Below are 950,744 nucleotides of genomic sequence, written 5' to 3' on the forward strand. Positions count from 1 at the left end.
ACTCGTTCTCGTTCGAAGTAAGACAGGAAGGCGAAAATGAGAGTCGAAAGAGACACCTCGTATTTTCTCGCGTGCAAAAATGTACGATGGGAACGTAAATTGTAGCGAAGAGACAACGTTGCGCAGCCTGTCTTTCAGGGGTAAGATGCATCGGTGAAAAATTGAGTAGCCACGAGGAAGGGTAATCTTTTCGTTACTGGCTCCGTGAATACTTGTCACCGATGACTAACCCCATAGTATCACTGTAAATTTCATCCCTTATCTTTCGAATAGCTAGTATCATGTTTCTAATTATCATACTTACTATTAGTTATTCACTTAATATTACATTAAGCGTAACTCAACACCCCAAGTTTACAGCCAGGCCGGAAATTCATTATACATGAACGTGCACATTTCCTATCTTTTATAGAGGAGCAATATTAAAATCCAGCAATCGACCAATTCCACGTTAATGCTATCTTGGTATTTAATTTTAAAATCAGTTGAATACGCGGCTGAGTGTGTACGTCTAACATTTTATGAAACGCTAACAAGCGGCTGACACTACGATTAAATTAGTGTTATTTGTTTCTTACGAAACACAGCATCGATACGTCGACTATTTCCGAAAGATGTATATTTTTCAATCCATTAAATGGAAATTCTTCTCGTCCGCCCAAAGAAATAAAAAAAAAAGTAAGAATCAAGAAAAATGGACTTTCCCGCCAGTTCTTCAAATAGAAGCAACTTCCTTTGCGTTTTGACCGTAAAATACTACGAACCGGAGGCGTGACTTTCTATTACAAGGGTTTAACAAGGATTTATTTTAAAAGTTCGATCGATCCGCCCTTGCCTTTCCATCCAGTGATTCGTCGAACGCCTTCGAAAACCGAATTACCCTAACGGCCGTAAAATAGGTCGAGCAAAACGCCGGCCGGACCTGAATCTCCACGCGAGATTAAACCGTCCCTGAACTATCCGAAAATAATATAGCGTGAAACTGCTTACCGTCGAAGCTGAAAGAAAAGACACACGAAGACACGGAGCAGCGCACACAGGCGAGCCATGGTCTCGTCCTCTCTCATAAAGACGAACGATGCGTGGCAACCTCGAAAACGGGGTGGAGGCAATGGAAAAGTATGCAGGTAGTAACCAGGAGGGGTGGTTCGTGAGAGAGGAAGAAGAAAGAGCGACACCATCGGTAGCCGCAGCACCCTGTCGATCGTGGTGGCTGGTTCGTTCGGGGGATGAAGCGGGGTTGGCTGGTGGTTGTGCACTGTAAAAGAGGGGAAGGTGGGTCGCCTCGTATCCGTGTCACGAATGCGCGCGTCTGCACTCCACCTCGCCACCCTCCACGGCCACCGAAAGAGGTGAATGCAGTTGGCCGTCATTTTGCAACCCGTTCAGACGCCATTCAGATGCGTCCGATGCAAGTGGTCGGCGTCGCGCGACTTCCACCTCGTCACAAGATCTGATTGATACGTTGTTCCTCGATCCAAACACGGACGACGAACGTTGGTACACTGCTACATAGTAGACCTTTACGCGTTGATTAAATCTTCACCGATATCTATCGTTCCAAAGGTTCGAAAGGGGACAAAGACCGATAAGACGACACGAGACAAGAAATCGAGGAAAGTTAGGAGAGAAAAGCCGCGAAAGCACCGTTTTATCGAGGATACACGTAGTCGATCTCGCGCGGAGTACACGCGCGCGGCTGATGGTCAACTACTTGTAACAGCCGCAACACGCCGAAGGGTGAATCGACGCCGACGATCCTCCGCTGGTGATCTCTGAATGGACCGTCGCGGTGGTGTTTGCCGTTTGTTCCGCTTGAAACGTAACAGACGTGGGACAATGAATTTTTCAAGGATCGCGCTCGGTGATAGAGGACACCGAATGGGGAACGCGATGTTGACCGAGAAACTAACCGACCAGTGTTTTATGTGTACTTAAAGGTGAGCGGGCGTTACCCACAGATTTTGATTCGATCCGAGGTGGTGAGTACGTTGACTTCCATTAAATCGTGCAAATTGACAAACTCCACCTTTACGCGATAGGATTTATAGACACGTAAATCAATTCTTTGGAAATAAATTCATTGTTTTCTTCGATGAATATTAATTACTCGTTCGTAGCACATAGTATACGTAATTACGAGTTCCGAGATCAATTTTGCTAAAAATAACCCCTGTAATTGTGATTTTTCTGTGCGTTATCATTTACGGGGTTGTCCGTAAGCGTGGCTTTTTAGCGATCCATTTATTCCTTAAAGATCGGTCGTTACAGATGAACGATAAAATGATCCAAGGAAATATAAACGAAGGTTTGATCGTAAATTTTTTCCTATTTGCATAGGATCGTAATTCGCTCGAGGATAATTAGGAAATTAAAATGAAATTATTGAAATTTACATTCGCGTGCGAGGCTAAGCAACATTTTAATTAGACGATTCAGAAGTACGGTCACGTAGATTTCCTATGAGTCATTCTACCATGAGACAACCTACCGCCGGGAAATCGATTCGGTATAGTCTAATTTACTTTAACGGCGCGGTGGCGGCTCGTATCATCTTTTGTTAAAAATGCAATCACGCGATCACCATTAACTATTAATATTTCAAGAGGAATTCTCCAGCCGGACATTCTGTCACTATTACCCCATACATTTTTCTAATCGATGTCTTATTTGTATCCAATTCGATTCAATTACAGAATACGACGATACAATCATTGTTGTTTCTTACCGTAGAATTTTTCGTTATTCGTTTCGCCTTCTTACGACGTATGAACCGATTTAAGTAAATCATTTCTTTAGCGGGCACTGAATATATTAATTAAATGAGTGAAACGTGGATTTCACCGGTTTGGTTTCTCAGAAGATCTGCGTTGGATATTCGTGTTAATTAATATTAAATATTCGATTATGTTTTCAAATATTCCTTCTAACATTAGATATTCAATATGTGCGTGATTTTCGTACGATTGCAGGCGTGCAAGGAAGAAAAAAAGAAGGAAGTCAGAGATAACGAACGGAAGTCGCGGAGTTGCACGTCGCACGTGCTTGGCGAATAAGCATCGAGAAAATTGCCGTAGGATTATCCTCTCTTCTTTTGCTTTCTAACACGCTGTGACAGCCGCTTTTCTGGACGAAGGAAGCCCCGACTGACCAAGCAAAACGTCTCAAAAAGGAAATGTCAAGGTACTGCTTAGAGTGGTTATGTTTATTGCTCTTAGAAACTGTCCCCATGATTTTTTTTCCCACCCACGCTTTCGAAAATAAGCTCCGTAAAACTTTCGCAATTTTCGCAGATTTTCTTTCCACGCTCGTTACATCTCCACTCGTTTCTGTCGTTCTCCTCTAGCTGGATAAAATTTCGAATTTTCAAACAGCTTAATCGCGACCAGATTAGGTATTTCCATCTAATGAGCATTAAAGTATAAAAGTAAAGCTGTAAAATTTATAAAATTAGAAGTTAGAAATTTGCCCTTAATTGGTTGGCAACACGCGATTAATTCAATATTTTCCAGCGATAAATATAAAGATAAAAGTAAAATTATTGAAGTCGTATAATTAGAAATTTTAAATTCTCTTTGTACAATTTCCAAATAAGGTAAAATAAATTGAAGAATGTTACATATTTTTAACGCTATAGAGGTAATCGATAGAGCGTTCGACGATTCACAAATGCGCTTTATCAACGGTCGTCACGAGCACCGCGGCCAATGACTCACGATGAATAATCAAGGTTTTGTAGTAAATGTTAAACGACTTTTCATCGAGTTCGAGGATGGCAAGGATGGTAAAATCCTTTGACTGACAATTTATCGTGCCCCGCCGTCCTACGGTAATTAATAGGGTGATTCCAAGTTTCTTTTTTAGCAAAGGGAAACGTCAATGCATCCTGTTACGTAATTTACAATCGTAATTTATATACACGATGTTATTCTCCAGAATATTCTTCCATGCTGTTCTTGAAAAATTAATTTCAACATTCGCGATAACATTTTTTAACTGCGTCATACTACGAATAATTCTCCATATGAATATAATTGTAATTCACTTTTCGCTTAAGTTCTTGTTCTATATAAAATGTTCCTCAATTATCTCGTCGAAAAATCGATTTGGAAATCAACCCCCATTTTCTTTCTTTAAATTTACAAATGTGGCGTGTAAATAATCTTTTACATATATAGCCAGAATTCATCTTTTTATAAAATTGAAAGAATTTGCGAAATGATAAACAGTCATAAATAGTCGAGAGACGTTTAGGCAACGAGAATTTTATTCCGGCGAATCTCTAAATTTTTCTCCCTCGTATGTTTGCATTTCCCTCGGCGAAGTACTGGACAAAAAAAAAACCCTTGAGAGACGTCTCGATACTGCCCACGCGTTTCTCGTTCGAATCGACGACACGCAATTTTACGCAAGTGCGTGTCTGGCTGCGTGCGCCCTGCGAAAGCTCGCAAGCTCTCTCCGAAGGGTGAATGGAGCCTCTAATTTAGTCGGTGCCACGACCGCCCTACGATCCGTACGGTTCCACGCTCCCGTACACTCGCAAAACTTCGTCTCTGCCAATAATTTTCCCTCCCAGTGCTTCGATCTGTGTTCCATCGATTTTCATTTCATTCATTGCGGATTTACATCAGTTTCTCTTTATACTCATGACCTCGACTCCACATCGCCATTTCTCAACCTAATTGAAATACATGTAGAGATACACATTAAATTCGACGAGTGATTCATAAGCAAACAGCGAACATTTTTAACAATTCGCCCATTTATCTTATCGTTGAGTCAGTTGTAAGGATATTATCGAATGTTAGCGGAAAAAGTGTTTATTAAAAGGCAGATCGTTTTGTAATCGAAGTATTCAGTGCTGTCGGGTAAACGTGAGCAAGCAACGTGTATCCGAAATATTATTTTTTGAAAATTGGAAAGTACAGAATACCTGAATGTTTTTTTTTTTTTTTAACAATTACCGCCGTACGATCGATCAGTCGATTAGTCGTAAAATCGTTCGTGTAATTAACGTACTCAGTGTTATCGAGTAAACGTAGTCAACCGACACGCGTTTCAGATATATTTTCTTGAAGGTGAAAAGTATGGAAAACACGGATGTTTTCTGTTAAGAATTACTTTGTACGATCAATCATGTCAAAGGACGTACGGGTATTTACCGATAGCAGAATTGGCTCCGCTCGTCCATGACATTAATCTCGAATCAATTAATTTACGAATCCGTCGGATAAAGAAGGGGTAGTTTCGAAGATTCGGCTCTGCTACGGTGGTTTATTGATTTTTTCAGCCTGTACCGGTGTTACAACAATGACAATTGATCAGTATTGTTGAGTGACAGGGATCGGTAGGCAGCTTCAGAGAAACCGCAGTTCGTTGAACATCAGCTTCGTGGAATACAGTACCGGTACTGTGTTATATGAGTAATTATTGCAGTATGCTGCTACTCAACATTGACTCAACTTAAAGGGAAGAACGTTAAAAACTTGAACGTTGAAACACTCGTTAGAAAGAGAAATACATATTGACGAGGAAAGATTGAAAGAAAGAAGAGAAATATTTCAGAGGATAAAATTTTAGAGAAACAAGACAATTCTAGATGTCGAAATTATAAATTACGATAGTAGAATTTTGTTTGTGGAAATTTGGAAGATAGAAGAATAAATAGAAGCAGAAGAACCAATTCGACAGAACGAATATTGGATGTCGGCCGTATGGCAGGGATGAATGGGCGACATCCGGTTTTCTGATTCACTGAGATATTCTTGAGAAACGCGTAAGACACGCGCGTAGACGTTCGCTCGATTCAATGTTGTCTTAACCGATGAACAATTGATAAAATCGAGCCAATATTAACAGACTATTGCTTTTTAATTCGGAGCAAGATCGACGCTGTTTTGCATCATGTGTCTGTCACGAGATAAAGGAAGATTGCTTCATCGCTTGTTTTACGTCAATCGATCGATATTGCTTGTGTGAAGAAAGAATCGTAGAAAAATCACGGTCGTTTAACGATTTCAAACGGATGGAAAAGTATAATATCGACGCAAACATGAGGCAGTGTTTCGACAGAGTTTTTATACACGGTAATACGTAACAAGATAATCGAATTTTTCATCTCTTTCTTTTTTTTTTTTTTTATTCTTTCGTTTCTTCGTGACAAACTTTAATTTCATAGAGTACACGTGTGTGGAATGATTCATCCCCAATATGCGTCAGCGCATCAGAAAAATATTTCTTTTAATGTTAACCACCGTGACGGGTATCCATGACCCATAAACGCTCTTAGGGAGATACGCGTGTTCTTCTTGCTTTGATTTATTCATAAACTGAATTCCCTTAACGATAGAAGTAATATAAATAGTATAATCCCCTTTGTTCATCGCGACAAACTCTCTGTGGATATATGTATACTGGCGCTCAAAAGTAATCAGACACTTGTTTATCTTTGTAATTGTGTAACCGAATTATGAAATTAAAAGTGAAAAGGTCTGCAATAATTTTCTTCTTGCCGAGCTATACGTAATAGTATATTACAACGAAGTAAAGTTCATTTTTAGAAACCAATATGCAACGATAAAGTTGTGATGTTAGTAGAACAATCTTGTTTGGTTGAAAAACTGTTTGTCTTTAAGTCGTTTAATTTGTGAGCCGTCGGTCAAAGTATCTGGAAATTTATGAATAGTGACAGATATTCGAATCTCAACTTGGAAGCGATTCAAAGTTTTTTGACACTGTGCAAGTTCGAGTCACTTCCAGAGTGATTTAGAATTCTCAAAAGTATCGATAAATCTTCAATCTTTAAAGTTCCAATAAATCTTGAATATGCAAAGTTCCGACAAATCTTGAAACATCTTGGAAATCGTAAAAATCCTGGAAACTTATATAAGATATTGAAAGAAGTCAAATATTTTCAACATAATAGATCAAAATCTCATATATTACATAATATAAGAGATCGTAGAAACTTCAAAAGCTTAAAACTTGTATGTACTCCAATATTTCGGAATGTGCCGTTACTTATGAATCACGGTGTACTCGCGTAATCGTCGAAAGAGGACTCCCTATTAACGCGAAGAAAAAGAACGGTATTACCGGAAGAGAATACGACACCGACCGCGTGAGAGCGCGACGTCGAAATCGAACGAATCGAAACATCGTGTAGTCGTGCAATGGCTGAGACAGAACACAGAAACGCTTCTCGCTCCGGTCTCAATGGGCAAACGTAAAACTTGATTCCGAATGCACTTTACTATCATTAGTTGCACGTGCTTCGCTTTCATTCACCTTGAGTCCCTCCCGCCAAATTCCTGGCGTTGGTAGTAAATCGAGCACGCGATTGGCTGTCATTTGCGTGTATCTTGCCGCTGATTGGCTGGTATATACTCCCGTACATAACCGAGTGCAAGGCCGAAGTAAACCGAAGCCCAGGTCAGGGTATACGAACGATGTCTTCGACAGTTCGAACGAGAAGCTTGCGCAGACGAGACAGACTGGTTTCTGTTAACGATATCAACATGGCTGTTTACATGTCCACGCAGCCGCTACTTTCAAATCGCGGCTCGCACGTTATTCTTAATCGTACTGTCTTCGTATTCTACGTGTGTTTGTTTCTGACTAGAGGTACCGATCGAATTCTTTTTTATATTTTTAAATATTTACTTTTTTTTTTTATTTGTGTGAACATCATATACATACATTGATACGTATACGTTAGTTCTTTCTATACACACGGTCGAGAAAACAGGATGTAGTTTATTCGTGTTCTTCGCTTTCGTATTTGTGTGTAAATGGGAAGTGGATGTATACACACGGTGTACAGTTGTGTCAGTGACTGGAACGACGTCTATTCATCCACTTGTCACATGCAGTTCTCTCATTGGTGTATACTCCATCTGCTCGCGTTTGTTACCCTTCCCCACTTCAGAGTTTCCTTGGTGTTCCGTTCATAAAATTGACGCGATGTTTACTTCCTGCGTAACCGTACGGAAGTCGGAAGGAATCGTTTCCGAGGATCTCTTTATGAGACTCAAAGGAATTCAAATTATCGTCGAGTGGAACATGTCGTTGTTAAATGACAGATCGTACGAAATCATGGAGAGGTGTTTGATATTGCGTTAATAAAAAAGAGAACGTAAAACGTGTTGTTCTTTTTTTTTTTTTTTTTTGTTGAGGTTCTGACATAACGCGTGTGCTCCCCCACGTGTCATGTCGCGCAAATACTTTATATTTACATTCTGTATATCTTAATGATATTGGTTGTTATTCTCGAGATAAACGAATGTCAATTACTGTGAGTGTGTTATGAGTGTCGTTATATTATGACATTAAAGGATATTTCATATCTAATAACATGCTTTGTATAGATAGTGATAGAGATATAGATAAGATTTTTTTGTAGAAATTAATTGAACTATTTTTAATATATCGATATTAATCATTGATCTTAAGTATCTCCATAGTATGATACAACGTAAGATAGCAATATAATATATTATGATACTGGATTTTTTAAGACAATTTGAATCCAATGAATTAAAATTTTGTTGCAGGAAGTACGAGTACTCCTCTGACTAACCATTATGTAAATGATGCAAATTATTACGACATCTCTAGCAACGATGACAGATCAGATCCCTTGGAGAAATTTTACTTAATTACTGGACAAAGGTGGCACGCAGATACTGTGCTGCCTATTCCTTTATTGCCATCTACAGAGGGAATGTCTGCTAGGTCTCATCATAGGTACATAATTAAAAAACTTTCTGCCTATTATTAACTATATATTAATAAATATTAACTCACATAGCAATAAATTTGATATCAATTTAAGATATCAATTTTTGGTATACAGGATCCCACAGTCCATAACGGGACTGGATGATGCTGGAATGGATTTGCAAGCAGCTCAACTTAGTACCCGTACAGGTCAGGAGGTACGCTCCACTGCAAATTTATCATGGCCAGACTGGCAATTGCCTCTGTTCGTAGTACTTTGCGCCATCGGTGGCGCTATTCTCTGTACATTCCTGGTAAGATTTCAATTCTACATTGCCCATTGCATATGGTTGGGCAAGATATTTATGTTTAATTTCATTTCTCCTTCAGGTTTTGTTATGGCTGCGGAAACAAATGTCGCGTGAAAAAGATACAGAGGATGGTGACAGGAGAGGTTTGGTAGAGGAAGGTGCTGTAGGTCACCCAGAAAAGCCTATCAAGCCTGCAAAAGGATCAATTGAATGGGTTCATCAACCTGCAGCGAAACCATCCATTCAGTCTGTTCAGACTGTTCAATCTGTCACACAAGCTACTGGTTTACCAGAGGCATGTTCCATTATTTAGAATAATGTAGATAGCCGTCAAGTAATAACTACGATATTGACGAATTCTTCTATCCTTAGGTAATGTCGGTGGCAATACCAGAACGCAGACCGGAACCAATATGTATAAAAGCTAAAGGATTATTGGAACGACGTGGATCAAGCGCAAGTTTGACTATAGAATTGGCACCTCCTCCGGAAAGTCCACCACACATTGTCACGCCTACCCGCGAATGTACCGCGGAGGAATTTTTATTAAGTGCTGGAAACGTTCTATCAAGAGCCCAACTTAAAAAAGCAATCAGTGATCCAGCATCATTGCACAAAGAGTTTTGGGAGGTTCCTCTCAACTTGCCTGAGAAATTAGATATTTGCGGATCCGGGGTGAAGAATAGATATTGTTCCGTATTACCAAACCCACAGTCTAGGGTGATTTTACCGGGTTCTGCTGATGATCCTCTTTCTAGTTATATTAACGCCAATTATATTCGGGTACGTACGTTCAAGACAAAATGGAATACACAAAAATTGAAGTTATTTAAATATACAAACTTTCAATTTAAGTTTATCGATTTCAATTTAACAGGGTTATGATGGAGAAGATGTTCGCTATATTGCAACGCAGGGACCATTACCTCACACTGTGGGTGATTTCTGGAGAATGGTCTGGGCAGAAAAAGTACCCGCGATAGTTATGATGACGAAGCTATACGAGGCCGCGAAAACAAAATGCGAAGCATACTTTCCGCTGGACAAAAATAATCGCATACAAAGTGGACCGTTTACCATCATCGTTAACTCTATCGATACGAGAGAAGGTTACATAATCAGAGATTTAGAACTTCGATACGAAGGAGACAGAAGACACGTGCAGCATTATTGGTAATTAGATTAAATTTGCTATGTTTTGGTTATTTCGAGTGGTGCTATTAAAGCTCTTAATGTAATACTAACAAACAATTATAGGTATGATTCATGGCCGGACCATGCCGTACCTCAAGCTGCGGATACCCTTGTTAGTTTAGCTGCAGAAATAAATTCTTTACCAGGTCCGGTTATTGTTCACTGCAGTGCAGGAATTGGACGAACTGGTTGTTTCATAGCTTTAGCCACGGGAATGATACAGCTATTAAGAGATGGAAATGTTGACGTGTTGGGTATTTTATGTCAAATGAGGTACAAGATATTTTTTTTTAATTAAACTGAAATCCGGCAATTTAATTGCGAGTTAAATTATATGTTGCTAGATTTGAATATTTAAACATTACATCTTTTTTTAGGTATGACAGGGGCGGTATGGTTCAAACGGCAGAACAGTACGAATTCGTTCATCGTGCACTTTGTCTGTACGAACAGACGCTTGATGGTGGTAAAGCGTCGAGTTCAGGGGATTGAAACTATAAACAAGGCGATTGTGGGAATTGATAACAGTTCACTAGAAGAAAAAATTCGTTTGAGAATTACTATGAAAAGATTTACGAAACGACTATGAGATATTGTCTGCAACATATTACTTCGTCCAGGTGTGAATATCTATACCATGGAGGAAATTCTATGGAAAGAATCTCAACTTTAGACCAGCGGATGTCTTATCTGACTTTCAGCTATTCAAGATGAGTTTTATCTCACTAAATAAGCTGCCATTTCTATACTGCCATGACGAATCGTTGACAATTAATATCAGTCACAAAGCTCAAGACAAAGATAAACGGTTTATTGACTCATGTTCTAAAGAATACGATGTTCTTAAACGGAATTAAAACTGTTTGACTAATGAAAACAAAAAAAAAATATTTCAATTTGACTCACGAGATATCAGGGTTTATCTGAGTATCGATTCAGATTTTTATGCATTCTCTATGTGTTACAAATTAGATTTGTCGGTTATAAATACTTGCATCTATAATATTCTCAGAATCCTATACTTTCTACGAGCAGTTCTTTGTTAGCTTTCCAATGCAGCAAACTGTTACAAAATTGATGTTGCTGTCTAATACTACAGTTAAAGAAATGAATGCTAAAAGCTGTTAATGATTATTTCAAAATGAAACCATATATACAGAAAAGCAAATTATTATAAAATTGGGACCCACGTCGATTAAAATATTTTTATCCTATTCGTAGTTCCTAGTTAATTTAACGGTAAAACTTACACGCTGATTTCCATGACTTTTAATTAATTTATCAATAAAGACTGAATGCAGGTAGTACAATATGTTTATTATATAAGTTATAAATCTAACTAGAGATAATATGTTTCTCTGATTCAAAACAAAATCCATGATGTTATAAGAGCGTAAGAAACGTAGTTTTATTTGAAAAAACAAAGGAGAAAAAGAGATAGCAAATTGTAGGATGGATTTGTTGATCTGAACCTCGAAAAGCAAACTATCGATTCCTCATATAGCAAAGCAAGGTTATAGTTGTTGTATAACATTCTCTCTAAGTATTATGTACAAAACTATAATTATTTATTCTGTTTACTGCTTGAATAAATTAATATTTAATGAAATTCCAATACAATGTTATGAATTAGTGACTAAAGGAGTCATTGCTTTTTTTTCTTGATAATAATCAGTTTGCTCGGTTGAATATTGTATTAGTCTATAGGTGACAATAAGTGTGGTTACGAGCTTCTAGGGAAAATTTGAAAAGAACTTATTAAAAAGAATGGCAATAGTTTGAACAGAAATGTCTCTCTGCATAGAAATATTGCATATAACTCGATTTCGACGTTGTATCAAAGTTATTAATATTCATTACTATCGCATACCGTTACGAGATATATTGCAGACTCTGTAAGATCTACGATTGTCGATCGTTGTAATGGAATCTTTGATTCGTTCTTTTTTATAATTAATTCTCACCGTAATTCCACTAAGTTGTGCGTTTCGATTTCAGACTGTTACAATTGTACGCAATTTTGACAATTGTCTGTATGGATATGCCGTAGCGAGTTCAAATGTTGTTTTAAGATATTCAGTCTGTTAATCGAATGTGTTATAACATCAACTATTCGAATTGTCGATATAATGCCTCAGAATTCTTCTGTTTTGTAAGTGAACAAGTGTGAACGTGTATTTTTGAGCGAAAGATTGTGATATGTATACATATATACTAATATATATACATATATATACTTGTACATATGTTGTACAGAGAGCAAAATATATTTAAGAGACTATGTATTTGTGTAAGCAAATTGAGAGTAAATTATTTATGAGTATACATATAAAGCCTTGGGCAAACTTTAATGTAAACGTATTAATAACGTAACGATAACAATAACAATAATTTAGAAACCCTTTGGTGTTCAACTGTACTTATGTGACGTAATAAATGTTTATAGTACCCATGCAACGTTTACGTGTAATTTTTTGGCAAAGTGGAGTACTATCGCGGCCACGTATGTTGAATTTTGTTTGCGAAAAATTATTTGTAATTATTATGATTTTACAATAGAATTTTATTAAGTTATTTTCTATGTTTATTCAAATTCCTATACTTTACCAACAAATTATTTGTATATTTATTTCCAAAAATAAAGTCCGTTAAATTCAATTCGTGGATTCAACTCGTACTCCGCCATTTTGATTAATACATTAAAATATAAATTTCCGTAGAAAATGTTATCAAACGTTTGCATTATATGTACCATGAAATTAATTCAATCTGTAGTGTATATATTACAAAAAATGATATCAACGTTCCTCACATATCATCTGTTTAATATTCTCTAGATTATAAGAAATGTAATGTATGTATATATTATATATACAACATATGTGCTACAATCGTTCTACATAACTGTTACTTTGAGAAATGACATTGATCATTATTTATTAAGAATAAAATTCTATTTTTATAGCCAATCAGAAATTATTCTGTATTCTAGAAATCCCATTATACGTACTCACATATACTATCATTAACAAGTGAAAAAAATAAATAATCACGAGAACTACATTGCATTCTTTTCAAACATACAAATGAAAAATATATTAATAACTTACATATCTCCAAACACGTACAACTGATGACAAGGAATCCTTTCAATTTGCAGGAAATGTACTCGCAATTTTCAAAACAACCACTCCGACGTCAAATCCACTGATTTTGTCTTACCGCGCGAAATGCCGTTAAGTTCGGTGTCGCCATCTTGAGTCGTACAAATCGCTTCATCGATATTCAGCTTCATTTACGCCTCTTTGCGCCTTAAAATCACCATATAAATTGTTACAGCGTTTCAACGAATACATCACGCAATGATATCTTAAGTAACATCGACCACTCCACAACGAAAACTCGAATCAACAACCATTAACTACAAAATCAATGGACATTTTCACGAGCGAGCGACGATGCGCGGTTCTTTCAAACCTTGCAGTTCGAAGACTGACGCGTATCACGTGACCAGCTCGTTCTCGGCGCGACATGCACGGGGCGCGTTTGCATGTATTACGTATTGTGTGCGTGTGGTATCGGCCACGGAACTGAAGTTTAGTCCGCGCCTCGGGATTCGACACGGCTCCTGGGTGTACGAGTCAGCAGTAGAATAACGCACGGAGAAATCGTTTCGTTGAATTCAAAAGAATCAAAAGAAAAAAAGAAAAGGAAGAACAAAAAGGACGATATACAAAAGTTGGTTCAAGTAGTGACTTCTTTTGGATACTGTATTGGAGTAATCTTTTTTTCTTTGCGATGCTTTTATTGTCGTTCACCGTGTCGATTCTCGACGTCGATCGCTCGTAGATCGTGTCGCTGCGTTCGAAGGTGCGAGGAAACACGGAGTGACCACACGGAAGGAGTGAACTTATCTTATTTGGTGAAATTTCGAGAGAAACATACGATTAAAAAGAGACAGACAGTGCAACCGCGAGACTGAGAATAACAGATAGAAAGGCGACAGAGAAGGAGGTAGAAAGAGAAAGAGAGATAGAGAGAAAAACGGAAGAGAGTTACATTAAACGTTGCGTACTATGTGGGACGTCGCGTCGAGTGACATTCTAGCCTGGAGACAAAATGGGGCCCGTTGATCGGGCCCGGAAGATCTCAGGGGTCCGATTATCAACGGAGGTATGGATGTCATCGGGGACGGGGACGAGCAAACCCTCCAGGCGATTCTCGGTGAGTACCATCAGAGTTTCGTTTTGTTACCGCTTGTGTTTCGAGTGCATGATATATGTATAAATTGCAAGCGTTCACCAGTCAGCTCGGTGGAACGGTTCGCGACGATTGACAAGCATGACAGCCACGGGAATGTCGCGGATCCCTAGCGTTCGCCATATACCTTGCATTTACCGTGTGCGCCATACAAATGCGTTCTTCGGTTGCTTCGAGTTCCCCGTGCATTGACCTTAAACGCACCGGACACGGTTCATCGTGCGTTTTCGTCTTCCAGCCTCCTTGCTCTCAAACAGATGACCAGATAAACAGCGTTATCCTGCTCCAGTTTGACCTTACCCGGTCTGCGTCTTTTCTCTTCCTTTTCTGCTCGAATATTCTAGAGTCTAATAAGCCTGTTCCTTAGTGATGCAGAGTATGAAAATGATCAGAGAAGTTTCTCCTTTTTGCGAATTATTATTTGTTGGATTTTATGTAGATACTTTTGATCGAAGTATGGCCGATCAACGAATCAAGTAGTAAATATGGAGGAGTTTGTTTTTAACGGAGATGCTTCAAACAGTTGCAGGGCTAACCTTTCGTGACATTTAGGTAAACGAATATAGCGGAACATTATAGTACCTTTATTTTTTTTGTTAAGTTATATAAAAATATAAGTATATTTTACTAACTTATCATAATTATCATAACTACTATGTACTAAAACTACCCAAACCAGAAATATCTTATACATGTAGCGTAACTGAATAAAACTATGTAAGAACACAGATATTTCTAAAGATAGCGTCGATATAGATCCAATTTAGATGTACGCTAGCGTGGTAGGTGTGTCGGTACACTGGAGTTGTTGAATAATTCAAATATTGTTGTCGCGTAGTATCATTCATAGATTCTTCCTGAATCGCTTGAATCCGAAGAATTCTGTTTGCAAAATGCTTAGCTCGCTCTGATTGATCTTCAAAGGAGAGTCGTGTGCCTACGTGGATACATTTACCCTACTTTTGCCTTGACTGTGCACCTCCCCTCCATACTCGCGGAAAAACCGCCTTCACATACCTGTTACACGTTTAGTTCAATGCATCGTGCTGCATCATTTCTTGCCATTATTCCACTGTAACTATGCAACAACCGCTATTATACTCTTCCCCTCGGAACCAAAACTCGTATGAGTCATCGTGTCTCTTAATTTCGTAAGAAGTCACGTTAAGTCATCCGTACCAAGCATCGGTCGAAATTAATTCATTAAGGATCAATGATGCGTTAATGCAACATTTCATTCGTAATTTCCGCTCCTAATCAATCTATATAATTTAATTTAGTTTTCTGACATTGCGGTTACGAAATTACTATTTCTTCTTCTAATAATCGTCACTAAGTTATGCGTGTTTAAGCAGAATTCAAGTTTTTACGACGATAGTTGAGAAAATGAAACTAATTATATACCTGTACGCCCTTTACATTATTTACGTCTTTATAAATGCATAAAAATCTCTACTACGTTGTAAGTTGTATCTTTTAAAATTATGTTTTTTTTCTGTAAGATATCCATCATTATAAAACGTTTCTTTCACAATGATAAAATGGCGTGATCAGAATAAAAAATATTTCGTGGATATGAGAAATTTAAGTAAACTTTGAGTCATCGGCGAAATATGTAATAATTATCTGTTATATAGCATTAGCGGAACAGCATCTGCATAAAAATTCTTTCGTCTTATTCGTCGTTTTTTCGCGTGTTTACGACTTTTTTCTAATAATCGCACTGGATGTTGGACTCCCGGGTGCATTCACCTGCAACGAGTGCACCGTAGCACTCTTTATTTGGGTCGGAGGTTGCAATGTAATGCTTCTCTCCGTTCAACTTGATCTTTCCACGAGCATGCTCTCGCGAGCAGTGTACAAACGGAGAACTTGTTTTTCGACTACATTGAATCATTCGTTCCTGGATTAATATGATTAAATGCGTCGAACGCGATTAAGATGAGAAAATAGACAATTAGATTAAGTCGAATGTTAACATATCGTTGACAGAGTATGTTATGAAATAAATTTTCACCCCAGTTCCCATACGTACGTTTTTAGAAAATATGTCAATGCTTATAAGATGAAAAACATCTATTTGCATTTCTTGACCTTGACATTTAAAAAATTATAGACAGTAGACTCACGTTTTTCATTAACCAAATACCAAACTCTTAAATATAAGTATACTTTGTTTTATCGTTTCTCACAGCGTAGCTTTTCAGTCAAAACGTGATATTTTAAAAGCCTGCAATCGCTACGCGTTCCTTCGAGTTCGAAAGTTAAGCAGAATTTTCGGAGAGAGTCCATAAGAAACCCTTTCAATGGAAATTCTTCGAAAGACAATTACTATTGATATATATTTAGCGTTAATTTCGAATAGCGCGCGTATTGTTGCATAGGATGGCAACGTATATTTTTACTGAATTAAAGAGCTCGGTCGATCTCGTTTAGAATACCTGTCATTGAAGCAATTTGAATTTACGCAACGGCTACTAAATTTTAATTCGTGTCACTTTAACTCGTTAAGGACCAGGCAGTGAAGTAATAGGTAGACAAATAACTTGGATTATGTAAAGGAGGTAATTGGCACAGATCTGTCTGCTATCACTACGAGTAGCTAACAAAATATCTTTATCAGTTCCTAGTAATGACGAACAAAAAGCAACGAAAATGATGAACGGAAATGAAATACGATCTCCGCGAAGTCAAATAATTGCTGTGGATTCAAGGTCCTTGCCGAGATTTTCCGACCAGATCGTTTTGTATTCTAACGATTTCACGTTTAGTTAACTACATACATCTAATAACGCTCTATACAATGACTGGAAAATGTATTGGCCCATACACTCGGTTTCAGTTGAAGTGGCTTTTTATCAGATTCTACATTTCATTTTCATAATATCTTATGAAAGTATTACTTAAATGATACGAAATTTATTATAATATATACGCATGCTCGTGAAAGTATTACGATATAGTGGTCGTGTCTCATTACAGTGCTAATGAAATTTCAAAATATTTTTATAATACATACAGTACGGGTATAGAAATTTTCTATGGTAACCGTTTAAATAGGTTCGTGAGCCGGTGTACTTGAATTTAGTTAACGATAGAATAGATGCAATGGCGTGTTGATACGTGCTTTTCATAGCCACTGTATCAAAAGGTTTTAATATATTTTGGAAAACACAAAGTACAACGGAAAGAGAAAGAGAAGCACGCCGATGCGCGACCGCCGAGATTCGCTGGATGGATCGAACTCTCTCGGATATTACCGCAATTCGTCGGTCTTTACCAACAATTCCAGTATTCTCTATGCTCGCAGTGGCTGGCAGACAGTGAAAGTTGCAGCGGTGAACGTGCTTTTCCGTTTATTTGAAATTAACAGCTCGATACTTGGCCGTAACCCGTGTCAATAAACAACGTGTACCGTGTACACCATCGACAACATTTCACTTTATTTTTGTTTTCATTATCAGCTATTATTCACAGTCGCACGATTGTCGTCAAAGTAATTGTTCGTTGCTACGTTCGTTGCCAGGAAGGTTCGTTGTCGGCTTTTTCCAGATTTTTTCTGATTTTAATATCTCTGATATTATCCTCATTCGCGTATCTAAAGATGTTTACGTATTCTCTAGAAAACGATAATTAACGTTAAAAGTTAGCGTGCCGTAGTAATTAAAAAAACACGCCGATTTCATAGCGAACCATCGATCTTTCTCACGTCGTAACGATAGCCGTGAAAGCCGTCGAAGATCGGCGAGAAAGACGTGCAGAACATCTAACGAAGTTAGTATAGCTGTGTTAAATATAGCCGCGCGAACTTTCCTCGTTGCTAATTAATTCTCTCCGCGGTATATTATTATGTAAGCTCGATCTCTGCATTCGATCGTCAGTTCGAATACAGTGCAGCTTCATTTGTCCGAACCTGGCGAATAAACAATTCGTATACACGTACGTAAGTTTCTATCACTTTATTGATTATTTCTGCTACCTGTGATTTCTCTTTTAAATAGTAGCAATTCACGATCGGATAAATGCATCTCGTTTAATCTGGATAGTACTTTGATCGAATACCGATTTAAATCTCGATCAAATAAATGGACTTCAGACCCGAGTGAAGTTTCACTACAGCCAACAGTAGTAATTTCGATTAATCTTTGAGCCGAGACGATTTAATCCATCTGCCATTTACGAGCGAGAGAAAGATGAAAATGAGAAGAAAACGCATGGGAAACATTTTTTTATTTTTTACAATACGCTTTCTTAAATATATATTTCATTAAAATGCTGAAAACAAGCATCTGCGTTTTCCATCGAAGAGAGACATATTACGATCCATGTCGATTACATATCTTTCACTCATCCTCTCATTGACATTCCTATAATTACACTATTTTACCCAACACCCTGTATATCGGAAATTAAAGACACACCGTTTGAACGATGCGTTGCATGATATCTGATAGGAAAGGGTTACTCGTCTGTGTATAAAATCAAAAGCGGTTTTCCTGATTTGTACGCTGCTTATCGCTGGTCCGTGCAGAACGGCGCAACGACGCAAAATGAGCGTTAATGGCAACGTGCTTGTGCACGTGTGCACGCCTGTCTACGCTATGTAACTGCGTACGTGGATGGATGCGTCTATGCAGCAGTTACTGTGCACAGTTCCATATACGTACGTATATCAAGCGTCATTGAATAGAAAGATACGATTAGCGTGACGCGATCCTATTCTTGCTGCAAAGTTTCAAAACAATCGATTTTTCGAGTTCCGCCTAGACTTATGAAACGTTCTCTCTCTCTTTCTCTCTCTCTTTCTCTGTGTTTCTCTTTCTTTCCTTTTTTCGCTGCACTGAATAAATAATAGAAAACGTTTCTTCTCGGAAGTAAGTGAGTTGTTTGGGCAGTAGGTAAAGTCTGTTTCGCGTCAATTAAATTATGTAGCTTGATTCTGAGTTTGTATAATCATCGCTGTATAAAATGGCTAGATATCGTAATAATTGTATAAAATAAAAAACAAGCATATAAAGGATGATAGTAGATATATTTTTTGAAGTTTATCTCGGTAATTATGTTTGTTCGTGTCATCTGTTTTACTAGATAAATTGATGGAAGTTGATCAGCTTTTCCTTCGCTCTTTCCTTCTTTTTCTGTAGTGCATAAAATGATTGATTAATCACGGTCGATTTGGCAAGAAGTCTGACCAACTTCCAACTCGTCGGATCTTTCTTTTTCTCTTTTCTTTCTTTTTCTATTTCTTTCTTGCTATGAAAAAAGGAAAGAAAGGAAACAAGGTTATCTAGAGACCCGAGGCGTACGGTGTATAGAGAAGGTTTTACCGAGAGTCATAACTGTAAACTGGTCGCTAAACGCGAGAATAAATACCGGTCTCTTCCGATTTTGTATAACGCGCCAAAGCTGTTTGCTTCGTTCTAAACTCTAAACTATCTCCACACGAAAATCCTTGAATATATCGGAGGAAGAAGAAGAAGAAGAGTAGGAAATGAACGCAGAAATCTTTTTCTCGACAAATTAATATAAAAATCGAAAAAGCAACAGATACGAAGCCTCTGTATCTTTCTCATCTAATTTTTCTACAATCTTTTCTGCAACGTAGAGGTACGAAATGCAGCAGCAGCGATAATAATCAAAGCTACTTATCGATTAGAGGAATATCCTCCTCTACTTCCGTTCTTCCGCGGATGATCGCATCTGTCGCTCTAGTTTCACCTTCGTCGAATTTGTCTATAAATAGGGACGAATGGTAGGTAAGCTGTACCGGTAGCACTAGTTTATTATACTCCATATAGTAATGGCGGCCATAAATTGCAACAAACGGTGTCGTCACGAGAGGCAATTTACTACTTGCCACTCGCGCCCTTGCGCCTCTACGAACGCAACTTTCCTCGATGCTCTTCCTCAAATCAATATCGGACCAGTGCAAAAGAGATCTTTTCGAGTCCTTTCAACGAAACGGTATGATTCACAAAACTCAACGAAAAAGATGTACTCGAGAAATTGAGGAAATCTCGGTTCTTAAATACCCTGGAATGCATAAACATCGATTTCGTTTCAAGTTTATTGCGTATTTACCGATATGATTCTAATATCTAGAATACGAGATTTTATTATCATAAATTAAAGAAGCGTTATGCAATTTACTATTGGATAATATTTCTCATCGCTGCCTATCTAATTGCCACTAGTACTTATTCGACAATTCGTGTTTCGATAGAATCCGTTGTATGTCACTTTGACACGCAGTAGCCACGCATTATCGGCAAACAAAGAATATTTGGAAAATGTTAACGTTTCGGCTGATGACGGAAGCGAATCTACGCATACTCCGAGATCAAATATTTGCTTTGGTACCATTGCTCTCCGACCGATTAACAACAACGAATCGCATTAACCTCTCAAAATCTTTCATCTGTATATCGTAGCAATCACCACAAACGTATCACCAGAAGATTCCATTTATTACCAGCATCCTTTTCCAGCTCATCGACGAGCCGCAACTGTTCCGAATCTGGTGTTTATACTTGAAATTTCCGTAGCGTGCAAATCGATGGAAACCAGCTCTCTGAAATAACATTAATCACCTACTATTTCTTTTATCTGCGACGTGTTGTTTCCCTTACATTCCCTCGCCATATCTACCACCGTTTTACCATACACATGCTGGTTCGGCTCGCGATTTCATGCCGATCCACCGTTACACCGTTCATTTTATTTTGCTTGCCTCCTCTACCAACCGTGTTGAAATCGTATCGATTCACCGGCTGAACGTTTATTTTCGACAACGGACGCACGCCAGCGACAATAAAACCGTTCGATCGTGGCCGCTTATCGGCGATCGGCGGACCTGAAGGATGAGTTATAGGACCGGCTGGTGCGACATGGCCGTTGAGGAAAGCACCGCGCAAGCTGGAGGTCGTCCTGAACCACCCACAACATCACATTGGTCGGCGAAAAGCTGTGTGGTTCCGCCTTTCGTCTAAAAGCTCGGGCATGCGCCGAGTTTCCGTGCCATTCGCTGCACCAGGCCACACGGTGCCTATCGTCTCTTTATTGTTATTATCGTCATCGTCGCTGTCCCTTTCCTCTTCTCTTTTTCCATTCGTTTCGAACTACTTTCCCTACTGCCATGCGACCAGCCATGAACAACCGCGAACGATATAAATAACGATGAGACACGAACGAGTATTTTGTTAGCGTCCTCGTTGTTACGGAAGATCGTTGGTATCTTTGTTTTGTTGGCAGAGCGGCCTGATACAATCGTCGATTTTAATCCTACGAATAATTCAATCATTGATGATTAGTAAAGTAGCAAGTAAAGAATTAATCAAGAGAGTAATAGGTTAACAATCGAATATTTTAAGTTCGGTAACCGAATGTCAGTCTGTTGCCTATTTAAATGGCACCGCATCAGGGTCGCGCGTAGAAGCGAAAACTATTTGCAAAGATTGGTTCTAAGACTGAGCTTTTTCTCTAAATTAATCGTTACGTAGCCGACCAAAATGTTTATAGCTGTAAGGAAACAGTTTTGTGATATTTTCGTTAAGAAGATCGTTAAGATAGATATTACGTGGAAGTGTACATATTCAGGCTACCGACATTAGGTTTAATCTACGAAGAACGTTCCCATTGTTCGCCAGACCCATTTTGACAATGGACTTTGGTAACTACGAGAAGGAAGATGTTTGGAAAGAAACATGGGAGCCATCTCGATCTTCCCCTTAGATTATACAGTTTTTCTTTGTTTTAGGGTTTTGTTCTTTAGAGCGTGTTACGATAGTAATTGCTTTATTATTTGCGATCGCGTAGAGTTTAAGCTTTTGTAGTGGAACGGTTAATTTATGAGCGGAAGATGCGAGAGATTCGGGTTAAGATAAGTTTAGCAATGCTAAATGCGATCGAATACTAAAATGGTTGAAGCATTGTAGTGAGATTAAATGAATTATTTATTTTCTTTTTTTTTTCTCTCTTTCTTAAGACGAGGAGGACGAGGAGTAGAAAATTGATTTGTGAAACCCATTTCGTGCCTGTGACCCGGATTCTCTGTGAAAATCTCTGTTATTTGTCCGGGCGGAAGTTAATGTGGAACGCCGTTGTTGATGACATCCTCGTGTTCTTGTCCCTTTTTTGCAATAACCGCAGTGCATGCGTTTAATTCGCGCATGTATGCAAACAGGGGAACAGGTAGCGTGACATATACTTCGATGACAGGCGTGCAATTATGGAGATTTTGACACCTGATCGTAGCTTATGTACATACGTAAGGTCGTCAATCGTGCGGATGCGCGCAGGTAAAAGTTAAATAGACGGATTCGTTGCAAATAAAATTCATTGAAAGTAACTCGCGATAACGTCGTAATATATTACTTAGGAAATAATAGTTAGACCGTACATGCATATGCATCTATGGAAAATCAGAAACTGCAAAAGCGCACAACGCTTGATACTTAAATTAGAAAATCAATGTTTAAATTGTTGAAGTGGTCACCACTTCCAAGAAAACTCTACATCTGGTCTTTCTTAGTTTTCTCAAGCACTGAAGCCATCGACAGCGTGTAGACAGAAGACTGCGACGAAGACAGACCATAAACAGTAGACAGGCGACGTTGGCTTCGGGGTTTTCAGTTATTGGGTAACACAGCTAGCGTGCGGATCTGGACCAGCTCAAATTGTATTCTTACTTATAATTACACTTCTAGTCAAATATATTTTCTGCCTTACAATTTATCCACGAGTTTTCTCTGTTTACACATCGAATAACCTCAACATAAATAAAACGATCGAACACGTCGATTATTCTGTCCAGGGGATTTACGTAAAGTTTCTCGTTCTTTATAGTTCATTGTCGTAAAACAAGCAATCGAATTTTACAATTCAACAGAAATAAACTAATCTTATAATTTAACCAAGTATTCGAAAGAAAGCGACCAAACGTATTTACAAGATTGTTATCTTAAACTGCGGTATACTATTTCTTACTGCAAATCATAAATAAAATTTTACAAACTGTTTGAACGTGCGGTATTCGTTATTAAAAGCAAACGTGAATTACGTGTGAGAAAAAGCTGTTTCGTTTGAATACGCAATGGTTAATTCTCACCGCCTGGATACGTTTCTGTGTACGCACCTGTGGGTGAACCTGTTTACCTCAGCTCCACAAAGCAAACTTGTTTACAGCTATAAAGTTCCCTAAGCTGCTCCCTTAAAGTGCCCATGTATACGTGTGTACTACAAACTGTGTGTTGAAGTGTACGTACGTCTACGAAAAACTGTCGGTGAGACTCGTTTTCTAGACGGAAGAAAGGGGACGAACTAAAGGGGTGGTTTGTTTAATCGATGCCACGACTCTTTGATCCCGTTGTGTCCACAACTCTGTGTTCCGTACGCTTTCACAATCATGCGAATCGGCCACAACGCGGTCTTTGTTTCCTTTGCATGCCACTGATTCGTGAAAGTAAACAGCGTTCTATTCTTGCATTGGGTCATCGAAAAATTCACTTCCGTGATTATTTAATCCTCCATTGGTATCCTTTGGTCATACATTGAACACAACTATTCATGCTAAGTATGCGTCGAGTTATTCGATTGCAGCTTTAGTTCCTTGAAATCTATTTTATTATCATTTAATTCTTTAAATATTATTGAAATCTATCGAGGACCTGGAAATATCGAATACCAATGGAAACGAAGTAAGATTGAATAATTTAATCCAAATCGTGATAAATTGAAATAAAATGAAACTAACGTTATTGGTAAAACTGGTAGAAATGTGACACATGTTATACAAGAATGATAAAAGTTAGTTAATAAAGCGGAATGCAACGCTACGAGTAAATTTTACAAATATGTAATCCGTGTATCCGCATTTATAGAAAAAAAACTATCAGTTTATTTATTTATTATCTATTCCGTTTGTAATTCTTTTGTTTAATTAACCATTAGCGATTTTTAGGTTTCACGCATAAATTTGTAAAGATATTTTCCTTTCCTCCTTCGACTTCTTGTATTTACCTTTCACGGTCCTCAGCTAATTCCAGAATGAGAGGAGCTCGTTCTAATCTCAAGATCATCGTCTGCCTACGTCCATACACGGCGTCACGATGCATGAATTAGAAAGACCGTCTTGATCGTAGATTGACGGGGATCCTGAAATGGAGAACCGAGAGATTTCAAGGATACGCTCTCGCCGGCTTTCAAGTCTCGCTTCGATCTCGATGGTATCTCAAATATATGTATACTTCGATACGATTAGCTGGTTAATATAGCTGTTTGTTTGGACGTGCGTGTCATATAAAATGTTGACGTAACGTGAAATTTTTCAGTTTTTAATGTTTGCATTGCCAATTACTTCTTTTTTTCTCCGTTTCCCTTTTTTCTTTTTTATTATTATTCCATCCACGTATATGCTATTCACGATCATTAAGATTTTCTACTTAAGATTATACGTGTGTTCTTGAAGTCACGTACACGGACGTTTATAGATATCCGGACACTTTGAATACTTCGTAACGACAGCATATAAATTTTACGAATGAACAATGTACCATTAGCCAGAAACGCTGTTTATTAACTTTTTATGGTATCACCGAATTGCCTGTTAGAAAGTAAATAAAATTCTCTAATTTCTCTAAATATTTCTCTCTATCTAATATGTCTAAAAATAATAATAATCATAGTATTTGCTATTGAGTACAGAGCCAAAATTTCAATTCAATTTCAAACTTCAAAGGAGGGTAAATCAAAGTTGAAAAGGCCTTGTAACAACATGTGCATTTAATGTGATTTTCACGCTATTATATTAAAAATTGAACGACCTTTTCTCTCTATCTGATATCTCTAAACATAATAATAATCATAGTATTTGCTGTTGAGTACAGAGCCAAAATTTCAATTCAATTTCAAACTTCAAAGGAGAGTAAATCAAAGTTGAAAAGACCTTGTAATAGCAAGTGCACTTAATATGATTTTCACGCTATTATATTAAAAATTGAATGACTTAGAATGAACAAATATGAAAATATACCGGGGGGCCTAGATATCCGTATAATACTTTACATTTATTACCAACACCGGAAGTGCTTGTGTTAAATTAAAAGATTCTTCTTAACCACTTGTATAATTAAAAGATTGAAGGATCTGTAGAGTTTAATCGAGGACGACGGTATTGTTTCGTTCGTACGAACGATTCGCAAAATGATTCTATCGCGCTCGTATCAAACAAAATTGTGGTTGCACAACTTTGAGGCGGTACGAGCGAGTATAACGAGACACGAAAGTCACCAACCATTATAACGGATAATGTTCTCGTTGCTTCATACGTCAATTGGTGTAATAGCGCTAGAAATGCCATCCGACGAATCGATTTACGAAAGATTTTCGCGTTTCTACGCTGAAGATCTGGAGCAACGTACATATCGTATGCAACTCTGCCGATCGTTTCGACGAAATTAAGACGTCTTCGTGGAACTTTAATTTATGGGAATCACGCGTTACGACACGGAAACTTGCTTATGCGAAGGAACGGCTTTGTTACATCGCCACAAAGCTAGTAAGGCTAATGCCGAGTAATTACATACTCCTTACATACGCCAGAAACTAGAATTTTCGTTAATGGACACGGACGTTAAGAGAAACGTCTGCTACTGCGAGGAAAAAGAAACGCGTTAGAAAGATACAAAGACTATCTAATTAGGAGAGATATGCAATATGTATATAGTATTAAGCCAGAAACTAATCTTCGTTATGTATATCGCATATAACTAAAGGTTCAACAAACGTTTAGCGAGATATACGATAAAGAATATAACAAAGAATATAGCAAAGATATAATATAAATTTAATGTGCGAAAGACAAGGGAAGACGCGAAGCGACACCTTTGCGTTTACATTGCTTTGTTTTTCGTACGTCAACTTTGACAAGTTGCAGTTAAGATATCAACCAAGCTAACGATTTTCCGGTACAAGTAAGCTAATAGTTTTTTTCGCAGAGGATGTCTTTAAAAAGATGTCATTTAAAAAAATTAAGGTCCCTTTAACGTCTCGAAAAATATACTCATCCGTGTAATTTCCTTAAATACGATAAATTTCCCTGGAAACATTTTCTCATAAAGTCAACAGACAACGAATTACTGGAGACGGTAGTTTCTACTGACTCACTCGGTATCAAATTCAATTCGAACATGCCGCAACCACGAATTTATTATTAATTATATTTATCAATTCAATTTATCATCATCTCGTTACACGTTTCGATAAGAATTTCTACTCTTATAGACGAATATCATCAACAAACTTATCTATACTTATTTGCGCGAGACGCAGCTGGTGAAATTAATCCGCCTCTAAAGTAGATCAACACAGTCAGACACAAACCATCCACATACTACGTATTCTTCAGCCACGGAAGCTGTTCAGCTACGTCGAAATAATTATCGCCTTGGCGGTCGATCCTAGTAGCGAGTGTGGGAGGCAGAAGATTCGTTTCATCTGTAGGCGAAAGTTGCTCGATCTCAATCACTGAAAGCGTTTTATCGACCATGAAATTGAACGAAGAGGTGATAAAAATGCTGCAGTAATAAATTCCGCGTACAAAACGTCAGACACCTAGTTCCGCCGATGAACCCTCTCGAATTAATCGGTTGCTCGCGAGCAAACTTTCCAGTTCCATTTATCCACTGAGGAGGGATAAATGATAGGCTTTGGTTCTAGTGGGATCTTTTATCGCGTTCGCGACTTTTATTCTAATAAAATGGGCAGCTTCGAACGTCTGATCGGAGCACGAGTTTCCTAGCCGTTTTCATCGCGTTTTCCGAGACCTTCTGTCTCCTCGACACTCGATCACGCCCACGCACGAACCTCTAATTTGCTATTACATCAAGCAGGGCGGTACGCGCCACTTCCGGGTAAGAAATCAAAGTCATCCGTCGCGAAGCAAACGCTGTCTTCTGGTAAACGTACGGACGAATCCGTGACTTTATCATTCTTTTTTTTTTCATTTTTATTAACTTTTCTGGTATAAAGCTTTGAACAACTTCCATGTAATTCTATCGACTTTTGGCCGATTTTCAATTTAATTTCGACGATCTTTAACGACTCCTTCGAATACCTTTCGCCGGATTTCTAATCGATCGTCTAGGAATTTTTACGGATTTCTGTCAAGTTCTTACTGATTTGAAATTTCTAGCATTATCTTGTTTTTTACGATTTTTTTCGGATCTCTGTTTATCGTTTATGAACTTCCGTTTCTATTACGCATATCTTTAACTAATTTTAATACATTTCGACGAAATTTGGATACTTTTAAATCTTCGATCATCCACTGAATTTCGACTTCTTTCAACGCGCTTCTAACAAATTTTGACGATCTCTTGCGTCTATATGAAAAGTTATACAAATCCTCATGCACATATTTTTCATTTCAAATGTATTTCAATGTACACACTGCTAAGATATCAATTATCAATTCTAACGATTGGAACAAAAATAGTCGGATTGTTGGCAACGCGTAACAGGAATACACGAGGAACTTTTCTCCAAGTTAGAACGTTCAACGAGAGAGCAATACATTTTGAGGAGATCTCGGTTGATTTCGCAAGTGTCGTAGCCTGTTATTGGCTTAATGACGATTTGCATCGCTCACGATAATCCCACGTGTACATATCTACTCGCAAGGCTCGTATCACGTACTCGCACGCTGATAAATATCTATCCACGACATGTTTCTTCTTTTATATTTCTGCTTTTGCGTTTTCTGCTTACATTTCTGTTTTATTCCTCTTATGCAACACACTTGAAAAAAAATCTATCATCTTATCTAAACGTTTAAAGTTTCATGAAAACGCACATGCAATTTCGTTAACTCGCGATGAACGAATAATTTCCGTTTCTTCCTCTTCTTTTTTTTTTTTTTTGTTGGTCTCCAAGAGCGTTATGTCGTCGAGCGAGGAGAAAATTTGGAGTGTTTCAGTATTTCTTTACAAACGTATGGCTTTCTTTTGTGCGAGACTCGGCGTAAATCTAAAAATTTTCACAATTAACAGACGTTTTCACAATGTCTGTCTCTGCAATTATCGCTAATTCCTGCCGTTTCTTTAAGGCTCCGTTCACCGGTAGCAGTAATTCAAAGAAAAACTTTTTCCCGTGAAACGGAATGTAAAAAATCTTGCACATCCATAGCTATTCAAACTACAATGAATTTGAAGAAAATTTCACGACATTATTATCCGAAACTCGAGTCATCCAACTAATTAAAATTCTAGTAAAATTGCAAACTTTCAAAATCTGACGGATTGTACGATTCCATCGGAATTTCTGTCTCTTAATAGATAAAAACAAGAAGATACAAACTTTACCAATTTCGCTACCCTAAACGGAGCGTTCGAGCATTGAAATAATATCGTCATCAGTGTCTCGAAATCCTCTACGCATTTACAATGTCTCCACCGAGAAATCTTTACTCTTAAATATAAAAAGAAAGATGAAGATTTAAGAGACGAAAATTATAAAGCAAATTGCCGCGACATGGCGGCGCGCAAAATACGCCACGGCGAGTTTACTACGGCCGACCGTTCTAGATTTTCATGGGAGATTGTTTATAATGCAAGAGAGAGGATGTGTGGACTACTTTGCGAGTCGCGAGTCGTGCCGCGATCGCGGAACGCTTCGACGTTCCACATGCAGAGGAGAGAACGGGAAGCCTCGTAAAAATCGAGGTAACACACAATGCTCCCGACTATCCACATGTTCTGTGCGATCGGTATTTGTATAACAACGACGTATAAAAGGCAAAAAGAAATGTACAAGCCAATAAATTGGCGCTTCAACCACTTGTTATCTTTTATATTTCATACTTGGTATCTTTTTACCAAATTATATATTAGCTTGTCCGAAATGTTTCTTTCGTTTTATAAGGAAATAATAGACGCACAGTGTTTTTTGTTTTATATTAGTTTATTGAATTATGCACGAACGTAATAATAGAAATCGATCACACGTAATTCAATAAAATAGTATAAAACAGAAATTCTTGTTCATCTGTTATCACCTTATGAAACGAAAGAAACTTTTCGGACAACCTGATACATCCATCTACATCTCATACTATATCATGGTATTAAAATCTATACAGATAGATTTAACGGTAACAGTGTTATAGTGCAGCGTAGCTGACAAAATTCAATAGTGTTAAATACGCGTCGATTAAACATTAATTACTAGACTGCAGATGTTTATGAAAATACAGGCTTTTATTTCACAGTTTCCATTTCTAATTAAAGACCCTATCGAAAGATTTAGTGGCGATGTATTTAAAGAGGTGTTCTGAATTAGAATGTTCTAAAACAGTGCCTTTTTGTGATTTTTTTTGGAAGGGAAAGGAAGAAATGAAGTTATTGATTTTTGAGGTATGGTTTTATATATATTTAACGAATACAAACAAATTTTTGTAAAGTAAGAAACAAAAATTATAACAGATTTCTAAGCCTATTTCATGTGCCACAGCTTTCAATCGGTGGGAAAGATCCACCTCGTAATTCTTGATTGAAACAAACAACTAAAAAAGGATTAAATTATTGTATATTGTTCTTCTCGATGAACTAAAAAAGTTCGTCAAAAAGTTTATTTAAATAATTGTTATAGCACCTTAAAGTTTATTTTTTCTTTTTATAAAACACATTTTTTCTTTAAACCCGCCAACATTTTTAATTTCACACTATTCTCTGCCTTTTTTTTAGTTCAACTCGTTGATGTCTTTGTTAATTTGTAAACGGTGCTTCTATCGTTTCTTTTTTATTTGACTCGTAAATCAGAAACAACGTTATTTCGAATAACGAAGCAGCTTCGTAATGTTTGACAACTGACTACCAATGTCAAACCAATTAATTGTTAAAAAGTCAATTTTATCGTGTTATGATTGAAGGGTTTTAAATGGTTGTAAACTATCGACCTTGAATAACCTTGGGACACTAATACGTCACGGGTCAATGAATTCGCTGCTAAATGGACTGCACGTTCGATTAAATGGAAATTTATGCGTACAATTTAATCGGAGGAAAGGAAAATTATTTTCCAACAAGAAACCTGCATCCGTTACAAAAATTATTATTAATTCTATTTGCAATTTCATAAATAAATTGCATCACGCGTAAAATAAGCATCAACTCGGATACTTTTAAATGTACGTGCTCGATATACGAGCCAGTTTCTCCTAGTTAGTCTTTCGTCGTATAAACATCGTAAATACGACATGATTTACCTTGGACAAATTATTTGTACAACATTAAGTAGGTTAAGACAACCATAAAAGGTCCGAGTTTGGCGCAACGACTTTGTGTTGGTCGGTTTCGCGGTGCATCGTAGTTTCTAATATTTCGAATATTAAAAAATTCTAATCGCTGTATCGTGATCCTTCAGGAAAGCGGGAAAAATGAAACGTTCCTGAATGTTATCATTAGATGGCGGATTTTTAAGCAAATGCATCTAAATAAAAATATATAAAATATCGAAAGTGGTATAATTTTGAATAACAGGCGGAACAAACCACCATTTAAATTCTATCTCATTGGTTACGTTCATAAGAATACAAATTTTGCGTAAAAACCCGCAGTTTTTTAATAATTTATTCTCGACGATTGTCTCCGATATTTTCGTTTATGCTGATTTTGTTTGCGCACCTTTGGACATCGATGATGACAGCGTCTGATATTTCTTTCTAATTGTAGAGTGTGATATTAATTATCGAGTGAAACGTTTCGATACGACTAGATTCCCGATTTTTATCGGATTTTATTATGTGAAATTTAAAGATCCATAGAACGCTTACGATATACAAAAATCTCGTACGTAAAATATCCAAAGTAGAGATCTCGTTATATATTTTAATAGAAAAGAACCTCGAAATGAACAGAGTCTCCGCCTAAGCTGCATTTCTTCAGTTACGTGCAACGAAATATACATAAATTAGCATAAAGATCCGCGGCTTGAATATCTCTTGCTCGGCACAACGACACGCAGTAATACGAAAACAAACATTAATATCGTAATTACTTGGATATCTCGGCTAGAATCGGAAACGGTGTGGCTTGGGAACTCGAGTTTCCGTCGGTTCTCGTAGAGTTCACGTACAAATATACCCTAAGTTGTCTTCTCGCGAGCCAGGAAAACGTATTTTCACCATAGAAAACTTCCTCCAACTGTTTCGTTCTCTCTAAAATCTTCCATTATTTTCTATCGAAAGTAAATAAAATAGTCTAGAGGAGTTCAAAATGAAAATCAACTCCCAATAGAGTTCTTCTGAAAGTACCGTGCTTCTATAAAAGTAATTGCCGAAAAGATTTTTAATTTTCACTCGAAACTCGCAGATTTTATATTATATTATTGCTATATTATTTATATCAGTCCCTCGGTGGTTTAAATAAATCTATCGTAGGATCATTCGAACGATTTTCTTCTTTTTGATATTTTCTCTTGCTGGACGTGTAATAGAAGTATACGATAATTTCCCACTTTCGTTGTTATATCACACGTTAAAGACGTCTCATGGTACGACAACACCTGTACAAAGTTCGAAAGCGAATTTTAAATCGTTTAAGAAACTTGGTTTGGTTCGAGTAATTTTATTTTTTGCCGTCTGAAGAGTCTACCGAAAAAACGAGCAATTTTAACGAATTTCGAACGTAACATTTTTTCTTACGCTCCTGTATCTGCTCTTTATCGCTGGCTTGTGTCGCATTGCGAATGAAAATCTGCCGAGTTTCACGATAATAGTTGCATAGATAAAAGAAATTGACGTGTACGACGAAAAAATGTTTTTCATTCTTTGCACTCCAATGTGTCATAATATCGCTTCAAATTATCAGCAAAGGTTGAAAATCATGCAGAATAAAACAAAGAGTAAAACGATGTTCTATTTTGAAGATCGATGAGAAAATACGAAGTTGCCACACCTATGGAAAAATAAATGTTCGTTTTCTGAAAAATACCAAAGCTCAGCGTCCTCCCCTTTTCTTCGCCGCCCACCGTTCGTGTATTCTCATTTTCGGATTATTTCGTGGATAATGTTCGATTATAATACTGAACAACGCTGTTTTTCTGAAAAATACTGACTAACGGTAGAATGGTAGCACGTTGATGGTTTACGTCGGTGGAAATCCGCGAGTCGCGTTAATCATCCTCTCTACCTGCGGTCTTAGGCAACACCTTCATTGATTGCTATCGTCCTCGACGAGGATGCACCAACACCTCGGCGCCTCCTGTCCCCTCATTATCTTCATCGCGATTAAATTCTTCGACGCTGCGCACACAAAGCATTGTCTGTTCACGAAACGAATTTACTTATCTCGAATTGAATTATTACATGATCAAGAAATTGTCGAGTGAAAACGGATGTTGGACTGGACCAATAAAACAATCGTACGACGATGAATCAGCTAAATAATAACATTAACTTATTATCTTTATTATTATCATCATCTTTCGATCGATGCTTATTAACCGTCTTCATTGTAAACGCAGTTAAATTATAGTAAACTTGGAACATCTCGTTATACGTGTTCTCACGGTGGTCGTATGGCCACGTATTTAGGATTATGAAATAGAATGTTACTTTCCTAAGAATCTGATCGTAGAATCGCGGACAACTTTCAGCCGATATGTAAACAACCCTTGCACGCTTCCAAATGTCAAAATATTTGTACGAGTCGCTTCCTCGTTACGTAATGGGCAGAATAATTACAAGCAAATGTTTTGTCCGGCCGCTAGGCAATTTTGAAATTCAATAAACATCGCGATATCGTGCATACGTGATAACATAATGTAACAATACGTAAATTTGTATAAAATGTATTTTTGTGTCTAATAACAAATAAACATATACGAGAAAAATCGTAGAAATATTTTAACAGTCTCTCTGAAAAGATTTATTTAAGTGTTATAATTTCGGTCGTCGTGTTCGTCAAACCGAGCAACAGATCCGTGCTTCGCGTACGCGCAATTATCATCTGATTTCGATGGCGATCAAATATTTCTCGACCATCGATTCCAAGGATCGATCTCACAATTGTTAGTTTGTCGCGTTAGCTCACGTGACGCGTTGGTATTTCACGTGGGCGCAATGTTCTGTCGTTGTGACGACGCGTTATCCTCGAGATAGTTTCACTGCGTTAAGCCCGACTTACACTTGCACTGTCAATCTTCTTATTCACACGGACGTCGTTCTACGCAATTGATCGACAATAGGTAGGCAACTACAATATTCGCGCAAAGATATCTCGGAACGAGTGTAAACAATTTTACGCAACCGTTTAGCGGCCCTTGCAATTTACCGTCGCGACTCGACTACCATACGAGTCACAATACTAACTTTTATTTTAATCTCAGTATTCCCAATAAACAGGAAGGTTTACGTACATAGTCGATATACGCTCACAATTGATATTCGAATTTCAAATTGAATCGATCTACCATAGCGGATCGTCTCAACTCTTTCTTAAACTTCGAGGATCCTTTGCGCGCGTAGCGATTTCGATGTTTGCGAAAATTTCAAACAAACTTGGAAAGCCTTCCGTATCCACGGAAATAATATTATTTGACATATGTGGAATGCGAAGAAGACAATTGTTCGCCCTGCACGAGATCCGGGTCATCGATCGAATACAAGAGAATCGGCAAACGGAACTCTTTCAAGAACTTCGCAGCGAACGCACAAGATCCCGAATCTCGTCTCGCTATTCCGTATATTTACGTAGATTGTAACGTTATGGTAAGTAAATAATAATTATGACGGAAGAGCACCATAGGTCACCTCGCGTATTCTCGCCAGTTCCACGACACGAAGTCGTCAAAGTCACCGTGGCACAGAATCAAGAAGACAATCGGCCTCAACGATATCCGGGTCATCGATCAAACGCAAGAGAATCAGGAGTCGTTCCCCGAACGTTGTAGCCAGAGCACGTGTGCCGAGTGGCTCTTTATATTATACCATACATCGTGGAGCAGATAACTGGAAATAAATAATTACGTAAAAAGGTCGGCAAGGATGGCGCGTCCGTATGAATCAGGCTTTATACGCTATGGTACAACGGGCAGAGCCTTGAGAGAGCACGCGGCCAACGAGAAAAAGAGATTTGCATGCACGCGGAGGCGTGGGTTTCTCGAACCGAGTTCTCTATAGCCGCCAGCCTCTTCTTAAGTGGATAAATTCGATGCAGTTTCCTTACGCTGGTATTGGCATTAGCGTCGGTCCACAGAGTACACCGGCTTGGATTTGTATCATCGTAAAAGTGACGCAACCGGTGAAAGCCGGGACACCAGGATTCCACGAGGTAAAGTTCAGCTCGAGCGTATCAGTGTGGGAATCAGGCGACTTTTCTACGCTTCAACTATGAGAGGAACGCATCGATCATTCGCTGCTTCGCGCTGTTGCAAGGTGACTACGATCGTGCAGAGTTCTGTACATCGTAGTTGGAACAAATTGTAGTTGCGACGATGTCGTTCTCGATGGAAAACAGATGCATGGGAATCGGATGCATGAGACGATACTTCATGGTTTTTACTTTTGACGAGGATTGTCTGCGATTTGTTAGAAAGTTGACTCTGCAATTATGGTGTTCTGGAAACCTTAATGAACTGGATATGTCAAGGTTCGTTTATGAAAGGAGGCAATTTACGTATTTAAAAGCGACTGGTATATATTTTGTAAAAAGACGTAATCGACACGTGAATTTAACGCAGAGAAGAAAATTAAAACTCGTATCAGACGTCTGTAATATTTTTTCTTTTATCACATCCTGTTAATTTACTCACTGAGAAACGAATTATTGTATTAAATACCGCAGGAATAATAAGGGTAAATGAAATACGAGCAATTGCGTTATATCGCTTGCGTTGTGCTATTATTGTTGCTAGCTATTTTATTAGTCGTCGCGTCAAACATCTTTTATGATCATTAGCCAGCGCGATTGACAAATTACGTAACAAGAAGATAGAAAAAATTGAAGTACGAAGTAGAATAAATTATGTTATGCAAACTTTAGTAATAGTAACTTAAATAATTTCTATTCTATATCATACACGGTACAATTACAGTACAATTAATCTAAACTGAAATTAATATCATACAGCGCATGTGTGAACCAAGTGGGGATAGCCTACATCGTACTTGGTGATACGAACTAACATCTTTGAGAAATATGAAGATTTTCGCGGGAAACGTTACTACAATGAACAGAATGTTTGACACCACAGAATACAGTTACAATGATTGCACTTGTTCGGCTGGTTTTTAATTATAAGATGAGAGCGTGTCAGTTTAGCGTGTCGAATCCTAAATCTGGCAAGAACAACTTGCTCTTTCCCACTAAAAGAGGTACTGGACTTTTGCCAAATATATTTTACATTACATTATAGCGTACTATATTTCTCATTCATATTTTTCCTTGAAATTTCCTTTCTAATAAGACTACGAATAGACTGATATCGTAAAGACGATCGATAAGGATAAATAGTACTATGATAAATAAAAATTGTAGTGTAATAAAACGCGTACGGGTATCTCGTAAACATCCTACAGTTGTATCAATCTAATTCGTTAATAAATATCGTGACGAATCGAAGCTACGTTGCTGGTAAACACGTCCATCAAATTTCCTTCCTCGACAGCTACCCGATTCGTAACTTCTATTTTTACCCGCCACTAAATCATCCTGTGCAACCAAGAAGGAGAACGATCGTTGAATATCGTGATCGTTCAACGGAATACGATTTAGGAAAAAAGACCGATGGAAGGTTAACACTTAAATACTGCGGTTCTTCAAGGATCCGAGTGCAACGAACGTGCATAGAATTGCACGTGATCGGCCATCTTCCGTCTCTGTCTTCACAAAGATATAAAATTAACGAGTGGACAGAAGGAAACGGATTTTGGTGATAAATTCTATGGAAAAAGGAAGAAGAAGAAGAAGAAGAAAAGAGGGAAGGTTAAGTCTAAAATACTTTGCTTCTTCGGCCATTCAAATGTAATGGACGTGCGTAGAATTTCGCGTGATCGGTTGTTAACGAGTGGAGAGAAGAAAAAGGGCTCTAACGAGGAATTTAATCGGAAAAGTTAAAGAAACTGCGAGAGCATATTGAAGAGATAAGATGGAGGGAAAATTACGAGGCAAGGTTAATACACCGGAATTCGTTCTTCGACCATCTAAATGCAATTAACGCGTACAAAATTCCACGCGATTGAAAAAGTTCCATATATTTTGTTTGATAAATTCAGTTGAAAATCAAAGACGTTATAAATGTAGGTAAACGAATAAGCTTCACGATAGCTGATGAAATATCCGGATACTTGGGTTATCCAATTATTTAGATGCAACCTAATACGCGTAGAAATCCACGGGATCAACCATTTTCAGTCGTTCTTTTCGCAAAAGTTCGAACTTAGTTGGAAGAAGAAAAAAGAAAGGAAAGAACGCGGATAAAGCAATTCGTTCGTAAATAAATTCGATTGAAAATGAAAGGAATTGCGAAAACGTATCTCGAAGAAGGCTAAAAATCGAGGAACTCGATCGAAAGAAGTTGGATCGTGCCCCGAGGACGATTATTGTCCGTGAATCGCAAGATAAATGGTCCCGAACGATTGTTTGCCCGGCCACGATTTAACGCGTATTGAATGCCGAGGTAGAAAACCGTGGAACGTATCCATTACGGAAGAAACATGGCCTCGGTTGTTTCTCTTGATGTCTCGTTGCCGTGTCTTCTGCTTGGGTCACGCTAAATCGCCTACCTTGCCTCTCCCTCGCTTATTGGTCCCTCCTTCTTATTTCGCTTCTTCTTCGTGACACGTTGATTTGTACATACTTATGTTTATGGATCGCCTGTTACAGAATATTCATCGTAAATCACAATTTTCTTAATACGTACGTTTGCGAAGAGAAGGAATTTTTTGTTTCGACGCCAGTGAATTTTTCTCGAGTCTTTGTTTCCCGAATAAATAAAACTAATCGTATGAGAGTTAACCGAAAGATTTAATGGACAAATTACGTTCTTTTCCCACGAACGAGATAAGAACAGGAAAATTGATCACAATACAGACCTGCTCGTTTACATGATTCGTTTTCTTTCAAGTTTGCATAGAATCCTTTTCGTACGTCGATCATCGTCCAGCGAAACCTACGAATTTGATCGTTTCACACTGTATAATTCGGATTTTCCTGCCGTAAATTGGACATGGACGATACTTAATTCAATAGCACTTTATTATTATCCGTTTAATTGTATTTTTTAACGAGTGATTCTTATCCAGCTGATGATGAAAATGACCAGCCGCTGTAGTTACGTCCATCGTCGGCGATTTTCACGAGCGATTTTCGTTACGTGATCAGGATTTTTACATAACATTGGATTCTTTAAAAGCCGGATAACTGTGTCGCGTTATAAACTAGGTTGCACTCTCCTACACACGCGCGCACACCATCGTAAACGTTTACAAACGCATACGGATAAACGTTCGTAGATGCGTGCGAGAGACAGCTTTTCTACGCGAGTATACACATATTATATTACGTGTACACGCCCACGTTAAACGTATTACCATATTTATTGCTTCGCCAGTAACGTTTATGTCCGCAGACAGTGTACGTCACGGATGAATGATGCGTGGATCAGGTCAGGCGTTTAGGCTAAGTGCACAGGCGCACGCGAACACGCTCGACTACAGGATCCAAGCGATTTCTTCTTCATAGTGGTATCAAAGAAAAAATTCTTTCCACGTCGATTGTGTTTCAGTATCTTATGGAGGTATTCGCGGCACAATACTCTGCTCGGTGATCGTGAGTATCGTGAACGATTAGGAATGGGGTCGAACGAATCGTAAATGAACACTGAAAGAAGGTTGAAAGGCGAATGGTTAATTAATTGTTGCCTTTTGCGAACGATCTTTGAATATCATAGAATTGAAAATGATAAAACTCTATTATACGGCTATTTTTCTTGATATTTATTAGGAAAAATGAAGTTGGTAAAAAGAGAAGGATCATGCTATATCTTAATGGATTAACGACACTATCGGCGTTTAATTAAGCGCAGGCAGTTCGTCACATTGAGAACTAGAATTGCTCCATTAATTTCTCGAACGCGAAATGTCGTCATGGCTGTACTTAAATCGCGACCGCCACGAATCATAAGCTGCTTTTCATTAGTCATCGTCGTCACCATTTCGACTCGAATGGGCGATAATAACGCGAGCAAAAGTCAGGCCGCGATTCGATTCAGCTTGCACATGCAAATCGGCTCGATTAGAGGATATTTAAAAAATGGCACGCGTTCCGCTTCCCGCGTTCGTCGCATATGCCAGTGAAATATACCGTTATTAGCTGACGATTATTCGCTACGATCGTCGATTCGTTGGATCGTGCTATTGTACGAGCTGATCTGAAAAACGTCGATCTTTTCCTTGACAATCTGCGTTTAAAGAGCAATCTATTTATATTTATATTTTTAGCGTAGAACTTAAAGCGTACGAAGAGACGAATTAGTTTCCTAATTTAAACTCAACAATTACGATTGCCGATTTTGTTATCGCATATTAAATGTTCTATTATATAACTGCAGCACTATCACTGTTCGAACTTCGGAATTATCGTTTGTCTAGAATTTGAGGAAGAATTAAATTCTAAATATAAAATCATACCAATCTTCTCCCAGAAATTATCGTCGCGTTCTATCAACATACAACAGGAACTTTTAAACCTGTACGAAATCACTACAAGCTCTGAAACATAATATTTGTTTCCTTCTCCTTTTTTTCTTTATTTTCCTGAAGATAATTTACAGTCTGTTCACGAGAACATTCGGTAAATTAAGCGGTATAACGTGTTGGAATAATAATTTCCAGCAATATTCCCAGCAGCTCTTGCCTCACATTTAAATACATTTGTTTGTAAATTATCGAGTCTTCTAGTTAATCGTATCATCTTCCATTCTTAATCGATAATCGAATTAACCGAGACTAAGGCGGTCTTAGTTAATCAGATCATTGCGATGTTTCTTACTCAGTCGGGATAAATGTGGAATACAAGTTGATTGCTGGTACATCTGCACGGTCTTCTTCTAATCTCTTTCTAGCAAGCAAGACACGTTATTGTATTTTCAACTGATTTTCTATCGAAGCTTGTAATTTGTTTATAGAGAACAATAATTATCGTATCAACGTACATTGCAACTAATAAAATTGCTTTCACATCGTTAAATAAGGTCATTGAACTTGCTTAGAATTGATCGTAAGAAACTTTAGAGGGAAACATTGAATTAGAAATTTCAAATAAATTTCTAATAGATTTCTAATTTATCCATAATTTCATAGTCAAATTACCATTATTTTTCTAATTCGAAGATGAACAAACTGTTGAAATAGTTGAAAGCACTAAGACACGTGTCTCGTCCGGTGAAAGGTGCATAGGTGCGTTTCATTGAACAGTCGTCGATACAAATTAAATAATCCACCGTCACGAATGTCCAATCACGGACATTCGATTCACGATACACGCATGGATCGATAGTATACGCGTAAGAGGAAGTTACGTAGCGATCGTACAAATTTTCTGTCAGCGCAAATTCCATCGTTTTTTCTTCACAGTTGTTCTGGGCTCCGACGTTTATTTACCGTGCTTGTTCGAGCTAACCTACGAGAGTTAGCTCACCGATTTTTCCAGCCAGATCGAACCGATGTTCTCACCGATAACCAACGAATAAATGAATAGTATAGAAATGGAACAGCTCGGATTAGTTTTTACAACGCACTCTTGGCGGTTTTCGTAACCCGTTTTGCAGGTGACCCACAGGGTTCCCCTGTCTCGCCTTCTTCCTAGTAATTTACGTTGCTACGTATACACGGTGTTTCATATTTCTATTATATTTGTAAAGTTGTATTGTCTGAGATTTATCGTCCGAAAATTATTCCAAGCTCTTGTGAAATCCGTAGAAAATGATAAAAATTCATAAGCAATTTTTAAAGCTTAAGAGATTCTTTGCCAGGTTCTTGCAATAGTTTTATAGAGCTTCTAAAAAATTGGTAGGATATTGGAACATCCTTAACAAATTCTTAAAGTTCGTATACTTGGTAAAGTTATCAAAGGTCCCTCAAAATTAAATATTTAATTCAATTGCGCGAAAAGTATAAGAGTCGCCAACGAAGACGGAGGTCGTCGAAAGGAAACGGCGAAACATTGTTAAGAATAAAGCGACGTAAATTTTCTATTTAAAAATTCGTCCCATTTAAATCCAGTTAATCTCGATCAAACACAGAATTCTCAGGGAAAGATCACATTGTAATTCCATAATTCCGATACTTATCTAAATTGTCGCGACATTGGCGACGCAAAGAAGAAGATTCCTAAAGTACGTTGATTTAAAATATCAGGAAACTTTCCTCTCAACGAAAAACGACGATACGTTTTCCACCTACCTGTGTCTATATGTGCGGCGTATCTTTACAACTTTTCGAAGCTTCTTCGAGAATCACATCGACGAAACGAGGAAGAATGCGAGTGGAGTAGCTCCTCGAGAATAAAATTATTGACCATCGAGTCAATGCAGATACGCTCGACAATCGCAATGGCATTGACGACAATGATAATGACGACGATAATTCATCGTGTTCAAGTCGACTACGTGTTTTCACCAGAATTTTGTCGACGACGAAACGCGTCGAACGACGTTGTTTCGTTTCCACTTTTCACGTTCCTGTTGATATTAAACGACGTTTCTAATCGTTCCGCGATTTACTGTTTCAAACTGCGGATGCGATGGCATGGATACGGCTGAGAATATGGAAATAAACGTTACGCGATTCGTTGTTGAAATTTAATAAATTTCACGCTTGAATCACGATAACGTTTTGATAGTCCATTGGTAATAAGGAGAGTTAAATAAAGCGCGGATAAATATATACGATACGAAAGAAGATATAGCGAGGTCATGAATGAAATCATCGAGTAACAACACAGACAAACGTCTTAAGATTGTAGGATAAAAGAAAATATTTCAGCTTGACAGAGGGACGAGTAAATTCGAAGATCAGCATATATTCATTTGTTTTGTTGTACGTTAAAATTTTCATTTCAGGCTCCGTCGGGATTCTGGCTTTCCGCATAAATGATGTTTTATTATTAGATCGTGGACGATTATGTGTTTATGGGAAATTTATGCAAAAACTTGCACAATCCTTGTAATTATGAAAATGCAGAAAATATCGAAGACGAAGTAGGAATATTAATTTTTATTTCGATCTGTTCCATGCAAACTTTTATTTTATATTATATTAAACACCGATTTGTTTGTCCTATAATACAACCATAAGTTTGTCCTATATTACGAATATCTCTCTAGCTAAGAATTTCCGTTTAGACAATGAAGACAATTTCCGTACGCCAACGTCGCTATTCATTTCTTTTATCCAGACGGCCGAAACATAAACTTTGGCTACCGACAGATTTTACGACCTCGGTATACGTATATCGTGGCCCGTACTATTATAACGGTGATTTCGCGCAATGAGCTTGAAACAAGCTCATTGTTCCTTCCTTTCGAACACTAACGAGCATACTTAACGAGCGTACAATGTTTAAAACTCGTGGTTGTATTTTAAATTCACCTCGAACGAGCAGCGCAAGCATAGCCTAGGAGAATCCCTGATACACGACGCATGTATGAAAGGTAAATGCGATGAATCTAATTATCGAATTGAAATGTGAGAATGGCATCATTGTGTGCTCATACGAAATAACCGCCACGGGTTTTTAATTGACTCCATTTTAATTTATTCCGTTATCGCGCAGACTCGTTGCTTTCAATGATGTTTCTATTATATCGAACGAGGTAACACGATTGTATTTAAAAGCCAATATATAATGCTGCAATAAAGTAACACATCGTTTTAAATAACACTTGCAAATAACGTGTTTAACCGGAGTCAGCTGAATTTTTACGTATACGTTATTCTTCGTTTGAATTACGCCGATATCAATGGTTCATTTAGTATCGCTTTTAATCGTGCAACGAGGTTTCAACAATTTCGTCAAAATATCGTGCACGATATATAGAGATTTTTGAATCAACGCGAACGTAAAAGATCGCATGTATCGCTAAGGCAAACAGTTCGTTGTCAGTTTTAATAATTTAATTATTTTTGTAATTTGTTACGTGCTTCCCTATCGATACAGCCATTTCTATATACTGTTCACGCTTTGACGACAACGCGTTCTGTAGATCAGTGTATTTTTATCATTTGCAATTCCATTATCTATGCGCCACGCTGTGTTTGTCTTGCACGTTCTATCCTTTCGGAAACTTCACATCTCTTCAACGGAGAAAAAACTGACTCTACGCTATACCAGTCGCGTATCAAATATTTCTCGATTTTTTTTTCCAACAAATTATCACCGATTTCATCGAGATCGAAGAATCTGAATTAGGCAAAATTTCGAAAATCCTTGCATCGACTCGGCTTTTCTATATTCTTTCAAATTATTCGATCCACAGTTTATTTCCACGTTCCATTAAAGAGATTATGTATCTTATTGGATAATCATAGACTATATTTTCTTAAATTATTTGGTTGGCAACTAAGTGATTACCACCTAATGACAAAATCCGCAATCATTTAGTTGGCAACCCAATAATACCATTCATAAATAAATTCATTAATAAATTGATTTTTATCATAGAAGAAATCGAGAGTCGTTTTCTCAAATAATTGCAATATCGAATCGACTCATTCAAGTTAGGTATTTTTATAACATTTATTTATTTTCGCCTTCCGACAAAGCAATTCCATAAACGAAGATCGCAGCTGCGTTTAATAGAATTTATTCGCAAATTTCTACGATAATATATACCGTTTTCTTTTTCTCCTTTCTTTTCTTTTCTATTTTTCCAGGAGAAATAAAGGCACTGTTTCTTGCAGTCCTTTTGCCACGATTACAACTGCCGATCGCAGAGTTCGTTTTAGACATGAAGCGATGATAGACACGTGCACGTGGACGTCAAACGTTCGAACACGATAATACGTTTATCGTTGTACCATAGGGAATTCATGCTTGTCTCGTAATAAAAAAGAGGAAAAATCTCTGATCGCATGTTCGACCACGCCATGTACACACGCCAGCGTTGTCTGACACTGAAAAATAACGCTGTTTATTTAAAATCGTTCGTAAAGGAATTCGCTATCGATAGAAAACTAATCAAAAATGAAGCAACAGCAATAACAGAGAAAAAAGAAGTTTGATCTTAAGCAAATAAGTTCAACTATCGCTACAACTTGTATACTGTTTTCATATCGAAACGAATGAAAGTTAATTAAGTCGAACAAGGTAGTCGAAGAATACAACTACGATATCTTGATAAACGAAAGAAAAAGGAATAATTCTAACGAAAACTAATGAACGAAGAAGGAGAATTTGCTATTACGAGTTAACGCTTGTCGTCGATCATAGACAATAGCTCGTTACCATCGGTATGTAATGTCATAGATCAAATTTTTCTTCTATAAGAAATATTCTATCTACAGGCAATTACCGGGAATTAATCTTCCAGAATCCTTCTGTAACGAAATTTCGTCCTTGAATTTTCTTCCTCTCGGTTTCTATTTTTGTTGAAGGATACTTGGAACGTTTGATCTAACGCGTGTAGGTATTTAAATACTGGTTGATTAGTCGATGTTTTTAAACCGTTATTACAAACCTACGTTAATAAATATCGTGTTTAACATTACCAACTGTCCGGTGTCTTATGAACGTGATTGTGTGCATTTAACGCCGGTGTCGCGTTACTAAATATCTTCTCGACACTTTCAAGTGCAACAGCGAGATTGTTTGGTACGCGATCGATGTGTCGCACGTATCGCTAGTGGAGAAACTATTCAGTGAAAGGGTGGAGGATATAGTTTGTACTATAGTTTCAGAGATTGCGACAAATACGTTGATACGTTGTCGAATTTTTTATTTTCATAATTGTGAGAGATCACACTCGGTACAACGAAAATACAAATACATCAAAACACAGTTGAGCAATTTCGTTACATGGTATTACACTTTTTTCTATAGATAATACAATTTCTTAAAATAAATAGGCGGTCAATGATCTCTCATTGTTGGTATCATGAAACATCGAATATCGCGTCACGAGTGATCGCTCAAAATGGAAAACTTTGTTAATTCCACGTGTCAGGGAAAGAAGATATTTGTTATTATCTCAGAGTTATTACCATTTGAATTAAATTAGTTCCTTTTGCACGATATCTCGAAGTAAATAAACGATGATTTATCGGTGTTTTTTCCGAGGAAATTCTTTTTATTTTTTTACATTGCGTAACTTTATTTATTTGCAAGAAAGAAGAAAAGCGACGAAGAGGCGAGACGCGCCAGCGGCGTATCAATTACAATAACTGCATTTCATTTGAGAATTTAATTTTCGCGTACGTGGCTTTCGCATTAACTCGAACGATCGTGTAGGATGATTGCTAAACGACCGTGATAATTTTCTCGTTGCCACACTAATTCCAGTTAGTTAAGGTCACGGCTTGGATGCTCTCGAAGCGTCACGAAGCGAGGACAGAGTGCGATTTTTCTTTGCCGACGGATCGTCCAAACCGTTGTTCCAACCAATGTACCATACATATCGTGTATCTTTGATAATTCCCTGAAATATTTACTATCAAAAATAAAAATCAATAACCAAGCACATTTAACACGACATTAAACTTTCACAAAAAACAAAACAAGAAAAATAAACGAAAATCGCTACGTAATAATCTTTATCGCGTAACATAGAGAATAACAATTCATCTATGTATATGTATATATGTATACGCACGCATATTACGATCATGATCATGATAGTCGAATCTCATATTATAATTCTATTCAATTACGTATGATCGATTTTGTTCTATTTCTATTATTACGATCATTCAGTAAAATAATATAAAACAGAGAATGTTGTGCCTCTGTAATTTCCTTATAAAACGGAAGAAACTTCTCGGACGACCTGGTATTTTGTAATTGCCAAAAGAACAAATCTCGCACCAGTTATTTTAATTGAGCTGCTGATTCCAGCGTTACATGTCACGAGCCAAACTATTGTGCAACTCGGACGATTCGACGATGCCGTAGAATGAAACTCGTTGCATAGTAAATGGAATCTAATCCTATGATCGATAAAGCATCGCGAAAAGATTCGTTGACTTTCTTTTACGTCGCTCATACCTTGCCGTGCCGTACGAAAACAGACGCGGGTCGCTCGATTCGCGCACGATAACGCGCGTTGCGTTACAATCGACGATAAAGGAACGCGTGCGCGCGAATTTTCAGACCATGTCTTAACGAGTCGAGCATAATCAACATCAGGATTGTTGCTAATCCCGATAAAGTGGCGATAAAGGCTCGAACAATGAGATCGGCGTGAGGAAACTTGGGAAAACCGAAAACAACTGCAAATTGCATCAATACGGCGGTTCAACGAAACCCGCGACTCCGTTCGCTACGCGGAACATGGATCTTCTATGATTTTAAATTCTGCGGATTTATTAATTTTAGAGAAGTTTTATTATATTCCAATTACATATTCTATCGTCCAATTAATATCTTTCACTTTATTCGAAATACCGTACATCTATAGACTTTACACAAATTTTACCTGATTTATCTTTTACGTAGAAACAGAAACTCCTATCATCGTGAATATCAAAATTAATATAAACCCATTTTCGTTACGCTTGTTTCAGTTCTTTTAAGTAAATAATTTATCGTATCATCCGGACATTTCAATCGTTCCAGATATGACACACAGATAGTATAATTCTAATAATACTCTGTATAATAACGACGTTTAAAGTACACGAACCAAAAAAAAAAAAGACGCTATACTATTCCGATACTTGAGCTGCTTTAGTTACTGCAAAGACACGTGTAATTCATTACCAAGAAAAATGAAACGATAGGAAGCGAAAGATAAGAGATGACGTGTTAACGATATTAATAAATAACTTGGAAGAATCACTATACTATGAAATGTATATACCGCATATATCTCATTTTATTATTCCCAAATAGAAATCATGGAAACGTAGGTTAATAAGATTGTCTATTCATTTTCCTGATCGTTTTTTCCCTTCTTTTAAATCCCACGATTCGATAGCTCGTTATTGGACGAAACGAGTGTCTCTTACTCGCTTGCATAATATTTTTTGTCCACTTGCTTTCTTGCGTAGCGGTTGCAGCGTCGCATGTGTAATGGAAGGTTGATCAACGGTTACTCACTGTTTATTATCATAATACCGAAGCACGTGAACACGGATTACTGACATAAGCCGTTCTCGACTCGGCGTATCGATTCGTAGCGAACTACATTGGAGGGACAAGAAAAAAAGAAGAAAGAATACGCGACGTTTTTGCTGGAGCGAAACGGGACCTGTTAATCTACGATTGAAACATCCGCCGTTCCTTTTTTACGCCTGGCAATTAGAGCGTTGATCCATCATCTGGATTACTCGAGTCACACTCACAGACTTTCTGGCATTGTAAGATTCTTCGCGTCACTGTTCAATCTGTTAACGTTCGCATGCTGTCTCCACCGGTAACAGGAAAAACGTAACTTCATTCGCTTCAATTAGTAGCTGTCGTTATCCGTATCGCGGTATAAATTTTGCTTCTCAACAACTTCGAAAATGAATCGCCTAAAATTTCAATTTTAGATCAGGGACTAAACGTATCCTTCGCACGGAACACAATATAAATCCACGTAGAAAAATAATCACACGTCACCGCTATCAGCAAACCACGCTTATGTGCGTTCGCGCGCTTATGACCGTGTTTACGCGCGTTTATAGGAAGTTTAAAGTTGCAAAAACGCGCGGAATGCAGGCAACATAGAAAAATATACGAAACACACGAAATATTAAAGTTTCTCGTAGCATTCAGCGGATGAGATAATTTTCTGCTCGAGCTCCGCTTCTTTAAATACCTGTTCATAAAATTCCCCTCAAAAATATCAGATCGCGAATAAATAACAGTCGTTGACTCGTAAATCTTCCCTCCTGTTCGCTCAACGTAATTACGTAGTTTCCTAAAAACGAAATGTCCTTTCAACGTAATCCGCTCGATGTCCAAAATTGACTAAAAACATTGTCTTACGTTCCAAACAACGTTACGTTACGAACAACCAAAATTGGGAAAACTCGCTAAGCCCTGGTTTATTTTACACAGTTCGATTATGCAAGAATTATGCAAAGTCGTAACGAGTGAGGAGAACGAGGAAATCTGGCGTGTTCGATGGGAACGATACGGGAAACAAACGGTGGTTCGTGTAATCAGGGGTCGCGGATGGGTGGGCTATTTAACCGGGAGCAAACATTTACATATTATCGGGTTGGCTGCGTTTCTGCGAGGTAAGAATTTCGAAGCGCGCCTGGGAATGATCGCCGGCCTGCTCGCTCGTCCGTAACGGTAATAGAAGCGCAGGGGTTGATGGAACACACGCGGCCACTTAATGCGTGCGATTACACGCACCCGTGGCTACACGCACGCGACTCAGCCAACAGCAGGTGGTTAGCAAAAGAATTCCACGGGAGCCAATTCGACGCTCTGGACACCTTTATTTCCCGAGACACGTCACCGCCGTTCTTTCTCTTCCTTTCTTTCTCTTCCATTCTTTGTTAACATTCGCACGAGCCACGTATTGGTCTCGTACCCTTTCGATTTTGGGATCAACGCTTTGGGATCATCAATTTACGTCGCCGACGCATCGATAATGGCACAATTCGAACAACGTCGAATTTGCTGTCATCGAGCGAAAGTGTACGTTATGTTTGCATTTCTAGCAAGTGAAACGGTGTATTTGTAATTCCATCAGTTGTGCGTCAGAGGGCAAAATTATTACTTACGCCGCTATCGACCTAGTCTTAGTTTTACGACACCGGTTCATCTTCGGTTGTTCTTGACGCTACAAGCGAAAGGCTGTATCGTTTTCTTGAACAGTGGCATATGCCGAGTCAGGTCAGTCTTGCGACCTCGTTGAAACGACTCACGAACATCTTTCTGTAAATGTTAAAATGCCTCTCCTCTAAAATTTACATTTTTTCAGTTGCGCCATTATCGATGCCAAGCTGCGATATGGTCAGCTTCTCTTTTTTTTTTTTTATCCAATTATTGAAGATACGTAGGTGCTCTTGGAAAAAGCTACTTTTAATACGAGTATCATGGTATAAGATCAATACGAGTCGACGTTGAAAGTGTCTAGAGTTCTTACGTTTGTATTCGTTAAAAATACGTAGACTACGTGTCGTAGTCTTTTTTTCAAAATATTGCTAGTTATTTTAAAAAACGAACAGGATTGTCTTTGGAGATAATGAACTATTGTTTTGTTGGGACTTGCTCCGTATGGTTGACGTCTTCGAATATTCTTGAAAATGATGAACTTTGAAGAAAACAGATTTTTTATCTTCTATCTGTTTCAAACATAATTATTTATAATTTGACACTAGAACTACCGATAGTTAACAAGAAGCTATTTCTAGCAAAACCAGTAAAAATGACTGATCTTTAAAAAATACCTAATAATAGAATACTTTTATATTTATGAATTTATTACTTTCTTGCAGAAGCAATTCCATGTTATGTAGTACATTTTTGATATTATTAATCCATCTGCGACCATGATCCCTCAATTACGTTTATAAAATTGTAGAAAACAGTCATCGAAACAGTTATCGTAATATCGAATAATACGCAGTAAAAATTTGAAAAACACGTGGCAAGTTGTAGAAAACGAGGAAACTGGTTAATTGGGGTTCGATAAACAGATTGCAGGATCTTTGTACACTTTGACGAGTATCAGTCATTTTGACCGGTATTGGTATAAGTAGTCTTGATGCAAAATTATTTTGAGATTGAATACGTAAAAAACAAAATAAAATTCATTACATTATTCTTTTAGTTATCGTTGCGAAGGTCATTACATCATTGCGGAGAAAAAATATATGAATATGAATATGAAATAGGAATTTTAAGATAAAATTATGAAACCAGTCAATTTTATTTAAGGTACGGTAGTTCCAGTGTTAAGTCACATTTTCTAAACCTTAGAGAAATGCAAATCAAAGTTGCATTAACTTTGTTACAAGATATAGACTCAGAACCAAAAGAATGTTAAAAGTGCACCAAAAAGAACCAAAAGTGCACTTAATACGCTTTGATTCCGGAGTTCAGATATAGTCTGGCGTCCAATTCTTTGTCACGCTATTAATATCAAATCTCATTTACATTTTCTCAGTTACATTTTCAGTGATATAAACGTAATGAAAAATTGCAGGATGGAGATTAACCGAATTTGTTTAACCAAGCGTGTTTTTCACGTATCTTGAGAATTTGAAGGATTCGTTTATTTATATATTACGTTGTAATTGGCGTTAATAATAAGCGTTGAGACAGATTGCGTCTTAACGCGAACAACGAAATGTGTGAATTCGTTCGTTACATTGTCAGTTTCTCTGGAACGAAATTTTAATGAGTCGAAATAGTCTCGAGTAAAATTCCGTCAACACTTTATCCACGTCGGAAGATGAAAGTAACGATCTTGTTCGCGATTTCTTGTCCTTTTTCTCCAAATTGCATCAACAGGATAATAAGTGTTTCGAAATTACCTAAAAAATCCTTGACGAAATTCGATTGGATTTTTAACGATCGATTACAAAAAGGTTTTCGTTTCGTTTCTTCTCGCAATAATCAATGTTCCCTTAATTATTTCGATCCTAATTTTTGCCGAAAGAGAAATTGCCTGTCATAGAAATCTTTCTGAAAAACAAGATTTTTTGACTTTCTGAAGAACAAATGAAAAACAAGGAGCATTGGAAAACATACATAATATAAATTAATAAAAATATTTTTATAAAATTTCTAGAAATTCAAAATGTTCACGCTCGTCCTTTCCAATCTTTCTTTCAACTTATTTCACGTAACGTAAATAAGATCTTGTTATAAATAACGTGTAATGCGCCACTTCCGCGATCGCCAGATTCGTGAGATTTCGAACGAAGAAGGATGTTACGAATTTATTCGTGAGTTTCGTGTCGTCGAGTTATTCTCGTTCGTGCACTGCGGATATCTCTAAATGCTGGTCATTAGCGACCATAATTGGTAATCGATGCCGCTCGTCCCGTTTCGAAATTCAGTCCTGTGAAGGAAGCTTGTTCCTCGATAACCAAAGGCGAATAAAAAAAGCGCCTGCAAAACCAGAGAACGATATATCGAGCGTACATGAAATTCCCAAATGGACTTGAGCGGATGGTTCTTTGTCTTCAAGAAATTAATAACATTTCTTTATATCGTATTTTGTAATATTTTTTCAACATTAACACGATGTTCTTTTTAACATTAAATTTTTTACGATTTACTTCGTGCTCGTTTATTTTCGCATAAAGAATTAAACCTTGGCTGAATATTTTACATAATATGATTCATTTTCGACGTTTTTTTGCAGTTAATCGATATTTTGATTTTATCATCGTCAACGACGAAGACGTCGTTTTGCGATACACGCGTAGTGTAAAATGTTATAAGCGTGTTTAAGATCGTCTTAGAAATCGTTTAAAATTCTATTTCCAAGCGTAAGTCCATTTAAGCGATTTTTTAAGAAGCTGATGTTTCATACTTGTGTCAATTAATAACTCGATGATTCATAGTTTTCACTTCACTGGTACGTGGTAGACGGAAAAATTTGTACGACCTCATAATTTTGTTTCGCTAGTTAAAAAGTTCCGATCTATTAATATTAATCTAATATTATTCCAAACTATTAATAAGTTTATCGATCTTATAACTTAGAATTTCTGATCAAAACGCGTAATTATTAATCAAACTGCCAACCTTCTACGTTGCTTCATTCGTTTTATATAGATACTACGCTGTTCTTATCTATAGTTTATGAAATAGTGATAACTTCAAAGTACCTATCATTACTGCGAAACGATTTTCGAATGAAACAAAGTTAGAATTTACAATGGCAATTCGTGCTGCTCCATTACCCTCTTGCGATACCTTCTCGTAGTTTCTCCTTCTGTTTATCGATTCGCGTATTTTAGACGATCAAAATTTATATTCTACGAATTTTTAGAATGTCTTTCCTCTCGTGACTAATCCTCACTAACGTCGCAATGATCTTCAATATCATAATTATTTGAAGTAATTAAAGATATCATCAATGAAATGCAGGCTTCCGTATAATTACGTCTTTTTATCTTAATAACAGTCGACTAATTTAATTTTCTGTTATTCCCCAATTGTATTATTTTTTTCCTTTTGCGTAACAGCACCTGCATAACTTGGATAATTGAAAAATAAAGAAAATGCTGATATGCAGACGTTTCTCTGCAAGCACCTGCGTATTTTTAATGATCGCAAATACCGAAAATCTCGATACATCTTCCAACGTTAATTGGCATGAAAAACTTGTCGAAAAATTTCTACACATTTTTACCAATTGTAACTACAACAAATCTTGATAGCTCTAACGTCAACTACAACAGGTATTCAATCGTAGACGTTGTAACTCTGCGACGTATATTAAATCGAAAAATAGAAGACGAAATACGGAAGTGTACAATGATTAGTTTTACGAACAAACAACAATAGTTGAACAGTCTTTTATTAGGATATCCATAAAATCCGGTGTCTTTAGGGATCGTGCAAAGTTACCCTCATTGATTCGAAGATCCGCGGAAGCACCGCCCTCCTTGTTCAGGGGTAGAACGCTATTACGCTACAAGTATGGTGGTCGAACGACGCAATAAAGAAGCAAAGTGGAATCGGAGCGATCGTAAACGTTTAGGCAAATGATTCGACGTTAATCGTTCGATGAAGATATCGTTCCTTCCTTCCGAATCTTCTGACTTAGAGGGTTTAGCGGTTTCTAACGTACAGCCACTTTTCAACGCGCGTCTCGTTCGATAGGATTTACGACGCTTTTGCAGATAATCAAGCCACCTCACCCGATTATTTATAGTTCGCTCACGATCGTTCGTTTATTTTTATGGATTGTTACTACGTTTTCCTTACGAGTCAATTCGACGTATGGATGGAAGACGCAGTGTCTTCGAACGCATCTTGTAGCCTCGTTCGAAGAGGAGTTCTTGCTTCAGACACTTCATAGAGTCGTTGAGAAAAATAAGTAAATATGATTTGAATATTTATGAGATTTGGCCGGTGCTGCGAGTGCCGAAGAAATTTTATGAACGCTGAATACGATACACAAGAGTATGAAGCGATTCGAGATCGATCATTTTCAAATCTTGCTCTTTAAACAAACGATAAAGGTGTCTTTCGCTTTGATTCTTCGGAAATACTTTCTCTTGATAGATATTAATTAATACCATTCTAACAATGAATTATTAACAACAACATAGGTAGCGAATCGAATGCTAACTCTGTTATTAACGATTCGAAGCGAAGTACTATAAACACAAATGCATAAATCAAAAAGTTGAGTTTCATAGTCGGACAGACCCTGAAGACCAGCCAGTAATTTAACCAATTTACAACAACACGACTATCTACGAGGACAAGGAGATTCTGGGGCATTTTCATGCGGACGAGGGGCTTGCACGAAACAACCCCTTGCGTCTCGAAGGCTGCTGGTAAGCGCCGCCCTCCGATCGCTCGTAGAAACCCCCACTACGTTTGGTAACATGGTGGTGGTACGAACGACCCTCGTCGATACCAAGAGGGCCACGATAATGCCGTTTTGTTTCCCCACGAGAAAGCAAGGGCCGCGTACCACCATCGTCTCGTTTCGATTCCAACTATCCATCCCCGGTCAGTCCATCACGATCGTTATCGAGAACGTCATCGATCCAGCGATCCTGCACGATTCTCACGTGTTCGTGACAATTTTACCGCACGGACTTCTTCAACATTCCTCGATAGTGAATTTTAAACTTCATCCGGACTTTCGAACATTTCAAGGGGAGAACTCGAGGGAGCGATCGAGAGTCGAACACTGAGAACGCGCGATATACCGATCGCTGTGGCGAGTGAAAATTGATTAAAAATTAAAAAGATTTAATTAAGACTCTGAAGATTAACAAATTGAAGGATTTAAGGACTCAAGTATTCGGATAAATATCCATCTTCCTTCTTTTCGTAACGAGGCACATTTTTCGTTAACATGGAAAGGTCGGAGTGGTTCGACGGATTTCCAACGACCAATTGCGACTTTCGAAGCGCAGTTATGTAGTGGTGCGAGTGTTGTCGTGATTTTCTGCCAGACATTCCTCCGAGAGTGATCGAGTTCCCTCGAAATCGGTCCAATCATGGAATTTCCATGGACCCTGCAGCACCAGACAGCCGATCCCGTTCAAAACCCACGGAACCACCATCAGCCCGAGCATCACGAGGATTCTGGAATTAATCAAGCCGGCGCTCGTCGATTATTGCCCGTTGCAGGTAATTTCGACTGGCGGAAAAATGTGAAAAAATATCCGCGAGTAAATCGAGGCCGGCAGAACCGGTAGTTTAAATTTGGGAAAAATTTCTTGGAAACGGGAACACGTCGCTCGACCGGTTATTAAATATCAGGGCAGGTGGCAACGGGTATTATGCTTTTCCATTTTAGAATGGCGGTTTGTTGACTTTAGAATCGCGTTATCGCTACGAAGGAATATTTCGAATTTCAAATAGTTCGAATGGAATAGCCTGTTAGATCCAGCAGAAGATATAATCGTTAAGACAAGTAATATTTTAATATCTTCGACATTTTGATATCGCGTCAGGCAACATTTTGCCAAGGCGATAAGAAAATTAAATAAAATGAGAATTTTAACAAGATAATATTTAAAACCCGCTGGTTTGCATGAAATGGGAAACGTGATTTTGCGTGTTCTTCCCCTCTAGTTTTCATGTTGTAACGTGGTATTTTATTCTTGCTTTGTGTTTTATTTGTTTTTGTGTGTTTTTTTTATAAGACAGGTGAGTTTTATGATGTTCATTGTTATAGCTTCCTGTTAAATCACGGTTTTACGAGATCGTCGTATTGTTTGCACGTATCGCGTTATGTAACCACGTCGAATGTCTCATCGAGTTTCGCACCAAATCGAATGGCAAACTTCGGTAGTCACGGTGCGTTTTGGTGAAGCATGCTCTTATGCCATTTACCATATTTTTTCTTTTTCTTCGCCGATAGATACGAAAGCGGTGTAATGTTCCCTTTCGAAATCTTGCTCGACCTATTAAGATATTTATTATCGTTAAATAACCAACTATTATTAATTAACAAACGTAAGAAACGTGGTTGAAATAAAAGCGCAGGGTATTTTGTGGAACGATACATTTTAAAAGCTGGCAACTATCGAGCAAATAAAAGATATCGCTATCGACTTTGAAATCGTTTGAATAAATCTTGGATATCGAGTTAATTCATCTTTTCCAATTAACGGGTTAAAAATGCATACAATACGATTTCAGTTGTAATAAACAGTCGTTCAAGGAAGCAAACGAACTTTTATCCCAATCTGATATTAAAATCTTCGAATGCAGCTCGTGCTAGACAATGGTTTGCTCTCGTGAATCTGATTAGAAATCGTAAATAAAAGGAATCATAAAAGCGTGAATTGAATGTAACAATGATACATACAGGTTAAAAAGAAAGGTAATTAGGGAATCGAAGTAATTATTTATGTCGTAAGTTTATCATTAGATGCATATAAAATGGCGTAATTGTAATTGTGTTCGTGTTTTCCATTAGTCAAAGTCGGTTCTAGAGGGACCAACTATACCGTAGCGAAACAATGGAGAAACGTGCGACTGCGACTTTCTCCGATTATTAATGAAACGCTTTTTATTGTTATCGTAATGGCGATCCATAGATCCGTGCGCTTTGGCTATCTTCGTTCGCCGGAAACTTCCGGGAAGTAATATCGCTCGAAGTCACTGAAAATGAATTGTAACATGCAATAGTCGTTTTCTAACCAATAATACCGGTAATAGCGGAAGAGTAATATTTTTCTATCGAATCGAACGATTTGTACCATGAAGTCGTTAATTTACATTTCTTATTTCGACTCGAGTGATTTCCAAGTTATTTAAAAAAAAAAAAAAAAATTGAAATTGAGAGAAACTGCACGTACAATTCGGGCAACTGGAATTAATTTGCTTTTCGTTTCATATTACGCTCGATAACATTGCGCCCATAAAACAAGGAAATAAAGGAATCTACCTAAAAGAGAAACTATACATTAACTTATAAAAGTGCCGTTTCATCACGGGATGAAAGGAACGTTATCTTGCTAACGAATCATCGTAATTCCTTCTAAATCTCTTTCGCGGTTCTAAGAGCCTAAATTAACACTTCGATTTAGTTTCAACAACCTTGCCATTTATAACGAAGCGAAAGAAGAGATCATTCAGAGGAAGGAAAATAAAGTAACATCTCGCGTACCGTTACTATAAAACTCTATCATTATACATCTATGAATAGACATACGGTTTAACGAGTTCAATTCAACGGTTATTCGACAAAAAGCATCGACACAGAGATTCCATTATGTAAGATTATTTTAACAAGTTTCGCAAGTTCACAGTTACGCGATGTTTATTTCATAGTCGACTGCATACTTCGGTGAATTACTCCTTGCGAACTTCGTCCAAAAATGTCACTCGACATTCTCTTTCTAATTAAATAATTGTTCGACGAAAGTCTCGCAACAGATATTCTATTATACAAAGTTGCATAATTTTTGCTTTACAACTACATCACGTTCATCCGATATCTTTATACACTAATTGCACTTAGGTTTCATCGACGTCATCCTGAATTACCATTTATAAACCTCTCCAATCGCCACATCATGTTCTTTCTTCAATTAAACAGCTACTCGATAAGAGTCCTCAGCGCAGAGACTCCATTGGCCAAAATTGTACAATTTCCGCCAGTTCACAGCTGTACAACGTTTATTCGATGTTTCTGTGCATTAATCGAGTGACCAAGCCAAGGATCCATCGACGTCATCCTGAATTGTCTCCCGTGGACCTTTCTAGTCGTCACGTCATGTTCTTTCTCCAATTAAACAGCTACTCGATAAGAGTCCTCAGCGCAGAGACTCTATTGGCCAAAATTGTACAATTTTCGCCAATTCACAGCTGTACAACGTTTATTCGATGTTTCTGTACATTAGTCGAGTGACCAAGCCGAGGATCCATCGACGTCATCCTGAATTGTCTCCTGTGGACCTTTTTAGTCATCACGTCATGTTCTTTCTCCAATTAAACAGCTACTCGATAAGAATCCTCAATACAGACATTGTCTATTGCACAAAATCGTACAATTTGTGCCAGTTCATAGCTGTACAACGCTTATTCGATGTTTCTGTACATTAATCGAGTGACCAAACCGAGGATCCATCGACGTCATCCTGAATTGTCTCCTGTGGACCTTTCTAGTCGTCACGTCATGTTCTTTCTCCAATTAAACAGCTACTCAATAAGAGTCCTCAGCGCAGAGATTCCGCCGCACGAAATTATAGAATTTTCGCGAATTACAGTTATACGATGTTTACTCGGTACACTGATCGAGCGACGAAGCTTAGGATACATCGATGTCTCGGTAAATTAGCCCTCGTGAACCCCAGTTAATAGCCACGTGACGTTCTTTCGACACCTATTATCGAGCATCGAACTAAACGTGTGCCGCGTTTATCCGGTGAAAATCGCTGGGATTGCGTGCCCTCGTGGGGTTCAACACCTGTCGGTGGCCGGTTCATCCCTCCGTGACCCTGTAATTGCCGTGAAAAAAGTTGCGTCGAAGCTTGCGTTCCCCGATCGTTTAAGCGGTAACACAGTGAGTTCGGCAGCTGCCCCGACGATTAAGGGGGTGAAATCGTCGATTCGGCTCGATTAACTTCCTCCGTTTAAGCGTTCTTCCGGTTCTGCAAGCGGCTACGAGTATCACAGGCCGAGTCTCACGGGTCAGTTGGTTGAGAAGCGATTCCGTGGAAAATTAGTTCCAGCGACAGGTGATCGCTGTAATTTCGATAGCTCGACAAACGCAGTAGATCTCGTAATTCTACCATTGCAATTTCTAGAATATTTTAATCGAAGGAATTCAAAATATTCGCAGTTCTTTTGTTGGAAGAGATTAAAAATTATACGAAATATTCCGCTGAAGAAAATCGAAGAGTCACTGTTAGAAGTTTGGATATTCTTTTCGCGAAAACAACGACAACGTTCTAGTCAGGTTCTTTCGTTGCACATCTAAAAACTATTAGAAAGTCCTTAGTTTGTTCTTTTGTTAAATACTTCTAGGAAATTTTTTATGTAAAATAAAAAGAGCCAGGGGAAGTATTTTATTAGACGATATCTTGAATATTAGAAAAGAAAAAAAACGTTCCGTCTGAGAGAACATTTTAGTACTCTGTAAGTTATATTTTATTCGGATCATTGCCGTGAATTTTTGTTGCAGGTAATTAGTATGATTATCAGTTTCGTAGACAGCGGACGAACTTTTTACGATGCCGAACGAAAGTGAGCTAATTTTCATAGAGGCGACACGGCTCGAACAGTTTACAGTGCATTTCTATTTGCTCTGTCGGAGAAAGTCGACGGTGTCGGTGCACGAATCGTTTTGCATCGTTTCGGGCTCGATCGAGTCTGTCCATTTTTATGCCCGACGAGTCGCAATTAAAATCGTGTCTTTTCTATTCTTGAACCCTGCAGGTTATTGACCAACAGAAGCATTTACATATGAAACTTCCTGTTTTGCGTCACACCGAATAAAAATAAAATGCTCGAACGAACCATACTTTCGTTCTTATTCTCACCTTCGTGTTTGTTGAAGTCTCTTGAATGCAAAGTTACGAGAAATCTATCAAGCAAGAAGAGAAGGAGTAGTTTCAAGGAAGAAACTATCTTTCTATATAACGTTGCTTAACATTACGCTGGCCAGTAACACCATTATCTATTTATATATTTCCTTAATTGCTCATTATCCCTACCTTTTTACTTGTATTCCGAATATTCGTAGTTATAGAACTTCTCTAAAAACACGACAAAGAATTTCGTTAATTCTTGACATACAAGCAACCCTAGCAGTGTTATTCAACTTTCTTTTAATCATTTTCGATTCAATTTATACCGTTGTCAAAGTCGAAAAATATCGAAACAAAATTCTTGTCGACACGCACGATTTCTGGTTTCAATCTCACGTCAAAGATCTTGTAACGTTATAAACCGTCTTTGCTGGTTAAAACGAGAGGATGAACGAGGTATAAAAATTCGATGATTGCAGCCGGATTAATATAATAAGTTGTCTTCTGTTGATTTCACTTAGAAACGTACACCTCCTACGACGATTATTTTCACATACTGCCTCTTGATCGTTGCGCAACATTTCAGTGTGTTTCTGAGGGACGAGCATCTGCTTTTTCTTATCGTGCAACAGCACAGTTTGAAACACAATTAATCGATATTGCTGGAAGCGAGAATAATAAATTTTCGTGGCAAATCCTGTTCACGACACGAAAGCTACACGTGCAAATGATTACATCGTCGGTATGGAACACGTGTCGCCTTCGGTAATATCAAATCTCACGTATACACACCGCCACGTGTCGATTACATCTCGTTCGTGAACACGCTTAAATTTTACCGCTTTTATCCGGCGCAAGAATTTTCTGCGCGCGATTAGTTCTCGTTTCGTGATCACCGAGCAATCATTGCTACCAGCACTGACGCAAGTGCACAGATAAGAGGTACAACGACGTCGCGTTTTAGATACATTACACCTATCGAGAATATAAAGTAAGCTTGCGGTTCTTTAACTGTCATTAAATACCTCTGACCGAGTGTTTACAATTTTCGAAGTTACGATCGGGCTCGAATGCCCAACTTATCGTCGAACAGGTTTTCTTGAAATATTCGTGAAATTCTTTAAACGAACGTAATGAAAAAATTTCATGAACGTAATGAAAATTCATTTCTCAATTCTTTCTATACTGCTTAAACGAAAAAATGTAACAAATCAGTTAGTTTTCATCCTTTGACGCGTCTTAAAGATATTTCATCGGTGAGCGTCCATCGGATGGAACATCTCGTTTGTAGCGCTCTGAATTTTTGCCCATTAAATGTTAAACACGTGCTGGAAGGATACACCCTTGACCTAGAAAACGGTAGCCGTGAACGTTCCGACAAGATCGATGTTCGATTGGAAAAGATGGGATTCGAAATCGTTCAGTCAAGGTTGCCCGTTGGTCCATCGAAACGTGAATTCGAGCTTGTTCGCGCACGAACTTACGTAAACACGTAACACTGTTAATGGAACCCACGTTAATTACATTGTTTGCACGTGGAACGAGCTTCAATTCGGATGATTTCGTGGAGTTGCGATGGTCAGAACGATAAGAACTTCCGTTTGCTTCCGAAACTACGGTTCCGCTTTCCATTACTTCACATGGAATTGTTCTTTCTGTTATCCGAAATATACAAAGCTCGAAAGGGACAACGTTGAAAATTCTTCGAGAATAATCTTCGATTCATTAATTAAAGAATTATTAATCAAAGAATTGGATGAATTAAAACGACAGAAAAATTCAAATCGATTCTCCACTGTCGACTAAACAAATTTTTCTTTCTGTTCTGTAAAAACATCGGCCAGCTAACAGAGACAAAATGGAACAATTTTTTGAGAATAAATTTCCACGATTTCCGATTCAGATCTATCACGTACGGAGCTTGGTTGATTAAAGAGGCGTAGGAAATTCAACTCGATTCGCCATCGTCCTAATAATATTTTTCACTCGATTTTGGAAAATGTTGCTAAGGTCCGAAGAACGATCTTTAATAATACAGCGATTTTTACCTTTTAAGCTGGCCGATTTAATGTATAATCACCGCTGTTTCGAGTCGCCTAACGACTTCCTCTTGCTTTGTTCCTAATAACAATGTAATTATTACGCAAAAGGCAGAAACTCGGTGAAACTCCGAACTTGCCCGATGGTGTACACGCCGCCATTGGCGCTCACCGTGGAAAAAAGACAATCTTTTTTTCTTATCTTAGAAAGTTATTCATCCTGCCACGACGATTTTGCGCGGACAATGAAATTGTCTCGCGGACAAACGCGAACGTCCGTCTTCGTTTCTCACTTTCGCATCCCGTCTTCTCCTACCTTTTCTTCGCTTCTGCCTCTAGTTGAATCGAAAAATATTCTCCTCACAATTTCACAAACGCTTTTTTCCTTTTTCTTCGGCATCCTGCCCATTCTAAATATAACCTGTTCGTTTCTACGCTTTTTCTATCTTCTACTCTCTCGAAATAAATTAATGGGACGTTAAGAAGAGACGAAAAGGTAGATCATTAACAGTTTAATCTACTTTTCGGTATACCTCGGTGTAAAGAAAGAAAGAAAAGAAGAAAAGAGACAGAAAAGAGAGCAGTCGATAGACCGTGAGGTTTTTGCGTATCGAAAACGCAAAATTGAACATAGAACGGTAACTACGTAGTTTAGTGTGACTTACTTCGTAAAAATGAGAATATATTTTCTCAGGTGGATTCGTTTAACGTTGAGAAACTGAAAAAGACCGACAGTCAAGCAGTTAAAGTGGAAAAAAGACAGCCAAGTTATCAAGAATGGCTATAACACAGTGCGAGAACGTATAAAATATCTAAAGTAGAATACTCGTTATAATCTTTTTGATAGATAAAATTTAGGTCAAGTTCTATATACTCGCGTCCAGAAAAATGTCAATTCGCATTTACAGATCCGCGGATCGACGATCGACTTACGTAGAATCGTCGCGTTTTAGATTCTCGCGTTTCAAAGATAATTGAAAAAATTCAACATTTCCATTGTTCTAGCGCGTCGTTGTCGATTGTGCGGCAAAAATCACAGTTGTTTACCTATACATATACACGGCCGGTTGTCGTAATAATATTCAGATTTAAGTCCATCTTGCTGCAGCCCAGGGGCGGTGTTTGGTCGATACTTCGAGGAGGGATTGGTTGGCAACGACCCAACCACCGGTATAATTCAACCCTCGGATTTCTGTCGCGTATATTATATTGGCTTCAGCCTATATTACTCCCCCAGCGATTACTTGGCTGACCGTTTCAAAATGGTGAACGCCTCTTGCGTGGAAATTTTCGATTAGTTCTCTTCCTTAGAACGACGATAAATGGAATTATCATTGCCGAGTAAGCGGAATTATATTGCATGGATTTTTATAGAATACAGAATTTTTACTTGAAACGCGTACAGTCGCAATTATGTGCGATATACGTAGAGTATCGTTTAATTTATATTATTATGACACTTAGACTAATTATCAGAGTACGGATTTTTCTGTAAATCTCAAAAGTCTCTATCGATATAATTTCGATGACTCTTTCCAGATCTTTGTGTCCCTCTCCACTTTTTTCATGGAATTGCTTCGCAACTAGCTCGCTTTGCTCCGATTCGTTCGATAGAACGTGTATAAACGAAGTACGTAACACCGTGGACTTTTTTCTGCATCTGTCAAATTCTTCGAAACTTTCGTCCCACCCGTTGTAGACTATAACTATTAAACTTATATCGTTGTATTTTTCTTTTTTGTAATTACACGATAGCGTTACTTTTGCTACAGGGAAGAGAATTTCTAAGACATCGTAACTCTGATCTGTAATGGGAGATCTTTCCGCAAGCGAATAAATAAATAAATAATTTAAAAAGTTAGAATCTAGACGTTTGCTTTGCATACTAAATATCGTAACTGTATTGCGTTGATGTTAACGTTGATTCGTTTGCGGGAAACTTAACATCGTGAACGTGCACAGAATGCGTATACAAAAATATGTAAAACATGGAAAGCGTAATATTTGTTACGATACTCGGTAGATGAAATAAACTACACACGTTCCATTCTTCGGCTTGTGCTCTTAAAAGTATAAATTTCCATGAACATCCGCAGCTTAATCATAACAAATATACTAAACTTTACGATATTTCATATATATTTGCGTGTTTTATGCATTCCATGCACTCTTCAACCTCCAAAATTTTTCACCAACGCGCAAAAATCCAGAGTCCAATAATTATCGATAATTCGGAAGCTTGGCGATCGTCGAAGAACAGTTGCACGCTTAAAATTCCCGATTCGTTCGCCCCGCTATATCGGGACTAAATTCCCGAAAATGTGTAACGCGATTATGCAAAGCGATCGATGTACTTTTAGACAGCGTTCTTTTTATAGTAGAAGAGCCAATTACGATTTTTCTCACGCGTTTCCGTCCCAGTGCGTTCTTTCACCTTCGACGACGGTCACCTGGGATTTTCCTAAAGAGCCAACCAAATAAGAAAAAAGAAGATAAAGACGGGATGAAGAGAAACTGGAACGTACGCGAATTTCCATATTACAAAACGTCAGTCTATTTGAGCAGCTTCTAATTTCCTCCCGTTTCGCTCCAATTCCCTCGTATTCTTTTCTTCTTCTTTCTCTTTACTTATATCGTAACGTAGAAACACCGCGGAGTTATTTAAAAGGATAATCAGACACGCGGAATAGTTTCGTCATGTACGACGATAATTTATTATCTGCATAGGAAATATGCAAATAAGGCAGTTTAGAACACGTTGTCGCGGATTCTCGATCGATTACGACAGGTTTCTCTTCAATCGAATTCCACCACCGTCTCTGGATGCAGTGCTTTCGAAACGTTTCGAGGAAGAGGTAGCCAGAAACTGTTATGCGGCTGCCCGTAAACAGGTTCGCATGAAAACGTAAACTCGTTTTAATGTCCGCCTTAACGCGTGTCCTTGTTCCGTCTTTGCATTTTTATAGGCGTCGTGAGACATACAGCTGCGCCGATGCGATTCCTCGAATCTCTGCTCGAACGAACAAAGAAGAAGAATAATTCCATCGATTACTTCGTTGCACCAGAGTTTAGAGTTTGCTCGTCTCGTTTCGCCTTTTCCTTGCGAGCTTCTTCGCGTTTAAAGCGACGTATCTCCGCCAGCGAGTACAACCGAGTTAAAGGCAGCTAACGAAACCCGAAATTGCAGATTCCAGCACTCGAACATCTGAAAATTAATTACTTCGCGAGTTTGGAAATCGAAAAATTCGCAAGCTTGACGTTGAAAACCTTGCGAGTTTGAAAATTGGGAGATTTGAGAGCTCGAAGAGTCGAAGGTGGGAAGATTTGGGAGTTCAAAGGTTCGAAATTTTGAAAAGTCGAAAGCTCGAAGGTTCGAGGATTTTTAGATCTGCGATTCGAAACACCAGACTTTTCAAGAATTTTTTTCTTTTCACCTGAATCTTAATCGAGGGTCTGACAATATTTCTCGCTGGCAGCGACGTGCAGCGAGCAGTTCGACGAACGAGTAACATGTTTGTCGGCCGGTCGTTGTTACGAACGTGATGACGTTCATTGATGGGTCGAGTTGGCTCGTACGATGCGTATTTTCGAACCGAAGTCTTAAAGGCGCCCTTACACTTGCTCCCTAGCATGAATGGCCGACCGGAAGCCACGAGTTATGACACTTGACATGGAGTCTTAAGCGCTTAAGTGTGGCCAAGCTGCGTGATCACATTGTATTCTTCGTACACAGGCGTTTGCAGTCGAGAAACATGGCCTGATTCTCCTCTGTAATTACCAGCCTCCCAGTAGGCTGACATTATTATTAATTTTAGTCTTCGGCAGATTCAGAACCAGAAACAATTTTACAAAACAATTGGTCGACGTTTTACGAATTTCGTCGAATTGAAATTAAGCTACTTAATTACGGATTCTTATTACGGCAAGCATAAATTATGCCGTTCGATAAGATATTTTTATCTAAACACATTTTTCTGCAAGTTTCGGCATAATATTTTATACACTACGCGATATGCGAATAACACGTGCAAACGGTGATCAGGCGATTCCTTATGAAAAAACAAGGAGAAAACGTGCAACAAAATTTGTTCGTCGGAGACGTAGCTTTCGCGAAAATCGAATTTCAACGTTTATCAAATATACTTGAACGTGGTTAATTCCAGACTAAATAGGAGAAAATAGAAATAATAGAATAGAATATGAGTGGAAAACGTGGAATAAAATTGTTCCATAAAATTCACTGTTTTAGAGAAAATTTGGAAGATCATACGCGTGGATAAACTTTAAACGAACAAATTTTATTGCCCGTGTTTTACTCGTTTTCGCACGTAGAATAATCCGCTTCTGATCGTTTACTCGTGGCTAATTGGTAACTAGCGAAATTCACGTATATCAGACAAACTTCCAAAGTCAGCTTTCTCAAAAATTAAGCGCCGGGGAAATTCTATCTATATTTTCTTTTATTTTTTTCGCAAGAAATCGCCTCGCGCATTGTACGCGTTATTCGACCGCATTCTGTGTGGCGAAATTGGATAAAACCCCTAAGTAAAAATTATTTCCTTTTAACCACCAACCTATGAATCACTCAAAACGAAAAAAATTCCTCGTCGGATCTATGAAAACGATGGCACAATATTTTTCTGAAACTCAATCTTCTTTTTTACGTGAATGTTGAAACTTCAGATTCTGTTAGATCTTGGACCAAAAAGAGAAAAAAACTTATCAATTACTCGTTCTTGGCAATAAAATACGTTTGTTTGCGAAACTATTGTACAAGTTTCGTAGTTCAACGGTGAAACTATAGATCGAGATTTCTCTGCGATACCGATCGTCGATCGGACTTTTCTCGTCCGAGTGGAACCTCGTAAATCAGAAAGCAACGTTGTGGCGTTCACCATGGAGGACTTTACAGGAAAGGAATTTACACGATCGAAGAAATTCCGGTGTGATTCTACCGCGATGCACATGTTCGTGTACGTTGACACTTTGATCCTTCGGCCGCATAGCCTTCCACCTCTAATTGGCCGTGAAATTCTCTCCCACTCGATGAACTCGCACTTTCTCTTGCACCGCGATCATTAGAATCCATAAGCTGTTTCCTAAGATTCCTAACATCGCGTATCGTTATTTATCGCTAGACTGCGAATTTTAATGGAAATTCGAATTGTTACAGAGTAAGAAAAGTTCAGTAGAAATTTACTTCACTTAGAAATCGTATCGAGCAACTTATATCGCATATTTCATACAGTTTTGCATATTATACGCGTACTGTGCGTTCTCTAAATTTAACGTTACTTACTATTCTCACTAAATCGTGAATTTTAAAACGAAAACTTACGTCTTTTTGTACAGGCGATTTTTTTTATAGAGAAATAGAAGTTTAGTAGAAATCTGCTTTATTTATTAGAAATTATAATTAATAGATATTTCACGTCGGATATTTTATATACAGGGTGGTTGGTAACTGGTGGTACAAGCGGAAAGGGAGTGATTCTATGCGAAAAAAGAAGTCGAAAATATAGAATAAAAATTTTTCGTTTGAGGCTTTGTTTTCGAGAAAATCGACTTTGAATTTTCGCTCGGTACGCGTGCGGTACGTTATAACGGATCTCACTGTAGATCGTTGTCTCGATGAAAAATCAAAAAAAAAGAAAAAAAAGAAATTAAAAAAGAATTTTTATTCTATATTTTCGACTGTATAATATAATATACAGGGTGGTTGGTAACTGGTAGTACAAGCGGAAAGGGGGTGATTCTACGCGAAAAAAGAAGTGGAAAATATAGAATAAAATTTCTTTTTTTAATTTTTCCATCGAGACAACGATCTATAGTGAGATCCGTTATAACGAGACGTGATAAAGTGCACGCGTACCGAGCGAAAATTCAAAGTCGACTTTCTCGAAAACAAAGCCTTAAACGAAAAATTTTTATTCTATATTTCCGACTTCTTTTTTCGCGTAGAATCACCCCCTTTCCGCTTGTACCACCAGTTACCAACCACCCTATATATGTTTGCGTATTATTTGCATGCTGTATTTTTGTATCTAGCTATCGTTAAACACTCGATGCTATGCGAATCGTTCAGAATAAAATTACAGCAGTTAATCGTTGAAAAGTAGAGATTAGCGACGACGTTACGAGTATTAGTTGTTTCGAAGTTCACTTCGCGACTTAACGTCGTTCGACGTTTCAAAATAGTGGAATTAATCGGTTTTGCTTCTCTAGGGATTCGCGTAACAAATCCGCCAGAAAAGCGAAGACATAGGAAGACATAGGTAGATGGTAAAACGCAGTAAAATACGGAATTCCACAGAGACACAGAATTAGCGACTGCATTGTCCAATGATTTCGAAATCAATCCCTTAACGTGTGTTCGGCCGAGAGACCTTTAAGAAGACCTCGAGGTGAAATATGTTCGTGCCTCTGCGTTGCTTGTTCTCACCTGCAACGCCTCGTTACTCCCACGCGGATGTCTCTCTCACGGAATACCTGAATTACCTGCATCCTCGTTCCTAAACGCAGCTCGCTGCAAGAAATAACTCGGATACGTAAACCAGGATACGTGTCGTTTCTCGCCTTTATTCGTCGACTTGGCGAGCAAAGAGTCCTTGCAATGATTATATTCGAAGATCTAATTTTCTATCGAAGAATCTGTACGTACTAACAAGAGAAGATTCTGAAACCATCGATTCAAAAAATTATGAAACTTTGGCAATATGCACAGGATATTGCATTACTTCTTTTTTTTTTTTTTTTGCTGTTCAAATTCACCGTAAAAGGGAGAAATCGATACCTGAAAATCCGACTGTTTTGCGATATCGCGTCACAACTCGCGAATCCCAAGAGATAGGAAAAAATGTTTCGGACTAAATTTACTCACGTTAATTGGGACTCTCATTTGGAGAAACGATTTATCAACGTTATAGCGAGATTCAAAGCAATTGGATATTCACGTGTCGATTTCAAGCCTTTAAAATAAAAGCCTGCAAAATTTCACAATTTCCAGGATTTGGGGATCTTTACCTGTAAGTATTAGAAGAAGAAGAGCAATTAGAAATTTTGTAGAAAATTCTTCTCTAATTTTCATCTTCTCTTACTTATCGCGCATTCAAAATACCTTGAACCTTGCAGGAACGGCTATTCGTTTTTTAATTCTTCACAATAACAAACGAACGTTTCACTATCGTTTTCGATTGTATTAAACGATCGGCTAATATGTCGCAGACAATTTTTCTACTAAAACCAATTGACTTGGTTGTTCTATTATTGTGCTGTGTTTTCACATCGTATACCGTAAGACACCACGAGAAGACGTATATTTAGACGAGATTCGCGTTATCACGATCTCATAAGATCTTTGCCAGATAACAATCGTGAGGTAGCAGAATGAAACATGGATTCTTCTCGTTTTACACAGGTCGGGGCGATTTCGTCGGAGGTATAGACAATGAGGCCCTGGACTTCTCGCAGTTGGAAGATTTCATCAACAGCGACAGCGAACAGCCCGCCACGTAAGTGATATTTATCCTTCTACGTATTTATCTCTGATATAATTTTTTATATCTTCTAATTATTTTTTACAATTATTTTCTACCTTATGTTCATCCAGAGCAATACAAATTTCCTATTTAAGAAATTGCTTAATTTTCGGTTACAAGTTAATCATTTGATTAACTAGTTCGAAGGATATCTCGTGTTTTGTAGTGGATTTTTCGAAAATTTGGAAGCGCACGCTGACTGAAACGATAAACAGTTAAAAGATTGCTAAGGCGATGAATCGAATTCGTTTCCAACGAATCGATAAACAAGCTTTTCACGCCGACGCGACGCGTTAATTATTTCGATGTTGCAATTAACAGAAGCTGAGTTTTCTGCTTAGCTAAGATTCCTTTCTACGTTCGTTACACGATGAAAATGTCGCACTTTGATCAGACAACGCGTGATTTTAAGTTGTCTTTCTCTCTTTTTTTTTTTTTTTCTTTTGTTTTAATGACAACGACGTTTGACTTGAACTGGAAGCCATCGTTAACGCCTACATCACAGAGACACGTGCGCGTGTGTAACAACGTTGAGCAAACAGAATCTCCATTGCCATGATTCGTCAGTGTGTTCTACTTATCAATCTCTTCGCATCGACTTTCACGAATTCTTCGATAAAAACGAAAATTTGTTTGTACATTTGTTTGTCAATTTTTGAAATATTTCCAGCTCGTACAATATACTACAACTAGATATACATTTTATAAAATATTGAAATCACTGACAATATACGTAAGTGTTCGTATAAAATAAAATTTTTCATGAAGAAAGTGAGTCGCAATAGTATTCGTACCTTTGTCACGGCAAGCTTTTATTATTTATATGGCACCTGTTATATTAAACATTTTGAAATTTTATTAACACTGTAATCTGACGCGACTGACATTATCATATCGCAGGATATTTATATAACAGCGGCAGGATGTTGGTTGTAAAGTTATATTTAGTAAAAAGTTAGATACACGGTATGGATAGTTATTTTAAACATATAAAAAATATTACAAAAGAATCGACCAAGTACCGACACTTATTAACATTGTGGATGATTACACGTTTAGGTGGTTTTGCTGTCTCTGCAAAGTACATACTTGTAACTTCTGTATATATTTTCAGAAGCGTTAAAATTTTTCCAACATGATCATGACAGTTGGGTGTCATTACACACACGTAATATATCCATGAAAAGTGTACGAGCGCTTCCGCCAGTCATTGCAATAAGAAATCTCCTACTATTTGCGTTTGCAAATTATTACATAAAACAAATCCAATAATTCGTAGAAAATATTAGATTGTCCGAAAAGTATCTTTCTATTACAGACACGTCTTTTACGATGCATCATTATACAATCATGAAACCTAATCTGTCGAACGTAGTGATGTTTATTTTGATAGAACAAAATGGATCATACGTAATTCGATAAAATAATATTAAACTTTATAAGAAACTTTTCAACCACCTAATACCATAACTATACGTACACACTTTACGCGCGATTAACGTGGAAGTTATAAAATAATTACTAGGAAAATGTAAAAGGATCTACAGCTAATTATTTCTCTAAATTATTGCATACATACAACAATATACTTCGTAACTCGAAAATACTCGATCACCGAATACCCATCTGTAAATTGTTCACGATTTACGTATTTATCAACGTTCCCCTGCTCGCCGTATTCACAGCTTACAAACGCCACACGCAAAATGACACTTTCATCCGGTGCATCTGAAAACATTCGATAAAAACAGATAATGGAAAACTTATGGCCGACAGTGTACACGTCTGCATAAAACGCGTGCAGAAGAAAAAGGATGGTGCACGCGTGTGACAGACACGAACGTACGAACAGTCGTCGAGTACAGTCGTCGAACACAATAATCGTGTATGTATAGGAGCGTGCGCGCGTGTAGAAAAAGCAGACAGATATCGCGTGGTAGCGACCGCAGAGGTGTAATGATATAATGACAGAGACAGGCTGGACGGAATTGATGGAATCAGTGCTTGCCGTGTTAGGCCTGGTAATCCAACCTAACGCACTCGTCCCATTAAAGGCCCCGCGCTGATCTCAGAAACAGATTTCATTCACGGATCAACCGAATGGAAGCTCTTCACCCTTGATCCCTGTTGCGCCGCGGGTCAATGGGATTAAAACCGCTGGAAATTGTCTATTATAGCTTCCATTCCGTGTTTCATATGCGATTCTGTGCGACTTTCGATGGTGCGGTTCTCTCGAAATAAATTTCATTTGGCAAAATCAAAATTCATTTGGCAATCGAGGTAAGGTCGCTTGGGATTACGATAGCTGGAAAAATGGTCCATCGTAGCTTTCGTTCGGTGTTTCGTATATTTTTCGGGGGGAAATTTCGAAAGTTTGCGAGTCTTGGAAAATAAAGGTTGTTTGGGAAAATTAAACTTGAAGCGTGATCTCTGAAACAGCTGGGAATTGTCTAACGTAAATGATTCCGGAGGAAATTTCGGACATTTGCCGGGACTTTGGAAATTTAGAGAGACAAATTGTGAATCAAGTGACTGGTCGAAAAGAAATTTTGTTTGAGAAAATTAATCGAATGTCAACTGTTCGAGAGCGATCCCTGTCGTGTCAAGGGTCAATAGAGTTAAAACAGCTAGAAATCGTCCAACGTAGGTCCTACGTTGCGTGCATGATTCTGTAGAAAGTTGAAGAAGTTGAAGGATTTGTGTAAGACTTTAAGACGCTTGGAAACAGGCTATCGAGTACAATTTTTGTGAGCTTCTATTGCAGACGTAAAATTTGAATTAAATTGAGAATCTGAAGAGCGAGGAATTAAGGATCGAACGAATTAAGAAAAGACGTTAGATTTAGCTTTGGTTATAATATCAACGTCACGATACTGTTTACTGATCGCCACGAACGAGAGATAAAATTCTTTCCAATAAACTGTTAGTAAGGAATGCATAAAAAAAGAGAACGTAATTGTTCTTGAGCCAAGAAGAAAATATTCAATGGTAATTGGTACAAGTTTCAAGGATTCGTGGATCTGAAATCGCGACAGGATAATTGCATAATTACGAGGAGCAACATAATCGTATGTATTATTCAATGTAAATCCTTGTTTAGATCGTGTCAGGGAAACTGAATTCGTAGAAAAATCTCGAACGGAAAATCCGAAAATCGAGTTTTCTCTTGACAGCAGACAAACGCTAAGATCGATAAGAATACATTGAAACGTAATTTGTTATTATCATCCGTTTATCGATGATAATTATTGCAGCCGTCGATATCGATTGATTTGTTAAGTTCCAATCATTCTTTTCGTGCAGAGTATCCGCTTCGTATATCGAGCGTTAAAGTAGGAAAACAATTTACTTGAAATAAACCTGTAATTAATAAGACAAGAGTATGATTGGATAATGACCTATAGCGCGTAATTCATTTCTTTGGACGATACGTTGGAAGATGCAAACGTCCGATAAATTCCTGCGATTCTTCCATCATAGGACCTCTGTAAATCCACACCAATATAAAATAAAAAAAAACTTCTACGCTTCTAAATTTATGAATTTTTGTACGAAACAGGCGACTATTCCGGTATTCTGATACCTCATAAAAATCGTAGCTTATGATATCTCATTTTATTAGCACGTAATGCCTCGCAATTTTCAGTCGTACGATCAAATTCTCATCCCATTGTGTACCATTCGTTCAGTCGCAGTGAACGCGTATTTTTACGCTGCAATTGCACGACTAATTATTTCATGGTAGATATTTCGCTGATACATTGGCGCATAATGAGAACGGGGGTGGAACGACGACACACGGTGGTCGCGTGGAGGCGGCAACCACTCAACAACCACCGTCTCGATTACCATCGCCGATTACCCAAAGTCATCCGGCCTCGAGTACGTGCACATCCGGTACCACCACTGTACCAAATGGCGCCGCTTACAAGGATCCGCAATCGTACGTTCACCCGTAAGTCGAGTTCGCCTAAGGCGAGGGCTAGAATGTCAACCTCGTGGATTAAGCAATTCGAAACCATTCACGGTTTAAATCCTTATAAATTGATACTCTCTGAGAGCCATTTTTCTCTGCATGTAAATAATCTAACGGTCGCTATGCAGGTAGAATCGTTGCTTTCTTTTTTTTTTTTTTTTTAATGAATATTTACGCTGGTTCTTTTCTTTCTTAATTTTATTTAAAACTACAGGCGATTTAACGCGATAGAAATCGGAAACGGTTATGTCACTTTGTAACGGTAACATAGAGAAGAGGCTATCAAGGAAATTAGAAATTTTGCAATAAATAAATCATTCGTACTGACGTTCTAACATTGATTCATGCTCACGATTAGTAAGATGAAATTACTCCGAATCTGAGAATTATTTAGAAGTGTGAAACGCTTCAGCTGGCTGTTTTGTTGTAGACATGCTTTGCCAGAAAGCCCACCGGACAGCGGCAGCGAACCACCGTATTCTCCGCCAGGTCACAACGACACACAACATGTACATTCACCGCGTAAGTTGACAAAATATTCTGTTAAATATTCAACGACGCTGTGTTCGATGTTTGATCGATAGATATCCCTACATTTAACTACAAGTTCATAAAAATATTCGAACTTTCTCTCTTTATGTATCAACCACTTGGCTTACGTTTTAAGTTCCAATAGCGAGTGCCATAAATGACAACATGGTCGGTGGCTAATTTTATTTTGCAAGATGTTTGATAAATAATTACTACCAATTGATTGACAAGAAAGAAGCTACTCTCTTGAAGTAAATGATAAATCAATAACATCGACGTAACAAACACGTTTCTCACACGATACCGTAGGCTGAAAGGTTGAATGTCTCGTGACAATGATACTAGGAATATATTTGGTAAAAATACTTATGTGGAGAATTAGTCGTTATTTGTAATATAAAATTACAGACGAATTGTGAGTCGCTGGTACAAATACAAATTGCGAAATAAATAGCCGATAAATACTCGGAAAAACTCTGTAGATCACTTCGGTACTTGTTTACACGTTCATGCTCTTCGACACTGTTCGATGAACTTAATAAAACAACAAGGCAAAACAACAACAGGATTTTGAATTGTGTTGACTCGCGTGCCGCTACACTTAGTTAATATTTATGACGATATTTAGAATATTTAGTGAAAAATTGTCAAAAATCGTGCGCAATTGCAGATCAAAAGGTAGCTCTTCAGGAGATGCTTCTTCATCACCAAGGCAATCAGGCAAATTATGCACCAAATTTACTACCGTCCTCCCCGAGGACTTTAACATCGTCCACGGATTCGATGCTGCTAACTCATACAGTGCTGACGTCTCATCTCGGCCCAGGAACGCCGAATATCCAAACGCAACAGCCGATAGGTCAGACTTTAGTACCTCTACCACACGAGCACAGCCCTGGTAACATGAACACGTTGTACTCGTCGTTACAATCGGCACCCAAGAAGAGAAAATTGAGCCAGGATGGTCTTGTCCATGTGAAGCAGGTGCAACGAGTAAAATTTTTTTACTGTCATGATTATACTAAAGTAATTAGATACTTAAGAAACTGTGATTCGACGACTACAGGAAAAGAATATAATAAAGTATATCTTTTGTTTGTTATAAGATTACTTCGATATTACTTTCTATCAATCCGCGTACTATGTTACTAAAATTGTATTTTTATTTAATCTCCAAATTGGAAGAATAATTTTTCCCACTTCTGAATCGCTTAAACATCATGCATCATTTTTTACACGCAACACCTTGTAATTTCATGGATTTATCGTTTATTCTTCGATCTTTATCAACGTAACAGAAAAATTGTAGTACTTGATTGTTCGTATTTAATTAAACGTGTGAACTGAATTATATTTCCTTCCTGTGGTCTTTATTTCCGGATTCATCCTATTAAAATTCTACATCTTGGAGTATAAGTAGATAGACAGAGAATACAAGTGAAAATGTATTTTACGCTCGCAAATATTTGAAAGATGATTGAAAAAGCATCATCGACCGATCTGATACATCCTTATTTCTCCAGGAACCTGAACTGGGTACCGTGGAGCACAGTTGCAGTAGCAGCAGTGCAGTTCTCGATGGCGACGAAGTGGCAGACAATAGCTATATAGATGCCAGCTATCAGTGCATCCGATTTCATCCCTTTCAGCAAACTTCCTGGCACGTTCTATGCGATCATAATCTGAAGGAACTTCCAGTTCCTCATTACCGAGTAGACGCGGACAAGGGATTCAATTTCAGCAATTCCGACGACGCGTTTGTGTGCCAGAAGAAAAATCACTTTCAGGTATGATAATTTCAAAAGAATTTAACAAAATAACCGCTGAATACCATTTAGATTAACAATATGTCGTTTATACGATATCATAGTATCAAAAGATACATGAAATATTCTAAGTATAGCGCTTTTTATAATATTCGATAGGTAAATAATGTACCCAAATCCTACTCTTCCAACGATATTCTCAAACGTGTGAATTTGCATAAAAATCCGCAATCTATACCACTCGCGTTACATTAATCACACTTTGGGTTAACAATACTTTTCTTATATATTATTTGAGACAATGAAATCAGCGAATGTAATTACATGAAATATCTTCAGATTACTTGCCACGCTCAGCTCCAAGGTGAAGCTATATTCGTTCGAACCGGTGAAGGTTTGAAGAAGATAAGCAGTTTTCAGCTACACTTTTACGGCGTCAAAGTTGAGTCTCCGACGCAGACTATCAGAGTGGAGCAAAGTCAAAGCGACAGGAGCAAGAAACCGTTCCATCCAGTGACGTAAGTACACAAACAAATTTACAACGATTCCACATGAATCGATCGAACAGTGTGCATGATTCTTTTTTTGTTTCACATTTTAATATCACACGCGATGTGAATTTATGAAATTATGAAGCAAAAACGTTTCGGAATCTTTGGTGCGAAATTCTAGCCGCTTTCTCACGGAAACTATTAAAATGGTTACGTTACACTAAAATAGAGCTGCTTTCAGGGTGGAACTAGGCGGCGAGCGTGTTACAAAAGTAACCGTTGGCCGTCTTCACTTCAGCGAGACGACCAGCAACAATATGCGAAAGAAAGGGAAACCGAATCCGGATCAAAGATATTTCCATTTAGTTGTTGGCCTGCACGCACACACCGCTGACCAAGCCAGCTATCAGGTGGTAGCTCATGCGTCCGAAAGAATAATCGTCAGGGTAATTATATCTCTAATTACGATGATATCATTCAGATTCAATCTGCCACTTAACTTGTCGTAGAAACAAGCAGACGCGTTTTTATCCTGTTACGAGCTATAAATCTTACCGAAGAAATTGTAGAATATTTTTATTTCTTTAGCGAAGAGTAACAACTGTGTCAAATTCCCCACACTTCGGTCGTATCATCCTTCTCCTATTTGTAAAGATATATCGAAGAAAAGGAACAGAATTTGTCAGGATTAAAGACGATGTTTTCTGAAAATAGCCGATAGATAGACAAAGTTTTATAAAAAGCTGTTAGGCAGCAATAGTTTTTAAAATAAAATTTGTCACGAAATGAAACGGTGCAGGCAAGTAATCCCGGCCAATTCGAGTCGGAAGGCAGTGGCGTTGGCGCTGAAGGTGGTTGGCAAAGAGGAGCAGCACCGGATAGCGTTTACCATGCCGGCCGAGTTGGAATTAACACGGATAGGCCTGACGAAGCTTTGGTTGTTCATGGCAATATGAAAGTACTGTCATTTAGTTACAATACTGTAGCACAGATATGACGACTTAACAATGGAGCCATTGCTAATGAATAATGTTCACAGGTGACTGGCCATATTGTTCAACCCAGTGATGCACGGGCGAAACAAAACGTACAGGAAGTGGACACGCGTGAACAATTGCGAAACGTGCAACAGTTGAGAGTAGTTCGTTATAGATACGCGCCAGAATTTGCACAGCATTCTGGTTTGGGTATCAAGCAACAAGAAGACACGGGTGTCATAGCGCAGGAAGTGCAGCAGATATTACCGGAAGCTGTGCTACCAGCTGGGGACATTGTCCTTCCAAATGGCCAGAGAATCGAAAACTTTCTAATGGTGAACAAGGAGAGGATATTCATGGAGAATGTTGGTGCTGTAAAAGAACTGTGTAAAGTAAGATGCTCATCCAAACTTTTCATCCTTCAACTTCTTTTCCTTCTATCTTTATCCTCTACTTATTATTCCTATATCTTTTTTAATTCCTCTGGTATCCTTATTTTTTGTGATTTTTATTTGATCTCGTTGTCAGACAGCGTGCTGAGATTTTGTGAAATTTGTCAGGTAACGGATAGCTTGGAAACTCGCATAGACCAACTGGAGCGAATAAACAAGCGGCTGGCGAAGCTAAAGAGGGGCGACAGTCTGAAAAGTTCGATTAGTACAATCTCTAGTATATCAAGTAACAAATACTCATCCTCTATCAATAGTAAAACTACCGTACAAGGTAAAGGAAAGAAGAGCGAGCGGGAGGACGAACTTCTGTGCAGTAATAAGTTTATCCAGATTATCATTGTTATACTTATCCTTATTATGGCGTTTTGGTAATTAAAATTTCTTACATGCAACTTGTATATGCTCTTGTACTAAACAAATGACTTGAGTGTTTGATCGAGTGTATTTCAATTTCAGCTTAGTAGCAATGGCGACGTTATACTTCTTAGAATATCAGAAACGTAGCAGCCTCGAGTGGACCGCGGTAGCTAGCAATGGAATGTTGGCTATAAGACCAGTACATCCGTCGACAGCGTCGAGTACGCCTAATTACGATCCTCGGTATAATTCGTTGTTAGATAGTACATTGTCGTCTTCGTATACCAAGCACGGATCGCATAGTAGAGGCTTGGACAGTAGTTTGTCTGTGAAAACCAACGCGTTCTCCACGCAGGCGCCTCATACGAAACAACAGCTTTACTCTCAAGAAATTACTTGGTATCCTATTAGTCATTCTGGGCCGCAACCAAAACTTGAGAAAAATAGGTTTGTAATTATTAATAATTTTAATTATTCCTTGCTTTATTATTTATTAATAATTATTAAAAATTATCGATGTAAGCAATTTACAGTATCCCTTATTCCCTTGAAGTTTGAGATATTTCAATGTGTCGTGTTAAATTATTTTAGCGAATTTCCTGGAAACTGGTTGGGTAGACATGGCGCCGGTGCTATTCCCAGTAACGTGGATGAGAACGATCAAGGATCGGAAGTGGACTCGTCTTTGAACAAAGGTCCAATTCCACTAGGTAGACCGTCGAATTGTCCCAGACACTTTAGCGAGTTTGAAAATCCCTGTCAGGTAACATTTTCTCGAATCGAATCTTTTGTCTTATTCCTTTTAAGGTTTGTATTTTAAATGCATATATATTGTGCTTTAGATATTCTGTTGTACAGCCAAGATTCATCAGTTCGAGGATCCTCAACCTGACCATCCTCCGGAGAAGAAATCAATCTGTAAGTCTCATGATACTTGGTCTCTAAAATTTTTTTCCCGGATATATTAATACGACGCAATAAGAAATAGTTTCCCGTTGATGTGCGTAAACAAGAAATTCCTATTTTATTTTTTAGCAGATCACATAGAACAGCCATTGAACGTGTACGAGGAGAAGCGTAAAATAAGCAAAAGTTTCCAGAATGGTATCAGCCCGTCTGATCCAAGCACGCAGACACTTGTAAAAGAAGTAAGAGAAACATCAGTTAATTTTTTATGTTAAAGATCATTTTGGATAGCGTAAGAAATTATTCTATTTGCTACAGAACAATTACAAATATCTGCATAAAAGAACAAGAAGAGAAACCGGTAGTGGAGATTGGGCGGAAGTTGCCAGCAACGCTGCTGGATCGTTACCACCAGAACCAAAGCCACAGTTGTGGATAGTGGCAGAAAGCTTTAATACTTCGCTCGATCAAAAGTATTGTTCCGCATCCTCGCAGGATACGCCGAATAATATATCTTGCATCATTCCTTTGTCCAAATATATGCCAGACGTTCAACTCACGTTACATTTTATGTAAGTTCATAACTTTTTTAGACTATTAAGATACTAATAAAATAAAAAAAAATTGTAAGTGAAATAAAATATATCTAAATGCGGTACAGTAAGTAATAGAATAAATAAAAGTGTGATTCTGAATATATTTCACATTGGAATATTTCATAGGTTTAATTATAATCTGATTCTTCGCTTATGCTTCAGTGGAATGCCTTGGTACGGTCAAGTAGTGCAACAGTGCTCCTCGCCAACAAGTCCTGGCGTCGATGAGTCTCTAATTTGTGGCCGGAAATACACGATGCAACAACAGGCTCAGCTGAAGATCGACATTGAAAGTAACAATCAACGGGGAGATCAATCCTTTCCCCTCGATGTTGCTCATTATCTCAGGAGAACGTTGAGGTTTCGTGTACCTACTGTACAGCCGCAAGAGGTAATTAATCCTGTCATTTCAAATTAAATCTCTTTTCTCTCAAAATGTTCATAAATATTATAATTTCTCTCTTCTTTCGATTTCTCTGTTACAGAATATCTGCAAGAATAAACACGGTGTCGATTACTCGGAGTACACGTTGCACTTTTATCGAGATTGCGACGAATGATTACTTTCTTAACGGAAAAAGATTCTATCCGTTAAACATCTATACAGTCAGGACCTTCTTGTGCCTTCGTGACATATTCCGTCTCCATTTTCTCCAACTATGAAATTATATACAATGTGTTTGGTAATATATCTATAATATACATATCGTCAAATGAATCTGTAACTGTATTTTATATGTTATTACGATATACCATGTAGGATGAAGACTATGATGATCAATAGGAACGGATAGATCTTACAAACTCAAGCTAGATGTAATGTAGTAGGACTTAGAATTTCCATTTCATCGGTTAGGAAATTATACGTGCTCCTTTGCGTTAAAGACATTGAGGGTATAAAGAATTTATTAGTTGATGGGTGGTAAATCAAAGATTTTATTATTTTTCTTCTTGTAGAAAACATGAAAAGCGATGGCGAAAATAACGTTATTAAGTGTAAAATATTGTACAAAATGAATTAAATTTAACGTTAAAGATGACATTTTTCAACTTGTATCAATACATATATACCTATTATCTCTTTTTAAATCAGAATGATTTCAAAATCACACCCATCAACTACAATCAAGGATCGTAACGTATCGTTCCAATCATTTTTACGTTATTTTATACTCATGTACAGAATATTATCAATATTATTACTATTATTATTATTATTATTATTACTACTACTATTATTATTATCGAAGGAATATTCGCACTACATTAAGAGAAAAAATCTAACGATCGATGTTCCAGTCAAATCATATCTTTGGTTTAATTTATCGATTATATTCTATGTACAGCCTATATATTTTCATTCATTGTCGATCTACACATTCACTATCTAAAGACAAAACGTATCACGTAGAAAAATAACCAACGATATATTCTCTAAAAAGTAAAATGGACTTTTCAATGGGATAGAAACTAAGAAGACCTTCAAACAAACGTGAATAATTTATCAAAAATGTCTATTTATTAAAAGTGTACAAAGCAATATCGGTCATTCTTTATTAACTTTCTTCTTAAGATCTTGATGTTGCACGATCTTAAATTTCATTTGGATACGATAAACATTCACGAGGCGCGTTATCATAGAATTTCAAGTTCCTAAAAAAGGTATTTGTATGATAATTGTCCATTTCGTATGGTAGAATTAGTTGCATACACTTTATTTGCACCTACTCTCTAAGCAATCTTTATTCGTTGCATGCGAATAGATCGCCACTATTCACATCGAATCATTATTATTGATATCACTATTATTGTTGCTAATTATAATACCTAATAAGACTACTATCATCGTTACGTATCTGTAATTAAATTCAAGTTGTATCTTTGCATTCACGAGATTCCAAGTGCTATCCTATAATTAGTTACTTTATTTTTAAACATCTTAAAACAAGAGGAAGAAACAATTATCTATTGACATGCAGGATGTTAAAAGACGTTGCAGTGAAATCTTAAAGGCATCGAAACAAGCAAAACATCTTAATAAGCAAATAGCTGCAGGAATACAAAGTTTCAAAGTTGTACTATTTTTTAAACTACTATTTTAATAAGTTTTATCTTCTAACATAATAGCAGAGTTTTATTGGCACTCTACGCTTGTAAAACTACAACGACATCCTTCTATTTACTATTGCCGAGTGACATCATATGTTTGTCTACAATTATGTAATACTAGTTGTACTAGCTTATTTTATTTGATTTTGTAATAAGCGAATAGTCGTAACAGCTCGCTTCAGATGTTTTAAACATTGACCTAGTTAAGTTTGTTACTCCATCAGAGTAACATTCGTAGCTAAAACTATTTTCTGACTATCAAGTGAATAATTTTGTGCTCCTTTTTATTAAGATATTTTTATTTCTTTCGATAACTTTTGATCAAATGTATGCTGTATGCTCGACTGCTACATTTTTTAGTACCCTGCATGTATACACTACTGGCCAGAAATTTCAATCCAGTTAATTCAAGCCCTATTACATCAAACCTCTTGTTGACACTGTTATTAATTCGAAGTGATTCGAATTAAATAGATTGACTAAGAACATTGATCAAACCTCTTGAGAACCTCGACTAAAGAATTTTCTAAAGCAAGTTGATATATCGTTGAACACATACGTTCAACGAGATCGTGCAAAGATTCCAAGCTTTCGGCCAGTTGTGTACGTACAAATTAACACATCGTCGTTGTAATACGATTAATATAATTTATCGTAATTTCATTTGTATCTCTCCGAGACAAAATCCAATTTCTTTCACGCGTTATTCCACTCTTCTAATTTTGTATTTATCTCTCGTGTATATGCGATCGAAACGCGCCACTTCTGCCGTCCATACGTTTTCCTTACGCGGAGACATTTTATTGTATGTTTTAAGCGAATATTGACAAATATCCACGTATATAATATATACATATATACATATATATATATATATTTTTACAGAGAATATAAGCTCACACGCACGAGCTTACGGTTAGCGCGTATCAATTTTTCATGTACGTGGATCGTGTAAAAAGAAGACGACGCTGTTGTACAGTAATTATACGTAATGATACGCGTGATAATAATAATTATACGTATAAACGCAGATATACACGCAACGTATAACACACACTGAAACATTAGAAATGTTCGTTAGAAAGTAAAGTAGATATAGTGATGTAAGAAAATTCGACCGATCAATTCAAATTTATTCGACGATAGTTTCCATAGTATTATCGCATTCTCGATACTTTATTTCATCTGCAATTTCATCTTCTGATTTCTTTTTATTTATGTATACTTTTCTGGTTCGATAAAATGATTACAAACATGTGAAAAGATTTGTCAAGAATAACAAAGGATGAATCGTGTTTTGACTATTAATATTATATTGCCTAATATATATATATATATATATATAATATATATTTAATATAAATATGCGTGTGCATATGATATCACAGTAATATTGATATTCCGTGTATAATTGTTCGTAAATGTTCATTTTATACAAAATCTACTGAAAAAAAGAAAAAAAAAAGACGAGTAGGTCTTGTATAAGGATCGAATGAGAGAGAATATTTGATGTATTATTTCCTTGGAGGATTCTACGAACAATCGACATTTGTATATTTTTCATTTATCATTTCTAACGCTTTGTTGTTGCTTTTACGTTCGTTATCGTTTATTGTATCGCTATAATGTATCAGAACTTATTATCGTTTTATATTTCGATGTATTATACCGACAGGTATCTGAAAGAAACAAAAAGGAAGAAAAAGGGAAGAGAAGGATCTACGTATACAAATTTTAGTTCATTTTTCATGACTCAGCAGGAGGGTTGATTTTTTTCTTTTTGTTTGTTTTTTTTTTAACTAAAACGAAAATAGACAAAGTGATCGCAGAAGTGTCATAGTGTTGAAAGCAAAGCAAAAACTTCGGGATAAAATAGAACGTCTATAACGATAAGTGCATATTTCGTAAAGAAAGAATTTCTCTTTTAATATAAGTAGCATAATCTCGTAAGCGCTAAGTAATCGTCAGTAGGATTTGTACATATAGTTTCTAGCGTATAGCGATGGTACGTGTACTACTTGCGGTAAAAGAACGTTCTGAAAGACGTTCGTCTTCGAGCGAATTAGAGATCGTAATATGTAATTATACGTAATTGTAATGCTGTCGATGGAAAAAGACGAATTACACGGAGACATGTAATTTTCCAGTGATATTGTACGCGTCGTATCATCCGATCGTCGATGTTTTACGAAACAAAGGCGGGTAAGATCGGTCGTTTATTGAAACTTTCGGTTTACATGTTAATTGATAAGTTAATTTACAATATTTAAATATTTAAATATATTGGTATCTATATTTATGGAAATTACCTGGTAAAATCGAATCTACGCTAAACTGGATATTAATTTTAGAATCTCTTCTTCGACGAATTTTTAACGATGGCGAAAGGTTTCTTTGTTGAACGCTTTTGTTTTATTTATTTCTTTTCGGTGATCTCTGAAAATGGCGAAAGCATAGTTGTTAAAACTCGAGATATCGAGTGAAATTAATCATAATTATAATTAATGTGCAATTTGAACGAGATATATTAAAAAAAAAAAAAAAAAAGAAAGAAGAAAAGAAAAGGAAAGAGAGGATACTTTGAACGTGATCAATGAATAAATGCAATTGAACGATTGACTCGCTAGTCTCATTATACTCTGTTCTAACGTTTCTCTTTTTTTATTAATATCAGACGTATCTTTTATTTGATCAATCAGACGATTCATATCGTCGCTCGTCGAGCATCGAATAGCGCTATTTATGTATATTTGAACAGATTAAAAAACAAAAGATGGGAAACGCATGTAAATGTTATATTCACGTATTTATGAACGTATTGTTAAGCCAAATATACATATATATATATATATATAAATATATACATACACGTAACGAAACTGTATTCGCAGGAAAATAAAGATATTGCTCCAGAAACCTTTCTTTCATTTTTCACTGCGTACAACAGAATTAACTATTCGTCTCGATTTGCGTGCTACGTTTAAATTAATTATAATCTGATCGATCGATCAAATAATCGAAAAGAATTCTCGCACCGACGTTCTAATAATTTTCGCGTAACTGTAAATTAAACCTCGCTAAAAGAGAAATAAATAAAAAAGCGGAGTTCCCGTTGATTTCGTTCAGGCCAATAGAATAGAAACCGTATCCGACCTTGAGCTATTAAGTAGAATAAGGATCGTGGTCAAACGAGTTCGGCAGAATGTTCCGCGGATCGTAAAAGTGGAATAGCCCCGTTTCTTCTCGTCTTTAAACAAATGGAACGAGTCTCGGCGTTTAGATAAGTGGAATAAGACATCGCAGTCGGACGTCATGGCACGAAACAGACTGGACTCGCGTACTTCGATCGCAATTGTAATTTTTCTACGATTCTTTGAATTTAAGATCGATCGATAGCAACATCACGAATTCGATATCGTACGACTTATCGGACATTTTTCAGAATTGTTCAAATTATTCTTGAATCGGAAACAGAAATGTTCACGAGATATTCGTAAAAATATTCTTGTGTAGCCTTAATGTTTCATTGATTCTGAAGTTTTACGCGAGTTTCGAGAAACGATCGTACGGCAGAAGTTTCCATTCACAGAACACTCTGTTCTATCTGGAAACACGTTATTTATTTATCTCGAGGAACGGATATCCGCCACAGCAAATGCAAAGTCGGTCAATGAAAAGCCACGGTACGAAAGATCGTCGATCAAGCATCTCGTGCAAGCCAAAAACGTGACGTGGAAGAGCGAAAATATCGTTCGCGGTCCCTAAATAGCATACAGCCACCGTCGCGGTTTCCGCGTCTGCTCGACGTCCGCCTGTCTTTCAGCTACCGCCACGATTCGTCTGTTATTTCGACAAGTCCGGTCCCTGTTTGACGCGTCGTCGATATTTTCGTCGACGTCTTGTCATCAACGTCGAAACGTGTCTTCTTTCAGTCGCTTTTATCGTAAACCGTCCCCTACTATTCTTGCTGTATCAAATTCTACGGATACATCTACTTTGACAAACCTATAAATCTAGTTCGAAAATATCGACAAATTTGACAAGTTGTTTCGCTTGATTTCCGCTTGTATTCGAATCGGCTGAGCGTCTTGTCACTTGGCTCGCAGGGTCCAGCAAGAGACTCGAAAGCTTAGAATTCGACGACTCGTAGGATCAAAGGATCGATAGTTCGAAAATCCAGGAATTCGCAGAAACGAAGGTCTTCCTGGGGAGACCAGCGGCTCGAAGCTCCAAACATCGTCGCAACGAAGTAAATAACAAAAATTCGAAGAAACTTTAAGGATGGAAAAGAGAATCGAAAGATCGAAAGATTGAGATTTTAAAAATCAACAGCTCGCAGATTCAAGTTTCAGAGCTGAGAGACTCGAGACTCGTGTCGATCTGGACATTCGTACGAGTTCCACGGTTCGACAATTCAACGCTCGAAAACTCGGAAACTTCAAGATAAAATGAAGGGGAATCTCAAAATTGAATCAACCAAAGATCCACGTTTCCTTCTGTAATTACCGTCACAGCTGCTATTTCAGCGCAATTAAACGCGTCTCGCGAACACTGTGCGCAAAGCTTCAACTCTACCTACGATACGCTCGTCTTGCGACAGAAGGACACGTGCGAGCATCGTGCGTGAAATTGCAACTTGAAGATTGAACGACTCGTCACGCTGCATAGAAATTTACACCCACCAAGAGGACGGTGCATGCCAGCGGGCAGCAACTCGAGGAATTCGAAACAATAACGTCGAGACGCTAAACACAGTGTCAACGACACGCGTCCATCGAGATACGACCATTTTCAAGCGTTAGCTACCGGCTACTTGATATATATAAATGTATAGAGAGAGAGAGAGAGAGAGAGAGATTTGGCAGTGATGGTTGCATTAGTCACGAATGGTATTCGCGATTAACGATTAGCTCTCACCTGGATCGCTGCCACTTACTCATTCAAAATAGAAGACGACCATTCCGTGTCCAATTTGTGCGAATATTTCCGTCCAAATGCATAGAACCATCATCGTAGAATGAACTGGCTCATCGTTTCACAGTTTCTCGGAGAAATTGAAACGTTTACCGTGACTAATGAAGAAGTAGCGACACGCGATAAGATGAAATATGTAACTTGGAATGTTTCATTTTCGGAGAATCTTGTGGGTTGCAATTGCTTTTTTTTTTTAGTAGGTAGGCTATTTTATAATGTATCGTTTTATGCAAATAAGGAGAGACAAAAGTGTACAATGTATATCCTGTTGATGTTTACCGAGCAAAGATACAGAAAGGCATAATAAGAGGAAATTTTATACACGTTATATATGGAACCAAGTGAAATTTCATTAGTTTATATACATGTCAAATAAACTATACATTTGGATAGCAATAAAATACATTTTTAATAGGACAAAATGTGTTATGTACTTTAGAAATCGATATATTAAATGTTAAAAGATTGATATCTTCCATCGAGATAAATTATTCCTTCGAGGAACAGATTAAAATCTGCTACTTTATAAATAAATCGATATTTCTATCTCAAAAAAAAAAAAAGGAAAAAAAGAACAATTTACTTCACCGGCGGATGTTCCTTCGATAAATAGAATAAAATCCGCCGTTTTATAATCAAATCCTTCGAATTATTTGTTTACATAAGCGTAAGTGTGCAAACTCGTATCTGCTGTGAACAAAATAATAATAGCAAAGCGAAACGCTTGACGAGCCACACAAAGCCAAAATGTTTTCTTTAAATCGAGCCATGAATGAGACTTTCTATTCATTAAGTTCTAGGTACTAACTTCTGTTTACAATCAACAATGGAACATTTTATATAATAGTAGGCAGGTGAAATCTGTGAAAGGTATTTCAAGCGGAGGCACAAAAGAGGGTTCGTCGAACACTCGAAAGGTCGTAAATTCCTCTATCCGTGACCTTGGTTAGGCGCCAGCACTCGACCTTCTCCAGATGGCTCGCATAACTTCCCCTTTTTATCGTTCGAGGTTACTCGAATTTCTCTTACGAAAAATAAACCATATTCCTCGTATTTCGTTAATTTCACTGTTCCTTCTCTAATTTCAAAATAAAACGTCCAGCATAAACATATATACTTTGAGTAATTCTCAATAAACTTACCTCGTTCGCTATTTCGATAAACTTACATCGATCGTTGCTATTCATCTCGATATGAAAATCCAGTTGATTTGCATCTTCGTAAATTATTAAAATATTCGTTTAATTGTCGCGCTAGGTTGTTTGTTGTTTCGATTATCAATTTTCTGATTATCACTTCGTCAGACGTTTACTTATCGTCTAACGATCGAGAATATTAGAAATTAGAATATTAGAAAATATTATTATCGACGATCTTACAAAATTATCGATGATATCGTAAGTTGCCTTTCTCAATGCAAATTCTACCACCTATAAATAATCAGGGTCGAGCACGAGGAATCACACGAAAAACGCTAGAAACTCTGTGCTTCTTTCGTGAATAGACGGTCGAGATTTTTCTACGAGACGCACCGAGCTGCCTCAAATTTATTTATAACGACTGCCTCCTCTTCTTGTTGCGAAGCAATTCGGTGCAATTGAGTTTGTCGTTCGCGTGTTCGTGTATTGGTCGTTTGAGGTGGCAGAGGGTGTCGTCTCGCAACGTTTTACGACTCGAATCTACAGCGATTATGTAAGCACGTTGACGCTGATTCGCCTAATTACTTCGGGATTCGGCGGTGGTTGCCAGCTGCTGTCGAATTTGCTGCGCAGTTCGCGAAATTAAGAAGAAACCAAAGAATAAAGAAAGAATAAAGAAAGAGTGTTGGAAACATCGAACTGTGATAGATTCGAGAATTATCTGTTCAGAATACTTCACACGCCACTCTAATTGTAAAATTGTAAACTCACGATAATTGTAAACTACAGCTGCGACAGCCCAATTTTTACTACGTCGCTTTTAATTCTACGATCATCACGGTGGCTCGAAAATTACCGCCAGGATAAATATCGTATCGTTGTACGCGTCGTTATGTACATGTTAGTATAATAATATAACATTATATCGTAAATATAAGGTTTTCTAAAAACATGATAAACCTCTGTCTTTCTTCTAGCTTTTCTTCTAGTAAAGAGATATACAAAAAAAAGAAGACCAGATTTAATTAAATATCGATATCGATATCGTTGCAACGTTTCTAGGTTTCTCTGTAATCGGAAGAGCTGAGACGACAGAAGGTGGAGAAAAATTCGTCAGGTAAAATTAAACGCTTCCTAATGGTACGTCACGTGGCGCGTGTGTCCGGTCCGGAAGCGAAGGCGTTTCAAACATTTCAAGGTCAATTCTATTTCTTTAAACTGACACGCACATACGTACAGACCTAAAAAAAAAAAACAAAAAGAAATACCAAAATATCTACATCTGTAAACAACCAATTAGAAAATCTATACATTCGAGCTTCAATTGGAGAAAAGTTTAGCGTACGAAACGCGAGAAACGACATAGAGTAAATCTGCTATCTGCGTGGCATTTTGCGATATCGAAACTTATCTACAAAGCGGAAAAGGAATTTTCTAGACGAGTTTACGAGTAGAAATTTCCGCGCTGACAAAGACACCGCCGTATCTCCGTTCAGGAACAGTGGAACATTGCACGAGCGACACGACCACATTTTTGAATTATTTATATCCTACACGTGCTCCAGCTCTGATCCCGCCTGGTTACGTTACATTAACTTCGTGTTCCGAACGTTTTCGCTTATTATTTCCAATTTCTCTGTTCGCGACAGCGCGAGTCAGAGGATGAACGACGAGCGACGAGAGAATCGTGCAGGAGCATCGCCATCGTGAAGGTCGCCGGCGAGAAGCTCGATAAAGCGGCGTGCCATGTCAAATTCCTTAAAATTAATTTTAGAAACTTTTTTATGAGCACGGAAGGACGTGGTGCGTGATTTTCGCGTGGTTCATCGTCGCGGGATTCCTCTTGGCGCTTGTCGTATCGTTTAGTTTTATCGAAACACGAACGACCACGCGAGTTACTCGCTTAAGCTTCTCTCGAGGCTTCTTCCTGTTATTTTCGGGTTTCTTCTTTAATTCGAATCGAAGAATAATAGAAAGTTTATGGTCTTTTGTATATTTCTTTTTTAAGATCTCCACATTCTCTAGATTTGTCGAGTTTTCTCATTATTTGCCTGAAATACTTCTTACTCGCTTCGATTTTTCAAGATTGTTTTTCATGCAAGATTTCTTGATTCAATTCTCCTGATTTATTTTCACATGGTTTGGGATACACTTTAGAAATCATTTATCAGATGTCCAGCTGGACAAATTGTAAAGTACTAATTAAATAATAATAAGAAGGAAAACTTTGGAAGGCAGGTTTGCTGGTAAAAACAGCATCGCAAGGCTATTGTCACAGGGTCATAAAACAATAATAGGATGACCACGCTTGACAAACCTCCTGCAGGCCACAGTCATCGAGACGATAATCGGCTAGTGTTCCGAGCCGAGAAGACAGTAACAGGATAGCTACCTGTGACTGACGTCCGGTGACGACTCCTCCAGAGGGCTCGAACCTACCGAAGCATACAAACCTACCCAAAATCAGCACTCGACACACTCTATCGCAAGATTCTCAACCGTACACACTTTGTTATAACACTCTGAACCGTTACTGTGCTGGATTCGTACAATAAATGTTACTGTCATATCTAAAAGTGCGAATTTTTTAACTTACGAAACGTTCGATCAGTTAATTTAGTGATTTCTTGTGTCTCCTACGTGACACTATCGTGTGCAGCGTGTTCACGTAGATAATTCCAGTGCTCTATCAGACACGTGTATCATACACACGTGCTACCTTTGTCAAAGAAATTTCAAATGCGTCGACGACAGATCGCGCGCGCTTGTAATTTTCTAATTTTCATCTTAAGACAATTCCGATTAAATAGAAGGCGTAAAACGTAAAAGCGAAGCGTCGTTGAAAAGCGGAAACAGAAAGTGTCGAAATATATTTAATTTATCGATACGCATTACGTGTAACGTTATTATTAGGTTGTCCGAAAAGTTTCTTTCGTTTTATGAGGAAATAATAGACGTTTCTTGTTTTATAATATTTTCTCGAATTACGTACGATTCATTTTCTTCTGCTGAGATAAACACCACGACATTTTACAGACCTGTACATTGTTGTTAAAAACACGTTTGCGAAATAAAGACACTTTCCGGACAAGCTAATATATTCGAAGCTGTATAAATATCTCTCTGAGATCTGCACAGTGTGTCTACGAGACGCAACGTATGCACGTACATACGTAGACGCAAGTTTCGTCATCCTGTTGTAACGAAGCACCTGTCTCATAATTGTACCTTATCCAAACGCACGTGCAAATCCGTGCGCAGAAAGTGGAATTATCTGCCATAAATCAGACTCAGACAATCGCATAAATCCCGCGTCTACCTGGTATGTAAATATGAAACCGGAATTTTTGTATGGAAAATACACGTTTATTGTATGAAAATGATTAAAAATATTTTATTCGAAGTATTGCCCATCGCTAGCTATACATTTTTCCCACATGTCTGGCAATTGGTGGATGCCACGCCAAAAAAACTGTCGCTCTTTCGAGGCAAACCAGTCATCGAGCCATTTTCGTACATTTTCGTAAGAAGTGAAGTGCTGGTCAGAAAGTGCGTGTCCCATCGATGCAAATAAATAGTAATCGGACGGAGCCAAGTCTGGTGAGTAAGCCGCGTACGAAAGTATTTCCCAACTGAACGCTTCGATCGTTTCCTTGACCAGTTTTGCTGTATGTGATGGTGCATTATCACGAAGCAAAATTGCTTTGTGTTGCCTTTTTCGATATTCTGGTCGTTTTTCACGCAAAGCTTGATTCAAATCGATCATTTGTCGTCGGTTGCGCTCAGTATTAACGGTTTCGCCAGGTTTTAACAGCCCGGTGGTCTTTTTCGGTGGTCTTCCACGTTCTTCGTTCCTCGCGTCAAAATTGCCACTTCTGAATTTTTTAAACCACTCAAAGCACTGTGATTTACCAAGAGCATGCTCACCGTAAGCTTCGACAAGCATTCGACGCGATTCTGCAGCAGTTTTCTTCAAATGGTAACAGAAAATCAATGCTGTCCGCAAATCGTAGTTTCCAGGCACAAAATTTGACATGTTTAACGCTTTTACAAACTATGCTGTTGTATGAAACTTGTATTGTTCTGAGTCGAAAATGTTTGTGAGATGTCAACAAAGACTTTTGGCATCAATGACGCAGTTTAGTGATAACTACATTATCAGCTAGGGCCATCTATAGGCAAATTCCGGTTTCATACTTACAGACCTGATATATATCAAGTACGAAACATTCTTATCTGCGTTATATTCAATGGAAAAATTAGAATTACAAATATCAACAGTCTAAATATTTAATACTTAGATCGCCGATACTAACTTTCTTGAGATTTATTCGGAGAATATGTACGTCTGAGTCCAAGTGAAAGCGTCCACCATACGTCAGACACGCTGCACCGCCTCGGCTCAACTAAATCGTTTCTAATCTTTCATAAACTGCTGGAATATTTATGCCGTACAATTAACCAAGAAAATTAGAACCAGTGCTTGGCTCGAACATTCGTGGACCGACAAGACCGTTAATTACGAATTAATTTATAGGCAAAGTGGCGAAAATACTGTAGGATCTAATACTACAATTAGTTTATTTACGATAAATGGATTAGACAACAGATGTTGATTAAACAGGAAACGATGGTTGTTTAACGTGAACTAATCACAATAACGTATTATGATTAAGACAACTAGATAATTAATTTAAAACTCTCGTCACCACGGATCCAACGCTCTCTCGACAACGCAATTCTCACTCTCTGACTTCTCAAGTAACAATGAATGTTAATTCGTTTATGTCCCTTAGCAACCCCTTGTCTTTTGTCTTAGCCTCATGTTCCGCAACCGCTTGTTTATAATTCGCCCGACACCCCCAGGCCCCTCGTCCACGATACTACAATTTACGATATACGGAATGTGAGCGACGTGTTAGCGGTACGTACAGATTGGAGAATATTGAATTTGAGATGTTTGTTGGAATACAACGATATTAATCGCATACAGATGAGGTGATTGATCGAACGGATTCTTCCCTTCGTTGTCCAGCGATGTCTCCACTAGCGTGCGTTCGTGAGATGTACCGCGGCAGCTAGCGCGTGCATGCTCTTTCGAGAACTTGGCGGAAGAAGCATAAGGATATGGATGGAACATTGGGCACGTCGAGAAGCTACTAGAAGGTTCCGTGGCACATGTGACACCACACAACATCTACACAGGTCACACTCATTACTGCATAGAGAGTGGGGTTGAAAACGTTTTCAAGGGCCATGGGTCACTAAGTCAGTCAGTCTGAAAATAACTAGCCAACTGTCTACATTCCACAACACTCACTTATATTTCCTGTAATAATTGTTTAATAAATATCGCATAATATTACTTCAACACAAACATTGTGTCTTCCACAGATTATTAATCTCAATTCCGAGATTAAATTCTAACAATGTTAATTGTAACAATTGTATTGTATTGTAACAATTAAATTGTAACAATGTTAATGCAGAATATAATATGTGGAAGAGGAATTAACAGAAAATGCGAAATGTGAGAATTAAACGCTATTTTAATTCGTCGAGTAAGAGAATCTGCCTGCAATATCGAGGCCGGTGTGTGAGCAAAACAAAATTTATTCATAACTTTTGATCCAAATACTTTCTGACGTGCTGACAAATATTTTTACTGCGTCGACGAGCACAAGTATCTTAACAGCAATCCTTCGTCGTAAACATCCCGTGATTCGTTCGATGAATCGCCATTGATAATCAGAACCACGCAATGGTATCGCGGGTACATACTAGCGAATCGCGTTATTTCCATGCCAATTCTAAGAATTTTACGTTGAAGCTACCCGATAAATATTATCTCTGCGCATACCATTCGATGAAATTTCAATCCTACGCTTCGCCACAACAAAATTGAAGGATCGCTGAATTTTCACCGAACGATCGTCCATATTCAACTCGTCGTAATCTCGCGAAGAAAATCGTGCAACGGCCTGTCTGGACTCGTTTTAAACGGCCAAGTTTCCACCGTCGCGTCCACGAACTTAATTTCTTCAAACGAAGTACGAAACTAAAGTCGCTCTTCTTCTCAAAATTGACAAATCCAGGCAATTGACAAATCTCCCCTTTACAAAGACAATCAACAATTACGACAACAAGATAAAGACAGTAAACAATCGAGTTACGGTATTTTCTCGTCGTTTGCAGACGAAAACTGTACCGTCGCGGTATCGAAGCTGTAACCGGAGAATTAAGTTCGAAGCTGTGAAAGCACACTCTGTGCTCTTTAAAACGAACCCGAATAGACCATGCTTTTTCTCCTCGTCAAGTTCCAGCAGTTCGAACATCGACCAGTTTTCAGTGAAAATTTAGCGATCGTCCAATTGCAACTTCCCTACGAATCCGTCGAACGACCCGATACTCCAAACACCCAGCGTGAGATTCGCCGACAGTACGAAAAGTCGAAGGTCGCACGGTTCCGAGCGACGTTCCGCTCATTCTTCTTTTAGCGTAACGTCGCTCGCGAGTTCCATCTGACCGACGTCCGATCAGCGAAACCGTAAAAGGAATCAGCTCCGGCGTCGAAGAAACAACGACGACGAATTAGACACGTTTGTACGTGGTTGGATGTGATCAATGAACGACGACGTCACCGCTAACATTTATAACGACGAGCTACAAACACAAGCTACGAGTCGGCTAGCAACGACACGGATCGCTCGCGTACGCTCGCACCGCCCCCTCCGCCTTCGATCGAGGACGTTGCACTAAATTTACCTGCGATGCGTCAGAATTCTCGGTTTTTCAATAGTATCACATCTGCGAACGTGGGCCGCGTATTTAGAATTCGAACCTGTGATTCACGTTGAATGAACGGGCGTGATCTGTTGCGTAGGTCAGTGAAGAACCTTCGCGCTGGGGTTGCTTCGGTTACGCTGGATATTTTCCGAGAAAATATTTCTCTGTATCAACTCTGGCCGTGCCTACCTGTCCGTGTATTTATAGTCGTCGAAGACGTTCGAAGGGGACACGTTGCGCTAAACTATTAAAATACGAAAGTAAATACGAAAGTATAGCAAAACGATGACGGAAGAGCCCGCCTCATCGACCAAGCATTTGGTAGCCGAGTCATTTCTTCTCGGGACGACAGTCGCACTGATTCGTTTTATAGTCGGAGATTAACCACGCGTTTTTTGATAAAGAGTTTCGATAATTGCGAAGTACAAACTGTTAACCAGTTAGCTGTCGCGACCACTTTGAAAAATGTGTAACATTGGAAATAGAAGTTATAACATAGAATTAAGTTGTAACGAAATGACTGTTTTATTTTCTTCATTTTATCGCCGTTCGTCTACTGAAATTATTCAGTTGTGAAATTTAACGTACGAAAGACGAAGACAACGTGGAGTCAAAAATACCGCTTCGCCTCTTTCCTTGTCTTTAAAGTCGAAATACCTGTCGAACCAATAGTTTGTCGCTATCAATAGAATAATACTTTCTTCTACTTTTAATAGCAAGTATTGTAACAATACTTTCTTAAATGTATCCTATCGTAGAGAACACCCGGTTGGATCGACCAACATTATAAAATACGTACGATGCCATTGAAAAGATTCGATCACCTTAATTTCCCAGAAAATGTAAGATATTAGGAAATAAAATTGCGTGCGTCCGACGAGCCCATTAAAATGCAACCTGATTCGATTAAAACGTTTGTTGCGCAAAACCAACAAGGAACCACGTACTTTAGACAGAAATGTGTTGTTTTAAAAAGGAAAATGGACTTTAAGGTGCTATAACAATTATTCAAATAAACTTTTCGACGAACTTTTTTACTTCACCCAGAAGAAAAATATATAATAATTTAATCCTTTTATGGTTTTTATTTCAGTCAAGAATTACGAGGTGGATCTTTCCCGCCGATTGAAAACTGCAGCCCATGAAATAGGCTTAGAAATCTGTTATAATTTTTGTTTTTTACTTTAAAAAAATTTCTTTGTATTCGTTAAATACATATAAAACTATAGCTCAAAATTCAATAACTTCATTTCCTTCTTTCCTTTCTAAAAAAATAACAAAAACACGCTGTTTTAGAACATTCTAATTCAAGACACTTTCCTAATGGAAGCTGTGAAATAAAAGCCTGCATTTTCATAAACATCTGCAGTCTAGTAATTAATGTTTAATCGACGCGTATTTAACACTGTTGAATTTTGTCAGCTACACTGCACTATAACACTGTTACCGTTAAATCTATCTGTATAGATTTTAATACTATGATATAGTATGAGATGTAGATGGATGTATCAGGTTGTCCGAAAAGTTTCTTTCGTTTCATAAGATGATAATAGATGGACAAGAATTTCTGTTATATACTATTTTATTGAATTACTTGTGATCGATTTCTATTATTACATTCGTGCATAATTCAATAAACTAATATAAAACAAAAAACATTGTGCGTCTATTATTTCCTTATAAAACGAAAGAAACATTTCGGACAAGCTAATATATAATTTGGTAAAAAGATACCAAGTATGAAATATAAAAGATAACAAGTGGTTGAAGCGCCAATTTATTGGCTCGTACATTTCCTTTTGCCATTTATACGTCGTTGTTATACAAATACCGATAGTACAGAACATATAATTTTTGTTTTTTACTTTAAAAAAATTTTTTTGTATTCGTCAAATACATATAAAACTATACCTCAAAATTCAATAACTTCATTTCCTTCTTCATTTCCTTTCTAAAAGAAAATAACAAAAAAAGCTGTTTTAGAACATTCTAATTGAGGACACCCCTTTAAGAGTGAACAGTTCTTGTCGACGCCGTCATCGTTCCAATTATTATTACTCCGGAACGGAAGTCCTCGAAATTGAGCCTGTCCACGTGACGTTCGCGTGACAATCTAGCGAATGTTGGACGCGAAATCGGTGCCAAAACGAGAACCGGAACGAGTATGGGTACTCGTCTCTTGTAACGAGCAAAATTTCGCGTCGTTGCTAGAGCGTCTTAAATTAACTTAACACGACAGAAACTGTTTGTCACTGACGAGATGGCGATATACGAGCTTAAGCGGACAGACGAACGCCCCATGGCTGATCATAAATCAGAAACTCGGCTAGAAATTTTATCGATATCCCGGTTTTGAAACTGGTGCAGAGGCTCGATGTTTCTGAAGCATTGTGTGCATGCCAAGGGGAAACTTGGAATTCGTCGATGACACGTGAAGGAGATAAGCGTTACGTGTTTTGTTCGATGCAAGAAATTCGCACGAGAAATTTTCGAGAATTTTATTTCTACGTGGTCTACGGAAAATGTCGTTGAAACGAGCAAATTATTATTCCATAACGACGTCGATGATGCTAATTTTGGTGTACAAAGGTACTGTATGTAGTATTTGATAGAAATAGCGAGTAATAACGATTATAACGAGTGGTAGACTAAATAATGTGACGGTGTTACTTAATAACAATAAGTACCAGGTATGTAAATATGAAACCGGAATTTTTGTATAGAAAATACACGTTTATTGCATGAAAATGATTAAAAATATTTTATTCGAAGTATTGCCCATCACTAGCTATACATTTTTCCCACTTGTCTGGCAATTGGTGGATGCCACGCCAAAAAAACTGTCGCTCTTTTGAGGCAAACCAGTCATCGAGCCATTTTCGTACATTTTCGTAAGAAGTGAAGTGCTGGTCAGAAAGTGCGTGACCCATCGATGCAAATAAATAGTAATCGGACGGAGCCAAGTCTGGTGAGTAAGTCGCGTGTAAAAGTATTTCCCACCTGGACGCTTCGATCGTTTCCTTGACCGGTTTTGCTGTATGTGATACTGCATTATCACGAAGCAAAATTGCTTTGTGTTGCCTTTTTTGATATTCTGGTCGTTTTTCACGCAAAGCTTGATTCAAATCGATCATTTGTCGTCGGTAGCGCTCAGTATTAACGGTTTCGCCAGGTTTTAACAGCCCGGTGGTCTTTTTCGGTGGTCTTCCACGTTCTTCGTTCCTCGCGTCAAAATTGCCACTTCTGAATTTTTTAAATCACTCAAAGCACTGTGATTTACCAAGAGCATGCTCACCGTAAGCTTCGACGAGCATTCGATGCGATTCTGCAGCAGTTTTCTTCAAATGGTAACAGAAAATCAATGCTGTCCGCAAATCGTAGTTTCCAGGCACAAAATTTGACATGTTCGACGCTATTATAAAGTATGCTGTTGTATGAAACTTGTATTGTTCTGAGTCGAAAATGTTTGTGAGATGTCAACAAAGACTTTTGGCATCAATGACGCAGTTTAGTGATAACTACATTATCAGCTAAGGCCATCCATAGGCAAATTCCAGTTTCATATTTACAGACCTGATAGATATATGGCAATCTACAGGGTGGTTGGTAACTGGTGGTACAAGCGGAAAGGGGATGATTGAAAAAAGAAGTCAAAAATATAGAAAAAAATTTTTTTTTTAATTTTTCCATCGAGACAACGATCTACAGTGAGATCCGTTATAACGAGACGTGATAAAGTGCACGCGTACCGAGCGAAAATTCAAAGTCAATTTTCTCGAAAACAAAGCCTCAAACGAAAAATTTTTATTCTATATTTTCGACTTCTTTTTTCACGTAGAATCACCCCCTTTCCGCTTGTACCACCAGTTACCAACCACCCTGTATAATCAGGTAATAAATGTTGAGTTTATTAGATGTATGAACAGAGGAACGCGTGGATAAATCGCAAAGTAGAAAATATATTTTAATACAGAAGTGCAAGTACAAGTAGGAATATAATTTGAGCTGGTTCCGATCCGCACACTAGCAGTGTTACCCTATAACTGAAAACCCGGAAGCCATCGTCGCCTGTCTACTGTCTATGGTTTGCCTTCGTCCCAGTCTATTGTCGATGGCTTCGGTGCTTGAGAAAACTAAAAAAGACCAGATGTAGAGTTTTCTTAGAAGTGGTGACCACTTCAACAATTAATATATCGATAATACGTAGTAATTATTTGTTGAGGTTGAGGTGTGAATTTGTAATAGAAAATTGTATTGAAATAATTAAAGGTATAAGTATAATGTATAAGTTTATGCTGATTCAGATCCTTACTCTCTTAGTGTCATTAGACAATAGAACGATAGGGATCACATTCATATATTTATAGCAAAAGGATATTACCAAAAAAGTTAAGCTTATAGCTTTGGCTAGAGGCTACAGGGAACATAAATAGAAATCTGATTATTAGTTCCTTTGTTCCTAGACCTTGCAACCCAAAATATACTGCATACTGAAAGGTACAATAATATGCACCGCTCCTTATTTAGAATATTTCTGCGTAATAGCAGTCTCCAGGTCACGGATATACATAAATGAAGATGTAGAGTTTTTCTTGAAGTAATTACTTCGATATTATTGAATAGGCGATAAGTAACAATTAACGAAGTAAAAATAAATTGCAATAAACAAAAAATGGCAGTAAGAGGTAAATAACAAACAATGAGCAACGACTAACGTAAAGAATGTAACGAAACACCATAAACCAAGTTAATTGTACTATTTAATATTAGGTTGTCCGAAAAGTTCCTTTCGTTTTATAAAGAAATAATAGACGCACAATGTTTTCTGTTTTATATTAGTTTATCGAATTATGCACGAACATAATGATAGAAATAGAACGAAATGGACGATACCTAATTCAATAAAATAATATAGAACAGAAATTATTGTCCATCTATTATCAATTTATGAAACGAAAGAAACTTTTCGGACAACTCAATATACTAAACAGTACTACTATTTCAATACTAGATAATGAATACTAATCTTCACTAATCTTCACTAGTAGTAAGAAAGAATCTATAAATAAATGAAACAACAAAGTCCGTGACGAATAAATTCATTCATCGATTTCTATCTTAACCGAATTGTCTATTCAACGTTTAATTTAGTCGGCGTATGCTGAAAACGATGGCCATGTGTATGAACTGGAATTTCATTGGAAGATGCCGGCATTTAAAATTAGCACGGAACGCGTATCATTCGCACGCATCGGTCCAAACGAACGTTCGATTCTACGTTCGCGTATTTTCACTTTTATACGTGTACCGCGTTTCCTTGAAAGTCGATATTCCAGGAATCTACGTATCTTCAAATCAAACCGCGCATCCCCCGCGAATCCGCTATTTGCTATTAATAAAACACGGCGGATACATGACAGGAATTTCAAATGAAATATCACAACATGGAGCCGAATGTAGGAAACGCGCGACGATATTCAAATTGCAATTAATTCCTGGCGAAGCGTTTGGAACGTTCTCGATTTTATTCCCGATCATCTCGTCGCGATTTATATCGATAATTAATTTAAGGTACAAGATGTTCTTGAAAGCTGCGTTATCTTCGATCGTGATCATCTTCGCTTCTCTTTGATTTATCAAATTTTGAGAGAGTCCCCTTCGTTGTAATCGTCCGCGAAGAATTTGCAAACGTAAAAAACTTACAACTGAAGAGTCCGCTGCGATGAACTGGCCACTCCGCTTTCCAACTTTGAGTAATTTGAGCAAACGAATAAAAACCAGCCGAAAATCGCTTCAAATCAAATGGTTTTTCGAAACGTCCGATAAATTCATCGTCAACTAGTATTCGTAGTAATAAACTTTCGCGCAACTACGATATGAAACTTGTATCTTCCTTTCTTTTCCGATAAGTACAATTTTAATATGGCAGCTACTTTCCTATTGCCGCAAATTCCATCAATCCGTGTCGTAAGTCGACGAAATACAGTGGCGCCACGAATACCACGATAGCGGCATAAAAGACATTTTTGAAATGTATTGGAATAGAATAGAAACGTTACGACGAAAATACGAACTGCAAATGACATGGCGTTACGGATGTTTAATAAAGTTAGAAACGTAAATGTCGACAAAGATGTACGATCTTCTGATTGGAATAGCCGTGGTTTTGATGAACGGACCAAGCCAAGATAAAGGGGTGGATGCGGCGCGCGTCCCAATGCCGAAGAATTATCATTTCCGGTGTTGGTGTCGGCTGACACGGCGCGAATTCCCGTGGAATTGGCTCGGAAACGCGGCAAATATTTCGGCAGTTGGAATTTCTTGGTGGGAGCCTTTTGACGTAGCTGGTATCTTATAAAAAGACGCGAGGCGTCGCGACGCTGCATTCGCACACAAGTGACCAGAGACTAGCAGACCTCGCGAGAATATCTTCATCGCGAATCGTACGAATCAGCACCAAACAGTATTACGGATAGTCCAGTTCCTTATTCCTCTTCTAGTTTTCTATTTCGTTTCGTCGTCTAGTTCGTTTCATCGAATTTCACAGTTCACGGCGAAACGATGTCTTCGGTAATGCTAGTGAGTATCTTCCGAGAGATTGTATTTTTAATTGGTTCGGTTGGTTATGCATGAAACAGACTGTGACTCTTCTTAGATATTTGTATATGTAATACAGGATTTTTCAAACGTATCTATCCTTCGAGAGATTGTACTTTTAATTGGTCTAGTTGATTATGCACGATGCAGAAGCGTAACTCGTGTCAGGTGCATCTGAAGATAACTAATTATCTGTTGGTAATTAACCAGTTGTAGTTTCCTTCGTTTATACTCCATAGATAATGCAGGTTCTTTGGCGCATATAATATATTTCCTTTTTACCGTATGTCAGATGAGAATAAATAGCTATTCTTTGTTAATTAACCAATTATATCTTCGTCCGATTATATTGCATTAATATTTCTTAGTTTCTTTCTAATAATTAATTCCATTCTGCTCTGATAAGTAACGAATAATTCTTCTCTATTCTGCAATGGATTATATGACACTGACGTCTTTTCTCATTATCCATATTGCTTTTTATTTTTCTATTAAATTTTCTATTCCTAGCGCGTAAAATGCCTGTCATGGTGAATTTCATAATTTGAAACTCCAGCGTCGCAGAGGATACATTATTCGTGGAGCGACCTCGTAGTTTTGGCCAGCCTTGACAGTGAACTTGCGTCTGATCAGGGTGGGCCTATTCTACTGAACCAAGCGCGCCATCGCGCCTGCACAGAGTTTACCTTCCGTGCATTTAGATTTTTCGATCATTTGAATACACGTTTCTTCCTTAGTCTTTGCACACGGTTAGCAAGTATCTATATATTTTCCTCTATTCTTTCGTCTTTTGATCGATCGACGTACGATGGCGATTTCCATGCAATAAAATTTTGTTATCATTTCGTACATATTACAAAGGAAGTTCTTGAAAACGAACGTCGCCATTAATCTCTACCTTTTCCCAGTAAAGGAAGAATATTATTACCAAAATTCTACAAGTTTTCTATTTTCACAGTAACGTTATAAATAACTCCTAGTACAAATTACGACAAAATAAATTCTTGTAAAGTGGTGATCGAAATCTCGTAGGATCTTCGCTAATAGTAGCTCCCATAGTAAAATATAAAATACGCGATTACTATGTGGAATATATAGAATGAACGTAATTAATATTTCTAAATTATAAACCACAGGAAATCGTAATCACGCGTGAGACAATAGTCCTAATATTTATTCGAGATCCTGACTCCTCGTTCCACGCAAGACCCTGCTGTGGTCATTTCTTTCGATTCGGAAAATTAATTCGGCCGTTGACTGTATACATCGGCAACAATTTGTCGAAGTGCCAGCCAGGTGTCTTATATGGTCAGGATCGCTCTTTAATGGTCGAAACTGGCCATCATCCAACGTCGTTGATTAGACGTACCGTAGCACTGTCATCTTCCTAACACTTGCCTCGAATCCTCAGTCTCCTCCGTGCATCAGCGATAGGAACTTCAAAATTTATTCGAAACCGCAAACTTCTCACGAACGTTAGAATTTTGCACGATGAGTGACTCCGACGAAGTAAGTGATGCTCACCTGTTAACAGTGTTCGCGAACGAAACTGGTAGAACAAGACGATCGGTTTTTATCGATTATTTCTGCGTTTTGAAATAAAATTGTTTCGATGCTCCGCTTTAATTATCGAATGCCACATTTACATCGGAAGGAAGCTAAAGCAATGTATTAGGTTGTCCGAAAAGTTTCTTTCGTTTCATAAGTGAAATAATACATGCACAACTTTTTTATTTTATTTTATTTTAATTAATTTTGTATTTTACATTATTTTATGGATTTATGTATGATCCATTTTGCAGTAATAGAATAAAATGGATCAAACGTAATTCAATAAAATAATATAAAACAAAAAATGTTGTGCGTACATCCACTACTTGTTTATGAAACGAAAGCAACTTTTGGGACAACCTAATAACTCAAATCGCGATAATTTGCAACTTTCGCGTGAGAAATCATCTGATTGACAGGTTCAGATTGAAAGAATCTTTGGATTGAAGAATTTGTCTGAATAATTTTTCGTTTGCTTGTCGAAAGAGCGTTTCCAAGTGAAAGTGATACAAAATATCTCCGACGTGGCCTTAATCTCGATGATTTCTTTCGTTAGAGAAGTACAAAATGTTGGAAATTCAATTGTTACACCGAATGGTCGTAAATACGCGCTAGATCGATGTATTTTCAAGCTGCTTTCACGATTACGCGAGGCGAATACTTTCTCAGCTGGATTATTCGAGCATTAGAAGCCCCGCTGTTGCTTCTAGCACCGCGTCAGTTCTCGCTCGACCATGTTGTAGTCTTCTTGCGAATATTCCTGGTCGCTTCGAACGTTGCGCGTTCTACAATTTTTTCATTGCAAAGGTACTTCTCTTGCTTCGAATATTTCACTCAATGTCTTATCGATACGTCAAACCAACTTTCATTTTTCTTCTCCGTGACATTCGCTGCGATCTAATTTTTTCTCGTTGATGCAACGAATTCGAACGTCGTAGCTACGATAATTGTTCGCGAGGTGATGGAAATCCGAGGACGAAATACTTTCAATTTCAGTTCCGCGTAAAAATGCTCGAAACGTACACTGTTCAAAATAGAGAGAACACTTGGAATTAATTTTGGAGAACAATTAAAGAATACACTTGTACGCCGTATAACGTAAAACTGGTCAGAACTTAAGAATTCAACGGCTGTTTCTTCTTTTCAGGAATCGTTCAGCGACAAAGTAGCGATGTTCGACCAATACGCGAACAAGCACAAAGACAAGCAGAGCAAAAATCCGTTCACATCCGGCTCGAATATCGAAAAAAGGAAATTCTCGAAAGAAGAATACGGCAGGTGAGTTAGCGTCATTTTAGAAGAAAATTCTTCCTGTACTTAAGCGACTGATCGTTAGTCTTCGCAAGTATAGTTTTTAACGAAATGCTTGATCGAACTTCAGACCAGAAGCTGGCTCCTTGACAGATATTCGTGGTCGCAAAGCCACGGCGCACATCCTCAAAGAGGTGCTCGAACTTTGCGAGATTATTCATCAAGAGGGCACGCCGTGTCGCGATCGACCAGAAATCATCGCAATCACGTTTGGCGACCTATTCAACATTTACACCCACATCAGCGACAAATGCGTAGGACTACTGTTGAGAGCCAGGAAACAGAAGCTCGTGGACTTTGAAGGAGAAGTACTGTTTCAGGTATCGCGTTATTAATAATTATATTCTCCTTGAAAGTTAGAGTGCAACTACGTTCGTTTTAAATTACCAGTAGACGCAACTCGACGTCTTTCAAATTTTTCTATTCTTTAAAAATACTTCTCCGCTTCTTCTTTTTCTTTTAAATATATATTTCTCTATTTTTAAAAAATATTCTTTATGGTTTTGCAACTACGTTCCTCGTGTTGGGCAATCAGAATTTCTTTCGCAAACAAATGATTCACGAAAGCTTAGAATGACGCGTGACGAAACTCGGGAACGGATTAACAAATTGTACTAAAATTAATGACGAAGTTTAGCCGATAAAGTGGCCTCGTAAATCAAGATTAAGACTTTATAGTCGAAACATATTGCGCTCGATTTCTTATCTTGATCGATCGCCATCAACTTATTACAGAGACGAGACGACGACGTACCCATCTACCTGGTGAAGCCCATCAACGAAATCCGGGAAATGTTCAAACAGCGGCTAAAAGAAATTGCACAGGAGACGCCCATAAGCTAACAATCGTCTTCGTGGTTCGGCGAATAATTCCATGGTGAAGAGTCCCTGCTGCAACTGTGTTACCCAACGTTATCCTGTATTTATTTACGACACAGCCGTTGAAGCAACGCGAACGGCCATTGTATAGTTTGTAATTTTTATTCGAAGTGTACGTGAGACGAACGAGTGGTCGAAGTCGAAGAATGAGATGATGATGTAGGTCGATGAAGGACAAATATGTGCAATGTGATATTTCCATAGAATTATTAGGAATAAAGATTCTTTTCTAGCAAAGATTTCCTCGGTATTTCTCTCTCCCTCTCTCAATCTTAACCGTCTCAAACGATTATACCAAACAATTGTCCTGACCAAACCAAAATCTCGAAAATAAACTGGCGAATCTTGAGAATCGTAGATAAAGAAGTTTCACAATATTTGGACGCAAACATTTGTACAGAGATTGTACTCTAAGAATCTGGGAAAATTACCGAGGAGTAGCGTCGGTTTAGAGCGTCTCCGTTCGACACACTGTCGATTGTCCTGGCAAATCCAATCTCTTCGCTATTTGCTGAAAAGAAACGGGATCAGCGTAGACCATTCGCTCCGTTACTTCCAAACCTTTATTCGTACAGAGCTGTTCACGTACAACATTAAAAATAACGCAAGGCTTGCCGCCGTTTTCAGAAGAATACAACGAAATTTCTCGACGTGTACTGCGACCTCGAGCGAGAACGATTAGGCAACGTCCTTTCGTGTAACAATGGACCAAAACGACGTCCGTTTCGCTGGCATACTACCGTTGTCTTTTCCTTTCTTCTTTGAAGAAATTGCGATTGGCTCTGCTTCTTTGAAGTAGAGTCCGTCGTCAATTCTCTTGTTATCTTCGTCTTTCCATAATTACTGTGATAATATGCTAAACTTATTAAATTTGACAAGATAACTATCGTTTCTTATTAGAAATTTCCTAAAACTTTGCGTAAAGCTTCGATCAGTGGTTTAGAAGATAGTTTGAAAAATTGGGAGAAGTGACGATACGTGGAAAATAGATGTCAAAAGGCAGAGAACGCGGGAGAGCATCTTAGACACGAGCTTAGACGATGGAAAAACTTGAGATCAAAAGTGTCACAGTTTGCTGAAAACGATATCGTTGCGCGTTCCAACGTTTTCGTTTACGGATGACTCAGTGGTTGGTTGGGTCATCGGTTTGCTGTGGATCGGCGCGGTCGCCCAATTCGAACACGCGTTTGAAAATTACGCTGTCGAGGAAAAATGCGCAGCTACTTAGCCTTAACACGCTAAACGTTATGTACGTAAACTTTCGTCTCTTGTTCGTATACTGGGGCGCGTATTCCGCGTTTACGCGCTAAATGGAAGGCAAAGCGAAATTACTTGCGCGTTTAACGCGTCAAAGGCGAATTTTCGAAGATATCTAATTATTGCCACGTTATTACGTAATTTATTAGCAGCTAATAGTGTGTAATATTTGGACGATTTCTAGACGAACGATACACGATACCTGTCGCTCGTTAATTCGAAAATCAGACGTTTAAACTCGTCTTATGGGTACAAGAACGAACTTCTGTATTTCTAATTCTAAAGATAACGAATTTTTTATCAGAATGTAGCTTAGCCAGCGGGATTGTTGCTTCTTTGTAGGATGTCGAGTAAAAAATCTTGCCAACAAGCCACGAGTCATTGTGTTCCTGGCACAGACAGCGAAAGTAACCGAATCGAATTCCTCGTTACGTTCGTGTTCCCGCCAAGATTCGTAGGAATCGACTGATCGTTTCATCGAACCGTCTGATGTATTAGCTACGAGCAAGGGTCTCAAGCAAGAAGAAAGAAGAACAGAACGAAAACGGACAAAAGGAAGCGAGAGTAACTCGTCGGGTGGCAACATCTTCCATCGATATCGACGATAAGAAACAGGAAGCAGATGGAGAGAAAAAAGGAATCCAGGTAAAAGAAAGATAATTTCTTTGTTTTTTTTCTCTCCTAACAATCAGAAATATTCACAGGCAGTTAATTCCATCTTAATATTAAACCAAATAAACTCGAAAGAAGAAAAAGAAAATCAGGAAACGAAGCTGAGAAAGAAAAAGCACAGGGGATCCGGGTTTTCTTCGTTTCTGTCGATTCGAATCCTTCTCGCTCGAGAGGCGTCCGTTCGATTGTCCGAGAGGTCGCTCGGGTCTGCGACTGTCTGTGCGCTTTCTTCACGAAGAAAAATATATGTATATATATATTTAATGTCTCTTAATCATAATATATATATATATAATAATAATAATCAATTTCTCTCTAAATATCGCGCGTGACAACGTATCCTTTCGTTACTCTTTTTATGTACAATAATTATATCTCGCGAGCTTCATCGATTTTTTTCCTTCTTTTTTTTCTGTGTGTGTTTTGTGTATGTTTTAACATCGTTATTATTAACAATTCTTCTTAAATTCTTCTCTCTAGTGGCGTAAGTTTCGTGAGCGTCAGGAGGCTTCCGCGATCGTTACACCCTCCGAGTGGGTGGCACCGATCCATCGTCGTTTTAATGGAAACGACGATCGTTACGCCGGAAGCCTCCGTTGAAAGTTACGTCACCGATCAGGATATACCATTTTTATTACTTTCACTCGTCCTAAAAACGTGTACCACACGATCCAACGACAAAAGGGAGGTAACGCATCGTCGATTCTCACTGCTTTTCCACCGCGTTTCCGCCACCGGTTGTCGCCTTCGTCTTTATTTGTTACCCTCCCACGCCATTGCGAATTCCATCCTGGAGCCGAGCTTCGACAGAATTTTCAACGACCAAGTTCCTTCTGTAACTTTCGACAATCGGCGTCCCGGTTTTCTTCACCTCGATCGTTGTGTCTCTCGCCGAAAATCGCTCGAGCATGTTCCCCGAGGTACGGCAATTGGAGCGGAAAGAACTGTGAACTCGGTGATGTTGACAACGACGTCCTCGGTGGCTGAGAACTAGAATCATCGTGACGATCATCATCGCGGAAACGCGTGTTTCATCGCGTTTCAAGCGTTCTGCTAGACGTTCGACGGTGTTCGTTGGAGCGTTTCGTGGTTATTAGAGTATTTTTCAGATAGGAACCTTGAATATATTTCAAGGGAAAAAGTCTTTCCAGGATGATGCACAGGTGTGTCTCTTTTCAGTAGAAAATATAGAGTGTCTTTAAGGATGGCGATAAGAAGACACGATTAGAGAAAAGAAACGCGTGGAAGTTATGAAAGAGAGAGAGAGAGAGAGAGAGGGAGAGACAGAGAAAGAGAGACAGAGAAAGAGAGACAGAGAGAAAAAGGGTCGAGAAAGAAGAAGGAATGGATAGAAGAAAAAAAGAAGCCAGAAGAAAAGAGAAAGAAGAAGAAAAGGAGAAGAAAGTTGTTCGTAAAGAGAATGAGCTAGAAATGTGAAATAAGTGGATCCGGTAATAAGTTCCTTACTCAGTTTAAAAAAAGAAAGATATCAATAATTCTGCAGTTAGTTTGCTAATTAATCGAAGAAAACATAGCTCCTTTAAAGATAAAAAACTCTACCAGCTAACACTACAATAAATTCTACCGACGTTAAAGAAGTTATAGAATTAATGATAACGAAAACTCGATGGTTATACCATTCGATCGTTACGCGACTCTAAAAAAAAAAAAAAAAAGAAACAACCATACTGTCGGTCGAAAGATTTAAATCAGCGTATTGTTCTAGATAAAACATAAAAAGATTTTTTCCCCCTTTCCATTCATTTTTTTTTATCTACTCTTCATCAGAAACCACGATTTTCAATCTCTTCATTTACTCTTCGCGGCGTTTCGGCTTGACCGACGACACGATACGACACGGTATATTATGTACATATATATTCCCTGTACAAAGAATAGGAAACACGCGAACAAAATCCCTGCAAGGACCAGTAGACGATGAAACGGAAAAGCAGCGGCAGTGCGTGACACGGTAGCCAGCCAGGAAATCGGAGTAGGTGTAAAATGATAATAGAGAGCGATCTATCTCAGCTCCTCCCTGCATTACCGACGCAGTCCAGCCGCTCTAACGTTACAGCAGGTCGTGTCTCTACCCAAACGTCATTCGATCTTTCATTTATCTTTCGTTCTCACTCATGATTATCACATCGTCGTAACGTTCGCGCGAATTTCTCTGGAATTTCTTTCGACTTTCCCTGAAAGTGTTGGAATTTTGGAATTTCTCGCATGGCTCCAGTCTGGTTCCTCTCCGCTTCCATCGGTTCCACTATTTCGTGTCTTCGCTTTCGGCCATGCTTGCTTCTATTCCGTGTCTCCTTTTCACCTAGTTTTTCGTTATAGTGTTATATTATTGTTATTAATATTGATTTTTTTTTTGGTATATGTGTGTGTGTGTGTACACGCGTGTATGGATTGTTTCTTGGTTCGTGCTTGGCAGAGGAATTCTGTTGCCGACGGAGCACGACGAGACAAGCCTAGGCCCACTTGTCGACAACCGCTTCGTTTGCTGCAACATAATAACACAGGCACACATCGATTAGTTCGATTCTTTCCCTACACCGCGTCGCGAAGACTTTTCAACTTGCTCGTCGATCCTTCCATCTGTCGTGTGGATCAACCGTGACAAACTTGGCAAGCTGCTCCGATTAGACGTTCGTTTGTATCTCTTTGTCTGCAACTGCCTCGAGAACTCGAGTCTTTTTTCTGGATTCTCGAAGCCTGAGCCTGAAACTGTGATCGATCGTATTTCTTCTTTTCATTGTTTTCGTTCTTTCTTTGTCTCGAACTTCCTCGATCATTTTTCGCACCGCCGTGAATGACGAGTACCCCCTTTGTCTCTTCGAATGTGAATTTTTCCTTCTCCTCTCTTTCTCTCTCTCTCTCTCTTTCTTTCTCCCTCTCTGTCTGTCTGTCTCTAAACACCCCTCTATTAGGGCGCGGTCACTATATTGAGCATAATCGGTGGAACGAGTATAGCGAAGTGTTCGATCAGTTTTTTTTGTCTATAGATAGAAGACATATTTCAAACATATTTTATTAATATACAATTTGTAAACTTCTTATCGGACTGCTAGACTGTTGAAATATCGACACGTTCAACGATATACATCTTGTCTTTTCCTTTATTACATATTTAATTAGCGTCTTTTTCATTGAAAACGGGGGAAGGCGAGCAACACAGAAAACCACCGATGGCAAACGTGTCAACGCACCGAGAGAACAGCCAACGAAATTAACACCCAAACCCAGGCACTCGGACCTCGTCTACGCTTGCTATGAAATTTCCTCGAAACTCGCCATACTCGTTCTACCAATGATACAGAATCGTTTCGTTCAACGAAAGCGAAGAACGCGCCCCCTCGTTTCGTAGTTTCCGTTTTGTCTGTTCTTTCTCTATATGTATACGACTGTATAGCATTGTGTGTGTGGTTGGTGTATGATGTGTGTACATATGCGTGTGTCGGTGTATAACGTGTCGATGGTGTCTCATAAGATCTCTGTTTTCGGCTCGATCCCATCGGTCAGCTTGCGGGTTGTTGTTGCTTGGGTGGGTGTTGTTTAAGTGCCATTCTGACGATCTTTTTCTCTGTGTCCGGACTGCTGGCGATTTTCGTCCTATCGCGGTTCCCGAGCTTTATTTCGGCGGCGTCACAGGCGGTGCCACTGCAAGCATATCACACGTAGTCTCGATTAATTATCAAGAAACCGTGAACGGGGAACAATCACGCGCGTCAGAACATTGTTCCCCGGTTACCGGATATCCTAACAGCCAGGCCCGTAACGTCCATGTTACTTTTTGTCCCCTATCCGTCCCTGTTCTTTTTTTTTTCTTTTTTACTTCTGTTTCTCTCTTGTGTACGCGGTTCTGGTCTGTGCGTCATTCAGTTCGATTCGAACAATTTTAACCAAGATTGCTCATAGATCGTCTAATCGGAATATATACGTTCGAGTTTTACGCGGAAGCTTTTTCTATCAACGCATTGCGTGGGATTCTCTAACAACCGTGGAACAATTTGTTGGCGCGCTACGAACGATTTTCTAAGCATCGTTTCATCTGTTTTATCCATTTTCTCTTACCTACAGTATTTTCTTTTTCTCGTTTAATGACGAAGTCGAGCAACACGAACCTTGCGCTTATAATTCACCGAAGCTAAAGATTGTAATTAACCGAAAAAACTTGCCGAAAGAAACAGCTAGCAGACAGCTAAGCTTCTCGAATAATATACGAATCGTTTGAATTCCAAGTAGAAGATATTCCTTCGAGTTCATAATCCACGCGCAGTGCGTTAAATGAAAAATCATTTACCGTAGAAGATGGCTCGCTACAGGAATCGATGAAGGAAAAGCAAATGGTGAAACCTACAGCCAGCAAATCGTAAGTTCGCTTTCATTCTCAAGCGAGGATAATCACTCGAATCGTTTCACGTTATTTCCTTTTCTTCAACTGTCGTTTTCAACTGATATCGTCGTATACGTCGCGTCATGTATCGTGGCGTTTTCTCAAGGGGTGCGGGGAATAATAAGATACATAAACTAGTAGAAGAAACAATGGAAATAATAAAAACTGTTACCTGGTGGATCCACGCGTGGAGCAGCGATCTCTCCTCGGACATTACGTTTTTACTCTGTGACTGAATAGTTTTCACACATCAGCAGGCAGGAGTTAGCAAAGAAAAGTGTGTCGGGGTCAACTTCTTCGATTAGGAGTAGATTGCTTTTTTTTTTTTTTTTTTTTGTTCAGTCATTCAGGCCAACAGGACAGTTATAAATTGGTATTCTGTTCATCTTTGATTTTCAAATTGTGTTTTTATCTGTTCTGAGGAAGCATGCAAAAAATTCAAACAACAATTCCGAGGGGAACACAGAATGGCCGGTGATGATGATGTATAATATAACGCGAGATGGTTGTGACTGTTCGAGCTTCGAGTCGCGGATGACGATTCCGAACTGGTCCGCTTCCGGTCCCACGAGCGAACTCTCGCGAATTTCACATCCTTTCGACCATTCCTCGCACGTCCGGTCGATAACGGAGCGAGTCGGAATCCTGGAGCAATTTCTGATCCAGGCTACGGTAGTTAAGAATGGTAGAGGTCTCCAAGTGTCCATTAAACGTTCCGCGAACAAACGTTTTGCCGGTACTTCGATTTAGAAATTGAAAAAGAAGAAGAAAATACGAGAAACCGAGTGAAAAAAATATAGGAATGAAGTTTAAGAAAGTCACTTCGAGTGATCAAAAACCTTTATTTCCTTCATCTCCAAACCTAATAAATAAACAAAAAAAGAAAAGTACTAGTAAGAGGAAAGAAAATATGTTTTTTTAAAAAAAAAAGTACCATGTACACCCAGAAATCGCTAACAATATTAACCACGGCACGGGACGTCGTAGTACAGTAAAGGATAAGATACAAATAGATCACGGGAATGGGAGGAGAAGTGAATGAATGAGAGAGAAGAAGGTACAAATAGTCGCAGGCGTGAATGGAGACAAACACTTATTACAGTTCACATTGTATTAAGTGTTCGATGTTCGTACACGCGGCAGATGCCACTTCTCAATTATATACCGTATTCTTATCAAGTAATTTCTAACTCGTGGTAGGCCGATCAATGAAACTTCGAACACGCATTAGTAACACATCATTGTTTTTTTTTCTTTCTTTCTTTCTTTTTTTTTCTTATCTTTTATTACAACAAGTAACGCACTAGATCGGACCGCAGTTAATCATCGTATTGAGATTAATGATAGCCGCGATGCGATATTTATACTTTCACTTATAATTGTTCTTCCGGTCTCGATTCGAACTTCTCTGTGTATATATGTGTATGTTTGTGTGTATGTGTACTCGAATAAATAAAAATAAACTGATAAATAAACCTTTCGATTTTTACTAACGACAGATTAAAATATCTGTCGCCCATAAATCGATCGACGTTGTCTTTTTGTTAATTTACAATCATCGATCGAAATATTGGTATATACGTATAATATATATATATATAATATAATATAATATATATATATATATATATATATATGTATATACATATATATATAGACTGTTCTATTTCATAGCGATCCTGCGAGTAACTCGCGATCGTTTATAATTCTTTATATTACTATTAACTTCTTCTTTCCGTGTACAAGATCGAACCTCGTCCCGGTTACTCGTTAAACTATGAATATACCCGGGTCTAATTAATTAGGATCATCACACACCGTGGCTCGCCACAACGTGCATCCGTGGCGATGATAGTATGCATGAAAAAAAAATCATTCAATGTAGTCGCACTCTCTATTATAAGTTATTAATCATTATTATTATTAATATTAATATTATTATTATCTCATTATATCATTAGAAATAGGTACTTCCTGCACGAACGATGCAACCGTGGTTTCATCATCGTAGCTATATCGTACTAGATTAGGTTACTTGAAGCGTTGGGCAAGCTTCTTGCGAAAAAATGTGGAACTTTCAATAATTTATTTGTCTCTCCCTCTCTTGCTTTTTATTTCTTCTTTTTCCTTATTATTATCAATCAATCGTTAATCAATACGTTTCGAGTTATATCTTCTTCAGGTTTGAATGAGAAGATTTATACTACGAAGGTAGATAAGTCAAAATATATATACTTATATATATATATATATATATCTTTTTTTGTCTGACAAATTCCAAAATAATTTCTCTTTCGATCGTCGATCGAAGGAGATATACTCGAAGGCGCGTGCCGATCGCGATTCAAACGTGCGATCAATTGCCCAACGCTGCATTGGCCTTCTCTTTCATCGATGGCACTCTCTACTGCTCCTCGGCTTCTTTGTCACGGATCTTTTGTCAATGAGAGTTAATTAAAAGGGAGGAAGTAAACGAAGAGCAAAAGAAAAGGAAAAGTGAAAGATGAAGAGAACACAATCCACACAATATGCAAGTACTTACAAACGTTCGAGACGTCGAGTGAACGAAAGAAAGCACGGAATTTCTCTCGTCAATGTTTATTGAGCGTTGATGAAGTGCTGTCAGACCGTTCTACTTTTCTTTTTTCTTTTTTTTCTTTCAATCATCTTTTTAATATTTCTTTTAGCTTTTTCTGACCGTATCGGCACCACGATCCTCGCTGATATCTCCGTGCTGATACAATAATTAAATTCGAAGAGAGGGAAAGAAGAAAAGAGGAAAAACTAAACATTTATAACGTTACACTTTCATTTTTCGTTTATCGACTATGTCTCGCACGAGATTATCGGAGAAAATCGTGCCGATACTTCATCATATCTCGCTGTACAAAAAGTAAATTCCGTTATTTCGAATAAAACATACAAGTTAGTGAGTTGAATACAGTCGAAAAAGGAGGGAAAAGTATGAAATAAAATAAAAGCGTGGTTTAGAGTGCGCGCACGCTCTAGCGCTGCACCTTAAGCACGTGGACAAACGGATTGTACAAGTCTTTTCGATGTTTCTTTACGAATCCTTGCTTCACGGGTCTGATTAAGTTTAATTATGTCTATACCAAAGTAGTATGGCGCCCTAACCGGTAATTAATATATATATACACATACATATATGTATATTTATATATTACACTAGTCGTTACACTGCGAATGGCGCTGTCTCACGCAGAATTAAATTAATTATATGCACTCGTCGCGTCGAACGAACGGTGGACACACAAAGAAAAAAAAGAACGGAGAAAAAAAAGAGAGAACGTTCTCATCGTCTCGTCTTTTTTTGAACGCAAAAGGTACGCAAACTGATCCTCGAGGCCACATCGTCAGTCTTGTTGCGTTTGCACGTGGTCGAGGAATAGCTTATCCCGATTTATATTTTTCGCCTTAGTTTGCTCGCAAAAAAAAAAAAAAAAAAAAAAAAATAAAATGAAAACACGGCACTCGACTCGGCCGAATGACACTACTTTTTTCCTCGTATCTTCCTAACGTGGTACGATTTATAAAACCCCGAATGAGAGAAATGACTAAGAGACAGCAGTTAGATGCGTTAAAAAGGCCCACGTATACTCGTGACGACACCGGATCTTTCGCTTTCGCATGTGGCGCGTGTATATTATGTAGCATGGATATCTGGTGGCAAGTCTGAACTCGAAATCTTGTTCGATGCTCGAGCATTCTTATCTACGTTGGTTGTAACAACAAGAACAACTAGAAGAAGAGAAAGAAGAAAACGACGACGATGATGATAATGAGGATATGAAAGTATTTATAGAGGAAAAGCTATGTATGCAGTTCTCTTGGACGTTCGACTGAGCAACGTTTGTAACGTGTCAAGAACTGATCTAACACATTTATACTGTCCAGGGTAAATAACATTCATAACATTCATTTTTACAAATTTCTTATATGTGAAAACTATATCGTGTCTCTGTACAATGAAAAGAGAGAAAAAATAGATTATCGGACAGTGAACGTTCGTGATGGTGTCAACTCTTTCATCGCGGTGATCCACTTTTGTCGACTTATCGATTAAAGTCAATTTTATTCATCTGATAACGTGTACTTTCGTAGAAATGGTATATTATTCAAATACGCTAAAACTATCGTTCGCTATTTACCTATAATTCCACAATGAAAGAGTCAAGTGAAGAGATTCCAATGCCTCGAACTGTCGGCAATTGTTGTTAATAGGAACAAAGATATACTTCCTGATCGAGCTTCCTATACTCGTGTTCAGACCACCATCCCGAGGGAGATTAATATGACGAGACACGGACTGTCAAAGACCATAGATCAGTGTCGAATTATCTCTTTTTTGTATCTTATACGCACGAGCTTTTGCAGCCCGTGTCCGGTGAATTAGTGGTATTACAAATCTATTATGTGGCATCGATTGTTTAGACACAAATCACATCCAGTAAAGTACACGTGAAGGTAACAGCGTGGATGCAATGATAGTGCAAAGATGTTAGAATGATCCTGCCGTGCTAACGTAATTCAAAGGTAAAGATTAAAATATACGTAAATTTCGTTTTTTACCTGTACACTGTTGAAGTTGACTCTTACTTGTACCAGGCTAAATATCGAGTAATTAAAGAATGCCTTAAACAGATGTAACAATTGAGTATCATCAAGGAAATAGGTAAAGCACAGCAGGATTCGAAAACCATTGATAGTGATTGTTCTACGAGGTGAATATTTTTGTTTTGGTTAGGATTTACCATCGGTAGTACGGTTGTGCATGCAATTACTCGTCTACGAGGGAAGGAAGACATAATTAATAGACGGGTTCAAAGGTGAGATCCATTAATTTTTCAACTTCATGCACAATCTCTGCGTTGATATTTCAGCAACGGGTTAGGCAGTTCCAGTTTTGTCGTCTTGATCGAAGGAGACACTCCAAGTGCTAAGGATTAACGAATAACAACAAGTGTTTTAAGAACAAGCAACAACAAAAGCGGCTAGAGTTAGATAGAAAGATAAACAGTGAGTGAAAATTAAAATTAGAAATAAATACGGCAAGGAAAATATAAAACATCTAAGGATGTTCTCCAAGTAAAAATGAAACGAACAAAATTGTATGATGTGTGTGCTGCTGTGCGTTAGAGAAGTTAAGTGCCCAAAAATAGAACTACCGCAAAATATCGTGCAACATGCTCTCTAGGACTCTATTCTGTCGATGTTTTAACTAATTTAAAGAGAATTTTGGCATTCGACTTTACTTGCAATAACTTACTTCTCAGTTACAAAACGCTAAGACATCGTCAGATGTGCAGTACGTATAAAACAGTAATATACAGGCTACACAGAATTGAAGGTACTACCACAAACTATCGATGAATAAATTAATGTTTTAGAAGTGCATTGTGCTCAAATATCATGCAAAGTGTATACGTTTTAACAACAGGGTTAGGGAAACGGGTGTACTAATGTATCAAGGTTAGAAAAAACATTGGTGGGTGTCGTTTCTTTCTTTTCTTTTGTTGGGAAGGGAAAGTTAATGTTTAAAAGGCACTCGTAGAAAATAATTTAACAATCACAATAGTTTTGATTGCGCGGGGTCTCTTTTTTATCACTCGAAGCCACTGAAACCCGTAATATGATTGTAGAGCGACTTCAGGGTACGGTGTGATGCGGGCATGGTGGGCCTTGGTGGCAAATCTGTATTGGTTGTACTAACACCATGCACAACAGTCAAACTGGTTAAAATCTCACTTAAACGCACTTCAATTAATAACTTATCTTCGAGGCTTCCCGGGCAACGGGGAAGAACTTCGGTTTTTGTTTAAATGCAATTGCAAGTCCGAGAACTCAGTTGCAAAATGTTTTCCATAGGAAAAACACTGTCTGTTAGACTAAATGTTTGTTTTCACGGACGTTCTATATGGGACAAATACTTAATAGTCCAAAGAACACAGCCCACATTAGAACGATCCAAAGCACTGAGTCAATTGGATTCTCACCATCTGCGAACTTTCTGGCAATGAACTTAAGAGTTTCGTCGAGAAGTACCACTGGAATGGAGAACTTCATAACGGTAACCCACTCCTCGCCCGTTAGAGGAGTAACTTGGAATACAGACTAAAACAAATAATAATTTATGTTATTACATTACATCCATATAAGAACAGTGAGAAAATGAGCAGCAGTTCTTTTTGTTGCATCTTTATATACCGAAAGGACGTCGATGTAAAGGATGACAAAGTGGAGTGTGAAAGAAAGAGCCATAGAGGCAATGAGCCACATGTTAGACCAGGGCGGCATAGTGACGAGAGACTGATTCTCAGATAAACTGAAAGGAAATAAAAAGAAAGTAAAGTAGAAATTAATATAAGTTTAAACGTTTACAAGAGGAGATTCGTTTGTATGGTATCACCTGTTCATAGCATTCAACATTTCAATGGTTACGAGTACAGACAGAGCCATTGTCATGGGATGAGGATCTGTGAAAATCTTGCAATTAACGCCTTTGAATTCATCGCCACCACCCAAGCACGCCAAGTGATGAGTCTGGAAATCACAGCAATTATCGTTACGATGACGTATCAAGAGCGTCGACTAATATGATAATTACCAGTTGATAATAGCTCATCTGTGGTCCATGCGGACTGTACATGAACCACCATGCAGCTGATCCAACAGTCGCAGCACCTACATATCCACCAATAGCCATATAGCGGAAGAACAACCAACCAGAGATGAGAGATTCGTCGGCTTTACGAGGAGGCTATAATATTATAAATATAATTATAATTTCCTTTTACATTTTCATAAAATACAACTTATTTACTTGACAACGTTACCTTGCTCATAATGTCCAAATCAGGTGGATTAAAACCGAGAGCAGTAGCTGGAAGACCGTCAGTTACCAAGTTGACCCACAAAAGTTGTACAGGGATCAGAGCTTCGGGAAGACCAAGGGCGGCAGTCAAGAATATACTATAATTATTAAGAAGAATTAAGTAAGTTGTTTACCGTTTCTTTTATCGATATTTGATACACATATTGGTTTATCCGTACAAACCTTACGACTTCACCAATATTGGAAGAAATCAGATAACGAATGAATTGTTTCATGTTGTTATAGATGGCACGACCTTCCTCAACAGCGGCGACAATGGAAGAGAAGTTATCGTCAGCTAATACCATCTCAGAGGCAGATTTCGCGACAGCGGTACCAGATCCCATAGCAATACCAATCTCAGCTTTTTTCAGAGCAGGCGCATCATTTACACCATCACCAGTCTATGATCGAGAAAGGAAAAAAAAGAAAAAAAAATAAAAATCACGACTTACATTTCTTACGATATATATAGACAGCATCGATTAAATAACCTACCATAGCCGAAATTTCATTCATGCTTTGTAAGAACTCAACGATCTTGGATTTGTGAGCGGGTTCTACACGAGAGAACAGACGAGCTCTGGCGCAGGCAGCCTTTTGTTCCGACGAAGGAAGATCATCGAATTCACGTCCAGAGTATGACTTTCCGGTCGTATCTTCATCTTCACCGAAGACACCGATACGTCTACAGATGGCTTCAGCGGTAGCCTTGTTGTCGCCAGTAATGACAATAACACGAATACCAGCGGCACGACACCTGGCAATCGAGTCAAATACTTCCTTACGAGGTGGATCAAGCATACCAACGACACCGATGAAGGTGAGGTCCTTTTCGTACGTGTAGAACTTCGTGGAGTCATCAAGATCCATATCGTCGGGTTTCATTGGGTGATCAGCAGTGGCAAGAGCAAGACAACGCAGAGTGTCTCGGCCAGTACCATATTGGCGAGTCAGATCCAATATACGATTTTTCAGAGTAGATGTAAGAGGAACCTTGGTAGATCCAACACGAGCGTGCGTGCACCTGTCCAAGACACCTTCTGGGGCGCCCTTAACGAACAATTTCGGTCCAGTACCCAATTTAGTTGGTTTCAAGGGTGTACAGTAAGAAGACATAGATTTACGATCGCGAGAGAACTCCAAAGTGAATTCTTTCTTCCATTTCGTCTCCATGTCTTGTCTGGCAGCGATGGCCGTGTTACGCCTATCCAGTCCGCTCTTAGAGACACCGTACGGATTGATCTTCTCCGCAAGAACGATAAGAGCAGTCTCTGTTGCCTCGCCGACCTTCTCGAATGCTTGTTTGAATTCGTTGAAATCGATAGCGGAGTCGTTGCACATGATACAGATCGTACCGATTTCGTGAAGAGTTTCGTAGTCCTGACCACGAATCTTCTTGCCTCTCAAGAAAATCTCACCAACTGGTTCGTAGGTCGAACCAGTGATCTCGAATTCGTGGAAGCTGCTGTCGTTGCCCTCGATCTTATCGAAGATGAACATTCTGTAACAATTTGTAAATTCTTAGAGAAAAATATACAAGAATTAATTATTGGCCATAAAATCATCATTATGAACGTTCGACTGGTGCCACGTTGGTACCATGAAAATTTGAAAATTCCCAAATCAGCATAAAAATTACGAACATCGTGCTAATAGTCCATCGACATAACTTACCGGCTAACAGACATCTGGTTGGTGGTCAAGGTACCAGTCTTGTCCGAACAGATGACAGAGGTACAACCTAAGGTCTCGACGGATGGCAAGGATCGCACGATGGCGTTCTTCTTCGCCATACGACGGGTACCCAAAGCCAAGCAAGTGGTAATTACAGCCGGCAAACCTTCGGGAATGGCGGCTACGGCCAGGGCAACGGCGATCTTGAAGTAGTAGATGGCTCCCTTGATCCAAGATCCACCATGAGCGGGATCGTTAAAGTGTCCAATGTTGATAGCCCAGACAGCCACGCAGATCACGGAGATAACCTTCGATAATTGTTCGCCAAACTCGTCCAATTTCTGTTGCAGAGGCGTCTTGATCTCCTCAGTCTCGGACATCTCGGTACGGATCTTACCAATGGCGGTGTTCAGTCCAGTTCCAATGACGACACCGCGAGCCTTACCCGCGGCTACGTTAGTACCAGAGAACAAGATGTTCTTCTTGTCCTGTGTGACAAAAGGAAGATTAAAATTCTCTAAAAATTAAAATCTTTAAATTAAGATTATTACGGAAGGAAAAAGTAAGATAGAAATAAGATTATGAACGTTTTATCAATTTTGGTCAATGGTCTGATCAGTTAGCAGATCCTCGGATGTCAAACTGACCGACTTAGCGTCTTGTCAATTTCTCAATATCGTTATTGAAATTCGTTATCAGATATTATCCTAAATATTACTCTGAATACTCGAAAGAAAATTTTAGCCTTAATGTTCATCGTTCGCAAAACCATAGGAATATTATATCAACTACACGAACCTGATTGACGGCACGTGGGTCAGGCACAGGATCCGTATGCTTGATCACCGAGACAGATTCACCGGTCAGGATAGACTGATCGATCCTGAGGGTAGTCGAAAAGATCTTGGTTAGACGGATATCGGCCGGGATCTTGTCACCGACGGACACTTCCACGATGTCGCCGGGCACGATCTCCTTGGCACGAATCCTCTGGACGCCGGCTTTGTCCATTCGCAGGACTTTGCCCATCTCAGGCTCGTACTCTTTCAACGCTTCGATCGCAGACTCGGCATTACGTTCTTGCCACACACCGACCACGGCGTTGGCAATAAGAATGAGCAAAATGACGAAGGGCTCGACGAAGGCCGTGAACGCATCCTCGTGCTCCTCAAATAAAGCTAATACCTGGAGAATCGTGAATTCGTTCGTTAGAAATGTACATTCGTGCAGGTTTCTATCATGCGATTTTTCCTGCCTCAGTTATAGATATAGACGAAATATATGATATACATATATGATTGTGTAAATGTAAAATGCTTCTGAACAGTATTGTTACCACTAAAAGGCAGTAAGGAAAATGTATAACAAAGGAAGCAAGAACGTATTTTTGTCGTAGTGTCTCGAAACGAAGAACGACAGGTCGAAGGACCGACAGGTCGGCGACATTTTTCTAATTTGCTTATACAAGACGTTTTTATTATACGAAATCATTGAAATTCTTTTTAGCGACAGCAACGATCGATGCGTTGTATAATCTCTTATCGCGCGTTCAATATTTTTATTAATAACAAACGAAAGATTTTTGACTGAGAAATTTTAAATCACCGCGTACGTATGTTTTATTTTTGCAGCTCAAATGTTGCCCGATAGTTCCGCTCTCGTACAGGGTGGTTGGTAACTGGTGGTACAAGCGGAAAGGGGGTGATTCTACGCGAAAAAAGAAGTCGAAAATATAGAGTAAAATTTTTTTTTTTAATTTTTCCATCGAGACAACGATCTACAGTGAGATCCGTTATAACGAGACATGATAAAGTGCACGCGTACCGAGCCTAAATTCAAAGTCGATTTTCTCGAAAACAAAGCCTCAAACGAAAAATTTGTATTCTATATTTTCGACTTCTTTTTTCGCGTAGAATCACCCCCTTTCCGCTTGTACCACCAGTTACCAACCACCCTGTATGGAATAATAGTTAAAAGAAAAGAAAAGGATTTTTAGAATATAAAACTTTCACGGGAACCCTGGTGACTGACACACGCGGATTTGGATGAAATTTTGTACAAGTGTTCATACAAAAATTTGACTGTAATTCGTTCGTGCCTGTTTTTTATTTTAAAATAGAAATCAAGCCTTTTAACCGAGCCGACTCCTTTATGCAACTGTGCTAATAAATCGTGAGCGACAAAAGACATCAAAAAGTAGTCGAAGAAAAAGTTATACCGTGTCTTGAGACCTATAAATCTGTGCGAAAATTTTTCTAAAAAGAAGTCTCGTTTTTATATAATTTCTGAAGAAAGATGAATTTTTCAAAACAATTTTCGCATACATAACACGATATAACTTCTATTTCAACTATTTTTTGATATCTTGTTGCGTTTATGATTTATATCCATACGCATTAAAGAAAAAAAGACAGGTACGAACGAATTACGTCTAAATTCTTAAATAAGTCTAACGAACACTTGTGCAAAATCTTAACCAGATCAGCGTGTATCAGTCAATTCCTTTGTTAATGACACTTAAGCACTGATCCAGAGAATCAAATTCTTTGCATCTGCCGCGTTTTATCAGATAACTTTCTACGTCTTAAACTCGACGATATGTTCGCAACATCTATTACGAATCTTCTACACGTGCGTAAGGATAACTATACTCTGCGTAGCTCGGCGACAGATCGATAGGCTATTTTTTCACCTTTGAAACCAGATGTATTTATAATGAGTGAGCCTTGAACCCGCTCGTAAACATAGTACGACTTCGTTGCTAACTAATAATTACTAAGCGGCCCGCGGACGAGCATAATACACCGTTTAAATTTTATTAATTACCGTTGTTTCGCGTCACGTCTAAAAATAAACGGTGGCCGCTTGCATTCGAACGTTTACCTTCGAAAAAAGCAAAACGGTTCAACGTATTTCGATCGGCGATTAACGATTCGAGCGTGTCGATAATTTTTCACAAATTTTTTACCCCTTTTATCACAATCCAGATGCTATCTATCATCGTCATCGATGTACTCGAAACAATCTCAGGCCATGTGAACGTCAGAATCGCCGTAACCGATGTTATCGTTTCGCTATTTTTGCGAAATTAAAACCGATAGCAGCTATTTTTCCGCGAGATTTGAAAGAAAAATTTTTATCGCGCGTCGATGAACTATCGATGGGATAGATAGATATGGAACAAAAATGTCATAATTTGTGGACAAAATGTATACGTACAAAAGAAATAATAGCGGCTAATAGAAGAATCTTAACTAGAAGGTCGTCGAATTGCTCCAAGACGAGTTGCCATATGGACTTTCCTGAAATTGTCAAAAGTATATTAAATTTTTATCGTTCTTCCGTATTCTTACGGATAAAATATCTTCACATACAGGACGATCGTCTCGGTAAATAGATCCAACATTTATGATTTTATTCGATATTATAAAAAAAAGAGCTTCTGGATGGAAGGAACAAATTGGCATATTTTTTTAATATTTTCTCTCTTTTTGAACGAAACTGCTTGTAGTTTAATTTCCAGAAGAAAAATGGTTCATTCGTTAGAAAAATGATATCAGTATCATCTTGGAGAATCGATGGATGTACGTAAGAAGACACTCAACCACCGAGTTGATATCATCGAATCGCGGTATCTTAGAAAAATCCATCAAATTTTCCTACATAACGTACGACCAAGAGTAACACAGGTTTTATCGAACGATAGCAAATAATCAGCGGTAACAATAATATTAAATATTTCGATTTAACGTAAAAAAGGAAAAAGATATTGTGTCATTGGGGAAAAAAAGAAATGGTAACTTTCCAAGCTAAGTATTTCGCTTCTACTATCAATAAAATCCTACGTCGATTGCCATTCCCAAAAAGGAAATCAAAATCTTCGTATATGTGTCATTGAGGGAAAAAGGTTCAATTGCAAAATGTATTGAAACAACAGGTACAACTGCGATCGTCAAGGGAAAACCTATCGCGATCTGTTGGCTTCATGATCTATCTTCTATGGATAAACGTGGAAAAAAGGGAGAAAAGGAGAAAGAGAGAGAGAGAGAGAGAGAGAGAGAGAGAGAGAGAGGAAAAAGATGGCAGAACGGAGAGTAATCGGGAGCAGACTATGGTGTCCTTGATAGCAAGTGCCTTTTGCCAGCATACGATTGACGTCATGTCGCTCCAACGTGCTGTACGATCGACGATTTCATTAATTGTAATCTACGAGCAAAGACAAGTGAAAATCAGATTGCCGAGCAATTATAGGAACGCGTTTCTACCTCGTCATCCGTGTCTCCCGCGCTTTTCGATCCTCTTCCTCCGCCAGAAGCACTTTTAACGTTCACTTTTTGCACTCCAATTTCGTTAAAATTTTTGAAATTTCCCCCTTTTCTTTTTTAATTTTTTTATAAAATAGCTTCGTGCCGGAGTAATGCACTTTACGTCTCTATCATGGTCGGTAATCTTCTATGGTTAGAATTTTGAGTATAAAATATTTTGTAGAGTTATATCTTGCACGACAAATTATAGTTTCAGATCTAATTTTTCGATATTAAACAGAGAAGACTTCGAAGGTAAAAGATATTGCCGAAATTATTCTATGAAACCATTATTATATATATAAATTTTTAAAATTTACTTAAAAGAAAACGCTTGCAAAGTAGTACGTGCTTGACACGTTTAAAATAAACGAACCAGAGCACGGACATTTTCTATCCAATTTTCAGATATAACACGGAAAAAGCTTCAAAGGCTTGAAATACGTAATTCATTTTTCAGTACGAGAGAAAGAAAAATAGGACGAAAGCGATTGAAAGTTGAAAAGTTCGTATGGCGTTGGCAATCAAGGTGACTCTTTCGGACGCGATTCCACGACGATAATGTCATCCGAGTACTTTTTGACGTCTCTTGTGCAAGCATCAGTTTCATCACCGTATTTGTCCGCGCAATACGGATATTGTTAGTCGATCGGTGACGTTCGCACAGAGAACGAGCAACGAACGAAGACGAGAAAGAGAAAAGAGAGACAGGCTACAGCGAGATCGCGGCCGGTGTCGTTAAATTGTGAAAGAAATCGCATTAACGTCGCCGCGATTAACAAATCTACGTCAATACAATTTTTAATGAAGAATGTTATGATGCGAAATTAACGGCAACGGAAGCGCGTGATTACGCGAAGCGCAGAGCTCGACGTAACTTGGACACGTCGATTTTCAATCGGCGATTCTTCGTTCGAGAAAGCCGATGATGACTCGCCGAAAAGGCAACGATTTACCGGTAATTTGCTGGCGCGGAAATGCAGGGATTGGAAATCGAGAATTCCAATTTCCAACTTCTGGATTCGCATTTACGGACTGGGAGAAACTGAAGCGTTAAGGGACGAGTTTCACATAATTCTAAAGTTAAATCGAGTTACGAGATCTCTTTTACGAGTATCTCTCTACGTCGTTCGTTTCTGTTATGCTCTCTCGGGTGATATGAAATATTCTTCGAACAAATGTCGTTGCTTTGCGGAAAAATCGGTTTAACACTTTGACAGAAACTCGGTGTGACTCACGCTACTAAATTTTTTAGAACGATTAAAGTAAGATAAATGTCATGGACTAATAAATATTCAACAATGCGAATGGCTTTGATAATATCGTCGCAAAAGAGAAGATCGTAAATACAATGTAGGTATAACAGTTGGCAGAAATTAAACGCCATGGCGTACTATACATTTTGATCTATTGCCAGAACAAAATGTATCGGATTCGCGTGACAGTCGACGTGTCAACGTGTGACGTGGATCATACAACGTGAAGAAGTGGATCCGATTAGAAAAGCAACGTAATGATTCGAGGTAGAAAGAGACGTATATCGTTTCGCGAGAAATGTTTATAATACCTCGTTGTTCTCTCTGACTAAACGTTAAACTGCATAGAGGAACACAAGACTCGTGGTCACGGATCGCGTGCCACTCTCTTCAATTACCAATAGTTATACTTGGTGTCGCGATTCTATGGACGCAAAGGAAATATAAAGCTCTTGCTGCTTGAAAATGTTGTTTGTCTTAGAAACGTTGAACGAGTCTCGGATTTATTTGAATACCAAATTCGAAATTTTAATATCGTATGAAATTCAACTTCTTCGAAATTAGAATATTGTATTCAATTTCAGTGAAACTTTATTCGAAACTATACTTTTCCCTCGAACACCTTCGTTCCGGAATATCTTTACGGTCGATTCAATCTATATGCTGGAAAATGGCTAGAGAATTCAACACTCCTCGACTTTTATCCTAGCCAATATTCCATTTAAGATAACTCCATAGCTGCGTCGTATTTCAAACTAACGTTTCCAAAGTACTAAAAGATTCAACGCCGATCGTTCGTTTCGAGTAACAGTCCACAGCCAATTTTAAGTCAATCCAGTCAATCTAACTCCAGCTGAAACAACATAATAGCTATATTCCACAAGGCAAATAAATATTTCGAAAATACTAAGAGATGTGTTCCCTCGATGTTCGTTCTAGCAGTAAGTTCCATGATCAATTCCACAGCAATATTCAATCGATGTTGTAAAACTATTAAAAAAGTCATTCACTTCTCCATCTTTATTCCAACAACTGTTCCATTCAAAACAACTTCCTACCTGCTCCATAACACAAAAGAACGCTGCAAAAATACTAAAAAAAAAAAAAAAAAAAAAAAAAATCCTGTGTTCGATCCTCATGCCAAGTTCCACAGCTAATTTCAAAGCAATCCAACTTCCCATTCCATGATTCCTCGGCTCACACCTGATAGATCCAACCGTAATTCAAACCATCGTTGGCAATCGTCCTATTCTTCCGACTAGAAAGCAAGAAAACGAGCGGATCCTAACGATGTGGAAGATCGACTTCAAAGAAGGTGATGGGATACCACCTTATGATGCAACGTAACGTTGACTCGGAATTAAATGGCTACAGACGTAACCGACGTTCGCGTTTATTCCCTTCAGCTTCTCCTCTTTCTATGTTATGTACACGACCACGTGCACGCGTGAAACGATAATGCAATGTAGACAGGCCTGGCCTGCTTTGATAATGACGCCAACTATCATCCACGGCATCTGCCTTCGCATCCAGACACAGCTCGCTGGCCTAAGTGCTCGATATTGCCGCGTTCCGCATTTCCCAAGGCATCTCGCGTCTTTGAACACCTCCGATCGACCAACTCCTTTGACGTCGTTTACAGCTGTGAGCTTCTTGATCGATTTAAGCGCCGTAATAACGAGGATCGAGTACGATAACGGGAAAATTGCAGCGTTCCACTGGTTACTGCATTTTCGGCGAGAATTTCCAACTTCTTCCGACGAGCAAGACGATCGATCATGCTAGAAACATTGGATATGAAATGATTGGAATTCATTTATCCGAACTCCGGTTATTAAACCGAAATTTTACAATCTACTTATTTCATATGGAGCAGGATCAATCATACGATAAAGACGAATGTAAAGTACAGTGGAACTCAGTCTATTCGAACTTGAGTTATTGAAACGAGGATTTAGAATCTGATTTAGAATCTGACATCGAATTTGCACTTATCCGAATGAAAATCTAAAATACGTACTTCGAACGTGATTCCTCGTTATGGGAATCGAAAATATTTAGTAAGCTCGCAGCGTGAAGAAATTGGTGAATTAGCCTGGAACAACTATTATATGAACTCTTTGCGAACTTTCGCTTGGTTCAGGTAAATGGATTTCCACTGTATTCAAGCGAACTCTGCAACCAAATATATATGAAACACGTAAGAAGTATCAAGAACGCGTTCTATTCTACTGAAGTTATGATCTTCGTTCCATGCAATAAAATTGATTCCAGTCGACCTGGAGAACAAAAGGATGGCTTATGCAACTAGCAGACAAGTACTAAATTCCCGATAGAGAAATCAACCACAAAGAGACAATCTTCTTCTTCGATCTAAAGGAACGTCGCTTCGAGGTCGCGTCAGATGCGCTTTTCCAAGTTAAACTGCTTAACTGGTGCCTCTTACACAAGGAGAAGAGAGGATAAAAAGAAACACAGTCGGAACGAAACCGATATCTCGTTCTCTGCATCGAAATTACTCGAAAACCCCTCGAGACAGCTTAAGAACAAAACCGTGGAACTGCACTAATTGGATGAACCGCGCATTTCACGAAATTTACCATTTTAAAAATAGTTAGCTGCTCTAAGGCTAACGACAAGAAGAAAGTGGATCGCTGAGTGGCTTTCGAGGCGCGACCACGTACAAGTGCGTCTATTTTTAAAGGATCAAAAGGTACTACGAGTTACGCGGTAAATACGTAAACAAAGAGGAGAAAGAAGCCTCGATTTTACATGATCCGAAACCTGTGGGAGAACCTATGACTGCCAGGGGTCTGGCATTGGACGAGTCGCGACTGTGTTTCCACGTCGTGCGATCTGTACAGCGTCCGCTAACGACGCAAGGAATATTTTCTCGCTCGAAAAGAACATTGGTAATGACGTCGAGCGCGAGTCATCGAGTGTCTTGAGATAAGCCTCGTCTTACGCGATGTCCAAGGAACGAACGCCAAAACATGGTCGCTATAAAAGAATATCGTCACATAACGTTATTTTCCGACGAAGCGTCTTTTTATCTGGTTCTACGTTTCGTTCTAGTGGTATCGAGCTTTGAACTTAACACAGTAAACTGAGATTAGATCAATACGTTTGGATTTAGTTATTAAATATAAATGCCGTGAGAAATACAATGGGGATTTTTCTTGACAAATGTAAGGGCGTGTGGTATGTAAATCGCGTGTAATTTTATGCTCGAAATTGATTAAATATTAATTTGATCGCTATCTTTCATCGCACATTATTTCCTTTTACTTTCGTTAACGCGTTATTTCGGTGATTAAATTGGACAAATTGAATGGAAAAATAAATATTTGATTCGATGGACAATACAATGTATCGATATGCACATTTTATGTGCTCCTGTGTATGTATGTGTCTGCGTCAGTTAATATAAAAGTAATCTGGTAGCGATTATAAAAGCGATAAAGAAGTAAAGAAATGCACGAGTGCTTGAGTTCTTGAATAAAAATACTTATTTAAAATACATATCTGATTTCTTTACGATATCATTTTTACCAGCTTGTCGCAAAGTATCCTACCATTATCTGGAAATACGATGTTTACATCGAGACACTCTACAGATAGCATCAATGCCAATTTGTTATCCAAACAGCTTACCGTATCGATCGTCACAGAGGGAAGAAACCTTTCGCTGGGAAAAACTTACCCTCCTCGGCTGGCAATTCTGAAACAGACAAGATGCAACGCAAATAAATAACCAATTCAAACTATGATGATTCCTAGTTTTATAAACTTTTTTATATGTTTCATTTTTAGATTTTTAGATTTATTAGATTTATAAATATCGTTGTGCAAATTCATTCTTTTTTACGAATACAACTAAAGCAGTAAGACCTAGGCAAAGACGTCTGTTTAACGTTATAATTATTACGATAAATACTATACTTTAGATAGTTAAGATATTTTTTAAACATCACGCATGTTCTATGAACTTTTACGTCTTCAAATGTTCCATAAATATCTTCTATATATTTTCTATAAACTTCTTGCAAGCGTATCTACAATCAGTAAGAATCAATCGCAGAAAGGAATGATTCGTGGGTAAACAAATGACCATGTCGAAGATATAGACAATGCAGGCGACAAATTAACCCCATGTTTGCCCCAAGTTAATTGGTTAAAAAGCCGGATAGACGATTGGTACGTGCAATCTGAATAGCCTAAGTCGCAGTAGCTCGCAGCATCTCCTTTAAGGTGGCCTACTTCGGATTGCCGAAGCATCGTTCGCGTTACCGGCATCGCAAACAACGTTTTCCTGGTCGATAATAAACGCCCTTACACGGTGACGGCTCATCGACGCGTGTCTCCGTGACAACCGATAAAATGCTGGCCGCAAGGGCAGAAATATGCAAAATCATTCGTCCGTTCTTCCAAACGAGACTTTTCAAACGAAGAAACCAGGCGAGTACCGGTTGAAATCCTGCGGATCAACGCCATTAATATGACACGCGCTGCATTTGACATAATTCGGCAGCCGGCAAGGTGCCCGTCGTATCGTGTGTTTGACAGATTTACACACGAAATACAGGGATGCTGAGCGTCCTTATCTCGTTAGAATCAACCGTCATTCGCGAGATTTGATTTGTCGTATCGAGAAAATATCGTTTCCTCCAAATAAATTTTTAACAGCGCCAATTCATTCGAAATATCATACGTTCGCGAGAGTAACGTCCCAACGATTAACTGGTTTCGTTATTTTACGTTTCTAAAAGAATTCTTGAAACTTGTGCGTGTATCGTAAAAATAATTAAATTAACAGTTTATTATCGAGATAATTTTAACGAATTAGTTCCTTCATAGTTTGAAAGAGAAGAATAAATTTAGCTGGCAAGTACTTTTAATTTAGAGCCTCTGTTAAAATAATTTATGTATTGAAAATTGTGCAGGCAGGACATACAGAATGCCTTTGATCTTCTGAAACGTCAGATTTATATTTGGTAACTTTGATGCCATCTCTTTTAAATCGAAACTATTCTAAGCAGCAACGTCCCATACGCATTAATCTAATATATTTACGAGCAATCTTATTCTTCAGGAAAGTTTCAAAACTCTGTTCACGTATCTCTTCGATAATATTATATTTACTTTCCATCCGATAAGTTTCCCCCTAATTTTCCGTTCCTACGATCTATTTAAACAAGGAACTGGTGCTGCGTGCTTTCTAAATAATTAATTTCGTAATGAATTTTATAGGAAAGAAGAAAGTTTGTAAATTTCATTTACGTTCACTTTTCACTAACTTCTGCTTCGGCAAGTTAATATAAATGAAATGAAACTGTAGGATAGGGAAGTGTTTGAAAAGTAAACCAAAGGAAAACCCGATTATCCGGTGCAATTTCTGTTTCAGACCCCAAGCATTTCAGATTCTATCGCTTTTCGGCTGAATTCCCCGGGAAACGCGCCAGCAGATAGAGGCACACCCTCTCGTTTCCTATCGATTGTAAGGGCAGAAAACTGTTCTTTCGGGATACTTCATGTGAGAACCGTACACTCGATGCTTTCCATTTTAATGGGAGAGCTTTGGAAGCGCAACTATATCGCTCAAGCTGGAAGGAGGATTATGTAAATTTGGTAATCTTACTTTCTTACACGGAACAACACTATATTCTCGTCTTTCGTTAATAATAAATTAATCGTAGTTGATGCGAACTTAAATCTACATAGAATCTACACAGAAAAACAAATCTTATATTCTTCCGCTATATTCGCCTCCTTCTTTGAATCTTCGCCACTTGAAAACTCTACGAGCGATTGATTTCTCCTGGTTAGTCTAAATATGCCAATTGTGTCTTCAGAAGGTTGCAAGATTGTTCCTACTTGTTCTATCATTTTTTCCAGGTAGCGCTAATTATTTTTAACGTTATCTGTTTACCTGGATAGCTGGAAAGTAAGAACTACAAGGGAAGAACGTGATAAGCAATTTTAAAACTTAATTTAGTTCGCACGTAAGGTTCGATGTTTTCTTTCGCATTTGACCGAAATTTCCAAAAAACGTCGATTGTCACGATGTTGTACGCGCGTCTTTGGTTGTTTGCAAAATTTGTACGATATTGTTCTAGAAATGGATCACAAGAAAGAAATTCGTTCGTATGTTAAAGTTCCAAAGGATGAAAATAAGAAGCAGATAGGAACTAAAAACCTAGTAACATACGTCGGAGCAAAGAAGAGCACAGAGAGCTTTTGTATTAATCACGACGCATCAGCTAATGCATTATCGATAGAGATCGATGATTTCTCGAGAGATCGACACACGATACTTAAAATAACCCGAAAACCTTCGAAGCATTCGCACTACACAACATCGCTGTCGTAGAATTCGATGCTCGTGGTGCTAATGGATCGAATGTTTCGATGCATCAGCCGATTACGCAAGTTACGCGCTCGTGGATTGTTTATGCAAACGTTCTTCCCGAGCCCCTGAATCATCGAGCCTCTACAGTCGACCATCAAGACGAATTATGTAGATCCACCTACACTATCTGCCATAAGTATCAAGTATCAGGGCACGATATGATATTCGATAAAAATCGAATGCTCTTCGCCGCTTTTATCTTCTAATTTTTTTACTTTAAAAATGTGCTATCTCGCTCGCATCACGCACGTGTCTTCTAACGAGGGAAGATTTTTACGACTCCTAGTGTTTCCTACCTTCCGCGAGGAAAATAATTAAAAGAAGAATATTTTTTTACTCTAAGAACTCTTCTTTCAGAAGTGGCTAAAACACGCGTGAGGTCGTTGAAAAAATATTAACGAGAACGTCGTCAGGAAAGGACTCCCTCCTTCTCCATACGTTCGTCGATTTTTCGTCGAACGTGTCAGGATAAAATTTATCAGTGTCGTTCGATAAATGTAACGAGAAAATGCCTTCGTTCCTCGTACTTACAACGCGTGTAGTATACTTGGCTCGCGAAAGTATTCCACTGTGTTGAGAGATACTGCGATAATTATCATAGGAAATTATTACGAATACGTGGTGCAGTTTGTAGGAAATATTTGAGATTTCATTGGCACCGACACGAGACGCGACTATCGTGTTTACATTGGTAAAATGTTGAGAATTCGTCGAAAGGAAAATAAATCGCAGATTGAATGGGAACAGAGGTGTTTCTCGCATCGAGTGAAAGCGAGAGCCGAAACACTAGAAGTGGAACGTGGATGTTACGAATTTTCGTACGAGGAAATGGCGCGAAGCCAAGAGAGGTCGGGGTTGTTTGGATTTTGCAGATGACAGGCTCGAGGGGATTGAATTTGTGGCAATTGGCCCGGGTTTTCAGGGAAGATAAGCGGTTTTCAACGGTTCAATAGCAATTTCCACGGCCAATGATTAATTCACACATCTTCTTACATTTCCCATTGTTTCTTTAACTATCGTACAGGCTAATAACATACACGCGAATAGTAACATTTCCTTCGGCTCGCCAAGTTGGATGCAATGAAATAAACTTCGTATATTTTTCAACGTTTACCTGCTGACATACAGTGCAAACGCAGCCAGTTCTCGCAAGTGGAACAAACCAGATTATCGTTGTAAGAATTCAATGTAAGCGCATGTGCGTGTACTCACATACACGCGTATAGAAATGCCGTATGAAGGCAATTTACAATTCTGAAAGCAGAAACTTGTTTTCTTCGACGTCTCATATTTCAACAAAGAATACATAAAAGTATCATTCTCATTCGCTGTTACATCGAACACGACGAAGAGGATCGGAAACATATCATAGTCTTTTTTCAACAACGCCACCGTTTATTTTCATTAAAAATTTACTCCGCCTATCTTCTCCGCTTCTTTCTTTTTTTTTTTTAGACGAGTAGACATCGTACGCTAGGATTTCGTAATTTCAAGCTCTTCCACGTCGCGCCAATTGGCATTCGAACACGGTCCATTCGATATTGGATTATTCGAGCGTTTAGCGGCTTTCACACGCGCGAATTACGCCTCGCGGTTTCCGCTGCGGTGAACTAACGTATCTATGTACGAACCACAAGGCAATATTGTACGATATTCGCTGTAAAAACAAACCAATTAACCTGTATTCTACCTCCTGAACCAACCAACTATCCTTGATCGAACTTTGATCGAACTGAAATTCAATTCTATTTACATGCTATTCTACGCGGTAGTCCGTGTTTCTTTCACACCATATACATAGAATACTAATTTTCACAGTAGTAACAATAATAAAATAATAATTCAGCTGTAGTTCGATGCATTAGCGAATCTTCAACCGCGAAGCCTACCTTGAGAAATATCTCAAGTTTAAAACAGTTTATGCTCCTATAAGATTAGGGGCATTTTTTAAACAAAATCTATAGTCTTGGGAATTTTGAACTAAACAAAACGCAAGATCTTGCACTCTCCTCGCGAGACGAAGCAAAAGCTTGTTATTATGAATTACAGTATAGGAGTCTGTCGGGGACCTAAGCCGCCCCTAGCACCATATGTTTGTTCCATTTAATTCTTATGATAATATGAGGGAGAGTTGACCCTATTTAACAAGGGTGTCTTTTCATTTGTGACGAACCAGTTTTAGCTACTCGATACACGAGGGTATTTCGACGTTAACCAACTGTTCGAGACATCTGTACGGTTCAGGGTACCTATCCTTAAGATAAATTGCAACAGCGTGTACCTGGAAGCCGTGATGTTTCGTTAAACAATATATTTATACTACTAATTATTACTTCTCATATCGCAATGGAAAAGCAGATTCCACTGTAACTTTTTTTCCGACGAGCAAGGAAAAGTCTGCTTAGAAGAAGGTTAATACGATATTAACACATTCCCTGCCTCGTGGGTTATGTACCCTCTACGCTAAACTTTCCCTGATTGCACGCTACACAGGATTTTTTCCTGCTAAACCAGACGCAAAATATTTTGTAAAATTGCACGTTAATAATTTCTGTTCCATGTCGTGCCCTTTATCCCACCTATTTGTCTCTTAATTAGGCAAATGAAATTAACGCCAAGTTTGTGAAAATATTCTTCCACAATTTAATTAAAAAACACAATCTGAAATTTTCGCGAAAGAAACTGAAATTTTGTTACCACGTTACCGAAGTGCCGAAAACAATCAAATAAGAATAATTGTCGCCAAATTTGCAGTTACAGAAGCGTAGCCCAATAAAAGTCTGTCTAAACGATGCTGAGCCACCATAGCAAGCAACAACGACGACTATGACTAACAATAAGGTCCGTAAGCGTAACTCATTGTCGTCATAAGCATCGCGCAACCATAGAAGACTCACGATAGGTATGCAAATCCTGCTCGTGAACGTCACGAAGTTTTTCGCGCTCATTATACCCATTGGCCTTTAATACCCGCGTCGTTGTTTCAACGAACTCATTTACATGCACATCGACCAACGCGCTCAACGTACGTACATCCGCACAACGAAACACGCTCTCGCGGAAACAATGCAGCATCTCCGATGTATTCAGCGCGATCAGAAACAGCTGGTGGGCGAGGGACACGCGAGGACGCAAAGAAAAAAAGAAAAGAAAATAAAAAAAAAAAAATGCAGTTTTCCCGTTGTTGGAGCGTCACGGTTGCGGATTAATCACGCGACGTTGAGCCGATGTCACACGATGACAACGCCAGGGCCACAAAGCTGAGCTAGCGGCACACGGCGAGACTATCGATGAATCTCGCTAGCAGATGCGACAAACGCGATATTGTCGCTGAATCTCGGTTTCGCTCTTGCGCTGGATATTTCGAGTTAGAAAAATGATTTAACCACGCGATAGTTTTGGACAGAATCCAGATTTAAATTTTAGGATAAATTGGCATTTTTTCTTTTTTTATCTTTCGAAGGATCGGAGAATTTTGAAAGAATCTGCTTGGAAAGAGGATAGTTCCGTGGTCGTGGAAGTTTTAAATAGTTTAGGAGCAGCTGTGACGAAGCAGAGTTGATAAGTCTGCACGAACTTCGCGTTAATTCGCTCGTTACAAGGTTTGGAGTAGTTGGAGCAGAAGTTACGATGGAAGACAAGATTTAGCGGCTGTTCGTGACGAGATGTAGATCTGTTGATTCTACAGATCGCAAAGAAGATTTTCAAACGCAAAATAAGAGCCAATTTCGAAGGATACTTGCCGGTACTATTATTCATGCGCGTGCTATTCTCTTTATCTTGTAAAATAAATACGAACAGACACGTCGCTCTTTAAACGGACAGAATAGACAAATTTTGTTTAAGCTCTATGGTTCCTCGAATTGCTCAACGCTGGGAAGTAGAGTTTTAATCGACGAATTATCGGAAAGAAAGGAAACTTTACTGCAAAAGCACTCTGAAACTTGGTACTCGACCGATCCGAGTAGAATTCACTATTTCCATATAAAACAGGGTGATCGTACGTGCAAAGATAAGTCGAAAGTGTGGAATAAAATTGTTTCATGCGACGCTTCGTTTCTGAGAAAATCAAGTTCGAATGTTTGTCAAGTTTGCTTAAACTCGGCTAAGCACAGGCTAAGTATAAGCAAACAATCAGCAAAAGATTACCATACACGCGATCAAATAAATTACCAGCAAGAAATATGTCAGCACAGTTTCCGTTTAAGCTCTCGTTTTCAAGAAAAGAAAGTTCAAACGTGATCAGTTAAGAACTGATCCGATACACGCGCGTGATACATTGTGAAATTTATTTTTCTCGAGAAGAAGGCATCTTGTGAAAAAATGTTATTCAACGTTTCTTTTTACATATTTTCACACATAGTTTAACCTGCTATTTATTATATTTACCATTGCTCAGTCCGAAACGAGTCAGGTCTAAGCGTACTCGTGAAATTTTCAAACTCGATTTTCTCGGAAACGCGACGTCGCATGAAAAGATATTATTCTATATTTTCACCTTATCTTTCCTCGTATAATCGCCTGAGAACCAATTGCACCATCGATCACGGACCAGTATCTGCGTATTTTTATTAAAGCGATTTTCCATCGAGCCACGAAGTTCGACGAGCGCGATTAATTTAGAACATCGTCGGAGAGGTCGAATTCCGCGAATTAAAACGTGAGAACTTTCCTACGCAGGTCGCGCTTCGAAATTTCGAAAATACAGCGAAACTTGGCCCAGATATAAATACCGAACATTTCACGTGCTTCTCTCGCCCGCCACTCTCCCATCTGATTGTGTATTTTTGAAATGTAGGTTACGGAATGCCAGCGAATGCAAGTATCTGATAAAAGGTTACGTAAGTTTTGGCAAGTGCGTCGAGGTGGTGGTCTATTTGCGTTGTAAAAACATAGCCTTGCGCGTATTGTTATTTATTAACGCGCATTCGCTGCAATAATCGTAATTTATGGCAATACAATTAGATACGTGCCTAGAGCGATTCGTCGTAACGCTTATATTTTCAACTTATCTACGGTGAATTAGGAAGATAACGACGATTTTAATTAATTTACAGCGATATTAGAGAATACTTTGATATCGTGAATTAATAGTTCGATCACAAGTCCGTACGCATCGTTACATAATTTTCTCTTTCAATCTTCAAAATTTAACGTTATTCCACGATTAGTCGAGGTTAAACGTTGATCGCTTATTCCGGTAGTGAAAATCGAGAAATTTTCTTGGAAAGAATAACTTTGCGTTGCATTTCCTTTATTCTACGTAAGGTTGAAATTGGGAAAATGTCAAGATATTGAAATGGTACAATTAGAGAACGCAGGTCGCCCGATATAACGACACACTTTCACGCGAAACCATTAAGTTAGCTCGTTACGAGTTGCACAAGAGAAGGCCATCGATTCGCGTGCTCGCGTTCCCCTTAGGCAAAATGTTAATTGGATCTGCTTCAATGTAATTATATTTGCAGAGTGTGAAGGCGAGGAACGATCGGATTTAACGCACCCAAAGACTTCTCTTCCGCTCGTTTTTGTGTCCCGAAGTCGCCTCAGCACATGTCTCGAAGAAACGTGGAAATTGAAACTGTTTAGCATCTGGTAGATTAAATCAGCGCTTTGACGAGTTTACAAATGGAAATTTTGAAATTGACCGTGTAAGCTCTTTCTGTTTTTCTTCCGATATCGAATTGGAACTGGAAACCTCTATACCGAATGAAATAATATTACGAAGATGATAATTTTAGAAGTAGAGATTACACACGAATTAAAATAAATCACTTTTCACAGAATTGTTGCGTTAATGAAAATAAGAAAATTCAAGATATCGTTTACATATAAAGGAGTATCATAAAAAATACGTTAAAGGTCAATGTCATAGTTTCATATACTTTGCAAAAGAAGGTAATACGTACATCATAAATACATAAGACATGAAACATAAATTATCCCAATCCACTAAACCTATCAAGCTACCTAATCTCCTAAACTATCCAATCTACTTAATCCACTAAACAACTTAATCTCGCTAACCTCCCAACCTATTTATCCAACAACTTGATATATACTCGACGAGTATTGCATAAGCAAGAAAAATCTGTGCGCCGTGTAAAATTCTCGAAATAAACATTAACCGAAATTCCTCCTAGCAACCTGTCGACCAAGCGTCTGCGTCAATTTTTTTATTCACCATAACTGATTCTGCTTATTTAGAATGTATCGCGACTATGAAACGACTAGGCTCCTCAAGTCCCTAGCTTATTTCACGCTAGGATACACTGTGTGCATAACATTGCTTATTTCTGGTGTGTTACATTACGCCAGCACGTGTCACAATTTATCAGCGCTTCAAAAGAGGGAAAACATCGGCTCTAGCCGTGCATCGTGGAAACAGCACTACCGTGGAAACCATCAGCGTGCATTTTTCCGAGCCAATTACGCGCGCCGTGAATTACGATAACGAAACGCTCGAAAATATAGACGTGCATCGCTATCTTTAAACCTAGAAACCTATGGAGCTCGAGTAGCTCAACGTGGGTGACTATCCATTACTGTCATCTTCGGATAGATACGAACGCGTTTCTATTTCGATTCCAATTCCCACGTGTCACGTCTCTTGCGCGTATACTCTTATTTTCCAACCAACAGTTTTCTTATCAGTTTTCTACCAGCAATGTGTGTAATTATAGATTGAAACGCGTCTTCCGCGATATTTCTCCGTCATTTCCAAGAAATCCACTGCTCGTGTTTGAATATGTTAAGGGGGGGGGGTGTAAGGTTAATTCGTACAAAAATAAGGCATGTTTTTGTGAATTATTTGTGACGACACAGTTAAAATCTCTTTATTAAAACCAATTGTACATTAAAGTATGACATTCGAAGAATATTGTATAAAATTTTCACGGAGAAATATTAAAAAATACGGCAATGGCAGCAATTATTCGGACGTGTCTCGGAAAAAAGTAGAATTGCTCATAACTTGGTGCTGGATCATCTGAAATAAAAAAATCAAAGTTCATTCGTTAGGTAACAGTTTTCCCCAGGTAAAGCTGGGAGGGTTTTCCGAAATTTCAATTTTTCACTTTTTTGGAACACTTTGAAGGGAAAATTAGCCGCAAATTTTCGCAAAATCGGCTAATTTATCTCTTAAAAATGTTCCAAAAAAGTGAAAAATTGAAATTTCAGAAAACCTTCCCAGCGTTACCCGGGGAAAACTATTACCTAACGAATGAACTTTGGTTTTTTGATTTCAGATGATCCAGCACCAAGTTATCAGGGCCACCGTAATTCTACCTTTTTTCTGAGACACGTCGGAATAATTGCTGCCATTGCCGTATTTTTTAATATTTCTCCGTAAAAATTTTATACAATATTCTTCGAATGTCATACTTTAATGTACAATTGGTTTTAATAAAGAGATTTTAACTGTGTCGTCACAAATAATTCACAAAAACATGCCTTATTTTGTACGAATTAGCCTTACCCCCCCTTAAGTGAAATCGTTCGCGTAAAGAGTAGATAGGTAGATCGGTAGCTAAAGGATATCAGGAGATGTTACACGGCGAATTATTGCCTCCGATAATTGAAATATAGAAGACGAGAGGAGGATTTTTCAACACGACGCAGCTCCTTTTCGTACAGCTGCCAGTATGAAAAAGTGGTTTCAGAATTTCGGAATAGAATTATTATCATGGACGACATTGTGTACCTATGCGAAATCGATCTAGAACCCGCGGGGAATTCTAGCAAGAAAAGTTTACGACCCGGGTAAGCTACCTACGGAAGATATGGTTGAGCTTAGAGGTGGAATAAAATCCGCGTGGACGGATATTCAAAATGAAACTTCGCATAAGTTAGTGGATGGTATACGTAATAGATTAATGGAAGTAAAACGTAAAAGAAAGTCCATTAAATATCGAATGAAAAGTTACAAAGTTAACACCGAGTTTGTATTTTTTTCGCAGTCAAAACCGCTATTTCAAGAGGAAATTGAATTTTTCCCAGGCTTCGAAAGAAGGACATCTTTGTTTCTTGTATCTTCCGTTTTATTTTATATTATAATATGAAATTATATAAACGATTTTGTCAATTTTTCTTCTAACATCAAAAAATGGTGTTGTTTATACATTTAATCTTTTGTTTCTTTTAAATTATTATTATTATTCTTGTGTTACGCTTTCGCCAATTACAAAACTGAGGTAATAATATTACAAAATTGTATGAGTAGACACGTGTATAAGTAACAATCTTTCTTTAATGTCGATCGACGGTGATGATACAATCCTGTACAGATACTATTTCCAATCACTGTATAATTAATTAAATTAAGAATCAATTAAAACATTGTCGCATTTTCGATCGATCGCATCGTCGACGTTCGTTTCCTGTTTATGCTGTTCGCGAGGAAATGTCTAACGTTGTGCAATCATAGTCAAAGATGTTTCGATCGATCGAAGCAACGCGAGTATGAAATTTGTCGTCTAAAATTGTCCTACTCCATAGTTAGCCGCGATTTGACGTAGACAATTTTCGAGTAATTTTCTACGATCTTTCCCAGCCAATTTTTACCAATCATTTACCTACTTCTTTCTACTATCTCGATAGCTGCTTTCTTGAAGATATTCTCGTTAAGTCAATTCATTATGTCAGAATTTTCTTGATTGCCACGAGTGAAAGTTTGTCAACATCTGCACGTTTCTCTTTGCCAATTGCACGTTTATATTCTGCGTATCGCAGCCTTTCTACTTTCAAACAGATATTCAAGTTTCAGTCTATTGCTGCAGTGGGATCTTCGATATGCTAATTAATTCAGTCGCGAAAGTTAGCGCGAGTATTAATGAGAATATGAAAATATTTCTTAGAAAGCGGACAATTTTTGGGCAATTGGCTAGAGGAGAAGAGAGAAGGAACTTTCATGTAACAGCTATTCCAATATATTATTTATATAAGATCACATAATATAAATGCAATCTTGTTTTAATTATTTACGTTCGACACAATTGCGTTTGTTCATTACATATTCTTTATTAGACTGCAATAGAATATATACCGCAAATAGAAACACGTTAAACGTTGCACATTTTTACGATATTCTCTATCTTCTAAAATATTCCTTGCTTAGTTTTGTAGTTATATAATTGTACTGAATAATTATCATACGTTTCCTCTCTGACACCATCATGCACAAAGCGTTTATACATGCAATAGCAACTTCACATTAAAGCGACGAGAACAACACGTCGTTCTGTTTTAAAACAGTACATCGGAATACTATTCGAAAATATGTAACTCGCTGTTCCTTAGGAAAATAAGAATTTCTTCGACCAACGACATCCAATCGCCTGTTATTTCACCGAACGTTCGTTCGAAAGCGCTATCTGTGTCGTGTTAATTCGCATTAAATTCTCGCGTTTACTTAAAAATTCCAAAGCCAAACACGCTTTTCAAACCGTGTTTAATGTATTACAGTGACAATTCTGATTGCTGTAAACGCGCGGTTGATACGGGCGACACGCAGATAACGACTAGCCTGGCGCAAAAGCTGGAAAATCGTTAACTCGTTTCAATTACGTGAACTCGTCCCTGTTGAAGCTAAAACGCAAAGTTATATACACGCCCAGCCTGTTTGTCACCGATCGTCTATTGTCGCGTCAAAAATCGCGACACTTTGAAAGCTTTGCCAGTTTGCACGATAAAGCAGCATGCGAATAAAAATAAGGAACAATCAGGTTAATTTAACCAGCGTTGAATTGTCACGACATAGCGTCAACGTGAGCAAACATTTTGACCTTTTCGTTGCTGCACGTGGGTACGTATACTTATACCTATACCACTTGGTTATTTTAATCTATTACATACGCATGGATTAACTAATTCGAATAATCTATATATCTAGTTCGCCAATCTATAGTAACCTATCACGTTAGGCGACATTAAGAACGAACTTGCATATTCAGATACGAAGTATTCTGAATTTTGATTACGTATTAATGAAATTCCATCGGATACATGTAACGAGTATTCCTTTCGTTTCCTCGCTTGTCTTTCTCCAAGTGTACTTAAAAATTGGTTTCAATAAATTAAAGAGAAGAAGAAAAGAGAAAAATATTGGGAAAAGTAAGACAAGTCCGAGTATTTGTTGAGTTAATGAAATTCCATTAGACGCTGTGTATCAAATATTCCTGTCATTTCGTCATTTGTCCTTCCCAATCGGTTCATAAACATTGTTTTATATCAAAATAACAAGGAATCCTTAAAGAGAAGAAGAAAAGGAAAAAATATTGGGAAAAGTAAGACAAGTCCGAGTATTTGTTGAGTTAATGAAATTCCATTAGACGCTGTGTATCAAATATTCCTCTCATTTCGTCATTTGTCCTTCCCAAACGGTTCATGAACATCGCTTTAAATCAAAACAACAATGAATCCTTAAAGAGAAGAAGAAAAGAGAAAATGTTGGGAAAAGTAAGACAAGTCCGAGTATTTGTTGAGTTAATGAAATTCCATTAGACGCTGTGTATCAAATATTCCTCTCATTTCGTCATTTGTCCTTCCCAATCGGTTCATAAACATTGTTTTATATCAAAATAACAAGAAATCCTTAAAGAGAAGAAGAAAAGAGAAAATGTTGGGAAAAGTAAGACAAGTCCGAGTATTTGTTGAGTTAATGAAATTCCATTAGACGCTGTGTATCAAATATTCCTCTCATTTCGTCATTTGTCCTTCCCAAACGGTTCATGAACATTGCTTTAAATCAAAATAAGAAGAAATCCTTAAAGAGAAGAATAAAAGAGAATAATGCTGGAGAAAAAAGACAAGTCTCCATCTATTCTTACAAATTGCTTTCGATAAAAGTAGCGAAAAATTTCTTTAAACAGATGAAGAAAAAGCGAACAAGCGAACTCCTGCCTACTTTCTAACGATAAACGAGTCTCAAAGGAGTAGCTCAGATGGCAATCGTCAAAAAAGAAAAAAAAACGCGATAGGAAAAGAACACTGGGCAAAGAGTACTCGACGATTTCAAGAATGCTTGGTCAGCATCCACGAGAACGATAGGAGAGCAACAGCAATTACAAAAGAACCATTTATTCTCATTATTATGAAAAAGAATCCGCGGTACGACGAGCTCGTAACGAGTTACCCTGGCGATCATCTTCGTTTCATTCATTACCCTGTCAACTGGCTCGAAATTGAAACGTTTCACGGCCAGTCGACGTTCAGTCAACTATTAAAAAAAGAGTGACATGAAGACGGTAGAACGAGAAGAGAAGAGAAGAGAAGAGAAGAGAAGAGAAGAGAAGAGAAGAGAAGAGGCTGGCGGTATACTCGAGCAGCAGACATCGATGAAACATACGAGCAGAGCGAGGGACTCCGGCTAAACGCCGCAACGAGCCATAACTTTGAAGTGCGGCCTTAAAACGAATTAACCCCATTTGCCGCGATAACTTCTAATGCAATTTCACCGTAACATGTGCGATTTACCGAGCACGGGCCGATTTTTATGTTCTCCGCGTCTACAGAAACGACCAAGACAGTATATATTACGAGGAACAGATTCTTTCGAACAGTGAATGGATTTCAATTGGCGGATTGCGAACGTTCGCGCGTTTAAAAGAAATTTATACAGAGAAAAATGTGTGGAATTCGCGTAATATGTAAAACTATACGGAATATCGGAAAGTACACGTTACGATATTAATTATGGTATTTGATATATATGGTGACGATGTAATCTTTTATATTTATGCTTCATTTATTTATGTTTATATCGATGGAAATATAAATTTCCATGAACATTCGCAGTCTATCGATTAGAGGCGAGACATTCGAAAGGTCAAAATATTTGAAAAAAAAGAAAAAAAAATAAGAGGAAAAGAACGAGGGAAGAAGATGGAGACTTTAGAAATTTTGAATTCAGGCATCGCGAATCTAAAAAAATTCAGGTTTCGACGAGTGTCTAACTTCGAATAGAATACGTGCACGATTTTATCGTTTTGCGTGGTTTGATTAGAATTCTGTGCGTAACGCGGACGAATAAAGTGGTAGAGAGTGTAACTTTCCGAGGAGCTTATTAATAATGAATCAGACAGCGAGATGGCCTGACGTGGTTGCTTACGCTCGAAGTTGTCCACGTCAGGTGTATGTCTGCACCGACTAAAGCATTTATAAATAACCAATAACAGGAAGATGGCTTGCATTCTTCCAGCATGAATCTGCTGGCAATAATTCGTTTCTTTATTTGTACTTTTTTAACGAACTACTTTCGGCTACTTTAAAAATACCTTTTTCTTCTTCTTCTTCTTTACTTTTACAGGAAGAACGAAGAAGAAGAATAGCCGGGAATTTCAAATGGACCGCTATGTGTCGCTGCCAATAGCCAGAAATATTTCGCTTCGACGGTTTATTTGGAAATATTTGATCGCGGAATATTTGCGTATTTATACGTTTATCGCATATATTCTTCCATTATTTTTCTTGTTTTAAGTGTAAAAATATTGCGAAGTAAATCTATTTTTCGCTGATAATCCACAACATTTCATCTTCGTAGTTTATTTTCAAATAATGAGAAACGAGCGAATCGTGGAACGTTTCTTCTGCAACGTTTACCTCGAGCACAAGGGGAGACATTTTTCGCTATTGTTCCTCGTCGTAACTCGCTATACATTTTCGGTCCGTCGAGTTTTAAACGAACCCAAAGCGTTTGCATCGTATTAAAGGAGTATTTAACGCGTTGCGACGGCAAGTGTAGAAAATTGATGATTTATTTTCTTCTGCTGGATATTTCCACCAGCTGTGTCTCGAGCTACGATTTGTTTTCAGCAAAATTGTAACGTCGAAAACCGCTTTTCTTCTGCTGACTGTGCCAGTTGCGTTTCGCGTTTCTGCCGCTGTTACCATTTCAATTTGTAGATGGGCTGTAAAAGCGGTTTTTAGCATGAAGTTGGTCGTGTTTCGTGGCAATATAAGCCTGGCATTTAGGCAACGCGCAACCGGCGCTAATATTATCGTTTATTTCCAGGCAAATACAAAAGCTAAGATACGCGTCCTCCGATTTTATCGCCATTCAAAGCTGTTTATTATATTTTCTGTTTGCTTTCGAGAATCTACGTTCTCTCTGCTGTCTTTCGAAATTTCTTAATTTTCAATATCGAATGCAGATCGATACGTTCCCAACTTTCTTCCTTTCTACTTTCACAAAATTTTGTTTCGTAGAAATTTTCAGAAACGATATAGCTACGCAATTAACAGCAATACTTGCAAAGAATTTTATCTCTTAAATTTCTCATTTAATTTCAATCTGATTAATTTGATACTCGGTCGTACTTTTCTATTGATAAGAAATTTCTGAAAATTGAAGATAAAACGTTAATTCAAATTACGAGAGACGAAGAAAAGGAAAGCGAATAATGCTAAAGAAAAGAGAAAAGACAGTAACATTCCACGCGTAAGACAATTTACATCCGGAATGGTAACAACGATGAACATTTGCGATAACGCCGTAGTAGATAACAGGTTTTCACATTGTGTTTCTCACCTGTTATCCACCTCATCTAATCGTAGGTTCACAACTTTTACTACATTGTCGTGCCGTATCGTTCCAGCGTCGTGTTTTTAATCATTCATGTTGCTCGTTTAATTATTTATGAATTTCCAGCGAGTATCTGGCTACGTGGAAATTTCGAAGAAAAACGTGAAATATGATTCTCAGAAGCGAACAGAATTCTTTCCACAATTTCATCAGTATCTTTAGAACTATCACGAGATCTTCAAACATATTTACTAATATGAAATAAAATACGATAAATTTAGAATAAAATTTAAAGCGTCGAAGCTTCTCGTTATATTCGTTATCGATTTTCAACGGAGAAAATCTACAATTTCTCTCGCTACGATGATTCTCCGCCGTCGATATTGAATTTCCAATATTCCGCGGAACTGGCAATCGCAAAAATTACGTTCAATTTAAATCTCGTTAAACGAAAATCAATATTCTGTCCCAATCACGTCAATTTTGCGAGAATCGTAGATCTGAAAAACTAAGGTAGAACAAGTAAGGAATAAAAAGAGCGAAGGAAAAATACGACCTTTAATCCACCGTTCTCAAACAAAAGAAACGAATTCGTTCGACGTTCGACTCGCGCCAGATAATTTACGATCATATCGGTACGTACATCTACTGATTAAAAAATGTCGGTCAGATTGGAATCGTCTCGAAGATGGTATCCCGCTGGGAGTAGCCACCCACGTGTTATTTAGCAATTAAGTTAGAAAAATTTACCAAACGTCCAGCTGGACAAATTGTGAAGTACAAATTAAATAATTAAAAAAAAAAAGATTAGAATCTTCGAGATATGACTGGAGATATGGCGCTAGCGAGTTTCCAAAGCCTTTTACTGCGCATTAAGATAGCCACGAAAAAAGAAGTTTCTGCATCCACCGCTGTATAATCAAACAGCAATCTCGTGAAAAACGTGGAACGTTCCCTGTGAGCGTGTTTTCAAGCATAATAAACTCGATCGGACGATGAAATTACACGCCGATCTCGTGACCATCCACCGTTGATTGAGACAATTCCGTAATTAACTGTGTCGCCACGTGTATTCCTGGAACGTTAACCCCCCATAACAACAATTTCCTTCGCCTCTGACAAGGAAATAACGCGAACGAACGCAATCTGGCTTTTCATTTAAAAAATAGAAAGGAATTATGGAAACAATTTGAACGCTCGATATCGGCACACAACGATATTAGCAATGGAGCATCAAAGTATAGAGATCGGTAAATGGAATAGCATTTTAACGATATGTAAACGAGAGTAAATTATTTCCAAGTGACGCGAGTTTGACGAGAATTAATTCCATTCGTCGTGAAGAAAGAGAGAAATTAATAAATCGACGATTCGAGTCATCGGGAAAGCTCGGAGAAGAATCATAGCAGTTGATGGATGAAACATAATCAATTTTATCTCTATCGCTGTGTATTTCCTTGAAACGCTATACTTTTTGGGAATATGAACTGTGACACGACCAGACCGGTTTCGAAATTTAATTTAAAATTGCACGTTCATCGTTATTTCTTTTCCTCGTCTAAATTTATGTATATTCTTATATTAACAAAAATTGAGAAACCGAGAAAGGAATAACAAGTAATGTAGGATTTTAAATTAAATTTTGAAATCGATCGTTCGACCGGGCCTTGTAAGGTAAGTGTCAAATGTCTCAATGGCCTTAAACACTATTTTTTACGAGCTTTTTACGATTTTTTAAAAATGTACAATTCTTTAAAAATATTTTTTATAGCTACTTTTAAGCTCTACGTTTATTACAGTGTTTATAGTTGTTTATATTTGTCGCATCCCCCAATTCTTTTATTACAGCGCGCTTTGCTTCTTCTTGTGTCTTACAACTTCTTTTTTGTCTTTTTTATAGCTTCTGCCGCTCCCCTTTATTTTGCTGCAATCTCTTTATAACTTTCGTGCTTCACGCTCTTTTTTTTTTTTTTTTTTGTCCATGTTTCCTCGCTTCTCGCCAAGGTAAGTAGTTCAATGTTTAATCAAATTGCTTCGAGGTAAGCTGTTTTTATCGCGACTAGGTTTTATAGTAGCGAGTAGCCTGCGCGTAAATATTATTTACCTGTCGAGTAAAAAATAATTTAATTACACGATACACATACCAAAATGTAATTGATCGAACGATCAGTTTCGATTAACGGCAAACGTAATTGCAAGTCAACGTACTGTGCACCCAATAACTGCCAGACTTCTCGGTATAGTGAAAGAAAATTCTACGAGAATGATTCATCGACTACCGACATGGATTTTAGAAGACCCGCTTTATTTCAAAGAAATCTGTTATCGTTTCAAGTGAAATCTGAATCTCGATGACGTTAACGATGTCCAGGAAGGATTTCATCGAACGGAAGCATCGGGCGATATTCAAAGAAAATTCTCTCGGAGGAAAATTGTTCGATTCCTCTGCAGTCGACTAAAAAATGCTAAATGGCGAAATTACGTGTAAAAATTCTGTCAACGTCATTAAAAAAGCAAGCACCACGTTGTCTTGTTTCCAGACGAACAGAAGTTGCACAATTTCAAAAATTACAGTCTGTCACACAGTGTTATAAAATGGTTCGTATTCTTCCAATTCGATAGAATTATAAAAAAAAATTATTAATAATATTGGAGAAAATTGGTGGAATTTCTCTCGTAAAGTAAACTCGATAGGCAATTGCCTAGAAGAATATCGCGAATAGAATATTACGTTCCCGCAATTTTCATCTTCAATGGGACAACGACGAAAAGCTTGAAATTATAACGTTTTTAAAACTCGTGTATTTCGACAGAAAAGTTTGAAAATTTTAAGACGACCGACCAATGATTTCTCGCTTTCTATCGTCCGTTATCTACGAAAGTGTGAACGGACCTCGTTCTGCGAAAACAACTCTCGTCGCTTTTCTAGACAATCGAGCGTTTCCCTGAGCGTTTTCGCCGAACAAAGAAAAACTGCGTGTTTCACGAAACGTTATAATTGCTGTTTCCTGCTTTGCAAAGTTGCACAACGTCTACATCTGGCTTTGTACTGAGCTAATAGACCTTGAACTTATTTTTCATTCCGACGACGCTGTGCGTTCGTTTCGTACGCAATCGCTGCGGTCGCAAAAATCGACGGTATCGCAGCGTGTTGCGGTTTCCGATGGATTCAGCGCAAATATACATCGAATCGAATAAATAGAAAGGTATTCACTTGGGAAGAAAAAAGAAAAAGCGAAAAAGGTGTAAATAAATATCGTTGGGAATGGCAATAATACGCGAGATAAATATTTCATTTTGTTCTAAACAAAGGGAAAGATTACGACCCGTGGTGTAAGAAAAAAATACCATAAGCCCGGTTCTAAACTGCGATCCGCTTGATAGATTCCAGAAACAGTAAACAGTTTGAGAAAAGTAAAATTTTAAATTAGAATAAGAGAAATATATACCGGGAGTATACTTAATTGAAGAAAAATAACAATCCTAATGCGTTCCAAACGTTTCCGCTCATTTTTACGTGCGTTTCATCGAAAGCAGAATAATACGATTAAAATATCTTTATTTTTCAATAAAAAGAAGAAAAAAGAAACGTTTTAAATGCCAAGTTGTTCGATATGAAGCCCTATTTGCGTCGATTACTGCGAGTCAGTCGTCGCCTACGAGATACGAAAGGTGTTAAAATACTGTCCAATTTAATCTTTGTTATCTTCCTATTGTTCCATTTCTATACGAATTATCGATATTTCGTATCCATCCCACGTAAAACCATATAGACAATGGAAGGACAAAAAAATATTTAATCTGCAATTGAAACGCTAACACATAAGCAGTGATGGAACAAAGAATATCCAGGCTTTAAAAGGTCACGAAACGGACACGATTAAACCAATTAATTAATTAAAATGTTTGCAACTCGTTCAACCTTACGACACAAATGATCGTAATCATAGCCGTGATGATAATCTAAAAGAAATGCTCGCTTATCGAGAATAACATATTTTTATTTATCCATCGTCACGCTATTAGCCGAATAAAGATACAGCTTTGGAGAGATTATAGGAACATTTGTCTTAAAGAAATATTATAACGATATTAATTTGTAAAGTTTATGTCAGGATTATACATGACAGCATCATAAATAACGTTTAAAAAATTACAGAATACACGGTGGAAATATTTTAACAATTTCAAGTAGGATAAAATCAATAATTTTTCCATTAACAACACTGTTAGCATCGTTAGCATACTTAAACGTACCATTGCGAGAATTAGACGAAAGGCGGATAGAATTGCAAACGTAGAACTACAAGATCGACACGACGGAACTCGTTAAACGAGAACGCGACCACGGATACGTTTAACGATTTTGCACCATTGGAAAACATAGTTAATTAATATTTACGCTGCGGCACGTAGCATGGTCGTAGATTTAAAGGCCGTTCGGTTCTATTTGAAGCGTAATTTCGTTATCTGGCGAATGTGCACGTGCCACGCAAGGATGTGCGATAAAAGGAAGCATTAAATTGCGTTCCTAGATTCATTCAGCTGTTTGAGTATTAAAAATAAATTTTCCATTTTCGGTATCCTTATTTTTATCACATTCCTTAATTAATAATTTCCTTATCGACGCCACTCCAATAGAGAAAATCCTATTGGGTTTCTCTTCTTTTCTTCTTCGCACAAATATTTATCGTATATTATGCAGACTGTAATATAATCCAGGAAATGACTCTATGTATAATAGAAAAGGAATTATATCTTCCAAGTGGAACGTGTCTTATCGTCTAAAAGCTTCGAATCATAATGCGTCCATAAATTTTTTTAAAAGAAGTCATCTGCTACATTAAGGTCGGCTAATGTCTTAACACTTCGACTGCCACGCCGAAATCACATGTTTCACTCAGAACGCCTCAGTGTTTTATCACAGTGCGCCGTTAGATGCAACACTTGTTCTCATTTTTTTTTTTTTTTTTTATTGATGTTCTAATAAAAATGTTTAATTTTTCGATGGGGCTCTTTTTATTTCAAAGTATTTTCTATTTATCGGTCATATTCAATACTAACTGTTAATTGTCATTTAATTTTTACAATCGTAAAAGGTTCAAGCACTCCGGTTATCAATGACCACGGTGGCGTCACAGGAAAAACCATAGCCGATCTTATGACCAACGTGGCAGTCAAAGTGTTGTAATCTTCGAATATTTTCTAACATCTGTGGAGAAAATAAAAGAAATTAATATCAGTATGTTCGTGGCGTCGATCTTGAATCGAGAATAAAATTTCAATGCGCAAATTGAAACATGAACGCTTCACCTATAATCTATAAATATATGTCGGAGAAGGTTGGAATTTAGAATTAGGGGCGTGAAACGAATCTTCGTTTGGATTACACAGTGTCGTTATGCAATAGAGAAGACATTGACTAGTGCAAATACGATTATTATAGGATTGCACAAGTAACCCTGTTAATTAGATACTCGAGAAACTAATGACAATGATCCTAGGTTCAATAACGAATTCGCGGTCAACGGGATGATGGATGAACATGCTCACAAAATCTAAGTCGGACTCTTTGTTAAAACGTGGAATATCCACCGAGCGTGCAGACGCTAAGTAACTCGCTAATACGACCTCACACGAGAGAATGACTTTCCGTCGCGATGATGCTGCAGAGGAAAACTATGATGGGGTGTGTCTAAGGACACGAGATCCTTGGGTTCGTCGAGGATAGCCTTCGTTTAGAAGGTGAGGGAAATTGGCGTTGCTGCTAATTGGTCAATCTCCATATCGGTGGTTAGAAAAAGATGCTAGCCGCCCTCGAGGGAAAGTTGCTACTGGGAGACGCCGTTCGTTGAAAAATAGGTCTCTCCTATCTTCCCGTAGCTGGGACAAAGATTGTTTGTCTGTCTGAAGGACTTTAGCCAACTAAATCTTAAGATTTATAACGGGCCCTCAGGCTAGCGGAACATGTACTGCGAAGACGCATCGACATCTGGCAATCATCTTTACTCGAAGAATAGGGTCTGCGTGTGGCGAGCCACGGGACAGAAACCGTTGGAATGTTTACTGTCGCGTGCCGTCACAAATATTTCTTTTAAGGAGAGCTATAGAATTACTCCATTCCTTTGTTAGACAAAGCGTCCATCCCGTGACCGCGGCTACGTTCGGCGACAGGTTGTCGCCTCGAGCCCAAGCTCATTATCACAAATCTCGAACAAATACAATCGGATGGAATGACGACAATTGTTTAATTACGCCTATAATAGAATCTAGATTACGGTGTTAAGGGATTTTCCCGAAGTTCCAAAGGGAAGGCTCCGATGTCCTTTCATCTCCGACATATATAATCACCTATAATCTATAAAAATAAAAAAATAAATAATAATATAATTTCGTTCTGCGACACACCATATACGACATTAACACGTATGTGTTAAAAATTACACGAATTAAACTAAAAATAGGCTGCAGATTTAAACGCACGCGAAACAAGGTCCTTCTAATTAAAAGCTTAATTAAAATTTAATTAAAAGCCCCGGCGATTCCAAATTCTGACGAACCAGCCTCTGACACTTAACACGGTCGATTTACCATCGAACAAAGCGGATATCGCGACCTGTTATTCGCACGTTATTTCGCTAGCCTGCGCGAAATCCAGGCTGCAATTTATCCTTTCGTGAAGAGACGGTTGAGACTTATTTGCATCGTACCTTGGCGAGTTTACTGTCGCCACGTTGGCGCGCTTTCAATCGCGAATTAAAAACCGCTCGTAACGCGGCAACCGATGCGAGAAACGACTCGTTTGCGAGCACCTCCGTGTCGACGTCCGCCTTCGAATATTTCTGGAACGGAATAAACGAAGCGCGAAACGTATACGCGCGTTGTATATTCTTCATAAGCGAAGATCACACGGGGCTACATAATAAATCCGTTTCTATTGACTTTCTTAGTTTCACATTACTTCGTCGGTGAAGTTGGAAAAAGAGGCAGCAGATTTTACCATACGATGCCACGTGCTCTGTCGCTTACGCTCAGTTAAAATTCCCCTCCGATACGATTTAACGTAATTTAGTAATGAAAATTTATTTTCACTGCGAAAGCCGAGAAAAACGAAGTTCAATTTAAATCAATTTAAATTTTAATTTAAATCTCGTAACAGCCTAAGAAGAATAAGAATTTCACTTAAAAGATAAAAACCAGGGAAGACTTCACATATATTTGAACGTGTCTTGATAAATGAGAAAATGCTACATAGGACAAGGAATTATCGCGAGAAAAGCGAGGAAACGAATCGTTTTCACGCGTTGCAATTGCAACATTGGCGAGAACAGAAGATCGCGTATACGGTCGCGCAAAGTCGGAATGGTGTAATTAAACGATCGGAACGGCGAATCCAGAGACAATAGTCGATGATGTTCGAGCGTAACACGGTGTATTAACCCCGGTCGCGATATCGTTTATCGAGTTTCCGCGATAATCGATGTGGGTCGCACGTGCAACAAGAGGATCCGCGGAGTCTCGTGATTTCGAACAGATCCTTTCGAACGAAACGTACGAGAACGTCGAGTGTCCTGTACCTAAGAAATTTCCTATTTTCAACTCTGCTGCCGAAGATAGATAGACTCTAAGAAATGAATTATCTACCATTAATTATCTACAGTATGTTACAGACGAGAAATCATGGATTATAAGAATCAACGAGATCTTATTGTACAAACTGTTCATCTTTCAATAGATAAAATAAATAGAATTGCACCGTACGTCGTTCACGAGCCAATATTCGAATATTGTAAACAAGCGAACAAGCAAATAAATGAAAATAATCATAATGTGAAAAATGAAAAGATTTCTGTAACCTGTAGCAGATAACGGATAATCTGCGTAGCTGAAACGATTCGCGTTCAATCATTTCCGATGCATTTCATAATTGGTATAAATAACCAACGCGGTGGCATTCGAGGAAAATGAGATCAGCCACGAAAGAATTCCGGCTAATCGAATCGAATTAATCCCGGAATTCGAATGCACGAGATCCAATTTTAGCGTTCAACGTTTTCCAGTCGCAGCGGGTTCTTCGCAACTATGAAGGACCGTTGTGCAAGCAACGTAACGAAACCGTGTGTAGCCTTGTCTGTTCGATTAATGCGCCGGATCCTAACGTTTCTTGGACGATGCACGAATTAGAATGCCGTCGTTCAACAATTATAGAAACCGCCTTCTAAACGACCAAAATCCAAGAGAAATGGACCTCCGACCAGGCGAGCCTGTCCCTCTCTGTAGATACGTGCTTTATTTTCGTAAACGAAAGATGATACTTGGCGGCGTGAAATCGTCTATTTTGCGTAGGATTCGTAATCGACGGTCGTAACGCTCGAATTGGCGGTCGTCTGGTCGAAGATCGTGGATTTACCCCGTGATTCGTGGGCTCGTAAGCGCGATACTATAAATTCTAACGGTAACGAGACGCTAGTTTCGGTGTTTCCATTTCGTCTTTCAGACCGCCAACATTTGTACTTTGCCGATCATTCGGATGATACGTCGCGAAATGGATTATTCCGTGCTGAAGTATCGCGTAAAACACTAAGGGCCTTTTCGTTTGTCGAAACGAGAGCGAAATCGGAGCATAAAAATTCGAGGATTTACGAGGGTTAAATATACCCTTTACATGCGGTAAGTGCAATCATCAAAGAATAATTTGCTGTAGTTGTAAATACGACAGAATATTTATATTCCTTTAAAATGGATTCGACGACTCGATATAACGTTTACGCGTTAAACGCAATCACGAAAGAATAATTTACCGTTGTTTTAAACGTGCAAAGTAGTTTATGTTCCTCTAAAATGAGAAACCAGCAGAAGTCCGTCAATTGTTTGATGATCGATAAAGGACGATTATGTAAGTAACAATCTTGCTATCTTTGAGATAGTTGCGCGTTAACGACTACGATATTCTTTATGCGAGAGATTTCCTTATTTGTTAAAGTATAACCGCGGGAAACGAGAAACGATACGCAACTATTGTAGCTCGGTCGTAGAATTTAAATCAAGAAATACGGAGAATGGAATTTTTACAGATTATTTTTACTCTTACGAACAAACTGTGCAACGCTTGGCTCCACGTCCCAGAATCAAATATTTAAAAGCTTCTTTCACTCCGCCACGAATTCTTCGAAACTTTAAGAAAAATTCCATCGCTACGGATAATACGATAATTTCGAAGAACTCTCGATCGGAACTAAACCCAGCGCAATCGTAATACGAAATAAACAAATTCTACGATATTGCGCGTTCACAGCCGACAAGTTTATACTTCACGAACCTCGACGACCACAGGAATCAACAAAGTTCTGACTCGCAGAATGCAAATTGGAAAATACGTACGTCATTAAGAATGAACGATCATGGTCGCGAATCAACACGACTGATAGTGCGATAATCGCTGACTTTTCCGAAAGACGTTAGATACGATCGTACAAGCGCGTCAATGGCCAACTGACAATCAGACAGTACCGTAGGATAGTTCACTGTTATTTTCATAAAAATATCTATAGCGTTGTAAGTACGTTTTACATTACAGTTACGTACTACATTTGTTATTAGGAAAATCCATTGTACTTGTATTGAATCATAAAAACTTATCACGTGAAAGGCTAAAGCTATAATTGAATTATGAAACTAAAGGAGCGATATTCGCAAGGATTGATACACGCCATCGTTCATAAACATCAAGATATTTATAGAACGTTCAAACATTATCCATGTGAAATTAAGACACAAGTTCTAATTCCATCCTACATAAATAAAGTTTGCACGTTCAATGTTAGACTAAAGTCTTATTTTTATATCCACTACGTTCCTCAATTATTGCTTTCAATTTTCACATTCTTATTATTAATTCATCTATCGTATTCGCTGTTATTTAGTAGAAAATACAAATGAACTTCTCGCGGTTTTTCGTTTGACTTGTTCAACAGATTTTCAATAAAAGTAACATCGCGAAGGCCAGCGTATGATCGTTAATTCGTCGTGTGCATTTTATTATACCTACTAATCTCTGCCCGTGTGGAATAGTACTGACTCGTGTAAATAATTTGGAAAAATTTCCGGAGCGTTTGCTTATACAAAACACGGCGTTCTAATTGATTAATCGCTTCCCTAAATCAACTGGAGCCATTTATCGCGTTTTATATAAAACCAGATGCTCTAATATTTATAGACGGAAGTGAACGTGACTGAATTCAAATTTTCTACATCTTGACTTACGCCACTAGGATTTTCAGGCCGCGATTTGCTGCGAGAGCTCGCATTCGTCACAGCGACGACAGATTGTCCGATGGACTTTCAAAGCTACCGAAGATGCGTGTAAAATGCAAATCGTTATCTGCGTTTTATCGAGTTCTCGTACGATCGAGATCGTTTTTAGATCGCGTAAATCGCCGTGATTATATTTATCAGCGTAGCTCGCTCGAGGAGCGCGAGAAGAATATCTGGTACTCGATGTTTAGCCAACTAAACGAGCGTTCTGTGAAAATAAACGATGAATGCCACGTGCGATTGCTCGGCACGATTAATTTGGCACCGCGATAACGAAAAGAGAAAAGGCTGTTTCATCCTCGTAACGGTTCTTCTTTGCGTGTCTCGCGAGCGTGATCCAAGCGTATTTCGCCGGCCGTGAACTCATTCATGATCGTAGAATCGGCTCGATGGCGCGTTAACTGGTTTCGATATCGAATTGGAAAGTGTTCGTGACGGAGACAACAGGTGTACGTGTCACGTTGTTGCGAACCTCTTAACTTTTTCACGACCATTCAGAGAAAATCCTGGCTATGGATTAAGGACACTTGTATGCATTCGATGTTCGTGACAGTGTTGTGTCATTGAATATAACGTTTAGCTGGATACATTATCGAAGTAATATATGACAGATAGAACGCGTATCGAAAGTGAAAAAGCGCTGAGAATGGTCTTTGTAGTAGAAAGTATTTCAAACTGAAAGCATTAAAATGTTCTCTCCGATATATCATTTACACGCGATTTGCTGGAGAATTTGCTGTGAAAATTGAATGCACGCGTAATTATATAAATCGAAACATAATTTTAAAAACGTAGGATAACTCGGTTGTTCGAAGAAAAAATGTTTAACTGAAATTACGTAATCAATACTTATTGTCCCCGAACGATTCACATTACTTCCACGTTCTTTCTCTAATTGGAGCACACGAACGCTGTCCAAGGTAATAAAAAGAAAGCACTAAACAATCCATGTAATCGATTTTCCAACAGTAGCATCAGTCTACTTTTCCACGTCGTTCCGAATTCAACGAATTCGCGAGATTTCAAATAGAAAAATGAAGGAACACGTGGGGAGAATACAGACCATCGCACTAATGAAAAATTAATAAAAGATCACAGACATTCGACCGATTTAGTGATTGAAATGGACGACAAATTAAATATTAGCGAAGTAGGTCGTGCTTTCTTTCGATAAATATTGTAATTTTCATAGACGAGACGTTTTCAATATGAAAACCGCGTTAAATTGCGCGTGATCGTACGTTAAACGCGTGTCGGATCGATTTTACGTCAACCCGCAGGTATTCCCGGCTGCTTCAGAAAAGGTGCAACGCATATCTTCCGACTGGTCGTCCGTGAATGCCACGATACTAATGATTCAAGGCCACTATTGACAATCCACGACCTATTATTATTTTCAAATACGACGTCGAGCTACGAACAACCTTGCTTAGTTCTTCTCGTTTCCTTTCAATTTTAACGTCGATTGTTAGCTAAAAAAAGAAAAAAAGGAGTAAACTAAAGAACGTATCTTCTAGCTCGACGAAGAATAAAATTGAAATTGGAATTGGAATTGGAAATTCATATAGAGAATCGTTTCATGAGGCAAACGAACATTACGAATAGCTTATCGAATTTTTATCGGGTACTTAATTCCGACGTTATCGTACGATGCTATTGTCGACCATTCTTCTTTCTCTTCGTATATGTACATACATTGTCAACAATCGTGGTTTCAATAAATTGAGAATACATGTAATAATGGAATTTAAAGTAATGCCATCTAAATGGAAACGTTTAAGTATTTTCTAGAACACAGAAAACCTACTTTCGAGAGTGTTATTTTTAATATTCTACAAATGTGTTACCTCGTAAAAAGAATGATCTAAGATATACTTGCCATGAATCTGTATAATATAGCGTAGAAATATTTGGTGTTCTTATGCAAAATAGCATTCAGAAATGTCTGTGCTTTTGGTAGCTTCAAAGTGATTAGATGAATAACTACGTTATATTGGATGAAAGACACCCTCATAAAGGTATAATACTGACGTTCAGAAGCGGCAGAATGATTCAGGGCATTTTACCGATGCGGGCCATTGAGGAAACTTCGAACACGTGTACCAAAGGACTGGCAGTGGAACCGTGCATGGTGGGGATAAGCATCGCGCGTCGTGCACGAACCAATGCTCTAGCAGCTAACACCCAGTTAGATAGTCACTATGCTTTTACCGCGCTGCTCGACAAAGTCCAGTAAATAACTTCGCGATACGCTGAACTTTTACAGTGTAGCATGGCCTCCAAATTTGTATCTATAAACTCTTTTCATTTTACAAATTCTCTACATATGACAGATATTGTAATAAATATGAGATTTAAATCTTCTTCTATCTAACTTATATATTGAATACTACAAATAGGATATTATACTACCACCAGGTACTATGCTACTGCTACCATTTTGTGTGTCTGTTACATTTGGACAATAAATGATACTTAATCAGTATTTAATCTGATCCTAGAAACGTAAGATTGATTTGTAACATATGTAAAGTTTGTAGGTAATGAAAGCAAAGACCATTGCACGTACGAACCAATAATATTGAAGCTTAAGATAAAAATAATTGTAAAGAACAAGAAGTTACTTACCATTGAGACCATATTTCTCCTGGTTCCTCTTAACTTGGTCAAGAGATAATCCTTTGTCAGAATCGACATTAAAGAAATTTACCACCTCGTCCACTGTTTTGCAATGACCGTCCTCCATGGTTACTTCTGTATTAGTCACTAATTTTATCTGTTCAGTGACTGTCCACGTTCATTCACACCGCAATTTTCTGTAATTCAAATAGACAATCAATTGTAGATTATTTGTTCTTTCAAATAAATATTCATTTTCTTTGCAAACACGCACAAATAAACTGATCTGCTCATCGCATAAATATCAACTACAAATAACAAGTGTACCCAATTATTGAAAACAGCAGAAATTATTAAATAACCAGACAGATAACAAAATGATTCTACAAAGACAGACGTTTCGATGCACTTTAATTTCAATTGTTTTCAAAGCTGAAATATAACCAAGGAGAGCTATACTTCTTCAAATAAATCCTAAACACTTCGTAAGGCCGTAAGAATACATAGTTTACAGAAACTTGTCGAAATAAAGATTCCCAGAGAGCGGAGCTTAGATAAAGGCGATGAGGAAAAATCACCGCGTGCTCGCAATTACGAGCCAAACCGTTTCAGGTTAAACCTTTGTCGTGGAACGAAACTTTTCAAGGTGTACGCACCGTGATTTCCCCTGATCGTTCGACAGGAAACGTACAAAGTTCGATAAGAGAACAGAAGTAAACTCACCAGTGACCAGTACGAAGTATTCGTTGGCGACGTGTCACAGAGAAATTACGTTACGGCTGTCGAATATTTAGGTTAGCTACAGGTCCCTAAGATGCACTCAAGCACACAGCGAGAGAGAGAGAGAGAGAGAGAAAGAGAATGAGAGGGAGGGAAGGAGTGAGAGAGAAAGACGAAGAAGAGAAAAAAAATGAAACGAACTGGCACGAACAAACTTGCCGGGCACTAAAATGAAAAGTTCTACGGCCGATTAACGACGTATCACGATACGCGGGCACAGAAATTTAAGACGCTCGTCATTTTCTTCACGATATATTTCCCCTAAATGCTAAGCAAACCTCCTCTTCCGTGAGACTGACACGGCGAACGACAAATCATTGCACACGTGCGCCACCTCGCGGAATGCGCCATTAACAAGTTGCAGTGTAGTTGCCCGCGCGCCGTCTACAATGCAAACGTAATTATAAACATAAATATCCAGTTAATCGAGATTCATTAACGCGTTACGATTATTCCATATGAATAGCCCTTCACTTTTCAAACTATGGAATTTCTATGAAGACGAGTCGTTCGTTCACTTTTGTATTTCGCGAAATCCACGTCACAGCGCGGCGCACCGTGTAGTATGAAAATGCGTGCGAGTCGAATGAACCGAGCATGTGGAGCGACGCCATTGGCTGGACAGCGTTCGTCAAGTATGACGCACTCAGCTATTTTCAGTCTTCTGCTAGTCTATTTCCTTGGCGCGTATTTTAAGACATTCAAAGGACATGGCTAATATTCTCGTTATATAACTATTGCTCTTATAATTTCATTTCGATCGCTTCGGTCGATGATTCGCGATGGAGCGTTGATTTTCGCGCCATTCGACAATTTTCGTTCGATTAAATACGGCGGCCAGGTAATCGAATCGACACCGAATGATTGTTAGGTAGTTTCGTTATATAACTAAGCAACCGGGTGTCCGTAGATTGTATAAAATTTTTGAAACCCGTTACATAACCTAACGAAAGATGACTCGACAATATAGATTTGTTTTGCATCCGAATCTTTCTTGCATTTAATCGATCACGAATAAAAGATCGACATTTCATCGATCGCTGAGTCAACTTTGTTCAATTTGTCGTTCGTCTTGCCAAATGAGATGATGTTATGTAATATATCAGTATCGAAATGTACAATATGCAACGTTCACGCGCGTGCCTAAAATTGGGCCTGTAACTTTTCACTGTTACAGTAACAATAATTCATCGGACCGTAGCAGCGGTAGTCGTTAAACTGAACCGAGTACATCGAATCATTTCAAACATCATAAACCAGTAAGCTTTCACGACGCAGAAGCTGCAATTACTACTAATGTATGGTTTTATTACTAATTCAAATAAATACTTGAAAGAAAAAAAGAGAAAACACTTATATCAACCAACGATAATTCGAAACATCCAGTCAACGATTTTGCTTCACGTTCCTCGACTATACATATATGCGTTTGAATACACATATTCATACATAATGTATACATATGTAGATTCAAATATCAACAAAAAGAAGAAAAAGAGCAAAGCAATTTCAAGAAACAATTCTGTTTGTTTGCGATTATTAAAACGACACGTTAATAGGAAAAAATACACGCGAAGCTAGTATCGACGACGAGTTTCCAAAAGTCATTGGATCGTCGCACGCTCAAGGTCAACGTCGCGGCGACTTAAAACTCGGATGGAGTGCAAAGGTCGCACAGCCAGTGTAGCAAACGCCGAAGCCAAGGTTAGCGCTAAACTTAAGTGTGAATGGAAGAGCGGTGACTAGCCGGGAGACTCGATCGGGGTTACGGCCGTTGGAATCAGTCACCGGGCAGACTCCGCGTCTCCGGAACTCGACCTGTAATCCTATTCACCCGAACGAGTTCCACAACCGAAACCCCTGATCTTACGCGATAAGAAAAAAAAAATTCCAACGAGTCCTCGACGTCGGATTTCAACTCCTTTCCTCCTTTCCTTCTTTCTTTCTCTCTCTCTCTCTCTCTCTCTCTCTCTCTCTTACTGTTTCGATTAAAAAATCTACAATTCGAACGTACGAAGATATTCAGGGAATCCTGTCAAGCAATCCTTTTGACGCTGATGCGTTCGATCGTCCTGTGACTACAAGAAACCTGAACAAGCAACGATCATGGTCAAAAGTCGCGATTGAAAACTTGAAAGAAAGTCGCGCGCCAAAATGAACGGACGAAGAGGTTGGTCGGTTGGTCGAACAGGACTGCGGAACACTTGGGAACCGGTCCGAAACACCGTCCGGACGATCAGCTCGCTCGAACGCCCGGGACGCGACTAACCGGCCAAATCGCGCGCGCCCCAGCGGACCATTTTAGCACGTCTCTGACGACGACTTCCTAATTATTTTGGCAGAGATGGCCAGCAGCCACTGATTTCCCTACCCCTCCCATCCTTAGCCGCTACGTTCGTCTCTATCTCACCAGCTACCCCTGTCCCTGTTCTACGCACCGAATCCCTCTTCTTATCTACCAAATTCTATCCCTGTTCTTATTTTCTTTCTCCTGTTTCCTTCCGTTTCCTTCTCGCCTCTGTCAGTAATGATTTTCTGCCAAATTTTCTGCGATATGCCAACTGCTCTACTTTCAAATACTTTTGATTTTGCGAAGAGACTGGCTTAATTGCAGTTTCTTAACCCTTGGATCAATGAAACTGTTATTGGATTAATTTGTTCTGTTTCTAGCAGTTACGAAGATGTACGTAAGGATGCAGCAAACAGGATGAATCATTTGAATTAAAACAGGCTTATATGTTAATAGCATAATTGTGTTAGGTAATAGATCGACGATGATATAATATTGGGGATGGTTGGCGGTGTGGCAGAACAGTTTCTATTTGAAGATGAGATGCAACACGGTGGACGAGCTATAAAGATAGGAAATGTGGTACGTTTGTTGGCAAACAAGTAGAGGTCGTGTTTGTATGTAACGTGAGCTCCACATCGACACGTCTTCGATGAAGTAACATAGGCTATGTTAGTTTGGCTGGCTACTTAGGCTAGTGATACACTTTCGAATAAGAAACATTCGCTGGACGCCGATTTGATATACGTCACTAAATATCTATGACAACATGAAATCGAGCGTATAACATGACGAACGATCGCCTTTCGAAACTTTCGGTATCTTCACCCGCGCAGAAATTGCTCCTAAATTTATCCCTCTCGTACGATCCTATCTACGAGTACTGACTTATCAAATTCTTCGCGCGGTCCTAATCCTCGAACGTACTCCATCGAATTTTCCACAATTTCGAAATAGATTTTACCGGAACGAAATCCCCCCGAATTTCCAAGTTCGAGTCGAAGACCCTTTCGAGATTTTTGTCACTGTGCACCGAACGGAGCATATCGAGTACGTCGATTCGACCAAACACACATATTTCTTTCGAGAAGCATTGGACATCGACGAAAAACAGCGTACGATCTTTCACGCTGTTCGTTAAGAGATCCACAATAGAACGATTCACGGCCTCCCTCGGCTAAGTCCCTTTCGGCTTTTTTCGGTCACACAACACTGATCTCGTCCGATCGTCGTTTTCTTTTCTACCGATTCAGTCGATTTTCGTATCACACTGTGTACATGTATCGTCGTCACAAAAACACTATGGGTATCTGGGAAACCTCCTGTGTTCACCTGTTGGTTGTACTCGCGCGGCAAGCAGACTTACCAATGCTTCGTCTTCTTGTGCTTGGCTCCGGGCTGTTGTTTCCTCACCGAATCGATTTCTCGAAGGAAACCGGCACCGGTGCGGCTGGGTCCCGGTCGCACTTTGCGATTCTACGATCGGCCGCGCGTTTCTCTCGCGTTGTACGACGGACAATGCGTAGAAAAGTACCGTGAAAACAGGTAAAGTAAGCGAAAGAGAAGGCGGCGAGTGTGTCACACTGCGGCGAACTTTTGCGTGGCCTGTCTCTCCCCGTTGATGCGACGATCCCGATTACAGACTCGCTACTCCTCCCTGAACATCGTACCGTGAGAACGCGCGCTTTCCTCTGGTTCCTCTGCTTTCCTCTTTACATGAAGGGTGGTCGAGGGCGAAAACAAACAAACATTCAAAGGGCAACGCCTGCGCTGCTCAACGAAACGAAGCGACGAACCTCGCCGAAATTCCTTTAAATAGTCCGTAGGCGTCGCTACCTGGCGGCGAGACACCGAACGAGGGAAAACTCTGGCCGGAAGCCAGTGGTCCCGGCGGCCGCCGCACAGCCTCCCGGTTCGCTTCTCGTCGCAGTTTTTTCCATTTAACCTTCGAATTTCACCAGCACACGCTTGGATTCGGAAACCAGCTCGCCGTACCTGCTACTCACCAGCCTTGAATTTGTGTCGCGGGAGCTACGCGAAAGGGTACTACTCCAGGTAGCAGTTCGCTCCAGTCACTTCCGGTACCGGAACACCACGGCCGCCATTGCGAAAATCCTTCGCGTTAAACTTTACCACTTAGAAGCGATTGCTTCCCCGTTCGAATAAATTACGTTCGTGCTTCCCCTTGCGATCTGTGCGTAGAAAATATGAGAATAAGCGTAGCTTGAAATAGTATGTACGTGTTAATTGTTTCATAGAGCAATAATAAAGATACTGGTTTGCTTCAAGGTGGAATGCCGATGGTATTGCTGTTCCTTCCTTCTTTTTAAGATGGTTTCATAGGCAGGTTCGGGGTGCCTCTTTTTTAAATATGATGTAAGACACAAGAATTCAATGACCTCAAATAGAATTACGTCGAAGCAACTCAAGGTCCCGTAGGCGGCAGTTTCGAACTTTTTAAGATCGCCATGTTCTGCCAGTATTTTCGGACAACCCTAAAATTTCATCATTTCCATTTCATTATATTCGTCGCGTACGAAGCAGAATAATTCATTTCAGAGTAACTTCTCGCATACTTCTGCTCCGCAACATACACATTAACGCGAATCAAGGATTTCTGTTTCCAAAAATTCCGATTCGCGGTTTAAGCGTGTGATCCTGATCGGGATCCATCAGATTCCACTTATCGGCTGAGTGAAGGACCCACGTAAGATGCAGGTTTTAACAAACGATCAGCCAGTTCCCCGATACACAATGCTCTTATTGGAAACGTTCAAGGTACGCGTTTTTCTCAAGATCGAAAATAGGTGGTTGGCGTATGTCCAAATGCGATATCAGCTAGAACCTCGAAGACAATCCATCGACTGCGACCCCCAACCGATGAGTAACATCGCGGGGCATTTATTATCTCGCCGATGATTAGCAACGTTCGGGCCAATCAAGGGCCGAACACGACGATGGATCGATCATGTTCTACGGGCAAGGGACGCGAACAACGGTTGGCGAACCTTGCTCCGTTCCCTCTCGTAGGAACCGCGGCTGGTTATGTAATTATGGTCCAATACGCGGCGAACCTAAAATAAGATCGTGCCATTTTCGTTTCTGTAATTGTTCCACACTAATTTCGTTGTCTCGACAAGCCGACCGACTTCTGCCGCTCCGGAACCTCTTCCAATCGGAAATCGCTCGCCAACGTTCAACGTCCTTGTCGCCATTCGGCCAAATTTTCCATCCACCGAATCGTCCATTTCGTTCACCCACGAGCATCGTCAAATAAATACTCTGAATGTTTTCAAGGACGGTAGAGAATACGTAGACCCGGCTGTCAATCATAGGCTGTTCGTTTAAGGTTTAATTGAAATGGACTTTATTCACCCTTTGACCACGACGTACATGTAACTTGAAGAAGCGACTTGCTTGCTGACGTAGATTAGAGACATGTCATTTTTAATTGACTTCAGTTTTCGTAGAAACGATATGTCTGCGAATATAGTTGTTGTTTGCCGAGTTCCTGCACATACGTCACATTTATCTTCAGGTGCAGGATTATGTCAGCTTAGTAAGAAACAAGCTATACCGATCCAAATTTACTCGGTCTAGGTAATACGTCTTCCGTACTTAGTCGAAACATTGAATTCCTAATTAAATTGCGTGACTAGAATGTTGCAATTCCGTTGCCATATTATATCGGCGAATGGAACTTTCTTATCGTTTCAAACATCCAACGTATATAGATCTAACAATGGTATATTATTCTGCTATGATATTCAAAAATATCGCAATAGGAAGAGAAATTATAAGACGAAAAGCGGAATTTCGCAAGTTGAATTTCTAGCGAAAAGATCGAAGGAGTTACGAACCCCACGAGTCCCTCGGTTCAAGATTCTGCTTCTTCGATCCTACATTCCCATGCAGTAAGGTTCGCGTACCAGGAACATTATTCATAGATAGGAGCAGAAAAGAAGCATTAGCCGCCCACGCGTCGGCGTTTCGAGTATAAAGTCTGGTTCATATAACTTAGGTTACTTCTCTTTAACCCCAGTCGAATAAAATAAATTTCAAGTTGCTTCACCCGCACGAAGGAGAGACGAGTTTCTTTTCGATTCGCCATCTCCATCCTTTTCGATCTTCCATTTAAAGGAAATATCAACCCCGTGGCAGACCAATTCCTCAGCCGTATTCCCGAACTTTTAACCACTCGCTCATAGTTTCTTTCGTCCTGACACGTTCATACTCTGTACTATTATCCTTCTTCGTACTCTATGCTACTACGACCTTTACCGTCGTTTCGTATTTCTAGCAAACGCCACCTTCCTCGACACCGTTTTAGACGCTCGAAATTGGGTTGCTTATAGTATCAGACGACGTCAGGTTAGTCTAATATCGTTTAATTAATCCGAACGACGAGTAAATGAGACGGATCGACAGTCAGGTGACTTGAATCCAAAGTCGAGTAACTTGACTAATGTGAACGAGACCTAAGAGGAGGAGGGCCGGAGTGCGCGAAGCAACGGATGGGGGCCGAAGGCGAAGAAGAAGGAAGAGAAGAGCCGCGCAACGGTCAACGTTCTGCTTCTTGCGCGGATTCTAAATACATTTTAATATATGAGCGCGTCGTGGTCGACTCGCGTAGCGTTCGTCGTCCATGAAAACTTGGTACGCGTTAAATCCGTTCCATCCAGGCCAGCTGATCGAGGCGAGGGCCTTCGATCGCGCGCATCGCGCCGAAAATCGGAAATAAATATATTACCGGCCGATCAGAAATAAACTACGCACGGTGCCGGGCTAAACGTAGAACAGATCGAAACGCAAACTCGATTCCGGGGAGATAGCGGTGATCGATGGGAAATGTCGCGTCCTCCGAGTGAACGAAGAGACGAGGTCGACCGCGAGGACGGTCAGGGATTTCGGAAACAGTTCTGGAAGGTCGCAGTTCCTCGAGTGTTTCTACCTACTTCGTCGAATGCAACGTACTATATGGTTAACGAACACCGTGTAAAGGATACCAAAGAAGGTGGTTAACCTGCGGATCGGATCGTCCCTTTGCCATGCAGATCAGCGATAGTTAATTCTGGATATACAGGATGATCTAAAAATGCTTCTCTTTCAGGAACCACTTTGAATCGGACGCTTTCTTCTGGCGGATTAAAGAAGGTAAAAGAGAGCATGAAAATCTATGGACCTTGAATATACGTAGTTGCTGTATTTTTCCATCGTTTATTTTCTCAACTTTTTATTATCGCATAGATAAAAATATGCGATTATATTCTAACAAATTTCCCAAATTTCGAGATGATCCCAATGTCTTCTCTAAGCGAATCGTGTACATGTTATTTCTTTTGTGTTAACCACTCATCCTCTTTAATCTCTTAATGAAAACCTAGTTTCTAAGAAATATATTTGAATATTTATAAGTCGAACGAATCATATGTAATAAGTTACTAGCGATTGACGAAGATATAAGAATCGTGCATCGAAGCAAACGCGAAATCGCGTTCTCGCGTAAGAATGGAAATTTCGCGTGGAAGAGAATTTATTACAAAACTACCGACTAATGAATCAATCGCGCGCAGAATGTCGCGTGTCAATTGCATTTCACCAGCAATTTAAGCTTCCGTAGAACGATGTGCATCCGCGGCTTTTGCGAAACAACGGAAGTTTGACGTTGGATGTACGTATCATCGATAGAACTATACGCCAATCAGTCGAGTCTCGTAAAAGGTACACGAGCAGTCGGTATTCTCTCATTATAACCAACAAAAATAGACATCGTTATTTCGTCGCTTACACGAAGCCGCGGTTTAAAGCATGGCTTTATTTTTAGGTAAAACATAAAGCGTTACGTAAACGTCGAACAGACGTTTCGGGACATTTTCGCGCGAATCTTCGTTTTTCCCTTTTCTCTTTCGCCGTTCGAAACTTCGCCGCGAATATCATTGATCCGTTTCTTTCTAACTGTGGCGTATTTCAATTTTTCCGTACGAATGATACTTTTCGCAATAATTTAGCGTTTTCTTTATTTGGAATCTGAATGAAAAAATTCACATATTCTGTTTTACACGCGTTTTTACGCGTTTTTACATATTTTTTCATTCGAATTTAACAAATATCGATAACATTCAGTACGCAGTTCGATGTTAATTCGTCTTAATCAACATTGTAGATTTATCACGTATTTTTAAAAAATTCATATCTTCGAATTTATCAGGTTATTTTCAAGTTCTTTTTCTAAATTTCTAAATTTCCAAGTTACCTCTTTCTAGCCACGAAGTAATAGGAAAGTCAGGAAAACGAGATAAATGGACTTCTTTTTCTCTGTAACTTCCTCTTCTATAATTAGATTTACCACTGTTTATTAATGTAAATTAAACAACCTGATTCAGTCGCCGGCTAATAGCGCCTACTAATTCCGATCTCTAGAGATTCAACGTATTCGCGTTTACGATTCGGGTTTAATGCCTCCATCGGGCTGTGCCCCTAACGAGGTTCTATTAAGTGGAACACGTGTTTCGAAAGCTTTGATAGTCCACGTTAGCGTGAATCTCATGGAGCAGAGCCTGGAAATAGCGTGGGACACGCGCTAGTTGCCTGAAACTCGACAAGTCCAATTTTATTTATGAACGTTTTTATAAATGACGTGCTAAACATCTACGATGACATCGGACGTCAGGCATCGGATGATCCATAGGATCTGCCCCGAAATGAATCTTCTAACAATAAGGAGAAACACGTTATTTCTATTAGCGAAAAGTTGAGACGTAACCTGCAATAAAATCTCGAGTGTATTTGACATGTGCGTGGCTAAAGAAAAACAAACGTGTTCGCGCAACCAGAAATTTAAACGAAACTTTGTGCTAAATTCCCTCGTATCTACCTTGTCGAATGGCACAACAAACGATACTTCCGTTCGTTCATTGAAATTTTAGGTCTGTCGATTATCACGAATTTCGATCGCGATATTTTTTCTCCCAGCCATCGTCTTTGCTAACCGATTTTTCTTACCGAGGGACCGTTCTCAAATTCCCAATCGATCGAAGGTCCAATTAATCGATTCCTCCGTTAATAAAGATTTCACTGTTATCGAGAAGAGACTGACGTTGGAACTGTCGATGAGAACTGTCAGGTTTATAACCTGGCAATTGCTTGGTTAAACAGCCGGCTGACCAGACCTTCTCGTTTCTGAATTTCACGCAAGGCATTCGACACGGTGCATGTTAAATCGATCGTCTTTTCATTACTCTTCACCGATGGTATTCTTCAACGTCTACCGGACGTTCGATCGAGTCTACGATAATCAAATAACTGGCGAACGATACAGTTTACTTCTGAAACGTCGTATGGCTCGTTGTCAAATGTGTCATTCCCGTACTTGCTTCTAATTACTAAGATCTCACCGATAACGTCAGTTCGGACGTGCAAGCGAAGCTGCTAGCTGCCACTTGCGATCTTCCTAAAGCGGTCAGCAACGAAAAATGCACTCGAGGAACCGTGAAATAAGAAAATAATCTGAATCATCGAGAATACTCGTAGGTGAGGATCTGACGCAAGGGAAGCAGGAGAAACAACGGAGCCGAACCGTTCGGTTCGGTCAGCCAACAAATCACGTTGAACGCGAGACGCACGGTCCCTGAAGATTTACAAGCGAGGCATCGGGAGGATCAAAGTTGAGACTTTGGATGACAGATAGGGGTTACGGGAGGGGCAGAGCGCGCGAGATACGTCTATTCTGGATTCTGGCAACAATAATGCCCGCCAGGGACAGCGGACCGAGTGGACCAACCGTAACACACGCGCCTCGTGCTCCCGCGAACAACTAATAACGCAGCTCGTACAAAGGCCGCATGGTCTAATTTCGTATTATCCTGCGCGTCGCTTGCTAAAAATACAAAACCAAAAAGCCTGGGTACGTTCACTTTTTGACAAGGAAGCGAGAAATTTTGCCGGTTGACGGATGCTTCGACGATAACATCAAGCGAAATCGTCGACCGGACGGATGATGGAGGATGGCGAGCTGGACTCTGCTTGCAAACATTCCCGAGAATGATTTACGATCCTGTATATAATCGAAGGATATAAATCGTGCAGCTTCCTGGAAGACGAACGTATTATTGATCTATGGTTCGTTCTTCCGTGAAACTTCTCTGCGAATTTTGTCGCGATCGTTAAGGAAAGACAGGCGAACGTTTGTCGATTTACGGTGGCTATAAACTGTATCGGCGCAACGTCGTTGTAGCATTTACGTTCTAATATACCTCGGCCGAGGTATATTAAATCACGTATCGTTTAGCGGTACTTTTAAACGGCTACTAAAATTTCCCTACTGTGAAATTGAATCGCGCCACTTCATTAGAAAATAAGGGTACGTGCCAATACTTGTGCTCTAGCCACTCTACGTCTACTTGATTTGTAGATCGGTTAACGTTCGGCTGGTTTGTGTATTTTGTAACGGATCGAACGACGTATCGATAATTCTCCTCTAATTTTACAAGAACCGAATTTATCGCAAAGAGGAGCAAAGGGGTGTAGATTTTGTCCTGCGAGATCTTTCTTTCAGAAATTTTTGGACGTACCATACCAAGAAGAATTTGGGATTTCGTTTGATGAATTTTAATGGCGGTAAGCCTCTTTGCTGGTAATTTAGGCTTCTTTATTAGAGTTTGATGGCAACAGAGGAGGATGCGCACGTTGATGGATATACGCGTTGCAGGTTTGCGTGGTTGGAGCCGAGCAAGGGCAGGAAATCGTTGGATATACGAGGTACACCTCGTCACAGCATTTATAGGAGTAACAACGAGACCTGTTTATTGCTAGTTCTTGATAGAAATTCGAAGCATTGAGTAGAAGAGTATCTGTTCTCAGAGATGCAAATATGTCGATATCGAATTTCGTTACTTGTCAAACGTTGTGATACGTCGAGATACGTTCTCGAGGGAAGTCCAATTGCAAGTAATTCATTTACGTAGCGACTAATTACAATTTCGTCCCGACAAACGTGATTCCACGCATGATACTTTATCGCAAATAGCACACAGAGTGTCCCTCTATCGATCGTACAATCGGCAAAGAGCAATTCTCCGTGAAAGAACACATGGAAAATATAGAATAAGATTTTTTCACATAACGCTCCGCTCTGGAGAAAATCGAGTTTGAAAATTTCTCAAGTATACTGGCTACTCTGCTAATTTCGAACTGGAGTAGAGAAGTATGCAAGTATTGATCACGCGTATCCAATCGACAACTAGGTATTCAACTTTCCATACAGGGTGGTTGGTAACTGGTGGTACAAGCGGAAAGGGGGCGATTCTACGCGAAAAAAGAAGTCGAAAATATAGAATAAACATTTTTCGTTTGAGGCTTTGTTTTCGAGAAAATCGACTTTGAATTTTCGCTCGGTACGCGTCCGGTACGTTATAACGGATCTTACTGTAGATCGTTGTCTCGATGGAAAAATTAAAAAAAAATTTCTATTCTATATTTTCAACTTCTTTTTTCGCGTAGAATCACCCCCTTTCCACTTGTACCACCAATTACCAATCACCCTGTATATCAGAGAAATTTTCAAATCCGATTTTGTCGATAACAGAGCCTCGAATAAGAAGAATTTCTTCTATATTTTTTACTTATTTTCTCACGTACAATCGACTACTCCTCCACCATTGTACCACCAATAACAATGGATTGCCTGTACACGCATAACAAATTGTTTATCGGCTGACCGGTTCGAAGTAAATGAAGTACCGGCGCAACGCGTACAAAGGTACATACGCACGCAGTCGAAGAACAACAACGGGTCTTTGGCTCGTGTCGTTGCGTCACGGCGACGCATTCTTTCCGGTCGGAAGTTTGCGACGCGTAGTCGTCGTCGTCGTCGTGTCTGTCAAGCGGTCCGTGACAGCGGCGAATCAAAGCGCGATCGGCCGCTATCCTCTTTCCTCCTTCCTCTCTGTCCTCGTGCCTTTCGTCCACTAGTTTACTTTCAGGGTTAACGCGGCGAAATATCGGTGCCGCTTATGTAAAATCTCGTACGAGTAACATTGGCATTCTAATAATAAACGCGGCAGTCAGGCCTGGCCCATGGCAACGTAGAAACGCGTTCATTACCTACCTGACCGCGTACAACGTCGCAGTCAGAAGAGTAATTTGCTGCGCGGAGAAGATCCTCGCCGCGTTAGAGGTGCTTACGACCTAAACTAAAAATACGTACGGGGTCCGATCAACGGCCAACTGGGCCAGTGAAGTAACCGTAGCTCAACGTCCCAAATATAGTCCGACATCTGTACATATAGTCGCGGAGTGCCGATAGTTGGCATCCGCGGCAACGTGCAAACATTACCGACAGTATAATAGCGGCTGTCACCACGATTCCCTAATGACATACCTATCATCTCTCGCTCATTCTTCGTTCCTAACGCGGCCAAATTTCCTACGCGTTCGTCTTCTTCAAATTGTCGCAGACTCTGTCAAACCGTTGGTATAATTCGTCCTGTGTATGCACGCGTGTTTTCGTTGCAGCTGAGAGCGGAGTATCCGTAGGACAATTTTGATGGTGGGCCGCATTTTGTCTTCTCCTCAGATTCTCCCGAAACTTGCTCCGTTCATATAATTATTCCCTGTATACGATCGTGTGTTTTCGTTGAAATCGAGAGAGGGAGGTTCGCAGGTTCGAAGATTTGCGGCCGAGAGATGCCAGACAATGGCGATGGCTTATTTCGATGGTTGGGATGAAGTAGGTTGCTGAAGTACTTTGGGCTGGTTTCGCGGCAAAGTATTACGTTTGCTTTGGTAGCAAGTCAAAACCTTGAAATAGTTTTCAGCTTCGCGAATCGTTCAGTGCAGAAGATTTTTCTCTTTCTTTCTCTGGCTCGCTTCTTCGTAGAGTCGCAAACGTTAAAAGATCGTGGAATAAAACTGATTTTACCTTTGATCGATATTCGTCGTAGCAAATATATGCATCGTGTAAGAAGCAAATGATCGGTGAGGAAATAAATGATTGTATCCAAGAGGCGATGAATCAACGAGCCGAAGATCCTGTCACGTTTAAAGATCTAAATGCAGACGATTTATGGTAAAACGATATTCGATTAAATATCGATGTTTGTCCAAAAAAAGATGAAAATGTCAAGTGTATTAAATAGAAATTCAGCGATCCTACGCGTCTAAAATCAACGAAAAAATTCGAATCAAATGCGAATTCTCCGTTTAGGTTGAAATCTCTCGGCTTAAGAAGAAGATTTTTCGAGGAATCTCGTCGGAACGCGCCGATGCCAGCAACTTAATTTTGCGATTTTCGCGAGCAGCGGAGCATCCTCGCGCTAGATCGTTGCCAGCAAACCTACACTATCGTACGTTTGCTTCGATTCGATCTACGACGACACGTGCAACGGTTATAAATAAATGGCACGCGATTGTTTATACGTCGATAGTGACTGACGACATCGTGAAAGTAGTCGTGGACGTTTGCATCGGACGTCTGATTGGAAATCCGCGACGCGAGCTGTAGAAGCGGAACCGTTTCGTTGCCGCGAGACGTTGATGGATCGCGCGAGGGATGCGACAAAGGGGAAGGAAATATCGCTCGCTCTCAAGGAAAATCCAGTATAAATAACGCATGAAATTTATGCACGCAACCCTGTTCCGCGATAGGAGTTCCCTCCTTTTTCCTTTTTTCCTCTGAGGTCGGATAGTTCGAAGGACAGCGGTTTCCACGCGAGATCGGTTCGAGGAAAAAAAGTGTCGCGGAGGTCGATCGTTCTTCCGATATTTTAGGAAAAATGCTGTTGAGAAGTGTCATTTTTTTTTTTTTTTTTTTTCAAAGAAATATTCGAAAGAATGTATAGGAGAAAAGAGAGGATCGAAAAAAACGAGGAGGAAAAAGATAAAAATAACGATAAAGCGGGGAAAAAAAGAGTATTAAAAAGATGTTAATAAAAAAAAAGTAGAGACTTTTTCCTCTACAGAAAAATGTAAAAGAAGAATTTAAAAAATGATGTTTCGATATCTGATTCCAAGCGTCTCTGAACATTTCACTTCCACGCATTTTTATTTAAGTAACGTTACAAGATACCTTTCTTTCTATCGTCTCTCGTCACGCAGCAGGGAAAAAGCGAACGAGCAGAGGGTCTCTGACATTCTGACGAATTCCATATGATCGACACACGAAGCACAGGAAAAGCAAAACAGAGAAAGGGAAGAAGAAACGGACGAAACCGACGTAACTACGGCTGGCGAGGAGTCAGAGATTACGTTTATAGAAGAACATTACGTAGGTACTCGAACTCGTTGTTACACAGATACGTCGTTACAGACGTTTGTTTTTCATCCATAAATTCTACGGATCATCATCTTTCGCCAATTTCCATTCAACTCGACGATTAATCTTTCTATGGTAAAGGTGAAAGTAGAAAAAACGATCGTTCCATGTGCAATAAAAAAAGCGAGAAAGAAGAGAAGCGTAAAGGTTAAGGGAAAAAGGGAAATATAAAAGAAGAGGAAGCAAAAAAGAAAGAAGAGAAAGGAAGGAAAAGGGTCACGGCGAAGCCTGCCTTTCATTACACGTGTTTACGGCTGAACGAAAGCACCGGGTATCTATTTTTACATCCGGTAAGAAATCTGTCTGCAATCAAATACGCGGCGCCCGGAGAAACCCGTATCTGTCCTTAATCCTATTCATCCATCTCTATCATTTCACCCTTTTATCTTTCCGCTCGTTAACATTTAATAGCGTCTTATGATCGACAAACTATCAAAGATGTCCACGCATTTCACGTTTAATTATTTTATACGATTAGTAGTAATAGCTTTTACAAAAGTTTGCCTATAGCTTTTGCACATTCGCGAGTATTAGGTTATCCTAAAAGAAAAATGACTTTCTTTGGCAAACGTGCTTTTTACAAGAGTGCAGTTTCGTACAAACGTGAAACCAAGTCTGTGAAATGTCACGGTGTTTATCTCGACGGAACAAAATAGATCGTACGAAATTCGCCAAAATAATATAAAACGTTGTGCGTCTATTATTTCCTGATAAAACGAAAGAAACTTTCCGGACAACCCAATATTATTTCCTCTTCTCTCGGTATGCGGTAATTCGAAATATAAAATACGCGATACGTATAATGCAACGTGTGGCAAACGTGTCGTAAATAGTCGTACGCGTATTTTCAAAGTATCGACCTGTTAAGGGGTTTTAATACTCTTTTAATATCTCGTTCGCTGTATAGAAGAATCGAAAGTAGTAAAATTCGAACGGCGCAAAAATTGCCGCTGGCAAGCGTTCACAGCGCGAGGATAAACCAACGAAGCGTACGAGACGACGGAGGGCGAAACGGTAGCAAAACGACAGGTATTGTCCGCGGTCCTAAATTATTCGACGTTCCCTGCCACTAGTACGAACGAGAATCTTTGGCAGGTTTCGAGCAAAGGCGACGTGGAGGAAACGCAGAAAACTCTCATCTATCATGTCGAAACGTGTTACGCGCGAAAATAGTCGCAAGGATACACCGAGGTCGGACTTGGCGAGAGCGTGGACGGGACGCCGGGCGTCAAGGGTGCGCGTGGATTATCAAGCGTACGCACCAGCTGCCGCGACACTCTCGCCATCCTCGCGTCCACTGCGAACGCGCGGCTTCTTTGGCATGATATTTCAAAATGTTCAAAAATGTTTATCTAGAAATGTGAATCGGGAAATTTCAACTCGAAAGCTCGGAAGTCGAGATATTTCAAAACTTTCACGTTCGAATGGTCGACGACTTGAAAATTTCAGTCTGCCGCTTGGAAATGTGGAGGTCTGATGTTTGGACGTTGGAAAGTTGAAGAAATTGGAAACTTCGAACGTTACAATCGGTCGAATTTGATGAAATTCTTCTGAAAATTGAAACTGCGTACGACGCTGTATCGCAGAACGATGCTATAAAGCCGATGGCTCGCGCAAAGACAAACCGAAAACGTTGCACAAAATTTGTTCTGAAGAAGGCCATGGTACGCTAGGTGCATGTGCACTTAAGTGCGATATAATTCGTCGAATGATACGTTAGTCAATTGTTTTGTTTACTCGCGAACTTTACGAGACATAAAATAACGATTGTGTTATTAATGCAAATTATCAGCGATTTTCTACGAAGAATATCCGCTTTAAGATACGCTACATCGATAACCAAGAATTCATATCAACGGAGCTGTTGCATCTTCTATTATATTTTATTATGATATCTATTATATTCTGTTATAATTACCCGATTAAGAAATCACGCCAATATTAAAAATCTCTATCTCGTTGAATCTTGTTCTTAATCTTCTATTAATTCTGTAGAAAGCAAGCTGTAAGTTTTACAACCTGTGTTGCGCTTACTATTCTCATCAAGGCACTGGAACTATTCATAGACAATTATGAAAGTTTGTATAAATAGCTAGTAATATTACAAATGCGATATAAAGCATATTCATTGTGACTATGCGAGTGGATCTGTGTCGACGCAGCTTCTGACGAGCGTCGTGAAACGGAACAACTGTTGTCTCGACTCGAAAAAAGATTAAAATGCCAGAAACTCGAGTTCTGTCTCAATATTTTTGTTCGGCTTACCTTTGAAGGTGTAGTCGTCCAGTTTCGTCGTTCATTCTGTGTAACAATCGTTGAAGATGACATTAAGAGGTGGACGATTGTATACAGGAAAATAGGAAATTTCATTTTTCGAAGGATGAACGGCGTCAGGATGCCTAGGTGTAATTACTACAGCACTTAGTATTCTGTAATAAAAGAAATTTCTCTTTATTAGATTCCATCTTTCAAAGTATTAATTTGCATTTAAATAATTACGTAACATATTTCACAAAGATGATTAACAAAATTAGAAAATGTGATTATTTAAGGAATAAATGGAGGATGAACGAAGCAATGGACATTATACGTTTGACGATTTTGCTTGAAACGAGTAAAGATTAAAAATGTTCATTGACGGTGCGAACAAAGCAAAGTCTATTCAAACAAGACGAATGTGCTCAGAAGTATTTATAATTCCATGCTTCTGTAAAACGTTAGATTATTTTTGTGTGGTTTGATCGGAGAAGACGTTACGTCTGCCATCCTGAGACGAGACAACGCGCTCCAAGGTGTCTAATACTTGTCTTTATCCTAGGTAAAACATACATACAAACGTAACAAATTCGCGTACCATTAGGATTTGAAGAGAAACATATACGATCGCGTTTAACCCATAAGATAATTATAACTCTAAAGAAATTTTCATTTACGTTTCAGAAGAGAATAATATAGCCCCGTCTAATTTATTAACATGCCAAATTTCATAATCGAAAGAGAAACGTCATTTAGGTGATCACTGACGTCTGACTTTTGTCTCTAAAGAAATCGTGACGTCACGATATATCCTTGAAAGAGGCGCTATTATGGCCGGTCAAGCCTACGCTCTAGGCCAGGGGCTAGGCTAGGCTATTTCCGCTATTCAGCTTATGGACAAAAATAGTCCTAGAGAGGTTTCGAACAAGAAGCCGCTGGGACCTCTAGTACCCCTCCGTCGGAAAAAGATGATTTTCGTACTTCCGCCACTTCAATCGAACCTCTTCAATCCCATATCATCGTCCATTTCCCTTATCTGTGACATTTCCAGAGCAATATTCTTTACATTCGATAATTTCCACCGGTCGTCCATCCATTAATCTCGCTTCTTCTCTTACAGTTTAATCTCTAGCTTTTACAATTATACTGATAGAAGCAAAGTAGCCGAGATTTGTCAAACAAACTTTAAACAATTAAAGCGACACTAGGGACCAATATTCCTGCACGAAATTTTCAATTTTCTTGGACAAAAGAAAACAATCTTCTACCAATTTCCTTATACAAAGGAACATCCATTTCCCTGCAATTTCTCTGCCATTTGCATAGGATAAAGATCAACGTTCTTTAAAGAACCGAACCAACGAAACCTTCGTTCGTTGCGTTTCGAGAACAGAGCTTAATTACACCGATGTGATCGTAGGGACGCGGACGATTTACAATTATTTCGGTAATCGGTGGAAGCAATTAATCTCGGCGCACCCACATAATAGCGTTACTTCGTGTCAGCGCAGGCGCGCGTTTCTCCCCGTCGAAAACGGCTATTTCCACCGTCGGCGACGCGCGACAGGTGCTCGGTCCATGCCAAAGCAAAAGCGCAGCCTGGCCCACACCGTGCTCCCGTGAAACGCTACGATTCTCGGCTGCACGAGTGATTTCGAAACCGTGAGACCAGAACGCCGACGTGTGGGTATTTTCAATCGTCTCTTCTTTTTGCTGGCAGTGCGTTCAACGGTCCGACCGACTCGCCTCTCGTCCTGGCCGGACCGATAGGTGAAGGCGATCGAATCGAGTCACCTCTCGACGTATTTTTGGGCAGCCACGTGATACCGTTTTCCACTTTGTGCACGAGTTACGAAGTAGGTCCTCGTCACCGACTATCGAGATTTTCTTTCAAGCCTTCTTTTTGTTCTTTTTCTTTTTTTTTTTTTTTTTTTGTTAGTTCTTCTGTAAAACCAGGATCGCAAGGTCTCCGTTTCTCGAGAACTTGCGACTCTGTGATTATCCACGATTAGATGAGATCCACGATTATCCTGTCGATTTAGATCAGAGACTCGAAGGATTTAATGGTTAGCGAGATTTACAATTCATCTTGACGACTAGCTTCTCGTTTTAAGAAAAATCTGTAGATTGAAAACTAGGAATTATACTGAGAGAAGTGTACGTGCTATAGCCTCGGTAGAATCGGCCGATCGCTCAAGGTTGCCAAATAGTCGTCTTCTATCTATCACGCGTCCTCACCTTTCACCTCTTCCATGTACTAGACAAATGCACCTACCAAAAGAAGAGCAACGGTAAGAAGGAAATTACCTTAACGACCAATGGGTTAAGTTTCCATTCGTTTGGTGAGAAACGACGGTTAGTAATCAACGTAGATTCCCAAGAGGATGCGAAGGAACATCCAAGTAGTCTAAGGATGATCCGAATACAAATTGTACCCGATGAGACGAGAAAATAGCGAATTTGGTTAACCCAGTTCCATAGACCTCGTTGCTGGCGCTCGCGACCTTTACGTTCGTCGTTTAACCGGTCGAAGTAGAACCCAAAGAGACAGAGCGTGAGATCCATCTCGAAAGCTGCTCCACCTGCCACCGGACACCAGTGTGACCAGGCTGACCGTCCGGCAGCACGCCTACACAAATTGCTACTGCGTTATTTCGAGTGATTTAGCCTTGGGTGGCCGCCAGAGAAAACTTTTGAAATATCGGGGAACGTTTGGTCTCTTCCTTGGCCATCAGGATTTCAAGATAAGCACAAAGTAGCACAAAGTGGTCGGCGAGTAACAGCAACGAGTTCGCAACGAGAACATCGGCTCGTTTCGTGCTATGATACCTTGTCGTTAGGAGGATCGATATCACCTGGTTCGTCCTGCTTATCCATCTTCATTCTGCGAAGAATAATTCAATATAATAAATATAATTGAAAACGATTCTCTGCAAGATTTTGTTGAATGTTATCTACGTTACCGCTTGCTTAAGGAGTCCACGCACACGATTGAACGTCGTTTGATAGTAACAAGTCGTTGTTCTAGAGTATGAATGCCAGACCATTTGCCAAGACTGCAACGAAATTTACGATACAACCTGTCACGTGTTACTCTTTGCCCCTTGTTTTCGTTTAATAGCGCGAGAATCGTATATAACCACTCGAGTATCGCCAATACGTACAACATCTTCATTTTCTTTACAATATGCGTTTCTTTTAAGAATTTCCAAGCCTAAATCAGGCCGTGCATAGCAACGATAAACGTTATGCTCAACTGTATTCGAGTAACATTCTACTTGTAAAAAAGGTGAAAGGGCGCAACACACTGGGAGAAAGCATAATCGAAAAACTTTCCAAATGTCTAACGACGCGCGCGCCTATGTTTGCGCGCGTGTGTATGCGTGTGTGAATAAAAAAAGAAGAAAATACGACCGATCGAAATTGCAATGGTTCGCAGCAAAGCCAGGGATAATTGGATTTTTCGCGAGTGCACGGAGGTTTGGCACAACGGTGAATAGGTTCCTTGACGAAAACGAGCTCTGGCCCGGAACGTCGACAAACCAGAACGAGAAATAATAATAACAGCTCACGCAAAGATTCCACTCGCGATTTCGATCTAACATTTAAATAGATTTTGCGGCTGGTGGTCGCGTACGAACGTAAGAAAGGAAGACAGAGACGGAGGCACTCTTTCTGGGTTGGCCGGCCAGTTGGAAATCCAATCGAAGCTTGTTTTACTTTCTCATTTTTACGATGCTTATTTTCATTTCTTCTTTCATGATCTCTTATATAGATTCTTATGCAAGAGGATCATGATGTAATCAATGAACGTATTGAAATGCTGTCTTGTTGGTAGAACTTGATCTATGAATTGCAGTCCCATCCGCACGGAAAACTATGATTTTCTTTCTTACGTGTAACGCTCGTTTCATTAATGCACTTTGCTTTCGTTATATAGTTACATGGTTTCATAAAGTAAGTTTCAGATAATTATATAGCGTACGATTTGTAACGTTGCACTGTTCGCTTTGTATAGAAAGACTCGTTGTCTAAATACAAGGACAACTAAAAAACGGTGCCAAATGACTGAACAATTTGGCCAGTTTCTTAATATAAAAAGATATATTAAAGACATTATCTTCGAACACGTGTATATAATTATTTGCTTTACATGGAACGCGTGGAAAATAAAATTGAATTTTTACTCTGTATCTCCTAGCATACAAAAATCAATTGGAATAATCGTTTCGTTACTGAGATTTACTTTTGTAACCTTCCCCATTATCAATATGCATAAGGGATTATACATGGAAAAGGATTGTTGCTCGTTATTGTTATTGATTGATATACGTTTTAGAAATATTTTTTAACATCCAGGCAAGAATACCTCCGGACAGAACAGCTCCGCTCCTGCAATTAAAAATAATTAGTTTCTAACAGTTATATACCGTAGTAGTACAGACACGCTACATTTATCAATAGTTTTAATCAAAATCGTCTCGATCCCTCATAGCTAAAAAGCTAAAAACAGTTATGAAATGTAAAAATATCTTTAAAAGCTCGAAAACTGAGAAAATATAGAAAGCCTGGACATTGATTTTTAGAGAAATATCGACTGGCTAAATATAAAGGTATCAAAGATAGAAATGGTCCCCGTCCCATACGATTTCATCTCATCATGAACGATCAACGCTGTGCCGATCATTTCGGTCGAAATTCATCGGTAGCTTGTATAAATTTTTAATCAAACGTAAAACCGTACACGATTAATACGCGATCCACGACGAATCGTTATATAACGCTCGTTTCGAAATCATCTCGATAGACATTGAGAGCCGCATTGAATTCGACAATTTTACAGTTTCAACATCGATGCGATGGGCGTCGCGAGGGCCCAGCTTCGCAACAATTGGCACCGTGATCTCCACTTATGCATCTACGGCAATCTTCGTGCTAATTAGAGATTCTGCGGTGGCGCACAGGCCTGTGGAAGGGCCATTAATTTGTTTGACGTAACGCGGACAGCCTCGTTTAAGCTGAAACACGGCGATCGAATTTAGGGCTCGCCAGTGTCGAGACCGAATTTCAATCGTGATCGTGTCATCAAGGGGCTCGCGCAGAACCTGGCCGAATTAGTGCAATTCCCAAAATGGTCACGCGTGACATCCAGCCAACCGTTTAACGATATGTCGCAGGACGAACCCGTGGATCTTGTCCGTTTTCCTCCGATAGGATGAACCATTGTACTTGAAGATTTTTTTCTCATGAAATAACAACGTAATAAATTTGAGTTTAAAGAGTACAATTATTTGTAAATTATTTCAGAATCGAAACGATTGAAATCTGAGATGTTTCGTACAGTTTAGTATAGCAAGAATATTAATAACCAATCCTGGCCTTCGACAATTATGTTCTAATTAAGGAACATCGCATATATAAAGAATCGTGGGTAAATTGAATTCATAACTCTGATAATTCACGAGCAGTAAATTATAAATTTTTTAAATTCTATAGGCTTCCTATCTACTTCTATGTTGAATTCGCCTGCAAGATTCTACGTTTTAATAATAATATAGTATAGGTATATGTAGTATAAAAATATAGAGAGGCACGAGAAATGAGAAATTTTGGAAAAACTTACCACAAAAAAATGGTCATGGACGTCGCGTGTTTTATGCGATTGTACCGTGCCACCTGTAATTCCTCGCTGCTCTTGAATCGCCGCAATATCTCCGACGCGCTGCAACAGAATTTTTCAAGCGACCACGATTTATAATACATTAATAATACATGGGTAAAAATAATGTCATATCGATTACGTTGTGCAACCTGGCCTGATCGACGCGCGTTACAAGGCAAGCTTGAGTTACTATTTTATTAATAACATTAATAAAATCAACAAATAAATGCTTGCTAAATCTTGTGCAATTCAATTTTCCACTATCTGATCTATATTCCTTTTACACATTTAACCATTGTGTTACTTGAACGAGATACGCTTTAGTAGATTACTGTTTATAAAGATTTATAAAGGAACTTGTAAAGAATCTCTCGTACTAAAAATGAATAATAAAAAATGTAAAAATAGAAATTCATCATATCGAACAGTGTTATGGGATAAAGTTTTTTTTTTTTTACAATGAAATACATGAATATTATTTGGCATTCGTGGTACAATGGAAAATGGTAAAGTTAAACTCAGACGATTTACAATTTGCTAAAGCAATTCGTTTCCGCGAGAATCGACCAAAAGATTTGTACGATTATCAAGAATTACGCGATCAAACTTATTGAATAACGACGGTCATTGAATCATTTAACTGTAATAATGCGATGCACGCGCCGATACAAAAGTTGTCCAGTAGGAATGATACACAGACACGCGGGAACGCTTGGAAAAATGCCAGCGGCAAGGAAAATCTAACGCGGGTGAATTGTACCGAACGCTTAACGCTTCGAAAGAAAATGCATCGTGCTCGTGAAATGCAATACTTGATAGCGAAGCGCTACATAATTCATTTCGATCTAATTCGAGCTTGATGAAGTCAGCTGATTCGCGTGCATCCCCGATGACGAGTTCTATGGGTTGAATGATTTCATTTCGCGTACAAAGTTATTGTTTCACGGTTCCAAGCGATTTGCTTTTATCGTTTCTCAAATGTCCGATTTTCCCATTACGCGTATACATTTTATGTGTATAGATATTGCAGATAAAAAATTTTAAAAATTCCACATTTCACATACCTGAATATTTGTATCTATTCTTATTTTACGACGCGTATCTTATGTTTATCTGTATATATATATATTAAATATTATACATTTGAATATATTTATCCTACTAATAGTATAATTAGAAGACAGTTAAGAAAACCATTTTCCGCCAAAGCAATCGGAATATTACAACGTTTGCTTAATGAATTCCGTAGGGAATCGCTATCAAGTGGTAGGTGGAACAATAAACGTTAGGACGAGATCGGGTTTAAAACGGTAGGGTGCAGTGATTTTCCGACAGCTATGCTCATTTATATGTATAAGTGCTCGTTGTTCCAATAGCTTGGCGAACGAAAAGTAAACGGGCTTCTAATGGATTTGATATCGATGCTGATGGTGGTTTGTGATTCCAAGCTGTCTGAATTAAGAAAACACGATCGATTGATCAATCGATCCGACCGTAGAAATAAACCACAAGGAAGAGGGAGTTGGAACAACTCGATACTCGCATGAAATAAGATTCATCGATCACGTTGTTGTATTAACTACTTGTCAACAAGTTATATACGTTATACCATATTCACGTTGAAAATCAAGCGATGTTCTGAAACAGCAAATGTAATTTTGACTTTATACATACAATGAAATACAGAGTATTCGGTATATTAATCGAGCGAGATTAGAGTTTGTGTAATATTATTTGTAAAAATATATCTTTCTATTTAGAAGACAGTAATGTATATCAAATTATAATTTGATATAAGAACATCAATGAGATCCGTACTATCTTTAAGGGATCTTAGGTCGTTCACCTTTCCCACTGATATTTATAGTTTTGCTGCTGATGCTCTGCTGACAAGACGTACGATTATAATTAATCCGTTTCCGAGTAATGCTATATCGGTCTCGTTACGTTTTAACAGCGTAGCAAGAAAGACAAGATTCTATGCTTCTGATGGTATGTACTTATTCGAACCTTGAAGCAAACGTCTTTCGATCGTTGCTTCTTCGAGGAGAACTATATATAATGTACGCATCTAAAATCACACAAGACAATACGCGGCTAAAATATTAAGAGTAAATTAACTAGGACAAATTTTGGCAAAACGAAAATACGGTTACGTCATATAAAATCACGTGCATCGATATCACACTTTGTAAGTGCAATGATGAGTATACGTGGTTGCCCTTGGATAAGATCCAAAATAGTTCCGGCACCTTACATCGAAGCAGCTTCATACTAAAATACCAACTGCGTACTTAATACCTAATTATATTTGCTTAATGCGTGAGGGAAAATATAACGGAAAAATGAAAGACGACCGAAAGAATTAATATCAACGAAAATCGCGCGTGTCACGAGTTTTGCACGGATTCACCGTATTTGCCTCTTTCCTTTAATCTCACCTCATTGTTTTGCTAACCTGAATACCGTGATGTGTAAAACGTGAAATACGAGTTTCTGGGAGCTTGTCTTGTGTCAGTTTGACGGCCAACCGTGAAGATATTTATGCTGGACGACAACGAGGTTTAAATTTGTTTCAAGCTAAATAAGCTGATTACCTAAAAGTACTTACGTAGATTCGTACTTTATCATTTGCGGACTGTCAGTCGTCTTGTTCCGTTTGTTACTAACTCCAAGGAGTGACGGAAATAGGATATTTTATTGTATTATGGATCGAGATTAAAAATTTTTTGTGAAATGTTTTTGTCTTATGTAACGATAAGACATACTACTGTTGATAAGTTCAAAAACTATACTTACGTATTGTGGCTTGAGACAGCTACTAAAACGCGTCTCCGAGCAAAAGGCATTACATCCACTGAACCATAAGATGAGAATTTCTCGATTAACTGAAAAAAAGTTGGTACCGATCAAAACAATGTTGAAAGTACAGCCTTCAAATACAATTTCATGTTTGAGAATACCTGCTTAATATCTAGAGATGGTGACTTCAACTTGACATGAAGCCATTGTGGTCTCGATAACACTGGATCTTCTCCATCAAGTTTCTGAAATATTTATAGTACAATTAAAGTATTATCCTATGTGCTTTGTAGTTACGGAAAAATATATTTTTCCTACCATATACATTTCATTGCCTCTTGTTATATTTATAGAATTTATAAAATCTTTTACACTGCTCATTAACTCAGAATGGGACGCTGTCCTTTCTTCTAAACCCCTAAAGATAATAAACATTATTCATAATCGATCAGTACATATTATCATATGTTACAATGTAAATATTATATGAATATGAAGCATACGTCCCAAATTTCTTTACACAAAATATATGTGCCATTTTCACAAATACATATCCACAAAAGTAAGAATCCCACCCAGCGCTATGATAATTCTTTTTATCTACAATATAGTTTGAAATGAGAAAAAGGTGCCATGTAATACAATAGGGTTTAACAAGTCGTCATAAAATTAAATTACGTGAAAATTCTTCATTAAAGATAATCTCTGGTGAATTATAAGTTGTAATTCGTCCTTGAGTTGTAAAATATTCGTACAAAATATTCAATGAATTTATTTTCCAGTTTACTTAAAAAAAAAAAAACATATTCTCACGTTTATACAGATACATTATTGGTCTACAATTTACGTTTCTTTATCAATGTTCTTTACCTTCATCTCTGCCATATAATTTTCGCAACTCAAAGCTTAAGAATTTTGTGTCATATATTTGTGGAAATAATGTATGTATATTACTTTTGAATTCTTTGTATGAATCTAAAACACATATAAATTCGAATTATATGATTTATCAATTATTGTTAATATGTATTCATTTAATACCTGGTAGTGGCTTATAGAATTGTTGATGCATGAACATTAAATCCAAAAGTATATTGTGCCCTATTATCATTTTCTTACTAGAGGACAAAAGTTTAAATACTTTGGAAAAACCTAAATAAACATCTAGCAGTACTTCTTCCAAATTATCCTTCTTGAACAAATCATCCTGCGCACTACTCGATATTTTCATAACATCTATCTGAAAAACAGAGGATCTTATATAATGTTTCATTAGTATCCAAATAGAAATAATATTACATACGTACTGATTTATTGTCTGATGTAGTCCAAATATCGTTGTATTTATTCCTTAAGTCTTTATGTAATATATATTGTACCATAGGAGTAATAACTTCCAACTTTAATGGTGCATTTTCTAACTTATTAGACATCCATTCACAAACCTTGCTCTTGCACTCTTTGAAATTTTCTTCTTCATCGAAGGATAAAAGTGATAAATAATTTTCTACATCGCCATGTGCTATGTGATCACACAGTAATCTCTCATCTATTTCGTCAAGGTACGAAATACCTCCGACTAAGAACTAAAAAATATATCGATATTTCTATGACAGATTTGATACTGCTAAGTTAAAAAATTTGCCTAAGCGAACATACAAACATTTTACGCCAATTGTATTTTGAGAGCATACTTTATTAAAATCGAAGCCATGTTTATAAAGGAAATCTATCGCTTCCACTTCCCACGACAATTGTCTATTTTTTAATGGTATAGATCTAGGAAACAAGTAAAAACTAAAGCTGTCCGCTTTATAGGCATTCTCAGAAGGAACACGGTAAAAAGTTGTAATGCCAAATTGTACAATTACGAATTGCTGAATGTTTCTTTTCCATGCCATGTAACGATCATTGAGAGTATCAAATAAACTGAAATACAGAAAAGATTAGTATGAAAAGAAGTACAACTAATATTAAGATAACCTTTCAATCCTGAGTAAACCTAACCTATTTTTCAAATTTCTCTCCGTATGTATACCTGACATTTCAGCATCTATCGCAATAAAAGCTGCATTGTTTATAGCATTCTCTATCCGTGGATACACAGCATCAAAATTGCTATTCAAAACTTCATTCATGTTAAATTCTGTTTGTTTATGTACACAGTAACTCGGACTTTCCGCGAATAATCACGTGAATATAACCTAACTGATCTACAGTATTACTTGGTTACAAAAAATGAATATTGCAATCAAACGAAATCACGAAGTTTTATCTGATCCAAATTTTATTTATGAAAATATGATTAGTTTAAAAAATTCTTAAAGATTCAAATATATTAATAACAATCAAAAGAATGACAAGATAATAGACGCTGGAAGTACGGAATTGAACAGGATCAAAAATAGAATTATGAATTTGGAATCAATACATTACAGTCCACGTTTCTTATCCTTCAATTTACCGTGTTTGTCTATTGTGTTTTTATTAGTTCATCAAACAGCACCGTTAATTATCGTCTAACACATTTAATCGCTTATATAAAATACTCGTTCATTGTATAAATTTCCGCAATTTATTAAAATATAATATAATATATATAATATACGAAAATTATAATTATAGAAACTAAAAATATACATGATCGGCCTCAGTCGAGGCGCTTAAAACTTTGAATACGGACATAATTAATCGAACAATCGATCATAACAGAAATCACCTACTCAACGGTCGTGATTAATACATTCCACTTTCTCTGACGAGAGTAAATTTACAGTAGCGGTTTATTAATTTCCTAATTAGCAGCAACAGCTTCATCCAATTCAAATTCAATAGGTAGCCAGAGACAGGAAAGATCTGGACGTGTTACGAGACAAATTCAACTCGACAATCTCTTTTCCAAAAACTTTGCAAATCGAACGATCGTTAAAAAGCTACTTTACTTTGTCAGTGTGAAGTAACGAAACGATACAGAACGAGTGTACCTAATCGATCAAATAATTCGTCTGAAATAATCGACTGAAAATCATTAAACAAATAAACCAATTACACGTATATTTATTTCGATCAATTTCGATGCGGTTATAGCGTACGAGGAATTTCACGTAAAGTAATTCGATAGCTAAGATACGAAACTGAAGGCAATACTGACTTCCTTATTACATATCAACATCCTTTCGTACACGCAGCCTTTTTCGTTCGTGTAGTTCAGTGCAACATTCTCTTTCGAGAATCATCGTCGTTGTCAGCACTCAGCCGCGTACGAAGCATCGAACGATCGTGCACAGTCTTCACGTGTTTCGCGACAGATAAATTCTTTATGCAAGAGCAAAAAGTGTCGGAAGCGCGCGCAACTCAGCTGGTAAACGTATGTTTCCGCAGTCGAAAGATCTTTCTTTTTAATCGGCATACAACTCTCTCTCTGGCAATGAACTTGCCTCTATCGTGGTAGCCTAGTGTATCCGCGGCCACGAAACTGGCTAGTTCGGCTTGTTGATCGTTTCGATCCTTCGTTGGTATTTGAGCCGAGTGCACGTCGTCGTTGAACACACAGGATCCTTGAACCGAGCCAGAGTTCGTTAACGATGTTCTTCAGGCTCGCTGTATTCGTCGGCCTGAGCTCCGTCGTCGCAACCATCATCTACTTGACGCCTATACCAGGTTAGCGTATTTTTTCATATTTTCCTTCTTTCTTTCGTTTCTCGGAAGATTGATAATTAATCGAAATACGCGTGTCACGTGTTGTTGAAGATCGACTACATGAAAGTGGAAAGTAACGTACGTCGTATTTATTATGCGTGAAATGAATTAGGAGAATGGCTACTTTTGTTGCGAATACACGGTGAAAATGGACTTACTCGAATCACTGCAGGCGATTCTTTTCATCATTTTACTCTTCATCTCGTTCAAGTCGAATTTCCAATTTTAGTGTCACATTTACGTATTCGCAGTGTGCGAGGGATTATAATCGCACCTTTTTTACGATACATTTTCCAAGTGATAATTTCCCAATTAACTTGGTGTTTGTTCCTCTTATGTTCGTCTTTGTTGCTCTTTAGAATTGTACCAATGCAAACGATACTTATTTGGAGAATTGAGAATTATGCAAAGCGTTCTAATCAACGTTTCATAGAATTCGAAAATCACGGTGGGAAGGAAAATGAGATACGTAGCGAACGAAGTAAATACTCAGGAATACCGATAGTTCATGCTTATCGAACGTGCAACCGAGTTGCGTTTATAAGAAATCGTCCACATAAAGCAGCAAATATTTCGCGTCGAATTCACCGAGGTGAATGACCCCGAGCCAAGATTCAGCAACTCAGATATCGCTACGTAAGGATATCCATTCACAACGAGTGATTATAGGTATGATATTATTAAGAAAAAAAAGTGAAATAACCGTTATGTATGCTAGATGCGATTCAACTGGTCGCATCACGTCAGTTCATCCTACCATTTGATATCGTAACTCGTTTTATTATGAAACTGAAACTACCTCCGACATCTATCAAAATATCTTTGCACCTGCAACGTTCCAATATATTTTCAAGTTTCCTGTATTTTCCGAATATATAGTATTTTTATCTTCGAAAAGCATCGTCGGTATCTTTCCCACTAATCAGACAAGGAAGCAAATAAGCGAACACGAGCTTGAAAAAGGGAACCGTTAAGTTCGCCGATATAAATTGAAGCTAAAGCTTCCTTTTGCATTTTTTCCAATAAATATCTTAGGGTTACCAACGTCTCAACGCGAGTGAAGCTGTAAACACGCATACGTTGATCGAAATGGTCGAAAGTTGCGCGAGAAAGCGCGTCGTATCGTTCCCATCCGCTTCTCATCCCAATACGTAGCATCTTCGCTTTCTTCCGCTTTTGATATCGCTTCCTCTACGACATTAAACTCCTGTCCCGTACTAGTTGTTACCACTCGAGCCAATTTCTTTCCTTACTTATACACACGGACCATTATCCTTTATTCGTACATGAAATCGCGATCGTGTAGCGCTTTACTTTCACCCTCGAGCAACGATATCCAGCATCTAAACGGTACACAGGCTTCTGCAAACTCGCTCTACGATCTCCTCGACACCCGGCCTTTTATTCGTGGCCATCAGAAAGGTTACAGGAAAGTTTAATCGATTCCTGTTCTCGCAATATCCGCCGATAAATCACTTTCTTTCTCGAGGAAGAAAGCGAACGATGGAGTCATTTTGGAGAATAATTAAAAACAGGATGACAATCGATCGAAACCTGCTTTCGGGGAAAGTAATTGGCAACAGGTTGCATAACTCCACGAGGAAGAAAGTTTTTCTTCGTTTGCGCGTTCTTCTTACAACAAAGACGCGTCACTGATCCTAAGCTGAAGGTTTTGCTCGGTTACGATCGCGAGCAAAGATCGTAAACGACAGAAGCTCGTTAATAGAACGCAGCTTTGACATCCCTGCAGCGTGAAGCGAAAGCGAGCGAACATCGTAAGGCGATTGTTCCCAACTCACGCATGAACGCCTCGTTGTATTTTATTGTACCTTTTTCTTTGCACATTTTTCTAACTTTTTCTCTGTTTGCCTGTTTTCTTGTATCAACGGGGAAATCGCCTTTATGTGCGATACAGGTCGATTAAAAAGACGTTAAGCGATCCTTGGTGAAACTTAAAACGCGCGCGTTGGTATCCGTTTCATCGATCGGCTTTCTAACGGCTCTACCGTCTTGGAAACGAAACACCATGGCGACAAAAGGAAAAGACATCTTTGAGTTCGTAGCTCGCTGGATTTCCGCGTCTAACTTTATACTGGCATTTCAGACGCTTTCGTCTCGTAAATAATTATCGATATAGGTCGCTCTACTACGAATATAACTAAAGCACGGGAAATTACTGGAATTAATTCAGAACATACCGCAACCAATGATTAATGACTATCCGTTCGTCGCGACGAGAAAATAGTATCAACGTTCGCCGAGAGAAATCGATGATCGGGATGATTCTATCTTGCAAGGCGGAGTAAGCTTGTTGCAGCGACATTGCGTACGTTGTCTGGGTTACACGTACTTACTTCAATATTAGAAATTTCTCATCTTAAGTGCATCTTTTTTTAGAAACTTTACATGAGATACGTGGTAAGTCGGACTGCGTAAACCTCTGCTTAATCGACGTATAAAAAATCCAAACGTCGATCTCTTTCGAATAGAACGCGATCTTTTATTTCATCTCAGAGACGATAGTTCATAATTGGCGATTAGAAATCGCGTTAACAAGTATCAAATAGCCAGTATTAGAGTAGTATCTTTTTCTTCGAAGCTTTCGTTGGATAGTCGGCGCTCGTTTAAACGTTTACCAGGTATATTATGACTCTATCGAGAGATCATAAATTCTCCACGTGCGATCCCTCTAGTGGAAAACGTTGTGACCCCGTTATTTTCCGAAAAAGTAACAAATTACGACAGTTTTATTGGCAATTACCACGATGAGATCGCAATAGCGATATTAATTAGCGGGTCTTCTTTTTTTAACTAGTTAAACGAATCGGTGTAACAAGTAGAAAGTGTCACGGCGGTATTCAGCTGGCAGAACGGTACTCGCTTCACGAGTGAGCAGAGCAAACAAGCTGGAATTCCCTTCGCCAGCATCAGCGAAAGCGAAATCGAAATCTCTTGGACCCGTCGCGGTCTGCTCAGTGAAAGAGACAGAGATGGAGATAGACACGATCGTGCAGACAGAGACAGTTGCACAGCGATAGAAGAGCAGGAATACCGAGATGAAAATCACGAAGGAAACCGGCGAATTAAAATTATTAATTTAATTGCACAGCGCTTGGAAAATCACATAAAAGTTTTGTCGATTATCGTTAAACGATATCGGTTTAAATTTCGATATCGGCGTAACGAAAGAAGATAGAAGAAAAGTCATAGCTAACGGGCAGTGATTCGTATTTCCCAGACTCGAACAGCCACGCTTGTTTCGTAGCGATCGATCTAACGGACTAACCAGGCTTGATGATACGAATAGAGACGGATATGCGTATAATCGCGAAGACGGAGACAGATGTCGACATGCAAGCAGAAATACATAAAGCAGTTTGTAACTATAAAGCAGAGATAGATGTAGAGATATCCAAGTTGAAACGTATACAGATACAGTTGCACAGAGCTGGATGCAGACAGGGATGAAGCCTGATGGATTGAGAGAGTAAGAGAAAGAGTTACGTATCCTGTGATTCAAAAGTTCAGAAGCGAGGGATTAATCCATTCGCAAGTTGGATTTAAGGAGCAGCTGATTAACTCGTTAGGAGATATCAGGTTCGTAAATCACGGTTGCAGCTTACAAATGCCAAGAAGTTTGTGGGACACGCGACGACCTAATCGATAAAGCTCTTGGATGCTGGTATTCGATAAAAGAAACAGCGAAAGTAAATAAAACAAATAGAAAGGGGAAAGGTAAATACCTGGAAGAAGGCAGAAACGTATCTCGCAAGTGGATGGAAAAATGCAGAATGAAAAATGATAAATAAATGTGTATGCGTGAGTAAACGTAATCAGAGAAGAGGCAAGATACACACGGGGCGTGAATTGGTTCCTCTACCAGCTCCCTTCAGGCCAACTTTCACTCGCCATATCGCCGTCTCTGACACATATTCGACATACACATGGTCGCACGATTTCAAAGAGCCAAGAGGGGGCACCTACGATACTGACCATCGTATTATCATCTCTGTCCAATCGTTGACTATCGTGAAAGAGCCTCGACGATGACTAAACGAGAGCGTAGAGTTGAAAACAAAAAAAGAGGAGAAGAAAATGGAAATACACGAAATGCAGTCACGCAGAGGCAGAGGAGGGAATGGAAGGTCAGATAGAGAGAGGGGTGAAGATTATTTCCAGTTCTGGCAATGAAATTTCTGCCAAAACTGCTGGCTGCTCGTCAGTCGTTCACGAGAACCGTGACAGTGTCTTGTCTCCTCTCTCGTTCTGGCTTGATCGTGTTGAATTGGTATCTGTGTAGTGAAACTGTCAATTTCTCTTTGGTTTTTCATCATCGTCTTCATCGCTTCTACATTGCAACTTTTTTTATTCTTTTTCTCATTTTCATTTGTATTATCGTTCATTCGATTTCTTGTTCCATTCGTCTTTTTAATCGTCCGCTGTGTTCATTGAATTTTTAATTGGAATTTTTCATTGCTTCCACTATCTGGGTCGAGTTAGACATTTTCTACTATTACACTTTTTCTACTCTTCTTCGATTACTTTCATCGTTCCCGTCATTGCCTTTCATTTTTAATTCGTGTGCATCATTCGGTTTCATCGTTCGATCCTTCGTCGTAGTAAATCATTCGATTGAATTTTTAATTAAAATCTCCCATCGTTCCATTATCCGAGTACATCGGATTGAACTTTTGCGAAACGCGGAAACTCGTTTAGTTACGCGGTCGAGATGGTCTTCTACCGGTCGTTTCGCAGGATCCTTCACCGGTTATTTGCTTAGCAGTGGAAATGTCAGTTCGGTGCAGAGATTGAACGTTTACGCGAATGATCTAACTTTTTCAAGTTTTGCTTCGTTCGACTATATGGAGCGGACGTTACGCAAGTTTTAATCGACGCGGCTCACGCGAATCAAATTTTCCTATCGGTCAACGGCAATTACTATAATTGTTACGTAATTGACCACTGACTTTCAGACAGCTATGAGGATTAAATCATAATAATAGTCCCGTTCGATAAACTTCCTACGATGTATTACGTACGATTACGAAATTGATTAGCCTATATATTCACGCGACTAGCATATTTGATTTTCGAAAAATAGTAGAAATAAATCTTTCGTTTCTCTTTTAACTTCGTTTCTCTGTTCCATTTAATCGTTGTTGTTGAAAGAAAGCGAAGAGATGGTCGAGTACTTTTATACGAACACTTCTAACGTTTTACTTTTTCAGATTCCTATGGACGTCGTTTTCGATTTCAAATTGACTTTTTATGTCATGTAGATGCAATTCTTCGTTTCACGGGGATTGATACTTTTTGACTAAAAAACCAGACAACAACGGTACGCACGATCGTTCTCTAGTCCAAATAGAAAGTCGAAAGAAAAAATAGAAGTCGTTCGTTGTTACAGTCTTTGACGCGATTACGGACGAAGCGAAGTGACGGTACGGTTTATTATCGCGACGTTCTGTGAAAATAACGAACAATTTTATCGCTTTTGTTTTCCTCGTGCACGGATTGGTCCTGACAAATAAAAAGAAAAGGTGTCGATAATCGATCTAGATGTGGCACCTGGTCGTCTGTGAAAAAAGGCAACGAGAGAAAGGGAAAGGGAGAGGAAGAGAGAGGACCCGAGTTTAGTTCTGGCTACGAAAATTCGGCCTACTCAGTTGTACATCAGAAAGCGTAACGGTGTTCACGAGCTCACACGTGCCTTGTTCAGGTTTGATATGGGTTTCCGTACCATCGATTTAATCGTTGCATTTACCTGCCACTTGTCAAAGTTACAATCTCTTCGAAATGTCCCTCTTCGATCGAACGAAGATTCTTCGTCCTCTCATTGGAATCCGTTTTTGCAGCCAGTGAAGTTCGATAGAAAACTCTCGGCTTTTGTTTTTTTCCTTTTACTTTTTCCTTAGTGTAACGACTTTCCAGTGAAACCGAATCGAAACAAGTCATTTTCGCTCTTCGCTGAAATCCAAATATCAAGATCGATCAATCCCATCTCGCTTCGTGTCCTTCTCGTGAGTAGACTCGCGAGTCTTATTTTATTCCTTGGAAACAACGCCAGTTCGAAACTACATCGTCGTTCTTTCTTGCTTTGGAGGAAAAATGTTCTCGTTGCCTGTCGGTTTGATCGAAATTAACGCAATTACATAAGTACACAGTGGAGTAACTTTAATTGGAAGCTAACTGGATAGGAATGCTGGGCGATTCGAGTTATGCTGGACGCGCGGTTCAATCACGTTACGATGGGACTCTATTACGCGAAGATTATACACATTTTTACGTAATGATAACGGCTGGATTTAATGGGGAACGCGATTAGATGGCCTTCGTGCATCTGCCTCAGACGTTATTCAACCTTCTTTCCTGCTTGCTTTCCTACTCGCAAAGAAAATTCATTAAATTACATCATCTACGTTGCCGGTAGTAAAACCGGTCATTTTGAAGTATCCGTTTGCCATTTTCCTTGGCAATGGTTCGCTCATTTTCACAAAATCGTTCGTTCTTCAACGAGAAATTACGCGGATCACGAATAAGAAAGGATAACGTTTTCTTTCTGTTTCACGAGTTATCAAAATATCTCTTTAATCACGATCGAGTGAAAGTTGCTTAACAGAATTAATAGAAAGTTTTTCAGTATACCGACTTGTAAAAAGTAGTAACATTCTCTTTTATTAAACCAACCAATCGCATTCACTCTGCTTAGCAGGCCGCTAAAGGAACATCTCGCTAATCGTAATCTCTACATCGAGGCAACATCGTTAAATACGTTACATCATCTTTTACATTGCTTTTCCTTCGTACGTAATAATCTGCAAAGTATATCTCTTCGGAATTTCATTTTCTTTCTCATTTTCCAGGCGAAGAAAAGAAAAAAGAAATTCGGGAATCGAGGGTATTTGCTTAGCTAGCCACGCGAGCAGAAGTCAAACAGCACCGACTTTCATCCTCAGCCGAACGATTATTCCTTTCGCTCTTTTTCTCCACGTGGTTCACTTTCTCCGCGCTGACATCAGAATTTCGTCGCTGGCTATCGATTCACCGTCATCTTCAGCCGCTTGAAAATTCATCCTCGTAATCGACCAACTCTCCCCTCCGCTACTTCTTAATTCCTGCTTCGTCCGACGTTCTCCATCGATCATCCTTTAATATTCGTTTCGTTTCGTCTACTCCCGATAATCGTTTTGCCTGATTTTTATAATTTCATACGCGCATGATCAAAACGAAACACGACTGCGATACATCAGAGGTCTAAGCAGCTAGCAGGTTGCTTCTCAGACTTTCTGAGTCGAATGACCCTGCAAAGAATGCAGTCACCTGCTGTTATCGTCGCATAACAATTCGGGTAGACGATGCGCGCGTCAACGAGTGCCGACTTGCCGATGATGCTGGCCACCTACGGTCTACGATTTCTCGTGGTCGTTTTCACGATCGCGGCTGCGGCCACCTTTTTGCACGTGAACAATTACAGGCCCAGTAAGTGCTCGTTTTGCGTGTTTTCCTCCGCACAGCTACGCGAGACACAATTTTAACCGATCTTCGCCATCCGACAGAATCTTTGATCGTTCGATCAGAAAATCACGTAATTCTATCGATAGAGAAAAATACGCAATTCCGTACCATCCGAAATCCAATCTCGAGGATCGTGAAATTCGTAGCAATTTTCCTTTCGTAGTTCTCAAAGTGGAAACGTGATAATTAATGAATCGAGCGAAATTTTCAGAGAAATCGTGTTAAAAGTAACGACAGCAATGTTTGCTCGATCGATCTTACACGATGATTTATTTTCTTGCTTTTGTGTTTATTATAGAACAAATATTCCTCTCCTGCGATAGACCATGCCACCATTTGGATTGGCCAATGATTTGTCGATTGAAGCTCACTCTGGAAGTGTTCCAGTCGCTCAGCAAGTAAGATTATCGTCTGTCTCTTTCTCCATCTGATTATTTACAACTGACCGTAATATTTCGTCGCGATGCACGCATCGGTGACCGCGAACGTGTTAAAAAAGCTGTAACAAAACCGCTAAATGTACAGGGTATCCCAGGTTTTAGCGATCACGATGTGCCGGTATGTTCAATGGCGAGGATCAAGCAGAAGAAGAACGTTACGTATAATACGGGTCATTCGATGCTTCTTGGAAGCGTCGGAGCATAAAAATACGATTAATCGTATACATAGAAAACATCGATAAAGTTTGACTGTTAAACCCTGGACACTCTGTATATTACAAATTTCTATAGACACTCGGCTAAATCTCCTTATCATGCAAAAAGCAAGGAAAAGGCGAAGAAAAAGGGGGAAAATATTGCCCGATCGTTTCCATAATGTAAATCAGGTGACTTTCAAACCGGTGGCAACGTCTTTCGAAACTTTTTAAAAATTGGATCAAACGACTTCGTTTCACTCGACAAGTTAAGAGGTTTAGTTTGCCAAGAGTGACGTATGAAAAAATTGTTTCAGAAACTTGCAATCGATCGCAATGGCGAAGAAAGGAACAAAGGTCGCGTTTTGCATCTTATTTCACCTGGGATTCTAATGAAAATTTAAACAATACGTCTGCAACATTTATATATGGTGAACATTTTATAGAAATCGCTGTTTGTGGAACACGTTGAAACGCGTTGTTTAAATGCTCATTACGATGCCAGAGAAAAAAGTTGAAAAATGTGGCATTCGCTCGTTCCTTCGCGATTTCGACCAATTGCAATCTTTTCAAATTTCTTTTACGCCTCATCTGCCAGAACAATTCTCCTAACTTCTCGAGAAAGACTCCGATCGTTTCAATTTTTCAAAGGTTTCAAATTTTGAAAGTGGCTCGCGATAAATTTATGCACACATCTTGTACGTAATTTGCAGTAAGTACGCGTCGAAGATACCGTTTTTCGCGTCACATCGCGTTATAGCGCGGTACGTTTAGTTATATCAGCGACGCAACGATTCCCACGTCCAGCGATCATTTTCATCAGAATCACCGACCGAGTTACCAACACGAACTACTGTTACGCAATTCCTCGAGCGCTGAAATGCGGAAATCTTTCGCGCCGCTACTCGCTGTCCTATCGTTCACGCTCCGACTGTAATCTCTATGATTTACGCAGCTACCTGTTTTTCTTCATTGTTTGCAATCTCTGGTCCATAGATCGTGCGGCGATTGTCCACAGAACGAAACGGCGTGTTTGTCCGAACACTGCGTCTCGGCGGATGGACAAAGACGCGGGATCCTCACGGCGAATCGTCAGCTGCCTGGCCCCATCATTCAGGTATTTCTCGAAAGTTTCTTACGAATATCGAAACGAGGTTGAAAGGGAGAGAAAGAGAGAAGGGTTGCGACGAATCGATTCGCGGGAGATAACTCGAAACGTTTATGCCACGGAATCTTGGTCATTCGAAATAATTGTTCGGAGAATAGAATAAATTCAGTTTGTTTCTTTTTTTTTGGATAATTAAATATTTATATAATATAATATATATAATATAATATAATATATAATATGATATAATATATACACTAAATATGGATATTAAATGGGAAGGCGGACCTTCGAATAAAAATTTTGCGATCTTTTCCGATTTCTATCCTTGCGTCTCGATTTTTTAAATTAAAAGGTAGAGTCCTTAAATATTCCAGGAATATTCCGATAATCGAGGTTTTACCGTGATTTGTAAGGAGAAAGTCGATACCGAGTGACCGTGAAGTTAGAGGATGCCGAAGCCGTAAAAGATCATAAGAAAGAGAGAAGCTCGGGGTTATAGAAGTGGAAGTAGAGGACTCGGTGATCGTAAAAGTTGGAATAAAGAACTTGAAGGTTATAGAGATTGAAATAGTGGATTTCCGGAGTCATATGAGCAGAAATAGGGGACCCCGGGGGTTATAGAAACCGAAGCGAGCGACCAAGGGGGTTGTATGAATTAAAATAAAGAGCTTGGCAGCGATAGAAATTGAAATAGAGGGTCCCGTCCGATAGAATTCCAAGCGGAGAATTTCAAGGTTACAGAAGACGAATATAGAGATCGTACGGAGATGGTGAAACACACCGCAGTTACAAAAATCGAAGTGGAAAATTCACGATTCGATCACTGAATTCGAGAGCCGAAGGATTCCTTTGTCAAAGAAACAGAGACATTAGAGTCGCTTATGCAGAATCACTTTGACTTTCTCTCCTCTGACAACCGTTTCGAATCAATTTATGTTGGTTTCTCAAATACATTTGCCATTTTCACTCGTGCGTCGTATCACGTGCTTACGGATAATCGCTATCTCCTCCGCTATCGTATCTGTTCGTGTAACTTGTATCCCAAAAGACTGAGGTTTCACGCGAATGTTCGAACAAGCATTCGTACTTTGTTTTTGTCGTATCGTACGTTATTTAGATAGCGGTCTTGTAAAAAAACTCTTGGAAACTAGCTACGGATAAGAAACAAGATTTATCTCTAGCCAATTAACGCATACCGAATGTTTCTTTGGTCGTTAGGTTTGCGAGAACGATATCTTGGTAGTGGACGTGATTAATCGGATCCCGGGTAAAACTGCGGCGATGCACTGGCGAGGCCAAACGCAGATTGAGACGCCGCATATGGACGGCGCACCTCTGGTCACTCAGTGCCCGATACCGAGCTACACCACCTTCCAATATAAATTCCGCGCTTCTTCCGCTGGAACTCATCTATGGCATGCTCACGCTGGTAAGTAATTAATACTTTCGTTCGCCAGTTACAACGATCGTAACAGCGTGATAGCGAAATTACCAGGTATGTAAATATGAAACCGGAATTTTTGTATAGAAAATACCTGTTTATTGTATGAAAATGATTAAAAATATTTTATTCGAAGTATTGCCCATCGCTAGCTATACATTTTTCCCACTTGTCTGGCAATTGGTGGATGCCACGCCAAAAAAACTGTCGCTCTTTTGAGGCAAACCAGTCATCGAGCCATTTTCGTACATTTTCGTAAGAAGTGAAGTGCTGGTCAGAAAGTGCGTGTCCCATCGATGCAAATAAATAGTAATCGGACGGAGCCAAGTCTGGTGAGTAAGCCGCGTGCGAAAGTATTTCCCAACTGAACGCTTCGATCGTTTTCTTGACCGGTTTTGCTGTATGCGATGCTGCATTATCACGAAGCAAAATTACTTTGTGTTGCCTTTTTCGATATTCTGGTCCTTTTTCACGCAAAGCTTGATTCAAATCGATCATTTGTTGTCGGTAGCGCTCGGTATTAACGGTTTCGCCAGGTTTTAACAGCTCGGTGGTCTTTTTCGGTGGTCTTCCACGTTCTTCGTTCCTCGCGTCAAAATTGCCACTTCTGAATTTTTTAAACCACTCAAAGCACTGTGATTTACCAAGAGCATGCTCACCGTAAGCTTCGACAAGCATTCGATGCGATTCTGCAGCAGTTTTCTCCAAATGGTAACAGAAAATCAATGCTGTCCGCAAATCGTAGTTTCCAGGCACAAAATTTGACATGTTCAACGCTATTACAAACTATGCTGTTGTATGAAACTTGTATTGTTCTGAGTCGAAAATGTTTGTGAGATGTCAACAAAGACTTTTGGCATCGATGACGCAGTTTAGTGATAACTACATTATCAGTTAGGGCCATCTATAGGCAAATTCCGGTTTCATATTTACAGACCTGGTACCATATTTCCGATTACTTGGATCGTTTTTTTATTAGCAACGAAGCCTGCTGGTGAAACTACAGTGAGCGATACTTTGCAAAAATTGATACTTCCATACGAGTGTAACGAATCTACGAATTGTTTCTTCTTATTTGTATTAAGGGGGTATTCTGGTCTAGAAATTTGGAAAAATCGAACAATTTTTTTTTCATATTTCCAAAGTTTAGACATTCAAGAATGTGCCCTTAAAAGGGTTTTTCAAAATTTCAATTATTTTATGTGTTACAGCCATTTTTGTGACGCGGCTTCTGCTCCGGTCTGACCGGAACAAATGAATAGTAGACGGTAGACGTTGTCCGAGTAAACTTGTCCCAAAACTTTAAACGCGTTTTTCTCGAAACTACTTTTTCGAGTTGGCATGCACGATATCTCAAGTTCTAATGAACCGATTTATTTTAAATTTGGTCTGAATATTCCTTATATACTCCCCTATCGTCCGGACCACGCTCAGCTCAAAATCTTTAATATTACTATTTTTTAAACGTTCGGAATTGTCAAAAAAACGTGCGAAATAAGAAATTTTTTTTCAAACGGCCGTCATTTCGTGAAAGAATGTTGTATTGACTCTTCCAAGGTTCAGACGATAGCGGCATCCATACTAATTAAGAATCCGTTCACATTTTTTATTTCGGACGACCAGAAGGGTTGATATCATGCACGTCACGACACCCCATTTTTTTGGCAGCACCCACTTTGCCAGCTCGTAACTTTTTATATATTGAGTCTTTTTTTCAGTGAATTTTTTACGTAATCTCGAAATATCAATAAACAAATGCTAAAAAGAAGGATAGCAAAAATATTTTTTGTTTCGCTTGTACAGAGCTTCAAAAATCGCCCGAAATTCATGCCTCTAGACTAGAATACCCCATTAACAACGTCACGGCGAATTAGAAGGAATTCGTTTAATTTGTAGGTGCCGACGTTACTAATGGCATATTTGGCGCGTTGATCGTGAAGCAAGCCGATATCAAAGATCCTCATCGCGCTCTTTACGATATCGACGATTCGAATCATGTGGTTCTCGTGAGCCAGTGGCAACATTCCACCGAAATCACGTTCACCGACGGCCACGCGAAACCAGCGATCCTTTTGGTGAATGGCAGGGGACGCCAGCCAAATGGGCCGAACGTCCCTTTGACCAGGTTCACAGTTATCCCGGGACGACGTCACAGATTCCGCGTTGCGAACGCTGGTGGTGCTGGATCCTGTCCAATAACGATCTCCGTCGATGCTCATCCCCTTCTTCTGATCGCTCTCGATGGCCAGCCAGTGGAACCACGACAAATAGCATCGATTACATTGGCGAAAGGTGAGTGTTGTCGCATGCACCGTGTGCCACGATTCTCTGTATATAAAATACAGACTGTTCCAGTATCGGTGGTACAAACTGAACGGGGTGATTGTATTAGGTGGTCTTTTCGCTTTATAAGGAAATAATGGATGCACATTTTCCGTTTTATATTATTTTATCGAATTACGTATGGTCCATTTGGTTCTATCAAAGTAAAGATCACAATGTTCGACAGATTAGGTTTCATGTTTGGATGAAGATGCATCGTTGTAAAAGACGTGTCTGTAAAAGAAAGACACTTTTCGGACAACCTAATACATTTTTATTTATTTACTTGTTTACATTCACAATTTGTCCGATTTGGACATTTGGTAGAATTTTTTGGCTGTTTGATTATCATGTGGGTGGCTACCCCCAGCGGGGTACCATATTCGTGTTTGTTAGGTTATATCCTTTGTGAACCTAATACATGAGAAAATAAGTGGAAAATATGGAATAAATCTTTCTTATTCGAGTTAATTGAATTTTTCAATTAATCCTTCGTGCACGGTTTCCAACGTATTCTTCGTTTTTAGTTCTTCGCTTTCTTAATCGTCCAAGACCTGCGTTGTCCTCGGAGTAAACTTTTGACTTATTTTTTATGTACGTTTCTACGTAAATGGGTAAAGCAAACAATAGTTTGTATCGAGATCAGTTTAACCACGGTATAGTGAAGCGTGCTCGGAGGAAATTCAAAGTCGATTTTCTCGAAGACGAAACCTCGAACGAATATTTGAAATATCACTCGATTGTAATTTATATCATTCCATATATTCCACTCGTTTTCTCATGTACGATCACCTTCTCTAGATTGTACCATTAATAATGGGACACCTTGTATAATGTAGAATGTACCAGATCCTAACAGACTAATTTCCAAAGCAAATGGAAATTAAAGATCGGAACGTTGCTTATCTGTATGAAAATTCATATATTTACCGAAAGACCCATAAAGAATCGAAACGCGAATAAAAGTGTATCTTATCTTTTAGCTATTGCGTGTACTCTATTTTTGTGTATTTATTTTATATATTTCCGCACTGGTGCTCACCTTTGCGCATAAATGCATAAATTCATAAATGTTCGCATTTATAATTGTTGCAACGAATATGCAGCAATTAAAATCGCTACAAGTGTATAAGATTAAAGTTACAACTATGGTTCTTCAGATTTCTTTCTTTCAAAGAGCCGAAGCGAACGATTCTCAGATTATGGAAACTTCACTTTTCTGTCTTTCCAAAAGATATTGATCTGAGATTTTATCAGTAAGCGATAGACCAGCTACTGCTTCATTCTCGTAACTACACACGCAGACCGTGATACATACAGAAAAATTGCAAAATGTATCGCAGGCGAGAGAGCAGATTTTGTCCTGAAGGCGAACAAGCGAGTTGCTTCCTACTGGATGAACGTGTACACGTCGAAAGAATGTGCGATCAGTCCCATAAACGGTGCCGCGATCTTAGAATACAAGGGAAGTTCAACGAAGGATCCGTTGCCCGTGGCGGAAGCTACTGAACAGTCGGAAGTCGAGGAAGTTGGAGTGGCGATGACGACGAACCCCGCGGCGAAGTGTGAAAATCCAGAGAGTCTGTGCGTGACGGAATTGCACGCATTGCGGAAGATACCAGCTGCTCTAGGGAAACCGAAAACCGACGTCACCATCCGTTTGCCTATTAATTACAAGCTGCAGACGAACGATATCGTTGGTAAGCGACCAACAACCGGTAAATAAATAGTAATTTTCTTGAAACGCACGATCATGTTTCGTGAATGCTCTTGGTGAATTAAAATTATGAATTTTCTTTGATTTATCGTTAGATTTGTTTACGCGTGTCTTTAATTACCTTCGGAAGAAAAACTCTGTCAAATCTATAAGATCAACGTGAATATTTCAAAAACGTATCAAAATGAATACTGTCGATCGTAACAGATTTTTTTCTCCGTTTCTTCTTTCTAATTCTTCTCACGCGTCTCGTTTCTCTTTTTCCCGATGAACTTTCGAGCTACAGCGTGATTTAATCTACATGGTTCTGTGCAGTTCTCTGTAACTCGATTTAATGACACGCGGGGAAAGTGCGAAAACTGACACGCACGCGGTCGATATGCTAAACGATGAAAAATCGAGGACAGGTTACGTTTAACCAATGCCGCAGAGAAAACGGATACTGTTAATCCCTGGTTTATCACATATCGCGGTAACTTCGGTCTGCGTTGCAACGTCCACGGACGTTGAAACTACTTAACGAGCGGTCTTCGTGTGTCTGACCTTAACCATCTTATTTTACTTTCAATAATTACGAGGAACACGCGTCTGACAAGGTAACGAAAGAGAGTGTCACGAAGGTTCGTAATTTCTAAGAAATTTCAACCAGGCGATCTCTTCCTACCATATGAGATGCAATAGCGGGAATGTAAATTTCATTTCTCGTTAGCATCCTCTTTACGGACGTCATCGCTATACTCATACCGCGTCGGCGTTATTCCATAGTTTTATTCCAAACGTAGTAAAAAATGACAGTCCACTCGACGTTCTTATCTATTTCCAAATGTATACGCGAGAAAGTAGAATATACTTTTCACAGGCTATATAACGTCACACATTCCATCATACGTGAACATACTGAAAAACATTCTCGCAGGACGTGATTTACATGTCGTAAAAAATACAGGTTTGCATTCGAAGATTTGACTGCAACGTTCGCAGTGCGCACGTTTCAAGTTGTTTGCAGGGACAAATAAAGGAAAACGTAGCGTGTCCTCGATATCTGACGACTCGATATCGCACGATTTTTGTCTGCGACAATTTTTCGTGTCGTTCGCATTTTTCCAGGTATTTCAACGTTCTCGCGCGAACCGAGCACGTTGTATATTTAGAAATACAGAAAACTGTTCGTACACGTGAAATTAATTTTAATTCGTTATCGAAGGAAACAGCGGCGTGGAGATGAGAGTTCTGAACGTGAACAACGCCACGTTCACGTACCCGTCGTCACCGCTGTTGACACAGGGCGCCGACGTCTCCGAAGAGACTATGTGCTCTTCCACCCCCGACGAGGACGACGCTCGTGTCGAGAACAACGAAACTGCGTCGTTGTCGTCGCGACGCTGCCGCCGTAGCGACGCTACCGCTTCAGACGTTTGCGAGTGTGTTCACGTGAGGTATATACCGCTCGGGGCGACCGTCGAGATCATTCTCCTCGATCAAGGTAACTAACTTTAATTCGTCGCTTTTATCGGATGATCCAATTTTTTCTATTAAATACCGGTCCGATCGATACCTCCTAATGTAATTGCTCGATTGCTTTGAGATGACGTCACGTTGCTCGGAAACATCGTAGCGAAATTTCAGAAAAAGATGCTCGTTTCTTTTTCTTCCTTGCTTCTTGCAATTTCGTAGAGCAACATACGATATAGGATAGCGAGGCGATCTCGAAAATGAGAAGGAAACTATTCATCCTTCGCTAATGTTAGCTCGTTTAAACGAACCGCTAAGAAACGACGAGCGGAATAGCTTCTCTGTTTTCTTAGCATCTACCATCGTACATTTTAAAATACACAAGATTCCTCATTTCGCTGTTCATGTGCGTCATTAAAAATTCTCTACTACTAACGCGTAGTTGAACGACTGGTTGAGTCAGCGTGAAAATAGGCTAAATAGCGGAAAGAAAAACAAATTACGCTTCCTCTTGTTCCAACATTTGCCTATATCGCGCTGATTATATTAACACGCATCGACGTCTTACGGAAGATACCTCATACGTGTACCGTCCTAAGGCTTCGTCATAAAATGAAACGAGAAATTAGGTTTTCAGTTACCATCGTGACGAACGTTCGCGCGTCCATCTGCAATAAATATTTCTAGCCTTCGTCGACTATCTCACTTGTCAAACATCGTGATTTCACGATTCAAAATATCCTTCATCGATTTCTATTCGTCGATAGAACCGGTCTGATTTAAAATCGAATTTCGCATTACTTGCGTTGGGAAGAATATTACTTTTTTTTCTGGAAACTGAGTAGAGAAACGGAGAGTAAGCAACTCGAGGCAATAATCTTCGATATTTAATTTTCCTTCGTAAAAATAGAAAGGTTTACGTCTAGTTCCTTTACGCGATTATTTTATTATAATTATGTAATAAAATCGAATATACAGGGTGGTTGGTAACTGGTGGTACAAGCGGAAAGAGGGTGATTCTACGCGAAAAAAAAAGTGGAAAATATAGAATAAAAATGTTTCGTTTGAGGCTTCGTTTTCGAGAAAATCGACTTTGAATTTTCGGTCGGTACGCGTGCACTTTATCGCGTCTCGTTATAACGGATTTCACTGTAAATCGTTGCCTCGATTGACGTTATTTTTTTAATTTAAAAAATTTTTAAATTTTTATCCTATATTTTCGACTTCTTTTTTCGCGTAGAATCACCCCCTTTCCGCTTGTACCACCAGTTACCAACCACCCTGTATAAGGGTACGTAGAAGGCACCAAGGATTGTTTTGGAAGGATCGGACGAGCAGACGAGCCGAATTAACTCACCGAAGCGTTGCCTCGAGTTAAGAACCTTGATCCATATTTCTCTACGTCGCGGAGGCTGGGTATATTGATCGCCACTTTGTTCCATCTGGACGATTGTTTCTCACGAGAAGCGGAAACGCGATTTCTTCGTTTAATTCCATTCCCGTTGTTGACGAGTATTACCTTTCAACTTTCTCGTTTATAGTTTTCGAGCTTGTTTTTGGTAACGCTTTCGCAAATTCAAAAGAAATAACTGTAAACTGAAAAAATGTAACTGGAGAAATTTCTCAAACGATAAAATGTACTTGGAGCTTCAAATTCCATTTAAAAATGATAAAAATTCGATTCAAAGCGCTCAGCAAATTTCGAAAAGCAATTATCTTAACGTTCGTGTGTAACTTAAATTCGAGAAGCGGTTTAAATGTTCTAGCGGTTGAAAGTCTATGAGAGGCAAGCGACTTATCTCTGTTTCTTTAAATTGATGTACGTTCTTAGTCCTCGAGGAATAGAAATGTTCAGGAGAGAGAGAGATTCGAATTTTCATATCAGTTTGATATTTTTGCGTTATATTTCATATTGTTTCTGAACATCAGTTCTTTTCGTAATATTTTTTAACATCTCCTTCTCCTTCTTATAAGGCGGTCTCGACGACTTGGTGTACCACTTGCACGGATACACTTTCTACGTAGTGGGTGCAAGAAAGTTCGGTCGCAGCGTGTCTTTGCAAGAGTTAAAAAGCCTGGACGACAGAGGTCAACTGTTTTCTCGGAATCTCGACTGCACCGTGGCTAAAGATACCGTAGTTGTTCCGAAATTCGGGGCAGTCGCCCTCAGGTTTAAAGCGGATAATCCAGGTAATACATCATTTGTCTGTTATCGTCTAAGAAAATATTCTTTCACTCCATTAGCCCTTTCTCGATTCGATCTTTCAAAAAAAAATATCTCGTCTCTTCCATTTCAAAATTCTTCCTATAAATAATCGTGGAAAAAATGTTCCAGTCGAGAAAATTACGATACCAGATGACTAGACGCATAATGAAAGATGGTGTCGATTATTTCATCACTTTTATTTATGTCGAATAATTATTAATTTATTAATTCTAAACGATCGTTCGATCAAATCTTCAGGCTACTGGATGTTACGAGACGAGCATGCAGCTGAATGGACGCGTGGGTTGGACGTGATCCTTCAAGTTGGACAGACGAGTGATATGGTACCCGCTCCGGAAGATTTCCCTAAATGTGGATCCTTCGTTGGACCGGATTACTTCCTTATATAGACTGTTAGTTGCCCTAAGAATCGCGTACGCCGTGTACATAGTTGTAAATAAAGGCGGCCAGACTGAAAGTTACACACCTTGGCAAGGATTTTGTATTATTCGCATTTTTCTTTCGTTGTAAGTAAAAAGTTAATCACGAGGAACGTGGCTTTATCATTGTATAAATATCGGAGAACTTTTCTATGTATCATGTACTTTCGCATAAACATTAGTCAATAAATATTATTTTCAATTTCGTACCATCACCTGTTATATTCGTCTCCCTGTGTATTTGCCAATCTTGTTTTGTATCATTCAATGTAGCATATTTGTATCGCTTCGCGCATACATCTTGGGCGATAAAAACATCCCTTCTCTGTCATATTGCCATCTTCGAACAGAAACTGCTCGTTTCTCTCCCCTGTGTTTTAGGTGTGTTAACCCCTCTGGTGTAATGTCATCGTCACGTGAAAAAGTAGCCCATAAAGGTTAGCCAACGAAAGATATTACGTATCATCATAATAATATAAATAAAATAGAATGGATCACACGTAATCCAACGAATTAATATAAAAGAAGAAATATCGCGCATCTACTATTTCCTCATAAAACGAAAGAAACTTTTCGGACCACCTAATATTTAGCTAATAAGAACTCGATATTTGACGATTATACTCGATCCTCTAATGACGCGAAGGGTTACTCCGTACCATATTGCCTCTTAATCCCCGGAAACCTCGTTTTCTCACCCCGAAAAACGTCACACTACTACCGTTGTCGGCGACCATTGCTTTCGTCGAAACCTCGATCGCTATCACGGATCCTACCGATCAAAAGCGAAGAGGGGAGAAATAGAGGAAGATCGGCGACGCGGTTCATTTCGACCGCAACTTCACGTTTCTATCGTCGAAAACTCTAACCATCGTGGTCGATGTTGGCGTGAATAAATAGCCAGTGACCAGGCTGGTGCACAGCCTCCGCAGCGATGTCCTGTTTGACCGCTCTCGATTCGCAGATCGTTTCCCTGCTCTCCGTGCCGCACGAGATCCTCTTCCTGCAGCACAAGGTCTTTCGAGAGTATGCCAAGATCGCCGTTGGCCCGGACTTCATCCACACCTTGCCCTCGTTTTTAATTCTGACCTCTATGGCGATCGTTCTGTGGAGGAATCCACCCTGTTGCAACGGGTTAGCTGAATGCGTAGCCTCGACGATGGTGTACAAAGGTCTTCAGGTATCGTCGTATCGCGTAGTTTCGGATAGTCCGTCCAAGATAACGTTACACGTGTTTCTGATTGAAGCTGCTGGTCAGCTGGGTCGTCGCTATCGCGGTTTTCTGGCTCTGGCTCATGATGCAGAGGCTGCTCTACTGCTGCGTCTGGACGTCTTGGGGTTACGTAAGTTACGAAAGCTTTGCGTAACCTATTCGATCGTTGCGTTCGTGGCCTTCGAGGGCCACGAGGTTGCTCGCGATTTTACGGTGTTTTCCGTACAACGTAATCCGCATCCAATTATTTGGGAAATTCGTCGAGTAATTTAACGTGAAATTTGACACGACGTATTTATATGAAAGGATGCGTGAAAAGATAAAGAATCATCGAATGAAGAAGTTATGGTATCTAAGAGGCTGGCAGGTTACCGCATTGACCGCCACGCGAATTTTATATATTTTGGTCCGACAGCTGCGATACATTAAAACGCATACTAACGTCGTCTAAATTATTTACACCGTTGCAAACAGTCATATTTATCAAGACTGTCGTATTCAAAAAGAGTTCAGAGAACAAGCGATGTATAATTCTTCGTTGACGAATTTCTCGTATATCGACTGTTTGCTATATGTTTTCTAATTAGAAAGGGTTTGTTTCGTTCAGGAATCCGAATATCGAGACGTCTCCTATCAATGGTGGCAACAAGTTTGGTCATCCTATTATCCTCCGCCGTTGCAACCGCCGGCGATGTCAGCTGGTTTGATCAGCTGGTTGATATCGATGTCGATCGCCACAACTGTCTTAGGCTGCGCGATTTCCGCGAATCGAGTGTGGAACTTGGTCACGGAATCTATGGCTGGAGCAAAGGACGCGCTCGTGATGGTGAAACGTTACGCAAAGTCATGCTTCAAGAGGTTGGTATAACATAGCAAGCTGCTATGCTAAATTGAATTTCGCGTGTCATGCATAAATTGCGCAATAATTCGCTTAATTCAAAAGTATCTGGCGTATTTCGCTGCAACGTCAACGGAACCGACTGGTTAAACGAACATCTTCAAACAACCATTAATTCAACTGCGATCGCGAATTTTAGTAGACGCGTTCAAACTGTAATTCCTACATCTCGTACGTTTTCAAACAAACGCTTGTAAAGTTAAATACGAATAATCCCAATAATTTCACGTTGCTACTCTTCGTTGTTGAATCGTGTTTGTTTGATTAAAAACGACATCCGCTCGATATCATACAAACCTAAACACCTTTGGACCCTAACCTTAAGAATTCCATCTGCCACTTGAATCCAGTATCGTAACGTCCGTACTGCAACCACACTGGCCGCAACAAGAGCCCCTGCTAATCGAGAAGAAGATGAACGCGCCGATGAACGACAGCGAGGCCAGCTCCATCTGCGACGAGTGCCGATCCGAGATCTCGAGCGACCTGATCAACGAATCTCGAAGAGAAATCCTGCCGATATCCTACGGCACGAACTGGATGCCAAAGCCGAGTTTCTCCGGCTACAAGGACGCTCAGAGGAAAGCGTCCATGAAGTCTCTGCACACGGTAGCCGTGGTGAACGACATCCAGGACTCCGACGACCTATCACCCCGACAATTACGTTACAAACGCGGATGTCACACGGTGATACCTAACAACTCGAGCGACCAGTCGAGCGGCTGCTGACGAACGGAAGACTAAGCTGCGCGTCGTTGAATGGCCGACCTTAAAGGTGCTGTTGTACGATAAACGGTGTTGCTAAACGAGATCCGATATTCTGGCTGGCAATGGAAAATTTTGACCGATCGACTTTCTGGGTCGCTGTTGCTCGGACGGGAGCCTGAATATAGAAATTGATTTTTGTACGCGACACGCGAAGATTAACAACGACGTACCAGTGACGAGTAAATCGGAATGTTTATGAGCGCATTGCGTGCTCAGGATGGATTCGACTGGCGACAGGTTCGAGAGACGTGGTACAAATTGGGTCGCTACGCGTGTTTTTCCAATGACACGCCGAACGACCCGGTTCCAAGGGTATAAATAAAGAGGGAGTTCGATAGACGTTGATGGCTGTGGGGTAGGAAATGGACAAGTTCAGCTGCAAGGACGCCGATGGTCGTATATTTTTTAATACAGACGTGGAAGGATAGCACAGTGTTTACCGATGAACTATCCTTGGTCGTATTATATTTTTTTTTAAAGGCCACAGAAAAATTCGAAAGCTTTTAGAAACTATATAATATATATATATATATATATAATAGTGCTCGTTTAATCTTTCCTATCTGTGGTAGGAACGATTAGATAGAACGATATAGGTGTAAAATATTATAGAAACTATTGTATTGTACGATAAAAATTATACGCCTACTTATTTTTCCATAATCTTGATGCTCTTCTTTATTCCCCGGCTAAGTCTCTAAGATGTACAGACGTATCTCTCTAATATCGAAGAATGTACAGTGTACAATCTAAGGTTTTATACTTGTCAGAAAGATATACACGTAGTTCGTGTTGTTCTATGGTGCCTATGCACGAAGTCTAATGCTGCGATACAGTGGGTTCTGGCAAATGGAATATCCGGAAAACAACGTATATATAATTATATACCAGGTATGTAAATATGAAACCGGAATTTTTGTATAGAAAATACACGTTTATTGTATGAAAATGATTAAAAATATTTTATTCCAAGTATTGCCCATCGCTAGCTATACATTTTTCCCACCTGTCTGGCAATTGGTGGATGCCACGCCAAAAAGACTGTCGCTCTTTTGAGGCATACCAGTCATCGAGCCATTTTCGTACATTTTCGTAAGAAGTGAAGTGCTGGTCAGAAAGTGCATGTCCCATCGATGCAAATAAATAGTAATCGGACGGAGCCAAGTCTGGTGAGTAAGCCGCGTGCGAAAGTATTTCCCAACTGAACGCTTCGATCGTTTCCTTGACCGGTTTTGCTGTATGTGATGCTGCATTATCACGAAGCAAAATTACTTTGTGTTGCCTTTTTTGATATTCTGGTCGTTTTTCACGCAAAGCTTGATTCAAATCGATCATTTGGTGTCGGTAGCGCTCAGTGTTAACGGTTTAGCCAGGTTTTAACAGCTCGGTGGTCTTTTTCGGTGGTCTTCCACGTTCTTCGTTCCTCGCGTCAAAATTGCCACTTCTGAATTTTTTAAACCACTCAAAGCACTGTGATTTACCAAGAGCATGCTCACCGTAAGCTTCGACAAGCATTCGATGCGATTCTGCAGCAGTTTTCTCCAAATGGTAACAGAAAATCAATGCTGTCCGCAAATCGTAGTTTCCAGGCACAAAATTTGACATGTTCAACGCTATTACAAACTATGCTGTTGTATGAAACTTGTATTGTTCTGAGTCGAAAATGTTTGTGAGATGTCAACAAAGACTTTTGGCATCGATGACGCAGTTTAGTGATAACTATATTATCAGCTAGGGCCATCTATAGGCAAATTCCGGTTTCATACTTACAGACCTGATATACATTTAATCGTTCTGACGTATTTGTCCTGCATTGAATCTGGCCTATCCTACTCGAATTCTTCTTCTTAGCCTATGAAAAATCTCTCTGCGATATCGTGCTCCTTATCAAAATGAGAAAATCAACTTAAATTCCACTGAACGCAATCAAAGAACCACGTTCTTACATATCGCGAGTATTCTGTACATTTTGGCGCATTTCAATTTCTCAACGACGCACGAACATCCGCAGTCTACTGATCCACGTTCTATCCATCCGATGTTCAACTACAAACGATCGGAGCGCGCGTAAATGCATAAAGCCGAAAGCCACCCCTACGTAATTTCGACGTACACGTCGAACATGTATCATCTATGATGTGTTCTCGCCACCCAGTTTGATTATTTACCGAATCTAAGGGTCCTGGGGGCTCAAAGCCCAGGGACAGCTTTGTTCCAGGCTTCTGGAGGGGGTGTTCGCGGCCGCGCATGCGTTTCAAAGGGATAACACTCCCCGTCTTGCGGCAAAGCATTATTCCGTAACGACATCCCTCGCAGGGTAGGTCGACACGAAGCACACTCTCCACGATCTGACACGTAATAAAACCAGTTTCCAGGCGAAAGTGCGTCGTTCGCGTCGGTTGTCGTCTGTACCAACGATTTCGATCGGAAGCATCAACATCGGATAAACTAGATTTTGAGTAGTTCGACTCTCGCGGACAGGAAGATCGAGGAGAAACTGTGGTCCACGACGCTGAGAGATCGGGCGTGAACGGATTGTTTTTCTCTGGGGACGTCGTACTCCGCTGCTGAACGGAGCTCCCGAGCATCGAGCAATGTAAACGATCGATTGGAAGACGAATAATTCGAAGAATATACGAGCCACGGAAGTTAGGTGCGTTGCGAAGAAAATTCAGCCGAATCGAAAATCGTGGATCTCGTGGTTACCTTGAGATCTCGCAGCCTTCAGGTAAGATAAGTTGGCGCATCTTGTCTAATCTAATCTAATTTGCTAATACCGTAATTCGTCAAGACACGCGCGAGTCTCGTATCGTTTTCACCATGTTCGCGAACAGATCTGTCTCTCCAGGTTCGTACGTCTTTCTTTTCAATCCTCCTCCCCGCTAACGTCGTTTTTCAATAACGACGCGAACACCGTGCCAATTATTCTGCCATGGAAATCAACCGAATCTACGATTACAACGTCGCAGATTACACCATCCCTCGCTGACCTAATACAGAATGTAAACAGGAATAGCAACAGCTGTGAAAAACGGCAGAGAATTTTGCAAAGAAACAAGCAGTTGGAAGAATATACAAATCCACGTGTACGGCGTAACGTGACACGAAGCTGTTATTGATTTTGCGTTCAGCATCCGTAGCGCGCGCACGAGTATTTGTATACAAGCAGACTCGGCCGCGCGTGTACGCACACGTGTGTCGATCTCACGCGCACACTTACACCATACATATGGTACAGCGTAGAAACACGCGTGACCACACGAATACAAATAGTTGCGCCTGCAGGACACACGGATGCGGGACACGTGTACATTTTCCCTATGCAGTTCCTGTTTGCTCATTTTGAATCGGCTGGGTGGTAATAGGGGTAGCGGGACGCGCGTCACGCAGGAATCAACCCTTTCGAGAAAAGGGGGCGGGTTTTCATTGAGTCGGAGCCGGTTATCGCGACTATCGTGCGACAGATCGCATTAGAAATAATCCTCTGAGATCGTCGACGATATACGGTCCAAGGGAAATTGACGAGAGAAATCGTTCCACTCGTCGAATGTACAGTTTCGTTGGTTTCATTTCATTTCGTCGTAATCGTCTGGTGGGTGTTTTTACTGATACTTTCGTGTCATACGACACCGCTGTGTTTGACGTGGCGAAACGTACTTTGTGCGTATCGAAGGGTTGGATATCAATCCCTAAGGGATGAGCAGTATATCGGGAACTGGATATCAAGGGATGGAGTAGCTGTTGTCATTAGCGAAGCAAATATTAATCGAGGGATTATAGATATTTTTTCACCACTGTGTATATAGATACGTACGCAAAATTTGTCTTGGCTGAACGTCATACGCCAAGAGCATCATCGTCGACGTATGACGCCATCGGTCCAGCGCGAGATCCCGCACTTCTTGTTCGATCAGGTTTCACTGAAAATTACCTACGAACGTTCTAACGACACACGACATTCCAATTTAGTTACATTCATCGAATATCGTTGTAATTATAGCGGCGAACTATTGCGAAGGATTTTGAGGAACTGAATCAACGACCTACGTACGATCTCGTTAGTGGAAATAATTTCGAGTACGAACATGGAAACGCTGAGATTTGAATTTTATCGCTGAACCGAGCTATAATTCGCGCTTCGTCATTGCCAATTTGGTACGTTCGTCTGGCTGCATAAGTTTCATTCCCATCGACTGGACATGTGAATGAAATGCCATTTAATGAGAATAAAGGTTACGCGTGACAGTGATAGAGTCGTAAATTGAGAGGTTTATCGGAATAGCCGTTTATAAACGTTGCATGCAACGTCGAAACACAAAATTCGATGTCGCGTGTGCTGAATCAGACGGATGGTAATTAAATCTATTATTTACGTATGTAGCTACGTCCTGCTTTTGCTCGCGGCCAAGCAACGTGCAATATCTTGAACAGTGTACACGATTCGTCCACGATACAGTTCGATTAACTTAATGAATTCTTTTCAGAGATTTACAAACCTGAAACAAACGTTGTTCCATTGAATCTTCGTTTCTATATCTTCTTTTTACGTCTAAAAATACGTATGTCTCGTGCGGCATCTAAATCGATGTACGATATCATTTAATCGACTTTTCGTTCTTATTGAATCCTTGATCAATCCTTATCGGTTAGAGGGATACATATACGTATCGCGTTTCTCCATGTATAGCCGATATTCTTATATTTACGTTTCTATAGATGCACAGGAGATTCAGCTCGCAACATTTATACGCGTTTCGTACAACGCGAACAGACGATATCGATTAAATGAAACCTTATTAACATATCGTTACTTTTTACACTAACTGAAACGCGTTATAAACGCGAGTTTTAGTCTCTAGCGTACTGAATTGTACAGCGTATCTACGTCGCGATACACAAGGTGATGCAATAATCTTTACTTATTTGCTCGTGCTTGCGACCGCTGTTGAAACGTGCAACGACGTAGGTAGATCGGAATCAGAGCTTTTAATGTCGATTTTGATGCGAAAGTAAATGTAAATTCGCGCGAGCGAAAGCACGCGTCCTAGAAAATTGACCAAGCTTTTTACGCTGCTCACGTATTCTTCGAAAATCACGCGTCGTTTCGCAAGCTTCCTTTATTTATTCATAGGATAATAAACATCGATTCCGCGTTAAACCATAAGAACACGAGTACCCATTAGCTTCGATTTCTAGGAAACGACGCGACGCAGTAACCAGATAACGCTGCGTTGTTTATCGACTGGAAATCGACTTTCGCTGGTTGACGAGAAAATTGTATAGATTATGCGGCCAAACTTGCAGAACGTTACAACGTTTGCGTTGCAAATTGATCTACTACGTACGTTTGCATTCTGTAAGCGATAAATGTTGAAACGTTTGAATTCTAGCGTCTGTTTACGGAAGATAGACTAGACGAAATTCGTTTAAGCAAATATAATAAATTTTATGTTTCATTTAGAGGGAACGATATTAGAGAACGAAAATATTCTTCACGCTGGAATTATCGATCGGTCGAAATAACTCGGATTTCCGCTTTTATAGTGAAGAACGAACAAGCGTTTCTCGTATTATCGATGTCTATTTTCACAAAAACAGAATCGCAATCGTACGTATACCTATCTACTTTCATCGTATTTTAACCCCAACCTACAACTACGGGCATAGCCCGTAGTACGATGATCTGGCCAAATGTAATATATAATATAATATATAATAGCTATATAATATATAATAACCTTAGGGGGTTAATTAACTATGCAGAAGATATTTTAGTACGCGTTGAAGTCGCCAGTTGCAGCTTTAAATTTCCATCATAATGCTCGAGAACGAACGAAAGGAGATAGCGGGGAAATACGAATTAAAGTCGGTCGAAGCGCAGAAACCGTTCCATTTTTAGTTAAAAAGGAGGATCGTTCGTTGCAAGAACTTGACGACAGCGAAAGAGGTTCGACGCGAAGTAAAAAGAACGTCAGAGAGTCGTGAAACCGTACACCACCCACGCGCAACCTACCCTCGCGGAAACCGCGGAATTCGAAGCTGTAACTAAAAAAGCGATTACGTGTAGCAGCAATTACCGGAGAACGGCCACGAAGTAATCTCCAGGCGAAACTAACCTCGATTATGTCTCATAACTCGCGTGTTTCACTATTGTCGCGTGTCACTCTCGACGAAGATGGCTCGGCACGTGCAGGACACTTTTACGTAATCTCAGCCGCAATCACGATCAATTACGCGGAATTAGTCTGCTGCTGTCGGTCTCCTGAACCACGTTCAAGGTCACGAGCATGCAAAACGACAAAGACGTATCGCGTGATTTCAGGAATTATGGCGGAGAAGATGTATTATTGGGGAGAGCAGAAAGATCAGGTCGATCCGGAGCAGACGTTCATAGAGTTCAAGGCGAAATCGGTTGGCTCGAGTAGACGAAGAGATTCGAGTCACGGTGCGCCAAAGACGATCGTTTCCGTGCCGCAGAACAGGGCGACGGAAGTGGAGGACCGAGAAGAGGACGCGGAACGCGGAGGCTGGGACAACAAGCTGGACTTTTTGTTCTCCTGTATCAGCGTTTCCGTGGGACTTGGAAACGTGTGGAGGTTCCCGTATCTGTGTTACAAAAATGGCGGAGGTGAGTGCGAGAATTACCATAGCTTTTAGAACTCGGCCGTTTGAGTCACGTTAGAGCGTTGCGTAAATGTCAAACGCGAAAGCTTGCTGGTCTGAAAAACGTCGAGTCCGCTGTACATCCGCCTCTCGTTGTAGCAACGTCGCGTCGGCGTTGCTTTTCCGTATTTGCGGGGGTTAGTCCATATCGGGTGGGTGGAAGAATTTTTACTCGTAGAACCTATCGCTAGTATGGCTAGTAGCTTCGTGCAATTTCAACTTTTAATCGATGCTCGTCATTTTCGTAATATTCGAACGAACGTATAGATATGCAAATGATATGGTTGAGAACGGCGAGGGGACAAGGTCGAGGAAACGACTCGATCGAACTCACATTCGAGAAGATTACGAAATATGGTTATCCATGTGGAATCACGAGATTCGATCTTATGAAATTCCATGAATTATCTAGCATCTGCGATTTCCTGGAAGTGGGACAAAGCGCGATCGGGCGTATCGGTGAACGCATCGCGTTCCTAACGAGCAACGACGATTCATCTTTAACAATGAAATATCGCGTCGACAGTCGCGTATTCCGCATTGCTCTATCGATCAAGCAAATGCCGATTCAACTTCAACTACAAGTTCAAATTCAAAGCTTTAAATCGAAACGCAAATTCTAGGTGCTTTCCTAATCACGTATGGAATTGCCATGCTGTTTTGTGGCATTCCGATATTTTTCCAAGAGGTGGCCATTGGCCAGTATCTCGGGGCAGGCGGGATGACTCTGGTAGGACAGTTGTGTCCTCTGCTGCAAGGTATTCTAAAATAAAATCACTTCTTTCTAACAGCCATCTTTCATTTTTATTCGAAAGATACTTTCGTTTAGGAGTCGGATACGCTACGATGACTATCGTGTTCTTTCTGGACGTGTATTACTGCATAATCATCGCTTGGACGCTTTTCTATCTCATAAGCACCTTCGCCAACATACCGAGCGTACCCTGGAGGGGTTGTGGTTGGTTAAACGATTAATAGCAATGGAATTTTTTACTCTTTCGAAAAAATTATTATTTACATTTCTACGTATTGCAACGATATTTTATAGAAAATTGGTGGAACACGGAAAATTGTTCCGACGGCCTGAGAAAGATCGACGAATCGTCCGATAGCTCGAATACCACGAATTCCACGTACGACAACTATACTCGAGCTGTTCCTCACCATACTACTCCGGTAGAGGAGTACTGGGAGTAAGCGAACTTTCGTAAATTTAAATCTACTAATCTGTTCGAGTAAAACCTTCGATATAATCGCCTGTAACGTTAGAAAAGATCAAAGATATCCACGAAAACATTTTTACGGCACGAAATTTACTTACTTAATGATGATAACAGTTTTTCATTTTCTCGAAAAATCTATCGACCGCAACGATTGGAATAAAGCGTGAGATTGTAGCGTAATAATCGTCGAAGGGTGTGAAACAACGATATATATGAATCTATGGCGTGTTCGACGATTTTAGACGAAGAGTTCTTGGCATCACTTCCGGTATCGAGAACATCGGTGGCATGCAATGGGAGCTGTTGGGTTCTCTGATCGTCGGCTGGCTGCTCGTTTACTTTATCATCCGACGGGGTCTGCATCAGAGCGGTAAGATCATCTGGTTTTCAGCCTTGTTCCCCTACGTGGTGCTTTTCATTCTTTTGGGAAGAGCGGTGACATTGGACGGCAGCTACGACGGCTTGCTGTACTACGTCACGCCGAGATGGTACGAATTGCTATCGCCTGGCCCGTGGATCGACGGCGCCACGCAAATTTTCTTCGCCTACAGTATCGGCACCGGGGCTCTGCCTGCTCTCGGATCGTACAACAAGTTCCACCACAATTGTTACAAGTAAGCGTCGCCACTCTTTATCTTATGGTAATTTATTTCTCACTGATTGGTTGATTCATCGAACTAAATTCATCGTCGCTGAATCGATATTTCCGAATAGAACGTTTCGCCACAAAAGGCAATACATTTTAACAGACAGTAGCGACATTATGGAAAATTCGTTTGATTTTCCCTTCTGGTTTTTATCGTCACAACGAGCGCGTTCAGGCAGGTCCATTCGTATTCGAGAGTGTCGTTCGAACGAAAATAAAATAAATGAAAAAAAGAACGCAAATTACGAAAGAAATCTAAGAAATGTGAATCGCTGGACGTACTGAATGACGCGAGATTTCGTTTCAGAGACGCGCTGATCACGTGCATAGTCAACACGTTAACCTGCTTACTGGCTGGTTGCGTCACTTTCTCTATCTTGGGTCATATCGCTTTGGAGCAAGGCACGCAAGTGTCAGAAGTGGTCAAAAGCGGGCCAGGACTGGTGTTCCTCACTTATCCAGAGGTGGTTTTGAAGTTGCCCGGTGCCTCGATGTGGGCCATCATCTTCTTCGTCATGCTACTTGTAAGGCACACTCGACTTAGCCGAACGACCGCACTCCGCATCTTCTATGATCAATGTCCGTTTATCGGAATCGATTACATTCTATGCACTACTTTAGCGTGAATCTAGGTCCTCGAGTTCGACTCGTTTCATCGTCCCAGCTGCTTTCATTTTCGAACGCGATTAAAGTCCGCTTTTCTTTTCTTTCGCGATAATTATAGTTTTATGTTGATCTATGATTGAAGTTGATTTAACTCTATCGTCTTTTTAAATGGAAGACGTATTACTTTTATATATATTCACACACTATCTTTGAAGCTTTTCTTGTACGATAAGTTCCTCCGCGAATATAAATATCATCCGTTTTGTGTCTCTTTTCGGACGAATAATCTTCCAACTGGAGATGAAATTAGGTCGAATCGCAGGACATCGCAAGATACGTGTTTCACGTGTTTTGAGGCAATCGTCAATGAGCTCGGCCAGCAGAGGATCATAGATCAGCCATTTATCAACTAGTTAATTAGTCGCATCCGAGAACACGGCGAAAACAACATGGTTTTCCATTTTCTCTGACAGATACTGGGCATCGATAGCGAATTCTGTATCGTGGAATCCTTCATCACTGGAGTCGTTGACAACTGGCCGGAACTTCTTCGTCCCCATAGGAAGAAGTTCACCGTCGCAATCTGCTGTCTCATGTTCCTCTTGGGTCTTCCCATGGTGACCAACGTTAGCATCGCTCGACTATTTCTCAAATTTCTCCTCGGAAAGGGCAAATATTTGAAAAATTCTTTATCGTTTCAGGGTGGAGTCTACATATTCCAATTGATGGACTTCTATTCGGCGAGTGGAATGTCGATTTTGTGGGTCTGTTTCTTCCAAACGATCGCGATATCGTGGATCTTCGGCGCGAAGAAGTTCTGCGACTGTATTCATCAGATGATGGGCGTACGACTGAACAAATTTTGGTACATATGCTGGGTGGTGTTCGCGCCAGTGATTATGGCTGTGAGTATCGTGTTTGTATCAAGAAGAAAAATTTGTGAAACAGCGTGAAAGATTCTCCTCTTTCGAACGGTTCCTCTTCGATCGTTCGAAGTAGAACGATTTGAAAAGACCGATCTGCGAAAGACTCGACGAATGATCGCTAATTTCTCGCGCTCTGTCTACGAAGAACAGCCTGATCGATCGGATAGTAATCTTCTGGAAGGTGGATGACAGGGCTATTTATCTCGTCGTCCTCGCGCAATATCGCGCGTTTCTATGCTCCATCGATTTTACGCTTAACGATCTCGTCTCAACATTGCAAACGTATCTCGATAAGATCGATTCGCCAGCGAAGATTAATTAAATAGTCGAGATCAATAGCTCCGTCTCTCGCTATCTATCTACATAACTGTGCGAGATTTGTGAGAAACGAAGCTGCTTTTACCGATCGATTTTCGAGTCGAGATACAGGTGTAAACTCGAATTCGAAAATTCCTCAACGTTTCTTCCTTTCCAGTTCATCTTCGTGTTCCAATGCGTGCAGTACAAGCCCTTGAAATACGGAAACAGTTACGAGTATCCAACATGGGCGGAAATCGTGGGTGTCTGTCTCAGCTTGTCATCGATGATCTGGATACCGGGTTACGCTCTCTACTACGTCATCGTTACTCCGGGATCCATCAAGGAGGTGAAACATTAGTATTAGGTTGTCCGGAAAGTGTCTTTCTTTCGCAAACGTATTTTTTTACAACAGTGCAGCCACGTACAAACGCGAAACCGTGTCTGTGAAATAAAATAAAAACGTTGCGCGTCTATTATTTTCTCATAAAACGAAAGAAACTTTTCGGACAAGCTAATATATTCTAAGCAAACGTATCGATCTTTGTCAACGGAGATAAAATTCTTTTATTCGATGGAATCTTTCTCGACACTGAACGAAAGTGAAATAAGTCGAGAACATAGAAAATACGAGCAACGTTTAAAATTTGGAAACGCGAATCTCTCTCCAGATTCGTTACAAATCTCGCCATTATACCGTTTCGATCAAACTACTTAGTTTGTGATTGGTATCGTTGTTAGAAGTTGTAATCGGTTTTGTTCGCCATTCTTTTATTCAACTTCTAGCGATTTGAAGATCCGTTTTTCAGTGTAAACACACTCACGTGATCATTTTCAGAATATCCTGAAAGGTTTGAAGCCGAACATAAAGACGCATCCGAAGTTACCGAAGGGCGAGAAATCAGCGGTGATACCAATGTCAGAGAGCAGCGCCGGATTAATCACCAAGAACAATAGTTTCCTAAGTCAAACATGATCGCCGTAAACGGCTTCCTTATTCCCTGTCATAGGTTGTAATTACCGTAAGTGTAGTATTTTTAACAGAATTTCAAAATCGAAGTATGTGTCGAACACGCAGAGCAGCTCGACTTAGTCTCGCGGTTTAATTGGACAAACTGTTGGAAGATATCCGCAGACCGACCGACGTTAAGAAAATTACTACGACGACAGTGCATGGTAGAGCGAGCGTAATTAGAGCGAGCGTAATTCGAGCGACTGCTGCAATCAAAATACTGGCCTCGTTCCTTCTACATGATATATTTAAACGATACTGGTACCACGTAAAAAGAAGAGTTATTTAGAAAAATGAGAGAGAGAGAGAGTGAGAGAGAGAGAGAGAGAGAGAGAGAGCGAAGGAAAGTTGAACACAAAATCTAAAGTATATTACGATAGTAGCAGATATCGTTAGTTTTCCAAGATAAGTCGAAGAGGTGTGTATATTTTTCTATCGCGATTTTTAATCGCGATGCTCCCACAAACGATTATTAAACGCGAGAAACGTAATTTAGTTGATAGTCTGGTTCTTTTCCTTTTTTTTTTTCGAGAGAGCAAACGAGAGATTAAAAATAAAGCTTGAACCTTTGCCTTGTAATATGAAACTAGGGACAGGTTACGGATCATAACCGAAGTCCAACAAAAACAGATTTTACTTTTTTATTTTTTGTAACGTGGCTTAATCGAAACGCTAATTTTAACCTTAACTTTCCAAACTGAAAATTACGTAAGCGATTTGAATTTAAAAAAAAAAATGAAGATCGTAAGTCGTAATTACGCTGATTTAAATAGCTACGAAAGGAAATCACAAGGCAAAGGGTTGATCAAACCGACGTTTCAGAAAGAAACGTCGAGACGTGAAATCATTTTTAGAGGAGCAATTGTATTTTTATTCAGCGGACGAACGTTTTGAAACTTTGAAAATCGATTTGAAAGTCTCGATCGTAAGATGAATTCTAATGATGATTACGAAAGAAATAGTTCGACGTGTCTCTCATAAAAAGATACGTGTTTTTTTTTCTTTTTTTTTTTATTTAGATCGATCGATATTTGCGGATTTAAAACGTTCGTTTATTTTTTCTAAGATGTTGTTTAATACGCGAGTTTCGCTCAACGGAAGTTTTACGAGATTGAATTTGCGCGAACCGATTTCTACCGAAATTTCTACCAGCATTTTTATTAGTCGACGGACGCTTGTTTTTCGGAACGCACGAAGAAATTCTTGCGAATGACGCGGTTAGTCAAATCGTTAGAACAGTTAAAGATTAAATTACAGATAATAAAATTTGTGCCTCAACGCTGACACCGTTGCGACCAGTTTTTTAAATGGAACAAATTTTAACGACACGTTAGATCTATTGGAAAATTCTGCCGTCTTTCGTCTTTTTTACCCGAAACTTTCTTACGAATTTTACATATTCGAATCGATGTTAATTATAAAATGTTAGCTACCTCTGACAAATTTATTTCTAGACGTTTTCCTTCTACGTTCTGATTAAAGTCGATAAAGGCAAGTTTGTGATATATCGTACCATAAAAACGAGACAGAATTTTTCCACGGAGATTCCACGAAAAGAGGATTTTTCTACTAAAACCGATCGAGTCGATCAGAGGAAAGAAACGTGCCTCGCAGAAACCGTTGGTACCGTAATCCCTAAAAGCTGTCGAGTTCGAAACAGACGATTACATTTACAGATTTCACGATCAATTCGTAGAAGATCGAAAACCGAGATTAATATTTAGTAAATGTTTGTTCGACGAAGATGTTCGAATTTAGGTAGAAACTCCTTGTTAGCTGATTCTTTTAACGAAGAAATCAAAGCTTTGTTTCGATCGCAGTGGTTTCGTACGAAGGTTCGTAATTCCAAGATATAAGTGTAAGATAAAAATATATATAAAGCTAGTTTTATCGAAGGATATATATATATATATAGGGATTTATCGATATATGATCCTAAAGTTACTATAAGAGCTATTTCAATATTGATTATTCGAGACACTGTTACTTGCATTAATAGTATATTTTTTGCGAATGAAATTCGAACGACCAATTAATAGTATTCGAACAAACGAGAAAGAGTATAATATCGTTTCGAAGGAACGACGAGTTTGAAAATATTATCGATCTACAAATTTGTATATACAGAGTGGGTCAAACGTCGATCGTACGATACATACGTATACTTTCTTTTAATCCTGCATCGATCTATTTGTAGACTTGTTACATGACCTGTACTTACGGTTGCATTATTAAGTTCAATTTAAATAGCGCGTACAACGTTTTCGAAATTAAGTTATCGGAAAGGTCAACGTTTAATAATAAATGTTTGCGTTGTTTACCCGTGCAATTTATGCATGCTCGCTTTAATAATTGCCAGCTATGAATATTCGACTCTATGTTTTCAGTTATGCAGTATCGGTTATAATTATTTAAATATGCTAAAATTAACTCGTCTAATCTGTTACCGAATTAGCCGCGAGTAATATTCGCTTTATAGAACAAGTGAAACGAATCGACGAAGCTCGTATAGCATCGAACGAACTAAATCGCGTGTCCCTGAATATTTTTTACCCAATTCAAGTCCAACCTTGCATTCGTCAAAGACACGATTAGATCGTTGACTCACGCTGTATATAAATAAAAAGTCAGGTTTTTAGCAAAACTGGATGTTTCAGGATTTATTTGGTTGGCGAACATGAGCAATAAAGATACTCGTAACGCAACGTTACAAGTTTGAAAACAGGCCTAAGTAATAGTTCTGTCGTTTAAATCGTTTACAAGCTTTGCGCCCTATTTAAACGAGTTTTAACGGTTGTTGATGTTGTACGATATCGAGAGATCGTCCGAAAGCTTTATACGACGTTCGTTTATGTATATTTTATTGTCGCATTGTTACGGCGCGAGTGACATTTTAATAGCGAGCTAAGGATACTGCAAGTCCACGTGGTTCAATATAATATTTTCCACGATGACCGCGTGTTGTCATCGTTTCGTTACGTCTATACTTTTGTACAGAAAGCTACGAAGCCGTTTATTTTTGCGATAGTTTAGTGGACTGCGTGTATTTCTGTGTAAACTGAACGGATTAGACGCGACAGGATGCGAACATACACCGCACATTTGTAGACGTTTACCAGTATAAAACGACATATCGATCAATCGATAACGGATAAATCGTCGATTAAATTCACAATCTGAAAGATACAGAAGGGAAACGATAAAGATGACGCAGAAATCGAACGGGAAGAGGATATTTTTTCTAAAAATTGTCGAAATAATAATATCGCTGACGAAAGTGTTGGCGTATGTCCGAAATTAAAAATAAACAGAAACGCGTAAAGAATATTTCGAAGAGAAACGTTTCGATCGAACAACTGGCATCAAACTATCGATCGATACGTGGATTAGAAAGATTCCGGTGGAACCGGTAAACGGAATTACAAGAGATTAATCGCAACGACTCGGCAGACCATAAACAACGTAAATCAGCTTAAACGAAAACAATGGAGTATCACGGGTTCATCGGAATTTAGTAGCAGCCCTCGTGCGTCTAATCTCGTTCATTGATCAACCGAACGATTAACCGAGCATAGAGCAATTCACCGAGTGAATGACCGCTAATTACCGTCACGTTAATCAATATATGTACTTTTCATCGTTTCTCTACGGATTAAGCTGTACGCGATGCGTGACAAGTATTTCCATGCACGAATCAACAGCTGACATAGATATCCACGGTGCGTCGCAAACCGAATCGAAACGAGCGGAATCGTATCGCCTCGACGTCGATGTTTCGTTTCGTGTCAATACGTTTCGGCCGGTAAATGCCATATGCGCGCGTTTGTATACTATCGACGAAAAGTTTCAAAGCAGCAGATCTTCTTTATTTTCTTCGCTCCTTTTACGTTGAATTTCATTTTATCTTTGTCACTTATATCTATCGTAATCCTTGCCTTTCGGTTTAGGATGGTAACTCGCGGCTTACGTGGTATTTATTTACACCACTCGTTTATAAAGATATAAATTAACATTTTATTCGAATATATCGCAAAGGAATATATTCGCGGTATTGCCTCGTTGATCGATCGTATTGTATTCATCTATGTTACATACTTCGTCGTTTTATCTATTTATCGTAGCATATAAAATTAGCGATAAGTTACGTTTGTGGTTAGCGCGAAGAACGCGTTTAGTTTATCGTGTTGCTTAACCTTTGCAGAGTCAAGTTGCTTCCAAACTTTCAGTGGGTAGTGTACGTAATCGTTTATAATAGGCTCGTTGCGAATACGAACGATAGAATACGCCATGGAGGCTCGTATCAGCGTGCGAACTCGGTTAATTAGCCAATGCGAATTAGCCGTTTCACAAGGGATAGGTTAAGCATCGAGGAGATTAAATGCGAAGGGGAACAAGAACGCGCAGATATCATTTTAGCGCAAGATCACTTCGTTTGCCATTTTTCTCAAATCCTTTCATCGCTTGCAAACATTTGTCTTTCGATGGTTTCGAGTATCGTTTCGTTCGGTGCTTTTTTAAACGGTCTTTTTTACATTCGTACGTTTCGTGTCTTTTACGTATCGGTCTTTTGCCGAGCGGTTGGTTTTTCAAGATCGCGTCATAACTCGCGGTTGCCTGAATTCGGTGTTTACCGTTCCAGTAAATTGATGATACGGTATTTTTGACATCTTTTTATCTTTTCAAACGTTCGCGATTTTTGATATCTTTTATTTCGCTCAAATAATCGTTGCCATCTTACGATGAAGAAAATTGCAAATTGCACCTCTTCGCATCTTATCCTTGCAACCACTCTGATTACTGCGACAAGAAATTCAATCGAAATTTCCCGTTCTACCTTCGAATGGAATATATCGGAGAATTCAATTATTTACATATGTGCGAAGAAATGGAATCTGTCTCGAAACAGTATTGTTTTGTAAGCGAAAATTAAATGTATCTACAATGGACACGTGTTTCATTTATTTTAATTCGTTTTGACAAGCTGCCGGTGATGATCCTCGTACAAATTTTTCCCTTTGTTATATTCCACTTCTATTTCGTTGTATTCGTCGGTCGAACGTTTAATTTGCAAAATCACTGGGAGAAATCATTGCGAGAACAAAATACTCGCAACGAATCGATAAAATTACCCGAAACCAGAACGATATCGATGCGTGTTAAGTTTTTCCTCCTACGAACATCGTTTTTTACGAATTTACATATGTATAATGTTATCCATCTGAGAACCACATGAAAAAGATACGACGAGTCATATTTTTTTTTTCTTTTTCATACATGAGAGCAATTTTAAAATTCAGTAGCTCGCGAACCAGTCGTACATCACCGAAACCATCTTTTTGTCGATTTAGCCGAGCTTCTCCCGAAGAACATTCGCGTCAAAAATATTGATTTATGTACAGGATGTTTCATAACAAACGATCAATATTTAAGTGACGGATTCAGCACCTAAAAAGCACGAAAAGCTTCGTACACAACGTACGTCCTATTTGATCTCTTTCACCAGACATAGCGAGTTTTCAGTGTTATCATCTCTTATCCGACTATCAGCTTCGTAGCAGATGCTCAAAACGACTTGCTTGCGTCTGAATGCGTGAATAGAGAAATCTTGCTATCGATGCGGTGACTCGATCAATATCCACAGAAGTTCCTTGAATTTGTTGAAAATCTTGTTCAATTTTATGGCCAGATGTTTCGACACTCTCGGCACACGTTGTGTACACAGTGCATCTCGAGTATTCGTACAAATAAAAATGCAACGGATGCGTTAAAATGTAAGGAAACGATAGAATACAAAACTCGTTACGTCTCGTAAACAAGATCAGATAGTTAACATAAGGTGGATACGATCTTCTCTATCGTATTTACGAGCTGAGTCGAAATTATTGCTCGCATATTATGAAACAGCCTGTATATAAATCAATGTTTTTGACGAAAATATTCTTCGAGAGTATGCGAACTAAATGGACGAAAGGGTCGATTTTACCAAATCGATTTCGGCGATCGGTTTATTTGGAAAAACACGTTGAGACGAACATTTTTTTATTGTTTTTTACACGCTGAATCTGATGTCTCTTAAACATCGGCCGCTTATTACGAGACACCCTGCATGGAAGACGCAGATTTTTAACGGGGCCGAATATACAAGTTGCCAAAGCAATCTCCTTAAACACCAAATAACATAAAAATCGGAAAACCAACAGAATTTGTACCTACCGTGCTTCTCCGCTATAAAATTTTCACATATTAACTTCGAGACAAACAAACATGTCGTTACCGGACGAACCTTTGCGTATTTATTATCGACGAAATCGATATTCCTCGAGTTCGCTAAATTATTACTGGGCAAATTTTCGTCACAGACGGGACCGAAAAACAAGCTTCATAAAATTTGGGAACCTTGCGAGTGAACGCGTGACCGGATAACAGGATCAGCGCGAATGGAGGACCCATGAACGAATGACTGGGATTTATTTGCCGTTAGAAAAATTGATACAGTCTGTCGCCACCATAGCCGGCGTACATTTTATCCTCAGCGTGTCCGTGAAAAATTCAAAGCGCGCTTCGCGAAAGAGAACGACCTCGCGCCGACGAATATTCCAGAAAGGAGAATGAAAACCGGCACGAACGCGGTACGCGTTGATTGTGCAGTGAATAGAGCCTTTGTCACCGGACGAATTCAATCGGAAATTCTGTACAGGGTTTCGCGATTTCCCCTCTCTCACGCTCTTCCATCTTTCGTCTTACGCCAGCTTGGTCCTTACGGTCTCTCCCAAAAGTCTATTGTCAGGTTTTCAAAGTGCGGATCTCGGATATTCACAGCGTCCTTCAAAATAGGTGCTTGACTCTCGAATTATTTTATCGCTCTGCGTACACTTTGAAGGTGAACAACTGGCTTTAGAGTCGCTTGGCGAAATTTCATTTTGCAGTCTGGTCGAAGGGGACGAAGAACTCGGTGCAGTATTTCCAGGTAGTTCGATTCGTATATCGAATAAATTGTAGTCGTGGATTAGGGGAAGCAAGCTAGTAACATGATTTTTCCAAGAACCGCGAAAGTTATGACGAGACTCGTAGAGAGAAGAATGGAGAGCCGAGTGGAAAGACGACAAACGATGGTAGAAAATACGAGAAAATATATCGCTGGGAAGTACGTATATCGATAGATAGTTGTTTATTCGTATGTAATACGGCTAACTATCGAAAGAATCGCCGTTATCCGTGGGACGATGCAGCAAATATTGGCGAGCAATTAACGTCGGTAAATAATCGTAATATCATAGTAAACAAAAAATCTCTTACGCTGTTCGAGAACTGGTTTCGAAGCATTTTTTGAACTCGCGAGATTCGAAATATAGAATTCTTTGAAAGTATAGAGATAATGCGAAAGTTTGGATCTGAACTTTACAATTTCTCTCGATCGAAATTGCCTAGATTCCTTTATCGCGATAAATTAAATTATCGCGAGAAAATAGTATAGAAAGAGGGAACTTGGCGGATGACGAGCAATATCTTAAAGCTCAAAGTTTATCGAAATGCGGAAGAGTATCGAAGAAACGAATCGAAGCACGATTCGGATGTCAGACGAAACTGGAAGCTCGTCCAAACAGGAAACTACGTTTGACAAACGTCTGATGCAATGATGGGAAAGGTATTGGCCCAGTCCTACGTTGCGATGAAGTAATCCATACTTGGCAGACCACTTAGTCCGCTGTCTCGTGCAATTGCATTGTGCTGTTTGCGCGCGTGGCAAACAAACGGAATTTCCAGAAAGAAACTACTACCAACCATGGAGTATGGCGATGGAGAAACGTTCCCCTTTCCACCGATGGGATTACTCTTATCACGTTGTTACAAAGATCGATGAGGACGTACCGGTTACTCTGTACATCAAAATCAAGCAAAGTACTCTATTTGTCGACTTTGTTTATGGAAACTTGTTCCAGGAATTTTAAGCGAGATTTGGTGTAATTTAAGGGGGTATTCTGGTCTAGAGGCATGAATGTCGGGCGATTTTTGAAGCTCTGTACAAGCGAAAGAAAAAATATTTTTGCTATCCTTTTTAGCATTTGTTTATTGATATTTCGAGATTACGTAAAAAATTCACTGAAAAAAAGACTCAATATTTAAAAAGTTACGAGCTGGTAAAGTGGGTGCTGCCAAAAAAATGGGGTGTCGTGGCGTGCATGATATCAACCCTTCTGGTCATCCGAAATAAAAAATGCGAACGGATTCTTAATTAGTATGGATGCCGCTATCGTCTGAACCTTGGAAAAGTCAATACAACATTTTTTCACAAAATGACGGCCGTTTGAAAAAAAATTTCTTATTTCGCACGTTTTTTTGACAATTCCGAACGTTTAAAAAATAGTAATATTAAAGATTTTGAGCTGAGCGTGGTCCGGACGATAGGGGAGTATATAAGGAATATTTAGACCAAATTTAAAATAAATCGGTTCGTTAGAACTTGAGATATCGTGCACGCCAATTCGAAAAAAGTAGTTTCGAGAAAGACGCGTTTAAAGTTTTGAGACAAGTTTACTCGGACAACGTCTACCGTCTACTGTTCATTTGTTCCGGTCGGACCGGAGCAGATGCCGCGCCACAAAAATGGTTGTAACTCATAAAATAATTGAAATTTTGAAAAATCCTTTTAAGGGCATATTCTTGAATGTCCAAACTTTGGAAATATGAAAAAAATTTCCGATTTTTTCAAATTTCTAGACCAGAATACCGCCTTAAAAGTACAAATCGCTGGCGTTAAAAATGTCCAAATATTTTTGTATATTTCAGAAGTTAGAATCCCATGACTGGAATCTTGCAACATTCGTTTTCAATTACTAAACTTTTTTCTCTAGTTTTTAAAGGTAGATATTTTTCGACAGATTGCAAGTTAAAACGGTTACTGAAAACGGTTTTCGTTTGGAACGAACATCGATTACGAATTATCTTGTTTTATGTTGCATCGTTATTGCAATTTATCTTTTTATCGAATCATCGTACATCCGCAATACGATATTAACGGAATGAATAACGATTGCTCACTAGCCACGTTACATATCTTTTATTCTGTTTCAACGATTCCCAGTTATTCATATGTCCAACCAGGCTTTGCTTAACTTTCAAACGCGATTTATCCGAACGAATTCGTTTTAATATTACAGAGGACCGTTCCTTTTTCGTAAGAATATCGCTGTCGATCATTCGCTATATCGCGAGCAAGTTACGATTTTAAAATGATCGTCGAGCGATTTAATGAAAAGTCTGCAAATTTCTTCGATTAAATAGCTTGTCCTTCTTGCCTCGGTTAAACGTTCTGTCGCAGTGGTCATTCGCAAAACGGTCGATCGATACGAATTTATCGGCAATTTGTCCCGTTCGTAAGTTTCGCACGATCGTTGATCCACTTCCATGCAGTTTCCCTTTGAAAATTGTAAAAGTCGTATGGTTTTTCATTCGATCGTGAGTAATTTCATCTGAGAATCGAACTTCTACCCTTTTCGTATTACCCGAGCAAATATCTTCCTCCGATCGCTCGATTTTTCCAGGGCTAATTATTTTCGTAATTCTTCTATCAATTTTTCAAATAAAAATTGCCCAAGTCCTGGATTTTACAGAGCCTTCGAATCTTCCAACTTTGTAGCTTTCGAACGTTAACTTCCAAGCTTCGAAGAACGTTGTCGAACTTGAAATCAAGATCCTAAAGAACGTCGAGGTTTTCGTCATAGTCAATTTCTTTCCGATTTTTTCTGAGATTTAAGTCGACTTTTACCGTACGATCAACGATTCTCTCCCATACCGATCATTATTATACAGAACTCGTAGCCAACTTCTACGCTGTAAACTTAGTTGCTGGGGCTGAAACCGCGCGATAACTATTCCAACCTCGTTACTAACTAAATTACTAAATTACGTTTCGTAATTATTCGCAATAGAAAAATAGAAAAATGCTCATTAAACGTAACTCGAATTTAGCTTTGTAACTCGAAAGCTAAAGTCGAGTAGTGGCGACAACGTATAGGAAAAGGTTATCCAATCTATCGACTGTGACGATATATTTCAAGATCATCGGAATCGGTCAGGCCATCTCTGTTTCGAGTAATTGGAAAATGCTCTCGCTTTCACTGATGTAGGCAGAAAATTGCTCGACGCATCGTCGAAATATTCATATTTGCTTGGCAACTAAGTGATTGCGAGTTTTGTCATCACCACCTAATGACAAAACCCGCAATCACTTGGTTGCCAACCCAATATGAATATTTCGACGATGCGTCAAACAACCCAATAGAACTGTTTCGATCGAACTTGCAGGCAAATTTGTTTCTGCGTGTCGTTTAGATCTTCGTAATATCAAAAGAACAAAGTAGTCGTTAGTCGGAAGGAATAACGCGGACGGGCAGTGACGCGAGTCAGCGAGTCCGATCGATGATTCGAGTCCGCGCGCTGAATAAATTGCGAATCACCTGTGGATACGTCGCGTATCGAAATCAGGCTGGCACCCGTGCCTTCAGCGAGCAAACGCGTTGCCAAGGTTTCGTTGCACGGTTCTCTGTCGAACCAGCGACGCGTATAAATCATACAACGCCCTCCTTGGATGGCGTTGAAAAACCGAGCCGTCATTCCGGCAAATTGATTCCCGATGGTTGATCGAGGAGGAGGGATTGGGACATCCGTGCGACGGAATTTCCGTCCAATTAGTTCGTTGCTCTTTTTTCCATTCGACAGCCGAACCTTCGCTTCCTTTCAGATTTTTTTAGCAGCGTCACGTTTTTGAAAAAACCAAACGCTTCTGTATGTGCTCGATGGATTCGAAGTTACACATTGCAGCGTAAGTATCGTACGACTAGTTGAAGATACTGGTTTCGTAAACGAAGATTCGGGAAACTTAGATTTAGCCATTGAAACATTTTAATTCTTAGAAGTATCGTCTCGTTACGGTCTCATAGTCGTTTAAGTTGCAACTTCGCTCTGCCGTGTCGTACGTTTTCATTGTCTTGGAACGATACGAGTTTGTAACGGTAACAGATGTAGAGCGTCATTTTATAACAAATAACAGTGCGCTAACTTTCGTCGCAATTCTCATCCAGCCATAGTAGACGCATTCGTTGATATTGCAAATTGAACGCTTTTCGCTGCTTATAGTATTTTAGGTGCTGGGTGTTTTACTGTAATTGCTATATTATTTGAAACATGTATACTTCGTAATGTAAAGTAAGTATTAAAAAAAAGAGTAGAATTTGATAGAGTTCTTCAAGACATAAACATGAGGATCAGTTGTCCGAATAATTACAGCGAAGGACGCAAGTATTCGTACAGTTGGTAGAGATAAAAGAAAGTCACTGTTTTCTGTATTACTAATACCAGGTTGCACCAAAGGTTTCTTTCGTTTTATAAGCAAATATAAACTTATGTTTGTTCTATTGGAACAAAATGAATCCTACGTAATTCGATAAAATAATATAAAACGAAAAATCTATTATTTCCTTATAAAACGAAAGAAACTTTTCGGACAACCTAATATATCTACAGACATTTACGATAATAAATTTGTAGAAATAAAAATGAATTATGCTTGTTACTGCAAGTACCTGCAACGATATAAACGCATTTATTATCCTCATATATTTAACAATATAAAAAATATTTCACCTTTATTTTTACATTCGAACTGTACGAATTCTTTTGGCTCTCGCTGTACAGCCAGCAGCGTGTATTAGATCGCGTTTACTTTCCTTCCCTTTCATTGCTCCCTCTTTTGTTAAATCTCTCGGTGGCTTAAAAGCGTATACCACTATTCTTGTGCGCACGAATCAAATTGGCTCGTAGAATCACAAGGGTTGAATCACGTGCGGGTTAGTCGAATAATCAGAAAATCGATCCTCGTTAAGAAAATGTTCCCACGCGTTCTTAGGGACCGAAGGACGTTTAGTTTCAGGGATGCGACCCCCAAATGTTCGTCGTCGTCGCCGTCGTCGCCATGACAACACCCTAGTACGCGCCTCCGTTTCGAATAATGTAGTTCGCGTTGCTCAAAGAATGCAGTTAAGACGTTCGCCCCTGCCCGTAAAACGGCATCCCTCGTTGTCGATCAAGTTGCTGTACGAATGAGAAAGTCTCGGGACGAGTGCGTTTAATTAATCCCAGGCCGCACAAGGCCAACTGGCTACACGGATAATTCTCATATACGAAAATAAAGTATTTATGTATATTTTGCGAAAATTATGTACATTTTTATTACACCGTTACTCTACATTTCTCTGCATCGGTATATTCATGGCACTGATAAATTTCGTATCACAGAGAAACTAATTTTCCAGCAGCGTGCGTACTCAGCACGTGGACACATAGTCTCGCGACAAAATCAAAGATGCATCAGGTTCTTCTGGCTCGTTGGTCGCGTACGAATGCAGAACCGCGGGCGGAGAATCGTAAAAGCTGAGAAAGAACTTTCGTGATCAGTCACGCGTCAAGCACGTGCGTAAAGCTTTGCAATACGTAATTTATGATTATGTTCGTTTTTACGATTACTATATTTTGTTCATAAAATTATATTATATATATATATATATATATATATATATATAATATATAGCAGATAATGAAAACTTAGATCAACAGGCACGCGGCCACAAATTTTCCAACGATCCTCGAGATCGAATCGTCCGACAGTCCATCGATTGGCGACGGTTTGCATGCAAGTTAGCGGAGGGTGAGCCGCATGGCGAAACAGCCGTGAAAAATGGTAGCCACTCGTACAGAAAAATGTAGTTTAAATCCGCGGCGAAGTAGCCCTATATTTTTTAGCGCGTTATGGTCGACCAGCTGGCGAAAAGTCGAGCCGGCGTTTTTTGTTTTCGTAGCCAAGATACGTGACTTGATTTACAAGCGTCTGGTTTAAAGCCGCGAACGTTCGCGTTACTCGCGTGTGCATGCGCACGTGTCACGGGACTTTAACACGGAAACGGTGTTGTTCACGGTGAGAAGGAAGTGGAAGGTAATGTAAACGTCTTCTTAAATGAAACAGTAAGCTCGGATGTTTTAACTGGAAGAAAAGCACTCCTTAACATCAGCTGCTTCGTTTGCTTTGGACATCTGCAGTGTCTTCGCTGTTTGTGAACCAGTGGAGCAATCGTGGAATCGTTAGAGTAAATTAACTCCGAGATTGCTCGAAGCACTTCGATGATCGTATCGAGAAGCGTTTGTTCGTACGTAACCTCGGCGGAACCTCATACGCTGTAGCGTTTCAATTTTCTGCCTCCGTAAATTGCATCTTGTAAAAGCATAACTTAACTACGTCACTAAACGACCTGATAATTTCAAGGAACGCATAATTTCGGACTCGGTTAACGTCGCTTCCCGATATCCAAGTATCGAGTGGCGAGAACAGCAAACCGAGGGTAAATATCTTTCGACGTAAATTGAAGAACACGAACGAGAAAAAGGAATCTTCAGGAACAAATTTTCTAGCTGATCGGTGATCGAAACTGTTAGAATTTAATCTCGGAAGTAAGATTAATAATCTGTGGAAGACACAATGTTTGTGTTGAAACAATATTATGTGATATTTATTAAACAATTATTACAGGAAATATAAGTGTGTTGTGGAATGTAGACAGTTGGCTAGTTATTCTCAGACTGACTAGCTCAGTAACCCATGGCCCTTGAAAAGGTTTTCAACCCCACTCTCTATGCAATAATGAGTGTGACCTGTGTAGATGTTGTGTGGCGTCACATGTGCCACGGATCCTTCTAGTAGCTTCTCGACGTGCCCAATGTTTCTTTCATCCATATCCTTACTGGGATATCGCTGGGCAACGAAGGGAAGAATCCGTTCGATCAATCGCCTCATCTGTATGCGATTAATATCGTTGTATTCCAACAGAAACATAAACCATAGGCCACGCCTTTCTTTCGTCACGATCACCAATCTAATTTTCGAGATCGTTAGGAAGTCGCAAGTCGCAGGATTACCCGAAGAGGAAGTCAATTTGAAAAAGTTAGAAAAGCTGGTCTGGCTTGACCGTTGAACCGGCGCCACCGAATCTTTGGATTATCGCTGGAAAATCGATCGATTCGCGTCCATTAACAACCGCAATCCCCTCGTGCAGCAAACTCCGATAAACCGATATAAATGCATTCGCTTTAAACTCGATTCAACGTCGATTTTCCACGCGAACTGACCCGATAGCGCATAAATCACCCAAACTGTGCGTCGTTCATCTTCGGTTTATCTTTCATCGACTAAGTCCCTCGACCGGACCATCGAAATATTCGTCAGACGCCCCGTCGACGCTTACTTTGCATCGCTACGCGGTAGATCAATTTGAAATCGAACAGATTCGCTCGTCCATACGCTTGGTTGATCGGACGTTACAAGCTGTGAAATTACAATATCATCTTGACGGTTGTCAAAAATTCCGCCAGATACATTACGCTGTACCAATCGTAGAACTTTGTTTCCAGAGATGCCGCGTTCTTTCGCGATTCGCTGCAGGACAAAGTTGTATTAAGTTTCTTACTTTCTGCGAATCGAATATAAAACTCGTAGGATTTAAAAAAAATAGTTTCGACTATCGGTTTAAAAATGAACTCTATCTCCGCGGAAAATTCGTCAGTGAGTTCCGGATGGCGATTTTAAAGAGGTGTTTCGTCAAAATTTTTCATCCGGCAATGTATATCCATCGTTGCTATCGGATTGAACGTAACGCGTAGGAAACTTCGATTAGTATAACACTTTAACGTTTGATTACAAACATCTTTCGTTTGCCGTATCCTGCATGAATTTCTCCTTTCAAATCGATATAAAAAACGAGCGTTTTCCAGGATTCTTGCAGGATTCTTCCTCGATATTCGAACGATCATCTGTCGCGGGGAACGTTTTCTCCGGAAAAATATCTCGCCGGCGGAAGAAACACGCGGGACGCAACGTTCGGATAAAATAGGGTTGCGCGTGCTTTAGATCACGCTATTTTATGAGGTTTCCAGTTTCGCGACAGCGGAACAGTCGACATGAATCTCAAAGATTATGACGCGCGGAAGTTGCAGCGACGAAAGGGCTTTTAGTTATGCGCTTCTTGGATTCGTCTGATATTTTACGCTCCCCGTGTGCACGGAGTCGCATTTGTTGCAGAACGCAGCAACAGAAGGGGCCGTCCCGCGGGATCCTTCAAATATTCAGCAACCTTTCCCGCTACGGATAGACGGCCACATACTCGCAAAATTCTCTCTGCGCTTCTTCCACAAAATTTCCCGGAATGTATTTCATTTCCGCACGCTCGCAACTTCGAATTAGAATTTCTAACATCGACTTTGAACTTCGAACTACATTAGCAACTAACGCATGGTCGTGGAACACCGTGAATCCGATCGAGCTGGCATCTTTTGTGCGGTTGAATTAACATTATCAGTCAAACTTTACGATCCCATCGCCAGTCATCGGTCGCGCGTGCTTCGTTCGTGGTTATTTTATTTTACGATTTGCAACTTGCCAATTCACCGATATTATTAACTGGCACGGGGATCTTTGCTATAGATTTATTACAAAAATTACACGATACATGTGATTTTGTAAATATCGATATTGAATAAACACGACAAAATGGAAGAGAACTTATTGATTGAAAGAGACAGATAGATGTACGTGTTAGTCATTTTTGACAAAATTGTTTCTACCACGTTTTATGCCTTCGTATCAATGTACAAAATTGTCATTGTTTTTGTCATGTGCTAATATTTACCGTATGCACAGTGATAATTTTATGCATGTGAAAATAGAGTGTGTTAATATTGGCGGTAATTGAAGGTTCTTGAGAACCGATGCTAAATGTGTTTTATTACATTTGCTGCCTACGAAGGACGTCAACTTATTGGATATTCCTAACTAGAAATATCAAATATTTACATAATTTAAAAGTATTTATATAAAATATTCATAAGTCGACCAATGTATTTTCGACGGATGTATTTGTAGGATTACGAATTTGTAAATAGAAAAGCGTAAAACATTGACCGGATGATCGTTGGTAATCAGTGGCCAAGGGAAACGACCGATCGTTTTACGAAATTTCGCAAATAGACGTTTCGCGTCGATATCTAAATTGAGAAAATGATAAGAAGCTGAGAAAAATAAACTTAGCGCGTTTCTCCCTTGTGACCATTGTTGCAAATGAAGGACGCTATTCAAAGTTCTATTAAATCTGCGAGAAGAGTCTCCTAAGCTGACAAACTAATAAACGGAAGGATCAGAAGATGGCTGATAAACGAGAATCCACTGGTAGAAAATGAGAGAGATTGTAATTACGATGGGAAGGATGTCTGAGATGGAATTTTCGATCCCGGAAACGCGTCCTATACAAATCTTTTCTAATCCCTGCGAGGTGTCGACGTTTCGTATTTCTCAGATTCCTCGACTTCCATTAAGAAAGCTTGTGCAGACATAATCACGGCGGCGCGTCGTCGCGATAAACACGTTCGTTCGTCGCAAGCGTTTCGCTTCTTTCTACGAGGTCGAAGAAACGCGTCTCGAGGGCGCTTTCAGCCGAGTTTCAGTGCACGTTTTTCTGAATTGCTAAACCGTTGTCGTCCAGACGAATAGAGCCACGTTTCGATGTTATTTCACCTCTCGTTTTTGCGTTTAATGGCAAAATGATAGAAACGTGTTACACCAAGAAGATCGAACGAGTCTGTCGGAAACGGATAGAAATTATTATGTGGGTTTCTTTCAGCGGAAGATAAATTAACCCAGTAACCCTTCCGCAAAATAGATTTTTCATTGTTTGTATGGAAACAAATTACGGCTAATTATCAGTTTTGATTTCGGCGAAAGAAATAGACGCTATCGCGCTGTTACAAACAGGTTGTTCAATAGCGATGCAATAGCGTAATAGTAAAATAACGTGCCACAGTGATGATAATACAAAATGCAGATATATTGTAGCATCTTCATTACAATTAGTTTATTTACAATAATTGGATTAAACAGAAAACGATGGTTGTTTAACGTGAACTGATCGCAACAACGTATTATAATTAAGACAACTAGACGGTTAATTTGCAACTCTCGTCACCACGGAACCAACGCTCTTCCTCACGCTGACCACATTCTCTCGACAACGCTAGTGTCACGTCGGAGACACAATAAATCACGAAACCGATAGATCGCCGGCGATCTCCTCGCGTCGCAGTTCGAACGTTTTACGAATAAGGCGATGAAATTGAACTTTTGGTATGATGATAGAATTTATTATGCAAATCCAACCGAGTGACGGTTCAAAGTGTTACTGAATGATTCGAAGTGTTACAAAAGACTGAGTCAAAATATTTTAACAGACTGATTCGAACGCTTATTTCAGAGGATCTTTACACTGAGGTTTTAGTCCCTCTGGAGGGGTTGTCGTCTGGTGCATCTCAGAGGTGCCTATTCCGTTACTATTTGGTTATTGTTTCGATGGCTGTGGTATGCAGGGTGTCTAGCCTATCCTATTACTGTTCCTGAGAGGGTGGTCTTCTCGAGCGTGTGACACTAGCGACACACTCTCGACAACGCAATTCGCACCCCCTGACTTCTCGATTTACACTCTCTGACTTCTCAACTAACGCTAGCTGTTAATTCGTTTATCGTCCCTTAGCAACCCCTTGTCTCTTGTCTTAGCCTCGCGACTTTTGTCTTAGCCCCGTCACGCACACGTTCCGCAACCGCTTGTTTATGATTCGCCCGACACCCCCCAGGCCCCTCGTCCACGATACTACAATATAGCAACTGCGAAAAGTATTTACGCGTGATCATACTTTGCAACGAAGTTACTGTGCATTCCATTCTCATAGCATCAAATTTTTAATCGTGCGAAAGTACTAGTAAATGGTAAGTGCTGTAATAAGTAGAATGGCAAATACTTTTTATAGCCACTGTATATCTACAAGCGCGAGGAAGGGTCGACTAGAATTAATAGAACATCGAGTAACTCGACATTTCGAATTCACAGATCCTTTATCCTTTACTACATTCGTTGGAATTAAAATCGATATGGCTAAGGTTAATCCTTTCCGGAAACTTCTAATTCCGAGCCCGAGGTAATTTCCGTGTAACAAATAGTAGCGTAAGACGCGTCCCAGTTGGCGGACTGAGATCCTTCGCGAAATCTTTCAAAACGATTTAAACAGTTCAACTCGTTAGCCAAATATACATATATTTCTTTCTTAACCTGCGACATTCCGGGCAATTTCTCACGATAAAGCTTCGCAACTTCAACAATTTCCCTATCCGTTTAATTGCCACGCGAAGCGTTTCCAGGGAAAATAACAAATTTCATCCGTTTCTTTCGATACGTATTACGTTAACGCGTAGATGTGCCATTTGATTTATTTTACTCAACAGACAAGTACAGAGGTTTCTCTCGGAATTAGCCTCGAATTAATCAATTCCACTGTGTACGAGTATGTATCGGGTCGTAACGTGAGCTCGTCTTGCTTTTACGTTTGTTAAGTTAAGCGTAATCGGTCCATAAAACGGGACGAATTTATACTTATACAGGATGTCCCAGGTTTTAAAGGCGAAGCTTTGTCGGTATATTCCACGGCTCTAAATACGGAGAAAATGTTATACGAACGTAGATCGTTTAAGACCTTGTAAGAAAGTTACGACAAAGAAAAAGAAAAAGGGAATGAAAGACGGAGGGATGGTAAAGAACTTGTTGTTACTGCGATACAACGAAAGAATTCATCAGCGATATTTACAACAAAGGGTATCGTAAATAATCGAGGTATTTTGGTAGAAAGTAACTCGTTAACGGCGCTGGCAGATACTAACCTCAAGATCGTTAACGACATGAAATAGTAATCGCAGATCGCATAAGTAGATTAAATTGCTGATCTATTCCTACATTGTGTAACAGTAACAGCAAGTTCTACAACGTTCCCTTCGTATTTCGTATTTCTGTCATAATTTTTCTACAAGATCTTAAACCATCTATGTTTGTGCAATACTTCCTTTTTTTATTTAGATCCATAGAATATGCATAAATATATTATCTTTTTCATAAGGGATCATCTCGTGTCTGCTTGTACATGTTATTCGGTCTCACCCTGTATATACACAATGTATACGTATATTACATACAGAATGGCTATAGATAGACTGAAGATTTTTATGGAAATTCGTATCTCTGAGAATACGATGAAAAGAGTAGAGTCTCGGTAGGAAATTGTTTTTCCTACCATGTATCGTACAAAGCACCATACCATGGACACTTTATGTATCTTTTCGCCACGTCATGAGCATTCTGTGCGATTGCGCGTCTTTAAATTTCCTGTAGATGAGCAGTGGTGTAGTTACAGAAACATCCATCCATTCTTATTCCTTTCGAACAGCCGATAAGATCTATTCTCGTAGTTCTCCTGGTGACATTTACTCTCGTCCTTTCCACGTTATCTTACACCATCGAATCAGCGGTTCGCACACGGTACGTTAATCACGACGCCATAAATCGTCGCCAACCCCATCCTTCGAACATTTAACGTCTCGTTATCATCCAGTTTCGCGTACGTTTATCTCTCGGCGCGAATAACACTTCGACGTTGGCTCCGTCATAACGCCGCTGCCACCTATCGCGATCTATCCACGTGGAATATTTATCGGCCTAGGTTTATTTACCACCGCATGGCAGCTTCTGCATAATTCATTAGACCTGTAATTATTTCAGTTCACCGTTTCCCGACCGTTCTCGTATGATCGTTAAAACGACTGCGACAACTATAACCGGATTTGCCTGATGGAAAAAAGGAAATTATTACGCCAACTGAATTTCATCGACTCGACCGAAACCTAATCAACGTATTATGAATAAAACAAGGTTTCGCCGTTTTCCTAACGAACAATAAGACTATACGCGTCGCATATATCGTAATTAAATTAATACAACGCGATCTCTCTTTATTATCATTAATGTGTTCTCTTATAGTAAATTAGTATCGATAAAGCCGTACCGTGGATTCGACTGGGGATCGTAGTTGACACACTCGCGTTGTAAGCTCCGACATTTCGCTAATGAATCACTAAATTGTTTGCGTAGAAATTGTAGCAGCACGTGATTCAACAGAGATACACGCCAAATACCTAGTACGGGTTGTCGTGTATTTACCGAGTGCAATACCACGCAAATTTCGTTCGATTCCAGCTCGTAGGCGAGTTTACGTTTCCCGCGGACTTTATCTCGAGTATTACGCGTTTCTTTGCAGATTATCGAAAGATATAGATTTGTTCTCTGTTCGTTGAAAGATTTGTCGCTCTGTTTCAAAGTCACCGATCTAATCTTTCATTTTGTCACCTTCAACCGGCTGTACGTTTGTTCGTTTCTATTATAAAGAGCTCGTTAGGAAGAGACAAAGAGATCAGACGCAAGGTAGGCGGATCAAAGTCGAACTGCAAAGCTACCAGTCGATGAGAAGAGGCGTGAGACGATCGATAGATTACAAGAGACTATCGACGCAGGTAGCTGAATTGCATAAACCGCCTATTGCAGATGTATCGACTAATGGCTGACTATCCTTGTCGGTTAAGCCGACTATCCGGTCACTTTTGTAGTCTGGTTAACAAGTCGAAAATCCAAACTAAGCATAGAAAACAAATTAAAAATTTACAAAACGATCATAAAACCAATCTGGACGTACGGAATACCACTATGGGGAACATAATAGAGACCATATAACCAAAATAGAGACAATCCAAGCAAAAATTCTTAGAACAATAGTAAACGCCCCAGGGTATGTTAGAAACGAGGACATTCGGAAAGACCTTGGAATACTAACGATCAAGGAAGAGATTAGCAGATGCGCAAGAAGGTACAGAGAAAGAATAGCAACGCATCCGAACCGGCTGGCAGCGGAATGATCAACACAAGCATAGAAAGAAGACTAAAAAGGAAACACCCAACAGATCTCATACAGGATATATCTTAACAAACACGAAGATGGTACCCCATTGGGGGTAGCCACCCACGTGATAATCAATCAGCTAAAAAATTCTACCAAATGTCCAAATTGGACAAATTGTGAATGTGAAATATTAAATAAAAAAAAAAACTTTTGTAGTCGACGACAAGAAGAGCCGATCGGTGGACCCTCGATTTTTAGTATTACCGATAACTGATAAAAATGTAACGTTCTTTATTTTCTCTGTCATCGGTATAATTTTAATATTCTTTAACGTGCAGTACCACACTGATGGATACATATTTGTATTAGGTTTTATTAGGCGAAATGTTTCTTTCGTTTTATAAAGAAATAATAATCGCACGATGTTTTTTGCTTTATATTAGTTTATTGGATTATGCACGAATATAATAATAGAAATAGAACGAAATGGATGATACCTAATTCAATAAAATAATATAAAACAGAAATTCTAGTATCACCTTATGAAACGAAAGAAATTTTTCGGACAACCTAATACGTAACGAAGAACGTTAAAAAGATTGTTGTTCGATGGCGAATTTGGCGCGTTTCGTAGCGACGTTTGAAACGATCGGCGGAGACGACCAGTCAGTCGACTTCTTGGGAGTCGATCAATCGGTTAGTCGGTTATTCGGCCAAATATGTAGCTTGTTCCGCTTATCGCGGAAAATAGTCGAGCAACTTTCTATTTTCTAATCTATCCAAGAATCTATGTAGCCAGTTCCGATTTTATCGCGGCTCTCTTTTCTTCTTTTTTTCCCCTGCTTTTCTCGTTATAGATTCAAACAGGTGCGGACGTGTTCACGGACGGAGTTGCTGTCTGCGTGACGAGTTAAAGTCCCATTGTTCGTTCGGTTGCCTTTTTGCTGTTTCCATTACCGCAGCAAAATAAAAGTGGTTACGTAATTGCCAGACATTCCAGTGTTTTTCTTTGGCTTGACTTAGCATAGCGGAGTCTGGCTGTTACTTTCCTTTCCAGAGAAAATGTTCTTTCGTACGGTGCTTGGTGCACAGTCGGTCGCAGTTAACGTCGGTTAGCTCGTCTCTCGTTTCTTACCAACCGTTTTATCGATCCTCTTCTTATGCACTATTAAAAAGCGTCTCGAAGCGTAGCTCTGATTAGAAGCAACTCCTTAGAAAGGTTCGATTAACGAAACGACTTCGATCTCTTCTCCGAGCAACTTCCTCCGATCCAATTTCTACGGTTTCTTAGGTGAATTGCGATTATTCGCGCGGTTAGAAACGTGGGATTTTTTGGTTAATCTCGTGATCGAGAAAGTCGAACTAACTCGTCCCTCGGTTTGTTAATATTTTCATACAACAATTTCTTCTAACTTTTAAGGTATTTAAAATATTACAAGTAAATTGTATTATACTCAGATACGTGACGACTAAAGTTCATCCAACAAATTAATTTGTCTCCATTAACTTCTGACACCAAGTGTAATAGAATTATTCGCATCGTAGAATTTTCTGGTTAAGAAACTAGACGATCAGATTTTAAGTTGCACTTTTTAACTTTCGTTGCTACAATTCTATGGATAGAAATGTAAACCTCGCAACTCTCAATATCTAAAAGCTTGAAAAGAGAAGAAACAGGGGGTACTTCTATATAAAAATATAACAAATATAGCAAAAGTTCTTCAAAAGCAGACGTAGATTTTAATAGATACGATAATCGATCGGAGAAATTTTTTAACACAGAAAATTGGTTAAATGATTCGACCGAATTCAACGTTCGATAACTAATTAGCGATTTATTACAGGTGCAACGAGTTCTTCGATCGTTCAATACGTTAACCTCACAGAAATCGATTTCCAATGTTTTTACTTCTTATAATATCTCGTACATTAGGTACGCGATAACATCTCGATCGATATCCGTGTCTCTAAAATCCACGTTTTCAATATAATTTTACGAATATTAATTAGATAGGAATTTTCGATAGAAGAAATAAATATGGCGACCTGAACTTTGATTAGACTTTGCAAAGTCCGTGCATAAATACCGCTGGGAACTTTTCGTTTAACATGAAAATGTAGGTTCGGTGGCTCAGCATTGGAACAGCGTGCGTTGATACTAATTATCTGCGTGATTAAAACGGAAAGTTAACGAGAAAATGGTAGCAAACGTTCCGCCGCGGGCTCTTACTCCAGCTTTATGGAGCCAGCCTTCTAACTTCAAAGCCACTGGTAACTTTTCTTTTATTGCGTTAAAACTTGGAGACGGCTCGAGTGTATTGTCGTGTACGTCCAGCATCCAGAAATCATGGCTCGTTTTTACGGTTATTTATCTTAAAACGCTTCCAATCAATTTTCCTCTGCTTCCTTCTTTCATCGGGTCTACCCCGTATTTCTCTCAACGTTTCACGAAAACCGAAGAAAAATCTAAATACAGTGAGCACAAAACGTATGCTTAGATATTTACCAACAAACTTTCCACCTTTGTTCGTCAGATTCTTTTCATTGTCATTAATATCAAATTTCCTTTAGTTTCACAGAAAGTACTACCAAACGACGCAAAATTTAATGTACCACCTGTTATATTCGACTCGCTTAATTGGCGCGCGAATACCGTTACAAATATAACGACGTGGAAAAAATTTTGGTAGCCGCTGTAATTAAATTTCCTCTTCTGTTGAACGAAGTAAACGAAACTTCAAGCCGATACCTTCAACGTTAAAACTATCGAACCGTTCAAGATGACTGAAACGATTGTGCAGAAAATTAACCGGATAACGCGTTAGGTTTTAACGTTAGGATACGGAGCGGCGTTCGCGTAGTATCGTTACGAAGATAATTATTATAATGAATCGTAGAGCACAGGCCCTGAAGGCGTGCTGTTAAAGGGAAACGCGTTTTCCCATCAAGCATGAAAACTTGGTAATGGAAACTCGTAATGGACGAAACGCAAATAACGAGTCGATACGGTGCAAGCATACGTGAATTTCCTAACCGTGGTAAGTTTTCTGTATCTCGTCGCGGATTTAATTACATCAAAGCAAGTTTCCACGTAACGTTAAGCTCGCAGCAAGACTATCTCGGCTGCGAGTCGATTAAGAGGCGAAAATCAGGTTACAGTGTACAACACGATCCATTATTTTCACGTTAATTTCCATTTCTCCGTTGTTCAGACTTTCTTAAGATTAAAACATTACCTTCTGAACGCGTAAGCGATTCACAAGGTCTGAATACAATTCTATTATACAAATTGTATAATCGTTTATTAGCTAATGGTATCGGTAAATCGACAAATTGTAAGATATTCGTTATCGATTTTTTTTTTAGCATTTCACAAACGTACAATGTAACTTTTCATCGAATAGAACGATAGATCTGTAAAATTCATTTGTCAAATACTTCGACAAGCCTGTGATATTCATAAGCTGGCACAATTGCTCAAGAGAGTTGAGTTTTAATAAGAAAGCGCGCAACTAGATATTCAGAAAACTTAGCAAAGCATAGCAAAGGATACTTAATTTTGATAACGAGATCCGTATCATATTTTGCAAAGTTTCGCGGAGAGAAATTTCTCAGAATATAAGACAAATATATCCAAGAGATACAAACATAATATCGCGGATAATGAGATGAAAAATCTTATCCCTGATATAATTGCATCGTACTCTATCTCGGTTTTCTCCTAATACAACGCGGCAATAGCAATCTTATCAAATAAAAATCTTTTTACCATTCCAGGGAAACTTGCATAGTCGAAAGGAACAAATTTTTTTACGACTTCCTGCGAGCTTCCAGGTAGTCGAAAGTAAATCCGAACGACCAAACGACCAATATTCTCTTTTATATTGCTGTGCCAGCCGTCTGGGCGCAAGTCACCGTGCAATTTGTCTCTGATTATTTATGAATCACTGCTCTCTCACGCGTTTTATATTCCATCCCGTGTATCGAAGTTACTCGGAAGAAACGGCAGGGCAGTTTTACTGGGCTTCGTTAATGCACCCCGAGAGGATCTCACCCTAAAAGCTGCGAGTAATCTTTATCGCCTTATCCTTGCCAGTATCTTATCTGCTCACCTTCCACGAAGATTATGCAAAACTTTTATACACGAAACGGCCGAAAGAAATTCGTTCGTGCTAAAGACGAATCGGAACAGCTCGTCCTACTTAATCCGTTCACGTTTGTCTCATCAATCCGAGCCACGATCGACCAACGACGCTTTCAGAACTATCTAACGAACGTTGAAACTCTTGTACGTGCTGCATATTTTCAGTATTTCGAAGTAACGCCTCTAACTACCGACTCTGACTACGATTAAACGGATTTCAGTTTGATCGGTTCGTATCGAAAATAGAATAAATAAATAAATATTAGATTGTGCAAAAGTTTCTTTCGTTTTATAGGGAAATAACAGATGCGCAATATTTGTTCTTTTATATTATTTTATTGAATTACGTACGATCCATTTTGTTCTATTAAGGTAAAGACCATAACGTTTGAGAGATTAGGCTTCATCGTATAAAGACGCATTGCTGTAAAAGAAAGACACTTTCAGGACAACGTAATAAGTAGGAAAATTTAAGCCGGAAAAATCGAACGTTCTCTGCACCTGGTTTAAGGTAACTTAACCCCCGATCGCGTTAAAAGAGATCTTCCGCTTAATGTTAATGATATTTCATTTGTCGTTGATCCTTGTTCATAGAAACTACGCAAGCAATAACAAATGTTACTTAATGTCTTAGTAAATATAATTTCGAAACGTAAACCTGCGAATTTGTGCAGCTGTCTTTCAGCGATTAAAATATTACTGGTCCTGGAACACGAGGCAGTGTCACAGTTACAGAAAGTTATGCAAATTAATTAAAAAACCGGGCAAACGTTTTCGTCGAGTTTCGAATGTTTTCTTGACGAAACACGCGTTAATTGCGTTCTTATGCAACAATCTAACGTATTTCACAGTGAATTCGCATTCGAAGAATACACCGTTGGCGTTGCTTTCAATTGCACATTCGCGGAACAGCATTCACGATGTTGCTAAAACGTCGAACACATAGAACAAATATTTTGCATATTCAAATGCACGAGTTCTACTCAACGAACGATCGATATAAATATTTATATTTTCCAAGTTGGTCGGCCGCCGTCTATCCACGCTCTTTCGCAAACACGAATAATGCATGTTTCTGCGATTCTTCGTCGACTTCGTTCCACGATCATTATGTTGAATCGAAGTTTTTGCCATGGACGCTAATCCGCAAATGCCAGCGTCTGTCACAGGGAGCTAGACAGCGCGTTAATGGCGATAATCATCGTTAACGAAGACGGTCGCGTGTAAATATTTAGCTCGGTAATGATCGTATTGTTATAATAGACGCAAAATGTATTTGCGACACCTGTTGTTGCCACGAGCGTATCGTCGTTATGTGTCGTGCCATAACCGCCTGGGAGTCATAACGAATCTCCCCTATTCGATCGTCGAACCAGTCAGACGTGCGTACAATATACAGGTGTGAAGCGTGAAATACACGCGATCACACGTGAAAATGTTCGAACGCTTTTAAACACTTTTTACGTGTACGTCCCATAAAACATTTTGAAATCCCGTTAGCGCTACAACGAGATACTACGGCGTTTGCACTGGTCAAATTTGAATCGAATTTAAAAGTGTACGCGCAAGTTGTAAGATATTTATCGGACGCACGCATCTCGCAAAGATCGCCGGAGAACTCGAACGGTGAATTATTCGTTGCATTATCGAGTCAGGATACGTAGCGTAATCGTACGTTTAAGAATACTATTCAGTACCAAGTTCTACAGTACAGTTGGGATTGCTTCCCAATTTTACTATCGCAGTGGCGACAGTCGCGTCCCGTGACGATGCCAACGAAATTTCAGAAAATTTCGTACAATCCGCGTGATGTACTGGGTTGGCAATTAAGTGATTGCGACAAAACACCTAATGTCATTAGGTGGTAACGACAAAATTCGCAATCACTTAGTTGCCTAATTCTACCAAATGTCCAAATCGGGCAAATTGTGAATTTAAACAAATAAAAAAAAAAAAAAAAACAGTTGCCAACCCAATATATAATTTTCTGTGATAATCTTCGACTACTTTCGCGAGCCATTGTATATCGATCAGGTACCATCGGCGACTATACGAAGCGCACCTTTCCGTTTTCTTCAATCGCACACGTTTGATGTTTGATTCTATGGAACGAAAGAAGAGAAATTAAAAGGAGTTGGAAGATGATCGATCGAATCGAGACGGTGGTTGTTTATCTCGGTAAATAACACCAGAGAATAAGAAGAAGACAAGCGACTGGAGGAAGAGGCAACTGGTTGGCGAAAGAGGAAGTCGGGATCTTTACATCACGAACAGGATGCGCGTAATACTTGGGCGGGGTGCGAGTCGGGTGGCGTGACGAAGAAGAACGGAAGAACGGGTAGCGGAGGATGGGGCTGGGTGAAAAGAGCGAAAATAGGTGGCGAGTTTCTCGGCTGCAAGTCCGGGAGGAAGAGGAAACGTAAGTGACTAGCCAAGCGAGACTTTTGTGTGTTATATTGTCTTCGAGTTCCCCTAGCCGAGTCGGGCGAACTGCTCGCACAGAGATGCGGCCGAAGAAATGGAAAAGCAAGAGAGGCAGGGGGCGAGAGTGCTACGGCGATAAAGGAAAAGTGGGTGGTACAGGGGGAACGAAATGAACGAAAGGGGGATAAAGAGAGGGACAGCGTTAGATAAAGAACGAAGTAAAAAAAAAAAAAAAAGAAGGGAAGAAGGCGGAGGAGCAAAGCGGAAGAAAAAGGGAGAGCAAGAGGGATTGAGAAAATGGGAAAAGGAAGAGGAGGACAGGGAACAGAGGAGATTTCTTCCCTCGATCCAAGAGTCCGTACGAATCGGTTTCGTCGCGAGTCGGCGCGCCATTCGTCTCTAGCGATTCGTGAATCGTTCTATAAAAAGCTCACCGTGCATTGGTATGCATTGCTCGGCGAGATTTATGAACGACGTCGCGGTCGTGGACCGAAACTCTGAAAATCGCCGAATAAAAGATCTGCCTCCCTTTCCCTCTCTGTCTCAACCCTTTCGACGATCGAAAGATAATGCGCATAGTCGAGCAGGTCTTTTATCCTCTTTCTCTCGCTTCGCGCGTTTCTTTATTTGGGTATTATATCTTTTCCTGTTCGTCTTCCTTATAAACGAGATATTTTCCTCGCTGTCTGGATCACTACGAACCGTATTAGAGAAAAGGAACGACGTAGAACCCGGAAAGGAGACGCGAGTTTTTAAATACTTCAGCTCGTTTCCGCCGGATAGAAATGAAATTATTAATCCAACTAAATGAGATCCTGATGTTCCCAGCCTGCTAGCTTCCCGAAATGCATTATCGAGTGGATTAATTGGTGGCTGAATCGACGATTAGGTTCCTCGTTTAAAATAAAGTAACAAGCTATTCTGCTCAATTACGTTGGATTCTTTCATTCTTTTGGAACGAATTTTTATTTATAGATACTACTCGGAGGATTAGACTTCGATTTGTTAAAGCAAAAATAACGATTGGGTTCGTAGGTCGCCGGAGGTCATAGATGTCATCAGAGGATTGGTAATATTCTAACATGATACGCGGATGCTTCGAACCACTTTCGATCCAATTCTGTATTTCTACCATTAAGAAATCTTGTAAGCCAGAAAACAAGGTTAAAATGTAAGGTTCAAACACAATTCCATTTTTTGAAACGAGTTTAAGTTTAGTTATTAATTATCCTAATATTCGATAAAGATAGAGATACAGATATCTTACTCTGTATAGCAATGCTTTATCCTTTCAAGTAGAATGTCCAACGATATCGTCAGCCATGCAAGGGAAGTGTCTATAAAAATCATCCGATATGAACGAAAATCAAAGGGACAAGTTGCTGAAACATATACGAAGACATTTCTTCGGTATATTTCTAGTAACTTGATTACGCGCTTAGCCGTTAACTTACTTTGTGGCATAGGATCGCGAAGAAGCTACAGCCCCATAACGTGGCCACGTGAAACGAAAGTCAAAGAGGGAACGGCACATTCGTCGTTCGATATTGTGCTTTCAACGTACGTTTCTTGAATTATGCAGCGCCATCGGTAACTGTGTAACCATCGCGTCGCGTCGTTTCGCTCGACAGAAAATAGAAAACTGGTCATTCGAAGCCAGGATAAACAGTGGAACAAATGCTCGAGAGGGTGGCAAAAACAGGCATTGACGTGCATTTGTGTGTCATAAAATTCAACCATTTTCGTTTCACGTTGCAGAGAATCTGCTCGAATATCGCGTAAACTCTCCTGTTGGTTGAAACAGGACGATCTTTTCTCGATGGAAAAAAAGCAGAACGGTGTAAAATTGAAGACGTTGAATGATTACGCATCGTCTTAACTTTGTTCATTTCCATTCGACGATAATTTTCTCTCGTCCGCCAATTTTCCACCGTTTTTCGCCGCCTCCTCGAATTTACCATAATCTGTCTGCTTCGTGGTAAGTTAACACTTTGACTGCCACATTGGCCATACAAGACCACGGTTTCTCCTATGACGCCACGGTAGCCATTGGTGAACCTCTTAGAATTTCTTGTTCTTAGAACAACTTCTAGAACTTGAACTTCTTAGAATTGTAAAAATTGTATGAAAATTGCCAGTTTGGTCATTTCGAATATAACCGATAAATAGAAGATACATTGAAACAAAAAGTGCCCCATTGAACAATTAAACATTTTTATTAGAACATTAATAAAATAAAAGATGAGAAGGAATCTTGCATCTAACGGTGCACTGTGTTTGCATCCATATCTTTGAGGAGTAATCTACGAGTATTGTTCTAAACACACCTTAGAAAATAATTGTAAATGCTGCTTTATAATCGTATAACTGAAGTTAGAAGTGTGCACATACCTTACTATTATATACAGGGTGGTTGGTAACTAGTGGTACAAGCGGAAAGGGGGTGATTCTGCGCGAAAAAAGAAGTCGAAAATATAGAATAAAAATTTTAAAATTTAAGAATTTACAAAATTAAAAAAATAACGTCAATCGAGACAACGATCTACAGTGAGATCCGTTATAACGAGACGTGATAAAGTGCACGCGTACCGACCGAAAATTCAAAGTCGATTTTCTCGAAAACGAGGCCTCAGACGAAAAATTTTTATTCTATATTTTCCACTTCCTTTTTCGCGTAGAATCACCCTCTTTCCGCTTGTACCACCAGTTACCAACCACCCTGTATAAAGAACGAGCAAATACCGTTTACCAATATCTTCTACACGTTTCAACGATATATTCTGGACGATTTGCTTACGACGAAACAACGAATGCGAATGGTTTGTTGAAATAAACGAAGCCTTGTTATAATACGTCGCTATCAACTGTTACCAAGGCGCCACGGTGATCACCCGTGACCACCAATAAGATAAACGGTCCATCGGGGAAGAATGTTGTCTTACATCGTGAATTTATTATTATTTTGCCATTATATGCTTTGAATAATAAAAATACTCCCGTGGCGTCCTCAGCGAAACAAGCGATTTCGGAGTAACAGTCAAAGTGTTAATATATACACAAGTGCACGTATCGAGGGAAAAATGAAAATCGAGATACACGTAGAATTCGATCAGTGAGAGGAGAATGCGAAAAATAATACTTCCAGACTTGTATGAAGCGAATGAAATTACAGTAAATAGGTAGATACACGTTCGTTGGTCGATCATTGCCAACGATGTTGTGTCGACGTTGAAAGATCATATTTTCAATAAAATGAATGATTTCCACATTTCTGCGATCTACGTTCGAACTAACAGATAGGATATCGGCAATCCTGTTACATTTCAGACTACGTTCAACCGGAGCCTGTAACTGTGACAACGAAAAGGAGAAGATACGATGACTGGCATCGTCGCTGGTAATACGTCATCGTACGAGATATCCGATGGACGTTATTGACATAGAACCACGTTTAAAATATTCGACGATCGATCAACCGAGACCGATCGACGAGAAATTTCCACGTGGCAATTATTCTCGACCGTCGACTTCGTAATCATCCACGATCCGGAAAATTACAGGGAGTTGAAATTTTGCGAACAAAACGAACTAACCCCCCAAAAAAGACAAAAACGTAGAATTGAAGATTCTCGTCGTGAATAATATCTAATGGAATATTTCACAGTCACTGCGTTGCAGCTAATTAAGCGGAAAGCTTTGCTCTTGCTTTATCGTTTGATATCATTCGCGTAGTTATAACCGTCGAGTGGGAACGGCCAGTAATTAAGTAAGATTGATTTTAAACAGAGCGAGCGTATCGTTTTCAGCCGCCAGCTATATTAATAACGGAAGTTCCATCGACTCGAAACACAGGATAGAAAAACAAAAGGGATAGTATTTGCTGGAACGTTCACGCAGCAGAAGTGTGAAATACTATAGAAGTATCAAATACTCGAAAGGATATTTACAACACGGACATTTTTCTTCGCCTCTGTTACCGCTTCCTCCTTCGATTACGTTTAAGATTAACAAAAGTTTGTCGGTTCGAACGCACGGTCGTACGTTCGAATATCTTCACAAAGTACCATTCTGTGTGCGTTTTGTGGGCGTCGGAGGAGGAAAAGGAGGAAGGGGAAGAGGTAACTTGGAGTTTGGAATTTCTTAAATATGATCCAGAAAAGTTCTCGCGAGAAAATATATTTCTATGCTACTTCCCCAGTTCGATGAATAAGTTCTTTCCTTTCATCTTCTTATGTATTTGTATATTCTTTCCTAGATTCTTTGTTTGATCGATACAAGTTATTTACCGTAGACGAATACAGATGACGATGATTCTAGAATGCGGAATAAATTATTCGGGAAAATACGCATACGCTTTCACAACCAATTACTAATTTTAAAGTAAGTTTCATCGATGGGACGTGTATGGAAACTTTCCAACTACGAGTCTGATGGGATTTCGTGCTCGCAGGATAAAGCAAAACAGAATACTAGTAAATCCGTGCGTGTAAAATGGAGTTTGCAAAGCGTATGGGACGTGTCGAACGCAAGAAAATGTCAGCCATTTCGTTAATGCGGTACGAACAGCTGTTATTTATCAGCGCGAAAATGGACAGCAAAATTACTTCCTCTTTGCCAGCCAATCTCCAGGTTAATCGAGCGTTTGCTATCTACGAACAATTGCACGGGAGCATCAAAATTTTTGACCAAATTACCGATCTTAATCGTCATTCGTTTAAAATCATTAAGCATTTCTTTAAGCTATCTCATCCGCGAAATCTACGAGAAACTAACTGCTCGAAACTCGTTATCTCGCGCTATTAAAAGGTTATCACCTTTCGTCACATATTAACTTTTAATTTTAACATATTTCACATATTTAACTATAACATATTTAACACATTAAAGTTTGAATCTTAGCGCCGAGAAGATCTAAACATGTCATTACTAGTTTCCAGCGTTTGATTTTTCCAATTACTTCTCTTTAAATTCTCCAAAATTCTCCAAAAACTCCTGCGTTCCTAAACTCTTCCTGCCTTTTTTCCAAGAAAATTCCACGTTCTCCGAAATTTCTAAACTCCTTTTAAATTTTAACCTTGCGGTGCGAAGTTTCGTCAGAAAATTCCTCGTTCCTCCAAAATCTGTAAAGCGTTTTCAATTTTTCTCGTGTTCTTGACATTTTATAATAATTCGACGATATGAACGTAACGTCCGTAGACATCTACGAACGAAGTAGTCGAATATTTAGCCAGATTTCAAGAAGAGAGAAACAAACGTATTCGCCGGCTGTCGAAAACAAAGCGCAACAACTGGTTCGAGATGCTTTTTCTTCTTCAATTTGTACGAGATTTGGTGCTCGGTGTGATACTCGAATCGGCGATATAAATCTCGATTGGACGAGGGAGAAAGATCAATGCGGCGGTTGCGAACTGTGCGGCTTCGTTTTTCCAGAAATCACGGTTTACCAGGGTGCATCACGTTCCACGTCTTTATTTTTCACCGTACGAGGCATCGATTTGCCTGCTGACACAGCGTGTTGGTATTCAAAGCAGCCGCGAAAGCACAGCTTTCGACTCGTTAAGTGGCCGCGCTCCACTTTACGGCAAGTGGAAGCCTGTGTCGGAGGTGTTGCTCAGGATAAACTGTTTGATACCGTGTAACACGTCGTCCAACTCGCAATTAGATGCGTTAAAATTACGTGTTATTTGATAGCCATCTGGTGTCTCATCGCTCCTTATTTTCCTCTTAATCTTTTCCTTGACCTGCTTTCCTTAATTATTACACGAAGTTGGATTAACTATAGCGATCACCAAAGATTCCAATCAGATGCAAATTAGACTCAAACTAGGCTCACTGACAATTATTTTAAATTACAACTTGACAAGAGTGCAACACCTATGGAAATCATAGGATTTAGACTTGTCGATTTCGCGGTTACCAGAAGTACGTAATTTTTGTTTAAATTAATGGTGATTTGTATCGAGATAGGCGTAGAAATCGTGCATCTTTAATCTCACAAGTTACGTTCTTTAATATTTTCATTAACTTCTTCTAGATGCTTAGAAAAGATACGATTCGCGACTAACAAGATTCTAATATCTTCGTCGCGTATCTTATTATCATACAACGTTTAATACTACGAAAGGTGGCTTCTTTTTTAGCATAGATAACTATCGGTTTGTAGAATTTAATGGTCGACGTTGATTCGTCGAACACGAATTCCAAAGAAAAAGCTTTACGTTTGTCAAGCTAATTGCAAATTGATGAGATCCGGTCGATAGCTGTTGGTAGCATCCGTGAACGCGGTATAGGGCGCGAATAAGTGACAAGAAAAAGAGTAAACTACCGTGATAGCAGGTAGTTTAACGAACTCCTAGTTGGCCAGCTATAATTAACGTGCCAAGAGTAGTGGATGCGTGTTTGATGCGTTGCAGACACGCAAGCATGTTAGGACCAAGATTAATTGCGATAAAAATGACACCAAGTTATAATTAAGACCTTCTCGGAGAAGTGGCTGCGGCGTCCGCGAGTTCCAGCAGCAAGTTACGCTTTCGACTCGGCGTTTAAACTTCGATCGATGCCTCGTACATTCGCGAATATTTCCTTCGCGTGAACTCACATTCGCGAAAGATCGATCGGCCCTCGCGCTTTCTGCGTTCTCCGAGTCGACGAGGCAAGACAATTGCCGAAGCTCGTTCCAGTATCTCGCGTTATTTGCATTTGATTGCGATATTGCCGCGCGTTGCCTCGGATCGCATATTTCGCTAGCTCCCTTCCTTTTTTCCCCATTTTATTCATCGATCTTCAGTTTCTTTCTCAAATGAAATTTCGCTTCTCCTCGTTCGACGCATCTACATACGCGACGTGTATGTTTGTGTATGCGACCTGAATTTAACGCGAGTCCTGATAAAAGTAGGTTTTCAGGGGTCATTCTGATAAGCTAGAAAATAAAGCTGAAAGAGTAAATTACGACGATTTAACCGAATTAGAAGCAGCCTGGTAATTAACAATCCCGTTTCCACGTAAATGCAATCCTCTGTATTTGTAAACGCGTTAATGAGCGGCCCGAACGTGCCACGAATCCTTCCAGATTTGTCGCTCTCTTCGAATCGTTCGTATTTCCATTTACTTGGACGATCGTGCTCAAAAACCGGATGCTGCGGTAATCAATTATACCGTGTCCTTGGTTCACGTTCACAGTTATCGACGCTACAAATATCCATTGGTTCTTCAATCGTTTTCACGAAGCTGCAGTGAGCTTTAAATACTACGCTTATACGTGGACGGTGCACGTGAATCATAGTGGCGTAAATCGGTCCATCGATATTTTTGATGAAACAGCGTTCTGCATTCGCCGTTATACAAATTTCATGGCATTTTCCTCGGGTTATGAAAACGTATCGCGGCAAACTTTCTACGAATATCGCAACGAAGTTACAACTGAATTAATTATAAAACCAAGAGAATGATATTTTGAAGAGTCGAAATACGCGACCGGATTCTCATTCACAAAACCTCGACTCGCATCATTGTGATTATCGGTTTATCGCACGATCCAACTGGTACAATACCGGCGAAATAAATATTCCAATCATCAAGCTAACGAAAAATTGCCAGTATTTCGCGTTAGGTTTGTTTTACATTCGCAGTTACCGTTTTTAACGAAACTTGTTTCTTCTCGTTATTAGTTCGCAACCTTGGTAAAAATTAGATTGCCAGGAATTCACGATAAGTATCGCACATAAATTCTATGAAACAATGTCCTCTGTCGAATGGATCGTACTTTTATCATCGTATTTAAGTGTAAGGTAATTAAATTTCTCAATTAACTGTATTTCAGCAGATGACATTAACCCCTTGACTACAGGTGTCGCGGGACTGAAACTACACGCAGTGCCGTGAGCAATTTTAAGACAAAGAATCGCTGCAACTCATCCTGCTAATTTAACTTGCAGTAGTTATTATTATTCGTATAATATATTCCATAATTAAAATCGCAGAAATATGCACGTAATGACCTCCCTCGTTAAATTAAAAATACCTCTCACAAACATGTTTTTAATAACGTTGATAGTAATAACGAACGAGACTGTAAAAATATCTAATGTCTCTTTTCCCGCCTCCTTCGATCCACGGTACATATATTTTTAGGTTTCTCTTATTGTCTTCCTTTCATGGATTACCTTTGCTTTCATTTGGAATAACTTTTCTTCGTTGATAATACGAAATTGTTTGTGAAACAATTCTCCTTTTTAACGCACGGTTTAATTTGCAATTAATCGATGCTGGCTCCAGTACTATTTCAATCACGCGTCGAGATTGGACACCTTTTATTTGCAATAGAAATAACGAATAAGAATAATAACTAATTACTTGAAATGAAAGAAGAAAAGAGTTTATTGGAAGGTAAGAATGAACGCAGGAATATAAATCCCAATATCCTATTGGAGAAATAAATTACTCTCAACCGATAATTCCAAATAATAATGCAAAATAAAAAGCTTCTCATATATGTATACACATATGATAGACATTCAAATTATTGCAAATTATTCGGAATATATTCGCAAGTTATTGATACAATTGGCAATTCAAACATTTCATGAGAATTGTATGACCATTAATTATAGTAGAGAAAGGAAAAAACGGTCGTTCAACTGGACCCGATGATGGAAGACGAGCACTTGTTAACGAAATCAACCATGTTTACATTGTACAACATGAATGCCACTGGTATTATTTATGTACATTATTATACATATATCTGTCGAACACAAATCGAATAAAATTAATAATTAAAATAGGCCATCAGAGTATGAACATTACGGTAGGTGTAAACATCGCCGACGATACGTATCATCGGAAATCTGTGATTTTGGAACGGAGAAAATTATTTGCCTGGTAAATATCAAATAACTAAATTCCAAATGAAGCAACAAATAAGAAAATAATTTATTTTTCAAATATACGATTACTCGAATCGAAATCATTTGGTGCAAGGTAACAGGATAATTAACAAATGAAATAAACATTTTATTTGAATAACTATTGGAATAAAAGTATATTTCTTTAACGCCCTGACGCTATTCGAGTATCTAAAAGTCACACAATCTGAGATTTCCTACGATTTATATATAGTCGGTTTATTTTGAAAGTGGCGTAAGTTCATTCTCCTTTGTTGTGAAACATCAAAGTGTTTGAAGTTCTGATAAGGTCTCCTTGTAGTTTGTTCGTGTCCCTACGTATTTATGTAAATGTAAATTCATTATGCAAATAGTTTTTCCGAGAATCAACTAGGCCGATATATATTCTCAGGGTCACGAATGGACTTACACTTCTACAATTACTGAATTGTGCAATTCATTAAATTTTAATTATTCAGAATTTATAAACGAAAGAAAAGTGAATGAATTAAAGTTATTGTATCATTATGTCGGAGATTATCCATTGAGAAAAGAAAGCAAGATAGCAATGATATAAATATAATGCTCTCTACGATCTTAGATTTGTGCTTTGAAACGACCCAATAAGAAATGTAAAACTATCGTTCGTTTAACAATGCTTCAAATGCAATTATTATTGCGTTTAATTGGAACAATTTAATCGGATAAGTGTCAGAACAGTTTACATATTTAAACTCGTTCGTGTCCGTAAATGCAAGGAACAAGTGAAATGCTCAAGTTAGAATTACACTCGCTATAATAGATTTGTTCTTAATTATTACTGGTGCGTCGACTGTGTTACCAGAACACAGATCACAGAAAAATGACTCGCGTCAGTTTCGAAAAATAAACGATTATGCAATTTCATTTATTAACGACGTTTCAATTGATAAAAAAAAAAAGGAATATCTTAAAATTTAAATTGTAAATTCTGGATACATAAAAAGTGCAAATTTTTCGTTTTCTCAATTTTCTTTCAATAATTGAACTTACACCGCCTCCGAAATAAACGGCCCATTTCCCTCTTCGTTGTATTCAATACGATTGCTGAAAGCGTGGTATTCTTTTGTACGAATAAGTCGATAGCATAAAGTCAACTTGTTAAGCGCGTTAATATTTCTTATGGGAAATGAAAAACGCATGGCCCGTACGGGATACAAAGAGCCGTCGTCAAGGGGTGAATACAATTCCAACAGAATATTCAATTATACCCTTCTGTCTGGCTCTTGCACGTACATTCTTGCTTCTACATACTTGGCTTATTCAAAGACGAAGCAAGTAAATTATTCAGCTACCACTTTCTATCCATTACGATACGTTCCTTTCATTTTCACGCTTTTCGATGCATTATACGCTCGCCCAATGGAAATTCAATTCTCTTCTCTTCGTTACCTGGCTCCCTGTTGCTCTTCGGCCTCGGGTTGTATCCAATTTGGAAAACTGACGCATCGACGATCTTCTTTTATTTCCCGATATTCCTCTCTTCGAATCGAAACAAAGGGGCGATGAGAAACGGCTGGCTTGTTAGTAGAAAATGACATTTACAGGAAAAAAGTAAGGAAAATAGCAGCAGGTATAGGAAGCTGGACAAATTAGGAAAAGCAAGTTACGAAATGAAAGGAGTTGGCGTTAAACGTTTAGGAAAATGAATCGCGTTTAGTAAGTACAAGAGGGCAATGACGTGTGAAAACGCAGTCTGGCCAACGCGTCTCGAAATAACGTGTTAATTAAAACAAAACGCGAACGTTACAAATAGAGCGTAACATCTTGTTGCCGCTCGCGTTGAACCGACGTATTTCGTTGCCCGTGTAACGAGAGAAACAACAATTTCGCCAAAAGAACGCCGTTAGATTAATTTCTCTCGTTTCTTTCGTATTTTGTAGCATTGTCAAATAGAGAGAAAAACGATGCTCGATCTTCGCCAGGAATACGTTCCTTCTCTCTCGTTTCTTGCTGCCGAGTTTCTTTGGATAACGACGAATCGCCATCCTAACTGAACCAATTGTGTCCTCGTTTATGCGAAAATTCGCGATAGACGGGTACAATGTTCCCCTGCAAAATCATGTTTGTTCAAATTATCTACGATAATTCCGCGCGTCGCGTAAGCTCGTCGAGTTTCCTCGAAAGATCGCAATCTCGTTCGTCTTGCGGTGAACCGGTACGGCTGCGATTCAATGTACCCTGGATCTCAAATTTCTTGAAGTTCCTGCCAGGCTTTGGAAATCTAGAATGGATTCCATGCGACAGTATGCAAGTCGTGCATCCACAATTCATCCCCGACTTTCTCGAAATCCTCCTCGACTTTGAAAAATCTAGATTGAATTTCCGATAGTAATTCACGCAAGTTTCACGACCCATCGTAGACTTAAAATATTTTTCGTCAACGAGGATTCAATTTTGCGTATTAATTTTCACAGATGTACCACGAACGACAGATTCCAAATTCCCTTAAGAAACGAGATGTTTAGTCCTAGAAGGAAACCTGCCGCTATTTAACACTCGATTTACCGCATACGCTTCGTTCCACGCCTCCCTACTTTCTTCTAATTAAATCTTAAGAGGTTCCGTTATCTGTTACGTTGAAAGAAACTTCAGAAAGAAAAGCTACACCCAAAGATCGCTACTATTTAAAGCTCGATCTACTTATACACCTCGTTCCACGGTTCCTCCATCGACCGTATCTCCGTTCTTCATCTTGTGCCAGAAAAGAAAAAGTTACACTCGAAGCTTGTCGTTGCTCAACACCGAATTAGCTTACACATCCCATTGCACGTTTCTGCTGCCCAACGACGACTCTCGTTCGACCATTCCAAGCAGAAAATTAGCTCGAGCGGATCGACTAACGAGTATTATACCTGTTCGCTTGGTTCGCCGTACGCCTCTCTCTCCTCATCCCCGGAAGTCACCGCACGAACGGCCGTTTTCTTTGGCGTAGCCACGCGAACGTGGTGCAAGGGTGGCAAGAACATGGAAGTGAAGCGAGTTAGGCGAAGGGAGTGGAACCAAGGAAGGACAGGGACGTCAGTATTGACCCAGTTGGTGGCGCTCGCTGTTGCTTCACCCTCTGCAAACCCCCGGCGACGGTGGCTGCTCACGCGGTACACCGACAGAGCCCGACAGCTACGTCTGTGTGCGTGCGTAGCCACGCAGCGTGTGCAAAACCGCGCAAAGTGTCACGTTACGCAACCCTTCACCCCCTCCATAGACAAAGACGTCGGTTAAACGAGGCTACACGCAGCGTTCCCGGTGATTCTCGCGACTTCCTCAAAGGACCGCCCCTCCAACCAGGGGATGATACTTTTCAAGGACTTCTGCCCGTGACAAAGGGGCGCGAAGCAGGTCTGTTAAAGCGGCCAGATCGACGTTTAAACGCCAACGATTCTGCGTTTTAATTAGCCTTTGTCGTGCTCCGCGTCCACACTCTTTCGCTGTGCCGTGGCTGGCGAAAATTTTTAAATACCCGGCATAGAAAATCTGCGCGCGTATGTTACTCGAGTTGATCATATTACGAAAGTAATTTGTTATATTTTGGTATCGTTGGAGCGAGCTGATTAGGGAGGTACAACGAAGAGATAGATAATGCAGCTTGATAAGTGGTACTAATTAGCGAGATAGAGATCGTTAAATATTAACGCGGCTTGTATTAGAAAATTACATGGTAAATAATCGATCACCGCTATACAACACCGTAGTAACTAAGGAACTTATTAAAACGTATTTATACGATATGATAAATTTTGCTTCGCGATTTAATCGGACATCGCTTCCTCGATTTTAACAGTGCGTGCGTAATTGGAGTACCTTGTGCGTCGATTATTGACTTTTCCAATGAAGTTAATTATTGTAACGAACCGACTTCGTTAAGCATCGATTTCTCATAACGTGCTCGGAAAATCAACTTCTCCCTTTATTTTTTTTATCCACCGTAGATATTTTGAAAAAATACCGGGCTGCACGTCGTATTCGTAGAAATTATATTCTAACACGTGTATAGAGAGAGAATAAATTTTCTCGATGGCAAGTTGCGCACGAAGATCTGGCCTTTGTTCTGAGTTCGCAGCCGGTGAAGGGAATCCTATTCAACGGTTTGAAAAGGAAGTTCTTCGTGAGTAGATCTGAACGTTCTAAGTTCTCCCGACGAGCTCGCGGAGTTCAAAACGTATCGGACATTGTCCGTAGTCTGGCAAAATTAAAAAGGGCACAGTGTCCGGCAATTAAGCGAAGAGCATCGAAGACACCGTGAAAATTGTATTACAATTAAACGGTCATTTAATAGACGCGACATAATTGCTGTCCGTCTGGGTGTTCTTTGTTAGTTTTAACGAGGAAACTTCTTTCCGTTGCAAGTTGCAAGTAACGTGCCGCAAATTATTACACGATGAACGTGGATACATTATAGAATAACAGAGCACCGTTCAGAAGCTCGTTGCATAATTTATCTTCGTTGGCATAGTTCATTCTCTTGGATGGAATATCGCGCCGGTCGGACGAGTGCATTGCATCGATAAATAAAAACCGAGACGGTTAAGAAGAAATAACAAATGACGGACAAAAGGAATGTGGCAACGATTAATACTACAACTGTTAGATTCGTCCAAACGACCAATTTGTCGTTTGTCCTTTCTACTGATCCAATACAACGGCACGTGTTTCAGCGATCGAACGATCTTTAACGAAATAACGATCGAAACACCGATCATATAGGCAAAACTTGTTCATTTCGTCTCAAAAGTTCGCGTTGAATCGCGCTAAAGTAAATAGATGCATCGAGAGAAACCGCTACTGTGTACTATCGCAAACACGCCGTACATAGTAAGATAGCGTCGCTTTGATCGTTATAACTTATATCTGAATACGTCTGCTGTAATGGAATTGTACACGTAAACATAACCATGCGCAAGAACGATCTGTAGATGGCGTTTGTACAATTGAAAAAAAAAAATTTCGTTATTTTTCAGCCAGACAGAGCGTGTACAGGTATGGACAAAAGCTTGTTTTTTCCTCCCGCGTCATGTATTTTCTTTCATATACATTTGATTTTGATTTTTTGGCATACGTTTTATACCTCACTCGCCGATAGTTGTACCGTTTCAAACAAATAAATCGATAAATCCAGAAACGAGGTTGCGATCGAGATTATTATTCCATCGATGTCCGATGTGTTTTAATTCGTTTGGATATTTCTAGTGATAACATGTCGCGACAAAGTTCGCGCATGCCGACGATCGAGTTAATTAAGAAGGAAACACGATCACGAGGCTTACGAACGAGGTTTGCTGTTGGTAGCGTTGACTGCTAAGTGGTTCGCGGAGATGGCACCGGATACGCGTAACTTCCGCTATGGGAGCAAGTTCGCGAAGAAACGAAACATTGACGAGTAAGCGATCGAAATATCCTGTTCGTGCTGCTGTCGATCGAAAGAGAAAATTTTATGTTAATTAAATAATAAATATACCGAGCGTACTAATTAATCTCCTCCGAGCGTAATAATTCTATATCTTTCCCGGGAATTTTAGAATCAGAGAACAATTGCAAATTCAACGAGAATTGTAAGGTTTCCATATCTTTCTCTTTTGTTTCATTCGAACGCCGGCCATAGGAATTTTTTACGAACGTGTATAATGTTATATAAAACACTTTGAAATTTTATTATCGATGTAACGAGACACGACTATCGATATTACATTTTAGTAACAGTTGAGGTGAATCTGAAAATATCTATAGAAATTACAATACTTGCTACACGTAGTAAAAACGTTGGTACACACGCAGAACATAAAATATATCATTTTAAGCGTATAACAAGTCGAAGTGCAAATAACCAACTATTTAAATTCTTTTGCGTTCTTTGTCAGGTACATGCTCGTATTAAATATCTTGCAACGTCCATATCTATTTGCAGATTTGTTTCAAACGTCAAAACGTCTTATTACTCGGCGTTAATGAAATTTCAGAAATTTTCGTACAACATATAAGATATAGGATAAGAGGTTTCTACGATATAAGTGGTCGGCTAGTAATTTCGCAACTACACAATTTCACATAGCGAAGACGATTTTCATCGAGACGATTGGAAATGTTGAACAATGGAATTCGTTTTTCACACGTACATGGAATTTACGGCGGTTGGAAACTACGTAGACATGATTAATGAAGCTTCCGTATTGAATTATTCGGAACAAACAGCAGCGCGTTTCAGACAACGTCATCGTTAAATCTAAACTAATTTGCTCGGGGGATGTGGATGAAACGCATCGATTGAAAAACCCGCAACGGGAAGCGGGCAACCCGAGAGAATTGAATGGACCTTGACTAGAGGATCCGCAAACCATTCAACGAATGCAAACCGAACGATAATTTGGCAGCGAGGATGTATTTATTTTCCTTTCCTTTTCATCGTAATGCGTTCTACGATCGACATTGAAACATTCGTAGTCACGCGTCCGCGATATCTCGTTACCGCGTCGGTCCTTTGTCTCTCGCGTTTCATCTTTTGCATTCGTTCATTTTTATTAAATTTTCTCGCTCTTCGACGAATCGACGCGTTGATCACGATAACGATTCGATAACGACTCGAATAAATATTTCCGCCACGCGTTAGACATTCCACTCGACCGTCTAACGCAATTTCCAAGCTTCGTCGCAAGTCACGTGTCTTTGAATAAATGTTTTTTTCCCAGCATTGCGTGACATTTTTTTAAACAAGCCCATCACCCGGGGAAACGTAACGCAAACATCGCGAGTTGGAAATATTATCAGTTGTCCGGAGATCATACTTCCTAGCAGACTTATGCAAAACGTAAGGAAACTTGTATTGTGAGAGAACTTTGTTATTCAAATTGCGATACTAAAAGGACGCGCTTAAAAGATTGCAGGGTGTCTCAATGGCGCAACCGTTATCAAGAAATGAACGTTTCGAAGCGACGTTGGAAGTTAACTTTAGACCACAAACGTTATTCGATATCCTTTCAACACAAATATTTGCAGAATCTGCCATACTCAGTTTTTCTCTCTATGATAAAATATTTCACATTCCACCGTAGTTAATATTTAACATTCCACCGTAGTTAATATTTTACCGTATTATTGTACATATTTGCTTAATAGTCGATAATCAAACACGAAACATCCGACAAACGAGAGTTTCACGCTGCAAGGCTCTAAGGTTAAATAATACTGAATATTCATATTCGATATCCGATATTCGTCGAATTCGACGAATCTCTATATTGATTAACCGTCTTTTGATTTCGCCAACTATAATTCTTGTTAGATAACTAACTTGGCTAAATTATCAAGGAAACAGCGGTGATACTTGGTCCGCGCCGCTTCGTATAGGTAACTGACGTGGCTGACGTGGCATTAGTTTCGGAACTAACGATAGAATAGCTTTTACGTCGTATAGATGGGTGATCCCATTTGTGAATGGACAAGCAACAAGAGCGTATGCAAGGAACGGAGCAAGTTCTCGATGTATATTTACTTTGACTGGAAACGTTCTCATATAATAACGTCAGTTTTCTGGGAATTCGAGCAGAACGGCGCAATTGTAAGCGCCGTCGTTTGTTGCGGCAATTTATTCTCCGGGCTTTTGAGACTGTAAGCTCTAAAATTTTCCGCTTTTGTTTCCCAGGCTGGAATATAAAAAGTGAGATTAAAAGATTTGTTTGTCAGTTTTATAGATGGGAACAGCAGAAACGATAAATGGTATTTTTAAAATGAATGTTTATGATAATGGCCGAAAGGTACGAAGAATCAGAAGATCCTGGTCGTTTAAAGTATCGTAGAAACCCGGCGGAATGAGTTAGAACTAATCTTTTAGGCCTCTTATCCGTCCCCATTCCCCAGCCTCAACCAAAACCAGCTCTTCCATCCACAATGTCTGGGGCGAACAAAAGCCACTCCGAGCATTATAATGCAAACCAAAATTCTGCTGCCTTACCGCAGCCACCCAACAGAATGCCATTAATGAGCAATCTCTAGCCAACGCTGCCAATTACAGCACCTGACGAACGAGATCGGTCCGATCTTTTCTTTAAATTCTTGATTTTTCCAAAAGATAATATCTGCTAGTATGGACTCTTCAGTAAGGCTCTCACCTAGCAGACCTATACCTTAGACACAACGAGAGAAGATAGAACGAGTGAGTGTTTCGTCCAAGATCCGAAAAGATAATATATATATATATATATATATATATATATATATATATATATATATATATATATAAATATATTAGAACGAACGACTAATTTTTAGCAAATACAAACACTTTATAAATGCATTCTACCTTCGTAACGTCACATATATACGTCGTTCGGTGATTCTAGTCGATTTAGAACGACAGCCTATGCAGTTTACTAAAATGCGTAAATTAAGCATAAACCAACGAATGAGAACGTGGATAAATATGTAGATTCGTTGATAATACATACAGACGTATGTATATCTACTATCGGAGTTAGTCGCGATTCTTACTAGATTAAAAGAATTCTTGTTACGGGATCTATACCTAATTCGTGAAAACCATTAACGGGCCAACCAAGTGCCACAAAAGTTCATACCGTCGAAATTGAAGAAAATTCCCACTCGTTTTGTAGGTACATATTTTGATCTGTTGAACGAATAAAGTAGAAGCTGCTTTTCTAAACGTATTACTTTGTAGATATAACTTCGCGTACTCTCGAATTTGTACATTATTCTACATTTAAATTTGCCAGGCGCGCATGCACATTTACACGCGATTAACTCGATTGTCTTTAGCTGGTGTCAGAACTAACGGAAAGCAGCTTAAATCGTAGAAAGGAAAACTTGCGCTACAGGAATTAAAAGAGCGGAATAAATAATTTCGCTGGGAGGAATTGCGAGACATAGCGAACGGACATTTTGGTCGCGTTGACCATGCCTATCGTGCACAGTGTGCGAGTCGCAGACTCGTACGTTATGCTTTCACGGCGAAGAATTCATTGTAAAAGGAAGAGGACGAGTTGCTTTGGCGTGAATGGTTGAAACACGGCGCGGCGAAGGGCAAAGGGCGAGCCGAGGTGCTCGATCCGCTTGAAACGGGCTTGGGCCACTCGGCTAGGAGGACGAGAGGAGTCAAGGCGCAGGTGCACCGTGGCCTCCTGTCGTCGGCGTCGGCGTCGGCATCGGCGTCGGCGTCGGCGTCGGCGTCGTTGCATGCTCCGCTAAGGTACGCGCGCTCCGCCACGGTACAGAGCGCGGCAGGAGTCCAAAGGATCACGAGGTCCAATCACGCAAAGTCGCTCGCCGGTAGCCCGTTGTCGTCTAAACGACTCTTGACATGAGCCTCGGTTCCCGCGCGTCCGTCAGCTAGGGGAGCAACTTCCGGTCTAAGGTCAGTGATACATCGATCATCGCGATCGTCCAGTCGAATCGTTCAACGCCACCACCAACCGCTTCGACGCTTCTATTCTTGTCGTATCAGTGATCTTGCCATTCGTTTATTTCTTATCGATCAGTGAATCTATATATCGTTATACCGTTATGTATATACGATATAAATTAGAGGAAGAAAGTTGAAAATGATATACATGTATATATGTATGTAGTGGAAAAAGCACCGAGCAATTGTCGAGGGATAAGTAGAGGTGTTTGATCGGATCGTTAGGCAAGGATCAGTGATGATCAGTGATGAACGCCCGTGAACAAGCGAGCACCTTTCCAAAGATTCTCGCGGGAAAATCGCGACAAGTGACGATCGTGTGCTTCGTTTGGATTGTGGATGAAACGATATCTCGGGATATGAAGTGTGGATAATCTTTGGTAGTTCTATCCTTCGTGCCATTCTTCTGTTTGTTCGTACGAGTTTGAATAAAAGAACGAAGAACGTTTCATAAGTATCGTTGTCTATGCTTGATCGAATGCTTCTAAGACTGGTATTAGTCTGCAGTATCGAAGAAGGTGGCTATTTGTTCACGGGCCCGACGAATACCTATCAGACACCTGTTACTATGCTCAGCAAGAATTTCTCGTCGGCAGCGTTGAAGTTCTTGGTGACGGGGTTAACGAAATTTCGCCTCACGGAAGATTTTTATTTAATTTAGTTGTGTGTATGGTTGATAAAATTATTCAGAGAAGTTGGTATTCTCCAGGCTGCAGTCAATTGCACGAGATCGAAACGGATGTGAGTAACCATTTCTTTTTTTTCCTCCGTTTGCGCGGAAAGTTTCAAAGAGACTCTGAACTCTTCTTCTCTCTCTCTCACTCTCTCTCTCTCTCGTACCTACTTCCTCTCCGAATGCTTTCTCTTCACGTACAGTATAGCCGTAATACAGCTTTGAAAAGGTACGAGAGTTGGCAAGTCGAAATTTGTAATTTTATGGGAAAAAGAACGGCCTGCGCGAATTTCGTGGTAGCGTCGTGTTAGCGCACGTATAGCAGCTCGGACTCGCGGAAGTAGCGTAGAATTAGGATGTCGGCGACGATCCTGATGGCGACTTGGAAATCCTAGCGTGCACGAGTTTAATGAGCTTCTGAGTCGTTTTCCAGGAAGACCCTTTTGAATTTCTTAAAACAAGAGTTATCGATCGTTTCGCGGCCTCTCGCGGATACACGCCTATACCCGGTGAAAAAATATTCGCCGACGCTCTCCTTAAGGTTCCGTGCATCGCATCGAAATATCAAGCACGCGAGAGTATCGGATTCTTTTCCTCGTCTATCGTTCGAAACGGAATGGAAGGAGCGAACGAAACGGATCGCGCAATGTTGCGATAAATACAGCAAGACGCTTGGTATCGTGTTGCTTTTTTAAAAAAGCTATAGACTTGAAGAAGAGAATTATACAAAAGTTGTCGTATGCTGTAATACGCATTTTCTACCCTGAACGTTCGATGATTTTTCTGACTCAGCCGTCTCTTTGTACGTCAGCTCGTCGAATGCGTAGGTTAAACTCGTTAAAGGCGTGTCCTTGCCTTTAACGAGTCGCATCTTAACTCCGAAATATCGACGTATACCGACAAGTTGCTTAGGAAAAGGAAACGCTCGTTGCCCTGCCAAGAACTTGTACGTTCTACTTGATTCATACGACGGATAATGGAAATTCTCGTAGTGAACGAGGAACTGGGACTGGTAAAAGCTAGGAACATGATGCTCTTTGTTTCGCCTTAACAAATATTGACTGTACGATGGAAAAATGATATTCTCGTTTGACAAACTTCAGTCATGAAAGAAAATCTTCAGTCGTGGATACGTGCAACGTATCCAAACGTCCAACTCCACCCTGTTTCGTCAATCATCTACTGATAAAATAACCACGCGAAACATGCAGTGTAGTATCGCGGAACGAATTACATGTTCCGTTCACTTGTCGTTTTCGCCACAAGATCGATTACGCGTCGTGGTTTGTAGCTCGAAATATGTACATGGGCGCGACAGTAGGGCTAGAATTACAGCAATTACGCGTCCCGATGAAACATCCGAAGAACGATGCAGCTCTCCAAACCGATCGACTCCTCGAATTTTAGTAATTTTTCAACCTCGTTATGTAAGCGCACGGTTAATGTTCAATTCTAAAGAAACAAACCTCTTTACGAATACATTGGATTGGCAACTAAGTGATTGCGGATTTTGTCATTAGGTGGTACTGACAAAATCCGCAATCTCTCAGTTGCCAACCCAATATTACACGCGTTATACGAAACGTATACATTGTGCAATTTTATCAGCATCGTTACGAGACATCACTATCGTCGATATTTGAAACAAGTGCAGGGACAACGAATGAAATTTCAAGATTTCTTACGTAACACGTACAGTATGGACGTAAAAGTTCGCTGTGGTAAGCCTTCAAATACTTTGGTGAACCGGTGTATATACATAATTGATCGGTTTGACATATTCGTCGGTATGACAGTTTGTCAGAACACGCATCCACCGGTAACCATAGACTAACGCGATTCGTTGGAGCTCGAACGCGATATTCCTGGCATCGACTAGCGTTTCACGGTAACCGCGAGCGTCAAATGTCAATGCGCGTGTGTGTTTTAACATTCGGCGGCGCGACGCGACGCGTTTCGATTGAACCAGGCCAGGGGACTCTGACAGAATGAGCACGATATCGATCGCGCCGAGAATATTCACCGAAGCGAACGTACGACGAACCGAAGAAACAACTTTGAACGCGCGTTGCGCGTAACAAGTGGCTCCGTTCTTCAGCTTCTGGTCTCTTTCTCTCTTCTCCGTTGTTTTCATTGTTCGATCTTGCTGATTCTCTCTGGTCAGTGTTCCAGAATCGCGCAATATGTTCACAGTATAGAGACACGTTTTCATTCTGTACAATAGCATCCATTGTGCGGTCGACTTACCGCGTGCCTTTTCGTTCGTTCGGGTTTTCCGATTTTTCGACCGTTTCTTGGCTCGATTGCTTGCTATTCAGCGCTGCAATGTTTTGAAAGCTTGTCCCGACGATGTAGACGTTCGACGATGGCATTAGAATGGAAAAGAGGAACGTTTCGAGGTCGATTTTGGTGAAAAAAATGTTCTATTGGTAGAGTTGTCCTTTGTAATTGGTACAAAGACCGAAAGCAAGCTTTCTAGAAAACCGTGATTAACGACTTTTGAATTTATACACAGTGTTACTTGAGACTTTGTTTTCCCAGTAAGAGACAAAGCGTACTCGAGCTTTTCCTTCAACACAACGAAACGTCGTTTCCTTTCCCAAAGATCTCACATTTTTCAACTGCTTTCACGACTGTGCGCTATCTTCTTCCGACTGAAAATTTAATAAAACATTTCTCTAACCTCCGTCCACGTACAGACCCTGTCCATAAGCGCAAGGACACCTGCTGCTTTTAAACAAAGTTCGATAACCGACTCAGATTATTAGAGAAATGATTAATCGTTCAGAATTTTACGTTCGTGCGAGATAACGATGGAAGATAGGAGAAGAACAAATTAACGACCACGTCTTTCCTCCCATGCACCTTCATTTAAATCCTGCCTAAAAAATTAGCAGTTGTTTGGATAAGAATCTTTCTGCGAGAAATTTGAATACACGATACGATGATCAACATGACTGAACCGATGCTGAAAAGATGTAGCAGATACGCAAGAACGGATTTAATTTTGTACTATAATATATTCATAATTATAGCGATACTTTTCTCAAGTTCCAGACGAGATATCAATTCGTACAATTCGAATAACTTGTCATAATCTGGTTGTCAAACCTCACCTTTCCATATGCGTCTTATCATTCTCTTAAATCATCTTATCGCCCGAAACAGAGTTTTCGTCCGAGTCAACCTTCCCGTACCTACTCGTAAATAGCAGTTCATTCTCGTTCGTTCGTTCTGCATCTCCAACTGCGTAAAAAAAAAAAAAAAAAAAAAATCGAATATACGTTGGCCGACGTATTCGTCTAGTAATAAAACACATACATGGAGGGATCTAACGCGAGTCAAGCCATTTGCTCGTACGCGTATGTTGCTGGACTGTGCGATATTAGAAGATGGAAACGTTCCGTTGGTTGAAATTTTCCGTACCGTTGGTTGTCAGCCACGGCACGAAGAATTTATGGGACCGGGTGGAATTCAACAACGCCCTCTCCGGAGAGTTCAATCCTGTTTCGCGCGTACCTCGTCATCAGCAATGTCCCGAATTTCCGCCAGCACCACACGGCCAAGCAGAAGCATAGGGTGTGTCCGATTCGAGTGTGCGTGTTCGCTCACAGTTGTTTGTTTAATCCCTCGAGGGATCTGCAACATGGCCACTTGCCGTTTTCGCTTCTATCAAAGGCTCTTCCCCATCGACCGCACTTTCCAACTAAAACCTGCCCCCTTTCGCTCTATGCAGTGTTAACACGGTGTCCATCTGCTTGTTGCTCCACTTGTTCATCTTGTCTCGCAATTTCGCGGTTTCCGACGGAAATACAACATTTTTAATTTGGCTTTGTAAGTTTTATGATATCTGCCGAACACTCATTTTGTATCTTCTTTTTTTTTTTGGAAGATTGGGGTTAGGTTGGAAGATTGGAATAATACGAACGACTAAACCTTCGGAGTTTTCTTAACCAGAAACTTGCGTAATTATAGAATGAAAAGTTAACGGAGACCAAGTAACTTCAAACAGAGCGATCGTAGTCGTCGCAAATACGGTTTAATTTATTTCGAAGAGAGACGATTCGACGCGTTAAAAAATAGCGGATCTGAATGACGGAGTTTGACTCGCCTTTTCCGGCTGATCAGTTGAGAATCAACGACTAGTCCAAAGTCGAGGGTAGACTTTTGTTAGCGTGGAATTCCAACGAACGAAGATATAGAGCAAACGATAGCAAAAAGGTTTCACCGTTTCTTCTACGATATACCGTTTCAAAATTTTACCTCTGTTTCTGAAGATTTTCCGAAATGTTCAATTTTCCAGAGTCACGATCTTATCGAATATCAATTTCGAATTTGTATTCGCCGCGTCCCAAGGCTTATTAGAAGCCTCTTGTCGAGCTAATAATTAATTCATCGACGAAGGTAAACGAGCAGCGAGATACGAGCGGGACCCTCGACGAGCAACGAATCGTCTCGCGCAAGCTGTCGATCAAATACGAGAGGAGAGCGTGTTTGAAAGCTCGTAAATCTGGTCACCCGTGGCTGGAATAAAATCGAACATTTTAAGTTCGCCTTGTTCGCTGCTATGAATTTCTTCCTCGACGTTGTGAATTTACTTGTTGCCTCTAGCCAGCGTGCGGTTTTCTTCCCTGCAACAGTAATAAAAAGTTGGCAGCCGGGAAATCGATTTAAGATATTGCTTTCGTTAAAAACCATTCGGCGCTTTCGAGCATTTTTAATGCCATAAAATTCCTCGTCTCGTTTAATCTGTCTTTCCTTTCTTCTTATTTTCTCATTTATTTTTGTCTTTCGTTCGTTAATATCGCAGGAATGAAATCGGGCGTGGTTTACAGCGTTCATTAGCTTTCCAATAGAACATTTGGCCCTTTGTAAACGCATCCTTGTCTTTGCGCCAGGATCGATACCGTTATTATCTTCCAGTCACCTTAACTGGCTTTCACGCGACCAGTTTCAACCGCCTCGTGACGTTTTCCCGAATTAAGCCCGGTGACATATTAAAATTGCCGAACCTCGACTAACTTGATCGCGTTCGTATTCCGATATCATTCATCCGTACGACTTCTTTCTGACATTTCAAAATACGCGATGCTGCTGGAAAGTAATATAGTCGGAGAAATAAATCGCAATTTCCTCAGTTTTTAAGCGTTCCTTTCAATTCCTGCTGCGGAGAAACGCTGGCTACCAGCACAGCGATTTTTAATAACCAGACCAGAACTAAATTGCCAAGAGCGAAGCCATTTCTCCAACGACAAATCCTTCGCCAGATTTACTTACTTAATTTTCCAATGGTCTGTTTATAGGAAAGCTATTAAAACTCTACACGGTCTTCGTCTAGACAGACTCGATCGATTCGATTAATAATTTAATCGTCGTACCGCGATGCTTTAACCCACACGATCAACTTCCACCTATATTTTACCAACAAATGCACATTTGCGCATCCAACCGTTGGAAAATCACAAAGGATAGGTTCCACTGGCGGCTTATGACCAGGAACAGCGTCCGTAATCGCGACTCCCGATTTTCTTTACCGTGAAAACACAGGAGAATCCGTGAAACGCAACGAGTCGGTATTGAGCGTTATCAGATAGCGACGTCGTGGCCCATTCTGCTCGAGGTCGCGTCGCGACGCTCCAACCTTTTCGGCGTAAACCGAGGCAATGGCAATCGCCTGCCTTATCTTCCTTTATCCTGCTACCGAGTCCCTTTCGCTCGCCAGCTTTGTTTCCCCCGTTATACGTTTTTGCAGCGGAAAGATCGTCTCTTCGGTAAAAATCCACCTACTCTTTTTACCTTATTCGCAAGAGGACAGTTATACGCGCGTACGACGATGATGCCGTGAGTCTGTGCTTTCAAAGAGAAATCCAAGTGGACCGCGATGTGTTACAAGATTTCTCCAGCGACGTGCTCCTTATTTTTTGGCTGGCTTAAAAGTTTATCAGGCAAAGTTGTGCAGAGGAAACATTCTTTTTTCGTACTTTTCGAGAGAGAACGATGACGACACGGGGCTTGCACGAGCAGGTTACCATCATGCGCGTGATTTATCCGATCGTAGAATTTGATGCGATACTTGATGGAATAAGCGCGAGTAAATGGGCAAAATTAGCGAACAGCGCGCGCGAACGTTTTTATTAATTTCGTCGTTAGGTTTGTTAGGTTCGTAAGTATAAGCTTGACGAGTAGGTAATATATGTAGGTAATAAATGAGACTTTGTAAACAATTGAAACGGTATTTAGTTAGATGGATATAATAGTTTCATTAGGTGCCGTCGTAAGAAGGGGTCGATTATTGAATTTAAAAATTGCTTATCGCGTTTCTTGATCCTCGGACGATATCTCGAGCTTTTTCTAGTTAACGTTGGAGTATTTTAAGGTACAGCGAGAGTTAACGCGATCAACGTCCAAAGCTATAAAATAATATTTCATTTCGTCCGAAATAAAGCTTCGTATTACATGGGAGGTAAAGCTGTTACGATGAAACTGAAAATATAGCTTTTGAAATATTAAATCATTCTATATCTGTTGTCCAGACGAAAATGTATTTGATTCGAAGGATCTAAATTAAAACTAAACCTAAAATTAAAGAACAAAATAGATATAAAATAACGACAACAAGACTGTAAACAAGTCAATGGATCGAAGCAGTCGTCGTAATCGATAAACCACGAACTTTCGTGCTGTGAAACGATCGCGCGATTGCACATGGAAGAAATTAAAGGACAACTGCTATCCAACAAAGATTGATTAAAGAACTCGCTGCAATATCCTTATATTACACATTGTCGGCTTGCCACACGTCCAGAGAAACCAAAGAGTAGCATTTACGGCAAATCTACGTTGCAAGCTTTACTCCGGTTAAAAGACACAAGAGCAATGAGAAACTGAACTGAACGATAAATACAGCAGAGAAGTTACGCTAAACCAATTTTCATACAGTGTTTCCTACAGATCTCTAAGGAGGTTTATAACGTTAAATCGCGTTCTAAACTCTGCTTCGGTTAGAAGACAAAACGTTTCAATAAAAAAAGGACCAAAGATAGAGTGAAACGACAACTATAATAGGAAAGCTACGTTAAACCGGTTTGGCCTGTTCTCTACAGGTTTCTAAGAAAATTGGTGCCAACGTTGGATGTACATTTCAAACTCTGTTACAATAAAAAAAAAAAAGAAAGGAAGAACAAAACATATTTACAGAAGAAATAGGAAAAACAAAACGAGACGACAAACAGTATAGAAATGTTACGTTAAACTGATCCGCACGTGTCTTTAAGCCGACAATATTCGACCAGTGTGCCACGAGAATTCTCGAACCGTACGATACTTAATTACCTGTATTTAATATTTAATCAGAGCCACTGACTCCTTTTTCCTTAGATTGCCAAATAAAAAAGTAACGACAGCCGTCTGGTATAAATACTGTGTCAAATACATTTGCTGGTGTACCGCAGAATTTTAGTAATTAATTCGCTTGCTTCGTGAGATGAGAAAAAAGGCTGTTTTAAACAAGAAAAAAGAAAAACCGATGCTACAGGTATTTCCCGGTTAATCGGCGAAGAGTGCTTCGCCAAAGCGATTTTCTAAAAAGCCGCTGCCTTGACACACCAACGTTCGTTACTGCGAGCAGTTTCCGACGTCGTTGAATATTTCCCTAACGAAAGAGGGAACGTCCCCCTCGAGATTTTTAACTATCGTCCCACGCGATCGGTACTCCAACTTTGTCCTGGGCCGAGGTTCAACTTTAAAGCGTTTTACATAATGCAACCCGAGAGAATCTATGGCAATTATTAATTTGGAGATCGAGTCGTGGCGTTTGGTGATTAAAATGGATGAGCTTTGAACTGAGACGAAGAAACGCCTGATGGCTTGGATTCAGCGCGATAATGCGATTCTGATGATGCACGCTTCGTGTTTCGTTATGCTTTCGTCGACGAATGCATAACATTTGCGTGGAAAAACAGAGAAGGTCTGTCAGTGGTTTAAATCTCCAAGGACGATGTAAAATATGGACAAGAGGTTTCATATGATAAAATAAAGAGACAGCTGATTGTATCGTAGAGGGTAGCACGATAAAAGAACATTGAAAAATACAGAACAAATTTTATAACGTGTTTCTTACATTAATGTTAGTCGTTGAATAAATTGCACGTTGCGTTTTTACGGCCGAGATTATTTTTCGTGACAAGAAGGTCATTAGAAACGGCGTGAAATGTATTTGCTTCTTGGGAAAAAGGGCCAATGAGGAACAAGACTCGTCAAACACATCCAATGTCTACACGAAACATTGATTTCAATTTCCACTTCACCATGTTCAGGATTAAACTTCGTTAGCTCGGTTTAAGGCTACTTCCATCAAAGTTTGCTAACGAAACCGTTACACTTTTGAGTCAATTAAACATTGGAAACCACAAGTATACATTTAACTCACAAACTTTTTTCCCGTGATCTACGAATCTAGTTGAAAAATACTTTTCTTCTCGCTTTGTACGAATCCCTGTTTGATTGAAATCTTAATTAATCGTCTTTCCAGATGAAATAAGAAAAGAAAACGAATCGACGATCGGAAAAGCGAGAGATTTTTATATAGAATAGAAAAATTTTCTTCCCGTTGGTAGAAGAATCGTTTTATTTTTCCTTTTTTCTTTTTTCCAGTTAGAGACACGAAATTAGCCGAGAGACAGAGCGCACCAAATTACGCGAAATTAAGTGTTTCGAGAAGCAGACAGGCTCTGGTTCGTTACAACGTTAGCGTCCAGGCGTAATTGCACGAGACCCGGCCGGACAAAAACGCTAAATATTTCTGCTTCGAGAGATAAGACAAAAGGGAAACCTGCCTGAAAGCAACCTGGTTATGGAAATAATCTGCGGCGAGACAGGGGCGAGTTTTAACGTCTTTATTGTCTCTTTAGCCGGCAGCAATTACCCGTTTCGCTTCTTCGTGTTCGAACAACGATTCCGACAGCAGTGCTACTCGAACAAACTTTGACTGCGCTGTATAAATAAAGTCGATGGATTAATAACGACAGCGGAACTGAAAGCATCGAAATGAAAATATCACCCGTTGCGTGTATCAAATAAATTCAATGTAAACCGGCTCGCGAAAGTAATATTTGAACCTTTGCCACATAAAAACTTTCATATTCATATTGTATGCGTTTCATAAAGCATTTTGAAATTACATTAGCGTTATAATGAGTCGCGACACTGACGATCATATTGGTTAAATTTGAAACAAATTTGAAAATGTATATTAAAATTGGAAGATAATTATTGCAAACCCGTATTTAATAAAAAATTAGCGTACAGCGTAAACACACACCTTTGCTATACGATAAGTGGTATAATGGTTTAAACGCTTTTGTCATCTTTGTGTAATATACATGTACTTGTGTCAAATATCTCGTAGTTCCTCTATGTATTTTTTGATTTGTTTCAAACTCGTCACGATAGTCGACAACAGTGTTAGTGAAATTTCAAAATGTTTCGTATAACGCGCGTGAAATATTCGGAAAAGTGGGGAAAAGGTGTTGGAATATTTTCACGAACCTGTGCACGCGTTTTGCTTTCTGAAAAATGAAATATGTTAAATAGAAGATTCTAATCGAGGGAGGCAGCGTAGTACCTACTTGACATTCAAAAACATTTCATAACAATGCACAATTATTTACAATTATATTTAATATTTCATAATGATTCATAATTATTATGTTTAAAATCTCGCAAGAATTCGTAATTATTATTATGAAATATAATGTACTGGACGTGCATGTACAATTTCACGATATAGAAACAGGTGCTGTATGAAAATTATTTGTTAACGTACGTTATTGTGGATAACGAAGATCAGATTCGCAGTGAATTATCAGTACGACGACGCAGTGCATTATCAGTATGAGCATTAATTGAACATTCCATGGCGTCATTTTCGCTAAAGTAATATTTACCGCTCGTCAACGTTGAAATTGAACATGTGAATTGAACATCTCGTCAACACGAAGTTTCTTCATCTCTGGTAGTGGCACGCGATCTCGTTACAACTAGAGCAAAGATCGGTCAGCTCCCAATAGGGACGAATGCTTGCTTCGTTTCGAGAAACTTTTCGCTCTATCGGTTTAAGTTTTCTTTCTCGTTCGCTGACAAATCCCAAATGTAAATGGGAGTCGTGGGGACGGCTGCAAAGCCAGAGGAGACGCTGGGAAAAAGAAGAAGCGCGATTCAACGTTCAACTTCTCCAACGTTAACATTTCCTTTTATGGATCGTTTTTGCGTGAAGATGGATATTGTAATTTATGCTGCGCGCATGTACTCGTTTAGAACCATTCTTCTCGGGTGAAGAAACGTCTCTCTCTCTCTCTCTCGCTTCTATACGTCCTTTATAAAGTACCAAAGTACCAAAATGTTAATCAGGTAGAAAATAAATAACGTATACGTTTAAAATACAACATTTGTCAAATTTCCCGATCTTTTAGATAACACTTCGTTCTAGTAATTATAACACGATGGAAACGTCGCTATGAAAAACGATTTATGTACCGGCTTATAGGCAAACAATTAACCGATTCTGCGAAAACAAGGCTCTACGACTTCGAGAATTAATTAAACAAGGTTTTTCTGTGATACAAGTAACGCGATGAATATTTTGTTAAAACACGTTGAACAAAAATTCACGATATTCTTCCGGTAAGAGACAAACGTAGACAAGTAATGGGACCATGTTTGTAAATGTCTAAAATATAGAATGACAGAGTAACATAGCACGTAGAGACGTAAAGCCTCGACCTAAGCTGAACGACAACGTCATTTGTAACAGGACTAAGTATCATAAACTCAACTTGAATCATAAATCATAGAATAAATACAAAGTAGCAGGTAACAAATATCTATAACAGGTTGTCACACGTTGGACAGAGTCGATCGCAAATAGGATAAATGAACGTCACAATCTACTTGGGTACACCTGTTCGTCTGCGTATCTTCGCACGACAATCACGTAGTACGCGTCTACGTTCATAAAATATTCCACAAGTGCCCGTTTCAGCGATAGAATCGCGCGACTTTTCTTAGAAAACGTGCAATTCCCATCCGAATTATCGAGACAGAAAGCGCGAGTCAGAGGAAGGCAGAGAAATCGAACGAACGTTTTTACGTTGAACGCTCCCACGACGTTGTTTCGGTGAATATCGATCCTCCTCGGCCGAGATGAATACCGCGATGTATCTTTTATACCCTCGTGGCGGAAGTTACTTCACGTCCGGGTTCACGCGGTCAACATCCGGTTCTGTTATACTCTGAGAACGTCTTAGCATGTATTTTTAAAAGAACAACGAGTTCTAAAGGCATGCGTGAAAAATATCAAACAGTCTCTGAATTATATACCTTGCAGGATCCTGCAGATGAATATACCTAACAACTTTTATTCTTAGAACTTATAGGCTTGGAATTTTAGAATATAAAAATCTAGATTCTTTTGCAGTAGAATTTCATTGTTCAATGATTCAGAGCTGCGTAGCCTTATAGTCTTAAATTAAAGGGTATTCTTATTACGAGGAATTTAATTTCGCGCGAATTTAGTTATCTCTTCGTACTGTAGCGAATTTTAATAAATTTACCGGGGAAAGGAAACAGTCGATTGTTGTATATTCTGCTCGCGTTTCCGTTTAGACGTACACTGCTTTATGGCAAGTCCTTTAAAAGTCGCTTTACTCAAAGGAAAAAAATACACTCTGGAAAACATTCCGCTTAAAAAAAAAATATCCCAAAGCACGTTCTCTTGTAAAAACACGCTCTAAAAATCTACGAAAAAATATATACATTCTTCAAACGCTGGCGCGAAATAACAAATTTCACGTACCAAATTGAAACAGCATAACAGCAATCTCAACCCTACTAATAATTCAAAGGCAAGTTCCAATATTCTTAGGAACAGGTCAGAAGGGTTGCCGTTTCCCAGTGTCAAATTCCTCAAATCATAAAAATTAGCCACGGAACGTCGATTCTCAGCGGAATGAACGCGCGTCTGCACTTGGTTGGCATTCGCGCCGCCAATCGAATTTCTGTACCGATGCGACTGAAAAATCAATATTCAATTACTCGTTACGCCGTGTAATTACGTTTAACTTTGGGGACACGTTAATTGCGCTGACGCGTCGAAAGGAACCGATCGCACCTGCAAACTAACGCAGCGAACTCGTCGAATTTTTGATCAAGTTGTCAAGGAGGGGGGATTTCCGGCCAGTTTCTATCAGATACACGTCATGATTCGATGGACAGGTTCCGGTTCGGATTGCCTTCGATCCGTTAACGTTTCATCGATTCTAGCCGAAGATTAAAATAGAATTTACGATTTCGATCGACCAAAAGCGCGTGACATTTACGACCTTGCGTGGCTGCCTTTCTTCTTTATTTTGAATTTTAACGATGGATATTAAAAGACTGTTTGATATTCCAGCTTCTTAGAAGCCAAGTTGACTAACTTCGCTCTCGATAAATTGCTCAATTTTATTATATGCCACGTAATACGACGAAGGTTGAATTTTCAAGAAACGGATGATTTAACTACACGAGTTTGCTTATAGTAAGCATAAACTATAAATTCCTAATAGCGTGAGAAGTTTACTCGAGAAGAAGTTGAAGGGTCGTTTAAGTGTACGAAGATGCTGGATGTTGATTTAACGATTCGCGAAGAAAAATAGTTGCACGATAAGAGTTTAACGATTCGCACTTCAAATCTGCGACAACCTTCGGTGCTATGCTCGTGCTCGCGACAACAGGTATAATAGGTTGATGGAAGCGCGCGTGCTTAGGCAGATAGTGAAATTTCAGTAGCATGTTACGTTAATTAGCATTTTAACGAAGCATTGCTATTTAGTTCGCTAATTAAAATAATTTTCAAATAGAAGTCGATAATATCTACATCGATGAACATTACGATTCATAATTGCGGAATGTGCTACGATGATATAATTGTAACGAAACGATAACAACGAAGAAAACGTCGATACGACTAGTTCGTATCTATTTCTGGTTTACGAAAAAAAATCTAATTCTTACGGCTCGTTATCAGAAGCATCAGCAGCATCGCAAAAAAAAAAAAAAAAAAGACAGCAAGCCTCGTTAATTCACAGGTTCAACTCGTCGGTTCTTCTTTAAAATCAAATTATTTCTTTATCTTATCTCCGTCATCGTCCCGTTGTTTCCTTTCAGCCACCCTCGCATGGAATTAATTATCCACGTTTTAATTATTGATGCAATCTTGCGTGACGGTCTAATTAATACGCACAATGCGGTACGCGTATCTTGGTTGACGATGTTAAATGGTTTAGACAAGGTAATTGCTATCTATCTAGGTTGTTGCTGTTCGCAACTATAATTTTCTTCAATTACATGCTTCAGAATTTACGAGGTCGCGAGATATAAGAATTTTGTTATACTCGATAGTTAAAAGTTTCGCAAGTTACATAGATCGTGGTTGGACAGCTTTTGTAACGCATTTTATCAGGGTTTTACTATGATAGCGTAAGTCGCTTCTTGGCGAAGTGCATAATTCAAAATTCAAGCTTTACTCGGTTCTTGAGGGAGGCCCTGGCACTAACCTAAGTTCGTTCGAGTTTTAGCCGTATAGTTTCCAGAGATTACAGTCGTAAACTGGAACATCCTATTCGGAATAAAATTTTCAATGCGACCATTTCCGCCACCGCTAATCCACCAACTGAATTCAAACGAACATTTATTAATCCTCGAATTACTCTGCCATATCTACCGCGAAAAAGCTTCCACCGTTCTATACGCGAATACAATCAAGAATCCCATCGAGTTACACGATCCTCTTTGCACGTAACTACACGTTGAAAACTGGGAAATGAAAACTCGAAAGACAATTTTCCTGCGTTCTAGTACGCGAGTGTCATATTGCACGTGAAAACTAGCCGATCAAGCGTTAAATTCGTAACGATAATAGGCGATATGAAATTTAAATGAAAGTGTCGTTCACGCATAGCTAGAGGCTATAATTATGGAAAATTCACGGACCGACGCTTGAAAACTCGTGGTTCTATCGTTTAAGTTACATTTCTACGAGTAAAACTACGTGACCAACTTTTACAACGAAACCGTAATACGTGATGCGATCTAGTTGGAATGGAAGTTTTGCCCGAGTGTGGAAATTACGTCGGTGGGAAATTTTCAAACGAAAGCTAACTTCCTTCGATTATGAGTTTTATAATTTGAAAATCGTATTTTCTATGCGATAGGTATACTACTGACCGTTAAATTCCAGGCCATAACGTTTAACGATCGTTCGCGTGAAACTTGAATTCGATGAATGAACCGGTGCAAAAAGAAAGAAAAAAGTAGAAAAGAGATAAAAGATCGTTAAAATACCGAAAACTTTGGATATGTAATTTTCAAGTCGCTTGTTTTAAGCTGTTTGATGTTGGGTTTCTGAATATCTCTTAAAAACCAAGGGTTCCACTACGTCCCAGGTCGGTTATTTATATCCGTTCTTAAATTGAGAGATCTTGCGGAGGCATCCGTCTAGAAAATTTGCATCAGCAGACGCTACTTCGCGCATAATGTCTGCCAGCCGAGAAAGAGTTTGCGTAATTTAGCGCGCAAGATGAAAGGTTATATTGCTTTCTCCTTTCGAGGTATGCACAGAGTTTCAGCGCGCTATTCGACCAAACTACACGCGTAACTTTCGCTGTGAAAATTCTCTTCTTGCGGAGAAATTATTACCTCCGCGAAAAAGAAACTCCATTTCCTACCAATTGCGCTTTCAGAAAAAACATATACCATAGGAATTCTTGATTGCAAAATGTATCCGACGCGTACAGTAACTCGGCAAAGTACTTCAACACTTGTAGAAACCTTTGCTGAAAATTATAACCTGAGAGATATCCGACGAATCTTCAATTCTTATTCTTCTGTATTGAATAATTTCTCTTTGTTCTTTACTTTTAGCTTCGTCTCGTTTCGATCTTCCTGGCGACATCTTTTTAGTAAGATTACGTGTAAGTTACGTGTAAGATCTGAACGTATGCCACGGTATACGTGTGTGCATACGTTAACGCCTCGAAGTCATCGACTAAATTCACCGTTTGAAACGGAGATACAATTTTGTCTGCAGGTAGACGCTTCGTAACTATACCAGGTATATAAATATGAAACCCGAATTTTTGTATAGAAAATACACGTTTATTGTATGAAAATGATTAAAAATATTTTATTCGAAGTATTGCCCATCGCTAGCTATACATTTTTCCCACATGTCTGGCAATTGGTGGATGCCACGCCAAAAAAACTGTCGCTCTTTTGAGGCAAACCAGTCATCGAGCCATTTTCGTACATTTTCGTAAGAAGTGAAGTGTTGGTCAGAAAGTGCGTGTCCCATCGATGCAAATAAATAGTAATCGGACGGAGCCAAGTCTGGTGAGTAAGCCGCGTGCGGAAGTATTTCCCAACTGAACGCTTCGATCGTTTCCTTGACCGGTTTTGCTGTATGCGATGCTGCATTATCACGAAGCAAAATTGCTTTGTGTTGCCTTTTTTGATATTTTGGTCGTTTTTCACGCAAAGCTTGATTCAAATCGATCATTTGGTGTCGGTAGCGCTCAGTGTTAACTGTTTCGCCAGGTTTTAACAGCTCGGTGGTCTTTTTCGGTGGTCTTCCATGTTCTTCGTTCCTCGCGTCAAAATTGCCATTTCTGAATTTTTTAAACCACTCAAAGCACTGTGATTTACCAAGAGCATGCTCACCGTAAGCTTCGACAAGCATTCGATGCGATTCTGCAGCAGTTTTCTTCAAATGGTAACAGAAAATCAATGCTGTCCGCAAATCGTAGTTTCCAGGCACAAAATTTGACATGTTCAGCGCTATTACAAACTATGCTGTTGTATGAAACTTGTATTGTTCTGAATCGAAAATGTTTGTGAGATGTCAACAAAGACTTTTGGCATCAATGACGCAGTTTAGTGATAATTATCAGCTAGGGCCATCTATAGGCAAATTCCGGTTTCATACTTACAGGCCTGATACTACGAGGTAAATAACGCGTTAACATTACAAGCTCCAAATGAATATGTATCAACGTGCAAAATGCAACCGTAATAACATAGTATATTTGACCGTAAACGTTTAGCGAAAGAACACGTAGGTAACTGTTGTTCGACATTTTCTAACGGTATCGAACAAACTTTCGTATAATACCTGCTTTTAATCATCGTTCTAATCATCTAGAATATCGTTACATATAATATTCACGAAATTAAAGGAAAATCGATGACCCAAATATAGCGAATCCCCCTTACAAGAATTTATTCGACAAACCGAAATTCATCGATCGATATTTCTCATCAACGTCGTTAAAGTCGACCAAATAACCCCTGCTCGTAATATAAATCGTTAATAAGAGAATAATAGACCACTGTCCCTCGGATGTTTAAACAAACACGAAGAAAAGTAACTCTGACCGTGCTAATGACAAGGGGGATAAATTGTGGCATGAATTAAAAAGGATCCAATAAACACGGTGTAAGTACCTTTCCGTCACGCAAAGTCCCGCTACCAACGTATCATTAGACACGCGTATCTGATCATTCCATCGTATGAACAATTTAAGAAGTAAGAATCCATCGAACCAAAGCAGGTTATGAAAAGAATGCTACCAACTATCGTAAATGCGAAAGTGTAATTGAAGTTAATGATGGACGAGCGATAACAAGGCCGCTGGCAAGAAACGATGCTACATTTTTTCTTCGAATAATCGCCATCGAGCTTTCATCAAATTATACGTATCGTTTCCCCCTCGACAAGTTCGTATAGACGTATTTTCATTGCAATTAGAGAAATAAAAAGTCTGAAACGATTAGTTTACTGTGCGTTGATATCAGTTTCGTAGTGTGTCGTCGATATCCACGTCATTGTTACACCATTGGCTCATGCATATGCCACGATCTACGAGTATGTACGATACGGTGCATTACCAATGCAGAAGCGTTACAAGTAACGTACGGCCTCCTGGAAACACAATACTTCGATGAAAATCGAACGACGCAGCCCGGATGCTTCGACTCTCTGCAACAGCGGAGATTCGCTGAACCTGCAAGAATTACGAACCTGTGTTTTCCTCTTTCTTAGCATCCACCGAGTGCCAAGGAATGACGAGATTTCGTGTTATTTTCTGCCTATTTTCTTTTTTCTTTTGGAAGATATCGATAGCATATCTCGCAGTTTACATCTGTGGATCAAGAGCTGTTATAGCTCGGTAAGGAGGAAAAATATTTGGAAATTTTTCACCTGCTATATCAATTTCCTACGGTGAAATTTCACCATAAAATTTCTGTCCTTAAAAGCACGAACAAAGGTGGGCAAGCATAGCGAACCTATCTCGTATCGATCGGGGTGGTTTGAACAGAGAATCGTAAAATTTCAAATCAATCCTCGACGAGGTATATGGGCCATTAATTTATTTTATACGTTATATTATTACTATCGTAAGATTTTTCCCATAGAATTTAGTAATAGATTGCGATTCGTTTGCCCGTGTTTGCGAACGTTCTTAGAAATTTTCTATTTCGAAGTCGTTGATAAATCTGGAACAACGATCTACGTATAATCGAGCTCCGCTACTGTATCTGAAATCGTACTAACAGGATTGTAAATATATGTATTTAAGTGTAACGTGTGACACGTAATCTGTAATCTTAATGCTCGAAAAGACTTATCTTAACAACGGCGGACCTAACTAGGTTGCCAAAGTAAATGCACCGAAGCAGTTCTCACTAATCTGAAATCGTGAACCCAGTTCACCGGCGAGAGAATTCAATAAGAAAAATAGTAGGCCACGCTTCCGCGTGCAAGCGGAATAAAACGAACTTACGATCCCCTTTCGTGTTCCTCTAAACGCCACTTACGTCGGCCGTTATCTTCTTCAAATGAAAATCGGAAAAAGGAAACACACGCGAAATTACCGCGCTGCTTCCACGCTCAAGAGGAAAAAATTCCATTTTCGATCCGAGTACGATATTCTCTTCGAACGAATCAACGCAAAGCGGCAACGACAAATTTAAGCGACGAAAATACCAGTAACGTTTGCGCTTAAATCCAAATGTGCTTCGATATTCGGACTGTGCAATTAGCGATGAAAATTTTTCTAACGGGATGGTTGGGAAGAAGGGTGCGGGCTGTGGGAAGTTGGCGAATCATTTCCATCCTCGTAATATGATTCGGGCGAGCATATACGTTGAACGAGATCGACTTCGTCACGAGAGGTCTTCCGATCGTGACACGTGACGCACGCAACGTGTAGAAATAACATTTAGTTAACGTAGAATCGGCCCACTTACATTATAGACCCATTTCGACGATCGCAATTATCCTCTCCCTCGACGGTTTCATGGCTGACAGTTGTAACGAAAGAATTAACCTCGAGGATCGCACAGCCGAGACAGAACAATTACGCTTACGACGAACCGATCCAGTCACCAGAAATTAAATCGACCACCGGGAGAATTCCAACGATAACGTTAATGTGGAGCGCGTTTCTAGCTACTGTGATTGCTGTCGATACGAAACGAAATCGTTTCGATGTACTTTAAACAGCTACATTAATTACGATACGTAGAACCTGTTTAAGTTATGTTGGAATACAACGATATCAATCGCATGCAGATAAGGTGGTTGATCGTATGGATTCTTCCTTTCGTTGTCCAACGCTATCCCCACTAGTGCGCGTTCGTGAGATGTACCATGGCGGCTAGCACGTGCAGGCTCTTTCGAGAATTTGGCGGAAGAAGCGTAAGGATATGGATGGAACATTCTCGATGGGCACGTCGAGAAGCTACTAGAAGGTTCTGTAGCACATGTGACGCCACACAGACACCCACACAGGTCACACTCATTACTGCATACAGAGTGGGATTCTAAACCTTTTTAAGGGCCATGGGTCACTAAGCAAGTCAGTCTGAGAACAACTAGCCAACTGTCAATATTCATAACGCTTACTTGTATTTTACTATAACTTTGTTTAATAAAAATCATGAAGTATTGTTTCAATACACACATTGTGTCTTCCACAGTTTATTAATCTTAATTTCAAGATTAAATTCTAACAAGTTATAATAGCGAATTGTGTCATCTGAAAATTTTGGTAGGCGATGGTCGGAAACGCCAACCCTACTTTTTAGACGGATACTTCATTTACAACGGAATACCACTATGGAGAACAGCAGCAATGAGCCATATAAGCAAAATAGAGACAATGCAAGCTAAAATTCTTAGAACAATAGTAAACGCCCATGGTACGTTAGAAACGAGGACATTCGGAAAGACATGGGAATACCAACGGTCAAGGAGGAGATTAGCAGATGTGCAAGAAGGTACAGAGAAAGAATAGCAACGCACCCGAACCGGCTGGCAGCGGAAACGATCAACACATGAAACATAGAAAGAAGACTAAAAAGGAAACACCCAACAGATCTCATAAAGGATATAACCTAACAAACACGAAGATGGTACCCCGCTGGGGGTAGCCACCCGCATGATAATCAAACAGCCAAAAAATTCTACCAAATGTCCAAATTGGACAAATTGTGAATGTAAACAACTAAATAAAAAAAAAAAAAATTATTTACCATCGTATCGTTTAGGGCAAACGGCAGTACAATTTGTTAGGTAGTTGTGGGAAAGTTTCACGTTTATCGTTAGCCGATTTCTAATTTCATGTTATTTCACGTCACTTTGAACTCGCGTATTGTTAGTACTCTCCTGTTTGAACAGCTCAAGCGTACTTGGATTTTTCTGAGGATTTATCTCTCTTGTATATTACACGCACAATTTCAGGTCCATAGGGATGTCATTGTGAAATTGTCGTATGTATGCATAAGACATTTCCATACGAAGAACGATGTGGCGGATTTCTAGGTGTACGAATGCGATCAACTTCTTCGTACGAGCCAAGGACGAAAAGAAACGAAAGGTTTCATAGAGCTGAAATTTAACCTGGATCGGACGTAATCTAGATCTGACCTAAACAGAGTCGATCCGCGTACACGAAATCTAAGCTTGTCCTTATCTGGTGTAATAACGTTGCTCCGTTTAGTGATAAAAGAGGCTGGAACAGGTTATTATTAATCAAGCGTGCTCAATGTGCCAAGTTATCTTGTAATTTGATTAATTAAAAGTTTCCTGGCTAGTCGATAACGAAGGAGAAAAACCTCGCAATTAACGAAGTCTGCTTTATTCGGTGCCGTGACGTTATGTTCGAGCGTTCGATAAAACGTTCGCAGAAAGAAACGAACATAAATCATTTTCTCAGGCGCAAGTTCCCCAGCAGAACTGCTTTCGCAAGATCGAAATGAACAGATTGTATTCGTGACCGTCGTGTGACCCTGCGACTGCGATAGATCAGGAAAAATAGCTCGCGAAGATCATTAATCGAATTCAACTACGTTTTAACGAACCTTCTGGCAAAAACGGTCGTCGCTTTCATTATCCCGAGTTAGGAGAAATGTAAACAACAGGACGAAACGTAAGCGACCACTCTACTTCCCTCGTTCTTCTCTCTAATTGCGTTTTCCATCATCCGTGTCTCAACAACGAGAATACCGTAGCACCACTCATGAGATCTAACGTTATTCGAGCTTTCTTTCTGATGAGACTTAATTGCGCGTTCGACACCCACGGACAAGCAGAATTTGCATTCGTCGTTTCGATCGTTCCACCGACTATCGAGAAGCAACGGCGCTCGTGTCAGACAGGAACGGAACTGTGCTACGAGAAAGAGAAGAGGAAGAGTTGAAGTGCAATGAAAACGCTTCAATTTGGTCACCAGATATTTGGTCAACTGATGAATGAGTAAAGTTAACTTTCGCGTTGTGTACCAACGACGTTAACGCGGCGCTGCACGACAGACGTTCGGTCAACAATAGCAGAGGGAGAAAGGTAAAGAGAAATAGAGAGAATACCCATCGACTCGACACTTGATTTTGCCAAGTGCTAGAAAAAACTCTGCGAGTTCATATTTTGACTGCGCTAACTGCGCCAACAGTTGACCTCTTACAAATGAGAAAGTAATTTACACTTCCGTCTATCGTACATTTGCATGAAATTGTCTATCGAACCTGTTGTACAACGTTATACACGTGCGCGTAACAATTACCGAGGTTGACGGAGTAGCTTCTACGAGACGGAAGTTTTTACACGAGTATTATTACCTTCTATTAACGACGATGACAAATGCATTTCTCGGTACTTTTTACGTTACTCTAGGACTTTTAACGAAAGTTTGATCGGCGTTTCTCCAATTTGAGCGGGAAATATATCAAAGTGAAACATGGACGGAACATTATTCAAAACGAGAACCCAAAGCTCGTAGATTAGAAAGAATTGCAGAGAGTTGTAGAGTCTCTTCGATTAAAATAGATTGCCTGGAGTTTTTTTAAATAAAAGAAACTGTAGAAAATTTCTTACCGCGGAGAAAGTAACCTGGAATTTCGAGAAAAGAAAAATCGTTCTTTGCGATCCCCACTTCCGATAAGGTGATGGAAGAGAAGAGGAAATGTTTGCAGCAAGAGAAGCCTCGACTATGTAATTTTGCATCCTGAAATGATTAAATGACAGCGGCGAAATTACGCTTAATTGGCGGTGTACGTCGGTAATCGTACGAAAAACGCATAAAACTATCGTTTGGACGGGGCGACGTTAATTTGAGAAAATGAAACCGAGATAAGATTTTAGTTATTGCGGCCGCGGTGGCGTGATGTGTGTCGCGTGCTTCACATTTGATCCTTCACGCAACGTTTGCATTTGTCTGCTTTTTGCCCTGCTCGATGCGAGTCGCTTAAAGTGTTTCCACGAAACGCGATATTTTCCTAGGAAAAGCACCGAGACCCGCGTTACAGTGCAAAAGATCTGTTCGTTCGCCGCGCTATTTCTGTCTCTCTGTTAATCTCACAGCGAAATTCGTTTATTTTCCGGAGTGCTGCGCTCTCACTTAATAGCAGAACGTTTTTCATTTTTTAATACCTCGCAAGGCTTTATATGAAAAAGACACTTAACTGCTGCTAATTCCATCTGTTTTTTTCATTCGTTTATCATTTCACGATTCGTTTTAAGTTTGAGATAGCACTGAATAAAAAACGCGAGCGATTATTTTCTTTATGCGAAAATTTCCAGAGTGGTTATACACTATTGATTCGTATTCTATTTTTCAACGTCACCACGCGGGATGACGAAATTCCATTATACTTTTACAAAATGTAACAGCTTACTATAAAATGTAAATCGTGCTTCGTGAACTGGTATGAAAATGGATAGATTCGTTCTGTCGCGACTCTGCTAATGTATAAGCTAATTACGTACGAGAACTCGTTGTTATTACTGGAAATTAACGGTTCTAGGAACGTAAAGTATATTTTTTCAACGAAGGCCAGAGAAGGGATCCAAATGAAGTTAACAAATGCCGCGAAAAGAACGATAATTAAATTCATATTAAAATCCATCAACCTGCCTTAATCGGCCTGATTCAAGACAATTCCATTCGGCGCTTCGATGTTTTGATTTACCAATTAAACTAGCTACGATTTATTGGAGCAGTCAAACGTTCGATCCATGGGATACAACGCAATTATCTAGATTAGTACCGAGTTGCACGATCTGATGTGCAATTAATAACGATGTATCCCACTTCTGACCTTCCAGAATTGGATGGGATCGATACCATACGGCGAGACAACTCCGTGCTGGTTTATGTCCCTTTCTAGATACCGCACTTACGCTAAACTCGACAGAACCAGGCCAATCGAATCAACCCGATTTCCAAATTATACTACATCGATTACCAAAAATCCTTATCACGAATTTTACTCCCGTCTCATTATTAAAACGATACGAAGATCGCAAGAGAAAAACGCGATAAGTACGTTTCGGCTCGTTCTCTTGATTTTGATTCAATAACATGTTCAAAAAATAGTTGGTAATTTAATAATACGTTAGGATAATCAAAGGTATAAACAATAGGCGAGCAATATTTTAGAAATTCCGGAGGGAATGGAAAACGCATGTTCAGCTGCGATATTAAATATTAAAATAATTTTAATAATACGGAATTAATGGACAACGCGGTGAATCTTAAAATAGCTTGCCTGTACAAGATAGGAGACGTGATTTATCATATTCTTTCTCTATAGCCTTCATATATCATTTACACTGTCATTTATCAAACGATGCCGATTGTATGCAAATAAGAAGATGATTCTCGCTTTACTGTGTTCTGATGTATATTGTTTGGCCATGAAAGAGTTTCCAAACAAGCTCTCGGAAGAAGAAAATATAGCCGAAGCAGGAATACTTTTCCGTTATATTTTACCGGCACATCTTCGCTACGAACGCTATGGTGGCGATCGATGAATAGTAATTCTTCAACGCTTGAAATGCACTCCGGAACAGGGAAACAGGAGCCGATAGTTCGCTCACTTTTTACCAAGATACGCGTCGATACTTCATACGGTTTTACCGTATCCCTGCTGGCCGATATGTACGGTCCTATTCATTTCGCCAATCATAAAAGACTGCATTCGTATCCTGGGGTTATTTTACTCCATCGAACTTGCAGCAGCGTGGACGAGTGGAAAGGAATAAACGTAGAGAGCTATATATAAAAAATAAAAAGCGATTGCCACCGAAACAGTCGTAAAACGTAGATTCAACTGTTCCCTTAAATTACCACGTTTCTATTCGATAACTGTAAAGGGGCCACCAAAAGGCTGAAACTGAAACGTTGATAGGACGAATGTTCGAAGCACAGGGTGCAGTGCAATCCCGCTTTAATATTTATAGCCTATAATTTCAACGCGGGAAGCAAAGAAATTGCCGAAGGCTGTGTTCAGAAACTGAACTGTTTTACATTTAATCGAATCTTTTTCTACCATTCGAAACCACCCCTATCGTCGTTTCGTCGATAATACGAGAAGGCTCTCGTTTAAGTTTACGCCATCCAAAAATTTCCTTGCTTCTCTTTGTTTCTACGGTATACTTTCGTTTACTCGCCTTGAATTATCATATTCATAGGCTGTTAATGGAAAAACCTGCACATATATATCTGTAACGTTTAATATTTATATTAAAGGTATTTTCACTAAAGTTACTTTTAGAAAACGGTCGATGATCTTCTTCCGCTTCTTTAATTTAAGTTTGTTCAAGCAAAATCTCGCTTTCAGTTCGGGATCCACCGTTTGTATCCCAACAAAATTGTGTTCGATTAAAGCGGCATCAGATAACCGCGAGTCTACTCTATGTTTTGTTCCCTTTTTAATCGCGAACGCAACTTTAGCCTTTTACTATTATATAGCCGAATGATATATCGCGAATATACAATTTTCCAAGGTACAAAGGAGCAACATAATTCCCGATAGCCTTTCTAAGAGGCTAATTGATGTTTCGTCTCACGTGAACAAACGTGTACCTGTGCCCATAGGGGTAAAGGACCGATAAAGCAAGCGGTCGCATTGAAATTTTTCGCGCGATCGACTCGCGACATAAATATGCCCGGGCGCATTTACATTTTTATCGAATCTCGGCTCTACGTACACGTGAAATAAAGCTATCGTATAACGGGCGGGCCACGACGAAACGATAATGCCGTGGGACGTGTACAGCTGTATACGGGGTGAGGCCGGGCTTGAAATTGAGACTAAGTGGCTGTATTCCGTAAAACACGTACTCCGATATCGTCGTTACACCGTGCATACTCGTGAACGTTATCATTTTTTTTTTTTCTTTTTTTTTAGAGATAACCCGTTACGCTTGTAATCGTTTAATATTTCGGTGGTTCTAGATATATAGGAGAGATATAATAACGTTTTACTCGAATATAGCGGTTAAATTAACGTAGTAGAAGTTTGGAGAAATTATGCAGAAATTTTGCTAATTAAGAAAATATTCTCATGTTCTACTTCGCTTGCCTTATGTATTGTCGCGTTATGTAAATTAACCTTTGTCCACTGTATTATTCCGCTACATTTTTCATGCATATACGTCATACGTTTGTTTGAAAGTATTTATTGGAACGAGAGAAAATAAATCTACATATGAACCGTATAGAGGCCACATTGATCAGCTCCATAAGTTGAAAAGTATGACTCGAAAAGTACAGAAGACTGGTGATGCCACAGGCATTGTCCATTTGTACATTTACCTTAGGCTTTACCATTGTTATGACAACGAATTCATAAGAATCTTTGAGAAATAAATAGTTTCTTTGAGAACTAAATATTAATCCTGCACTTATGTAATGAAATGAATAAAAAATGGAATTGACCAGTTTAGTTTCTAAAAGGTTCATATATATGAAAAGTATGTTTGGTTCACTCACATTTTGTAGAATATAACCTCGTTGTGACTGCATCCATTCGGCAATATCCTGTAATAAATACAAAAATATTTTATTAAATATAAACCAAATGATGGTGACAAGAATGCAATTCCTCTGCGATCCAGCAAACAATTGAAGAGAATTATATTTTATACAATGCTTTTGTAGAATTACAATTGCTATAAAAGTAGGATCAAGTCTATTGTTATGGATCAGGGAGAAATCAAAATTCCCGGGGGCGGTTGTTGGATTTCCAAGCAACAGACAGCGTTGTATCTACTGAACACTCGTGTAACAGTGTTAAAAGGCCAATAGATTTAAAAGAGGCCATCTGCTTCTAGGACGACGAAATAATGACCCAGCAGAAATGAGGATCTTTAGGTGCAAGACTATCCGCGACAATAACTCTATTACATTGACCAGACACATTTTCTGTGAAATTTTGTCGCCACTTAACGAACTAAGAAAGAATATTAGCCATTTTTTTGACGAAATTTCGAAAGCGATTGATCTTTCTTAAAATTCGACAAGAAAAACTGGAAGGTTTGTAAGACGCAATTAGACGCGTATAATTTGACAACTGCATACAAGCATTGTTTGATTTTACTCAATTAGAACGTTTTTGAACGTTCCTGTAGCATTAATAAAGTTTTTAGTCGTTAACGAACTATTACATAAAACCGAGCATACGTATGAATTATGAAGAAAAATAAGCCCATCAAGCAGTAATCTGGATATGATAATATTTCTCGCAGAAAATTGGTCACGGTCTCGTTTAATAGCCACATAAATTATTTCTTTTCTACCCATAAAATGGCTGCCGATAACGTCGACTTTATAAATTTTCTTTTATGTATCTTTGATCGAAACTTCAGAAGTTCTGAACGTCATTTCTTCCCGTCTTCCCTGTAAACTTCCTTATGTACAACGGTGTTTGTTCGACGTAAGAGTTTAAACACCTAATTTCATTATCGAACAATTTTTCACGTTGAAATATTCACGCGCATATACGGTACGTTGGGATCAAGGATAACAAATTCAATATTTCAAAATACAATGACTCGTAAAGGTATTTGAGCGGTTATCATAGAAAACGTATTACTAAAACATTTTCAAATTTTATTGGTACAGTAATGAAATATGTCTGTCGTGATCATATCGATAATATTTATAACCATTTCGAAAATATAATATACGTAGAAGCTACGAGATAAATGATTTCGTAATATATTTACGAAAGCACCTTCTACGAGCAACCGTATTTATCATAGCTATTAATGAAGAAAAATTATATTTGAAACACACGCACGCATCCACATATATCTTTGTAATAAAATTATTAACTGTCATTCTGGCGAATACACCAAACCAATCAAATGTTTCATTTGTCAAAATTGTAATTCGTCAAAATATATAACCACAAATCACGGGATAACATAGAATGATTGATAAAAATCTGGTTACCTTATGCGATGGACGAGGAGTACACGATATTTGCTAACAATAATTTCATCAAACAATCATCCGAACATGCGTAAACTATTCGTATTCGTGAACCATGCACGACGCATTTACTACACCTTACATGACTAGTTCGTTTAGCAATATATTTCCCATGATTCCCTTGGCATGTCGGTCGATATCAGCGCCACTTGTTCGCAAAAATCGATATTGGAACGCACGAGTACGCGATCAGTCATACGTCATACCGCATCGTTCTTGTTGCGCAGTTTCCATCTCGATAGATTTGTGTTTATCAGTCGCAATTTGTACGTGTCTTGCTACCGTTCGAACTAGAGACAAACGATTTAACGAGTAAGTGATAACACGTGTATACCGCTCGAAATGCCAAACAACGACGACATCAGGAATGGAGTGGGTTGAATTCATCCTACTTTCATATATGCCACATAAGTGAGTCAAGTTTTAAAAAATAGATAAGTTTTCTAGCTTTTCACACATATAAATTAATGTATTTATTCGAATACAATGCAATCGGCATGGAGCGATTCAGAACGCGAGCATTTATGGAAATGTTAGGTTAAAAACAAACAACTAATATGCGTCTAATGCGTAGTACAAACGACAGAGATTATGAATTCTGTTCACTCTTCAAACACTATTCGTTCTTTGAATGTAAAAACAAAACAATACGAAGAAAAGAATCATAACAAACGCTGGGTAATTCATAAAATTCTTCAGTGACAACCATCATGGTTTGAAATGTTTATCTCTCAAAAAATGTCTGTTATTACATGTTTTGAAACGTGCTTGAATACGTGAAACGTGCAAACTTTGATTTTTTGCTAGTTTTACGACTGCGTCGTTATGTTGTTTTCGTCTAAGTACCTATGTATGAATGTAAATAAACACACGCCTTCTGTGCGCCGGAACATTCGGAAAATATGCGGAAACGAAGCGTACGAAGAATGAAACACTGAAGGAAATCACGTTGGGGGGAAAGCGAATATGAGAAAATGGTACCGAAAAAACTAATGTATTGATTCGTTTGCAATATTTTTCCCATGATTCCCTTGGCGCGTCGACCGATATCAGCGCCACTTGTTCGCAAAGATTGATATTCAAACGCGCGAGTACGTGATCCGTCATACTATGGGAACGTCGTTGTCGATATATGTAAATGTGAAACAAGTGCAACATATTCTAATTCCACCGTAATTATTGTAAATATCATGGTAGGTAGCGCGTAACGTAATAGAACTATTTTTATGAAGATCGAATTAAATCATAATTAGTTACTTTGAAAAATTGATCACAAAGATTACATGTCGTGAATCAACGATTAATCCTAACTGTCATGGCGTCGATATGTCAGGAGTGTCATAAAATTTCAAATATTTATACGTGTAAACTGCTTTTCTGACTTGAACTTTATCAAAATCGATAGTTTCATACACGAGGGTGAATATTGATAGATTAAAAGAAATATAACCTTTTTTTATATAATTTCAAAAACATCAATCTTCCAGTATACCTACGTACATGTATCATGAACGCTATTTCTTATTTATAATCTTCCATATGTTTAGGTGTTTCATTGACTCGATAAGAAGTAAACTGGTTCCGCGACAAATCGTCTAGGCAGTGCTTTCCTGGGCACATCTCATATTCTCATGCGACACATCATACGCAAAGTTACTTTACACATCACTGTCTTCATCAGTAAGTACCATCATGCATTCCATACTTTCTTTTAACATATTATTTTCAATATTTACTGCTTTAACAGAAATGTACGAATTATAATCCTTGCGTGTATCATGTAACGGAAATGCTGAAATTATCAGTTGACAAAAATTAAATGAGAAAATCGGTTTAAAATTTACATATATTCGTTCAATTAATACGAGCGTAACATGATTTGCTTTAAATTAACGGTGTTACACTAGCGTTACCTGATCGAATTGGCAATTTATCAAACACATTGCAAAGTTACAGCGGAATATTATAGGGAATTTATAATAATGAGATAAATATTAACATTATGATGCTATATAAGTAGGAAAATATAGCTTACTTCATTTTGTGTTCTTGAATATTTAACGTTTAATAACATGAACATGGAATAAGCCTGAGGAACTACAGATATGTTAAAATACACGTTTGTATAATAAAGCATGCTCCAAAATTAAGTACATAGATATATAATATTGCATAGAATATTATAGAGTATTATACGATATTAAAATACTTTGCTCGAAGGAAACTACAGTAATCAATTAACTAGTCAGTAATCAGCAGTATGAATTTTTGTTCTTTTTACAAACAATTTCAGTAACGTACATATGTATCAATGAAATTAGTCGTTCGCATATTAATGCTTTCATTATTATTCACATCATTATTATTCGCACAATAATTTCGTTGAATAATCACGCCCTTGTTTCATGAGGTAGGAAACTGATTGTGCTAGATCGAACATGAAACTAGATGAAAATTTATTTCAGGTGACAATTATATATATATATATATATACATAACTAATACTTAACATTTTTCTATTGGTTGCAAAGTGGCAAATGCATTCAATGCAAATAACGGGATTTAACAATTTCATTTAAAAACTATCGATTTTGTGCTAATAATAAAAACAGTATATCTCATAATGATCTTCTATAATGAAATGTCCATCACGTTTATGCAGTTTAACATTTACTATATCTATTCGATATGAAAGCTAAGAAGACTCTAAGCTCAGGAGACTAGGGATAAAATACCCCAAAACACGACCATCACGGACCATCTCGGGGTCATTATTTCTAGCTACTTGCTACATATGATGGATAGACTATCGGTTTATCGATCGACCCATGCATTATTGTTTAATAATTTCTGGTCTTTTCCGCGGTCAAAAATAATATTTCACTGTTAAAATAGGTGACAGACATCGAAGTTCCAGATTCGTATATATTTACGTCTCGGACATTCATTTTTCATAGCTGTGCTATTTCGGTTGCGAAAGAATCTCATTTTATCAGAAATTGTACGAAGCTGATGCTATTTGTTAGTTTTTCCATTACTAGAATTTACTTTTCGCGAGGACAGAGTTCGAAAGTTGTAAATTCGTTCACTGAGTACTTTACACCGGCTACTATTATTTTATTTCCTGGTTTCGTGAGCAGAGTTAATCATTAATCAGTGATGAGTGAACACGGAACCGGTGATTAGACAGTCTGAATGGACGATTACATTTGAGAACGGGACTAGGAACCGATAAAATTTCTCGTGCCTGCAACGAGCGCAATTATCTTCGGACATCCTGCAATCGAAATATCGATTTACGCTTTTAAGTAAAAGCCGTGAGTCATGCTGTTGGTGTCTTTCTCGCCGAGACTCTTGACGTCAAGCACACTCGCTCGTCGAGCGGCTATGAAACAGCAATGGATGTCTTGTGCATGTAAGTGGCCGCATCTCGCAAGATAGAAAAATGTGCAAAAAGAGAGGAGTTATAAGCCGCAGGGAACCAGGTAAAACGAAATTGCGCCGTTTTATTCTTACCACAGTTGTGGCTCTGTGTTGGGGAGTTGCAGATAAACCTCACCCACCACACGTGACGTCCAAATATCGCGAAATGTCATTTTCATTTAATCCGGGCAAGCTTCCAGGAAATACATCTCCGGATTGAATAACGAAGGAACACGTTCCTTTCAATCTCAAATTGGTTCGATCGTATTGTCAGGAAATTTTCTACACACTTGTAGATACACGTTGTATATGTATATTACGTTTTCCTTATGCAATATTATTATTATTGTTATTATTATTATTATTTTTACAACTTTTATTCCACGATATTAATTTTATAAATCAGCTTCTTCTTTCTTTCTTCGTAAAGAATCGATATACATACTTGACTCCTCAGCAACTTCCACGTTCATCACTTTTTCATTCTTGCCTATTCTTTCCTCCGACACAGTTCAGAACTGGATTAGTAAGCTTTGTGGCGTATGTTTCAACCCCTCCTCTTTCTCCTGATCATAGACATACGGTAAAATCGATATCGTGCTTTGTCTTCTTCAACCCCATTCGATGGTAACGTGTTAACATTCGGTCGGACTATACCCGAGCATTGACGTAACCGTTACGATATGTCGATATCCCGTCAGCTACTCGGCGAATCGTATTCTTATCTCCTAGTTCGATCCTATCGCCTCGAATTCCCTTCGAATCCGAAGGCCAATCCTGTCGATTACCTCTGCACGATTATTCCTCGCCGTGTTTTCCTCTAACGATCGTATTTATGGTATTCTCGGGATCGGCGTACACTACCACGAAACACAATATTTCCTGGAGACAATCGCGTGTGTACGACTACCGGTAGTTTATTCACGAGCAGCGTATATATGCAGGTAAGCAGGTATGCACGGGTTAGGAAACACCAAGAAAAGCAATACACGCGACCAGAATAACTTCGCACCTCGACCGCTGAGCCTAAAACTGGACCAACAGGGTCTAGAAAACCACTGTTACTCCAACTTTTCTATTTAGGCAAACTGATTTATGGGTCAATTATCGACCCTCCACCGAGAACAGATAACTTAACTCTGTCTTCCTTGGAGAGTTCCTATTCCTTTTCCCACAGGTTCTTTTCTCTTTTTTGCGATATTAGTTTTTATTATATATGTTTTGCGGACGAGTGCCACTCGAGTTTAATTCTCTGAGTGATCGTATCGTTAATGGATGGTATGTGTGGTTTATTGATGTTTGAGTAGGTATTTTTTGCTTCGTGACCATATACTCTCGACGATGTTTTGGTGGTATAGTGGAAAGGTTCTTGATAACACGTTACGACATAGTTATTTGATAGGTGTATTACTGACCGTTCTCGTATCTGGTTTTTCTGGTCACGAATTTCCTTAGCCGGGTGGAAAAAATATCAGAGATTCGGAGATGACAAAGAGATGGTGACGATTTTTCATGGCAAAGCCGTGTTTTACAAATCGCCGTAAGGAAACGTGTCCTGCGTTCAATTATCTTGAAATATCCAAACACGAGCCGAGGAAGCGCATTTACACAACTTTAATGCTTAACATTCTCCATTCATCTATTTTCCTCTTCTTTCCATCCACAGTCTCGATGCGGTTATTTTAATGAACGTTCGCGAGACCGACGATTCTTGTAAGAAGGTTTTAACGATCATTGTCGAGAGACAAAGGCAAGCCTGTTAAACGTCTACATTTTATTTCAGCGATCTTTAATTTTTAACGTTTCCCGTTACGGATAATAGACAGATTTGCGTGATTTTTCATTAACGTTATGAAAATTTGGAAAACACCGTCAATATTTAAGATTCGTTTAAAGCGTTTCGATATTAATAATATATTAAACTATAGGACGGATTTAAATGAAGACTTCTAGAAAACCTCAAACAGTTCTCGTAGCACGTTTTCACGAAAATCCATTTTTTCTATCGTATACGCCGGGAAATGTATTCGAACGTATCGCAAAGCTGGGATTCGTTATCATTCGAATAACGATAATCAGAAGCGGGTGTCGCGAGAACGAATAAAAAGAGGGGAAGGGAACGGAAATATTTTCCTTTTGCATGCTAAATTTTGACATAAAATGCAAATTTCTTGGATCTCTGTGCGCGCGGTAGGCACTCGACGTTCGAATCACGTGTGAATATTTCCGAGGTATAAGGCTGTCTTGTCCTTCTCTCTTCCAGTGAATCTAGGCCAGGTCTAGATCGACGAATCTCACTCGTATAAATACACCTGTCCGTGTTTTCGTTATTAATACCCCGATCTCTGTACGAAATTCGGTTTTGCACGCGTCGTATGACTAATTTAAATGTTCAAGTATCCTCGTCTACGGCTCGCGGTAACATTTAATTTCCGACGCGAGTGCATAAAGTTCTTCTCAGCGTAGTAAATGAAATAAGAGGAAAATATTTGTGTGGACGGAGATGAAAAATTTGAGAGGAAATTTCGTCTCACGTGTCGATAAAAGTTTTCAATTTAAAAGCAAGTTGCAAATGAAAGCCACGCTTTTCGAAACGAATAAGGATCCCGCTTCGAGCTCGGTACGTTTAAACGCATACCGATTGACTTCGTGTTTGTAATTGTAAGTGTAATTTTATCTGGCTTCCGTGTACCGGTCGACAGAGCCTTATTTTCACGCATCCACGTCACGCTATTCTCTATTCCCATCTTGAGAATGACTATTTCCAACTACTAGCTCCATTGTATAGCCACGTTCGGTCGAACTTTCACCGTAAACTCATCTTTTTCGAAATCTAAAGTTTCGAACTTTCAATGAAACTGTTGGCGCTGACGTATCCACCAACGTGTTCTGTGTTTTAAAAGCTCAGCCTGTGAACTTGCCCGCAATTCTCTCTCCATCCTCGGATTCGTCCTACGAATTTATCCTGTAACTCGAGAAAAGTTGGTTAAAATTTCGTTTTTAGCAGAGAGGCGGATTCCAGCTCGAAGTTGATAATACCCGAGATAATACATAGCTTTCTTTGGACGAAAAGAAAGTTATAAAATCGGGAATATTTCTTCGTGCAATGCTTTTCACACGGGTTTAATTTTGCTCGCGTCGTCATTTATGAAACTAGCAACGTCTTCGAATATTTATTTCTTTATTTTAATCTTCCCTCAAACGAAATATCAATGAGAGCAAAAGTATGTAAGTAGCTTTCGTTTGAAGCGCCACGTATAGAACGCACCACTGCGATAGAATTCCATCGAACAGACTGTAAACTGCATTGGCACATGTTCCGTAAGAGAAACACGCGGTCTTTTACCCGATGCGTTTACCAACGAAACAAGATTTCTTTTTCAAATAGATTCCTTCATCCGACTTTCATCGGCAAAACTTTCATCATCTCGCAGCGTGCATGCAGTCTGCCAGTGAATCAATCGAATACGTCAGATACAAGAAAATATTACCAACTCTTCGACTGATTAAATGTTGTTCACCCAATACGAAGTATCTCGCGCGTTCAAGGTGGCATACATTGATGGAATGGTTGAAAATTGAAGCAAATGTCATAAGCTAAAATGAAATTGCTTTCTATGTTCTATATATATATATATGTATGTGTTATTTGTATAGATGTGTTACATCCCCTGTGTTGTTGCAACATTGTCGAAAGACTGAAGGCGCTATAGAAAAATGCTATGGAATATGGATGAGATATATCTCGAGGCACTTTCCGATATTATCACGAATTTGAAAATACCCGAGGGAGTTGAAACATCGTGGAAATGCTGTTAAACGGTGCAACCTATTCGAGATTCGAAAATATCGTGGGACAATTTATTGCGAAAAGTATGAAAATTCTTTGAAACGTTTCATCGCATTATTGCAGTTTTAATTTATACTTCATAACAATTTGCTAGTTGCCTGAACATTATGGGTCCCTAGTGACGTTGTTGCAAAAATTAAACGATGCGCGTGCTTGCTTCATGCCATGCTCCCAACATTGTTTCGTCTCATAATGATGACCCAGGAGACACTGAACCACCTTCGCGACATTATAATGTAATATTGAGAAAAGTAGTCTACGTACTGTTTCGCGACATTGTTTCCTTGCTCAAACACATAAAAATCTTTAAACAGCCTAGAGATACTTTTCGCAACATGACTGTAAATATAAACAGATAGGTTGAAGGTTTTATTAAAATTAAATATTTCAACTGAAAGCCTGTTTCTATCTCGTTGATAGAAGGAGAGATCGTAGGCTCTGGGATTTTTCTCAAAAACAAAATTTCCTGCGGCTAACGAATTAAAAAGATCTTGCTACTGTCGTTCGGTTAAAGTTGCCTTTCGTTCGAACAGCGAATAGTCGCCGGTTCGTGTTTGCATCGCAATGTAACGAAATGAATATCCGTAGGAGCGACGTTGCAAAAATTAAATAACTTTTAATGATATCTACGCGTTTTTTTCCTATTGAATTGCAAAATTACATTCGTGCCGTTACTCGGTTAGCTACTGAGCCGCTTTGAATGCATAAAAGTCCAGGAGACAGAAAGCTTAAATAGAAGAAGCCCTTCGTAATGCAATAAACGTGTTTAAAACTAATTTAAGTTACACAGAAATGAACTTCCTTTTTGCACCTTAATACTTATAAGCTCTTTGACTTGTCCCTCTTTACTGTCTCTTCTTTGTCTTTGTATAATTAATTCATCCGCTGTTTATACGCTTTAAAATCGTTACTCCCACGTGTATATATATATACATATACATAGAGTGGTTCATCAAAGTGTTTAAACAGTTATAAATATATCTATGAATGTACTATGTACGTTATACGGAACACATTGAAATTTCATTAATACTGCAATGACACCCGATTAGCATGGTTATATTAGTTAAAATTTCAAACCAATCTGAAAATGTATATAGAAGTTGTAAGATAATAATTGCAAACGTACATTTCGCGGCTATTATCAACATATTTGAAGAGTTAATATTTGAACTATCTTTAGCGCATATGTCGAAGACCATTATTTTCACGTTGTATACTAAATAGATTCCATGTTTGCAGTAAATATCTCGTAACTTCCATATACATTGTCAGATACCTTTCACATTTTACCGGTATAATCAGCACGGTCGTGTGTCGCTATGATGCTAATGAAATTTCAAAACATTCTCCATAACACGCGTAATATATTCACAAATATTTTTTACGCCAAACTCTTACGAGTTCTTTTAGATTTTATTCGAAGCAAAGATTTGATTAACGCGATACAATTATTCCATCGGATGTTTGCGTTCAACGTCGACGTCGACGAGATACGATAATTTCATTAAGACGCGAATTCAGTACGGTTCGAAAGAGGAGTCTCGTTTATAAACGGAAAAGGAAGAGAGAAACGAGCGTAAGGGAACGTGCTGGGAACAAACGAGGAAATTGAAAACATTCTCGAAGACAAGTCTTTTAGAAATTCCCATTTTATTCGTCGGTGGTTCTCCCCCCTTCCTCCTCGCCCTCTCCTACAGTCCCATCTTACCTCTTTAACTTCTCGTCTATCTATTTACCTGTATTCCTTAGTCTGAGGAAGGAAAAGATGCTCGTTCGTCGGTTTACCTGAAACTGAAACAAGCTGCGCCTGACACAGCTCCGTTTGCGCTATGTAGACCATTCTTCTTTATATTTACATTACGTCTATGGTACTTCTACCTTGTTGTTTTACCTCTGTCCACTCTCCTTTGTTAATCGTAGCGGTACGTACGTGTAAAGTAATTTGGGAAAATACATCTTCGGACGAAGTTAAGTCTACTTGTTTCTCCTTTCCTAAAAATCGACAAGAAAACTTTACGAAGATTTGCTAAATAGTACTTTTGCTATTCTGCCTCCCTTCTTTTTCTTTTTGAGAATCACGAACAACGCGTTATTGGATATATTTTCCATATCAATGTTGCCATCTTTGCTACTCGAATCTTCTTTTTCTTCATCTTAAAGCCATCTTTTTTCTTAAAAAGTTACACGTTAAAGTTCTACGATTAATTGCACTAATTTATTCTTTCCTGGGAATTATTACCAAAGCGTCACGGATCACTAAAGTCCTGAGTATCGTAGTTTCAATATCCTTTTTTCTTTCGAAGTCGTTAAGAGTGAGCCACATGGAACTTTTCTCGGTATTAATTTTAATGAGAAACGACGCGGTAGCTTATCTAGTTAAACGAGTTGAATGATTTGAAAAATATTTAGACTCAAACAGAAGATTAAGTTCGTCTCATGACACTCGGAAAGGTGCTCCCTTAAAGAATGCAAAGCTAAATCACGCAAGATTTCCCAGGAGTGTGATTTGTCTTGAGTCCGCGAGATAGTTTGCTCCACTAGTGCCACAAACCACACTTCCACGGAGTTCCTAACCATTTATTACCATGCCAGATTTTAGTTCGCAGTCAGCCAAAATATTTTCGATGATTTACCTTCGAAAAATAACTGATCCGACCGCGAAAAAAAATCACAAATATTTTCTCTTCGCCTTTCGATAGCTTCTTCCTAATCTATAATTCGTCTGATTATTTTAATAAATCGATTATTATTTTAACGGGATGATTTTAATAGATTAGATAGAAGACCTATAGATTGGGCAATCGTTAAAAATATTTAGATGTTGCTCGAATACATTTTGATCTCGTTCATACAACAATTCACAATCTTGTCTGTGTATATGTTTATCTTACCAGCAAAGATGGACACGATACGCGGTGTAATGAGTATCTGATAAGAATCGAAAGAAAAATTTGGATTTTCTATAAGATAACGTCAAACGATATTCCAAGGGATATTTAACGATATCGTCTACAAGCTATATACGTTTTCTGCTTTGTAAGCAACAAATTTAAAGATTGTTCATCTGAAGATACATTCTTCGACCGTATTTCCCCGCTTACACTTGTTTTATAGGTGAAATTGTTTTCGGACTTAGCCTGATGTATTACCTTTTCTTGTGCGGCCGCGTCCTCCTTTTCTTTTTATTTTTCCAGCAGAATTCAGCAGATATATGGCTGTCGGAGTAAAAGCCAGATCGTACGGGTGTGCGTTGCTTTTAAACGAGCCCGTGGATACTACGATACGTAGCTCGATCTTTGACTGGATCGCGGACTATCGCATTTTCGAGTATTTATTTTCCTAGCGAATTCTCGAATAGATTTTTAACCTACTTCGATGGAACGTACAAACTATGAAATAGTATAATACACAGCCGAAGATTTTGCAGCGAAATTTATTATTCGTAAGGAACTTTCGAATACTTTCTTTCGAACCATTTGCTATAGAACCATATGAAATATGGTGGACATAACAGTGATATGTGAGTTGCGGTATGGTGAAAAATGGCAAGAGGTTATTTTTCCAGCAGGCATTTTTCTCTCGAAATAAATCGAAATTTCGAAAATTCGCGGACTACGTATGTCGCTGTATGTTATTTACGGAAAGTGCCATTTCGTTATTTTCATCCGTAGTTGCGTCATGTAGAAATTTCACTTTTTAACTGCAACATGTTATACGCGTTTGGCAAATTTTCGTTGGAAAATTGGAAAATGCATGTAAATGCAAATGATCATGTCCAAATTATTACTGAATACGCGAGCAATGTCATGTATACATATACGGGAATTATTTATCGTGTTACGAGTAATATTATACAACGTTGTTTCGTATTATCGGCTACGAAATTCTACTCGAGTCGAGATCTCTCTGCCCTGGGAAAAACGGTTTCTCCGTGATTTTCGTCTCGTGTCTGAGTTCGCTTTGTATTCTCCTTTCCGTTTCGGCGATCGATCCATCTCGTCTCTCCTCGTCGCTGTTTTTCTTGTAAATATTACTTTATACACGAGAGTGCTTTCAGTTAACAGCTTTCCGTAAGGACGAGCAAAGTTTTCTTCACGGTCGAAAAACGGTGAGATCATTTTCCTCGCTGGAGTGGGCCAAATTATTTCTTACTGGTTGTGGTTTTCAATGTCGATGTCGGAATACGTTAACTGGAAATCTGGGAAAGTCCGCTCGCTCGTTTCCTTCTCACCCTCGCGAAGGATCTGTCCTTTGAGAGATTCCGTGACACGTCCAACAACTAAGCGTGACGTTCGCGAAGCTAAAAGGATCCTGCTGCCTGGATTATGCACCCTAAAATTTCCAGCTATAACCTACATTCTCTGCACGTGTCCGAACTTTCCCATTCTACAACAGTTTTTATATCACTCTGTGGGATTTAGATTTTACTCCGCTCGTTGAATCGGTCGATGTATATTTGAGGTTAATCGTTGAGTACAACGCTGGAAAAAATGCAAAAAAAAAGGCACAGAGGAACCACAATGGAAGCTTAATTGCAATGCAGTTTTTTGCCATTTTCTTTTATAAAACAACACGCCTGCTATCGTCGACTAAACGCTCTACAAATTCTAAAGTCGTGAAACGTACTTTCCTATTGCGATTTGCCTCATAGTGGCCCGTAAATAGTTCGAACACTCGCCATAGAACATTTTTATGAACATATTGTGTATGTTATATTTGCAAAAAGAGAAATATATATGTTAACAAATTCGTTTCGAGTTTTATCGATACAATACTCGTTCAAGCTTTATCGATACAATACTCGGCAAGTATCAATGAAATTACAAAATGTTTCGTAGAACACATACCATATATTCGTAAAAGATTTCTAAAAGCATAGACTGTTTTGGTGAACCATCGCTCTCAGTTGGCACCGCATCGATTTTCAGAACGGACATAATCGTAGGGAAACGAAGGTAACGAAGGTCAGAGCGAGACGCATGCTAAAGAGGGTAACTATGCCTGAACTTTTTATAGCGTGATGTAACAAGAAGCACGGGGGTTGGAGTGGCGGTGAAATTTACCCAAAGTTATTATCCTTCTTTTCGCTCTTTCAACGGACCAGTTCTAAAAAGTCTCATTTTGCATTCTGTTTCGTAGCCGCCGCGATTTCTCGGCAAATTTTTCTTCCTCTTCCCTCTCCCCCTCCCCACCATCGCCCCTCTTTCCACGTTTACTTTGCTCTTTTACACCCCTAAACATATTAGAGTTTCCTCGTCCTTTTATATTTTTCGTCCCTCGCGTGGTCCTATTTGTTTGTCCGAAAAGGTGCTTTTAAATTTCGGCACAGAGTTGCAGGAAATTCGATGAAAATACCGTACGCATTCGACGAATACCTGCTTTAAAATTCTATCAGTTCTTCCTATTATATTTTAAACGTTTCACGCCCGTCCTGCAATAATTACCACTCATCAATTAGTCACGATTGTACCAACGTTCAATAATAAATCAAGTTGCATTAAACCGAATATTCGCTTGGTTATACGCGCAGTAGAACCAGAGATTAAATTGTTAGCCTAAAATAGTTAAAAAGTATACGTACAGTTACCTATTTTTATTTCATCCAAGGTCATCCTTAGTTCATACAAATTTACGTCATTAAACTTTCTGTATATATATATATGTATGTGTGTTAATAATATCAAAAATAAAAAAAAAAAATCTATTAATCACGACGTGACTGCCTTCGATATTAAACGATCGCATTTAATGTTATCTTCGTGTAGTTGTTGAAAAGAACAGAGTTAGTTTGTGCAGTGAAAAGATAAGATCTACCGTGTACGTTCGATAATTTTTGTTAGTTTACAAAAATTTAATGTAATTAGGGGTTATAGGCTCGAGATAAGAAATTTCATGATATATGCAGGTTCGTATTAGCGTAAGCATAGCACGCCTACGCTAACCCATTAGAAGGTTGAATCGTTAAGGTAAAACTGGCGATAACGTGACGATCCCGAAATCACACTCCTGAAATACTCTAGGCCAGCCAGTTGACCCGAGCACCAAGCGTAACACCTCTTGAAGAAATGTCACGTAATAACGAAGTCGTTGAAGCGAAACGGCTGGATCTCGTACGCGTTTCGTGACATTTTCCTGGTTGGAAATACACGGCTCCCTTTCGGCTTGCAACGTTCGAATTGGGTCATTCACTCGCATCGATCCTCAATCGTCGTCCAACAAGCTCGTCGAGGAGTCCCGTTCGACCATTTCTCACGACTTGGACACAAATTCTTCCGATTTTCTCTAACTAGACCACGAGATCTCTCTCGATAGTACAAATAAAAGAGTAGGGATTATTTTAAAATAAATCTCTTGCGTTTTAAGGATGTAGAGATGCTGGAGTACGATAAGACTAATTTAAATATTTGATGCGGTAAGAAGATTGTAACGATAGTTAAATTATAATTTTTTTCCTTCTTTTTTTTTAGCTGAAAGCGAGAGATATAGCGATAACGAGAGTTTCGAAAGAATTAGGAAAAAAAAAAAATTAGAAATTATAAAGTTACGTACTTGAAAAAATTACGTCTGTTTAAAAATCCAACGTCTTAGTATATAACGCTTTCTCTACCGTACAAAGAATCCAGCGAAATAATAAATTAATTTCCTCGTACGTCTCGAAAATTACCTAACTCTTTCTAAATTTAAAATAAACATACCTAAGTACCGTCGCAAGACTTTCGAACAGCAGTGTACATACGTTGTAGAAGAAAAACGAGAGACATCAAGATGTTTGCCAGTAATACGGTTAATAGGACGTAGGAGCGAGCTCTTACCGGCCGATAAAAAGAACGACATTTCTTCTATTGCTCGTTAGCAGAGAGGATCGGTATCGCGGGTACTGTTTGAAGTGTCGATCGATGTTGGTTAACCGCGTCGTCACCGACGTCAGTTTGACAAAGTGGTCGCCGGAAAAAGCGTATTCGCAGCGTGATACTCTCCCTTATCGCGATCGAGGAACGAGCGTGCAACTTACCTACCACGACAAAAATTGCCAGTCGCAGGGTCAACGGGATGCAAATAAATGCTCGACGAGAGTCTTGATAAATTGTTTCAGCGATGGGGTTTTTCTGGTTCGACCAGTCGTGGGAACTGGCGTGGAGGAAAAGCAAGTGGAAAAGAAAATGTTGAAACTGGTGTCAATAAGGGTCGCGCCGAGTCTTCGGTAACGAGATCCAGTGACACAAGAAAGGAATACTTGCTTTTGAAAGGATGCTTGTCGGTAGTGTGAAGATGATAGGATTTTATCGAGCAAGTCAAGAGTGTTCGTAAATAGAACGATAGATGATGGTTCTTGGTCTAGGATGTTAGATGCACGAAGGAAGAGTGTTTGGCCAATGCTTGAGAATATACTATGAACGAAGGACGCATGGCTATCCAATATTTTAGACGCATTTTTAAGATAACTTTGACGAGTGGCTAGAAATAGAGAATGAGCAAATAGGTATAAAATAAAAATTGTCTGATTTTAATATCGAAACGTACGACCAATGTTCAACATTCGAGCTGGATAAAGTTGATCGGTTTAACCTACGTTTGTCCCGTGTATTTCCCCTATTTTGACTTGATAGAGGTTTCGCGCTTAGTTGTAGGTGGTTCTACCGTTAAAAAGAATATCTATAAATGTCTGCGCTGTTTGCCAGATCTCACCATTAACCGCATCAACCGCTACAGTATCTTTTGCAGCAAACCGATCGATCTATTAACCGAGCAAATCGCATCTCCGAGTTTACGCAGAGCCGAAAACAGGAACAAAAGACTGGAAGGAAAAAGAACGAAGGGAAGACGAACGATTTGTCGCGAGCAAGGAGATCTCGTCATTTTCATACCGACTCGACGTTACTATCGGGGTTAGTGATCGCAAGTAGCCGACCTCAGCCGATACAGGGCAGAACGAGAGCGACAGGGATGGTGTGGCGGTGAGAAAGAGAGAGAGAGAGAGAGAGAGGGTAAGAGAGGGAGGTTGCATCGAAGCGTAGAGAACAGGCGGAGCGAGAGAGGCGAGCAGGACGAGTGGGAAAAGGGGCGAGCCAACTAGCTAGAGAGACGAAGAACACGGCTGGGAAAATCGATAGAACGAGGGTCGCGTACGCGCCGTTGGAAAATGAAGGCGCAAAAGTTTTGGCTATAAAATCACGCCTGTATCAGGTTCAGACAGCTCGTAGCGGTCGTCGCTGGCCACGTTCAGTCTTCGGCCGTTGTTACCAACCTACAGAACAGGCTTATCCACCGGCGAAATCAGAAAATGCGCTTGAGCCGACTCCAGACTGTAAAAACGACGATAAGATCAGCCACTTGATCCTGTTACGAGGCCAGCAACTTTTCCGTGGCGATGCCGTCGTTATAAAGTCTCCCCAAACTATAAGGGACATCTCCATCCGAGGATCTTCCTCTGCTTCTACCTCTACTTCTTTTTCCTTTCCATCTTCTACGATCAACTTCTCGACTCCCTGACTTTGGGGATGAATTCCCCAACTATATCTTGTTGCCGACGTCGCGTTGCCTTTATGATTGTTCGGAACCTGCTTCCAGACCGAGTAGTTGCAAACTGATACCTTTCACACTGTTATCTCCCGATTCGACGCCGATACCGCGATCCGTCAAAGGGCGATAGGATTCTGTCGCTTTTATATCTTCCAACGCATTTTCTAATTAACCGTGCGGACAACTTTCTAATTTTTTAAGAAGAATAGTTTCCTGTTATTTATTATTCCCTCTGTTTCAAGTCCTTCGAATTCTCTGGATTCTCGCGATTCTTGTTTCCGCGTCCATATCAGATCCATGGAATATCTAGCCGATCCAAGTTCGAAATCGTCGCGTCGTATGCGATTCGAGTTATAAAAGCGAAGGTAAGATTCTCGCTTAATCCCGTTTGGAGGGTGCGATGAGACAAGAACGTGGGCAGGCGAGATGGGATTGTTTCGAGGTGATCTGGTATTCCGCCTTTGTGGCGAAGTTTCTTGCGTTTACGAAAGGGATTCCGCTTAAACCCCGCGTATCTTGCCACGTATCTGGTCGTTTGGTAGTAAAGATTAATCGATGCAATAAACGTGCATAGAACACGCAGCAAAATATACGAAAATAAATAGACTGTATTTACTCGACTAAGTGATTGTTCGTTTCCAAATCCATAATTAAATTCTCATTGACAGAGATGCATCTTTGAAAATAACGATATTTGAAGCCCATTGCCGGTCTACTTTAATTTTCTCATCATTTTATACGGATATCGAACAACGTCTCTGTTTCGCCATATCGACAGTTTTACCCGTCTGAAGATAGATCGAGGAAGTAGTATATATGCCAAGAAAATTTCGAATTATCAGGCAGCCAGGGAAAATAAGACAACACGCTTCCCTTCCATTTAGCGGTTGATATATGGGCGACGCCTCGTGGATATAACACATCCCTCGACTCTGGTCTCTAGTGAATTTCGCACGCTGGCTTCCGTAGAACGCTTCGGTTAGATGCTCCGATTCTCCGGCCTTACCTCGTTGTTTGATAAATATTTTTCATTTAACTCACGGTTACCGCGCTAATAAAAACTTATGACCATAGCAAGCATCCTTTCTTAAGTTGGACAACGATAATATCCTTCTTTCTTTACTTTTACGATCGACTCTTTTATGCGCCTCTTAGCATTCTCGGTTGACCTGACGGATATATCCGAAATCTTATAAATATTTTTAAGCAGACACGTCGTAAATAAGGTAAATGGAGAGCATCTGTTATACGATACGTTAAATCTTTATGCGTTCACCTCTCGGAACTGGAGAAAGCAACACAAGCGAATGAAAGGGAATAGGAGAAAAGCAGAATAAAAATGGAAAAATATATATTAGATTGTATGGAAAATTCGTAACAGAAGTTAAGGAAGATCGAAACAGTTTCAGATCTTTTGTCATTTATAACTTCACAAATGAAGTTAGAAAGAATTTTGTTGAAAAATTTCTCGTCCCCTTTAACGATGAATCGCTCGAATTATTTTTACGAACTTCTGAAGTATTTAATTGCTTGCTTGTGTCTCTCGAAGCCAAATCATCGATTCTAAATCGTTGTGATATTTTTCTTGCACTCGAAATAAAGACTAACAGCGCATTGGATTTTTATGACGAATGAAAAATAGCGTAGCTCTAAATTGCCCTATGAATTACATAAAACAAAAATTTATGAACCAAACGATTCTCGTATTCGTGAACAACCGTGATATTCTATTTGCGCGATACGGCACGATATTGTCCGGGGAAATATATTTCGTTCAACCGTATCGGGTAAAGTTCTCCGCTCGGCTCGCCGATGTCGCGCGTTTTTTTAGATTCTACGTTTTAAAGTAACGGCAAGAGGGAAGAACGTAACAGGCGTACTCGTTCAATTAAAAATATTTCGCGAACATACTAGCAAACCCCCGCATTGCGATAATACGAAAGACGCCTAATAAAATTGTAATATTTGATGGAAGAGATATTGCTTTTACGGTGACGCGACGCAGACTGTTCGTTACGCGTTATTTATTCATACGAAAAAACCGAGGCGAAGATCGCGTTTGTCACGCCACTCACAACAATCGTGTAACTTTCTTTGTTATAACTTTTGCCACTTGGTGTTTGTCTCTTTTATTTCCATTGTTTATAACGTTGGCTGAAGTCGCATGTACAGTCGCAAAAGATAGAATGGGACAGGTCGTAGAAATTACAAGCAAAAGTACGAAAATCCACGATATACTGAAACTATAACGATATACTTTCGTCGAATAACGTTCTCCTAGTATAAGTGCAACAAGAAAAAGACGATTATAACAGGACTCGTAACTGGACACTCGAAGATATCCAGCGAAGAACACTAAACCAGCATGTTGCAAGCTACAGAGCTTAACAACTACAGAGCTGGCGTAGTAACACGTTACACGAGCGCGGAAAACTCTAAATACAGCGGCGGAAATATCAGAACCACTTTAATCCATCTAAATTATCCGAAAGCCTGTAATCTTTACTACGATATCCAGTTTCCGATATAAATCCCAATAAAAGAAAGCTGCCTCTATTAATATAAAACAAGCGCACAGCCAGTTCGATCGAAATAATATTTAACAATTATCTTATTAATATTAATAATATTTAGCATCCGAAATAGTTACACTTTTATCGCGTTCATCCAAGCGAAACCATTTGTGTTTCATAAATACCATTTTTTAATCTTTCATCTTCCAAAAAGTCATACTTTCGTCTGTTATCATAGAAAGCGGCTCCGAATGCACAAAGTAGTAAAGCGCATAAGCAGCCATAAACGTTAATGCAACCCACCGACTACCTTTGATTGCAAGAAGCATTATTCCGCTGAACCGCGCTATTTTCTGAACGTTTCACCGATCATAAATTCGAAACTCGTACGCACGATACCACTGCATTGCATTTGCTCTATCGCTATTTACGAACATTTACCACATTTGCTCCTCTTTTCGCCTACAAAATACAAGAAACAAATACGGCGTGTACGTACACGGCTATTATGTGATTTTGCTAGCTTCTCGCGGTAAATATCACGTGCCGTTGATTTACTCCCAAAACGAATACATCGACACGACGCTATAATTATTCGGTTTTGCCCATCCGCTAACACTCGTTTCCTACTATTTGCTACGTTTACTATATATAATAGTATATAGTTTTACTATATACTATTTGTGATATGTCTCTCGCAGGTATCAGGGACGCGTTTATCGTTAGATATTATCGGGATGAACGCATTCGTGGATGAATCGATGGTGTCCCACTGGCTTCATTAACGACGTGTCTCGCGTTTCTCATTGACATACGAATATATCGCCGTTCAAAGACGTCGACAGAAGCGTACGGAATTCCAGATGCATCGCCGCGTATTTGATATACGAAATGGGTTGCGTTACGACGCGATTCCATCACGTCGTTCTATGAAAGCCACAGATCAAATAAATCAGACGAAAGACGGCACCGTTTCGCGATTCCTTTGTACCTGGTGCGAATGAATTGACCGATAAAAGCGGGATACGCTACGCCTCCGCTGCCAACAGCATTTTCATCGTGGTTCGATCTAGATTCGATTGCAAAAGGCCGTCCTATCTATCAGGCTCTGGCCACCGTGACGTCAATCGATTTCCAATGTAGAATTTTGCATCTCCACGGCGATTAGGGATATTAAGGCTAGATAGTAGGTTATTTTTTGTAATATCGTTAGAAGTCGACATTGGAATTACCAAACCAAATATCGAAGTAAACGTCATTGCTAAAAATATACGAATACGTTTGACCGATTGACGTAAAATCGCCAATGTACATATTTATTTTCATCGTATCGCTTTAATTCATCGACGATCAAGCGATATAGCTTCTCGTAATATTATAAGTAGCTCGTCGAATTTCATAAAATTGTAGAATTTTGGCGAAAGAAGTAGCGATAGAAAAATGCTGTACGAATGCTTGGAATTCTATTTCCTAGAGACAATGATAAAAAATAACGTAGTAATGGGTTAATTATAATCGTTTGTACGTGATATATTTAAGACTGGGATTTTTAGTATCAGGGAATCTTATGTCGCATCTGATTGTTTCAGAAACACGTAGCGAAATTTAAGAAGAATTTGATAGCAATGTATTTTCATAGAGATAGCATTTTATTGAATAATGTATCGTTGCTTTCTGACTCTAACTTTTCCTATTTATTCCTTCGGCCACTTCGAAAGACTCTTCTCTTATCTTTTCCGATATCGAGCCTTTTCCAACAGCTCTTACGAGTTCCAGTTATAAAATATAATAATCCGTTGAATCATATTTAACGTCTGCTATTTCTGATAAACGGGGATTGGATATTTTTGCCTCCTCAACGCGAACTCTTCGTCAAAAGTCAACATCCGTCGATTTTAATTCTTAATATTTAACAAGGAACAGAATATACTTGTTTTAGCATTCCATTTTTGATCGGATGATAAAAATAAATTATCCCTTTTCGATTTCGGCAAATACCTGGCCGCGTGTAATATTGATTTTCCGAAACGGTATGAACCTCCCAAACGACCCAATATAATAACAGAATCATTTGTGGAGATGCCTGCTTGGACCGAACAAATTGTTTTGCAAGAGATGCGACTGCATTTGAATAATATTCAAATGGGCGCTCGCACGAATAAAACGACATCAATCATCAATGGCTGTATGAATTCCATCTTCCGTTTCGATGTACTAAATCTTCCTGTCGCTCTATCCTTTTTCTCTTCCGTTGAACATTATTTTGAAATTGTACAACTCTATAATTTCAGATCTGAATCTATCGGTTGAAATTTGTCGCGTTTATTTTGTAAATTTACACGACAGAGACGAAAGATTTTGCTTTCGATCAACGTTTGCTATTGTTAAGTCAATTTGTTCATATTTCAAATTACTTCTTTCCTCGTTCGCACTGTTCCACCGATACGAACGAGATCGTTGCTCTTCGAACGATCTAAACTTCCGGTTTCTTCTGTAATTAGCGTTTGGCAGATTCGCCGCGGCTTACAAGTCGCTCCGACAATGAGGTTCTACAACCAGAGCAAGTTTCTTGCTACAAGATAGAGCCGGAAACTTGCAGAATTGTTTTGTAGATCGAACGTCTGTATGCTGTATAAGCCTGCAAGGGATAGAATGTTCAAGTTGAGACGAAGGTAACAAGACGAAGCTGCTTGTAGTACTTGTGAAGATCGTTCGTCTCAAAGCAAACTTCGCTGGTTAAACGAAGTCAACCGTTTGATTCCGCGAAGAATGAACACAGAGCAAATAACCCACATATACTAGGGAAAATATATAAACCTCTTCTGTTGAATTTCCTCTCAGATTTCTGTACTGAATTTTTCTGCTTTATTTAATATCGCTCAACGCTTTAACTAGATCGCTGATGTTTACGTATTTGTGGGAAATTTGAAGTCGCTGGTACCCACCACAAAATGTACAGAATGAAACCGAATAAATATAGAAAGAAATATTCGAAGCCACGTTCAACCATAAAAGATAGACGATGACGTAACAACCGAGTAGTTTTTCATTCTCTCATCGACTCTAGAACAACTCTCGCGCGACATTGTCGACTCTTTATTAATTTACTTCAATTCTACTGCTATTTAAATATTTTACGCGTGCAACGCACCTTCTCTTGCCACGCGCCTGGCAGATATCAACGTGCATTCTCTCGTCACTCACCGATGCATTTTAATAGAAATATTCGCTGGATTCTATCTCTTAATTGATCGTCGTTGTTGAGGTTATTCGGTGTGTAAACAGAGAAAATTCGTGGATAAATTGTAAGGTAGAAAATATATTTAAATAGAAGCGTAATTATAAGTAAGAATACAATTTGAGCTGGTCCAGATCCTCACGCTAGTGTCACGTAAATTTTAAGGGTTGGTTGATGAAATAAAATAGCTGAGTCGTAACACAACTATTAATTTTGTTTTAATTAAACTTTATTATGAATTCAGCAAGCACAATGTAATACACACTGAATTAACATAAATCACAATTCACTCCAATCACGTTATGTAAGACTTAGTTACAATGATACGTTAAGCACGCGACTGTTATAAGGGTAGACACCGGTAAAGATATGTTGACTATTCCGAGGATACAGAATAAGTGAGTTTTACTGACGATACTGTGTCTGAGGAAGGCTAGGGGTGGGTGTGTCTAAGGACACGGGACTATCGGATTTGTTGATGACAATTTTGGTTAAGGAAGTGAGGGCAGTAGACACCGTCTCCGATTGGGTAATAAGACGGTTGGTGGACCAGGAAGGGTTTTAGCCGCCCTCGCGAGAAAGTTGCTAACGGAACATACCAGATGTGAAGAAAACCAACTTTCTATGCTAACACGTGGTAGACAATAAACGTAAAGGAAATCTAAGACAAGAAATACTCGCTTGGTCCGAAGGACCTTAACTATGAAACTTCCAAGATCCCTGGTGGGTACTTAGGACTATTGAAGGTACGCGCCAAGGATGTGCAGACATCTGGGTGCCATCCTGTCCGCGGTGTGTGGCCTGGTCTCTGATGTGAATTGGCGTTACACTAACTGTGTTACCCAATAACTGAAAACCCCAAAGCCAGCGTCGCCTGTCTACCGTTTATGGTCTGTCTTCGTCGCAGTCTTTTGTCTACACGCTGTGGATGGCTTCAGTGCTCGAGAAAACTAAAAAGACCAGATGTAGAGTTTTCTTAGAAGTGGTGACAACTTCAACAGTCGTCCATGCGAATTCTCGGCCCGAAAATACAAAGACGCGTATAAAATATCCGAGGTATAATATCGATGTTAGCGTTGCGCGAATCGAAGCTCTATTTAGCTGCGATCTCTTCAGTCGCATGTAGAAGATTTCGAGTTTGCCCGAACATTTGCAATGCGGTTGTAACGTTCTTAGTACGCTGTTTCTTCGCGAACATTTTCCCCATTTGACGCAAGTTAAACGTTGGGAAAGTTTCCTGTTCCCAGGCACAACAGAAACGACACTCCGCTCTCGTTCAGATAACGTAACTTCCAATTGAATTCTAGCGCGCCGCCAGCCGAATAATACTTGTTTTAAGCACACTGTAATCCAGACGAATAACGTCATTAACTATCGCGACTGGAGTTTATAATGATAGTTCTTTCGTCGCGTAGATTGTCGTTGCTTCCGTGGAAACCGCTCGAACCGCCTAATCGCAATTGAATTACAATGCGTTCGCGTACTTCGTGCCGCAACGATTTTTACGGCGAAGCGCCAACGATGGTTTTAATTTGCGCCTTTCTAACGCGGCGGTAACTCCGATTTTGGAAGAGTTGCCAGGGTAAATCGTCCGTATTAAATAGCGTAAACGCGATTATAAAGGGGGCGGGGGCGTTTTCGTTAATACGAAACGCAGCCAGCGGCGTTAAAGGAAGGCAAACGCGCAACTTGAATGTGCTATCGCGGAAATTACTCGTTTGCCGACTCAAGGGTGCTACACCAGTTTTTGCTCCAGCAATTTCCGTGACGGGGGTTAACTATGCTAATAATCTTCCTCCACGCTTATTCGTAAGCACGATCGTTTGTCTGTAATTCCGCCGACCGTCTTTCAATTCAGAGGCGCGTTAAGGCACCACGCAGCGATCTTCGATTTTCTTTCTCATCTTTGCAGGCAGTTTCACCCGAGTATTCTGCGAAACACGAGAAAGATCGTGTTAGAAGAGTCGGGAAAAATATAAACGAATAATTCCGGTTATCCTTGATCATAGGATAAGCGAATTTGGCGAGTCACGAGGTCAGTTATGAAGGATTTTCAAACGGTTTACGTCCGAGAATAAACTGTCTAGCTCGTTATTGGTCGCGTGACGAATAACAGAATGCATCGTGTACATTGACATGCTCGCTTAAGTATAATTGAACGAAAAACATGATAAAGTTAATATATTAGAGAAATTCTTTAAAAAAAGTGTTTGACTCTCGATCAAACGCGGCATAATTATGGCTTGAGTAAGGTACAACTTAATCTGCGATAGAATATGAAAGAGAACATAATATATGTAGAATAGCAATATTTTTTAATGTATTCCTGTGTACACAAGGCACGCCATAGAGCCATAAATTTAAACACGCAGCAAGTTGCAGTAGAAAGATCAACTTATCATTTTCTCAAGTGTCGTGTGCCATTGCCTTGAAATCACGAAAGAACACGAGGCAAAGTTTCCGAAAGTTAATTCGCATGGCCGTCTAAAGTCCAAGCGAAAGATTCGGGCATCGTAGTTTCGTCTCACGTACTTTATCAGCCGTTAGAAAATTTTCGCCTGCGTATTCTCAGGCTGTCGACGAGAAGTTCGAATCCGCGTTAGTCAGGAGGCGGTAGCGATGGCGGGCCGGAAGTTAAACAAGTTCGAGTCGGGCTCTGATTTTACTCGAGCGCAATACCCTTGAAAATTGCTTCGATGATTCTATTTCTCCGTGAAATACTCGAGAGGAATGCTGCGCGAAGAAATGGAAATGGTTATACCGAGAGGTTCCTTCGAGCATAATAACTAGACTTCCTTAGACAAGGCTGCCTCCATGGATAATAAGCTGGGAAATCGTCGAACCTTTGTCAGGAAATTACGCTGGTCGATTTCAATCGGCAGAAACTACTTATGTACGTCGCGTTGAAAGAATGTTTCTACGATTGGTTTCTCGATGGAGAAAGCAGTCCTTTCTCCAATCTTTGAAAACGATCGCCTTTAATCGCTCTATAACGCCGACTCGTGCTTTTTTTTCTCTTCCATCTGATATACAATCTGTCGGGTACGACGCGAGTTTCTGTGCCATGTTATTTAACGTATGTGACGCCACGTACGTTACTTTGATTCATCAGATTTCGACGTACATTATCCAGACGTATCGCGCTTAAAGAATTTCTAAAGAGGAAAATGTCGCACGCGCGTTACGGCTAGTACCTATGGTACTTCGATCTCGCGAGATAAACTCTAAGACATTAAGACATTAAGATACAGACCGATGAAAGTTAAATAGCCGAAAGAAGAGATAGATCCGAAATCGGTGAACATTTCATCTTGTTCTTGGAAACAACATTTTTTGATCAATCGTGTTCCAAGAATTAGCATTATCGAAGAATCGAAGGAAGACAGCGCACGTATGACGCAGCTGTGTTTCAGTTTACATCATCGCAATCGTATGACTAAAACGCACGTAAAAAAGTTAACGTTGCAGCGGACGTTACGGCTTTCAATCCTAAACATATCCGTGAAGATACCGGGTTTAAGTATCGATGTCCTTTCGTCGACGATGTCCGTGATAGAGACTGGCGATATTATGGAAGAAAATATATCTGATAATCGACTACCAGGTCTGTAAATATGAAACCGGAATTTGCCTATAGATGGCCCTAGCTGATAATGTAGTTATCACTAAACTGCGTCATTGATGCCAAAAGTCTTTGTTGACATCTCACAAACATTTTCGACTCAGAACAATACAAGTTTCATACAACAGCATAGTTTGTAATAGCGTTGAACATGTCAAATTTTGTGCCTGGAAACTACGATTTGCGGACAGCATTGATTTTCTGTTACCATTTGAAGAAAACTGCTGCAGAATCGCGTCGAATGCTTGTAGAAGCTTACGGTGAGCATGCTCTTGGTAAATCACAGTGCTTCGAGTGGTTTAAAAAATTCAGAAGTGGCAATTTTGACGCGAGGAACGAAGAACGTGGAAGACCACCGAAAAAGACCACCGGGCTGTTAAAACCTGGCGAAATCGTTAATACTGAGCGGTACCGACAACAAATGATCGATTTGAATCAAGCTTTGCGTGAAAAACGACCAGAATATCGAAAAAGGCAACACAAAGTAATTTTGCTTCGTGATAATGCAGCATCGCATACAGCAAAACCGGCCAAGGAAACGATCGAAGCGTCCAGTTGGGAAATACTTTCGCACGCGGCTTACTCACCAGACTTGGTTCCGTCCGATTACTATTTATTTGCATCGATAGGACGCGCAATTTCTGACCAGCACTTCACTTCTTACGAAAATGTACGAAAATGGCTCGATGACTGGTTTGCCTCGAAAGAGCGACAGTTTTTTTTGGCGTGTCATCCACCAATTGCCAGACAGGTGGGGAAAATGTATAGCTGGCGATGGGCAATACTTCGAATAAAATATTTTTAATCATTTTCATACAATAAACAGGTATTTTCTATACAAAAATTCCGGTCTCATATTTACATACCTGGTATTCGCTATCTGTTTGTAAATCCTTACATGCGTACTAATACGATCGTAAAACGGACGGAATCGTCGATTTTATCATCCACTGAAATAGGACTACGATTAACGATGTAACAGGCATAGCGAGATTCTATCATTCCTTGCTCTTCCATGTACAATATTATCGAATCACTTGTATACAAAGATCGAGCATCTACCCACGGTATGAACTAACAGCTCGATAATGGATAAAAAATTCATGGGCTATTTCAACGACGATGTACTGCAGTATGACGTCGACGTGAATAAACATCGTTTCCCTTATGACGCGAACATCGTTGTTTATTTAGTATTGTCTTATTGTCTTATTTCACGTAGAACATATAGGTAATATACGTCATGTTGCGTCGTATGAATTTTGTGTTCTACGAATAATGGGAAAAGTATAATATTTCATTTCGAAAGTAGATGCGATTCTAAGATCTCTCGAAATCCTGCACGCGACTCGACAAAATTACTTTCGACGCGGTATAGCCTGCTTCTGATATCGTATAATCTTTGAAAAGAAAACTTGTCCGTTTCTCTACAAGTAATCAAGATGATCGAAGATCCCGATCGAGACGATCGAAATTATTAGGTTCAGCCTCTGTTTAAACGATAGAAAGAAGTTTCAGGGAATATCTTCACTCGAGAACAGAACGATGTTTTCATGTCTTCTGACGTCTACGAAGGCAGCGCTGTCAAAATATTTCACGATCAAATGCCCCTTAGCCGGCAGCTAGAAGCGGAAACTGGAAACGGAAACGCGTTCACCTCGAGATGTGGTCGAAGCGGAGTCACGTGGCGCAACGTTCGCCCGAAGGCTGAACGAGTAGCCGGCATTCCTACAAAATTCACGCTACAATTACTTCGGTTAAAAGCCTCTTAGTACCTTTCACTCGGCGCAATTATAATTAGCTCGACGTCTAGGGGCTCGGTCGAATCAATACGAATCTCGGTGAAGAAGGTTTGAAGCGTCTCGTGCAGTCGTTGGTAATATTTCATCGAACGCGCTCGTCCGATTCTTTCGCGATAGAAAGACGAAGAGAGACGCAGAAAAAGATCCCAGGTATCTTAGGTGATTCTACGCTTTCATCTGCCGGTTTTTCCTCCGAGACTAATCAAAGATTAAAGGTGGATCGACCGAATGAAATCTTCGCGTTCGAGTAATTCTCCTTTCAAACGAGGATAGTCTGGATTGCTTTTTTTCAAACGAGCACCGTCTGACGCGTCTCAGGGTTCGATGATTTCGACACGAGCTTCCGACTAAATATTTTTCGCTTGTTTTCGAGTCTCGGCGAATGCTAGTTTGAGGATGATCGTGTATTGTAGTTAATCTCTGTGCAACAATTCGCCTTAATCTGTTATACCGTACACTATTGAACTCGAGGAACGCGTTTTACGAGCGCTGCGCGTCTTATCGTCGACCTTTCAACGATTCTGCCGTGTTGCAGTGTTCGGTTGCATTTGAAGTAGATCGAACTTGTTCGAGACAGACTGAGCTTGGTTCGTTCAGGATGCACGTCGATCGAACGATGTACGGAAATGGTAATTTTCTAATGAACGACACTGCAAGAGTCGCGATCCTTCGTGCATCCTGGACGCGTTTTGGGGGGGGGGGGGTGAAAGAGGAACGGTGAGAACACCTGAGATTCTTTTTATACGGTATCTTTTTTTACTTGGCTTTTTTAACACGCGTTAAAGTAGCCTCAGGTATCTCTGATCTCGTAGAAACGAATAATAACGAGAAAAGGAAACTACTCGTAGAAGAAATACAACCAACTGACAAAGTGGAACATCGTTTTACACCGATCTCGAACGTTTTATACGATTTCAAATTGAAGAATCGTCGAAAAAAAAGACAAAATATTATGTGTCGTCACAACCGATAAAAAAACGATCGAACGAAGGATATTTCGAGCGACAAAGGTGATATTTTTCCCAGTGATAAGAAAACGTATGTAACGTAATAGAGAGCAACGGCGAATAAAATGTCGATTTTTAAAAAAAAATATTTTTTTTTTTGTTTTTCCTTGACACGTCACCTTTCCGTTCGTGTGTTTATTGTATAAAATGTCGTTATCGAATACAATTCTATATTTTAAATTGCTTTTTCCACTGTTAGCTTTAGTTTAGCACAAGTTTTATACTTTGTTGGGAACCAATTGTTTCGCGACCTTTTCTATTTTTTCCCGCTTTTTTTACACGGTACGCATCCACCATGCAAAAAGTGTGCCAGGTGTACCGTCACGTGTTCCTTTTCCCGGGGAAAATCTCGCGAGCGAGTTGCCGTTAAAAGCTGTCTTTTAATTAGCCCTCGGAAATGCCGAGTTTATAATACGTTTTTGATTATTCAGCACGAAGAAAACTTTTGTTGACTGTCTCTGATGCCATTCAAAAACTTCCTTTCGGAATTATAAACTTCGTCGACGACGAACACTCGCGTGCTTCTTTATGAGTTCCGAGACGCAACAAGGTAGTAGAAGTTGAAACGCGAGGAAGATTTCGAAGTGAAAGGAACATTTTTCTCGACAGAGAGAAAGGAAATTAAATGTTTGTTATCTAGGGCCACTATTATATTCACATTAGACTTGTCATCGATCATTCGCAGTTAAACATATCTAGGAACCCTTTTCCATCTGTCACGTGCTCACGAAAATTTACGGTCACGCAATACTTCAATAAAAATTAAATAAATACCATACATTAGCTTGCCGTCATTCATTTCGTCTCGTTCCTTCTTTTTTCTTTTTACGACTAATCAATGACTAATCAGTGGGTTGCGCGGGTAGCTTTCTGTGCACGTACGCGGTCGCGATCTCGATTTCGTCGAAATTGCTAGCTGTGCCCTGCTGCTGTACGGATTTTTTCACTACCACTCGCACGTAAAACGTTTAAGAACAACGTCGCGTCGTGCAGAAATTTGTCGTCGTCGTTGTTCTCCGTGCGATAGGACTCACGTTTCGATATCTTTCGTTCCACATCTCCAAATTCGGGTGTTTCTTTTTCGTCGCTGCGAAAAATCTCCGGAAGAAAATTACGAGAACGAAGCGTTCAATCGTCAAGTTCCGTACTGTATCTTATTATACACGCGACAGATGTCTGACTCGCGCTGTCTTCTTCTACCGAAGCGTCCTGTTTATCTCTATCGCTTAATCCAGTTTCGCTTTCTCCATGATATAATGCTCCTCTATTAAAATTAATTCCGAACGAAAGAAAATAAGCACGAATATACAGAACATAGAAAATAAAGGGATATTTTATTTTCCGACATTCTATTGAAAAATGAATTTTCAAAGACAGCGTTGCAACGAGTTTTTTCACGAGGAATTCTAGACGCATCAGATACGGTTGTCCAAGCACGATGCCGAGTCAATTATATACAACCGATGTATTAAATTTTACGCACGTAGCACAGGGTTATTCCCTGTAACATGGGATAGTTGAAACTCGATCGAATGCGTTCGTCTATGGAACATTGGTCTCGTTATCCCGTTGACTGGATACATGCTTAATTCGCGATACATTATTCATCGATGCCTACGCATTCGCTAACTTCACAATGGGCATGATAACATTAGTTAGGGCTGATTTATAAGGAGCTTGTCATTGAATATGTCGAACTGCATATGCGCCACGATCGTAGTCACTTGAAAACGACAATAGCTGTAACAATGCATGACCGTATGATACGTGTATTTCAATGGTATTTCTTTCCAGCATTTTTTTTTTTAGAAAATATTTTTATAGAAAATAAAATAAGAAAACATTTATTAAAACCTCCTACCACCTGACTCAAATAATTTGTTGACTAACTAAACGCTAGAATTAGCAAATTTGTAAAAAAATTATATGTTTGTAACTTTTATAATTGTTTAAAATATAATTATTTAAAATACGAGTGCTTTTGGTAAACTTAACGTAGGATTTTCTATATATTTCTATATATTTGTGTGTATATATTAATTACGTGTTAATGACGTGCCTAAAATTGCTGGAGATTATTAAAACATAAAATTCCCTTTCTCCGCGTGGAATTGCGTGATGTATGGTCTTGAAAAGCGTCAGCATTCTTCTTGTCAAGGCCTGTTATATACGTTTAAACTGCATCGTTACGATAACGTTACGTGTCTTGACTGAAATCATTTACAAAATACGGACGAGACACGGAAGTACGGCTAACCGTGCAGAGTGTACGTCGTAGGTAAAAGATAGACAGCGATAACCAACCCAGAAATGACATCATTTGTAAAGGGGAATATTCTGTATGACAAACTTGACACGAAACATCCGTTTGGTTTATGTACGCCCCGCCTCTGTGTGCAATACGAACGATCTTCGTGTACGAGTTTCACTCTACATCTTCTATGCGATCCTTATTGACGCGAAATAAACGTTAATTCACGCGTGTCTTTCGTGAGCTATTGTTACGCTGTTATTCCTCCTCGAATTTCTCTCTAAAGTAACTCTCAAAGTATCTTGTTCACGATACTTATGGATACGCGCAGATTTTTCTTGACGAACGAATTTTTAAATCTGATCCAGAGATTTCCACGTTTTTTGCCCTTGGCGTTTTTACCTGCTTTGTGTGTTTCGCTACCGAATATCGGATTATCAATGAAAGCGTATCTCTGAAGCTTACATCATGGAAGTAACATAATTCATTTTCTTGTCGATCGTGTTACAGAGATAGTATCTCGTTGTTGAATGTCCTAGCGATATTTACTCGTGAATTATATGGAGAAACTTGGCTGTTTTAGTTCTATGCTAATTATATAATTATTTAGGTATAATAATTACACCAACCGCTATGTTTTTAACGTAAATTACGTCTTTAAGACTTGCTGCATGGCACTTGGAATTTTTTGTATCGAATAAAGACTCGAGCGCACGATGACTTAGCCTTATTTTTTGGTATCTAACATCTATGTGACCAGGTAGGGAAGAAACTTCGGTGACCGAAAGTAAACGTTATAACGAGTATTATATTTTGACGTAATTCTTATCGCTAGATTTATTTATAATACGAAATTAGCAAGGGTAATTAGCCACCGTTATTCTGAAATATAAATTTACTTGCACACTAATACCTGGAGACTCGTGTATTTCGCTTTAATACGTACTTACAGAGAACAGAGAATATTTCAAAGCCACAATGGAGCTTCGAAAAATTCAGCTGCTTTTTTATTCAACAACGAATCAATAATCAACGAGAGCTGCAGATTTTGGAAGGAGCCGATTCTCAATTCAACGGTGCATACGAAATTCCCAATTTGCATAGTCACGTACCACACACAGAGCAGATTTGCGCAAAGCGCATGTAATATTCAGGAAAACCTAAGCCTCATTGATGAGTCCCACACCTGCGCTTCTGTCTAATCCTTCAAGAAGATCTTGAAACTCTAGGCTTTCCTCTAATATTACATTAACCGTTAAGATTAGATTTTACAACATAAATTGCTCGCGAAACGATAGCATTTTCGGTTCCCTTGCTTTTCTATTAGGTTGTCCGAAAAATTTCTTTCGTTTCATAAGATGATAATAGATGAAGAAGAATTTCTGTTTTATATTATTTTATCGAATTAGCTATAATCCATTTCGTTATATTTCTATTATTATGTTTGTACATAATTCAATAAACTAATATAAAAGGAGAAACATTGCGCGTCTATTATTTCCTTCTAAAACGAAAGAAACTTCTCGCAAATACCGCGATACCAAGCGACAAAAATATTTTGATACTTACAAATATTTATAAATACATCGTAGGTATAGTAGGTATTATAACACGAAGCTTTCTGAAACTTCATTAGCGCTGTAACAAGATTATCGTAATTTTGTCGATGAACTTTCAAATTCCGAAATTGCAAACATCGAGCACATTGTCCAAACACTTTTACTAGCGACTGTATCTCTCGGAATTTATTCTTCCAATATATTCGATATATATTCGATATTCGATATTCCAATCGCCAGTCGCTGCTACTGAAACGCATTGAAGTATTTCATTATTAGAAACACGAATAAAAAGCTACAATTTTGTCAAAATACGAGTCAAATTGTATGCAAATGCTTTTAGTAATCGTCGTAATACGAATTCTCTTTCCCAAGTCATAAAATTCCGTGTCGGATAAAACTCGTCATAAACCCCGAAAAAGGACGCTTTCCCATGCAGGTAGCGGCGTGTATCGTAAATCGATAAGAGAAAAGTCAATTTTCCACGACCGCCCTGTCGAAGGCTTCGTGCATACGATGCGTATCGCGACTTCGGCGACGTTAAACAGCGTATACCGGGCCGTATATAACATTAAAGAGCGTAAACGGGTGAACGTATCCATCCTGTACTGTAAAACTTTCGATCGAAAATGCCACGGCTATTTGTAGCTTAACGAAACGATCGCCGATGTAACGAGGTTACGTAAAGCCCGTGCAGTATTAAACCGAATTTCCCCGGTGATAAACTATTCGCAAGATTAACGTGAAACGCGAACGAATCGATTGCTCGCAGCGCGTGAATCTCATTTAATAACTCAGACTTTCTAACGTAGAAGCGTAACTCTGGTCACGGGCAAAAGCCGTGGCGCAAACAAAACCAAAGAATACCTTGGTATCGCGTTACTTTTACACGTTCTTTTCCTCTGGAACGGTCTACCGATCGTCGCGTACAATGCGACCGTAACGTTAACTCTTCTAGCTCTATCCGCTAGTTTAACGAGCATGGCTCTCCTTCGGGAGCGAAACAGGGCATTTCCGTGATGGCGCGCTCCATGGAAACACGCCGACCTTATCTCAGCTGTAATTCAGCACGGTCGTTGCGTGAACTCGCGATCACGTGAAAGAAACGCAGGGCAAGAAAGTTGTCGAGTAATATCTCCGACACTATGCTGCCTGGAAAGAAAAAAGGAAACTGGCGGGGGAAGTTTGTTTTCCAGTCTGGTGACGGTGAGTTCTCGTTGTTTGAATAAGAGACTTGGAAATGGAAATTTGGAAGCAAGGATAGAGCGAAACGATTGGTTTCGATCAAGTTTCTCGTCGTTTGAACGAGGAACTTCGTAAGTGGAAATTTGGAAGCGAGAGTAGACCGAGATTGGTTGATTTAGGTTTCCCCAAGTTCCCTCAAGCGAGTCCCGATAAGTGGAAATTGCATTTTGATTTTAATTTGCATCCTGCGAGCATGACACAGACAGAGTTAGATATCAGTCTCACAGACTTAGATATTCATCAATCGCGTCATTGGATGTAACGGCAAGACACTTTGGTATTCCGGTGTACGAGCATCGTCAGCCTCGAAGAATAATTCAGACTACCCTGACCGCTACGTGGAATCAAACTGCCACGGGTACCGTTAGGCTCCATTCCCGCCCAAGGACGCTAAAGCAACCACAGAGATCCTCTCTCGATACTCGAAACCTTCCTTGATCGAACATCTCCTTGGTTGCACGAGGCCCTGACGTGGTTGTAAGCGAAGAGCTAATTTGGACAGAAGGTCGTACGTCTACGTTAAGCTACCAGCGAAACCGTAACACGTTCGAGGACGGATGCTCCTTGTCTAAACGCTGACTCGTTCGTATCCGATTGCTGGTTCAGCTGTGGCACGTTTTTCGATGTGGCGCACGCGACCAGGGAAATCCGGAAACGAGCGTGGTCGGTTCGCAGCGAGGGTTATAGTGCTACAGGTGTGCTCCTAGCCTTGGTGGTTCCTTTACGGCGTCCTTCGCTCCTCCAAATTGCTCGACCTCCTTCGCAACCGTGTAATCCAATTGTTACGAATTAACTCGTGGAGCACGGCAAGCTTCGAACAGTTGCTCGAATTCCATCGAAGAAAGGCCACGTTCCATCCGAACGACCCACTCGTTTTGGCCTTTTCTACCTGCTAAGACGTTGGCTATAGTTCATTTCGAGCTGGCTTTACGAGACGGTGGTTCGTTGTAATCGCATATACTGGGTGCGACCGAATAACACGTGCAAACCGGCACGAGGCTATTCCTTATGAAAAAATATCAACAAACTGTGCAATAGATTTGTTTCTTGTTTATTCGGCAACACCCTGTATATTTAATGTTGCAATCGTACGGTCGATGGTTGATCTCCGTGTTTCGATGGATCTTCGATCTGCGTCGGTTGATTTCCGCATTTGACGCTTCTCTACCCTTTGACAAGTAGAACCCGAAAAATACCAGTCTCAAAGCGCGGAAATCTAGTGATTTCTAAAAGTTAGTACGAAAGTTTATACATATGAGAATACAGTTTACTGGAACATACATGTTGACTTACGTGCATCGCCGGCAGCTTGATTAACAAAGTGAAATTAGCGCTAGTATCGAACTAGGTTTCATTAATGTTATTAAGGAACATATCGTTGTCGGACAGATACGATCAAATAAGAGGAGAGAGGTTGGTATAGCAAAGTCTATATGACGACCATGTAAACCGTACAACATACATAAACTTCGCGTAGAACTGAAACATACGTTAACGATTATTAACGACGAACAAATATGGCATGAAACTATAGAATGAATGGACCAGGGGAGTGCGCACTTACGAATGTAATCGCGAGGAGAAAAATAGTCGACGAAGTGAATAACTTTTATAAATTTTAATTATGATTTCAGAGAGCGAACGCTGTATTTGCAAATGCAAATTGCATCGATTAAATCCAATTATTATCTTTAAAAATAACCTTCCCTGTGCCTGAAAGCTAGCGTTTTCGAACTCTGTCGTATTATTACAGATGAAAGTCACCTAATCGAAAAACGAATTTCAAGCCGATCGACTTTGCTAATTTCAAAAGTCGCGAATAATCGAGTCAGATGCGCTTCCTTTCTATTTCGGCCCCGAGCTACCCTGAAACGAGCCGAACTACTTTGGACACTTGGTTTCAAAGGTAGTTCTTTGTTTCTAGGTCACGGCTAATTGGATAACGGGCATAATTACCGTATGATGCGTCGGCGAACGAGTCGTTATACACGAACGACATGGCAACCAGCTTGCGCAAATTGCCGTTGAATTATACGGACGATTCGCGGTGAATCGCGTTTTATTCGTTGGCGATGGCGATCGACGTAGAACGAAGTAGCAATCGAAGAAAATATCGGTCTCTCGTCGTTTAGTACGCGCGTCGAGCTGACGCTAGGAAGACTTTATCGTTGGTTATTTATCGCCACGAGAAACGACACGAATGGATAACTGTACGATGTATTTGAGAATCCTAAAATTCTTGCACGGAGTTGCTCGACTTCCTGTGTCCTTGGTGATTTACAGCCATGGACTGGATTCTACCAATCTTACTAATACTTCTGTTTCATTTATTTCTTTCTCTTCTTTTCTGCTTTCTTTGCTCGTGGTGGATCTTACAGTCGGATTCGTTTCAAATTGGCCCGATACGATTACGACAGAGTCTCGTCACGGTGTCGATAAAAATTTCAGCAAATTTCGTACAGCGTGGATAATATATTCGTAAAAATATTCCGCGCCAAGTATTCGAATAGCTTTCGCGATGCTGTGTGAACGACGTGATTCACGAATATCCTGGAAATTTTCTACCGCAACGTTTGCGCTACGATTCGTTTTATTAAGTCATTAAAACCCGGTCGGGACGCGTACGAATAATAATAATGACAAAGAGTTGAAAAATTCGCGAGTGCGAGTTGCGCGCTCAACATTTGTCATAATTAACACGAGGTTAAACCCGTGTAACGTACATATAATAGAAGCATCCCATCAGAGATACCATGAGCGTTCCGTAAAAATTCCGACCGAACTTCACGCAACGTTTTGTCCGCGCGGAATATAAATGAGACTGGCCGCTGTAAATTGAACAGCTTTAATCCGCTTAGGAAGTATCGGAAAAGCGCGGACCTCGATTTAGTCACGTACGTAAAAATATCGAGAACTTGCCGACGACGGGGGTGAAATTATTTTCTACCCTTTGAAAAAATCCCCGTGAACCGCGGAGGGACAGATTTAACGAGAAAAAAAAATGAACTCACATTCGTACGTGAAACGCGATCACGCTCTTTCAAATAATGTTACACGGACCTTCGACGAACGTTCGCACGCACGACGACTCTCTTCTCTTCTCGACGTCTCCCTTTGGTAATGTTCCCATCGTTGTTTTCCAATTCACCGGCGAAAAAACCCGTGAATTTTTCGACGCTCTATAAATAATACGTATTGTCTGGTTGTTTTTACGTTAAACCGCATCTACCACCAAGGTTTCCGGCGTTATTTTGCCCTGCTGTGTATCAGGCAGCCGTTTTTCTCCATTGTCACTCAAAGAAGCGACAAAATCCGAGACCGTGTTTCGAGCTCGTTTCATCTACAAGCCAACTCTATGGAAAATGCATTTGCATCTCCGGTGTTCCAGAAGATGTCACAGGTTATTTAAACAGGGCTGATCTACAGGGCGTTACATACCGTACATACCTCGGGACTGTGCGGTTTTCCGTAACAGAAGCTATTTTTGTAATGGAAATACTCGATGCGATTGTATTTCAAATTGAAATGTTGATTATCGAATATGAGCTTATCGTATGGAGCTTCTATTTTAAGGTAGTATTTCCAACAAACATTTTGATTCGACTTAAATTACAAATTTCTACATATTTTTTTAAAAAACACGCGTTTATATCGATGTATGTAGAATATTTACAAGATACAGAACCGTCTATCGTTTGAATAAGGATATTATCGATTTCACGAAAATATGCAAAACGATTGAATCGTGTTTAAAAGTAAAAACGTAAATCCTTTCGAGGACGAGCAAAACATTCGATAAATCAACAGTCACCGCTTAAATAAAGATAATTCCACTCGAAGGACTTCCGATATCCGAAAGGAGAGACTTGATAGATTATTGAGAGATTATTGATTATTATTAAAATTAATAGATTATTAATATTTATAGATCATATCAAAAGTGGAAATTACGTCGGTTTAATATCGCGTTGATGATTGTGGCTCGTGAGACTGGATGGCGGCAATACGAGAATAGCAAGTGGAACGTTTGTGATAAATCGGTCGAATCATACGTATGGAATCGCTTATGAAGCAATTAAATCCATTCGATGAAATTTAAACTCGGATCTGAGCATTTCGAGCAGGTTTGCTCGAAGTTCGCCTTCGTCGAGGTTTCGATCATTCAGTGGCGAACAATTGTTCCCTGTTCTCGTAGTCTGCGTGCGTTACGCATAAATTAACGCGTTAGTGGGCGTTGAATTTTCTCGCTGGAACAATTATACGAATTGCGTTTGATTAAACGAGTCAAGGATTACGCTTTTGTCCGATTATAGAATTATATCGGATCGATTTTTCATTTGGCAATTATCGTTACGCACATGTGCCAAAGTCCAGCTTATGCTCGTTTCACGTTACATTATGTCGATAATTTTTGTACGAATTCATTTGATAAGATGATATACGCTTCAATAGCGATAACAGTCCTGTTTTAATGACGTTCATTTCATACGTAACGTCGCAATTACGATCGTATTACTTCCGATACGTGCTCGTAATTCCCCGCAATTTCATTGTCCAACGAGGTAAATATAACGGCACAGTTACGCGAACTGCCATCAAGGTTAACCTAACCGAAAATGATAGTCGCCGTTTATAACGATCAGTTAAATTGAAATTTCTCGAAATTCTAGTTACCAGATTCTATCGGTTTGCCTGCATTCCAAAAACGGGGGAAAAGACGAATGCATCGAAGCGAACGTGTAAATTACGTTTCTACGAACTTTTGGTCGCAGACAACACCGTAATACTCTGCAATTTATTCAAAAATTTACTAAACTGTATTGGCATAAAATAGTTGCGTATGCTGTTAATCTCCTCTTTTTTCGCTTTTACCAAATGCATACGTGTTTTTGTACATATGTCTTGCACAAGGTACGACAACTTTTACACTCTTGAATCTAGACGATTGTTTTCAACGATGTAGTGATCAGAACGATGAAAGAAAGGAAATATGGATGGCGTTTCACAGTGGAACCGGCGGTACATCTTTGAAATAGCGTACAAACGAAAGGACCGCGTGGCTACGTTTTCAACGCGATTAACGCAGGCTTAATTGCTTCGATCGTACTGTTAATCCGATTCACGAAAATCCTGCTGGCTTAATTGCTAGCAGTTGCAAGGCACGAACGTTAACATGCCACGGATGTACCCAGCCGGTACGGGATTGCAATTAACGCGCGGCTGTTTTTCGCGTTTGTCGCTAAGAAAATCGAAGTTGATCGAACCCGTTTCGAAAATACGATCGAGCTATTACCTGGCTACTAACGAATATAGAGATTATGTGAAATATATTTTTCACCGACCAGTTATTATATAAGTTGCAATTAAATTTAGCTTCGTTAAAATATAATTCCATCAATTTATAATACGTATTTGCAATCTATGTCAATGTTATTATGGTGGATGATTGAAGTTGTCCAGTTGGATTTAGGTAAAATTGACACGTCAGTTATTACCGCTAAAATATGCATTTATCGAGTGGTACGTAGTAATTTATTTATGATTTATGTTAACGTTATTACCGAATGATTGAAGTTTGCCTTTTCGAATTTGTTTAAAATTATTTACCAATGGATTTAATCTTTCAAGATTCCACTTATCCATATATATATACAGGTTTCGCTGTAAAATAATTACATGGTAATCGAATTAATGAAATGTCTGCAAATCGACCTGTCGCCAGTTTTATTCCTGATATTTAATTCATTCTCTGAAATGGCCTCCTAACTGTTCCAAGAAATAAATATATAATACCAGCGTAATGGAGGAATATTTCTATCGATAATGTTATTTGCACGGATACACGATTCGTTTAATTAGACTCAAATAGAGAATAACGTAGACACAATTGTTTAAGTTTAAATAAAAGAATCGTGCGTCTGTAGAAATTAAGTAAACGAAGGAAATGTTTCTTCATTAAGCAAGCAATACTTTATTCACGATATTTAATTTACTCTCCGGATTGATCTCTGAATTATTAACGTACGAAAATCTCGTTTGTTTTTCTCTTTTTGTAATTCATCGAACATGTATTTCCTCTTCGGGCATAAAATGCTGCCCCATTTCGTCAAATAATTTCATCGAATCGTAGCTTGTATTCGCGAACTCCAACTAATTCTCATCGAAGTGAAAGCCAAGAAACGGAAAGAAAGAAAAAGTAGATAAATCTACGACAATTAATAACGTACCATTGATTCGACCGATCGTTAATCATCGCTGGTTTCCACAACGATAAGAGAGAAGATAGATAAATCAAGGTGGAGGAAGGTAGAATTGCATCGAAGAACAGCGCAGTATTCGAGTATCATAGAGTTGGCGTTGGTATCGGTTTGTGTATGGATTATACATCGCGTCGAGCAGGCACTCGACGAAGGAGCTTTTTCATGGGCGTTCCTTTTCATCGTCGATGACATAAATCAAATTCAGCACAGCATTCCATACACTCACACGGCGTTCGTTTCTTTTTTTCAGGTACGTACCGTGCGCGTCAGTGAACTGTTCACGAGGGTATTCCGCTAATTGGCTACAACCGATCACGGTTCGGTAAGTAAACATTATTTCGAAAGATGGCAAAAATTCACTGGTCCCACGAACGCAAGAAACGATGCTGCCTCGTATCGTTTGCCAACGAGTGTCATTGAAATTCTGTTACACGTGTAAAATCGATATTGTTCGTTCTTCGGATACATCGAACGTATCGAGAAGAATTCTGCTTCGGCTTTTCAACGACCGGAACATTAACGAAGCTGATACTTGAACGAACAAATAGAATTAAATTCGAATTGTCTCAACGTAGAAAATAGGTAAAAACGTTCAGATTACGCCGATAGTCAGATATTTCGTTCGTTGTATGACGTTCTGCGAACGTAAAACATTGAAATCTCTCGGCGAGTTTCTTCGACCAACTGCGAGCTTCTTATTCATGTGAACTATCGTTTGCCTCTGGGGAAATCTTTACGTCATCGTCGTAGTAGTTTATTTATTTATTTTTCAGGAATCTCATTCCCTTTGGAAATGACGTTTTAGACAACTGGTCGATTCAAAAAATTAATAGATCCCAGCTGTTACACCTTTCAGATATCCGAACACGAAACGTATTGAAACGTTCTCGCTACAAACAAAATCGCTATATTCCTTCCTCGGCAGCCAATTATGTAAATTTTTATAAAAGCTCGACATCGTAAGAATATAATCTCGGATAGATTAATCCTTCCAAATCGTTCTTTAGAATCGCGCGTATTACCTATCAGTGTCATTTTATCTGGACAACACTGGCTAGCAGAATGAAAAATGGCTCGATACCACGATATTCAAGGCCGTCCTTCAAGCAAGAGCAAGAAAAAGTATGTACTTGGGTATTTATGTTATGGTAAGGTCGAAGAGTACGACGACCGACGGTGGTCGAATCATTTAATGCGAGTTCCGGGTGGCTGTTGCATTCCAGCTAATAAAAAAAAAAAGAAAAAAATCGGTAAATGTGGCGTGACAGTGGGTGGAGCTTCCGGTCTGGTCGTAAATCTTATTTCGTGACAATTAGAGGCTCGACACGATGGTTCGAATAACTTTCGCAAATGTAATAAAATGTTGCCGTCGCGTTCTACTCTGCTTCGTGCAGCGCGTTTACCAATTTTCGATTTTCGTCGTTCCTTTTCATATTCACGTGCTTTCGTTCGGTTATTTCATCACGACATTGCTGCCGTGCTCGTAACTGGCAATTAATACGGCTTACAACTTTTCTACACTTGCCACGCGAATTATTAAATTGTTCAACGGAGAGAAACACAAAGAAGCAAAGAGAAATAAATACTTTAGAATTTGTCATTCTCTACCTTTTCTTTCAATATCAATAAATAGTAATTTTGGAATATTCAAGATTTTAGTTACCTGATGTACCAATAAATTTCCTTTCATCTAACAGATCGCAAATTTTTCGTTCCGTCTACTCGAAAGCGTTGCAAGAAATCGGCGACAGATTTTCTAGTTCATCGAGTGTGAACGATCGAACGTGCCGATTGCTCGTCATTCTGTATTTATAAGACACAGGAATTAGAAAAGCAACGTATCGTGACAGAAATTCGTTGCACGACGTAATAATTACGCCTCTCTTTTCACCTTTTTTCCCCCTACACGATTTATTATCCGGTTATAATCGCATTTGACGTAGTTGCTTTGCACTGTCAAGCGTTAACGAATAACGATTAATTACTATTAACGGAGAGCCTCGTAAATCATCCAAAGCAGTCATGCCCTCGTTGCGTTGATCTGACTACATGAAATAACCATTTATATCCTCAACGACTCGAGAAAGTGTCGTTGCATCCTGTAAAACAAAAGCGAAACAACGCTGTGATTTCGAAAATGGAGCTGTCGGAACAGATTCGCGATTATTTACGTTGCACGACGATAACTCTTCATCAGCGCGATGTAGATTACAAGGTAAATATTTTTCAACAAACTCGCGTTACATTGCGAATTACTGCAATCGATACGCTTTCTGTTTCTTTTAGCGAAATGGTTACGTTACTCGCGCTGCACGTATCATATCTATCGTTGATCGTGAAAATATCTGATCGTTCGAATATTTTCTACCTCTTGTTAATTGTTAATCTCCAAGTAGCATCGTTGGATCATAGATAACGACACCCACGTAGGTTACGTCGTAAACGTTATTAACGATCCTACTCGTGCAATATAAATTGCAAATTAAAGCGAAACCCCTCGAGATTCCAGGCTACTGTACATCCTTTTTCGCTTCTAAACGCATGGATCGTCGCTGCAAAGTAGAATGTACGTCTGTGAAAAGTAAACTTGGTGTTTTCCTTTCACAGATACGCGTATAATACGAAAAATATTCTGAACGTGTGACGAATCGCGATTCAAAAGATTTTCTTTCTAAACTTTGCAAAGTCGAGATTCGCTTTGTTTACTCCGTAAGAGAAAAACAGAACTTATCAAACAAAACAACAAGAGAAAAACAAAATTTATCGATTCGACTTATGCGCGACCCACTTCTAACAATAAATAAAGAATGAATAAAAACCTATTTAGATAGATGTACGATGTAATTAGACGTTCGTTCGAGCAAACTCAGGCAAACATTTAGACTCAAGGTTCCCTCAACTTCATAATTCCTTGTCTAAGAGCAATTTGCGAAATAACTTCTTCTTTAAGTTTTTGCTTTCATTTCGTGCCCCGGTATTTACGGAGAAAGTCGTCGTGCAATTCTTTGTTCCGTCTCGTGTACTCCACTGTACTTGCTTACGTGGAAGTTTACGGTCAGTTCAGTGGTAACAGTCAACGTATCTTCCAACGAAATCGTGATCCCACACAGAGGAAGTTATTTGCGTGCGAACGATGTAATATCCGTGTAATATCGTGAGGAATTCGCGACAAAATTACGACGCAAATATATTTATGTTTATCATGCAAAGAGAAAAAGCCCACGCAAAATCTGAAAGTACATGTCTGTTACTTCCTACGCATTCGGCGTGAAACGCAACTCAATTTCCTTCGAATTTATTCACTGTCAGAACTTAATATAAACCGAGAAAATAATTTTAATCGCGTCTATGGTTTACTTCAAAATTAAAAAGATCGCGTTATTAACACTTTGACTGCCACGGTGGTTATCGATTATCCGAGTTCCATTTATAAATTTATTATATTTGTTCCAACGTTTATACAATTTTTAGAGCGATTGGGGTAAGATAAATTTCGCGAAACGAAAGATTTCCAACGATGCGAATGATTTGGATAACATTGTCAGAGAAACGTGTGAAAATATTTTAGAAAAATTGAATATTACGGTGTAGTATATTTCGATCTGTCGCGACTCCCACAAGACAAAATATGTAAAATTCGCGTAGCACCCAACGTGTGTTAGTAACCTGCCAATCTTTCAAGGTATTTGTGGCGCGACAATATCCCTCGAAAGTAAAATACGATGAGCCTCGAAAGCCACGTCCTTCGCGCACGTCTATTCCCTCTCCAGAAAGAAATCCCTTCGCTGTTTCCACTCTCTACACGCTCATGCTGACAAAGAATTCTGCAATGGATAGAACGACAACTTCACGTTATATTAATACCTCAACGACATTTTGCATGCCAAAATTACCCATATTAAATATTTCGCGTTAGTTTTGCTCGAACACGGTGAGATGTCGGAGTTGAATTTAAAAAAGGAAGACGTTCTTCCAGACATTTTACACGACATATTGACTTTCTAACAACTTTGCAAGAACGGTTTTTCTGTAATTAATCAAAAAGTCATTTTTCCAGCGGTTTATATATATATATATACGCTCAAACTTTCAACGTTGAAGATAAATGGCTGCAACTCTGTACGACTAAGGCTCTTTGAAAATTGAATTATACTGCAAATAGCTTACTGCAAATACGCTGAATTCAATGATATATTCTGGCAACTAAGTGGTTGCGGATTTTGCCATTAGGTGGTAATGGCAAAATCCGCAATCACTTAATTGCCAGGCCAATACTTCTTTAAAAATCTCTCGTCTTCCGTCAAAGTCGAAGTATCGTACGATTAAAGATGAGAAAGAAAACCAGAAAAAAGGAAGTATCTTTGTTTACAAGTCGATACCTAACTAATTAATTTCGCTTTGTCTTTGTCGACAAAATTGCAAAGTAGAATATTCGCCGGTACTTTCCGCGCGTATAACGCCAATTTTAACAGTATTAACCGACCACTTCTGTATCACGATAAGGAGGGAACTTCTGAAAGTTTCGGAGCTTAGTTCGGATAGCGAATACCAGGTATGTAAATATGAAACCGGAATTTTTGTGTAGAAAATACCTGTTTATTGTATGAAAATGATTAAAAATATTTTATTCGAAGTATTGCCCATCGCTAGCTATACATTTTTCCCACTTGTCTGGCAATTGGTGGATGCCACGCCAAAAAAACTGTCGCTCTTTCGAGCCAAACCAGTCATCGAGCCATTTTCTTACATTTTTGTAAGAAGTGAAGTGCTGGTCAGAAAGTGCGTGTCCCATCGATGCAAATAAATAGTAATCGGACGGAACCAAGTCTGGTGAGTAAGCCGCGTGCGAAAGTATTTCCCAACTGAACGCTTCGATCGTTTCCTTGACCGGTTTTGCTGTATGCGATGGTGCATTATCACGAAGCAAAATTACTTTGTGTTGCCTTTTTCGATATTCTGGTCGTTTTTCACGCAAAGCTTGATTCAAATCGATCATTTGTTGTCGGTAGCGCTCGGTATTAACGGTTTCGCCAGGTTTTAACAGCCCGGTGGTCTTTCTCGGTGGTCTTCCACGTTCTTCGTTCCTCGCGTCAAAATTGCCACTTCTGAATTTTTTAAACCACTCGAAGCACTGTGATTTACCAAGAGCATGCTCACCGTAAGCTTCGACAAGCATTCGATGCGATTCTGCAGCAGTTTTCTTCAAATGGTAACAGAAAATCAATGCTGTCCGCAAATGGTAGTTTCTAGGCACAAAATTTGACATGTTCAACGCTATTACAAACTATGCTGTTGTATGAAACTTGTATTGTTCTGAGTCGAAAATGTTTGTGAGATGTCAACAAAGACTTTTGGCATCGATGACACAGTTTAGTGATAACTACATTATCAGCTAGGGTCATTTATAGAGAAATCCCGGTTTCATGCTTACAGGCCTGATAGACTTAGAAGGAAGAAAATGCTTGGTAGAAAATTTGCCAGGCAAAGATAAAGTAACGTCGTAGGTAGCCGGTGGCTGAGCGATTTCAAGAATTAATTTTCTTGAACTTTTGAAAGATTGGCCAGAGTCAAAACCGCTTGTATCTCAGCGCGTTGTCCTCTGCTCGGAATTTCGTCTGTTTTCAGGTTTAGCGGATGCGTACGAGCGATGGAACAGAGATTCTCCGCTCTCTCTGACATCGCCGCTTTTTTAAATGATACTAATCGAGATTAAATGCCCGCTGCGATCATTTACAGTTAGTCATAAGCGTGACAAATTCGAGGAAATAAGGTTGAGATTAAACAGGCTCGGGTGTCTCTTATCAGCGATAATAATTGTTTGTAATTGTTTATTATCGCTGATAGACAGCTAAAATGAAGATAAAGAGAGAAGCAAAGATCGGAGAAACACGGATTATTTGTAGAAAAATTTCTTGCGGAATGAGCATTTCCTCTACAGAAAACAATTATCGGTGATCAAACGATCGATTATAAACTAATTGAAACAACATTCGAAAAATTGTACGATAATCGAAGGGAAAGAGAACACAAGGATGTGGGGTAACAAAAGACGATTAATTATCAAAAGCAAATTATCCTCGAGTATCCTGGCGAATGCACAGTGAATTTCACCGGGAATTTCACTTTGCTCGGACAAAAGTCTGCCGCACGAGGAGCAGTAACGAGTATTATTTTGTTTTAATATTCTAATTAACGGAGCTTATTTGGCGCGACTGCCGCGTATTCGAAATCGCACAACTTGCAAACCATCGGAAATACGATAGCGTACACGAGAAAGCTCTTTACTCGTGACTTTCGACGTGGCATCTGAAATCGATCAAGCGTGTTGAACTCAGGATCCCAGATTAATGGGTTAAATGATTTCTCTTCGATTTGTGCAACGTAACGGAAGGAATTGTATTTTCTTCTTGAACGATAGTATTGGCATACGGTACTGCAGGTACTGACACGTGTTACTTCCTGCTCCACGTCTACATGTGTGTAACGATCACCGTAGAATCGGTGGAAATCGAGAATTCAGAATACAATGGATAGAACGTAACGAGACGTAAACATTGGCGATTGGTTAATCGGTAAAGTAGGCGCAAATAGTCGTGGCAGAGGAGCAACATAGATAGGCAAAACAGGTTACAATAGGATTAACAGATTACAGGCGAAAAAGAAAAACACGATCTAAGACAGGACGAAAAAATCGATCAGAGATAAGCTCTGTTTCGCTGTAGCGTCTACGGCTGAATGTTTATGTCGTTAAAACTAGTTTATTTCTAATCCGTTTTGTTTGATAGTTCGTATGTATCAACCGATTTTACGATTTTGCGAGTTTCCTTCGACTAGGTGTGTTGTTAAACAGCTGCTCACGGAATTGGTATAATGCAGTCGTAATAAAATCAGGATAAGAGTGTAGTGAATTTTTAATTCATCACTCACATTTAAATATGTACAACGTTATATCGTAGAACTCTATTTATATAAAGTTGGTCCGTTTGGACGATACTTTAATTATTGCCCGAACAAATGAACTCCTACTGGTTGAATAATTCGGGAAAATTGATTATCTCGTATAAAGAGCATTGGTGAAAAATACTTTATCATTCGATACAACGTCGATCAATCCCATTTCATCAGATCTGTCTTTTAATATGATTTTCAGACTAAATATATATTCTTGCCGGTTCCTTTAATTCAATATCGCGAATCATACTGGAATCGTTTAAAGTACATTCGATCGAATAACGTCGAATATATCGATCATCATAACATCAGATATACTTTTTCCGAGCTTCTCTTTCGCGAACGTACACGCGTTTTTTAAAACTTCATTTTAGAAATCTTATATCTTTAAACACGAGAAATCTCCCTCGGTTCAATCGCCATATTAAAATACTATATTTTAAAAAATTGAAGAATATCAACTCCAAGTGTATAATTTGTCCCGCGAAGGGTTCGTATAAACCGAGTTCAACTATAGGAACAACAATTCCAAGCTTCATGGGCAATTCAAACCGTTTCGTTCCTCGAAACATCGGTTAAAGAAATTTGACCAACGCTGTGCGTATGCAGAACACTAGAATTATCTCGCGGTCGATTTATCGAACAAACTGGACCGAAGAAAAAATAAACAGACGAACGCGACGACATGGATTCTCCATTAGTTTAGTCAGTCCCTAATCCTTGCATCTTGGCGTCGTCGGTAGGGTTGGTTTCGTGTCGTACAGCAACAGGCGAATCTATTTTCGCCAGCGGATCCGTGCAGGGTGCTGCGCTTTGTCTAGCGCTTGGCCAGTATGCGGACGTGTCACCTAACGATAGTTAATTATCATTAACGCGCAGCATAATGCGCGCGCGACTATAATCTCATTATGAGCGCATTTCGCCGGCGAATGCGTTTTCATGCAGTCAGAGCCAGCATGCGATCCGTGATACCGTCGAATCGGTGTCCGACACGAATCCAGGGCACGCGCGTACCCCTTGCTAAGTGACGTGTATGGGGTTGTGATTTAAATATACGGTCAGCCACTTCAAAAGGTAACCACCTCGTAAATTTGAAGCTTTATGAAGCTGTGTAACTGGTTATCCGCCGACAGTCGTGCAACAATATCGTTTGACTTTAGCCAAACTAAGTTTGCCTGGTGCGTGTCGCGATTATGGCGCGATCGCCAACGTATCGGCGACCAGAAAATATGATTTCGGGTAAATTCACACCTAGTCGAGTTTGCTTTTTTTTGTGGTATGACTTTTTGAGAGGGAATTTTATTTTCGCGGCTGAAGAGCGGTACGTTCTCGCTGGTGTTCGAGAACAGGCCACCATCGGTTCTTCGTCTGCTCGTCATCTGCTCGTGAAAATGTTTCTTTTCCGAGTGTATTACGCGTATACCGTGTACGAAACGTTCTGAAATTTCGTTAGCGTAATCGCGAGACTAGACTCTATTGTACGTTATATCGGTGAAATTTACAACAAATCTGAAGACGTAGGTAGAAGCTGCAAGCACCGTTCATGAACGTGTTTGTTAACGAATATGTTCGGTAACGACGGTGCGATATCGTGTAACCGAATGTAACGTAACATTTCCTTAGAGGAGCATCGACAATATTTTCAGGGTATCGGATATTACACAAGCAACGTTCAGTCAAGAGATTTCGCTGGATATTCGTTCGCAGATAAGAGTTAGAAAATTGGATTCTTAACTGGATGACGGAGTGGTTTTTCGAAATTAACCCTCGTCTATCAGATTCAAAGTCGATCGTCGATAATCCAAGGAGACGTGTGATCGCGTACTTCAGTACATCAAATTTAGAAGAAGGCAACTGCTGGGAATGTGCGAGCAACGGGTCGCGATTGCTCGTTCGATCAGTGTACGCTTCCTTTGGTATTTCACGCAACTGTCATTATGTGTTCAAGCCGAACTTCTTATACGTTTAAATGGCAAACTAAGCGTGTGGGAAAATGCGAGAAAGTAGTTGAAATTATTTAAATTATCGTTGCGATTTTATTACGATTAAATTACCATCGGACATTCGTTGGAATTTTATTACTAAGAATAACTTGGGTTACTCCGAAGGTTAGATTTGCTGAAAGTTGGAAAGTTAGTTTTCGTGCGTTCAAGTAAAATAGTTTGCATTAATCAAACGTAATATCGTCGAGGGCTTTGTAGCACAGAAACGTCCGGTTCTCGTTTGATCGCCGGAGTTAAGTTACATTGAATACGGTTAGTGCTTGGTGCTAACCGTAGCACTGGCCAACTTCTGGACAGTGCTCAGACTAGATAGAAACTCTGAGTGTTATTAACGTCGATAGCGTGCGGTTCTCCTAAAACTCTAAGTCCATGGCTAATGACCATATAGAAGCAAGCTGATATTGACCATAATCCTTACATTCTCTCAACACTCTACAACTGCTAACATCTTCAATCTACGTAGTTACGATTCTAGCCTGGCTGCAGCGATAACTACGTTTCATCGTGAAATTCGTATTACTATACATCTCAATTGAATCGTCGAGTTTACATTACCGTAGAAATGTTGGGTCGAAGATAGATTTTCATTCGAAAAACGTTAAATAGCATAACGATAACGACGTATATGAAATTGTCTTTTTGCTTGCTTTCGAGAAGCTATTTATTATTCCTCCTGCCTCAGTGTTAAAAATATTGCTTTTCATAGAACTAAAGTACCATTTGCGTTAATAATTCGATTCTAACACGTTGCTTTAATCTTCTACAATGTGGTAATAAAATACTGTTCTTTAGTCATAAAAAAGCATTAAAATAAAACGATCACGCCTTTTAATATTTTTTATTAAAACTCGGTAGCTATGCGTCAACGTGCTTCAAACTAACCTCGTTTAGATGTTTTTTCGTACTGCGGATGAACTCGCGCGGATGTACTCGTCGGAAGTTTATGAATTTAGCAGAAGCAGCGCTTGATATCTTCCTCCGCCGAAAATTACTCGATTTAAAGCCCGTAAAAGGAATCTCGCTGCAAGATGGAAAGAGGAAATTTCGAAATGTTTCGCGAATCAATGCAATTGCCCGAGTTTGCGAGTCACGAACATGGATCTTTTCGACTTTACGTTCTCGAATACAGCAAACACGATTTTCAAACTGTAAAATCGATGTTAACGACACTGGCTCGTAAAGCTTGATACCAACGATGTCTCTCGTGTCGGCGCCGTTAAGCAACTTACCTTATGAAATTCGACATCGATCACTTGCTAATTTCACTAACATTTCACCTTTCAAGTTTTAGAAAAATCTCCTTACGACTATCCGTCATGTAATCCTGGCTTTACCGACTTAACAAAGCTTTAACGAACGAATATAACGCAACATGTAAAACAAACAAGCTTGAAAGAAGAAGAAAAAAAGCGAACCCAAGCAACTCCCAATGGCAATGGGGAGAGCAAAAGCTAGCGGGGAGTCTCGAATTCCCCCCATCGGCGTTTCTTGTCTCCCATATTTCTCTTTCTCCCCGGGGGGAAAAAAAAGCGATTCTTCATTTTCAGCGACGTTCGTGTCGGGAGTTCCTTCCATCGAACCGTCCGATATATACGGACCAGGAGGAGAGAACCTCGTAAGCACTTCCGCTTCTTCACCGTCGAAAAATAAGAAATAAAGACGGGAAAAGGAGAGAAAAGAGGGAAAAAGAAAGAACTCGTATTCATTCGAGGGGTTTCTCTCGCCATAAATAAGGAACGGAATCGAGGAAATAAATGCTCGGAATGACGTCCGAAACAATTTCGTGGCGATTCTATTTTGCCTTCCCTTTCGTGGCGATTCTATTTCGCCTTCCCTTTCGTGGCGATTCTATTTTGCCTTTCCTTTCGTGGCTCCTTCGGCAATTCCTGTCGCAGTTCCGCCATTCCCCACGGGACGGCCGAATCGTATTTTCGAGCCGGACAATACACGAGAACGAAATACGTAAGCGCTACTTACACGGTACGCATGCACTCGCACACGCGAGCCATCGCGCATTCCGGAAACAGAATCGAACGCTCCCTTTTCCGTTTCTACTTCGAACAATTCCAACAGAATTGCCTGCTGTAGGATTCGCTGTTCCTCCGTCACTGCCTTCCGATTTACCGTAAACACATTCGGCGAATTCTGCTTTCTCGATTTGCCGCTTAATGGGATTAAAGGTGGACTATAGGGAGAATTCTAATATCGTAAGATAATTCGATCGAACGATTGGGGCAGTTTCATCATGGGGATACCGTGGTTTGGTTTCTGCCAAATGATTTATAGCCGAAGTTTATCGCTTGGGGTATTTCTGGAGCGAAGAAGAGGCTTATTGGAAGAGGAAATGTTCGTAGCTGTGGTAAGGTACGTCGTACTTTGCTGCTTTATGTGACGAGTAATGGGGATTGTCGTAGTTAGAAGAGAGATAGCATGATAGAATGACCGTTAAGACCAGGAAACGTGATAGTCTTCCTTAGTCGTAAAGCGGGAAAGCCTTATTCTCATTTTTAGGCGTTCTGGGCGCGTACATAGACGGTAAAGGAATCTCGAAAGCGTCCCACGAAGTTACAATTTCAACGGCAATAAACGACACGGAATAACGTTACAAACGAAAGTTACAAACGAACGAATTACTCGGAGAGCGTGGGCCACGCGTCTGTCTAAATGGAAACAAATATCGCCATTTAAGAGAAGGTTACCTTAAAATCTCGCCCAGACACAGATCAGATTTACGACTATCGTACGACGCCTTTCTCGGACCTCGGTAAGTTTCGCTGCAAACATCGTATGCAAATGAGAAGCGCGATATCGCAGTTCGTAAAAACTTCGTTGGAACGTTACGGTATAGCAGCGTCGATTAATACTTCGATCGCAGATTGTCACCTCGCAGCACAATTTCTACGAGACGTAAATCGATAGCCTCGCTCGCATACATTCGCTCCATCTTCGATCGCGTACCATCCGCAACTGTATCGGCCAGCTCACCCATCCTAACGTACATACGCACGCGTACGTTCGCAGTCATCTACGTGCGAACGTAGTATGAAAAACTTGGGAACGATGCAACTATCGCAGCCATTCTGTATCCGCGATAATCTGTAACAACGGAAGCCGAAAAACACGAAGCGTTGTTTCAGTTTCCATTTTCCTACATTCAGCGTAATCCATTATTTACACCGGCAACATCCAGCCATGGTTGCTCCGGTAACAGCAACCATTTCGTTTCTCGCTTTTCGCCCAGAGACAAGTATGAATACGCGTTGCGCAATGGGTAGAGAAACAGGCGAGAAAGACGCGGAAGGGAATAACACGTCTGTGCAAAGAATAACGCGACCCTTGAAAAATGATACGACCGGCTTGATCCACGAAACAGCTCGATGCAGGCTTAATAAATCATGCTGGCGTGTACGCAAAACCGTGTTAAAAGAATGCGGGATACAGGAAGTAAATCGGACGCGAAGGGAACGAGAATTATATTCTACGGGGACTCGTTACTTCGACGGCCGACCGTATTGAGACGACGTACGGAGAAACGGAGGACGTTATACTTGGCCGTAATTTATCATTTGGAGGAGACACTTCTCGTCTTGACGACGAAGAACGAAGGACGATACAGGTTGCAACGTCGTAGAAATTTATTTCGTACACATTGTACGTAACGATGCATTATAGGTTGCGTGCTAATGTAATTGGGTCTTGGCGATATCTTAGAATTCTTACGAGGATTTCGCATGAAATTTTAAGCTCGTTGAACCACGTTATGTGTTTCCTTTTACCTTTATCCTGTTATTCGATAAACTTCCCCGGTAATTGAAACTAATCCGCAAGATACTCGCACGCGTGTTACACACCCTCTGTTGACGCTGCAACCTCAAATATTTTTCTATGGGAAAAGTCTAATGCTCTTCCATACGACCTCCGCGTTATAGAGAAGTCGCTTGCGCGTTTAGGACATCTGGACGAAAGAATAAACAGAGAATCGATCAAAGGAATTGACCGAAACCTCAAGTACGAAATCTACCTACCTTGGTCTTAGTTTGTGATGTTTAAAAGACGGAAAAGAAGAACGTGCTTCACTGCGCCAATCCCCCGCTTGATACTTCAATCTTGGACTTGTCACAGAAATGACGAAGAAATCTTCGTATCCTAAGTAAGGATATACGTTGATCACAAGCGCTCTTCGTAAAACCTTACAAGTATCAGAAACTCATTGATGTTGCATAGTAACTTTATCTGACAAAATAGCTGACGATCTCGTGAATTTCTATAGGCTCGGTAAACCGATTGTCGCACAGCGAATGAGTCGCAACATACAGACGCTTACCGGGAACTTTATTTTATATTATTGCGTAAATGGATAAAAGATATAGAAGATCTATAGGATGACCGAGATTCTTCTGTATCAACTTGGACAATTAGTCCTCCAGACGAAAGGAAGATTAAAACGCTAACATTAAAATACTAAAGAAGCAAACGCTGACGCGGTGTCCTACGAAGCAATAAAAAAGAATAACAGGCAAAGAGAACGAGAAAACGATTGCCAGAGAAGATTAGAATTTCTAAAACTGGTAAACAGGATTTAACCATCGCTGAGGCTGTGGTTGATGGGGCCAGGGCAAATGTTACTCGCGTTTCATCCGGCGCGCGCTCTCTGTGTACACTGTACCGCAATTTTCCGTTTGCTTCTCTCTAACGAAGAATAATGGAATTTGCTGCCGAGGATGCTGTAGAATTCTGGCCTTCATTTCCTGGCGAAAATCTACCACCTTTTACCATGTGTCGATGCACGCTCTCTTCCTTTCTATCTCTCTTTTCCTGGCGACATACACAGGTACGTTTATCCAATTGCAGGCAACGGTACGCGTCTCGTGAAAATTATAACAGTATAGAACGCGAATATAGAATCGCGAAACGAATTGCAGGATGTGCAGGAGAAAAAAAAAAGCGAAACGAAGGAAACATTTTCAATTTAACGTGCACAGAAAATACGAGGAGGCAATTTTTCACGATTCGACCGGCAACAAATCTAATTGTCACGTTTTCGGCTACTTTTCCACGGCTGTTTAAATTGGTATGTTTAATATTTGTTCGAATACATCGACGATTCTTCCGCGATCTTACCAACGTTGCAGCTTCCAAACTTTCCAAACTCCGGTGTGAAAGTGGAATCTCATGGCGGACAGCATTTTTATCGTCGATCCGTTGTTAAAATCGCTCTTCGCGCGTTGTCTACGAACCTTTTACCGACACAAGTACGTCATCGCGTATTTGCAATAAATGCGTTGCAAACGTATTTTCGGTTTCGTATTTTACCAATATAATTCCAACACGTTTCGTCTAACGCACGCGATCTATTAGGTCGTCCGAAAAGTTTCTTTCGTTTTATGAGAAAGTAATAGACGCACAACGTTCTTCTTTTATATTATTTTGTCGAATTACGTACGACCCATTTTGTTCTGTTGAGATAAACACCGCGACATTTCACAGACGTGGTTTCACGTTTGTACGAAGGTACATTGTTGTAAAAAGCACGTTTGCTAAAGAAAGACACTTTTCGGACAATCTAATACTCGTAAAGGATTTCTACGAACGTGTTCGAACTATATGAATCACAGAAACAGATAACGTTATATAAATAAACGTTACATTCGCGGTGTTCTCTTAAAACTCTCCTAGATTTCCCCTTTAAAGCTTTACCCGCTGGAGGCATCGGCCCCTTGAAACGCCTCGTGCCATACACGCGCGTATTCTCAGCGGCCATTCAGCGTTTCGCGAAGGCCCGCACTTACGCGTTTCTAACGATCCTCGCTTTTCATTCCAGCCAACGCGTCACACTTTCACCCTCCTTCATCTTCCAAGTCGCATGACTGTCACGTTGTTTCGCTGGAAGCAGGGCGGCGAAATTCTCCTCGTTCATCGAAAACTTTCGCGCGTTTAATCCCACGAGCTGTTCGTGGTTATTACTCTTGTCTTCGGTATCCTCTTTGCACGCGCGTTAAATCAGAGATTCGTATCGCGCACGAAGTAGCAAGTAGGTTTTTCGCAGTCCATTTCCCGTAACGATGCTATCAGACGAAAGTTTAATTAACTTTAACGTGCCGTTTTGTTACGGACAAAAAGCTCGTGTTCCTTGGCCGGCCAGACCAACTAAACTTTGCTGTTCGTTAAATAGCGCGCGGAACAGCGGATGCTATTCCATAAAACTATCCCTGGTTCAGCAGACACGGCAGGGAATATAAAAATCTCCGCTACAACAAGCTCGCCACGTCGTTGTTACCGTGCAGATGAGCATCTCAGTTTCCGCATTGTTCTTTCATAGTATCGTTCATTACGCGACAAAGTACAAACAGTTGAACAGCGTGCACGTACGTTTCAATTTCAATTTTAATTCGAGTTTCAATTATGCATTTTTACGTCTCGTAGTGTTGTAACGTTTGAATTACAAATGTAGAGCAAATGGTAATAATACGGCACAGGGTAGGCTAATTACGAGCAATCGTGATTTTAAACTGCATACGATTGTAGCAGTATTTATGGTAACATCCGTCGACTGTTTATCGTTACGCTTTATATCTCATAGTAACAGACGTTGATCTTCGTTGAATTTTTAATTGTTGAGGTTATTCGATGTGTAAACAGAGAAACTCGTGGATAAATTGTAAGGTAGAAAATATATCCAAATAGAAGTGTAATTATAAGTAAGAATACAATTTGAGCTGGTCCAAATCCGCACGCTAGCTGTGTTACCCAATAACTGAAAACCCCGAAGCCAACGTCGCCTGTCTACCGTTTATGGTCTGTCTTCGTCGCAGTCTTTTGTCTACACGCTGTCGATGGCTTCAGTGCTCGAGAAAACTAAAAAGACCAGATGTAGAGTTTTCTCAGAAGTGGCGACCACTTCAACATTAATAATAATATTTTTCAAATAATTGTGCAACATGGAACGTTGGTAGCAAGTATTTCCAAAGACCTGCCACTGTTGGGGTCGGCAAGCCAGCAAACGGAGCTGTCAATTATCTCGAAATCCTCGACTCAATTTCCTGAATTATCAATCTCTCTGATATAAATATTAAACGGTCGTCGTATCATCGTTATCGAATTCTCTTTCCAGCAATTTATCACCGTGAAATACTCTTCCAAGGAATCTTACAGCTCGTGGAATCTCATTTCGAGTGCATTCGGCTCTTACTTTCCTGCATTCTTTTACCTGCAATTTTCTAGCCTCTTAGACCGAGTGACGCTAATCCGGAACAACGTACTTTTAAGAATAGTCAAAGGCAATCGTAGATTCACAGTGTTCGAGATAGGAGCTGTATGCGACTGTAAGATTGATCGCTCGCGGAAGATGCGCGAGAATGTTTTGAATTGCAAGAGAATCGACGTCGCTTCCTTGGGGAATGGAAACGTAGTTCGTGAAGGATCTGAGCAAGAAAGGGGAAGGATAATCGTCTCTTGCATAGGAAAGAACCTCCGAACAGCCAGATTCTTAAACTGAAATACGCGTAGAAATAATTTAGTCGTTTTTGCTCTTTAACCCAATTAAGGACATCGATGTATCGCGATTGCGTATACACAAATTTCGTGAAATTTCATAAAATTGTGAAATCTAGAAAATATTAACGAACGATCCACGATCCGTGTATCGTAATCAGCGATCGTTGCAGCGTATCAAAATATGGAGGAAACTCTTTGCAGTCCTTCGTGCGACAATGGATTTCTATAGATATATTGCAGGACTATTCAAACCTGTTATGGCATATCACTATCACTATCGTCTACGACAACTCGAAACTCCAAGGCCCTCAGGATCGATCTGGAACCTCTGGTATTGTGAGGCTACCTTATCGCCTACGGTTACCCAAAATCTCAAATCTCTTAAGACCATTCCTAAGCGTTCCACAGCAAAGCGTTATCTCATTGGCCGCAACAGCTCGAAATTTCTCAATATTCAGAAACCTACGTGATATCCTCTCTTTCTCTTTCCCTCTAGCGCGTATTATTCAAAGTAGGGGTGTATAAACCCGGCAACCTACCCCGAGCAGAGGTTATTATAATTCCAAAGCACAATCTCGAGCGATACTGTGAAACCTTGCCTCTGTATATTTCGAATAAATAAAATACAAACTGAGAGAACGTTCCGTGGGTTTCCTTAATAGTTTTTCGCGTCTCGTAAAGATCGAAATATCTACGTTTCATCTTTTGCTGTTTTATCAACCCTTCGCAGTGCCAAGTCGAGCTGCATTTGACATTACGGTTCCCTTCATCAGCAATTTATCCTCTCTTTCTTTCTTTCTTCTCTTCTTTTTCGTGTGTGCAATTTAAAACTTGATACAGCCCTGAGAAGAATTACGTAATTTATCAGCGGGAAATAACGACAGACACTTGATACGTTTCCAAATGTAGAATTACAGAATGACAGAGTTTCTTAGTTACGTGAGTCGAATACCAATCGGGAATAAAGGCCTGAAGCGTGTTTAGCGTATTTCGAGATCAGTCGGTTTGTAGGGTACACCGTACGTAACGCTACGGTGAAATTCTCCTGTGCTTTGCACCCTTATTCCATCGAAAGTCGGAACTCCTAAGGATCGTAATCATATGATTCATTTCGATATTAATCAGAGCGGAGAATAAACAACAAACGATAGACTCGCTTCGTGAGAAAATTCATATTTCGATGCAAAACTTCTTATCGAAAAGTGTTTTAATTAAACCTTCGCAGCCTAACACAGTCTTTGAATTTTAATCTATCGAATATGAGAACCAGTCACAACGAAATGTTGAAAGGTGCTGAAACTGCAAAGGGTTAACTTCTTTCCACTTGTTTAATCAGTCCGGTGTGAAATACGAAATCGATTGGGAATTAATTAGATCGAATGAACGATCCCAAAATTTCGTCTCCGTCCATGTGGGAAGACAACCGCTGGTTCGTCGCGCAATTAGTCTTCTAAACGAGTAAAAAGGAACGCGTTCTCTAAAGTTGAAACGACCAAACGCGATCGTGATGACGGAGGTCAGCTTGGAAAATTAATTGACGTTCTATTAGCTCGGAACCACCGTAACTGTTGATGAATTTCTGATTAATAGCGACGTCATGATGTGCGACCGGAGAACTTGGGATAATGTTTGAGCATAATGGATTTGGACCGGGCCATTAACCAACCACATTAGCGTCCGGCTAAGAAAACAGGGTAGGGGAACCGGGTAATACGTTGCTCTAGCCGAGTCTAGTTCAATTTGTGTTCCAACGTTCGCGAAAATAATTGAATAAAAAAGCAGTGGATTCTTAGCTTTCCTTAAATGCATTCTCTTAGGTCCCTGAAATTCTATTCTGGAAATATACTTATCCGGCATGTTATTTTTAGCAGAAATAAGGAAGTTAAGGAAACGAAAGTACTCGTTTGTCTCGACTAACTCGTACTGCAATTTTTTCGCCGATTATTTTCGGCGTTCGTTTCCTCGCTCTCCGAATCGACGAACAATTTTTCACCATGCAATTACCGACTCTTCGTTTAGAAGAAATTTATATCTCGCGATATTTCTTACTGGATAAATTTCCTAGCGCCGATAATTGTACTCGATCGTCGAACTAAACCATCCAGTTTTTGGCAAGTTTTGGCGTTTTAAAATAGTTTGACTTTCGGATGCAAACAAATGAATATCTTGTTTTCTCTAGAAATTATATCGTCTATACATAGCATAAAATAGAGTTCGGCTACGCAATTTTTGGCAATTTTAAGAAACATTTCGCGAATATGGTTTAGATGCGCGAAACATTGACCTATGACGAAAGTGGAGCAGGAGTCGAAAATTCGAAACACAGACAGTTTGCTTATATCCGCAACGCAATAGCATCTTCTTCGCTGAGATCGTATTTCGTTTCGAATTTCTGCCACGATATTTCTCTTTTCGGCCTGCGATATATCAGGAAGTTGACGAATTTTCTGTTCGACACTCGATGTTGTTTCTCGGACAACACAACGTTTGCCGAGCCTGCAGGAATTCACAAGATCGTCAGCTATGTTAGGTTAGGTTGTCCGAAAAGTTTCTTTCGTTTTATGAGGAAATAATAGACGCACAATTATTTTGTCAAGTTACGTGCCATCCATTTTGTTCCGTTGAGATGAACACCGCGACATTTCACAGGCTTGGTTTCGCGTTTGTACGAAGCTGCATCGTTGTAAAAGACACGTTTGCGAAAGAAAGACACTTTCCGGACAACCCAATATAAGGTGCCGATCAAAACAGGGTATTTTAGCTGCTAGAGTAACATATTCTATGTTAAAAGGAAGAAATATCTGAATGAACGTGGACGAAATACAGTTTATTCGTTTTTCAATTTCCTGCTATTTGCCAATGTAATTTCCGGATAATTTGGCACGAGCGTTTACAGGCTGGTTTTGTAATTGACTCGTGTTAATATATTAACGTATCACACGCTAGAAAGTTCAATTAAAGTCGCGCAATATGTTTCCTTTAATTTCACCTCCACGATGGGCAAAGTTTCGAAAAGATACGACAAAGTTTCATCGATAACGCTGTCCAAAGTTTAATTATTTTTCTCGCATCGTTGCATAATTGATAGAACCGACGGGATCTCGCTCGACTCGTATATGGGCGGAAAATTTGATTTTTATTTTATCATCAATACATGTCGCGATTATTACGTATAACACCATGACGATAAAAATATTACGCTTTAATTGCTAGAAAAATATTTCCCATCGTTGTAACAGTAACGATATGTAACGTGACAAACAAAACGATCGCAAACTCTGTTTGCCGCTTCGTTGCCGAAGAAGCGAAATTCCCCACAGACCTCGACTCATCTGGAGAGCCATTCGAGTTCGAACAAAACTCGAAGCACTCGTGTCTCTCTCCATCGGCATGATCCTTTGAGAGAAAAGATAAAGAAAGGGAAAGGGTGCGCATCGTATCAAGCACGGGGAAAAGCTTCTATCGATTTCTTGCCTGTTGTTCCTCTTCAATGTGGGAGGTTGGTTAATTCAAGGCGATGTACAAAATGAAAGATAAATGTAGGTACAAAGAGGGGCGAAGTTCGTGCCATACTTCGATTCTACGATGAAACGTAAATCTAACTCGTTGACGAAGAAAGACGAAAGTTAACTGGTCAGCCGAACTGCAAATCTTTTAAGTGTAATATTAATTTTAAGTTGTGTCTTGTTTTATATATATATATATATATATATATATATATATATATATATATATATATATATATATATATATATATATAGAAAGGGAGAAAGTTATAAGAAACGTAAAACAAACTTTCGTGAAAAGAGAGACAGACATTTTTTGACTTGGTAATTTCTGTACGTAGACATTTTTCTATTTTCTTGTCTCTTCTAAAATGTCGTTTCGTTTCTGTTAAAAATGAATTGTACGATATATGTGGTGGAAAATGGCAAATGCTTTATTTAATTAAAAGTTTTGAAAACAAAACTCGACGAGAATCGAGAAGGTGACGGAAACTTTCGATATCTGTGCTTCTGGAAGTTTCTTGTTCGGAAACTCGACCTCGTGAAACGACGCTAGCTTGGAAATAATTGCCACGCGAAACTTCTTTCCCGGGAAGTTGGCATAATTGCACGCAACCGAGTGTCCAACTTTTTCTTATTATCCGTGTCAATTTGTATCTTTATTGTCGGTTAAATCAATGAACAACGCTTTCTATTTTACATAACTTACGAATGAATATATTGCACGACGAGCGAAGCTTTAATTTTTAATTAGTTTAATCTACGATTCACCGTCCATAATTAAAATGCGCATTTCGAATTACAAATTCAACGTGCCGAATTTCAAAATTTCATATATTTCAAGCAACAGAATTTTTAATCTTTTGCAAACTAATTCGCTGATTTTGACTGAATTTTCATTTCAATTGAATTCTTAACTAATTCAACTAAAAATTGTATCTAAAATTGTATACTTAGCGGTAAATGCTCATACAAACCCTTTAACCCTGTTCCTTGTACGAAGAAGTTCAGAGTGCTCGTTGGAGAATTGGAATGCCATCCTTCTCGAAATATATTCATTTTCCGATCAAATGCAACTTATATTTCTTTCGAGTGCCACGTTTCGTTGCGAGATCATTTCGACGTTTCGTCTAAGAATTCTACGTAGCAGCGAGAACTTGCCAATATTAACGAAGATTCTTAAACGCAGTAACTTTATTATACCGGAACAGTTTGTTGCAATCGTACATTTGCAATATATCGCGATATGATTACGGTTATGACAAAAAGGTATTTATTATAAAAATCTGTAATGAAAATCGAGACAAGGCTGCAATTAAGAGCAAATGAATTTAATTTTATCTTTATTCGATATTTTCTTTCCAATTTAATCGAATGTTACTCGTTATCAATTTACAAATATTCTTCCAAAAAACTGCTTCATCACCATCCATAGAAATGTTCTTTCGCTTTAATCCTTCGAATCGGAAAATTTCATAATTAGCGGACCGCGCGAGCGAGCGATATTTTTTTTATTCTTTAAACAACATTGTGTGTATTTTGCTTGTACAATCGGAATGCATTGGAATCCGTAATTATGACGAAAAACAATACTTATTAGAGCTTACCGTCGCGTCGTGTCAGTTCGAGCATGGAACGATAATTCGCAGGCGTAACGCTATCGAGGCGAAGTTCGAATGTTCCGTGGCACGGTGCGACCATTGAAATTTAATTATGATTCACGCTCGAATGTCTGCCAGTCATGCGAAGCTTACACGACGCAAACGACTCTTCCTATATGTATGTACATGTATTAGTACGTATGAATTTCTGCTCCATATTTCTCTTTTACTACGTGCGGAACTATTATCGCGGTGCGCTAATTTTCCTTCGAAGGACGTTTAAAAAAAAGGACGAAAAATTGCAGACATTTCGTCTCGTTGTTTTCCGCAAAGGATCGCGTGACGGGGGAAATTCCAAGCGATAAATCACGCGTTTTGTCCTATTTTTTCCAGCAGGTAGAAACGTTTTAAACATTTTAAGCTTAGCTACTCTGTCTTCCCTTTTTCCTCTCGCGATAGTAGAATTTTTACAGTACCATGTGTATCTTTCATACACTGACCAATTTACTTTTTAACTCCTTGCAAAAATCTGTTGCCAAATACCTGCTCTTCTTTCCCGCGCAGAGACAGCATCATCGTTTTCGTCCGTCGATGCGTTTAAAATAGAAACGACAGGCATAACAACGAGCACGCAAACGCGGACCGTGGCGCAAGTATTGGGTTGTCCGAAAAGTGTCTTTCTTTTACTGACACGTCTTTTACAACGACGCATCTTTATACAAACATTAGAGCGCTTTGTATAGCGCTTTGTGTCGCGAAGCCGTCAGAAAGTTCCGTCGTCGAGTGCCGCCACAAAATAAAATGGATCGTACGTAATTCGATAAAATAATATAAAACGAAAAATGTTGTGCATCCATTATTACCTTGTAAAACGAAAGAAACTTTTCGACCTGATATTTCGCAAACTCCACTTGCGCGTCTTAACGAAACACGAAAAACCTTGATAAGGCGAATTATTCTGGAGTGCAACTCCCCTATACAAAGCTATTATACGTACACTCTAAAAGCATCGCCGGCTCGCTCCCTTTCTTCCAACATAAACGAACGCGATGGAAAAGTAGGCAAAACCTCGTGAAACCACCGAGCGTGCCGCCTCGAGGAAGCAGAAACGAAACGTCGAAGACGACCACGTATCGTCGAAAACAGCGTTTGCAGGCGCCATAGAAAATAACATAGGGACGACAGGACACAGGAAGAAGGAAATTATCGACGGTGAAGCGATCCGGTTTGACAGTGACAAATAGCGAGCGTTTGGCGAGGTGACGATGTCTCGCGGGTCGATGGCTAACCACTTTATAACGCAATGCGGGCCAGAAGCCGTGTCCTGATGGAACGTATCAGCCACGCGTATCCGTTTTACTGCGACCCGTTGTCGGTCGCGTTATGGCCACCATAAAAGACTCGCGCCGTATAGAAGGTAACGCCGCGCTAACGTGGATGGAACAACGACAAGGAGATACACCATGCCGCCGTTGCACGGTCCATACGTACTCACACAAGCACCAAAGCCTTTGTAAATATTTAAAGTGCAGAAACCTTCGTGAATGTTTATGAGGAAAGTGGCTGGTCGGGCCGAGTCACGTGACCCCATTGTGTTTTCAGAGCAGCGTACGTGCCGACTTCTCCGGAAGGTTGCCGCGAATAGTCGCATCCGAGTTTCACGAAAAGCAGCTAGAATCCTGGAATAGTCGCGAACTTGCTGGAACTCGGCAATTTAAAGCGTTTTGATATCGGAATGCAAAGGGTTATGATGTAAGAGATAATCGCGTAATTGGAGCGGATTATTTGCTAAGAAATAGACAAGTGGAGCAAGGTTCTTAGAACGATTTTCTTCCTTTCTCTTCCTCTCTGTGTTCTTCCTTAATTTCGTTAGGTTTCGATGATAATCAAGTTAGGAGAGTTCCGACGTTGCGGTTACGCAAAGGGAATTTCAAATGCTTTCTATCGTAGCTATCTTCTCAGCCGTATGGATCGGTTCTTTTTAATCGATAAGCCTATCGATCGTCTAATTTCTTAGCTATTTAGAGATTAATCTTGCTTGCGATTTAATGGAACAAACACCTTTCAGCTGGAGAGGAAACGTAACGATGTCAAACAGTGATACGTTGTTACATGCCCATCGGTATATGATTGAATCCATCGCACGAATTGTTTAATACATGATGCAGATTCACGATACGGTACGTCGACTGTAATAGTGATCACTTGTTGCTGACCGTAGTCATTAATTTTGGTCATTGAACAAAGCAGGTTTCAGTGCGGTTCGTATATCATTGTTACAAATCTAAACGCCTAGTACCGTGACGTAAGACTTTTTCTATTGTCTTACGAACGTTCGAACGATCGTTGGATCCCGCTTGGAACGAAATAGCCGATAGAAACTAAGAGAGAAAAACGCGGAACAAACGCAATTCCTGCGGGCGATTTGATACGAAGATTGAATTATCGCGAAAATGAAAATTCCATCGAACGTGCGGAACACGGTCGATAGTAAACCGATTGATATTCACACCCAATTCGTTCATAAACACGACGTTTAAAAACTCTGATCTATCGGGCGATGTTTCAAATTCAACGATTAACATTGTTTCTAATTCGTGGGAAATAAGAGTTTTCCTCTGGTCGTTGAAAAGTTGAAACTCGATCTCATTACCAAGCACACGATAAACGAGCATAAACGATAGACTAAAGTTTTCATTTTCCACGGCATATTAATTTCACAACTAGATAAAGTCGTGAGCGTTGTTAATTGGTTAACCGGCGATTAGAAACGAGTTAACACGGCGATAATGAAAAAGTTAAGGGCTCGATTGCGTGCAATTATGCCAACTTCGCGGCAAAGTTGCTCGCGACGATTATTTCCAAGTTGGCGTCGTTCCACGAGGTCGAGCTTTCAAACAAGAACCTGCGCCGCGGCGTAGATATCGCAAGTTACCGCCGCTCTTTTCCTACGAATCGAGATTCGTTCTGAAACTTTTGATTAAACAATCTCCGTACGGCTTCTTTCGTTGTACCGACCGATGAAGGAAGCACAGAATGTTCAACGGATTTTAATCTAAACGATTTTTCATTTCATCGACTTGGTGGAGGTATCGAGAGACTCAAAGTTAATAATTTAAAATCGATACGTCATATATAACGTCCTGTGACTTTTACTAACGAAAAGTATTCTCCACGGAGAACGTGTATTCCTTTTGGAGCCACAATTTATTTCCTTCGTTTCTTCTTTTCTGTTATTCGATAAACACATCGTCGTAAACTATTAAAAAAATCGACAAATAGCGTGGCGGTGAAAGTTCGACTTTGATATTTCCATTAAATTGTCATAATACTCGAATAGAATCCTTTGGATCGAATATCGTACACGCTTTTTCGTATATTCCGAAAATATATAAAATTCAACCGACGCTCAATAACCTGAGACCTTTTAAACGTGTCGGTAACGATTATCGAAAGTTTGTAACGCGATCGTACGATATTCAGAATGATTTCAATGGAAACGCTTATTAATTGCTTTTAATAAAATACCCTTAACACTTTACCGACCGCTAGCGGTTCAACAGCATACGCACGTCCGACCGGCACCTCGGGCTCAGATTCTCCCTGGCGCCGGTTCTGTTTTGATTTAAACTCCCAATACCATTCTTTTCGTTCGTCGCGAACGATAAGTTTTTCAAATTGCTATAAATCTGTGGGAAATTACAGAGCAACGCAACTGAGCAAGGTACCTTAGTACTAAGTAACAAATTACTGCTCGAATAATGAAAAAGATTGTCGGCGACAAAGAGCAGATTAATTGGCTATCGGTCGGTAAGCGTTGGCAACAAAAAATCGATTAATCGGCTATCGGTCGGTAAGCATCGACGATAAAAACCGATTAATCGGCTATCGGTAGGTAAAGTGTTAAGCCGTCGTACGAACGTTTCGCTAATGCTTTTTATTCGTATTTGTATTAGGTTGTCCGAAAAGTGTCTTGCTTTTTACGATGCATCTTTATACAAACATGAAACCTAATCAAGTGTCGAACGTTGTGATCTTCGTTTTGATAGAACAAAATGGATCATAATTCGATAAAATAATATAAAACGGAAAATGTTGTGCATCCATTATTTCCTTACAAAACGAAAGAAACTTTTCGGACGACCTGGTACATTAAATAAACAGCATGCTGACTCGTCCTGATCCGTGGAGACATTATCAGGCTGTCTGTACGATGGCCTGAAGAATGCATTTTAACGTGGAACATGCTACGAAAGCACGACACATCTCGCCGTGATTAGTGTATAACTAATATCGTAATTAAGCTTTCACGGTGACGCGGAGGGAATACGAGGAAGCATTGCGATGGAATTTCACGAGGTCAAATCTAATTTCAACCGACAACTATGCACATATTTGATTGAAACGTACACATTCAACGGAGCTCTTCGAAACCCGATGAATATTCAACGACCCGTCAGTATCCTTAAAACGCGTCGCTCAAACGTACCCGGACGTTACGTTTCACGTTAATTTATCGAGCGAATTATAAGCTGCACCGGGTATATATGTATATAAACCGAAGATAAAAAGGGAAAGAATTTTCGTCCTTTGGGTTGGCAATCCGACGCAACTTTTTCTCTTCTTTTTTTCTTCATTATTGCTCACGCGTTTGCTGCATTTTAACGAAACGATAGGACGGAATACAACCTCCTTAGGAATTCTGCGAAAGTTTGGATGACAGAGGAGCGAAGGACAAAGTTAGAAAATTTATTAATAGCAGTAATACGTTTTATGGTCGAGTTTCTCGATACCCTAAGAGCAGACAGTTTGTTACGCGAGTCCGTTTTTTATTAAACAATGTCGGGCAAAGTGGAAGAAGATGTTCGCTAGGAAACTCGCGTATCCGTTGTCTCGTTTTTTAATATATCCAGTTTCTGGCGTAGCAGCGGCGCAGAGTATGTTTATTACTGCTCTGGTTTCTCGGCTCTCTGAATATTTTAAAGATTATTCGTCCGCCGCCCTTTTGCAGCCGCGTTTCAAATCGACTATACGGTTTACAAGATGCTTCGACGTAACATGCTTTCACGGATATCAAATATGCAGCTTGCGCGGTAAAAACGTGAACCGTTGGCAAAATGCGAACGTTGCGGAAGATGAAAAAAAAAGAAAAGAGACTGAACGAACTTAGCGAGGAATTAAACGCGCGTCGAACGCTCGTTAACGATTACTTCCAAATTATAAAACATCAAACTTCGTCAAAAATCAATGTTATTCGATCGTTACATGTTTTATCGGTTTATGTAATTAGCTGTTTGATCGATCGCATTCGCGTTCAACGGACGATATTTGTCATTCTTTCTCGGATCATTCGATGATTCTGTGAGAATTTATTAACTTTCAAGCTTGCGCGACAATTTTCAATTTACGAGTTTACGCGGATCGGTGTTGTTTCACGGTAACAACGAACACGTCATTCCAGATGAACATCTGTGTATTTAAACAACAGCTATTGTCATCGTTGGCTAACTTTTTCAGTTCGTCGAATCACGATGCTTTCCGAACGCGCAGGCTGGATTTTCCACGCGTACTCGCCAATACACACCTACATACATATATCTTTCACGCCTTTGTGTGCCCAGAAGTTTACAATTCGGTATTTGGAAACGTACACGCTGTCTCGCCAAAAGCCAAACACCTAAACACGTCCTTTGTTTCTAATGACAGATAGCTCTGTTTGTTTAAACGATGCAATCTACATTTCAATGGGGAAACATGTTTCAGCTGTATTTATTGTACGGTTATTTCCACGGCTTTTTTCTCGCTGGAAACAAACTTCTACGATCTTCCCATGTCGTCGTTATTTCTTTGAAAGAGATACTCGCCCGTTTTCATCGTATTGTTACCAAGATACTTTCAAACCAGTCCAATTGTGAATTACAAGAAGATAATAAAATTCGCTACAATGAATTTGAGATTATTAAACTTCGTTTCACGCGATACGCATTTTCAATACCACGATACAGATATACAGGGTGGTTGGTAACTGGTGGTACAAGCGGAAAGGGTGTGATTCTACGCGAAAAAAGAAGTCGAAAATATAGAATAAAAATTCTTCTTTTTCTTTCATTTTTCCATCGAGACAACGATCTACAGTGAGATCCGTATGGTTATAACGTACCGCACGCGTACCGAGCGAAAATTCAAAGTCGATTTTCTCGAAAACAGAGTCTCGAACGAAAAATTTTTATTCTATATTTTCGACTTCTTTTTTCGCGTAGAATCACCCCCTTTCCGCTTGTACCACCAGTTACCAACCACCCTGTATAAAAGTTATGTTAATATCCATTGGCAATATGTGTACGCCTGCTGGGTAAGGGGGAAAAGTTTACGAAAGTTGTTGAAATTCTCAAAAGCTTAAAGCGACGTTTCGACCTGGATATCGCGATGTTAACGGCTGTCGGAGGATCTCGACGTGAAGAGTATCAGGAACATAAAGTTGCAAAGCGTTATGTGAAACGAAAATGGACATCGACGCGACGCCAGATATAATCTTCGCTTTAGCGAGCTCGTAAAGCTCGTTCATCTGAGGCGTCATATTCGCGGGACGGTAAAAAAGCGATGGTCAGATATCGACGCCGATGAAACCTGCACACGTCGCTGAAATCCGATAAGATCGCCGAGACGCCCGTGTATAACGCTCCTCTCGGTATTTTCCACGCTTTTCTTGGTACTTCCAAGCACCGGATACCGGATTTCCCTGTCTTTCCCGCTGGCAGACCGGAAAAATAAATGTTTTAATTACGGTGAAGTTTATGCGAAAGTTTGCAGTAAAATTACGATAAAAGCTGATTGTTAAAGGAGAAGTTTACGAGGGTTGGCTCTGTGAGAATTTTAATAACATTTGTGTTTTTAATATATTTTCAGCGTTTTAGGAGGCAACGATAGCGAGTTGGTTACGATATTTCTTATTTTCGTTGGTTACGATATTTCTTATTTTTGGCGTTTTTTAAATAACGAAACGGTTATCATCTGCGAGACAGATACATCGATCGCATCGACTCTTCTGCGAATTTTCATGAAATTTGCATTTTCATATTCTACGTTTCAGCAAAGATACCAAAAAAAAAAAAAAAATAAAATAAAATCGTGCGAATAAGAAAACGTCAGATCTTGCTTCATTTTAATTACCTTTCATCTTTGTCAAAGAGAAAACATGAAAAGGTATATATTGAATTGGGAGTTGGATATACCATTGGCAAAAGAAACATATCGAATTGGGAGTAGGATATACAACATTGGGAAAAGAAACACGAGATCGTAAATTCGTCGGGCCATCAAACGACACGAGACTTCAAACACTATTACCTCCTCGGACGAAATAAACCTACAGCGTATCCTGGTTCAAGATTACTATCACAGACAAATATACTGACAACGGAGTTGGAGAAAAAGAAGTCAGACCTGAACTATCCTAAGTGCAGTTTAAACCTTCCTTCCTTCTTCCATTCAATTTCACAGCTGCTTTAAATTATTGCAAAATATCCTGCGCTTATTATCAGAGATCTTCCCATGCTGAAGCCGCACACTTAACGGGAAAACATCCTGTTGAGAATTATGGATCTTTGAAGCCGAAATAATGTTATAGGAACACTAAATTTATACTGAGGATTAATATTAAAATAGTAATATATTTATTTCATGGACGATTTCTTATATATTCATCGATACACACTTGCACGCGTCTCAGCACTTTCTTCTATACCCGACTGTTAACCGACTGACTAGTTTACACTCATCTGTTTTCGAGATGCCGTGCACACACTCACCTCCACACACCGACACTCACATACAAGCATCTCTACTACGCATTTAACCCAGTCCAGCACAGAAAATTACACATATCTCAACACATCCAAATCTCTCGAAATCACCGTCTGCAAAAACCTCTAAAAGCAAAAGGAAATGATTTAACGTAAATTACTAAACGAACTCAAACTTCGTTTCTTAAAATACCAATTTACGTCGTCGTTAAAATTGTCCATCGTGTTTGAAACGAAGGAACAGTCCAATAGAAACGGACGGAAGGAAAGTACAGGAAAAATTTGCGGCAGATGGGTGCGCGTGAGGACGAAGGCGAATGAAGCGAGCGGCTGCACCGTGTGTTTTTAACACCAGCGGCCCGGTGTGTACGCACTGGGCGTATTCCACGGTGCTGTTAAATATTTCAGCAGACGCTGCCGCTACAGAAGTAGCGATGCTTTCGCCTGGCAACGCAAATTGAGCCCCCGGGGGTATCGTCTTGCCGCAAGATTGGAGAGCGCCGCGAAGATGGCTCCTCGTCTCCAGGATATACGTTTAGCCGAGTCAACTATCGTCTTCTCTCGGCTTATTATTATCTTAGGAAGGAACCAGCCGTCGCGTAGATGCAATTAGCGGTTTCATTAGTCGGCCTCGTAACAGAACCGATTCGCCCCGAGATTGCTCCGGGTGTTTCTTGGCGCACGTCTAGCGCACGAGACACCGACACGATCGCAAGAAGCTTGCGGCCTTGTTTTTCACCGCGATAACGTTCCTGCTCGCGACTGTCCGTCTGATTTTAACGGGCAAATACTCGTTTACTTGCTAAGGTCGGTCGTCTGCTCGTCTGCTAAATTAGAAACTCGAAAGGAAATAGAAATGGAAGAGAAATTGCAATTTCCACGATTCGAATATCGACGACTCGATTTTGATATCGTTTCGCTGGTGTGTTCCGCGATGAAGCAGAATTTTGTAAATTGATTTGTCTAGAGAGAGGGAGGGTTTATACGTAGATAAGAGGAAATTGATGTTTTCTCTATTGTTTCTCTATCGTTTATTCCGATTGCGTATTTATTTCAGGCACGTCGAAGAATATTTCTTTCGACCTCGTATGCGATTAATTAGTAATTAATTAGTGGATGCATGTAAGAGATTTTACATATCGTTGATCTTGTTCTTAGTCGTTCCAGCTCCATCTTTCAGAAGAATGTAATTGATCGATCCTGTTGAGAATTGTGGATCTTTGAAGCCGAAATAATGTTATAGGAACACTAAATGTACACTGAGGATTCATATTAAAATAGTAGTATATTTGTTTCACGGTCGATTTCTTACATATTCATCGATACATACTTGCACGCATTTCAGCACTTTCTTCTATACCCGACTGTTAACCGACTGACTAGTTTACACTCATCTGTTTTCGAGATGCCGCGCACACACTCACCTCCACACACCGACACTCACATACAAGCATCTCTACTACGCATTTAACCCAGTCCAGCACAGAAAATTATACATACCTCAACAGATCCATACATGTGTGTTTCGTTGATATAAAGAATACAAATTCGAAATAATACGAAGAATCAATAGTAGGGATGCAACAAATATTCTGTTCTTTTAGATTCTAAGTTCTAATAACAATAATGTTAAAGTTCACAACCTCGAAACTCAGTTTCCTCAATTTGCAAACTAGCGGAGATAGAACAGTTGACAACTAGGGCGACGATATCACCAGTAGCAAGGACAGAAGAGCAGAGCTAGCAGAATCAATTACACGTAGCAATCATCTTTGTATCATCTGATGCGTTTCTTCGCCCGATCGTTCGGTTGTTCGATCGTTGTTAACGAAAATCTTGAAAGGATTTTAAAAATAGCTTTTTTTAATTCCGCTCTCTTCTATCGCTTGCAGCAAATTTATCGGACGATATTCAGAGGCTAAACGATCGAGAATCGGGAAAAATCTAACGTCACAACGATGACGAATATTTTTACTTTCTTCTTTTTCGTTCGCTTCGCGGAGAAAGGTACGTTTGAACGTTGGTATTCGAACCGTGCGATGTAAACCGTCGGATTCACGAAATTGCGAAATCCAGGAGGAGAAGAAGAAGAAAGATGATCGGACCTTTGTACGAAGTTCACTCACGTGCATCGTCGTTGTTGTGAAATAATTTTCAAGTCGATGCCACGTCGTAATTCAACGCGAGTTTCACCTGGAAAAATTCTGACGTGGACAGCTACCGGTTACCTTTCGAACGCCACGTATCGTCGATCTGAAACTAAGAAAATCCCATACGTCGACGCGAGAGAATTATTTTTAAAAACATTGGAATTAGTATTTGTTCGCAAATTCTCCTAGAAAAATATTGCTTCCACATCCGATGATTTCTATACTCGGTGCGCATCTCTGAAACTCTCAGTCTCGGAACTAAAAATAAATTGCAGAAGCAAATAAAACGAAGACGATGATAATCGAATTACGACGCGATACGATCGTTCGTTAGATCGTCAATTAAAAATTGTCATAAATCATCGAGATGGATCTCCGCTGTTTTGAATGGCTATATGCTAATTTAACGGAAACACGGCCGTTTCCGTTTATATACGTTGCTGCCACGTTCCACGCTTCAGTCACGTATCAGCGATATAAGTGGATTAATTATCTCGGAGAATATAATCGGCCAGTTAATTTCATTCGTCCGGGGCGGTTTAGCTACGTGACTACTACAAGTCAATGTGACCGAACATAAATATCGGAATAGGGTAATCGTGTCTCGTTTTGTTACGTCGTTCGTGGCCGGAAGCGCGGCTGTACGTTGACCAGGAACGTTTTCCTGTCTATTTTCGATCCTTCGTTTCTCCATATACTGCGGCCTATGGAAAAGTTCATTGAAGCAGCGTTTCACACGCAAGTAAAATTTATTAGTTAAAATCCTGCGAAATTCTATTTGTCGAGCATTCTCCTTGAACCGAAAGTGTTACGGATATTGTAGACGATCTACCGGAACTGAAATGACGATAGGAGTTTAATTTGATGGCAGTTCGATCGAACATAAACTCGAGAATCGCGGTATACGAGCGACGTAAAACGATCTAACTGTTCTAGCGATTTCTCGCTTTCGCTGAAATTCCTGAATTTTTCATATATTTTTACAGAGAAGCGTAACGTTCTTTATGCGAAATGTAATATTCTTTTACGCTGCTAATTAATATTATTTTATATTATAATTAGCTTCTCTCGCACCTTTCATCCTCCACGCGTTCCATTCACAAGATTCGCAACATTTTCTTCCCCAAGAAACGAATTTATTAATTGCGGTGTACACGAGCTGTATACGTGTAACGCGTTTTCGCCTTTGCCGCGCGGGAACTTGAGGACGAAAGTGTTGCATATTTTAAACCGTGTACACTGCGGTAAATCTCGTAGGTATCAGAATACGGATTACTTCGTGAATTCTTTTTTATCTTTTCGTGAATTTTATTTATGCCTGCGCGCAGTTTAATTTTCCCACCGCTTAAAAAATCCCCGGTTGTTTTCTGCTTATGAAAAAAAACGAACATCTTCTCTTACTCGTGCTTTATGCCAGACAAACGTAAATTAATCTGGAAAAACTCTATTTACCGTGAAACGGGTAATCGGATACACGGCGTCCGACTACAAACGCGTGATTCTCCTCGTTTCGTCTCTTTTATGGTGAAACCTTTGTTATCGGAAAATCTTACGACTCGGTCGTCTCTTAATTTGATCAAATTTATCCCAAAAAGACGGTACAAGTCACGTAAAAAAATTAAAAAATTCTTTCGCGTCGATCAGGACGATCGTTTTCCCAGCTACATTCTTTTAGCTATTTTCTATGTACCCGCTGAACTAAAATTCCTCAAATTAAAAATTTCGTTGTCACAGGATCCTGATAAGTAATAAAATTACGCTGTGACGTAATTTACGTCGGCAACAGTCGACTGTGGCTCAAGGAGAGTCGTAATTTCGTGTCGGTGGTTGCAAATGTTTAAACCACAAAAATATTCTATGAAAAAAATACTCAAAAGAAAAGAGAAATCTCGTTGCTTCTCAAAAATATAATAAACCATCTTTCTCTCTCTCTCTCTCGCCATAAAAAATTCCGTTTTTCCAAGTTGTTAAACAACCTATTTTCGTCGTACACGCACAGAACATACAGCAGCTTGTAGAGTTCGCTTTGATGCGTGTTCAACGTTGTGCATCTGACAGTATTACCGAATCAAACAGGTAAATTCACCCGATTACACGATCTTGTGTCTTCGAACGTGGGTTCCCGGGAAAGTGAACCGCAACAAGTACATCCGTGACGACAACGTGTTGGTAACGATTTCACCGAGCCAAGACAACGCTGCAACTTGAGCAGAACCAAACTAATTGTAACGCTTACGAACTTGAAACACTACCAAGCCGTGTACTTAAACGATCGGGGCAATATCACGAAGATTCCTCGAAAAATAACAACGAATGTTTAAGAATTTACAGATTGTAAAAGCTTCAACGTTTACGATATACCTGATGGTAAATTTATTGAACGTACCTATGGAAGCAAATGAAAAAACGAGATTCGTTAGATTTCTGGTGTGACAGATTCTTAAATGGTTAAACGTTGATAAAACGGTTCTGTGATAACTCTAAAGATTAATAATTCATAACAATGTCATATAACAACGTTGGAGCGCGTTAAAAAATTGAACACGTTGAACTCGCTAGAGGGAATTCTCCTGTAATATATTTAATTTTATAACTTACATTCAATTTTTAATTTGACCAGCTAATTAGTAATGTAGTTAGCGAATTAAACTTTTCTACTGTTTAACTTCATTTTAGCGAAAATTACCCGTCTATTTGCTACCATTTTACGAAGCCGCGTGTCACGTTCTATCGTACTTCGCTAAAATACGCTCAACGATAAAACGCTTTAAATTCAAAGACTCATTGCAGCTCTATTTCTAATTTTTCCTTCGAACGATATTCTTCATATTGGGTTGACAATTAAGCGATTGCAAATTTTGTCAATACCGCCTAATGACAAGATCCGCAATCACTTGGTTGTCAACCCAATATAAACAGTATCGTTCGTAGGAAAAATTCATCGGCGTGGGACACGGCCGAGAAGCTTCTACGCGTCACGTTATTAATCACTTTCCCGTGTCGATCCGTCACAAAATGGAATCTATTCGATGCATGCAGTTCGACTGTCCTCGAAAACCGTATTTTTCATCTCGTACGCGTTTCTCTTTTCTTTTCTTTTTTTGTCCGCGCGAAAACAGAAGTTGCTCAAATTGTATAGCGGACTACGGATCGACGGTACACGACACAAAAAATAGGGAGAACCAGCGGTGCATACGGTAACTAGAAATCGCGATTACAACGTCCACTTGAATACGATATTTTATCTAGATCGCGCTGATGCAAATTTCCACCGTTTCACCCTTTTACCTATTACCGTGTTTGCTCTGTAAAATTCTGATATACAGCCTGTTCGCGTTATTAGTTGCCGCAGCTTTTTCCCCTTAGCCTTAAGCGGCTAATTATTCAGAAAAATGGAAGAAGACAAAGTTTCGCTGCTCTTTGTGTCGTCTTAGGTAACAACATCGTTCACTGGTCTCCATGTGTTCTATTTTACACGCTGGTTATACCCGTGACGCGTTTATATGACGCGCGATGAGCCTCATTTATTCCAGTCGTCTGACTGAAGTAGAAAAAAAATCGCGATGGTAAGTTGCGAAAAATCTATAGCGTAACTCGTGTGTTCTTTTAATCGTGCAGAGGAAACAGGTGTTTCGCCAGGTATACGGCTGTAGCAGCCTTAAAATCGTCGTAATGGGTGATTCGTTTTCAAAGCGAACGCCGTTAAAGCGTTAGGTTTTAGCCGACGACGGTCGAGGGGCGGAGTAAGAAAGCTACGGCACGTATATCGTCGAACGACTATGGCTACGTGTTCTTTATCCCTGACTCAACCGTAACCCCGTAAAAAGGGTGGAGAGAAAAAAACAGGACGGCAGAAGGTTATCGATTTCTAGTTAACGCGAGTTACGATATGATTCAGACTTTGCCGCGGTCTTCTCTATCGGCTCGTCTTTCTCCTTCTACGCTCCATCCGGCCTCCCTTTTTCCATTCGATAATTTCCGTTTCTATTACGTTTCCCTTTCGTTCTATTCGCGAGCATTTCCTTCGCTCCACGTATCCTTCGCGTTTGTCTTCCGGCATCTTTGTTTCGTTCTTAATCGCTTTTTCGACCTGATCGGTATCCACGTCGACGCTCTAATATCTTTTTAATTGTACAGCTTCGTAATACGAAGCTCTACCGCTGATTCGCGCGATCTTACACTCGTACAAAGGATTTCGGAACGATTCCGCTGGAATTTTATCTGTGACCTCGCCATCGTGGCATTCGAGAATCTACGATTTCGACGGTACATATATAACTGGAATTCCAAATTTTCGGAATCATGGAACTTTGAAGTGAATCGAACGATTGCCAGGATCCTACGACTTTGACGCGATCCAACCGCGTGCGATATTACGATTCCGAAGTTTCACGAATTCGGGCTGATTCATATCGAGTTTTACGATTCCAACTTCAACGCTATGACCTCTGCATCGTGAAACTCGAGAAGCCACAATTTAACCGCTCGGAAGCCATACCAATCAACGCCATAAATAGAAAATCAGAAAAACCGTGTCGTAAACGTTATCGTTTGAAATTTATTTTTCAATTAATTATTTACTCGTATCACGACGAAGTTCTTGAAAATTCCACATCGATGTACCTGCGTAGTAAAATCGAGAAATTTGTCGAAACAACGATCGATTACTTTGTTTTCGGAGAAGGTTAATGGCAACACAAGTTGAAACGATTGATTTAGTCCAGCGCATTTTCCATTCCATTCTTTCTTATTTACTTCGAGATTTTCTCTGGATATCACGTCTTGTTCGCTTTATCCTTATCCGACATCTGTCTAGTTCGTATTTCACCTCTTCCTCTGTTTCCTTCGCCCGGTTTCTCCTCAAACTCTGCCTTCGTTCTCGTTTAACCACGTTTCACTCCGACCAACCGATATCCCTGCGTAGCGAATTGAAAACATCCATCATTTTATATCGAATGAAAAGAGCGGGTCAGACTGGCTGAGCCGGAAAATTCACTCGTCTGGCTGGCTCTGCCGATTCTCCAGATTTACCCTGTAAGAAGGATAATAAAAGAAAATACCCGATGTCGATCGTGTTACACGAGAATCAATTTCTAACCTGTTGATAAGCTTGCAGGCTCGAGGTGATATTTGACAAGCGAAAGGCACAGAGCGAACGTTTTGCTTTAATTTGATCGGAATTTTTCAATTAAACGTTGTCTGTTTCATTATTACCAATCTCTCTCGTTTTTATTTGATTTTCGTGTCAAGTATAGTTAAACCTATCTTTGCCACTTTCTCGCAACGCTTCGAAGATATTGATCGTCACTATGGCATTGGTTTGTTACGAAAATTCGTAGAATTATCACTTTCTAAAAAGTTTATTCTTTCGATTTACCGTGTTGACTGCGGAATTGAATCTCGAAGATCCCCTACAGGATGCGCAAATAAAATCAAGCAGTGACGAATGCACACATCGAACGCAGGCCAAATGCTGCTATTAAAAATTGTACGAAAATGGTAAAACGGAACGAGGAGGGACTGTAATTCGATATAATTCGAATAAAATTCAGAAAAAAGAAAATTAAGAAATTCGGTCGCTTTGCACGTGGTATTTTTCAAAGCACAGTACCACGCAAAGTGGCACTTCGCATGTCGAGCATCGGTAACCTCACTCCTTACGGATTCCATTTTTTGAGCATGCGGCACATCTTCCAAGTGAACTTGCTTTTCATGGTGTAGCTGGTACAAAACGCAGAACAATTCGCGCCAAAGAGAATAACAAATAAACTTTTTTTTTATAAAATACAGAATAGGTTCTCTGGAATGTCATTTATATTACTTTTTACTAAAATTCTGAGTTCTTATAGTAAATGGTAATTCTTTATTTCGCACGAGTATACGCGTCAACCGCGTCGAAATAAAATTTTGAATCGACGCGTATACGCAATTAACTAGTTAAAATACCTGTAGTCTTCGAGTAGCATCGAAATTAGTATACCGACAAAAATAGATTTATCTCGTTTCTCTCGCGTGGTCCTTATGCAAAAATGGACACGCGAGCGAAACACAATATGAATAGGTAAACAGCAAAAATCGAATTTTCGTCGATATAGTAACAGGATTAATCGTTAACGAAATTGAAAATTTGAAAAAAGGAAAACAACGAGATCAGTGCAATTATTCGATATCAGACGATATTAGATATGGACGATATAAGAACGTGGTTGTAACGTAGATCAGCATCAGAGTACACGTCACATTGAATTGGATAAACGCTTATGTACTCATTTAGCGCAAATAGAAACGATGTTTGTCTTACATTATCTTAGCCACATTTGCATTCTTATTAAATGCACCACTCGGACGACAAACACGTACACAGCGAATGAATACAAATGATCGCATTAATTTTTTCCTACGTCGCTAGTTATCTATATAGGCAGAGTCGCCGAACGACTGTCCGACGTTCGTTTTAAACGCGATATCACCCATTTAGACGTGTCTTTTATCTCGTTCGACCGTGTCTCTTCCAACTTATGCTAACGTCTAGTAAGCCAATCGCATTTGATAGTTACGAACGATCTATAAAACAGGCTGTTTACATTCTCGTTTATTCTCGTTACAAGTTACGTGCTGAGAATCTTGATTCTCGGTTTTTATGAAAAATATTAAAAGAGAGAGAGAGAGAGAGAATAAGAACAGGGAAAAAAATGATGAAATTTTTATTCAAAGTATGTATGTTGTTCCTGTTTGATATTAATATTTATGAAACGGTGCAGATGCTGTCTATCGAATTAGGGCCGCTCAAAATTTTCAATATTTTCCATTTTTCTATAATAAAATTGATGGGTGGATTTTAATAGCAAAGTTAATTATTAAAGTAATATACATAAACGTGTTAATAATTCATTCCCTTTCCATTACACGTCATATTCTTTCCGATTTTCTTCATATACTTGATACATCCATATCGTATATTTTATGTTCCTATTATTTTGCTAAACGTTCTAAATTTTTATCTTCACATCGACGACCAACAACGTTAACTGCTAATTCTAACCGAGTGAAAAATCTAAAAGGGAAATGAATCTATTAGCTTTTTCGTACCGCCTCCACACACACACACACTACGATAATGTGAATTCGACGAGTTCGAGTTCGAATTCGCATAATTAACGACCCGAAATGTTCACTCACGTACACACAGCTGTCGAAACATCGACCACACCGTATGGCAATGTCCTCTGTTCGATACTAGAGGAACGAAACGAAAGTTTTACAACTTCTGGAACTCTATTTATATTTAGCATATGTAACGCATAAATCTGTACAAAATTTGCAAGTTTAAATTAAACAAAAAAAAGAACTGTAAAATCATTTTTTGCAAAGTGGTAGAAAATCGAACCGTTAGATGGAATTTTGCACTTGTGTCGTTAAACGGAATTCGGTTACGACTATTCGAATTACGTAGACCACTTTCATAATCACCGGCACATCTCTTTCTACGATCTATACATTCCAGGTACAGTAGAATCTCGATTATGCGATCTCGTGACGTGGAACTCGGAACTTACCACGAACAATGGGAAACTCGAATGAAACACGGAAATGTCCACGTTGATAAGTCGTGCGCTAGAATGGTAAAAAACATTTTTGATAACGCGATATTGCACACCTATTCGAGTTTCATTGTCTATTTAATTGATCGTCAGTTCGATCAATCGTCTTAATAATACCCGAATATTTACGTTAAGCTTTCGAAAAAGAATAAAGTTAGGATAAAGTTCGATACACCTCGGATAACAGGGAACTTTTGCTTCTTTCGTTTTTTAATCGCGCCTAATCTATCTTCCATATCCTCATCGTGCTTCTTCCATTCGCGTTACCGCGAGAAATTACACAGCGTAAACGCGTCGCGTTTCCAGTCGATCGACTCCCGGCCGCGACTCGACGAATACAACAAAAATCGCCTGTTTATCGAATCCGACGTTTAATCCGGTGAATACGTCGCTTTCTTGGTTTTCCGCTCTCGCGTTCCCTTGTTTTCATCGGGGCCGAATGAACCAGCCTGTAAGAACATCCGACGGAAATGAAAATACCGGTGGTATTGACCGGGGGGTTACCGGCGCTCCCCGGGGGCTGCGATACAATCAGCCACAAACGGAGTAATTTCTGTTTGCCCTTAGAATTCGTTTCCGATGGGTAAACTAGCTTCCATGCGAATCCCACCGAGTAACGAACGTTTTCAGCGTTTTCATTCGGAATCACCGCGGCGTCTATGTATCACCGTGTGTATAGCCGCGTACAAAAGTTTCCACGTCGATAAAAACTTTGGAATCGTCGACGATCTGCGCGAGATTCCGCCGATCAGCGAACGTGCCGGCTATTTCGAACGAGAAACGACAGATTAATTATTCTAAACGCTCACATTTCGCATCGAACATGCATCCTACGGACGTTTCCAGCTGCGTGGCAGCATTTGAAATATTCAAGCTGATGGTAAATAGATATCGCATTAGTCGCTATTAATTTGTATCGTCAGTTTGTATTAATCAGTACGGTAGTTTATCAAGCCAGGCTACTTTATAACACGTGGCACGCGATTCATGCGCCGAGTATACGTAACACAGGCGATTTACACGGTTTATATTTAGCGAAGTTGCTCCCATGTTAGTTAGTTTTACGCTCGTAGTAATTCAGAATGATAAACCGGCGTAATGTGACTGGAATTTTTAAGAGATTGCCAATTATACCGTAACATAAGTTTGCGTTTAGGCGAACGATAGTCGTTTTGAACAGTTTCTACAATGAGATAAGCAACCGCGCGTTGTTGCTACAGCACAGACTTGGTCAGATACGGACAAGTCGACAACAAAATCGAATAGAATTACGTGTTCGCGTGAATTTTGTCCATCGCATTTGGCGTGTTCGATGCAGCCACGAAGCAACGAAGATCTCTACGCGTTACCACGCACACCTTCTACGATTATCCAAAATTATCGAACAACTAGAAAACGTGCATTAAACTTATCGAATAATTTAGTTTAGTCGTCGACCGTCGCGTCTCTAATCTACGAAATACTTAAAATGCTATTTCGCTATTTCTCTCTTTCCCTATGTTAATCGAATCTTGATACGAGACACGATATTTCGCTCGTTCTACCGAGATCTGACCTACTACTTTCATCGAATACTACGCGTCCATGGCTCTGCTATCCCCACGGATACTCGACAATGGAAATAGACACAAAGTCGTAAATACTTTGGTCATCGATCACGATTACATCTCGAAGTCAATTCGATCGCCCAACTTCGTTGCTATTTGCTTTTAACGATAGTACTTTTGCAAATAAAAAGGAAACAGAATGAAGGATCAATAATTCGACCGGCGTTTCCCCGTTTATTCCTAAATTCAACGGGTTAATTGCATTTTCCTATCGGGTTGTCGGAAACATTTGCCAAGAAGAATTCAGACATTTCGCTATACTATTAAAATAAATAAATTATTATTTAAAATTAATAATTAGAATATTCAATTTAAATAGTTACATGATCATTCTAAAATTAATGAAAAAATTAATATAAAAAATAAAAAAATTATTAAAATGAATAAATAGAAGAAATGTAAGGTTTTAATATATGAAATTAAAGGAATTAATAAAATAATTTCTACATCAAAAATTAAAAATGTTAATGAAATTAAATATAACGAGAAGAGTAAAGTCCCTTTCTGGGAAATTTTTCAACGTTTTCGACGATCGGTCCCTTCGATTTCCGGATTTTTGTTCGACTCGTTCGATATTACCGTTAGCTTCTCCGCTATTAAACGACCATAAGTCGGAACGAGCGTGTTGAATTAGATGAGAATCAGATGATTAGACGGAAGATGGAAATTGTTAAATCGTAGCTGTTTCGTGGAAAACGAAATCTCAGGCAATCTTGAGAGAGAGAGAAATTAATAGAGACACGAAACCGGGCGAGTTAGCCAAGAGGTCGGAATTATTGAAAATGCAATTAGGATATCTCGTTTAAAACGTGTTTGACGTGGGATTAATTTTGGAGCGAGTACCCGGTGTCAGTGTTTAAGCGACAGTATTTAAACTACGACACTGTGTGAACGGTAATTAATCGTAGATACGGAATTTTGAATAATCTGACCGTAAATTTCACGGATACAGGTGTCGTTGTTACGTTCACAAACTTTGACCGTTGCAATCTCGTAATTGAGGTCAATGGTATCACGGAATTATTTTCCAATAAAATTTATTCGCCCGAAATTTAATCAAATATCGTTGTTTTCGATGTACGAGCTAGAAAATAAATGAATTTTTAGAAATTACGAATTTACGCTCCGGCTATTATTTGCGAAAATATTTTCCGTCCACGAGTGCGTCAATGCTTAAACTTAATTGATTTATCGCGAATGTGATTCCCACAACGAGTTAAATTTGCACGGGCGAGGATACGAGTTACGCGATTAAACATAAATCTTACTTTTCTGTCTTTTTATCGGAAATTTGATAAAATTACGGAAAAGCGTTCTTCTTCTAGTTCTTTTTCTAGTTTCGAGTTACGAAATCTCCGTGATGTTTGAATTTGCGTTAGAATCGTGATCGTATCGTAACAGCTGCGCAACGTCTAAATCCCTAACGTCGATCCAGAATGTGGAACTCCGATTCGCAATCTTGAGAACTGTTTGATCTCTCGAAATCTCTGTAATTAATTATAAGGGACTAAATTCTAACGCCTGGCTGGAAATCGAGATAGCCCCAACTTAGCTTGAATTACAATCAGGAATATCGCAGTACCTGAAGCTACAGGCCACGCTGCTGTGTACTCGAATAGGAAACTCGTTAACAGACTTCAATTTTGACACGCACTGTCTACCTTGATTCGTAGTCTGACATTTCCATTCTGAACTTGGCGATCTCTCTTCGCTGATGTTCAACACGAATCGAAAGAAACGACCAAAATATTCGAACATCGTCGTTCAAGAGCGACGCGTTTATTAAATTTTCTCCGATCGTAAATAACGCGTATTTTATCCACACAATAATTTTTATTATTTAATTTGCACTTTACAATTTGTCTAGCTGGACATTTGGCAAATTTGTCTAATTTAATTGCTAAATAACACGTGGGTGGCTATCCCCAGCGGGATACCATCTTCGAGTTTGATTATTTTATTTCTTTAGCGAGGTCAGTGGGGTGTTTTCTCTTTAGTCTTCTTTCTACGAGAGTTTTGCTCGCTTCAGCAGCCAGCTGCTTTGGATTTGTTGCCGTTCTTTCCTTGTATTTCTGCGTACCTGCCGACTTCTTCTTTGATCGTTGGTATTTTTAAGTTTCTTTTTTTTTTTTGTAATTTAATTTGCACTTTACAATTTGTCTAGCTGGACATTTGGCAAATTTGTCTAATTTAATTGCTAAATAACACGTGGATGGCTATCCTCAGCGGGATACCATCTTCGAGTTTGACTATTTTATTTCTTTAGCGAGGTCAGTGGGGTGTTTTCTCTTTAGTCTTCTTTCTATGAGAGTTTTGCTCGCTTCAGCAGCCAGCTAATGCCAAATAATGCCAGATAATGCTTAGAAGCTACGCGAACATGTAAATAAAATAATTGACATGTTCCTTCGTCGAAGTACGGGAAATCCATTCCATTTGCAGATTGGTAAATATTTCACAGAAGCTCGCGTTACGATACAATCGGAAAAAGTGAAATTTGTCATTGCGATACAGGTACCCGAGCTTCTTCGAACTTCACAAAATTAAGCAGAATCAAGATATCGAAAAACAAAAGAAGATAACGTAAATTGACCGACCGAAGGTTACAAACGAAACGCCAAGTTAACCCTTTGCACTCCGAATTTTATTTCAATTTCGTTACCAGCGGCTGCCAACGCTTTTAAGTGTTTTATTTGAAATTTACTTTAACTAAAGAAATAAGACAATTGAAATAAATAAAGGAAGAAAGAAATTCACTTAAATACCAGTTTTATTCACACTATTCTTCTATTTTGTAATTTTTAAGTGTATGGAATATCTTGAAACAATTTCCAGGATACAATCCTGGTTTTCTTTCGCACGTTTCACAAAAAAAAGGTGGCACTAAAAGAATGTCGAGTAGGACTGAGATAAAAACTGACGTCGAGTCACACTCGACATAACAATTCAAAGCATTAACGCGATGTTGGTTGCCGATAGCTTGAGGATAAACTCATGAATTTAATAAATCGCGTTCGATCTTTCGATTAACGTCAACGAACTCTGCCGAAGATGTGGGCATCGCGCTCGCAAGAAATTACTTTTAGCCTCGGAAATTCGATCGGCAATGAACCGTAACTGTTACGTGGGAGTAGTGAAAGTTACAAAACCGAAACCATTGAATTTAATTACACATCCCCTTAGACCATTCGTTTCAAAAGCGCCGCTGCCTACGCTCCCTGACACTCAAGAACCTACAGGGGTAATTTGCTACACGCATTACCTAAACTGTGTAGGAGGCGGATGAAATTTTCCAGAGCCTCGTAAAACGAACTTTAATTATAAACCAAACTCCTTTCGTTATTTATCGTTCAATACAATAAACCTACCTACGATGTACCAGGTATGTAAATATGAAACCGGAATTTTTGTATAGAACATACACGTTTATTGTATGAAAATGATTAAAAATATTTTATTCGAAGTATTGCCCATCGCCAGCTATACATTTTTCCCACCTGTCTGGCAATTGGTGGATGCCACGCCAAAAAAACTGTCGCTCTTTCGAGGCAAACCAGTCATCGAGCCATTTTCGTACATTTTCGTAAGAAGTGAAGTGCTGGTCAGAAAGTGCGCGTCCTATCGATGCAAATAAATAGTAATCGGACGGAACCAAGTCTGGTGAGTAAGCCGCGTGCGAAAGTATTTCCCAACTGAACGCTTCGATCGTTTCCTTGACCGGTTTTGCTGTATGCGATGCTGCATTATCACGAAGCAAAATTACTTTGTGTTGCCTTTTTCGATATTCTGGTCGTTTTTCACGCAAAGCTTGATTCAAATCGATCATTTGTTGTCGGTAGCGCTCGGTATTAACGGTTTCGCCAGGTTTTAACAGCCCGGTGGTCTTTCTCGGTGGTCTTCCACGTTCTTCGTTCCTCGCGTCAAAATTGCCACTTCTGAATTTTTTAAACCACTCGAAGCACTGTGATTTACCAAGAGCATGCTCACCGTAAGCTTCGACAAGCATTCGATGCGATTCTGCAGCAGTTTTCTTCAAATGGTAACAGAAAATCAATGCTGTCCGCAAATGGTAGTTTCTAGGCACAAAATTTGACATGTTCAACGCTATTACAAACTATGCTGTTGTATGAAACTTGTATTGTTCTGAGTCGAAAATGTTTGTGAGATGTCAACAAAGACTTTTGGCATCGATGACACAGTTTAGTGATAACTACATTATCAGCTAGGGTCATTTATAGAGAAATCCCGGTTTCATATTTACACACCTTGTATACCTACAATGCTGGTACCGACATCGTTTCGTTTTTATCTATCTCCAATGAAACTTCCAAGACTTTGAATACGAAAATTCGTAAATTTCGGAAAACGCGACTGTGGTTAACGAACGACACGTATCATATCGATAACGTGATATCGTCGTGTTTTTAAGTTCGAAGGGAACCGTTTATGAAAATCGACCTATAGTTAAACGGTTAAAGCGATGAAAACATAGTAACGTGTCTCTCATCGCGAAGCCTTGGTAAATAGAAAAAAGAATATCGAAATAGAACAACTGCAAAAGCACGAGACTCTCAGAGTACAGAGATTCGAGTCACACGACCAGCGTTATTCCATGCGATAATTCGGCGACATCTTCTCCAATGACGTTAACTCGCACAAGTTGAATAATTGGAATGCGAGAGACGCGATGCAGCCGCTTACGAAATATTACGTGTTCTCTGTCTGTTTGAAACTGCATTGTACCGACATACCCAGCTTGTCGGTTTTCCTCGCGCGATCGCCGTCGTAACACCGCGCTTTGGTTAATTCGCAGACCAATGAATGTCGTCGCGATTATACGAACGTGACCTGAAATACCACGGCCACCGGAAAACAATTTCTTAATTGCGAACTATTAAAACTAGTTTAGTTGGTTATGTGACGGCTGGCCGGCCGGAACTCGGGAATTTGCGATTAAACGTTGAAAGGACTGAATGAAGTGGAATTAGCGGCCGTCGACCACCGTTTTGCACGCGATTCTTCAAACCGTTCCATCGGTTGGACGCGGGTCAAAACGCGACCAGACGAAAGAGACTCGTAGTTTCCGCATGCGAAACGATCTCTGGATGTTCCCCGGAACTATGTCGCAAGTAAATTCAGCATTGAAAAGGCCGCCGTAACTCGCGGAAAAACGTCGAACGACGCTGCAGAATACAATCTCTGGTGAATATAATCCGCGAGAGCCTCTTTGTAGCAGCCTTTGAACGATCCTGTGCGGCAAACAAGTACCAAAGGAAAGGGAATAAGAGTGCGATAAAATGAATATAACAAGTTCTTCGATAATGGCTTTGATAACGTTTGCTTTGCGTCGATTCGTGGATGCGTGGCTGGTACAATAGCGCGGGACGAGCGTTGTGCGATTTACAGAATCGACAGAACATGATAATTATATTAGTTGCGTTATTTTTCTTACTTCTGTTAATGCTATCTGCCACAACATGAAGCAGGATCTGGTGGGGGATTAAGAGATACAGCGCGAAAGGAAGAAAGCAAACGGAAAAGAAAAAAAAGACGAGGGAAAATGAAAGATGCACAAAGGAATGGAGAAAGGAAGGAACGAGAGAAGGGAAGGAAAACCATTAGACCTGCCTGCTCGTCCCAGGGTTTAAATAAGAATGAGCCAATGCCTGCCCGAGATAGCACTTTTACAACTTTCTCTCTGTTCTTTCTATTTCATTCTTCTGTTCGTTCGTTTCTTTCTATTTATCGTTCTTTCTATTTCTCAACTTGAAAATATATGGAAACTTTATATCTTTCAGTGTCGTAATACCTATACCGTGTCATAATGTATTATAACAGTTTTCACGGCCTCTTGATTTTGTCGAAAACCTTCGCTTCTGCCCGTTCAATAACATACGAACGTTGTCGCGGGAAACGTAATGGAAATAAAATTCCATTAACATATCGCGTTATACGCTAAAAGGCAGCGTTACGCTCGATGCTTCGTTTCAAACGGCACAGTGTTTTGTAATGACCGACATATCGCCGAAAATCAAACAAAAGCCGTTCCATTGATTTATCGTAAAAATATACGATACTGTGTATATTCGATGTTCATACGTGTACATATCCGAAATCTGAAAGTGATTTGTAAAGTAAAAATTGGTTTGCAAATATAAATATAAATATAAATATAAATATAAATATTCCTTGCAATATTCGCAAAATTTTAGTACGATTGCTATTAAGAAACGAGCGTTAAAAATGTTTCAAGAGACTTTCACTCTGTTAACCACGAAGAACGTTGGAATTTATCCTTATCCTGTTCTCAAATGTGCCCACTTTCCTTGCTTCGATGGAAATGACGACTGTTCCACTCGTCTGACTAGTTAGAATTGCTATTCTACTTGTTCGACGAACCACAACCGACGCGTCTCTTGTCTGACCAAGCGAGAATCTATTCTACTTGCTCGACTGGTTACGTCTTATCCTACATGTCTGCCTACAGGCGAATCTGTTCTATTATCTTCCAGCTATGTATTATTGGTCGTACGACAGTGAAGAATAGGTATAACATCCCGTGATTTCGATGAGAAATTTCGACGAGGAAAAACTTCTTTACGCATGATTGATTTTCATTTTATACGTTTGTTCTATTTTTTTCTTTTTTACTCTTCTATGTTCTTCAGTATATCTTGTATATTTATTCGTTCTTACGTTTTCAACGATATAAGATATAAGCCATCAGAACAGTGCCTTGATATTTCGCTTAATTCGTAGCTTCTGCAAAATAATTCTTGCGCCAGTTATAAGCCACAAACCATGTTTCGTTGTAAATAAAAATGAATTTTTCATCAGACTCGGACTTATCTATTGCGTATTTTATACGTTCTAGAATGCTACGTGTCTGGATGGCTACTATCGCGATACTAAGGTATCATTGAGTGGCTCTGACCAAACTAGGTCGCAAGCTAACTGTAGAATTCTGGTCACAACAATCCCGTACTCGGATGTTACATGGAAACGTGCACTTCGCGTGGAAACACTATACATCCGTTAGAATCCAAAATAACTTAATCCCACGAGTGTTGGCGAAACATAAATTACGTATAGAGAGAAGTTGAGAAGAGATTACAGATACGAATATTACAAAAACAACAGCTCATCCTTCGCTTTTTTTTTACTATTGACATATGTATAATTTTATGTGCTAGATTAGGTTAGCTGCGTAGTAGTGATACTTGTATGTGAATATCAGTGTGTGCAAATATGTGTGTGCATGGCGTCTCGAAAACAAAGGAATGTAAACTATAAAGGAATGTTCAGTTAACAGTCTGGTACGGAAGAAAGTACTGAGACGCGTGCAAGTGTGTATCGATGAATATCTTTGAAATCGTCGATTAATGTACGAATCAGTCGATTTAGGAACAGTCGATTAATGCAAGCATTTAACGCTAACATTATCAAGCCCGGTCAAATGGCTGGTTTCAAAATTGAATTTCAAAATTCATCGTTATTTCTTTCGTTCGTCTAACATTACGTTGATTCTTATATTAAACAAAAATTGGGAAATCGATCGATCGGATGATATAAGAATTTACACGCAGTTAGACGAACGAGAGAAATAACAACGAATGTACAATTTTAAATTAAACATTGAAATCGGTCATTCCACCGGGCCTGGTAAAGTTAGTCCCAAACAACAAGTGGTCCCAGCCGTTAACTATAACGTGTACAATGCCCGTATATACAGGGTGGTTGGTAACTGGTGGTACAAGCGGAAAGGGGGTGATTCTAGGCGAAAAAAGAAGTCGAAAATATAGGATAAAAATTTAAAAATTTAAAAATTTAAAAATTAAAAAAATAACGTCAATCGAGACAACGATCTACAGTGAGATCCGTTATAACGAGACGCGATAAAGTGCAGGCGTACCGAGCGAAAATTCAAAGTCGATTTTCTCGAAAACAAAGCCTCGAACGAAAAATTGTTATTCTATATTTTCGACTTCTTTTTTCGCGTAGAATCACCCCCTTTCCGCTTGTACCACCAGTTACCAACCACCCTGTCTAACTATTCTAATATAAATTCCAAGTGTAAATTTGGTGTTCCTATACCATTATTTCGGCTATTAAGATCCAAAATTCTCAACATTGACAAACTTGCTTCAGTTGCAAACACGTGTACGTATACGGTTCGCCTATTTTCAATTGCGAAACTTCTCGAAGGAACAAACACGCGATAGCCCTGGTACGAACGTTGTTATGCAGCCTTTATTTCTACTCGGCCGTGCCACGTATTTGCTGCGTAGTTTATCACAAACGGATTTCACATGGCGGATAAACAAAAAGCCGGAATATACGAGCGTCGACGGTGCAAACACACGGCAAACTTCGACCAGTCCGGCTATAGAGCAGCGCGCTTGTAATTTCACGCAATTCGACGAGTTTTATGTCGCGGCCACGTCGAAAGAGCACGAAATTGTCGACGTGCTTCACCTCGCGCCACAGAGGCCTGTAATTGTCGTTCGAACGCCCTTCCACGTCTCTGTAATTTGACGTTGTTAAACCATCCGACGCGACCTCGTCGTCGAGTCTCGAACGGAAGGATTAAAGCGACGAAAGTCCGCAAAGAGGACTGAAATCGTCGCCAACAACGCAAACGAAAAACCTTTCGTCTGACGCGATCGTTTACTTGTACCAGCTGCTCGGGCTATCGTTGTTTCTTACGAATAACGCGCAGCAAATTACGAAGACGCTTAACGTTCAAACCACCGAACAGATTAAACAGCCAATTTATAATTTTACGTTGTACAAGGGTGCAATTTTAAAAATTCGAATAACTTTCCTTCTTTGATATACGTCGGTGATCCTGACGTTGACCATTTGCTATAAAACCCTTTTACGAGCATGCAAGGTATGGCACGAATCAGTCGTCGTGCGATTTCAGATAATTTTTATAGTTTAATAAAAAAATTTTTGCGACCTCTACTAAACCTACGTTCGCGATAAATGTCTGGCAAATTCCGATATTACGTATGTCGTCAAATTTATTCGAAGCTTTATCAGCGGCCGAAATAATGGTACCTCGTTATAACGCTAATGGTATTTCAGAAAGTTTCGTACAGCGCATATAATATTATCATAAAAATTTTCTACGATAGATGTACGTAGATGATTTCGCGAATCGCTACGGTTCTCTGAACGATAAACGTATCGTTGGTGCGTTAATCAGTCAGCTGTTTCTGACGAGTATACTCGTCACGGAGAAATGACGATATTTCGCGTTACGACTAGCCCTGTCGGTAATGAAATTAAAAATTCAAATTCAAATTCAGTCAATTAAAAAAATACAGTCATTTCGTTAACACTTAATTCTATATTATAACTCTGTGTTTGACGAGTATGCTCGTCGTCGTTTACTTTTCGCGACACATTTCAGGTACACGCTGTTCAAAGTTTTCAAAGAGGTCGCGACAGCTAACCGGTTAACGCTTTAAATTCGACGTAATTTTGATACGAAACGAGAAATATAAAGAAGAAAAACGCCAGCAATGTTTTTCATTATCGCAACTTGCAAACAAAACTACCGAATACCAAATTCAAACGAAGCAAAGCAAAATTGTATTAGCTAAGCGCACGATTTCGTAATTTTTACGCAAAACGTCCAAACAAGCAATTCTTACCGTCTTCCTACGTTTCTCTACATTCCATTTCAATTTTTCATTTATTCGCCATGTTACTGGCTAAACAAGAGAAAAGAAGACATCGCGTGAAAACACTCGCAATTTTCTTTTTCTTCGTCTTACGTATGAAAGCACAGCGCCTTAAGTCGATGGAAATTTGAAGCGTAGCAAGGAAGCGGAGTAAGAAACGTATCGCGTGAATGATATCGTTAAATAATAAGCGTAATAGTCGATCAAAGATCGTTTACCGGCAGGAACAAAAGTTGACGTAACTCGATTCGCATGAAAATTTTAGCCCGCGTCGTTCCGTGTAGCCGGTCGATCGATTTCAATCAATCGATCCCAGGACTCGCGTAACGGTTCGATTTCGTGAGCGGACGAGTGGATAGAGCTCGGTTATAGCTTATCGAAAGTTCGATTTCCTGGCTGTGCGATGCTAATGCTCGTCGAACAGCCGTGGCAAGATGGCGAGCTCGAAAAGGTGTTCCGGATTCATCGAGTTATCCCGCTTGGGTAATTTTCTCATTACGCCACGGAAAATTACGCGAAATTCTCAGCCGCCCCGGCGAGTAAGAGAAATTTTATGGGCTTCCAGCACCGGCATCCACCACCAATTTCAATTCTCCTTCACCCACGTGGATAATATCTGTCACGCGAATTGCCGCGTATACCTTGCGCCGTCCGAAAAGTTTCCCTGCTCTGCGAATGTATATCGTGAACTACACGCTCCACTTCGCCAGCCATTACGTAACCTTTGGAACAGTGTTCTGGCAACTGCCACACACTTATCTCGCACTCTTCCGCTTTTTAAAGAGAAGCTACACTTCGAGGGAGACGGCCGACGTACCTTGTTATTTTCGTGGTGAATCGATCCGCGTGCGACGTACGGCGGCTACCAAAAATATTTGCGCGCTATCGCATTTGTCGCTCCGGTGCATATGAAATTTCGAAATAAATTCCGCGATAATTCTACCGAATCGCTGTTACAATCTTCTCGCCGCATTCTCTAGCGTCGATCGACAGTTAATTAATCCCTTTGGAACCGGAAGCACGGCGTGGATTGCTCCCGTATGAAATAAAATGAAAAAGAATTGGAACGAAGGAAATGGAATAAGGTGAAAAGACTCGTGGAACGAATAAAAAAGAACACAGACAGTCGGAACGTGGAACATTAGCCCGATGTCGTTTACGGGATCCATAACGATCGCGTTTCTGTCGCTTAACGATGGGATCGGGTGCACGTTGGCGCCTCGTTTGACACCGTACGCTGCTTTCAAACGTCAGTCCTTTCAGAGGATCTTCTCACTCCGGGGCTATACAACGCCGATCTTTTGGTCTGTTCAGGGATACCAGACAGCTTGATGGTAATTCGCAAACCTCTAAGGAGGGAAGGCTGCAAGGGTCGCGCTGGAACAGGTATCCTACGTGCGTTGATCCTTTGAGGTCGACAACCCTAAATGGCAGACAAACGAAGAATTAATCTTGTCTATGCGATTATGGAATCTCGACCGACTGTAAGTCGCAGATTCTCAATACCGCGGCGGTACTTTTTGAAACGAAACGCGTCTTTTGTGCAGCTCGATGAGAGTAATCGAATAAAAAGCTTTTTAGATTGGTCGCGGCGATTCGTCGAGGATGCAGAATGGAATTTGGGAAAAAGTAGCGGATTGACAAAACGATGTGCGAATTCCAGGGAACAAGGTTGATGGATGGTATTGTAGAACGTAGTTATTCTTCGCCGTGCTTCCATTCTCCTTCCTTTGTCATTGTTATCCATTATTAATCTTTTTTCATACGGTTTTATGGGGATTCGCACAATGGAGAGAAAATACGCGAGAGAATTCGCTGCGAACTTCGGCTGCATCGTTGAATATCGCGGCTGGTAATCTGAAAATTCCCTTCGTTCTTTCCCGTGTCGTTTGCATAAACCAAATGCCCGTTTTAAATGCAACTGTCGCGTTTCAGTGGATCGGAAAAGCTAATTTCTTAACACGTTCGAAGATTCAAACGTCAACTAAAGAATACAAAATGTGGGTTAAATATTCCGATACGCGGATGATTTGTAACAACGGTATGTAGATCGTAGGAAAATGTACTAAATAATATCTCTTCGTCGAACCACGGTTCTCTTGCAAACTCTCTCTCTCTCTCTCTCTCTTTCTCTCTCTCTCTCTCTATAAAGAGAGGGTACTTGGGCCACGTTTATAGAAATTTGTTTCGACAATCGAAACGCGTTGAAAAGGAGAAAAGCGCGAACGAAAAGCGCCACGATTGAATTGGTATTCGTACAAAGGGTGGAAATTGTACTTGAAACTTGAAATGCTATTGAACGAGGCTCGATATTTCACCGATATTACACTTGGTGACAGGAAATCGATTAACTCGTCGCTCCTATCTAACGAACGATTATGTTTCATTCTTTACGTTTGCTGCTTTCAAAAGTTCACCAATACGCGTTTAAGCTTTTGCCAGTTTTTAACTGGCAAAGATTCGAAGCGACGTGGCGATATATTCTTTGCAGACTGCAGACTATCTTCCGAGAAACGAAGAACCTGTTTAAAGGTATCGCGAGAAGGTATCGGCGAAACATTTTTCACGGTTGAGGATTTTCTAAATGCGGCACGGTTGTTGGCGAAAGTTGGCTGACACAAAAGATCGGAACGACGATGGTAAAGGCGCGATACAGACGGAAAGATAGCAGCAGGAAAGATACGATCGCGATGATCTCGTCGCAAAGGAGTCGAAACGACCCGAGAACATGGCCATATTCTCGAAAACAAGGCTGTACAATTTCATTTTGCCAGCATGCGACGAGAATAGGTTTTAAAGTAGAATCCATCGTCGCGGAGGAAACACGTTTTTCCGTGTTTTGTTCCCCTCGAGGTTTATGAAAATGGCACCGAGAGCGGAATCTTGAAAATCTGGCAGGAAATAAAGAAACCTCGAAACTAATTCGAAGGGTTTCAATGAAATTTCTATCTATCGACAACAAACTCTGCGATTTCCTCTGTGAAAATGTTCTTGCTAGAAGCAAATCGTGGCGTTTGGATGTTCGAGCGTGCGATTATTTTATTCGGAATAAATTTCCATGTTTGATATCGAAACAAGATTCGTGATTTGTTGCTTTTTCGTAATTAGTAATTCAGATGTCAAGCAAGAACGCGTATTCCCGCAAATTTATTTCGCCAATGAGAGAAAATGGTGGATTTTGCATAGCGAGAGATGGTAAACGATATGAAACCTCGCAGCGGTATTTCACGAAAGTGGTTGATCGTACGCGACCCAGACTCGTCAGCGTGAAGCTATTTTGACCGCGATATTCATCCTCGCCTTTGATAGCGTGCAACTGATAGCCCTTTTCTCTCTTCCCGTGCAGCGAGCAGATTAAATTAAGCGGACAATTCCATTGGTTTTTCTTCTTGAACGCCGAATCACGGCGAAGATCGAAAAGCGAATCGACCTCGGAAATGACGTCTCGCAAATCGTCTACGCCGCTTTAACGTTCCATACTGCGAATATTCGTCGAAATTCCACCCTCGATTGTCGCTCGATTTTGCTATTACGACCTATTTCGTTTCAACGGACACTCCAACTTCTCGCATCTTCCGCACCGTAAAAGGAACACGTATTCGAAAATGTATACTCAGCATGGCTGATTCTGTCACTCGTTCGACTTCGCTTCTTTTATAGTTGCGCGAGAAAGAACAGAAAGATACGTCGTATCGCGGTCATCCGCTTTCCTTGCGAACGCGTGAATTATAAGGCGACACACGCGAGACACAGCCGCGACTCAAATCGTCGATTATTTCGTATTAATTTTGGACCAACGACCGCGATCTCTGGCTAACAGTTTCGAGGGTACGCACTCGCACACGCGCATACGTTCACACGTTTGTACGTAACTGTACGCGATCAAGCCGGAATTAACGCGCTTGTAATTCCTCCTCGAATTTTAATCGTATTATTGGTACGTTGCGTTTTGTTCCTCCGAGCTACGGTTTTCGGACAGGAGGATCTCCCATGCAATGCAACATTTACGCTTGCTTTCGCAGTTCCCACGCGCTCGATAGACTACAGACTACTAAAGCCCATTGTCCGCGAAACGACTTAATTCGCGGAAGCGTAAGCGTCGTCTATTAGACGTGACGATACGTCTACGCCGGTTTTCAGTGTACGAAGGTACATTTTGTCTCATTATCAAAATGTCGAGCGACGAGGAAAACGCTTTGTCTCTGCTGTTTCATAGACAGCCGCGCGTTACTTTGCAATGAAAGAATACTCTTACCGTTAGCACCATACAGATATAAAGATAGAGTAAGCGGGATAGGCAGAGCATCCGGACTTCTCTTTCTACTCGCGTTGATAATAATTTAATTAAACGTTTTAAATAACTTCGTTTAATTAGAGCAGAGCTATGTACGCAGGTCCACATGTGGAACACGTTGTTACGTTAATGAAATCATTTTTTTTTTTTTCAAGTAGTAGTAGCGCTATCGTTATTTGTGAAACCATTCCAAATGCGCATACTGGAGGAAATAAGCAACGATAATGATAGCAAATCTTACTGTTGAGGTTTTATATATCTCGGAATATAGAGAGCAAACGCGTGGATGAATGTATTATAGAAATTCTTTATTCGGAAATATTAGAAATTAAGATTTTCCAATGGTTTCTAGTCTACACGATAATGTGTTGATAGATGGATTTATTACAGTGGATTAAACAGAAAACGATAATTATTCAACGTGAACTTAACGCGGTAGTGCGATATGACAACTCTCGATCAACGACTCTTGACTCTTCGATGGCTAACTGAACATCAACGGCTGCGGTGCCGAATTATATTGATGGCCGTTAAGTCTATTGAAGTTTCCCGACCCTTTATTTGCACTTTATCGTCGACATTGTCTGTATATCGGCGATCTTTCCGCGGTACTTTAATAGAGACCAAAGAAGCCACTGCAAAGAGAATCGTTGTGCCAAAAACTAAACACTGGAGAAGATGTAGAGTTTTCCTAGAAGTTTTTTTTTCTATTTATTTATTTAAATTTTACAATTTGTCCAGTAGGAACTTTTGGTAAAATGTTATATCTTGGTGTTGTAATAATATAGCATGTGGGTGGTTACCCCCAGCGGGGTACCATCTTCGTGTTTGTTAGGTTGTGTCCTTTGTGAGATCTGTTGGGTGTTTCCTTTTTAGTCTTCTTTCTATGTTTCATGTGTTGATCGTTTCCGCTGCTAACCGATTCGGGTGCGTTGCTACTCTTTCTCTGTACCTTCTTGCGTATCTGCTAATCTCCTCCTTGACCGTTGGTATTCCAAGGTCTTTCAGTATATCTTCGTTTCTGACGTACCATGGTGCGTTTACTATTGTTCTGAGGATTTTAGCTTGGATTGTCTCTATTTTGTTTATATGGCTCATTGCAGCTGTTTCCCATAATAGTATTCCGTACGTCCAGACTGGTTTTATAATTGTTTTGTATATTTTTAATTTGTTTTCTATGCTTAGTTTGGATTTTCGACTTGTTAACCATTGCATTTGTCTCCTTGCTGTCTGTATTTTGTATATTATTGATTTAATATGTTGTTTCCATGTAAATCGTGTATCTAGGTGGATTTCCTAGAAGTGAAACTCACTTCAACACTTCAATTAGTACACGCTTACCTGATCGATCTACAAACTGACTTCTCTCGAAAATCAAGTCCTAAACGAGAAAGATGTTATTCCTCTTTCGCGGTTCGCTTTGCGTGTAAAACCACCATTCGACCGCTTTTTCCATGATTTAGCACACACCCTGTATTCACTGTACGATTGTGCATGCGTTTTCTAAATAAGGACACAATGGGTCTCCGTGCAACGATCTCTTTCCATTGCTACGAAGTTTTTTCAACTCGCTCGCGCTTTACGTCTCTCTGTGGTTAGCATCAACGTGTCTGACACGCGCCTATGAAGCATCGCTTCCTGACCAATGGGTCCTGTAGCGGTACTCGACAGCAAATCTTTCCAACGATTTCTGTCCCGTGGCTTGCTACACAAAGACCCTATCCTCGACCGAACAACGGCAGAGCAGTGGTTAGCGCCGTAAAAGTAGACAACCGAAGCATTAAAAGTAGACAACGGAAGCGTCCTGTTTTGCGACCAAGTTTCCAGGACAGAAAAAATAAAAACAAAATCATATAAAAGCTCCGCTCCCCAGCGGCTTAAACCCAAAAATTATATTAAACACAAAAAATGTAAAGCGCCGACACATAATATAGTATGGCTACGTCGTACCGCCGCGTATCGGTACCTTTGCCTAGCACATCATTACGAAAATTCACAGTTCATTATGAATACCAAAATGTAACTAAAATTGTATCTTGGGTTAAATAAACAAAAAAGTGGTTAGCGCCGTTAGTTACGAACGTTCCAGACCAGGTTCAAATCCCGGCACTCGTAGTCCGATTTTTCTCCACAATTGCTAACTGAGAAGAAGGCAACCCGAACGAAGACAAAAATCATATACACCAGCAGTAGCACACTATCCAACAAACACGCAGCGATTTTATCGTACAAGTGACGTGTACATACCGCAAGACGAAAGGCTCAGCCTACGTCGATACATCGCGTGAATCTGTTGCAACAGCTCGCGGATATTCCGACGTGTTCGAATCCGACAACTCGCAAACACGTGATCGCATCATCGTGGAAGCTCAAAGTGTAGAAAGTTAGGCCTTTCTTCCAAACTCTTGCCATAGTGCGCTGCACACGCGAGACGAGGCAACGCGGCGCGCATAATTTCCACGCGAACGCCATGTATCGTTCTATCTCGCAGCAGCGGCAGCTCCCAGCTGCAGTTTATTGTAAGCCGAGTAGATTCGTGTCTAAGTTGAATCGGGGGTCTGGTGCAGCGAAGAGAGTCGCGTCGGACAATACAAGGCTCGTTCATTTTCGCTCGCGAGCCTCGCTATAATTTACTTCTACGGGCGCCAGCAAATGCATATTGCTGAATGAATTAGGTAAGATAATGACTGGAATAAATCCCGCGAACGCTTATACCGTATCTCCCTGCCTCCCATCCCCTGCCACAGCGGAACCTGCGTCGCGTTTTATGCAACCGACCCACCCCGTATAAATAATTACCGGCGAACGTTGCAACCGTGGCCAAAGTTGTACAGCCCGTGAAAATTCAACGACACGTTGGAACCGCGCGAGGAAAGCCTGTGGCGAAGTTTTTGAGCAAGCGATCGCTGAGGAGTCGGCCATCCACTTGTTATTTCCGATTTTCCATAAATTACACCGGGCGAAGAAACGACGAGAACGATCGACGTTTGCAGCAATAAGCGGCCAACTTGTATTTATTATTCGACGATGATCGTTTATTATCATAAGCTTGTACAGATATCGGTCGGCTGTGAATTTCTGGCACGTTCGACTTCGTCTTTGTCGATTCTCTCGAATTAATGGAAAGTGGAGCTGCCTCGTTGCTGCACCAGTCCCCTCTGTTGCCAGCAGCCAGAATAAAATAGCAGAGATACTACACAGAAATGGAGAGAAGACTAGTAGAAGGAATACGGATCCGATCGATCCTAATGAATTAGGCCCGCTTCGACCTTGTACACGCTTTTCGTTGTAGCTTATCATTGTCCGAAATCATCGTCCGAATCTACCAAGGCTGCATTTACAGTGAATTCGTGTCCTGTCGGATAAAACATTCGAAGAACTGGACGAAGAATCGAAGATAAGAGTCTGCGTTACGAGTATTTCGTTGTTTCAGCGTATTCGTCGAGACTATAGTTCATCGGAACATATAATTATAATATAATTACGTTGCTTCACGAGTAAAAGACTTGTTTCGTTCCTGTACTTGTTCCGTTACGTAATTTTCTTTGCAGTTGTGCTTCGCGTAGAATAGCCTGGTTGCGTTGCTTCGTGAGCGAAGTACTCAGTTTGTTCTCGTACCGTTATACGATTCTCTTTGCAGTTCTACTTACTTAGAATGTAATACGCGGCGTTAAAATACGCGTCGATATATCGTCGTGCAAAGACGTTAAAACACGTCGCGCCAGAGGCACTGGCAAGTTTTCAACTGTTTTCACACCTGACGGAATTGAAGCATGGAAGGGAAAAGGAGCAGTCGATCAAAGGGGATCCATTGAACTCGCGTTAAACAACGCTATCCATTCTGTTTTTCTCTCGTTTCACAGCGGATAGTTTAGTGTTACGTATCTTCGTTTCATCCGATACACCTTTGCTGCTGCGAAATTGAGTTGTTTATAAATAAACGAATAAATAGAAAACAGACGTTTCACGAGCATCGTCAGACCTTCGATCGCGAATTATGGGTCTCGAGTCGTAAAATATTAGATGAGACAGTAACGACTATATTTAATAAGAATACAACGAAGATAACAGTTTAATCGCGCTGACTCTGGTCCTACGCGATTAAACCCATTGGCAAATTCTCGTCTCGAAATCTGTTCGAGATTTGGAGTGGCCGCCTGGTAATTGCCTCGACGGTTTATGTGAACCAGATGCGATCCTCGGGCAGGACGACCGTCAAGGGTCTACGCTACCCGAGTGCGGGCCCATCATAAACAGTGGGCGCTATTATACAGTCAAGGTACTTTAGGACCCCATGGAAAAGACCCATAAAGTACGAAATTTCTTTATTTTTATGCTACATCTCAGGAAGACCGGACACGCGGATTTTCCCCAAGTGTAAGGTCACCTGCGCGCGAACCTTCACGAAGGCAGCCAGCCCATCCTCAAACATACGTCTTTACCCAATGATCAGTTAGGAACAGACTTGAGACACACCCACCACGAACCTTCCTCTACGACAGCAACATCCTCAAGAGTCACTCTTGCACCAGTATTCTAAGAGTCAACACATAACAGTATTCAGTCAGTGAACATCATATTTAACAGGATAATCAGTAAACTTAAGGACAGTTGTATTCAGAGTATTAAGTGGAATTCAGTGAACTTAAAGACAGTTGTATTCAGAGTATTGAGTGGAATAAATAAGGTGAACTAAACTTCGCTCTTTACATTTATTATAATCCTCCACCTTGGGCGCTAATAACGTTCAAGGCTCGCGATACCAACCGATCAGTTGTGCCTGACTGGTCGTTAGTTAGTTGTGTGTCGCAACAAACTCTGAACTCTTCTATTGTTCTGTCTCGATTCCTTCCTCTCAAGTGCTCGCGCATGTATCTTCCACGACTATTTATCTTTACACGGGTTTGCATCCATTTGCACAGCCATTTCGTTCGCCGGCTAATGTCGAGCACTCCAAACACTCCTCTTTTAACATCGTGTTTTAACGTCGTGGACAAACTAAGCGATCCTTCAGTCACGCACATATCGCTGTTAACTCGTTGGACAAACATCTTGCCATTTCTAAGCAGGTGTATAATAAATTTTAGAAACGAAAAAGAAGCTGGTATCGCGATGCGAGTTACGTTTATCGCGAATGTTACGCGTGTGTGTTTTAAAGAATGCTGCGATAATAAATAAAAGCTAAGACTAAACAGAAATTTGTTTAACTCGTTTAAACCGAAATCGAACTTTGTCACCAACTTTTCGAGAAACATGAAATCTTGCGAGTCTTGTTAACGCTACCTGAATTATGTACCAGGCAAAGAGAAGAAAAAGAAGATGAGTTTGTTGGCATTCGAATATTACAATGATCTCTGATTATCGTGAACACTCACGAGAAATTTACTTTGGATATTTTATATATTGTTACACATTACTTTCCACTTTTCTATCATCTGCTTGTAAATAAATAAACGTTCACAGTGTGCGCCTCTAACGAACAACGAGTTAATAAAAGTAAAATTACCATTTGTTCGTTTAGTATCTCGTGATTTTAGCGTTTCGATTTAACGTTTCGATAATCGAGATGATCCGCAATGGAACAATGCGGATGACTGGTTACACATAGGACGGTTCCTCAAAATCTGGTTACACGGAGAATGATCGTATCTGTGGTGGTGCTAATTAAACCTCCGTGACACCTCGAAAGCTGTGCGATACACGTGATTTGTAATGGTGTTCGTCGTTTACGAGAGCGTATCGAGGAACACCTGCGCTTCTGTTAATGAACTCGCTATGTTCCCATACCGCGATTGATCATCGATCAGTCGTTGAACATGGTCCGCTATCGGCAAACATCGCAACCCGAAAAGACGGCGGTCCAGTTTACCACGTTATATTGTTCATAGTCGTGGAACCAGTTTAAATAAAAAAATCTAGACGCAAGACATTTTTCGAATACATTTTTAAATCTGAAAATCTATATACACGGGGTGTCTCGTTTTAATCGATATATCTTCGAAACTATATATTGTATTATTGGAAAAATCGTTCCGAACGAAACTGGATGGACGCGCCTTTTTTATTTTACGATTATCTTTGCTTCTCTTAACGCAACTGTACATTTTTTATACGCCATTCGATTGTATTTTTCGATTCTCTTTAGAAACGTATCAAGATGCTTGGGTGAAAAAATGATTACTTCGAAGGATATTTTAACTCTAATCTTGTAAAACTCGTCGTATTAAAGACAAGGAAAGATGATGTGCTTCTCCTCTATCTACATATGTCTCCCTTGTCTTTCTTAGACTCAATTTGATGAAATTAACAACATTGTCTTGCTACTTTGTGTCTTTGTACTTTCACTTATACTTTAGCGAATTGAAAATTGTATAGAATGGCGTATAAAAAAATGAAATACCATTTAATGGAAGAAAGATCACCCAGAGATCTGGGAAACGCTCGGGAACCTAGAGGAATCTGGTTGATCGTCCTAAGAAGTCTCCTCTTTCGAACAACGTATAGTTTGAGAGATATTTGGGCGAGTCTGATAAAAGAGAACGAGACACTCTGTATGAGAAACTGAAATATTAATTTCTTAACTCTCTTAAAATGCAGCTCTTTCGAAAGGAATTACTCTTTTTTTTAGGACTTGAAAATGCTCGCTCTCGCGAGAGAGAAAAATTGTAATTTTCGAAGCCTCATAGAGGTAGGAATTATTATACATTTGTTTCGTAATTATAGAATTAATGGCAAAGCGTGGATTGGATTTCGTATTAATTAAACTGTTACGCGTTGGTGCTACGTTTTATCTGTGCGAGAAACTTGATTCGATACATTTTTTTTACGCGGTGGGCTTAGATCGTAGAAGTAAATAACTTTATCAACCGTGATTTTTAATTAAGCCGACGTTAAAAACAGAGTGAAAGGTTTGTTACATCGATCGTTCACGAAAGCTGTTTTCGGTGTAAATAATACACGCTGCGCGTGTAATTCGAAACGTAATTATTTCACGAGAAAGGGAAAGAAAGAGAGAGATAAAAATGAACAGGTGTGTTATAATTCACCGTAACCGACAACGCGTGCATACATCAAATGCACGACGTCGATCGACGATTCAATCACATTGCGAACGAGGACTGTGCGAAAAATGCAGATCGTTCGCACAGTTAACAAATCAAAAGATTATTTATCCTCAAAAGAGAATCTAAATTATCTGTATTCGTCACGCGCTCGACGTCGATCGATGATTCGATTTAATCGTAAAACGAGACGAGAACCATTATCGTGTGTCTTGGTAATATACGTGGCCGAAGCGATTCTGATAAAAACAGCTCTGTCATCCCGTTGACAAATTGAAAACTAAGTTTGTCGAAAAAGTAACGCCCGTGCTCGGTATACTTGATATCGTGCATCATCAATTCCATTTAACTCGTAAGAGCAAATAAACTTCATCGTTGGATAAATTCATCCAACAACCCGTCGTATATTAATATTAATTGAAAACAATTTCCGCTATATCTTACAATCAGTATTATATAATTATACAGGGTGATTGGTAACTGGTGGTACAAGCGGAAAGGGGGTGATTCTACGCGAAAAAAGAAGTCGAAAATATAGAATAAAAATTTTTCGTTCGAGGCTTTGTTTTCGAGAAAATCGACTTTGAATTATCGCTCGGTACGCGTGCACTTTATCGCGTCTCGTTATAACGGATCTCACAGTAGATCGTTGTCTCGATTGACGTTATTTTTTTAATTTTTAAAATTGTTTAATTTTTAAATTTTTGTTCTATATTTTCGACTTCTCTTTTCGCCTAGAATCACCCCCTTTCCGCTTGTACCACCAGTTACCAATCACCCTATATATTTGTCTATTTATGTATATTATATTATATTATTATATTATGTATATTATATTATATATTTATGTACGTCGATGTATTTATATGTCACGTTGTTATTACGCTGTTACATTTATATACGTCCGCTTAGTCGCAGTAACATCGATCATCAATCACAATTACAACCCAGAAACAATTTCGTTGTTAAACAAACATGTCCATTAGCGTGCACTGAATCAACTTCGATTAAAAACAACTCTTCCTGTATTTACTATCACCATAGAGGAGAATTTACCTACCGCACGTATTACCAACAACTAACAATCCAATCATCTCACCGAAACAACATCATCGTCGTGCAAAGATACGTACAATATCATTCATACGCATCGCGTCCTAAATATCTTCGATCTTGTCGATCCACGTTACTGAAAAATCGATCTATCTTTCTTTACTTTCGTAAGCGTAACGCACGGACGAGTTCGTCGCATCTTCGTCCTCGCGCTCATTCTTTTCAACTTTCCCTTCGCATCTGCGCATAAATGCTAATTACGTTTCTCCTTCCTTCAGAGAGATTCTCTGAAATGCATAAAGTTTTCGTTCGCAAACAGCTGCAAAGATAGCAACTTCTCAACGTCCACCTTTAAATCGAACCGTCGATTCGTCTTACCGTCTTCGTCTTACGACCTTCCGATTCTACGATAGTCAGTGAAATCGTTCGATCGCGAGAATAAAAATGCCACAGGCAGAGATAGGATGACGTCCGAAAAAAAGGAACGACGGTCTGGTCGGAAAATTCAAGGCAAAAGATAAACAAAGTGCCGGATGCGACAGATCCCCCGGCTCGTAATCCCGAGATGAATTCGAGTGATCGCGATCGGGATTACGCGGCCATGTCACGTTATACGGTTGCGAAGGTTTTGCCGCGCCGCACGTCGGCCGTACACGCCGATCAATATCACGCCCCGAGGAACGACGCAGAGGGCCAACCAACAGGTGAAGTTAGATCGCGGAAGAGCCGCCGCTACGAGGCCAAGGGGAGAATATAAAATTACCTGGCCCGGATAGAGGGTCGCAGAGTCGAGTCAGCTCGCCACAAGTCGCCCACTTAATGGACTCTGACCTGACTATGCTTTCTTATGGCTTTGCGCGCGGACCGCTGTCGACCCAGCTTCCGGTTCCCGTGACGCGTCAACGACATCCTCCACAGCCGTTCCGCGGCTAATTTTATTTGGGAATAGAATTTTCCTTTCTTCCTCTCGTTTTCACCGTCCTCCTTTTCCTGCCTCGGAGGAGGATCGAGGAATTGGACGAACGAGATTTTCTCGCGCGTGTTGCGGATAATGACGTAATTGTTGAAATTCTTTTTATCGTTTTCCATTCTTTGCCGTGGGAAAATTGTTAAACGGAAAACAGAGAGCAGCGAGATTGGCGATAATCGAAGATATTTGCTCGACTTGTGCTCCTCTCTTTTCTTCCAAGTATCAAGGTTACCATTAACGCTGTGTTTGCTAGCTCGGCCTTCGGCAAATTGGTAAAGGAAAATCGAACAACGAAAGACTATCGGCATTCCAGGTCGTACGAGCTATTTGACTTTCTTCTTTTTCCCTGGAAGCGTTAAAAAGTTATCGTATTTTATAATTATCGGAAGTCTCTCTAGCGTTTCGTATTTTTGTATCTGGAAATTGGAAAAACCGACGTGATTTCTCGTTATTACATTCGCAATTGTTAGAATTACTTTTCAAATTTCCCCTCCCTTTTCCCTTGAAATTTTAACGTATTAGCGTAGCAAGATTTCCGCGTACGATCGTACCTCGTAATTATTGGAATTTTCCTTTTTTACAGCGTCGAACAATTGCAAATGTTGTTCCATTTTTCCGCTGCGAGTTTTCGTTACAAACATTTCCTCTCGTTCCCGTCTATGAAAAACATTTAGTAGCACAGCTGAATTCTATAAATTCTACAGCTGTGGAGAACTACACGAAATAAAGAGCCGGACGAGACGCGGTAGTCCTTTTTCTTCGTTAGCATGCAAATCCGAAATTCTGTCGGGAACGTTGTCGGGACAAGTCGCGCCATTGGTCGCAGCAAACGCAGTTTGCTTGATTCTATCTATTTTTCTCGGCTGGCAAAGCTGACGGTCGCCTCGTCCGTGCTCCCTTTTCGTTTCCGAGACTCGACGCCTGTCTGCTTAGTATGGTTGACGCGTCACGTCGCCAAAAGAAACTCGAAAAGAGCAGCATTTGTCGCGAGAACGTCTTGCTCCGATAACCTACCTTCTCGTTGATTACTGTCGTCATTTTCCTATTTTCCAAACTCGCAATACTCGCAGGATATTGTCGCAACACGAGTAACGTTACGATGCGTATCGAGAGATCGAACGTGAAAGGGACGTTCATTTGGTTGAAGGGAAAAATTGGTGAAATCAAAGGATCGAGATTAGGGTCACTCGGACATTGAGGATCAGATGCCGAGTATTTAGATTTTAAAACGATTTTTGCGATTGCATCGTGCTTCTCTACATTTTAATTACACTCGTATTTAATTGCTCTTAATTTATTCGTAAACAACCTTTTTTACGCGCGATTACGTTAGTTCGTTAACGTTATATTATTACGGGCAACATCATCTCGACGGGAGATAAAATTTCACGAAGGAAAAGTAGAATGTCTGCGCGTTTCATTATCAACGTAAACGTACGTTCGCGCGTTTCATGAAATCGGACGAAAGATATCGCGGCTTATCGTCTACTTATTAATTACTAGGAATAACGTAAAATTGACAGATCCGACGTGTAAGGTATGTAAATATGAAACCGGAAATACACGTTTATTGTATGAAAATGATTAAAAATATTTTATTCGAAGTATTGCCCATCGCTAGCTATACATTTTTCCCACATGTCTGGCAATTGGTGGATGCCACGCCAAAAAGACTGTCGCTCTTTTGAGGCATACCAGTCATCGAGCCATTTTCGTACATTTTCGTAAGAAGTGAAGTGCTGGTCAGAAAGTGCGTGTCCCATCGATGCAAATAAATAGTAATCGGACGGAACCAAGTCTGGTGAGTAAGCCGCGTGCGAAAGTATTTCCCAACTGAACGCTTCGATCGTTTCCTTGAACGGTTTTGCTGTATGCGATGCTGCATTATCACGAAGCAAAATTACTTTGTGTTGCCTTTTTTGATATTCTGGTCGTTTTTCACGCAAAGCTTGATTCAAATCGATCATTTGTTGTCGGTATCGCTCGGTATTAACGGTTTCGCCAGGTTTTAACAGCTCGGTGGTCTTTTTCGGTGGTCTTCCACGTTCTTCGTTCCTCGCGTCAAAATTGCCACTTCTGAATTTTTTAAACCACTCGAAGCACTGTGATTTACCAAGAGCATGCTCACCGTAAGCTTCGACAAGCATTCGACGCGATTCTGCAGCAGTTTTCTTCAAATGGTAACAGAAAATCAATGCTGTCCGCAAATCGTAGTTTCCAGGCACAAAATTTGACATGTTCAACGCTATTACAAACTATGCTGTTGTATGAAACTTGTACTGTTCTGAGTCGAAAATGTTTGTGAGATGTCAACAAAGACTTTTGGCATCGATGACGCAGTTTAGTGATAACTACATTATCAGCTAGGGCCATTTATAGGCAAATTCCGGTTTCATACTTACAGGCCTGATATGTCGTTCGTAAACACCTTTGCGTACTATTGGTTTCGATGTCTGAACGTAATCGTCTTATTTCACTCATATACCGAGCCATTCGTTTACCGCCGGAATTACCACGTAAACATTTCCAACGACCGTGCTATAATTTTCCATTGAAAGGATCACATCGATGTGAATCTCCGCATCTCCCCAGTGATTATTTATGGCGACGAAAAAGATGAAATGATCGGCTCGCCATAGGATTTCGTTGCAACGGAGAATCGAACGAGGCGACGTTTTTCATCCAATCAAACGGCTAACACTTTTCAACCTGCGATCGATCCTTCGCATCCTGTTTACAATTAATCGAATAAAGCTCGCGATAATGCTGTAAATATTATTTCATCGAGAACACGGTAACGCGTTACAGGTGTTGCAATTGAAACCCCTGCCGGGATTCCCACGAATTGTTTCGTCGTGCTTCGATCACGATCCTCGTTGTTGTTTTTTCTCTCCCTTCCGCCTAGTTTTCTCTTACGCGAACCGTTTACCCGGGGGAAATCGCAGGGGAAAAATACACAAACGACAAACCGTATGAATTATTGTGGATGTATGGCTATTTTTAGAAATTGAAACTCGATTAATTCTATTCGCCACTGGACTCGTTCGATTTTCTTATTCCTGCGAATTCTCGTTACAGCTCGTTAAATATGAAACGGTCAATTAACCTTATAAATAACCAGCTATCGGTTGGTTAATCGTACTGCAATTATGCGAGCTACAATCGTGTATTAGATCGAGCGTAAAGTTCTATCCGTTTATTTTCACAGGCAAAGAAATTAATTACTTTGATCGAAATATCTACGTCCACCATGTCGTTTATAACTCTGCCGACTACCCTCGTAAATTATTCATCCCGATGCTGTAAAATATCTCATCTCTCTTATTCCGATACTTCTTCCAACGTTTCGACAACGTAGCAAATTAGAACGAGCGTCGAATTTCTTTCTAATCGGAAGATTTTATGACCGATAAACTGCAGTCCCTCTGTCATGTAATTTAGTCTGCAGACGAGCTATTACAAGAACGAAAGGTTTGCTAGCGAAGCGACTGACCTATACCGCGGTCCAATAAATTCCACGATCTATTTTTCGACCTTCTGCTAAAAGAACAGAAAAAGAAAAAACGCGAAGATTATTCTGGGTTTCTCGAACGAATATTTCGCCACCAGCTAAAAATCTCTTCTCCTACCGAAAATACCACTATCGATAAAAATAGCACCAAACGCTGATAAATGTAACCCTGTTGCAACATTAAACCCGAATTACCCACACGTCGATTAAACGCCAATAACAGATTGAACAAAAAAGGAAAAGCGCAGAGATGCGGTGATTTAAATAAAAATTGTTCGCGCATGAACGAAAGGTCAACTGGCCAGTCGCAAATGAGTGGGACGGAGAGTGCAGGAATTGCGCCACGAGCGCTTTGTTATTTCACCTGGAAACGTAGAAAGCGTATCGCGATAGAAATTTCATGGAAATTCCACCAACGATCATTGCGCGTCTTCCTCGGGCATTGCGTGTTTTCCAGCAACAGCGAAGAACAACAGGACCGAAGAGGATGTGAATAAAGTGGCAAAGGGCAGAGATCGCACAACCAATGGGTCGATCTCTGTTCGACGATGTACATCTCGCGCTCGCGTATCTACCGGGTGGAACGAAAGTCACGTCGAAGGGCTAAAACTGTATGGCGATGTTACTAGGAATTTTCATTTGAAGAATTCCAGAGGAAGAGGCGAACTTTCATTTACGAACAAAATACGAAGTACGGAGATAATTACTTTTTTAATTTACGCTCGCTAATTGCAGCGCTAAAATTATCTTCTCCTCTTGTCCTTTTTCTTTTCTCTTTTCCTAGTTCTTGAATGCTTTCGAATCTAAGCGATTTAAATTATCCTAGCTTCAGTCGAGTAGTTTCATCGGAATTGCTACAGCCACGTGATTATCCATGGAAGAGATTTTTTATTTATTATTCGATCTTACTATGTACGATCTTTCGATGTTCGCTGTACACTTTTCGGCAAGACTTTGTACAAAGAAGAGAAACGAAGCGACGCGACGAGACGCATCGAAAGTTCCCGTAAGAAAGAATTGAAAATTTGCAGATTTCCGCGAAAATAGAACGGCGTCAGTGCGATCGTCAACTTCTGGGGGGTAATCGTACAACTTTGATAAGCTTCTTTCCACTCGCTAAAACGAACGGGCGAAAAATCCGAGAAAGGAAAGAATTCGCATTGGAGGAATGGATATTGTTCCTGGTTTTTTGCTGATTTATCTTTCACGATGTTTGACGCATAAACTCTGTGAAAAAAAGTCCTATGACGGAGGACATTCGAGCGATAAAGTTAGAGAAAAATCCTACGTATTATTACGATGGAAAATAATGATATTCGAATGTCAAAGAAAATCGTTCGATAGACCTCGGGGAAAATATAATTATCGTTTCGTTCCTTAAATAATCGCATTGTGGAAACAGGGAACGGTTCTTCTCTTTGGAGTGTCGTATTTCGAACTGCGCCAAGTTATTTCAATGCACACGAGAGAAAGGTTCAGTAGGGTGAAAAAAAAAAAAAAAAAAGTAAAAGAGGAGGAAAGCTGAGAAGTCACGAACAATGAGGTTTACCGACTCTTTGTCTTACAGAACTTTGCACACCGTACAGGATCTCAGTTACACGTTATATTCCGCTATCGGGACGCTTCTTCTTTCGTAACGGCGTTTTAAAACCAACAAATTCCATAGCTATTTCTAGAAATTACACAGCATCAAACGACCTTTCTTCTTACTTTTCCTACGAGCAAAGCACAGAGAAGAAATTTCGCATTTCGAAATAAACTCTCCTGAAATTTCTCCTTCGCTGTTCCTTATATCTCGCGTTTCTCCGAGCAGAGACGCTTAAAAAGAATCAGCGGCGTTTTCAAACCGCGACGATATTCTAAATCTTACGGAGAGCAAAATTATTCGTAGGTCGAACGACAATAAAATGATTAAAATTGAAAATACCTTGCATCGAGCAACTCATTATTTTTTCACTGTGATCGTTGCGATATCTTCGTGGCGTTAAAACTCGACTAGCGACGACGAAAAGGGAGAAACGTGGCGGGCTAACGAGGTAGGACAGCCACGTATCGAGCGTTCGAAGCTTCCGTCGCCGCGAAGACGACGTTTAGAATTCCTTTTCTCCCCGTTTTACGTACGTACGTTCGAGTCGCAGAGACGGAAGAAAAGAAGAAAAACGACTAGAAGGCGGTAAGAAGGCGCCAGCACGCTTTTGTCACGCAATTTTCACGGCCTGTACAACAGCGCCGGTATAGAGGCAGTGGCAGGGGAAATCCGATAAAGCTTTTTGAACGCGTTCCTTTTTCATTTTGTCGCGAATCGTTGCCGAGAACCGTCAACGGGAAGCAAAATGCGATTTAAAGGGAAATTGAAGGAGTTCGTAGGGTGGATATTTCTTTTAAGAGCCGAAGCAATACAGCACGTGAAAAATGTATTTTAGATTTAGGCCGAACCAGCGGGAACGTCTCTGTAAACAGAAATTCCACCTGTGACGCGAATCAGCACATAAATACAAATGTATGATGTTATATCTTCTAATCAGATTCGATTTTCTATTTCCGTTATGTCAAATAACTTCAGTTTCGGAATAAAAGGTATCGCGATGATTTCATCCCTGAAATTGATTGCCCTCGGTCGCTGCTTTATTTCTATCGTCTCGTGTCGCTGGTGCGTGCGTTAAAGAAACGAAGACAGCGACAGAATCGATGTTATCGACAGGTAGATTCGAAACGCGGATACGGGCGGCATCGGGAAATTGGACAGCGATTGTTTAATTGTTTAATTTCGTTGAATCGCCTGATTATGTCACAGGAAGCCGCGTTGAAGCATTTCGAACGATTCTTTCGAAAAATTGACCGATGGATTTGCACGATATTCCCGTTACTCACGTATCGATCACCGCGCGTCAATTAAAATTAACAATCAGCAAAGACACGGTAGAACGTTCTCAGAGAAAATCCACTCTCGGGGCAAACCTGTTTTCCGTAATTTCCTTAACACCGCAACCAGCTACGACTATCGCGATCCTGCTAATAAAATATCAAATTCGTCCGAAAGCTTATATACGGACGTCGCGAAACGTTTATCGCGCGCATGGTCATTTTTCATAGTCGCTTTTTGCCAAGTCCATATTCGCACAAATGACTCACGATTCTCGTATATTGTACATTATCGAATTGATTTGGCCGATACGTTGATACAAATAGCCACGTGTCGTTGCAGCGGCAATAAAATCTGAAAAAGTTTCATATAACGGAAATAACGTGCCCACGATAGCTTTTTATGGCGGATGTTCCAGCATTTTCATAGGTCACCGTAGGTGCTTATTGAAAATGAAGATTAACATCGCGAGGGAAAAAGGAGAAAAAGGAAAGGAAAAAAAGATAGGGATACGTGGAAGGGGTATTCCTGCGACCTAATTGCTAAATCCGTTGCAAAGCCTGACGCACGATAGATCGATATCGGTGATTCGATACGTTCGTGGATAAACAGGGAATATTTAGCTAACGCGTGCGAGCGAAAGGGACTCGATGTCTGCACGAAAAGGAGGAAAAACCGGAATCAAACTCGCGGGGAAAAAATATTCGAAACTTTTTGCTTTTTCCTGGTTCGGTCACCGACGCGATGAAAAAAAAAGGAGCAAAGTAACGAGACACGCTGCAGAGAAATTGATAAAAATCGCGTGCACGGCGAGCACAAACTGCAGGGTTGTTTGTTTTGCGCATGTCGCGTCGCGTACGATCAATCGTTTGTAATTTGATTTTCTACGACAATTATTTGCAATTCATCGATACGCGCGCTCCATCATTACGGATCATTTACAGGTACGCGCGATTCGGTTTAAGAATCGAAACGGATGCAAACGAACAAGACGAACGAAACGGTTCGTTGCATAATTCGAGGGAACACGGGAAAACGAGCGAAATATGTCGCTGAAAATAAGCCGTCGATGGATTATTCGGCACTAGCTTGAGTAAATTCTTTACTTTTTCGTCAGCATTTCTACCATTTTGTTTCTTCAAATAGGTTTTTTAAGAAAACTTGCTTCCGACGTATATTAACTTGTCTCCGATGTTCTTCGAATTTTGTTCGCGAATTAACCGAAATATATTCGTAATAAGAATCCTTCAACTTTCCCCACTTATTTACTTTGCGTATACATTTTTCGTTTCGCTCGTCTACGAGGCTAAATCTCTGTTAGATTTTAAAGCGAAAGAACTTTCGTACTATGCGTTCTAGGGGACAATAGCGACAGTACAATACGGTAAAGAAATATGCTTATTCCCCTTTCTTCCCTCGATCTTTGTACGTTATTAAATCTTACTTTGGCTTCGCTCTAGATTTCTCTAGCGTAAAAGTGGTCTAAGTGAAAAGTTGTGCAAGCTTCTCGGGAAGAGAAGTCGAGTGTCTGCTACTTGTTCCGTGGCACTGTTATCGCAACATAAAGAACCCTTTGAAAAATGTAAAGTAAAAAAAAAAAAGAAAATACCTTCAAAGGTTGAAAGCCAAATTCGAGATATTAGGAAACCAAAGAGCGATTCTCTGGAAATACGGAAAACATGTAAAATAAATCGTACAAAGGCAATGCAATCTCATAAACGTGAAAACTTTTGTAACAATCAAAATTATATGGGTGCGCGCATTCGAAAGGAACAAACGGAAAAAAGAACGGGACACGTAGATGTAAAAAGTTTTTCGTAAGTTCGCCAGCTTCTCCGGCTTAACGATACTTTATGGCAATAAGGACGCAAACAATTTTCCAAGCGCAAACAGGGTCGAGCATGCTCCAAAGTCATCCTTACAAATGAACCTACTTATTCATTCCCATGAACAAAACGAAGGAAACACGGCCAGAGGAGAAACTTCTGAAAAATCACGGCTTCCTCGAGCATACGCAACGTCCAGTGTAACGTACGGTTCAGGGACGAAACAAGGGTCGTAGAACCCGACATCGACAACCTCCGCGACTATTTAAGCGAACAGCGATCTTCTTTGGGTTCGTACAACGTCGTGATGTTCGACCATTTCGCTGAGATAGCGAATCGTTGCGAATGCCGGGTCGTGCAAGTCATGAAAATCGATAATAACGATTCGGAGTCGTGAAATTTTTCGGCGTCAAAGCGAGCCGAGCTACAGGATCCTCGATGTTGTTGAATCCTGGGCATTGAGAAGGATTTGCGACGTGTCAGGAAGTTTGATGCGAGAAATTTCGAGAATGCGCGACTGATATTGATCGACGAACTGTGGCCAATCTATGGGTCAATGGGAAATTTAAACGAGGAAAAATGTAAAGAACGACTATGGTATGAGAAAATAGACAAGATACTCGTTGTAGTGTCAAAGAATTAGTTGTAATATTTAAAAAAAGAAAGAAACTTGTTACGTGTTCTTTGTTATTCGTGTGCCGTGTTTTAATCGCGTCGGATCATTCGCAGAGAGAACGAAGGCGTCACGATCGATATCGAAGATTTTCGGAATCGTTAGTTTCGGTATTTTAAGTTAAACTCGATAATGGTGGCTTTTATACGATTTCAACAGTTTTATGTTTCACAGTTTGACGAATTAGAACGCAAACTGTTTTAGTAACGTTGACGAGTCGAACGAGATAAATGCCTAGATTTCAGTCTGTCGTAACATTTTATTCCATTTCTTTCGCTATCGGCGGATCAAATATATTGTTTTAAGTTGCGTTCGAAGCTTGTCTCAATAAAAATACGTTCGTGTACATAAATTGCGGATTATGGATGTTCACGATTAGGAAATAAAAATAGATGCGAAAGCACAAAGAAATTGTAAGAACGATTTTCGAAGCTACCTTTGCTACTCGCAATCGCTATGAAATAATTGGAATAGCACGTCTGACCACATAACTTGATATCGGCTTATACTACTACCGTTTGCTTTCAAGCTATTAAAATCGATCGTTAAAATTAAGGAAATGAAAGTTATCGCGATCGTCTAGGACGATAGCAAATGCAGGTTAAACGCAATGTTCGAACGTATTAATTATCAGATATGCAAGTTAATTTAATAATTAATCCCATTAAACCTAGTACTCCCTAATAATTCCGTAATAATATAACGATCGTATTATCGGACACGCTGAACGTTACCAAAACAAATAATCGAGAATATCATCCGTCATTGTTATCTAGTAATTCAACATGTATTATTGTTCGCTTCTACCACTGACATTTAATTTATACATGTTTCTATGAAGTCACATCCGACCAACTGTTATTACATGGATACACGCGTTGCCTCAAATTACAAAATCATTGGCAATGATGCGTCACCTGTTCGAAAGGCAAGTTGCACAGAGCCGAGATACTAACCGGGATAACGTCCGAGAAACGTTACAAACCTCGTCGTGACCTCGGGGTCACCAATATCGACTGGAAGTACCTCGAGGTCCTCGGTATCAGCACGCATGATCCGACACTTGTTATCTACTCGTGGCACAATTGCTATCAATAGCCTTGCTCCTGCGTTAGAATGCACGAATCTGCACGTGTCCCATATCCGCGTTCGTTCGCCATAGATTCCGATAGCATAGTCTTTACTCGCATCTACCTTCGCTGATTCTTCCACTTATACAGGGTGTAACCGAATAACACGAACAAGCGGGCACGATGAGAAAGTAAAAAATTGTACTCTCCATTTTCGACTTATTTTCGCAGGTAGAACGATATCCTATAGATAGTCCGTTCCTGTCTAGTCAGGAATTACGGGTACTTGATAAATTTTCAAACTCAATTGGAAAGTAAACTTTAACGCTAGAACTACCGATAGTTAACACGAAGCTATTTCTACCAAAAAAACCAGTGAAAATGGCTTTTCACTGGTCTTTAAGAAATACGTAATAATGGAATATTTTTGTATTTATTGATTTATTACTTTCTTACACAAGCAATTCCATGTTATGTAGTACATTTTTGGTATCATTAATCCATCTGGGACCATAATTCCTAAACGAGGGTTTATAAAATTGTAGAAACAGTGATTTTCATTGGTGTGGTATCGCTAGTGTTAGGATCTAGCGATGCAGCGGTCGATCCAGAATTTTCCTGATAAGCGATATCGTCGTATCGAATGATACGCAGCAAGAATTTGAAAAACGTGTGGCAAGTTGCAGAAAACGAGGAAACTGGTTAATCGGGCTTCGATGAACAGATTGCAGGACCCTTTTACACTTTGACGAGTACCAGTCATTTTCACTGGTATTGGTATAAGTAGCCTCGATGCGAAATTATTTTCAGTTTGAATACATAAAAAACAAAATAAAATTCGTTATATTATTCTTTTGGTTATCGTTGCGAAAGTCATTACATCATTGCGGGAAAAGAAAGTAGGAATTTGAAAATAAAATTGTAAAACCAGTCAATTTGAGTGGTGTGGTAGTTCTAGTGTTAAATGAGCAGATTTTATCGCATATTGTTGAGGTTATTCGATGTGTAAACAGAGAAATCTCGTGGATAAATTGTAAGGCAGAAAATATATTTAAATAGAAGTGTAATTATAAGTAAGAATACAATTTGAGCTGGTCCAGATCCGCACGCTAGCTGTGTTACCCAATAACTGAAAACCCCGAAGCCAACGTCGCCTGTCTACCGTTTATGGTCTGTCTTCGTCGCAGTCTTTTCTCTACACGCTGTTGATGGCTTCAGTGCTCGAGGAAACTAAAAAGACCAGATGTAGAGTTTTCTTAGAAGTGGTGACCACTTCAACACATATTTTATTCTTATTTTTTCATAAGGAATATTTCACGTCTGTTCTCGTTTATTCAAATTCATCGAACTCCGTCTTAAACCCGAGTAACGTAAGAACGATAGAAAGACCGCAGTCGAAATATCCTGAATAACGTACGAATAAAGCGTTAAAGGGTTGTTCCGCGCGTACTCGTCTGGAAAATACTGCACCGTTAGATTTTCGTACGCGGAGCGCATCAAACGCGTGTCTCCGAGAGGAAAAAAAGCGAAATTTTAATTAATCGAACGGCACGCACGAGCTGCCACCATAAACCACCATTTTTCCGCTCAAATCTCTCGCGATTCTCTCGCACAATCGCGAATCGATCTCGCGTCCAGATCCGAAAAGTACGGTTAAACCGCGTCTCTCTCTCTTTACAATTTTCATACGAGTCTGAAGTTCGTATCAGCTCGGTCCGAAAATGAAAATCCTCGTTGATGAAACGGGCGAACCAGTCGCGTCGCTCTGAAAAACGACCGCGTGTTCGAAGGGATAGCTCCTCCACAGACTGGAGCGTCAGGTGAACGCGTCAGAGAAAATACGCGAACGAACAACGTTCTTTGACTTGCGTAATCACGAGAATGCACGGTCCGACGCGTGTCTTGATCAACGTGATTCGGGATTAATAAAACCATCGTGGATAGCGCAGCCTATGAGAATCTCGGACTACGAATTGGCATTTTTCCCCTCGGGCCTATTCTCGAGCATCCAGCTGGATCGAACCTCGATGAGAATCCACGATATAAACGAGACGAACGTGCAACCGGATGCGGATAAAAAAAGAGGAGCCATGCTCGTGATGGATTTTGATCGGAAATATGATGCCGACGTTACGTGAACGGAATGAGCTGCAAAGAGGATCCTGTCCCGCCATAGGAATTACCCAGCGTGTGCGGTGAATGGAAACGCTGCGTGCACAGCGACAGCGATGGAATTTCTTGTTTAGATTTTCCAGTTTACCTTCTTTTCCTCTTTTCTAGGTTCCCTCGTTTCTCGGTTTTCAGTTTTTCGCCGGATTTTAGGCTGATGACGTTATCAGTGGAAGATGGTACCGCTCTTCTTAATTAAAACCTGCCATCCAGATTAAGGACTTTTGGTTTCTCTTTCTGTCATCCTTGCTTTCTTTATTCGGTTTAATTAACCCGTTATTCCACGATCTAACATGGATGTAGCATGAGTTTTTCTAAGAAGGTTCTTGAATTTGATCAACTTTTAGGTAAAACACCTGCGCGTCGTCTAAACTCGAACTTGAAATATCGTCCAATCTTCTCTTATTTATTTATCTATCGTTCGTTTATCGGTACTGTCATGGATCCTTCGGTGTCTAAAATAGCGAGCACTAACTCCAAGTTTTTATCTAAGATTTATAGCGAGTTAATGCAGATGCTTTAAGGAAGCTTACAGAATTCAAAAAAATGTCGGCGATTTCGCTAACGACGTTCGCGATTGAGTCAAAGTCTCTCGATACGATCGAAGTTAGCAAAGATAAAGTGTCGATATGGAGCGACATTAAGAGGTTGCCTCTTTCATTTGAATAGTTGAAGAATGTCTGGATAGTCAACGAAACCGATCGAGGATTTTAAAGAAGAACGTCGGCTCTGCTAAGAGCCGAGCCTGTTCAAAGTGCTAAGACATGGAACTATTTTCGTAGTTACAAGTTTCAGGCACCTTGCACCCATAGCTTACCGATAATAATCGTCGTGATTTTTCGTATATTTCGAAATGTACGACAGCCATTGCATAGAATAATTTATAGCCGGTACCGCACCTGTTCGAATTCACTTGAACGTACGCGCTCAGACACCGACGCGTACACTCGGATACAGGTAGGTTTCGCGAACTAATTGACAATATAAATGCAAATTCTCTCATAATAAAGATCTTGCATAATAAGGGCGCAACATTCTCCAGTGAAATATAACCACCGACCACGGCAAATACCATGGTGGATCACATTTCACCGGGGAAATTTATTTTCAGCTGGCAAACGCAGCGCATCGAACTGTTTGCTCCAAGGAAGATTTATCGCGAAATCATACAAACAAGCCATTAAATCGGTCGTCGATACTGGATTTCTAAAGGTGCGCGAGGATTTCAACGTGAATCAATCCCATTTAAATATTAATAACGTTATTCGCGTATTGTAACGAGCGTTCGAAAGGAATACGAGTGAAAATCAAATATACAAACTCAATTTCACGGCGCTGCTGCGGCAAATTGTATCGGTTCGTACGCGCTTCATTTTCTTCAAACTGTTCTTCTGCGATCTTCTGTCTACCGTGTCGTTTCGTCGTTCTCGTCGACTTTCAGGAAAATAACGTAAATGGGCTTCCCGGTTTTACGACCCCTCTAATTAGAGTATTCTCGACCGGTGACATAATACGTGCACTGTTCTCCAAGTCAAAGAAGCCAGCGACTGTAGATACAACGTTAACTTCTTTCGTCAGTCACCGTTCAACGTTTCTCCGCTTATTTCTCTTGCTAATTTTCTGACACTGTGCGAAACAAAAATATTCCTTGGCTTCTCGGTAAACGTTCGAGTAACGAGCGTCGCAAATGGCGAATTTAATTATTCAACTGCGATCAATCACCAGAGGTTGTAAAAGTAGCTTCGTTTATATATAATAGCTTAACGCTTCACATCGATTCTATTAAATCGTCGTCGAATCAATGAGGATTTTTTCACTTCTGACAAGTTTTCTATTATTTGGATAGTCGATGCAAATTTTTCTATTTTCGACGCTGCGGTAATAACAAAGATCCGAAGCTGATTGTTCGAAAAGCTGTCTCACAGACTGACATTTTTTTTTTTTTTTTTTTAAGAGAAAACCAACGATGCATTTAATCTTCCAGCTTGGAAGACCTAAACGCTCGATCGTTAAATTGTTTTATACGATTTATAGACGTTTCGCTGAATCGACCACCGCGAAACTTGTATTTGGCGAGCTGATGAAACGATACTCCGCACGACAACGCTTCAGGGCTGTACGAGAAAGCTCCCCGGAGAGTTTTTACGACGACATTCGGCCCAGGTAGATCGGCTCGTATCAAGGAATTTTGAAGTTTACGGTTGGCTAATAAAAAACCTATGAAATCCACGGCAAAACAACACGAATATATTGTACTTAAGACGAGACACTGTTATCGTCGCCAGTGAACTTTTCTGACGCGCAACGAACGTCTGCCACGCGTAGAAGAAATTGAAATATTCTTCGGCGGAACGTCCCACGTTTACTCGATTTCATTTTGAAAAAGAAAATACTCGAGGAAATTATCGACGATCCCAACCGCGCGCTTCAGCGTACGGTTTAATCTCGTAAAACGGAGCAACGAAATGGGAATAAAACTGTATGAACGAGTGGAAAACGAATCGTTAACACAGAGAAGCGTGATATAAAAATATAAATGCGATTGCTCGACCAATTGATTAACTGCGGATAACGTTTCTTCGATTTGGAAATTCCGACTGAAGCTCGAACAAAGCTCGTTCGGTTTTTCCGCGCGCCCAAATCGAAGCACGCGTTTTCTCCTTTACGCGTATCGTTTCCGAGCAATGCATGCGCCTTTCCTTTCGATGACATTTCGCCATCTTCGTGGTAACTTGGCTATTCCATCGACGTACAATTACTTAGTCTTCTGAGGAAAAGAAACGTTCGTTTCCAGTCTCCCAAAGGGGACAAGTTCTTATCGTCGAGGTAGTTTTGTAACGAGCAGAATAAGCGATAGTCTGAGCGTGCAAGATCGAAGGGACATGGTAGATGGGCTGGAACATGCCATTCAAGTGACGATCGACACGCGTGGTCTTGCATCGTCTTGGTGAACCACGTTCCAACTTGTTCGTTTTACGCTCTGCGGTTGACTGTTGACCGATCGACGATACCAAGTTGGACGAATTAACTCGAGGTTCATAGCGATTCGTCAAGCTCGCACCCATTTCCCTGCGAAAATCGCAACGAACTTTCTATCCAACCCATTGCTATTGTTACTTTAATTTATCGCTACCTTACTGCTGCTATTATTTAATTGCTATTAATCAGTACCACCAGTATCGCTATTATTAGCCGCGTTTCTCACCATTACACATATCGTTTCAATCCTCCACCTTCGGTGTACGTCTGGACACGCGTGTCGTTTGGAAACCTTCAACTTTGCAACGGCAATCACGCGTTTCGAATCTTGCGGTTCGCGAAGTTGCTAATAATAATTCGTTACATTGGGACAGTAGCACGAACTCGAAAAGTTCAGTTTCCAGAACACACACAGGGTTGGATACTTTACGAATAACTAGCTTAATAAGCCCGATGAATAACGCATAGATGGAGAAACGAGCCACAGATTCGAGTCTCCTGGCTGCAACTTTCTAGCTCGCTTATCTTTTCATGGCATCAAAAGTACCCATCCGCCAGATGAAAATCGTAAATTCCAGTGGCACGAATAACTGTAAAAATCGATAAGGGAAGGAAAATGTCCCTTGCCTCTTATTGGAAATCCCCAAAGCGAAACAATTCCTCCGACATGTCGCTTTTTATGGATGTCGGAAATGAAATATACATGCAGATAAAGAAATTGCCGGTACTTTGGTCGTTGAATCTGGTTTCTATTTGAGAATGATAATTCGCGTGTACCGTTAGGGTAATTAGAGCGTTAGCAGCGAATTCTACCGTCCATGTAGCGTTATATTATGTTTGATCGAAGGGTTTTAGGATATTGGAAAATTGACAGTTTAAATAAAATTGAGAATTTCGATTATTTGAAGATCCGGAGGATGAAAAATTCAGAGGTTTAAAACCTCGAATCTTCGAAAAGAGAAACGATAAATCGATGGTATTAAAATTCACAAGTTTGAAGGTTGGAGAGTTTGAAAGTTTAAAAGCCTGAAAATCCAGGGATTAAAGATTCAAAGATCAAAAAGTAGAAAAGTCCGAAAATTCTTACTTTCGACAGCAGTGGCGAATAAATGAAAAAAAAGGAAAGTGGGATATTTTTGCCTTTGTCGAAACAAATCTGAGAATCAATTTCTCGCGGTTGGATTAAAAACCAGCCGCTGTCGTAAAACGAACCCGGTGTACAACCAGTCTCCGCTGAGATTGCATCGCTGAAGTTGCATTGTTTATTCGATCGCGTATAAACAATGCAAGTGTTAATTTAGAGGCGAGCCATTGTAATTAGAACGGGAAGCTATGGCAGCCCGACGAAAATACACGAGACGGGACGACGCCGCAGCGTCACGATATTTCCCATGTGCATTTTCCGCAGCCTAGCTTTCCCTTCGTTGTTATTTTCCAGCTGTCGTTTCGTTTCCCAACAAAATTCCTTCTTTTGAACCTGTTACGTGTCTATTCGTAAGAAGCTTACGTTTCATTCGTATCCGATAGACGTTGAAACTTCCTTTCTAAGATTATTTCGAGTACGTTTGGAAGCACAAGACTGGCGAAATCAATTTTATACGCGAACGTAGCGAGTGTACGATCGTAATACCTTCGGACCGATGAAATTTTGAAAAGCCCGCGTTAAAATTCTGACGTCAAAGAATTTCGAGATAAGAATAGCGGCGCGTTGTGATATAATTTCGCAGGAAGGAGAATGAGGAAAGTCCAATTTTAAATAATCGAATATGTTCGTGGAATGAACGTTAGTTTCGAGAAATGAATCGTCGTGGAATTTCTATCGGATGAAAAATTGATCCGTTTGCTCGATTTAATTTTCAGCGAAGCCGTGCGAGTCTACGTATTTGCAGCGATGTTAATCACGTTCAGATTTCATTTTCCGAGAATAGATTGAAAATAGGAAATTATAGGAATGATGATTTTAAACAAACGAACGTGTACAATCACGTGTACAGAACTTTATCGTAGTTCCATTTGAACTCTCGATTATTTCTGCAGCGACGCGTTACAGCCGTTACGTCTCGATTTTCCATCGCCGTTGAAACTTTGTGTTCTTAGCTCGCAAACGAATATGCAAAGCGACACGTTCAAATGACTTTAATTCGTCTTTTAACCGAAGAAATATCGATCGCATTCTCGGAAGTTGTTACGTTGTCTGCGACTTCAAAGCGAATACAAGTCGATGTAAAATGATAAAGTAACGTTCGGCCAACTTTTATTTCCACGTTGAAAAAGTATCGATCAATCGTTCTCTACTCGTGAACTAGTTTCCATCGTGGAAATACGTGATTTACGACGAAACGTTTTATATTTATTGCCGTGTTCCTTACTTCCATGCGGCTCTTACAATCTGAACGCGATAAAAATAGCTAGGAATATCCAAAAAGTAATTTGAACAGATCAGAGTTAACAAGACGGTCGGATGGCAATCACGTTACTTAAACGCTGCAATATCGTTAACTCGCGTACATCTTATGATCGCTGGTAACGCGAGATTAATAACTTAATAAGGTAAGTTGGAATATAGGTTATTGCAATTTATGCAAATCTAGTGACTGGTATTAGCGTGACACGATGCATGAAATTCATCAACAGCAGACCTATTATGGAATTTATTAATTGAATTGTATAAAATGGTACGAATACGCGTGATTCTTTCCATTTTCATATTTTTCTTTCACGTACTTTCTTACTTTCACGTAAGTAAGTCGCAAGCATTGGGAATTTATCAAAATTTATAAAACGAATCAGGCAGACTAGATAAGAGACGCTTCTAATCTTGCCAAAAATGATGAATTTACATTTTCAAGGCGCCTTTTCCAAATCGAGGAGCGTACAAATATTAACAAAAAACCAGTGAAAATGGCTTTTCACTGGTCTTTAAAAAATACGTAATAATGGAATATTTTTGTATTTATTGATTTATTACTTTCTTACACAAGCAATTCCATGTTATGTAGTACATTTTTGGTATCATTAATCCATCTGGGACCATAATCCCTAAACGAGGGTTTATAAAATTGTAGAAACAGTGATTTTCACTGGTGTGGTATCGCTAGTGTTAGCATCTAGCGATGCAGCGGTCGATCCGGAATTTTCCTGATAACCGATATCGTCGTATCGAATGATACGCAGCAAGAATTTGAAAAACGTGTGGCAAGTTGTAGAAAACGAGGAAACTGGTTAATCAGGGTTCGATGAACAGATTGCAGGACCCTTTTACACTTTGACGAGTACCAGTCATTTTCACTGGTATTGGTATAAGTAGCCTCGATGCGAAATTATTTTCAGTTTGAATACATAAAAAGCAAAATAAAATTCGTTATATTATTCTTTTGGTTATCGTTGCGAAAGTCATTATATCATTGCGGGAAAAAGATATAACACGAAGTAGGAATTTGAAAATAAAATTGTAGAACCAGTCAATTTGAGTGGTGTGGTAGTTCTACTTTTAAAGCAGCGAGGTTTCGGTATTTTTCCAGCTATAAATCTCTTCAACGTCGAGCATACGCGATCTACAAACGTCTTTTTTCTTCAACGCGTTTCATGATCGACGATACGACGGAATTTAATGGTAGAGAACCTGATGTTTCGCTGGAAAATAAACTATACATGTACATGTACGCGTATTAACGTAATAGTATTTATTCAAACTATTTCTCCGACAATAACTTGTACCCGAAGTATTTCTACTATTCGTACTATTAATAATATTTATCTTGATGGAGATCAAGATTTGTAATACCTCGAACTACCATAAAGTCGGACTCTTTCTTTGTTCTCGGCGAAGCCACGGCGAACGAGCATAAAATTGGAAAAAGAATGGACGAATCTAGGAATAATTCGGCTTGATCGCGTGTTCCTTCGAACGAAACTCGCATGAATAAAAGATCGATGCAAATGTCTCGATGCTGCCATACGTTCGAGTCGTTGGAGACGCGCGACGAGTCATCGATTAACATTATCGTCACGTTCTCCATCGATCGATGCCTCTCGGTGAGCAATTAAAACCGAAGATGTCGGAGCCTCTTCGAGACTGTCCCCCTGAAATTAAATTTCGCCTCCTGCCACCTACGTCTCGAACAGTTGAAAAGCCGCGGATTAAAAGCGAAAGAACCTCTGCGACGTGACAGACTCGAGGAAATTTATTTCCACGTCAGATTCCTTCCCTTTCGGCTAAAGAGAGACACATGACAGGGTAATTGATTAATATTCGCCGGATAGTATCGTAACCGCGTAATTACATTTCGCTGATCGAAAGCATTAGGTCGTCCGGAAAGTTTCTTTCGTTTTATAAGGAAATAATGGACGCGCAACATTTTTCGTTTTATATTATTTTATCGAATTTTGTTCTATCGAGATAAAGATCACAACGTTTGACAGATTGGCTTTCATGTTTGTATAAAGATGCGTCGTTGTAAAGGACGTGTCTGTAAAAGAAAGACACTTTCCGGACAACCTAATACGATGCTGACGGACAGTGGAAAAAGTGGTCCGTTTGTTTGTTCGTTATTTACAGGAGAGTTGTATGTGAAAATATTTCATTGTGTTTACCATGAAGCATAACTGCTACTTTTAAAGCGATTAAAATATTATAAAACTGCGGAGTCAAAGTTCTAATTAGAATCGCGAGGAGTTTGACGAACGTAGAAACGAAACGAATCGATTGGAACTTGCTACAAATTAAAACGCGAACTCGTAGGCACGTTAAAAATTTGATGAAATTCCTTTCTGTCGTTCCTCTCCCTCTCTCTCTCTCTCTCTCCCTCTCTCTCTCTCTCTCTCTCTCTCTCTCTCTCTCTCTCTCTCTCACTCGTTTCTGCCACGACGTCAGATCGTTAACACGTCGCGGACGGAAGACGCGAATTCGCGTCTCAGATATTTCGTGCGGTATCTTATGAAAAATGCTAACTACTGTCGAATAAAACAGTAAAAAAAAGGCAATGGATGGCATAAAGAAACTGTTACGAATGTGTTTTTGCGTTTGAATAATACGAAACCATTGTCAGTACGTCGCTTGGAAAGGCTCGGAAAGTTCGTTGCAAGTTTGAAGGAATTTGGTAAAAAATCGTATTAAAAAGTTTTTCGCCGAAAGGCCTGAGAGGTTCTGCAACGATGGAATATCGAAGTGGCGTGAATGATGAAGAAAGATCGTGGAAGAAAATGGCACCTATGTAACTCAGTAAAAGGTATATCGAATGGAAATGGAAATCGGAACGAACTTTCCCACCAACCTTTTGAATTTTTCCAATCGCTCGAAAAATACGCGACAATTCAAGCTATATGCTTCTCAGGGTATACCCGTCGTTTCGTTTTATATTCACCTGGTTGCTCGCACCGAAACTCGTTGATTCGATTAAACAGCGATTTCGTGTAATATTTAGCTTGGAAATACTTTAGCCTGATTAGAGGCTGCAAGTTTTCCGTATTAAGTGGTCGTTCCACGAGCTCGCCGACAAACCACCAACATCCAAACTTTATCGTAGTTTACATGGAACTTAAGCGACCGATTGGTAACGAGATAATAAACGAGCCGCAAACCACAACGAGATAATGAGCCAATGTAACGTGCCAACGTCGACCAAGCGAATCGCGATTCGTAGAACATCATTGACGCCAGATCTGCATCAAACCGGTATGAAAATGTAGAACGACCATGTGATCGATGGATTCGCTGGGTCCGCGAGCTATTTAGAAACGAACCAATGAAAGTTTAACCGGAGGGTAAAATTGACGAGGCTGTGGGAACGTTTGCCTGAGCTTTAGGTGCTGTTTCGCGGCTTGGTGGATCGAACGATCGACGAAACTTGAACAGGCGACGGTTTGCCGCTTCGTTCGTGAAGATCTCAAAAAAGAATCTTCGAACGAGTACTCGAATTCGAGAGAATAATTTTTCAGAAGCAACTTGAGAGATTTACGCCGAGCAAAGAAATCGCGTTCGAGTCTGTTGCCTCTTCCAAGAAACTTGCTCGTGAAAAATTGATAAACCGTCTTTAAGAAACTGCTAAAACGCAAAGAGCAATTGAGAAAAGAGAAATTGATCCGAAGAAAGGGACGAAAGCCTCGCTCTCGCGTTGTCGAAACGATATCTTTCAGCGTGTCGAATTGAAGATATGAGATTCCTGGAATATAAAATACATATTAACAATTTTAATCGAGAAACGTTAGACGTTCACGCTGAAACCAAGTGAAACGAGTTTCTAAGCAAAAATCTGGAAACTTCGCACTCGAAATTCGTCTTCTAACGAACCGACGTTCTCGTTTCTTCGTCTGCTCCTTCTATCCCATTTTCTCTGGCTTTGCTTGTTCTTCTTTTCGTGCTCGTTCCGACGCAACTTGGAATCTTCGACGCGGGTCGATGCGACTGAAGTATTCATGGCTTCGTGAAAAGATTTTTCCGTTGCTAGCATTCGCCGATTTCGCTAAATATTGCATCCAACGATGCAGGAACTTCGTTACGTTTCCACGTTTCCACGGGCACTGACTATTTTTAAGGCGAACCTTGCTCCGATCGTTGGCTCTTGCCTGTGGCAGAATCTAATTAGAAAACCGAAATTCTTGATGTAACAAGCAAGAGGCACACGGACCAACGAGAATATTCGAACGTTCGTAGACGCTTTTTAGAGATACGATACGGAAAAATGTTCGTTACGCGATACACTTTGAAGATTAACACTGTTACGAAGCTTGATTATCGCGATCGTATCGATCAGATTTGCATAAAATCTGGTAATGCACATGGGAATTATAAGTGGACTTTTGACGCGTTTGCGAGAAGTTTGAGAACGTAAAGACGCATAGAACGCGTACAATGTGAGAAAAGTAACGCCTGTTGTATGCTTAGGTTGTCCGAAAAGTGTCTTTCTTTTACAGACACGTCTTTTACAACGATGCGTCTTTATACAAACACGAAACCTAATCTGTCAAACATTGTGATCTTTATTTTGATAAAACAAAATGGATCATACGTAATTCGATAAAATAACATAAAACGGAAAATGTTGTGCATCCATTATTTCTTTATAAAAGGAAAGAAACTTTTCGGACCATTTTTTAAATTGCGCTTCTCACGAATTTCCATAATTACCTGCAGTCTAATTGTAAGATATTCGGTATTTCTCATTAAACGACAAATGTCTTAGAAAGCGATAGACACCTTCATCACTACGTCCATGAAATATTATAGTGCCATTAATGAGTCAGCAATATTAATCTTGCTATCGATATACGCTATGTTACTAATTAATAGCTAATAGGATTGGTAAAGTATTCAGCGTTCGGTGTTAGGTTCGAGAAATATTAAACATTCGTAATTATTCATTTTACTCGAAGTTACTTGCCGAGTGGAGAGAAAGTTTCGAGGCATTTTCAATTTGAAAATTTACAGACTGAAAAGCACAGTGGTCGGGTGAAAGTTAATTTGCTTTTCGTTTCTATGCGCCTGAATAATTGGAATTCTGAATGGAAACTTGACGGAAATGTACTTTTTCAAAGGAGATAAACACGATGAATAAAAACGACACGTAAAATTTATAATTGTTCAAAGAATTTTCAAAATAATCGTCAAAGGGAGAAGCCCAGAAACATTTATATTTCATGTTTGAACGTACGTGCAACTTTCTCTTAAAATTGAACTTTATCCACGGTTTCCACAAGTTGAAGATGTTGCATCGTATCGACATTGTGTTCATGATGTTTGAGGAATCTGTTGACAAGTGGAACGTTGATCGAGAAGGGTTAGATTGGACGTTATTCGTAATTCCATGAATATCGTAATTGCAACGGTAATACTCTATGAAATTAGTTGGTCGGGCCGTTTGTCCCTGTGATATTAACAACTAGCATGATCAAGGTAATTATACCGACCGCGTAATTACAAAATAAACGGATATCGTTGAACCCTCGTAAATATGAACAATTTCGATGATCGAGCGGTCTAACTTTCCGGTTTAACAGACCCGCACTATCTACATTTTCATCGGGAAATTTTCGATCGAATTACAACTAGTAACACACTTATTCTAATAGAATATTTTCCAGTTTCAAGAGCTATCGTAGTTTTCTGCAACTCGGAGAAACGCTGGTTGTGCCTTCTCTTGTCCGTTTTCGTTATAACGTGGTCTTTCTCGAATCAAAATAGGTGCAACGAATAAACACGTTGGAATTTTTAATAACTCGATCAACGTTTCTTCGGAGAAGGATTAAAAAAAAAACAACAGCTAAGAATATTTTACAGGCCACGTAACGCAGAACGTATACCTACGTTTATGTATAAAAAAGAACCGCGAGAAGCCTTCATTTGTAGAAGCGTGCCCACTTACGATAATTAAATTGCGGATAATTATGCAAATTCATGTTTTTGTATAAATGTAACGAGGAAAATGGAACCTAGGTAGACAATTTTGTCGTTTTACTTGGAGAAATATTACACTGGTTTCTACAGTTTCGACGCTTTCTATGGTTCGCCCGTGTTACCTAAATTCTCTGCATTTCTCGCGCCTTCCAGTATCGCGTAAACGTATATGTATATGAAACCGCAATCTGACAATAACTTGAAACAGTTGCAAAAGAAAACGATGGCTTTCAATAAAAATTGAAAATTAAATTTATTCAAAATGTACGTTTGGTGGTAAAAAAATCACGTGTCGCGTGTGCAGGCAAATTCGACGGAAGCGCGAACGTTACTCGGTCGTATACGAAGCATCCCTTCAGACGAATTGTATTATTTTATCATTTTCTCGCGTCATCGTTCGTGCAAACAACGTAGACCGAGCCACGAGGATCGAAGCGAATCGATCGGTTTCCACACCGCATATACAGGTTGGTTGGTAACTGGTGGTACAAACGGAAAGCGGGTGATTCTACGCGAAAAAAGAAGTCGAAAATATAGAATAACAATTTTTCGTTCGAGGCTTTGTTTTCGAGAAAATCGACTTTGAATTTTCGCTCGGTACGCCTGCACTTTATCGCGTCTCGTTATAACGGATCTCACTGTAGATCGTTGTCTCGATTGACGTTATTTTTTTAATTTTTACAATTTTTACATTTTTTAATTTTTATTCTATATTTTCGACTTTTTTTCGCCTAGAATCACCCCCTTTCCGCTTGTACCACCAGTTACCAACCACCCTGTATATACGCGCATTGTACACATTATAGTTAACGGCTGGGACCACTTGTTGTTTGACACTAACTTTACCAGGCCCGGTGGAATGACCGATTTCAATGTTTAATTTAAAATTGTACATTCGTTGTTATTTCTCTCGTTCGTCTTACTGCGTGTAAATTCTTATATCATCCGATCGATCGATTTCCCAATTTTTGTTTAATATAAGAATCAACGTAATGTTAGACGAACGAAAGAAATAACGATGAATTTTGAAATTCAATTTTGAAACCAGCCATTTGACCGGGCTTGATAATGTTAGCGTTAAATGCTTGCATTAATCGACTGTTCCTCGTGAACGAAATTATTCACCGCGTCTCTGAGAAATGGTTCCCCGAGACGTTTCGATTTACCATTAACTGAGCGTTCGCTCCACTTGTTAAATTACCGGAATTTACGCGGAGTTAAGATCGCTGTTGAGCGAGATTGAAATCGCGAAGTACTCGTTAAATCTTGTGTAAAATAATGGCCGCTATTGCAAACCCTTGTCGCAATCCGTTTGCGCGCAAGATTCTTTCGTATTATCATAGAAGGATAGTAGTTGCTTGACAAGTATTGTTAAAAGATACAAGAAGACCCGACAGTTTGATTATTCGAACACTCGAACGTTCAAAAATTTGCAAGCTTGAAAATCGTAAAGTTCGTTAATGTACAAATTTAAAAATCGATGCGGAATTTCCACTGGATTCAATTCGGACAAGATATTGAGAACAAAAAGGTACGGTCAGCTTTGTGACAACGGACAAGAGCATCGCAACGTTTGACAAACATACTGCGATACAAATTTTGGGATAATCCAACAAGCTGTCAACTATCTCGTTATCTAATTGTACGACAGGAGAATCCTTAAAGGTTTTAACGACTGACAGAACCGAGCCAGACTAAATTTACGTTAGCGTAATTTGCCATAAGGATGGAGTCGGTGCGTTGCCTGGTCGGAGATAGTTTGCAATTGGGTCACCGAGTTTAACATACTCTAACAAACGCGTATTCTCCGCGGTGGAACTCGCACGAAAGTTTATGCAGCATAAAGATTATTATAGTTCCAAGGCGGACGAGAAGTTCGACAAAGACGCTTCGCTGAAATCTCCAAGAAAATTTCAATACGACTGAATTATATCACATCTGGATGTTACCGTGAATTATTTTCGCCGAATCTACCGAATAATTATGTAAACGCGTCAATGGTACAATTTTATCGACAAGTCGGACATAAAATCGTTCCTTGCTCGTTATTAAACAGATCCTATCGTCTTATCGATCGTTTCGAAACAGAAGCTCGATGACTTTCGTAGACGAATGTATTTAGTTCGTGTCCACTCAACGATATCCGCATTTCGAATTTCGCCTCTGCTTTCCCTCTTCTTCCAAGTAGAATATTTCTCAACGATTCCCTCTTCCATGAGCTTTCCATTTCCGAAACGTCTCGGTCCACCGTACAAGCCTCGCGTTCCTCCTCCTCGTCGAACCTCCTCCGGTACGCGACAGTTTCTTTAATTTCGTCGGCGATCGAGACACTGTCGCGCGAATTGTCCAGCTGAGTGGGTTTTCGAAACGCCGTGAAGCAAAGAAAAAGTTAGTTCTATTGGCTTGGCAACTAAGTGATCGCGGACTTTGTCGATACCATCTAATAACAAAATCCGCAATCACATAGTTGCCAGCCCAATAGCAGTACGCAGCAAGCAGACGTCGAACACGGAGAAAGAACGTGGAATCGTTGGCGTCGCTCGTTTCAAAGCCGAGATCCAGAACGAATCACCGTCCTTTATCTTCTTCTCGTTTCTTTCTTGATTCCCTGTGAACCGGTAGCGACGACCAAAATGGGATTCACCTCGATCGTGGTCGGTCGATCGGCCGGTAAGTGCGTTCGAATGGAAGTCGAGGGAAGGATAAAAGCACCTTTAGCGTCGAATTGAATTTTCCACTCGACACGACAGTCCGACCTCCCTCTGTAAATTCAATTAGCGCGGTAGAATCTCCGACGACCAGGAGAATTTTTCCGATGGAAGCAAGCCGACGCGCATGATAATGCGCCGCGAAGACGAACGATCGATCACCGCGAGTCGCAATTACGATAAGAAGGGCAGGGTCGCTGGCACAGGCTGGCAGAAGGTAAGGTGTGGTTCTCCATTCTCACCCTGCTCCATGGAAACTCGCCTTTGTGCCGTTAACCGGCTTCGTTCTCCTTCCTCTTTTTCTCTCATTTCCTTCTACTCTGCTTCCTCCTTTTTTTTTCTCTCCTCGTCCCTTTTCTTGCGTTCGTTACCGTGCGCCGCGGGTAGTTTCAAAGCGGTTATTTTATGTAAAGCAGGGGGAAAAAGAAGGAATGACGCGACAGAAGCCGGCGGGTCGAGAGAGTTTTCGTGACGAAAATTAGCTGGACGCGGTAAATTTGCGGACTCCGATAAACTGACGAATAAAATTCAACGGCCCTTTCCTCCATCGCCGCGCTCTCCTTCCACATTTCTTCCGCGCGTTTCTTCCCGTTATCGTTGCCGCTTTTAATATCAATTAAGCCGAGATTTCGCCTTTAAGATTTCTACGAATGCACTCGCCGCCTTAGAAACCGTCGAACGGTTTAGTTGGAAATAAAGAAGAGATAAGTCGCTTCTATCGTTACGACGAATGCATTTTACGGTAATTGTATTTGCGGCAGGATCGAGGTCCATTGAGATCAGAATTGAAACCGCGAGCCTGTGATATTTCGCTTCTTTTTTAATATTCCGCTTATTCTAGTAATTTTATAGTATCGTCGGTATTGTCGTTATCGTATTAACAGCCGCTCGTTGTGCGTAATTTATTACCTATTAGAATTTTATATTTCTCCTTCTTCATTAGCAGTACAACGCAATATTTCGCTGTTTGGTATTTTATTCGGCCATTATGGCCGAATACAATTTAACGTAATTCGTTAATAATATAATTCATGACAATTCCATTTCCTAATCCGTGGCAACGTATAGTAAAGTTCAATAATATATCTCGTTGTTAAAACTGTACGCCACAACTGAATATCGCAACGTGCTGTTACGCCTCAATATTACAACTCGCAGCACGCTGCAAAGCTTTCAACGTTGATCCAAATTTTAAACGCATCTGCCTTTAGTTTTCTTTATCGTCCAATACTCGTGTGTAATACCTATATTCCCGCCTTTTATTCCACCCTGTTTCGCAGCCTTTTATTCTTCCTATATTCTCCCCTTTTTACATTCGTTTCCCTACGCTTTTTTCTCCTAACGAAAACACCACGAATAATGGAAACGCTTTGGAAATAAAAGAATTCGGTCGTTGACGTTGGCGCAGGCAAGCACATTGCGAGCAGATATTGCGTGCGACACTGCGAAATGTCAGATTACCCTCAACAACATTTAATCTCACGTCAGCATTTAAATTATTCCCGTACGTATTTGTTTAATACGAATATATGGCGCTGAAACGACAATCGCGTGCGCCGCTCTAACTAACGAAAAGATAGCCTCGTAGAATGTTTTTAACGCACGTAAGACGTTCGAACGAATGTTCCTAACTAATGGGATAATAACCGTAAAGAATATTTAATACTCGTGAAATATTCGAACGTTTACAGAAAAACAATTTAAACAGATAGCTTGAAAATTCACGTCGCTCTAACGTTATCTTATACGTATTTTCGTGACCGCTATTTCTTATTGAATTCTTCATCGTCTTGATTCCATTCCTCGCGGGAATATATTTTATACGATTTTGCAAAACTTTCTTCGAGATAGCAGTCGGACATTTATCCTCAAAGGTAAAGTAACTGATCGATAGTCCGCGCTTCAAATTCTCCTCGTGCTTTTTCGTAAATGTGGAAGTTTTACATTTGCACTCGATGGTGTCTCGCGTAGCGTGGTCAACAGACCACCGGGTGATTTTTCATGCAAAAATTAATTGAAAATGTCGAATACAATTCTTTCCGTAAATTATATACCGATAGGGGAATGTAAATTAATAGAAATGAAAGAAAAAGCATTAAAAAGAGAAGAGAAAGCCCTAGAATCAAAAAAAAGGAATTAGTAAAGGAGTGCATAAAGGAAAGAGAGAGAGAATGGGGGAATAGTCAGGAAGGGAAAAGAGCAAGAAAGAGAAAGAAGGGACTAGAAGAGGTGAGAAAAGGAGGGACGCAGATAGAAACAAGAGAAGAGCGAGAAAGAATGACAGCAGACCAAATTATAGAAGAAAGAGAGAAACAGAAGAGAGGGGGGAAAGGATAAGGGAATCCAAGTATAATATACACTACAGAAACATAGCCAAAGAGAAATTACCAAAGTACTTAGAAGGGAGGATGAAATGCAAGGACAGAAGAATACTGGCAAGATTCAGATGCGGAAACGAGACCAAAGGAATACTGTAAAGAAGAGGGGGAGAAAAGATGCAGACTATGCAGAAGGAAAGAAGAAGACGTAAGACACGTAATAGAAGAATGTGAAATAACGGGAGGACCAAAAGACATGGAAAAAACGCTAAACGAGACTGGAGAAGGTTTTAGTGGAACTGAAAGCAATAATAGAGAAGAGAAGGGCAAACGACAAGAAGGAGGCACAACAAGGAGGCTAAAGACCAAAGTTGCAATAGTTTTTAGTCATTAGTTGATAATTTATAGTTCCTAATGCTTAGTTTCTAGAGGTAGAATAAGCAAGGTAGTGCAATAGAATAGAGTGGAAAAGAGGGGAGGTAGAATTAAGAGATTAAACAATAATAAACAAATAAATAAAATAAAATTCTTTCCACCGGGGAAATCTAGTTTCGAAGAATCGTAATAATTCGCCAAGCCTATTTAAACTTGAACCGATCGTCGATCGCGTACGAGCAAATAATCGGCGAAAAGTTATTGTACACCCGAGGATGAGTGAAAAATGTGAAATCAAATTTTTCCGTTCAAAGCCTTGCACGGCCAAGAGAATAGAATTTGAAGAATTTATCACAGGCGAATGATAAATTTTCAAAGTTATTTTTCTCGGAAACGGATCTCGCGAAAAACTTGTACCGTACATTTTCCACTTATTTTCATATGCGTTTCATTATATTTCATATTGATCCATAGTTTGCTCCTCTCCGGTCCGGAATTAGCCACGTTCAAGCATACGCGATAAACTTTTCAACTCGATTTTCTCGAAAACAATTACATTCTACTATTTCGTATTGCTGTGCATACGATCAGCCTCTAGTCGGCTGACCGCGTTACGCAAGACACCCTGTACATGTACAGGCGATTCACAGAGTACGTAATAGGTCAGAGAAATACGTGTACATTGACTTGCACTTGTTTAATAATTAACATTCATGAAGAAACGTATCATGGTATCACAGAGCGATGTAAATGTATTAGTTTGTCGCGAAGATCTATTTATAAGGAAATAATGGATACACAACATTTACTGTTTCATATCGTTTCATTGAATTCTTTATGATCCATTTTGTTCCCACAGAACGATAAATCGGTAAAGTAATATAAAAGAAAGAACGTCGTATGTGTACTATATTTCCTTACAAAAGGAAATTTATCAAAGGGAACCTTATTAAAAGAAAGCTTATAAAATGAAACTTTTGGAACAGCCTAATATTTTCGCGTCACGTAACGCTATTAAATCTAAACGTTTCCGGGCGTCTCGGTGTTCCATAAATACACAGACGTGCACAGTCTGTCTAGCTACTTGTCACGTCAATGCCACACAGAATTAACAAGTCAAAGAAGATCGATCTAATTCATCGTAGTATTTTTCATTCGATTTCGACAAACGAACGTTGCTTCGCGCGGATATACATTTACGTGAAATCTATTCTCCGCATCTTCCACGCACGTACATACATAGCCAGACACGTTTACACGCAACATACACACACACACACACATTTACAGAAAGCTCACAAATCGACGCATTGAACGAAGATTATCGGCGCGAACGGTGCACCGGTGCCGAAACGTTGATCGACCGACGGTGTAGCGTGGAAAACCGAGTGTGAAGCATCGGTAAGCCGTTTGGCTTCCACGCCCAGGAGTATCGCGAGATCTCCGATGACGTGGTTGTCCACCTCGTTGCCATTGCCGTCGTTGCGTATCCCATGATCCCCTGAGACGGAAACCGCCCATTAGCCGGCCAATGATGATGCCAACGGACACCCAGGTCAGCTCTCCGTCGTGGTACCGCGCAGAGGCCGGCACTGACGGTAGCTTTCGTTCGTCCACTCGTTTCGTTTCGTCCAAGAGACGGCAACCGTCCGACGAACGGCAAAGTTTCATCGATCATTGGGCTGTTGGGCAAAAAAGAAGGACTCCCTTCGTGAAAAGTAAAATCGTCGGGAACATAAAAAGAGGGAACGATTTAAAAAGGGAACAGGATAATTTTACAATTGGATCGAAGGGAATATAGTCGTTGCTCGTCGCTAGGTGCATCTCGAGGATCGGAAAGATTCGCGAGAGGTGGCTGAAAATTGGAAGATCTCGCGGGGTCTCTTCCAGTGGATAATTGGATCGTCGGGGACTGTGAGTTTAATCGGTTCGCTCGCTACGAATCTTGCTACGATCCTTTTTCGTCGTTTCGACGTCGTCCGGGCGGCTTTGACCAGCTTTCGCAAATTGGCGAAGCGATCGGCGCGGCCGATTAAGGAGGACGTGCGGAGAATACCGGATGCGAATGGAAGGATAGAAACTGGACGGAATTGCGAGGACTAGTGACGCATCGATCGACGTTCGTTTGTTTGATAATCGGTGGTTCGGTTAAATTAACTCTGACCACGTAGCGCGAACATTGTGTTCGTTCTTTGGCGGCAAGTGCGAAGGAAATCCACGGGCATATTAATTCCATATTAATTCTACGTCGATGGTTTATCTTTGTCAACGATAAAGTGAGTTCACGGACGAAGCGAGGGTTAAGATTAGAGAAAAGTAATGGAAATAGAAATAATGGAAAAATAAAATCCAAGTGAAAGATAATAATCGAGTGGAGATTGTCTCATGGAATAGTAATAATAATAACGATGATGGCGATTAATCACTGTGACCTATAACCATCGAAAGTTTTATTTTGGATGTGGCGGTTACATCATTCGCACAGTTGCATCGTGGATAGAGAAAAGTGTGTCGTTATGCTTCCCCCTGCGCTCAATGTAAACCCCTGTTTCGATTAATCGAGTGAGCGGCTAAGTTTCTTGATACGCAGTGACATAAATAAGCGATGACCAGTGATCACGCGAACGCTCGTCATTCTTTCGCTTCGCAGTTCCGTAGCAAGTATCTCGCGAGTGACAGAGGAAACCGCCACGTGATCTACATGGATCGGTATGTGTGGTTCTTCATATTTTTCGAAAAAAAAAGAAAAAAGATTCTCTACCCAATTTCATAGTTTGGAATTACGTGAGAACATTTTCGATGGGATCTCGTATCTGTGTGTTTCTATAATCAGCTCGATATGACGATGCGAAACGTGTTTTCGGTAACGACGTTTTTACTGGAAAAATTTCCTGCTAAAAAAAACTTTCTCGCGGAAAGAAAAAGTTAAAAAAAGCTGCTTCCGTTACAAGAATTTCCTGCTCTACCGAAAGCTATACTTTCGTTGAGAACGACACTTTTTTGCTGAAATAACCGCTTTTTTTAATTAAAACGGTAGAAAAAGTTCCCATTTAATTAAAAATATATTTCTTTTTCGCTAAGCGATCCTCTTCTCCGCTGACGAATTATTTCGAGGATTTTCAAAAGGTACCCACGTGCGAAACGACTCGGAAACGTAAATAGAAATGCTGCGTTCGAATAAACGCGATGCAAGAACAGATAATTTAACCTTCGAAAGAGCGTGTTCTCCGAGTATCATTAACCGGTTAGCTGTTGCAACCTCTTTGAAAAGTGTGTACCTAAAACGCGTCGCGAAATGCAAAGGACGACGAGTATACTCGTCAAACGCAGAGTACGTGTTACCATACGGAATTAGCTTGTAACGAAATGACTGTTTTATTTCTTAATTTTATTGCCGACGGGGCTCGTCGTAGCACAAAATATCAGCATTTCTTCGTGACGAGTATACTCGTGAAAAACAGCTAACTAGTTAATTCGCCGGTAACTCGTTTTACTTTCATCTTCGTTTTTCTTCTTCGTTGCTAACCGAGGATCGGAACTTTGGCCCGATTTACTCTCGGCGGTGTCGCCCTAAGCCTGGTCTGTCGAAGTTATACATAGAAAAAATACCATGGGACAGTAAAAACAGCAGGGGCTGAAAGCGATAGCACGTTAGGGTGGCGGGAACCGAGCTCGTCCGGGGACAAATATTTTTCGAAACTTTTCCTTCCAGCTACGTCCAACCAAGTTACGTATGAATCAAATTATAAAGAATAAATATACCTCGTAAAAAACGGCGAGAAACATATCTGACAGTAAGCGTTTTTTACCATTTTTCTTTCTTTTCTTTTTTTTTTTTTTTTTTACGTCCGATGTATCGTTTCACACGCGAGTGAAACGTGTCTCGAATAGCCCTCGCTATACCAAAAATCTGGAAACCGCGTCACTCGTGCTGCTGAAACGGAGAACATTTAAACGGAAAGTTAGAATTAGGATTTCGACAATGGCTGTCGCGTGAAAGGACGTTGCAATTATTCAGGATCGTCAAGTGAAACAAGCGAAGCGAGATAATACGTGAAAGAACCGAGGAAGAAACGACCGGATTAGCAAAGAAGAAATAATCAGAGCGACGGCCTGGTCCAATCCAAATAAATCCAATCCACTCTCTAACTTTCCAACGAGCAAGGAAAAGCAACAACGTTGCCTACGCAACCGCGTTATTTCCACAGCGAATAGTCGTTCTTCCGGCATTTTTCGCGCTTCCATCTGTCGTTGCACGTCGTTCAATGATCGACGACGACTGCAACAATGATGTTTATCGAAATAGCGTGACGGCGATGATAAATTATTATTATTTTTCGCGATCGGATAAAACGCGCGAGAAGAACGGATCGCGTAAATTTTTCGAAACAATACCGTCACGGGATCGTTTCATCCAATTGGCGGTCTTAACGGATCGTTAATCCGAACTTGCAGAGCTGTACGAATTTCAGCTACGCGACTTTTTATCTTTAATTAAACTACGGGACAGGGGGAGATGAATTCGAGATTTTGGAACGCGAGCAACGGCGAGATTATCGTGGAACGTTCGTAAGTGGAAACTATAAATTTCGACTCGCTGATGGCTACGGATAATCCCGAAGCCGCCGGGCTCATATATCTTAACTTATATTTGGTTATTAAGGCGAGTTATAACAATTCAAATCATTTACAACTTCCGTTTAAAGCCGCTCGAATTTATGACGAATTTTCTACGTTTATTAAACGAAAATTATTTCTTCATTTACAAAGATAGGAGCATCTCGTTTCCATGTTGTCAGACTCTCGTTCCGAGATTATTTCCAAACTTTCTGTTTTCTTTTTTTTTTTTTTTTTGCATCCGATGTATCGTTTCACACGCGAGTGAAACGCGTCTGGAATATCCTTCGCTATGGCAAAAATCTGGAGACCGCGTCACTCGTGCGGCTGAAACAGAGAGAACAGAACTCTAATTATCCTGATCGTCGAAGAATCTTTGCCTCAAAGGAACTTGCTTTTCTCTCACGATGGCGTGTTCTTCGAAAAAGAATCGAAGAAGAATCGAAATTGAAGATTATCTGTTTCTTCGCGCCGAATACTCTTGTTGCAAGCGATTACTTTTATTTATTGGTAGAACTGATCGCCAATTATCTGTCGAAAAGTCGAGGTTCCAACGAAGAATCTGAATAGAAGTTCACGATTTTGTAAAATTCCATTTGCCACGGGATAGCGCGATAGGAACGATCCGCAGTTCGTGATAATTGGCGGTTGAAGTAACGCGATGCTATTTTCCAGTTTCGTAACGTCGCTTCTCACGGTTCCTTCGATAGCTGCATCGTTTCCGGACAGATAACATCATCGTTCAGTGATAATTCATCCGACGAGTTAATAAGAAGCGTTGCGTTCGACGCGTTTGCAGAATGTAAGAACCAAGCAATTACTTCTTATTTCTTGCTATAGAATCTTAATTAATTAACAAATTGTTGTAGCTTCAGCTATAACGAGATTATAAGTTGTTAGATTTACACAGGGTGGTTGGTAACTGGTGGTACAAGCGGAAAGGGGGTGATTCTACGCGAAAAAAGAAGTCGAAAATATAGAATAAAAATTCTTCTTTTTTTTTCATTTTTCCATCGAGACAACGATCTACAGTGAGATCCGTATGGTTATAACGTACCGCACGCGTACCGAGCGATAATTCAAAGTCGATTTTCTCGAAAACAGAGTCTCGAACGACAAATTTTTATTCTACATTTTCGACTTCTTTTTTCGCGTAGAATCACCCCCTTTCCGCTTGTACCACCAGTTACCAACCACCCTGTATAATTGTTAAATAACAATAAATTAACAATTGTTAAATAAAACCTTTTGTAACTGGAATTGTCGATATGAAAATTCCTAGCTACCGAAAACTAGCAGTTCTCATCAAATCGATTTTAATCCTCCACTGAACAGAGACGCAAACCACCTGAGGTTCAGTAGCCAGTCCACGTTCTATAGTATATGTCAATAAAATCTCCTAACGTAGAATAAAACTACAAATACGATCGTTTCCAATTCGAAATCTCGCGTATCGATCAACTTCGCCGTTAAATCTTGCCATTTTCGATAACAGGATACTCAGTATTACCGATACGTAGAACGGATTCCTCTTAGCATCTCCAGCAATGCACAAAAGAGACCACGTTTCAATCCCAATTATTACCCGCAACCAAATTCCAAAGCCGCAACGAAATGCTAACCACCTACGCCCTTTGTTTGCAGACTCGGTGTACTGGTGCACCGCGGAAGAGCGAACAATGGATATGAGAAGAGCAGAGGCTAAGTAGCAGGCTGCAGGTACAGGAACAGAGAGGGCGAAGCAACAGGAAAGAGGAAGCCGACCGAGCGTGGTGCGAAGAAGCAGCCGACAGAAAGTGTGTGAGAGAGGGTGAGAGAGAGGGAGAGAGAGAGGAGGTATAGAAAACGCCAGAACGACAAGACTGAAACGACGAAGACAGTCCTTTCTTTCGGACAGCTAAGCAAAAACAAAACGAAAGCAAGAGAAATCTGCTGGAAGAAGGAAAGAAGAAGAAGAAGAAGAAGGAGGGAAATAAAGAGGTTACGAGACGTTTTCATAAAATTTCGATAAGTTTCGAGTAAACAGCAGGTAGTCGAACAAAAAGATGAAGGAGAGCAGCTTATGGACATTGGTTTGGGCAATGAGTCTGGCAACGAGTCTGAGCCTCGCGCAATCCATCAACTGCCCCTCGCACGGTGAAATCTCGCCCTGTTCCTGCACACTGAAAAAATCCGGCTTGGACATCGTATGCGAGTACACGGACATACTTCACATCTCGGAGGTGATGAGCAAGTTGAAAGGGAGGACGAACGCGGTGATCTTTTATCTGAGGCTCAGGCACAACAATCTGCCGAAGCTGCAGCCGTATGTGTTCCTCGGCCTCGACATCCGCCATTTGACCATTCACAACAGCAGCCTGTCGAAGCTCGAGGAATCGTCTTTGAGTTCCATCGGTGAGTACCCTTCGCTTCTTCGTTCTTTGCCCAATGAGCGTCTCGATCATCCCTTTGACAACGTCTCACCACTCCTCTTTTTCTCCCTGTTTTCAAATCGACCGACGGAAAAACGTTTTAATTCAACCGCGACCTCAACAGCGTTCTCCTTCGTCTCGTTTCTCAGCTACCTTCGTCTCGGTTGTTTAAAGTTGCCTGGAACAGTTTGACTGTTCGTTCAGAGCCGATCACTCGGTAAATTCAAGCGGCGATACGCTTCTTCTCGTCTTTGCTCCCGTCTCTTTGCGTTTAAGTAGAGACATATGCGCGCCTCGGTCCTTGAACGTTCTTCGAATATTATCTTATTTACGCTTTGACATCTTCCTACCTTTCGGTGTATTTCTTTTTTTTTTTTTTTTTCTTTTTTTAAGTATCTTTCCATTCTTCGCAAACGAGAACGTTGCATCGCGAAGGCCGTCGAGATCCCACGAATTCGCCTCTTACTTGACTCTTTCGACGAAGCGCAAGCAATTCATCAATGTGGTTTATCGCGGTGTTTCGCAGGGACTGGCCTGACGCAGCTGGACCTCTCGCAAAACGCTTTGCTCTCGGTGCCGTCTAGCGCTTTGAAGGACCTTCAACATCTACTTATACTGAATCTGAACCGCAACAAGATCAAAAACATCCATAAAAAGGCTTTCGAAGGGCTCGACACCCTCGAGATTCTTTCCCTGTACGAGAACGAGATCTCCTACATAGAAGAGGACGCGTTCACAGGATTGCACAAGTAAGTTACTTCAGCTGGAGTCACCACCTGCTACCTATCACCCGGCTACGAATTTCATTACGTCGCTTTTCCTTCCATTACTTCGATCCCTATCACTTCCGATTAATCGCGTAAGATCTGACTTAAACAAGAGTCGTAGAATTAAGTTGCAAGTAACAGGATACGTTTGAACCGTAGCCGAAAGCTGAGGAGATTGAATCTCGGAGGAAACAATTTGACCAAAGTGCCGACGCCGGCGCTGCGCACTCTGGACATGCTGAAGAAGTTGGAGATGCAGGAGAACAGGATCACGGCCATTCAGGAAGGCGATTTCGAAGGTACGTCTACCTCAACTTAGCTCGGCATTTCCTCCCGTACGACTCGAGCTCTTCGTGTTGTAGCGTTCCTGAAGTAGAATCATATTTGTTAAATGCTCTTTTCCCAATCTTTTTTACATCGACCAAATTCCTTAAAAATCGAAACGAACTTTCCCATCGATTAATATCACGAAGCGAACTGTCGAGATAAATCGTCCGCTCTGTATCGCGTCGTTCGCGATAGGTAGACTGTTTTTTCGCAATTTGCGGACGTTTATGCAAATTCATATGGTTACGAGTACCACTAAAAAGAATGGAATATCGTACTTTGAATGTTTTACGTGTTTTCGCACGATATATGCATGCTGTGCTTCGTTAGTATCTTCAAATATGACATAATCACATGAAAATTCGAGATATGGTAATAGGTAATGTTTCTTATACAGTTTTATTGTAAAGAATTCACGCTAAAATGAGAAGAATCGCTGCGAGCGAGATATTATACTCGTGAAGATTCATATTTTTAGGAAAATAATTAAAAGAATGGAAAGGGATTTGACTGGCTCATCGAATTATCGTAACGAGCACTATGATTATCTTGTATTATTCTTACATATTGCGTTCGTTGTCTGTGCGTCTGTGCATCTTTGCAGCTTCGAAGGTTTTACTTTGAACTTGGTATTTCTCATCCATCGGACTTGCAACGATTCCATTTGAAATCTGAGTTTCGTGTCGTTCGAAAACGATTCGCTCGTCTTATTATACCAACTTCCTAGCTCAAGTACTAGACTGTAATCCACTTATATTCGATTAACCTCGTAACTTTACAGTGCGTGCACGCGCGTGCATCGCCGACCTTTTCGCATGCGAGCAATAAGGTCATCGATAGAGTTAATATCTGTATTTATTCTTAGACGCGAATTAGCTCGTCTCTAAAAAAGAGGGCCGCGTCGTAACTTTCAAGCAGATCGATTCGCGCAATGGCAGTGCCTCTTCAAGGGTGAGACCGACCCTTCGCTCCAACTTCGTGCTTTACTTTCTTCTGTCGACTTCTATTTTCAGACCTGCGATAGAAAAAGAACAAATCTGTCTATTCGAATCTGTCTACTCCTTTCTTTTTCAGCTCTCTACCTTTCGCGATCTATGAATGGGACGATGAGTCGTCGTCGTCGTTGCCTGAATCAATAACAACGACAACGTTTCTACAAATCCTGAGAAACCTCTCTTTACCTGACGTTTATCTTAGACGCTATAGATCTTTCGTTCTAATGTTTCGTTATAAATTTGCCTAAACGATCGTGTTACTAACCTAACTTACTTTGCAGAGAGAAAGCAATTACCATGCTATCTGGCCAAAGCTTGCGAACGATAATCCGCAGACACGTGCCGCAGCCAATCAGCGTCGTTAATTCTGCAGATTTTCCACGAAAGACAGACGCTGATTGTCTGCGACACGTGTCTGCGGACAGTCGTCTGACGGCGTAAGCTTAGCTTAAGAGTACGGCTTATTCGTGGATCGCTGCTGCGGATATTTCATCGCATACCTGATCATCTTTTTAATTCGATATTACCAGCATGTACTCTGAAAACACGGTTTCCACGTAACACGGTGAAAAAATTACCGCGGCCATTTTACAACGCGATATTCTCGTAACACGATTTCCATATAACGCGACTTAATAGAAGACTTGGACAGCGTTCGTATAACACGAATATTTCCATCACGCTGTTTTGCTTTCGCTTGAAACACGATGTCGATAGAACGCGGCACGTATTACTGCCGCGTTACAATAGGATTCGCTGTAATAACGCAGGATACATCGTTACGGTATATGAAACTGGTAAAATTACTATATGTAAAACTATCGATTTTGTAAAGTACCGTGAAACCGGGACCATTCCTTGACGAACGCTGAAGCGATATACAGGGTGGTTGGTAACTGGTGGTACAAGCGGAAAGGGGGTGATTCTACGCGAAAAAAGAAGTCGAAAATATAGAATAAAAATTTTTCGTTCGAGGCTTTGTTTTCGAGAAAATCGACTTTGAATTTTCGCTCGGTACGCGTGCACTTTATCGCGTCTCGTTATAACGGATCTCACTGTAGATCGTTGTCTCGATTGACGTTATTTTCTTAATTTTTAAAATCTTCAAATTTTTAAATTTTTATTCTACATTTTCGACTTTTTTTCGCCTAGAATCACCCCCTTTCCGCTTGTACCACCATTTACCAACCACCCTGTATATTAGCAGATAATACAGAACGTAATTGTTGTTCAATGGAACACGTTAGTCGTGTCATAGAGAAATATAGGCGATAAAAATTCTCTTTTCCCTGTGTTATCAGGTCTGAAAAGCCTGGATTCGTTAGGACTGGCGCACAATCAGCTTCGTGAAGTGCCGGCCCGTGTGTTTGCCCATTTGACGCAATTAAACTCTTTGGAGCTGGACGGAAATCAAATTACACACGTGGATCCGGATGCGTTCATCGGTCTCGAGGGTAAGCGTAATCACGATTTCATGCGATTCCTTTGAAACGTCTCGGCACGTGGCACGCTCGGCGAAACGCCATTATTTCTATCGCATCGCCTCGCACGCCTCGGATAACCGATTATCCGACCGATTTTCCATCAAACGCGTACACCGCGAGCTGCGTCGATCTCGATTTTCCGTCGACGGCGAGAGCCAACGTCGCGAGAACCGTGCTAATCGAAATTATTTCCGACAGTTCCCGTAAAATTGCCTTTGTAACCGATCAGTTACTTATCTCGTTCAAGAACGATCGTTGCACGTAACGATATTAAATCGTTCGATCGTCTAACATCGCGTTCTAACGTAGAAATTTGAAACGGTGATCCTGCGGAAAAATCTTCGTTGGTCGTTGTCGGCGTCGAACGTTCGTTTAACGACAATTTACTGATAGGTGGAACGTCGGTGAAATTCGCGAGTGCCTGCCTGCCTTAGAGCGTGATTTCGCGAAAGAAAAAGATTGTCGGCGATTCGATTAAAAATTTGATTAAAAAATTAAAAAAAGAAAGGGTAATTTACGTAAATTCAATGGAAATAATCTCGCAGAGAGGAAGTTAAACGAGAGACACGTTATGGCAAGGTTATTCTGAAGGGAAACAGTCGTCGCTCTTTGCAAACTCGATGGCCTTTTTCCGACAGGATCCTGGAAATTCCTCGCTGAGGAGTTAGCGAACAGATTGAACTTTTCTATGATTATGCGATGAAGTCTGCCTGTTTGACGTACAAACAGGTAGCAGACTCGATCGAATGGACGTTGTGCCCCGGGTGGAATCGAGGAAACTTGAAAGTTGCATGCACGTCGATGAAATATTACCTTGCTACATCGTGACCGTGCGACGATTACAGGTCGATTATACCGTACAGCACGGATCGTCACGTACCGTGACGGATAGTGTGAACGGTCTGATTTAAAGCGCATGTTTCAATATTCTATGGTGCCGGCACCATTCCGAACGTAACGCGGTGGAACGGATCCGCTATACAATATGTAACGTAGGATGTCTCCGAAATCATGGTACAAGCGATCGGGTGGTAATTCTACGTGCAAAAATAAGTCGAAAAGAAAGAATAACGTTTTTTCGTTCGAGGCTTCGTTCTCGAGAAAAATGAGTTTGAAGATCGGTGCGGTACGCGTGCACCAATTATACGTTTCCATGAATTTCGATCGATAATGTATATTGTACGTTCAATAGTGTGTTTAGTGATATGTTTAAAAATACAGACACGAAGAAGAACAGAAGTTTCACAAACGGAAGAATTAACTTACACGGTTAGCCGACCGGTTTTCAGACTCATTTTTTTCGAAAACGAAGCCTTAAACGAAGAAACGTTATTCTTTCTTTTCTGCTTATTTTTACACGTAGAATCACCAGCCAACCGCTTGTACCGCTTTACTTCGAAGACACTTTGTGTATGAACAGTCCTTAATTCGACGAAAACAGCCTGAAATTGACGAATGTATAACAGTCGTCGCATCTGAAATTGCAATTTAAATGATAGCTCGCGGCTCGCGCTTTCTTTGTAAGACGTACTTTGTACGTATAAGATATTCCTTTGCTCGATAACTGGTTTGAAACACCGATTATTCAACGTTAATAAACAGAAAAGGACGAAACGATTCGATAAATAAACTTTCCAATAATCGATCGATGGTAATAGCAATTCAAGCGAGCTACGCTTTGCTGTAAACAAACAAAAAAAGCGTTAGACGACCATTTTTACGCGTGCCATGCCGTTAACGGGGCAAATATCTGCGCGTTTATGGCTCTGCAGCCCTCTATAATCTAAATAACTTAATCCAAATTACTTGTCATCACGCGATCATCCAACACACGTCTCTCGCCTTATCGAGGGAAAACAATTTAAAGAATGTGAAGAAACAAAGCGTATCGATCGTAGCCAACGAACGAACTGGAATCGTCGAGGAACGAAATTTTTCCTACGTTCAACGTAAACGCGTTGCGTTCTGTTTGACCGTCGATTAATTAGCCTCGTTTCCGCCCAAAAACCTGTCGCATTACGACTACGCTCACGCGTGTTATATTTTAATCGAATTACAGAGAACCTGCAATATCTGCGACTGGGCGATAATAATTTACACTCGGTGCCGAGCGACGCGTTACGCCGTCTACATCGGTTACGTCACCTCGATTTAAAGGCCAATAACATTACCGTGCTCCCGGAGGACGCTTTCACCGGATATGGTGACTCCATTACGTTTCTCAACCTGCAGAAGAACCTGTAATTTCTATTATTTCGTTAAGAAAACGATATTTCTCTTCTAGTAGAATTCTATCGTCGTAAACGGCCACGTTCTCCTCTCTTTCTCTTTTCTTGTTCCCTTTCTTTAGAATCAAGGTGTTGCCGCCTTTGGTTTTCGAAAATTTGAATTCCCTGGAAACGCTGAGTCTGCAGAACAACAAGCTCACGCACATACAGGAGGAAGTGACTGAAAATATCGTGGACACCCTACGACACATCGATATCACAGGTAAATGTCAAGGATTCGTTCGAACCTGCTTGGAGAGAGGGCAACGCGTAAGTCATGTTCCTGGGAGAGTTCCCGTTGGCTATACAACGAGCCTCTCTTACTAATCAATCTGATTTAACACGATTTTGTGGAACGAAATGCACGATATTCACGTTATTGGTATTACTCGATGTTAAAAGAAAGAAAACGCAGAACTTATTATCGGGAACTTACCGGTTGCTCGCTTATTACGAAGAGACAGCTCAGGCTGCCGCAAATAACGTGGTAAATTAAAAAGGCCAGTCTCTGTAATTGCCGGTCTTTTCTCTGCATTTCCTTTTATCAAATTTTAACGACTCGTACAATGTTTCGTATAATTCCACGAATGTGTCTAATTGAACGACAAACGAAAGACTTGAAACGTAAATGAAAGCAGTCATCGAGTAAAAGTATAGGAACGAAATATCGCGAAGAGTGGAGCAAAATATTTCAAGAGTTAGTTAACGAACTCGCCGACGAGTTTTTAAGTCGGAGGATTCAGAATGCAGCGACTGCGACTCGGAGAAGTGGTAGTCATTAAGAGACGTCATTATCGTGTGAACGGAGAAACACTGCTTTTAAATAATGCCCTGTAAGATCTACGAACGAGCGCTGCTCCTGCAACATCGTAAAGCTTAACAGGCCACAATCGAACCAAGCTCTTTCTCCACAAAGATATCTCGGTTCGCCAGAACGATTCAATAGCGAGCGTAAAATGAATTAGTCGTTTAAGAAATTACAGTTGCCCGAACTAATAAAAACTATGGAGGAAATGATCGACTAGAAGTATATCCAAAGATAAAAGAAATTAATAAATAATAAATACGTACACTCGCCATTTATCTGAAACATTTTCCACTTGCACTTTTTCCACAGACAACCCTCTGATCTGCAACTGCGAGCTACGATGGTACACTGCTTGGCTGGGCAATTTACGCGACAAGGACGACGAGAGGATGTCGAGGAAGCGCACTGTGTGCACCATGCCCAACGAACATCGGGAGTACTCCGTTCAAAACATACCGTTGGAGAGAATGGGTTGCGTCGGTGAAAACGCTGGAAGAACCTCGTCGACTGGCAGCTGCGGCGTTTACATCAATATGATGCTAGAAATAGCAACAGTGACCGTCGTTGCTATGCTCTAACTGCGATGTTCGATGCCGTTATGTCACGTTATGTCCGGACATCTCAGTTTCCCCTAGCGTAAATTTATTCCCCTGATTCGCGAACGCGAATGCTTGCTACCGGCGGCGTTATCCTCGTTTGCTCCACTTTCGTTGGCCAGCGAATTTATCGTTCTTCTGTCGTCGTGCAATCATGCCACGGTCGCGGAGACGTGACACGATTGAACGATTTATAGCTTAATCCTTTATGTAGTCTCACTTTCGACGATTGCAATTCTACTGCTGCGCAATTCGAGTAAATCTACTTAACGAGCAAGTGTATCGAGAGCTGGTCGAAAGTCGTGGGAAATGTTTGCGCGTGATATCGTATCGTTGAATCGTAAGGAAATCGAAGATTTTTTTTTTTTTAATGTTCTTTATCTTATTGATACTTTTCCTTTTTATCGTACGAAAGACGAAGGGAAAAGAAAAGAACGTATCGAGCACGATGTCGTTCGATCAGGAATAGAACGAAGCCGAAGAACGATACGATTGAATATAATACAGCACCCGTGTACATCTCAGTTGTCGCGTCTGACTGGTCGAATTCCAAGGTCGAAATCGTAGGTGTTCCATCGGGAACGAATGACGGTCAAAGAATATCTGAAACGGAGGAAGAGAGAACTCGATCGCGACGTACGATAACAGGGTGAAAAAGGAGCCCTCGATGTCATAAATAATTGTAAGAGCCTTTTTCATCGAACGTTACATATCAAGATCGTTGCCAAGTATTTTATGGATGTCTGTTAAAGCTCGCATGAACGCGAGACGCGTAGTATAACTTGATAGAAAATTCGAATGTCTATAGTTTAGCCGTCACTCATCCACGGACATTCATCTTATACATATCAACGCGTTCCTTAAATCATTGGGACGATGTCGTCGACATTTCTTAATGTTCGCACTTCGTACGTCACAATCTCACGTAATAGTAATATAGACGATAGGTCGTCAATCTCCAGTTTCTGTTGTTGCTGAAAGTTGCGAAAATATTCGTGAGATAGCCTGACCGACGGTATTTACGATAAATTAATTTTTCCTATTTTATTCGACGTTTCTATCTAAAGGTATTTTGTTCCGGTTTGAAAATTATACGAAGTTACGTTACTTAATTTATTAAGTAATTTACGTTACTTATTATCTGGATATCGGTTCCACGTATTTGCGTTATTTCAGGAAGAATCGCGAATTTATTACGTTACTCGGCCGATAAATATTCGATGGAAACCGAGTAATCCGGTAATCGATATTCAGGCGTACTCTTTAGCCTGCAATCTTTGCCGGTGATATCTTGAGATCGTTCAGCTGCTTAACTCCATTCACAAAGGACCGACCGGTCGAAATGAAATAACGACTGCTGATGAAACGTAATATACTCAACAGGAAACCGACACTTGTCAATTCTGGTAGAGCACGACCGCGATCATTCAAGTGGCTTGTCGCTTCTGTTTTGTAGGCTCTACTTGCGCTCTAGACGTCGACATTTATACGGCGCGTGATAAAATTACACCGTCTTTCAGCAACGCCGCGAGATGAGACGGCAAAACGATCGTGTACGTCGCAGTTACGCTTTTGCCGCACCATCCTTCGTTTCAACTAGACGCTTTAAATTCCCCTCCTTGTTATAGCAACGCACGGATTGTGACGTGCGAACACACCACGTATGCTTGTATTTCGAGTTGCGAAACGTGTTCGAAGTTCGTTCGATACGCGCGGCAAACGTCAAAGATATCTGTAATATTTTTCGACGAACGCGGAAAATTCGATTGTTACGCGGAAACGAAGAAAGTATAGAGACAAATCCTGCACGTAATTATTATATTGTCGGATTACATTAAACGATCTAGAGATATATGTATATCATAGGAGCGAGTTGATTAATCTGTTGCGAGTATTTGTTGGTAAAACGGTAAACCATCATCGAACACCTTTCGTACACTGTATACCGCGCGATATAATTATTAATTATCGATAATGCGTTCACAGAACGCAGAATCATAAATAAGTTACACATGGAAAGTACATCGTGTTTTACTATTCGATAAATAGAGTAATAAAAAAGTAATAAGATTAAGGCATTAATATTACGAATAATATACTGCATATCGAAATTAGGTTAATGATAATATTACGTCGTGACACGAACCACTATGAAACCTAATGGAAATCGAAGGAAAATCACAAAAATTTTCGTTTTTTTTTTTTTTTCAAATTTATACGATTTATAGAATTATCGATTGTCCTCGAAATAGATACTACGTATGATTTAAAATATCGATCTGACCGATTTTATTTAATTAATAAATCAAGTTTCTTTTTCAAAACTTTTTGAGTTATACCGGAAGTATCGGAGGGATGACAAGATATTAAGAAAATATTTTTTCTTTCGATCAAAAAAGGAAGAAGGTTCGTGCCAATATCACACAACACACACATATCATTTATACGCCCAAAATTTTACCTGTAAAATAATGGTTAATTAAGGCTTCACTGATATAATCTCTAAAGATCATATACATATCGTGAACGTGAGATTTAAGAGAATTTATTTGTTAATATATATATAATATATGTACGTTACATATATATACACATTATTACGATCATCAAAGATATATTATATACCTATATATTATATATATACATATACGCATTGGATGTTTTTTCTAAGAAGTTTCATCGATATAAAAATACAAAGTTATTATTTACGTGTTGTTGTTACAAGTGAATAATCTCATTACAGATTATTTCAGCCCAGTATCTATTTAATGATTGTCCAGTACTTTCTTCTCTGACGAATTTTCTTTATTAGTTGGGACTTGAAAGAAATATTAAGCTTCATTTAAACGATACGCCGAGTGGTATTCTTTGCTGGCCCTACACACAGTTTAGAATCCTCAGGAGGCATATCGAAGATACGTTTTCTTCATATCTTACTATTTTGATGCCAATTATTCTGTTAAAAGAAAAAGATTCGCTTGAACGACAGCACGTGAATGATTATAAGTTGACGAAAAATACCAGTAGATACAGAAATAAAGAGAATAGTAACGTTAGCATAGATGCACTTATCCAGTGAGGCAGGAGTTTAGATCCCAAGATTAAAGACTGAATCGACGGGAAAGAAGTAGAAAAATATATAAGTATATCCGTTTCCGCATTGATCCTAGCTTTCGTCGAGCAATATCGGTCTCTTGTTTCATTTTACCTATCAACAGTACCATATATATTCGCGACTTTCTCAAAAACTTTTTATTAGAACTTGGTACATGATATCGACGGATCATAGATTTCTTCCTAATTGTACTATCTTCTTCATTGACATATTATCAAAAGAAAAACCAAGGGACTCCTGACTCACATAGTGAAACATATCCCTTTAGGTGATCGTAGAACGATGAAACGGGCTAGTCGCTTGCGCGTATTCGCGTTGGAGACACCCAAAGAACCATGTCGAGACATATCTCTGATGGCCGTAGGTTTTAGTCTCGCCGGCTGCGTTGTTATTATTACTAATTATTATAAGCGGTATTTTTGTACAGTGTCTTACAGTGATGGAGTCGTTGCAGGCGCAGCCGACGAGCCGTTCACGGCGTAGCCATATTATACATAATATAAATATATATACATACATATATTTATTTCAATTATATAATAGCGCGTAATACTCTGAAAACCTTTCTTTGGCGTACACATGATACATACAGAGATGCGTGTACACGCATGTAAACGTAAATTAAAAAAGCGTCAGTTTAACGAAACGAAAGGGAAAGTGCAAGTAAAAACGGAGAACAAATACACAATGTCAAGAAAGGATTTGTTCGTATAAACAACTTCAAGAACGAAGCTTTTCTCTGTTTCTGTCTCTGTCCGTCTGTCTCTCTGTCTCTCTCTCTCTCTCTCTCTCTCTCTCTCTCTCTCTCTCTCTCTCTCTCTCTCTCTCTCTTCCTCTTCCTCTTCCTCTCTCTTTCTCTATCTTTCTCTCTGTTTTCATTGAACTTCGGTGGATATCTTTACTTGTATCTATCTCGGTGCTCTCTTATATTGTCCGCTTCGTTACCTCTCAAAGAATCATTTAAATTTCCCCAACTTATAATTACTGCGTACGCTGGTAAATATCACATACACGCGAGAGGAGACATGCAAGCATATACACACGTACAAATAATAATTTTACAAGCATAGGATACACGTACGATAGATTATATGTACGGATACATTACTACCTACATACCTATATGTTATTTCCTCTTTGATTAAGAGTAGATAATTAATCTGTGTAAGAGCTATACGAAGTTCGTGTGAAATTGAAATACGAATGAGAAAGAAGGATTCTATCGCAAAGGATACATACACATACACACGACACACGCACACGGAAAATCCATGCCTAAAATGACATATCGGTGTTACAACGTATAAATATATATATATATAAATATGATTATAAATATATAAATATAAATATTATGTAAAACACAGATACACACATAAAATTCGTCTGTATATGTCTATAAATATTGTTACATATATATATGGTCACTATAATGATAATTATTACGTGATATGTATTACGAAACATCTTTTTCTCGCAAAGGTCCGTGATACGGGCATCTACTCAGATTCTAATGTCTATATGTCATTGTTTATTATGTCGTTAACAATTAACGTGTATATGTGAAACTTTCAAAACGAATAAAAGGTACCTAAGCATATGACCATCGTCATCTTATTTCCTTTCTACCGAATCCTTGTCTGTTTTAATTTATACTATAGTTAGCTGTACTAAGAAGTACTCTATAATTGATTAATTTTTACAACAATATAAGCATCAAGGAATAGTCAAATTACTTGTTGCAATAAATATAAATGGAAGAGTAATTTATTTTTAAAGAATATAAAAAATTTGTATTTTCAAATACTTTATTGATCTATCAAACGATCGTAGTAACAGATCACACTCGAACAATCGATTCAACCAGAAACCAATTAACATCGTTTATCTGCATTCACGTGTTAGAAAATAAGGTTATGTCACGCGTGACGAAGGTAAGAAATACATGCTGGATTATTGTTTTGAAATTTATTACAGTGAATTTTAATCATTAAATGTTTATAACTGTTTTATAATTGTTAATAATAACATACCCGAATAAACGGTAAAGCAGTTCGCTAAATTTATTTGATAAAATACTATAATTACGTCTATATTACAATTTTTAAAAACTGTAAAAGTACATATTTTAAAACCAATATTGTTCATTTACGAATAAACATTAACAATAATAATCAAACTGGTAACTTTTAATTATTTAAAACCATAAAGGCTTTTAACATTTTTAAATCATGACTCGATATGCAAGAGCTAAAGGTTCAAAAGCTTCAAATGAAAGAATACCCAATGAAGCTACACCATGGCATGTAATGAAACAACAATTAATTGAAAATTTATCAAAGAAAGAAGAATCTATTGGAGAAACAAAAACTGTTAAAGAATTGCTGGGTGACACACAAAATACAACTACTACTAATAATGTTGAAAATGCTAATAGTTCATGGGCAGAATTTCCAAACAATTTTGAAATAAAACATAATGTAATGATGCATAAAGTACAGAAAAAGCAAAAGACTATTAGCAAAGATAATCCTGCAGCAGAAATAAACAGTAAGGAACACCAAGAAGATGTATATCAATATAATACAAGTAACAATAAGAAAAGAAAAAAAGATAAACGCAATACATTAGAAATTAAGGAAAATAATATTGATGCAGTAATCAATATGAATGAATCACAAAATGAAAACGATATACCTTCCAAACGCCAAAAACGCAATATGAAGAAAAGAAATTTGAATGAAAGTGTATCCAAAACCACAGAAAGTGATAACAATGATAGTATTGAACCAAAAAATACAAATAATAACAAGAATGGAAATAAAGAAATTAATAAACCACAAAAAAGTTTTAATAAAAACTTTCCAGTTAAATCACAGAACTTCAGGAATATTCCAAATAAGTTTGGTATGAAAAAGATTGACAATCAGAAAAGGAAGAGGAAACCACCTAAAATTCGGGATGATAAGGAACACAAAAGAAGAAAACCAGACATAGTCCCTTCAAAAATAACCATTAATGGTGTAGAATTAGAAATTGTGAAATTTGACGGGTTTCCAGTCAAAAAAGAAGATGCAGATAGACTAAGTGATTTAAAACAGAAAATGATCATGAAAGGTACATTGTATTAATAAACTTTTTATAATGGTATATTAAACATTTTTTAATCATTTTCATCATTTTGTAGGTATTCCACAAAAAGAAATAAATGCAGCAATGAAACTGGAAAGGAGAAAAGCTGAAAAAGCACTAGCTAGAATTAGAAAATGTGTATGTTTTCATTGTCGTAAATCTGGACATAATTTATCTGATTGTCCTGAACTTGGATCAGAACAAGCAGGAACTGGAATCTGTTTTAAATGTGGATCAACAGAACATACTCATTTCGAGTGTAAAGTAGCTAAGCCAATGGAATTCAGATATGCAACTTGTTTCATTTGTCGCGAACAAGGACACATTGCTAAACAATGCCCCGATAATCCTAAAGGAATTTATCCTCAAGGAGGGGCTTGTAAAATTTGTGGAGATGTTACACATTTGAAGAAGGACTGTCCGGATTTGATTAAAGGAAAGGAAGAAAATACCATTACAGTAAATACAATTGCAAATGGTAATTTAGAATCCCTAGGAGGGGACGTAAATAGCATAGACGAAAAAGATAATAAAAAGACTAAAAAAATAGTGAAATTTTAATAAGTACTTAAAATAGAAATAAATACACGTATTTTTATGTATAATGTAAACTTTTTGTATATAATTCAATGCTTGCTATGTAAACGTAAGATTTATTGAAAGGTACATGTGTCTGACATGTATATACATACATTATCTTCATACATATACTTTAACATTATTTAAACCACCATCATGAAAAATCTGATATCAAATAACATATAATATCATTACAATTTATGTATTATCTATTTACATTATATTGGAATTTTTAAATCAGTTAAAACTTTTTACATATTAATTGTACAATGTGATCATGAAATTATTTATTCATTTAAATAAATTTTCCTAAGTTAAAGGAATAAATTATTTATTAAACTCTATGATATCAGATTTTTTCTCCCTATGTACAGAGGACAAATTATAAAGATATACGTAGATATACAAATATTATCTGTACATAGTAGTAGTTTCTTATATATATGTATCAGCATCATTTGCAAAATTTGTAATGTTAATTTTAAATTTATATTTCTATATTTAATCTGTTATACAAATGACATGTAACAAGTAGAAACATACAATTAATTTTTCATTACTGTAATTTTCTTTTGAGACATCTAAATAAATGCCTCAATTTCTATTCACACAATTTTTATCTTATTATATTATGAATCTGTACAATTTATATACTTAAAATAAACATTATCATTTGAAGTATGAATTTTATGAATATATATGTATTTATATGTATTTGTACCTATATTACACTTGTTCTTACACTACTCCATATATATAATATATAAACTCTCTATATTTTATATTAATCTGCTACATAAAAGTTATACTTTAATCACCTCTAATGGCAGACAGATATTATTACTACTGCAGTGATGAATAAAGTCAACACACGATGAGAAATATCCATTTATCTGTACCTATCAAATCTTTAATTTATATATTAGATAATTGCATTCTCAATATCTTAATTCACTGTAATGCTCTGTCATTAATTATTTAAATAATTCCTCATATTAAATAATATACAATAATAATTAAATTCAAAGGGAGAATTTATTGCAACGCATAATGAAAAACTTTTATTTTAGAATTGTTAGAAGTTGTGCAATATTACATATTGTAAGAAAACGTACGGAAATGTCCTAATATATTTTCTTCAAAAGTATGCTAATTATAAAATGCACAAACATAACGCAATGAAAGAAAATTTCCCAACCTCCTTTTAAAAAATCTGTTAATATTAGCTATAGACGAAGAACATTGATAAAGAAAAAATCATAAAAATACAACATTATTCAGAAATAACTGGAGTAACTCTTACTTTTACAAATAACGTAAGCTTTTCAAATATTTTTGATAATGATAACGATTATAAACAAATTCAATTTCATTGGAAATTAGCGTTTCTCGTTTGTAAACTTTTAAACTAACATATATACACCGAGCTATTCTGAAATTAACCAAGAAAAATCAATCTTTCGATTTAAGATAAATATATTAAATTAACATGCAATATTGAAATCTTAAATAATATAAACCATTACGTTAAACGCATTTAATTTTGAGCTCATTAATCACATTGCCTAGCGATAAAAAATCGAGTGTTTTCGCTATTCCATAAAACTCCATCATCATCCAATATTCTATGAATACATGCATTTCTTTTCATTAAAACATCTGAACTTTTATGCTAATCAGGAATTAATTAATTAGAAATTCAAATTTGGATACGAAGTATAGAACATTCAATGTACAGATACTTCTTACTACTTTAGCCTCTTACTTTAATTTCCAATAAAATCTTTTTAAAATATAATTGACAAATATATAAATATTTTTTGTTATCTTATATATTTGTGTTACAAATTTTCATGTAAAATTTCATTCAACCGTATTATTTCTAAACTTGCTTTTATATTCTTGATATATTACATGATAAAATAACAACTAATTTTATATTATTTTTATCAAATTCTCAATGAAAATAAAAATAATTTAGTAATAGACTTTTTAACCACACATAACTGAGCACTCACTATGCTATGATAAACATATCTATAACTTCGAAAGTACGTATGTGCAATTTATGATAATAAAAGAAACCTCTCATACATTAGTAAGACAAAATAAGAAAACGGTTGAATGTATAACATTTTAATACCTTTCACCATTATCTTTGGTATGTAACACTTGTATATAGTTAGTATGACCAATTATCAAATTAAGAAGTACCAATAACTAACATCTTCAATTTTGTGACTTCAGGATAGGTCCGCAAACTTCGAACATTTTGAACATTATATTTTTCCTTAGAATGTACCTGCTAGGTAGCTTCAGCTTTGTGTGCTGATTCTATGATTTCCTTGAGGCAGCGACCAAATTCCTCGATTATAAGTCTTTGTGATGTTTCATCATCAAACATGTTACGTTCTGCTTCATCAGCTTGCGCCATTAAGCACTCACACGTTATTTGTACTACTTTATCAGTCAAAAAATTAAATGGTTGCCTGTAAAATATGTATCACAATAAATATGTATCACAAGCATGTAATTCGTAATATTTCTATCTTTTCCTTTCTTTCCAGTATTTCTTAAACATACCTTGCACCAGTATTTGATGTAGCAGGTGGCCTAAAAGCCATTTCCGATAATTGTAATTTTGTCTTATTTAGCGTAAGTTGTGCGGTTCTCACTTCAGCTGCTTCAGCTAGGTCTTTTAAAGATTTCTTCTCCAAATTCGGTTCTTCTACATTACGACACCCTATACATTTACAATTAGCAGAACAAGGAATCTTAGCCTAGTAAAATAAAAAAATATTTTAGCGAAAATATTTTATTATTTTTAAAAACATCTATGTTTATGGCCATTTATTATACCTCGTAACATTCACAATAATTCTTTAAACATCCACTTCGTTTACAGTTGCAACCTTTGTTATGTCTACGTATATCATCGCCAGTTTCACGACCTTTGCCAATTTTTGGACGAAAAGCATTTGGATTACGCTCCAAACAGGACTTAATAGCACGTTGTCTTTCCTCTTCATTTCCAAGATTATTAGAACAGTTATTACAGTTGCACATATGACAAAATTCTCCATTCGCAAAGCAGTCACAATATCTGCAGCAAAACATATTTACGACTTATTGCTTTCATTTATTAAAACGCAATTAAAATAATAATGTATTAATGTGAAAATCAAATATTTCTTACATCACAAAACAATCTTCTAATTAAAAACGTAATATAACATCTATTGTGGACTGTCATTTTACAACATAATAAAAAAATGAAAAGCAATACCTGATGTTCAGTTTTTAAAAGTAGAATCATAACAATGATACTATATATTCAAAAATTATGTGAATTAGTTTACAGTCTTATGTTATACTTACAATTTAAGACATTGTGATTTAGTGCAATTGCATGGTTTTCTCGGCCGAATACCATTTGGCTCAACACTGGTATATGATCTTTGAGAGCTTTTACTTTCTATAACAGATCCCACAGATAAAGTCCCTGTTGAAGTCTGCAAATTTTGTGAATTACCTAGTAAACCAGATGTTGCCTGTTGAGATTTCAATTTTACATCATCTGCTGGCTATAAGAGATAAATAATGTTATTCTATGCATATCACGAATATTCTAATGAAAGAAATATACTAAACCTGTTGCTGAATATATTGGGCTGGTAAAACTACAATATTTCCCACATTCGAATTTGTTGAAAGAACAGCTTGCCCAGATGCTAATTGACTTAAAGCAGATGCTGGGATAGCAACTGCATTTTTTGATTGATTGGCTACTGTTGCAGTTGCTGGAATTAATAATCTTTGCCCACTTCCTGTTAATGTAGCCTTAGGTGCAACTGTCCTTAATGGCTGATTGCTAGTATTTAATGGAACTACCTGCATTTTGTTTGCAAAAAAAAACATGATGTATATAAGTAAATTTTCTAGTATTTTTCGATGATTATATATTCTATTTTTACAAACCTTAACAATCTGTTGTTGACCTCCTATTTTTTGGCCAACTCCAACAGTTTGTAAAGTTGTTTGTGATTTCGTTTTACCCACAGTAACAACATTTGTAGTACCTGATGATGGAGTACTAACTAATCTTACATATTGCACCTTGAAAAGTATTGTATATTTAAGATATTTAAGCTTTAAATATTAATCCAAAGAAAAATATTGCAATGTTTTGATTTTATGAAAAAAATATTACTTGTCTGCCAGGCATTTGTATTTGATGTACTTGATTAGATCCAGTAACAATGTTTTGATTTGCTGGTATTCTAATAACTTGTCCACTTCCAAGGACAGTTCCAGGTTTTAAAGAACTCTATCAAAATATTTTATAATTAGTATAGAGATATTAAAAAAATATTAAAATTATATTAAAAATATGCATCACATACATACAACTAACCTGTCGTATAATCACTTTCTGTGGACTTTGTTGGACAGATGATTTATTAGAAGAGGAAAATGTTGATTGCTGATTTGAAATTGTCGAAGCTTTAACTTGTGTGTTTACTGTAGGAGCAGGTAATATCTTTGTTGGCGATTTGATTGTATTACTTGGAACTATAGTCATTTTAGAGGGTTGAGAACTTGATGATTGCACTAATTTATTTACAATTATTCCCTTTAACAAAAATAAACATGAATTAATTATTTCTGAGCGATCTTACATCTTAGTTATTTATTAATTGGAAGATTTTTAATTCTTCCTTTTCATAAAAATAATAAGAAGATAATACTTACTTTTTTCTTTATACTCACTTGTTTCTGTGGTGTTGAGGGCAAAATATGTTGAACTTTGTTAGTGGAAAGTAATCCCATTTGTTGTGCTTGTGCTAATGTTATAGTTTTTGTTGGACTTGTAACATCTTGACTTGACGAACTATTGTTTAAAAATTTTATTGCTTGTGTTTGTTGATTTTCATTTTGAGAACTTGCTATAAGAACTTGTTGACCTGATGGTGCTTGATTTCCAGCTAGTATCATTTTTGTATATACCTAAAATCATGGTAAAAAGGGAAGCTTAATAAATGTTTCAATCCTAAGTACAGTAAAAATAACGAATATTATATCACGGATAATCTTACATTTCGATTTTGAGAGGTACTCTGTGCAGTACGTTTTATAGCAGACTGAGCTGTTTTTGCATTCTGTACACTTCCTAATGTGATATTTCCTGAATGACTAGTTGCCATTACAGGCTTACTAGGTTGTGCAGATCTTAACTGAACTATATTACCATCAGCAGATTTTGCCGTTATGAGAGTCTGAGCTAATGATTGTAACTGACCAGCCGATGCTGTTGACGGGTGTGAAATTTTTAAGATTTGGCTAGTACCTTGACCACCAGCTGGAGAGACTATCATAATAGACTGACTTTGCGTAACTTGACCAACATTTGACTTTACCTATTAAAATAATAAACAAATAATAATATATAACCAACATAAGTATTATATACTGTGTACCTGTACTGTAGATGTAGGAAGCCTTTGTAACGTTGGTTTTGTTTGAAATACAATATTTTGATTATTTTGATTTGCTGTTGTATAGATAATATGTTCCTCTTGAGCTTGTTCAGAAACTTCAGTCATTTCCACATCAGGTACAATCGTTTCAGTCTCAATATTACGTCCAATTATTATATGCTCTTCATCCGTTGTCATAACTTCTTCAGCATTCATGCATTCTAACTCAGCTTGAATATTTGCAAATGCTTCAAAGTCATTGGATGAATATTGTTCATTATTATGCGATAGACTCAGTGCACTCAAGTCTCCATCACCAAGTGTACGTGAATCAAGAGCTAATGGTTCAACCAATGCTCTGGCATTTTGTCCTTTATTTATAGACATGATTACGTCCCTATACAAAATGTTACTTATTGTAGAAACTTATATATTTTAAATGAAAATAAGTATACGTACAATGTACTTCATTTAATTTGTATTGATATTATCTTTTTAGATTATTTCTTTTTACATACAATATGTAATGTAGGATTATATACAGATTTGTAACAAACTACATAATCAACTACATAACAACAATTATAATCAAGAAAGCCATATAGACATATAATATATAATTTCTTAAAATTATCATTCTCGTAAAAATCTTAAATATATAATAAAACCAAGACATTAATTACATAACTGAGTACGGAAACAAAACATACGATACAAAGATTCCTAAGCATAGGTCTATATGCTAGTATAAAATATCAAATTATAAACTATAAACAATTTTAGCAATATTTAATATCATGTCATCATATCACTTATTTATATTTAAAATAACTTTATCTAACTTAAAAAGGTTTTCCAGATGTCTGTATCTTTCATCATAAACATGTATTTGATGGATACACAGGTTAGAAATTCATAGAATGTAAATCGTTTATATTATAAAACTCGAAACGTTGTTACACAATACACAGAAAGAAATATTGTAAACCAACGGAAAAATATAAAACGATTTATGAATTGACTTAAAAACGAAACGAATCGACGACGATTTAAAAATTCAAAAATTCAAATCTTTAAGATGTAGATGTGCCTTTTATAACTACGAAGGGCAGTAGGATTACCTACAAGCACGTCCAACAATATAAAGACCGAGTATAATTCGAATTTTCGAAAATTCGAACAATAAAATTTGAATAATGAAGAAAAATTCGAAGGATAGTCTACTTAGGAACATTAGCGCCATTTATTACTTGAACGCGCCATTTTCCACGAACTGAATTTCTCCAAGTATTTTAATAGTTTTAATGATTTCACAGCAAATCGACATTAATGTACGAAGAAAAATTAAACACTTAATATTTCAAATGGTAATAAAAAAGGAACTTTTCCTAAATATTCGCCTTATAATCGCACAAAATTCAACTTAACCTATAAGTTACCATTTCATATCAGGTACATACAGTGCTGGGTGGGGGCGTGCCACGAAACTTATTTTAATTTTAACAAATAATACAACAATGTCTCTTATATGCTCGTCAAGTATTTAAATTTCACTTAAACTTTTTCCTAAATAAATTAATCGTTCTTATAATACATACCTGGGTGTTCCTTTAATACCTCGAATTTGTTCAAAATCACGCGCCCACCATTGCTGTCCCACAGTGCACTACGCACCGCTGTGTACAAACAGACCCAAAGGTCGTTTAGTATTAAAATTTCAAAGAGAAACGAGAATGACAAGTTCACTGTTACTATAGAGTTATATTTTTTCTTATATGTAATTCAACAAAAGTAAACGTTTTACTTTATCAATCGAATATTACGTCAAAAACAACCAATATTTTCGCGCACTTTGCAAATTTCGATTTCGCCATTTTCACCCTTCCGCGGCTAAAAACACGTCAGCCCTTTAGCGCCCTCTTAGGCCAATAAAAAACCAAGTGTTCCAAAAACTTGAATATTTTGAATGTAAAATATTTCACGAAAATTTGTATATTGTTATAACTATAATGTTTCTGTCTACAAATTTCTACAAATTTTATTTCTTAAATAAAGGAATGAAAGTCTACCCTTTTATTTATGCAGTAACTTAGTTATTAACGTTAATATCAAATGAATTCTGTACTTAAAAAATACACGTATATTCTTATGTTGCGATAGAGAAACACAATACTAATTTGATAGTTAATGACCGTCTAATCAAGTAATGAAATTACTCGAATATTAGAGAGAGCTACTTCTGTATAGTAAAAATATATGTATTAATGTTACTTATCAATTATTCCTAATTATCAAAAATAGATCTTTAAAATATAAATATATATCGAATTCAAATATCTCTTACGTAGCTTATTTTTATATAATCACTGAAAAAAACAGGATAGATAATCAGATAACATTTAAATGCATTCTTTTTGTAAAAATATTTTCTGTTTACGATTATAATCTTACTTCCAATATTTATACATGTTATACTTGAGAAAGAATAAGTATTATAACAATATATCATTTTGGATTTCAAGTATAACGGAATCTGATTCATTGATTTATAATTTTGTCGGCTAGGTATGATGGGACTAATGAGAGATTAAAATTGCAAATGGATAATAAAATTGCATTTCTGTACACATTAGCATACATTAAATGTCATAGAAATTGCAGCTGTAACTAAGTACACGGTTTACGATATGTATGAAATAGAATAAAGTAATCAACAAATATCTTTAAAAATTTACGAATTACATTATATAACTGGTCATTTTTCTATCAATGTTTTAGTTACCTACAATTTTTAAATTAATGTATAACTTAAACACGTGTACTAATTTTGTTTCGATATGAAACTGATAATTTATATTTATTTTAATCGAATACAGAGTAAGAAGTATTATACTAACCCTATTCAAATTAAATACATCAACTTTTTAAATTATGGAACACGAAATGTTAAACCAAATTTATAAGTATAAGCAAGTCCACACTAATTGTATTCTATTCAATCATGAATTATTCATGCAAAGTGTGTTAGCTGATCTCAGTAATGTTCTATAAAGCGCCATCTCAAATTGTATTACGATGTACGTATCTTTGTGATTATTTAATTTTAATAATCTGATAATAACATATATTGTTAAATAAATAAGAATCGGCAATACATATAAAGTACAAGATATAACAAGTTGTAGGAAAATACGTAACACAAAAATTATTATTACATAAGTTATGTTTATATACAAATAAAATTTATATATTTCATTAAAATTATAATATATAAGAATTTTAATTGTTACTTATTGTAATAATTTGCATTTTATTGTTATAACATTCAGTGAAATCTATTTCTATTTATTCCCTACTGTACTTCTAGTAGCTTCCGTCCATAGTTCATGATCGCAATAGGCGCAAAAGTCATTTTTGGTTATTCATGTAGAAAAGATGGTGGTGACGGCATCTTCTGTACGTCAACAGCTCACGAATTTACTGTATTCCGGGGGCTCTCATAAAGATCAGGCGGAGAAGTAAGCTCGTTAAGTAGGATCAAAAGTATGTTTTTGGAATATTCCGTACAAATGGTGATACTTACAGGTATCGAGCGATTTTGGACTCAATACTGTTATCGTCCAGCGAAGAGGCGATGGATGCTTTGAAGGTATTCATTGAATCAGGTACGTTAGATTTTTCTTATAATGTACAGAAATATATCTTTCAATTATCTGATACTATTAATTACTTATAAATATATAACATATATGTATCAAATCGTTACATGTTCATGTCTCTGTATATGCAATAATTTATTAGATTAAACATCATATCCTCATGGTTATTTACATAACTACGTTTTTGTATAAATGTTCTTAAATATCAACACAACTTTTTTTTCCAATTTGTAGATAATTCTAGTCTGCATTTTGTAATATGATATTGTTTCCTTTGGTTTCTTAGTAACATAATAATGAATGCTTTTTGTCTTGCAGTTGTACATGAATATGTAAGTTTGGTCATCTCAAGACAAGTTTTAACAGATGTCAGTAATCGATTATTACTTTTACCTGATGAAGTGTCGATGGCTATTTCGCATTATACATTAGACAAGGTAAATTTTGTTATAATATATATTAATTGAAATATAATAAGAAGTTGCTTGCTAATGTTTTAGATGCAACCAAGAGTAATCTCATTTGAAGAACAAGTTGCTAGTATAAGACAACACTTGGCAAAAATTTATGAACGTAATCAAAATTGGAGAGAAGCAGCTAATGTTTTAGTTGGGATACCACTAGAAACAGGACAAAAGTAAATAGAAAAATCATTGTTATGTACTATCAATTCCAGATTGTTAGATATAATTATTATGTTTACGCAGGCACTATACAGTTGACTACAAACTTGAAACTTATCTTAAAATTGCACGATTGTACTTAGAAGACGATGATCCAGTGCAGGCCGAAGCATTCATCAATAGGGCATCTCTTTTACAAGTATATAGTATTCAAATTTACCTAAGTAGTATATATACCTTTAAAAACAAATTTATTTTGTGGTTTTTTTAGGCTGAGTCGAAAAATGAACAGTTACAAATATACTATAAAGTTTGTTATGCTAGAGTATTAGATTATAGAAGAAAGTTTATAGAAGCAGCTCAAAGATACAATGAATTATCATACAGATCTATTATACATGAAGATGAACGTATGACTGCACTTAGGAATGCATTAATTTGTACAGTATTAGCTTCTGCAGGTAAGTATTTGTTTCATATTCTTTAATTGTTTTAAAAACAATGTATAAGCTTTGCATTAATATTAGGTCAACAAAGAAGTCGTATGTTAGCTACATTATTTAAAGACGAGCGTTGTCAACAACTTCCCGCTTACTCAATTCTTGAAAAAATGTATTTGGATCGCATTATTCGGCGTTCCGAGTTGCAAGAATTTGAAGCCTTATTACAACCTCATCAGAAAGCAAGTACAATTGATGGATTAGGATCCACTATTCTTGACCGTGCCGTTATAGAACATAACTTATTATCTGCTAGTAAATTGTACAATAACATAACTTTCGAAGAATTGGGTGCTTTGTTAGAAATTCCACCAACGAAAGCAGAAAAAATTGCTAGCCAAATGATTACAGAAGGTCGAATGAATGGATACATCGATCAAATTGATTCTATTGTACATTTTGAAAGTAAGTTTAGAACAATCAATTATAGTTAATTAATAATTCAGTCTTATGGATTTAATACAAATATTTTCTATCGATAACTTATTTTCTTGTGTAGCTCGCGAAACTTTACCAACGTGGGATAAACAAATACAATCACTTTGCTATCAAGTAAACCAAATAATAGAAAAAATTGCTCAAACTGAACCAGAATGGATAGCAAAAGCAATGGAAGATCAGATGGTGCATTAATATAAATTTTTTTAATATCAAATAAACATACACAGAAACTGGAACAGGAACATTAGATAAACATTTGATACATACACAACTAAAAATTTGGAGGCAATAAAGATTGTTATAATTCTATAGTGATGCTTATGCATTGCGAGTAATGTAAAATATAACATGCTCGTTAATTTTTGTTAATACGCATAAAATCAATTTTTATATGATCAATAAATAAATTTTGATTTTTCATAATACAAATAAAAATACCAAAATTTATGAAATATTTAACAATTGGTTTTTGCCATTATAGCTACTTTATTATTTACGAAAACTTAACATTAAAATAAGTATAAAATACGGAAAAATTTTTATTGATTAAGCACACTTAAAAAATCATTTGTTTAATATTCATCTATGACTGTTATGAACTTCACGCAAGCATATTCCAGTAAAGGGAATATTGTAATTATCTCATGTAAATAAAGCATTCACACTGCACATAAAATAAAATTTTCTTTATTTTATGAACTAATCAAAGCTTGATCCAGATTTGGCTGAATATTTAACAACTGTTGATGTATGGGAGAATAAAATTGTATGAGTACAAACCTCTTATGCATTATAAGTGCTACATAAGACAAGACTGTGGAATTATTTATAACTAAAAGTATTTATTACTATGTACTATTTAAAAAATGTGAAATCTTTATATAAGATGCCAGACTAAATTATTGGAATCTTCGTAACCAAACATGCATTTCTCAATTTGTTTCAATCCTAAAATAACCACGCTGGCAGTATTGTTTTATATTGATTATACAGATAGGAATGAATGTTATCTCATTCTGTAAATGAAAAGTAACTGAACTTGATATTTGACATCATTTAATCTCAAGTCCCTGTACGTAGCTATTTATTTAATATAATATTAAGTGCAGGTATTTTTACAATAAATTCGGTCATTAATATTATTTGTGTAGCTACAAAAATGTATGTGCAGCATCATACTGTGTTATTTTGAAATCAATCACTGAATTTATAGTTACTTTGTAACTTGGTAACATTTACTACTGAGTTGAAAAATATATTTCCAGAAATGCTTAAACACATTTTCTTCCTAATTTAATTTTATACGTATTTGCAATCAACATTACTCCATGAGTATATTTTTTATAATTAAGTTCAGAGTAATTAACATTTGATTTTAGTAGACTGCATGTTCATCAGGAACTGGTAAAAGGCTGCACCATATCAAATATGAGAGAATTATAGAGGAAAAAATAGAACACTTCTATTTTGGTTAAGAATTTGTAAACCGTATTGTTCATGATAAGATATTGTTACCATACCATGTTTATACGTATTATATGTGGCATCTATTTTGGGATAAACCTATCTATATGTTATAGGCAATACTTTGAAGCATGTACTGTGATACTGTCTTTGTGACACAAAGGCCATGAAAAGACCTTTTGAGTGAATCTAATCCTTTTGTGTCTGATTCATATTTAAGCTTGTAGGTCTAATGCAAGACCAATCTTGTGACCACCAGAGCCAAAGTTCTTTCCATCAATATTTGTAGAAAGTGTCAGAGTTACACCTAAATATGTTAAAGAATATGTAAGTCAAATATCAGATATGATAATATAAATATGTAAGTCAAATATGTAAGTAAATAATCAACATAATCAGTAAAGTACAATGATTTAATGGATATATTATGACAACTGATGAGAAACATAAAATCAAATATAATATTGTTACTCTACCAAAAGTCTCTTCCTTAGAGTAACATTTTGCACGAATTAAACATCACTTACCATCACGTAACTTTTGTTGATATCCTAGACCAATTTGAAGATTAGAATTAACTTTAGCTCTGATAGATGCATCTGGGTCAAGATTATATTTTGTAGCAATTCCAAATTGTGTCACATTGTTGCTTGAATTCCACTCCAGATTAATTGCGCCTTCTAGATCTGGTTTCACTTTGTGATAAATGAGGCCACTAAAGTCACAGCCATTGTTCCTAAAAAAAACAGAATATTAAAAAATGAAGAAAATTTTATCAAATTATTTTTTCTCATGAATATTTATAACGATTACACATACACTGCTGCGTGAAGAGTAAAGTCAGATGCGGTATATCCAAGTGCAAAGTTATTCTTTGTAAGCTTGTTTCTTTGTGTATCAAAACAAGCTTGATATCCAGCCAACCAACCTACAATTTCATCGTAGTATTTTATAACCTAGTAAATTTAATCTATTCTGTTTTACTATAACACAATCTTACATCATTCTTTCTGGAATAACAGGATACTGGGAATGTAAAGGGGAAGGACTTGAATGGAATTACAAGAAATCACATAAGGACAACAATATAATAACTATTAAATATCTGAACAATATTTAACTTTTCAAGTTCAATACTAAAAAAAGAAATGATACAATATTACATAATAATAAAAATAATATAAATATATGCCATAAACTAAAAATATATACATGCCATCTTTTTCTTACCTTGGTATCCTACAACAGTTGATGCATTTACCAAAGGACCAGCAGAAAGACTAAGATCAAAATCAGCATTGGCTGATACATTCTCATGTTTGTAAGATGTCTTCAGTTTTCCAGTCTTGGTCCTACAACACAAAACAATCACATATTTTTCAAAACTATTTATTTTAGGTACATGCAAAGCAGAGATAAGTAAACTATAAGGTACAGATAAAAATTAAATGATATAATATTTTACCCTGTTTGTGGAGAGAAAGTACAGCCATAGCCAAGGGTAAGACCTTTGAGCAATTTGTCGGCAAAAGTAACATCAGTAGCAAGTGTATTATCAGTATTCCACTTTTCACTAAATTTCAATCCATAGTCATCAATATTATATTTGGTTTCTAAAGTACCAAATACTTTTCCACTATCTTGATTAGATACCCCACCACTAGAGAATTCTACACCAGACTTAGTTTTTGTTTTCACATCCAACTTAATTAGACCAAAATGATATCCACTGGAAAATAAGTCACGAGCACTTTTGCCTAAATCACTATATGCTGGTGGGGCCATGATCTATGCAAAAACATTAAAGAGGTACACTACATTATTTGCCAATTAACAATAACACAAATTTATATAATGTATGCATATAAAATACAAATATTTACTTTATTTAAAGAAAAGTGTAAGTAAGACATTTTCATTCATAAATGAAAAAAATATTGAATTTTAAAAATATATTTTTCTAAATTATACATTTAAATATGCTTAGCATTAAAGCGCTAAAATGACAATAATCTCTAATCTGAATGATAAGTAATCGAAAAGTTCAAGTTATTATCTCAAAATCAATAAATGATGTGTCAGTCATAATTAACTTACAAGTATATTTTTCAATTACAAAATAAATAAAAAATGAGATTCAATTAATGAAAAATTGTTAGTTACATATAGCGTAAGAGTTGCAATTTTCCTTGAAAATTATTTACTGCATTTCGTAATATTTAATACATATGCGAGAAAAATGAATATCAAATTAACTATGTATATACTTTCTGACAGAAATTTTATTGTAAATAATGAATTACGGGGCTAATAATGCCAATATTAAGAAAAACGAAAAAAAGAAAATACACTAAGTAACAATATGTAATTAATTTAACAATAATACAGAGGAAAAATGGAGTGATATTGACCTGTCTTGGTATTACATAAGGTGTAAACCAGCAATTTCTAATTCTCAAAATTGAATTGAATTTTACATTATCACACCCGAAAATATCCTTGTTTAATGAAAAAAACGTTATTGGTTAAATCACAAAGGAAAGATAAAGTGTTTAAATTCATATGGATTTACAAAATTGATAGAAATGGTTTTTAACACTGCCAAACGACAGTCCAGCGACATGACTAGCAACTCATGCCGGCTTTACAAATATTTAACTTTTCTTGCAAATTTTCACGCAATCTGTGTGTATGAATAAAGAATCTAATTTAGATCTAGGATATATAAATAATGGTATTCATTGGTACTTACTTATGTTCTATGTTATAAGACGCAAGTGCAGAAAACTGCAAGACTTCGTCTCGTTGTCCCTTAATTGCGTACGTGAGACGATATGAGAATCGGGAGAGGAAGACGGAACCTTCGCGCAACTGTGCTTGCGCATGCGCAGAATAACTTCCAAATAAGCTAGACACTATTTTTATGTGAAAATTTTAATAACATACATAGAATAAAATTAATTTATACAAATAGGAGAATGTTCGTCTTTTATTAAACAAAATATATTCAGCAATTTAATCTTTATATTGATTTACTTTCTAGATATTATGTAACCTTGAAGATCACCCTCATAGGCGTGGATCTTGTACACATCCTGATCACCCGGTACTGTTTATTGAGCGTTGAGTAAAAGATAAAGATATATAAAGGAAAAAGTATTGTCAAATAGTATACTAAACACACATTTAATTCATACTACTATCAAGTATACCCTTATTACTAAAAACCATATACGTCTCTCTAATTGACTATGTTAATCTTAAATGCACTGTATAAATGGTATTTATATATTATGTAAATAAACGACATATATCAAACTCTTTAATTATAGTAGGATATTATATTTCAAAATTTCCTTTTCTTCCTACTAAATGAACTACTTTGCTGAAAATCTGGAATTCCAATGTGCAATTTTCGGTAAGAAGCAACCTCAATCAAGTCAATTGCACACGTAAAGAAACTGTTGATCAGTCTCGTAAGAAAATTAGATTATAACTAGTTGTCAATATATAGAAGAAAAATCCTGAATACAAAAAAGGAACGAGGGCGCGAAGTTAATAGAACTTCTTTCAAACTTCAATATATAAAGGTAATTGTATACTAAAATAGTTGGTCAAAACTATCTATTATTTCTAAATTTTCATTTCAAAAAGTTACTCATCTGTAATCTTCTGTCACATGAAAAAGGTACTGAAGATACAGTGAAAAAAATAGCGAAATGTACATAATTATTTATATGGTTATTAGATGAATAGTTATAAAAATGACCAGTCTCATTTTTTGACCATTTCGTGAAACTGTCGAAGTAATTAAAACTGCACATTTTCGGTTCCCAAAATAGAATAGTTGCTCGACGCAGAGTGTGTAACTACCATTTCTACGCGAACTGAGACTCTTCCCGAAAGACGATGGTGAACGATCTAGATGATATCTTGGCAGTCTCTTCGTGGATAGTATATTTTTATTAAGGCGAATATATATATATAAACGTCTGTGCAAAATTAATTTTCAGTCTGTTTGTATCCTTCTTCTTTAGCAGATCGTGCAATTCGGTTCGAACCCGAAAGAAGCGTACAATACAAGCGAACTTGAGGAAATTATTTCAATATCAATATTGATCGATCGTTGATCAACCATGTCACAAAAAAGCTTGGTATGTATCATAAATTAATAAAATCTGTTCCGTTCATGCTGAATGTTCTTGTTGTAAATTAATTTTATTGTTTTATTTGTCCGCATAAACCCGCTAACAGCATACTATAGATCATAAAATATTTAATTTTATTGTTTTATTTACCCGCACAAACCCGCTAACAATATACTATAGAGTATAAAATATTGCGACTTAACTATAATTTTATCGTTAATGGAAAACTCATGCTGAACATATTGCGTTTAGTATATTTAAACTGCATTTGCATTTAATATATCCAAATTTTGCGTCATATTCTATAATAGACGAAGTTTTTACTGATGGTTTGTTGCACACTATTAAAAAATAACAAGGAAATAGTCTATAATACAAAACTATGTACTGGTCTTACGAAATCGATGTACCGAATTGATTTGTTTGCATATGTATGCTTCTATACAGCATGTACAGCGATGTTGCTTTCCGCGTTACATTTATTGCACAAAAATGATTCTGCTGCGTATTTATGTTAAAAATGAAAATAACAATCTACAATTTTCAATTACGAGTCAATTTCTCGATAATACAAAACTACAGATTTAAAAATAATAATGTTGTTCATTAGGGGGAATCGACGCCAACGGGGAAAAGCACGGCGACATACAAAATTCTTCAGAATGATAAAGTGGGAAGGTAAGAAAGTATTTTTCTTCTTCTTAATCGACTATATTACGATTGAAATGAACACTGTTTGGTAAATCTTTAAAATACTTTTTCTCAGGTACATGGTCGCTAGCAAAGAGTTGGAAGCAGGGGAAGAAATTGTCACAGAAATGCCTTTTGTAGTTGGACCAAAGGCATTCACACACCCTTTGTGTCTTTCCTGTTATGCAACATGGCCTCCATCGTTAAGCGCTAAACCTCTTTGTTCAAAATGCGGTTGGCCTGTATGTTCAGAAGAATGCGAAAACCAACCGCAACACAAGGACTATGAATGTCAGGTAGAAATCACGAGAATATAAAAACAGCAAAACTATCTTCCACTTTCTGCGATTAACGCTTATTTGCAAATAATTTTCGTATGTTGCAATCAATTGTGAAGCCTTCGCTAATAATACATTGTCAATTTGCATACTTTGTAGGATATAAGAGAGAAAAGAAGGTGTTAAAAGCGGAAAATGAAAGTGTGAAGATGTTAAAAGACGTGTGATTTAGAAATATGATTCGCTTTTATGCTACGTATCGAACGACAAACTATAATACTCACGTATCTTATTTGTAGGTATTCGTACAAGCCAACGAGAAGTTTAACGTGCAGGCTGCTCTGGAAGAAGCAAACGAAAATGGAGTGCCGCAGTTGGAATGTATAACTCCGTTGAGATTGCTTCTAGAATCGGAGAGAAATCCTGAAAGGTGGAACAATGAGATAAAGGACATGGAGGCTCACAATAAAATAAGAAGTCAAAAGAAACATTGGCAATCAAATCAGATTAATATAGTGGACTATATAAGAAAACAACTGAAATTAGACAGGTAATTACTCGTCAATCTCGCGAGAGAAATAAGTAATTTTATCATCGACCTATGTTTCGTTTTGTTTCATCGCAGATTTTCGGAAGAACAAATTCATACAGCATGTGGAATTCTAGAAATCAATACTTTCGAGATTCGAACAGCGAAAGGATGTAGCGCGAGAGCACTATATCCAACAGTGGCTCTAATGAATCATTCGTGTATCTCTAATACATGCCACAGCATTTCACCAACTGATTATAGGTAAAATGATAATTGCTTAAATTCAGTAATAAATCGCCAAGTTACTTGATAAATAGTATCTAAAGAACTTTTACTCTGTTCACAGAGTACGATTGCGTACCACCCTCAAAATTCCTGCCGGTGGAGAACTTTACGGAAGTTACACACATTCGTTACTTCCTACGCTATTGAGAAGAGAACATCTTCTCGAAGGAAAATATTTCGCCTGTGCCTGTCCAAGATGTTCAGATCCTACTGAACTTGGAACGCATGTGTCTTCGTTGAAATGCAACAAGTGTGATAACGGAATTGTGTTATCTTTAGATTCTCTGGGTAAAAATATCTCGTATGACTGCCTCGCTAACGATATCGACTGATCCGCATACAATTAAGAATACGATTAATCGTAATCGCAATTTCCAATTAAATTTATGTTACAGATCCAGAAAGTTCATGGAAATGTACGCATTGTGAATTTACGACATCGGGATCAGCCGTTCGAAAAGTGTTGCATATCATACAAGCAGAAGTGGATGCAGTAGAGACCATTAGCGGTGCTGATGGAGCTGATGCCATTCAGGAAAGGGAAACAGTGGTGAAAAAATATCGTTCTGTTTTACATCCTCGACATGGTTTCCTTACGATGCTCAGGTAAATATAATCTCATTATATTAATGATTATGGTAATTCATATACGTGATAAGTGTTTATCAGATTATGCGGTGTAGATAACAAGCGATCGAGAGTTGACCGAGATAGAGATAGATAAAATATTTATATTATTATATCGATTACCATTGAGAGGCGATTGTAAGAATACACGTGGAGATTGAAATGTATGATGCCATGTATGGTGACACGTGGTAAATTTACGTCTGTGTGTAAAGTTTCGTGCGTATACTGTATGAATGAAGCGGGAAGAATTATCCGCTTATTGTATATAAATTATGCTGCAATCTCAATTGGCAAATCCACAAAGCTGTCTCTCAATAGATACAAATTTTTATACCTATTTTGTCGGTAATGTTAAAACCGTGGTAAGAGGATTTAGAAGATTGAAATAATCCAGGAACTTCGCTTTGCAGACATTCGTTGACACAAATGTATGGCCGCGTGGACGAGTACCTCCTAGATGATTTGCCTGACGTCGTATTAGAACATAAAATCGATATTTGCAGGCTGTTACTTCAGGTCTTGGACGTCATAGAACCTGGCTATTCTCGTATAAGAGGTAAAGGATTTATAATTATCTACCATTTGTTATTGTACTTTCAACGATAACGCACTTTATTTCCTGAGATATCTACGCCAAATGTTAATTAAACAATAATGAACTTCTGTTAATGGATGATGCTTTATTAACGATTGTTATTAATATTTTGCTTTTACCGGTAAAGGAATGACACTTTATGAGCTCCATGCGCCTTTACTTTTTATCGCTAAAACGCAATGGAACGCTGGAGTGATCGATGAAGCTGTCCTAAAATCAAAAATGATAGAGGCTGCCAACATTTTGAAAGAAGCGGCATTAATTTTATGCTTAGAACCACCGGACACACCGGAAGGTCAAATAGGTATCGTTGCTAAAGAATCTCTGGCTCAACTCGAAGAATCAATCAAAAGTTTATAAATACTTATTTATTGTAAATATATGAAGCTTTGTACGAACGTATTTCTTTGTTAATAAAGTTACGCAAGGCCGTACGTACGTACGTAATAAATACATATATCATGTTTCAATACGAATATAATGTATCCAACATAATGTTTCTTACTAAAAACTTATCACATATCAGATCTCATCTAACGAACGACGACGAACATAAATGGAGAAAATAAAACTGTCTCTGATTCTCCAAATCCCTCCCATAACGGTTTAATCTTTTTTAATCTTCGTCAAACTTACATCGGTCTTCTATTTACATCTAAATTTCTTAGAAGATTTCATCAACACCGAGAGAACGATTTATTTAAAATGTGGACGATCGTGGAAGATCGCGGTCCCTAAAGCCATTACCTACGCATTGTTTTGTTACGAATACTCGACAAGCACGCGCTACGCTACTTCTAATAATAATATAGCGTATCGAGAGTACTAAAGAGAGACGGCTCCCGCTACAACTTCCTGTATTTCGGTGTCAGTTACGAACCGTAGGAAATGCACGATACCGTCAAACTCTCACGCGCCTAAGTATCGTTAGTCTCGCATAAGACACGTAAGTACATACGTTCTTTCAAGCAATTGACGAAAATAGCTGGACTAATATACCACGATGGAAGGAAAATCGAAAAACGCTGCGACTCCCACGTTAAAATATAGAGTTGCTTACTCAGAGAAGCTGGGCAGGTATAAACATATACAGCACATATATCTTAAGTAAATATAACGCGATAGGCATCTAAAAGCGTTGAAATAGCATCTATTGGCAGTATCGTGTTAATAAATTCTTGGATTATATTTAATCTCAGTCAAAAAGCAAATATGATATTGTATATCATGATATATACACTTTTGGTCTTCGCAACTAATTTGATTACGAATTGAATTGAAATCATGTGTGTATATATCACGTTAGATGTGTTGTGTATTTTGAGATATATTTACATATCGTCTTTTATAAGATATTTACAGGCGGCAAAGAATTTAACAGCAGGCGAAGTGATACTTCGTGAAGAACCGATCGCTGTTGGACCTATAACTTCCAGCAAAGATCCGGCATGCTTTGCGTGTTTGCGTTTGTTGCCAAAAATCAAGAAAGAACTACAGTATGTTTGCTCAAAATGCAACATTGCGCCTCTGTGCAGTACTGCCTGCGAGGTAGATGCAAAAATAATTCACTCGTTTTACTCAAACATCCTCTCTAAATTTCCTCTTTAATCGCTACAAAATTTAACAAAGCGTACCTTACTTACTCTCTTGAAGAAAGGTACACTATTTTGTTAAGCACCGTCAGTTATCATTGATCATTAGTCATTTTTCAGGAACGATCGAAACATCATACACCGGATGAGTGCGAAATTTTCAAACGCAATAAAGATTTATTAATAAACAATACGGAAAATATCATCGGTGTATTATTACCGTTAAGATTATGGCTCTTGAGACAAAGAGATCCAGAATTATGGAAACAAGTCGAATCTATGGAAGCTCATACAGATAAGAGAAGAAACACGTCCGTCTGGAAAGATAGAGAACTAAATGTTGTAAATGTAAGTAAAACGAAGCAACTAATTAAGAAAGACGATTAATTTTCTATAATAAGTCTTCTTGTTTCAAATAGGTGATAAAATCGCTTCATTTAGTTCCTGATGACGACCCATCTGTCTCAGAGCTCCTCCAACTGTTGTGCGGAATTTTAGACGTTAATTGTTTCGAGCTCAGATCTCCGGGAGGTCTGGATGGACTTCTTTTACGAGGTTTATATGTGGAGGCCTCCCTGATGGCTCACGACTGCAGGGGTAACACTCATCTAACTGCTGATGACAATTTTCAGCTTACTGTATACGCCAGTTTGCCGATCAAAGAAGGCGATGAAATCTACTTCAATTACACCTCGTCGCTTTTGGTTTGTTTATTCGCTTATTATAAAGATTTTTACTTCACAAAATCCAAATCACTCCGCGTGAGAAATTTTTTAAAATCATTAAAATACTATTGTACCACGTTATATTATGTACGAAGCTTCTAACGATTAAAATTACAAATTGTAAAGTTGTGCAGATCTATCAATCGTTTATCGATCGCTTTAAGAATTGATCATTTACATGTTTCATTGCTAGGGAACCTTAGGTAGGAGAGAACATTTGCGAGGTGGAAAGTATTTCGAATGCGAGTGCCCATTATGCAGCGATCCATACGAAATGGGATCGTACATGAGCAGTATTCTGTGTCCACGATGTAGAGAGGGTTACATAGGAATGCAAAACCCTCTGACAAAGTTTCCATACGAAAAAGGAACAAGATGGCAATGCAACAAGTGCAAAAGCTCCATCGGAGGTCGTCTTGTCAGAGCCACTTTAAATATAACCAGAACATTGATCGACGATGTGGACGATTACGATATTAAAGTTCGTATATGATAGAATTATGATGATTGTACATTATTGAGCATCTATCTAATTTAATATATATCTTGATTTTTAATAATCAAGGGATTGGAAACTTTAATGGCGAAATTGTCGAAGTCTTTCCATCGAAATCATTTTCTAATGCTATCATTGAAACAAAAGTTACTAGCTGCCTATAGAAAGGAAGTGGCAACGCCAAATCCACAAAAAAAAATTATGCAGAAAATGTCTGACGTATGTAAGGAAATGTACGATATGCTTGAAATTATCGAACCAGGAATATCTCGATTGAAAGGTATTTTTAATCGAGTAATTTATTTATTCGACTTAGTAAAATCAGCGAAAAATGATATTAACCGAATTTTAATTCTGCAGCAACTTCAAATATGTTTAAATATCGATTTAGTACGCATATATATGTACGTATATGAATAAAGTACGTCGTCTATTACTATACATATATTTTTTAGGAATAATGTTATACGAAATGCACTTACCACTAGTGCTGTTAGCAAATCGTGCATATTCCGCACGAGAAATTTCTTCAAACGAATTAGCTTCGCGCCTTGAAGAGGCCGGGAGTCTCTTGAAGAAGTCCCTAACAATGCTCCTTTTGGAACCAGTGGACACGCCAGAAGGGAAATTGGCCAAACGAGCTTTGCAAGAATTAAAGGCATTAAATCAGAATATAGTCGATGTTAAAACCATCAATGAAACTGAAGAAAGTGGCAATCGTGACAGAAAAAGATTACAGAAAAATAAATCTAATAAAAACAAATAGAGAAATAAAGATACTTAAAATACCCAAGAGAAACATGTCTTTTACGTTAAGAATAATGATTGCTATATGAATTAACTTTTATCATTCTTTTTATAAAGATGTACATACAGGAAATAAAGATATATTGGTAATTTAAGTAAACAAAATTTTTAATAATTTTGTATTATTTTAAGCGCCATACGTGACACTAATAATCAAAACTGTCACTATATTGTTTTAGTAATGTTGCAGAATAAATTATATTATTCTTACTTAAAACTGTATTAATATTTTTAAAATTAGTTTTAATAACATTAAAAAGAATTTGAAACTCTTAATCATCATTTCCTTATAAGAAATTATCCTCGTCCGTTGAGATTGTTCTGGTTTGATGGTTATCGGTTTCTGTTTATCTTGAACGATATTAGAATGTGTGATATGTATAGTATATATATATGTAGAAATCATATCCAAATGTAATTTTAAAAATCTAATTCATTATTTAATATAATAAATAACATGAGTTAAGCAAACGATTTAATTTATAACAATCTGATATATCAACTGAAACAACACAATTGACTAAAACATAAAATATTCAGCATTTATACGTTAAAAATCTAAATTCACAAGTTTACTTACTTCCTAATATATTTGCTATCGTAAGTAGATAATATTCTAGAGGTTTACAAAATTTTGTAATATATATAAGTCAAATATAACCTCAATGTGTAAATCGAACATGATAGAAGTGTAAATAAAACAAATTATTGCTATTTTATTGAATACAGTTTGAAATAAATATTATTCTTGTGTACAATACAAAATTAATAGCTTGTTACAATAAACAAATAATTATATATAGCGGATTATTAATTTCCTTAATTCATATAACACGATATATTTCTATTTTAGCAACTAAAATAACATGTTTGACCAGAGCATTATTGGAATATGTTTTTGTATTTGCTTAGCAATAGTTTTCAACTTTTCTTTACATCGTATAGAAGAAGGTCATGTTGGTGTTTATTTTAGAGTAAGTAATTTATAAATATATTTCATTCTAATATTATAAACATTATAAGCATTTCTATTAAATGGTACAGGGTGGAGCATTATTGCCTCAAGTCAGCAACCCTGGGTTTCATATGATGATACCCTTATTAACAACATATCGCTCTGTCCAAGTTACACTACAGACAGATGAAGTAAAGAATGTTCCATGTGGAACAAGTGGAGGTGTAATGATTTATTTTGATCGTATAGAAGTTGTAAATATATTAGATGCAAGTAGTGGTAAGAATTTTATTACGTTAAACTAGAAGTTATAAATTATTGCAATATTGTATATTAATTCTTTTAATTATAGTTTATAACATGGTGAGAAACTTTACAGCAGATTATGATCAAACATTAATATTCAATAAGATTCACCATGAATTAAATCAATTTTGTTCTGTACACACATTGCACGAGGTGTATATAGACTTGTTTGATCAAATAGATGAAAATTTGAAAACTGCTTTACAAAAAGACTTAAATGACTTAGCACCTGGTTTAAGTATTCATGCAGTTAGAGTTACTAAACCAAAAATTCCAGAAACTATCAGAAAAAATTATGAGTTAATGTAAGTACCATAGATTTAAGTTCATGATAGATTCTAAAAAACTTGAATAATATTTTAATAACTATTACAGGGAAGCAGAGAAAACAAAACTTTTAATTTCAACACAGCATCAAAAAGTCGTTGAAAAGGATGCAGAGACCGATAGAAAGAAAGCTGTTATTGAAGCAGAAAAAGAGGCACAAGTAGCAAAAATACAGTATATTCAAAAAATTATGGAAAAAGAGTCACAACAACGAATAGCGGCTATTGAAGATGAAATGCATTTGGCAAGACAGAAAAGTCGTTCAGATGCTGAACATTATCAAACAAAAATGCAGGCTGAAGCAAATAAGCTTCTTCTTACCCGAGAATTTTTAGAACTAAAGAAATATGAAGCACTAGCACATAACACAAAAATATATTATGGTCAAGATATACCAAAAATGTTTATGTTGGATGTTACTCAAGTGTCAAATTAACTCTCTAGTACAAACTCATATGTGGATGTTAAAAAAAAATAATTATAGAAATGAGTGTTTTCTTTTTTCTAATACATTTTGAATAATGTAATGATTGTTTTATGTTTAATACATATGATGAGCTGTATTTTATAATAATTATAAAAGTGATAGTAATGATAGTACTCTGATGCAATGAAATATAATTTGCATGTAAATTTATACAATTCATCAATTTATATACTATAATAAATTATAATACTATATATAATTATAATACTATATAATAAATTTATATACTATAATACATTATCAATGTTTCCTTTTTTACTAACTTTTATTAGGATAAACAAAATTTTCTAATAAAAGTATTGTTACAAATTGCATTGATGTTGAGTTACTATATATTTAGTTTGTATCTAAAGTGTCCCGTAGTTGCTCTAAAATAAACAATACAATTTCATCTCAAACATTATAAATACGGAAAAATAAATTTGTAAAGTCAAAATAAACAAAATTTTTCAAATTGGGCCATATTTTTAAATAAAACCAAATCATTAGTTTTAATTATAACCTATGATTCACTTAAATGTTAATATATCTCTAGAATTACTAAATTATTAACTTACAGTTTTACAGTTTAATTTACATTTACAGTTTTTAACAACAAATATCTAACAACTATTTCAAATTCGAACTGCGTTCCAAGAGCTTCTTTTAGCATGATAGTTTAAATGCGATGTGCGCGCATTCTACGTTTATCATATGACAACCTGTCAAAAGAAGCATTTGATAGTCCTAATATTTAAGATTTATTAGAGTTAAATAAGTTTACAATCTACCGCGTAGCTTATCATAGTGAATATTAAAGATGACAGCAGTAAGTTTTCCGATTATATTTTATTATTTTATAAGATATAATGTAGTCTATATTTTAAGGTTAGATATAGATAGTATCAAGTTAATTTAAAAATATTTATAAAATATTTATGGAAAGAACATATATTTTATGGATAGAAATATTATAATTTACGAAAGTACATATAGTATCATAATATTGTTATTAATTATCATTATCTATATTTTTGTTTTTGTTATCTCAGGAATTAAGAAAATTTCTTTATGGACTTTTAAGTAGTGTGGAAGGACTTCATAGTATACTGATAACAGATAGGGATGGAGTACCTGTCATATCTGTAACTGATGATACGACACCTGAATTAGCTATGAGAGCAAGTTTCTTATCTACATTTGGCATGGCAACAGATCAAGGAAGCAAATTGGGTTTAGGGAAAAATAAAACAATTATATGCATGTATAGTAGTTATCAGGTAATAAAAAAAGTACATATTATTATTATTATTACTATTATTATTATTATTATTATAGAATATTATTATTTTTCATTAAATATAAGACTAACAAATATATGTAAAAGCTAATGTAAATCTAATTATTAATTTATTTTGTAGGTAGTTCAGATGAACAAATTACCTTTAGTAATAAGTTTTATTGCGAGTCATAATTGTAATACAGGCCATATTTTATCTTTGGAAACTAAAATTGATCCAATCCTAAGTAACTTAAAAAATGCAGTAGTGGAAGCCTGATGGTTACCTGTTGTGCATTACGGGTGATAAATACCAAAAGTTTGCACTTAAATTTGGTAAAACTTGTAATGAACAGATGTTTTATGATGTTTTAAATAATGGTGGGAATATTTTTCCCTAATTTATAAGAAACTGAAGGGTTACATTCTTTCATAATTGTGTTTTCTTTGATTAGTTTCATAAAACATTTTAAATATCTATCTAAAAAAAGGGAAGTATTTCCTAAACCTTTTATAAGACAATGCAAGAAATAAAGAAGAAGAGGTAGATACTGCAAATTTTTATAATAAGTAGGAAACTATCACAAGACATCAGAGGCATTTCAATATATCCAAAATATATTTGATGAGCCATTCGGAAATTTTACATATATAGGTAATATAAATTTATGTAAAAAGACGTGATATTAAAATACATGTTATAGATGTATATGTATATGTGTCAGTTAATATTCTTAAATACGCTAGGAATATATCATTGTATCATTATATTACTTCAAACAAATATATAGTCTTAAATTATGTAATAAAAGTTTATACTTCATACATGCAATAGAACATATTAGTTACAATTCATATATCAGTGGCTTACCCTCTAATCCATTGAGAATGTTTTGTGCTGCAGTAAGAGACATATCATTTCGTGTCTTCGTAGTAGCACTGCCCAAATGAGGTATGACCACTGCAGTACATTTTATATTTGTTAATGTATATATATACAACTTTGCTATATATTTCTACAATTAACTAATATGTACACATATTGAAAATATAGAAATGGAATTTCTGTTAATAAAGATATTAAAAAAAGGATAAATATATTATTAATATATTATTAATTATTATTATATATTATTAATTCATTTAAACCTTGCATTTATATGATTAACGATATTTACCAGCATTGGGAAGTTTAAGAAGTTCGTGATCGGGAGGCAATGGTTCAGGATCCGTAACATCAAGACCCGCCGCAAAAATTGTGTTATTACGCAATGCTCTAATCAAGGCATCTGTCTTTACGATTTGCCCACGGGCAATGTTTACGAATACCGCGTTTCTTTTCATTTTACTAAAAGTATCATCGTTAAACAATCCTCTAGTTTCATTATTTAGGGGGGCAGCGACAATTACGAAATCACTTTGTGCAAGAAGGTCGTCAAGAGACACATAATGCGCTCCAAGTTCATCCCCTATTTAAGATTGAAATACAGATAAACAATCCTATCAAAAATGCATATTTCATTTTTATCTATACATTTATAAATACCTGCTTTTTTACGAGAATGTCCGGTATAAATGAAACGATCTACATCGAATCCTTTCAGTCGTTTAACAATAGCTTGTCCAATATTGCCCAAACCAACAATGCCAACTGTTGATCCTCTTAACTCTTGACCAAGTAACCATTGCAAAGATCTTGCCACTTGTCCTCTAAATTTTTAAGAATTGTATATATGTGTATTAAAAGACACTTAACATTTTCTATAATTAAGATTAGTAAATCTATCCTTCTAAATTTTTGAATAAAATCCGAATAAAATTTGTGTAACATTTCTTGAATAGATATATAATTTTAACTTGATTAATTATAACTTTCAGAAGCGATTAAATAAAAGGTTCGTATCTAATTACTGTTCAAGTTTTAGACGTCCTTCATGAGTTCGTCTTGCTGCATTTAATGTCAGAAGTACTGCAATTTCTGCAACTGCAGCTGATAAAACCATAGGAGTATGACCAACTTTGATACCTCTTCTTTTAATTTCGGGAACATCCAAATGGTCATAGCCAGCTGACATTGTTGAGACGACTTTTAGAGACGATCCTATTTGTTGATATTTCTTTAAATTTCATTCATGAAAAACGTATACATTTACATTTTGTTGTTTATAATTTGAAATAGATATATATAGTAATACGTCAGAGAATACAATACTCAATACAACGCCGTTACTTAAGCCGATGATTTCAACAAAAAAGAAAGTTAATAGACTTCTAATAAATTCTGAAATGCAGACTCAATTATTCATAATTATGGATAATGCTTATTCCATCACTTAAATTTTAAAAGTCTGAGTTGATTAGCGCCGTTACTGTTGGCTTATTTTAAAATTCCGCGAGAACATAAACCATCATATAATCTAAAAGATTAATATGACTAAATATTTACCTGCATTATTAAGAAAATCGCTATTTATACTGATATGTCCAGTAACAAAGATAGCATCATGACCAGGAAGAACTTGCAATACATCTTCTCGATTAGGCATAGCCGTCTGAATGATTGTGACATCGCATCTAAACAAAAAAGTATTAAATTCCAAGTAACATATAAGTATGTACCATTAAAAATTCACAAATAATTGTGAATTGTTCCAATAATGTTCATTCTTCAAATAATTTCAGCATTACAATGGTCTTCTTAATTTTTTCTTTTTTAAATCACTATAAATAACACTAGTAAATATTCTTTCTTAAAAAGTACACTTACTTCGTCCGCAAGAGATCTATGCCAGATGTTGGTACATCGTTACTCGTGACCAATACACGTGGTTTCATTGTTCTTTTGTGGCGTTCTATCTACAATAAAAATCACTTTGTAAACTAATAGTAAGCAGTAATATTCCGCGCCTTATATAACGCCATGATGACTTTATGCGCAAGCGCATACAATTCGATCGAAAGATAAAAAACTAACATAAGAGGGACATGATATCTCTCTCTCTCTTTTTTTTTTACCATAAAATTGATACTGTTGAATGTACATGTAATTATTACTAATATAAAAGTGTACTTCTCACATGGAAATATACAAAGGAAGGAAAACATATTATATACATATTAGAATTAAATAGAGATTTGAATAGAATTATTTAACATTATGTGATAACTATTTAACATATATCTAACACACATAGCAGAGATAAAAATTTCAATTTCAAAATTATTTTGAGTATATACGTACGATTATATTTTCACAGTGTTAATACAAGTAAGAATAACGCAAATCCAAATGTGGCGCGTTTATTTACTGGAAACTTACTTCCTCTATCATATGTTTCCCTATTCATTAGAGACGCCACTTTCTGCGAATGATAGACAAGTTAGCGCGTGTCTATCAATGATGAAAACCATTTTGTTTTCTAGCACGATTACACGTCAATAAAATGGTAATAAAATGTAAGATATAATAATCAATACGTTAAAATAACATCGCAACTGCTTTGAAAATGTACAATTTAAGCAAACGTCTTGAGTATAAGATATAGTATGTGCATACATTATTGTTGTTATATTTTCCATGTACATATATAGATTTTACATTAACGATACTAATTTTTAGTTACTAGAAATAATTTCCTGTCATAGAATACGAGAAATTTAAGTAATAATTCCAATAAAACATATTAAATAAAGTGTTGAATAATATATTGGACCTGATATACACTAGTTAAACATGTTAATGAGTACTTACTTACAAATACATATGTATATATATACATATTTAGTCATTTTGCTGTACTTGATAATTAACAGCGATTTTCACTTATCTATCAATCATTCATGAATTTTTAAAGAGACTGACTGAGTAATTTCACAGATAATATTAAAATAGTTTACCTGCTTTGTAAAGCACACAAATTATATATTTGCATCTGTTATTAATAAAGTAATAATAAAGTAAGTCTCAACTCCTTTAGTGATTCCAAAGCGTGAGGTATCAGGAAAATATGAAGAAGCATATCATGGATATATCTATGTATGTTATCCGTGGGAACGTATCGAGTATTATTCATATGTGTGTGTACTACTCTTACTGTGTAACTGTTCTATCTATAACCAGGTATAGCTATGCTATAGAACATATATCTAGTAACGTATAATAACTTACTATAGAAAATTTTATATTTTTTGTGTGTTTTTAAATATCAACTTCTTGTTTACATAATAATAACTTATATAATAATAAGTAAACAGAAACATAAATAATTTTCAGACATCAACCACGATATCCTGTTATCCATTCTTATATCCTGTAGTCCATTCGTAAACCACTTATTTCCTCAATATTAGCTATATACATCGATCGAATGTAAATCTTTTGAAAAGCCCATAAATAATTTAATAATTTTCTTAAATCAATTATTATGGATAAATAAATGTTGCTATAGTATTTTATTGTTCAATAAAGGGAAAGATTGTATATATGTATGTATATTTATAGTGTATGATTTCATATTCCAAAAGTTATTTACCAATACCTCGTTAACATGGATAAGGGGGTGCCCTGAATTAGAATGTTCCAAAACAGCGTTTTCTTTTTTATTTTTTTTTTAGAAGGGAAAGAAAGAAATGAAGTTATTGAATTTTGAGGTATGGTTTTATATATATTTAACGAATACAAAAAATTTTTTTTAAAGCAAAAAAAAAATTATAACAGATTTCTAAGCCTATTTCATGGGCGTCTTGTCGTTGTAGTCTTCAATCGGCGGGAAAGATTCACCTCTTAATTCTTTTTGTGAACTAAACAACGGCAGAAAAAATCTCAAAAATCACAAAAAAGCGCCGTTTTAGAACATTCTAATGTAAACGATACATTTAAATCAACCGTCATGATCTAATTTTGGTGTCGACATCATGACCTCTTTTGTATTGGTACCAATATAATAAACAAGATTTATAAATTTTATAAATATTTATACTTATGCATATTTTTAAAATATTCCTAAATATTTTTCGTCTGCAATGAATACAGTAGACAGCTATATAAAATAAGGAGATTATATAAAAATTTGTATGTACTTTTTTAAACAAAGTTCCTTAAAACAGATTTTATTTTCACTGTTGGTAATAATACAGTTTTAAAAATACGATTTTCGATTCGAGTCCCATCAATCCCATCGATAGTTACTTAGTGAGTGAAATAAATCGATAGAAACTCATCCAAAACCATTCTAATGGCGGATTTTTTGTGTCAGCGTGTTCTTCACTTCGTAATCCACGCCATGATTCTTTCTCATTTGTAAGGTACGAGGTTATGAAATCTTACATTCATAGCAACTCTAAAGCACGTTCCAAATTTAAATCCAAATTTATTTTTGCGGAGATAAAAAGTACGAAATAAATAACGGTTTCAAACATTCAAATATAAAATGAGGTGGATGGCCCGTTATTTTACACCACCAATTTTACTTGGTTTATCTTTAACAAGCGTTAGTATCGCTTTTCTATATGTATTGTACAGAAAGGTAAGTTTAAAAATGATTACAAGATTATACATTGTTTAATTTGTACTTTATTTTAATCGCTTCTTTGATTACATAGGACGAAGAAGATACTAAATCCAGAAAAAGTCAAGTTGAGATTTCAAAACGATATACAATAGAATGTAAAGTACCCAGACAATTTGTACCTGCTGTTATTGGAAGGGGTGGCTCAATGATAAAAGATATACAAAATAAAACAGGAACTGTGGTTCATTTTAAAGAGGATAACATTGAATGTCCCGAACGTATTTGCGTCATAAAAGGAAGCTATGAATCTGTATATCTAGCTGAAAATATGATAAAGTCCATAATTAATAATCAGCCTATAATTGAATCATATGTATTGTCTGTTCCTCAAAAAGCATGTGGGAAAATAATAGGAAGAGGTGGTGATGTTATACATCATATCCAAACAATCTCTGGTGCAAAAGTCACTATTGAAAATGCCTTTGTTCCTTCTGAGCCACGTATGTTTACTTTGTATAAATTTATATTGTCATGCTTTATCTTTGGTTTTGTCTCAAATTTTGACAATTACTAATATTTTATAGATGTTGAAAGAAAAGTTACTATAAAAGGAACATCTAAACAAATTAATACAGCTTTAGAATTAATTCAAGAGAAAATTTATGAAGAAGAAGAAGAACGTACAAAGTTACAGGCTTCTTCTGCTGCAAGACTGCCTAGAGGAAAATTATCTCCTCGTAACACCATTAACACATCTGAACAGGGTCATAATACTGAATCTTTAACATTACCAGGTACATGAAATATAAATAATATTCTCACTTGTGATATTATGAACGTTTTATATATTTTATATTTTTGTTTCTAGTATCTGATGGTTTCATAGAAGTATATGTATCCGCAGTGGAATCTCCCAGTCAGTTTTGGGTTCAAATTGTTGGTCCTGGAATTACTGCACTAGATAAATTAGTGTCTGACATGAATGCTTACTACAGTAATAAAGAAAATTATGAAATGCATAAGTTGAAAAGTGTAAATATATGATTGAATAATTTAATATCCATTAGTATGAAGAAATATTCGAAAGATTTCTTTACATTACTATTCTATCTTTTCAGATAAAAGTTGGCCAATTGGTAGCAGCAAAATTCGGTTTTAATAAGCAATGGTACAGAGCTGAAGTTATTTCCCTACCTGCAAATGATCAATGTGAAGTCTTTTACTTGGATTATGGAGATCATGAAATAATCCACCACAATTGCGTATTGGAACTTCGAACCGACTTTCTCAGCTTAAGATTGCAAGCGATCGAGTGTTCACTTGCCAATATTAAACCACCGTAAGTTAATTTCTAATTAAATTAATTCAGTTAAATATAAAAATATACTAAAATTTATAAAAACGTTCTTTATTAAAGTTATTCGTTGGCATTATACATTTTCAATAGTATTTTATAAGTAATCAAATTTTCTATAGAATTTATATCATATCTTGATTCATCCTTTTGAAAACTATAAAACCACTGACTAACATTTATAATATTTCACAATTAATTACTAAATTACTTATACATGAAGAAAGGAAGACGTCAATTGCTTAATTCACTATCATCTATGTTACTTGATCTTGAACTGCCAATACCAGCTTCACAAACTTCATTGAATAATTCTGGGTTTGTTTGTTCCATCATTTTCCATGCTAAACTTTTGTTGAGCATCGTTATATTTTTCTCGCAATATGCCAAACTCGCTCTTTTAAGCGCATCACAGCCAAACTCGTCTGCAACCAAAAGTCTGCTAGCTACATTTTCTGGGGTTATCGTTTCGATAAGATTTCTTTCGCAGAGTTCTTTTAACCCTAAAAAAGACAATTACCAACAGCTTTATTAATTGAAATCAGATTTCTAATAAAAATTCCTCTGTACTGGAGCATGTAATACCTTGTAGGCAAAAGCGTTCAGCCAAAGATAAAAGTTCCTGAGCGAAAATATCCAAATTATCAACGTGATCGCTATAAATGTATCGCAACAATTCTTCTGTAACTTCTTTGCTAAGATCCAGCAAATTCAGAGCATACACGTAACGATTCTAAAATATTTTTATATAAAATATTATTAAAGAATTAGAGTATTTAATAACGAAGGACGCTGAGTACTCACCCATGAAAGTAAACTCAATTAAAAAATATTTCTACTATATGATTATGTCACGCAAAACATTATACATGTATTTTTATAATTAATCGTAGTATGTTAGTTAGCAGAAAACAATAAAAAAAGATCAAAATAATAATTTATTAATTACAAAAAATACATTAAACTTCTACAAAATTATATTAATTTTACGCAAGCACATAATAAAAGAAATTTCATTTTAGATGTCAAATTTTTGCAATAAGGTGAATATTAATGTTCTAATGTTAACGTTAAGACTTTAATAAATACGATATCAGAATATGGATTTGTTATATCGTTTATGGACTTCAGAATAAATTAATTCGAACATTCTGTAACATTGGCACAGAATAACTTCTGACACGTACATTGGAGCTTTCGTTTTCTTTATCGTTCATATCTTCTTCTAATTCTCTCATGTCCGATATCTTATCTTCTGTGGTATCCGACTTCGAGGTTTTCCTGTTATTCAATTCTCTTATGGGCGAAATCATTTCAGCGAGAACGTTGCTACGAGCAGCCAATATGTTGCTGTGAACTGGAATTTCCATTTTATTCAAACCCCCGCAAATCAACTTAGTGTCTGCGCCATACGAATGCTTTAATAGTCTGGCCATATCCTGGAACATATTAATTCATTACCTAATTTATATAATCGCCATTTTATTCCTGATATTTTTTCTGATCAATTCTGTATTATGCAGTTGTATTAAATTACTGGAATGTTTTAATATTTAAATTATCCATTTATATTAAAAAAAATATCATTTACTTTATTTGAAAGGATTTATTCCCTTTTCAATCTCGCTTTGTATTAACGTAACTTGAAAAGTAGTTCTTTTCTTGTGAAAGATAAAATCCTCCGTAGAATGAGTTTCAAACTCTGTTTAAATGGGTTTCTATTGTATGTACTGATTGTGAGAGTACTTGCCTGTGACAAGTGGTGTTTCTCGCTTTCGTAATGGATTATCTGTATCTTAACCATTAACATCACCTCACCGTTCTTCTTTAAATGCCTGTCGGCGATAGACAAGTCCCTGTATCCCAAGGAAATGATGTCCGTGTATGATTTCAGCTCAAGTATTGTCCTGCTAACGTGACAGTACTCCCAGTGTTTAACGTCAGCATTGAAAACTGCAAATTGAAATCGTATCTTCGCTTGTTCCGCTTCATCTACGGTGCAGTTCAACATGTTCAGGCACAATACCATCGGGTTTATCATTCGTTTGCCTGTTATCAAACAGTGGATCATCCATTTCTTGTAATAAAATCAATATCAATGATTGTTTCGAATGGAAAAAAGACACGAAAGAAAATGGGAATAGAAGATGAACTGAATTCTGAGAAATGTCGCGATAAAGTTGAAAAACGATCTGCGTCTCTCTCTCTCTCTTTCTCTCTCTCTCCGAATCAAATATAACAAGTTCCATTACAAAGAAAATAAAAATCGGAATCTCTTGCGACCGGATATGTTAAAATAAGAATTTGAGAGAATATAATTTTGCTTTAGCAAAGTTACAATGTATCTCAAGTTAGGCCATGAAAGCTTCTCTAGTTAAGTCACATCGTGTCTTAAGTTAAATCATTCCAAGTCTTAATTTGGTTTATCCATAAAATAATATTTCAAATGTAAATGTAATGTTATACTGTGGGAAAGATGATTCAGATTAGTGATGATCGAAACGATAGACTTATAGTTGGGATAACGTTCTTCTTACCATCTGGATTCTTCCAGAATCTGATGGACAAATTCCACGTGCTGCGAATATCGTTCACATTGATGTCGAACGACGGGCTATCGATAAGCTTTTTCTTTAAAATAATTTTTTTGTAATTTGAAACGGGCCACGTGTACTTAAACACGACGTCCGAAACAGCTGGCACCAGCAACTCCATATTATCGTATTTTTATGTAAACGAAAGAGCCTAGGGTAATCAAGTGGCGATTAATCATTCACATATACGTAAAAAGGCTTCACTTATCTGAATTTATCAGAAGGAAACAACCTATGTAGCTGGATTATTTATATCACAGAAGTTCGTTCGTTTCATCTGCTACCTATAACCTTTTGCTTAAACAATGGGATATATTCAGATAAGCGAATTTAATTAAAGTTCAGTTAATCGAGCAATATATGGAGTTCTATTGTACACTGAACGAAGAAGCTTTATATATAGTAAAAAATATCCAATGAAAGAAGAATCGAATAACGAAATGCGAGTCTTGTATCTTTTAATTTTGTAAGACGTTTGAAAAGTCTCTGAAAAAGCTTTTCAAAATCTTTCAAGAAAATTCGTATTTTTTATCGTATCTCGCACTCGTCTCAGCTATATTGTTTTCTCTCGCATCTGTTTGTTTATTTATGTCGTTGAAAGTAATTCTGCTAATTATTTACAAAGCGGACGAGCTGGCTGATTTTAATAACCTTGAATCGTGTTGTCAAGGTTGGAATTCTAAACAATCTTTCCCTATAGACGTAACTGCACGGCTTTAGTTTTCGAATTACAAAGCAATTTACGTGTTTGATAGTACATGCGGATATTTAACAATTTATTTTATAGACTTTCGTTATGTAAACAATCCTACAACCATGGCAAATATATTTGTTGCATTTTCGAGCAATCGAAGACCAGAATAAAGTGCCATGTTTCATGTATCGATCGATTAATCGAAAATTATTTGACGCTACATCGCGTATATTGTTCCAGCCTAATCTATAACCCACCGATTTTTCTTTTCTATTTACGAGATATTAAAAATTCTCTCTTTCTCTTTCTCTCTCTTTTTCTTTCTCTTTCTCATCCATGAGTTAAGTTTAAGTTAGGTTGTATAGAAACGCGGCTACATATGAAAGAACACTGGGTAATCATCAAATCGTGAATGTTCATGCATCTATAGGATATTTAAATGTGCAGAAACTCACAAAATACGCGTAGTACACGAAAAAATACGTGAAATACTGAAGGTAAAGTAGATATAGTATACGGTAGCAATTCTCTATCTAGATTCTATTTCCTCAATTACATTTATAGAAATACGAAATCGTATAAATATCCGCGGTCCACTAATCATAACCTAAATTTAATTGCAGTTTTTTGCGAATGCTTCGAAACTAAGGCCGAACTATGATCACGTGTATAGAGAGAAATTGTTGAGAATGTTGATCTTGATAATACGTTTCAAGGTCATTGAAAACGGTCAAGCCATTCGTTCCGTAAATAATTAATTACCGTAATCTCGTGGCGCACAGCCACAATAAAGCTTCGCGCAAAAGTGCGCAAAACACTTTACCGATTGTTGGTCCTGTATAGCGGAAAACTTTGCGATAGAAATCGCAAGATCAACGTGAAACGCACGTGTGCATAACTTTGGCGGGCTGCCAGTTTTCGATCTTAATTTATCTTTCATTTAAAGAGTTGCTTGGCGGTTACTCGCTCGTCGTTTACTCTTTTGTTTAGACGTTTTATCGAAATCCGCGTTTTATTCCAGAAGGAAACACGTGTTCAGAGAACGATCGAACGCGAAGAAACGAACGGATCGTATTTTAACGCATCCTCGTCGAACGAAATTCGATGCAACTTACAACGTCTAGTAACCTGAGCGCAATGTTGCTTCGATACATTATAAAGTGGAAGAATAAGATTATCAATCACATTCACACTAAAGATCGTATTCTGCGAAACGGGTAATTTTATAGCTATCTCGCCTCTAAGTCTCTAGCCGATGCAACAAAACATTGTTACGTAACAAAATGTTATTGTAACTCTGTTGTCTACATGATATATTTTTATAATTTCTTATCGCAAGTCGTGACAAGTAAAAATATTTGCGTATCGTTGTTCACAGGCAAACATAAGAAATAAAAAAGCCAAACATAAGAAAACAAGTGAAAGAACTCTTGCAATTTTGGAATTCTTATATTTATATTATTCTGTTATTAGAAAAGCTTTCGTTCAACTTAGCTGCATTACATTGGAATATCAGTGGCAACGAGGGCCGAGAGTTTAATCAATCTTCTAGAACGGAGTTTCGTCCGTAACTAGCCTAAATAAATCGAAGATGGTTAACTGCTCTGTGCCGTTTAACGTTAAAGTGACTAAAGGAGAAATTTAATAGCAGTTATCGGAACGGCAATCGTACAAATGGAATCAATGAAGATTCAAGCCGATGCAATTTCAATTGCTACGGCAATCGACTGAATATCAATTGTAAAACTTCGTATTTGCTCGTGCTCTTTTTGTACCGATGTTACCGCAACTTTAATCGAGAACGAGCAGGGAACTATCAACGCAATCGTTTCGATTTGTTTCAACTACTAAGTAAAGTCACGAAATAACGATTAAATATTTTTAATCGAATGGGGAAAGACAGAGGCGAAGACGAGGAAAATGATGGAACCGCAATTTTCTTGAGTTTTGAAACGACAGATAGAACATTTTAAGATAGCTGTTGCAACTTCTTTGAAAGCTTTGAAAAGCTTCTACACAAAATGTGTCGCAAAAAGCAAGCGATGACGAATATACTCGCCAAGCACAGAGTATGTGCAGCTGTTACGATATAGAATGAAGCTGCAACTGTTTTATTTTTCAATTTTATTACTGACAGGACTCGTTGTAACACAAAATATTGTCATTTCTTCGTGACGAGTATACTCGTCAAAAGACAGCTGGTTAATTAAAGAGATCGGTACTTGAAACTAAAAGATCGTTTAGAATGAAAGATAATATAAAAGCTAACGAAATAACAAGAGAAAGATGAAGATGTTTCTCATTAAAACAAAGATGTAACGATTCGAAAGATTTTGGGGAATCGAACCTGATAGGAGAACGACGAGGCGAGTAGAACGGAAATAGAAAGCGTTAAAGCGTTTCAGAGTGGTCTGCGGCTTTCTGGCAACCAGGCACTCGTCGGCCGGATTTGCCCTCGAAAGCCGTCGTGTCGCGTGTAACCGAAGACTGTCGGCACCGCGGTAATTCCAACTCGAAAACCATCGTGTGTGCATTACTTCGAGGTTGTGCCGGTGATTAGCTGTTTCTCGGCACGCGATACGAGCCCCGGTATTCGGTCAGATTGATTAAATTCACATTCGATTGCTACCCCGCAGCGGAATCTATTCCCATTCTGATCGTTCGGGGCATTGCGAAGATGCTCCGATTTTTCCTTCCGTTTCACGTGCACACGGGTGTTGTCCGCTTACGAGTGCACTACGAATATCTATGAAAATTCATATTTTTATGAATACAAACGAAAAGAAAAAAAGAAATAGAATCTAGATAGAGAATTGTTCTGTCTGCAATTGGGTAAGGTGCCCAAATTTCGTCCTCCGATAGCTTTGTTACCATTTATCCAGAACTAAATTAATTTTTCAATCTGAAAAAAATCTGCACAATTACGTCGAAATATTAGTAACGAAAATCTGTAGTTTCATAAAAGTTCGTACAAACAGAGTAAAAAGTGTATATGTAAAGGCATGCGTTTCTCAGTCGTTAAAAAACGTGTTCCTAATTTCATCCCCTTACTTTTAATGAGGAAATGTTTATATCATTCGCCTTTCACGCGCTCTAGATACGTCTCACTATAAAACTATATGTACAATATATGAGACAAATCACGGATCTATACAAAATTAAATGTGCACAGTTCATAGAGCACGCGGTGCATCCAACCCGCTTTTCTGTCGTCGCATCACTCGAAAATTGATTGTCGCGTATGAAACAAGCCGCATATCTTCATCTTCTTCGCTTTCACTCGACGACACTGTCGCGAATTTCGTTCCGAAAAACACTTTCCTAATCTCGCCTGTATCGACCAAATCTAATCCCTGTAGGGGACCAAAATTAGGCGCAAAGCCACTTTCTAATAGAAACGACAGGTTCTAATCGATAAGCGACAGGAGGAGATCGCCACTTCGGAATATGAAAATAGAAGCAATATATTACACGTAGCTAAAATTAAACAGTTGAATTACACGTATCTGCTTTAGATGTTGAATTATGACTTCAAATATCAAGAAACAATGTAGTGCGCTATTGGCGAAGAGACAAGGCGTCACAGAACATTCTACATACGGCGAATTTCTTCGTTTTAAAATTCCAATTTAAATTCCAATTGCCGCTTACAGGCTGTAGCACTCGATAACGAAATCTGGGCCCTTTACTATTACGACAAGTACTATATTTTGAATAGCTTACGTATTTCTCCGCATCCTGTCCATTTCGTTCATTTCTGCACATCTTCCAATAGATGCATAAACTCCCGCGATTTATTTACGAGGATTACTTTGAATATATCGTTGTAGTTGAATTTATTGTATTTTTAGAATATATTATCTTCTATAGTTTTATCGATTTTGTTAATTTTAGAACTTTGAAAGGAACGATCGAATTGCGTCAATGTGTAACCGCTATCATTCTCTAAAATTACCGGCTTGAAAGGAGTTCCGCGAACTTTCGTCATACCTCGAACGCGCCCAGAAAAATTCTCGGCAATGAGAGACGCGATGAGACCACCTGGTAATTTAAGACTGAATTAACAAATGGGGTAATCGCGTTAAACGATGTTTAATTGAAGACAACAACGACTTGGGAGATTATATTTGCGTTACAAACGAGGAGGTCGCTTAAAAAGATTAATTACCTGTCTTAGCGTATATTTCTAAACGATAAACTCGTGATCTCTAGTTGCTATACATTCGCACGAAGCAAATGTACAAACATGCTTCTTATAGTAATAAGATAATATTAAGTAAGTAATAAGACGCGTTTTCTTATATTTTATAATAGATTTTTCGCGATCATTGCTAGACTGCCGATATTTATGGGGATTCGTACAATTTTATAAATATTATAAATATTGTTTATACTTTATACTTTCAATATCTTACGTGTTTCTGTATATCTGCGTTCTGTGCACTTACGCACATTTAAATTTTCTACCGTCTAATTATCATTTAATATAAATAATAATAATTTTGTCGATCGAAAAGGATATTTCCGGACGTTCGTTTCGTAAGATCGGCTTTAAACTGCGCTTGAGAAAAGGAAATCGAAGCATCTGACGACCGATGGAAAGTCGAGGGAGTAGCATTTTCTCGTCCAACGTTCAAACCTTGTACCACTTGACACTGTTGCACGCGCTTGAAAAGCCCACGGTCGCACACGAGAGCAGAATAAATGCGTACTTACGTAAATATAACGCACGCGTCTATTATCAGGTTCATTAATGCATAGAGCGTAAAGTGCATGGAGCTAGCAAGAGCGTTTCGTGCCAGCGCGAAATCGCTAGTTCACTTTTCCACTTTCCACTCGACGTTTCGTACGCGTTCACTTTGTTCTTATATTACTTTGAATATTTATTTATCCGGTGGATGAAATCAGTAAAAAAAGCGGAAAGAGAGGCATAAATTATTTCAAAGTTCACCAATATCTTCCAATCTTTGGATCTTTCTCTCTTCTTCTATCTACCAATTTTTCAAATTTTTAAAATGAAGAGAAGATCAAAAAAATTCCGTAACTTTTTCAATCGCCACTGTCGTAGTATCGCGTTCGATCACCGGTCGTTCTGTCTGCAGGCAAATAAAAATGATCGGTTTGCTTGCACACTTCCCTCCTCTTCTTTCTTTCTTTCTTTCTTTTTTCTCTCTCTCCCACTTTTTCTTTTTACTTTGTGCGAGGATATCGTTCTGCACGATGATCGTGAAACGACTGAGAGATCCTCTGACCATTGCCGAGGGTCTACGTTCGTCGTCCACTTCATCTTCTCGCACGTGTACAGCGTACACTTGTATCGTACCGTTTATAAATGGAACAAGACGTCCTGAAAGTGCTTCAGCCTCGTTAAATGGGGTTGTTCCACGCACACCTTCTTTGTTTCGTGCGATGATAGCTCTATCAACCCTCGAATTCCAACTGAATTCTGCCTATGAAACAGGGTTAATGGTAATTGCATAAAGAATCGCTGTTACGTAAAAGTTGCGGGCAATTGGGGCGAGAACGAAACCAGGGTATATCGTACGTTGCAAGGGAAAATATAACGAGAGAGAGCGTATGATTGATCGTTTATTTTCATCCTTTGATTATTTCGTGATTTAAACGTTGCCGAGAAACGAAAAAGAAGAAACAGGCGTTCGTCTTGATGGGCGGAACGATGGTTTCTGCGATTAGGAAAAAAATTAAACAGCAAAGATCGATGGTGTTAAAATTGTACGCGGAAAAATGATTTTTCCAGGTATATTTAGTATACGAACGGTGCATGGTTAAAATGTTAATTTTAAGGAATTTTCGGCGTTCTTTAGTACGAAATCGAGCTGTACAACGAAAAAGTGGTGTTCGTTTTTTAGAGTTTCATATATTGCTTAAAGTTATCGAGTAAAAATAGAAAATGACGCAGAATGAAATGAAGGATAAAGTGAGCTTTTATTTCCATACACGAGGAAATACGAAGATGTTACACGGTGAAAATAGATTTTCGTCTTTTGAGAACTTGACGTTCCCCTTTTTTTTCTCCTCGACCATTAATACTCGTAGGCCCGTAAAATTAATAAAAACGAATACAGGATGCACATTTGATTATCCACAGGTGAGGAGATTTCATTGAAACGTTTGGAGATCTGGAGATTCCAGTTCGACGATTTCTACGTTATAAATCGTGAAACTGCGAATCGCAGGGATTTAGCTGCAAGATAGCAAGGCGCTGACTTTTATATTTAGGAAGCTGTGAATAGAATACACGCTTTGTTTAAATTACACGTCGACTGAAATTGTAATTTTAATCAATGGAACGATAGGCTCGCTATCGATGCAGCGTGTACAGATGCTACATAAATCAGTATTTTCAACATTGTCAGCGACACGCATTCTAACATAAATATTTGCACGCTGTTTGTACTCGCTCTGGCTGCCCCGTGTAATCACGGTAACCGACAGAAAATTAGCGCAACCAAAATTACTGAATCTTCCTGTTGTACGTAGTACGAACAGTATGAAAAGAATGGCATTTACATCGTGCAAAGGATAGAAAATTGCTTAAAAAGTCTACATCTCTTGTGAAAAATTATTTAACGGGACAGAAACATTAAACGTTTGAAAACGAACGAGCATGCTGCTGGCATACGATTCTCTTTTTGCTGGCAATTTATCAACATATTTGTTACGTTACGCTTCGTGTAACGTCGCATTTATTGCACCCGTAATCGCCAATACTTTATTAGAAAATTAAGGATCAAGCAATGAGAATATTTCATTCTAACTGCAACTTAATTTGGAAGTTACACACTCGCGAGTATCTACGTTATAAACGAAGAGGAAATTGTAATCAATTGTAGTTATTCTTTTTTTTTTTTTTTGACTGGCAACTAAACAAAATTTTTTCCCGTTACACGGGTCATGATACATATTTTGTTAATAATTATTTACTTTTACTATTTGAATATAATATTTATAAGATATCGTTTAAATATTTGACGTTCTCTTTTGTGTGATGCAGGGGAGCTGAATGGTCCACTGACGAATCTGATTTTTTCGCGGAGATCACGTTCTTAGCTGAGTGGAAAGTTCTTTATGCCAAAGTTAAAGGCTTCAAAGAGAGAACCTTCGGCTATGGAAGATCTCGTCGCGAAGGTTCACCGATTCCTTCCGTTGAGCTTTACAATAAACACGATAACGAGGTATTTTAATAGAGGATCTGTTCGATGAAACATTTACAAAATTATCTGAATATGCACAGTATAGTAGTGTCCATTCGGACGTTTACCAATAGACCGATTATTTCATTTTTAGTTTCATTCGGTTGGAGACTACCGCTTATTAAAATCCGAAAATCTGAAATTGCTCTTTAACCATCTACAAAGTCTACGTTTCGATTATTTTATATCTACTATACGTATACGTATATACTTTATACTATACACGGTGCGGTCGAATAACATGTACAAGCGAGTACGAGGTGATTCCTTAGGAAAAAAAAAAGAACAAAATATGTGTAGTATCGTGGAAAGAGAGCCTGTGGTGGCACTCGATACAAATACCACCACTCGACACTAAAACTAGTGTCGGACGACGGTAGCGCAGTGGTTAGCGCCTTAGGTTGCGAACGTTCGGGACCCGGGTTCGAATCCCGGCGACCGGAGTTCGATTTTTCTTCTTCCACGATACAGAAATTAGGAGAGAAGCAGCCATACCCAGCAGGCCATCTACAGCGCTAAGCAGCCGGCGATGCTACATATGGAATAACATTTTTTCATTTAAAACTTCAGTCGAGTTTGAAAATTTATCGAGTATATTTGAACGTGTTCCGGACTAGACGGGACTAGATAATCGACAGGAGGTCGTTCTACGTGTGAAAATAGGTGGAAAGCGCGGAATACAATTTTTCTCAAGACCCCTCGCTTCCGAAAAAAGAAATTCGAAGAGAAACTTTTATTCCATGTTTCGTTCATATTTTTTCATAAGGAATCACCTTGTACCCGCTTGTACATGTTATTCGGTCGCACCCTGTATATATTATTACTAACAATCGTGCTATTTCGTATTGTATATTTCTATAGTAATTTTCGTCGCTGTTATTTATTGCCATGGAATTGTACATTTTTTAACATGCGCAGGAAATTAACATCGGCTGCGAGATGATAAAGGAAGGTTACGCCGAGCAAGAAGAAACTGTACCATCGACTGCTTCTTCGACGTTGTCGCTATTCTCACGCCACTACGACATCGGCGGTATTTCGACTCCTCTGACGAAGCGAGCTTTGAGTCCTGAAATGTCGGCAAACAATTCACGTAAATTGGATTCGGCCATCGATTCGCCAAATACATCAAACATAGATGGGACGCCTACTGATGTATCTGACGTATTGAGATCTGAAGTTCAAGAAGTTCACCTATTTACGCCGCATGTAAATATATTGGAATTTTACTTTGGACTTGTCGTAAATTGGACTCTAATTTTAATCTACGTTCAAAATGTTACGTTAATTCGAAACTAAAGAAGGTTTAATATCGCTTTGAGGTGGTTGTTGGTGATGGTGCACACAAGAAATACTCTTGATGTTCAACAAAAAAGTTTTTTAAACTATTAACAATCAACAGTCAACAATTAACGATCTCTACCAACAACAATTAACGATTAACGACTAGCTATCAAGAGTTAATAATCACGTATCTGTAATTGTGTTTGCTTCGTTATGACGCTTAACCTTCGCATTTCGCAGCTCGGGGTAGAATGAATCTTTGGTTCGAAAGCAAACGGATTCTTTTCTTTGTTGCCCCTCGATATCCCCACTACGTACGCGTTTATTAAATGTCCGCGACGGTTATATATTCGACGAAAAAACCGTAGGGATATCGATGGTATATTAGGCATGTCAGCCTTACGCTTTTTTGAAGGTATAGCGCTTTGTGTCGCGAAGCCGTTGAAAGGTTCCGTGGTGGAGTGCCGCCACAGCTTCTTACACGAAGCTCGAGATAAGGAAATTCAAAGGCGAGAGAAGCTACGTAATTCACCGTTAACGAAATTATCAATTCCTATTTATCCAAATTCCTATTTTCGTGGATACGGACGAACTTCGTTGCATCGTCTAAATGCGTATCGGCGAATACTTTATCTCTGATCTCTTACAGATCTCTTTGCATACCGATAAATTTTGTAAATTCGTTCACGCTCGGAGATCTCTTATAAATACACGAACACGAACAGAAAATTATAAGAAACGTAGAAATATTTTTGTAACAAAATTTACGACGCCGGAAGTCGTCGAGATCGAGATTGAGCGTAGAAAGCGCGCGGACACCGATCTTTTTCTCTTCTTCTCCGGCGTGTAGCTGGCAAAACACGCTCGGCTGCGGTTAACCATTCAATCGTCGAATACATCGCGATCATTAACCGCGTCTGTATCGATTTCTTTCAGAAACCACACGATTGGGCCGAGGAAGTCGATCCGGTGACATCGAAGAAGGATGAAACGAATCGCTTCATCGAAAACGAGAAGGAAGTTCAACAAGACGACAATCGTATTCACCCTCCAAACGGCACTTACGTCCCGTTAGAGTCTTCCCAAATACGGGAACGTCCATGGCAAGTCTCGAAATTCTCGCGAATCGCTCCAGCTGGTTTCGAGAGTGATATGTCGGACGACTCGGACGTGATGGAGCTGGGGTAAATCGAAAGAACCGGCCGTACATTTTTTCCTTTTTTCTATCGAGATTTGCTTCCGTTTATTTCATGTCTTGTAGAAATCTTGTAGAAATTAGAAATGCGGCGGTTTGAACAATCGCAACGAATCCTCGATAGAAAAAAGAAAATAAGAATAGAGTAGAATACGTAGCAATGATTTAAACTTTACCCGTGCCCGTGCGCTTTCTTTCTTTTTCAAATTTCATTCTCTTGGCAATGCCTTTTATATAATATGGATTTCGGCAAGATATGCTTTTTATCTTGTTGCGATATATTTTTCTAATACCTCAGCAATTTTAATAGAGAATACTATTGAAGTGAGTTATCAAGTAGAGTACAAAACAGTGTTTTATATGTATGTATTCAGTGCGATAGAATCGAGTTAAAAACGAAATCTGGGAAACGCTTTTAAAGTAGTTAGAAAGCCGGGCTTTTTTCAAAATGTAATTATAGATTTTGTTGTTAGCTTTAATTTTTCCTTTTCCTTCTTTTTCTAATTTCTTTTTTATTCTCTAATTTTTCTAGTTTCAAAAATTTGTAAATTTACTTATTCAGTTATTTACTCACTTGCTCATTTACTTGCTTATTTATATACTAGCTTGTCTGCCTACTTACTTCAAAGTATCTTTTCCGCCAAGCTAATCATTTGTAAATGATTGAAAGTACAAAGGGTCGCTTATCAGGTTATTTAAGTTGCAAATGATTCTCTCTATTTTAATGAAAGCATTTTAAATTTATTTTATTTGTCACACGGACTGGATAATTTTTTCTATATTTTATGTTGCTAGACGCTGTTACGCGTTAATTTAGTATCATGTAATCGAAAGTAGAATTTCTATACTTCCATATATTTTAGAGAGGAAGGTACACGATAAAAGAAGAATCGTAAGGGCCTGATAAAAGCGTTAGAAATTAGACACATTTTAGAGATAATTGTTACTCTCATCACAAGATAAACTTGAAGAAAACTGTTCCTTACTCTTCTTCCGAGTAATCAGTTGTGCTTGGCCGTTCTCTTCAGATTGTGCATTGTTTCCTTCGGGATACGTACGCTGTTTGAAGTATGCTCAAGATTAACAAACCGCGTGCCTTAAACTTCTGCTTCATACATAATCATACCACCATTGAAATATGAACATAGCATGTAACATATAGTTGCAACAGATACAAGTATTAGATGTATAAAGATCAAAGAAAACTACATAGGTCGTTCTATTTTTGTAATATGATTAACTAATTAATTAAGTTCGTTTTTGTAGATTGGTGGGAAATAAATGGATTAATGCGTAAGCCGAAACGATCGTCGGTATTAGGATTATTTTTTCTTCTTATCCGATATGCCTTTTTTATTTCGATGTCCTAGTTATCACAAAATTAGTAGAATCTTTGAAACTACATAAAGATGATAGTGCCATATTATTCTTCGTACCTTCCCATTCTCCTAAGCGCGGTACATCATGAAGTAACGCGATGCTCTTCCAGCGCAAAGGTAAATCCACGATTGTATACAAATACGCAATTGTAATCTACGCGATTTATTACCCACCAAAATGATAGTGATTCATAATGATACGATCCGTTACCTAATGTAGCAAACGACCGATTCCATTGTACCTATTATATTAAGTCCATCGTTACATCCTAGATTTACCTGTTTCTTTCCCAAAGACTTATTTAAGAAAACCCCGAGAAAAAGAACGAAGAAAAGAAAAAAGAACCGATTCGTTGTCTCGAACCCTTCCGATAGACACGTGCTACGATTCAACGATGTCAGTAAATCTGAAAACTCCACGAAAGTTGCCCGATTTTTGCTCGATGATCGAGCATAAATCACAAAACAACATCAGTTCACGAAATTGATCGAAATATTTGAAATTGTACTCAAGTAAGCAAAGAACAAAATATCATTGGACAAATAAAATCTTCGCTCTCTAAAAATTATCTCGTTTGTTCCATAGCCCTTTAACGGAACCCCCGAACCTTTCTCGCCTCCCTCAGCCGTCTAATCGCGGAACGACGTCAGAATTTATCGAAATTAAGTTTGACATTGTAGACGAGTAGACAACGAATGAAGCGATCGTTCTACGAATTTTGTTCAATCGTTCGGTGTCCTTTAACGGAACCCTAAATCGTCGTTTCCTTTCACTTTATCCATCTCGTCGCTGCTTTCTCGGATTACGGCGTCGTGATGCAAGACCGGCGAGTTTTCGGAGCTTCTTGTCTACGGATAAAAGTCGGAACCCAGCGGACGACAGCAAAAAAGAGGAGACAAAGTCCTCGGCGAATAGCAACGCCGGCACCAGCAACAGAAGGAGAAAAAGGAAGAGGAAAGGACGATATCGGAAGTTGCTGCAGTGGAACAGTGAGTAGAGAACTTACTCATCCGACACAGACTATCAAACCGCATCTACTTTTACGGAGTTTGAGTACAGTTGTTCGGCTAGAAATCCGATTCGCTCAGAGATTCCAACGATTTTTACGATCGATAGCCGCGAACGAGCTCGTTTTTAGACGATGACGAAGCTTAAATCAGCGGATAAATCTCGAGCTCGATTTTACAAATTATTGTCGTTCCGATAGTTTGCTAATTTCTAAAGCAATTTATCTCGTCGTTTTATTTTACTGGTGCTTGCACACCGCAAACTAAACTCTGGGGAATCTTAAATTTTATTTGTATCATAGAGACTCTAAATGCTGAGACGATTTATCAAGCAAATGAAAGTTAATTTTGCCGATCGTTCTCCATCCAAGTGTAACGTTGTGAAATATCTCAAGCTCGAACAAAACACGACGAAATTCCGATCTACGATCTTTAATTTTAGGTATCTTAAAACCCCCCTACGAATCTCTTCCGTTTACCAAAAAGAGACGAAACGTAGAAATTCGTAATTACGCGGCGTTGCTTCGATAAATCGATCACGTTGTTGTCTCGCGATTGGTTTCTCTAGGGATCGGAAGAGCAATCGATACGTCGATGTTACGATCCATCGTTCAACCGTTCCGATGTAATCGTTCGTCGTAGCTAATTACTGCTTGAACGCCGTAAGCGATACCGAATAATGTCAGCCTGCGGTTCCAGCGAAACGATTAAACTCGTTGAATTTAATTTCTAATGGAACTCGATTCACGACTTCCTAAACGAACGGCGAAAGGAAGAAAAATGGCGAAGAGGTTAAAAATAGTCGGCAGTCAATTTTCGCGTTACGTCGGTCGGGAACGCGATAGTTGGGCTGGAGTACGGTAAATAACTGGTAAAGAAGTGCCGCGAGTAATTGCTGTCGCCTGGAAGCCAGTCGGTGGTCGGTGATCGGGAAAAACGAGAAAGCTGCGGCCAAGCGAAACTGTATAAAACGTGGCTAATCCGATCTTCCGTCATCAGTGCGACGAATATCGAAACCGGAGCCGCCACGACCAGTAAATCCAACGATGAATCACTTGGTAAATTTCTATTATCTCTTTCCGTTTCTATCGCTAATCGTTCAAAGTTAATCGTTTCTTGTCCTTTCGATGGATTGCTCTTCGATTTTTAAATCGCGTTATTTTCTAATTTCCAAGGAACTGTCTTCGGTCGCGGTGTTCGAAATTTAACACGCCGTTTCTTGATAATACGTCGCAAGATATTAGATCAGCTCGTAAGTAATATATATCTGCGTACATTATCGCACGTAAGTATCAATAATCATTCGGTATATTAACGGGAGCGTAGAGTGTGAATTCTAGCGAATCAAACGCGATTAACGATAAATTATCGATTCGAAACTATCGAAATTATCGATATATGAAATCATCGCCATTCCGATGTAATAACTGTTTCTTATACGTTCGATCAATTTTTAAACCGTAAATTTCTAATTAGGTAAAACGTGTAATAAATTCCAATGAAAATATCTTCTCTACGACGAATAGAAATTATTTGTTTTCGCATCGTTGTTTCTCTAACTTCGTACAATGGTAGGACACGTGAATGAATTCACTGGCGTTATAGCAATGGTAAGACAGCGGCTCTAATTGGTCCCATTAGCTCAATTGTTAATCACCGGATGAAATTATTCGATGGTACATCGATGATGTAGTGATCTTAAATTACGAATATACCAGCTAATTGATCAATTACGAGATAACTAATAACCGGTAGAACGTATTCGATCGATTATCGCGATCGTTGTTGGATATATCGCGCAAACTACTTGGAAACTGAACTCTTCGATCGATCGATCTGCGGTTTTTTCGTATTTAGAGATATCGATCGTAATTCGTTGCTTTATGGCGCGTAATTCGACCTTTCAACACAGCGCGTTTCCCGTAGCAGCTTTTATTATCGTTTAAAACGATATAATTTACCGCGTTAATTACGATAATTCAAAGTTATTATCTCTCGTTCGATATCGTCGCCAATCGGCTGACATTTCCTGTAAATTTTCATTAGAATATACCGCGAATAAATAATGATAACGTTAATTGGAATCTTCCCGCCAAGTTTACCGAAGGATAGCTCTCGGTAATTGCATTTTCGTTACCTTGACTTCCTTTTACCTATTTCTCCCGGTTGGAGACGAAATCGTTACGCTTGAAAAAAGTGAAATTTGGGTCGTCCAATGCGAGAAGAAGAAACGAAATTGTCGAAGAGGATCGTTCTGAGCGCGCTTCGCTCTCAACTTTTAACTCGATCGAGTAATAATTTCTGTTGCGAGCGTTACGAAAGAGGAGAATCGTAGGATTCGAAGCATCGGGCGTAGAAAAGGATTCTTTCCGATTTTTCCCTACAATTTTCGATAGAATTCGTTTTTACATCGAACGCATTAAATATATTGCTGAATGTACAAAGGTCGATCGATCGTCTCTACCGTCCCTCGCGATGTTTGCTATCGTTCCAAAGACAAGGATTTAAAAGTTAAACGTTCTTAGATTGAAGGTATCTCCAGGAACGCTCGGTGCGAGATTATTTTAAGCTTTAAAGGACTGGCCGATATACTTTGTGAATCAACGTAGCGGCAAATACACGGCCAATAGCACATCGCTTGACGCGGTTTAATGAAAATTAGAGGCCACCGACCAACGCGAAACTAATAATTATAAATCGAACACGTAGGCGTGGCTGGTGGAAATTCTATTAAAACGAAATTACTCGATTTCCATCTTTCAAACGTTGTTTCTACTTAATCACGAGATATTAAAGTTCAAGCGAGATACGAAAAATGCGATCGTTTACGAGATTTGCTCGTAAGACTACGTAGCTACAGAGAGATAACTCTGCTTCTAAACAGTAGATGGATGGATTTATGAAATTTCATCGAGGATGCTTTTCGTGTTATAACGATCCACCTCTCTGAAACGATCGATCGTACGAAAATACGTCGACTTCATTCGACAACCGTCGATATGACGAAAATTAAAATTATCGAATTTTTCAATCGCCCATTACTTGTTATAACATGCGAAGCTTCCACATTAAGAAATAATCGCTGCGGTAGATGTTAAAAGGCAGAATCGTCCACGTGCACCCAATTTCCGTTTCTTTCTGGCGTTTGATCTTCTATTTTTTACGATCGCTATACGTACCTTCTGTTATCGATAATAACACCGCAGTTGGAAAATAGATATCTTAAAACACGCGCTTCGACGTTGGTGCATCGCGTGGCAAACCGGGAGAAACGTGTATACTGGCAAAAATTTCACGAAACTTTACGCGAATAAGAGTACAATGCGACGAATCGTCGTCGTAATACGTCGCCAACACAAAATCAAGTATCAGTTTATATACACGCGATCACTTCATCACTCACTCCTCTCGTTACAACGGTTCCAACGTTGTCTTTTTACGCGGACCATCCTTCTCGACAATGCTGACAACACTGACTTCTCAACTCATGACTGTCTGTTAATTCGTCTTCCTCCCCTTAAGCATCCCTTTGTCTTTTCTCATAGCCCCACCACGTACGTGTTCCACAATCGTCCGCAGCCATGGTCACGTAGAGGTCTTTTCTCCGCGTAACTATTCAACCAAAGGACCAACGACACACTGACGAGTCGCTCAGCCCATTGAAGTTGCCAGACCCTTTTGGCCCGTCGACACTTAGGCTTTCGCGCAAAATTGTTTATGATTCACCCGATATTTCTTAGGCAATCACGACACAGTACGAAAGAGAATATTAAAGTTTTTTTTTTATTTGGTAGAATTTTTACAAACAATTTTCATTGAGAATTATAAAGTAAATTATTTCGGCGTGGTACTTCTAACTTGGATTGTAAGTGTTTATAGTGTGTTTGATTCTAGTTGAATCCAATGCTTGAACCTAAAGGGTAATATGTAGCATCGGAAGTTTTAGGCTGTAGATGTATGTCGCTGCTGGGTACAGCCGCTTCTCTTCTAATTTTTGTATCGTGAAAGAAAAATCGGACTCCGATCGCCGGGATTCGAACCCGGGTCCCGAACGTTCGCAACTTAAGGCGCTAACCACTGCGCTGCCATCGTCCCACATTAGTTAGTGTCGAGTGGTGGTATTTGTTATCGAGTGCCACCACAGGCCCTTTTCCACGATACTACAGTAATGTCTGGATATCAAAGTTAAGTTGCATCGCTGGATCAAATTCCATTTAAAATATCGTACGATAAAATATGATGGACGCCTCGTTGAGAATTGTACGCTGCTTCAGCGTCGAATAAGCATCGAATAATCGCGAACGTTATACGCCTCACCGCGTTATCGCTCTTATCATGCGAGAAATCTTTAAGAAAACGATCGTTAGATTTTTCCTAAAGGGTAGCAGAATTTCTTGCCGCTTGGCGATCGTACTCGGCAGGTAGCAACGATACAACGTACAAGCGCAAAAAGATCTTACGCTTGACGATCTCGACGAGAAGGGAATCTAAATAGCCCAGTGCCAATTCTGTTCTCCGGTGGATTATCTAATTCGAATTGTAATTCGATGCACCGCAGACAACGAAAACGCTAATTTCAATACGTTTGTACCATTTTACTATTTCAGAGGGTAACGTTGCTTCTTTTGTGCGGTGTCTACGGTGCTTTGGCCGGTCGCCGTTACATCGCCATTCCCGTGGACGGGTTCGACGTGATCGAGCTGAGCCCGGTGCCCCCAGCCACAGCCAGGATCACCAGGCAGACAGAAGCTTACCTTCCAGTAGCAGTTCCTAGTGTCTCTCAGGAAGAGCCCAGAAGTCTGCGCTCGGAGAGGTCCAACGCCCGCATCCTGGATTACGTGGATTTCGGTGGACAAACAGGCTCGAACGGAGCCTTCAGCTGGTACGCCGATTATCCAGCGCATCATTAATCACCTAGAGCCTGGACGATCGAGACGCGTTTCCACGGATCCTGCCTACGAGCGTTCCATGATCGACGAATCTGTTATGTTGAAGATGAAGGAGAATATCGGAGAAGCGGGTGACCTGGAGGTGGTATCGATTGTTCTTTCGCGTTCTGATCGGATCAGCGGACGTTAGAATATCTCTTGGCGAGGATTATCGTTGTAAGACTGGCGACCATCAAGTTGGTTAGCAGATTGATCCTCTAACGAGACGTACTCTGCGAGAAACGCGCACGTAGCATGAAAAATTGTACGTCTTAAAGGTGTCAATCTGTCGTGAGAAGGCAAGCGAATACGCGTGGTTCGTGACCCGATGTCAGGAACGCAGGAAATCTCGAGGATCGTTCATTTCGAATTAGGTCGTTTCGCTACGCCTTCGAAGGGTCAACGTTGTCAAACAGTTTCGAGGAAACACGGACGTTCAAAGCGCGAAGCGTGCGCTCCTTGATCGATGTATTTTGAAAATTAAATTACTCCTCGAGTTGGCGGAGTTAGCTTGTTAAGCAATTTGGTGCAGCGACCACGCGAAAACGTATGTACGCGGATTGATCGATACGTTTTGGAAACTTTTTAAGCTCGCGAAAGACGTACGCTCGTTTCGTCGATGTTTAAAGTGAATTGTTTGTGAAACTCGCGAAACTGCCCTGTCTCTTCGTCGGCTCGTAACGGATACGAACCTCCCGACCTTTTTTCATTTTCCATTTGACGGAAGTTAAAGAGTCGATTGCCGTGTAACGAGACCAATCGTTATTCGTATAATTTTTCCATAGCGAGTCGAAGCTGTTTGAATAAAATATGAAACAGCTTGGTTAACCGAGATTCGACGATCTCTTCATCGAATATTCCTAAGAGACTCGTTCACGGACAATACCTGGAAACATCGCGTGCTCCGATGTGCGATAAGCTTCGAACTGTTTGCAATCGCTGTTAAAATAAAAGCTTGCGGCTGAAACTCGTTCTTCTCGACGACTAAGTTCCATCTATCTCCACTCGTGAAATTTACCTGTGGTATTTATCCCGACGCGTGCTGTATAAATGTAAGAGGAAGGGCAAAAGTACACTCAATACATATGCATGGTGGCGAGCAAAAGCTTCTAGCCGGATAAAGTTTACCTGCGATCTTTCGTGAAGTTCGGTGATCTCTTAAAACCACGGTCGCCTTCGTCAACGTGCCATCCATTGCTCTTTAAACTTTCTCTCCACGTTTACCGTCCTCTTCTCTCCTCTATAGCAGCTAATTACTTTCAGAGAATTAACGACGATAAAGGACGATAAAAATCGTTCGTTGTCCTCGGTTTCCCTGTGAAAATCTATCTCGATCCTCCGCAAGAGAAATCACGAAAAAACGATATCCGACCAGAAATTCTCCTACACCACCGTGAAACATCGAACGATGTCCATTTAGAGTAATAATAGTTTTATTTTCCGGCATATGATCACACCCATCGTTACAATGCGGTAAATAGGGAGAGAACGACGGTGCGTGTCCTTTGTGTCTCTTCTGTCACGTTAATATCTATAGTTTCTTCTCTCTTTCTCTCTCTCTCTCACTCTCTCTCACTCTCACTCTCTCTCTCTCTCTCTCTCTTTTTTAGGTACAACGATAACAATCTCGTCGAGGCGAGCATCATTCCTATTCCCAGGCGGAATTCAATTTAACGAGCCGGCGAATTTCACGAATCACGATTCTTCTTAAGTACCTATATATCTATATATGTATGTATATATTATATCGCGGCCATCTGGCGTCTGCAAACGGCTAAGAAACGATAGGATCGATCGAATCCGCTCGTTATTATCCTCGTCACGCTCTTCCCTTCGCCATCTCGTTCGTATTCCCTCGTTCTTTTCACGCTCGTTGAAATTTCAATGGATCTAGCGAAGATCCAACACGCGACGTTAATCGGCTACGTTTCGCAAGGAATCAACGACTTCGTCGACCTGGCGATCGCGTCGCTCCTCTTCCTTTTATCCGCAGCGCGGTGCAAGCACATTTGCGTTCTCGCGATTCGCGGATATTCGCCAGCATTCGAACGATTACAAGTTACAAAACATCGATAAATTAAGTTACGTAGTTTCTAATTGCAATTGTAACATCGGGACAAAAGAAATTTCGCAGCGGAATTACGCGCTAGGCTAAGAGGAACAGGCGAAAGTTTCTATGAATAGGAAGAAGAAAAAGAAGAAGAAGGTTGATCGTTACTGTTCCTTTTGGAACACGTTTTGCGTTATAAATGTTCGCTGTTATTGTTCGTTGAGATATTCTTTCTACGATAAACGTCAGAAAGGACTCTTCTACGAGGCAATATAATTCGCTTGGAAATGAATTGTCTTCATAGGAAGAAGAGATAGGATGATCCTTGGCGCAACAGCGTGAGGAGGATAATAAATGTTTCATCGAATCCGAGCGCGTCATTTCCATCTCTATTCGCCGTCTCTATCCAACGTTACATCGAAATACTTAAAAAGCAAACGCAATTATCGTAATTAATAGCGATTAACGTTGCTCTCTGCAAATTCCGCTAGCTTCTGCTCCCTTTCGCTGCGTATATTTCCGTTCAGACCTTACCAGTTAATCGATACAGTTGAATTTTGTGCGAACGCGACAACATTTTTATTCGCTCGAGCAATTTAATAATTTAACGATCGTCGTTGACGAGGAACGCCGTTCGTCGCTCTCGACGAGTCCGTATCATCAGATACCTCGCTGCAATCCGCCATCCCATCTACGAGAAAAGACGTCGCGTCGCCTTTTTCGTTCGCGATCGTTTTATACTCAAGTTTGTACAGTTTCCTGTAATCCAAATACTATGGATCGTCCATCACCCTGAACGAGACGTTTTTCAATTATTTAACAAAATATACAGCGGATACGTATCGACGTCAACAGCAACTTTCCGTGCTAAATTTTTGACAAAGAAGATTTACAAAGCTCACTCTTGCTCCCTAATTGTTCCAATTCTACGAAACAACAGCGATTCGACAACTCCTGACCTGATGACGTAGCTACGTCAAGAAAAACAACACGAGGTTGAACGGCGGTATCGGTCGACCAAACATTGTCAAAATTCGAAGCTTCGATGGCTAACGGACGAGCACGGAAGAAAATGTTCATCTCGATGCTCGTTCCATCGGGAAATTTTTTTTATACATCTGCGATTCCTGTCCAAACACGATTATGGCAGCGATCATCGGAGCGTTAATTACGTTTCCGCGTCGCGACGTTCTCTCGGCGTTCGATCGAATGATCTCGCGCGAAAAAATTATCCTCTTGCCGCGTAGGCTCGTCAGAGGCGTTACATAAACGTATCGCGGCTCGCAAAACGCTTCTGTTCGCCACGAAACGCCTCCTCGTGCGCTTCGAACGCGTTTCCACTTATCGACGGCTCGCCGAGCGTAACGAAAACAACACGTTTTTAAGCGCGTTGCAGAAAAGTACGAACACAAGTAGGAGGAAAACAACATGTTTCGCGCTTTGCTGTTGTCACCCGCTCAAGAAGGTCACCCGCTCAGAAACTGTAATAGGATAAGCTAGACATCCTGCATACCACAGCCATCGAAACAACAAGCAAATAGTAACGCAATAGGCGCCTCTGAGATACATCAGACGACAACTCCTCCAGAGGGACTAAAAGCTCAGTGTAAAACCCCTGCAAAATAAGCGCTCGCCCCAGTCTCTTGTAACATTTTCAATCATTCTGCTGTAACACTTTGAACCGTCACTCTGTTGGATTTGCATGATAAATTCTATTATCATGTACAAAGTTCAATTTCTTCACCTTATTCGTGAAACGTTCGAACTGCGACGCGAGGAGATTGTCACGTGAACTTGAGACTTCGATTATAAAAGAAAAGAAGGTTGAGCCGTAACCCAACTATTAACTTTTTTCTATCGAACTTTATGATAAATACAACGATTAGAATGATTTTACAGAGGTAGAATGATACTGAATCAGAGAAAGTCTGAACAAGAACTGCTCCAGCTGGCTCGTGTCTCGGCTTGTATACGTTTTGCTTTGGGGATGTCGAGGGGCTCGGTGTAGGTTTTGATGTGCAAAAGAGTTCAAAGGTCAGGGGTCGATGTTTTATCTGTGACGAGATTAAGGTGTGTCATAGGCTCGGTGTAGGCTATCATGATAAGGAGGTGGTGATGTGTGCAAAAGAGTCGGAAGCTTGAAAGTCGATGTCTTATCTCTGGTGTAGATTAAGATGTGATGGATGTCACAAGATCATCGGTTTCGTGATTTCTCGTGTCTCCTACGTCACACTATCGGCCGCTGCGTAAAAGCGCGACGCGTTTCAACGACCGGTCCATCCGCTTGAATTCGTCGAGAGGAAAGCGCAAGGGCGTGGTATCGAGAGATCGGCGAATTGATTTTCGTCGATGACCTCGAATCATCCCGCTCGCGTCAATGTCATAAACACGACGAGGGTCGATAGGCTGTAGAAATTCGTCATCGTGGAGCGTGAGGCGTGACAAGATGATCGCGGAATCGAACGCGAAGCTACGTACAAGCGCGATCGTGTTCGAATTTGCCTGATTAAGGAGAATAAACGGCGTTTGCCTCGAGTTTCAAGCGGAGAAGCGAAAGTCTGCACGCTCGTGGTTTCTAACGTAAAGGGGATGAAGCGAAGTAACTGGACAGAAGAAGAAACGCGTAGCTGCGAAAATGCTAACGATATCGATCGCGAAAACACACCCGACGACTGATGCTTGCACGCACGTCGGTGATCTTTGTTTTAAGTATTATAGAAAAATATCGTCCAACGAAACCGAGAAAGACGAGAAGCTTCGATGTTGCAGGGAAAAGTCTTTCTCCTCGGCTTTCCATAGGAAAGTATCCTACAAAACACCGGAATCTTATATTCCAAGGAAACAACTATTCGTACGATTTCTACGTAAAATCGTGTTTCAGAAAATCAAATACTTTGGCTTTCCACAGGAAAGCGTCGTAAAACACCGAAATCTCGCGCACCAAGTAATCTCTGCGTAAAATTGTCTCTTGGAAAAACGAATCTGCCTTGGCTTTCCATAGGAAAGTAGCATTCAAAACATCGAAACTTTGTGTATTTTTCAGGAACGATCAATTCGCGAACAATCCTCAAACTTAGCGTCCGAGAACAGAGTCTAACAAGCTGAAGTAGCTACCGATTCGATCCAGCAACATTTGAAATTATCCTGACACGCAAATTAGCTGAAATCTTTCGTCCACGCGAATCCAAAGATATTACAGCGATAAATAGATAAATAGATATTATAGCGATCGAAGAAATGGCACTTAAATAGACATTTGTTACCGAATATCGCTAATTACCAGACACCAGGTCCTTTCGTAACTTTCCTCATTTTTTTTTTTTTTCTTTTTCTCTTTTCTGTTCCATGGAAAGTTTGACGCGAAACTACGACGAAGCGTAACGAACCCGATCATCGGCGTAATCTACACGATAGCTGCGTCTTGAAATTTCCCATAGTCAGTCGTGTCATCGCGTGTATTCTCTACGAGGAAAGAGAACAAAGCTACGAAAATGTTTATGTTCCTAGGCATCAGCGCACATCGTCGTATCGACAGACGCGCTCTTGCAGCAGAACCGCGCGTCTCGAGCACGAGAATAGAAAAGTATCTCGAGCACGATCGCGAACGTAACGTTGCATCGAATGTATAATAACAAGCTTAAGTGCACGCGGTCGAACGCGTTACTGTTGTACTTAAATGGGATTAAATACGGCACCGATGCACGTGTTCGTCTCGCAGCGCTGCGCATAAGCATATTAGGTGTGTCGTACGAGTACGATTTAACGCGTTGACCGAGCCGGAAAATTCTCTGTCTTTCGACCGGAAATTCAAAATCATTTTTTACCATCGTTCGTATTAATTTTTAACGTTTGCCAGGCTACAACTTTCGCGCTTCGATCTCACTCTGGGTTTGAAACGACTTTCAACGTGCGTAGGAAATATTTGCGCGTAAAATTAGCGTACGAAGTGACGCGTACTCTAACGACGACGACTCGTTCGCTCGTTTTACCTTGGGAAATTTTTCAACGATAGGAAAATACTACTCGAGCAAGGATAATCCGAACAGCGAAACGAGGTCGAACGTTTTAATCAATTCCAGCGTCGCTGATCACCGATGATACAATGCGGCGTTATTGACGGATCTAATTCGAACCGACGTCGTGAGAATTGACACGTTAAAGACGAAACCGATTCCAAGGAGACTCGATAGCCGAAGAAGGCTGTTTCTCGATTCCATGGTCCCAGAAAGCGTTAACGAGCAACAGCTTGGCGCAACAAGGCAATCTAGGCGATTTCCAATGATTTTTCGGTTCACATGTATTTTACAGCTTCGCCTATTCGCGAAAAATTCTAGGAAGATCGCGTTAAGCGGATTTTTATCAAAGAAAAAAAAAAAGGAAAGAAACGGATCTTCGACGACTTTTTGAGATTAGGTCCGAGTTTGCATCGCAACTTAAATTCAACGGCCAGTGTGGATTTTCCAACGAGGAAGCCGCGAATTTGTCGTCCGGTTTCTAAATGCGAGCAAGTTTCAAAATTGAAAAATCCCATCGGAATTCGTGGACGTATAGCTTCTCGAAAGTAAAATTCAATTGCATTCGCGTAAGGTAACTTCTCAAATTTTCAAGCCAAAGGAATTCAATTATGTAACTTTCGGAATAAAGAGCAAGTTTCCGTTTGCGTTTAACATTGTACCGCTTTAATCGTCTCGAAGACCGACGCGGGGATGGATAAGAAGAAGAAAAAGGAAAAAGTGTAGGTTTCTCAAACTTTTCCATCCTTCTTTCGAACAAAAGATATTACGTACAGTTAGATAGTATCGTCTCTCATAACATAACTAAATTTACCTGCAGTCACGCGAGACAGATTTTGTATCCACGAAGTTGTTGCCGGACGTTGAAACCGTGCGGCTCGTGGCAGGTGTTGCGAAGCAAAGATTGAGCGGAATTAATTGCACGGCTTTTGCCTCGTTCATAATATACCGCAATAATAGCGATAAAGCTTCGCGTTATCGCGGTCGTTTTAGCCAACGTTTACACGTTTCGACTCTTCGTCCTTCTTTTTCCTCGTCCCGTTAAAAATCGAGCGATGCGTAGAAATTGTGATGAAGCGCGACGCGTCTGTCGATGAGAAAAATGAAAGAAAATGTATCGCTTCCGAAGTTAATTTGTAAAATTAGAAGCGAAGAAAAACTGTGAATATACTTTTCTTAATTACTTTCTAGCTCTTTGCCTCGTTACGTCGAGTCACGTTCATGGTGTTAATTACGAACGACGAATAACGTTCGACCAAAGCTCGACTCTTTAACCCTTTGACTACTGTTGGCACCTAAACGCGTTGGAAAAATTTGATCGACCATAATTCCAGCGAATCTGGTTCGAACCAGACGCGAGTGAACGCTAATTCGACAATTGTTAGTCGTACGTTATTTAAATACGTTTATTTTACAGTTATTCTTTCTTATATCCTTGAAACGAATAATTGGGATAATAAGAAGGCCAGAGGAACACGCAACGCGAACACGAAACGACAAATGATTCGTGTTCCGATTTTCTGGAAACAAGCGAACAAACGAAAATACGTGTGAATAAATAATATCGTTTTAATATAGTAGAATTCAGTGTTTGAACTGTTTCGATGTACTGTCTGCCGTAGTCAAAGGATTAACTCTGACTTTACTTTTCACATTATTATGTCGTACATGTGCTGAGCACGGATCGTTCCGATTTCGACGTACCATTCAAGTATAGAGAAATTAAGGCTAACGATATGCATATACTCGAACGAAGAGGATCATAACGCAAAGAGCTGTTAACACGACACATCTGGTATGCTTATTGTCGGACACACGTGCATAAAACGTATCAGAACGATCGTGTTTCATTCGTACGAACGATGAAAAACTCTAAGATTCTTAATAGATGCACCTTGCTATGTTACCAACGAAACAATACATCGCGACCTTGAGATACCTACAGTTAAAGAAGAAATATCCAAATTCAGTAATAGATATAACATAAGAGTTAACAACCACTAAAAGCCATTAGTTATTCAATTACTTGACACGATGGATCAGATCCGCAGGCTAAAAAGACATTACCCTCTGGATTTAAACATTAGATTCAGCTAAAATCAAATATACGATAATCGCTTATTATTCACGTTACACAGGGTGGTTGGTAACTGGTGGTACAAGCGGAAAGGGGGTGATTCTATGCGAAAAAAGAAGTCGAAAATATAGAATACAATTTTTTTTTTAATTTATTTTCTTTTTTTTTTTAAATTTTTCCATCGAGACAACGATCTACAGTGAGATCCGTTATAACGTACCGCACGCGTACCGAGCGAAAATTCAAAGTCGATTTTCTCGAAAACGAAGCCTCAAACGAAAAATTTTTATTCTATATTTTCGACTTCATTTTTCGCGTAGAATCACCCTCTTTCCGCTTGTACCACCAGTTACCAACCACCCTTTAGTACCACGTCAGAATAATTTATTTATAATTCTCAATGAGAATTGATCGTAAAATACATCCAAATAAAAAAAAAAAATTCGTACGAACGAGCAACGCGATGCAGGTACAGCCGTTTATGATCAGCTAAAAGCGTGAAACCTATTCGGCTTATTTTAAAGTCGTCGATGGCGTTAAATGAGAATCGAAAACGATAGAAAATTATCATCAGTCGTTGCGTTTCTAAAGTCCTAACGCTTGCTAGCCTCGTAAACCGCGAACATCGATTCCTATGGCTCGACTTAACGTAGGGTAAACGATACGCGTACGTGCCGAGATCCAAAACTTCGAAATAAATCGTTCCACGTGTTCGCAACTTGAAAAAGAAAGGAAGAACTGTGGCGTACATTAACAAACGAGGTTGAATATCGTAGGACGAAGATTTTCAGACATTCGAACAACGTAGATCGCTTCTATCTTTTTTCAAGTAAACAGAGTACAAATCGATCGAATACTGCGAGGAAACTTTCGAAAAATTCTATTTTTTTTTTTTTTGCGAAGATTTTTCGATATTCAAAATATCTTAACGTTACAAAATTATCCAGATCTCGGGATTTAATAGAATATGAAGATGCAGGTACTAGACACTGTGCGTAAGAAACAACCTTCAATATCGATGATTTTTCCCATTAGCCAGCGAGTCTCACGTGCAGCGACGATTCCTCGCGGTAAGTGCGGCGCCTTTTTTCCTCTTTCACGGTAAAATGCAATTCCAGTTGAGTAACTTGCGTTTCCTGGCGATCGAGACGCAAATGACGGATTACGGCCGATGTTTGTCCTTGATTCTACTACTGTTATTATCTCAAATTATGACAGGCAACTGCGAACAGTCTCACGGGCGAGCAGTATACCACGCAGATTCGATGAATATGCAACGAGTCGGATATGCCAACGATGAATACCGTCAGGATATAAAAATAACTTTTCACCGGTCTTTATCCGGGCTTCGAGTTGAAGAACAAGACAAACAACGGAGGTTAAACGAGATTCACACCGCTACGTTTCCATCTGTGACCGAAATCGGATTCGAAACTCGAAGATACCCCTTGTATCGTGGTTGTAATACTCGGCGAGTTTTGCAACGACACATCCGTCGATACGTTTCGTAAAAAAATTATTTGGCATAAGCAACGACCCGATTGATCCACATTCAACGAAATAAAATCCTACGTCGAGCTCGATCTTCGCCAGTCGCCGTACAAAGTTGCTCTCGCGATCGACTTGCCTCTATCGTTCGATCAGAACGCGATTCGCGGATTCATCGTCGATGGCCAGACGAATCTGTTCGCACGGAGCGCGAGAAAGACGATATCCGTAACATCGTCGAGTCTTGGACGCGTCGTTAATCCATCAACGACCAGGACAACTGACAACGCGTGGGAAATCAATCAGGAGAACGAATTAAAGTTGGAACTTGGTAAAATCGTAATTCTCCTTCGTCCAATGTCCAGAGACGAAATTAATAAATAGACAAATAATATAATAATAGAATAATAAATAGACGAATGGTAAAAACAAATAGCAGAATGAAAGGTGCCAAAACGTTCGACCTGTCGATGGATTAACTGGACGCGTTTGAAAATGATATCTTGAGACAGCCCTTCGAACGAAGACGCTGGATTAAAAGTCTAACAACTAGAACTCCGTTAGTTAGTGTCAGCTTATACTTGTTTTCGCTTAAAATCGTTAAAACGGTACTGCAACTGTTTGTCATGCCGTTTACATGTTGCACGGATATACAGATACAGGAATACAGACACGCGTTTAAATATTATGTTCCTCCACGGATGCACAGCGATTAAGATATACACAGCTCGGATTGTACAGACTGTCCTATAGCCTCTTAAATACTTGAAAACTCCGCCGGACGATAATGTACACGTGTATAGCCTCTCTGTCTTTCCTCTTTTATCCTCTTCTTACGTTTTTCACAACGTCCTCTTTACATCGTCGTGGAACAACGGCGCGAACAACGACGCGAACGGCTGTCGCCTCCTCGTTCTGTCTGTTACGCGCTCTTGCTCCTCCTCACTTTCCAGTGTATTATGCACACACGTACAGACGTACTCCAGTTTGAAGAAATATAGCGCAGCCGTGGATTCAAAGCCCTCGAACGACGGCGTACCTGATACATCGACATACGTCAGCGTGTAGACGCTATTCCACGATTAGAAGCTTTAACTTCTCGGCGACCGAACGTAAGTCGAGGTTCGTGGAAAGTCGATGAACCGAAAGGGGATGATGATCGCGCGCGAGAACGTAAGTCGAAAATATTGTACGCCACGTCCTTGCGAGGATGTTTCCTTTTCGAGGACGTCGATGTTGAACATTTTTCGCAGTACGTTCATAGGAGCGTAACGGAGCACCATTACGTTGGAATGAAAACTGATTTCCAACAATTTTTGCATATTGGTCCTCGATCCTGGTATCGTTGAGTCGTTTACTTTGGGAAGATCACTCGATTTTGTTCTTTCTTTTTTTCTGTTGTTGTTGTTTCTTGATTGCTTTTTAATTTTCCTCGTTAATGGAAACTGTTGCGGTTAATTACGACTCAAAGGTGCCAGTCGAGGGCTAACAGGAAATAGTCCTTAAGCGAGGAAACGCTTATTTCGCTAATTATTCTTCGTTATACCGAGCGGTCCATAAAACTGGAACGAGTAGTTGCTTTCCGGTTTCGGCAAGCGGTTCTTCGACAAACATCGCTATTTAAAGCGTCGTCGTGAAATCGATCGCTCGTCTATCAGCATATTACGAAATAACGAGACGATTGTCCCCTTGCAAACGGAAACTACGTACGCTTCTATACGAGAACGACGTACGATCATAAAATATCGTTGCAACTACGACCAGGAAAGAAGCACTTTCTCGCTCGTTCCAATTACATAGACCACTTTGTACAACAAACGGTAAACACGAGCAACAACACGAATCGTACAACGATATTTCTAGACTTAATAAAACCGCGCGAGAGCATGCGTGCATACTCGATTTTCACGTTCAATTCTCAACAACTTCTGTTCCCTTCTTCTCTTATTATCTTCTCGGTCAGACTTCTAACGACAAACTGTGCGCACTTGGCAGGACGCTTGGTCTAATCGCGAGATATAACATTCTGCAAGATACAATTGCAATATACAGGGTAGTTGGTAACTGGTGGTACAAGCGGAAAGGGGGTGATTCTACGTGAAAAAAGAAGTCGAAAATATAGAATAAACTTTTTTTTTTCATTTTTCCATCGAGACAACGATCTACAGTGAGATTTGTTATAACGAGACGCGATAAAGTGCACGCGTACCGAGCGAGAATTCAAAGTCGATTTTCTCGAAAACAAAGCCTCAAACGAAAAATTTTTATTCTACATTTTCGACTTCTTTTTTCGCGTAGAATCACCCCCTTTCCGCTTGTACCACCAGTTACCAACCATCCTGTATACATATTCTACGTATGTACATTCTTCGAACAATGATAATCGCGCCAAATTCGCCCAGATACCCAAAACACGTTTCGACCGTTAATTTCCAACGCACTATATTTCTTCGAACGAGTATACACACACGCGATGGCGTAGAATACGCAGAGTGTTTCGCATGGTCACGCGAACATCTGCGACGGTGGATGCTGCGATCCACGCGTGATCGAGACGCGCGTGAATCCTTTTGCGCCGTCAGTCGTCGGCGAACACGTCGATTCGCCGATAGTTTTCGTTAACATCGTCGTCGACGCGTTATCACTTTGCATGGGGCCGAGTCGCAGCGAGGAATCGATATTGTCACTTCGGTAACGCGCGTTCAACGGTGTACTACGCGCAGACTTTCCCGTAACGGGCGTCGCGTTGGTCGAGAGAAGGCAACGGGGTCAATTCTGCTTGAAAAATCGAACGGAGAACGCTAGAGGAGTGAAATTTCGAAATGGAACAAAGAGCGTCGAAATGGAACTGCGAGATCGACAAGAGAGGAAAAATGCACGGAATGAAATGTCGAAATTCCACGGACAACGTGGAATTTAACGAGTATCGTTTTTCCAGGATCGTTCGGTTCTTCAAACAGAAACGCAGGAAATTTTGCTGGGAATTGATTCGGCACGACGAACGTGAAATAGTAACACGCTGAAACTGATTCCATGGATATTCTAGGAATTTCGTGGTATTCGCGAAACGAAGGTAGACGACGAGGATGGATCTAGAGATTCATCTTTTCTTTTCCTCTTTTTCTTTTTTGGTAGTGTAGAGGATCAGGGAAAATGTCGTCAGCGTACAGTGAAAACTTCAACTTTGAATGTATGTTTTCTTTTGGACGATGATATTTTTTATGATAGACTTCTGTGCGTGTGTATGTGTTTCTTATACTTTATATTTAAATAACAATCGATTCGACCGTTTATTTATCAAATTCGTATTTTCAGAAAGAAGAATTCGGAGCCTTCCGAATTCTTTTCTCAGACACACGTCACCTTCTTCTCGCCTGTTACGGGAAACTCTGTAAACGTTAAGTATCGAACGTAACGTGTATATAAAATGTAGAAGAATCTGTTATATCGAACTTTGTCGCGAGAATCCTTCGTAATTACCTGATCGTCCTTGTAAGAAAAATTCCAGCAATTCGTTCTGCCTTAGACGAACTTTTACGAGCTTTCCTCTAATTTTAATCGTCTGAGAGACAATCGAGTTTCTGCTCTAAATTTCGAGCAAAAGATTAAGCAAAAATATAAATATAATAGAGGTATGAACACGATCTCACGTTTATCCGCAAAATTATCAGAAAATTGATGCAAAAGCAGTCAACACGGCTTGAAGAATCATTTACGCGATATCGATCGAATGCAGAAAGTAGACTGCCGCGTATTGAACGGTCCGAGTTCACAACGTTTTGAGTTTTCCCGTAGAAAACAATTTCATCGATTATCCCGACCAAAATATCTCCTTAATTATCCGCTTATTTACTTATTTTCGTTGACCGTTAAACATCGCGAACTTAAAGTTAAGAAACTAACGATCAAATATGAAATATTCTCCTTTATTTTCCTATATACCGTTTCTGCCGTTTCGTTCGAGCCTAAAAGAAACGTATTCCCTTTATCAATGTGGTATTAACAACAAGTCTACAACTACAATTAAAAAACGCTTCCGACAAATTTCTTTCGCCCCTCTTCAATTAAAATCTTACGATCTCAAAGAGTATTATAAAAATAGTCTCGTATTTGTCTAGCGTACTCGTGCTACGTGTTCTCCTTTGGATACGCGTTTTCCTCTCTTTCCTTTTCAACGTATCGCATACGCTGCAAAGTGTACGTACATTCGTTTAAGAAGAAGAAAAAACGATAAAGCGAAACAGGTAAACACGATCGTAAATGACAATAACGAGTCCTTCATTGCGATTACGACGACGAGAGATTAGCATTACGACGAACCTTGCTAAATCTAAATATTTTCTTAAGAACTTGTTCCTCTCGCTCTATCACTCCCTTTGCTATCAGTTCGAATCGTTCACGAACGGATCGATCGATGCGAAGTATCGCGAGAGATCCATCGATGCGATTATCTTCTTGCGCATCTGTTCGACGATACACGCGGTTTGTAACATACAGGTCCGCGCCATAATTATAATACTGATTCACCGATTTTCAGGCGGAAATCGTTCGCAGAGATCGACAACGAGATATCTAGAACATCTCCTAAGTACACGCGTCGATGAAGATCGTTGCACGCTGGCATTCATCGTTTATTATTATTTTATCTGTCGTTCCCATCGACTCTTCATTTTCGAATTTCAAAGAACGGAAACTCGTCTCGTGTTCATCGTTACACCAACGCGAACGACCATCGATTGTCGATGGAAACACCTTTCTCCGTCTTAAGGTACCGGCGAGGAAACGAGGTCCGTTTGCCGATGCGATCGAACGTACTTCGCACGATCGGAGAAAAGAAGGAATTCGGATGGAATTTCGCACGAATCAGCTTAAAATCGACGAAATACACGATTCGAATTCCGATCGTTGTTTGGAGTTTGCGACGTACGTCGGCCGTATCGACCACCGTCAAACGTCCCTTCGCGAAGCTTTCGAAGCGTCTCCTTTTCACGTGAACTTACCCTTCTCCGCTTTTGTACGTTAAGTGAAGCTTCGTGGATGATCACGGCGGAAAGGAGCGTCACGTACTTGTTGAAACCATCAGAGATCGCGCGTACGTACGTGTTTCATCGTTTTCTTCTTCCATTCACATGGTGTACTGAGACAGCAAAATTCGGGGAGTCGTGAGGCTGGTCGGCGGTTCGGGTCAAGTAGTGCACCAGGCCAGGATCACTTTCTTGAAGGGAACGAAGATCGCGCGGCCAGGATCGCTGCAACACGATTTCGTCGTAGAAAAGGATTTTAGTATATCAGATTTTTTGGTTATTTTCTGTTTCGATGAAAACGCATGGAAATTCTTTTGTTCTTTCCTCGTTGTTGTATCGTTAACACTTTGCGCACTGGAGACGCAAATTCGCGTCTTACGTACATCGTACGGTGTCCTATGAAAGATGCTAACTACCGTTGAATAGAACAGTAGGAAAAAGCAATGAATGCTATAAACAAAATGTTACGAATGTGTTTTTACGTTGCATGCTTGAATAATTGGAAACCATTGCGATTTTGAAGGAATTTAATAAAATGATAAATTTTGCTTAGTAGCTCTGCATCGAGGAAATTGTTTTCAAGCATATCGTGCTAGAGATAACGTCGGTACAAGTATCTTTAAATATGGTAATTGATTTTGAAGAAAATGTTACGCTTGTTAAACGCTGCTGGGAAAGTTCCTTCCGATTTTTAAGGAATTTTGACGACATAAGAAATTATATCGAAACATTTCTCGCCGAGAAATCTGAGAAATTCTGAAAGGATGGAATATTCGAGTCGCGCGAAAGGAGCAGAAAGCTTGTGCAACGAAATCACATCTATGTAATTCAATAAACGTATATCGAATCGAAATGTAAATCGGAACGAACTTTCCCAGCGACCTTTCGAATCTTTTCGATGAATGCGTCAAGTACCTTCGTCGAACCAGTGAGCGAAAAGAAGAAAAAGAAAGACGACAAAGGAACGTAATAATTACAGTGTACTGATAAATACGAAAAACGGATTGCACCGATACGTCAGAAATTGTGTTATTTTCAAAGCTGAAACAGAAGCTGAAACTGAACAGAAGAGAGAAACATGATTATTTTTGATAGTATATTAGGTTGTTGTTCTTCTGCAATAAAATGGATCATACGTAATTCCATAAAATAATACAAAACAAAAAATCTTGCGCATCTATATTTCCTTATAAAACGAAAGAAACTTTTCGGACAATCTATTGGGTTGGCAACTAAGTGATTGCGGATTTTGTCATTAAGTGGTATTGAGAAAATCCGCAATCACTTAGTTGCCAACCCAATAGATCGTCCGGAAAATTTCTTACAAATCTGAAGTTTCAAAAGCGTTTCAGAAGCGCACAAAATTGAAGGTTCTATTATTGGGTTGGCAACTAAGTGATTGCGGATTTTGTCATTAAGTGGTATTGAGAAAATCCGCAATCACTTAGTTGCCAACCCAATAGATCGTCCGGAAAATTTCTTACAAAACTGAAGTTTCAAAAGCGTTTCAGAAGCGCACAAAATTGAAGTTTCTAGTATTGTAGTTTCTAGTATTGTATTCTAGTATCAATACCACCTAATGACAAAATCCGCAATCACAAAATGTGATAGAATTAATCTCTCACGCGACAGAGAGATCGTGGATAATGAAACGTTACAAGTTTATTATCTAAATACGAAAATCCTTAGTTTCTTCAAAGACTCAATCGAAAGTTCTATCCTTCGAGAAATATTTACTCTCGTTAGAGGTACGAAGGAGAAGTTAAGGCTGAGAAACTGAATCGTGGCGTACATGTTGATGATTGTGGATTATTGGAAGGCGTAACAACGGTTAAGAGGGCAAAAGGAAGAAAGGGAATTAACGACCGGTTAAAGATCAATGTTGCTCGGTTCTCGTAGCGAGGTTCGCCCTTCTCGGAAGAATCGGATGAAAACGCCACGTAACACGTGGATCGTAAACCGGTGCCGACTTCACGAACCAATAAGTCATTTGCATTTTCCTTGTACTTCAAACTTTGAGAGCGTGCACTTCGATTTTTATCACTCTATAAATCTGAAGAAACAAGGAGAAGTCACGCAATCGAGGCAGGTTACACTACGTTGTTTTCTACGCGAATTATAGAAAAGTACGTCGCGTTTCACCTTTTCTTCGACAAATTGCAGAAACGTAATTCACTGGGTCGCGTGCTGCAACTGTACATCAGATTATGCGAAAATATCATTTTGGCATTATTCTTCCATTTTAAATTTCCATTAATAAATTTCCTCAGCGAAGGCTGTACGAAGAATTATTTCAGAACTACTACTCCATTTTCCTAAAAAAATGTGTCGAAAACAATAAATCTCCTACGAAAACATCGAAACAGCGAGACACTAAATCTTCCATAGGAATACTATACACAAATTCGTTTAAAGATCGTTCCTCCTTATTTTCCTACGAAGGCATCGAAAACTGAAAACACTAGATTTCCTATGTAAGCGCTAACAGAGTGAAATATTGCCGTAAAAATGTTCCTCCTCGTTTCTACAAAAGCGTGGAAAACTCGGAACGATAAATTTCAAGGAATTCCTCTCTCGAATTGTTCGAATCCTATCAACGGCGCAGAGCTACGAGAGGAATTTCCCTTCGACCGCATTTCCACGATTCGATTTACACGACGAGACTCGAAGCAACGCATAGGTGGTAGGTACGTTCTCGAGATCAAAATCGGAGGAGGTGCGCTTTCAGGGTCGACGATCGTCACGCGACCATCTCGAGCCAAAGTTGTAGCGATTTTCCAAGGCTCCCCGCAGACCGACGTTTCTCACGATAACGTATGTGACAGGCATGGCTATCGACCAACCGCGTAAAGCCAACAACGTTTCATCCGTGTTCTGCCATTCGTTTCACTTTTTCGTCGGCTATCTCTATGTTGCGTTTTATCGTCCTTCTTTTATCGCTAGCTATATACTACCAGCTCAGATATCTTTATCTTTCTGCCAAAATACCTTTTGTTAGATACGATTTATAGACGAACAATGGTGAAATATCTCGTTTTCGCGACTCACGTTCGTTCCCTGCAATTAATATCGCTTGCAAACATTATAATTTAGCATAAGATTTTAGCTATTCGATCGTGACAGCTCTGGACGTATTAATTCATTGGAAACTATGACCTTAGTTGTGAACAGTGAAGACACGCGCTATGAAACTGCATATTAGGATATGCTGTGGCAAGAGGAAGAGGTCTAAGATATCTTCATGTTTGATTTGTTTAAGTTCAAGATGAGATTTACGTCGAGTTTACTTTTGTTTCAGTTGAATTCCAGTTTAGGCAGGTTGCACGGGTAGGAAGATGGGTTTTGTGGTGATAAGAGACAAGTCATCGTAAATGAAAATGGAACCGGAAGCGACCCAGCGCCGCAGGATCGCGGATGAATAAATAATAAATAAACAATAATAAATAAAATGAATAAATAATACAGGTTTTTAGTTTAATTTGCAATCTAACGACAGAGAAATTGTTATACCAGAATCCCGTTTTTATGTAAGGCGTTTTCATCGTTTCTAGAAATATGTCGAGTATTTTATCGTAACTATGATATTATAGTTTATAGCAACCGTGAATGTTCGTGCAATTGTAGCTACTTCATATTTGAAGCTATAAAAATGGACACAACACGTGTGGATATAATGGACGTGTACGCGAGTGAAACAAATGCCTTCTTGAATCTCTTTCCTTAAATCGGAATCAGAAGAAACAAAATGAATATGCATAAATATTCGCAGTTTGATAGTAAGAAACGCAAAACACGACATTGTAAGAAACTGCAACGAATCGGGTTACATCACTGCGACTATCTGTTCGCCGTTAAATAATTACAGGCGAAGAATTTGAAAAAAATAGAAGTTAAATCTGCATATCACGCGAATAATATATAGGAGGAGGAACGAACACGTTGCACGATGTTTTATAACGCTCAAAGTATAATATGTAAGTACCCTGCTAAAACGTAGCTATGAAAGCAACGGTATACCCGTGGGTCTAATTATTTCTTAATCTTTTAGGTGAAATTGCGCGAACTCTTATCTCGACCGGATACATTTAACACAGCCGATCCTAAATTGATACTGCATTATAGTAAAAATTAGGTCAATTAGCCTTGCATCGTAATAATTATTCATTTGGTAACACAGTCTGCCAGCGTATTTTACATTTTCGTTAAGTTATATCGGATGTAACGCACGCAGAAGCAGTCCAGCTATGAGAATTTATAAAAATACCGATCGATCGTATAAAATAGTACATTTCACGTACCCACTCTTTTTATAGTCTCGGAATAAGAACAGGGATAAACGTTTCTCGTATGATACACGAAGCATACGTCGATTAAAATCTCAGATTTCAATGTTTTTCCAATCTGCATATCGATCGAACTTAATTAGAAGCTCAAGTACTTAAGGCGCTTTCGCAAGACGCGAACTTTTATACAAATCCATATTTATACTAATACGATTAGGGAAACGCGACCTGAACAGGAGCTTCTTCCACCCGCCCTAAATACTTTAAATTTATCTACAGGGTAGTTGGTAACTGGTGGTACAAGTGGAAAGGGGATGATTCTACGCGAAAAAAGAAGTCGAAAATATAGAATAAAAATTTTTCCTTTGAGGCTTTGTTTTCGAGAAAATCGACTTTGAATTTTCGTTCGGTACGCGTGCACTTTATCACGTCTCGTTATAACGGATCTCACTGTAGATCGTTGTCACGATGGCAAAATTAAAAAAAAAAAAAAATTCATTCTATATTTTCGACTTCTTTTTTCGCGTAGAATCACCCCCTTTCCGCTTGTACCACCAGTTACCAACCACCCCGTATATTTGTATATCTTTGCGTATCACGTACCTACGTATATCGATCTTACTAATTTCCTAAAATTCTTACTAAATTTCCCACAAATGTGCAAACACGCACAGTCCATTTGTAATGAATAACTCGATATCTTTCCCCATTTTCCCCCACTCCTTCCAATCTTTATCGGGCAATGATTCGCGCGACTCTGGAAATTCTAACGAATGTAAGAAGATTAGAGAAAAGATCTGGTAGGATTCCAAAGTCGTACTATCATCGTCGAAAATACCAAAATACCTCTCTACGTTCAATAAGCATTTCCTCTCGGTCGGATCGATATCGATTAAAACGCATCACAGAGAAGAACTAGCCGTGGAAAGCGTAAAAATAACGTAGCATTTTCGCTAGACGTTTCTAGTTTAAATATAAAGCGTATAGTCGATACAGAGGCGCATATATCGCTGTACGTACATAGAAGCCCGGAACGTGCTGGTCGGATCTCGACGATCTACGGCCACGACACGGCGGAGAGTCTGCATTACTTATTCATTGTGTTGTCGATCGGCGAAACACTTGCAGCAAAAGTGGCATTACGTTTAAACGTCGGTTCACGTGTTCAAACCGGCAAGGCGTAAAACGTTCTCAGTTGGTGAACCAAGAATAGCGATTACCTACCAGTCAGCGATAAATTCCTCAAACATTCAACTTCATGCACCAGGTACAAAGCTGTAGTTCCACGAACTCTTGCCCAATAGTTTGACCAAAAATTTTGCTAAACTTTCGCTACACAGCTTCGCTGTCTGCCTGATAGCGCAAGTCGAATCTACGAATGTAGATCAGACGACTTGAAAGTAAGACGGATTACGCACGTTCGATTGATCAGACTATCGTCGCGTTTCCTTCCAATGATACGTGCGGTTCTATCTACCAGGCAAGTCGGTCTCGTGGTGCAATCGAGTGGCGAAATGATACATTATGCAGTTTCCTTAACACGCTATACACTTTCTTAACTTTTAAACGCCCTGCATTTTTCAAGACGTTACGCTTCTTGTTGCTCGGCTAACTTTTAAAAGCACGAAGGATGCATTCGATGTATCGACGTTCGGGTATCAGTAAGTTTTATGGCGGCCAGTAAACCGTTCGTAGATATTGGAAGATCCGCTGCTTTCGAATATAGTCGACCCAGATTCAGACAAAAGATTAATTGCATTTAAAGGTGAACTTTTTAACCGTCGATTTTAACGCGATTTCAACATCGTGATACATAAGAATCTTCGACTATTATTCTGCCGTGTTGATTCAAATAGGCGTATTTGTTTAAGAGGACAATTTTGAGAAAGAGGATTTTCTAAGAACCAGACGTCGATTTCGCCTACGTCCGAAATAATTCAAACGAAAGCACGCAATTCAATGAAACGATATAAAAGAAAGAATGTTGCGCATCTATTATTTCCTTGTGAAGCGAAAGCGACTATTCGGACAATCCAATATAAACCGTTGTACCTTCAGTTTCAACGCAAATTCCGCTTTCTTATTCGATACGCATGCAGATGAACTATTTCTCTGCCAGCTGGCTGCAATGACTCGAGCATTGCCATTAGCGTTACCATTTCAGCATTTCAGCATTTAGCATTACCATTCTACCCTCTCTCGTCACAATCGTTCGCGATTGTCTATAATTTAGAAGTTGTAAGATTCGAAAGTCTGTGAAAAGTATTCCGTGAGCCGGCAAGTAAGGTATACACCGACAGAATTTAGACGCGCTCGAAGCAACGAGCGAAGCCTTTTCCCTCCTGCAACAAAGGGGGTATTTTATAAAAATGTTAAGCCGACTTGCTAGAGACTCTGCTCGTTATCCGGCGGAAGTGAGCGAATTACCGGTTCTTTTACGCGAACGAACAATGATTATTAAAAATGGCATAGTATTATCGAGCGCGGCGTTCATAGGGCGAGCTTTGCATTCTTCTACGAGAGAGAGAGAGATAGAGAGAGAAAGCAGTAAGTCCACGTTTACGTCACTCTGCACGTGAATACTCGTGCTCTCAGGTGCACATACGCGAAACTCGTACAAACGAGAGAAGCTACGAGCAATGAGAGAGAAAGAGAGAGAGAGAAAGTTTATCGCGAGCGGAATTGCTTTTGTCACGCAGCTCGTTCCACGTTCGGCCTATTATCTCCAACACACGATGCAATTACGAAATTAAATACGTCGCCGGCCGATTCGAGAAAGGCGGCTGCTGCTTGTGGCGCCGATTTAATTAAGGGCTAAACCGAAGAAGTCGTAACGCAGGACCTTGTGTTTCGGCCACGTCGTCGAAAGGGGGGAGCGCCCATTGCCAAGACGCAGCAGGCCGGCCCTCGTAAATACAGGTAAACGAATGTATCACGAAAGCTCGTGCGCGCAGCAAAATGATCACTATTATCCTCTAACTGCAGAAACTCGAGCAATCTACTCGACCATCGAATATACCTGCTTTATACCGCTACTGGAATTCGAGGTTGTTTCGCCAAGTAGATAACGCCTTTTCAAGTATCCTTTGCCTCGATCACTATCTTTTCTCTTGGCTCGGAAGATGTTGGTAAATTACATTGTCGGATAGTTCCAATTCCTTCTTTCGGATATCCAATTCCTTCTTTCAATCTTACACTGCCCTTCTTAGTTAGAGTCTGTTGGGGGTCATTCCGAAGACGAAGGAAACTATAGTTTTTGAAGGGAGAAAACGGAACATCCAAGTTCTTAAAAAGAACGTTCTAAGGATCTGAAATATTTTGCTGTTGTTTCGCAAAAGCGCGCACTGTGTAATACGCGTAACTTTGCTTAACCCCTTAACCTACAACTACGGGCATAGCCCGTAGTAGATGATCGGACCAAACGTAAATATTACGGGCATAACCCGTAGTAGATGATCGGGCCAAACGTAAATATTATGGGCATAACCCGTAGTACGATGATCGGGCCAAATATAATATATAATATAATATACAGGGTGATTGGTAATTGGTGGTACTAGCGGAAAGGAGGTGATTGTACGCGAAGTCGAAAAAAAGTCGCAAAAAAGAAGTCGAAAATATAGAACAAAAATTTAAAAATTTTTAAATTTTAAAAATTAAAAAAATAACGTCAATCGAGACATCTACAGTGAGATCCGTTATAACGAGACGCGATAAAGTGCACGCGTACCGAGCGAAAATTCAAAGTCGATTTTTTCAAAAACAAAGCCTCGAACGAAAAATTTTTATTCTATATTTTCGACTTCTTTTTTCGCCTAGAATCAGTCCCTTTCCGCTTGTACCACCAGTTACCAACCACCCTGCATAATAGCTTGTTTACGTTTTCGGCCCAAAATTCTCGAACGTAAGTCGTAGGTTGTGGGGTTAGAAGATAAGAAACACGAGGAGACGGGGGGATTCGATGTATCTTGAAAAATTCCAAAAATGCTAGGCGGCACATTTCGATTAAGAAGAACTCGACCGAGAAAAATACGTAAGAATGTGAATACATTTTTGTTAACGATAAAGAAGGTAGATAAGGATTAGAGGAAGATATAGAAGGTAATTTCAATCGTATAAAATTCATTTTGTACGACTTTTATCTCTCACTATGGCGTATAAAGCGACTACTGTTTCTCTCAAATAAAAATACATCGTGTTTAGCGTCAATATCGCTTTACTCTCATAATCCGATATCCATGTGACGTTTGCTAAGCGTCTCGTTAACACTATTTTCACTGCGGTAACAATGCAGAGTCGCGATTGTGACGTTGTGTTAATGGGCAACTGCTAACTGCGAAAACGCGACCGACGTTCGTTCGATAAAAGGCCTCGTTATTGTTTCAGCGAAGCAACGAAGCTCGTTTCATAGAACTCTCTGACATAACGCACGAACCGTAATGTGTAACGACATGATCGTCGCAGCTCATGCGAATACGCGATGAACTATCCTCCAAAATGGATACTAACGAAACCTTTAATAGTTGACTAGTTAATTACGCGACGAAAGATAATTTATAATAATTTCCAGCGACAAGAAAATATATCTGATATAACGTACATATGATAACTTACCAATCGAAGAATCTTCTGCCGTGAAAAGTGCCGTCGGAGGAGCCATTCAAATAGGGTAACTCCACACCTACGTGAGTTTCCTCTCGACCTGGCACAGGTCCGACGTATCTCACTCGTCCTTGAAGAACTTTACCCTCCGGCGATATAACCTTCACGAGATGATCCAGCTTGAGATCTCTTGGTATCTGTCGAAATAAACACCGTAGATCGTAAGCCAAGTATCCTTTTTTAGATCAGCAAGTGATCTACCGTAAACCATACGATTTTAATTCCAAGTGGTAACGATTTTAACGGATCGTTAAGATACGCGCGACGTTCAATTAAGTTTCATCTATCATCGACGAGTTTAACACCGATAACCATTCACCGCGATTAAAAAGAGCGAAACTTTCAAGCATCTGACCATCTCTCGTACGTACAGTAATTCATCGATTAAGCGAATTGACAAGCGATTGTACAAGCTGTACGTAATAACTCTGCTTCATAACTTCACGGTTTTACGATTTTACAATTTTACCGACTTATTTTACAATTATAACGGTTTAATCGCGCCAGAGTGTTTTCCACCGTTCCAAATGACACGTTATCGTGCCACGTTCTAATCAATTGTCAGCGAAGGCGGATATATCGAGGCACACGCGAGACACGCTGGTGAAATTCACCTTTGGCAGGTACGGTCTAGCATCCTGCGGGGGATGCCAATCACGGATTAGATCAGGCTCGGAGTATCGCCGCGTACGTCTCCGCCTGGCTGTCTGTCGGTTCCAATAATCGGAACTGACGCCGCTACTGGAGATCGTCAGCATCGAGTCGATGCTGCGTCTTAAATAATCCTCAGCCTCGTCGATCAACGATTCGGTCGAATCGCCGCTGTTATCGCCGGTCACCAAATCCGAGCGCAGATTTGGCAGACTGCCTCGCGTCATCGGGCATTCTGCGAACAAACAGCGCCCTGACAGAAGTCACTTTACTGTTATGATGATACACCGTTTATAACGGGTGTCTGGCCAAACGACGTTACTTTAGTGGATCGTTTGGAAGAACTCGTCATTTATTTATTATTTATCGACGCCATCAGCGAGCATTATCGGACAATACGAATAAGTTTGGGGAAAAAGTGGTGCAACGAAACCTTGGGCGGTGTTTTATTTTTGTCGAGGTCGGCGAGTTCCGCGTTTTTATTATCTTTATCGTTATACGCGCGTCGCAACAGAGTAATTAAACAAGGTTTCGTCAAAGCACAGGTTCAATGGTAAAATAGAAAGAACGCGAGAAGTTGCAGGTTGACTGGGTTTGATCCACTTATAGTTATCGGGGATGGTTTACAGCGAAATGAGCGACACAAAAGAAAGCGAAGGTACGTTTTCAGCTTGTACGAATAAAGGAAGTACGAGTTGAAACTTTACTGATTATCAACTAAGTAAACGTATTTGCTTTGCGGGAAAATTTGTCCGCAAGTTCTAGTACTTTGTGTCTACTCTACGAAAACATAGGAAAGAATATGTTTGTATAGTTTCTATGGTTAATAATTGGCAAGAACAAATCTGTCTCAAGGTCTAAAAGAATTCGATCCCGAAAGAATTAAGAAATCTCATTCCTGAAACAATATACAAAAAACTAGCTGCCTTTGGAATTTTCAAATATTCGACATATTAATCAGAGAGTTTGCGAAAAGCGCCTTTTATGGACTGTTTTATTTGGCAGGAACGAAAGGTTGCGAAAATAGGTGCAAAATATTGAAACGATATTAAAATACACCCACGTAATGTAGATCAATTACGATCGAGTGACTCGTCTTATAACGTTGCACGGAAACACGAACCTGCGATACGGTTGCAGCCGATTGTAAGGTTTCTGAACGCGATAGAAGGTTAATTTGAAGTGGCTGAGCCTGAGATTCAATTAACCGCAACTGGCTTCTGCGAGTAAATAGTAAACTACATGCCCATTTACGACAGTTTATCTCGATTGAAATTAACTCTACAGGCGTCGTTTCAAATTACACACGCACAATTAAGATGTATCGTAACAAGTAGACAAACTGTAAACTATGATTTTAAAATAAAAGGGTTAGTGTGACAGAAAGACAAACCTTGGAAAGTGACCTTCGATCGCGTCCTCTTTGGAACGCTCTTAGAAGCTTTCGAGGACGTCGCAGGAGGGTGCACGTGTGTAGGCGAAGAGGGCATAGAGGACCAGGTTGGTCTGGGAGTAGAAGTGGCCGCCGGAACTCTCCAGGTATCGAAGGACGTCGCGGTTGCTCTCCACGAGTGTCTTCGAGACGGGCCACCGACAACCTCCAATCCAGGCGACGGGATCGAAGACAAAGAGCCACGATATCGAGAGGAGTAAAAGTCGGTGGAGAGGCGGCAGTCGCACGGACTCGGAAGTCCTGTGCTGGGGTTGCAACGAGGCCAAAATCCTGCAGGAGAGCCGAGCGATTCGCGGCGATGCACGTCCGGTGTTCGAAGGCCACAGCCGCGAGAACTGAAACAAGTCTGAACAAAAGGAACGATATGAGTCATTGTTGATCATTCCGTAACAGTAAAACCGATTGATTATCCGGTCGATCTACCGAAATGTGTTCGAGTAGAACGAGTCAGTTTTTAGAATAACGCACGGAATCGGAAATACAAAATTACAAAATAATAGAAAAGTAATTGTATACGCTAATCCTTTTTTATTTCGTATTTGCCACATTTATTAGACTACGAATGCAAGAATAAGCTCCAGCGTTGTTTAATTTTCATAAGCAGCCGATTTTCCGTGTTTTAAATTACCGTTCAAGGACGAAATGGAAGTAAAACGACAGAAGAGCAATTCTAAAAGAGATAAGCGATTCGTTATTCGCATTTCAGTGAGATATTTAAGATCGTAGGTTCCCTTGCACCGCACCGCAGCGGAAAGGAGTACAATCGAATAATACAGCAACAGTAAACATTCAGAACCTACAGTATCGGAATAAAACAAAACGAGGCAAGCAATTAGTCATCCAAGTTGACGGAGAGGCGGAATTGAAACGAACGTCAAAGTGAATCGCATTAGCTTTATTCGTTCGACCTTCTCCCACGCGCGAATCATTTCTGTATATATATACAGAATATATATACACATAGATAAAACGGTGTTACGCCATTTTAAGAATAGTCTACTTTACTGCTTCCATTCATCACCTACGATATTGAATTTCTATGCGCATGGATAAAGATAGTTTTAATTATTATTATTTCGTGTAATATAATCGTTTTCCACAGAGCTGTCCTTTACCAAGAACGCCTTACTCTAACGTTGTTACTTGGATTCTTCGAAGTGAATATGCAGTAATTCCATTTTAGAGGTGATTTCAAACACGTAGGATGCTTGGAATCGGACCTACTTATCGAGATAGTAGAGAATGTTACTTATTACGTTATTACGATAAATAAAAAAATATTAGACACCAACAAAATATATTTTTATTGTTCATTATCAACTAAGTATACAGAATATTCATTGGCATCTGAAATATAACGTAACGTTAAACAAATATAACAAAGTACATCTCTATAAAATATAATGGTTATCGAATAAGCGTTTAAACAACACACATACAAAATTGTATAAGTATATTATTATCAACGTGCAAAAATAATGTTTATTACAAAAACAATGCTGACGATTAAGACCTAAATACGACAGAAAGACTGCTCAAACATTCCATCGCAGCATCGTACGTAAATATTGGGAACGAAGACAAAGAGCAGAAAGTTGGGATATTACGACCGATAATTATTCGTATTCTGATCTGGGGCTCATAAAAATTGAGATCCTGATTACACTCTATTGACGCTAGAATGACGCGATTCGCACTCGCTGCCCTTCCACTTCTCTATCACGTGTACAATCCTACGAGTCCTCTAATGATTCAGAAATGTTTCTACTACTTGATAAACAAATCTAGTTTGTATCACAAATGTTCGCTATAATAAGTTCAGCTTACACTGCAGCAACAGGTCTGGTTTCGATTCTTAAACGATTAACTCCATAAATGTGCATCATTCCTTCTCACACGAGCGCAAACCAATGTTACGCGATGTTTCTCTCGCTTTTTCTCTCAAATTGTCGAAACTTCAAAAATGTCAAACACCACATTGCACAAAAACCAATGATTCGTACATAAAATCCATGCTGCAGTCGCAACATACTATCACCCAACATCAACATACTGCAAACTATAAACTCCTAACATAATGTATTTATCGTACTTTCCAAATGAAAAACTACAAGATTTGTCCTTTGACACAGAAGTATCGAATCTTTATCTTACGGATTATGAAGATTCTGATCCGAATTCGGATCCTACCTGTGCGTGTGGGTCGTGGCAGAGATGATCGGCGCTTCTGGACAACTCTGGCACCATGCTAGTGAAGCTGATGTCCGATAGCATTACTCTTCTAGCTTCCCGGGTTTTGTCGGACAATCGAAGTCTTCCAGGCACCCCGGTAGGCAGAGCGAACTTGCTGGGCAACGTGGTGAACGTATGAGCCACTTTGTGCGCGAGATAACTCTCGGAACGCCAGTGGGCTGGAAGCGCAGAAATGTCAGTTTGGGCACCAGATTCTCGTCTTGCTCCGCTGATTCTGTCCATCACCGGTCTCAATGGTGCCGCGCTCTTTCGTCGACTACCCGCTAAAGCTTCACGATGAATGATCGGTCTGAAAAAAGGTATAAAACTATACCGTAAATTGTTTAACGTACTTGGCATTTTGGCCATTCCTCCACTCTTCCAAGAATCGCACAATTGCGATAGCACGCTTCTCAGTTAAAACGTTGCATCGAACATACTTTATTATTTATTAAATATTTCAAATTCCTCGTGCCTTCTTATTTTACATTTTAAGGGAAGTTGTACGTACTGTTAAGAAGTAACATTATTATCGTTGCAAAATTTATAAATTTATAATATATCGATGACTTTTTCTAGAAATCGTGTAAGTATAGACGATGAAATTAACATGTCGAAGCGTCTTCTGTTAAGGCGATTACAAGATGTTGAGCGTTAAATTTGCTGTGACAAAATTTCATATTAAATTACGTGCAATTTCGAACTATTAGTAGCTCGTCGTTGACACCCGAATACTATTACAGCCTAGACCATCGACTGTGGCTTCTGATCTAATTTTCAGCCAATAATTGTATCAGAATCAGAGCCAATTTCTGATACAACACATACCTCGCTCTATTCTGACACAACAAACTGAAATCACCAAACTAGCAAGCAAATCAATCGAGAGAGAATCGTCGATGATATTTCATTAACGATATGTGAAATGAATGATACAAGTAGAAATAAAGAATTTCTTTGTCGCGCTAACGAAACAATTTCGGATACAAACAACGGTGATGTAAAAGTAAAGCAAATGACAAGCCAACGGATGTGTTTAATAAGTTATTGATAATAATAACCGACGACGTAATTAAATCGCATAAATACGCGTGTGCGCTAACGAACAGGAAACACGTTTAAAGTGTCGTTCCGTATATGCGTACGCATCATTCGTTAGGAAGCTTCGCATGTGGTAAATTGCCGTAGGCGAAAAAAAAGCAGTTGGAAGTAAGTGAAAACGTTTTATGGCTGTTAAATACCAAGCAGCTAATTGAAGTACTTTCAACGAATACATGCATACATATATTAGCGTGAGAGTCTTTCATCAAGTACAGACTGAAGAGCCCTACGAGATGTTGAATATAATGTCGGTACACCTATTCAAGCGAAAAAATCGGCTTCTCTTTCCTTTCCTTCGTTCATCAATGATTAACAATAATATCCACGATATTTAGTATATTTTTCAACGAAACCAATAGGTATTCGATAAAAACAACAGGTAATTTAAATAATGATTTACGCTCCAACTATTACGACATTTTTCAAGACGTTCGACGGAGGCCTGGAGTTCCTGTAACGCGAGTGCCGAAAAAATAAAATCGATAGGCTATCGTGCAACGCTAAAAAAGAAGCTGCTAGTTACCTGTATGCAGTAGGTGGCGCGGCTAAAGTGTTCCTTCTGACCGCTTGTCTAGTAGCATGCTCAGGTTCTTCGACAACTCCACACTTGCTGATATCTGTTTCGACCAGCACCGAGCACTGAGACCATATTTTGTTCAACCTGGTGCTAGAACTTTCGTCGAACCTATCCACGCTTTCCTCGCGATCGATGCTCGAGCTTTGCGAAGAAACCGCTTCCTCGACGGAGCTGGTCTTCTCACCATTGCACACCAAGGGCTCGCCCTCTGCTGATTTTGCGTACTTCAACAACGCCGGTTGACCAGTAGGCGCAGACTGTGGCCAAGTTTCGGTCTCCGTTATGGAGACGAGATCTTCCTGAAGACCAAGATCGCGACAAGTTTCGTCCGTGGTGAATATCAGCTCGATATCGTCCAACTCCTCGGACTCGTTCTCGGATTGATCGTTCGGCTTCGGCTGGTCGGCCAATTGATTCTGGCGTTGATGTTGCTGCAACACTTGCGTGTCCGGATTATCGCTGAACACCGAATTGTCTCCGTCGGAAACAGATTTCAAGCTCAGATCCTCGAGATCCTTCTCTGGCACCTCCAAGTGATCGATCTGCGCCGCGTTCCCATCCTCCGCCTCGACGTCCTTGGATCGTCTATTCGTCAAGGCGGAAGCCAGGTCGTTCGAAGTCCCACTCTTCACCGTATCGTCCAAACTGACACCAGATATTCCAGCCTGAGATTTAACAACAGTCGCGTCTCTCGACATCGTACACTTCGACGTCTGATTCCTGGATTCCGATTTGGACGAGGATTCTACATGACTGTTAGGCACTTTCTCGACTGTACGAAACTGCAGATCGGGAATCTCGCCGTTACCACTGGTGTTGCTATCGGTACGAGGCTCGATGACCGGCTTAGGTGCCTCTGCCATGTCCTCCGTGTCGACTTTGTCCCTGGACGCGTCCATGAGTACGCCTGCTTGCTCTGACAGACTGACACCGTTTACAGGGTAAGAATGACAGCGAGAAACCAGCCGCGTATGCACGCTACACGTGGTTATTAATAGGTGCATCGAGAATGGAACGCGTTCCTTTTAATTAACACTAACGCTACGAAGAAGCTTCATTTAGCGATTCACGCTTCTGACTAGCGAATTACGCGAATATCTTCCGCTATTATCCTGAATATTTAGATCGTTAATCTACATAATAACATTAACTTTGCTTTGAGCTAGATGGATTATACTATTTTAGACAGAAATAAAATGACCTTATCGTGGAAATGGTAAGTAGACTTGAAATGTACGAATAATAAGAAAAAGAAACATATATTTAACGACGAAAGAGCAGCAACAACTGTCGAAACTCTTGCACGACTCTTTTAACTGATCAAAGATTTACATAGAAATCTCTTGCTTATCGGTCATACTGCACTTTTAAAGATCTCACACGCATGGCACACAATTTTGCAAATGTGCAATATAATCTCCACGTACTACCATTCGTGTCAAATCTCTACGTGCATTCTCAGAATCGCTTTTCATTCGTTATCGATACATTAGCATAAACAGTAAACATTTACAATTTAATGCTCAATCGCGCATTATCCACGTGAATTTTTTGCTGAAATACAGTGAAATAAACGATGAATAAATAAATGGAAAACACTTTTCTAGTAACTTCTATACGTTAACACGTTGACAGCCACTACGTTGTTGCTTTTTTTCCTTTTTTTTTTTACTCCATTTACTACGATTAAAATAAATCACGTCACATCGACTGAGAAATTTTTAATACAAATGACTAGATAAAATGGTAGAACGGAAAGTGTGCTATTCGACGATTATCAATTTTCATCGGAACGTAATATTTTGCATAAATCAAGTGCCTGAAACTTTTCCGCCTATCATGGTCTACCGAGCAAACAAAGCGCGTAAAATTCGTGCGGCAGTCAACGTTTTCACGTCATTGCAATTCGTTTCTCTGCGTTAATGTTATTCGTAAATAAAAGCAATAAAACGAGTCTCGCTGGTCTGGGCTAGATGATCACGATGATCGTGAAACGCGAAAGTAGAACAAGATGATCGCGCGTGACAAAGAGAAACGAAATCCACGGACGATCTCTTAATTGCTCACAGAGACGCATTTCAAGACTCACTCTTTGACGTCTTCTACTGCGAGTGAAAAAAGACGGGCCTGGGGCGGCGGGCTTGTGGCAGCATCACTAGAAAACTCACTATTCCTGCTTAGAATCTTTCGCCTAAGGACGTGATTCTCAAGAGCGAGCCTCTCGACGACGTCAACGTAGCTCTCGCCAGAAAAATCACCAACGCTCTGCTTAAGACGGCGAAGCTCTTCCCGCGAAGAATCCAGCGCGGAGCGCAGCGATATCACAGTCTGAAAGGATGCATATCGAAAAATCACTTTTATCCATCAAGCATATAACACTTCTTTCTGAAAAGAATTTTTAAAACGATTCTTCGCACTCAAAACACAAATGATAAGTAGAGAGCGGATTTTTGTGCGCTTATAGAAAACTCGGAAGAACGCGCATAATATGGAAAGTTATACGAAATATCCGTAAGTATAGCGCTCTTCGTAATATTCGCTAGGTAAAACAATTTCCTACCGAAGCTCTGCTTTTTTAAATTATACTCTGAAAAATTAAATTATACGAATTTGCTTAAAAATCCGCAGTCTAACGACAAGGAGGATAAAGTTTAAGGAGATTCGAATGCAAGATTAACTCTGGTACGATCCCCGAATTTTCTATGTCTCAGTTATCGGTTATTTTCTTCTAATTTAGAAACTTTCCTAACGATAAAAGGATAAAAGATTCTCGATCGAAAGAACGAAGGGACAAATGTGATTTTATTGTGGCCTAAGTATTGTGCGTAAGAACGTATAACCCTACGAATATGACAAGAAATTTCTAATTTGCTCCTTTCCAATTTCTAAACAGTGTATGAAACAAAATTAACCTTGCCTAATTATAACATCGTTTTCTTAACAAACACTCTGCGTCTATCATTACCGTGAACGATAACAGTAGGTTTCAGTTGGAACGTTCGCAAAATAGCTGCGATTATTATGGGTCACCGTTGAACCAAGGCGCTATCGGGAATTATTGTAATTGAGACGATGGATGAATGTTTGAAGAGAATTGCACACATGATCAACTTTATTACCCTTTCGATTTCATTCGCCGTGTACATTTAATGATTAGGTCTTGGTATATTCTTAAAAAAAATATTCACATCATACACTATTATTGTATACTATCGAGAGTTGCCTATTGAAATTACAGAGTGATCGATGATTTTCTTTTTTTTTTTTTTTTTAATTTATCGAGCAGTTGCGCGATTAAATTATCCGAGAGTTCTGATTAGTCGTGTTCGAGATGGAAATTCAGAAAATGATTAGAACATGGGAAATCCGCGTGATAAATCTGTGAATCGGCAATAATACCTATGATTACAAAGTTAATAACGCTGTTCCGAGACGAATCGCGTACTTTCTAAGACGAATGAAATCTCGAAAGACGAAATGGATCTACTATCTCGATGGAATAAAAATCTTGGCGAAAGCTTGAATCTATACTAAAATGCTTGAATGGACGTAAATTTCGTTGGTTTGAATAGGTGGTCGTTTTATTAAGTAGTTTAATGTAATTTAGCTTAAGATAGCTTAATAATTGAGCGCTAGCAATGCACGGTAGGAAGTGCGGTTTGATTTTCCGCTGGAACGAAGATTAGAAATAAGACGATTCACGTTTCCATATTACGCTGAATAAAAATCTCAAGGTATGGATTTAAATACGCGAATAAAAATATCAGTTTTACAAATAATTGCGATAATTAGAAAATAGTTAGAATGCAAATAATAATTTCATTAGAATCAAAATATTTATTATAATATCCTGATAATATGTATAATATGTTTATTAACATATGCCCCTTAATCTGATGTACCATGAATCGTACACAGAAGAAACATATCATACACTAAGGTCAAGGGATCACAGAGGTAAAAAGATCGAAAGAGAGTGAACAGCATCGGTGTATATGAAATCGATGGCTCAGGTAAGGGTGTATACAGTGATCTGATGCCCTTTTAGCAAGCATCGTGTCATCTAACCAATCACACACATACACGCGCATTAATAATAAGTCAGGCATACTGACACACGTAGGTATAACAAAGGAGAAATTTCTTCAAAATTAAACTTATTCTTTAACAGACGAACAACTAGTAACAAACAGGTAGTAACTTGACAAAAACTGGCTTTTTGTATCTACCTACATATGTTGGTACGTAATATTTTATAAAGTTCCAAACAAAAGTTCAAAGCAAGTACATAAATTATACTCTATACCTTTTTGTTTAAATATATACACCTTACTATATAAAAGAGAAATAGAACAGCATATCAAACTTTAACAGAAATATTTTTTTAATTTTACGAATTTGAAATCTATTTTCTAAATATAACACACACACACACACATACGTATACATATATATATGTATATATATATGTATAATAACGAGTTTGAAATTTGTATTATTTAATTAAAATTTTTTTTACAAGATTATTTTATGCCAAGATAGGAAAGAATAAAATAAACGGGATGAACACAAGTTCAATTATTGTGATTAATTGTAACAAAGTTAATCGTGGTGCATTAATTAAATTTGTGATTCAAACATTCAAACCTGATGCAAGGCCCTGACAACGTCTAGTCCGGGGATTCCCGGGGATGGCAGGGTAAGCTGCAGCCCCTGATGGTGAGACTGCCGACCAGCTTCAGCTTCCATGCCTCCTCCTCCCCACCCGATATTTCTAACGAGATCTTGCCACCGCCACAGGTCATTCCGAAACCGTCTTTCTCTTTGTTCGTTTCACCACGTTTTTACAATTTCACCGATTCGAATCGATCGCGTTGTTTCCGTTACCACATACACCCGGGACCACTGATCGATTCCCCCTCACTGGACCTCGAATCTTTAATGAAATACCGAACAGATCAATCGCTAAACCAGTCACCAACGATAATCCTAATTCGCGAAAATAATCGTCAATTTCTATTTTCCTATTTCACGAGAGGGGCGTGAAATCGGATGCAAAAACACCATGGACACCCTTAATGGCAACGCTATAAATAGAGCCGAAAATGTCAGGGATAGTTAATACACTACGCTATCCATTTTACGTTCGAAATTACAAAATTAGGATTGAACAAGCGATTTTAGTTTTTCCTTATAATGTCATGTTTAGTCACGGATGAAAAACGATTTAAGAAATTTTCTCGATAATGCTGTTTATGAATAAAGAAAACAATCGGAAATAACTGCATACAAGTGAAACACCATATATCGTTGTTCGAAATATTACCTTTTACGTTAAACGTAGGTTTCACCCTGTCGTGAATTTTCTGCGCGCTATGTTTGATTTCTAAGTGATTGCAAACGAGTGTTATTCGTCAAGCAAAATGTGTATAATATATTTTTATTGTAATTTTGAATGACTGTATAAATAAATTTGATATATAGTATATCTTTAATATACTGTGTAAAATAAAAATTATTAAAAACGATAGAAGTAGAAAATTGAAACATCAATATTCAAGGAAAGAAGCTGCGCTTAAGATACAAGCAAGCTTTTATAATTTTTCGTAAGATTAAATTGCAACTTACTTTTTACACGGATTTATCAATATACATCAAGACTATTGAAAAAAATTGATTATCAATAAAAAAAATTAATATTTTCTTTTTAGAAAGTGACGCCGTAGTAACTGCGCGTAATACCATACGGATTGATTCACTTTTACGCACGCACTTTATCGTTCACTGTCGAGAACGTACTACTGAGAACAACGTTTACGACGGTGCTTGAACAGAGTTTTCCAATAAGCAGTCATTGTTAGAACTACTAAAAGATACTAATCAATATGGAACAGCTCGAAGGGTTTATAGGTACCACTTTAATCGTAATCGCTAAGCGCTTCAAATCTATTAGCCCAACGTAATTATATTCCTCAAACACCGATTATCATTTAATTCAGAGTTTCCTTCTTATGTATACACAATTCACCAATATCGTTTAATTAAAGTTTTTATATCAATGAAAAAAAAGGGAAAGTCCACTTGTATATCTCGATCTTAATAATATATAAAATTACATTTTTCGTGAGTACGACGCGGTAGCGTAATTTTCATACGAATGTCAACAATATAGTTCGAGCTGTCACTTGGCCTTTAATGCAGACGACGAAATAGAAATACATACCCAATTACAACAGGCTTGCCAACGTTGTATGATGCTACTCACGACAAGGAGCATTTTCACTAGGAGATGAATGGCAAATATCGCAAAACTTAATAATTCCCTTTTATCGCTACACATTGGCGCGGATACAAGTATAATTTAAGCTGAAATTAAAATATTTTTGTCATTATACATTTTTATAAAGCACCCTTGTATTCATTATACAGTAAAGAAGTATAGTGAAACAGTAAAATTTTCATCAGCAAAATGAATTAAATCTGATTCATATTAAAAATTATTATTTTATTTTTTCGAACAATAGAATGCAATTAAAACAATGTAAAACAATTTAATTCTCTCGTACAATAAATTAATTTCATTATTTTTCAATAAAATCTGCCGTTTAAGGTTATTTGAAAATTAAATAGAACTATAGATGACGAGTATTATATAGAGCAATCTGTCCGCGCAAAGTTCGGTATTATACACGAGTGTACTATTATTCGTGACGTTGACATTACATAGTCCATAATAACAGACGAAAAGAATAAGAAAAAAAAGGAACGGAAATCTCATAAATGTACTAAAACAGTGTAATATGTTTCATGGAAAATAAGTTCTAATTGGAGAAGTGAACCTAATTCATAAGGATGGAACATAAGACAAATATAAGAAGCATTTTATTTGTGATTTTTCTACACTTGTCGGTGCTAAATTGTACTCACTTGACGAAAACTTATTTTAAAGATGAAATTACAAATAATGGTGACAATATACCAAAAATCAGTTGGTTATTTAGCAGTTCTGCTGACAGTTCCGTTAGGATTAAAAGAGCCAGCATAATCAAATTAAACGAAGATAGTTTATTAAAATCTATGAATATTAAGTGTCGACAAAATTTAAATCGCCTGTGCGGTGATATTACTAAAAATAACGACGAATTAATGCTGTTAGAATGTATTCAAAGTTTTAAGGTATAACTTTGAATTATCAGAACATTTATTTTATAATATAGAGTACTTAATAATACAAGTAAAATAAAATTACTAATTTTAATTCGATTTTTTTCATTTTACAGCCAACTGAAGTATCTGGTATTGATGATGAATGCCGACAAGCAATCTGGGACTATATCTTAAATGTTACAGGTAACTCAAATATAGAACGTTTAGCTAGAAGAACCTGTGGCAAAGAGTTAGATTCATTGGATTGCACAGCTTTTGGTAATAAACATGGAGCATATCTTTCATGTTTAATTGATCAAAGAGAAAAAGTCAAAAATCCTCAATGCATTACATATATCCAAAGGTTAGAATGGATTGCATTCAGTGATTTTAGGATTATAACACCATTTTCTTCAGATTGTGAAAATGATATTAAAAGATTCAAATGTGACAAGGTACAACCTTACAGAGACATATCCCAAGGACAAATATTAGCTTGTTTACAAGAACATGTTAATGAACTTCAACTTCAATGTAAAAGACATATACTTCATGTGTCTGAGATACAAGCAGAAAATATCAACTTAGACCGACAATTGTATTTAGCTTGCGAAGAAGACCATACTAGATTTTGTCCAAATATTAGACCAGGAAGTGGTCAAGTATATAAGTGTTTAATGCAACACAAAACGGATAGATCTATGACAACAATGTGCCAAGAACAGCTTGCAAGACGAGGGAAATTAATTGCATCTGATTATAGAGTTAGTAAAGGACTGGTTAAAGCTTGTAAAGATGACATTAAAAGTAATCATTGTAGAAGATCTGTGTTTGAAGATAAAAACATAAGACTTGCACAAATTCTTCTTTGTTTGGAATCTGCAGCAAAAAATGGTAGTAAAATTGATAATAACTGTCAAGCTGAAATGTTTGATCATAGAAAACTTTTAATGGAAGATTATAGATTATCTCCTGAGATAGTTGATGGTTGTGCTAATGATATTACAGCATTTTGTAATAGTTTAGAAGTTGGTGGTGCAACAATTCATTGCTTGATGGAGCATACAAGACCAAGAAAGAGGAAATCGCGAATATCTAGTAAATGTCAGAGAGCGGTAATCAAATGTTTTCATATATACATTTATATACATAAGAAATTATATAATAATAAATATTAACAAAATGTTTTTTAAACATATTAATAGTTAGAGGATCTAATTATGGAAGCTGATGCTGGAGAAGATTGGAGAATTGATCCTGTTTTAAAGGAACAGTGTGAATTAATTGCTAATGTAGTTTGCAAAAATGTAAGAAAAGAATTGAAACAACTCAATTGATATTTCATTAAATAATAAGTGAATACTGTAATTTGATTTACATATAGGTACAGGGAGGTGATGCCAGAATGATATCCTGTTTAATGGAACAGCTTGGTACAGACAAAATGACAGAAGCTTGTGAAACTGCTTTAGTTCAGATACAATATTTTGTAGCTAGAGATTTCAAACTAGATCCTCAATTGTATAGAGCATGTAAATATGATGCAACACATCTATGTCATGCAAGAAATGCATGGGCTAGTGATGGAAAACAAATGGATCCAGAAAGAGGACCTCTTGTTTTACCATGTTTATATAGACATGTGTATCATCCTCAAAAGAATATGACAGTAAGAATTCATGTAGTTTTATAAATAACTATATATAATACCTTAAGTAACTCTGGAAGTTAAAAGCTATTCTTGTATTGGCTCATTTTAGTTAAGAACAGAATGTCTTGAAGAAATTAGACGCGTTATGAGGCAGAGAGCAGTAAATGTTGATTTACAACCTGAAATTGAAGAAGTGTGTCTGACTGAGTTAGCATCATTTTGTTATGACAAAACAGCAAAAGGAGAAGAAATATTATGTCTTCAAGATAATTTAGAACGGTAATAATAGGTGTATTCGGTCATATAAAAATTTCTTAATTTATTTTACAATCCATTTGTTTTATTCGCAGTTTAAGCAAAAATTGCAAATTAGCAGTCGGCAATTTTACGGAAGAACAAGCAGAACGTGTTGAATTGAATCCAATAATTTCTACTGCATGTTTCCATATCATAGAGCGTCATTGTGAGGTGCAATATAATTTTTTCAAAAATTTAAGTTAAATATTAACACATAATTTTTACTTATAAAACTTATATGAAATATTTAAAAAACAGGAAGTATTAAAATATGGTAAAGATGAGGGTGATATGATGGAATGTTTAATAGAACACAAAAATGAAATAGAAGTGCGATCTGATTATAAATGTAAAGCAGCAGTGGAACACTTCCAATTGATATCATTAAAAAATTACCACTTTACCTATAAATTTAAAGAAGCTTGTAGACCATCTGTTAAAAGATGGTGTCCAAAGTGAGTAGATTTCTTAAATATTTTATATGAATTTTTATCAATACAAGAATGTTTATATTTTAAAATGTAATATTTAGATCTAAAACTAAGGCAGAAGTAATAGAATGTTTAAGTACAAAAGTGCAAGAAGATATAATAAAAGATACTCAACATCACATAACAAAAGAATGTAGACAACAGTTAAAAGCGCAGCTTTATCAACAAAGAGAAAACATTCAGTTTGATCCTATCTTACAGGCACAATGTACAAATGATATTAAACAGTATTGTTATGATCTTGAACCAGGAAATTCTCAGGTTGTGATATATACATATTTATCTTTATATCTATATTTTGATATCTATATTAATGCAAACATTATTACTTCAGATTCTCGAATGTTTAGCGGCACACAAGTCAAAATTAACAGATGCGTGTCATAAACAATTGTTTAAAGTGAGGAAACAAGAATTCCAAGACAGTTCTAGCGATTTCACTTTATTAAATAATTGCCGAGCGATGGTAAGGCAATTCTGCCATGATATAAGTCGTTCACAAGCGTTAGATTGTTTAAAAAAATATAAAGATGAACCAACGTTTGATGATAAATGCAAAAGTATTGTTATTCGAAGAATGATTGAACAAAACACAGACTACAGATTTAATACTGCATTACAAATTGCATGTTCTTATGATATTAATAAGCATTGTAAAGAGGTATGTTTGAACATATTTTACTTACATCTTTTTTTCTACCTTATTATACGTATGACATTCCTTCATTAGGTTTTATTAAATGAACCTACCGATAAAGAACTCGAAGGAAAAGTTATAAGGTGTTTAAAAATTAAATTTCGAGAGTCAAAACTTTTAATAAAATGTGAACACCAAATGACTAACATACTTAGAGAAGCAGCTTTAAATTATCATTTAAATCCATTATTAGCCACAATGTGTGCACATGAGGTATTATCATTAGAATATTTTCAAAAAAAGGATAAATAATTTGAAATAAATATATTGACCAATATAATAACTATTTGGAACAGATTGAAACAGTTTGTAAAGCAGATGACAATGATCCAGGAGCTGTAGAAGAATGTTTGAAAATGGAATTTAATGCTGGAAATAGAGATATGAAAGAAGAATGTCGCCTTGAAATTGCTGACTTAATAGAACAAACAAGGGCAGATATTAATGTAGATCCATTATTACAAAAAGCATGTGCCGTCGATGTCAGTAAATACTGTAGTGATGTTCCTCAAGGCGCAGGGAGGCGTACGTTAAACAAATAAACAATATATTTTATATATAAATTAGTTCATTTATTAGAAGTATAAATCTATCAAAATTTTATTATTTCTTCTTCTTTTCTTAGATATCATGTGTTTACAAAATGTATTAGAAGACAGTAACAAGTCTCTACAACCTGATTGCTATAAGATGTTAACTACAAGGATCGAAATGTTCAGAAATGCAGCTAAGGTAGCGAATTCTATATTTCTTATAATACATATTATATATTAATAATATATGTATATTTATTTATTTTCAGTTAATTGGACCAAATTCAATCCAGGAATTGTATTCAACGGTAAATCAGTCTCCTGCAAGACGATATTTCATGATTATCGCGTTAACAATGATTGGCTTAATTTTCATCACCGGCTTATTTTGTGGGAGAGTAACAAGACGAACAATGTTAATGAAAAATAAGTGATAAATTATAGTGAGAAAAATCCGTCCTCGAAGATTTTCTATCGCTGTAATTAAAAAGAAAGAACAAAATCAATTCCAAGTAAACATCGAAACAAAGAAGAAGAACAGAGTGATTGTACTGGTGACCTTCCTGCAAGATATCAAACTGTGCAAAATTAAGATAGAAGTTGCATTTTTTAATATTTTTATTTATCTCCTTTTTTAATACACATATAAATTTATAAAAGAGAGCGAAAGGGAGAGAGAGAGAGAGAATATATATATATTCATATACATATTATGTACACGATTCTACAATTTGTCATTCAGTAGTATTATCATAAATATAAAAAACTGTAAGTTTGAATGAATGTAATGTATGATAAACTGAAAATGATTTGCATTTAAGGTAGATTTTAATAAAAAAAATATATTAATAGAGAATATATATATATACAATAAATTGAAATGAGGAATGAAATTTTATGTCAATATTCTATACATTTGTGATATATAACAAAAATTCGTATAAAAATAAAATGGTCACATTTTATTTAAAGCAAAACATATTATCTGGGCACAAATTACCTTGGTCTTCCATTTTAGAACGTTAGAATGCATATAGAATAAAAATTATCGGGAATTATTTACAATGAATGAACTTAGACAATTATGTAATGTGCACATAATATGAAACGTATAAGAATATTACATATTTCTTGACAAAAAAAGTTATGCTCAATTTATAATAATTAAAGCTATTTAATCTTATCATTGAATACATATATTGCTGCTGTGTATCATAAGTTAAGGTATAAGACCAAATATTGTGTTACACGAAATATATTACGAGGTGAAATTTCAAGGTAAAGATGCTGAACTGTAGTCATGCCGTTGTTAGTTATAAAAAATAAATTTTCTTTCTTCCCATATTTATATTGTAAAAAAATATAACCCAAGTATCATATACGTAATTCAGTCATAACGTCTAAATATAATGAAACTCAAGGTAAATGAAGCGAATTTCTCATTTAACAAAATTTAATTTCTAGTAGGCTATAGTTCCGCTGAAAATCTATCTATCTGATATGAATCATTACTAACAAAGTCAGTTGATGGCCACAAAAGGAATACAGCGAAACCGTGCACCTTGCTTTGCTTTTATGGCAGTAATTTTTGAGTTCAAACGGTGCGCAACGGTCGTACATATAATTCGATTGAAGGTCGCGAGGAGGCGCGACAATCGCATGAAGTACAAGATCCAGCAAAACATTAACATCAAAAACCTCTGTAGCGCAGGTCCGCAACGTTGTTTCCGTTGAACGGACGAAATTGTAGCTACAGTGAGTGTTTGTTGTGTGAGAAATCTACATTGTTTAATGTTGTGTGTGTTAAGTGTATAACATGATTGTTACGAAATATTAATGAATCCCTATTGTTACCAACTCAAATAATAAACAAATACATGAACTAATTATATCAAACAATAGTATCGAATACCATCGTGGAAAGATTGATATATGTGACGTGCGTCGAAGGACATCATCATCGAATAGAAAAACGCATTGAAGGAGTAGAACGCATACGACAAATGTCGAATCGTAATGAACTGCGCAACGACATAGGTGTGGCGCGTAAAAGAGAGAGCGTACATGCACGTATACGTAGACATACGTGCAATACGAGCTCCCTTGGAATGAATGTAACCAAGAATTGGATTAACTTTCCCCAGTTACATTTACGTTTAAGAAACCGATCGATTCTTTCAATGCAGTATCAACTATAACAATCTGATCCTACTAAGTTAATTGTCTCTGCACTGTACCGCCGAGTTACATTGGTATTTAAGATCAAGATAAATCCTGTACTGATCTCGGTGAAGTAAATATCACTGTTGGTATTGAAAACACACCGTGTGGGTGCGTGTGCGTGAGCGTGAGCGTACTCGTGCCCGTGCCCGTGCCTGCGCCTATGCGTCTCCGTTCGCCAAGTTGTGGTGATCTTCGTAGAGGTGGCGGCGGCGGTGGTGGAGACAGTGAAGGTGGTGGCGGCGGCGGCGGCGACGACGGTGGCAGCGGCAGCAGCGGTGGCGACAGTGAAGGAGACGGTGGAGGTGGTGGTGGTGGCGGCGGCGGCGGCGGTGGTGGCCGCGACAACGTTTGGAGGGAGAGATTTCGTACGTCGTGACTGAGTGAGTGAGTGAGTTAGTGCGTGTGCGTGCTACCGCGCGTATACGCTCTCTCTCATTCTTGGGATCGTCGCGTGTGTGTCGTGTATGTATGTGTATATATATATATATATATATATATATTGTCGCGCGCGCGCATTAACGGAATTCACGATCAGCACGCAGGGACTCTCAACAAATGTTTAAATGGACGCATCGTCCATTATCACCCAAGTGTCGCGGGATGACGAGCTAGGCCAATTTAATAATGGGAAAGGTAGGTGTTTGCTGTGAATATAGGCTTGCCGCCTTACATTTTTTTTTTTTTACGTTTTTCTTCCAGATGCTGGATGGAATCTGCACCTGTTACGGGACTGCACCTCGCTCCTCACCTTACCTCACCTTACTTCACCACCTCTCACCCCTCTACTCCTCCCTTCCACTGCTATTCGCCTATACTTCACTTCCGACGTCTCTTTTCCTCTCGCCCTCGTTTTTGCCTGGCCTCGCCTCGTTTTGCCTCGCCTCGCCTCGCCTCTTCACAAATCGTGTCTCCTATCCTTCTCCCCCTCTTTTTCTTTCACCTAAGTTTCGCGTGTAACTTATTGCATCGTGTCGTACCCATACCTTGCCGCCGTTTTAATTCACTTAATCCGATTCGTTTACTCGATACTCAAATATTGCTTGGACGAAGCCAAACAATGTTTAAATTAAGATAAAATAAAAATGTTTCTCTCCCATTTCTTAAAACTGTCAAAATATATGCTTATAGAAATATTCTACTATCCTAAAAATGGTAATTTCTAGTAATTCATCCCTTTGTACATTAAGCGGAAAATAACGTTCCATTAATTATAAGAGCAAATTTTACGTTTTATCTTCCATATATTTTTGTATAAATATATCTCTATTTTGGCACAAATTTTAACAATTTTGATCACTTTTTAATGTATATATCATATACATATTTACATATGTGTATTTACAAGATGATATTTATTTTTTCCAAATGTAGCTCAGTTACCACAAGAGAATGAAGTGAACAGCACCGGTTCAGCCAGTGGCAAAAAGCCAAGAGGGCGTGGGCTTCTACGATCTCTACTTTGTTGCCTCGGTAGAGGACGTGGAAGTAGTTCTAAAAGTTCAAAGACAAGCTCGTTACAAGGCGATGGACATGGTTCTCCATCCCTAAGGACTGGATCCCCAAGGTTCCTTCTCCCACCTGTCAGACATCAGGATATGCACAAAAAGTGCATGGTGATTGATTTGGATGAAACACTAGTGCATAGTTCTTTCAAACCAATCAACAATGCCGATTTTGTTGTTCCTGTAGAGATTGATGGGACAGTGCATCAAGTGTATGTTTTAAAGAGGCCTTATGTGGATGAATTCTTACAGAGAATGGGTGAACTGTACGAGTGTGTATTGTTCACAGCAAGTTTGGCTAAGGTATATTATGCAAACAGTTGTTTATTATTACCATGGGCTTCATATTTAGATTTGTTTAAACATTCGATATTTCTGATATTTACAGTATGCTGATCCAGTAGCAGATCTGCTTGACAGATGGGGAGTGTTTAGAGCAAGACTGTTTAGAGAATCTTGTGTTTATCACAGAGGAAATTATGTTAAAGATTTAAATAAACTAGGGCGGGATTTACAGCAAATTATTATTGTTGATAATAGCCCCGCCAGTTACATTTTCCATCCAGATAATGCAGTAAGTTTTACCAATGAAAATATACAAAAAAGAAGAAAATAATTGAAGAAATAAAATAAATTCGTTTTTAGGTACCAGTTGCATCATGGTTTGATGATATGACAGATTCAGAACTGTTAGATCTAATTCCATTTTTCGAGAAGCTCAGTAATGTGGAAAATATTTATACAGTCTTGTGCAATAGTAATCATCCTTATAATCAAGTACCTCCAGCTGTACAGAATAGTCCAAGCCCAGGGTCAGGTTCACTTGGTGCTTCCTAGCCCTACCTAAATTCTGGCCAAGTAGCCAGTATTATCATCGCTCAATGCACTCTGAGGAGAACTTTGATTGGAATATTCCACATTGCTTGCTTGTTATGTAGCAATGGACAACCAGGTATGACCCACTAAGTGTTGGGTGTATAATGTAAGCATACCTATCAAAGAGTCATCCAAAAGGAGGTGAAAATTCTAAACCCTCCTGTATTCATTTTGACACAACATAAATCACAACTGCTTTATCATTGGCTTCAGTTCTTTTTCCTAAGAAATAATAATATGATATAACTGCTCACAGTATATCAGGTACAATGAACTGATCGTATTTATCTAATTATTAAGGTATTTGATGAAAGATTAAAAAGTAGCTCAATTGGTCATAAACAAATAACTCTTCCAATCACATTGACATGGAATAGATTTCGAATACAACTTATTGGTTGCATAATGAATTAATGCGAGTTTCCGTGTTTGATGTACTTGAGAAAAGGAGCAAATGATAATGATAACAATGAATGTAAAAAGTGAATATGCATTTGAAATCGAATAAGTACATGTACGTGATTTAAATTCATGCAGAGTATATACAAAATTATTTGCACGAGAGAATAAATCAAAGTGTAGTATTAAGTAACACTGAGAGAAAAAAGAATAGATTACTTAAGAGTCTTTTGATGGGCCGTTATAATTTTTCTCTCTGTATATTCCGATTATTTACCGTAGTATTGCATTGCTTTTAACCATGTTATGTGTGAAACTTCAATAAGTATTTCTTATATAATCATAAATATTGTGCAAAGAAATAATTAATTTTTATACAAATTTTATGAGGCTGATAATTCCAAATAGTTACGAAAAATAAAATTAAATCATAAAATTTTCTTACCCTTTATAATTAGAATTTGTTAGAATTCATTGAAAATTTGTGTGTTTGATTTTGCTTGATCAAACATATATTTTATAAATGAGGTTGAGATATAAATCGGAAATTTGGGGAAATGATGCAAATATAAAAAAAATTATGTTTTAATAATTGGGTTGAGTGGAAAGTACAGAGAAAGAAAGAATATATGTTGTTTTTATTATTTTCATGCTATTTTAATTTCATTCCAAAGAATAATTAAAAAAAAACAATGCAATGGGAATTGTATAAGATAAAAAATCAATATATATTTGAAACATTAGGTCAATGCATATCATTCTTTCCCTCCAGGCAGTTATACGAATAATGGAACATTATGTTAATCATTACAATATCATTAACAAATTAAAATCATTTAGATGTAGTCCATAAAGGATGAATAAGTAAAAAAATGTATATTTACACATGTAAATATATTTACTAACAGATAGTTGTCAATTTTGTACGCTTAATTCGTGCGTAAGAAATGTATAGCTAGCATTATACTTTCATATCCAATCAAACTGTCGTTACTTATACTTTTTTATTTTATTCGTATTGTTGCTAATATATTTGTCAGTATGAATGATGCAGTAAATCAAATTTTATTGTACTGCCGTCATTAACTTAATTTCAAATATCAGACTACTAAGGATACCATACGTCGGTCACATTATTGAATTTTTGGAAAAAAAATTTTACAGAGGAGAACAGGCAGTCAACTAGATACAGTTTTATAATGCCTGTTAAATAATTTTCTAATCATACATGTTATTCACGTCTTAACGTTCATCCTATTCAATATCGATGTATTTTCATCATCTATTTTACATAACATAACACAAAAATTTGGAAATTAAACAAATTGTATATTGTCTTTCTTCTGAAATTTTAATATTTTTAAAATTTAAAAATAAAGAAGATACGACATTAATAAATAGAAACCAAATTTTTAATCCATTTTTTATTAAAACGAATTAATTGTAAAGAAATTTTATAAATTTTAGAATAAATCGTTGTTATTTTTAAATAATCATTCAATAAAGTTTAACAATATTATATATAGTTTGGAGGTAGTTTTCTTTAATTTTAGTCTATATATTATTATTATCTGATATTACGTCGCTATTTATCATTGACAAAGAGTAAGCCATCAGTGTTGTAGGTTTTTATTTCATAAAAAAAGGGCTAGGGTATACAGAGATAAGAATATTATACAACAATAAGTTATACATATTGCATAATATTGAATGGCTTCCAACTATATATTTTATCAGTTTTTTGTTTTATATGGCAGTGTTTTAAACGGATCAGTATCATTCACAACTAGATTTTACTTTTAACCCAACTGATATAACAGTGCATAGTGTACTAAAAATCCGAATAAGCAAGAACTAAGAAATCGATTTTCATAGCTATAATATTTTTATGTAAAAATCATATTAATACTATTTAATCCAAAATACGCGAACTTACTTCTCAGCATTGTATATAAATGTTGAATGTTTATATCTAAATCTTAACTTGTTAGCCGTATTTTTATGTTCATTATTACTCGTATTTAAGAAGTAACAGCATGCTATGGAACATTTGTACTTATTGTTAGTAAACGTACCTCGCCTTCTATGTTTGACTAAACTCGAAACTCTTAGAATATTTGATTTAACTGTTTTCAAAATATAGAATTATGCAATAACCATATATCTTTACTTCAATCTTGATTTATGTGTGTATGCTTTTCACAAACTCGACGAATTCATTAAAAGAAAAAGAAATCGAAAGTTATACAAAACGTTCATTAGCTCTTAAAATTTCTCGAAAACGCAATCGACTTGAGAGATTACATAAGTAACAATATTTACCATACACTTTTACAAAAGTATGTCAATAAGTGTGATTGTTTCCACTCGTACAGTGCCCATCGAAATGACTCTACTAATTATAGTGCACCTTTTCGGGAAGTGCATACAAAAAACACGGAGAATATGCCACTCACACAAGGAAATTTTATATGTATATTCCAAATTGAACACAACGTCTTTTATAATGTTCTCATGTACTGTCTGAAAGCAGTCATAAATTTAAGATACGATATATAAGCGATTACAATGCGACATATACAGTCATGTGGCAAAATCCTAAGAAACAGAAAATATTTCTAAATTCTACGGTCTTCTCTTTTTTTTTACTATTATTATTTATTATTGTTTCGTTCTCTTTTAATCTCAGAAATCTTTCATCTCTAATGATTTTTATCATAATCAAATTCAAGTACGGAAACTATCATCGTAATGTAAAGCTTCATCGGTTTGATGGAAGATCGGGAGGATGTGTGAAGAAGCAAAGTTAATGTTGCATCCGACGAAGACCACGTTCCTTATCGGATCTAACATTAAACACACGAAATATCATACATCAAACATCCTTAAGCATCCATCATGTCGTGCTTCCGTGATTAATTAATATTAACAATCTAGTATATTGCTTTTATGGAATGCAAGCCCGTTGGATGCTCTAGACGAGTATCCATAGTATTTCATAATATAATAAGTGCGTATCTTTTGTCGTGTTTCGTTTTTCCAAGCATTTTGTTTTGTTTTCTTTTTTAATTATTATTATTATGACTATTATTATTATTATTATTATTATTATTATTATTATTATTATTATTATTATTATTATGGAGTTGTAACATGATTGTAGAGACGCTATAAAATAACATTGAGGATGATGGCTTTCGTCTGCTACCAGTTGAGCGACAGAGAGAGAGAGAGAAAGAGGGAGAGAAAGAATACGGTACATTTAGATTTATTATAAAAGCAAAAAAAAATGCGCCGAGAAAACTGTTAGCGCGAGAAAGGTGTAGCGAAAACGATCGTGATACGTAATTAGATATATATATATATAAATATTTAGGTAGACCAATTAATTTTTAATGCGCGATACTTTCGTACGGCGACGCAACGGTGTCTTCGAATTCGTAGCTCTTCGCCGCTGTAATCTGACATATATACATATATACATATATATATATACATGTATATACATATATATGTACAACGCATCATACATGAAAGTACAAGAGCTGTTACTCTTATTCACAAACAGGGAGCGTACAAGTGATATATTTTTGATTAAATTCAATTGTACAATATCATTCGCTTGTATGATTACGTTTACGATACCGTTAAATAATGAGCTATATCTTGAATTTGTTAAGAGCCCACTATTATACGTACCAGTGATTTTATTAAAATTAATTATAAATTTATCTACGCCTGTACATGTGTAATGTTCGTTACTATGAAGTGTAAGTTTACTTAGCGATCTATGATAGAAACGATGGAATTTTAAAAGAAAATGTGAGGGGAAAAGATAAGTAGAACGAATTCTGTGTCGTTACTTTTATTGGCGAGTTTGTCATTGCATTAATTTCGAATGATTATTGTTATCGGCTAGATTCGCTCCGAAATAAAGCGACTATTTGGTAACGATATATCGTGTTGCAATACAGCAATAACGAACCGCTAACATTTTTCTCAGTGCCGAAAAAACATCGTTACTTCGCAGCAGCTTTGCTGTAGTACGAAAGAAGCAAATATAATAAGAGGATTTAATTTTGAAAGAGAGGAAAAAGAGAACGCGTGTGTGCATGTGTGTGTATGAGCGCGCGCGCGCGCGCGCGCGTCTGTGTGTGTGTGTAACATGGAGAGTATAATTTAAAAAAGAAATTTTTTAAATGAAATAAAAATAATGGAAAGAGAAATAACGGAAATGGTAAAAACCGTTCGCCGGGCGACGGGCGCAAAGTCGAAACTGAAATTTTTTATATGTAATCAGTTTAAATGAATGTGAATGGCGAAAAGGCGAAATAAAGGAAAAAGCTCGAGACTCCAGTCGTGTTGCCCTGTTACATCCTGAACGATTACTAAATTATTGTATCATTATTATACATACATTGTACAAAAAAGTGAAACAATTCGTCACAAATGGAATGAAATTACATACTATACTAGGGTTCATAATATCTTGTCGATAAAATGTGTGAACGTGTCCGCGTGAGATAAAAAAGAAAATGAAAAAAAGATACTAAAAACAGAATGAGAGATGCGAGTATGCATGTGTAAAAAAAACAAACGTAATTAACGATATTGCCTTGATTTGTAAATAAAATTTAATTACTTCCACTAATGAAATCTTCTCTGCGGATACCGAGCGGGCCGCGATCAGTCCACGCGGGCTCACCATCTTCGATTTCGTATGTTTTTTACTAAAAAGCCGCAATTGATTTTTTAACAGCGAGTATATTTTGTACAGTAACGGAACGTCAAATATATATATAAATACACACACACATATATATATACGTTATATATATGTATTTTTTAAAAAACGTGGAGGTGAGCCCTGTGCATCGTACCAGAAGAATCAGCTAGATTATGTAAATCTCCCATCCCTCCGACATGTCCAGTTTGCTCTGTGATTCTGTGTTTAATAAAAAAAAGCAAAGAAAAATATATATATATTATGTATATGTATATATGTATATGTACATATACGCGTTTGATAAACGAGTTCAAGTAGTTTTTGCATGATCCCCATATGAAAGTGTCCCCCATTTACTGATTGTTGTACATTATATACGTACTTTAAAACAATTTTTACATTCACATATTCATTTGTAATACTAAACGTTATTAGATTCTTGGAAAGAAAATTGTATTATGGTTTTCAGTCTTATAAAGAGGTATGGTAAATTTTCATCGTTGGTTTTAATTATATCGTTAATATGATGGCAGAATTAGATCCACAAAAGATTATACTATTTAGCAAATTTATCATAACACAAGGTAGAGCGACATTTAATAATTTTTAGTGTATATTATGATATTTCGTAGTTTAATATTATAAAAAGAATTTCATTACATGAAATTAGATTGTACGAAAGAGTGTTAGGACAGGACTGTGTTCGAAATACTATTCTTTACGTTTGCGTATGTACCATATGCACCTCTATGTTGGTTTAAATGACACCACAGTATTTAGGTCAACCTGCTCGATCGCACACGATTAATTTCGATATTGAATTTTCGCGAATGGCAATTACCTTACTATAAAGGTAAATGTCATGACTGACGTACAATATGTTATTAATTTCTGGTAAACCACCTGTCAGTGGTTAGAGCATATACCATACATGGGTACTATACATGATAATATGTAGCTAGTGTTAAAACGATTAACATTCTGTCAGGAAAGGACCCTAAATTATAGGTAACTTCACTGATACTAAATTAAACAAAGTCAAGGGATATCTATAATATTTTGTAAACGTAATTTAAGTTGTATTTGGTGTGTGTGTGTGTGTGTGTGTGTGTTTTCTTTAGATAAAACAGGTAGGCTTGCACTCTGACAAATGTATAGTTTTTATGCTTTTATATTAGATTATTTGGAAAATTTTCAAACGGATCAGATAATTGAAGTATCTAAAATCAAATCTATATTCATTTTGAGTTGTTAATTATATTTTCATTAGAATAGAATTTTTATTTAGCGTATTTATTTCAAATCGTAGCAATTGTTCGCAAATGTTTGAAAATCGATTATTTTTTTTACAAAATAATGACATTGAGATGAAATTTTGTATAATTTTATTTATGTATTAGAAAAAATAATTTCATCGTAAATAAGATCATTAACTAAATACAGGGTAGATCTGACATCTGACATTATGTACATATATAGAACTGCGTGTCTCACGTTCTGAAATACCGACCTCGACAAAATTAGAATTTCTCACGCCCCCTGCGATTTGTTTCGGCGAATATAGAAATTACAACCATTGACTTAATCTGTGATGTGAATCACGTCTATTCTGTACATCACAGATAAGTAGATCTATGTATTTATATTTACTGTTGCAATTCGGCACAATGCACGCACGAGGCACCTTTATCATACATTTTTTTCGCAACCACAGTCACGATCATATATATGCTTTTGTTTTCTCTCTACTCTCTACGCATTTCTCCTTTCTATTCGAATCAGGTTCAATTCGAATGTGTGGCAAGTGGGTGACCTAGCGGTAGCTTTTGTCGTCCGTACCAAAGCGGCGTAGTGGTCGCTAGACGCGCATGTCTGTTGAGAGATTTTGTGGTAGCGCTATGCGATTAATACACATCAAAACACCATCAAATGATGACATCTCCCACCACCAAAAATTGAACGAGTTGCCGGATCTGTGTATACTAGCGCTAGTACCTCATCTATGACTATACGAACGATAATGTGATAAAGGTGCCCTAAAGGTAAAGAAACTTGCAACATAAAAATGCAGTGAGTGTTAGGTCTATCATGTATTTCGTTTGTACTACAGTTTCAATATAAAAAATAATTACACAATATAGAAAATAATATTTAACATTCTCAACTTCTAATGATTTAAACATATGCAACAAAATTATATTTGGCAAAAGTAGAGAAATATAGTACATATTAAATGAACATATACATATATGTATGCAAATAAAATGTATCTTTATGTTTATACTTAATTTATTGTTAATGCAAGATGATATTCGCTATTCATTAACAAACAAAAACTTAATTTCTAACGCAAAAATTATACAAATCTGTGACTTAATCTTGTACTAAAATGAGGTTTACATCCTTAACCTTAAATTTAAACTTGAAAATTAAAATTAGAAGAAAAATAGGACATTAAACATAAATAAATGAATTATGATTCAGAATAAAATTTAACCAAAGAAGAACATTTTTAATGATTTTATATAAATATTTAATTTCATTTATTTGCTTTTATAAATATGATACAATCCAAACTAAATGACAATCAAATTATTGTGTTTATTAATAATTTCTTTCTGTGAAGATAACATGAATAATTTAACAGACGCACATTGGTTTCCCTTAACATCACAGGGAAATATTTATTCAATGACCAAATTGTGTTCTGTCAATGGTTCCAATAAGGTATTAGTGGCTTCTTTGAAAAGAAAAATATATTCTTGTGAATACCATTTGATGCCAAATCTACATTTAAGACCACTGGTTAAAGAACTACTTTTTACATACATTCCCAGTTTGTAACCTTAAGTATTAACACTTTATCCAAAAACAATAGTTTTCTATATCTGATTAAAAGTTCCTATTTATTAGGTGGTGCAGAAATCATATCTATTGATGCTTATAATAAGTCTGACAGTGATGATGGATTTGTGATAGGAATAACTATTTTGAAAGCAAGTACAGATACATCTGTAGAAAGATATCTAAATATATATACAGAAGGTGCCATAGATGGTGAAGGAGATGAAGGAAGTTCCATTGAAGCTATAGCACAAAATTGTCTTATGGTGGAATTAGCATATACACCGTACCATTTATATCATACTATATTACCCCAACAAAATGTTCCTAATGAGGTAATTTTTTATATTAGTAATGATCTTTTAATTATACTTAAACAAATGAAATTTAAGCAAATGATATTTTATGAATTTATAGCAGAATTATAACTTTTCCTAAGATTTTAGGTTGTTTGGTTACTCTCTGGCAGTGATTATAAAATACATATGATCAGAGAAGATAAATTAAATCACAGTTACAGTGAATCACCTATTGAAAAGTACTTTCCTGAATTGCATGATATCCAAGGAATTGCAATATGGATTAATATTTACTATTATGATAATTACAATTGGTATGATATATGTGAAACGAATCTTTATGCATTACATTATAATAACTAATAATACTCAGCTTTAATTTGTTTAGGAGACTGACAGTAATCGGTTGTGAGTGTGGATTGGTCAATGTAGCTATAACTAATGTTTTAGAATTAAAAGTTTGCCGAAGTTGGAAATTAAGATATGACAGACCTGTTTCCAGTGTATCCATTTTTTCACTTCAAAATAGTATTGAGAAACCTTCTTTTCTTAGCTCTAATAGTAAAATTCATTACAAATATTAATATCTGTATATCCTAAAAAATCTTGATTAGAAATCAAAACTAATGTATATTTTCAATTTGTTATAGACTCTAAATCTTTCCTAAATAATCAAGAAACAAAACTAAATGTTCTTGTTGTGAATACAAGTAATGCAGTTGTCTTTATGTAAGTTAATTTTGTTTTATATATGTATAGTAAAAAATAATTCCATATTTTTTATAACTAGGGATGTTCTAAATAATGGGATGGATGAAGACATAACATTAAATGGTAGTGAAACATCTGATTGCATTTTATGTTCTTGTATTGCTGACATAAATATGGATGGGCAAAATGAGATACTTTTAGGAACCTATGGTCAAGAAGTTCTTATTTTTTGTTTCATAAATAACTCATGGGAATTGATCATAAGAAAATTATTTGATGCACCTGTACATTCTATATGTTATATGGATATCACCAATGATGGAATGAAAGAACTTATTGTCCTTACACAACGCGGAGTGCATATATTACAGGTTATAATTTGTATTTAATTAATCAATTATAATATTAATATATGACAAAAGTTTCAAAAATTTAAATATCAATATAAATTGCAGCATAATATTATGGATGTCAAAGATAAGTGGAAAAAGCGATATAAAAAATTTCTTGAAGAAAATAGAATATAGCTTAATCTTCAAATTGCCATATAGAAAGACTTGAATTGAGGTTTAGTCTTCAGGGATTGAGAAGAGAGTACAAGAAATTACAAAATATAAATACACACGTTTCATATTATTGATATTATGTATATACATATGTGTATACACACACAAATGGATACATATAATATCAAAAAGAATAAAAGGAAATTTATTTTTATTATTACTATAATTGTAAAGTTGAATAATTTTAATAAATATAGTCAAAGAATAAAATATTGTTGTTTATTTTTAAATTAAGAAAGATTATTTACTTTTCAAATATAGCAAATCTATATCAGTAGATCACTCTAAATTATAAATTTTGCAGATTTTGTTTTAAAAATGAAATGATATTTTCATATAAACTAGTTAACTCACGTATTAACAGTCAAACGAATGCGCAATTTCACTGGTTCTTAAACCAACATGTTTCACGATGCATCGTATCTAGACTTCGCAGAATCAGTGACATAACAGACAGTTCAAAATAGTGTGGCACGTGCTTGAAGTGGAAATTGTCATACGTGTATCTTTTATGTTGTGCCCACGCTTCTAACACTGATGATCGATATATTACATTACGTCTTGTTGAATATTACGAAAGAATTTAACAGCGTATTTCATTCTTTTTCCTACGTGAATTAGAATGACTAGTAAAAAAGGACACACCCTCCGAATTGAATCAGAAATCGATAAAAACCGTGAGGACGGAAATTGGAAAAAGGTTATAGAATTGGCGGAACACCTGAAAGTACAGTACCCTAGTAATGGTAAATGTTTCTTTTTCTCGTAATGTTTTAAATAATCAGATTTACATGTTCAAAAATTTTTTTTTGATAAAAGATTTGATAAAATTTTATAGTAATTAACTGTCACGTCACGAGTTTCGTAACCTGTTTATGTAAAAAAAAGTTGTTAAGTCATTTCACGAATTATAAGGATTACATGTATATCAGTCAAACATAATTGTAGTAAAATGTCATTTGATATAAATCTTCTTAATTCAACACTTTTTTAGATTTAAATTTATCTGTTTGTTAATAAGTATATCTGATTTTAACAAATACTGATAATTGTCAATAAGAATATTTTTTATGTCTTCTTAGAAATTTATTTTTGACTTCGAAAAGATAATATATCTTTTTTATCAATTTTGTATTATTGAAATCTTAAATAAGAAAATTGTATACAATTTTATTTAAGTTAATGTATTAAAAAATGAACATTTATATCTATATTTAATAAACATTTCATATTTCTGAATATTTTAATACCATTAAGAAAATTTAATTTCATACTAAAATATATAAGATAAAAATATATATTCAAAATTATGTATTCATGGTGCTTTTGATTTTAGAATGTTTAGCAAATTTTTTATGTGGGGAAGGAAGATTAGAAAGCTTTTTAGAACAAACTCCACCTATAGATGCCAACATTGGAAAAGCTAGAAATGGACTACAAGAAACTAGAAAATACTTGATCCTTGCAGCAAATGAAAAAGATAAACAAGTAATTAAAATCATAATTAATAGTTTTTAATTGAATAAAAGATAAATGATAATTTCAACTTTGTATGAATAATTAATAAATAATATTTTTAATTATAGGCTTTGGTTGTATTGGATGCACATTTACTACTTGGTAAATTGCATTATGCAATGGGGATGTATGAAGAAGCTCTTAAACATTATCAACAAGCTGAATTACACACACTTACAGAAAAACCATTACCTTGTAGAAGCCTACGTATTATTGCAGAATCATATGCAATTAAAGGTTTGCATCAGATATTATTTAAATCATTTAGTACGTTGCTAGTATGTACTAGTGCATTATTATTTCTAATACCACACATAATAGCTTGCCAGTTGAATAAAGGAATGATTTATATCTATCATAGTTTGGTGTCTTATATATTTCACTTAACAAATTTCTTTTTTAATAATTCTGTACTTTAGAACATTAAATATATGCTGAATTTGACAGTATTGCACTTAATGTAATTATTCTAACAAAATTTAAAGAATTGCATATTTTTTTCTTATTTGTAATCTCTACTAAGTATAAATCATCTTGTACATCAGTCTGAAGGTAATACCTAATCAAAATTTAGTTACACGAGCAATGATTTTTGAAAATATTTGCTGTATTTTGAATATCACAACTAATGTACAACTTAGAGAAAGAAAGACTGTTTACTTTAGACACAGAGAAACATTTATCCTGCCGAAGACTGCGCATTATTGCTGAGTCGTACGCAATTAAAGGTTTGTATTTTGCTTCATTTTTATTTCTTTTATTTGCCATGTGTAAGTGTATTCCATTTTTTTATTTTTCTTTGACTATCCATTAAAGTGTTATTGTATGCTTTATCATTATACAAAACATTTTTATTAATATAATAATCCAAATCAAAAATATTTTCATTAACTTTTAAAGGTTTGAAATATATGTTGCCTTGTCAATATCATTTTCATGCTTAATTTTATTACTTTCAATAATCTAAAAAAGGGAAAATGTTCTATTCATGGTAACTATGTTTCCTTACTTCTGTTTAAATCAATGTTTGCTTGCATCTTACCAATATTGACAACTGCTGCATGATAAATGTACACTGTTTGAAAACATTCATTTTTTCTATTTATCTGTTAGACATCCTCTTATAATATATATTTCAATTAGTAGTCATTTTATAACATGTAAAAAGACTCTTTGCATGTTTTATCGATAATAACTACTACATTTCACGTGAAACAAAAAATTAATAGTTTATACCTACTGTGCTGATGTCTTATTATGCAAAGTGAAAATAAAGCTAATATACCTTCTGTAGATAATTTGATTGTTATGTTTGTATATCATAAACTTTATCAATGCATGTAAATAACTGTGTGTAGTGCATAAAATTTTATGAAATAAATCTGCTTAAAACAGTGCTTCTTTTTTGCTGCTTCTCTTATTCTCTGTGAATATAATATTTGTGTATTTAAAAATATGTACCTTAATATTAAAAATTATTGTTCTATTATATTCACACCAATTCTTAGACAATAGATCCTTTTAATAGATGTTTTTATTTACAACAGGTCTTTGTTTGGAAAAGTTACCACCAAATTCTAAATCAAAATATAAAATAGCAGAATGGCAAGAACAAATCATCAAATGTTATGAAATTACTGGGGATCTGACATTGGTGTATTTACAAGAACAAGAAAAACTTGCAATGCAACATCAAAATGGCACGTCTACCGTAAATAGTAACAATGCAGGTGATGATTCTTTTCAGCACATTCTTTTCCATCAGACAATGCTAATTGATGCTTACTGTTCCATAATTAATGAATGTATGAATAATGTTTTGATTGGTAGTCGGGATATTCACTGAATGAAAAAACAGTAGTAGCAAATAAACTTATTTTATTATTATTAAAATAAACTTATTTTATAAGAATATTGCATTAACTATGTTTATTTACATTTTTTCAGGTGATATTATAGGGTTGTTGGTGGAATGTGACAAAACTTGAAATTTGGGTTTTGTAGTTAATACCTTAATATCATTTGATCAACAGGTACATATTCCTCTCAGTCTTCGTATTGTTCTACAAAACATATCGGGCCAATTTTGGAAACTGCACTACAAAGGGCACCCATATTGTACATTCAAACTGGTAATATTCAAGGTGCAATAAACCGATACAGGTAATTAACTGTTTCTATTAATAAAAAATGCAAGGAAGGAAATGATAGCAAGAAGATGACAGCAATAGCAAATACAATTTAGAAAAAATATTTTAACAATTAAATAAACAATCTTTATTCATGAAATTCAATAACTTATAAGGGAAATTTTATCTGCTGTGGAGTCTACAACTACTCAAAGTCTTAGAGTTACTTTAACAAGACAATTGGCAGAAGTATTAGTTCGAGGAATTAGCGGTGCGGAATATAAAGCTCCAGAAGCACCAAGTGATTCGACAGGTAATATTATTAATAAAAAACGATTGTTATTATGATAAAATTTGAGATAAAAATAAAATATTAAGTCATTATTGTACTTTTCTCAGATTCTCCTTGGAAGCCAAAGAAATATTTAGGTCCTAATATGTTTGTGCCAAGAAATGAGTATGAAGAAACAATTCTGTTATTATTAATAAGTGAAGCTATGGCAGTTAGAGATGCTGTCCTTAGTCAATCTCCAGAATTTAAAGATGCAAGAATACATGCTTTTGAAAATGCCACTGCAGTATATGATCTCCTCACAGTAGTCGTTGTGAGATGGAGTCAAGTAGATTTGCTATATGAGGTAATTAGAATAAAGTAAAAGAAAAGTAAAGACTCAACATTCATTTCGAATGAAAGTTTAATTCAATTTTATATCTTAATAGTCATTTGAAAGAGCAATGAAATTTTCTCATGAGGAAGCCCATGTATGGACTCAGTGTGCATTATGTTTAACTAGTATGGGGAGATATATGCATGCATATAGGGTTTTGAAAGTAGTAGCAAGATTATCACCACAGAAGGTAATGCCTTGTCTTTTAGCTGCAAGGTTGTGCTATGAACAATTAAATATGGTAAGGATTATGTTTTCCTATAAAATAAACTACATAAAATAATATACTAAAAGCATATTCGATTAAAAATAGATAAAAGAAGGTATTGAATGGAGTCAAAAAGCACTTCAAAGAGAAACATCAAATTCTCAAGGAATGCAATCAAGATGTCATCTCTATATTGGTATTGGTCATAGTATTCTTGCTACAAACACTATAGTAAAAATGGATAAAACCTACCATACCAAAACAGCTTTAGAATGTTTTCAAAAGTATGTACAGTTAAATATGAAATAAAGAATAAGTTATGTATTATAGTATTATACATTTATTTAATAGGGCGCAACAGTGTGATCCAAATGATCATTTAGCTGAATACTATTTAGCACACGAATATGCAATTAACAGACAAATTAACGACGCAATGGTTCATGTAAAAATTGCGTTAAATCTTCGGGCAGAACACATTCCATCCTTGCATTTATTGGTATTACTGCTGTCTGCACATAAGCAATATTCAGAAGCATTGCATCTAATAAACAGTGTATTAGAAGAATATCCAGATAATTTAAATTTTCTTTATGTAAAAGCACATCTCGAATTACAATGTATCGGTGGTGAACAAGCATTGTTCACCATAAGACATATGCTTTTACTTTGGAAAAATTTGTATGAAGATCAAACTAATGCTAATTGTAATGAACAGCACAGTGAGAAACGCAGTGAAACAAGAAGTGTTTTTCAACTGTATGCTTCTGAAATGTCTGATAAAGACTCTAGTATGTATTTAGTATCTTTTCTCTAATTTGTAATTTTTAAGATTAAATTGTTTTATATAAAAATTTCAAATAGCAAAATTTTAAATAGGTTCTGTACATGCACAATCATTGGCTGCTTCAAGAGTAGAACAAGCCTTATCTGAAGTTGCATCATCACTTAGCTCTTTTACCCCAAAGCCTGGACCACAAAGAGCATGGCTATTACAATTACAAGTTTGGTTATTACTTACCGAAGTATACCTAGTTTTAGATCAGCCAAATGGTGCTGTTCTTTCCTTACAAGAAGCCACGAATATTTTTCCACTAAGTCACCATATTATGTATACAGTAAGTCATATTATCAAACAAAAAACTAAAGATGAATAGTTTGCTTTCTATTTTGCATAACTTCATTATCATTATACAATGTATTGAAGCTACTTTTCATTCCAGCGGGGTCTTCTTCATGAATATAAATTGGAATATATGGAAGCAAAGCAATGTTATCAAAATGCAGTTTCAATTAATCCATCACATATCAAAAGTTTACAACATTTGGTAATGTTTATTGTAATTTATAAAATAATAGTTATTACTGTGTAAAATAGTATACAATTTTTTAACGATTATTTTTATTATTAGGGATTAATTTATCACTATTTGGGAAGTCAAAGGTTAGCTGAAAAAACTTTACGGGATGCTGCAAAAATTGATCCAAATTCTCATCAAACATGGTATAAAAATATTGATTTATTTCCATTTATATTTGAAAGTGCAATGGTGTAACTTTTAAATAATTATACTTTTAGCCGAATTAAATCTTTTTATTTGTAGGTATAATTTGGGAAAAGTGTTGGAATCCTTAGGTGAAGTAGAAGCAGCAAGTGATTGTATGGCAACAGCATTGGAAGTGGAAACCACAAACCCAATATTACCAATTCTCTCGATTCCAGTTACATTTGAATGATTTAAAATTTTAATAGTTTAAATATAATTAAGGACAAATCACAATTTATTGTGCAACATTGGCATTTGTTTGCTCTTGTGGCAATAGTACCTGCTTATCTCTAAACTGTTGCATTATTGTACAAATAAATGAATTCTTTAAAAAGTATTAGAATTATGCAAATAATTTATCAATAATCAATGTAAAAATCTCTAATAAAGAAATAGTTATAAGATAAAAAATCATTATTCCTTTAGATTTTTTGTAATATTTAATTTTAAATGTTTTCTACGAATAAATTTTTGATATTTTATAGATATATTTATATTAGATAATATCAAACAAAATATTAGAAATACGTTTATAAATATTTATTTTTATACATTATAGCTGTTACACTATTTTTATCTTATGATATTCTACTATTATATATTTATTCTATACCTTAACGCTATATTGTTAATATATAATTAAAAAAACATTATGGTTGAAACCAAATTACTGTAGAATAATAATTATTCAATAAACATTCTAAAGGGAATGTTATTTCGTAAGAATTACGTTCCGCTAAAAAATATTTTGTTAAATATAAATCAATTTACTTTTTATTATTGAAAATACATATAATATAGGTTATAATATAATATAGGTTATTTTCTTCTGTTTGCACATATTGTAATTGAAGGCAAGGGTTTTTTAAAGCTACTAGATAATGTTAAATAAATTTATTGAACATCTTACAAGTTACAGTTGAATGTGTACCCTTATAATTTATTACGGTAGAAATATTTTTACAGTGGATATTGATTGATTAAAATAAATTCTAGACTTTTGCTACAAATATTTATAAAGTAATATTTTTTAAATAAATATCTTTGAAGGTTTAATATTATAAAAATTTAATAATTATATATATATATATATATATCATATTTATTAATTTCAAAAGAATTTTAATAAACAAAACAAATGGAGAAAGATATACATGAAGTATTAGAGAAACGAAAATAATTACGATACAATACTATATATATGATATAATACAAAATTCGCGTAACTTCACGATAAAATCACTAAAATTTAATTTACTCAGAAGACTTCATAAAATATTTTCACATTGGTGAATGATGAATTTTTCTAAAAATTTACTGTATACCAACAAACTATCGTACAAACTTTCTATATAGACTGAATTTAAACGTTTTTTATTTAGTACAATATTGATATTACGAATATAGTATCATTATTTCCTTAATCACACGTACAAGTATTGCTTGCAATATCATTAATTAAAAACAAAACGTAACAAGAACCTTCTAACATTTTTAATAATGCAATCCAGGAAATTTAATAATCGCATAAAGTTTTCAATTTTTTCGAATACGACAAAGAGACAGCATCCTCTGCTGTATCAGATACATATTCGAATATAAAGCGATTGAAAATGAACATTATTTTGTAAATTGAACACGAAATAGTCTTCAATATTGTATTTTCTGTGAAATTAACACCAATTAGGCGCTACATCGATGTACGTAAGGTATAAAATTAACATTCTTTGCCGTGACACCCATTAAATTCCCTTCCTTACCGTTAATCGTGAACGCCGCTGTGCGCTTCTCCATCCCCCGTTCCGTCTCTTTTTAACGAGATTACGAGACTCCCTGTCCTATTCTATCGCGTGTCGCATTGCGCGTTTATTCGTGCGCAGGCTCACTGCAACTTAGACACAGAACTTTTTCGAAAACCTTGCTTAACAGCAGCTAGGCCCTTTGAGGAACTGCGTCATGAATCCATATTTTCTGTGTCCTATCAGGTCGAACATCGATTTTTCCCAGTAACGATGCCCAAAAACAGTGTTCCGTAGATACTGTTAACCCGCGGAACGTCGTACCGCGTCACGTTTAGCGCATCACGCATCTGCAGAGCTTACGGCTATGCGTAATACAATCGACCAACTATTATCATCTTACTCCTTTTTTCTTTTCATGCTGGTCGAACGATACTTAGAGAGGGTTACAAGGCTCTACTGCATTGAACTTATAAAGATGTAACAATACTGAACGTATGAGAGACGCAACTATAATAATTATATAGGTTAGGAACTTTGACATCTTTTTTAACGTGCAAGATACTTAAATACGCTTATAATAAAAGGGGGAAAAAGCATGCTACAAAGGATAATAGTAAATAATGTAAATTAAGTCAGTGATTCTTTTTTACATAATTACAGTGGAGAAAATTTGTTTGTTTGTTGATAATACATTAATAGAATAAAATATGCTAAAATTCATTGCGAAAAATATTCAAGTAAACGATATTTTACCTTACTAAATCTAACCAATGAAAATATTCCTTTTTTATATTTAAATGATTTCTTTTTTACAATAGTTAGTTTCTTTCTGCAAATATTTTATTTTCTACATATTGTACTTTTACAAAATATGAGGCAATAGCTGTACAAAAATATCGTAGAATCAATTTCTGCTTTTTTTCTTTTTGTATTAGAAGTTAATGCTTATTGTTGCAAAAAAAATTGAAATTATATGGTTAGTTATTGGAAATTTTTGGGAAGAGGATTACGATGAACGAAAAATTCATTTAAACAGATATCTCGTACATATTTTCATGATCAAGATGTATTTATGCTTGTTACTGATACTGGTCTTCATATCGTAGGTTCTTTTGACAAATCCAAGGTGACCTTGGTATATTTTCAAAAAATTAGCGTGGAGGAATCGTCACTTCCGTTAAGTAGCTACATACGTGAACGTTCTTTTTTGCCGCACGCATGCTCATCGCTTATTATTGATATCGCGAACATCGTGCGACGGCGTTACCGCATATCGGTCACGGCCACCAGCGAAACTGTTAATTATCTATTAGATACGAACGAAGTTTACGAATATCGATACTTAAGCGACATCGTAATTTTAAATGAATTAAGAGTTTTAGTATACAGGAAATAAGCGAACAAGTCATTTACACGTCGATAAAGAAAACCCGTGTTATATTTTATCGCACCGTGACTAGATTAGAATTTAATAGAAAGCTGCACTTGCAACCATATTACAACTTCATTATGATAATCAATATTAAATAGTAATTACACTATGCAACAGTTGAACAGATATAGCAAAAATATTGTGTTATTAAGATATTACTTCATTTTCTTCAATAAACTAGGAAAATGATATGGTGTAGAAATGTTTCGAATTATGTATAAACAACATCTGTACTTACCTTTAATTAATTTGTTCTTATCATAATAGTATAAATTATATTATACATTTTGCAATACATCATATGTCTCATCTTGTATATTTATAGAGTTAACAACTATACATTCATTTTATAAAGTTAATAAATGATCACTTTATCCGCACCTAGCTCATAATTTAGAGAGCTAGGTTATGTAACTAAATAAAATTTCATACAATTACAATTATATTTTTAATCTTAAAAGTAGATGCAGCAAGGTAAACGATAAGATAGACAAGCTTATAATCCATAACTGATATATGATTATATTGTATGACGTAACATGGCATAACAGTATAGTATATAATATGTAGTTAAAGTAATATATGAGAGATTCTATTTTATTATATGTTAGAATTATGCAAATTGTAACTTATTTCTCTTCCGAATTAATTTAAAATCTATAATTATAAATGTTACAGGTTGTTAAATGTAATTGTTTCAAGAATGTCTAACAAAAGTCAGTTTATGTATCATGCTTAGACAAATATCAAAATATGTATAGCATTCAAGTATAATATTATGATTATCTTTTTAATGATCGAACAGTAGATTATCTATAAATGTGCCAGTTTAAGTAGGAATTATGTACACAAATTCTTTAATGAGTGCAGTTTTGTCTTTTAGTACTAATCTTAAGTAGCAATAACTGATTACGATAAATGAATACATGTCATTTTAATTATTTGGTCTTGGAAAATCTAATTTTTATGTGAAGTACAGTTAACGAATTACTGGCTACATAATGTTGGACATACCGTTGACGTAAGGAAATAAAAAAAACAAAATAACTCTGAAACGTTGTAACGTTTGAAATTACCTGGAACCTTTTAATTGCAAATGCAACAGAAACAATTGGTTTATTGGACATTTCCTTTTTTCCTCTTGCATAGAATCGTGGATTCGTCATTCACATTTTTCTCCCGCGCGTCATGCGATGATCGTATTCAACGTAATCAACCGATACATTCTCGTAAATCGAATATCTATCCTTTTAGTAAGGTGTTCAGTCTCCATTCTGCCTCATCATCTTTTTTTTTTAAGATGTTCGTAATTCTTATGATGACTCTGACTAATACAGAATTCAGTTTAAGATTGACTTACCTACCTCTATTTCAGTGGACCTAAATTATTATACAATGCATCATCAAAATAAGAAACGTAAAATTCTCAATTTTGTAATTCAGTTTATACTAGATTAAATTTTTAGAAATTATTGCACAAATTTACGTTCAATTCGTACTTATATGATAAATTATTCGAAGCAGATTACAATGTCATTAGATATTCCGATGAAATTATTAAATAAATAAATAAATTATTCTGATATATGAGAAACGTAAAGAAATGAATTAACAACGTGTTGTAAATTGTATCATGCCAATTTCAATTGTGTTTATCCATTGATGTAATACTACGCAATCTAATTAAATTTATGCACATCGTTACATACGTACAAAACTGAATGCTAATTTTTTTACAAATCAAATTCTTTCTATCTACGAACTTATCTATTCTTCACTTTATTTCCATATCTTTTGCTCCTACCATTAAGAATGTTAAACCCTCCTAAAATTATACAGGTCAAAATGGAACTAAAGCACTAAGAAGAGCTAAAATTTTTTGCATAATTCAACGATGATAAAAGCTCTTTCGAGAGGCATCGCGAAAACAATTTGTCTCACGTTCTGATCTTCGAATTTTAATTTCAGTATCGTACCCGAAAAAGAATCTACGAATAACTGCAGCAAGGAATAAATTTTGGGAATTAAATATCACAATCGATAGTTGTTTCTTGGCCTGAAAACGGCATTCGCCTAATCGCACTATATTCTTTTATCCAACGAACGTGTACGCGCATTATTTTTATTTAAGAAGATATCGACCGATGCTATGAAAGGACATTGAAACCGCCAGCACTTCTGGGGTTAACGCAAGGGATGGTCCACGTGAAATAGGCCATCCAAATATTTCCTTTCCATGAGAATACGTGAGAACAGCATCGATAAATTTTTTGTCAAAATTTTATTGTAATACGAAATTTCAATGAAAAGTTTTGTAAATCGCGCGTAAGGAAAAATAGAACTTCAAGGAATAGAAAAAGGTAAGGATTTATATTACTGAAAAATTATTCCAATTCGCTTTATTTATCTAAATTAGTAAAGATATGCAAATATCAATTAACATGTCTACTATAATTAAACGAATGAAAGATACAACTCTCTAGGGCATGAAGAAGTTTGATTCAGTGATAAAGTATTCGAAAACGTTTCCTATAAACTATAAGCATTAATCCATCGTGACCCAATATCATTCGCAGGACGAGACAGCGAAGCAGACTCAAGAACCTGTTTTGCACCTGACGACTGTCATGTAAGATGCGGATTTCCGGTCATTCCAGAAACTGGAGTTGAAATCGGAAGCTGACTAAAAATGACGAATGTCATCGGGATTATGATACCAAACGAACGAAATATCGTTGCAGCAATTGTTCTTGTCAGTAAAATAAGCTACGATAGCTTAGGGCTTAGGGGACTAACGATATAGAAATCGCAAGAAAGCGAATAAAAAGAGAGAAAGAGAGAGAGAGATAAAGAGAAAGAAAAAAAGGCAGAAGAGAAAAGGTAAAATGGAAGAAGAAAATAAGCATAAGATAAAGACAAAGATAGCAAAGGGGAGGAAGAGAGGAAAGAGAAGGGATATGGTAAAGAAGAGAAAAGGAAAAAGAGAGAGAAAGAGAGACGTAAGGCCTAAACGCAGCCGAAAAACGCGCTCATTGACCATTGCATTCGAGCCATCTCTCGCAGGGAAGCCCGGCTTTGACCCGGTAGCCGGCGGCGGCACAGTCCGCGCGGCTGCCTGACGCATTGCAGGTGCGCGTCGGCCAATCACAGGCCTGGTTAGTTCGCCCGGACTTGTCCTGTAAACACGACCGCACCCACCCCGCATGTAAAGCGGATTTGCACGATTGTCTATGACGACCGTTCTCTACGTTGGACGTCGTGTCGTTCCTACTTCTTCCCATTTGTCCAATTAAAAACCAGTCGTTTTTTCAGGGTTTTCGCAGAGGAGAAGCCGCACGGAACTATCTGTCGATCGCGTAGGAAACGACGCAGCGCATCGCCGCGTGAACTCCCCTTAACCCCCGTCTAGACCATCGACCAATCAGGAGACACCGTCATGTAGCCCGTTAGGGGCGGCGTAGTGATACCTGACCGAGACAAGCGGCAGAGAGGCTCGTACACCGAGAGAGAACGGTGGACTCCATTGCTGTTCGGAGTGCGTTTCTCGTCGGCCGTGTCGTATTGCGTGTCTGTCCGCGCTTTCGTGCACACAAGTTTTACTTTCCACGTTGGCCCAGAGAGAGATTGTGAATAGTATCCTTTGTGTTCAGTGCCTAAACCGATATTTCAAATCGTCGAGCGTACTGAGATATAAAAGAACCGAGCCAAAATGGTAAGTCGAATATGCTTTCTTTCCTGGTGCGTGTGCCTATGCGGACGTCGTTCAGCGGTCCCTCGCCCTCACCCTCCTCCTAGGCTTTCGTTTGCCGCATTGACGCGTCGAGTGCACGTGCAACCTACCGATACGCATTTATTGCAAAACTTCTTTTCTTCCATTTTTATCCGATTCAAAAGATTTCATTTCCAGATCCTATGATATTTTTCCACTTTATCCCACGTATGTTTTTTTTACCTACGCACTATTGCAATATTACATTCGTAATGGCCGGTATGCGGAGATGGACCGACTATCGATCCATTTCTACTCCGATGGCTTACATACGTTTTTCTCAGTCTCTTTCGAGATGTCATGAATTGTGAAACTTCCTCCGATAAAAATCGCAAAAAAACATCGAACGATCTAAACAGGAAACAATGATTTTTCAAATCTTCCGGCCGACCGTCAAGATACAGCGTTATGATAAGGCGCTACGGTGAAAACTTTTTCAGAGTCAACGTCGTTCGTATTACGTTGTGTCATGTATCAATGTAATGTATAACGGTACGCTGGAATATCGAATGACGCGAGAAAACTTTCTTAAAATCGTTAATTCACAACTTTTATCTACATAAAATACCTTATCTTTAGATTATCAAATCTAATGAGATAATAATTGCTATCGTATTTCTTTTTGGATACATCAAGGAATTCCAATTGACGATAAGTTACTAGCACTATATTCGAATAAATACATTTCTTCATTTATTCGTCGAAAAAATTCAAGTTTTATGTGAGATATTTCTAAACGTAACAATAGTAGTTGCATATACTGGATAATATATAATATACACCTCAGTATCGTTTTCGTTTCGAAAGGAACTTGTTTTCATCATACAGTACAAACTCCAATATTTCATCCAATTTTTATCTTGTATCTAACAGGTTATTTTTTCGTAACATTTTTTAGGATTAAAGTACTTAATGAAAGAGTACAATAATCTTGTACATTTTCTTTTCGTAATCCGATACGTAATCCGTTTTTTTCGCGATATTCAATGTTTTTCTTATGTAGCATATAGTATTCGACACAGTCAACCGTTACACGGTATACCTCACTATTGATTTTCGCGGTCTCTTGCTGTTGCGCCAATTTCCCTGATTCCTTGTACGTTCTTGCATTCATCTTCTTCTAACGATGACTTCAATTAACTTTTCACAAAAGTTAATTTTTTTTAATACGAAAATATAAACATTAAATTCTACATTTTGTTTTTATACTTAATCACGAGAACTTTATGAGAATTTTATACTCACAGTATAATATAAACATATTTTTTGTATATTTTCTAATTGCATAATTTCAATTTTTATGATTTCAAATCAAACAAGATCATACGCTATGTAATATTCAAATTTTTGAAAATATTTTCCATTTTTAGTTGCAGTTTTATGATGTTCGACGATGTTGGTCGATCGTCTTACCGCATAACCTAAAATATAGATACGATCATTCTAAAGTGTTTCTTAAGCATATAAATATTTAGTTTTTATAAATAAACCTTCAGTTGTATTAAAAATTAATTATACTCCAACGTAATATAAACTTTTTTAGTTAGATTCTTAACGAACATATATATATATATATATATATATATATATATATATATATTACACTTTCCTTTTAATAAACAACTGAAATATTAAATATCGAATTATTAGTTTATTTATGACATTTGTTTTTATATAGGTCTAGGTGCTCAATGGATATTTTTGTATAAAGTATATAGAAGAAAGCATAGTATGTAGTACATATATATATATATATATAAATATATATTTATATATATATACACAACTGACCTATATTGTAAGGTGTTTTATTCTAGAAGTCATAGGCTGATTTAAAACAACTTTTTATATTAACGACTGCACTTCCTTATCATTTATTTAATAGTTCTTTGTCTACAAATACAAAAAGTATTTAATTCGTTATTTTATTTAGGGATCTGATTATAGTAACAGATAATTATTTCTTAGATATTCTTCGACCGCAACGAGCTTATGGTAAATATTTATTGATAGTTAAACAGCCACGATATGTATTTTATTTAGAACTAAGGTTAAACGAATTGGATTTGCGATGAAATAAAACAAATACTTTAAGTTTAATTGGTTGTTAGATGTATACACTTGCGATTGAACGTATACAAATGCAAGCATAGCTTCATTTGAGAAATGAATTCTTCATATAGTATAAGTTTATCGTGTGGTTTGACTTGTTAGATTGAATCTCGGTTGTGTGTCTTGGTTAGATGTTTGATTGAATCTAATTCGAGTAAGAATCGAAGCTTCTTCGAGCGTTCGAGCTTCGCTCTACGATTTTTCAAAAATACACGTTGATTAGCAGGTGTCAAAAATCTTAATTTTCCAATCAACGGTATCCTAAGTATCTCGACCCCCCTCCCTCGCGCTTTTTCTTAGTGAGGGTGGGGCAATACCTGAACGGACGTGAAGCGTTTCTAGTTTTCAGCAAGGTGGCGGCATTTCCTCCAGATCGAAACATCGGCAATGCATTAAAGAGCGTTATGCATTAAGCATGAAAGAAATGAGAAATTTTACAGAAAATAATGTTTATTGCTGTCAGAAATTTTACTCAAAAATAATCTTTCTTTGTAATCGTGTTACGAGTCTTGCCAATGAAAACTTAACGTATTATTTTTGTGAGCGTTTCTACAAAATATAGAATGTTCTTCATTTTCTCAGCATACACACTTACTCCATATGACATCACTTATCTCCATATGACATACTTCAGACAAAAGTATATCTTCAGTACATACTCATAACTAGCAAGTATATAAACAATAGAAAATATATATATTTATGTATTTTATAAAAGAGAAATATAATTCCAATTATTGCAACCAATAAAATGGTATTTTATCATATATCAAATTATTTGTATGATGTCTGATAAAATAAAGATCCCATGTAATTGATTTAACAAAATTTTAACTAGATTCTTTTAACAATATTATGCTAATAATGTGTACATATAACTGTAACTTTTATTTTTTATTTCAAGGCTGATCAACTCACAGAGGAGCAAATTGCAGAATTTAAGGAAGCATTTTCGCTATTTGATAAGGATGGGGATGGTACTATCACAACCAAAGAGTTGGGTACAGTTATGCGATCGCTAGGACAAAATCCTACAGAAGCTGAGCTTCAGGATATGATCAATGAAGTGGATGCAGATGGTATTTTACCCTAATCTTATTTTATAACTGACATATAACTCATTGCGTTATTATTATTCATTATGCAATTTTTGTATTTCTTAGATTGCATGTGATATCAGCATCATTTTCAAATCTATCAATTCAGATTATCATTCAATATATTTGCATAATGAAAGAATGTTTTTTTACACTGTTATCATTATCTCATTGTTAAAAACATTGGAAAAAATCTGATTTCAGAAAAAATCAAAACTAAAAATACTTGGAATTGTAGGTAATGGCACAATCGATTTTCCGGAGTTCTTAACCATGATGGCTCGCAAAATGAAGGATACTGACAGTGAGGAGGAAATTAGGGAGGCCTTCAGAGTATTTGATAAGGATGGAAATGGTTTCATATCTGCAGCGGAACTCAGACATGTTATGACAAATCTTGGCGAGAAACTCACTGATGAGGAAGTTGATGAAATGATTCGGGAGGCTGACATTGATGGTGATGGCCAAGTTAATTATGAAGGTTGTGCAATTAAATTTATATTTACTGTAATTTCTAAATTAAATTACTTTTATCAATATTTCGTAAATTTTGATTAAAAGTTTTAAAGCATTTGTGTAATTTCTAAGTTTAAATTACATATTTGCAATAGTAACTCTAACTGTGTTATATTCTTTGTCTAGAATTCGTCACAATGATGACATCAAAGTGAATGCAACCTGTGTAATGGAAAAACTTGCAACTTGGAGTGGTGTTGACGTATTAAAATAAATCAAGAAACAAAGAAAAATATAATGTTAACAAAAACGAATCGACCAGAAAGTGAAAAAAATCTTGTATCTGGACGCAAAGATGTCTTTAAAACGCGAAAAGTCAACGTCCAACACGCGTTAATCATCATTAACGATAAGTAATACAGGGCAATTGTTTAATTAAAGAGTTATACCACTAAAAATCATTATCTCTAAATACACAAAATACTTAACTACACGCAACATAAACATAAAAATACATATTACACACACACATAAACGAATACAAAAAATATGCAGTACACACATAAACACATCTATACATAAAAGATGATTTATTTCCGTATAAAAAATATAATTATATATATATATAAAAATGTTAGATATATATATGTATAAAAAAACAGACGCGCATGTTTGTTGATGATAAAAGTAAATAGTGTTTCCCTACTTTCCTCTCTTTTTGGCCTTTTCCTATTTCTTCTCTGCACGTATCTTTGAAGACTTTCACATGCAAGTTTTCCTTGTAAATTCTACTTTTCAATGTATTGAAAAAAGATTATTAATCAGTAGACAGAAGAGAGGAAAAGTATTAAAAGAAGGGAAAAATCTAAGGCTATTATAGCGCATTGTGTAGGTTCGTTTATTGATCGAGATAAGTTGGAAATTTATTCTACTTGTTTCTCGATCAAGAAGAACGTGCTTGTGTCATCGATACAGCATTTGTTGTAGCGAAAAGTTTTATCAGTAACGTACATGTTAAGCGTTTGTTTTACTTTGCCAAAGAAAATTCGGATTGGACATCGTTTTCCAGAGTTCGAAATATAATGTCTTCGACCTTTGGTTTATCGATGATTCCGTACATACTGAATTCGTTACTACACCATAATGGATAATTTAATTCTTTTAATAGCTGAGAAATAGTATCAAAGAAAAAGTATTAGGAGGATTAAAAAAAATACGGAGTATCCTCGAGAAGTTCAGAGATGCGCGTAATGCTATCTTGGACCACGTTTATGAGATCTATGGAATCGGGTTATATCAAAGTATTGATATTTCTGGTGAAACGTCTCTACGCTTTTTCAGCTTTGTTAAGCCTTTGAAAAAACCTATATAATACATGACACGTATTATACATATACACATATATACACAGACACACAAACGCGTACACAACAAAACATGTAAGACATATTTCACCAAGTGCGTTCTGTATCCAATTTCATTATAATCTCCCGTTTGTATCTTATCTCCACTGAGAAAGCCTTAAAACGCGTGCGCGTTACACAACGTCGACACCACTTTTGTTGAAATATAAATGAAAGCACAGAGAAATAGGGATGAGGGATTAAAAAAAGAAGTCAAGTCACAACAGTGATTGGTGCATTATATTTTCCTTCGCCCAGGGGTGCGTGCCAGTCTCGCAAGATAAGCAGGAGAAACTGGTGTGGTTTTGTGAGATTCGTATGATAATGTTAAGTACTAAGAGTAAAGAACGATCACCGAAAAGTGGAAACACATGCGTGTCGGTGATTCAGTCATTAATATATATGTAATATATATTATATATACATATATATGTATATATGCACACATATATACACATATATGTGTATATGTATATATATATAAAAACTAATTTACGAAGAAAAAAGGAAGAAAAGAAGAAAGAATTCCTCCACAGTCCTTTATTATTTAATATTGAAGTGAACAAAATGAGAAGTACTTGTATTTCTGGTGACCTAGATCGCATTGATCATAAAAAGACAAAATAAATGTACCCTCATTTTTAGGTCACAACTACTCAATTCGTTTCCTTCATTAACCAATGGACCTCTCGTTTCAGCCATTTTTATCTTCATCGTCATTTTCAATGGCATCTAGTAATAGTTTGCCGACAAAATGTATGTGTATAATTCACTGTCAAGATTCGCGTTAACATATCTACGAAGTTTCATCGGTTCGGAAGCCTTTTATAGAGATATTAAGGCATACGAATCGCAAAAGGAGAGCTCTTAAAACTATTTTACTTCACTTGCGATCGTTCTGATAGTTGTTATCGTTATTGTGAACATAAAGTTAAAATTTAGTGATTTACGGCGAAAATGTTCTCACTTTGTAAAGATGCAAAAAAAGAAAAGGAAAGAGGAATCACGACAAAGTCCTTTTGTAAATGGTGATATAGAAGTTACTCAAAGAACATCCCTATTTAAATGCTTAAACAAGTTATTGCTCGTTTCATCGATCATTGACGGTTAGTGTTTAAGTCTAAGTTAAAAGAATATATTCCAATATTTAATATTAATTTTATATTCGTGTCGCAAGTTATACATAGTCTAAACTATAATTTTATGAAAGTTCTTTACAGCGGGCGCTAAGAACCGATATTAAGTTTTAAAAATGAAAAGAAAAAGCAAGTCAGTATTGTATCTCAAGAATAACTAAAGCTTGAGATCTATTACAGAATCATATTCTCGTTTTCTTCAAGGATCGTTTCCCGAAACATATTCCTCGCAAATAAAATAGTGGAGATTCTACTTCAGTCACTCTTGTTCTCAATCTTTTGTCCGAAACTATATAAAATATTAAAATGCGATATTTATGAAACTCCGTCGTGACGTGAATAAGAAGTTATTTATTTTTGATGTTTATCTTTGAAAAATAATTCCAATAAATGTATTTATCCATTCGGCTAAAGAAAAAATATTCGCTATACGTTTTTTTCTCCTGTATTTGAGATTGTACGTTCATAATTTCTATTTTATGTGAGATATTTTCCGCCATATCAAAGGCATACTTCACTTATCGTGCATGACGAAGCGACACAGTTTGTATAAAGTGTTGATATTAAGTTAATAAATTGTTCCCATACATTAAAGTACTGATTAACTCTTGTTTCTTTTAATGTGAGAATAGCAGGTTTTTTAGTTTACCAAAACAGATTTTTTTTAAGTATATCACCACTCTATTATATGTAACTCTTAATTTATTCAATTTATTTATAAATCCAAACGTAAAATGCATTATAACCGAGCAATCAAGTATTACTAATATTAACATTTTATATAATGACAAACAATTTTAAGTTAAAGTAATATTACATCATGAACAAATTTGAAATATATATATATATATATATATATCATTAATATAAATAATACAACATAAATATTTTAGTTTACTATCAATCATAAAATAAGTGTAATTTAGGGGCTAATGACCTAGATTTTTTAATTTGGAATTTTCAAACAATAATGCTACTATATGTTACATACCAGATAGTAACAATACGGAAATTTCAATATCTTAAATAAAATAAATAAAATTAAAAATTTTTTTAAATAGTTCTACAAAGTATTATATATGTACTTATACATAATACATGCCCTTCTTTGATTCACTTAATTGAATTTTTACATTTTTAATTTCATTTCTTATTCTTAATAAAAAATTGGAAGGCATGTTTCGTTTAGATCTTAACATTCAATAGATACATAAAAATTTATGTAAAAAATATTGTATTTCATGCAAATCTGTCAGGGAAGTATGTTTTATAAATACTTGATGTATCTTTATAATATACAACCTTCTGGCATAATTTTAAATTGTAGGCACACTTCATGTAGTAAATTTTTTAATATCCTTGCCTGATTCTCAGAATTCTGTAAATCCATATTTATTATAATATATATAGGAACAAAAATTTTTAATAATTTACATTGGTCTGAATATATTATTTTGTGTTTTAAAATTTCTTGACTTAAAAAACTTACCTCATTTAATACAACAGTTGGTATGAAGGAAATTTGTGGTGTTAAAGCATTTGTTAATTCCCCATATTTAGCCAAAAGTTCTTTGCCCTTATCTCCAATAAAGCACTTAAAGATAGGATTATAATCTATGTTCATTTTTTTTGCACAAATTTCCATGATATTTACTGGCACTATGTTATTTTTAATCATACAAGATAGATACTCTAACTGAATGGAAGTATTCTTCAGGATATCTATGGAACATGCATGAATGATATTTGCTCCACATTCAATGGGTCCATGTTGGCACATAAATTCATACCCATTTTCTGTTTTCACAGTCTGTAAGAATTTTGTAAACTCAAATAAGCTTAGACTTTAAAAGTTCATACTTATTTTCATTTATCTCTAGATTAATCAAATATTTCCAACCAAAAAATAATTAAATATTAAATATTAAGATAAGTAAGATATTTTCTAGTAATCTAATGTTAATCGTTACTAAAGTCAAAAATAAGATGATACTTTAGTTTACCAATAATTAGTCATTGTTTTAATTTTATATTGTTTCATGTTATTCTTTATGGAAACATATCTCATTATACATACATTATAATGTAAAAAGTAACGTTAATACATATTTAAAAAAGGGATTATACAGTATAACAGGATAAAAATATTTTACTATGTATACTATCTACTGTATTAATATCTGTAGAATAATAAACACATACATGAAAATGAAAATTAATATGTTACATTGTGTATGTATTGAGGAAACATACTGTTTTTAAATCATTTTTTCTCTTTATAAAGTATCCTACCGTAGCTTTCCCATATGGTATAAATTCCAACTGTACATTATTTGGAATTTTGTGGTACATTGGCAATAATTGTTTTATGAAAAAGTTGCGTGAATCTGGACATAGTGCTTCGTAATACACAGTTATGTGAACCTTTTGCTTACTCTCGTCATTTGTTAGCTGGTTGTCCTGAAGCTGTGCTATAGAAAACTTAGCAGATACCCAAGAAAATCGAAAAAGTTACATAATAGTAAATTAAAATTTTTATTTAAGCCATTGACACGAAAATAAAAATTTTATCTAATATTCTGTGTTGATATAACAGATAATTTTTACATTTAGAAAACAAAAATACAAATTTTAATAAAATTTCTGATTTTGGGCTTACTACAAATTTTTGCACATTTATATTTTTTACTTATTTAATGTAAATATGTGATATGTAATATAATAATGACTAGAAGATAGGGATTGTCATCAAAACAAACCAAAGAAGCAGAATCCATAAGAAAAGCAATAAAGATATTATCTATCTATCTATTTAATGTAAAAAAAATGCATTTTTATACAATATTCTTATGATTGGAAAAGTTATTAAATCAGATAATTTTAAATAAAAGTATTAAAGAAATAACGAATAATTCTAATATACCAATCAGAAACAAATATAATCTTGAAAAATTAAATTATTCCATTTTGCATGACATTTGCCCGTAGACATATGGATTTTTACCTTCTATGCCATATTTCTCTTGAGTTAGATTCAACCATACTTTCGAGGATTGCCAAAGAAGTAAAACAGATATAGCAATCAATAATATCTTCCATCGAAAAATTCCTAGTCCCATTATCCGCAATTCTAAAGGTAGAAACTAGAACGATGGTACAGAATAAATCTTACTCGTGATATAACAATTTTAAACCAGACAAGAAATCTATGCTATCACATCGCAATAAACATGGAAGTGAATTAACAATATTCCGTACTACCTACATTCCAACCGAGTTTCATTTTATCATGATATAAAACGATACACTTAATATAGATAAGATAAAATTCGATCAATATATAACTTACTAATCACATTCTTAAGATTATTTTCAATTCTTTTTATAAGTCCACTAAATAATGGATATATATACATATGTATACATGATTCTTTACTTTTACATTTATTATTAGTAAATTAATCCCCATAAATAGAAAATTAAATTTTGATTATTTATAAGTTTTGAAATAATATGTTCTATTCACAAATTATATATATATATATATATGTATTATTAAAAGTGTTAAACCAGAGTCGACAAATAACCTCAAATATCAATGAATCATTGAAGAAAATTATCATGTCTGCATAATCTGAATTCAATATATGATGCTTTTAAAATCAAAACTATCACAAATATATGTTTATATATATATACAATTTTTATAATCATAAAAATTGAAGAAAATCAATGATTGGAACTAATTTGTATAATAATGTCAAGATATTCATAGATCTTACATATAGTATTTACAATATTTTTTTCATATTTTTTATTAAATATATTGTACATTACATTTTTTATAAAATTGAATTTTAATGAATTAACTAAAGTTAAAAAGTTAAAGTATTTTTGATTGTCATTACTAAAATCTTAATACTTCTAGCTATTTTTCAATGTTTTCCAGTTCTTCCAAGAACATTTTACACTTTCCCTTAAGTATCTTAGTTGCTTCTACAAATAATACAGATGGTGGTAATGTTCCCACTGATTCAATGGTAACTATAGGAAGAAAGATATACATAATTAATATATCAACATGTGCATAATCTTTAAATGACAAATTTTTTAAATAAAGTATTTAAACTTACATATAATATGATTTCGTACTCTACTTAACCGTACACATCCTTTGAGGTCTTCATGTTGAAACACATTTCTAGAACAGCTATCATAGCGAGGATTTTTAACCTTTGCTTCGCGTGATTCTGGATCACCTGGTTTAGTTTCAATTACTTCTATAACACCAATACTAAAGCAACTTTTTAAACGATCCGCCATTTCTCCTCTGACAGGTTTTACTATTTGTATATCTGGTAATAGTCTATATGATGCAGTAGCTAAATAAAAAATAATTTCGAAAGTATTACAAGTAAAACTTATTGAAATAAATTCAGTTACATTAATATTATAAAATTTAATGACTTAAATGCTAATATTCAACATACCTACAGGAGAAAATTTAGCATGGTCTTTCCCAATTCCTTTCACTGCATGCATAAAAACATGAATTTCTTGACCAGGGCGCATTTTACATATTAAAATATCATTTTCTAGAACACCTAATTGCTCTGCTCCTTGAGGATAAAGTTCTGCTTGACGACCAATGGAAACCCATTTAATATCTTTACTATACACTAAAAACAAAATTATTTTTCTTCTTACATTTGTATAACTTTCTTTTAACTATATTAAATATTTATGTACCATTGCTATTTCTATACATATCATTTGTTCTTCGAGAATCTTTAGGTGCTTGGGGATTCCAAGTACATGATACTTTAAGTTCATATCTTAGAGTATCTTGATCACTAACTTCATCTTCATCTTTAATAGTGGATGAAGGATACTCAAATAATCTTGGATCAGCTTGAAGTGGTACTAAACCTAATCTTTAATATCAACATACATATATATTAATTTATTGTTTTTGAATGAAAAAATAATATACATTTTAAATATAAATAACTACCTGTGAGCTAGAACTTCATCTTGAATTAAACTTGTGTTATTTACAATGTAAACCTTTTCTATAGCCATGGTTGGTACTTCACTTAAAAGCACTCTACGAAATGCGTTAGCAAATCCAACAGGATAACCTATTAAATCAAACTCTAACTCTCGTTCATCTTCAGACTCTCTTATCACTTGTATTTTGAATTCCTAAAAATACAAATCAGTATAGTATGTAATAATTTTATAAATATTAGAAATAATATATTTTTTATTCAGGATAAAAAATACTTTTTTAAAATTATGCAAGTTCCAATCTTGTTGTGGTTGATAATTAGTATATTCAGAAGCCTAAAAGATAAAATTATTATTAATAATTGCTAATTTGAATTATCACAAATATATATATATATATACATATGTATATTGTAGAGCCTCACATTCGGTATACCATGTTCTTCAAGAATAACACGAGATTTTCGACTTCCTTCCATTATTTAATATTTGTTACGATATTGAGGTTACATTTACAGATAGCAGGAAAACATGGAATAACTCTGGTGTTCCTCAAATTATAAAATATAAAACTGGTGTTCCTTAATACATTATGTTTTGCTTAAATTTAGGAAATATTTTTAGTACAAGATAATTTATGAATTAATAAAATGAATCATACAACTACTTCAGAAATATTAATATAAATAATATTTTATTTAGTTATCAGTACAAAAATTGATGGTATAATGGATTTTCAACGAAATTTTTCTTTATTTTTTTTATTTTAATCGTAAGTATTTAAATTAAAAGTTTATAGATATTATAGGTAATTGTTTATCACAGCCTATAAAATGCAAAAAAAATTTCATATACTTAAATTATTAAAGTAAATTTTTTATAGAATACACAAAGAAATGACTTAACAATGAATAGCAATAATGATAATAAATTATAATTGCATACTATTATATACTATTATATATAAATATCTAATAATTCTAATATGTATTATTAGCATAGATATAACTTTATTGCGTTAATAAATACAAAAATTAATAAAATCATTTAATTTATTTGGCAGTTTTAATTGTAACAAATGAAGTATTTCAGCGAACAGTTTTTAACAATTTATTTTCATGTTGGGTTATAAACATTGTATTTTTAAATAATCATTTTTAGCAATTTCGAGAGGTCCTGAATTGAAATTTGCTTTTCAGAAAACGACACATTCAAATGTCAATTGACAATACGTTTGTGACCTACTTCCCAACACTATGATGTTTTCCCTTTTTAATGCACATTATATATTTCTTTAATCCAAAGCAGCAGCACCAGAAATGATTTCAATTAATTCTCTAGTAATTACAGCTTGCCGAGTACGATTGAATGTCAGAGTTAATTTATCTATCATCTCCCCTGCATTTTTGCTAGCATTATCCATAGCAGTCATACGACTTGACTGTTCACTACAGGCACCTTCTTTCATAGAATAAAATAATAAAGAAGCTAGAGAAAATTCCAAATAGCTCTGAATTACACTTTCATCCAGAGAGTCATAAACTGACAATTTTGGTGCATTAACTACTGCATTTTTGTCAAAAAGGGGTAGCTGATCAACAGCATATGATACCACAGACTTGAATCGATTGTACACAATGCGGCCAGAACCAAAACTGTACCTGTAGACATCAATATATTGATTCACATATATTAACATGAAACAATTTTATACATTTGAAAATAATATATAATTATTAGCATACCCGCTATTCATAATTTCAATTGCTACTTTGGCAGCATCATTAAATGTGGGTGGTTTACGACCAACTTCAGATGCAACAAACAATATATTGTTAGCAAACAAACGTGATAAAATCGCTCGAGATTTTTCACCAACACATATAATCTTCGTATTTTCACATTCTTTGGGATCAGCTAAAAGGACATCCCTAATGTTACGAGAAACTCCAGTGTGTACAGCACCACACAATCCTCGATCACTTGTTATTGCTACTACAAGCTTTTTCTCATCATCTGGTGGTGCTTGAATTTCAGCTTGTTCATAAAATGCTTTTGTACCAATCCCAAGAGGTCTAGCTTGTTTTAAGTCTCTCTCCGCTCTATTATATTTAGCAGCTGACACCATCTTCATTGACTGAGTAATTTTTTGAATATTCTTTACAGATTTCAATCTTATAGAAATTGCTTTAAGAGTTGCCATACCACGTTTTTGTTGCTGCTGCTGCTGTTGAGCAGCAAGCCGCACAATTGTTGTCATATGATTAGAAAACATTTTGAAGTCGAATGTCCCTGTGAAGTTACATAAAACATTTACATATATATATATATATACACATTTTTATTGTAATCTCATAATATGTACATCAATGTATTTATTAACTTAGGGTTTATAAACAAATCTTACAATATCAAATAGTCAAACTAATTAAACTTAATATCTGTTTTTCTCCAAATGAAAGAATTATTTATTAGAATTAGGAAAATTACTTTCTTACATTACCTTTATATAATATACCTTAATGTAGATCTCGAATTTTATTTTCAGATTACTTAATACTTTATTGGCAAAATATAACAGAAGTAAAATAAATTATAATACTTAAAACAAATATTGCAATTTTTAATGTAGGCTACTAATCATACATATACAAAATTTCTTAATATATTAGTAAAATTAATACTAATTTATAATTTCAACTTAGACTAATTAAATATAATCAAAACTAGCAATATACTACATAGAAATTGAAAAACAAAATTTTAAAGGAACACAAAGAACATTACTGGAAAACTCTTGTGTGAAAATACATTAAACTTACCAACACCGTTATTTAAGTTTTGGAAAATAAAACAATAAATTACATAAGACATACATTACTAAGATCATAAACTTAATAAACAAGATAGTAAAATACATTTGTAGTTTATATTCTTAATACACATTAATATTGCAATGTTAACATTATATCTATTATCAATATTAATTCATTTATTGTAATTTGTCATACTGAAAGATAATAATTACTATATTGTTCCATAGAAAACATTCATCTGTCTGACTGATTTAAAGATAGACTTCATAATGAAAATGAAATTTAACATAGATAAAAGTTAAAAAAAAGGGGGAATGTAGAAAGTGAATAATATAAGAAACAATATAATGATATCACAGTAATAGCAATAATATATCAATAAATGTGAATTATTTTATAATTAACTACAATATTATCTGATTTATATAATCACAATGGATACCATTTGTGTTCAGAATTAATTTATTTCAATGCATATATTTGTTGCTTTTTATTTATTTTTTTTTTTATAAATCAATTTATTAAAATAACTACTTTAATTTTTATCTATTATAATAATTGAAACTCACCGCACGACTTAGAACAATGCGATAAGAAATGAGAAAACTGTGTCAAACGGAATGGGAATTATCATAGAGCATGAAGTCCCTCACGAATCACGAACAAGTGTAATATCCATATATGCATGTAGCTTCTATTACGGACGATCAATAGGCCCCCTGTGTGTAAAGATGTCTTACGATCTAGGGTATTTATGGATTCAGTGGTTATTTCAGGATTTCATTTGCATAGGTTAGCACCAATGGTATCCTAACTTCTCTGCTCATTAGACTGCCAAAATTTAAACTGCTAGGACGTAAAGTCGACTATTTACAAATTTAACTAACTTAATCGACTAATTGTACGAGATATAGATATATGATATGTGAAAATTCCCTTTTTTCAGGACCCTCTTGCTAGATCTAGGTATCTTTCTCCCCAGGGTCCAGTAATCAATTGTACATTTGATCGATAATTTTCGCCATTATACCTAACAACGTAATGTACACGTATAAATATAAATGCATTATGCATGGATTTAGTTAACATTAACATAATGTACATGTCTAATTATGTTAATATTAGTTTTTATGTAATTTTTGTATTGGGTAGTTCAGGTATTTGTTGTAGCAAACAATACAAAAAGGTTAATAATTTATTTGAAATTTTATTTTACTCTTATTACATAATGAATTGTGTATTTAATATAGAAATTGCGACTCTTATCTCTTTTTTAATGTCAATTCATTATTAAAATTGCTTATAAGAAAACAAAATGAAATGTTTCAAAATATGTGATTTAAGATACGTAAAATACACATGATATAATGTACATGAACACATGTATATATACATATTTACATATTAGCAATATTTTCACAGTTTAAATTTTTATTAACAGTATATGAGTTTGTCCTAAAAGTTTCTTTTGTTTTATAAGGAAATAATCGATGCACAACATTTTTTGTTTTATATTATTTTATTGAATTATGTATGATCCATTTTATAATAATAGAACAAAATAATATAAAACAAAAAATGTTGTGCATTTATTATTTTCTTATAAAATGAAAGAAACTTTTAGGACAGCCTAATATATTATTATATTACCAATAGTGTTCACAGATATGCCAGATTTCAATGAATTTTATTATTAAATTAGTCAGCTTTTTTACTTCCCCGTGTTTTCCAAGCTATTATAAGATTCCAGGAAAAGAACAAAGAAAAAGAATGAACTTGAGATGCTAAAAGAATAAATGCATACCATAATAATCCATATGGTAGATCCTAGAAATTAATTTTTATAGATTTAACAAATATTTTATATGAAAATTTCCAATAATAGATAATATATGACTTATTAATACCTGCCAAAAGTGAATTTCATTTGTTTTACCAACAGTTAAATATTTCCAAACATCCTTGAAATAATATACAACTCCATAAAGTAATGGACCATATCCTAATAGGATGATACCTATCATGTACTGTTTTAATGTTTTAATTCTGTTTCTTTTAATAGCAGACAATGCAAGAAAACTTAACATCAAACTTGTGCACCAAATATATTCCCACCATAAAGGCTATAAGAAAAGGGAGATATTATAATTCAATATTTAATGTTTTATATTAAAGATCATATACCTGAGGTACTTGTAATTCTTCAATCTCCAAAATAAATATATCCAAATGGTCTAAAATATCGGCTGATAGCTTGGCAAGCATAACGAAGAAAAGAAGATAATGAAAAAATATGCAATATTTCAGTCTTGATTTATTTGTTGCACTAAAAGGAATGCACGTTTAATTCTAATAATAAATAAATAATAGTCGAGGAATGATTTATTTTTAATTATTATTTTATTCAATTTTAGAAATCATATTATACGTGTAGAATATCAAAATATTCTTAATGAAAGAAAGAGAAAAATAGCTGATATACATGTCGTTTTTGTTATGTCTTAATTACCTGATTTGATAATGACCAGCAATCTTTTGTCTATGATTAAAATCACTTCCATCTGTACCCAGAGCCTGGGACAGTGTTACTTTTGAAGCCATATTTCGAAATTATGGTGACTAAGATATAAGAAATCAGCTTCTGTTTTAACAACAGAAATTTACGTATAAACAATTTTCGAGCTGCAATTCAAGATAAACCATTCGGCACTTCATTACCAACTATTTTACTATTTTTAAACTTTTTCGAAGCTCTGTTAGTGGCCTCATGGGTCAGGGATCTCTGCAAATGTGTCGCTTTTATTAAGTCACATTTTCATTTTATGAAATTGAACATCATTTTTACTGATTTTCTTTTTTATATTTTTTTCACAAATAGATATTTTTAATTATTATAATTTATTATTTGTATCATTTCGTAAGTCGATAAATCGAAATCTTGTAACTATTTAGTAGATATAGATAAATAATGTAAAATGAAGATTATCATCATGAACATTAGTTTCGCATTATATTATATGATATAATTAGAATTTATTACATTTAAAAAAAATTTTTTGAAATAAATAACACAGTTTTGTTTCTAGATAATACACAAGATTATATTACGTACCACGCAATTACTTTCTATTATGTTTTATATTAGCGAAGGAAATTATATGTTTTATATATTATATGAAGATAGGCAAGACATTTTTTTAGAGTTTCATTTTTAATTTTATTTATACATAATGAAATGAATTCATTGTCATAGATAGTAGACAAAAAAATGATGGAATGCGTACATATAATATATATGTATATAATATATATGTATGTATAACAGTTTGAAACATGACTGTAATTTAAAAGGTTTGAGATTTAAATCTTGAACACGTGTATTACGAAACATAACCTTAAATATGGAACATTGAATTTAACATTTAAAATATTATAAAATATTATGAATGATATAAAGTGATATGATAATAACAATGTTACAAAACGTATAAAGAAAAAGTGTTATTTATACAAATTAATAATAATTATGATGTAAAATTAATAATGTTATGATATAAAATAGAGGAATATTACTATAATATTATTTAACGAATAAATTCAATTTGTTTTCATTAAAATGAGTTTTAATGAAGTAAAAGAATTCATTGAAGAAGGAGATGTAGTCATTTTATACTTAGGACATAACAATATGCATTCTTTAGAAATAAAGGCAAAAATTCCCAATAAAAATGGTGACATGGTTGACAATGTTTTTCAAACAAAATATGGAGCACTTAGAGTATTTTCTCTTGTGGGACACAAATATGGAACCATGAAAAGACTTTCAAAAGGATGGGCATATGTTTTACAACCAACATCAGAACTTTGGACATTGACAGTACCTCATAGGACACAAATTATATATAGCCCTGACATAAGTTTAATCATACACTTGTTGGATTTAGTACCAGGAAACATAGTTATTGAAACAGGTTCAACAACTATTAACTATTTTCTGAATACTTGTTTGATTTGATTCTAAAAGTACTAACTTATCAATATATTTTATATTGGAATTTTACTTATTAATGCATTTTGAAGTTATATTTAGTTCGTATAATTATCACATTCTTAGTTTTACTATCTTATTGTTTTAGGTACTGGAAGTGGATCTCTTTCCCATGCTCTTATTCGTGCAATTCGCCCTCACGGTCATCTTTATACATTTGATTTTCACGAGCAGCGTGTAAATATTGCTCAAGCAGAGTTTGAAAGACATGGTCTTAGTAAATTTGTAACTTCAAATCATAAAGATGTTTGTATGGAAGGTTTTGGAAAAGAATTAGAAACAAAAGCAGATGCAATTTTTTTAGACCTGCCACATCCATGGTTAGCAATAGATCATGCAGTGGTTACTTTAAAGAAATCAGGTACAAATTGTTTTAGCGAAAAATTTTATTTAAGTTTTTCAGTTACTACGAACTTACATAAACAAATTAATAGTAATTAACACAGTAGGACAAAGAAATGATTTTTTGTTTATTTTATGTTTAGGTGGAAAACTATGTTCTTTTTCTCCTTGTATTGAGCAAGTTCAACGTACTTGTGCAAAATTAGTATCAAAAGGATTCATTGAGTTGAATACCTACGAATGTTTACAAAGAGAAGTACATGTACAATATAGAAATCTTCCTATACTGAATTTAGAATACCTGCAATATGAGGTATATATAATAGATGCAATATATAGAATTAATATATGTGTCGTAAAATGAAAGATTCTTTTTATTAAGTATTATTTTTCGTTCAATTCTTATAAAAAGATATATGTATAAATGTCATAACTCAAATGGCACGAGCTTAGTTTATGTTTTATACTTAGGATGATATTAAATATCAGTTTTGAAAATATTAATATGACCTTTTTTGGTAACTATGTTTTAGGATATACACGAAGATATGGCACAACAAAGTGAATATGAAAAAGAAGAGAGAAAGTTGCTTACTGCAATGCATGCTCGTTCTTTACCTGGTCATACAGGATTCATTACAATTGCTACATTACCTCCATTTTGTGTACGAAAGATAGAAATGGATTTAAAATAAAAAAATTGAGAATATTTGTAATTGTACTAAAATATCATAAAATTGCTATTTACTATATGTGTAGTATTGAAACTTAATTTTCGTAGAACAACTTTAATACTGCTCAAAATAGCATCTGTGATAATAAAGTAAAGCATAAAATAACAAGTGATAATCAGATCTCAAATTTTTCTTTATATGCACGATAATCTTATTAAAATTATTGAGTATTTTATGTTTCTACTTTGCTGGGGTTCCATGATAAATAATCCACTCGGGTGGCTGCCTGATATTCCTTTACCAAATATTCAACGACTTCTCTAGAATTATCCAATTCGTCCAAATTATCTTCGAACATTTTTTCCTTACGAAATTGTTCTAAAAATGCTTCTCGCTTTCGTAATTTATCATACTGTTGTAAGGCACGGTCAAATAACTGAAATACATATGTATTACAGATTTAACAAGGCTTTTAATTGTTTGTAAACATAATTATCAAATAATTCTGAAAGCACTAAATTTAATAATTAAAATAATTTAGTATCGTTTAATATAAAGGTATTTTTGCAACTTACTGATGATATGTTAGTATGATTGGCTAACATTAAGCCAGATACTCTATGTGTACTTTGAATATATGGTGATTTTCTTGAAAGGGCTACTTGTATACTAGCAGGACCCCAAGGTATAAATTGCGCAAGTTTCCTTTCTCTGATTCTTTGTAAAGATTTATGAACTTGGGTTGGGTCTACTTCACCCTAAAACATTGTATTTATAAGATTTTATTTTTATTTTTACCCTTAATATTTTTAATAAAACGTACTTGAATGATGTTTAAGATAGATATATAACAGTGAGATGCATTTCTATCTAATGCTGTAGAAACCATCATATTTTTCGGCTGAAGCAAACGTCTCATTACATCTAATACAGAAGTTTTTCTTACAGATGCTCCCTGTGAAGTATAAGAGATAAGTTAATTTAAACAAAAATATTTTCAGAACATTTTATTAAATATGTACATTTTTTAAAAAATTTTGAATTTGAAATAAGAAACGAAATTGCTCTATATATTTTATTAAATGAATACTCACTTCTTGATCTGTAGTAAGAGGAGTATAACCAGTCATGAGGAAATGTAATCGTGGTGTTGGAATTAATGGAGCAATTAAACCAACTAAGTCATTGTTCATATAAGAAGGATACCTAGTATTACATATGAATTAGATAAATAAATCTTTATAATCTTTTACATTAATTTTTTAAGCAAAATACATATAAATGGTATATTACCGAAGTGTGGTGGTGCTAACAGACATTATTGTAGAAACAAGTTTATTAATTTGTGTAAAACTAGGATTTTGGATATGAAGTCTATCTGATGCTATTCTATTAAGTGCTGTGTTGTCGAGAACAACAACACAATCAGCACATTGTGTTAATCTTTTTAAAGTTAATAAGGAATTGTATGGCTGTACAACTACATCGCTGAAAAGAATTTTCTTTTTAATTTATTTATATTAAAAACGTACTATTGTTTTAATTATTATAATATAGTTTTATTGCATAATATATACCTTATCTCATCTTGGTTTGGGAAAACGCTATATGTTTCAAGTAATTTTTTTGGAAACCTATCTGCGAGGGATTCAAGCATGAACGAACCCATACCTGAACCAGTACCACCTGCGATAGAATGACACAAAACAAATCCCTGTAAATTAACATAATGATTACAATATTAATGATATAAATTCAAATAACATAACTACACATACCTCTAAACTATCACTTCCATCTGCTTCTCTGTCTAAAATATCAAATATTTCTTCTTGAAGTTTCTCTCCTTGATGATAACCAGATGCCCAATTATTACCAGCACCACCTCCATGTTTTGATAAATAAATATTCTCTGGATTATATAACTTGTGGAAAATAATATTTATAATAACAATGTATTTTAATAAAGAATATATTCATATAAATTCATGAAGTTAAACATACTTATAATATTTATACAAAATATAGTAATGAATACCTTTGAGTAGGGAGAATTCATAATTGTATGAATTACTCTGGGTTCCAAATCTAATAATACTGCTCTTGGTATATAATGTTCATCATCTGATTGATAAAAAAATACATCTTTTCTGTCTGTACCTTCTGTTGCATAATCTTTTAAAATACCTTCTGGACTAATACCATGTTCAGCACATAGTTTTTTCCAAAACTCAAATCCAACTAAAAGTTGAAATTCTTTTATTATTTATTTTTTTGCTAATGTAGTATCGTAATACATCTTATGAATATATCTTCAAAACAGAAATTTAGTTTCCTATTTTCGTGGTACATAAATTTTACAATCTTTATATTTCTAGTAGAAAACTAAAGATAAACAAAGATTATTTTAATAAAATATTAATGAAATAATAAATTATACGTAATTAAAAGTAAGTTATTTGGTTACATTTGCAAATTAATAAGAAGAAAAACAGAGAACAACATTTTAACAAAGATGTAAATTGCATAGTTACTTACTTTGATTACCGCATTGGCCAAGTTGTAAAGTTATCATTTCGCAAGGCATCTTGAATTTCTTATTTAATTCTTATTGAGAATTCAATACTTTATTATAATTACTTCACTTTGATTTTACGCGCGATGAACCTTCAATTTGATTGATACTTCACATATTACAAATATAACTATTCTTTGCGAATATTACAATAATATATATATATATGATTATGTTATTCGTACAGTTACGAAATATTTTTGATTACTGATAATAGAATTATGCACACAGAATAATATTATTCGAATCTGAATGTTATTGCTGTTGTATTCAGTTATAGATGGTGCTGCGTTAAATGTCAATGTTTTTCGCTGTTTGAAACTTCAATCAGTTTAAAAATGCAAAGAAAATTTTCATCATGAATGAATTTATATTATAATGAAACAATACAGACAGAAAAACATTTTTTAATTATTTTGGATAGTTTTACATTTTAAAGAAATAATAGTTTTTATATTTAAAGAGGTTGGACGCAATAAATAGATCGTATATTACACTAATCAAAATCGTATTATTTTTATTTAAGTTATTAAGATAATTGTAAATTTTATGATGTGTTATATAACAAAACAATTACATGAAAGTTAATGTTACTTTGAAAATTACATTTACATTGGACGATGAAGAAACTATGTATATAGTCATTTAAAGCAGTGAATATATGCGCATATTTTTTGTATTCAATCTAATTCTTATGTCATGTTTGTAATAACGCGTGTGCTTCCAAACTATTCGATTAAGATTGTTTTATCAGACGACTATTAAACTTATCCTGATTCTACATATTTTTATGTAAAACAGGGTATAATAAAGTGTGACATTGTCATTATGTCATCATTATTTAATAAAATTATTTAACCTATAATACTTGATATGTCATCATTTCAGTAATTTAAAGTTGAACATAAAGAACAAAGGTAATTTCAAAGTATGATATAAAAATTATTGTTTTTTCCTTATTGCTTAATATATTAAAAGTAATTCTTTTATTTATTTTTTAAGTATCTTGCATAATTTAGAGAAACATTAATAAAATTTAAATATTTTAGTTATACATTAATCTGTACATATTTTGAATCATAAAAAATAATATAAATTATGTGAAAATGTCGTTTTAAATTCTTAATAATAAAGATTTCCTTTTGAATGATGGTGTTGTCATTTAACAGATGTCTGCGAGTAAGTGTCGGAATTGTGGATCTACAAATATTGAAACAGATCCAGCCCGAGGAGATGCTGTCTGTACAGATTGTGGTTTTGTGTTGGAAGACCAACTTATTGTTAGTGAAACAGCTTTTAAAGAGACACCATCTGGGAATATGATGGTACTTGGTCAATTTGTTGCTAATGACAGCACTGGTGGAGCTACAGGATTTGGAGCAAGTACGTTATTTTGTAATAAATATGACATTAAATGTTCTTTATTTTCTTATTACTAGTTTCCATCATCTGTCTAGTTTAATCATTTTTATGTTCATAGCATATCATGTCAATGGAAAAGAATCAAGAGGAATAACATTACAAAATGCAAGAAAGGGAATAACTCATTTATGTATGCAATTACAGTATGTAAATTTTTTCTATAATACGAGCAGTAAATTATTAATTTCATTTATTATATTTTATAAAATATTTAATATGTATTTTATTTTGTTACTAGATTAAATCAGCATTGTATTGATACATCTATGAATTTTTATAAAATGGCATTGAATCGTCAGTTAACTCGTGGGAGGAAGCAAGCACATAATCATGCAGCTTGTGTTTATATTACTTGTCGTACAGAAGGCACTGCACGTATCCTTTATATTTTCATAAAATAAAAAACAATATTTTTCTTATAATTATCATTCTTGAATTTATTTTTGTTACTTTATATCTATTTCATATATACAAAGTATTTGGTTTAGTGTGAAATCTTATTGAAATATAAGTTCTGTTTATGATATAAGTCGGAAGCTATCCCAAACTGAAAAGCAAGAATTATAATAAATAATAATATAAGTTTCGTTTGTTGTGTATGACAAGTTTTCAGAAGTAAAGTATGTACTTAACCAATTATTTAGATATGCTTATTGACATCAGTGATGTACTGCAAATTTGTGTTCATGAATTGGGCCGCACATATCTGAGGTTTACGCAAGCTCTTTGCATCAATATACCTTCAGTAGGTAAGCATTTTATAAATTCGCATGTTATAAATTTTTATTTCTAATTTATGCCTGTATTCAATTTATTTGCTCTCATTTAAGAACAAATTAACTAATTTTTAAATATCATTAAATGTTACATGATACATACATAATCTTTAACTTTTAATAAAATAAAATAGTTCGATTTGCAATTAATTAGATTGACATGTTTTATTCTTCAGATATAAATTTTCTTATTTCGTAAGGTACTTTTATCAGAAACAACAGTTATTGTTACATTTATTACCGCTTGAAAAAGATTATAAACAGTGATTTCTTACATACATTATCGTTGCATTAAATGTTAAATTTGAAAAAATACAAAATTAAATACTTGATTAACTATAGTAAAAATTTGTTCATATTTGAAATATCTCTAAGTATTAAATATAACATTTGTGTCTTCACATACACTCAGTTTTTTAATAGTAATAGTATGAAATATTAATTCAAAATTTAGCCCTATTGTATACAAGATGTACAAAAAAATTGAGGATACTGCTAAAGCTGAGGATAGAAACCTTAGAAACATGTAGTATTCATCATAATAAGCAAAAAGCTTTTAATAATCATGGGTCAAAAACCGTTAATTTCGGAGATGTTTAATTACGAGATGTTTAGTATATAATAAACCAGCTGCTTTGTTGCCAAGAGATATTAAGTTCACTTCCGTAAAATCCAAAACCAAGAGATAAGGAAAATGCAGAGATTTTTCAACATATATGTATTTCTGTAAGAAAATATGCTGAAGTATATGCTGAACTGAACAGGCGTCATATTGAGCATATGTTGTAAAGGTAATATCTTACTGACAAAAAACTTTATAACTCTGAAATTAATAGTTTTTGAACCCATGTTTATTAAAAATTTTTGCTGAGTACTATGTGCTCCTAAAGTCGTATTCAACTTTTTTGTTCACTCCGTATATTACTAATAATCAAGAAATCTGAAGTACTTTAATACATAAAAGTATAATATAAGATGACTATTCTTTAAATTTATTGCTTATGTAGACATTTTCAATTACACTTTTCATATTTTATATTGTAATGTTAAATAATTTTTTGATTTTAAATAATATCAAGTATCTAAAATGGAGAATACAAAACTAAATCTCTTATTTATTAGTAATAAATTAATCTAACTTAAATCCAAACTAAAATTATTCACTGAATATTTTAATATTGTTTTGGAAGTTAATGATATAATTAATATCTTTCTTAATGCCAATCTTAAGACAGAGATGCTCTCAAAATTTACTTGTTCCTTTTTTTGGCACTAGCCAGTCATACTAGTAGTAGGAAGGCATTATTTTGTACATTTTATTATTATTGGTATTGCAATCCATTGTACTTTTTTAAATAGTATTTACTATTTTGCAATGTAGACTTTGGCGCCAGATTCTATAGCATTACTGGATACAATATAATGTTTATTATAAAAAAAAGTAAGAGAGTTATATATAATTAGTATATACTTTATCTTGAAACTATACTAGAATATTTTTCTACTTTTTACATAGATTATAGTAAATTATAAAATTATATAAACATGATTAAAATATCGTAGAATGTACATATAAAGTATTGTTGTGATTTTTATATTGTATACAAAAACGTTATTTTGCTTTAAGGATCTACATTTAAATATTCCTTCTAATAATTTAGCAATCATCTTTTGCAGTACATAATTTCATATATTAAAGAATCAATAAATCTAAGAAAGTAAAATGTATCTCCTCTCTTATGAATATGATACAAAAAACAAAATAATAATGTTACAATAAAAAACAAATATTATTTTGTATAGGCAGTTTCACTTATAATACTATTCTAAAATTGCTTATGACGCTTTCCAATAAGTATAGTATATTCTAAAATACATGATATATGAATGCAACATTAAATCAATATTACTTATGTTAGTAAAAACAGTATATTCTCCTCCATAAAACGATAATGTACATTGTTCATTTAAGATTCTAAAGCATTTCAATTAAAAAAAATTATAATTTATATATTAGTATTTTTTAATTGAGAATTAATTAGTCGAGATAACAATATAGTTTCCAAAATTAATTGATCTTTGCTTATTTCTTTATATTATTATTTAACAATAATTTTTAAGATAGTAAATCCTTTTAAATAGCACTTATTAACTTTCTCAATTGTTTTCTATCAATTTAAATATCGTTTTTACATCTTCTTCTTCTTCTTCAAATCTAACAAGTATTTTATATACTTCACTTGTTGCATATTTACAAATAATGTTTCAAGTATTTAAATTATATAAGAAATGTAATATTTTTTCGGAAGAAACAAAGCATAAATATGAATACATCAAAAGTTGTAGTAGACACACTCCTCTGCAAAAATGTAAATTTAAAATTTAATTTTAATTTAAATATAGTAAACTATTTATTTCCTTAGTTTAATACTGCCTTATTATTTGATATAAAAGCAAATAATAGTTTTTATATATATATTTGACTTTTATTTTACGAAAATAAATTTTTATGAAATTGTTTATATTTATATTCAATGTATCGTAAAACAGAAAGTTTATTTTCAAGTCTTTGAATGAAAAAAAAGACATTTCTTTTTATATTTGATTAATAGAATGATAATAATAGAAATAAAATTATAATTTCTTCTGCAAACTATTCATTATGATTTATACTAAATTCAAACTATAAATATTTAATATTTTTAAGAGTGCATCTATTACACAATATTCGTCATCGATTTAAAAATAGTACTCAAAACAATTATACAAAATCTTGAACAATGTCAAGGTACATATTTTTAGAGACCAGCAGTTAGACCATTATTTCTGTGGTAAATTTCCATCAGTCATCTACTGGTGGTCCATAAAAAATTAATTCGGGTATTTGCCCTCCTTGTACACCAGTACCATTCGTACTTTCCGAACTGCATTGAAATTGAAAATTTACATTACCAACTGTTATCTCTGACATTCCTTCTTGACCGAAGTAACTTAGCTCGCCTCCATCTAATATTACACTAGCTGTATAAAAGCATTCTGGCTCGATTTGGATTGGATTCTCAAAATATACATGAAACGTACTACTCGAGCCATCCGAAAAAAATTTCGTACTATTTTCAGATAAAACACATCCCAATCTTTTAAGTTCGATTCTAACATTATAATCTGCAGCACCAGATGAACTTCCATAAAGTCCGAAACCAACAACAAATATTCTTTTATCAACGCTAAATTGAATTGAGTCACATCTGCCTCTGTAACGCCACTGATTTGATCTATATGCACATGACTGAAACCTATGACACACCTGCAAATAAAGCATAAGAAATTTTAGTTTTATTACTCTATATATAACTTATGCAAGCTTGCTAACTTATGAATAGTTGTTTTACATTAAACCTAAATAAATGATTTTGTTTTATAGTACTTACTTGAGTTTTTAAACCTTGTCGAGGTTTGGTAGGGAAACAAAGTTGAGGTTTATTACTAGCAGTGAAATGCAAAAAAACATCAATTGTTTCTTGTTGTGTTAAGATTCCAGTCTGAGCAGCACTATTGGCAAATTCTTCCAAATTCATAGCAGGAAGTCTAATTAAATATAAAGCAGATCCTAGAATGAAAAAAGCACTAGTGATACTAGTTTTTGATTTAAAATTTTAATTTAGATATTTACCTAATAGTCGTCTTTGATTGGCTGATGAAGGTTCAAGTTCTTGCCGAATACATTCTGCAGTAGCCCATCTTAATGCAGCATCCCATATATGTATCTCTTTACAGTTTAATGTTTCTCGAGAAAGCACTGATTCAAGAGTGTGGATGTCAATATCCACAAAACCATCTGATCTTAGCGCCATTTCTGCCTGTATTACATTCAATTTTATATATATAAATTTAGTAAAAAATATATATTATCTTTTGACAAAAATTTAATTATTAAAAAAAAGATATATTTCTTAGGAATATATTTTCATTGATTTTATGTATATTGTATGAATTACTTAGAAGCCAAAGTGATCAACTCTATTTCCTGAAAAATACTTAATTTTAATATTAGAATATATTAGAGTTTAATTTTCTAAAAATTAGGTGATTACCCATGATGTTATTAATCAGTTTGGCTTCTGCATGATGCATATGTACATATATCAATCTTATATCCAAAACATTCAAAAAGTATATTTATGTTCTTTCTAAATTTAAAAATATTTTTAAAATTCTAAGAATTCTTTAAAAAATATTAAGAATATTATCAAATACAATTAGTATATGTAAAATATAAGAAAATAAAAATATAAATATGAAACTAATTTCAAAGATTTAGTTAAAACTTAATCCTTTGTTAACATTGATATTTGCTATATTTACTAAAAAAAAAATGTTTATTATATGATACAGGATACAATTTAAAAGTAGAAACAAATTTTTAAAAATCTGTTCTAAATGTATATATTAAACATGATATTTTTATGAGGAAACTAATTTTATAATTTTTTGAAAAACATTTAATTTAATAATGATATAATTTATTACAATTAAATATTTTATGAATACTAGTGTAATAGTCATATATGTACATAAAAAATTAATTAAATAAGTATGATATAGTATATAATATTACAAAAAAATGTTGTTGAAGTATTTTATTTTCATACTTTATAAAATTGCTTATTATGTATTTAATCTTTCGTAATATTATCTTTAATAATTAATGAATGGAATTTTTATAATGAAGTTTAGACGAATTTTGATTAAAAACGTATTTTAAAAATTAAAAAAATATATTTTTATAGCTTTTTGTCAATCAGTCTTTCAAATATTTACTCAATTTAATTAAAAAAGGGATAAGCAATTCTATATATCTTGAACTTCTTAATATACAGAATAAATGTTATAAATTCTTTAAGTAATTATTGGACTAATATTACATGTTATTTTGGAAAATTCATTATAATCATTTCTGTTGTGTTCATATTCTTCTATAAAGTTATCTTCATAAGTTACATTTTGTGTTACTTCAATTTCTAACTTATTATCTGTAAAATAAGGTTCACTTCGAGTTCGAAATAATGAAAACGATAATTTTTTGTTGTTAAGTTTAGAACAACAATTGTTCTCAGATAAACTGAAGCAATGAGATACTACTGATAGTCCGTTTTTTATATTTCCATAATTATTAGTTTTTGTAGTTTTCTGAATAAATTGCTGTTCAGAATCATGTAGTTTGTTATTCAAACAGTTTGAAGAGTTTGATTTACTTTTTAACGTTACATTTAAATTATCATTAAAAGTAAGAGACTTCAACATTCTTTTATTTAAACTTACTTGAGCATCTATAACTTCCCAGCAACGTTGCATAAGATCTGGTTCTTCGAACAAACGAGATTGACTTAAAAGTAAACATGCATTCTTTGCTGTTAAACTTGTTTCTAAATAATTAACACATGCTCTTGCTAAATGAGGGACTATGTACTTTTTAGCAACATACAGTGTTGCTAACACTGTGTCGGCTTCTAATTGTACTTCATCACAGTACATATACCTGAGAAAAGATAATAAAATAAGTAGTGAATAATTTAAGATGTCTTCATCAAGTTTAAAACATTTACCTTAATAGAGCAAGAAAAGCAGCAGGCTCTACATCTGGTACTTCTATATCTCTTTTATTCTCTGCTAAACCACCATAAAACATGGCATAAAATACAGAACTACCAGTGGCCAATACATACTTATGTGCTGGTATAGTTTGTATGTGACCTACATTGAGCAATCAAATATATTATTATTTAATGTATTTAATACATTAAATTATTTTTACTGCTTATTCAATTACTAAATGACTTTATGATTAATTACCTGGGCTGCCAACAATAAATATAATATCAGCCATTAAATGATTGTTAAACATGGCAGCATTTCGTTCTCGAACTGTAGGTTTTGTTGCCTGCCAATTAGGATCTTGTGTACAGTCTTCAGGTGATGACAAATTCAATTGAGTTAAAGGAGATGATAAGGAAGACAAAGGTGAAGCAGGTGCACTAAGTGGTTGGTTTATCGTTCCTTCACGTTGTAATACAATGGAAGAAGATAATGGGCTTACAGTAGGTGGTGAATCTGATACAGGAATCAGTGATTCCGCTAAAACACATATGATATCAATATATTAGGTTTAAGTTAGGTGAAATTCATTTCTATTTAGTACTTTTTTTTTTGTTATCAAACAACATATTTAGGCAAAATTATTATCTTATTATGCTAAAACAATTTAGCATACAGAACATTATATAAAAAAATTTAATGGATTTAACAGAATAAAATATGTTTAAATATTACTCTTTTATTTATCATTTTTAGTATCATTGCATAAAGATTAAACTTGAAAATGGATGAGTAAATATTATATAAAAATTAATTATAACATACATTAAGCATATGTCAAAGTAACAATAGTAAAGTTACAAAAAGTAATACTATTCTAAATTAATTTTCATTAATTCATTAATAGTACAATTAATAGATAATACCTTTATATAAATATATTAATTATATTAAGCTAGAATATATCGAAAACTGATATTACCGATTGTATAACTTCATCAACAAAAAATATTTTTCATTACTAATAGAGGTTATGCAAGACAATAACTGTAATAAGGTTTAAGATCTCTAAATTAGATTATTCTTCCTAGAATTAATTAAAGTTTGTTTTCGTACATCCATTATTTTTATTTACCATCGCTTTAAGATGTTGTATAATCTATCACCTTTTAGCGACGGTGCAATTAAAACGAATGCAAAGCAAAATCATCAAAATTTTACCGTTAGTGTACATTATTCCACAGTTTTGAGAATAATTTTAAATAGAATCTTTTACTTCTATCATAACATAGTAAATATTTGCTACCACTGTAGCTTTAAAGACCACCTCTCATATTCAAACATTACGAACACAAATATACACTTATGTGCATGTAATGTACACTATACACTTAAGGAAAATTCATCTATAGGTATAAAGACTTCGAATGATATTAAGTTCGGTTTGTTCCGGTTTTATTCGTATAATTTCGTAGAAATTTTGTGGTGCACGTGATACGTATGTCAAATAAATTCATATGAATGTATGTATACATACATATTATAGGGTTAATATACTTTTTGCATGATTTCAAATTTTTATTAAATTGGATGTATCTTTAGTTATTACAAAAAAATTTATTTATTATATAAAATGGTCAGAAGACTTTATAACAATATAATAATAGAAATTATTTAAAACAGAAAAGTCACAATTAGTTCGAAAATTTTAAAATATATATTTGGTTTAAAATAAAACATAGGTTAATAAGTATTATAACGCTATTATCGATTTATGAATTTTTCTAATTTTAATTTTTATGTTTTAATATCATATGAATAATACGAAAAATATGATCAAAATTAAACGTTAAAAATATGTACAATATTATTCTATTTGATTCAACATTCTCTGATTCATCGAACATTTATCGTAATAGACGCATTTTATGAAAAATCATAAGATTTAAATGAAATCACGTAAAATAGTTTAACACTATAATATTGTATATTTGAAGCCTGTGCAGTTTCATGTTATATACTACTTTGTAAAATATATTTACTATTTCATCTATCATTCATAATTCCTAATTGATTGAAATTATTTTTAAAGAATGCATTTCCAAATAAAATATTTCAAAACTCAAGGTAAATTAATTAAAATGTTGTTAAAATATCATTATGTGTTTCAAAGAGAAAATAAACATTATGGAAATGATACAACATTACTCGGATATAGCCAAACAAAATAAAAACAATTTCATTTATTCTTATTTCTATAATTCGCTTTAATAAATGCATGGACAGTATATATTTAAGGTGCATATTATGTTTATTTATATCTGTAATAATCTCTCACCGTTTAACCATGGATTAGTCTGTTTGACTGTGACGTTGTCCTGGAACCGTTTCATTGGCTTCGTTGATATTTTCGAGTAAAGATTTGACATCGCCATTTTCACTTTTTAAACTTGATTGCCCGTTTTCTCTTCAATTGCAACACGGAACGATTTTGGATTTCATTTACATGGGCGCCATGTCAGACGGGCGCTGGTTAGATAGTTCCGTACGTCGGTCGATAGGAAACTTAGGGCACGCGCGTCCATATATCTGGTGTTTCTCAAAAACGCAATCTTCAATCTGCGCAGTATGTGTATACAGGGTGTTCGCTCTAATGTATGATTTTTCATTATTTTTGCGATTATGTACTGTCTTGCTAACTGGCCATCACCATCCTCACCATTTCTTGAAAGTATCTTCATGGAGCGTAACTCCGGTGTTACGTACATATATTTCTCTCATTTTGCTTACCGGAGTTTTGACATTCAATTGTCTTGTATAAAACATCTGGAATTGAGTACCAAGTATTATTATCTTGTTCTATATTTTTATCTATTTCATATTCAAGCATAATTATTGATGGTGTAAACTCCTCCCTAGTTAATTGGTCAGATTCAGTATCGAGTCGTGACCAGTTACCAAGATAGTATTGTAATAAAAAATGTTAACTATAATCTATTTATAATACGAGTGAACAAGATATAAGGATAATGAACATTAAAATAAATCCCTTTTTTAGTGTAATAAGATCAACAAAATCAGTATGATCGAGACTAAAGAGAAAAAAAAATGCATTTTATTTTAATACGTTGTCCATTCAGCATAATATATTATTCATTTAACAGAAATAAAGTTTATTTAATAATCTTCTTATTATATTGCTGCGAACAATTTGAAAATTGTGCGAAACATTAAAGTGAACACCATGTATATTTCGCAAGTAATGTCCACTTACAAACAATAGCGTACAATACAAATGTAATCTAATGGAATAAATATTAAATAGGAGCTTCAGGAATTATATAATTACTATATATTTTATTCTTTTTGTTATTTTACCTTCTACGTTTAAGTAAGAATGACATAAAAGTGTATTATATATTATAAAAAGGAAATTCTTGGCAATTATGTTAATATAATATACTATATTAATAAACTAATAAAATGAATTTGTTAATATTTGATGAATTTTTAAATTTAACACATTGTTGACATTATTTTTCTTTATAGATCCATGTTTATATATTATGAGATTTGCAAATAAGCTGGAGTTTGGTGAAAAAACTCACGAAGTATCAATGACGGCTTTACGGGTAGTACAAAGAATGAAAAGGGATAGTATTCACAGCGGACGTAGACCATCAGGATTATGTGGCGCTGGTATTAGAAAAGTTTCATTTATTCGTAATCTAAATTTTATTTAATTTTAATATAAATACTTAAGTTTTAATTAATACATTTTAAATTTTACATATGATGCTTGCATTAACGTTTGTTACAAATTCACCTAAACACTTAAAAAGTCAAAATTATATTATTAAATATAATTAAAAAAAAAGATCATTGAAATTAAATCGATATTAAACAAATATTACGATATTTCTTTTACATTAGCTTTGCTGATGGCTGCTCGATTACACGAGTTCAATAGGTCACCGGCGGATATTATTAAAATTGTAAAAGTGCATGAATCGACATTACGCAAGAGGTAAAAAGTATTCAAATAAGTTTTTTTTCTAAATAAACGTAAAAATTGATAACAAATTTTTATACATTAACATCTATAGGCTTATAGAATTTGGTGATACACCTTCAAGCGCATTGACTCTTGAAGAATTCATGACAGTCGATTTGGAAGAAGAACAGGATCCTCCAGCTTTTAAAGCAGCACGAAAAAAAGACAGAGAACGATTACAAAGGGTATAGAATATTTTTATTTTATAATATATCGTATATCTACATAATTAATTATGCATAATTTGTTGTTTTTTCTTAGTTAAACATAGATACAGAAATAAATGAATTGCAAGCAGAAATTGACAAACAATTAGAAGAACACAGATTAGGAAAAATGAAAAAGCGCAAAGATGGTAATTGTAATAATAATTAAAAAATTGATGAATTATTTTATTGTTTTTATTATAGAAAAAAAACCATAAAATATTAATTTCCAGCTGCTTCTATAGAAAGAGCAGATACTGATAGATTTATAAGGGAAAGTAATTTAGATGTAATTAAACATTACGTTGGAAACGATGTAGATGACCCTGACAGTGATTTTCAAGATTCCGAAATGAATAACATAAACGATCGGTTAATTACTGGATTAGGCAAGGATTTAAACAGTTTCTTAAATTCTATTATAATGTTATATTATAAAATTTATAATACGCCTAATTGTTTAAAGGACCTAATATTGCTTCTATGGGATTGATATCAATAAATGATCGAGAAAATGAAACAAAAGAATCAGTAAACACAAATTTTGAAAATGTAAGTAAAATTAATTTTAATCAAAACAATTGTTATTCATTAATGTTTTCTATTTAAGGATACTGGAGAAATTGATGTTGCTGATTTAGATGACGAAGAGTTAGATAGTTATATTATGTCAGAAAAAGAAGCACAATTCAAACACAATTTATGGAATAAAGTGAATGCTGAATATTTAAATCAGCAAAAAGAAAAAGAAGAAAGACGGCAGAAAGAAAAAGAAGAAGGTAAACCTGAGAAGAAACGACGGCGGACTACTAAACGTAATAAAAATCAAGTACCTGCAAATACTGCAGGTAATGTTATAATATTTACTACAAATTCTATAATATTAATTTTTTATCAGTTGCTATAGTTTATTATGTTCATTTTATAATTTTATTAGGCGAGGCAATTGAAAAAATGTTACAAGAGAAGAAAATATCATCGAAAATTAATTATGAAGTACTGAAAAGTTTAAACGTTAGTTTAAATAATTCAACCAAAGAACAACAAAAGGTCGAGGAGCCAGTTCAATCACCAAAGAAAGAAATAAACACTTCGTCAGGTTCTAATAAAATGTTAGTATATAATATCTTTTGTTATTTTTTTATTCTCTACAAGAAACGTATCTCTACAATAAATATCAATGTTTATATTTATAGATCTAATATTTCTAACTCATCAAGAATCAAAGATAAGCCAATCACACCAGTAGTAAAGAAACCTCATGTAGTTAAACCTCAAATACAAAAAACAAAAAAAGAAGTGCAAATGCCAGTTGAAATAGAAACTAATACAACTGAATCTATACTTTCAAAAATGGATACCTCTTGTGATATGGGTAAGTTATTAATTTCCACTCATATAAAATTTCTTTTGCTTGATTAAATTAATTATACTTTCCTTTACAAAATAGATGAGACCGATGATTATGTTGATGAGGATGTTGAAGCTGATCCCACAGAAATGACTGTTGGAGAAATGCTTGGACATCATGGGTCAGAAGATGAGAATGACTTTGGATATGGATATGATGAAGAAGATTATTAATTATATTTATTGAGCTAATATTAAGATCCTAAAGATGAGTTTAACATTTATGAAATCATTATTTATTTATTAGAATACCATTTACTAAGATTTAGTAACAAGACTGCAGTATATAATGTAAAATAAAGCATTTACTATTCTTAATTTATAATTCTGTGAATTTTTTATTTAATTGCAAAAGCATCATAATAATAAAATGATATAGCGGTTAGGCCAACCTCTTGAAGCCGTCATTCAAACGCACGCGATATAGAAAAATCAACTGCGTCGCGCTACATTTATGAAACAAAATTTATCTCTATAATACCTTTTTCTATGTTACTTAATACTTTGGAGTTAATCGTAAATTAAACTTTGCAGTCTATTCCTTAGTATACTTATACTTAATATTTTCCTTCCACACATATTGGAGATACATAGTATCAGAGTAATAATAAACAAGATAGGTTAAAATCTCTCCTTGTGAGTAGGGAAAAGATCATCATATTACATAAACTATAATATTAGGTATTGTATATAACATAAAATATTCAATTAATACTTTTAATATTCAATTAATACCGCAAAATATAATAATGAAAATCTTGTTGGTAGATGGCGTTAATAATACGATGTATTGAAAGACGTGGCGGTGGTCTATCATTTATTATATTATAGTATTGTTCAATTCGAAATAAGCATATGACGTAGTAATTCAAAGTGTTGTGATAGAAGTATAGGAGTATGATTTTGAATTATTTTTAATTTTCGTATTAGGCGGTTTAGTAAAGGCTTATAAACGTAATTTATCAAATATCTATACTTGTATTAAACAGTCACAGAATACATTCTCATATTTGGATTATGTAAAAAATCAGATTTATGCAGTGATTTAAGATTTATATACTGTTTCATAAAATATTTATCATTTAATATATGATCAGTAGAATAATTTTATTTATTTTTTCATAATTAACAATTGTTTTGATTATAGTTGGAAAAGGTCTTATCCGCATTAAATAATAATATATGTATACATTCAAGTATAATATTGAAAAAAAAACATGATAAAATACGTATGATAAGTCTAATTTATAATTTCTTTATTTATTTTAGAACTTAAGCTGTTGAATATAGATTAAATATGGCAAGCACTTCTTCTGACCAAAGTACAATTGCCAAAAAAACATGGGAAATGTCAAATAATATTGAAACAATTAGCACTGTTGATGAGATTTATAGGTATGATCGTAAAGAACAACAAGATATATTAGCTGCAAAACCATGGGAAAAGGAGTATGTTATTTTTTAAATATTCGTATCAATATTAAGATATATTTTTATGATCTCATTTCCAACCACACATTCTTGATCATATTTCAGTCCTCATTTTTTCAAAGATATAAAAATCTCTGCATTAGCATTATTAAAAATGGTTATGCATGCTCGTTCTGGAGGAACTTTAGAAGTAATGGGTCTTTTGCTTGGAAAAGTTGCAGCAAATACAATGATTGTTATGGATTCTTTTGCATTACCTGTAGAAGGCACAGAAACAAGAGTTAACGCTCAAGCACAGGCTTATGAGTATATGACAGCATATATAGAAGCAGCTAAACAAGTACTTAATTATTACAGATATAACATGTAACGACTGCCTATAACGTAATATTTATTTTCCAATTTATTAAGGTTGGAAGACAAGAAAATGCTATTGGATGGTACCATAGTCATCCTGGCTATGGATGTTGGTTATCGGGTATTGATGTATCTACACAAATGCTCAATCAAAATTTTCAGGAACCATTTGTTGCTATTGTAATTGATCCTGTGAGAACAATATCTGCTGGCAAAGTTTGTTTGGGTGCATTTAGAACATATCCAAAGGTGGTATATATTTACTAATATTTATAATACATAAAAGAAATAATAAATAATAAAAAAAATATTTGATATAAAAAGGGATATAAACCAGCAAATGAAGAACCATCTGAGTATCAAACAATACCATTAAATAAGATTGAAGATTTTGGAGTTCACTGCAAACAATATTATTCTTTAGAAGTTTCTTATTTTAAATCATCATTAGATAGAAGATTATTAGATTCTTTGTGGAATAAATACTGGGTGAATACTTTAAGTTCCTCTAGTCTTCTAACAAATGCTGATTACACTACTGGGCAAATATTTGATTTATCGGATAAACTTGAGCAGTCAGAGGTTGCACTTGGAAGAGGATTTATTTTGGGTGGAACGGATCCTCATGATCGCAGTACTGTAGAAAAATTAATGAAAGCAACAAGAGACAGTTGTAAGACTACTATTGAAATTATTCATGGATTAATGGCACAAATAATCAAGGACAGATTATTTAATCAAGTTGGGTGTAATCCTATTGAATCTCAGCTACAGTAAAACGTATATATAACGTGTAATGATTACAATAAAAAGAATGATTATGATCTACGTAAGTTGTAATTAATATAAGGAACATTTTTGACTAAAATATAATAAAAAAATAAGTTTGTCTTTATATTTTTACCATGATCATAATTATCTTAATATACATATTGAAATTATTCTTGCATAAGATAATCAACAAAAATTGTAATCTAAAAATAAGTGAAATAACTAAATAACTATTAATACAATATTTTTCAAAGAGTAGTGGAATAAAAATACATTTTATTTTCACACCTTGAGTCTCTAGAAAGTATATATACAGCATCTTTATCATTATTCAATATCCTCACAGTTGATTTATATATATTTATATTTATAAAACTAATATAATATTGAGAACAAGTAGGCAGAGTACACCCCACCGAAGGGCTGACACTGTGTCACAGACTTTAGGACAAGGCCACTCAGAAACACACCCACCTGTTCTAGAATTATACACCGCATTCATAGCGCACAACATATAAGGGACGGAGCTAAAATGCATACAGTTATACTGATAATATACTTTTACTAGTATGTTATGATAATTATGCTTTAAAAGAAATTTAGGAAAAAGAAATAGTAAAAGAACATTTTGTTAACTTAGTTATTCAAAGTACTAGACGTTTTATAATACTAAAATTAATTGCGCTTAAAAATCTACATGTTCATACAATACTATTAGAATAAGGTAAATTAAATACAATTAAGTACAACTGTATCGTAACTTCATTTACATAAAATCTTGAAAAAGGTGAATACTTGCGAGTAAGATTTGCTATTGCTACTTTTTACGCAATTTATTGTGTACTGTTTCGCATGATTTAGACGCACATTCATCATCAAATATTTGCTTCATATAGGAAAAAATAACACGTATAAAAAGATATGAATTTTTGTTTCAAAAGGTTCAATTCACTCATACAATTTTCAAATCCATTTAATTAAGATTAAGAATCAAATCTTTTAACTTCTCTTAAATTGAATCTTACACATTTTTACATAGTTAAATAAATCCTATAATAAAAGGAATGTAAAAATACTTCTTCATATCATAATTTCTACTCTATTTTTAGTTAGTTCACAAAGAATATTCAAATATATGTTTTTTTCAGAAATTATGTATTACAAAACGATGTTTATCAATAATAATAATTTTAGATTTTGTGCATGATGCTTAAATTATTTAAAGTTTTATGTGAATTTAATTTCTTTATGAAAAGAAAATTTGTTAATAATTTTAAGTGATTTAATAAATGAACATGTATATATAAAATAATTTGACAACCAGAAATCAGCCCTCCAATGATATCATATACTCCAAATACATTCAAAACAGTATAAACACCACCCATAACAGACGTAAATATGGGGTATAGCAAACGTACACGCTACATGTATATGTATTTATGTGCAACCCCCTTCTCACTTAAAAAAACTTTTCGTGAAAGAAGCAATGTTCCTCTATAAATTGTTGACATGTCAATTGTATCATAAACATATGTAGTAAAGAACCCCATTTTACATTCCTCGTAATAAGAATTTAATTACTTCTATGTTACTGTAATTATTTAATTATTTACAAGGCAATCGCGTCCGTTTATTACTTACAAATATAGTAGAAAAGATCAATTATTACAACAAGATTTAAGTGCTTGTCATTTATAATCGGGCAGCAACATTTTTAGGGGCAAACACCTTTTATCAGTATTATTAAGTGAGTTTAATAGTTTCTCTTATGTATCCTTTTTTTCGTATGTATTTTTTATTTTAATTATCCTATACGAGAAATTATACGCTAAATCAGAAGCTGTAAGATTAGAAATCCAACAGATCAAATAACAGTGTTGCATGTAATATTGTTCTATCTGTCTATTATTCAGTTAGAGAAAATATTTACACATCTCACAATACATGCAGCATAGTACAAGAGAAATTTTACATTCCTTTCTTTCTGTTTTTGACATTTAATAATTTCATTATAATAATAAATTTTACTATTTTTGAAAGACTTCAAAATAAATATCATACCATCTGCTCAACAAACGCCAATTTAAATCAATTATAAAACTATTTTATAATAGTTAAAAAATTATTTTATAACGGAAGTAACCAATTTATTAATAATACTTGTTTTAAAAATACTAAGAATGTTTGTTTATTGTATAAATTTTTAAATATTTAAAAGATATTTTATTATGTTATTATACTCAACAGTGTAAAATCAGAATTTAAAAACAATTTATACACAAGCATATTTGCAAAAATCATACTTACAAGAAATTACGTCCTCAGCTTTCTATAAATATAAAATATGGCTTTGTGAGCAGATGAAAAATTTGCAGATGTATGTTAAAAAAAAATGTAATTCATCATAGATTTGAATCTTATTAGATTCAATGATTATTTCTGACGAATTATTAGATTAATCAATCGGTAAGCGTTTTTGCCAAACGTGTCATTTTACCAATATATTTTCATTTTATCTGATGAAAAGATGAAATTGGGTTTCAGTCTATTTAAGACTCAATTAATTATTTAGACAGGCATATGTACAATTGTCTTCCTTAATATATCTTGTCACTGCAATGTTAGGGAAGGAAAATTATTTACTTCCGTTTGTTCCAAAACTGGTCCTGTTGGTCCAGTGTAAGATATACGTAATCTCATTCTTAGAGGTACCTAAATTAGGAAAATATATGGGTGATCAATAATAAAGCAAAACACATCTGTAAAATTTTTTAAATGGAATACTGTCATACGAACTTACTTTGTTGATATTTGTAACTTTCAATACTTGAGTAACTTGTCCAGAAGGAGGAATGACTGTGCTTGATGGTGACAACATTTGTAGTTGGAATGTCTAAATAATAATACATGTCGGGTTTACATTAGAATTAGGGTTAGGGGCGTGAAACGAATCTTCGTTTGGATTACACATTGTCCTTATGCAATAGAGAAGACATTGACTAGTGCAAATACGATTATTATAGAATTGGACAAGTAACCGTAGCAATTAGATACTCGAGGAACTAATGACAATGATCCTAAGTTCAATAACGAATCCGCGGTCAACGGGATGATAGAAGAACATGCTCACAAAACCTAAGTCGGACTCTGTTAAAACGTGGAATATCCACCGAGCGTACAGACACTAAGTAACTCGCTAATACGACCTCACGAGAGAATGACTTTTCGTCACGATGATGCTGCAGAGGAAAACTATGATGGGGTGTGTCTAAGGACACGAGATCATCGGATTCGTCGAGGATAGTCTTCGTTCAGAAAGTAATTGAAATTAACGTTGTTGCTAATTGATCAATCTCCATATCGGTGGTTAGAAAAAGATGCTAGCCACCTTCGAGGGAAAGTTGCTGGTGCGAGACGTCGTTCGTTGAAAGAAATAGATCTCTCCTATCTTCCCGTAGTTGGAACAAAGACTGTTTGTCTGTTTGAAGGACTTTAGGTAACTATATCTTAGTGTTTATAACGGGCCCTCAGGCTAGCTGAACATGTACTGCGGAGACGTATCGACATCTGGCAATCATCTTACTCGAAGAATAGGGTCTGCGTGTGGCGAGCCACGGGACAGAGACCGTTGGAATGTTTACTGTCGCGTGTCGCCAGAAATATTTCTTTTAAGGAGAGCTATAGAATTACTCCATACCTTCGTTAGACAAAGCGTTCATCCCGTGACCGCGGCTACGTTCGGCGACTGGCTGTCGCCTCGAGCCCAAGCTCATTATCATAAATCTCGAACAAATACAATCGGATCGAAAGACGACAATTGTTTAATTACGCCTATGATAGAATCTAGATTACGGTGTTAGGTGATTTTCCCGAAATTCCAAAGGGAAGGCTCCGATGTCCTTTCATCTCCGACATACATAAAAAGTAATCCCCATGATTCTTTATATTTAATAACTGTAACACGAAATTGACTACTACCTTAGGAACTGCTGCTTGAAACAGAAAATCAGTCAATATAGCACTTCCAGAATTTTGCGCTGACATATTAATAATTAATAAATCAGCAATGTCTGGTGGTCTTTCCAATTTGAAGGTTATTTTAAGTCCTGCTTTATCCAATACAATCATAGAAAGTGTATCTAGAATTATAAAATAAAATGAGATTTGTATAGTATTAGCAGTAAGAAATAAATATTTGATTAAGTTGCACAAACCATTTTGAATTGATGATGAATTAAGCAAACCATCCACTAAAAAGTTTGTTGTGTTAGTGGGACTAAATATTTGTAATGGCGTTTGTGCCTGTGGCAGTGTAGATGTAGATGTAGGTGCACTTAAATCCAAACTACCAAGTAGATCCAAAAGATCATTATTGTTTACTGTATTTGTTGAATTAGAAGGTGGACTTTTATTTGATACAGAAGATGTCATTCCTAAGTCGGTGGTTCCAAGCAAATCTAGAAGTGCACTCTAGAAAAATATAAAAAATATTAAACTCTGTTAATTAAATATAAAAAAATTTCACATATTTTGCTGTGCAGGTTATTTCATTCAAATTATAATTCTTATAAACTGTTCGATACAAACTTACTGAATCAGATGGTGGAGTACTCGCTTCCAAAACTGAAGATTTATCTTCTTCTGGTTCTGGTTCACCATTTACCATACCAATAATTCCATTAGCTTGTGGTCTAGCAGTTTCCATAGGAGGCATTCTTTCAAGTAATGCAGGTCGTAAATGATCATATTTTCTGAACAACTGTGAAAATTCGATACCTCGTTGTTGCAATTCTATATGTAAATTGCTTCCAAATGTATCAATTATTTGACGAATTTTTCTGAAATATATATAAGGCTTATGTAAATAATTATTTAAATATGAAAATGAATGCAAAAAATAATATAATAGTACCAGTAATAATTAGATTTTTCAGCAGTACTTACTCATTACCCTTCTGAAATCTTGTGCTAAGTTTTGTGAGAGATAGTAATGTATATTGTTTCGTGACCACTGTATTTTGCGGACTCCAGAGTAACCTTTGATAAACATCAATAACTTCATCTTCTGTTAACTAATAATAAAAGAAAAAGATATACATATATTAATTATTTAATACTTTTTAACTATCTTAATTTTATCATAAAGAATGAAGAGTAAGCATATACAGATATACATAGTGTCTAACATACGTACATTGACAGGAGTATCTATATCTTCTGATGGTGGTCCATATAGTAATAAATCACCATATTCACCAATACACCATGTTGCTACTTGAGCCAAAGGTTGCTTATCGGATGTATCTTTTTCCAGTGCTCTCCACAATGCACTGACAGCATAGCTTTGCTGTGATTGGGTTTCTGAAATTAACTGAATGGTGCATGCTACTACATCATCTCGAACATAATTACCAGCCTAGAAACAAGAAAATTACAACGATAAAGATTGAAAATAACTATAAATAGTGAAATATACGTAAAATTAATATAATAAATTTCATACAGCAACAAGAACTTTGAATAACGTTTCAAGATGCCAACGTTTATTTGGCGCAAATCTTTCGGCAGACATTACTATGTTACTACTACATTGCGCTTTAAATTCTGGATCAGCACGTTCCAAAAAAAGTAATAACTCTTTCATCATGTTCCTAATATTGTTTGAATTTACAAGTGCAAAACTAAGCTCCATAGCTCGTCTTCTAATCGATACATCCGGGTCTTTTAGACACTCCTGAGAAACAAAAAATGAAAGAAATGTTTAGTAATATAATAATATCAAATATAAAGATATGAAATAACGTGATAAACATTACCAGGATTGTTGAGCGATGTCTTTGTACTGCACTTGTATCTACATAAACTGTTTTTAATAACGTATTCAAAGCAACATATCGGATGTTCTTATCGTTATTTAATAAAAATCGACCTAATATATTCACTGCTAACACTCTCAGTCCACTTTCAGATTTTATATCCATAATAGATAATACAGTTTCATATAATATAGTGTTTCCAACATTTTTGCTAGTTTCTGTATTAGTTGCAACTTGCGCAAGTATATCGTTCATTGCTTCGGATGCATCGATATCATTACGTCCCAAAATTCGAAGGAGACGTAATATTTTTACTTGAAGGAACGGGTCAGATACTCCAGATACATCATGTTCTGGAGAATATCCAGCTAGTATTAAATTTTTTAAGATCCTTACAAGATTTGGCACAATCTGAAATAATAATTTTATTTTTATTGAATAATATATTATTTACACAATTTTATGTAAACAAAGTTTAACCAAGAAATCTGTAAACATATACCAATAAACAAATTATAATAGAATGACAATGCATAGTTCCATTAAAAACTTTTATGAAGTTATCAAAAAGCAATATTTAATTCTGGATACAAAAATAAAGATATACATTGTTATATTTAAGAAACAGATATAAGCTGCTAAGAAAGATCACAAAGTAACATCAATTATATTACATTATTTGTGCACAAACAGATACACCTTAACATCCATAATATAACTAATATACCTAGAAAGATATTCAATAACTGTGCTTCATATAATTAAAATACATCCTTATTACAAACATATGTTCCATAAAAAAGTAAAATATTAAAATGTTATTTATAAAAATTCAATTAATATTCAATATGCATTTATTGAAAGTATTTCATGTTATAGATACTATAATTTTAAAATACATGCATGTGTTTTCATATTTCATTATTTTATATTGATTTTGTATTAGTAAAGCATTTAATATAAATAATCAAGTATCTTCAATAAAAATTACATAGAATAAAAGATAAAAATGATATTCACAATAAGCATAACATGCAAAAATATAAAAAATGCTCGTATGCTTTTTACCTCTCGATGGCCGCATTCCTAAAGAAGATAAAACCATACTTATATTATGAATATCACTATGAGCAAAGAATTATTAAACAATAACACTTATTTAAGATTATTAATCACATTTGAAACTTTTTTGTGAAATATTTTATATATATTAAGACATTTGTGTTTTATCAACAGATACATTTATGTCCTTTGTCATAGCACTGTTATTAATAAAATATAAGTAAAATTATAGACTACACATTCTTTTCGATAATCTTTTTTAGTTGTTGAATGTTGAATTTGCTTCAATATAAAAATTTTTTACTAGGAGTATGAGTTCAATGCTCTGGTTAACTGATAATGCTACTACGATCTAGCTTGCAGCTATTGAACTAGCAGACTAGATATGACAACATTAAAAAAACTTAAATTGAATTAAAAAAATAATGTATAATGTTCTTTGATGCAATGACAAAATGTTTGTAATACTAGTTACAAACAACTAAGTATTTTACTAGTTTTGGTGTAGTATCCCTCTATCATTTATTAAAACATGTAAAATTTACCTTTTTAAAATGATTCAATGTATCAACACTGTTTTCACACATTTCTGTAATAAGTGTGACACCTGTAATTAATACACCATGGTTTTTCTCTGTAATTAAACTACGAGTAGCAGGTAGAAACATTTCCATTAACTCTGGTACACGTCTAATAATTCTGAATGCACAAAGTGCTGCTTTTTTTCGAATATATGCATTTGCTGACTTCATTAGCCTTTCAACTTCAGATGCCAAATCCCTTGCCATTTCTGGTGATGCAATTGCACCCAAAGTACATAATGCCAAACCAATAACAAATTGTGTGGAGCTATTTAAATCACTGCAAGAGGAATTAAATGTTTAAAATATTAAAATACCCTATTATACATACTTTTAAAAAATATTAAAATAATTTTAGCGAATTATTACTTTTTTAAACAATTTGTAATTAAAAGATGAACATCTTGTCGTTCATCTAGCAGTAACATTGCACCTAAGTAACCAATTCGTTTGTCTGTAAACCTTGGGGATGCAATAAGTTTTAAACATTCTAGTTGACCAAAATGAGCTGGATATCTACAAAATTAATAGAATTTTTATTTCTAATAAAAGAAAGAATATTAAATATACATTGTTGATACAATACAAACCCAAGCATATGAATATATAAAAGTTTTGCAATATTGCGACATCTCCATACACTATCTTCTTCTCTAAATGTTGAACGAATATAAGCACATTCCTTGTTAACAACTGTCCTTTCTTCTGCTGCAGTTCTAGCAGCTCTTATTTGTCTGATGAGATCCCTCAATCGAGTTGGTGCAGGCATTCTAACTGTTGAGACTTTTAAATTATAACATGTTATCAAGTTTAATGTTAGTAGGATTTAATGAGTTAAATGCTCAAGTTATGAATAATAATCGCAGAAAATTATTTTGTATGTGAAATACAAGCAATGATATGGAGCAATATTTAATTCTACAGGAGGAAATTATATAATAGTAAAGTTTTATAACAATGATATTTTTAAAATTATTTATGTTCTATTCTTATATCACCCTTCCATTTTTTTCAAAGAACATGATAAATTTTCAATGTTACTTATTTATTGAAAAATTAAATTATATTCATTACTAAAGATAATTAATTCAAATTAGATCATTAGAGTTAATTATGACACCTATTTAATTAGAGTTTTAAGTTAATATTATAAAAACATAAGATATTTCTTAAGTTTGAGGCATGTAATATATAGAATTAATAATAAGCATATAAATTACAAAATACTATATGAACTAATACAAGTATTCATTATATATTTATTATAAATAAATATTGCACTCTCTTACCTCTTTCTACTGCTTCATTAAATGCTTGTTTTATGGAGGCCATATTAAAGGCTGGGTTAAACCTGCAATATACACACCCATGCTATTTACACACACAAACCATTTACATACCATTTTGTTTGTTGTGCAATGACACTCATGATACGATTCCAATTATTCTATACTTGCTTCAAATGAACAATGTTTTTTTTCAAGCAATATTACAAAAGACTATTGAAATAACATATTTTCTATCATTGCAATAACAAATTGTTCTTTTAATTAAAACTTAAGAATAACTGTATTAAAATTAGTATAGTATTAGAAAAAGATCTAAAAGATTAGCAGTAATTTACATTTAATAACATTTTCATATTTTTTCATTATTAAGGGGATACTGTTATGAATAATTAACTTAATGTTAGAAAATATATATTACCCGTGTTCTGAAGCATTCATGGTTCTCAATGATGTTCTCAATGATGTTCTCAATGATGTTCTCAAATGTATATGACGAACTTCAATAATACAAATGAAGTATAGATGAGTATGGAACACACAGTTTCCTTCCTATTGAGAAAAGGTCACGTAATATTATGGACAATTGTAAAATATTATTTGCAAAAACTTTAAACAACTACAAGTATAAAATAAATAAAAATAAGTTGATGTTCTCTACCTTTCTTCTTGAAAAATTTTTAATCATTAATTTAATAAAACCATCATTATATAAAAATAGTACAAAATGAAAAATATATTAAAATTATAATATAACAATATACGACATAAGAACCAATTAAAATTGTATTTACATATCACACAATATAAAAAGTAAACATATATATTGTTTTTGTATACATTATAATTGTTTAATTACCTTTCACAAAGGGGATAAATAAAAGTAATTATGAGCAATACTATTTGGAAGTATTATATCTTGAAACAAATACAAATAAATTATTTGTAATATGATTTTAGTTTATCAGTAATTTGTTGCATACAATAAAAGCTTGAAAGTTTGTATATAAAAGACGAAAACAAATACAATATACAGGTTCTTTGTTGAATAGAGAACATAAACTTAATATTCTATTTTAAACGCGTTATAAAACGTGCATATAAATACAAAATAACCGGTTTCGCTGGCGAAATCTAAGTAGTCGATCAGAAGAGTGCAATGCATGCAATGGATATTACCTAGTTTTTGAATGTCATTCGACCAGAAATTCACGTGCTATAAAAACGCGTCGCGGTCGTACGCTCGTACAACTCGACAGCATATTGTAAAACGTGTAAACCGGTTATATAAAAGATCGTTCGCACTGAAGGGCATCGAACCAAGGGTTAGTTTTCTAGCTGTCAAACAGTACCAGTCAAGGACGTCGTTTTCAGGAAACTTGAGATCCGGAAATATCTAAACGACGTTTCACGGCGTACGTATGAGACGACACGAAGACGCCGTCGAATCTACCGTCGTCGTATCGCCCACCTTTTACACGTAACGTCGTATGACAAATACGGCGAGATATGCCTCGCCTCCTAGGGCGCGAGTTGTGCGCCCTCACTCACTTCTGCATAGTCTCTATTCTGCACCTGGTATATCGGCCTGTATCGGTTTACATATACGGTTTGCATTCCGAGTATTTCGCTCCTAATTTGACTTTATATCGTTGACAATACGTACCGTACGAAACGTTTGATTCACAGTAAAGGGTTAATCAACTGGGAAAAAAACCATGGACATAGTTAAACGTCCACAGTCGTTTAGCCTATCACACGACAAACACTCTTCACGATGGTCCGCGGTATTCGCACACCAAAAATCAAAATGGCTACCCATTTTCACTGACGTTGTTCCTGATAATACCGTGGCTTTTTGGTTAATGTTATCGTGACCATTTTCTACAATATACATTCCTTACAATTGAAACATCAGTGAACGGATATAACAATTATTCTTTTCCGAAATTCCAATTGTTTCATTATATTGTACCGTTAATTCCAACTCTCTTATTTACACTTTTGCTCAACGTAGTGAATAAAAATGATGTTCATTTCTAAAGCGCGAAATTTGTACTGTTTTGTTCAATCGGAAGTTTATGATCCATTTTTCCCCCTATGTTCCGATAAGATGTCTTTATTGAGAATTTTAGTGATGCGTATTTTCTCATTGAAAATAGAATTTTTTCTTTCTCTCTCCCTGTCTCACTCTTATGATGAAATATTAATATATAATTTGAGCGTCATTGCACAATTTGTATTAAAAATAATAAAATTGTGACATACATGTGTATATCTACAATATGTTAGCATATCTAATATAAAAATACTTATTTGGTACAGATTGCTATTAGATATTCATTAAATTAAATTACATAATTTTTTGTTATTTCATTTGTATCAAATAAATTTTTCAGTGAAATATAATTTTGTAATATTTCTCATAGAAGTAATTCTAATAATATAATTATATACACTGTTAATGTTATGGAATAATTTATATCACATGCTTGTTACAAATAAACATTTATTATATATATATATAAATATATATATATATATAAATAGTTTAAAGTGATAAATAGATATGTGATTATACATAATTTATATATATCTAGAACTAATTTTTGTATGAGATGTTAAAGATAATAAAATCGTCACCTTCTATTCAATTCTGGTGGTAAAACACTCCAATCTTCAGATTCGTAATATGTCCACATGGTGCACTAGAAGATTATTACAAACATTTAATACTGAAATTATAAATCGTATATTGTCTAGTATACAACTGAAGTAACAGTTTTGAAGACTTTTTATCACCAACATGACAGAAGGGGAAGTAAGGTGTTAGCATTATCTCTTATCTCAACTACCTTGATATCAGTAATACAGATCAGTTAACAGAGTAATTGGGAAATTCATTAATTATACTAAATAAAGAATAAAAACTACTAAAATATCAATTGGTAATAATTATCATGTAACAATTGATAATAAAGCTGATATTAAAGTAGATTAAAAAGCAATGAATCAAATAATAATAAATAAAATGTAAAAGAGCTACCTTTTACAAAGTAAAAAGAGATATTAATATTCTGTTATCGTAAATACAAATTGACAGAGTAAGTAATTCAATTAATACAGATTACAAAACAAAGTTTATTAGTAAAAATGTAGTTTCTAATGTAAATGTACAGAGTTTTTACATTAAAATACTGTTCATATATCAACTTATATGAAAGAAATCAGGAATGTCTTGTTAGGACAGACAATTGTCATTCTGATTACGAGGGGGCCGAACATCATTGTTTCTCTTGACACAATCCACGAGCCAGTGAATTCCTTCATCTATGCCATCCCTTTTGTATTGTATAAATAATTATATTTGTTTATTTTATGTTTTAAATAACTCATAAATTTCATAACATGCCCATCTTATCAATATAACATATTCAAAATTATACAGTATAATTTGATTGATAATTTATTATTTACGTAAAAAATGTTTTATATTTTCATTAAATCTTATGTAATTATATGTATAAAAATAATATTTAAACTCAAATACTATTGATTAAAAAATTAGAAAATAATTACTATTTTAATTGTAATTTTAGTAAATCATTACAGAAATAAACAATTTACAACTAAAATAGAAAATTGGCATGATATCATGTTATGAAGTATTTTTTTTACTTAACATAAGATTTGTTGCATTCAACTTAAAGTAATTATTCTTTTTAAGCAATTTTCTTTGTAATTCATATTTTATTCATTTATCAATTAGTCATTTATGTCATTACACTAGAAACTTAAAACAATTATATGTAACTCATAAAATCATATTAATATAAATAAGTACATAATATAATCTAATTTCATTAAAAGAAAACAAAATTAAAATAAATAAGTCTAAAAATTTACATACCCATTCAAAGCAGAAACAGGCATCACCATACAATCTCTTCTACCTATTAGGTGTGCATTTTGATTAAAAATTGGTTTTACTTCTCTAACACCCATACAATCAGGCACATCCTGCTTATTAGCTAGGACTAAAAGTGGTACACCTATTAAGTGTTCTGACGATATAACTCTATCTGTAATAAAATATAAATATTTGTCCAATAAAAAATATCATAATTCAATGTATATTCTATTTTTTTCAAACTTTACCAAAAGTTTCTTTAGATTCAGGTATCTTTTCTCGATCTGATGAATCAACTATGTAAATGACAGCATGTGATTCTGCATAATACTATAAACATAAAATATATATAATTTCTTGCAATAGAATAAATAGGTATATATCAAATTATCAATTACCTTATCCCACAGTGATCGAAGTTCCTCTTGTCCACCAAGATCCCAGAAGTTAAAACGAACACCAGCTATATCAATTTTTCCAATATTTAAACCAACGGTTGTTGTAATTTTGCAAGGATTCATACCTTTGTAATTCTTTGTAAATTTTGTTTTCGCCGCCTCTAAATATGTCTATGGATTCAAAAACCATTTAGAAACGAATTTGTTTACTTAACCACAAATACACAGCTTTTTAATTCCTCACCGTTTTCCCAGCATTATCGAGGCCTAATATTAATATAAAATATTCATCTTTTTGCACAAGATACTTGTACAACCCATGTAATAGTGTGTACATTTCAAAGCGCGATTAATTATCAAAAAATTTACGTTTCATGTTGTTTACATATCATGTTCGAAAAAAATATATATGTATATATGGTCGTCCATGAAGATCATATATTCTATGTGCGTATTTTACATATATGTAGTATGAAACCACAATGAGATTAATAAAAACAAATATACTGAAATAATGTACGCATTACTAAGTGTATGTGATATAAATTACACAATATATATGTGTGTATTTTTTACGTACAAACTATATATATTGTAAAATAGATATTTACAATTTTAATTATCTGTTAACATATAACCTGAGAAAACATTATTATTTTATATTACTTCTGATTATATTCGCATTCAAATATTTATGCAATGACTTCGTTAACTTTTATGTTCTTATCTTATTTTTTATCTTCAAGTTAAAACTTTACTAGTTCAGTCAAATTAGCCCCAAATTAGCCCAAATTTTGTAAAAAATCGTATCTGAAATTTTATTATGCGAATTTGTTAAAATCATATTCAGAAACAGATCCGATACGTCTGCCACTCAAAATTTCTTGCACAGATTCTGTAAACAATCTCCAAAGTTGCTGAAAACACATTTTCTACATGTAACAATAAACGTAATAATCGATCCCCAAAAAGTTTACAATAAAAGTCGTAGATATTAAAAATATCTATCAGATGAGATATCGAACGTTAGGATTGGTTAGCTCGTTGAGCCGTAAGCAAATAAAAACCGTTCAAAAACGCATTTTTTCAAATGTCAATTATTCATGTAAAATTGAATATACGAAGTCGAAACTTTATATAAATGTAGCTTTTATCATCCTTAAAAAGTGTACCATATTTTGTTCCCAAATATTTATTAGTTTTTGCAAAAAGCTATTTGTCACATAAAAACACAATTTCATAAAAGTTAATTTTTACAATTTTAAGAAATCGCACAGCAAGTGGCAGAGGCCTTTTCCATTCTTGAAGAGTTGTACTATTATGTACAATTCGAAACTAAGCAACTTTTTAATTATAAACTATTAAAAAATAACGTCATATCATTATGTCATATCATGACTTTGACAAATTCGCAAAGATATTTTCGACATTATATATTGTACTTCTACAATTTTGTATATGTTGGGTTAAGTTCTGTAGCAAAGCATAAAAATGCAATGTCAACAAAATCAATAATTCGTGCGTTATTTCAGATTTTTATATCAAATATTTCATTTTTTAATTTAATCATTGATTTCTTTAATGTTATATTTTAATAAGTTTTGACGTAGAATGTTCCGCCAAATCGATATGTGTAAAAAAGATATATAGTTCTATTTCTCAGAAAAAAACTATTTTAACTTTCATGTGTTCTCTATGCATTCTTTTGTAAAAAAAAAATAATCACATCAAATTATGTTTTCCTTGAAACCACCCAATTTTTATCCAAAATATTTTTCATTAATATTATTACTTACGTAATAATCGATTTTATATTATTATTACGATATTATTATAATATAAATAAAATACTTGTATTAATAATAAAAAATTGTTCTAATTAAAGTCATAATAATCTGCAAAATAACAACATTTATTTTATGAAAGATACATATATCTTGTACAAAAAAACATAAATGAATTTCTATTTCATCGCAAAGCTACTTTTCTTTACTGTTCCTCTTTTAGATCAGCAATATTTAAGGAACATTAATGTAGAATAATCGCTAAAAAATTTTTAGGAGAAATGTGTTTAAAGATATTTGTTTCCATAGTAATTTTTCTACCCACTTGTTCTCTGCTATGGCTAGTTCTTAGTAGTATGTATTTGGTCCAAATACATTTAATGCAAAGCTTCCATAAATGTTTTTTTTCAGAACTGTTTTTTCTTGAAGCTATAGCAATTTCCTACATAGAAATACACAAAAATAAGGTACAAATTACCATTTCATATTTCTAAATATAATTTCATTCTAACTCCAGTAAAGTATAAACAATATCTGTTATGATTATCTAGATGACTGTCATTGTACATCATGTGTCTGTTGCTTTTGTGAGCCACATAGCTATTGTTGAGTCAATTGTGGCAATTGTTGCTGTGATTAAATGTAAAAGATCCATATAAGAGATCAGAAACTGTTACAATTTTTTTAATTTTTACATTTGAACTATTTTTCAAAACTTAATCATTTCTGAGACATTTAAAATCACTGATTTCACTTGGAGATACTTTCTTATTATTGTGTACTATGTTAATATTGTGTACTATGTTATTGTGTATTATGTAGTACTATATTGTGGTAACGGTACCAGACAGATGATCAACAATCACAACTTGTGATTATAGTTAGTGGATTACTGACGTCATGACTCATACTTAGTGTTGTATACAAGTTATATACAGTTTTAGAAACTCCCGTAGAAAGAGTAAGATTCTTAAAGCGCTTTAATCAAGTGGTTAGGATTTGTTGTATACGCCAATATGCAAATATAGCCCGGGTTCGTTTACCTCTATCTCTTTCTCATTCAAGTGTTACTAATCGCCAGCCAATAGTTGCAATCACAGTAGTCAAGTTTTGTTTACTTTTACTGTCTCGTCTTGTTAGGGAGACTATATATGTACTTATTTTAAGTAAACGGTAAAAAAATATGAAAATTATTTCAGTTTAACCCAGTTGAATAAACCCAGTGGTTTAGTTTATATTCTTTACTTTCAATCAGTAATTGTTTTCACTGCAGGATGGCGTTAAATGCAAAATCCTAATCACTTGAACCCAGCGTCTGTGGTGGCCGATTTATAAAACACAACTCCCAATGTTAAGACTCTTACCCCATCCACAAGAGTCTCCAGATTTGTGGATACGACCATGCTCATACTCATACTGTAGGCAAATGGAGGTAGGAGGACAACGTTATAGATGCAACGCGAAGAAACATAAAACGAAATTCATGTGATATAAGCGAGTGGGATTAATACGACGTCATATTCTCTCAAGAGAGAAATTTTGTGATAACATCTTTATTTGCACTGTGAACATATACAGGTGCGGTAATTCGAATTTTTCTCTTTTGGGAATTTCATGACAGCGCCGTTATGCGGCTAGTGAGAGGATTAAAATATATTAAAATGATGACATCCTCTACCACCAAAATTTCGACGAGTTGCCGAACCTATGTATACATACTTATACTGTATAAGATCGTGATGATATTTCTATCCTGCATTGCAGGTCTCATACTGTGTATATAAACTTACTCCTTTCAATTCTATCAAAAAATGTCAGCAATGGTAAGTTTCAAATATAAAAGTGATTTAATACTTTGTTTTATTTATTTATTTTATATATTTTACGTAATAAATATACGTTGTATGTAATTGAACATATCTTTAAAAAGAATTTTGTCATCTCCTCCTTGCTCAATACTTTATCAATACCTAGGACTATGAAAGTGATATGCTGTCAATAAGTATGATTCACTTTTTTAATCGTAAAATTTACTTTTTTTCATAGAGGATGAAAGCAGTAAGGTGTCCTACTGATGAACTTAGTATTACAAATTGTGCTATAATCAATCCAGATGACTTCCCAGATGATGTCAGGTAAAGGTATCTTATTAATTTATTGATTTGTTACCTATAATAAGATTTAAAGCTTAAGTGTCTATGTATATATATATGAATACATATATAGATTTTGATAAGACTTTAAACCAATTAAATTGGAATGTAATTTAATTTATCTTTTTATTTGTAATTGTTATATATCAATCTTATATATAAGATATTGAGTACATATTGATAGATAATTCAAAATTTCAAATTTATATAAAATAAACGATTTAATTTAATATTACGATAATAAGATGAAAGAATAATACAATTTAATTTAATTTGTAATTTAGAGTTTTAGAGATAAGTTTAACATGGTCGTATTTTTTAGGCATATTGAAGTTACCACCGCACCAAATCATCATTTTGTATTTACTGTAAAACGACATCATGAAGTACCTAGGGGAACTGTTGGATTTAGTTTACCTCAGAGAAAATGGGCCACTCTTTCCCTTAATCAGGAAATTGAAGTGCGACCGTATCATTTTAATCCTACCTCAAGTACAGAATGTTTATGCACTATTGTCTTGGAAGCAGACTTTTTACAAAAAAAATCGTATGTACATTACATGAGAAGTTTAAAAAAAATAGCACCCGTAAGAAAATTTATGATACAATTTATTTTAGGACTACTTTGGAACCATATAACACTGATGAAATGGCTAAAGATTTTTTATTACAATTTTCGGGGCAGGCATTCACCGTGGGTCAACAGTTGGTGTTTCAGTTCAAGGATAAAAAAATGCTCGGCCTTGTAGTTAAAAGTTTGGAAGCTGCTGATTTATCTGCTATAAGTTCTGGACAAAATACAGCACCTAAAAAGACTCAAATGGGACGTTGTTTGGGTGATACTGTTATACAGTTTGAAACAGCAGAAAATTCAAGCTTAAACCTTGTTGGTAAAGCAAAGGGGAAAGTCGTTCGCCAATCAATTATCAATCCAGATTGGGACTTCCAAAAAATGGGAATTGGTGGTTTAGATAAAGAATTCAGTGCTATTTTTCGGAGAGCATTTGCGTCACGAGTTTTTCCACCAGAAATTGTTACTCAATTGGGTTGTAAACATGTGAAAGGAATTTTACTTTATGGCCCACCAGGTACAGGTAAAACGTTAATGGCACGGCAAATAGGGACTATGTTAAATGCTAGAGAACCTAAAATTGTCAATGGCCCTCAGATTTTGGATAAATATGTTGGAGAAAGTGAAGCTAATATTAGACGATTATTTGCTGATGCTGAAGAGGAGGAGAAGAGGGTATGAAGATATTTTTAACTTTCATTACGTGTTTTATACAAGTTATTACTAGTATACTAATAAATAAATATTTATTTTTAGCTTGGACCAAATAGTGGATTACATATAATTATTTTTGATGAAATTGATGCTATTTGTAAATCTCGAGGTAGTGTTGCCGGAAATACAGGGGTTCACGATACTGTTGTAAATCAGTTGCTCGCAAAAATAGATGGCGTAGAGCAGCTAAATAATATTCTCGTTATTGGTATGACTAACAGAAGAGATATGATTGATGAAGCTTTATTACGACCTGGTAGATTAGAGGTATTCTTCTTAGTATCAAATATGCTTTAAAAATAATGTTCCAAAGACCATTTACTTAATTAAGTAAAATTTGTATACATACAGGTACAAATGGAAATTAGCTTACCTGATGAACATGGAAGATTTCAGATACTTAATATTCACACATCTAGAATGAGAGATTATAAAAAGATATCACCAGATGTTGATTTAAAAGAATTAGCCACATTAACTAAAAATTTCAGTGGTGCAGAATTAGAAGGTCTAGTTAGAGCTGCACAAAGTACTGCTATGAATAGATTAATCAAAGCTTCTAGTAAGGTAGAAGTAGATCCTGCTGCAATGGAAAAACTTATGGTTTCCAGGGCAGATTTTCTTCATGCTTTGGAAAATGATGTTAAACCCGTAAGTAATTTTTAATAAAATTCAAATGTTATTAACAGAAAGCTATAACTTTTACTTATATTTTATTATATATTTTTTTATTAATATTTGCATCATTGTCTAATACACTTTATGTTATAGGCATTTGGTACAAGTGCAGAAGCATTAGATCATCTTCTTATACGTGGAATTATTAATTGGGGCAAACCAGTGGCAGAAATTTTGTCTGATGGTAATTTATATATTCAAGAGGCACGCTCTACAGAAGGTTCTGGTCTTGTATCAGTTTTGTTAGAAGGACCGCCGAATAGTGGAAAAACAGCACTTGCTGCTCAAATAGCTAAAAATTCTGATTTCCCATTTGTCAAAGTATGTACACCAGAAGATATGGTTGGTTTTACAGAATCTGCAAAATGTCTTTTAATTCGAAAGGTAAATATAAAATGAATATTTTCTAATTATAATATATTTAATAATATTTGGTATATATATATGTTTTTTTAGATATTTGACGATGCATATCGTTCACAACTTAGTTGCATTTTAGTTGATAATATCGAGCGTTTGTTAGATTATGGTTCCATTGGACCACGATATTCTAATTTGACTTTACAAGCGCTGTTAGTTTTACTGAAGAAACAACCACCGCGTGGTCGCAAATTATTAGTACTTTGTACCACGAGTCGTAGGTAAAATACTTAATGTTAATACAATGACACTTAAAGATAATAATACAATATATATTTTTATTAATATAATTACCATACCCTTTCTAGACAAGTTTTAGACGATATGGAAATGTTGTCAGCATTTAGTACAACTCTTCATGTACCTAATTTATCTACTCCTGACTATCTCTTAAGCGTTTTAGAGGAAGTGGAACTATTTAGTAAAGATGAAATAGTATCTTTACATGCCAAACTTCTGGGAAAACGGTATGTTTTTATACTAAAAAATTATCAATATCGAAAGCATGATTTGTATATTTTTCTTTCAGAGTTTTTATTGGTATAAAAAAGTTGCTATGCTTAGTAGACATGGCACGTCAAGTGGAACCAAATTATAGAGTTTCAAAATTCTTATCAAAATTAGAAGAGGAAGGTGGATTGGAGTAATAAGTATATAAAGCTGTAATTATTTGTGTAGAAATGAATTAGATGTGATTTACGGAAGAATATATAATACGTACGTAACAAAGAAATTTGCATTTACATACATATGAAATCTATACTAGTCGAAAAGGTTAGGTACAATTGTGTGAGGTATATATATTATAGGAACACTTAAGTAAAGCATTTTAATTATTTATAAATGTTATGCATATGCTTTATGTGAAAATGATATTCTCTACAATTTTTTAAAATGATTCTGTTAAACATATAGTATTCATAATTTTTTAATTGTATTTTTTTTAATTACTTGATAACAACTTGCTTTAAAGTTCCAAAATAATTCCACTAATTTAAAAATATGTAAAATACACAATGTAAAAAGATGCAAATATAATAGCCAAGAAAATTGAAAATTTTCGTTAAGTGATAATACAACCAAATATATGCAATAGATTATTGCATAAATTTTTAATTTTTAATTTCTTGTGAAAACTAAAAGTTTATTTTACATTTAACATAATATAATATATAGTATCAGTCACATATAATTTTATTATATATGAAATGGGCACTATGTGTTATATCTGTGCAGAAATGAAATTTACATGTATCTTTGCAAAAGATAAAGAGAAATGCTTCCTTTAGTTTTAATTTGTTATTATAGTCTACCGTAAAATCAGTTTATATTAGTAACATGTTTTCTAACAATGTTATAGCAATAAACATAATTGTTTATCTATTATCGAAATTTGTTACATGTATTATAAAAATATATTTGTATGCCTTCACTTGTATGTAATGTATATCCATACAACAATCTGCTATGTATTTATTATTACTTTACAGTTTGCTGTAATTCTAGTTGTAAATGTATGTATGTATGTATGTGCGTTAGTATTGATGTTTGTAGCATTTACAGTTAATGCCTCCTAGAGATAAACAAAACCATTCCAAGAAATATTTACTTTTTTTGCAATTGATAAGAAATATATGAAAAGATGAATATTTTCTATTAATTAAAGTTGAAAACTAATTTGATTTTAGATAAATTCTAAATTAATTCTGAAATTATCGTGCATGTTATAAATAAGTAATTTATTTTGTGCAAGTTATTTAAATAATTTGTTTCATGTTACTTTCTCTGTGTAGTGAAAATGTATTGAATAATTTCATTTAATTTGACATATGTATTTATATACAGTTAAATTGTCTACAAGAAAATCTGTATATCAATATTAAATATGTTATTATACTTGATAAATATGTAATGTGAATCATATCTGTGTTAATATATTGCAATAATAAATTTACGACATATGTAATATGTGTAAAAGTAAAATAAAATCTGATTGAATATAGTGATTAAAAATGTTATTATCTATTTACATTTTACCTAATTAGTAATTTATACATAAAAAATAAGACATAATAATAATCATAATGTCGCTCACTTGATATTACTCTTATTTTGTTTTGATAGTTTGTATACAAATGTGATTATATTACAATTAAAAATTACAAACTATGTAATTACATTAGTGTATATAATTGTGCAATAATTTTTAATTTTCATACTGATCGGTTTTTAAATATGCATACAGTCTGTTATAATAATACAGCTTAAATTTTTCATGCAATTCTTCATTGCATTGGGCCTGTTTCGCGTTATATTTATTATTATTTACAAATTTTATTTCATTTGTATTAATAATTAAAATTATGATGATATTTACTATTTAATTCAAATTATTTACGTTAGAAATATTAAAAATTATATTAAAAATCAATAGTAACAAATTATATTTGTTATAAAAACTACTTTATTCAAATTTTATTATAGCATGATAATTAAACATGTTAAAAGATCACTCCATTAATTTTAATAGTTCTTTTTAACCTTTTAGTTACAACTTTGTATTAATATTTGAGGAAAAAAGAAGTTTACAATTGAAAAAAATATTGGGGGACATTATATACTACTGATATATAAAAATAGTACACATATATTTTCGTGTATATGTCCTTTTTTTGTTAAATTTACTACCAGTTATTTTGCATATTACTAAATTTGAAAAATATAAGTAAAATAACAAATATTCAATCAAAGGTAATTAACAAAGCAGTATCCAAACTTGATGTCATCAATATTCCCTATTTCCCCATAAAGTTATCATACACTTCTTATATAATACCTCATATTCTTTAAAGTAACATATACAATAAATTTTACAGTAAACAGTTTTTAACCAGAAAAGCAAGATTTGATTATCACATAAACTTGATATGAACTCCTACTTCTTAATTATTATTTCGTTCATTCTTTACGTAACTAAAAATAATTATAATTCTTTGTTGTTTATAATATGTACAATCATAAAAAGTATAACCATTTTCCATGTGCTTTCAGTGCTTGGCAGTATTTAGGCACCTTAATTCCGTCAAGGAAAGAGAGAAAGAGAATAATTTATGATTTTATTTTTGTATAAATTGCGCAGGCGAAATAAGCATATTTAAAATAACATCGATATCGATATCGTTGATCTTCGCTTATTCTAAAAAGAATATTTCTTATTCCTGCAATAAAATTTTTGTTAATATTTCTTTCTTGAAATAAATAATTCTATTGTGGAAGCGTATTAGATACATAATATATCTAAACGTCGAAATCGTCGTATATCTTTTAACTGTTACATTTACAATTCGTACTTGAAATATATGTATGTAATGTGTTTCTGTACAAAGATTTTATACACGCCAAATTTATCACACCCTATTGGCAATACTCGGTGTAATATTTAAAGCATGAATATGGAATATTTAGTACAAAATTTAAAAGTAGACATATAAATCAACAATGTTGTATTTATCCTTAATGATACTCAAGTACGCTTTAATAATATCTATTATAAGTATGTGTGAAACAATCCTCAATATTCTTGTATTATAGAAGAATCGATGTTTTATATTAAGTCATGTTACAAGAATTGCGTTAAGTGTTTATAAGTCATCTCACGATGATAATACTATAATATATATGCAGTCTACAAACACAGATCATATTTTCTAAATAACAATTATATATAAAATATTTTTAACATGTACATATATTGGAGGAAAGTTTCAATGTCGATTTAAAACAATATTTGTGACATATGTTTGATATTAGTCAGCACCAAATATTCTCTTTGTATGCTCGAATAACCTTATCCCCCATTATAACATCGGTCATAAAGTTTTTATATTACAAATAGTTTGTTGATGCATTATATAAATAAGCTTGTTTAATAAACAAAAGTTCCTGCTTTCCACTGAAAAGATAAAAACGAGTACAAACTCTTACAACGTCAAAGTTAGTAAAAAAACTCACACATATTCCTTTCAGAGTAACACGCTTTTTTTAATTTATAAAATGTGAGGGTAATAGAACAATAGCAAAATGATGATTGTGAAAAGGATACTAAAAATAATTTTATAATTTTCTCTGTGTTGCCTTTTAAATCTTTTTATCGCCTAAGTTAATAAAAAAAAAGAAAGAAATTGTACAAAAAAGACGTTTAACAACAGATATCCTTAATAATTGTAACTTCATTATGGCACATGAAAGAAAATCACTTTATTTGGATGTCGAGTCACTAACCTCATAATTAATAGATCATAATGAATTATCTACTATGACTATTTAATATTAATATCACAAATGTTTATATTTTCAATGTTTTTGAATTAGTTCAAATTTCATACTCAATTCGAGCTGTAGCTGGGTCGTTATTCTAGCACGGTTCAGCATTTATTAAATTTTCAGTCATCTCCATTGCAGAGAAACTTTGTATCTGACATAGTCAGGAAAATATATAATAAAAGATAAGCATGGTAATGAGTCAAATCACGATGGCTTACAAGACGGAAATTTCTTAACGTTAATACACGAAATTGGTTTGCGCCATCGCCGTTTACTTTGATGTGAATTTGGTTTGCTGTTGTGACTATTCCAAGTAGTTTTTTGGTCTTCACTAATTTTGTCCATTTCTTGAAGCCGTTTTTCTTCTGGACAAAAAAAAGACAAACTTATTTAGTAGTTGTTTATAAATTTATATTATGAGGGTTAATTTTATTTTTTTTTTTAATGTATATAATAACTATAGTTAATCGTGCAATATACAAAACAAGTCATCATTGCAATAGTTATAATATTACTACACACAGTTTAAAATATGCATGACACATTGCAAAAGCTAATACATAGAACTATTCGAAAACATTGTTGAGTTAAAGATTTTAATTCCATAATTAATTTATATATAACTTTAGATGTTATAAAAGGCATAGGGGCAAAACAGGGTATACACTATATAGAGAGTACCCGTTTTTGTCAGCTCGCAACATCATAGGTAGATATAAGCGTGTCATTGTTACAGAATGGTGCATGTCTTTGATAAGAATACTAGTAGTCGATTTGAAAAAGATTGTTCAGTATTCCGTTTAGAATCTGAAAAGCAAAAGCTGTATTTTATTCAAGTGTTTATGTACTTTTATTATAATTATAATTTGTATAAATATATATTCTCTTTAATGATAATTGTTTTCTAATAATGTATATAAAAAAGATAGACAAGTTTTTGACCAACTTTTAATAACAATTTCCTTTGTCTTCAATTTAAAATAATCTATACAAATTATGCAAGACATCTTAATTTATAAATAAATATGTACAAATACTACGTTAATTCTGTTAAAATACAGTTATAGAACGTTTGTATTAGATTAAAATTATTAATTCAATTATAAAATAATATAATTAACAAATCGTTGCATAAATGCTACTTATGAACTGTAATGTATTATAGGACAAATGTACTAACATCTAATTTGTATATTTCTTATTGGTGTCTTTATACATGCAGGTTTTATCTTACCTTTCTGTTAGTTGTGAGAATACAAATTAATATCAAATATTATTGCAACAAAAATTTAAGCTTTAATACATAAATACAATAACACATAGCACAATGCAAAAAATCTAACTAAAAAGAAAAAAGAATAGAAATACATACCATTTAGCTGATGTTCGGTATAATACGTAGGATTGTCGTCACCTCCGTAATGATACTCCATCAGGTACGGTAGTACGGTCATGCTGTGCCATTTATGTCCTTTAAGAGGAGGTATAGGCACTTCTTCTTGCGTTTTAGGATGCCTACATATAGTCCATGGGTGTTTTTTAACTTGTTGCAAAGTAAATCTTTTATCTGCGTCTTTCTGCAGCATTCCTTGTATAAGAGATTTTAGTGGCTCTTCTACTTCTTCAGGTATAGTATATTCACCTTTTCCTATATTTTCATATAATTTATAAATATTATCGCCTTGAAAAGGATATTGACCTGTAGTTATATTGTACCTATAAAATATTTATAATCTTATTAAAAAGTGTTTGCTAAATCCCCTTATATTATATTTTATGAAAAATAGAATTTGATTTGTAAATATAACTTATTTTAACACAACAAGTAAATAAATATAACTTATAGAAAAGTATACTTACAATGTAACTCCACTGCTCCATATATCTACTTTAAAACCAGAAAATGTTTCACAGCCATTTGCAATTTCAGGAGGCTGAAATGCTGGTGATCCTTGTCCCATTTTACATGTATCATCTTCAGAAAACATATCTAATGCCTAATAAAAATGTAAAAAATTGTACAATCTAATCTTTTAGTTTATGATCTATTCTATTAATACAAACTTTAACTTTATTAATTTGGAACACTTGAATTTAAATATTACATTAGTACAATAAAAAAAAAAAATAAGTTAAATATATACCTCTGCAACTCCAAAATCACTAATCTTCAATGTGCCATCTAATGCTAATAATAAATTCCCCGGTTTTATATCTTTATGTACTATCCCTTTGCTGTAGAGGTATTCTAAACCATCCAGTAACTGACAGAAATAGTCATGTGCTTGCCAAATTGGAAGCTTCTTAAGAGGTGTGCTTCCCAACATATCCTGCAAAAAATCTAATAAATAGAAATCTAATTGTTGTTAATTCCATGCAGGTTTTTATTATACATAAAATAACAGATTTTAAAGTGTAAAAAACTATTGTACTAAATTACAAAAATTATATCATATGGAGTTAATTAGATGAAAATATTAATTTTGTTATATATACTGTCTATTAATACATGTTACATTAAAAAATTAATTTTAAAACTATATCCTTTACTCTTATACTGAATATATAAGATAAATCAGTTTTAAATATTGTTATAATATATAGTAAAAAATTTTTCAAATGTTTACAAAAGCATTACAAATATTTAAAAACGTTGAATTAATTATCACACAGATTGCACTAAAACTTTAAATATGATCAAACATCAATTTATAGAGGCACATGTGTACAACACATTCTAAAATAAACCATGTAAGGCTTTTGAACTTTACCTGTAATCCACATACACAAAATTCCATAACTAGGTACATCTTCTCCTTTTCATCATTATATAAAACATCTACAAGGTTAATTACATTCTTATGTTTTAATATCCTTAATAGTCTTATCTCCCTGTTAATGAATGTGAATAAATAGTATTTAGAATTCTAGAAAGTAATCATATATATGTCTTAAAAGATATATATTACTTTTATGTATCAGCGTAGCCTTCTTTTCTAAGGTATTGCATAAATTATAAATTGTCAGTAAATATTTATGATTTCTAACATTGTGCTTTTTAAATAAACTACATTAAGAATAATAATACACACACAAATTTTAATTTTATTGTATATACTAAAATAATTGTTATAAGTTTTATAATGTTATGTAATGTTACATCAAACTTTTAACGATTCTAATAATGTAAATGTTTACATTATGTGTATTATTCTATTTTGTACATTCATTCTTGTTGGATTAATATGAATATCATAAGAGTAAATATTCCTCTTTCTTTGTGTTTTGTACAAATAATAAAAAATAAGGTTTAATATAACAGAAATCATGTGGTATCATATCTACAAAATTCAACAGATTGACTGCATAGTATTAGCAATTAAAAATTGTTTTAATCGATTTTATTTCATGAATAAATAAGATATAAAGGAAATATTAAAATTTGTTAATCGTACCGTTGAACGTTAAGCTCTCCATTTGGGATTCTACGAAGTTTCTTCCTTTTCAAGATTTTCACGGCTCTTCGACAAAGTGTCTCTGAGTCCAACACTTCTTTCACCTTTCCGTAACTACCTTCACCAAGAACATCACCCATAACATATTTACCGATAAATTTACATTTTTTCTTTTTTTCTTCGTATATAATCTGATCTGAATCCACCCTATGGAAGAACATGTTGATCTCATCCAAATCATAGTTCGGATCATCATTGATCCACGTGACTGGCTCGATATCCCGAAATATTTCATTGTTAATTTCTTCTTCGTCTGGGTCACATATTGTGATCCTATTGTCCATTTTTCACAATGCTAATTGGACTAAAGTTACTGAAAACCACGCAACTTTAACCTAAAACACGACCGGCACCACCATTGTTGTGAATTACAGCTGTGTGTTCCACCACGGCTTGTGATAATAAAGGACACGATCGTCATCCCAGTTTCGGAACAGCATGTACTTACATACTAACTATACTAGCGCTTAAATTCGAAATATTACTCTCGCATCTGAAAATATACAGTGGCTACAAGAAATATTAACACATGTTCTTATTTTCCAATGAAACATTTTTTAATCGAGTTCTACATTTTATTTTCATTGTATTAAATTTTTGTAACCATATGAAAATATGTACTATTAAATGGTACGAAATTTTATATACTTGGATTAAATTAATTAGTGTGTAGGTACTATAATCAGGTACTAAATACTGGAATATATCAATACTTTTTGTAACCTCTGTACAAGTATGTATATTGAATTGTATTATATTTTGTGTTTATACAAATTTTCTTTCTGCTTGTCTACACAGGTATTCTATTCTTTCACTTTAACATATTGACTACCATATGAATTTTATATGTATATTTTGTCTTGGGAGCTGTAATAGATTTAAATACATATGTATTTAATTTTATATATATAATTTTTGCAAAATATTTTTAGTATATCTACGCACTTTTGTCTGACATCTAAGTCATTCATATTGTTAAATATTTCTTAATCCATGAAATTTATCTTATTTTAATCATACCAAAAAATTTAGCAATGTGAGTTATTGATGACACACAATAGCTGTCAACGTATCAAAGCGAAAGTACTGAAAGATACAAAAAAATTTTAATTTAATGTTAGCAACTTAGACTAGTAAAAAAAAACGTATTACATAAAGATATATATATATATCTGTATGTCAGATGTTATATTTATTTAAATATTCTTGTAGTATTCTTATAAATAAATGGATTGATATAATAACAATTTTTTAAAATTATTTCAATCTATCCTTATAAAATAACGTATATTTTGATAAGAATCAGATAATTTACGGTCCCAAAATCTCATGTGTATAAAGAACTTCCTACTATGATTTCTTAAAATATTTTATATAAAAATTAAAAATATAGATTTTAATAGATGAAATAAATTAATTGTAGTATATTATTAATCAGGTACTGCTATGTTACAATATGAAATATATTTCTTAAAACATATCTTTTATAGTATAAACAATAGAATAAAACTTTAAAAGTATAATACAAAAAAGTTTTATAGTATAATCAATATGGAGCAATAAAAAAGTCCTTTAATTTATTTTTTATATTCAAAGTTCCATTTACTAATAAATAACATTTATGAAGTTTCATTGGAAAATGAAAACTTGATAGAAATGTTTTTTGCGTTATTTTATATAACTCTGTGTCTTACTCTTTTATCTTTAAATTTATACAAATATATAATAATATGATATGCCCTTTCTACAATTATGTACAGTACATAAAAGTATATCTCTTGATTATTATTGAAACAGGTGTCTGAATTGACGAACTTTCCAGTTGTCACTTCATGATTTTATATAAAAATCATGGAATATATTAAAATATTATACCTTTTAATGAGAGGGACATTTTATATTACACATAGTGAAAAAAAGATGTATTTTTTGTATGATATTTTGTCAATGATGATGACCAGTCGTAATTAATGCAGGTAAAAGGGAGCCCAATACTAAAACTAATATTTCTTTAACTTTTAGTCCAGAAGAAGACACTGCAACATTTTCGGCAGTTGGTAGATGTGTATAGTTGCCACTATTTCTTGTCATTAGTTCTGGTAAAACATGTACTGTTGCAACATATAGAAATGTACCTGCACTAAATAACATTGCTACTCCAGTTGCATTAACATTACTAAGTGTTTCTTTCCCTTCCTAAAAATATATATAAGTATATCAATTTTACATTAATGTTCTGAGAATATATATTAAGGATTCATTTCATTATTTAATCTTGAAACAATTTACCTTCCCTATACCAAAATATGTTACAAGAGCAAGACAAGGTGCAGCTAAAGAAAATACTAAAAGATGTCTACCAATTTTTTTTCTATCTACTCCCTCATGTAGTAAAAATGATACCAGACCAAATGCAGCAGGTGCCTGTAAAAAATACGTGAGTTATTTATTTAACACTTACTACATATATTTTTAACATTCTTCTTCTTAGATACGGAAAACTACTTAATTTATTTTGTTTACCTTATGTAACATTATTGCTAAAAAAACAATTAATTCTACATCAGCCTGTGATGTAGTTGCAGCAGCTCCTAATGCTACTCCATCAGCTGCTGCATGAACTACAAGACCTAAAGTGGCAGTGACACTCCTTTCTCTTACTCCACTTCTTCTAGCTGAACATTGATCAATCAGTAGCATAAATACAAAACCAAGTATTAAACTAATACCTATTAAGGAGTGAGGATCACCTAAAAAATGGAGGTCAAAAATATTAAGTTTTACTGAAATAATATCAAATTAAATCTAAAGGGATTTCAAGTATTTTAATTGGCTGTACATATAGTTTTTTATATAAAACTAAAATACAAAATATGAAAAATATTTCTGTTCATTACAAATATAAATATTAATATCTTATATTGTAAAAAAGATACAAAATATGTATGTTTATCATATATAAAAAACTATTTCATTATAAATGTTATAGTGAAATACTAACTGTGAACTCCTTGATCACTATTGCTTCCATCAGTAAACAATGCTCTTATACCTTCAGGTATAATCACAGCTAGCGCAGTGCCTACAAGAAGTCCAGCACCAAGTATCGAAACCAGTTGTAATTTATCCTAGAAAGATTAAAGGTTCATGATGTTCATGATCATGGGGTTCTTTGTAGAATCTGTAATCAGTAGTTTAAGTATATGACAATCACAGAAAATGATAGATAAAAAAATTGTTCTTTTCATCTATCGTCAAATGAAAAGGACATTACCTCAGATAAATTCATGACTAATGGCAAGGATCCAGCTATACAGGAACCGACTAACATTACCAGTGAAAGCATCCATAGTATTGTACTTTCTTCCATTTTCTAAGATGTATTTTTTGAATAAATGAAAGATATTTACTTCATCGAATTAATACTTTCCCATTGCCATTTAATATTAAGTTATCAGTTCTATTGTACCTGCTAAAACAATTCAATTCTTTTTCTATAACATTCTAACTAAAATACCATTTCTGACAGCGTTTAACAATCTGTTTTCGTCTACGTAGCAGTTTCGCGGTGAATACTGTGATTATAGCAACGACATAGAAGTGGAGAAGTTAGATGAAAATAGAATATGTCATAATGAAAAGTTTTCATCGAAGATTCATTTCGCTGAAAATATTAATATTTAATATATTTCTGTCATATTTGAGAAACTACTTAAAAGTAAAATAAATGCTTAATGAAAAATCTATTAGTTTATTTAAGAAACAAGCGACATTTTTTATGTTTCATATATGTAAAGATGTTTTACATGTATGTATACAAACTAAGGATGATACATTCAATGCTCTGTGAACTTAAAAAAAAAGGATCAACGAACTCAAATCTATATATTTCTATTTATTAATTTTCATGAATAATATTTACTTGCATAGATGGCGTATAAGGATTTATCTCATAACTACGTAAAAAAAGTAAATAAACAATGCATATAATCAATAACTATGGATAATTAATGAACCCTTCTTACAGATTTCATTTATTCTATCATATAAAATCATTTTTATACGAAACATCGTTTTAGGATTTTTTTTCGCAATTGATAATAATACTTGATTTCTTTTGATTTTTTAATTTGAATTATTTTACTAGATGGCAGAAGTGTCGATTAGCCGTAGCACCTCTAGCGGAAATATTAATGTACTAAACAGTAAATGATTGGTAACGAGTTGAGCGAGACAAGTGATTAAAAAATGGCATCCGCGACGACGTCGCACAATGAAGTTTCGCAAGAATTTTCTGTCAACAAACTTATTCGTGTCGGTTATTACGAATTGGAAAAGACTATTGGCAAGGGAAATTTTGCCGTTGTTAAAATGGCCACCCACGTTGTGACTAAATCGAAGGTAAGTCCATTGTTAACGCATTTTTCTTACAAACACGAACACCCGTCATTTTGTCGTTATATCTTTGGATAACGGCATGGACATATAAATTATATCGTATTTTACGCATCATAAAAGCTTTCTATGTAATAACAATGTGTCAAAACACGAAGAGAGCTAATAACTTGAAAGAATGATTCGCGAACCTATGTTACCAACAGATACTATTACATCGATTGAAATATGTTCGTTGGATGTTTTTTCAAATCATTATTAATGATAATAGATTGGATATCATTGAAAAGTAGAAATAAAAATACCGTCAATTAATGTTCATATAGAAATTTATTGATTCGATATGTATTGATTCTATATGATCCTATGCATGTAGTATTTTTTTTTAATTTGCATTCATTCGTCTTGTTTTTCCTCTTTGTATGTTTTCCTGTTTTCATGTAGTAATTAAATCAAATATATTATATTACTACAATTTTATATATTAATTCTCTGGTACTGTAATGCAATTAATTTTTATAATGAAATACGAATTATATAAAAAATACATTTTTTTTTAATGATCTTTTATGTGCTTTGAAAAATTTGTAAACATTTTGTGTTAATAGATGATATATATTACTAATGATTATGTTGTGCTTTAAGTTTTTTAAAATAACAAAATATTAAATTAAACTGAACACAGTAGACGTTACTTGTTTGTGATATTTCTTAACAGTCATAAATTCGTAATATGTATATTTCTGTTATAGGTTGCTATCAAAATAATAGATAAAACAAAATTAAATGAAGAAAATCTAGCAAAAATTTTTCGTGAAGTACATATAATGAAACGATTAAGGCATCCACATATTATAAGATTGTACCAAGTAATGGAAACAGAAAAGATGATATATTTAGTTACTGAATATGCTCCAGGAGGAGAAATATTTGATCACCTTGTACGGAATGGAAGAATGCCAGAACCAGAAGCAAGAAGAATTTTTCGTCAAATTGTTCTTGCTGTTCGTTACCTTCATCAACAGAGAGTTGTTCATCGAGATCTTAAGGTTTAAATGCAAAAAAATGTATTTTTAAAATATTTCAAAAATTTATGAAAAATTCAAAAAAATGAAAAAATTGTTGGTATTTGTATATAAAATGACTATGTATATATTATTATTTTAGGCTGAGAATTTACTACTTGATGCAGACAATAATATAAAACTTGCAGACTTTGGATTTAGTAACGAATATACTCCAGGTGTTCCACTTAGCACCTGGTGTGGGTCCCCACCATATGCTGCTCCAGAAATTTTTGAAGGAAAGCACTATGATGGTCCAAGGGCTGATGTATGGGTATGTCATATTATTATTACAATGTATTAAAATAACAAAAAATTCTTATCATGTAAATATTTCATCTGTAATTATAGAGCCTAGGTGTTGTTTTGTATGTGTTGGTTTGTGGTGCATTACCATTTGATGGACCCACAATGCAGCTACTACGTTCTGTAGTAATCTCAGGGAAATTCAGAATACCATTTTTTATGTCTGCAGGTAAATGTACAAATTTATATAATTTTAACATATTGTACTCCATTATGTGTTTTAAATATATACATTTAACTAATATATCAATTTTTTGTAGAATGTGAGAAACTGATTAGACATATGTTGGTAGTAGAACCAGAACGACGTTTAAGTATTTCACAAATTTTAGCACACTCTTGGATGGGTGGAGATGGTACAACAGAACCTGAACCAGGAGGGTAATATATAAATATTAATAAAATACGTACAATAAATATATGAAAAAGGTATTTTATTTATTTTAATGTATGTTCTCAGGTGTAATCCTGAAAATGTGCCACCACAATTAAATCAGGTAGTGATAGAAAATATGTTAAGATTACCAGGGCTTAGTCCAGAAACATTGTTAAAAGCAGTTCAAGGAAATGCTTTTGATCATGTGTCAGCAATATATAATCTTCTTGTTGACCGATTAGAACCAACAATGCCTAGTTTACCTAGTATTCAAAGTATACCAGGAGATTATGCTCCTGATGGAGCACATCAGTTAGAAAAGGTAAATATTGCATTTTATCCTGTTATCTAGCAGCATGTATTTCAAAATCATATTCTTCTTCTTTGCTGTTCAAAAGTTTGGTGATACAGAAGCAGAAACAGAAGAAAGAAGTGGATTGCAACTTACACCTGGCACACCTTATCACACAACAAGAAGACACACAGTTGGACCTGGTGATACAGCTCATCAGCCACCAACATCATATCCCTATAACTATAACCATACTACAGGCGATCCTGCATTACGACTCCTTCCTATACTACAGTATAATAATACTGATCCTCAAGTGTTACCTCATACAAATCTACCCTTAAACCTTCCTTTAGTACAACATCAACCTCCTCAAAACTTCCAAATCAAAGATCAACATTTATTAAAGCCTCCTCCTGTGATGGGAGCAAGTAAGTAATATATACTACAGTTTATTTTAATAAATCATTTCACTTTTTAATAAACATTTTATTAATTATAGCGGGGAGTTTTGGAAGAAGAGCTTCGGATGGTGGAGCTAATCTTCATGTCTTCTATCAACAACATGGCAGCAATTCTGGTGGTACTGAAGATGGAGGATGGAGTCAACCGGGTAGCAGAGAACACTTACAACCTGTAAGAAAAATAAATACCATGACGCTATGAAATATTTATTAAAAAATTAGTTTGCGGCACGACTAATTTGTTCATGTTGTATATAGATACAAAGTGGAAGTCCAACTTTGGTACCATGTGCTCAGTCATTAAATGTTGGAGTTAATAGTGGAAATGGTGATGCAAATGGTAATAATAGTGGAAGTGGAAGTGGCGGTAGCGATAGAAGAAGACGAAGTGGTGTTACTGCCGTTATGCAAAGACCAGGTACTGTGGATTATCCTTTTCAGGTATTTGTGTGCACATCATCAATGCACTTTATTACAACATGTTTTATATCACTTCGACAAAAGTTGATTATTATGATTTGCTGTATCAATTAGTTTAAAAGCTTGCTATATTTCTTCATTTCTAAGTTGTAAGTATTATCATGCCTTGTTTATATCTTTGCTTTTGCAATATTTGCATATTGGTATGTATTTTTGTTTCTTTATTTTGATAATAGTATATTGCATGATAAATGTCCTTATGTGACAAAATTTTGTATTGTTACTATAAATATTATAATCATTGTGTATTATTTATTACTACTAGTATAATGTTACATACTATATGTAAATATATTTAAATAATAATTTTATTTTAAATTCGTATATAATTTTATTTAAATAATATACATGTGCACTTTATCTGCCATGTACTTCATTATATTTGATTTTATTTTTGATTTTGCATGGTTTTTTGTGTCTACTGCACTACCATGCCTCGTTGGTTGGTAATATGCATGTAGTTATAAATCCGGAAATGGTAATGGAGGTGGAAGCTAGGATGAATAGAGCTTACCTCCCATCACGGCTGTTACCAACACATCTTAGAGGATCTACACATCCTAAGAAGAATCCATTGTATCATACTAGCACTGGTAATTTTTGTGTGGTTTTTTGCGTTTTGTATAAATAGAAAAACGAATTACCATAAGTATTGTATATTCATTGTTAACACATTTACATGCTTATTTATATTATATCATATATACAAGTGTGTGATTTGTATAATTATAATAATGAAATAATACATTATTTTGTTTTGCTGTTTATAGTAGGCAACAGAGATTCATATAAGGAACCAAGTACTCATGTTTCTACAGAAAGATATTCTCCTGTTCGAAGAGCATCTGAAGGTTCTGGTCCCCCTGGACCTGGGATTCAGGCACTTCAGCAAGAATATCAACAGTTGCAAAGGTTAGCATCACCATCACATAGTCCTGCAAGTATTCCTGGATCTCCTGTACATGAAAGAGGGGTAGCAGCAATCACACAAGGTATTTTTAATCTTGTTGTTTGTTGTATGATATATAAAGTTTTAATAGAAAATTTTTAAAACTATAATATAATTCATTTTATTGTTAGGTTTAAGTGGATTAACTACAGCAGCAGTACAGGGCAGCATAGTTCATGGTACTCCAACGCAACCACCTGCAACACCATTAGATTTGAGTCCATTAAGACACCATAGATCACCAGCTACCACACCAGTTAGTTATTCGCCTAGTAACAGTCCAGCTTTGGATATGATTCAAGAAGAACACCCTGTAGAAATACCAAGGGTAAATAAATAACTTTCTTATTGTTAAACTTATTTAACAAATTGTTGCTTAATTATAATTTTCTATATTGAAATATATATATATTATATATATTATATAATATTCTATTAAAATAACTATCATATTGTAATTATTTGTTCTAGGTACCACCTCAAATATCTGTAACAGATCTTGGGGGACAAGTAACACTAATTAGTTGTTCACCTTCACCATCTCCATCGCCTGATTCGCTCGAAGATACGTTACCTCATTACAGTCCTCTTCCCAGCTTCATCATCTCTGAACCATGTGACCCATTGAGACCTAGTATTACACGCGGTATCGGTAGGCCACTAAATACGTCAATACCTACAGAAGTTGAAGTTACATTATCTGATGAATCGAGTAGGTTGAATTCAGAAGCTATATTAGGTCGTGTAAAACAAATTATAGATGCAAGAGCCCCTCCAAAAGGATTTGTCTTCTCTAGAGAAGAAGTGAAAGGTGGCGGGCTTAGTTTAGAATACCCAGGTGGTGTTCAAATTGAACTTAGAGTATGTGAATCAGAAGAGAAGGAAGTAAAAGGCATTAAGATGCGAAGAATTAGTGGGGACCAATTACAGTACAGTCAACTTTGTCAGCAGCTGATCTCGTGTATTACTGTTTGACGACAGCCAGCTTATAATATAATGTTTTTCTTATATATTACGTTACATTCCTGGTGCCACACACACCACTCATTACAGTATTGCACATGCATGCTGCATACGTACGAGCGGTACTTTAAGCATACCATTCTTTATATTGATACATTCATATATGTAACATTCAGTGTGCTTCGTTTTTCAGGATTCTTTCTCCTTTTTTGTTTTGATTTATAAATCTGGAGAAGAGGAAATTTTTTAACTTGTGCATAATATGAAGTCAGAACAAAAACATTACAATAATTTTTGGAAGTCTTATTATTAAGACTTTAAAAGATATACAAACATATATGCTTTTACGCAAGCAAGACGATGTTTTGCTACTTCTAAACAACCTAAGTATTAACAACCTGGACGTTTTTCATAAACTTTAATCGTTAATGTACATCACACATCATTCCTTTTTGTAGAATATTTGTCTTCATGTTAGAAGTTTATAGCTAGTAAATTCATATTTTACTGTTCAAATCATCATCAGGTGCCCTTTTTAGCTTAGGTAAAAAGAAAAGCGTCTTTTGTACCGAATTAGATGGCAAAATATAAGCATTTTCATGGTATATATGTCTTTCTAATATGATAGAGATGTTTTATATGGAATTTACTATACTTAATCGATTGCCATTGCAGACAGTTTTAATTTCATAATCTATATTCCATGTTTGTAAATATTCGTTTTACAAATACTGCAATCGTTTTCTTTTATGTTATTGAAACTAGAAGAATTGCCTTCTTTTTTCTGGTACAAATATTACTCCGTTGGATAATTTAATTTTAATAGCTAGAGACATATACATAATCTTTTGTATAGTGCAAATACACTATTGTGGTTTGTAGTTCATAAACTACACAGACTGAGTTACGATTGTATATCTTTCTTTTTTAAAATCGGATATTAACATTTGTTGCAATTTTTAATGATATAATCACAGATTATAAATGTTTGAAAAACAATGAAATATCAGAATAGAATACTTTCCAGTGGTTGCACTTATGGAGCATTTAATTATTGCCATTTAAAAAGAAAAGTATGCAACCTAGCTCTCCTTGTGTAACCAAAGAGTTGAGTTGCTTTTATAGTATCAAATATTGAAGGTACATCTTTTACCCACATTTTAAAAACAAAAGGGAAATATGAACTATAATAACTTCTAGGTAATATTAAATGAAGTTGTAACTAGGCTAGCCCTTTTTTTATCATTATGTTGCAATGATTAGATAAAAGACATTATATTAGTGTCATATAAGAGAAGTAGAAAATTTAATTCATTTAATATAAACAAAATATTTTTCTAAATTCACTTATTCGTGAACTAAACAAAAGATAATGTGCAGAGAAATGTTTTCTGTGTATAGAACAAAGTACAATGTTTTTCATAGGATACAACTTGTACATCTTAATTTTTTTCATTATATTATTAGATGTGTGTTTATTTTCTTTCTGACAAAAATACTTTGACTTAATGTATTTATTTTTTAAATTTATTTATTAGGTTCAATGATAATGTTTAACTCTAGAATGTTTTAAATTCATTACGATTACTTTGTAATAAATACAACACATGTAATTTGACGAATAATTTATATAATATATACAAGTTGTATTCTGTAAGTGAAATCGCAAAACGTTGTATTTCCCGTACTAGTACATCTTTTATTTGAAAATTCCACTTTAAATCATAAATCAATTTATGTTTATTAAAAGTAATAATGCTTTTATGTTTCTGTAAATAATGAAATTTGATGTAAATATATGATATATACTATTTAGAGATCTCTAAAGTATACATTATGTAGGCTATTCTATTTGAGATAACTGTTTTTAATATTTTAATGCATTGAAATATTTGTTAATGCATAATTATTCTTGCAGTATATTTTATTATAAAATCTCTTGTAAAAATGTATATATTAATTTTAGATTCAATTAATATTATGTTGAAAGAATAATCGTGGAATCATTTTCATATTAGTTTAAATCAAATCGTAAAGGAGTTTACATATATTCAAATTATATGAATAAATTATTTCATTAGAGTTAGTCAAATCAGAATAGCCTACCAATATTATGTAATGCCCAATTTCCATCGAATAATTAGTAGTTTATTAAGTTTTATCATTTTTAAGTTTTGTTTCTAGATATTCAAATCAAAGTGGAAATCTTGTACATTTGCACTTATATTAGAATTAGATTTATAATGAATATATATCATTAAATGTTATGATATAACTTGATAATTCTTTGAAGATTATTCAAGTTGCAATTTTTTAGTAATATAGATGGTATATTTCATTATAAATCATTTCCGAATAAATCTTCTGAATAATTCTTAATATATTAAGTATTAGATATCTAAAAATATCTACTACACTATATAAATTAAGTATATTGCTAGTACATGAGATAAGCGAGATTACACTCTTAGCATCTATTTGCAAAGATATCTTAAAGCAGTGATTCATTTGTACAAAAATGTTGTTTACCAAATAATGTTTCAATTTTCTTTCTATATTTTATATAGGGCAGTAATATTATTTGGGTCTTCCTTACAAATTTTGATTTTCTTATGATAATATTGGAATGCATGCTTTTATCCTTGTACATTATGATGTGTTGTGTATATTTTGTAAATTCTGAAATCCGGAATACCAAAATCTAATAATTGAAAACTATATAAATTATATTATTTTAGACATTTTCTGCTATCAGTTTAAATGTACATAATTGTTATGAGAATGTTAAAAAAATACCAAAAAATTTAATAATTAAATATTTTTTATTTTAGCTGAATTTTTAAATGTCATGATTGAGAATGCAATAGTGCATAAACAAACAAATTCTATATTGATGGAAAGTGGGCAAAAATATTACAATTACGCACAACAGTGAAAGTGTAGATCAACATAATCCAATTTACTGTACATAACACATATACATAATTATTCATTTAGGATACATACTACGTGTATGTATGCAGAAGCAAACTATGTACATTGTAAACATTTGCTATATGGATAGGATACAGATAGTATTTTCTGCTGTCAATTCTTCAACTAAGACTGTGATTTTTAAATATACTAATGGCTAGGTAGATACAATACATATTGATTAAATATGATAAAATAAAAATAAAAGAGATATTCAAGACATGTGCATTTTTAATGTTTCTATTCATTTTGTACAACAATAAACGTATTTGTTAATTGCGTTATTTAGTATCTAGATCTCGATTGACTAATATATAAATCACTCTTTTGATTATACCCAAATACTTAAAAATTATATATTATGAGTTGGACCAGGATTTCCTCTACTTATATTTGAAATTATGAATGTTTCCCGCGCTAGTTATTTGGTAGGTGGCACTAATTTGGCTGGATTTCATATCGTTCTGTTGTAAATAAGCTAATAATGGACATTTTATTTATTACCATTAAGTTTTTTTGACCACCCGTGATATGAATAAATGTAAAAAGAATCGAATGTATAGAATCAACAAAATATGAAATGTTTAAATATTTTTGTATGAATTAAATTCAAAATCGAAAAAAGTTGCCGAATAAGAACATATTTCATTAAATAGTTTCATTAAATAATGTATTAAAGAAATTGTATTTATCTGTTATTAATGTAAAAATTGTTGCTTTGGTAAATATTATCTTTTTTTACATTTTTAATACTTAATCAATATTTTAGTTACCTAACCTATATATTTGTTTTTATTTACATTTATGTCATTATACTTATCTGTAAATAAATAAACATTTCTTTGTTTCTAAGTTATCAGAAGATTATAATACTTTTAATAATATTGCACAAAATGGAAGTCATTGAACTTGTTTCGGATGATGAAGCATCAGGGGATAACACACAAAAAAATAGAAGTTCAATAATTTGCAATTCTAATTGTGTTAACTTTGAATGTTCTTCTGGAGTAGATATGAAATTAGCACCTTCTTTTGCATGTGCTTTTTATGGAGTGAATACAGAAAAAAAGAAACAGCGTATGATATGTACAAAGTGTTTTATTGTTGCTTTAGAACACCAAAAGGTTTGACTTATAAAATATGTATTTTTGACTACTTAATGTGGTATTGTAAGAGACAGATTTTTGTTTGATATTTACACTATGATATTAATTTTCATAGCAACTGGTCGCAGCTTTCGTAGATCGTAAGCCATTATTGAAGTGTGAATTCCCAGACCGTACAATGGAGGTAGAAATTTCTGATAGTGATGATTCAGATGATGAGAAAAAGAAAGATATATGTGACGAGGGTAAAATTAAAATTGTATTACAATGTATTATGTATATTTGAGATATTGGTACATGTTTTATTTGTTTCAGAAAAATATTTGCCAGAAGAAATGCTTGCGGATATGGAAGAAATGTTAGATAGCACATTAAACAATATTTTGGAGAAGTATGATGTTGACTATCAAATTAAACAAGCTCATAATGTACTAAAAGATCAGTGGGATAGAGTAGATGGTATATCATTATTTTGCAAAGTATAATTTATATATATTTGTTACATTTGAATTAGATCACATAATTTTTTATACAGAACAAAATGAAGTTCTGGATAAAACAATTAAAGATTTGATGTGTACTATGGATATGTTACGTAATAATTTATATGACGAATTCAGACCACAAATTCAAATGCTCCAAGAACTTCAAATAAATGATGGATATGTGGATAATGGATTTTATCCATTAGTGGCAACAAAAAAAGTTACACAAATAAGAATTGCCTCTTCTTCAACGTTAGAAGATAATCAACCAGAAGTTTTACCAATTGAACAAGATAATAGCCAAGTTGTGGTTTTGGATTTACCTCCAATTGGTCCACTTGTGAGAGCACAGATAGATATTGATACCATTGTATATATTATGAAGCATCCACTTATGCCATGGATTAAAGCAAAGGTTTGTGAATATATTTTTACTTGAATTTTATACAAATAGTTTTACATTTAATCTACTTAAAGATTTACTTATTGTTTACTAGGTGCAAACTGTAGTCTATAGAATTCCCTTACATTGTCGTGTAAAATTATTACAAAAGAAGTATAATTCTGTTATTAAATCTGTTTCTGGTAAACAAATCGCAGCTGCTGTAACTAGCCAAGTAGTAATTCCAATTGGTACACGAGTAGTTGCTCTATTTAAAGATGTTTCATCTAGTAATTTTTATAGTGGAGTTATAGCTGAACCACCAAAAGCTACAAATAAGTATAGGTATATTTCATAGATGAAATTTTAAATAAATTAATAATATATGAATAATAGTAAGTAATAATAGATTTGTTATTTTTTTAGATATTTGGTATTCTTTGATGATGGTTATGCTCAATATGTTGAGCACAAATATATTTATTTAGTTGCTGAATCTTCCAACAAAGTTTGGGAAGATATACCTAATGAATCTCGCGATTTTGTGAAGAAATATATTGAAACATATCCTGAAAGACCAATGGTCAAACTACAAACAGGACAAGTAGTAAAAACAGAATGGAATGGTAAATGGTGGGTTGCAAGAGTAATTCAAGTTGATGCAAGTTTAGTACAAATGCATTTTGATGCTGATGGAAGAACAGAATGGATCTACAGAGGTTCAGCTAGATTAGGGCCTTTATATATTGAACTTTTAAAAGCCAATGCTAGACAACAAGGACATCATGCATCTGTCAATACACCTAGTCGACATCGACTGCCTGCTATCTCTAATGTATGTGAAGCATTTTAATTCTATTTTTATAGGAGATACTTAATTAATGTAAATCTTACTAATATTTTAGAAAAGCAATTTACCTTATGTAGAATATACATCTAATCTAGAACCTGAGGAAGAAAGATTTTCTCAATTAGAAAAAGAACAGAATATAGTAAATGAAACTACTAATACAGTTACATCAAGTGCACCACAGCAATCACGTGCTGTTGCTAGAAAAAGTACAAGTAAAAAGCAAAATATTGTGGATACAAGTTCCTATAATCCTACAACAGAAACAAAACCTTCTCATAGTATCGTTGTAAGTGCATTAAATAAACTAATTATAATTCTTATAAGATAATTTAAAATGAGATATAAGATTTAAAAGCATATATTATCACTTCATCTTAGTACTACCAAACACAGAACAAGATTCAAACAAAAAAATTTGTTCCACATAAATGTGGCCCTCAGTGCGTTCAAGGAATATCTTTTACACCTGATGACTTGAGAGGTTATTCACCTCTTTCAATACCATTACTTTGTGGTTGGAACAGACAACTTTGTAAATATCCAAAAGGCAAGAAAATTACATTATATCAAGCTCCATGTGGTGTCAGATTACGAAATATGGAAGAGTTACACCAATATCTTCGCAAAACAGGCAGCCCAATGTCAGTTGATTTATTTGATTTTGATTATTGGGTGCATTGTCTAGCAGAATTTGTCTTGGATAAATGTTTTATCAATATAAAGGTAAATAAAATATTACGATTATTGAGATAATTAATACTTGCTTAATATTTTATAACTCGATCGTTCTTTTTTTAATTTCAAGGATCTCAGTTATGGTATAGAAAATGTACCAATACCATGTGTTAATGAATTAGATCACACTCAACCAGATACCATTAGATATAGCACTCAGAGAGAACCAACAGAAGGAGTTAATCTTAATTTAGATCCAAATTTCTTGTGTAGCTGTGATTGCGAAGACGATTGCCAAGTATGCTCTTTTTATAATAATTTAAATTATAAGATATCTAATTATATAAATCATTTTATAGGATAAAACAAAATGTCAATGTTGGCAATTAACAATACAAGGTGCTACTCTCGGAGGAAGAGTGCCAAATACATCTGTTGGTTACGTATATAAACGTTTACCAGAGCCAGTTACTACTGGAATTTATGAATGTAATTCTGAATGTAAATGTGCTGTAAAAACTTGCTTGAATAGAGTAGTGCAACATCCATTAACATTAAAATTACAAGTGTTCAAAACAGCTCCTCGGGGCTGGGGCATTCGATGTCTAAACGATATTCCTCTTGGATCTTTTATTTGTATATATGCTGGTAGATTACTTACAGAACAGGTAAAAAATTATAATAAGATATAGTACAAACAGTATAACTTATTTTAAGATTTACCTCTTTCTTTATCTCTAAGGGAGCTAATGAAGGTGGTAAAAATTATGGAGATGAATACCTAGCGGAATTGGATTATGTGGAAGTAGTGGAAAGTATTAAAGAAGGATATGAAAGTGATGTTCTCGAATCAGAAATGCCATTATCTACCACAGAAGATAAAAAAAAATCTATAACTAGCGATGATGAGGATAATACGAAAATAAATGCAAATGATTCAGACGAAGATTTCAACGTTAGTAGATACTTAAATTTCAATGTAGATTCTACAGAACCTTCTATTAGGTAAGTAAAAAGTACTTAATTATTAATAAATGATGTAGTCTATATTAACAGAATATTAATAATAAAGAAAAATTATTAATAATGATGTAGAAAAAGGCTAAGAAAACGAAAACGAGATGATGTCAATCAAGATGGATCTGAAGAAAATAGCGAAGATGGACACATTGCTAAAACCACCGAAAATATTACGAAGTCTTCTACCAATGAAAATCGTTCAAATGATCTAGATGCAATTACTATAAGTGATGAAGAAGAAAATAGAAGTGGTAGGCGCGAACCAAGTAGATTTGATCCTACAGTGGAACCAACACAAATAGAAAGACCTAAATTCAAATCAGTAAGAGATTTCTTTGGAGAAGATGAGGCTGTTTATATAATGGATGCTAAAACAACTGGAAATATTGGACGTTACTTAAACGTAAGATATATTTCAATTGAAATTTTTACATGACTACAATACTTCAAAACAGAATTTGGTATTGTTACTTCTATTATTAACATTATATTCGAATTATAATTATTGGTAATTTTTCAGCATTCATGTGATCCAAACGTTTTTGTGCAAAATGTATTTGTAGACACGCATGATGTAAGATTTCCATGGGTGGCATTTTTTGCTTTAAATTACATAAGAGCGGGTCAGGAATTAACATGGAATTACAGTTATGATGTTGGAAGTATACCAGGTAAAGTCATCATCTGTAAATGTGGTGCATCTAATTGTAGAGGTCGACTTCTCTAATATGTGACATACTTTATATAAAATTAATAAAATTTGATTAATAAATGTGGTTTAGATTTCCCTTTTTTTTAAATAATATGATTTGTTATTATAAGTTGTATGAAATGCGCAACAAAGTATTTTGCTCATCATTAAAAAGATGTCATTTTTAAGTGGTTTAATAATATTTTTATTTTATATTTATATTGCATCTATTGAAATATTACAAGTTAGTGTACAAAATAAAATAAATGCAGAAAATTTAAAAATCAACTGCACTATATTTTACAAACATAATGTTTTGTCTTAAAATATTTAATATGTTAATAGTGCTTTTTATATATAGATATGATATGAAAAAAATAAGATATTAGCAAAAATATATATTTTATAACTATAATAGATACAATTTGTATTTTTAACAATTGACATTTGACAAATAAATTTTGGTATATAAAACGTTTTGATATATATATTATTTATATTTTATTTTTATTATTTAATTGCATATATATTTTATTTTCTATTAATATATGTTATATTAATATATTGTAAGCAATAATATGTTGAGTAATAAATAAATGATAAATACAGGTTTAATAAAATACAATGATATACATAACAATGATGCACTGGTTTATTATTTTTGATTATTATACACCTTTAAAACTTCTTAAGACATGTTAGATAGTTAGTACCATAAAGATAGCTCTTTAATTTTCTTTTCTATAATTTATACATATCATTCTTGAAACTGAATTAAATTATGTAGTATCTTAATTCAAGCATTCAAATATTTCAATATATACTATAACTTTTTGTCACAAAAAGCTGTTTTAGTTAGTAGGTAGTTGTAAAAAAATGTATAAAAGAAATTTGTAATATTTGTAAATTAATAACAAATATTTAAAACACGATGCTGCTTCTTATAAATGTATCAAAATATCTCTTGCTATATAATGTTACATGCTTTAAAAATAAATTTGTTTCTATTGTTAGTTTGCAAAACAATCTGTATGATATAATATTTTAAAGCTGAAACTATATATAGTTTAAATCTCTAAGAGTAACCATATAAAAGAATATGAGTTCATGATTATATGCTCCAGATGTGCAATATATTATTATAAAACTACATGTGTGTACCTATATGTTTTTGTTTTTTAATTTAAAGTGTATAAATATGATAGTCTAGTCATATGCAGAAAATCAAGACAAAGCAATGATGATACTCCTATGAGGAACATTAAAATACTAAAATAACAAAATTATTGCTTCATGATTTGTTTGGCTTTGTGCTAGTGGAATTTAAGCAATTCTTTGATCTCATCCTTTTCAGCAGCATCTAAATAATTTGTTCCATTTGGTGTCAATCCATCTGCTCTAGCTCCTTTTTCTAATAGTAATTTTACACAATTTGTATGTCCTTCCCAAATTGCTGCTAATAATGCTGTTATTCCATGTTTATCTGTTACCTGTAAGTGAATACATTTTGCTTAAATCATTGTAATACGATTTATTTTTAGTATAATTTCTCTGATGTTCATCTCTTATATTTCAAGTAAAACTAATAAAATATTATATACAATGCTTAGTAAAAAGAAAGATAAATAAATTTTGAATATTTTCATGTTTCAATCTCACGCATATTATCTAATATTTATATATATTTACATTTGCATTTGCACCCTTTTCCAAAAGATATCTGACTACTTCACTTTGGCCATAATCAGCTGCATAATGTAGGGGTGTCCTTCCATCAATCATTTGATTGACATCAATATTCTACCAACAGGAATATATTTAGACAATTTAATATATGTTCACTTGTAGGAAAAAATGTATAACTAATTTGAAAAGGAAATATGAATGATTTTTACAACTATTAGTTTAATCGGGTAATTAGTATTTTTTTATATGTTTTAAACTACATAAAATTCTATGAATTCTATATTAAACATCAAAAAGCGATATCTTTTTATGACGTTTCTGAGTAGCGGCAGTCAAAAAGCAACAGAGGAAAAAGATGATTTAACGTTTCATATATTTGCCTTTTTCTCAACGATATCCCGCACTTGCTCCAAATCACCATTTTTTATTCCCCACACGAGTTCACTCATTTTCGTTGTAAGCTATTAGAAAAATTTTATATATCACACAGCCTCTCAAATTTCTACGTTTATTCTAATCAGTTCACGTTCGTACTCACTCAAGTCTCACGTCCATTAAATTTGGTTAAACAGCGAATTTCGCTGGAACAATCTTTCCAGGCTGCCAACATATATAATAATAAAATGAAATCTTCTAAGATACCAACATTAAAGATAGCGTACCAAAGTCAGATAAAATGAACGATTTCCTGTTCCAATTAAATAACCAATGCTTATTTTATAACTACAATTGTATATGGTGATATTAAAAACAAGTAATTAACTATACTGTTTAACTTTCAATTTGTGTCTATATTCTAAGTTCTCTCCAACTATGTATAGAAATAATGATAATAACAAGGTAGAAATTTTTTAATTTCTCAGTATTGTAAAAGTTATGCCTCTTTGTTTTTAATGTAAGTAAATTTAGCGTATATAATTTAAAATTTATTTATTATAGCTGCTTTTTCATATTTCTTTAATTAAAATTCTATTAGTTATGTTTATAGAACATACGAATTACAAGATCAACTTAAATACTATTTATTCTTTCCGGACATAACTTCAATGATAATAAGATAAAGATTTCCCAAACACTTGGTAAGACAACTTTTTTCTTGAAAAATTTAAAAATTAAACAAATATTATGCACATTAATTTATATTAGGAAAGTAGTTACGGTATATTGTATTCACTATTGTCGGAAGTACGGGATAAAAAGTACACAGTGTATGTAGTATTGAATTAAATAAGTATTAATTTAATCACATATAATTACAGTCACACATGTTTTTACATTACATACGCAAGACTTTCTACTTTTGGAGAAAAAGAAAGAATTAATTTCCTATGTGACAATTATTGTTCGGAGAAGGGAATAACAAAACGGCTATAGGAGTATCTAAGTCTCGACTTCCGGGACTAGGAGACTGAAGAAACTCAATATTTTCGAACAGATACCGAAACACTGATATTACTTGTACATCATCGTTTATCAATGATAATGTTAATAATACGCTTACTTTTATCTAAGCTATGTATGTTTTGCTATTTTTTGATAAGTTCTTCGAGTTAACTCCTGAATTATATACAGTGTATAATTTTAGTCTCGCATTAAGTTAAGTCGAATTGCGTTGAAGGGTAACAGGATGTTGCAGTAAACCGCCTTCTCGTGATGAAACAACGGGTATCGATGCGCGACGTTAAAAGTAATACATGTTCTTTTTGCTTTAAGTAAAGACGTTACCGTTCTTTTCGACAAAAAATCTCAACTAAAATTATTTTTTCCTGTTTCAGTTATTAAAAACAGTTATCTCAGAATACGATAACAGATCTTCGACTTCTACTTTTTAATCGACCGTTCAATTTATTGTAGTTTACAAAAGTCACGATCTGCATTTTTTTCGTTTCTTTGAAATTTTTTTTTAAATTAAAAGTTTAAGCCTTCGCCGGAGTCGCTTCCGGGGTTTTCTCGGTCTCTACGATTTCCGTGGGTGGAGGCAAAGTCGGAATTTCCGGATATTCGAGTTTCGCTCCTTCTTCGCATTCGAAAATGGGACAGCAGTCTGGGAACGTGGCAGTCTTGTTAGTTTTGTCTGAGAGTTTGCATTTCGGGTTAGCCTTCGGCAGCGGTCCACAGTCTTCAACGAGTTCGAAGAGGCGACCAGAGTTATCGTCGGCTGGCACACAAGTGGAACGGCCGCAGAATGGTGTCAAATCCCAGGATTTCGTTGGTTCGATGGTAGCGCATCTTGTTGAGGCGAAGCACATACCGGGGAAATCTAAAAAAAAGAGTTAGATAGAACTATATAATTTATATCACAAAATTAATCTTTGGCAGTAAGAAATTAAAGTTTCGAATTTGATAATTCGTATCAAAATGTTATTATAACATTCGTATAAAATTTGTGCATAAAATTAAATTCTTTCTAATTCTCTATGGTTTGTTATAGTGTTATATCATAAGTAATTGAACGAGTAATCGAATATCGTAACAACTAGACAATCGCTAATATTTTTGCGGAATACAAGTTTCTGAATTACATAAAATATATTACATAAAGAAGATATCGGATTGATATGTTGTATTAACTAGAACACTAGATTTGATTACGTAACGGAACAGTCTTTTATGCAATAAAACGTAGCAAATGGTAGCCTTTCTTTGTGGAGAAAGGAATCCATATCGTTTAATTTACTAGGAATAACCGGAATCTTCTACCCGGAAGGTATTGCGTATTTAGAACTGGATTTTTTAGCAAGTAAAAAACAAGAAGCGATTAATCGTAGTCTATAGTAAATATCCTTATCAAATATCAAATTATTTCCGAGATTCCTAAAAAAAAAAAAAAATTAGAAGAAAAAATATACATGGCATTCAACATAGTTTTTTTTTTAAAAAGGAGCAAATCTATATAATTGCAGTAAAAATTTTTTATATTTATTATATTTATATAATTTCTTCAAGATGTTTTGAATTCCAAATGAATCATCAGCGGATTTTCACCAACTGTGACGTAAAAGTAAAATCTCATTCTGTAAGAGCAACGACTTGTACAGGTTGTGATTCTTCGACAGAATGCATCGGTACCGCGCACGATGCGTGGACGTGCTGCATTATCTGATTACACGCACACCTGTGGAAGGTTTCATTACTTTCTAACATTAAGCCATTTTTAACGTCTCGTCGCGCCTTCTAAGTTTATACAGACACACGCACGCACGGTATTCTATTATAATGCGTCTCGATCGATCGTAGATAGATGACAGAGGAGTTTCATTGGTGCCAATCGGGCTAGAAACTTCAAGGAGAAATACTTTCACTGTCACACCGTGTTACCATTTGTGTAATTATCGCAAACTCTGACTAAGCCAATTGCCATACTTTTTTACTTCTTTCTTTTTTCTATTATAGAGTTCCCTGGATTTAACAAGAAAAATGAATCGCTTGAAATGATTAGAAGATGATTGAATAGAAAGCTTTTATCGCTTGGCAAGATAACGTAATACATCGAGAACTTTATCATATTGTACAAGTTGAACGATTAAGATAAAAATTGTTTAAAACAATTAAAAAATTACTGAAGTATCTGTCACTTAGGGGGTAAAGTATAAGTCGTTGTTCTTCACATATTTGTGCATTAATATTTGTGTATTTCAGATCTATAGAAGGGACGATAATGGCAGAAATAAAAGAAAACTTTATTCGAAAAAATTATTCAAAAGCTATTTAGCGTTCTTTCCTTTTTAACTACTCGACTTTTTAAACATTACGCAATATGAATGTCTAATTAATTATGAAAGGAAGACGGATTGGACAATAGTCCAAAAAAAAATAACAAGTATGTCGCTCAAACATGAGTCGCTTGTTACCTTCTAGGAATAAGATTTATTTGAATAATGACGTGTCTGTTACCGTTTTCTCAATGCCAGTTTCGATACGTCGAAGGCATAAAACGATGGGCGTTCACGCCAACGCTAAAAGTGCCGTGGTATACGGCACCAGTTCTTGCGAGCCACCTGGATCATAAGAAAGTGATTCGGGAGCCTTTATTCTAAATGATCGGTTGTTTAATGGAATATTCCAAATCGAGGAACATCTTGACTCGATATCGATGAGATACAGATACAAGGGTTTTTCTTCTAATACTTTTAAACACCATAATCCATCTTTCATGCAAACTTCATACAGGGAATTAAGTGCTTAGCAAAATTATAATCATATAATAAAGCTCATAATTTCCAATTCATCGTAATGACATATCATTAATTTATTTGAAAGTAAAGCTAAATATAAAATTTAATTCTTAATGATCCAATTGATGGGTGATAACCAATATGGAATCCAGAATCATCGTTGCAACGTGAATTTCAAATTCCGTATACATGTGTACAACTGCAAACAGTACAGTTGTTGCGAAAATAAAGTGAGTATGTGAACAGTTTCACTTTCCTTTCTATATGGAACATACGTGATCTTAAAAAATGTTATTGAATGTGATTTACGCTAATTAATAGGAGGATTGCAGATTCGAAGGAAAGAGAAGCGTGCTATTCATACGCTAACCGAGAAAAGTAACTCGAAAAGAGAAAGGGATGATGAAGTCGACTTCATGGTTTGCTGTGCAATTTTGTTAATAACATTGTAAAATTGCTGGCTACGGAAAAACTTTAATCTGACGCCATTCACATGGTAAAAGGCAACAATTTCGACCGGTAAATTGGTAAAAATCGTAGACTTTTTATCGCCATCACTGAGTTGAATGTATTGATCTGGAAGGAGTTATAACATACAAACACGGTGCAAATTAATTTGTAATTTTCATGGAAAGAGCTCTGGCCTCGTCACTTCTAAAGCGAGCCATTTAAGGAAGTGGTATAAAGAATGATTTATAGTGGACATTCTTAGACTTTCACCGACATTAAAGATTCATCTGTCTGCAAGGGTCGACTTTCATGCTCGTAGGAGTAACGTTACGTTCACTCACTTTGTTTTTTTCGTCGCGGTTGGCTACGTTTCCGTCTGTTAACGCTTTTCATGGCTCGTGGATCATCAGTGACCCATGATATTCTAGATAGAAATAGAACTTTCATTGAACGGACAAATATGTTCTTCGTTATACTCAAGTAAGATAGATGAGCGAAAAGATCAACGTATCAGATGTATTAAAATGTTTACTTAGAGAACCTTACATAGTGTGTATAGTTAGAGAAAACTAATGGTATGAAACGTGTTAAGATCTGACTAATAAGTATTTGTCATCTTGAAATGAAATTACTTTACAATTTTTCTTAATAATTATTTAAATCTAAGCACGTTTTATTGTGCTCATAATGTAGTATTCTCGCATATATTAGTTTATAATAGTATATAACATAATAGCTTATCAATTTCAATAACGCTAATTAAGTAGGAACTTGAGATAGAGATAATCATAGCTCCTGTCGCTTGGTTGTCCGATCAATAAATCTGCGATCTGACATTTCAATAAACACGCGATATTCTCGCGAAATAACACGTTATCTATTGTATGGTTAATCAATGATGCATGTCACGTTTAGAAAATTAGTCACTCGTCACAGGCCACGATCACGAATTGCACATCGAGAGAATAATCGAAGGGTAACGATCTCCCGGTTGGAAAGTCGCGAAGCTAAGGGGAACAACAGAGTGCAATCAGCCTCTTTCTTACGAATTTTCATTCTGGCCCCGCTTTCGTCGCCGATGACCCAACCCAAGACCTACTTTCTGTAATCATCCTGTTTCAAAACGGGTACACTCGAACCAATGTTCGTGACTGTGTAAAACTTAACTTCAATGGGAACACGCGCACCTGCACTTAAATAGACATTACTTCTCGTTTTTTATATTTCGATGTATTCATTTTGTCATGCATAATAATATTTAATACGTGTATAAGTTTTGTAAAGAAATTTACAAAACTTTGTAAAGGCTCTCCTGTTCACGAAAAGTACAATATTTATTGTATCGCATGTTTCAAAAAATTCTTAAAGTAATGGTAAAAATGTATCTCACATTTGTCTTATCTTTTTTTACAGATTACAAATTTTCGTTCGCATTATTTTCGTGTCACTCTGCATACCTATTGGCAAACCAGTCGTGCGTAGAATGTGATTATGAAACGGAGTAAACAATCATCTAGCCGTCTTCTACTGAAAATTTCATAATTTCACCCAATTTCATTATCTTTGTTTCGATAGGATATGAATAAAATAAATGTTCTCAATGCGTGAATGACGTTCAAGACATCGTACATAAACGTACCTACGACGACACCATGTTCAGCATTTGCCGCTAGCAACTCATCAGCAATTCGATTATTCATCGGAATCTAGGTCTGGAGCGAAAAATACGGAGTAACCAGGCCACAGTCTGTGAATCAGCAAGACGCTATCTCCAGATTGTTCTTAGATCCTTTTTAACGATCTCTAATTATAGATTATTGGAACGATCAACAAACGAGGAGAATCAAGGACTATGTTCTGCATCATTAACGATTACCGTCGATAAATGGTCCAGACTCATGACTTCACGGAAGATTTCTGTATGATAAAAGCCGCCAACTTGCTTCCTATTCGATTTGTATGGATACTGTGTTCTTGAAACGTCGTTGTGTTTATGTATGTCTTATGTTTGCCTAGCTATACGCTACTAATGTTTTTACCTTTGAAGAATTACAATTCGCATCTCATGGACTCAATACGCGAAAAACTGATTTTGCTGCGGTAAATAGAATGGCAATTAATTATAAAAAGACAACATTATTCTAATAAGAGATTAAAAAGTGGAAAGTAGTTTTTGTTGAAGGTATTTTACGGTGAACGGTAGGTGAAGTCAAAGCTTATCCGAACACGTATATTCCATATAAAGAAAAGGCTGGAGGGCAGGTTGCGGGATCGATCGAAGAAGAAGAAACGAGTCCTCGCAGTACGAAGACTTTCACGCGATGATGGTCTTGTTATTGTTTCCTATTCTTCTGTTCGTGTAAGTGCGTTATTCACCTAAATTGTCACATGACTGTGGATCTACAAATCTATGAAAACGCTTATCTTCTCGATCTATCTTTTTTTTATTTTTTTAAACGAGGGAAAACATACATCTATCCGCCTTTGTTTGTACTGTTGCAAACATGTCACGACATGGTGAATAATGCGAGAGGACAAGATGGTAACGACAATGGTAGGGTGAAAAGAGCGTGGTTTCAAGGACCTGATTCCTCTATCGCGAATGGAAAGTCGAAGAAGCAGGAATTGTCAAATGAAACTGTGATTTATGCCCATTTCTGCAAACTCGTTGGTATGGTCGCTTCATTTGCAATTCTGGGAATGGTTTTCAAGTCGAGCGACTGACGATCCGAGGCAAAGGATGGAGAAAATGTCGAACAATTAACAAGATACGTTTACGCGGTTTTCGATTTTCTCTGCTGATCAGTTTGCTCTTCAAAAGTAATACTGATTCTTAGGCACACGTTATGAATGTGTGTGTTTTTTAAAGTATTTTCTAAGTGATTTCAGTTTTGGCAAAATGATAAAAATCGTTTTACTTTCGTGTCACGTATGTACCGGGTCACGTCTGCCGTTTCAAAGAACCGTCACACCGTCATCCTGACATACGTTTCTAGGTAAGAATAATACTGTTTGTGGTAGCACGATTGGATGTTGTTAATGCAAAGGAAAAAAGGGAAAAGAATTTATTCGAGTAAAATCGATTGATTTGACAAAATTATCGTAGATAGTATTCTTTTTCTACAAATTTTATTAAAATTGTAACGGCAAACATGTAATAGTTTTGGTGTACTTTAGATTCTAAACTACTTTAAATTGTGACGTTTTGTAAAAAATGTTTTACCTTCACAGTATGGCGCAGCTTGCTGTAGGTTTGGAACAACAGATATACAGAAATATGTTATGTTTCATGAGATTCATTATAAAAAATTGTACCTACATTGCTTAATCACCATTTAAATATTTTTAAAAGTTTTAGAACTATCTTTCAGTATCTGGCATAGTTTAATTAGCTTCGTTAGAATTGGCGACCAAATCCATTTATCAGGCTTTCCTAAACGCCTGACAAAAAACATTAGACATTGGTACCACGATATTATTTCATATTTCTGTGCGCGAGGGAGATCTAGATATACATATTGCAAGAAACTACATAAACCTTTCAAATTCCAGAAACGTTCATGAAGAAAGAAAGAAAAATAGAAAGACTCACCGCGAAGAACGTCAGCAGGTATGAGTCTTCTAAACGTTTTAGGACGTTCTTCCTCCTTCTTCTCCTCGGCGGCGAAAACGATCGCTGCGACAAGCAACAGGACCGGGACGAGCTTCATGATCTCGACGATGACACGAACAGAGAGAGAGGAAGGAGAGAGCAGACCCAGCGTACCTCTGAAGAGGAAAGGAAAAAAAGGATCTTCGTATACTCTGATTAAGACTGGTTGGGTCCGATTCTCGTGCCGGCATTTTATAGCTGTTCATGGGGCGGGGTCCTGTCGTCCCCACCAAACATTTATAGTCTCTCACCTCTTGAACCACCAGTCACCAAAGAATCGTTCGCGTCCCCCGATGCTCGATCGTGTGAGCTCCTCGTTCCTTGACGACGGACGCGCATGTATACACCTAATCGGTACATGAAGTGCACGACAATATACATATATACTTTGCTCTCACACCATCGAAATATGTAAATCGAATCAAATCCACGACCAATGTATTCCACTTGAGAGCGATACATATGACAAAGTGGGTTACCATTTGGTTTACGGATCTTTCATCCTTTTTTTCCTCGTTTCCTTTTTGATTTTGTTATACCAAGTTTCTTGGGTCGCTTCTTTTATTCATTCATTAGTGGTGGTCAAAGAATCCTTGATTCGATTAATTAGGAGAGAGTCCCAAAAGTATTCGTGATCTCTTAATTAGTGCATCTATACGATTGATATCTCCATAGGAGAATAAAGATTTAATAAAGATACGCGCTATATTAGTTAAGTCTTTCACTGGCATAAATATTATGAAGAAATAACGATGTAATATATTAAGAATAATTAGTTTAACGAACGTTACTAAAAGTTAGAAGAATACATCTGTAACCAATTGTACTTTCAACAGATCGTCGATAGCTAATGTATTAATTAGCGCTCTATGGATATTTGATTCAAGTTTTCTATCGTAATTTTAGCATAAGGTACAAATCGAAGTAAAAGTTTATATGAATCCAAATTCGTGACAAAGTATATTATATTCAGTTCAGTGAGCATCAATTTTACAACGTCGAACAAAGGGGACTAACAACTTGTTCGTGATCGGGTCACGTGTCGCGAAATCGTCATTGTATTCGAGGAAAAGAGGCTGGGGCTAACCCGTTCTCCTTTCGTTCACCGGTTTCGTCGTACTACCACGCACGATGCGCTCTCTTAGAGGCTGAAACAGTCGAATCTTTCACAAAACATCGCTTACCACATCACGAGTTTGCCATTATAAAAACTTGTAAAAGCGTATCGCATATACTTACTCGATGGTAATTGCCAAGCGATTAGGATGCACGCGTGCCCGTTTCGTAGGGTTGATGCAGAAATTTCGACGGCGATGTTTCGTGTCTGTTAAACTATATTCTTTTTAACCAACTTTCGCTGTTTCATTACAGTATCTTGTGGCCAATTAAAGAAGCGGCGTTCTCTCGAGAGCACTACTGTCGCGTAAGAAAACAATAATAACGGGTCATAGAGAGTTTCTTCCGGGCCATTTGAGCCAACAAGTAGGAAGCTAATCGGGACTAGGTACCTTATGGTTAATAGCGTTTACGTAACAACCGTATGCAATATAGAAATTACGATCGAACTTTAAAAAAATGGGGCTGATAATACCGTTTCTTTAACGTTCGCCAGTTACCACGAACCTGCTCGGTGTGCGATAAATTTATTAACCGCGCAATCGCGTTTTATCATTCTGTTATGCATAATTAACGAGCTGAAATTATGAAAAGGTGATCGCAAAGTAAAATCGCGCGATATCACGGAGGAAAGTAAAGAAGAAAGGGAAAGTTGCCTAGTGGCATCGTTCTTCCGAGTGAAGAGACTGTAACCTTCTGAATCACCGATCTCGGAACAAGTTCGTGGTATTTCAAGCGTTAGAGATCCTGTCTTATACCATGAATGTCATTTCTGTAAACAGGTACGTGTTCAGACTTATATCGAAATACACGACGCTCAACCATTCCTTGAGAATAATTTTCGATGATGTTGATATCATAAATAACATTACAAGGATTCCACGAAGTTGTTCTAACATACGTTTGACAAATTATTAATTTCTACGCTATCATGGATCCCTAACGACGGTGAGGCAAGGAACAAAGAAAAAGGTATATGCCAGGAAGAAGAGTGAAATTTTTGCTCATTTGCTAGAACAATTTAATAATGTCATCCGTACAATTTCGATTCGCATTTACTAAACTGGTGTCTCTAATCATCTCCTTTGCTTCTGCTCTATTATAGAATATATTCTGCTTGAAGATGTTGGACCTCTCCTGCGGAAATGTTCCTGTATTGCCGTCCTTAGCTAGATCTCTTCGAGTACCTCGTCCCTACTTACTTTACTGACCATTCTTCGGTGATTTCCTTCTTCGATGGGGAAAGACGTATCAACGGAGGTAACTTAATCTCTCCTGCCCATGCACCAGCTTCGGCGGATGCCTCTGAAGTCGCCGCAGCGGCGGATGCAGAAGCTTGTGCTTCCGCAGCAGCGGAGGCGGCTGCTTGTGCTACACCAGCGGCGTTCTCCGCTTGTGCCGAGGCTTCTTCTTCCGCCTCAGCAATGGCGTTCACTGCGGTCGCACGAGCTGCGGCTGCGTCTGCGACTGCTCTGGCTTTTGCGGCCGCAACGGCGGCAGCTGCTGCATCTGCTTCCGTTTTCACCGCAACTTCGGCAATTTTAAGGGCGAGTTGTGTTGCCTTGGCAGCAGCGGCGGCTTTAGCCTGGGCCTCGGCGGCGGCTGCAGCCTCAGCTTGTGCTAGCTCGTTCGATTTTTCCGCTTGGATAGCAGCACGGGCATTCGCAGCAGCGGCGGTCGATGCGAGCGTTTCCGCCTTTCCGGAGGCAGCCCTGGCCAAGGCCACGGCCGACTCAGCTTCCTCAGCAGCCTCTGCGGCCTCTAAGCTAGCCTTCGTCGCGATTGCTGCGGCGGCAGCCGCTTTTCCTTGTGCTGCTGCTGCTGCAGCAACCAACACAGCAGCACTGTTGGTGGATTCACCTGCATTCGCGGCAGCTGCCGCTGCTGATTTTGCTTGCGCAGCGGCGGCGGCTTGTGCCTCTGCTGCAGCTTGTCCCGCGCCAAGGGAAGTTGCGATAGCCTCGCCAGAGGCCGCCGCTACTTCCGACGCCCCGGTTCCTAGTTTCTTTCCAAGGATAGGTTCGCCCTTTAATATGAGCTCGTCCTTCGTGGCTGTTGTCACGCTCGCTATCTCGGTTTCTGACGTCAATGCCTCGCTTTCTGACGCCAATGCCTCGCTTTCCGAAGCCAATGTCTCACTTCCTGACACCAATGTCTGACTTCCTGACGCCAACGTCTCGATTTCTGAGGACGATGACGTTTCGGTCTTGACCTTTCCTATTTGCGCATTGGCAATGAGTGGTTTGCTTGCGCTGGCCAGACCCCAAACCAGCAGGGACACCGCGAGTATCGATGGAATCTTCATCTTCGAGGCTGCTTCGCAAGATTGATGCCGATTGGGACAAGATTTGCCCGTTTTATACGGCCATTGGCAATTGTGAAAACATCGTTGTTATTACGCGAAATGTTGTTTCATGGGTTTCTAAATATTTCTTTATCTTTTCTCGTCGATATCTTTATTGGTCGAACCAGAGTTTATTTAGGTGGATTCGAGTCTGAAATATAGCGTTTGTTTCCTTTCCGGGCTGGTTCGGTATTATTCGAATTATTGCAAGATTTTGGCGGCGAACATTTATTATTTCAATTGTACCGACCCAAAAGTAAAGTAATTGCTTTTGGAACCCGTGTTTTGAGAAAAAAACAAACGTTTGGGAATTTTATCGGTATTTCAATTATTCTGCTTCAAGTATTTGTCACATTTAAAATTATGAAAAATATTATATACATGTTTATATCTTCTAGCGTGAAATGTTGCTTTTAACATAGAATGCAAATGTCGTCATTGACATTGAACACTTTTACTAAGATAGCATGCATTTCACCTTTTCAAGATGTTGTATTCGTGCTTTCTCTTAATTAAAAGTGATTCTGGATATTCACCGTGCCTATGCTGAGTGCTTAGTATTCTCCATTAATTCGAAATATTATTTTCTTATTTGCTACTTTCTCAAGCCTATCATTTAATGATTCAATGTTCCAATATTTCATCCTGTGGCACAAATGTTTAAATCAGTTGTTATTTCACTATTATTATTTGCTGCTGTGATTTGGACATTTAAATATTTTTAGTGTAGCTTATATTTTTCAATATTTAGAGACGAAAGTAGAGACAGCAAAATAAAAAGTTGCAAAGAAGGCAATTGAGGAAGGCAAATTAAAGTAAATTTATTTATTACATTCATAGTCTACAAATATATTCGATTAAAATAACATGCTTCACGTAATTATTAAATACTGTAGGTGCTATAAAAGATAAGCTAACCTCTTATCTACTTTCCAATGTATGCATTAAACAATCACTATTTCGTTTCGCATAATTATTCAGTTGTACTCGATAATCCAATATTTATCGACCAATGTAGCCGTGCATGATTAAGTAATTGGACACCGATTTTAAAGTACATAAATTTAAATAAGTTAATTCAAGTTTGCATATTTTTGTGATAATTTATACTCATATATTTAGTAAGTGTTATTTACTAATTTACTAATTGTAAATACTTATTGCTTTAATCTAGATTAATTTAATGCAACCGGCCTGATCTAAGATAACTGTATTTAACGTATATTTATATGTAGTCGAATTGTACACACACATGTGTATTATATGTTCAAAATACAAGTTATTTCTTCGTATTCTACGTTAGAAACATTTATCAAATATACAAGATTATAAGAAGACATTTATTAATTGTTTAAACTTTCATATACTAGAAATCGCAGGCTGCTCTACCGTCGCCGACATCCAGCATCTTAAAGCCAAGCCAGGAAGCTCACGAAAGATTCTATGGAAGATCCATCTATCAAAAAGGATTGGAAAAAAGGAAGACAATGAAAATTACCAAGAAAATACATATTTGCTAAAACAGTGGACCTTTATTATCACGTAGGTAAGCTCATTTCGACAATGTTACTCTTAATTTTTATCGACTCCGTCTGTCGTTCTCTAATCATATTCAAATAATTTTCTATCGTGTTCAATCAGAAATTTCTCAAAATCGTCTAAGAAAGACTTCCTCTTGTCCCCTTCAGATATCCCTTCATTTCCTGTCCTTGTCTAAAGCATCTAAGTTGGCACTAGCTTCAGCTAAGGCTTTAACTTCAGCGACTGACTGAGCCGCGGCACCAGCGTCCCGTCCAAGTCCTAGAATAGCTCCATCTCCGACAGCTGCGGCTGCGGTGGCCTTCGCTGCGGCGGAAGCTTCCAGTTGTGCGGTTTGCGAGTTCTCGCTAGCCCAGTTGGCGGATCCCTCGGTGGCTGCTGTACCTGCGATCCGCGAAGCGGATTGTGCCTCCGCTGCAGCGGCAGCTTCTGCGCTGCTAGCGTCAGCGGCCAACACGGCGGCCTTACTAATAGCGGCAGCGGTGTTTTCCGAGGAAGCGGTGGCCTTTGTTTCTGCAGCGGCTGCAGCAGCGGCGGTTTGGGTGGCCACTGCGGCGGACCATTTCGATTGCGCGGCGGATTGTTCCGCTCTGAGGGTGGCACCAGCTTCAGCGGCGGCTAAGGTGGCGGCACGTTTCTCCAAATCGCTGGAAACGTCTTGGGCGGTGGTGGCCGCTCTGGAGGAGGCCTGGGCGCGTTCTAGCGCGGATGCGGCTGCGGCAGCCGCGGCGTCCGCGCGAGCAGAGGCAGCTTGTTGCTCAGATTGAGTTTTCAATGCTATCAAAGCCTTCTCCTGTGCCAGTAGCTGTGCCTGCGTTGCTTCTTTTACAGCGGCAGCAGCTTTGGCCGTAGCAGCAGCAGACGCTGCCGACGCACGCAAGAAAGCCTCAGCGAGGGCCAAGGCAGAAGCTTTCACTTTGGCGGATGCCTTAGCCTCTGCGGCTGCAGTTGCCTTGGTACTAGCCAGAGCCACAGCTGTGCTCTCGCCGAGTTTCGGGGCGCCGTTCTCCTTTCGCTTCGCGCTAGTGTCCACGTTCTTCAGTAGGAGCTGCTCCACGAGGGCAGACTCCTGCTTGGGGGCACTGAGTTCCACGATACTTGCGTGCACCAAGCCCCATGTGAGCAGGCACGTGACGAAAATCGCTGGGATCTGCATGGTCGACGGAACTTTGCCGATTGATGCCGATTCTTCCGGCACGCGCCAGTTATATACCGGGGGTTGCAGTTGTACAAATAGTTAGGGCAAGCGTAGGGACTATGCAGTTGTGTAAATGCAGGAAGGTGTTGTTGCGATTGGCGTCGTTACTCGCTGTTTCGCTTTGTTATTCTTACCTTGATGAAGTTGTAGCTTATTTTTTCGGACCCAGATAGTGTTTACAGGTGTGCTTTGCTTTGCCTGGTGAGAAACAGATGTAATTTTTGTTGCTCCAGCAGAGTTTTGTGTAGAAAGCAAATGTTTAGTGAAATAATCAAAAGATATGGTTGTCTGTTGTTCTATGGTATTTGAAGACAAATTTTTGGATTCGATGTTCAATATTATTTATCGATAATGTATATATTTAAAATTTTGAGGTATTAAAGCGTATTGTTTGTACAAGGTAATTTAATTTGGTAGCTTATCAATGAAAGTAATTTTTAAATCCAATAGAGATATTTTTTTCGAAATTACGTCAGTAACCATATGCCCATAAGATCTTGAGCAGTACTTTAAAATTAGCATAGTAAATTGCTATGACAGACTAAAACAGTTTGAAACGTCTTATAGTTTAGACTTGTTTGGTTTAGACTTGTTTTAATATTTTGATGTATAGATCAACAATTGCAATAATTATTATTATAAGTAGTATATACTTGTATCTACATGTGGTGTACATTTTTATACATTCTTCTTATACATTTTATACACATTTATTTCAAAAAATATATCGAGGGTAAAAGTCTAATCTAGCTTTAATTAGTCAATTAATTTAATTAATTAATTAATCAAACCGACATCAATAGGATTATTTCTGTATAAAGTAACACACTAGTTCATTATTCATTTTTTAAACATTTTATTTACACCTTTCTATTTTTACATCTTCTCTTGAACAACAATGACATGTTACAAATGATGCCTTAAATTTCATGGGAAAATAAGATACGTAAGATGAAATACGCAAGATCGTATTCTTCGTAATCTTGTTTCATATAAAAATTAAAAAATTCGATGGAACGAATCCATCCATTGTGAATTTAGTGTAGAATTTAAAAAAATTATGCGAGGAAAGTCTTTGTTTTCACCATGTTCAAATGTAATTACGTGATAATTATCGTTCAAACTTCCTCATATACTTATGTAATACATATATTATGAAACTACGTTAAATTGTTTCATCGTATTTAATTAATTTCTTTCAAACAATAAGGTTTATGAAAAACTCATCAAAGAAGAAAGATTCAGATACTTCTATTATATATCGTTTCATTGTAACATAAAACAAATGAAAGAGAATCAAAATATGGGAGGAGAGCTTATAATCAGGGAAGGAAGAAAGCATTCGCAAAGATTTCGGGTTGCTACGACAATTTATTTCCACTAAAACAATACACGGACGAATCTCAGTTGTGCTAATCATTATCAGCCCTCATATAATTCCGCCAGTAGTCATCATGTTTAACCAAATTATCAAAGATAGTCGCGTTTGTCCCTTCGACAATGTCTTTCGTCTCTTGACCTTTGCTCTGGCTTAACCATCTACCAATTCTCTTGTCTCTAGTTTAATCGATCTTCGCTAAACGTAACTTTTTCTCGTTGACGATATTCTTTGCCCAACCGGTAGCTTTGGTCGCGGCTTCGGCTTCCGCGGCAGAGACGGCTTCCGCCGTGACCAGCAGAGTTTCAGCCTGTGCTACAGCGGAGGCTTCCGCGTTAGCTGCTTGAGATTGCATCTGAACGGCCGTGGCAGCTTGAGCGGTGGCGGTTGCCTGTGCGCTCTGCGACTGTTCGACGGCGATTCTGGCCTTGGCCAGTGCTACTTCCGCTTCGGCTGCGAGTTTAGTGGCCTCGGATTCGGCGCTGGCCGCTAGTCTAGCCTTAGCTAATAAACCGGCGGCCGCTTTCTTGGCGAGTTCCGCCTTAAGCAAGGCTTCCGCTGCGGCTTTCGCTTCAGCTGCCGAAGCTTTCTTGGCGATGTTTGCTTCAGCGTTGGCCCTCACCTGGGCTTCGGCAGAAGCCTCAGAGGCGGATGCAGAAGCTTTGGCAGCTGCACTAGCTGCGGCCGTCAATTGCGCCGCCCTCTCCGACGCTGACGCGGCGGCTTCGCTGGACCCAGCCGCGGCTGTCAACAACTTGCTGGCTAATTCGCTCGCTTTGATAGCTTCTTCACGCTTGGCGATAGCGACGGCAATCGCAGCGCCCGCTCCAGCTTCCGCGGCCTCTGTGTCTTTGGCCTGCTTGGTCGCAGCAGCGGCTGCAGCCCGCGCGGCTGCGTTCAACTCCGTGCTCAGGCCCACATTCTGCGATGCTCTGGCGACTTTGATCCCGTTCTCCATCGAGGCACCGAGCGCGTCAGACCCATCACCGAGTAGTTCCGGTAAAGACGCGGGTGCCTTGAGCTCCTTGTCGCGCTTCACCACGTGGCCCTCGGCCAGACCACCCCAGACCAGCAGAGACGTAACCAGTATTGCTGGAATCTTCATGTTCGACGCAGCTTCGCTGATTGATGCCAATTCCGGACAGCATTCGCGGTTATATACTGATGTCCGGACAATTGTAAAAACAGCAGGTGTTTTGCATGAAATTCGCGTCTGTTCTGACGCCACCCTAAAATATTGTTTCAACGGGTTACTGGAGGAAAGGATGTTCCGTACTGGAGCTGCATATTATTAAGACACGTTTATTTAGGTGTAGTGATTGTTTATAGTTAAATATTTTTATCTTGCCACGCACCTCTCGGGAGCGTTTCCTTGAAGAGCGGGAGAAGAAGGGATTTTACATTGGGGGAAATTTGGAAAAGAACAGAAACGAATTGATAGAGTTATGGTAGTTTGGTGGTCATAGTTTTAGCATCTATGTTGTTCCTCTTTTTTTTGCAAATATGTACTCTTACTCTTAGTTTAGAGTAGGCTGAAATTTTCAAAGGAATCTTTCTTAAGCTATCGCTGAATTATTCAATTATTTGAATGATTCCTCGAGTCTTGTTGCTCGATTAGACAGGGAGCTAAATTATCATTGATTCAGGCTAGTTCTGCTAACAGAAATTTCGCACGTTTGCGATTGCATGTTGACAATGAATTTCTTTAATCGATACGATCAAAGTCTACAGTAATGGAAAGCGAGTAAACATTATAGGCAAATGAGCAAATAATGCGAAGAATATCTTTATTCCAATAGTGACATTATTATGACAATTGGTCACAGTAAAAGCTACTTTTGACTTATCCAGCATTGAAACAAACGTGTTGATACGATAATATAATGTAATGAACTTAAATGTATTACGAAAATTTACAATAATGTTGGAATAGAAAATTGTGAAAGTTCAAGGATACAGAACAGTGGTAAGGACATTTCAGGTTCAGTTTTAAAATAGAAATAAGGCTCTTTCATAGTTTTTATTTTACTATACACGTTGAACTGTGTTCTATAGGGATAATTATCTTAAAAAAAAAAGGATAATATATAATACAATCATACAAGGAAATCCGAAGTTCAGTTGAATAAATCATATAATTAATGTTTTCTTCTTCTTATATTAATATTATTAAATTTGTTGAAAATTTTACAGTGTTATAATGACATTATCAACAATTGTATAACCATATAATTTCATAAAAATAGTATGCGTGTTGACGGTACTTTATAATACCGATCAACGTCATCGCTTCCATATATTTCTTGTTTTCTGTATCGACCCTGTATTTTACTTACAGTATTTAATTTACTTTTCAAAAAAATTATTTTAAAACGGTCTTTAAAATGAATGACCATCATCCATGTCGACTGTTCCAATATTACATCTTATTTATTCGCGGCAAATCAGCTCCACTCTAGTCAGTCGAAAAAAGGTTTATAAAAATATAAAATAAAAGACAAAGAGTTTCCTATTACTGGCAATAGTTTCTTTATTAAAATACTCTGGACAGAGTTGCAAACAGGATAGAGTACAGCTTTAATTGAAAATTCCAAAGTACGAAACTAAATGAATTTATGTATCCATCTTAATTTCCCATTCAGCTAGAAAAGTGCAAAGAAGGCAATGCAAGGAATAACACCACAGGCCTACGTATATGCTAAACCAATTTATTTTCATCATTACAATCTCTGTCTGACTATAGGCAACATTGACACGTGAATTTCCTCTGGAAACATCGAATACATCCTACATCGACCAAACATTATCCTCGAACGAAACGCGTTCCCTGGTACTGCATCCAGTCATCCCTTAAATTGACCATGTTTCGCTGCTCGTTTCTACCGTCACATCACTCTCTGAGCTCGCGATCGCGGTATTCTCTTCTTTCAACGCCAGCTCTGGCTCCGGAAGTTTCGCTGGCTCGATGGGAACCGCCAAGATCTCTTTGGCCAAATTGATATTAGCTCCGGCAACAGCTGTTTCTGCGTTTCTGGAGCTAGCCGCGGCAGCAGCGCGTGCCTTGGCCGACGTGGAAGCGGCGAGTTCCCTGCTCTTCTTGTCGAGTTCGCTGATCAGTAGAGCGACTTCGCTCCTAGCTTCGGCTTCGGCGGCGCTCCTTGCGCTGCTCGTGGCGGCTTCCTTCGCGGAGTTTAACGCGGCTGCAGCGGCTCTGGCGGCTGCTTTGGCAGCGGCTGCCTTGGCGATGGCTTCTTCCGCTAGTTTCTCAGCTTTCAGGGCTACCTCGGCGGCGGCGCTGGCTGCTGCTGCTGCGCTGGCAGCGGCGGCCGCCTTGAGTTTGGCTTCTTCGGAAGCCAGAGCTTGATTCTTGGCCGTCTTTTCGGCGAGCTTCGCCTGCACGGCAGCCGATGACATCGCGGATGCGGAGGCTTTCGCGGACGCTGCAGCCTCTCTGGCAGCGGAACTGGCCGATGCAGCAGTGGATTCTGCCTGCAACTCGGCTTTGGCCGTAGCTGCCGCTGACTCCTCGGCTGATTTTGCTCTGGCGGCAGCTTTGGATTGCAAAGACGCCGACTGTTGGGCTAGACTGGCCGACTGGTCGGCGGAAGCGCGTGCAGCGGCCGCGGCGGCCGCTGAGGCATCTGCCTGAAGTGTGGCATCCTTCTGCGAGGCCAGGGCTACCTGACCGGCACGAAGTCCGGATCTAGCGGTCACAGCGGTGGATGCGGTGGCCGACGCGCTACCCTGCACGATCTCGAGCAGGGATGAGCTCGGGCTGGCGGACGCGAAGCCCCAAAGATAGAGGCACGTTACGAGCAGTGCTGGAATCTTCATGTTCGACGACGTTTCGCGGATTGATACCGGGTGTGCAAGGATGGTCGGATTTATAGCGCCGTCGACAATTGTGAAAATAATGGCTCGCCTGTCTGACTAAGCGAGATTAAAAATATTGTTTCAGGTTGTGCTCTGGAGTTGGTTTCCAAAATGTTTTGCTTGCAAGTTTGGAGGTGTTTGATTAAACAGTGTTATCAGTGGAGAACAGGGAACGGAAGTGTTGGACGATCGACGAATTTAGGTAACTAAATTTTGACGATCTTCAAATGACGATTTTCGTGGTATCTTTATTCTTCGGTATCAAGGTCACTTGTTTTCGTTGTTTTTTTATGTTTATATTGTTTCTGGTTTGGGAAATATTTAGGGGAATGAAGAATTATGTTTTAATTTTGAAATATTTAGAACCGGTATTGCTTTTTTGGACTATTTTTGATTCACTGGTATAGGTGATGAATAATGGAAAGTTATGTTATTTGAAATGTATCGCAGATGTGCGAATCGTGGTAAAAATAAAATTTAAGTATGAAGATAGAATTAAATATATATAAAAATCGTAATCAAGGATAGAGATACGTAGATATTTTATTATTATTAAACAATAATACTGATTCTTTTGCACGTTAAGTGATTATTCTAACATGGTACGTTAGAGAATGACGTTCTTGCATTTATTTACTAATTTCTTTTATTCTAACAAATCATATAACAATTCGTTAAACCAGCGTATAATGTTCATATATTATACCGTTACATCAATACCCAATTGTAAAATTTTTGTTCAAACGCAAAGTACGATTTAATACAGAGAAAGTATGCTATTCGAGACATAGGTAATTCTTTATTCCATACAGGCAATTGAGCTTAAGAAATCTACGTATGTTACGAGAAATCTGTATGTTAAATTTTATTTCATATTTTCGTAGAAAAAAACACACATATAGATCAGCAAGTAAAATGAACTACCGCATCGTCATAGTAACACGCTTTATTGACAAAATTAAAAAATCACAAAATATACATCAAAATATATACAATAATTTCGCTCTTTATGCTTCTATCCGTAATACATGGACTTCTATGTAAATTCTACAAAAGAGAGGACGAAATCAAAGGAATTCAAAGGAAACAAAGGGAATAAAAGACAAGATCTACATTGCTACAACGTTATATTTATAACTTTTTATATTCCTCCTCTAAAGAAATCAAAATATCATCGCTCTCCTTTACATCTATCCCAACTCTTTACTACTTCTTATGTCTCTGTTATCTCTACTTTCTTCCCATCTTCGGCGGATGCATTCCATAATGCTACCGCCTGTTGCTCGTTGAGCTTGGTAGCGGACGAACCCAATCCTATTACAATTCCGTCCCTTACACCTTGAAGCGCACTCGCTTGAGCCGCGGTTGCAGCTTCAAGAGCAGCACTTTCAACATCTGCTCTCGCCATGGCGGCCGCCTCCTCCTTGGCCGCTGCATTCACTTCCAACAACGCGGTTTCCGCTCTAGAGACCGCAGTTGCTTGGGCGGCAGCCAGTTTGGTAGCAGCATTCAGATTATTCGCCTGTGAACTTGCCAATTGATTAGAAGCAGCAGCTGCAGCGGCAGCCGCGGTGGCAGCCGCTTCCGCGGAGGCTTTCGCCTTCGCGATCGCTTTCTCGCGTATTTCAGCTCTGTATTTCGCATAGTCCAGGGCAGCACCTTCAGCCATAGCTGCCTGTACGACTTTACGAGCTATGGCGTAAGCTTCCGTTTGCAAAGAAGCCGCAGCTCTCGAAGAAACTATAGCCTGTTCGAGGGCGGCGCTCAAAGCGCTAGCTGCGGCTTTAGCGTTGGCGGAAGCGACTGCCTGGATAGCGGTGGCCTTCTGAGCCGACAAAGCCTTAAGGGCGGCGTTCGTTCGAGACATAGCAGCGATCCTGATCGATTTAGCAGCTTCTCTGGCAGCCACGCTCGCGGCTATAGAAGCTTCCACCGAGGTCTTCGCCTTTTCCTTTAGTTCTTCCGTGATTACGATTTCCTCTTCGACGTTGGTATGAGTACGCGTGTCGAGGATGGAAATGAGTTTAGTCTGCAGTACGGAACGAGCTTGTTGCTCTGCCTTCGCCTGCGCTTGTGCCTGTGCAGCTTCCTCGGTACTGGCCTTAGCTATTGCTCGAGCGGAAGCCAAAGCCTTGGATTCCGACGCGGCCAATGCTTCTGCCTGTGCTCGAGCCTCTGCTTCTGCCTGAGCTTTAGCTTGCGCCTGTTTCAGGGCATTCAATTGAGACTTCAACAACTTTCGAGCTTCCGCTGCCTCCGCCTCGGCCTTCGCTCGTGCCTCCGCTTCCAACTTGATCCTAGCTTCCGCCTTCGACTTTTCTTCTTTAAGAAGCTCAATTTCCTCACTGGAGGAACTCCGCGACTCATTGCCCACGCTGCTCCAGCTCCAGGTCTTAACCGGCCCTTTCTTCACGTACGTCTGAACAATTCGATTCTGTTTGTCGCTGTTCGATTCCTCCTCGACGCTCTGCCAATTGGATTCGACTTTAGAACTCGATTCCTCGCTGATCTCAGCTCCGATAGATTTCTCCTTGGAAAGCGATCCATCGGCGATCAGAACTTCGCTGGAAGGTTCACTTCTTAATTTTGACGACGCTTTCTCTTCGCCGATGTCGAGTTTCTCATTCAACGCCGATAAAAGCGCTGCCGATGACGCCGCGTTTTTCGACGATGTTCGCGCAGACGAAGAGGAGAAACTCGACGCGAATGTCTCTTTGCTCGATGACGACTCTGCCTCGACTCGTTCCCCTGTCTTTCCATCGCTCTCGTACGAAAAACCATCCAACGTAGTCGGCAGTATGTACTCCACGTTCTCTACTTGGCCATCATTTTCCTGATTCTGTGCTTCGACACTGCTCGCGAGTACGATTTCTTGGTTTATCAGCGTCCAGATGACGAAACAGGCGACGAATATCTTCATCGTCGATGGAGCGACCTGCATTGATGGACGTTTTCGAGATTCGTCAATTATATACCGTGGTGAACAGTTGTGAAAACAATGCCGGTAGTTGGATGACGTATTGGAGGTATCATGCTGATTGGAAAAATAGTATCTTCCATCGGAATTTTTAATTTCACATGAAACACGTCGGTTTTTCTTTTTTCCTTTTTTTTTTTACTGCAGGACCACTTTCTTTCCAAGGATTCTACTTTGAGCGTTCAATAATGATAATATTTTCATAGCTTTTTTTAATATTCGTAATTTTCGTGTTCTACGAATTATCGAAGGATTCTTATATCGTAAGGGAAGCTTCGGACCTTCGTATTAACTTTTAGAATTTCTTTTAGCTTTCTTTTTACGAAAGTCCCCGAAGAATGATAGGAGCTGAGAGATTTTATTGACCCGTCAGCGAGGCTGAGCAGCAGTTCGTCGCTTGAAGAGCTCTGCAGCGGAAACCTGTACGTGTTTTATCATATACTGCCCCGAAGTCTCTCACTTCCTTAAATAAAGCTCCGTGTAATAACAATGTGTGCAGACGTGTGCAGTCCCTCGCCCCACTACCATAAATCTGTAGTGTCGCCTTCTTTTAACACCCACACGTTGTATTTTCTTTCTTACGTGTCGTATAAATTTCTCGACGAAGACGTCGAATAAATACAAATTTCGAAAAAGAGAATGACGTCAACGATTTCTTCTCGTAGCTGATAACGGAAGCTTCTGGAAGAACTGAGAAAGATCCACAGAATTGCATTAACACCTTCCTTACGAGAATCACACGCGAAGCACGCGGGAGAAACGTCTCTGTTCAAAATGATCTTCATATTTATCAGAAATTGAGGAAAGACAGCCGTAACACTTTCAATCGCGTCACTTATATAGATCTACGTCATTTACCTTCGGTTTGGGAGTGGGAGTTCTCCTCTTCGATTTATTGAAATATTTATCAGTAGACTACGAATTTCTATGCGTTTTTTGGAAAAATTTGGAAAAATTCAGAGACACGAAGATGCATATAGAATACGCATAATACGCAAAAATATATAAAATATCCAAAGTAGGTGTACTGTTTGTAATACTTAAAACGGATAAAACAATTTCTTACCCATGTTGCAGTTTTTTAGTCATATTTGCAAAAAAAATGAGTTTGCATATGTATCTATATATCTCTGTTTATCACGTCAGCGACGATTCGTCAAATAAGAATTTTCGATAGATATTTGCATTTGAAGACAATTACATGCTAGACGTATTACATGTACTCGCATTTCATTGAAAATTTCCATTCGTTTTTTAGTCTATGATTAAGTAATAATATGTAACATTTTTTTCTTAAAGAAAACACACATCGACTGCTTGAGTCGCTATAGTCATCCGTCGTGGTGCGAAACATTGTCGTAAATCCGGAATGTCAGGTTCAACTCGTGTTGCAACCGGTTATCTGCTGCGAGGTTTAGTAACATCGACAATGCGCTCTCAAGTATTCCAGAGAAGGTGGCTGTTGTCGAAGGTTGTGCTAAAGAATCGAACCAGATCGTATTGTTGATTACGATTTATTAAGTGGACCCCGATCACGCCTGCGGTCGCTATTGTAACATTATATCGCGAGGAAAACAAGACGACTTGCTTTGCGATCTTAAGTAGTTTCGAAATTGCTCTAATTCAAATATTGCGGTAATTGTAGCAGTAGCGTATACAACGATATACAATAGAATTCGTATAAACATTTCTATAAAAATGAGATGTCCTTTTATTTTGCTATTTCGAAAATAAGGGAAAAACTGGATTTTTATAATTTCCTTTGATATTGCGCTACGAGGAACACATAAAGGTGCTTTCGTGCCGGATATACGGATGATGTAATTGTTTTAGAGTTCCGTAACCGGATATCGTTGCATCGTAACACATATGTGAATAACGTTCCGATCTAGTTAAATTATACCAGTGCATATATGCACACAAATGTACAAACACCTGTCAAATCTCTCATTTCGTCGTTAATGTGCTTACATATATTCGCTTAAGTGCACGGTGCACTATCTAAGATATAGTACATATGACTAAATGTCTCGTCGGTGAAAGGGAACTTCGGTTTGGCGGATTTATAACGCATAAAATTCTAGGATTTATACGAACTTTTTGCGTCAACGATTTGCTCCACTCGGCATTATTCATACATAACGAACTGCTTATTTTTATACGGATATTTTTAACAATCGGAAACAGCAGAAGGATATTAAAGACTTTTTTTTATATTTCTACGTACGAGATGCCGTATTTTTCCAAGCCTTTCGTTTATTAGTAATAAGACTTATTAAGTCACCAACAACTTATTTTAAAAAGAAATAACGAGTGAACGAGAAGGTTTAACGTTTTCTAAAGTTTCTAAAGTTTTCTAAATTTCTATTATTTTTTAGATATTTAGATGAAACTTCGCGATGATTGACGACCGTTGTCGACCGGAAATTGAGCTGAATCAGGATTAAGTGCAGATTTTCGCGTACTATGTGCATTCTTTAAATTTCCCAGAAATGCATAAAAATTCATAATCTGTATATTAGTATATCAGAAGTAACAATCATTTGATCGAGGATACTCGACACTCTCGTTGGCGATGGATGATTCGTTTCGTACATTAAACGGCCATATCTTATTACAAAGCACGAAGACCTTATCGTCGGTATAGAAAACTGGGACAACCGCTGTACATTATCTAGCCAAACAAGAAGGCTTCTAAAATTTTCTCGTACCGCACGGAACCTAACGTAGATATGCGTCATACGCGGTCTGCCGTCCTCGTCGCCGATCGTGAAAAGGTGAAAGCAGATAGCGTGGAATAATCCTCCAATACTCACGACTATTTTCGTTTCTTCTCTTTCCATTAGAGACGAAAGGTTTGCACTCTGCAGACGAGAAGACGCCGCGTGAAATCGTAAGTCACGATAATCCGCATTTAGCAATGCGCGTTAGAAGCGACGTGTGTTGGTTTTAAATGTGTACCGTATATTCTGATAAGAAACGAACGTGTCGTTGTTAGACGACGTTGTTAGAACGAAGCAAAGATAACGGAAGAAGAATTAAAAAGGAAGGGAAATACTAAGGAAATATTTGAAAGAACGAAAAGGGGATTATGAAATATATCGAACAATATACAAAGAGAAAGAAAAACGCTCAATTGTATAACAAATTGTTTTTATTGGGATGTAAAGAGTATCCTTACGTTATCGATATGATTTACTATTTTCGTAGATGCATAAGAAGCATGATATCGTACCTGAGAATTCATTTAACTGACTAGTATAATATATACTTCTCCTTGTCCAACATTTTAAATAATTACTCACTATTTCTTTATTTAAGAATTATCATATCTTTGTTTACTAATTCATTTTTCGCGATACACAATTGAAGTTTACTGTTGTCAGACAGAAATAGACATCAACTGAGGAAACTTCCCTTGAACTTTATTAGTATCATTATCTGTTATTGGCCACATTAATTGCGTTGGCAATTAATTGCAATTACTGATAATTCTGTAAAATTTAATAATTTCGTAGCGTAAAGCCAAGAAGCGGACACCGGATAATTTCGTATTTTTGCAATCGAACGACTCATCATTTGACCAAGGGTCGACGTTTGTCAACGTTGTGTCAACAACACATCGCGTTCTACATCGCATCGAGAAACTACAGTGTTGCAATGGTCCGTGGTGTAGCCCTCTCTATTGCGCCAGCCATCCAGTTAAAATCGTGCCCATCCTCTTCCGGTTCACCTTCTCTCCTCAGTGCTCTTTTCACTGCAGATGTTTGACACGTTTCCTGGACAATGATGAATATACTGTTGCGAGTCGTTGTCATCGTATTTGTCGTCATTTTACTTGATCTTGTAAATTATGTATCTACTAATAAAATTGCAGAGATCGTAATCTCTTGCTTCAATTAAATCTTAATTTCTATAAGAAATTTTTTATACAGATTTGATTCACACATATTGAGCGAATTCTATTACACTTCTCTACTATTCATTTCTTGAGAAATTCCCTTTACATTTATTTCCTAAGGAATTTCTCTTTCTCTGATATTTGTTTCCTGAGAAACTTTGTATAGAATTAATCCTAATGAAAATGTGTTGAAAAATATATTTGAGGTTTCAGGGAAACGTCCTGCATAAATGAAATGCCGACTAGAATACCTACGATATAACACGGGTATATTCCGTTATCTCATGTTTTCATTCATTCTACAGGCGTTAAATCATTTAACCACTTCGAGCAACACATTACGCTTCTACTGCTTAATAGGTTTCTTCATTATATCACCCTCGCTATACCTTATGAACAAAGAAAGCGCAGCAAAGGATCAAAATTTCTAATGCTGTAGTTGTAATTCAATTCCATGGAGTCATAATTCATTAAACGGCGCACGAAACGGAACCCTAGTAAAGAAACGAACTTCCAGGAACATAACTATACTGAGACTAATACGCTCGCGGTAATTAAATGTAATTCGATATCTTTCGAGCGTATCCTTCTTATCCAATCGCGAGAAATCTATCGCAAATAAAAAGTGCACCTGCACAGATTACGATAAAATACATCATTTTCTGTGGAATAGAACGAACAACAACGGAACTTTCCCACGAGATATTTTTCTATTCTTCAATGTCAGAAAGATATAACAGCTGAAGGATAAAACTATTCCACTCTTATTATTTCTACTGCCAAGGCTGCGCCTTTGATGATACGTATTACTTTACTTGGAATGACCATTAGTATTTCTAATTTTCTAACGTTAGTAATTAATTTAGACATCATTAGTAATTCACTTTCACGTTCATTTGTGAATCATTGGTTTAAACACAACACTTGATTTCTTACAAAAAAAGAAATAAAAAAGGAAATAGTTTAGTAAAAAAGTAAATATTGTCTAATTAAAAAAACTGTAATGAACCATCTGTACATTAGCCATGAAAGTATCGGTACTGTTAGAAATATCCATCGTGTCCGTTCCATCGGAACCAAACGCTACAGTGTCGAAACGATATTGTTCTTCAAAATGAATTCGTAGGACAACCCGTAGGCAATTAAGAAGCGGGATCCGTAACTGCAACGTTAATTTTCTGACCACCAATCAAGCACTCTATAGTCATGTAACTTGCCCTTGGCATAATTCGGATTGTATTATTACATTCATTGTTAGACTCTGAGAAACTTCTCAAGTTACTCATGACAGGGGCTCTAATAATGTGTCGGAACCATTGTCAGTCCTCCCTCATTGGCATATGCAATTAATAACGTCATGTTAGTGATAATAAGAAGTGCATCGAAATCCAAACCAGCAAACGTATATACATATTTGGTATCTGACCAAAATTAAATGATAAAATCTCATACCAAAGCGTTTGTTGTTCTGTTACATGAGTCAGATTTTATTTTGGTAATATCTAGCCTTTTCTAATGGTGTTTGTTGGAAAATTACGTTAATCAGAATCGTGAAATGTTAGTTGAAGCTTTACTCCTGTTAGTGGGTATCATATATACAGTGAAAGTTACTTTTACTAAACAGGTGCCGAAAATTTTTCAGGCCAAACATCTCATAAGCCATAGTAAAATAGTTTAGTTTTTAATGGTTTATTCAATCGAATATATACATATATTTATATACTAAATACATACGTAATATTACTCTGATTTCCAAAGTGAAAATACTATTTCAATTTTCCTCGATAAAAGTTAGACATAGGCAATTACGTACGTAAAGATCGGGTCTCCTTTTTTGTAATGTTACATATTAGAACTTAAAATAATTTCTAAACTAATGGAAAGAAGTTGTTAAATAAGTGTAAGTAAAAGATTATTATAAAGTAGATTATAATTTAATTATACAGATTTTTCGTATAGCGTCACACATATCATTGACTTTTGTTATGTACACGCAGAATAATTGCTAATTGATTTTAAATATTACTAACAGTACACAACAAGTTTAGCAAGGAGAATTTTCTTTGTCCTAGTCCAAAATAAATTTATCAGAAACTAAACTTATAAATTAACGTTTCTTCAAAAGCATTAAAAACAAATTTATGTTCATTCGATTGAATTATGAACAAAATATGCATTATTTATGCAAATATATACTTGAACATAAGTTGAATATTTATTTATTAAATATTTTCGTTAATGTCTTCTATACATATTTAATATAATTACAATCAAAAATAAAATCTTTAGATACAAATAAATACATATGATATTAGATAATGATTAAAACTGAAATAGAATTTATCTTATACCATCTTGATCTGATTGTGAATTTCAATTCCTAACTTATTGTAGCTTTCCCTTGTTATAATTTTTTTCTAATTCCAATATTCGCGATAAAATAGTTACCCATGAGAAATATTCAGATTCTTAAATAAAATTATGATAAGAAATCTTTCTAATAAAAAGATGAAAGATAAATAATGCATATTAATAAATAAGGCAGATGTGCGTAAGCTGCGTATTTGAAAACGAAATTGAGTGGACATTTCTGATTTACATTTACTAATTTTTTATTATCTAAATTAGTAGAAAAGAGTAATTATATCAAGCATTTTATATTTATACTTAATATTTAATATCCACTTGAAATGGATTTAATTATATCATACAGAATTAAATCTCTATTACACGTATAACAAAATTGCCACAATTACGTGTAATTTTATGTGACTTAATCTCGTATTTAAAAAATGTACATATTTTATAGTTACATTGTTGGAAATGTTATGAAAAAGTCTCGACTTTATTACAAAATAGTTGCACAGATGAAGAAATGATGTATATTAAATATAAGAAACATGAATAACTAGTAACTTTCGATAATTTATTTTTCTGTCATACAACGAAAATGATATCTATTTATATATTTAATGACTAACATATAATTCAATTTCATATTTCATAGATTAGATAAATAAGATGAAATAATTTAACCAAGAATATATATGTATGCATTATTTACATATATATAGTCTGTTACCTTATGCTATTTATTAATAGTTATCAGATATTTGAGAAATATTAATAGAGAAACGCATATATAACTTAAGTTTCCATTCTTCTCAAATTATATTAAATGATCCAATATGAAATTTCCATGTCTAGTAGGACATAAAATTTAGCACTTGTTGATATGCTTACATATGCAACAAACTAACCAATAATAAGAATTTACAGCTTATAGATTTATAAATTTGTAGTGAAAACAAGTATGTAGAGTACACCAATCAATATAGATAATACCAGAGAACAAAATTTATTTCCATCACGAATGGATCCAATATATTGCAATTTAACATTACAATTTAACATCGAACACTAGTAACTCACAGCCTATTTTGTCATCCTAGAAGACTTATTATATATATTTTCTTTTTCTTTAATACATCATCTCTTCTTCTATCTTATATGATATTAATTTTGAATGATACAGTTACCTTGAAGGAACGGTGAATATCAACTTTATTCAGTAAGTGTAAATCGCTCATGCCAAATATGAGTTCTGTGCTGTACTGTTAATATAGGACTAAGAATACGTTCTATAGAATTTATTCGGCCTCTAAATCGTTCTCTATCTCTCGCCATTTCTTCCCATGGACCTTTTCGAGCTGCACGGTATGCATAGTCCCAATGCACCATTATATGAATTACTGGATTCAAATTAAATTTTACCTATAACAAAAATTTTACAATAAAAGTTTTAATAAGCGGTAATTCACAAAATTGTAATAGAAAAAGTTTAAGTTGTAAACGATTAATTACTTTTTGAATCGGAGATACAGATATTTCATCTTTGAATATTTTTTCATCTTCGTTTGTTTGATCTACATCGCTCTCTTCACTGTCTTCGCTATATTCAAGATCACTTTTGCAAGTTACTTCGGAACCAGTCTCAAATACTATGCAATAACTATCTTCTGAGTCAATAGAACTTTCTGATATTAAACGTGGTCGAAATGTATTCTTTTGCAAATCGTATCTGTTTTCAACAAAATTGTGATCAAAGGTATCTGTTTGTTTTGGACATTCGAGTATACTTCTCATTTTTGCAGAAAATCTAGATATACCACAATTAATGTTTCTGCATGTTTTTTGTTTCTGAATTTTGGGCTCTACATCGGCAAACGTATATGTTAGAGGACTCACTGTCTCTTCTATAATATATTGTACAGTATCTACTGTAGCTTCACCTAAATATAAATTTCCTGATTCTTCTGTTTTCTGAATTTCTGTTATATCATACTCGTCAAGTTCTTGCCAGCATTTAAAATCGTTTTCTATATCTACTCTAATATCATGTTTAGTACGTTCCTTTCTGTGTCTCGTTTGGCTGACTCCAGAACGCCTAAGCTGCGACTTTGCTCGTCCCCGTCCTCGACCTTTTGCCACTATATTAAGTTTCCTCCGTTGCCTCGGTGAGAATGATCGTTTTGGACCCAAGTCTGATTCAACAAGGTCTGTTTTACAAAATCTATCTGTTACACTGCTAATGACTTTTTGCAACATATTTGTGAACAAATTAGGGACTGCAGCTTGTTGAACTATCTGTGTATTTAATGCATTTGTACTAGGTGTTGAACAAGAGTTTTCCTTATTTACAATAATCTTATCATCCACACTGTTACTAATGCAATTAAAACATTGTTTTTTATTGGACATATCCTTACTGTATGTGTCTTCAAAATTATAACAATTTTCCATAGCACTCATTTCCTTTGTGTTTATATCAGAACAAATGTATTCAAACAATTCCTCCTCACTTGTTTTATACGAATTTTGAAGTGATATTAAATAATTACAATTATTTGTATTACATCTAACATCTTTATGAATGACTGATTCCTTTTCGTCAGATCTCTCTGCATCTTTGTTCTTGCTACCAATATATTCATAGCTAAATTTTAAATTATCTTTTGTATTTTTATTAAAAATTTTGCATATGTATGATTTTTTTTCATCAAATACATCATCATGAATGCTCTCGACAACATCTAAAGATTCTTTGATCTCACCATTGGAGATGTACACATTATCGGTATTTAATGGCTTTCTTTTATCTGTCAGATTCTTAAAAAAGTCGTGTGAAATTTCATTGTTTACAACTGTTACAGACAACGGATAATTAATACTTGCTATGAATGAAGCAGGAACTTTAGAAAATTGTCCCCAAAGTACGTTCAAAGCATTGAGGACACTGTGAAACATGTTTTCTTTCTTTGGGCTATGCATGTTTGTGTGTCCATTCAATGTATCGTTCATCGAATACATTTTTTCCATTGTTGTATCTGCAGGTAAAGTCTGCATAGAACACATGCTTAACAATGAAGCAAAATTTCTGCTAAAAAAAAACATTGAATTTAAAAAACAAACTCAGACTTTTGAACTATCATATGATATACATTTAATTATACATACATTATTCAACACAATGGTACTTTTCGACAGCCTCTTCCTGTTCTCATAAATCTTCTTTGCTTAGCTGCAAAATCAAATTTAGCATTTTAGAAATATTGATTAAAAATGGTTTGCTAACTGTAAAAGCAATAATATTATAGTTATCTTTCATAGTTAGCAAACCATTTTTAAACAGTGTTTCTAAAATGCTAAAAGCTGCTAATTATTAATAAATAAATTTAAACTTGATTATAACATGACAAAATGACAACATGTCAAATTTTGCAAATTATCAAATGTTTTCTAAAACTTTACAAGAAAACATTCGATAATCATGATCGTTAGATTTTCAATAAATTATGTATATTAATTTCCAATGTAAAAAGGAATTCATATTTTAAAATATATGTAATTTTATCATTTCGATGCTCAATATTTAATTAATTGACAAAAAGTGTCATATTCCATTTTTGCATTTTCAAAAACACGCTTGAAATCAATATATATAACGTTTATAATCACGATAGGGACATCGTGAATTTATCGCACACACTCCAAATATTAATTAAGATAATAGATTATTAAATAACGGCATATCCAAATTTGAAGAATTACTCAGATTACTTCCGTATGATCGTAACGGCATCATTATAATTTTAATATTAAACATGATAAAACAATTTTACAAGATATTATTTTCTTTCACTCAACATACAACAAAGATAGCCTCCACAATCGCGACAACCACAATCACGTAGGATATTTTGTTCGCAATATGACAACTGATTTTTTCCTGTACCACACTTTCTATGCTTTAACAATGGGTATTCGACAAACTTCGTTACTTCAGATACAATATTTCGCTTTAATTCTTTAATAATTCCGGAGGGTTCCATTGTAAAATGACGCATTATTATAACACACATTTGAACTATAACTTCTAAGCGGCCATTTTCAACTGGTTACTGCGTGGGTCATTTATAACTCATTTATCGCAGGGGCGCTGTCTGTCACAACAATTCACATTTAGACTATCAATTCACGAAAGATAAAAGTCTATAAGTAAATCCAATTCTGCAAAATATGTCCTTGATAACATCTGATATTGGAAAATAACATATGCATTTTATTTATATTTTATTTATTATTGATTACACTTAAATATTAAAAAATATAGACAAACCATACTATGTAATCATTCATTTCAAACAAGTATGCATTATAATAAACTGATTCATCATACTTTGATGTAATCGCTGACTTTTCGCAGAAAATTGTAGTTGGTTTCGTACTTGATGCAAACTAGGAAATATATGTGCTCATCTTATGTAAACAATTGTAATATAATAAAATGTAAAAAAATTCCGAAAATACGTTTGAATTAGCTCTTATTTGAAATGCTTTTTGCTGATACCTATCTCTAATGGCATTAGAATTTATTCTTCATAAGAATAATAAATTTATAATTGTAATTTATTTTACATTAAATGCGTACGATTGACATAAAAATAGTATAGAATATACAATTTACTATTGCAGAAAGTTATTTATAAGTACTGCAATCCAAGCCCGAACTGAAATTGTTGCAATACATCGCTTCTGATAAATAACAAAGGCATAACTAAATTTAATTCTACTCTCGCTATATTTTCAAGTTGCATCGCAATACCCCCGCCAACTGCACAACGAACATTTTCTTTAAAAATTTTCATATTTTCCTTATAATCATTTGCTGCAAATAACAAAAAATTACTTATTTTTGTAACTTCACAGATGATTGAAAATGAAGATAAAAAAAGATATTTCAAAATTTTTAATGTCGTACCAAATTTGAAAGTGAAATTTGATACATTTCCACCATTGATGAAACCATGTAACTTGAACAAATCACCGAAACCGTGACGACCGGGTCTAAATGGCAGTGGTGTGTATAAATGAAGCGCAAGTGCCCAATATACATCGCCTCCAATTGAATTTCCATCGTGACGAGGTCCACAACCTCTCATATCGAATCCTCTAAGATTCAATGGTCCACCCAAGAAAAATTGATCGGCGATATTTATTTTCATATCATTGCTGATTCCTCGGAGCAATCCAGATTGAAAACCCAGCTGAAAGGTCTAATGAAATTTCTATAATCAGACAAATTGTACAGAAGATAAATCATTCAAAAGTCTAATCTAATTCTGAGTTAAAAAATACTTGCTGCATATTCATGAGGCGTCCAATTAGTTTGCATGATAAGTTCATTTTTAACAAATCCAATATCTCCTCCGAGACCAGCTACTTCTGTTGAAAATTGTATAAGACTTCCCGTAGTAGGAAATATTAACGAATCCCTTTTATCGATGGAACAAATATGTCGCAGTGCAGATTTCAAATTTGGACCACATTGTTCCCTAACGCGAAACGACGTTTGTTTGGACGAAATAATCTCCCTATATGTAGCTTCATATTGTAAATTATGCTTCAGTATACCTGCCCCATCTGTGTTAAAAGCAATATCTAATAATAAACCTTTATCACGTTGACTAAAACCAGACCATGGAAACGTATTTGATGTATTAAACACACTGCCAGTTAATCTGTAAAAAAAGTTGAATTATATATTAACTGTAATTTATAACATTAATCTTTAAAATGGAACAATTTTACATACACTTTATGAGGCCAACTGCCTATAAATGGTTTAACAACAGATATACTTATATTAGTTGAACTTTTTGAACCATAAGAGTATTCCATCTGAAGACGTTCTCCTCTTCCAAATAAATTGGGTGCTTTTCCTTGAATAATAACTGAACCCTCATTATTTCCAACCATAGTGCTAATTCCACCTGTTAGACGTCTCATTTCATGTACCATAAAAGTGACCTGAAAAAGAACGTGATTTAAAGTCTCTCATACAAATATATGCTAACTTTTAGAGAAATGATTCATGAGTGAACTGGAATGAATTAAATCTGAGAAATTACTTATTTTTTGTTGAATTAGTGTGTAATTATATAGACCCACTTCAACGCCTTCTGGGGTAGCATGAGGACCTTGACTGGTATCAATGTAAATTCCAATATTCCCAAAACATCCTAAACCTTGCAATTTTTCTCTCACTTTATAGGCGCGCAAAATAATATCATAAAAATCTTTAGCTTTAAACAATTCTGTTACTTGGGCTTTTATTATGTCATCTTTTGTTCTCATGAGTCCATCTACATGTATTCTATCAACTCTTGCCTAGTTTACAAAATATCAAGATTTAGAAATTAATAATTTATATAAATAAAACAAATGTTTTATGTTTATATTAATGAGTGTACCTTCACTGAATGAAGATCAATGGATTTCTCTTTCCTTTTTTCAAGTAAATTCATCTTCTCATGAATGTGTGAAGACTAAGAAAGATCGTTAATCATAAAAAATATATTTAAAATATTGCATCTGTATTGGATAAATTTTAAGTCAAAATATATGTATATTACTTACAGGATTATCTTTTTTGAAATTTTGTCTTTCATTATTTGAAGATTCGTTTATATTTCTAAACATATTTGATTCCTGAAATGACAAAACACGCGAAACGTTAACGGACAAAATTTAATTAAATAGTAACTTGCAAAAATTCACTAAATGTACAATGACAACCTGTATAATAAAGAAAGGAATGCTCAAATTTAATAGAACATTTAGCACAATTATTAAATTTAAAATAATGATGTTAAAAATTATTATTAGAAATTACTCATGCAGCAAATTAATGGTTTTAATTTTAGGTTATTCTGTAATTTTCTAATAATAAGCGTGTACCTTCGCATGAACAGTTCCCATTTTTGTTAGAATTTAATTTTTACTATTTGCATAAGAATTCACATTAAAATCATGTAATAAATTATGTCAGATCTCCTTTAATGCTTAGTAAAAAATAAATGTAAATTTTTTTAAATCAAATATTCGGAATGACTGAGAATAGGGTAATGTGGTATTCTCAATACCGATTCTATGATATCGCCCTCTGCGATACAACACTTTTGATAATAGGATAATAATAAAATTATATCACTTTAAACTTACAAAATTCAAAATTTTCATTGTATATATGAAAATGTTTATATACTTTAATTCAAGATTTTATTTATTTTAATTGCCTTTTATATTATTTGACGGCTCTTTATTTAAGTTACACATGTATGATGTAAAAATTGCATACATTCATAAAAGTATTACATATCTATCCTTATTAAATATAACAACTGTATCAAAATGTATATTTTAATTGCATATATTTAAAAATATTACAAAGTTTATGAAAATTATGGGAAAATTTTGTAATCAAGTAGAGGTAGATGTTACTATAATATCAACAATACACATTATCATAATATTAAGAAACCTCATTGTTACTTAACAGTTAATAGTTAATTGCTATATTGTGCATAAATGTAGAATAATTAATTTATTCTTAAGAAGTAAATCCATATATTAGAATATAATATCGCTTACAGGAACTTTTAGAGGAAGCTTTATCAATTATGTCTATGGAATTAAACTTTGAAATAATACAATAACAAAAATGTAATTTATGAAAGATGCAATAATAAGTGAATAAATAAATTACATTACTACGCGCATTTTTCTGGATTAAATATATAATTTGGCATAAAAGATAAAAAAAGACTGAATAATGTAATATATTCATATATGTATGTCTTTAAGTTAGGTCATGAGTCTTCATTTTCATTTGTTAGGAATAATAGTATAAGATCCATATACATACACATACATATTTTAACAGAGATATAAAATATCAAAATTTGTTATAATAAAAATACTTCCTTCTTTTTAAATAATTATTCATAAAAATATATGACAGCTTCAATATCAACATATATATAAATTATTATTATATATATCTAAATATCATCTTTCTTATTTTTCTTTATTATTAATATTAGTTATACTTTTTATATATTTCTATTAAATAATTTCTTCAAACACATTCATTTGGAAATCAGATTAATGAAACCAATATATGTAGGTGTGACTAGCATCACAGTTATTACTTTCTATTGATTTCGTTAATTTGGTCTGCAAAATGGTTATAACGCGGCAGGACCAACTCGTGAATGTGTACTAGTCGGTGATACAGGACTTCCATGAACTTCTAAATCAAATTCAGAATTAGATAAACTATTTCTCATGACTCTATTCCATCGATTCGTGTTTTCATTTAATGTAATATGTTGATTTGTTTCTACATCATTAGCGGAACTTTCACGAGCACGAAGTGCTTCTTGTTGAATAATTATTTCATTAGTTATATACGTCTCGCGTCGAATTTTATCCCTTAACTTTGGATGGATATCGGGGATACACCATCGCACGAATATCATGACCAAAGCAACAACATTCTGGAAAAGATTGATTTTGTTAGCTGTTAAAGTTGATTTTTGAATTTAAATTTGCATTGATCATATAACAATACCTCAAATACAACAATAAAAGCAAGTCTCGCTGCAAGTACGTGCCAAAACATAATTGTATATTGATATTTGTTTGGCGATTCAGGAGGTTCCCTATAATCTGGATATCTACATATTTCAACCTGCTCGTGAGAAGGTAAAAATGGTTCAGTACCATTTTTTAAGTCACTTGTATTAAATTTGGAGAGAGAATGATCTAGAAATCCTTCCAGAGAATAATTATCAGAGACAGTTATTCGATAAACTAGTCTTGGTATAAAATTAGAAGTAAAAGCTATAATGAACGCCTAAAAAGTTCAAATTATAAGTATACAAAAAATTATATATTGTTTATATAGAATATTTTATGGATAGATACAAACTTACATTAGTTATAACTGATAACTTAGAAATAGAATCAAGAATACGAAACCATATGCCTATATCTGTAACACGTTGTCCAACTGGCCTTCTGAACATTGTCAATAACTTTTTGGCATCTAATCTCATTTCAAAAACGTTATTCAACAGTGCAAAAAATGGTGCTAACGGAAATGCAGCAACAAAGATAGTAACAAATCCATATTGTAACACTGTAATATATAAAATATTAAAATTTAAATAGGCAATATAAATACATATATCTAGTTTTAAAAATATAATACCGCTACCCATTTCTAAATACTCAGGAAATAAACTTCTTGGACCCCATTCCACCAATTTATAATCCTTAATCCATTGAAGATATTTCCGAGTAGTAACTTTTTTCTGCCCATCTTTTGTCTTCATCCCAACATGTACTTTTAAAGTATTTAACCATTTGTAAAATAGTGGAAACAACATTTCTAATATTGTATTCATAGCCTGCTTGCCAATCATGATAATGCTTAACTGTATGCATAATTCCATAAGGCAGCCACCAGGGCCACATTCTTCTTGTCGATATTCGAAAAAGCGATTATAATTTCCCGGATAACCAACGAATTTTCCTTTAAAAAATGCTATATAAAATATGGAAGCATAGTAATTAACAAATTCGAGTAAATATATTTTTAATGTTAAACTATCATCAAATTCAGTTTGAGTTCGAAGCAGTTCAATCTGTAAAAATAAAAAGAAAAATTTAATATTTTTAAAAACGGAGGAAAAGATATATCGTTATTATGATATTAAAGTACCTCAGTTAAATATTCAGCTAGCCAAACATAGACCCAATTAAATACTATAATGCAGCACAAATTAATGCTAGCTGCAGTAGCTGTTGTAAATAATATTGCATAACTTGTTACCATAGGATGTCCATAAACACTTAAGGCGGTTAAAACAGACATTCTATATAAAACAACACCTAACACTGCTGCCATTGCTATTGCAATCTATAATTTAAAACATAAATAAAAAGCAAATTTTTTGAAAAGAAATCGTAATTATTAAATTCATTTCTTTTTCATATTCTATATTCACAAACCAGCAACAAAACGACGGAAAAACTGAGAATCGTAGCGGGAACTCTCATTTTCCAAAAGGGAACTTTCGGTTCTTCCGTATTTGTAATAATATTGAGCGATTTCTTTTTTATATGTGCTAAACGTGCTAAGTACTGAGGACGAGGATGTTCCTCTTGAGCATCTAAACCAGTTAAATCCCATCTGTGAGTTATTTCTGCTGAATACCTCTTCCACAATTCCAAAAACAATGTAGCTAATAAAATATAATAAAGATAATAATGAAACTTACATTGTGCATGTGTATAGCTATTAAAAATACTATTACATACCCCATAATGACATAAATATAGAAAAAAACACGGTTGATGGATTATCAAACAAATACGTAATTCTTGCGTGTAAGCACGTTTCTTTTAAATCCCAATATCCACAAAAATGATCACATAAGGGACACATTTGAATGATACCCTTACCATTACAAACATCTTCGCTTGGTTCGTTAGAATATAAAGTCGCGCAACTGTATATGAAGCATAAAAGGCCTACGATACTAGCAGGTATCAGCATATGTGTATAAAATCCGAGCCAAGCGAAGTAAAGTCCAATTTTTACTCCAAAATATTCTTTGACATAATCCAATGGTTGATAGTGAAGACATTTTTTTAAACATGCCCATTCTTTGTACAAAAGGTACCTCATAGAATCTGGTGCTTGTAAATCACCCTAAAAATAAGAAAAAATTTTATTAATTAAAATACCATGTCCTAAATAAATTTTTATCTCAATTATATCTAAATTTGTTTGAAATATATATTGCATGAAATATGAAAATTTTTAAATGTACATTTACTTAAATTTATGTATAGTAAAAAGTATAAAATGTTATTTACTCAATAAAATATTTTAGTCCTTGTTTTATAATCAAGATAAATTCAGCATTTTTAGTAATAGTCATATGTGGTGTATTAACGAAATATTCACTTACGATCGCTAACGGAATTTTACAGATAAAAGGAGATACGAACATAAACGTTTATTGTCGTATATAAATTGAAGATGATAATGAATAAAAGGACAATAAAAGTTCAAGAAACCTCAGTATACTTACATACCTGAAAATTCACCCTTAATAACTATACTTTGTCTATCTATATAAATATATGTATAAAAACGTATTAAACACGATAAAATACGGAAATCCTATAAACTGCTTTTTGTTTAATATAAATCCACATAGAATAACTACATTTGAAACAAAAGGATAAACCATAAATTATATATTGGCGTTCTTCCTTTAAAGATTTCAACGGATAATTCAATGTTTTGGAAATGTGAAAAACTGCGCGAAATAAGCGAATGGAAAACAATAAAGTTTGTTGATATTACGATATAGCCGTCCCTACTTGTACAACAACACTAATAATGTAGAAAGACAATACAAGCATGTACCTATAACTTGACATAAATAGAAGTTATTACAATAAATTTAAAACTGAAAAATGCGGAGAAAAAAACAAAAAGATATGGCTTACATCGTGAAGAGGATATGCGGCTATGTATGCTTTTTCCGAAATCAACCTTTCTATCCCAAATGCAAAATCATCATCCTTGGTTTCTGTAAATCTGGTTCTATCTAAAATGAACTGTACAATTCTAGCACGTGTTGCGGCAGTAAAAAAGTTTGGCGAGTCCAAACTGAATAAGTACTCTTTATCGCGGCTATAAACAGCCGTAAAATTATGTCTCATAGTTGGAAATATTGTTTGGTCTACATAATATTTTTTCATAATTCTCTTGAATAACGAATTGACTTCTTTAATTAATGCGTTACTACGATTTTCAGGAATTAACACGGTAGGTAATTCCTTCATTGGCAATCTAAGTTTTAATATTTCAGCATACCGTCTTAGTACTTCTCGAGGTGCATGAATTTTTATAAAATGAAGACCGTTCGGTTCTGCCTGTTCATATTCTAACTGTAAACCTTCCTTCTCCAAATTCTTTTCAAATACCTGAAAATTAAAAATAGATATTAAATAAAGAATACTATTTCTTCACTATACACTTACTTACACGTCTATATTCAGTACAGCGATATGTTTGAGCTTCCACATTGTACTCATCCCAAACAATTACAAAATCAATTGTACGAACTTCGTCACGAAAATATAAACTAAAAGCTGTTCCACATTTTGAAATCTGAAGAAAACAATTATTATTTCATGATTAACACAGTTTCATTTTTAAATATAAATAATAAAGTTATAAAAATATAATAAAAATAAAAAGTTATAAATTTACCGATTTTGAACTTCTTCTACTATTCCTTAAATCTGTACAACTACCATCAATTGTTGTTCCATTATTAAGGGTTGATAAATCATCATTATATGATCGCTCAATATCTTGTAGGGAGATTGCGCTATGCATACTATTCATACTCATACTTGTAGCATTATTTAATGATGAGATATTACGAACACTTTGATACAAAGTTTGTATAGATTCTGCATTTAAATTACTTGGTATTGATCGATAAAGACTTGCTTCAGATGTATTATTTCTATCTTTTTGTATCCATGGTATAGAAATTTCTTCATCATCCTCTTCCATTTTGAATTGAATTGATCAGTATTCAAATCCTATTTATTTGAATCTAACAACGTATACTACATGCAAGCCAAATAAAAAATATTTATATATTCATAAAAAAAGTGTCACACAACATGTACATTACAAATATTTTACTCGACTGGATATTATAATCTTATGATAAACTGAAGAATGAAATACATGTCACAAAGTAAGACATGAATAAAACAATGAATACTATTAATGATGTTATTAAATTGGACAAAGGATTATATTAAAATTTATCCAATTTATATCAAATTATTCCAACTTTACAAGAAAAAATGATTTATTATTAATTTTATACAATATCTAATTATAATATGTTTACAAAATTTTCTATGTAAAAAGCACTAACTAAAATATATTAGTATGCTTACAGAATTTCCATGTTCCAATTAGAAATCTTTAATTCCGGATGCTGTACAGATATGGTACAGGAAATTGTCACAATATAATCGTATCGTGCATGTATTTTTAACCTTTGATTTACTACTACACAGATTTCTTTCTTATGAATTAGTTAATTTATGTGCATTTTTACAAAAGTAACATACTTAGCATTTTAATTTTATTTTTTGAATAAATGCAAAGTAATGTATATAATCACGAAGATGTAATTTCATGATTTGTATCAATATATTACACTACACATGTGTGCAATTGTATGTATTGTATTGTATGCAATGTGTTAAATGATGTTTTCACATGCAATGTGTTTTCACCTCCACTTGTTTGTGTCAGATCAATTTATATAAATTCTTAAATTTGTAGCGACCAAAGACACGTACAACTAAAAACCTTTGGTGTGCCAACATCCGATATGATTTGTGATATACGGGCCAGCAAAGCTATTTTTAAGAAAATTATTTTTTATGTGTCGCTTCAATTAGTCTCATCTGTATGTATCTTTTTGTTCAAGTTTTGTTATCAGTCTCAATAGCATCCACAAAAGTCATTAATCCTAAGTTTCTACGGACGAGACAACACGAACGTCGAATCCGACGTCCGTTGCGTAACGTCTGTGTAGAATTATATGTATTTATGTTAAAGAGCTCACACTAAGAATGCGCGTCACTTTAGTATATAATAAACATACATAAGTACATATATTTCTACAAAGGATATCACGCAACGGACGTCGCTCGACGTCGGTGTGCACCCAGACTAAATGGCCCATTCGTCGAAGATCTAGTGACCACAGACCAAAAACGACCAGAGACGTCATTACAAACCACATCACATCCTTAGGCCAAGGAGAAATTACCCTGGATCACTAAATGTGATAAATAACACTGATATATATCATACCTTATATATCAGTGATAAACAAATTCCGCTTTTGAAGCGCGTTAAGGATGTCGAGAATACGATGTGCAACAAAAGTAATTAAATACCTAATTGGTTGCGCTAGTGTGAGAATCAGCGACAGTTAGAGAAAGTTCCTATTTCATTCATCCGAGAAAAAGTCTGTAATCCATTAGCGAATAAAAAGACTTTCCTATCGAACTATTTTGTAGTTAATAATACCATCTCATTCCTTCAAACTAAATAAAAAGCAACGACGTTTCTATAATACATTACAATCAAATATAAATTCTCTAATACATATTTCATGACACATTCATATTAAATATTTTCTTCAATAACGAATGTTGAAATGAGACTATCATTAAAAATATTTTTTACAATTATGGGATTTTGGAAAGCTACAATTAATACAAATATTTCATTGTTTTATTTAACTTCCTATTACAAATAGAAATATTTATTTTGCAATAGTAGTAGTACAAAATTATTCTTTGGTACTTTCTGTAACAAAGTAAATTGTATATAAAGATCATTCATTTAACACTTTGACTGCCATGTTGCTCATATATGACCGGCCATGGTTTCTCTTGTGACGCCACGGTGGTCATTGGTGATTAGGGCATTTTGAATATAACCAACAAATAGAAGATACTTTGAAATAAAAAGTGCCTCATTGAACAATTAAACATTTTTATTAGAGCATCAATAAAAAAAAAAAAAAAAAAAATGAGAATAAATCTTGCATCTAACGGTGCACTGTGTTAAAACACTTTAAACATAAATGTGGCTCATCAATACAATCTGGACAATAGGTGGTCACCTTTTTGGTGCGATTCTTAGCAATTTTTGACCCTAACTGTTTAACATTTTTTTTATAGCACTCTCTGCAAAATTTTCGTGCCAGGTACGCTTGCCCTTCTTTCTTCTGCATTTCGTGTCGCAACCTTTGTCGAACAAGTATATTCGACGGCACTGGTGAGTGGCATTGTGTAAGGTGCATTGCAAGTGCCATTCTAAAATCTGATACCTTGATTTTTGTTTTTGTTGCTTGTTTATAGAGTATCATCGCGTTTGAAATTGATGTAAACAATAACTCTAAAGCTAATTTTATATACCACTTGAGGGTTCTTCTATGTGGTGTAGAATATGCTATCATTTGATCTGATAAATCTACAGCACACCTCCCTCTGTTGTAATCTACCACTACCATTGGTTTATCACAAACATAATTTCTTTTGCGGACCTCTACCATTTCAGCCGAATGTTTCGTCGAAATCATAAAAATGTCACGCTCGTCTCTCCATTTGAGGACCGTAATCCCCTTCTTATTTTGCATTGCGATAAGTTCACCGCGTTTTAATTTTTTAAATTTGACGTCAACAGGTATTCCCTTTCTATCTTTTTTTAGGGTTCCTACTAAATGAGTATTGCAATCAATTAATTTTTCGGCTAAATTTATGCTTGTATACCAATTATCGGTGTAAATTGTGTGGCCTCTATGAAGAATATTGTTGCATATATTCATTACAACATTTGTGGGGGTTACGCATGGTGCATCTAAGTTTTTTCCCGAATATATTTCAAATTTGTATGTATATCCTTGGCCTGAACACATTTTGAAGACTTTGATGCCGTATTTATGTCGTTTCTGTTTCAAAAATTGCCTGAACTTTATGCGTCCTTGGAAAGGTACCAGTGACTCGTCAATGCATATCTCTTCATCTAAATCATAGTATTTAGAAAAATTTTGATTTAGTATATCAACAATTTGTCTTAACTTGTATAGTCTATCATTTGTGTTTGCCGTTTGATTATTTGTAAAATGAAGGAATCGTAATAACAACTCAAACCGATTTCTCGACATAACTGTTCTTGGAAAAGATTGGCAGTAGGTGTTATTGGTACACCAATATGCGTCATATTTTGGTAACTTGACTAGGCTCATCCATATTAGTAACCCGAAAAATCGTCTCATTTCATTTTTATCGGTTGGTATCCATTTATCTACACGAATGGATCTTCTATTTTGCATATATTGTTCAGCATATCTATTGGTTTCATCAACAATTATTTGTAGAATTTCTTCCGTAAGAAAAGCAACGTAAAAACTGTATGGCTGATTACCCTCGATCTGTACAGCAGTTCTAGATTTTACAAATGGGATTACACTTGCTGCTGTTTGTGTTATATTATTTGACCATTCGTTATCCTCTATATTATGTTCATTTTCATTTTCGATATCCATTTCATCCTCGGTATCCGGTTCAATTCGGCGCCGCCTTATCGTGGGCAATACGTGGAATATTTCGTCTTCTGATGCTTCATATTGAGACGAGTCTTCCAATGAAGACTTCTCGGATGCACTCGAAAAATATTCAGTGTCTGCATCCATATCTTTGAGGGGTAATCTATGAATATTATTATAAATATACCTTAGAAAATAATCGTAAATGCTGCTTTATAATCATATAATTGAAGTTAGAAGTGTGCACATACCTTACTATTATATATAGAATGAGCAAATACTGTTTACTAATATCTTCTACACGTTTCAACAATATATTCTGGACGTTTTGCTTACGACGAAATAACGAATGCAAATGGTTTGTTGAAATAAACGAAGCCTTGTTATAATATGTCGCTATCAACTGTTACCAAGGCGCCACGGTGGTCACCCGTGACCACTAATAAGATAAACGGTCCATTGGGGAAGAATGTTGTCTTACATCATCAATTTATTATTATTTTGTCATTATATGCTTTGAATAATAAAAATACTCCCGTAGCGTCCTGAGTGAAACATGTGATTTCGACGTGGCAGTCAAAGTGTGAATATATATATATATATATATATTATTTAATATTACTTCTATTCATTAAAATTAAGTTTGACATATTATTCTACTAATTATATCTTACATACATGTATCTTTTAGTAATACATGAATTTATATAAATGTATAATGCTTTATATTATCTACATATTACATAAAATTTGATTAAAATTTGATATAGTACATATCTATTATAATAGGGATCACACTTCTTGCATAACTAAAGAATTAAGTTCATCTTCTCCTGGACATAATATTGAGTCAATATTATAGAATGCTGCATGTAAGGTTATTAGAAACCAGGATACGCCTGAGAAATGAAATTTACATATAAATAATCTTACATTATATCTAAACAAAAGGATACTTGTTTTATTTACCAAGAACCCAGAAAAGAGCTGCACCAGCACCTACTAAATAAAAGATTGGTAGTGAACAGATTCCTACCAAAGAATAAACTTGAGCTAGCGTTAATTTATGATTGAATATTGTAAGCTCCTGTTTAGCATGACGTTGCGAAACCTTATAACAAGTTCCAAGAGATGCAGTAACAGCAAGCAGCAATAATGGTGATGTAATCCTAATATCAAATATTTATTTTGAATTATTTAAGATAAAAAGATATTCTATATAAGTGAAAGAATAAATACGCTGTAATAAATCTTACAAACAATATATAACTAATCCAACAAACACAAACAAATAATTGCTCTGGAAATATTCAATATTTCTCATAATTCTTTTACTCAATCTTGGTAAACTGGGTGGAGGTCTTATGTTGCTTGTATTAAGAAACATAGACCAAGGCCTGATATTAGCTTTTCTGTGTTCAATCCATTCATGAGCTTGTGGATATCCTATGTTACTGAGTGGAAGTTGTGGTATCTGTAGGAATTCGAGCCTAAATAACAAAATGTACATGAATTATTAACATAAATTACTATAAAACAATATAAAATTAAAAAACTTTCTGTTTCTTTTTAAAATGTTCATAATAAAGAAATAATTGTACAAAAAGCTTTTAGAAATGTAATCACAAGGGAAGTGTTATTGAAAAATATGTTAACTTTAATTAACCAATAACTATCAACAAGATGTCAGTGTTCTTATCATTGTAAAATTTCCTTGTGTATTAGACAACAAATATTTAACATTCTATCTGCGATCATCATATCCGCCTATCATGTATTTAATGATTACCCAGTGCCAGATTTTTGCTTTTGTTGAGGTATTTGCATATCTCCCGCAATCTCAATTCCCACGTCTGTCATTCTCGTTTTTTTTAATGATCAAATTTTCGGGAATGGGAACGTGTGATAAAGAAACAACTACTTATTCTCTCTGTTTGGCTGTTTTACGTGGAGCCTCGTATCCCCACTGCAAAGCATTTGTAGCCTCGTTTTAGAAAAAACCCGTCGAAGGCAGTAAAACTCCCATCATATCGCACATCGAACTACTATGTTACCCCTACCACTACGACACTACTACACAAACACGAGCCAGCCGTCGCGCATACAAACGCTACAGGTTGCAGCTGCTCGATAAAAATTCTTTCATTGCCTCCGTGAAACTTCTTTCACGAAAAGAGCTCTTTGTCTGAGTAGAGGTAGAAGACGCGATACATTTTTCCCTTCCTTACGTGAGTTTTCAATGTTTTCATTTAACAAATGTAAAAGATATGTAACCATACATTCAGTGCATGTTTAGTTTTGATTGAATTTTTCTTTTAAACTTAACATTTCACTTTTACTTCTTTCTATTCTCGGAAATCGGATTATTCATCATTTCGTCTTGATTTCCTGATGCTTACGATTTATAAATGTAATCAAAGCAAAACTGTAAAGATGTAAAACATTTCTACAATTAATAAAACGACCATATCAAACTAATACTAATAGTAAATAACACCAAATTCTCTTACAATCAATTAAAATTTGTACGATATTTTAGCCACACAACGGATGTTTATGCATTTCTAGGAAATTCAAAGCTATACAAATGTACGAAATATATATAATATAGAAAAATATGTATATAAAATACCTAACATAAAATTGTTGATGAAACAAATCACTATTTAGTATTCATTTCTTTATTTATATTCACAAGAAAGTATGAATTTGTATAAAAATTCGTAACGTATTCATAAATCCGAAATTCTTTTTCAATTTGACTTTATTCAGTACATGTTTTCGAATTTCTAATTTATACGTCGTAATCGTATGTATACATAATTTAATTTATAAGATTGTGGCATGTGGTTTCATTTGTTACAGAAACGTAAGTTTTTTAGACGTCGAATGAGATCATCGGTGCAAAGGTAAAAGTTTGTTTTTGTTCTTTTATTCGACGAGTGATCATCGGCTATTTTAAGCATCGTTCGGTTTCGTCGAAAACTCGCGGAATAAAGTGTGACAAAAGTTTTTAGAATTTTCATCGAGAATAATTTCACCCTCTGAAACTATGTGCAGATGACGCTGCCATGTATTAGCATTGTGAGCAACGAGAACCAATAAGAGGACGCATTATATCGAATCCAGTACACCCGTTCTCAAGGAGGCTTTTGATTGGTCGGCTTTAATTTCCCAAGTAACATCGGGCCACCCGCCATAACGAACGTAGCGTGGTACGTACGACTGTTTGAATGAACATTTTTGGAAAGCGTAATTGATAAGGTTCACAAATTAGTACCTTATTTCAGTTTAATACTAATAGTGTATACGGAACTGATTGCATACGAGGAAACTTATGGTGACAATTTGAAAGACATGGAAGTTGCACAAAAGTTGCATTTCGACGCATGCGACATTCAAAATGAGGAACTAAATATTAGCTGTCATACAAACAGCTCCGGCTGTGATGTCGATGATATATTGGACTCTTCCGCAGAGGATCTTGGATGTTCACCTCCGCTTCAACCGAAAAAATTGTTCAGAAATACGATGGGCTGTTGTGACAGTGAAAGTAAGTAATCAATCCGTTCTAATTGACTCGCTTGATTGCCGAATCGGAGATGCTCAGTAAGGTTACCCAACAGACTCGTGTCTTAAATATGCTTGTATGGAAAGACTTTTAAGCAAGTACTTTTAAAAATTGTGTTTTCGGTGTGTATTCCTCTAGTGATGAGTGTGGGAGGATTACAACATTATGTTATCTCTCTATTTCTATGCTGTTAGATGTCGATTATTCTTTCATTAATTTTGAAAAATCAATAATAGAATTTTATGTAGAGAAAAGGAATTAATAATTTGAATCAAACATTTTTCAACAGTTTCGTATTAAATCTTATTTGTTTTAAGAAAGCGAATGACAAATTATTAAACCAAATTCATTTGGACTAAAAGATGCCCTTTGAAAGTGATTCATCTACAACTCAGAGTTAATTAATTAGAAATGTTATTGAAATGAAAATTGGTGTGAATAATAATGAATAATAATAATAAATAAATACAGGAACAAAACAAACATTGATATAATGCAACGATACTCGTTTTAGAAAGACAATTCAAAACTTTAGTTTATATTCGCGAAAATCAATATGAAAATCTAGAAAGATAATAAAAAGATAACTTCAGACATAAATAACTAGAATGAAACTCTACATTCTACTTTCCATTAGCGATCTCTCATGCCAAGATAAGTCCCGCTACAGTGTCGAATGAAATGAATCTACTTGAAGGAAGTGTAGATATTGTAATATTTATTTAAATAAAATTAATACAACTGTTAAGAACGTGTAATAAGCTTACACTTTCGTCACAAAGCAACGGCGTCACTCAGCTTATTTTTGCACATGCGCATTACTGCGCTCGCCAGCGACGCGCTCGGCTATAACAAACAACTCTATCACGACGTTTACTTTCGTTCTTCTTACTTGCCAAATTTATGTTATCCGAAAACACAATAATAATAAAAATATGAATAATAACGTGACAGGTTAGTGCAGTTTCCAATGTTTTCGTACTTTTACGAGATGTTTTTGTTTGGTATCCTGACTGCAACACATTTAAAGGTATTTCATTTATTGTTGTATATATTTCTATTGTAAACAATTTTAAAAGTCATAATTTTGTTTTTTAAAACATCCTATTGCCAAAACTCAAGTATCTTGTATCTTATGGTGTTGTTTTTTTTCTTTTTTTCAAATTTTAATTGTGTACTCTAAGTAATTCTTTCTTTGGTTTTTTTTGTTTTATTATTGTAATTTTTATGATTGTCTGCATCATTTAAAATATAGTTGAGGTGAAACTACATTTTTGTTTGTTTCATATGATATGTCAATAGTGTATGTGTAATCATTAATATATTATGTAGTGTACTTTATTTTTAGTTTTACATATATTAAGCATGTTTTTCTAGATCTTCCTTTCATTCTTAATTATTTATTTGTGAAAAAGTTATGTATAACCTTTTAATGTTACAGCGATATTTTCATGCATGGTGTGAGAAAATTGATATTTTTGTTGGGCAATTGTTTTACATCATGCTAAGTTGTTTATAATTGAAAATATACAGAGGTCCAGAAGTAATCAGTAGATGCAATAGCATTGTGCACTGTTATTACCTCAAAACGTTTCATTATGCATGTACATATTTACAAATATTTATGATATATGTATCTGTATGTATAATTCTATGCATTTTCTTTTTCAATGGTTTTTATTGTTAATAAACATTAAAAAAAATATATATATATAATAATAATATACATATTTCATTATAGGAAACAAGTAAAAAAAAATGTATATATGTTTGTTTTATTTTCATGTAAAAACGTAATTGTACCTACATATGTATATTATACCGTAACTTATTGTCAACACATTCTATTGATTTTATATGAAGTCTTTGTTTGAAACACAAAGCTTATATTTGTCAAAAATTGGTATCATAAAAGACAAATTATATAAAAAAAATATGATTAACATTAAAAAATTAAAAGAGAGAAAAATAAAAAAGAAAATGAAAAAATATAAAAAAAAAATAAACAATAAGAAAAATATGAAAAAAGTAACTACCAATAAAGCAGTAAATATAAGATTTGACAAAAGTTCTTGAGTTTAGCGTGCGTATGTATAGAGAGACTAGACCCTAGAAAATCGTATGTTTCAATAAATATAATTCACAGGTACATCAAGAATTAGGATTCCTCCTCGTGAAAATATGTGTTCTCAAAAAATATCAATGGCATGTAGTCCACCTTACAAACGTGTTAGAGCATTACGGCTTTTTGATTCTCCCGCTACTCCAAAAACGCTAATGGAAAAGAGTACGATGCATACTCCATTTCCGACTAAATGTACCAGACTATTTTCATTAGATAAACCTAGACCATGTAATTACCAAAATAAATCTGACAAACCTGCTGCTAATGTGAATCCTTTTACACCAAATGGAATGCTGTTAACTGCAAGGAAACGCACTAGATCTAAGCGTAGTTTGATTGGGTAAGTATACATATAAAAATCAATATAAAAATTTCAATAATGCTGTCAATTTTAAAATAAAAATGGTTTTGTTTTTTTAACGTCAGTTCTCCAGATATCCAAATTCCAAAATTTGATCTCGGCGATTCCGAAGATTCCGATAACGAAATAGAACAAGCTACAAAACGTGTAGCATTGCAAGATTCTAATATTCCACGATATCATCAAGAGTTTCATGAGCTTGGCCTAATTGGGACAGGTGAATTTGGTTCCGTTTACAAATGCATTAACCGATTAGACGGATGCATTTATGCCATTAAGAAAAGTATTAAACCTGTGGCTGGAAGTATTAATGAAAAGAATGCCTTAAACGAAGTATATGCGCATGCTGTACTCGGTAAACATCAACACGTTGTAAGATATTATTCTGCATGGGCAGAAGATAATCACATGATAATTCAAAATGAATATTGTAATGGTGGTAGTCTAGCAGATGGGATTATCAACTTAGAAAAAGAAAAAAAGCATTTTACTGAAGCGGAAATGCGACAATTATTGTTACATGTTGCTGAGGGTTTAAGATACATTCACAGCATGCAATTAGTACATATGGATATTAAACCTGGAAATATCTTTATTTCCAAAGAGAAGAGGTTACTAGCAGTTAATTATGATTCAGCTGACGATGGTTTCGACGAAGAGGAAACTGTAGAAGAAGAAATTACTTACAAAATAGGAGATTTAGGTCACGTTACATCCGTTAATAATCCTCAAGTTGAAGAAGGGGATTGTAGATATCTTCCAACGGAGATTTTGCGGGAAGATTTCAGTCACTTACCAAAAGCCGATATTTTCGCTTTGGGATTAACTGTTTATGAAGCAGGGGGTGGAGGTCCATTACCTAAAAACGGACCAGAATGGCATGATATTAGAAATGGAAATTTAAAGGAATTACCACATTACAGTCGTGATCTTAACGAATTACTTAAAGTAATATCATTATCAAATTCTTTCTTTTTTTTAATTTGAATTAGAATATGAAATTCAATTAAATTTTTTTCTGTTTATAGTTGATGATTCATCCAAACCCTGAAATGAGACCATCAGCAATATGTCTTATACAACATAGAGTATTGTGTCCATTTGGAAATAAAACAAAAGCACAACTTCGACGGGAATTGAATGCAGAAAAATTAAAAAATGAAATTCTATCAAAACAGCTGCAAGAAGCTGCTAAATGTCTAAAAACTATTGCCCCAAACGTAGCAGCAATTAATAATAATACAATGAATGCAGGAGGCTATGAATTAAGACCTACACCAACTAGAACTTCGTCTCGAATAGTGGGTAAAAAAGTCAACAGAAGCAATAGCACTACAAACTTTTAAATGTTCTGTGTTATGTTTGTGCCGGACTAAAGGAGAGGGGTATAGGTGCTTAAGGAAAAAAAAAAATAAATTTTCTAAGTGCCTTGACATTGTGATATGAATTAACTCTAGTTTATAAGAAAAACTATGATCAATATTTGATAGTAAGAGAATATGATAAGTATACAGAGTGAAATTGTACAATAGCCACGGGTATACTCTTGCAGCGATGAAGGCATTATACAGATAAGATAAAGTGTGAATTTTATGCATGATAATTATAAACAGGTAACTTCTTAATTATCCGTATTTTACATTTCATCATTAATTAAATTTTTAGATGGATAATACAGTAATCTAATATCGTTTACTCATGTATATTGTTTGATTTTTTTTCTTTCTCTTATATAAGATAAAAATTAGATCCATAAGGTTTGAAAATTCTAATAATTATTGGTATTGTTTATCATTAGTCTATTTATCATAAAAATATAGGAAATATAACAAAATCTATTTCTTTATAAAGAATGAAAATAATTTTATTAAATACTTCCTTGTATGCCTTTAATGTTCCTGTTAATAAGTTTTTAATTACCTACTTTGTACAATTACAATATACATATATTTTATAACATTACTGCTTTTTTACTCTATTCAAGCAGTATTATAAAAAAGAGTAGTATTGACGGAAATTGAATGAAAATATTTTTAACATCAGTTACTAATTAAGGTTTTGACATATCATTGTGTTATACTTCCATTTTTCTCGTTTTTGTTTGAGATGTAATGTAATAAATAACTGGAAGTACTAACAGTAGACTATGAGAAATTGTCCATTACAAATATATTTTTATATATAGATATTTACATATAATAATAGTTCGGCGTTGTGTATTGTTTAGTGTGTAATTATTAATTAATCTCTGTATTATCCATCGTTTATTATTATCAGATTTTTGTAGGGGTGTTCAAATAATTACTTTTTTTTTGTAATTTTCATACTCAGATGAAAGACTGTTACCTTAAATATATTGTATTGAATAATTTTTATATTTTTGCACGACATAGACTCAATATTTTTTAGGAGTATATATATACATGTTTTTTAAATTAATAATGAATAAATCGATATTATATATTGCTTGTATAGAAAACTAACCAAATAGAAACTAATGACTGACATAGTACTTCATCTAAGCATAATTCCTAGCCCTAATACTTACAATTTTACTCTGTGTATTCTTTATATAAGGGAATAAACTCTTAAAATTACAAACAATTAAAGAGTGAATCTTTGAACGTAAAAATGTTTTAAGTTTAAATTATTTTTATGATACCTTTTTATAGTCATATTATCTTTGGCATGCTCTGAAATTCGTATTATGCAAGTTTCCCTTGTGTTTTTAATATATATACATATATTGGATAAATATTGATGTAAAATAATTTGCATTTTTAGTGTAAGTGGTACTACTGATTAGATATTTCTTATTCTACTTACTAATACAAAAATTCACAAAAAAATGTATTTGTTTCATTATCGAATGTGTATTCAATTTAAAAGTACTACAAATTTTTCTATGTTGGACAGACTGACCAATGCATTTTTTTACTTCACTTTTTGTTTTGTAATATACTGTGTTTCTTGATCAAGAATGACAAAAACTAATGGTTTATTACGGTATAGTGAATTCAAAGCCTTGTACCAGACAAATGCATTCAATGAATTATTTTGTTCCTCAAACTAGCATCGAATAGATGTCTTATGTACAATTATTTGGCTTCTAGCTAATAAACAAATCAAAGCTTTTGTACCTTGACTTAATATTCTCGTGTCACTGAGCATGCTAATATGTGATCTTTTTTATATCTGCATTACTGAAGCATTTCAATATTTATATGAAAAAAGAAAGAGGATATATATATATAGCATGTGTTGTAATGGTTTACATTACTGTTTACGAAACAATCTAAATTGCAGTTTTTAATATCATGAGGTTCTTTTTTTTGTAGTTTGTGTTACAAACTACTTGTGTCTTTTAGTCGCAGTATAAATTCGGTTCTTAAAAATAAGGTTTATTAAAAAGTTTTCTGTTATATTGTCAAAATGTTGAAAAGTAATGCAATCAAATATTAATTCCCATGAGTGTGTAACCTCGTTTACAAACCAATGTTATGTATGTAGTCATACACCGCGCTATGTATAAAAGTTATGAAGTTTTGTAAGAAAAAATGTGAATAATCGATAAAGGAGCTGTGTAAGCTTCAAACTGTGTGCCAAGAAGGGTGGACCCCAACTCATGGTAGCACGTTTATTGTGAACTGTTGTTTCATTAATCTTATTATTATTAATATTATTGTATTATTATTATTATTATAATAAATAATTAATGAATGAATAATTAATATCGTTTGTTTATTCATCGTTATATTCATTCCAAGTATAATAATTTTGTAAATGTAAATTACTAATTATTGCGTTTTTCTACTTTTAATTTATTACAAAAAATAAAGACATTCATACTAACATTTTGTATTATTGTAACAATTTGAATAACAGCACACTTTTTATTATATTCGAATTATGCTTATAAACAAGCGTTTTGTTAATACAACTTCGTTAATATTGCAAGCAGCGTACATTTTTATGATACTTTATGACATTTATAATAAAAACTGAATTTTGATAAAGATGATAATAAAGTTGGAAATGTTTGTTTTCAATTACGCATGCGTAAGGAAACGAAAATAGGTTTTCTCGATACATTTTGATGCTATAGACATTGGTATTTTGATACGATGCAGTAAGGAGCATTGTATTACTTGTTACTGTTGTTACTTGAAGAGTTGACCATTAGAGATAATAAATATTTTAATTAACTAAACGTTACATAAAACTGTTCGTTATTAATGTTTTTGAAGTATTTTAGAAAAATTTTAACGAGTTTTAATGAATCGAAACTTCGAATTTATTTGTTATGGTCATGTAATAATTTTTTGTTCTTTCATGTAAAATTTTTGAGTTTAAACAACTATCAACACGATAACGTGTAAATACATAATTATATTTTGATACGAGTTTAATTAGCACAAAATATTATTATTTCGTGCAATATAAAAATCACAAAAAATGTTAAAAGATGAATGACAAGTTTTGTGCATAGTATAAAAGATTAATTATAAATTTACATATTGCTTCAATTTAGATGCATTTATACTTTAATTTATATTTGCCTAATTTTATACTGTAGTAATTAAAATACGTACTTTATAGAGATTTTTTAGTGATAAAATATACCACAGAATAATTTATAAGAAGTGAATGTATAAATACTATATCAAATAGATCTGATATAGTATTATAGCAAATAAGGCTTGCTTTATTTAATTATAATATTTCAAGCATGTTTAAATAGGACTATAGTACATATAGTATTTTGTACAAATATGCACGCACAAAATCTTTTAAGAGAGAAAGTGCATGAAATTTTCTCAAAGAAGATCCAGAAAAAATATGCTACACTGGCTGAACTTGCTCGTAGGCAGATGTACTCTAATTTTTACAAAAATGGTTTGAATCCCCTTTATTGTTATCAACACTTTTATTGTATAAATCACATTGCATTTTCTTCCATTATTACTATGGTAAATGAGCTTTTTGAAATAAATTCATATTAAACTATTTAAATTATTACAGGCACATATAAAATTAAGTGAAAATGCGAAAAGATTATGTACAGGATGTTCAACCAAAGAAAAGGCAGAATGAACTTTTATATAGATATGGATATTTTCTATCAATGCTTTTATGTATGATGCTTGCCTCACTTAAGCCACATTTTGGTAAAACAAATGGTATTAATTCTCAAACAATTAAATTTGTAAATTATATATTTTATGTCTTACTATTCTTATGTTGTATGTTTGTAATTCAGGTGTTCTGAATGGAAATATTATTATTCGATATTTTGCTGTTCCTTTAACGTACTTAGAAGCAGGCCTATTATGTGATCCAAAAACACTCTATTTAACATTAAGCAATGGTTCTCTCTTAATATTTACAATGACTTTCATATATATTTTAATGCCCTTTCTGATGAGAGTTGGAGTATGTTTATTGACTTATGCCAATGTCAATGTGTGGTTATTGAAAGGAATGGAAGTAAATAAATGAAAATCAAAATATTTTCAATAATTGTATAAATACTCCAGTCTAATACAGATACTTTATAGTAATCTATTTAAATTTTTTTGGTTTTTAGGTACTTTACTGTATGCCACCTCCATTTAATACAAGTTTTGTTTTGTGTCGATTGGCACAAGCAGATTTGTCAACAAGCATTGTGATTACTTTAGTATCTCATTTTGGAGGATTATTTATATCTCCTATATTATTATACTTTGTGGTATTTATTCATTATTAAAACGTAAATTGATATATGTTTTTCATTTTATAAGAATTTTAATACTTTTAGTTAGGGGCATCTACACCTCCCTTAGTTGGTGTGAATGTAAAGGAAACCATTTATAGTACGATTGTACCATTAATTATTGGTATTGCAATTCAAATTGTGATCTTAAAGTATGATGTTTGTTTCAAAATTAAGTCACCTTGGTTTTCTCAAGGACTATTATTAGCTACAGCATATCATTGGTTTTGTGATGCTGTGTTGGTAGACGCATCATCTTTGCAAGCTACTGATGTGTTATTATGTGTATTACTTGGTAAGTTTCTATTAACATTTACATCTATGTAACCAGATGAACATTTAACGGCAATAATTGTTGTAATAATGTTAGTGCATGTATGCACACCATCTTCATCAGTCAAAGTACTATTAATTTGACTTAAATACAAGATATTGTATGCTTTTTGTTACTTCAATGTGTTATTAGTATCCTTTTATGTTCAAGCTTGCGTGGGACAACTATTTGTTAGCTGCTTGTGTTGGATTTTGTGCTCTCGGTGGTTACCTCGGAATATCTTGCTAGCTGCACTTTTTACAAGTACTCACAAATCAGTTGGTCTTGGAAGCTGGGTTTTACGTGGTGCTTACCATGGTTCAGCCCATGGTCCTGCAGTGAATTTACCATTGTCTGTACTACCAGTTGCACAATTGCTGTTAGGTAGTTTATTAGCTAGTTGGTTGTCTCCATAATGTAAAATACGTTATGTGATTAATTTGAATAATTTTGTTTGTATACTTTGCATTCCATGTGAAATTGCATGTATATACTATCTGTTGTTTATGTAAGTTTCCTTTGATTATATGTATTTTTTGTGTACTTCCTAGTATATAAGCTTTTTAATAAGAACATTCTTTCCTTTCTTCTCTTATGTTTGTTAATGTACTTACATAATAGCGAAACATTGAAAATATATACTATATTACTTTTTATAGTATTAAAATATTGTAAGGTATTTCGGTACATATTACTAGAATATTTAAAAATGTAATTAATCCGTTTATTTAATGATCACGTTCATTATAGAAAAGGATGCCTTAACAAGTAGTATTCAAACATGGAGTTAAGAAATAAAAAAGGCTTAAGTAGATTAAGATCTTAAATTTTAATATATAAAAATCGTATGAAAATTATTTACATAATGTAATTTGAAAAAGTGTTTAAACAAAACGTTTAACAAAATATTGGGTAGGATTTTACTCAAAATTGTTTTCAAAATGTATCAAATAAGTTTATTTATATGTATAACGAAATGCCAAAGGCTTTGAAACATAGTCTGTGATTTTTTTTCTTTAAATTTCACGCAGGGTGTATATGAACTTTATTTATTGCGAAATTTAATACTTACCTTGGAAACTAATTTTAAAAATTTGTATATAACAATAATATATTATTTTTTCAGTATATATTGAAACAACTAGTGTAAAATTATGCATGAATAAGTTTTTTTTCAGTTCTAATCAACTTAGCTTCATTGACATTTGATAAAAGGAAATCATGACAATTATACATTACACTGTACATCATTACAGGAACAATTTTAAATAGTACATTAAGTGAAAGTAAAAAAAAAAAACCAATTACACTATTTAAAAGCGTTGTACGCTAAATCTTATGTAGTAATTATATAATAAATTGTATTTGTATCTTACAAGTTATAAATATAGTTTCCTCACTTTCGATTGTAAAATTTCTGAAAATTATAAGTATCTACCTACATCTAAAAGTCTGGTTACTTGTTTATTATAGATTATCTCGAAAGAAATAACAAGTGACAATTCACAATTCTACACACAAAGAAAAAGGACTTTGAATTCAGAATAAGATGTTTCCCATACAAAACATAGCGATTTTATTCTACAAATAATGGGATAAATTTGGTTAACTTTTTTGTTGTTGGAAACTTGCATATCTGTTTTCTATTTCACGATGCGCAATTTGACACGGCAAATGTTTTTATAATACCGTTATAATGCGCATGTGTATATATTTAATAATATTAACAAATAGTGTAACACTCATAATAACGTGTATGAGCTCATAACCTGATTTTTTCATGTAAATCATGGCATTTGACGCATTAAACGATAGTGCAGCAATGGCGCAAGTGCTGAGCATATATTGATTCGCCCAGATCATCACACAGTCATTGTAGTTGGTACCAAGTTTTTGTCACGAATAACGCTGACGCTGCTATCGCCGCCAGCTTCGCGACTCACCATCTTCGTCTTCTTCTTCTTCGTTTTCTTCGAGAAGTAATGCCTCAGCGTTACCCTGTTACACAAATACAGGTTTATACCATGTAAAAGATGAACAAAATATTTCGCAATTTTTATTATTTATTCATATGTTAGAAAAAAATTAGGAGATTTTAATAAAAATAAAATGAAATAAAATACAGGTAATTGCGTTTTTAGAAATTACATCGTAATCTGAAATTTTAATAACTCACTTCTAAGTCAATATCTTCATCGGTGGGCGGTGGTGCTTGCTCAGAACGTGAAGAAAGTTGTACAGATGCATTTGCATTTGTACCACCACCGCCACGATGTAGGTGATGTCCAGAGACCCAAGTTATAGACAATAATCTATCCTGAAATGTGCGTCCTTTTACTAAAGCTATCTCAGCTTCTTTTCTTGATTTAAAATTGATTACAATCGAAGGCGTTGCGTCATCTACTATTTGATTCACTATTTCTCCAAATTGCTGAAATACGAATAATACAGATTTTCATTTATATGATCAGACAAAAGTAGAAACATACGCATGTACGAAAAAATAGAATGAAATCCTACTTGAAAATGTGCTAAAACTTCAGCCTTTTCTTCGGTTTCGTAACCAGAGACTAGAAGACTTGTAGGTCTATGATCTACTGAAACATGGGCAAAGCTTCCTCTGCCGCGTCCCCTATATGATAATGCATGACTACCTCGTATAACTCTACTAGATCTTGTACCTCGAGCAGCAGTTGGCCCTGCATTTAAACCTAATGCAGCAGCTTGTGCTCGCAATTCATTTAATCTCTTTTGCAATTCTCCAGCATCTTGTCCTTCCTGTTGCGCGGTCATTAAATCTAATTCTGCGTCTAAGATCTCTTTTTGGGTTTGTTCTCTAGATTTGATTTGCGTTTTGTTACCACCAATTTGGCCGTTCGCAGCCAAATCTTTACGTAAATTATCAATGGATTGTTGCATTGTTTTGATTGTTGCCATAATTGCATCTTTTTGTTCTGGATTCTTTTCAGCTTTGTCAATCAAAGCTCGAATTTCTATTAAATGCTTATCTAATAATTCTTGTTTTCTTTTACGCAAATCAGCAGTTAATTTTAATGCCTCTTTACGTTTCTCTTCCTGTTTTTTCTTTAACGTTTCCTTAGCGGCCAATATTTCTTGTGTCTTTTTTATTGCAAGAACCTTGTCTTCTCGCGTAGGAACAGTGGTGGTTTTTGGCGATGTTGGAACCAAAGTCTGTGAGACTTGTTCTTCGGTTGAACGACGAGTGGGAATATATTCATTTTCTTCAGTTTTTGCTGGCGCAGTTACAGCAGCACCTAACCGTTCTTTGACAGAGGGACGGCATCCTAAATGAAATGGAGCATTGTATTAAATATGGAATTTTTTTATAAAAAAATAATTGGTGAACAAGTCAATGTATGGGAAAAAATATGAATAGTACATACCTGGTGGTACGTTCTCAATAGCACCACCAGCTGCATTGTTGTTAACATTGTTATGCCAAAAAACTTTGATAAATCTATTATTCAACACAGCCTCCGTACTTCTGTATGCAGCCTTTGCTTCAGCTGGTAGCTGGAAGGTAACCAACGCTCCCTCAGGATCTCCGCCGAAATTAACTTGGATATTTACAATTTTACCAAATTTTGAAAAATGATTATTCAACTGGGTTATGTTGTTCAGGCTACGTGGAACTTTTTTTAATTCCAGAGAACAATTAGCTGGATTATGTACCACTCGTTGTTTTGGTCCAAGACGATTAAAATCGAATGCTTGTTTACGTTTTAACGGATTTGTTTGAGTATGTGGTATCTCAGACGAGTTTGTATGTGGAATTACTGGCACACTGATCAGTTCCCGTCGACCCCTCCCATAAATTCCAGGTCCAGGTTGAGGATGTCTACCCCATGGCATTCGCGGCTCCATACTTGGTGCATCTGGATTGTATTCCGCAAAAGCATCTATCAAGATTCACATTACACCATTATTACTACTATGTATTAACATTTTATATATGAATAAAAAATACTTACCCATATCAGAATGATGTTGATTCCTTAAATGCGGAGGAGGTAAACTTGCGAGAGGGAGGTGTTGTGGTGGAGCATTTCCATTAGGTCCTGGGGGTGGTTCTGGTACTGCTGTTACAGGTACTGTTCCTGGTGCTTGAGCACTATGTGGGCCAAAGGTCAGAACACGACTTAGAGCTACATCTTCTAATACAACAGGATCTGTACCATGATCATATGGACAGAGATCACCCCTCATACAGTAACCTTTTTCTGTGAATATTAATTATTTATTACACAAAATTCCCTAGATTCTTCTTTGAAATCTCTTGATGATAAATACAAACCATCAAAATCCCTGCACCTCCTCTTGGCTTGAAAACCTGGTTGGTTATTTGGAACACTAGAAGCGACGGCAACGACGCTTTGAATTGATTGACTAGTAGTCGACAACCTCATGTCTACATCACCATGATTGCTATCCTGTGTTGGAGTACCTCCACCAGGACTTCCGTCAATTCTTTCTGTTCTATCCACTTCCATCCTTTCAGTGCGATCTATCTTTTTACGATCTAATGATCTTGATCGGGATCTAGATCTAAGTGGTGTCGGAGATCTATTTCTAAATCGTGCTCTATGATCGCGATTATCAGGACCATCTCGTATTCTTGGGCGTATTGGTGATGTGCTACGACTTCTGCTCCGTCTATAAAATAAATCAAATATTGTAAAAAAAGAATTCAAATATCTTATTAGTTGAAATAAATTTTGTATAGACCTTCTGTCATGTCGCCGTGTATTTGGTGGCGATTCGTTTCTCCATGGCCGACTCCTGTCGCGTTCTCGATCACGACGAATATGTTCCCTGCTTCTTGATCTACGTCTATCTCTCTCCCATGAGCGCGAACGTGACCTTGTTCGGGACCTCATCCGACCGCTTCTGAAATATGTATAGATCATACTCCAAAAAATTGTATTACACACAACTTGTAAGATTTTTTAACAATTTGAAAAAAAAACTCACCGACTCCTAGAACGTTTTTCCTTCTCTTTGTCAACTTTATCAGAGTCTGATTTTCTAGTTTCACGTTTACCTATTGCCATAGGTGCAGATCCATTCATTTGAAGTGGAGCAGGGGGATTTGTATTTATAGAAGCAATTGCAATTGTACTTTCAGTTACTTTATCTGTAGTTAATGCTGGTGGTGGTGGATTTACACCTGGTGGTGTCCCACCACCATCTGGATCACTTTTTGGAGGTGGAAGTACATATTCTTGAGTCTCTAATGTTTTAAATAACAATTCCACAAAATTTTTTGTTTCTGTAAAGAAAAGATATCATAATACAAAATAAATTTTCCAACACTGTTTGAACATTAAAATATGAACATACCTTGCTGCAAAAATACATCGAGCTGTTCAACCATTCCACCTCGCAACTCTTCCAGTGTTTTGTCCTTCTTAACGAGAGCATATACATATTTTGCTAATGCAGCAGGATCTGCATCACAACTGTAAGGTTATATTAATATTAATGTTTTGGAATAAATAATTGTAAAATAATTATGTCTATTATATGATAGATACATAAAAAATTATAAATTAATATATATTAAATTATACAAAAATTATGTAACAACTAAGTTTATATTTAAAATCTTATATCACATATATAATAAATAATTATGGAACATAATAATGTAATAAGCCATGCAGTAAAATTTTATTTTGTCAGTTATGATATGTTGCAATAGAAACCTGTTTACAGGTTATAAAATGCAAAACAAAAGGTTAAACTTTATTAAATCAATAAATTACAAATGAATAAATGAAGTTAGTTACATGTTTGCAATTAACTAATTATATATCAATGAAAGAATTATTTTAAGTAATATAAAAGATCTAATTCAATATATATGTATGATTTAAATTTTAACATATTTAGAAATGTGTCTTTAACTAAAGTATCTTCTATTTTAGATGTAATAATATATAATTACTAGGATGTTTATAATAAAAATCATATATAAAATAAAAAGGTATTTCGAATATTGATCCCTTTCCATAGGGTAAACGATGTTTTAAATAAGCATTACTGTCAACAAATTGTTATGAAATAAGTAATTGCTTAAGTTGTTTATGTGGGAAGATTAGCAAATAAAAAGTGTGTTCTTATTGGTATATTTGAATAAAACACATATAAAATATGTGTTGCGGGTTAAAATGCAACATAATTGAACAAACTACGTTCAATTATTCGAAATGCGTTCGCTGCAAAATAGATACAATATAGTCGTGAGAATGGGGCATATCATTACTCAATTGATTATTATTAAAAACATGATAAATTTGACGGAGGATCGCTAGTCGAAATGATCTATCAACAATCATTCAGAAGCAGGCAGCAGTAATACATGTAAATATAATTCTGCATAGGGTGTAAAGCATAGCACATGTACGGCCATTTACAACATCAAATGCGTACACATACACCTAAAACTGTACTCGGACAAGCTGGCCTACTTACAGTGGCTCCAAGACGGCAGTGAGCCACGCCTTGAATTGATCCGGATTCTCTATTATCATTTTCAGTAAATACGCAACGAAAATCACATGGAACTTTCCAAAGACACACGTTAATTACACAATTTCTGGGCGGGAATAAGTACTCTCCTAAGTAAAGACAGTCGCCATTCTGAAATCTCTCTCCCTATACATGCAATGTTCACATAGATAGACTTTTCACATCTAGAAAATGTCACGGGAATCGCTGCAGCAGTATGTTAAGTAGGTTAGGTTCGCTCGCTAGTTTATTAGCATAGAGTATATTGTACATAGTTGTGTTTGCAGTGTTCCAAAACGTCTTCGTTTTTGTGGATTTTTGATACATTTAAGAATACCTATACCTTGTTCAATTAGTCGAATTTGGAAAAGTATAACTGATTTTAGTTAATAGTTGATTACTATTGGATTATAATTTTCAGATGATAGCTTTATATTATTGTAGAAAATGTTTAAATTGAGCTACTAATCCTGATAAATAATTCTTTAAATAACAGTACAAATATTTATTCAACTTAGTTTGAGGTTAATGAGTTTAATGTTCGAAAAAATAATTGTCTATTTGATAGTAGATTTCATCTTGTTTCCTCTAGATTTTGATCACGTGGTTTTATTTATTTATTTATCTTGGCTCGACTCGTTAGTAAGAGCACATTTAAATTCAATATACTTCACGTTGATAAAATGTAATTTTTAAAGCTAGTAATTCTTATCGTATATTAAAAAAGTGAAAAAGACATAGTTGTAAAATATTCTTAATTGAAACCATGAAGATCATTGCAAATAACTATCCAACATTGTCAACACAAATTACTAACACATTACTAGACTAGTGAAATTCTTAAAATCCTTAAATTCGTAAAATTTAAATTTCTTTCGATGAATACTTTATCACTTATGTATGTAATGCAAATTTAAAAAATTGATTTAAATCATGGGAAAACATATCGAATATCTTTATAAAACTTGAAGAAAAATAAAAGAGGGCCTTTTAATTTTACATTTACAGTATACAAACATTATTTTGTTTATAAATGAGTATATTTTTAATAACGTTTAATATTATTTTTTACATTTCAAATATTTCAATAATTTTTGATTTACTTAAAATTTCAACCTATTACGCGGAAGTATATAATCCTATTTCCTCTGGTATAGAATTTTGTTTACTTTTTTTATAATGATGACTTATTATGCCAGCCCCTAATGCATCTGCTATGATGTTTAAAGTGGTTCTAAAACGGTCTCTAAACATAAATTGTGATTATTAATATTTTAATGAATGTTTAAAATCGTATAAATACATCGTTGGATGCTTACACGAACCAATCAATGGCGATAATTAATGAAACATCTTCTACTGGAACTCCCACGGAATTTAATACCATTATTAACATTACATAACCACCACTAGGTAAGCCGGCAGCACCAATACACGACAAAGTACATGTTATACTGTAAATTTTCCAATATTATTGTATTATTATTACTACGGATTTTTATGCAAATTTATATTTTTATAATTGCAGTTAAAAGAATTAAACCTATGTAGAGAATTCATTTACTTCCTAAATATTATAATAAGCACCTTCAAATATTTCACATATTTTTACATATTATATCCATTCTCTACATGTTTGTACCTTTAGATTTTCTATAAATGTAATTCACAATTTTATAAACACAATTCAATAAATAAAAATTCATAGTCTAATTATTATTTTTCATTATGTTTATGAAAGTTGTTTATTAATTCATAAATTTATATAGGAAGGTTGTTTATCTTTATACAAACCAGATTATTATGATCTTGAACAATGAAAATTGTAATCCATGCAATTGAATTATAAAAATTGCACCAATGCTTTCATATAATGCTATACCATCCATATTTATGGTAGCTCCAATTGGTACAATAAAATTAGATATTTTAGAAGGTATTCCAATGCGTTCCAAGCATGATATTGTTACTGGAACTGTAGCTGTGCTGAAATATAAATATAAAGTATATAATATAATAATTTTATTAACAAGCAATAAATTAACAATATATTGTTTTAGTTTAAATACCTTGATGATGTACCAAATGCTGTAGCAAAAGCTGGTCCAAGTTTAACTATGATGTTGTATGGAGATTGACGAGTACATATAAAATACACTAGAGGAAGTAATATTAAACCTTGTATAAGCAAACCACTAAAGACAGTTAAAATATAAATTCCAAGCCTTTTTATTAAACTGTTAAAGTCTTCTACTTCAAGAATTTTTGCAGAAATAAGAAATAGCGCACTTATTGGTACTAGCCTGTATAAAATGGATATGTTTGCATGTAATAAAAGTTAATGATTTCTTTTTTATTGTATTTAGCATTTAGTAATTTTACATTATTGCCCAACTCATGATCTTCATCATTGCATCTGATAAAGATAGAAAAAAGTTTATTAAAGGTTCTCCTTTTGCACCTATATCTCCAATTGCTAATCCCAAGACTAAACTAAAAACTACTAATCCTAATACATCTGTTCCTGGTACATTCATATGATCTATTTTCCATTCATCAATTGGTACTAAAAGATAGAAATCAAATTTTAATTTAACTTTTATAAACTCAATTTGTCCCTTTCTTATGTTGCTATAACATACCTGATTCATTCTTTGATTTTTGTAATACAGTTTGATACTGAAATAGTGTTTTATTTATTTTTGTTGTTGTTCAAATTAAGTTGTTGTATTAAGTTGTAATTTGTTTTAATTAAATTGATCATAATAATGGCTACACATGAAAGATAGAAACTTATAAAATTTTATTACCTGGAATAAGGTTGCACTCACTATGTTTTCTGGGATAAAATTTCTGTAATATAAATAAAGAAAATAGATTGAATAAATAAAAACAAGAAACAAATTAATATTATACATGAACTACCGAAATAGATCTAAAATTGTGTCCACTGTTATTGAATATCTGGTTGTATTTTGTGTTATGATGTTTTTATCTTTAAGTAAATCACCAGGTCTTATTGTTTGAACTAGTATAACACTTAATATTATTCCAAGTGATGTTGTCGTTGTATAGTAATATAATGCCATTGTTCCAATGCGACCTATGCATTTTAGAATTTTAAGATTTGTAATAAGAAATTCTTGTTTAACAGTGATGACAATGTAAGTTGCTTTATACTTACCTGATTTTTTCAAGTTGCAAGTAGCACTCACTATACTGGATGTTATAAGAGGCAATATTAAACAATTTACAATTCTCATGAATAGTTCTCCAGGAAACTTTAGATACATTACATTTCTTTTGGTCCATGGTTGAAGAGTAAAAGTTTTAAGAATGAGTCCTAATGAAATTCCAGCACATACACCAATAATTGTCCATAATATTATCTTCTGTCTCAGTACTTCTTTTAATATATTCATTATATATCAATTTACCAATATTTGTCACTAAATTATTGTGATTTAGTATAGAGGAACTTGTATTTTGTATTAAAAACTATTAAATTATTTTTTTACATAAATATTAATAACGCAAAATCAGAGAGAATTTTGTATGTATAAGAGATAAGGATTCTTATCTAATGTAATGATACAAGAAAATTTTTTCTTTGTTATAGAATTTTCAGAAAAAATAACTTTTTATGAAACTTACTGTTTTATCTAAAGTGTTGAGGATATGGATGAAGCACTACTTAAAAATAGGGAACATTACCTTGAGAAAGATATCTTATGACAGAGATATATTTATGACCCTTTTACAATCATAATACAATATAAGAGATAGTTGTACTTTTATCTTACAACTATACTCTTTATATGGTTCTGTTTCAAATTAGTTTGTTGAAAAAATAGCCTTATAACATAAATAAATAAAGGACTAATATTGATATTTTACTTTTTATTTATTTTGCATCTATTACAATATAATAAATATGATCGTGCACAGTACATGAAGAATGTGTATTTACACACGTTTTTATTAATTTTCAGGCCATAATTTTACGTATTTGTAACTGAGTTCGCATTATAATGATATATTTTTTCTTAAATCGCTCAATATAATTTATACATATCTTTACAATTCTGCATAATCCACATCACATTATGCATTTCATTTGCACCCAGTCTTCTGAAGAAAAAAAATCTCATATTATGTCGTCCTCTCCCATCAAAGTCATGACTATTAATCCTTAAAGATTTCAATAATTAATTCATTTTTTATTTCTTTCGTTTATATGAAGTATTAGTGAGATCAGTAAAGAATTTTATTAACGTTACATTTATACAAAGTCATGTTTCGTAAAGTTTACATATCTAGATCTACATATTTCTCTATACTGTTTAATATTTGGTTTTTTTTTTGTATTACGCAATTTTCATCTTCTTTCTTTTTTATTCAACAGCAATTCTTATAAATCATATTCTTTTTCGTTTACTTTTTCATATGAGGTAATTTGATTTTGCTCAAATAAAAAGAGAAGAATTTGTTTATTGACTTCCGCTTTTTGGTGATTACGATTCGCCAGCCGCAATAACGGATTCCGGTGTCCTGCTGAGGTGTTTCTGACAACACAACCTACATCACAAAAAATTAAGGTTTTGATTAGTCCTTTGTCTTTGTTTTTTTGCTTTATTGTTAATTATTACGTAAATAATAAACTCGACACGACACACTTAAACGTAGATTAGTGAGATGGTTATTCTGAAAAGATTAAAACATTAAAACTCTTTAAATTTCATGTTTTGCTAAATTTCTAATCTTATCGTAAAATCTAATGTTATATATGTATAGTTATTTCTGATCATGCAAAATATTTATAAGTTACGATTTAGTAGAAAAGGAATACAAAAATCTACTGATACCACTTCCAAAACTGAACACTGTAATTACAGTGCATAAGGATCAGCTACTTCTATTTTCTTATAAATTGAATATATATATATATATATATATATATATATATATATATATATATATATATGTATGTATGTACGTATGTATGTATGTATGTCATTCAAGTACTGTAATATTAAACAAAAAAAGAGAAAAAAGAAAAAAAAAGAAGGAACTTAAAAATTTATCATTCAATAATTTTCAAATTAAAACTGAATTAAACAAAAACTTCAAGGGATGAAAATATTTAAATTCTAATACTAAAGTGTACGATTGAATGGCAATTGTAAGTATGTATATTTGTAAAGCATAATAATGCAGTGCATTGTAAAGAAAAATACAATTAAATACAATGCTGTAAACATTTGTACAATTTCATACGAATCAAACGTTTCTTTAAGTGTTTGGTGATTTATTGTCTTTTACAATCATTCAAAATACGTTGTATTTGTATCATAGACATTTTTTATGATCCTCAAAAGTGAAACTGTGTCAATACCTGTCCCTACAAAGGTGTTTCCTTTCGTGCCTCGGCCTTCCACTGAAATCCATTAACTCGTGTTGTGATAGGCTTATTTCTATTAGTTGCATTTTCAATTCCATTTCTAACACCTGCTACTAGTCTCATGGCTGGGTTGGAAACCAAGCCATTGCGCTTTGGTTTTGCATTGCTTGCACTGTAATAAAAAAATCAGTCCTTTCAAAAAATGTCTTTCATGCTTAATCTCTAATATAGTCTATTAGAAAAGTCGCTCCAATATGTTTTAGAAACAATTCACAACCAATTAACCATTATTAGTGGTTTATATTTAGGACACAATGTGGAGGAAGTTTCTTTAACATTTTTATTATATTATTGAAACGCAATCTTACCTGGCAGGTGTATGGTCAGAGGTATGTTTCACGCTTCTGCCAACACCAGCGCCACTGTTTCCCAATATTATCCTCATATGAGTGTCCCTAGTGAAATGAGTATCGGCCGAGTTTCTTTTCTCGTCAAGACCATTTTTCTTGTCCTTCGTTACGCTTAAACCTAACATTTCGTTTGTTAATTCAAACGGTTTGCTAATGTCGTTTTTATCGATGATCTCTGTTTTTATGTTGATCGGTTCGTAAATGGCTGACGTGTGATTGTATCCTCCGATCTGCGCTTTGTATGGTATATTCTGGTTTCCAGTCAACAACGATACTCCGAGCTGACTCTGTATCACGTTTGCAGCGGTCTGGGCACTAGGTGGACTCGTATTCGTCGGCGAGTAGGGTATCAGGCTGTCGCTTAACGGCGAATGAGGCGGCGAAGCGTAGATAGGACTCTGCGGTTCGCTTTTCAGAGGTGACAAAAGTTTGCTGAGCGGACGACTCTTCGCTCCCCTCGAGCATTGTTGCAGTTGTTGCGTGAAAGATAATGGTGTCTAAAATTATAGCAGTCAGATAACGCGTGGTTCCTCATAGGAATCAAATTCGTAGCGTGTATAGATCGAGTTGGCCTCTAACGTTTGCATAAAAATCAATCGAATGTACGTTTTAAATGTGCATCAGGTTGTTCGAGAGAGTTAGTAGATTGCATTTAAACAAAATCTTCGTACGAAGAGTGGCATTGTATAAATAACGATCTGTACACGGGTGCATGAAAACAGAATAAACAAAACATGCAGCCAGAAAGAGATGATGGAACGTGACGGATGAGAGCCGATTGGAAGTGGTATCGGAGAGCTCGAACTGGCTCCTCAAGTTACACAAAAGAGTTAATCGGGAAAGCATTAGAAACAACAATTGTTACCTACTTTTATTACCTGATTCACCATCGAGTTCTGGTTGAATTTCCCTTGATCGCTCTTTGTGCTACCAGTCAAGTTGCTGCTGGATTTGCTGTTGCTGGAATTGTTGCCTAAGGACACGCAGCTTCTTCTTTTCGTCGAATCAGGTGACTCTGCTGGACTGTATTGCGTCGACAGAGGATTCAAGATTGCAGACGATGGTTTCGTTTCAGCTGTGGAGTTTGATGTCACCGAAGTAGCGCTACTACTTCCACCTGCATTATATATGCATTGTAATAAAGTAATAAATAATATACATAATTATGGACATGACGAAAAATTACGCATTGGAGAATTATGAGAAATAGACGAACCTCCGTTGATACCAGGCCTCAGACTTCGTTGATTAGCCGAATGTTCCTCGAGTAGCCTGACCACGGTGTCATGGCCACTTTTGGCAGCAACCTTGATAGCGTTTCGGCCACAATGATCAGAATGACTGGGATCAGCACCGTGATTTAAGAGTGCTCGTACGCAGTGCTCATGACCCTCTTGTGCGGCGATACCTAATGAATGTTGACCAGTTTAATTACTTTCTTATATAAATACAACAATGCTGATAGTCAAGTATGTGAGAAAAAAGTCATGTTACTGATCAAACTTTGGTCATTATCAGTACCCAGAGCTGTTGCGCCTTGGTTGCAAGTATGATCAGGGGTTGCTCCATGTTCTAGAAGCAGCCTGACAATGGCTGCGTGACCCTGCCAGGCAGCAGAGTGTAAAGGAGTTCTATTTTCATTGTCACAGGCGTTTACGCTCGCACTGCCTTCTGTTAGCAACAAAGCTACCATTTCGACGTGTCCTTGCCAAGCACTCACATGCAAAGGTGTTCGACCCTGGAAAATCACATTAAATTTACAAACATAATCAAAGCAACTAAAGAGATACAAGAATTCTTATACTTACTTCTGAGTCTCTACTTTCCACGTCAGCTCGCGCATGCTCCAGCAAGAATCGCGCCATCGCCAGTCTGTTCTCCAGAGCAAGGATATAAAGAGTGCTTCTTCCATCGGCATCTTTCGCATTAACGTCTGCATTGTGACTCAATAGTACCCTGACGGTGTCATAATGTCCCTCCAAAGCTGCGAGTCTGCAATTGACACAATGAAGATATTTTATAAAATGAAACAGATAGAGGATTTAGCTAAGATATCGTTATTACTAAATTACCTTAGAGCCGTCTTTCCATCGTGAGCGTGTTGATCGATCGGTGCTCTATGTTGTTCCAGGAGTCTCTCAACTAACGCAGCGTGTCCTTCTTGCGCGGCTAGCATCAGAGCGCCTTTCCCATCGTTGTCAGTTTCGTCAATTTTGGCTCCAGCTTCCAGTAATGCTTCGCAAACATCGATATGCCCTTCGAATGCCGCATAATGTAATGGTGTCCATCCTGAATTGTCCCTGTGTTGCTCGTCCAAGCCTAAAATATCGAAGATTCATGTTGCAAGTTATCTCCAAAAATAATTCAGAGGACTAAATGCTGAATTAAGATAAAAATAATCGGGAGGAAAGGGAAGGTATTTTATACCTCTATCCAATAATTGTTTCACTACATCAGTGCCGCCTTGAGCAGCAGCAACGCTCAAAACGGTCCTGCCCTCGTTATCAATGCTGTCAACGTAACATCCCCAGAATAAGAGAAGAGCGACCACTGATCCATGACCCATGCTGGCAGCTGCCCACAAAGGTGTGCGCCCCGTAGCATCGCAATGATCCACATCTGCCTCGTATTCCAATAACAACTCGCAAACGTCTCTGTGTCCCTCGAACGCGGCCACTAACAATGGTGTCATGCCATCCTTATCCTGGTGATCGACTGCAGCTCCTCTCTCCAAGAGGATCGTAACCACCTGTGACACAAGATCATATATTCGTTTATATACGTATACCGAGATCTCACAAATAAATAACTTCGCGTAATTTCATTAATACGAAATTTAAAGTTTTCATGCTTCAACTGACTGTTACTTGTGCATTTTAGTGCTGAGCGTTACTAGGATCTCTTAATAGGAATTTTAGATCTCTCTTTTTATCACCCTATATATATATATATAGTGTATAAAGATCATCACAAAACGTTAAAAGCCTTTCAGTTCGCGGGGGATGGGATTGGACATAAAAATTCGAATGCAGTGAGCTTAAAGACATCAGCACTAAAATGATTAAGGATTTCTAATGTCAGCTAGTGTCTGCATAAAATCAATCGATTAATCAGATCGCGTTTACGATCTTCTTAAACGTTAACTACCTTATACAATACTAAAAAAAAAAAAAAAAAGAACAAAGAACAATAGTGTGATACGATAATGGAATGATATCAAACAAACTAAAATTTCGTTGTTAGTACGTATGAAAAGAAACAGTATTCGTGTTCCAGCAGTGTTCTGTGCAACGATAGATCTTGCAAGTATCTCGTTCTTGCTTGTCCCATAACATCATTGCCTTTCTTTATCTTTCGACAGCCGTGAAAACGAGGGGAACGGAAACTAACTTTTGCATAGCCATGATTGGAGGGTACACATAGGGCAGCTACGCTGAGGGCAGTCCTTCCGTCGTTATCAGCGTGATCGATCTCCGCGCCGAAGTCTAGAAGGTGTTCGACGATCTCGCTGTGACCCATGTAGGCAGCGGCAATTAAGGCGGTTCTACCCTCGTCATCGGTTCTGTTGACGTCGGCGCCGTGCTGCAGAAGCGCTTTAACGATGTCCTCGTGGCCACCCCATGCGGCTGCTCTGAGCGCGGTTCGTTGATCCCAATCGGCGCAATCCACCATTGCCCCGTGCTCCAGCAGCATTTCGACTACCTATATTTTTATTTCACCGTTTATATTCCTCCACTGACTTCCCCCTTTTATTATCATACTTCAGTACTTGCAATCCTCATTAAGATATTCAGATATATTAATCGACTGTTACTGTGTATTATTTGACTGTTAACTCGTGTTGCAATCAAATGTTATTTCGTCTGTTAAACGTGTATCAACAACGACTATATTCTCGATTGTATGCAAGGATGATGATGACATTGTTAAGGATAGATGATTCGATGTCTCGAGTTCTGTTGTTTTGTTCTAACGATTACCTGAGTATGTCCACCCCAGGCAGCAGCTCTCAGGGCTGTCCATCCGTCGCAGTCAGCGTGATCCGCACAGGCCCCTGAAGCCAGCAAAACTCGTACTACGTCTGTATAACCGTGTCTCGCTGCCAGATTTAAGGGTGTTTGACCGTGACGATCGGTGGCTTCCAGTTTTGCCTGCGCGATTAGAAAATATGCAACATGTAACATGGTATTAAACACGGTTTGCTAATCTGTGGAATTTTCGGATTTGCGATTCTTTCGTGGCTGGGAAATGTTTTTTATTATTTTCACTCTATTAATTAAATACATATTAAGTTGGTAAGCTTTATTAAAAAAATGTTTATATAGAAGCCTGTGGTTATTACTTTTTATTATAGATTCTTAGCACTAATTATAAATATAAATTAAAAAATTATATACCTGAAAATTTATTTTATTTATCTTATTAAATACTTTCTTGTGTAGGAGGAGGGCGATAATCTCATTATCATAAAAAAGTATCGCAACTCAAAAAGTGTAGGGAAACACCGGTATAAAGGGTTTTAATTTATGTGAATCTACTTTTCTACAGAGTGACTGTCAACATTTTTCAAACTATATACCAATTTTGGTTCATATAATGCGTTAATAAAAATTGTATTTTATGAGCCCAGGTACAAACTGTGTTTTCCTTTATTTTCAGAAAGTCGTTATTTCAACAATATAATGAGATTACACCGTAGTTAGAAACTTTTGACAAGCGTTGTATTTATGATAATTGCTGCAACTAATAAGGGAAGATCGTAAACCGGTACAGTTGCGGTTAATGCTTTATGATTCGTTTATGCTTCTTCCTTATTACATTGTAAGCTTGGTTTCCCTTAAATACTGCTCTTTATGATGTCCACTTACAATTATTACGGTATAAATGCTAGTATACATACGTTAGGGAAGTCAATATAATTGTCAAACATGATTAATTATTAATTATATATTATAAAATGCTTATCCAATTTCATATTATTATGCGAATGTTACTAAACGGACAAAGATTTCTTTCATCCACTATATATCATAATGATTATTTTATTTTATGCTCGTATATTTGCATATTTATACATTTTTACATTGAAATTACCACAAATGCGTAAATATCCACAGTGTAATTAAAATTTCCATAGAAAATCCATTTGTGTGTTCTAAAATTGTACATACTATGGTTTAGACTGTACAGAATATTAAGAAAATTTTTCTTTTGTAAATATTTTTCTGTAAATTTATAATTCTTCGTTCGGCATGTGAAAAACGCATTGTTGGTATAAATCAAGACGCAGCTTTTTAAAAATGGGAGAGGTTGATCCTTACCTGAGGACATGTCGCCAGAGCCAACTCCAGCAGAGATGCATTACCGTCTGCAGCAAGCGTGTGCAGTACTGTTCGTCCGCAAGAATCAGCTTGATTGATGTCCCCGCTTTCGCCGAGCAGTTCCGTTAATGGCTCGCTGGGAGATTCATCCATAGGGCTTACGTCTTGCGAGACCTGTAACAAACATCACAGTTATACGAATTCTATTTCTGGCTTTAGTCCTTGCGCAATCGCGAATTGCTTTTGTCTATGACATATAAATAAGAAGAAGCTTATCCTAAAACTGTCGTTTAACAAAATTAATAATTTCAAATCGTTGTCCGCTCCTTGTCAGATAAACATCTTCGTTCTATTAATTGCTAGAGTCTAAATTTAATCGACAGATCAATTTACTCAAAGACAACGGCAACAAGTATTCGCTTTTAAAATTTCAGTTTCCCAATAAACGCAAGCTTTCAAAATTAATTACTTGACTAGAAGAGACAGCATCCTTGCTGGCATCGTCCTCGACGACCTTTTCCGAGGGCTTGGCGCCCGCATCGATCAACAGTTTCAACAGCTTCACTTCCTGCCTGGGCCAGAGGATGCACTCTGAGCTGTCCAGGTAGCAATCTTCTATCGGTGCTCCGCTGCCTATCATCCAGAGTACTTGAAGCGTGTGCACGTCCAGGTTACAATTTGTGGTAGCGACGTTCGTTATGGACCGTTGCAGGTGTTGTCCAAGCACGCAGATCTCATCGGCGTTCAATTCCGGTCCGCGAAGGGTGTAATAAGCGGCCAGCATCGCGTGACCTTCCACAGCGGAGCACAAATACTTCTGCGTGCAGTGTTTCACGTCCAGCAACCATTCTGCGAAGCTATGATGGAATAACATCAACGCTCCTGCACGAGAAACAGAGATGACTCTGCGTAGAAGGTGGAGACGTCGATTGAAGTCTTCTATGGTGATGTTGGTGCACGCAGTTTTCACGCATTTGTAGAGTATCTCCTGGGTGATGGGTAGTTTTGCGGCCAAGATCACGTTCAATAGAGGTTGGACTTTGGCAAATTGCTTTCGACTGAAGAGCCTTTGACACAGCCATAGGTAGAGACCGTTCAAGGTGCCTGGTATCTCGCGAACCTCGCGTAGAACGATGAAGTTCTCTGCTACTCCGTCGAGAACTTTTTCTAGATAGAGGAAACAGCCGTTGCTCTTGATGTGCAGCTGGTTCAGCATCTCGGCTGTGTCGCGCGAGATGTGCTGCCTGGATGAATGAAAATTAAATCGTATTTAGCGACTGTAATTACAGGTGTTGGCTTTTAGTTATCAGTTTATACGCTACAAACGACTATGGAAGCTTGGTACTGGAAAGACCAATCAAAAGTTCCAATAATTTCAACAAATACGCGTGTCGATGCGATATCAACAAATACACACCTGAGCGCGTCTTCTTGATCCAACCGTGCCAGGATATACTGTTGGATGTCTCTCACCACCAAGGACTTCCTTAGATCGTCTAAAGGGATCTTCCGGAAGCCGCTGAACATCCGTGAGATGGGTTTGCTCTGACGTCGAGCAGTACAAACCAGAAGTAGCCATTGAGGGAATAGGTGATGATGATTAGCCAATAATTCAGCTATCGTCCTACTGACGTTATCATTCTCTCTTCTCGAGTCTCTGGTGCCAGTTTGAGGAAGATCCAGAGTCTGTCCCTCGTCGATCGAGTCGACTAACAGGAACAGACAACATTTTGGTGGCTCTAACTCCAATAGAGGGAACAGCAGTGCTTTCTTTAAAGCGTCATCGGGATCTCTGTCGAGGACATCCGGTTGCAAAGCGGCTTGTATCTCTGGATCGGTTCGAAGCTTCTCCGCGTAGGCTTCTGCTACCATTTCCCTCGATGTCAATGGCACTGTCGTGGCGTTGCTGGTTGTCGTCGCGCTGCCTGGTATCGGTGAGCTCGAAGACACTCTGCGGAATGTTCAAAGAAAATCATTTGTAAAAATCATCGTTTTAATATAGTAATATTAGATTCATCGTTTGGAATTAATGGAAATTGTGGAATATATTTTCCAACCATGTAAATTCTACCTTTACTTATCTGTATAACTGAGATAATTTTTACCTGATCGAAGCGTAATTCTAGCGTATAATATAAGTATAGTATTGTAAGACTAAGCTACGAATCTCTGTATAACAGTCACTGACCTATGAATCCCATCCGAACCAGGTTGCAGAAGCTGAGCAACCAGAGACCTCACGAATTGGGCTGGTGACAACGAAGCCTCGCTTCTAGCCTGACAAAAGTGCCTGGCTAACAATCTCCTGTTTAAGGATCTCTGATGTCTAGCATTGGCACCAGCCGAAGGCCAGGCTAATTCTGCACTGAACGCGGTCTTTCCACTTCCTGGGCCACCAACGACCAAAACGCCACACGTCTTCGAGGCTGGCCTCTGTTCCAAGCAGTGGGACAGTTTGGTGAACGCCCATTCGCGGCAGAAGAACCGCTTCTTCTCTATCACTGGTGCAGCCATTCTCTTGCAATAATTCTTCCCGTTTATAGTTAGTCGAACGATCGGTAATTAATCTTTCGTTGCACGGTGTTCTTTCAATGGACCTTCTCCGCGAGGTCTACGTTTCTACTAAACACAATTCTGTCGATTTGAAGCAACTTGTGCGTCTAGATAGGAAACAAAGAGAGGCCGTGTCACCGATGAAGTACGTCTTTAGAATTGCCTAGGCTAATTGCGTTGATTTATATCTCGTGTTCAGGTATATAAATTCTTCAGGATACTTCTTCAAACAGCGAACCGAAGAGAATATTACAGTTTTTCTCGTGTTTCGTTGATCGACGATGGTATTTATTTATTTGTCGTGTCCTTAATCGTGGTTCTTGGTGCAGATTGCAAGAGTAATTGAAACAGGTGACAGTTTAGATTGGCTGTGGTGCGCCACTACGGTTCATCTCGCTGTACTCTGACGAGGGAACATTGGTCGGAGCCCCAGGGGGCTCTGAGGCTTCCTCGGCCTCCATTCAGCCTTCTCATCGCCTCGTCGCGGACGAGCACCGCGCTACGTATCGCTGCATTCTACGACACCTGAAACAAAGAAAATGGACACGTGGTTTACGTGGATCTCAAAGTTATTTTACCCATGCATGGTTATTCTATGGTTACTTCGCGTTTCTACGTCTCTTACGTCTCTCTCAATTCGCAAGCTTAAAACTTTTCCGTGTGTTTTTCAAAAGAAGCTTATCGTCCCCGAGGTTACTACCGTCGCTAATTAAAGAGAATTCGATTATTCCCCTCGACACTTGTTTGCATTGGAATTATGTCGTTTCGAGGCGACCCTCGACCTACACCGGAAGTACCATTGCATCTTAATGGATGGCAACGTCTGAATACCGTAGTTCCCTTTTTTCTATTTTTCCGTCTCTTGATTTCTCTTGATTAGATTTAACGTTAAAATTCCAAAAAATTTATTTGATTAGGTTTAATTAAATTGGAAATTTCTTCGTGGATCGAGGCTCCGACAGCTACCACAAAGAAAGGACATATTATTCCCCTTTGTGCTATAATTATCGAAATTACAAGTTAACCACGTACCCACCAAATTGAGAGACTTTTAACGCTGCCATGTAACGATTATTTCGACGCACCGCGTATAATTGATATAATCATTCGATGATTACTACTGTTGGCGCAGAACCGCGAATTTTCAGTCCCATAAATATAATACGAAACATCTTGTTGTTATCACTTTCTCCGCGATAATTCGATTAAGCTTATGAAAGAGCGATTTTCATTTCCATTTATCGTAGTTCGTACGAGTGTAAAAGCGGCCGCGTACAGAAAGTAAATTAGCTCGTGGAAAGAAAAAGGAAACAGCGTCGCAAAAGATCGCATCGTGCGTGCAAAACAGAGGAAAAGTCTCGCCAATTCCAACTGCGAACGCATTGTTCAATTGGAATATCGAAATAATTCACGACATCGTAAATTAAGCGTGTTTTCGCTTCATTCAGAAGCATCCGCCGTTCGAGTTTTCCCAGGGTTCAGTCTCAACAAGCGCAAATACGCGGTGGGTAATAATTAGAAAAGTCAGACGCCGAGGTATCTCCTTCTCATTAGTGGAACTAGTTTGTCATTGGCTCTGCGCGTTTACGTTCGTCTCGAGCGTACTCCCGTAATTTTAACCCACCTGTCTCCCGCCAACAGACAATTATCACGGTCGTTTAATACGAATTTCAGATCGTTCACCGTGCAACGAACAACACCGGAATGAGGCTTTTCACTACCTGCGACAGAATCTCTCTCTCGCTCTTTCTCTCTTTCCCTTTCTCCCGTCGTATTTCATTCGATAAACTGCTATAGCTAGAAACAGAGTCGTTTGTTATGCCACTCGCAAGTTTGAACGGCGAACAATACAATACATGGAGATTGCTTTCGAAACATTTATTTTTTCATATGTAATATGTATCTCTCTCTGTCTCTCTTTTCGAATACTAAGAGGTGATTATAAGAAACAATGGAATAGAAGGAATTGTAGGAATTTCTTTTGGGCAACGAAGCTTCAGACGAGCTTAAGAATAACAGAAATTGGTAGAACAGTGGAATAGTAGAAATAATTTTAATAGCGTTTTCCGATTAATAAATTTTAAAACATCGAAGAAGGATGATTAGCAAAAAGATAACGAAACGAGGGAGATTTTAGTCGTCTCTTCGAGAAAGTATATTTTAAGGGGAACTCTCTATCGATATTTTTAACGAGCGATTGAATTTTGTTTGTTAACGGTGTGTGGAAGAACCGAGTATATGTGTATGTGTGTGTTAAACGTATCGAGATATACAGGGTGGTTGGTAACTGGTGGTACAAGCGGAAAGGGGGCGATTCTACGCGAAAAAAGAAGTCGAAAATATAGAATAAAAATTTTTCGTTTGAAGCTTTGTTTCCGAGAAAATCGACATTGAATCTTCGGTCGGTACGCCTGCACTTTATCGCGTCTCGTTATAAGGGATCTCACTGTAGATCGTTGTCTCGATGGAAAAATGAAAAAAAAAAAAATTGTTATTCTATATTTTCGACTTCTTTTTTCGCGTAGAATCACCCCCTTTCCGCTTGTACCACTAGTTACCAACCACCCTGTATATTCAGAGAATCAGGCGTAGAATTGACGAACCGCGATGGATCTTTCGCGTGGCGGTTTTAATATTATCAAATGGTCGTTTATAAGCGGGCTTCTGGAAAATTTAATATTAGAACCGGGCTATGTGGTGGAAAGTAATTCTCATTGTTGCTTGCTTGCTCGCTGTTGCCGCTGCTGCGGTTCTTCGAACGTTCCGCAGCGGACTTCCGGCGGCGAAATGAGGTCGTATCTTTCGTGGATGCGAGTCGACGCGTGACTGGTTACCGCAGGCTTTTCAAAGCATCTGCGTAACGTCTATCAAGATGCTTGTTCTCTCAAAGGAGAACTGTCGTCCCTGATTTACTCCCCCGGAACAACATCTGTGTTTTGTAATTCGCAATTAATCAGTCACGTTTGATTAACTAGCACGTATTTTTCCATTCTCTTAAATGGAATATCGTGGAATTAGAATCGTAAAATTACTCTATGATACACCTTTTCCAGGATTTCAAATTACCAGGCGGATATTACGTTCTATCCCTTTGACGGTGTAGCAAAGTGGCGAGGAATTCACAACGAACGACTCAAAGAACGAACCTCACTCGTCGGATATAAGAAACTACGTACTTTCGACTTTTCGTTCATACCTAGTTGCTGCGTGATAACCGTCGAAGACAGTCTACGCTGCAAGTACCTTAAGACGTGCACTTCTATCGCCAAGAACACACGAATATCTTCAGATTCCCTTCACTTCGTTCTCCGAGAAACTGGGCTAGGAGATATTGCTTCAAATTTTAGCTACTCGTAAAGAAGGACACGGTGTACGCGTAGTTAAAATTTGAGGAAGTCTAGCGGTACCGATGTCGAGATATTGCGCCCCAAAGTAAGACCATGTTACGCCAGAACTGTGCAACGTATACATTGTTTATTTATCTTATCTTTTGATTTGTTCGTATTTATGATTTATCGGAAAATTGCATGAGAAACTATTGATCTCTGCTGCTATAAATTTCTCGAAAAAAGAGAACGAGGAGCCTAACAACTGGGTCCAGAACGACCGATTACGGGACTTGGTGTGGATAGTTCGCGTGTTAAAGGATCTCGCTATCGAAGACAGACGATCGACAAAACCCTCCGATCCTTCGTAACAGCTTCCGTTTCCCCGAGAATCACGCGCACCGATACGAACAAATCAAACGTCTCGTTGGACGCGGGATGCATCGAAGATTTACTGCCTGACCATGCAGGCTACGCTGGCGGTTTTCGGGCTTATCGCGTTTGTCGCGTCACTGATAGCGAATTTTCGAAATACCCTGGGATAGCGGCGATCGCGAACCCGGACCAGCCTCAACTATCAACTGCGCCGATAAACCTTGACGCGAACGAGCCATTGTCGGCGTTTCCTCTGCTGTTCGTTTTTATCTCTAAACAATGTCGCAGCGCGTTGCGTTGTCTCGAGGATATCGTGGTCGACAAATTAACGCTAACAAATTTCCTGGCTGATCACGAGCTGATTCGATGGGAAAAATGGAACGCGCAGTTAATTTATTCGACATTTTGCGGATCGTTGGCGATGGAAGACGCCAAAGTGGCGCGTGTTGAGTGGAAAATTGCCGCTCGACAACATTTTCTTTTTAATCAGTCAGCTGTTGAAATCTCTTTGAAAACTTTGAAAGGCGTGTACCTAAAATGCGTCGCGGGAAGTAAACGATGACGAGTATACTCGTCGAACGTAGAGTACGTGTAGCTGTTATAACGTAGAATTAAGTTGCAACGAAATGACCGTTTTACTTTGTAATTTTATTAGCGACAGAAAATTCCTCGCGAGAAACAGCTAACTGGTTAAGCTTCCGCAATGTTTCGGGAAATTTTCGAAACACCGGCTGTCGAAATAGGAAGACGACGTTCTTTTGTGACATCTAAAAGTTTGTTGCGTATCGGAAATAATCCATTTGCGTTCTCAATGCTTCGTACGTAGCAATATGAAATTCTAATATTTCTCTATATATTTCTAACTTTAAATCTGCTTCAAGTTGCTGACACTGAAAACTGAGAGCCAAGTACGAACACTGTTCTACCATATGCAGGAAGCAAAGGAAGTTAAGACGTTTCGCAGAAACGGAGAAAACAAACTCGCCGATTCGAGATCTCATCGTCGCTTGCATATCCAAGTAGTACGGTAAATAAGCGTAGCGATTGTCGTTTAATTTGTTTGTCTTATAGCACGCTGAATAAATGAGCCTAACGCTAGAAGAAAGTACTATAAAAAGTAAATATAAGAAAAAGTCGAATACAAATATAAAGTAATTAAAATACAGACGTATCTTTTCCTACATAAAGTTTAGCTTTATAACTGACAAATTGCGATAGGATATATCTTAAATTGCCACAAAGAACACATACATACTTGCGCGTACAAATCTACTCTGAGTAATTAAAAACGTTCCAAAACTGAAACGTCTCTTTACTTTCGACCGAATCGTCGCTTTCTATCATCGGAAAATTTTTTAGATTTATGGAAACTCGCCTTCTTTCGCTTCCTATCTTCCTATCTTGTTGTATCGAAAACCATAAGATGTAGCGTTAGAATCGCAACGAGATATATCGTTATACATAAATAGCCAACGGACGATTCCGCTAAAGGATCTGTGCATTTTTGATCGGTTGGGTCGAAGAAAATTGTACGTTGAGGGATCGAAACAGCCATTCGACGGTCGCATTATACTAAGAACTCGCTTCGATCGTCGCGGATTCAGCTTCGCGCTATTTAAAATTCATACAAAGCGAAGCGATGCCAGGCTTGACCCACTTAGAGGCTGGTGAACATCGCCACCCTCCGTATTTGGTCAGGAACGAGAGTCTAGCCAACGATGTTCATTAAATTCACGACGGATAGACAACGACGTCGACCTCGGGGACCAGATCTCACTCGTTGTTCCGTCGTTGGCGTATCGTAGCTTATCATCATCTGACACGAATAACTCGAACGTTATCCCAGATTCGATTTTCCGATACGTCGATCGCGTCCCTCGGCGAAACATCGAAGGCTCTTCTCCGCGATTCGCCAAGGTTTCTAGCCATTTGTCACGGTTCTCCCTCTCCGTAGCAGATCCTTCTACGCGAAAAGAACGTTCGGCGAAAGATATGCGTGTTACAAGGCTGCTTCACAGTTAGCAGAGCTAGGTATTTAACAGACAAATTCGGCATAAAGTTGTAAATTCCTCAAGAGATTCAGAATGCGTTTGCTCGGGAAGTGCAGAGTTCCTGGAATCGTACGCGCAGGTTTTGATCAAAATATCCGAGAAACGATGGTAGAAGGATGCGGTGATGGAAGTTTTAACGCGTTTATGGGAAATTGGAAGGGGAAAGAGGACTGAAGATATGCAAAAGTATAGTATGTATTATATAAAGCGTATAGAAATGGATATTCAAAGTGTTGGTACACGTTGGAATATTTAATAAGCCAGGTAAAATGCTGTTTCTTTAGTTGTGTTCGTCAAAGAATGGAAATCTCCATGGATATCGCCAGTCTAATTAATTAACAACGATCGGAGGAGAATTGGAGATTTGTATAGGAAGATATCGTGGAATAGACAAAAGACGATGATCGCAATGGGAGCTGAGAGATCGGTGCCTTCTAATTACGTTTCTGAAGCTGCTTGTTCGAAAGCAGCTCGAGGGAGAAGAGGAACAATCGATCGTCGCGGAAGAAACCGAGGGAAAACACGCTTTCGCGTTTTCGCGCAACTCTCACGGCCGACGTGAGACAGATTTACAGTAATTAAAACGTGGCGAATGCAAGGAAACTCCGGCAGGATTGGCTAACGGATGATCGCGGATTAACTCCACGGAATCATGAGAAATCAGCGATGTATTTTGTCCAACAGTCTGTTCGATTTCGAAAGGTAAATCGTACGAGCAATCCATTTTGTCGAAGATCTTCATCTGTCGCTGCTGATATTTCGTACCAATGCGAGCAGCACCATGAGTTTTCAACTTGGAGTTGTTCGATGGAAATTAATTCTTGCACTCTGCCGTACGTTTGGATTAATAATATGATATTAATATAAATTTTACAAGCCACCGAGAAATTCTGTTTAATTTTACGATCTATTTGCAGAACAAATATTTCTCGAGAAATTTTACAGGTCACAAGCTGCCGATTTGTAATACCAATAACTTCTTCTTAATTCTTGGATCTGCTTGTGAAACAAACCTTTATTTACGTCCTATTTTCTTTATTCGTCTTTTACGAACATAAGAATCAGCATAAAAATTCGTAGTCCGATTGCTAGTTAGCAAACTATTGCGCAAGAGAAACTTGGAAATTCGTGTTCGACTCTATTTACACCCACGTTTCTCCACTGATCCTTACGAGATTCCCTAGCCCATGATGAATATTGTTTCAACCAAGATCAAACTCGTCGAACTGTCGCTTCGAAATATCGTTTGTCGTCAGATTAGGTACCTAAGCAAGGAAAAAGGAAGGAAAAATATGCAAACGAAGCTGCGTTAACCCAGTGTAAGGTTAAACTTGTGCTATCCAAGGTGTGACGGTAGTTTCGCATGTATTACGGTCTTAACGCGGACAAATTGGATTTGTCGTTAGTCGAGATTAGAGTAATCTACTTAGAAAGAGATGTAAATCATGTTATTACGACTGATCTCAGCCTCCGTTAAGATTCATTGTTACACAGAGTCGAATTGCTATAGGATTATTTTAGTTTCAATATCAGAACGATTTGTCACACCGTAGTGTCGACAGATCGATCTTTTATCCGCAGTTCCGTATAATCAGGTCGAGTCGACGAGAAAATCCACCACGTGCTCCCATTGCAATGACGATCTTTGGCGAGAAATTAGCGAAGAATTTAGACAGCTTAATAGAATTTGATCGAACTGTATATTGCACGCATTAGTCGTTCGATCTAGGCCAGCCAACGATTAAGGAAAACCCTATGCTCAAGTTTACTTGATAAATTTTCAAACTCGATTTTCTCTTTCTTTAAGCTAAACCTTAAATGACAAAAATGTTATTCCACATCTTGTTCCTATTTTTTCATAAGGAATCACCTCGTGGCCGCTTGTACGCGTTATTCGGCCGCACCCCGCATATTTGTCAGGACTTCAATTGGCGTGGCATTCACAGCGCTATACAATCAGATTGAATCGGCGCGAAAAACCACGCGCAATCTACTCCCACCACCCTCGAACCGGTAATTAACCGGTGCATTATACTAACTAGGAACGCGCGAACGCGTGAAATACAATGGGGCGGTGCAGGACAAACGGCAAACGAGACGTCGACCATTCGAATTCATAGCGAGCAGGAAGGCCGAGTAATTAGGTGACCCGACTCTCAAACGTCGACGTCATTATCCGTGAAAATCGTACGTTGCAGTGGGAGGAAGGGGGATACAGGCTGAGGATACACTCTCTCTCGTACGCGATTCATAATTATCGTGGACCCTTCTTCTTTCTCCTCGCCTATTCGCCTCCTCTCTCACTCTCTCTCTCTCTCCAACGTTCGTCTCTTGTTTGTTTTTTTTTCTTTTTTTCCCCTTTCTTTGCATGTTTGGTGGCGCGACACGTGAATCGAGTCGGCGAATTAACCAGACTGCCGTCGTAATTAAAGCAATTTGTCGGGTAACAAGGCGGCGATGCGAATCGCCGGGGCGACAAATTCAAGATGCCTGTCGACGATGGTCGATTTTGTTGATAACGAGGAAAGGAGAGAGGGCAGCGTCCTTTGTTGAGACTCTGCCCTCCTACACGTTGAAACTGACTGCGACGCATCGACACTTGGATTCGCATCGGTTTCACATTGTCCGCATTTAAAACGATTTCTCTCGGTTCGTCGCGTGTAGCGTTGTGTTGTCGATCGCTTGGAATCGCGTCGACTATATGCGAACTGCCGAAAGTCTTGGGAGTCGTGAAAGCGTCGGATATTTGTGTCGAAGATCTAAGCGGTCGAAAGTACAAGTCTCGAAAGCTTAGCGCGCGTAGTCGATGTTTCGCGAACATTTAGAATGCTTTAATCCAAACAACGTCGATATGGCGCGAAATATGGAAGAAAATGTAAGGAAGTTGGAGGTATCAGTGGTAAAGAAATTCACAGCGAACCGCTTCCAAGATTCACAAGACTTAGAAAGGCTTACTAAGTTGCCAAGAGTTCCATCGAATATAGACAATTTCTACAAGTATCGAATCGTTTCGAAACTGAGTTTCGAGTGTTCTTTTTGCATGTACCAAATTATGCGAAATTTACAAGATAAGCAGTTTTCGAACGTTGTACGACGTTAAACTATGTTCGTCTTAGGTTTTGCGTTCGAATGAGTTGCAGTTGGATGATGTTCGGACGATGGAATCTCGTTGAGAAAAATCCGACCGTTCGATGGACCGTGTTATCTTAAATAAGTTTGAATTTTGATCTGCGGCTTGGGCCACGCGAGAAAGAATAACAAAATTTCATTTTCTAATTGTTGCGAATTATCGACTAAAGAGCAACCGGTCAGGTGAAACCGATCGGTCGATACCGCGTACCTCGAATGACTTAACGCTCAAGGCGGAGGAGGTTTAATAGATCGAGTGTTAGAGTAATCTAGCACTGTATTTGCACTTGTTGTATAAAAGTAACGTTTGATGTTATGAACACGGCGGTGGTAAGATCCTGTTGAGAGCGAAGTATTTCACCCGCACGGTACGATGTCTGACGATGAACTGTCCTCCTACGTTGCCGATTCTCCCTACCAGCCGTTGGGTTTCGTCCGTTCTTCGTGTCCTTTCGGCTGGTCCTCCCCGGGGTTTTTTACCTGACTTCGGAGTCATTAGGTTTACAACTCGGGGAGGACATGTAATTCGGAATTTTCTAAAGAAGGGAATGGGCCTGTTCGCTGTGGTGGTACCTCGCTGGGGGTAGCCACCCACACGATAATCAGACAGTCAAAAAATTCTACCAAATGTCCAAATCGGACAAATTGTGAACGTAAACAACTAAATAAAAAAAAAAAGATATAAACGAACGGCGGCCCAAAATTCCGAACAATACTAGTAGATGAGTAATTTTAAAAGTAGAATTTCATTAATTACAAGAGAAACATGTACGCGGTGATGTCGACGAAGCAGCGTAATTCTGCAAAAACTCTCTTAATTTTGTCGATAATAAAAATAACAGTATGTTATTCGATGGATGCCGCATCGATCACGATGAACTGTTTCCGTACCTACAGACTGATAATTTCGACAAACAATAGGATACTTAAGCCATAGAATTTTTCGACGTTTGCGACGGCCAGTGATACGAGGATCTCTGGAACAATGGTGAATGGTATCGATGGGACGTTGATGGGGATTAATGGGCCGTGTCTGTTGCGAGATTTTCATGGTGCGATGAAAGGTATGGGCGCGTTTCGATGTAGAGAGGAAAAGCTTGTAAATTATATAAGTCAGCATATTATACTTCGTGAATGTAAATCATATGCATGGTAATTTATGACAGCTTGAAAAATTAATTTCGCGTAACACAATATCGACTATACTTACAATTTATGATCCGAGGGCGTACGAACGTTATATTCGTTGCATTAAATTAACAGAAACGCGGAACTTCTGATCGTCCATATATTTTACACCTTCGATATAAATCCATAGCTTTGAAAAGATATTTCTCTGGAGATCTTTAAGATCAGTTTTCAAGCTCGACCGCGAAAATGTTTCACGCGCTGTGCGAGACACTCGCTTTTGTTTAAACAAATCCTATACAGGACGAAATATAACAACAGTTATAATAACGTACTTACTAAACGTTAATCACATAAAGCTAAGTTAATACAAATAATAATAATAAAATAAATAAAAGCGAAATAAAATAATAAAATAATAAAAGCGATAAGACAGTTGCTATTGTCGGAAGTAAATTCGCAGCACTACGATAACTTTCCAGTGAAATATCGCGGTATTTTATTTCGATAAAAATAAGAAGAATTCTGCGAGCGAAAGGATTAAAGACTTAAATACTCAGCCTTCGATAATAACTTTGACGATAACGAGGTATTCGATGGATCGTAGACACGAAACGAGGAAGACAACTGAAGGAGAATGTGTACAAACTTTGTACGAAGAAGTTCGGATCTTTGAGGCATCGATACGCTTTTCACGTGCTACGTATGTGCGTGTGCTTCGACCAGTTCAGCTGTTGTCACTTCTTAAAAAAGCGTGTACCTGAAAAGAGTAAGCGACGACGAGTATACTCGTCAAACATAGAGTACGTGTGAAATGAATGAAATGATTCTTTTATTCTTTTTACACGACCAGTGGGAGGGGCAGCCAGCTACGCTCGTTAAGGCCCAGAACTGAAGACGACGCGTCGCGAGTTCGAATCCTCGGCAAGAAGAACTTGAAAAAAGGGACGGAAAAACCAAAATTTCTCTTACACGACCAGTGTACTTGTCGCAACGCAAAATATCGCCATTTCTTCGTGACGAGTATACTCGTCGAAAACAGCTAACTGGTTAAAATACACGTTCGAAACACCGCGATCTCTGATACAGATTCACCGACACGAGAAGAAATCCTTCCCTTCTAAAGATAATTCTAAAGATAAATTTATCATACGCGATACTTTATGACGATAACGAGCGAAACGAAGGAAACAGAGGAAGATGTTTAATGGCGTAGATCGAAGTGGGCCTGGCTTAGACTCGCGTGCAATTAGTTTCGTACAACGAGGATCAAAGCTCTACGGAGGAGGAGGGATCCAGTCAAAGTTACTTGGTTGGCCGAAGGACGTTGCTGGTTCCAGATTTCGTCGGAAAATTCGCCACTTAATAAGACGGCGTCTGGGCGAAGAACGCGCAAATGGTGACGTCTCACCTGCATGGGGAAGTACGGTGACAGCGCACAGGTGTCGATGACGTTATTATCGCGAAAGGCGAGGAAGAAAGATGGAAAGGAGGGTGGGTTTGAATTTTACAGTGGACTGACGGGAATTCGATCTCACGGAAGCTCGTGTACCGCTTTGCCGCGCCTACAGTGTGTTTAGGAATTGTTAGAAGCAGAAGTTGCCACTTTGGATGCGCCTTCGAGGTCGACCAAGAGAGATACTTGAGAGTTGCAGAGACTTGAAGAAGAGAGGAACGCGAGGAGCGAGCCAATGTCTTTCTCGAGTATTTACAGTTAATCGCGTATCGTGCAAGGACTTAAACGATGTTTAGTTTTGTACAATGGCTCGTCTGATGTTCAATTTTTGAAAGAAGTTTAGCAAATACATATGTACGTACTCGTGGTTGGTCGTGAAAGTTTCGAGTTCGGTGATCCTCTCTGGACCGAGGATCCATAGAATAAAATGATCTTTTTCATTAATAAAATTCAGCAATTGTATTCGACGATCAGCTACTATCTATAGTATAATAACGACGAGTGCATCGAGAGTGAAAATTGTTGAAGATCGTAGATTCTGACAGAATAACAATTATGAAAAACTACTTGTTTAAAAGACGTCACTTTTTACCATTTCTCTGTCAAAAATTGGAAATTATTATGTGATCGTCTGATAACGTGGAAATCGATCAGTGTCGATCGGAAAGCAATTGAATATGAAGGAAAAGCTACTTGAAAGTAGATTCCAAAGTAAATTCCGATAAAGTACACGCAAAGGAATAAAGAGATGAAAGCAGTTATCACAAAAACTTGGATTTCGACATCGAATCCATTCGTTTCCTCTTCTTAAACGAAGCGACGTATCAAAGAGACCAAAGGTTTGTGCAGTTCGATCGCTTTGTCTTCGCCAATTGAAGTATCCTTAACGAGAAAAGTTCTCGTTCTCGGCGATATCCATTAAAACTGAACACAAATCCGATAGCAGCGAAAGCGTCGTGTTATACACATTCCTAGTCGACTAGAATGAACGACGAAATAAAGGAGAAATCGTACAAGACGCGACAAGATCGTCCAATTAGGAGGACAATTATACCGGTAACACCTTTCGCGGCGGACTTGTTGATCGATCCATCCAAGCTAATTAACCCTTCAGCTATGGAGTAGCCGTAGAAAAACAGCGAGGAAAAAAGAAAATACGCCGCGAGGTATTTGCAAATCACTTGTCGCAGGTATGTCAGAAGTTCTAAGCCTCTATGGAATTTTTCTACGATAGTTTCATCGATCAGATTTGAAAAATTTGTCAGTGTAGAGAGAGTTTTGAAAGTTTGAAAATTCAAGTATCTGAGAATTGGTACATTTGACAAATTATAGAACTGAAAAATTGGAAAATTTCCAAATTCGCAAGTTTCGCGATTCGAAGCTGTGAAAGTTTAAAAATTTGCACTTTTGAAAAAGTTTCGCAATTTCGCTGCTATAAGAATGTGAGAATTTCAAAGTGTGCAAGTTCGCAGTCTCAGAAGCTACAAGAATTTGAAAATTCTAAAACTTGCAAGTCGCGCGATTGAAAGTTATCCAAAGTTGGAATTTTGGATAATCTTCAAACTTCAGAACTCGAAAGCTTGAAGATTTCAGTTATAGTTCGAAACTTTCGAAATTTCTACATTTCACGACTAGAATAATTTCAAAATTCGTGCGTTTCACGCCTCGAAAATTTTAGATTACTCAACAACCTACAAATTTCTCGATAGAATTTAAATATTGCGCTGGCAACCAAGTGATTGCGGATTTTATCGGTACGATCTAATGACAAAATCCGCAATCACTTGGTTGCCAGCGCAATATTTAAATTCTATCGAGAAATTAGTCGTTTGTAAAATGGGAAATGTAGAAAACTGCGAAAATTTGTAGCTTGTTGAGTAATCTAACATTTTCGAGGCGTGAAACGCACGAATTTTGAAATTGCGGATTTTATCGGTACCATTTAATGACAAAATCCGCAATCATTTAGTTGCCAAGCCGATAATACACAATGGCTTTTTCCAAGTCATTACGTTCGTACAATAACATTCGTTGGAGCGTTCGCTGTTGCATCAATCTGACAAATGCGTAACGATCTAAAATCTAAAGTGTCGTACACTGAAGCCATTCATAGCTAAAGGGTTAAAAGGAAACGACGAATGTAAAAGGCGCGGACAGATGTGTGCAACGAATAACGTCAAAATTCCGATAGAATAAGGAAAGGCCAGGCCTCTTATCTTGTTAGATCTTAGATGTATACGAGATCGTTAATGCGTTCGTGGTTAGCCGTATTTGGTTGATTGAGCAACGGCCTCGTTTCAGACAGGTCGGCACACAACGATCTTGTCTTGCCTCTCTACACGTGCTTCTGTACCGATGCACTGCCTTAATCGGTTCTCGTTCGTGCGTCGTGATCGATTTAATTATGGTACTGGACATTGAAACGTTTTAAAGGGGCAATGATGAACGCGGTAATTAAGAAGGATCGAAGCTAGAAGGAACAAAAGCTTCGATTTATCCGGAGACTTGCGATTCGTGTTCGCTTAAGCTTACGTTTTCGCTTGTAATTTCCTATTTGATATTACAATATTAAAGTGTTAGTCATCTCGTATCTGTTATAGTTTTCTTTCTATAGTTTTAATCGTATTTATTCAAAATTTTATTCACGTTACAAGCGTACTTCGAAGATAAGAAACACCAGGGGAAAAGATTAAAGTTTGTTTTATGTTCGAAGGGAATATCAACTGAAGAGATTATCAATGTGTCAATTGGAGAATATCGACTCGATATTTGCTATTTATAATTTACATTAAGCAATATATACGTTTGCTTAGTCGGAGAAGCAGACACGAATCCGAATCACAAAAATCGTTGACTTGAAAGTTTGAAAATCAATATTGTAATATCGTAGAATAGCTTTGATTGGAGATCGGCTGAAATTAGAAAACACCGTGTACGTCGTCTTTTTGTGGTTTGTTTACATCCAAGAGCGCCTAGTAACAGTGACGCGAGAAAAGATAAGCAGCGTCAAAACAGAAGTACGGTTTCATATTTCAAGGAGTGGCAATCGAGAGGCCAGTGTATGTGAGCCGAAAAGTGTGTGTGTGTGTGTGTGTGTGTGTGAGAGGACGAGAGCAAGAGCGAGCACGACCGAGCAGGAATGCATTGGCGAGGGTCAGAGTTGATCGAGACGTCGAAGCATAGAGTCGTTAGAATTGAGTTGCGAGTGTTGTCGAGTGTTAGAGTTGCTAGTGAGAGAGAGAGAGAGTTACCAAATAGTTGTCAAGTTATTTGATGTAAATACGAGCGTTGCATTTAGTTTTCCTGTTAATCAAACATCGTTTTTCTGTCTAACTAATATCTGTATTTTCAATCCATTATTAATAAATTATAATTAATCGGACAAAATTACACCTTTAATATATTCCGATATTACAATATGGATGTAATTTTGTATAAAATGAAGAAAATTGCCTATTTAGTTTCTACATGGGAAATTTAATGCAGAAGCATATACTTTATAACGCGTACTGTCGAAGAGAGCATTGCCACCACTTGAGGACAATGCGTAGAGCTTACTATAGCAACGCGACGAGGTTTGGCAGCTCAAGGTTTCTTCCCCCACCATGCGTTAAGGTTAAGGAGAACTTGGCCCTGGGTTTTATGGTCTCGCGCGTACCACGGTTTTCGATATGTTTATGGGAAAAGCGAATATTTCATTTTACGGTATAATAACGTTAATGTGTTCGGCTGTAACACCGAACGACTTAAACACCAAAAATGTTTAGTCACTGATACACAGAATAAATAAATTAATATTAAATTAATCCTTTTCAAGCAGACATTTCACGTTGATTTTCTAGATTTTCCTCCGACGATATTATCTTCGAAAATGAGGAGCAAATTGTATCTGCGGAGATCTCACAATCTAAGATAAACCAACAACGTGCTAGAAAGAAAGAGAAGAATCGGTTTACGGGAATTCAAATCGCACAGATGCTTCATTTTGGAAAATTTCTAGGAAAATTGATGAATCTTAACCTGGGAATTCCGGCGTAAACTTAATAAACCCAAACCGATCGAAGACAAAAGCGTAGGAGTCAAGAAACAAGCTTTTCCGGGAGGGAAAGGAAACTTGTGCGCGAACATAGTCGAAATTCGTGAAGAAGAAAAGCGTATCCTTGGGAAAGCCTGTATGTGCCTCCTCTCAGTCGTAGATAAAGCCCAGTTCCATTCATTTCGATAGATAAAAGCCAAGAAACAACGAACTAACGTATTTTCCTCTGAAAAATCCAGCGTTATTAACAAACCACTTCGAAAGGAAAACTGCACTTATATTCCACGCTACAGCGTTCTCGTTGCTATGTGGAAAATTTTCCCAACAAAAGATCATGAAATTTTCCAATTTTCCCACTTACAGCGCTTTCTACAGCCAATCAGTTACTTAACTTAATCAATTAGTTAGCTGTTGCGATCTGTTGGAAAACTTTGAACAGCGTGTAGCCAAAAAGTAAGCGATGACCAGAAGAATAAGCGTAGCTGCTATAATACGGAATGACCGTTTTAGTTTTTAATTTAATTTATTTATTTAAACGATTCAATTTCAACGCGCGAGAAAAAAGCAAAAAATGGTTAATTTAAGAGGGTCGCGCAAAGAAAAAAGTTATCAAATGGCACTGTCCCTCGGAGACGTAGTCAGCTACAAGAATCGGGAATCGAATTCACGCGACAGAAAGAAGGATGACGAGATTCGAAACGGAAATGGGTTCAGCAGCCGCAGAATCCTTCGGAACGGAGTCAGAGTCGCGGCACGTTTGGGACGATCTCTATCGTACGTAGCGCGTTGGTCGGAGACCGTTGAAAGCAGGCCCTGAAATATTTATAAGCTGTACACGCTCGTAAATTACAACGGATTTCGAGGGGGAGGCTTTCCACGGATATCATGTTCGGCAGTTTAATTTTTCATGGACGAGCACGAAGGACAGAGGCGAGTGGCCGCTAACTAGAAGCGTGATTAGAATCTCATTGAAACGTCACAACCTCTTCCCTACGTTCCTTTCTACTTCTATTTCCTCTTCTTCTCTTCCATCTCCTGCTACTTGTGCAGAGTATAGCAGTGACTTTAAGAGGATGTAAAAAGTTCGAGTAGAAAAGTGCTCTTTCGACCCAGTTCTCCAGTTTATAACACGGTATAAAGCATCCTCTTGCTTTTACGCGGGACGTTCAAAATAGCCATTTTTTTTTTCTTCCTCTTCAACGTCAAACGTTTCATAATTCATAGGACTGTGCGAAATGACGTTTAAGAATACGGCCAGCGGCAAGCGTGTAAGGGCAAATAGACACCGAGTACCTACATCCGACAGTTTGCTGAAATAATTTTTCGTTTATACGATTTAAACGGATTTTTATGCAAAACATTGTACGCTCCTGGAATATTCGCCAGAGTTTCGCGAACGTTACATTTCACAGCATAAGAACGGTAATTTAGAAATAAATACCACGCGTTTCGTGCCAGTTATACAAAGAGTAAAATGTCTGTTTTAAATGCTCGCAGTATTACGTACGTAAATTGTGGTTTCTCAAAGTTTCTTGCAAAAATTTCCTGTATCCATATGAGACGTTCCTCAACACGGTTCCATTTCGGATAGTACAAGATTATGTCTCCATAGCGTCTTTATGATTTAAATATTACGTTCATCCCTGACGAAAGCATCAATCTTTCAAGATGAAACAAATAACGAGTAAAATTAGGAAGATTTTCTCACCGAGGAACGAGAGATCGCAGTGAAGACAGGCGATTCGACGACAAGCGGTTCACGCTGCCACTATAATCAGTCGAAATAATTACTCGCCAAACGATCCATTCTCTATCACGAGATTCAACTCGAAACGTCTGCTGATAGATTACTTGGATGGTAAATGAAACACACTCGTTGGTTGATCCCATCGCCAATGGGGATTTTACCGTTTAATTAAAAACACGTGACAGAGGCGAGCTTGAAAAAGAAAGAAAAAAGGAAACGAGGGAGTTCAGAGTTGCGGACGAATTCATCATCCGCCATCGGGTGGTACGCTTACGAACGTGGACGAGGGGAGTTATTAAAAAAATTTCCATAATGTGCATCGCCCGCCGGGATTTACATTCCGCGAGCTATTAAATCCTGGCTCGCGTCTAATCGCGGCCAAACAAACGTCAGGGCCAAAGGGTTAGGGGATGAAGGGGCAAAGGACGAAGAAGGGAGGTTAATTAACGAGATTCGAGATATTAGACTGATTGCACCTCTTTCGAGGGGAACGGCGGTCCTGGAAATTGAATACAATGCTTTGGTTTTCGCGTTTCAGCTAGATTGGCTAGTTACTTCCATTTCTCTCTCTCTTTCTCCTCTCATTTTTTTTTTTTTTTTAACGATGAGCGAACAAAAGAAGCAGCAGCAGCAGAGTTATGGCAGCGGAAGAATTTTTCGACCAGGCTTAATTGCGACGGCTGATACAGTTCGACCAATCGAATCGCCGGAAATTGAAGTTCAACATCGGGGTAAAGTTTCATGGTGTAGTAAACTGATTGGACTTGGAGGCTTGTTTTTTTTCCTTCTTTTTTTTTTATTTTTCGTTTCGCTCGTTTCTTTTCCAAGGGCTCACTTTTTTCAGCTGTAATTAATTCTAGTTCGTTATCCGTCGATTGATTTCATCGTTCGCGATCGGATTTTACCTCCCGTTCCACGAAACCAAATTACGAGACTGAGTTTTTCCACGACGAGGCGGATGATCGCGAGCAGAGTGTTTGAAGGTAAAACACCCGATGATGCGTCGATAGGAAAGAAGCACAACGTTTGTGTAACGCGTACGCGCATACAGAGACGCGAAACGTTAACGCCCAAGTGATGTTGTAAATTTGACAGTAATCGATTTTATTAAGACAGAGTAGACGATCGTGTAATTTAACGCGTACGCGTAATATTCACAGCGATTGCGAAACCGTACGCAATCAGCAGGCATTTCATATTCCATAATTTATACGTTACTTTGATATCACGTTTCATATAACACTCTGATTTTACATTTCACAGGATTTTTCATATTTTACATTTCTCATGTTACTCCTATCTTAATTACCTTTTCACCTTTCAAGTTAATATCTCCTATATAATCTCACTTCCTTTTCTCGTTTCTTCCGATTAATTCCGCTCGTTTATCTCCACATCTATTCCAATGACGATGCAATGAATTTATCTATCTGCAGCAACGTGTACGCAGTAATATTATATATGCGTAGGTAGTACGGATTGCCAACTGTTCTCAGGATAAGTGATATCCTTTTGGAAAGCGGTACTGCGGCATCCTCAGGCTTCCTGCGCAACTAGTTGAAGTTTTAATGAGACAGTGAGATGGTTTTTCAAAAGGACACGATTCACCCTCTCGAGTCTTTGAGAATTGACTCTGTAGACGACCCATTAGACTCGCAGTAAGTTTAACAAAGCAGTAATAATTTAACAAAGTGTAATAGAATTTAATGGAAATGGTTCGCCTGTGATAAGACGTTAAATCGCGTCTAAGGTTACAAACGCATCGGTGTACGATTATAGATTCCTTTGGCAGTTTCCAATTAAAATGATCGATTTAAAAATTACAGATTCCTCCTGTACAAATACAAGATACGTATACAGCACGCAGCATCGAATTGACCTCTTGCCGTGCCATTTGATTCGACGAAACAGACCAGACTGATGCTCGTAAACAGGAACTAACATTCTGTGACGATCGTAACAGGCAGAAAAACAGTCCGCGAGCTGGGCTTGTTATGTTTACGTTTGAGCCAAAATCTTCATCGCGAGTCCGACTCGCTAAAGTACGGGAAGGGGCTAAAATTACCGTAAACATTACACCAATGCTAAAACACAGATTCGTCTGATAATTTCGAAGTGTGATTAACGTTAAATTCATGAAAATACGAGCGTTAGGGGGAAAAAATATTTCGAAAAAACACTTTTAGAAATTGGCGATGAGTCGCAATTTTACGATAGTTATCGCGCGAATAGATAATGTGCGAATGCAGGATGATAAGAGTGCAGTATCAGCGCGTTGCAAACTCGATTACTCGATGACGTGGGCTACGGTGCATGTTCGATAAATTTTTCACCGACCCGACTTCCGATGTCGCGTCAAATATTTACCGTGCATCTGTTGAAGATTCGATTTTATTTTCCAGTACGTTGATTAGCCCGCTCGGCAATTCCGCTGACCGGTTACGCGGTAATCGATAGCGACACGTCGAGATTGTTAACCGGAGGATCCAATCAATTTTATATTTATGGTTCTAGCTCGTAAATTAAAAGAAAAATTGATTGCGATAGCTGCGCTAACGTTAGAAACGAAATTTCTAATTGTTTCGCGAGTTAAGCTTATCGATGATCGACGAATAATTCATAAAAGGATTAAATAGTATCGATCAAACAAGCATTTCGTCCTTGTCTAATTCCATTTTTCGGCCCAGTTACCTTGAAAGGAAAACTTGGTTGTTTTGGCTTAGAGAAAACTACAAGATGAAAAAGTATGTCGAGGTACGAAAAGAACGTGGTCGCTAAAGTTAAACGATTAAATTGAAATTGTATAGGATCGTAGTAAAATTAATTTGAGATTAATGTAATATGAAATCGTATAATACGTAAAGCATTTTATATCTGGCTGCCTTTAAATCATTTAAAATTGACAACAACTTTGCTAAATAATTAGAAACTAGATTTCCGATATTTATTATTATTTGAACTTCCATAAATCACCTCGCAATTCAGAAGAATCAAGTACTTAAAATCTATGAATCGATATTACTAATCAAACACCTGCTGTAATTACGATCTACTTATTTATCTCACTCGAATTACTCGCGCGCAAGAACGTAAGCCCATGGCAGATCCAACATTCGTCTACAAGATCATGGACAATTACATAAATCTTCCTGACATCCTCAGCCTCGTGAAGCTTAATGCTCCGCCTAGAACTTTCAGGTCACATCCGCCATTCCACTCATCTCGGCGTTTAACCAACTTTGCCGCAAACAACTGTCTCGGCCGTGTCTGTAAACAGGCTAACTCCATCGCTCGCCAACTCCATCTTTTCCGTGGTTTATTGCTATCGTTCGAAGCTCCAGCGAGATCCGTTTTAAAAAAAACACGATATAGTTAATTTGAGAAATTAAATTGGAAGAAGAAATTAATTGCATTTGAAGAAATTAAAATGGAGAAGCGAACGACTATATCGCAATCGGCTACGAGCCGCAAATAAAATACAAAGCAAAATGAAAAGGAAAATTGTAGCAAGGAGTGTAACCCGTTAACTGATAAACGAAAAGACAGACAAATAAATAAATAAAACGACAGAGAATATATTCGTGTAGCTGGGACACGCGAGCCAATCGTCGAAAGTTAGCTTCATGATTAATAACAAGATATCCAACTTGCAATTAGCTGGCCTTAAATCACGACGTGACCCAAAACTCCGTGCCACGGGTTAATTAGGATAACAGGTAGGGAATATTCAGGACTCGTCCTCGGGATAACAGAACAAAGTGCAGAGACGGTTCTTGACATTTCTATTACTCGAGAGTGGTGCTGCTGGCACTAATAGAAATTGATACGCGCCAGACAAATTGCCATATTCGATGCTTGTTCTATGATCGGCTCGTTTTACGTTTCATCTTGGCGAGGGCGGCAGGAGACAGACAGAGAGAGAGGGAGAGAGAGAGAGAGAGAGAGAAAAGGAAGAAAATTGATCAGGATTTATGCGAGTCGCTCAACACGTCTACATTTGTCTCGCGAAGCACGTGCAGTATTTCATCTCCCTGGTTAGGGGTCAAGCGAGCGGAATGCGTGGAGTTAACTGAGACCCAGATAGGTTTCAGCCGCTGGGATGAATCGAGATATCTTTCACGTGGCCTCTTCTATCGATGCTCGTGAAATTTGATGTGCCACTTTCATCGTCTTCGAATCCTCGCGCGTGAATAATTCCACGATTCGGCTAAGGTTTTGGAATGGTAAGGTGGCTCAGGGAACTGGAGCGTAAGAACGGTATGCGGGCAATATTGCAAATTTTGTCGAAGTAGTAAGTGTATAATCGAGATAAGGAGGAGATACGAAGGCCGAGTTAGAGCAGTATTCGAAGGCGCATAGACTTTCAAATGGGATTTTGATGTATCGTACAGTTCAGATTTTTTAGAGACCTTGAATAACCCTGAAGTCAGGCCATCCATAGTCGAATCAACGACCTATGGGATTAGGAAGCTCAGGTAAGATTTTTCTTCGTTGGGTAGAGAAAGATTCTTTGGCTCCTTTCTTCAATAAAATTCACGTCAGAGGCGAAATTGCTAAGAACTTCAAGTCTATCGATATTTTCCTACAACCAGACGTTCGTTTACAAACAAACACAAGCCTTTTAATGTCTCGAAGATTTGAAATAATTCATCACGAACGCCAGGTAAGAACGATATTCAAATGATCCCAGAAACACGTTGATCAATCGTCGAATGATAAAGAAACTTATCCATCTTATTTCGTTTTAGATAAAGATACGACAAAGATGCAAAAAGTAGTACGATCTTGCGAAATGAATGGCTGGAATGAAAATGGGAATGTTCAGCGCTGCTTAATAAAATCGACGATGGTCTATGTTTCTATTACTATGCCAATTCCAAACCGCTAACTACATGCAGGATCAAATTGTCCACGATACTATTCATAGGGATATCGAGCCCCGAGTGCATTGCCAATCAGAACTTGGAATACGGCATTCGCATTTGGTCTAATACGGAGTATCCCCATGAGATACTAAGGGTAGGTTCTGGTCCTTCGATCCGCTAACCTATACACGATCAGATACGATCAAAAGCTTATTAATTCCATTGCGCTGGAGACTAAGAGATCCTGTTCGGCTCCATCGACAGTCAATCATCGATTCGATTAGGATCTCCTCGAATAATTCATTTTCGCCACGATCGTGTCCAAAGTGGGGTTTCGCTGTTAAAAAAACAATCAGTTTATGTATTTTATGCAACAGTATAGTTTATTAGTTCGCTCAACATTTTCTCGTATCCTTCGTCGATTTTCGTCGATTCGGTACAACTATCAGTCAGCATCATCCCGATCGTGCAATTTTCTGATTTAACTTGAGTCAAATATTTCTCGTGCAAACATTGCTGCACATTGTCCTAATGTAGACGGAATATAAGGTAAAGTAAATTTTGAAATGTTCAACTCGCTTAAGTTTTAGACTTGCGCTATTTTCATAATCATCGGCAGATATGTGCCGAATATCTTCGTCAGTCAGTTCGTGGTATTTCGTAAATAGGGCGATCTCTTCTCACAGACAACCAGCTCCACTTTCTTTCTCAGCATTGTTCCACTACCTTCCTCCCCCACCGGTGTATCGCGTAAATTTTAATAGTTACTTTTCTCACGAGTAATCGCGCCTGGCAACAGAAACTATCAGATGCTGCCACGCACGCATTTCCATCGAAATCTATCCCGAAACAGTTTCGTTCATTCCCTTTAACCGGCGGATCGATCGATTATTAATATCAATCTCATGGAAAGCAGATTTCGTTTGATGGCGAATTTCGAACGATTAAAGTATACGTATAATATATGTATTTCTGATATTTAATTGATTAGAATTAATCATCTTTAATGGGGGAGCTCTCTCTAAAAAAAGGTAATTATCGAAATTAAAAAATTAATTAACAGAACATATATACGTATATTTATGAATATTTTTCTATTACAAGTTTTATAAAGTCTCAGATTTAATAGAATTTTTCTTCAATCAGTTCGTACATATTCATGAACGTTTCAATTAATTAGAACTTTCTATACTGTAAACGTGTATGTACGAATGAATTATATTTATATATATTTCTGAATATCTTCGTATTGCAATTTTTAAAACGTATATATACATATTTGTTTATATATAATGCACATATTATACAATGTATGAAACGTATGAACGTATATATTTATGAATATCTTCGTACCACGTTTTTATACATTTTTAAATCTACATGATTGGAATGTTTGCGCGAGACCGGTCTTTCTAATATCATCGCGTTGGCAATAAGCTTCCATTTAATCCGCCCATTTTCTCCCAGCTGGTTTTCCAAACGAGCGTGTCGGAAGGTAACTACAAGTTTCCGGGAACGCGGCGTTAAGGAGTATAAATCCTAATGACGGTTTCCGGTCAAACGAGTCTGACTCATAATTGCGATCGTCGCGATGGTAATAACGCTGTTAAACGACATCGCTACAGAAACGAGGTCGCTCCCTTTCGACGATAAACGAACTTATAAGCGGGAAAATGCACGACGATGCGTTACGTGACACGAATAATCCTTCAGCAACGACGGAAAACCCATCGCGGAGAACAGAAGCTGGTTAATCTAATTGGCATGCGGTTGATTGTCGAGAAGAAACGCTAAAATATAAAGAGGGGTGAGTTGGAATTAAGATAGCTTCTCCAACTTTAATAATGATCACTTGTATATTAGATTAAATTAAAAAACCAAAAGAGAAAATTAACAGTGGAACAAGTTGTTTATTCCAAGAAAAAGAATTCATCGACTGCAAGAAGATTAACATCGAGGACGAAGATAGTTTCTTCTAGGAAGATATTCTTGGGATTAACGAAATGGGAAAATATAGGGGCGAACGGAAAAGCGGTCAGAAGATAAGGCAGACACATTAATGAAATTCGTAGAAATCGGCCGGAAGAGAAGCGTCGGGGCGGAAGTTTTTAAGTTTCGTTCATTCAACTTTTTCAATTCTCGAGCAAAAGTGCAGAGCTGTGTCCTATGCACCGCTCCTCCACCTGTCGAACTGAATACGCTTTGAAGAACTTTTATCGTTCTTTCATCCCTATCGCGAAACACAGCTTAAACGGTTGTTCTTCCTGCCGTTAGTCTCGCAGGTATGCAGAGTATTACGTAACAGAACTTTCGAGCCTCGTCCGACATACAGTATCACAAAGTTGCTGTGTTTCGTTATTTCGAACGTACGAGAAAGAAGAAAAAGAAGGATAGTAAAACGTAGAATAAGAATGAAAAATTTGGACGATGCAAATTTCGAAAGATGAAGATATAATGGAACTTTGGATGCTTGCGGCGAATCCTAGAATTCCGCTGACTTTGAAAGATTTCGAGAATTTACAATAGTCTAGAGAAATATAACAAAACGCATAGTAAGAAAGAAAAGTGTGGAAAATGTAGCTTTTGGAAGATTAAGATGCACTAAAGCTCCGAGTGCTTATAGAGAATCTTAAAATTCCGTGAATTTACGTTGGTCTAAAAGTCTGCACAGTCTAGAAGATTTAAGATTCCGTTTGAGAATCCTCGAAAAATTGTAAATTCTGAAACTTCCCTCCGCGAAATCTGTAATTGCCTCAATTTTCTTCTTCTTTTCTTTTCTACCTTGGATAGAATTTTTCGAAATGTCTGTACATTGGAGAATTCCCTAAATCAAGAATTCCGAGAGCAAGCGTAATAAATTTTAACGCTCGATCCTCGATATTCAAAATTCGCTGGGTTCACGAAAATGAACTACTCTATGTTCTAAGCACGCGCAGCTCCAAATATTCCCTGGAATCCTAAGTTGCTTGGTAAACTTTACACTTTTACCAGCGAACAATTTCTTCGACTTGACGGTGTCGGAATGTTTCCAACTAAATAGAAGAAAGATCGGGCGAAAGTCAATCATAAAGAATCCCGGTCGAACAATATCATAACAGGGAACTCCGTGAAACCAATAAATTCAACAGCGAGACAGGGAGAACCGGCTAGATGGATTTATCACGTTCGAATCGGATTCGCGTCGCTTTATCATTTATTATTGGAAATTCTGTCGCCTCTAACAGCTCGGTTCCACGTCGAAAGGAGCAGCCTATCCCGAGGCACTTTATTCAACGTAGTTGACTCGCATTAAAGCCGAAACTCGGCTTTGCTTCTTTATTAAAGCAATCTTCGCTGTCTGTGACCTCTCGACCAGCTGGAAATCGCTTATTGAAATTTCCTCCGAATATCTCGACTACGTAATGAGATAAAGAAAAAGAGTAAGAGAAAGAGAGAGAGAGGGAGGGTGAGAGAGCGAAGGAAAAATCGAGAAGACGAAGAACGAAGAAGAAAAAGGCGCTTTGCTCGAGTTTCCTTCTCGATTTTCTCGAGGCTCTCGTGTTTTCGCGTTCTCGTTACGTCAACAAGGGGCTGGAAACACCGGGGCGATTACGTTGGTTAATTAACCAGCCGCCAAGTGTAACGCGACTTAATGAGACATCACTCGTGTAATTACCGAAGTTGCGTTGTTGATAAGCGACCAAACGAAACCGCCAGGAATTTAGAAGCGGCGGGGCCCTTGGATTTTTCCACAGCCACGTTGATTAATTGCCAATTATTTCTCTAATTGCGCTGATCCTTGTACTCCGAATGCGTTTTCTCCTATTTCGTACTCGGCCGCTCCAGTGTCGAGTTAATTGGAAGAACCGCTTTACTCGGCCCGAACACCGTACGTCTTTCTTAACGTCGTTACGTGTTTGAACATTTCGCCGTAAACGAAGTGACACTTGTAGAATTGACCGATACAATTAACAGGAAGCCGCCTACGAGGATATTGGCTGTGGAAAACACGCAACTTCTCCATCAAATTTTTCACACACGTTCCATTCTTTTCTACGTGTATGAAATTACGTGTTTTCGTTACGTTGAAATCTTAGTATTTTGGGAGAATTTCTTTTTTTTTTTAATGTAAACCTATAGCGAATTTTGTAACTGCGTAAACTTTCTACTGTTAATTAGTAACATTTCTGTGAACTTAGAGGAGTCGTAGCAACTTTGGACGGCTGATAATCGGGACGTTGTAGGATACCGAAACGTCCCTGGCGCAAGGTCGATGCAAATAGCTGCAGTTAATTTTATTAACAGAGATCTGAAGGGGATTTGATCGATATACCATCGCTTGACCCACAATAAATCAGCCGTACAGCTTTAAAGAAAGGAAATCGAAGGCATTCGAGGTTGGAGAAAATCTCTCTTAGTCGATGTAAAAGCTTTCATAAAGCGAATACAGTAGAGACGAAGCAGAAGTAATCCCTAAAGAAAGAGCGTCCAGAATAATAAACCAGATTGACGGTAAATACCACTATGTGTAGCCGACACCGTTTATTTATTTATTATATTAAATAATTACGTGGAGATATTATCAAACACAGCGAACATTATTGTTGTAATACGTTCTCTACGACCCTATTCTTTTCGAAATCTTTATGACTGCGTAACTCTCTCTTTTCCATCGACGATATATTATTAAATAATGTACTAACACGATCAAAAGTTCAAAAATCCTACTTTCTAAATACAAAGGAAACAAAAAGAATATTCTAAGATATTCCCTGTTACGATCAGTTGATGGAGCAGTTGATTAGCAATATATTAATTGTGGGTAGGGTAAGATGAAGAAGTAATTTTAATTTTAATTTTGAAAGTGGTCGTTTAACCGGGTCTGGTAAGGTTGGCGTTAAGATTAGATTAGGTCAGTGAATTTAGAGCCAAGGTAGAGATAAGGTTTGTGCAATAAAGTTTATAAAGTGGCTAATATTACACGTGCAACGTACGTATGGCTTATACTAGAAGCAAATGTATATATAATAATACCGTATGATATGTGCTATTTGCGTGCAAGCGGAACATCGTAATCCCGTAGAGAAAGCAATAAAAATTCCAAATTACGATCGATACTAGATTCAATTATCACGTACGGTAAAAACTCTTTCTCGAACCAAAGTGAATATCGGTTGACGTCGAAAGCATCTGCATAGTTTTTATCGAACTACGTCACTTCGACGAGGTTTGGTACTTCCAGCGTTAAAAGATCAGCGCATCCCTCGTTCCTGTGTTCCAGATTTTCATTCGCACAGCTCTCGACGATTTCAGGTAAAAACTGCTAGGGATGAAAGGAGAGGAGAGAGCGGGAAAGAAAAAAGGAGGACACAGGTGACCGACCATCGGTTCCACTGCACCGCCACTTCCTCTTCATCCCCTGACAGAGCAAGAAGATCCTACTCTTTCGGGTGGTTCTTTCCACGCGCAAGCCGGAACCTCCACGAGCACCCTCGAAGCCACCACGCTATTTCCGATACGGTCAGGTCGCGCGTGTCGCCCCGAGATTAACGATTCAGCCCGGCGACACGTGCATGACCTATCGGCTTCCGGCGACGCTGACTCGGTGTCACGACGCGCCGCTACCCACGGACGCGTTGTTAATTAATTTCACAAGTAGCCGCGGGAAAACGGGTTGCCGCCGTGAAAGAGGGAGAGATCGAGCCCTCTCGCCGGCCCGGATTTCTCGAGCACGCGACAACCGTGCCTTGTGATCTTCGTGGTCGATGAACCCTGCCGGGGGAGACGTGTTCCGGGTCTTATAGAGATATCGCCTGGCTCAGGTTTCGCTCGGGTTTCACGGCGCGCTTCGAGATCGCGAAAAGCTGTGTTCTTTTGTTTTCCAGACGTTTCTGACGAGGTTTCGTCAGATGCCACTTTCGAACGTTTGAATACTCCGTCGTAATCGAACTGATCATGTTACCGATGATTTTAAGAGTTACGAGTCACGGACTCTGATTTAAGCTAAGTGAACGCGTAACCATTTTCGTCTTTGAAAACAAACGAGATTTCGCGAGATGCTTCCCTGGAGTAACGTTTGGAAATTCTCTCGTAATTCAATCGATATTGCTGGCCATTTTAGTGGAAGTGAGAAGTCATTAGCGCTATTTCGCGGTCGATTCTAGATCGCGAAAGTGGAACGTTTCTGACGAGATTTATTCGTTTCTCCGTACCAAGCCCGTAACCAGTTTCACGCTCAACATTCATTCCCTATTTTTCGGACGAATAAATTGGCGCACGTTGGATTTTAGCCTGGTTAACCAGGCTGACCTTTCTTCGGTGGCCTGAAACCGCAGAATCTCGGCGAAAACACAAAGTAAATGAAATCGAAAATCCGTACAGGGGCTGCACGTGCATCTGCAATGCGGCCTGGAGCTTGGCAAGAGTCGAACCCCATCTGACCGAATGTTGCCTCTCTCTCTCTCTCCAATTCTGTCTCTTTCTCTTCCTCTACTTTTATTCAGCTTTCTATTCCTTTCTCCTACCCTTCGTACCTGTCTCGCGAGAAGAAAAAAGCGATAATTATCGGAAGGATGCCGAGATAGCGAAGGAAATTGGTCGGGTGGTATTGCCGAGCTGTATCCAAGAGAAATTGATGTTTCCATGTTGGAAACATCTCTGATCGATCAGGGGAGGGTGGGGGCAATGATACGGAGAAATCTTGTGATTCCTGGTAAAGAAGTTGCCCAGATGTAATTTATCCTTCTGGATGTAACGTAATTTTCTGTATCTCTGTAGAAACTGAATTTACGTTTCTTCTGCGTTGCACCTTTCTTCGTTTATCTTTCATTATTCTTCCTTTGACACCCTCTTAACTTTTTCATCCTTGTCCTTTATAATTTACGTCCTTCGTGTTTTACTATTCCCTTTCGCGCTTTCTCTATCTCTTTGTTAATTTAATATACAGCGAAGATACTTGCACATCGTTAATATTTATCGTAGCGTTTGCACTATAATTTTTCCTTATCTTTATTTTTGATTAATCAGCTACGTTAAATATTCTATCACGGTTACAGAAATTTTACAGCAAAGATGTAGGCAAGCAGAATCCGACGGAAAAATGTTTCGTTGGAAAATAGAGTTTAAAAGAAACGATGTTTTTCTTAAGCGTTTCCTGGATTCATTAACGAAAGAAGAAAAATAATTTCGCTTGGATATTAATTAATTGGACGAAGATACCCTCCAGTGATTTTCTCTTTTCCAACGCGATTTACTCGTATACCGGTCTATTTTCTTTCACGCTACTTGAGGATTGTGCGGATAGTACCTAGCGGTACTACTATGACTCATTTCGGTATACGGCGTGAAACGCGCGTCATTTCGCGCAGTGTAAGCATCGTAAATTACGGCTGTCTACGATTCACCTGACGTGATTCACGTTTCTAGAAAAACAGCTTCTCTCGATCTTCGACCCACATTTCTCGAGCGGTATGTAATCCTCTATACAAACTCGTAAATCTTCTCTTTGCAAACGGTGTGCTTCGAAAGAATTTTTACAAATGCGAATCTCGTACGAATAAAACGGCTGAATTTTAAACCAGGCAATCACAGAATTTTCCGACGACATTCCTCTCGCCATTTTTTCCCCTCCTACCTCTTTTTTATTTCCTGTCTGGTTTGATCAAAGTCCCTCGATTTGTCCGACATTCGACGAGAAAGATAAGAGTGGCTCCTCTACGAATACCACGGGCGGCCTCTTAATTTCCACTTGCACAAGCCTTTCATTGACCGAGTCAAGTGAATGACTCACGATCTCGCAGACATTAATTAATCATGCTGCTTCTCGCCCAGCCTTTCTGTCTTACTTTCTACCATTTCGTTCGCGTTCGCACGAGACAGACGTGCTCCGCGACGCTTATTCTACTTTAATTACGCAACGTCTTCTCGTGAATTCACGAACGACATCAGCGATTACGCAATCTCCGCTACGACATTTACGAGGAATCCAGGATATCGGCAGATTCAACGAGAAAGTTGATAAGATACGGTAGAACCCTTTGGATAGTTAGATTTTTAATAATCATCTTTCGTCGAGACTCGCCGCTTATTTGAACGATATATTACGTTTCACGGTTGGTACTCTACAAGCATCGGGTAACAGATAATCTCGATGGACATTTCCTTTTCCCAACTGACAAAGTAATCGAAGAATAAAGATACACTGGCCCTGAGAAATTTCCTCGGCAACAGCGTAACGATTTAACGAGATACTCGACAAAGGACAATACTTGTTCGATGCCCTTGCTCCTCGAGGCAGAGTTCAGCCGCGGAACAGCGCGAGTAAGAAAAGCACTCGCGGACTCTAGCAGCAACGTTTACCAGAAGGAACACGATGTCATGGCCGAAGATATATTGCCCGGAAGAATTCGAGACTGCGCCGGTTTATTGCCTTAATATTAAAGTTGGACCTTTTATCTTCTTCCTCTTCGGTAGAAATAAGTAGAGAAACCTCGGCAGAAGAAGGGTGAAAAGAAGAAAACTCTCTTCTATAATACGTTGCCGCTTTCTTCCTCTATACCCGTCTCCTTCTAACTTCGCAACTGGTCGGGGAATCTTTACTCGCAGCGCGAAAGCCACTTCAAAGATTTACAACTTACACACCGCGGGCGCAACCTCTCCGCAGGAGTATTACCGTGCCACCTCGAGCCAGGGAAATATTCGACTTTATTCGAAAATTATGCGAGAACTTGGCCCCGCAGCGGTCCTCGCTGTGCGGAGTTCCGGACTGATGTACCGACGCGCGTGCGAGTGATCCTACAGCGCGCACCCCGGGAATCTCTGTTATCCGGTATTAATGTAATTCGCCGTATAATTCAGGGCGGTATCGGGCCGCGTGGTCCGCCACGTTACAAAGCTAATGAGTTATTCCTCTCATCATCGTGAAGGCGTGCCACGCGTGCTCCTCGCGCCAATGTGTGTACCCAGCTTCGTAAACACCGGCCGGTTATTAGGAGCCGGAAGTTTAAGGGGAGTTCGCTAAATTGGTATGCCGATGGTTCCCGGATGGATGTTCCGGTTGTTAGAAGCGGGGAGAACTTCGAATAAACTTTCGCCTCGTAATAGAGCAACTTTCGGCTGGATTTCTTTTTCGGCGGGCAAAACTTAGTTTCGTACGTTGATGGATTGGAGACTTTAACAGACGTGATAGAAACGTTGGCGTGATAGATTGACGCGTTGGTAGGTGGTATTAGTGCTTTTTAACTGTAACGAGTAACTGGTACGAGAGACGCGGAGAAAAATTGCCGCAGTTAGTTCGAAGATATTCGTTCCGTTAAGCGGACGTGTTTGTCATTCGAAGTGATTTTCATGGCAAGTGCATGGGAACTGTATATAGCGTCCTGATTCCAGCTGGTTTATCGTATCGTTAGAATCCTCAACTTCGTTGTAAGAAAATCATATTCGTTTTATAAATTTGACGCCCTATCGAATTTCTTTTCAATTCCACCTCGAAATGGAGAAGAATATGTAAAAATTGCACGAGTATTGTTACGTCGAATACGATACAACCAATAAGAACGAAGAAATTGGTACGAAGATTTGATCGACTTATTAATCGACTAGCGTTTTTACGATTTCTGCGAGATATATGTTTCTATTAAATATCCTGTAACTTGTATATACATTTTCAAATTGCCTTCAAGTCACGATGAAACTTCTGATTGCTTCACATAGCACGAACGATATATCCGTAAAAATTATCTATGGCGAGTGTTTGAATATTTTTAGGAACAACCGTATACGATATTTTGCTACGACGAAATAAATTGTTTCTCTATTTGCAGAAGGAAAATCGAACAAACGATTAAACACCAAAGGACACATTGTATGTCGGCGGATCAGCGGAATGCAAATTTCCTAGGAACACTGATAAAACATAATGCAATTGTATAGAGGGCGGTGTGCAAGCCGAAATCAACGTAAATTGTTTGAGGATATCAACGCACCAATTGTAGCTGGTTCGTGGCTCGTGATCGATCCGCGGTATTGACTATTGGCGCAACTGGTAACTAGCCAATCTGCTACGTCGGTCAGACATCTGATTACGAACAGTAATTAGCGGTGGATCGGTATACCTGTGTTGACTGTCACTGTACGAGTAAACTTTGCTCCCTCCCCCACCCTCCTCCCGCCGTAACGCATAAATACGAACGACGCGATCGAACTTTAGAAACGCGAAGCTTTCGTTCCCGTTTCCACGTATAGGGTGGACTGAAAATCCTGCTGCAAGCCGTGAAATGATTATTCGTGAAAAAGTAAGTGAAAAGCGTAGAACAAGAATTTTCGATACGAGGCTTCGTTTTCGAGAAAATCGACGATGAAGTTTAGTCGGGTGCGTCTGCACTTGAAACGTAAGAGCGCCAAGCGCATGAAACTTGATAGTTGATTTTCTCGAGAACGAAGCGTCGTATCGAAAATTGTTGTTCTACGTTTTCGATCTGCTTTTGCGCGGAGAATCACCGTCCTTCGGCTTGTACCACGATTTTCAGTGCACCCAGTACATCGCCGACGAGCGCGAACGCTCTTAACGCAGCGAAATTCCAACATGGAAATGGTGTGTTTTAAACATTCGTGCGTACGAGCGATCGTAAAGATGACAGCGATTTGCCGACTACGTGGAAACGCTCTCGTCAATTTATTCGTTTCACGTCCGCCCGCGATCCAGGTATTTCACGGCTCTAACCTATAATATAATTCAAGTCATTCCTCTTAATTGGAGGTTAGGCGACATCGACGTGGCCAAAGGGTTCCAGTTTCCCGCGAATTCTTCGTTGTATCTTTCCACGTTGCCAGCTGGAATGAATTGACTGTTTTACGAGCCTAAAGCCGTTTACGTTCGAATCCGATTGGAATTTACATTTTCGATCTCTCGAAGGCTTATCGTAAAACGACCTTGATACACGAGAATGATTTCGGCGGTGCTCTTCGAGAAAAGTAGCTTCTCTCGTCTGAAGGGAATACCTGATTTGTTATCGATAAGTTGTTAACGGACATTTATGCAATTTCACGTATTTATAAATTAATAGAGTAACAGCACCTAAGCAAAAATTTCTTTTGTTTACCAAATATTACAATCGGTGATAAACTTTGCATATTTTATATATTTGCGCGTTCCGTGCGTCTTTGAATTTTGAAACTTTTCATAGACGCGCAAAGGTTTACGAAAGTTGAAGGTCCCTCGTTGGGAGAACAGAATTTCTCTTTCGAATTTTCGCCAATTTTTCGCGCGACAGCGTCCAATTGGCGCGCATGCGCGTTACGTCATCGTTAATCTGGCGGCAGATTTTTTAACCCATTTTCTCTCTGCTTTCCCGTTTCCCTCGGCAACGTTGTACCAACTGGAATTGAGAAATAACGATCTCGACGGTTGTATGCAAATATCGGAAAATAAAGTGCATTTCGTACTCGTAACCGGTTCCAAGCGCGAAGCTTATATGGAACGGCGGAAACATTATCGTATCGCGATTTTTCTCCATCGAGAAAAGTACGCGATAGTTTGCAACGGCGATATTAATAATAAACGTTATTGAATGTAAAATGAACGATATAGTTCACGAGCGAAATAGATTGTTATCGGTTATTCAGACTACGATGAATATTATGAATTTCAGGGAATTTTAAGCTCTTTATCTTTTTCGCCTATCGGTAGAAGACAGTACGCGCATACGCAGTGAAGTCAATTATACGCGCATTTTAAAACGCTTAACCTGCTAACGAACGGGTAGAACGAGTTAATTTGTGTTATTTGGCTTGTTAAATATCGCGAAATTGATAATTTGTTTATCCAACGATTGGCTGTTTTTAATACTCCATTACGTTTCTACTGTGTATATATTATACGTATTCTACGTATCATATTATTAATAAATCGCATTAATTTATTCGTCGAATCACTCATTATTCTTCGAACAATAATTTATATCGTTACTTTACATTAAAAAAAATATTCTTTATTTCCAGTCTCACTTGACTTGGTTTACGAGATTCTATCCGAACAAATAATTTCCATTCGCTCGAATCTCTCGTTTTCATACTTTTAAATCATCCAAACATCTCGTAGTACAGTGCGGAAAGAAATTTTTAATCAAGAAAACAATCTTCTAGCTATCGCGTCAAACTCGTGTCGCAGCTGAAAATATCGTTCCCTAACGAAATTTTAACGCGCTAATTACCTGCGAAACGCGCTGTTCCGCTGCAACATCAGCTCCTCTCGGTGCCGATGTTTTAATCGAACTCGACAACAAAGGCAGCTCGTAATTACCGCGTTATTAGAGTCGGATATAAATCCACGTTGCGTTAATAGGTACATGGAGCTCGAGTTGCATCCCAGGGCGCACTCACGTCAGCCAGCCTCTCCTCAATGAAATTCTATTAAAACGAACCCAGATTCCGCGGTCAGATTAATCCCGCTGTCAGTCTTATCGCGCTTACCTCTCACTAGACTTGATTCTTCCTTAGTCACGTTCGCGTATCGCCTGCTGATTAAGACAGTCGTTCGACAAAATTGCTAATAACACAATATGAAATCAGGGAAACAAAGATGATTTTCTCATACTCTTCGAAATTACACTCAACAAGGTCTCTGACGCTCAGCCTATTAGCCTTCCTCTGTAGATTTCACTTACTTTCTCAAGTCTTCAAGAATTCTGCCAATGAATATTTAGAAGAAATCAGCTTCTTTGTTTGTCTTCTTTAATTCTCTATTGATCCTGTTCATTTTCCCTACGAGCACAACGAGCGCACATGGTAATCAATGGTCCATTGATAAACCTAAATATCAGACAGACCCAATTTAAGACTTATCGTATGTCTCAAACCACTGTTCGTGCTTTCTTTGGTAAATGTAATATGTTCGCATATTTAAATGCGCGGTAATTTTCTACATAAATTTCCAGATTTCCGATTTAACGAAAATAATCAGAGACGGTGGTGTCTGGTACCTGTCAACGATATCTTAAAACGGTCTTACGTATAACACACGCGATATACGCACGAAACTTTTCCACGGTAACCGTTAAAATACTTTCGCGAGCCGCTATAGTTGCAAGTAGGATATATTTTGTTTAATCGCTTTATTAAAACTTAAGCAACTTCAACCGTACGAAAACCAGTTATACTTGTAACTCGTGCAGTGTCGAAAAAATCGACTCGTACCGTTGCGCGTGTAATTCATTTACGATAATCGATTGCCATAATCGTTCCACGCAACGTTACCGATCGAAGGTCGCTAAATAAAGTTGCCAGGTTCATAGGAGGGATTCAATTAAATTTGAACTGGTCGCATCGGCGAATTCCAGATTTCGCGGCCAGATTACATATCGCCGGCTTGCCTTATCGCGATTGCAGAGGGGGGTACTTTACTGGAGCACGATAATCTATAAGCATTTATCGATTAAACGTTCCCTTGGTCCAACGCGCGCTAAAATAGAGTGTTGCGAGCGGAACAAGCCGGCAGCGATGCAAATAGCCTATGCGGAATGCAATATGCAACAGCACGACCGTTTTCGTTCGGTGTCATTATCGGAAATTAAGCGTCTCATTTTCATTCGAATATTCCAATGCTTCGTCATCCGGTGGCCGATTAATTTGCATCCTGTTTTTTCGCTCGAATGACCACCACGTAGGTTGTATTATAACGTTAGACGAAAATCGGTGTTTCATGATTATTAAAGTGGCTGGTAATTATGCCCGATGTATCGGCTATTTATTTAATCGATGTATAATTATAATAAAATGTAAATGTATGTAGATATTGGACCTTCCATATGGATGAATTATATCAATATCATACAAAATTACAATTTCTCTGAAATCATTCGTATTATCGGCAACAGTTGAGAAATACTTCTTCGTTATCTTTTAAGAACTTCTAGCTTATTCTCCAATCGTATATCAGCGGAATTGCTGAAATTCTTTTATCGTTTTGAAAGGTGCTGGTGTATCGTCGAACAGATAAAAATAGAAAATTTCATGCTGAATCTAAATCGAACGTATTAAAATGGAACATGAAACACCGTAAATTTCCTTTAAGAACTTTCTTCTATAGTATACAGGGTGTTTAATTTTAATCTATAAATGAGAATTATTGAAGTATCTGCTATATATGGAAAATATTGCGACAGAGATTGAATGGTTTCGAGAGCGAGATAATCTGGTGTAATTCATTTTTCTGCAGATGGACAAGTAGAGATTATACGAGGGTGACGTACGTCTCTTGATATTCTGTATAAAAAATTATTTACCAGATATTTCAACTTTTATCTCGTGAAACACGCCATACGAAATACAGGGCAAACACGTAGTTTAATTAACGCAAACGTGCATTAAAAATTATATCGCTTCATTTAAGAAAACGTACGTTACCTTCGTGTCATCTCTGTGCGTTCATTCACAGGTAAAATAGTTACACCAGATCGTAATCACCTGGAAGCCACCTCGACCTCTTGTCCGAACCATTTTTTCTATATAACGGACAGTTTACCAGTAATTCGCACTTATAAATAAAAATCGGACAGCCCGTAGAAAATTGCAATTTCATTCAATTATTTGCTTGCCACGAGACAATTGAAAGTCTTCTCGAATGTAAAACGAAAAATCTGTCACTGTCCGGAAACTTTGGCGCACAGCTTCACGCACTCGTACGCATCCTCGGTGATCGCGAAGAGAAGGAAACTGGAACTCGTTACTCTGACATTCGCGATTACGCAACCTTCCAAATGGCCATTAGAAATGTTCAGCTTGCCAGTGCCAAATCACCGTGGCAATTTGAATTTGCCAGAATGTTTATTCCGCGCTATTCCACCGCGTCGCGTTCCACTAACAGCGTGGAATTAATGCGAGATAGCCGTGGCGCGTATGAAATAACGCGTATTAAATAACCCCGGACAAACTGAACACCGGCGACAGATCGTTAACCCGCGGGGCCAAGAGCGGTCGAATAATTTCCGTGGCCTCTTATAATTGGCCGGGACACCGCTGCCGGACGCTTTAACAGCGCTTTATTTTAACCCGCTGCTCCTCCCATTCATTCCCTCCGGATAAATTAATAATTAATAGATAAACACCGGTGAACGCCGATTATATCCTGCAACCGCGGACCGGTTCGACCTGCTAATGTAACAGGCTGGCGATAATTTAAGCGGTCGCCGCGAGAGATCACCGGTCACGTTCTTCCTCTACCCATTTTATACTCGTCGATGAGCAGCACCGCGGATTCTTACGCGAATCTAAAATTTTCACCACGCGAGTTTGAGAAATCGAACCCGAGCGGAGATTTCGTTCGCTCCTTGCGCGTTACGACCAAGTACTTTGGCAATCTCGTGTATCTTCCCACGTTGCGCGCGTCTTCTCTACATCTTCGCACGTTTACAACGGAAATCTGCGACCTATCGACGAGCGTTCGAGGTTGATCTCCCAGTTACAGTTCGTGTGTCGCGAGAATCGAAGAAACCCAAGAGTCGAAGGAGAGTTCTTTGAATTCCGAAGACCAGAACTTAAAGTTCGCGCAACGACTGTCGTTTTCCACGACGAGGCAAGTTTAAGGACGACACGGTTTAAGGGATAGCTCGTTTTTGCGATCATTACGTTCGGATCCCGGAGGCTGAGAGAAAATTTTTGAGTCGCGCGTTCCAGAGACTCCGAACGTGGCTCGGCGAAGAAGGAAGCGGAAAGTCAGAAAATTAGGAGAGCTAGGGGAACTTGAAAAACTGGATCATTAGCGAAATTAGACCGGAAGAGGGTTGGCAATGAGAGAGACGGGACTCTGGTGTATTGGGAATGCACCGCGAGCGTGCGGTGCAGCAACAACCGACGACAATCGTTAGGCATTCGAGCGAACCGCACGTGACCGAATCGGGAATTCCGTGGATGGAGTTGGCCGGCGCTCGCTTACGCGATTATTTCGGGGCACGTACGGCCATTGGACTGTTAGCTACGGCTTGGAAACGTCGAAGAATGTTTTGAAGGCGAAGGGTGGCGGGAAAACACGATCGTTCGGGATCGTTATGGGCCTAACGTCTGTTCGAAAAGACGACTTTCTCGAAACGCGACGTGGGCGAATTCAACGTGACGGTCGTTGCGAATTCGACGTAAATAACTTTGCTCTTCGTTGGTGTAAACGACCAGGTTACTCGAGAAGTTACACCGGTTTAAACGCGATCGTGCGAATCACGCGATGGTTTGATCATCGTTCGAGCAGCTCTTCGGATTACGACCGTTTCTCGAGATGTTTCCTTCTTCCGATTATCGCGATTTCACGACCTACGAGCTTTACCATACGTTCGTCTAAATTCCAAGCAACGTTGGATGGAAAATGAACTAAACGAAGTGCGCGTTTTTCGAGAAAACTTCTATTTCGATTTAATATCTTCCAAACCACGGAAGACCACATTTTTGGAGATATTCGAGCTTTTTACTTTCGAACATTTCGGAGAATTTTCGTCGATTTTCGTCCTAATCCTTTTGCAGAAACTTTCTTCTTTTGATGCATCTTCCGTGCTTTCAACAATAGCGATAACTTCGATGCCTAGCGCATTGCGAAGTCGCGTTAGTTTAGCAACAGAATCGATGTTGTAAAATTACGAAGAATTATCGAAATTTAAATTTTCGACGCGTAAAACATATTATAGATATTTCTTCCATTATCGATACAACGATCGATAATCGAATTACAATCGATTAGTCGGATCGGACTAAGCTACAGATGTAATCTTTCTTTCGTATTTGCTTTCTGTTCGACAAATATTTTCAGAAGCTTCTACCTCCGTTTTTATCTACTTTCTTTACTTTACTTTATCTACTTGCAATATGCATTTAACAAGATATTGTAACACATAGGTGTAATTACTTTCAAGATAATGCAATTACTTTGAATGCACTAACGTAACGAGAAAATTCGATATGCGGAGAAAGCGCGTGCAAAATCATTTATCTAAAGTTTCATCGTTTCTCGTTGCAAGTAAAAGATCCGCCTTCTCTGATGTCATTTTACCCTACGTGAAAAGCGAACTTGACGCGCTATCGATTTTACAGGCTTCTCGTAGATATCGCGGTTCTGTAAACGAAAGAAACCTTCGACTCTGAATACTGGAACTTCCGGAACACGATTTTAGCAGATACTCCGCAGGAACTGCTCGATTGTACTTTGCAACGGCAAAGGAACGTTCTTCGTTCACCGACCACTTAGAATTGCATTTTTAAAGCAAACTACAAGCTTCCATTTTCGCTGTAAAAGCTTGCCAACGCTCGGTAGAAGCATCCCAAGTCTAATTTCTAGTACCTAATACCTTGCTCCACCAGCTTCTTAACCACTAAACGTCCTTCATCTCCGTCGTTCTACGCTGTACGCATCCGTTGGTACACCGATTATGCTCGCCCCTCGCTCAAAAACGTTACGACCACCTGCAACCCTCAAAAAGAATTTTCCCCTCTTGCTCCTTGATATACAGCCAGGGCAGGACCCGGTGAAAAAGGAATAAATTACAAATTACGTACAAGATCGTCCCTCTGCCACCATCCGCGGGCTAATAAACGAGCAATTCAGGAAGCGTCGCGCGAATATTAATTACCAAAATTGTGGACGGCGCGTTAATCCACCACCCTGTCCTGGCTGTTTCGCCGTGGCGAACGGAAGTCCGTCGTCGTCTTAAGTTAATATCGCGGCCTCGGGCCGTGTCGGAAATTGCGGCTGAAGTTGGCCAGAGGAGAGCAGTGATTAAAGTCTCGCGATGCCACCCTCTTCTGCAGCCGTAGTCTTCGAGAAGGTTACCGGCAGACGAATCAATTAGTCTGACCGACGAGCTGACCGGCTAATTGCAGGGTCAGGGAGCTGGAAAAATGCCGAGGAACTAAGGTCGCCGTGCCTTCGACCGTGGAAAGGAAGTTGCTCGGAGAAAGGCGGGACGTTTTTCTGACGGACTCAGGCAACCGGGGAATTTTAATATCAGTTCGGCCGAGACAAAGACGTTTCTTATACAGGCTGATGACAGTGTGAGTTGTATATATATACGCAACTATAAGGAAAAATTAAATTATACATACGTTTAAGTGTCAGTATTAGATATAAGATGAAACGTGCTTGCAGATAAGTAAAAATTAAAAAAAAAATATATATAATATATCTTTTATTTATTCTTCGGCCTCACAGCGTAGGAAAAGGATTTGGCTTGCGAGTTTCTGACTCTCACTGGTTCTCGTAATTTATTTACAGCATACGTTGGACGATTTTTGCTTATCTACACGCACGTTTCAAACATACGTGTCCCATCTTATATCTAATACTGACACTTAAGGGGGTATTCTGGTCTAGAGGCATGAATTTCGGGCGATTTTTGAAGCTCCGTACAAGCGAAACAAAAAATATTTTTGCTATCCTTCTTTTTAGCATTTGTTTATTGATATTTCGAGATTACGTAAAAAATTCACTGAAAAAAACTCAATATTTAAAAAGTTACGAGCTGGCAAAGTGGGTGCTGCCAAAAAAATGGGGTGTCGTGGCGTGCATGATATCAACCCTTCTGGTCATTCGAAACAAAAAATGCGAACGGATTCTTAATTAGTATGGATGCCGCTATCGTCTGAACCTTGGAAAAGTCAATACAACATTTTTTCACGAAATGACGGCCGTTTGAAAAAAAATTTCTTGTTTCGCACGTTTTTTTGACAATTCCGAACGTTTAAAAAATAGTAATATTAAAGATTTTGAGCTGAGCGTGGTCCGGACGATAGAGGAGTATATAAGGAATATTCAGACCAAATTTAAAATAAATCGGTTCGTTAGAACTTGAGATATCGTGCACGCCAACTCGAAAAAAGTAGTTTCGAGAAAAACGCGTTTAAAGTTTTGAGACAAGTTTACTCGGACAACGTCTACCGTCTACTGTTCATTTGTTCCGGTCAGACCGGAGCAGATGCCGCGTCACAAAAATGGCTGTAACTCATAAAATAATTGAAATTTTGAAAAATCCTTTTAAGGGCACATTCTTGAATGTCTAAACTTTGGAAATATGAAAAAGAAATTTTTCGATTTTTTCAAATTTCTAGACCAGAATACCCCCTTAAACGTATGTATAATTTAATTTTTCCTTGACCTATATATTACACACTATCCTATCTAATCTATTACTATTTTCCTACTATTTCTTTACTATTTTCTTGTCGAGATATGTATAATTTTCTGTGCTGGATTGGGTTAAATGCATAGTAAAGATACTTGTATGTGAGTGTCGGTATGTGTGTGCGCATCGTCTCGAAAACAGATGAGTGTAAACTAGTCAGTCGGTTAACAGTCGGGTATAGAAGAAAGTGCTGGGACGCGCGCAAGTGTGTATCGATGAATATATAAGGAATCGTCCATGAAATAAATATATTACTATTTTAATATGAATCCTCAGTGTAAATTTAGTGTTCTTGTAACATTATTTCGGTTTCAAAGATCCACAATTCTCAACATTTCTAAACTATTACTATTTTTCCTATTTAATCTATTTACTGTATACTGTAAATTGCCACTGATTCCTTTCTAAGCCTGTTGCGTTAGACACACGATTTTCTCGTCTTCCTATTAGAAAATATTCCACTTGAGGAGGAAATGAAATCGTTGTTGATATAGCGATATTTCCTTTCGATCTTCTGAGAAAGTTTTCGGGAAAATGTCTGCGAATCTTCGTGTTTTTAAACAATTTCTCCTATTCTCTCTGTCGTTTTCGAACAACGTGCGATATTTTTCGTTGGAAATTTTTGTCTTCTTATTCGTTGAAATGTAATTCAAATGTACAAACAAATGTACAAAGACGCAATGTTGGTAAAGAAATCATAAACAATGACAATAAATAAACGGAGTAGAGAATGGTTTTCTTAATCTTTCCTCTTAAGTCAAAGGTAATTGATAATTGTGTAACTAACAGGAATCGTTAGCCAGCATGGGCCACCACCGTCTAAGGTTAACATACGGTTAACGCACGATTTAATTCGCGGAAGCCAGACGCACATAAATTCCAATCTGTAACAGCATTGTTAAAAAAAGAAAAGAAGCAATCCTTTGATCCTGTTTATTCGTCCACTCAATCTTCATTACCATTACTATTGTTTCGATCACTGTTCCCTAGAATCAATTAGCATAGAATGAAAGGAACGCAAAGGAAACGTGATTCGGGTTCGTTTAACGCCACTCGAGATGATCATCTTCCAAAAATATAAATAATTCGAACGTTTCAAATAGCCGATCGCTGTCATCGATCACGATGCTCCCTATTTCCTTCTCCATCGACTCCGAACGCTATAGAAGAAGATTACCTTCGTAAAATAAAAATATTTCCAGCAGTCTGAACGCTCAATCGATGCCGTTTCTTCGCGCAATCTACAAAGTGCTGTGCCCTACATTTCTTTTACCATTTCCTTTTACATTTCCTTTTACCAATTTCTAACGCCATTAAGAAAGCCACTATCTCCGTGACGTAAAAGCAATTCCAATAATTCGAATGTTCAATTAATCGTATCGCCTGCTGTTTCACTTCGCCACGTTTGCTTTCCCATAAAATTCGATATAGATATTAATTAAAAATCAATCTCGCGATATCGCCAGGTGTTTTAACGTCTCGTCGGTGACCAGAGACCAAAGGCAATTAGTCGAACGTTCGACTAATTAGACAGTCGAAACGAGGAACCTGCAGCCTCTCGCGGTTATCGTTGGCAAATCGTTTCGAGGTGTTTTTCACGGCCCTCGATCGGCTACAATTAATTCCACGTGATCAATTACGACCGGCACGCAACCCGATTGATCGTCGTGTGTCGGCGTCGAAAGATCAAGATTCGTCGAATCCTGTCTTGTCTTGGTATTCCTCGTGCCTCTGAACGACACACGATAATTTATTCGGTGCCATTAGCCTCGCCTCTTAGCGACGGCGGTTCGTAAATGAGCTTTCACGTTAAAATAGCTCTTGTCTTTGCCCCGCTTTTTGCCTTTTATACGAGCGCGCTGGTCCCGGCGAATCCTTTTGCCCACCCTTTGTGCAAAATGCGCGTTATTAATTTTGATGCAGAGGAAGAAAGGCCGGGACGATGTAGGACGAGGATTATATCTGCCAGATTTTTCACAACGATCGATGCATTTAAGAGAAAAGGTTTATTGTTATTAAGAGCAGCGATTTCACAGTGGCAATTTTCTTTCTTTCCCCAGTTGCTATTTAGTAGCTATTACGTTCGAACAATATTATTATCGACGTATTAGCTGCTAATTTAGCTGTCAGTCTCGAAAACGGTTTCAACCGTCTTTCAGTTCAGTAGAATTTTCTTACAGTAGCTCCGTTTAGGCTATCATTTTTCAAATTTTATTACTAATTTACGGATCAGTGCGAACGAACGTAAGATTCGTTTCGTTACTCGAAACGATAACGTTGGAAAGGAAATCCGAATGAATATTAAAATATTGTATATTTTCGATCGATGAAAGAAATAAGGTTTAAAATATAATATATACCTGATACTTGAGATTATGTTTTCTGGCGGATTGCGCGACTGGAAAATGCAGCGCATAGCATCGAACGCAATATCGCGAAGAGGCAACCGAGTAGGCAGGCAGCAGGAGGGCTTCTTAAAATTAATCTAATCAGACGTGGCAGGGCGCGCCTAAGTGGATTCGTACATTAACAGAGAGAGAGAGCGTTTAGCGAAGGTGGCCGAGGCAGTTTCCAGCCTCTAGACTTTAGATTTACCTAGCCCTTCTATTACAGTCGTTCATTCACTTACCGAATAATTCATAATTACCTACTACGTGTTTGCCGAAAAATGATCTCCACTCTTTGCCGTACGGTGGTGAAATTTTCCTACCACTTACGGAGTGTTGGATTTAATTCTATGAGTTTTCTAAATATTCTATCTTCGATAAATATTTTTATCTCTCTACGGATCGTTTTATGAAAGATGAGAATTTTCTTCCTCGATTTCCTAAGGTTTCTTTCTGAAACAAATACTTTTATCGTCTTACAAATCATCTTATATTTGGCAACTAAGTGATTGCGGATTTTACCAGTACCACCTAATGACAAAATCCGCAATCACTTAGTTTTCAACCCAATATATTCTTTTAAAACTGAGAATTTTCTCATTCAAATGTATAAGCTTCTATTCTGTGAATTATCGCTCATGGGGACGAGTAATTGTTTCATCAACATAAACGGAGGTTCCGAACTGCAAAAATATTTTTAACAATTATTCGTCGAATCGTTTCTTCCAACGTTCGTCGATTTACCTCAGGATACCGCACTTGATTATTCTTCTCGTCCCACGCTTGTCAATATATCCGATCGTTAAAATCGTACGCTTGGAAGAACGTGAAATTCAAAGGCATTCTCTTCTAATTCAAATGTAATAAATTATTCCAATGAAATATTATAAAAGAAGGAAATTATTCGAAGCCTATCGAAAACCATATTAAATTGTATTCGTTTAACGTATCGAGGCTTGCGCCTGCTACAGTCTTTCCGTACATGTGCCACGCTGTTATCAGACAAATTTGAAAAGTTACGATAGTAGAGTTCATGTCCGTAATTTAAATATTTTAATTACAAATAACCATTATACGAACGATTGAAATTATTTTGATGGGAATTTTGTTCCGTTGCATGGGAGTTTTGCTTCGGTTGCAAATAGCCATTATCGACGACAATAAATTTTTCCTGTTATATTCGACCACTGACCGAGGGCAGGATTGACTTGAGTGGCGTTTTAAATGGGGTTCCGTGTCTCGCGTTCTAAAATACCGAACTCGAAAAAGCTCAATGATTTGTAACGTCGCGACGCGATGATTGTAATTATGTTAAATCCATACCCTTTGATGTGGTCCGTTTGAACGTGGTTTGAACGCGATACGTTTATTCAAACGAAACTTTAGCTAGTGGTCGATTGGATAAACTTTGTCGAACTCGCCTATCCCGCCACGTGAAATTATGCCACGCTATTATACGAACAGAAAATCGTAAGTACATGGTAAACGCATGAAGTAGATGAGAGTGAACGGAATTCTATTGTATATTAAATGCAAATTACAGACATTATTACACAAAATAGTAATTAAATTGATAATTCGACTTAAACCATGCTCTAACATAATCTTACGGTGGAAAGTAAAACGGAGTTGTGTGAAAGCAGATTAGTGTATTTAATAATTAATTGTTTGTTAAATTAAAATGGTATATATAATTGGAATTAAATTGAGACGATTTATAATTTGTTACAAGATGTTATCACGAGTCGTATATATTACAAATTTAGTTAAGAAATTCCGAGAAATCTGCAATTATTTTAAATTGCAATAGCATACGTGTACATTCTTCTTCTTTTCAGATAGCTGATATTCTTCAGGTTTCGCTAACTTCGTAGGACGATTATATTTGTCGTAAACTGGTATTTAATGAATTAACGATAGATTGAGAATAAATCAACGATGAGTTAGAACAATTACGAGTCAAAGACTTGCACCACAAAAGCGTACATTTAGTTTTAGCTGGTGAAATAGAAATGGAAATTGCAAAAGACGTTTATTTATAATAGCAATTGGGAAATTATTTAATTTAATCGCGGTATAATGGAAAAATCAATTTTCATTAAAAAGGTAACGATCGCGCATCGTCACCTCATCATCCTAACCGAAATGTCGACGACGGTTTATCAACAGGTATATAAGGAACGATCGACGCGCGCGCGAGGTCATTTCTGTTCTTACTTCCGGCACGTGAACGTCGAATAAGAAGAGTTCTTAAGAGATAAGTAAGAATATTTGTTCATTGATAATTAATTGTTAATTTATATCTTATAAGCTATCAATTTATAACGTTTAAGCTATGCATTTTTAATAATTATACTATTAATTTAAAACAATTCTACTGTTAATTTATGGTAATTACGAGAATAATTTATAACGATATAACATTAATATAAAATAATTCTACTATTAATTTAGAGCAATGCTATCGTTAATTTATAATAGTTGCACGATTAATTTATAACGATTCTACTGTTAATTAATGGTAATTACGAGAATAATTTATAACAATATAACATTAATATAAAATAATTCTACTATTAATTTAGAGCAATGCTATCGTTAATTTGTAATAGTTATACAATTAATTTATAACGATTCTACTGTTAATTAATGGTAATTACGAGAATAATTTATAACAATATAATATTAATATAAAATAATTCTACTATTAATTTAGAGCAATGCTATCGTTAATTTGTAATAGTTGCACGATTAATTTATGACGATTCTACAGTTAATTTATGGTAATTACGAGAATAATTTATAACGATATAACATTAATATAAAATAATTCTACTAATAATTTAGAGCAATTCTATCGTTAATTTGTAATAGTTATACGATTAATTTATAACAATTCTACTGTTAATTAATGGTAATTACGAGAATAATTTATAACGATATAACATTAATATAAAATAATTCTACTAATAATTTAGAGCAATTCTATCGTTAATTTGTAATAGTTATACGATTAATTTATAACGATTTTACTGTTAATTTATGGTAATTACGAGAATAATTTATAACAATATAATATTAATATAAAATAATTCTACTAATAATTTAGAGCAATGCTATCGTTAATTTATAATAGTTACTCGATTAATTTATAACAATATACCATTAATTTAAAATAATTATACTCTCAATTCTCAACAATTGTACCGTTAATCTGAAGCGATTCTACTATCAAGACAATTCCTCCGTTAATTTATAACAAATTCTACTGTTAATTCACAACAGTTACACCATTAATTTATAACAATACCCCGTTAATTTAAGATAATTATTCTCTTTAATTATAACAATTACGCCGTTGACCGATAACAATTGTACTATTAATTTAAAACAATACCAACAATTTGTAACAATTAAAATAATAATTTATCTTGTTAATCTTTATACGTAGCAGACACGTAGAAAGAATCATATTAAAATCAGCGTCGCTACCACAGCATTCTCGACATCTTCCGTCACGAATTAATAAATCCCAATACTCGCCACTTCTTTATATTATCAAATAATTGTACATCTTCCGCTCTCGATAACGCAAATAACGATTACTCGCGAATCAAATACAACAGAATCACGTTTAAAAACCTTTTACGTAATCTACCCAATTCATTCTGCTCGATCATGCTGCAATTTCCGCTCCCCAATTATGAAACGACCAACACGTACAACGTACGATAGATATTTTACCGATAAATAGAATTAATTTCTGATATACGTATAATGGGACCCGAGCGTAGTCACCTCCCCGTGGTGGGTCCCGGTAATTGCTATCGTTTTCCAAATATTCATGCTCGAAATACCACTGCAAATATTAGAAAATTAATATAACATTGATTTTGCTACTACATATAATGCATACGCATACAGTAAATACATACATTATACCATTTGCAAACTGATACGCATATTAACATCTCATCATTGGTATCGCTATATCGTAAAACGATATGAAGCTAAAAACTACGCTAATACAGTCCAGTCTAGACTATGCAAAATTCTCTTCAGAATTTTTTTTTTTGGTAATCCAAACTGGACCGACAATTCGTCGTGGGACGTCGTGGGATATCGCAAGGCCATCGTGGGATGCGTGCGTCTTAATTTTGATTAATGCGTAGGTAGTAATCTGCGATTTATCGTATAATCTCCGTGATGATTTATGTAATCGTCGTACGCCAGATAGACGCGGCGTGCTGTATGCTTTGCTTTGAAATTTGTAAGGATCCAGGTAATTGTTTTGCGGGAGATGGAAGATGGTGCTTAGTGTATGCTTCCTTGGAAGTTTTAGGTTTAAGTGTTAGTTCTAATTGGCAACTTAGAAAGCCAACGTGGGATGCGCGCGTCTTAGCTTTAATTGATCGTAAGATAAAGAGACAGATATATAGTAAATTATTATCATCCGCCGTGGGACGTCGTGGGATACCGTGAGATAGCGCAGTGATATCGAGGGATGTGTACGTTTGAGTTAAAGTCTTCGATACGAAAGGTTGCCACTAGGGCTACGATCTAATGTACTTTAGTTTAAGTAGCTTTCAGTGCTAAAATTGAGATTAAGTTAATCGTAAGCCTCGTCAGTGGACGGCGAGGGGTACAGAGAGAGACTTATTCTTCGTTTTATGACTCGTTGTTAGTTTTACGCTTTAGCTTTAAGCCTCGATTTGAAGTCTAATTTTTAAGCCTTAATTTTACATCTTAATTTTAAGATTTAGCTTTAAGTTTCAGTTCTCAGTTGCGTCGTTACCTTTTAGACCTACTTTTAGGTCTTAGCTTCGAGCTGCGTCGTTAGTTTCAAACATTATTATCAAGTTTTAATCTTAAGTCGCGTCGTTCGTTTTATGTCTTAGTTTCAGTATAATTGCGAAGAAAATACAAACACGAAAATATCGCAGAGAAGATGGAAAGTCAGATTTTTATGTTTCAAATGTATGAAATTGTAATTTTCCTTGAAACTAATCGAACAAATCATTTTGTTACTTTGATGACGCGTGTCATGTATTTTCGTACCGTCTTTTCGCTTAATAAAACGCGTAAATTTTATAATTAATTTTTCCATGGTGTATACGAATACTACTTAGCAGCGATGTTAACAACGATTAACAACAGAACGTAATCAGGAAAAATTCTCGATGATGATTATCGTCAAGCAAAATGAAATTGCTGTTAACCAAAAAATATTCCCATCATTTACATCGGTTACTGGTAACCAAAATTAGATTTTCGTCATGGACAATCGGTTACTGGTAGGCAAAAAATATGGCAATCATTCATAAGGTTATTCACAAGCAGAATATTTTAGAAATTTCATTTTTTGAGAAATATCTTCAAATTCTATCGACTGAACTGGCTTCCATTTAAATAGAAATTAATTTCTCTTTTCTCTATCTCTATCTATTCTTTAAAGTTAAATCTTAATTCTCCACCCATTCAAATTGATCTATAATCTTCATTTATTGTACAAGTTGCTGTATATCTTCTATATATCAGTCTATGATATTTCGTATTTTGTACATTTGTTTTGTTGCTTTTTCTATTCGTTCACGTAGAAAGCTCTCAATGTTATGCTTCTTTTTGCTAAATTTGTCACTTCCCATATTCGTTTTTCCTTCGTCATTGTTGCTATTTCTGTCCATTTCTTGCTTTTCAGTGCGATTGGTCTAACTGCTATATACATATATATCGTGTATTCGCTTAGTATGTGTTTCCATTCTCTATTTCCTCGCTGTGGCGTAGTTCGACGAGGTCAGTTCTCTATTTTATATTCCAGTCATCGTGTTATCGTCATTGTCCAGCCTAGTTTCCCAGCTAATCTTACCTGCGCGATAATTCTTTTTATCGACAGTGGAATATTAAGGTCAGGTAGTTTGTCGCTTCTATTTCTGTTACACTCTACGTTCTTTTTGTACGCGCAGTTCGTTGCTCAGTCTCCTTGTCCTGTTCCATAGTTTTCTCTGTCATCGTTCGTTGCCGCCTTCTATTCCCTCGTACAGAGCCACGCGTAAAGGCACGAGAAGTTAGAAGCGATAAAATTTCGGAAAAAATCCGCCCGAAACATTCGACAGGTTCGATATAGTATACGACACAAGCATAAAACGGTGGTTGAAATGGCTGCGATCAGGAAAAATATTATGAAACGTATAGGCGAGGAAAATACATGCGACGTCGCGTCACGTATCAAAAAATTGATTCTCGGGGCAAATAAATAGAAGCGCGACAACGGCGGCCGTTCGCCAGACGGAAAAAGACGGCACGAGATGGTCAGAGTCTTTATAGCCGGCGCCAATTTTCCTAAGAAAGCGAGCAAATAGTAAATGGTAAATGGTCGACACGTGGGCGTTGACTCGTGCAACACGAACGTGCCACGTAACGACAGAATCGCGACGCCCACCAGATGCTTCGATCCAGACTGTCCTCTGTTCTTTGAAACCTGCACAGCCACTGCGCTGCTTCGCAGGTACCTCACATCCGTCAACTCTGGCTTTTTCTCATCTCCACGGAACCACCAAATTCATAGGTTTTATATTTCTACGCGATAAATTGAATTCGTAGCAGTAGATTCTTATTTCGTTACTCGCAGTCTCCAGTTCGGGTCATTTCCATCTTTGGATGGAACAAGCCGATGCGACACGATCGTCTACCAACAGATCGACCGATCCTTCGTTTTTTAATCTTTTGACTTCGAATTTGCATTGGGAAGGCATCGAAGAAGGCTTGAAATATTTTTAATTGGACAGGACTCGGCTTCTGAGATATTCGCGTTATCTAAGATAAAAATTTGCCTATACGTATACGTGCATAGCAAATGGAAATTCCTCTGGAACTGGAAAAACATTCTGCCTCGCGCGATGGCCTAATATAAAATTCCTCTATACTCTAAATTCATCGTGAAAATTCCTCCATCTGTCCTATCGTACATTCCTCTGCAACATTATTATGCCATCAAGCGACCGTTATCGCTGAGAACGAACGAAATTCGAATGTTTCGAATGAATTCGAAAATTGAATGTATTGGAAGAACAGACGTCGAACGAGATTTTTCCTTAAATCCTCCGGAGAAAAATACAAGTTTAGCAGAAAAATTACTCGTGCAAATTACGAGCACGAGAAAAAAGAAAAAGAATTTTCCACGAGCTCGATTAATCTTGCAGAAAAAAATGTGCCAATCTTACGAAATAGTAGTTGATACTCGATATGTGATCGTGATAAACGTCCAAACAGCCGGTCATCAACGCGTCGTTCAGCGAAACGATTAACCACGACACGTAACACGTGCCTTTCGAAGCAAACGAAAACCCGGCTCAGTTCCTCCATAACGATCATTCAAATTGATTTAAACAGTTTGAACAGACTATGTCTCAACCACCTTCTCCAGACGTAGGACGTATCAGCGGAGTCGATCTGGTCGACAGACCCTGGATAACTTTCCGTCTGGTCGGTAATAATCGCCGGTAGCGTGAGTCTATTTCCATAGTAATTTCTCGTCAGCGAATAACCGTGTGCTCCGGCGTGTGTACGTGCAATGTGCACTTGCTCGGTGAATTTCGCGTATCACGCGTACAAATTATATTTCAGATGATTCCGGGCGAAGAGCAAAGAAACGAAGAAAATGCTTATATCGTGGAAATTGAACTCGATTTAATTGGTAATTGTTACTGGAAATAAATATTCGCAAGTTGTTCGATATTCATAGCGCGTCGCAAAATATTTCTACATTCCACGTTAGAGGAAAAAGAATGGAAAGAAAATTTGTATCGTTAACTTGTATCTCTCTGTAATTTCTATTTCTTGGATTTCGAATTTTATCGGCCACGTATCTAGAAAAAGTACGATTTTAGGAAAAACGAGTGCGAACGTTTCGAACTCTCAGAGAGCTTCGACCCTCGTGACGCAACAGCGATGCGACTGTCCTTAGGCGGTGAATTTTTCAAGCTCGTTCGTAGCACTGATAGCTGTAGAAAGTACGAGGAAACCACTGTGTTCCTTTCGTGCCGATAACTAACAAATAGCTACAAATTTTCAATCAAGTGTCAAACGTAAGAAATTTACTTTTTTAGATTCTAGAAAAATACAGAAGTATAATTTTTATTATTAATTTCTATTTGCCTACTCTTCGAATCTTTTCGATCGACTTACGATTTACGTAATATACGAGCAAGAGATTCCGAATAAATTTGACCCGTTCAACGCGTAGCGTACGTACTCGCTTTTGACTTCTGCTGCATATCCTGCAAGTTTACACGCCAACCATATGACAGAATCTGGTCTCTGTGTAAGCAGAAAACACGTATTTCCTTCGTTACAGTATACATACACACATATATCTTCCTCGCTCCATTACTTCGCGAGTCAGGTGAACGGGCTTGCAGCAGCCAGGCTCCTGTGGATTAATTGGTCCGTGAACGCTACCAAATGCAGTCGGTTCGCGAGAGCTGGCCGTTTTAGGACAGTCGTCTGAAACGAGGCGCCTCTACGATAGATATCTCGCGAGCTTTTCACCTGTGTAACATTATACATACGGGCGTACAACACGTGGGTCGTTGCGCTTGTTACGCCGCTCGGTGCATTTGTGGTCGTTTTGATGCCGGCCTCGGAGAAATCGGTTCTATTTGCGGTTTTCAGATAGAAACTGTACGCAATAACGGTGCGCATGTGTTTCCTTGCAGTCACTTTAATCGCGCGGCTTGAATTTCATTTGTAGATTCTTCGAATTTTATCCCAAGATACTTGGAATTTCATTCGAAGATCCTGCAATTTCATTCGAAGCTCCTGCGAATCGGGTATTTTGCATTTTCACGTGTATCATCAGTTTTATGTTATATTCTTTGATACATTTTCGCGTTATAACATTCGTTTTATCGAACGATTGTTTTACGCTACAATAACGATCCTTTGCCTGTAGCGTTGCTCCTTTTCTATCTTTTCTTTGCTTCTCACCTTTCTAATGCTTCTTCCATATTTTCCATCATCGCTAACCTTTTCACATCTATCGTTTCGTCGTCTTTATCCCTTCCTGAAGCTAAAATATCAATCGTTTCTTTTTATTCTGATAGTATTCCTTTCTTACTTTTCCACCTTCTAATTTCCCTCATTTTTTACTAACACTTCTAGCGAAACTCTCGATACGATACGCGTATTCTTGAAACATATTTCACAATCGATGCTTGCTACATGGTATCTTCGCATAGCTTCTTCCTACCCATATATTTAGGATTTCAATATCATTACCGCCATTTTTTTTACCATAAATTACCATATAAATCGATGCAAATGATACTGACAAATCTTTCGTATCTTACTTAGAAATTCTCCCATCTTTCTACCGAAAGATCTACATTCCAGAAATTCATCCACCGTTTGTTATCGTTTCCGCAACTGCTCCCTTAGCTCCAAGAAACAAAAACACCAAAGTACACGTAGAAGATTTGGTTGAAGGTTGGTTGGTTGGTTTAATGACGAGAGATCTTCATATCGAAAACCGTCAAATATATTTTAAAATGATAGATACAGAGAATGTTCGCTATTAACTCATTTGCATCATGGCTCTACTTAAGGGGGTATTCTGGTCTAGAGGCATGAATTTCGGGCGATTTTTGAAGCTCCGTACAAGCGAAACGAAAAATATTTTTGCTATCCTTCTTTTTAGCATTTGTTTATTGATATTTCGAGATTACGTAAAAAATTCACTGAAAAAAAACTCAATATTTAAAGAGTTACGAGCTGGCAAAGTGGGTGCTGCCAAAAAAATGGGGTGTCGTGGCGTGCATGATATCAACCCTTCTGGTCATCCGAAACAAAAAATGCGAACGGATTCTTAATTAGTATGGATGCCGCTATCGTCTGAACCTTGGAAAAGTCAATACAACATTTTTTCACGAAATGACGGCCGTTTGAAAAAAAATTTCTTGTTTCGCACGTTTTTTTGACAATTTCGAACGTTTAAAAAATAGTAATATTAAAGATTTTGAGCTGAGCGTGGTCCGGACGATAGAGGAGTATATAAGGAATATTCAGACCAAATTTAAAATAAATCGGTTCGTTAGAACTTGAGATATCGTGCACGCCAACTCGAAAAAAGTAGTTTCGAGAAAAACGCGTTTAAAGTTTTGAGACAAGTTTACTCGGACAACGTCTACCGTCTACTGTTCATTTGTTCCGGTCAGACCGGAGCAGATGTCGCGTCACAAAAATGGCTGTAACTCATAAAATAATTGAAATTTTGAAAAATCCTTTTAAGGGCATATTCTTGAATGTCTAAACTTTGGAAATATGAAAAAAAAATTTTCGATTTTTTCAAATTTCTAGACTAGAATACCTCCTTAAGAAGACTGGTCCCTATCACCGCGCACGGTCGTAGGTGCAGTAAATGACATCCGAATTCTTCATGGAGTTTATGGAAAATTTACTGTTCAAAACGATTGATAGACAATGTTACTTCGCAAACATCGCATCTTATATTCTTTATAACAGAGGAAAAAAGAATTATTTATTTAAAAAAAAATAAGAAATTAAATCATATTATTTCTCGTGGAATGCTTCAAAATGGTCAATACGATAAACTGATATAGGTGAGATACTGACAAACGGGTCAAACGTGATCTCTCACATCCGAAGAATACTTGGCGACTGAAATAAAAAGCAGTCGCAGCGCGCGGATTAAATCCGCGCTTGGATGCGAATGAGTTAAAATCGCTAGAAACTGAGACTGAAAAACTGATCGCGTTACGTTTATTTATACTGGTCGGGCATTTATACAGGAAAATTTAAATTCGTCTTTGTTTGACGGCTGCTCGTAGCGGCGACGTTGTTTTTGTCCGGAGTTTATTTATTATTACATTACGTGTATCCCAACGATGTTGATACTCCGAGGCAAAACAACAACACGATTTGAATTGTCCTCAAGCTACACACACACGCTCCCACGCACGATCCACCCCCGATCTGTCATCCACACCACGAACCGCGCATCAATGCCTCCTCTTTGGTATTAAAATCTGCTGCGCGAGGGGTTCACAAAAAAAAAACTCCTTTCACCCGCTGTTCTCAGCCCAGCAGCAACAAATTACCCGCCACCCCTCGAGAACATTGAAAAACCATTTGAATGCTCTCGAAGCGGACCAACGCGAACAACCAATGGATCTCGTCCCTTTTGCTACCCCCTGCGACCGTGTGATTTCGCGAAAGTCGCGTCCGTGGCCCTTTTCACGCCACCGCCGCTTCTCCTTCACCATGCCTCCAGCCCCAACCATCCTGCAACCACCCTGCCTGCTCGAATTAGTATCCCATTCTGCGTCGCTGGAAGAGAAACGGTTCTGCCGTATCCTACAGAATAAACAGGCTCTGCTGCTCTTTCATCCCCTTCCCTCTTCTTTCAGTTGCCAGCCTCTGCTTGTACTTTATAAACCGAATACTCGCGCACTTTCTCTCTTTCTTTCTGTCCCGGTGAATATACAGGGTGTTTCGGTTAAGTGGGGGCATCTAAGTATTTTATTTTCAGCTGCGTGAAAAGATTTCTCAGGACAGTGTCGGGCGCGTTATTTCGAAGGGCGTACGGAACATATTTTCTTTATATTTGATTTTAGCTCGCTGATTTATCCATCAGGTGGCTGTAGGTATATTCCGTGTGGTTGATTCTAAGTTATGGTTATGGCTCTCTTCTACCTAGTGTTTTGTTTTTTATTCGAAAGGTCAAGTGCCGAGTTTATTTGATTTCCATTACCGTTTTGAAGTTACGTTCGGAATTTCCGCTTCTGTTTGTACGTACATCGTTCGTGGTGTTCGTAAAAGAAAGAAGTAACCCGATGTTGACGTGGTTAATTCCACTCACTCTTTTATCCGTGACATCGTTTTCTCGTGGTAAATGATATCCAGGGAGAAGTGAAAAGGGAAAGATAAAAGAAGCTCGCAATAAAAGTGACGAGTCGTTGGAAAAAACCACCTCGGACCATCCATAAATGAGCCAATAAAAATCCTAATCCCACGGAAACGACGATCGTAAGCGATGCTTGAGCGTTCGATCATAAAACAGCGAGCACCCAGCCAAGGTCGAAGATCATCCGTCTATACATATTCATATGCTTCGAGATACGATACGCACAGTTTTCAAATAATATCCGGCTTTGAATTTCATTCCGGGTTAATCCTCTTTTGCATCATGAGCGGTTACAGGCGAATATTAAAAGGCGGTATCGAGTATTCTTGTTATTTTCTCCTGTTATTCAACGAACGTTGCACGACCCTCGCGCAAGTATCGATCGCTTCTTGACACAAATATGCAATTCCCATCGTCTCCGTGTATTATACGCAGAATAATCCAGCCGCAGACTCGTAAAAAGCTACGAAACTATTTGCGTAGCCGAATAGAAATTTCGTTTCACCGATGGTACACATCGCGTGTGACAATTACAAAAATGCAAAAATTTCCAATTTTCTATCGTATTATACGATACGATACAATGGCTTGGCCACCACGCTCTCCTGACTTAACTCCGCTTGACTTTTATTTATGGAGGCATATTAAATCAATTGTCTATTCTGAAGAAATCGCAAGTTGCGAGCAATTGAAAGAAAAGATTATTGTAGCCTTTCATACTTTAAAACAATCGAATACGTTAGAAAGTGCTGATAGAAATTTAATTAGAAGAGCGGAAGTATGTGTTCGGCAGAATGGGCAACATTTTCAGCAATTTTTCTAATAATAAACTTTATGATTACTTCATATTATTTCATTATGTATTCCTAATTTTCCGTTACAGCAAAAACAAACTTAAACTGCGATAATATCCATCGAGACAACGATCTACAGTGAGATCCGTTATAACGAGACGTGATAAAGTGCAGGCGTACCGAGCGAAAATTCAAAGTCGATTTTCTCGAAAACAAAGCCTCGAACGAAAAATTTGTATTCTATATTTTCGACTTCTTTTTTCGCGTAGAATCACCCCCTTTCCGCATGTACCACCAGTTACCAACCACCCTGTATATCTTTGTACAAAGACTACGAGCAAAGGACAGTTGTAAAATTCAGTGTATAAAAGAGAGAGAGTTACTGGATCAAGGAATATTATCTTCCTTCCTCAGTTTTCTTCCCGATTTCTCCATACGTCCACTTTTCTACCTGTTCCTAGCTCATAATCATCGTTCTCTTAATTAAACGCTATAGAAGCGCGAAGGCGGCGTAGCAGCCGCGACGAAACTCGTTCATTTCCGCCTTTGATCTCTTCGTGTAATCGAATTTCTTCGTGTACTGGCCCATTCTGTCCTTCGCCCTTTTTAAACATCAGCGAACACGAGACCAGAGCACCGGTGTACCGCGTCCACGACGCCTTTATCCGAAACGATTTCCATTCAGGGAATTACGACACGAACGAACCGTAAGATTCCTTTCAGAGCACTTGGAAATATTTTGATTAGAAATTTATAAACGAATTCTGGAGAAAAGAGGTTCTTTACGAAACCTCCTCTATCTTATCAAACTCGCCATATCCTCGAAACATCGCGCAACTTCGCATATTTGCCTAGCGCGTGAATTATTCGAAAAATTCTTCGTTGAAACCACGACGTAGAGACGCGATCCGTGCCGAGTGCACAGCGAACGTACCAAAAGCTAGCCTGAAATTAATTTTCTAGATGGCCTGTACAAAGAAAAAGGGGTCGCTTAAGAGGATCAAACAGAAACTCTGACACTTTCAACGTCACGTCCGTGATATCCAACGCACGCTGCATAACCAAGGCCACTGCAGGCGGCTGATTTAATTCCGTTTTGACCCGAAATTATCCCCGGGTTCGTACCGGTGAATAGGAAACGTGTGCTTCGTCCATTGCAGCCGAGGTACATCCATATCTCTAGGCCACTTTGTAGGCGAGCAGCCTAGGCCAGAAGGTTCGCGATGAAACACGAGTCACGGCGAATTACTGCGCTATTCCGCTGTACAAGCAACCTTGCGATACCGTGATACATATTGGTCCAGAGCACGATCCTCCTTCTACGTGGCCGAGGCTGAGCGACCAAGAGTTACGAGGCACATGGAACCGGAACCCTTTCGAGGAGAAACAGCGACCAGGACCAGGTTGCTTTATTTATTAAGCGGACTTCAAAGAAGCGGAAGTGCGGCGAGGAACGGCGGAACTCAAGGGACCAAACAGTCTGGGAGGATGGTATTGTCTTGAGATTTCCGGGTGCTGGACACGTACTCGGAATACGCAGCCTTCCTTCTTCGTAGCTCTCGAAGTGATGTTCAAGATGCGCGGTTAATGATTATGATTCACTTTTTTTTTAATGAAAGTCTTCTTCAATTTGTGATATTATTAGTCTTAGTGATAGAATTTGTGATATTATTAGTCTTAGCGATAGGAATGTATAATGTGTTCAAGTTGCTCGGTTAATGATTATGATTCGCTTTTTTTTTTAATGAAAGTCTTCTTTAATTTGTGATATTATTAGTCTTAGTGATAGAATTTGTGATATTATTAGTCTTAGCGATAGGAATGTATAATGTGTCCAAGTTGCTCGGTTAATGATTATGATTCGCTTTTTTTTTAATGAAAGTCTTCTTCAATTTGTGATATTATTAGTCTTAGCGATAGGAATGTATAATGTGTTCAAGTTGCTCGGTTAATTATTATGATTCACTTTTTTTTTTCTCATGAAAGTCTTCTTCAATTTATAATATTATTAGTCTTAGTGATAGAATTTGTGATATTATTAGTCTTAGCGATAGGAATGTATAATGTGTTCAAGTTGCTCGGTTAATGATTATGATTCGCTTTTTTTTTTAATGAAAGTCTTCTTCAATTTGTAATATTATTAGTCTTAGCGATAGGAATGTATAATGTGTTCAAGTTGCTCGGTTAATGATTACGATTCACTTCTTTTTTTCTCATGAAAGTCTTCTTTAATTTGTGATATTATTAGTCTTAGTGATAGGAACATATAATAACGATTTATTCATTTCGGTCTTTGAAGTGTACTTGGACATTAGGATTCCTAATTCATCCAAACTTTCGCACACATGTCTGACGAATTACAGATCGATGCCGTACCTCTACTACTTCGTGATACTTATAAGCAGGGCTCGAATAAGCAGCTATGGGACTTTTCCATGGGTTTTATGTACGTTCATGGAAGCGAAGCTACAAGATCATATAGAAATTCTCGTATCGTATATCGTCCTATTAATACGTTTTCTCTCGCATATCTAATGAATACAAAATAGTAATATCTACAAATTGAAGCCTCTTACGCGATTCTTCAATTTTTCAGTGTCTAGCTTCTTCCGTATTTTCTTTCTCGTATCCTCCTTCTTTCGCTAGTTCCTATACTCCTTTTCTTCCCTTTATTTAGCGTGTGGTTATCGATTAATCATCATCGTAGAATTATCATCGTCTTATACGGAAAGGCGTTCTTCGTGGGACCGCCCTTAAAAATACAAAACGCGTTTTCACGTGCCCGTGGAACCTACGAGAAAAGATAATCCACGAATTTCGCGTCGTTAAATTTACAATAATCGAGATCGAAGGGGTTAATTTCCACCCCTGTTACACCAGGAGTCCGAAATAAGCGACGAGGAAATAAAAAGAGGGGTGGAAAGTTTGGAAAGTTAGACCGGAGGAATTTATTTTCTCGTTTTATGCATCGAGAGGGCTGGCCTGTGTATCTGTACTCGTTTTATCCGGAGCTGGGACACCACCGAAGCAATTTCATCTCAGGTAACGCAAACTGATATAGAGGAAGCTTTGTTCCCCGGTGAGTTCGCGATACGGCACTTCTACCGCCTCCCTCTCTTTCTTCTTCCTGTAGGTCCCGAGACCCCTTTCCTGCCACCGTTGTCCGTACAACTACCCCCCGTCACTCTCTTCCAACCCTAGCCGGGATTAACAGCGACGGGACCGCTAATGAAAAAGCCTGTGGTCAGATTAAAGCCGCTCTTCGCACGGTTAACGACACACCTTGATCTCCTCCTCCTCCTTCTTCTTCTTCTTCTTCGCCTTCTACTTCTTCTTCTACTTGCTTTCTGTACTAATATGTCGTTTTGCTCGTTTTCTTAGTTTGTGGGTTTACCGGCAATGTGTTTCTTGTTACATGATTTTCTCTTGTTTCCCGTGTTGTACAGCCTCGTTCAAAAGCGTACATACGTTGGGTATTTTAGTTGTTTCAAGTAAAATTAGCAGTTCCTTTGACATACACATTTTTGGGATAAATAAATAAATATACAGGGTGGTTGGTAACTGGTGGTACACGCGGAAAGGGGGTGATTCTACGCGAAAAAAGAAGTCGGAAATATAGAATAAAAATTTTTCGTTTGAGGCTTTGTTTTCGAGGAAATCGACTTTGATTTTTCCCTCGGTACGCGTGCACTTTATTCTGTCTCGTTATAACGGATCATTGTCTCGATGGAAAAATTAAAAAAAAAATTTGTATTCTATATTTTCAACTTCTTTTTTCGGGTAGAATCGCCCCCTTTCCGCTTGTACCACCAGTTACCAACCACCCTGTATATAGGTTGTAGGAAAAGTTTCTTTCGTTTTATAAGGAGACAATACTTTTTCCTTTTCTATTATTTTATCGAACTATGTATGATCCATTCTATACTGATAGAGCGAAAACAATATATTTATTTACAAACAATATTATATACATATTATATTATATATGTATTAAAACAATATCATTTATTTATCTTCTCTTTTATATTGTTTTCGCTCTGTTACTAGAAAATGGATCGTACATAGTTCCATATAAAATATATTATTCCATATTATTTCCGTATAAAATGAAAGAAACTTTTCGCACAACTTCATATTAAGTTGTCTTTAGTACGAATTACGAACGATTCATTTTGTTCTGTTGAGATAAACACCGCGACATTTCACAGATTTGATTTCTGTCTGCACTGTTGCAAAAAGACACGTTTGCGGAAGAAAGACACTTTCCGGACAACCTAATACATTGGATAAGCACCGTTCGCAAGTAGACCACTGTTTCTACAACGTTTGTACGCGGACAGAAAATTGAGAGTCGAGTAGAACATTCGAATCGCTGGATGTAGCGAGCAATGGAATTTCTGTTCATTTTAAAGTTACAACAACTTAATGGTCGTAAATGTACACTCGCAGCGAACGACTTCCGTACACGTCGTCCGATTGCTTTCAAATTTTCATTACAGTCAAGACGCTACTCGTTGCAACGCTAATGAAATCTCCGCTAACGATGCTTCGACCCACTGTACGCTGCTTGCTATCGATCATCTTCGTATTAACGTTGCTTCTAAATCTTCGAATTGCCGATCATAAGTTTCGACGATTACCGTTCGATCTTGCTTTAAAAATCGACGATACAAGATACGAGGGAACATTGCTGGTGGAATGAGAATTTCGCGTTCACCTGACTTTCGACAAGCGTGCAACGCTGTTACGTTTTCGTCCGTAATATCACGTTCCCATATAATCCCATGAGAAGACAACGCACGACTACGTGACACGTGTTTCTCTATCGGTCGATCACGAAACGACCGGCGATTTTTCACCACATAGACGAGAAATAAGTAACGTAGCTTTCCTTTTCTTCCATTAATGGCTGAACGATGGTCACGTAGTGGTACGTGGCAAGTGTTAGCCAGCTGTCCGTTCCACCAACGGCACAGATTGCGTCTTTAGGGATTATATCCTTCGTGCAGTTAGCAAACTTACTAAAAAGCAATTTTCTTGCTCGTCAGGATTCATCGTGCACCGAGTACACGGAAGTAGCAGAGGCAGAGAGTATTTGACCAACTGTGTTTCGCGTATAACTTATGCAGTGACGAACGAGGTCAGCATCCAGTGGGACTGGGCACAGTTTCAAATTCTTGCCTCCGTTCCTTAGTCGAAATTTAAGTCAAGGAAACGACCCAGGAGTTTGTAACAGATGTGTCGTTTACTTCCAACTCCCTCCCTCCTCCTCCTCCTCCATCTTCTCTTTTCTGTTCTTGTGTATACGGTGTGTCTCGCGTGGGCGTCGTTGCGAAATTTTACGACTTGGAAGTTAAGCAATTGCGTTAGAAAAAAGTTCGACTACGTTTAATCTCAGGCTGAATTACGCGACACACAGTGGCTCGCGAAGGTATTTGCATAAGCAGACGATATTTATGTATATATTACAAACGATATAACGAACAATGATTTGACAAAATCACACGAAACTTCGTGCGAAGCTTCATTAGCGCTGTAATTACACGCCACATCACGCACCGTAACATGCAGAAATATGGCCAGTGTAGAAAATGAAGTATGCTTGTTGTGACGTTTAATGGATGAAATAAATCTTTGCGTAGATTCTTCCTTTCTTTGGCTACTTCGTATGTTTGTTAACGTACGAAATTGCGTAAAAATCCGCCGTTTGGTCATCACCATATCGAGCAAGTCTAAAACCAATTTGATAATGCACGTAGAAATTGCAAGAGCGAAATATAAGAGCAATGCACCAAGAACGAAGGTTTACTAAAATGTGATAATACGAATAATATCGTCAACCACTTTGAATAATCTGTCCTCGAGTTGAGCAGCGAGAGACATTTGTTAACGCCAACGTTCGTTGTTATTTCTTTCGTTCGTCTAACTTTAAGTACATTCTTCTACTAAGAAAGATCGAGAAATTGATTAATCGGACGATATAAGAACTTGCATAAAGTTAGACGAACGTAGAATTTTAATTTCAAGTCGAGCAAACTCATGGAAACGAGTCGCTTGTTTCTTGAGAATCGAACATTAACGACGTACCTTATCTAGTTATGTGACGAGATCGAACAATCGATAAAATACCGATCGGCACTGTCTCTACTAGACTCGTATATTTCTCACTTTATTCTTTAAATAAAGACGAAAAAATCTGACGTCACTGTGGTGCGATAAATCTTGCGAAAAGAGAACCGCCCACCGAAAATAAAAAAAGAAAAAGAAAAAGAGAGAGAAACGAAACAATTACACCGGAAATTTATTACCAAGCAACCTTTCACCGTTATAATCCACCAACTAATGCGTTGTTCGAAAAGTTTCTTTCGTTTTATGTGGAAATAATAGACGCACAACGTTTTTTGTTTTATATTATTTTGTAGAATTACGTACGATCCGTTTCGTTCTATTCAGATAAATACCGTAACATTTCACAGACTTGGTTTCACGTTCGTATGAAGGTGCACCGTTGTAAAAGACGCGTTTGCGAAAGAAAGACACTTTCCGGACGACCTATATGTTCTTGGTACAGCGACTTCTCATATTATAACAATTACCATTCGGAAAATTGTAAAATATTGCAGAAGTGCTGTAATAAATAAAAGCAGTCGAAAATTAATCAGAATAAATCTGAGGAATTTATTAAAAAAGCCACAATATTAATATGAAGGTGCACTGTTGTAGAAGACGCGTTTGCGAAAGAAAGACACTTTCCGGACGACCTATATGTTCTTGGTACAGCGACTTCTCATATTATAACAATTACCATTCGGAAAATTGTAAAATATTGCAGAAGTGCTGTAACAAATAAAAGCAGTCGAAAATTAATCAGAATAAATCTGAGGAATTTATTAAAAAAGCCACAATATTAATATGAAGGTGCACTGTTGTAGAAGACACGTTTGCGAAAGAAAGACACTTTCCGGATGACCAATATGTTCTTGGTACAGCGACTTCCCATATTTTAAATATTTTTGTAACAATTAGCATCCGAAAAATTGTAAAACATTGCAGAAGTGCTGTAACTAATAAAAGCAGTCGAAAATTTATCAAAATAAATCGGAGGAATTTATTAAAAAAGCCACAATATTAATATGAAGGTGCACTGTTGTAGAAGACACGTTTGCGAAAGAAAGACACTTTCCGGACAACCTAATATATGTTGTATACTATCAGCCATTCTTATTATTCTTTTATCACCGGTTTTTCTCACGGATTATTCCCACTTGTTCGTTCGTTCTCGTCCGTTTAATCGAGAATACGAGAATGAAGTTATTAAAGTGGTTCAAAGGCGAGAAACCACCGGTCGTTTTCTATTTCACTGTCTTCCTCGACTGATTGTCCCTTACAGAACAGATAAACGTGGATTTATCGCGTCAGTTTCGCCGTGCAGTTGGATTTGCGGTGGCTCCCACCTATATTATCGAAACCGGGCTGGCCGATCTTTAGCAGCCGCCCCTCGCGATCAAATTTATCGCGTCGCCCACGCGCGACACTTGGATTTGTGGCTTTCAACGAAACCGTTACCCTCGCCACTGGCTGCTCCATCCACCAGGTCGCTCCCCTTCTCGGCGATCGTCGTGGTCGACGTGATTTTGTCGCCAGGGTGGACCGACAGAGAAAAACATCACGAGCACGTTTTTAGGGGTTGGAATTCGTAGTGGGAAAGGTAAAACAGAGAGGAACGCGTATTCCAATGGACTATTTACGTGAAAGGACGAGCGAGATTATAGGGAAGATTAGACCTAGCGTAATCCGACCAAGGGAAGTTTTCAAAGGCGATAAACGACCTTGGAACATCAGCATATTTGGGTCGGTGAATTGGGCGCGGAATGGTCGTTCGAATAAAAAGATGTAGTTCCATTGAAAATGAAAAAAATGATAGTCGCCTTGAAGCCTCGAAGGCACGTTCGCTTGAACGAGATTCGAGATCATCGCAACATGTTCCTCTCGAAACGAAGTAAGTTTCGGTTAGAACGGTGTTTTTTGATAAGCAGTAGTTTGGCAGATAATTGCGCGATCCGCTTCAAACGGGACACCTGAATGATCTCGATGACCTCGAAATACAGCGCGCAAGTCAGCGTTGCGAACTTTCCTGTGCCTTTTACCGTCGCTCGGACATGGTTTCTTTAGATATTAGATAGAAAGCTTGGATGCAATTTATTGTGTTAGGACCGCGCTTTATTCAGGCGCATTTTTACATTGTCTAACGTAAAGTTAACTCGTTGACGAGAGACGATCAGTCCTAACCAGTTAGTTGTTTCCAGCTCTTTGAAAATTTTGAAAAGCGTGTGCCTGAAACGTGTCGTAAAATAAATAAAGAATAAAGAAGAGAAATAGTCGTTTTATCTTTTAATTCTGCTACTGCCATTACTAAATTGCAATTTAAACAGCAAATTCTAACTACTTTTCACACAGTGTACTCGTCAGAAACAGCTAACTGGTTAATGTTAATAAAACAGAAAAGCGAATGAGTTACAGTATCCGGTCGTCTAATGGCAATGCCAGCGTGAAATAACTTTCAATGAATCTATTGACAGAGGAAATGTCGCAATATGTCTTATCGGCCTGCTCGTCATGTACATGCTAATAATTAGGGTCAGCAAATATGTATACACGTCCCTCACACGTAACCTAATAATAACCACACACGTTCTTAGTTCTTGAGTTGTACGCAGAAGCGTGTTTGGTGGTACGGTACTCGTGCATAAATAATAATTAGACGTTAATAATCGAGTTTACCGTTTACTTGCAAAATCCAACGAAACGGAAATTACGTCCAGCGTTAGCAACGTTCATCTGATCCAAACTATAGCCAGTTGATTTATTTTTTCTAATTTATATCGAAGACGATCAGCATCGATGTAATTGAAGTTTACGTTTAGGTTGGTCTATGTAAAAATGCGGACATCTGCGTACTTCTCGGAATAAGATGGAAAAACTAGATTTGATCGAAGCTTCTTTGCGAATATCTCGAAAACGAAGGCCAACAGCTTGACAACATATTTCAAGGTCTTGGAAATCGGCGAGGTTCTTTCCTACGTAATTAACGAAATTTCTCGTATCGAATTCAACCTAATCTTTGTTTCATTTTGCAGATGAAAATTTCAATGTTCTATTTCTAGTTTGTAGCGTTCCGAGGTATGAGAAACGTCTCTTTGAATTCTATGTATTACAACTTTTTAACTCTACGTATTATAAAAAAAGAGGGAAATGATATTTCTCGCGATGCAATTAGTTAAATTTACTATCGTTGAAGTCGCGATAGATTTCAACGTGTAATTACGAGTCGAAGTAAATTCTGAGGGGAATAAACTGGAGTTTGACGAATACGTAAACGAGGATTTTATCTTCTTCGAAGGGTACGTAGAGCATCGCGAGTTACGAACGTACAATTGCTCGAAATTTAGCAAGTTTAACGCTAGAACTACCGATAGTTATCACGAAGCTATTTCTACCAAAACCAGTGAAAATGATTGGTCTTTAAAAAATACCTAACAATAGAATATTTTTATATTTATCGATTTATTACTTTCTTACAGAAGCAATTCCATGTTATGTAGTAGATTTTTCGTATTATTAATCCATCTGGATCCCTAAACGAGGCTTGACAAATTTATAAAATTGTAGAACCAATCGTTTTGACTACTGTGGTATTTATAATGTTAGCATCTAGCGATTCAGCGTTCGATCCGGAATTTTCCTGATAACTGAATCGTCGTATCGAATGATACGCAGTAAAAATTTGAAAAACGCGTGGCAAGTTGTAGAAAACGAGAAAACTGGTTAATTGGGCTTCGATAAACAGATTGCAGCACCCTTTTGCACTTCGACGAGTACCAGCGATTTTCACTGGCATTGGTATAAGTAGCCTCGATACGAAATTATTTTCAGTGTGAATACATAAAAAACAAAATAAAATTCGTTATATTATTCTTTTAGTTATCGTTGCGAAAGTCGTTACACCATTGCGGAAGAAAATATAACACGAAGTAGGAATTTTAAAATAAAATTGCAAAACCAATGAATTTGACTGGTGTGATAATTCTAGCGTTAATTACTACGAAAACGTCGAATTGTTTTTAGTAAAAAAAATTGGTAATTCGTAGTGGCGTCAAGTAAGTAACATTAAAATTGCGCGAATCGAGAATCCAGCGAAGGAGAGAATTAAAGGGACGTATGGAAATATTGTCGATGTATTTAGATATAACGTAAGGGACGCATCGAAACGTAGGAAATTTAATTACCGCGATAGAATCGAAATTTGATAAACGGAGGATTCGCAGTGGTAGAAAATTGGCGGAACGTGGTTCTGCGTGATTTTAATTAATCGAGGCGAAGTGATAGTACGTGCGTTGGGGTTTGACAAGTTCAGTCTCTAGGAGAAAATTGAAATTTCATGAATTGGGGATTTAGTGTAGCGGCAAGTTGAAGGAACCTACATAGTGCTTTGCGACTTTAATTAATCGCAACAACGCGATATACAGTGGTGTTTGTATTAGAATTTGACAAGTTTAGTTGTCGAGGAAATGGAAGTTCGGTAAACTAAGGATGCACGCTAGTTGCAAGTTGACATAACGCGTAGTACTGTGCATACCGACGGTACAGGACTAAAGCACTTAATAAATTAGATTGATTCGTAACAAGAGAATTAAACTCATGAACGTATCATTTGATACAGTAAATTAAATTAACCTAACGTTACATATTTCTCTCAGAATCATCGAACAAAACCGATAATTAAGAAACAAAGGCTTGAAAAAGAATTAGCAATTAAAAAATCGAAGCTTGAAAACACAAAATTGAATTGGAAATTGAAACGTTCGAGCGGAAATTACAAATTTGTCGTTCTTTTTTAGTTCGAATCTCAACCACTATTTACGCTTTATGATCAAATTTAAGCAAAACAACCGATACAATCTACTTTTCCTTGAGATTAACAGATATCGATTTAACGGTGTAATTAAATTTCTCAAATTCACGTGGTTCCTTTAAGACCACGCGCGTTTCTACTTCAACATTTCCATCAAATTACCTGTCACGAGTATGTAAAATTAATTATCGACGTTACATTCCACGTTATTTCACGACACCCTAGACACTCGTAGTCCCGGCAATATTTGATCTCTCAACTTACCTAATTTAAGGCTCCACCTAATTTAGCCTAATTTAATCCAGCCTCTTACACCAGAAAGACGTAAAATGATACAACGCTGGATAAACAGCTGACAATCTTGTTCCCACATGCGAATAAAATAAATTTCTTCGCGGATAATACAATACAAAACACGGAGCTAATAATCGAAATCCTAATATCGTTGCATTCGTGCAATTCGAAACTCGAAATAAACGTTAGATGGAGAAATTTATGTCTGTTGTAAGTGTACCAAGCGTTTCGTGATTTATGGGCGATAGCGTGCATACACAGGACACCGTATTCGCGACTTGTTCTCTCCAAGTTCGAAACTGTGCCGATTCCTGAAAGCATTCATTCGCTTCGGCACGTGTCACGCTTCGGACAGCTCGAGGATGGCGGGGTGGTAACATTATGCAAGCGGTCTGCTCTGCATCTCTTGCATCCATGCACGAACACACGCGCACACATGCACGTGTCTCGGTATACGTTCGATACATCGGTAGATGCCGTCGCGTTCGACCCATTTTCCAACAATGCTCGACCCGTTTATTATTAGATGCGGAGACTCAGATACTCAGCCCTGTCGAGCCGAGCCAGCGGAATAAAGACGACACTAGCACACACGGTTCGTATCTCGCGCGATGCTCGTCCACGTTACGTGTACCGATACACGCCGTGTAGATGTATCCGGATCACACGAACACGCTGGCAAACCGATCGCACGTTCTGCTTTCTGCTGATTTCAATGATTCGAGAACCGCTTCCGTTACACGTCGTGCGCATGAATAACCAACTACGTATCTGTTCGATGGTTGTTCATTTTCCAATTTGATTCACGAACAGAGTACGCGACAGATCTTCGCAATGGTTGGATACGTCCAAGACGCGAAAAGTATTCTTTTTGAGATTTGGGATTATTCAACGGACAATTGGTCGTTGGATACCTGGCTCGGTATTTCGTTGTCGAAACTTGGTCGATATTCAAGTTACTGTTACGACGTTAAACTAGGTTCGTCTTAGATTTCGCGTTCGAATGGGTTGCAATTGGATGATGTTCGGACGATGGAATCTCGTTGAGAAAAATCCGACCGTTCGATGGACCGTGTTATCTTAAATAAGTTTGAATTTTGATCTGCGGCTTGCGCCACGCGAGAAAGAATAACAAAATTCCATTTTCTAATTGTTGCGAATTATCGACTAAAGAGCAACCGGTCAGGTGAAACCGATCGGTCGATACCGCGTACCTCGAATGACTTAACGCTCAAGGCGGAGGAGGTTTAATAGATCGAGTGTTAGAGTAATCTAGCACTGTATTTGCACTTGTTGTATAAAAGTAACGTTTGATGTTATGAACACGGCGGTGGTAAGATCCTGTTGAGAGCGAAGTATTTCACCCGCACGGTACGATGTCTGACGATGAACTGTCCTCCTACGTTGCTGATTCTCTCTACCAGCCGTTGGGTTTCGTCTGTCAATCGTGTCCTTCCGGCTGGTCCTTCCCGGGGTTTTTACCTGACCTCGGAGTCATTAGGTTTACAGCTGGGAGAGGACATGCAACTGGGAATTTCCTAAAGAAGGGAATGGGCCTGTCCAGCCAATCACTCAAAATTCCGAACAGTTAGTGTCAAGTTATCGTCACTGCTGTGACGATGACACCGAATGTCCATCGTTAGCACGGCGAAACCAAAGATCGTGGAACGAACGAAACAAATTCGGTTATCCGAACTGCCCGTGTTAGGTAGATGATACATTTACACTGTACATGTGAATGTGTGTGTAAGCGTTAGAGGGCGTCCTGGTCTGAGTTGAGACAAAGGACCGTTGGAAGCTGTTAGAAGATTCTGGCAGAGTCGGTTGACAACAGGCGTGCGTGCAAGAGGGTTACCGAGGTCTTCAGAGTGTAATATATATGTATAGCTGTTGTGTGCGAAATAAAGAAAACTATTTGTATTTCCGAATCCTCTCTTTACCTTAACAGTCCGGATAAACGAGGTCCTATAATGTGCTTGTATTTTTCTAGAAAGCGCGTTGTCACACCATCTTCAAGCATTCTCGATGTCAATAACTATTTAGAATGGAAAATTGCACTTAAATTCCATACGGAAGTATTCGGTGGTTGAAGCATTTTCGCGGCCCACGGGACAGAAATCGTTGGAAAGTTTGCTGTCGAGTGCCACTACGATTCTCGTTGGCACGTAGAACATTTTCCAATAAAAAGATCGAAGCTTCTCGATTCTGCAATGTGCGCGTGTTCTCAGCAAAGCGATCTTCGATCGTATTTAGAAAAAGGCAAAAGCATGGAAACACTGGAGTCGTTAACCTCGGGCCGAAATAAAGCGAGGTTGTTGTAAAATCACGCGTTATGCAACCGAAAGAGGGTGTGCAACCGCGTCAGTGGATTCGGGGAGGAACGTGTTTACAAAAGACGGACGACGGGGAGGAATAAGCCGTCTGCAAACACGTAGCTTCAGCGAAAAACTATGTCATAAGCGAAATTTCGCTGGAGTTTGTTAGCGTTGTCTTTCTCTCCGACGTATACCAGTAAATCAGAGCGTAAGAGAGGAAGAGGAATTCCTTAAAATGCAGGCTACGTTGCGCGACTCACCTCGCGACACGTCGGTACACCCGTTCTCTGCGTCGTCTTTTCCAATTTCCAGCTCTTCTCGTCCCGCCTCTGCTCCCCTTTTGCTCCTGTTTTTCGTAGAGGAAAAGTCTGAAAACAAAGGAGAGGACGAAGAGGTTAGAGGCGACGATATTGCACGCGCAACAGTTTGAACGTCGCAGGAACGTAGAAAGTTCGCGTTGTGTTTCAAAAAGCTCCGCGTTCGTCCTCGAGCTCGGTAGCGTTCGACGAGCGGATTCGATCGAATCGCAGTAGCGTAATCGTTGCGGACCACTCGCAGTACCAGTGGCATTAATTTTAGAAAAATCTACTGCTTATCACGTCGTTCTCCTCTGGTTTTCTCAGGCGCACGCGTCTGTAAACTACGCTTATCCGATAATCGATGCAACGATTTCCTTCAGCCATAGGTGGAGCATCTCCACCGACGAAACGCAGTGGGAAAGGAAGAAAAGATAAGGAAAAAGAGGAAATATTAACGGCAGAAGAAACGAAGGTCAATTTCGACTAAACAGTCGCCTGCGATTTCAGCATCGAACGATTCACGTCGTCGTAGATCATCGCCAGACGAACGCGACGTAGAATGTCTGTGGTTTTAAAGGGATGTGGAGAAAAGGACAGGGACGAAAGAGAGGACGAAAGGGGAAGGGAAGAAGAGACAGGATGGAATCCTCGCAGGACTATCGCCGCGTCGCGACGTCGATCGTCGCCTCGTCGAGGCATGGGTTCAACGAGCTGGCTAATCGAAACCGCTTCTCGACTGCTAACTACACTTAACTCGAAGTGAAAGAGAGACGGTAGACTTCGAGCAGGTCCATCATCCGCCCTCGTTTCCTCCTTTCGCGATTCCTCCTCGGCTATTATTCTCCTAGTCCCGAGGATGTAAGCGTACTTATTCTCGTAGCGTTAAAAATGTTGAAAAAGTAGAATTAACCGGCCAGCTGTTGCCACCTCTCAGAAAACTTTGAAAATTGTGGCGAGAAGTAAGCGACGACGAGTATACTCGTCAGACACAGAGCGACGTGTGGTTGTTATAATGTAGGTTATAATGTTAGTTGCAATGAAATGATCGTTTTATTTTCTTTACATGACGAGTATACTCGTCGAAAACAGCTAACCGGTTAAACGAAGCAGTCGCCTCTGTTCGTTCAGCGACCAGGAGAGTTCGGCTTTTGTCGATTAATGCGATTGGCTTACTTTTTTCCTGGTTCTAAATGAGAACCGGAATGCTTCTCTTAACTATGTTTTTTGTAAATGGTTTTTCTTTAAATGAACGTTCTTTTTTTTTTTGTAAATTAAAGGCAAACATTCACATGCACGTACGTTTTAGATGGAAGAATTTAATATACAAAAAGCAGCCGAGACATTAATGGAAGTTGCTGGCTAAAACCTGTCACAGAAAACTCCATTGTTTTGGAATAAAAATCAACATTCTCTGTTCGAGAAGCAAAGTACAAAAGACAGCAGATACTCATTTCCGTTTGTAATATCCACTCCACGAAAATCACACGATCCGTACGAGCGTGTACGTACGGTAACGTAGGTAAGCGTGAATATATTCAACAGGAGAGTACGCGGTACGTTTTCGCGGTTATTAATTAAGGGGTGGCACCAGGGTGTATCCGATTCGGCAGAAAAAATAGGTCACTTCGTTCTTCTTTTAGAAACTAAAACTTGAAATTCAGCGGGCCGTGACTGCGAATGGCTGTACGCTTCGACGGAAATTGTATCGAGGGAGACAAGAGCTTTTTACGGGGGCGAAGATGAATTTAATGGAGGCTTCTCCGACCTGCTCCGCCCATCCTCCACTTCGTTCCTTCAATTTCCTACATTTTCAAGAATGCAAGAGAGTCCTAACGTAATTGCACGACCCGTAACGAGGTCGAGCGACACTCGTGCCTGTTTTCTTCCTTAATGAATACGTTTCTCGATAAATCGCACGCTTCTTTCGCGCATAATGCAAGTACTCGCTGGTTGCTGTATATATGCGTTGAAACGATCACGAAAAGCATATGGTAGATCTCGACTTCGAGTATTCAGACTTTCGCGACTTACGTTTTCTAAGTTTAGAATTTTTTAGTTTCTAATTCTGATCTTCCGATTCGAGGATCGTTGAATCTTCACAATTCCCGAGTTTCAGGCAAACAGAATTCTTCCACGTTCTATTCTCCGGATTATCGAATTTCGAGATTATCCAGTTGTCGAATTTTCAAGCTTTGAAGGTACTGAATTCCTCAATTTTCCTTTGAGGCGATTGAATTTTCCAATTTTCCAATTTCCAAACATTCCAGCTTTGAAGCGATTGAATTTTTCAATTTTCCAATTTCCAAACATTCCAACTTTGAGGCGATTGAATTTTTCAATTTTCCAACTTCCAATTTCCAAACATTCCAGCTTTGAAGCGACTGAATTCCTCAATTTTCCTTTGAGGCGATTGAATTTTTCAATTTTCCAATTTCCAAACATTCCAGCTTTGCAGCGATTGAATTTTTCAATTTTTCAATTTCCAAACTTTCCAGCTTTAAGGCGATTGAATTTTTCAATTTTCCAATTTCCAAACATTACAGCTTTGAGGCGATTGAATTTTTCAATTTTCCAACTTCCAATTTCCAAACATTCCAGCTTTGAAGCGATTGAATTTTTCAATTTTCCAATTTCTAAACATTCCAGCTTTGAGGCGATTGAATTTTTCAATTTTCCAATTTCTAAACATTCCAGCTTTGAGGCGATTGAATGTTTCAATTTTCCAACTTCCAATTTCCAAACATTCCAGCTTTGCAGCGATTGAATTGTTCTATTTTCCAATTTCCAACTTCCAATTTCTAGAACTTCCAGTTTCGAATTGATTCAATTTCCTAATTTTCCAATTTCTAAACATTCCACAGTTTTTAAATCACTGAACTTTCCAATTTCCCAATTTTCGAATTCTCAAATTAACCAACTGTTAGATCCTTCGATCTTTGAATTTTTCAAACTTCTATATTCACCGAGTTTCAAGCTTTCGCGTTATTTCGCACCTTTTAATAATCCACCCTCTGAATATATTTCTAGTGAAAGGAAACTTCATTTCTGTGCCTGTACAATTATACGATTCGCCGCACGAGTGGAAAGGGGTAACGTAAAGGTGTTTCATATCGAAAGCAAAAATGTCCAGTTCGTTCTAACGTCGGCAAATATGTAGCCTACTGTTTCAAATACGTGCGTTAATGATCTCGGGACGGAGCGCACACAGCCACACGCTTTCTTTCTTTCATTCGCAGCTAAGCCAGACTATTTTATATTAAATTGCAATTTTTCCAAACTTTCTTACCCACCTTTTTCTCACGTTATTTTCCTCGCTACAATATCCTACGTTATATCGTAAACCTTCCAAATTTTTTACTCGCCACTTTAGCTTCGTATTTTTTGCAATTTTATCCCAATGTTTAAACCGCGTTCGAGAACTATTACTTAAAAATTTTACGTACGATAAATATTAGCTGTAGAAACGAATAATCCAGACTTTTCAAAAGGTTTATTTTACCTCGGTTTTTATCAACCATCGAATCGATTCACTTGCTTTTTTAGCATTTTTTTTTCTCGGAATTCGCAAAGAATACAATGACGGGTATACATTTTGCCGTTGTCATTATCGACGCTCATCGATCGATTATTTTTCTAAGATTACGTTGAAATTTTCACTAAACAAATTGTCGCATCGCCAAGTTTTCAATGCTTAAAAAAAGAATTCGAATTATTCGTTTGTACGCCTAATACTCTAACAATCACTTTTTCGCGATCTTCGTCTCAGTGAAAAATACACGTGGAAAATTACTAAAAATATTGGCAAACGAATTATGAAATAATAAATATTCGAGTGTAAACGATATCGACAGTCTACTTAATATTTCTAAGTAGAATTTTTAAAGTATTAATTTCTGTGTGCGAGGCAATGAATCTCTTTTAGATGCGACGAGACAGGTATACGAAACAAGAAAAATGAACGAAGACGTATACGTTCATTCATAAAAGCGGTCATCAAGCTCGACAGGAACAGCGGGTTTTACGCGTCTGCAAGTCGCGTGACAATAAGACCGTCTCGTCTGTTTCTTTTTTCACCCGCTTGATGGATTGTTACGCGAAGCGAAGTGATGCATTAGCTGCTACTTTCCTTTATTTATCACGTCTCGATAAACAGAATAATACGCGCGAATATAACGAAACAAAATTCCACCACCTCTGATTCTCGAATTTCCGTGCTTTTCGAATTTTTCACACGTTCGAACTTTCCAACTTTTAATTTCTCAAATTGCAAAAGTAAGCAAATTCGCGACCTTTTCCAACTTACGAACCGTCAAACTGTCGAGCACCTGAATATCCAAATTTTCTGTCTCTCGAATATCCGATATGCAAATTTGATTCCCGAACTTTCCAATTTCTCAATTGCTCGGTTCAAGCTGCCACTTCTAAGTCCCTGAAATCAACAAATTTCAGCTTTCGCGAGAACAAAAATACCTTCGCGAAGAAGAAACATCTTCCTCTCTTCTTCAATCTTCTTCTATCGCAATCAAAGATAAGGATTGCACAAATGTTGAAACATTTCGGAATTTATTTCACGTTAAACAGAGGAAGAGGAAGGCGAACGATACAAACTGCAAATTGTGATATTAGAGTAGGTAATTATTTAACAATTTAGACAAATTTATAGGAATATCGATAAGAGAATACAAACGACTGGGCGTTGTTTATACGAAGATTCGGATCTTTCGTCAACGTGCCATTGGAATAAGCGCGGAGGTAGCCGCGTTTGTGCGCGCACTTCCGTGCTTTCGCTTATCGTCTCGATCCAAGTTTTCCATCAACGCCACTCACTCGGTTTGTTGAGTTTGTAACGTGTTAATTCAAGACGTGTTCGCGTGTCATGCTTTCGTGACACAGAATCTGATAGGACATCTATTTACCTGGTCGCTCATGCGGCCGATTAAACGATCGTTGCAAGCGCTGAAAGCCAAAGAGCGTCGATTTTCTCCGCGATCGCGGATTATCGCGCTTGCACTGTGAAGCCCGACGACCTGAATCTTTGATCATTCGCTTGTTCCCTAATCGAGGCGCAAACAAAATTTCTCCTCTCGCGATACAAAGTCGATATTTGTATCTATTGGGTCGACAACTAAGTGATTGAGGATTTTGTCATTAGTTGGTAAAGACAAAACCCGCAATCGCTTAGTTGCCAAGCCAATAACTTTTGCTTTTTAAAATCGGTACATTTTTTAAAGAAATTCATTCTTAGCCTTGTTCGAAGGCTCGGTACATGGATTTCTCGATCGATCTCGACTGATTTCTCGAGAACAAAGGATCGTAGCGTGAAATCCTCTTCAGATCGTTTCGCCATCCACCTAAACCACCCATCGCGTATGCAGCCAACTGGCTCGAAATTTCGCAGTTCTCGCTAGTTTCTTGCGAGCAGCAGTCGAGTTTCGCAGGATACAGAAAGACGCGTGGATCTCGCGAGATGCATAAAAATTGCAGTGGCACTTCTGCCAACACAAACGAGTGTTCCTCGGCCTAAACGATAGCCTATTAATTATTTCGCGGTACAGACTGGCGAGTTTGCCCAAGTGTGCGGCAAGTTTGCTGCCATCTTGACTCTGGCAAGAGCTTCCGGCGATTTCTGCTAACTCGGGAAATTCACCAGCCACGAGATCTTCGGCCGGCCGTGCGCGTTTCAGCCACCTCGAGCAACTTCGCCGCGTTTCGTCCACCGACGAATTCTCTCCGCGACGTACATCGTCGGGCGAATCGCCTTTCGTCTCCGCTTTCTCCATTATTATCCGTAGTTTCGCGCAGTTTCCTAAGTTTCCGGACTTTGCGGCACGAACATCGAACGGGCTTTTCCATCTCGAGGAATCGCGCGATTCCAACTACTCGGCAAATCACGAGATTTAGAAAATTTTGAAACCACTGTGAGAGTTAAAGGAGAAATCTGCGTTTCTTCATTTATGGATTTATCCTACGAAGATAGTTTCTTTCGAGAAATTTCATGGTATTTTATCGATTCTTATCCTGACAGTTCGCAAGCTATTCTGCTCGAACTTGGTAGCAGAAATTTCGAATTTCTACGCAACCCGATCGATCTTCCAAAATCTGATAGGATTCCGATTCCTGTAAAATTGCAGTCTACCGTGAAATCCTTTGGGACTAAACTTGCTCGAAATGCGATAGAAATCGCGAACATCTACGAAGCGATCGTTGAAACAGCCACAAAAATCAGGCTTTCGTGTAACTCCCATTATAAGAGCCATTAATCGTTTAGCTGCTTTTCGCGAGTATACTCGTCGCGAACAAATGGCAATATTTTGCGTTACGACGAGCCCTGTTGGGAATAAAATAAAAAAATAAAACGGTCATTTCGTTACAAATTCGTTCTACGTTAGAACAGCCACGCGTGCTCCGTCTTCGACGAGTATACTCGTCGTCGCTTACTTTTTGCTTCTCAAAGTTTTCCAAGAGATCGCGACAGCTAGCCGGTTAACGATAAACTTGCAAGACGACACTGATTCTCGCATCGTTGACGAAATGTCGCGCGATCAATAAATTTGTTAAAATTTATCGTTGAAAGATTCTTCGCAAAAAGGGAAAGAGGCGACTAATATTCAAAATGACGCGCATTTAATAATTGGCCTTTTGCACGTTGTATTCAACATCGGAGTAAACAGAAGGCGAAGTTCGCAGTTTCAGTCCGACAAGGGCGGTGGCCTCAAAGTGTCATAAATAACATTTCCCACGTTCTGAACATTCGGTAAGTTAACGCAGCCTCCTGCGAGCCAACCTCCAAACTAACTAACTTAATTAGCCTGCCACCGACCGACCACTTAACTTCATCAAGCTACACTGTTGATCCGCGCGTTTCTGCACGCAACTTTAGCCGAAACTGCCTCATTGTTATACCGGCCAGACTTTCGGATTATTCTACTTAATTGCAGCTCTTTGATGGCCAGTCGATAGAGACGTCGCACATTGTTCGCTAGAAAAGCACGTTCGTCGAATTATCGGGATTTTTACATCAACATTTTGGCTGCCACGTTGGTCATTGGTGACCGGAGCGCTCGAACTCCTTACAATTGCAAAAATTGTAGGAAAATTCACAGTTTGGGCATTTTGAATATACCCGATAAATAGAAGATACATTGAAACAAAAAGTGCCCCATTGAACAATTAAACATTTTTATTAGAACATCGATAAAAAGAAATGAGAACGAATCTTGCGTCTAACGGTGCACTGTGTTTGCATGCATATGTTTGAGGGGTAATCTACGAATATTATTATAAACACAGCTTAGAAAATAATCGTAAATGCTGCTTTATAATCGTATGATTGAAGTTAGAAGTGTGCACATACCTTACTATTATATACAGAATGAGCAAATACCGTTTACTAATATCTTCTACACGTTTCGACGATATATTCTGGACGATTTGCTTACGACGAAACAACGAAAGCGAATGGTTTGTTGAAATAAACGAAGCCTTGTTATAATACGTCGTTATCAACTGTTACCAAGGCGCTACGTTGGTCATTGGTGACCGGAGCGCTCGAACTCCTTACAATTTCAAAAATTGTAGGAAAATTCACAGTTTGGGCATTTTGAATATACCCGATAAATAGAAGATACATTGAAACAAAAAGTGCCCCATTGAACAATTAAACATTTTTATTAGAACATTGATAAAAAGAAATGAGAACGAATCTTGCGTCTAACGGTGCACTGTATTTGCATCCTTATGTTTGAGGGGTAATCTACGAATATTATTATAAACACAGCTTAGAAAATAATCGTAAATGCTGCTTTATAATCGTATAATTGAAGTTAGAAGTGTGCACATACCTTACTATTATATACAGAATGAGCAAATACCGTTTACTAATATCTTCTACACGTTTCGACGATATATTCTGGACGATTTGCTTACGACGAAACAACGAAAGCGAATGGTTTGTTGAAATAAACGAATCCTTGTTATAATACGTCGTTATCAACTGTTACCAAGGCGCTACGTTGGTCATTGGTGACCGGAGCGCTCGAACTCCTTACAATTGCAAAAATTGTAGGAAAATTCACAGTTTGGGCATTTTGAATATACCCGATAAATAGAAGATACATTGAAACAAAAAGTGCCCCATTGAACAATTAAACATTTTTATTAGAACATCGATAAAAAGAAATGAGAACGAATCTTGCGTCTAACGGTGCACTGTGTTTGCATCCTTATGTTTGAGGGGTAATCTACGAATATTATTATAAACACAGCTTAGAAAATAATCGTAAATGCTGCTTTGTAATCGTATGATTGAAGTTAGAAGTGTGCACATACCTTACTATTATATACAGAATGAGCAAATACCGTTTACTAATATCTTCTACACGTTTCGACGATATATTCTGGACGATTTGCTTACGACGAAACAACGAATGCGAATGGTTTGTTGAAATAAACGAAGCCTTGTTATAATACGTCGTTATCAACTGTTAGCAAGGCGCCACGGTGGTCATTGGTGACCACCAATAAGATAAACGGTCCATCGGAGAAGAACGTTGTCTTACATCGTCGATTTATTATTATTTTGCCATTATATGCTTTGAATAATAAAAATACTCCCGTGGCGTCCTCAGCGAATCATGCGATTTCGGCGTGGCAGTCAAAGTGTTAACGGGGTGTATGTAGACTTTTACGACCGACTGTATTATCATACCGTGGCAGAGGATCGCAGAAACTAGAATAAAAGAAACTAAGAACGTGAAGCACGAGGATTTTAAAGAATATTCCGCGGAATATGAAAGTTTGCTGAAACGCCGAATTCGAGACGTTTAAACGGAACTTCCTTCCATTCCATAATCCTTGGATATCGGTTTTTTATTCAATAGCCGAGATTTTTCCTCCGGTGTTCGCGTTCTTCGGTGAAGAAGATATAGTTCGCGCGAAATACACGTGGTGCGTCGTCCCAACACCGATCGCGACTACACTTTCGCTTTGCAAAATGCAATCACGACTCGTTCCTTTGTATCTCTAACGATTTTACCATCTCTACGTTCCCTCCATATAACGCGTCGATCGTTTGCTATTTTCCTCCAATGGATTTTCCGATTATATTTATATTTTATTTCTTTTCATTTATATTGTATTTATACATCTTCAGATTATACAAAGGAAACGTTAAACACGGAATAAGATTTGCTACGAGGTATGGTTTTAGCATCGTAAATCCTGAATTACGTGGTCGTCATTTCCATCGCGATTTTTATTCTAAATGCTTGAAAATTCTGTCGTCTCGTATATTCTCGGTACGAACGACGGCTGTAAATTCCCCGACAATTGCTCATTTTTTAGCCACCTACTTTCTCACTAGCCCAGTTGTTTTATGAGTTGGCAACTAAGTGATTGCGGATTTTGTCGATGCCACGAATGACAAAATCCGCAATCACTTAGTTGCCAGCCCAATCCTACGATATGACGTTTCGTTGTAACGTCTACACCTAATTCCATATCTAAGAAAATAAAACGCAATTCAATTAACACGTAGACGAATGCTCGCGCAGATACAGAGCACGTCGTTCACGAGGAATAAAAAATTCCCCGTGACACGTTCTCGTTTTTAGAGGAAACCGTTGGGTCGCGAAAAGCGAAGCGAAAGAGGCGAGGAAGACGAGACGAGTTGCAAAAGAAGCAGGAGAAAGCTCGATCTCCAATTCGTTTTTACGCGAACCAATACGAATTTCACCCTAGTTTACTTTTCAATCCACAAATATATTTCTTCGCGTGCTGCCGCGTTTCCAGTGGAAAGAGCAGCTAGAGATTCATGAATGAAAAATACGGTCGCATGAATCGGTGGCTGGATCGAGCCCATGGGGAGGCTGTGCCGTGTTTCCTTTTGCCACGCGTCACCCATTTCCCTTTCGATCGATTTCCACAGTGGAAATCGCTCCACCTCGTTCGTATCGAAATTTATGGCTATCGTCGAGGAGCTTAGTCGAATTCGATCGACCGATATCGTCGTTACGCTCCGACGCGTACGAGAAAATAAAAAAAAAACGCTACTACGAAGCGAAGAAACGAATTGGCCGATCGCGAAATAATTATACCTGATCGATAATTCTATACGTATTGATACTTATGTTCGAGATTTGGAGTGGCCGCCTGGTAATTGCCGCGACGGTTTATGTGAACCAGATGCGATCCTCGGGCAGGACGACCGTCAAGGGTCTACGTTACCCTAGTGCGGACCCATCATAAACAGTGAGCCTATTGTACAGTCAAGGTACTTTAGGACCCCACGGAAAAGACTCATAAGTCACGAAACTTCTTTATTTTTATGCTACATCTCAGGAAGACCGGACACGGGGGTTTTCCCCAAGTGTAAGGTCACCCGCGCGTGAACCTTCACGAAGGCAGCCAGCCCATCCTCAAACATACGTCTTTACCCAATGATCAGTTAGGAACAGACTTAAGACACACCCACCACGAACCTTCCCCTACGACAGCAACATCCCCAAGAGTCACTCTTGCACCAGTATTCTAAGAGTCAACACATAACAGTATTCAGTCAGTAACATTATACGTAACAGGATAATCAGTAACTTAAAGACAGTTGTAGTCAGAGTATTAAGTGGAACTCAGTGAACTTAAAGTCAGTTGTAATCATAGTATTGAGTGGAATAAATAAGGTGAACTAAACCTCGCACTTTACATTTATTATAATCCTCCACCTTGGGCGCTAATAACGTTCAAGGCTTGCGATACCAACCGATCAGTTGTGCCTGACTGGTCGTTAGTTAGTTGTGTGTCGCAACAACTTAGTATATCGCGAAAAGTACTAAGAAATACGACAACAATTTCATTGCTTAAATCTTGCGCTAGCGACGATTATCGCAGCGCTTTAATCCACGGCGAATGGCTTGAACTCGCGCCATGAAACGTAACGCGGTTGTTACGTGCAACAACAACACGGTGCGCACTCCAAGCCGATTTACGCGATTACCAAACGTTACGTTCGCTGTAGGAAGCGAATGAAAAGCTTTCGGAATAGGTGGAGAGGATTTTAGTAAAAGAACCGAGTTGTCCTGCAACGAACAAGATAACTTTTGCTCGGATTACCGGGCGAAGACGCGGTTGTGTGCTTTGCTGCGAGTGTTTCGGCGCGTTAAAGACGTTGAAAGCAACGACGGAAAGCGCACGTGGAGTCAGCGAGAAGATCAAAGGGATTCGCCGGCAAGGACGTACAAAGTGGCGTCTGGAACGGAAGGTTTCACTTGTTTCAGTGCATCTTCGTGTATTCTCGGCCGCATGAATTTTAATGCTCGCTAATATGCTACAGTTGGCGAGGTGAAACGAAGCAGTGGCATGTTTGTAAAAGAAAGACACTTTTCGGACAACCTAATGCTTCCTACATATCCTACTCTTTTGTACTCACGATCTCGATCCCTATAATAGTAACAATAACAATAACGATAGTAATAACAGAACTAAGTAAACAAAGGTTTTTTCAATTTCTTTCGCCACGGAAGGTAGAAAATCGTAGAAACGTCTCCGCAAAGAACGTTAATCGATACTTTCGTGAGCCACTGTACGTGAGATGTAACCTGTTCCAAGAAACAAACTGGCACGTTCGATGCTCCCAAGGGAACTATCAGCGACGTTCGTTCAAGACGACTAGGAACCACCGAAAAATAGCTTTTTAACGGTTGCAGCCGACGGTTTCTCGCAAATTAGCCCGAACCTCGGCGCAATCTTTCCTCTCGTAAGAAAACCAGGCTTTTCTGCTCGTTGCGCGATCCAGTCCAGACGAACTTTTGTAATATCGAGACAGTCGCGTCTCTCGTGCAGCCAGCTCGCGGTACGAGAGGATCGTCTCGTCTTCCGGCTGAAAGCGCGCCGCGTACTTTCGTCTATCTCAACCGTGGACCGATGAAAAACAAAGCGAACGTTCGACGCAGCGCACAAGCTGAACGAAAAGCGAAATAATCGTCCGATTTTCATCTTACCGTTGAATCTGTTAGCGTTGAATCAACTTACTGTTGAACAGATCATGTTAAACAGTAATTTTTAAGGAACCGAAGATCGTTTGTACATCTGATCGCTTGAAGATTAGCTCGCGTATTTGCTACACGTTCTCGTTTTTTAATTCTTGGCGAACCAAGTGTTTGTCGCGTATTAAACGTGGAGAATTCGAGCAGAGATACGCACAATTTTTATTTCCGATTCGAATGTTTCTTTCTTGCGTTAAAGAGAACTTTGAAAAAAGGAAAAGAGAGACTCAAAGCATCTTGCAATTTTGATCGTTCCGTGTCAAGAGAATACAAGCGTATCGCATTGCTATGTATTTTTCTGCTACAAGTTGCTACACTGAATGCTCTGTGTTTCTTTATTTTTCTTAGTGAAATCGATCGCGATTTTCGATCACAGTTAGTTCAAGAAAATTTGTAAAGTTGCACAGGGAACTTCGCTCCTTGCTAAATTGCCGATTTCAAGCGAAGTCCACATTGCACACATTTTTATCTACGTCCGTCTCGTATCCTCGTTCGAATGCCGCAGCGAGCAGCGTCCAGGCACATCTGCAAATTCCACGTCCGACGAGAGTCAAAATTTCCGAATTTCAACGACGAGCGGATGCGCGACTCGCGGGATGGAGATAATACGACACCGAAATGAAAATCGGCAAGAGTTTGGGAATTTTATTATACATAGGGGTAGAATCGCTATACCGTGAATTCATAAAGGATTTTCTCTTCCATCGTGGAAATATTCTTTGGGAATTTTTATAGACACATTTCTCAGATAAGAACTTTACGATTTATTTAGTTATGCGAAATTTATTGGCGGTATTTTGTTATACGATGAAATTGCTATATCGTGAGCTTTTCCTTTTTTTATGGCCAGGCTCGTGGAGGTAGATAATTTTTCACAATTTTCACCGGAGCTTGTTGAAACATCAGTTTCTAAAAAATCTTTAAATGCTTCGATTTTCTGTATTCCATACGTTTACGTAAAATTTCAACTCGGAAGAAGCGTCGCCTGGAATATTCCCATCGAACAACCTAACGTTTAACACTAGAACTACCGATAGTTAACGCGAAGCTATTTCTACCAAGACCAGTGAAAATGACTGGTCTTTAAAAAATACCTAATAATAGAATATTTTTATATTTATCGAATTATTACTTTCTTACAGAAGTTCTTAGTTCTTAAGTTGTACGCAGAAGCGTGTTTGGTGGTACGGTACTCGTGCATAAATAATAATTAGACGTTAATAATCGAGTTTACCGTTTACTTGCAAAATCCAACGAAACGGAAATTACGTCCAGCGTTAGCGACGTTCATCTGATCCAAACTATAGCCAGTTGGTTTATTTTTTCTAATTTATATCGAAGTCGATCAGCATCGATGTAATTGAAGTTTACGTTTAGGTTGGTCTATGTAAAAATGCGGACATCTGCGTACATCTCGGAATAAGATGGAAAAACTAGATTTGATCGAAGCTTCTTTGCGAATATCCCGAAAACGAAGGCCAACAGCTTGACAACATATTTCAAGGTCTTGGAAATCGGCAAGGTTCTTTCCTACGTAATTAACGAAATTTCTCGTATCGAATTCAACCTAATCTTTGTTTCATTTTGCAGATGAAAATTTCAATGTTCTATTTCTAGTTTGTAGCGTTTCGAGGTATGAGAAACGTCTCTTTGAATTCTATGTATTACAACTTTTTAACTCTACGTATTATAAAAAAAGAGGGAAATGATATTTCTCGCGATGCAATTAGTTAAATTTACTATCGTTGAAGTCGCGATAGATTTCAACGTGTAATTACGAGTCGAAGTAAATTCTGAGGGGAATAAACTGGAGTTTGACGAATACGTAAACGAGGATTTTATCTTCTTCGAAGGGTACGTAGAGCATCGCGAGTTACGAACGTACAATTGCTCGAAATTTAGCAAGTTTAACGCTAGAACTACCGATAGTTATCAGGAAGCTATTTCTACCAAAACCAGTGAAAATGACTGGTCTTTAAAAAATACCTAACAATAGAATATTTTTATATCTATCGATTTATTACTTTCTTACAGAAGCAATTCCATGTTATGTAGCAGATTTTTCGTATTATTAATCCATCTGGATCCTTAAACGAGGCTTGACAAATTTATAAAATTGTAGAACCAATCGTTTTGACTACTGTGGTATTTATAATGTTAGCATCTAGCGATCCAGCGATCGATCCGGAATTTTCCTGATAACTGAATCGTCGTATCGAATGATACGCAGTAAAAATTTGAAAAACGCGTGGCAAGTTGTAGAAAACGAGAAAACTGGTTAATTGGGCTTCGATAAACAGATTGCAGCACCCTTTTGCACTTCGACGAGTACCAGCGATTTTCACTGGTATTGGTATAAGTAGCCTCGATACGAAATTATTTTCAGTGTGAATACATAAAAAACAAAATAAAATTCGTTATATTATTCTTTCAGTTATCGTTGCGAAAGTCATTACATCATTGCGGAAAAAAATATAACATGAAGTAGGAATTTTAAAGTAAAATTGTAAATTTAATTTGTCTGGTGTGGTAGTTCTAATGTTAATCGAACATCGTAGAAGAATTAACGAATAGTTCGATTTCGTTCTTTCTCCTTCTCGCGAATCACAATAGTCAACGTATAACGCACTTGTAGTCGAAAGAACCGAACAATAACAATAATTATCGTACCTAAAAAAAGGTAACGAATGCGAATAAAAATAAATTTGCATCTAAAAATATAACCACGAATGAATGAACTTAACTTTCGCCTAAACCAAGTACCCTCGACGCGCTATCTGCTCGATTGGAATCTCGAATATCCTTGGCGATCGATCGTTTGCCAGTTGCTGGCCGCCAACGTAACAGATCCAGCGCTAGATAAGTCAGTCACTCGAACCAGGTCAGCGAATTCCATCGGTGACGGAAGCGTGTCTCTGACGAGAATGATCAATGCGATCAGCCGGCTAGCAGCTGACGTAACGATTTCAACGAACGTGAGCATCCGGTAGATGGAGGATTTCGTCCGTGAAAAACCGTAAGCGAACCAGTCTGCGTTGATAACTGTACTCCGTGGCGGATGCATCGTGAAATCGAGTTTCCAAGGGGTCACCGAATTATCCTTACAAACGTGTTCCACTACGCGTGGCCACGATGCACGCTAACCTTTCGGTATTCCGGTAAAACTCGCTTAATGCCAGCTACACACGCGGGTTATAAGGTCTCGCGATGTTAAGGTAATGCGATTACCAGTGTACTACGTTTGATTACATGGGAGCAGAGAAGTTGGATGGACTCTTCTCAGAAGATTAAAGTTCTTCTGCGATATCGAGGCGCGATTGTATCAATTAGCTTGTCTCAAAAGTCTTCTTCCTTTTTCCAGGGAAACGACGATTATATTTTCATTTATATTCAAAATTATAATAATTCATAATTATTCGTTTACGCTAATTAAAAATTTGCAGCTGTGTCCCACGTCAAGAAAGTGCCATGCAATTATAATTACACGTAGAATATTATTGCAATAATAATATTTTTCTCTTCAAAGGTAGAACATAGAGTTCAAATATCGAAGTAACGCAGATCGCAACTGTGCGAAATATTTTTCACCCGCCGTTTCCCCCATCCAGGATCGATCAACGTGGTAACAAAATTTTTTCGCCGCAGCTCCGAGCGGTCCTCCCACGTGTCCAGGTAATCAACCTTCCGCCGTTCTACGCGTCGTACCGGTTCTCTAATTGGAAAACAAGGGAACCGTGGTTTCTATCCGTGTTCGAGCACGGACATCGCCTCTCTACGACCGATCTGCTCCTCCCCGGCTACGCTCGTACCCTGCTACAGACAAAGGTAGGCGTTGCGCGTGCACGTTGGTTCAGGAACGCTCTCTGCTCCTCCCTACATTTCACCAACAACCCTGAACACATTCCACGATGTAGACAAAGGCGAGCATTAACGTTCGAAACCTTGGCTGAAACACGCGTACACGCATAACGTTCATCGTAATACGCGTGCTGCGTACGCACACGTCTGCGTCACAGAGGAATATGGTTTAACCATTTCAGGGTACAAACCACGTATTTTCCGACGATTTTTCACAGACGTAACGCGCCAATTAAATTTCGAGTTAATTTTGCGAAAAAGAGAAATGCAAAGAAAGATACACCGCTGATCGGTCGACAGGATTTCCAAGTTTTCTGTTTCTTGGTTTTCGTGGAAACACGTTTCGATATTCGGTCGTCGGTGCGCCAATCTTTTCGCATTGCTGCGCGCTATTCGACTATCTTCCGTCGTTAAATCTACTCAAACGAGAGAAATATCGCTCACCGCGTAGAATGGGAAACCCCAAACAGCTTCCACGAAATGCTGAAGCTTCTATTCCGAGATTGTCAGTTCGTCGTTGACATCCAAAGACTTGGCATTTTCCTCACTGGCTACAGGCTACGAAATTATTTAGCTCGAGAAGGTATGCTTACGTTCGAATTAAAATTGACGTTAATCGATCGATGGTCAAGTTGCAGATTACCAACTTCTGCATCGAGGATTTTACATCGAACAAAGGCAATTAGCTACCGCTGGCGACTTAGCAATTGCTGAAATTCAGTTCTCGCGTGTCGAAGAGTTAAGAGCGACGGTGTGCGTATGGGAGAAACGAACTTTGCTGGTTGGTCACGTAAGTACAAACGTTCTTTCTCGCGGTCGATCAACGCCTTTATTTCGACGTAAAAGTGGTTGATCGTTCGCTTAGATCAGCGGTTACTTGATTACGCCGATGGTGTTAGGAATTTAGCGTGGTTGTTTGATTGGAAGATAATGAGAAAATTCTTTGCATTCGAAAGCCCGTCTTTCTTCGATTCTCAGGACATAGAAGAAGGGAAATTTCTTTTGTTTATCGGGTCTAAAGAGTAGCTAATGGAAAAATTGAGTCCATTCGTGTAAAGGATACTGAAATAAATAATCTATGCAGTGAAGTACCAGTTACTTCGGTTCGCTGCCATTCTTTTTCAGAACCGAACTGCTTTTGCTAAGAATTATTTGCTACATCGATTCTACTAAAAATACGAAAAAGAAGAAAACAGCAATCTCATCCTACTGCTATCTTTCTACGACCAAACACCTGTCTTTCCATTTATTTTATTACTTGTCGATTTAATTACTCGTAATCCATAATCTATGATCATTCGTTTGCCTCCCAGTTTTCCACGATTTCCTACCCTTGTAAACTCAATATTCGAATTGGAATTAAAAGCGAAAGTAAACTGAACACAGAGCTCAACTCGAATTCGAACCTTTTCCCTTCCACTTTGCCATCGAATTTTCATTTCCCTCTCAACTTTAACCCACTGGCCGTTGATCGATCGTACTCGATTGGGATGCAGCGATATGACAAAACCAAAGAACTTAAGGGGGTATTTTGGTCTAGAGGCATGAATTTCGGGCGATTTTTGAAGCTCCGTACAAGCGAAACGAAAAATATTTTTGCTATCCTTCTTTTTAGCATTTGTTTATTGATATTTCGAGATTACGTAAAAAATTCACTGAAAAAAAACTCAATATTTAAAGAGTTACGAGCTGGCAAAGTGGATGCTGCCAAAAAACTGGGGTGTCGTGGCGTGCATGATATCAACCCTTCTGGTCATCCGAAACGAAAAATGCGAACGGATTCTTAATTAGTATGGATGCCGCTATCGTCTGAACCTTGGAAAAGTCAATACAACATTTTTTCACAAAACGACGGCCGTTTGAAAAAAAAAATTTCTTGTTTCGCACGTTCTTTTGACAATTCCGAACGTTTAAAAAATAGTAATATTAAAGATTTTGAGCTGAGCGTGATCCGGACGATAGAGGAGTATATAAGGAATATTCAGACCAAATTTAAAATAAATCGGTTCGTTAGAACTTGAGATATCGTGCACGCCAACTCGAAAAAAGTAGTTTCGAGAAAAACGCGTTTAAAGTTTTGAGACAAGTTTACTCGGACAACGTCTACCGTCTACTGTTCATTTGTTCCGGTCAGACCGGAGCAGATGCCGCGTCACAAAAATGGCTGTAACACATAAAATAATTGAAATTTTGAAAAATCCTTTTAAGGGCATATTCTTGAATGTCTAAACTTTGGAAATATGAAAAAGAAAATTTCTCGATTTTTTCAAATTTCTAGACCAGAATACCCCCTTAACAACCAGCCATCTCGACTAGTTTCGGTAAGTCTAGCCGTTAGTCCAGTTTATTAATCGTCAGACGTATCAAGCTGCAATTTGCAATTCGATTATTCGCGTTATCAACCAGTTCCTTTGTAAATTTACCATCGTCGAAACGTCAGGCTATCTACCGCGCGTTTATGACCATTTACCGTTACGCCGATGAATTTCCAATGACGAACGAGCCAAGCGTTTAACGCTACGACGAATTTATCCGCGAGAAAACGCATTTTCACCGCGGCCAATAAATCATCCAGCCGTGATACGGCAACGAAGAGACGCATACTCGCGCGCCAACTTGCGACTACGACACGGACAGCACCGGCGACTGTGTTGTTCGCGGAGGCCCATCAGACGATGGCGCACCACATTGTCCACACGCGTTTCAGCAAAGGCGTGTAGCAACTTCGCTCTATTCGCCAAACGCGCTTTTCTTTTTTCGTGTCTATCGCTCAACTTCGGATCGATGGTTGGCGCGGATCGTCGATTATTCGATCGACGAGGTTGAGACGAAACGGTGGTTGAAAACTGTGATACTGAGAACGCTGATGCGTTTATGGGAAATTTATTTCCATTTATCATCGTTTTTTCCGATACGGTAGGAGGAATTAACGACGTACCTTCGCGTGGAAGCTTTTCGAAATGAAATTCGATAGAAACAGAGACTGTGTTTCGAATTGGAGGAAATCTGATCGTTTTATTTTTGATCTTTGTTATCTATCGTAATTTTTGCACGATTTTCGATTTAATTGTCGGTATTTCGCGTGCTAATACGAAGGGAATTTCGTCTTTGCCAGTTGGAAGACTCGTTTAAACTTTAACAAATTTTCATCTCATTTCGGTTAAGAAGCTTTTTGGAACTACGTTTGGTGTAAGCAACACGCGAAACAATCTCCGCGTTATCAAAGTGTTATTACGCGGCATTGTGAGTTTGCGTGAACGCTTGAGATTTAGTCGTAACGAGTTGGAAAATTTTTCGTTCTGTACTTTTACATCGTAGTTGTTGATTTAATATTCTAAATAGAGTTCCATTTATTTCGGTACCTCGAATAAAACTGAAGCAGCTTAAACGGAGGTCGAGTTATATCTTAAAAAGGAATTATTTCCTATACGATCTACGCTAAAAATAGAACACAACGACGAGTTGATAATTAAGATTCTTTAACAATAAATGCATGTACAACTACAGAATCGGTACAGCTACGTAGCATATTTTGTTTTGAAAGGAACGCGGAGTAAATAAAAAGTAAATAAAAGAGTAAATAAAAGAGAAAAGCGCAAGGTAGAGAGAAAAAGAAGTGGTAAAGAAGATAAATGGTCTGCTAGGGATCAGTGTATACTACTGTAGTAGCGACAGACTACTATACAGCGGTTTTCAGCTAGCGATAGGTTCCCAGCGCACAATTCTTTCCTTTACCATAAATGTACTTTTAAATCTTGCAACATAATAAATTTTTGTTATTTGAGGAATTAAATAGATCTTTGTTAACGTCCCAACGATTTGCCATTTATCCTGCAAATTACGTAAAATATGGAAAGCGAACTAAAATACTTAAAAATCGAATAAGACCAGTTAAAATCTTGCAAGCTCCTTACCCATCCAAAATTATCTACTAAATATTATTTAATCTCATCTTCAGGAATTCTTCTTGATCACGCGATGAAAATTTTCAACGCTGTTGCCGATATGTAAGATTCTCAACATTAGAATCGTGTCATCTCTAGGAGATCCTCTGGAGATCGACAAACAGGGCGAACTAAGCGCGATTGTTTCGCGTTATAACTCTGTTATCGGTTACAGAAAAATATGAAATGGAAGCTAGAGGGGAAATATTATTAGTTACGCAGGAAAAAGAAAAAAGAAAAAAGTAAAATCTTTATTGGAGATGGTCGGACGCTGCATGGCAATTTCGTAATCGTCTACGTTGATGTATATGTGCTCGTAACAAAAACACATTCGTTATTTAAAAAGTAGCACAACAATCGACAAGCATTGTCCGAAACGTTCGTTATAACGTACAATAAAATCATTATTCTTTATGAATTATTATTAAACAAATTTTTTCAAACACCCCGACAACTAATAATTTTTGTACCACTGTGCCCCGATATATTTTTACGTAGAAAGTCGAGAGGAAGTAAAAAAAAAAGAAAGAAGTGTACATTTCTATTGAAAACAATACTGAGATCGTCGATTGCACGTGCACCATTGCTCTCCTAAAAACAACATAGTTCTATGCACCGCTCTTTCAAACATTCATCTATCTCCTTCGACATTTTTCTGTAACTGCACCGGTGACAGAGTTATAAGCTGAAACGATCGTCTGGTCCATTCCGTAGATCGTCGATACGACGATTAAACTCTTAAACGTCGACGACGATATTGACTGCAATATCGACGATAATATCGATCGTCTGAACGCATTTTTAGCATAGTCTTTCAGCGTAAAATATTTGTCGAATGTGCGTCTGTCGCTTTAGTTCGCCCTTAACAAACTTTAAAAACGAGATAATCGCGTGTGAGGTAGAGAATCGGCGAGTGTAATTACGAGATGCCCGAGGGAGAGCATACGCGTCGCGTCGTTTATACGTATTTCGTTTCTTCTAATATTCTAGAGGCAGAAGACCGAGTTTTCCCGGGGTTTGGACCCTTCCTTTGTTTCGCCAGAGAATTTTCTGGATGCAGCGGCTGCTGCGTTTATCGCCGACGAAATTGAAGTTTACCGTGCAAAGGCAGTTGTATCACTTTTCGCACAATTTCCAGCAAACGCTTTGTGTAATTACACGCTCTCCTTCCACTTTGCCTTCCCCTTCGCCTTGTGCTTCGACAACTTCATTAATTAAACAGTGTTCAGGGACAACTAGCGACATCAGCAGCATCGTCGTTGTCGTTCATTCCGTTGACGGAAATCTGGCTAACTTAACGAATGAAATTGGACAAAGCGAGAAGTCTTTTATCCCTCGCGATATCTTTGTGGCCGTACGTCTATCTTTCTGGTGGTAGGAAGAAAATATCCAGTTTCCTCTTCTTTCTTTTTTCTTTTCGTACGATTTGACGCTAAAACCACTGGCTATGGTATAAAAAATTATTCAAATTATTTAAATCCTCAGAAATTCACTGTTACAAATTCAGGACAGAATTGGCACATTTTGGTAATTCGATGTACGTAATGCAATGATTCCATCAGTTCTTTATTGCTCTTCGTTCGGATTTCACTATCTATGGGCTTGCATAAATGTATGAACTATGTATATATGGGCTGTATGTATTAATTCTTACAAATGCACTAGTAATAATGCAGCACATAAATTGAGGATTGGTACATTTTGCAACTGAATATGTTTAATGGAATGCTTCCATTCATTTCTTAACATTGCTTTTATTTCGTGTTTTGCAACATATAGACTGACACAAATATACGAACTATGTATATGGTCTGTATGTAGTTAAATTCTAATAACTGTATTATTATAAATTGAGGATTCTCTAGGATTAGAAATTTTATAATTCAATATGTTCAGTGGAATGCTTCTTTATTTCTTGAAATTGTTTTTACTTTGTATTTTGCAACATATAGACTGACACAAATACAAACTATGTATATTGTCTATATGTAGTTAAATTCTAATAACTGTATTATTATAAATTGAGGATTCTCTAGGATTAGGAATTTTATAATTCAATATGTTCAGTGGAATGCTTCTATTTATTTCTTGAAATTGTTTTTACTTTGTATTTTGCAACATATAGACTGACACAAATACAAACTATGTATATTGTCTATGTGTAGTTAAATTCTAATAACTGTATTATTATAAATTGAGGATACTATAGGATTAGGAATTTTATAATTCAATATGTTCAATGGAATGCTTCTATTTATTTCTTGAAATTGTTTTTACTTTGTATTTTGCAACATATAGACTGACACAAATACAAACTATGTATATTGTCTATATGTAGTTAAATTCTAATAACTGTATTATTATAAATTGAGGATTCTCTAGGATTAGAAATTTTATAATTCAATATGTTCAGTGGAATGCTACTATTTATTTCTTAACATTGTTTTTACTTTGTAGTTTGCAACATATAGACTGACATGAACGCATGGGCTGTATGTAGTTAAATCTTCATAAGTGTATTATTATAAATTGAAGATACGACTAGACATTTTGTAATTCAATATGTTTAATGGAATGCTTCTGTCAGTTTTTCGATATTGCTTTTACTTTAATCTTTACGTATAGATTGACACGACCATATGAACCATGGATACGAACGATCTGTTATACAATAGCAAGTAACGAGCTTACTAAAATTGAATTTCTGCAAAAGGTACTCTGTTAGGTAATCTTTCTTCGCATGCTATGTCCAAGAACAATAACATAACAGTGATACACAGTAACGTAAGCGTTTACAAGTAAAGAGGCGATATAGCCAAAGAATCGATATGTTTCTACGCTACCGTAGCTATCTGCAATCTCAGTTTTTTATTTTTGTTCTACGTTCATAAACTACGTAAAGTCAAGTCCAATGAAAATAATATAAAACAAGTTTTGGCCATGCTATATAATAAAGGAAATAAAAGTAAATAGAAAACAAAAAATAGTTTCTTCATACAACGCTTGGTTTTCGTGAAAATCCAGATCAAACATTTTCCAAGTACGGAAATGATGGAGAAACCAGAAAATCCTCTGGACGGGCCGCGTGCAGGGTCCGTTGAATTTAACATCGTTGAATTTATTATCCAGCGTCGGAACAACATTAACGGGAACAGAAGAACGAGTACGAAGGGTGAAGCGAATCGTCGGGTAATTATATTCGCTGCTTTCCTCTCTCGTCCCTCCTGCAACGTTTCAGGGAAATTGTAACGCGATCCTCTCCTCCCGCCGTGCTGCACGGAGGGGCATCCGATTTTAAATCAATTTCGCCACGTAATTGTACAGAAGCCGCGGATGGTTTGATTACGGAAGGAAAAGGCGATGGAAATTATCTCGGCGGGCTCCTCGTTCGGCTTTGAACGGATACTCGTGTACAAACGCACGAGCACACGTGTACACGTTACGTAGGGACGATTTCAATTTGGAACCCTTTCGCCGGCTCCTACTTGCCAGGTTCATTTGCGTTACGTTCGCAACCTACGCTCCAACACAACGGTAACCAGCCGCTGCTTACCTTATCCTTTCATTAAATTGGAAAGCCCCGGTGGATAGGCTCTTCCGGGGCTTTCCAATTTAGCCAAATAATCTTTGAATATCGCGCCATGATCCGCTGGACTTTGCCGGGCAATCGTTTTGCTATTTGTTTGTGTTGAGGTTATTCGATGTGTAAACAGGGAAAACTCGTGGATAAATTGTAAGGCAGAAAATATATTTAAATAGAAGTGTAATTATAAGTAAGAATACAGTTTGAGCTGGTCCAGATCCGCACGCTAGCTGCGTTACCCAATAACTGAAAACCCCGAAGCCAACGTCGCCTGTCTACCGTTTATGGTCTGACTTCGTCGCAGTCTTTTGTCTACGCGCTGTCGATGGCTTCAGTGCTTGAGAAAACTAAAAAGACCAGATGTAGAGTTTTCTTAGAAGTGGTGACCACTTCAACAGTTTGTTCGTCGAGTAAGTAGACGTTTGATAGAAAAATACGCATTGTAGATAACGTTACAAATACCAGGCTTCACGTTCATCTCCGTTGTGTCAAGTTTCAGCGTCAAGTTGTACGAAAGTGATAGCAAAAATCATTAGAAAAGAAGAAATATCAAGTAACTGAAGAGTAGAGGGGAGAGAAACGAAAGAAAAAAGAATGATAAAGTAGACAGGAAAATTGGATATGGATAAGGGTAGATGGAAATAGGATAGGAAAAGTGATAAATTAAAAATACGAGATTAATACCTACAGAGAGAGAGAGAGAGAAAAAGAGAGAGAGACATTGTGTAACCAATCGTTGGACAACAAATTATTGCTATTACCCTACGGAAATTAATAAACTTGGACTTAATCTATTAGCCGGTACGTAGGTGTTGTAACAAATACAGTAGCTTTTTCCTGCGTGTTCATCGCTCGCAAGTATCGAGACAACATGGACTTCGTATTAAAATTCTTCTGTTTAATTATAAAGCGATATTAAGATCGCAGGGAAACGTACTTGTCAGGTTTCTCTTCCGCGATATTCGCGTTAAAAGAACCTGAATATTTCGTAAAAGGAAAAAGAATCGAGAATCACATCGACCCTGACGAAATTAAATTGGATCCAACAAATTAAATTCGATACACGCTGCTGTCTTCGTCCTCTTCTTATTTTCCGTGTGGCGAAAATCCGCCATTAGGATCGAAATTGCGGTCGCCTCTTACACTGCTGCGATGCACCATCCTCGCGTGCACGTGTTCTATGCACGTCGGATGCACCGCTGCCAAAGAAGGCGTGAAAGCGGCGCTTGGGCGCGTAGATTTTGCACCAGGTACGGGCTCCATCGTGGTGCACACAACGCACGTGCGTGTCGGTGAACGGAGAATCGACGATAAATTAGCATTATCGATACGGCCGTGTAATACGCGGCGTATCGTGAACGAAAAACCAGTCGAAACCTGCTACATTTAGACGTGAACGCGAAATTACGACCAGTTGGTTGACTGTCGAGGAAATTCAATGGGGACACTGTGTCCATATTTGTCTTCTAATCTGGACAACTTATTTTACGATCGTCGAATAGTTTCCTGATCGCTAATTAGAATAAATTACAGCGTCGTTTTGCTGGCTCAACGTTCCTTACGTGCAACTGTATATGCGTAAAGTCGACGTCGCGATCGTTTAAGCCCGCTTTCCTCAAATTCGAATTCTAAAATGAATGAACAAATTTTATGAGAATTAAACTAGCTTTAAATTAAAGTTTCCTAGTCTTCAATTTCGTTAGTTGTAAAACGGTCAACTCGCCCTTTCCTTCTCGCATGTAATACGACGACCAATTATATTATTTATTCATATGGCTAATACATTTTGCTTTAGGTATAAATGCAACGTGAAAGAACATATCTCGATATATAATAAAAATACGAATCGTAATCGTAAAACGTTAATCGTGCGGAAGTGAAAGCGAATGTAAAGCGTTTTTGATGTACCTTAATTTCTTAAACGTGGGCAACGATTTGGAAAAGAAGCGTAGCCGGTGTGCGAGCGAGTTGCTGTGCTTACATATACGATTAATGCAACTATTACAGGCGTAGTTGGTCATGTGCATAGATGCGTGGAACAAGGGAAATCTCGCAAGCGTCCTCGAAGGAGCATCGAGCTTTAATACGTGGAGAATTCCCGGGCAGTCTACATAGTCGTTTACAATTTCGAAGGCGAACGTAGCAGCATCGACAACGAGTCTATTCCCATTCCAATGCAAACAGTCCGAGATCCGCTTTTGCGGATCGCAGTTGTGGCAAGTGGTCGAAATGGATTTAACAATTGCATAGGCAATAAAACGCAGAAATCTACGTTGCTTCTTCTCGATCGAATTAGCATACGGTATTTGTATAATATCTTCGTGTTATTACATAGAATATATTTCGTTTATATTACAAAATTGTAAATGAGTCTTCGTATCGTGTAGAAATGCGCAAGAAAGTACACAGGATGCATATAATATTCAAAACTATATAGAAAAAGGCATTGGTTACAATTTTTAGGAAATAAGGTCCTAAATTATATCGATTATATAATTATATCGATCGAGGTCAAGACGTTAAAACCCTCAAACCATAAAACGACCGTGTATCTACCCTCCATTATCCTTGATTTTCGATCGAATTCCCGGATTTATGCAGCCACGACAGGGAACAGACGTACGGCACCGGGGAAACGCTTTCCTTAATTAGTCCCGGCACGGTCAGGTGCAAACCAGGAAGTCGTGGACGTATACACAACTTTCCTTGCTCTCGCCGAGGGAGATTCATAGTTTGCGAATACGTACACGCGTGCATGTAGTCACGTAAAACATACGTGAGACACGAGAGGAAGAGATCTGGCTCGCAGATATGTGCGAGCGTCTCTGCAGGATTCCCCGTTGCGAGCGGCGCATCCTCACGCGCATGCGTATGCGCACGCGCACGTGGTTCCGCGCCGCGTCGCGTACGCGCGTATTTTCGAATGGAAAGAAGCCAGAGTTGGGCAAAAATTCGAACGACGACTAACCAATATTTTTATTCCTTTCCACCGATAATGTTATTTATTCGTAAAGCAAATGAAGGGAATTCGATGAATATAAATTACACAATTTGTAACCACCGATAGACCGATGCTTATGCAATTTCAACTCCGTTGATAAAACCTTTTTACTGTCCACTAATACGCAGGATGCCCTTTGCAATTTTCAAACGGTAGAAAATGGACAAAAATTGCATGAAGTAAAATTCAATGGTTTCGAACGATATATGAAAGTTTCGATTATTTTGATCTTAAGCTTTGGAACCATCGAACAATTTGAACAGGAACATCGAATAGAACGTCAATCCGACTCGGCAGCCTGTCCTTCGGGATCTTTTCATACGGCTCGCCCATAAAATTAAACGACTTTCGGTCAGATCTGTTGTTTTGAGTATTCGTTTAGCGAACCATCGCCTCGACGTAAATGGAAACCGTAGGGTCTGAAGTCCACAATTTCAGATCTGCCCTGAAGAAATAGCGTGCAACGTATGCGCAAGTGCGAATACGATCGCAGCCGAAATACCAATATCACGGCATCTCACGGTCACGAAAGTTGGAAATATGAAATTTCGTGGTTATATTCGGCTGAATCCTCGGCTCGTTCGAAATCTCACAGCTCCGATCTGCTCATTTGCCGAAGAATCCAATTGTAAGTTCATTACCACACACCAGCCATCGATCTAAATACTTATATTGCACCTGTCAAGACGCGAGCAGATCTTTTTCGCCCAAAAGACGCTATCGTTCGAGCGATCGTTGGAGGAAAGATAAACGCAATTAACGCGAGTCACCTTTGTAGCCGAGCATGTCGACAGTGGAACGTACATAAATTGAACAACGGCGAAGGCGCGCGCGTCCTAAGTCGTGCACACAGTTGGGAAACCGGTTCCCGGTGGCATTTAGTGGCCACGTCGAGAGAGCCTGTGTACCGCATACGGTCGTGGAATCGGTTAAGTTACAACAAATTAACAGGTCGTTTATCGACTTCTTTCCCGTCGGCGAGGCCCATGCTGGCGCACCGTGGAAATAATTGAACTAAAAGCCGCAATTAATGGCCTGGTACCCTTGTAGACAATAAAGTAGCCGATCGTAAATAAATTGGCTCGCGCGAGTTACACGCCGGCTACCCAAACATTTTTCCTATGTTCCTCCTCGTACGTACACGTTCTACTTCGTTTATCGTTGGCCAATTGCTAACATCGATCGATATTTTCCAACGTGACTCACCTTTTCGGCCGATACTTTCTTCGCTTCTGGTAGGATATCGTAACGAACGCGAATGCGATTACGTATTCTCGGATGACAAAAATCTTCTTTTAAAATCTTCTTGAGATTGCGAGTAAATATCACCAGGCGCGCAAAATTTCTTTGGCAGCGAGAAGTAATCAATTCCAACTTGCAGTGGTTATGCATCTTATCAAGCGAATGACAATTATGTTCGTACTCTCTTCCTATTGTAGCTTCAGGGTTGGAGTTAAAGCGATTGAGACACGAAACACGAATCGAAGAAATCGAAATGAAAATTCAGATGTTTGCAAATGCACCGTTCCAAATCTATGCAGAAATCTCTACTAGAGTAAAATCTACGAATCTCATTTCGATCACGCAATACCTGCCTATAATATTAATCGATTTACTTCTGAAGAGAAATTAGGGTAAGTTTGCAGAGTACCTGAGTCGTCGACGTTTCTCACGATCTTCCAAATTTTATCATAAATACCACAATCTGATCCAGCTCTAAGAAATGTATTCCTCGAGTAAATAATCGAGGAACCTGGCGATCTTTTAATTTTCTAACAGTATCCATCCAAAATAGAAGGCAAATCGATCAACTCCATTTTTCATCGATTTCTCCGTATCTCGTTACATAAAGAAGACGCGAAAAAGCGACACGAAACCGGGAAGACGATAATCTCGTAATTCGGTGAAACAAAACAGCACGTTTTTCACGTCGACGCAAACCTTCGGCGCAGTTTCACGCGACACTAAAAAATCAGCGTAATTCTCGTCATCAAGTGCATTGCAAAACGAACACACTCGCGCCTACGAGACGGCATTCGCCCATCGCGTGGTGGTACGTGATCGCCTGAAACTATCGTAAGGTCGTCGTTTACCTCTCGTTAGCGGCGCGCATGCAAGAGAAAGTGACATTTACCACCCAAGCTCTATTATATCTCTCCGCGTGTTTTTCCTTTTCTCTCTCTTTTTTTCCCCCTTTATTTTTCATACGGACCCGGTGAATTAAAATTCTTTGAGAAGTAGCGTTCCAAGTTTCGCGCGGGTTACATCCTTTTCAACCGGTGGGACTCGAGACCGTTTCTCTTAATATCCCTTTCAGGGACAGGGGTGCATGAAAAAGACGTTGAATACGCTGAAAATAACCGTCGTGCAGCCGCTTTCAGACCGCCCTGTTAACGAGCCCCGCTGCCAGCGATATTCCAACATTCCCATGCACACGTGTCGATACGACTAAAAATGAACCTGACGACGACGACGACTGTATCTCCAAGAGTCGCGTTATCGCCGCCCAGAATTCGTATCGCTCGCGTTCCCATGCGTATCGCGAAACGTATTCTTGGCATTTGGTAATTTTAATTTCACCCATTACAATAGCGATAGATAATTCTATCGAAAGGTTGGTATAGAAATTTCAATGGTCTCGTTGTCACAACGTTATTACGATGATTTTCTAACGACTACGACTACGGCTAGGTTTATGCAAATTTATTTTACGAGTACAATTAACTCTACGCCGATATAATGGGTCGCCGAGATCCACGCTTTTCGTCGTTTAATTTCTCTGAAACGAAGGTGTCAGACTACGTGGTTCTCGCCACTTGCGAAGCTGCGACTGCTAAAATACCGTTTGCTTTCGTTCAGTTCGGTTCTCGATACCACGAGCTGAGAAAGTGAACACTGTGCCCTCAGCGATTCGTATCATCGTCCAGTCAAGTCCTTGGGCAAGCAAATGCCAACGTTGGAAAAATTGTACACTGTAAATTGTTCGTCTCGTATGTCTTGTAACTTCCTTACGATTTTGGTAAAGTAGCTTTTACGATCTTTTAACTCACTCTTATAAATCGTTACGTTTATTATCTTTGAAAATAACGTCTCAAAATAATTCCCAATAGTAAATTACACACTCAGAAGTTTCGCAAATTCAGATCTCAAAATAATTATACTTTGACAAAGGTTGGCAAATTTGTTTATATTAAAATGAAATCCTGCAATAACTTCCATCGATATTCGTTTATTACGAAGCTACGTATCACCGAACAAATTCCCATTTTTTCATAACATTGAGATGTTCATTTTTATTGCAAGATTGTTTACACGTTTGACTAAAATGTCGCTAATAATTAAATGGTAAACTAGGAACCATAACAAGTAGCTCGGAATTTTTCCAGATTTTCTTAAGATCCAAAAAACGATAAGAAATCGCGCGTTACGTGAACCACGTTGATGAAAAACCATATAGTCGGTCGAGGACTAAAAAGATCGAATCGAGATTTAGGTAAATTATCGTCTCGCTTTTTAAATATTAAAACGAGTACTACAATTGTAACGCTTGACGTGTTTTTGCCGATTACGATGCATCTTACGCATCTGGCTTTTCCGGAGAAAACGTCAACGTCGACGTTTCGACTCGACCGCGACTTTACACTGGAACTGGGACAGTATCGTCGCGGATCGTATTGAGAAGGTAAAGAGTATTCAGAAATAGACAAACAAATCTGATAGGATTTTCCTGTTTTTCTGTTTCGCTCATAGAGCGGAAGACAGAAGGCAGACACGGCGGAAGCTTCCTTTCGTTCGCCAGTAAAAAGCTCGAGCTGTATATGGAATTTAGAGGTTTCGCTTAGTTCCGGATTAGATCCTTCCTCTTTCCTCTTTCTACGTCACACGCTTTCTACACCTCAATGCCAACGCGTATTTTCTTGTCTTACGTTCAATCACTTCGACAACGTCTTGCTAAATTCACTCGTATATTTTAGTAACGCGCGTATTTGAGCGATCCACGCGTTGTTAGCAGAAACACGTGGCTCTTTATTTGCGTTGTATAGCGCATTTAAACACTCTGCTCACGTCGCCTTACGTAACTCTAAAAATCAATTGCGCGATCCCGTGTGAACTGGTCTGTTCCCTTCTCCATTCGCTGCGTGTAATTTTATTTTACGTTCTGTTGTGCTGCGTTACTCTGCGCTCGTTGTAACGAAGAGTCACATATCGATAAACAAACGACGATAATAATAATAAAATGGAACGAAGTGGTCGTGTATTTACGAGCGAAAGTGTACTACACGTGTAAGTAGCTTTATCTATGAACGTCAGAGGATTTTCCCGTAATAGCGTCGACGCATCCCATCGGTCGGTTTCCCACGTTTTCACCGAGATCCCATAACACGGATGTAATTCCCCGGCTTTTCTCGGCTTCTTGCCGTGGCGAGCAACCAGCATTTTACACCGTTCACGGAACAGAAACCGAAATTTCATCTACCGAGGAAATTCCATCCGAGAGAATATGCAAATATTCCGTGTTCCTCGGTCTTATGAGATTTCGTTCGATTTCTTTTACCTTAATAAGCCTGCGTCATTTCTTCCGCTCGATTTCTTTTACCTCGCTAATTTCCTTCGCGTAATCTTTTCGCTCCGTTTCTTTTATTTTTGCTAATTCCGCTTACCAATTTCCGCGTTCGATTTCTTCCTCTAACTTAGGTACGTTCCACGATTATCGTCGGTATCGTCGGTAAAACGCGTGTTACGCATCGTGGACGAGGGTTTAACATTAGCAAAAATAAATAAATAAGCGAAATTACTCGATAGCTTACCCGTGCTTTACGAATGCCAGTAGAGCTTTTCAGAAATATCGGCGATCTTCTTCCACTGTCACGCGCGCCAGTTTCATTTCTGAAACAGAAATAAATCGATCGATTAATCCTATCAATTATTAACATAATCGTGGATTTTCATTATTGCTCGTATCTTTCTAATGGAAAGAGGGTAACGCGAAGAGAAATTTTTCCACGCGAGGTTGAAACGTATCGACTTGATAATTGAGAATTTCTCGTTAATTGCTCGTTCTCGAGGAACAACGGGTCGCGTGAATTATTATAATTGTAGATTTTGTTTGTTCTACCAATTTTCTTAGCACACCGACCAACTCTGAATAGCAGCTTTTATCGTTTAGATTTGAATAAGCCGATAGGTGGCCTTTTTAGAATTCTGTTGCACGTGCCCCGAGCGACGAAAAAATTAGTCTCGTTTGCTCGCGAAATTACTAGCACGATAATTCGCCCAGCACAGGGAAACAGTTATTTTGACTGAAAAATCAGCGGGAAAACTCGAGAAGAGCCGGCCAACAAAGGCAGCGGATAATACGAGCGGAAGAAATGGTACGCATTTTGTTCTGGAGAAGACTTATTATTAACTTCGCTTCGTTTGTTGCTGCTTTGACTCGAGGTGGAAGAACGGTAAATGGATCGAAATATCGTCGGTGAAACGGAAAACTCGCGGAAGGTGTAATTTTTCTCGCGCGTCATTTCATATTCAAAATTGTCCCCGTTGCGAATTTTCGTTAAATCTAAATCTGATATCTAAAATTCGAACTGAAGTTCAAATTGAAATTCAACTTCGGATTCAGATTCGGATCTTCGAACTGAAATTCAAATTGTCGTGTTGAAAATTAGATTGTATATTCGAATTGCAAAGTAGAGATCTACGCGTCGAAGTGGACAGTCAAGTTTTAAATTCGCGTGCAAATTTTCAAGATCGCGTTAAGAATGTGCGAACATAAATGCCAGTTTTAAATTCACCTTCAAACTTTCCACATCGCATCTGAATTGCCAAATGCCACGTGTACGTAGACCGACGAACTTCGAATTCAAATCGAAGTATCCAAATAGAATTTCCAGTCTTCGGATTTGTATTTTAATCTGCGAATTCGAAATACGCAAACTTGAACGCAGAACGGTTTCTGGGAAAAAAATCTCCCAGGGTTACCGCTTCGAGTACGCGTTGCAATTAAACTGATGTTTTTTTTCTTTTTTTTTTCTTTTTCGTGGCCACGACATACAGATCAGAATAGAATATATTTTTACCGATCGTTTTGTCAGGCAGGCGCGATCGTGGTCGCACGTGTGCGTTCTGCGTTGCAAGCTGCACTTGTTTTGCTTGACGCAATGCGGCTACAGTCGTGGTACAGTTGGGAACGTGTAAACCACGGCAGAGGATTCTCGTTTTATTGTTCTGCCCGCTAGTCGAGGTACGTTCAACCATCGAAAATGATATAGCCTTTGTTTGGTGGAACGATCATCGGTTCTGCCAACGCACCGAACCAACCAAACACGGTCCAACGCACGTTGATTCTTTTTGCTGCGAAATTTTAACACGCCGCCGATCGTCACGTGCACATTTCGTGGAAATAATAGCATTTAAGGGGGTATTCTGGTCTAGAAATTTAAAAAAATTGAGATTTCTTTTCATATTTCCAAAGTTTAGACATTCAAGAATATGCCCTTAAAAGGATTTTTCAAAATTTCAATTATTTTATGAGTTACAGCCATTTTTGTGGCGCGGCATCTGCTCCGGTCCGACCGGAACAAATGGACAGTAGACGGTAGACGTTTTCCGAGTAAACTTGTCTCAAAACTTTAAACGCGTTTTTCTCGAAACTACTTTTTTCGAGTTGGCGTGCACGATATCTCAAGTTCTAACGAACCGATTTATTTTAAATTTGGTCTGAATATTCCTTATATACTCCTCTATCGTCCGGATCACGCTCAGCTCAAAATCTTTAATATTACTATTTTTTAAACGTTCGGAATTGTCAAAAAAACGTGCGAAATAAGAAATTTGTTTTCAAACGGCCGTCGTTTCGTGAAAAAATGTTGTATTGACTTTTCCAAGGTTCAGACGATAGCGACATACATACTAATTAAGAATTCGTTCGCATTTTTTGTTTCGGATAACCAGAAGGGTTGATATCATGCACGCCACGACACCCCATTTTTTGGCAGCACCCACTTTGCCAGCTCGTAACTCTTTAAATATTGAGTTTTTTTTCAGTGAATTTTTTACGTAATCTCGAAATATCAATAAACAAATGCTAAAAAGAAGGATAGCAAAAATATTTTTCGTTTCGCTTGTACGGAGCTTGAAAAATCGCCCGAAATTCATGCCTCTAGACCAGAATACCCCCTTAATAAATTGGTCGCCTTAACTCTGAAAATGTTAGAGAATTTCGCTTGGCGATCTTTATTTTTCCACGTTTTACATCCGTTGAAGAGAAATTTTAATCAGCAACGATACGTTCAGGTTTACGTTCGATTTTACACAAATTTCGCCGATACGCTGGACCTTCAGACGCTACACGGGGAAGCTGAGGTTATTTTAAGGAACACGGAGGCTCGTTTCGCGCGTTGGTTGTCAGAAAAGACGGCAATATCATCGTTTCGAAGCCCTTCGCGAGATTATTCCATTTATTATCGTTTCGGATTCGAACAAAATTTACAGAAAATCACGAGATCGCGATAAAACACGCTACGACACGTTCGATCCATTGTCCATTTGCGGCTTGAACGTCGTCCTATGTCGCGATCCAGATCGTCACGAGCTTCTGACTCGCGGAACCGATAATTCCAGCCCATCCAACGTTACGTTCTCTCGTCAATTCGACACGTCGTTAAATAATTGGACGAGAAGATCCGCTTGATCGGACAAATGAGCCGGAACACGGCTTAATTCGACGATGATTAACGCGAAGAGAGACGAGAACACGGGAAGACAAAACCACGGGACAAAAGTAGAAACAGGCATGAGATTTTAGAGGGTGGAACAGCGGATGAAACGCGACTTATTCACGCGTTTCTGGCTTCGCATAAAGGTGCCTCGTTTCGGAAAATATTACGCCCGTTTCCGGTGTCCGTCAGCGGTTACCAGCTTTGAGTTAAAACGTAATTTCACACCCCCATCCCTCTGTCTGTCTCTCTCTCTCTCTCTCTCTCTCTCTGATCTGAACGACGACTGAAACGAAAGAATAGTGGAAAGCAGAGAGAAAGAGAGAGAGAGAGAGAAGGGCGAGGCTGTGTAGCGCAAGGGCCGGAAAATCCTAGTGGAAATGAAAAGCCTGGTAAAACGGAACATTATACATACAAATGGCGTCGTTAATAGATGTACACGCAGCGGAAACGTCACGGACGCCGCGGTTGTCCAAATGTTTTCCGTGTTTCCGCGCGGAACGCCGCTCTTAATGGCCACCGGGATACTTTTACTTAGCGCGCGACGAATCTCTGGCAAAATGTTTCTTCGTTAATCTCGCTCCTTTCTTTTATTCCGGACTTTATTAGGAGGTTTCACGGCGAAATTCGCGTAATGGCCGGGTTACGAACTGGTAGGACGTTGCCAGTGATAGCGGCGCGGTGATATCTAGCGTCCTTTATATCCCGCTTTAGTGTCTCGCTCGACAGATACCTCTTTTATCTTTCTAGCGCCACGGATATGATTTTTACGTGGGTGCTTTTGAATCTCTCGAGACATTCGCGCAGTTATATCTTCACATGCACTTAAATTGCTCGCAGCTTTCAGTTGCGATCGCTCCTTTCCTCCAACTTCTTTATTACACTATCGAAGTTGCTGGGAGCAGAGAAATCCTGCGATTGTAAAATATATAGCCGCGGGAAATATGCAATTACAAAGCCACAGTATCTAAAACATGGTCCAACAACGGTGCATCCAACAAGCGTAGAACACAGTCACAGAAAAGATCGGTCTGCTCCGGAAATGTTTTGGCTAGGTTTTACCATTCGATTAATTGGCACACTGCAGCCGTAGTTAGGTTTGACGTAATGAAATTATATCCATAGCGTGCGTGATTCATTCTAAAAGTTCAACGTAAAAATAAACAAGCTGTAGCAACTGAGTAGCAAACGAGATCTGACCATTTATGATCTTGAATAGGAAAGAAAGACCGCTGACATTGCTGCGATCGTTTAAAAACATCGTATCAAGCGTGTTATTGCTCACCATGTGTAAAATATTGCTCGATTCGAACGATCGACAATCTTCGAGTTTTATTCGAAAGACCCTCCGGCTTCGAGACTAGTCTCTGATCCTACAGTTTAACCATTCTATTCGTTCCATTTTTACCAAACAGAGCGGACAATCATAAATACGTTAAGCTAGACTCTAGAAGCTTTTTTTTCTTCAGAAAAAACCCAACATCGTACCATACATCTTATTCACTGTCAACCTGGAACTGCGTCGCTATCCAATAACAATCCCGCCTATTCGTCATCGTACGATCAATCTTAGCGAAGATACATCCTCCAAATTACCACTTTGCTTCCTTAACGAATCGACTTAGGCAGGGAATGGGCCAATTTTTCGAGCGAAAGTACGTTGGAACAAGAAGCGAGCAGTGGAAAAGCGTACGGAGAAAGGAGCGAGGGTCGTTGACGACGCAAACGCTCTGAAAAACACTTAACGGCCTTTTTCAACTCTCCTCTCTGCTGTTGCCAACGACAACTTAACACTTACAGGACCGGTACCAGGGTACTTTAATTTATTCGGGCGTTCAAAAAATTATTTGTCGCTCGATGGTTGAGCATTTGCGCTCTTGTACGTTCCCCTTTAACCGGCTGATTCCTTTCGTCTTGCTTCTAATAGGATTTCGTGGCGGACAAACGGGCAGGAGCAGAAGAGCAAGACAAGGCTGAGGAACTCGTGTGTTTCGATCTGTTTGGACGTGAAACAAATTATTTAGTTCGTTCTTCTTTCTTTCTTTTTCCATTCGTTGGTTTTCTGCTTGTTGTCTTTGCTGAGCTTTCGTAACACGAACAGAGGGCAGTAGAAACAGAAGTCAAGCGAAGAGAAACGCAATTATTGGGAAATGAAGCGCGAGCAAGAAAGAAAAGAAAAAAAGAATAAATAGATAAGGAGTGGCGGAATGGAGGAATAAGCGGGTGGATGAATGAAGCGTAATAGGGAGAATGTTGATACAGTGATAAAGTACTTAGAGATAGAGAAGAGAATGTTCGAAGAATCGATCTATTTTTATGGTATTGCAGTTATTGTAGTAAGTTTAGTTTCAGTTTCATTTTATGTTTATAAACTGTACGTAAAACTAGATTCAATTATATTCAATATTTCACCAGGTTGAAATAAATAAACGCAATACGACAAGGCGGATGGATTTTTTAACAAACGAACTGTTTTTAGGGGGCGCTAAGGTTAATTCGTACAAAAATAAGGCATGTTTTTGTGAATTATTTGTGACCACACAGTTAAAATCTCTTTATTAAAACCAATAGTACTTTAAAGTATGACATTCGAAGAATATTGTATAAAATTTTCACGGAGAAATATTAAAAAATACGGCAATGGCAGCAATTATTCGGCCGTGTCTCGGAAAAAGCCGATTTTGCGAAAATTTGCGGCTAATTTTCCCTTCAAAGTGTTGCAAAAAAGTGAAAAATTGAAATTTCGAAAAACCCTCCCAGCGTTACCTGGGGAAAACTGTTACCTAACGAATGAACTTTGATTTTTTGATTTCGGATGATCCAGCACCAAGTTATGAGCGATTCTACTTTTTTCCGAGACACGTCCGAATAATTGCTGCCATTGCCGTATTTTTTAATATTTCTCCGTGAAAATTGTATACAATATTCTTCGAATGTCATACTTTAATGTACCATTGGTTTTAATAAAGAGATTTTAACTGTGTCGTCACAAATAATTCACAAAGACATGCCTTATTTTGTACGAATTAACCTTAGCCCCCCCTTAAAATCGGAGGGACTCGTTAAATAATTTTCTTTCTTCTGAAACCAACGATTCTTCTAACAAAAATAAATAATGACAAAATTACGTAATTGTTAGGAAGTACGTACAAAGTTGTGTAAAAATTGTTTCAACTAAATACATGGTGCCTTAAAAAGATACACGTATGCTCGGAATTTAATTTTATAATTTCTGCGCAACCATTATATCTCATTTTCTTCTATTGGATTCTCCAAGGACTTACGAAACGCCGCTCCCGCCAAGATCTTTGCCTCGTTGAAACGGTTTCTGGACGCGGGAGAGCGATCAGCTGTGCACCAATAACGTACTTACGGACCACCCGTAGACTCGTCCAAGGGACTTTTTACTCCACGCTTTTTGGTCTTTTCAAGTTCTACGCGTCTCAGATTTGTTAGTCTTTGATTTAACGCGGTATTGGCAACTCGGTTTAAATTTGTCGCTTCTCGTCGCATACAACCGAGCAACGAGTCAACAAACTTGCAATTAATAAAGCTGCGGCTTCTCTCAGGATTTTTAGTTCATAGGATTTATCTCATTTTAATCATTCTAAGAAAATTTAGTAGCGCGGTTCACCGCGACAACAACAAAGTGTAACGCGTGTAACAACAAAGAAAATGAGTTACACGAGACTGGAGCTTTTCCAGACGCAAATATAGTTTTGAAACGCGAATGTAATATTCGTATCATTTCAATTCTTCTTATCGTTCGTTGACATTCAATACGTTATCATCATAATATCGCTCAATCGATTAGTCAATTTCGTTCACTTCGTTACGAATTTCTCCCCAGAGCTCGAACCTCAAATTTGTGATTGTTTAATTCTAACATTTCGCTAAACAACGTAAGCTCAATGTATCTACCGAAAAGAGCGAATTTCTCTCCTAAACGCCACGACTCCAATTTTTCACATTTTTCTCCGAAAAACAGCTTCGATCCCGAGCGTAGACTATCCAACTGTGAGGAAATTTCTTGGCTTCTGCACTTCGACGACTGTGTCACGTGGCATAGTGCACGCTCGCTGATTACGCTGATAATTCGTTGCATTGTCGAAGATGATCGAAAGACTCGTATAACGTACGATAAACGATAAGAAGAACCGAAATAAAACAAAAGTTACGTTTGTACCCGAACACCAATCTATCGGGTTGGCAACTAAGTCATTGGGGATTTTGTCATTAGGTTTAACTTATAATTGTACAATCTGTAATAATATTTTAATTAAAGATTGTGAATATTAATTTATACTAATTTAATTTTAATTTCAGAAATTTAAAATAAAAATTAAATTAATTGAATGAAAATATTATATTTTATTTAAATATTAATAATAAACGATAAGAAGAACCGAAATAAAACAATAGTTACCTTTGTACCCGAACACCAATCTATCGGGTTGGCAACTAAGTGATTGGGGATTTTGTCATTAGGTTTAACTTATAATTGTACAATCTGTAATAATATTTTAATTAAATATTGTGAATATTAATTTATACTAATTTAATTTTAATTTCAGAAATTTAAAATAAAAATTAAATTAATTGAATGAAAATATTATATTTTATTTAAATATTAATAATAAACGATAAGAAGAACCGAAATAAAACAATAGTTACCTTTGTACCCGAACACCGATCTATTGAGTTGACAACTAATTACCACCTAATGACAAAATCCGCAATCATTTAGTTGCCAATCCAATATTTACATCGCGAAAAAATCTAATTCCTAACAAGCAGCGGTTAGCCTAAAACAGATTCATAAAAATCGTTCGTACTCGTCGTTGTTACGCGAGAATCTGTCTTTAAGAGCGCAGAAACCTGCAGAAATCAGACTAGAACAGAGATAAATCTCCATTGACCGGAGCCAGTTAGGCTTTGCGAGGCTTTGGTCGACACGTTTGCAGACTCCGCAAGGCCAACACGGCTTTCTTCTTGTTTCGTCTTTCGAGGCAAGGCACCGCCATTGGTTTCTTGCGTGGCTGTAAAACACCGAAGTACAACAGGGTACACGGTGATCCTCGCGTCGCGACGCCCCATAATCCCGACGACGTTGCCCCGAAACTTTTTCTCTCGCTACTTTCTTAACGAGGAAACATGGCTGAGAAATGTTTGTTGGCTCGCGTATCAACGTCATCGCGTTAATTAATTGCCTGATCTTCGTCGCGAAGAAATAAACAGGAAAATCGAATAACGCGCTTCACTATTGCTTTTGCGTTTGGATTATTTTCGCTTGGTTGAGTTTCGTTGCAAATTGTACGATTTATGTTACAATCTGGATATCTGATTGATAAGTGCGGAAAAGTGAGCTCGTTAACTGGATCATCCCTTAATTAACCAGCTGGCTGTTGTCGACGAGTATACTCGTCACGAAGAAATGACGATATTCCGAGTTACGACGAGTAACTTTTCGGTAATAAAATTAATCATCGCTTACTCTTTGCGACACATTTTAGTTGACACGCTTTTCGAAGAAGTCGCAAATGATTCAAAAGTTTCATCGTCACGGAATTTAATGTCGAAATTACTTTCGAAGAGATCGATAGAGGCAAATCGATTTCGTGAAAATTTCCATACGATATGATTTATTCTTAAACGTAAAAACACATCGAGTGTTGCATAAAGTGACTACGTATTATGTTCGTTACTTCATCTTCATTGACCGACAGATTAAAACGAGATAAACGAGTGGATGGAAATAATCCTGAAGCTCGAAGCTATGTCCAATCCTAATCGAGTTAACAGAATATTTATGTACGACCGATGCGGTGTGATTGGACGAGTTTTTGGAAATGTTGCCGCTGCTATGGTATGGGAGACCTTGTTCGGCGAGTAAACTATTGGTAAACTATCGGCTCGTAGGCTATGAGTTTTACGATCGCGGCTGTTGGTTCGGCATAGTTGGAAAGGCTGATTTACAGAGTGACGTATACAGCGGCACGAGTTTTAGGCTGCAGCTTGGTCGCAAGGCGTTAACACCGGTATATGTACTCGAACGTCAGCGATATAACTTTCTCTTTCTTTCGACAAATACAATTGCAATGTTCCAACTTCCTCTTCTTGTTCCTGCAAATTGTTTGCTTTGGTTATTAAACGTTTTATCGTCGACTACGCTAGTCGACATAACAGCCTACTTTCCTGTTGCGATTATTTATATCGACATTTAACCTTTAGCAATAAATATAAATGACGTTAACAATTACCATTATTATTTCCATAGTATCGTATCACCTTTATCCATTCATCGTCCATCAACGAACTTGCAACTCGACCAACACAGTTAGCTGAGAACTACTTTAACCTCAATTTCCAAAGGACGAAAAACTCTTCTCGACAACCGGTGATCAATCATCCATCTGGTATTTTCCTTTAACGCGTCCAACGTACAATTACGCAAAAGCTTAGCTCCCTAGTAATAAACCATACTTAGTATTACCTAAGCTCAGCAATCTTTCGGATCTCGACGATAAGCCAGATTTACGAGTGTCACGCCATCGTATCGAAAGATGGCGCCTTTTGGTCTGGCTCGTTCGGCCATCTTCTTTGTTCTGCTAGCAGCCGAGGAATAAATTGCCTATCCCAACCGGCGGGTAACAGTCGTCGTCGTCGTCGGTGTAGATCGGGCAAAACGTGTGTGTTTCGCGTCGTTTCGCCGGGAAATGGAGAGGAAGCGGGCGAGATGTCGTTTTCGCGTGTGGCTAAGAAAAATACAGGATAGGAAGATAACGGCGGGACGCAGTGTTGCCAACGTCCTGGGATCAGAGGATTTCCCTCACGGTAAATTAAGACCTCCAGCCGACGGTGTACGATCGAACCATTGAACAAACATCTCGACGAGCCGACTCTGCTTTCTCTGTTTCTCTGTATTCTTCCTCGGTATACGCGTACTCGTCGACCCTCGGATCTGATTTCGTTCTTTATGCGACGATATCGGCGGTCTCCTTTGTCGTAGGATGGATAAGTATACTTTCCAAATTCGCTGGTGTTTCCGTGTTATATGACACGGCGGTTTCGCGAACGTATTTCGACAGTTGTAAGAAATTTTTGTACGTACAGGGTGTCTCGTTCTAATCGATCCACGCAGATATCTTGTGGTTCAAGTATACGTTATTGGAAAGAGCGCGTGGAACGAAATTTGCTTCGTTTCGTGGGCGACGTGTTGCGACGATCGCGTAACTATAAAACGCAGGAAGTCGGACGAATCACGCAACAGATTCAAAATTCCCGGGCAACTGGAGAAAGCACTCGGTTCGAATAGCAAGCTGAGAAAACCTTCTGAAACTTATCTAATCGATGGACGATATTTAGATATAAGCAAAACCGTAGCTAACGATCGCGTCGTTAACTGGACGTGCAACGTAACGGAAGAAGAGCAAGAAGAAAACTAAATTTAGTTTTATCCTAATAAGCGGTAATAGGCGATAAAGTTGCAAATACAACCAAGAATTCTTCGAAAAACGATTCTTCTTTGGTTTATTATCGATACATATTTTATTTGTATATTTATTTTGCGTTCTTCTTTACGTTTGTAACTGAGATCGCGTAAAATTTTCCGAGGCCACGAAATACGGTCGCGAATGGAGAAAGTTTAGGAAGCGCCGATCTACGGCTAACCTAATAACGAAATAAAATTCCGATGCATTTCCATAAAAGCTTGGCGAGGCTCGTTCGGCTATTATTTTTAGATATCCATTATTAAAAGTAAATTGTGTCGAGGGCTTTTCATCGCGCTACGATCGATACATTTTCATCGTTCGCCACGGAAACGCGAATCGTTCTCCTTCCTTATCTCTTTCTCGTTTTTCTTTCTCTTTTTTCCCCTTTTGTCCCTAATTGAATTCCAGGTTAAGTTAATTACCATCTAAGGTAACGCGAAATTCGAGGCCGCGAACGCTCTCCAATAAACATCATCGTTCCCGAGAGATCTCGACAGTTGCTCCACGTTCGACTTCCTAATGCGAGTCCTCGTTTCTTTTTTTTTTTTTGTATCCAACCGACTCGCGAACTCGTTTTTATCCGGGCCGAGCGGAAGATCTCGTTTCCTAGAGAAATTTCTTTCCACGCATGTCGCGTTAAACCGCGAAGAAAAGAAAACCATGTTGAAAACTAAATCGATCGAAGCTTCTACGCAGATCATTCGATCGTTTCATTCGGATCTTAGAAATGGGACTTCGGACGAGGAGAAGTTTAGCGAATGTGGTCATTTTTAACGATCTACGAAACGAAGTTTTAGTGGAGTAAATTTGTTCGCTGCATTGTGCAACTTGATAAAGATCACCATAGGGAAAATTGTTCTTTCATTTTGTTCATCGTTTTGTTTAAAATCAGGTTTCGTTTACGTGGGTAGCTCGCGTTCGAAAATATGTCAAAGAATATCTTTTCTACACTGGAGAAAAATTTCTGCTGCAGCTATTACGTATTATGGACGATTTGATTTAAGAGAAATTCGTGAAACGAAATTTCACGGAATATTTAAATATCCGTCTTACAATCTCTTTAGACGTTCGTGAAAATTTCGACAGGAAATACCAGCCACAAAATTAATCGAATCTCTCGATGAATCTTCCATAGATGACACAGGGAAAACATCTTTTCAGAATCCGATAAATTTAACGTTTCGCCAAGTTCCGAAAATATTTAGGTAAACTGAATAAAATATTTCTACAAATTTTCTGCTCGGTAAACGCTTGCTAAAACTTTGAAAAAAAAAAAAAAACAACTAGAAAAATCGAGAATTGTCTAATTATCAATTTTCTTAACATCGTCGTAAATCAACGACCCTTCAACTACCCAAAAATAACACGATACGAGATAATAAAAGGAAATTCCGCCGATAATAATCTGATAACGTGGCGATTCTTTCTTCGTAGATCGTAGACGTATCAGACGTAAGGTGCGAGCCGGGAAAGCCGGAAATATACAGAGAAGGAGTCGTGGCGCGCGTGTTATTCGTTGCGTGGCGAACCGGAAACGCGAAACTGACACGGAAAAGTTATCGGTGGCCGGGAACGATGGCCCTTTTTCCTCCTCGTTCAAGTGTCAGCTGTCCCTCGTGAGCGAGAAATTACAGATTTTTCGAGAGCTGCCTTTCTCGCCTTCTTTCATGGGACGCGTTGCACGGACAGGTGTATGGAAGACGACGGAAAGCTTTCAGGAAAGGGAACAAAGAACACCTCGTAACCGTGTCAGCTTATTTATGTTGCTATGGTGTCGGCAGATGGAACTGTTCGTGATACGGATACGTTTTTCAAAGTTGTCGTGAAACGTTGCGGTACGTTGCAGACGGTAGAAAGACGTAGTAACGTCACAGGAAAATTAATCTTTCGGGTATTATACTCGTAAATATATATTATTATTTTATTTATTTAATTTTCCTAGTCCTCCGCTTTCGAATTTACACCAACTATCGTTTCTTCATTTTTAAGATCTTAAAGTTTAGAATTCAGCTTCACTCGCAACGTCCCGTAAAATAAGAAACTTATTATTATTATTAACTTATTGCTATTATTTTATTTATTTAATTTTCCTAATCCTCCGCTTTTGAATTTGCACCAACTATCGTTTCTTCATTTTTGGAATCTTCTTAAAGTTTAGAATTCAGTTTCACAGGCAACGACCCGTAGAATATGAAACTTATTATTATTATTATTAAATAAATATAATAATAGCAATAAGTTAATTTTCCTAGTCCTCCGCTTTCGAATTTGCACCAACTATCGTTTCTTAATTCTTGGAATCTTCTTAAAGTTTAGAATTCAGTTTCACAGGCAACGACCCGTGAAATATGAAACTTATTATTATTATTATTAACTTATTGCTATTATTTTATTTATTTAATTTTCCTAATCCTCCGCTTTTGAATTTGCACCAACTATCGTTTCTTAATTCTTGGAATCTTCTTAAAGTTTAGAATTCAGTTTCACAGGCAACGACCCGTAAAATAAGAAACTTATTATTATCATTAACTTATTGCTATTATTTTATTTATTTAATTTTCCTAATCCTCCGCTTTCGAATTTGCACCAACTATCGTTTCTTAATTCTTGGAATCTTCTTAAAGTTTAGAATTCAGTTTCACAGGCAACGACCCGTAAAATAAGAAACTTATTATTATTATTAAATAAATATAATAATAGCAATAAGTTAATTTTCCTAGTCCTCCGCTTTCGAATTTGCACCAACTATCGTTTCTTCATTCTTGGAATCTTCTTAAAGTTTAGAATTCAGTTTCACACGCAACGACCCGTAGAATATGAAACTTATTATTATTATCATTAAATAAATAAAATAATAGCAATAAGTTAATTTTCCTAATCCTCCGCTTTCGAATTTGCACCAACTATCGTTTCTTCATTCTTGAGATCTTCTTAAAGTTTAGAATTCAGCTTCACTCGCAACGACCCGTAAAATATGAAACTTGAAACAATTAAAAGTATTCTTCGATCGAGTGAAATAATTTGGTGACAAGTTTACACGTACAATCAACGAATTTTCGTCGATCGATTGTAGGTTGTAGGTACACGATCCATGTTTGCCAAGATATCTGTTCAATATCTCTGGAATATCTAAAGATATTTCCACAGGGAGAAGATGTTTATTTTATATAAAATTCATCGAACAACGTTTGATTATCGATAAGTTCCATTAGTCAAGATCTTGGAAATATTTTCAGAATATGTCGTGTTCTCGGAACGTACGAACAGTTTAACAATTTAAGCATCGTAGGAAACTTATTGCTACGTATAAAGTAAAAAAAAAAAAAAAAAAAAAACAGAAAATTACATGAAAATCGTAAACGTTCTAATTCTCTTTGATCTGTATAGGGAAAGTATAAATTTTGTGCAGATTCGATGGAAACGGAGCAACGACAGGGCAGTCGTATCGATTACGATACGCGTGTAATTCGATTATCAGACACGAAGGAGGGATCATCGAATCCATAAACGTTACAGATAAACGTCATCAATCAGAGACACGGTTCGAGCGTGAAACATTAATCTTCCGTCAATGTTATCGATGCGAATCGTTCGTCTACCAAGTTATAGGAGAATCGTGCAGTTGTTGTCGATAATTATCGATAATTGTTACTCGATGATTAATAATAAACCAGCCTTGGAACATTTATCTCTTCTTCGGAGTATTTGTCTTAACGATAAATATTATCTTAACGCAATACTAATCGATACAGATACGTAGTATACTGGTTTATTCGATAAACGAGCATCATATCAAATTAATCTTACAACCGCGAAAACAACAAAATGCTTAAATAAATCAATCGAATAAAACTTCTTACTTATACGAGCGTCTCGACGATTAAGAAACAATGGCAGTTTTCGCAGACATAAATCTGCGTTGGAACGGCAGAATCCTTTTAACGAAAGTCTGGTTATTTGGCAGAGAAAAACGCGGCTCGATGGAATTGAGATTTCACTTTCAACGAGACTGCGAAAACGCGACTGTGCACGACGTTGCTCGTAAAACCGACGAATACGAGCAGCTGACGACACGTTCTGCTCGTCGTTGCATAAATGGCCACGGAGACGCTTTCTAAAAGGTACACAACCGCCATTATTTAAACGCATCCGAGCGAATTGCATAATAATCGAGGCCTGGATAAATTCGTTTGTCCAGCGAGACGCGCCTTTGCCTCGTTGAGAATGCGCCCAAAGGATTACGCAACGTCTCAAGGTGAGCCGTTTTATAAACCTGATGGCGGCAAAATTGCCAGAATTTATGAAACAAAAGGAAAGCAAAAGGTTGACGAGTCTTTAATTAATATTTCCCGTTTCTTTACGATCGTCTCGCTTGCCAGCGACGCAACCGCTTAATTGCAACTCAAAAAAAGCGACGATACAACCGTTCGCGACAGACGTCGATTTAATATGCGCTGATTCGCGTCGCATTTTCAACGGGGGCGAACGAAAATCTTTCTTCGTGTTTTGCAACGGGACGTAGGTTTTTTTAAACGCCGATTTTATGCTGCCGATTAATTTCGTTGCAACATTCGTTCAAGGATATTGCGGATCCATTAAGTGCCATCTTCAGGTAGAATTCCATACGCTTTTGGCTAATTGCGAGCTTGTGACCTGCACGTTTCCATACCTTTTCATATTATTTGTGATTTAGTCGAGATGGAAAGCTGCACGTGTCTTGTCGCAAGTATCCGAAGATATTATAAGCGCCATTTTTAGATTGTATTTCTGTTAGGTAGATGATACATTTACACTGTACATGTGAATGCGTGTGTAAGCGTCAGAGGACGTTCAGATCTTAGTTGAGACAAAAGACTGTTGGTAACTGTTAGAAGAATCTAGAATAGTCTGTTGACAACAAGTGTGCGTATAAGAAGGTTATCCAGGTCTTCAGAGTGTAATATATATGTACAGCTGTTGTGTGTGAATAAATTCAATTATTTATTATTCCGAATCCTCTGTATAGCTCAACAATTTCATTAGCTCTGGCTAATTGCAAGGCTGTGCTCTGAACCTTCCAATATCTTTGCTTATTATTTGTGATTTATTCGAGATCGAAAGCCGGACAGGTGTTTTTGTACATATTTGAAGATATTATTATTATTATTATTATTATCGTGACTGATACCAAACACCGCAGTTTCGTTGAAAATAACAAACATGCTGAAACTAGTGCGTTGAAGAGCGTCGTGCCATTGAAAAAGTTGAAAAAGGCGCGCGTAGCTTAATATTCGTAATAAAATAAACGTTCCAAAAGTTCTCGCTAAATGCGAACGTTGTGCTATTCTCGCGGAGAAAGTTGATGTTTACAACGAACACCAAGTGGCAAAGTTACGATAGAAATAAAAGATATGCCGAAAGATTTTAACGGAAGTGTATTATTCTATGTAAAAACGCCGAGAAAAATCCGTCGTTGTGCGGTGTCGATCGGGAGGCCCGCCCCTGCTATTAATCGCATTAAACAGCCTCTGTCGCTAAAATCGCCGGCCCAGCGGCGTGGCCATTTAGTCGATTCACGCTTTCCTGTCCCGGTATCAATTAATTCACCCTCGTACGCGGATATATCCAGGTTGGATCGATTCGATTTCGAGGCAAGGAAACAGCTGTCGCAACGAGACGGAACGAGATTCGTTCCGCGTTCGACGTTGGACGCCGCGCGCGACACAGTTGGCTGGGGGTCGTTCAACCGCGCTGTCGAACCAGCGAAAAAAAAACGGAAAAAAGCGGGAAAAAGGAGGAAGAGTGAAAGAAAAAAGAATGACAGGACAGAGAGAGAGAGGGAGAAGAAAAGGAGAAAAATAGGAAAAAATCGAGACGACGCGAAAGAGGTGGGGGAGAAAAGGGTGGAAAAAGAGAAAGCAGAGAGGGAGAAAGAGGGAGAGGAAAAAAATCGAAGGGGAATTCAATCGATATCGGATTACAGATTGAGCTCGACGGGCCCGAAAGTTAGGGGCGTGTGGCGGCCAATCCTTTCCCGGCTCTGCCAATCCGCTTAACTTCGCAGATTCAACTGCGAAACTTATCGGATCGCTGGAGCAACGGCCGATACGAAATCGGCCCATATATCTGTGGTATCGATAATGTATTCGCCGGTGAGATGCGCGATTCCGATCGTCCGTGTCGTCTCTTTCTCCATTCGCAGACTCATTTTTCCATCGATCGATGCCACGAGGATACAGCAGGTGCTTCTTCGGAGATTGTCCTTTTTTCATTGGCTATCATTTTTCGAGGTTTCAAGTTTCGACGGCGGAGATTGTTCACGAGGAATGTTCACGATGGAAATTGGAAATTTGGCTCGTCTCGATCATCAATGATTCGTTCGAGATTAATTCCATGTAATAGAAATTTCGTGTAATTCTGTGGAGCTTCTCGCGGTTTCGCGTAAACACGGTAGCCGCAAGAAGTTGGTCAGCTGTTGAAATGCTGAATGTTGAAATGTTGAAATGTTGAAGTGGAATGTTGAAATGTTGGAATGAAATGTTGAAGTGGAATGTTGAAATGTTGGAATGAAATGTTGAAATGTTGAAGTGAAATGTTGAAATGTTGAAATGTTGAAATGAAACGGATATTTTTTGCCTGAACGATAAATATGGGGAAAAAAGAAAGAGGAAAGAAGCGCGAATACGTAGTTCGACGTGAACTTTTCTTCTCATACACCAGATCCTCTCGTCGTTCCATGTAAAACAATATTGCCATAACATGGTCGAAAAGTGATCAATTTAAAAGATATTTCAATATCGTAGAATAAGGAAAGACGTAGCGCTGTACTTTTATCTTCGTGTTTTCTTCGTCTTAAGTACGACGAATTTAACGTAATTCTCTGCCAAAATGTCCTTTAAACTAATCAGTCTTCGTTGCCCTAATACCTTTTTGAATATCCGGAGCAAACCTAAAAGACCATGTTGTCGCATCGAATATGAAACTCTATCGAACGTCTATCAAACGTCAACGTTCCATCTGCAGCAACCTAATGTAGATATTTATACAACTATCAATCCCATTCAATTGCTCTAACTGCTCCGGTTGATCATCTCCATTAGCTCTTTAACCTAATCATTTGCCATCTCGATCGAAGACTTCAACGTTCCTGCGTCCATTGAATCACGAGATTTTTAATTACCAGCCACGAGACCGTTTCCCTGAAACGCGGCACGAGCGTAAATCGAATACGAAAGGCAACGATTTCCGTCCACGCGGCAAAAGTCGTTCTTTTTCGCCATGGACAAGTTCATTACGCGTTGCAACGCGACTAACAGGATTTTCGTCATCCCCCGTAACGAGCTCTCTCTCTCTCTCTCTCTCTCTCTCTCTCTCTCTCTCTCTCTCTCTGTCTCTCCCTCTTTTGCCCTCTCCGGAGGCGTAATTCAAAAGTTGATTCGAGCAGCGTCAATTTATTGCCTGTGAGGGCAGTCGTTGAGACGTTTTCCCTGGTGGGAACCGGCGTCCTTCTGGCCGAACAACTGTCCAAGCAGATAAAGTCGCTGGCAAATTGCATTAACGCGTTCATCGCCACGCGAATTTTATTCAGGTGACGTGCAAAGGTTTCCGGCCGGATACATTTTTCACTTTATATTTCAACGGCGGTATTTCACAGAATTTCAACTAATACTATTACGATTTCTACGTGTCTGTGTTTGTATACCGTACAATTTTCTCTTGTCATATACGCGATATTATTTAAAATTCTTTTAGATATCGCCTTTCCAATAAAAAGTTAGAAATTCATTCCGATCGGAGGTTCGTTTCGCCCGCCACTGCTTCAACCAATTCGCTCTGCGATAGATCGAAATACAGTGTACCGTAACGTTGGATCGAACTTGCAGAATTTTAGTCATTTTAAAGTATTTAGCAACGTCATCAATGACCGTCAACGTGGCAGTCAACGCGTTAAACAGAGACAGCGCACGCTCGACAGACCAAAGGCGGAGCGGAGGAAAAAGGAATTTCGCAAGGAAATACGAGTTCGAGGACGTCGTCTCGTTCAATAAAAGAGGATCCTTATGGTTGGTCTTAGCGAACGCTGCCTGCGTCCCTCAGGAACGTCTTTCGCCACGTTCCGGACCTTCCATTCATTTTCTCCTTTTTTTCTTCCTCGTCATTATATGTCGATCGCAATTAAGCAGCTTTAAACGTCGCCTTATTGCTCGAGTATGTTCGACATTTGATCAACGCTGATCGTATTTTGCGGAGAATTTTGAGTAGTCGAAATTGGCCCCGTTGGCGATCAACGAGAGCAGCGCGAGCTCCTTTTTCTTTAAATACAACAGAATTTCTACAACAGAGAACTACAATGTTCTCAATTTTCTTCTATTCGTACACGACGCACGCGTAACGAAGTAATGTCCGAAATATTTTCCCGCATTTCCTACGACTTTCTCTCGCGTTTCGGATTTCGCCGCGAAAAATGACACTGCAACGTTTTCGTGTTTCTGCAACGTTTCGAAAGCGACTAGAGAGCGCAGCGTCGACCCGAATAAGCGACAATCTGTCGATGTCGAATCCGAAGAAGAACTTTCCAGTCCAAGTTAACCAGTTAGCTGTTTTGACCTCTTTGAAGGCTTTGAAAACGTGTGGCAAAAAGTACGCGATGACGAGAATACTCGTCGAACACACAGAGTATGCGTGGCTGTTATACTATTAGAATTCAGTTGCAACGAAAAGACTGTTCTCTTTAATTTTATTAAATTTAATTTTATTAAACACTCTTTAATTTTATTAAATGGCAGGACACGTTGTACAGAAAATATTTTCCATAGAAGAACGCGTAGAGCCCATACGGTAGATTCGATCGTATAATTCTTAAAATGTGCTAATTCGTCTTGGCAATGTCAGTAAAAAATGATCGATCCATTTATTGGGTTGGCAACTAAGTGATTGCGGATTTTGTTAGTACCACCTAATGACAAAATCCGCAATCACTTAGTTGCCAACGGAATAAATTAAATTAAATTTAGTTGCCATCGAGAAACCGTTAGGTTCGCGGATGTTTTAACTTTTTGGTCTGGAAAATCTGACGTATGAAATACGAGGAAACACGTAGTTACTAATTTCGTACTTTGTGTATTTGTTTTCGGGATATCGGTATAGGTATGCCAATACGAGATATATACAGGATGTCTCGGTTAGATGAGATCACCCTCAAACATCTGCCTTATTTACGATTGTATGAAAAAGTTTCTCGGGATGAAGTTAAAAGAAAAAGCAATGCTCTTCTTCAGTTGGTTCTTTTTTTCTTTTTAAAGAAGACTTCGAGATCATCGGTATTTTTCAAAATAGAACTCTGCAGACCTTTTTACATCGGTGCAAGTGACTTCTCGTTTTCTATGCAAAAGCGTTAAGGTACTCTTGTCGGAAAATATACAGGGTGGTTGGTAACTGGTGGTACAAGCGGAAAGGGGGTGATTCTAGGCGAAAAAAGAAGTCGAAAATATAGAATAAAAATTTTTCGTTTGAGGCTTTGTTTTCAAGAAAATCGATTTTGAATTTTCGCTCGGTACGCGTGCGGTACGTTATAATGGATCTCACTGTAGATCGTTGTCTCGATGGAAAAATTAAAAGAAAAAAATTTTTTTTAAATTTTTATTCTACAGGGTAGTTGGTAACTGGTGGTACAAGCGGAAAGGGGGCGATTCTACGCGAAAAAAAGTCGAAAATATAGAATACAAATTTTTTTTTTATTTTTAAATTTTTCCATCGAGACAGCGATCTACAGTGAGATTCGTTATAACGAGACGTGATAAAGTGCACGCGTACCGAGCGAAAATTCAAAGTCGATTTTCTCGAAAACAAAGCCTCGAACGAAAAATTGTTATTCTATATTTTCGACTTCTTTTTTCGCCTAGAATCACCCCCTTTCCGCTTGTACCAGCAGTTACCAACCACCCTGTATAATTTAAAAGATATTTCGACTTTAATCTCATGGAATGTAGTGCACGAAAGTCAAGGGGAACACGATCACAAGTATATCGCTTCGCGTGTATCTTTCCTCGTATTTCGTACGTCGAATTTTACAAAATTAATGTTGAAATATCCTTCAAACTGAACATTTTCAGACACCAGTATACTTCGTGTCTTTGTACCGAGAATGAAAAGAAAATGTGTCAATTGATAGATAGAAAAATATAGAAGTCGACAAACAAAATTCCTTAAACTTTGAAATCTCCTAAAAAATAAACCCGAGAAAAAATTCTTCCCACCGTTACAATTACAGCTACATTCTTCGAGTAGTTCAACTTTGTTCCGACAAGCTTTTTCCTGCAGTCGCGAAGAAAGCAGATACGATAGGAGACGTCGTTCCGCTGGAATACTCTGATTTTGTATCAGATTTTGCGAGCAAATGTCGCGATGTTTCTTAGCTAAACGTTTAGTCGACACATCCTCGTGCAGGTGTCACTTAAAAAGTGTTAGCAAATAAATTCCCTCCTTTTTTATTTTCATCTTCGATTTCTTCTTTCTATTTTACGTGGCACAGGAAACAGCAACAAAGAAAAAGAAGAAGAAAAAAAGGAACGAACGTGGCAAGTCGGACGCGTATTCGACGTATCCCGTTTTCTCCAAACGCGTCGATCTTTTTGGATCAGACGCGACAGTCAGAACTGGAAAAGGTCGGTGCAACCCTTTGGCTCCGAGATGCGAATCTACACGGCCGTCTTCTTGCACCTGGCAACGTAGAAACGATAAGAGCGTTAAAACGTCGCGAGTTTTTGTCCGAGAGATCCGGCTAATCCAAACGTTTCTCGTGAAAACGTCGCTTTCATTAGGCAAGCAAGAGGTTACGCGACGCTCCCACCATCGACTGTCGCGGAATAGAAGAACAAAGCGGTTGCCAAGTAATGGAAAGTGGCTGCGAGACTTTCTTTTGTTGAATTTCACGCTTTAGAATCATGTCAAATATTCTCTTCTCTCGGTTCCTTCCGCGTTTATTCAACGCTAGACCTACTCTACCAGCTGTTCCTTCGCACTCTCCTTCGTACAAAATGCAATTTCATTTTCCGCTTTGCCGCGGCGATCTTTGCCACGAGTTAGTTAAATTCAGATTTTTTTCTCCAATGGTACTCCAGCGAAAATAAACGTCTCGTCGATTGATGAGTTTCGCAGCGAATATTATAGTGTGGTGGACAAATGGCCTAAGAAATATCGAGTGAACCATAAACAATGTTGCGAGGAAGCCTAAGTGCCGACAGGTCAAAAGGGCCTGGAAACTTCAACGGACCGAGCGGCTCGTCGATGTGTCGTTGGTCCTTCGGTCGAATAGTTTGGCGGAAAAAAGGCCCAGGTGACCATGACGGGTGAGGACCCGGTAAAGAGACGTTCACTGTTCTCAGATTGGAGAATCACTTAGTTATAGCACGTTACTGTATTTAGTTCACGTTAAATAACCATCGTTCCCTGTTTAATCCATTGTACATAGATCTATCGATAAATACAAAAATCCTACAATACGTTAAAGGTTAACGACAGCTGAAAATCCGATGTTCGATATCGATGCAACGATAGCAGGGATGGTGTGAACCGTTACACGCGAATCACCAGCGAATCGATCACACGTCTGTTGCCAATCACGGCGATCTTTCACAGGGGTTCGTGATTTCTCGCCATCGCTTCTGATCGCTACAGAACGTAACTGTTCTTTGTTTCTTTTTTTCTTGCGCATCGCGTAACCTGTATATTTTATATCGACGATATCGAATGAATATTTAAAGGAACGTTGAATGGATATTTTGGAAGGAAGATCTCAAAATCGTCACTTCACTCTTTAAAATACCGATGTATGATAAAGGAAAGAAAATTGAATGACCTCGTGCCTTCGTCTTGAAAAACCTTCCTCCAAAGGCGATACGACTAATCGCAATAATTTACAATGCAATATCTTTTTTTCTATTTATTAAAATTTACAATCAATTCTCGCATTGAGAATTTTCAGTAATTTTTTCTGGCGTGACATGACTAATTATTTATAATAAGTTAATACTTATTATAGATAAGTATAACAATGCAATATTAAGAATCCAATACTATCCTAAACTATGGAAACTAGCACAGAATATAATGTTACCTAAACCAGGCAAAGACCCACACCAAACAGCATCTTACAGACAGCATCTTGCCGTGTTTTCCAAAATACTAGAAAAAATAATTTACGCCCGCTTAAAACCAATAATAGAGAAGGAAAAATTAATACCAGATCACCAATTTCCATTCAGAAACAAACACGCCACGATAGAACAAATGCACAGACTGGTCAATGAAATGTTACAGGCGCTGGAAACAAAACAATATCGCACGGCGCTCTTTATGGACATGGAAAAAGCATTTGACGAAGTCAACCGTGAAAAACTTCTTCCAACATTCGAAAAGTAATTTCCAGAACAAATCTACAAACTACTCAAATCTTACTTAAGGGGGAATTCTGGTCTAGAAATGTTAAAAAATCGAAATTTTTTTTTTCATATTTCCAAAGTTTAGACATTCAAGAATGTGCCACTAAAAGGATTTTTCAAAATTTCAATTATTTTATGTGTTACAGCCATTTTTGTGACGCGGCATCTGCTCCGGTCCGACTGGAACAAATGAACAGTAGACGGTAGACGTTGTCCGAGTAAACTTGTCTCAAAACTTTAAACGCGTTTTTCTCGAAACTACTTTTTTCGAGTTGGCGTGCACGATATCTCAAGTTCTAACGAACCGATTTATTTTAAATTTGGTCTGAATATTCCTTATATACTCCTCTATCGTCCGGACCACGCTCAGCTCAAAATCTTTAATATTACTATTTTTTAAACGTTTGGAATTGTCAAAAAAACGTGCGAAACAAGAAATTTTTTTTCAAACGGCCGTCATTTCGTGAAAAAATGTTGTATTGACTTTTCCAAGGTTCAGACGATAGCGGCATCCATACTAATTAAGAATCCGTTCGCATTTTTTATTTCGGATGACCAGAAGGGTTGATATCATGCACGCCACGACACCCCATTTTTTGGCAGCACCCACTTTGCCAGCTCGTAACTTTTTAAATATTGAGTTTTTTTTCAGTGAATTTTTTACGTAATCTCGAAATATCAATAAACAAATGCTACAAAGAAGGATAGCAAAAATATTTTTCGTTTCGCTTGTACGGAGCTTGAAAAATCGCCCGAAATTCATGCCTCTAGACCAGAATACCCCCTTAAACAATAGAACCTTTGTAGTAAAAATAAATGATGCATATTCTGAAATTAAGGATATCAAGGCAGGAGTACCGCAAGGAAGCGTCCTAGGACCAATACTATACTCACTATATACGGCAGACATACCAACAACTGTCAACATCAAAATACTAACGTTATACGCCATACTAGTGAGGCACGCAAATCCAGAAACGGCAGCCGCACTACTACAAGAACACATTAGAAAAATAGAAAAGTGGGTGGAAAACAAACAAATGAAAACGAACACCAGTAAGTGCAATCACATAACATTTACACTTAGAAAAGGAAAAACACCAGATATCCAACTAAACGGCGCCAGCATAGCGCAAACAAAGCAAGTCAAATATCTAGGAATACATTTAGACACACACCTTACATGGAAGCATCACATAAAATCAGTAATAAACAGAATAGGTGAAAAAAGGAAGCAGATGTACTGGTTAACCAATAGAAAATCTAAATTAAGCATAATGAATAAACTAAATATATACAAAAGAATAATCAAACCAATCTGGGAGTCCCACTATGGGGGACGGCAGCAATGAGTCACATAAATAAAATAGAAACAGAGCAAGCAAAAATTTTAAGGACAATAATTAACGCTTCATGGTACGTCAGAAATGAAGACTCACGAAAAGATTTCAAAATTCCAACAGTCAAAGAGCAAATCGTTAGATATGCAAAAAAAGTATAAAGAAAAGAATAAAACCACAATAGAAAGAAGACTGAAGAAGAAGCATCCCGCAGACCTCGCAATAGAAATAAAATAAACAACTTGGAAGATGGGACCCCGCTGGGGGTAACCATCCACATGTTATATTATTATACCGCTAAGCTATAATATTTTACCAAATGTTCTACTGGACAAATTGTAAAATTTAAATAAATAAATAAATAAATAAAAAAAACCTCGAGCTTTCGATATCGAGGAACGAAGAATTTCCGCTATACGAAGAGAACGCAGCGTAATTGTAAATTAACGGGCGGATATTTTTACGCCAACTATATGGAAGCGTTCGAGATAAATCGGTCGAGATAAAAGAAAGGTCGTGTCTACCTTCGTTCACGACCGTGATCGTGATTTAACGATCACCGTGATAAATCTAAATTGTACGATATCACGCTGTACAACGATATGGCAATCGATAGACAAAATGGAAATTAGGAAACAAAGCTAAGCGGCTGTACGGACGATCGCAATGTCTCTTCCTATCTCGCGATGCAAAATCGCGAAAGGCTGTGAACACGTACGATAACCGCGTCTGTATCGGTTTCAAACTTTCAACGTTAACGACGCGCGAACGTAATCGAAATAAACTTGCAAAATCGAGTATCACGCAGAGCTAAAAGCGTGGCGCTTTATTCGCGGTTAAATAGCATTGGAATAGCGCGTCGAGGAATTTGGTTGCTCTCGGTAACTCAATTGTTCGCTTTTAATTTCAACGCGCTGCTCACCGCCCACGCGCCGCTGCTACGCAGCGAGTTACGACATCGGAGTCGCCGTAAATTCTTCGATCACGAAATGAATCGAACGATACGTGCAGACTATTCGGTCGGAAAATGCTCTCTCTGCTCTACGGACAACGTCTCGATCTTTTCCATCTTTCCTCGACGCTGTCCTCGAGGTTTATAGGTACCTTGAGACAACCTCGAAGAGTTACGACGTTACTTAGATCTGTGTCTTAAGCGCATTTTTTCTTTTTTATTTTTCAATACAAGGTGAACGGTGAATTTGAATTTTTAAACAAGAAAAGACTGCAGTTTTCAGGGAGTGTCAAATCGGAAACGAGCAAGGTAAATGGAATCTTTGGATCGGACGATGCTGCAAGTTGGGGTAGGGAATTTGCAGTTTAAATTTGTTCGATTCAGGCTGCAGCTGATTAAATTTTCATTGTTTCTGTTGAGAATTGTGGATCTTTGAAGCCGAAATAATGTTATAGGAACACTAAATTTACACTGAGGATTCATATTAAAATAGTAATATATTTATTTCATGGACGATTCCTTATATATTCATCGATACACACTTGCACGCGTCTCAGCACTTTCTTCCATACCCGACTGTTAACCGACTGACTAGTTTACACTCATCTGTTTTCGAGATGCCACGCACACACACACCTCCACACACCGACACTCACATACAAGCATCTCTACGCATTTAACCCAGTCCAGCACAGAAAATTATACATATCTCAACAGTTTCCTTTGGATTTTTTCCTCGGCTGTATTTCGTATTTGCGCAATCAATTTTCAAGAATAATCGTTAAGTATATTGAAAGGAACGAATAAAAAAGGGAAACTGGTTTTTCTTAACTCAATTAACCAACGCTCAAATCTCATAACCATCGACTGAAAGGAGGAAGAACTCATCCCTTGTATAGTTTCGTATTTAACCGAACAACCCTTACAAATGTGTATCACACGCTGAAAACACTAGGAAAGCAAGCAAAGGGAACAGCAAACGAAGGAACCTATAAAACGAAACAACAAAAACCTCAAAGTGAACCTGACCAGAGGACCACGCCAAAGAGGTGTCAGAACTCACTTGCCCATAAAAAAGGGGTGAAAAAACGGAAAGGAAAAAAACCAGGCATAGAGAACCGAAAGGACCACAGAGAGAACAGTACTTTAAAAATGATCACTGCGCGCTAAAGACATTAAAAAAGAACAAGCTAAAAGGATACTGAACCAGCGAACCTGTAAAACAATAGGAAACTCGAAGCAGAACTCACTGTCTCATACTGGAAAGAAAAAAAAGAAAGAAATGGAGAAGAGGAAAGTAAAAGACGATACATAAAGAACTGCAAAAATCACAGAGAGAACAGTGCTTTTTTAAGAACAGTAGAAGAAACCTTACCAGGTCCGGTGAAACGGTTTCAAAATTTAATTTAAAATTGCACCTTCGTTCTTCATATAAATTCCCATATTATCTGATTAATCGATTTCTCAATTTTTGTCGACAGAAGAACTTGCGTAATGTTGTACGAGCGAAAGAGACAACAACGAACGTACAGCTTTCGATTAAATCTTAAAACCGATCGTTCGTCCTGGTACGGCCGGTGTTAGACCAAAGAACCTATTAAAATGGAACAACAATGGGAAGTTGGAAGCGAACCAGGCCAACAGACTACGCGAAGGAGGCGTCGCAGACGCGCTGTCCCATAAAAGAAAAAGAAAAACGATAAAAAAAGAAAAGAAAAAGAATGGAAAGAAAGCAAACACAGACCCGCAGGTACCAACAGGGAGAAGAGAAAACCAGCAAGCAGCAGAACGTGGTTCCCTTGCCTTCCCTTCTCTTCGTTTCGAAAGGGAAGTAGTTCTCGAACTGCCGATGGGGGTGACATTTAACCATCCACGCACCACGTGACCATCGTTCGGCGTACGTGCAACGTCTAACGGGTCTTTCAGAAGTTCTGTAGGGTGCGTGCACCCTGCATTATCAAGGGGTTGGTTCTTTCAGTTCACCTCCCGCTTCTTCCGAATCTTCGCAACCCTTCTCGTTTCGTTCCGTCCTCCCTTTCACCGCCATCCCCTGCCTCTCCCTTCTACTTTTTCTCTCCTCCCCGGTATTCGTGCCGCGCCACGCTATTGCCGAGGCCTTCGCGTCGTTCATGCCGTCGCTAAAAACTTTGATACCTTTTTAGCTGTGGATGGCCGGCTGGTATTGTTTCGTAGCCGGGGAAAGGGAACGAATCGCCGGTTAAAGAGGGTCGAGATAAGCCGAAGGGGGTGGAAAACGAGCGCCGCGACGGCGCACCGCCACCGATAAGAGCAATCCTGAGGGCGCGTTCACACCGAACTTAGGCTTAGTCACGGAAAGGTAACGCGACGGGGGACCGGTAAATTTCGCCGCTACGATAGCGATCCGACCGCCGGATGGCAATAAGAATTCCGCCCGTTATCCGCCCGTCTATAGAGGGGATAGAGGATAGGGGGTGCGATGTGGTTAACAGGGGGTAAGTTACAAGTGGCCGTCTGCACATGGCTGGAATACCGAAGATCGGGGCGGAACGAACGCGAGAGAGCTTGGCGATTCGTTAGATTCTCGTACGTTCGGGTATCGTGGCGCGCCTCGTTCGACTTTCGCAGCCTGGCCACCATATTTTTTATTATATTATATTATATTATATTTTTATTATATTATATTTTTCCTGTTTTATTGTCTATAATTATACATATATACATATATATTATATATATTATAGTCTATAAATATACTATAATTGAAAAGCAGATAATAGGCGATAGGCGAGCTAAGGATCGTAACGCGCGGTCCGGAAGATGTTGGAACGCTTGGCTGCTTCCCGCAGCGGAGAATTTCCAACGATTTCGTTCTTTCGTAATTTTCATGGTCACTTTGCGGCGACGCAGCCGAACCGGCTGGCAGCGGAAACGATCAACACATCAAGCATAGAAAGAAGACTGAAAAGGAAACACCCAGCAGATCTCACAAAGGATATAACCTAACAAACACGAAGATGGTACCCCGCTGGGGGTAGCCACCCGCATGATGATCAAACAGCCAAAAAATTCTACCAAATGTCCAAATCGGACAAATTGTGAATGTAAACAACTAAATAAATAAAAGAACTTTGCGGCGGAATATGGTGACCAAGTCTAAGGAGGAAATTTGTTCCCCGCGTTAAATGTTGTCACGAGTACTTCGCCGTACTTTGAATATTTCACGTATTTCTCCATACGTGCGTTTTCCCGTCTTTAAATTTCTCACCGACACACGCGTGTACGGTCTGGTAAGAATATTGGTGTTCGTTATTTTAGTCGGATATTTCTTCAGCGAATGGTTTCCAACATTGAGCACGAAAAGAGTATGAAATGTCCTGGAAATATGACTTTAAATTCATCGAGAAGACGATAGAAGTTGTAACAGGTACGGAGGAAATTTTACTAGACGTTCTTCTTACTCGGATATTTTGCGTAATGTAAAACTCGATCTAATATCTCGTTCTTGTTTTAAGAAAGTGAATAAAAAAATTAGTCTATGGCCAGGGTAATTTCAATGAGACGACTCAGGGGGATGCATGCACCATAGGAGACAAAGAACCGACGATAGGAGAAACGATAGAACGAGCGAACGCCTACTCGATAAACATCGATACCTCGCAGGAGACAAATATGCTTCCCTATCTTCCCTCCGATCGTCGCGAATCGCAATTCTCGAGACGCCAGGGACTCTTAGATTATCCGCAAGCTCGGCCACCCCTGCTCGTGATAGAAATTCCCCGAAAAGAAATGTGCGAATAGCAGTAGACGAAAGAATACAAAATAAATATACGACGAAGTGTATTTAACGTAATAAAAGATTGGGGGAAAAAGACGCGTAGATTTTCAGTAGAAACGGAATAACAAGGATAGAAGTGGACGAATACGATGAATTATACGTTTCGATGATAAATCTCGAGATCTTTCGGAGAAGTTTTACGAGGACAATGGAGAGCAATTACTCGGTCGATCATCCTCGATAAGTTCAGAAACGTATAAATTCCGTGAGATCGATCGAAGAAATTCGGGGATGAAACTTTCCAACTGATGCGAATTTTCTCCGACGATATAAATTAGAACTTTCTTCGGGCTCTGATAACATCCAAAATTCCATTCCTTTCTTATAATCTCGATTCCACGGTTCTTCGACGTTTTACTATTCAAGCGGATTAAGCTCACGTAGTTAGACCATGTCCTCACGCCACGGACGAATTTTCAGCGATAAACTTTTCTCTTTTCTTGCAAAATCCTCCAAACGTTCGGCTTAAAAAACTGATTACGCGATCTAGTACAGACTTTAATTCTCAGAATCTTTTCGGATCTTTTCAAAGCCACTGAAATTAAAATTCAAAATTAAGTAAATTCCAAAATTAATTTGCCCATGAAATTTAATTAACAACAACCATCAGGTTTCGATATATCACGAGTTAACAAAATTTCAGAACGAAATTAACGTTATTCTATTAAAAAAAAATCTTCGGATCTTTTGAAAGTCACTGAAATAAAAACAAAAGATTTGGGCGCAGTCGCGAACGACTCAAAATTAAGTAAATTCCAAAATTAATTTGCCCATGAAATTTAATTAACAACAACCATCAGGTTTCGATATATCACGAGTTAACAAAATTTCAGAACGAAATTAACGTTCTTCTATTAAAAAAAAATCTTCGGATCTTTTGAAAGTCACTGAAATAAAAAAAAGATTTGGGCGTAGTCGCGAACAATTCAGAAATTTAATCAACAGTAACCATCAACAAGTTTCGATATATCACGAAATTATCGTTCTTCTCTTTAAAAGAAAAAAATTCGTCCTGTTGTCTGGAACAAAAATTCGTATGGAAAAAAGAGAAGAAAAAAGAGAGGAAAGAGAAAAAAATTAGACGCTTCAACGAATTCCAAGCAACACCTCGTTATTCTTCTGCCTCGCTTACTCGCTCCAAGTGCACATAAGCAATTCCTCGCCTCTAAGTGATTCTGGTATCTCGTAGATCGGATTCTGCGAACAAAAAGGGGGCGGTGCTGATTCGAAACGAACGCCACTTTCGGTTATCTCCTCGAGGCTCTAGACACTCTAGACGCTGCTCGAATTACCGATATTATTAACGACCAGTCGTCCATGATAATGTCTCGGGGCTATTTTAACCCTGGCCTTGGCCAATTACATTCTTTTCTTCCTTACGACTGCGGCTTAAGCCTTTCCATCACCGTTTCGCATCCAACCTATCCGGATATCTATATTTTACGACCATTTTTTTCCCCCGTTTGCTTATCGCCGCTTCGTTCCATCGTATTCTATCAACGCGTCATTGCATCAACGATAAAAAAAAAAAATCTATTCGCTGCAATTTCACATAATAACGTGCCATAGGTAATAACCTTGAGGTGATAAGATTTATTTATAGTAATTACGTTTACCGCTTGCATTAAATTAGTAACGCGTTCTACGGGCTAGCTTAAGATTCCATCGAGGGTAAAAGATTTATTTATGGTAATTCCGTGCGCGTTACGCGGTAATATTGAATTAATAGCGCGTCGTAAATAATCTTAAGGCGAAAATTAACCTTCGTAGGATTTAATCAATTCTTTAACGAACGATCATATTTCTCCGACGACGGACGTAAATCGTGAAACTCCTATCTTAATAATCGGTAAACACTAAAGAAACCAACGCGATAACTGGTGTAACGCGCAACAAAATGGTACAAAACGAAACGTAAAAACCTCAAACGCATCAACCTAGACTACATGGAAAATTCCAACGTTCGTAATTCCTTTTCCAAAGATACCCAGAGCAGGGTGCAACCACGCGAAGTGTCGATACGAATTTGCAAAATAAAATCTACGCGGTGTGATCGTTCGCGTATGGCGTATCCGAGCGAGCAGGGCACAAAGTGACGAGGACCGATTGAACGAGAAAGTAGAAAGACCAGTGGACGGGGGAAACAGGCTGAAACACAGAGACGGGGCCCAGAGAGGAACGCGCAAAGCAGCCAGCGAAGCAACGGAAAGGGAACGGTGCGCGTATCCGCGCGACAGATGGGAAAAGAGGAGGCAAGAAACACGGCAAAGGGAAGAGGAGACGAGCTACGAGACAGACGGATAAAGATGGTCGTTGAAACGGAGACAAAGAGGTGGGACAGAGAGAATCACGAGGAATAGGAATGAAACGAGCGGACAGAGAGGCCCGCGGCGTCAGATAGATGCCTAGATGGAGGTCCAAGAACACAGAGAAACTTGCAGCGAACAAAGTGGGTAGTCGCGCTGATAGAGAAAGATAGTGCGCGCGCGTATATCGCGAGACGCGAAACTTTCCCAACAAATGGCAGTTTTCGTGCGTCTTTTCGAAGCGCGACACGTTGAATTTAAGTTGCACGAGAAACATCTCCCGCCGCTGGGGTTTGTTAATCCCTTGCCGTTATATTTCATCGATATTGCGTTTTTTCGCGTCCTCCCTTTTTATTTTTCCCTCGCGCGGTTCATCATCTCGCGTAAGGACTGGATTCTGCAGAGACGTAACGCGGACCTGTTATATCGGTCAGGACAATTTACAACTGTGGCCGAAGTAAACGGTAAATAGCGTTGGAATCGAACGTATGGAAGACGAGCTGCAGCATTTTCCCCTTCGGACGGAGATACGAAAAGAATAATTCGAACAGGGGATCGCGGAACGATGAAGTCTTTCGAGCGAGGCAGAATTTATCGCAACGATAATTGGATCATAATAGATAGCGCGCTGTCCGATTCGACGATTACTGAAATTTATGTTCCCCCATTTATAACATATATCAGTTTGAGCAGATGGCGTCGACGAATGATCGTGCTAGGGGTGACAAAATGATCGATGCGATAATAAGAGAGCCGTGATATCATCGAATGCACCGCTTTTTTCAAGTAATACGATCGCCGTTGAATTTTATCTTGTTTGTTAGTAAACAAAAAAGTACACCTAATATAGTCAAACGAAAGAAATTCCCTTTTCTCTCTTCCGAAAGGAGGCGAGGCTCTTTTCTCTTCCGAAAAGAGGCGAGAAACCGGTATACTTTCGTATTTTCGCGGTATAAATTACCAAGGGGAAAGAAAAATACAAATTAACCATATTATTATCGGATGAAACGAACGCGAGTAGATAAGGTACAAGGTACAAGGAGAAGAAAGATCGATTCGACCACCACTTTTGCACGACCTGGTAGCCAAAGTGAGTAAGTAAATACGTGCCTCCTATAAGTCAGCGCAGAGACTCATATGGAAAAAGCACAAGGGCAACACACTCGTACACGCTCGTAGAAAGACAGAGAACATAGAAGAGTGGCGATATTGCGGGAGAAAGAGAAAAAGAAGAAAGAGATCGTAGATGATATCGAGGCAGGCAGCAGAAATACAAACACAGAGGTTGCATTGTAGTCGGTGGGCATTGTCTGCGGCCGTGCAGCGCGCAGACCCACGCGCCCCCTGCAGTCTCTTCTTAAAACAAAGCTTCTTTCTAGCAGGCCTGCCAACAGGGGAACGCACAATTACATACATGGCCGCCTACTACTCCACACTTTATCTTAAGAAGCTTTAATTAACGGGGTCTCTCCGCGGTTGAAAGCGAGCACGCGTGACCGACCAAGGGCCTGACCCACCCCCACACCGCCGTCAATAACGAAAGCCGAGCTAAGCCACGTTGGGTTCGAAGGCATTTTCCTCGATACACAACTGCGTATGCAACCGTTTCCAGCCGAAGCTATAAGCCGGCACGGTTTTAATGGAAAAGGCGGTTCCACCGTGTACAGGGTGTGTACAGGGTGATCCGTAACTGGTGGCACAATTTTGGCTCAACCGAACTCGTCTTATCACGGGTCGTCCGATTCGTCTCTTCGGCGACTACGACGCAGCATGAAAGAAAATACAGGCAGTGGCTGTTGGAAAATAGCTCAGAAAATATAACACACCTGAAAACAGATAAGTTCGTGAAATTTGCAGAATTTTGGTGAAAACGGCCCCACGTGCTACGTATCTGCATCGAAGCAAACGCTTTCAAACGTGACACAGTTTCTCAATGCGAGAATTGATTGTAAATTTCAATAAATTAAAAAAAAAGAAAAAACCTGGCACAGCAATAGCGTAGCGTAACTTAGGTCTGTGAAAGATCGCCAGGTTCTAGTCGATCCGCTTTATCCGCGCCATTCCGCCCCCCAATACGTCAGATTTCGTTACGCGGCCAACGCAACGAACGACTTCCGCGTCAACGGTTCCGCCTTTCGATCCTCTTTTCTCGCTCGGATCGAGAATCGGCTGCAATTATTCGACACGCTGACGTTCAGCCACCCCCTTGGTCGGATTAACGCGAACCGCCGACACCCTCTCGTTCGTTACCCGCCGCTTTCCAACGATTCTTACGCTCCCGTTCCGTAATTATTCCAACGACGGGGTCTGATGCTTCTTTTTTTCGCCTCTTTTTTTATTACGGTTCCGCGAGTGTTATTTGGTCTAGGGATTTTCGGACCGTGGGGTGGGTAAGAGCTCTTGATGCTCTTGTGGCGTCTGCAAATTTTGTTAATTGCTTTGTTTCTCTTTCTTTTTTCTTTCTTTTTTTCTTAATGTTCTCCGCGGTCCGAGTAGTTTCGTTTCTTTCCAGTAGCAACGGAATTACTTTTTGTTGCGACTTGCAGGCAATCGTTAGAGCAGTGAAAGATGATTGGCATAATCTTCCGCTAACATCATATGGAATTTCGAATGCGATAGATTACCAAGTCTGTGGAATTTGAATATTCTTCTTCGATTTAGGAGCTCGGAAACGGCAACCATCCTGATCAAATTTGTCCATCTTCTAAATAGCCGGAAACTGAACTCGACGCGGTCGAGTCGACATTACAACAGACGATGTATGTTTTCGCGGATCTGGGGAATGGAAATTTACCGCCGCTCTATAAAACGCTTTGCCTTGGTATCCACAACTTTGTGATTTAATTAGATACTTAATCAGCCCTTCCAGTGTAACAGTACAGGGCTGTACAATATGACAAATATTTCGTTTCAAAAAATTGAAACATATCGGACACATATTTTCTTTTCTTAATAAAGAAAAAAGAAAAAAAAAGAACAAACATGGTAAAGAGACGTAAGTGTCGATACACCAGATAGAGCCTTTTTAATGCTCCGCTGACGCAGAATTAATTTTAAGTAACTGGGAAGACGGCAAGTCGCGAGCACGTTACCAGGGACACGTTAAATACACTAAACTAGACGCGAACGGCGATTTAATCAACATACCTAACGTAATTCGGTATAACTACAATTTACTTACTAATGATCACACAGCTTTAAGCCGGATTAAACGCCATGAAAACGTATCACCGCGTAATTCACCAGTCGCAGCGGCATCAAGCTTTGAACAAGCCACTGCTATTTTCGGCGCCGTGGTAGTATGATTTACGGAGCGCATCCTACGCTAGATCGTATCAAAGGGTCCAACTGTAGAGCGTGTAACTCGATAACAGTCGGCGAATCGCGATAACCTTATCACAGATACCGCTGTGCGGCGTAACTCTGTCGGTAACAGTGCGCGATCCGTATCGATTCACCTCGATCGTGACGCCGCTGCGTTTCACACGTGCGTTACGCGTACGCGTTTAAGGCGCGTTTAGGGCAAACGAACAAGAACAGAGCAAGTAGGCTCGTTCGTACCGAGACAGCTTCTTCGCGATCTTCCGTGACGAGTTTGCGATACGAGCAAGTTGGCGGTGATCAGATCGAGCATTTAAAACGTTCATCTTCGTTCGGATTTTTGACAAGGATGTTTGAAGAAATTTTAATTGAAATTTAAATTAAATTTAGAGCGCATGGGTGTTCGATTTCCGATTCGGCGAGCGGTCGCCAAACAGCGGAACAACGCTCGTCCGTGGGTTCCTCGGACGATCGATGTACAGGCTGTTAACACGAGAAGAGTATGTTATATAAACGTAAATAGAGTGGCAAACGTTATTAGAAAAATACCAAAACTATAAATTACAGATGGCTAAATTCTAAATAAAAATGTAAGGTGGAATAGGTCGTGATAGGTGCTGCTGGTGTATAAGATTTTTGTCTTCGTCCGGGTTGGGGGATTTTCTTTCAATCATCCGGACCGCTCCCTTCTTCTCATCTAGGAATTGTGACAAACATGACTATGTGTACCGGGATTCGAACCTGTGGTTTGCAACGTTCGTTATCAACTATGCTAACCACAGCACTGCCGTCGTCCGGGGTAGAAACCGTTGGAAAGTTTGCTGTCGAGTGTCGCTACAAATGGAACACCCTATACGTACATCGTTAACATTCCATAGTATATTCCATAGTATTCCATCATTATTTTATTGACGATGTGGTACTGGCGTTATACACGTCGCAGATGAAAGGACATGGGGCCTTTCTTTTCGAATTTTTGGCAAGATCCCCGATACTTTAGTCCAGACTTTTCATTATAGCTGCACTTAAATAATAAAACTTAGAAGTAGTTGTTCGTGATTTAATCCGATTACGTGTGCCGAGATTTATGACAATGGACTTGGACTCGAAGTGACACAACGGGTCGCTAAACGCAGCCACGGTCACGGGATGGACGTTTTCACCTAACAGAGGTATGGAGTAATTGTATAGCTCTCCTTAAAAATATAGTCGAACCGAGGGGTACAGAGAGGCGCGGAGAAGAGCATGTAAGTGCAGTTCCACTTGGACTGTGGAGTCGGTTGAGTTCTACTTGTACCGTGGACAAGTAAGTTGAGTTACGCTCGAATCGTGGACCAGTAAGTTCAGTTCGACTTAGACTTTGGAAGAAAACGCATTTGCTATCCCGTCGACCGTGGATTCGTTATTGAACCTAAGATCATTGTCATTAGCATCTCGAGTATCTAATGGCCACGGTTACTTGTCAAACTCTGTAATAATCATCTTTGTACCAGTAAATATCTTCTCTGTTGCGTAACAACGACGTCTAATCCATATGAAGATTCGTTACACGCCCCTAACCCCAATGAGAACTCGGTCGAGAGTCCCTCTACACATTGATTTCAGTAAAGCGACGAAGAAACGAGGATTCGGTCGCTCGGTGTAAACGCACCTTTACACGTATACAACCGGAGCATCTGTCACGAACAAGGTTCCTAGCGTGAATCATCCGGTCGTGTACGTGAGTGCATGGCGTGGATCGGTAAAAGGTATACCCGGAAACAGGTGTTGGCCAGTGACGTTGCATCTACCAAAGACTCGGCAGCACGACGACGTCAGTTTCTGGCTCGTAGCGCTGTGATCTCGCGTTTGTTACGCCGTAGATATTTTATAGACGGATTGTTAAGAGTAAGCTAAATGTTCATATAAAGCAGATCTCCTAAATTACGATAAACAGTGCGCATATACGCGTTGTACGTAGACGTAGAAACGCTCGTATAATAAACTTCTGTCGTGCCGTGTCATCGTGTGAAATACGTTCCTATAGGAAATGCACACGGCTGTACACTTCATGTTATTAACGACACGGAACGTTCGTAACCGTCGTCCGAAAAGATTTCGTTTTCGCGCAAACGAAAGGTGAATTACGGTGGATAACAGCGACAACGAAACAGTAGAATCGAACAGCTCCCGCGTATTTACTTCCGCGATAAGCTTATTTCGTCTCATATACGCACGTACACGTTGACGCGTGTTTTCCACGGGAAAATGGACACGTTAGATCGATTCGTGAAATACGACGAGGTCTTTAGCGTTGTTTCGCGATAGAAACGAAGATCGGACGATTTGGTAGCTGCGTTTGCGAGCCGAAACAAAGAGGAAAAGAGGACCGGGCCGACAACCGTCGTTATGCAGAAGATTGTACATTATTAACGTGTGTCGTGCCGACTGACAGACGCGAGGGATTTTAACGAGTTCCGGCGATTGTTCCCGCTCGATAGAAGGAACGAAAACACGACGTAGCTTGAAAGGGCCTCCTGGTCCGATTGTTACCACACCCGAACATTTTTATCACCGTGTTTGTTCGCCTTGAGTCGTGTATCGTGGAGCAGCGACATGTTTCCTACGAAATAAACTAAATATCTTGTTTCTGCCGACTGCCAGATGGAAGCTTGATGCTTGCAATTGCGCATGGTTAGCCGTCATCGCACGGATTACGATATTTCCAAGTTGGAATATCGACTTGCAAGTAGAAATTGATGGGAGAAATGAAAATACATTAGATACTGAACGTAGTGTACCTTCTGTTTGTTACACGATACGAGGAACAGTCTCAATCGGTTTGTAATCGTATGATACAAGAACTGACATTTAAATCGCCTAGTCGTACGTTTTATCGCATATGAGACATTGAAATATCGTTAGCAAGAGATAACTGTACTTTGTCAGGTGATAGGAATTTTACAACGAGGAGTATCGCGCTTCTTCCATCATCCATATCGTCTATTGGAAATCATCGATCAAGGTAAATTAATTAGGCGAATGAAGCGCATACGCGGTAGTATATTTATCTTAATACCATATTCGCGTTAAATAACACATCGATAATTATACCTTCGTGTAAACGTCTAATAACATCCGCAGACTACAAATCCTCCGATATATTCTGTCACTTGAAAACTCGAAACACGTACGTAGTATACCTGCATCCGATCGATCGATCATAAAACGTATCAAGCGTATCGACCACGTTGAATACCTCGTCGACAATTATACTTGCTTTTTAACAACTGCCAACATCGAGCTCACGAATCACGCAGCGATTCGTTTTATCGCTCAACGTCAATTACGAGCGCAATGAAAATCATATTTCTTCGTTCGTCGCTATCGCAACCTTATTCGGGGCCAGCCTTAACGATCGAGATGCACGCCAGACATCGTACTGCCTTTTTCGCGTGGTCTACATAATCTTTAATCGTTGCATCGCATTCGCCAAGCCGCGCGTCCATTTGTCATCGTTTCCACGTGTGCTGACGTTCAGGGGCAAAATTGGAAGGTTACGAGTCGCGTTCCCAGATCGAATCGATTTCGCAGGAATCAACTGGGTTCCCCCTTTCGCGATACGCAGAGAGAAAAAAGAAGCGGGGGACGATATAAACGACAAATGAAAAAAGGCAGGAACGTAAGGTGAAACGGGTCGTAAATAAATCGGCAGCGTTATTCACGGTTCGCTCGTTACTCTTTCTCTCTCTCTCTCTCTGTCCCTCCGGCCTCAATTCTCGCACGCGGACCCTTTTTATTTTATTCCAGCGAGTGTCGCGTCGCGATTGAGTCAGCGGACGCCTCCAGAAAATAACAAATCCAAACAGATTCAATTTGCTGCACAATTCCGCCGGTCTATCGTCCCTTTTCTTCTTCTACCGACGATCGAGTCGAAACGCTCGAAAATTCGATTCTCGTGCAACACTTTTCCTCTATGGATTTATCGAAGCGATTTGTAAATCATCTGGATGCTATTTCTCCGCTTCTTTTACCGCGTATGGGGTAGTTGCCGTTTTAAAGCTGGCTTTTTCAGTGGAGATATTAATCCCTCGTGTTTACTACCAAACTTTCTGCAAACTAAGTGCATTTTTTCACCGCGAGGTGGAAATTAACACTAGAACTACCACACCACTCAAATTCACTGGTTTTGCAATTTTATTTTAAAATTCCTACTTCGCGTTATATTTTTGTTTCGCAATGGTGTAACGACTTTCGCAACGATAACTAAAAGAATAATATAACGAATTTTATTTTGTTTTTTATGTATTCACACTGAAAATAATTTCGTATCGAGGCTACTTATACCAATACCAGTGAAAATCACTGGTACTCGTCAAAGTGTAAAAGGGTGCTGCAGTCTGTTTATCGAACCCCAATTAACCAGTTTCCTCGTTTTCTACAACTTGCCACGCGTTTTTCAAATTTTTACTGCGTATCATTCGATACGACGATATCAGTTATCAGGAAAATTCCGGATCGATCGCTGGGGATCGCTAGATGCTAACGCTAGAAATACCACAGTAGTCAAAACGACTGGTTCTACAATTTTATAAACGTGTCAACCCTCGTTTAGGATCCCAGATGGATTAATAATACGAAAAATCTACTACATAACATGGAATTGCTTCTGTAAGAAAGTAATAAATCGATAAATATAAAAATATTCTATTGTTAGGTATTTTTTAAAAACCAGTCATTTTCACTGGTTTTGGTAGAAATAGCTTCGTGTTAACTATCGGTAGTCCTAGCGTTAAACTTGCTAAATTTCGAGCAATTGTACGTTCGTAACTCGCGATGCTCTACGTACCCTTCGAAGAAGATAAAATCCTCGTTTACGTATTCGTCAAACTCCAGTTTATTCCCCTCAGAATTTACTTCGACTCGTAATTACACGTTGAAATCTATCGCGACTTCAACGATAGTAAATTTAACTAATTGCATCGCGAGAAATATCATTTCCCTCTTTTTTTATAATACGTAGAGTTAAAAAGTTGTAATACATAGAATTCAAAGAGACGTTTCTCATACCTCGAAACGCTACAAACTAGAAATAGAACATTGAAATTTTCATCTGCAAAATGAAACAAAGATTAGGTTGAATTCGATACGAGAAATTTCGTTAATTACGTAGGAAAGAACCTCGCCGATTTCCAAGACCTTGAAATATGTTGTCAAGCTGTTGGCCTTCGTTTTCGAGATATTCGCAAAGAAACTTCGATCAAATCTAGTTTTTCCATCTTATTCCGAGATGTACGCAGATGTCCGCATTTTTACATAGACCAACCTAAACGTAAACTTCAATTACATCGATACTGATTGTCTTCGATATAAATTAGAAAAAATAAATCAACTGGCTATAGCTTGGATCAGATGAACGTCGCTAACGCTGGATGTAATTTCCGTTTCGTTGGATTTTGTAAGTGTACGGTAAACTCGATTATTAACGTCTAATTATTATTTATGCACGAGTACCGTACCACCAAACACGCTTCTGCGTACAACTCAAGAACTAAGAACTTCTGTAAGAAAGTAATAAATCGATAAATATACAAATATTCTATTATTAGGTATTTTTTAAAGACCAGTCATTTCCACTGGTCTTGGTAGAAATAGCTTCGCGTTAACTATCGGTAGTTCTAGTGTCAAACGAACACGCGCGTATGCATTTCGTACGAGCAGGTTACAAATTTTCCATGTGAACACGTTCTGATACGTTCTAACGTGTGCGTTATTGTTTTCAATCGATGAAACGTATTAACCCCACAAGGTGAACATTTGCCGTGGAATTTAATGGTAAACGCGGTAATAATTCAGCGAACGATAGCTTGAAATTCAACTTCTGTCTTAGGCAAAGAACGTATTCGTCGAAATGCAATGTCCACGAAACGTGGACATAAATTGCAACGTGCGATTAGGACACGATGGAATCCCGAAAAACCGAATAGATACGTCGTTCAACCTTGTTCAATTTCTGACTATCACTTTATTAAACTTAAAAACTCAAAAGCAATTCCATATTCACAGTGCTTCAGGATACAACCACTATGTATCTTTAGATCCTACGTTACACCACAGACGATAGAAATAAATGTTTTCGCGATACAATTGCAGTGAAATTAACGAACAAGAGTTATCGTTATTATTTCGAAACACACCACTGTACGCGTACACTTTCGTCCACGAATGGATACGTAAATCTTTCATCCGCACTCGTTGAACTCGCAGCCGATACAAAAACATGCTGCTCCCGTTAAGAAATAAAAAGAAGGAAACAGGGCAACGGTTCTTAACTTGTCCGCGGATCATCAGAGTTCTCGCAGCAAGTGCTCGCGCGCGCAACTTATTATCGTATTACTCGAATAAAACCTACGTTTTTCCACGTACGTTTATTCATTTACAACGAATCTCTTGCCTACGAAAAGGCTCTCGAGCCAAGCAGTCGAACGTGCGCGCATTTTGGCGCGTTTCAATTCCGCGTCGAGTCTTCGCGGCAAGTCCGCGACGAGAAAAAATTATTTAAAGGGACTGCATGGTAAACGAAAGGTTAAGAACCGTTGAAACGCGAGCAAAAGAAATTCAAAGACAAGAGGTAAAAGCTCGTTTAACCGACGCGGAGGAAACGTGGAAAATCGTCTCGCGACGACGACTCCGTGTCGACTCGTCGTCCAAGAAAGGTCGAACGTGACGAAACAACGGCCCCTTAACACGCGGCTCGCTTCCGCAGTAGCTTCACGTACGGCACCGAAGACGCACACTTGACACGGTCGACGAATTCACACGTGATAACGTTTACGGAATACAAAGCTGATGGAACGAGAGAAGGTACGACAAGACATCGTTCGAACAGAACCAACGAATCACTCGAGAGAGATTACGGCCTCGAGAGATTGGCCTTTCTTCGAGCAAAAAACCACCTTCGATTTGATCCTGCTCTTTGTACGCTTGGCGAAAGATTTTCGGTAGGACAGGCGCTCCCCTCGAGGATGGTCCGATTTCGTTAAATCGATCGCTGGCTTTCGAAGGAAATTTCAGATACACAAAGAGTACGGTTACGCTAAGTACAAACGCGCGTCCTTATTCCTCCATGCAAAGAACATTCTCATTTTCGTCAATTTTCCGAAGAAAACGTTACCATTGGAATCGTCTGTCTATGATCCTTACGCTGTTTTTTCGTTTCGTTGCTGGAATTTCCTCGAGTCTTTCTTTTCTTTCCAGTTCATTGTTGAAATTCCCCAACTTGCAGCATCCTGGCACTGGTTTCTGCTTCGTTGCTGAAATTCCTTCCTGTAACGTTTCTCCCCCCTCAGACACTCTTGCGCGATTTTGGAATCACTGGTATTCTTCCTTGGTCAATTCCGTGATATTTCTCTTCGTTTCCGCAATTTCCTCCTTTCCTGCGAACCTTACTTTTCGTTTAATTAATGGAAGCCTTTATCCTATCACCGATCTTCCTCTCAATTACCGTTTATCTTATCTCTTTCTCCTTCTATCGCTGCAATTCCTCCGACATGTCTCTATCGCTGAAATTGCTTGCAAGATCGTTCGCGATACTTTTCGCCTTGTCTCTGGAATTTTCCTTTCTACAAATCCTCTTTTACGTGTTAAATCGATCGCATTCCTCTTGTCTCGGCTCGCAATACAGTCCTATCTCTAATTTCGTTTTAATAAATATTTTCTCTTTGATAATTGACCGCTCGTTTTCTCGCTACTCTCGCGCTTCTTCTTCGTGTCAACCACTCTCTACACACGGCGCATTTCCAACCTTTCTCTCTTAAATATTCGCGAGAGAAGAGACGAGAAACCCGACTTCTCCAAACAAAGTAGTAGCCTGGGAGGCGAGTGAGGTTCGCGAGGCGTGCGACGAATTCCGGATACACGCGCTTCACGGTAGCTCGCTGAAAGAGACACACGCGTATACCTGCGTGTCTCTGAAAACCTATCAGCTCAACCATCTAATATTTGCGCCGATACGCGAACACGCGCGTATCCGCATAAAAAAGAATCCTATTTGTCGCGCCGCTCGGACGACTTTCTTTTCTCCTCGCCGGTCGTCGATTCTCGGCCGAGAAGAAAAGGGAAAAACTTGTAAGTGGATTACAAGGGTGGATAGGTGGAAGGGACGCTTCGAATGGAAGTTCGTACGGCGATCTTTTCCGTAGTCTGGTATCCGTAGAGAGGCACAGGCGGCCGTCGTACGCCGGCTCGAATAAATTTCATCGGCTGGATATTGAAAATTTCCACGCCAACTCCCGCCATAAGGAAGCCGATGTTCTACGTGCTGCAAAAACGAAAATCCTGCGGATAGAGCGAACGCATGGAGCTTGGTCATTCTCGGCGATTCTTTGACTTTCAAATTTTTCTTCGTCCTTCCTCTCTTCTTCCTTTGACGCGTAATTTGGAGATTTTTCAGTGGGACACAGCAACAGGGGAATGGCGCCAGATCCCAGTCTATTCGTATCACGAGAAGTTTCGTTTCTGTTTTTCCTTTTCTTCTTCTTTTCGTATCTTTTGCTCCGATATAGATATTAAAAGCATATTTTTCGAATATAGCTTCTATTTCGAGTAAATTTTACCCATCGAACGTAACTTCTCGTACTCGTATCGATCTTTTCGTCGAATTTGCGGCGACTTTAGCCGATCTTTGGAAATATTCGGGTAAAAGTATCATCGGCTTGCATGGAAATTTCCTTTCGTTTTTTCTAGCGACATGAATTCATTCGAGTTCGAACAATGACCATTAACCTCGATCTAATTGGTGCAACGCGTTATCGTCGATTAGTCAACAGTCGACTGTACAGCGTAAGGCAAACGGTTTCCGAAGTACCTGTTTTTACGCAAGTTGAAACATGATTGGCCAAGACAACGCAAGACCGCGCGCGACAAAAATTCCCGCAACTTGAATCTTCTGACCCATCTATCGTATTCTCAAACTTTCAGACTTTCCAGTAGTGAAACTTGCGAACGCTCAAACTTTCAGACCTTCCAGTTCCGAAGCTTCCGAGCGCTGAAACTTACAGACTTTCCAGTTGCGACACTTGCGAATGCTCACAATGTCAGATTTTCCAATCGCGAAATTTGCGAACGCTCAAACTTTCAGACTTTCCAGTTCTGAGCTTCCGAGCTCTTAAACTTTTAGACTTCCCAGTTACGAACGCTCAAACTTTCAGACTTTCCAGTTCCGAAGCTTCTGAGCGCTCAAACTTTTAAGCTTTCCAGTTACGAACGCTCAAACTTTCAAACTTTCCAGTTCCCAAGCTTCTGAGCGCTCAAACTTTTAAACTTTCCAGTTACGAACGATCAAACTTTCGGATTTTTCAGTCGCGAAATTTGCGAACGCTCGAACTTTCAGACTTTCCAGTTCCGAAGCTTCCGAACACTCAAACTTTCAGACTGTCTATAGTTGCCAAACTTCCGAACGTTCAAACTTTCAAATCTTTTCACACTTTTTAACTTCCAAATTCGAGTTCTCAAACTCTGGAATCTTCAAACTTTCGTATTGTCAAGTTTGACCAGATTTTGTCGCCATCTCCAGACAAAAGTACATCAATCCGACGACTCTCTGGTTTTTCCTAATCCCACCATACCATGGATACGTTCTAACGCTGAACTTGTCGAAAATTCCCGCGCCACAAAAATTCCTGCAATTTGAATCTTCTTTCTGTGTCTTTCCCTTACAGACCCGTCTTTTGCAACGACGCATCTTTATACAAACACGAATCCTAATCCGGCGAACGTTGTGATCTTTATTTTGATAGAACAAAACGGATCGTACGTAATTCGATAAAATAATATAAAACGAAAAATGTTGTGCACCGATTATTTCCTTCTAAAACGAAAGAAACTTTCCGGACGACCTAATATAATAAATACAAGAACGATGAATAAAGTTCGCGCGGACCTGTACGCTACCCGACCTCGTCTCCAAGTTTATAGCTACTTATGTGTTTCAACGATCCGCAACCGCTTAGCTCGATAGAAGCTTCTTGCAAAATTTTCCGATCTTTCGAAAACACCAGGTGTGCGTCGAATAACACGGGCCGAGGGTAGCCATCTCGAGAAACTTTTACCAAGGCGAGCGATTGCGGATTATCGAGACACAAAAATAACTATAAATTCGAAAGAACGTGGAACAGAAACACGCGTTTCTATGAACCTTCTTTCGTCGTTTCTGCGCCTCACGCTCGCTCCTGAAGCGGATTCTGAACAGCTTACGATATCTCGTATCCCGTAATACGCATATAACGATAACGTCGTATCAAATGATATCTAATCGTTGTTCGATATTATCCAGTTGGCTGAACATCTTCGATCGCAAACGTTATAAGCTTGAGAAGTATTTAAGCGAAACTAAGCGAACTGCTTGTTATTCCAGAGATGGCGTTGGCTCGGCTAATCTTTTCATTAGCGTAAAGTTAATTACTTTGCAAGGCATCGACAGACCACAGTTACGTGTCCTCGAGGCTGGCACGCGAACCATAGCGCGCACGCAAAAAGAAGGAAACGCGTGTCGTTGGCCGGAGTTTCGCGCCAGTTTCACCGGCGGGTGTTACCCTAATAGGATTCAGCAAATTACTTACCAACTGGTGCCGTACTGCCAGCTCCAATTCCTTCGGGATTTTCCGATCTGAAAGAGAACGACGAATTAGCGTGTTTGTAACAGCCGAATCACCGCAGGTTTACCTAAATAGCTAGGTAAAGGGGTAAATGATTAAGCAACCGTGTGTTTTCTCTACGATTAATCGTAACGTTCTTCCTTACAGGGGAATGAGCGAAGTATATGAAGCGCTAATCGATTCTTCTCGTTAGATCAGGTAGAATTAAATTGAATCGAACAAGACGTACATAGCATGGCGATGGATAGAAAGTGGTTTCGAGTTGTCACACCATGTGCGTCGATAACTTTTATGTTAAATATTTTTCCCCGCTATATGTGTATTATATGTTCGTCTATCGGTCTTATCAAACGAAATTCTACAATTTTGTAAAATTACCGCGTCTCCTCGTACCGCGTAGCTGACGAAACTTTGTCTTTACGTTAGTAAGAGAAAATTTGATCTGAAAGGAGCTTGAAAGGAGCTTCAAACGGTAGATCGTTCACGCTACCTGGTTACGTTTGTCTGGACGATAATTTACATCGAGTATTTGAGATCAAGCGCTCGTTGAATAAAATAACTCTCTGTTAAATAAAAATATAACGTTTAAAATGAACTATAGACGAGGTCCCGGATCTCAAGAAACGTCGATGTAAAATTCGAAATCTAAAGTCACAAGATCACAAACTGTCTAATCCAACCGAACGCAGTTTGATTCGTGAAACCGATTTCCCTCGTTCAATCGTAGAGCTTAGACAAATCGTGAGGAAAATTTGATCTCGTCCGCTTTTCCAGCAGATCAATTTCCCCCATGCACCATCGAATCCTCTTACTTAGAGTCGAGACAAGTGGAAATAATTATCCAGTTAGTTGGATCCTGTTAGACGAACTCGGTGGCCAAGAGGAGTCTTCCAAGTTGCACTTTCGTTGGTCGAGCACATCTTATCGTTTGGACCTCGGAGTTTCGAGCAGACGGAGAATCAGACGAAACGAGAATAAAATCGGAGTAGCATGAAACGTAGTACGTAATTAGCGTCAGCTTTCGGTTTCATCGTGAACAGAGGCTACCATTTATCACGAAGACGACTATGTTAATCCATCGATAGCAACGGGCCCGGTCCAGGAAATCTCTTTTTTCAACAGCCATTGAAATCGAAGATTAATGGACCGCGGATTTTTATGCGATTATATTTATGGTTAGGAAGTTTAAACGTGAAAAATGTGTAGAATCTACGTCGTGCGGAAAGATATATAAAATGTTTCACTTGAAGGTATTCGTTCGTTAACATAGAGAGATTTTAACGAATCACCGTGTATAAGTTCCGTATCTAAAGTAGGCAGAAATGGGAATTTGAGAAATTAAATCTTGAAAAGCTTGAATTATCGAGTTGAATCTATCGCATTCAGACTACGAGATTTCCATAGAAACTTAAGATTGCAAAAAGAAATATTCAGCGGACGAAATAAATTTGTACTCGGGTTCCATTAATTAATTATTAGACAATTACAAATTTGCATGAAAATAAAAAATGCCACCTAAGAACTTGCAACACGTACAAGTTCCGATCAAGCCGGAAGATGCGAAATCTCGAAAAGCTTGAATTATCGAGTTGAATCTATCGCATTCAGACTACGAGATTTCCACAGAAACTTAAGATTGCAAAAAGAAATATTCAGCGGACGAAATAAGTCTGTACTCGGGTTCCATTAATTAATTATTAGACAATTACAAATTTGCATGAAAATAAAACATGCCACCTAAGAACTTGCAACACGTACAAGTTCTGATCAAGCCGGAAGATGCGAAATCTCGAAAAGCTTGAATTATCGAGTTGAATCTATCGCATTCAGACTACGAGATTTCCACAGAAACTTAAGATTGCAAAAAGAAATATTCAGCGGACGAAATAAGTCTGTACTCGGGTTCCATTAATTATTAGACAATTACAAATTTGCATGAAAATAAAACATGCCACCTAAGAACTTGCAACACGTACAAGTTCCGATCAAACCGGAAGATGCGAAATCTCGAAAAGCTTGAATTATCGAGTTGAATCTATCGCATTCAGACTACGAGATTTCCATAGAAACTTAAGATTGCAAAAAGAAATATTCAGCGGACGAAATAAATTTGTACTCGGGTTCCATTAATTAATTATTAGACAATTACAAATTTGCATGAAAATGAAAAATACCACCTAAGAACTTGCAACACGTATACAAATCTTTTCGCACAAATCTTTCCCTCCTTTTAAGACGATTTCTTTCTTCTGAAGAGGGAAACACGTGTAAGCAGAGGGTGGCCGCGTTCCTGAATTCGTCAAGGGGAGGATTGGCGTGGTTCGGGGTCAAGAGAGCGACACAAGAGAGACTTTATGGCAGTGCTGTTGGTCCGAGTTAAGCCCCGGAGCTTAGGGACCTTTTCCCCCATTCTCTTCGAGTTGCTACGCTATACGAACATCGGCCAGATAACGCAAACTCGGTGTCATCCGTGAGAAATAGGTATTAGCAGCTATGATTGCTCTCCCGTGAGAATCTGTTCATTTCTATCTCTTAGAGTTACTACGTAGATAGAAGCCAGACCACTGTGCGAAGCTCCTTTACCTGCACGTACCTACCTTCATGGACGACTATTATTCGCCGCATTAAAACGCAAGTTAGTTACGGACTTCGTGATAATTCCGACATTTAGCACGGAACCTTCCGATATATTCTATTCTGCTTCCGTAACCAATCTTGCAATTGATTCTGCGATAGCAAATGTCTCGCGTTTAGCATTATCCCGCTATATAATTAAGTATGGAATAATAGATTACGAAATCGGAGTTACGAAAGGCGGATCGCGCAGTTCGATTTTGCTACGAGATCCTACGACAATTCGTTGTACTTACTGTTGAGAATCGTGCATCTTAATTGCCATAATAAATGGCCAATAAATAAAAGTAAAGGAACACTGAGGTTACACTTAGAATTCATATTAAAGTAGTTTTACATTTATTGAATAAGCGATTTCCAGGATCTTCGTCGATATACATTTGCACGCGTCTCAGCACTTCCTTTGTCTCGCCATCTTCCATACATTCGTCCATACATTCTTACATTCGTCCGTTTTTCGAGACACACGTACTTCCACACACTCATATTCACGTACGTGTGTCACTACCACGCGGCCAATCTACTCTAGCACACAAAATTACGCACATCTCGATACTTACAATCAACTAACGAGCGAGGAGAAATTCCACGCTGCGCGTATTTTATAATTTTATAATTTTGCGATTTCGTATCGAGCAGGCTAGTTTACAGTTTGTAAAACGCGCTTGTGGAATTTCGAAATTTCGACAAACTTTCCGTCAAAATTCACAGCGACTCGTGATAATTCGCGAATGGAACTGCTTGTACCGCTGGAATCCAATTATACGTAATTTCGATATCGCAGGCTGCAGGTTTCGCGTTTATGGCTCGAGACTAACTTTTGCTTCAGACAATTTTATTGCACCCAAAAGCACAACGTATGCATGGAGAAACAAATACACGTACACATAGCACAGCGATGTGTTTGATACTCGCGTTCGTTTTATAACCTTTAATTCTTTAAATCGCTCGAATTTAAAGCAACTAAACTTGAGATAAAATTCAGCGGAACCAGAGAGACATTAGACGCGAGACAAAATACGTTTTAATGAGAGTCGTTCGAGTGGAGATTGGTATGCCGAGGGACCGTTTTGTTGGACGTCTGTGCGTTATACGTATTTGCCTGGGGTCTGACCTGAACGTCTTAATCCCCTATTCGCGGAAGCCAGGTTTCCGAGATCCCAGGTCGCTTCTCAGAAGGGACTCTCGGAACTGTGTCGACTAATTTAGCGATTTAAGACGAGGAGGAAATTAGGTCGCTTCCATGAAATAAACGGAACTAACGAATCGACGATATTAGGAAGCACAGGTCTCGTAACTAAGAATTATCGAATTATCCAAGTCATTTTTACTGATTCCTATAACAGTATCACCGACTATCGTACAACTTACTGACTGTCTAACGGAAAAGCAGGTTTTTCCTCCTCCTATCTTCATTTATTAACGTTGGCTATAACCGATGGGCATCGCGGATCGTTACCCTCACTTTCCTAACGAAAAGTGCGAACAACGAATCCGCGTTCTTCAAGAGGCATACCCACGGCGAGCTTTCCTCCGTAATAACGCGAGAACGGACTTGGCTGCTTTTGCGACATTAGTTCAGTCAATAATACTCCGGCACCAAGTCGAAAACTGACACAAGTCACCTACGGATCAGTCAACATCTCGGACTTCTTTTCTACTACATTCAACTGCAAGGGACTTGTTCTACCACGACAGAACAGTCAGTGTCTCTCTATCGGGTCTTCATCCTTCAAACATTCCTCTACGATACTTACATATCTGAGGTGGTATAGTGTTGTCTCCGTGGTAATCGTAGCTGCTAGTTGAAGATATCGCTGATGGGGTACTGCTATTTTTTTCTAATTTAGATGCGTGGGAGAAAGATAGGACTACGGGCGCCGGGATTCGAACCCGGGTCCCGAATGTTACCTAACCTGGAACCTTATGGAACCTGGAACCATGGAACCTAAGGCGCTAACCACTATGCTTTTTTTTTTTTAGAGTTTATTTACCAAGATACAATTTTTAATACATATTGGGTATTCACAATAAACTATGAATTTCGATAAGGTGTGTTAGGCAAAAGTACCGATACGCGACGGTACGACGTAGCCATACTATATTATGTGTCGGCGTTTTACATTTTTTGTGATTTTAAATCTATTCTTTGGATTTAAGCCGCTGGGGAGCGGAGCTTTTAATTTTGTTTTTGGTTAATTTTTTTGTCCTGAAACTTGGTCGCAAAACAGGACTCATCGGTAGTCTACATTTTGGGCGCTGTATGCCTTGGGGGGGATAATAGGGAGGGGGCGGGGGAGGGGGATGTCAAATAGGTTTATTTACAATATTTACAGATTATTTACAATTACACCTGTGTTATGCGGTGTCAGAGTTGTGTTCTGTCTAACCACTATGACTATGCTACTGTCGTCCGGTAGAAGTTAGTGTCGAGTGGCGGTATTTGTTGTCGAGTGCCGCCACACATCTTACGAAACGGCGTAACTCTTTCTTGTACCAAGTTGTTGGAAATATAGAGTTTATAACCTGTTAATGGCAGTGTCATACCACATCGACCACTCCTATTATCCCAAAAGAAATAAGGGGCTCGACCTGTTCGTGGCGTCGATTATTATAATCATAACGGGAACTTACGACTCCCGTTGACGCGGTTCCTCGCGACTGGTAGAAACTTCACTAACGAATTATCTAAATCTCTTTGGTATTGTTATAAACTTTGTGATCTCTAGATTGGCGTTAAAATATTATTAAATGTTATTGAAATTCAGCACAATAACCATGGTCGACCCACGAAAGTTCCCGCTAGCGCGAGTGTCTTCTCCACTTTCGTGTTTCACGAAGTCGCTAGAATTTTCGTCCACGAAATTCCCCAGCCAGATATTTATCAAAGAAACTGGCAACTGTATCTTCCCTTTCTACTCTGAGGAACCAAAGGTACTTTCGTCTAAGAGAGAAATCGGCGTTATTCGTAAGCCATCAAAGAAACTGCCAGCTCCTACGCGATACATCACTTTCTACGCGTACAGGGTGGGCAATACGTAACTGACAGATTTCAAAGTCTCGCCATTTTGCAATGTTCAGCGGCTGTTTAATGGACAAACGTGAAAATAATCACGGAGAATTGCACAGTTGGTAAATTCGTCACTGACGACGATCTAACGCGAGTTACGTTGATGGTATCGTCTGGCCACGTAGATCGCTGGATTTACCTGCACCGGACCTCTTCTTGCACGCGATCGTGTCTTGCGAAACGCGTGAAAACGTAACGAAAAAATTCTTTTTTTATTATTTAATTTCTACTTTACAATTTGTCCAGCTGGACATCCGGCAAATTTTTCTAACTTTATTGCTAATTAACATGTGGATGGCATCTTCGAGTTTGTCTATTTTATTTCTTTACTGAGATCAATGGGGTGTTTTCTCTTTAGTCTTCTTTTTATGAGAATTCTGCTCGCTTCGTACCGAAAAATGCAAACACCTTCTCGATATCGTTGCTCCGTACGCAATTTCCTGGTATTAACGAACGACCTGCATCGAGAAGACAGTGGCTCTTTGCTTCGTTTAAACGCTACCGACAATGAGAATCAGTCAGCTGTGTATTGTCCACTCAGTACAGTCGAACAACCCTCCGGCAGGTCTACCAACCTATCGATCAGGCAAACCGATCGTAAAGGGAAACGAAATTAGCCATATTTCGTGCAACGTTTATTTCCAGACCTAAAGGGAACATGAAACATGAAAGATCATACGTGGAACATCAGTGGCGAACGAAATTAGCGACACGTGCAACCAGAAGACAACTGACAGGTTCCAACAGAAGGGTCGAAGGCGATGCATAAAATAAACGGCGTTTCCTGTCCGACCGACGAAACCGAATAATTTTCACGATTCGCGGTGAAATTAATACGAGTTGGAACGATGAATGGAATTAATAGCAATTACGGTCTCGTGTCTCGGCTGAAAATATTGCCATTTCAGGTCGTGGTCGACGCTGACAACCACGTAGCCGCTAATTAAACGAACCATTCGAGCTGCAACGACGGATACGCGTCGAAGAGGAAATTTTTTTTTCTCCTCTGCCATCGTTTGCCCGCTTTTTTATTTAAATCTGCTGTCCTCCTTGTTTCTCCATCGCCTTGCACCTCTTCGGGTACCTTCTTCTTTTCAGGCTATATGCTCGTGAAAAGTAATAGAATAATAGAATCAAATTCTGCTGATATCTATTCAAGTATAACATACGCATTTCGCGTTGGGAGCGAGTGTTAAACACTGTCAGACACGAGATCGAGGAAGCGTTCGAACAATCGTCGACATCCTTCGCGAACACGAGCATCTTAAACTTTCACTAACATCGTAATGAGATTCGACAATCGCGACCACGTTGCTAAAGTTTGAAGGAAATTTGAAGAATGAAAAGAATATAAAAATTATACATATAAATTACAAGATTCCCAACGAAGCATCTTTATCGTCAGAATATACATTTTGAAAGTATCAAAGTATCGCAGTCGCGCGAAAGTAGCGTGAAATTCTAAGAAAGCCAATATGCTTCGACCCAATGAATCGGCAGGAAAATGTTCTAATAAAACGAACAGCGCGTCGATACTTTTCGTAGCCGGTGTGCGATGTCAAAACGATTCTCTCGAAACGGTAAATTCCTCTTTGCCCGACATTCGCCATTAACAATTGGAATTCCACGCCATTGAAAATTGCGCCACTGCCGTCCTGAACCCCTTTTTCACAATGGGATCGCGTGCCGGTCTCCGGAAATTGATCGTAAAATCGCGCGTTTCCATCGGGGACGAAACAATAATAACGAACGTATTCCCGCTGCGTGCACGGAAACGGGACCTGTTTCGCGAAAACGCGGTGCAATTAGACGCCGAACACGCGAGTGAAACGCAACGGATAATGCGTCCGCCGAGGGAGATCCGTCTTGACCTGCTAAAAACCATTTCGAAACTTGGCGATGCACCGGATGCCGATAGCACCGGCGGCGAATTAAGTCGCGGTCTTGCGGGCCATTTTGCCCAACGAAACTTCGCATTGCACCTCGGGGAATTCTCGTGTTACGCGCCACGACGGGTCATGCAGTGCGAAACACCATTAACAAACGTCCAGAGACCTACGCAGACATTTCGCTTCATGTCCGAGCTTTGCCGTGGAAATTCTGCTTCGTGACGATTGCTTCTAAATTAAATCGGGTCGATTATAGTCGTCTTGATATTTCGATCGAGAACGATCGATCACGTATATTGTCGTAGGTCGAAGGACTACATAGACTCGCGAGATTGGATCTGAGGTGCGGTATATATCGGTCGATAGTGCTACTGCTGACGTATAGGTCGCTGTGACGTACTGCTGCTGCTGGTGTATAGGATTTTTTTGTCTCCATCCGGGTTGCCTTTTTTTCAATTAGGATTGGTGGAGAAAAAAATCGGACTACGACTGCCGAGATTTGAACCTGAGTCCTGAACGTTCGTAACCAACGACGCTAACCACTGCTCTACGGTCGCCCAGTTATAGTTTGCTGTCGAGTGCCGCTACAGATCACTCGGATTCTTCGCTGTGGAAATTTAATCTCGAAAAGTTTGCTTCTGAATAAAAGCATCGATCGATGGTATCAATGTATCGACTGAGATTCGGGGTCGTGTACGAGATCTAGAGAGCTACGTAGACTTCTAAGATTCGGCCATTTGTGAAATTCCCTTTCGTGATATTGGGTTCTCAATTGACGTTCTCAATCGGTGATATTCGATCGATGTACTGACTGACGTATTGCTCGTGTTTTTGCGTCTTTCGAGTTTTAAGGAAAATACAGGAGTTGGACGAAGATGAAGATGTTTGTTAGTATGTTTTCTCGTTGCTGTTTGTATTAAACTGTCTTTTTTGAAGATGTTCAAAGCTTTCGTTCGCCTTTATTCGATGATAAAAGTGGTAGCACGCTATGGATAAATGAAAATGACAAAAAGTACGTCGCCCAGTATTTTCTATACGATATGAATATAATATTTACAGTGGAACGATCGATAAATCAAATTGACAGTTTAAAAATAGGAAATGGTAATTCCGAATTTCGTCAAGCGGGAAATGCCGAAAGAGCGTGTTCCACCAGTGTCAATGTTTAATGAACTTTACTACGGAGCAGTATGCGATGATAAATAATCAAATTTACACTGTACAGCATATATACGGATATATAGTCCTGACCGCCAACAAACAAACACGAAAGGGGATCGAGTAAAATAATATTTCAAGTGGCGCAAACGAACCCATTGTCCCTCGCAGGTACAGCAATGTTAAACGCGAATTCTCTACATTTCGACATTCAATTCCGCGATTTTGTTGTGCTTTATTGCCACGATTTTAATCAACTGCGTTTAGTTTAACAATCGAATTAAGTGGCAGGCAGAGTGATCGAGTTGCGTATATCGCGAGTCGTAGATGGAAAATATATTGAAATCGAATTTTGATTTGATAAATTTGCAATGTAGCGCGTTAATTTAGAGGATTTTAGGCTTAATGCGGGATTGACTAAGGAGTAAGCTTCCAGTGTACAACCTTAACAAATACGAAATAACTTTAAACTTTAATGGAATTATGATACTTGTCAACTTCCAGACCTTCCAGCTTCGAAACCTCCGTGCGCTCAATCTTCCAGACTTTCTGCAGTTCCAAAACTTTCGAACGCTCAAATCTTCAGATTTTCTATAGTTAGAAAATTTCCGAACGCTCAAATTTTCAGAATTTTCAGTTCCGAAGCCTCCGAGCGCTCAAAATTTCAGACTTTCCAGTTGCGAAATCTCTGAATGCTTCAACTTACAGACTTTCCAGTTGCGAATTCTCCAAACGCTCAAACTTTCAAATTTTCCGGTTGCAAATCTTGCGAACACTCAAACTTTCAGATTTTCCAGTCGTGAATCTCGCGAACGCTCAAACTTTCAGATTTTCCAGTTCCGAAGCTTCCGAGCTCTTAAACTTTTAGACTTTCCAGTTACGAACGCTCAAACTTTCGGACTTTTCAGTCGTGAAATTTGCGAACGCTTAAACTTTCAGACTTTCCAGTTCCGAAGTTTCCGAGCGCTCAAAGTTTCAGACTATCTATAGTTGCCAAACTTCCGAACGCTCAAACTTTCAGACTTTCCAGTTGCGAAATCTCCGAGCGCTCAAACTTTCACACTTTCCAATTCCGAAATTTCCGAGCGCTCAAAGTTTCAGACTGTCTATAGTTGCCAAACTTCCGAACGTTCAAACTTTCAAATTTTTTCACACTTTTTAACTCCCAAATTCGAGTTCTCAGACTCTGGAATCTTCAAACTTTCGTTTTGTCCAGCTTGACCAGATTCTGTCGCCATCTCCAGACAAAAGTACATCAATCCGACGATTCTCTGGTTTTTCCTAATCCACCATACCATGGATACGTTCTAACGCTGAACTTGTCGAAAATTGAAAACGAGGCAACTGCTGAAATCGGATGGGAAGAACTACTAGTCGGCGCAATCTCTGACAGTCGGTGGTGATTAATCGAGTCGGTGAGGATCCGGTCAAGTGGAGCCTTCTCTAAAATCGGTTATCCGCTCGCGAGAGATCATTAATCAAGGTCGGTGCGAACGGAACGTTCTCACCACGAGAACCAAAGTTCCAGCCACTTTCGCCATCTGAACGCGTTGTCGCGCGATGTTGGCACGTTGTATTACAATCTTGGTAGCGATGGGACCAAGTTCGTTTACGTATTTACGAATTTGTAGTCGAATTTACACGCTGTACATTCCCAGCTGGAACGATGTAAATTCGTCTCGAGTCAAACCCAATACTCGAGCTTTAACTCGTAAGGTTTGGATACTCGCAAATAGACTTTCAATTTTAAATTAAATTCGTATTTTCGAGGATATTATTTAAAAATGTTATCAGACTCGGTAGACAATTGTTTCACCTACTAAGAATTATAAAAAAACACTGCACTTTGCATATTTTATAAATCATTTCATATTGCGTGAATTCTGTGCGATTTCGCGCTATCAAATTTCCAATAAACGCGTAAACATTGTCAGCGAGATACAGCGATTCGTTCGTTCTACTTGCCAAGCGTTCGGCCTTTGCCAGTTGCTATCGAACCGCGTCAAACTACAACGTTTAACGAAATATCAACAACTTTCGTACAATACGAACGACATACACGAAAAAGGAGGAAAATTCTGCGCGTTGGAATATTTTGATCGTAGCGAAACCCTCCGAATATCTTCGCGAGTCATCGTACTTGCGACGTACTTTAGCCCATCGCTGAGTCTTCGTGTAACACGGTATCGCGACACGGTGTCGCGAGTTTACACGTTGCCTCGTGTCTTGCGACTTTTCGCTCGGTTACACGTGTTAACGTTAAATCTTCGTTGCTGTAATACCGTTAGCGTGTACAAGGATTCTCAGCCTCGCCAGCTCAAAACCGTAGTTGGGATTAAAATTACATCTTACTAATCGTGCGATTATGTACTCGCTCTCGTTGGCGTTACGTTAGCGTGTACAAAGATTTGATTTTACGAGAAAAATCGTCGAATCTCATTACGAATTTTATTACGGTGTATTTGAATCGCTGCGTGGCGGAGAATATTTGCTGTAGAAGAAATGAGTCGAACGACTTTCTGAAACTTTAGTGGCATTTGGATCCTAAATTTTTAGGAACTCGATGACGAATTTGAATTTTTTGTTAGGTCTGCACACGGTAAATGAAAGGAAACGCAGAGAGAGAGAGAGAGAGGGAGAGCAACAAATTGCAGCAACCGTAATTGGATGTAACTCGTGGAATGTACGCACGAAGTTACAATTTCCAGAAACAGTTTATTATACGAGAAACGAGAGAAATAAAATTCAGTGGGCGAAGAATAAATTAAATCGCATCTATCCTTCTTCAGAGTTGCAACTACATTTCACGTAGAAAGAGTGGCCAAACTTGAATAACTTCGAAACACAAATTATTCCTGCTATAATATGTACATTTTATATTTTCCTGCTGCTTTATGAATAATTTGAAACGACCAAGTTAATTTCGCTGGATACGCGGACAGTAACTCTTCCTACACGTACGCGATAACAACGACATCGTCGTTATAGTAATCGTAAAACGTACAAAATGTAGGGTTACGATCCGCGGTTTCGTCGCTTGTCCACGCTTACGAGTTTCCACGAGGCGGTAACGCGACTGTGAAAACGAAATACGGAAACCTGATAAAAGAGCGGTTTAATTTTGTAAAATTAGAGAACAGACGTATCCGCGGACGTTTCACGTTGCTCCTGTCAACTAAACGCACTTGTACATTGGCGAACATTCGTTCGAGAGTCGATCTACGTCTATTTTAAAAATACGGTCAAACCTAAAAAAAGAAAAAAGAAAAAGAAAGCCACAAATACCTACTAATAATTACGGCGACAGTTGAAAATCGAGAAGCATAATTCATAATTTCCTAAAATGACCATTTCTCACTGTGCCGCGTATTTTTCAAACTTTCTACCGCCACGACGGCTGAGAACCGACGTGATTTCTCAAGGAGAAGACGCAGCGACGTCCCAGAAACACATCCGGCGAAATTAAACGTTGGTACGATTAGAGCGCGAGAGAAAAATCACTGGCAGCAACATCTGTTTCGCTGGTTGGGACAAACGGCCACCGATTTCTCCGTGTCTGGAAAACGGTTCGACCCCGATTGCTACTTGCCGCGAGAAACGAGAACGAACAGAACAAACAACGTCACCAGACGGGGTGTTATAGGAAAAGAGGGAAGCTATGGTGTCGTCTGTGCGGTGCTTTTATTTTTCCAACTTTAACGAGTTTCTCGCGCCTCTTTGTCTCCTTTCTCTCTCTCTCTCTCTCTCTCTCTGTTTCTGCTCTCTGTCTCCAACTCTCGTACACTGTGTACACGTCTGAATTACGAGAACGCGAATTACTCGAGGGATTGGTTTGAATGGCCGCGCAACGAGCAGCTATTGAATAAGCAATTGCTCCCGTGGCCTTCCGGCTTGTCTGGTCGATCGATTTTCAAAACTCGTTATCCGCGTAATGGAATCCTAAAATTACCGGAATACACACTGGCCCAGCTACCACTGTGCAAGCACCGTGTTTATTTCTTCTTAATGAAGTAATGCAGAGACGGAGTGGTAGAAGAACCGGCGGATGAAAGCGGAATGTTTTATCGCGACACGCTTGCGCGGCTTTGTACATTTTTCCTAATTCTGTTTCTTCTTTTCATCTGACCGGTTCTAACGTGCATAATATCCTTGATGGATTAATGGAAGCCAAAGAGAAAGAGAGGCGGTGGTGGTGGTGGAAGAACGGGGATGAAAGTGAACGTCTTATTATGGGAAGCTTGAGAGGATTTTATCGAGGATTTTACGTATTCCCTGTCATTCTCGTCAAAGCCTCGCTATTTTCAATCGAACAGGACCATCGAGTACGAAGATGTGAGAAAGCACTCGGACGAATCAGCGGGTCTGTCGATTTTCTTCGCGAACAAATTCCTGAAACCTGGAACATAGGGTGTATCGTAACATGTGCGACCCACTTCAGCAGCGGACAGCAGGCATAAAAACAATGAAAAAAGTTCATACGAACACGTGTTCTATCCGACCTTCTCTCAAAGTTATAGCCATTTTTCTGCTTCAATAATCCACAACCGCTTTTACCTTGATAGAAGGTTCTTGAAACGGCTACCCACGGTCAGTATTATTATATACACGTGGGATTTTTGAAAGATCGCGGAATTCTTTGACGCGACGACTGCAAGCTTGCATACAGATCCAGGGACAGCCATCTCGACCACCTTCTACGAAGCCAAGCAGCCGCGGGTTATTGAAACACAAAAATGGCTATAACTTTGAAACGAGGCCAGATAGAACACCTTTCGCACCGACTTTTCTCGCTGCTCTTGTACCTCGTGTCCATTGCTGAAACGGCTGCCACATCTTACGATACACTGTACCGATTCAGAGGATGACCTTCCTTCGGGCGATACTGCGAGACATTACGCAACCATAAAATGTAAATAACAAAATAGAATAATCGGAGAACGGGAATAACGAAATAAAACGCGAATGTAATTTAACAAATTCGTAGCAAAGAGCTCTGGAGCGTTCGAGCTTGGCGATTTCGCCATCTATCGAGAAGCAAGACCACGAGGAACTTTCATCATATTCCGAATCTTTGATACCGTGCGTTGATCCACGGGGCAACGATGGAAACTACGATCTGTTGGAAGACGACGGGATTTCGAGAAGCGTGTTAACGCGAGATCGTCGTTGACGGAGCATGTTGCGAGCACATGGCGCTGCTAAGGCCGGCGTTGCACGTACAGACAGCAGAAGCGGCATATCGGGGAACCGTAATGACGCACGCACGCACGCACTCGCGTATCAACGCCGGTGGCTGCGTGTGCGTGGGTGCGAAACGCGGCGTGCTCCGCAGGCCGCTTTCGTCGGGGACATCGTGCACGGCTCGAGACATCCGGTACAATACCCTCCGGTTATAATGGGCCGCTAGTTCCTCGCATTGTTCGAAGGCTACATTATACGCGCCGTACACCCTCCGAGTTACACGCGAGCGCACCACATACACGGATACGAGAGTTGTAGCGGATATACGCGAAGGACTGTACACGTCGTATCGTATACACGGGTCGGATTGAAATTCGTTGTACAGGCGGCGCATCGTACGGTTGAAAATGAGTGGCAAATCAGGAATAAGAGAAGTAAATTGGCAGCTTTGCTTTTCGAGTAAATCGAGCTCGAAACTCGGTCAAGCGTGGCTGTATATTTGGGTTGTCCGGAAAGTGTCTTTCTTTCACAGACACGTCTTTTACGACAACAAATCTTTGTACAAATATGAAAGCTAATATGAAAGCGAACGTTGTGATCTTTAGTTCGATAGAAGAGAATGGATCGTACGTAATTCGATAAAATAATATAAAAGGGAAAATGTTGTGCATCCATTATTTCCTTCAACCCATTTTCATCATGGCCCTACTTTCAAGGGGACGTTCGAAGGCATCAGCGGCATTCAACCGGTCTCTATCAATCCGCGCTCGGATGCAAATGGGTTGAAAGCGAAAGAAACTTTTTGGACCACCTAATATATGAATCGCTTGAGATTCGTGTACGAGCTGATCGTACGTCTGAAAGTATTGGGTTGGCAACTAAGTTACTAAGTTGGTAACAATCGCTTAATTGCCAATGCAATAGGAGGCAAACGAGTATCAAAAGTAAGAAGAGTAAGTCGAAGTAAATTCCTTCGTAAAATTCGTGATAATTCGTCGTAGAATTCGAGCTACGTGTACGTCAAGTACTTCGTTTTACATACGAAATTGGGTTTCAAGATCAGCCGAATATGTACAGGGTGTGTTGCAAATTCGCGGTCAAGTGGATTGCACGGCTAAGAGCAAGAGGAAGATGATCTCTCCGTTTCGGAGAAAATAAAATTTTAGAAATTCACGCGCACACGAAATCGGCCAATTTGGACGATCGGTGGGAAGTTGTTGTACGTGTAAAAATATCGCAAATTGAAAATCTACGATAACATTGCTTCGCTAAAAATTCCTCAATTTTGAAAAGACCGGGAACTCGAAATTTTGATCACGCTCGCACTAGGCTTCAAATCCCATCCCGAATTTCCACTCATCCTATGTACACGTATGTACATTTCTACACGAACAGCGTATGTACTATATCTCTGCAAGATGCACGTGAGTAGTTGGCAGTAGTGGTACAGCAAGCAGGGCAGTAAATGCACAACTATGTACAATGGCGTGCATATGAATAGAAACATGTTTTCGCAACTCGTAGGAAATACGATATTTATTAAATAAAAATATATCCTACGTGTATAAAGAACAAATATTTTCAGTTAAATCGCGTGTAGCTCAGCCCATTGCACATGTACGCGGAAACCATACGAGCATATTATTCGCGTTCGTGCGATACAGAGGGTTGCGAGGGTACAACAACGTGTGCGAATGCGAATCAGCGACAGGCTGGGTATTATTATAGGAAGGTGAGGTATGGCGTTGTTGTTGCCTCTCGTCGTTATTATACGCGCGTGATATTGGCCATCTCCGGGCGGCCTCATGTAAATTACCACGATAGGAAACGGCTGGATTTATCGGTGGAGCGATTTCGAGCAAAGGGGTTGAGGTTGAGTAGCAGCAGGTTCTCGAGGAGGTTTCGAGACAGCGTCGCCCGTTGCGATATTTCGGGCTCTGTTGAACTTTACCCCCGTCTTCATCTATCTAGGAATTCTATCCATGTACTTTTAGCATTGGACGCTTCTAGATCGATTCGCAAATTTATGGCATTTGAATGATCTTTCGTTTTTAAGAATCCAATTGCTCGGTTAGTTTCGCGCAACATTTCTACTTTAGTCGTAGCAGAATTTTAGTTTCAATGTACAATGTACTGTGTATCCGTCGATAGGTTCGATTCGGTGAGACACGGCTGGAAAGTAGACGACGAGCAGGAAAATCGGAGATGGCGAGAATCGGTGTTCGATGCTGGCCGAAGTCGGTGAAATCGGTGAAATTGAAAAAATTCGAAAATCGGAAAAATTCGTAAATCTTCGTCCTGTTTCCTCTTAAAATTCAAGTGGCCGCAGCGAAATGGAAAATAATGGAAGACGATCGAAGGCCGATCGAACGAACAGGTCACACGTGCGCGGAGCCGGAAGTACGCAAGCGTGTGCAGACTACCTGGATAGGTGCGACCGCGTGGACGTATCGATTAGGAGGTTCGAACTGGTTGCCCGTTACTCTCGAATCACGCCGGCTAGCGAATAATCAGATGGCCAATTAAACGGACCAATTAAAATAATAAATCAGCCTAATTGGCCGTTGATCCTCGGTTGTATTTCGTTTTCGACAGCCGGTTCTTTCCGTTCCCTTCGTTTCCTTTCCTCTTTTTCTCCTCCCTGTCTTTACGACGGATCGATCTCTTCCGTGCGTTTAACGCGAAAGAGAAGAACCGAAAGGGGAGGAACGAAATGGCAACGAATAAAGGCGAGCGAAGGGAGATGATAGCAAAGGGCGAGAAAAATGTAAAAAGAGAGAAAAAAACAAGAAATAGGGGACGGAGGTAGAGGAAGAGAGTGACGAAAATATTTCGCCGACCAATGCAACGTAATTGCCACTTTATTTTCGCCGCGTGACCCGCTGCAATTAACGCTTTAATTTCATCGAGTGCCGTGGCCCACGAAAAATGGCGGCTGTCTGTGAAAATACGAGCCGAATTTTTGTCCTGGGTCGCTGAAGAATGCCCTACGCGTCCGACAATCGTTTTTTATCCCTGCTTCTGGCTATTGAACGGATAGCTTGGAGATTATATTTCTCTTTTTTCCATCATAAAGACGAGTAATGCGTGAAATAGTATTTCAACTTATTTCTCGAATTTTAAAGTTATTTCCCAGCGAGGCGTTTTCTTATTAGATTTTTACATTTCAGATCTTTCGTTCGATGTTACAAAAGATACAACGATCGACGAATACCTTTTGTACCCACTCTACTTCATATACAGTATGACGCGTATGTACATGATCTTTTCTATTGAGCAGAATAATAGCACGATAGCAGGAAGACAAACGCAGACAAAAGGCTTGGCGTAAGCTCCGAACGTTTGCCTTGACACTTTCAGTAGCCGCATTACGCAACGTTATCGTATCTGCGATTCTACGACTATTTGTCTACTCCTCGCTTGTCCAAAGCGTCAAGGAGAACTCGCTGCCACTTGCCGTTAATGTTATTTAACAAATATTGCGAACTCTCGGTCCTCTAAAGCTATATATATACAGGGTGGTTGGTAACTGGTGGTACAAGCGGAAAGGGGGTGATTCTACGCGAAAAAAGAGGTCGAAAATATAGAATAAAAGTTTTTCGTTTGAGGCTTCGTTTTCGAGAAAATCGACTTTGAATTTTCGCTCGGTACGCCTGCAGTACGTTATAACGGATCTCACTGTAGATCGTTGTCTCGATGGAAAAATTTAAAAAAAGAAAAAGAAATTTTTATTCTAGAAATTAAAAAAAAAGAAATTTGTATTCTATATGTCGGATTAACGTTAGAATCTAGGGCGCGTAACGATTCTTCGTTTGAATTAGCCATCGTTTTACGAAGCAGAGATTATATTTACACGTATATACAAGACTTTTACAAAGTATAATGAATATTGAATTTAACGAATAATAAGTTTAACGAATAATAAGTTTAATGAACGCTATTAACAATGTTCTTGGGTTCAAACGAATCCACGGTCAACGGGATAACTCTTTACTATGCGTGGAATAATTTTAAGCACAAAACACGATTGCTGAGACGCTCGGTATAAACTGCTCGATGTGTCACTCTCCAAGGCGATCGCACGAAATAATTGATGGAAATTTTCCTCGCTGCACGATTGCATTTGTTTGTTATATGTTCGTTGGAAACGTCGAGAAAGTTCCAATCGCCGTTGCTAAGCAATTTCTGTCTGGAGTTTGATTATTAATACAACGTGTGTCCCATTATATTGACACCTCCAAGGTACAATCCCATGTGGCCAGACCCGTTCTTGAGGCCGTATGCCGCCACAACCACATTTCTAGGGAGAACCATACAACCACTCCACACCTCCGTCAGGCAAAACGTCCATCCCGTGACCGTGGCTACGTTCGGCGACCAGTTGTCACCTCGAGCCCAATTTCGCTATCACAAATCTCGAACAATTACCTGTTAGTCCTGTTAATTTTTCTGCTCTCCGCTTGTTCTTCGTTTAAATCTCTGCAACTTGGGCCCGGGATTTTAAACGAACCTCTGTATTTTCGACTAATCGCGGGGAGACGCAATCGCGAGGAGAGACGTCAACGGGAGTCGTAAATTCCCGTTACGATTATAATAATCGACACCACGAGTTGACCGATCCCCTGATTTCGGTTAAGATAATAGGGTTGACTCAGTTAGTATAACACTGTGATTCACAGAGTTATAAGGTTTTATTTCCAACACTTAAGTTACACCATTGAGTAGATATAATTCCTAGATGACACTTTGTCGCACGAAGATAAGGTAGATGCACAATAGAGCAAGGCTCTTATAATTGAATTTAGTATGTTAGTGGACGTAGCATTAGAAGATACTTAATAGACGTTAGACTTCGACGTTGTAAGTTGACCCTTCTAGCGGTGTAGAAGAGGTAGTTGACTTTTCTAGCAGTGTAGAAGAAGTAAAGTTGGGTGACGATGCTGTGTCGGAGGAAAGCTAGCGATGGGTGTGTCTAGCGCACGGGACCATCGGATTTGTTCATGACATTTTGGTCAGGAAAGTGAGGGCGGTATACATTGCTTCTGATTGGATAAACGAAGGTTGGTGGATTAGGAAGGTCTTAGCCGCCCTCGATAGAAAGTTGCTAGTAGGAAGCATCGTACATGAGAAAAACTAACTTTCCCTTGTCAAGCCGTAGTAGACAATAGTCGTTAAAAAGTAATAAAAAAAGGATATTTGTTCGGTCTGAAGAAGCTTAGTTAGCAAATTACTGGGATTTATGACGGGTCCTTAAGACTATTGAGGGTACGCCGTAAGGATAAGCGGACATCTGGTGTCCGTCTGGCTCGTGGTGTATGGCCTGGTCTAGGTAAAGGGCCGCCCGACGCAACAACCTCTCTCGGTTTTCTTTCAAATTAGATCATCGCGAATAATTCTTACGACGTTACACACTCCTCTTGCCAATCGTACAAATAATTCTTCGAGATGGTCGCATCGTTATTCCGCGTCGATATAAAGTCGCGATCGATCATAATCGTTGGCCGGATAATCCAAAGCAGTCGTCGTAATTTATACGCAGCCAGGAGGTATCCTAATGCTTAGGAAGGGCAGCGTGCACGCGATACAGTGAAACGGCCAGGCAATTCGTTTTTCGCGCTCAAAAGGTTACACGATTAATATGGGGTAGCGTATACCTGCTGCACCATCCTCGATATCGCCGCTGCACCCGTTGATATACGCTACGTGGCGCCGATTGAATTCGATAACCCGGACGTTTAATCCAGATTTCAGCCGGCGTCTGATGGGCCGAAATGAACTTTCGGCCGATTGATCTCGGAATTGGTTCGATGAAGAACTTGCATGCGCGTTTCCAGCTGTCTGCCCTGCTTTAATATCATCACTTATTATCGATCCTTCTCTTATCGGTCTGTTCGATACACCGTCGGGGAACGCAAGCTGCCTCTTCCATATGCGTTTCGCCACCGCGCGAGCAACGTCATTTGTCCGATGTAACGCACGAGATGGGACAAAAGACGAGCGATACGCGAAGTAGGTCGAAATTTTTCGATAAAATCTCCCTCTGCTCCATACACGGGCTTTTCAACGGCACCGACGACGTTTCGCCGTGACGTTTGAAAATTAATAAAGCGGCCTCGCTCCACGGACGAATATCTCTAATTCCATCTTCCATACGCTGTACCAAGTTAAATATATAGAACAATATGCCAAGTTTCCGTAACTGAAATTTTGACAAAAGTTTGCAGATGTACGCGGAAATAAATATACATACAACTTGTCGTCTCTTCGATACACCAAACTGTGAATAGTTGGCGCTATTACTGTGGAGTGCGTTAGGAAAGAACGAGAGAGAGGACAAAGTTTTGTAGTTTTCTTTTTCACACTTTTTCACACTTGCAACATTTTTCAAGAACCAAAGGCGATCTTTGAATTTTTTAATCGAACGTTTCCGAGCGTCGGGTCCAACATCCAACGCTTCCAAACACATCGCCGAGTAACGTTCACGAAACAATTCTTTCGTCGCGGACGTTGCATGACTCTGACGGCAATCGCGTGGCACACGGGTGAACTCGCACACGCTTTCACGCGACATCAAGAAGCACACAGCGTTCCATTAAAAACACCGCAGACGTCTTCGTTTGGTGAGAAGTATCGCGAACGTAAAAAGACGACGCACGCTGTTACGTCGGCCATGGAAAACTATGAAACCTTTCCCTCTTTCCTTTCTTTTTCCCAATACGCCGCATCTATGATACGCTGGCTAGTAGTAAGAAGGCGAACACCCCATATATAATGCATCGTCTGTCTGCAAGAGGCTCGTACGTAGCACGCGTGCTCGGCGAAAGAGCAGAGATACGCCTAATGCAAATGATCAATTTACGTTAAGCAGGTCGTCGCGACGTCGAGGCGTAAACGAGTGAAACTCGCAGAGACCGGCGGGCCAAGTACGACGGAATCACGGGATCGAACGCAGCCACGCGAGCATCGTTAAATAAGGAAGTTCATTGACGAGACAGTTAACGACGTATTATAGCGGCTGTAACAGACGGTAGAGCGCACTTTCGTGCACGACACAAGGCCCGAGAGCTGCAACACCGTGACACACGCTATGGGAAAAAAGAGTTGCAACATCCTGAGAATCGAGCGAGTTGCGCTTTTTACGTAAGTACGTTCTTCCGTTCGGGGCGAAGTCGCGTTTAAAGTTGCGGATGCAGTGGCCACGAGAAGTATCAGGTCGGGCGAAAAGTTTCTCTCGTTTCGTAAGGAAATAACAGAGATGCGCCACGTTTTTCCTTTTATATTATTTTATCCAATTACGTGCGATCCATTTTGCGGTAACAAGAAGAAAATGTTCTCTTCTGTCGTTTCACTGCGTTGCGTACGATCAAAATGTTTTCAGTCACGAGGAAAGGGAAAATTTTTGTAGTCTCGAAGAAACGTACAGCGCCGTGAACGATCATCGTCTTGGACGCGTTTTCTGCCTTGTTTCTTTATAGATATTTCTAAGAAACCAGCGATCGTGAAATTGTTTTTGCAAAAGAACGCTACGGGATAGCGGCGGACGTTACGCGGCGAACTGTCGCCTCTCACGACCGAAATAGAAGACAAAACGACGATCTTTCGGCGAGACGATGCTCCTATTCGTGCGGCAGCCACTGCAAAAAAGTGGTTCCAAGATTTTGGAGTAGGATCGTCGCCGTGGCCAGCATCGAGTTCCGAGCCGAACCCGATCCAAAACCCGTGGGGAATTCCAACAAGAAAAGTTTACGGTCCGGACAAGCCAGCTATAGAAAATATCGTGGAACTTGAAAAGAAATGGAATAAACTCGCGTGGGCGGATATTCGAAACGAAACTTTGAATAACTCGGCGGATAGTATACTTAACGGGTGAACGAAAGTAATAAAAAGCAAAGAGAAATCCATTGAACGACGAGCGAAAAGTTAACAAAATCAACGTTGCACCTCTGTTTCTTCATAGCCAAAAACACAGGATTAGGAGGAAATTTTACTTCTTCCAAACTTCGAAAGAAGGAAATTTTTCTTTGTCGTATTAGGTTGTCCGAAAAGTTTCTTTCGTCTCATAAGGCGATAACAGACGAACAAGAATTTCTGTTTTATATTATTTTATTGAACTAGGTATAATCCACGTCGTTCTATTTCTATTATTACGTTCGTGCATAATTCGATAAACTGATATAAAACAAACAACATTGTGCGCCCATCATTTCCTTATAAAACAAAAGAAACTTTTCGGACAACCTGATATCTTCAGTTTCGTTTTAGAATAGAATCGTACGAACTGGTCATCGCAATTTTTGTTTCGATACCACGAAGAATGTAAAAATAGCGTTGAATTTATTATTATTCTGCTAAATTGATAAATAAATATATATATTTGTTTAATAAAATTGTAAATATATTCTTCGGTTCGTAACAGCGTAAATGATACGCTATAAAAATAACGAAACACTGTTTTAACGGTGAACCGGACACGAGTAGCAAGATATTATCAAAATGCTGCGCTGTCGATCAATGAATCGCATCTAGAGGAATATTTGGCGTAATGCGAGCCTGCAATGTAACGTAATAATATTTTATGACGTTAAAACGCGGAGCTTATTGCGAGCTATCGATCAAACTTCTTTCAACTTGCCACTTAAGCAAACGTTCCGTAAAAGGAATAAAAGAAAGTAGACGCGGCATCGCCGCGTTTCTGGAATTATCATCTTTCTAAAGATAAACGTAAAAGCAACGAAATTGCACGGAAGCACGTAGGAAATTGAAGGTAAAACGACGACGGTGTGTACCTACTCTCGGATGTTTCATTCGAACGAGGAGTTTCCGCGTGCGGTATCACGAGTTTGCAGAATTGACGCTTAGTCATCCGCCTTGCAGCTCGGTTTAATAGATTCTGTTATGCGAGTTGCAAGGACGACAGAATCCAGCAGCAATGCAAGAGGAAACTGGAAAGCTCTCGCCAATCGTCCATTACCGGTGCATGGAAAAACGCCACGCGACTGTTCAAAGCTGTTTTTCATCGAGCTTGACAAAAACCTATTTCAACGATTCTCGCGCTTAATCGCGTTAAACGTCTAAACGCCGAATAGGATACCGCCAGGTGAAGAGAGAAAAAGGAAGGTAGACTAGGGAGGAGACTGGCTTTTAAACGTAATAATTCACCGACGAGGCGCACCAAATTAATTATCGCGTACGCACGGCGTACGGTGTAACAACAGAGGCGAGAAATCGTAAGAAAATCTAATTCGAAAAAATAATATCAAGTGTTCCGTGTAATGACTTTACTACGGTCGGCTACACTAGACGCTAGTAACAGTTATAGCCTACTAAATTCCGACGGATCTTCGATCTATAAAAGATGTTCGCAATAACACAGTGTGCATGTACGTATATCGCGCTCAACGAGCCAAAGTACGCACGCGTCTGTATGTTTAATTCATGATGATGCATTACTCATTCATTCATGCGATCGTGCACAAGCCACTTCCGCGAAGAATGCCGTAACAAGTTTCTGGAAGACACACACATACACATTCTCTCTCTCTCTCTCTCTCTCTCGTTTGTTCTTTTCCTTAGGTCTAGCGGTGGATTCGGTATGCGCGAAGCCCAAGAATAAAGGCGCCAAGAGGATAAAAATCGACAGTAAATCTGGAGAAATAAGATGGAAGCATGGAAATCGACCAAGAGTGTACAACTATCGACGATGATTCTATGAATGAGACAAAAGTTGCACTCGTGCAGTATCCGTTGGTAGCAGATCGTAAGGACACCGTGAAATCTACGCGGTTCTTTCGATTATTTCCTTCTTTATTCATTTTTCCAATTCGATGCTGATACTGCTTTTATAAATTCCTGGATTCTTTTCCGGTTAACGTACGCTGATAACTTCCCAACGGTTATCTCAAACTTTCAGGATTTAGATCGAGGAAACTGCGACGCTTAAACGACGTGGAAACTATAGTCTCGGAAAACATGTTTGTCTATACTTTAAATCGATAGGTAGGATTTATCGTAAGGTGCCTCGAGAGCATCGTAGGAATTGTAAAAATTGTTTCGAAATATTTGCTATATTGGAATATATCGTATATATATGTATAGAGCGAATATCTTTCGATCAATTCGACGCGTAACGAACAATGTCCAAACACGTTAGGTTCTCGTAATGTTATCGAAGCTTAATAAACGGACGATTAGAGAAACAAATTGCGAAATAAACGATCGCAATAACGCTGTGGATAAAACGATACCGAAAGTCACGTACGCGATCTTTCGCAGCTATTACTCACGAACCGTTAGTCTTTCCTCGAGTTTGTCAGAAATTATCCGATACCAGTATTTTCATCGAATCGCGACAAATTCACGTATCCGTACGATTTAACGTATCTGCTATCGCGATCCACCAGTCACGCGGCTTAATCTTCCGCTGCAAACGAACATTTCCTGCTTCGCATCCAACGACCTGTCAGTCACGTAGTATTACGAGTTGCATTCAATATCTCGGTCTCTTTTCAAACACACGTACACTCGTGTTACGCAATCCACGCTTAATACCCCCGGGGTGCTTTCGCTACGATACGTTCCTCCCTGTTATATCGTCCTACTCTTTCGTTAAAACACTTTGACTGCCACGTTGGCCGGCCACGGTTTCCCTTGCGACGCCACGGTGTCTTTAACTTTTTATAATTGCAAAAATTGTATGAAAATTGACAGTTTGGGCATTTTGAATATACCCGATAAATAGAAGATACTTTGAAACAAAAAGTGCCCCATTGAACAATTAAACATTTTTATTAGAACACCGACAAAAAAAAATGAGAACGAATCTTGCGTCTAACGGTGCACTGTGTTTGCATGCATATGTTTGAGGGGTAATCTACGAATATTATTATAAACACAGCTTAGAAAATAATCGTAAATGCTGCTTTGTAATCGTATAATTGAAGTTAGAAGTGTGCACATACCTTACTATTATATACAGAATGAGCAAATACCGTTTACTAATATCTTCTACACGTTTCAACGATATATTCTGGACGATTGGCTTACGACGAAACAACGAAAGCGAATGGTTTGTTGAAATAAACGGAGCCTTGTTATAATACGTCGCTATCAACTGTTAGCAAGGCGCCACGGTAGTCACCCGTGACCACCAATAAGATGAACGGTCCATCGGGGAAGAACGTTGTCCTACATCGTCGATTTATTATTATTTTGCCATTATATGCTTCGAATAATAAAAATACTCCCGTGGTGTCCTGAGCGAAACACGTGAGTTTGGCGTGGCAGTCAAAGTGTTGAAACAAGCTACCGAAGACAGACTAATCGTAGCGAAAGAGAAATGGAAGCAACCGCGAGTCCGAGGCAAAAATGGCCCAATTACATTTTTGCGTATGAAATGTGAGACAAGGCACGATAATCGAGAATCTATCTTCTACAATTGGCTATTGCGATCTCCGCTTTGACCGCAGCCTCGTTCTATTTCATCGACTACTTTTACGGGTGTTAGTTCAATAGTTAGTAGTACGCTTAGTGTTTCTAATTTTTACAAAGTGATTTGCCTATCGTTGGTCCTTTGTGCAGTCCAGTTCGTTTCACAAGTTTCATTCGCTACGTTTCAAGTTTCAGTCGGTTTATTTCCAGTTTGCGTCGATCGTCCGTTTCTCCCAGTTTCGCCAAATTTCGTTGCGATCCGCTTCGTTGCCGGCTGCTTTCGATCGCGTCGAACAAGCAGAGGAAGAACAACAGAAATGTTCGTGCAATTACGTGCAATGGTTCGCACGACCTCGAACTTGAAAAAGAAATTCGAAAATAATCGCATTTTCCGCAACCTGATGCATCGAACAGCGACGTGGAATATCCGTCCGATGTCTCGGAAGTCAGTCGCAGCCAGCACATCGCAGGACGCGTGTTTTGCAGAAAAGTCGTTCGCTCGTATCAATTGCATTCCACCGGGTAGAATGCGATCCAATCGATCGGAAGCTTCGATAGGGTTTCAGGCCGGTCGAAATCCAGCGGTTCGATACGACTGGAAAGGGCCAGCGCGATATCGAGGACGCAAAAGAGAAAAAGCTACAAAGCGAAAGAACGCGTCGTCCTTTGACGACGGATGCACGCGTCGCTTCTTCTTCTTTCCTTTTTTAGTTCAACTTTAGTTGAACAACAAGCAGCCAATAAAATCGACGAACGCTCGTCCGATTCACCGGACCAGAATTGCGTTTTATTTTATATTTGTTCGAGTAGAACAAAATTGATCACGCGCAATTCAATAAAATAATAATAAAAGAAAATTTTCGGTCAACCTGACATTAGTTTCTCGACAAATGCATCGAGGAAGCTGTTCGACGTCAACGCGCCTGCGATAAGCACGTACGTGTTAAACGTGATTTTTGTTTTTTAAACATTCTCCGAGGATCTGACGCATTCCCGGTCATTCTTTAAAGTAAACACCGAATGAACAACGTTTTATTTCGATTTCTTTCGTCACGGGGAATAGGAACGGCGGAAATTCTGTCACGTTGCTAATTAATCGATAAACAGTTGTTAGTCCGTAGCTCTGCTACGATGCTCAACGATATGGAAGAAGTCGTCCTCCAGAGATTTTCATCTGCATCGAAAATTCTATTACGCTTCTCTAGAAACGCGCCGTGGGATGTAAAAATACGACCTTCGCGGGTGGTATATTCTATATTCCGCTTGATACACTGGCTCGCGAAAGTATCCCAACGCTTGCCACGGATAATTTTTACATGCGAATACACGCGCGTATATATCGTGCGCGTATTGTACGAAAGGTTTTAAAATTTCATTATCACCGTGCCGAGATACGACTACCGTGTCGCGTCTAAAAGAAATGGGGTGGTATATTGGTGAAGGTGCCCACAAGAAATACTCTTGATGTTCGACAAAAAAGTTTATTAAACCATTAACCCCTTAACCTACAACTACGGGCATAGCCCGTAGTACGATGATCAGGCCAAACTTAGATATTACGGGCATAGTCAGTAGTAGATGATCGGACCAAATACCATATAATATACAGGGTGGTTGGTAACTCGTGATACAAGCTGAAAGGGGGTGATTCTACGCGAAAATAGAAGTCGAAAATATAGAATAAAAATTTAAAAATTTAAAAATTTAAAAATGTAAAAATTTAAAAATTTAAAAATTTAAAAATTTAAAAATGTAAAAATTTAAAAATTTAAAAATTTAAAAAGTGACGTCAATCGAGACAACGATCTACAGTGAGATCTGTTATAACGAGACGCGATAAAGTGCAGGCGTACCGAGCGAAAATTCAAAGTCGATTTTCTCGAAAACAAAGCCTCGAACGAAAAATTTTTATTCTATATTTTCGACTTCTTTTTTCGCGTAGAATCACTCCCTTTCCGCTTGTACCACCAGTTACCAACCACCCTGTATAATAGCTTGTTTACGTTTTCGGCCCAAAATTCTCGAAAATCGTAGGTTAAGGGGTTGACAATCAACAGTCGACAATTTAACAATCAACAATTAACGACTAATTAATCACGTAATTCTAATTGTGTTTGCTTCGCTATGACGCTTAACCTTTCGCACTTCGCAGCTCGGGGCAGGATGAATCTTTGGTTCGAAACCAAACGGATTCTTTTCTTCGTTGCCCCTCGATATCATCACTACGCACGCGTTTAGATGCATTCTTCCGAATATTCGGCGAAAGAACCGTAGGGATATCGATGGTACATCAGACATGGTCGTCATGGTCGTCAGCGTGGTCCGGACGATAGAGGAGTATATAAGGAATATTCAGACCAAATTTAAAATAAATCGGTTCGTTAGAACTTGAGATATCGTGCACGCCAACTCGAAAAAGGTAGTTTCGAGAAAAACGCGTTTAAAGTTTTAAGACAAGTTTACTCGGACAACGTCTACCGTCTACTGTTCATTTGTTCCGGTCAGACCGGAGCAGATGCCGCGTCACAAAAATGGCTGTAACTCATAAAATAATTGAAATTTTGAAAAATCCTTTTAAGGGCATATTCTAGAATGTCTAAACCTTGGAAATATGAAAAAAAAATTCAATTTTTTGAAATTTCTAGATCAGAATACCCCCTTTAGTTGTCGAGCTTCCGCGATCAAGTTCTATGTTTCCACGTATTCTCTCGAATAGAAAGACTCGTGGAATCGCGATTTTCCTTTCAGGTCGAGATCTTACGACGATATTTTGATCCATTAGGTCGTCTGAAAAAAGTTTCTTTCGTTTGATATTTATATTATAAGGAAATAACAGACGCGCAACATTTTCTGTTTCAATGCAAACGAAACGTATCCGACAGCTAGAGGACGACTGCAGATAAAGACTACATCGTTCGAGAGATTACGTTTGCACAATGTTTGTACAAACATTGGCAGATAAAGCAGCTGCGTGCAGATAGCGAAAGACGCTTTTGGGACAAACTAATACCTGGTCGAAAAATTTCGACCTTTCGACCAACGCAAACGAGATTAGCATTGTGGAACGTTTAGGTGGCCTTTAGTTTCTTCGATGGAATTTCGTGAAATCGGAATTTCAGCTAATGGAGCTAAATGGAAAATTTATCTTCGAGATACAGACGAATCTGAAAATTTCTTCGCCTATCGATCGAAGAGTTATTTTTCCGTCTCACGACGATCGCCGAGGTTTTATCTGCTTCTTCGTCGAGATTACAACAGGGAACCGAGGAACGCGTTTCCTGTTGTTTCACGTACGTTTGGGAATTTTTTCCGCTTTACGGATCTTTGGTGTGTCCCGAGCGTATTTACAAGTTACGAGTCAGCTTGTTAATTATTTTGTCATTAGGCGTTATTGACAGTTGCCAACCCAAGCAATAGATCTTTCAAAACGCAAAATACGTTTCCTCGCGTTCCTCGAGCTCGTGATATTCTGTTCTGGAAATTATCGAAGTGGCTGCGACGCTCTCGCCTGGAGTGTAAGTCCCAGTTGGCTGTAAATTTTCGGAAACGATCGTTCATCGCTGAAAGCGTTCGACGCGAGCATCAAAATTGAAGCAAATACCGCGGTAATAATAATAATCGCTGGATTAAACGAGCCGTGGCTCGCGTTTAATAGACTCATAAATTTTGCGTTCGCCGTCCAGTTACATAACTATATCGTCTGCTTGCAATTTACCAAGGTGAGCCGTGCAACTTCTTCGACAAACAGTAAAAAAGGACGAAGAAAATTAAAGAGAGAGAGAGGGAAGGAAAAAAAAGGACGTGATACACGGTGTGTGTACACGAGGATTACGCGATCTCTCGGTGTATCGCGAAGAAAGTGGGACGAACTTCAAAAGAGCGAGACGCGTCGTGTGAAAAGAAGAAAAAAGAAAAATGAAGAAAAGAAAGGAGAAAGAAAGAAAGAAAGACGCAAAGTTCCTTGGAAATTTCGCATTAAATTTTAATCAGACCGGTCGACGATTCACCGCTGTTCATTTTGTGGCCAGCTTTCTTATCTGTTTCGTTAATGCTCGTCCCGAAATCCAGCAAGATCCTATGTATCGATTAATTCGACCAGCGTACGAAGTAACCGTAATATATGCCAGCTTTAATTCCTCTTCTTTATTTTCTCTCGTTTCGGGACAACGATGATTTTATTCTCCTCCGGCGGCTGGTCTGATTACGCGGAGCCTGGGCTGGCTGCAAGTATCGCGCTTGTCTCGTTCGAAAAAGAGATTCAACTCAGATTTATTGTTATTTCTGTCACGACGAAGTAACTTCATTATTGTTATACGTATTTATTATTAGGTGGTCCGAAAAGTTTCGTTCGTTTTATAAGGAAACAAAATTAACAACATTTTCCGTTTTATATTATTTTATCGAATTACGTACGATCCATTTTGTTCTATCAAAATAAAGATCACAACGTTCGATAGAGTAGGTTTCATCTTTGTATAAAGATGCGTCTGTAAAAGAAAAACACTTTCCGGACAACCTAATGCGTCGATAATTACGTGGCGCTATCGGCGATCGCGTCAGTTACTCGAAACATTGGAAACTTCCATATATTTAAAGTCGCAAATTTTCCAAATTTTTACCTATTCTACGAACACGTGCGTATCCTCACACAGATGTATGTTCTTCTGTGGCTGCAGTCGACCATGGAACTTCTCAACGGCTTCGCGACACAAAGCGCTATACCTTCAAGGCCGAAATTCATGCCTCTAGACCAGAATACCCCCTAAAGTGGCAACATATTCATCCGCATTGATCAAACGACGGTTCACCGCCGAAGAAATAAAAAGAATCGGCTCGTGAACTGAATAATTCCCGAGTGGTCGAACGTGCATGTCGCAGATGTTGCAGATCGATACTCTGTTTCTGGCAGTGGTTGGTGCTCAAAGAGCAGCTTGTCGCTGCGGCTCGATAAGATACGACCCGATTCGACCAACGTGCCATTCGACAGAGCAGAAGAGAGACGTTTCTTATAGGTTGGACTTTAGCGAGAAGAAGCATCGATAACTGCGGGTAATTGAAAGAAAATATCCTGCCAGCTGATTGTTTGGCGCGCTCCACTACCAACGATTCCCAGCATCTTTCCTCTTTTTCCACGATCCTATCCTTCGTCCTTTATCTTTCTTTGTGTTTCGACCAAGAGAAATATCGTTAGACAGCGAGAAGGAAATATTTCCGCGGTTTTCTTTACCGATACGAGTCCTTCCGCGGGTAAGCTGCGTGGTAAAACAAGCGAGAAAACAAGGGAAATTTATTCGCCTGTCTGGCACGATTTTCTAGCGTGGAAAAATTACAAAAGAAACTATCCGCCGCTATCGTAATTTCGATATAATGAGAAGGGAATAAGGTAAACGTAAGTTGCGATATAACATAGCAACAAAGGTGTAACGTAATGCGACAGAGGAGAAACTGCCCTATCCGCTGGAATCTTAAATTGTAAAGGAATTAAAATAAAGAAAATATACAGGCTGCGTATATATAATTTCAATGTAACCAAAATGAGATAAAACACGTCGGTATTAATACAATACGATGGAACGCAACGCGATAAAAATTCCGCTGTCCGATAGAATATTAAATTAAGGACTCTGAATCAAGGTTAACGAATAATCATAAATGAACATTAAAAAATTATTATTACAATATTATTATTTGTGATCGTAAAATAAAAAAAAGTCGAAAGATAAATAAGCAAAAAGTATCGAAATTGTCGCGTTAACGTAACGTACGAGACGCGATAAAAACTCTTCTATTCACGATAATTCTAAATTTTTGAAAGAAATTGAAGAAAAGACGTACCGCGATTACGATGTTACGCGTGCAACCATAAACATACAAAATAATGAAATACGATAGATACTGGACAACTGCTGCGATCCGAGACATTCGTATCCATTACGCCGTTTCCCTCTTTCGTCCAGGAGGAATAGTCGCGTAAATTTAAATCGCTGTGCACTTTTCTCCCACGAGTGATTTCCCCGAGATCGATCTCGCGAGCCAGGCATTTAGGGCACCTTACTTTCACCTAATCGACGGCGAACGCTCGTGATTTATAACGATATTAAAATGGTCACGTCGATTCTACGTTCTATGTGAGAGAGAACAGCCGTTTCTTAGCGTTTTATCGGCTTTTATTTATGAAACCGGAGGAAATGACACTTCCGGCCAGAATCGCGGCCTATCTCGAACCAAACGCGCCACGTCCACCGTTTCGACCGCGTTTAACATCTTTCGGCTGAAATCTTTTTGCGTCTTTCTCGATATATTCCATTGTAAGTCTCGATATATTCCGTTTCGTACGATTTTTTATTAATTACGACACGTGCCGGTGATCGCGAGAGTGGACTGAGCGAAGAGTCTAAAAAGAAAATTTATCGTTTACTTTGCGCTGCGTCTATTTACATGGCAATGATCCGAAACCGTGTTCGCAAAGTAGTCGAAATTGAACCGCGTTGCATCGGCTTGAGACGGAGGATTCGGTGGACGCGCCAAAACTTCGAACTTCTCGAAAGGAAAAACACGTGACTCGGGTCGCTTATACGGCATATACGGCAAACGTGTTCTCGTATGTAGAATTATTGCGCGAAGTCGACGAACGAAATATGACAAGGATTCGTGTACTTGCGTTCGGAGAAAATTTTATAATCAGACGATGACGGGATATCCTTTCTTTCCTCTCGTTCCGTCTCTGTGGAACGAACAGCAAATCGAGTACTTGAATTTCGTTCGCTTCGTTCGTTATTCTCCTCTATCGGTTTCTATCGGCTAAACTATGGTATTTAGGTTGTATGGTATTTAGGCCAACGCCTACTACGATGCGCGATACACCCTCGTAATAAAATCTCAGGCACAACTTACGATATATTTTTCATTAAATTTCTCAATGCGACTAAAAGTTGTTTCACGGTCGACGGCGCAACTGTGCAACGCGCACAGTTTTTCCATCGATCTTCCGCGTTTACAAAAGACGAAATCGCTTTTCAATCGTCCTCGATTCCCGTATATTCTGTAGTTCGCAGAATGAGAAAGAGAATTGTTGGCGCGACAAACGCACAATACAGTTAATGGAGAACGAGATATCGAGAACGATCGCAGTAGCTACGATCAACAAAGGATACTTCGATTCGCGTGGGCGTTTTATCTGTGCAGCTGTTTCCCAACTATCTGGAACACCGTGTACATAACGCGGACCGCTCGTCCGTAAACTGGGCCAGCAAACCTGCTCCTTGTTTTTGTTAATTTGCTCGTGCAAACCGCCAAGTTGCAGATAAAAAGTTTATTAGGACGCTCCATACTCGACAGGGGGCGAATGCCAGCCCTCGAGCAAATGTTTCCACCCCTTTTGTTCCAGCTGTCTCTTCCTGCTTTTGGCTACCTCTCTTCTTTCGCCGTTGTTTTCACCCCGTACGCGTTTACATTTGTTTTCCTCCTGTTTCCTAGCAATTTTTTACGGCTTTCCCTTCGCTCGCAGTTATTTTTCCTTCGTTTCTCAATTTCCGTGTACTCGGAGCCTGATAAAATTGCGCAACGAAATTTTCGAAAATTTAACGATAAACGACGTTCTCTCGCACATTTCCAAACAACTTTTCCAGATTTCGCGTTATCCGAGCAGTTCCTTTCGACCGCGTACAGTCGGCAAATGGAAAAACGTGGTGAGATACATTTTCAGAAAATGAAATTTTCTCTATGATCGAGGGAAAGGCTTGAGATCAAATTTTCTCTCGTTTTTCCGAGGAGTTTTTCCAGGTTTTGCTACGTGAGAAATTCCTCTTGGTCGCGTAACTAATCGAACCGTGTAAAAATTGTAGAACGAATTTTTTAGAAAATTAAATTTTCCCTCTAGTCGAGACATTGGTATCTCGTCGAATGGTATTTTGTTTCACTTTCCCAGTGAATTTTGTTTTACGTTCTGTCGTTTCGGAAGTTCTTCTTGAACGCGTATAATCGAAACGCGCAAAAATTGTACGATACATTCTCGGAAAATTAAATTTCCGCCGTGATTCCGACGAATGGTATTTTGTTTCACTTCCCGAAACAACTTTTTTAAGTTTTGCTATTTCGCAAGTTCCTCTTGCTCGCGTATAATTGCGCCGCGTAGCAGTTGTACGATAAATTTTTCAAAAATTAAATTTTCACTGCGATCGAGATATTTTGTTTCGTTTTCCCGACAAGTATTTTAGTATTATATTATACAGAAATCGAATTTTACATCACTTGAGAATTGTTTGCAAGAATTTACAGAATATTACATTAAAAACTAACTAAAATAAGCGACACTTTTTTCTCCTTTTTTTTTGCTAGAATTTCGGCACACATTTCGAAAACTGGAATCCCATTGATACTTTGATTATATTAAAGGGAAAAGCTCTGCTCGTAATGTCTTTTTCCATCGGTGAAAACACGGTTTGAAACGGAATCGCTCGCGAAAATAGATTTTCCAGTCGATGATTTCGCCAATCGGTACAGTTCGCCGAAACTTTGTCCGTGCGATTTTTTCCAGATATCGATCTGTTGTTTTGCTCGCGTTATCGCACGTATTCTTGCTCGCAGGAACAACAAATATGAAAAGATTAATATTGGACGAGAAATATTTGTCGACACGAATTCCCAAATAAAGTTTTAACGATAGTTTGTTGCACACAAACGGGTATCTTCTTGTCAAGAATTACAACAATTGGCAACAAATGGAAATTTGATTCTTCGATGAAATTGAAACTGAATTTTTATTTCCTTCACTTTTATTTCATTGTGTTCGCTGTACGCAGCTTCCTGTAAATCTAATTTCTTTCCCTTTGAGCAGTTCGTAAACTCCGAGTTCCTTTTCCGCCATAAACTTCGATTTTCTTGAAAAACAAACTTCCAAGCTTCCAATTATCTTGCTGTTCAAACTAACAACTTTCGATTTGTTGTCTTAAGTAATATTCGAGAAACCAGCGCGGCAAGAGAGCGAGCGAAAATTGAAAATTCTAAGTTGATGCTTGAAAAAAAAAAAAAAAAAGAATATCGAGTTTCTTAACTCTGCCTCCTTCCACGTACTACCTTAACTAACCATCAACTTTTTATCCAATCTAAGCCGAGGAATATTTCAAATCGAGAAACGTGTATCGCCGCAAGAGACGCGGCAGTTAATAAAGCGCGAAACGCAATCGTTGCGCAATCAAAGCGCGAACTTTGAATATCTTTCGTTAACATACCGTATCGAAGATCGTAATGATCATGTTTCTTCATTTTCCCTAAGAAAGTATTGGGTTGGCAACTAAGTGATTGCGGATTTTATCATTAGATAGTAATGAATGCTTTAAAGTTTCACATTCTGTTGAGATTATTCGATGTGTAAACAGAGAAAACTCGTGGATAAATTGTAAGGCAGAAAATATATTTAAATAGAAGTGTAATTATGAGTAAAGAATACAGTTTGAGCTGGTCCAGATCCGCACGCTAGCTGCGTTACCCAATAACTGAAAACCCCGAAGCCAACGTCGCCTGTCTACCGTTTATGGTCTGACTTCGTCGCAGTCTTTTGTCTACGCGCTGTCGATGGCTTCAGTGCTTGAGAAAACTAAAAAGACCAGATGTAGAGTTTTCTTATAAGTGGTGACCACTTCAACACATTCTAAATAATTTTCTGAATAAACCATTTTCCTATTACTTCTATAACAATTCAACAGGTTTATTATTGTGGAATGTCTTTTCAAATACCTATGGGTTACGCGGCCCGACCAGAAAATTTGCTGACACCCGAATACGGGTGTCGTGACAGTCAACGTGTTAGGTAGTATGGAATGGCGTGGATTTGGGTATGGTCGTTGTCACAATGGCTGCGGGACTTTCAGTTATAGGATATGTTAAAAACAAAATGATCTACGACCTAGCCAACATTCACCGCATAGACTGTCGCATCTTAAAATTAATAAGAAACCACTTCGCGCAAGCGGCAAAGATACAAGAAAACAGCTTAATCTTCAGTTGCTTATTCCCAAATGACGCATATTACAAAAACACTCTGGCAACAGGCTACATCCCCCCAGAAGCTTTCCTATACCTAGACGAAAAAAACTACCTCCAAGACCAAAATAACATGCCAATAATTTATCACATAAAAAGAAAAATAGGGATCAGAACTATACTCTACGAAGAAAACTTAAACGGACAAACCGCTGACACTAGGTGGAGATACAACATGGCCCTCCTTCTGAAAGACACTAAAGAAAAACGCAGAAAAAACACAAAAAAATATTGGTGGATTCCAAATCCATAATAAAATAAGAGAGCAAACCATTAAACCGACAGAACCTAATTCTGCCACCGCATAACAAAGGTGGAAACATTGTAAATATTGTAAATTTTGTAAATAAACCTATTTAACATCCCCCTCCCTCTCATCCCTCCCCTCCCCAAAGTCACACAGCACCCAAAAAATAGACTACCGAAGCGTCCTGTTTTGCGACCAAGTTTTTAGGACAGAAAAAACAACCAAAAACAAAATCACATAAAAGCTCCGCTGCCCAGCGGCTTAATTCCAAAGAAAAGATTATATCATAAAAAATGTAACATAACATAGTATGGCTTCGTTGTACCGTCGCGTATCGCTACTTTTGCCTAACACATATTATCGAAATTCATAGTTTATTGTGAATACCCAATATGTATTAAAAATTGTATCTTGGTTTAAATAAACGTTATAAAAAAAAAAAAAATCTCAGTTATAGGGTAACACTGCTAGCGTGCGGATCGGGACCAGCTCAAATTATATTCCTACTTGTACTTACAATTCTGTATTAAAATATATTTTCTACTTTACAATTTATCCACGCGTTCCTCTGTTCGTACATCTAATAACCTCAACACGACAGAATTCTAACATTATAACAGCCACACATACTCTATATAACATTACCAACTAATGACAAAATCCGCAATCACTTAATTTCCAATATTTCAGTGTCACTAATTTTTTTCCAACAAAACGATCTCTAGCGATGTATCTGCGATTGTTCGATTGTCCAAGGAAATCCGTAGCGAAATTCAACGTTTATTTCGCGGAATTAAAGTTGAAGATCGTATCGAACAACATGCGCGATCTTCTCCTCGTACTAAATTTCTCAAATTGTTTATAGATCGATTTTGCGATCGTTTTACCGAAGAAACGTTCCTCTTGCTCGGCGAATCGTTTCAAGCGGAATCTTACGAAATATGATATTTGTTGTCGTTGAAAAAAGATGTTTTCTTAAGAAAGCGTTCTCGGCAGGATCCTTCCGAAAGCTGTTCGTAATCGATCATTGCGGAACATCCTCGATATTTATCAACATCCTGCACACGTGTCGCTACATTTACACACTCGGCTCTCTCGATGCGGAGGAAACATTTTTGGCAAACGGCCTAGAAACATTTGGAGAATCGTCCGGCGAAACGGACAGAGATAAACTGAGACAAACTGGCGTAAAGATGATGGTCGGTGCCGGAACAGTGACTCAAATCTGCCACTCGCCTAATCACTTGCCCCTCGACGGATAACGATAATCGCCTTTCTACTTTACGTCGGACAGAACGCTAAAACGAGACACGGTGTTGTACAATAGCAACGAAACACAACGCGCGTAACATACAACCGAAATATGACACGTTGAACGTTGCTCGATCGTTTCATTCGCCTGTTACTCGATGGCGAGAAACGGGTACTTTGATACGACGTTCGGGATCGGTTGATGGTTTATCGGGTTAGGAAGAATTTTCATGGAAATTCGCGTTCGTCGCGTAAGCGGAAATAAAAGAGTGAAACCTAAGCAAAGATCAGTTAAACGTTGTCCGTACAATAACGCGTACCGTAGTTTACGTATATCGCGTATTTTCCCATTTTACGCGAATTCTCGTTACGTGTATTTTTGCTAGCGAGGTCGTTTTTCGAAAGTACAGTGAAAAATTGCAAACGAATGGAATAGATGGGATGCGGACGTCGAGGCTGAAGATGCAAGTGCGCGAGAGGACGACGCGGTGATAACCGTAACTACGAACGAATGGGAAAAAGATATCGTAGAGCTCGTACAACGACCTTGTGCAACCAGCTATTCAGCGAAAGATTTCAAAAATGGAAATACCAGGTCTGTAAATATAAAACCGGAATTTTTGTATAGAAAATACACGTTTATTGTATGAAAATGATTAAAAATATTTTATTCGAAGTATTGCCCATCGCTAGCTATACATTTTTCACACCTGTCTAGCAATTGGTGGATGCCACGCCAAAAAAACTGTCGCTCTTTCGAGGCAAACCAGTCATCGAGCCATTTTCGTACATTTTCGTCAGAAGTGAAGTGCTGGTCAGAAAGTGCGTGTCCCATCGATGCGAATAAATAGTAATCGGACGGAGCCAAGTCTAGTGAGTAAGCCGCGTGCGAAAGTATTCCCCAACTGAACGCTTCGATCGTTTCCTTGGCCGGTTTTGCTGTATGCGATGGTGCATTATCACGAAGCAAAATTACTTTGTGTTGCCTTTTTTGATATTCTGGTCGTTTTTCACGCAAAGCTTGATTCAAATCGATCATTTGTTGTCGGTAGCGCTCGGTATTAACGGTTTCGCCAGGTTTTAACAGCTCGGTGGTCTTTTTCGGTGGTCTTCCACGTTCTTCGTTCCTCGCGTCAAAATTGCCACTTCTGAATTTTTTAAACCACTCAGAGCAGTGTGATTTACCAAGAGCATGCTCATCGTAAGCTTCGACAAGCATTCGATGCGATTCTGCAGCAGTTTTCTTCAAATGGTAGCAGAAAATCAATGCTGTCCGCAAATCGTAGTTTCCAGGCACAAAATTTGACATGTTCGACGCTATTACAAACTATGCTGTTGTATGAAACTTGTATTGTTCTGAGTCGAAAATGTTTGTGAGATGTCAACAAAGACTTTTGGCATCGATGACGCAGTCTAGTGATAACTACATTATCAGCTAGGGCCATCTATAGGAAAATTCCGGTTTCATATTTACATACCTGGTACAGAAGTACGTCGTCAGCTACGAACGTGTTAACGGGTTAAAAAAAAAAGCGAATCTCGTTCGTCCAACTAGACGCGTCTCAACGCACAAAATTTCAGCCGACAAAGAAACAAACGAACGACAATTGTCGCGTTGGAGATTCGCGTCGTCCTCGTCCTATTCCCGTAGGAACGATTCGTTCGAAAAACGCGACACGAAGGGATACCGAGTGCTGCTCGTTAATCCCTGATGCGTTTTCTCCGCCTCTCCTGTCGTCGCTCGGTTCGCCTTAACCATCGCATTCCTTGTGTACATAGTCCAACGATGGATCTCGATGGAAAAAAAGAAAAAAAAAAGGAAAAAAAGGTAGAGCCGAGGAGAAAGAAAAAGGCGAGCAAACGGAAGCTGGCTTGAGCCCTCGACGGCCGGCTAGTAGTTTAATTAGTTCGTTAGCCTTTTCACCGAGCTTCTTCCTTTTCTCTGTCTTTTCTCTCTCGTTACTTTATTTTTTCTTTTTTACCTTCGTTTGCCTGTTCGGTCGTCGTGACTCTGATTTCTCCAACACGGCGAGAGTTGCGATCCTCGGACGCGTGGTTGTTGGTGATCGAGAGGAGCGAGTTTTTCCAGGAAATCGATTTGAAACGTGGCACGAGAAGCAACTGGAGGATGGTTTCTCGTGTCATTTTCATTTTCATACTAATTGCTAGACGTTATGTTACTCGTGTCTGTACGTTTCTGTGTCTTCGTGACAACTTCTTCGACTATCTTTCGAGCCAAGTTCTCTGACATGTTCTTGTAATTTATAGCGCTCGATTAACGCTCAATTATCATCTTTCCCCGCCATGCTAACAAAGGTCAAGGGAAATGAGCGTTCGAATATTTCTAACAATTGTACTCGTATTTAACAGGCTTATATATATATATGTATGTATGTAATTGTCTACATTCAATTTCTTCTATTTTACTTTCATTCTCTCTTTTATCAATAGACAAAATTCTGACTACACAATGTTAAACAAGTTTTAATACAACAGCTGTGTACAACACATCCTATCATTATCTACGATACATCAAATTTCTCCTATTCTCCTCGCCCCTTTCTATTCCTCTCGCGAATAGATAAAGCTTTGGATTATACAAAATGTCGATAAGAATCCAAAGAAACAAATATCCCACTAATTCTGCGAACAACCGTGTTCAACAAATCCTACAATTATTCGATGTACATACAGTTTCTCCTATTCTCTTTCTTCTTTTCTTTCTTCCTCCGATAAATAATCGAAAGTCTAATTACAGAGTATTAACGAAAATCCGAATCTCGATGATTTCTTACATAATTTCTTCGCAATATTTTTAAACAATTTAGACGAGGCTACGAGTTATTCTTTCTGCAAACGACCATGCTCCTATTTAACGCCTCTACGTATACGTTTAATTATCCACAGTAAAATTTCACACTCTTTTACTTTTTTCTTTCCACCCACAAATAGACAAGATTCTAATTAAGCAATGTTGAGAAAAGTCTAAAAGAATATTTATTCTTGTATTCTTGTAATTATTTAATATACATCGAGTTTCTCCTATTCTCTTTCTTCTTTTCTTTCTTCCTCCGATAAATAATCGAAAGTCTAATCACAGAGTATTAACGAAAATCAGAATCTCGATGATTTCTTACATAATTTCTTCGCAATATTTTTAAACAATTTAGACGAGGCTACGAGTTATTCTTTCTGCAAACGACCATACTCTTACTTAACGCCTCTACGTATACGTTTAATTATCCACAGTAAAATTTCACACTCTTTTACTTTTTTCTTTCCACCCACAAATAGACAAGATTCTAATTAAACAATGTTGAAAAAGGTCTAAAAGAATATTTATTCGAATATACATGCACGAATATCCATGTAACACACCTTGTAATTATTTAATATACATCGAGTTTCTCTTATTCTCTTTCTACCTTTCTTTTTTCCTCCCCTCTACTACGAAAGGTTTAAATCGAACAAGGGTTACGATATTTTTCCACGGGATCCATCGGTGCTCGAGTTGCAGGCCCGCTCACGCTCCCACGGCCATAATTATGGATAAGAGTGGCAATAAATAACGTACGTGCGGCTCGTATATAAAGTCAGCGAGACGGGTATAATTCGTGCATAATTTACTCGTTTTCGATAGGTGGGAGTTGTTCGGGTGTGGGACGGGACCAAGTTTTCGCGGTTCCTAAATCGACGCAGCACTTTAGAAGGAAATCGTGGCGGATACTCGTCGAATCTCTTTACATATTACAGCCCGTACAGTCGAAATAACCGTTCGATAGGGACCATTTTCCTTTCCAAGATACTGGCTGCGCTTGAGTTACGACCATTTTTATCTCCAACTCTACCCGCCAAACTATTTTCTCTCTTCTTTCTCCAATGCCAATCCAATCGATCTCTGTACTCTCTCGGTTTTTCCTTTCCGCGTCTCCTCGCAGCGATTCGTACGACGAACGTTCGTCGAATTTGCTCGAGAAATGGCAGAACGATTCTTAGTTGAAGAGCCGAGATTCTATTCGTCCAGATTTCTCTTAGCCACCCGTAGCCTTCTCGCGCTCTCCTTGAGACACGAGCTTCCGAGAAAGAATCGCGTGGTCGCGGACAAAATGTTAATACGAAAAACTGTAGCAAGGGTCTACGGTAAATTTTGGTGAAATTCGAACAAAGCAGAAACAAAGTACAGTGTTGGACGGTCGTATCGGTTGCGCAGCTATTTCGCAGGAAGATGACTCGATAACTCGGGTCATTTCGCAGATACTTTTCGCCAAAAACCGAGAGATATTCGTTATCCTAATAAGCATCGACCATAAAGGTGTCGTAAAGAATCGTGGCTCATGCAGAGTAATTACGCTACGAAGAGGCTCGTTACAGCAAGAAAGATCGTTAAACCTTTTGCAGCTGTTACAAAGTAGAAAAGTATAAGGAAAGATCCGGTCGATCGAGCACGATCGGAGACTTCTTGTCTGGCGAAACGATCGCGTTAGATGCAGTCGCTACGATTGCACGCCTCTGCTCTCGCAGCAGCGAGATACGTCGATAAATAAGACGATATTATGACCAGCGGCGAGCGGTTCGCGATGCTTTCACCGGTATCTAGCGCACAGTGTTTAAGAGGCACGGCGAGGCCGCGTTATTATCCGGGTGCGAATACGCGTCTCTTCTCCACGCGCTGTCCGATACTTCGTCTACTTTTCTTATCGACCGGCGCGCGTCGATCGTTCGACCCCGCTGTTAAACGTATACAGACACCTGTATCGCGTGTAGAAAAATCAAAATTTATCACGGATATCGATAATATAATTTCTACGATTTTCTACTTATCTCGTAGAAACTTGAAATTTCCCGCCATACCTCGCGCAAATGTCTGCCATGCTTTTCTTATCAGCAAGCGCGCGTCTATGATCGTTCAAATCTGCGGTTGAACGCCACACGGATACAAGTCGTATCGCGTTTGTGGAAGAATGGAAATTTGTTGCAATGCACATCGGTGGATATCGATAACGTGGTTCCAGGTAGATTTTTTAATTTGCGCAAACTCGATGTTTCCTCGACGATACCTCGTGCGAACATCTGCAATATCCGCGTGTATTTTTCTCTATCGGCTGATCGTTCATCCATCTCGCGATTAAACGTACACAGCCGTTCGTATCGCGTTTAGAAAAATAGAAATTTAAAAACGGATATCGGTAACGTGGTTGGAAGATTCTTCGATTCACGAGAACTTGAACTTTCCAACGACGCTTCGCGCGGACATGCACAATAAATCTTTTCTTATCAACCCCTGCGCGCCGATGATCATTCACCTCTGTGATTAAACGTATGCGCGTGGATAAGCGCGCGTATTGTATTCAGGAAAATAAAACTTCGCAATGGATACCGCTGGATATTGATAATACAGTTCGCTGCGCTCTTTTCATTCGCGTAACCTTGCAGTTCTCAACGTGCAACTCGCTTTTTCGCGTAATTTAAAATATCGGTTTGGCAACTAAGTGACTGCGGGCTTTGTCATTAGGTGGTATTGACAAAACCCGCAACCACTTAGTTGCCAACCTGATACAACGTTCCGAGTATAACTGCGAGCGTCTTTCCAACGAAATGAATCTATTGAAGTTTTCTAGGAAACTCTACATTTTCTCTATCTTTTCTATTATAATACCGCCGATATATAGACAATGTCGACGATAGAGCGCAAATGCCGACAAGCCGAAAGGGTCGGAAAATTTCAACAGGCCTAACGGCCATCGATATATTTCGGCAGCGCAGTCGTCGATCGTCGATTAGCCACCGGAGGGTGAAGAGTCGAGAGTCCTTAGTCAAGAGTCGTCATATCACGCTACTGCATTAAGTTCAAGTGAAATAGTGATCGTTTAATATACTGTAATAAATCCATCTATCAGTACGTTGTCATGTAGGATAGAAACCACAGAGAATTCTAATTTCTAACATTCCTGAATAAAGAATTTCTATAATGCATTCATCCACGCGTTTACTTTCTCTATTCTGAGATATTGGGTTGGCAACTAAGTGATTGAAAGATTTATACCATTTTCAAAATTATATATATACCGCTAATTAGTCACTTAGGACAATAAGAAGACTACGAATTTCATTAGGAAAACGAGCTAAAAGCAACCAAATTTATTTATTTCTTTATTTGTGTCATATATATATGTCGGAGATGAAAGGACATCGCGGCCTTTCTTTTGGAATTTTTAGGAACACCCCCGATACTTTGGTCCAGACTTTTCATTATAGCTCTACCTAAATAATAAAACTTAGAAGTAGTTGTTCGTGATTTAATCCGATTACGTGTGCCGAGATTTATGACAATGGACTTGGACTCGAAGTGACACAACGGGTCGCTAAACGCAGCCACGGTCACGGGATGGACGTTTTCACCTAACAGAGGTATGGAGTAATTGTATAGCTCTCCTTAAAAATATAGTCGAACCGAGGGGTACAGAGAGGCGCGGAGAAGAGCATGTAAGTGCATTTCCACTTGAACTGTGGAGTCGGTTGAGCTCTACTTGTACCGTGGACAAGTAAGTTGAGTTACGCTGGAATCGTGGACCAGTAAGTTCAGTTCGACTTAGACTTTGGAAGAAAACGCATTTGTTATCCCGTCGACCGTGAATTCTTTATTGAACCTAAGATCATTGTCATTAGCATCTCGAGTATCTAATGGCCACGGTTACTTGTCAAACTCTGTAATAATCATATTTGTACCAGTAAATATCTTCTCTATTGCGCAACAACGACGTCTAATCCAAATGAAGATTCGTTACACGCCCCTAACCCCAATGAGAACTCGACATATGAAACCTCAACAAGATCGAATTACTACGAAATTTGTATTCGCTTCGCAAATAGTACGAGAGCAAAGCTGTTTCGGGATCGTTGTAGTCGTCGGTTGAAACGCATCCAACGTTAGAGAGCTGCGGAATCTATGAAATTTATTATGGCGCTCACGTTCGAAGAAGGATCGTTCGTTATGGGCGAAAATCTAAAAAATTCAGACTGTCGTAAAAGTTACTTCTCGATCTGCGAGTCGTATAAATTTCCATCTTTTCGCACACGGCCAAAGACATAGACTCGCAATGGGAATTTCTTTCGTTCGTTTACGCGTTTATGGGAAATTAACCCTTTGCGGACGCGTGTCGGCATATAGCGGCCGGAACCTGTTCACAGTTCCTTTTGTCCAGGACGGTTATTTTGAAATGGCTGGTGTACGTCTATTTTTCTAAACGATTATCTTATGTGTACTTACGCATGGGTATAGTAAACTAAACGGTAATATGTTTTTTAATGAAAGAAAATTATAGATCTTTAGAAATCTTATCTTCCGCTTAACGTAAACTCGCGACGCAGGATGATGATCGAGTCAGAACGAATTTCAATCCTTCAATGGCATTACCAGACGAATCAGCAAGCTTTTCATATATTTTATATCTTTTATAATGCCTTATTCACGATGCTTAAAAGATGCAGAAAGGACATGTTCCATAGTGACAGTAGTGACGAATATTATTAGGTTGTCCGAAAAGTTTCTTTCGTTTTATGAGGAAATAATAATGTTTTTTGTTTTATATTATTTTGTCGAATCACGTACGATCCACTTTGTTCCGTCGAGATAAACACCGCGACATTTCGCAGACTTGGTTTCACGTTTGCGAAAGAAAGACACTTTCCGGACGACCAATATGTTCTCGGTACAGTGACTTCTTATATCTTAAATGTTTCGGAAAATCGTAAAATATTGCAGGAGTGCTGTAACAAATAAAAGCAGCCGAAAATTTATCAAAATAAATCGGAGGAATTTAATATTAAAAAAGCCACGATATTAATATGAAGCAGCATTATTGTAAAAGACACGTTTGCGAAAGAAAGACACTTTGCGGACAACTTAATATTTCGAAGCTGACAAGATAGAAAACCACGACAGTGCTTCAGACAGTGGAAACGAACTCCATTCGACAAGGATACTGCTCAACCGTTTCAATATTTCTAGCGATAGCGTCAGTGATGATAAACCAAACATCAAAGAAAATAATACAAGCTTCGACAACGAACACCGCGATCGTTCAACCTGTACGTTTCCTCAACTGCGTCAATACTTTTTCGCGTCTCAGTTAAAGGTCGTTCGTCCGTTAAAAATCAACGCACAGGCACATTTGGCAGATAAAAGCGTACAGAGCAACGCGCGTAGCAGTTCGCCAGCGACGCGATGAATAATATTTAACGAGAGATCCGATGGCCGGTGTGCATCGAGTCTAGAGGCATGAATACGCTTAGGGAAATTAGAGTGGCGAGAGAAATGGCCGGTGTTGTCGAGTGGCGGTGTATCGCGAGTACACCGGTGACTGTGACAGAAGCACGAGTCGACGAACAACGTACCATGACCGTACCGTTACCGGCGCGCCGGTGTAAATCAAGCTTTAGTGGCAGCCGACTCTCCTTCGACCTTAATAAAACGAGTCACGGCTAGCCTACGATCATGCTAATCGGCGAAACAGCCCGCGATCCTTCACGGTGTGATAAACTAATCTCAAAAGCAAATCGCTCTTACTTAATCTTCTTAATCTCCTCGTTCTCTTTCCATTTCTTTTCCTTTTCCCTGTGCCAATAGCATTCTATTTTATTTAATCCTGCTACGTTTTTCTCCGGTTATCTTCCACCAGATCGTATATTTTTCTAACGTTAGAAAAATATCTTCGGTTTGTCGTCCCAACGTTACGTGAAACGCATATTCTTCCAGCATCGCGTTCTTTCTGCTCGACAGAATCGGAAGGTTCAAACATAAATAGAAATTTCTATATCTCCATCTTGCTGTCGTTTTAACGATCGACGAAAACAGGTTGGAACGTTTCGAAAGGATGTTAAAGGGAAGATCGAAACGAGAAATTATACGCAGGTTTTGTCTACTTTGTCCGAATTAAGGATATCTCTTAGCGTTAGTTAAAACACGATCGAGCCGACAATAATGAAAGCTACTGTTGAGCTATACAGAGGATTCGGAATAATGAATAATTTAACTTATTCACACGCAATAGCTATACATATATATTACACTCTGAAGACCTGGATAACCTTCTTATACGCACGCTTGTTGTCAACAGACTATTCTAGATTCTTCTAACAGCTACCAACAGTCTTTTGTCTCAACTAAGCCTGAACGTTCTCTGACGCTTACACACGCATTCACATGTACAGTGTAAATGAACCATCTACCTAACACCTACATTGCGGACGATCGACACGATCCACGTTCTTTACTGGATTTTTCAAAATGATTAAAATAAGCTAAATTTCGTGGACTAACGAAATTGTCCATTGCGCGGATCGTTGCTTCGTTCGTCGAATTTACTTTGAATATATTTTCACGTCCCGTGTTCTGTAGCCAAATGTTTCCAACGTACCGCGTGTTTCAATTTCCGAAACTGTACGTCTTTGAACGTATCGCTACACATTTGCCAAACTTGTACTCTATCCGCCCGAATGCAACGCTTCCAACTACGTGTTTCAGTTTCTAAAACTATCTATACCTTCCGGCGTATTGTTACAGCTATCTTTGCCATTCTTGTACATCTGAAACGCGCTACTCTTCCTAATATTCCATGCTCGTAGCTCGAACGCGACGCCTACACGTTCCACTTTTCAAACTTTTATTTTTTCCTAAAACTATACGCGCGTTACGATTATTATACGTACGATTTGGTTTCGCGCACAGCTTCTACAGAAGTGAAACGCTAATTGGTTCCGCCAAAATCCAAACGTGGATTTGAAAATTAGCCGGTTAATCACGAAATTTAGTTTTAAGAATCCCTTGCGGGATGCGCGATTAAAATAAAGAAGGACGACGAGTATACACGTCGAAGCTTTAGACTTTAATAAATTTATAACCGTCTTTAATGGTTTGGTAAAAATAAAGGGACTTACACTTAGGCGCAAAAGTTGGTATGGCTAGCCGAAAAATTCAAATTTTAAGAATTTTCAACTTCTAATAAGCGGTGAAATCAAGTAGTATGTAATATAACATACATTACAGAAAAATCGCCAAAGGAGAGTTACCAAAGTACTTAGAAGGAAGGATGAAGTGGAAGGACGGAAAATATTAGCAAGATTCAGATGTGGAAACGAGACCAAAGCGAGGGAATACTGGAAAGAAGAGGGAGAAAAAGGATGCAGACTATGTAAAAGGAAAGAAGAAGACCTGAGACATGTGATAGAAGAATGAGAAATAACGAGGGGACCAAAGGACACAGAAAAAATTCTAAATGGGACTGGAGAAGGACCAACAGAACTAAAAGCAATAATAGAGAAGAGAAGGGCAATACAAGACGGGGAGGAACGACAATAGGGAAGCACAGGAAGGAGGCAAAAGCCCAAAAGTTGCCATAGTTTTAGAGACGAAATAATTACGGGAGTGCAATATAATAGAGTGGATAAGAGGGGAGGTAGATATACAGGGTGGTTGGTAACTGGCGGTACAAACCGAAAGGGGGCGATTCTACGCGAAAAAAGAAGTCGAAAATATAGAATAACAATTTTTCGTTCGAGGCTTTGTTTTCGAGAAAATCGACTTTGAATTTTCGCTCGGTACGCCTGCACTTTATCGCGTCTCGTTATAACGGATCTCACTGTAGATCGTTGTCTCGATTGACGTTATTTTTTTAAATTTTTAAAATTTTTAAATTTTTATTCTATATTTTCGACTTCTTTTTTCGCTTAGAATCACCCCCTTCCCGTTTGTACCACCAGTTACCAACCACCCTGTATAAGAAACGAAATAGGTAAAAGAGATGTAAAACCGAAAGCTCGTCCAAAGCCGAAAGGCACGGACTAAGCAATAATAAATTAAAAGTAGTATGTATTTTGTAAATCAATCTTGCCAGCGTCAATCTTTTCATTTGAAACGAAAAGTCTGAATAAATTTACTCGATCTTTTTAAATTTCAAATAAAACGATAAGATTCGCCAGGTTTGGAATCTAAAAAATAATTCGAGCAAAACCGACTGATTTAGATAATCCTGCATTGTTCAATATTCTGCCTTTATCGATAATGTATCGACAAGTCGAAGCCAGTTAGCTGATTAAGCTAAATACTAGACGGAAACAAGATTATGAAAGGATTGGAAATCTTCCAAAACGAAGATAATAAAACGGGTATATCTTCTCAAATCCACTAATGAATTTTCAATGGGTGAAACGATCCACCGAAAGAAGATTTCCGTTTTCGACCGATTAAATCGAAAACGATCGGTTCAGGGATTCAGTCAACGAGCTTTAGTTGTCTTTTTCTGAAAAAAATCTTAGACGGTGATAGCGATCGTCCTCGAACATGATCAATTTCCACGTATCACCTAAGAACTCGAGGAGAAATAATATCTTTTGTGACAACGATATTACGTTCAAGGCTGTTTGGACCTGTTGTTTCGTATCCTTAATTATGCCAATTGCTACGCTGGCTGCCTCGACTTTTTGCTTGAAAATACCACCTCGTTGAAACGTACCTCGCGCAGCCTTGTAGCGTGGACGGCGGTTTGACATCGCCTTTGTATCTTTCGAATTACGTTCGTTTGATTGTCACGTTGCGCGCGTATAATTGGGCCATGGCCTGTTAACGAACCATACGAAGTGGCACGAAACGAAACGGTTGCGTGGCAAACGGAACGCGGTTCACCGTCCAACGTCCAACGTCCAACGTCTAACGGACGAGATGAGGCCGAGCGCAAACTTGAAAAATTCATAAATCTTATCGTTAACATCTGTTCGCGACGCGTTCGAGCTCGTTCGTCTTGGCGTTCCTCTTATTTCTTTACGCCGGCTGTCTCTCGCAATTCTCCAGGGCCACGATTCGCCTTCGTTCCCAGCCAGCCGTGCATCCTTCCCTTTTTTCCTCGGTCCAAGGGTAGCCAGAGGTTACAACGAAGAGTTTACGCTGCGGACAGCAGGTGCGAGCGCGAGATCTACCTTTGCTTCTAATGGAATTTCGTGGAAAATTATCGCGGCCGACTGCTATTTTCCTATCTAATGTTATTAAATAGGTTTGGGATTTGATATTTAATTGTATTTGTATGCTCTGTATTTCACCAGCTTGTACAGCCATTTCACACACCGGATACTCAGACAAAAAGAAAAAAGAAAAAAGAAAATGTGGCGAGCCAACTCTGTAGTCGTACCAACTCTGCATGTAGGAACCAGCGATCATACCAAACTGACGTTTATCTCAACATCTAACCTGGTTTTTTCGTATAAAGAAACCGAGAATAAAGAAATTCCGCAGTTTTTGCACGTTACACTTGGAAATTGATTAAAACTTCATTCGAGAAACGTCTATATGTCCGATGTTAATTCACGAAGCGACAGGTGTTTACGAATAAACGTTCAAACGCCAATGAGACGAAAGGAATTTGATATTTTTGAAATAAACTCACGTTTAAACTGGCGCAGAATCTCTTCCACTGATTTTCGCTGGCCTATCCAAGACGATGCGTTTCCTCCGTGCGCACTACCAGGGTACTCACTGTAAATCATAAAAACGAACGACTGATACACTAAAATTCGTTATCATTCGCTAACTTAATATCAGAAATAAAACAATTGCAGGAAAGCTATTACGAATGTACAAATTCGTACGGTAGAGTTGTATTTCGTCTCGATTTTCCAAAATTGTATCGCCTCTTAAGAGCTCTTGACAAAAATTAATTACCGATCAATGTCGACAATTTGCCCAATACGTCAATATTTCTACCGCGCAACATGAAAATCACAATCGCTCGTGTCATGACTGTTCACTTTTCAATCCACTTTTCACTCTGTGGAACTAGCGACAAGCAACAACAAGACCAGCACGCATCGAATTGATTTCATATCGAAAATAAATGATCTGTCGGTCGAAAACGATGGTCGCTGGCACAAAAAGGCCTGCGGTGGTGTAGTTTAACAAGGACGTTAAAATTACGCGGTTAGCATTGAGCAAATTGGCGGTACGATCGCGAAATTATATCACGCGCGGCCTTTCTATTCGCGCGCGTTCGTTCATAAGCCGTCGATGCCGCTGGAACGTGACGGCCAAGTATTTTAACAGCTTCAACCAACGTCCTCCGGATAATCCGATATTCCGGCGATTCGGTCGAAATCAGCGATCAAAGGTATCCCTTTTCAACGAAATACCGGCCAAGTATCGATTAGTATAGTTGTACAGTTGCGCGAAAATTCTGCCATTTTCCCGTTGGGTCCAGGGTTTCGCGAGTTTCCACACTTTTCGCCAATCGTATCTGTTCGATTACACAAAATCGTCGAAGAATTACAATAATCGGTAGAACACGCGTCTGCTGAATATATTTTAAAAGCTTGAAACTCGTGGCGTTAACGTTTAAATCTCGGTTTTTAAGACTGCTAACTTCGAGTATCGTAGCTTAAAACTCGAACTTCTGCAATTGAACTTTCCAATTCCCGGATATAAAATAAATTTCCATCGAACCGTAGCCGTAGCAGCTGTTTTAAACGTATCCAACACGTATTTCTACCTTCGAGTCGAAGAATTTCTCATAATCTGTACGAGACGCGCGACAAATTTGGACGATCGATTTTCACAAAAATCGTACTATATAAATTTTGCTGCGTCTTCCGTCTCCCAGTTTCAAGATACGCGATAAATATTCGTTCAACTATAGTCGCTGAAGCTGTTTTCAACGTAGCCAATACGCATTTCTACCTTCCAGTCGAACGATTTGTCGTAATCTGTGTGAGACGCGTGACAAATTTGGACGATCGATTTGGACACGATACGCACTGTATAAATTTTATTCTATTTTCCATCTTGCGGTTTCAAGATGCGCGAGATAAACTTTCGTTGGACCATAGCTGTTGAAGCTATCTATCGTGATATATCTAAATTTCATTTGTCACTGGAACAGCTGCAAATATAGATCAGAGTATTCTCTCGAGGATACCGAGACATTTTAGTTAAAAGAAACAATTCTACTGTTCTACGTCTATCGTATGTTTGCACGACAGTGAACGCTAACGATTATCGATCACTAGTCAGGAATTTACAGCTTTCGATGGAACTACCAACGACGTGAATAGCGAGCAAAGTTCCTCAATGGTCCATTAAATGGTAGATCCATTTAGGAGGCAACCTCGTTCAACACGGTTTAACATCACCGATTATCGTGGCGCATTACAAAAAACAAGCACACGGATCCTTGAGAATCTAACTTTATATCGCATATGCCTCGAATAAATAATCGAGCAGAATATCCCACGACGTGGTAATCGAGTCGAACGTATTCGCACGTGTTCTCGGTTTCCGCTAGGATTTGGAAAAATTCCAAGTTTTTAAAAATTGTTTTAAGTTAGCTTAATGTTTTAGCAAACATTTAAACTACTTCTTGATCCAAACAATTTTTCATCGCATTCGAAGCAACTTACCGAATTTGCTCGAAATTTAATCGCAAACGGTGAATCGCGAATCATTGTTCTCTCATTACGAATTATTATTTTGTCGACTGTCTTTAATCGTTTAATAAATTCCAACAGATCGTAAATCCTGTCTTTCTACGTTATCACGAAGAAATGTTAAATTTGAAATTCAAGCGAGCACTGCTACGATTTAAGAAGCGTTTGCTTCAAAGGCAATCATCATCACAGCAAACTGACTTATTTCATTTTTGCCCGACATTTAACCGTCCGATTAACATTTCACACTGCGCGCATCAAATACACGTAACAATACGTATTAATAGAAAATAAAGCTGCCTGTTTATTGGCTGGCGTTCTATCAATTATCAGGAATTCGAAATTCGTCGAGCGTCACGTGCAGTTGATAGATAGTTCTAGTTCTATTTGGCGAAAGCGTGCTCGAAACAGTTTGAACGATCGATAGAATCGGAAAATCCATTCGGTCAGCCAATTAACGTCAAATTACAGGCGCGGAGCGAGCAGGCGAATGGAGCCGCTCGTTGCACGCCGGAATTTCGAATTTAGGACGGCAAGATCGGATAATCCAGCTGGGCTCGCGGAACAGATGATTAACCCAGTTTTAGGAAAAGTAAGTTTTACCAGGTTAATAGCTTCCGGGCTGATAAGAGCGACTGCTACACCCTCTCCTTCTCTCTGTTTTTCGCTTTTTCTCTCTTATTCCGCTAGTCGGAGCACGTATTAATTCCACGACAGATCAGGATGATTAACGTTGCCCTGGTTCCATACTGAAATATCGTTCTTGCGCGCCATCCCATCTCCTAATTTTCCGCGAGCTTCTCTATTTGCGCCGTTTGACGCGCCAATTTTTCGCCAGCTCGCACGCTTCATTGGCTGACACTTGGTGGCCGTTGTTTGTCTGTCGTCACTCGGTGAGATGAATAGTCGGTTTTAAAAAAATCTTTCTCTCTTTACTTTTCCTTCTATTTTTTTTTTGTTTCAAGATGAGGAGGAAGAACAGCGTCAAAACAATGGAAAAGGTAGCTCGATCTTCGAATTTTGGAAAGATTTTTGGCGAAAGTCCGTAGACGTTTAGGGAACTGTGGGTGACGATCTGTCGTGGACGTTTTTTCCTTGGATGAGGTGAACAGTTAGCTTCGGAAATCTATCGTTTCTCCTAAGAGTTTTATTCTGACACGCGGAGTAAGAAGAACGTCTCGTGAAAATGCAGCTGGATGAATTTTGGTCATTGTTTTTCATCGACGTTTCTACACGTTCAGAAGATACGAGCAACTATTTTTTAAATATTCCAGACGATCGTGGATTTTGTAATACCTGGATAAAGTTTAAGATTGACAATTCGACGTGGAAATTTTTCGTTGAATTTCGTCTTCGCTAGACGAGATGAATGACATTAATTTGTTCCTTCTCTTAAGACTTTTATTTCGACTGCAAGGACTGTTTCACTGTTTCTCGGTAACAGCGATACGCGGCAATGCTGCGGTACAAGAGTAGAAAGAGAAGATACGCTCGTTTGTCACGATTATGATTCTGGTTGAAAGCCAGGCCGATGATAATAAAGCGGTGGCACGGTGACAAAGGCGATACCAGACGCGATTTCCTTGCACGGCATTCGTGGACCGTGGACGAGGTGTTAATTAGTACTAATTAATTCGAGAGAATGCTAATCGCCGCTAATTGATTCCATGCTAATTAAGGCTTTTCCCGTCGATCGGTTTCTCTTTGGCCGATAGCCGATGTATCGCGACCGATCGATCGATGCACGACGCGTGATCGATCGTCTCACAAAACCAACGTAAAATAAAGTATCGACAGGCGAGTTGTCGTTGGCAACTGTGTTCTTCGTTCTTGAAAAAATGATCAAGCTTCAAATTTTGCCATTATATGTTTTGAATAATAAAAATACTTCCGTGGCGTTCCGAGCGAAACGCGTGATTTCGGCGTGCCAGTCGAAGCGTTGAGATTCACAATTCTCAAAAATTAATTATTTCGAGCACCTTGCGTACAGGTAATTAGATAACGCGACATAAAAATAGAAAATTCGTTATATCAAGAAAGCCAGGTGAACAACATTTGTATCAGCTTTTTCAATCGTTGTCAGGTGTACGATCAATTTTCCGGAAGTAGGTGCCACATGGTCTCTGATAACAATTTTTCCATCCTTTATCGCTGAAAGTCAAATAACAATTGTCAATCTCTTCGACCGTTTCGCAATTTACTTTCTTTGTTCGTCTTCTATTTCGCGTAGAATATACGTTTCTATAAAATTAATAAAAGATACTTTTTCTCGAGGTAATTTTATCAATTTGCGTTTTCTCTCTCGTTTGTACTTTTCAAAATTCCTCGTTATTTTCTCCTCTCTTTCTGTTATACGTCGTCTTAAATTTTCCTCGGTATCGTACCCCTTCTTCTTCGAATTTTCTTTCTTTTATTCGCGCGCGAAAACACCACGCAACGTTCACTACGTTTTGTATTTTTGTTCGCAGCGCTGCTTCTTTTTTTTCCGCTTTTGCCTCGGAATGTCGCTGTTTCTTTTCTTTTCCGCTTTTACTCTCTTTCCGCGTAACGTAACTTCCTTCTTTCGACTTCTCTGGAATTTTGCTTGTTCCGCCTGCTTTCCGCTCCAATTTCCCTTCTCTTTCTGCCACTCTTTTCCTCTCGGTGTATTTTAGGATTCGCTTGGAGTGACGTAGTTCGACCTCTTCTCGTCGAATCTACCTCTTCCGCGTGATATCGTCGGTTACTCGAGGAAGTACGTTCTTTTTTTCTTTTTTCTTTTTTTCGTCGACGTAATAAAGTTTGCAATTAAAATCGCGACTGAATCAACGGTACCATGAAACACGCGAAACAGAAATTTTTCGATGTCTCCCTGCGATACAGCTGCTTCTAAGCTTTTTGCTTGCAAATATTTTGCAATATATTTTACGAACTATTTTCGATATAAATAAGAAAAAGTGACGAGGTCGAAATAATAAAAATCCATTTTTATGAGAATAATATCTGCTCGTTTTTACGAGCAAGTTACGAGGTTAGTAACTCACGTTTCGTCAAACTGCGCTTTTTGGTAGAAGAAGGCAGACAGGTTTTAATTAATTTTTTCTCCGATTAAATAAAGTCATCGTGCAGTTCCGTAGAAGATAATCTTTGAAAGGAGAAAGGCGTCACGGTGACGTGTACAAAATTATGGAAAGAACGCGGTGAATAATAAATTTCATTCTTGCGATGTAAATGTGATTTTCGAAATTTTCTCGGTCGATACGTTCGACGCCGGAAATCGCGATGAAATATTTCGATTCCGAGGAAAATAGTTGAAAACGAATAAGAAAGTTCGATGTTACGGAGAAACTTCGTGAAACAGTGGTAATTTGTTTCGACGAGAATTCATGTTTGAATAAGAAACTCGGACAGAGCAACAGCCAATTTATCAAGAAATAAGAAAAAGCGGATGAAAAGCGTGCAAGAAGAAAATTGAAAGATGTGTTCCACGAACAAGAAAGAATGGGTATTACGTAAATTCAGGACAAGAATGGAATCGTAATGGTATCGAATTTTCGAAACAGAAATCTTCGTACTGCCAATATGTCGAAATATCAAATATACTAAGCATAAAATATAACATACTGCGTATATTTCACCTACACAAGTCCATAAGGTTCGACTCGAGGAATAGACAAACACAGAAAATAACGATTGCAACATTATCCCTTAAGGGGAGGTAAGGTTAATTCGTACAAAATAAGGCATATTTTTGTGAATTATTTGTGACGACACAGTTAAAATCTCTTTATTAAAACCAATGGTACATTAAAGTATAACATTCGAAGAGTATTGTATAAAATTTTCACGGAGAAATATTAAAAAATACGGCAATGGCAGCAATTATTCGGACGTGTCTCGGAAAAAAGCCGATTTTGCGAAAATTTGCGGCTAATTTTCCCTTCAAAGTGTTCCAAAAAAGTGAAAAATTGAAATTTCGAAAAACCCTCCCAGCGTTACCTGGGGAATACTGTTACCTAACGAATGAACTTCGATTTTTTGATTTCGGATGATCCAGCACCAAGTTATGAGCGATTCTACTTTTTTCCGAGACACGTCCGAATAATTGCTGCCATTGCCGTATTTTTTAATATTTTTCCGTGAAAATTTTATACAATATTCTTCGAATGTCATACTTTAATGCACCATTGGTTTTAATAAAGAGATTTTAACTGTGTCGTCACAAATAATTCACAAAGACATGCCTTATTTTTGTACGAATTAACCTTACCCCCCCCCCCCCTTAAAAGCCTTGAAATTAGCAATCCACGAAAATAAATCCTCTGTTTCTTAAAACATCTATATTTATCGAGATACGTATAATTTTGTGAATTTGTGAACTCACGTATGTGAATATCAGTGTGCGGAAGTACGTGTGTGTGTATTTTAGAGTAGGTTAGTACATATTATGTTGAGTCGCTTATTTTCTAAAATCGTGGCACTTTTTACTCGATTGTTTATTTACATTGAGATACGTAGAATTTTATGTGCTAGATTAAACTTTGCCGTGTAGTAGTGAATATGAGTGTGCGGAAGTACGTGTGTGTGCGAGGTGTCTCGAGAAACAGACGAATGTCACTGTTCCGTTGGCAGTGTCGTATGGAAGATGGTGAGACAACGAGAGTGCTGAGAGCGAGAGTATATCGACGAAGATCCTGGAAATCGTTTATTAAATAAATCTAAAACTATTTTAATATGAATTCCAAGTGTGACCTCAGTGTTCCTTTACTTTTATTTCGGCAATTAAGATCCACAATTCTAAACAATATTAATCAATTTCTTTCATTTGCTCTTCTAAGGCAAGCTCTAAGGTAAGCGGCCAGATATTTCAAAGCTACTCCTCTAATCGCCTACGTTTTATCATTCGCAATTTTGTTCTAGGAGCTGACTACCAACGTGTATCGGTCAGTTTGCTACGCACCTCAACTACGTTCGACCATGTACCTGCCTGACGAAACACAGCGTTTCGTGTCAAATTATCTTTCCAATTCCACGTTTGTCCGCATCTATCGCCCACGATCTTCACGAATGAAGTCGACCAGAGTTTCTTCTGCCAGGAACGATAGTCTTCGTGAATTTGTCACGAGGTAACGATAAACGAACATTTTATTCATCGCGTTCCACTTCGAGTTATTCTATTAGATTGTCCGCGAAGTTTCTTTCGTTCTATGAGGAAATAATAGATGCACAACATTTTTGCTTTTATTTTATTTTTTCGAATTACGTACGATCCATTTTAAACACCCCGAAATTTCACAGATTTGCTTTCACATTTGTACGAAGGTGCATTGTAAAAAAGACGTTTTCGAGAGAAAGACACTTTCCGGACAACCTAATACATTTGCAGCGTAATCAAACTCGCACGAGCCGCTTGAAACTCGTACGCACCGTCCGCAACTCCAGAAATATACGTTCCTCTCGTTTTCGAATTCATCGACGCGTCAACGGGGAGTAACGAAGGACGAGGGGGCGAGGATATTTCTGGTAACTGGAACGATTCAATTATCCTTCGTTCCCCGGAGTGCGAATTAACGAACTAACCGGTCCTCCGGATCCAAATATTTGCGGAGCGCGCGAGACGTACCGTTCTGCAAAATCGTTTCCAGCGACCCCTACGAGCCGAGCTAATCGAGTTACCCGGGGAATACGAGGGAATCGAACTGCAAGATCGGAACTGGTGCGGAATCGGTGAGAGAAAAGGGCGGTTGGCTGGCGGAAGTCGTGACCGGAACTTGCCTTTTAATTTCGGCCAGCGAATTTCCGAGCAAACCAGGAGAAGCTGTTGCCCGCTCTCGACGAGCTGGAATGCGAGGTGGAGATCGCGTCACGGACGTTTCTAGACCGGCGGTGCGCTACAGGGTTTGTTGGGTTGAGCTCTGGTGGCCTTGGAATTGGCCGCAAGTGCGTTTATCGCAGAAGCGTGGTATTTTTATTCCTTTCAACGACGATCTTGTGAGCGAACGTGGAGTTTTCAAAGTTTTGGAGGAATAAAGTAGCTGGTTGATAATGCGCGAGGGAACGTTGCGAACAGCACAACGTGGTTTTTGGGTAATTATGGAGTCATGCAGGCTCGTAGTTGCAAATACAGGGTGGTTGGTAACTGATGGTACAAGCGGGAAGGGGGTGATTCTACGCGAAAAAAGAAGTCGAAAATATAGAATAACAATTTTTCGTTTGAGGCTTTGTTTTCGAGAAAATCGACTTTGAATTGTCGCTCGGTGCGCGTGCGGCACGTTATAACGGATCTCACTGTAGATCGTTGTCTCGATGGAAAAATTAAAAAATAAGATTAAAAAAAATTTTTATTCTACAGGGTGGTTGGTAACTGGTGGAACAAGCGGAAAGGGGGTGATTCTACGCGAAAAAAGAAGTCGAAAATATAGGATAAAAATTTCTTTTTTTAATTTTTCCATCGAGACAACGATCTACAGTGAGATCCGTTATAACGAGACGTGATAAAGCGCAGACGTACCGAGCGAAAATTCAAAGTCGATTTTCTCGAAAACAAAGCCTCGAACGAAAAATTGTTATTCTATATTTTCGACTTCTTTTTTCGCGTAGAATCACCCCCTTTCGGCTTGTACCACCAGTTACCAACCACCCTGTATATCAGATCGTAGTTGAGCGTACGTGCGAATTTCAATATTTTAGTTTGTACGTTTGAATATTTGAATTGGCAGATTTTAACTTTAATCCGGATTTAAATAATTAAATTGAAATTTCGCATCTACGAGTCTGCATTATTTATAATATTCGAACGTTGCAATTTTGGCGCGATACGAATGGATAGAAAAAGTACGATATAAATCTTATTTTTCTTCTCGTTCGTTTAATCGTCGAAGCGGCTATACGTTAATAATAAAAAAAGAAAAAAATCTACACGATTAATCGCGATAAAAAGTGATAAGACAACGATGCGATAATAGAAAAGATTCGTATTAAGGAGAAGATTGAGTCTTCTAAAGAGCTTGGAAGCGAGAAGGAAAATCCCAGATATTCTACATTTTCTAGCCGCGTACTCGTCGTCGTGAGAAACGTGCCTCGTTAATGAATTTTTATAACAATTTGCATCGCCTTGTTATCTGTACCAACCACCGCTACAATCTCCAGAGAGAAATACTCCTCGTTAATTAATTCTCGTAATTTAACCTTCTCCCGGGAATCTTGGCGAAACGAGACACATTATCGAGCAGAAAGCTAAAACGTTATAAAGAGTTGAACATCGATAATCATTATTTACGAAGGATTAAACGAAGAGAATTATTCTCGAAATTCTTTCATTCCTCTAATTTCAAATATTCCAAAATTCTCACTTCTATTCCAACTCCGATATTCCAGTTTCTTAGTACATCTACTAACGCAATTTTTGATCGAGTAGTTGGCAATTTTGCTATTTTCCTGCAACCTTTCCCAACCTATCTTAATTTTAGAATTTTCCAAATTCTCAATTACAAATACCCTGAACGTTTAATCCACAATTTCCCAAATCATCTGATTCCACGCGCGGAGCCAGTTTCTGCTTTTCTACCTGGGAAAGCCGCATTGTTAATTTCGATCGAACATCTTCCAAGGTCAGCGCGGATCTTCCGAGTTCGCAAAATTTCCAAATTTCCACTTACCGAGCGATCTGGTCCGACGATTTATCGAAATTCGAAACGTTCCCACTTGGCGTATCTCCGCGTCAAATTTTGTTCGCTCTGCCACTTCCGAATGAAAATCTCTTTGCCAAGAATAATCCGTGGAAATATTTCAAAGGTCACTGCGCACATTTCCAATTGGCGACGAAATTCTCCGACGATGGAGCGCACCGCGCTGCAACTCCAAAGCTTCAAAAATCGTTCGACGCGCGTTCCGGATTGAACGTTGGACTGTGTAACGCAGTCGCGTAACCAACGTACAAAACGACACGCTAACGATTTATTAGCTACCGATTCGCGTCGCTTTACGAAATATTCGCCTGATACGCGAGATTCGATCGCCCTTGCTAACGTTCCCGCCAATTAGCATTTCACTACGACAATAAAACTCACCGATTACAAAAGCATTTTCTGCGTGTCCGTATCCTGTTTCGAGAATAAATAGCGAGCATACGTTTACTAGATTTGGAAATTTTATATATCTTATATGGAATTTAACACTTATTTCAAAATTTACACCGGCTTCAAAATTAGATTATTATTTCGTCCGATAACTTTATGTAAATTCCACTTAGATACACAACTCACATGGAAACAGCATATTAAATCGATAATAGACAAAATACAGACAGCAAGGAGACAAATGCACTGGCTAACAAAATAAATAAAAATAAATACAAATATACAAAACGATCGTAAAACCAATCTGGACGTACGGAATACCACTATGGGGAGAATAGCAGCAATGAGCCATACGAGCAAAATAGAGACAATTCAAGCTAAAATTCTCAGAACAATTGTAAACGCCCCATGGTACGTTAGAAACGAGGACATACGGAAAGACCTAGGAATACCAACGGTCAAGGAGGAGATTAGCAGATACGCAAGAAGGTACAGAGAAGGAATAGCAGGGCACCCGAACCGGCTGGCAGCGGAAACGATCAACACATCAAGCATAGAACGAAGACTAAAAAGGAAACACCCAGCAGATCTCATAAAGGATATAATCTAACAGACACGAAGATGGGTAGCCACCCACATGATAATTAAACGGCTAAGAAATTCTACCAAATGTCCAAATTGGACAAATTGTGAATGTGAAATATTAAATAAAAAAAAAAAAAGAAAGACTTTATGTAAATTCTTATATTAACAGAAATGAAGATAATAATCGGACAATTCGCTGGTTGATACGTTCGTATCTCTTTTGTCGTAACAAGTAATTATTATTATTATTATTATTATTCCTTTGATTTTATTATTATTCACATGGGGCCAGGACTAATCCGATTCATTTAAATAATCAGAAAATTGCGTATCGTCCCCGTACTTGCTGCCAAATATTTAACTAGATTTGTAATCATCGCGTAGTTAATTCTCCTTTATTCGACAAATCGTTGCGATTATTTCCATTTAAATAGCGCGTAACAAATACGGCCGGGGAATTAATAACACGATTATAATAATTTTCATTACTTTACCTACATCGATACGGAAAATGTTTCGTTGTATCTGCGAATATTTCTACGTTGCCAGAAACGTTGTCTACAAATATTCGTAAAAACGTACATCGCGCAGAGTTCTAAAACGATTTACGATACTCGAAAATTTCCCGCAAACGGCGGGGACATAAAGAACGTAAACGAAAAAGAAAAAAAAAAACAGAATTCGAAAAATTCAGCTATTGATATCGCGAGGTAAAAAGAGCCGGGCCCCGTCCGACGAGTTCGATGATAATTTACATCGGTCGTTTACGTCTGAATTCGTTTCGAATTCACGGCGAATTCCGCTGAAACCGATGATACGCCGACAATGAAACGGCGCGTCGCGCGGCTCGTATAAAATTTTCAATTCTATCGGCGAATTTCGCGACCAACCATCGAGCACAATTCCTAACAAACAATACGCGCCAGCGAGAAAAAAGGCAAAGGAAGATTACAAAAAAAAAAAAAAGAAAAATAGAAAACATCGTAGAAAGAGACAGAGGAGGGGTAGCAAGGACGAAAAAAATTTCACGTCGAAGTGATTTCGACAGCCGTTCGCGCGACATTATTTGCACGATCGTTTGCCTTCCCCCCTCTCCCTGGCATTTCTATTTTTTCATTTCTACTCTTCCCCTGCTCCTCTTTCACTGGTCAACACGCGGCCAGACGAGCGAACGATATTCAACCGTTGCAACGAATTTCCACGCGCAAATTGCCCCCGTATTTGGCAGCTAGAACTTGGTCACGAGTCGTACACGCAACGTATGCCCGATATCTCGTTGAATTTTCACGGGGACGCGTTTAAATTTCAGGGAAACGGCTCTCGATGCCTATCCGCCAATCCTGTCGTCCTGATCGCCGATATATCTCTCGCCGCTACCCGTGATAAAGTGCCACGTGGTTTGGGATATTGTAAAATCTATCGACCGATTCGATTCCATTTAGCTGAATTCTGTTCGAAACGGATGGATGGAGGATCGCAGGTTTCCGGCTGCGAACAGTTCCCAAGGGTCGATTTCGCGGTGATTTTCACGATTTTTCAGCACCGGTGTCGAGAGTTGCGGATTTCAACATCGTTGGGCCGATGCAAATCCTAGCAACCTGAGTTTCCATTATCTTGGAATTTTTAACGTAATTTAACGTAATTTAACGCTAACCGTGCCAGGCCCGGTCAAATGACCGGTTTCGAAATTTTATCCAATGTTGTCTAACTTTGCGTAAATTCTTGCATTATCAGTTCTCGTTGCTACAAGAATTTACATACAGTTGGACGAACAAACGGAATAACAGCGTACGTACAATTTCGAATGAAATTTCTCAGAGTTGACTACTCAGAGTCAGAATTTAATCGAAGTTTAATTCGATTCAATGGAAAAGTTATACGAATTTCGGACAGCTTTCGTGTCTTCTTCGTACCCCATCCCAGCTTCTTCTGTTGCTCGTTCGTTTAGCAAATTTAAACGGCTTGGATCCCGAGTTGGCGAACACTCGCCAAAACACCGCGTTCAAACTCTACCTTGGCAACGTGTAAAGAGGCTTAAACCAGCCTTCGTCCGTTTAAAGCAACCCTGGAGGCCACGTTCCTTCTCTTGAAAAATTCCAGGGAAATTGGAAGACGCGGCTTGTACGTCGAACAGGCGACCACGAACGCCTTGACTGAAATTTCTCGCGAGCCGATCGTAACTTGGGTAATTAGAATGACGTCATGCGACGAGTCGAAGCGGACAGAGCGATCGGAATAAGCCACGCTTTGTATACCACGCGATTCGCGCGTATGTGTTATGGGAATGTTGTAAATGTCAGGCAGGTTTCCATCGACTAAACGTAGAAAACAAGACGGTTGCGTAAGGCAATATTTAACGATAAAACAGCAATAAGCGAATGATAATTTAACTTTAAAATTAACCGTTTCGCGAATTAACAGCTCGCTGTTGCGAGTTTCCGCGTAAATGTGCCAGTCAACCAACAATGCTTCCACCAGGTTTTACGATAAAAGCGTAGAATGTCTGTGCGAATGTACACGTGTGCGCATCTATTAGGATAAGTGATCCAACCGATAGCATTACGAACATTATAGGATGGAGCATCAAGCGAATATTTGCGTTAGAATATCGATAACAGCCAAAGCAGAAACGATTCGCAGAATGCAGCAGGAAATTTACGGATGCGTGCTATGTATCGTACAGAATTTTCGCTTCGTACACGTTCAATAGAGCAGATTTGTTGAAAAGAAGCTGGCAGTGTACCGCGTACGTATTAGGTTGTCCGAAAAGTTTCGTTCGTTTTATAAGGAATTAATAGGCGCACAATGTTTCTTGTTTTATATTAGTTCATCGAATTATGCACTGAAAATGGATCGTACCTGATTCAATAAAATGATATAAAAGAGAAATTCTCGTTCATCTGTTATCGCCTTACGAAACGAAAGAAACTTTCCGGACAACCTAATACCCTCGTCAACCACATACAGTGTTCAAGAGGAAAAAATATCATTTTCGTGAATATTTCATCATTATTTCATCATTATTTATCATTATTTTCGACTTTGGACGAGCTTTCGGTTTTACATCTCTTTTACCTATTTCGTTTCTTATACAGGGTGGTTGGTAACTGGTGGTACAAACGGGAAGGGGGTGATTCTACGCGAAAAAAGAAGTCGAAAATATAGAATACAAATTTAAAAATTTTAAAAATTAAAGAAATAACGTCAATCGAGACAACGATCTACAGTGAGATCCGTTATAACGAGACGCGATAAAGTGCAGGCGTACCGAGCGAAAATTCAATGTCGATTTTCTCGAAAACAAAGCCTCGAACGAAAAATTTGTATTCTATATTTTCCACTTCTTTTTTCGCGTAGAATCGCCCCCTTTCCGCTTGTACCACCAGTTACCAACCACCCTGTATATCTACCTCCCCTCTTATCCACTCTATTATATTGCACTCCCGTAATTATTCCGTCTCTAAAACTATGGCAACTTTTGGGCTTCTGCCTCCTTGCTGTGCTTCCTTATTGTCGTTCCTCCCCGTCTTGTATTGCCCTTCTCTTCTCTATTATTGCTTTTAGTTCTGTTGATCCTTCTCCAGTCTCATTTAGTATTTTTTCTGTGTCCTTTGGTCCCCTCGTTATTTCTCATTCTTCTATCACATGTCTCAGGTCTTCTTCTTTCCTTTTACATAGTCTGCATCCTTTTTCTCCCTCTTCTTTCCAGTATTCCCTCGCTTTGGTCTCGTTTCCACATCTGAATGCTGCTAATATTTCTCCGTCCTTCCACTTCATCCTCCCTTCTAAGTACTTTGGTAACTCTTCTTTGGCGATTTTTCTGTAATGTATTTTCGTGAATGTCAAATCTTCCACATACATTCAATTCGACGAAAGAAGATGTCCATCGGGTAACGAAGCTTCGTCCGAACCGCAGCTTCCATCCCGGATCTTCTCGATTTTTCGTGTTTCGATCGTGTTTTTTGATAAAACGCCTTGCACTCTGCACCGAATCTTGTAAATTTCAAATCTGAAAGGTAGCTGTCTTAGACGTAATACAAATACACACACGTTCAGCGATTTGTCCAAGTAGCGCGTTTGTCCCGTTGTTTCTCGTATCCCCTGTTTACGTATTCCTTCGCGGTTATTGCGGAGGCGTTTTATCTGACGAATTTTATCGTTTGAATGGCATTGATCGGTGAACGAGGAGGAGTGGCTTATATTTAATCAATTCAACGTTTACGTTCTGACGATCTATCGTAGCGAGTAAAGGCTTCTGCGATGCTTGTTTTCAATTAACGTGGCCGACCGTGAAAGGGAGCTTGTTTCGTTGCTCGTAGAAATTGCAAGTGGCTCTCGTTCGATAGACTCGAACGCTGCATTAACATCGAGCATGGTATTTCTATCTAGTGGCTGAGCGATCGACTTTTTCCTTCTGGTTGCCTCTGCGTAGACCAACGATAATCGTAAAATCGATGCAACTTTCAAATTCGCGTTGTTGAAACATTTGCAGTGGCTCGCGAAACTATTCAAACGGGAAGCACTTTCGTATAGAAAAACTTTTCACCGCTGTATCGCGGGGAAAAAGCATCTGGAAATTTCACTAGCAATCGTAACGAGATACGATTATCGTGATTTTAGCAATACGACGTTGACGGACAGTGTGGTGTATTTAAAAAATTCTTTCCTTGAAAAATAGGAAACGTGATTTATCTATCCCCGTGTTCTATTTCGTACGGCCCCCGTACGTAAAGTAAACAGACGTGTTTGCTTTCAAATAAGTTGCGAGACGAGCCCTCGAAATCAGTCGTCGAACCAAAGAACAAGATTCAAAAAGGAAGAAAATCCCAGCAAAATTCTAGCGTAAAGAAAAATGCTAATTACGTGAAACTACGCTGACAGATACAAAATACAAATATTAATAGAGCAAAATATAAAATAGAAAATCTAACGACAAAGGCATCGAACAATACGATCGAATCATGGAATTTGTATTTTATCATGTTGAGAATAGAATATGTCGAAGGGAGAGGGTAGAACGGAGAGAGAAAATGGAAGGAACGTTTAAGAAATTGTGTACAACGAAGAGAAAGAGCGCTCGTTGTTCGGTAGGAGAGCTAGCAAGTGTATAGCATAGTATAGAGACGCTGGAACGAAGAAGAGAGAATCAATAATAAACTGGCATAGTGCCACAGACTATACCGCGGATGCATCTTTGCTTGGTCGAGCTCGATTCTCCAACAACGAATGGAGGAAAGCTACCGGCGACGAGACGGTGGCCGAACTCGCCTGTTTCGAGCAAGTCGATCGAACAAAGGCCGCTAACAAGTTTAATTTACTTCGGATTCAAGGGAAGGAAAAGTTTAAGTAACACAAGCTGACTTTTACTTGATCGAAATTAACTCGCACTATGATTATACCGAGATTGTTGGAAATAATGGGAAACTGCTTTCGAACGAGTGATTATACCGCCGTGGCAAAAGAATAATAGCGAATCTGAATGGAAATAATTTTTAAATTGGTGAAATTGAGCCGAACTTTCTCGCAGGCTGTAGGCGACGTTTCACTCGATCGATTATTAATAACAACGACGAACTAACGCGCACTAACAAGTACGAAGACACAGAGGATTTTCAGCAGCGACAAGTACACTTATCGCTAGGTCAACTAACGACTTAACGCAGTTTTATGTTTTACGTTTACACGTACATGTACTTTTCTGCATTTTTATCTATATATTCTTCATAAATTCGTAAACGTGTGCAATCTATCGATAAGATAGTCGATAAGCCGTAACGCTCGATCGTAAGTTCTATTTTTTCCAAACGATTCCTTTTATTCCATTGGCCCAGATGCCAAGATTACGCGGATCGAAAGAGTTTCGCGCTATTTCCCAACAGTATCGTAACATCGTACAATGAGAAAATACTTTTACGCGTTATACTTATCGTGTAACTTATCGAAGATAATGCCAATAAATTCGTATTTGAATGTAGCTGTTGGAAGAAGTATGCTTCGAATCTTTTCGTATTCGAACGTTTAAAATCAAGTATCTCTCGACTCGGCCATAGATTAGGTTAATTACTTCAATCTGTGATACTTGCATCTTCGAATTTCTTCGCGCAAGAAGAGCCGAAAATTGAATAGACTCGATCATCTGTAACGATGAAAAGTAACTGGAAAAAGAATGAACATCGAATCACATTGAAAAGAATGAACATTGAAGAAACATTGGAATCATCTGGAACAACTTGGTCGTCGATCGATCTATAGATCGATAGAAAGACGATCGGGATCCAGAACGATAGTCGGCGACCGTGACGAATACATTGATTCGATAATAAAGGTAAACTTAGGGCCATGTATACCCTGTGTGTCTAGGTACATATACGTGTGTAAATTGTACACAGAGGCGTGTAGGATGCACCCAGGTCGATTTCTGCGTGGCACCGGTTACCATAACGGTACTTGCGTCAACATGGCTCATCATGCTTCTAATAATGACTTGTCGATTTTTCAAATACCTGCTGCACCCTAATCTTTTTTCCCCTGTTCACCCGTCAAACGTCGCCCCTTCTGTCGTAAATTAATCCGAGTAATCGTTTTATAATAACAGTATATCCTTTGGTCGTCTACGACTTTTTCTCCGGAAGAAAAACTTGCTACTTACGTGTTAGCGTTTATTCGGGCCGTTGCTCTTTGTACAACGATCTCTTTTACTTTCTACGATGAGTCGAAACAAAATTTAGAAACGACTGGTTATTTCAGTCATTTCATTCAAAGTGAGATACGACAGCTTTCTTTTAACATTAATATTTGATCGACGAAATAGTTTCAAATGTTCAAGTCAAAGTGCAAACATACGATTAGAAATTCAAAGAAGGTAATTCTAACAGCGTGCAATTGCAGATTCGAATTGAAGTATTCAAACTCAGGTATACGTGGAATTTGGAATTGCAATTTGCAATCGGAAGCCCAAGCAGCTTGCCTGTCGATAATCCAACTCGAATATGCCGATTAAACGCTGAAATCTAAAGGTTCAAGCTCGAAACATTTGCTTTCTTTTCTTTTTTTTTCTTTTAACATTAATATTTGATCGACGAAATAGTTTCAAATGTTCAAGTCGAAGTGCAAACATACGATTAGAAATTCAAAGAAGGTAATTCTAACAGCGTGCAATTGCAGATTCGAATTGAAGTATTCAAACTCGGATATACGTGGAATTTGGAATTGCAATTTGCAATCGGAAGCCCAAGCAGCTTGCCTGTCGATAATCCAACTCGAATATGCCGATTAAACGCTGAAATCTAAAGGTTCAAGCTCGAAACAACATTTGCATTGTTAGATACTTTGAGTCGAAAAGTTCCGTTAAAATTTTCAAATTCGAATATCTAAATTCGAACAATTGAATTCGAATGGAAATATCGAAGCTCGCGGCGCTTCGATCGGAGCCATCGGAACCAATTGCCAATTCAGACATTCAAATTGAAATTGAAACGCGCCACTGGTCCGTTCGTCGACAGTTCATCAACATCGTCGATAGTTCATCTACGTCGCCTAATTCTGCCCTCGTTAAAAAACCAAACACAATCGCGTTCTTCCACTGGACCCTATCGAATAAGCTCAAATTAGATGGACATAATTAAATCCGAATTCCAATTCGAACATTCCAATACACGTGGAAAGTCAGCGCGTCAACCTAACACCGGTTTCTCTACTTTCTGTAGCTTTTTCCATCGTACGACTGTACCCTCGATGGGAAACCAAACGCAACCGAATTTCCTCGCTTATATCGTATCATTGCCGTATAAATCAAATACTTAAATCCAGGTAATTAAACGCAAACTCCCATTCAAACATTGCAATTCACGTGGAAACGTAGCAGCAGCTAACCTACCGGCGCCCATTGGTCCACGTTCTGCAGCAGCCTCTTACGTCGTGTAACCGTACCCTCGATCGAAAACCAAACGCAACATCATCGACGACTGTAGAGCTGGAGCCCTCAAATCCTGATAATTAAATCCGATTTCCCATCCAGACTACCAAATTCGAATACGATCGCGGTCGCTCCACTCGATCATATCAGTCAGCCTGCCAGAACTTTGGTCCGGACGTCATCATCGACTGCTGTGTCACCTCATCGATTGCTGTTACGAGAGCGAAGCTAGGGAAATTCGGTTGAAGAGGCAATCGCAGGATCGTGTTCTCGATCCTCTGGCTATAGAAACCGAAGGAGAGAGAGAGTGAGAGAGGACAGACGACCGTCATCGATAACTAGGAAATCGCGTCTCCATAGTTCGCTGTCTCTCTCAAAAGGTTTCGTGGCTCGAGGCACCTTTGACTGCGTCGCTGCTCGCCTCGCTCCTCAGGAACGAAAGGAAGACTAACTCTGGGTCCTCCGCTCTCTCCCTCTCTCTCTCTCTCTCTTTCTCTGTCTTTCTTCCGCTTGGAGTACTGCCACTCTATATTTAAACGGGCCGCGCACCACCGGCACAATAGGCTTTATGCTAGCAATCAGTATTCTACTTCCGTGACTAGACATCGAGGCGCTCTCCGGCTATCGATTCGCTTCCTTCAATGTCAATAACCTGCGATGCTCGCCTCGATGACGGACGTATCGAGCCTCGCTGACGATGTCATCTAGCGACGGCCGATCATCGATTCTTCGACATTGGCATTCGATTCTGTCTAGGCAAATCACTGCTCCACAGCGTGATCGATAACGAATTTTCCGTTGGATCGGTGATTATACATGTACAATAGCATGGGATATGGACGACAGGAAATTTCGATACAAGTGCAAGTTTTAGGTCGTTTATCAGGCAACAGGTATTTGATTTAACGGGTTAACAGCGGAGGTTATTCGCTTTCGTTTAATTCCATCCATCGATCCTTCACTCTGGATATCGTAATACGGTTCTTGCGCTTCGTCCGACGAGTTTCCAACGAAGATATCAGAAAACCTCTGCGGATATCCAAACTGGCGATATTTTCACCGGTTAGCTGATTTTCACGAGTATAATTGAACGAATGATATATATATTTGATATATATGATTTTATATATAATGATATATATATAAATATTTTGCGTTACGACCAGTCCTGTCGCTGATAAAATTAAAAAGTGAAACGTTGATTTCGTTACAACTTAATTCTATGTTACAACAGCCACGCGTACTCCGCGCTCGACGAGTATATCCGTCGTCGCCTACTTGACAACGTCGCCAACCGATTTAGTCGAAATGTACGCAAAGTTTCCGAATATCGAAACTTCCAAATTTACTTGTCGAGTACTGCTCTTTTGCTATCTTGTCCCTTGAAATCGTCAAAAACGAAGTTCGCGTATCGTTACGTTAGGTTGTCCGGAAAGTTTCTTTCGTTTCATAAGGAAATAATAGACGCACAATGTTTTTTGTTTTATGTTAGTTTATCGAATTATGCATGAACATAATAATAGAGATAGAACGAAATGGATCATACCTAATTCAATAATAAACAGAAATTCTTGTCCATCCATTATCACCTTATGAAACGAAAGAAACTTTTCGGACAACCTAATAATAGCTCGTACCTGTGCGTATCGGGTCGCTGTTAAGAGGAAAATCCAATCTCCCGGGAATTAAAGCAAACCAATTATCCTTCCATAAGCCGCGCAAAATTCCCTAGCAGAGATCCAACGAATCTTGCTGTTCTCGATCGGAACAAAAGCGCCGCAGATTTTCCCTTGTCCAAGCTTCTCGTACGTTCATAGAAGGAACGAATGGAACAGAGGGATGATGGATTTTCCTATTTGCGAGGTCAATCGCCCGACAAATATCTCGTCGGATCTCTCGATCGTAGCCGGAAGTGCTGCTGACGTTCGTCAACCGCGAAACGTCGATGACAGACGCACAAAGCGAGCTCGTAGGCAAGAGTAAAAATCAATTGCACGGGACAGGGAAATTTGTTAAGGAAAGCAATTTTTCAACGTTCTATGCTCGTAAAATATTCCAGCCCGACGTCTATCCGTGATCGACGACGAGAATTTTCGTATACGAAAGTAAATATTCTTAAATAGACGGCTATTGTAAAGCGCGGATTAGCGTCAGTGTCAGTGTCAGTGTTTCTCCAGGGCTTTGTTAAAGTCCGTTGTAATGGCGAAACGTCGAGACACTTGTCTAAAAAGAAGAAAAAAAAGAAGAACATACTCCAACCGCCGAGAGAACCAGCCTGCAAAAGCCTAAAAGATCTTGCGGGTCTCGTTTCCGTCTCCTTGTCCTCGTTTGAGGTTGAGCTTTAAGAAACGCGAAATGTCGTGTTCGAGGGACTAACGGTCGAAGAAACTTTAGGATTTAGTATATTTCGCGCTGTAAAATTTAATATCGTTCTTTATTTCCAGTAGAAAATATGCAGAAAATGATGAAAGACCGGGAGAGGATCGTCAAAGTGAAACGCGTGAAAATCTATATTCCTTCGATAGACGCTACTACGCTTGGAAATAAAATATGTATGCGAGAAATATTTTGTCGAATAAATGGAAATACGTTGGATATACGATATCCAAATAAAATATGCCATAGAAATATTCCTTTCGTAACAAATTTCCCATATCTTTCCATCGTCGATTGAGATTAATCTTCGACTATCGCTCGGTAAAGCATTCGGTAGTTGGATAAAATATTTTTAGGAAATCGCGTAAAATTCCCAATTTCTCAGCGATCGATCCAGTGTATTCGATACTTTCGTTTCGAGACGATTTTTTTCTCGTAGGATGAAGACAGGAAACATAGAAGGTTCGTACGTTACACGGAAAATTTGCACGAGCTCTCTTTATTGCGTGCAAGAACAAATGGTATTCGTTGCGATGAAATTTTCACGACGGTGTTCTCTTCGCGCAATTCCCATCGGTTTACCAGCTGGTAAACGAAAAGAGAAAAAAAGTATACAAAACTAACATGACAGGGGATCGTTAAAATTCCGGTCCACCTCGGTTCGCGAAAACGGATCGAGAGGATTCGTCAAGCGTTCGCTACCAAACATCCTCCAAGCTGCGTCGTACACGCGCGTGGGAATTACGAAGACCGCACGAAGAACAGCGAGCGTGCGATCTGCAAGATTAATTGCGCGATATTTATTTCGCTGAATTTAACTGGCGTGCAGTGTTTCAGGGAAGTGGAAATTAGAAAACAAGAGACGGAGCGACGATCGAAACGTTCGTAAACTGTAGAGAGATGAACAGAGGCGTAAAAGGAAAAGTAGAGAAACATAGGAGAACTGTAAGAGACGACGAAGCGTAATGAAAAGAGCAGAGAAGCAGAAGAAGGTAAGTGGATGACACGAAATGAAACGCCTAAAGAAAACAGACCACGCGGTCCAAACGGTACGATGAAAGAAAATCCAAAGAAACTCTATCGAAAAAGAAAGAGAGAGAGAGAAGAAAAAGAAAAGAAATTGTAGGAAAATAGAAGATAAAAAACCCCAACGCGTTTAAGGATAATAAATAGAGAAAGGAGCAAGCAAACGAGGATAAAACGGAGAAGGTTTCCTTGGTTGCGATTTCATGCGGGAAAAAGCATCCCATGGCCAGGAATATTCTTCGCGGCGGGTCTGGCATATTCGCGCGTGCCAATATTAAATTCGTCGGTTCGGACGATCCACGAAACTCGTGGAATGCGAGAGAAAACATTCCTGCTTGGCTTCGGCCAGAGAGGGATCGTTGCCTCTCTCACGGTTTTCGATTTACGCCGTCCAACTCTTGCATCGATTCCTATCGGATCCGCGTTTCGTTCCATCCGCTCGTTTTTCGCGACTTCGTCGCCGTCCTTCCTCCTGTTTATTCATTAACATCGAGTATTATTCGATGGAATTCAAGCGTTTCTTTCTACCAAGTCGTTTCCGCGTGCGTGATTGTTCCAAAGAATTAAAAATTTGATGGATACCAGAGGTGCAACGGAATGGAATTTTTCATAGAAATTTTCTAGATTTACAGAATTTATGGAATTTTACAGCGCAATTTAGGGGTTCGATGGTGAAATGATTTACTGGAAAATGGATGGGAAGCGTTTCTCTCTCAATTGCATTATTTATCTATTCGTGTACCTTTCGTTCTGATTTTTACAGCGTAGATACTTCAGTCCCGTTCGATAAATTTTTCCAAAGAATTCTCTCTAAAATTAAACAACAAAATTTCGCCACATACAGCGGTAAGTGTATCGAATCACGAAGAAAGAAGAATCGTGATCGTTCCTAATTCGCGTCCCACGGTTACCTCTTTATCGCAGCCTAACGTGGTCCAGTCGATTCGTCGACTCCAATTGATACGATGAACGCAACTCCACTTTTTCTCGTACAGCTGTTCTCGTATCAAAATAAAACGCCACTCTATTCTCCGTTTTACCCTGCGTCATTTTCAATTTCCAATCTTTGACTCCAATCTTTAATATCCCTTCTACATACCGCGTTGAACAGCGAAAAGTAAAAAGATACGTTGCCTCGACTTCTTCCAACTACCGTACAATTCAGAAAATGTAAAATGCGAATCGATACGACCCAACCGCCGACGAAGAGCACGCGCACGGACCCATACGAGAGAATATTAAACGGAAAAATTCGTTAAAATCCCCTTTCTCCCTCGTGAACCCTTCGACTCTTCTTCGACCTTCTATTGGGTTGGCAACTAAGTGATTTTCTCACTAGATGGTATTGACAAAATCCGCAATCACTTAGTTGCCAACGCAATAAATCACGAGGACGAGAGAAACCGTCCGTCGATCGTGCAAGAGCCACGAGCGGCTTCTCGAAGCAGCCCGGAGGAAGCATTCCTCGATCGTACAGAACGTGTACGACGACGAACGAAGGAGGGAAAGTGGCCGAGGAATCGGCGGCAGCCATCTGCGATCTCCGTACACGAGTAATAACTTCATGTTAGCGAGCAGTTGTTTGCATATCGTGCGGTATAGTTAGGTATAGCTGGTCTCGCCAGGCCAGATTCGACCGGCCTCGGGTCAACGACGCGAAACGCCGATCGTCGCCACAGAGACGAGACAGTTTCCTCGAGACGAAACTTTGCTGGAGCTCGTTGGCAACGAAGATCGGTGAAGATCGTCTACCGTGTTCGATGGTCCGGTAACGTCGAACGCTACCTCGTTCTTCCGGCTTGCAACGTTTCGGAGGAAGCTGGGTTTCTTGGTCGAAGCGAGTCGGATCAGCGAGGGACACAATACGACGTCTGGCCTCGTCTCCAACCAGAGAATAAAGCTTTCGCCTCTTTCCACAATGGTTCTTGGTTCTTGGAAGGACGAGTTTTATTTTCCACGGATTCGATTTATCGGCGGATGGTTCTTCAGGCTGATCCTTTCTTATCTTTATTTGCAAGAATGTGCATTTGAAGTGGAACGCGAGTAGGAACAATTTCAAAGCGCAAAGATTCACGTAAATGTTGCGAGTAGTGTACGAAAGTATATAAAATATAGAGAATTTAGCATCTGTTACGGTGTATTATAGCGAGTGAAACGAGTCTCTGCTAATAGGTTTTAGTCTTTTATTCGTCTTTCAAAAATATGAATTTGTACAAATATTTCCGATCTAACGATCAGTGTTTTGCAAAGGATTTGGATTTAGCGTGAAAATTACTCTCGCGTCGTGTAATTTCCAAAAAGATTTCCAATCGAGTTTCTCACCCGTGTTCTTCAAACGCTGTCGAAAGAGATTAAGTTGCGATGGGACTAGTAATGAATTTAACGGGAAAAGATGTAGATGAAGATCGGCGTATACTGTGTGCAATTTCATACTCCAAGAGAAAAATTTCCGTGAAAATTTTTTATGCAAATTCCTCCAACATTTTCGCAGGTTTTTTTTCAAATTTCGCAATTAACCTACAGATAAAATTCATCGATTTTATCTGACGTGCGATGATAAAATCGACGAGTTTTATCTGACATTCGATTAAACGTTTCAAAAGAACGTATTTATAAGCAACTACGATAAAGGAAATATAATGGCTCGACTGTACGGTAGAAATATATTTAGAAAGGAAAGGAAGCGCAGCACATTGAAGCGAAAAATTGTAAAATCAATCTGCAGTATAAAATCAACAATGGAGCAGCTGAAAGAGTGGTTTCCATCGATCTAAAATTTTGTTCGCCCGCTCCGACCTACGTACAATAATGTCCCGAATCAACGAATGGAGTAAATTGCTCGTGTGCAGTATGTGGGAAATACAAAACTTCGAATACGATCTTCTCACGAAATTCGTGTTCAGCAGAATATCGCACACGCAAAAAATATGAGGCAAATCGATGACCCGAGCTTCGAGTTCCATAATCGAGTACACGTGCACTCGATCGCAACTTTTCCAACCGAATTTCTTTACACGTAGTAAATGCACATCGCAATTTTATACGGTCGTAGGCGTGTGAATTATAAGAAAAAGATGAAAAAGAAAAGTAATAATTGTATTAAAAAATAATTACACAATTAATTAAGTAAAAGTAAATAAGATTATTATATTTTATTTTAGTATAATAATTTTGAGTTGATAACGTGTGAATTTGAACAATTTGTTTCAATTTTCACGCGTGTATTCTGTTGAATTATTATTTTTTAACATATTGCTAAGACTTCGATTTATACTTTTACTTTCGTATTACGTGAAATTACTATTTTTCGATAAACGATGCATCGAACAAGATATCAATTCGTATTGTTGTTCATTAAGCGGTACATCAATCGAAAACATCATTGTTACATCGTGTATTATTATAAAATATAAACGTTGTTAAGTCCAAAGAATTTATTAATCGTTTGAATTCGCGAATGTTTCTGTAATTCAGTGTCACGTATGGGCAACTTTTATAAATCGCCCTGCCTCGATCTAGCAAACACGTTTAACGTTTGAATTTTATCCAGAGATAGAGTAGCTGTCGCATTTATCAAAAATATTGGAAACGTGAAAATTTCCAATGGAAACGGTAACTCATATTTACTGAACCCGCGTAAAGATTAAGTTAACGCAATTAACGAGAAACTGTCCGGCAATGAAATGTAGCGCTGTGTATCAGTTTTTCATTTTTACAGTGCTGCAGCTGAAATTCGTGGAATAGAGTTATCGGTATCGTTATATATTCCGGGCCTTTTTTCCATTCGCTCGTAAATTTTCCACCATACCGGCGCCTTCTCGAGTAATTTTACAATTTACCACGATTTTCTATAGGCTCGTTCCGATAAACATGTACCTTAACTTGCTGAAAGAGATCGTATCACCTGACAATGATCAAATTTGATAATTGTTAAACGATAATTTGACGTTATATCAGATTTGACAATTATCAAACGATAATTTCTTTCAATGATCGACAGATTAACTTGCTGGCGGTATCCTAATTGTTCGATAAAATTACGCTATTTTGCGACAATGTGGCAATTCAAACTATTTAACATCTTCAACTTCAACATCTCGTCGGAGAACCTCAAAATCCAAAGACTATCAGCACCCTGCTAAAAAGCATCGAATTGTAAAAGGCAAAATGTGCTCGCTGTTGAATGAATAATCGATAACTTTGGACTTTCTATTCCAAACTATTATCTATTTATCCTCGAAGGATGTGATTTTCTTTGTTCTATCGCTTCTTTTAGCAAATCGATTGATATAATTATATTCGTATTTCGATAAAACTGAAAATTACAGTAATTTGTCAGAGGAGCTGGTATATTTATAATGACC

The 950,744-nt window shown here is 37.7% G+C and overlaps 57 protein-coding genes and 6 long non-coding RNA genes across 167 annotated transcripts; 30 read left to right on the forward strand and 33 right to left on the reverse strand.

The window, feature by feature from the left end:
• The first annotated feature begins 1,400 nt into the window (after nt 1–1,400).
• Nucleotides 1,401–13,192, forward strand: LOC138184945 (tyrosine-protein phosphatase non-receptor type 5). 5 transcript variants are annotated; one of them, XM_069123455.1, is made up of 9 exons: nt 1,401–1,982; nt 2,973–3,183; nt 8,553–8,745; nt 8,855–9,032; nt 9,109–9,324; nt 9,402–9,812; nt 9,907–10,202; nt 10,287–10,496; nt 10,601–13,192. In XM_069123455.1, the coding sequence occupies exons 3-9, from the start codon at nt 8,723–8,725 to the stop codon at nt 10,713–10,715; spliced, it is 1,449 nt and encodes a 482-aa protein (XP_068979556.1). In that variant the 5' UTR covers nt 1,401–1,982; nt 2,973–3,183; nt 8,553–8,722; the 3' UTR covers nt 10,716–13,192. The 5 variants fall into 5 exon arrangements, with proteins under 5 accessions (XP_068979556.1, XP_068979554.1, XP_068979553.1 ...); XM_069123453.1 differs by lacking the exons at nt 1,401–1,982; nt 2,973–3,183 and adding an exon at nt 6,038–6,086; XM_069123452.1 differs by lacking the exons at nt 1,401–1,982; nt 2,973–3,183 and adding an exon at nt 7,449–7,623.
• A 590-nt stretch (nt 13,193–13,782) lies between these two features.
• On the forward strand, nt 13,783–78,989 carry LOC138184695 (myelin regulatory factor-like protein). 6 transcript variants are annotated; one of them, XR_011174379.1, is made up of 19 exons: nt 13,784–14,447; nt 67,777–67,870; nt 71,643–71,852; nt 72,304–72,395; nt 73,075–73,397; nt 73,928–74,191; nt 74,510–74,688; nt 74,903–75,107; nt 75,461–75,619; nt 75,701–76,030; nt 76,199–76,458; nt 76,547–76,894; nt 77,039–77,210; nt 77,290–77,365; nt 77,483–77,595; nt 77,672–77,925; nt 78,112–78,340; nt 78,435–78,632; nt 78,710–78,989. XR_011174379.1 is itself a non-coding variant. In XM_069122872.1 (18 exons), the coding sequence occupies exons 1-18, from the start codon at nt 14,399–14,401 to the stop codon at nt 78,507–78,509; spliced, it is 3,429 nt and encodes a 1,142-aa protein (XP_068978973.1). In that variant the 5' UTR covers nt 13,783–14,398; the 3' UTR covers nt 78,510–78,989. The 6 variants fall into 6 exon arrangements, 5 of the variants coding, with proteins under 5 accessions (XP_068978973.1, XP_068978976.1, XP_068978972.1 ...); XM_069122872.1 differs by having other exon boundaries at nt 13,783–14,447; nt 77,486–77,595; nt 78,435–78,989; XM_069122875.1 differs by having other exon boundaries at nt 13,783–14,447; nt 71,643–71,840; nt 78,435–78,989.
• A 20,339-nt stretch (nt 78,990–99,328) lies between these two features.
• On the forward strand, nt 99,329–103,532 carry LOC138184946 (actin-binding Rho-activating protein). 3 transcript variants are annotated; one of them, XM_069123459.1, is made up of 4 exons: nt 99,329–99,536; nt 102,253–102,383; nt 102,487–102,736; nt 103,152–103,532. In XM_069123459.1, the coding sequence occupies exons 1-4, from the start codon at nt 99,519–99,521 to the stop codon at nt 103,257–103,259; spliced, it is 507 nt and encodes a 168-aa protein (XP_068979560.1). In that variant the 5' UTR covers nt 99,329–99,518; the 3' UTR covers nt 103,260–103,532. The 3 variants fall into 3 exon arrangements, with proteins under 3 accessions (XP_068979560.1, XP_068979559.1, XP_068979561.1); XM_069123458.1 differs by lacking the exon at nt 99,329–99,536 and adding an exon at nt 100,912–101,063; XM_069123460.1 differs by lacking the exon at nt 99,329–99,536 and adding an exon at nt 101,791–101,912.
• A 1,660-nt stretch (nt 103,533–105,192) lies between these two features.
• On the reverse strand, nt 105,193–161,478 carry SERCA (ATPase sarcoplasmic/endoplasmic reticulum Ca2+ transporting SERCA). 5 transcript variants are annotated; one of them, XM_069123449.1, is made up of 15 exons: nt 159,408–159,649; nt 157,337–157,392; nt 156,623–156,810; nt 127,456–127,473; nt 121,412–121,494; nt 118,991–119,377; nt 118,193–118,680; nt 117,014–118,019; nt 116,699–116,919; nt 116,478–116,613; nt 116,249–116,401; nt 116,051–116,184; nt 115,849–115,966; nt 115,638–115,755; nt 111,880–114,580 (listed from the first exon to the last, which is right to left on the reverse strand). In XM_069123449.1, the coding sequence occupies exons 3-15, from the start codon at nt 156,738–156,740 to the stop codon at nt 114,495–114,497; spliced, it is 3,066 nt and encodes a 1,021-aa protein (XP_068979550.1). In that variant the 5' UTR covers nt 156,741–156,810; nt 157,337–157,392; nt 159,408–159,649; the 3' UTR covers nt 111,880–114,494. The 5 variants fall into 5 exon arrangements, with proteins under 5 accessions (XP_068979552.1, XP_068979550.1, XP_068979549.1 ...); XM_069123448.1 differs by having other exon boundaries at nt 159,374–159,649; XM_069123451.1 differs by lacking the exons at nt 111,880–114,580; nt 157,337–157,392; nt 159,408–159,649 and adding exons at nt 105,193–108,887; nt 161,050–161,478.
• Nucleotides 152,174–153,360, forward strand: LOC138184947 (uncharacterized). Its single transcript, XR_011174461.1, has 3 exons — nt 152,174–152,350; nt 152,755–153,191; nt 153,281–153,360. It is a non-coding gene; the product is annotated as an uncharacterized LOC138184947 (long non-coding RNA).
• A 2,831-nt stretch (nt 161,479–164,309) lies between the features above and the next one.
• Nucleotides 164,310–205,459, forward strand: LOC138185161 (uncharacterized). Of its 5 annotated transcripts, XM_069123876.1 has the most exons (11): nt 164,310–164,697; nt 164,794–164,837; nt 193,663–193,891; nt 194,226–194,325; nt 195,558–195,678; nt 196,891–197,101; nt 199,010–199,405; nt 200,779–201,135; nt 202,357–202,635; nt 204,579–204,794; nt 205,069–205,459. In XM_069123876.1, the coding sequence occupies exons 3-11, from the start codon at nt 193,768–193,770 to the stop codon at nt 205,218–205,220; spliced, it is 1,956 nt and encodes a 651-aa protein (XP_068979977.1). In that variant the 5' UTR covers nt 164,310–164,697; nt 164,794–164,837; nt 193,663–193,767; the 3' UTR covers nt 205,221–205,459. The 5 variants fall into 5 exon arrangements, with proteins under 5 accessions (XP_068979977.1, XP_068979981.1, XP_068979980.1 ...); XM_069123880.1 differs by lacking the exon at nt 193,663–193,891 and having other exon boundaries at nt 164,312–164,697; XM_069123878.1 differs by lacking the exons at nt 164,310–164,697; nt 164,794–164,837 and adding an exon at nt 190,576–190,700.
• Nucleotides 174,418–293,065, reverse strand: LOC138185162 (pre-piRNA 3'-exonuclease trimmer). Its single transcript, XM_069123881.1, has 16 exons — nt 292,885–293,065; nt 291,300–291,347; nt 184,721–184,831; nt 184,408–184,642; nt 184,021–184,299; nt 183,755–183,953; nt 183,584–183,688; nt 183,392–183,499; nt 183,217–183,313; nt 183,032–183,131; nt 182,875–182,958; nt 182,711–182,799; nt 182,523–182,576; nt 179,873–179,971; nt 177,213–178,641; nt 174,418–177,133 (listed from the first exon to the last, which is right to left on the reverse strand). Exons 1-15 carry the CDS (start codon nt 292,914–292,916, stop codon nt 178,566–178,568), a joined length of 1,716 nt encoding a protein of 571 aa, XP_068979982.1. The 5' UTR covers nt 292,917–293,065; the 3' UTR covers nt 174,418–177,133; nt 177,213–178,565.
• On the forward strand, nt 210,414–219,945 carry LOC138184736 (sodium- and chloride-dependent GABA transporter 1). Its single transcript, XM_069122974.1, has 11 exons — nt 210,414–210,857; nt 214,452–214,757; nt 215,416–215,550; nt 215,622–215,750; nt 215,841–215,985; nt 216,258–216,629; nt 216,969–217,185; nt 217,741–217,893; nt 217,969–218,172; nt 218,669–218,839; nt 219,329–219,945. The coding sequence occupies exons 2-11, from the start codon at nt 214,457–214,459 to the stop codon at nt 219,464–219,466; spliced, it is 1,965 nt and encodes a 654-aa protein (XP_068979075.1). The 5' UTR covers nt 210,414–210,857; nt 214,452–214,456; the 3' UTR covers nt 219,467–219,945.
• Nucleotides 265,055–440,146, forward strand: LOC138185163 (leucine-rich repeats and immunoglobulin-like domains protein 2). 6 transcript variants are annotated; one of them, XM_069123883.1, is made up of 10 exons: nt 265,055–265,211; nt 294,350–294,482; nt 332,346–332,417; nt 431,023–431,772; nt 432,316–432,538; nt 432,716–432,855; nt 435,180–435,332; nt 437,422–437,602; nt 437,713–437,852; nt 438,747–440,146. In XM_069123883.1, exons 4-10 carry the CDS (start codon nt 431,424–431,426, stop codon nt 439,013–439,015), a joined length of 1,455 nt encoding a protein of 484 aa, XP_068979984.1. In that variant the 5' UTR covers nt 265,055–265,211; nt 294,350–294,482; nt 332,346–332,417; nt 431,023–431,423; the 3' UTR covers nt 439,016–440,146. The 6 variants fall into 6 exon arrangements, with proteins under 6 accessions (XP_068979984.1, XP_068979988.1, XP_068979987.1 ...); XM_069123885.1 differs by lacking the exon at nt 265,055–265,211 and adding an exon at nt 293,092–293,213; XM_069123884.1 differs by lacking the exon at nt 265,055–265,211 and adding an exon at nt 293,901–293,995.
• Nucleotides 440,147–443,854: 3,708 nt separating this feature from the next.
• Nucleotides 443,855–445,883, forward strand: LOC138185165 (myb-like protein X). 2 transcript variants are annotated; one of them, XM_069123888.1, is made up of 3 exons: nt 443,855–444,267; nt 444,360–445,265; nt 445,336–445,883. In XM_069123888.1, the coding sequence occupies exons 2-3, from the start codon at nt 444,380–444,382 to the stop codon at nt 445,839–445,841; spliced, it is 1,392 nt and encodes a 463-aa protein (XP_068979989.1). In that variant the 5' UTR covers nt 443,855–444,267; nt 444,360–444,379; the 3' UTR covers nt 445,842–445,883. The 2 variants fall into 2 exon arrangements, with proteins under 2 accessions (XP_068979989.1, XP_068979991.1); XM_069123890.1 differs by having other exon boundaries at nt 443,855–444,082.
• Nucleotides 445,825–453,238, reverse strand: LOC138185160 (protein lin-54 homolog). Of its 7 annotated transcripts, XM_069123870.1 has the most exons (13): nt 452,458–452,594; nt 451,337–451,733; nt 450,956–451,276; nt 450,612–450,866; nt 450,274–450,492; nt 450,070–450,186; nt 449,838–449,975; nt 449,511–449,750; nt 449,392–449,443; nt 449,238–449,334; nt 448,719–448,962; nt 448,443–448,639; nt 445,825–448,348 (listed from the first exon to the last, which is right to left on the reverse strand). In XM_069123870.1, exons 1-13 carry the CDS (start codon nt 452,577–452,579, stop codon nt 448,165–448,167), a joined length of 2,583 nt encoding a protein of 860 aa, XP_068979971.1. In that variant the 5' UTR covers nt 452,580–452,594; the 3' UTR covers nt 445,825–448,164. The 7 variants fall into 7 exon arrangements, with proteins under 7 accessions (XP_068979971.1, XP_068979973.1, XP_068979970.1 ...); XM_069123872.1 differs by lacking the exon at nt 452,458–452,594 and adding an exon at nt 452,935–453,238 and having other exon boundaries at nt 449,238–449,443; XM_069123869.1 differs by having other exon boundaries at nt 449,238–449,443; nt 450,630–450,866.
• A 1,461-nt stretch (nt 453,239–454,699) lies between these two features.
• Nucleotides 454,700–457,240, forward strand: CSN4 (COP9 signalosome subunit 4). Its single transcript, XM_069124119.1, has 8 exons — nt 454,700–454,854; nt 454,922–455,001; nt 455,314–455,432; nt 455,496–455,632; nt 455,703–455,817; nt 455,890–456,079; nt 456,146–456,523; nt 456,618–457,240. The coding sequence occupies exons 1-8, from the start codon at nt 454,772–454,774 to the stop codon at nt 456,749–456,751; spliced, it is 1,236 nt and encodes a 411-aa protein (XP_068980220.1). The 5' UTR covers nt 454,700–454,771; the 3' UTR covers nt 456,752–457,240.
• On the reverse strand, nt 457,231–460,923 carry LOC138185280 (voltage-dependent anion-selective channel). The gene is made up of 6 exons (XM_069124121.1): nt 460,776–460,923; nt 459,489–459,811; nt 459,254–459,375; nt 458,843–458,951; nt 458,551–458,759; nt 457,231–458,330 (listed from the first exon to the last, which is right to left on the reverse strand). The coding sequence occupies exons 2-6, from the start codon at nt 459,806–459,808 to the stop codon at nt 458,239–458,241; spliced, it is 852 nt and encodes a 283-aa protein (XP_068980222.1). The 5' UTR covers nt 459,809–459,811; nt 460,776–460,923; the 3' UTR covers nt 457,231–458,238.
• A 512-nt stretch (nt 460,924–461,435) lies between these two features.
• LOC138185277 (SET domain-containing protein SmydA-8) lies at nt 461,436–465,638 on the forward strand. Of its 2 annotated transcripts, XM_069124117.1 has the most exons (11): nt 461,436–461,613; nt 461,712–461,970; nt 462,061–462,177; nt 462,782–462,849; nt 462,938–463,157; nt 463,439–463,689; nt 463,765–463,932; nt 464,018–464,244; nt 464,352–464,562; nt 464,997–465,142; nt 465,309–465,638. In XM_069124117.1, the coding sequence occupies exons 3-11, from the start codon at nt 462,160–462,162 to the stop codon at nt 465,539–465,541; spliced, it is 1,542 nt and encodes a 513-aa protein (XP_068980218.1). In that variant the 5' UTR covers nt 461,436–461,613; nt 461,712–461,970; nt 462,061–462,159; the 3' UTR covers nt 465,542–465,638. The 2 variants fall into 2 exon arrangements, with proteins under 2 accessions (XP_068980218.1, XP_068980217.1); XM_069124116.1 differs by lacking the exons at nt 461,436–461,613; nt 461,712–461,970 and having other exon boundaries at nt 462,014–462,177.
• Nucleotides 465,639–465,867: 229 nt separating this feature from the next.
• LOC138185276 (SET domain-containing protein SmydA-8) lies at nt 465,868–469,276 on the forward strand. The gene is made up of 7 exons (XM_069124115.1): nt 465,868–466,258; nt 466,534–466,729; nt 466,894–467,121; nt 467,193–467,477; nt 467,692–467,979; nt 468,064–468,274; nt 468,450–469,276. The coding sequence occupies exons 1-7, from the start codon at nt 466,185–466,187 to the stop codon at nt 468,758–468,760; spliced, it is 1,593 nt and encodes a 530-aa protein (XP_068980216.1). The 5' UTR covers nt 465,868–466,184; the 3' UTR covers nt 468,761–469,276.
• Nucleotides 469,135–471,041, forward strand: LOC138185279 (erlin-2). The gene is made up of 5 exons (XM_069124120.1): nt 469,135–469,401; nt 469,655–469,775; nt 469,846–470,035; nt 470,109–470,367; nt 470,438–471,041. Exons 2-5 carry the CDS (start codon nt 469,668–469,670, stop codon nt 470,823–470,825), a joined length of 945 nt encoding a protein of 314 aa, XP_068980221.1. The 5' UTR covers nt 469,135–469,401; nt 469,655–469,667; the 3' UTR covers nt 470,826–471,041.
• Nucleotides 471,042–471,526: 485 nt separating this feature from the next.
• Lamtor3 (Late endosomal/lysosomal adaptor, MAPK and MTOR activator 3) lies at nt 471,527–473,095 on the forward strand. Its single transcript, XM_069123117.1, has 3 exons — nt 471,527–471,684; nt 471,908–472,135; nt 472,277–473,095. Exons 1-3 carry the CDS (start codon nt 471,676–471,678, stop codon nt 472,412–472,414), a joined length of 375 nt encoding a protein of 124 aa, XP_068979218.1. The 5' UTR covers nt 471,527–471,675; the 3' UTR covers nt 472,415–473,095.
• LOC138184807 (glyoxylate reductase/hydroxypyruvate reductase) lies at nt 472,735–476,048 on the reverse strand. 2 transcript variants are annotated; one of them, XM_069123116.1, is made up of 7 exons: nt 476,032–476,048; nt 474,902–474,990; nt 474,581–474,708; nt 474,046–474,235; nt 473,681–473,844; nt 473,313–473,603; nt 472,735–473,095 (listed from the first exon to the last, which is right to left on the reverse strand). In XM_069123116.1, exons 2-7 carry the CDS (start codon nt 474,967–474,969, stop codon nt 472,980–472,982), a joined length of 957 nt encoding a protein of 318 aa, XP_068979217.1. In that variant the 5' UTR covers nt 474,970–474,990; nt 476,032–476,048; the 3' UTR covers nt 472,735–472,979. The 2 variants fall into 2 exon arrangements, with proteins under 2 accessions (XP_068979217.1, XP_068979216.1); XM_069123115.1 differs by lacking the exon at nt 476,032–476,048 and adding an exon at nt 475,454–475,480.
• A 1,127-nt stretch (nt 476,049–477,175) lies between these two features.
• papi (tudor and KH domain containing protein papi) lies at nt 477,176–493,283 on the forward strand. Its single transcript, XM_069124096.1, has 8 exons — nt 477,176–477,659; nt 477,736–478,144; nt 478,229–478,438; nt 478,513–478,676; nt 478,763–478,983; nt 489,302–489,482; nt 490,419–490,709; nt 491,721–493,283. The coding sequence occupies exons 1-8, from the start codon at nt 477,564–477,566 to the stop codon at nt 491,970–491,972; spliced, it is 1,824 nt and encodes a 607-aa protein (XP_068980197.1). The 5' UTR covers nt 477,176–477,563; the 3' UTR covers nt 491,973–493,283.
• On the reverse strand, nt 479,047–487,832 carry LOC138185262 (TD and POZ domain-containing protein 2). The gene is made up of 6 exons (XM_069124100.1): nt 487,003–487,832; nt 481,536–481,743; nt 480,749–481,047; nt 480,186–480,437; nt 479,584–479,731; nt 479,047–479,501 (listed from the first exon to the last, which is right to left on the reverse strand). Exons 2-6 carry the CDS (start codon nt 481,711–481,713, stop codon nt 479,233–479,235), a joined length of 1,146 nt encoding a protein of 381 aa, XP_068980201.1. The 5' UTR covers nt 481,714–481,743; nt 487,003–487,832; the 3' UTR covers nt 479,047–479,232.
• Nucleotides 493,284–494,047: 764 nt separating the features above from the next.
• On the forward strand, nt 494,048–499,579 carry LOC138185261 (uncharacterized). Of its 2 annotated transcripts, none has more exons than XM_069124097.1 (2): nt 494,048–494,348; nt 498,974–499,579. In XM_069124097.1, the coding sequence occupies exons 1-2, from the start codon at nt 494,175–494,177 to the stop codon at nt 499,274–499,276; spliced, it is 477 nt and encodes a 158-aa protein (XP_068980198.1). In that variant the 5' UTR covers nt 494,048–494,174; the 3' UTR covers nt 499,277–499,579. The 2 variants fall into 2 exon arrangements, with proteins under 2 accessions (XP_068980198.1, XP_068980199.1); XM_069124098.1 differs by lacking the exon at nt 494,048–494,348 and adding an exon at nt 494,968–495,424 and having other exon boundaries at nt 498,974–499,578.
• Nucleotides 499,580–503,684: 4,105 nt separating this feature from the next.
• LOC138185263 (uncharacterized) lies at nt 503,685–504,480 on the reverse strand. Its single transcript, XR_011174559.1, has 2 exons — nt 504,164–504,480; nt 503,685–504,128 (listed from the first exon to the last, which is right to left on the reverse strand). It is a non-coding gene; the product is annotated as an uncharacterized LOC138185263 (long non-coding RNA).
• Nucleotides 504,481–512,979: 8,499 nt separating this feature from the next.
• On the reverse strand, nt 512,980–535,205 carry LOC138185108 (uncharacterized). Of its 14 annotated transcripts, none has more exons than XM_069123779.1 (10): nt 534,534–535,116; nt 534,232–534,291; nt 533,553–533,992; nt 530,995–531,233; nt 528,852–529,829; nt 527,186–527,537; nt 524,936–525,341; nt 523,506–523,777; nt 522,844–523,028; nt 512,980–514,171 (listed from the first exon to the last, which is right to left on the reverse strand). In XM_069123779.1, the coding sequence occupies exons 3-10, from the start codon at nt 533,652–533,654 to the stop codon at nt 514,108–514,110; spliced, it is 2,598 nt and encodes an 865-aa protein (XP_068979880.1). In that variant the 5' UTR covers nt 533,655–533,992; nt 534,232–534,291; nt 534,534–535,116; the 3' UTR covers nt 512,980–514,107. The 14 variants fall into 14 exon arrangements, with proteins under 14 accessions (XP_068979880.1, XP_068979878.1, XP_068979886.1 ...); XM_069123773.1 differs by lacking the exon at nt 512,980–514,171 and adding an exon at nt 520,244–520,571 and having other exon boundaries at nt 533,553–533,841; XM_069123775.1 differs by lacking the exon at nt 512,980–514,171 and adding an exon at nt 520,244–520,571 and having other exon boundaries at nt 533,553–533,841; nt 535,022–535,089.
• Nucleotides 535,206–535,557: 352 nt separating this feature from the next.
• Nucleotides 535,558–541,064, forward strand: Glg1 (Golgi apparatus protein 1). The gene is made up of 13 exons (XM_069123770.1): nt 535,558–536,081; nt 536,186–537,166; nt 537,257–537,358; nt 537,436–537,720; nt 537,812–537,981; nt 538,053–538,170; nt 538,258–538,454; nt 538,532–538,751; nt 538,825–539,151; nt 539,221–539,400; nt 539,484–539,712; nt 539,813–539,919; nt 539,990–541,064. Exons 1-13 carry the CDS (start codon nt 535,758–535,760, stop codon nt 540,152–540,154), a joined length of 3,405 nt encoding a protein of 1,134 aa, XP_068979871.1. The 5' UTR covers nt 535,558–535,757; the 3' UTR covers nt 540,155–541,064.
• Nucleotides 541,065–541,354: 290 nt separating this feature from the next.
• On the forward strand, nt 541,355–549,317 carry hzg (CTD small phosphatase herzog). Of its 4 annotated transcripts, none has more exons than XM_069123797.1 (5): nt 541,355–542,576; nt 542,643–543,095; nt 543,315–543,748; nt 543,834–544,019; nt 544,091–545,104. In XM_069123797.1, the coding sequence occupies exons 2-5, from the start codon at nt 543,026–543,028 to the stop codon at nt 544,280–544,282; spliced, it is 882 nt and encodes a 293-aa protein (XP_068979898.1). In that variant the 5' UTR covers nt 541,355–542,576; nt 542,643–543,025; the 3' UTR covers nt 544,283–545,104. The 4 variants fall into 4 exon arrangements, 3 of the variants coding, with proteins under 3 accessions (XP_068979898.1, XP_068979896.1, XP_068979897.1); XM_069123795.1 differs by lacking the exon at nt 542,643–543,095 and having other exon boundaries at nt 541,357–542,413; nt 542,486–542,576; XM_069123796.1 differs by lacking the exon at nt 542,643–543,095 and having other exon boundaries at nt 541,357–542,323; nt 542,479–542,576.
• LOC138185112 (uncharacterized) lies at nt 549,247–554,287 on the reverse strand. The gene is made up of 2 exons (XR_011174534.1): nt 554,221–554,287; nt 549,247–549,665 (listed from the first exon to the last, which is right to left on the reverse strand). It is a non-coding gene; the product is annotated as an uncharacterized LOC138185112 (long non-coding RNA).
• LOC138185110 (KICSTOR complex protein kaptin) lies at nt 551,229–554,076 on the forward strand. Of its 6 annotated transcripts, none has more exons than XM_069123792.1 (8): nt 551,229–551,516; nt 552,073–552,282; nt 552,360–552,625; nt 552,737–552,903; nt 552,978–553,150; nt 553,240–553,318; nt 553,380–553,671; nt 553,756–554,076. In XM_069123792.1, the coding sequence occupies exons 2-8, from the start codon at nt 552,078–552,080 to the stop codon at nt 553,825–553,827; spliced, it is 1,254 nt and encodes a 417-aa protein (XP_068979893.1). In that variant the 5' UTR covers nt 551,229–551,516; nt 552,073–552,077; the 3' UTR covers nt 553,828–554,076. The 6 variants fall into 6 exon arrangements, with proteins under 6 accessions (XP_068979893.1, XP_068979895.1, XP_068979892.1 ...); XM_069123794.1 differs by having other exon boundaries at nt 552,123–552,282; XM_069123791.1 differs by having other exon boundaries at nt 551,229–551,488.
• A 56-nt stretch (nt 554,288–554,343) lies between the features above and the next one.
• Nucleotides 554,344–560,347, forward strand: Ttc7 (tetratricopeptide repeat domain 7). 2 transcript variants are annotated; one of them, XM_069123786.1, is made up of 15 exons: nt 554,344–554,612; nt 555,203–555,354; nt 555,453–555,621; nt 556,050–556,112; nt 556,932–557,114; nt 557,418–557,547; nt 557,690–557,826; nt 557,913–558,151; nt 558,234–558,422; nt 558,495–558,673; nt 558,741–559,180; nt 559,269–559,507; nt 559,613–559,717; nt 559,802–559,893; nt 559,994–560,347. In XM_069123786.1, the coding sequence occupies exons 1-15, from the start codon at nt 554,489–554,491 to the stop codon at nt 560,124–560,126; spliced, it is 2,574 nt and encodes an 857-aa protein (XP_068979887.1). In that variant the 5' UTR covers nt 554,344–554,488; the 3' UTR covers nt 560,127–560,347. The 2 variants fall into 2 exon arrangements, with proteins under 2 accessions (XP_068979887.1, XP_068979888.1); XM_069123787.1 differs by lacking the exon at nt 556,050–556,112.
• A 6,242-nt stretch (nt 560,348–566,589) lies between these two features.
• LOC138185255 (calmodulin) lies at nt 566,590–573,680 on the forward strand. The gene is made up of 4 exons (XM_069124092.1): nt 566,590–566,822; nt 569,896–570,070; nt 570,327–570,569; nt 570,731–573,680. Exons 1-4 carry the CDS (start codon nt 566,820–566,822, stop codon nt 570,757–570,759), a joined length of 450 nt encoding a protein of 149 aa, XP_068980193.1. The 5' UTR covers nt 566,590–566,819; the 3' UTR covers nt 570,760–573,680.
• LOC138185254 (GILT-like protein 1) lies at nt 572,330–576,526 on the reverse strand. Of its 2 annotated transcripts, none has more exons than XM_069124090.1 (4): nt 576,088–576,526; nt 575,337–575,554; nt 574,573–574,893; nt 572,330–574,461 (listed from the first exon to the last, which is right to left on the reverse strand). In XM_069124090.1, exons 1-4 carry the CDS (start codon nt 576,200–576,202, stop codon nt 574,372–574,374), a joined length of 744 nt encoding a protein of 247 aa, XP_068980191.1. In that variant the 5' UTR covers nt 576,203–576,526; the 3' UTR covers nt 572,330–574,371. The 2 variants fall into 2 exon arrangements, with proteins under 2 accessions (XP_068980191.1, XP_068980192.1); XM_069124091.1 differs by having other exon boundaries at nt 575,376–575,554; nt 576,088–576,504.
• A 325-nt stretch (nt 576,527–576,851) lies between these two features.
• Polr1C (RNA polymerase I and III subunit C) lies at nt 576,852–578,664 on the reverse strand. Its single transcript, XM_069124086.1, has 7 exons — nt 578,519–578,664; nt 578,370–578,429; nt 578,098–578,288; nt 577,833–578,017; nt 577,574–577,762; nt 577,217–577,465; nt 576,852–577,127 (listed from the first exon to the last, which is right to left on the reverse strand). The coding sequence occupies exons 1-7, from the start codon at nt 578,570–578,572 to the stop codon at nt 577,012–577,014; spliced, it is 1,044 nt and encodes a 347-aa protein (XP_068980187.1). The 5' UTR covers nt 578,573–578,664; the 3' UTR covers nt 576,852–577,011.
• Nucleotides 578,665–579,127: 463 nt separating this feature from the next.
• Nucleotides 579,128–581,625, reverse strand: ATPsyngamma (ATP synthase, gamma subunit). 2 transcript variants are annotated; one of them, XM_069124088.1, is made up of 3 exons: nt 581,479–581,625; nt 579,839–580,385; nt 579,128–579,754 (listed from the first exon to the last, which is right to left on the reverse strand). In XM_069124088.1, exons 2-3 carry the CDS (start codon nt 580,366–580,368, stop codon nt 579,388–579,390), a joined length of 897 nt encoding a protein of 298 aa, XP_068980189.1. In that variant the 5' UTR covers nt 580,369–580,385; nt 581,479–581,625; the 3' UTR covers nt 579,128–579,387. The 2 variants fall into 2 exon arrangements, with proteins under 2 accessions (XP_068980189.1, XP_068980190.1); XM_069124089.1 differs by lacking the exon at nt 581,479–581,625 and adding an exon at nt 581,315–581,452.
• A 536-nt stretch (nt 581,626–582,161) lies between these two features.
• Nucleotides 582,162–584,150, reverse strand: jagn (jagunal). The gene is made up of 5 exons (XM_069123585.1): nt 584,022–584,150; nt 583,419–583,691; nt 583,094–583,235; nt 582,817–583,032; nt 582,162–582,736 (listed from the first exon to the last, which is right to left on the reverse strand). The coding sequence occupies exons 2-5, from the start codon at nt 583,508–583,510 to the stop codon at nt 582,608–582,610; spliced, it is 579 nt and encodes a 192-aa protein (XP_068979686.1). The 5' UTR covers nt 583,511–583,691; nt 584,022–584,150; the 3' UTR covers nt 582,162–582,607.
• A 56-nt stretch (nt 584,151–584,206) lies between these two features.
• On the forward strand, nt 584,207–586,182 carry Trmt61 (tRNA methyltransferase 61). The gene is made up of 4 exons (XM_069123578.1): nt 584,207–584,880; nt 585,046–585,318; nt 585,443–585,612; nt 585,833–586,182. Exons 1-4 carry the CDS (start codon nt 584,526–584,528, stop codon nt 585,992–585,994), a joined length of 960 nt encoding a protein of 319 aa, XP_068979679.1. The 5' UTR covers nt 584,207–584,525; the 3' UTR covers nt 585,995–586,182.
• A 23-nt stretch (nt 586,183–586,205) lies between these two features.
• On the reverse strand, nt 586,206–588,842 carry LOC138185000 (tubulin gamma-2 chain). Its single transcript, XM_069123571.1, has 9 exons — nt 588,512–588,842; nt 588,012–588,214; nt 587,752–587,898; nt 587,551–587,687; nt 587,267–587,461; nt 587,068–587,179; nt 586,797–586,928; nt 586,549–586,731; nt 586,206–586,409 (listed from the first exon to the last, which is right to left on the reverse strand). Exons 1-9 carry the CDS (start codon nt 588,558–588,560, stop codon nt 586,206–586,208), a joined length of 1,362 nt encoding a protein of 453 aa, XP_068979672.1. The 5' UTR covers nt 588,561–588,842.
• A 154-nt stretch (nt 588,843–588,996) lies between these two features.
• Nucleotides 588,997–602,336, forward strand: Brf (Brf RNA polymerase III subunit). The gene is made up of 15 exons (XM_069123569.1): nt 588,997–589,465; nt 589,718–589,931; nt 590,029–590,113; nt 590,209–590,345; nt 590,615–590,719; nt 599,891–600,040; nt 600,275–600,368; nt 600,448–600,580; nt 600,657–600,750; nt 600,835–600,990; nt 601,068–601,153; nt 601,212–601,449; nt 601,539–601,713; nt 601,798–601,976; nt 602,052–602,336. The coding sequence occupies exons 2-15, from the start codon at nt 589,718–589,720 to the stop codon at nt 602,183–602,185; spliced, it is 1,980 nt and encodes a 659-aa protein (XP_068979670.1). The 5' UTR covers nt 588,997–589,465; the 3' UTR covers nt 602,186–602,336.
• Nucleotides 593,433–598,869, reverse strand: lute (BTB/POZ domain containing protein 3 lute). Its single transcript, XM_069123570.1, has 7 exons — nt 598,680–598,869; nt 596,600–596,881; nt 596,353–596,500; nt 596,069–596,285; nt 594,420–594,606; nt 594,178–594,356; nt 593,433–594,053 (listed from the first exon to the last, which is right to left on the reverse strand). Exons 1-7 carry the CDS (start codon nt 598,774–598,776, stop codon nt 593,589–593,591), a joined length of 1,575 nt encoding a protein of 524 aa, XP_068979671.1. The 5' UTR covers nt 598,777–598,869; the 3' UTR covers nt 593,433–593,588.
• A 455-nt stretch (nt 602,337–602,791) lies between the features above and the next one.
• On the forward strand, nt 602,792–604,627 carry CSN5 (COP9 signalosome subunit 5). Of its 3 annotated transcripts, none has more exons than XM_069123576.1 (5): nt 602,792–602,906; nt 603,281–603,460; nt 603,548–603,782; nt 603,854–604,048; nt 604,124–604,627. In XM_069123576.1, exons 2-5 carry the CDS (start codon nt 603,309–603,311, stop codon nt 604,574–604,576), a joined length of 1,035 nt encoding a protein of 344 aa, XP_068979677.1. In that variant the 5' UTR covers nt 602,792–602,906; nt 603,281–603,308; the 3' UTR covers nt 604,577–604,627. The 3 variants fall into 3 exon arrangements, with proteins under 3 accessions (XP_068979677.1, XP_068979676.1, XP_068979678.1); XM_069123575.1 differs by having other exon boundaries at nt 602,820–602,965; XM_069123577.1 differs by lacking the exon at nt 602,792–602,906 and adding an exon at nt 603,049–603,195.
• A 187-nt stretch (nt 604,628–604,814) lies between these two features.
• Nucleotides 604,815–617,364, reverse strand: AP-1gamma (adaptor protein complex 1, gamma subunit). 16 transcript variants are annotated; one of them, XM_069123558.1, is made up of 17 exons: nt 614,985–615,445; nt 614,498–614,893; nt 613,740–613,870; nt 613,322–613,383; nt 612,623–612,815; nt 612,402–612,548; nt 611,997–612,312; nt 611,458–611,475; nt 610,390–610,800; nt 610,077–610,307; nt 609,768–609,989; nt 609,518–609,645; nt 609,165–609,411; nt 608,788–609,043; nt 608,552–608,712; nt 607,374–607,466; nt 604,815–607,285 (listed from the first exon to the last, which is right to left on the reverse strand). In XM_069123558.1, exons 3-17 carry the CDS (start codon nt 613,757–613,759, stop codon nt 607,184–607,186), a joined length of 2,607 nt encoding a protein of 868 aa, XP_068979659.1. In that variant the 5' UTR covers nt 613,760–613,870; nt 614,498–614,893; nt 614,985–615,445; the 3' UTR covers nt 604,815–607,183. The 16 variants fall into 16 exon arrangements, with proteins under 16 accessions (XP_068979659.1, XP_068979661.1, XP_068979658.1 ...); XM_069123560.1 differs by having other exon boundaries at nt 614,790–614,906; XM_069123557.1 differs by having other exon boundaries at nt 614,671–614,906.
• On the reverse strand, nt 616,440–620,732 carry Arfrp1 (ADP-ribosylation factor related protein 1). Of its 4 annotated transcripts, XM_069123581.1 has the most exons (7): nt 620,454–620,732; nt 618,207–619,852; nt 617,871–618,132; nt 617,627–617,797; nt 617,477–617,558; nt 617,229–617,400; nt 616,440–616,659 (listed from the first exon to the last, which is right to left on the reverse strand). In XM_069123581.1, the coding sequence occupies exons 3-7, from the start codon at nt 617,961–617,963 to the stop codon at nt 616,560–616,562; spliced, it is 618 nt and encodes a 205-aa protein (XP_068979682.1). In that variant the 5' UTR covers nt 617,964–618,132; nt 618,207–619,852; nt 620,454–620,732; the 3' UTR covers nt 616,440–616,559. The 4 variants fall into 4 exon arrangements, with proteins under 4 accessions (XP_068979682.1, XP_068979683.1, XP_068979681.1 ...); XM_069123582.1 differs by lacking the exons at nt 618,207–619,852; nt 620,454–620,732 and adding an exon at nt 619,889–620,191; XM_069123580.1 differs by lacking the exon at nt 620,454–620,732 and having other exon boundaries at nt 618,238–620,191.
• On the forward strand, nt 620,233–625,418 carry LOC138184997 (vesicle-fusing ATPase 1-like). 3 transcript variants are annotated; one of them, XM_069123567.1, is made up of 11 exons: nt 620,233–620,371; nt 621,175–621,233; nt 621,457–621,545; nt 621,886–622,110; nt 622,182–622,809; nt 622,891–623,115; nt 623,200–623,499; nt 623,620–623,910; nt 623,983–624,167; nt 624,255–624,413; nt 624,476–625,418. In XM_069123567.1, the coding sequence occupies exons 2-11, from the start codon at nt 621,222–621,224 to the stop codon at nt 624,591–624,593; spliced, it is 2,232 nt and encodes a 743-aa protein (XP_068979668.1). In that variant the 5' UTR covers nt 620,233–620,371; nt 621,175–621,221; the 3' UTR covers nt 624,594–625,418. The 3 variants fall into 3 exon arrangements, with proteins under 3 accessions (XP_068979668.1, XP_068979667.1, XP_068979669.1); XM_069123566.1 differs by lacking the exon at nt 620,233–620,371 and adding an exon at nt 620,767–620,842 and having other exon boundaries at nt 621,032–621,233; XM_069123568.1 differs by lacking the exons at nt 620,233–620,371; nt 621,175–621,233 and having other exon boundaries at nt 621,457–621,551.
• Nucleotides 625,419–628,017: 2,599 nt separating this feature from the next.
• Lkb1 (Lkb1/serine/threonine kinase 11) lies at nt 628,018–632,216 on the reverse strand. Of its 2 annotated transcripts, none has more exons than XM_069123572.1 (6): nt 631,725–632,216; nt 631,041–631,161; nt 630,414–630,599; nt 630,130–630,266; nt 629,642–629,985; nt 628,018–628,634 (listed from the first exon to the last, which is right to left on the reverse strand). In XM_069123572.1, exons 1-6 carry the CDS (start codon nt 632,066–632,068, stop codon nt 628,474–628,476), a joined length of 1,293 nt encoding a protein of 430 aa, XP_068979673.1. In that variant the 5' UTR covers nt 632,069–632,216; the 3' UTR covers nt 628,018–628,473. The 2 variants fall into 2 exon arrangements, with proteins under 2 accessions (XP_068979673.1, XP_068979675.1); XM_069123574.1 differs by lacking the exon at nt 628,018–628,634 and adding an exon at nt 628,951–629,076.
• Nucleotides 632,217–633,225: 1,009 nt separating this feature from the next.
• Nucleotides 633,226–635,465, reverse strand: Zip102B (Zinc/iron regulated transporter-related protein 102B). 3 transcript variants are annotated; one of them, XM_069123590.1, is made up of 6 exons: nt 635,254–635,465; nt 635,059–635,157; nt 634,786–634,912; nt 634,308–634,534; nt 634,074–634,208; nt 633,226–633,980 (listed from the first exon to the last, which is right to left on the reverse strand). In XM_069123590.1, the coding sequence occupies exons 2-6, from the start codon at nt 635,152–635,154 to the stop codon at nt 633,729–633,731; spliced, it is 837 nt and encodes a 278-aa protein (XP_068979691.1). In that variant the 5' UTR covers nt 635,155–635,157; nt 635,254–635,465; the 3' UTR covers nt 633,226–633,728. The 3 variants fall into 3 exon arrangements, with proteins under 3 accessions (XP_068979691.1, XP_068979692.1, XP_068979690.1); XM_069123591.1 differs by having other exon boundaries at nt 633,227–633,980; nt 634,786–634,965; nt 635,059–635,444; XM_069123589.1 differs by having other exon boundaries at nt 633,228–633,980; nt 635,059–635,461.
• A 514-nt stretch (nt 635,466–635,979) lies between these two features.
• Nucleotides 635,980–644,266, forward strand: LOC138185007 (serine/threonine-protein kinase SIK3). Of its 2 annotated transcripts, none has more exons than XM_069123587.1 (13): nt 635,980–636,185; nt 636,932–637,228; nt 637,347–637,517; nt 637,595–637,718; nt 637,810–637,930; nt 638,010–638,247; nt 638,324–638,648; nt 638,720–638,853; nt 638,940–639,099; nt 639,623–639,754; nt 639,932–640,153; nt 640,242–640,438; nt 640,582–644,266. In XM_069123587.1, the coding sequence occupies exons 1-13, from the start codon at nt 636,033–636,035 to the stop codon at nt 641,083–641,085; spliced, it is 2,778 nt and encodes a 925-aa protein (XP_068979688.1). In that variant the 5' UTR covers nt 635,980–636,032; the 3' UTR covers nt 641,086–644,266. The 2 variants fall into 2 exon arrangements, with proteins under 2 accessions (XP_068979688.1, XP_068979689.1); XM_069123588.1 differs by having other exon boundaries at nt 639,935–640,153.
• A 152-nt stretch (nt 644,267–644,418) lies between these two features.
• Nucleotides 644,419–649,343, forward strand: egg (SET domain bifurcated histone lysine methyltransferase eggless). The gene is made up of 14 exons (XM_069123586.1): nt 644,419–644,767; nt 644,900–645,170; nt 645,268–645,397; nt 645,468–645,611; nt 645,688–646,052; nt 646,135–646,364; nt 646,446–646,854; nt 646,925–647,158; nt 647,251–647,595; nt 647,678–647,845; nt 647,907–648,215; nt 648,290–648,552; nt 648,643–648,970; nt 649,088–649,343. Exons 2-14 carry the CDS (start codon nt 644,940–644,942, stop codon nt 649,292–649,294), a joined length of 3,363 nt encoding a protein of 1,120 aa, XP_068979687.1. The 5' UTR covers nt 644,419–644,767; nt 644,900–644,939; the 3' UTR covers nt 649,295–649,343.
• A 545-nt stretch (nt 649,344–649,888) lies between these two features.
• LOC138184878 (myotrophin) lies at nt 649,889–651,617 on the reverse strand. Of its 2 annotated transcripts, XM_069123275.1 has the most exons (4): nt 651,483–651,617; nt 651,325–651,405; nt 650,948–651,058; nt 649,889–650,748 (listed from the first exon to the last, which is right to left on the reverse strand). In XM_069123275.1, exons 2-4 carry the CDS (start codon nt 651,391–651,393, stop codon nt 650,572–650,574), a joined length of 357 nt encoding a protein of 118 aa, XP_068979376.1. In that variant the 5' UTR covers nt 651,394–651,405; nt 651,483–651,617; the 3' UTR covers nt 649,889–650,571. The 2 variants fall into 2 exon arrangements, with proteins under 2 accessions (XP_068979376.1, XP_068979375.1); XM_069123274.1 differs by having other exon boundaries at nt 651,325–651,516.
• Nucleotides 651,618–652,157: 540 nt separating this feature from the next.
• On the reverse strand, nt 652,158–659,396 carry LOC138184764 (uncharacterized). The gene is made up of 2 exons (XM_069123042.1): nt 659,162–659,396; nt 652,158–653,204 (listed from the first exon to the last, which is right to left on the reverse strand). Exons 1-2 carry the CDS (start codon nt 659,277–659,279, stop codon nt 652,861–652,863), a joined length of 462 nt encoding a protein of 153 aa, XP_068979143.1. The 5' UTR covers nt 659,280–659,396; the 3' UTR covers nt 652,158–652,860.
• LOC138184766 (uncharacterized) lies at nt 657,541–659,620 on the forward strand. The gene is made up of 2 exons (XR_011174404.1): nt 657,541–658,565; nt 659,122–659,620. It is a non-coding gene; the product is annotated as an uncharacterized LOC138184766 (long non-coding RNA).
• A 1,345-nt stretch (nt 659,621–660,965) lies between these two features.
• Nucleotides 660,966–665,376, reverse strand: LOC138185150 (pneumococcal serine-rich repeat protein-like). Its single transcript, XM_069123856.1, has 2 exons — nt 664,383–665,376; nt 660,966–662,650 (listed from the first exon to the last, which is right to left on the reverse strand). The coding sequence occupies exons 1-2, from the start codon at nt 665,374–665,376 to the stop codon at nt 661,536–661,538; spliced, it is 2,109 nt and encodes a 702-aa protein (XP_068979957.1). The 3' UTR covers nt 660,966–661,535.
• A 1,423-nt stretch (nt 665,377–666,799) lies between these two features.
• Nucleotides 666,800–668,342, reverse strand: Fibroin2 (silk fibroin 2). The gene has a single exon (XM_069123041.1). The coding sequence runs from the start codon at nt 667,899–667,901 to the stop codon at nt 666,981–666,983; it is 921 nt and encodes a 306-aa protein (XP_068979142.1). The 5' UTR covers nt 667,902–668,342; the 3' UTR covers nt 666,800–666,980.
• A 1,032-nt stretch (nt 668,343–669,374) lies between these two features.
• LOC138185151 (pneumococcal serine-rich repeat protein) lies at nt 669,375–676,726 on the reverse strand. Its single transcript, XM_069123857.1, has 2 exons — nt 671,886–676,726; nt 669,375–670,726 (listed from the first exon to the last, which is right to left on the reverse strand). The coding sequence occupies exons 1-2, from the start codon at nt 673,608–673,610 to the stop codon at nt 669,647–669,649; spliced, it is 2,805 nt and encodes a 934-aa protein (XP_068979958.1). The 5' UTR covers nt 673,611–676,726; the 3' UTR covers nt 669,375–669,646.
• Nucleotides 676,727–676,782: 56 nt separating this feature from the next.
• Nucleotides 676,783–683,887, reverse strand: PPP1R15 (Protein phosphatase 1 regulatory subunit 15). 2 transcript variants are annotated; one of them, XM_069124190.1, is made up of 5 exons: nt 683,759–683,887; nt 683,065–683,128; nt 681,412–682,984; nt 681,087–681,321; nt 676,783–677,425 (listed from the first exon to the last, which is right to left on the reverse strand). In XM_069124190.1, exons 3-4 carry the CDS (start codon nt 682,960–682,962, stop codon nt 681,112–681,114), a joined length of 1,761 nt encoding a protein of 586 aa, XP_068980291.1. In that variant the 5' UTR covers nt 682,963–682,984; nt 683,065–683,128; nt 683,759–683,887; the 3' UTR covers nt 676,783–677,425; nt 681,087–681,111. The 2 variants fall into 2 exon arrangements, with proteins under 2 accessions (XP_068980291.1, XP_068980292.1); XM_069124191.1 differs by having other exon boundaries at nt 681,412–682,987.
• Nucleotides 683,756–686,987, reverse strand: LOC138185317 (sorting and assembly machinery component 50 homolog). 2 transcript variants are annotated; one of them, XM_069124192.1, is made up of 8 exons: nt 686,848–686,987; nt 686,527–686,598; nt 686,361–686,435; nt 686,059–686,277; nt 685,703–685,917; nt 685,250–685,628; nt 684,869–685,163; nt 683,756–684,775 (listed from the first exon to the last, which is right to left on the reverse strand). In XM_069124192.1, exons 1-8 carry the CDS (start codon nt 686,866–686,868, stop codon nt 684,591–684,593), a joined length of 1,461 nt encoding a protein of 486 aa, XP_068980293.1. In that variant the 5' UTR covers nt 686,869–686,987; the 3' UTR covers nt 683,756–684,590. The 2 variants fall into 2 exon arrangements, with proteins under 2 accessions (XP_068980293.1, XP_068980294.1); XM_069124193.1 differs by lacking the exon at nt 686,848–686,987 and adding an exon at nt 686,686–686,744 and having other exon boundaries at nt 684,499–684,775.
• subdued (anoctamin 1) lies at nt 686,847–693,935 on the reverse strand. 3 transcript variants are annotated; one of them, XM_069124187.1, is made up of 11 exons: nt 692,959–693,935; nt 692,249–692,616; nt 692,021–692,146; nt 691,480–691,959; nt 690,277–690,670; nt 689,968–690,200; nt 689,678–689,875; nt 689,165–689,600; nt 688,887–689,092; nt 688,523–688,807; nt 686,847–688,448 (listed from the first exon to the last, which is right to left on the reverse strand). In XM_069124187.1, the coding sequence occupies exons 2-11, from the start codon at nt 692,558–692,560 to the stop codon at nt 688,137–688,139; spliced, it is 2,982 nt and encodes a 993-aa protein (XP_068980288.1). In that variant the 5' UTR covers nt 692,561–692,616; nt 692,959–693,935; the 3' UTR covers nt 686,847–688,136. The 3 variants fall into 3 exon arrangements, with proteins under 3 accessions (XP_068980288.1, XP_068980290.1, XP_068980289.1); XM_069124189.1 differs by having other exon boundaries at nt 692,249–692,553; nt 692,959–693,934; XM_069124188.1 differs by having other exon boundaries at nt 689,171–689,600; nt 692,959–693,934.
• A 627-nt stretch (nt 693,936–694,562) lies between these two features.
• On the reverse strand, nt 694,563–698,177 carry LOC138185193 (prenylated Rab acceptor protein 1). The gene is made up of 4 exons (XM_069123960.1): nt 697,924–698,177; nt 697,391–697,624; nt 697,104–697,303; nt 694,563–697,033 (listed from the first exon to the last, which is right to left on the reverse strand). The coding sequence occupies exons 1-4, from the start codon at nt 697,992–697,994 to the stop codon at nt 696,927–696,929; spliced, it is 612 nt and encodes a 203-aa protein (XP_068980061.1). The 5' UTR covers nt 697,995–698,177; the 3' UTR covers nt 694,563–696,926.
• On the reverse strand, nt 694,635–696,281 carry LOC138185152 (piggyBac transposable element-derived protein 4-like). Its single transcript, XM_069123859.1, has one exon. The coding sequence runs from the start codon at nt 696,279–696,281 to the stop codon at nt 694,635–694,637; it is 1,647 nt and encodes a 548-aa protein (XP_068979960.1).
• A 46-nt stretch (nt 698,178–698,223) lies between the features above and the next one.
• On the forward strand, nt 698,224–705,918 carry LOC138185188 (wee1-like protein kinase). 5 transcript variants are annotated; one of them, XM_069123951.1, is made up of 7 exons: nt 698,228–698,362; nt 699,000–699,043; nt 699,195–699,349; nt 699,425–699,687; nt 701,852–702,170; nt 702,257–703,139; nt 703,220–705,918. In XM_069123951.1, the coding sequence occupies exons 4-7, from the start codon at nt 699,492–699,494 to the stop codon at nt 703,535–703,537; spliced, it is 1,716 nt and encodes a 571-aa protein (XP_068980052.1). In that variant the 5' UTR covers nt 698,228–698,362; nt 699,000–699,043; nt 699,195–699,349; nt 699,425–699,491; the 3' UTR covers nt 703,538–705,918. The 5 variants fall into 5 exon arrangements, with proteins under 5 accessions (XP_068980054.1, XP_068980052.1, XP_068980053.1 ...); XM_069123953.1 differs by lacking the exon at nt 699,000–699,043 and having other exon boundaries at nt 698,224–698,362; XM_069123952.1 differs by lacking the exon at nt 698,228–698,362 and having other exon boundaries at nt 698,999–699,043.
• A 184-nt stretch (nt 705,919–706,102) lies between these two features.
• On the forward strand, nt 706,103–709,658 carry LOC138185191 (sodium/bile acid cotransporter 7). Of its 3 annotated transcripts, none has more exons than XM_069123958.1 (6): nt 706,103–706,566; nt 707,214–707,371; nt 707,452–707,678; nt 707,779–707,922; nt 707,992–708,241; nt 708,431–709,658. In XM_069123958.1, the coding sequence occupies exons 2-6, from the start codon at nt 707,236–707,238 to the stop codon at nt 708,673–708,675; spliced, it is 1,002 nt and encodes a 333-aa protein (XP_068980059.1). In that variant the 5' UTR covers nt 706,103–706,566; nt 707,214–707,235; the 3' UTR covers nt 708,676–709,658. The 3 variants fall into 3 exon arrangements, with proteins under 3 accessions (XP_068980059.1, XP_068980060.1, XP_068980058.1); XM_069123959.1 differs by lacking the exon at nt 706,103–706,566 and adding an exon at nt 706,585–707,087 and having other exon boundaries at nt 707,214–707,359; XM_069123957.1 differs by lacking the exon at nt 706,103–706,566 and adding an exon at nt 706,589–707,087.
• Nucleotides 709,659–710,053: 395 nt separating this feature from the next.
• Nucleotides 710,054–714,964, reverse strand: swm (Zinc finger protein swm). 2 transcript variants are annotated; one of them, XM_069123950.1, is made up of 10 exons: nt 714,755–714,964; nt 713,621–713,739; nt 713,252–713,549; nt 713,006–713,164; nt 712,575–712,933; nt 712,252–712,500; nt 711,664–712,179; nt 710,780–711,564; nt 710,436–710,690; nt 710,054–710,257 (listed from the first exon to the last, which is right to left on the reverse strand). In XM_069123950.1, the coding sequence occupies exons 1-10, from the start codon at nt 714,811–714,813 to the stop codon at nt 710,177–710,179; spliced, it is 2,880 nt and encodes a 959-aa protein (XP_068980051.1). In that variant the 5' UTR covers nt 714,814–714,964; the 3' UTR covers nt 710,054–710,176. The 2 variants fall into 2 exon arrangements, with proteins under 2 accessions (XP_068980051.1, XP_068980050.1); XM_069123949.1 differs by having other exon boundaries at nt 713,006–713,167.
• Nucleotides 714,965–715,894: 930 nt separating this feature from the next.
• LOC138185190 (excitatory amino acid transporter 3) lies at nt 715,895–718,531 on the reverse strand. The gene is made up of 9 exons (XM_069123956.1): nt 717,975–718,531; nt 717,716–717,893; nt 717,601–717,643; nt 717,433–717,469; nt 717,173–717,356; nt 716,860–717,093; nt 716,585–716,776; nt 716,110–716,244; nt 715,895–716,036 (listed from the first exon to the last, which is right to left on the reverse strand). Exons 1-9 carry the CDS (start codon nt 718,210–718,212, stop codon nt 715,910–715,912), a joined length of 1,368 nt encoding a protein of 455 aa, XP_068980057.1. The 5' UTR covers nt 718,213–718,531; the 3' UTR covers nt 715,895–715,909.
• LOC138185194 (uncharacterized) lies at nt 716,063–717,151 on the forward strand. The gene is made up of 2 exons (XR_011174548.1): nt 716,063–716,203; nt 716,560–717,151. It is a non-coding gene; the product is annotated as an uncharacterized LOC138185194 (long non-coding RNA).
• Nucleotides 718,532–718,673: 142 nt separating the features above from the next.
• Nucleotides 718,674–924,480, reverse strand: LOC138185186 (ankyrin repeat domain-containing protein 50). Of its 9 annotated transcripts, none has more exons than XM_069123944.1 (19): nt 924,393–924,480; nt 875,025–875,071; nt 829,872–829,950; nt 798,601–798,708; nt 728,111–729,000; nt 727,340–727,873; nt 726,392–727,166; nt 725,923–726,096; nt 724,582–724,752; nt 723,992–724,303; nt 723,029–723,350; nt 722,674–722,920; nt 722,410–722,593; nt 722,123–722,339; nt 721,818–722,009; nt 721,471–721,718; nt 720,560–721,098; nt 720,186–720,363; nt 719,229–719,368 (listed from the first exon to the last, which is right to left on the reverse strand). In XM_069123944.1, exons 5-18 carry the CDS (start codon nt 728,434–728,436, stop codon nt 720,192–720,194), a joined length of 4,413 nt encoding a protein of 1,470 aa, XP_068980045.1. In that variant the 5' UTR covers nt 728,437–729,000; nt 798,601–798,708; nt 829,872–829,950; nt 875,025–875,071; nt 924,393–924,480; the 3' UTR covers nt 719,229–719,368; nt 720,186–720,191. The 9 variants fall into 9 exon arrangements, with proteins under 9 accessions (XP_068980049.1, XP_068980048.1, XP_068980045.1 ...); XM_069123943.1 differs by having other exon boundaries at nt 721,480–721,718; nt 722,096–722,339; XM_069123940.1 differs by having other exon boundaries at nt 722,096–722,339.
• Nucleotides 838,402–839,352, reverse strand: LOC138185251 (uncharacterized). Its single transcript, XR_011174557.1, has 3 exons — nt 839,272–839,352; nt 839,039–839,202; nt 838,402–838,901 (listed from the first exon to the last, which is right to left on the reverse strand). It is a non-coding gene; the product is annotated as an uncharacterized LOC138185251 (long non-coding RNA).
• Nucleotides 924,481–950,744: the final 26,264 nt, after the last annotated feature.

Source organism: Bombus flavifrons, chromosome 11 (genome assembly GCF_040668555.2).
Source record: "Bombus flavifrons isolate JBK064 chromosome 11, iyBomFlav1_principal, whole genome shotgun sequence".
Taxonomy (NCBI): domain Eukaryota; kingdom Metazoa; phylum Arthropoda; class Insecta; order Hymenoptera; family Apidae; genus Bombus; species Bombus flavifrons.

What these genes read in the sequence shown, in the direction of transcription:
- AP-1gamma (XM_069123548.1), bottom strand. Translation starts at nt 614,935, where the DNA reads ATGCAAACCGTATATGTAAACCGATACAGGCCGATATACCAGGTGCAG. An exon ending in ATGAATGCTTCAGAACACGG is followed by an intron (nt 613,384 to 613,739) that starts GTAATATATATT and finishes TGTATATTGCAG; the next exon opens with GTTTAACCCAGCCTTTAATA. An exon ending in TATTCAAAGTTCTTGTTGCT is followed by an intron (nt 609,990 to 610,076) that starts GTATGAAATTTA and finishes TCTTGTTTCTAG; the next exon opens with GCTGGTAATTATGTTCGAGA.
- LOC138185160 (XM_069123868.1), bottom strand. Translation starts at nt 452,579, where the DNA reads ATGGCGCTAATGTTCCTAAGTAGACTATCCTTCGAATTTTTCTTCATT. An exon ending in ATTGTTGGACGTGCTTGTAG is followed by an intron (nt 451,734 to 452,457) that starts GTAATCCTACTG and finishes CATTTTGTATAG; the next exon opens with GGACGTAATCATGTCTATAA. An exon ending in TTCCTACATCTACAGTACAG is followed by an intron (nt 451,277 to 451,336) that starts GTACACAGTATA and finishes TTATTTTAATAG; the next exon opens with GTAAAGTCAAATGTTGGTCA.
- LOC138184736 (XM_069122974.1), top strand. Translation starts at nt 214,457, where the DNA reads ATGGCGGAGAAGATGTATTATTGGGGAGAGCAGAAAGATCAGGTCGAT. An exon ending in GTGTTACAAAAATGGCGGAG is followed by an intron (nt 214,758 to 215,415) that starts GTGAGTGCGAGA and finishes CGCAAATTCTAG; the next exon opens with GTGCTTTCCTAATCACGTAT. An exon ending in TCTTCTTCGTCATGCTACTT is followed by an intron (nt 217,186 to 217,740) that starts GTAAGGCACACT and finishes TTTCTCTGACAG; the next exon opens with ATACTGGGCATCGATAGCGA.
- ATPsyngamma (XM_069124088.1), bottom strand. Translation starts at nt 580,368, where the DNA reads ATGTTTTCTAATCATATGACAACAATTGTGCGGCTTGCTGCTCAACAG. An exon ending in ATTGAAATTATGAATAGCGG is followed by an intron (nt 579,755 to 579,838) that starts GTATGCTAATAA and finishes TGATGTCTACAG; the next exon opens with GTACAGTTTTGGTTCTGGCC.
- LOC138184945 (XM_069123452.1), top strand. Translation starts at nt 7,449, where the DNA reads ATGTCTTCGACAGTTCGAACGAGAAGCTTGCGCAGACGAGACAGACTG. An exon ending in AGACACGTGCAGCATTATTG is followed by an intron (nt 10,203 to 10,286) that starts GTAATTAGATTA and finishes AAACAATTATAG; the next exon opens with GTATGATTCATGGCCGGACC. An exon ending in GGTATTTTATGTCAAATGAG is followed by an intron (nt 10,497 to 10,600) that starts GTACAAGATATT and finishes ATCTTTTTTTAG; the next exon opens with GTATGACAGGGGCGGTATGG.
- LOC138185262 (XM_069124100.1), bottom strand. Translation starts at nt 481,713, where the DNA reads ATGGAGTTGCTGGTGCCAGCTGTTTCGGACGTCGTGTTTAAGTACACG. An exon ending in ATTCTGGAAGAATCCAGATG is followed by an intron (nt 481,048 to 481,535) that starts GTAAGAAGAACG and finishes GTTTGATAACAG; the next exon opens with GCAAACGAATGATAAACCCG. An exon ending in TGAACGCTTTTGCCTACAAG is followed by an intron (nt 479,502 to 479,583) that starts GTATTACATGCT and finishes TGTCTTTTTTAG; the next exon opens with GGTTAAAAGAACTCTGCGAA.
- LOC138185193 (XM_069123960.1), bottom strand. Translation starts at nt 697,994, where the DNA reads ATGACAGACGTGGGAATTGAGATTGCGGGAGATATGCAAATACCTCAA. An exon ending in AAGCAAAAATCTGGCACTGG is followed by an intron (nt 697,625 to 697,923) that starts GTAATCATTAAA and finishes TTTGTTATTTAG; the next exon opens with GCTCGAATTCCTACAGATAC. An exon ending in AGCTCTTTTCTGGGTTCTTG is followed by an intron (nt 697,034 to 697,103) that starts GTAAATAAAACA and finishes TTCATTTCTCAG; the next exon opens with GCGTATCCTGGTTTCTAATA.
- subdued (XM_069124187.1), bottom strand. Translation starts at nt 692,560, where the DNA reads ATGGAAGAGGATGATGAAGAAATTTCTATACCATGGATACAAAAAGAT. An exon ending in TAGCTGAATATTTAACTGAG is followed by an intron (nt 689,601 to 689,677) that starts GTACTTTAATAT and finishes TTATTTTTACAG; the next exon opens with ATTGAACTGCTTCGAACTCA. An exon ending in AGTTATCAGTTATAACTAAT is followed by an intron (nt 688,808 to 688,886) that starts GTAAGTTTGTAT and finishes TGAACTTTTTAG; the next exon opens with GCGTTCATTATAGCTTTTAC.
- swm (XM_069123949.1), bottom strand. Translation starts at nt 714,813, where the DNA reads ATGATAATAGAGAATCCGGATCAATTCAAGGCGTGGCTCACTGCCGTC. An exon ending in CGATGTATTTTTGCAGCAAG is followed by an intron (nt 713,550 to 713,620) that starts GTATGTTCATAT and finishes TTTTCTTTACAG; the next exon opens with AAACAAAAAATTTTGTGGAA. An exon ending in TCAACATCATTCTGATATGG is followed by an intron (nt 712,180 to 712,251) that starts GTAAGTATTTTT and finishes GAATCTTGATAG; the next exon opens with ATGCTTTTGCGGAATACAAT.
- LOC138185161 (XM_069123876.1), top strand. Translation starts at nt 193,768, where the DNA reads ATGCGCGCGTCAACGAGTGCCGACTTGCCGATGATGCTGGCCACCTAC. An exon ending in GTGTTCCAGTCGCTCAGCAA is followed by an intron (nt 194,326 to 195,557) that starts GTAAGATTATCG and finishes TCTGGTCCATAG; the next exon opens with ATCGTGCGGCGATTGTCCAC. An exon ending in GTTTAAAGCGGATAATCCAG is followed by an intron (nt 204,795 to 205,068) that starts GTAATACATCAT and finishes TCAAATCTTCAG; the next exon opens with GCTACTGGATGTTACGAGAC.
- Arfrp1 (XM_069123581.1), bottom strand. Translation starts at nt 617,963, where the DNA reads ATGTACACACTATTACATGGGTTGTACAAGTATCTTGTGCAAAAAGAT. An exon ending in TTCGATCACTGTGGGATAAG is followed by an intron (nt 617,559 to 617,626) that starts GTAATTGATAAT and finishes TTATGTTTATAG; the next exon opens with TATTATGCAGAATCACATGC. An exon ending in TGAATCTAAAGAAACTTTTG is followed by an intron (nt 617,401 to 617,476) that starts GTAAAGTTTGAA and finishes ATTTTATTACAG; the next exon opens with ATAGAGTTATATCGTCAGAA.
- LOC138185150 (XM_069123856.1), bottom strand. Translation starts at nt 665,376, where the DNA reads ATGCAGATCCCAGCGATTTTCGTCACGTGCCTGCTCACATGGGGCTTG. An exon ending in TGCTTTAGACAAGGACAGGA is followed by an intron (nt 662,651 to 664,382) that starts AATGAAGGGATA and finishes CTTGCGAAGCAG; the next exon opens with CCTCGAAGATGAAGATTCCA.
- LOC138184764 (XM_069123042.1), bottom strand. Translation starts at nt 659,279, where the DNA reads ATGAAGCTCGTCCCGGTCCTGTTGCTTGTCGCAGCGATCGTTTTCGCC. An exon ending in ACCTGCTGACGTTCTTCGCG is followed by an intron (nt 653,205 to 659,161) that starts GTGAGTCTTTCT and finishes TCTTTTTTTTAG; the next exon opens with ATTTCCCCGGTATGTGCTTC.
- LOC138185261 (XM_069124097.1), top strand. Translation starts at nt 494,175, where the DNA reads ATGCAAGACCGGCGAGTTTTCGGAGCTTCTTGTCTACGGATAAAAGTC. An exon ending in GAAGTTGCTGCAGTGGAACA is followed by an intron (nt 494,349 to 498,973) that starts GTGAGTAGAGAA and finishes TTACTATTTCAG; the next exon opens with AGGGTAACGTTGCTTCTTTT.
- Lamtor3 (XM_069123117.1), top strand. An exon ending in GCATGTATAGTAGTTATCAG is followed by an intron (nt 472,136 to 472,276) that starts GTAATAAAAAAA and finishes TTTATTTTGTAG; the next exon opens with GTAGTTCAGATGAACAAATT.
- LOC138185110 (XM_069123789.1), top strand. Translation starts at nt 552,027, where the DNA reads ATGACAATCAAATTATTGTGTTTATTAATAATTTCTTTCTGTGAAGAT. An exon ending in ACTTTTTACATACATTCCCA is followed by an intron (nt 552,283 to 552,359) that starts GTTTGTAACCTT and finishes CCTATTTATTAG; the next exon opens with GTGGTGCAGAAATCATATCT. An exon ending in AGTAATGCAGTTGTCTTTAT is followed by an intron (nt 553,319 to 553,379) that starts GTAAGTTAATTT and finishes TTTTATAACTAG; the next exon opens with GGATGTTCTAAATAATGGGA.
- jagn (XM_069123585.1), bottom strand. Translation starts at nt 583,510, where the DNA reads ATGGCTTCAAAAGTAACACTGTCCCAGGCTCTGGGTACAGATGGAAGT. An exon ending in GCTGGTCATTATCAAATCAG is followed by an intron (nt 583,236 to 583,418) that starts GTAATTAAGACA and finishes CATTCCTTTTAG; the next exon opens with TGCAACAAATAAATCAAGAC. An exon ending in ATGAAATTCACTTTTGGCAG is followed by an intron (nt 582,737 to 582,816) that starts GTATTAATAAGT and finishes ATTAATTTCTAG; the next exon opens with GATCTACCATATGGATTATT.
- Fibroin2 (XM_069123041.1), bottom strand. Translation starts at nt 667,901, where the DNA reads ATGAAGATTCCAGCAATACTGGTTACGTCTCTGCTGGTCTGGGGTGGT.
- Brf (XM_069123569.1), top strand. Translation starts at nt 589,718, where the DNA reads ATGTCTGCGAGTAAGTGTCGGAATTGTGGATCTACAAATATTGAAACA. An exon ending in TCGGTTAATTACTGGATTAG is followed by an intron (nt 600,991 to 601,067) that starts GCAAGGATTTAA and finishes AATTGTTTAAAG; the next exon opens with GACCTAATATTGCTTCTATG. An exon ending in TAAACACAAATTTTGAAAAT is followed by an intron (nt 601,154 to 601,211) that starts GTAAGTAAAATT and finishes TTTCTATTTAAG; the next exon opens with GATACTGGAGAAATTGATGT.
- LOC138184807 (XM_069123115.1), bottom strand. An exon ending in ACATTCTCGTAAAAAAGCAG is followed by an intron (nt 473,604 to 473,680) that starts GTATTTATAAAT and finishes AATCTTAAATAG; the next exon opens with GGGATGAACTTGGAGCGCAT. An exon ending in TCTTAAACTTCCCAATGCTG is followed by an intron (nt 473,096 to 473,312) that starts GTAAATATCGTT and finishes AATGTACTGCAG; the next exon opens with TGGTCATACCTCATTTGGGC.
- Ttc7 (XM_069123786.1), top strand. Translation starts at nt 554,489, where the DNA reads ATGACTAGTAAAAAAGGACACACCCTCCGAATTGAATCAGAAATCGAT. An exon ending in AGAATCATATGCAATTAAAG is followed by an intron (nt 555,622 to 556,049) that starts GTTTGCATCAGA and finishes TGTTTACTTTAG; the next exon opens with ACACAGAGAAACATTTATCC. An exon ending in GCTTTAGAATGTTTTCAAAA is followed by an intron (nt 558,674 to 558,740) that starts GTATGTACAGTT and finishes TTTATTTAATAG; the next exon opens with GGCGCAACAGTGTGATCCAA.
- LOC138185165 (XM_069123888.1), top strand. Translation starts at nt 444,380, where the DNA reads ATGACTCGATATGCAAGAGCTAAAGGTTCAAAAGCTTCAAATGAAAGA. An exon ending in ACAGAAAATGATCATGAAAG is followed by an intron (nt 445,266 to 445,335) that starts GTACATTGTATT and finishes ATCATTTTGTAG; the next exon opens with GTATTCCACAAAAAGAAATA.
- hzg (XM_069123797.1), top strand. Translation starts at nt 543,026, where the DNA reads ATGTTTCTCTCCCATTTCTTAAAACTGTCAAAATATATGCTTATAGAA. An exon ending in ATTCTACTATCCTAAAAATG is followed by an intron (nt 543,096 to 543,314) that starts GTAATTTCTAGT and finishes TTCCAAATGTAG; the next exon opens with CTCAGTTACCACAAGAGAAT. An exon ending in TCACAGCAAGTTTGGCTAAG is followed by an intron (nt 543,749 to 543,833) that starts GTATATTATGCA and finishes TGATATTTACAG; the next exon opens with TATGCTGATCCAGTAGCAGA.
- LOC138184878 (XM_069123275.1), bottom strand. Translation starts at nt 651,393, where the DNA reads ATGAGTGAACTCGTGTGGGGAATAAAAAATGGTGATTTGGAGCAAGTG. An exon ending in GGGATATCGTTGAGAAAAAG is followed by an intron (nt 651,059 to 651,324) that starts GCAAATATATGA and finishes TCCTGTTGGTAG; the next exon opens with AATATTGATGTCAATCAAAT. An exon ending in AAAAGGGTGCAAATGCAAAT is followed by an intron (nt 650,749 to 650,947) that starts GTAAATATATAT and finishes ATTCACTTACAG; the next exon opens with GTAACAGATAAACATGGAAT.
- PPP1R15 (XM_069124190.1), bottom strand. Translation starts at nt 682,962, where the DNA reads ATGTGTTCTATGCAGACTTTACCTGCAGATACAACAATGGAAAAAATG. An exon ending in CTGTATCTCCGATTCAAAAA is followed by an intron (nt 681,322 to 681,411) that starts GTAATTAATCGT and finishes TTTTTGTTATAG; the next exon opens with GTAAAATTTAATTTGAATCC.
- LOC138185190 (XM_069123956.1), bottom strand. Translation starts at nt 718,212, where the DNA reads ATGAATATATTAAAAGAAGTACTGAGACAGAAGATAATATTATGGACA. An exon ending in ACAATTTTAGATCTATTTCG is followed by an intron (nt 717,644 to 717,715) that starts GTAGTTCATGTA and finishes TTTATATTACAG; the next exon opens with AAATTTTATCCCAGAAAACA. An exon ending in ATCGCCATTGATTGGTTCGT is followed by an intron (nt 716,037 to 716,109) that starts GTAAGCATCCAA and finishes ATTTATGTTTAG; the next exon opens with AGACCGTTTTAGAACCACTT.
- LOC138185317 (XM_069124192.1), bottom strand. Translation starts at nt 686,868, where the DNA reads ATGGGAACTGTTCATGCGAAG. An exon ending in CTACCCCAGAAGGCGTTGAA is followed by an intron (nt 685,918 to 686,058) that starts GTGGGTCTATAT and finishes GTTCTTTTTCAG; the next exon opens with GTCACTTTTATGGTACATGA. An exon ending in AAATTTCACTTTCAAATTTG is followed by an intron (nt 684,776 to 684,868) that starts GTACGACATTAA and finishes TGTTATTTGCAG; the next exon opens with CAAATGATTATAAGGAAAAT.
- LOC138185152 (XM_069123859.1), bottom strand. Translation starts at nt 696,281, where the DNA reads ATGGATGCAGACACTGAATATTTTTCGAGTGCATCCGAGAAGTCTTCA.
- LOC138185191 (XM_069123958.1), top strand. Translation starts at nt 707,236, where the DNA reads ATGCGAAAAGATTATGTACAGGATGTTCAACCAAAGAAAAGGCAGAAT. An exon ending in CTATATTATTATACTTTGTG is followed by an intron (nt 707,923 to 707,991) that starts GTATTTATTCAT and finishes TAATACTTTTAG; the next exon opens with TTAGGGGCATCTACACCTCC. An exon ending in GTTATTATGTGTATTACTTG is followed by an intron (nt 708,242 to 708,430) that starts GTAAGTTTCTAT and finishes TTTATGTTCAAG; the next exon opens with CTTGCGTGGGACAACTATTT.
- SERCA (XM_069123447.1), bottom strand. Translation starts at nt 156,740, where the DNA reads ATGGAGGACGGTCATTGCAAAACAGTGGACGAGGTGGTAAATTTCTTT. An exon ending in ATTTGGACATTATGAGCAAG is followed by an intron (nt 116,402 to 116,477) that starts GTAACGTTGTCA and finishes ATAATATTATAG; the next exon opens with CCTCCTCGTAAAGCCGACGA. An exon ending in TTTACATCGACGTCCTTTCG is followed by an intron (nt 115,756 to 115,848) that starts GTATATAAAGAT and finishes TATTTGTTTTAG; the next exon opens with TCTGTATTCCAAGTTACTCC.
- LOC138185163 (XM_069123883.1), top strand. Translation starts at nt 431,424, where the DNA reads ATGAAGGAGAGCAGCTTATGGACATTGGTTTGGGCAATGAGTCTGGCA. An exon ending in TCAGGAAGGCGATTTCGAAG is followed by an intron (nt 432,856 to 435,179) that starts GTACGTCTACCT and finishes CTGTGTTATCAG; the next exon opens with GTCTGAAAAGCCTGGATTCG. An exon ending in CTCAACCTGCAGAAGAACCT is followed by an intron (nt 437,603 to 437,712) that starts GTAATTTCTATT and finishes CCCTTTCTTTAG; the next exon opens with AATCAAGGTGTTGCCGCCTT.
- Zip102B (XM_069123590.1), bottom strand. Translation starts at nt 635,154, where the DNA reads ATGGAAGAAAGTACAATACTATGGATGCTTTCACTGGTAATGTTAGTC. An exon ending in TAGTCATGAATTTATCTGAG is followed by an intron (nt 634,913 to 635,058) that starts GTAATGTCCTTT and finishes TAATCTTTCTAG; the next exon opens with GATAAATTACAACTGGTTTC. An exon ending in TAGCAATAATGTTACATAAG is followed by an intron (nt 634,209 to 634,307) that starts GTAAACAAAATA and finishes TATTTTTTACAG; the next exon opens with GCACCTGCTGCATTTGGTCT.
- LOC138185151 (XM_069123857.1), bottom strand. Translation starts at nt 673,610, where the DNA reads ATGCAGGTCGCTCCATCGACGATGAAGATATTCGTCGCCTGTTTCGTC. An exon ending in AAGTAGAGATAACAGAGACA is followed by an intron (nt 670,727 to 671,885) that starts TAAGAAGTAGTA and finishes AATCTCGCTTAG; the next exon opens with TCAGACAGGCGAGCCATTAT.
- LOC138185108 (XM_069123776.1), bottom strand. Translation starts at nt 533,654, where the DNA reads ATGGAAGCTGAAGCTGGTCGGCAGTCTCACCATCAGGGGCTGCAGCTT. An exon ending in GCCACGACCCACACGCACAG is followed by an intron (nt 525,342 to 527,185) that starts GTAGGATCCGAA and finishes CCTTTTGTTCAG; the next exon opens with ACTTGTTTCAGTTCTCGCGG. An exon ending in GGCAGAAGATTCTTCGATTG is followed by an intron (nt 520,572 to 522,843) that starts GTAAGTTATCAT and finishes CCTTTGTTGCAG; the next exon opens with GAGGGAAAAGGCTTCGCTCG.
- CSN5 (XM_069123576.1), top strand. Translation starts at nt 603,309, where the DNA reads ATGGCAAGCACTTCTTCTGACCAAAGTACAATTGCCAAAAAAACATGG. An exon ending in GCAAAACCATGGGAAAAGGA is followed by an intron (nt 603,461 to 603,547) that starts GTATGTTATTTT and finishes ATCATATTTCAG; the next exon opens with TCCTCATTTTTTCAAAGATA. An exon ending in ATATAGAAGCAGCTAAACAA is followed by an intron (nt 603,783 to 603,853) that starts GTACTTAATTAT and finishes CAATTTATTAAG; the next exon opens with GTTGGAAGACAAGAAAATGC.
- CSN4 (XM_069124119.1), top strand. Translation starts at nt 454,772, where the DNA reads ATGGTGGTGACGGCATCTTCTGTACGTCAACAGCTCACGAATTTACTG. An exon ending in CATAAAGATCAGGCGGAGAA is followed by an intron (nt 454,855 to 454,921) that starts GTAAGCTCGTTA and finishes TGATACTTACAG; the next exon opens with GTATCGAGCGATTTTGGACT. An exon ending in GAAGGTATTCATTGAATCAG is followed by an intron (nt 455,002 to 455,313) that starts GTACGTTAGATT and finishes TTTGTCTTGCAG; the next exon opens with TTGTACATGAATATGTAAGT.
- LOC138184997 (XM_069123567.1), top strand. An exon ending in GACTTCCCAGATGATGTCAG is followed by an intron (nt 621,546 to 621,885) that starts GTAAAGGTATCT and finishes CGTATTTTTTAG; the next exon opens with GCATATTGAAGTTACCACCG. An exon ending in CTTTGTACCACGAGTCGTAG is followed by an intron (nt 624,168 to 624,254) that starts GTAAAATACTTA and finishes TACCCTTTCTAG; the next exon opens with ACAAGTTTTAGACGATATGG.
- LOC138185007 (XM_069123587.1), top strand. Translation starts at nt 636,033, where the DNA reads ATGGCATCCGCGACGACGTCGCACAATGAAGTTTCGCAAGAATTTTCT. An exon ending in ACCATTTTTTATGTCTGCAG is followed by an intron (nt 637,719 to 637,809) that starts GTAAATGTACAA and finishes AATTTTTTGTAG; the next exon opens with AATGTGAGAAACTGATTAGA. An exon ending in ATTGTATCATACTAGCACTG is followed by an intron (nt 639,755 to 639,931) that starts GTAATTTTTGTG and finishes TGCTGTTTATAG; the next exon opens with TAGGCAACAGAGATTCATAT.
- LOC138185255 (XM_069124092.1), top strand. An exon ending in CAATGAAGTGGATGCAGATG is followed by an intron (nt 570,071 to 570,326) that starts GTATTTTACCCT and finishes TTGGAATTGTAG; the next exon opens with GTAATGGCACAATCGATTTT. An exon ending in TGGCCAAGTTAATTATGAAG is followed by an intron (nt 570,570 to 570,730) that starts GTTGTGCAATTA and finishes TTCTTTGTCTAG; the next exon opens with AATTCGTCACAATGATGACA.
- LOC138185186 (XM_069123942.1), bottom strand. Translation starts at nt 728,436, where the DNA reads ATGGCTGCACCAGTGATAGAGAAGAAGCGGTTCTTCTGCCGCGAATGG. An exon ending in GATGGAAAGACGGCTCTAAG is followed by an intron (nt 722,594 to 722,673) that starts GTAATTTAGTAA and finishes TGTCAATTGCAG; the next exon opens with ACTCGCAGCTTTGGAGGGAC. An exon ending in TAATGACCAAAGTTTGATCA is followed by an intron (nt 722,010 to 722,095) that starts GTAACATGACTT and finishes AACATTCATTAG; the next exon opens with GTATCGCCGCACAAGAGGGT.
- LOC138185254 (XM_069124090.1), bottom strand. Translation starts at nt 576,202, where the DNA reads ATGGGACTAGGAATTTTTCGATGGAAGATATTATTGATTGCTATATCT. An exon ending in AGAGAAATATGGCATAGAAG is followed by an intron (nt 575,555 to 576,087) that starts GTAAAAATCCAT and finishes AGTTTTCTATAG; the next exon opens with CACAGCTTCAGGACAACCAG. An exon ending in CAACTGTTGTATTAAATGAG is followed by an intron (nt 574,462 to 574,572) that starts GTAAGTTTTTTA and finishes ATGGATTTACAG; the next exon opens with AATTCTGAGAATCAGGCAAG.
- Glg1 (XM_069123770.1), top strand. Translation starts at nt 535,758, where the DNA reads ATGGAACATAAGACAAATATAAGAAGCATTTTATTTGTGATTTTTCTA. An exon ending in CTTCAAGATAATTTAGAACG is followed by an intron (nt 537,982 to 538,052) that starts GTAATAATAGGT and finishes TTTTATTCGCAG; the next exon opens with TTTAAGCAAAAATTGCAAAT. An exon ending in CCACAATGTGTGCACATGAG is followed by an intron (nt 539,401 to 539,483) that starts GTATTATCATTA and finishes TATTTGGAACAG; the next exon opens with ATTGAAACAGTTTGTAAAGC.
- Trmt61 (XM_069123578.1), top strand. Translation starts at nt 584,526, where the DNA reads ATGAGTTTTAATGAAGTAAAAGAATTCATTGAAGAAGGAGATGTAGTC. An exon ending in GGTTACTTTAAAGAAATCAG is followed by an intron (nt 585,319 to 585,442) that starts GTACAAATTGTT and finishes TTTTATGTTTAG; the next exon opens with GTGGAAAACTATGTTCTTTT. An exon ending in TAGAATACCTGCAATATGAG is followed by an intron (nt 585,613 to 585,832) that starts GTATATATAATA and finishes ACTATGTTTTAG; the next exon opens with GATATACACGAAGATATGGC.
- LOC138185279 (XM_069124120.1), top strand. Translation starts at nt 469,668, where the DNA reads ATGTTTGACCAGAGCATTATTGGAATATGTTTTTGTATTTGCTTAGCA. An exon ending in ATGTTGGTGTTTATTTTAGA is followed by an intron (nt 469,776 to 469,845) that starts GTAAGTAATTTA and finishes TAAATGGTACAG; the next exon opens with GGTGGAGCATTATTGCCTCA. An exon ending in AGAAAAAATTATGAGTTAAT is followed by an intron (nt 470,368 to 470,437) that starts GTAAGTACCATA and finishes TAACTATTACAG; the next exon opens with GGAAGCAGAGAAAACAAAAC.
- lute (XM_069123570.1), bottom strand. Translation starts at nt 598,776, where the DNA reads ATGGCGATGTCAAATCTTTACTCGAAAATATCAACGAAGCCAATGAAA. An exon ending in GACTAATCCATGGTTAAACG is followed by an intron (nt 596,882 to 598,679) that starts GTGAGAGATTAT and finishes TATGTGTTTTAG; the next exon opens with CGGAATCACTGATTCCTGTA. An exon ending in GCTTTTCTTGCTCTATTAAG is followed by an intron (nt 596,286 to 596,352) that starts GTAAATGTTTTA and finishes ATCTTTTCTCAG; the next exon opens with GTATATGTACTGTGATGAAG.
- LOC138185276 (XM_069124115.1), top strand. Translation starts at nt 466,185, where the DNA reads ATGGAAGGAAAATCGAAAAACGCTGCGACTCCCACGTTAAAATATAGA. An exon ending in TGTGCAGTACTGCCTGCGAG is followed by an intron (nt 466,730 to 466,893) that starts GTAGATGCAAAA and finishes GTCATTTTTCAG; the next exon opens with GAACGATCGAAACATCATAC. An exon ending in AGGAATATCTCGATTGAAAG is followed by an intron (nt 468,275 to 468,449) that starts GTATTTTTAATC and finishes TATATTTTTTAG; the next exon opens with GAATAATGTTATACGAAATG.
- LOC138185277 (XM_069124117.1), top strand. An exon ending in ATTTCACCAACTGATTATAG is followed by an intron (nt 463,933 to 464,017) that starts GTAAAATGATAA and finishes CTCTGTTCACAG; the next exon opens with AGTACGATTGCGTACCACCC. An exon ending in GTTATCTTTAGATTCTCTGG is followed by an intron (nt 464,245 to 464,351) that starts GTAAAAATATCT and finishes TTTATGTTACAG; the next exon opens with ATCCAGAAAGTTCATGGAAA.
- LOC138185000 (XM_069123571.1), bottom strand. Translation starts at nt 588,560, where the DNA reads ATGCCTTGCGAAATGATAACTTTACAACTTGGCCAATGCGGTAATCAA. An exon ending in ATGGAAGTGATAGTTTAGAG is followed by an intron (nt 587,688 to 587,751) that starts GTATGTGTAGTT and finishes GTTAATTTACAG; the next exon opens with GGATTTGTTTTGTGTCATTC. An exon ending in ATCATACTAACATATCATCA is followed by an intron (nt 586,410 to 586,548) that starts GTAAGTTGCAAA and finishes TATGTATTTCAG; the next exon opens with TTATTTGACCGTGCCTTACA.
- LOC138185188 (XM_069123953.1), top strand. Translation starts at nt 699,492, where the DNA reads ATGGAAGTTGCACAAAAGTTGCATTTCGACGCATGCGACATTCAAAAT. An exon ending in GGGCTGTTGTGACAGTGAAA is followed by an intron (nt 699,688 to 701,851) that starts GTAAGTAATCAA and finishes TATAATTCACAG; the next exon opens with GTACATCAAGAATTAGGATT. An exon ending in ATCTTAACGAATTACTTAAA is followed by an intron (nt 703,140 to 703,219) that starts GTAATATCATTA and finishes TTCTGTTTATAG; the next exon opens with TTGATGATTCATCCAAACCC.
- LOC138185280 (XM_069124121.1), bottom strand. Translation starts at nt 459,808, where the DNA reads ATGGCCCCACCAGCATATAGTGATTTAGGCAAAAGTGCTCGTGACTTA. An exon ending in AACTGTTGTAGGATACCAAG is followed by an intron (nt 458,952 to 459,253) that starts GTAAGAAAAAGA and finishes ATGAAATTGTAG; the next exon opens with GTTGGTTGGCTGGATATCAA. An exon ending in TTTACTCTTCACGCAGCAGT is followed by an intron (nt 458,760 to 458,842) that starts GTATGTGTAATC and finishes TGTTTTTTTTAG; the next exon opens with GAACAATGGCTGTGACTTTA.
- LOC138184695 (XM_069122871.1), top strand. Translation starts at nt 14,399, where the DNA reads ATGGATGTCATCGGGGACGGGGACGAGCAAACCCTCCAGGCGATTCTC. An exon ending in CCGCAATCGTACGTTCACCC is followed by an intron (nt 71,853 to 72,303) that starts GTAAGTCGAGTT and finishes GTTTTGTTGTAG; the next exon opens with ACATGCTTTGCCAGAAAGCC. An exon ending in CTGTAAAAGAACTGTGTAAA is followed by an intron (nt 76,031 to 76,198) that starts GTAAGATGCTCA and finishes GAAATTTGTCAG; the next exon opens with GTAACGGATAGCTTGGAAAC.
- Polr1C (XM_069124086.1), bottom strand. Translation starts at nt 578,572, where the DNA reads ATGGAAGGAAGTCGAAAATCTCGTGTTATTCTTGAAGAACATGGTATA. An exon ending in ACTTGCATAATTTTAAAAAA is followed by an intron (nt 578,289 to 578,369) that starts GTATTTTTTATC and finishes TTGTATTTTTAG; the next exon opens with GAATTCAAAATACAAGTGAT. An exon ending in AGTACGAAATCATATTATAT is followed by an intron (nt 577,128 to 577,216) that starts GTAAGTTTAAAT and finishes TTCTTCCTATAG; the next exon opens with TTACCATTGAATCAGTGGGA.
- egg (XM_069123586.1), top strand. Translation starts at nt 644,940, where the DNA reads ATGGAAGTCATTGAACTTGTTTCGGATGATGAAGCATCAGGGGATAAC. An exon ending in GTAGATTACTTACAGAACAG is followed by an intron (nt 648,216 to 648,289) that starts GTAAAAAATTAT and finishes TTTATCTCTAAG; the next exon opens with GGAGCTAATGAAGGTGGTAA. An exon ending in TCTACAGAACCTTCTATTAG is followed by an intron (nt 648,553 to 648,642) that starts GTAAGTAAAAAG and finishes ATAATGATGTAG; the next exon opens with AAAAAGGCTAAGAAAACGAA.
- papi (XM_069124096.1), top strand. Translation starts at nt 477,564, where the DNA reads ATGAGGTGGATGGCCCGTTATTTTACACCACCAATTTTACTTGGTTTA. An exon ending in TGAATCTTTAACATTACCAG is followed by an intron (nt 478,439 to 478,512) that starts GTACATGAAATA and finishes TTTTGTTTCTAG; the next exon opens with TATCTGATGGTTTCATAGAA. An exon ending in AAATGCATAAGTTGAAAAGT is followed by an intron (nt 478,677 to 478,762) that starts GTAAATATATGA and finishes CTATCTTTTCAG; the next exon opens with ATAAAAGTTGGCCAATTGGT.
- LOC138184946 (XM_069123459.1), top strand. An exon ending in TCGAAAGAAGAATACGGCAG is followed by an intron (nt 102,384 to 102,486) that starts GTGAGTTAGCGT and finishes ATCGAACTTCAG; the next exon opens with ACCAGAAGCTGGCTCCTTGA. An exon ending in AAGGAGAAGTACTGTTTCAG is followed by an intron (nt 102,737 to 103,151) that starts GTATCGCGTTAT and finishes AACTTATTACAG; the next exon opens with AGACGAGACGACGACGTACC.
- LOC138185162 (XM_069123881.1), bottom strand. Translation starts at nt 292,916, where the DNA reads ATGGGAAATATATTGCTAAACGAACTAGTCAT. An exon ending in TTGCTAAACGAACTAGTCAT is followed by an intron (nt 291,348 to 292,884) that starts GTAAGGTGTAGT and finishes TATTTATTACAG; the next exon opens with GATATTGCCGAATGGATGCA. An exon ending in ATGGCTTCGATTTTAATAAA is followed by an intron (nt 184,300 to 184,407) that starts GTATGCTCTCAA and finishes TATATTTTTTAG; the next exon opens with TTCTTAGTCGGAGGTATTTC.
- Lkb1 (XM_069123572.1), bottom strand. Translation starts at nt 632,068, where the DNA reads ATGGACAATAGGATCACAATATGTGACCCAGACGAAGAAGAAATTAAC. An exon ending in GGAGAGCTTAACGTTCAACG is followed by an intron (nt 631,162 to 631,724) that starts GTACGATTAACA and finishes ATTCATTAACAG; the next exon opens with GGAGATAAGACTATTAAGGA. An exon ending in GTGATTTTGGAGTTGCAGAG is followed by an intron (nt 630,267 to 630,413) that starts GTATATATTTAA and finishes CATTTTTATTAG; the next exon opens with GCATTAGATATGTTTTCTGA.